At 35.9% G+C, this 1,153,433-nt stretch overlaps 3 pseudogenes; 1 reads left to right on the top strand and 2 right to left on the bottom strand.

Annotated features, from left to right (window-relative positions):
- Positions 1–266,163: 266,163 nt before the first annotated feature.
- LOC136164169 (tigger transposable element-derived protein 1-like) lies at positions 266,164–267,956 on the bottom strand (annotated as a pseudogene).
- A 750,335-nt stretch (positions 267,957–1,018,291) lies between these two features.
- Positions 1,018,292–1,018,389, top strand: LOC136165773 (small nucleolar RNA SNORD116; annotated as a pseudogene).
- Positions 1,018,390–1,149,203: 130,814 nt separating this feature from the next.
- LOC136163324 (small ribosomal subunit protein eS1-like) lies at positions 1,149,204–1,150,070 on the bottom strand (annotated as a pseudogene).
- Positions 1,150,071–1,153,433: the final 3,363 nt, after the last annotated feature.

The raw sequence follows: 1,153,433 nt of genomic DNA, 5'->3' as shown, positions 1-1,153,433 counted from the left end.
AAAGTGGAGAAAACCACAAGACCATTCAGTTATGATCTAAATCAAATCCCTTATGACTATACAGTGGAAGTGAGAAATAGATTTAAGGGACTAGATCTGACAGACAGAGTGTCTGATAAACTATGGACGGAGATTTGTGGCATTGTACAAGAAACAGGAATGAAGACCATCCCCAAGAAAAAGAAATGCAAAAAAGAAAAATGGCTGTCTGAGGAGACCTTACAAAACGCTGTACAATGGAGGGAAGCAAAAAGTAAAGGAGAAAAGGAAAGATACACTCATTTGAATGCAGGGTTCCAAAGAATAGCAAGGAGAGATAGGAAAGCCTTCCTCAGTGCTCAATACAAAGAAATAGAGGAAAACAATAGAATGGGAAAGACTAGAGATCTCTTCAAGAAAATTAGAGATATCAAGGGAATATTTCATGCAAAGATGGGCAAAATAAAGGACAGAAATGGTAGGGACCTAACAGAAGCAGAAGATATTAAGAGGAGGTGTCAAGAATACACAGAAGAATTGTACAAAAAAAATCTTCATGACCCAGATAATCACAATGGTGTGATCACTCATGTAGAGCCAGACATCCTGGAATGTGAAGTCAAGTGGGCCTTAGGAGGCATCACTGTGAACAAAGCTAGCAGAGGTGATGGAATTCCAGTTGAGCTATTTCAAATCCTGAAAGATGATGCTGGGAAAGTGCTGCACTCAATATGTCAGCAAATTTGGAAAACTCAGCAGTGGCCACAGGACTGGAAAAGGTCAGTTTTCATTCCAATCCCAAAGAAATGGATGCCAAAGAATGCTCAAACTACTGCACATTTGCACTCATCTCACACACTAGAAAGGCTTAAAATTCTCCAAGTCAGGCTTCAGCAATACATGAACTGTGACCTTCCAGATGTTCAAGCTGGTTTTAGGAAAGGCAGAGGAATCAGAACTCAAATTGCCAACATCTGATGGTTTATCGAAAAAGCAACAGAGTTCCAGAAAAACATCTATTTCTGCTTTATTGACTGTGCCAAACCCTTTGACTGTGTGGATCACAACAAACTGGAAAATTCTGAAAGAGATGGGAATACCAGACCACCTGAACTGCCTCTTGAGAAACCTGTATGCAAGTCAGGAAGCTAGAGTTAGATCTGGGCATGGAACTACAGACTGATTCCAAATAGGAAAAGGAGGAAAAGGAGTATGTCAGGCTGTATATGTCACCCTGCTTATTTAACTTATATGCAGAGTACATCATGAGAAATGCTGGGCTGGAAGAAGCCCAAACTGGAATCAAAATTGATGGGAGAAATATCAATAACCTCAGATATACAGATGACACCACCCTTATGGCAGAAAGTGAAGAAGAACTAAATAACCTCTTGATGAAGGTGAAATAGGAGAGTGGAAAGCTTGGCTTAAAGTTCAACATTCAGAAAACTAAGATCATGGCATCTGGTCCCATCACTTCCTGACAAATAGATGGGGACACAGTGTAAACAGTGGCTGACTTTATTTTTCTGGGCTCCAAAATCACTGCAGATGGTGATTGCAGCCATGAAATTAAAAGATGCTTACTCCTTGGGAGGAAAGTTATGACCAACCTAGACAGCATATTGAAAAGCAGAGATATCACTTTGTCAACAAAGGTCCATCTAGTCAAGGCTATGGTTTTTCCAGTAGTCATGTATGGACGTGAGAGTTCGACTATAAAGAAAGCTGAGTGCTGAAGAATTGATGCTTTTGAACTGTGGTGTTGGAGAAGACTCTTGAGAGTCCCTTGGACTGCAAGGAGATCCAACCAGTCCACCCTAAAGGAGATCAGTCCTGGATGTTCATTGGAAGGGCTTATGCTGAAGCTGAAACTCCAGTACTTTGACCATCTGATGTGAAGAATGGAGTCATTGGAAAAGACCCTGATGTTGGGAAAGATTGAGGGGAGGAGAAGAAGGAGACAACAGAGGATGGGATGGTTGGATGGCATCACTTACTCAATGGACATGGGTTTGGGTGAGCTCTGGGTGTTGGTGATGGACAGGGAGGCCTGGCGAACTGCAGTTCATGGGATTCCAAAGAGTCGGACTCGGCTGAGTGACTGAACTGGACTGAATTGAATCATCATCCTCAGTGATTTCAGAGCCTCAGAAATTAAAGTCTGTCACTATTTCTACTATTTCCCCATCTATTTGCCATGAAGTTATGGGACCAGATGCCATGATCTGAGTATTCTGAATGTTGTGTTTTCAGCCAACATTTTCACTCACTCCTTTCACTTTCGTCAAGAGGCTCTTTAGTTCTTTTTCATTTTCTTCCGTAAGGGTGGTGTCATCTGCATATCTGAGGTTATTAATATTTCTCCCGTCAATCTTGATTCCAGCTTGTGCTTCTTCCAGCCCAGCATTTCTCATGATGTACTCTGCATATAAGTTAAATAAGCAGGGTGACAATATACAGCCTTGAGGTACTCCTTTTCCCATTTGGCACCAGTCTGTTCCATGTCCAGTTCTAACTTTTGTTCCTGACCTGCACACAGATTTCTCAAGAGGCAGGTCAGATGGTCTGGTAATCCCATGTCCTTCAGAATTTCCCACAGTTTGTGGTAATCCACACAGTCAAAGCCTTTGCCATAATCAATAGCAGAAATAGATGTTTTTCTGGAACTCTTTTGCTTTTTTGATGATCTAACAGATATTGGCAATTTGATCTATGATTCCTCTGCCTTTCTAAATCCAGTTTGAACATCTGGTAGTTCATGGTTCACATACTGTTGAAGACTGGCTTGGAGTATTTTGAGCATTACTTCACTAGCATGTGAGATGAATGCAATTGTGTGGTAGTTTGAGCATTCTTTGGCATTATCTTTCTTTGGGATTGGAATGAAAATTGACCTTTTCCAGTCCTGTGGCCACTGCTGAGTTTTCCAAATTTGCTGACATATTGAGTGCAGCACTAGCACAGCATCATCCTTTAGGATTTGAAATAGTTCAACTGGAATTCCATCACCTCCACTAGCTTTGTTCACAGTGATGCTTCCTAAGGCCACTTGACTTCGCATTTCAAGATGTCTGGCTCTAGGTGAGTGATCACACCATTGTGATTATCTGGGTCATGAAGTTCCTTTTTGTATAGTTTTTCTGTGTATTCTTGACACCTCCTCTTAATAACTTCTGCTTCTTAGGTTAATATCATTTCTATCCTTTATTTTGCCCATCTTTGCATGAAATATTCCCTTAATATCTCTAATTTTCTTAAAGAGATCTCTAGTCTTTCCCATTCTACTGTTTTCCTCTATTTCTTTGCACTGATCACCTAGGAAGGCTTTCTTATCTCTTCTTGCTATTTCTGGAACTCTGCATTCAAATGGGTATATCTTTCTTTTTCTGCTTTGCTTTTCACCTCTCTTCTTTTCACAGCTATTAGTAAGGGCTCTTCAGACAACCATTTTGCTTTTTTGTGTTTCTTTTTCTTGGGAATGATCTTGACCCCTATCTCCTCTACAATGTCAGAATCCTCTATTTATAGTTCTTCAGTCACTCTGTCTCATATCTAATTCCTTGACTCTATTTGTCACTTCCACAGTAAGGGACTTGATTTAGCTCATACCTGAATGGTCTATCCATGGTTTTCCCTACTTTCTTCAATTTAAGTCTGAATTTGGCAATAAGGAGTTCATATCTGAGCCACAGTCAGCTCCCAGTCTTGTTTTTCTGGCTGTATAGAGCTTCTTCATCTTTTGTTGCAAAGAATATAATCAATCTGATTTCGGTGTTGGCCACCTGGTGATGTCTATGTGTAAAGTCTTCTCTTGTGTTGTTGGAAGAGGGTGTTTGCTACGACCAGTGAGTTCTCTTGGCAAAAATCTATTAGCCTTTGCCCTGCTTCATTCTGTACTCCAGGGCCAGATTTGCTGGTTACTCCAGGTGTTTCTTGACTTCCTACTTTTGCATTCTAGTCCCCTATATTGAAAAGGACATCTTTTTGGAGTGTTAGTTCTAGAAGGCCTTGTAGGTCTTCATAGAACCATTCAACTTCAGCTTTTTTTAGCATTTTTGTTCAGGGCATAGACTTGGATTACTGTTATATTGAATGGTGCCTTGGAAACCAACAGAGATCACTCTGTCATTTTTGAGACTGTATCCAAGTACTGCATTTCAGAGTCTTTTGTTGACCATGATGGCTACTCCATTTCTTCTAAGGGATTCTTGCCCGCAGTAGTGGATATAATGATCATCTGAGTTAGATTCACCCATTCAAGTCCATTTTAGTTCACTGATTCCTGAAATGTCGATGGTCACTCTTGACATCTGTTTGACCACTTCCAATTTACCTTGATTCATGGACGTAACATTCCAGGTTCCTATGAATTTTACTCTTTACAGCATTGTGATGGACTTTAATTCCATCACAAGTCACATCCACAACTGGGTGTTATTTTTGCTTTGGGACCATTTTTTCGTTCTTTCTGGAGTTATTTTTGCACTGATCTCCAGTAGTATATTGGGTACCTACTGATCTGGGGAGTTCATCTTTCAGTGTCTTATCTTTTTGCTTTTTCAAACTGTTCACGGGGTTCTCAAGGCAAGAATACTGAAGTGGTTTGCCATTCCCTTCTCTGGTGGACCACATTTTGTCAGAACTCTCCACCATGACCCGTCTGTCTTTGATGGCCCTACATGGCATGTCTCATAGTTTCATTGAGTTAGATAAGGCTAACCTAATCCTTGTGATTAGATTGGTTATTTTTCTGTGATTGTGGTTTTCATTTTGTCTGCTTCTGATGGAGAAAGATAAGAGGCTATGTAAGCTTCCTGATGCGAGAGACTGGGTCTTGCTTTGATGGGCAGGACCATGTTCAGTAAATCTTCAATCCAATTTTCTGTTTATGGGTAGAGCTGTGTTCCCTCCCTGTTATTTACCTGGGGCCAAACTATGGTGGAGGTAGTGAAGATAATGGCGACCTCCTTCCATGCCTCTGCTGGAAATTCTTGGACACTCACAGGCAAGTCTGGGTCAGCCTCTTGTGGGACCCCTTTCTCCTGGGTCCTTGTGTGCACAAGGTTCTGTCTGTGCCGTTCAAGAGTCTATTTCCCAGTCCTGTGTGAGTTCAGGCAGCTCTATGGTGGGGTTAATGGTGACCTCCTCCAAGAGGGCTTATGCCATGCCCAAGTCTGCTGCACCCAGCCATACCCAAGTTGCTGAGCTCAGATCCCCTGGCCCTGCAGCAGTCCACTGCTGACCCGTGTGTCCATAGGAGATGCCGAAACACAGCTTCCCTGTCGGCCCAGAGGGTAAAGCATCTGCCTGCAATGCGGGAGACCTGGGTTCAACCCCTGGGCCGGGAAGATCCCCTGAGGAAGGAAATGGCAACCCACTTTGGCCTTCTTGCCTGGAAAAATCCCATGGATTGAGGATCTGGCAGGCTACAGTCCGTGGGGTCACAAAGAGTCAGACACAACTGAGCGACTCCACTTTTACTTTGTTCAGTGTTTACCAAATTCTCTGAGCCTCTCTTCCTAATTGTAGTGTCTCCCTAAACATCAATTTGCACTAATAATTTACCTTTTGCGCAGACTTTGTCTTACCGGCTGTTCAAAATGGTGTCCTGATTCTCTGTTTTCATTAGAATCTTTCAAAACTGACCGTTTTCTCCCATTGAGTCTTCATAGCAATTCCTCACTCCAGCCACATTCGCTTCTCTGGGTGTGTTTCTGTGATTTCTTTCTACCTTTTCTTCTGGTTACTGAGACAGGTAACTTTGTGTCTCTAAGTATAATTCCTGCCTGTTGAGTCCTTCAGGTTCTTCTGTTTTATGTATTTGAAAGTTCAGTCATTGGATGTATACACATTTAGGGTACATATGTCTTCGTGAAAAATTGACAGTTGACCTTTATATCCTTACGTGATATTTTTCTTCACCCATAGTGATTGTTTTTCAGTTTTGAAGTCTGCTTTGCCTTTAGCTTCTTTTAAAATAAATCATGCTTGCATGATAAATCTTTTGGCATCCCTTTATTTGTAACCTTCATCTTTATATTTATAGTGGGCTTTTATAGACTGCACATTGATGGATCTGGTTTTCTTTTCTATCTGATCTGAAACATCTGTCTTATAATTAGTGTGTTTAGACCATTTACATCTAATGCAATACCTCATGTGATTAGATTTATGTATCATTTTTATTCAGTTTTCTGTGTCCCTTTACTATTTTTCATTCCTTTGTTCATTTTCTGCCTTGTTTTGTCTTATTTTAATAACTTTAATTCATTGATTTGTCTCTTCTTGTATTTGTGTGTGTGTGCATGTGTGTGTGTGTGTAGTTTCTCTAGATAATAAAATGTGTAATTTGAGAGTACTGTAGCATACATAGAAAGAAATAATCATATTTTAATATAATAATATTTTTTCTGATATAGCTGAAATATTACTTGATAATTTTTTTGCTAAACATGTGATATAGTTGAAATGCAACACATATCTACATTTTATTTACACATATTTATACAGAAGCTATATTTGTGAATTTAATAAACACTATTTTTTAAATGTACATTGGTATATCTATTTTAAGTAAACTTGTAATCAGTGGGCATGAATCTTTATGGATGTAACTTCTCACATTTAATTAACTTAAAAATACTCATAACTCTATTAAGTTGTACAACTGAACTTCCGTTTATTGCATGCTTCTACTGTATACATACATCTAATCTCTGTGTGAGCAGCAGTATATTTAGGTTGTTTCCCTAATGACTTTGATTAAATTAAATGAGGAATATGAACCTTAATTCTTCTAATATTGTTCTAGAAACATGGAAAAACACTTCATGATGAGATAAAAAAAAGAAATTATTTTGGATACATATTTTGTGACTAAAATAACAAACCAACACTACAGTTTACACATAATCAAAGTTTTTTTTTCCTGTTTATATATAGAGAACTGATGCTGAAGCTGAAGCTCCAATAATTTGGTCACCTGATGCAAAGAACCCACTCATTGGAAAAAATTCTGGTGCTGAGAAAGATTGAAGGCCAAAGGAGAAGAGAGTGGCAGAGATGTGATGGTTAGATAGCTTCATTGACTCAATGGACAAGAATCTGAACAAACTCTAGGAGATGGTGGAGGACAGGGAAGCCTGGCATACTGCAGTCCATAGGGTTGTAATGAGTTAGACATGACTTAGTGACTGAACAACAATAACAACAATATATAGAATGACCACTCAAACAAGAAATTCTCAATTCAAGTAGAGTAACATTGAATGAACAATGTATAAAAAAAATAAGCATACAAACCAAATGTTGATCAATGAAGCTAGAGATGTTATAATAGCAAATGCAATTTAGGAATAATGGATCAAAAGTAAAACAAATTAGATTAATTGTTTTATTAATGTTATTGGCACATCACTTATGATAAGATAACAACACAACTATAATGGATTTTTAAATTTCCTATTAGCTAGTAAAAAAGCAAACTAAATGTTTATAATGTTAGTATGATTCTGTCATTGTTAGTCAGTGGTGTCTGACTCTTTGTGAACCCATGGACTACAGACTGCCAGGCTCCTCCATCCATGGAATTCTCCAGGCCAGAATACTGGAATGGGTAGCCATTCCCTTCTCCAGGGGATAAACCCAACCCAGGAATTGAACCCAGTTCTCCTGTATTGCAGGCAGATTCTTTACCAACTCAATTACCAGGGAAGCCCAATGTTAGCATGTTTAAATATAAAAAATACGAGAAAAAGCATCAAATTTAAAATAGATGGTACCAAGTAGGAGACTTCAGTCTTCTCAACACCTTTTCATAGTCTATTTGAAGAATCTGTCCCCATCTAAATTAAGATTGGTGTGTAAACAAGTTCAGTTCAGTTCAAGTGCTCAGTCATATCTGACTCTTCGCGACCCCATGGACTGCAGCACTCCAGGCTTCCCTGTCCATCACCAACTCCCCGAGTTTGCTCAAACGCATGTCCATCAAGTCAGTGATGCCATCCAATCATCTCATCATCTGTCGTCCCCTTCTCCTCCTGCCTTCAATCTTTCCCAGCATCAGGAAACTGACTCACTTTTCCAATGAGTCTGTTCTTCCCATTAGCTTCAGCATCAGTCTTTCCAATGAATATTCAGGACTGATTTCCTTTAGGATTGACTGGTTTGATCTCCTTGCAGTCCAAGGGACTCTTTAGAGTCTTCTCCAACACCACAGTTCAAAAGCATAAAAAATGTAAACAAATAACAAATAATATTTTACATTTATTAAAGATATGCCAATAACACCTTGTTATTGAAAAAAAAATCTGAATTAAAAAAAATGATCTTTAGGATTAAAAATGTCTTCAAAAACATTCAAACTAGTGTATAATACTGGCAGATCTTATGGCTTTTTAATGCATTACTAAGAATAAAATCACAATATTCAAAAATACTTGGTCTTTTCTACTAAGACATTAGTTTAGGTATATCTGTGATTTTACTTTCAAGACTGTCAGATTCTGATTGGAATGATCACTTTTGTTTCTGAGATCAGGAACTTTATTACTCATATAAAACACCCAAGAAAAATAAATAATGTAACCAGCAAAAGTCGCCACTCTGGGTTAGATATCTCTCCTCCTCCTTGCAAACAGTTTCTCTTTGAAGAGAAACCTTCCATTCAGAGGGCAAATTGACTAAAGTGAACACTCCTTCCTCCTGCAGTTCTGTGTTCTGTTTGAGTCATCCTTTATTCACTGATCCACTGTTAATAGCTTGGCACTGGGAAGTATTAGTTTTGGGGGAATGCTTTTTCCTCCTTCCTCCATAAACACCAAAGACTATCATTGCTGACAGAATGGTTTCAGGGAAGCCAGGCCTATACTGAAAGTCCTAGGTAGACAGAAACACAAGCAGCGTGGCTCAGTTCCATCTTGGTATTGGAAAATGCAATCTGCTACAGGTCCCGAATTTCTTTTCTTATTCTTGCTGTGAATGCCAAGGATGCCATGTCCTACTACACTCTTCTCCTGGACCATTTCTTAAGGTTGTTATCTAGATTTGCAGTGAGCAGCCTTGTAGGATGAGTGCTATCTACCTCCAGGCACAGAGCAGGCCTTTTTCTACTCATCCAAAAAGCAATGGAGTCCTAATAATCAGTAGTTCTCTGACAGTGCAACACACTACATGTGCAGACATCCATTATTGTGCTGTGTCCCTCCAAAATTCTTATGCTAAGCTCCAAGCCCCAACTGACTGTATCTGGAAGCCAAGTCTATTCAAAATAATTAAGGTTGAATGAAAGAATATGAATGGTCCCCTAATTCAATAGAAACATACTTTTACAGGAAAAGGAAGAGAGAGATCTTTCTGTTTCTCCACACATGTGAGATCACAGGGAGATGGCAGCCATCTACAAAACAAGAAGAGAGTTCTTACCATTCACCAACCCTGCTGGCACCTTGATCTTGGACTCCACATGCATCAAAAAAATGAGAAAAGAAGTTCCTGCTGTTTAAGCCACACAACCTGTAGTATTAGCCCACCAGACTAATACCAGCCCTTTGTGTTTGTCCTGTGAAATTTGAACAGAGGTAAGGGGAACTGTCACAAACAAAGATGAAGCTCTGATTACTGCTTTTGCTGTGATTAATGTCTGTGTCTTTTGTCTCTTACCCAAGAATGGGCAGACATTTTAGCTTGTAAGTAAGGTAAAACCTCAGACTCTGCACATTGCTTGATACTAGGAAGTCCAGTCTCAACCTAAAATGATCAGCCACTAGTCAGTGTTAGATATGATGACGATGTGATGATGGTGATGACAATGACGATAGTTCTTCCTTTCTCTGCGGCTGTGACTACAGCAACCATGATTGTGTACCAGGAGCCTTGTTCAGCACTTTTTACATATTACCCCAATTAATATTGACAGTGAAGCTGTGAGGTAGCTAACATTAAATAAGAGTCTTAACTGATCTGAATTTTTTTTCCATAAGATTTTTCTGACTGATATGTAGACAGTGGAAGCAGAGTAAAGTCCACAGCTATTGAAATAGTTCATATGAGATGTAGTATAATTCCAACTTGTGCTGGTAGTATCTGGGAGATATTATACTATGTCTCTATTTATGGTTTTGAAATAAAATATTTCTGGGATGCCTATAGTCCAGTTTTAACATGGAAACTTCAACACATTCAATGTGCTTCTATTCTATTTTGTAGTTCAAGTTTCCTGTATGCACTGCCCCTTCTTGATCTACTCAGATGATTTTAACAAAAATCAAATGATGTTTAGACACAATGATATATTAAGTACCAGTTTTGTATTTCTAATATTTCTGGTATTTCTGAGTAAGGTTGTAGTCATCTCTGTTGAATGAAATCTGAATTCTCAGCACGTTTTTATTTTCATCATTCACACTGAGTGGCAATGAGATTGATAAAAGTAATTAGGATGTCTTTATTATAATGATGCCTTATGTCCTTTAAAAATGTTTTCATAGAGATTTGTTCATTTCCAAAAGATATTTATAATGAGCTAGGTTATATTTGCATGAAAAAAAAATCCTTAATTCCAGTCTCTCTCGAGGAATCAGAGCTATGGTCAAATTCTGGCCCTTTCCTCTCAGACTGATTAGATTTTCTCTCTTGTCACATTGTTCTTGTATGGGCTGTAGAAAATGAATGAGTTTCTAGCTTTAAATTCCCACATTTCCTAAGGTTAAATAATTATGTTCATCTCAATTCATTAATAGCTGATTTCTATTCTTTGTGGTCAAGAGAAGGCAGTAAAAGATACTTACAAAGTCATCTGCCCTGGAGGGCTTTGACTCCCTCTTGGAAATTATTTCCTTGCCTTTCCAGAAGCCCTTCTTCCTGGACAAAACTTGTTTACTTCCCACTTCAATACTGCATAGTTTAATACTCAAGTGTAAGGCTCTATGAATCAACCACCTGCTCCCTATGACTTGTACACCAAATTTTGCAAAGAACATTCTGTCTCTGTGGTGTTTTTTCCTTTTTAATTGCTTTTTAGGGAGACGTACTTGCAATTGTGAGAAATCTGTAGAAAAGTTTAGCAAAGAACAGAGAGTAACACAAACTATTCATTCTGTTATTATTCTGAAACATGTCACCAAATACTGACTAATACATAAAAAATACCTAAAATTTTCAATGGAAAACTGGATTTTGAAAGCAGTGCCAATTTCTAAAACTATTTCCTCATAGCATTTTGCATATACATTATGGAGATTGAAATGCTGCATTTTTATTAAAAATTACTTTGATTAATCAATTACTGAAAAAATTGTTGAAGCTAATGCTACCAAAAATCATAGTTTTATTTATATTTTATTTATTTTTATTTACTTATGTTTTAAGCTGTGAGGACATTTCTTATGTTCTCCTGTGGTCTATTGCTTAACTAGGCTTCAGTCACTCTGAATATTTATTAGTTATGGTCGACTCATCATGATCTAATAACTAATTCCAATTTCATTTTCTTCCTCTGACTATTCTTTTTGTTTTTTCTTTTTGTGGAAGCCTATCTAAAAATCAGTTCTGAAGTCCTTATTCATATGTGAATTATCTCTGTGCTCTGATCATCTCCATTAAAAGATCTGTAGGAGATGGCTCCAGGATACTCAACTTGACTATTTCATTAACATAGTTTCAAGATGGGAGACTAGTAATAATATTGCCTACCAAATAAGTTTATTGAGAAAACTAATTAGTTAGTACTTGTGAAGCTAATTATATAATAAGAATTCAGTTTTTTTTTCCCCATAGCAATGCACACATGATAAAGGAAATGCAAACATCCCTTCAAAATACTAGATGATGCTGTGTTTAAAAAGCTAAGCTATTCAATCTAAAAATTATCTGTCAGAATTTTCTTTTTAATGAATAATTCAATGTTTAATCTATTAATATTAACCTTTTCATTTTAAATATAGTTTTATGTCAAATATATATCAAAAAACTCCTTAGAGTTAGTATGCCTTTTGACCAGAAATCCTGCCTCTAGGAAATTTTCTCTAAGGAAATCATAATGAATATGTACAAAGGTCTAATGAAAAGAATATAGATCAAAACTAAAATTAAAATAGAGAAAAGTAAACAAACGAAATGACCAATAGGGTAAGGGCTACGTAAATTATATTACAGCTGTAAGTTTAAATACACTGTAACTTTTTTGAAATTACACTGTATAAGAATATTTCCTTACAGAAAAAAATGAACTTAACGTATTGATAATAAAATAGCTATAAAAATCTGTCCCATTAAAAGATATCTTGAATGATATGATATCCAGATTCCATTATAAGATATGCTATCAAAGCCAGCAAGGAGAGAGATAGATAAATCAATATTTGAAAAATGTTATGATTATTGGAGATGAGTGATGGATATCATGGGCTTCCTTACACTATTCTATCTCCTTTTTGTATGCTTAAAGTAAATTTATGCAATAAAAAGTTAAATTTAAATAAGCATTAATTTCTGTTTAAAAATATACAAATGCATATACACATACACACATAAACATCTATGTGTTTAGGCATAAGAAGTATGCATGTGTGTTTATTTGGAAGATAATGGAGTGATTCATAAACTTTTATTCTCTTATGACCTCCCATATATATTAAAACAATTCAGCAGTTAACAGTTGTTAAATTTAGAATCAGAAAAAAATATTTTTATGAAGACATATAAAACCCAGTATTAAATTATTTCTCCAACTTTTAGGGACTTAAAAGTATGAAAACCTTCAGTTTACCAATTATCTAAATAGCCAGAGATCATTGAGTTTATCTATAATAGAGGATTTTAATAAATAATCCTTTCAGGAATTTGTGAATATAGTTTACTGATGGTGGAATCAATGGCCATTTCTAAGGAAGCTGGAATGTTTAATGAATAAAGGCTTGATCTGAATATTATATCCAAAGCAGTGAGACATTCATATTCCAGCAGGAAGGATCATTTAAACCCTGATTAGTTAACAGGCTGCATTCATGAGAATGGTGTATTGATTTCAATGGCTTTATCGATTTTGTCTGTTGAACCTAGGCACCTTGCAAATTTATGGTCTGGCTTCATTGACTCTCTTTTGATGTGATATATAGTTGTTTTAAGAAAGTGCTATAAAAATTTTCTGACATCTGACCTTCTCTATACAAAATCATTAACCTGTTTTTTTTTTTTTAATTATTATTTTCAAAGGTCTTTCATAGAGGGATAGTAAATCATTAATTTTAGCTTATGTTATATATAAAAGGCAAAAGCAAAAGATAGGTAGTATAAAAATAAAATATTTTAAATTAAATATTTCTTTAAAATTTAGTTATTTGAAATATAACTTTCTAGATGAGTGACTTGTCTAAAAGAAACCAAATTGAGCTGGTATCTGACCCCCTTCAGTTACTGGCAAAAAATATAGAATGTTAGAATAATAATGTGGTTATGATGACAGTTTTTTTTTAAATTTACATTTCCTAATTGGGTCTTACAGAATTATTTTAACTCTATCAAATCAAATTTGCTGAGTTTTCTATGAAGTTTTGATTTTGAACCTTTTTATACTGTGAATTCAAATTCAATCTATCACACTGTTAAAACAGAACAGAAACAAATTCTGCTTTTATTACATACTATGAAGCACATAAAAATTTGAAAATTGGAAAAATGTTTCTTTCTTGAAATGCTTCATACCATTACCAAAAATATCTGGAGTGATTAATGAGATTATTTAAATTCTATGTCTGGATTACACTTAAATCTTTCTGCCAAAGTTATGTAAATAAAATCAAAATCTGATTTTTGTGACTTTGGGTATAGATATATTTGTTAACCCAAGATTTCTTACCAAAATTCTACATTCCTTATGACATTCCACATGGGTATCTCAGCAATATCTCATTACTTAATAATTTGAATAAGCTTACTTTCATTTATGTCTTTAATATTTTCCATTAAATAACCCACTTGCACTCTGTGCTCTTATCCAGGTAGTTAATACAAGTATTAAATTGAATAGTACTGTGGTTTGGTGATATACTTCCCTTTCTAGATTGACATTGATCCATGACTCAATTCAATCATGAAATAAAGACAGAATCTCAAACAAACAAGTGAATGCCTATTGACAGTCTAACATATGCCAGGAATTTGCTCAATGATTAGCTTAGTGGCTAAGGATTTCAATGTTGGATTTTACAGCATAAGTTAGAAAATTTTACTAGCTATTTAACCAATGATTTAACTTTTCTGTACTTTGTTTTCCCAACTGTAAAATATACAATGACTGGTTGCAAGTAATCACATTAAAAGTTATGTTTACAATAAATGGATATACATGAACCGTTAGAACAGTGGCAATCACAATAAACTTCAATAAATACTAGCTATTGCCATGTCATACTAAAATATACCATGGTATTTTAGATTTTAACTATTATGTGATTGTTATTCTTAAATCATGTTTGTGTCTTATGCATAGTCAACTATTAACACAAAATAGAGGCTCAAACTCCTCTTATAGCCATAATCCCAGTCTCCAGAGATAAAGACCATCTGTAGTTTCCTGGGCATAGTGTTAGACATGCTCTTTGCACATACATATAAATGCTTCCTCTTTTCTTCCTAACACATATTCAGTTCAGTTCAGTTCAGTCTCTCAGCTGTGTCCTACTCTTTGTGACTCCATGAACTACAGCATGTCAGGCTTCCCTGTCCATCACCAACTCCCAGAGTCCACCCAAACCCATGTCCATTGAGTCAGCAATGCCATCCAACCATCCCATCCTCTGTCGTCCCCTTCTTCTCCTTCCCTCAATCTCTCCCAGCATCAGGATCTTTTCAAATGAGTCAGCTCTTCACATCAGGTGCCCAAAGTATTGGAGTTTCAGCTTCAACATCAGTCCTTCCAATGAATATTGAGGACTGATCTCCTTTAGGGTGGACTGGTTGGATCTCCTTGCAGTCCAAGGGACTCTCAAGAGTCTTCTCCAACACCACAGTTCAAAAGCATCAATTCTTTGCAACTCAGTTTTCTTTATGGTTCAACTCTCACATCCATACATGACCACTGGAAAAACCATAGCTTTGACTAGACAGACCTTTATTGACAAAGTAATGTCTCTGCTTTTTAATATGCTGTCTAGGTTGGTCATAACTTTTCTTCCAAGGAGTAAGCATCTTTTAATTTCATGGCTGCAATCACCATCTGCAGTGGTTTTGGAGCCCAGAAAAATAAAGTCAACCACTCTTTCCCCATCTATCTCCCATGAAGTGATGGGACTGGATGCCATGATCTTAGTTTTCTGAATGTTGAGTTTTAAGCCAACTTTTTCACTCTCCTCCTTCACTTTCATCAAGAGGCTCTATAGTTCTTCTTCACTTTCTGCCATAAAGATGGTGACATCTGCATATCTGAGGTTATTGATATTTCTCCTGGCAATCTTGATTCCAGCTTGTGCTTCCTCTAGTCCAGCGTTTCTCATGATATTAGGACATCCTTTTAGAGACTGGCCTATATCATAGTGTTATTTCCCTTAATATATCCTGACAGTTTTATATTTCACTAAATATAGGAAGATCTCATTCTTTTTAGCAGCCTTGTGTAAATTTAACTAGCCTTTTTATTCATGGATTCTTAAGTGTTTCATTACTTTTTTAAAAATCATGATCAGTGCTGTGATAATTATATAATAATGTGTATATGTATTTGAATATATGGATAAATATAACTGCTGAAAAAATTAATTCAGTTACTCTCTGGTTTACTGGAGGAAGGGGTGTTTTTAAAAGTATTTTATTGATGCTATTGTTATCCCTCTGTCTGTTACTTGTGCCAATATAAATTTCCTACAGTGTATGTGATTATGTATGTTTTATCATATAATCATCAACACAGTCATTTAATTTCTATGTCTGTGAATAGATATATCCTATTTGTTTGATATTATATTGCAGCTGTAATATTTTGTTTTAAAATATAACTATATTAAAGGCCTTTTAACAATATACACAACGAAAAGAGAGGTACTCCATCACCTCATACCTACAGTCTTAGTCTTCAGAGGTAATAGCCATTACAGTTTCTTGGGTGGACTGTCATACATATTCTATGCGTGTACACACACACACACACACACACACACACACACACACATATATATGTGTGTGTGTGTATACACATATATATATGTATATACATCCTCTTTTCTTTCTAGAACAAATTATAGTATACAAATTGAGACTTGTCTAAACCTTATTGTTATTTCACTTAATGTATCTTGATAGCTTTATATTTCACTAATTGTAGGATTTTTTTTTTTTTTTGGATTTTCTTAAACCCCTACAGAAATACTGTATTTTATTTCTGTTCCTTCAGTTTTTCTTTTATCTTTTATTACTTCTATTACAATATTTCATTGTTCAAAGGCTTTTAAAATTTATGTAGTCAAGTGTATCTTTGTATGATTTATTGCATCATTGGCATATTTTGATAACTGCTCATGTCTTTCATAATTTTCATTTTTTATATTTTACATTTAGATCTCTTATTCATTAGAAAATTACTTGGATATATATTATAACAGGAACCGAGCTTTTATTCAGATAAATACTTTAAAATATTATATAAAATTAATTCCCACATGAAAAAATTATATACAATAGTTTATGTAAAAGTACATGTATATGTCTATGTGCACAAAATTGCTTCAAGTAAACAAGGGCACTGTAATCTCAAAATGAAGAAATATGAAATTATTTTCTCATGCTCCTCTATATTGCTTGATTCTTCTTTGTTTTATTTCATTTTATTTTCATCAGAATATGCTGATTACATTAAATTAACAAAATAAATGCAAATTTAATGGTCTCTAATAACACATACTAGGCACAGAGTCTAATCAATTAATAGTTTACATTATTTGTTACTAGATACTTGACAGTGGATTTGTTATGAATTGATTCAAAGTATATGTTGTTCCTATAGTCATTTTCTTTCTTCTTTGGAGACAAATTTCAATTTGTTCATAAGTGGATTTGTCCATAAAATCATAACTTTTAAAAGAGAATTAAAAACACTCATAATATTTTCTCATTTTGAAAGATATATTTGTTATGCCTGCTAATAATCTTCATTTCACTTTTACATAGCAGTTCAGTTGAGGTGAACAAAATCACAGCATTTTGTTTTTTTAGTCATTATTTGACAGTGTATGTAAGCTGTTGAAGTTACAAGCTCTTCTAGTGTTTTCTAGGTTTCTTTTGGGATGTGAAATATTCCTGGATAATTTTTATAACATCGTATGAAAGTTATTTGTTCTGAGTCAACACTGCCGTATTTGTTCCATGCCACTGTTCTTATAAATTAATAACTTTGTGGTATTTTTACTTTACAGAGCATCTTCTGTTTCTATCACATATGAGATAAAATCCAGATAAAGCAATATTTTAGACTCAGCATTATTTAATTTCTAACAACAGTAAAACCAAATAGTTTCACCTGCAGGTGTATTTGTTTTTTACATTTTCATCACCCCTCAGGGAGGGGCAGAAGTAAAGTCTTGTAACATTTCCACACTCTGTTATTTATACTCCCACTGGGTACCATTCTTCCTACTTTAGTTGCAGTCAACTATTTTCTGACACGTTTAGCTAGGTTTGTGCTTACACTCTTACATGATTTACTACTGCTCACTGGTTGAATGGGGCCAATTTTAGTGCTGGTATTTCAGATTGAACCAAATATTTCTTTTTTGGCTAACCAAAACATATATGCTAACTATTTAATGTAGTTGTTATATTGTAGGGACTATACTCTCTCCTACTGAATGTAAAGTTAGTTGTTTTAGGATGTGGTTGTTCCATTGTTATTCTGGTAAATGCTTAAAATCAGTTTTATTGAAGAATAAAATAGGCCCAGATTGATAGGATTTTTTTCCCCTAAAATGTAAATGGCTTTGGCTTATTTCTAGCTATCATGGTGACATCAATTGGTCTTGCACAATTCTACTGTGCAGTTGACAAACACATCAATTTTAGCACAACACAGTGGGGACCCATCTTCAAATGCCATCTTCAAAGCATTGGACTATCCCTATTTAAGCTTGTCTCCTTTATGAGGTAGCCATTTCTCAAGTTGGCGTGTCTTTCTGATAGTCTGTTTTTATGCTACTTTAGCTAAGCTCTTTCCTGATTTTGCTGCATTCTAGGTATTCTAATAAAATCAATTAGGTTAATTTCAACTTTCTATGATGTAAAGTATTGGTTTCTTGTTTTCCAAAAGCAGGAGAAGAATCTTCATAAATTTCTTTTTATGTTCATCTATCTATGAAGCAGCTACTTTAGAATTATTATATTCTTTCAAATAGTCTTATAAAGTAATTTTGATTTATAGATGAAAGTTTCTTTGTGGTCAATTAAAAAGTTGGAAATTTTACCTTCACCATCTTTTATTTTTACCCTTTAAGATTAAATATGCTTATGTCCAAGTTGCTCTTCTTTCTCTGAAATACTGATTATTTTAGTTTTGCACATTTTCAGAATTTTATCCTTTTGCTAGGCCCTTCAGGATTAGAAACATTTGTCAAGCTAAGGATCTTAGAGACCCATGCTTAATTTGCTTAGGTTCCATGAGGCAGAACGAAGCTAATGCTTGCTTGGGAATTGAGGGGATGATGGCTGGATATTGAGCTCAGTGATAAGATCTTCAGGGAATAAATCAAGACAATTCCTAGGTGGATGTCTGGTTTTGCTTAGGGAGATGATTACTAGTACTGGTAGAGCCTTCCATATACACGTCTTGGCTAAGAATTGCAATCTGTCACCTTCTATCTGATATTTATCTTCTATTTTAGTCTTTGTATTCCTTAGGGCCATGGTGTTGAGCTGTTCATTTACTATAACCCTACAGGTTTGATAAAACAGAAACCAAAACACCATTTGGAAAGGTCTCTCTTGGTTTCCACAATCCTCAGCTTCATTCCGAGTCTAACTGGTCTTCATCACTCCTTTTACTCTGTGCAGCATTTCTACTGCATGATATAAACCTACGCACGTGTAACTCCGAACTGAACAACAATCAAACAGCTACATAGAGCCTGGACAAATAAATGTTGTGTTTCAAAACAGAGTATTTTGCCAAACATTCTTAGGAAAGTTTAGAGAACCTCTTAGGAGAGCAGTTTAGGAGAGACATGATCATAGCAAAGATATGTCTAGGGAAATACATGATGGTGATCCACAAGGCTATAAAACTTTTTTTTTTTTTTTTGAGACTATTAGAAAAATAAAAATGTGTTTACTATAGTTACTAAGGCAGAATTTTAAAGTAACAATTTCAAATGTAAAGAAACAATGTTCAGGTTAAACAGTAGAAGGGAAAATGGAAGCTCTTTTCAAATGTTAGAAAGATGTTTATAAGAATATCTAGAGTGTATTTTTTTAAAATTCAGTTTGAAGCTCCCTCATTCTGGGTTTAGGAAGATGCTAACTATGCATTCTCCCTAGAGAATGAAAATGAGAAAAACCTTCTTGATTTGCCCTTAAACCCATGTTCTGACACCACTGTTAGAATAAGCATAGCAGCTGTTCTCTCAAATCATGCAAACCCCAGGAGAGGTGGTTACACTTGGTGATTGTAGCTAACTCAGCTGCTTTGGGGTTAGAGTCCCTTCTTCCTCTCCCTGTGTCCACAAATATTTGCTCAGTAATTGCTGAGAGGAGACAAAACAATAATCTACAGCTGTGTTGGGAACCCCATGCCTTCATGGTTTAGGGTTGACTGATACCTGAAGAGCTTTCCTGTTTGAGCACAATACTTATTTGTCACACACAATGTACTCTTTCATGTATAGGGGTCAGCATTTTCATGTATAGGGGACAGCATTACTGTCCAGGTAAGTAATAGCCCTGACTTCTCTTGGGGAGAAAGGGAGGGGAGAGTGATTTACTTCAATTATAAGTTTGGTAGATAAGCTGCATGGATAGCTCAGTCTTTCTCTCCCTCTCTTCAATTCAGGAATGTGGCTTCTGTGCTCCTCCACCACGCCAGAATTTTAATGTATTATCAGCAAAGTGATTTGGGATGAATTGTACATCCTTTCTTATGACTGGGAGGATCGTGGGGAAAACATGGATCAAATTATGCCACTTGGTTTTAGGAAGACCATGTGCAACATAACTCAGTTGTTATGTCTCATGGGCATGCCTTCCTGAGTAACAAACGCTATTTTATTTCTTACCTACTTCATTTTTTTTCTCATTTAACATATGATTTAGAACTCAGAGTGGGAAAACAAGAGTGTTAGTTATTGGAGCCTTCCTTCCTTATCATGGAAATAATATTTGAGGAAAATTGAACTATTTCTTAGCTTCTACCAAGCACAAAAACCTATCCCAGGAATATATTAGTATTTATATCATTAATTGTTGAAGATATAAAGGATACTTTTATCTTGATTTAGTTTGATTCTTTCCAAAAGTAATCTCCAAGACTATTAATAATCAGAAATATTTTAAGTAATCACTGGGCATCTTGCTTGTTTTTGTGCTTGCGAATTTGCTTCATCCTTTGAGTAGGTTTTTCAAATACTGAAGAGCAGAGATCAGTGCAGGTCAGTCACTCAGTCATGTCTAACTCTTTGTGACCTCATGGACTACAATATGCCAGGCCTCCCTGTCCATCAACAACTCCCAGAGTTTACTCAAACTCATGTCCATTGAGTCGGTGATGCCATCCAACCATCTCATCCTCAGTCATTCACTTCTCCTCCTGCCTTCAATCTTTCCTAGTATCAGGGTCTTTCTCGACGAGTCAGTTCTTCCCATCAGGTGGTGAAAAATATTGGAGCTTCAGCTTCTTCATCAGTCCTTCCAATGAATATTCAGGACTGATTTCCTTTAGGATGGACTGATTGGATCTCCTTGCAGTCCAAGGGACTCTCAAGAGTCTTCTCCAACACCACAGTTCAAACGCATCAAGTCTTCAGCGCTCAGCTTTCTTTATAGTCTAATTCTCACATCCATATTTGACTACTAGAAAAACCATAGCTTTGACTAGATGAACCTTTTTTGGCAAAGTAATGTCTCTGCTTTTTAATATGCTGTCTAAGTTGGTCATAACTTTTCTTCCAAGGAGCAAGCGTGTTTTAATTTCATGGCTGCAATCACCATCTGCAGTGATTTTGGAGCCCCCCAAAATAAAAGTCTGTCACTGCTTCCCCTGTCTCCCCATTTGTTTGCCATGAAGTGATGGGGCCAGGTGCCATGATCTTAGTTTTCTGAATGTTGAGTTTTAAGCCAACTTTTTCACTCTCTTCTTTCCCTTTCATCAAGAGGCTCTTTAGTTCTTCTTTGCTTTCTGCCATGAGTGGTGTCATCTGCATATCTGAGGTTGTTGAGATTTCTCCCGGCAATCTTGATTCCAGCTTGTGCTTCACCCAGCACAGCGTTTCTCATGATGTACTCTGTATATAAGTTAAACAAGCAGGGTGACAACATACAGCCTTGACATACTCCTTTCCCAAATTGGAACCAGTCTGTTGTTCCATGTCCAGTTCTAACTGTTGCAGAGGTCAAATCAAATTATCAGTCACCCTAGAATGAGCCTTCAGGAAACTTTACCCTTGGGACTCCCCTGGTGGTCCAGTGACTATGATTCCAGGCTCCCAATGTGGGGGGCTGGGGTTCTATCTCTGCTTGAGGAACAAGATCCCACATGCCACAGCTAAGAGTTCACAGGCTGAAACGGAGACTGAAGATCCTGAGAGCCATAACTAAGACCTGCTTCTGACAAATAAATACATATTTTTTAAAAAAAGAAATTTTGCTCTCAGTTTTTGAGAAACAGTAGGATACACTGCTGGAGAAGACAATGGCAGCCCACTCCCGTGTTCTTGCCTGGAGAATCCCAGGGGCGGGGGAGCCTGGTGGGCTGCCGTCTATGGGGTCACACGGAGTCAGACACGACTGAAGCGACTTAGCAGCAGCAGCAGCAGTATACACTGCAGCATTTGTCATATGTAACCTTACAAAATGACTGGAGAGTAGACATTTTCCTAATTTTACAGCTTAAGAGCATGAAGATCCCGGAGTCTAAGTAACCCACTCAAGATTACAAAACTATGAAAATTAGAAAATACGTAAAAAGTTCAGGTGTTTCCTATCCAAATTTTGTGTTTTCCCCACTGTACAAATTCTTTTTGTTATATATTAACTTTAAAAACACAAAAAGCAGATATACCTGACTCAAGTTTTGAGCACTTTTTTTTCTTTGAACAGTTTTATCACTTGTTTTTCCACCCTCTCCTATTACGTTGTAAGTTTCAGAAACTAAATATTTATTCAGTCATTAACATTGATTATATTACTTAGACAAGGATACATTTCTTTGCATTTATCATATTTCCCCTCAAAATAGCAATATGAATTATTTTATAAGACTTTAAAATCTTTTATTCATATCCTACTCTCAGTCCTTTCAACAACTATTTTACGTTTTCACTACTCATTTAAAGACTTCTAAAACAACTTCTATTTTATTCTCTTACCACTTGATTTTGCCTTTGGTTTCTTAATAAACTGAGACTTCTAAGCTGAACCTCTTCAAATTCATGGCTTTTCCCCATTTTTACTCTTCAATCCATACTGTTTCTTCCCTCTTGATCAGAAGAATATTCGTTCTCTTGCACAAGACCAAGTAATCCAATATTTCTTGATGCTCGTGTTGATGCTTACCTTCCCAGGTAGACTGTTCCACCAATGGTACCTTCTTTGTATCGACTTTAACCTTCTCTCTTTTTCCTTTTATGCTAAAATTATGGTCAAGAACCTATACTGTTTAATATAAGGAAAGACTATATCATCAAAAGTGAAAAAAAAAAAAAAAGCACAATCTTTCTTCTCTCTCTCTCCATCCAACATATGTCCTTTAATCACCTAAGCCACTAGTCTAGTTTTCAATCTTGGCAGCATATTAATACTATGTGGGGGTTTTAAATATTTGAAAATGTGTCTGTTCTTTTCTACTTTTTTTCATTTGCATGGCATGATTTTTTACAGTAAGCTCTGGTTACTTGTTTATTGCTGTTGTTTTTAGTTGCTAAGTCATATCTGAGTCTTTTGGGACACCCTAGACTGTGAGAGCTTCTCTGGTGGCTCAGACAGAAAAGAATCTGCCTGTAATGCAGGAGACCCCGGTTCAATCCCCGGGTTGGGAAGATCTCTTGGAGAAACAAATAGCAGTCCACTGCAGTATTCTTGCCTAGAGAATTCCATGGACGGAGAAGTCTGGCAGGCTAAAGCCTATGGGGTCTCAAAGAGTCAGTGATTACTAACACTTTCACTTTCAGGCTTCCCAGGCAGTGCTAGTGGTAAAGAATCTGTCTGCTAAAGTATGATTTGGATGTAAGGGATGCGAGTTTGATCCCTGGGTTAGGAAGATCACTTGGAGGAAGACATGGCAACCCATTCCAGCATTCTTACCAGAAGAATTCCATGGACAGAGGAGCCTGGTGGGTTACAGTTTGTAGGGCTGCAAAGAATCAGACACAATTGAAGGGACTGAGGGCTTCCCTGTGGCTCAAACAGTAAAGAATCAGCCCACAGTGGGGAAGACCTAAGTTCTATACCTGAGTTGGGAAGATCCCCTGGGGAAGGGAGTGGCTCTCCACTCCAGTATTCTGGCCTGGAGAATTCCATGGACAGAGGAGACTGGCCAGCTACAGTCCATGGGGTCGCAGAGTCGAACACAACTGAGTGACTTTCACTTCACTTCACTATAGCACGTAGTACCTGCACTGAAGACTGCCGGGTTCCTCTGTTCATGGGATTTCCCAGGCAAGAGTACTGGACTGGGTTGCCATTTCCTTTCCCAGGGGATCTTCCTAACCCAGGAACTGAACCTGCACCTCCTGCATTGACAGACAGATTCTTTACCACTGAGCCACCAAGGAAGACCCATTTTACTGATACAAAACTTATAACAAAACAATACAACTTAGGTTTAAAATAATTCTTTCATTGAGTTATGTTGCCATGTTGAAAATAGAAAAAAGTTTCTTACGGTAACATTTTTATATCACTTTCAGAATCACCAATTTAGGGCTCAACTCTTTTTTTCCTCCATGCTAAATGAACTGTGGTGATGAATCTCATGTCAATGCTTCATGTGAACTCATCTCTGGCTTAGTTTGCTTTGGTCATATTTGATAGAACAAAAAGTCAGATACTCGATCCCTAGATGATGCATTTTTACCATGAATTAATCCCGGCCACATCCATTAGCTTTGATGTCTGTAATAGAAAGGGTAGGCCCAATATTCTAATGGGCTGAAGTTTTAGGGAATGAAATGCCAAGAAAACCAAGTTAGAGCTTTTATTTTTTGCCACAGATCTCAATATTTTCAACTAGAAAGATAAAATCATAGAGAGTATAGAAAGAAAAAAACTGAAGGATTAATTAATTAGAAAATAACAACAACAACAACAACAAAAACAAGAATAGCTCCTGAGCTTTTGGCTTAATTTGGCTTTGGAAATCAGTTATTTTGACCAGTGATCATTTTGTCCATATCAAATACGCCTCCTGTTGATCAATTTTGCTTTGCTTTTTGTGACTACTGATTTTCCACTTAAAGCCATCAAATTTGACCTGAACTGTTTCAATTTTGTAAGATATATCACATCTCCCAAACTGTGCAATATATATTTGAATGGGATTTGATTAAACCAGACAGCAATGATTTATACCTATTGTGAAATGACAAAATAGGAAGGAAAGATCCAGTGCAATTTTGAACTACCTAGGGGGCCAGTTCATCTTTTACTGCTTTGATATATGATTAACTATTTTCTTAGTTTCAATAGCACACCAGATGCAAGCATTCATAGATAACAGTAGCAATAACATTTATCAATTGATACCTGTGAGCAGATCTCATTTGGGAAACAGGTTAGAATTAAACTAGCATTCACAATAGAAAGACAAAGAACATGTTTAAAAGCCTGAAAAACACAATACTTACCTATTCTTTCAAGGATTACTTTTCCCTGGAGAAGGGGACATAGGAGATCATTTCATTTCGATTCCAAGCCAGAAAGGTGAGTCAAGACCTTCACAGGTTTAGCAGGGCCTTTCTGACCTTGAATTAACATGACTATGTAGGAATTATCATAGATACTGTTGTTTGATTTCAGCATTTATGCCTGTGTGCTGTTGTTCAGTCACCTAGTTGTGTTTGGGACCCCATGGACATCAGTGAGCCAGGCCTCCCTGTCCCTCACCATATTCCAAAGTTTGCCCAAGTTCATGGCCATTGCTACAGTGATGCCATCCAGCATCTCACCCTCTGACGCCCTCTTCTCCTTCTGCCCTCAATCTTTCAGGGAATTTTCCAATGAATCAGATGTTCACATCAGATGACCAAAATACTGTAGTTTCAGTTTCAGCATCAATCCTTCTAATGAGTGTTCAGAGTTGATTTCCCTTAAGATTGACTGTTTTGATCTCTTTGATGTCCAACGGATTTTCAGGAGTCTTCTTGTGCCTGGATATCTATACTAAATTCCTGTGTATGTCTTGATATCAATATCTATACTGGTAGATATATGGCTTTCTAGATCATACTAAACAATTTCACTTATTGCAATTTAAATTAATTGAAATTACACTGAATCACTTTTGTTTCTCTCATTTCTGATGAAGTGTTCCAGCTGGATGCAAATAAAATGTGCCTTTCATTTCTTATAAGACATTATTTTTCATGCACATCTATGTAACTTACCAGTTAATGCTTAAGACTGGTAAGATGTTGTTGTTTTCAAATGTATGAGTCTTATTTTTCCAACAAGAAGGTAAATTCCTTGGGAAGGCATGCTATTTTCTTGTGTTTTTCTTCATCTAGTTCGGTATTAGCATATTGACGTTCACTTTATACACATTTGGTAGTGTTAATACATTAACTGAGCTCAGAGGAAGGACTTGAAGCAGTTAACTGTCAGGACATCTTGCCTAACTGAGATACAATGTCCATTGTCATTTGACTGTGTCCTAAATAAATAATTTGAGCCCCTAGAAAAGTTATTTAAAAAGGTCAAATTATTACAATCAGGATATGCTGTGTTTAGTCGCTCAGTCATGTCTGACTCTTTGTGAGCCCGTGGAAAGTAGCCTGCCAGGTTCCTCTGTCCATGGGGATTCTCCAGGCAAGAATATTGATGTGGGTTGCCATGCCCTCCTCCAGGGGATCTTCCCAACCCAGGGATCGAATCCAGGCCCCCTGCACTGCAGGCAGATTCTTTACCTCTGAGCCACCAGAGAAGTCCATGAGTACTGGAGTGGGTAGCCTATTCCTTATCCAGGGGATCTTCCTGACCCAAGAAACGAACCGGGGTCTCTTATATTGCAGATGGATTCTTTACCAGCTGAGCCACCAGGATGGTCAGGATACTTCTGTTTAAATAGGAAAATCCATTTAAGATCTTTAAGAGCCAGAAACATACATTTCTAATAGTGGGATTTCAGACCATATGACAAGTCAATGGGGAATAATTTTTGGACAAGTGATACCTCTTATCTATTGCTACAGAGATGCAACTGCCGGCCTAGTTATTTATAACAAACAGGATTCCTTTTTTTTTCCTTTCTCCTTTTTTCTCTAATGCCTTCATGTCATCCCTAGAGGATAAAGTGTTTTTTCTTTTCAATTTCTCATGATTTTAAACAACCAACTTTAGTATGTCATAAATAGTTCAATAGGCACTCATTATCTCTAATACCTATACTCTGGAAGTAAATCTAATATTCTACTTCCTCTATAAATTACAGCTTAATAAAATGTGATACTACACAAGGTTTCTCTCTGAACTTTAATGCCTTTTCTGTATGTTTGTTTTAGAAATGATCTCCTAAGCTTTCATATTGCTTTGATCTTATTAGGTAGCGTAAGTGTCTATATATATTTTATTCCAGTGTAAAAGTATTTAATAAAAGTTTGGGTCACACTTTGCCATTGGAAGGCAGAATCAATTTTTCAATTTTTCTTAAAAAAATTTTTTTTGAGTTTTCTGTGTACTTTTCAATAGAGAGGTATCATTTATATTCATATTAAGCAATTTATGATACTTAAATTTTTCAAAATTATTTTCCTTAGTAAATTATTTAAATGATTTTTGTTCATTTAAAATGATTTATCTATTTGAACCATAAGAGAAAATTGTAATAATATTAGAAATTTACTTTTTTTATTTTAGCTTATTGGCAGATCAAAAGAATTGTTACATGGGCAAAATAGCTTATTAGTTAGTTGGCATCAAAATTTTCATTAATTTGATTAATCTGAAAAATTTAAATTTACATTAATCCAATCATTTTATATTATTTAAACTGATTGATGTCCACTAATTTTTCTTTAACAATTTTGCTAAAATGCAAATTTCAAAATAGTTATCTAATCTATCAATGGCATCTGGTCCCATCACTTCATGGCATATAGATGGGGAAACAAAGGAAACAGTGACAGACTTTATTTTTGGGGGGCTCCAAAATCAGTGCAGATGGTGACTACAACTATGAAATTAAAAGATGCTTGCTCCTTGGAGGAAAAGTTATGACCAACCTAGACAGCATATTAAAAAGCAGAGATATTACTTTGCTAACAAAGGTTCATCTAGTCAAAGTTATTGTTTTTCAGTAGTCATGTATGGATGTGAGAGATGGATTATAAAGAAAGTTGAGCACCGAAGATCTGATGCTTTTGAGCTGTCTGTTGGAGGAGACTCTTGAGAGTCCCTTGGACTGCAAGGAGATCTGATCAGTCCATCCTAAAGGAAATCAGTCCTGAACATTCATTGGAAGGACTGATGTTGAAGCTGAAACTCCAATACTTTGGCCACTTGATGTGAAGAACTGACTCATTTGAAAAGACCCTGATGCTGGAAAAGATTGAAGGCAGGAGGAGAAGGGGATGACAGAGAACAAATGGTTGGATGGCATCACTGACTGGATGACCATGAGTCTGAGCAAGCTCTGGGACTTGATAAAAGATAGGGAAGCCTGGCATGTTGCAGTACATAGGGTCGCAGAGTCGGTCACAACTGAACGACTGAAATGAACTGAACTGAATCTATCAATAAATTTTAGTTTACTAAAAGGTGAAAAACAAAACAAACACTGGAACACTGGATATGGTAAACATGGTTTTGAGTCCCCACCCTGTGACTTATTAGCTGAAATCCACATAATTTTTACATTTCTTTAACCTGTCTGTAGCCTCAGAAGGGCTATTATAAAACCAAATTAAGATATACATTCTGTGTGTTTTGAATGATAATATAAGGTCTTTTTTTTTTTTTTTCAATTCTGTAGTAATCTATGTGGAGATATATGTTGCACTGACATCTGACTGCTGATAGTTTAAAAATATCCATAGAGAGCAGCCTTGGTTGGCCTTGAATTTGACACTTTCACAATGGCCACTTTTGGACAGGGATATTGATGTCTTTTTCAATCAGTTTCAGGGTAGCGTTTGCAACACATGGAGGAAACAATAACATTATACTGTGGATTTCCGATGGAAACTCACATTGGAAAACTGGCAACTTGGTGGGCTTTTCTGAGGTATGTTTCAGTAATGCCTGGAAATAACACAAGGGATTCAGTGGGAAGCAGGGTTGTTCGTACTGGATCAAGAGAGGAAGGACCATATTTAACCACTTGCTTCTTTGGGAGACAGAATTTTCTGGTACTAAAACTTTACTCATTAATCCATTAAAATGAGAAGATATTGTTGATGTCTACAATGTCCCAGAAAAGCAATGGCTACTGTTATATATACTCCTTCATTCGGAAGGCAGAATCTCTGGCCATTAAATTGGAGAAGAGAAAGCAAAAATTGATCCACTGGAGAAAAAGAATGGAGAAATGGTCTGGGAAGATACTAAGGCACTGTTGATGGTTGTGTTTGTTCAGTTGGGGTAAAGATAGGGATGAGAAACCCTTGATGCTTTTAAGAGCCTTGGTTGATGAAGAACAGGGAAGAAAAACAAGAGAAGAGTTGTCATCTAAAAAACAAGGGATGAAGCAATGGGGAATTGGAATTTTAGAATGAGTGATAGTGTTCTTGATAGACACCCTTTTTCCTGCTCTTCGCAACATGATCACTAGTGAAATGTCCATTCCTTGCTTTATATTTTCATATTCAGTAAAATATTCCTTTCTTGTTTTAATTTTTACATGTAGTAGCATTGACTTAGAGTGAACTTGAAAGCTTTGCTCCTCATGAAATAAAATTAAGTGTAGGAAAAAAGTAATATTTGGTCTTGATAGATAATGTCTTTTGACTCATACTACAGAAAATATGATAACATCTTGAAAGTTAGATATGATGAAAATTGAAAGCATGTTCCCAAAACTTTATTTCAAAGCATCCATCAGTGACAGAAAGAGAGTAAATTAGAAAATGGAGACTTTTTTGATCTGCCTTTGGAGGTAATATTAGAGCTGCTTAAAAAAATCAAAAAGTTCAGGAGTGTTGAGCCTTAGCTATGAGAAAGGCTTCAAGAGAAATGAAATGTTTTTTGTGTTTTAAGACAAACATGTAGAAAAGTCATTTAAAGCTATTTCTGTTGAGGTACATCAAATTAGATTTTGTTTCTGTTTTGACAGCCATAGTGAGTTTACTTTTGTTTGGCCAAATTATGTTAAAGAATAGGAATAGAATTTTAAGAGTCACTATGAACAATATCATATTTTGAATTCTGAATTATCTACCCTGGTGATTAGAGAATTTCAGTAATGTTGATTTGATGGTCTTTGAAAGAAAAGATTAGATGAGGTTCTTTCATTTCTTTTTCTTTAGTATTCCTCTTTCCATTGTTGCCATATTCCTTTGCATTTAATCATTTTCCAAGAGCTTACATTTTTGCTCAGTTGAAGATTATTCTGTAACTAAGCCATGTACACAAATAATTAATGTTGGGAATTATTTTTCTCTAGAAGGAACAGCAGAAATTAAGTATTTAGACTTTTAAAAAATGTTTTTGTTTCTTTTATAGAGTGATTCCCATCAATGTGGAAACATGGATTAGCTGTTTAATGCTTTGCATCCCTCAGTCACTTTTATAATCATGTGTTACTAAATTTAAAGATACATTCTACTTTTCCAAGCTGCTTAGTGGGATTTCATGACATATTGCTCACTCAAATTTTGTTTCCATGGTTTACCACTAAGTTATCAACTACATGATCAATGTAATTTAGACATACAAGAAACTTTATTCCTGGGTTCTGCTTCACTCACAGATAAAGTATTTGAACTGTGAGAGAAGTTTTTTTTTTTTTTCATGAACACTTAAGAGTTTAGTAATGAATGACTGCTGTATGAATGTGTTGTCTTTTAAGGTTTTAAAGATTCAAAGACTACATACCTTATAGTTCAATTTATACAAAATTAATATTTAAGGACAGAAAACAGATCTATGGTTCCCTAAACATAGGTGGAAGCGACGAGAGACAGGAATTATGAACAGGCACAAGAAAACTTTAAAGGGTGATGAATATGTTCATTATCCAGATTGTGGCTATGGTTTCAAGAATGTGTACATATGTCAAGGTTTACATTTGCATATTCCTAATGGGTCAACTACCCTTCAATAAAGCTGTTAAATATAAAATAAACATGCATTTATAATAAAAGTTAAGTTATCTATTTCAGCTCATTTTGGTTTGATTTTATCCCCTAACTTAAAAAGACTGGGCTTCCCTGATAACTCAATTGGTAAAGAATCCATCTACAATGCAGGAGACCCCATTTTGATTCCTGGGTTTGGAAGATCCCCTGGAGAAGGGAAAGGCTACCCACTCTGGTATTCTGGCCTGGAGAATTCCATAAACTACAGTCCCTGGAGTGGTAAAGAGTCTGATACAGCTGAGTGACTTTCACTTTCACTTTACCAAGAATGCTATTAAAACTCAAACAAAACAAAACATAATTCCTTATCTCAAAGACCTCAAAAAAGTGGAGCACTTCCATTTTGGAGATCATAGCAAGCAAGATTATTCTGAAAGTGATCTATGCTTTTATTCAAATAGACTCTGAGAAATACTTTAATTCATCGCTGAGCTAGGAACAATTCACTGGCAGTCAGTGGAGACCAAAATAGACATACAAATACATAAATGAAGAGACAGATGGAAGTAGAGCTATAAATGACTTTGAAAGCATGAAAAACTAGAGGTCATGCTTTATCATCCATACAAAGTTGGGAATTCGAGCCTGAGAATCCTCAAATCGGCATGGACCATCCATGGGACTATATAGTGACAGGATGGGCTAGGAAGAAAATTGCCAGGCAAAAATTAGGTTCCCCCATGAAATCTGTCATTTCCAGGGTTGGTACTGGGGGAAATACTATTAATAAAACTCTTTACAAGCAATCTGTAGTCATTAGCCTCCTCTCCTATAAGTCTGGTGTTCTAATTTACACTAACCAGTGAGTCAGGAAAACCTCAGGTTGAGATCTAAAATTAGCATGTGTTAGATTCGGGGCACCATAGCCATTAAGCAGAAGCCATCACAAATCCTCTCTGGTAGAAAGTATATTCTACTTGGGCTCTCTGGATTTCTACAAATTGTGTACCAACAATATGTGTTCCCAATTTAAAAAAATATTACCAAGCATAGAAGGAAATATGCCATCATGATTGAGCATCAGCAGAGCAACACTCAAGTTCTCATATTGAAATTATTAGATGAACAATAAAGACCTATTTTTCAAATGTATAAAAAAATAACCAGAACACTAAAGACTACCTAAAATAACCAGATAGATTAAAAAAAAACACACATATATTGTGTGTGCAAAACCTACAATTCTTAAATGAAAGAAAAAATGGATAGGGTGAACACAAGATTAGACACCTCTGAAGAAAGCAATAGTAAACTGAATATAAAACTGAATACATATCTTAGAAATGAAGACAGACGAGGAGATGGAAAATATGAAAAGGAGGTTAAAAGACCAAAAGATTACTTTGACCAAATATGCCATCTATCTCATTGGAATTCCAGAAAAAAAATGAAAGAACAGAGAAAATCGGGAAGAACAAATATTCAAAATATCAACTACTGGAACTATCATACAATAAAAAGATATATCCAAATATATAAAGCATAGTGTTTACCAAGCAGTACAAAGTAAAAGAAATTCACAGGTAAATACATAGAAATCAAATAGAAGCAAATTCAGTTTACTTAAAGATAAAGAGAAAAGATATTCTCATATAAAAAGGAGACAATTTGAATGACAGTTGACTTTTTAACAGTCATGAGCCAAGGTTGTAAAGTTCAAGTTCTGATGTCCTCAGAAAAAAACAAAACTGAAGTGCCAGACAAGCTTGCAACACCCATAATCTATTTTACAGAAACTAAGACAAATGCAATGTTTTTTTCTTTTTTCTTTTTTTTTTAGTAAATTGTTCATTTTATTTATTTAGTTTTGTCTTTGGCCACACAGCATGTGGGAGCTTAGGTTTCTGACCAGGGATGCAACCTGCAGCCACTGCAATTGTAGCGTGGTGTCTGAACCACTGGACTGCCAGGGAAGCCCAATAAATGCAATCATTTTAAGATAAGCATATTCAAAGAGAGAAGTAGGAAGTGACACAGTCAGTGTCCAGGAGTTTGTTCTCTATTGAAATTGAGTATACTTCAATCGGTAATGATTTCTCTGTTATGTAAATTTTGGAAACAGACTGCCTAGAGTTGGAGAACTGAATTTGCTTCTATTTGATCTCCACCAAGTTGTTTAAACTTTCAGGGCCTTAGATTATTCATCTATAAAATTGGAATAATAAAAGGTTATGACATAGGATTTTTATAAGGATTGAATGAAATATGTAAAGAGCTTAGAATAATGCTTGGCACATAGGGAGAACTGAAAGTTTATCTATTGTTTTTGTTGATATTGTATATTTCCAAAGGAAATTTACAAAGGGAATAGTCTGCAATTACTTTGATGTGGCTTCTTTAATAGCAGAGACAGGAACAAAAATGTGTAAGAAAGGAAAATTATAGGCCAATCGGAACAGTAAATATTCAGAAACCTTAAATAATAAAAATATAAAAATTTTGGCAAATTAAATCTCCCAATGTATAAAAATAATTTACTTCGTGACCAACTGGAAATTGTTCAGTTGGTTCATGAGGATGGTTTAACATTTTTTAAGGTAGTCCATTTACTCATGTAGATTAAAAAAGGAAGAGTCATAGATAGTTGTCTTACTTAAAAATAGTTATTTGACAAAGTAGAACACTCATTTTTGCAAAAAGATATTTAGAAAAACAGAAAATGACAGAAATTTCCTTAACCAAGTGAAGGCTTTAAATAAAAAATATGCATGTAGCTATTTATCACTGATAGTAGTGAATCCTTGGAAGCAATCTGTTTAATGTCAAGACCAAGAACACAGCATCTAGAATCATTGACTCTAACCTATCACTGCAAAAAAAAAAAAAGAAAAGAAATGAAAGAGTTATAATCAATACTGCCACAATGAGTAACGATAAGGATCATGCTATGAATGATGCCTCTGGAAAGATAGGCCTGACTTTTAGATGGGAAAGAATGAAATAAAACTGCTATCATTCACAGAAAAAAGAGTGCCTTTGTAACAATCCAAACTAGCCACATAACTGTTAGAACTAATGATAGACTTTAGCCAAATTGATATGTAAAAATGAATAGCATCAGAATTAGCACAGATAATTAGAAAATCTTAAATAATAGCAATAATAAGATATCCCATTATTCAAATAACATATTTCTTTAGAGTATTTCTACCCCAAAATGCAAAATCAACTGGAAGGAGAAAACTATAAAACTTAATTGAAATACATTTATTAAATGAAAATGAGAGCCATGCTTTTAGCCAGGAAGTATCAAGATCATGACAATGTCAGTTCTTCTTAAGTTAATGTATATATTTAATGCAGTTATTTAAAAAATTTCCGACAGAGTTATTTTTTAAAGTAGATAGTGATAACTTAATCCTGAATTTCATATGAAAAAGAACAGTGAAAATGTTTTTGAAGAAGGAAAGGATATTTACACTTTTTTGTTTAGTTGCTGTCATGTCTGATCCTTTTGAAACCTCTTTCACTATAACCTGCCAGGTTCCTCTATCCATGGGATTTCCCAGGCAAGAATTCTGGAGTGGGTTGCCATTTCCTCCTCCATGGTATCTTCCTGACCCAGGGATTGAACCCATGTCTCCTGTGTCTCCTGCATCACCGTCAGATTCTTTACCACTGAGCCACTCAGGAAGCCACCATATATAAATATATATAAAAACATATATATGCAAATACTTGTATGTACTGCAGCATACACATCCATATCACATACCTGTATGTATCTCTGCATGTATGTATGTATATGTACATAGTGGTATTATCTTATGATGTGCATACAGGTCTCTGTATGCTGTAGCATAGGTCTTTACATGTATGTGTATATTTCTGCATATATATGTGTGTGTGTTTCTTTCTGCTAATACTACTATATCTTTATCACAAGTTTTACTGTTAGTTCAAATATCCTCTCTTTATTCTTCAAAATAATGTATATCAGTATATGTATATGTGTATATGTATGTGTGTATATATATATACATATATATATATATATATATAAAGAGAGAGAGGAAGAGAGAGACAGTGATACAGAGAGATACAGAGAGATAGAAACTGAAAATCCAAAGAAACCGAATATTGGCATGAATTCTTTTCTATCTATGGTTTAATATTTTATTATGTATATACATATCTCTAAATAAAGTTACTTGCATTTTTATTTTTCTCTAAGTAGTATCATACTAATCTTATCACCTAATTAGAGATATTGAGGCTCTGGAATTGAGACAATTTGGTGATCTAATGAAGTGGCAAGATAAGGGAGAGTGAAGAGCCTAGGAAGATTACCCAGTTCTTTGCTAGGATTCATGGTGAATACAACTGTCTTCACTAGCATTTGGGATGCAAGGTAAGGATAGGTTTGGAATAATAAATGTTGGGCCCAGTTCTCAGATCCTTCAAGTTTGGGATTTCAGTGGAACACTCAAGAGGCTATCTGTGCTTTGCAGAGGAATCCAAGGAAATAACATGGCTTCAGAGTAGGGCAAGCAAATAGGAGGGAGAATTTGGAAATGCCACTTTCCAGAGGAGAATAGACTGATGATGATTTCAAGGTGTTTATATAACTTACATGGTGCTTTTCTTTTTAAATAGAAATACTTACCAATACTTAACTCAAACTAGTTTTCATTGAGGATGTACTTTCTATCACAGTCCTTACTCAGCTGCAGTGGAAGCAAAGGCACAGATTATATCCCTTCAATTCTATTTTTAAGATGTGTCAGATTCTCTATAGCATTAGTAATGCTCCGTCTCACCTCTGAAAAATTCTAAATTTCACTTGCCCTGCCTTTTACACACTTTCACAATCTGGCCATTCCCTTCCTCACCTCTGGCCTCAGGATATATGTCACCTCTACAAGCAAGACTTCCATGATTCATTATCTCCACCCCACCTAAGAATAGGGGAATTCATCAATAAGAAAGACTGTATCTTTATTGCTGGCATAAACCCAGCGCCCAATACAGTGCCTGATAATGAGTATTTAATAAGCATTTGTTAAACATTAAATGTTGTTTCCTTAAGACAAAGGTCATGCACACTAAGGGCTTATAGGCAAATCTAAGTGTTGCGTGATTTGCTTGGAATCATTCTTTATAGTTTTATGCTTGTGTCTTCTCCCAGTTAAATATAAATAAGTCAAGGTTGAGGACTATATTTTTTATGTTTTGGGGATTGCTCATCTTGTCTGAAATAGTATTCAGATCATTTTTATAGCATCCAGCTAAGCAATAATTTAAGTCATAAATGAGATTATGAAATTTGCACTGTATTTCCAAATGAAATATTCTACTGCAAACCTAATCGTTTGTGTTTTTAACTCAGGACTGATTTCTCCATGAGGACCTATTAGGGCCTAAAAATTGGCTTTGTAAACCTGGTAAAACCTGATGATTATCAGCACTAATTAATTTGTTAGATCCTTTATATAAAATTTAAATAGAAGAGCAGAATGCTTCAATTTAGTGGCATTATCTGGTTATGATTTTAGCAAGAGGGCAAAAGTTGGAATATGATATCTCAAATTCTTTGGTGAGAGAGATTTTGAATTTATTATTTTCTAGTTTTGGAATTTTATTTTCATTTTACTTAAATAGAAAAAACTTGCTTTATCTGAAATAGGAAATGCATGTGGAACTTGAATGTTAAAAACTCTAAAAAATTTAAGTTTTGTGTTTTGCTGTTTGAGCTAGGGATGGTTTGGCCTGTTGATTTAATTTCTTTTTCTAAAGCATGCCTCTGTGTTTGAGATAGAGATGCAAAGAAAGGAGAGTGAGAGAGAAAGAAACAGAACATTTGACTAATGACCTTTTCAAGGGATCAAAACAACAATCTATTTATATCCACTGGGAAATGTTCATTCCTTTGAAGGCATCTCACAGTCTCTTTACCCTATGTGGCCTTTTTAGGTGTTCCGTTTTAATCCTGATCTAAATAAAGAAAGGAAATGTTGCACAGGATCACATTTACAGGCTAGCTACATGAGAAATCTATTCAGTTAGAAGCTCTGTAGACAGTTGTATTGCTGTGGACGGACTCATTTTCCCCCAGTATCAACCTTGCCCATACCCTTTAGAAGACTCTCTCATCTGTCTGTCCACTTTACTCACCTATCATCACCTTGAGAGCCCGTAAGGCTCTGTCTCCATGTAGTACATCTTTGTGCAGAACCATGACTTAAATGCTAAAAGTTTCATCAGTATGACTCCATCAGTGTCCTGGAGATACCTGTGTGCCCGCCATTTTCTTCACTAATAGAACTCCTGTAATTACAGAACCTAAAACTAACGCAAAATGTAATCAATATTAGTAAACAGCGCTTCTGCTTTCATTTCATCACCATCTTAGACTTTTCAAGTTTATATTAGCAAAGTTCAGGTCAAATAAACAAAATCAAGCAGTGGTCCTTTTCTAAATTCACCCACCAGGACTGTCTTGGTTTTTTCCATTGTCAGAAGGACAAAATATTTTTGGTTTTCAAATAGAGTCCTTGAAAAGAAAAGCTTACAGCCTGTCAAGGCTTCTATTTTTGAGGACACAGATATGTGTTGTAGCTGAGGAAAAGATCATTCTTTGCGTAGGTGAGGAAATATCAGATAGATTTTTTCAGTCCTGGTATTTTCAAGTACTTGCTCATACTAATCTTAAAGAAGACTTTCAGCTTTAATAGTTCCTAAAGAACCAGGGAATCATGAAAGCAGTTATGAGCATGGAGGCTTTATCTTTGAAATCAGGACACAAAAAATAGAAAGACTTTTTAAAAAATTATGCCAGTGCAAAAAGCATAAACCAGGTCCATGACCATGCCTGGAAAACTGGAACCTTTGGTCACCTTAATTACGAGGGTAGGGCAATTAAAACTGAATGCTAATGGAATCTATTAGAACTGAAGGACTTGGGTTTAGTTTGGAAAACAGTGATATTTATTTGACAAATCTGATGAATAAATATGAAGCCAACCTCCTATATTAATGTGGAAGGTGAATAATTTGATTGGAGTTATTAAGACCATTAAAACTGATTGCTTTAAGATTTGTTGTTATTCTCTTAGATTAAAAGATAAATCAATGTCAGCTTTTTACTGGGACTCTCCCAACTAAATCAATCAATGACTAACTTAGTGTGTGCTTTCTGTTTCCAGTTGTTCTGGTTTCATTTTCACAGGCTGATTTTTGCCCTTGAAGGTAGTATTCATTGTATTTATGTAGAATGTGAACTATGCCACTTCTTCAATTACAGCTGTTGAAGGTTTTCATCCAAAAATATGCAGTTACTTTGCTTGGTGGAATTGAGACCTTGCACATCTTCAAGCCACTTAGAAGAAATGTGTGCATGATTTATAGAACAAGCAAACAAAGCATGACCCTTCCTGAACTGATTAACAGTGCTATTCTTCAGAATGACAGTTTACTATAGATTCACTCACACTGAATGATTTTATAAATGTGTATAGGATACAAGTACATAACATGAATATACAATGGGCTTGAAATAAATTTGAACCAAACATTTATACCATACTGTTATAAGGAAGAAAGCTCCAACTGTTTTCCTTGAGCCTTGTTTACTAGTCATAAAATAATGTTTTATATAAAATTTGAGAATCCTATGGAAGAAATTATTTCAGTTTTAGTTTTAATGTTAAAATATCTTTCATTTTAAGTTACAGATGTGACCACACAACATGCATGTATGTCTGCCTTAAAATAGAAAACAATTTAATTCACTTAAGTACCCTTAAAGCTAAATGTTGATAGATAGATATTATGAATTTTTTTTCTGACAAATTTTATTTCCCTTCTTATGACTCAGGACATTATGTGAACACAGGAGTATGATATGAAGTCATTTAGAAATCAATTCTAACTTTCAGGTTGATCACTTTTGTAGTTCCAGAAAAAAAAGCACTTTGAAAGATTACAAAATTACAGTTCTTTTGTGTTTCCATCTTGCAATATCAGGCTCTTTCAAGTAAAGTAAGATAGGTTTAGAATGGTTGGGCTATCACATTTTTTAAAAGAAGATGCATACCAGAATTCACAACACAGTAATACAATATGAGTCATATACCAGAAAATAGCAGTCCTTTTCTGATGACTTGGCAGATGCTGTTGGCATTGTTTACTTTAAGTTCCTTGAGGGTAGGGCCCATGTCAGCATACCTCCGTCTTCTGATTCTATGCATTAAGCAACGGTATTGGGGAGTATTTTCTTTTGGGGGAGTGGTGCTATTTTCTAAACAGAATGTAATAAAGAAAACCAAAACTTTAATATTTTCAAGTTGAGAGTATTACTGTAGTTGTATAATTTTATTTGTTTCCTTTTGGTTAAAAAGCAAAATTTTGTGAGGTTCCTCTTTTCAAGGAAATTCTTCAGAAAACCATTCTAAATATGTTCTTCCCTACCTCTGCCCCACACAATATTTAACTTACCGCAGCTTCATGCTCATGAGGACATTGAATAAATATTTCTGGTCAATAATCTCAAACCAAGTATTTTCAAGTCAACTTATTTTTCTTCCAGCACCATTCATAGTCCTGTTTCCTTTAATATAGAGTTAATTTTCAGTTTGGACTTTGTTTCAGAAGTTTTTTATCAAGTGACTTCCAACTTACTTATATTGTAAGTATATATAAAGAAACCCTGTTAATGTAGAGAGAGCTATTCCTAGAAAAAAAACAAAAAAACTGAGAAGTAGGCAAAGTCTCTTTTTGTGTTCTCTCCACACATCCTTTGAGCACTTCCCTCTGTTTCCCAAAGAAGCCACTATTTCCTCATCGCCTAGGCTACTTCTTATAACAGCAAAGAACACAGGAAATGCAGATTGAAGTTTTCTAACTGATGGTTTGTGTTTTAAACAAAGCCATGGAGCTGCAATTTTGAAACTGAATACTATTTAGTCATGCATATGGATGGCCCCCAAATGAAAACATGGCTGTGTCTTTAAATAGCTGAACAATTGAAATAGACAAGCTGACATTTTAAAAAAGGCTTTAATAATATGAGGGCTTGCCAGGTGGCACAGCACCAGTGGTAAAGAACCTGCTTGCCAATGCAGGAGACACAAGGGATGCAGATTCAATCCCTGGGTTGGGAAGATCCCTTGGAGGAGGGCGTAGCAACCCATTCCAGTATTCTTGCCTGGAGAATCCCATGGACAGAGGAGCCTGGCAGCCTACAGTCCATGGGGTCAGAGCCAGACATGACTTTAGCAACTTAGCACACACACAGTTAACAAGACCATCTTTTATTGAAAGCCTTCCACTAAGATCAACTGAAATAAGAAAGCATAGTTCAAGCCAAGGCCATATTTTAAGTTTTCACTCTTTCTTGTTCGTTCACTAAGTCATGTCCGACTTTTTGCAACGCCAAGGATTCCACACTCCAGGTTCCACTGTCCTTCACTATCTCTCAGAGTTTGCTCAAGTTCATGTCCATTGAGTCAGTGATGCTATCTAACCATCTCATCCTCTGCTACCCACTTCATCTTTTGACTTCAATTTTTCTTAGCGACATAATCTCTTTCAGTGAGTTGGTTCTTTGCATCAGGGTGCCACATTATTGGAGTTTCAGCTCCAAATGGATATTGGATAGGACAATAGGTGTTTCAGCTCCAATTGGACAATGATCATATTGTCCAATTATTGGACAATATCAGTCCTTCAAATGAATCGGTCTTTTCATTCTTAACCTAAGGCAATTAAAGCAAAATAAAATTTAGAAAATGATCCAATTTTGTTACAATATTTTGTATGTGAGGTCAATTTATCTTTTAAAATAATTCACCTCAGTTTTTCCCTGGATGAGTGAGGAGAGGGATGCTGTAATTTTTTTGCAAATTAATAGGATCAAGATATGGAGAAGAAACTTGGAGTCACTGCCACATATCTGTCTATATGCTGTTGGTAATGCTCTGCTTTCTCTATTTCCAATATCCTTAAAGGAGAAGCCATAGAAGCATGCAGTGGTCTCTCTTAATTCTGAAAGGAAGCAAATATGCCACCCCAAATTGTACCACCTGGGCAGGTGGATTATTTTGAGTTGAGGGTAATCGAGACCCAGCTGTCTCAAGAAAAACTAGTATCTCTTCCTTAATTTCCTTTAGGAATTTAGATAGGAGCCTGGCTCAGAAATAGAGTATGACCAGGGATAATTTTTATTTGAAAGACCTACCTCCCTCATAGGACAAACACTTGACCATCAAATGTGTGCTTTTGTTATATTCTGTGAATGGCCCTGCTCTGCTTTGAAGCCCCAGGCCCCTATCCAATTCCTTAGCTCAAGGTGGCATATAAACCTCAATTGCCTGACTGCCTTTGAGCTCATAGTTCATAAGGATACTGTATGCACAATACCAAACATGATTTTCTCTTGCTAATTTGTCTTAGGCAGTGTCCCTGTGTGTTCATTTGTATATCTGACTTTTAGAGACCCGGTGGACTCTAGCCCACCAGCCTCTTCTGTCCATGGAATTTTCCTGGTAAGAATACTGGAGTGGGTTGCCATTTCATCCTCCAGGGAATCTTCTAGACCCAGGGCCCAAACCTGCATCTCTTGCATCTCCTATATTGGCAGGCAGATTCTTTTACCACTACACCACCTGGGACCCCTAGTTTGTCTTATGCCAATTTAATTATTAGACCAGCTGAAGAACCTAGAAGGATAGAAGGAAAACTTTCCCACACTAACAATTTCTTCTAGGGTATGATCCAACTGGTTTTCTTGGAAGCTCAAAGAGTGGAATGTAATGTCATGGCAACCATACAACTGGGAAATAGTAGTTGTAATTAAACAAAGGAAAAAAAAAGCAACATTAAAAGTTGAGTTGAGAACCTTTCTATAATTGAAAGGCATAAAGCCCTTTTACTACTTGAGAAGAAGTCCAAGTAGGACAGAGAAAAGAAACAGTGAGCAGTAATCCTTCTCAATTCTCTTGTGGCCCCAAATACTTCAAATAGCTAAATACAAAGAGAATCCCTAAGAAGGTAAATACAAATAAGAGGGAAAAACCTCTTTCATGTTAGACAATACACCATCTAAATCACCAGAGAACAATCAAGGCTTCTGTACTTGATAACAATAAGATACTAACTTTAAACTGTCCTAAAGCTCAAAACAGAATGTGAAAGATTTATTCCTGTAAGCACAGAGAGGATTCTTCTTTCTTCATTTGTCTGGCTCTTTGATATTTTTCTGATGTGTCTCCTGTGAGCATCCTTTCTTTTAGGAATTTTTATTCTGAGAAACAATTCATTGTCTTTAACTGAAATGACTGTAATAAAATGTGCAAAATTAATTGCTTAGAATATTGATATTCTTAAGATTGATGTCCTCTCGATAGCCATATAGTGTGATAACCAAGGAAAAGAAAGAAAGAAGAGAAAAAGAGAATTCACCTATTCTTCTATGATGACTGACCTTTCCTAGAAGGTACTTCCCAAGGCCACCAGGGAAGTCCAAAGTAATCTTAGAATTCTTTTAATGTGACTTCTTAAATTTTCTCATCTGAGTTAACATATCCTATTTCTCCTAATATAATCCTGTTTTACTAGGGAAAGGAAATAATTTATAGCTATGTTTCCTGTAAAAATATAGAGGTGATATTAACAAAGTTGTTTTATTAGTCAGGATAGGCTAGGTTCTGCTGAGATAACAAACTAATACCATATTTCAGTGGTTGAATAGGACAAGCACATTTCTTCCTAGTCTTTAATGTTCTGCAAGGATCAGTTGGGGGACTCTGCTCCACGGAGTTTAAGTCTGCTCTTCAGACTTCAACTGCTCCACCATCTTGAAGCTAAGTTGTGTAGAATAGGTGTTTTTCTTAGTCTCTGTAGCAATAAATGAAAAAAAAAAAGAACTGGAAGATATTGCCCTGGCAAGTAACTGCTTGGCCTAGCAGAGATATACATCACTTCCAACTTCAGTCCAGTGGCCACAGCTGTTGCAATAACCTGCCTATTTGCAAGATCATTGGGAAGTTTAATCATCCAAGACATCAAGAAAGAAAGAAGTACTGGATGTGGCTGTGTTCTAACTTTTTCTATCTGCTGTATTTTGCAGACAAGTACAACTGAAAGAAGCATTTTGGTATATCACTGTAGAAGTATAAACTGAAAAGTTGTCTATGGCTAGATTGTGGTAGACTTTGATTGATAGGCAAAAGGATTTTTGCTTGATCTTATAATCAATGAAACCCATCGGTTTATGAACCTCAGAAGCTCTTCAGTTCATCCTCAGGAGGATGGATGCACAATGCTTTGGAGAGGTGACAGCATTCAAGATGGGCAAATGTAATTGGAGATATATACTTAGTAAAATTTCCTCTAGGATGTCACAGTTTGCAACGACTTCTGCTGACATTTCCCTCAGTTCAGTTCAGTTCAGTCGCTCAGTCGTGTCTGACTCTTTGCGACCCCATGATTCGCAGCACGTCAGGCCTCCCTATCCATCACAAACTCCCGGAGTTTACTCAAACGCATGCCCATTGAGTTGGTGATGCCATCCAGCCATCTCATCCTCTGTCATCACCTTCTCCTGCCCACAATCCCTCCCAGCATCAGGGTCTTTTCCAATGAGTCAACTCTTCACACCAGGTGACCAAAGTACTGGAGTTTCAGCTTCAGCATCAGTCCTTCCAATGAACACCCAAGACTGATCTCCTTTAGGATGGACTGCTTGGGTCTCCCTGTAGTCCAAGGGACTCTCAAGAGTCTTCTCCAACACCATAGTTCAAAAGCATCAATTTTTCGGTGCTCAGCTTTCTTCATAGTCCAACTCTCACATCCATACATGACCACTGGAAAAACCATAGCCTTGACTAGATGGACCGTTGTTGGCAAAATAATGTCTCTTCTTTTTAATATGCTATCTAGGTTGGTCATAACTTTTCTTCCAGGGAGTAAGCATCTTTTAATTTCATGGCTGCAATCATCATCTGCAGTGATTTTGGAGCCCTAAAAAATAAAGTCTGACACTGTTTCCACTGTCTCCCCATCTATTTCCCTAGCTGTCACTGAATTTTGTTTACATGTTTTCTGGATCTCCACCTTACAGTTTGCCTCTTCTTAAAGTGAAAGTCACTCAGTTGTATCCAACTCTGCGACCCTATGGACTATACAGTCTAAGGAATTCTCCAGGCCAGAATACTGAAGTGGGTAGTCTTTCCCTTATCCAGGGGCTCTTCCCAACCCAGGGATCAAACCCAGGTCTCCGGCATTGCAGGCAGAATCTAAACCAGCTGAACCACAAAAGAAGCCCAAGAATACTGGAATGAGTAGCCTTTCCCTTCTCCAGGAGATCTTCTCAACCCAGGGATTGAACCCATGTCTCCTGCATTGCAGGTGGATTCTTTACCAGCTGAGCCAAAAGGGAAGCCCAATAATACTGGAGTGGGTAACCCATCCCTTCTTCAGTGGGTCTTCCCGATCCAGGAATCAAACCAGGGTCTCCTTCATTGCAGGTGGATTCTTTACCAACTGAACTATCAGGGAAATCCTTTGCCTGTTCTGAATGTGATCTTATTTCTCACCTAAAGCCCACAATTTCCTTCCTCCCACAGATTAATTATGAAAAGACATTTGTGACATTTGTAGGGAAATTATATATTCAATAACTGCTTTAATATAATAAAGCTGAGTTCAGATATGCTATATAGGATAGAAGTTGAATTCAGGATATTATTTAATTATTTTTCTGAAGATAATATGTGACAGCAATGGGACTAGAGAGACCTGAAGAGAATGTTTTACATTAGCATCTGAAAAGGATGAATTAGTAGTTTATATGAAAATATGAAAGGAAAATCATAGAATACTGCCCTTAGGGAGACACATATTTCTTTTTCATACAACATCAAGTCCGTTCATCATGTTACTGCCAATTATATTTCTAAAACACAGCTCTATTCCTGTCACTTCACTAGTAAAATATCTATAGATTCTTATTATGTGGAATGTCATTTCCCAAAATGTGCTAATAGTATTTAATGTTACTTTATAATGAAGTATGATGCCCTGAAAAACTTTGGAAAACTCTAACTTACACAAATATTGGTAGTGTCTTCTCTAGAACAAACTGACAGTAAATTTCTAAGAAAGGGAATAGTATACAATGTTTTCCAAAATTTTTTCAACGTAAAATTTGTTTTTCTTTGTCAGTAGCCCTTACTTTTGTTGCTTTTGTTTAGTTGCTAAGTCATGTCCAACTCTTTGCAATTTCATGGACTGTAGTGCATAATGCTCCAATATCCATGGGATTTCCCAGGCAAGAATACTAGAGTGAGTTGCAATTTCCTTCTTCAGGAGATCTTCCCAACCCAGGGATTGAACGTACGTCTCCTGCATTGGCAGGCAGATTCCTTACCGCTGAGCCACTAGGGAAGCTTTATAGCTAGGTGAAATATTGCAAATATATAGAATCATTGAAATATACTTTTGGAATTGAATGCTTCAACTCGTTTAATAATGAAGTGGAGACTGAACAGGTTTTATTTCCTTAAAAAAGGTTCTAGTAAGGAAAATGAGAACTCTGGTTTGGCAATAGTAAAGTAGAATAAAGATATTTATAGCAGTCTGATGGGAACAGAGTGAGGTGGGCACTTTGAGAACTCTTCAGGAACTTAAATGCTGAGCTCTGGTGGTAGAATTGGAATGGAAGTGTGGGCCTAGTACAATTCAAGCATGACTCTGAGATTTGTCTCTCAGGTAAAACTAGCTAAGAAGTGTGAGAAACGTGAGATAAGAAATAACAGTGATTCTTAACATCCATTAGGCATTTACTGTGCCATGTCATGTCCTCAACACTTCTGACTTTAAGTCACTTAATTCTCAAAATGATTTTGAATGTTTTCGTATGACAGGATCAAGTCAGAGATTAAGTTATCTAAGATATTCATTTTTTAAGTGTTAGAAGTAGCCTATGAACTCAGATATTTGATGAAGCCCATACTCTTAAATCCTACACTATAAAAAATTTTTATAAATGCATAAATAACCAGAGATCTTAAAAATGTGGTGATAGAGTGGGGTGAGGAGGTCACTAATTTGGATGTATTGCATTTATGGTAGCTTTTGGACATTCAAAAAGAGCAAATAATGTATGATTCTATATTCAAAAGAGAAGTTAGAAGGTATGGATTTGAAAGTATCTAGCAGAGGGATGGGGCTTCCCTGGTGGCTCAGAGGTGAAGAATCTGCCTGCAATGCACAAGACCCAGGTATGATCCCTGAGCTGGAAAGATCCCTTGGAAAAGGGAATGGCAACCCACTCCACTGGGAAATCACACAGAAAGAGAAGCCTGGCAGACTACAGTATATAGGGTCACAAACAGTCAGACACAACAGGAGCAACTAAGGAGTAGCAGCAACATCAGTTCAGTTCATTTGTTCAGTCGTTTCTGACTCTTTGCGACCCCATGGACTGCAGCACACTAGACTTCCCTGTCCTTCTCCAACTCTCAAAGCTTGCTCAAACTCATGTCAATCCAGTAGGTGATGCCATCCAACCATCTCATCCTCTGTTATCTCTTTCTCCTCCTTCCTTCAATCTTTCCCAATGAGTCAGTTCTTCACATCAGGTGGCCAAAGTATTGGAGTTTCACCATCAGTCTGTCTGATGAATATTCAGGACTGATTTCCTTTAGGATTGACAAGTTGGATCTCCTTTCAGTCCAAGGGATTCTCAAGAGTCTTCTCCAACTTCACAGTTCAAAAACATCAAATTTTTTTGGTGCTCAACTTTCTTTATGGTCAAACTCTCACATCCATACATGACTACCGGAAAAACCATAGCTTTAAATTGATGGACCTTTGTTGACAAAGTAATGTCTCTTCTTTTTAATATGCTGTCTAGTTTAGTCATAGCTTTCTTCTAAGGAGCAAGTGTCTTTTAATTTCATGGCTACAGTCACCATCTACAATGATTTTTGAGATCAAGAAAATAAAGTCTGTCACTGTTTCCATTGTTTCCCTATCTATTTTCCCTGAAGTGATGAGACCAGATGCCATGATCTTAGTTATTCTCCTCTTTCACTTTTATCAAGAGGCTCTTTTGTTCTTCTTCACTATCTGCCATAAGGGTGACATCATCTGCGTATCTGAGGCTATTGATACTTCTCCTGGCAATCTTGATTCCAGCTTGTGCTTCATCCAGTCTGGAATTTCACATGATGTACTCTGCATATAAGTTAAATAAGCAGGGTGACAATATACAGCCTTGATTTACTCCTTTCCTGATTAGGAACCAATCTATTTTTCTATGACCAGTTCTAAATGTTGCTTCTTGACCTGCAAACAGATTTCACAGGAGGCAGGTAGCTTCAGTTCAGTTCAGTAGCTCAGTTGTGTCCAACTCTTTGTGATGACATGGATCGCAGCACTCCCGGCTTCCTTCTTTGTCCATCACCAACTCCCGGAGCCTGCTCAAACTCATGTCCATTGAGTTGGTGATGTCATCCAACCATTTCATCCTCTGTCATCCCCTTCTCCTCCCACCTTCAATCTTTCCCAGCAAAAGGGTCTTTCCAAATGAATCACTTCTTCACATCAGGTGGCCAGAGTTTTCCCATTGGAGTTTCCCATTAGAGTTTTCCCATCTATTTAAGAATATTTCCCTTTTATTCCCATCTCTTTCAGAATTTTCCACAGTTTGTTGTGATCCACATAGTCAAAGGCTTTGGCATAGTCAATAAAGCAGAAGTTGATGTATTTCTGGCACTCTCCTGCTTTTTCATTGATCCAATGGGCAAAATATGATCCAAATGACAAAATGTGGTTCACTGGAGACAAGAATGGCAAACCACTTCAGTATTCTTACCTGGAGAACCCCATGAACAATATGAAAAGGTAGAAAGATATGAATGTGAAAGAGGAACTCCCCAGGTTGGTAGTTGCCCAATATGCTACTGGAGAAGAGTGGAAAATAACTCCAGAAAGAATGAAGAGACAGTCAAAGCAAAAACAACATCCAGTTGCTAATGTGACTGGTGATGGAAGTAAAGTTCGATGCTGTAAAGAACAATATTGCATAAGAACCTGCAATGTTAGGTCCATGAATCAAGGCAAATTGGAAGTGGTCAAACAGGAGATGATAAGGGTGAACATCAACAATTTAGGAATCAGTGAACTAAATTGGACTGGAATGGGTGAATTTAACTTAGATGACTCTTATATCTACTACTGTGGGCAAGAATCCCTTAGAAGAAATGGAGTAGCCCTCATAGTCAACAAAAGAGTCCAAAATGCAGTTCTTATGTGCAGTCTCAAAAATGACAAGAGATCTCTGTTCATTTCCAAGGCAAACCATTCAATATCACAGTAATCCAAGTCTATGCCCTGACCAGTAATGCGGAAGAAGCTGAAGTTGAATGGTTCTGTGAAGACCTACAAGACCTTCTATAACTAACACCCCAAAAAGATGTCCTTTTTACTATAGGGGACTGGAATGCAAAAGTAGGAGGTCAAGAGATATCTGGAGTAACAGGCAAATTTGGCCTTGGAGTACAAAGTGAAGCAGGGCAAAGGCTAACAGAGTTTTGCCAAGAGAACACACTGGTCATAGCAAACACCCTCTTCCAACAACATAAGAGAAGACTCTTCACATGGACATCACCAGATGGTCAATACTGAAATCAGATTGATAATATTCTTTGCAGGCAAAGACTGTTGAGCTCTATACAGTCACCAAAAACAAGACCAGGAGCTGACTGTGGCTCTGATCGTGAGCTCCAACTCCTTATTCCAAAATTCAGACTTAAATTGAAGAAAGTAGGGAGAACCACTAGACCATTCAGGTATGACCTAAATCAAATCCCATAGGATTATACAGTGGAAGTGACAAATAGATTCAAGGGGTTAGATCTGATAGACAGAATGAATCCCTGAAGAACTATGTATGGAGGTTTGTGACAGTGTACAGGAGACAGTGATCAAGACCATCCCAAAGAAAAAGAAATGCAAAAAGGCAATTTTTTTTTTTTTTCTGAAGAGGCCTTACAAATAGCTAAGAAAAGAAGAGAAGTGAAAGACAAAGGAGAAAAGGAAAGATATACCCATTTGAATGCAGAGTTCTGAAGAACAGCAAGGAGAGATAAGAGAGGTTTCCTCAGTGATCAACGCAAAGAAATAGAGGAAAACAATAGAATGGGAAATACTAGAGATCTCTTCAAGAAAATTAGAGATAGCAAAGGAACAGTTCATTCAAAGATGGGCACATTAAAGGACAGAAATGGACCTAACAGAAACTGAAGATACTAAGAAGAGGTGGGAAGAATACACAGAAGAAATATACAAAAAAGTTCTTAATGACCTGGATAAACACGAAGTGATCACTCACCTAGAGCCAGACATCGTGGGATGCAAAGTTAAGTGGGCCTTAGGAAGCATCACTACGAACAAAGTAGTGGAAATGATGGAATTCCAGTTGAGCTATTTCAAATCTTAAAAGGTGATGCTGTGAAAATGCTGAAATCAATATGCCAGCAAATCTGAAAATCTCAGCAGTGGCCACAGGACTGGAAAAGTTCAGTTTTCATACCAATCCCAAAGAAAGGAAATGACAAAGAATATCCAAACTGCTGCACAATTGCTCTCACCTCACACACTAGCAAAGCTCAAAATGCTCAAAATTCTGCAATCTGGGCTTCAACAGTACATGAACTGTGAACTTCCAGATGTTTAAGCAGGATTTAGAAAAAGCAACAACATATAGAGATGATCAAAGCCAAATGCGATCATTATAGGAAATTCAGGAACAGTTGCTAAAAATAAAGTTTCTTTTAATATATAGTAGGGAAAAGGTCAATGATTTTAGAGACCTGGAATTCACTAGTGATCTTAACAAGGGTCATGATGGGTAGTAGAATCAAGCTAATGTTGAGTGGGACAAATAATGAAAATTAAGTAAACCAATATTTTCAAAAAACACTTTTCAAGAATTTAACTACAAATTTAGGGAGAAAGCAGAGGAAAGTGAGAAATAAAGATTTATTTAAAGGGAAGAACTGAGTATTTTTAAATCTAAACAGAAATATTGTTTTGAGGGGAAAGTGAGAGAAAAGATATGAAGAGTTAAAGCTTCCTAAGAAGAGAGAGTAATTTATTAAATATTGCATTGCTAAATTTACTGAAGAAAAGACTTGGAGGGTTAACTTTGTGAATTATGGGGTTATTTTTCCTTTAAAATGTAAAAAGAGAAAAGATGGGAGGATAAATGGGTACTCAAGAACCTAGTCTCACAGAATACATTGTGTGGTGTGGAAGGGTACTTGAGGGCTTCTTTTTCTAGATAAAGCAGAAGAGAAGCCATTTGCTAAGAAAGATAGATGAGATGTTGTTTAAGTATCAGACTCTTTCCCAAGTACTCTAAAAATATTAAGGGATAAAAAAGTTGAGAAGAACGTCATACACCATATAGAGTTAGTAAGGCAATTATCATCAGCAACACTGAAAAATCAAATGGTTAACATTTTTATATAATCTAATTAAAATTTTTCACATTCATATAATATTGCAGAGTTTATAGACCACTTACACTTACACTCCATTTGAACTTCACTGTAACAATGAAGTTTACAAGAACTCTATGAGGTAACCACTTCATTTAAGTATGCTACATGATATGTATAATAGTCAGCAATGATCTTCTCATTAAGACACAATCACCTGTAATATTTTGCTATCATTGTTTCGATGCATGCTGTGGTATACATGTCTTCCAAAGAAGGGTCAAAATGTACATTTAGTTTTGTAATCTCTATTTTTAATTTAAACCTTATTTTGTACTTTCTTGTTATAATTAAAATTATATTGACATAGTAGTTTCAAAAGAATTGATATTTTTGCAGCATTGATCACCTACATATAATTTACCTGTATGTATTCAAGCAATTTTTTGTTGTCTTTCAGTAAAAGTTAACAGGTTTCTCAAAATTATCTTGTACATAAAGTTCTAAATCACAGCTAACCCCATGATTTAATCCTGGTATTCAGCACTCCATTCTTATAAACCCATTTGTTCTTTATTTTCCTCTGATTTTTTTAAAGCTACATTTATTTCAAAGTTTTGGAGAGTAGGTAGAATTTCTTTATTTCACAGAGGGAATGCTTTAATTATTTGTTAACTTATTTGTCTTTGTTGGTGGGATTTAGTCCTGGGGTTGCAAGAATATATATGTTAACATGGATGTGAGTATTTATCTGCTTTATTTATTTATTATAAAGTCATTTGTCATTAGTTCATCTCTCCTGCACAGTGCCTTCCATATTGAAAGTGCTGAATAAGGCAGATTTATCATCCTTATATTGTTGTGTAGTTACTTCTTCAAGCCCTTTGGGAGATAATACCACAATAATATGGTGCAATATTAATGAAGAGGTACAAACTATATTTCAGTATTACGAAGAACAGAAAATTTTGAATTCTTAGATATATGCTTTTAAATAATTCCTCCCTTCTTTGTAATTCTTACCATTAGATTAACTCATCATCAAAAAACCAGTTTGTGTAGGACACTAAATGAATATTTTCTTTAAATAATTCTGAAGACCTACAAAGAACTTTAATCTTGCTACCTTGAACATCACCATGCTGAAGCAGAAGAAATAGGAGTGTGGAATAGGAGTAAAAATAAAAGGCAATGGAAGTAGAAATGATAAATTTAAACCTCTAGCAAACAAAACTGAAGCCACATTTTTGTTAGACTCAGCAAATGATCTTTATCAGATTCACTGTTCTAAGCATAGAAAAGCATACAAGCATTCTCCCTAGAGGGACCTACTAAGATCCTGGGGCAAAACTTCCAGTTTGATTTTAAAATCATTGATATCAGTAAGTTTCTTTGTTCTCTCCTTCCCCTTCCACACTCCTGATAAATAAGTAGTGATTACCATTTTTGTCTAAGTCTTACTTTGATGTGACATCCATATTTCCTATGTATTCTGTTTATTCATGGATATTTAGAAGAACATGTGAATAAATATATAATTCATAAATTATGACCTTTTGGTTATTGTTAAAAGGAATTGCTATTCCTTAGTAAATTTCCAGGAACTCACTGACTCAAATGATTTTTTTAAACTACCTATATTAAAAGTTATGAATATTTCTTCTGCTTCAATTATTTTATTAAGTTCAAAAATTGCAACTTAGTTGGAGCAATAATAAATGGATTCTGGGAGCCAAGAAATTGAATAATATGAAATCTCATATGATATGAGAATAATCCGCTCTAAACTAGAAACAAGTCAAACCTATATATAGAATTTTTATCATCTACTAATATTGTTCTAAAATAACTGAGTTTTAAAGTTAAGATACTTTCTAGAATACATTCATGATATATACAACCAGCTTAAAAATGTCTCCAGTTTTTGAAATCAAGGAATTACTTTCTGTCCATGTGCCCCAATAGAGAAAGTAAAAATGTAAAAAGGTTTTGGATTTGCCATTATGAAAACTGGCCGTACAGTATGAAGATAGCCATCCACAAGCATGAGACACTTTAAGGTAAATGAGATGTGATTAATGCTACACTTCTCTTACTGCAGGAGTTCCCATATATTTTATATGTGTTCTTCACACATATTCTGATGTCATCTGTATTAACTACATTCTTTTCTGTGAGCATCAAAAGAAGTGATAAAGTTTAGTGCACAGAGTGTACTCATAGAATAACTATAAGGAACTGTCCTCATTGTTCTGTGTCAGTTTGGATGAGAGGGCAGTTTGGGGGAGAACAGATACGTGTATATGTGTAGCTGAGTCCCTTTGATGACTGTCTGAAACCATCATAGCATTGTTAACTGGCTATATTCCAACAGAAAATAAAAAAGAATAAAATTAATTTATTCATGTACTCATTCTTTTCAATAAGTTAACAGATACTTATTGACAACTCTTGTGTACTGGATGTTCTAAGCAAGGTCTTAAAAATGCAAAAAACAAAGAAGTCATTCCTTTCAGAAGGTCATAATCAATAAAATAAGTACAGACATACATATGTAAATTAAAGTTACAGGAAAGAGATGTTATAGGAGTCATAGGGACCAAGTTCTTTCAGAATTCAGAGAAAAGCAATAATTACTCTTCCAAAGAGATCCAGGCCTCCCAAAAGGTGAAAATTGAGCTTCATCCTAAAAGTAAATATGGACTTCTTACATAAAAGAGAAATACTAATATTTTAAGAGTAGGATACCATATATCTCCTGTCTCCAACTCATCTAATGAAAATTCTGGTGAGGAAAAAATGTTGGCTTAAGTTGACGTCTGTGTGTCAGGAAGGAAGGAAAATGACTAAAACGATCTTGGGGATATTCTTTTTTGGACTTCAAGGAGATCCAACCAGTTCATCATAAAGGAAATCAGTCCTGAATATTCATTGGAAGGACTGATGCTGAAGCTGAAGCTCCAATATTTTGGCCACCTGATGCAAAAAACTGACTGATTGGGAAAGCCCCTCATGCTGGGAAAGATTGAAGGCAGAGGAGAAGGGGATGACAGAGGATGAAATGGTTGGATGGCATCACCAACTTGAGAGACGTGAGTCTGAGCAACACTGGAAGTTGCTGATGGACAGGGGGGCCGGGCGTACTACAGTCCATGGGGCCGCAAAGAGTTGGACACGACTTAGCAACTGAACTGAACTGGCTCTTTGTTAAGTCAAGGAATTTTGATTTTATTTTGTAGGTAATAAAGAGCTAGCAATAGGTTTTTGAGCAGAAAGTAACATGATCAGATGTTACTTTTAGGAAATACTAGATAGCAGTGTTGAGTTGGACTTGCATATATAAGAGATGATAGCAAGAAGGCTAGTTTGGAGGACAGTTGCAGAAGGTCCACTAGGATATAATGAGGACCTCAGTGGGAGGGAGGTTACATGAGGGGTTCTGCAGAAGATCATGGAAGGAAGGAATGGGGTCATTTTTTCGTGCCTAAGAAGGACGTTTTCTTTTGAAGGGGCAGAGAGAAAAACATAGGTTTTGATTCTTTAGTGTGGATGTAATTTGAGACAGTATACCATCACTGGTGGCTCAGAGATAAAGCCTCTTCCTGCAGTGCGGGAGACCTGGGTTTGATCCCTGGGTCAATAAGATCCGCTGGAGAAGGAAATGGCAACCCAGTCCAGTAACCTTGCTTGAAAAATTCCATGGGCTAACATCCATGGGGTCTCAAAGAGTCAGACAGGACTGAGCAACTTCACCTTCACTTTCACCATATAAGTACAAGTCTTTGAATAAAGTTTATGACAAAGAAAAGAAAAGCATAGATAAGTAATTTAAACAAAGGGAAAGGAGGGCATTAGAAACTTTGTTTTTGTGTTTGTTTCATAAAGAAACTGGCTGGTCTACAGAAGAGTTGAATCTGTGTTTCATTAGTGATGAACCATGACATGAAGACTTGGTATGAGATGAATGATGTCACATTTTGGATTTCCTTTTTGATACAGTTTTAAGAAGCCACCAAATAATAAAAGTTTGTATTTCATATTTAGCAAAGGAGAATTCAGTTAACATTGAAGGACCATTTTCTGGAGTATCAAATCTCATTTTGTTTTACTGCTGAATTTTTCTCTAGGCATGGAAACCTACAAGGATTGACATTTAAAATCCTTGAATCTGTATAATGACTGAACTGGAGGAATGCTGAAGTCACACAAACAAAACATGAATTTATAGAGCTTGAATGAATTTATACTTGCTTCACATCCTCTGTCATCCCTTCTCCTCCAGCCCCCAATCCCTCCCAGCATCAGGGTCTTTTCCAATGAGTCAACTCTTCGCATCAGGTGGCCAAAGTATTGGGGTTTCAGCTTCAGCATCAGTCGTTTCAATGAACACCCAGGACTGATCTCCTTTAGGATGGACTGGTTGGATCTTCTTGCAGTCCAAGGGACTCAACTGAATGACTGGACTGAACTCAACTGATAAGAGATGAGGTTTGTTAACATTTTCATTGCCTCATTATCCTTGAGTAGGTTGACTCTTGGGATGAGTCAGGAGAAAAATGCCTACCCAACAAGATTTGCTGTTGAGATGCAGGTGGATAGTGGCAAAAATAATGTATAACAAGCTTGACAATGACATAATAAAATGTTATTTATTTTTCATATTTGAGATATTGTATATTTTTGTCAATGCAAGCACATGACTAGATATATGTCTACTGAGAAGTATATAAATTTTTTCAACTCAGAGTACTGCTGAAATTCTTATTTTATGTTTTCAAGGGAAGATATTAAAAGAAATTTGTTTTAAAATCTTTAGGGAAGTCATTTAAACATGTGGGCATCAAACTGCCTTTTTAATATGTATTCCAACTTTCTTCATCCATCATGTTATAGCTCAGCATTTGTGTTATGAGGTCTTGCTCCATAAAATGCTATTCCCATTACTAAGTACAGATGCACTAAATATGTTCAGTTCAGTTCAGTTCAGTTGCCGAGTCATGCCTGACTCTTTGCAACCCAATGGACTGCAGCACATCAGGCTTCCCTGTCAATCACCAACTCCTGGAACTTGCTCAAACTCATGTCCACCCAGTAGGTGATACCATCCAACCATCTCATCCTTTCTCTTTCCCTTCTCCTGCCTTCAATCTTTCCTAGCATAAGGGTCTTTTCCAATGAGTCAGTTCTTCGCATCAGGTAGCCAAAGTGTTGGAGTATCAGCTTCAGCATCAGTTCTTCCAATGAATATTCAGGACGGATTTCCTTTAGGATGAACTGGTTGGATCTCCTTGCAGTCCAAGGGACTCTCAAGTGTCTTTTCCAACACCACAGTTCAAAAGCATCAATTCTTTGGCACTCAGCTTTGTTTGTAGTCCACCTCTCACATCCATACATGACTGCTGGAAAAACCATAGCTTTGACTAAATGGACCTTTGGTGACAAAATAATGTCTCTGCTTCTTAATATGCTGTCTAGGTTGGTCATAACTTTTCTTCTAAGGATCAAGCATCTTTTAATTTCATGGCTGCAGGCACCACAACTATACATTTTATATTCATGATTGTCTAATTTTACTCTCAGTGATAGCAAGTTCCTTCAGTTTTTGGTTGTCTTTATACATCTAGATATATGTAGTAAGAATTCAATATATGTTTAAAGGTTGTGGATTTTTAAATATCTGTCCTCAAGGTTACTTTTGAAATTGAACATATTAATTTGTATGCCTTTTCCTCTTATTGCAGAATTTCTAATTCCTCTTAGTCACTCAATCTGTTTGGTTGATTTATATTCTATACCATTAAGGGATGGGATTTCAGGGTCATGGAGGGCTTTTTCCCCTGTAGTGAAATATTTTATGGCTTACAATTTTGCTTTATAAGATTCTACAGTCAAGCTTTCTCTTACACACCTATAATTGGACCTGGCACATAGAGTTCTAACTCTTAATGTGATTTCTTGCATCATTTTGCACCTTTTTAAACTTCCTCAGTGACTCAAATCCTTTGGCCTTTGAAATGTGTTTTGTTAACTGGAAAGATGTAAACAGCTCATTTAACTTGACCTTCAAATGTGCCTTCCTTTCTCCTTCCTTTGGTGTGAACATAGCACAGCCTGTTACTCTCCCTTGTAGCTGTGAAGTGGCATCCACCTTCCCTCTGCTCTTCCCCGTTGTTATGCCAGTCATGCCCTGTCAATACTGACAAGCAATTATTAGTGTTTGTTTCCTTTGCACTGTATATTGGCAAAATAATCATTTAAATGAACTGTAGACTGAACTGTAGACATAGAAACCATTATTGTTGCACTATTGTGGTAACATAGCGCTTGGGCTTGCTGAGAAGATCCATTAGATTTGTCCTCTTCTCTAAAAATGATTTCTTCTTTGTTTTGTATTGCTCCAGGAGTTGGATGTTTCACCAACGCCTGCCACATTAGAGATGGATACCTTTATTTATTCAGTGGCTGAGTTCTATTTCTTATTGGCCTTTGTTCTCTGCTTAAAGCTAATCTTGGTTCATTTCAATTCTAGTTTGTTAGCTGTAATTGGGATACTTTTAAAAAGGTCATTTGAATCTCTAGAGCTTTTTTTAAAAAAAAAAAAAAAAACTTTTTTTTTCTTTTAATATTGGTCTGACCTCAGTGTTTCATCCTCTCAAGGTACATTTATATACACCATGCATATAAACAGAACAGTTAGCTAGGTGCTTTACTCAAATTGCAGCTAGGAAAATTTTGCCTTTGAAGTTTTGATTATATCAGGACTTGAGAATAGGGCAAGCTTCTCTCATTAATATTATTCTTTCAAAATTGATCCCAGACTCTTAAGTGCAGTCATTTCTTAAGGTTTTACCTTGTAGAAATACATGGAGACCACCAAATTAGAAAACGCAGAGGCTAGTTACTCAAAACTCGCTACTATAAGTGAATTAGCCACCATTACTTGAATTTGGCAGAGGAGCAAAGACTGGCAGAGGAGAGAAAAGACTTATGGTGACAAAAAGAGATGGCTTTAGGTGTCAACTACAAATTGACACTTTGCCATAGGCACTTGCCATCTACTTCTAAAAGGATTAAGTCAGGTGTTACTGTAGCTGCTGACTTTTTAAGACCCCCTGAACTCACGAACTCTTGAAAAGAGTTCAAGAGCAGAAATGAGGCACTCTGTGCTCTGGGAAAAACTGGCAGAACAGGTCTTCAGATATTTAGATATTTTCAGGAGTTAATTTTATAAGCCCAATTCTTATATCTCCTCATATCTAGAAAAGCACTAAAATCCTGCACGGTGATGGCCAATCCTTATCACTAGCAGTAACCCTCAAAAGGCTAGCAGAAAACTTCTGAAAAAAATATGTGCTTGATTGCATGTACACCCCCTTCACCAAAATCATATACTTTTATTCCCTTCATCCCTACATCTTTGGAGCAGTTTTTCAGAGCTATCAGAAATGCTGTCTCCCAGGCTATAGTCCTCATTTTACCCCAAATGAAACTTGACTCACAACTCTGACATTATGTATGTTTTAAGTCAACATAAGTATGCTCTGATTGGACCAGATGGGATGGGATGGAGAAGACTCAGGTGGGGAATCTGGAAACAGGACATCTTATGTGGTTGTTTGAGGAGTGTATTTGGCTTTCTTTGGTTGGTCAAGAGTTGTCAGGTATGCAAAAAATGGGGAAGCTGCCAGTCATCCATTAAGTCCTCACCTTTCTGGGCTAATTGCTGCAGAAACTGTGTCTCATTTCTCAAGATAGTTGCTGACAAGATTGTGAGTTAGTGTTCTCTTGTCTTAGATGGTCTTGGCCACTTTCTCGACCTCTAGAGTGTATCTTTTCAGAAATAGATTTTAAAAAATCAAACCTAGAAATAATGCATTGTACTCTGTTAAAAAGTCACTGGGATTTATTCATATCTAATGGTTCAGTTGCAATCTTTATTTCTTCTTTCTTCCTATTTTTCCATAATGGTTCTGGAAAAAATAAAAAGTATCTGATTGACAAAGTATGTATTATAAATGGCTCTGGGGAAGGGGTTTCTCTCATTTAAATCATGGTTTTGTAGCATACATGGCCTTGAAAATGTCATTCAGTTTCTAAAATGTATTGTACTAGCTAAATTGGAGAGTGCATCATCATGTTATTCATATGCTTTCAGTCTTTAAAATTGCTACATCATTGTTATATCATAGAAATAAGAGTGAGAAAAATACCTAGAAAGAAAATACACAGCCAAAAGTCATTAGAGTTTTCAAGACACTGTAGAATTTTGGAGAAGTGATAGAAGTAAATTTTTCCCAGACAGGAAATTTTGTATCATATATAGTACAGAGGCAGGATGTGAATAAGCATCTCCATGTGAAGTCAAATGTTGGAAGAGCAGGCAGGAACTGGAAAAGGTTTGCTTTTATACATCACTTAAATGTCAGGTAGAGTACCATTCCTTCTGAGTAGAAAGGGTGCCCAAGTTTTAGAGGTCATCTGTGAGAAATGGAGAGGTGATTGCCAAGAAAACAACTGTATGCTATATAGTGTCTTGGATCCCCACCCACACCATTTTTTTTTGGCCTGCTCATTTTTACTGGCTTTGCCTTAATATAAAGGTATATTTTAAATCATTATATAAACCTTCTTTGGCTTCCTTAATCATAGCTTAGACATGACTTTTGATTAAAGTGTTTCTAAGAAGTGACTACTTTTAGCTTCTTATCCTCATCCTCCTCTTTTAGATAAGCAGTAACATTACACTATTACAAAATAATAGCTAGTATCCGGAAAGACTTTTTAATTGTAATGATAACCATTGTATTTATCTTTTCTGGGTTATTCTTTATATGTGAAGAAAAATGTTATAAGTGAGTAGTCAGCATTTCACAGGTGGCAAAAATTTTTATGTAAAAATTATTTTTTCTACTGGAAAAAATTACTCTCAACAAAGAATTAAACTTGGCATGAATTTTATACATATATATGTATATATGTATATATAAAAATAATATTTTAACTGAAATTTGAACACAGGCATAGATTTATTGTGCAGTTTTGTATACTAAGAATATAATTGTACATGTTTAGAGAGATATATATATATATGTACATATATATAAATATGTATATCCTATTGGCAAACTGACTTTATTAATTGGACAATGATAAATATTAAGGAATGCATAATTGAAGAGAAATTGTGTTACAGATACAAGTTTTCAGTCACTTACACTTTTCTAAACCTCAAATAAAAAATGAGTGAATTTTGGTCATGGCGGCCATTGTCATTCTTTCCATTGTGTCTGATTACAATGGTTAGTAGGAGAAAAAGACATTCTTTTTTTGTTGACTGAAATGTCCTGCAGGTACAAAATAAAGGTGCAAAACTTAAGGCCTCTGAGAGCAGAAAAAGTTTCAGAGTGAATGTTCCAAGGATGTATAGTCCATTGTACTCAGCGTGAGAATCTAACCTTAGTGGTACTTTTGCACTTGGAATGGGCTATTGATGAAAAAGGGGAAACTGGAAAAAAAAAAAAAGAGGACAGCAGTAGAGTAGGAAAGATGCCCACAAAATGAACAAAAAGCAGAAAGAGGCTTGTGCCTAAAAGGCCCACAGCCATTTAATCTGAGCCCTTTCTTTCTTTTCAGTTTCTGGTTCAGCCATTTTGATAAAAATCTTTTTCACTTTTTTTACCTTCCATGGATTGATAATACTACTTGGCAGAGCTAGACATGAACAGTGGACCTGATTATTATTGCTTTCTATTTAAGGAGGAGTAGTTCTCACCTTGAATGCAGAATATACTACTCTTATGACAACTTTCAAAACATATGAAGAGATTAATTGTACATGCTTAGGACTTTTAGAAATGAGAGACATGGTCTCTTTCTATATATATCTGAACTTCTGTTATTTTATGTTAAGTGTGAAAATTGAGAGTTTACATTCAGACCAAATTAAACTGGGCAGCTTGCATAAACAAAAACAAATCCAACATGGATTATTTAGGTTAACACTTCAGTGTGGATTTCTTTATTACTTCCAGGCTAATCTTCTTGGCAAGACTGCCTTCTTTATACGCCACTGTACAAGTTCTAAATAAACCTGGCTCTTAAGTTTTTTGAATGAATACAGCTACTTAGCACCTTGGCCAATAAGATCTGATAGGCCCTTCTGGAGCCTCTTTATATACTTCTTAGTGGCTTCATGTCTGTGATAAAATGTCACATCCTCAAACAGAGAAATTAGGTCCCTTTATACTTCTGTTATCTCCTTGACTTCACTCATTCATTTATTCACTCATTAAATCAGTAAGTTTCAGGTATTGAGGGCCTTCTATATGATGGGCTCAATTCAGACACTTGAAGACATCAATGAACAAAATAAAGGTGCCTATGTTCATGAAGTTAAATTCTGGTTGGGGGTATAGGAGGAATAGATAATAAACTGTAAACATTTTAAATAAGCACAGGAAATGTCAGAAAGTAAAATATACAAAGAGAAATGTAGAGCAAGAGGGGTGAATGAGAAAGTGAGGTGAGGAGGTACGAGTACTGCCTTCAGTAATTTGATTCACAACACAGACCTAAGAGAAAATGCAAAGCTGTAGGGAATAAAAGCTATGAGGGCTTCACTCATAGCCAAGGCTTCCCTCATAGCTCAGTTGGTAAACCATCTGCCTACAGTGCAGGAGACCCGGGTTCGATTCCCGGGTTGGGAAGATCCCCTGGAGAAGGAAATGGCAACCCACTCCAGCACTCTTTCCTGGAGAGTCCCGTGGACAGAGGAGCCTGGCAGGCACACTCCAGGGATTGCAAGAGTCAGACACGACTTAGCGACTAAATCACCACCAGGGAATTAAAAAAAAGGAAAAAGGGAGGGAAGTAGAAATGATAAGATAGAGCAGGTAGAGAAGACAGTAAAAGCTCTAAGTTAAAAGCATGATTGGCCGTATCACAAGAATAGCCATACAGAATAGGTCAGGGACAAGAGTTGAGACGAAAGAAAAGCCATGAACTGAAAGGAATGAGCTCACAAACAGGTCATTGTCCTGACTTTGGCTTTTGATCTGAAAGAGATAGGAAACCATTAGAGGGTTTACTGCAAAGGGTGATGTATTCTTAGATTTTTAAAAGAATTTTTTGGTTACTGTTTGAGAATCAGTTCTAGGGAAACAAGGGAGGTGCAAGACCTGGGAGGAGGTAATTGTTAGTCCAGAGGAGGCAAAAGACTTGAAACATGATATTAATATTCAAAGTGGTAAGAAGTGGAAAAATTCTGGAACTATTTTAAAGTAGGGTGAGGAGGATTTCCTGACAAACAAAAATAGGAAATGTGAGCAAAAGAGTGAAACTAAAAGATGCAAAGTATGACATATACCAATAGCCATCTTAGATCATTGTTTATTCTGGATGTAGTAAATCTTTTTACCTGGTCTCCCTGATTTCACTTTTACATTTCTATTGGATTGGCTGAAGAGATCCTTCAATTTTAAAGTAAAAATAAAGACATAGTTTTTCATTTTCACCAGAACTTTATTGGACAACATCTTCATATTTTGTTCCATGACCTTCTACAAATTTTCAGGCAACTTCATAATTCTATCTTCCCAAATATTTTACCTTTTTGAGCAAAGAACTATTTCAGGTACCTTATATAGTCTTTCAGGGAAATGTATTTTTTTTTCCACTAAGAGAATTTTGTAAAGATTATAATAAATGGAAATCTGAAGTTGCAATGTCTGGTGGATACAGTGGATGAATCAGAACCTCCCAGCAAACTGTAACAGATTTTGCCTAGTCATCAAAAAAACATGTGGTCTTGCATTATCCTGATGGAACATTACGCATTTTCTGTTGACTAATTCAATATCTGTGTAAGATTTTCATGTATAATTTCTAATATTAAGTTAAAAATAACCAGCCATACACTCACAAAAACAATCAACTTAAGCCACATTTGGAAAAATAAAACTAATAAACAATCAAAATAAACTGAGGCCACCACTAGTGGATATAAGGAATTAAGTTATCATATAAGTGCTTTTAATGACTATGATCATGTTTTCAAAGAATTAAAATACATGATTGAGTCTTTCAGCAGAAACATCAAAATTATTTTTTAAAATCTGAATGGCAATTATTATACTGAACCAACAATATGTGAAATTAATGTTTTATATTAAGGATGAATAGCATAGTCATCACAGCAGAAAAAAATATACTCAACCAAAAAAATTGGTGAACTGAAATGTATATTTTTATTCAACACAATTGAAAAAAATTGGTGAGCCTAAGTAAGATAAAATTTGAAAAGCAACATACAAAGAGCAAGATGAATGGAATTGAAAAAGAGCACAATAAGATCTAAAAAAAGAAAAGCATGATTGGAATCCATGAACAAGAAATAATAGATAATGTGGCAGGAACAATATTTGAAGACATAATAACATAACTATTCATCAAGACGCTGATTTGAGAATCTCTATGAGTCTCATAAAGAATAAATAAATACAAATGAAATTACACTTAGGTACACTACAATAAACCTCTGAATACCAAAGTCAAAGAAAAACACTGAAGATATAGAATAAAAAGGCAAAGGAACAACAATAATAAAAGAGATAACTGACCTCAATAGAAACAGTGGCAATAAATAAAATAAAATAATATTTTTGAAGTGGTGAAAACTATAAATGACTTCCTAAGATACTATCTTCGATGAAAATATCCTTTGGAAAATAAGGTCATACTTAAGGCATTTTCAGACAAACAGAACAGAAAATTTGCTACAAGCAGCAGACTGCCCTGAATGAAATGCTCAGAATAGTTTTTCAGGGTGAAGGAGAATGATTCCAAAATGAAGTTTGAAGACTCAAGAAGTAATCAATATTGGAGAAAAGAATGTCTGTTTGAATAAATATGATTGAATATTGACTGTACAAAATAATAATAGTGTCTTCTGCAGAGCAGAAGGTATCGATACATCTAAAATGAAATTATGCAGCAAAATAGCACATAAGTTGTAAGGGGTTTAAAAGGAGTTAAAGTGTTCTAACACTTTTGTATTTTTAAGAAATGAATATGCAAAGTAATAATTTAAATTCCAGGAGATGTAATAACTCCAGGAGGCAGGTCAAGTAAATCTCTAAAATAATAATGCAAGAAATGTATAAGAAAAACTCAAATTGACAGGAAAATTGAGGCATGAAACTACAAGCAAATAGAATCTTTAAACCTAAGAAATCAGTGTTTTCGTTAAATGTAAATGAACTAAAGGCATCAAAAGAATGCTATCATACTAAGTGCTTAATTTTTAATATGCTGTTTATAAGAGACACACTTTAAATTTAAGGCTAAATAAAAAGATGGGAAATAAAAGAAATGGAAACATATACACTTTGCAAGCATCAAAAAAGTGAAACTTGCTAGAGTTGTATTATCATAAAGCATTATTAGAGATAAAGAGGGATTCAACTAAGTTCAGTTCAGTTCAGCCACTCAGTTGTGTCCAAGTCTTTGTGACCCCATAGACTGCAGCACACCAGGCCTCCCTGTCCATCACTAACTTCCAGAGTTTACTCAAACTCATGTCCATTGAGTTGGTGATGCCATCCAACCATCTCATCCTCTGTCGTCCTCTTCTCTCGCCTTCAATCTTTCCCAACATCAGGGTCTTTTCAAAAGAGTCAGCTCTTTGCATCAGGTGGCCAAAGTATTGGAATTTCAGCTCAATATCAGTCCTACCAATGAACACCAGGACTGATCTCCCTTAGGATGGACTGGTTGGATCTCCTTGCAGTCCAAGGGGCTCTCGAGAGTCTTCTCCAACACCACAGTTCAAAAGCATCAGTTCTTCAACTCAGCTTTCTTTGTAGTCCAGCTCTCACACCCATACATGACTACTGGAAAAACCATAACTTTGACTAAACGGACCTTTGTTGGCAAAGTAATGTCTCTGCTTTTTAATATGCTGTCTAGGTTGGTCATAACTTTCCTTCCAAGCAGTAAGCTTCTTTTAATTTCATGGCAGCAATCACCATCTGCAGTGATTTTGGAACCCAGAAAAATAAAGTCAGCCACTGTTTCCACTGTTTCCCCATCTATTTGCCATGAAGTGATGGGACTGGATGCCATGAAATTAGTTTTCTGAATGTTGAGCTTTAAGCCAACTTTTTCACTCTCCTCTTTCACTTTCATCAAGAGGATTTAGTTCTTCACTTTCTGCCATAAGGGTCGTGTCATCTGTGGATTTGTGGTTATTGATATTTCTCCCGGCAATCTTGATTCCAGCTTGTGCTTCATCCAGCCTGGCATTTCTCATAATGTACTCTGCATTTAAGTTAAATAAGCAGGGTGACAATATACAGCCTTGACATACTCCTTTCCCAATTTGGAACCAGTCTGTTGTTCCCTGTCCAGTTCTAGCTCTTGCTTCTTGACCTGCGTACAAATTTCTCAGGAGGCAGGTTAGGTGGTCTGATATTTGCATCTCTTTAAGAACTTTTCACAGTTGTGATCCACACAGTCAAAGGCTTTGACATAGTCAATAAAGCATAAGTAGATGTTTTTCTGGAACTCTCTTGCTTTTTTGATTATCCAGAGGATGTTTACAATTTGATCTCTGGTTCCTCTGCCTTTTTTAAATCCAGCTTGAGCATCTGGAAGTTCATGGTTCACATACTGTTGAAGCCCTGCTTGGAGAATTTTGAGCATTACATTCCTAGCATGTGAGATGAGTGCAATTGTGCAGCAGCTTGAACCTGCTTTGGCATTGCCTTTTTTGGGATCGGCATGAAAACTGACCTTTTCCAGTCCTGTGGCCACTGCTGAGTTTTCCAATATAGCAAAATTTTAAGTATATAGTTGAAAACTTGCACAGTCTATTTTCATAATACAATTGAAATGTTAGAAATCCATAATAAAAAGATAGCCAGAGGCTACCCATATTTTGGAAAATTAAACAATATACTTTAAAATAACCTATAGAGAAATAAATAAGTCACAAGGAAAAATTAGAAAAATACTTCACCTTATGATAATGTAATCACTATGTATCAAATTGATGGAATAAAACTAATGTCATCCTTAGAAAAAAATTCATAGTTTAAATGGAAATGTCAATAAAGAAGACAAGCTAAAATGCTAGGAAGCCATCTCTACGAGCCAAAAATATAATTTAACTCAACGTCAAAACAAAAAGGTTCTTTCATGGTAGCTCTGCTGGTAAAGAATTGCTTGCAATGCAGGAGACCCAGGTTGGATTCCTGGGACAGGAAGTTCCCCTGGAGAAGGGATATGCTACCCACTCTGGTGTTTTGGGGCTTCCCTGGTGACTCAGGTGGTAAAAAGAATCTGCCTGCAATGTGGGAGACCTGGGTGTGATCCCTGGATTGTGAAGATCCCCTGAAGGAGGTCATGGCAACCCACTCCAGTATTCTTGCCTGGAGAATTCCCTTGGACCGAGGAAACTAGCAGGCTACAGTCCATGGGGTTGCAAAGATTGTGACATGACCGAGCAACTAAGTACAAAGCACAGAAAGAAAATGTCACAAATAAGAACTGAAATTAGTAAAATAAAAAAGCAGACTCTAGATATGATGAATAGAGCCAAGTACTGTTGCTTCCATCAGACTTATAAAATTGATAAAAATTTGTGAGACTCAAGGAAAAAGAAGGGAAGGAATTCCTTGATGATCCAGTGATTAGAACTCTGTGTTTTCACTGCTGAGGACCCCGGGTACAATCCTTGGCCTCATTGCAAACTACTTGGTGCAGCTGGAAAAAGATAACGAGAGAGAAAGAATACCTAAATGATCAGTTTTGGAAATGAGAGAAAGGGAATACAACTACAGAATGTACAGACTAACAATGAGAATATCATGAACAACTCTATGTCAATAGATAAAGTGGAGAAATTCCTTGCTGAATTTTATGCAAAGTAAATGTAAAAATTAGTAGTTCCCTATCTGTTAATTAAACTTAATCTGCAATTATAAACCAACCCACAAAGAAATCTCCGGTTCCAGATGGCTTCTTTAGGTCCAGATGTTTATTCACTAGGATTAAACATTTTCAATCTTCCATGAATGCTTCCGAGAATGGAAAGGAGAAGGAACAATTTCTGCCTTATTTTATGTGTCTAATACAATCTTGATAACAAAAGATGGCAGGAAAACTCTAAGTAATAGCAAAGTCCAATCTATTGATGAACATAGTTACAAAATTGCTACATAGAATATTAGCAAATTAAACCAAGAAACATAGATGAAGATAATTTATTATAAGAAAAGTGAGTCTATGCTGAGTGCAATAGTTTTAATATCTGAAAATGTCTAAAATTAGAATTCATTGTATTAATGAAATAAATAAGATAAAATATGATTACCCTAATATTTACTAAATATAGAAAAAGTATTTACTAAAACTTAACATCTGAAATGTGCTTCTCTGGTGGCTCAGACAGTAAAGTGTCTGTCTGCAATGTGGGAGACCCGCGTTCAATAGCTAGGTCAGGAAGATCCTCTGGAGAAGGAAATGGAAACCCACTCCAGTACTCCTGCTATGAACAGAGGAGCCCTGTAGGCTATAGTTCATGGAGTTGCAAAGAGACAGACATGAATGGGCGACTTCACTTTCACTTAACATCTGAAATATCTCGTTCAGTTCAGTCGTTCAGTCGTATTTGACTCTTTGTGACCCCATGAACTGCAGCACGCCAGGCCTCTTTTCCATCACCAACTCACGGAGTTTACTCAAACTCATGTTCATTGAATCTTTAATGCCATCCAACCATCTTATCCTGTCATCCCCTTCTCCTCTGCCTTCAATCTTTCCAGCAAAGGGGCCTTTTCCAATGAGTCAGTTCTTCGCCTCAGGTGACCAAAGTATTTGAGTTTCAGCTTCATCATGAGTCCTTCCAATGAACATTCAGGACTGATTTCCTTTAGGATGGATTGGTTGGATCTTCTTGCAGTCCAAGGGACTCTCAAGAGTTTTTTCCAACACCACAATTCAAAGGCATCAATTCTTTGGTACTCAGCTTTCTTTGTAGTCCAACTCTCACATCCATACATGACCACTGGAAAAACCATAGCTTTGACTAGATGGACCTTTGTTGACAAAGTAATGTCTCTGCTTTTTAATATGCTGTCTAGGTTGGCCGTAACTTTCCTTCCAAGGAGCAAGCGTCTTTTAATTTTATGGCTGCAGTCACCATCTGCAGTGATTTTGGAGTCCCCCAAAATAGTCTCTCACTCTTTTCATTGTTTTCCCATTATCCATGAAGTGATGAGACCAGATGCCATGATCTTAGTTTTCTGAATGTAGAGTTTTAAGTCAATTTTTTCACTCTCCTCTTTCATTTTCATCAAGAGACTCTTTAGTTCTTCTTTGCTTTCTGCCATATGGGTCACGTCATCTACACATCTGAGGTTATTGATATTTCTCCCAGCAATCTTGATTCCAGCTTGTGCTTCATCTAGCCCAGCATTTCTCATGATGTACTCTGCATATAAGTTAAATTAGTGGGGTACCAATATACAGCCTTGATGTACTCCTTTCCTTATTTGGAACCAGTCTGTTGTTCCATGTCCAGTTTTAACTGTTGCTTCCTGACCTGCATATGGATTTCTCAGGAGGCAGGTCAGGTGGTCTGGTATTCCCATCTCTAAGAATTTTCCATAGTCTGTTGTGATCCACACAGTCAAAAGTTTTGGGATAGTCAATAAAGCAGAAGTATATGTTTTTCTGGAACTCTCTGACTTTTTCAATGATTCAACAGATGTTGACAATTTGATCTCTGGTTCCTCTGTCTTTTCAAAATCCAACTTGAACATCTAGAAGTTCACAGCTCACATACTGTTGAAGAAATATCTCTTAGCAAACCAGAAGTAAAACTTTGGTAATGGTTAACTACAAAACACTTAACAGTTAATATTGCAATTAAAGATAAATTTTGAAATATTTCCTATGATATCACGAAGAAAAGAGGATGATTACATACTTCAGCAGTCTACTGGTGTTCATGGCCAGTGGAGAAAGACAAGAAAAGACTTAAAATAGAACTACCATATTAAAATGTTTTTATATTTTATAGTAAAATATTTTATGTATAATAATGGTATTGTGGTCAGTTTGAAATTCTTTTATTATTTATGTTATTAAATATTTTATGGTAAAATATTCAGAGTTGGAAACATGTCTATAGGTGGCTTTATACTTATACAACATAATTTTTATTAAAGAAATATAGCAAAATATTAACTGCTATTGAGATTCATTTATTATTATATATTTTTTCATTGTGCTATTCAGTATGCTTTTCCAAATACATGAAAAATTTTATTAAAACAATAAAAACTAAGTAAGTATATAGACTAGATTATTTCCCTGTAGAATATGTGCCTCATTTGGGTGATTGCTATTTATTGAATGTATATATGAATGAATAAATGAAAGAGTAACTAAAGTAAAGCTAAATAAGCAATGGAAGTATAGTTATTCCTGAAATTCAAAATGAAATATTATTAATCAATAAATAGGATTGAGCATTACTACAGCAAACTTTTTCAACCTATATAGTGATAAAATAGAAATGATCCATTCAACTGAATTTTCTCAAGAAAAGATTTATAGTTACATTTTTTATCTTATAAATTTGATTTTGTTAAATAAATGTTTTTCATGACTCAGATTGGTTTTCCTTGAAGTAAAGGGTGGTTCGTTACCTGATAATTAATTTTCAGACTTTACCTGCACACATAGACTGTATGTTTGAGTCTTGCCCAAATAGTTCTTCAGTTATAACTTAGAAGTTAGTACTTTTTTTCTCTATACAATACAACAGTTGGTTACTTTTGTTTGATTTGTCTTTTTGCTCTAAAATACTGCATAATAGTTGTTGATATCAAGTGGAGTGGGGAAATATGTCAATTAATTACTGGCTTCTAGTTATTTCAAGTAACATGTCTGTAAAGTAAAATGAATAAGGAGCTTTTGGCACACTGGAGGCACCTTGAGTGGAAACATCTTGGATGAAAGGCAATTTACCTAATTCCTTCAGTTCTGACTAATAAGATGCCTTTTATTAAATTGCAAATTAAATTTAAATACTTTTCAAAATGTTCTGTGTGTGTGTGTGTGTGTGTGTGTGTGTGTGTGTGTGTGTGTGTGACAAAGTCTGGCTTGAGGCCAACTTAGAAGTAACTCTTATAAAATCAGTAAATAAAAGGAAGAAAGGCAAACACCTAGTTCCTCCAAAGCTTTTAGATGTTGCATAGCAGATGCCTTAAAATCTCTAACTGTAATTCACATGGTAGTTGTTGAGTTGCTAAGTCATGTCCAACTCTTCTGTGATCCCATGGCTTGTAGCCTGCCAGGCTCCTCTGTCCTCTTGTCCCAGGCATGAATCCTGGAGTGGGTTGCCATTTCTTTCTCCAGGGGATCTTCCCGATACAGGGATCAAACCCATTTCTCCTGCCTTGGATCTTTTTACTGCTGAGCCACCAGAGAAGTCCCATAAATCACACTAGAGTTTAGGAATTGTTTTGGATTAACACTGACCTCTTTTTCCAATAGGGCTTCCCTGGTGTCTCAGTGGAAAAGAAGACTGCCAATGCAGGAGATGCGGGTTCAGTCCCTGGGTCAGGAAGATCTCCTGAAGGAGGAAATGACAACCCACTACAGTATTCTTGCCTGGAGAATCCCATGGACAAGAGGAGACTGGTGGGCTTCAATCCACAGGGTCACAAAAGAGTCAGACACAACGTAGCAATTAAACAACCCTTTTTTCCAAATAAAGGTTCATTAGAATATAATTTTTTTCTGTAGGCTGCTCCTATTTCCAGCCAAGAAGTTTTATGCAGTATTCACATTGAGCCCAGTTCTTATAATTACACCTTTCCTTGAAGTCATGAGCAGCATTGAGAAAATGATACTTCCATTTGGAATTTGTCTTCCAGCTAAGTTCCAAATTGTTACCACAGAATAGGCTGCATTCTGTCCCTTCTACTAGTAGCATATTAGGTCTAAGAATTTAAAGCCTAAGAAATCTTAAATGCTACACCAAATAAATGGAATCCTCAATTTAGAAACTGTTAATTGTCTGTAGTAATGGAGTTTTACATAGCCTGAATAAATTGAGGCCAGGGAAAGACTGAAGCTTGTTAGCTTCTGATTTTAACTCTAATTTTCTCATCTTTTTCTCCTCCCTCTGGCTAAGTCTCAACAGTTTAAAATGAGTATCAGAATCCAGATGAATTGACGTTTTCTGTCTTTCTCGCTTCCGTCATCCTCTTGTTAAGCTGAAAGTCATAAAGTGGAAGCAAAGCGTGGGTGTAACAAGATAAAGTTGTTTCCTACAATGGTTAATGGAGGTTTCCTTATTTAACTTACAGCAGCATAAAACAAATGTTTTGTCTTTTAAACTAGGGAACAGTCCACTGATCAATAACAGTGAAGAGTGTGTGTGTATGTGTGTGTGCATGATTTGCTTTCAATATTTTGTCTGGTCAGAGAAAAAGAGGGTAGAACACAAATGAGTACTGAACATTGTGTACTTAGCTTCAAGAGCCTTACCCAAACAATGCAATGACATTTCCATTCCACAATAGATAGCAAGAATCATTGCCAGTCATTACTCATCAGGATGATGAGTTCTTTTAATGTCTCATTCATAGCCTTGCAAACAAATATTTATCCTGCACTATTTACATCCTAAGGCAATAGGTGCTATATTGGATTGATTTTTCTGCTTAGTAACAGAACATTTCCAAAGATAAGTCAGGAAAATTATACCTGAAATAGCTGATTTATAGTTTGTTATTAAAGGTTACCAAGGCAGTTACTGTAAAGACTCTATGAATAAATTTTTGTTTTGCAGGACTCTTCACACATATCTGAAGTCATTTTCAAGTTTGTGGACAAAGATAGTTACTCTTATAATAGTAAGTGTATATATTCATTTTTGTCTCTGAACCATTTTCTGGAGCAGTACACAAGACCATATACCAGTCAGCTGGGATAACTTAGTGAACAATATAGAGAAAAATCCAAGCTCTGATGGAGTAGGTACATTTATAGAACTTAACACGTGATTGACATTGATATAAATGTCTTAAATATATTAACTCATGCAATTCTCAGTACAGCCCTTGAGGTATGTACTATTAGACTTATTTTACAGATGTGTAAACAAAGGTAGCAAATGTTTGCATGTTGCGCCCCAGAGCTGCAGAGTGATGATCACGAATTCAAATCCTGATAGTCTATGCCCTTTACTATACCACGCTCTCTCTCAATGTGAGCACATTGGGGTTTACATTCTAGTGTGGTGGAAAAAAATATTTAAGAATATAAGTGAAAAAGATAAATACATGTTTGAAAGAAAAAATGCTATTTCTGATCCTTTACAATGTTAACAGCTTTGAAAATCATTAGAAAATCATAGAGCCAGCAAGAGCAATGATCAATTAGGAAAGAAAAATTGAAGTACTGTGTCACGTGGCACAAGAAGACAAATCAGTTTATCTCAAGACACTAGGAACAATTTGATCAGGTGGTTCTCTGCAGACCCTGAAAGGGGGCATTCTGGCTACCTTGAGATGAGTGTATTCATGCCGCCTTCTGCTTTATATCGTATGGTATTGCCAGTTTCTCAGGATGTGTAAGCTTTGGGAATAAGGGCAGCGCACTTTTTTCTTGGCCACCTGATGTGAAGAGCTGACTCATCGGAAAAGACGCTGATGCTGGGAAAGATTGAAGGCAGGAGAAGGGGATGATAGAGGATGAGATGTTTGGATGGCATCACTGACTCAATGGACATGAATTTGAGCAAATTCTGGGAGATGGTGAAAGACAAGGAAGATTGGTGTGCTGTAGTCTGTGGGGTCGCAAACAGTTGGACACGACTTAGCGACTTAGCAACAATGATAAATCCACACTCACTTTCATCTCATTCAGGCATCCCTAAGGGCTGGGAGAGGATAGGGTTATAAACATCTTGGAAACAATGCTTTCTTGGAAAGTTCTGAAAAACTGCCAGGCATAAATCTCATTGCCATGGAGGACACATTCAGCACTGCATTTGTTTAAGAAACAATAGGCTAAGTAGTACTGTGGTGACACCTAACTCCCGAATTCCAGTGTCTCAACAAAATGAAAGGTTGCACTTTATAGAGTTCCTCAGGAACGCAGGTTGATAGTGATTCCATCATTATGTAACTGTACCATGTGAAAAAAAATTTGCTCAGTCACCTCAACAAGGAAAAAGTCCATCAGACTCTCCTTTGCTTCGGCTTAGAAATGGCACATGTCTTCCCCACCACCTGCCATTAGCCAAGCTTTGATATATGGCCCCTTCAAAAAGAGTAGAGGAACTTGGATGTCAGATGGAGAGTTTGGCAAATTTGTCTCTGCCACAGTACACTCCCCTGACTCCACTAAATATTCCAGCACTACTTTCTTTCTACACTTATAACAACTCAGCCCTTCCCAAAAGAATCCAGTCAATCAAAAGTTGATCCAGTCAACAGTCGGAGCTCAAAGTCCAGGATCTCTGGGTCTTGTGTTGGGCATTGTTTTCTACATTAATTTGGAAATAGTGTCTTTAGGTCTAGAGACTGATGAACTCAAAGACAAGCTATTTTCCCATTTTAGGATAGTGGATACTGAAAACTGGCAATTCAAGGACAAGACCTGGCGTGCTGCAGTCCATGGGGTCACAGAATTGGACATGACTGGGTGAATGAACTGACTGACTGCAGGACAAGACAAACAGTAAACATTTGTAAGTGGGAAGAGGAAGAATGAATACCACAAAGTAGTCACAGGCACCTGTATTTCCAGTGTCCCACTGAACAGAAAACGTGAGGATTCCTTACTCTGAAAATCAGAAATGCTCTATAAAGCAGACCTCATTTTGCTCACTTGTCCACTCTTCTTAATACTCTGGTTTCATCGCAAGGATATTGTTTAGCTTCTTTGCGCTGAACTGTGCTTAGTCACTCAGTCATGTTTGACTCTTTGCAACCCCGTGGATTGCAGCCCGCCAGGCTCCTCTGTCCATGGGGATTCTCCAGGCAAGAATACTGGAGTGGGTTGGCATGACCTCCTCGAGGAGATCTTCCCAACCCAGGCATTGGACCTAGGTCTCCTGCATTGCAGGTGAATTCTTTACAGTCTGAGACATTTGTTTCCTTGGCTCCATCTAAAATAAGCAGTGGGGAAAATGAGCTGGTTGGTTGCTCAGCAGTTTTCTCAGCTCACCTGAGGCCTGTTGTGTGAAAGTTAAGCTTTTAGCAGTAACAAGACTTTTTAGTTCAGACTTGTGTTATGTTTGGCAGGTCAGTTCTTCAAATATTTGATAAATCTTTTTTCTTTTTTTATGATTCCAATCCATTTCAAGTGCTGGTAACAACCCTACCATGCTTCCCTAGCCATAATTCTCAGGTCAAATCTATTCTCCTAACTTCCTGCCTTTGTATCTGTCTCTCTTGATATAAGGAAAGTTGCCTTGAAGCTGTTGCGATTTCTCTTAATCATATATTGCCCTGAGCTAAAAAATTTCAAAAACAGACAAACTAATATATGATTTTTAAAATTAAGACAGTGGTTATCTTGATAGGTAGGAAGACAAGGAACATGAGGACAATTCTTTCAGGTGCAGGATATATTTTATTTCTGAATTTGTTTACATGGGTCTACTCACATTTTGAAAATTAGTTTGTGTACTCACATCTCTATATGCTATGCTTCAATAATTTTACTTTAAACAAGTTATTTTAACTAAAATAACTTAATTTTTCTTTGTGGGCATTAGTTGCTCAGTCATGTCTGATTTTTTGTAACCCCATGGATTGTAGCCCACCAGGCTTCTCTGTCCATGGGATTCTCCAGGCAAGAATACTGGAGTGTCTTCTTCTGCCCTGCACATAGGGCCATCGTTACCATCTTTCTAAATTCCGTATATATGTGTTAGTATACTGTAATGTTCTTTATCTTTCTGGCTTACTTCACTCTGTATAATGGGCTCCAGTTTCATCCATCTCATTAGAACTGATTTAAATGAATTCTTTTTAACAGCTGAGTAATATTCCATGGTGTATATGTACCACAGCTTCCTTATCCATTCATCTGCTGATGGGCATCTAGGTTGCTTCCATGTCCTGGCTATTATAAACAGTGCTGGATTGCCATGCCCTCCTCCAGGGGATCTTCCCAGCACAGGGATTGAACCTGGGTCTCCTGCATTGCAGATGGACTTTCTTTAATGATAGACTAATTCAGACCAATTTAGCACAAATAGAAGATTCATTCCCTACCACACTGGGAAAGGAAAGGGTATTCCTTATTGGTCCATGACAGTGTTCAGAGGGATAACTGAGGAGGCAAGAAAGGATATACGATTTCATTTCTCTTGTGTAAATACATAGTAGTAGAATGACTGGGGCCTATAGTTGATGGATGCTTAATTTTAAAGAAATTTTCAAACTGTTTTTTAAAGTGACTATAGCCTTTTATGTGTTCCCATAAGTGATATATGAGAAATCTATATGGTACAAATTCATACCAACAATCTCAGCCCTTTGAATTTTAACTATTCTAAAAAGATATAGTAGTATCTCATTGTAGTTTTAATCTGTATTTCCTTAATGACAATATCCAGCTCCTTTGGATGTACTTATTTGACATCCATATATCTTTTTGATGAAATGTCCATTCGAATCTTTGCTTTTGGACTTTGTGTTGTTGCTGAGTTTATGAGTTCTTTATGTATCCTGAATATGGACTCTTAATCAGATTTTATTTGCAGGTAGTTCTGCATTCTTGAAGCCTACTACTTACGCAGGAGAGCCGTAGTTGCCTCAGAAGAAGACTGCCTCTAGACACACGCTAAAAGAAAATGCAAACAAATACAGGAGCAAAATAATATGAGTGATTTGGGCAACATGGAGACCACATAGAATGTTATTAAGCAGTGCTCACAATGACCTTAAAGGCCGACTAAAAGATATCACGGACAAAAATGATGTTTTTATTAAGCCCTATTGGATGGGTAAAATTAGAGGCCCCATGCATTCTTTTCCATCACCATTTTCTTAAAGCCCAAGGATCTTTTCAAGCAAAGGAGCAGGGCAGGATCCTGATCTCTTCCTTTTTGATGTTCAAATGTATTAAAAATTTCTGAGGGACTTAGGCAACCCAGATTGGAGAACTTCTGAAAAAGACAGTGATGGTGTCCAAGTGCAATCCAATCTTAGAAGAAAGGAAGATGAGACTAGAAATGATAATCTTCTCTCACTTTCTGAGAGACTGCTGCATCACATATGGCCTCGCAGGGGAGGGTTTATACAAAGCCATCAGGTGGCTCTGATTTCCTCAGTCTTCCTAGCAATTACTCTAGCCATTGGAATGTTGTGGCTGATCTCAGAATACACAGACACAAAACCATAGGTTTACTTAAAGGGTAACCACGAATATTGCTGAAAGAAACCAAAAGTACAGAGCTGTCCAGCAGGGGCAGAAAAGAAGCTGGAGTTCTTGCTCTCATCCAGGAGGGAGAGGCAGCAAGCATCAAGGAGACCTGACTCAATGGATTAGGGAAAGATTAGGGTCTTGTCATGTTGGCCTTGGCATTGCTTGGGGTGGGGGGAGTGGTTATCTCAGTTGTTACTATGGCCGCTGTTGAGTCACTAAGTCATATCAGGCTCTTTATGACCAGATGGACTGTAACCGCACAGGTTGGCCTATTGGGTTCACCAGTTTGCTAACATCTTAGAGAATAACTCAAATGAACATTTTGGCCTACCAAATATATTTGCAAGATCTCCTTGTGGGATTTCAAATCCAGGTTCTATCCAAGTTTCATGTGTCCATGGGAAATGTCAAAGTTTTTATGTGCTCTAGTTCACTGATATGCAAAATAATAAAATAATACAAATAAAATAATAGTACCTGTTTTACAGAGTTGTTGTGAGATCTAAGTAAGATAATAAATATTAAATGCTTAGAAGAGTTGCTGACACAGTGAAAGCCCTCAGTGAAGCTTACATATTTCTGAAGGTTAAAAAAAAGAAAACAATATCTACTTACCAAGATTCTAACATTGTGCTTCTTTGGCTGGATGATATTGAAAATTTTTATTTTCATTTGTGAACTCTTCTGATTTTCCAAATGTCTAACAATACACATATAGACCTAATAATAGGCATATAGTCCTGTGGTATGGATGTAATAGAAGCAAAAGATATTAAGAAGAGGTGGCAAGTATACACAGAAGAATTATACAAAAAAAAAAGATATTAATGACCCAGATAACCATGATGGTGTGCTCATTACCTAGAGCCAGGCACCTGGAATGTGAAATCAAATGGGCCTTAGGAAGCATCACAGTATGAACAAAGCTAGTGGAGGTGATAGAATTCCAGTTGACCTATTTCAAATCCTGAAAGATGATGCTGTGAAGGTGCTGCACTCAATATGCCAGCAAATTTGGAAAACTCAGCAGTGGTCACAGGACTGGAAAAGGTCAGTTTTCATTCCAATCCCAAGGAAAGGCAATGCCAAAGAATGCTCAAACTACCGCACAATTGCACTCATCTCACACACTAGCAAAGTAAAGCTCAAAATTCTTCCAGCCAGGCTTCAACAGTATGTGATCTGTGAAATTCCAGATGTTCAAGCTGGATTTAGAAAAGGCAGAGAAACCAGACATCAAATTGCCAACATCCATTGGATCATAGAAAAACCAAGAGAGTCCCAGAAAAACATCTACTTTTGCTTTATCCACTATGCCACAGCCTCTGACTGTGTGGATCATAACAAACTGTGGAAATTTCTGAAAGAGATGGGAATTCCAGACCACCTTATCTGCCTCCTGAGAAATCTGTATGAAAGTCAAGAAGCAAGAGTTAGAACTGGACATGGAACAGACTGGCTCCAAACTGGGAAAGGAGTATGTCAAGGCTGTATATTGTCACCCTGCTTTTTTAACTTATATGGAGGATACATCATGCGAAATGCTGGACTGAATGAAGGACAAGCTGGGATCAAAATTGCCAGGAGAAATGTCAAAAATCTCATATATGCAGATGACACAATCTTTATGGTAGAAATTGAAGAGGAACTAAGGAGACTCGTTATGAAAGTGAAGGAAGAGAAAGAAAAAGCCGGCTTAAAACAACATTCAGAAAACTAAGATCATGGCATTTGGTCCCATCACTTCATGGCAAATAGATGGGGAAACAATGTAAACAGTGACAGACTTTATTTTCTTGGGCTCCAAACTCACTGTAGATGCTGACTGCAGCCATGAAATTAAAAGACGCTTGCTCTGTTGAAGAAAAGCTATGACCAACCTAGACAGCATATTACGAGGTAGAGTCATTACTTTGCCAAAAACAATCTGTCTAGTCCAAGCTATGTTTTTTCCAGTAGTCATGTTTGAATGTGAGAGTCGGACTATAAAGAAAGCTGAGCACTGAAGAATTGACGCTTTTGAACGGTGGTGTTGGAGAAGACTCTTGAGAGTTCCTTGAACTACAAGGTAATCAAAGCAGTCCATCGTAAAGGAAATCAGTCCTGAATATTCATTGGAAGGACTGATACTGAAGCTGAAGCTCCAATACTTTGGCTACCTGATGTGAAGAACTGACTCATTTGAAAAGACCCTGATGCTGGGAAAGATTAAAGGCAGGAGAAGGGGATAACAGAGGATGAGATCGTTGGATGGCATAGCCGACTTGATGGACATGAGTCTGAGCAAGCTCCGGGAGTTTGTGAAGGACAGGGAAGCTTGGCATTCTCCAGTCCATGGGGTCGCAAAGAGTTGGACACGATTGAGCGACTGAAGTGAACTGAACTGAAATCTTATAGAAGGAGTGAGTGACAGTATTTTTTGGGAAGCATATTATCATTATGATAGTCTGATTTACCTAGTTAAGTATTCTTGAGGGTGGATATTGTGTGCCATGATTGAAAGAAACATTGGTAACACTGGATTATGCCTTTCATTGTGAAGGTTAAGCTGCTGGGAAGTACTGATCTTAGGATATCCTATCCCACCATAACTCAAGGAAGGGTATCAAAAGCTCATACCTCCCTGCTCAAGGGAAATTTGCCTCCCTTCAGTGCAAAGGAGAAAAACACCTCTGGCAAGTTGCCAGTATAGCCCATCCATCAGTAAAATGAGGCTTGGTTCCCATTTATTAAACACTTTAAGGACCAGTTCCAAACAGCAGTCCTCTCAGAGTTTTGGTCCACACTTCTCCCACCACATTCCATGTTTGGTGTGGTTGCTGTGGCTACTGCAGTTGATGTGAAACAGAAGCGCCAGCCCCGTATGATATCAGGGTACTTAATGACTAATTAGTGTCTCTCTCATGCAGCACATTAGGAGGATGCTCTTGCCGGAGTCATGATTAACTTCAGAGCTGCAGATGTTGGAATAGTTCCCCGGTAACAATGTTGTGTTGTCAAACGGTATGTTCAGGTATCATCGTGATTGGTGATTTAATTGCATTGCTAGTGAGTGTTTGCTTCCTATTATCTTTAAAACAACATCATTATGGAAATCTTATAGATGCTTGTGGGAAAAATCAATGCAAACATATGCAATATAAATGTACCAGTGTTATTTGTATTCATGTATATGTAAATATTCATGCACTTTTCTAGCTTTTGCTAGAAACCCATTTGTGAAATCTATTTGAAGAAATGTAAGCCATATGCATATATATTCCTTCTCATTTTTTTTTCTTATGTGACAACTATATTTCTAAAGTATGGACAAATTTAAAAAATCAGAGGCAAGGTTAAAATCTTATAAGCCATATAGCTGAGAATAGCTAAAAACTGGACTGGTTACAACTATACATGATAAAAAAGCTCACTTTACTCTTTTTTCAAATTATTTTCTTTAGTATGTTCTCAAATGTTTGGATTTTTGCCAACACAAATTCTAATAACCTATATGATATTGAAAATCTGACATTGTGAAAATATATTACAATGCATATGGCTTCAGGGAGTAGGTCACTCAGAGGTTAGTTCATATATATGGACTTTAAAAAGATTCTTTAGTTTCTACCTAGCCTTTGCTATGGCATTATTTCCCAAATTTTTATACTTGCTTAGGGCAGCAAGTATTAATTTAATGTTTCCTAAATTAGGTGCTTTGTGTGTGTGACAGTTTATGTTTTACTCAAGTGAAAAGGTAAATTTTGTTCTTAATACTTAGGTACTTTTAGTTGTCATGCAATGGGAAAATAGGACATGGTGATTATATCAGTTAGTTCCATCTTTATTTCTGGTAGTTCTATAAATCGTTGCTAATGACATGAAATTCTGCTAGGTGATAGACTGCAGAGTTAAATTATGGAAATAAAACAGCGGAAGCAACATGACTTATAGTAGAATTCTGTTAAAGCACTAATGATTCAGATACATACACAAATTTCTAGAGGTATGAAGAGTAAATGTGATCACAAAACTAAAAGAATTTCTAATAATATATATTACACAAATCAAGATATTATTATTATGATTAATATTATTTTATTTGTTTTTATGATTATGATTTTGATACTATTTATAAAATCAGGTCTCCAAAACTCTACTTAATATGTATAAACTTCTATGTGTCTTTTCCAGAACATCACATAAAAGGAATCATAGGGGAGGTGGAGAGATAAATAAGCAGAGCACAGATCATTCTTAAAAAAGTCAAAGTACTCAGTGTCAGGGGTCCCCAAGCTCTGGGATCTAAAGCCTGATGACCTGAGATGGAGCTGATGTAATAATAATAGAAATAAAATACACAATAAGTGTAATGTACTTGTATCACCCTGAAACCACCCCTCACTCTGGTCCATGGAAAAACTGTCTTCCACAAAACCAGTCCCTAGTTCTGAAAAGGTTGTGGACTGCTACTCTCTATGATACCACAATACTGGATACATGTAATATTCATTTTTCAAAATCAATAGAATGGTGACTCTATTGAACACCAAGAGTGAACCATAATGTAAACTACAGACTTAGGGTTATCAATGATGTGTCAATATAGGTTCATCCATTGTAACAAATGTACCACTCTTATGGGTGTTGTGAGTAGTGGGGGAAGCTATGCATATGTAGGAGCAGGAAGTAGATGGGAAGTCTCTGAATCTTCCTGTTAGTAGTGAACATAACACTGTTCTCAAAATGTCCAGACTTAGTTTTAAAAATAAACAATAAATGGAACCACAGAATATATATCTTTCCAAGACAGACTTTTTTTACTTAGAATGCTGCATCTATAATTTATCATTGTTGGTAGTGTATGAAACACTTGTTCATTCCTTTTCAGTTGTTCACTGCAATTTTCAATTCCATTGTTTGTATATACCACAGTTTATTTACTTGCCAGTTGAAGAATATTTGGGTTGTTTTTAGCTTTGGTAATTATAAATAAATCCACTAGAAATATCTGAACACAGGTTTTTGAGCTCATGTGATGTTTCATTTCTCTCCGGTAATCATTAAGGCAGATTGTTGAATTAGATGATAAACATTTTTTAATTTCATAAGAAACAGTCAAAATATTTTCCAAAATGACTACCATTTTGCATTCCCACCAGCAATGTCTGAAATTTCCAGTTGTTCCTTGTACTATTCAGCATGTCTTGTCACAACTTTCTTTGATTTCAGTAGTGTGGTGGTATTTAATTATAGTTTCTATTTTCATTATTCTAATGAAACAAAGATGCTGAGTACTTTTCAAGTACACATTTGCCATTTTATATATCTATCTTCATTGGTGAAGTGTCTCTTTATATATTTTCCCTTTTTTAATTGGGTTTTTTTTTTATGATTGAGTTTTGAGGATGTTTTCATATAGAGTCTGGATATAGGATCTTTACCAATCTCATTTGTAAGTATTCTCACCATCTGTGATCTGTCTGTTAATTCTCTTGTTTATCAATAGCTTTCAAAATGCAGAAGTACTTAATTGTCACAAAGATCAACTAGTTTATTTGTTCTTGTGCAAAGCATACTTTTGGGGGTGTATCTCAATATTATTTAAATCATGATTACAAGTGTTCTCCTTTGTTTTCTTGTATAAATTGCAAAGTTTTAGATTTTTCATGTAAGTGCAAGGTCAGTTTTGAGCTATTTTTTGCATTGCTATGGAGATGATCCACTTATTTGCATATGAGTATACAATTATTCCTCCATCTTGATGAAAAGTCTGCCTCTGAATATCTTTTGCATCACTCAGGGAGAAATCTAAATTCTTTCATGATTCTCATTTGAGTACTGCCTGGAAAATGGCTCCTTAGCATTAAAAGAAAAAAGCATTTCTTTGGTTATTATTTCCTATCCTTTACTATAATTTATCCTTTCAGTACAATTAAAATATGTCTCTGTGAAATAAAGTAAACCCCACCTCACCAGAATTTTATGTATTTGTTTAACAGTCCCTGTGCATTACACTCATTTCAAAACTGACTGGTATACTGCAAATCAGTTTTGGCACTAACCAATGGTAGATAATGTGGACACTGCAAGTTCAAGGGCATGTTACCCAACAAGACTGCCTTAACTTTAGACATCAGACACAAGTGGGGACCCCAACAACACTTCTGAACACAAGCTACAAATTTTAGGGGTTCCCTAGAGTCTCTATTGGGTTCAATAATTTGTAGTGCAATTCTCCGAACTCTGGAAGTTGCAAAACTCATGAGTACATTTTTATTGTACAGATACAAACTAGGAGAAGTCAAATGAAAAGACATATAAAGGAAGATCTGGGAGGCACCAGAACACAGAGCTTTCATACCCTTCTCTGTGAAGTCAGGACAAGTTATCCTCCTGTGACATTAATGTACTCATCAACCAGGAAGCTCCTCTGAGCCTCAATGTCCAGAATCGATATTCCATTACATAGACATGATTGATTAAATCATTGACTATATGATAGAATTAAGTCTTTAACCCCTGGAGTTTGGCCTGGCTCAAAATCTCAAACTTCTAATTACATAATAGGTCTTTCTAGTGACCAGTCCTACTCTGAAGCTGTCTGGGAGTCCATCTTGAGTCACCTTAGCATAAATTCAGGTATGCTCTAAGAGATTAATGAATAACAAAAACACTGCTCTGAAAATACTGAGTATAGAAATCCGCCCCCTGCTCCGGCCCTGCAACAACCAGAGACAAAGCCCTGTAAAACTCTTTATTATACAAAACATCCTACCATCAGCATTTATAATAAACTTTCTATGTTTAAATATTTAAATTATGAGAGAGTTGACAAAATCAGTTCTAAAAGATTTTCTGTGAGATTTTTAACATATCGAGGTATAAAGCAGTAAAATACTTGTTTTCTCTTTTAAAAGCTGAAAATGTAAATCTCAAAGGGAGGAAGCCCTCTAATACCAAAGAAGTAGAGACTTAATTTAGTACTTGTATTAATCCCAGCAAAGTATGGTCCAAAGTTACTAGGAAGAAAGCTGGAAAGATAGAGTAAATCAGGGTATAAAAAATGAAAGCACACTTAATTTAATGTTAATCTCAGGTAGTTTCATATAATCTCATAGAGGATAATAGGTTATTAATATGCAACAATAACTTCATTGAAGTAGCCTTAATATCAATTTCATACAGATATGTGAGAATTATATGTGAAGATCTTGGATGTTTTAACTAGTTTCTCATGTCTAAAAACAAACAAATAAAGTTAACATAAGATGTTACCTTTAATGCATAGAAGCTACCTATGGTTTTTCAGAACTTCCTACACTTTTTTAAAGTAAAAGTCTTAAAAAAAAATAAAGTAACAGTCTTATAAATGCCTTTCTTTGGAAGCAGCATATAGTATGATCAAGAAGAGTGAAACCTGAGATGCTTTCTAATATAGTTACATTGAAATCCAGTCTTTTGGAACTATCCTTTCTCATTTAGAAATTCAGTCTCTGCCAATTCTATTTTAGGGGTTTTGCAAATAAATTATGACAGCTTACTATGTTCCCTTATGGATAATTCTCTTGAGAAGTGTGGAAAATAAATGGCCCTCTAGCAGAACTCACTCTTAAGACTCATCTCAGAGAGAACCTCTAAGGCAGTCCTGCCTACTCCCTGACCAACGAATGCTGCTGAGCTTGTGTTTTGTTTCCAGACGGGAGTATTAATGGCTTTGCTGTAAGCCTGAAATATGTTTTCATGTTCCTCTAAATTCACAGGAAAATTTGCGGTGTTCTTAGAATTCTGTTCTTCCCAGAAAACAACATTTTCCCAAGACATTTCTTTCTGAATGGCATTTGATACAGTTACAATGCTGTTGTTTCCTAGGACTGACACTGTCAGAAACAAAAATGTGTGGCACTAATTCCCCAACCAGTCCTATTGAATGTGCACTTGAGTGAATCAAATTAATTGTGAAAATAAACACCATAGGAAAACGAGCAGTGAAAATGGTTAACTGCTTTCTTTTTGATTTAATGGATTTGTCTATGAATTATGTAATATCTACTACCATTACTCAGAAGAATCTTCTTTCCTATTTTTAATGGACATATAATATCTACTGATCAATAATCCTAGTGCATTATACTCATTACTTTTAAAATGAATTAATCTCACTCTCTTTCTACACATAAAATGGACTCCACCAATACATCTGAAAATAGGTCATGCTAACTTGTCTAATAGTTAATGTACTATAATACTGCAAACATTACAGCAAAATGCCATACTCAAAAACAGGAATACGTTCAGATGCTTCATCAGAAAAGCCATGGATGTTTTAATTATTTGCAAAGGGTTCTGATGCAGTCAACTGAATAAAAAAAGATGGTCATTGCTTTTTAATGTAATTTTGCAGCTCTCATAAACTAAAATATGTCTGCTAAATACACCAGAAAGTGTTCACTTCTGATCTGTGAGAACTGAAATAAAACCTACAAGATAAAAAAATCACACACACAAACTTGTAGGCATAAATGTGTGCACACATACTCAAAACAAAAACTGAGGTCTGGGGAGAGTAAGTAAAATTTTCCCCCTCAACACTCTGCTCATAAACAAATGCTCTGGGAATAGTCTGCCTCTCTTGAGCCCAAATTTCTATTTTTAAAATCTTCCTTCACATAGATCATATGATGTTCCTGAACTCTAAGAATGTTCTGACTTATTGCCTCACTGATAATTTAATTGAAGCCACTTCTATTTTTAGGAGAGAGCTTAGTCACGTATGTGGGATTTTACTATGCTTCAAGAAAGTTTTTAGCTTCACAGTAAAATAACCTGAGCTAAGTAAACCATTTTGATCTTATAAGGAGTGGATTTTTATTTCATACAAATGATATCTCCATTGTAAAGTCAGATTTTCTAAAACTCCTTTAATGTTGTTTAAAGGTATCTGCATTACCATAACAATTCCTTGTTATTTATAGTACAACTATAGTTATTTATAGTATAAATATTGTTATGTTATACTATGTTATATTATACTATGTTATTTATAGTATAATTATAATACAATAGTATAATATAATATAGTATATTACAGCAAGCATAGGAATAGGTTAAGTACATTTGTAGGAAAGAAAATACATTTTAACAAATGAATCAGATTGATTTTTCATTTTTCCAAAAGTTGTAGTCACTTGTGGCTTTTGAGACACACAGAAAGAGATCAACTATGTCATGCATTTTCCCCTTAAAAGACTATTGTTCTGTGAAGGGAACTGAAACTATTTCTAAAAAATCATGTATTGGAAAATTCAACTTTATTCATCTGATCTGATCTTTTAACCTTGGAAAATCAAGCAGTTTTTGCTTTTTGTAAGTAAGAAACTGATGACTTCATTAGGACTAGTGTCTGGCTGGAAATGAAAGAGATGATCAAGTTGCAAAAAAAGATAACGCCTTTTACTCCAGATTATTCCTTGTTTTGAGTTTTCAGACTGTGATATGGACTTACACAATTCTAATATGAGTGAAAACTATCACTTGAAACTTTGTAAACTGATGATAGCACAAAACTCCCTGTAGGAGAAGGGAGAAACAGAAGTTCTGTCACCCATCTATAAATATGTACATGGTGAGTTTAGACTTTATTTAACACCTATATCACTGGTCCAATCGGCACCCTAGCAGGCAGTCAAATGTCAAAATTACCATGTACCTCCCACCCACATCCCTCCCTACATATGCATATGTTGTGGAAACAGTTATTTTAATATTCTGTAAGAAAAGAATTTGGTAGACTTTCTTCTGACCAGATATTTTAAGATTCATGGTTCTTAAGTATGTATTAGACATTGCTATTCTATAGGAATTAAAGTGAAAGCTTTTTCTATTCTGCCATAGTTTTCATAGATTCACTATACAGCATAAAATAAGATTGAATGTAGTTGCATATTTTGTAAAGAGAAGGAACAGAAATAGAAAGTAATTACTATGATATAAATTATTCTTTCATTCTAAACATTAATCATTGACTTGAAAAGTGTAATGAACCTGTTTGCCACTTTTGTTTTTCTATGCTAAGACTTTTGCAAAAAAAAGACTCAAGCAAACAATTTAATGCAGGATACAAATTAACTGTTAGTGTGATCATATATAGAGAGACTTGAAAGTCCTTTAGCCTGGGGAGTTCCACTAATTTAGTTTATGATTAGAAGTTCTTCAGTGTAGTGGTTTCATTCGCTTAAACAAAATAATATTTTTCTTTTCCTTCAAACTTCAATATAATCAATATGTTTGAGCTGCAGTAGGATATGTCTTGACGTTTGAGAATTTCATGAAGAAAATCTTATTTCTATTACTAGAACATTTGACTCCCTACAATACACCCTCATTCCTTAGGTCAGAAAATTTCTTCTAGCTGGTAAAAATACTGCAGCAGAGTCTTCATTGTACACTCTGGGCAATGCAGATTTTATGTGTAAGGAGTTTGCTTTATGGTTGAATTGTATAGAATAAATACATAGATGAGCAGATTTAATTTTACTGAAGAAAGCAAGGCTTGATTCGAGATAGCATCACCTTTGAATTCCAGGGAGTAGGGTGGGTAGTGTTTTAGTCAGTTTGAATTTCTGTATCAGAGTACTGTAGACCGGGTGGCTTATTAACAGGATAAATTTATTTCTCACAGTTCTGGAGGCTGAGGAGTCCAGGATCAAAGCAATGGTAGGTTTGGTATCTGATGAGAGCCTGCTTCCTGATTCATAGGCAGCAGTCTTCCTCTGTGTCCACACTTGGTAGAAAGGTTAAGACAGGACACTTTTATGACGGCACTAATCCATTTCTGAGGGATCTGCCCTCATGCTTTACTCACTCCCAAAGGGCCCACCTCCAAATATCATCATATTAAGTTCAAACCTATAAATTTGGGGAAATAACATATGTTACTTTTTAATTAATTGTTATTGGAATATAGTTGCTTTACAATGTTGGGTTGGTTTCATCTGTACAGCATAGTTGACCAGCTATACAAATATATACATATGCAAATACATATACACAAATGCATGTATGTATACAAATACATATGCAAATACATATGCATATACAAACACAAACACATATACAAATACATATACATATACAATGCATATGCATATACATATACGTATACAAATGCATATATGTATACAAATGCATACACATATGCAAATACATATGCATATACAAATACATATACAAACATATACATATACAAACACATATACATATGCAAATACATATACATATACATATATCCCCTCTTTTTTGGATTTCCTTCTCCCATTTGGGTTCCCACAGAGCCCTGAGTAGACTTTCCTGAGCTGTACAGTAGGTTCTTATCAGTTATCTGTTTTACACATAGTTCTGTTAGTGTGCATGTCAATCTCACATATTCTATATAGTAACCATCCTACAAAATGAAAGTAAGAACAAAATGAAAACTCATAACATATTAACCATTGATACTCTGAATTATTAATACAGTGGGCTATGGCATGGATAAAATTTTTTTGTTGTTCATATAATTCCATCACCATTCTCTTTTATTCAAGTAAACATATAAAATGTGAGTAAAGGTGATATCATTGATTATTTTGGAGAAAAATTCAAATCTCTCTTAATTTACATATTTTAAAGGATATAATGTTGTTCTTATGTAGAGCTTCCTGAGGATCCTTTGGTAGGGGCTTTTTAGTAAGACTTTTAAATTTACTCTTTCTAAATTCTTATAAATCACTTTTATTGTGCTAATGAAATTTAAAGACATGAAAGTAATACTATTGTATCCTTTCAAGTCAGAACTTAAGACACAAACCCTAACAAACCTCTTTCATCCAAAAACCAAATCAAACATATTCATTTCTCAAATTCTTAAAGTCCCTTGAGAAAATTTATCAAACTGAAGCAGAAGAAATAAAAACAAACAAAAAGCACTGACTAAATCAGATAAACTACCTGATTTGAGTCATGTGAAAAGTAAACTTTTACTGATCAAATGACAAAAATAACTTTAGAAAAAGAGGAAGAATGAAAATTAGCAAAATAGATGAAAAAACTAGTTTATGAAGTTAGAGATCTGCCTCAAAAGGCCCTCCCATAAAGAAGTATAAGGATGAAACTTGAGTTGTACTAAAAGCTGAAAGAAAAATGTTCTCTATTCGCATGAGAAAAGACAAGGATCAGATCCAGGTGACTGAAGAGAACTAAGTTGTTAACAATAATTGAGATGGTAGCAATGATTATCACACTATTAATTTCTGTTCATAATTTAAACATTTTTTGTGTATAAATACCCTATTTCTTTGAAGTACAGAAGGTTCTACCTTTTCCCATCTTACTTGGACACTTCCTCCTTCTCTTTCTACCCAGATCACTCACTTTCTCTCTATAACCACATCACTCACTCTCCTCATTAGTACGTTCATATGTCCCTCTATTTTTACTATCTTCATAATAGACAGATATACATAAGAGTCAGACACAACTGAGTGACTAAACACAGCACAGCATATACACAATATTTATTTTTAAATAGAATAATATTAGGCACAGTTTTATGCATCTTGACTTTGTTACTCAACCATACCATGCAGAAACACTGAATCATCTGAAATATATAGCTCTAATTAACATATTTTAATGTATGCATAATATTCAATTTTATGCATGTTCAGCCATTTAGTCGATGATTCTTCATTGATTGGACATTCATTCCTCCTTAAATAACACTGCGACAGGCGTCTTTGTATACACAGTTTATATACTGTGGTCTTATTATTATAAGAGGGACCCATAGTTACTCCATTTCTTAGTTGAAGGCATACATGTTTATTATGTTTATTGGACTCTGATAGAAGTTGAAACATACTGCTTTAGTTGCTAAGTCATGTTCGACTCTTGTAACCCCACAGATTGCAGCCTACCAGGCTCCTCTGTCCATGGGCTTCTCCAGGCAAGAATACTGGGGTGGGTTGCCATTTCCTTCTCCAGGGGATCTTCCTGAACCAGGGAATTGAACCTGGGTATCCTGCATTGCAGGCAGATTCTTTACTAACTGAGCTACTCTGATAGAGGTTTAAACATATCACAGCCCCAAACACCTAGCCTGACCAGCAACAAGTGTTATTGCTCTTGCTTTTAAATCTTATCACTTTAATGGGTAAAATTAAAGTAGTTGCTATACTTTTATTTTTGTTTATATTTATAGTAAAGATATAAATCCTCAATTTATCATCTGAATTAAAAATTTGTTTTTTGAAATTAAATGTTATCTATTGACATTAGTTGAGGTAACTTTTGGTATAAGATTTTAAAAGTTTGCTTTCCCTACATCATCTAGCTTTCCAGCCTTAGTTAAAATATGTAACCTTTAAATTGCACATTCTTCTAATAAAATGTTTCACATTTTTTAAAATTGGATTTTAAGGTTGTTTCCCAAATTTTCACTTAATATACTAGCACATAAATCTGAGTAAATCATTAGCACGTTTACTCTTAGTTTTATCATTGATGATATAGAAATGATACCATTTAAGTGCTATTGTAACAACCTGCTTATTATATCATATAGTGTATGTTAACATCATATAGTGTATGTTATATCATATAGTGTATGTTAATATCATATAGTGTATGTTAACAAATCATATGATAGACTGTAAACCCTACAGTATAAATGCCAGTTATTTTAATAAACTAGTAGGAAGATAATCAGGAATCATAAGCAAGCAATTTTCAAAGCGTATTTCAATTTTTATTCAAAAGCTATTAAATTACAGTATAATTTCAGAAGACAACTTAGTGCTTGATACATTTGCTGATCAACTTGGTATTGCTGCCTTAGGATTTATGTTTTGTTTGAGTTGTTATAAAGTTATAACTTTAAAATTCAGTTTACTCTGTATGAATTTATGATCTCATTTAAAAATATTCTAAGCCACTTCAATGTTCTTAGGCAGTCGTGAATTTCATGAGATAATGACATATTGGCTTAAGAAGAATTTCCTGTTTTTAGTTTTGGGCGCTTTGCTGTTTTTCAGTATGCCTTTAATTTTATGAGAAAGTTACATGGAAAAAAAATGTGACAGTGTAAGGCTATGAACCAAAATATTTTTGGGGTAAACTATCTAGCATATAAATAATTACATTTTTTTTCGGGAAGCAAATATTTAAGAGGAGAGGCAAGCAAAGCCTTGTTTGAATGGATAAATAAAGATCTGTGCTTTTAATCATAAAACCAGCCACACTCTTCTGTTACTGCTTAGACTTCATTCATGTTTTCTTCTTGACTGATCAAAATTAGGAAAGGAAATCTATAAACATTACCCTTGTTGTGAAATTTTCGTCTCCTTAGAATGGTAGTTATAATTGGACCTCAATCTCCGACTGCCTCCCTCTCTGCTGCCTGGAGTTCCCAGAGGCCAAATTCCAAGGGAGACTCTTAAAACCCCATATACATATCATTTCAAGGGGCCTGGAAGTCTTTTTCCGGCCCTTTTTAGCTTGAAAATTCCTTTTCTTTTTACTTCTGATTCTTCATGCAATTTTACCTTTTATATATAGCTAAGTTGTAGCTTTTCGGCATGTCAGAAGAATGATTTTTTTTTTTTTTAGTTTAGTTTAGTTTTTGTTTTTAGTTTAACTTTTAAAAGTTATGCAGGTTATTACTCTTCTCCGTGAATGAACTTTATAAAGTAAGCAGAAACTCATAAAGAATGAAAAAAAAAAATAGACAAATCTTAATACCCTTTCATTTTTCCTCTGTAAACCAGTGGGATGAAAATAGGAAGGTTTCAAGCCAAATGAGAGAGTTAAGATTTCAGTTTCTGTAAACTCTGTGCCGGTGGGGAACAAGACCAGCTGAGAAGGGGTCTGTCCCATCAGCGATTGTTCTGGAGAAACATGGAACCTTCTCGTTAAGGGAAAGAAGCACAGGAATTTCTATCTGTAGAGTTCAGAATGCACAATAGTGGCAATGTAGCCAAGGATGAGAGCTGGTTTTTCAGGCTGCCCTGGAAAGAGGTCTTCACTAACCTGCCTCTTTTCGTATACTCTGACTCTTAAAGTTAGAGGCCAAGCCACCTGCTTGCTTTAGGGATGGCCTGAGGGGTGCCCAGAAACTTACTGTTGGGTATCTCCAAGTAAAAATATCAATTCTTTTAAAAGTTAGTGAAAGCCAAAATTTACATTTTAAGCTATCAGAAAAAAAAATACATCCAAATCACAGTATTCAAGTGAGTTTCATGAGCAACTCTGACTATCTGCACTTTGGAAGACATTTTAGTGATTAAAGGAATTATTATATTAAATGATATTTCTTGGCTTTATGAGGCTCCCAGATAAAGAGGATATTCTGAGGGACTTAATAGCAAAACACCTTCTTACACCGTATTTTAAATTATTTATTTGGTTGTACATTTCTTCCACTAAACCAGGAGCTCCTTGAGGTCAGAGGAATGGAATGAAAAACAGATGGACTTTGGTATGAGTTGACCATGTGTTTAACTACTGGCTATGTGACCTTGGGCAAGTTATTTAACTTTTGGAGTTTTGCTTTTGTTTAATTTCTAAAACCTCCTGGAAACTATTCTTCACAAGCCTGCCACATTCAAAACATATGGTACTTATTCATGAAGTGAATTAATGGATAATTAATTAATTAATTAATGGCTCTGCATATGAAAGGATTTCAATGCTATTTATTAGTGTCTGTATAATGAGGAGTATAAATGGAATAAATTTAAATGTAAGATGTTCTATATAGAATCAGATGATGATAGAGATGAAATTTGTTCAGAAATAATCCTAGGCCTGTTAATCTCAATAATGAAGGTGAGGAGGCATTTCAGAAACATCTAGTTCTATGTATGGTAGATTATCTAGATCATCTCCAGAGGGGATTCTGTTATGTTTGAAATTTGTTTATAAGTCATATTCTGACATTTATTTCTCTGTTATACCATTATACTGTATTGAAATATTAATTATTTCTTTCATAATCCCTATCTAAGTAAAGAGTCAGATTTTCAGCCAAATAGCTCCATCCGTAAAGGACAAAATTGACCTAAGTTTCTGTGATTTTGGGGGGACCTTCAGGGTCTAATACTGAATTTGCATACAGTGCACTTTCTCACTAAACTTTATGCTTGGGAAATGCCAGAGTTAGAAAGATGGAGCCTCGTCACAGAAGTAATTAAAATGGAACTGAGAAACAAATGAAGAGAATTCATTACCTGAGGAGGTAAATTTTGTCCCATTTGAAATTAATGTCTTCGCTTATTCAATGTTTAATGAGTTAAGGGGTCACAAGGAAAAGGAAGCAGGATATACAGGATAACTTCAGACCTTGACTGTTTTATAGTCAGATGGTGTCTGTCTGGTGGTTAATTTAAAAGAAAAAAAAAAAAGGAAAAACAGAAAAAATAGGACTAACTTCAAGCTGGGAAGATGTGTTTGCTGACAGAAACTTGTGGAAAGAGACTGACTTTAAAAAAGGAGCTGCTTGTTTGGAGCAAGGAAAAGTAGCTTGTAAAGACAAATATTGTCAGAGAGTGAGGCCTGTGGTTAAGTTCAGATGAATGAACACAACACTTTTGCAATCATAGGAACAGTAAGTCTAGGAAAACTAAGCAGTTTTATCTGAGAAGTAGAAAAAGGAATGATTTGTGGAAGGTTTATGACAGAGGGTGAACACTTTGGATGAGATTTTTGTTACAAAGATATGTTTAGCTTTTAAACCTAAGAGATTTAGAAAATGTCTTTTACCACTTTCATTTTACTCCATCAGCAGGCCTGGTGAAGCATTTTGATAGTTGAGACCTTGGTACTTATCCCCAAAATCCATCAGGGGAGATAGCTGTGGAGAGTAATCACAGCTTTACATGGAGTGCACTGTTTTGCTGCATCATGCCATATATGTTTACTGGTTTTGATACATCTGTGACATACACGAATTTTCTTTAGTTTTATGGTAGATAAAACTATCTCATGATGATACATGTACACATATGCACATACACACAAATCTATGTGGATATTCTCTAAAATGCTTATGCCAAACCCTTCTTTCTGTTTTAAAATTTGACCTGTCTTCATTTTCATATATACAGAGTTGCCCATGTAATTAACTAACAGTTATTTGGGTTTTAAATTTTCTTATCTGATATTACACAGAAGATCTGCTTTATTATTAAACATAAAACTTTTCTGTTTCTTTACATCTGATGATAAATGATGTATCACTGATGGAAAGTGTCATGATTTTTTTTACAATTACAAAATTGGGTGAAATCTGAGCTTTCATTCCTAAAAATAAAAATGATTCAATTATAATAATTGTCTCATAAATTTTAGATAATATCCTCAAATGGCAAATCTGTCATTGTCAGACACATAGCCCCCAAATCCTTTTATGGAACAATTAGGAAGCTGGAACTCCATGTATTTTTTTCCATTATGTCATCTTGCCTGGCACGAAAATTGTGAGAGTGCTGAATCTTTGAATATAGTTCTGTATGTTGGAAAGAGCCCTGAAATGAAAATTAAGAGAGTTATGTTCCAGTCCTTTCAAGACTTGATAAACAGCTACAAGACCTTGGCAAATCACTTAATATCTATGCACTTTTATCATTTATAAAATAAAGAGGTTGGACTTAATGATGCATTATATCTAAAATCAAACCATCTTTTATCATTTAGGTCAGATTTCCAGGCATCAAATTCAGGAACTTGGGACTCATTCTAGATGTCAAACCCAATATATCACTATGATCTACTGATGAGTTTTCCTTTAGTAATTTCCTACATGTAATTGTCATTTGGTTTCTAGTTAATTGGTGCAGACCTTCATCTCTTGCTTGTACTACTGGAAGAGTCCCTTACCTGCTTTTTATCTGCTTCCTTAGGTGTTACTAAGACCTCCAGTATCTTGTTTTTAATGCATCTCCTTGAAACAGAAAACTAATGATAGCAATACTCTATCTGAAATAATTTAATAGTTCCACCTAAATCCTTAGCATGCTATTCAAGACCCTTCATAATTATTATTCTCTTTCTAGATTCAATTCTCACCACAATCTTAGCTCCTGACTTGATCCTGTCTCCTACATCCTTTCCCTTGTATTCGCTAAGTTGCATTTTTCTGAAGGCACCAGAGAGGGTAAATCTTGACATTTTGTTCGAGTTGTTTTCACTCTCTGGGCTACTTTGCTTCCCACAGTGAATCTTAGTGAACTATATCCCTTTATAGATATCTTAAGCATCATTCTATTCAAGGGACATTCTTGCTTCTCTTTTCTCACTCCACATTACCTGTTCAAAGTAGAACACATTACTTGTTGTGCCCGCTGCCTTGTACTTATATCACAGAGCCAATTGCATTTCATTGTTATATATGCATTTATGTGTGCCTATAAATGCATTTATTCCAGCTTTATTTTTATTGTCAACTCTGAGAATTAGAGTTGACAAGTTGACATTTACATTAAAATTCATAAGAATTGCCTTTGTAAAGGTAAACTGCTCTTTAATTCATAGACAGTCTTTGAAGTCCTCTGAATTTGTGGGTACTTTAGTGACTGCAGTTTTTGTCCATATACATAAAATAGTTGTGCTGAAAATACTGGTTGAGATTTACATCGAGATGTGTATCTGATGATTTGAAGAATTAGTTATCTACTTTGTTTTTCTCAGTATTCTGGTGTTGTAAAACTTGTGATGAATTTAGGGTTGTCCTAGCACAAATTAAGAAAAATGATGTTTCTTTTATGTGAAATCTTTGAAATGTCTTTGTTAGTTTCAATTAGAATAAGAGCTCTAATGTTTCCTTGGGTACTACAATATACTTATAAAAACAATGATATGTGGAAATTTTATAATAAAATTAATTTCTCACGTGCTCCTTCTCATGATCCTAGACTCAAACTATCTTCCTGCATTCCTTGTTTCTTATTTTCCTTTTAAAAATGCATTAAGCAACATCTCTGCCACTCACTGCATTAGGAAGCTGATGATCAAGCATAAACACACACACACATACACATATGAAAAAGGCCTGAAGTTCTGGAGTTTACATTCTAAGAAGGGGAAAAGAAAAAAGAAACACTGAAGTGTGGCAACTATAACAATATCAAGAAAAGATCGAGAGGTCTTTTTTGTGGTGATATTTTTAAAGGAATTTTAAGACTACTGTCTCAAGCAGCAAAAAGGAGGAAAGCATTTCTGTTAATGAGTAGATATAAAGTCTCAAAGTAACAGAAAACCACCTTCAGCTTGTCTGAAGTACAGAGCTTGTGTTGGGAAATAGTGGCAGAAGAGCCAACCGTAGGTGAGTTAACAAAGACTTGCTGTGATGCTAAGAAGGTCTAGAGCTGATAAGATTTATCAAAAGAAAAAAAAAAAGGGAATCATTGAAAACATATTGATAGGGCAGGGACATATTCAATGTGCATTTTAAAATTGTTGCCTAGTCTGTAGTATGGGATAGAACTTGAAGTAATGAAGAGCAGTTAAGAGACTCTTGTAATAATTCAAGTGAAGTTTGATGAAGGTTCATATTAATTCACTGGTGATAGGAAAAGAGGTAGCAAGAATACACAGAAGAACTATACAATAAAGATCTTAAGACATAGTTAACCATGAAGGAGTGATCACTTACCTAGAGCCAGACATCCTGGAGTGTGAAGTCAAGTGGGCCTTAGGAAGCATCACTAAAAACAAAGCTAGTGGATGTGATGGAATTCCAGCTGAGCTATTTCAAATCCTAAAAAATGATGCTGGAAAAGTGCTGCACTCAATATGCCAGCAAATTTGGAAAACTCAGTGGTGGCCACAGAACTCGAAAAGGTCGGTTTTCATTCCAATCCCAAAGAAAGGCAACACCAAAGAATGTTCAAACTACCACACAATTGCTCTCATCTCACACACTAGCAAAGTAATGCCCAAAATTCTCCAAGCTAGACTTCAACAGTAGGTGAGCTGAGAACTTCCAGATTTTCAGTTGGATTGAGAAAAGGCAGAGGAACCAGAGATCAAATTGCCAACATCCACTGGATCATAGAAAACCCAAGAGAATTCCAGAAAACATCTGCTTCTGCTTCACTAGCTAAGCTAAAATCTTTGATTGTGTGGATCTCAACAAACTGGAAAATTCTTAAGGAGTTGGGAATACCAGACCACCTTAGCTGCCTGCTGAGAAATCTGTATTCAGGTCAAGAAGTAACATTTAGAACCAGACATGGAACCATGGATTGGTTCCATATTGGGAAAGGAATATGTCAAGGCTGCATATTGTCATCTTTCTTCTTTAACTTATATGCAGGGTACATCATGCAAAATGCCAGGCTGGATGAAGCACAAGCTGGAATTGAGATTGCTGGGAGAAATATCAATAACTTCAGATATGCAGATAGCACCACCCTTATGGTAGATGTTGAAGAGGAACTAAAAGAGCCTCTTGATAAAACTGAAAAAGGAGAGTGAAAAAGTTGACTTAAAACTCAACATTCAAAAAACAAAGATCATGGCATCTGGTCCCATCACTTCATGGCAAATAGATGGGGAAACAATGGAAACAGTGACAGACTTTATTTTCTTGGGTTCCAAAGTCACTGCAGATTGTGACGGCAGCCATGAAATTAAAAGATGCTTGGTCCTTGAAAAAAAAAAAAAGCTATGGCAAATATAGACAGCATATTAAAAAGCAGAGACATAACTTAGCTGACAAAGGTCTGTCTAGCCAAAGCTATGGTTTTTCCAGTAGTCATGTATGGATGTGAGAGTTGGAACATGAAGAAGCTTGGGTGCTGAAGAGTTGATGTTTTTGAATTGTGGTGTTGGAGAAGACTCTTGAGAGTCCTTTGGACAGCAAGCAGATCAAACCTGTCGATCCTCAAGGAAATCAGTCCTGAATATCCATTGGAAGGACTGATGCTGAAGTTGAAGCTTCAGTCCTTTAGCCACCTGATGTGAAGAATAAACAAATTGGAAAAGACCCTGATTCTGCAAAAGATTGAAGGCAGGAGGAGAAGGGGATGACAGAGGATGAGATGGTTGGGTGGCATTACCTTCTATGAGTTTGAGCAAACTCTGGGAGTTGGTGAAGGAAAGGGCTGTAGTCCTTGGGGTCGCAAAGAGTAGGACATGACTTAATGACTGAACTGACCTAAAGGCATTTTTTTAAGAGGTAAAAATAAGATTTAGTGACTCATTAGGTGTAGAAGATGGAGGAGTATAAGACAATATGCTGGTTGTAAATTAGGAAGACTCTGTAGAATTTGATGCCTATAAGGAAGCAAAAGTTAAAAAAAAAAGAAGGGAATTGGAGGAGGAATAAGAGGTTAGGTTTAAATTATGTTAAATATGGGATGAGTTTAAGGCAATAATCTATATTTTGAAGACAATAAGGAATGTGGGTCTGTATAAGTTAATACCCTATTTGTCTTAGTTTAACAAAAAACCCACAATCTGTGGATTAACCACACAATGGTTTATTTTTCTTTCGTAACAGTAAATCCAAAGGTGCTGACATTGCTCTGCTGCCCAGTAACATTAGGGCCCACATTTCTTTCATTATCCTGTTGTCTTTTTTTTCCGTCATTCTGGTCACCCAGTGGTAATAAGATGGCTTCTCCATCTCACGTAAATTCACATTTGAAGCAGATGAAGAAGGAGGAAGGCAGTGACAAAACCAGAAATAATATCTTTCCAATAACTCCCCAGAAAGATTTCCACAATAGTAGCTTAAGGAGTTCTGTAGGTATACTCTCCAGAAAAAACACCCAAAAGTGATAATAATTCAGTTCAGTTCAAACAAATTGGAAAAGTTGTTCAGTTGCTCAGTCATGTCCGACTCTTTGTGACCTCATGAATCGCAGCATGCCAAGCCTCCCTGTCTATCACCAACTCCCGGAGTTTACTCAAACTCATGTCCATCAAGTTGGTGATGCCATTCAGCCATCTCTTCCTCTGTCATCCCCTTCTCTTCCTGCCCCCAATCCCTCCCAGCATCGGGACTTTTCCAATGAGTCAATTCTTCGCATCAGGTGGCCAAAATATTGGAGTTTCAGCTTTAGCATCAGTCCTTTCAATGAACACCCAGGACTGATCTCCTTTAGGATGGACTGGTTGGATATCCTTACAGTCCAAGGAACTTTCAAGAGTCTTCTTCAACACCACAGTTCTTTAAAAAGCCTCCAGTATTTGAAATCTCTTGAAATTGTCTTAAATGTGTATTACAAATCATATCTGTCAGAAGAGCAACAGGTCTGCAGCCTTGGAGCCACAGTCTATTCACTCTCTTTTTGCAAACCCAGGTCACTGTGCTGGGGCCTATAAGCTGGTAGTTTGTGACCAAGCAGATGGGGCTCCCTCCTCCCTCAGCTCCAGTCAAGGGCCATGGTATCTCCCTAGGTGAAACAGGCCATGAGCATTTCTTGTCTATCCCAGCGTTATACTGCCAAAGCTAAATTCTGAGCAAATACATGGATCCCCTTCCTCCTTTCACCCCTCAGGTTCTACCTCATGGATAGTAGACCAAAAAAAGTGCTGATTGCCTTTGCCCCAGTTATCACTTAGAGAATAAATTCTATGTTGACATATGCAACCTCAGAATACAAGGAACACTGCCCCAACCCAGAATGCTTCTCTGAAGGCAGGGATGTCATCTCAACAGAAGTTGACCACTTTCCCTTACTCCTAGTTTTGAACCAGTGGTTCAGAGATTTTGCCTATAGGTATAAGAATAGAGAACTATGGTGTGTGCATGCATGCTCAGTCATATCTGACTCTTTGCGATCCCCAGGATTGTAGCCTGCCAGGTTCCTCTGTTCATGGAATTTACCAGGCAACAATATTGGAGTGAGGTGCCATTTCCTCCTCCAGCAAATTTTCCTGACCCAGGGATTGAACCCACATCTCTTGCATCTTCTGCATTGGCAGGCGGATTCTGTAAATACTGAGCCACCTGGGAAGCCCTGAGACCTATGGAGCTCTCCTCAAAGCAATTGATTTTATTGGACAGTGTACAGAGAAGTTCAAACCTAAAGTTGCTCTCTCTGTGACTCACATCTCTATTAACTGAAGAATGGGTAAATAAAATATTGTCTATTCACACAGTGGGATATTATCAGTAATAAAAAGGAATAATGAACTTTGAGTGATATTATATGTAATTATTGAATTTGCTTATGCACCGCCACTTTGTGCTAAATCAATACCCAGCAATAAAATATGTTTAGTGCAAGAGAAAAGGAGCACATAGGAGACAACTGTGGGAACTAATGAATACCAGGGGCCAGATGGGAACTAAGAAAATAAGCATGTCGTATAGTGAACCGGTTCAGCAATGAAAGTGATCTCATGAGAAACAGATTCAAATTATGATCACCCTGTTTGAACTTAGGAGGTTTTTTAGAGCTCCGTTCATTTTCAAAGTGAAAGAGTTCCAAACATAGGCTGCTGCCACCTTTAGGGATTAAAATATTCATCCCAGTGAGAGGATAGAGCAGCTTTGAACAAAATCAACCACTTGTGGTTAACAGAGAGGATGCAGAGGTGTTAAACTTGTTTGCTTAGTGCACCATGTTCATTCAGCCTTCCAAATATTAAAAACAGAAACATTTGCCAATTATACGTACGCTTAAAAAATTCATCAATATGCACCTCCTAAGACCAAATATTACTGTCAGTATTTTTCCAGTTATTCAATGTTTCAAAGAATTATCTACAATGGGCTATTACTTAAGTTCTGTTAAACTTGGTCATTTTCCTTGCTCATAACAGTACTAGAACTCACATCTGGAGAGCGATAGGATGATGAAAGTCTTATAAAACTAGTTGTTCTTAAAAAAAATTAAAACATGCATCTGTGGTAAGGTACAGCACTATATTGTTCTTCTGAAATACGGGAAGAGGAGAAACTGTTTAAAGTCATATGACAGGTTATTATATCAGCTAATGTGAAATGTTCATCTGACAAACTTATTGAGTTTGATTTGTGTGCATAACCCCACAGCAAATTTTACAGTTTATCTCATCTCCTACCTCCTCCCCCTCCCATGATGACATCAACAAATGCACCACCTGAAAAAAAAAAACAACTCATAAGAAAAACACCTGGAGTATTAAAGTGTTTTAACCAGTATGATTTATGTTAATGGTACAGAAGAGAATATTTTTTGGTTCTCAAAAACATAACAGGCAATTGATGTGCCATATTGCAGTATGGTTTTAGCTATCAACATGTCAAGATTTAGTTTTGCTGTTAACGTTTTACGATTTAGAAGGCTATAAGAATATGTGCAGTGTAGCAACAATACAGGTTTCATTCCCACAGTTATATTTATCGGGCTCTCATTTTTTCCTCTTTTTATAGGAAAAAAAATTGAAAAAGAAAGAGGGTAGGAGAGACAGGCATCCACTCACTATATTTTATTTTCTTTATTATGTCAAGTAATGGGAAATAAAGAGACAGAAAACCGAGCTCTTAATAGCCTATGCTCAGACCAAATAGGATTGTAGATGAAGGAATCACAGTATATTTTACTGGTTTATTATCTCCAAGAGATAACTTAACCATGTCAGAGAATGTACCATTTGATCCCAGACTTTCATCAATTACAAGAGGCCCAAGGTTAAGGATTTATTGTGCAAGCTACTTGATTGGAAGTTCTTGGTAATGTTAGACAAGTGCTAGTGAGTGAGAGGCAGAGGAGCATCACCTGAAGGCTCTAATATTGTTCTTCAAGGCTGCAAGGCTGCAGCTAACAGGGCTTAGCTGATGCATAAAGAGTAAGTCCGTAGACAATATTAATTTATTACATAATCAAGGCTTAATTTCTGACATTCAGAACAAGTCTACCTTTGGCTGGTCATTATTTTCTGGCGCTACACAGATAATGCATTTCTAATACCATTGCTCCCAGAGAACATTATCAATATCAATATTTATGTAACCATTGATTCTCAAGCTCAATAGCAGACACAGACTTAAATTAATGAGATATGTAGACAAGGTACACATATTTATTTCATGACCAAGGAAAATACTTTAGACTCAGCATACATTTTAAAATGATATTCCACAATGAGCCAGATGGAGTTATTTTTAAAATAATTCTATTTTACAGCTTTTTGAAAGGAAGGCTTTTCCTTTTAAAGTGGAATCAGCTATTCATCAAAAACAGAGAACATTATGTTCTTGGCTTAGTTTTTCCATGGAGAACTCAACATAAACAGAAAAAAGAAATTCTAGAATGTGTGCTTTATTTCCCATACTTGAAAAATTGGAGTACACAGATTTTAGAGATAAAAAATACTTTTTTTTTAAAGTGTAATGCTATTAAATATATTCTCATATATAAAATTAATAGCTTTCTTATCAGCTAGATAATTCACTATTTTTGGTTCTTTACATCTTACTCTTTTTCAGCATATGCAAAAATATATTTTAGAGTATTTGCATTAAGAGAATTAAATGATTGCTATATCAGTAATCACAGTGTCAGTAATTATCATGTCAATCTCAAAAATGTCCTAACAATAAACAGGAAGCTTGTATGTTTATGTGTGCTTATCAGAGGAAGGGTTATGAGATTTGAAGAAAAAGAGAGAAGGAAAGAGAGGTGGAGAGAGCAAAGGAAGAAACTGGAAAGGAGAGAATAAGGTGGATTTTCAAGATCAGGGACTTATATATTCAAATATGTTAAGATTTGTCAATGTTGAATATTCTTACAAAAAAAAAAAAAAAAGAAAAAAAAACCAATTCCCCCTCCTAAAATAACACAAAAAACCACAAGGAGATTTTTGGAGGTGATAGAAAGATTTAGTACCTTGGTTGTGGTGATGGTCTCATGGGTGTATGCATATATCCAAACTCATCAGAATGTAAATATAAAGTTTGTGCAACTTTCCTGTGTGTCAATCATACTTCAATATAGCTAGAAAAAAATAATGTAATATTTTCTCCCACACAAGAAGTGGAACAATCAAGAGAAAGTGTCAGCTTCACTTAGCAAGCCACTCAGTGAGATTCAGGGTACAGGCTGACTTATCACTGGATTCAGGGTATGGGCTGCTCCAAAATAAATTTATAACTTACAGTGTAGAACAAGTCATACCAAGTACTGGCATCTTGATTGTCGCTTACTCATCACCTCCCTTTTACAGTGAATGAAGTGAGTTGCTCCAAATATAGTCCTTTCAATCACTCCATTATCACCTAAGGCGGGCTTCCTTGGTGGCTCAGATGGTAAAGAATCCACCTGCAGTGTGGGAGACCTGGGTTCGATACGTGGGTTGGGAAGATCCCCTGGAGAAGGAAATGGCTACCCATTCCAATATTCTTGCCTGGGAATTCCATGGACTGATGGAGCCTGGTGGGCTTATAGTCCATAGGATCACAAAGAGTTGGACACAGCTGAGCGACTTTCATTATCACCTAAGGCAGAGATGTTCACTTAGCCTCTAACGTAGTGTTGGTATTCTTTTGAAGATGTTCTAAGTAAGTAAATCCTTGGTGTTAAAATAGCAATGAAGCTTTCTTGTTTCAGACAGCACAATGCTTTGGTCTGCCCCTTTGTTATGAGTTTCTAAAGCTTTGATTCTAGGAGCCTTGGGACTAGATCTTTTTCATCTTTATATAAACAAGATAATAAATTTTAAAGTGCCCAGTACATTCCAAGCAAACCTTCAACTTCAAAACCTTTGTGAGAACAGGCAGGGTATAAATACATAAAATGAAACACGGGTCTGTAGGTTGAACTCAATTGAAAATGATGCCAAATGATATGAAGTCCCAAAGTAGTAACTCCTGGTTACTTTGGGTAGTAACTTTGGGATTCATATCATTTGGCATCTATATTGGTATACAGATATACGGCAAACTATCTTTCAAATATAGAGATTGAGTATATACCATGATATATTTTACTGAGTTCCCCATACTACGGTACATAAAACAGGTCATTGTTAAATTATTTACAAATGATAAGCCATTAGAAAACCAATGTGGTGTAAGAAAATATTATTCCAGTGTAAAAAAAAAAAGACACTTCAAAGTAGTTATAATGAAGGGGCTGGCAATAGCCATTTCATAAAATGAATTCTATCTAACAGCATGGCAGCCCATAAAATGAAATTATGTTTTTGCTGTATATGTCAGCTCTGATGATATCTAATCAATAACTCTGCTGTTGTCAAATTCAGGTTGAATTTTCAGGGAGGAAAAACATGTTACATAGTCTACCTATATTATCTCATTAAGAAATGTTCATTTATTTTAACCACAATCCTTTCAGGAATTGTAAATAGAGAATTGTACTTTTAGGTGAGTTATATGCTTAGTGACCTGAAATGTTTGTAATATGTCTTAAAGTAGGCTGAATAGAAGATTAAAATATTTTCATGTATATCTTAACAGCTTAGCAGCCTTATTTCATTTAATTTTTTGGTATTTACAGAAAAGAAAAAGTGGGGAAAGCAATTTCATTTAATATATAGCCATTTTAGTCAATTAGAAATATCAATTTTGGAGTTTCTTAAAGTTAGAGAGCAATACATTTTTAAAAAATCTATAGTCCTTCATTAGAACCAAATATTTTTTAATTTTTTTATTGAAGAATAGTTGATTTAGAATATTATGCTGGTTTCACTGTGCAACATGGTGATTCTATATTTTATAGATTATATTCCAGTTGAAGTTATTATAAAATATTGGTTATGCTCTCTGTGATGTACAGTGTATCCTGATAGCTTATTTATTTTATACAGAATGGTTCGTAACTCTTAATCCCCTACCCTTAAGAATATTCCACACTTTTCTTCTCCTAACCAGTAATTGTGAATTTGTTCTTTGTATCTATGAATCTGTTTCTGTAGAACCAAATATTTTTAATGTGTTAATAATAATAATACTTTTACTTGTTTAGAGCTTTCCAGTTTACATTGCTTTTATATAACTATTTATTCAGTACATAATTATTTATTCAGTTACTATGTGCCATGTATAAACTGTGCATTTTTATTTTGTGACTGTATTAGGAAACAGGTTTTAAGACTTTAAGAATTTTTTTAGATCAAAAATACAGGAAGTGAGAATCATAATTTGTGCTCAGTCTATCTTACTTTAATGCCTGAGCCCTGTAACCATAAAGAGTATGCTCTGTGAATGTTATGTCATTAATTGTTGAGAACAGTTCTGTTACTCAGAAACACCTGTCCTATTTCTTGGTCTCCATGCACTTTTGAGAATCTTCCATTGACTGAAATCTCAATTAGACTTGAAGGCCCAACAAAAGTTTTTTTTTTTTTTTTTTTTTTTAACAAAATGATGTCTTTCGATGTTGCCAAGTGGAAATGCCTTCTAACTCCCTTTTTGTCATAGTATTTTAATTTCTCTTGAAGAACTCTGCCTCAGAATTCCATTCTGTCCTGAATTTGAGTTATTTTGTGTTCATATTTCCCTAACAGAGTCCATAGAATGCATAATATATTTGACATTCAAATGCTGTGTTATTTATTAATTATAATATTTTTTTCCCTTCTAATTATAATGTTTTACGCAACACTTATCTGAAGCTTCCCTCAACCACATAACTCATCCAAACAATAAAAAACATGAAAATATACTACAATATTTTTTTTTTGGCTGTACTGCATGGCATGTGTGATCTTCGTTTCCTGACCAGGGATCAAATCAGTGCCCCCTGCAATGGAAGTGCAGGGTCTTATCCATAGACTACCAGGGAAGTTCCAATATTACTCTAGAATATCTCTTGATTATCTCTTGTAAACTTCCACCTGTTTTTGCTTTAATTCCACTAAATTTGTCAAATCTTTCCCTTTCTGCTATTAAAGTACTGCAAAGACACTGTCTCCCAAATATTGTCTAAATTGGTGTCGAGGTCTACCATTGGAACTTATCACCATCTGGCTACAAATACGCAACAGCTCTCTCCCATTCTCTGAAAAGCTCAAGACCTCTCTTTAATATAGCATACGAAGCCCTCCATAATCTGGCTCCTGTGCTGTTTATACTACTCTTAGTCTCTCCCTCTCTATGCCTTTTCCTCTCCAGTCCCATCCCAAGATAGGTCAAACCCATTTGTGGCTTTGAAAAGTGAAGAGGCTTTTTCCAGAAAAGTAAAAGAAGATCAAATGCTCCAAGGGTAAGAAACAAGAAGATGGTGATTTGAACTGACATCGTGTATACTGTTGAGGGTTATGGGCCTGTGAAATATGCAGGTTGCTTTACACTGAGTCTTCCCTAAAGGCTAACCCATGAAAACTCTGTCCTCAAGACATAATTATCCAAAGATCTGATCTCCAAACATTATCACATTTGGGTTAGGATTTCAATACATAAATTTTGGTAGGGCATAAACATTTAGGCCATAGCAGTATATATTCCAGCTTTCTTGCCCTGTCTTAAAAATATCTGAACCATGTTCCACACCATCTTTCAGAAGTCTCAGGATCTGTTTCTGGGTAAACCTAATCAATGGAGGATTAAATCTAAAAACTTGGGTTGATTTTAAGTTTTTTAGAAAGCAACTGGAGACTTTTTAGCAAGGCAGTATCATGATCTGAGTTACTTTTTAATTAAAAATGACATGTCAGCCGCTTTTCAGTGAACTGAATTGGGAGGAAGCAGTGAAACCTGCTAGATGAGTATTCCAGGAGCCTAGGCCTAGTTTGAGGGTATCTTGAACTCCTTTAAATCACATGAAAGGAAATGCATAATGGAGTTATGTATCTTGAGAGCAAATGAACAAGATTTAAGGTTTGGATGAAATAATAGTGTGAAGGAAAGGGAGAAATCAAAGATAACACTTAGATTTTAGCTTATTGGATATTGCTACCATTTAACCAGGATGGGAAAGAAAGCTGGAAGAGGAACAAGTTTATAAGTAAAACAGACCATTGCTGTCTGTGTTAAGATTATGCCAAGTATTAAGCCAAATAAATATTGTAAGACTCATCTGGAATTCAGAGAAGTTGGTACTGGAGATCCAGCTGTGAGAGTTACTGGCACACAGAAGTATTTAAATGTCGTGGATCCAGATATCTCAGCTGGTTTACGTATAAATGGAAAAGGGTGATAAGATGGAATGCCTTGTCCCTCACGGGATGCTGTTCTTTAGTCACTAAGTCATGTCTGACTCTTTTGCTACCCCCTAGACTGTGGCCCACTAGACACCTCTGTCCACGGGATTTCCAAGACAAGGATACTGGAGTGGGTTGCCATTTCCTACTCCAGGGGGTCTTCCTGACCCAGAGATCTAACCTCTGTCTCCAGGGATCAAACCTGCATCTCCTGTATTGACAGGCAGATTCTTTACCACTGAGCCACCAAAGAAGTCTCTCATAGGATGAGATGACTGCAAAGGAGATGAAGAAGAAGGACTGTTCAGTAAGAGTGAAACCAATAGAGTACCAGGTGGAAGATGCCTTTAGGTAGGGACAGAGTGTTCAAGTAGCAGATAGACACTGGTGTGTGTTAGGGACCTCACCATTTACCTTTTCAAGATCAAGTTCAGTCAAGTTTGGCATGAAAAGCCTAATAAGTGAGATCTGAAAAAGCTGATAATGGCTACATTGATATGATGTGGGAAATGGAAACAGAGATTTAACATATCTCAAGAATAATTCGTTGTAAAGCAGAAAAGAGAAATAGAATGGTAGTTACCCATGTATAGTGATGTAGCCAAGATAATTCTTTTCTTTTAAAAGGGAACTTGGAAGATGGTTGTATGCTTATAGAAAATATCCAGTTTTTAGAAGTCCTTACCTTCCACTTAGTTCTATTTTCTGTATGTGATTGTTATGGATTGAATATTTGTGTCCTCATAAAACTTATATTAAAACTCTACTTCCCAATATGTTGGTATTAAAAGGTGGGGAATTGGGGAAATAATTAGGGTTAGGTGAAGTCAAGAAGGTGGATGCCCTTCTTTGCTACATAAGGGTTCAATGAGAAGTTGGTGATCTGCAACCCAAAAGAGGGCCCTCACTAGCACCTGACCATGTTGGCACCCTGAGCTCAGATTTCCAGCCTTCAGAACTGTGAGAACTAAATTTCTGATATTTCTAAGTTACTCAGTCTATGCTACTTTGTTTTAACAACACAAATTGACTAAGGCGGCTCAACTTATTATTACTTTCACACTGTGTCAATGATAGTTACATTTTTACTGTAAGTATAACTGCATCTTTAATGCTTGGTTTCAGGTTGAATTTTAAAACTAAAAAAAAAAAAAAATCGTGAATCAGTGCAGACCTGACTGTGACTACATATTACTATTAATTCTATAACTGAGTACCATACCTTAACACTTCCTTTCTTTCATATATATATTTGGTTTGCCTAAAGAGTAAAATTGCAGTTCATTTTTTCTTACTTTAGTTGCCTTTATCACTTATTCTTTTTTTTTTTTTTTTCAGTTATCTGTTCAATCAGGTACATTTTTCCCTGATTACCACCCATAATTCTTAGCCATCTGCTCCTTTGTGGACTGACAGTTGTACTATCTAGGATCTCTTTCCCAGAGACATCCTAGGACCTCCCTCCTCTCTTTTCCCAAATTTGGATCTGCCATTTTTTTGTACCCTGCTTTTATTTTGACTAACTTTCACATTTGCCAATGTTATCTTCCTAAGAAAGAGCAAGCAGTACATATTCTGAATTTTGTATTACACATGCATCTTTATTCTGCATTCATGCTAAAGGATCACTCAGCTGTGTATAGAATTCTAATATGAAATCACATTTATTCAGAATTTTGAGGGCATTTTTCTAATATGACTTATTATTAAAAGTTACATAAAATCTGAAAATAAATCCAAGATTAACCTTGCTTATATCTTTATAGGTAAGAAATAATATTTTACCTTATTTTTTCTTCCCTGAAAACTTTTAGTATCTTTTATTTATTTTTTTAGCTTATAGACTTTTTCTTTTAAAAAAAAATTATTTATTATTTTACTTTACAATATTGTATTGGTTTCGCCATACACTGATTTGAATCCTCCATGGCTGTACATGTGTTCCCCATCCTGAACCCCCCTCCCACCTCCCTCTCCATCCCATCCCTTTGGGTCATCTCAGTGCACCAGCCCTGAGACTTTTTCATAGAACAAGTTTGGATTTATAGAGAAATTTGCCAGGTAGTACAGAGAGTTCCTATATGATCACCCAGCACACAATTTCCCCTATTTTTCACAACCTGCATTTGTGTGGGACATTTATGACAGAGTGCACTGATATTTATTCATGATTATTAGCTAAGTTCATAGTTGACACTGAGGATCAACTTTTGTGCTCCACACTCATGGGTTTTGGAAAGTGCAAAATGTCATGTAGTCACCATTACAGTATCACGTAGAAGAGCTTCACCACCTTAAAAATCCCCTATGCTTCATCTAATGGCAGAAAGTGAAGAGGAACTAAAGAGTCTCTTTTTGAGGATGAAAGAGGAGAATGAAAAACTGGCTTGTCAACATTCAAAAAATGGCTTCCGGTCCCATCACTTTATAGCAAATAGAAGGGGAAAAAGTGAAAACAGCAGACTTTGTTTTTTCTGGACTCCAAAATCACTGTTGATGGTGACTACAGCCATGAAATTAAAAGACACTTGCTCCTTGGAGGAAAGCTATGACAAACCTAGAGAGCATATTAAAAAGCAGAGGCATCGCTTTGCCTACAAAGGTCTGTATAGTCAAGCTATGGATTTTTTCAGTAGTCATGTATGGATGTGAGAGTTGGACCATAAAGAAGGCTGAGCACTTTTGAATTGTGGTGCTAGAGAAGACTCTTGAGAGTCCCTTGGACAGCAAGAAGATCAAATCAACCCTGATTCCAAAAGGGAATCAACCCTGAATATTCATTGGAAGGACTGATGCTGAAGCTGAAGCTTCAACACTTTAGCCACCTGACACAAAGAGTCAACTCATTGGTAAAGATCCTGATGCTGGGAAAGACTGAAGGCAAAGGAAAAGGGGTGGTAAAGGATGAGATGGTTAGACAGCAGTGCCAATTCAGTGGAAGTAAATTTGAGCAAACTCTGGTAGATAGTGAAGGACAGGGAAGCCTAGTGTGGTGCAGTACATGGGGTCACAAAGAATTGGACATAAAGACTGAACAACAGCAATGCTTCATCTATTCATCTCTATCCCAGTCCTACTTCTCCACCATATTCACCCTACTTTCCAGGTTCCAGAACTCCTGGGTATCACTGTTTTTTTTTTTTTTTTTTTTTACTACCATTATGGTTTTATTTTTTCTTTTTCTAGAATGTCATATGATTGAAACCATGCAGTTTGTAGTCTTTTCAGATTGGCTTCTTTACCTTAGCAGTATACATTGATGGTTCTTCTATGGCTATTGTGGTTTGAAGTATTGATCTTTCATTTTTATTGTTGAACACTATTCTATTGCGTGGACTTACCACAGCTTATTTATCCATTCACTTGCTGAAGGATTTATTAGTTTCTTCTAGTTTATGACGAAAGCTGCTATAAATATCCATGCATAGGTTTTTGTAAGGACATCACTTTTAACTCAACTGGATAAATATTTTGGAGCATAGTTAACTCAATCATATTGTTAAGACTATACTTAGCTTTGGAAGAACTACCAAACTGTCTTTCAAAGCAAAATGGCTGTACCATTTTGAATTCCTACCAGGAATAAATGAAAGTTCCTGCTGCCCTACACTCTCTCCAGCAGTTGGCATTTGTCAGGTTCTATGGATTTTAGCTATTCCAATCGGTGTGTTTTGGTATTTCGTCATTTGTATTAATCTAAAATTCCCTAATAACATATAATACTGAGCATCTTTTCATATGCTTCATACTTGCACATCAATTTTGGAGTGGTGACTACTCAGCTTCCTGCCCATTTTAAAACTGCTACATGTTGGAACTAAAACAGGGAATATAAAGCATCTTTAATAATTTTTAGTGGGCTTGCTACTTCCCTAAAATTTGACAATAGAATGACAAGCTTTTTTAAAAATTCACTTTTCTATACATTCCATAGATTCCCTTAGTATGTATACTCATGTCCTTCATAAGAAATTGTACTTTATTATTTTTGTTTAGAAAATATTTTTCAACACTACTAAATTTTCCCTATTCTGCTAAGAGTCATGTTAGTCATATTAGTCATAATATTAGTCATATTAGAGTGTTGACTCTTTGAGTTAATCATCTTTTTTCATTGGACCTCTCATACTTTTAAAGGAATTTATTTGAATTTATCTTCCTAGACTATTTTTCTAGCATTTATCTTATTCACCTGAATTTTAATTTTTCACATTTTGTACTTGTTTAATGTGTGCAATATCTTCTTAAATGTGCCTTAAGACACAGCAGATTCTTTTCTTCTAAATACACATCAGTTTTGTTTACTTCAGAATAATTTTTCTCTGTCTTCATCTTGGTCTCTTTTCTTCTTGTTACAGGATTCCCCGAGACGTTTCCTGAAATTAATTTTTTGTCTGTATTGGAAAAAAATGAGAGCGAAAACCTGATGGAATCTCTTTGTATGTGGGTGGGAACTGTTTTACAGGCAGACTCAGTTTTGTATTCTTCAGAAAGTTGGTAGTTATTCTGAGGAAACCCTAGATGTTACAGTGTGAAGATTTTTCACTGGATATCCTTTGCGGTAGCAGGAATTGTGGAAGGGGATTTATATGATCAGTATTTCAATGACTTCCTCTTTTCAGTACTCATTTTACTGTTGTTCTCCAGCATAATTGGGATTTGCAAATTTTAAGCTTTTCCTCCCATGCCAAAAGGAAGATTCTCTAGGCTGGAACTCCTTCCATCTGCTCTTTGTCCTTTCAAACTTGATTAAATAAATCCATCTGTGTCTATATTTATGTCTATGTTTATTATCTATAAATACATTCGTATATATCTATCAGTCCACGTATCTGTTCTATTTATCTGTGAATGAAAATTAGGAGTCTCAGAACTAAACAGATTTTAAAAATAGCATTACCTAGTAAATTTATTTTGTATATGAAGAATTTTATGAGTAATGAGTAGGAAAAAAAAAGCTTGTAACCATGATTTTTAAAAAGTTTATTTGAAGCAAAAGTTTATTGAATTGGAAAAAAAAAATACTACCCTTCTCATCAAGGGACAGGGAAGCCTGGTGTGCTGCAGTCCCTGGGGTTGCAAAGCGTTGGACATGACTGAGTGACTGAATTGAACTGAACTCTCATTAAGGATCTCTAAGTCAGGCTTGCTTCGTGAATACTGAGGAGGCACAAAAGTATACTAGAAAAGATTTATTACTGTGAGCTACAGAAGTAAAGTGGCATCCTCGCTACTTAAGGAGAGGGATTCAGTTTATTCAGTGCTTCATCAGAAGGCTACTTTGCTTTCTGAGGAGTATGAAATGTTTGTAAGTTTGAAAGAAAACATCTAATGTGGGATAGGAATCTGGCGGGAGACACAGTGAATTTATTGAAGATCTTTTCATGTCAGGACTTTGCTTTGCTGGCCATGGTTACATAAATATTGCAATGATTTGAATCTTGTACCTCTCCCCAACCCAGTGCCACCATGACTGTCTTTCTCTTCAACTCCATAACCACATGCTGGCAACACTCCACTTGAACTGTCAGTGAGGAAAGTAAAGACAGTACTTAGGTTTCTGATAAAGCAAAAATCTAATGTACATTAAGACAAATACTCCCCCTGTCATTCTGGTACTTTAAGGCAAGCTTTCCCCATAACTTATAGAGAAGGAATACATGTTTATATGGAAAAGTTTAATATCTTCTAAACCATAGATGTCTAAGCTGTTACCTTCTGGTGTTCACTCTCTGGCAAGGGCCGGTGTCCCACTTCATTGCATTTTTCTTTTCTTTGATCAACATTCCTGTTCTGTGATTTGGTTCCTCTATGTCCAGCTGTCAGCTTTTCAAAAAAAAAAAAACAAAAAACTACTAATACATATAACTTATTTCCACTTAGGAGGCTGCAGCTTACAGTGTTACTTCTGGCAGCATATTTAGGATTTTTGATAGAGATTTTTCAAGAATTACCAGATCTTTAACACAATGGAGACATCACTAATTCTAATGAGAAAGACATTGTTACAGACCACCAGTAAAGATATTCTAGCTCCTCGGAAAATATTTCCTAAGTACCTGGGAATTGGGTTGGGAGAATTTCTCAGCTATAACTTGAAAAGCATATAAAAAAACAAACAGTCCAGCAAAAAAATGGACAGAAGATCTAAAGAGACATTTCTTTAAAGAAGATATACAAATGAATAACAAACACAAAAATATATTCAACATCACTTATTGTTAGAGAAATGCAATTCAAGACTGCAATGATGTCATCTTACACCAATCAGAATGGCCACCATCTAAGAGTCTACAACAATAAATGCTGGAGAGGATGTGGAAAAGGACTGTTAGTGGGAATATAAATTGGTCCAGCCACTATGGAAAACAGTATGGAGGTTCCTCAAAAAACCAAAATGGAACTACCATACCCAGCAATCTCACTCCTGGGCATATACCCAGAGACAATGACAATACAAAAAGATATATGCACCCCAGTGTTCCTTGCAACACGGTTTACAATAGCCAGGACATGGAAGCAACCTAGATGTCCATTGACAGAAGAATGGATCAAGAAGATGTTGTCCTTACACAATGGAATATTACTCAACCATAAAAAGTAATGAAATAGTGGCATTTCCAGAGATTTTCATAAAGAGAAAAGTAAATCAGAAAGAGAAAATGCATATTGAATAATATCACATAATTGTGGAATCTATAAAATTTGTACAGATGAACTTATTTGCAAAGTAGAAATAGAGACACAGATTAAGAGAACAAACTTATGAATACCGAGGCGGGCAGAGGGGATGGGATGAATTGGGAGATTGGGATTACATATGTACACTACTATGTCTAAAATAGCTAACCAATGAGAACCTACTGAGAACCTACTGTATATAACCTACTGTATAGAGTTACACGAGTAACTCTACGGCATGCTCATTGTTGACCTAAAGTGGAAGGAAATCTAAAAAGAGAGGAGATATGTGTATATGCATAATTGATTCATTTTTCTGTACAGCAGCAACTAACACTACATTGTAAAGTAACTATATTCCAACCAACATTAATTTAAAAAGCATATTAAATAGTAATTAATACATATAAGACTGGCCTCGAATAAAGTAGGTACAAGTTGAACATTGCTGATTCATACTTGTCTTACTTTGTTGGGACATCTGCCCTCCTCTTGTTTAAAACAACAAGAGTGACAATTAGAACAAAAATGTACATGGCAACACCCTCTAGTATTCTTCCCTGGAAAATGCCATGGACAGAGGAGCCTGGCTGGGCTACAGTCCATGGGTTGCCAAAGAGCTGAACACAACTTAGTGACTAAACAACAACAATAACTACCAACCATCAATAGAAGCTTTAGTTGCCAATAAAAATATTATGATCATACTTTGGATAACATTGTGGCCCACCTCTGTGTACTTTATGAAACATTATACTCAAGAGATGATGAATTTTAATTAATATGTTGGCTTTGAATTTCAACCTCTGAGTTAGACCACTAAGACTCTAAGTTAAACTGAATTTGGGAATGGATGTCAATTCAAAGTAGTTAGAAAGAGCGTATTTATTGGAGCCACAGAGCTTCATAATTTTCTGGCCCAGGGACCGAGGAAGCTGATGAAGGAGATCTAGGTGCAACTGCAGAAGCCGCCTCCTAACTACAGCCAACACCTAGAAAATGAGCCCGTGGATCAGTGACATCCTGTGTGAGCCTCAGTGGCTGAGGCACCTCTCACAAACTCAGATATAATGCCTGTTGCTCTACTTCTATTTCTACACTCTGTCCTTTGCACCAATGTTTCTGGTGGCTGACCCTAACCAGGAAGGAGGCAGGGAAGGAAATTCTGGGGAAATGTAGTTGCAACTTAGCTAAGTCAAGACAGTACAAAACAACCACAACTGGTAATACTGAAAGTGCAAAATTGCCCACGATGTGCATTCTCCCCCATTTATGCTGTTGCTGCAGTGAGCAGGAGCTGAGTAATTAAAATCTCACCATCAGAGGTGTCATTATTACAACCCTGGTGGGGCTCTCAGTTGTGAAGCTGAGCATGGTCCTTTATTATATAGCATCCTGTGAGTGCCTGCACTTTATCAGCAGCTAGTGATTCTTTTGATGGTACAGCAATAAAAATATACATTTCATAGCTATAAAATGAATAATACACTTATATCTATAAAAGCTAATAAGTCCTCTCTCTTCCTTCTCTACTGCATTTGTACAAACACACACACAGACACACACACACACACACATGCAGCACATAGCCTGAAGTAATACCATAAATTACCCCAACATTAAAGAGAAAAATTGTTCTGGGTGAGTGTCTGGAAGGAAAGCACTATGAATGCACATGGAGATGACACATGTGCAAATAAAATGAAGGGGATTTGGTTCTGATCTAATGGTTTCATCGATTTTTCCTAAGCAGGGTTGTAATTACCTGCATAGGAGCTTGAAATCATATGTGTGGGAAGTTTCAGGAGTTATCTTATTAAATGAATATGTTATTTGTATTCTATATGGAAATGAGTTTGTGTGTTTTGACTTTATGCATGAGGCTTGGACCCCCTGGGTATCCTGTGGGGACCAGGCGCAGCTGATTTCTTCATCTGCAAGGCAGAAGCCTGACAGGCACAGATGTGAGCTGCTCCAGCTTTAGGTGTGGAAGCTGCTTTGTGAAGCCAGCATTCAGGCAATTAAGCAAGTTTCCCTCCTGGTTACCTGGTCGTTAGCCAGGCCACTGTCTGCGCTGCCCATACTGCTTCAGGCAGAGGGCTTGGTGAGATGGAACACCTGAAGCTTCTTGCTGGAAAAGAACAAACATTCAAAACCTAAAATCTTAAGGACCTCCTTTATGAAATTGCTTTAGCCTTTGGCTCTGCATTCTATAGACAGATTCAAATAAAATATAAAAAACCCAGGAAAATATCATCAATCATCATGCATAACTCCTTGGAATTACCAAACACACACATTTTTCATTGCATATGGTGATGTATTCATTATACACTCTCTATGTAAATATATATACATATGCAATTGTATATTTACATATTTAATTTTTACAGCAACCCTATACTTTTATATCAATATTGCTTAGAGATTAGGAAACTGTGGCTCAGAAAGGTTCCATGCCTTATTGTAGGCTATATGGACTACAAGTGGCCAAGACAGGGGAGAAGCACAGATTTCCCTGCAATCAGTCTCAGGGTCCACTTTAAATCCTTTCTAAGCAGACAGGGCACATGAGCTAGTAAAATAAATAGCTAGTTTAACCGAGCTCTCCAGAACAAGTGTCTTGTATTATTATACAAGTTTTTTTTTTTTTTTAATGGGTCACTTAAAAACTAATTCTAAACTTTGTCTTTATTAGTTTAGGAGTTCCTAGTAGTGAATTGGTGCACTTGACAATTTTGTGAAATGGAAGGTAGAATTGTGAATAGCCACTAGAATACAAATATGAGTTTATGTTCAAGATGAGGAGAAAGTAAAGGGGAAATGAAATTTGGAGCAGCCATATTATCAAGGATTTTGTTAAGTGATTGTACATTCTTTCACCAAAAATGAGAAATAGTATAATAGTCCTTCTCAAGAGAGGAGATTCAACTCAAGGTTAAGGAACTTTTCCCAAGGTCAAGGAGAAAGTGAACAGTCAGTTGGGATTTGAACACCCCTGATTCTCAGGATGAAAGGAGAAAGAAAAAAGGGTGTTGAGTGTCTCTTCTAGGGCATGTATTCAAATCATTACTTTTCAAGCATTGTTTTCTATAATTAGAACAGTGCTATAAAGTTTATAACTTCTTACCTCATTTTACAAATGAGGAAAAAAGATACAAATTAACTTAAATTGCCTGAAATCCCATGGCTAATAACTGGCAGAGAGGGAAATCAAATGACTGACTTCAATGTGTGTATTCCTTCGACTGACAGACTCCCAGATTGCTGGATACATAAACGGAAATGTAAACAACACACAGGACATAAATTGCTTTGTTAAGGCAATAGAATAAAAACAATGCATAGAGCAGCTAAAGACTGTTGAGCCCTCGAATAGCTGCTACTAAAGTAGGATACAGGTTTGAGTTCTTTTTCTATTAAACCTCAAAGAATGCTTCACTTTGAGAGGGCAGTATCTCATCTACTTCTTGCCAATATTCTCATAAACACAAGCTTACATGAAATACTCATCAGGAAAAAAAAAATGCAGTAAACAGTAAAAGTAGCTAGATACAGTGAATTGTGAGTTGCCTCCTGGGTTACTCTAAATGGAAAGAAAAACAAAAAAACTTCATGGAGAACCAAATTAAATATACACATCATTATCAACAGAAATAAATGGAACAACAATAGGTTAACTTAAATATGCTTTTCATTCAAAAACTTTTACACTGACCTAAGTCAATTATTCTTACCTAGGGTTGGACTTTCCTGGTGGCTCAGATGGTAAAGAATCTGACTCCCATGCACGAGACTGGGGTTTGATCCCTGGGTCAGAAAGATCCCCTGGAGAAGGTAAAGGCTACCCACTCCAATATTCTTGCATGGAGAATTCCATGGCCAAAGAAGCCTTGTGGGCTACAGTCCATGGGGCCACAAAGGAGTCGGCCATGACTGAGTGACTTTTCACAGAGTTATGTTAGTTAATATTTAACACTTTACCACCACTTTAGTTGCTCCATAAGACTAAAGTTGAATAAATATAGTAACTAAGTACTTTAATATTGGAATTTTCCCTGTGACTCAGTAATAAAGGCTCTGCCAATCAATGCAGGAGACAGAGGTTCAATCCCTGATCCTGGAGGATTCCACACGCCAAGGAGCAACTAAGCCCATGTGCCATAATCATTGAGCGGGTGCTCTAGAGCCTGGAACTGCAACAGCTGAGCCCATATGCCACAGCCACTGAAGCCCACGCGCCCTAGAGCTAGTGCAACAAGAAGAGCCAGCTCAATGAGACACCAGCGCCCCTCAGCTAGACAGTAGCCCCTATTCACTGCACCCAGAGAAAAGCCCGTGCAGCAATGAAGACCCAGGACGGCAAAAAAAAAATTCATATATTAATACCATTTTTATTATAGCAAAGTTTAATTAATGAAAACAAACTGTTCAATATAACCCTATGAAAACTGTGTTGCTTTCATTGTAATTGTCTCTCAAAATGAATTATATATGTGCATAGATACTCTCCTTTCCAGGAGATGGAACTTAATTCCCTCCAACTTAATGTCCTGGGGACGGAGAATGTCCTCCCTCGAGGTCACCATCATCACACTGGAGGTAAGGTTTATTGACTCCTCACTTCCAAAGAATAGGAGAGGGAAAGGAAAAAAAAAAAAACTGTACAGTGAAAAAATCTGTGAAAAACTACCCTAAGTGAGGATAAGACTAGGTGAATCAGTGATGCCATACGGCATGTAGCCATGATAAGATGTGAAGAGAAGGGTATTTAACCTCTATACCATTCTTCCTCAAACCCCATAATCCTGGGCTAGTCATAGGGAAAACACTAAACAAACCCAAATGGTAATGCATTGCAGGGGGTATGTGGTCCATACTCCTCCAGACTGTCAAATTCATGAAGATCAAGGACAACTGAGACCAAGGGAGACATGGAGAGATAACAACTAAATATTATGAAGCATCTTGAATTCTGTCCTCAAAGAGAAAGACCATTATGGGAAAACTGGTGAAATCAAAATGAAGTCTTCAATTATTAGCAATGTGCCAATGTTAGAGTCTTAGTTTAGAAAAATTCACAAAGGTTTTTCATAGCATGAATACAACTGAAGCACCATGTTTATTTAGTTCTGTCCAATTGCATCTTTCTTCATTTCATAGTTCATAGCAGTAAATGTTACAATTAAATTTCTTTAATATTTCCATGCCTATCTTGCCTTCATCGAAAGGGCACTTGCTTATCTTTTCAAATGGTTTTATATTAACATTTTTAACTTCATAGAGATATTAAAATATTTCTAAAGCATTATTTTGCATAATATATAGTGTTAAAAATTCACTTATATTTATATACAAAGCTTTAATAAATTTATTTCACTGCTTGAGTACCTCAGTGACATGACAAAGGTTATAGAGATGTAATAAAGAAGTTAATTCAACTCTTTAGTCTCAAATTTGAATCAGAGAGTCATTTGAACTTAAGGTATTTTTTCTCTGGGAATTAAGTAAGTCTCTTAGATTGCTCTCAGAGTATGAAACTAAGTTTTTCTGGAGAAAATTAGCATTCTTATCAGAATTTCCAGTAATTTTCATTAATATTATTTCTTTTTAAAAGTGACTTTTTATTTTAAAACTGTTTAGATTTAAATAATCATTTTGGAGCTATCACAGTAAGTTCCCGTATTCTCTCCACTCAGTATTGTGGGTTAAATTATTTCCTCCCCAAAATGTATTCAAATCCTAACGTTGATACTTGTGATGAGATCACACTGGATTTACGATCATCAGTGACCTTATAAGAAAACCACAGAGGTACAGTCGTGGAGGTAATCACATCATATGGAGATGAAGGCAGAGATTGGAGTGATATATGTGCAAGTCAAGGAACACCAAGAAGAAGCACCAGAAGCTAAGAAGACAGAAGGAAGGGGTCTTCACTAGAGCCTTCAGAGGAAGCATGGCTTTGTTGACACCTTGATTTTGGACTTCTGGCTTCTTGAAATGTGAAGAATAGATTTTGTTTTAAGACACCTAGGATGTAGTGATTTGTCACGGGCACCTAGGAAACTAATATATCCAGTTTCTTGTACTAACATCCTACATACCACACTGCACCGTTCTTAGTCACTCAGTCGTGTCCGACTCTCTGTGACCCCACGGACTGTAGCCCACCAGGCTCCTCTGGCCATGGGATTCTCCAGGCAAGAACACTGGGGTGAGTTGCCATGCCCTCCTCCAGGGGATCTTCCCAACCCAGGGATGGAACCCAGGTCTCCTGCATTGCAGACAGATTCTTTACTGTCTGAGCCACTAGGGAAGCTCTCACATCCCTTATTAATATGGTACAATTGTCAATATCTGAAAAACAACTTAGTGGGATTTTGATTGGGATTGCGTTGAATACGTACACCAAGTTTGGAAAATTTGACATCTTAACAATATTGAATTCTCCCGTCAATGAATACAGAATCTCTCTCAATTTATGTATGTCTTTGAGGCTTTAAAAAAAAAAAATCAGTGTCTATAGTTTTCCATATGTGTGTTGTATATACATTTTGTTAGATGTATCCTCCTTAATTCACTTTTTGGATACTAAACAATTCTGATTTTCATATATGGGTATTACTTTATAAAGATAAAGATTTTTATGCATAGATATTTCATACATAGGTATTGATTTTTAAAATTCCAGTTGTTCATTGTTGGTGTATGTAAGAGAAATTGAATTTTGTATATTAACCCTTGCATTCTGTGACCTTGATTTACTTACTTGGTTCCAGGAACTCTGGAGAAGTTCTTTCGGATTTTCTATGCAAACTTTCATGCCATATGCTATCAGAGACAGTTTTATTTCTTTCTTTCCAATCTGAATGCTTTTCATTTCTTTTTTTGTGATTGAATTAGTTAGGATTTAAGTGCTGTATCATTATGAGTGCTAAGTGAGGAGTGATTCTTGCTTTGTTCCTGATCTTATGAAGAAAGTGATTAATGTCTCATATTAACTATGAAGTTGCTTGTAGATTTTCTTCATCACATTGAGGCGATTTTTCTTTACTCTTAATTTTCTGGGAGCTTTTAGTTTGAATCAGTATTGCATTTTATTAAATATATTTTTTTGCATCAGTTAATATAATTATAGGATTTTTCTTCTTTAGTTTGTTGATGTCGTAGATAGTATTTATTTTCAAGAGCTGAGTTTGCATACATGGAATAAACCACTCTTGACTATGGTATAAAATTAGTTTATACCTTTTTAGATTTACTTTGCTAATATTTTGTTGAAAATTTTTGTTACATTTATAATAAGAGATATAAGCCTCTAGTTACTTGGTTTGGTATTAGGATAATACTAGACTCAGGATGAATTAGAAAGTATTCCTTTGGCTTCTAATATCTGGAAGAGATTGTGAAGATTTGGCATCATTTCTAACATTAGATGTTTGGTAGAATTTATAGTGCTACCATTTGTGCTTGGTGGCTTTTGGGGGAAAATAATTAATAATGACACTTTATATAACAACTATAAAACTATTCAAAATACCATTTTCTTCTTTTGTGAAATTTTGCAATTTACCTTTCAAAAAACATCCATTTCATATAAACTCTCAAGTTTGTTGACCTAAAGTTGTTCATGACATGCCTTGATTTTCCTTTCAGTGTCCATAGACTAAGAATTACTTCTCATTCATTGGTTGTATTAATAATCTGTGTCATCTTTTCCCCGTGCTTAGCATTGTTAGAGATTTATCAATTTTATGAATCTTTGTAGATACTCATCTTACAATCTTACACTTTTGTTTTCTTTTTCTTTAGTATTTATGATTTTATTTTTTCATTCTAATTTTTATTATTTATTTACCGTTTAAGTTCAAATTTCTCTTCTTTCTCTAGTTTAAGTTAGAAGCTTCGTTTATTAATTTTAGATATTTCAGACTTTCTAACATACACATTCAATGCTATAATTCTCCTTCTAAGTATTGCTTTGCTGCATCTTGACAAGCTGCATTTTTATTTTAATTTAGTTAAAAGTATTTTAAAATTTCCCTTGAGACTTTTTGACCCATGTGTGATTTAGAAGTAAGCTGTTTATTTTCTAAATATTGGCAGTTTTTCAGCAATTTTTCCATCTCTGACTTCCAACTGAATTTCATTGTAGTATGATGATAAGATTTTTATGCCTCTAAATTTGTTCATATGTGTTTTATGTCCAGAATATTGTCCTTCTGAGTGAACATTCCATGTAAGTTTAAGAAGTATGTGTCTTCTGCTGTTTTTGAATGGTGCCTACTAAAAATATTGGTTCGACAAAGTTAATTGACAATTCTGTTCTGGTCAACTATATGCTTATATTGTACCTGTCTGATCTAGCAGTTACTAAGGGTAACATTAACTGATATTAACTAAGACAGCATATTTATATATTTTCCCTTTCAATTTTATCTATTTTTCTTAATGTGTTTTGATGAGTGAGTGAAAACACACTTAGCACTGTTCTAGCTGATGATTTTAGTTACTCTGAAGTGTACTTTGTCTAGTTATTCCAGCTTTCTGTTGATTTGTGTTAGCATAACCTATCTTTTTCTATCTCTCTATATTTAACCTATCAGATTTTTTATATTTAAACTGTATTTTTATGGACAATGTATACTTTGGTCATTTATCTAATCTGATTTTCTCCTTCTCTGTTTTTCAACTGGTATACATTGACTGCTGCTGCTGCTGTCACTTCAGTCGTGTCCGACTCTGTGTGACCCCATGGGCAGCAGCCCACCAGGTTCCCCGTCCCTGGGATTCTCCAGGCAAGAATGCTGGAGTGGGTTGCCATTTCCTTCTAAGTCACTTCAGTCGTGTCCGACTCTGTGTGACCCCATGGACTGCAGCCTACCAGGCTCCTCCGTCCATGGGATTTTCCAGGCAAGAGTACTAGTCACCTTTAAATAATTATTGTTATATTTGGTTTAATGTAACCTATGTTTTAACTGTTTTATATTCATTTCCAGAGACTGTGTTCTGCCTGCTCTTATTTTAATTGAGATTTTATTATTCCACTTTATCTCCTCATTTAATATATTAATTTTACCTTTATTTAAAAAATACTTTCTCCAGAGTTTACAATATCCATTTACTAATATTATTCTTTTCTAACCTGTTTATATTCAAATAATCATATTCTGCTTTATATGTGGTTCAGACATCTTATATCAAAGTATTCCTAATTTCCCTTTCCTACTCCCTATGACATTTCTGCTATTTATTTCACATATTCATATGATTATAAATTAACCAATACATTGTCACTGTTATTGTTTCAAATGAATGGTTATATTTTAGGTCAACTAAAATCAAGAAAAATAGAAGACTTTATTTTACTTTCATTTATTTTTTTTTTAATGTAAATTTAAGTTTATTATCTATATTATTTTTCTTCTGCTTGGAGAATATCTTCTAACATGTCTTGCAGGGTATGTCTACTGGTAATAGATTCTCTGACTTTGTGTTTGAGAAAGTCATTATATCTCTTTCAATTTTGAAGGATAATTTTTTTGGATGCCAGAGAGAAGAATCTCTAGATGCGCCACAGATTTAAATTTCTTAAGCTTTCCTTGAATTTTTTTTTGGGGGGGGGGGGTGGGGAGTGCAGATTTTTACATCAACTTATCTTTTCCTAAAGTCTATGGAACTTGAAAATTTAAAAATACTATATTCATATAAAGAGATATCAAGGAAGCCAATGGAATTAAAAAATAATAAACTATAGCCTTGCAATATTCCCTTTCAGTAGTCAAAGCAACATTTCTAATACAATCGATCACATTTCTTAGTAATCCTTTTTAACTTTTGAAATCATACCATATGCCCATATTCCTCAAACATTAATGTTTTGCAATGCTTATTTATTCTTTCTCACTTTCATATAAAGGTTATTACTTTTCAGAATTATTTGAGAATATGCTGCAGAACTGTGGCCCATGCACCCCTAGATACTCAGTTATGTATTTCTTCAAAACAAAAGCAACACTATGCATCTCCACAATTATCACTATCTAGAAATGTACATGGATACAGTATTATGATGCAACTCATAAACGTAGTCAATTTTTATCTCCCAGAAACCGGCCCATAACTGTGCAGCCTTTTCTTTCCTGCTCTTTAGTGTTCTTTAATCTGTAACAGTTCCCCATTCTTTGTCTTTTATGATCTTGGCAGTTTAAACAGTAGAGTTTGCTTATTTTGTGGAATGCCTCTCAATCTGCCTCTATTATTTTTTCCTTTCCAGTGCATCCTATCAATTGCTTTGTTCTAATTTTGCTGCTGTTAGCATTGATCTCTTGGTTAAGATCCTATCTGCAGTTTCTCCAGTGCACATTTTCTCTTTGGGAAAATAGCCCCTTGTGGAGAATACTCTGAAAGGTTTAATTCCTCTGTTTCCCCTTCACTCTATTCCCCTACCCCATCAAAATTTCAACATTTTTGCCTATCTTTTTGGGCTACAAAAATGACTTCCTTCATCCTTTGGTTAAGCTGTACTCTCCTGTTAATAATGCTAGCTTACAGCATCACCAGATTCTAGCTCCAGCTTTGTTGGTTTTGCTGGAGCAGTAGAGAGGTAGATGTCTCCTTTCAGAGCATTTGGATGCAGAAATTCATGGAAGTGTCCTATATTTTGTGATATATTCTTCCTATAAATTTTCTTCAGAGGAATCATTTTATAATGTCAAAAGCATAAAAGTGCAGTGGCGTCATGGCCATTTAAGTAGAAAAAAACAAAGGCTGCCCTAAAAGTTGAAGGGCTTGCAAGTGAGGTTGTGGGTTTAGAGGGAACACACTACACTGCATGGTGTGACATTCAGTTCACCATCACGTTTCAGCCATTTGATGAGCAGCATCTGGTACATGACCTCTAATAAGCCATGACAGGGTCAGGGCTCTGGGGTTGAGTGCAGAGAGTTGCACTCACAGAAGGCATAATTGTGGGGAGCTTGGCATTTCTGAAAGAGTTTGGAGATTTAGAGAGTTAGTAAACACTGGGGTATTATTTGTGCTAGACCCCCTGGGTTCAACCAAATTTAGACAGAATAAGACTCTATCAGAACCAAATTCAACTTCATCGTGTTATCAACTGGGGAAAGTTGGGCCATTTTGCTTAAAAGCACATTCTGTGCTAGTGGATATCTTCAGAGTGACACTTGTAAAGCAAAAAATTTCTGGGAACAGCAAGTGACCCACCACCCCTGCCAGGCACATGAGGGCTTAGTTAAGAAGAGAAGAGGTGGAGAATGAGATCATTCCATCCCCCTGAGGTTAAGTGACTTGCTCCTGTCCTCCTGACCCCAAAGCTGGAGCTCTGAATCTCAGAAAGGCACCCTCACTAGAGTTCAGAGCTCAAAGAAGTGTTAAGAATGTGGCAAGACCTCAATCAATATGTATACAATCAAAGGGAGTGGTATATTGGAATACAATGTAAGGTTATAATGAAGCTGTCATATTCTAAGATAGGCACCCTCCCCCCATAGCTTATTAAAGAATTTATATCTTCTATGAAAATTCAAAGGTGCTTTTCTCCAACCACTCTTCAGGAAGTATGGATTTAAGTTTGTTTTTCTCTCTTGACTTTTTAAAATTTAAAATTTATGCCTGAATCTGTCTTACTCCATGTGCTAGATTAATACATAGGGTTGTAATTCAGTGTGGAAAGCTTCACTGTGGTTTCTTCATCATAAAAATGGAACTAAATAATTATAATGAGATCATAAACAAAACCTATAGGGCAAACATTTTATAATTATGTGCTTATGGTTTAGGATAAAATTACTAGAACATCATACTTGAATTCAAAAAGTATTATATCAATACAAATGATGTCTAGATGATTCAATGGATGAGTGGAATGATGGTGACTTTGCAAATTCAGGAAACAGGGTGTTTGAAATTTGAAGGGTGGAAAATGTATGTTTGAATTACTAGATTACAAATAGCTGCATGTAAGTTACAGGAATTTAAAATTAATACATATATATAATATTTTACAGTTTATATTCTAAAAGTTCACATATTGAAAGTAGCACAAAACATCACTTATTTGAGTATCTCATTGGAAAATTAGTGAAAATCTTATATCCATAACTTTGGGAACATATTTTGGATTCTTGATACTATATATATTTTATATTCTACTTTAATTATAGAATATAATAAAGACATCAAAACAAGTATTAAAATTGAACTATTTATGGACTTTGTAACAGTATACACTTTCATAATGGATATTACAGTGGAATGTAATATCATCATTTACTTAAATATTTAATGAGCAAAGATATTGTTCTTGATCAATCAATTATGTTAAGTTTATGTGAATAAGGACTGTTCCCCTAGGACAAAGCTAAGAAAGAAATCTAGTTCCAAGGCCTCATATTTCTCTTCAGTAAATAGACTGGCTTTTTTTTTTCCTTTTGGTTTGTTCATGATAATGAGGAAGAGATAGGACCAACATTAAAAGATCAACATCTAGTTCATATCATTTGTAAGATTTTCTTTTTAAATAATATTAAAATATTTTCTTTACTATACATTTATTTCTATATATCCCACAAAAAATATTTGCAGTCACTATTGTAGTCAGGGGTCGTAATTGAATTTCTTTTCTTCTCCTTTTTTCTCTTCCTCCTTCCTTTCCTTCTCCCCTTTTGTTCCTTCTTTTTTCTCCTTTTACTTTCTTTTTAATGTCCACAAGACCTTTGCCAATACAGCTATTAGAGCCTTATTTCCAGTGTCTCAATAGTTAAGCCTCTTTCTCTTCATTTTCTTCTTTGTGACATCACGCCAGTAAAAATGAAACGTTATAGTAGACAGTGTTGAATATTATTTGTTCCTGTCACTGTTAACACTTCCATTATTATCAAACATTTAGATCAGCACCGTCAATTCTAAACGACCTGCTGACATACCAAGGAAAACTTTGATAAACAGTTCTGTTGTATTTTCTCTATATTTTTTATAGTTCTTGTTTGAAAATATTTTCTTATTCCTCAGGATATTTATTAAAAAAAACAAAAACAAAGCACTGTTTTTTAAGAACTCATCAATTCCGTCTTTTTATTTTCCACTTGAAGCTTTAATCCTCTGCTTCTGTCCTCACAATTGGTTGCTGTGGAGGTGATTAAGATGTCACAAATATAGGATTATTGCAATTCTGGGCAGAGAATAAGCCACAGATGATTTTCTAAGGAACAAAGATGTCATTTTCATGTAAATATATCTACTATTTCAAAGTAAGAAAAAAGGAATGAAAGACAAATATGAGATCTGATAGTACCGATTATAAAAGAAATAGTCTAAGATCAAAATTTCACATGAAACATTAATAGCTCTGAAAAATTCATATATACACCATGCTTTTTGAATTCTTCAGTTCTTTAAATATACATGTGTGGGTCTGCAAATATCAAGCATGAGTGTATTGGTATACCCTCCTTAAGCCAAATACCTAATTGAGTGATATGTATGACCTTGAACAAAGAAGACTGAATTCTTGTTTGATTTGTAGGAACAAATGTCATTTTACAATTGCACTTTCTATCTTCCATTGCAGTAAAAAAAATGGCACCTTCCCATGAAGTTGTATATTCTACCTTGATTAAATGTTAGGTGGGAAATTATATTGGTTTTATTCTAATAATTTAAATATGAGAAAATATTGAACAGGTTATCAATACCTTTTGAGAACTTCTTACCCAGAAGATGATTCCAGAAGGTGTTTCCCAGTATAAGGTACAGAGTAGGCTTTCACTTACTTTGCATTGGTTTGACCGAAAAGTACGTTCGAGTTTTTTCGTACAGAAAAAACATGAACAAACTTTTAGCTAACCTAATATTTGTCAACTTATGATAGAAAGGAGACACTTTACCTCTGAAGGAAAATGCTGCCTTGACAAAGTTTTGGATGGTCTTAGTTAAAGAGAATCTCTCTTTTCCCACTATTTGATAGCTCTCCTGAGGAGCACGTAGCTCCATCTGGGGGCAAGGTCAGAAGGGAACATTGTCTGAGAGTCTCTTGGACACAGCCGTCATCTTTGAGCATCCCTCAGCCAACTCCCAGCATCAACAGCGCTGAGCTGCTCATGGAAGACGGTTTGGTAGCTCAGGACCACAGCCATCTCCAGCTAGTGCCTTTCAGGAGATCTCTTAATTGGTGATACCACCATTGTCAATTTTCCAGGATACTATTCAGGAATCCTATAACCTTAGACCTCACAATCCATCAAACTTTTCCTCTTACTATTCTGTTTCTGGGATGTAGCTCTCCTCTGATTTTCTTTCTAATACTTTTAGTTTTCTTACAAGTCTAATTCATACATCATTCTGTCAGCTATCCCCCAAGTGATCTACATTTAGCTCCTTTTTAAATTCTTCACACTTGTATGTGAGATTGTCTGCACTCATATCATTAAATATCTGTTCTACCTTGATGACTACTGAATCTCCATGTAAAGCTCTATCCATTCTCTTACATCAAAGAGATTCACCCTGTAAGTATACTTGTGAACTATTTGTTAGATACCTAACAGCCCAGCCACAGATAATACGTTTCAAATTATCCATCTACTCCTACTTAACCATATCTATTTTTTCTCTTCTTTGACACTTTATTTTTATTATCCTTTTTTCCCCTCAGTGTGCCAATCAATTGGCAGGTTCTGACAATTCTGGTCTCAAATCTGTCCTTTACCCCGTCCTTTATCCTGATGGTCCTTTATCCTCACTGTCATAACCATACTTACTTTGGCTGCCTGAAACACAGCAGCTTTCTAATAATCAGTCCCTGATATTTAAGCCACCTTCCCAACTGCAGAGATATGATTTGAAATAAGCAAGTCAATTTCATCATCCTTAAAAATTTCCCCAATCTCTCAGGGGCAGTCTGATTGAGTGGTTAACATTACAGAGGTAGACAACTTGGATTTGAATGCTGGCTTCTCCACTTATTAGTTGGTGAATTTGGGCAATCTATTTAACCTCTCTGACCCTCCTTTTCCTAATATGCAAAACAGTATTAATATTGGACTTATAGACTGACTGGGAGAAAGAAATGAATTAATCTCTATAAATCTAAACTATCATAACAGTTGGCACATGGTAAGTACATGATAAATATTAATTTTAGCCCTAATACCATCACCAGGATTCCAGAGCCACTCAGAGGTAAAGAATCCACCTGCCAAGCAAGAGATACATGTTTGATCCCTGGGTTGGGAGGATCCCCTGCAGGAGGAAATCACAACCTACTCCGGTATTCTTGCCAGAAAAATTCCATGGACAGACGAGCCTGAAAGGCTACAGTTTATGGGGTTGCAAAGAGTCAGACATGACAAAGTGGCTGTACATGCAATATCATCCTTTTAATCATCAAAGGGAAAAAAGACAATGATACGGCATTGAAAACTTTTTGTGTTGATACATTTCACTCATTCAGGTTCACACCCTGATATTTCCTTATAAACAAATCTTCCAAAAGCTTGCTCTCTCCTGCCTTTGAAGGAATTTTTCTGTTCTAATGAGATGTCTACTCCCCTTGCTACTCTTCTTAGCATACCTTCTCTTCATCTGCCTATAAAAATGACAACTTATTCTCTAAGCCATCCTTCAAATTCATCTTTGCAAAATCTTTCTTCATGCACAGAGCAACCAGGCATTCTCTTTTTGCTCTCACATCACGATATGCATATTTCTAATATTGCATCATTTCATTTGTATGTATTCACTGCTTTTCCTAGAAGGTTATGAAAATGTTTGGGGGCAGGAATTGAGATTTATTCATATATTCAGTGCTTTCTAGAGTATCAGGAAGATCATGGACACAAAATTATTTTTAAATATGTGGGAGGGAGGCTCACGTAGGAAAGAGTGCATGTACACTTAACAGCTGATTCATGTTGTTATATGGCAAAAACTACCACAACATTGTAAATCAATTGTCCTTAAAAAAAAAAAAAAAGAAATAAAGAATGAAAGAAAGAGGCATTAAAAATATGTGGTATAGACACACTAGTTTTCCATAATGAATTGACTATAATAAGCATATTTTCACTTGAACAGAGAAGTGAAAAACTAGGTGGGCTTTAGAGAGAGTCTTTGTTTAGCACATACCTTCAGTACGCTCTCTCTCTTCTCTTATGGTTAGGCTCTACTGTTCCCTTTCTTCATGACACATTTGTTCAGTTATCAAATGTAGATTCTACCTCAAAAATACCTTGGGAATCTAGCTTTTTTGTTCTCCCACCCAACTAATCAGTTTTTGCCTAGCTGCTAGTACTACATTTCTAAAAAGAAATCTGACACAGTCCCTCCTCTACATAAAGATTCTTTAGAACAGATGAAAATAATGCACTATCTCATTCTGAATGCAAACAATCTATCTCTAAAAACTTTCTTCAGTCTTATTTTCCATCATTATCCTAAAGCACATTCAACTCTTTGTACATCCCACTGCTGGGTAGAAATAGGGAAAGTCTGTTACTCTTCTGCATCTTTGCATACACTCTTACATTTGCCTAAAATGCTCTTCATTCACTTGCAGGACACTTGTCCCCAGGTTTCCGGTTCAAGTAGAACTTCTTTATTTTTTTCATTCATTCACTCATTAAATTCATTCATTGGATAGGAACTATCTTCAGTTCCCTGTGTTGGTATACCTCTCCAACTCCCCATATCTTTATCAAGTCCATATCATCACAACACCATCCCCACCACCATCCCCAGGCCCAGGTCACTCAGTTAAACCCAGCTCCATGCCTGTTTTCCATTCTTACTTCCTGCCTCTAATCTCTGCTTTTAGAGTTCATTCTCTCCTGCTTCAACAGGGACTTGACTATATCAGCTACATCCTTTCTTTCCCATATTTCAAGCCATATTTTTTCCTACTGGATCTTCCCAGGCAGTATAAAAGCATAATTATCTCCCACATTAACTGGCAAATAAACAAAAATCCTAAACCTGAGCATTCTGTCTTATACCCTCAAGACACTACCATCCATTTCTGTCATTTTACTGCCAACTTTATTGAACTATTGGTCTATTTTCAAAGTTTCCACTTCCCTTATCCCACCTGTAGTTCTGAATCTAGTGGGAAAAAGTTTCTTCATTAGAACAGTTTTCATCAGGAGTGCCAAAAATGTCTTTATTGAAAATACAATAATGGTAAATTATTTATCTTTTAAAAAAATTCTACTGTTTTTAATAGTGTTAATTATACCCTCCTTGATTCATTCTCAATTCCTCTTGGTTTTCAGGATTCCAGGTTCTCTTACCTCTATGATTATATTTTATTATTCTTTTTTTTTAGAGTCACATTGTTAGCATTTATAATACTCCCTTTAATTCATGTATATACATGGCTATTTACAGCTGATTTGTAAAGGATTTCAAAACCTCATCTGCAACAACTTTTAAATTACCTATTGAGTCTTTTCACTAGCATAAGTCAAAGTACTTAAATTTTAATGTGATTGAAACAGAACTCAATATCTTTTTCACCCAAGCTTGCTCCTTTTCTTGTACTTCCTATTTTGGTGATTGATCTCATTATTCATTTTTCCTCTCAAGAGACATCTTGGAATTCAGCCTGTATTTCTATCATTCTCAATTCCCATATCCTGCTAATTTGATCTCAGTGATATTGGCCAGTTCTCCTGTCTTCTTCTCTTTCTTCCACTTCAGTTTTGACTCTCATCTTTCTTTCCTGGATGACATCAACAGCACCTTAACTCATTTACCTGTCTTCAGGCTTCTTCACTTCATTTATTACATAGTCAAAGAATAGTTCTGCTTCAAAAATCACATTGTCACTCTCCTACCAAAAATTTTTCTGCACCACAATCTTGCTTTTATCCTCTGAAGTCACTTTTTCTAATATTTATGGAAAGAAAGAATTCTCTTATGCATCCTCCTGAGTTCTCCATGTATCTGCACCTTATTTATCAAAGGCTTCTTGTGTGTTGCTGTCACCTATGCCCTGACCCAACCATCTCCTGGTTCTACTTTCATCCATTTGACATTCACAAGGTCAAATGAGGGAACAGGGTGGATTCCAGCAGTTCCTGGTCTACAGTACAATAGATTCAAGCCAAGCTTCTATTTGGCAACATCTGTGCAAATCTTGAGGGCCATTCTATGTGAATTAATTTTGTTCCTAGCAAATCACAGAATCAATTAGTAAGCTAGGATGCTGGAGCACAGGTTGGGATATTATGCTAACTTTTGAAAAGTCACTGCGGCAAGGAGGGTCTCATGCACTAATAGGCTTCAGAAGCTATTAAGAGGAGGTCCCAAAAATATACAGAAGAACTATACAAAAAAGACCTTCAGGACCCCGATAACCACGATGGTGTGATCACTCACCTAGAGCCAGACATGCTGGGATGCAAAGTCAAGTGGGCCCTAGGAAGTATCACTATGAACAAAGCTAGTACAGCTGATGGAATCCCAGTTGAGCTATTTCAAATCCTAAAAGATGATGCTGTGAAAGTGCTGCATTCATATGCCAGCAAATTTAGAAAACACAGCAGTGGTCAAGAACTAGAAAAAGTTAGTTTTCATTCCAATCCCAAAGAAAGGCAATGCCAAAGAATATTATAACTACCACACAATTGCACTCATCTCACACACTAGCAAAGTAATGCTCAAAATTCTCCATTCCAGGCTTCAACAGTACGTGAACTGTGAAATTCCAGATGTTCAAGCTGGTTTTAGAAAAGGCAGAGGAAACAGATCAAATTGCCAACATCCGTTGGATCATAGAAAAGACAAGAGCGTTCCAGAAAAATATCTACTTCTGCTTTATTGACCATGCCAAATCCTTTGACTGTGTGCACCACAACAGACTATGGAAAATTCTGTAAGAGATGGGACTACCTGACTGCCTTACCTGCCTCCTGAGAAATCTGCATGCAGGTCAGGAAGCAACAGTTAGAACCGGACATGGAACAACAGACTGGTTCCAAATTGGGAAAGGAGTGTGTCAAGGCTGTCTATTGTCACCCTGCTTATTTAACTTATATGCAGAGTAAGTGACTCAAATGCTGTGCTGGATGAAGCACAGGCTGGAATCAAGATTTCCAGGAGAAATATCAATAACCTCAGATATGCAGATGACACCACCCTTATGGCAGAAAGCAAAGAAGAACTAAAAAGCCTCTTGATGAAAGTGAAAAAGGAGAGTGAAAAAGTTGACTTAAAACTCTACATTCAGAAAACTAAGATCATGGCATCTGGTCTCATCACTTCATGGTAAATAGATGGGGAAACAGTGGCAGACTTTATTTTGGGGGGGCTCTAAAATCACTGCAGATTGTAATTGCAGCCATGAAATTAAAAGATGCTTGCTTCTTGGAAGTAAAGTAATGATCAACCTAGACAGTGTATTAAAAAGTATAGACATTACTTTGTTGACAAAAGTCCATCTAGTCAAAGCTATGGTTTTTCCAGTAGTCATGTATGGATGTAAGAGTTGGACCATAAAGAAAGCTGAGTGTCAAAGTATTGATGCTTTTGAACTGTGGTGTTGGAGAAGTCTCTTGAGAGTCCCTTGGACTGCAAGGAGATCCAACCAATCAATTCTGAAGGAAACCAGTCCTGAATATTCATTGGAAGGACTGATGATGAAGCTGAAGTTCCAATACTTTGGCCACCTTATGCAAAGAACTGACTCATTTGAAAAGATCCTGATACTGGGAAAGATTGAAGGCAGAAGGAGAAGGGGACCACAGAGGATGAGATGGTTGGATGACATCGCCGACTCTATGGATATATATTTGAGGAAGCTCCAGGAATTGGTGATGGGCAGGGAAGCCTGGCATTCTGCAGTCCACGGGTTTGCGAAGAGTCTGACAATACTGAATGACTCAACTGAACTGAAGGCATTATATCTAATCAGTGGAGTTTTGGGTGGAACACTCCTAGTACCATTTTTTATAAGACAGAAAAAGTCTCTGAGGAAAGTGTTTAAGTGTTATCATGAGGGAAATGGAAGTCTCTACACTCAATCCTAATCTTGACTGGCCAAACATAAATTTCACATATTTGTGATGTGTTTCCCAACCTCTAAATTCTAGTTTGGGTTGGACGATCAACTCTGTGTCTCTACAGCAATCTGTAGCAAAACATATAGTGTGTTGTTATTAGGGATAGCCCATAAACTCTTAATGACCAGAAGTCTGCTTGCAGTCTTTTTTGTCTCCCTCTACATGACCCCGGGCCTGTAATAAATTTGTTGTTCAATAGATGCTTGTTTTACTTGTGAAATTAAAGAATAAATAATTACCATTTTTCAGATATTGGGTTAAGTTGCAAAGTAGAAACCTCTAATTGCTTCAGACTTAGTTTGTTCTGTCCTTTGTATAGTTTTTAATGGGATTTATCTATTTGCATATGTGTCTCTGTAAAGAGTTTTATTAATCTTTAAGCAAATATACTTTGCTCAGTAATGTTTGGTGGGAAAAAAATGAATGAATTTGTGAGTTAGTGAATAAATGAATGATGAATGGAGAGTAATTTACTTCCTCATCTCCCCTGTGCCTCGTTAAACACTATGGATTCAGACAGGAAAGATCAAATGAGAATTCCATCATTGTGCAATTGAGAAACTAGAAGCTCTGGAGAAGCCAAATTACTTTTGCTATGGAACTTTCTTTGTGACCTTGAGAATGACAGAAGAGAATTTAGATCTCTGATTCTATGTGCAGGGTTCTTTTTGCTGAGCTGCATTGTCTAAATTCATATTCAAGCATGTCAGTTTTCACTTAGACCTTGGAATTTTTTGTCTGTTTTATGTAAGAGAATCAGGATACGTAGTTGATTTCTTTAGAGGATATAACATTCAGTGCCTAAAAAAATTCCTTTTAACTTCCTAATATGCACCTTCATTTTAAAGGTATAAATTTGTTTACCAGATCCTCGGTAGGGCGCATTGAATTTTTAACTAATTAGGTTTAAAAGTATATTAGAAAACTATCTTTTATATGTTGTTCTCTAACTTATTAAAGAAAGACAAAGTCATATGCTGATTTTTTTCTTTTTCTTTACAGAAGTAGGAGACATACAGAAATGCACAGAGTGGTGGCTGCACATTTACGATCTTGCAGGATTCAAAGTCTCTGTCTCTGGTCATTTTAACTCTGAAATCTATCTGATATTAGCATAGCCACGGTTTCTATTGATTATATCATGGCCTGTCTTTTTCCTCCTTTTTATTTTCAACCTTCTTATATTGTTTTATTTTAACTAAATTCCACATAGTTTTGTCAACCTTTTTAATTCTGCCAATCTCCAGATGCTCCACTCCACCTCAACTGACACCTAGTTATTGCTATAGGGGACGGGGGAGTTCCAGCTTCTACTAGGTGATCGTTGATATCACCCTGTCTGGGAGTAAGAAAAGTACCTCATTTTTGCACCCTATGTGGCCTCTGTGATTGGGGTTAGTTTTACTGCTGGTTGTTAATGAAAATCCTGATCTTCCCTTGGCCTCCTGGACTCCATCCCATGGGGAAAGGAAGGCTAAGGAGGGTACCTCCTTACCGTGGGGAGGGATAGCTTGCATTCTTTCCACTTTCATCAGGAGGCAGGGGTGATTCCTCATTTTTTAGCAAGGAGTAAAATCCTTTATTAGTATTAGTTCCCGTAAGGCTGCCATAGCAAAATATACTAGGTTGTCCAAACAGGAGAAATTTATTTTCTCACAGTTCCAGAGGTTAGAAGCCTTAGCTCAAGGTGTCAATAGGGTTGTTTCTCCTGAGGCCTTTCTCCTTTACTTGCGGATGCTGCCTTCTAACTATATTTTCACATGGTTTTTCCTTTTGTGAAAATGAAAGTGTCAGTCACTCTTTGTGATCCCATGGACTATAGTCTGCCAAGTTCCTCTATCCGTGGACTTCTCCAGGCGAGAATACTGGAGTTGGTAGCTATTCCCTTTTGTAGGGGATCTTCCTGACCCAGGGATCAGACCTGGGTGGCTCAGATGCTAAACTCTGCCTGCAGTGCAGGAGACCTGGGTCTGATCCCAGGTACCGTGTTTTACTCTCCTTATAAGTGAAGTGAAAGTCGCTCAGTTGGAATACTGGAGTGGGTAGCCTTTCCCTTCTCCAGGGGATCTTCCCAACCCAGGAATCGCACCCGGGTCTCCTGCAATGCAGGTGGATTCTTTACCAACTGAGCGATCAGGGCAGCCCCCCCTTATAAGACACCAGTGTTATTAGATTAGTGTCCATTCTAGGGCCCCATTTTAACCTAATTACCACCTTAAAGGATCTATTTCCAAATGTAATCACAGTCTGGGCTACTGAAATTTAGAGCTTTAACATAAGAATTGGAAGGGACACAACTCATTCCATATCAACACTAGGGCCTCTTGGCTTCTCTGAAACCAGCCAGCATGGGAGTTAGTATGCCTTACAATAGCCTGGCTAGAAGTAGAGTCTAGGTTTGCTACTTAACCTTTCCTGGCGGCACGAGGGTTGGAGACTAATTTTTTCTGTGATGTTTCACTAAAGTGAAAGTGCAGTCACTCAGTCGTGTCTGACTCTTTGCAATTCCATGGACTTTAGCCCACCAGGCTCCTCCATCCATGGAATTTTCCAGGCAAGAGCACTGGAGTGGGTTGATCCTCCTTCTCCAGAGGATCTTCCTGACCCAGGGGTAGAACCTGGGTCTCCAGCATTGCAGGCAGACGCTTTACCGTCTGAGCCACCAGGAAAGCCCCCATCACTAAAGTGGAACTTTTATCATCTAATAGTTTCTGTCTTGCTAGGAGTTTCCTGGCCTTTTAGTTTGTAAGAAGTGACTTTTGCTGAAATGCCTTTTTGTTAATACCTGTTGTTTTTTAATCACTCCCTTTTCCAAAACAAATTCTGGAAACTAAAAGAAAATTCAGGAAACTCACATTGTGTTTTTCCTCAGGTCCCATGGTCCACAGTAAGTGGTTCTTCTCTCTACCTTTCAGAGTGTTCTTACGTTTACTTTAAATGTAATGCCCAAGGTTTGTAGTTTTATTTAGTGGGAATAGTACGGAAAATAATTGCACTCTAACTTTCCAGATGTGGAACTGCAGTAGAATCAGTTCATAGTCAAATATGATACTTTTCTACTAAAGCTTTCATTTACAATTTTATTACTTGTTAATCTTATATTTTTCTAGAACACTTCATTTGTATGTTATTTTTTTAATACTTCAATATCTGTTTAATTCTGTAGAGTGTATTTCTGTACCTAATATCACAGCTCAGTTTGTTTGGGTTTCAGGGGTTTTTCTTTGTAGCCACTTTTGCTGGTTTCCCAGAGCTGTTCCTTCCTTGCCTCCTCAAGGCTGCCAAGTGCTTCCTATTGTTGCTAGCTCCATTTCTCACTGCCTTCCCTAAAACTTCACCACAAAACAGCCCCTTTAATAAAACGCTCTGTTACCTCATTTGAGCATGTCATTTATCTCAAATTCTGATTTAATATAAATTTATTCATATTTGAAATGTCAGTTTTTCTTTCTTATAACCCCAGTTTCCAAAGCAACTTTCAACATGTTCTATAGAGCTGATTTTTACAACTTCTTGTATAGTACCAGCATATTTCTCTTGATGTTCTAAAGAACATTTGACTTTTAAAATATCATTATTAAGAATATGGCATCCAAAAATGGTTCATACCTCAAACACCTTGCTTGGCTTTGTTCAGAAAATAGCACTTACTTTTGAAATCTAGACTCCAACATTTACATGACAAGTTTAACTTACTAAATGCAATCTAGCATCTTAAATATAACAAAGGTTGATCCCTAAATAAACACAAACCAAAAAGAAATAGGGTATTGTATTTTCCCAGTAAAGCTATTAGCTTTATGCTTCCATATGTAAGAGTGTCAGTCTTGTCTGCTACCAGGGAGAATCTGAAAGACTTTGACAAATTCATCCGTCTGTATGATGAGTCTTCATTGACTTCATTGGTTTGGCATGGATGGTATGCCTTTGCTCTGTTTTAAGTTAATAATGTCCCATGTTTGATATTTAGCTACATAGAACTTGGTTTGCACAGACTTCTTTGTGATTATTTTTCCTAAAATTAATTTGTTTTGCTCTTTCTGTTTTCCAGAAGTCCAGAGTTAGGCTGCAAATTATGCTTCTGGGTATTCTTAAGGCAGATATTCTGGTTTTTTGACCAGACTTATTTCAGTTTCCTACATGGCCAGCTGCTCAAGTGTACTGTTATCATCCATCAACTCCACATGTTGAAACTAACAAAAGTGAATAGCTCTCAGCATTGCCTCTAAACTGGTAGCTGGCTGACATCCAGCTGCTCTTTTTGGTGATTTTGTATGCTAATATCCCATAGGTAAATGCCACTGAAACTGGTTAAGAAGCATCCGTGTAGTTTTTTCTCCACATGTCTTATGGCTTAAGGGAAGATTGGAAAATTTAAGCTTCCAATATAGCCAGTGCAGAGACAAATTCAAGCATTGTTTTTTCTAGGGAAAAATACAAAATACAGCAACACAACTTCTGAATGTGGATGAATAATGGAACTAATTACCATTGAGTTCTCTTTTGTTATTATCATATGTATCTATATGAGATGGACATCACCTGCATGCTTCCCCAATCTCATAAACCACCCTTTTGACCCTAGAGAAGTCTTGGGGGTACAGCTTATAGCTACTTTATTATTTTTGTTATCATTGTCAAACTAGAAAACAAATGTGATTGATATATAAGTAATAGAAAATGAAATCCTAAGATAATGCAATGATAATGTCAAGCATTTTGTGGGTATATATTTTGGCTAATAATCTGAAATATCCCATAATTTTTAGTTCTTATTAATAGAATTATTAAATTTAAATAACCTATGTATGCTTCTTTCAAACATATATCATTGCATCATTATCATTTCAATAAGACCAGTAACTAGTCCTTATTCATCTTTGAAAGCGTCTAGCCTTTTTGCCCCTATTATAGTGAATTTATAACCAGGCTTAGACTGGTTCTCAGTCCAAAGAGATATTAGACAAGTTACTGAGAAAAAAAAAAAAAGAATAGGAATGCATGAGTACATAAATCTTTTGTTGATGATGTGATATCTCCATCTTCACTCCCACTTTTCCCTCCTAATCTTTTGTCATTACAATTATGGAAGCAGATTCCAGAATTTCTCTGCTCTTTAAGATTCAGTTTAGTTCAGTCGCTCAGTTGTGTCCGACTCTTTGCAACTCTACGGACTGCAGCACGCCAGGCTTCCCTGTTCATCACCAGCTCCTAGGGCTTGCTCAAACTCAAGTCCATCCAATCAGTGATGCCATCCAACTATCTCATCTCTGTCATCCCTGTCTCTTCCTGCCTTCAATCTTTCCCATTATCAGGGTCTTTTCTAATGAGTCAGCTCTTTGCATCAGGTGACCAAAGTATTGGAGCTTCAGCTTCAGTATCAGCCCTTCCAGTGAACACCCAGGACTGATCTCCTTTAGGATGGACTGGTTGGATCTCCTTGCAGTCCAAGGCACTCTCAAGAGTCTTCTCCAATAACACAGTTCTAAATCATCGATTCTTCTGTGTTCAGTTTTCTTCAAGATTAACTGAATTTTCTCTGATTGCTGGTGATTTAGTCAGCAATTGTAGCTTTCTTTGGAAATGACTAACCAATAAGTGGCTATAAGATACTTTGTATAACAGAATTCCAAATTCAATAAAATTATGAAACCAAACCAAAGGAACATGATGATGGTGGTGCTGAGATTGGACTCATACACCTCTAGAAATGGAACCAATCTTGCTAGGTCTGATGACAGAACCATAGATGATGGTAGAGCAAGCAAGTGTGAACAAAAAATGGGCATCGATTTTGGATGAGGCTGAACTCCCAACTCTCAGAGACTTTACTTTTCTCATTTGCAGAGTAGGTACTAAAACACATTCTCATTTCCATAAAAACAGCATATATCTTTTTTTGGTTTAGTGGCAGATGTCTGTAATCATTGCTTTTACACTGGCAAACCCATGAAGAGGGAAATTTGATCCAAATAGTTTAGAGGTGAAAAGACCAGGAATTAATTCCTTCATAAGTGAGTAGGGGTTAGGAGAGAAAAAAATCTGTCTGGGAGTCACTGATAGTCACATACAGGATGAATTCTCCAATGATTTTGAAGACTAGAAGCAGAAACAATCTCATCAATCATCTTCTAGTACTTCAGTACATTGCCTCGGTGGTTGTGTGAGCAAATATTGGGCATGCACTGGCTAAAAGCGAGAAATGGGTATTTTAATCACATTTGTAAATATCCTATGGGTCTTCACTGAGGTATGCTTTCCCAGAGGTCTACACATAGCTAAATGAGTGCATGTATCTGCTAGACACTGTTCAGTGTGCTTTGGAAAAACGTCTCTTTCCTCATGGAATTTACATTCTAGTGGCCGAGACAGATGAAGACCAGTCATCAAAGCAACATAGGTACATTGTCAGTTGGTGTTGAGTTCCAGGAAGTAAACCAAGCAAAACTTAGGCAGGGGGCAAAAGGAGATGCTTTTTATGCAGGGAATGGAGGAAAAGTCTCTCTGAGGAGCTGACACTGAGCAGAGAGCTGAATGGGAGAGTGAGCCACAGTGATGACTGAGGATGGGATGGAGGTGGGAATACTTTTATGCAAATAAGGCACCAGGTTCAAAGTCTCTGGGGCGGCAGTGTCTTCACTGGTTGGGACAGGAGGGGTAGGGTGCAGAATGATGAAAGCACAGTCAGATCTATTAGTATGCCAGACCATCCCAGGGTCCTATAGGAGAGAATAAGGGCTTTAGTCAAAAAGGAGTAGAAAAGAAAGTAATAGTGAATAGGGGATTTTAAATAAGAGGTGACAAGATCAATAGGATTAGTCTCACTACTGGGTAGGCAAGGACTTTAGAGAGTCAAGAGTAATGCAAAGAACCAGGTATGAGGAAATTGTAATAGTCATGCCTTGGGCTAGACAATGTTTTTCGATTATCAGCCATATGAATGGTGGGTTTTCACAATCTTTAGAAAGAGAGGTAAGCAAGTTACAGAAAGTTAACACATACATTTGGGGATCTAGACTAGCTCTGTCACTAAATAATATTTCCTTGGGCAGAAAATTTAAGTTTCCTAATGTAACTTCCCATTTGAACTCCCAGGGTTTGAACCAAATGATCACAGTAGCCTCCAACTGTCTGTTTTTCTCTGCAGACTGTTCCACAGGATATAGAACATGGAAAGTGTGTGAGTACCAGGAGTCTACTATAGCACTGAAGGGTCCCATGACGTCTTCCTAATTACCAAGGAAACATGGAGAAACTACTATTACACTGTAGAGTAAAAAGGTTAGGAGGCGGGTTTGGTAGCATTTATTTATTTATTTATTTTTGCAATAGATAACACAGGTGCAAAATAACTTCTTTTTTAAGTCTATTCCTAGAAGCTTTATCATGATTTTCATTTGACTGTCTACAATTTATGCAATCCAAAGTCACCAACTCGAATTAAACATCCTAGAACCATTTTAGTGATTCAGGATAGAAAGGAAAAATTGCAGAGTTGAAATTCTGTTTCAATATGATGACTCCTGAGAATTTTATTGACCTTGGCTGACCTTTTGGAATTGAGTTCATTTATAATCAAACTAGGAAAAAATGTTTTGAAATGCTATTTAGAAGCTTAAAAGAATTATTGGACCCTGAATAACTTTCACTGCATGACATTTTAATAAGGTCATTGTAAATGAGTCAGAAACACAGATTACATTTCTTTTAAAAATACACATCGTTTCACGACAGATTTGGTCCAAATTCATTTTGGCTTTTGCTGAATCCTAAGTGTTTTTCTTTCTATTTTTTTCCCTCTTTAAATTCTCCGATAAACTTAAAACCCATAATCTAGGTGAGTTCACCTGCCTTGCTTCTCCTTTGAGTTTTGCCTCAGGCTTTTCTTTAATAGCGTGTATCCTTAGAGCACAGAGTTTTATACTGAGAGTCAAGAGAAGCAAAAGTCTAATAAAAACATGGGAATATATATATATAAAGGAAAAAATATATATTTTCTTTTTCAACAGGGAGAGGTTTAAGGGAATGATATTGTTCCAGAGTACCGACTCAAATCTGTTCTGTATTTGAACTCTGTGATTATGAAATTTCAATTCAATCTATATAAAGCAAAGCTAACAGATATCAGAGCATGCCAAATAAATAAATAAATAAAGCAAGCACAGGATGTTCTTTTTTTGATTGGGAAATAATTATCTAAGTTCAATGGCTGGGTCCAGGTAGCTGAGTTTACATTTGTTTCCCCTCATTATAGAAACAGTTGAATTATGATAAATTTTCCCCAAGCAGCAAAGCTGTCATTCAAAAGGGTGATTTTCTTGGGGTGTAAATCCCTTTAGTTATTGCTTCAGTCCATCTTTAAATGGATTTGAAGCCTGAGGGGAAAGTACAAATTAAGACGGATTTTTCTCTTGATGCAAGGAAGCTTGCCTGTCTCGTGTGTGGCAGCCGCTCTAGCACCTGTAGGGCGCTCAGCTGCCGGGCAAGTCCTGCGTTATCTCATTCTTTACAGAAGTGAGATGGAAACACCTCCAGCTTTCTTCTTTCTCAAAGATCGTTACACTGATTGTATTATGTCTTCAACAATGCAATGAATTTCCTCGCACATTTATTACCTAGTGGTTGAAACCTGTAGGCTTCAGTTTTGAGGTAACATAGAAAGATGATCAAAACGTTCAGGATTGCAGGAATGTGGTTAACATTGGTGTCATCCATACTTTCCCCTTGGGGTGGAGGGGAGGGAGAGTATACAACATTTTAAAATTTCATAAAATGACTACTTTAAATGTTTTTTTTTGAATTTGAATTTATTCACTAGTTTATTGTGAAGAAAGAAATAATATGCAGAAACATTCTGCTTAAGATAAACTAAGGAATTATACTGTAATTATTTAAGATCTCAAAATGATTCAAAGTATTGTAACAGAATAAGATATTTATATGCAATAAGCATTATTTGAAATGGATAATACAAATCAGATACGATTACTCTCTTTTGGGCAGTCACTGACAATGGACATAATCTTTTTCGGGTACATGAGGACATTTTTTCTTCGTTTTTGTCATTAGGGAAATAACAACTTAAAGCATATCTTATAAAAATTTTCACCTACTGTTGAGAACTAAGTTTAATTTTTAATTATAACATTCATTACCTTAAAATTTTAGAATAATATTTCTAGGTTAAATAAGGATTTTAATAAGCATATTATATAGTATGTGTACAATATATGAATGATATATTTATGAACACACACGTACAAACACATTATCAGAACTTAAGTGACCTCAGAAGATAATTAACTCTATCCCTTTTAAGAACTTAAGTGATCTCAGAAGATAATTAACTCTATCCCTTTTGCTCCATGATCGTTATCAGAATATAAACAATTTAATTTAGGTGTCATAATATACATTATTTTGATATAACTTAGAGAAACATATTTCATGAGAAGTCATTATTCTACATTTAAATTAAATTCTTCCTATTGTACCCTTGAACTTTTATTCCTCATTCATTCATTTCAGCAGAAATAGCCATAAGCACTTGAACTATGTATCATTAAAATCTCTATCATCATCTTCTGAAATCTAACCTGAGGCCAAACCATTCTTGTATCCCCTCTTAGGTAAACCTTGTAATCAAAGCTTTTAATCAGTTTCACTGCTCTCCTGTGTACCCTGTTCATGTTGCATGCATGCATGCTAAGTAACAGAAGAGAATGTTACTTAATGGTGTGAATAAGTTTGTGTATAATGGAAGGATTACATTGATTTTTTTCTGCATACATTTTCTTCATTCCTGTTGACTAATGGTGAAATGTTGCTGAACCACCTTAAATTATATTCTGTTCTAAACTCAGAGACTGATTCCTGTTAAATTTCCCATAGAACATTTAGTGAGAATCTAGTATGTCTACAGATTTTTCTCTAAATGTTTACCACATTTGACCTCTTACTCCCATGTCAGCCAATTCTCTGATTTTAAAAATAAAATATTTTTAAGTTATCATGATAGTGACCAATTATCAAACACTAGTCTTGAAATATTCCTTGAGCAAAGTAAGAAATAAGCATTCGTTAAATTAAGGAATAAATGTAAAGTGAAGTAATTTCCTTGCATTCTTTTTTGCCTTTATTTTTTTTTCATTTGCTGTTACTCATCTTATTTGATGAGTATTACAGTATTTGATGAGTTATTACAATAAGTAAAATGAACTGAGAGTTTTTCTATATTCTTATATTTATAAATTATTTTCAATAATATTATTTTTTAAACATTTGATAAGCACACTTCTAAACAATCTGAATGTTGTGTTACATTCCCATTATATTATTGTACACATACTTCATGATCAAAATTAAGTTGTCTGCAAATACTGACAGTCTTATTTCCTTCTTTGACGGTTCACACACCGTTTCTTTTTAATGCTATATTGCATGAGCTACTACCCTCAGTACAATGTTGAATAAAAGTGGTAGCTGAAAGAGTTATCTTGACTCAGTTTCAAGGGAAAATTTCGTATGTCTCACTGCTAAATATTCTAGTGAATATAATAATTTTTGATAGACACATCAGATTAAAGAATTTCATACTATTTCTAGTTTGCTAATATTCATTTTTAATCATAAATAAGTTTTAACTTATATAACATGATTTAACCATCTGAGATAACTTTACTATTTTTCTGCCTTTTCCTGATAAATGTGATAAATTGCATTATTTTATTAAATGTTAAACTGTCTATGCATTCCTAATACAAAATCAACTTGATAATTGTGAATTTTTCTAAATTTTTGAACAGTCAGATTCTATTTGTTAATTTTTATGGTTTTTTAGAGTTCATAATATGTATTTAAAATGTTAGCAATCTTCAAATATTATACAACTTTATATATAATGTAAAAAACATTATGTGGTTTAATTTTCTCCCCTGTTGACTTAGTGTTGCTATCCGTTTTAATTCTCTGTGCTTCAAAGTCCACAATAACTTATAATACTTATCACTGAATATTCAATATCATATTAATGAAAATAGTGAGTAAAAATATATAGTAACTAGCTAACTGTATGTATTATAGTTTCCATATAAGATCATTTTTGCTCTGTCTGAAGGGCTTTTATAAATATTTTTATAATACAGACATGATTATAGTGAATAATATTGGCATTGGTTGTTCCTGAAAAAAATTAGTTCTCATTTTTAACATGTTGTTTTATTTGGATATATTATTCAAGGTGAGTATTTCCTGGTGGCTCAGATGGTAAAAGCCTCTGTCTACAACGCGGGAGACCTGGGTTTGATCCCTGAGTTGGGAAGATCCCTTGGAGAAGGAAGTGGCAACCCACTCCAGTACTCTTGCCTGGAAAATCCCATGGACAGAGGAGCCTGATAGGCTACAGTCCACGGGGTTGCAAAGAGTCAGACAGGACTGAGCGACTTCACTTTCACTTTAATTCCTTCACACCCCCAGACTATAAAGAGGCTGCTCAGTTTTCTCTGAATTCAAAGATTCAGATAAGATGTCTCCTGACATTCTTTTATTTTTCCTTTCTATATATAGTGTGTCTGCCTCTGATTGTGCAACATTTTTCTATTTATTATTGTTTTAAATAATCATATTGAAACATGCTTTATGAATTTTAAAGCTGATAGTTTATAGAATTTAACACATTTGTAAACTCTACAGCCATAGTTTCTCAAATATGCTTTCCCTTCCTCTCTCTTTTATCCACTTTAGGAATCAAGTTACATGTGTTTTAGACAATGTATATTGCTCCATGTGTCACTAGAGTTATTTACATTTTTTAAAATTTATTTTTAAGAAATCTCTCTACTTTATTCTAGAAAATTTCTCTTGAGATGTGTTTAACCTCATTGAATTTTTCTACTTCAGATACAATCTACACTTAATTTCATTCAGGTTATATTTTATTTAAGTCATTCCAACTTTCATCTCTAGAAGTTTAATTAAGAACTTTTTAATATCTTTCCTTTCTCTCCTTAACATGTTTCTTCTATATCTTCTAGAAAATAGTAAGCATATTTATAACAGCAATATTAATACTTGGCTCTGAATGTCATCTCTGAATTTCCTTGATATTTCTATTTATTGATTTTTCTCCTTTTTTACAAGATTTCTTATTATTTTTTAATTGAACTCCTAACATAAGAATTTTATATGTTTGGGTTCTGGATTTTGTTATATTTCTTTAATAATTTTAGACAGTTTATGGCTCAAATTTAAATTTCTTGAGCATATTTGTCTTGCTTTTAAGCTTTCTTACGGAGAAAGAAATGGCAAGCCACTCCAGTATTCTTGCCTGGAGAGTTTCCATGGACAGAGGAGCCTGGTGGGTTACAATCCATGGGGTTGCAAGAGTGGGACACGACTTAGCAACTCAACCACCACCACCAAGCTTTCTCAGAGAAGTGTTTATTCTATGGTAATTTAGACCCACTAGTAATTATAGCCTCTGAAAATTCTACTTGACTTTCCATGGGTTAGAAAGTCTTCCCACCATAGCTGGAGGAAGCGCAATCTTTTCATGCTGTGCTGTGTTTAGTCACTCAGTCGTGTCTGGCTCTTCGCGACCCCCTGGACTGTAGCCCCCAGTCTCCTCTGTCCATGGAGATTCTCCAGGCAAGAATACTGGAGTCGGTTGCCATGCCCTCCTCTAGGGGATCTTCCCAACTCAGGGATCAAACCCAGGTCTCTTGCACTGCCGATGGATTCCTTACCATCTGAGCCACCAGGGAAACTCAAGAATACTGGAGTGGGTAGTCTATTTCCCTTCTCCAGGGGATCTTCCCGACACAGGAATCGAACCGGGGTCTCCTGTGTTGCAGGCAGATTCTTTATCCGCTGAGCTACCAGGGAAGCTAGAAATTGTTCAACCAACCATTTCCTGGTGATAATTTATCTGATCTCACCCTATGCATGTGTAGATCAGTATTTGAACAAACATTTGGATTCTTCTGGAAAATCTCTGTCCCTTTTATTCTTGGCAGCTCCCTCTTTTCTGGGGAGACTTTACAAATCCTGTTCATGTTGGCCTTCCTCTGTTCATTCATCTCAGTGTGACCATTCAGTTCTTTATTTTCTCTTTTCCTGAAATGTGGTCTGGAAACTTTGTCCAGTTAACAAACTGAAGCAATTATTTGACTTAGTAGGTTTTCTCTCATTTCAGGAACATAGACATGGGCTGCCTGTTGTCTAAATACTATAGAAGTTTGCTTCATATCTTATCTAATTTCTTCTAGTACTTGATTGATAAGAGAACAAATGTAGCATTGCTTAGATCTTAAATTGAATGCTTATTATTATTATTATAGATTTTTGTAATTCAACAAAAGCAATTAAGGTAACATAATAATTTTTCAGTAAGAATTATTCTGGCTACATTTTATATATTTTTATATATTTGCTTTTATAATCAATAATTGTTTTAAATTTTCATTTTTTCTTAATCATCGAATTTAATTTTACTATAAAAACTTGCCTACACTCCTTATTGCAAAAGAAAGTCTTAATCTGGTGATTTTCTTACCCACCTCACTATTCCACACTACATCTACAAACTTAGATTATCATTCACCACTGAAATTTCTACTGATATATTATTACTTGTTAAATATTTAGGGGCTTCCCTGATGGCTTAGACAGTGAAGAATCTGCCTGTTATGCAGAAGACCTAGGTTCAATCCCTGGATCAGGAAGATTACCTGGAGAAGGGAGTGACCACATCATAGTCCAAAACCATAACACAGTGGTCTTTTTAAAAATTAATATTCATCTATGTGTCTAATTTATCATGGCTCAATACCATTCAAAATGCTGAAAAGTAAAATTATTTTCAAAAAGACAAAAATATAAGGTTCATTTTAAAATGTCAGATGCAATAATATTACAGGTATTTTGGTTAGAAAAAATTATTAAAATTTTTCAAAGCATTTACTTTGAATTTCTATATGTATCTTACATGAAATATTTGCACAATGTATAGTGGCCACACCATGCAGTGCTTAGTCACTCAGTCGTGTCCAGCTCTGTGTGACCCCATGGACTGTAGCCCGCCAGGCTCCACTGTCCATGGGGATTCTCCAGGTAAGAATACTGGAGTGAGTTGCCATGCCCTCTTCCAGGGGATCTTCCCAACCCAGGAATCGAACCCAGGTCTCCCACATTGCAGGCGGATTCTTTACCTTCTGAGTCACCAAGAGAGCCCATGAACACTGGAGTGGGTAGCCTCTCCCTTCTCTAGGAGATCTTCCAACCCAGGGATCAAACCAGGGTCTTCCACACTGCAGCTGTATTCTTTACCAGCTGAGCTACCAGCGAAGCCCAATGTGTAGTGGCCCAGGTCCACAATTCACATTTTGAGTTGTTGTGCTCTGGGGTTCATATGTCTGTGTATTAGACTAGTGGTGGTGGTAGCAGTATTGGATTGTGATACTAACAGAATAATCAGCTGGAATAAATATGTTCTATACTCTTTTATACTCTTATTCTCTTAATACTATAAGAGTATACTCTTATACTCTTTTATACTCTTAATCATCTACGAGCCTTGAGTCTGTCCTATTGGTTAATGAGTCAAATTCTTTACAGAGCTTCTGATAAGTATTTTAAAAAAAAAGGATAGCACTTTTTCTCATTTAAGTTGCCTCAGTTTTTATGAAATAAAACCAAATTTGCCTAAAAATGGCATTGTTATAACCTGAACAATATGACTGCTCTTTTATTTTACTTAAAACTGTTACAGCTCGTAACAAAAATGGAAAATGTCACTTGTTGGTATATATAGTCCTTTATTGGAATTTGGAAACTTTACTGAAATCACATTATTGAAAAAAACAAGCATTTGAACCACAAATTATGTCCACTGTTGTGTTTTTTACATCTAAACTTATCAAAATGACATAGTATTCTATCTTTGACCTTGAAAAAATAAATGCTAAGCTTAATTAGAAGAGTTCATAGTAAAAGAAAAGATCATAGCAAATATGCTGTGGGATTTTTACCTCTTATGACAATAAGAAAACAAAGCAAACAATGCTATCTACATTCTTTATTACTGAACTCTCTGTAGAATTTCCAAATAAAATACAAGATTCCACTTAAATCTGAAATTCGGGAAAAACAGCTAGTAATATTTAGCATAGGTATATTCCATGCAATATATTAATTTGCTAAAGCTGTTAACTATCCTTCTTTTTGCCTTATTCATTTTTAGAGATGATGACTCTCAAGAGTCCAAATTCTAGAAGAATTTCATCATTCATGACAGAGAACATGCAGTCTCTAATAAAAAGGCTTTCAAGTGCTCTTTCCCTATCACATCAAATACAAGGGGTGGAATCTTTTACATGGTACAAGTCCAAAATGTTGGAGACTTCATCAACTTGAGTTGACTTTATCATGGAGATGATAAAAATATAAACACTGATTGCCTTGTAGACTTGACTGGATATGCAGCAGACTTTCTATAAACTAGAAATACACTTTTGCTGTATTAAGTTCCCTAGTTTCAGGAGATGACTATTGCCGCGGCCTGACCGAGTTTACTCTGACTTATATCAAAATGTTCACTTACAAAGTGAGACCTTTGTGGTCATTCAAGATAAACAGTATTACTTCTAGATTCAATTAGATAAAAGAAGTAAATTATTATAAAATTATCTGTCATGCTTTTATAATAATTTAAATCTAGTTTTAGCCATTTTATTGATGTTAATATAATCCTATAGGTAATGTTTTTATGAGGATTAGGCAAAGAATGAATAAGCCAATATCTTTAAGCTTTTTAAATATAATTTCTCTGAAACTGAATTTACACACTCTACTGCCATAAATTGTAAGAAGGACTTCTGATTCCTTTTCAAGTAGATAAGTCATAATATGTCAGGTTTTTTGAAGAATGTGACTGGTTGTCCAAGGAGACTAGGATAGGTTGCAAATACAGCTATCATCATGGGAGAAGAGCCCCTGTCATTCTTTTCCTTTGGAAATGTCCTCTTCTTATTGTCATTATGTTGTTTGATCTAAAGATTTTATGACATTTTATGGCATTATGTGTCATTTTATGACATCTTATGACAGCTATCAGTATACCATTTATGATAATATGTTTTTCTTCTAAAGAAATTGGTCCTTAGGATATGAAGAAATAATCTGAAATCATCTGACTTTCCTAAAAGGAATAGATTTATTATCTAAGTGGCAAGTGATTATCTTAGTAAGTGACAGGTTAGCAGAAAATACAGTGGTGGAATCAATGAGATGTGGTGGCTAATGAGAATACTAATGACAAGATTGTTTCACTCTTGAGCCATTGAAATAAAACTCTTTATAATTCCTCGATAGTTTCATTTGTAATAAATCCACAAAGGAAGCAATATTGGTTTTGTCAGTCATAGTAGACCTTCTCAGTTCTCTCCTTACATATTAATCTTCTTCAGAGAGTTTTTTTCTTAATAAAAGTGTTCAGGCCCTTCACACAGAAATTCCGATTCTATACACTTGCTCAGTGTCTGACTTTTTAAAGGTTTCACTGGTGATTTTCATAAACATATTAATCCTGCAGGAAATTCTTTGCAGTTTGCTTGATATATGATATGACACATTCTAAGTTTGTTGAACTGGAATATGCCAAGCATATGCTTTGCTAAAAAGAAATTTAGGAGCAAGTAAGTGAGGTGTGCTTTCTCTTACCTATACCTGAAATCGTTTCCAAAACATATTCAGAAAGCAAAGAGAAAATGAAGAGGAAATTTAAAGAATATGGGAATAAAGTTGAAGAGACTGGAAGATATACAAAAAGGCACACCAAATTGCCATTCTTCTGAACATTCTGTTTCTGGAAAGTGCCAGGAGTAATATCAGACTCCAATTAGAAAGTTGTGCATGTAGCTATCATTATTACAGAACTTAGAGCTATCATTTAGCTTTCATTATTAAAGAACACAGAAGATAATAGCTGTTGAATCATAGCTCCTATATATTACACTTTGAATATTTTATGTTATTCTTTAATTTTGCCTCTCTTTGTTATATACCCATATTAGTGTCTCTACAGCAGTTTTGTGTACTTACTGAGCCATTTTTCATTTAACTAATGAAAAAAAAAAACTTAAACCACAAACAATGTAATTGATAAATAGGATGTCTTGTTTGGTTCCATAGAAGCTTCATAGAACAAGTAGAATTTATAAAATCGTAAAGAAAACAAAATGTTAAAGTCTCTTTCATAATAGGCACATTAAGATACTATGTTTGCACACGGTTGATTGGATCAACACACTTTAGTGATCAACTATTATTACGGGAAGGGCTTCCATGGTGACTCAAATGGTAAAGAATCTGCCTGCCAATACAGGAGATCCGAGTTTGATCTCTGGGTCAGGAAGATCCCCTGGAGAAGGGAATGGCTACCCACTCGACTCTTCTTGCCTGCAGAATCCTATGGACAGAGGAGCCTGGTGCACTGCAGCCTGTGAGGTCACAAAGAGTCAGACACAACTGAGCGACTAGCAGTCTCTGACCCATTATCACTGCAAATGATAGGGGCAAAAACTCCACTTTTAAAATGAGTGTAAAAATAATTTTCATTATTTGGATTCTGAGAATAATTCTCCACATATACTTCTATAGAAGTATACATACATATACTTCTCTGGTGGCTCAGATGGTAGGGAGTATATACATATATACATATGTATATATATTATAAATATATACATATGTATATACATATACACATATATTTATATGTATATAAATAATATATACATATTATTTATCTAAGAGTTTACATACCTTATTTTACCTAATCAATGTTTAATTTTCCCATATAATCTTTATGATTAAACCAGTTAAATGCTATTCAAAAGACATTCATGAAACTGTTAAAAGGCATAAAAATATTGAATATTAAGTTATTCTTTTTTCATTGCTATTCAGTATTTATGCTCAGACTTCATTTGATATCAGTGATCATCTGCATAAATTAAAAAGTCTGCCCATACATACATATATATATACATATACATATATACATATACTTCTATAGAAGTATACATACATATACTTCTCTGGTGGCTCAGATGGTAAGGAGTATATACATATATATACATATACATAGTATATACATATATACATATACATATATATATACATACATATACATATACATACATATATACATATAGAGAAGTATATACATATACTTCTCTGGTGGCTCAGATGGTAGGGAGACTGACACATTCACTTGTTCACTTTCAAAGTAATGGAAATTAATACTGTGGAACAGTTTTAACTGGCCATCTGGGTCATTGTTTTATTTTGTTTTTATTTTTTTATTTTTTCATTTAATTTTATTAGTTGGAGGCTAATTACTTTACAATATCGTAGTGGTTTTTGTCATACATTGACATGAATCAGCCATGGAGTTACACGTATTCCCCATCCCGATCCCCCCTCCCACCTCCCTCTCTACCCGATCCCTCTGGGTCTTCCCAGTGCACCAGGCCCAAGCACTTGTCTCATGCATCCCACCTGGGCTGGTGATCTGTTTCACCCCAGATAATATACATGTTTTGATGCTGTTCTCTCTCTAAACATCCCACCTCGCCTTCTCCCACAGAGTCCAAAAGTTTATTCTGTACATCTGTGTCTCTTTTTCTGTTTTGTATATAGGGTTATCGTTACCATCTTTGGGTCATTGTTTTAAAAAGCATATATCTTTCAACCGATAACTTCTGGCTTAGGTAAGTATGCTATTCATTGTAATTTCAAAAGTATGTTTGTTAGAATAACATTTTGACCATAATAAGTTGTAAAGATTACATATTATTTACCTAAGAGTTTACATACCGTATTTTACCTAGTCAATGTTTAATTTTCCCATATAATCTTTATAATTAAACCAGTTAGATGCTATTCAAAAGACATTCATGAAACTGTTAAAAGGCATAAAAATATTGAATATTAAGTTATTCTTTTTTCATTGCTATTCAGTATTTATGCTCAGACTTCATTTGATATCAGTGATCATCTGCATAAATTAAAGTCTGCCCACCCACATTATATAAACCATGGGTCATTTTCGTTCTAATTCTGAAACTTCCTACATACTAGTTAACTCATCTTACACATTGATCACTTATTATTTCCCTCAAATAAAGCTTCTTTTTAATAACAGTTTTTAGATTTCCATTTTTCTGATTGTTTTAAATTCAAAAATATGTTTTATACACAGAGATTTTGGTAGTATAAGCAAGATAAAAATTTCAACATGATTTGTACCTGAGAAGACACTGTAGATAGAATTTATATTAATAAAGATAAACTGATTTTATGGAATATAAATCAATCATGATTTACCAAATATTTTCCTATGAATTGTTATATATGCTTCTTTAAAAAATTATTTTCCCATAAGCACAAACTGGAATCAAGATTTCCGGGAGAAATATCAATAACCTCAGATATACAGATGACACTACCATTATGGCAGAAAGTGAAGAACTAAAGAGCCTCTTCATGAAAGTGAAAGAGGGGAGTGAAAAAGTTGGCTTAAACTCAACATTCAGAAAACTAATATCATGGCATCTGGTTCCATCACTTTATGGCAAATAGATGGGGAAACAGTGGAAATGGACTGTTTTTGGACTCCAAAATCACTGCAGATGGTGATTGCAGCCATGAAATTAAAAGACGCTTACTCCTTGGAAGGAAAGTTATGACCAACCTAGACAGCATATTAAAAAGCAGAGATATTACTTTGTCAAAAAAGGTCCATCTAGTCAAGGCTATGGTTTTTCCAGTGGTCATGTATAGATGTGAGAGTTGGACTGTGAGGAAAGCTGAGCACTGAAAAATTGATGCTTTTGAGTTGTGGTGTTGGAGAAGACTGTTAAAAGTCCCTTGGACTGCAAGGAGATCCAACCAGTCCATCCTAAAGGAGATCAGTCCTGGGTGTTCATTGGAAGGACTGATATTGAAGCTGAAACTCGAATACTTTGGCTACCTGATGTGAAGAGCTGACTCATTGGAAAAGACCCCGATGCTGGGAAAGATTGAAGGCAGGAGAAGAGGACAACAGAGGATGAGATGGCTGGATGGCATCACTGACTCAATGGGCATAGGTCTGGGTGGACTCCAGGAGTTGGTGATGGACAGGGAGGCCTAGTGTGCTGCGGTTCATGGGGTCGAAATAGTCGGACACAACTAAGTGACTGAACTGAACTGAACTCTGTCGAACTGGAGCATTTTATCCTCTCAGCTTAAGATAAAAGCTTATATCAATCATTCTTTGTATATTCCCTATTATGTTTCACATTTATCCACTGTGGGTAGATAAAGATGAAGAGAAAAATTTTGCATTTTTACAATTCTGAGATTTTATATCAAATATCTGAATCTATTGTAAGATTTTTTAAAATGTATGGACACTTTTTAAGACTATTTTGAAAGATTCTTCAAATATTAATTCATGTTATTCAAATATTAATAAAGATATTTCCACCTTTATATTCATAAAGCTGTGAAAAAGCTAGGCTGGGAACTCTTCATAATTTATTTCCACCTTCCTATCTTCTTGATTATCATACTTGAATAATCTCATTCATATTCAAATAAGTATCAACATTTAGAGGTAATATAAAGGTATACTAATCCTTTAAGTCAAACTTAGCTAACAGACTGTACTTTTTACAAGCCAATTCATGTTTATGCTCAGATAACATACTTTACTGGCAAGCATGATTGTTAACTGGTAGATTTGCAAGCTACAAAATAGCTGTGTATATTTTTAAGCTGAATGTAATAAATGGATTTCATAGGTACATGAAAGTGAAATAATCATCTGCAAGAGAGGTTTTACCTAGTATATATTTCAACCATTCAAGATTCAATTTGTTAAATTTTTTATATGTACATTCCAACATTCCAATATTACATGTAATATTAGAAGCTATGATTAGAAACAAGCCTGGGGGAGTAGATGAATCATGAGATGGCTAATAGGATATTAAGTCTTTCACATCTACATAGTCATTTGGTTGAAATCTAGGCAACATTAATAGGGTACCATCTTATGATTTTCCAAATGAAATGACTGTGTTATGAGACCTAGTCCTATTGAATAGAGGGCTTCAAAGTACTTTATATTGACCAATGCAATTACTGTAAATTAAAGGTAAAATTAAAGGTAGTTCATTTTATATCTACTCGTGATCATCCACAATTACTGTCTAAAAGATCAATAAATGTTATTAATTAGTATCTAATGTGAGAGAGTTTTGTGTGATGTAAATATCAGGTTAGAATGTATTAGACATTTACATATCCTGTGATATAAGCATATTTGGGGAGATATGAGCATATTTTCTTTGAACATCCTGACTGTAATATGATAACATGGAGTTAAAGGCCCAAATAGAGTAAATATAATGACACTAAAGAGAGTAGTGAAGCTGTTGATAACTTTATATACATATTTCTTCAACATGTTTTGTGATCTTAAATATAAACAATGACAAAATAATGATCATTAGATCTGAAGCTAGTCCTATGACAAAAGTGTAATTTAAACTAGGGTTACAATTACTAGGTCTTTCTAGAAATTTTCAGCTAGAATTTAGAGAGAGACTTGGTTTAATATTTGTGAATAGAAAGCATAATTAAAGTTTATTATTTTGATTTTATTTCAGATTTTTAAAATTTCTTTCCTATCCCTTCAATCTTACATCTTATAATTGTTTCAACATGATCTTGGTACAAAGTATAAAACACGTTAAAAGATACATCCTTGTCAATGCAATTCCTGGCATTAAGAACATGAAGAGTTCTCTAATTAATTAATTTGCTAGTAATTATCTTCTATGGAGAAATTTGCCAGTGGCTGTGATCGGGATCATAACCAAAGTAATGTAATGAATTTCCATGAACCATACATGAATATTAGCTTCACTACTTCATAGTAAGTTTCCAAACTTGTTTTATACCCAAAAATACCTAGAAGATTTGGAAGCCCCATTTGACAGTTGGTGTTCACTAGGCGATAATGCTCAAGTGAGAGTGGGAATGTGGCAGATATCAAAATCTCTTGTAAGTGGGAGTAGGATTGCCTCATATGTCATTTCATTTTATAGCATCACTATTTCTAGAAATATCTCTGATGTTACAAATCAGAAGGATTCTTGAAGTTATACTTCTAAGGAATTTCTACCTATGTGACTCTGACATTTATTTATTTATTCATTCAAAAAAATGTTAGTATCTTATGTTTCAAGTACCATACTATCAATTTGGAACACAAAGACTAATCTAACACAAGATACACCTTATAGACTGTAGGAAAGTGATACTTGTAAACGAATAATTAATGCTATGTTTTGTAGAGTGGTAATCAGAAGGTCTAGGGATTGAGGAAGGCTTTTCAGAGGAATCAACTTTTAAGCTGAACTTTTAACAAGGAGTGACTTAAAAAAAAAAAAAGCCCAGCATAATACATACCCTAAGAAGATAAGGAAAAAACTGAAAAGGCACCAAGGAATAGGAGTATGACAATTTCACAAACTACAGCTAATTCCCTGCCTCTGTAATTTCTGGAGAATGGGATTGTTAAGAATATAAGACCAAAATGATTAGCTGAGCAGAGTATCCCTACCCATGCAAATATGAACACATTAGGCCTAGAACTGGGTTCAGAAATGGTATGATTCTGATACAGCTAGAAGGTTAAGGACTGCTTGAAATTCGAAACATAGGAACCACTCCTATTTGTTATGGGACTCAATAAATTATATTAACTCAGAGAACGTTTTGAAATAAGAATAATCTTTAATTTAAGAACCTCACATGGAAACTCATTAAAATAAAATATAAGAAATTGTATGCAATTATCATGGGAACAGACAGGCATGCAACCTAATTTATTTTGTGGTGGAAGTCACAGTCGTCTACGGAGAAACAACACATGATGTGAGTCCACAGGATGAGTAAAAGTCAGTGAGGCAGAAGAAAGGGGTAGGTTATGGAGTCATTGCAAGAAGAAGCAGCAATGTGAGAAAAGGTAGACATTTTGTAGGTGAGGTAGCATGTCTTAGTTTTCTAATTACCAAAGTTTGGTGACTTAACACATATTAGCCCACAGTTTTTATGGGTCAGAGGTCTAGGCATCATTCAGCTGAGACTTCTGTTCTGTGTCCCACAAGGCTACAGGGCAAATCTTGACTGGACTGCATTCCTTTCTGAGATCAAGGACCTCTTCCAAGCATATTTGGTTGTTGGAAGAATTCATTTCCTTTCAGTTATAGGTCTGAGATACCTGTTTTCTCTTGACTGTCAACTAGGGGTCTTGGTTTCTAAAGTGAAAGTCAAAGTGTTACAAGCTCAGTAGTCTCTCATTCTTTGTGACCCCAAGGACAGTAGCCCACCAGGCTCCTGTCCATGGATTCCTCCAGGCAAGAATACTGAAGTAGGTTGGCATTTCCTTCTCCAGAGGAGGTTCCTTACCCAGGGATTTAACCGGTGTCTCTGCATTACATTTGATCATAACTTTCCTTCCAAGGAGTAAGCATCTTTTAATTTCATGGCTGCAGTCACCATCTGCAGTGATTTTGGAGCCCCCCAAAATAAAGCCAGCCACCGTTTCCACTGTTTACCCATCTATTTGCTGTGAAGTGATGGAAGCAGATGCCATGATCTTAGTTTTCTGAATGTTGAATTTTAAGCCAGCTTTTTCACTCTCCTCTTGCACTTTCATCCAGAGGCTTTTTAGCTCTAGGCTTTTGAGCCACTAGGGAAGCTAGTTCAGTTCAGTTCAGTTGCTCAGTCATGTCTGACTCTATGCGACCCATGAACTGCAGCACACCAGGCCTCCCTGTCCATCACCAACTCCGAGTATACCAAAACTCATGCCATTGAGTCAGTGATGCCATCCAACCATCTTATCCTCTGTTGTCTCCAACTACTTCCTCCATCAATCTTTCCCGGCATCAGGGTCTTTACCAAGGAGTCAGTTCTTCGCATCAGGTAGCTGAAGTATTGGAGTTTCAGCTTCAACATCAGTCCTTCCAATGAACATTCAGGACTGATCTCCTTTAGAGTGGACTGGTTGGGTCTCCTTGCAGTCCAAGGGATTCTCAAAAGTTTTCTCCAACACCACAGTTCAAAAGCATCCATTCTTTGGCACTCAAATTCCTTTATAGTCCAACTTTCACATCCATATATGGTACGGGAAAAACCATAGCTTTTGCTAGACCGAATTTTGCTAGCAGAGTAATATCTCTGCTTTTTAATATGCTGTCTAGGTTGGTCATAACTTTCCTGCCAAGGAGTAAGCGTCTTTTAATTTTGTGGCCGCAGTCACTATCTGCAGTGATTTTGGAGCCCCCCAAAATAAAGTCAGCCACCGCTTCCACTGTTTACCCATCTATTTGCTATGAAGTGATAGGAGAAGATGCCATGATCTTACTTTTCTGAATGTTGAGTTTTAAGCCAGCTTTTCACTCTCCTCTTTCACTTTCATCCAGAGGCTTTTTAGCTCCTCTTCACTTTCTGCCATAAGGATGGTATCATCTGCATATCTGAATTTATTGATATTTCTCCTGGCAATCTTGATTCCAGCTTGTGCTTCATCCAGCCCAGCATTTCTCATGATGTACTCTGCATATAAGTTAAAGAAGCAGAGTGACAATATACAGCTTTGAGGTACTCCTTTTCCTGCTTGAAACCAGTCTGCTGTTTCATGTCCAGTTCTAGCTGTTGCTTCCTGACCTGCATACAGATTTCTTAAGAGGCAGGACAGGTTGTCCAGTATTCCCATCTCTTTCAGAATTTTCCACAGTTTATTGTGATCCACACAAAGGCTTTGGCATAGTCAATAAAGCAGAAATAGATGTTTTTTCTGGGACTCTCTTGCTTTTTTGATGATCCAGAAGATATTGGCAATTTGATCTGTTTCCTCTGCCTTTTCTAAAAACGTTTGAACATCTGGAATTTCACAGTTCACGTATTGCTGAAGCCTGGCTTGGAGAATTTTGAGCATTACTTTACTAGTGTGTGAGATGAGTACAATTGTGCAGTAGTTTGAGCATTCTTTGGCATTGCCTTTCTTTGGGACTGAAATGAAAACTGACCATTTCCAGTCCTGTGGCCATTTGCTGGCATATTGAGTGCAGCACTTTCACAGCATCATCTTTCAGGATTTGAAATAGGTCAACTGGAATTCCATCACCTCCACTAGTTTTGTTTGTAGTGATGCTTCCTAAGGCCCCCTTGATTTCACATTCCAGGATGTCTGGCTCTTGGTGAGTGATCACACCATCGTGATTATCTGGGTCGTGAAGATCTTTCCTGTACAGTTGTTCTGTGTATTCTTGCCACCTCTTCTTAATATATTCTGCTTCTGTTAGGTCCCTACCATTTCTGTCCTTTATTGAGCCCATCTTTGCATGAAATGTTTCCTAGGTATCTCTAATTTTCTTGAAGACCTAAATCAAATGTTGAAGAGCTAAATCAAATCCCTTATGGTTATACAGTGGAAGTGGGGAATAGATTTAAGGGACTAGATCTGATAGAGTGCCTGATGAACTATGGATGGAGGTTTATGTCATTGTACAGGAGACAGGGATCAAGACCATCCCCAAGAAAAAGAAATGCAAAAAAGCAAAATGGCTGTCTGATGAGGGCTTACAAATAGCTGTGAAAAGAAGAGAAGTAAAAAACAAAGAGAAAAGGAAAGATAGACCCATTTGAATGCAGAGTTCCAAAAAACAGCAAGGAGAGATAAGAAAGCCTTCCTCAGTGATCAGTCCAAAGAGATAGAGGAAAATGGGAAAGACTAGAGATCTCTTCAAGAAAATTAGAGATACCAAGGGAAAATTTCATGCAAAGGAAAGCTAGGAGCCCCCCCCAATTCCTTGTTGTGTGACCTTCCAACAGAACCTAGATTACAATATGGAACCTGACTTCTTCTAACTCTGTAGGAGAATCTCTTGCTTTTTACTGCTAATCATTAGAATGGCATCTCATTACCTTTGTCATATTTTATTGGCTGGACACAAATCACAGGCTCTGCCCACAAACAAGGAGAGAGAATAATACAAGAATTTGACTCATTTGGAGTTTAGCTTAGAAGTCTGTCTACCATAGAATTTCTGGAGATATTAAGAAATATAACCAAAGGCTTGAGAAGACAGGCTTGAATTAGAAGGAACAAATAGAGGCAAATGTAAAACAAAAGAGAAGAGGAAATATTCTAGGGCATTTTCATGCACAAAGTAAAGCGTTTAGCTATACACATTATCAGGGCTTTCCATATAGTTCAACTGGTAAAGAATCTGCCTGCAATGCAGGAGACCCCGGTTCAATTCCTGAGCTGGGAAGAGCCACTGGAGAAGGGATAGGCTATCCACTCCAGTAGTCTTGGGCTTCCCTTGCAGATCAGCTGGTCGAGAATCCACCTGCAATGCAGGAGACCTGGGTTTGATCCCTCAGTTAGGAAGATCCCCTGGAGAAGGGAAAGGCTACCCACTCCAGTATTCTGGCCTGGAGAAGTCCATGGACTGTATAGTCTGTGGGGTCGCAAAGAGTCGGACATGACTGAGCAACTTTCACTTATATATATTATCATAATATTTAGGCACAGAATCTAGCCTAGAGAACTTACTGGCATCCTGATTAATAAGAAGATAAGTTTGGTCTCTTTCCTCCACACCCATGCAGGTTTGGAATTGTTGTTGTTTCGTTGCTAAGTCATGTCTGACACTTTTGTGACCCCATGAAATGTAGTCCACCAGACTCCTCTGTCCGTGGGATTTCCCAGGCAAGAATACTGGAGTGGGCTGCCATCCTTCTTCAGGGCATCTTCCTCAACCAGGGATAGAATCTTGTTTCTTGCATTGGCAGGAGGATTATTTTCTGCTGAGTCACCAGGGAAACCCCTATGCAAGTTTAGTGACTGGATATCTGGATACATTCTGTAACCACAGCTTATAAATATACGGTAAATTTTTCATTTCTGTTGAATATTCAAACCATTAATGATAGATAATATTACTCATTAATTAAATACAGGTGTTCTATACCATACTTAGCACTGTATTTAGTCTGTTTATTATATTGACATTTTTTCACATAGATTTGCTTTTAGCATTTACATTTGCTGAAGGAATATGAAAAACATATTCATGTTGTTTGCAGTAAAACATTTAGTGCCATATAATGTAGTTCAAACGGGAGTATTCAAAGTGGATGGAAATAATTAAAATTAATTTAGTAAGGAAGGGCAAAAATTTTCTTACAATAGTTTCTCATCAATATCCTAATAAAAGCATTAAATCAAAAAAATCTTCAGACAACATGAGGGGATTTTACTAAATATGAGCTACTATTTCAATAGTAGACAAAACTTAATATTAGACAAAGCTGAATAGTAGACAAAACTGAAAATGTAATAGCATTTATGAAGTTAAAGTCAATAACTTTCATTCTCATCTTGTCCAAAAGTCTCCCAGCTATTTTATTAAATATATCAATTATTAAATAAACAAAATTTAAATATAACTTTTGATATCTAGTCTCTAGGTTAACATTTTTTTTTTTCTCATAGATAACAAGTACTTTTCAATTTTCCACTGGGGTATGATATAAAGAAATTACTTTCATTTGTTTAAAAAAATGAAAACCTAGTCTCTCTGATCCTGCATACCAAGCTCAAGCAAATATTCTCAACTCTCTATGTTGTGATTATTTCATATTTTGCTATAGAAACTACTCTCACTGATTGCTTTCTTTTGGCTAGTTCAATCACTAAGGTTAATTCATGTTAAGTGCTCCACCCTACTTGCTTAAAGATACCTCTTAATTCCTCTTTTATAAAATATTAATGATTTGAGAGTAGCTATAAGTACAGAATCATTAAAAAATCATAATCTGTGATATAAGGCACATGCTTTACTTCACTGAATCTTTACAATCTTCCTTTTATCAGTATTTTCATCATTTCTTTCCACTGGTCAAGAGTCTGAAGCATAAGATTTGGCATTTTGCATATTGCAAAATAAGAATTTCACTCTAGGTGCATTTATCAAGAGTCTATTCCAAGTGCTTCCAAAACCCCATTCTATGGCCAAATGATAACTTTGAATAAATTTTAAGAGTAGCAGTGCTAGGGCTGACCATCATGGGCTGTGGTGTCTGAAACCCAAAGCTGATCATTTCTGGTTCAACCCTACAGATGTGGCCAAATCCAAGAGGTTGTCATTTTCTATGTAAGACACCACGTTGAAGTTTTGGCAAGCATTGTTCCCAGTTTAGAGAATACCACTGTGAGATACATAGACAAAACATTGGACTTTATGGAATTTAGATACTAGAAGAGGGAAGCAGAGGGTGAAATGATTAGATATTATCACTGACTCAATGGACATGAATTTTAGCAAACTCTGTGAGGTAGTGAGGGACAGGGAAGCCTGGTGTGCTGTGGTCCATGGGGTCGCAGAGTCATACATGACCTAGGGACTAAACAACAACAGAATAACATAATTTTGAAAAGTAAATAAACGTGCATCAGAAATACAGAGAAAGTACACTGAAAATGCAAGCTCTAATATTGTTAGGCATTAAGGAGAAAATACAACAAGGGGATATAATAGATATCATGAATATGGCTTTATCTATTTCTACTTTAGAAACGGGCCAATGAAAGGTTCTTTGTGAAGGTGTTTTGTAAACTGAGAGTAGAGCAACATGAAAGAGCTAGTCATCTGAAAATCTGGGAAAAGAATGTGCTAACCCCAGAGAATAGCAAGAAGAAACACAAGCAAGGAACTGTGTTGATTGAAATTAAAGTATTCTACTTTATTAAGTGCAGTAAGATATCCTAAATATACACTTAAAATTGAAAATGAATGTTTAAACTATCAAAAGAAATGGGCCCTTATTATCATATATAAAGTAATAATTTCTTTTGATGATTACTCCTGCTTACTGTGAGGAACTGGAATATTAGATTTTTATTATAAAAATTGAAAATACTTAATTTAAATACCCAACTTATCTCTATTGGTTTTTATCCATGGTAGTTGAAGGTATTTCAATATATTATGTCTCTCCTGGATATCGATGAAATTACTTCATTTGAATCAGCTGATTCACAACAATAAATGACTGATATCAATGAAACTTTTGATGCATCAAAGCAACTTTTGATACATTAAAATGTATTGCTTTCCCAATTGTATTACTTACTAAACTCTCCCTACCATCTGGAACCTGCACAATGGAATTTCTGGAGGGCTCATCATGGCTCAGGGTGGCTCAGTGGTAAAGAATTTGCCCACAAATGTAGGAGATGCAAGGGACACAGATTTGATCCCTGAGTTGAGAAGATCCTGGGAGGCAGAAAACGGCATCATGTTCCAGTATTTCTTGCCTGGAAAACTTCATGGACAGAGCTTGGTGGGCTACAGGTTATAGGGTCACAGATAGTCAGGCAAAACTGAGTAACTGAGCACACACATATATTGTGGCTTTGTGGATTTTTCTGGTCTTATCCACTTACAGCCAAAAAGTAGCTGAGATAATCTGCAGATACCTGACAAAATAAGAGAAATATGGCTAAATTTAAATTTCACATAAACAAAGAATCATTGTTCAATATAAGCATGTCCCAAATATTGCATAAAACCTACTTACTCTGAATAATTTGCAGAATGTTAATTCTGTCTAAAGAATTTAATAAAATAATATTACCAATGTATTTTAATATCAAAAACCTGCATGATAAATGGAAACCTTGAGGATTCATGATCCATTTTAATTATATATAAAGAAAATGTTTGAGGTTTACCTAAATTATAATTGCATAAAAGACCAATGGATTGTGATTTTTTATTTTTTCCTCAGTAAATTTAGTCTATCAGAATCAGAGGTAAAATTTAATTTGATTGCTTCTGTATACTATTTATGTGATTCCCTGGGTCAGCAAGATTCCCTGAAGGAGGAAATGGCAACCTACTCCAATATACTTGCCTGGAAAATCCCAAGGACAGACGAGCCTGGCAAGCTACAGTTAGTGAGGTTGTGGTGAGTTGGACATGACTGAGAACACAGTCACACACTATTTACATCATTCCAGCATATGAAATTAGATTAAAATAATCAAAACATAGATGATATTTTAGTGAGGTAGAAGGAAGAAATATGAAACACATGTATTTAATTTTGATCATTATAATTTCATATCTGAAAATGTAGCAAGATATTTGTATTAGTTTACTAGAGCTGTTGCTACAAAGTACTGCAAACTGAGTGGTAAATGACAAAATTTATTGTCTCTTGGGTTTCATGAGCTCTCCCTGCGGGTGTGGGTCTGTCCAAATTTCCCTTTTTTGTAAAGAAACTAGTTATATCAAACGCTATCTTACTCTAATATGACTTCATTTTAATCAGTTATCTATAATCACTTTATTTCCAATTAAAGTCCTATATGGAGGTATGGGGCTTAGGACTTTGCATAACCTACAAAATGGAGCTAATAATTTCAGCCTTGCTTACTTCATAGGGATATTGGAAGAATTGCAGGAAATTGTGTTTTTTTTAACCTAAATTATCAAGTAAAATATAAATTCATCTTTTAGAGTAAATTTAGAATTAAAGAACATTTAAGTCAAAATATAGCTAGGTAAAAGTACTTGTTTGGATCTGGCCTACCCAGGATAATCCTCTTCTGCCATAAAATATAACAAGATCTCTACAGTGATATGTTCACAGATTATAGTCATACAAAGGGAAGGCGATTTTACAGGGGATTTACATTAGAAAGTGAAACTCTCGGGACTGTCTTGGAATTCTGCTTACCACAATCAGATTTTGAATTGTTACAGAAATGACATTGAAATGATTTGATCTTTAAAGTGTAAAATAATTTCTGTGTAAAATTACCCAAACCTTGTCTCATTTCTCTGTGCTGTGTTTAGTCACTTAGTCATGTCCAACTCTTTGTGACCCCATGGGCTGTAGCCTGCCAGGCTCTTATGTCCGTGGGGATTCTCCAGGCATCAATACTGGAGTGGCCATGCCCTCCTCCAGGGGATCTTCCCAACCCAGGGACAGAACACAGGTCTCCCGTGCTGCAGGCAGATTCTTTACCATGTAAGCCACCAGGGAAACCCATTCATTTCTCTACTTTCTTGGAAATTGATCTCTTTAAGATTTTGACCTCTACTGGAGTCAATTTTGATAAATTATCCCTAGGAAAGACTGCATTTTATCTAGGTATTACAACATTTTTATCAAACTTTGCAAAATATTATTTATAATTTTATTATGGCTTTAACAATCTCCTCTAGGTATTTCTGAATTCACATATTTATGATCTATATTTTTAAAAAATTTTGTTACCTAGTTTTTTAAAAGAAAAGCATTTTTATTTGCTAATTAATTTTTTTTTCTGTGTTTAATCTTTCAAATTGTTGATTTTTGTCTTCTTCTTTCTTGGTGCTTATCTTGGGCTCACTTTTTGTTTGTTTTCTCATTGAGTTGGAATTTAATTCACTTATTAGTATTCCTTCACATTCACTGATATAATATTTAAAGCTATGAACTTTCCTCCAATCACTGCTTTAAATGCATTCTATGGCAGTTCATAGATTTTGTTATTTAATTCTTTTATGTCAAAATTGTTTAGACATTTTGTGACTTGGGTTAGTATGTCTATATTTTCCCTTCTTCCAAGATGTTTAAAAATACCTTTTTTGGGAGTTAACTAATATTCTTAACAAACAACAAATGTTGAAACATCAGTAAGAACCCTTTTTTCCTCACTCCTTTCTTTTCTTCTCCCTTTCTTTCTTTCCTCCTTCCTTCTTTTTTGAATGATTAAATCCAAAAACCATTATGAGTAAAAAGCAAAATAGCATACACACCGGTACAGAGAAGGAAGGCATGATACTGGCTTGGTGTAGAAATCTGGGTCTGAGTGGGGAAGCAGGGAGGGTTTCCATTCAAGACAGTGACAGAAGGATGACAAGGTGTGGTATATTGAAGCTTCTAGTGGAATGAGGAGGAACTCCACGTGGATGGGTGGTGACAACACAAAAAAATAATTGCACTTGTGGAGGTTGATTCAATAAGTAAATATAATGGCGATTATAGTGACAAAGTTTCTTATTGTCAGAGAAGAGTTTTACAAATATAGGAAGGGAGAAAATAAAATCTGTGATATTAGGTTGGAATTGGATATAGCCATGTGAACTCAAGGTTTTAAACATACACATAGATAAAAAATTACATGTAGATGCCTTGCTACCCCTTTGGTTTCCAAATTCCTAGTTTGTTTGGAGTTTACTTTCAAGAATTCAAAGGAAAGATACATTTCACAGCCTATAACATGTGGTTGACTAATTCTAAAATTTCACATATACTATTAGAATCATTTTGAACTGTCAAAACGAGTAATGATTATTCAGCAAATGACAAGGCCAGTAATGTAAATAGATTGAATAAAATCTCTATCAACAAGCTCTTTGATAATTGAACCACTCTGATTTTGTCATTGTTATTAATTAAACACATAAATGGATTAAAAGCAACAGTGTTGCCTGCAAACAAGCGTTTCTTCTAATGTAGTCATCTCTAGGAGGCTGGAGGAGTGAGAAAACTTTAATTTATGTTGCTATTATTATCCTGAACTAGCAGATCATCTGTGTTTCTGAACTTCCCTGTTCAGACCTCACTAACAATTGATAGATTCAGAAATATCTATGTGAAAATGTCTTGTATGGTTCTATCAATGTGAAAAAGATCTTGTGAAAAATGATTCAATAAGTAAGTGCAGTTCAGTTGGTTCAATTAAAAACAACAAAGGACAAAAGAAAATCCCTGCATACCCACTTAATTCTTATGAAAAGCACGAATCCATGCATGTGATACGCTTTTTCCTAAAAATATATTTTGACTGAGAAGTCAGGGGACTGACAAGTTGGCACTTCTGTGTACTTTAGAGAAATGACCTTAAAACCTTTCATTTTCTTTCCTCCTGTTTCACTCTTACTCTGTTTTCCAGCTATGGATTTTTTTTTTTAAGCTGGCATTCCATGCAAACCACCGTTGTTACCCTTGGTTATGGTTTTATATTTTAATATTATTTTCTCCTTGACATTTACCTTTCTATCCAGGATCTGTTTTTGCCTAGCAGCAGGGCCTTCCTCTCCTTCTGTGTCACATAATAACAAGATCAAAACAGTAGACCTGGGGTGTTCAGAGCCAGGTCTCCTCTACTGTAGTTCATTCTCTAAGGTTAAATCTATTATTATTTTACATTTACCTTCCTTTGAGTTGTGCCTGTGGACCAAGTAATAGATGTCTTTTAAATGCTCATATTTTCCTTCTCTCTTCCTTCTCCACTTTTCTTCAACATTAAAGGCCAGAAAAACAAATATTGTTTTGACAGTGAGTTCCTAGTAGCATATATTCAGACTTGGTTCTGTATACAATGATTATTCTTGAGATAGCCAATTTTAAAGAATGTTTAATAGAGAAAAATCATACACACTTAAAAAAGGATATGATGAAGCATTTTTTTTCTTGGCTCTCTCTTTCTCTTGCTGTGAACAAATACTTATTATAAATGTCAGAGAAAGAAAAGGTCCTGAGAGAGTCTTGCCTTTTCAGTTTGAATATTATGGCTTATGAGGAACACTGCTGCAATGTTTTACAGTCAGATAAAAATAGGAATTTTATTTCACCTGAAGCCTCATTGTCTCACCTTGAAGAAATACTTATAAGTAGATGCTACAACAATTATTGAGTCACTTTAACAAATGTAACTACTTTCCCAGCACTACTTGTTTATAAAGTATATCTAGCCAAGGGATCTGCAATATTCTAACTTCCTCTTATACTAACTAGAACTCTGCGTGGGCAGTTATGTTAGTCAGCAGAATTACCAATCCATGAGGATGAGTAACACCTCTTAACATTTTCCAAAACCTATGTACACACATATTTCCTTAAAATTCTCTTATATTTTTTTAGATAAATGGGTAAAATCTGAAATCATGAAGAATACTTAGAACAAGAATTAGTCCTAAGTAGTTTTAAAATAGTGTAATGAACAACATGGAGATTTCAATCTAGAAAAGACGTAATAGCTGAAAAATGTATATATATATATATATATATACACACACACACATATTTATATACACACACTATGTATATACATATATGCATATATGTAAATATATATGAGGCTTCTTTGGTGGTTCAGATGGTAAAGAATACACCTGCAATGCAGGAGGTCGATCCTGGGTTCCATCTCTGGGTCAGGAATGTTCCCTGGAGAAGGGAATGGCTACCTACTCCAGTGTTCTTGCCTGGAGAATTCCATGGAGAGAGTCTGTCTGGAGGCCTTCTGTATACATATAACAGTAAATGGGGCTTCCCAGGTGCCACTAGCTGTAAAAGAACACACTTGCCAATGGAAGAGAAGAGACCTGGGTTCGATCCCTGGGTCAGGAAGATCCCCTGGAGGAGGGCATGGCAATCCACTCCAGCATTCTCACCTGGAGAATCTCATGCACAGAGGAGCCTGGCAGCCTACAGTCCACAGGGTCACACAGAGTCAGACAGGACTAAAACGACTTAGCATGCAGACACTCAGAGCAGTAAATATAAACATATTTGTAAATAACTATATATATGTACGATATATATTTATAAATAATCATATGTGCGTGTATGTGCGTGTGTGTGCGCGTGTGCACGCTTGTGTGCATTGTCCTGTCTGACTGCGACCCCATAGACTGTAGCCTACCAGGCTCTTCTGTCCATGGGGAATTCTCCAGGCAAGAATACTGGAGTGGGTTGCTGTGCCCTTCTCCAGGGGATCTTCCCAACCCAGGTATCAAACACAGGTTTCCCACATTTCACGGGGATTCTTTACCATCTGAGCCACCAGGGAAGTCCATATATACATATACATATACATACACATATATGTATTATATATATATATATGTGTGTGTGTGTGTGTGTGTGTGTGTGTGTGTATTTCATTGTCTGAACAGTTTTGCATTTCAACAATAATAGCTGAGGGCTAATTCAATATGATTGTAGAGCTAACTGAGGGAGTTGGAAGGGTATATAATTTATTTTTGTTTCTCATATAATCAAGAACTTCATTATTTTTAAATAATATGCTCAGGAATTAATTTTGTTACAATTTATTTGAAATTTGGCTATCAATTTAGTTTTGAAGGTAATAATTGTGGTTGATATATAAGGTTTCAGGAGATGAGAGCTTACAATATAATGGAAAGTTACTGAGGTAAAGAGCAATCTGGTTTCCTGTTTCTTTGAAGTACTTTTCAGAATTTATTGCTTCTTTTGAACAAAATCCTATATCTTTTGTGTGTGTTAGATTGCCTGACTGGCCCAATTCTTCAACGATCCCTGCAACCATACCCTAACTTATGGTCTAATAATGGGGGAAGTCTATTTCCTACCCTTAACTTTGGAATTGATTATGTGACTTGCTTCAACAAATAGAGTCAGGAGTAACTGTATGCCGCTTCCTTCTGAACCAAGGATTTAAGACGTCTTGCATGTTTTTGTTTTTGTTTTACTGTTTTTCACTTTTTTTTTTTTTTTGCACTTCTTCCATCATCACGAGCAGAACTCTCTGCTGATTAGGCTGCCAGTCCAAAGTGGACAAAAGACAGATGAAGCAGAATCATCCAGTGTTGCTTATAGATATTTAGTGAGAATCATATCAGTTCTAGCAAGTCCATGTGACACAGATCCACCCAGCTGACCCCTACCTAAATTGGCTGAGCTTCACAAAATTGTGCATGCATGAGAATAAATGATTGTTGCTTTAAAACACTAGGATTTGGTTTAACAGTATGAATGAAGGATAATTGACATGCGGTAAACAGCACATATTTAAAGTACACATTTTGATGAGTCTTGACATATGTATGCATCCATAAAACGGTCATCACAAAACTGTCATCAAAAAATAATGAACAATCACTCCCACAAATTCAAACTTAACTCATATTACTTTGCTTGTCCTTCCCACAGCACACTGCCTACGCCATCTATAGGGAATCACAGATCTGCTTTTCATTACTATAGTGATATTTTCTGTGATTTTCTCTACATGAAGTCATGTGGTTGATACTCCTGTTTTGTCTACTGTTTGCCAGAAAAAATATTTTGAAAATCACTGATCTAGTAGCAAATATCAATAGTGCATTTTTCTACTGTGTAGATAATGGATAATTGTCTTATTCATTTAACTTTCCATTACTGTTTGTTTGTTTCCAGCTTGGGGGCTACTAAATAAAGATGTTATAAATATTTAAAATGTAACACTTAGCACATTTCTTTCTTGATCAAATGCCTAGAGGTGGAAAAACTGGATATATGTTACATATATATTAAACTTATTTATAAAAGCTGACATAATGTTTTCCAAAATGGTTGTAGCATTTTACATTTCTATGCGTTGGAATTTACCTTATAACTGGGAGTTGAACTTTTTGACTGCCTTATTTTAATTCCCTCCTTTCCCAACCCCTGCCTCTGATAATCACAGATATGATCCTTTTCTTCTGAAAGTTTGCTTGCTTTTGAAGTATAATTTAATAACTATTTGAGCCACTTGATGCCTAAACTTAGAAAGTGTGTTCTAAGTCATTTTAGTCATGTCCGAGTCTCTGCAACCCCAGAGATTGTAGCCTGCCCTACACTTCTGTCCATGGGATTCTCCAGGCAAGAATACTGGAGTGCGTTACCATGCCCTTCTCTAAAACTTAGAAAGTATAACATGCCAAATGCTGAACATTCAGACCACTGTGAACTCTTACACAGTGCTATTGGATGTGTAGTACACCACAGTCGCTTTGGGAAACACATGTTTACTATATATCTATATGTAGAAATATACCTGTAATTACTCTATGTCTATATTCATATCTCTATCTGTCTGACCAAAGAATTCAACTTCTGTTTTTACTCAAGAGAAACATCTACAAAACTGGTAAGAATATTTTATAATAGCGTTCCTCATAACAGATAAGACTGGAAGGAAGCAAAGCAAACGTTCATCAATAGAAGAGATAATACGGGAGATATATTCTTAGCACAGAATAGGACTTTCAATAAAACAGAATAAATTACAGAAACACAAACATATGGATGAAAACCAAAATGTTATATTGAACAGAAGTGAGACCAAAATTGTGGATACTGAGTAATTAACATAATGTTTAAGAAGAGTCAAGATCAGTGTTTGGCGATAGAAATAAGAATGATGTGGAGTGGCAGTGACCGGAAGGGACCCTGAGGTATTGTGATGGAAGTGTTTTATACTCTGATTCATGTGGTGGTGGCAAGGATTACATAGTTTTTAACTCACTCAAGCATACACTTAAAATCTGTGCACTGGACACTATATAAATTGTTCTTCCATACAGATAAAGCAAAATCAATGCAGGTAAAAAGTAGAGCTTCTAACAGTATTACATCTCATGATAATTAAATTTTTAGTATTTATGTGGGGTCACGTGTATTTGAAATATGAAGAGAAAGTGTTAGTTTTGGTTGCTCAATCGCCTCTGACTCTGTGAACCCAAGGAATTCTTCAGGCAAGAATGCTGGAGTGAGTTGCCACTCCCTTTTCCAGGGGATCTTCCGGGCCCAGAGGTGAAACCCAGGTCTCTTGCATGGCAGGCAGATATTACCGTCTCAGCACCAGGGAAGATGTGCTTCCCAGGCGGCACTAGGGGTAAAGAACCCACCTGTCCATGCAGGTTAGATGTAAAAGGTGTGGGTTGCATCCCTGGGTCGGGAAGACTCTCTGGAGAAGATCACTGGCAATCCACTCCAGGATTCTCGCCTGCAGAATCCCATGGACAGTGGAGCCTGGCAGACTGCAGTCCACGGGGTCGCAAAGAGCCAGACATGACCGAAGCGACTTAGCATGCACACACACGCATACACACCAGGGAAGCCCATTGACGTATATTGGGTGGTATTTTTATGCTCTAAATACAAGCACTTGAAATGGAGTACTTTTATCAATGAAGGACATGTGGTAAAAACGTTGAATAGCAAATCGCTTCAGAAAGCATTTAAAGCACTTAGTCTTCCCACCTTTAGAATTACAAATGACGGTGAACGTGAAAGCCCACGGAATTCCCCAGGCCAGAATACTGGAGTGGGTAGCGTTTTCCTTCTCCAGGGGATCTTCCCAACCCAGGAATTGAACCCAGGTCTCCTGCATTGCAGGCAGATTCTTTACCAGCTGAGCCACAGGGAAGCCCAAGAATACTGGGATAGGCTAGCCTATCCCTTCTCCAGTGGATCTTCTCGACCCAGGAATCCAACCCGGGTCTCCTGCATTGCAGGTGAATTCTTTACCAACTGAGCTGTTAGGGAAAAATAAGTTGATGCAAAATACATGATGAAGTTCAATGCAGGCAAGGAGGGCAAAGTCTGCTCAGGACCTAAGAGCCAATAAGCAACTCTACATTTGTGATTTTCTTAAATTAGAGATTGGTTACAAGAAGAAGGATGTGTCAATTACCAGTTTCAGTGATTGAGTATTATCTTTAGCTTGTTTACATGTGAACATATGTATGAACATATATGTGAATTTATCTCTAAATATCTATATATAGATAAGATACCTATCTATATAGAAATCCCCCAGAGGGTTTTTTATTCATTAAGGCATCATTCTGGAAGCTGAGCAATGAATAATTTTTTATTTAATAAATATTTATTTTGTGTCTATTATGCTAAACACTGTCTTAATGTCTGAGGATATTGGTGGAAGACATGATTTTTAATTTAAGAATAATGAGAAAACATTAGTATATTGAATAGCGGTGGGGGTGAATCTGAGTGGCATTTTTAAAAGATCACTCTGTATTGAAAATGGACTATAGAATGACAAAATAGAATTTATTACATGAATTATGATAGTTACTATTTTTTTTGAGATAGAAGAATACATATGATAAAATCTATGGTTTATTAAAAATATTCTTCCAGTTAGAAAAAAGGAAAGCTAAGTACTAGATTTAGTAATTGAATATTATAGAATTAGTTTTGCGCTAATCTCTAATTCTGTTTAAACTTCACTATGTCAACACTGAAAGTATTTGCTATTGTCTTTATTATATTATGTGTGTCTTTCATATTTTCTTTCTTTCTGTCCTACAATATCTTCAAGTAATATTATATAGCATTTTTATATCTTGGTACACTTATGAAAGTGAAGGTTTAAGCATATCATGCAAAATTTTATTTGTAAAAAATTATAAGCTGATTTCTAATTTCTAAGCTGAGACTGAAAACAAAGGACTATAGAATAGAAATAAAATTATTACCTCAATCAATGATTATTTAACATGCTAGTCTAATTCTTAATATTTAATGTTAGGATATTATGTTCATAAAAAATGCTGAATATAAATAGAATGTGTATGTATGTATACATACACACTAATTTACTAATTATTTCAGTGTGTGTTTACTTTGTTCTCACAAAACCATCTGGTAAATGACCATGACTAATATTTCTTTTGAGCCTTACTGCACCAAGGAATGTGTCAGGAACATGAAAGAATTTCATCAATGCATATGGACTGAATTTCATATTCTACACATGCAGCTCTGTCTGGGAAATTTGTGTTATTTGTCTAAGTCATTTATTCACATGAGTACAAGTTAAACTTCTGCACTACTTGTTTCATTCAGAATTTTCTATATCTTTTCATATTACTGAGGGAAGTAGTAATGACTGAGAATCCATTCCATGTTAACCTATGGTTTATGTTCATGGAAAGGCTCTTCTGTTTGCACTATTCATTATGAATACCAGACTCTTTTCCTGTTTTTAAGTCAATGTTATTCTGAATAATATTTTCATCAGTGTACTTTTCATAATCCATGAACATGCTGCAGTCAATGGATAAACATATTTTTTATTGCATGAATGATTATGTTACTGGCTTGAAAATCTGCTGTCTTAATAGAACACAACACCATTAAGCTCTATTGGCAATATTTTCATATTATCGGACTGTCACAAGTAGATAATGTATGGAATGCACAGAAATATACTTAAATAAATTGGTAAAGTTAATTATTAAAATATTTTGCTATTGGGTTAGGGCAGAACATGAGGAGTTTATTTTGTGGTATCTAACTGCTATACTCTTGGTTTTGGGCACTCATGGCATGCTTACATTGTCAGTCTATATGATTCTCAGTTTATTTTTCACTGTGTCTTTAGATATTTTCTTCCTACTCTAAGGCCAGAACCAAAGTCCCTGAATCTTATTCTATTTGTACGTTTGAAAGAACTATACAACATAAACTTTAAACAATGCAGAAATGGAAAGATTGACTTATTTTGTCTGATATGTAACATTATTTCTCTGGGAAAAAAAATGATGCCCCCTTTCTCAACAGTAAGCCTAATTTCAAAATGAAACTCTTTTAAAGCATCCAAATTTCAAATGCAGCCTTCCAAATTTTCTGGATTAGAAAATGTTTATTGATATTGAATGAATTTTACTTAAAGAAACAAATAGAATGGTATTGTTTTAGCTAGCTCTCTTGGTAATAGCTTTATTCTGTATTCTTCCTCAATGTAACAGTAGCCTGCAAGACAAGAAAGTCTATCTATGTGTTCAATCTTTTGATTTCACCTGAAATGAAGTTACTCTGCCCCTAAATCAATATCTCAGTGTTGAGTTGATTACATGTTTGACGTTCGTAAAGGAATGAGAGAAGGCTAAGATATTGCTCCTGTGATAAGTGGGAATGTACAAGAACAACCCAAGTTATAACTACACAAAGTTGTTATTTTTTCTTTTCTTGTCAGGCTATGCTGTACACAGAACTGGTCTGGCAATCTGATTCCTGCTGTAAACTGTAATTAGTGAAAAATGCCATTGAACTGAGGGGTCTGGGCAGGTCAAAAAGGAGGAGCAGCTAAGGCTGTCTTCTCCAAAATACAAATCAATACACAAAAATAACTATCTTAATTCATGCATAATCCTGGGCAAGCTATTCAGACGATTGTCAATCCTTTCACTGTAAATGAAAACTTATTTTTGTATTATTCTTGTCTATGTTTAGAATAGAGGGGAGTGCTGGCAAGGGCGAGGGGCAAGACGTGCATGCATTTACATGTATTCATTGGTACTCGTTGGCCACTGAGTAACAGAAAAATATATGTTCTTCTTGAGGCTAGGAGAATGGAAAATAACAGAGCTTATCGATGAATTTGATAAAAAGAAATCCTGTGCTCCCTTCTGGAGCAGTGGAATATGACACTTCACGGACAGCACGGACAGGAGAACATACAACTAAATAGGAGGATGAGAAGGTCATCCATGTGCCTTTTTTTTTTTTTAATTCAGCAAGACCATAGCAATATATTAAAATAGGGTAGATAAGGCATTTCCCAGATAGGCATTTACAAGGATATTCTCGAAGTTGCTCCCTCTGGTCTGCCTCTTCTTACCCTTCATCACATGATTGTCAACAAACATGAGGCTGATTTCTCTAGAAGGTCACTATTTTAACTGCTCTTTTGTGGTTTGAGAGCAGGACATTTAAAATTTATTTCCAATTTTGCATTATTTTTTTACATTCAATAGCTGTGTGATTTTCAAACTATGTTCTACAGAGCTCTGGAGGTAGCACAGAGACAACTTAATGGGCAAGGGAGAGATCACTTGCTGGCCTTAGAACTCTTACCTATAGTAACAACAGCTGTTCCACTTTTATCAGCTTTTTTTATCAGTGTTTTCCCATATCATTTTGATTAAAGGCTATTTACTGATAAAAATGGGGTATGATACAGGTCAGGCACAGAGATGGTGTTGAGAAGTGCATAATTGAGCCTTCATTCCTTTTCAATATTCCTTTTTATTATGAATAGATCCTTACTGAGTATCCATACAGCTTAGGACAGCAGCAAGTCACAGAGGTGGGAAGACATTCTCGGGCTTTTAGTGGAAAGAAGGTAAACAAAGAGGCAGGGTGGATGCTGTGATGATCTCTGTAGGGCAGGAAGAGATACGAAAGGGGAAATGGAGCCATAAATGCAACGTTACACACAATTAACCTGGAATCTGCCCTGATTAGAAAGACGTCAATGACACCCAGTAAATGAAATTGCATCATAGAGCTGTTTGAATTTTTAGCTCTTTACTGGTACAGTTGATCCCTTTAATAAGCAAAAACTTCTTTTGTGAGACATCAGTAAGTTCTATCATTCAATATCACATTATACAAATCATCTTAATCAAAGTGTTAATCAAAATGTCAAATATGAAATATTTTAGTTAAGAACTTTGATATCCTGTGAATTGTGACAAAAGAAAGTCTGGGTAAAGTGTTCATAATTAACAATCTACAGCAATAACCATTTGCATGTAGATCCCAAATTATGGGTATTAATTTTTCTTTAAACATTAATGGATCATAAGTATAAATGTTTTATTTTTGGAATTATGACAACTTAAAAGTCACATTGTATATTATACAATGATTTTCTGTGAGTGCTTGCAGTTACAGTAGGATTTTCCATTTTTTGGGAAAAAAAAAAAGAACTAAGTAAGTTAGTGAAGCTCCAAGTTGAATATTTTCATTTTAAGATACAGTTAATACACGTCCACTTTATTTTTAAAGGTTCTTTTAGATTAAGAATTCAAAGTCATGCTGAAATTAAATTAAATAAAATTAAGCATGTTCTTACAATAGTGATGAAATTAATCATTCTAATTGCTGTTTTAGTAACCCTTATCCAAAGACTATCAAATTAAATGCAAGTCTAAACTTGGAAAATAGAGAATCTAGATATCAAACAACATCATTTAAAACAGAAAATATCAATATTTATGAAATTTTGAAAAAAATATAACTAATTTAGACCAAATATTGTGTACTGAAATACCACTAAGTAGCAGTTCCCTTGTCCTGGTTTTCAGTCCCCAAATATATTCATGACCTTGAGAAGATGATAAGCTTTCTAGGCCTCACATTCTACAAATTTATAATAAAGAGCCTATCTTTCATCTCTTTTAATTCTATAAATGTTAATGCTTCTTGTCCAGATAGCTGTTTTCCCTTTATTTTCACCAAATAATCTTTAATAGTTACAGAAGACATGCTTAACTAAAGTTATTTTCCCTTGCAAATACATTTCAAGCATTTACCTTGCTGGGAATGACTTCAAATTGTGTTTTGCTTGCTCTGATGCCAAATAATGGTTCAGGGAATCTGAGGAGTTTTGCCTTAGTTCATGGAGGAGTTCATGAAGGCTTATAAAAAGCATTCTTTCACTTTGTTTTAACCACAAACTCTTTATTTTCTGAGGTTTTAAGCAACACAACATATATCTCTATACAGACGTAAATAGATCTTTATATCTTAGATTCTTATTAGATAAACAAGATAGATATAGTTAGGCAGATGAAGAGATATACAGAGATCAATGGATGATTATCAAGCATATATATTAGATCATTTTAGTATATAAATAATAATATTTGCTTTAAGTTGAGAAGATGCTCAAAATGTCTATATTAATCAATATAATGCATAATATATCCATGAAGAAGACTGTTTTCTTAATTTCAGTGTGAATAGCCAATCGCTGATATAAATGGCACAGCTTTGACTCCATAGACCACGTAACTGACAGGCAGCTAACCCTTCCAGAGCAATGAGGACCCAGGAAACAGAAAGAGGCAGATTTACTGGCTTGATCTGGTAATGCTGATAGATAGGTATGTCAGTCAAAAGTCTAATGTAAATGTTATGAAAGTAAGTCATTTTATACTCTGTCTCAACAATATTCCATATTCAAGTGGAGTCTAACAGTGAAAAATTTGATAATCTATTAAAATCGCTAAAGACATTTCTGAAAGGGTGAGATAGGATGTCATGATGCCCACAACCTGAATGTGAAAACTCCTCCAGATATCCACATCCTCAGTCCCCACCTGCAACGTAGGAGACCCGGTTTGATCCCTGAGTTGGGAAGACCCTAGAGCAGGTCATGGCAACCCACTCCAGTAATCTTGCCTGGAGAATCCCATGGACAGAGGAGCCTGGTGGGCTGCATTCCACGGGGTCACAAAGAGCTGGACACGGCTGAGTGACTAAACAAGCTAAGCACAGTCTTACCCAGCATCGCATGACTTCTGTCATTGTCAGCCAATCATTTTTATTTTCCCTTGGTTTTTATTCTTGAACAATTTTGCCCACATAGGACACTTTTTCTTCTCCTGTGTTTATTTTATAGCTCTCCCTCTGCCTTTTGATGTAAATTGGCCTAGACTTTCTAATATGCTTTCTATTCTCTTGTCACTCATAACAAATTACTACAACAAAGATGTGAAGGTGTTAGTTGCTCAGTCCTGTCTGACTCTTTGTGATCCTATAGACTGTAGCCACCGGCTCCTCTGGCCATGGGATTCTCCAGGCAAGAATACTGAAGTGGATTGCCATTCCCCTCTCCAGGGTGTCGAACCCTGGTCTCCCGCATTGCAGGCAGATTCTTTACTAGCTGAGCCACTAGGGAAGCAAAATGGGGTGTAAATTCTCACATAATAACAATAGTTCTCGTCTTTTTTACACTATCAAGTACAAGGGTTTGTGATAAAGGTCAGAAACCCAAAATAAACAAACGTCAATATCCTAGAGGTCCGATGGGAAGGAAAGTCAGAAACTTCAAGAATTCTGTCTGACTTCAAATTTTCTGGCAGGTATTATGGCTGTGCTAGCCAACAGATTGAGAGCTGTTATCTGAAGTGAGTTCCAACCTCAGGCAAAGTAGAGACCTGAAAATTGAATAAAGGGAAAACTACCAGCTGCCAGCCCATGATCCCATGGGTGGGAAGGATGGAGAGTGAATTTTGATATTGACAGACTCTGTGAAGACTCCACTAAACAAATTAAAACCACGAAGAGGGAAACATGAAAATACAGATGTTCTCGCATGCACCAATGACTCTAATCTTCTTCTGGCACTGAGCCATCGACATTGGTAAATTATGTTCTTCTAGGATTGAAAACTAGTCAGGCCAGTCTTGAATTTGGTTAATGACTGTTACCATTTAGGTGATAATGGAGCAGAAAGGGCTTAGCAGCTACTATGATAGTCAATAACTATCAAAAATGTACCACCTCTGCTATTTAGGTATATGCCTATGGTTGAACTGCGTGAAATTGCTGACATTCAATTATTTTATGTAAAAAAGGCAAGTACTATAATTTACAACAATAGATATGAATAGATAATTAACGTTGACCAAAACGCTCTGTGGTCCCCACTGCATTGCACTCATGCATTTTGGAACATAGAAGAGACAGGTAGATGAGGGCATCCATGGACATGCCCGGAAGAGCATTCTGCCTTGATCCCGTGTGACAGCTGTGACCGTCAGTGGAAGATTCCTGAAAGGTTCCAACCTGGGCAGCAGCAATAAGTTCCTGACTACCTGATCCGTATCTATAGTAGTAGATCTGAAACCTACGAGAAGCTTCTTCTGACTTCCGTTCTTTTGGTCATCCTATTTATAATGACTCAAATATACTAAACTGGACTGTGCTTTCAGTATCTGAAGTGCCTTGTATCTTTCCGACAGAACACAGGCTGCTACACAGAAAAATTAAAATCACCCTTTACTGGGGTTTTTCTGTTATCTAGCAATAACCACTGGTGATAGAAAGATGAAAAAAATATTCCTTATTTCCAGGAGTTTTCAGAAAGAGAAGTCAGGCATATTTACAAATAATTCAATAAAAGGTAAATTATTAAAGGATATGCTAAAGCACAATTCTAAGTTTTATCCATTTACCTTGTATAATGCTTACAACACTTCATAGCATATTGCTATATCCATTTTAAAGAAGAGGAAACCGAGACATGAAGAGTTTGAGAAAGTCGCTCAAGGTTGCACGCTCATCAATAATGAATTCATGACTCAAACTCAAAGGCATCTGACTCTGGAGTCAGTGCTTTTACTCTGCATTACAGCATCATCTCAAAAACAAGAGGATACAAAGTGCCATAAAAAGGTAGATATAAATGGAAGAATTTCTATTGGGCAGGTGGAAAGAAATCAATCTGAAATAGTCCGACAGGAGTGATGATATTTGTCCTGGCTTTGTTTAAAGAGACAATTGCCTAGTGGAGAATTGAGGATGATAAGCATTTCATATAAAGAATATGTAAATGTAAAGAGGTGAGGCATAAAATTACATGCAATATTTAAGGAAATTTTGAGAGGTCAAATATGACTATAATTCTGGCTTCCTGGGACAAGAGGAGAAGGACACAGGAGGCTGAGCTGGTAGGATGGCGCCCAGCTGTGAGTTACTTTGTCTTCGTGGTGTTCAGTTGTTAAATGGTGTCTGACTCTGCGACTCCATGAATTGCAGCATGCCAGACTTCTCTGTCATTTACTATCACCCAGAGTTTGCTCAAACGCATATTCATTGAGGCAATGATGCCATCCAACCATCTCATCCACTATCACCTCCTTCTCCTCCTGCCCTCAATCTTTCCCAGCATCAGAATCTTTTCCAGTGAGTCGGGTCTTTGCATCATGTGGCCAAAGGATTGGATCCTCAGCTTCAGCATCAGTCATTTCAATGAATATTCAGGGCTGATTTCCTCTAGGATTGACTGGTTTCATCTCCTTGCTGTCCAAAGAAATCTCAGGAGTCTTCTCCAGCACCACAATTTGAAAGCATCAATTCTTCGGAGCTCAGCCTTCTTTATGGTCCATAAATAAAAGGTGTATAAATAGACCTGTGAATATAATAAATAGAGAAAATGAAGAAATGTACTCTATTTTTGGTACACTCTAAGTGTGCTCTATGTATACGTTTGAGGACCTGATATTATAAGATACATACATGGAGAATGCTCCATGTATTTTTCTCAAAATATTTTTACATTATTTAACATTTTAATCACATTCCAGCAAAATCTTATGCAGTGTATGTGTGCGTATGAGTCTGTGTCTATGTTTGTGTGTGTGTGAAATGCAAAAGATCACACATAACCTAGCTGATCTTGAAAAAGAACAGAGTGGAAAGACTTATTTTTATGGATATCCAAAGTTATTTTAGAACTCTTCTGTCTGTGGTTTTATCTCAAAGCAGCATCTCAGTGAAACAGTCACATAGAAAATGTGTTGTTTTGTGTAACTCATATTTGTATTAGTGACAGAACTTGATGCTCTGGCCTATTAGAGGGTTAAACTACTCTTTGTAGCTAGTTTAACCTAGAAGATGGGCTCACATTCAAATAATACTTTAAAATGTAACTTTGTAGTTTCCCCTAAGGAATCAAATGAATGTGTGCCTAATACTCTGATCATTTTTGAAATTACCTTCACCTTAAATTTTATCAGCTTTATAAATAAATATAAATTTAATATACCTAGCACTTTGTTTTTAATACAGAGATTAAAGCAATGTGATACTGGCATATAAATGGAAAAATAAATGAATAGAACAGAAACATACATTCATGGAAATTGATTTCCAATAAAAATGTACTACAGCAAAGAAAAAGATAAATTTTGATAAAATAGTGCTGCGTTAATTTAATATATCTATTTAAAAGTGTTTTGGCTTCTACCTCTACTTCTATTAACATGGGAATTTCTAATTATAAAAACATAACAGTATAAGAATATATTGCTAAATAAAATACTGGGAAAATATAGTACAAATTTGAAAAAGCACAAGTTTTCTTAAGGACTCTTCCAAATCAATAAGAAACTTGGAGAAGTAAACAATCATTCTAACAAACAAATCATCAACTCATGAATAAAATGGACAAGAGATATAGAGAGGCATTTTCCAAGAAAATATTCAAATGGCCAATTACATGAAATGATGCTTCACTCAGAGAAATGAAAATTAAATCTTTTGAGTTACCACAAAATAATAACAATGGTCTAAAAAAAAAGATAATATCAATTATTGGCAGAAATGTGCAGTGATATCCCCTCTAATATACTCCTGGTGGGAGAATAAATCGGAAAACTACTTGGGAAAATAATCTAAGTCCCTACCGATATTGGACATTTTGTAGTATTTACTGTAGCAATTTAAAGCCAAAGTTTATACCCAGCAAAATTGTGTACATGTGTGCAATAAAATACAATAGTGAAAATATTAATAGGGTTATTTTTAATAGCCCCAAACTGGCAGCAAGAGTTGAATGGATAAATTTTGGTACTTTTATAAAATGAATAGTAATGGAATGAATGAAATATTAACTATAATTTTAAGCCAAAGTAAACTGGCTACAAACAAAAATTGTAAAACCTCATTTATATAAATTTTTAAAACAGGAAAAACTAATATGACATTAGCAATCAAAATGGGAGTCCTTTTGGGGAAGGAAATGGCAACCAGCTCCAATATTCTTGCCTGGAGAATCAATCCTGTGGACAGAAGAGCCTGATGAGTCCCAGTCCATGGGATCACAGAGAGTCCACTGAGCTAATAACACTTTGGAGTCTCTTGGGAGTAGGTTAGTGTATGATTAGGATAGGGCAAAATGTGTTTTTGGCTTCTTTTTCTCTGTTTTTTCTTCTTACCTTTATTGGGTAATATTCATCCAGGTATACAATTTTAAATTATTAATTTCTTTGTGAGTAGGGTATTTAGCAACAAAAAACTTATTGAGAATATTTTCTATCAAATGCATTTAAGAATTACCTTTGAATAATATGTCAAGATTTACTATGCTTCAGAATTTTTGTAAGCCTTCAAGGCAGTGCTTAGTTGCTCTGTCATGTCCCACTCTTTGCGACCCCATGGACTGTAGCCCTCCAGGCTCCTCTGTCCATGGGGATTCTCCAGGTAAGAACACTGGAGTGGATTGCCATGCCCTCCTCCAGGGAATCTTCCCAACTCAGAGATCAAACCCAGGTCTCCCTCATTGCAGGCGAATTCTTTACCATCTGAGCTACATAATATATTAATGTGTTTTTTTTTCTCTCCAAAAGTGTAGCATTTCTTGTTACTTCTAGAAATGGTACATACTTATTATATGTGCAAAATTATTTGCCATGGCATATCAATCTATTTATGATCTCATTTCTGCTAATTTTCTCAATCTGTTTTCTTTATTTCTGGGCTATCTCCCTTACATAAACCACCTTGATTACATGTGTTCTTCAAATAAATTCAGCATCTCTTTCCTCAGTACCTTACCATACAAATGATTCTTCTACTTGAAGTATTTTTTTTAATCTGTAACATAGTTAAGCCCTAGGTGATTTTAAGATTTATATTGTCATCTCCTTTACAAAGATTATCATAATTCACCTAATGTGTTATTATTATTTTTTTTGCCTCTTATACTAGGAAACCTGACCACACTCTTTCATAGCACTTATGATATTGAACTGAAAATTACAATATAAACATCATGAAAATATCTCATTCATCTTTGTACATCTATCACAGTTCGCACACAATAAATGTTAAATGCATGAATTTAATGCATTTTAGATGTCAATGAAATTTTTATCCTTCTCCTCATCTGTAAAGTTGGGAAACAGATCTGTCCAAGGTATTGTGACTTTCCCATTAGGCAGTCTTATAACTAGAGAGATTTAGTGTCAAAATTCAGATATGCAGATACTCAGTCGATTACATGTTCATTACACTTTTTGGAGAAAGCAATACAGAACCCTTGATCATATTGAGATGTTCATTTCATTTCTACTTTCACACAACCTTTCTTTGGCAATGGTAGAAAATATCTCCAGCTGCAGATTTCCCTACAGATAAGGAATTACATATTTTCTGTGTGTGTGTTTTTCTTTGAATTGCTCAGTCAGCACATGAATGAATATGAAATATGCTTACAGATAAAGAAGTTTACCAATGAGAGGTGAGATGGCTGTTTTCCTCCTGCTCTGTGTTTGGCATGGCATGCAGGTTTTTATGAAAATTAACTGATTTAATACATGTGAGGAGCTTAGAATTGTGCCTGACACAAAATAAAGCCTAGGTAAAGGAAAATAATTTTTTGTATGATGCAGCTAGAGAATAATCTTTTAGCTCTTATGGAAACAACTTTGAAGAAACATAAAGCACATGGTGTATGCTTGCGTGTTCAAGTGGATGCTATCCTGAAATGGACAAGTTAGGTAGGAGATTGTGCTTCAGCACTAAAATAGTCTCAGTGAGAAAGGTACAATGAATGTTAAATTAATATTAATCTCTTTTTATTGTCATTGATATCATATGTGCAGGATTTTATGTGTGCTTGGCAAGAAGGAGTAGATACAATTTCACCCATAATGTCTCCCCTACTTCCTGCCATAGCAGTGATTAACTTTGTTACAAAGCTCAGATACCACTGATTGCTGGTAAATATGAATGGGAATAATGAATCATAGAGTTCTAAGGTCAAATTGGCTCTGTTTTTTAAGATGAAAGAATAAAAGGGCCAATATCTCTGAAAACTTTGAAAGATGTAGCTTCTATCGTAGCCTCAGGGTCATCCTAAAGAGTACAAACTAGTTGGGAAGTATTATATGCATGTAACCAATTTTTTTCAAGAAACATAAGGAGTCTGATATGTACATCAAAGAATTCTTAAAGAGGCCTTTCTATTCTTTTGAAAATTATCTGTAGACACTTTTAGTGAAGCATTGATTAAAATCTTTAATTCAAAAATATTGGTTATGAATTGTACAAACCATAGTGCCACCAGGCATCAGTTCAGTTCAGTCACTCAGTCACGTTTGACCCTTTGTGGCCCATGAACCACAGCATGCCAGGCCTCTCTGTCCATCACCAACGCCCGGAGCCCACCCAAACCCAAGTCCATTGAGTCGGTGATGCCATCCAACCATCTCATTCTCTGTCATCCTCTTCTCCTCCTGCTCTCAATCTTTCCCAGCACCAGGGTCTTTTCAAATGAGTCAGTTCTTCGCATCAGGTGGCCAAAGTATCAGAGTTTCAGCTTCAATATCAGTCCTTACAATGAACACCTAGGACTGATCTTCTGTAGGATGGACTGGTTGGATCTCCTTGCAGTCCAGGGGACTCTCAAGAGTCTTCTCCACCACAGTTCAAAAGCATCAATTCTTCGGGGCTCAGCTTTCTTTATAGTCCAACTCTCACATCCATACTTGACAACTGGAAAAACCATAGTCTTGACTAGACGGACCTTTGTTGGCAAAGTAATGTCTCTGCTTTTTATTTATGCATAATATTGTGGTTTTATCTCCAAAAAAGGACTTGTTAATTTTCATTCAGCTTTCAGTTTGCAATAAAATGATATTTACTCTATCAAATGCCTCTGATACACTATCAAAAGTTTCTGCCAACAAAGGTCCGTCTAGTCAAAGTTATGGTTTTTCCAGTAGTCATGTATGGTGTGAGAGTTGGACCATAAAGAAAGCTGAGCACTGAAGAATTGATGCTTTTGAACTGTGGTGTTGGAGAAGACTCTTGAGAGTCCCTTGGACTGCAAGGGGATCCAACCAGTCCATCCTAAAGGAAATCAGTCCGGAATATTCATTGGAAGGACTGATGCTGAAACTGAAACTCCAATACTTTGGCCACCTGATATGAAGAACTGACTCACTAGAAAAGACCCTGATGCTGGGAGAGAGTGAAGGCGGGAGGAAAAGGGGACGACAGAGGATGAGATGGTTGGATGGCACCACTGACTCGATGAACATGAATTTGAGTAAGCTCCGGGAGCTGGTGATGGACAGGGAAGTCTGGCATGCTGCAGTCCATGGGGTCTCAAAGAATTGGACACAGCTGAGTGACTGAACTGACTGACTGACTGACCCTATCAAATAAAACAAAATGGATGTTTAATGCCATATAGATTTTTATTATTGACTGGATAAAATTTGATTTTATTTAAAAAGTTCTCAAATGACTCATATTCATTAGTATTCTCTTAGGACAAAAAATTACCAAAGCATTATATGTTTCAGGTGGTACAGCTTAATAATTTGATATTTGTATATATTTCCAAAGGGTCACCACCAAAAATCTAGTTAGGATGTCACTAAACATAATTTAAGAATTTCTTCCCTATAATGATAATTTTCAAGATATACTCTTGTCGGCAACTTACAAATACACAGGACAGTGTAATTAGTTATAGTTAACATGCTGTACGTTACATACCCATGACTTACTTATTTTCCAGTGGTCATGTATGGATATGAGAGTTGGACTAGAAAGAAAACTGAGCACCAAAGAGTTGATCCTTTTGAACTGTGGTGTTGGAGAAGACTCTCGAGAGTCCCTTGGCCTGCAAGGAGATCCAACCAGCCCATCCTAAAGGAGATCAGTCCTGGGTGTTCATTGGAAGGACTGATGCTGAAGCTGAAACTCCAATACTTTGGGCACCTCATGTGAAGAGCTGACTCATTGGAAAAGACCCTGATGCTGGGAAAGATTGAGGGCAGGAAGAGAAGGGGACGACAGAGGATGAGATGGTTGGATGGCATCACTGACTCAGTGGACATGGGTTTAGGTGGACTCCGGGAGTTGGTGATGGACAGGGAGGCCTGGCGTGCTGTGGTTCATGGGGTCGCAAAGAGTCAGACATGACTAAGTGACTGAACTGAACTGAACTGCTTTTTATAAGGATATCAGTTACATTGGCTTAGGGCCCATCATAATATCCTTATTTTAACTTGATGAGCTCTGTCTTTCAGGACAGTTTCCATATGAGATCACAATTAGTGTTACAAGGGGTTAGAACTTCAATATATCCTCCTCAAAAAATACCTTGAATGATTTTATTTTGAACATATATAATCATCACTTGCATTTGTAGAATACATTACATAATAAATGATATAAATCAGTTACTAAGTTAAATTTTAAAGAAATTGTTTATTATTGATGCCCATTTCAATATATTCTTTTGTGGGGACACAATTTAACCTATAACAACAAGCATTAATGTCATTTGAAGATGTAGTTGTTGATCCAATTATTTCGACTTAAAGTAAAAGAAACCAAAATTCTAGGTACCCTTGAAAGAAATATAGACAGAAAATATTGTTTCTGATACTTTATGTATACTGCATCATTATCACAAAAATTTATAATACAAGCATAATTACCTTACCTGGTGGCTCAGATGGTAAAATCGTCTGCCTACAATGCGGGAGACCTAGGTTTGATCCCTGGGTCGGGAAGATCCCCTAGATAAAGAAATGGCAACCCACTCCAGTACTCTTGCCTGGAAAACCCCATGGACGGAGGAGGCTGGTAGGCTACAGTTCATAGGGTCACAAAGAGTTGGACACGACTGAGTGACTTCACTTTCACATACCTTTCTAGCTTTATAGATATAGAAAACTAAAAGGCTATCATACCACATAAGTGACCTATATGACTATCATTAAGGGTCAGAATATTGGCAAACTCAGTTCTATTTTCAGTCTAAAATTCAATTATTTCTGTCTTCCAATTTAAAGAAAACAATACAAAAAATTGAGAATCTTGTTTAAAATGCATACTTGTATTTTCCTAAAGAGCTGGCCCATAAGATTCTGAAATGGATCTGTGAACCAAAGGGAAAAAAAAAAAAGGCTTTTGGGTAATAAATTTCTTAGGCATTAATGAGAAATATCAGTTGAAACAAAGAAACAAACAAATGCTTTTAAATTTATGTAGAAGGGGCTTTCAGATTCTTGGAGATCCTTACAGTTTTGCTGAGAGGCTGATTTAGTGGTTTTCTTTGAATTTCACTTTGGATGGTTATTTTTAGCTCTCTTAAAAGCTGAAAAGACACAAAACTGACAGATGTGTTGCATACCAAATTTTAATCCTTTGCATCAATAAACACATTAATGTGGTACTGATTAATAAAATCTCTTTAAGTCATCATGCATTGAAAACTATTCTAAGATTGCAATGCAAGACATCATTGTAACATACGTGTTTGAGTCCAGTTTTATGACTATTCATACCAACACACTCTCAGAAAAACAAAGTCCCATTTAAAAAGTTGCCTGGTGAGGTGAAAGCTCATAGAACTAAAACTGTTGCACACAGAGAGCCTCAAAATATGGCTAAGAAGAACAGTTCATTAGACTGATGAACTGTGATATTACCCAGAGTATCAGACCTCTTCTGCTGAGGTCAGAGAGATAATATTCCAGCTGCATGGAGGGGAGGAGGAAATATGGAATTCACAATATTATAGGGTGAACTGTGTCCCCGCAAAATTCCTAGGTTGAAATCTTACACCTGACACCTCAGAATATGACCCAATTTGAAGACAATGTCTTTACAGATGTAATCAAGTTACCATGATACCATTTGGGTAGACTTCTAATCCAGTGTTATTGGTATTCATAGAAAAAGGGGAGATTTGAAGATAGACACCACAGAGAAAAGATGTCATGTGAATATCAAGGCAGAAATCAGGGTGATGCATCTACTAGCCAAGGAACATATAAAAGTGAAGTCGCTCATTTGCGTCCAACTCTTTGACACCCCATGGACTATAGCCTAACAGGCTTCTCCATACATGGGATTTTCCAGGCAAGAGTACCGGAGTGGGTTGTCATTTCCTTCTCCAGCGGATCTTCCCGACCCAGGGATCAAACCTGGGTCTCCTGCATTGCAGGCAGATGATGCAATGCTCAGATTACCCTCTGAGTCACCAGGAAAGTCCAGGAACATGTAAGACTACTAGCAAATCACCAGAAGCTAGGAGAGAGGAATGGAACAGATTGTGTATCAAAGACAACAGCAGGAACGTACTCTGCCTATGCCTTGGTCTTAGATTCGCAGCCTCCAGAACAAGGAGATAGTACACTTCTTTTGTTCAAGCTACCAAGTTTGCAGTGCTTTGTTACAATTTTAGTCAACCAATATTTCAATACAAAATGTTTTACATAATTTTTTAGTCAAACCACTTTTGAGCCTCAACCATATCCTTAAATTGAGTGGTAACTGGTGTTGCCAATTTCTTAGTATTTTGAAGGTTTTATGACTCAAACTGAGTTTTTTAATTTCTCCAGTGTTGACTGTGCTTTCATAGGTCTGATAATCAGTTATAATTTGTCTTTATACTTGATATTCTTTGCTTTCAAAATATGCACTTATTATCTTCTCCCCAATTATTGAAGGATTTAGAAAATTTTCTTTCTAACCATATTATTGAGTTTGTGGAAGGCAAGGGCATAAATTCAAAAGTTCTGGCATATCTTCAACTGAAAGTTCCATTAATTGACTTAGAAAGTGAAACCATTATAATTTATCAAGCAAAATAAACATTCAATAAGATATTTATTTTATATTTATATTTTTATTGAAAAGAAGGTTTCTCAGCCAATATTTTTTGACTACTAACTTCTGAATTCTGTGCAAAAACTTGTTGGAATCTAGTGATGTGGAAAATTATCCTAGAGCTCAGTTGAACTCTTAATTATAAGACACTTTTTTTTTTTGGTGACATGTTAATACACACTCATGAGTCAAGTGGATCAAGTGTGCGTATTTTTCAAACATTGCAGTGTCTTCAGTCTTAGTCCATGATATTTAGGTGTTAATATTAACCTCTAAGCTTTATGAAAAAAATTCCAAATTAAATCAGAAATGAAAACAGAATATATCAGAAATTAACAAGCACAATACAGATAAAACATAGTTCTTTTACACATGCCACTGGCTCTGCATTGGTATAACTTAATATACTAGTTGAAAGGTTAGACATTTGTATATAAGGGTTTTATCAATAAAATGAAATAAATAATGAAAGCTTCATTCATTCCTTCACTCATCTATCTTTAGTGATGGACAGACTCACAAACCTATTGCTTTTTATGAGATGTCCCACTAATGTTCAACTGCTCACAATTGTAAAATGTCTGAGTGTGATTAAAGTTCATGTACTGTAGTCATTAAAGAGATTTCCTACATTACTTAGCTTTATTGACTACATATTGACCTAGTCACACTATCATTGTTCAAAAGAAATACTAGAATAGTCAGTCTTCTATAGGCAGTCTTTCAACACATTTGAAAAGCTTACTTGAAAAGAGTTTGTGTTGCAAACTCTTAAAATTGGATTTCTTCATCGCTGAGTTGCCAGATAGTCCTCCAGACCCAGGTAGGGAGACTGACCGTTTAATCTCTAGAGGTATAATTGATGCGACTAAGAACCACTGGCCATTCAGGTATGACCTAAATCATATCCCTTATGATTATACAAATAGATTCAGTGGATTAGATCTGGTAGACAGAGTGCCTGAAAAACTATGCACAGAGTTTTGTAACATTGTACAGGAGGCAGTGACCAAAGCCATCCTTAAGAGGGAAACAAAGTGAAGAAGGCCTCTGAGAGGCCTTACAAGTAGCTGAGAAAAGAAGAGATGTGAAAGACAAAGGAGAAAGGGAAAGATATACCCAACTGAATGCAGTGTTCCAGAGAATAGCAAGGAGAGATAAGAAAGCCTTCTTAAGAGAACAATGAAAAGAAATAGAGGAAAATAATAGAATGAGAAAGACTAGAGATCTCTTCAAGGAAATCAGAGATACCAAGGGAACATTTCATGCAAAGATGGGCTCAATAAAGGACAGAAAAGGCAAGGACCTAATAGAAGAAGATATTCAGAAGAAGTGGCAATGATACGCAGAAGGACTGTGGAAAAAGTTCTTAATGACCCAGAAAACCACAATGGTGTGATCACTCACCTATAGCCAGACATCCTGGAGTATGAAGTCAAGTGGGCCTTAGGAAGTATCACAATGAACAAAGATAATGGAGGTGATGGAATTCCAGTTGAGCTATTTCAAATCCTAAAAGATGATGCTGTTAAAGATGTTGCTGCACTCAACATGCCAGCAAATTTGGAATATTCAGCAGAGGCCACAGGATTGGAAAAGGTTGGTTTTCATTCCAATCTCAAAGAAACTCAATGCTAAAGAATGGTCAAATTACTGTACAATTGCACTCACTTCACATGCTAGCAAAATTATGCTCAAAATTCTTCCCTCTAGGCTTTAGCAGGAAATTCCAAATGTACAAGTTGGATTTAGAAAAGCAGGAGGCACCAAAGATCAAATTACCAACATCCCCTGGATCAGGGAAAATCAAGGGAATTCCAAAAAGAAATCTACTTTTGCTTCATTGACTGTGCTATAAAGTCTTTGACTGTGTGAATCATAACTAACTTGAAAATTCTTAGAAATGGGAATACCATTTCACTTTACCTGTCTCCTGAGAAACCTATATGCAGGACAAGAAGCAACAGTTAGAATCATACACAGAACAACAGACTGGTTCAAAATTGGGAAAGGAGTACATCAAGGCTATATATTTTTACCTTGCTTAGTTAATGTATATGCATAGTACATCATGCAAAGAGCTTCCCCAATGGCTCAGCAGTAAAGAATCTGACGGCAATGCAGGAGTCCCTGGAGACACAGTTTCGATCCCCCAGAGGAGGACTTCTCAACCCATGCCAGTATTCTTGCTTGTAAAATCCCATGACAGAGGAGCCTGATGGGCTACAGTCCATAGGGTCACAAAGAGTTGGAATGACTGAAGTGACTTAGCATGCACACAAGCAGACATATCATGCAAAATGCTGGGCTGAATGACTCAGAAGCCAAAATAAGATTGCTGAGCCCCTTGATTAAGGTGAATGAGAAAAGTAAAAAATCTGGCTTAAAATTCAACATTCAGAAAATGAAGATCATGGATGGCATCCAGTCCCATCACTTCATGGCAGATAAATGGGGAAAAAGTAAAAACATTGAAAGGTTTTATTTTCTTGGGCTCCAAAATCACTACGTATGGTGACTGCCGTCATGAGATTAAAAGATGCTTGTTTCTTGGAAGAAAAGTAATGACAAACATAGACAGAGTATTAAAAGGCAGAGACATCACTTTGCAAACAAAGATCTGTAGAGTCAAAGGTATGGCTTGTCCAGTAGTCATGTATAGATATGAGAGTTGGACCATTAAGAAGGCTGGGTTCAAAATATTGGTGCTTTTGAATTGTGGTGCTGTAGAAGACGCTTGAGAGTACCTGGGACAGCAAAGAGATCAAACCAATCAATCATAAAGGAAGTTAATCCTGAATATTCATTGGAAGGATTGATGTGAACTGAAGCTCCAGTACTTTGGCTACCTGATGTGAAGAGCTGACTCATTGGAAAAGACCCTGATGCTGGGAAAGACTGAGGGCAAGAGGAGAAGGGGGCAACAGAGGGTGTGATGTTTGCATGGCATCCCTGACTCAAGGGATTTGAATTTGAGCAAACTCAGAGAGGTAGTGAAGGACAGGGAAGCCTGGAGTGCTGCAGTCCATGGGGTCACAAAGAGTTGGACATGACTTACTGAGTGAATAACAGCAAAGGGGCCAATAAAACTGTGACTCTCTCTTGAATGTTTCCCTGTGTCATATTACTTTTTATAATGTCTGAGCATCATGCCTTTAAAGTCAATTATTTGCCTTTCTTTAAATATCTGAAAAAACAGTGCTTGTGTCAATTTTGGTTCAGTCTAGGGAAACCCAAAATATTGTTTTCAAAAGATGTTTTCATTCTGATTTTTCTTTGTGGTTATCAAATTTGATGCAGACTCCAAGTCCCTGCTTTGCCACATGCATGTCTTTGGCAAAAGTCTTTAAATGGTTGCTGACTTGTAATAAGCATAGTTGTAATGATCCAATTCCAAAAGAATTATGCATAATTAGGTCATAACAACAGCTAAGTATATGGCATAGGAAAATTACTCAATGGCAGGAGAACTTTCAAGTTAAAGCCAAACCCTTTATTAGTTCTTTTTGTTTATAAAATGTGGTCACCATGGCTTTTATCTGAACCCTGTAGAGGCTGCTTAAAATTTATGCAGTGGGAGCTGCACTGTCATCTATTTATTCATGTTTCATGAATGTATCTATCAATCCATGAATCTATAAATCCATTACCCCTCCTCTTATTTTTCCAAGATAGCACTTGTTCCAGAAGTAAACAAAGCAATTATCCATTCATGTTTTACAAGTTTTATGAATATGTCTACAATCTGTGATTTATTTTAAAGATTTCTTCTGTTATATTCTAGAAGTTAGAATTGTATCTTTGCATTTGTCACCTTAGGCATAGGTGATAGTTGATATTTATGGGTTTGATACTGGAAAGAAATGGAAAAAAAATTACCTATCTCATTCCTACTTATGCTAAAATACTAGTGTTGACACTCCATAAGGCTTTTACTTTAGTGTTTTGAATTTTATTTCCTCAGTCACCTCCTTTATAGGTCATTTTTTATTTCTGCTGCATAAAGTTGACCTCTTTATTTTATTTACAAAAACTATGTCCAGTGGAACTCTGCTTTGCATTTAATCATTTGAATAATGATTACCGACTTATTTATAAAAACCCCAAGCTAGATCATGAGCTATTAACCGACAATGACAGAATTAATCATTTGTTAACTCTAGTACCTAGAAGAGTGGTGCAAAAGGATTGACATTAAATCAATGTGTGTGGATTATTGTTTCTGCCAATAAACTATTTGGTTTTAACTGTAAGAAAAAGTAATAAAAAAATCCAAATCTCCTCCACTTGACTTTTTAAAATAAACCCTTAGATGGCTAGTGTTTATGTATTCATGAAATAATAAAAATAATATAATTCTCTGAAGCTTCTTAACCCAAAGATATAATTTGAAGATACAAAATCATCACATAATTAAAACACTGTCATGTAGATCTATTCAACATTAACAAAAATATAACATTTTGCATAGTATCTTCTCATAATTGATATCTTTCATAAAGGTGCTACTTTGTATTTTTTCATTATTCTATGATTATCTGCAGTTCATTAATATCTATCTGAATTCATGCCTTTTAAGAAGCATAAAGATAGCTTCATCACTCAGAAAATCTAATTTTTGTTTATTAAATTTTAAACTTTTCTATATAAAATTTACATTATGCCATATAAAAATAAAGAATACAAATTAAGAACTTATTAAAGATAAAAATATGTAGAAATTTTTCTGATAATGAATAAAATTAAATAACTTTTCAATTTGTATTACCTTACTAGGCTGCGACAGCGCAGGAGCGGCCCAGAGGAGCCTCCCCACGCCGGAGGCCAGGGCAGTGGCCGAGAGGAGCAACCCCACGTCCAAGGAGCGGCGGCTGCGCGGGTGCAGGAGGGCGGAGAGGAGCTACTCCACGTTCAAGGTCAGGAGGGGCGGCCGTGAGGAGACACCCCTCCTCCAAGGTAAGGAGCAGCAGCTGCGCTTTGCTGGAGCAGCCGTCAAGAGATACCCCACGTCGGAGGTAAGAGAAACCCAAGTAAGACGGTAGGTGTTGCGAGAGGGCATCAGAGGGCAGACACGCTAAAACCATAATCACAGAAAACTAGCCAATCTGATCACAGGACCACAGCCTTGTCTAACTCAATGAAACTAAGTCATGCCGTGTGGGGCCACCCAAGACGGATGGGTCATGATGGAGAGGTCTGGCAGAATGTGGTACAATGGAGAAGGGAATGGCAAACCACTTCAGTATTCTTGCCTTGAGAACCCCATGAAAGTATGAAAAGCCAATATGATAGGACGCTGAAAGAGGAACTCCCCAGGTCTGTAGGTGCCTAATATGCTACTGGAGATCAGTGGAGAAATAACTCCAGAAATAATGAAGGGATGGAGCCAAAGCAAAAACAATACCCAGTTGTGGATGTGACTAGTGATAGAAGCAAGGTCCAATGCTGTAAAGAGCAATATTGCATAGGAACCTGGAATGCTAGGTCCATGAATCAAGGCAAACTGGAAGTGGTGAAACGGAAGATGGCAAGAGTGAACATTGACATTCTAGGAATCAGTGAACTAAGATGAACTGGAATGGGTGAATTTAACTCAGATGACCATTATATCTACTATCGTGGGCAGGAATCCCTTAGAAGAAATGGAATAGCCATCATAGTCAACAAAAGAGTCTGAAATGCAGTACTTGGATGCAATCTCAAAAATGACAGAATGATCTCTGTTCATTTCCAAGGCAAACCATTCAATATCACGGTAATCCAAGCCTATGGCCCAACCAGTAATGCTGAAGAAGCTGAAGTTGAATGGTTCTACGAAGACCTACAAAACCTTTAGGAACTAACACCAAAAAAAGATGTCCTTTTCATTATAGGGGACTGGAATGAAAAAGTAGGAAGTCAAGAAACACCTGGAGTAACAGGAAAATTTGGCCTTGGAGTACCGAATGAAGCAGAGCAAAGGCTAACAGAGTTTTGCCAAGAGAACACACTGGTCAGAGCAAACACCCTCTTTCAACAACAGAAGAGAAGACTCTACACATGGACATCACCAGATGGCCATCACTGAAATCAGATTGATTATATTCTTTGCAGCCAAAGATGGAGAAGCTCTATACAGTCAGCAAAAACAAGACTGGGAGCTGACTGTGGCTCAGATCATGAACTCCTTATTGCCAAATTCAGACTTAAACTGAAGAAAGTAGGGAAAACCACTAGAACATTCAGGTATGAGCTAAATCAAATCCCTTATGACTATACAGTGGAAGTGAGAAATAGATTTAATGGATTAGATCTGATAGACAGAGAGCCTGATGAACTATGGATGGAGGTTCGTGACATTGTACAGGAGACAGAGATCAAGGCCATCCCCATGGAAAAGAAATGCAAAAAGGCAAAATGGTTGTCTGAGGAGGCCCTACAAATAGCTGTGAAAAGAAGAGAAGTGAAACGCAAAGGAGAAAAGGAAAGATATTCCCATTTGAATGCAGAGTTCCAAAGAATAGCAAGGAGAGATAAGGAAGGCTTCCTCAGTGATCAGTGCAAAGAAATAGAGGAAAACAACAGAATGGGAAAGACTAGAGATCTCTTCAAGAAAATGAGAGACACCAAGGGAACATTTCATGCAAGTTGGGTTCAATAAAGGACAGAAATGGTATGGACCTAACAGAAGCAGACGATATTAAGAAGAGGTGGCAAGAATATACAGAACTGTACAAAAAAGATCTTCATGACCCAGATAGTCACAATAGTGTGATCACTCACCTAGAGCCAGACATCCTGGAATGTGAAGTCAAGTGGGCCTTAGAAAGCATCACTTCGAACAAAGCTACTGGAGGTGATGGAATTCCAGTTGAATTCCAGCTGTTTCAAATCCTGAAAGTTGATGCTGTGAAAGTGCTGCACTCAATATGCTAGCAAATTTGGAAAACTCAGCAGTGGCCATAGGACTGGAAAAGGTCAGTTTTCATTCCAATCACTAAGGCAATGCCAAAGAATGCTCAAACTACCGCACAATTGCACTCATCTCACACACTAGCAAAGTAATGCTCAAAATTCTCCAAGCCAGGCTTCAGCAATACGTGAACAGTGAACTTCCAGATGTTCAAGCTGGTTTTAGAAAAGACAGAGGAAACAGAGATCAAATTTCCAACATCTGCTGGATCATTGAAAAAGCAAGAGAGTTCCAGAAAAACATCTACTTCTGCTTTATTGACTATGCCAAAGCCTTTGACTGTGTGGATCACAATAAACTGTGGAAAATTCTGAAAGAGATGGGAATACCAGACCACCTGACCTGCCTCTTGAGAAATCTGTATGTGGGTCAGGAAGCAACAGTTAGAACTGGACATGGAACAACAGACTAGTTCCAAATAGGAAAAGGAGTACATCAAGGCTGTATATTGTCACCCTGCTTATCTCACTTATATGCAGAGTACGTCATGAGAAACACTGGGCTGGAAGAAGCAGACGCTGGAATCAAGATTGTCGGGGGAAATATCAATAACCTCAGATATGCAGATGACACCACCTTTATGGCAGAAAGTGAAGAGGAACTAAAAAGCCTCTTGATCAAAGTGAAAGAGGAGAGTGAAAAAGTTGACTTAAAACTCTACATTCAATTGTAAAGTAATTAGCCTCCAACTAATAAAAATAAATAAAAGAAAAAAAAAAAAAAAAAAAAACCTCTACATTCAGAAAACTAAGATAATGGCATCTGGTCCCATCACTTCATGGGAAATAGATGGGGATACAGTGGAAACAGTGTCAGACTGTATTTTTTGGGGCTCCAAAATCACTGCAGATGGTGTCTGCAGCCATGAAATTAAAAGATGCTTACTCCTTGGAAGCAACCAACCTAGACAGCATATTAAAAAGCAGAGACATTACTTGCCAACAAAGGTCCGTCTGATCAAGGCTATGGTTTTTCCAGTGGTCATGTATGGATGTGAGAGGTGGACTGTGAAGAAAGCTGAGTGCCGAAAAATTGATGCTTTGAACTATGGTGTTGGATAAGACTCTTGAGAGTCCCTTGGACTGCAAGGAGATCCAACCAGTCCATTCTAAAGGAGATCAGTCCTGGGTGTTCATTGGCAGGACTGATGCTGAAGCTGAAACTCCAGTACTTTGGCCACCTCATGCAAAGAGTTGACTCATTGGAAAAGGCCCTGATGCTGGGAGGGATTGGGGGCAGGAGGAGAAGGGGACAACAGAGGACGAGATAGTTGGATGGCATCACTGACTTGATGGACATGGGTTTGTGTAGACTCCGGGAGTTGGTGATGAGCAGGGAGGTCTGGCGTGCTGAGATTCATGGGGTCACAAAGAGTCAGACATGACTGAGCGACTGAACTGAACTGAACTGAATCATGTTTCCTCCATTTTTGCATATTAACATATATTGTATATTTTATAATGTCTTATGAAGTTACATATTTTACAGTGACATGTTTTATAATGTATTAAGATGAGTGTGTGTATAGACACATTGAATTTATCTACTTCTTTCTTCATTCGGCACATTCTAATTTGCCACAGCTTTTATGTGATAGTGTAAATAAGCAATAACATACATAGCTGTTATTCTAGTTAGTCTACTAAACAATCTCAAACATTGCCATTAAGGCTATTTAAAAATCTACATAATTTAAGGTACTAAAATGTATTTTCAGAGAATTCATAATTTGCTTCCATGTGACTTATTAAAGCATCCTATTAATGTAGCTCAGATATATAACTTTAACCTTAAAATGTTACATATTTGAAGCACTGTGAATAACTAAATTTATAAATACTTGTGAAAAATCTAAAGATCAGATGCAAAATGACCATATTTTTGTCTCCATTTGGAAAATCTCATACCATCAGTAATAGACTCTATTTCTGGAGTTAAAGACTAGCTCGGTCACAACACAAGTGGGATGACTGAAACCTTGGGTAATGGGCTATAAAATCTTTTCCATCCAGGTCACTGATTGAATTGAGACTGTCACCAAGGTAGGGAGAAAAACAGTGATTGCTGCCATATAAGAAATGTCAAATAATGTGAAATAAGAATGCTGTCTCAATTTTAGTAGATACTATTCTCCATTTACCTATCATACATTCACATATGCAAAGCTGAACACACACATATACACACACACAGACTCTTCATGCTTCAGAACAGAATAAAATTATAAAGTTATTCTATTCAAAATTGTAAGGCAAGATAGGAAATATTGTGCTTGATTTGTCCAAGCAGTGCCATCAGGAAATTTCTGTCCCAGAATTAAAGTGGTGTACTCAACCAGGGAAAATCTACACTTTGATTTTTATCCTTTTGTAGGCTATAGAAACTGAAGTTAAGTTTCTTTGTTCTTTTACTATATGGCCCTTCAATGTTATTTATTATATGAAGGAAGAAACATTTTGTCTGAATGATTCTACCAAATAAAAACGGAAAAAGAATTTATTTTGATCAGCAAAGAATGTAGAAATTTACTTAAGTAGTAAAGAATGTAGCTGTCTGACTTTGGTATTATGTTACACCTCATGGTTCAGGCATCTTGTTTGCCTTAAATGGTTTCACAAGCAGGAGGGTTGACCCAGAGCAGATTCGCAGTGGCTGTACAGAGCACAGCTAAACAGCAGATTTAATGAGGTTGGAATTTCACACAATGCCTTATTCAAAGAATTCAGGAGGCAGGGAGAGCAGTTGTGATGAATTGCAGTTGCCCATGGCTTTGTATCAAGAAGCAAAACCTTTTTCCACAAATAGTTCGAAAAAGATCAAAAATAGATACCAATTACATTTAGTTTTAAGATTCAAACTTTGAGGGGGGAGCAAATGGGGACTCATGTTTCCCCTTTGTTAAGAAAGTCCCATTCATGAACTAAAAGTATGGAACTTTATTTACGGCTATGAAGTCAAAAAGGATCAAATATTTTTCAAACAATATTTTGACATGGCCAGAATTTTCCCTTAGTTTTCCCACTTTGTAGCACCTACCATCTTGTACCTCATTTCTTTGTTTGCTTGTCTGATTGTCGTGCTTAACTTAGAACTCACTGAAGACAGTATCTGAGCACCTGTAAACATTTAGTAAATGATTGTAGCATGAATATTGAATGAAAATAAATGCAACTCATGCATACACTCTGTGTTAAAATGAGACATAAAAAGCTCAGACATTTTCACTGTATTTTATGCCCTCAAGAAGCATCAGTGCAAGAATTTGAACAGCTCATTTATCTAGGACCCTAATCACCAGTTTTAATGTGGCAAATTCAACATCCAGTTTTATGAAATTTCCCCACCTTTTTTCTCATTGAAAAATAGTCCCAGGTTGGTTATTTTAAAACTTATTTTTAGACCCAGGCATAAAACGTCAGTTGTAAAAGCAGACTTCAGCCTCTGGGTTATGGATGTTAGTGGTGAGAACACTCTCCCGTTACATTAGAACTATATGACTCTGGGCATTTCAACATAACTTTTGGTTGACCTTGACCTACACTTTATCAAACAGTCATATGATATAGAGGGATTTGGGATAGGAGCAGAGTGATTACAAAATTTATAATCTAGATTTGGACAGTTTTGCTTACAACTAAAAAAAAAAAAAAAAAAAAAAAGAAGAGGAGGGAAAGGAGATGGAGAAGAAGAGAGAAGAGGAAAGAAACAAAGAAAGGAAAATAGGATGCTGAGACCTTAGATATTACAGACTATCATCAGGAAGCCAAAGCAGAGCATCAGGCCACCCTGAAGAGAAGAAATGATTCAGTGAGCATCACTAATTGCATTCCAGTTGATTTATAGTTGCTTCCCAAAATTTGCTTTTTAATGTTGACATGAAGCCTTGATTGGGGCTTGACTGAGAGTACTGAATGCTCATCTCTCTTTTGATAGAAAGAAGCTAAGATTATCCCTCCTCCCACTCTGTCCCAGGGTATCACTGAATCTTCAAATTGAGATTCTTTCCAAGAATAATTATGCATAAAATTTTAATGGAGTCAATTTATAGCTTTTCACCTACTCTTTTCTAGCATGGCATAGATTTTTAAAAAATTCCTTTCCTTAATTTAATAACAATGTATAAAAAAGACATTATCCCACTCACCGATACCATCAGACTTTGCAAATTAATGTTGTCTTACATGCCTTCATAAAGGTACATCGATCCCATTATGGATGTTTTTGCTTTTCCCCATTTTATGCATCTTTCTGTTATGAAACAAATAGGAAATTAAAATGGTAAATTTCCTTCCTTATAGAAGGTTCTTAAGTCAGATATGCAGTAGATTATTCGTGGTGTGATTGATGACAGTTTTATTTAATGGTCCCATCTCTACCAAACCTCTACTATTTGCAAAGCATGTATTGTTCTTGAGAAAACATATGGTTAGAGAAAGCAGTGAGCTTTAAGAGGAAATAATAAACTCTTTAAAATAGCTTTCATTCACATCATGTAAGCAACTGCTACAAGTTATTTGCAATCCTTATTCCTAAAATGCATCATTAGGAGGAAAATAAAGAATCTACAGATACCCAATGTAATACAGATTACTCTAATATTTTTAAATGCAACTACAGTGGTGTGGAGTACACTGAATTTTTAAAATTATAATAGATGCAATTTTCACATAAATATTTAATTGAATGTGTTTTGCCTTATTCAATAATGTAGTTAAACTTTATCAAATACTTTTTTGAAATATATATTGTCAGTAAATCATCATCTTAGTTCACTGTAAATATTACATGTTAAAATATTTTCTACTTTCTACTAACACAAAATTATACTGCTAATGTTGGACTGATTACTCTCAGTTGCATATTCTGTTTCCTCCATGTAATACACAGAAAAATTTTGATTGTGCTATCTAATTAAAATAATTGTAGTTATTCTTATTATTTGGGCTCCAAAATTGCTGCAGATGGTGACTGCAGCCATGAAATTAAAAGATGCTTACTCCTTGGAAGAAAAGTTATGACCAACCTAGACAGCATATTAAAAAGCAGAGACATTACTTTGCCAAAAAAGGTCCATCTAGTCCAAGCTATGGTTTTTCCAGTAGTCATGTACGGATGTGAGAGTTGGACTATATAGAAAGCTGAGCACCAAAGAATTGATGTTTTTGAACTGTGGTGTTGGAGAAGACTCTTGAGAGTCTCTTGGACTGAAAGGAGATCCAACCAGTCAGTCTTAAAGGCAATCAATCTGATTATCCATTGGAAGGACTGATGTTGAAGCTGAAACTCCAACTTTGGCCACCTGATGTGAAGAACTGACTCATTTGAAAAGACCCGGATGCTGGGAAAGATTGAAGGCAGGAGGAGAAAGGGATAACAGAGGATGAGATGGTTGGATGGCATCACCAACTCAATGGACATGAGTTTGACTAAGCTCCAAGAGTTGGTGATGGACAGGGAAGCCTGGAGAGCTGCAGTCAATGAGGTCAAAAAGAGTTGAACACAACTAAGTGACTGAACTGAACTGATTCTTATTTAATTTCCCAGAAGCTGAATGTCAGAGTTGAACACATGCATAAACATATTTTCTGAAAGAACATAATGTATTTATTACGCCTTCTGCTTCTTAATCTATAATTTTGCTTTTCATGATACTAAATTATTGTAAGTTAAGTAATGCGATATGAGCTTCCCAGGTGGCACTAGGGGTAAAGAACCCACCTTCAAATACAGGAGACATAAGAGATGTGGGTTTGATCCCTGGGTTGGAAGATGCCCTTGAGGAGGGCATGGCAACCCACGCCAATATTCCTGCCTGGAGAATCCCATGAACAGAGGAGTATGGCAGGCTTCAGTCCACAGGGTTGTAAAAAGTTGGACATGACTGAAGCGATTGAGCACACATGCAATGAAATATAGCATAAAATTCACCCAACTTCAACTGCTTATATTAAATTCACATTTTAATTTTATTTGCCTATTTTATCATATACTTTACCAGATGCTCTCTGGAATTTATTTTTCTCTCTTTTTTTTGATATTCCTCAAATGCATATTAACAGATGCTTTTGAGTTGGAAAACATAAAGTGAAACTTTCCTCATATAAAGTGTCTGGCTTGACTAATCAGTGCGACAGTAAGAACAAGCATTATTTCTAAAGTTACAGTGTCAAAGAAAAGTCCCTGAAATGAACTCAATCAGGAAACTCTTAAGTTTTGCCAAACAAAAAGTTACAGCACATGAAAAAAGAAAAAAGGTATTTCATCAGAAAAATTGCATTGTTAAAGATGCTATAGTATTTGTTTTCTCAGTCAACTAATTTAGAATGTCTTAGGTTAATCAAAATGTTTCTAAAGGAAAAGAATAATAGGCCTAATTAAATGGTGATTTGATAAGCCTAGGGAAGTAGTGATTTAATATGGTGAAATCACCTAAGAAACCTGGCATTGCGTATGTTCTTTTAAATTTGAATATTCATATACCCTGCATTTCAGAATTTTACTCCTAGGTATGCTCTTAAGAGCATATGGGCTAGGTATGTGTTTCACTTGTAGTTCATATCGTAAAGAATCTGCCTGCAATGCAGGAGACCCAGGCTTGATCCCTGGGTCAGGAAGATCCGTGGAGCAGGGCATGGCCCCCACCCCAGTATTCTTACCTGAGACTTCCATGGATATAGGAGCCTGGCAGGCGACAGCCCATGGGATTTCAGCGACTCACACACACACACATGCTCCCAAGAGACACTCTTGCCCATGACTTTCCAGATACCTATGTGAGAATATCATAACAGCAAAAACTGGAAATAATCCAAACACCCACCATGGCAGACTGAATGAATAAACCATGTGTTACTCACACATTGGCGTATACTACACTAGTCAAAACAAATGAACTATGACAATGTGCCGCAACATGAATGAATCTTAGCAACAAACAACTCTCAGTAAAACTTTCTTTGAATTGCCTTATAGAAATTGAGAAAACAAATGACACAAAAGATTGGATGGCCAAAAGACAAAAAAACCTGAACAACAAATTTATGCACAAGTCTTTCATTTCAAACTCCTGCCTTTCATTATAAATGACAAAATTGCTAACTGGTTATCTACTGGAATAGAAAATGGAAAATCTTATTTGATAATAGTATATCATGGGAGTTTTAGTATAGGAGATATTAGATGTCTTTGCTGAAAAACAAAATACTTTAAATTCATCCTTCCCATTTTTTTGTGTTGAGTCTGTTAAGATCTTTGCAGCTAATTCAGATCAATGTGGAAAATATGATTATATTAATAATTATGTTTACTAGCTACATGTATTATATTTTAGACTGGAGTTGGTTTCAAGGTAATATTTATTTTGCCCAGATTAGAACATTTTATTTTAATGCATTTGCAAACATTCTTAAAACAGTTCACACATGACATAGTTCACAATACAGCATAGAAGTTTGGAAATATTTGTTAATGAGAGAACGTGAAATGTGCATATAAATCAACACATCCCTCCCTAACACGAGAATTGAAGTCTTTTTTTTTTTTCATTCAAGTAAATCTGTTCACTAAAACTTAGAGCTGCTAGCTATTAAGAGCAAAAAATAATTTAGGCTATTTAAAGAACCAGTGGAACCCCATCAACTATGGGTCTGAACCCACATTTAGTTTTCAACAGATGAGAATTAGTAATAAAATTCAGAATAGATTTTGGGTAATGAGAATTTATTTGCACCTACTGAATAGAGAGCAATATGCATTTTAGAAAAACTAAGACATAATTTAGTTCCTCCCTCACTTTCCCAAGATTTCTTTATTTTTTTTACCAAGATGTAAAATAAAATGCTACAGTACTACACATATGCCATACATATGTCATCATTTCTTTAGTCTTGGCAAAACAAGCCCCAGGCAAGATTGTGAACGAAAAGATTGGCCTTGACATAACCAGACCTACTTCAGGCAGTTTTCCTCTCCTCTTCATGGTACTTTTCTTTGCATCCTTAAGGAACTCCATCTTTTTAAAATTCCCTGACCCCTGCCAATTAAATCTGTTCTCAGCAAAGTGTTCAGCCTCACTTGTTCATCCTTCACTGTCAATTAATGGAAAAGTATTACTTTACCAGGGCTCTTGACATTTTAAGCCATCTTTCTAATTGTGGAATCAGTGGCTTTGTCCCCTGGAAAGCCAGATCAACTACTTAAGTAGGCTTGTCTTCTAATGTAAAAGTCAAAGCTGACCTGGCTTTCAAGAAAAAAAGAAAAAGAAACTTACCAAAAAGTCATTTCTTTAAGCAAACATGGTTGATTGAAATATTAATGCCCAATTAGTGATTCTGAGGTCACCAATTAAATGTCCTGATCACTCAGTCAATGATGATAACAGTCACTGTACACAGGGCTTGTCCTTGTTTGCAGATCTGTCTCTTAGCTTTATGACCAGTGAATCACATTATTCAGACTGAGCCCCGTCAATCTTAGTTGTTTCACACTAGAGTAGCTCATCTGATGCTGTCATTTCCCAGGTATTAATATTGATTCAAGCTCCCTCCAATGTCTCCTAGAAGCCTTTCTCCTCCCAACATTTGATAGGATTTTTTGCTCAAATTCAAGTTGTCATATAACTACTTTTTTTCTTTTCTTAGCATCACACAGTTTTCTGGGCCCACAAAGTGACCAAAAAAACATCTGAGAGCCTATCTGAATTGTTGGCATTGGCGACACCAATTATTTAACTTAAATCATTTCCTAATTTTGCTGGAATACATACTTCATAAAGAACATTTATGTGAGTCCAGGATGGGCACATAGTGGGTACTTATTTTGTAAATAGCTAAGGGGAATTTAGCAGTAGGTTTTCCTGAAGGTAAAAGAAAGGAGAATATATACATTTTGATTAATATTCTGATTTTAATTTAAAAATGGGCCTATGGGCCTGAAGAGAAGACAGCCCTCTGTTTACCCCCATAACGCATTATACACAAAAGTAGGATGAAGTCTGAGGGTTGCAAAGAATTGTAAAGAAGTATGTTTGGTGCGCGAAAAAGAGATCCATCAGAAAGGATGGTAAATAAACTTAGGAAAATAAACTTTATATATATATATATAAACAATGAGGAAATACTGTTTTTTTCTTCTTTCATGTCCATGTTATCCAAAAGGGCAAATGCTTGCAAGTTTACTAATATATGAGTATTTCTATGGGGAAGTGGATGTGAATTTTGCTGACTCCCTCTCCCTTATCTCCTTCCTTTCCCTCCTCTTTCACTTGGAATTGCCAGAAAAATACTACATTGGGGAAAATTTATTTGGATTTGAAGAAGATCTGCATTTCTTCCTACTATCTTTAATTATTTTAGAAATCCCTTGCAAACAAAACTATTGACTCAAAACATGAAATTTCATTACAACAACTATTTACTTTACTTTATGTATAATATGAGGTTGGTTTTGAACTTAGGACCTAAAAGCAGAAACTGGTATACTGTAACACCAATCTTCTAAGCCTTCCAAGTTTATTTATATAGTTATTAATAAAACCATAGTAGGGTCTATGAAAATCAAATTTATTTATTGATTTAATCTACTTTCAGATACGAAGTTAAATATTAACATTCTAGCATATAACCTCCAGATATACTCAATATAAAACTAATAAAGAAGGTACATAATGAAATATTATTCATTAGGGAGATTACAGAAGGCAACAGCAATGTAGAGGATTATAGTTCAGTAACGAGCAATGCTGCATAGAAACCTGGAATGTTAGGTCCATGAATCAAGGCAAATTGGAAGTGTTCAAACAGGAGATGGCAAGAGTGAACGTCCACATTCTAGAAAACAGCAAACTAAAATGGGCTGGAATGGCTGAATTTAACTCAGATGACCATCATATCTACTACTGTGGGCAAGAATCCCTTAGAAGAAATGGAGTAACCATCATAGTCAACAAAAAAGTCTGAAATGCAGTACTTGGATGCAACCTTAAAAACAACAGAATGATCTGTGTTCGTTTCCAAGGCAAGCCATTCAATATCATGGTAACCCAAGTCTATACCCTGACCAGTAATGCTGAAGAAGCTGAGGTTGAATGGTTATATGAAGGCCTACGTGATCTTTTAGAACTAATACCCCAAAAAGATGTACTTTTCATTATAGGGGACTGGAATGCAAAAGTAGGAAGTCAAGAAATGCCTTGTGTTTCTTGTAACTGTAACAGGCAAATTTAGCCCTGGAGTACAGAATGAAGCAAGGCAAAGGCTAATAGAGTTTTGCCAAGAGAATGCATGGGTCATAGCAAACACCTTCTTCCAACAACAGAAGAGAAGACTTTACACATGGACATCACCAGATGGCCAACACCGAAAATAGATTGACTATATTACTTGCAGCCAAAGATGGAGAAGCTCTATACAGTCAGCAAAAACAAGACTGGGAGCTGACTGTGGCTCAGATCATGAACTCCTTATTGCCAAATGCATACTGAAATTGAAGAAAGTGGGGAAAACCACTAGACCATTCAGGTACGACCTAAATCAAACCCCTTACGATTATACAGTGGAAGTAAGAAATAGACTTAAGGGATTAGATTTGATAAACAGAACCTGGTGAACTATGGATAGAGGTTCATGACATTGTACAGGAGACAGAGATCAGGACCATCCACAAGAAAAAGAAATGCAAAAAAGCAAAACGGTTGTCTGAGGAGGCCTTACAAATAGCTGTGAAAAGTAGAGAAGTGAAAAGCAAAGGAGAAAAGGAAAGAAATACCCATTTGAATACAGAGTTCCAAAGAATAGCAAGGAGAGATAAAGAAGGCTTCCTCAGTGGTCAGTGCAAAGAAATAGAGGAAAACAACAGAATGGGAAAGACTAGAGATCTCTTCAAGAAAATGAGAGACACCAAGGGAACATTTCATGCAGAGATGGGCTCAATAAAGGACAGAAATGGTATGGACCTGACAGAAGCAGAAGATATTAAGAAGAGATGGTGAGAATACACAGAACTGTATAAAAAAGATCTTCACAACCTAGATAATCACGATGGTGTGATCACTCACCTAGAGCCAGACATCCTGGAATGCGAAGTCAGGTGGGCCTTAGGAAGCATCACTGCAAATAAAGCTAGTGGAGGTGATGGAATTCCAGTTGACCTATTTCAAATCCTGAAAGCTGATGCTGTGAAAGTGCTGAACTCAACATGCCAGCAAATTTGGAAAACTCAGCAGTGGCCATAGGACTGAAAAAGATCAGTTTTTATTTCAATCCCAAAGAAAGGCAATGCCGAAGAATGCTCAAACTACCACACAATTGCACTCATCTCACAGCTAGTAAAGTAATCCTCAAAATTCTCCAAGCCAGGCTTCAGCAATACGTGACTGTAAACTTCCAGATGTTCAAGCTGGTTTTAGGAAAGGCAGAGGAACCAGAGATCAAATTTCCAACACTGCTGGATCATCGAAAAAGCAAAAGAGTTCCAGAAAAACATCTATTTCTGCTTTATTGATGATGCCACAGCCTTTGACTGTGTGGATCACAATAAACTGTGGAAAATTCTGAAAGAGATGGGAATACCAGACCACCTGACCCACCTCTTGAGAAATCTGCATGCAGGTCAGGAAGCAACAGTTAGAACTAGACATGGACAACAGATTGGTTCCAAATAGGAAAAGGAGTACGTCACGGCTGTATATTGTCACCCTGCTCATTTAACTTATATGCAGTGCACATCATGACAACACTCGGCTGGATGAAGCACAGGCTATAATCAAGATTGCTGGGAGAAATATCAATAACCTCAGATATGCAGATGACATCATCCTTATGGCAAAAGTGAAGAAGAACTAAAGAGCCTCTTGATGAAAGTGAAAGAGGAGAATGAGAAGTTGGCTTAAAACTTAATATTCAGAAAATTAAGATCATGGCATCCGGTCTGGTCACTTCTAGGCAAATAGATAAACAGTGTGAACAGTGGATGACTTTATTTTGGGGGCTCCAAAATCACTGCAGATGGTGACTGCAGCCATGAAATTAAAAGAAACTTACTCCTTGGAAGGAAAGTTATGATTAATCTAGATGGCATATTAAAAAGCAGAGACATTACTTTGCAAACAAAGGTCTGACTAGTCAAGACTATGGTTTTTCCAGTAGTCATGTATGGATGTGAGTTGGACTATGAAGAAAGCTGAGCACCGAAGAATTGATGCTTTTGAACTGTGGTATTAGAGAAGACTCTTGAGAGTCTCTTGGACTGCAAGGAGATCCAACTAGTCCATCCTAATGGAGATCAGTCTTGAGTGTTCATTGGAAGGACTGATGTTGAAGATGAAACTCCAATGCTTTGTCCTCTTGATGTGAAGGACTGACTCATTAGAAAAGACCCTGATGCTGGGAAAGATTAAGGGCAGGAGGAGAAGGGGACGACAGAGGGTGAGATGGTTGGATGACATCACTGACTCACAGACATGAGTTTGAGTAAACCCCGGGAGTTGGTGATGGACAAGGAGGTCTGGCATGCTGTGGTCTGTGGCATTGCAAAGAGTTGGACATGACTGAGAGACTGAACTGAACTGAAGTGAACTGAGGTTACATTAGTAAAAATAAATAAGTAAAAAACACATAAACAAATAAGACTTTTGGTGGAGTTATTAGGATAAACACTAGACACACAACAAAATTCTTTAATGTCTCTGTAGATCTTCACTTAAATTTTCCTCTATTGATGGATAACTAAGCTTCACTTTTCCCTATCTCTTTCCCTGTGCTTGACCCCAAGATTTAGATTGATGACTGATGTGTTTGAACTGCTCAGTTATGAGAGGAAGATTTTTTTTGTTGTTGTTGAGTGCATCCTAATTGGTTTTGGAACTATAATGCATAACAAACCAGGTCCTGATACAGTGCTTTTTAAAATTACAGTGAGTTTTGACTTCTGTATTTGTGCATCATTTATTTCACCACATCAAGTAATCAACACACTTTTTGCGAGTCACCCTCATGTACACTGGGGCTTCCCAGGTGGCACGAGTGATACACGACCCACCTGCCAGTGCAGGAGACATAAGAGGCATGGGTTCCATCTCTGGATTGGGAAGATCCCCTGGAGGAGGTCTTGGCAACCCAGTCCAGTATTCTTGCCTAGAGAATCCATGGACAGAGGAGCCTGGCGGGCTGCAGTCCATCGGATTGCAAAGAGTCTGACTCGACTAAAACCACTTTGCACACACACACGCATCATGCGCAATGGCTAATCCCCAAGTTAGGAACATAGTGTGCTGTGTTTTCATTGAAAGTTCATACACACACAAGGAGGAGAAGATCCTTCTCTTTGCTAGGAAACTGCGTTTCAAAGAGTCAACCTTGCAAATGTGTACATGCATAAGAACCATGATGTTTGCTGTAACAATCTCCTTTCTATACATTTTCAGAATCTTTTTGTAAGAGGATTTGAAATCTTCATGGAATACTAAATGTGGTATAGCTGATCTCTTCACAGGGAAGATGCAAGATAAGATATATCTGGATATTTGCATAACAGACTCAGAGTATTAGCAATTAAAGCAAAAATTAAAAATATAGATAATACATAAATACAGAGCTTTGAACAAGACAACAAAGGTATACCTGGAGAACATTTACTAAAGGAGATTTTCATGGTACTACAGAAATGATCTCTTCAAATTATTGACACCGTGAAGTAGATATGAAAAGACATTTAATCACATAGTTTTTCTTTCACTGATCATGTAGACACATACTTAGATATTAAATTCTGTGCTGTCTTTGAAATGACTGTATTATTATGGTTAATATTTTTTGAATTGTGGGAATACAAATAAATATATTTTTCAGTCAGCTGTATTAGTTTGCTTGGGCTGCCATCACAAAATAGCACAGAAAGAATAGAATGTATTGTCTCACACTTCTGGAGACTAGTGTCCAAAATGAAGATGTGGGCAGGGTTGATCCCTTCTGACAGTTGTGACGGAGGATCTGTTCTGTTTCTCTCCTTGGCTTACAGATGGCCATCTCCTCCCTATGTCTCTTCATATCATCTTCCCTTTATATGTATCTTGGTGTATAAATTTCCCCTTTTTATAAGAACACCAGTCATATTGGATTAGATTCCATCTTAATTATCTTATTTTAACTTGATCACCTCTGTAAAAAGCTTATCTCCAAGTAGGGTCACCTCGGGCTTCCCTTGTAGCTCAGTCGGTAAAGAGTCTGCCTGCAGTGCAGGAGACCAGGGTTCAATCCCTGGGTTGGGAAGATCCCCTGGAGAAGGAAATGGCAACCCATCCCAGATCCTTGCCTGGAAAATCTCATGGACAGAGGAGCCTGGTGGGCTGCAGTCCATGGGGTCGCAAAGAGTCGGGCACAACTGAGCGACTAACGCTTAACTTAATGAAATATCAGGATTCAGACTTCAAATTTGATTTTGTGGTGGGGGACACAACTTAACCCTTAACTTACTTATTGAGGTATAATTTACATAGGGTGAAATGAAATATTTTTTGATATGTGTAACTGTAATCACCACCACAATCAAGATATAAAATAGTTTCATCACTACCAAATAATTTTGTAATATTTTAGTAGTCAGGTGCATGTGTGCTGAATCATCTCTGACTCTTTGCACCCCTGTGGACTGTAGCCCACCAGGCTCTTCTGTCCGTGGAATTTTCCAGGCAAGAATACTGGAATGGGTTTCCATTTGCTCATCTAGGACATCTTCCCAGCCCAGGGATGGAGCTCGTGTCTCCTGCATCTCCGGCATTGGCAGATGGATTCAATACCACTGCGCCACCTGGGAAGCCCATTTTTGGTAGTCAGTTCTTCCTATAATACAAGTGCCTGGCAACAACTGGTTTGCTTTCTGTCTAATACTTTTGTCATGAAAATAAAATTATACATATATAGCCTTTTGTATCTAGCTTATTTCACTAAGTATAATGTTTTGGGTAGTCATCCATATAGTTGCATGAGTCAATTGATCATTCATTTCTATTGCTAATAATTATTCTATTGTACACAATTCATTTATTCATTAACTTATTAAGGAAATTTGGATAATTCCCAGTTTTTTTGCTATTCTAAATAAAGCTTTCTAGACATTTTTATATAGATCTTTATGTGGAAATATTCATTCTTGTTAATCCTTTTGGATCAGATTTCTCAGTTATATGGTAAGTGTACATATCATTTTATAAGAAATCACCATTCTATTTTCTAGATTATTTTGTCACTTGGCATATTCAACAGCAAATATGAATGTGCTAATTATTTTGAATCCTCACCAGCAACATATATAGTCTGCATTTGGTTTATTTGATAATTTTTGCCACATTAGTAGGTTTGTTCTGGTGTCTTATTATGGCCCTAATTTAACTTTCCCCAATGGCTAATATTAATAACATTGGACATTCTTTCATATGCATAATTGTCAGCTGTATTTTCTCTTTCTGAAGTGTTTTTGCAAATTTTCTACTATAATTTTTTTATGCTGTTTGTCATCTTGTCATTCATTGAGTCGTAAGAGTTCTTTTTGGATTTTCCAGGTGCATAGGCCACAGAGTCAGACATGACTGAGTGTGCACACAAACACAACAGATATTCGTACGTTCTTTACTAAATCATTTAAAATATATATTTGTGAATATATTTCCAACTCATGGTTATTTATTTTTATTTCTTTTATTGTGTTCTACAAAGAAGAAAATATTTTAATTTTGGTGAAATCAAATTTGTCAAAATCTACGTTTTTTTGTTTTTGTGTTTTGTCTAAAAATTGTCAAAGATTTTCTTTCATTTTTTCTACTAGAATGTTTATAATTTTAGCCCTTAAATCACAATCTTGAAAATTTTCAATTAATTTTATATGAATTGGATTAACATTTATTAATTTTTTATTTATTTTTGAGTTTGGCTATTCAAATATTCCAGTGACATTTGTTGAAAAGATGATAGTTTTCCATTAAGTTACTTTGGTGAGTTTGTTGAAATCAATCAATAATGTATTTGTGGGTCCCTTTCCAGTAACACGTTCTGGCCTATTGTTTTACAAATTCATTGTTACACAAAATCCCCACTGTTTTAATTAGTGTAACTTAGAATTAATTTTAAAATAAGCTAGCATGGGTTCTCCAGTTTTCTTTTTCTTTCAGTTGAAATATAATTAACATGCCATGAAAATCATAAATGTTTAAAATGTTATTATTCAGTTCATGAGTTTGTGCAATCATCATCACCAACTCTAGAAAATTTTTATCACCTCAAAAAGAAGCACTGTATCCTTCATCTGTTTCTCCCATTCCCATTCCTCTAGTCTTTGGTATGAAAATTAATGAAATCACTACTCTGGGGGCTCAGAGGGTGAGGTCCCTGACCACATGGGATGAGAGAGTGGAGTTACTATTCAATTAGGCTCAGAGGTCAGAGCATATTGTCACAGAGATTATTCTCAGGCACTGAAATCTAATGGAATTTGCTTTTGTGAATTTTAGACTTGCTTGTGGCTCATATTTTCCTTCAAATTTATCATGTTTAGAATGAGATAGCCTCCCTGATGCTTGTCTCACCATTACATTTCTGAAGCTGATAGTGTGTTTTCAAGGTTTCACATATATACAAATGGGGAGAAATTGTGTCCCAGGATGGATGATACACAAAGGCTCACTCAAAAGGGATTTAGATGTTTTAGAACATTAGACTTGCTCCTTTCCAAGTTGATTAAAACATGTAGGGTAGAAGTCCATGAGAAGATGAAGGTATGGTTGGAGTGATTCACATACAAGCCAAGGAACACCAAGGATTACCAGCCGCTCTCAGAATCTAAGATCCTGGAATCAGGATTGCTGAGAGAAATATCCATAACCTCAGATATGCAGATGACACCACCCTTATGGCAGAAAGCAAAGAGGACCAAAAGACCATCTTGGTGAAGGTGAGGGAGGAGAGTGAAAACCTGGTTTGAAACACACAGAAGTACAGAACAGACTTTTGAACTCCGTGGGAGAAGGTGAGGGTGGGATGTTTTAAAAAGAACAGCATGTATATTATCTATGGTGAAACAGATCACTAGCCCAGGTGGGATGCATGAGTCAAGTGCTCGGGCCTGGTGCACTGGGAGGACCCAGAGGAGTCGGGTGGAGAGGGAGGTGGGAGGGGGGATCGGGATGGGGAATACGTGTAACTCAATGGCTGATTCGTGTCAATGTATGACAAAACCCATTGAAATGTTGTGAAGTAATTGGCCTCCAACTAATAAAATAAAATTAAAAAAAAAAAAAAAGAAAAAAGAAACACAGCATTCAGAAAACTCAGATCATGCCATCCAGTCCCATCACTTCATGGCAAATAGATGGGGAAACAATGGAAACAGTGACAGACTTTATTTTATTGAGCCCCCAAATCGCTGCAGATGGTGACTGCAGCCATAAAATTAAAAGACGCTTGCTCCTTGGAAGAAAAGCTATGACCAATCTAGAGAGCATATTAAAAAGCAGAGACATTACTTTACTGGCAAAGGTCCATCTAGTCAAAGCTATGGTTTTTCAGTTTACAGTAGTCATGTATGGATGTGAGAGTTGGACCAAAAATAAGACCGAGTACCAAAGAACTGATGCTTTTGAGCTTTGGTGTTGGAGAAAACTCTTGAGAGTCCCTTGGACAGCAAGGAGATCACATAAGTCAATCCTAAAGGAAATCAATCCTGATTATTCATTGGAAGGACTGATGCTGAAGCTGAAGCTCCAAAACTTTGGCCACCTGATGCAAAGAGCAGACTCATTAGAAAAGACCCTGATGCTGGGAAAGATTGAAGGAAGGAGGAGAAGGGGATGACAGAGGATGAGATGGTTGGATGGCATCACCAACTCAATGGACATGAGTTTGAGTAAGCTCTGGGAAATGCTGAAGGACTGGGAAGCCTGGTGTGTCCATAGGGTCACAAAGAATCAGACACGACTCAGTGACCAAACAAGACAAACGAGTCAAAATCTAAAAGAGTCAAGGAAGGGTCCTCCTCTAGAGTTTTCAGAGCAAGCATGACCCTGCTTACACTTTGATTTTGGATTTGTTGCCCTCAGAAAGGTGAAATAATTTATTTTTTGTAATTTCTACCACTGTCTTATAATTTTAAATCAATTTATACGTGTTTTTTGCCTGTTTTCATTAAATCTTTTAGCATGCTAGTCACTGTTATCTTCAAGACCCAGTTTATGAGATACTATCTTTGAGCTTTCTCTGAGTCTGCTTCCATGAATTGCTTTATCTCTTGATCAAGGCCTGGGTGGATGTATGGTGTGTATAAATCTCATAACTTTATTTCATGCTAGACATCAAGTATAGAAGGAAAATGGAAACTGAGACCAAGAATATTTATACCCAATAATGGGCACCTCAGTTCTTCTGCACAGACCCTAGTGCGGGGAGTTGGCAATCTAATATGTGAATAACATAGGTTTGTGATTTGTGTTGGCAATTTCTGTGTTTGGTATACTATAGTTTTCAAATTCTTCCTAGCTGGCTTTCTCTTAGTGTTTTTATTCCAATCTCAGTTTTCCTCAATTTCTCCACATTTTGTGCTACAGATAGGATATTTCCCCACACTCTTACCCTGTTTATCAGTAGCCTGATGTTACTTGTTATGAATTGCTAAGTGTATGATAGGGGCAATTATCCTGTACTAGCTTCAGTATGGGCCTTCTTAGCATTTCTGCGTTTTCCCACTATATGGAATCCAAATGCCACTTTTATGTCCAGTGGGCTGTGTAGATGATAGAGTTTTCTGACAATTCCCCAGTGATAGCAGACCCCTGTTTTGCACCAGGGAACAACAATGGATCCAAGAGCTCTTCAAGATATCCCCAGTGGCAGATGCAGTTTACTTCCACTTGTCCTCCAGAAGCAGTATACCTAAAACAAGGAAGTTGTGTTACCTCTCACTTTATGGTTTGAGGATCTTGCTTTGTACATCAAAGGGTCCAAGACACAGAAAACTTATTTTACCTTGATTCCACTGGTAGACTATCACTTTGTTTATACCTATGTCCCTATGCCCCTAGGAGAGGCTCCTTCTGGTCTTCAGCCCTATTTCAGATCTTTCTTATAAACCTACTGGAAGAAGCTTGCATGTGAATGCAAAATCTCTTTTTGTATAGGGCTCCTAATTATTCTATTAGTCCACACTGAGCCTTCTAGATTTAGCTATAATTTTAGCTGATTTCATTTTACCCTTTTATATGAAGGTCATCTTTTATTTTCCTTTTCCATGTCTGCCCGAAGTAGAGAGATAACAAATCTCATTCATCTTTGAAGAGACTTGTCACCATTTGGAATTCAGTTATCATGGTGGCCTTGAGAGCTCAGCTCTCTGAAAGGCTTAAAACAAATTATGTTTTGTAAATTATCCTTTGCATTGAAATGGTGTCTTTTGTGTCTCTCTAAAACCCAAGTCATAGGAGAAGTCCAATAACTTTTCAATTACTTGATATTTACTATAACCTGAAGTACAAACAATGCAAGTTCACATCAAATATTAACCACTTGGTTAAGAAGCCCTTTATTTGACCTTGGAAGAGTATTTTATTTATAAGATAAACCTACTTAAATAAGAAAATATCTTGACTGAAAAGAAATAAAAGGCAATAGAAATAAATTACAACTTCTATAAAACTGGCTTAGCCTTTTTCTCAGAGAAAATTTAAAATTATAGCAACATTATAATTTATGTATATGCTTTTATATAGTGCTATTAATCACATACTATTCCATTTCCAATATGCTGCCAGAGTGATATTTCTAAATAAAAATATGATTATACCATATACTTGCTTCTAATCTTAAGTAGTTCCTCATTGCTCTCAGAATAAAGGCAAATCTCCTTAGCATGAGTTTTAAGACCCTAAACGGGCCAAGAATCTGCTTATCTTCCAGTGTTATCTCTCTGCCTTTTTCTCATTATGTTTCACACTCCTGTCATTCTGACCTTATTTAACTTCCTAGAATGAATCCTGTTTCTTCTTCCCCCTGGACTTTCACAAATCATCAGCCTCTGTCTAAATTAATCCATGTTTCTCAAGTCATTACGCCACCTTAAACGGTAACTCTTTTTCTATCATTATGATTCAAAGTAGAAGCTACTTTTTCTATGTAGCCGTGTTGTTTTTCAGTCGCTAAGTCATACCTGACTCTTTGTGACCCCATGGACTCTAGTCCATCAGGCTCCTCTGTCCTCTCTGTCTGTGGGATTTCCCAGGCAAGATATTGGAGTGGGTTGCCATTCCTTTTCCAGGGGATCTTCCCAGATCAGGGCTTGAATCTGCACCTCCTGCATTGGCAGGTGAATTCTTTACCACTAAGTCACCAGGGAAGTCCTTTTGACCCCTGAAGGATGCCTTATTTCCTCTGTCATATGTTTCTGAAGAACCCATCAATTCGTCACTTGCTGTTGTTGCTATTGCTCGATTATGTATACATATTATTTACAATAGCCCAAGCAATGGGCTGTGTGTATCCACTGTATTCTTTTCCAGATCCTAGACACAGCCCCAGGAACATGCTATTTGCTGTATGTGAAAGAGTGAATGTTCTTTATATTTACTGGTACAACTGCTTATTTTATAAAAGTCATGGAATATTGAAAATTGAACCTGCTAGTCTTCTTTTCCAGATGAAATTATTTTTGTCCAAAAGCCATTATTAGTATCTCTCTCAAAATTTAATCATCTTCTCCTTACTCTAAAGGCTCAGTGAGTAATGTTAGTGGGCAGAATGCACATAAAGAGAAACTAGGACTTAAATAAAGGGTGACACCAACACTGTTCAGTGTCTTGTAAACTTTCGTGATACCACTGTGAATAGAATGACTCATTTCCATCAAATCATGTTATAGAAATAAAAACGAACAAGTTCAACTTTATATCTGAACACATTTGAGTAAAGGGATGACTTTGTTTCAGAAGACTTACTCACCATTTCACATTTACTCTGGTGTATGTACTGGGGCTTAAGGCACGGCAGTTTCTAATGAGGTTGAGTAATTCTACCCAAATTTGTTCTTCAACCATGGAGTATGCCAGTTAAGAAGGAAGTCTGTTCTGTGGTTCTCCTAATCATGTTGCGATGAAATGTTGGCTCTTTCATTTTTCAAATAAGGAGATGAAGTACAGTGAATATCATATATAGGCATACCTCTGAGATTTTGTAGACTTGTTCTAGACCACCACAATAAAGCAAATATTGCAATAATCCAAGTCACAGTAATTTTTTTGTTTGCCATTGCATACAGAAGTTATGTTTATACTATACTGTTGTCTATTAAGTGTGTAATAGCATTCTGTTAAAAAAAAGTATAGTTACTTTACTTATTGCTAAATAAAGCCAAACAGAACAGCTACATCAAAGATCACTCATCAAAGATCCCCAAAACATAATATGAATGAAAAAAGTTTGAAATAGCCTAACAATTACCAAAATGTGGCACAGAGACACGAAATGAGAACACTGTTGGAAAAATGGCATCAATGTATTTGTTCGATGCAGGATTACCACAAAACTTATCTGTGAAAAGCACAACATCTGTGAAGTAGAATGAAGCAAAGTACAACAAAGTGAGGTGTGCCTGTACATGTCTCAGGAGAAAATAATTGTTCCATAACACTAAATATAAACAAATGAAAAATTATATGCTTGAAGTGCTTATAGATTTTGACTTGTCTGAACTATATTCAAGTTTTCTGGAATCATATGTCAAAAATTTAAAAGTTATGTTCTAAGATTATACAGTTTAGAGTAAAGGGCACTGAGACTGCAAATGGACTCAAGGATATTTGATCATGCATGATACTTAAGTGATTATTTTTAGTACATTATAATGCCCACTAAAGTAGACCGAGGGTTGGCTCAGATGATCAAGAATCTGCCTGCAATGCAGGAGACCCAGGTTCAAACCCTGGGTTAGGAAGATCACCAAGAGGAGGGAATGACTACCCACTCCAGTATTCTTGCCTGGAGAATCCCATGGTCAGAGGAGCCTAGTGGGTTACAGTCCAGTAGGGTTGAAAAAAGTTGGATACGACTGAGCAACGAACACTTTCCCTTTCATAATGCCCGCTAAGTGGGATGAAGGTTAGATGCACCCTTAAGACTCAACTCACTACAAATGAAAGCAAGTCTCAGACTTATTTCTAACACATATATAATCACATATTAACAAAACACTACTTAAGAGTCTATAGTCTGTTCTTTATCTTGATACAGTCCGGCTCTCTGCAATTTATCTGTGCTCTGAGAACACCTTACATAAAAGTTTCACTTGAGTCAGATAGGACAAAATCCTACACACTGGCTTAGATTATCTTTCTAGGTAGTATAAGGCAAGAAGAAATCCCCCTACACAACATGTTTTTTTTAAGCAATGCAACTGTGGCCACCTTTCCTAAAAGTTCTAGGCCTGAATGAATTCTTGGTTTATACCTTATTTATCTAAAATTTAGTGAAAAAAGTGAAAAAGTGTGAGTCAGTCAGTTGTGTCCAAATCTTTGTAACCCTATTGACTTTTGCCCATCAGACTCCTCTGACCATGTAATTCTCCCCAAGAATAGTGAGGTGGGTTGTGATGCCCTTCTCCAAGTATCTTTCCAACCCAGGGAATAAACCCAGGTCTACTGCATTGCAGGCAGATTCTTTACCATCTGAGCCACCAGTAGTGACTTGAAAATACATTATCCAATCTACATACCTCTAGTATCTTTTGTTTCACATAAAACCCATTTTTATTATTCAATATGTTAGTTAATACACCTAACAATTTACCAATAAAATTTTATTCTACTATAATGTTGGCTGATATTTCTAGAATGATGATTCTCCATTTGGAAAACTAGCTACACTTTCTAATTCAGGGAAGAAAATAGCACCGTAGCTTGCTGAAATCTTTTCAAGTTGTTGAATTGATTCACACAATCCTTGGAGGTAAATTCATAAGGGATTGGGGAGAACCACCCTTTCTCCATTTATATTTAATGTGTGTGTTTTGTAAAGTACTATTCTATTTTATATTTTACATTCACTTTTATAATTACCTTAAGCTTTGATGAAGGAAGTCCCTATTTAATTGTGGGCATTTTCATTGTGAGAATGTTGTTTGTAATCCTTCAGGGACTACCTAACTGAGATTCATAGTGCTCTGCTTTAAGAATAGAGCAATTAAGTCTATTTTTGTTTTATAGTCAAAGGAACAAAAAAAGCTTATTTTTAGAGAATTTGATTCCAAGTACATAAACTAAATATGGCACCAGAAAAAAATATTGTGTATATAATGTCAAAATTTTTGTAAATGGAAGTGCAACTTGGCCTGCCTATCCATGAGTTCTGCATCCACCCAATCAATCAATCACAGATGCAATCGATCAGTGATGTAAGACACTAGAAAAAATCTTTTTCAAAATGCAAAACTTCAATCTGCAGTACACTGGCAAATATTTGTATAGAATTGTCATTGTATTAGGTATTACAAGGAATCTAGAGATGATTTAGAGTAGGGAGGATGTGTGTAGGTTATATGTAAATACTAGTCATGTTATATGAGACTTCAGCATCTGTGAATTTTGGTACTGCTGAGTGTCCAGGAACTAATTCCCCTGGGAAACTGAGGAATGACTCCATGTAACATATGTTCCCACTTTTATGTGGGCATATTTATATTTCCTTTAAAGTGATTAATTCAGTAACTAAGCAAATATTTATTGAATTCTCACCATGAACCAAATTAATCCAGATCTTGAGCAAGAAATAATAAATCTTCAAAGTGCTGAGGAAGAGAAGGGAGATGGAGAGGAGGGGGGAAGAGGTGAGACTGGTGGGAAAGGGGAGGAGAGGATGGGAAGGGGAAAAAAGAAGGGTATTTATAAAAGTGCTAAACAAATCATTTCCAAGGCAACATAAAGGGCAGCTGAGGAGAAATATGGATAGTTCAGGCAACACCTTAAAAAAGAAATGACATAATCAAATTCACCAGTTGGATATAGGAGAGTTTCAAATGTTCTCTCGGGTACTAGACTTCAAGCAATATATTGAGTAATTAAAATGTTTGTCCTTTGTACTACATCAGTAAGAAGTTCTGGATTTCCACCACCCCCCCCCCCAACAAATTTTATGTGTTTAACTAGATGAAACCAAGTGACTAAGTTCTGGCCAATGAGATGAAGATACAAGTCTTTACAACTGGTAACTCAGGTAGAAGGTCCTTCTTTTTGACCTTTCCATTTTCGTTTCTTCTGGGCTAGTAGTGTAATGGCTGATGCAGAGCCACTAGAGTGTATGAGGTGATCAGAAGGTGAAACCACAAGTAAAGCAGTAAAAGAGAAGGACAGAAGTAGCCCGACTCTCTGAAGACTATTGATGCTTTATCTCAGCTTTGGTTTGCTTACTTTCAAATTTCTTTATGAAAAAAAGGAATAAAGGTTTTACTTGTTTTTATGCTACTATTCTCAACTCATTAATCAGACTAGAAGAGTAAATGAATTTTGTAAAATTTTACTAATTTCTTTTCTTTTATACACAGATTAAAAATGTCTCTAATTTTAAGGCAAGAATATACAATGGGGCAAAGACAGCCTCTTCAATAAATGGTGCTGGAAAAACTGGACAACTACATGTAAAAGAATGAAGTTAGAACACTTCCTAACACCAAACACAAAGATAAGCTCAAAATGGGTTAAAGACCTAAATGTAAGACCAGAAAGTATAAAACTCTTAGAGGAAAACATAGGCAGAACACTTAATGACATAAATCAAACCAAGATACTCTATGACCCACCTCCTAGAGTAATGGAAATAAAAACAAAAGTAAACAAGTTGGACCTGATTAAACTTAAAAGCTTTTGCACAGCAAAGGAAACTATAAGCAAGGTGAAAAGACAACCCCAGATGGGAGAAAATAATAGCAAATGTAACAACTGACAAAGGATTAATATCCAAAATATACAAGCAGCTCATACAATTTAAAACCAGAAAAACAAAGAACCCTATCAAAAAGTGGGGAAAAGACCTAAACAAACATCTCTCCAAAGAAGACACACAGACAGCTAACAAACACATAAAAAGATGCTCAACATCGCTCATTATTAGAGAAATACAAATCAAAACTACAAAGAGATATCACCCCACACTGGTCAGAATGACCATCATCAAAAAGTCTACAAACAATAAATGCTAGAGAGGGTGTGGGGAAAAGGGAAGGCTCTTGCACTGTTGGAGGGAATGTAAATTGATACAACCACTATGGAAGACGGTATGTGATTCCTTAAAAACCTACGAATGAAACCACGCTATGACGCAACAATCACACTCCTAGGCATATACCCTGAGGAAACTAAAGCTGGAAAACATACATGTGTCCCATTTTTCATTGAAGTACTACTTACAATAGCTAGGACATGGAAGCAACTTAGATGTCCACCAACGGATGAACGAATACAGAAGTTGTGGTACACATACACAATGGAATATTACTCAGTCATAAAAGAGGAACATGTTTGAGTTGTTCTAATGAGGTGGATGAACCTAGAACCTATTATACAGAGTGAAGTACGTCAGAAAGAGAAAGATAAATATCATGGTCTAACACATATATATGGATGTGAGAGTTGGACTGTGAAGAAAGCTGAGCACTGAAAAATTAATGCTTTTGAACTGTGGTGTTGGAGAAGACTCTTGAGAGTCCCTTGGACTGCAAGGAGATCCAATCAGTCCATCCTAAAGGAGATCAGTCCTGGGTGTTCATTGGAAGGACTGATGCTGAAGCTGAAACTCCAATATTTTGGCCACCTGCTGCGAAGAGCTGACTCATTGGGAAAGACCCTGATGCTGGGAGGGATTGGGGGCAGGAAGAGAAGGGGACGACAGAGGATGAGATGGCTGGATGGCATCACGGACTCGATGGACATGAGTTTGAGTAAACTCCAGGAGTTGGTGGTGGACAGGGAGGCCTGGCGTGTTTCTCTGGGGTCGCAAAGAGTCGGACACGACTGAGCGACTGAACTGAACTGAACTGAACACATATATACAGAATATAGAAAAATGGTACTGAAAGTTTATTTACAGGGCAGCAATGGAGAAACAGGCATAGAGAATAGACTTAGGGATGTGGGGAAAAGGAAGGAGAGGGTGAGATGTATGGAAAGAGTAACATGGAAACTTACATTACCATATGTAAAATAGATAGCCAACGGGAATTTGCTGTATGTCTCAGGAAACTCAAACAAGGACTCCTGTACCAACCTAGAGTTATGGGATGGGGAGGGAGATGGGAGGGAGGTTCAAAAGGGAGGGTACATATGCATACCTATGGTTGATTCATGTTGAGCTTTGACAGAAAACAACAAAATTATGTAAAGCAATTATCCTTCAATAAAAAAATAAATCAATTTTTAAAAGTCTCCAATTTTAAACTTTATATGTGGGGAGAAATTTCAGAATCTCATTAGGGCTCATTATAACTGAATACCACCTCAGCTCAACTTGATTATATCTTCAAAGATACTGTTTTCAAATAAGATCATGTCTGTAGATACCAGGAGTTAGTATATCAACATATCATTTGAGGGAAAACATTCCAGCCTACAACACTGGAACTGCATCAGACGGGGATGTCATCTGTGAATTTAGGTTTGGAATTAAAGTAGCAAGATTCACATTTAATTGTCATAACTGATATACAGTTGTTTACAATCATGGAGATGTTACCATGTGACAAGCAATATATTAAACTGTTTCCAAGAATTACTCTTTATATGTCTAACATTTGTAAAACCAATAAGCTTCCTGAAAGATATTTTAAAGCTGAAATAAGATCAAATTATAGAAATAGATCAAATGACTTTTTTTTTTCAAGAATAACAAGAACACAAATCTTGAAAAATAAAGCTAAAATGAGAACTTAAAGATGAGATTAGACTTAGAGACAAATCCAGCTGTTTCTTTGTAGGGACATTATCTGGATCTTGATCAAATAAATAGACTCTAAAGAAAATTATGACTCAACTGAGGAAATTGAACATTAATTTATATTTGGTGATATTAAAGTAATTATTGCTAATCTGAATAGGTGTGATAATGTTTGAAAGTTATCTTTATAAAAAGTTTTCCTGCATCTTAGAAATACCTACCACAATATCTATGATACCATGTTCTGGTGGTTAGGATTTTTCTGATGCAGAAAATGACCATGAATTAATAACTGTAGATATTGAATCTAGAGTTTCATTATGCTATTTAAAAAATTTTTCAATATATTTGAAATGTTAATAATGAATAAAATAGTTAGAAAATAACTGATATTAGAAATGAAAACCACATGTCTTTATAACAAACCATTTCCTTTACCCAAAAAGAAGAATAAGAATATGTCTCAATTGTATAAATCTTACAACTTAAAAGATTTTAACATACTTTTACTGATATTACATTGAATCCACCCAACAATACAAGGAAGTATGTGGTGTTTTCCCAATTTTTTTTCAAAGTAAGCAAAAAAGCTAAGTCAATCTTCTTTTTTCCAACCGAAGAATCAAGTTTCAAATTCTTTTACTTCAGGATCTCTCAGTGTACCAGCACGTCTTGGAATTGTATTTATAGCATCCCAATTTTCATTTTTTAAAGTTTCATTCCAATCAATTGAGATTTTCAATGTGTGTGTGTGTGTGTGTGTGTGTGTGTGTGAGAGAGAGAGAGAGAGAGAGAGAGAGAGAGAGAGAGAGAGAGAGAGAAGGAGACTTGACCTATTAGCACCCAAATATGGATACATATGGGCTTCTGTTGTGACTCAGCTGGTAAAGAATCTGCTTGCAAGAATCTGCTGAAGGAGACCGGGGTTCGATCCCTGGTTTGGGAAGGTCCCCTGGCGAAGTGAAAGGTTGTTCCTCACTCCTATATTCTGGCCTGGGTATTTCCACAGACTATACAGTCCATGGGTCTCAAAGAGTCAGACACGACTGAGCAACTTTCACTTTCAAGGACACAAATTTATATGAAATACTCATTAACAATTTACCACTTATCTGCTGGTATCTGAATACTCTTTTGATACAATTGAGTGATGTTTTCACAGGAAATAAATTTTTTAAAATGGAAATATAGAAATAGATAACATGAAAATACAGAAAAGAGTAATGTGTGGAAAAAGAAAAGAAGGGAGAAAGTATTAGTTAATAGGAATTTAAAACTTGTGATTGTAAGAATCACAGAGAAAATAATAGCTCAGAGTGAGTGAAGGGTATGAGACATGGAGGATGTCAGGCTCAGGTTCAGGTTCACAGTCATGCCTTAGACAAGGTATGAAGTGCTCAAGTTAGTCATGAGCCTTAGCTTCCTGACTTCTACCACTGCCGGTGGTAGTCAGGTGTACACAGACATAAAGGGTAATGTATTTTTTTAGGTTATTAAAAGCATTGTTTTATTTTGGTAGGAGCCTGCATGAAGAAATATATGTTAAAGAAGAATTTGTATGTGAAATCTTATCATCTGGAGATTTGTTACAGAGAATTCTGTAATTTTTTTTTCACAAATCATATCTATTTCCTCATAAAAATTGTTGATCATTCAAGCCTGAGAAAGGCAATATAAATGAGGTTTGCTGTGTACCAAGCTCACTAGGAATCAATTTATAAAGCCAAAGGCTTTGGGGAAACAAAATGTACCTTTCTACATTAAAAAAGAAAGAAAGAAAACAACTTCAGGCGTAAAAATAGAAGTATAATCATTGCTTTGCTGTGGCATGGAATATACACTCAAAAACATTTTAAAAATAGTATATCTTAAAGGAAATTTTCAGATGGCTGTTTGTGACATTGAAGTTGGAAACAACAGGGGTTCTGAAGCCTGTTATTCTTGATATAAGGGAGTTATAGACATCAAAGAAGAGAAATGGTCATGAGTTACAGTGAATGAAAGATTTTCCAGAACTTGGTCAATTACTCCTTTGTCTTGGAAGACATTCTGGAAAGGCCACACATTTTGTGACTGTAAACAATTCTTTGTACAGAAGGGCTAAGCTGCTATGATCAGTCATGAAGTGTTCTCATTCTGTCTTGTTAAAGAAAAAAAAAAAAAAATGAAAGCAAGAGGAAAGAATGGTAAAGCACTCTCTCTATATATATATATACATGCATATACATATATATATATGTATATGTATAGATAGATGTGGATATATTATGTTATGGGTATAAGAAAACAGTTGAGAAGTAGTGTGGTATAGAATGAATGGTTAAGAGTTCAGGATTTAGAATAAGATTATCTGGCTTCAAATTCCACCTTAATTTTTATCCACGTGTATCTCTAAGACTTGACCTTCTTATTTCTGAAATGGGGTTAAATAGGTTTTTATAAGATTAAGGTGTAATAATGCATGCAGCATGTTTAGAAAGGTGCCTGCCATATGTTAATTGTTGAATGAGTGTTATTAATTATCATTTTCTTAGTATTACTCATATTGTCATCACTAGCTGATGCTAATGAAATGAATCATTTGTGACAATAAAATTTTATTATGACCAAATTGGAATGTCTTAAGAATTTTAACAGGATTGCCAAAATTTGGATATTAGCTAAAGTGATTATCAACATGATTTCTGGCTTATATTTGTAATTATCTTTTAATGTACAAACATTTCCATGTAACATGTTACTTCTTATGAGGTCAAGCATTCTTTGCCCAGCCTCTCCCAGTTAGAATTAAGGTGCATGTAAACACAGAGTTTTAAATGTTTACCACGTGACCCTCAAATGCAGGGGTAGATCTAGAGCAGGGATCCCTAATTCTCCATGATAGATGAAAAACAGAGATATATAGTCACAAGATCTGACTGTGCTTTCGTTCTAAAAGATCACAAATCCCTGTGGTCTACAGACGTCTTACTGTATATGGGACCAGCAGAAGACTAGAGCAAGGACTGATGAAAGGAACTTCTGTTTTTGAAATACTGGAAGCCTCTGCATGTTCTTACGAAATAGGATCTAGTGCTAGTGCTTTTCACTTTTATTTCCAATTCCAACATTTTCACAGTTGCATTTCCCCCCTTACAAATGTGAAAACTACTGAGAAATACACTGATTCTTTCAACACTAAGTAATTGGGGACCACTTAGAACAACCCCTGGAAGAGATAAAGGCTAACTTGAGAGCCCTCCAGATTAATTTTTCCATGAATTCTTCTGTTAATTCAACATTTGTGCTAATTGCAGAAAATAGTGTGAAGCCTTCTAGGTGCCATAAAACCTATGCTATTTTTCCATACAACAACCTCATCAACTCTTTAATGGCTAAACCAAGCAATCCTTACAGGATTCCGGATTCAGAAGGAACCTCAAGAGACCCACAAGAAATTTATTGGTGTTCCTATGGATGTCCAGTGAGTTTGATAGTTTACCTGGGATATTTGCAAAAAAGTTGTCAGAGGTCTCTCAGGATCTGTAAAACTCAGATTTGCATAGACCACTCCTTTGCAACTTAAAGGGCTGAAGTGGGTCCCTGTGAGTTCTCCTGCATCCGGAGTGCCAGCTAGATGAGCAATACTGAGAAAAGGGGATTCCATTGTCCCTGAAATGAATGACTTTTTCTGAGTAGGTGTATTTTTCTCTTTAAAGAAGACACTGGAAGATTACATGTGAGAAGAAAAATGTACGTTGGAAAATTCAGTGGTTTCACTGAGAGAAAAACAAAGAGTCATCACTGAATTTAAGAGAAATACAGTAAGTAATCTTTGAAAGAAGATTAACATTGAAAAAGAATGTTTCAATTCATTCCAGAAATAAATTAGTGTATTTGTTCTGCATGTGGAGTACTTATTATTTTTTTTCAAATTATTTTTATGAAGTCATTAAACACTTTACTTTTAGAGTGAATACTGTGTATTATCATGCTTGAAATGCATTTATCAGTTGAATCTCCTTTTAAATTTTTATTGAAGCATAGTTGATTTACAATGCTGTGTTTAATTTCTGCTGTATTAATTTCTGAGTGACTCAGTTATACATATATATACTTTCTCATATTTTTTTTCTGTTATTGTTTATCACAGGATATGAACACAGTTGCATGTGCTCTACAGTGGACTGTCGAGGACTTTGTTGATTATCTATCCTATATATAATAGTTTGCACACAACTGAACGTATCTATGAAATGAAAATATCTCACAAATAAGTTGCATCTTTAGTATTCAAATTTTAGAAAACTCTAGAAAGCATATGAATTATAAATATGTTAAATTATACACAGGTTAATGCTGAATAATAATAGACATATTTCTACTCCATTCTTACAGGGAATTTTTAATCTGAAGCACAGTTTAACCAATAAAAGCACATAACAGAAAGTATAAAAACACTAAATGTTGTGAATCTGCAACCGTTTCTGCTGTGCTATAAACCTTCATATGCAGGAATCATGTGTGACGGATCTATAATGCTCTTTATGAGCATGAAATATAGGACTGCTTTTTATCCAGAGGCATTGTGGACAGTGCTTGATCTTGCAGGAAAATCCCATTATATTGAATCCTATTAATGATGTATGAAACCTTATGTCTTTTATCATATTAATGATACATCATATCATATTATAATTTTCGTGTCTTTAATATTGTATTTATGCCTTTAGCTAGAGTTAAAAGGGTAATTGTTAATAATCTGTAACACTAATAAGTTTGCCTTGAATGTTAAGAAAAAAACAAATTCAAGTCAATTTTTATGGAATAACAGGCATGACTAATTCATGTGACTGCCCAAATGAGAGGTGTAAAATCAAAATAAAAAAACAAAAGTTTAAAAAACTTGTGGCCTCATAGTTAATGACTGAGTGTACCCATGGGATTAAGCAATATTTTCTTTTTTGCTTTCTGGAATAAATTTTCTCTAATCAGAAATGTAACTTTTACAGTTTCTTGCCTTTTTCCATCTTTTTCTGGGTTCTTTCTGCTGTTGAATCCTATCCCCTGTTTTTTAATGTCCTGTCCCTTGGACTCTTAGTTGTAATTTAATACTGAGCTTTACCATACAGCATGGTACATATGGTGTTGATTTTGCATGTCCTTTAGTTATCCTCCTTAATCCTATCATCCTAATTCTACTCATCTTAATATATGTGATTTGCCTTACTGATAAGGCAATGAAGACTCTCTGATTCCAGCTTATGACAGTCCTAAGGCCTTCTGGGGAGGTGATGGGGCACTCTGATACTCTATCAGTAGACAAGTCCACCTGCTCTGTACCTGACCCAAGTATTTAAGGGTGGCACATGTAATTATATTATCTTTGAGCTGATATTCTTTTGCTCATTTATTTTTAATTTGAAAAATATCAAGTGCCCAGTGTGACCAAAAATTACACAAGTACTGAAGAAATTTATAAAAGCAAAATAGCAAGTTTCCTCCTATGTCATAACTCTTCATTCTAAGTTATTTCTATCCATGTTCACTCATTTCAAAACAAAATGGAATTTAATATAGAACTGTTAAAATATTTATCAAATTAATGGCTATCTAGCTCGTGGAAAATAAATTTATCATTTAGACAGTTATTGTAATGATGTTTGATATAGTTACATGAATAAGTAAAAGAAGGCTCTAATTTTGTCAAAGATGTAAAAAAAAATACAGTGACTTTATAAATTCTCTTTGCATAGTAGAGATTAGGAGAGCAGAGGCTGGAGTCAGACTCTGGACCTATCAATCACTAACTTGCTGGGTAGACCTCTCTCTTACTTCATCTGTAAAACAGAGGCAGCGTCAGTATCCATTACATAGAATTTTTATAAGGATGCTCTGAGTTAGTATATATTAATATTATAAAATAATGCCTGGCACCCATAATGCTGTACTGTGCTTAGTTGCTTAGTTCATTTCCAGCTGTTTGTAACCCCATGGACTGTAGCCCACCAGGCTCCTCTGTCCATAGGGACTCTCCAGATGAGAACACTGGAGTGGGTTGCCATGCCCTCCTCCAGGGAATCTTCCCAACCCAGCGATCGAACCCAGGTCTCCTGCATTGCAGGCAGGTTCTTTACCATCTGAGATACCATATATGGTCAGTTAGTATTTGTTATTTTTACAGGCATTGATGCATTTAATAAATAACATACCTTCTGATGTTGACGTTAATGAATAAACTTGTTTTATTTATATCCTGACCACTTTAAAAACTGAGCTGACACAGTCATCAAAAAGCCAGAGAAGAGAAGAAATAAGAGAAGCAAGAAGAGCACAGACTTCTCTGACTGACGTAAAGAGGATAAACTAATGAGTCTACAATGAGCTGATTGTATATAATTTGAAACTCCTTTTTGGTTTTGCTTCCTAATAGCAAATGCAAAAGTGAAACCTAATGCATTGCATTGTTTTATTCCTTCCTGCAATTAAATATAGGCATTTCTCTCCCTGCCTTGGCAGAATGATATTGGATGGTATTTTCAACTTTATTCTATTCTTGACCCTCAGGGAAACATTTATCTAGGACCTTACCTTTATTTATGACATTCTATCTTCTATCCTGTTGTTGGGAATAAGAGCAGGCTAGCTCTGCCATCCAAGCCCATCATTAATACTAGTGAGATGCTGAACATCAGCCCTTTAAGTCAGCCCTTTAATTCATCACATCAGCCCTTAAAAGCAAAAAATAAAAAATAATAGTAAACTATCACTCAGTATCATAATGACACTATTTGGCTTCTAATAATTGTTGACGTCCCATCTGTAATCATTTTAATACTATCAAATAGGAGTCTCATTCAGATTTAAAGTTAACTAGGACTGGATTTTATTAATAATGATTGCTACCTTATTATTTATCCTTTTTTATTTTTCAGTAGGCTTTCAAATAACTATATAGCTCACCATTTAAGGATGAATTTAATGGCATAAAATATTATGAAATGGCCTTTTCTAGAATAAAAGACATTCAAATGATTCACTCCAGTTACTAACTAGAGCCCGTGTGGGTGAGCGTGAAAGGAGCATATAATTCGGAGTATGGGGAAGCAGGTGGGAGTGGAGTGCATCATATTACTTTATAGGCAAAATCGAACATGCCCTTCAGTTGCTCTGCTTCTCTTCTGCTGGAAGCTAATATTGCTGAATTTTGTGACCTCCCTCATTTTTCTATCAACTTTAATGAAGCCTCATAAGCAAATAGATATTCATGTACTTGTGATCTTATGACATCTGGATGTTCTGGTGAATAATAAGGCAATAAGCTGATAAAAATGGTATCCCTGTTATTTTATCATTAGCTGCTGTGTGTATGTGAGTGCTCAAAGAAGACATCACTCGTTATAATGTGTTATTTGCTAATATATTTATAAAAGAGTCATTAGGATGAATCATTATTCTCTGGAAACCAGATTCTCCCCAGTGGCTTCCTCACTGTTGGGTGAGTTAGTTGCCTGCATGTTAACCATTTCAAGGCACTGATGAGTCATACCTATAAATAACACTCAACACTGAATCCAAGTTGAGCTTTCAAACATATAGAGAACACTAGGGGGGAAAGAATTGCAATGTACCTATTTTGGAATGTCCTTTTTTTTTTTAAAGCTTTTTTTAAAAGCACTCTGTTAAGCTAGCCTTAGGATTAACTTTAATGTCCCTGAATTACAGGGTCTCTGAGGATGAGTCCCTTATCTTGCAAGTCACAGCAAACTTTAGCAATTCCTGTTTTTCCTGCCTGACAACAAACTTCTGCCTTTCACCCTGGGTGTGCTCTGCCTTGCTGCTGGAGTCTGAGGCTTAACTCCTTAGGATAAGGAACTGACCCTCTAGGTAGCGCCATCACAATAGTTTAGTGATGCCTGACATTGATGAATCTCTGTGCTACATTATAAAGTGATCCAAATGCCTTAGGATAAGAAAAGCCTCTTAATTTCTTCCCCCTAGAGTTACTTTATGCTTAATCTTAGTTATACAGAAAACCTCTTTGTGCCTGGCTATGGAGCAGAGTCCTTCTATGTGAACATCAGGTATACATAAACCCCGCGCTCATTCTCTGGTCTCCTTTCCTCCCACAACATAATGAATTTATGAGTTTGATTGGAAAACCATCATGGATATGAAGAAGTGAAGTGAAGTGAAATCGCTCAGTCATGTCCGACTCTTTGCGACCCCGTGGACTGTAGCCCCCCAGGCTCCTCCGTCCATGGGATTCTCCAGGCAAGAATACTGGAGTGGGTTGCCATTTCCTTCTCCAGGGGATCTTCCCAACCCAGGGATCGAACCCAAGTCTCCCGCATTGCAGGCAGACACTTTAACCTCTGAGTCACCAGGGAAGTCTGTTTTTCTTCTCCAGAATACCCAACCCACAATCTGTCTTGATGGCTGACAGGCAAACAGAATTTTCTAATGGTCAAAAGCAAATGTAAGACATCTCACTCCAGGGATGCAGTGTCCATTGTGTTAAAAGTTCTCTTTTGCTTTCAGGACACCACTCCTATTCACTGGAAATATTTGCCTAGAATTTCCATCTTGATTATATTATTCTGCCTTCCGTTCTGTTGTTTCTAGAAATGAGGATATAGCGAGCTGTCTTTATAACATTTGCTTCATAACAATCAAGGAATTGGAAAACTTCATCTAAAATAACATCAATATCATTACAGTAGTGTTTCCTATCTGATATGCATGTGTATAATAGGTATATGAATTAGATTGGATTCATGCCAGAGCCATTAAGTTCATTCAGGAAATATAATAGCAACATCATACATAAGAAGCCTGGACTGAGTGAAAAGATTGGGAATCTAAATTTTAATAGAAACCAGTTTCTCAACTAGGAAGCAAGTACTAAAATGGAAATATGTTCAGTCAAGTCAATGCTCTCTGAATTTTGAAAATATTATTAGATATCTTTTTGATGATTATACAATTATGGGTTTTATATGTGTATATGACTATAGATTGACATACATGTATAAAGTTAAATATATGTGTTTGTATCATATTGCACAAAATTATATGCATTAGGAGTTCAATTTAAAAAAAAACACACAATAGCAACAAACAGAAGTTAAAACATCTCTAGTCTGTGTTAAATATTTATCTTTCGTCATAATGCTATATGGGCTGAGTAGCGACTTTGGAGCTGGGTTCAAGTATTACCTTAGGAGTTACAGTCTCATCTGCATCTGCATCTAAAGACCAGAAAGCTCACAAAACTAAGGTAAACTAATCAACTATAAGATCACATCCAGGAGTAGAAGTGGTGAACTGCATGTTTGAAACTTCACCAAAATAGAAATGCTTCCTATAAATCATCTATGCTTCTGTTGATGTGTAGTACTAGAATGTATGGACTGCAGCTTGATTTTCCCTTTTTTCAGAAAAGTTAGAAATCTGAGTTATACCTGAAGTGTAGTGGGTTCTAGATTAAGAATTTATTCAACAATATAATTACCAGTTTAGTTCATAGCCCTAACTGGTGTTTTTGCTCCTCACTTTTATGTTTGTAGACTAAAAGACATTGATGTTTTTACTCATGATGTTTTTCATGAAGATTCAATCAGTCAAAATAGTGTTTGGCATCAAATAAGTTCTCAGTAAAAGCAATTATTATTTTAAATAAAGTATCTATTATTTCCAAATTGCATTATTTATTCAACAAACACGTTGTGCCTATTATTTTTCAGGCATCACACACAGGAGAGACTGAGAACCAAATTCTTTTCCTTGATATTGAGTTGTTGCAGATTAAGAAGTACCATGATTTGTGTTTATCTTAGCTTTCTTACTGAGTAATCTTTTTAGAGTTTATAAACAGCAATGTCACCAAGATGTGTTGGGAAAAGTTTAACAATTGGCTCTCTAAAAATAGGAGAACAAGAGAGAGCACACAGGAGAGAGAGGGTTTCAAGGAGTCTTGATCTGTAGAATCTGTCGTCTCCATGTGTAGATGGTCTTACAGTAGCTGATTTCAAGTTACCTTGAAATGGGGTGGCTGAACACAAAGTTGGAAAGAAATGCTAAAAGTTGACTCCTGCAAATCAGTTGAGATGACTACAGTGCACCCCTAAATATAAAGCTTGTTAGTGATGCTGTGTGGCAATTAAAAGAGACCAATTTTTATGTTCATGATAAGGCTTGGACACCAACAGAAGTATCTTTTTGCCAAAAGTCAAACATAAGTTTAATAGGATACATAACAACATCAAATATAAGTTAAAGTGATCTCATCCGGAATCTGAAAATCAGTGAAGAAAATAATTTTCTTTGGACTGGAAGGAGAAATGCAAACATCATATAAACATGACACAGTTTGTTTTGTCTTTTTAAAAGACATTTATATAGCACTTTCTACATGCCAGGCATGATTCTAAGAACTTTATAAATGCTAACTGATTTGAACAATAACTCATTTCAAAAAGTAACTCATTAAAATGAATAGTCTTGGAGTATATTCATACTTTGATAAAAATAGCCAAGTTCTACAAAAGACTGGAAGTGGTTTTGCTATGTGTGGAATCCAGAGACAAGAGGATCTACGAGACAGCAGCTGTACTCTTCCACAAGAAGAATAGGGGCCTGAATAAGGAAAATGATGGATGCAGAAGGAAGGGAAATTCTTTAACTGTAAATAAAATAGCTTAGTAAAAATGATTTGAAATAAAATAATAATATGACAAAATAATAATGTAATGAAAATAGCTGTGATTTTCGAATACATGGGTATATACTGCTTTGCAAGCGTTTTTTTCAGTAGCTTACATTTTCATTCATATTTAGAGGACCTAGTGTGAGACACTATGAAGCTCAATGGGTAAGAGAGATTACTAATTTCCTGGAGCTCTCAGTCTAGTTGAGAGCTGATATTTTGTACACATTAGGGATTGTAGTAATGATACCGGTAATGCAGAAAGTGTCCCCAAAACTTTTGTCTTTCAAATAAAAGTTTATATCTTCTTTTTACAAATTCCAACGTGGAAGTGCTTCTCTAGCAAAAGGTCTGTGCAGCAAGGACATTCAGAAACCCAAGCAAATTGTACCTCATAGCTCTCATCATCAAGGTCCTAAGTCTTTTCCATTCTACAGATGAAGGAGAGACATTGGTGGATCATGCAAGAGGATTTTAAGGGTCAGTTGAGAGAAAGGCAAATATCATCTCCATTCATGCCCCATTGGCCACATCCAGTTGCAAAGAAGGCAAGGAGAAATAGCCCAGCTGTGCACTCAGAGGAAAGGGAAAACCAGTGTGATGAAACCACAGTCTCTGGCATATATTCAGTTTCTCAGGTAATACTCACAATACTAAATATAAATTACTGCATCCATTTTACAAATGAGAAAACAGAAGTTCAAAGAAGGAATAAATAGCTTAACCAAGTTGACGTACTTAGTTTATGTCAAAGCTGAGATTTAAAACCAGGTCATGACCTTACGGGGCTTCCCTGGTGGCTCAGCTTTAAAGAATCTGCTTATAATGCAGGAGCCCACCTGCAATGAGGGAGAGAGACCTGGGTCCGAACGTGGTCAGGAAGATCCTCTGAAGAAAGAAATTGCAACCCACTCCAGTATTCTTGCTTGGTGAATCCCATGCACAGAGGAGCATGATCGGCTATAGTCCATGGGTCAGACATGACTGAGCAACTAACCACCGCCACCACCATGATCTTACTACATAAGAATAAATACACAGACATTTTTTTTTTTTTTGAGGGGATGTTATTTTCTGTCAGTGCTCTGTTTTTGTTTTCAAACTTTTCAGAAAAAGTAATGCAGGTGGCTAGAATAGAATTTTTCCCAAGAAAAAATTTTCCTCAGTATTTAGAAGTAACAACACTACCAGGAGCCCACAAGATCAAATTACATGATAAATTTAGTCTACCCTTTATTTTCCAGTTTGGAGATTCTAAGTAGATAGTGGAAAACTTTTGATAAAATCAGGGTTAGGTTTTACAAAGCATATTCATTTAAAAGAGAATATTGTTTGCAATATTATATTATTATATAAATATATTTATATATTTTAAATATATAAATATATATAATTTTAAATATATAAAATATATAATTTAATTAATTGTTAAATTAATATTATTAATTTAAAAATATAAAATTTATATATATAATTTAAATATATAAGTATATATAATTTTAAATATATATAAATATATTTATACAAGTATATATAAATATAAATATATATAAATATATAAATATAAAATATATAATTTTAAATATTATTATATAAACATAAAATGCTGTCAAGACTAAAGCCAAAATAAAGTTTATGAAGTATTAATGAAGTGAAGAACACAAAATGATTGCTTCATTCTGGCTCAGAGAGGTATTTGAAATAATATTCTGCTATCATTGGAAATTAATAAAATATAAGTTGAAGAGAAGTGTAAATAGCAACAGATTTTTAAGCTCCTATTTCAATTTCCATTCAGCTCATACCAATCAGAAAGTCACTAATTTGATTTAAGTCAATATAATGTTTTTGTTCAGTCACTCAGGTGGGTCTGACTCTTTGCAACCCCATTGACTGCAGCATGCCAGTATTCCCTGTCCTCCACAATCTTCAGGAGCTTGCTCAAATTCATGTCCATTGAGTTGGTGATGCCATCCAACCATCTGGTCCTCTCTCATTGCCTTCTCCTCCTACCTTCAATCTTTCCCAGTGTCAGAGTCTTTTCTAATGAGTCAGCTCTTCGCATCACATGGCCAAAGTATTGGAGGTTCAGCTTTAGCATCAGTTCACCCAATGAACATTCAGGATTGATCTCCTTTAAGATGGACTAGTTGGATCCTTGCAGTCCAAGGGACTCTCAAGAGTCTTCTCCAATACTGCAGTTCAAAAGCATCAATTCTTCAATGCTCAGCCTTCTTTATGGTCCAACTGTTACATCCATACATGACTGCTAAAAAACTATAGCTTTGACTAGATGGAATTTGGTTGGCAAAGTTATGTCTCTGCTTTTTAATATGCTGTCTGGGTTGGTCATAGCTTTTCTTCCAAGAAGAAAATGTCTTTTAATTTCGTGGCTGCAATCACCATCTGCAGTGATTTTAATTTGTATATCAGAGTTTATTGATTCTTCTTCTGGCAATCTTGATTCCAGCTTGGGCTTCATCCAGCCCGGCATTTTGCATGATGTACTCTGCATATAAGGTAAATAAGCAGGGTGACAATATTAAGCTTTGTCATGCTCCTTCCCAAATTTGGAACCAGTCTGTTGTTCCATGTCTGGTTCTAACTGCTGCTTCTTGACATGCATACAGGTTTCTCAGGAGGCAGGTAAGGTAGTCTGGTATTCCCATCTCTTGAATAGTTTCTCACAGTTTGTTGTGATCCACACAGTCAAAGGCTTTAGTGTAGTCAATGAAAGAGAAGTAGATGTTTTTCTGGAATTCTTTTGCTTTTTCTGTGATACAACAGATGTTGCTATTTGATCTCTGTTTCTTCTGCCTTTGCTAAATCCAGCTGGAATATCTGGAAGTTCTCAGTTCATGTACTGCTGAAGCCTAGCTTGGAAAGTTTTGAGCATTACTTTGTTAGCATGTGAAATTAGTACAATTGTGCATTAGTTTAAACACTTTGGCACTGCCTTTCTTTGGGATTGGAATGAAAACTAACTCAGTCACTGCTGAGTTTTTCCAAATTTGCTGGCATATTGAGTGTGGCACTGTGACAGCATCGCCTTTTAGGATTTGAAATAGCTCATCTGGAATTCCATCACTTCCACTAGTTTTGTTCACAGTGATGCTTCCTAAGCCCCACTTGACTTCACACTCCAACATGTCTGGCTCTAGGTGAATGATCACATTATCGTGGTTATCTGGGTTAGTCTATACAGTGATTCCCCATTTGTTTTTGAGTTGTCATTCAGTTCCCTGTGACAAATTCATAAAATATATTCCTGGAGCATGGGAAACTTGATGAAATGTCCCTACAACATTTTAAGTAGATAACAGATACCATCAAGAATATTGTCAAAAGATCTGTTTTAGTTGTCTCTTTAATTTTATTAACAACAGCTAATTTATAAGCAAGTATATTTACATACACTGGGTGGTAATATGTAGTGAAATAATTTTATATCTTGATCATCAAATACTGTTATGAAACTCTCAGACTTAAGGGGAATGCACTTTCTTGGTACTTTGTTAGGATGGTAATAGGCACTTTGGTCTCAGATCAATAGATAGAATCACTTATTTTACATAAAGAGAAACAAAGAGATTTTCCGTTGTCTTAAACTTTATTTTGCTCTGTCATATGAACTCATTTTGAAGTCTCTTTCCTGTCAGCAATAAAATCATTTTGAGACAAACTGAGACAGAATGTGTTTCTCTTTTGAGAACACATCTTATACAGAGCAAAGTTTCAAAACAGCAAGTTAGATTTATTTTTATCATTAAAATCTGTAATGTTTAAAAAAGAATATAAAGAAATGAGACAAACTTCCATGCTAAGAAATTCCATAGTTGAAGCCTTCTACAAAAATAACTAGCTGACCAAAGATGGGACCATTGTCTAGAAATTAGAACTGAGGAAAAAATAAACAAAACTCAAGCATTTATAGTTTGTACATCTGTCTATTTAAAGGGCTTCCAACCCTATATCCTGGTGCTGTTGTTAGGAAAGAAATGGAAAATCCAGTTACAATTGTCTAGTTGGTTGTACATCTGTCTATTTAAAGGGCTTCCAACCCTATATCCTGGTGCTGTTGTTAGGAAAGAAATGGAAAATCCAGTTACAATTGTCTAGTTGGTCTATCATTATTCAGGATGAAAACATAGTTTAGTCATTCACTAACTCAGAATTCTCTCTTTTTAGCAACTTAATACAGTATCATGAAACAACTGCCCCAGACGGTTTATAACAAGATTCTGTGCCAAAAATACATCACTTGTAAGGAAAACAGGAAACAGCAAAGAGAAAGTCAACTTTAACCAGTTTTCTGAGTCATCTCTTCCTGTGAATTCATCTTCTCATAAAACTCTGCTTTTTAAGGAGAGTTAAAGTGTGAATTAGAGGAAAGACTTAGAGTCCAATTGTGCTGTAAATTGGTCTGAGCCACCAGGTTTTCTAGGGGTTAGTTCTAGGCCAAATCATTAAGTACCAAATACCTCTTTGACACTATCTCCTCTCCCAATTCTGTGCTCAAATCCTCCCCTACTAGATAACCAGGATCCTACTGCATTATCTGGTTTCCCAGGGCCTAACCCTGTACTCTCTGACAGTAGTGAATTAACATGACAGTTTAGCCAATTAACATGCTAAATTAGTGTCAAGTGAAGATACAAATGAAGGTTTCATGAAAGACTCTTTGCTGTTGTTTCCTACTATTTTGAAACCCGTGGATCATAGCTCACTGGCACCTCTGTCTCTAGGATTTCCTAGGCAAGAATACTGTAGTTGGTTGCCATTTCCTTCTCCAGGGAATCTTCCAATCCAGGGATTGAACCTGGGTCTCCTACACTGCAGGCAGATTCTTTACCACTGAACCACTAGAGAGCCCTGTGAAAGATTCTGGGGTTACACAAACTCTTGGAACTTCCTCAAGGACAAAGATGGCCAACTGCTAATAGTAATCCAAAGTTACAGTCAGAATTTGTTTAGCAGTTTACTGTGTTCAGGAGGAATCATTGCCTTAGATCATCTCATTAAAACATTATAACCAAATCAAAGTTCTTAGGTATGTCTACTGAAAAAAAAATGCATGAACTCAAAATTGAGAATTGTACTTTATTCTGAAGAATTTCTGAGGATTTGAAGCCCTGAGACAATCTCTCAGATAGCTCTAAGGAACTGCTCTGAAGAGGTAAAAGTGGAGCCAGGATATACAGGAGGTTTTTGCTTTTTTTTGTTTTTTGTTTTTAAAGTATCAAAAGGTTACTGTTAATTAAAGAAAACCAGGCATCTCAAGTTAATGAATTTACTGCTTTTCTGCATATGAAAGTGAAAGTCACTTAGTTGTATCTGACTCTGTGCAACTTCATCGGTGATAGCCCACCAGGCTCCTCTCTCCATGGGATTTCCCAGTCAAGAATACTGGAGTAGGTTGCCATTTCTTTCTCCAAGAGATCTTCCTGATCCACTGATTGAACCTGGGCTCCTGCTTTAAAGACAGTCTCTCTACTGTCTGAACCACCAGGAAAAACCTTTCTGTGTATGGAAAGATGTAAAAGTCTGGGCTCATTGAAATGATTCCTTTGATATGTACCTCAGCTATCTGGAACTGATATCCTGTGCTTTGCTACCCTGAGTTCCCTCAGGGATTACCCACAGGGCATCCTTTGTTTACTGATATGGCAGGCAACATTCTTCATTCACAAGTAATTATATATTATACATATAATATGGGTTTCCCCAAATGGCTCAGTGGTAATGAATGCACCTGCAATGAAGGAGACACAGGGGATGTGGGTTTGATTACTGGGTTGGAAAGATCCCCTGGAACAGGAAATAGTAACCCACTTCATTATTCTTGCTCAGAAAATCCCATGGACTGAGGAGCCGGGCCAGCTAGAGGCCATGGGGTCACAAAGAATCAGACAGGACTAAGCAGGCACGTGCACACACACACACACACACACACACACACACACACACACACACACACACAGACCACATATATAATCTATCTAATTATCTATCTATCTGTATTTTAGTACAGAAGACCTGAGGCTTAAATGTTAAGTACCATTCCAGAAGATCCCTAGATGTTACCTGGTGGAGCAAGAAGTCAATCTGCAGGCCAGTCTGAATTCAAGGTCTGTCATTTTGCTGATCTGCATGGTTATGTTTCCTGAGGGTGTTTATTTAGGGGTGAGACAGCAACATTGTATTCTAACTCTTGAAGGAGAGTGCTCTGGAACTTCTTACACAGGAATCAGAACTTCCCAACTCCTGTCATGGGCCTGGCGGTGAAGGTTGTCTTGCAAATTTCCCAAATGATTCAAACACACCCTCTGATTGAGGGCACATGCTGGTTTATCAAGACTTGGGTGAACATTAGTGTCATTTGATACAGACAGGAAACCACCAGCCAAAGAGTCACTGGACCACAAGTGCAATGATTCAAGTGCCTCTGCAGGTAGAAGTCCATGGCAGGCAGTGCTGGAAACTCTGGGTAATTCCTCTGGTTAAGTTTGAGTTTTGGTGGAAGAGAGGCCCTTCAGGAGGCTGCTGTGATGGATTTTTGAATAAAGATAAAAGTCCTTGTTCTCTGGCTGGATTTGAACCCAAACCCATGTTCCTTCATAGTTCTTTCTTAACAAGCCCTTCTCAGCTATGTTGCTCTACATGGTAGGTCCTAAAGTGGGAAATCTGGTTCTCAATCTTTCCCTCCCTTTGCCATTTTTCTCCATGTTTTGGTCTGCTCTGTCCATTTGAGAGGAGATCCGGGACTCTGGAGTTGTATTCCAGCAGGCTATGCCCCAAGGACTACGCCTACAGGACATGCTTCAAGGACTATACTGCAAGACACAGTCCAGTGTGCAAATAGAGACTTGAGTAGTCTTTCTTGCTCAGGATTCCAGCCCCGCTTGCCTGGCTATCTAATTCAAAATGTGGTCCTAGTCTTTCTGTCCCCTCCATCATTAGAGACTCCCAATCTCACAGGGTGGTGGTGTAAACAAAGAAAAATAAAGCACTTCGTTCACCACCCAGTTTTACAAGAATTAAGTCATTAGTCACTGCAGTTGCTGCCCCTATAGGGCATCCTGAGAAGAATTCAGGATGAAAAACAGGACGAAGCATTCTGGACAAGCAGGGCCCTTAGATTAGTTAGATGTATATCTCAGGAAAAAGTTTAATGAACTCTGATTCTTGCATCTTCTCATTTACAGAAACACACTAAAATCACTAACTTGAGATATATGCTCTCTGTGAGCAGCAGTAATCTTTTACCAAGAATGTATACTTAACTATGCATATTCTTTCACCAAAAGTGACAAATAACCTGGCTTCTCCTCTACTTCCTTGGAGCAATTTCCTCAGAACTATTGAGAAGCTCTCTCCTACACTATAGCCCTCAATAAGTCCCTAAATAAAAATAAAACTCACAGCTCTCATGTTGTGTGGTTCTCTTTAAGTTGACAAAAGGGACTTAGCATATGTCTTCTTCATTTTAAGGTGACTTATGAGTGTAGACATGCTATCATGAGTTGCTATAGACCTTCCACCTGGGTTCGAAATAAAGGTGGAAAACATACCATTCAAAATGGTAAAATATATTCAATTGTGAGGTCAGAACCCAGAATGTATACATTGAGCTTAAATACAACAGTGAGTTTCTAGCAATACCAATAGTAAAAAGCATTCAGCAAACTGTTAGACTTTTCCCCTAATTGATACACTTTGCTTTGCTTCTTCAGGCAGGAGGGCAGGAAGTTGAGACTGTGACAGATGTTGAAGGACTTACTCTCTTCTGGATTGCCCAAATGAGAGTCCTGGTTTAATGATGCAAACTGTGTTTCCTATTCCTCAGCACTCTGGCAGAGGGGCAAATGTTTCCAAGGGACTTAGACATACTGGAAAGGACTTGGGTATCAAAAAATAAGAATACTTCATGACCTGACCACCCAGAATCAATGGGAGGTAGAATGGACACTGCAGATGATGACAATGTGGACAGAAGAGGACCTTGGGCCATGAGCATTTGTCCATTCCTTGTACTATTTATTTTCATAGGAAATTCTCAGCAAAGACAGGGATACCATTAATTGGTTGATGAAAAGTTTCTAAAACAAAGTGAGATTAAATTCATAAAAGAAGTTAAGGTAGAATTTACAGTGTGAAAGCAAGTTATGTTTCATTTACACTTGTTTCTTGAACTAAGACTGTTAGAAAACTCTGTTTTTGATAATAATGACATCATTCAAAATTATATATACCCAAAACCTAATACTGTGAAACTGTGTAGATATGAGTTAGCTTCAAATGAACTCTTTTGGGTGTGGGGATAACTTAAATTTTATCTAAAAATAGTTACCAGCATATTTGTTTAGCCATTGAACATTTTTCCATTAAAATAATATGATTCCAGATTTTCATGTATGCAGTGAAATTTAATTTAATATATTATCATCATCCAGAATTTAAAATATTTTAAGATAAGTGTTCCATGTCTATCATGCTTGTGTAAAGGAATTCATTGTCTAACTCATATACAATGTGTGAACAAAAATAAAGACACATTACTAATTCTTTATAATTAATGAAAGTTAACATATTATTTATGCTTAAAATAGAGACAGACTATAATGAACCACTACAAATGAGAATTTGAGTTACTTAGAACATAGTAATTAAAATTTTAAAATGTCTTCTCTGTTATAGGATATTTAGTTTTTTAAAAACTGGGTTACCATTGTATTTCTTATTGTGATATTATTCCTCATAATGGGCTGACTAATTTTCTCTCAGCTTTTTTTCATATTATGGTATTTGTGACTAGCTATTATTGGCTATTCTTAAAGTGCATTTAGTGACTTCAGATATGTTATAAATTCCTAGCTAATTAAATGTGTATACTATAAACCAATTAGAAATATAAATATATCTTTAAAAATTTTTTTAGATTATTGCCTTCATGGTATAATAAATGTATTTCTCCTTTTGAAATAATGTAGCAGAATAATGTGGTGATGTGTAAAATATTAGGAAAATTTTCCTTATCTTGATTTGCCATGAATTAGCTGAGTAACAGAAAGGAAGTTTCTGATTGGCTTTCAAGGGACTCCATTATACTCTCTTTATTTTCCATTCTTTTCATCTGATTCCATTAATTAGTGGACTCCTCCAGAATATGGGCAGTGTCTTATTTACATTGGAATTGCCATTATCCATTATCTATTACCTGAAATATTGCAGGTATGCAATAATTAGACCTCTATTTTCTTTCAGAGCCTCAGTGTCTTAACTTCAGGATGGAAATAACACTTAAATTAACTATATTACCATGACAGAAGGAATAAATGAAATGTTATATAAACTAGAAAGCATTTAACTTATAAACAATACAAATCTTACCCAATATTATTATGTAGATTCTATTTATTTTGTAAGATTCAGCTTAATAATATATTCTTTCTTGAAGATGTTCTAATTACCTCATTTTACAATTATTCCTTCTTTCCCACACTTCAATTTTTCTGTTTAGATAACAAATAAATTTAAAACAGGCTCATACAATCTTAGAAATTGAGAGACCTTTGTCCAGTACATGCATTATGTGGAGTAAGAGGCTGAAGCCCAGAGAAACACAGTGGGAAGAACTGGAATCTTTTGATTATTAGGTGGCTGTTCTTCCTGCAATTTCCCATGATGAGGAACTGATTGGCAGGCCATGCTAACAACATCTCAATCTATTTATCTGCAAAATTAGCAGACAAGTTAAGAGGCTGTTTGGAATATGTTGTATTTCAGGACCATTCACAACGTGTGTGCCATATTGATTCTGCAACATAATATTCTGGAAAATATTGCAAACAATACACTAGGGACAGCACCTTCAGAAAAATGTCTTTATATTAATTTGAGCAGACAGCATTTTTCCCTCTTTACAAGGAAAAATGAAACCATCAGCATGACTGGTCTTAACCATGCTCCCTCAAAATATGAACATCAGCACTATATCCTATGATAAGACTAAAGTGAGGGGAACATATCCTTATACTATTTCGAAGACAGATTGTCAATCTGAAATTTTTAAAATTTATTTATTTTAATTGGAGGCCAATTACTTTACAATATTGTGGTGGTTTTTGCCGTATATTGACATGAATCAGCCATGGATGTACATGTGTCCCCCATCCTGATTCTCCCTCCCACCTCCCTCCCCATCCCATCCTTCTTGGTTGTCCCAGTGCACTGGCTTCGAGTGCCCTGTTTCATGCATCAAACTTGGACTGGTCACCCATTTCACATATGGTAATATACAAGTTTTAGTGCTATTCTCTCAAATCATCCCACCCTCACCTTCTCCCACAGAGTTCAAAAGTCTGTTCTTTATATCTGTGTCTCTTTTGCTGTCTTGCATATAGGGTCATTGTTACCATCTTTCTAAATTCCATATATACACGTGAATATACTGTATTGGTGTTTTCCTTTCTGACTTACTTCACTCTGTATAATAGGCTCCAGTTTCATCCACCTCATCAGAACTGACACAAATGTGTTCTTCTTAATAGCTGAGTAATATTCCATTGCACATATATAACAAAGCTTTCTTATCCATTCGTCTGCTGCTGGACATCTAGGTTGCTTCCATGTCTTAGCTATCATAAACAGTGTTGTGATTAACATTGGGGTACACGTGTCTCTTTCAATTCTGGTTTGCTTGGTGTGTATGCCCAGTAGTGGGATTGCTGGGTTGTATGGCAGTTCTCTTTTCAGTTTCTTAAGGAATCTCCATGCTGTTCCCCATAGTGGCTGTACTAGTTTACATTCCTACCAACAGTGTAAGAGGTTTCCCTTTGCTCCACACTCTCTCCAGTATTTATTGTTTGTACATATTTTGATAGCAGCCATTTGACTGGCATGAGATGGTACCTCATTGTGGTTTTTATTTGCATTTCTCTGATAATGAGTGATGCTGAGCATCTTTTCATGTGTCTGTTAGCCATCTGTATGCCTTCTTTAGAGAAATGTCTGTTTAGTTCTTTGGCCCATTTTTGATTGGCTTGTTTATTTTTCTGGTATCGAGCTGAATGAACTGCTTGTATATATTTTTTAGATTAATTCTTTGTCAGTTGTTTTTTTTTTTTTTTTTTTTGCTATTTTTTTCTTCCATTCTAAAAGCTGTCTTTTCACCTTGTTTATAGTTTCCTTCATTATACAAAAGCTTTTAAGTTTAATTAGGTCACATTTGTTTATTTTTGCTTTTATTTCCATTACTCTGTGAGGTGAGTCATAGAGGATTTTTCAGTGATTTACGTCAGAGAGTGTTCTGCCTATGGTTTCCTCTAGAAGTTTTATAGCTTCAGGTCTTACATTTAGATCTTTAATCCATTTTGAGTTTATTTTTATGTATGGTGTTAGAAAGTGTCCTAGTTTCATTCTTTTACAGGTGATTGACCAGTTTTCCCAGCACCTCTTGTTAAAGAGATTGTCTTTTCTCCATTGTATATTTTTACCTCCTTTTTCAAAGATAAGGTGTTCATAGGTGTATGGATTAATCTCTGGGCTTTCTATTTTGTTCCACTGATCTATATTTCTGTCTTTGTGCCAATACCATACTGTTTTGATGAAGGTAGCTTTGTAGTATGATCTAAAGTCAAGCAGGTTGATTTCTCCAGTTCCATTCTTCTCTCTCAAGATTGCTTTGGCTATTCGAGGTTTTTTGTGTTTCCATACAAATTGTGAAATTATTTGTTCTAGTTCTGTGAAAAATACCGTTGGTAGCTTGATAGGGATTGGATTGAATCTAGAGATTGATTTGGGTAGAATACTCATTTTCACTATAGTGATTCTTCCGACCCATGAACATGCTATATTTCTCCATCTATTTGTGTCATGTTTGATTTCTATCATCAGTGTTTGATCGTTTTCTATACATAGGTCTTTTGTTTCTTTGGATAGATTTATCTGTAAGTTTTTTATTATTTTCATCACAATGGTGAATGGAATTATTTCCTGAATTTCTCTTTCTGTTTTCTTATTGTTAGTGTACAGGAATGCAAGGGATTTCTGTGTATTAATTTTATATCCTGAAACTTTACTATATTCATTGATTAGCTCTAGTAATTTTCTGCTGGAGTTTTTAGGGTTTTCTATGTAGAGGATCATGTCATCTGCAAACAGTGAGAGTTTTAGTTTTCTTTTCCAATCTGGATTCCTCTTCTTTTTCTTCTTTGATTGCTGTGGATAAAACTTCCAAAACTATGTTGAATAGTAGTGGTGAGAGTGGGCACCCTTGTCTTATTCCTGACTTTAGGGAAAATGCTTTCAATTTTTCACCATTGAGGATAATGTTTGCTGTGGGTTTATCATATATAACTTTCATTGTGTTGAGGTATGTTCCTTCTATGCCTGCTTTCTGGAGAGTTTTTATCATAAATGGATATTGAATTTTGTCAAAGGCTTTCTCTGCATCTATTGAGATAATCATATGGTTTTGATCTTTCAATTTGTTAATGTAGTGTATCACATTGATTGATTTGCAAATATTGAAGAATCCTTTATCCCTGGGATAAAGTCCACTTGATCATGATGTATGATCTTTATAAGTCGTTGGATTCTGTTTGCTAGAATTTTGTTGAGGATTTTTGCATCTATGTTCATCAGTGATATTGTCTATCTATATTTTTAGCTAAGTCCTTTTGTTCCTCTGATACTTTTCTCCATAAGTTAGTTCCACTTTCCATCAAATTTTCACCCTCTCCATCCCTAGTACCATATTTAAGTCAGTCTTCCAAAGAAACGTCTTAACTATGGTTTCCTATTGCTACCATCATCTTTTCCTCTCTTGTCCCTTCTTGAAAAAGGTGTCTCCATTTACTTTTTTCCCCTCTAACTTGATACCTACTGCTTAACTTGCTGCATTTAGGCACATATCCAGGTCTTCCACAGTGTGTTAGCTTTCTGTGTAACATGACTGGATCATGGGATGCCCAAATATTTGGCAAAGCATTATTTCTGGGGTATTGGTCAGGGTGGGGGTCTCTGAATGAAATTAGCATTTGAAATGATGAACACAGGAAAGTGGTTTGTCTTCCCAGGTAAGGATAGGTATCACCCCATCTGTAAAGAACAGAACAAAAATGTGGAAGAAGGAAGAATTCAGCCTTTCTTGTTGGATTGTTTAATCTGGGACATCTGTCTTCTGTCCCCAGAGTTCCAGGGTCTGAGGCTTCAGCCTGGGACTGGAAGCACCTCATAAGTTTCCACGTTTGGACGCCAATTTAATTATATAATGGGGTTTTGCTGGGTCTCCAGATTGTAGACAGCAGATGATGGAATTTCTCAGTCTCCATAATTGTGTGAGTGAATTTCTAATAATAAGTATCATTTCACACACACACACACATGATCTGAAATTTATAAACAAGTGTAAAACTTTGAAGTTCAAGCTTCAGTGGCTTCATAATAAATTTACCTTTCCTGAAAACTTATTTTTCTTTTCACCAACTTCTGAGATGCTCCCATTTGAATCATTAAATCCTTGTTGGTTCTATCAGAGAGGGCACATTTGAAAACTTGCTTCTATGAATTTGTGATTTTTTGTTCAAAATGCCTATCCCACAGGGCTTCAAAGATGTTGATTCTTTGGCATCTAGAATCCAGTACAAATAATACAGCTTGACAAACATTCGAGTCTCATTCCTTGCTAAGTAACCTTTTTCTTGCTCATCCAAAAATCTTCCCCAAGATGTTGGTTCTGTGTATATTTGTTTTTCTGAAATTCAGGGAGGATGACCTTAGTGTGCTACTGGTTATATGTCTTCTGCCAGACACTTGGTGGCTTCTTACCTTATAAAGATTTGCATGCATTTCCAGTCTTTCTTCTCTTTACTATTGATTACATCCCATCTATTTTTTTGAAAGTTGGGAAATGATATGAGGGATTGTAAAATTTATGTATCATATTATAAGTTTGTAGATAAAAAATTATATACCCAGGTTCATTAAAATATGTCATGAAAATATGACAGAAAATGACAAAAACAACCATGATTATCTTTGGGAAGATCTGTTGTGACTGAGAGTAAAGAGAAACATTCAGTTTTGAAACTAGTCTTTTGAAAAACTAGTTGTCATAAAGCTGAGATAGAGTATACTGAACATATTTAAATTGTACAGTTAGAAAACTTTTCACATAGGTAAACAACTATGAAGTCATCACCACAAACAAGATAGTAAATATATACATTACTTCTAAAAGTTTCCTGTGAACTCTTTATAGTATTTCCCTCTTTTCCTTCTACCTATTTCCATCCCAAGATTATTAATCATCTTTCTGTCAATTTCAGTTAGTCTGTACTTTCTAGAATTTTCACATAAATAGAATCATAGCATATCTATTCTCCTTTGGCTTCTTACACATCACTTTATTATTTTGAGATTCACCATATTATATCAATAGTTAATAATTATTTAGTTACTCTGCTGGGATATTGATTAGAATTGCCTTTAACACACATAAAGAATAATGCTAGCTTCATAAAATAAGTTGGGGAGTGTTTTCTTCTCTTCACATTTCTCAAGGAATTTGTTTGGAATTGCCATTATTTATTTATTTATTTATTTATTTATTTAATGTTTGACTGAACTTTCTGATAAAACTGTCTGGTCTTGAATATTTCTTTCTTTCTTTTTTTTAGCCATTTGTAAAGAATTAAAGGGTGGTTAATTTACAATGGGTTTTTCTTTTTGGAACATTTTAATTTACAACTTCAATTATTTTGCACACTGATTATTCAAAATATTTATTTCTTATTGATATTGCTTTGGTGGTTTGTTTCTTTCAAGAAATTTGTCCATTTGATCTGTATTTTCATATTCATTGTCATAAAATTATTATAATACTTCTCTATTAACTTAATTTCTGCAGAATTTGCAGTGATTTCACTCTTCTAATTTTTGCCATTGATAATTCAGTCTTCTCTCTTTTTCTCATTCCTTTGACTAGAGCATTAAAAATTATATTGATGTCTTAAAAAATAATTTTGGTTTCATTTTTTTTCCCATTGCTAGTCAGTTTTCCATGTCATTGATTTTTATTTCTATTTATTTTCTTTCTTCTTCTTCTTTGGGCTTAATAACCTCTTTTCATATTTCTTAAGGTTAATGCTGAGGTAATTGATTTGGTACTTTTCTTAGTACTAATATAGATGGCTGATGTTTTAAATAAATTTTTCCTCTAGCTATTATTACTTTTGATATGTCATGCTTTCATTTACATTCAGTTAAAACTTCTTTTAGTTCCCTTTTTGATTAACTTTGTGATCCATGGATTAGGCATAAATGTGCTGCTTAGCTTCTAATATTTGTAAATTTTCTAGAGAACTTTTTTTGTACTAATTTCAAATTTAATCACACTGTGGCCAGAGAACATACTTAATATTACTTGAATCCTTTCAGAGTTATCAAGATTCTCTTTGCTGTCTAAAATAGAGTCTAATTTCCTCTTAATTATATAGGCTTTTGTTGTTGTTAGTCACTCATTTGTGTCTGACTCTTTGCAACCCCATGGATTGCAGCATTCCGGGCTTCCCTATCCTTCACTCTCTTCTGGAGTTTGCTCAAACTCGTGTTCATTGAGTTGATGATGCCATTCAACCATCTCATCCTCTGTCACGCTCTTCTCCTCCTGCCCTCAACCTTTCCCAGGATCAGGGTCTTTTTCAGTGAGTCAGCTCTTCACATCAGGTGACCAAAGGATTGGAGCTTCAGCTTCACCATCAGTCCTTCCAATGACTATTCAGGGTTGATTCCCTTTATGATTAACAGGTTTAATTTCCATGCTGTCCAAGGGGCTCTCAAGAGTCTTCTCCAGCACCACAGTTCGAAAGCATCAATTCTTTGGTGCTCAACCTTCTCTATGGCCCAACTCTCACATCCATACATAACTACTGGAAGAAACATAGATTTGACTATATTGACATTTGTTGGTAAGTGATGTCTCTGCTTTTAATGATGTCACTGCCTTGTTTTGCACAGCTTCTATTTCAAGGAGCAATTGTCTTTTAATTTCATGGCTACAGTCATCATCTGCAGTGATTTTGGAGCCCAAGAAAATAAAGTCTGTCATTGATTCCATCGTTCCCCCATCTATTTGCCATGAAGTGATGGGACCAGATGCCATGATTTTAACTTTTTTTACCGGTGAGTTTTAAGTCAGTTTTTTCACTCTCCTCTTCCATCTTTTTCAGAGGCTCTTTAGTTCCTCTACACTTTCTGCCATTAGGGTGGTGTCATCTACATATCTCAGGTTATTGACATTTCTTCTGGAAATCTTGATTCCAGCTTGAGATTAATCCAGCCCAGCATTTTGCATGATGCACTCTGTGTATAAGTTAAGCAGAGTTACAATATACAGCCTTGACATATTCCTTTTCTAATTGGGAAACAGCCTGTTGTTCCGTGTCCAATTCTAACTGTTGCTTCTTGACCTGCATACAGGTTTCTCAGGAGGCAGGTAAGGTGGTATGGTATTCCCATCTCTAAGAATTTTTCACAGTTTGTTGTGATCCACACAAAGGCTTTAGCATAGTCAATGAATCAGAAGTAGGTGTTTTCCTGGAATTGCTTTGCTTTCTCCACGATCCAATGGCTGTTGGCAATGATCTCTGCTTTCTCTGTCTTTACTAAATCCAGTTTGTTATATAGGTTAGCCCGTACAATATGGGAGTGAGATCCATAAGAATATGGAGATTGGGGTGTGTGTTGGTATCATAATTGTCTGTTTTATATTAGTCTATATGCAACTGGAGACTCAGAATGGTCACATGGAACTTACCTTGTATTCAGGTTGCTATAATAAAAACATAGACCAATTAGTGAATACATGAGTTATAAATTGTAATAAGTACTACAAAGCACCTAATTGGAATAAAACATAAAGGGGTTGGTTGGTGTTATTTTACTCAGGGTAACTGGGAACAGACTGCCAATAGAGGACAATTGACTCATAAGGATGGAATGAATCATTCAAATAGTTGAGGAAAGAGGAATACCAGCAAAGGGAAATATCTTGGTATTGGATATACAGAACACAGTCAGTACTTAGGTGTAAATCCCACACATATATAAGATCTGCATGTGGGAAACTGTGAAAGACTAATGAATGAAAGGCAGGAAATCTTTAAAAAAAAATTAAAAAATAATCTGTATTCACAGGATGAAAGACTTCATATTTTCACAATATCAGTTCTTTCTAATTTGATCCATAACTCCAGTGAAATCCTAAACAAAATCTTAGATACTTTTATAGCTATTAACCAACTGATTCTACAATTTATATGGAAATAGAAAAAAATCTAGCATAGCCCACACAATACTGAAGAAAAACTAGAGTGAAGACATAGTATCTGATTTTAAGAATTACTATGAAACTACATTAATCAAGACATCTGGAAGTAGTGCAAGAATAGACACATAAGTCAATGGAACAAAACTGAATGGCCAGAATAGACTCCCATGAATATTAACTTTAGAAGACAGTTTCCCACTCTCTCATAAAGCTAAACCTCAATTAACGTATGACCCCAAAGTCATACTCTTAGGTATTAATCTGACTGACTTAAAACATATTTCCATGGAAAAACTTGCACATAGATGTTTATATCACATTTATTCATAATCACCAAAAACTGGAACCAATCTAGTTGTTCTTTAGTCGGTCAATGAATGCATGAACTGTGGTACATTACAGTACAAAATGCTATTTGACAATCAAAAGGAAGAACTATGATTCCACACAGCAACAAGGATGCATCTTAAAAGCATATTTCTAAGTATAGAATCAAGACTGAGATTGCTAAAATCTGTTCAATTCCATTGACATGACAGTTTGAAAGAGGCAGAACTGTGAAAGGTGAAAAACAAATCACTAGTTACTAGGTCTTTGGGAAAGAGGAAGGGTTGTTTGGTGAAGCACAAGGAATTTTTAGGATGCTGAAACTATTCTGTATGGTACTTTTTGATATGTGACACTATTTGCTTTTCAAAACTCCTACCACTTTATAGCAAAAGTGAAACTTAAAGTTTCTAAATTAAAAATAAAATCCACTAGGAGGGTGGGGGATTTCTAGATTGATTTCAGACTGTGGTAATAATATCTGTCCTACAAAAACATTACACAACCACATGAAGGTGATGAAAGAGGGATGCTGACCTCAGGAACTTTAAAAATGACTGGAAGCCGCAAGTCTAATGACAAAAGGAAATGTATATAAGCACTGCAGTCTAGTGAGTAAAGGCATGTCTCATGAGGGTGTGAGTTAATTTTGAAACTTCTTTACATGTATATGGAGTTGATCACATTAAATTGATGGTGGCTATTGGGAACCATTCATGTATGTGTAGGCATGTGTGCATGTGTTTACACATGAAGTGAACATATTGAATACATATATATGTGAAATGCGTGTGCATATGGACTGAAAAATGTAGATTTTTGTCAATATGTAAATAAGAGAATTTGTCTTAACTGAGTTTCAGATTTTTTGCATCATAGCTCTTCTGAATTTTATGGTAAAAGTGGACCATTAATCTATAGTATTTCTTTGCTGAGATTGATATGCATATTCTTATTTAATAGCTGTGGTGATAGGTTTTGTGTTGTTATAATGCTGAGAACACTGTGACTGTTCAGCAATGGAGTTATTTTCCACAGGTTGGTAATTAGTTTTAGTGATAGGCAATACAACACAGTGAATCTTTAACCAAATAATAAAATTACAATGTATTAATTCCAAACAATTTTTGGAATATTAATTTGCTTCTTATTATATCATTGCTACAGATTTGAGATTTTTTTAAGGTTTTATATTCTTCCATAGGTTTTAGGTCCTCAGCAAAATTGAGAGACAAATACAGAATTTCCCTATATCCCATGCCCCAGCCAAATGCTTATCAACATTCTCCACCAGAGTCATTTGTTACAAATCATTTGTTACAACTAATAAACATACATTTTCATAGCAGAAGCATTCAATGTCAATGGTTTAGCTTAGAGTTCAGTTTTGGTGATATACATTTTACGGGTTTGGGCAAATGTATAATGACATGTATTCATCATTATAGTATCATACAGAATTTTTTTTTTTCACTGTCCTAAAGTTCTTCTGTGCTCCACATATTCCAACATGCCAGATTTTATTTTACTTTGTGTTGCAGGCTTTGTAGAAACTAAACTAAACTTTAATATGAGAATCTCCTAAGAACTTCTCTCTCACTTAATTGAAGCCAAGTTTACTTAAAGCACTTTCTGGATGTGGTCAATACCTGAGGAATCATCTGCCTAAAATCCAACAGGATTTATATAAAGAGTAAGAGAAGGGTGGACTCCAGGAGTTGGTGATGGACAGGGAGGCCTGGCGTGCTGCAGTTCATGGAGTCGCAAAGAGTCAGACCCGACTGAGCGACTGAACTGAACTAAACTGAAGAAAAGAACAAACAGCCTCTGATTGAGAATAATCTGATTTCACCTCAAGCCTGTACTGGCTTTGGACTTCTGGGGTCGGGATTTATGTTATTTGCAAACGTCTATGTCACCTCTCTCAATATGTATATTTTAGCTTTTATCTTAGTTTTCATATTGGCCCTAAGTCATATTGGCCCTAAGTCAATCTCAAAAAGGATACAGCATCTATTTGTTCATTGACCTGAAAGTTTAAATCTTAGACTTGACTTAGAATATGGGATTTTTAGGAGCTCCAGCTCCGTGACTTTATATTAGATTTTCTTCAATCTGTAAATGATAGTCTAAAATGCAAACACCTTTCTCTGATTGTGTAAAACAAACTGAAATCAGGGGACAGAAACTGGCTAGAATTTAATTGGTCTTAAAAAGCAAATAGGATGCTGACTCAAATTTTGTATTTATTCCCATCATTTGTTAGACGCTACGATATTTCTTTTGTGAGGTCTTTGTTTGTACAATGTAACTTCCATGGTTATTATCCAGCATAAATTATATACTTTGCTTATGCTTGAGATGTTAAACTACTTTAAGTTCTCCTACAAAAATATCTATCTTAAATTATGTTTCCTAAGAGACTTGACCCTTCCCTTATTTGATTATACTTACTAAGTTTATGAAATATTTACTGTGCTTTAAGAACTGTTGTAGATATTAGGAATAAAATAATGAGGAAGACATGATTTTTGCCTCACAGATTCTATCAATAGTAAAGACTGAGTATTATACAAACAGGCATGTTAATTGTTATGACAGAAAATTTCAAGGTGTTGTGGGAAATCATTTTTCCACAGTACTTTGAAAAATTATTGTTAAAAAAGAGAGTTAAAATGAGATGCAGAAACTGAACAATAATTTTGATCATAGGTTAAGATGACTTTAAAAATCAGTTTGCAAAATTCAAGTCAAATTGGATTCATTAGACAGAATTGGAATTTACAGGTTAAAAAGGAATATGTGTATAATTTTATAATTAAAATTTTAAATATTAAAATATCTGTGTGTGTGCGTGAAAGTCACCCAGTCATGTCCAACTCTTTGTGACCCCAGAAACTATAGCCTGCCAGTCTCCTCTCTCCATGGACTTCTCCAGGCAAGAATACTGAAGTGGGTTGCCATGCCTCTCTCCAGGGGATCTTCCCACCCCAGGGATTGAACCTGGGTCTCCTGCATTGCAGGCAGATTGTTTACCATCTAAGCAACTTTTGAAAAATTATTGTTAAAAATGAGGGTTAAAATGACATGCAGCAAATGAAGAATAACCTTGATCATCAGTTATGATATCTTTTAAAATCAGTTTGCAAAAGTCAAGGCAAACTGAATTAATTAGACAGAACTGGAAATTCCAGGTAAAAAAGAAATATATGTATAATTTTGCAAATTAAAATTTAAAGATTAAAATACCCACATCAAATCAAATTTCAAGCGACTATCAAGACATTCTAGTTTCCTTAATAACCTGTATCTTATTACCCATCTACAAGTAACCTATATCTTATTATCCATATCTACAGCTGATATGTTGCTTCTATATTTTACCTTCTTTCTTTCAACCTCTTGAAAGTAGTATATGTCATTAAAATATTACATTTGTGTGAAATTGCAACTGAGTTTATTTTTCCTATGTTTATGTGTGTGAAACAGTAATTGTACTTATTTAGCATAATCTGTCAAGGGATCACCCTCCCTTTGCACTGCTAACTTTTTGACTTAGCCCATGCTCATCTTGGACTTTCTTGGTAGTTCAGCTGGTAAAGAATCTGCCTGCAACGCAGGAAATCTCGGTTCGATTCCAGGGTTCGGGAGATCCCTGGAGAAGGGATAGGGTAACCCACTGCATTATTCTTGGGCTTCCCTGGTGGCTCAGATGGTAAAGAATTCACCTGAAATGTGGGAGACCTGGGTTTGATCCCTGAGTTGGGAAGATCCCCTGGAGGAGGGCATGGCAACCCATTCCAGTATTCTTGCCTAGAGAATCCCCATGGACAGAGGAGCCTGGCAGGCTACAGTCTCTGGGGTCACAAAGATTTGGACATGGCTGAGCAACTAAGAACAGCACAGCATGCTCATCTCATCAGCTACACGTTAAGTAGAATTTATAAATATGCGAACTCATATATATCCTAAGTGCCAATTAGGCACTGTAGAATCAATAGTAAAACAAGAGATTGAATTCTCATTGCACTGAACTTTGAGCTTCATTTTGATGGGTTGGGGCTATGAGTAGACTCATGCAGATCATTAAATAATTGTGATAAGTGGTATGAAAGACAAGTAAAACCTGCTATCAAAGGAATAATGGAGATGCATAAATTAAATCTGAGTGTCATCAAAATTGTCTCTAAGTAAAAGAAATTTAATCCCAGACAACACAAGTGAGCAGGTATTGAGATGAAGTGATTTGAGGGGAATTGGACAGGATGGGACAGTAGGTAGAGCAGGTAACTTGCCCTTGAACCTGAAAGAATTTCAAATAACTCAATATTTTTGCAGTAAATTAGCAAATGAAAGAAAATATAAAATTTTGATCATTGCAGTTTACACTTAGTGTATTTAAGAATACAGGATTTTAAGAAAAAATGCTACATCCCTTGATTATATTTTCAACAATACCAATTTCACTGCTTTTTTGAGCAGAGAATTGGAGAGATATGGAATAGAATGAGACAAACCAATTAGAAAACTTTTAAAATAGTTCAACTTTGGGGTTAAAATATGCACATTTAAATATATAACCAACAAGGATCAACTGCATAGCACAGGGCACTATACTTAATGTCTTGCAATAACATATAATGGAAAAGAATTTGAAAAGAATATCTGAATAACTTTGAGTATACCTGAAACTAACACAGCATTGTAAATCAACTATATTTAATGAAAATTTATAGATACGGTAGTTAAAGTAACTTATAATAAGATAAGAAGGAAACATTTACTAGAAATTCACTCAAATGGGAATAAATGTGGGTGATGGAGAGAGTGATTTCAAGAATTCTTTCTAGGTTTCTGCTGTGAGCACTGGATGTCCATTGTTTATATGAAGAACACTGTGAAAGAAATATTTTTGAAGGGTGGCATTGAGGGTTTGGTTTTTCACTTGTTGTATTTGCGTATTTATGAGACATCCTAGTGATGAGATGAGATAGATATGTGTTCTAGAGTATAGAAGATAATTTGGAAGTAAAATGTGTAATTAACCTGCATATTTATGGTATTTAAAGCTAGAGTAGTAGTGAGTAACCTAAATAGAGGGTACAGAATGAGAAGGAAATGGCCTTATATGGGATCCCAAGTATTGAAAATTTCGCAATTTTTAGAGCAGTTAAGATAGGGAAAGTTGGTAATAAACACTTCAAGAGACAGTCCAGATAGTTGAGTAAAAAACTAGGACAGTTTCACACCTCTGATATCAGGTATAATATGTGTCCAAAGAGAATGACAAACAATGCTGAATGACACTGAAAAATTCAGATATTTTAAATTACATGATAGCTTCCAATGGCCTATTGACATTTATGCTTTATCTCTGCCCCCTTCTGATTTCCTCTTCAACCCTATCCAAATTCCAAAACAAAGTGTATCTTTTTTCCATTTTTTTTGTTGTTTTGGGAAGGGATCTCCATTTTCTGAATAATTCATTTATACCTCTAGTTGTTGACTCATTAACTCAAAAATACATTAATCTTTATATCAGCATCACTCATTATCAGAGAAATGCAAATCAAAACCACAATGAGGTACCATTACACGCCAGTCAGGATGGCTGCTATTCAAAAGTCTACAAGCAATAAATGCTGGAGAGGGTGTGGAGAAAAGGGAATCCTCTTACACTGCTGGTGGGAATGCAAACTAGTCAGCCACTATGGCAAACACTGTGGAGATTTCTTAAAAAACTGGAAATAGAAATGCCATATGACCCAGCAATCCCACTTCTGGGCATACACACTGAGGAAATCAGATCTGAAAGAGACACATGCACCCCAATGTTCATCGCAGCACTTGTTCATAATAGCCAGGACATGGAAGCAACCTAGAGGTCCATCAGCAGATGAATGGATAAGAAAGCTGTGGTACATATACACCATGGAATATTACTCAGCCATTAAAAATAATACATTTGAATCAGTTCTAATGAGGTGGATGAAACTGGAGCCCATTATACAGAGTCAAGTAAGCCAGAAAGATAAAGACCAATACAGTATACTAACGCATATATATGGAATTTAGAAAGATGGTAATGATAACCCTATATGCAAAACAGAAAAAGAGACACAGAAGTACAGAACAGACTTTTGGACTCTATGGGAGAAGGTGAGGGTGGGATGTTTCAAGAGAACAGCATCGAAACAAGTATACTATCAAGGGTGAAACAGATTACCAGCCCAGGTTGGATGCATGAGACAAGTGTTCGGGTCTGGTGCACCAGGAAGACCCAGAGGGATGGGGTAGGAGGGGAGGTGGGAGGGGGAATTGGGATGGGGAATACATGTAAATCCATGGTTTGATTCATGTCAATGTATGGTAAAAACCATTACAATATTGTAAAGTGATTAGCCTCCAACTAATAAAAATAAATGGAAAAAATACATTAATCTTTTTTATTAAGAGAAGAAACACATCTGTACCACTTAATATTTCAAAGATACTATACTTCAATACTTTTATTTGTTAACTGTTAAATCATCTAGTCCAATTTCTAGACCTAATTTACTGGAATCATCCTACAATCTATTTTTGCTTGCTTTCAAAAGCTATTTCGATGTCTCATCCTCATTTCTCACTGAATATTTGACCTTTATGTATTAAAGTCTTATTATCATTTCTCCTTCCTATAGGTTTTGGCCCTAATCTCCTTTATGAACTTTTCTCACTTTTATTCCACATGTCTTTTGTCTTTCAAAAATTGTCCAAATCTTTATCCCATTTATATCCACACTTAAGCTCTTCAAATATACACAGAAAATGTATTTAATTTTTTCCATTGTGTACCTATTATTCCAAAAGTTTGGGGAAATAACAAACACCAATTTGTATGCCCAGTCTTCTGTCTTGAACTAGATTGGATTTTCAAAGCCATTGGATTTGTGATGTGGGCTCTCAAAGTGGGCTTATTGATGTTAATAGGAAAGAGCAAGTGAGCTCCTGAAGATGTAGGGGATGGGTAAACATGGAAGTGGGTATTGATCAGGGAGGAAATTATGTGTTTAGGCTTTTCTTTTGAGATTTTCAATCCCTTCACTCCTTAGGAAATTTCAGTTGCCTGGAGATTTGGATATTCCATGTATATGTAAGCTTTTGGCATGGTGTAAGTGTGGGACAGTCCAGTTAATAGGCTTCCAAAAAGCATGGTTAGTGATGATGCCATTTGTTACCCTTATATTTAAACACAGTGATCCTTATATCCTGCTGTCTTGAAAGACATGATTTGTAACAATTACAAGGCCCATAATCTATTGTGAAGATTGGTATTTCCAAATTGAACATCCTCTACAAATAAATTAGACTTTTTATAAGTAAACTGCCCTAAATTAAAATTAATTTGCCATTTCTAAACCAAATTACAAAATATCCCTGAGATCATTTAGCTCAGCAAGACCTTACATTACACAGAAAAATCTTCCAGAAACTTTGAGAATCCCTTATGTACTTTTCCTCTAAATAATTTATTCAGTTCAGTTCAGTTTAGTCGCTCAGTCATGTCTGACTCTTTGAGACTCCATGGACTGCAGCATTCTAGGTTTTTCTGCCCATCACCAAATCCCAAGGCTTGCTCAAAGTCATGTCCATAGAGTCGGTGATGCCATCCAACCATCTCATCCTCTGTCATCCCCTTCTCCTCTCGCCTTCAATCTTTCCCAGCATAAGGGTCTTTTCCAGTGAGATAGTTCTTTGAATCAAGTGGCCAAAGTATTAGCCAGCGGATACTTTTAGATTCAACATCAGTCCTTTCAATGAATATTCAGGACTGACTTCCTGTAGGATTGACTGGTTTGATCTTGCAGTCCAAGGGACTCTCAAGAGCCTTCTCTAACACCAGTTTAAAAGCATCAATTCTTCAGGGCTCAGCCTTCTCTTTGGCCAAACTCTCACATCCATACATGACTACTGGAAAAGACCTTTGTTGGCAAAGTAATGTCTCTGCTTTTTAATATGCTGTCTCGGTTGGGCATAGATTTTCTTCTGAGGAGTAACCGTCTTTTAATTTCATGGCTGCAGTCACCATCTGCAGTGATTTTGGAGCCCAAGAAAATAAAGTCTGTTACTGTTTCCATTGTTTCCCCACCTCAACTATTTTCCATGAAATTCTGGGACCGGATGCCACTATCTTGGTTTTTTGAATGCTGAGTTTTAAGCCAGCTTTTTCACTCTCTGCTTTCACTTTCATCAAGAGATTCTTTAGTTCCTCTTCACTTTCTGCTATAAGGATGGTTTCATCTGTGTATCTGAGGTTATTGATATTTCTCCCGGAAATCTTGATTCCAGCTTGTGCTTCATCCATCATTTCTCATGATGTACTCTGCATACAAGTTAAATAAGAAAGGTGGCATATACAGCCTTGACAAAATCTTTTCCCAGTTTGGAACTAGTCTGTTGTTCCATGTCCAGTTCTAACTGTTGCTTCTTGACCTGCATGCAGATTTCTCAGGTAAGGTGGTCTGGTACTCCCATTTCCTGATTAATTTTCCACATTTTATAAATGATTTTATGAATCACTTATAAAAAAGCTAAACAGGACATATGCTGTCACTGCTGCCTAAGGCACACTGGTGTTTACACTTCTTTATTTAGAAAAGTGCCTACTTATTCCTAACCTATCCTCTTGCCTAAAACTAGTCTTGTATCCATGACAAAACAATTCCCTGGATCTCAGGGTTTTTTTTAATTTTAATACATTTTGGTACAAAATTTTATTGATGATTTTTTTTAATCTCAGTAGTTATATCCACTGAAAGCATTTTATTGACATGGTTTCTTGACTTTTTTGCTCCCCTTAAAAGCTTTCATGGTATACCTTTTATGGTTTACTTCATACCTTTATATGAGACCTAGGAACTAATGCACTGATATTTTGTCTGCTAATATTCATTGAGATCTTCCTTTATTACATAATCTATTAATTTTCTTGGAATGCTATTTGACTTTATTGTCAAATTCAGAGTATCTTATTCCAAAGCCCTTTGAATAAGAACATTACCTTAATCATCCATAGTAATTTGCACATTATAGGAAAACTTCTTCCTTCTAATGTGTACCAACCAAATGTTTATTTTAAGGACTAATTTTTTTCTTACTTCTTATGTGTTTCCCTATAACTCAGAGCTGGACATATCCAAAATGCTTACAGTATTATTTCACTGAATATTCAATATCTTTCATAGGTCCCATGCAAGGTACTTTCTTTTTTGCCTATCCTGAAGGCAGGAAAACCTGATCAGGAATTGATGGAGACAAAAAAATGGGCTATTTGGCATATCCTTAGTCTCCTAGTCACTATTCAACTCACATGGGTGGTGTGTCGTATATCAGCAGAAATGTAGTCAGTCTCACAGTATCAAACACAAGCATAAATTTTGTATTATAATGCATATTGCAATCCTACAGAGTAAGCAAAAAACAGTGGCACACAATTCACTTTACACAATGTCCTTGATTCTCAAAAACAAAGCTAAAGTATTTTTATCATGCACTTAAACAGAACAAGCGACACCTGCGCTTGGGTGTTTGTTCTGCTCTTTTCCTCATATCTACATCTGAGAGAGGCAGGTTCATATCCATAGTTCCTGGGTCAACTTCCATTGTGTCCATTGGTTGACTACATCTATAGCTGTATGTTTGTCTATCTATCTATTTCTTATTCCTGACCTTCACTTTATCTGATACTCTGCAGAAGGGATTATGCAACATGGCTTATCATTAGATAAATCATTTTGGTTTCTTGCTCCTCCAGCTTTTTCCCACAAGCTCTATCTTGCTTAAATCACACTGCCATAGAAACCGCTACACTGCCACCTCTCCCTCCTTCTTCCTGACCCCCCAAATTTTCTGGGAATGGTAATTCACTTATAAAAAATGAAATAGAATAAAATCATCTGGCCATTTAAAAATTAATAGAATCCAGTAGGGTGACCCTAAGAGTCTGCGTCTTCATGGGAGGATGAGTGAAGAGGTGGCTTCCCATCAGCTCTGCAGTGTAGGTTCCTCAGATGAGAGCAAAAAAGTCAGTAATAATCACCATTACGGAATGACACTTCAAGCTCATGTATCTTCCAAACCTGTGGCTCCCAACCTTTCTGGCACCAGGGACCAGTTCCGTGGAAGACAATTTTTTCACATACCGGAGGTGGGGGATCATTTCAGAATGATTCAAGCACATTATATTTATTGCACACTTTATTTCTATTATTATTACATCAGCTCCACCTCAGAGCATCAGGCTTGAGGACCCCTGTTCTAAACAATAAAAACCCTTCCCAGAGTCTGGTTGCAGTTTGGCTTCAAACAGAGAATCATTGTTAAAGGTTACCGTATGCTTTTACGTCTTCTTCAGTATTTAAGGGTATTTTGGGATGCTGAGAAATGATATTCAAGCAGAAAATTGAGTGGGTGATTTTTGACATAGAACTTGGATGACACCTAAAATGTCAACCAGGCAGAGACGCAAGAAGAGTGAGAACATTCCAGGCAAAAGAAAAAAAAAAAGTCACTGTGAGCAGAGGAGGAAAAAACCAAGTAGTATTAGGAAGACTAAAAGAACGTCTAGCTGTAATGTAACTATATATGGGGGACTAATGGAATATAAGGATAAAAACATTGCTGCCATGTCACAATGTATCTTATAGAGATTGTGTGTGTGTGTGTGTGTGTGTGTGTGTGTGTGTGTAATAAGTCATTAAAGACTTGGGGAACAAGTGTCATGATCAGAGATGGGCTTTTGAAATCCAAATCTGACAACTGTTTTATGATGACTGGGCTAGGGAGAGGCTGGAGACAGTTCATATGGTAAAATATTAGGGTTGCTAAAAGACTATGAGGTATAAAAAAGGATAATGTTTTGGAGAAAAAGCATAATCAATTGATACTTTATTTCCCATAGATTTTTTGCCCTGTGAGTTTTCACCTATTGAATAAATGCCATGCACTGCTTCAGAGGGCAGACAGGTACTGCCTAGTTAGAACAAAGGAATCACTGCTCAACTTTGGGTTTAGAACAGAAATACGTTTCTGATCCAGTTTAGATTTACTAGTGCTTTTGTTCATGTTCTCTGGGAATTGATTGGGCAGTTAGCCTGCAAAACATATTTTGGGTTTATATGCTCATCAGATTTTCTAGGGTTTGTGTCTACCAGACATACTTTAGCAATTGTAGCCCTATGTATCTTTTCAAGAAGGCTGTGATATTTCTCTTGTTTTTCTACTCCAAACCTGACATTTTCTTTTAAAGGAAGTTTGTATTGGCTCACTCTTACCTTGTTATTCAGAAACGGAGCTTCTGAGAGCTCTGCTCCCCAGAGAGCAATAGATCAATGTGGAAGCTCACATTTGTTTGAATGTATGTCAGGTAATCATACTACAGCCTCCGACTATTGACTGAGCAAAGAGAAAGCAAAATATCCTGATATTTTCCATTGGAATCACACATCCTCAGGATATTTTTGCAATACAGTGAAAGCGTGTATCTTTCACTTGTTTTCAAAAATCAACTTGTTAATCTATGACCCGTAAAAATGAATCATGGTTTGGATGGTCACTAGACTTGTTAGGCTTTCTTTAGCATTGTGCTGCTTTATTTCTATGTTGTGATTTTCCCACGAGATGTTGCTCATCTCTATGCTGCCAGCTTCTCTAAATATGCTTTACTTAAATATTTTGATATATACTAACACTACTGTGTTCATGTTTACATACACCCAAAATGGAAAGCTAAAAGATGACTAATAATAGACTATACAAAACAGAGCAGAATTAATAAAACATGAGATTTTGTACTCTTTTGGATTCCCAAGGCCAAGTTTAAAGGCTCAATTATCAGCCTGTTGATTTTCCTTTGATATGAGATAATTATTAATAATATTTAACTAATACTTGACTAATGCCTTGTAACTTTTTAAAACACTTTCATATGCACTGTCATATCCTCATGATAGCCCTTTGCAGTATATTCTTTTTGTTTTCCCCTCCACTTATTGAAACCCCAGTGAGATTAAGTTACTTTTCCCTGCTTATAATTAAAAATGCGGGGCTGGAACATTTCCTTCTCTCTGGCTGTATGTGAACTCATTCCCTGAGAGGCAACATCAGGTTGCATCTGGACCTCAGAGTATCTCATCCTTGACCTTAGAGGCATCACTTGTTCCCACACCTTTCTCTCACCAGCTGCCTCACAATCACATCTCCTGGTCACACAGGGGCTGTTCAGATGGGTAGCCAGAAAGAAGAAACATCTCTTTGCACATTTTAAAAAAAATCACAGGGAATCAGGAACATCATCTTCATGCACAGCATCCTGCCTGCTTATTTGTTACAGGAGTGAAAGCGTCTCTTCAGCTTTTATGCAAAATGAAAGCATCATTATGAACACCAATTTAAATTAGAGTAGGCAGAGTAAATCTGTAAGAGACCAAAAAAAAATTAATCACCTGTGGCAACTGTCATTTGAAGTTATCCTTCCCTCATTCCACTCCAGCTCATCCACATGAACACAAAGAGAGATCATATTGTTTACTGGTATCAAACTGCAGAAATTGGCTTGCCTTAGGCATCTCTCTAGCCCGGACTCCAAGCCGCCACAAATATCAATTTGGAATGCAGCTTCAGCACTGGTGGAAAAGCTGTCACCGGCAAGTATGAAATACTGAGAGTGCTGAGCTACTGACATTGCTAAAGATGATCATGAAGACATTTATCCAGCCTCTCCTGCCCCCTCTTTGCCCAGCCCTTCAGAAGCTTATGTCAAGTGTGACAGGCTAGGTGATGAATGGGTAGGAAGTTGACAGGTGACGACAGGCGGCTGAGTAAGTGAAATTCTTCATTGTTAATTCTTGTGGTTTTACCTTTCTGACACAATGAACTGATATTAGAATGTGTGACTAAATAAACCACATTGAGAAAAGTCATTCACTAAAACATAGAGTCCAGGATGGGAAGCCATGCTCTCATTTCTGTGAAGCTTCTTGATTACTGGATTTTTGAGATAGGCTCCATAATCAAGTGTGCGTTATGTAGAGTTAAGTGAGATGATTAGCTATGCCGTTTTTCTTGGGAACATATATCTAGAGAACTTCACTTAAAATCATGAGTCAGAAAAATCCCTTTTCTCATAAATCTCTTCTAGACTAAAACAGAAGTTAGCTCATTGGAATTTTGATTCATGAGTAAAAGAGAAGAGGTTTCATGGTGAGTACTTTGTTCTATTGATGCCCATGAAATGTGGGTGACTGCCTGACACATCCTAGTTCAAAGCAGTTGAAAATAACTTTAACTTTGTTTTGTTTCAAGAGGCTTAAGAGTTATTGGATTGAGAGAAATTGGACTGAAACAATTTTTTTAAACACAGCCATTAAACAGCCTAGAGACAATGAACTTTAAGGCCCGAAGCAAGTCATTTAGTATAGAGTGGTGTCTTCTCTGGAGGTGCTTTCTTCTCATATGAACATTGAGAAACAGATGCTATTATTAGCTCCTGAATTTCCTTAGAGGTCTTTATATATTTGCAGTTAGCAACTAATGGCAAGGCATTTTTTTGCCTTTACCTCCAGATCACAATCAGGATCATTGCAGACATAGAAAATGATAAGGTTGCAACCCCACTCTTTAAAGTGGGGAAGGAAATTTCATGATTCAAGTTCAAGAATATGAACTCCTATTCTTGGTAATATTTCATAATCTCTTTGAGACCCTAAGGAAAGTATATTTTTAAAGTCAGTAATAATGGAGTGGTGAGTAGAAGCAATTCCTACATTTTTTTTTCTCTGCTTTTTAAACACAGGTTTATGATTGCAGGTACTTTTTATTTTAATATTTCCATTCTATTTGAAATATATTTTTTCATTATTAATAGTGCCGTAGGAAAATCAACATTTAATTCTTCTCTTTTTTCTTGATATGACACAGTGACTTAGTCGCTTGCTGATTCTTTTTGCTCTAGGATATTTTACTTTTCTGTAATGTCTTGAATGTTTTATCACATTAATATTTATCAGCTCTCTACATTGTGTTCCCTTTTGCTACTATTTAAAATAAAATAATATATTAAAGTAAATGGGTATAAGATCATTTCACAAAAATCTACTGCATTTTTATATACCAAGACCAGTCAATTAGAAAATATCAATTTTTAAAAGTATTATGCATTGATAAAAGGGTCAGCAATAAAAAATAAAGTAACTAGGAATAAATCTAACCAAAAATGTACAAGTCCTATATGCAGAAAAACATAAACTCTTATTGGAAGTTTTTAAAGGGGGCCTAATTAGCTGGAGTGAATACTGTTTATGGATGGGAAGATTCAAATCACAAAGATGTTTCTTCTCCCCACCCTGAATTGTAGATTCCATATGGTTCTGACCGAAACTCTAACAGGTATAAACAATAAACTTGACACATTAATTCAAAAATTTATGAAACAATGGCTAAGAATAACCTCAAAACTTCAAAAGAAATTTCTAAATAAGTAAACTACTCAGGGCAATTGCCCTCACAAATACTATGCCTTATTATAAAGCTATAGCAATGAAGACAAGGCAAGAACAACCCAAAATAGAAAGCCCAAAATAAGTCCATGTATTTATAGAGACTTACTGAATGTCAGAGATGGCATTGCGGCTCAGGGGGTACAATATAAGGATTTCAGCATGTAGAGCTAAGACAACTGGCTACCCATGTGGGAAATAAGTCAGATCCCTGCCTTATACTATGTATAAAACACCTGTTTCTTATTAAAGAATGAGCTGTGGAAGCCAAAGTTTTACAAAATTAAGGGGCAAAAAAGAAGCTGTTTTTATACTCTCAGGGAATACATTCTTAAAATTAAGGAATTCTGTTCTCAAAAGATCATGAAAAATAGAATCAAAAATTGGTGGATGATAGGGGTAACATATAAACAAAAGAAGATCTGATTCAGGAACCACAAGGAACTACCACTGCTCAACAAAAAAGACAACCATCCCAACAGGAGAGTGAGCAACAAACTTGAATAGACATTTTGCAGAAAACACAAAAGGTACATTAAAAAAAAAAAAAAAAAGGAAAAGATACTAAGCCGCAATGTCTAGTAGAAGAACGCAAATTAAAACCACAACTTGATTTTAACAGATCTTCATTTAGATTGCAAAGATTAAGAAGTATGATAATTCCAAGTTGTTGAGGATGTGGTGAGAATATAAACTGAGACAACCATTTTGACATTATCTCATAAATCTGAACATTTGCATATCCTGATTCAGCAATTCCACATTTATGTATATATCCTCAGATTTCAACTCATTACACCAAGAAATATGCAGAAATATATTCATTGTAGCAATTTCCATAATACCAAAAAGGGAAAACAATCTGAATGTCCTTCTATAAAATAATGGATAAATAAATCCTATCATATTCACCAAATGAGCTATTACAGAGAAGTCACAATAAACTATACCTGTATAAAATAATACAAATGAAATTTGGATACATAGTGATGAATGAAAAAGGCATTCACAAATTAAAAACATATGATGCATTTTTATAAACATCCAAAACAAGCGTGACTAAATAACATATTTGTGCATATATATATGTACATGCAGGAGAACATCATATAACAGGAAAAAGACAAATGTGAAGTTGAGGATGGCAGATCCCTTTGGTGGGTAATCAAGGGGCTGAGGTGGTATGGTACGGAGCACATAGGTGGCTATAACAATATAGGTCATGTTCAGCATTTTTGGTCTGTGAATAGGTTCATTTTAGGACTGCATCATCTTTGGTGTGCACATAACTTGCATAGTTTTTAAATGAGGGAAGAGAAGAACAAAAGGGGAGAGAAATCTGACTAAAGACCATGACAGGTCTACCTCTGAAATATTAAGCGTTTGGTTCCAGACCATTGCAATAAAAGTGAATATTGCCAAGTGTCACAATCTTGGGCTTCCCGATGCATATAAACATTATTTTTACATTATACTGCAGCCCATTAAGTATGCAATAGCATTGTGTCTAAAAAAAGGTATGTTAAGGTATGTTAAGTACATGCCTTAACTTAAAAATGTTTTATTGTTAAAAAATATCTACCATCATCTGAGCCTTCGGTGAGTTGTAATCTTTTTGCTGGAGGAGGGTCTTGCCTAGATATTGATGACTGCTGCTGATGAGGTCGGTGGTTGCTGAAGGCTGAGGTTGGTGTGGCAATTTCTTAAAATAAGACAGGAATGGAGTTTGCCACATCAATTGACTCTTCCTTTCATGAACAATTTCTCTGTAGAATGCAAAGTTGTTTGACACCATTTTACCCACAATAGAACTTCTTTCAAAATTGGAATCAATCCTCTCAAATTCTGCTGCTGCTTTATGAATTAAGTTTATGTAATATTCTAAGTCCTTTGTGGTCATTTCTACAAACTTCACAGCACATTCACCAGGAGATTCTGTCTTAAGAAACCATGTTCTTTGCTCATCTGTAAGAAGCAACTACTCATCTGCTTAATATTTATCATGTGATTGTAGCAATTCAGTCACATCTTCAGGCCCCACTTCTAATTCTACTTCTCTTACTATTTCCACCACATCTGCAGTTACTTCTTCCAAGGAGGTCTTGAACCCCTCATAGTCATCTACGAGGGTTGGAATCAACTTTTTCCAAACTCCTGTTCATGTTGATATTTGGACCTCTTTCCATGATTCATGGTTATTTTTAATGGCATCTAGAATGGTGAATCCTTTCCAGAGGTTTTTAGTAAATTTTACCCAGATATGTCTGAAGAATCACTATTTATGGCAGTCATAGCCTTTTGAAATGCATTTCTCAAATAATATGCTTGAAAGTTGAAACTTCTCCATGATCCGTGGGCTACAGAATGAACACTATGTTAGAAGGCATGAAAACAACATAATCTCATTGTACATCTCCATTAGAGCTCTTGGCTGACCAGGTGAATTGTCAATAAGCAGTAAATGTTTTGAAAAAAATCTTTCTTCTGAGCAGTAGGTCTCACCAGTGGGCCTAAAATTTTCAGTAAACCATGTTGTAAACAGATATGCTGTCATCCAGGTTTCGTGGTTCCATTTATAGAGCACAGGCAGAGTAGATTTTGCTTAGTTTAAGAGCTCCAGTATTTTCAAAATGATAAATGAGCATTGGCTTCAACTCAAGTCACCAGCTGTATTCGTCGCTAACGATAGATGAGCCTGTCATTTGAGCTTTGAAGCCAAGCCTTAACTTCTCCTCTCTAGCTATGAAAGTCCTAGATGGCATCTTCTTCCAATATAAGGCTGTTTCATCAACACTGAAAATCCGTTGTGTTGTGTAGCCACTTACCTTAATCATCCTAACTAGATCTGGGTAACTTGCTGTAGCTTCTGTTTTAGCACTTGCTGCTTCACCTTCCACTTTTACATTATGGAGATGGCTTCTTTCCTTAAACTTCATAAACCAATCTCTGTTAGCATCAGACTTTTCTTCTGCAGCTTCTGCACCTCTCTCAGCCTTCACAGAGAGTTAAAGAGAGTCAGAGCCTTGCTCTGGATTAGGTTTTGGCTTAAGGGAATGTTGTGGCTGGTTTGATCTTCTACCCAGAACACCAAAACTTTCTCCATATCAGCAGTAAGGATATTTTGCTTCCTTATCACCGTGTTCACTGGAGTAGCACTTTTAATTTCCTGCAAGAACTTCTCCTTTGCATTCACAACTTGGCTAACTGTTTGGCACAAGAGGTCTAGCTTTGGGCCTATCTCAGCTTTTGACATGCCTTCCTCACTAAGCTTGATCATTTCTAGCTTTTGGTTTAAAGTGAGAGATGTGTGACTCTTTCTTTCACTTGAACACTTAAAGGTCATTTTAAAGCTATTAATTGGCCTAATATTTGTGCCTTAGGGGATAGGGAGGCCAGAGGAGAGGTGCAAAGACAAGAAACACACTTTGGTGGAGCAGTCAGAATACACACAACATTTACCAGTCAAGTTCCCTGTCTTACCTGGGAGCGTCTGTTGACACCCAAACAATTACAACTGCAACATCAAAGACCATAAATCACAGGTTTTCATAAAAAATGATAACAAAAAAGTTTGGAACACTGTGAGAATTACCAAAATGTGACACTCAGACATGAAGTGAGCTGATGCTGTTGCCAAAATGGTGCTGATAGACTTGCTCCATGCAGGCTTCCCACAAGCCTCCAATTTGGTAAAAACAAACAAACAAAAACAGTATCTGCAAAGCATAATAAAGTGCAGCAGAAGTATGCCATCCTATTACTGAGTTGTCTGCCTTCCTTGTATTATCTCAGTTTTTGCTTCCTGCACCTGGGGGCTCTGCTGTTGGGACAGGGGCTTCTGTCCAAGTCTCCCCAGAGTAAGGGTAGCTCTTCAGAAATCATAACAAGAAAGACCCTGAAGGCCACCTCAAGTGACAGCTCCCACGCCTCCGGGGTGGGTCGGCTCATATCCACGGAGGCTCCAGGTCTCTGCATGCAGTGCACCAGGTCTCCCCAGGCAGCTGCCAAGGCGAGGCAGTGCACACAGCGGTGAAGGTCCAGCTGGATAAGACCCCAAAACACGCATGCCAGGGTGAGGAGGGGCCCCTGCGACCACCAGTCTCCAACCCTGGGCTGCACAGGGCCTGCTGGGACCTACATCATGTTTTCTATTTAAGGGCTCCTGTGATGTTCCTCCTTGAAAAGTAGAATTTGAAATCACTTTGATTCTTATGAATGCACATTCTTTTTTAATTTCAAACTTTTAAAAACTTTTTGTTTTTCTTATCTTTTTGAACCATTTTTTTTGTTTGTTTGTTTTGAATCATCTTTTTGAGCAAACTATATTTTGTAACATACATGGTCCAATAAATATATTATAGTATTTATTATGATGCTGAGACATTTTTACATACCTTTACAAGCCAAATCCTTTGTACTTGCTGGAGTTTTGTTTCTACTTATTTTTTAATCATCTAAAACTACTCCCTATGTTGTTATTTTCAATTTATATCCAATTTTTTATTGTCCTGCTGTTGAGGCAAAATTCTTGTTCTATCCATTTTAAATGATAAGGAATAGATTAACAGCACTACTCACATTTTATACTTTCTTGAGTTGTGGAAATATTTTATGATTCTCTTTATCCAATAAATCCTTATTCCAGACTTCATACACAAGTTCTACATCTTACAGTTTAGTCAAGAAAATTAATGGCTCAAAACTTCCGGTTCCTCATCTAGTAAATGACATTAACTATCTGTAGAGTTTCTGTAAGTCTTAAATGAGATAATGTATTCTCAGTACTTAAGAAATGTCACAGTGAGCCTTCAAAAAGAGCACTTACTCCTTTTATTCCAGACTCTGAGGATGCTTTACAGACAGCAAGAATGCCTTCTCTCAGTTTACTTTAGAAAGTTTGGAAATAATTTTGGTGCATCCTGCATAGATTTGGTAGTACTAAGAAAGATCAGGCATTGTCTGCTCTCAGGGAAATCTCAAACTACAAAAAAGAGAGAATACACATTCTAACAAATAATGATTCCATATGATGTGTACTTGATTAAAATACGTAGCACAAAGAGGAGTAGAGGAGAATAAGTGGTTCATCACTCTTGGGGGAGAGGAGAGTTGGGAATAATATAAGCCACTTACCATGAGCAAATTGAGAAGAATGAACATAGGTTTCCCAGCTCTCAAGAGGCAGAGAGGGACAGAAAATTCCAGGTAAAGAAGAATCATGTGGAAAGTGTATATATAAAACCATATAGCATAAAGATTTTCATACAATATACAGTATTATGGTATTACAATAAAACTTTAGGACTAGAAAGTAACTCCGCTGGTAAAGAATCCATCTGTAATGCAGGAGACCCCAGTTCAATTCCTGGATTGGGAAGATGCCCTGGAGAAGGGATAGGCTACCCACTCCAGTATTGTTGGGCTTCCCTGGTGTCTCAACTGGTAAAGAATACGCCTGCAATGCGGGAGACCCAGGTTCAATCCCTGGGTTGGGAAGATCCCCTGGAGGAGGACATGGCAACCCTCTCCAGTATTCTTGCCTGGAGAATCCCATGGACAGAGGAGCCTGGTGGGCTACATTTCCTGTGGTCATAAAGAGTCAGACACAACTGAGAGTCTAAGCATAGCACAGCATAGATAAATATATGTGATCAAATACTTTTAGGGTAGGAGTGTCCAGCTGTGTGTATTTTTCATTTTATCAAAAAGTTAGGTTGTATAGATTTCAAATATTAATAAAGCCGTTTCATTTGTTTGCCATGCATTTTTATTTATGTAAGCCTTTTTATGAAAGTGAAAGTGGCATAAAGATATATGCGCTGACAGTAAAAAATATAAAACTGTACAGAAGAGTATAAAGTATAAAATTAAGGTCACCTTTCACCATCATAGCTTCACTTCGAAATATTAATCTCTGTTAGGAATTTTTCATGCAGGCTCCTAGAGCTATTCAATGAATATGAATGCTTGTATTAGAATTCACCCACTAGCAGTTTGAAGCAAATCATTTTTGGTTTTGTTTGGGCAATATGGTACTTTAAAATTTTAAAAACTAAATTTGAATTCATTTAAGTGTGAAATTCACCCTCCCTCTTACCACTGCTTCCGAATTTTTTTACTTAGCTACAACAGATATTGATAACACTACCTGATCTTTGAGGGACAGCAGTTGAATTGTGACCCTTGAGGCAAACATGTAAGATTAGAGTTTGAATGTGTATGTGTGTGTTTTATGTATAAACCACATTACACTTGCTATATTCCACCTTGCTGTTTTTCTTAATAAATGTGTAAAGAACAATTTTCATACCAGTACTTAAGAATTTGAGCATAATCATTTACCTTATGCTTTTAAAATAATTGCATGGTATCCTATTTTAAGAATATATCATCATCTATTATTTATCATTATCCCTGAATAATAAACATTATTTTCTTTTTCCTTATTATTAAAACAATGTTGGAAGCAAGATTCTATACAAATACATTCAGGCATTCGTGTGAAAGCATTTGTAGATAAGTGCATAGAGATAGATTTAATTGGAGCTTTGTGATGTTAACAATTTATCTCTTTGATGTATTTTAACTTATGGTAAAGAGAAGCGTGAAGGCAAATGGAAGTCAAGAGAAAGGATTATTAATGAAAGGGAAATGTCTCGACCTCACAAGGCCAGGGTTCTTGGACAAATATAGATCGAAATACAAGCTGAGATTTGAAGTCAAATAAGCGTCTTCTAGTTCATTAGTGTCCAGATCCCAGTACCACCTGATGACAGATTGTGGTCTTGCCAACTTGGATATGCATCCAGCAAGATGCATGTTGGATGGCAAGTCCATTGCACATGACCCACCTGCCTTTTGTCTCTGAGCCTAGGGGATGACCACAACTCAGAGAAGATGGGGCAAACAAACAGATCAAAGAGTGTCAGGCCACTTGGGCCCAGTGGTCCCTACTAATAAAGAGGTGATGTGCCTCTTTTTACTTTGGGAGTTGACAATAAGTTGTTTTCAAAAAGTTTGTAGCAATTTAGGGTTAACCAAAAGCTCTCAGCAATATTTGGTATTAATAGACATTTACCCATCTGACAAGAGTGAGATTTCCCTAATTGTTCAAAAATGTTTAAATGTTAAATATGAATAAAGTCAGAGCGAGCTCCAGGAGCTGCTGATGGACAGGGAAGCCTGGCGTGCTGCAGTCCATGGGATCTCAAAGAGTCGGACACAACTGAGCAACTGAACTGAGCTGATGAATAAAGTTGAGATTCCTTTTCTGTATTCCTCTTCTGACCATTATTTTTACCTCTACCTTTTATATACATAAATTACACACTTCAAGGAAGTTAATAATAGCATTTATCAAAGCAAATATAGCTATTATTTATTGAGCACTTACTCCATGCTGGGTGCTGCAGTAAATCTTTTGCTTGGATTATTTCATCTAATCTACAAAGCAGCATGAATTGTGTACCAATTTTATCCCTATTGTTGAAAAAGGAGATGCTTTAGAGGGAAATAAGTTTGCATGAGTAACCGACTCAATGTCTCTGCCCTTTTTAATCTTGATATTCTTCCCCTCATAGCTTGTCTTTTTGAAAAAAAAATTATTCATATTCTCTCTTAAATGTGGAAAGGTAGTCACTATTATATTTGTTGTGCAATGCTCTCCTTATTTGACACTTTTTTGGTTGTTTTTAGTTTTTCATTGTGTTTATTTATTCTGCAGATGATTTAAACCTGTAGCTATATTAGAACCCCATGGTGAATCCTGGCTCACAAAGGTAGGCATGCAAGACATTTTCACTAGAAATGGGCATCATTATCTGTAGCCATTGGGCCCCACTGGCCCTATGACAGCTGATTGTATGTATGGACAAGGACTGAGACTGGGACATTCGGATTTTCTCTCCTGAAATTATAAATTTCAAATGAAAAAACTAGAAATTGTTGCAACTGAGTCCTGTGAATGACAATCTCTAAAAATTTTCAAATCCTTTAGTCCTTCAACCCAGCTACTAAGCTTTTACATCAGTTAAAAGTTATCCCCAAATATCTTGTTTTTGGTTTAAACACAGTATATGAGTCAACTTTCTATTGTTCATTACTCAAAGAATCTAAAGGGATACATTAACCACACTTATAAATCAGTTTTTTTTTTTTTTTCTTTGAGAGGGTTTGTTTACTTACCTAAATTGTGTTGGGGCCCTTTCATTTGCTTATTTTAATTTTTAGCATGCTTTGCTTTATTTCTTTAATCTGTGATCTGTTTTAAATATTATTTCCTATAAGGAAATTTACATTGTTTCTTGGCTACTGAGTTTTCCCAATACTGCAACGATAACCAAAATTTCTTTCCTTACTGAAATGTCATCTTATTAGACTCCAAATTCCCATATATGTTTGGTGGCCTTCATTTCTAAAAATTTCAACTTATTTTTCTGGTTATTTCTTCATTCATACCATATTGCTTGTAATGACATAAGCTTATACATTTTTATGCCTGGCAATATCTTACCTAAATCTCTTGTATCCTATCTTTTTCTTTCAGTTTTTCTCATCAGTTTATTTTTTCTAAATTAAATACGAGAATTATATCCAAAGAGAGTTAAATATAAATAAATACATAAATGCACAATAAATAAATAGGAGTTCACTGACATCTTCACAGAACTGAGACTTAATATCCATAGTAGTTCATTGTGTTTGACTTTTAAGGAAATCTTTTGCATGTTTTATCATTTTCTAAAATGTAGGTTCAGTTACTTTTACTGTTTCCCTGTACTTATTACAAAGAATAGTCAAGTAAATATGCATCTACTTGCCCAGTTTTTACCAGAACATGTGGCATCAATTTTTACCCTTTGTATATTTTATCGAGCCTAGTTCTTGCTTCTCCGTGATTGTATGTTTAAACACTAAGTTTGGTTTACTGATTATCATTAACATAATATGATTAGTGAAAGTGAAAGTGATAGTCACTTGGTCAAGCCCTCCAGGCTCTTCTGTCCATGGAATTCTCAAGGCAAGAACACTGGAGTGGGTTGCCATTTCCTACTCCAAAGGATCTTTCCAACCCAAGTATTGAACATGGGTCTCCTGCATTACCAGCATATTCTTTACTGTCTGAGCCACCAGGGAAACCCTAATAAAATGTAGGTTCCCTTCTTTTACTGGCCCAGCTTATGTCTCCTTTTTATGTATCAGTATTTTTAAAGCTACCATGATTGTCTCTGTAAAGGCCTTTAGAGACATTGTACAAAAACCCTTGTAGAATGACATGGAAAACAAACTTAAGGCTATCAAAAGCTAAAAGGGAGGGAGGAGGGAGAAATATGAGTATGGGATTAATAGACACAAACTTCTATACATAGATGCCATTTCACCCCTCCTACCGTCTTGTTCAGGAAGCAACAGTTAGAACTGGACATGGAACAACAGACTGATTCCAAATAGGAAAAAGAGTACATCAAGACTGTATATTGTCACCCTGCTTATTTAACTTATATGCAGAGTACATCATGAGAAATACTGGGCTAGGTGAAGCACAAGCTGGAATCAAGATTGCCAGGAGAAATATCAATAACTTCAGATATGCAGATGACACCACCCTTATGGCAGAAAGTGAAGAACTAAAGAGCCTCTTGATGAAAGTGAAAGAGGAGAGTGAAAAAGTTGGCTTAAAGCTCAACATTCAGAAAACTAAGATCATGGCATCCAGTCCCATTACTTCATGGCAAATAGATGGGGACACAGTGGAAACAGTGGCTGACTTTATTTTTCTGGGCTCCAAACTCACTGCAGATGGTGATTGCAGCCATTAAATTAAAAGATGCTTACTGCTTGGAAGGAAAGTTATGACCAACCTAGTCAGCATAGTAGAAAGCAGAGACATTACTTTGTCAACAAAGGTCTGTCTGGTCAAGGTTATGGTTTTTCCGGTAGTCATGTATAGATGTGAGAGTTGGACTATAAAGAAAGCTGAGCAGAGAAGAATTGATGCTTTTGAACTGTGGTGTTGGAGAAGACTCTTGAAAGTCCCTTGGACAGCAAGGAGATCCAAAGAGTCCATCCTAAAGGAGATCAGTCCTGGGTGTTCATTGGTAGGACTGATGCTGAAGCTGAAACTCCAATACTTTGGCCACCTGATTAGAAGAGTTGACTCATTTGAAAAGACCCTGATGCTGGGAAAGATTGAGGGCAGGAGGAAAGGGGATGACAGAGGATGAGATGGTTGGATGGCATCGCCGACTCAATGGACTTGGGTTTGGGTGGACTCTGGGAGTTGGTGATGGACAGGGAGGCCTGGCATGCTGCGTTTCATGGGGTTGCAAAGAGCCAGACACAGCTGAGTGACTGAAATGCACTGAACCATCTTGTTGGGGCATAAAAAAAGCAAGAGAATTGCAGAAAACATCTACTTCTTTTTCATTGACTACATTAAAGACTTTGGTTTGTGGATCACAAAAAACTGAAAAATTCTTAAAGAGATGGGAACACCAGACCACCATACCTACCTCCTAAGAAACCTGTATGAGGTCAAGAAGCAACAGTTAGAACTGGATATGGAAAAACAGACTGGTTCCAAGTCAGGAAAGGAGTACGTCAAGGCCATATATTGTCACCTTGCTTATTTAAGTTATTTGCAGAATACAACATGTGAAATGCCAGATTTGATGAAGCACAAACTGGAATCAAGATTTCAGGGAGAGATATCAATAACCTCAGTGGCAAACCTGGTTCAATCCCTGGGATTGGGAAGGGATTGGGAAGATCCCCTGGAGAAGGGAAAGGCTACCTACTCCAGTATTCTGGCCTGGAGAATTCCATGGAATGTATAGTTCATGGAGTCACAAAGAGTCAGACACCACTGACTAACTTTCACTTCACTTAATCACATATATGCAGATGACACCCCCCTTATGGCAGAAAGTGAAGAGGAACTGAAGAGCCTCTTGATGAAAGTGAAAGAGGAGAGTGAAAAAGTTGGCTTAAAACTCAGCATTCAACAAACCAAGATCATGGCATCCCATCACATCACTTTATGGCAAATAGATGGGGAAATGATGGAAACACTGACAGACTATTTTCTTGGCCTCCAAAATCACTGCAGATGGTGACCGCAGCCCTGAAATTAAAAGACTTGCTCCTTGGAATAAAAGCTATGACCAACCTAGATAGCATATTAGAAAGCAGAGACATTGCTTTGCCGACAAAGGTCCATCTAGTCAGTGCTATGGTTTTTCCAGTAGTCATGTATGGATGTGAGAGTTGGACTGTAAAGAAAGCTGAGCTCTGAAGAATTGATGCTTTTGAGCTGTGATGTTGGAAAAGACTCTTGAGAGTCCCTTGGTCTGCAAGGAGATCAAACCAATCAATCCTAAAGGAAATCAGTCCTAAATATTCACTGGAAGGACTGATGTTGAAGCTGAAGCTTCAATACTGTGGCCACGTATTGGGAAGAACTGACTCATTTGAAAAGACCCTGATGCTGTGACAGATTGAAGGCAGGAGGAGAAGGGGATGACAGAGGATGAGATGGTTGGATGACATCACCGACTCGATGGACATGAGTTTGAGCAAGCTCTGGGAAATGGTTATGGGACAGGGAAGCCTGGTGTGCTGCAGTCCATGGGGTTGCAAAGAGTTGAACATTACTGAGTGACTGATCTTAACTGAGGTGAACTATACATAAAATAGGTAAACAACAAGGATTCACTGTACAGCGCAGGGATTCAATATCTTGTAATAGCCTATAATGGAAAATAATCTGAAATCACTGAATCCCTTTGTTGTACACCTGAAACTAGCACAATATTGTAAACCAACTATATTTCAATGAAAGAAAGAAAAAAAATCCTGTGGACTGCCTCGTCATATTCAAAATAACTCATTTCATTTCTTTCTTCCCCATTCATTTAGAATGGGTAATTTTCTATGGTGTAGTTTTCCATCTGCTGATACACCATCCCATAAAATATGCATGGTTATATTTAATATAAAAGCATGTAACACACAATAAAGTACTCCTGAATTTTAGGTGAAAAGCTCATAAACTGTCTCACCTCTTTCAGATTATGATATGATTTTTCCATAAGGTTTATTTAATCATTTTGTTCTTTCTAGAAATTAAACTCTTCTGGCTCATTTAGCATTAAAAATAAGTGAACTGGGGAACGACTGGAGTGACACATATTTTTAGAGAAAGCTAGTCCATATAAGGAAATAAAAGAATGTGTTTCCTTATATAGGATGAGGTATTTACTCTAATGCACAAGAGTTAGAAAATATTTTACTTTGGAGCCAAGAGCACCATTTGGATAAAGGATTCATAGAGGGTTTCAAGACTGCAGAAAGTCATTAGGCAGCCAACTTTTTAGAGATTTTGCTATGAAGAACTTGTACTATCAGAAGAACATAAGCTAACCATAGGGAGGAGGGAAGAAATGCAGACTTTGAAAAGGATAATGAAGATATTTTAAAGCAAGGTTCGCAAACAGGCTGACATTAGTGACAAAGCAAGACTGCTTGCTGAATAATGTACAGTTCTGTTGTATTACATAAGCATGCATGTGCGTGTGCACACACACACATACACACACACACACAATTTACTTATCTAGTGGGATGGGCTTCTTAAAAATTTAAAAATTTTACACATTGTTCAGATGACTTTGACCACCAAATCCTTTACAATCTGTTTTGCTTTACATTCTCACAGGACTTTGATCCTCTATCCATTTTAGTATCTATTTCATGTTTCAGAATTGTCTTTTAAAGTTTCTGGCTCCTCCATGGGCCACTGTCTCTAAGGACAGATTGCTATAGCACTTCAGCACTTAGAGGAGAATCTGAAATTCTAAAACTGTAGACACTACAAGTTTTAAATTCTTCATAGAGCAGCCTTTAAGGTCACTTGAAATGTTTATTTCAGAACATGTTAGACTTAGAGCCATAGTGATCTTCCTGCTACTTTAAAGCTAACATTGCTTGATTGCTTCTTGTAATGATGCTGCTTAAAATATGACATATGGTATCAGTCTTCTAATCACATTGTTGAGAACCTCCCTCTTAAAGCAATGGTTTGAGCTACAGATACTCTATACCCTAAAAGATACTATGACATGACTTAAAGTTATCTTTCTAGATACATGTGATATTCACATATTACCTAGGTACTAGGTATTAGGGCTTCCCTGGTGGCTCAGAGGTTAAAACGTCTGCCTGCAATACGGGAGACCTGGGTTCCATTCCTGGATCGGGAAGATCCCCTGGAGAAGGAAATGGCAACCCACTCCAGTATTTTTGCCTGGAAAATCCCGTGGACAGAGGAGCCTGGTAGGCTACAATCCACGGGGTCGCAAAGAGTCCGACACGACTGAGCGACTTCACTTTCACTTTCACCTAGGTACTAGAGATTCAAAAATAATTATAATTTTTTTCTTGCAGAAACTAGGCTTTATTATATTGCACTACAAATTATTATAATTTACTTTTGTTACTTTTTGAACTCAATTGTAAAACTGAACATATACTAATTTTGCACATCTGCTCCCAGGTAAAATTAAACAAAAATGTATCAAAAGTGATCACTCAACTGATGACTTTAAATGAGTGTAATTTTATGTAAACTCTAAAAGATTTGGTAATTATTCAACTCATTCTTCTTTTGCTCTTAATTGATACAACAATTTAATTTCAAACATGATAAAATGGCATCTTTCCCTGATACACCTGCAAGCTTTATAAAGTTTGTTCACAGTTTAAGTAGACTAAGAAATAAAGGGGAAAATATCTACAAAACTCATGTTTTATTAGAAAATTATATTTCTGTGTCAGGAACATTGAATTTGTTTATTCATGAAATAAGTTATAGTAGCATCAACTTGCTCTATTCAAATATCTGATCCTGCATTAAACAAGAAAACTGCCCTTGAAGGAATAGTTCAAACCATGAAGAAAAAAAAACTATATTATCTTTAATTTACAAAATGTCCAAGTTATCAATATTAGAGACCTATGATCATAATAATTAATAATTGCTATTAATGTTGAACGCTCAGTTGCTCCAGTCATGTTCAACTCTTTGTGACATTGGAGACTGCAGCCCACCAGGCTCCTCTGTCCATGGGATTCTCCAGGCGAGAATACTGGAGTGGGTTGCCATTTCCTTCTCCAGGGATCTTCCCAACCCAGGGATTGAACCCAAGTCTCCTGCATCTCCAGGATTGCAGGAGGATTCTTTACCCAGTGAGTCACCTGGGAAGCCCATTAATGTCAAATATATAGTCTTAAAGTGCTTTTTTAAAGCATCTAGTTTGGTTCTTACATCATATATCACTGTAAGCAAAATTAAATATCTCCATGCTAGAACTGAGGCCAATAAACCACCAAAAATTGAAGGAATCAAGGAAGTACAGTTATTAAATGAATTAATATTACAAACTACTTACTCAACTGCCTTCTCCACTGTACTCTAATCTGCATGAAATATGAATGTTAAGCTTTAAAAAATTATCAGGAATGTAAACAAATAAAAGCATATATCCATCCCCCAGAACAATAGAAATAAAAACAAAAGTAAGTAAATGGGACCCACTTAAACTCAAAAGCTTTTGCACAGCAAAGGAAATAATAAACAAAACCAAAAGACAACCCACAAATTGGAAGAAAATATTTGCAGTGATGTGACTGACAAGGAATTAGTCTCCAAAATTTATAAGATGCTCATGAAGCTTAACATCATCAAAAAAAACAAACCAATCAAAAAATGGGCAAAGGCATAAATAGATGTTTCTGCAAAGAAGACATACAGATGGCCAAGAGGCCCAAGTAAAGATGCTCTACATTGTTAATTATTAGACAAATACAAATCAAAACTACAATGAGATTTGACTTCACACAAGTCAAAACGGCTGATATCAAAAAGTCTACAAAAATTAAGTGCTGGAGAAGGTGTGGAGAGAAGGGAACCCTCCTACACAGTTGGTGGAAATGTAAATTGATACAGTCAATTTACAATATGGAGAACATATTGTACATATGGAGAACAATACAGAGGTTCTTTAAAAAACTAAAAATAGAGCTGCTTATGACCATGCAATCCAATCCTAAGAATATACACAGAGAAAAGCATGATCTGAGAGCATACATGCATCCCAACGTTCATTGCAGCATTATTTATAAAAGATAAGACATGGAAGCAAACTAAATGCCCATTGACAGAGGAATGGATAAAGATGTGGGATATACGTAAAATGGATCCATAAAAACATGAAATAATGCCATTTTCAACAACATGGATGGATCCAGAGATTGTCATATTGAGTATTGTAAGTCAGACAGAATAGGAGAAATATCATATGACATCCCTTATATGTGGAATCTAAAAAGAAACGAATGAACATAACAAAACAGAAATAGGCTCACAGACTTAAAGAATGAACTTATGTCTTCCAGGGGCAAGATTAGGAGGAAGGGGTAGTTAGAGAATTTGAGATCCACATGTCCACATTTCTATATTTAAAATGGATAACCAATAAGTTCCTATTGTATAGCACAGGGAACTCTGCTCAATGTTATGTGGCAACGTGGGTGGGAAGGTAGTTTGGAGGAGAATAGATACATGTTCATATATGGCTGTGTATCTTTGCTGTCCACCTAAAACTATCAGCATTGTTAATCAGCTGTAATATAAAATAAAGAGTTTATAAAAACATACTAGGTAAATATACTAAAACATTTATTTAAAAATAATAGATTTCATGACAACTTTTAAAAAAGTATTTGATATTTAGACCTAATAGACCATAAACAAACAAATTATAAAGAATATTAAGTAAATATAAGTAGTAATAACTGTGCCAACTATTACAAAGAATGACTTTTGGTTTTGGTTATGAAAACTCACAGCAAAAACCTTAAGCTTAAAAGTGAATTAATAGCTGGTGGATTTTACATTTGCTTTTAAGTCTAAGTTTAGATAGAGTTAACAATTTTGCTAAAAGACATAGAAAAGCTTGATAAAATATCTCTCTAAACAACTTTAGTTTAGTAAAATACATAATCTTTTAAAAGATTTTTAAAAAAGAAAACCAAGCAAACATCATAATATGATAAAATAATATGATGAAATAATAATATAATTCATCCTAATATGATGAATAATAATAAATAATAATATGATGATGAAATAAAATAATATAAATAATATTTATCTCAATTAAAAAGTACTAGCTTTTTCTTAATTTTTTAGAATATGTTTTTCCTAGCAAAATATTTATTGTTTTATAATATTTTACTACTCATAGTACTTCCCAGGTGGCATTAGTGGTAATGAACCAACCTGCAATGCAGGTAGATGTAAGAGACATAAGAGATATAAGAAATGTAAGAGACTTGGGTTTGATCCCTGGGTCAGGAAGATGCCCTGGAGGAAGGCATGATAACCCACTCCAGTTTTCTTACCTGGGGAATCCCATGAACACAGGCACCTGGCAGGCTGCAGCCCATGAAGTGACAAAGAGTTGGACACCATTGAAGGAACCAAGTGTGCACACACTCCCCATAGAGATATATATCAATGGAATTTGGTGAAAGTCAATAGAGAACTTCTTACTGTAAAGATAATACTGAAGTATGAATCTATTCCATAATGCAGTTGTAACTATATGTTTATTTCTTTGGACATATGATCTCAGTGAGACAGAATGACATGCCGGATACTTCTCCAGGGAATGAAGTTATTCCACAGGAAAGAATATCAAAATAAAATTCTGATATTTGGAATATTTTGATATTGTTTTGATGGAACCTATTCATGATAGGAGAGGAGAAAGACACACACAATTCTAATACTAATATCATCCTACTGCTTTAATGCATCTTAAAAGTGTCAATAACAAAAGCAGAATTTATTCTGCTTTAATTTACTTTGAATATCTTTTTAAAAGAAAATTATAGTGTTTAAATTGCAAATCATACTTGCATAAATTATAAAGGGGAAAACAAATGTATGAATGAATACATAAATAAGTATATAAAACTCAAAATTAAGCCATATACAAATAATTGGAAAAGGAGTACATCAAAGTTGTATATTGTCACCCTGTTTATTTAAATCCATGCCAAGTACATTAAGCAAGTGCCATCCTGGATGAATCACAAGCTGGAATCAAGATTGCCTGGGGAAATATCAACAACTTCAGATATAGTACAGATGATACCACCGTAATGGCAGAAAGTAAAGAGGAACTAAAGAGCCTCCTGAAGGTGAAAGAGGAGAGTGAAAAACCTAGATTGAAATGCAACATTCAAAAAACAAGATCATGCCATCCAGTCCCATCACTTCATGGCAAATAGTAGGGGAAACAATGGAAAAAGTGACAGATTTTCTTTTCTTGGGTTCCAAAATCACTGAGGACAGTGACTGAAGCCATAAATTTGAAAGATACTTGCTCCTTGGAAGAAAAGCTATGACAAACTTAGACAGCATATTAAAAAAGTAGAGACATAACTTTGCCAACAAAGTTCCATATAGTTAAAGCTATGGTTTTTCCAGTAGTCATGTATGGATGTGAGAGTTGGACCATAAAGAAAAAGGCTGAGCACTGAAGAATTGACGCTTTTGAATTGTGGTGCTGGAGAAGACTCCTGAGAGTCCTTTGGACCGCAAGGAGACCAAACCAGTCAATCCTAAAGGAAATGAACCCTGAATATTCATTTGAAAGACTGATGCTGAAGCTGAAGCTCCAATCCTTTGGCCATCTGATGCAGAGTCAAATCATTGGAAAAGATCATGATATTGGGAAAGACACGGCAAGAAGAGAAGTGGGTGACAGAGGATGAAATGGTTGGATGGCATCACTGACTCAATGGACATGAGTTTGAGCAAACTCTCTGAGAGATAGTGAAGGGTAAGGAAGGCTGGAGTCCTGCTTAATGTTAACAAAACAAATTCAGTCTCTTAATGGTTTTCATAAGGAAAGAAAGTGAAGTCGCTCAGTCATGTCCAACTCTTTGTGACACCATGGACTGTAGCCTGCCAAGCTCCTCTGTCCATGGAATTTTCCAGGCAAGAATAATGGAGTGGATTGCCATTTCCTTATTAGGTTTTCATAATAGGGTTTTAGTACTTTTATAGAATGTATTGAATATTGTTATAAGTAATAACATGATTGCCACTGTTATTGTTTTCTCCCTCTTCCATTTAACTTATTTTCCAGTTTTGTTGCTTAGATTATTACTGCTTTATTAAAATAATACAGACCATGTGGTCTATAATCATTATTCCTTAGTAATTTCACTATCTTAATATTTAATGTTTATTAAAGGTAGTTTTTATCAGTGCTTCTTGTGTATAAGTTGTTGTTTAAATTTAATTTAACTTTCAAATAAAGGTAGATTCACATTCAATATTAAGAAATAATGCAGTGAAATTCCATGCATCCTTTTCCTCATTTCTCCCAATCTGGCATCTTAAAAATCAATAGTACAAATAATATAATCAGGATATAGACATTGATTAAAGCAAGATACAGAGTTTTTTCAGTATCTGAATTTTCCTTCTCGTTGCTCTATTATAACCACAAGCAATTCCCTCTCTTTCCCTACTTGATGTCTGGCCATCAATATAATCTTTTTTTTTTTTTTTTCACTTAGCATAGTAATCTAGAGATTTACAAACAGTTGCTGGACCAACAGTTTGTTTCCTTTAATTGCTGAGTGCTATACCATGATATGGATATATCAAAGCTTGTTTACTGATTCCCCCACTAAAGGAACCTGGGTTATTTCCAGTGTGGGGCTATTTGAATACAGATGTTATGAACATATTTGTCTACAGGTTGTTGTGTGAACATAAGTTTTCATTTCTGTGTTTCAAAGATCATGAGAGTAATTGCAGGATTATAGTGCATGTGTGTATATGTTTATTAAGACATGGCCAATATCTTTTCAGAGTAGCTGAGCATTTTACATTTCTACCAGCAATGTATGAAGGGTAAAGTTTATCTTTATCCTTATAACCATTTGGTGTTGTCCTTATATTTTGTTTGAGAACTTCTGGTTAGGTGTATGGTGATACATAATTATTTCTTAAATTTGAATTTGCTCATGGATAATAATGTTGAATATCTTTTTAATGTACATTTTGCCATCTGAATATCTTCTCTGGTATAAAGTCCCTCATTTATTTTGCCCAGTTTCTAACTAGATAATTTTTATTGTGAGTTTTGGGTGTTCTTTATATGAAGTTGACCCTTGAAAAACATGTGGGTTAAGGGCCTCCACCTCTCACACAGTTGAAAATTCACTTGTAACTTTAGAGTTACACTCCACCTGGATTCAGATGATGTGCTTTTGTATTTCAGTACTTTTGCATCTCACTTCTTTTACTTAATATATGAGATTTTTCCATGTTACTATATGTATAAACAATTCCTTCTTCTCAGTGCTGAAGAAGTACATTCTCCAACTAGAGGACATTTGAATTGTTTCTGGTTTGGGATTGATTATAAAATAATCTTCCATTAATATTCTTATACACAGAATAACATGGGAAAATGTCATATATTATAACAAGCAAAAGAAGTAAGATGTATAAGTAAATACCAATGTATAGTTTCATTCATGCCAAGTTTAGGGATAGGCAAAAGTAATTAATAATAAAGTAAAGTAGTGATTATCACTGAAAGTGATTGGTATTGTCTGGAAAGTGGCATGAGGGTGATGGCTGTTCTGTAGTTTGATCTGGTTGGTAAATACATGGAGGTGTATATATATGAAAGAAGTCATCCAGTGGCATACTTAACATTTGTACATTTTATTGAACTTAAAACATTCAAACTATTCTTCAGTAAAATATGTTCAAAATCAAGAATCAGATGAGTTCCATTGTTTAAATGAAACTCTTAAAAAATTTTCATAGATGATTTTAACGTTTTAAAAGACATGTTTGGGCATGCCCACTTTTTATATTTTATCAAAATGATGTGGAGGGCTTAGTTAATTGTCCTCACATATAAAATTGTAACTCCATTGAGTGAAAGCTATTCCAAGTATTCTAATGTGTGAAACAGAGTTTTATCAACAAGGTACCTACAATACACTTTATGAAACTGAAATGGATGAAATGGAGAAATCAGGAATGTGTATTACTACCTATGAATATTATTTCTGGCAGTTACAAGAACAACTATGTAATATATATAGTAATGATCAATGTCCTGAAAAAATCAATGGGAGCAGATATTAATACAAAATGACTCTAAAGAAAATGATTTACCTAATACTGCTTTAAAAAATACCGTGGTAAATATAAATTTTATAGCTAAAATTATCAATTCCTTTTTAAAATAATGAAACATAAGAAAAATGGGCACACAAGTACCCTATTATAACAGACACAGATGCACACATATAATGTTCAAACTAATGACTCCTCAATTCATTAAGGCCATTTATTTTAATAATATTCAAGAATATATTTATTAAAGACACTTTCCAAATTAATGAGCAATTAGAAGAATCTGATATGCTAGAAGTCCCTGTTAGAACTCGTCTACTGTCTTGAGATGAATACAGATTGAGACGGAGTCTCATGGGCTCTAAGTTTTACATTTTTTTTTCTTCTCCCAAGGCAATCAAAATTCCAAGAGAGCCCAAAACCACTCCATGGTTTGAGGTTTTCAAAAGAATTCTAATACTACTTTAGTGAACCAACTTCTTGGATATCTTGGATACACACTGAGACTGTGGTAATATCAATATTGGAAGTTATTCATATTTTCAAATTCCCTATTAGATAAACTCAAATAGTTTATAATTTATAGAGACTGCTTTGAAAATTCCTAAATATGGGATATTCCCAATTTTTTAAAATACCAATAAGAAACAAAAATGTTCCTAACATTTTTAAGCACAAATGTCTTAGCCAATATCATTTTAAGCAGGCAGGAACTTTTGTCTAGCTGTATCACTGTGAAAATGTAAAATCAGTTTTCTCATGAGCTGTGCCATAGAAGCCTACTCTTAAGTATTGTTTAGTATTGAGACGAGCTTATAAAATTCGAGTACTGAGATTTTATATTCTTTTATCAAACACAAAATATAATAAGCACATAACTTTAAATAAGTACAAAAATGTTAAAATGTTCTATTACCTGATCTAACTTTGTATTAATTGATTTGAATCAGGAGTGGGTACCATCTTGCACAGTGTGTTTAAACTGATTAATTAGTCCTTTGTGTTTTTTTTTCTCCTGATTACAGTTTTAAAAATAACCATCTTCATCCATTTAATTTTATGTTCAGTGGATAAGTTTAAAGGATTAAAACTAATAAACACATCTATATTCTCAATCATTTTAGTGTTCTGATAAGTAAAATTTTATCAGAACTCTTGGTGTTAGCCTGCTTGACAAACAGCAAAGTACATTCAAGTACTTTGTACAGCAACAAAGTACAAAGTTTATTTTTAAATCTAGAGAAAGAAACATTTGAGTTAGGTAATTTTTCAACTGATTAGGGCATATGGAAACAAATGTCAGTTTAAGTGTACAGTTTTATTTTCTGATACTGAGATTCTTAGTAACTTCTCTACAGAGGTGACCGATTTGTATGTATATGTAAATTAACATACTCCATTAAGAAGAAAAATAAACTATCAGTTTTGGCATGTATTTCTTAGAATTCCAAATATCACAGATTCCAGGGGACAGTGTAAAAAATGAGATTGCCTCTTTATTGGGACTTCCCTATAGCTCAGATGGTAAAGAATCCACCTGCAAAGCAGGAGATCCAGGTTCAACCCCTGGGTCAGGAAGATTCTCAGGAGAAGAAAATGGCAACCCCCTCCAGTGTTTGTACCTGGAGAATCCAATGGACAGAGGAGTCTGGTGTTCTACAGTCCATGGGGCTGCAAAGAGTTGGACATGACTAACCAACTAACACACACACATACTTTACTCGAGATTTATCCCATGATTTAAAACAACGAATAGACAATTATTCCAAATACACGTAGTCACCCTTTATCCAAGGAAGATACATTCCAAGACCCCCAGTGGATGCCTGAAAACTTGGATAGTATCAAATCCTATATAAACATGTCCTTTCCTATACATACATACCAATGATAAAGTACATTTTATAAATTGAACATACTAAGGATTAGCAACTATCACTAATGATAAAATAGAATATGGATTGGAAGAATCAATATTGTCAAAATGGCTATTCTACCCAAAGCAATCTATAGATTCAATGCAATCCCTATCAAGCTACCAACGGTATTTTTCACAGAACTAGAACAAATAATTTCACAATTTCTATGGAAATACAAAAAACCTCGAATAGCCAAAGTAATCTTGAGAAAGAAGAATGGAACTGGAGGAATCAACCTGCCTGACTTCAGACTCTACTACAAAGCCACAGTCATCAAGACAGTATGGTACTGGCACAAAGACAGAAATATAGCTCAATGGAACAGAATAGAAAGCCCAGAGATAAATCCACGAACCTATGGACACCTTATCTTTGACAAAGGAGGCAAGGATATACAATGGAAAAAAGACAATCTCTTTAACAAGTGGTGCTGGGAAAACTGGTCAACCACTTGTAAAAGAATGAAACTAGAACACTTTCTAACACCATACACAAAAATAAACTCAAAATGGATTAAAGATCTAAATGTAAGACCAGAAACTATAAAACTCCTAGAGGAGAACATAGGCAAAACACTCTCTGACATAAATCACAGCAGGATCCTCTATGATCCACCTCCCAGAATGTTGGAAATGAAAACAAAAATAAACAAATGGGACCTAATGAAACTTAAAAGCTTTTGCACAACAAAGGAAACTATAAGCAAGGTGAAAAGACAGCCCTCAGATTGGGAGAAAATAATAGCAAATGAGGAAACAGACAAAGGATTAATCTCAAAAATATACAAGCAACTCCTGATGCTCAATTCCAGAAAAATAAATGACCCAATCAAAAAATGGGCCAAAGAACTAAACAGACATTTCTCCAAAGAAGACATACAGATGGCTAACAAACACATGAAAAGATGCTCCACATCACTCATTATCAGAGAAATGCAAATCAAAACCACAATGAGGTACCATTACACGCCAGTCAGGATGGCTGCTATCCAAAAGTCTACAAGCAATAAATGCTGGAGAGGGTGTGGAGAAAAGGGAACCCTCTTACACTGTTGGTGGGAATGCAAACTAGTACAGCCACTATGGAAAACAGTGTGGAGATTTCTTAAAAAACTAGAAATAGAACTACCATATGACCCAGCAATACCACTTCTGGGCATACACACTGAGGAATCCAGATCTGAAAGAGACACGTGCACCCCAATGTTCATCGCAGCACTGTTTATAATAGCCAGGACATGGAAGCAACCTAGATGCCCATCAGCAGATGAATGGATAAGGAAACTGTGGTACATATATACCATGGAATATTACTCAGCCGTTAAAAAGAATTCATTTGAATCAGTTCTAATGAGATGGATGAAACTGGAGCCCATTATACAGAGTGAAGTAAGCCAGAAAGATAAAGAACATTACAGTATACTAACACATATATACGGAATTTAGAAAGATGGTAACGATGGCCCTATATGCAGGGCAGAAGAAGAGACGCAGAAGTACAGAACAGACTTTTGAACTCTGTGGGAGAAGGTGAGGGTGGGATGTTTCGAAAGAACAGCATGTATATTATCTGTGGTGAAACAGACCACCAGCCCAGGTGGGAGGCATGAGTCAAGTGCTCGGGCCTGGTGGGCTGGGAAGACCCAGAGGAATCGGGTGGAGAGGGAGGTGGGATGGGGGACCAGGATGGGGAATACGTGTAACTCTATGGCTGATTCATATCAATGTATGACAAAACCCACTGAAAAAAAAAATAGAATAATTATGGCAATATACTGTAATAAAAGTTATGGGAATATGATCCTTCTCACTTTTTCTCAAAGTATTTTGTTGTACTCTACCCACTCTTCTTGTGATGAGGTGAGATGCCCAAATGCTTACATACTGAGATGAAGTGTGGTGAACATCACAGGCATTGTGACATAGCATTAAGATAATATTGGCCTGATGGTACTTAAGAGGATCATCTGCTTTAAGAGATCTTGGATCATCAAGCCATGGTTATGCTGATGGTTGGAGGATGTCAGGTGTTGAGGATGTTGATGGTTATTGATCTCTGGTAAGATTGAGGAGGAAAGTGAGAGATTTCATCATGCAACTCAGAACGGCTTTCAATTTAAAACTTATGAAATGTTTATTTTTGGCATTTTCCACAGAATGTTTTTGGAACATGTTTGTCTATGGTAGCTGGAACCATGGAAAACAAAACTATAGATAAGAATGGACTACTGTAACAGAGCTTTAGAATTTCCTGTGTCTAGCAACTTATTTTAAACAAAAGAATAAGTGGACATGCGTTATAATTTCAAGCAATTTATTTATATAATAAAGATAATGAGAGCTCAAAATTTATTAGAATGTAGTACTTTTATTTTGCTGCAACCAACCCAACCAATTGTGTTTCTGATAATTTCATTTCTTATCTAGGGGTTAAGCATTATGAAGTATGGCATTTTAATCCTGGTGAAGGAATTGGCAACCCACTCCAGTGTTCTTGCCCCTGGAAAATCCCATGAACCCAGGAGCCTGGTGGGCTACAGTCCATGGGGTAACAAAGAATTGTACACAACTGAGCGACTGAACAGACACATGGTATTTAATATAGTAAATATATTTTATATGGTAAATATAGAAAAATAATATAAACAAATATCACTATAGAATGTGATAGGTCAGTTACTCAAGTGTACTGCTTAAGAAAATTGTGCTGTACTGAGTCACTCAGTCATGTGACTGAGTGACTCTTTACAACCCCATGAACTGTAGCCCGCCAGGCTCCTCTGTCCATGGGGATTCTCCAGGCAAGAATACTGGAGTGGGTTGCCATGCCCTCCTCCAGGGGATCTTTCCAACCCAGGGATCAAACCCAGGTCTCTGGCTTTGCAGGCAAATTCTTTACATTCTGGGCCACCAGAGAAGCCCTTAAAAAAATTACTAAATGTTATTTATGCATGGTGTGTGCTAAGTCACTTCAGTCATGCCTGACTGTTTGCAACCCTAGGGACATAGCTGGCCAGGCTTCTCTGTCCATGGGATTCTCCAGGAAAGAATACTGAAGTGTGTTGACACTCCCTCACCAGGGGGATCTTCCTGATCCAGAAAAGGAACCAGGTTCTCCTGCAGCTCTTGCATTGAAAGCAGATTCTTTACCACTGAACCACCGGGGAAGCTCCACACAAGTCATGCATGAAGTGAAGTGAAGTCGCTCAGTCGTGTCTGACTCTTTGCGACCGCATGGATTGTAGCCCACCAGGCTCCTCTGTCCATGGGATTCTCCAGGCAAGAATACTGGAGTGGGTTGCCATTTCCTTTTCCAGGGGATCTTCCCGACCCACAGATCGAACCTGGGTCTCCCACAGTGGAGGCAGACGCTTTAACCTCTGAGTCACCAGGGAAGCCCTATGTCATGCATAGATTGCTTTAAAAGGAAAATTGAAGTATGTACACTGTTGGGCACCAAAAATATACTGGGGAAATCTGTACTTTCTTTGATAAGTTAGAAGAATTGTTGAGTTATCTTGTACTGTATAAATGGTTTTAGGAAACTGAAATATTAAGAAAAAACACTTACAATTGTTAAAAAGTTCAAGACAAATGAATTTTAGTTGAAAAGCATTTCTTAGAGACACCATTGGCAGAGGGTAGGATGGTGAGCTGACCCGTAAAACATGTATAGTAAGCATTTAACAAAGACTCCAGGAGCATAAGAAAGAGTAAAAGGACCTATTCCTAACAATCAAGAATACAAACTAGAATGTAGATAATGTCCTTTCCTCTCTGGATAATTCACATCTATATATCTCAGATTAGGTAAATATTTCTTTTAGATTTAATTGCTCAAAAACTCAATAAAATAAAATTTTAAAATTGTAAAGTTTTCTTGCTTCATATGCTTACATTCCAGGTCTACCTTCACCTTTATTTTCAACTGATTTCTTGTAAAAGGAAACATTAGAAAATATACTCAAATTTTAAAAATGCCTGTGTCTTTACTAACTCCAGTAACTACTGTTTAAAAAAGAAAAAAAGAGTTGTGTTTAGATATTATGATATACTAGGTTTCTGCTTATACTGTTTGCCTTCATAAATATTAAGGGAAACAAAAAGAAAAGGATATTTGGTCAAATGGTGTGGATAGTGATCATGTTCCATTTTCAAAAAGAAACTTGATGTGTTCTTAAATAACTAATTTGTTAATGGCACAATTTATAAAAGGACATAAAGTTTTTGAATAAAAGTGATGTGAATTAAAGTAATCTGTGCCATGCAACAGATGGATAATATTTGAAACCAGAAAACAAATTTAATCTATCTTATGATCAAAGGAGAACTCAGTAAACAATCCACCATAAACTAAGCCATAAATCCCAAGAAATAAAATATAATCTATTAGCTGATGGACATTAAGTACAAGAACTAACCCTGGGAAAACCATTATCATAACTTTCTTGACCTCTGAGGGGCCTGTTGACACAGTACTATATATATCAACCCTAAACATTTTTGTAAGTGTCCCTGGATGCCTGGCACTGAGGGCAAAAGCTTAAGTAGAAAAGCAGTGTCCTCAGAAAATTGGAATGAGAATGAGGTTGCTCTTTTCTTTTTTTAATTGTAAGGAAACTATTTTTATTTTATACCAATTTGCAGAGACATTGACAATTAAAAATTAATCCATAACTATTATCTAGAAATGATCTTGAGGAAAAGATTTGTCAAGACCTTTCCTTCCATTTAAACCAACAAACCTACCAGCTAGAAAGTGGAAGAAAATACATATGCTTGCATAAATTTATGCATTTTCAACTTTGGACAATTTGGTGGAGAACTATTGACCATTTATCAATGAGTTATCATAGAAATTTTAGGTTGTGGTAGGAAGGGAAAAAAAATAAGAAACAGTAGTGTTGATTAGAGATGAAGTGTGTGTGTTTATGTGTGTGTATGTGTGTATTCATTTACTTATTTACATAAAGCCATTCTGCTTTGACCAACTCTTTCATGATTTTACACATTTCAAAATTACTCATCTGTCAAAGTAAAGTTAAAATACATTCCAGTACTGAAAAGTCCACCAATGTCTGAAAGTCTAAAAATTATCTTTTTTCTGTGAATTGGCCTTTATACATGAATTGGCTACTGCTAAATTCACTCACACATTTTTACAGTGGTTTCAGGATCTATGATTGCTCTTTTTCTCATCTCCCTGCCTTGGCCATTTTTCCTAAGTCACATTCCTGCCAACCTCTGTCTAGGATGAATGCCCCCATTATTTAGTGACTGAATGTTTGTGATGACTTGTAATCCCATATTGTAACAAAGTGAAGTAGGTCTTACTTTGATGAAGATCCAGTTCTCATGCCAGAGACTCACGAGAAAAATAGCAACAGCATTGATTCACAGCTCTTCACCACTTTCTGCCCCTGATGAATTCTGTTTCAGTTTCTGATCTAATTATGTAACACAGAGACTTTTATTTGTATTTATTTATTTATTTTTTGGCATACCATCTTCCACTTTTACCTCTCTCTAGAATCTTATTTTAAATGTCCTTCCTTGTTTACTCCCAGTTTAACCTTCCACCTAAATCTTTCTTGTCCATTGACAGGTCAGTGCTGAGTGAGATAGAATGCGGCATGTGGAGAAGTGATACCATGAGATTCACAAAGTGTCACTTTTCAGAGACAGATCTATTTGACAAAGGTTTAGCAACATTTTTCAAGCTTCAGATTGGTATTAATAAGTCTCCATTTCTTATGGTGGGACAATAAGTACAAAATTTGTCTCTTCTTTTCTTTCTCAACTAAGTCTAAAAGTATCTTTCTTGATGATGTAAAGGAAAACCTGTGAATCTAACAGAAATCGCTGAGATATATTCTGTAATAGATGAAAGTGAAAGTGTTGTCTCTCAGTCATGTCTGATTCTTTGCGACCCCATGGACTGTAGCCTGCCAGGTTCCTCTGTCCACTGGGTTTCCCAGGCAAGAATACTGGAATGGGTAGCCATTCCCTTCTCCAGGGGATCTTCCCAACCCAAGGGACAAACCCTGGTTCCCACATTGCAGGCAGATTCTTTACTATCTGAACCATCAGAGAAGTCCTTGTAGTAGATGATGGACTCTTAAACAGTTGCTATTTCTATAACATTTAATTGTTGATGGAATCATTTTCTCCCACCAGATCTTGGTTTATCCATCTCAAAGTCAGTAAAGAAAAGTGTATTTCTGCCTCTTAATCATATGTTTCTGTTATCCATATCTGCATCAATATCTGTTATCTGAAATCCATTTTGAATGTTATATTAAAGCTATGTGACCATAAACAGGTATAGCAGTCTCCTGATAAACTTGTACTGACTTTGAATGTTATTCAAAGATATTTTAGTGTTTAGCAGAGACTTTTAGTACTTTAATTTTTAGTAGTGAACTAAGTTTGTTCACAGTACTTGGTGTTTGAATAGATACTGAGCTGTGGTTAGCTTTGACTAGTCAGTTGATCTCCATGATATGCACACTATAAGATGTGAATTAAATCTTTCTCTAATTTTACAATTTGAAGAAGATAAATCATAAAGTCTAAAATAGAGTGAATCATCACTATCCAATGTCATTGCCATGAAAAACATATTATTCAAAAAACAGGTTGTTTAAAACACTAGCAGTTCAAAGAAAAAAAATGGATTGCAGACAACAAAGTTTTCAAAGTCAGCATTAGTGGTCATTAAAGACTCAAACTAGGTTTATAACATGTGATTGAACAGTGAAAAGCTCTTTATCCCATTATCAACCCCTTGAGGCAAATTAAAACAATTGAAAAAGAACCCCTGAAGTGCTATAAATAATAGGTATATGTGTGTTCAGGAGTAAAGAGCAATCTGATGTGATTTTTGTGGTGGTGTATATATGAGGGTTTTGCCTGGAATATAAAACAAGTTTAAATCCCATGATATTCACATATTGTGAACCTTCATGAACTCAGTGGTGCAGGCAGTAGGTACCTCAAATGTGCCAAGAGAATTGGTGTACTTATCATAAAGCAGTCACAGGTAATAATCTGAAAACTCTAATTACAAGTTTATGGCAATGGGAAACCTTTCATACTGCAAATTATGCCACCGTGTATATTCTGTGGGTCTGCACAAATGTATCAATAAAAGTAGTAATAGATGAAATCTGCCCTCTTAATATTTTGTATTCATTAAATATTCAAAACTTCCATTAACCCTTTTCCATAGACACTGAATATTTTTTTTTTTGCTTGCATTAGAAGCTATAGAAAAAGAACTCGTTTTAATAATAAATGCCCATACATTTCTTTGCAGCAGAAGTGGCTCATACAGGAACCTCAGTGTGTGAAAAACATTTTTTATCCTATGTCGTTTTTTCCTGACTCAAAGTGCTCTCAAACACGCTGCACCTGTATGCATCTCCAAGCTGACGACACAATGAACATGTGCTCACTTCCCAGAGATACAAACAGTGTGAAGAGGAGGGGGCTGTGCCCCTGAACATTTATAATTCCGGGTGATCATCTGGGAGTGGCCAATTGGAAACCATCATGGCACTAAGAAATGGGTGAGATGTGTAAAGAGGGTGATGACTCTAGGGCTTCATTTTTGCTGGCTGTCATTTAACATGGATGAGCTGTTAAGAGCCTAAAATAGGGGTGCTTATCGTGGAGAAACACTGGGCTTGTATGGCCACACAGCGTACTCAGTACAACACTGTTCAGCATGAAAAAGGCAGAAGGGTGGCAAGCAAGGCAGAAAGTGATAAACCATTAAGCTAATCCTATAAAGATCTAGCCTGTCAGGCGGCACATTTCCTGAACACTTAGAAAGCACAGGAGAGGCTTATTAATGGTTCATCACAGTTCTTATGTTGCTTACATGGCTAATATGCAAACGGTGCCCTTTTTTCGCTGGGATTTTCAGCACATCAGGATATCACTTCCATGGCTACTGGTTGTTTTTTTTTTTTTTTTCCCTCCTGGGTAATTGAAGCGTTACCATAGAAGACAATGATTGATGATGTCTTTAAAGGCTTAAAAAAGCACAGGCTACTTTTGAAACTGTGCCACTGTCTATATAAGGGGAGAAGAAGGAACTATCTGAATTCTACAGTATGCTCGGGGCCACAACAAGGGAGCTCAGAGGCTGATGCAGAGATCAGGGTACATTCAGCTTTTGCTCCCACTCCTCACACCAAATGTTTGGTTGGTGTGGGAATGGTCTGGAGTTTGTCAGAAGCTCAGTGTAGTTAGACCACTATGCTAGGAGGTTATGACTGCATGCTTCCTCCCTGGGAGCTGCAAAGCTCCTCTTGCCTTTGAAAGCTGCTTGACTGAGTTGAAAATAAGAAAGACTGGGGGTGATGGGGAGATTAGCATCAGTTTGCATTTAGCACAAGCAGCTTTTTGTATGGTATTCATAGTGCATGCATGCTACATTGCTTCAGTTGTGTCCAACTCTTTGCAACCCTATGGACTTTAGCCTACCAGACTCCTCTATCCGTGAGATTCTCCAGGCAAGAATATTGAGCCCTTGTCTCCTATGTCTCCTGCACTGGCAGGCCGGTTCTTTACCACTAGCAACACCTGGGAAGCTTGGTATTTACAGTATGTGGAAACTATTATCATATGCATGCACATGTCTTCCTTACTTGTATTTGTGTTTTTCTACACCTTGGCATCTCCTTTTAGCCTTCTATTGATGTTGAATCAAGCCAATAAACATTTAAGGGGAATCTACAGCACCTTGTTAGACACTAGGAATACAAAACAAAAATACAAAAATAATTACATGCTTAATTAACTTCTGGAAAAAACCTGGTCTTGGAAAGTGTGTACCCATAGTTAACAAATACATTCCATTCTAAAATCACTGAGTTTCAGGTCTTCCCTGGTGGCTTAGTGGTAAAGAATCTCCTTGCCAATTCAGTAGATATGGGTTTGATCCCTGGTGCGGCAAGATCCCATCCACCGCAAAGCAACTAAGCTCATGTGCCATAACTACTGAGCCCGTGCTTTAGCGCCTGGGTGCTGTAACTACTGAAGCTCGCATGCCTAGAATCCATGCTCCACAATAAGAGAAGCCATCGCAATGAGAAGTCCGTGCAGCATAATTGAAGAGTAACCCCCTGCTCGCCACAACTAGAAAAATTCCCTTACAGCAATGAAGATCCAGCACAACCAAAAATATAAAGAAATAAAATTATAAAATTACTGAGTTTCCTTTTCTTTTCTTTTTTTTCATCCTGGAACAAAGAATATATAGGACAGAGAAAGAGACAGAAGGTAGAAATACGGATTTGTTTATGTCAATTCAGCTCCATTCACTCATTTACAAATATCAAAAAGGTATGGTCTATTTTTTTAAATAATTTGAGCTGACCCAAAGTATTTGACTTTATACATGCTTAACACTTGCCAAACAGAAAGTGAGGCCACAAAAATCTAACCAAAGCATTAAGAAGCAGGTTGTAGACACTGTTTTTTGTATTCCTTTTTTTATTTTTTTATTTTTTAGAACAGTTGTGGTGAAGTGAATTTGAGTAAGTTAACTAAGTTTTCAAGAATTCAGTCCCTCATTTACAAAATGAAAATAATACCTGGCTTCATGGTTGTTCTTCATACTGAAGGAGAAATATGGAGGAGACTGTATGACATAATAAGATGTTAAGAAATTAGCATAATATGTGGACAATGCAAAGAAAAAACAGCCAATAAACAGATCAAGAATATTTCTTTTGAAATTGGGCTGAAAATGTCTCTGTTTCACACTTGCTTGTTGGATGACTCTTTGGTTTTTTGTTTTTTTTTTAAATTTATTTATTTTCTAACTGAAGGATAGTTGTTTTACAGAATTGTGTTGTTTTCTGTCAAACCTCAGCATGAAGCAGCCATAGGTATGCACATATCCCCTCTCTTTTGAACCTCCCCCCCATCTCCCTCCCCATCCCACCCCTCTAGGTTGATACAGACCCCTGTTTGAGTTTCCTGAGCCATACAGCAAATTCCTGTTGGCTATCTATTTTACATATGGTAATGTAAGTTTCCATGTTACTCTCTCCACAAATCTCACCCTCTCCTCCCCTCTTTCCATGTCCCTAAGTCTATTCTCTACGTCTGTTTCTCCACTACCGACCTGTAAGTAAATTCTTCAGTACCATTTTTCTAGATTCCATATATATGTGTTAGAATACAATATTTTCTTTCTCTTTCTGACTTACTTCACTCTGTATAATAGGCTCTAGGTTCATCCACCTCATTAGAACTGATTATAATGCATTCCTTTTTATGGCTAAGTAATATTCCATCATGTATATGTACCACAACTTCTTTATCCATTCATCTGTCAATGGACATCTATGTTGCTTCCATATCCTAGCTCTAGTAAACAGTGCTGCAGTGAACAATGGGATACATGTATCTTTTTCAATTTTGATTTCCTCAGGGTATATGCCTAGGAGTGGGATTCCTGGGTCATATGGTGGTTTTATTCCTAGGTTTTAAGGAATCTCCATACCATCATCCATAGTGGCTGTATCAATTTACATTCCCACCAACAGTGCAAGAAATTTCCCTTTTCTCCACACCCTTTCCAGCGTTTATTGTTTGTAGACTTTTTGATGATGACCATTCTGATCAGTGTGAGGTGATATCTCATTGTAGTTTTGATTTGCTACAAAATGAGTGATGTTGAGCATCTTTTCATGTGCTTCTTAGCCATCTGTATGTCTTCTTTGGAGAAATGTCTGTTTAGGTCTTTTTCCCACTTTTTGATAGGATTGTTTGTTTTTCTGGTTTTAAGTTGTATGAGCTGCTTGTATATTTTGGATATTAATCCTTTGTCAGTTGTTACATTTGCTATCATTTTCTCCCATTCTGAGGGTTGTTTTTTCATCTTGCTTATAGTTTCCTTTGCTGTGCAAAAGCTTTTAAGTTTACTTCTGTTTTTATTTCCATTATTCTAAGAGGTGCGTCATAGGGGATCTTGCTTTGATTTATCTCATCGAGTGTTCTTCCTATGTTTTTCTCTAAGGGTTTTATAGTTTCTGGTCTTACATTTAGGTCTTTAATCTATTTTGAGCTTATCTTTGCGTATGGTATTAGGAAGTGTTCTACTTTCATTCTTTTACATGTAACTGTCCAGTTTTCCCAGCACCATTTATTGAAGAGGCTATCTTTGCCTCATTGTATATTCTTGCCTCCTTTGTCAAAAATAAGGTACCCATAAGTGCATAGGTTTGTTTCTGGTCTTTCTATCTTATTCCATTGTTCTATTCTTCTGTTTCTGTGCCAGTACCATCCTGTCTGTACTGACTGTAGTTTTATAGTATAATCTGAAGTCAAAGCAGTTGATTCCTCCAGCTCCATTCTTCTTTCTCAAGACTGCCTTGGCTATTCGGGGTCTTTTGTGTTTCCATATGAACTGTTCTAGTTCTGTGAAAAAAGCCATTGGTAATTTGATAGGGATTTCATTGAATCTGTAGATTGCATTTGGTAGTATAGTCATTTTCACAGTATTGATTCTTCCTACCCAGGAACATGAAATATTTCTTCATCTGTTTTTGCTGTCTTTGATTTATTTCATCAGTGTCTTATAATTTTCTGTGCACAGTGTTTTTGTCTCATCAGGTAAGTTTATTCCTAGATGTATTATTTTTGTTGCAATGGTGAGTGGGATTGATTCCTTAATTTCCCTTTCTGATTTTTCATTGTTAGTATATAGAAATGCAAGTGATTTCTGTGTATTGACTTTGTATCCTACTATTTTGCTAAATTCACCAATTTGTTCTAGTAAATTTCTGATACTATCTCTAGGGTTTTCTATGAACAGTATCATGTTATCTGCAAACAGTGAGTTGACTTCTTTTCAGATCTGGATTACTTTTATTTTCTTTTCTTCTCTGTTTGCTGTAGCTAGGGCTTCCAAAATTCTGTTGAATGATAGTGATGAAAGTGGACACCTTTGTCTTGTTCCTGATCTTAGAAGGAATGCTTTCAGTTTTTCACCTTTGAGATTAATGTTTGTTGTAGGCTTATCATGTATGACCTTTACTGTGTTGAGGCAGGTTCTTTCTATGCCCATTTTGTGAAGAGTTTGAATCATAAATGGGGGCTGAATTTTGTCAAAGGCTTTTTCTGCATCTATTGAGATTGTCATATGTTTTTTATTTTTCAATTTGTTAACATGGTGTATCACATTGATTGATTGCATATATTGAAGAATCCTTGCATCCCAAGAAGAAACCCAACTTGATCATGGTGTATGAGCTTTTTTGGTGTGTTGTTGAATTCTGTTTGCTAAAATTTTGTTCAGGATTGTGCATCTATGTTCATCAGTGATATTGGCCTGTAGTTTTCTTTTTTGTGTTGTCTTGGCTGATTTTGGTATCAGGGTAATGGTGGCCTCATAGAATGATTTTGGAAGCATTCCTTCCTCTGCAATTTTTTGAAATAGTTTTAGGAGTACAGGCATTAAACCACCTGGTCCTGAGCTTTTGTTTTTTTGGGAGATTTTAGATTGCAGCTTCAATTTCAGTGCTTGTAATTGAGTTGTTCATAATTTCTATTTCTTCCTGTTTCAGTCTTGGAAGGTTGAAATTTTCTCAGAATCTGTCCATTCCTTCCAGGTTATCCATTTTATTTCCATATAATTATTCATAAGAGTCTCTTATAATCCTTTGTATTTCTGCATTGTCTGTTGTAACCTCTCCTTTTTCATTTCTAGTTTTCTTGATTTGATTTATCTCTCTTTTATCTTGATGAGTCTGGCTAAAGGTTTGTCAATTTTGCTTATCTTCTCAAAGAACCAGCTTTTAGTTTTATTAATCTTTACTATTATTTCTCATTTCTTTTTCATTTATTTCTACTCAGATCTTTATGATTTCTTTCCTTCTAATTTTAGGGCTTTTTTGTTCTCCTTTTCCCAGTTTTTTTTTTTTTTTTAGTTGTATTTATTTATTTTGCTTTACAATATTGTATTGTTTTTGCCATACATTGACTTGAATCTCTCATGGGTGTACATGTGTTCTCCATCCTGAACTCCCTACCCTCTCCCTCCCCATCCCATCCCTCTGGGTCATCCCAGTGCACCAGGCCCGAGCACCTGTCTCATGAACCAAATCTGGACTGGCGATTTGTTTCACATATAATAATTTACATGTTTCAATGCCATTCTCCCACATCATCCCACCCTTGCCCTCTCCCACAGAGTCGAAAAGACTGTTCTATACATCTGTGTCTCTTCTACTGTCTCGCATACAGGGTTATCGTTACCATCTTTCTAAATTCCATATGTATGTATTAGTATACTATATTGGTGTTTTTCTTTCTGGCTTTTAGGTGTAAATTAGGTTGTCTATTCAATGTTTTTCTTGTTTCTTGAAGTATGATTGTATTGTTATAAACTTCCCTCTGAGAACTGCTTATGCTGCATCGCATACATTTTGAGTTGTCATGTTTTCATTGTCATTTTTTTCTAGAATTTTTTTATTTCCCTTTTGATTTCATCAGTAATCTGTTGGTTATTTAGAAATGTTTTGTTTGATCTCCGTGTGTTTGTGTTTTTTACAGGTTTTTTTCTTTTAATTGATATCTAGTCTTATAGCATTGTGGTTGGAGAAGATGCTGAATACAAGTTCAGTTTTCTTAAACTTACTGAGGTTTGATTTGTGACTCAAGATGTGGTCTATCCTAGAGAATGTTCCATGTGCACTTGAGAAGGTATATTCTTCTGCATTTAGATAAAACGTGCTGAAGATATTGATGAGATCCATCTCATCTAATGCATCATGTAAGACTTGTGTTTCTTATTAATTTTCTGTTTTGATGACCTGTCCTTTGTTGTGAGTGGGATGTTAAAGTCACCTACTATTATTGTGTAACTGTCAGTCTCTCCTTTTATGTCTGTTAGTGTTTGTTTTATATATAGAGGTGCTCCTATGTTGGGTGCATAGATAATGTCCATTTTGTCTGATATGAGAATTGCTACTCCAGCTTTCTTTTGCTTCCTATTTGCATGGAATATATTTTTTCATCCTCTCACTTTCAGTCTATATGTCTTTAAGTCTGAAGTGGGTTTTTTGTAGACAGCATATATATGGGTCTTGTTTTTTTAATCCATTCAGCCAGTCTAGCCTTTTAGTTGGAGCATTTAATCCATTTACATTTAAAGTAATTATTGATATACATATTCCTATTGTGATTTTCTTAATTGTTTGGGGTTGATTTTGTAGATCTTTTGCTTTTCTTGCATTTCTTGACTATGTAAGTCCCTTTAACATTTGTTGTAAATCTGGTTTGGTGGTACTGAATTCTCTTAACTTCTGCTTGTCTGAAATGCTTTTTATTTCTCCATCAATTTTGAAAGAGATCCTTGCTGGGTACAGTAATCTTGGTTGTAGATTTTTCCCTTTCAGTACTTTAAATATATCCTGCCATTCCCTTCTGGCCTGAAGAGTTTCTGCTGAAAGCTCAGCTGTTAAATATATGGGGTTTCCCTTGTATGTTATGTGTTGCTTTTCCCTTGCTGCTTTTAATATTCTTTCTTTGTGTTTAATCTTTGCTAGTTTGATTAGCATGTGTCTTGGTGTGTTTCTCCTTGGGTTTATTCTGTATGGGACTATTTGCACCTCTTGGACTTGGACTATTTCCTTTTCCATGTTGGGGAAATTTTCAACTATAATCTCTTCAAAAATTTTCACATACCCTTTCTTTTTCTTTTCTTCTTCTGGGACCCCTATAATTCGAATGTTGGTGCATTTGATATTGTCCCAGAGGTCTCTGAGACTATCCTCAGTTCTTTACATTCTTTTTACCTAACTCTGCTCTTCAGAAGTCATTTCCACCATTTTGCCTTCTAGCTCACTGATTTGTTCTTCTGCTTCCGATATTCTGCTATTGATTCCTTATAGAGTATTTTTAATTTCAGTAATTGTGTTGTTTTAATCTGTGTGTTTATTCTTTAATTCTTCTAGGTCTTTGTTAATCGATTCTTGCATTTTCTCCATTTTGTTTTCAAGGTTTTTGATAGTCTTTACTATCATTATTCTGAATACTTTTTCGGGTAGTTTGCCTAATTCCTCTTCATTTATTTGGACCTCTGTTTTTCTTCATTTGTGTAGTATTTCTCTGCCTTTTCATTATTATTATTATTATTTTAACTTACTGTGTTTGAAATCTTCTTTTCCCAGGCTTCAAGGCTGAATTCTTTCTTCCTTTTGGTTTCTGCCTTCCTTAGGCTGGTCCAGTGGTTTGTGTAAGCTTCACATAGGGTGAGATTAGTGCTGAGTTTTTTATTTTTTTGTTGTTGTTGTCATCTGTTTGTTTTTCTTTTGATGGGCAAGGCTGAGTGAGGTGGCAATCCTGTCTGCTCATGATTGGGCTTGCATTTTTGTTTTGTTTGTTGTTTAGATGAGGTATCCCACACAGGTGTTACTGGTGGTTGGGTGATTCCAGGTTTTGTATCCAAGTGGTTTCCTTTGTGTGAGTTCTCAGTGTTTGATTCTCCCTAGAGTTAGTTCTCTGGTAGTCTAGGATCTTGGAGTCAGTGCTTCCACTCCAAAGGTTCATTGCTTGATTTGTGGTCAGGAACGAAGATGCCACAAGTGGTTTATTATAGCATTAATGAAGTGAGTGAAGTCGCTCAGTCGTGTCCGACTCTTTGTGACCCAGTGGACTGTAGCCCACCAGGCTCCTCCATCCATGGGATAATCCAGGCAAGAATACTGGAATGGGTTGCCATTTCCTTCTCCAGGAGATCTTCCTGACCCAGGGATCAAACCCAGGTCTCCTACATTACAGGCAGACACTTTAACCTCTGAGCCATCAGGGAAGTCCAAGTCAAGTATTGCAAGAAGCATTAAGTGAGATTAAAACAAATACCTTTAAATGAGAAACAAAAGATGAACCCCAGACAAATGACAGTTATAAAATCAGGAAAATAATAATTAAAATAATGGAATATACACATATACATATATACCCATAAGCAAAATCAAAACAGTCCAACAAAAATAAAGTGCAATAATGGACCCGTTGAACAAACAAAACCAAAAATTATATCTACCAGTTAAGAACAAAACTAACTAAAGCACAAAATGGAAAACAGAACTAAAGCAAGGTGCCAAGTGGGGAAAAAAACAATGAAAACAAAACTAACAAGTAAGTTGAGAAGAAAGGAAAGAAAGACAAGAAAGAAAGAATAGATATGCAAAGTTAAATAGAGGTAATTAAAGAAGACTTGTATACATTAAAGATTAACTGCAAGGGGAACAGAACAGTAGGAAAAGCAAACAAAGAAATAAAAGTATACAAATAATAACAGATTTTTTAAATTTGAAAATTAAAATTAAAAAAAGAGAGAGAGAGAAAAAAGCCAATAAAAAAGAAAATTCCACAGAAGTGCAAAAAACTGCAAAAGCCCAATGTAGAGGCCAAGGTTTATAACAATAAAAATGTGAAAACTCAAAAGCTTAATTAGATTTCATAGTGCCAATAAAATCAACAATTACAGCAGAGGGAAGGAAAAGAAAAAAAAAAAACCAAAAGAATCTGTAGAACAAGTCAAAACATATGAATAATAATTATTTTTTCTTGAGTCACTGCTCTCAGAGTCCTTTCCCTCGCTGGGAGTCACAGTCCACCTCGCCTCCCTAGGATGCCCTCCAAACTCTGCTGGTCTCTGGACCTGCGTGGGGGCAGCTCAGATTCTGCTGCTGCTGCTGCTAAGTCGCTTCAGTCGTGTCCGACTCTGTACGACCCCATAGAGGGCAGCCCAGCAGGCTCCTCTGTCCATAGGATTCTCTAGGCAAGAACACTGGAGTGGGTTGCCATTTCCTTCTCTGGTTCAGATTCTAATCTGGTCCTATTTCTGTGTGTTCTTGCCTCCAATGTCCACAGCTATCAAAACTATTGTGTTTTCTTTTGCGGGAGCTCTCAATGTCATTTTATGTATTCCATAGACACAGAGTCAGCCTAGTTGATCACGTGGATTTAATCTGCATCTTGTACAGCTGGTAGGAAGGCTTTGGGTCTTCTTTAGTCACATTGCCCCTGGTTTTCAATTCTGGTTTTATTTCCACCTCTGCATGTGGGTCGTCCACTGAGGTTTGCTCCCGAGACTTCTCTGGAGGACTTGGGTTTGCCCCTGTGAGTGCCAGGTGTGGAGGTGGTGCAGCTGCTTGGGTGGCAGGGGTTCTGGCAGCACCAGGTATTCAGGGGAGTTGGTGGCTAGGGCAGCGGGAAATAAAGTGCTCTAGAAGGGAATGGCAACCAATATTGGCCAATACACTCCAATATTCTTTCCTGGAGAACCACTCCCCTTCCCTGACAGAGAAGCCTGGCAGGCCACAGTCCACAAGGTCTCAAAGAGTTGCACACAACTCAAGTGTCCCTGCGTGCATAGACGCAAGGGTTTTTTTTGTTTTGTTTTGTTTTTTGCCTTTGGCAGCTCTGCCCCTGTGAGGTTTGAGTGTGAAGGTGGTGTAGCTGCTTGGTTTGCAGGGACCCTGGTGGCGCCAAGTGTGCGGGGACACGGACTGCCTCTGCCGCAGGGGATATGGCCCTATCAGTGTCTTTTTTCAAGCCTCTTGTAGCTGACCATCAGAAGGCCTCTTTGGCCAGTCTTTCTCCATAGCTCTGCCAGTTCAGGCACTTACAGGGCTCCCTTCCCTGGGTTCCATCTCTGTTCTTTGGCACGTCAGACACATAGAGGGCCCCCTGGCTGGGGTCCTACTCAGTAGTCCAGAGTGTCCGGCATTTGATGGGCCAGCCTCGTTATTGTTCAGCTGCTGATGCTGGCCTGTGGGGAGAGAGCGGTTATGGGGATGGCTCCACCCCCTTTGCATGACTCAGCCCTATCGCCTGGCTTCCATGGCTGCCTGGCTTTCCTCCACAGGCATTTCCCACCCGTCTCCTCCCTCGCATCCCCTTGATCCATCTTTCGGCAGTTAACAGCAGCCCTTGCTCTGGGAAAACTCCACAACTCCTAAACTCCAGCTCCCAGCCATGCGTCTTCTAGGGGACCTGCATCCCTGTCCGGGGTATGTATGGCTGAGGCAAGGACTGTCTGATTCTCATTTCATTTAGGCTGACACAGATCTGCTGTTTCACTCTCAGCCTTAAATGTTTCTCCTCTAACTCAGACAACTGCCCCAGTGTGGGGATGGACCCCTGCTTCAGTTCCCCCACCCGCTGAGGGCAGGTCCAGTTCTACTAACACTCCTGTTTCTCCCCCTAGTTCCTTCATCCTGCCGAGTTTTGCATGGGTCTATGTATTATTTTCCACTGGTCAGGTACTCTTGCCTGCTTCCAGCTGGTGTTCTGCATGCACTTCTGTGTCTGAAGGTGTATTACTGATGTATCTGTGGAGAGAGATGTACTCCACGTCCAACCTACTCCTCCGCCATCATGTTCTCTCCTGGATGACTCTTTTAAAATACATACAGATCTGTATTTTTTCCCTTTTCTGACTATGAACTTCTTACAAGTGGGAATGATATATTTTACTTTGAAAGTATTTTTGGTTGGTTTACTTTCCTGTATTCTTCATGCATAATAAAGCATAAACGTACCTGATAATATTACAAGTGAAAATTAGGAAGCAGAGGGATCATTTGGAATGATTATAATTTGGTAGAGAATATGAGCTAACGGAGAATTAAGTAAATTGATTAAGGTCATGGAGAAGTTTGGAAATAACAAAGAATAATAGAAAAATTTAGAGGACTAGAATATATGTTCTACTACTTTGTCAGCTGGTCAACATTGCTTCTCAGGTTTGGCCAACACTTTAGCCAAAAGAGGAGCAATGTTGTTCTTCTCTGAATTCTAAAATCCTTGAGGGTGACCTCAACAAACTGACATAATTTTAGCATATTATGTATCTAAAAATACTCCATGTGTCCATTTTCCTGCCTCATAATTGTCACGTGAAAAGTTTCTTTCACTTCATACTTCTCTTCACACTTGCTAGGCAAGTCTTCTTGACATGCACACTTATTATTCATTTTAAGAACTAGTGCATGACTTGTCGAATTCAGTACTTGAATTCAGCCCAGACCTCCTCTGACCTTCATATAATCAAAGCTAACAAGGGGAAAAGTCTTCTCAGGTTCAAGCCTCTGGATTCAAATGCATACTTAAGTGATTATTGTACATTCTTTTAGTCTCTGATAGCAGTAACTATGAGAATATTCCAGAAGATTCATATTAATCTCTAATTACATTTATTTTCCCATCCAGGCTTTGAAACTAAAATTATTTTTTTAATATAATCCTAGCCAAGCTGATATAATGCATTCTTTCCAGTAATAGTTTTATTTAACTGCCAATATACCAAGCACTAGATAGCAATGAGAAGTTCGCTTGATTCAGTTGGGATGGTTTTTAGGCTCTGAACTTATAATGATGTACAGTTTCTCCTCTGCCTCAATGCCCTGTACTGCAAGGCAATCTGAATACATCACCACACGTGTAAGGATACTTTATCTGTACGCTCCACATCTGACATACAAAATATGTCATCCAAATATAAGAAAATAAAAGTCTGTAGTACAGGAAAGGAATCTTCAAGATGCCTTGTAAAGAAGAGCAATAGGTAAGGCAATTTCCATGCATGCTCTCAGGTACCATTTTGTAAGATGTGTTGTATACAACAAGATCTTTTCAGAGATCTTTCAATCGTTGTTAATTTTGTAAGATGTGTTGTATACAACAAGATCATTTCAGGGATCTTTCAATCCTTGTTAATTGAATAGTTACAATGATAGGAATTGGATGACTCTGTTATAATCCATCAGAAGCCAGAACAAGAATTGAGCCCAATAGTTGAAATCACTTTAATTTGTCAGAAGGGATTAAAGAATAACTAGTTGACTATTAGATCTCTATGAAATCTGGATATACCTGAAATAAGTATTTGTTATGGGCTGAATTGTGCCCCCTCCCCCAAATCGTATGTTGAGGCCCAACCTCCAGAATCTTGCAATGTGATTTTCTTTAGAGATGGGGCCTTGAACGAGGTGATTAAGTTATAATGAAACCTTTGGTGCAGACCCTAATCCAGTAGATATGTTTGTGAAAAGAGATTAGAACTCACCAGGGATGTGTGTATAGAAGAAAGATTATGTGAGGACATAGTGAAAATTTGAAGGTCAAGTAGGGAGGCCCAAGAAAAAATCTATCCTGCTGACAACTTGATCTCGAACTTCTAGATTTCAAAACAGTTAGAAATAAATTTTTATTTATTTCAAGCACTCAGCCTTTTATGGTGGCTCTACCAAACTAATGTAATTGTAAACATGTAATTCTTTATCAACATCTGCACTAGTCATTCAAATTACTTACCACATTCCTTAAACTGTAGTACAGTCAACGTGTAAAATGGCATATATATAAATATTAGTTGATAAATCAAATGGCTATTTTAAAATCTTGATCTCTCTACTTGATTTTGCATTGTTGCTGCACTTATAGTGGCTTTATTAATATTTATCCACCAGTATTGATACCAATACTTTGGCCACCTGATGCAAAGAACTGATTTATTTGAAAAGACCCTGATGCTGGGAAAGATTGAAGGCAGGAGAAGAAGGGAACGACAGGGGATGAGATGATTGGATGGCATCACTGACTCAATGGACATGAGTTTGAGTAAACTCAGAAAGCTGGTGATGGACAGGGAGGCTTGGCATGCTGCAGTCCATGGGTCACAAAGAGTCGGACATGACTGAGTAACTGAACTGAACGGATTGATACATAATTGTTATCAATTTATCAGTTAACCAATATTTCAATGCATGTAGTAAGTAACAAGGAATTTAGAGAGTCCTGCAGGACTGGGTTATTATTTGCCTGAAAACAGAGCTCTCAGAGCTCTGTCTTTTTATCAACTAACAATTATTAGATTTTCAATATTGTTTTTTCTTTTATGGGGTCAATTATTTGGCACTTCTAGTAAATTTTCCAGATTATTTTGGCAAAGGTATCAGCAGGTGGTTCTCTTCTACTTCCATGGGGGCCAATTTTGAAATTTCAAAGAATGTTAATAATAGCCAAAGTTATTCATAGGAATATGGCCATCTAGCAATATTAAACATATGGGCATTTAAAACTTTATCTCCGTTATACTTAAGAAAAGCTCACTCAGTTCAGTTCGGTCACTCAGTCGTGTCTGACTATTTGCAACCCCATGAATCACAACACGCCAGGCCTCCCTGTCCATCACCAAATCCCAGAGTTTACTCAAACTCATGCCCATCGAGTCGGAGATGCCATCCAGCCATCTCATCCTCTGTCGCCCCCTTCTCCTCCTGCCCCTAATCCCTACCAGCATCAGGGTCTTTTCCAATGAGACAACTCTTCACATGCAGTGGCCAAAGTACTGGAGTTTCAGCTTCAGCACAAGTTCTTCCAATGAACACCGAGGACTGATCTCCTTTAGGATGGACTGGTTAGATCTCTTTGCAGTCCAAGGGGCTCTCAAGAGTCTTTTCCAACACCAAAGTTCAAAAGTATCAATTTTCAGCGCTCAGCTTTCTTCACAGTCCAACTCTCACATCCATACATGACCACTAGTAAAACCATAGCCTTGACCAGACAGACCTTTGTTGGCAAAGTAATGGCTCTGCTTTTAATATGCTATCTAGGTTGGTCATCACTTTCCTTCCGAGGAGTAAGTGTCTTTTAATTTCATGGCTGCAATCACCATCTGCAGTGATTTTGGAGCCCCCAAAATAAGGTCTGACACTGTTTCCACTCTTTCCCCATCTATTTCCCATGAAGTGATGGGACCAGATGCCATGATCTTAGTTTTGTGAATGTGGAGCTTTAAACCAACTTTTTCACTCTCCTCTTTCACTTTGTCAAGAGGCTCTTTAGTTCTTCTTTACTTTCTGCCATAAGGGTGGTGTCAACTGCATATCTGAGGTCATTGATATTTCTCCTGGCAATCTTGATTCTAGTTTGTGCTTCTTCCAGCCCAGCGTTTCTCAGGATGTACTCTGCATATAAGTTAAATAAGCAGGGTGATAATATACAGCCTTGACGGACTCCTTTTCCTATTTGGAACCAGTTTGTTGTTTCATGTCCAGTTCTAACTGTTGCTTCCTGATCTGCATACAGGTTTCTCAAGAGGCAGGTCAGGAGGTCTGGTATTCCCATCTCTTTCAGAATTTTCCACAGTTTATTGTAATCCTCACAGTCGAAGGCTTTGACATAGTCAATAAAGCAGAAATAGAGGTTTTTCTGGAATTCTCTTCCTTTTTCCATGATCCAGCAGTGTTGGAAATTTGATCTCTGGTTCCTCTGCTTTTTCTAAAGCCAGCTTGAACATCTGGAAGTTCACAGTTCACGTATTGCTGAAGCCTGGCTTAGAGAATTTTGAACATTACTTTACTAGCGTGTGAGATGAGTGCAATTGTGCGGTAGTTTGAGCACTCTTTGGCATTGCCTTTCTTTGGGGTTGGAATGAAAATTGACCTTTTCCAGCCCTATGGCCATTGCTGAGTTTTCCAAATTTGCTGGCATATTGAGTGCAGCACTTTCACAGCATCAGCTTTCAGGATTTGAAATAGCTCAACTGGAATTCCATCAACTCCACTAGCTTTGTTCGTAGTGATGGTTCCTAAGGCCCACTTGACTTCACATTCCAGAATGTCTGACTCTAGGTGAGTGATCACACCATCATGATTATCTGGGCAGTGAAGATCTTTTTTGTACAGTTAATCTGTGTATTCTTTCCACCTCTTCTTAATATCTTCTGCTTCTGTTAGGTCCATACCATTTCTGTCCTTTATTGAGCCCATCTTTGCATGAAATGTTCCCTTGGTATCTCTAATTTTCTTGAAGAGATCTCTAATCTTTCCCATTCTATTGTTTTCCTCTATTTCTTTGTACTGATTGCCGAGGAAGGCTTTCTTATCTCTCCTTGCTATTCTTTGGCACTCTGCTTTCAAATGGGAATATCTTTCCTTTTCTCCTTTGCTTTTCACTTCTCTTCTTTTCACAGCTATTTGTAAGGCCTCCTCAGAAAGGCTCACTACTTCCATAATATTCCAAAGTGATGGACTACTCTAAAAGTGTATCTACTATCTATATAAATATTCGTGGTTTGTACCTGATCCCTGCTTGATCACTTCAAATAACTCCATTTCAGCAGGATCTAAATAAACAAAACAAGCTTACCTGAAGTCCTCTGCACCCTGTCTGGCTTCATCTTCTTCTGTGGATTTTGACATCATCCCTGAGCTTATAAATACCTGGATTGTTGGTGAATGAGAGGACAGTACTAATTAGGATACCTAGTTGTTCCACTATCCATTCACAATTGATCTGGGTTGATCAACTGTGGGTTGTTAGGCCTACATCAAAAAATTCAAATGTGAACCACCTAATGAGGTCTATGACTCTGAATTTCCTCCTTTGGCAGATCTTTACTCCTTCCTTGGCTTGGCTATCACTACTCTAGGTAACATAGCTGACTTTACTGCTATAGCAATAATAGTTGCTCAACAATAAGTCATTAGATTCCTTAGCTTCATCCATATTAATTAATCAAATAACCCTTAACTACCTCCTAGTAGAGCAAGGTGGTGTATACATAGAAACTTAGATAATTTTCTTTGGGAAAGTAGAAACTCAATTGCATAAAATTAGGAATCTGCTTGTAAATTTCACTTGATTCCTCATGGTCCTTGGTTTTGTTCAGTTGGCAGACTTCAAGCCTAGGTTCATGCCTTAAAACAACTATTCAAACTAGATTTTTCATATTATTTTTAATTATGCCTGTATAATTATTTTTAAATTGTATATCTCTTACCTGTCAGGTATCTGCAGAAATAATGCACCAAACAGAATGACATTAGCTCATCACTTTGAGATAATCTCCATTGCTTACAACCTTGACAAAATAGAAACTTAAGAATGGAAGACTCCTGAGAGCCCCTCCTCCACACTCCTGTGACCCCAATAGTTTAAGACTGCTACTTGCTCTCTCCCCCTTCATGTGGGACATGACTTCCAGAAAAGGTCCTTCCTGGCACAAAGGAACTCAAACAGACAAAAAATATTTCAAACAAACAAACAAAAAAATGACATGATGCTTGATCAATGATGCTTTCAGAGAAAGATATTGATCAAAGAGGGGGAAAGTGAAATGGATAAAGTAACCTGATTTATAGTGGAGTCAGGAAGCCATGAAAGAAGAGCTCTCATACATATACCCCTTATATAAACATAAATAGTCAACAGGAAGAAAGAAGATTTCTGCATTCCTCAGTAACAACAAACTATCTGTCACTTGTAACCATTGTTCAGAATCACAATTCTGAACTCTAATTCTCCTCCAGTGAATTTTTTTTCAGGACAATCTTCCCTAACTTCTTCCCAGAGCCTAATAAAATCTAACCTTCTCTTCATCCCCTGAGATTTGCCTGAAGTTCACCATAGTTAAACTTCATATCCTAATCTGTGATTTCTCTGCTAGCCCAATCAAACTCATCTTTGCATAATAATAATTGCTATTAATTCTGATCAAGGCCAACATAATCTAAATCTGTCAACTTATCTACAACATAGAATGTACACATGTGAATATATTTATAGCAAGTAATCTTTCTATAAAACAGATTCTACTTCCTGCAATGATAGGCCAGGTGACTAAGATCAACCTTCCTAATTAGGGAAACTAAAAGAGCTGGATGAAAATCAGTTTAAAAATCAGCTTAAGAGTTTTGAAGATATTGAGAAATCTTTAGGCCAAAATCTTGGGGAAGGAAAAGGCAAACAAAGTTGTTTGTATTTTGCGGGCACTGGCCAATTAGTTAGAAAGAGCTGTGAAACTGAAACACCTCATTCACATAAAAGTGAAAATGAAAGCCCAAACTTTACAAAGTGGAGAGCTTCACTTATAAAATAGATAATGTGATAATTCTAATTTATTTGGTAAACTGAAATGAGATATTAGGCTGTGACCACAAAGGGATAATCCTTTAGAGTAAAGAAAGATCTAAGGTAAAGTGTCCATTGCTCACCTTGGTATCTCTTGTGAGGGGTAAGGGTGGGGTTGAAGGCAATCTTAAGCCTTGACTAAAAATTAAAGTAAGACAAGTAACATCTCCAGTCCCCTAACAGAAACAAAAGATTATCTTTCATGAAGGGAGAGTGAACTCTATTAACTTCTTCATTCCTATATTTTATACAATTCACTCCTACAATATATTTTGCTATGTGCTATGTTGCTTCAGTTGTGTCTGACTCTTTGCAACCCTAAGGACTGTAACCCACCGGCTCCTCTGTCCCTGGGATTCTCCAGGCAAGAATACTGGAGTGGGTTGCCATTTCCTCCTCCAGGGATCTTTCTTACCCAGGGATGGAACCCGCATCTCTTATGTCTCCTGTATTGTCAGGAAGGTTCTTTACCTCTAAGTAAAATAAATGACTCCTGTAAGCAAAGAAAACTAGGCTCTTGTAGAAAGAAGGCATCATAGTGAGACATAGAAAATAATATAGCCAATTTTGTAAATCACATCTTGAATGCATCAGAGACTGTAAAGCAACTATTATTTCTATGGTTAAATAAATAAATGAAAATCTTGAAAAAAATTTTTTTTCAGGGAACATGAAATGCAGATTTCAAAAGGAACCAAATAGAAATTCTAATAATAAAATGAAGTAATATTGGATCTGATGGATAGATGTCACCCCAGATTAGAAACAGCTAAGGAGGGAAGTAAGAAACTGGATAGTAAGTAAGAATTGTCTGGAATGTAGACTGAAGTAAGCAAAGGATAAAAAGTATATTAAGAGAATGAAAAGATAGGCCACAGATGGGGAGAAAACACTTGCAAAAGACACATCTGATAAAGAAATGTTATCTAAAATACACAAAGAATTTTTAAAACTCAACAAAAATAAAAAGAAACAACTCTATCAAAAATAGACCAAAGACCTTAACAGACTCCTCACCAAAGACAAAATACAGATGGCAAATAAGCATGTGAAAAGGTGTTCCACTTCATAAGTCATCCGGAAAATGCAAATTAAAAGAAGACACACCTACACACATATTAGGATGCCCCAAATCTGGAACACAGGCAAAGCTAAATACTGGCAAATTGTGAAGTGACAGGAATGCTGCTGGTGGGAAGGCAAAGTGGTACACCCATTTTAGAAGACAGATTGGTGGTTCCTTACAAATATATTCTGGACACACAATCTAGCAATTTTACTCCTAGGTATACACCTAGACGAGTTTAAAGTTTATATCCATACAAAAACCTGCACAGTAAGGTTTATGGAAGCTTTATTCATAATTGCCAAAACTTAGAAACAATCTAGATAGCCTTCAATAGGTGAAGGGATAAACTGCGGTACACTCCAACAATGAAGCAGTATTCAGCTTTAAAAAGAAATGAGCTCTGAAGCTACAAAAAGACATGGAGGAACCTTAAATGCATATTACTAAACAAAAGGAACTAATCTGAAAAGGCCACATACTGTATAGTTCCAACTATATAACACTCTGGAAAAGGCAAAACTATAGAGACGATCAACGGAATCAGTGGTTGCTAGGAGTTGAGAGAAATGGGATACACAGGCAGGCTGCAGGGGATTTTTAGAGCGACGAAACTATTCTCTATGATATTATAACAGTGGATACATTCCATACATTTGTCCAAATCCATAGAATGTAAAACCCCAAGAGTGAACCATAATATAGCCTATGAATCTGGGATGGTAAAGATGTAGCGATATAAGTTCATCAATTATAACGAATGTACAGAATGTACCGCGGTGCTGGGGGATGTTGATAATGGGGGAGGCTATGCATGTGGGGGAGCAGGACATATTTAGGAACTCTCTGTATTTTCTTCTTAATTTTACTGTGGACCTAAAACTACTCTAAAAAAATAAGTCTTTAAATGTTTCCAGGTAAGAGAAACAGAATATTCAGTGAGAAATTCTAAATACATTTAACTGATTTACAAAGCAAAGAGAATGAAGCAGAGATTTCCAGATTACAGAACACTGTATTAATATAATATTATTATTATAGAACACTAATAATAACATACCTCACAGGATCCTGCATATATGGAATTAAAGTGACAATGTTCAGGTTTTTAAGAAGATAGCAATTTATACATTCAATGGGCCTAAGCATGATGTTGAAGCTGAAACTCCAATACTGTGGCCACCTGATGTGAAGAGCTGACTCATTTGAAAAGACTCTGATGCTGGGAAAGATTGAGGGCAAGAGGAGAAGGGGACGACAGAGGATGAGATGGTTGGATGGCATCATTGACTCGATGGACATGGGTTTGGGTGGAATATGGGAGCTGGTGATGGACAGGGAGGCCTGGCATGCTGTGGTTCATGGGGTTGCAGAGAGTCAGACACGACTGAGCGACTGAACTGAACTGAAGCATTCCAAGAAAGAAAGTAAACTACAACTAGAAATATCATTGTCAAATTATAAAAAAGCAAGATAGAGAGAAATACCTTGAAAGTGCTGAGGGAAAGAAATACAAATTTTATTCAAAGGTCAGTTTGACTTTCTGTTTAATGCATCAACAATGGAAGCTAGATGCTAGTGAATGAATATTGCCAATATACTGAAAAAAAAAAAAACTGCAATGTAAAATTCTATACCCAAGATTATATGCTATTGAAGAAGGCTAAATAAATATATCTTTTTTTCCCTTAGATTAAAGACAAAACAAAAAAGTGTTAGAAAGAAAACTACCTTATTAATTTGTGGAGATTTTTTACTCATTTTACCAACACTCTGAACAAAAAGAAAACCAATGTTCAAAAGGAAGGTAAATCCAAATGAAATTTGGGTACATAAAACAATAATAATAACATATCTCATATGGTCCTACATACATGAAATTGAAATAGATGGCACCAATATCATACATGATGGAAGGGCAGCAAAATGAGTTTTGTTTACCTCAATGTAAGTTTCTTGAAATGTTCAGGTAGAAGTTAACAATAGCATGCTGCGATGCTTTCTCACAGTAGTAGCATAATTCCATGCAAATAAGGAGATCTGTTCAAAAAAATTAAACATGCCATAATAAGCTATTTTATTGTCAGATAGTCATTGTCTTTGTTGTTTTTGTTGTTCAGTTGCTCAATCCTCTCCGACTCTTTGCGACCCCATGGACTGCAGCACGTTCGGCTTCCCTGTCCTTCACCATCTTCTGGAGCTTGCTCAAACTCATGTCCGTTGAGTTGGTGATGCCATCCAACCACCTCATTCTCTGGTGTCCCCTTCTCTCCTGCCTTCAATCTTTCCCAGCATCAGGGTCTTTTCTAATGTGTCGGCCATTTGCATGAGGTAGTCAAAGGCTATAGCATAGTCAACGAAGCAGAAGTAGATGTTTTCCTGGACCTTGCTTTTTCTATGATCCAATGGATATTCACAATTTGATCTCTTGTTTCTCTGTCATTTCTAAATCCAGTTTGAACATCTGGAAATTCTTGGTTCACATGCTGTTGAAGCCCAGATTGGAGGATTTTGAGCATGACCTTGCTATCATGTAAAATGAGTGCAATGGTGTGGTAGTTGGAACATTCTTTGGCATTGCCCTTCTTTGGGACTGGAATGAAAACTGACCTTTTCCAGGTCTGTGGTCACTGTTGAGTTTTCCGAACTTGCTGGTAAATTTGCAGCATTGTCCCAGCATCATCTTTTAGGATTTGAAATAGTTCACCTGGAATTCCATCACCTACAATAGCTTTGTTTGTAGTGTTGCTTCCTAAGGCCTATTTGACTTCACACTCCAGAATGTCTGGCTCTAGATGAGTAATCACACAATCGTGGTTATCTGGATGGTTAAGATCTTTTTGTATAGTTCTTCTGTGTATTCTTACTATCTCTTCTTAATATATTCAGCTTCTGTTAGGTCCTTGCCTTTTCTGTCCTTTATTGTGCCCATCTTTATATGAAATGTTCCCTTGGTATCTCTAATTTTCATTGTATTACATAATAATTAATTGATAGATAATTATCAAGTATACAAGTACACTGGTATTTTCTCATAAGATAATTATTTTGTAGACTCTAATAGTTTTTTAAATGATTTACATATTAATCTACTTGATCTTTATAATTATCCTACCAGTAGATGAAGAGGTTTCTGTGTATTATAGATATCAAGCAGAAATTCCAAAAGACTGAGGTTTCTTGGTTTGTATGTAAACAGTATTAAAAGTAGAACTATAAACTCAGACTTTTACATGCTTTATGTAGTGTTTTTTTCTACAAGTCCTTGCTGCTGACATGTTTTAAAATATCCAAGGGCAGATATTCTTCATAAGGAAGATAAATGAATTGAAGTAAATATATTCTTGCCAGTTCTGAAAACTATGAGGTTTTCATTTCCTTTTCTAGAAAACCTTAAAATCAGCCTAATACTAAAAGTATAAAAAAGTTACAACTTTCTAAATGATGGCAAAATTATTTTAATATATTACACAAAATATGCTAAATGTAATATAAAACAATGCATAAACTGTGTAATATAAATATTTATAACTTAAATTTATATTTTTATAAAGTACACATTTTTAAATCCATGATTTGGAATTTTAAAAATCCCCCCAGACTTAGAAGCAGAAGGAGTGCATTCACACATCTATGTTTAAGTGTTATATTTTTTTTCATTTTGAAATTGCTTTGGGAAACTGAAGATACTTTTTTCCCCCATTAATGCAAGGTGAGCTATTTTGAATTTGTCTTGTCTGGTTGATGTATTACTTGAGGTCCGAAATCTTTATTGATTTTCCTGGGCTTTAGAACAAGAACTACTAGTTTCAATACTTTATCAAAATGTGAATGTCTGATACTGTATTAAAGGAATGAATACAGTATATTTCTGGATTTAGATTTTAAAGCAGTGAGTTCTTGATCAACCTAAATTTGTCCACAGGTTTTGTTCGTTTGTTTTAATTTTGGCTGCACTGCATGGCATGTGGAATAAGTTCCCTCACCAGGGGTGGAACCCATGCCCCTTACAGTGGAAGCATGGAGTCCTAACCACTGTCCCATAAGGAAGTCCTGTACAAAGGTTTGTAAGTAATAATAACTAGTGAGTTAGTTATTTGTGGCTACCCTAACAAACACTATAAACTTGGTGGTTTAAACCAGCAATAAAAAATTATTCTCTCACAGTTTCTGGAAGCCAGAAGTCTAAAATCATTTTCACTTAGCCAAAAGCAAGGTGTTCTCATTTCTGCTGTTTTTAAAAAATACTTTGGGAAAAATAGTCATGCTTTATTTAATTCTCTGATGGCTATAGTATTTAATGGCGCAAAAAATAATTAGTGCTCCTCTTACATGAAAAATATGTATTAGATGTCAAATACTGTTTGTGTGTGTGTGTGTGTGTGTGAATAGGAGTTAAATAAAGTTTCATTCCACAATATATTACTTCACAAGTCACTTTATTCCCCCCACCACCACCCCCATCCAAGCACAAAGAAACAGGAAATTAAAGTATTAAATAAGAGACATATTAAAATATCATTTAAGCATATTAAAATAGGAAACAAATCTTGTGAATACATTATAATAAAACATTCAAAATGAAAACTTCTGTTATCATGTTGGTTGGTCATATGACATTTTCAACCTTCCTGATATAACCTTGAAGTCCATAAGTACTGTTCTTTAGTTTTTCACAGAAAATTTCCCTTTTATCAAAAGGAAAGGAAAAAAATGTAGAAAAGTCTGTATTGAGGTACGATTGACAAATAAATTTGCAATATGTTTAAAACTACATAATGTGAAGAGAGATGATGTATGTACACATTGTGGAAGAATTTTCACAGTTAATTAACACGTCCCATATTTAATCTGTGTATGTGTGTGTGAGAGAGCACTTAAGCGCTACTCTCTTGGCAGATTTCAGTTAGGTAATACAGTATTATCAATTATAGTTATCAGGGGATACAGTAGATCCTCAGACCTCATTCATCATATAACTGAAAAATGGTACCCTTTTACCAAACTTTTTCTATTTCCCACACTTCCCAGCCACTGGCAACCACCATTTTATTTGCTATTTCTATGAGTTTGACTTTGTTTTTTTAGATTTTACATGTAAATAACACCATGCAGTATTGGTCTTTCTCCGTCTGGTTTATTTCACCTCACATAATTCCTTCCATTTTCATCCACGTTTCCCAAAACTTTGTGATTGACCAAGCCGTCATCTTTGTCACTAGTGGTTCACTGTAGTTGAGGATATTCCAAGAACCATTTATTTTGGGGAGGATTCAGTCAGGAAGTCAGACCCTCAGGCAGCAGCTAGGAAAGTATGTAGTCACATTCCTTCTAGGAAAAACTGGGAGATAGACAATTTTGCTTAATATTTCTATACTGAGCCTGGGTGTATAACCATGGAAAGTGTTTCTATGCTCATGCAAAACTTCTTCTTTGTTTACTATTGTCCTATAGGACATGTGAACACACAGAAATTAAACTCAAACATAATTCATAACTATATAAATATAATGAGAAACATGTTCTATATGTTTCCAATATAAAACAATCACCATTCCATTTTGATATATCTCTTTACTTTGTACTCAGCTCTGCAATATTTGAGAACATGTTAAAATGTAATATCATAAAATTAATATTACACTGCTATATAAATTAATGGATTGAAAATAAGAAAGTGTTTAGTGGTTCTTAGAATGCATATGGAGAAAATGAAATTAATAGGCTCACTCTGAGTTTTATCTATTTTTTAATAATTTGAAATCAATTTCTATTTTGGTCTTCTTTACTATTTGAATTTAATTGTTGGAGGAAAAAGGTGTCAAACTGAAATAAATATGAAGGGTTCAATTTGAAGGAGAAGAGCTCTCTTTTTTCTTCTTTTCTTCCCCCTTATGGACAGATCTAGTTCCAAATTAGTCAAATAACCCTGCATGGTATGTGAATGGGGACAGAGGACCCTGGGCCAAGTATATCCAAACATTCACTCCTTAGTTTCTCCAGGTTTTGGAAATCCTGTAAGCCTCTGTATGGGACTTCCCTGGTGGCCCAGTGGGTAAAGCATCTGCCTTCAATGCAGGAGACCTGGGTTCGATCCCTGGGTGGGGAAGATCCCCTGGAGAAGGAAATGGCAACCCACTCCAGTATTCTTGCCTGGAAAACCCCATGGATGGAGAAGCCTGGTGGGCGACAGTCCATGGAGTCACAAAGAGTCGGACATAACTGAGTGACTTCATTCACTCACTAAGCCTCTGTATGATCAAAGAACTTGAGCCTTTAACTGTTCACTTCTCTCTAGAGAAACTAGTTTAAATCATTGCTGTTATTTTTGAGTAGCTAAGTCATATCCAACTCTTCGTGACCACATGACCTGTAACCCACCATTCTCCTCTGTCCATAGGATTTCCCAGGCAAGAATACTAGAGTGGGTTGTCACTTCCTTCTCCAGGGTATCTTCCCCACCCAGGGATCAAACCCATATCCCCTGCTTGGCAATTAATACCTACACGTGTTTCAGAATCTTTGTGTCTAAATGTACTCCCCCCCCCCCACCCCCGCCTTTTCTTTAAGTGAAGTGAAGTGAAGTCACTCGGTCGTGTCTGACTCTTTGCAACCCCATGGACTATAGCCTACCAGGCACCTCCATCCATGGGATTTTCCAGGCAAGAGTATTGGAGTGGGTTGCGATTTCCTTCTCCAGGGATCTTCCTGACCAGGGATCAAACCCAGGTCTCCTGCATTGTAGGCAGACACTTACCATCTGAGCCACCAGGAAGTCTTTTTTTTTAATTTGGAGAATAACTGCTTTAAAAGGTTGTGTTAGTTTCTGCTGCAAAATGAAGTAAATCAGCTAAAGGTACTTACTTTTAATTGGCTTGATTCTCACTCATGTTCATGGAATTCTTAGACATGTTTACTGTCCTAGAGCTTGTATCGCCTACAATTGTCAACAGTTGCATTTCTTATGAAAAAGGTCATATATCTCATGCAAATAGATGCCATTCCCTATCACCTTACTTTTGGATTCTCAAAAAGTTAATGTTAATTCCATGTGTTTTAGAGTTCCTATTCACTTTGTCTTCATCATTTATCTTTAGTACTAGTTTTAAAATAATATGTAATTATAGTAATAAATAGTATGAATATAAGAAATAGTATGAATTTGATTGCTTTTTACAAGTTGTTCTTCTGAGCCTATCTTGACAATGTAAACTTAATACTTCACCAAAACATCACTTACTTTTAGAATAAATATGTCTATGATTTTTAAAGAAAGGTTTCAAAGACTCTCTAATTGTAGAAATTCTTTTAGGAATAAAAGAGATCCTCAGATACTGTTTTCTATGTCATCTATATCTTTCACAGCATAACCAAAGCTCTATGTATGAGATTACATACTAATATCAGCAGAAAAATTTTAAGATATATTTAAAGACACTTGTCATCATCTTAATGATTTCTAATGTCAACATGGGAAAAAAAAAAACAACATGTACAAAAGAATGTATTGAGGATAATTTTTGCTCAAAGAATAAAAGGGAATATGTAGATAAATTTGTGGCCCTCTGAGAATTTTTAATCAATTTCTGATGAATTGTTTTATAAAAACAATTATTTCTATCCTCCAGTATTTCACAAATTTTAAGTGTGCCCTTTCTTCTCTGCTAGGACAATGACTATTGTGAATGATTCAGTAATATTCTTTAGTTAATTCTGGACTCCAAGATCATTATTCTTGACCTTCTCTCACCTTGAGTTTGGAAATATGAGGATCTAATGTTAATTCTAACTTTGCAATGCAGCTCATACTTCTGTAAAATTCATTTATACTAAAGATTAAAGACAGAAAATGTGCATTGTTTCTGATTATGTTAATAGAGTTAGGTTTTTAAATATTATTTTTGAGGTTCAAAATATTTGATTATTTATGGGAAATTTACTTAAAACCATGTGATAAAGTATAGATGTGTGAGTAGGTAGGTAGCTAGATAAGCATACAGATAGTTACTATTAAATATACTTTGCTTTCAAAGGATCCATGAGGATATTTAACACATTAATTTGTTTTCCCTTTATTGATATTTTAGGTAAAAGATTTGCATTGCTAGCAAGGTAGATGGTTATTCCTAATTAAAACACAAATACAGTAATTACAGTTTATATGCTATTATCCTGAATCTACATTGGATGAGTTTAAACAGCCAAACAGCCATTAATTTTACTGTTCAAAGAAATGCTCATAATCTTTTTAAAATGTCATATAAAATATTCATTTCTAAATGCCCTACGGTGATTTCTGAATTTATTTAAAGTGGGCTGTTGATAGCTCTTTTTATAAATAAGCAATTACACTGAATATATCATGGCCCATCACATTATACATTCTATAATTTCATGGATGAAAGGCCTACAGCTGATCTGCATAAATGCACTGCATATCTCAGCAGGTGAAGGGTTTGATTACACAGGATAATCAGTGTTATTATTTATAGTAACTATTTATGTCTGTTATTTATTAAATCTCTACAAATCAGGTATCTATTTCTTTAGGAGATATATTCAAGGAATGTTTGTAGTAGGATATAGACCTTCTGAATATTTTATAGAATAGCCTTATTTTACAACTGAATTCTCGGTTTCAATTGCTGTCTAGCTAGTCAAAATTAGATTTTAAATAACGTTGACTTCCAAGGCATTTTGGAACTTACATGTGCTTTGTACTTTCAGTAGTGAAGAGACTTTTTCAAATTCAGTAGATTCATCTAATTTGAATGAGCTCAAATTCAGTATTTATGGAAATGCCACCTCTACTAGTTGTTATAAGTTATATTTCTTTGTCCACTTCCTTTAACTTATTCACTTAGTAATAGTAATGAGGACAGGAGCTGTGCTGCTTAGGATATGATGATGTTAAAGAGACAAAAGAACTCCTTTGCTCATGTCATTTATCTAATTACAGTTTTGCATGCTATGGAGGAAATGTTACAATGAGAACATACAACAGTGCGACCTAATCTAATACAGTGAGAGACATCTGAAAATATGGGTAAGGACTATGCAATGTCCTGGGAAGTGAGGGGTGTGTGTGTGCCTGGTGGGGAGTAGGGGGAAGTCTGGAGGTTTAGATCATTGTAAAGAGAAGGAGCAAAAGGTGCAAACTCCCTGAAGCCACATGCAGTAGAACTTCCTCTTTCTCTCCTTTCGTGTGTGCCTGTGTGTGTGTGTGTGTGTGTGTGTGTGTGTGTGTGTGTGTGTGTGTGTGTGTGTGTGTGTGTATCTCTTTGCCCTGGGCATATGGCTGACTAGTGATCCAGAGAGTATTTACTTACAAGTGTATAAAGCAGAATGCATTTAACTTTAATACACTTCTGGGTCTGTAAGATGTAATAGATACACTCTTCCAGAGCAAACAAAACTTATAGATTGACAATAGATAGCTTTAAGCAAATGCAATATGTTGGTCATTCTGAAAGCAAATGCCACTGTCAGCATCGACCTGATAAGCAAGAATTGATAACAATTTCCACACTAAACTTAAGACTCTGAAGGACACAGATAACATATTCTATGTCTATTCACCAACCCCAACTCAGCCACCCCTGTAGAAAAACAGCTTCAGTTTATACCTTCAGGTCTTCCAAAATTCAAAAAAAATTTATAAATGACGATCTCTGTGTATATAGGAAAAAAGCTACCTTGAGTGAGATATATCAGAAACAAATAAAATAGATTTAAACTTTCAAGAACATTTAGAAAATAAAGTCACTAGCTTAGAAATATGACCTAATCATGGATTAAATATTTAGATGAAATAAATGAGTGAATTATTTAATCAAAGTAAATGGATACCATTAAGCAATTGACCAGACAGATTTAAAACAAACCAAAGTATGATAAAATAAAAATATACAGATTTGAAATAAAAATAAAACCTTGATAAATGATGTAAAGACAAACTGACCTCAACTGAAGAGGAAATAATGCTAGAGGAAATATTCAGAATATAGGACAGTGACAAGGGTTTAGGAAATAGGAAAAAAATGATAAGATATATACAAGGTGAACTGAAATTTGTTATTGTTTATTTGGGCTCTTTCAAGGAGGAAATAGAATGAAGAGAAAAAAGGCAATAATTGAATAGTTTATTTCTGAGAAATTTCCAGATATATTTATATATAGAGAAAACTAAATATGCACCTAACAGGAAAATTTAGATTGAGTAACTTTTTTCTTAAGAGAGTACATCAAAACAAAAAGAGGATATTTAAAACAGTGAGAAAGCAAAAAATGGAACAACTCTGAAGAAATGACATCCTGGCAGAAAAAGAAAATATTCAGAAAATAAATTGGCAAACATCTAAGCAGACCTAGGCAAAGCATATAAAATAATAATTAAACAAATGCCTGATATTTTGTAGTTAAAGAAAAAAGAGAACTACAATACAGAATGTAAAATTATGTAAATTTAGAGACCAGTAACTGTAGTAAAAAATGTTCTAGTTTCTCCAAGTTGTTAAGAAAGATACATAAGGTAAAAATTTTAGTTTTTAAATATTCATTATAATAGTCAAAGTTTTCACTAAACTTAGAAAATAAGACTGCAAAATTTCTGAATGAGAATTAAAAAGGAAATACCCTAAATCAACCCTGAATGGTCATGATAGAGGGGGAAAAGGAGCAAAAATGAGATCCACAAGGAAAGCAAAAGGTAGATAAGAGAAAATATAAACTGACTATTACAATTAACGCAAATGGTTTCAAGTCACTAATTTAAAGCCAGAGATTATCAGATATTTTAAATTCATCTATATGCTATTTAATAGAGGCCTAAAACATTAAAAAAATGAAATTAGGGAAAGTTAAATGAAGAAAATAGATATATCAAGAAAATTCTAATCAAAGTGGAAAAATATAGTACCTGTTACTACAAAATGACATTTTTATTTACTAGTACATATAATATCACTGAACTAGTGATCATATAATTAAACAGACTCAAATTATATTGAATTACATAGAACTACAGGGGGAAAAGTAAACATTATCATATTGTGATATTTCAATGTTCTTCTCTTATTTATGATTGTTCTAAGACAAAAATTATCAAAGATATGTAAGACCTGAACAATATGTTGAATTAGTTTTATTCAATACTAAAATAGAGAACCCAGCAACCAACAATTTGAAAATAAACATTGTGTTTAGACCTACATGGTCAGAGAACCCATATTTTATGAAATCATACAAACAAGCAAATGAAACAAGTTAAAATTAAGTAGGATGTCAATAAAACTGGACATAAAAACTTATGTGTTTGAAAATTAACAGCACACTTATAGATAACCATGAAGTAAAGACAAAATCAAAATGAACAAATTTTACTTTGAGTTTTAGTGAAAACAAAAATGTTCCTTCAATAAATTGCTTCTAATCTTAAATGATTGTATTTGAAAAAATATTTTTTTCTAAAAACTAATGACCTAAGTTTCAACTTAAAGTGTTAGAAAAAGAGCCAAATAAAACCATATGTTAAAAAAGGAAAGAAGACACAGATACAAAAAATTAATGCAATTTTTTAAAGAAAAGAACAACAATGCTAAGTTTTTAACAAAGAATATTAAAATGGAATTTTTGAAAATCTTATGAGAAAGAAGAGAAATACTGGCTGGGGGGAGATTAATAAACTCTATTAGATATTAAACAAAAGAAAATTATATATACAATATCCATTAAAATGTTAATAAAGTAATTTATATCAATAAATTTGAAAACTTTGATTTAGTGGACAAAATCTAGAAAATATAAATAACTAAAAACAAGAAAAATAGAAAAAATGAGTTGAATTTACAACTTTTCCCAGAAAGAAAATAAAAATCAAAACTATTTTACACACAGATTCCAACAATTTTGAAGGAATCTCAGAGCCAAGTTACACAAACTTTTCTAGCAAATACTCTCCAAACCATTCTATGAAGACACCAAAACCATTCAAGGCCAGTCCAAGAACGGAAAATTACAACACAGAATTGCTCATACACATTTATACTAAGTCATAAATAAATTATTAGCAATCAAATTCTGGCAATTGCAAAATAAAAAAAATAAGAATGCATGAGTATATGTTATTATGGTCAGGTTTGTGTAAGTATTGTTTAATTTTAGAAAATCCACAAATATATTGAATAATTAACAAGATTTACCAGTAAAGGGAGAAAACAAAAACAAAATGATATAAAAACTACAGTAAATGCAGTTGACAAAATTGCACACTCACATATGGTACAAGCTGTCAGATTAATAAATGTTTTTATGTTTCTAAAGCTTAGCTCCAAAGGCCTCACATCATTTTAATGTTGAAATTAGAGACATTCCCTTTAAAACAAGCAAGTATGTGCATTATTACCGCCTTGTATCACATCAACATCTTAGTGAAGGTCCTGACTAGTTCAATAAGATCATTTACTTAAAGGAAAATCCATAGCACTAAATGTTTATATTCAAAAAGAACAAGGATCTCAAAACAATAATCCAAGTTTCTCTTTTAAAAAGTTAGGAAAGTAAGATCTAAATATATGCAAAGCAAGTAGAAGAAATAGAATCATAAAGATCAGAAATCAATGCAATATAAAACAAATAAACAAAAAGAAATCAAAAGACAGTCTTTGAAGCCAAAAACTGGTTCATGGAAATAAATTTAGTAAACTGCTAGCAACTTAGACAAAGAAAAATATTGCAACAAAAATGACCAATGTGCATGCTAAGTTGTTTCAGCTGTGTCTGACTCTTTGCTACCCTCTGGACTGTAGCCCACAAGACTCCTCGTCCATGGGGATTCTCCAGGCAAGAATACTGGTGTGGGTTGCCCTGCTGTCCTCCAAGGGGTCTTCCCTGGTCAGGCATTGAACCTGCGATTCTTATATCTCCTGCATTGGCAAGCAGGTACTTCACCACTAATGTTACCAGGGAATATCAGGAACTAAATGAAGAGACGTTCCTGCAGACCACAACATAGATTAAAACTATGGAAGAGGAATGTTGTGAATCGTCTTCACATATATATTCAACAGGTGATTTTCAAGCTAGCATTGTTTTTGCATACTAAAACAGTGAACTTTAATAAAACTACAATCTTTGTTATAGGCTTCAGTGCATTGTTTTGGAACACAAAGTCTAGAGCCAAACTCATTTTGTCTGTGTCTTCACCTCAGTAGAAAATCTGAAGCAAAAAATTCTGAAAACTCAATGAGGTAGACCTGGGGAGTGTGAGCAGAGCATTAGAGGGGAGGGGAAAAATGAAACCTAGTTAATCACAGTTTCATCTTATAACTTGAATACCTTCTTCCCACATTTAGGAGCAGATGGGCTTTCTAGGTAGTACAGTGGTAAAGAACCTGCCTGCCAATGCAGGACACTCGAGTTCGATGCCTGGTTGGGAAGATCCCCTGGAGTAGGAAAAGGCAACCCACTCCAGCATTCTTGCCTGGGAAATCCCATGGACATATGAGCCTGTGTCAGGACCAGCCCAAACAACGAACCAACCTGAGGGAGCGGTGCTGCAGAAGAATAAAAAAAAAAAAAAAAAGACTCAGAAATAAGGTGGGGTTCAGGGGGATGATGCCCAGATCCTAATCCTTGCATGCTTTTTATTGTTAATATCTACTTCCTTGTACATGCTCTAGAGATATCTGTTCTTTACAATCTCAAATCAGGAATAAAGATATACAATGCACCGTCCTCAATGTCAAACCTTCAGGCCTTTCATGAGTCTGTTTAGCCCTTTGGCTTGTGACACCCTTTCTCAGCAACTCCCTCAAGGCTCTAGTTATGCGAACAGTCACTAATCATTTTCCATCACTCACATCAGTACTTCAACATCTTGTTTTCAACATGTTTTCCAGGATGTATTTTTTACTGCTCCCAACCTTTCACCTGGGGGTGATGAGAAAGTCATTCTTATTTTTCAAAGAAGCCCTGTTTATTACAGTACAGGCCCGTGCATATCATATTCCCTACACCTTGCAGCCCAGAGGGTAACAGGGAGTTGGACACGACTGAGCAACTAAACAGCAGCCACATTCTTCTCTTCACGTTAATCTAAAGGTGTTTGGAAGATCCCTTGGTGAAGACAAAGTGGGTGGAGACACAGTGGGCTTATCACTTCTTTGTAACTTGGCTAAATAATTGTAGATGTAGAATCATACCTTCTCTGGTTTCTCCCCTGAAGTATGAGCAGATAGATATGTGGATTTTTCACAAAATGTTTATACAAGTTTGCCAAGTAAACTCCTTTGTGATATGCGTGCTTCAAGACAAGTGGCTGAAGTGGTTTTGGAGCCTATGCCTTCACCCTTCACTCTCTCTTCCTCATAGTACTCCGTAGTTCATCATGCTCAGATAAAATGCGTTTTTTCATCTTACAGGTCTCAGGGAAAGCTGAAGGTTGGGGACTGCCAATAAATATGTGCTCTCTTTCTCATCTGCATCTCAGTGTGGAAGAGACCTACAGGTTGATGTACAATATATAATCTCCTAACTTAGGCTACAATCTTGAGAGATCAGAAGATAATGTTTTACAGTGCTTGATGCAGTTTTTAACTTCCATCATTTTCATTTATGATATAATAATGTTTTCCTCAAAACAGAATGGCTTCTTATGGATCAAACAATGATGGGACTTTTCATGTTGTCCATTTAAAATGGTACTGAAAGTGACCTTTTGAAACGTTTTTATCTAGATAGATGCCTGCCTTTGCAGCTTTTAGGGCAGGATACACAGGTATAGCACTTTGTATATGTGAAAATTGGAGCCTAAAAGATGATTTTTAGTTCTAAAAACTTTTATTTGACAATACACAGATAAGCAAATAGGAAATAGTGCCCTTAGCACCTCCTCCCACAATCTCAAAAATCCTCCTGCAAATATTATTCAAATATACCAAAATGCTTTCTTAAAGATGCCATCTTGTACACGTGTTTAAACTATTTGAGAGCTTGTTAATCTGAAAACCCCAATGATTACAAAGAAGACTTTTCATTGAGTTGGTGTTTGCATCCTTAACCATTGGCAATACAACAGTTTTAATGCAATAATATCATGCAGCCAAATAGCAATAAATACTTATGGTTATAGGCCTCTGCTCAGTATAACTTGAATTACAAAACTCATTTAACTAGTATCCATACAAAATATTTAGCTAATTTTTGCAATATTACAGTCCCTGGGGAAAAATAATCCCACAAAGCATAGTCATATTGTTATTGAGTTGCTATATTGTGTCCAACTCTTTTGTGACCCCAGGGACTGTAGCCCACCAGGCTTCTCTTTCCATGGGATTTCCCAGGCAAGCATTCTGGAGTGGGTTACCGTTTCCTTCTCGACGGTCACAGGACAAGCCTTTGTTCCTCTTCTTTGGATGCTCTCCTTTATTATAATGTTGTGGTTGTCAAAACTGACACAAAATCAGTCCCAGAAGCAGAAGGAAGGCCATGTCCATTGAAATCCACCTGACATATTCCATGACTCACTTTTGATTATTCTAATCAGTTGATGTTCTTAGAATTTATACTTGGCTCCTTGATACAAACTCTAGGTACATAATAGAAAGAACTGTATCCACAACAAGAATACAAGGCAAAGCAAAGATAATGGCTGACATAATTTTAGGTGTGAATAAACATAGAGTCAACTTGAAGCTATGCATTTTTTAGAAACTACATTTTCCACATATTGTTGTTTTTCTGACTCCTAAGCAAGAAGGGAAAATTACATTATTCATTTTTAAGAGATTCATTCAGTAAACAAATAGTGTGATCTATTCTCATCAGAGTGAAAACAAATAAACACATAAATGAAACAATGGGCACTGCATAAAACTCAGAATATTATTTTTCATTCAGGAGTATCTTATTTATATATATATCAATATTTGAAGGATTAGGTTTATCTGATCTTTTCAGTTCTAGTGTTCTAACTCTTGGGGTCATTAGTGTAGTCACTTAAACTTTTATTTTATTTTTATTTTTTTAACGCCAAAAGCATTTTGTATTGGATCCAGCCACTTAACAATATTGCAACAGGTTCTGGTGAACAGAGAATAGTTAAATTGAAGGTACCAATCCTGGATTATCTCTCCCACTTACCATCTAGCATCCAGATCATCTATCATTAGTATTTTCTGAAACTGGATGCCAATGAAAATTAGAATTTTTTTTTGTAAATATATAGAGATATGTATATATGTAGCACAGAAAAATCAATGCTTTTGAAGAGCTGGTTTGGTGGTGCTGCCTTCTCTTAGCTTTTGCTTGTCTGTAAAGCTTTTGAATTCTCCTTCATATCTGAATGAGATCCTTGCTGGGTACAGTAATCTAGGTTGTAGGTTATTCTCTTGCATTACTTGAAATATGTCCTGCCATTCCCTTCTGGCCTGAAGGGTTTCTATTGATAGACCAGCTGTTATCCTTATGGGAATCCCTTTGTGTGTTATTTGCTGTTTCTCCCTTGCTGCTTTTAATACTTGTTCTTTGTGTTTGATCTTTGTTAATTTGATTAATATGTGTCTTGGGTGTTTCGCCTTGGGTTTATCCTGTTTGGGACTCTCTGGGTTTCTTGGACCTGTGTAACTATTTCCTTCCCCATTTTAGGGAAGTTTTCAGCTATTATCTCCTCAAGTATTTTCTCATGGCCTTTCTTTTTGTCTTCTTCTTCTGGGACTCTTATGATTCGAATGTTGGGGTGTTTCACTTTATCCCAGAGGTCCCTGAGGTTGTCCTCATTTCTTTTGATTCTTTTTTCTTTTTTCCTCTCTGCTTCATTTATTTCCACCATTTTATCTTCTACCTCACTTATCCTATCTTCTATCTCCATTATTCTACTGTTGGTTCCCTCCAGAGTGTTTTTGATCTCATTTATTGCATTATTCGTTTTTAACTGACTCTTTTTTATTTCTTCTAGGTCTTTATTAAACATTTCTTGTATCTTCTCAATCTTTGTCTCCAGGCTATTTATCTGTAACTCCAGTTTGTTTTCAAGATTTTGAATCACTTTTATTATCATTATTCTAAATTCTTTTTCAGGTAGATTCCCTATCTCCTCCTCTTTTGTTTGACTTGCTGGGCATTTTTCATGTTCCTTTACCTGTTGGGTATTTCTCTGCCTTTTCATCTTGTTTAGATGGCTGTGTCTGGAGTGGGCTTTCTGTATTCTGGAGGTCTGTGGTTCCTTTTTATTGTGGAGGTTTCACCCAGTGGGTGGGGTTGGACAATTGGTTTGTCAAGGTTTCCTGGTTAGGGAAGCTTGTGTTGGTGTTCTGGTGCGTGGAACTGGATTTCTTCTCTCTCCTTTCAAAGGCGATGGGCTGCTTTTTTAGGCGCCTGATGTCTTCTGCTAGCGGTCAGAAATTGTTTTGTGAAGTTTGCTCAGTGTTCAAATGTTCTTTCGATGAATTTGTAGGAGATAACTTGGTCTCCCCATCCTATTCCTCCGCCATCTTGGCTCCCCAAATTGATGCTTTTGAACTGTGGTGTTGGAGAAGACTCTTGAGAGTCCCTTGGACTGCAAGGAGATCCAACCAGTCCATCCTAAATGAGATCAGTGCTAGGTGTTCACTGGAAGGACTGATGCTGAAGCTGAAACTCCAATACTTTGGCTACCTCATGTGAAGAGTTGACTCACTGGGAAAGACCCTGATGCTGGCAGAAGGAGAAGGGGACGACAGAGGATGAGATGGCTGGATGGCATCACTGACTCAATGGCCATGAGTTTGAGTAAACTCCGCGAGTTGCTGATGGACAGGGAGGTCTGGTGTTCTGTGATTCATGGGGTCGCAAAGAGTCAGACATGACTGAGCGACTGAACTGAACTGAATGCATGCATAAATTTTCTTGTTTGACTCAGAGTCAAACTTAAACTTTTAAGTTTTTAGGCCTTAAATTTTTCTTAAGATTATTATTTTTTTAAATTGAAGTATATAGTTGCTTTACACTGCTATGTCAGTTTCTGCTGTATAGCAAAGTGAATCAGCTACATATATACATATATCCCCTCTCTTTTGGACTCCCTTCCCATTTAGGTGACCACGGAGCACCACGTAGAATTTCCTGTGCTACATTAGGTTCTCATTAGTTATCTATTTTATATATAATAGTGTATACATGCCAATCTCATTAGATTAAATGCTTTAATTAAAAATTTCTCAAAAATAGCATATGCTCTAAAACATTCTTGAAAATCTTGTATAAGAAAATCACTTATACAAAGATTTACTGTTAACTCTTTTCCAACTATTCTAGTTGCTAAAAAAAACCCAAAAATATGAGTAAGATTGTTGTTTTGTCATCAGAATGTTATGCATATTTTAAGTGGGCAGAACCTTAAAGGACAACTTTAAAGGAAATTAGGTAAGTGCTATGATAAAGGCATGAGCTGGAACTAAGGAAGCATATAACTTCCTACCTAGGATTTCCATCAGAAAGAATGTGGGGAGACTGAGTCCAGTAATGAGTCAGGCAAAGAACAACAAATATCTTCTAGACAGAAGGAACATTGGAAAGTCAGAGTGTATTATACTGTGAACAATGGATGCCAATTTGCTAGCTTGTTGTTCAGTTGCAGAGTTGTGTCCAACTCTTCTGTGACCCCATGGACTGTAGCCCATCAGCTTCTCTGTCCACAGGATTCTCCAGGCAAGAATATAGGAGTGGGTTTCCATGTTCTCTTCCAGGGGATCTTCCTGACCCAGGGATTAAACTCACATCATTTCCTGCATTGTTATGTGGGTTCTTTACCAATGAACCATCTGGGAAGCCTTGCTGACTTGAAAATGAATGGTAGTTTCTTAGTCGTCCAACTCTTTGTGACCCATAGACTGACGCCTGCCAGACTCCTTACTTTATCCACGGAATATTCCAGGCAAGAATACTGAATTGGATTGCTATCCCTTTCTTGGTGGCCTGGTGGTGGTTGTTTAGTTGCTAAGTCGTGTCCGACTCTTTGCAAGCCAATGGACTGTAGCCTGCCAGGCTCCTCTGTCCACGGGCTTCTCCAGGCAAGGATACTTGAGTGGGTTGCTATTTCCTTCTCCATTTTGTTAACTTAGGACAACACTAATTTATTTTTCTAAAGTTCTTGAGGTCATAAATTTAAAATTAGTTTCTCTGGGCTAAAATAAAGATGTCAAAAGGACTGATTCCTTCTGACATCTTTGAGGCTCTGAAGGGAAAATTCTCTTCCTGATCATTTTTAGCCTTTAGAAGCCATCTGTATCTTTGGCTTGTGGCCACTTCCTCTATCTTCAAAATGTAGCACTCTAGTTTTTGCACCCATCATCATGTCATCACACTAACCTTTCCTCTCTATCTGAAACTTACTAGACTCTCATAATTACGTTGGGGTACATATTGAGTTCAGTTCAGTCTCCCAGTTGTGTCTGACTCTCTGTGACCCAGACTCTCTGTGCAGCACACCAGGCTTCCCTGTTCATCACCAACTTCTGGAGCTTACTCAAACACATGTCCATTGAGTCAGTGATGCCATCCAATCATCTCATCCTCTGCAATCCTCTTGTCCTCCTGCCCTCAATCTTTCCTTTCAAGCATCAGGGTCTTTTCAAATGAGTCAGTTCTTCACATCAGGTGGTCAAAGTATTGGAGTTTCAGCTTCAGCATCAGTCCTTCCAATGAATATTCAGGACTGATTTCCCTTAGGATGGACTGGTTGGATCTCCTTGCAGTCTAAGGGACTCTCAAGAGTCTTCTCCAACACCACAGTTCAAAAGCATAAATTCTTTGCAACTCAGCTTTCTTTAAGGTCCAACTCTCACATCCATACGTGACTACTGGAGAAGCCATGGCTTTGACCAGACGGACCTTTGTTGGCAAAGTAATGTCTCTTGATTTTTAATATACTGTCTAGGTTGGTCATAGCTTTTCTTCTAAGGAGCAAGCGTCTTTTAAGTTCATGACTGCAGTCATCTGCAGTGATTTTGGAACCCAAGTAAATAAAGTCTCTCTCTGTTTCCATTATTTCCCCATCTATTTGCCATGAAGTGATAGGACCAGATGCCATGATCTTAGTTTTCTGAATGTTGAGTTTTAAGCCAACTTTTTCACTCTCCTCTTTCACTTTCATCAAGAGGCTCTTTAGTTCTTCACTTTCTGACATAAGGGTGGTGTCATCTGCATATCCGAGGTTATTATTTCTCCCAGAAATCTTGATTCCAGCTTATGCTTCATCCAGGCTGGCACTTCTCATGATGTATGCTGCATATAAGTTGAATAAACTGGGTGACAATATACAGCCTTGATATACTCCTTTCCCGATTTGGAACCAGTCTGTTGTTCCATGTCCAATTCTAACTGTTGCCTCTTGACCTGTATTCAGATTTCTCAGGAGGCAGGTCAGGTGGTCTTGTATTCCATCTGTTGAAGAATTTTCCAGTTTGTTGTGATCCACATAGTTAAAGGCTTTAGTGTAGTCAATAAAGCAGAAGTAGATGTTTTTCTGTAACTTTCTTGCTTTTTTGATGATCCAGCAGATGTTGGTAATTTGATCTCTGGTTCCTTTGTCTGTTCTAAATCCAGCTTGAACATCTGAAAGTGCATGGTTCATGTATTGTTGAGACCTGGCTTGGTGGATTTTGAACATTACTCAGAGTCTTGGAGGGCACAAACAAAACCTTTTGTGCACCAGGACCCAGGATAAAGGAGCAGTGATCCCCCAAGAGACTGGCCCAAACTTGCCCGTGAGTGTCCAGGAGTCTCTGGTGGAGGCATGGGTCAGCGGTGGCCTGCTGAAGGGTCAGGGCACTGAGTGTAGTAGTGTGTGCATGGACCTTTTGAAGGAGGTCACCATTGTCTTCATTACCTCCACCATAGTTTGACCTCAGATCAAACAGCAGGGAGGGAACACAGCCCTGCCCATCAACAGAAAATTGGATTAAAGATTTCCTGAGCATGGCCCCACCCATCAGAACAAGACTGAGTTTTACCCTATATCTCTCTCTCCCATCAGGAAGCTTCCCTAAGCCTCTTATCCTTATCCATCAGAGGGCAGACAGAATGAAAACCACAGTCACAGAAAACTAACCAATCTGATCACGTGGACCACAGCCTTGTCTAACTCAATGAAACTATGAGCCATGCCATGTAGGCCCACCCAAGACAGACGGGTCACGGTGAAGAGTTCTGACAAAATGTGCTCCGCTGGAGAAGGAAATGGCAAACCACTTCAGTATTCTTGCCTTGAGAACCCCATAAACGGTATGAAAAGGCAAAAAGATAGGACACTGAAAGATGAACTCCTCAGGTCGGTAGTTGCCCAATATGCTACTGGCGATCAATGGAAAAATAACTCCAGAAAGAGCGAAGACACAGAGTCAAATAAAAAACAATACCCAGTTGTGGATGTGAGTCGTGATGGAAGTAAAGTCCGATGCTGTAAAGAGCAATATTGCCTAGGAATCTGGAATGTTAGGTCTATGAATCAAGGCAAACTGGAAGTGGTCAAAAAGGGGTACATATTAATGTAGGATAATTTTCTTATCTCAAGATCCTTAACTTAATTACATCTACATGGTTCTTTTAGCCATATAAGGTAACATTTATAATTTCCTGTGTTTAGGGTATAGATACATTTAGGGGCCATTATTCAGCTTACCACATATAGTTTGGCAGATGTAGACACACGAAGGATTCTAGATTCCTAGAAAAGATGACAGTGTGTAATGTAGTTTGAATTAATCTGAAGAGGTGCTTACAGACTAGATGAATTATTATTGTAATGAGAGACGGTAACTACTATATGTTCAAAGATATATGTCATCGAGTGATGGGAGGAGCACAGCAAGGAGACAGAATTATACAGAAGAAATCTATTTCAAAAATGCCTTCACCTTCATAATGGACCAAAACACAAGATGCACAGAATTCGTTGATAACTGAGCTACACAATTACACATTCATATATTAAATTTCAATGCCTCCTTTGTTTATCTTTTTGGCTTTGTGGTATGCATTTAATTAAGAAGATGTAATTGGACTTAGACACAAAGGAACTTTCACATAGACAAATGTATTTGAAGGGCTGAGTCATCACATGGCATATGGGCTGTGTAATATAGGCATGCAGAGCCCAACAAAAGCACACCACAGTTATTTGGGTCACTTCATTTTGTATGCTTACTGTGAGTAGCTATTTCATTAAAGAAAAACATCACCATGTGTCACATTCAATTAATATACTTATTTTGAATTTCCCTAATTTTGTTCATTTGTTTCAAATCAAGTTATGTAAAACATTTAAGGATTAGAATGTCACATACTGATGTATGTTTGTGCCCTTCAGTAATGCTACAGTAAAATATTTAGTCATTATTTGGTCCCTGGTGGCTCAGACAGTAAAGAATCTGCCTGCAACACAGGAGACCTGGGTTCAATTCCTGGGTCAAGAAGATCCTCTGGAGAAGCGAATGACTACCCACTCCAGTATTCTTGCCTGGAGAATTTCATGGACAGTGGAGTCTGGTGAGTTACACTCCATGGTGTAGGTAGGACACAGCTTAGCAACTAAAAAAAAAATTGTCCCTACAATTTTTTTTCTTTTTAAATGTGACATATTATTTAATTTTGAGAACATTTATGGCATCAAAGTATTAAATGTTTATATTAGGGGAAAGAAAAGAAAGTCCTCATAACAGTAATCTAAATTTCCATTATAAGAATCTAAAAAATAAAATAAAAATATACTCAAGGGAAGCAGAGAGAAGTAAATATAGGGGGGAAAAAAAAGAATTAAGTGTATAATGTCCAAAACTTGACTCATCTTGATCCCCAGTTCCATCATTTACAATCACTAAGATCTTGGGCAAGATACTTTATCTTTCTATGACTCAATTTCTCCATCTACAAAAAAAAGAGTAAATAATACTATACCTTTCACAAGGCAGTTATAGAAATCAAAGTTCTTAGAAACACAAGAAACTTAAAAATAAGATGAAAATTGCTTAGAAAAGTTCCTGGCACGTAATAAGTTGGATGAAAGTAAGGTGACAACACATTCCAGTTTGTCTAGCATTGTCCCAATTTATTATGAGTTTTTCATTTAACAATTAATAGTAGAGAGTGTGCTCAGTCACTCAGTCATGTCTGACTCTATGACCTGTAGCAAACCACCCATAGCCCACTAGACTCCTCTGCCCATGGGGTTTTCCAGGCAAGAATATTGGAATGGTTGCCATTTCCTCCTCCAGGGGATCTTCTGAACCCAGGGATTGAACTCATGTCTCCTGAGTCTCCTGCACTGGCAAGCAGATTTGGAGTCACCTGAGAAACCTAATAGTAATATAATTGTATCAAAATAAGCCACATCTGCAACGGCCTCATCAAGGAGTCTGAAAGATTCATGTAATACATAGAACACATTCTTGCATGTGGAAGAACACTTATGATCCATCTCCGTTTTGTTTACAGCAAAAAGCACCTAATATTTCCCCTGTCAATGATGTCATGTGGTATGCTCTCTGATAAAATTAAATACTGAACAATGCCAGTGTTATGGAACATAACAAATCTTATGAGATATAGTGAACTGCTAGACTGTAGGTACATGCGTGAGTGTTCAGTGGCTCAGACAAGACCATGTCCAATTCTTTGTGACTTCATGGACTGTAGCCTGCCAGTCTCCTCTGTTCATGGAATTTTCTAGGCAAGAATACTTGAGTAGGCTGCCATTTCCTACTTCAGGGGATCTTCCTGACCCAGGGATTGAACCTGCATCATCTGTGTCTCCCGCATTGGCAGGCAGATTCTTTACTACTAGCCACCTGGGAAGCCCAGACTGTAAATAGAAAGAATCAATAAGGAACATTAAAATTAAGGCTACATATAATAAGATACGTATGGGAAGTGAAGGCTAGGCTGTCCTATCTTAAAACTTATGAAGTATACTCTAAACCCTCTTGCTATACAGCATTATTATGAAAATTAACTGAAAAGTTCTTAACAAATTATTAGTAAACCAAATGCAAGCATTGCATAAAAGGTAATACATTATGTTCCTACAAGTTGAGTTTAACATTTTTAAACTAAATTAATGTATTATAATTTAATGATTAATATTGTTATTTTTATAGGTGACTAATATTTGTCAAAATTCAATGTTTAATCATAATAAAATCAGCTATATATGCAGGAATAGAAGAACATTTCTTAATGTTGTAAAGTTATTTTCAGAAATGCAAATAGCACACTTTCTGTGATGTAACAGCACTGAAAGCTTCTAGGAAGCTAGGCAAAATTTTTTGATCCACTATTCTCTTCAACATTATACCAAACGCTGAGAACTAGCATATTAATGGAGCTTCCCTGGTGACTCAGATTGTAAAGAATATGCCTGCAATGCAGGAGACCGGAGTTCAATTCCTTGGAGAAGGGAATGACTACCGACTACTGCAGTCTTGCCAGGAGAACTCCATGGACAGAGGGGCAGGTGGACTATAGTCCATGGGGTTGCAAAGAGTCAGACATGACTGGGCAACTTTGAGAGAGAGAGAGAGTGAGCATATTAATGGCAACACACTATTGGAAAGAAAAACAAACAAAACTAAAATAGAAGGGTACTATATGAATATATGATTATCAGTGTATAAAAACAAAAGTAAATTACTGATAAGTTATTGCAAGGGATTAGGAAATTCCAGCAAAATTTTCAAAGATGTGGGCTACAAAATCAAAGTACAATGATCAATTGCATTTATACATACTTGTCTCATTCAGTTAAAAAACTGTGAAAAAATATGTAACATGATTAACAACTTGTAACTCTCATTTCTACTCTCAGTTATTTATAGATCCAAGTCAATTATAATTAAAGACCCCATATAATTACATTTTTTTCACTTTTTCTCTCTTCTTTTTGCATATGAAACTCAAGGGAATGATCCTAAACTGATATGGAGGAATGACCAAATATTAAAGATAAAGAATAACATGTGGATGGTGTAGGTGGAATTTGCCTTGCCAGTTATGAAGAATTACTATAAAGCTATAATTAATAATACAGTATGGTATTGATACAAATAGGAAAATCCAACAAAGGCATCAAGCTACACATATACGCATACTTGATTTATGACATTATTTCACTCAAGATCTGTAAAAAAAAATATACTTTTCAATAAATCCTGCTGGCACAATTAGTTACCTATATGGAGAAAATATAAAATTTGTCCTCTGACTGACACCTATACACATTTATGACCAAAAGGTGAAAAAAGCAATATTTTGGTTGATGATTTAGGATAATATCATCATGAATTGAAATAAAGAATAATTTATTAAACCAAACATCACTGATGATTTCAACTATATTAAGTATCAACCACCATAGAGTAAAAAGTAAAGCTCCTAACTGGGAGAAAATGCATTCAGCGCATGGCAGTAATTGGTGTAAGTATCCAGAATGAGTGAATAACTTCCATGAATCAAGTGAAAATTCACAGTCAGATAAAAGTGCGAAAATGTAAAAAGCAAGCACTTCATATAATAGGAAACACAAATAACCCATAAACTTGTGGGCAAGTTTCCAATCTGATATGTAATCAGGAACATGTGCAAATTCATAGCACGAGGCACTGTGCCCACTGGACTGGCAAGCGCTAAGGGTCTGGAGATATCAAATGCTGAGGATTTGGAGCAAGGGGAGCATTTAACTAATACTGTTGGAAATGGAGGTCCATGGGCCACTTTGGGTAAAATGTGACATCATACAGAACATTGCCTTTGGGTTAATGACTCAGTTGGTAAAGAATCTTCAGTTCAGGAGACCTGGGTTTGACCCCTTGGTTGAGAAGATCCCCTAGAGAAGAAAATGGCAACCGACTCCAGTATTCTTGCCAGGAGAATCCCATGGACGGAGGAGATGGGCAGGCTACAGTCCATGGGATCACAAAGAGTGGGACGTGACTGTGCAGCTAACTTTCACTTTCAAAGAACATTCAAAATGTTCATAATCTATGATCCTAGAATTCCACTCCTGTACATGTGCACAAGGAAACAAGTGGAAAAATTTTCTCAGCAGCACAATATAATGGCAACTGTTCAAAAACAACCAAAATGCTTAGTAATACTACTAAGAAAATATATTAGGATAAAGTCATAAATCAGAAAAATAGATACACATGCATGCAATTATGTAGATGAATATTAGGAACATAATGATTAGGGAAGAAAGCAAACTAGAGCAGAATCTACAACGCACAATCCTTTCCTTTACAATTCACAACAACGTGGCATTTTTGTTTAGAAATACAAATTTTGTGCTAAAAGTACAGAAAAAAGGGAACATGATGGACATAATATTTCGATCCTGGGAAAGGAAAGGATAAGAGGGCAAGCACTCTCTGGGAACCACAGGGGTGATGCCACACCGTTTAACATGCACCTCACCATCATGTACACACACATTCATTCTATCACTATTCTTTATATCATACAATGCATAGTTTAAAATATTGTTGCTTCTGTTGTTTAGTCTCCAAGTTGTGTTTGACTCTTTGCGACCCAATGGACTATAGCCCGCCAGGTTCCTCTGTTTGTGGAACTTTTTAGAATACTGGAGTGGGTTGCCATTCCATTCTCCAAGGGATCTTCTAACTCAGGGATTGAACTTACATCTCCTTCTTGTCAGGCAGACGTTTTACCACTGAGCCACCAAAGAAGTCCCCAGTTTAAAATATTACTTTGACTCTACTCACCATTTATTACATTTTAAAAATATATATTCTCCACCATCTATTTTCAACTTTAAAGGAACATAGTGTACCTTTCAATAGGCTGCCCTAGAGAGAAGCAAGTTTTAGCAATTTCTTACCTGTTAGGTTTCCTGGATGTATGAATCTCATTTGACTTTTGGATAGCCTGATCAAGTTAAGCTAAGAGTAATGTATTTCAGTTCAATTCAGTTCAGTTAGTTCAGTTCAGTTCAGTTAGACACTTAGTGACCCCATGACGGCAGCACACCAGGCCTCCCTGTCCATCACCAACTCCCGGCGTTTACTCAGACTCATGTCCATTGAGTCGGTGATGCCATTCAACCATCTCATCCTCTGTTGTCCCCTTCTCCTCCCACCTGACAAAACATGGTCCGCTGGAGAAGGGAATGGCAAACCACTTCAGTATCATTGCCTTGAGAACCCCTATAAACAATGTATGTAAGGCATTGTGTTTAACAACATCAAGCAATTAAAAAATGCACAAAGTTTTCCTTTCACTTAGTCATTTCCTTTCACATTCATCTGTCAAGTATTATTTTTAAACCCCTTCTGTATGTTAAGCACGAGGAAGTCTAAGGCTTTTTCAGTGTTTACAATATTAGCAGCAGAGATAAGACCAAAGGCAGCTCTTCTGCAAGACAGTATGAGCAGAGAGTTGCCGGAGGAGCTGAAGTGCAGGTGCTATAGGAATGGAAAGGTGGAAGAACGATTGCTGGGTTAATCATGCAGCTGTTTCAATACTATAGCTGCCCGGGGAACTTTCTATGCAGATTTCTAGGATTGGGATCAAGAACTTGGAAGAAAGTCTCAGGAAGGAAATTGGCATGTCACAATGAGGAAAGGAGTGGAAGTGAGGCTTCTTTTAAACAACAGCTGTCAGCTTCTCTCTGGTGAAGCAAAATCCTGCCTGAGACAGTTGGGGTAGTGTCCATCAACTCATCTGTGAGTTTAATTTAAATTGACATTCTGACCCCATTGAACTAGGCAGCCTTCCAGAATGTGGTAGGAGTTCAGGCACAAAGCATGCTGCCTATTGTACCAGCAGGAATAAGGTGATGAAAACATTCGTGCGTGTGCATGAGTCTGCCTGTGCGCAGAGACATGGTCGTGTGTACTGAGAGAAAGTGTGGAAATAGGTAAAAATATGAAGAGGGGTGCTCTTCTCACAGAAAGTAAATAAAAATGCAGCAAGGAGAATTCAATACACTGGGCTGAACCATATTCTATGGTTCTGTCTTCCCCTTGGGGAGGACAAGCATTATCCCATCTTCAAGAAGCATGTTAAGTAACTGATTCTTTGACATAGTGATCAAATCCTAATACATTTGCCTGATTTCGAGATTGTCATTTCAAATACCCTGCTAGACATTTCTAGATGCTTTACCAATAATATTTCACACTGGACATGTTCAAATGAAAATTCATCTGTCCTTTTATTTTATACCCTGGCCATTTAAAAATTAATTCTTGTGTCATTCTCTAAGTTGTTTACTCTGAAAACCCACAGAGACATCTGTGTCATCTCCTTTTCACTCATCGCTTAGGGCCAGATGCAAGGTTATGCACTCGGCCTCTATAGTTCTTTTCCTCTATATTTTCATTAACTTTGCATAGATTATGTTCTCATGATTTTTCTTCATTTAGGTACAGTTTCCCATTTTCTTATACTTTCTCTCTTCCTATCTAATTTCCTTTATGTCTCCCCAACATGCTCGTCTGAAAGGTAAGCTCAACTGTATTTTATTCCTGTAGAACATCCTTCAACAACAGTCTATTGCTCTCAAGGTGAAGACCCTGCCCCTTTCCTTATACTTAAGGTCATTCAAATATATTCATTCATCAAGTTCATTACCTAATGAACATTACATATATTCATTTACCTTTTCCTAGCTCAACTAGTTCATTTAGTAATTGTCCCTATATTACCTCTTCTGATTTTGCTCATGTTCCTTCTATGTGGAATTCCCTCGCTTCATACTTATCTGTCACTGCTCTGGCTATACCTCAAGTCTACTTGATAGGGCTTTTAATTTGCTTAGCCACAAATATTCTCTATCTGTTTGAAATGTTTTTCTTATGTCTTATTAGCTAGTTAGCTATTCTTAAACACTTTATATATGTACTATTTTTTTCTTGTAGTAAATTATAATCTCCTTGTGGTCACAAGCTCTGTCATTATTACCATAAAAATCATTACAGGACCTGTGTGTGTGTGTGTGTGTGTGTGTGTGTGTGTGTATCAGACAGAATTAAACACAGAAAAGATAAATAAAACAGAGTCCTACACAAATGCATTCCATCAATATGGAAACAATGGAAACAGTGAGAGACTTTATATTTTTGAGCTTCAAACACTGCAGATGGTGACTGCAGCCATGAAAATAAGACACTTGCTCCTTAGAAGAAAAGCTATGACCAGACTAGACAGCATATTAAAAAGCAGAGACATTGCTTTGAAGACAAAGGTCCATCTAGTCAAAGCTATGGTTTTTCCAGTATGTGTGGATGTGAGAGTTGGACTATAAATAAAGCTGAGCCCCAAGGTTTTGATGCTTTTGAACTGCGGTGTTGGAGAAGACTCTTGAGAGTCCCTTGGACTGCAAGGAGATCCAACCAGTCTATCCCAAAGGAAATCAGTCCTGAATATTCATTGGAAGGACTGATGCTGAAGCTGAAACTCCAATACTTTGGTCACCTGATGTGAAGAACTGACTCATTGGAAAAGACCCTGATGCTGAGAAAGACTGAACACAAGAGGAGAAGGGGATGACAGAGGATGAGATAGTTGGATGGCATCACCAACTCGATGGACATGAGTTTGAATAAGCTCCAGGAGTTGGTGATGGACAGGGAGGCCTGACAGGCTCCTCTGACCATGGAATACTGGAGTGGGTAGCCATTCCCTTCTTCTAGGATCTTCCTAACCCGGGGTTTGAATCTGGGTCTCCTGAATTGCAGGAGGATTCTTTACCATCTGAGCCACCAGGGAAGTCCTGAAATGAATATACACTTATGTTAAAAATATATATGGGCTTTTATTGCTACTGATTATGAAAATGAAAACAAACAAGTAACAAAATTAGCAAACATTGGTCTATATTGAAAGGCAAAATAATTAGAACTCTGTTTTTTCACTTTTACCTTTATTAACTTCAAGCCCTTTCAGTTAAACACACAAACACACACACAAAGTCAAGGACTCTTTAGTTCCAAGTGTTGTTAAGTTTTATATTATTACTTAAATATGTACAAATAAAACTTATTTCACTTCTACCTCTGAAACTCTATGAAACCACAATTTCAAATTAAATACTAAAACTTCCCACTAAACCAATAAATTTCAAGCTAACAACATTAACTTCGTATACACTTTTGGATTAAAAAAAAAAAAGAATAAATACCAATGAACTTTAAAGTATGAAATGGTAGTTTTTCACTTTCTCATCCCATTTTGAGCATGCTGGACTATAATTTGAGTATAATTTTATCACTGCCAAAAAATTTTTTGGCCATTAAAAAGCCAATAGTTTTAACGATCAAGTAATTGTTTGAAGATCCAATGAATTGAATTGTATTCAATAAAATACAATAAAAATTTTGCCGTGTGAAATCCTACATCATATATTATCATAATTACTTTTATAAACCCAGAGGAATCGGGTGGAGAGGGAGGTGGGATGGGGGACCGGGATGGGGAATACGTGTAACTCTATGGCTGATTCATATCAATGTATGACAAAACCCACTGAAAAAAAAAAAATTAAATGTAACAACACTTCTGCTATTGAAATGATTATGGTATTGAAACCTACCGAACAGGTCTATTGAGTTTTGCAGAGTTTAAAGACCATGTGCGATTTGATGACTTAATTTCCCCACTACTCATCCTTATGTAAATTGCTGCAAAAGCTTTATTTACACAGCTTGTCATGAGGTAATTTGTCCTTTACTTGGGGCCAATGCAAATGTAAACTTTAGAAATGCAATAAAGCAGCAGAACATGATCATAATTTGACAATGTACACAATCTGTGATATGATTATATATATTTTCAGACTATATAAATGTTCAGAAATAAATTCAGAAAATTCAATAATATTCATAAAACTAACAAGTAAACCTCTAGGAATAATATGTATAGTAATTCCTTCTTTTATATCCACTTCTTGGCACTTCCTCATTATCTTAGTCTTTATTACGGCAAAATTTATGTGTAAAATGCTAAGTCACTTAAGATCTCTCCAGATTCAAATGTTATTTATAGCTTAAGTTAGATCCAAATTAAAATAAGAGCTTTACTGTTTTCCACAGGAAATATCTACTTAGGTCATTTCCCAGCAGTTACACAACTCAAAGTAAACTAAATATATCTTAAATATCTGTAGAAAAAAAAGGTTTGGGGAAGAAAAATGAAGCTTAAGACTTGCTGAATTGGAATTATTTGCTAATTAATCAACAAAATATGCAATAAAGGTTGCTAGACTATCATGTGACTTGCACTGGGACAATTTTGTCATGATATATCTTCATTGATTTTGCTTTCAAAACTCTGGAAATATCAACACAAGAAATAAACTGGTGAGGTTCTACATAATATAATTCTATTTATTCTATATTTTCATTGTTTCACCCTCTTTTCAATACATTATAAAGTCTATATATATTCTTGCAAAATATATTTTATATATTTCAATGAATGATAAAACAAATGATAGTGATAGTCTCTATAAATCTCAATGCATGCTTTATTGATCAAGATGTATGACTCTTACAACATGGGGTTTCCAATTAAAATGTAGAGAAGAATGTCCTATTTTACTTTTTTAATGATTAACTTAATCCCATTGGAATTTAGATTCCTTATTGGCAAAAAATTGTTTCACACCACTACTATAGATTATGGGACAGATTACTCTAGTAAACATGAAAACACAAGCATTCTTCCAAAGTATCTTTTAATATACATTATGTCCTATACTATAATGTATGCAACTATCCCATGCAATATCAAAACTTAATTAACAAATTCCTTTAATCATCTGCAACCTGTTTCTACAAAGTAGTTAGTTTCTACTCAAACTCTATCATATGGCTGTGATTCTAAGATTGTTGTTGAAAATGGAAGTTTGGTATTGTATATTCTACACAGTATCTAGACAAAGTTAGATGCAATGCTTTATCAAAAATGATAGACATTCTCAAGTTCTGAGGCTACATATTAATATGTATGTGAAATAAGCATGTAGGAGCAAGATAAAAGAACAGAAATTTGGTAAAGGAAGTGTAAATTCTTATTTTTCATATCAAGTAATTCCTGTGAGCAACAACTTTTAAAGTAGCATCATTGGAAAATGATGGCTACAATCCATTTCATTCTCTCCCAAACTTGTTTAATTCATGCTCTTGGAGCCTATTTTGTTTCAGTCAAATGAACTTCTGACTTAATAATTTGAAAAAGAAATACAATGCCACTGTGTTTTTGGTTTAATTCCACATTTAAAAAGCAAAAACCACCAAAAGCAAGAGTTTAGTAAAATTTGTCAATATCGATGAAAACACGAAAATGAGGCATTTACTGTCTGAAACATAGTGAACTCTTAGATGATAAAAACAAATTTAATCTTGGAGTCCAGAAAACGTAAGTTACTTATGTAACCCACTGTAGTTTAGCTGTTTTGTTTTTTTTTCTTTTTTTTTCTTTTTTTCTTCTTTTTCTTCATTCTTTTTTTTCCTAATAAAATGACATAAAATAAAAAATGCATGGATCATATTCATAAACTGTGTTGCTAACATATTGCTGAGTTTAAGGTTTTGTCCTTTAGCAAATGGTTTTTCTGTCTGTCTGTCTATCTATCTCTGCATTTATTTGGCTAACTCAGCAGCAGCATGTAAGATCTTCATTGTGGCAGCACACAGCCAGCGCTCAGTGGTCATGGTGCGCTGGATACACTGATCCACTGCATGTGGGACCTGAGTTCCCCAATCAGCCATCCAACCCACATCCTGGCATCTCAAGACAGCTTTTTGACCACTGGACCCACCAGGGAAGTTTCTCAAAAGTCTTCTTAAAAGCAAGATTTTCTTTTAAACTTTGGTGGAAAGTGCATCCATGGCAAGGGAGGTGACACAGAGGATGGATCTGAGTAACAAATCAGTCTGTTGCACTAAAGATTTCAACCTCTAGATGAGTTTAATTATTGATGCTTCTTCAGGACCACCGTTTTACACCCTGCTTCCCTCTATACAGCCTTTTAAGGTTTACGTCATTATCTTAAAAGTTGCTTCTCACCCTTCCTCAGTTGTAGGCCTTTCAACCTTAAGTGCCTTACAGAAACTCTCTCTAGTAAACCTTATGGCATGTGTAAACTCATAGGCATTTGTAAAGTCAGAATGGAAAGATTTTCCCAGACTATATGAAACTAAAATTTATTAGTGAATAACCAATCCACTGATATAAAATGGGATCTATTTTCTCTCCATTGCTCCAAAGAAACATAACTTTAAGTAAACAATTTTATTTAAAGATTTTTCAAATTTGTACACTGACATAGTTAACATATTTCTCCCCCTCTTAAATTACCCATGTTCCAGGAAATAATGTACAGACATAAATGTACAGTGAGAGTCATAAAAAAGAATGGGGGGTAGTGATTTCCAAATTAATTTGATCAAACAATGAAATCAAGCTTTATAACTCATGCCAATATCTGCTTAATCTCAGACTGAGTGAGTTATTTTATTGGCCTATGTGACTTGACAAAATTAAGCAGATTCTCATAATCTCTGTTCTTGTATTTGCACTACAAAAATCATACTCCACAGAAAATGAATCAACACAATAAACTTTAAAATAAGATTTGCTATTGTGTGGTTTTTGGGAGAGGTCAGCAAGAAGACATTTGACTCTGATTTGATCCTCAAACTGAACCCGGGCAATTGGAGGCTCCTCAAACTCACTCCTGACCTTGGAATGTGCTTTCTACTTGCTCTCACTCCTCCTGGAAGCTGCCCCAAGGATACAGCCTTGAGATAATCATGGGTGTGAGCATCTGGATGATATATATGACTGAACCCTGCTAAAGTTTCTCAGAACTTTAAGATTTTGATGTGTGGGTATGGAAATCTATCTTACATCTACCCAAGACGAGCCTTATAAGTTAATTCCTTTGCTTATTAAGCCTGCCAACCTTGAGTGGTCTATCTCCTTCTTTGGTCTCCCTTTCCTCCAAGTATGGGGCTGGTTTCAGATTACATTTGGCAGTTTCCTAGGAGGCTAAGTCCCAACCACTGTCCTAGGTATAAATATATTGCTGATAAATGTAAATGCATTTCTAGGAGTTTTTATTTGCTTACCCCATTCAAGAGCAACAAACTCTGTCCTCAGGAGTCAATCATACTATAAATAATTAAACAGAATTATATAAGCTATTAAAACTGCAAATATTACAGTTGATCATGTTCTCTTTTACCCAGAACAAATTCACTTCACTGCAAGCCAAAATATTGAAATAAACTAATTGTCTTATTCTTTTCTTTCTCAGAGGTGAATTTTGCATATATAATACCCAAATCACTTTATTTTTATACAGATCACTGCTTTCAAGAGATCAAAGGATTTTTCTTAAAATGTAATTTTAGCAATTCTTGCAACACCCACTAAATTTGCTGGTAACTAATCATATTCTGCTTTACAGGATACAAAATGCCAGTTGTAGAGCTAAAATAGACTGTCTTTCTCTGTTCTCTCTTACAAACATAACTGCCTCCCATTTCATTTGGTTAACTCTTTAGCACTCTGAATTACCCTGCCTAAATATGAGACTTGGGATATTTTTGAAACAATAAAATGATATAAATACAATATAACTTTGTAGATGGTTATTGAACTCACCCACTCCGGATACCTCTGTGAGTCCAGGGTGATAGTCAGTTGCTGCTCCCTCCAGTACCAGGTCTTGGAATATTGACATTCTGTGCAGCAAGAGATACCAAAAGGAAATGAAGCGAATCACTCTGTTTCTCTGTTACAAATATGAAAACTTGAGTTTCTATTTTAAAATCCTTCCTCTATTCTTTTAGAAATAGTGACTCTCTTACTCCTGTCATTGAAGTGAACTTCCAAAAATTTATCTCTATGGTGAACAGTTGTACAAACGTCATCATTAACGTATATTTCTGTCATCAGAAGTTGAGCAACTAAGGAGAATGAGAAACATGTCATTTCTCAAATTTGAAGTCAAAGATTGTGTCTTTCATTAATTTGGTGATCTTCACTTTCAAATATCTTGTACTTTGAAAAGGTTAGATCAATATTCAAATTTGTTTTACATCGGTAATAAAGTATTGAATCAAATATAGCTTTGTTATTTACCAGCTGTGTAACTATGGTTATGTGTCTTGAATCTCAGTTTTATGATCTATAAAACAGGGGTTCAAAATCGTGAAGATGTTGTAGGGATAAAATATAGCCACATGAGGAAACGCTTACCCAGTCGCTGGCACCTTTTCAATGCGCGGTAGTTTGTAGGCTGTTTTCACAGTGGGTCATATATATACTAGACTGCTTCACACTTTAGAAATTGAGACATCTCAGATATAATTTATGATATACAATTTTTAAATAAATTTTAAATCTTAGTGAAATGTGTTTGGAACTACTGTGCCAATGTGAGTTCTCTTTAAGCCACATTTCAAAATCATAGAAGAAGCTTTTGTTTAGGTAAGGTTTATTTTCTGTCTAATAAAAGTTAAAAAGTAAATGTCACCATTCAGTTGGGATGGCCAACAAGAGCAAGAGAGAGAAAAAGAGAGAGAGAGAACGCAAATGAGCCAAACAGGTGTGTAGGATTCTGCCAACACACTTTGCACAAGGCTGGTGGCCACATGGAAGCTTGAGCCCTGACACTTAACTGTACAAATCTATTGTGTACAACCAATAGGTTCCCTAAACATTTCAAGTTTCAAGCTTGAAAATAAAAGAGCTAGAAGTCTTTTACTAAAACCAAAAATAGCAACTAATAAAATATTAACAAGAACAAATCTATACTAAACACAAACAGCCATCTTTCAGCAACATAGGCAGCTATCCATGAAAAGGTAAGTCAAGCAGAAAGAGAAAATTCATGAAAATCAACAATCAGTACTCTTGAGATTTTTTTCTACAAATATTTTGTAATTTGACAGGGTTTTTTTTTTGAAACTGTAACATCATGATATGCTGAGTTCATGTATGCAACTTATAATAAACCGAGAGCCAAATACCTTATAAAGTAGTCATTGTTCTTACTTTTAAAGACAATTAACTTTTGAGATTCAAGTATTGTTAAAGTTTCCATTTCTTAAGGTAGATAATGTGTAAAGTAAAAACTAGTCTCTCTTTTGCGCCTATTATGATGAACTTGGCCTTTTTTCTACATTATCTTCAATCTCCAAACTCCATAAATCAGACATTTAACTACATTTCACAGCTGAGGAATCCAAAACTCAGAATGACTATAAAGTTTGCCTCAGAATATAAGAAATAAATATACAGGATTAGAAAATAACATTTGTAACACTAAAATATTTTTATTCCCATATGTATTGCTGTTTTAACTCAGAAAATATAAGCTGTGTTATTTGCTGTTATCCATCATTGTTCAAAATAAAAGCAGATTACAAATCTTTACTAGTCTGATTGTGATTTTGAGTAATTATCCCCTGTCACTGTAAAAGAAACATGAAATTTGTTTCTTGATATTTTTTAAAGACTATTTCTTTACTTCTTTATAATGATCTTCATGGGCCTTATTCATTTAATAAAATACTCATCAGAAATTACACAGTGCTCCTAAAGGAGAAAACAGTAATGACCCCCAATTCAACTGCCATAGTGTTTATTTCTTCTATCACATGTTCTATCATGTTTGACAGTCTGATCTTTAAAACTTAATAATATGTCATGTACATTTTCTGTGTCAACTTATATTCTAAACAAGCAGCTTTTATATTTTACTGGTAGAAATCTTTGTACAAGCAAATCTGAAGGAGGACTCTAACAGGTGCCGGAGTAGATACAGACCTGTTCTGGAGGAAGTGAGGAAGGACTAAGGCATGTTGCTTGACCTACCTTCTGCTTACCTCTCTCCATCATGGCTACCTGAATATCCTATGTGGATTTCACGAAAGTTCTTTGAAAATTCTTCTTCATCATTTTGTTTAGTAATAGATTATGATTCCAACTAATTGCATGTGCATGCTAAGTGGCTTCATTAGTGTCTGACTCTCTGCGACCCTATGAACTGCAGCCCCGCAGGTTCCTCTGTCCATGGGGATTCTGGGTTGCCCTGCCCTCTTCCAGGGGATTTTCCCAATCCAGGGATCAAACTGCATCTCTTACCTCTCCTGCATTGGCAAGAGGGTTCTTTACTGCTAGCACTATCTGGGGAGCCCTCCAATAAGTTGGAAATCCCTTAAGTTATTTCAAGAAGGCCAAAACTATTTGGGAGGCTCACAAATAGTAAAAATAATAATGAAAAGAATTATTATTGAAAAGAGAAATAAGAACTAATGTTTATTAACCACTTAAAAATAAAACTAATAACTAAATTATTTCTATTCAAAAAGCATTATTGTTATCCCCTACTCTGAAAATGAAGAACTCATGGCTTAGAAATGTAACTAACTTGTTTAACATCACACTTAGTACATCATGAAGTCACATTTAGCAAATAACACTATAAAGAGAGCGCTGCACTCAAAATGTGAGCAAATTTGGAAAACTCAGCAGTGGCCACAGGACTGGAAAAGGTTAGTTTTCATTCCAATCCCTAAGAGAGTCAATGCCAAAAAATGTTCAAACAACCACACATTGCACTCATCTCACATGCTAGCAAAGTGATGCTCAAAATTCTCCAAGATAGGCTTCAATGGTACATGAACTGAGGACTTCCAAATGGTCCAGCTGAATTTAGAAAAGGCAGAGGAACCAGAGATCAAATTGCTAACATCCATTGGATCATAGAAAAATCTAGAGAATACCAGAAAGACATCTATTTCTGCTTTATTGTTTATGCCAAAACCTTTCACTGTGTGGATCATAACAAAGTGTGGGAAATTCTTCAAGAGATGGGAATAACAGACCACTTTACCTGCATCCTGAGAAATGTATATGCAGGTCAAGAAGCAACAGGTAGAACCAGACATGGAACATTGAACTGGTTCCAAATTGGGAAAGAGTGTCAAGGTCGTGTATGGTCACCCTGCTTACTTAACTAATACGCAGAGTACATCATGCAAAATGCTGAGATGGATGAAGCACAAACTGGAAACAAGTTTGCTGGGAGAAACATTCATGACCTCAGATCTGCAAATGACATCACCCTTATGCCAGAGTGAGGAGGAACTAAAGAGCCCTCTTGATGAAGTGAAAGAGGAGAGTGAAAAATCTGGCTTACAACTCAACATTCAAAAATTTAAGATCATGGCTTCTGGTCCCATCACTTCATGGCAAATAAATGGGGAAACAATGGAAATAGTGAGAGACTTTATTTTGCGGGGCTCCAAAATCACTGCAGATTGTGATTGCAGTCATAAAATTAAAAGACACTTGCTCCTTGGGAGAAAATTTATGACAAACCTAGAAAGCATATTAAAAAGAAGCAGAGACATTACTTTACCAACAAAGGTGCATATCCTCAAAGCTATGGTTTTTCCAGTAGTCATGTATGGATGGATGTGAGAGTTGGACCATAAAGAAGGTTGAGCAATGAAGAATTGATGATTTTGAGCTGTGGTGTTAGAGGAGGCTCTTGAGAGTCCCTTGAACTTCAAGGAGATCCAACCAGTCAATCCTAAAGGAAATGAACTGTGAATATTCATTGGAAAGACTAATGCAGAAGCTGAAGCTCCAATATTTTGGCCACCTGATGAGAAGAGTTGACTCATTAGAAAAGACCCTGATGCTGGGAAAGACTGAAGGCAGGAGCAGAAGGGGACAACAGAGGACAAGATGGTTGGATGGCATCACTTGCTCAATGGAAATGAGTTTGAGCAAGCTCCAGGAGATGGTAAAGAACAGGGAAGCCTGGCATGCTGCAATCTCTGGGGTCACAAGAAGTCAGACACAATTGAGTAACTGAACAACATCAACAACTGTAAGAAAATGATAATGCTTTTTATTTTCTCATAGCTAAAACTTTTGTGGGCATAATTTATAATTTCTTAAGACAAATGTCTAGAAATGAAAATCCTTCTCACTATATGAAAATACTGAATTCCCATGCCTATTCCCTGGAAATTTATATAATAACACAATGTATTATCATTACAATAAAATATATACCAGTTTGATAAATGGATATACTTCATTGTTTTAAAAAATAATTAATATGTAATTGAATATATTAATACAAGGTAAATGCAAAGTAAAAAATACACAGTGTATAAAGTAGTTTATTAACTCTCACATGAGTTACATCATTTAAGCTTTATAAAACATTTGAGGAAACTGAGGTTCAAAGAGATAAATTATTAATTCAATTGGGTGACATATCTTGTAAATGTCAAACTTGGAACCCAAACTTATGACTGCTCATCTTTGAATCCCAGGCACTGAATCATTATGCTTTCTGAATATTTTGATGACTGATGACATAAAAAAATTTTGTTATGATTATTACTCAAATACATTTTAATTTATGATTTGCTGTGTCTCTTGACCATTTTCATTTGAATATTTGAATTCATATTCATTGGCAATACTGCTTATGCATGAAAGTTAAGTTGCAGCAAATGTTACAAATGTACTATCATTTTTTCATTTGCATTTTAAAACAGTTAATAGTGCTTCCTGGCATATAACCATTTTAGATGTTTCACATTGTCAAACCTAGTGCTGTATTTTCTAAAGGTGTACCTTTATGGTTATGATAGCAAAATTATACAAACATACTCCATAATTTCATTTTAATAACTTTATGACTTAGCTTTCTACATTACATTACTTATCCAAAATTTATTTTGATATATAGCATGTAGCAATGACCTCATTTTAAGATAATTCTCCATCTGTTCTAACATATTACACTGGGTACATCATCTTTTCTCTGTAGTTCCATTTAAAGCTTTGTCTCTTCTAGCACCACTGATTTTTATTTGCTGTTTTTAAAAAATATATTGTGTTATCTGCTAATGAAAGTTGTATTTAATTAATAATTTATTTCAAAATGTTTTTGTCCATATTCTATACTTTGTCATCATGCCAGGTTGTTTTAAATCTATTTATTAAATTACAAAAACATTCCCCTAGCATTTTCATTAAAACTTTAAAATATATATTAATTTTGAAAGATTTGACAGCTTTAAACAAGACAGCTTTTATAAGTACTATATACTTCGTGCTATTTATACTTTCATCTTTCTTAATAAAATGTTATCTTTTCCATTATACATGCAATGAATGCCTGTTTCCTGCTAGGTTTTGTCATGCTTGCCATGTTACTTAAGATATGTTCACTGCTTTTGTTTAAATAGATCACCTCACAAACTCATAACTCACACGTCTTATTTCTTTCTGTCTTTCCTTCCCTCTTCCTTCCATTTTCCATCTTTTGCAATTTTCTTTGACAAAGAACCTAAAGACAATGGTTATTATTTATAACAACAAAACTTGCTTCTTTTTCTTGCCTTATTGAATTGTCTGAAGTCTTGTATTGCATGTTAATCTTGGGGCCTTCCTTTCCCAACATTCTAATGAGAGGAAAAATTTACCAACTCTACTCATAACCAGATGGCCCTAGTGGTAAAGAATCTGCCTGCCAATGCAGGGGACTCAAAAGACCCAGGTTTGATCCCTGGATTGGGAAGATCCCCTGGAGGGGGAAATGGCAACCCAAGCCAGTATTCTAGCCAGGAAAATATGATGGACGGAGAACACTCTCAGGCTACAGTCCACGGGGTTACAAAGAGTCAGACACAACTGAGCATGCGCACAGGCAGCCAAGCGCTCATAGGTTCATAAGGACATGTGTATGTGCACGTGAGGTTGCTTCAGTCATGGCAAACTCTTTGTAGACATGGGAAACGATATAGTTATTTCTTAAAGATTGACATGCAATTCCATAATTAAGTACAACCTCTCTCTAGGCTTTCAGAGATTTTATTAGTATCCTGCCTATAGTTCTGACAATAAAAAAATTCTTTTTCTCTTGATCTTGAATGGGAGATGGCAAATAATTAAGAGGTGAAAGGAAAGAACAGATAAGTAAGTTGGCAAATACATAGGACATTATGTTTATGGTATCAATTATTGATGACATGCCATTTAGTGGAAAATCCAAATTTATTAGTCCCTAGACCTACCTTGAATTTTAAATATAAGACATTACTAGCTTTCATTGACAATTGTCACTGCCGTATGAATTATTTAACAACAACAACAACAAATATTTGTAGTATTTTGTAAGAGTTTCCTTGGCTTATTTCTACCACTATATATACCAAAGTGCTCAAAATAGTGCAAGTTATCCCTGGTGGCTCAGATGATAAACAGTCTGCCTGCAATGTGGGTGACCTGGGTTCGATCTCTGGTTCGGGAAGATCCCCTGGAGAAGGAAATGGCAACCCACTCCAGTATTCTTGCCTGGAAAATCCCATGGACAGGGTTGCCTGGCGGGCTACAGTCCATGGGGTTGCAAAGACTTGAACACAGCTGAGCAACTTTCACATACATAACATACATTGAATATTAGTGATGGCATCAGTACTTTACTACTCCTTGTATATTTATTGAAAAATATTCCACACTTAATTCTATTTTATGGTACTAACTTCTGACTTGAAATGGATATGTTTTATTATGTTAAGAGCTTTAATTTTTAATAACTCCATACTGAAGATTTGTTGAGACTTACTATGATAACTGAAAGGGTTTTTCTTCTTTAACCTACACATGTGATGCTAAGATTTTATAACATTCAATCATTAGAGAATCCCTGAAACAATGATATTAGGGCTAGGGCAGTAGTTTTTAATGCTGGGATCAATCTGACACTGATTTGTTTAAGATCGTTGCATTCCTATTCTTAAGTAAAACTGAGCTCGGCTTTATTTGTGTACTCTGTTTTTAGACTTTGGCAGTGTTCTGCAAGTCTTGAAAATAAACTGGAGAGGTTGCTCCACTGACCATGATGAGGTAACTAATGCTTTATTTGTCCTCCTACTGCAGAGAAGTAGAAAAGAATCAAAACAAAACAACAAAGAAGCAAACATTTCCACACAGAATCACAGAGAGGGAAGAATTCTAGTTCTTGAGAAGATGAAAAAAGCCTGACATTCTGCTTGGAGGAAACTCCTGGACCTTAAGACTTGAGGGGCAAACTCAAACAAAGCATGGTCATCACATTGAATGGAGGAGGCAAAGATCAGAGCTTAAAAATGTTAAATATTAAAAAAAAAAAGAAAAAAAATGTTAAATATTATATATTAATGCATATATATATGTAATCTAAAAAAATTGGTATTGATGAACCTATTTGTGAGGCTGGAATAGAGACACAGATAAAGAGAACAGATTTGTGGATGCAGTGGGGGAAGGAGAGGGTGGGATGAACTGAGAGAGTAGCTTTGACATGTATATATATATATATACACTACTATGTATAAAATAAACAGCTAGCTGCTGCGTAGCACAAGGAGCTCAGCTCCACGCTCTGTAATGACCTGGAGAGCTCATTTGGAGTGGGTGGGAGGGAATTCAAGAGGGAGGAGATACATGTATGCTTATAGCCGATGAAGTGTTGTGCAGCAGAAACCAATACAGCATTATAAGGCAATTACCCTTCAATTAAAAAATGTGTGGCAGATGAAATTTGTGGGTTAGTGTCTAAAAGAATAAGAAATATCCAGCCTGGAGCTCTGTGACAACCTGGAGAAGTGGGATAGGGGTGGGGTAGGAGGGAGATTTAAGAGGGAGGGGATATGTTCATAGACATATATATACTTAGGCTTCCCCGGTGGCTCAGAAGTAAAGATTCCACTTAGCATCTGATGCAGAAGACACAGGTTTGATCCCTGGGTCAGGAAGATCCCCTGAAGGAGGGTATGGAAACTCACTCCCATATTCTTGCCTGGAGAATCCCATGGCTAGAGGAACCTGGTGGGCTATAGTCCATAGCATCACAAAGAGTTGTACATGACTGAAGTGACTTTGCATGCATGCATACATGTACTTATGACTGATTTGCATTGTATGGCAGAAGCCAACATAATACTGTAAAGCGATGATCCTCCAATGAAAAATAAAATACACACACACGTACACACACCAGAACCTATACAGAGAATTAACTTTTGCCAAACACCCGAGCTCCATTTGGCTATTTTTGCCAAATACCAAAGGATACACCAGGCTGGGCAAGAAGCTACTAGAGAATGCATAAGCTGAGCGAGTCTCAGAAGCAATACACTGCTTCGAGATAGCTGAGATGCATGCATGCTCAGTCAGTCAGTTGTGCCTGACTCTTTGTGAGCCTATGGACTACAGCCTGCCAGACTCCTCTGTCCATGGAATTTTTCAGGTTAGAATACTGGAGTGGGTTGCCACTTCATCCTCCAGGAGATCTTCCTGAGCCACGGATAGAACCAGCATCTCCTGCACTGTAGGCAGATTCTTTTCCCCAGAGTTATCATGAATATGGGATTAGTTTAACCTCTTAAAGCATTTCTTTGTCGGTCCTTTACTGGAAGCTCGGCATGCTCTCCAAGCTCTGACCACCTTGGCTGATAGTTGATATTCCACCAGCCAGAATGGGGAGAGCTTGGTAAACATTCAGAACTTCCAGTAAAGGATGCACAAGAAAAAGCTTTATGGGGTTAAACTAGTCCCATAGTCATGAAAACTCTAGACTCATCATAACAAAACTTAAACAAACTTCAAAAGGACCAACCTGATTCTAACATAATTTAACTCTCTACTGAAATAGCAACATTAATTAAGAACAGAAACTAGATACTAAACAATGTCAGAATCAGTAGGTTCAGTATGCAAACAAAAAAGTTTGAAAGAGATGTACAAAGTTAGAGAACTTTCAACATATGATTTCAAGTTTACTATAAAGTTTCAGTAAATAATATCATTGCATTCACATGAGGATAGATAAATAGATCAATGCTAAGTATTAGAGCTTCAGCATAGTCCTTCCAAAGACTATTCAAGATTAGTTTCCTTTAAGATTGACTGGTTTGATCTCCTTGCAGTTCAAGGAACTCTCAAGAGTCTTCTTTAACACCACAGTTTGAAAGCATCAATTTCTTGGTGCTCAGGGTTCTTTATGGTCCATTCGTGCATCCATACATGACCACTGGAAAAACCATAGCTTTGAGTATATGGATCTTTGACAGCAAAATAATGTCTCTTCTTTTTAACATGCTGTCTAGGTTTCCCATAGCTTTTCTTACAAGGAGCAAGCATCTTTTTGTTTTGTTTTGTTTTGTTTTTTCATTTATTTTTATTAGTTGGAGGCTAATTACTTTACAATATTGTAGTGGTTTTTGCCATACATTGACATGAATCAGCCACGGATTTACATGTGTTCCTCATCCTGATCCCCCCTCCCACCTCCCTCTCCACCCGATCCCTCTGGGTCTTCCCAGTGCACCAGCCCCGAGCACTTGTCTCATGCATCCAACCTGGACTGGTAATCTGTTTCATCCGTGATAATATACATATTTTGATGCTGTTCTCTCGAAACATCCCACACTCGCCTTCTCCCACAGAGTCCAAAAGTCTGTTCTCTACATCTGTGTCTCTTTTTCTATTTTGCATATAGGGTTATTGTTACCATCTTTCTAAATTCCATATATATGCGTTAGTATACTGTATTCGTCTTTATCTTTCTGGCTTACTTCACTCTGTATAATGGGCTTCAGTTTCATCCATCTCATTAGAACTGATTCAAATGAATTCTTTTTAATGGCTGAGTAATATTCCATGGTGTATACATACCACAGCTTCTTTATCTATTCATCGCTGATAGACATCTAGGTTGCTTCCATGTCCTGGCTATTATAAACAGTGCTGCGATGAACATTGGGGTGCATGTGTCTCTTTCAGATCTGGTTTCCTCAGTGTGTATGCCCAGAAGTGGTATTGCTGGGTCATACGGCAGTTCTATTTCCAGTTTTTAAAGAAATCTCCACACCGTTCTCCATAGTAGCTGTACTAGTTTGCATTCCCACCAACAGTGTAAGAGGGTTCCCTTTTCTCCACACCCTCTCCAGCATTTATTGCTTGTAGACTTTTGGCTAGCAGCCATCCTGACTGGCATGTAATCTAAATGTAAGACCCGAAACTATAAAGCTCCTAGAGGGGAACATAGGCAAAACACTCTCTGACATAAATCATAGCAAGATCTTCTATGACCCACCTCCCAGAATATTGGAAATAAAAGCAAAAATAAACAAATGGAACCTAATTAAACTTAAAAGCTTTTGCACAACAAAGGAAACTATAAGCAAGGTGAAAAGACAGCTCTCAGATTTGGAGAAAATAATAGCAAACGAAGCAACAGACAAAGGATTAATCTCAAAATTATACAAGCAACTCCTGCAGCTCAATTCCAAAAAAATAAATGACCCAAATGAAAAATGGGTCTTCCAAGGAGCAAGCATCTTTTAAAGTCATGGCTGCAGTCACCATCTGCAGTGATTTTGGAGTCCAAGCAAATAGTCTCTCACTGTTTCCACTGTTTCTCCATCTATTTGCCATAAAGCGATGGGACCAGACGTCATGATCTTAGTTTTTTGAATGCTAGGTTTTAAGCTTCTTTTTACTTTTCTCTTTCACTTTCATCTAGAGGCTCTTTAGTTCCTTTACACTTTCTGCGTATCTGAGGTTGTTGATATTCTCTTGGCAATTTTGATTCCACCTTGAGCTTCATCCAGTCCAGCATTTCACATGATGTACTCTGCATATTATGTTAAATATGCAGGGTGACAATATGCAGTCTTCACGTACCCATTTTCCAATTTCAAACCAGTCTGTTGTTCCATGTCTGGTTCTAACTGTTGCTTCTTGACCTGCATACAGGTTCCTCAGGAAAGCAGGTAAAGTGGTCTGGTATTCCCATCTCTTAAGAATTTTCCACAGTTTGTTGTGATCCACACAGTCAAAGGCTTTAGCATAGTCAATGAAGCAGAAGTAGATGTATTTTTGGAATTCTCTTGCTTTTTCTAAGATCCAATGGATTTTGGCAATTTGATCTGGGTTTCTCTGTCTTTTCTAAATCCAGCTTATACATCGGGGAGTTCTTGGTTCACATGTTGTTGAAGCCTATCTTGGAGAACTTTGAACATTACTTAGCTAGCATGTGAGAAAAGTGCAGCTGTGAGGTATTTTGAACATTTTTTTGGCATTGCCTTTCTTTGGGATTGGAAGGAAAATTGATTTTTTTTCTGTCCCAGGGTCACTGGCTGAGTTTTCCAAATTTGCTGGCATATTGAGTGCAGTATTTCAACAGCATAATCTTTTAGAATTTGAAGTAGCTCAGCTGGAACTCCATCACCTCCACTAGCTTTGTTCATAGTGATATCCCAAGACCCACTTGTCTCTGCATTCCAGGATGTCTGGCTCTAGGTGAGTGATCACATCATTGTGGCTATCTGGGTCATGAAGATCTTTTTTTGTATAATTCTTCTGTGTATTCTTGCCACCTTTTCTTAATATTTTCTGCTTCTGTTAGGTCCATACCATTTCTGTCCTTTATTGTGCCCATCTTTGCATGAAATGATCCCTTAGTATCTCTGATTTTATTGAAGAGATCTCTCATCTTTCTCATTCTATTGTTTTCCTCTATTTCTTTGCACTGACCACTGAGGAAGGCTTTCTAATCTCTCCTTGCTATTCTTTGGAGCTTTGCATTCAGATGGATATACCTTTCCTTTTTTCCTTTGCCTTTCACTTCTCTTCTTTTCTCAGCTATTTGTAAGGCCTCCTCCGTCAACCATCTTGCCTTTTGTATTTCTTCTTCTCGGGGATGGTTTTGATGACCCCCTCGTGTACAGTGTCATGAACCACAATCCATAGTTCTTCAAGCACTCTGTCTATCAGATCTAATCTCTTGAATCTATTTATCACTTCCACTGTAGAACTTTAAGGCATTTGATTTAGGTCATACCTGAATGGTCTAGTGGTTTTCCCTGCTTTTTTCATTTAAGTTTAAAGTTGGCAATAAGGAGTTCATTATTGGAGCTACAGTCAGCTCCTGATCTTATTTTGCTGACTATTTAGAGCTTATCCATCTTTGCGTGAAAAGACTATAATCATGGTGAGCATTGACCATCTGGTGATGTCCATGATAGAAATCTCTTGTGTTGTTGGAAGAGGGTGTTTGCTATGACCAGTGCATTCTCTTGGCAAAACTCTGTTAGCTTTTGCCCTGCTTCATTTTGTACTCCAAAGCCAAACTTACCTGTTACTTTGGGCATTTCTTGAGTTCCTACTTTTGCATTGTAATTCCCTTATGAAGGAAAGGGCGTCTTTTTTTGGTGTTAGGTCTAGAAGGTCTTGTAGGTCATCATAGAACCATTCAACGTCAACTTCTCTGGCATTACTGGTTGGGGCATAGACTTGGATTACTGTGATATTGAATGGCTTGCCTTGGAAACAAACAATGATTATTCTGTCATTTTTGAGATTGCACCCAAGTACTGCATTTGGCTCTTTTGTTGACTATGAGGGCTATTCCATTTCTTCTCAGAGATTCTCACCTACGGTAATATATATAATGGTTATCTGAATTAAATTCACCCATTCCAGTCCATTTTAGTTCAGTTCAGTTCAGTTGCTCAGTCATGTCCAACTCTTTGGGACCCCTTGGACTGCAGCACACCAGGCTTCCCTGTCCACCACCGACTCCTGAAGCTTACTCAAACTCGTGTCCATCAAGTTGGTGATGCCATCAAATCATCTCATCCTCTGTTGTCTCCCTTCTTCTCTTGCCTTCAATCTTTCCCAGCATCAGGGTATTTTCAAATCAGTCAACTCTTCCCATCAGGTGGCCAAAGTATTGAAGTTTCAGCTTCAGCATCAGTCCTTCCAATGACCTTCTAGTACTAACACTCAAAAAAGATGTCCTTTTTATTATAGGGAACTGGAATTCAAAAGTAAGAAGCTAAGAGATACCTGGAGTAACAGGAAAATTTGCCCTTGGAGTAGAAATTGAAGCAGATCAAAGGCTAACAGAATTTTGTCAAGAGAATGCCCTGGTCATAGCAAACACCCTGTGCTGACAACACAAGAGAAGACTCTACATATTGTCATCAACAGATGGTCATCACTGAAATCAGATTGATCATATTCTTTGCAGCCAAAGATTGAGAAGCTCTATGCAGTCAGCAAAAATATTTTAGTTCACTGATTCCTAAAATGTTGATGTTCACTCTTGCTATCACCTGCTTTACCACTTCCAATTTGCCTTGATTCATGGACCTAACATTCCAGGTTCCTATGCAATATTGTTCTTTACACCTATAACTGGGCATTGTTTTTGCTTTAATCACTCACTTTAGATTAAAAAAAAATAGAGCTTTAGAGCAGATGTGTGAATATCCAATATCTGTGGTGTGAGTGTGGTGATGGCTTGATCTCTTTAAACAAGTAAACACAAATAACACAATAAAGATAGTTACAGTGTGGTAAGCAACCCTGTTTTGGGAAAAGATCTATTTCAAGATACTGGCAGTTGACATGTAGCATCCCATTAGAAAGGTTTATAAACCATGCCTGGCAGACAGAAACAGCTGTCTGGAGTGTCCTTTTGATTTCCTATTATATTAATTCCCTTATACAGTTTATTCAGTTAAGCATTTAGGAAAAGCCTGTCGGTGATAGAAAGGTATATCCAAATCAGAATAAGAGGAAAAATAGAAAGGAGCAGGTTGAAAGAGAATACAGAGAGAAGAGATCTGAGCTATTTCTCCTTTATGGGTGACCTCACTGATTCCCTCTTGTAATACAAGCTTCCTTATACTCCCATGAGTCACATCTCTCAAAAATAGCTTTTAGGTGAAGGAAGAAAAAAAGTCTGGAACAATGAAATGTTCTGATTGAACTAGAGTTAAAATCTGGCATTTCGATGTCTAGCTGGCACAGCGCATCCTCTCTATGGAAATGTTGATAGGCATGAATTCTAACAGAATCATGGTTACGTTTCATTTTCTGCTTTACTTCATTGCTTTGAAAACATGAATTGCTTAGTTGCTCAGTTGTATCCGACTCTTTGTGACCCTTTGGACTGTAGCCTGCCAGTCTCCTCTGTCCATGGGGTTTTCCATGGACAAGAATACTGAAGGGGATTGCCATTTCCTTCTCCAGGGACTCTTCCTAATGCAGGGATCAAACCTGTCTCTTGTGTCTCCTGCATTGCAGGCAGATTCTTTACCTGCTGAATTATCAGGAGTAAGATACCTTCCTTTCATCAAATATATGTCAAACACTACAAAATTCATAAGATACTCCATGTCAAGATCTAGTTCAACTTTTAATAACAATTTGGCTGACTGAGGAAGATATGTTGAAAGCTGTGTAGTCTTTTTTGAGATTCTATTCTACCTTCATTTTTTTTTCTGCTTTGAACTTCAGAGAGACAGACTACAGAAATATCTCAGTAATTATAATATCTACAATTAAAGCAACACCTTGAGATCCCAACCTTCCATTCTTTAAAGTGTTTTTTTTTAACTTTTCTTTGAAAATTTGCTTTTAAAAGTGATGAATGGATACATTACAATATCAAGGAACAGTTTCTACATGAACTAAAAATACATTAATGATAGATCTATTTAGGTCATATTAAAATTATTTCAAATGTTAATAATGGTCACATACTTGGAAGAGTTTCTCAGGGACTTTTCTTAATCTGGTTGTGGCTTAAAACATTACACTTTTTCATAATATGTGAGATAGTTTAATAATGCTTCTTAGGAGCAGAAAAGTGAGCTAGATGACTCCATGATAACATCTAAACTTTCTCACTCTTGTCTCAATTACAGTGTGAACTTTGCACATGTGCAAGATGAATTCTTGCCATTATTAATGTTAAAATCAATGAATGCTTATTATGGCATATATCTGAAAGGTACTGCATAGGCTTCACATAAGAGTCAATTATTTAAGATTCAAAGTGTTTGCGCAGGTGAAATAATCACATTTAGTCTATATGTTATACATTTTGTAAGTAAAAAGTCGTTTGTTGAAAGGGCTTGTTTCAGTCTGTGGATCTCCACAAATGCAATTTAAAGTTTTGTTGTTGTTTTTTTTTTTAACTTTATGGTGGTTATCCTAATATAACAATAAAACCAAGATAAGAAAGTTTATATCTGTTAATCTACAAAATAATATTTTAGCAAAATATTTGATATTTAAGAGAGTAAATAATGATTTTAAGTTTAACTAATTTGGACTAATTTAAGCCACATTGTTACCAAACCAATATCTATATTATAAATGAAAGCAAAAGTTAAACAGTTTTATTACATATTAACTGACTATGTTTAACCTGCAAAGTTTCAAAAAGACCATTGTGAATTTTTTTATATGTAGCTTTTGTTGTGTCAACCTTCTGATTTATCATTTCTGCTTCCCTTCATTTGTTCTGTGGATTCAAGTTACTATTATACATGGTGATTTTCTTAGCTCAATGCTTGTTCTCAACCACCATTTTTGTGTGGTTATTGGCAAATATAGGGTCTTCTTTGTTGGCTCAGCTGGTAAAGAATCTGCCAGCAATGCAGGAGACCCTGAATTGATTCTTGGATTGGGAAGATACCCTGGAAAAGGGATAGGCTACCTAGCCCATATTCTTGAACTTTCTTGGTGAATCAGTGGGTAAAGAATCTGCCTGCAATGTAGAGACTTGGGTTTAATCCCTGGTTGGGAAGATCCCATGGAGGAAGGCATGGCAACCCATTCCAGTATTCTTGCCTGGAGAATCCCCATGTACATAGGAGCCTGGCTGGCTGCAGTCCATGGTGTCACAAAGAGTTGGACAGGGCTGAGTGACCAAGCATAGCACACTGGCAAATATATTCCACTTCTGCATGATACAAGCTCAACAAAACATTGTGTATGCATTGTTTTATTCACTTGCTTTTTGAATCAATTAGACAGTGAGAAAATGTACATTTCTGCTGTCTTTTATTATTACTTAATTACTATTACTGGTACTATCTGTACACTTGTAAGCTTTCAAATGAAGAATTTCCTTTAAAGGTGTGTGAACTTTATCCAAAATCAAAAACCAATCAATCAATTCTGATTTTACCAAAAATAAAAAATCTTGGTTTTTGTTGTGTAGTTATCCTTTGAACACTTTGAATATGTTTTAACCCAATGTGGTCTAGTGTTCACTTTTTCTGATAGTTCAGTTCAGTGCAGTTGCTCAGTCGTGTCTGACTCTGTGATCCCATGAACTGCAGCACGCCAGGCCTCCCTGTCCATCACCAACTTCTGGAGTTTACCCAAACTCATGCCCATTGGGTCGGTGGTGCCATCCAACCATCTCATCCTCTGTCGTCCCCTTCTCCTCCTGCCCTCAATCTTTCCTAGCATCAGGGTCTTTTCTAATGAGTCAGCTCTTTGCATCAGGTGGCCAAAGTATTGGAGCTTCAGCTTCAACATCAGTCCTTCCAATGAACACCCAGGACTGATCTCCTTTAGAATGGACTGGTTGGATCTCCTTGCAGGGCAAGGGGCTCTCAAGAGTTTTCTCCAACACCACAGTTCAAAAGCATCAGTTCTTCTGCACTCAGCTGTTTTATAGTTCAATTCTCACATCCACACATGACCACTGGAAAAACCATAGCCTTGACTAGATGGACCTTTGTTGACAAATTAATGCTTCTGCTTTTTAATATGCTGTCTAGGTTAATCATAACTTTCCTTCCAAGCTGTAAGAATCTTTTAATTTCATGGCTGCAATCACCATTTGCAGTGATTTTGGAGCCCCAACAAATAAAGTCAACCACTGTTCCCACTGTTTCCCCATCTATTTGCCACAAATGATGGGACCAGATGTCATGATCTTAAATTTCTGAATGTTGAGCGTTAACTCAACTTTTTCACTCTCCTCTTTCACTTTCATCAAGAGGTTCTTTATTTCTTCTTCACTTTCTGCCATAAGGGTGGTATCTTCTGCATGTCTGAGGTTATTAATATTTCTCCTGGAAATCTTGATTCCAGCTTGTGTTTCCTCCAGCCCAGCATTTCTCATGATGTACTCTGCATATAAGTTAAATAAGCAGGGTGACAATATACAGCCTTGATGTACTCCTTTTCCTATTTGGATCCAGTCTGTTGTTCCATGTCTGGTTCTAACTGTTGCTTCCTGACCTGACTATGGGTTTCTCAAGAGTCAGATCAGGTGGTCTGGTATTCCCATCTCTTTCAGAATTTTCTGATAAGGGGTCTGTTAATTTTAGTGGGCTTCCCTTGTAAATGATGAGTCATTTTTCTTTTACTGTCTTCAAGAATTTCTCTTTGTCTCTGACTTTTGGTATTTTAATTATGACATATATGTTTGTGAATCTCTTTGCCCTTATGTTTCTTGGAGTTTATTAAATTTCCTGGATGTGTAGATCATTGTTCTACAATAAAATCTGAACGTTTTCAGCCAACATTTCATTGAATGCGTTTCTCTTTCTTTCTCTCATCTCTATTTTTGATATTTCCATTATGTGTGTGACGTGCTTAGTGTTGTTCACATTTTTCTGAAATTTTCTTTTTTTCTCTTCGGCTCGCATTGTTTCTATTGATTATTTTCAAGTTCACGAATTCAAGCACATATATCTGCAGTTGAGCTCTTCTGGTCCATTTTTCGTTTCAGTTTTACTTTTCAACTGTAGAATTTCCATTTAGTTCTTTTGTAATGCATATTTTCTATCTAGTTCTTGTCAGCATACTTTCCTTCTTTAATCATGCTTTCCTTTATTTCTCTGAATATGCTTAAGATGTTTACTTTGAAGTCTTTTTTCTTAAATGCTACATTAGGATACTCTCGAAGCAGTTTCTGTTGCATGTCCCTTTTTTTCTGGTATATAAGTCACAGTTTTTTCTTTCTTTGGATGTCCTAGAAATTTTGTTGAAATCTGGACATTTTAGATAATATATTGTATCAACTTTGTAGCAATTCTGGGACTGGCTGAATTATTTTAGTTAAATCTATTTTGTTCTCTCATTATTGAGTTTTTGACGTTGCATCTAAAGGGACACCCTGAGTCAATTTTGGAAAGACAATTGTTCTTGCAGGGCTTTCTTTGACTATTTCTTTCTTTGAACAGTGTTAAGATCCATTATTTGTGATCACCCACTATTGAGATCCAGTAATTATTAGTTGTTGGCTTTTTCCTTTTCAACAATGTTCTGAGTCATAGATTGCTTCATAGACTAATTCAAATGTAGGTTCCTTTGAAGGAATGGTTGCACAGATCAGCATTTGTGATTTGTTCTACTCCACGAGGTCTCCTCCAAGCTGATTCTCTTTCTCAGGTTCTCTTTGGCAAATGAGCCAGTCAAATTTAGCATATATAAATTTATGGCTGTCTTTCCAATTTCCTCTCACCACATCCTCTATTGTTTCTGAGAGTATATTTATACCTTCCATTTCTCTACAGCCTACTGCAAAAGTAGTTTGCCATTTTTGGAAGAAACCAAGAACTATCTCCTTCTATGATTTTCTTTTTCTTCTACTGCCATGGAGGCTATGCAAAATATGTCCCCTCGCATCTCTTAGACTCTTATTTCTAGGTCAGTTGAGAAACAGTGACGTCCTGATCTTCTAAGAAAAGTAGACTTCCAGCTGGGAAGTGGGGATAGAGGCAGTCTTGAGTTCTTGACTGCTACTAATCTCACGTGGAGTTTCCATTTGGTTGCGCTAAGAAGGGGGTGAGCGAGGGAGCAGTTTTTGTTCAAATACTATAGCCTCTCACTGCTATTATGAAACTTTAGTAGACTTTTAAAAATACATATTTCTTTACTGGCTATAGTCTTTAATACCATTTCCAGATAATTTTAATGGTCAAGTTTGGTTTGGTTTTCACTTACTCTGTTGTAAGTGTAAATGTTGGAAGTGTAAATCCACAGAATTCATTATGCAACCATTCCAGTGACTGTCCTTTAATACATTTTCTTTTCTTTCTTTTCTTTTTTTTAAATTGATTTTACTATTTTGGGTAATAGCCTAAAATGTCTCTTTAACTTAATTTTTGAACAACGACAACAACAAAAACTAGCATGAATGTTAATTGCCATCACTCATGCAGACTACATCATTAATTCCATCTTCTTGTTTATTTGAAATAGCACATTAGATGATTATATTAAGAAAGCTATATTATCACTTTATAAGCGCCACCAATATCATCACTAAGAAATAAATGGTTAAAATGCAGTACTGATGTTGTTTTAGAGGTTCATAGAAGCAAATATGCTTCTAATAAATGTTTAATGATCTTCATTAAGTGCTCCTAGAACATTAAAATCAGCTAAAATTGCTACAACAATTAGTCTTCTAAACAGCAGAGTGAGCACAAGTAGAATTGATCACTTGCCTGGATTAAACAATGAGGCCCCCAACATTTTGATGACTCTAACTAAAAATGCATTCCACTATCATATACCCTTTTCAAGAGTGTCAAGGAAATTCAAATTACTGGATGCTCTTATTCTTTCAGACACTATCATATCAAACATTAGATAAAATATTTCAGCCCAAGAATATATAAAAAATCAACACACTACTAGAGAAAAGTATTTTTTCTGTAGCTAACATAGCATGAAAAGCCCAGAAATAAAATAACAATCTAAGCTGGCATTGTTAGTGTTGCACTCACTTGGATGATTATGGGCTTTTGAGAGATGGACATATTTTGGCCATTTCAATCAGAGAAGATATGGTCAATTGACTTGTAGAAGGGCTAGAAATGAAGTTTGATTCTTCTGTTCTATTTATACCAAAGCATCAGAGAACAAAACCATTTATGACATCTCTTCAGAGTTTTGAGGTTATTTTATGGTCATTTGAGTTGCAAATTGTCTATTATGGAACTTTAACTGAGGCTGCTATTGCAAAAAGGTTTAAAATTTCATGTAGAAAAAGAGATAAAGTTACAATCAAAACAACTTTCTCTGGTGTTGGCCATCTATTTCCTCAAGCAAAATGAATTTAGAAATATCTTTTGCTTATAGCAAACTAATGCCAATTAGTCCCTGTAGAAATAATGTAAGTTCATATTCGTTTTGAGGCTGAGGTAATTTAAAAGAAAACATCAAAAGTCCAATGAATGTTGATAATATTCCCTCACTAATGACTTAGATGTGCATCAATGACTCTCAAGGAAATGGTGCAGAGCAATTTTCTGAACCTATAATATATCATGTAGTATACTCTTTAATATATCACCCAATTTAATTTGCTATTGGAGTATATCTGAGTCTTTGCATTTTTTGTATATTAAAATTTTATTCATCTGAAAAAAACCCAGTATCCTTTCTGACAGATGTTTGAGTCTAATTTGGATTCATCTTGTTATCTATAGCATTTTACTTATGACCTTTAAAAATTGGAATAATTGTCTTGAGAAATTCTTTTCTCTAGTGGCTAAAAGAACCAGCTTTTTACCCCCTATCATGTACAAATTAACCATCTCTTTGAAAACCAGGTAATGATTTTTTAAATGTGCAATTTAAAATTTCAAACCATATTACCATTTTCCTCCCAGTAGCTTCACTGTCAGTGACTTAGTAAAACCATCATTAATCACAAGATAAGCTACAGTCATGTGGTGATTGTAATTTGGTCCCACGGAACCAAAGACAAATGATATGGAATACCATTAGCAATGATAGCTTTAATGTAGACATTCATCATGGACTCAGGTTCACTTGATGTGACTTTGGGATAAAAACAGGGGAAAATTGCCTAGCTGTTGAAAATTCTATTGCTATTAAATCATAATTTTGACAAAATTTTACAAAATAAGAGTGGTAGGTTTTGTGCTTCCCATTTGTACACTCTTAAAAGACAAAATTGCAGGGGGCTTTGAAGAACCCAGATGCAGTGCAATTAGAATAGTGAATACTGATTAGTTGTTATCTATCTAATTGCTAATAATAGAATTTGAGGTTTTGGCAAGCTATTTATAGAAGTCACAAGGCAGCTCCAGTTCATCAGAACAGGTAAGCTACTAACAGAGGCTAAGAAGGAGATACACATACACACACAGGCACATACACACATAGACACACACTCACAGATACTTTCATCAGTAACACATTCTATTGGTCATAAACTTCCTGAATATATTATATTATAATCCCCTAAAGCAACAGAATACAATTTTTAGAAAGAGATTCTTGTTATCTAACTTAACTCAAATATTATCCAGTGGTCACATTTAAGAAGGTATTTATACTTGTAAGGACCTACACAATCATTATTAAATGCTTTCCCTGTAGGAAATCCCCGAAGTGAAGTGAATGCAGAATCAAAAGTGTGATTGCAATTCACACCTGGGAATAAATATTGACCACGGCCTGCAGCCTTCTCCTAAAGATTATATGAGTTGAGCTTTAATTCTTCACGGAGAAAAACAAACAAACCTGCTACTTCAGGAATAAATTCAAGCAATACTTTTGTGCATTTTATTTCATTTATTTTGATTGTTTCTGCCACCCAAATCTACCTGTCTAGCTTGTTCAACTACAGCTGTCCTAGTTCCTATAAATTTAGTTATTTGCTTCCCTGCATTCTTTAGCTGAGTGATTCCATCACACTCTATGTTCCCAGTGATTCCAGGTAATTCTGTGCTCAGATGGAGAGATCAACTACTAAAACACAAGATCCCAGTATAGTCAGGTTTAAGATCTGGTCCACTGAATCTTTCGATTTTTGAGGGATAAATTCAGTAAGAGAAATTAGCATGACTCTAACAATTTCCTCAAATATTTTTTAAAATATCTGTTTTTTTGTGGTTGAGAAAGTAACTCAACATTTTAGTTCTGTTCATGCTGTATAGAAATATGTAAGTAATATATAAATATATAATTTATCTTTAAGCTTCCATGGATCCATGGATCAGCATTTAGTTTAATTTTATCTACATTCTGCTTGCTGATTTCTTGGTTGGAGGGAACATTCTTTAGTTCTTGGGATTCCTGAAGAATAAATGCTATATTTTCTTGAACATATGTCTTTAGTTGAGCCTATGATAAAGTTATCAACACTAAGAAAAGGTAATTTCAAACATCTAGACTACAAAAGATATGAACCTTTTATAAACTGTTGAAAAATCCCTATGGCAAAAGAAATTTCAAATTGAGGGTGCCTAATTTAGAATTCCCTTAAAGAATCTGGCTTCTGCAACAACATAAAGATTAGCTCCTCCAAGCCAGAAAGTTCTAGTGGTAAGTATAACAGCTTGGAATCTGGGAACTAATTACAGCCATGCTAGATTTTATGAATTTGGCAAAATATTTAATTTATACAACAGATATGTATGGGCACTGTATTATTATGATAGTGGCTTAAACAACAGAATTTATTTCTCATGGTTCCAGAAGCTACAAGTCAAAGATCAAGATTTCAGCAGGGTTGATTTATTCTGAGGACTCTCTCCCTGGCTTGCAGATGACCACTTCCTGCTGTGTCCTCATATGGCCTTTCATCTGTATCCATACATTCTTGTGTCTTCTGTTCAGGAGCACCAGTGATGTCTCCCTGTGTGTTCAAATTTCCCCTTCTTAAAAAGATATTAGTCAAATTGGATGAGGGGACACTCTAATGACTTCATTTTTATCCCATCACAGTTTTAAAGGTGCTATCACTAAATGCAGTCACATTCTGAGGCTGGATTGAGGCCTCAACATATGCATGTGGAAGAGTGTTGACATTGTTCAGTTGCTGTCATGTCCAGCTCTTTGTGATCCCATGGATGGCAGCATGTCTGGCTTCCCTGTCCTTCACTATCTCCCAGAGTTTGCTCAGATTAATGTGCATTGAGCTGGTAATGCTTATCCTCTACCACCTTTCCTCTGGCATCTTATCCTCAGCCACCCTCTTCTCCTCCTGCCCTCAATCTTTCCCAGCATCAGGATTTTTTTCAGTGAGTTGGCTCTTCGCATCAGGTGGCCAAAGTATTGGAGTTTCACCTTCAGCGTCAATCCTTTCAATGAATATTCAGGATTGATTTCTTTTAGGATTGACTGGTTTGATCTCCTTGCAGACCAAGGGACTCTCAAGAGTCCTCCAACACCACAATTCAAAGGCATCAATTCTTTAGTACTCAACCTTCCTTATGGTCCAACTCTCACATCCGTACATGACTACTGGAAAAAAATCACAGCTTTGACTATATGGACCTATGTCAACAAAGGGATGTCTCTGCTTCTTAATACACTGCCTGGGTCTGTCAGAGTTTTCCTTCCGAGAAGCAAGCGCCTTTTAATTTAATGGCAGCAGTCATGGTCTGCAGTGATTTTGGAGCCCAAGAAGATAAAATCTGTTACTGCTTCTACTTTTCCCTCATGTATTTGCCAAGTAATGATAGGACCAGATGCCATGATCTTAGTTTTTTGAAAGTTGAGGTTTAAGTCAGTTTTTTTTTTTTTTTTTCACAATTCTCTTTCACCCTCATCAAGAGACTCTTAAATTCATACTCACTTTCTGCCTTTAGAATGGCATCATCTGCATATTTGAGATTGCTGATATTTCTCCTGACAATCTTGATTCCAGCTTGTGAGTCATCCAGCCTGGCATTTTGCATGATGTATTCGTGATGCATGTAAGTTAAATAAGTGGGGTGACAATAGACAGCTTGTTGTACTCCTTTCCCAATTTGGAACCAGTCAGTTGTTCCATGTAAGGTTCTAATTATTGCTTCTTGACCCACATACAGATTTCTCAGGAGGCAAGTAAGGAGGTCTGGTGTTCCCATCTCTAAGAATTTTCCACAGTTTATTGTGCTCCACATAGTCAAAGGCTTTAGTGTAGTCAATGAAGCAGAAAAAGATATTTTCCTGAATTTGCATGCTTTCTGTGTGATCCCATGAATGCTGGCAATTTGGTTTCTTGTTCCTCTGTCTTTTCCAAACCCAGCTTGTTCATAAGGAGGTTCCTGGTTCACACAGTGCTGAAGCCTAGCTTGAAGGTTTTTGAGCATATCTTTACTAGCATGAGAAATGAGTGCAATTGTACAGTACTTTGAGCGTTTTTAGGCACTGCTCTTTCTGTGGGATTTGAATGAAAACCGACCGTTTCCAGTCCTGTGGCCACTCTTGAGTTTTCCAAATTTGCTAACATATCAAATGCAGCACTTTAACAGTATCATCTGATAGGATTTGAAATAGAATTTCATCACATCTACTAGCCTTGTCTGTAGCAGTGTTTCCTAAGGCCCACTTGACTTCCAACTCCATGATGTCAGGCTCTAGTTGAGTGACCACACCATCAAGGTCATTTGGATCATTAAAATCCAGTAAGATCATTAAGATCCAATTGTGATCCAATGGGTCACAATTCAGCCTTTAACAAGAACTTCAGTTTAGCACTTGGTATTTAGGACTGAATGAAATAGACAAAATTACTGCTATCTTTCTGCAAGTCTCTAAATTCTCTATTTCCTCATCTGTACAACAGCCTTACAGAATGTTGGTGGGATTATATTAGAAAACGGTAAGAGCACTTATGATAGTTAATAGCCCATAGCCCATAGGAACTGTGATAATAAACTTATTGATTAACATTGGCAGGTTAGATTTAGAAAATGTTCATTCCCTTTATTCTGTCATTCCAAATGAGTTGGTTACCTTCAGGCAATGACAGGATTGCTGCACAAGGGCATTATGCATGGGACATGTGTACTATTTCACAAATCTTACTGAATAATTTGGCTTTACTAGTACTACAGTTATAGGAATTCCTGAGTTTCTGTGCATGATATGAGGACATTTCATCTGATTAGATACTTAAATTCCTTTTTGAATCTTCTTGAAGGGATTTTATATTTCTAGTTGTTTAGGTCTAGTTCATCTTGTTTGGGTCCAAGGTAGAATGGTACTGACCCCTTCTGGTTAACTCTATTACAAATTCCTAAGAATGTATTTTCAATCTGTGATATCTCAGTTCAAATAACTCCTTCAACATTGATATCATTGGTGATAAGTGATTTCCTTCTTAAGATGTTGTCCCTTGATTTCTTGTACATATCTATTTCTTCAACAAAAGTATATATTTTACCTGCAATATATAGGCACAGTTCTCAGCTTTGGAGATACAGAAATAAACAAAATAGGCAAAAAATTCTAAATTAATGTAGCTTATATTCAGGTGTTGATTAGTAGAGGTTTTTGTGTGGAAGATACACTGTTTATACCAACTGCTTCACTTTTAAACAATATCAACCAATGTTGCAATTTAGAAGACATGGAGATCTCAGTTGCAAAGTACAGTATAACAGCACATTTATATTTTTGCATAAATTTGTATCCTTGAATAATAACCTAGAAATTATACATAATTGAAAATACAGGGTTTTTAACCCATAATTATCTTGCTTTAGATATTTGAACATGATAAAATGCCTTAAATTTACCCTTTGATAATTAGAAGGTCATTTTATGCTCAATTGTAGCAAGTGTATCTTTTAAATATTATTTATTTTTTACCTCTGTTTAAGTTCATCCCTGCCATGATCTTAGTTCAGTCAATTGTCATTTTTTATGTGCATGTTGCAGGTTTTCAGTATTGATCTGTTATAATAGATTCTAAAACACTACACAAAAGATGCCTTTCCATTTCAAACTTGTCAGATGACTTTCACTTGTTGTTACCCCCCAGATCACAGTACAGTTTTATAAAAGGAAGATGATAGAGGTTAGGTGATTAGAGGCGTTCAAGAATGGGGAGATGAATGGTACCCTCTTCATACACAGGACAGATCAGGTAATGAATTAGCCTGATTTCCCACAGCCTGCCAAGCAGTGGCCATGAGTGATCCTTGATGGACTCAAATAAAGGACAATAGAGATGATTGGGTTAGTATTCACTTCATCACTTGCATTATGAAAGGCTTAAAAAAGTCATAATCTAAGCCCTTAAACTGATTTATATAAGAGGAATTTCAGTTCCTCAAACATGACAATCTGCAACCTCAACACTCAACTTTCTTTCAAACAGAAAATTCCATTGTAATTCATTGATGGCTTTTTTTTTTTCAATTTTTCATGTGTGTGTGGGATGTGTGGAGTGGTTTCTGGAACTCTCTCCCCACTTACTACTTTGGTTGCTAATAAAGGTGGAGATCCTGTCTTCTCCATCTTTGTATGCACAGTCTCTTGCCAACCTCGCCATTGTTTTGCTTAAATGACTTTTTAAAGTCATACTTTGCATAGCATTTAATTCATTCTTTTTAAATATATTGATACAGTTCACTGATTTTTGCCATCTGAGCCAACTGGGAAGCGTCTTTAATAAATGTGTTACTATTTAAATGTAAAGTTATCCTTATAAATCCATTTTAGAACATTCTATCACCCTAAAACAAAATTCTGTTTGTACACATTTGCTGTTTGTCCTTCCTTTTCCTTGGCTCCATCTGGGTGGCTACTAATGTACTTGCTGTCTTTATAGCTTTGTGGAGTTTTTCTTTTGATATTTGCTATAAATTGAATCACAAAATATATGGTCTCTTGAACTCGTTACTGAAAATGTATTATTTCACTAAAATGTTTTTGAAGTTGATTCATGTAGCAGGAAGCATCCATAGTTTGTTCCTTTTATGTGAATATTATTCCATTATATATTAGAAACATTATCACACATGAATACAATGAATAATACATATAATTACTTTCATTGGTCTCTGCTTAGCTGAGGTTATCTAAATTTCTCAGTTATACATTAAAGACAATTTTTATCTGGTTGAAAGTCTTTTTCCTTCAAAACTTGAATATATTTTTCCTACTGTCTTCTGGCCACCATGATTTCAGATGAGTCAGCTGATTTAATACAAGATCCTTGAATATTATGACTCATTTTTCTCATGATGCCTTCAAGGTTTGCTCTTCCTTCTATCAATTCCATTATGTTTGCTAAAAGTATGAAGTGGAATAGGTGGGAGAAATATCAACAACTTCAGATATGCAGATAATACCACTCTAATGGCTGAAAATGAAGAGGAAATAAAGAACCACTTGATGAGGGTGAAGGAGGAGAGTGAAAAAAAAAAACAGCTTAAAATTAAATATTAAAAAAAAAAAAAGAAAACTAAGATCATGGCATCGGACCCCATTACTTCATGGTAACTAGAAAGGGAAAATGTGGAAGTAGTGACAGATTTCTTCTTCTGGGCTCTAAAACCACTGTGGATGCTGACTGCAGCCATGAAATCAGAAGACGATTGCTTTTTGGCAGGAAAGCTATGACAAATCTAGACAGTGTATTCAAAAAAGAGACATCACTCTGCCAACAAAGTCAAGGCTATGGTCAAAGAAGTATAGTCAAGGCTATGGTCTTCCCAGTTGTGAGACCTGGACCGCGAAGAAGGTAGAGTGCCCAAGAATTGATGCCCTTGAGCTGTGGTGCTGGAAAAGACTTCTGAGAGTCCCTTGGACAGCAAGGAGATCAACCCAGTGAATCTTAAAAGAATATTCATTGGAAGGACTGATGCTAAAGCTGAAGCTCCAGTATTTTGGTCACCTGATGTGAACAGCCAACTCACTAGAAAAGTCCCTGATCCTGGGAAAGATTGAGAGTAGGAGAAGAGGGTGCTAAAGGATGAGATGGCTGGATGGCATCACTGATGCTATGAGTATGAAGTTGGGCAAACTTCAGGAGACTGTGAGGGACAGAGAGCCCTGGCGTGCTTATTCCATGGGATCGTAAAGAGTTGGACAGAACTGAGCAACTGAGCAGCATGAAGTGGGAGGTCCCTTTGAGGTTATTCTACTTGAGATTTCTTGAGCATCTAGTGAATTTAGGTTAAATATCATTCCATTTGGGAACATTTCATTAATTATTTCTTCGAATATTTTTCTTCTGATTTACCACTGTACTGTTCTTCTGATTCTTCCTTTATTCACACATTGGGATGCTTGATGTGTGAATGCTTGCTATGTTGTCCCTCATATCTATTAAGCTCTGTTAATTTTTCTTTGTTCTTTTCTCTTTGTGTTCCCCATTCTAGATTATCTTCATTGATCTATGTTCAAGTTGACTAGTTATGTTTTCCTGCCAGCTCAAGTCTGTTGTTAGGCACCTCTGGTAAATTTTTCATTTAAGTTCTTGCACTGTTCACTTCCAGAATTTCTATTTTACACTTCATTTTTGCCACACTAAAGTCATTATTCTCATTATTATTTTTTCTATATCTTTTTTGAAGTTCTCCTTTTGATAGAACATAGTTGCCATACTTTAATTCTGTAAACACAGTTTTATTTAGTTGAGTATCTTGAGAATAACAAGACCCAGCTATATGTTGTCTATAAAAAATCCACTTTAAATGGAAAGGCACAGACAGGTTAAAATTAAAGGGAAATATAGACACAACATCAATCAAAAGAAAGTTGGAATAATTGTATCAATTTCATAAAAGGCAGAGTTAAGAATAAAAAAATTATGGATGAAGAATGGCACTACATGATGATAAAGAAATCTATTCCTCAAAAAACGTAACAATTCTTAATGTGTATGTACCTAACAACAGAGCACCAAAACACATGAAGCAAAAACTGACAGGACTGCACTGCAAGAGGAAATAAATCTACAGTAATAGTTGGAGACTTCAACACTCCTCTGTCAGTAATTGATATATCAAGAAGGCAGGAAATCAATGAGAATACAGATGAACTGAACTGCACAAATCAATCAACTTTATCTAATTGACATTTATGGAATATTCCATCCAACAGAGAAGGATATACGTACTTCTCCACTTCACTTGGAACAGTCTTCAATGTCAACAATATTCTGGACCATAAGATACATCAAAATAAATTTAAAAAAAATGAAATCCCACAAAGTATATTCTCATATCATGGTAGAATTAAAGATCAATACCATATAGATAACTGAAAATTTAAATATTTGGGGAAAAAAGTATCCTTCTAAGTAGCTTATGGGTCAAAAAGTAATATCAAGAGAAATAAAAAATAATTTATCTAAGTAAAAATAGAAATATCTGCTATCAAAAATTGGGATGGGAGCCTCCCCTGGTGTTTCAGTGGTAAAGAAGTCACCTTCCAATGCATGAGACATAGATTCAATTCCTGGCCCAGGAGGACCCCACAAACTGTCGAGCAACTAGCCCGTGCACCAGAACTACTAAGCCCATGCTTTAGAGTCTCAGAGCCGCAGCTCCTGGGCCGATATGCTACAACTGCTGAAGTCCACACCCTCAGAGCCCATGCTCCGCAGCAGGAAAAGCCACTTCAGTGAGAAGCCCACGCACTGCAACTAGAGTAACAGCCACTCACCACAACTGGAGAAACACCTGTGCAGCAATGAAGATCTAGCACAAAAATAAATAAATGAAACTTAAAACAAAAATTGTGGGATACAGCAAAAGCAATGCTTAGAGGGAAATTTGTAGTATTAAATGCATATCTTAGAAAAGAAGAAATATCTAAAATTAAAAACCTAGGCTTCCACTTTAGGAATATAGAGAAAGAACAGATGAAGCCTAAGGCAAGCAGAATAAAGGAAATAGTAAAATTTAGAACTGAGATCAACAAATTGGAAATAAAGCAACACACAAAATGAAAAAACCAAAAGCTAGCTATTTGGAGAGATCAATAAAATTGAGAAATATCTAGCCAGGTTAACCAAGAAAAAAATAGAGAAGACAAAAATTATTAATATTAGAAATAAAAAAAGAGATGGCCAGACTTGTCTCATACTTATGGGATTTACTCTATGACTTAATACCTGACCAAGTGAAATTTGGTTAAACTATGCAAATTTAGCTAAAATTTTTTAAAATCATCAAATTTAATAAACTGTAGAGTGGCAACCCACTCCAGTATTCTTGCCATGGACAGAGGAGCCTGGAGGGCTACATAGTCCATGGGGTTGCAAAGAGTCAGAGATGACTGCGCGACTAACACTTAATCTACATTCTAAAGAAATATCATATGATCAGTTTAATCGACTCGTAAATAGCATTTGATAAAATCTAACATTCAGGATAAAAAATTCTCAGCAACTAATAATAGGGTGGAACTTTCTTAACTTGATAATGAACATTTACAATAGATTTACAGTTGTTATTTACTTAATAGTGAGAAGCTAGACTCTTATTCTCCCAAGATCAGGAAGAAAGTATGGATGTCCTTTTCTCATCACTCCAATTCAGTTTCATACTAGAAGTTCCAGCATGTGCAATCAGTGAAAGAAATAAAACTTTACACTAATTAGAAAGGAGGAAACAAAAATTGTTTATGCAGATGACATGATTATTTATACAGACAAGAAAAAAGAATCTACATTAAATCACCTAGAATTAATAAACAAGCATTGAAAATTTATAGATAATAATATAAATACTCCAAAGCCAATAGCTTTATTGGTATTGACAAATTAATTCTAAGGGTTCCAAGGATTTAGATGTCCACATATTGGCAGTGGAAGGGATCTTTATTATGTCTATGATACAACCTAGTTTAAAATGGGCAAAAGATCTGATAGACATAAAGAGATTCTAATTATCATTTGTCATTAGGGAAGTGGAAATAACAATAAGATACCACTACACACATGTTGGAACGTCTGAAATTAAAAAACAAAACTGACAATACCAATTGCTAGTAAGAATATGAAGCAAAAAGAGCCCTCATTCACTGCCAGTGGGCTACAAAATGACATAGCTATATTGAAAACAAGCAGTTTCTTATAAAGCTGAACACAGTCTTACCATAGCAATTACCCTCCAAGAAAGCTACCCAAATGATTTGAAAATGTATGCACACAAAAGCCAATGTGTGGGTGTTTACAGCATCTATATTTATAATTGCCAAACTGGAGGCACCCAAGACATCCTTCAGTAGTTGAATTAAAACAGACTATGACATGACATATCATGGAACACTCTCCAAAGATAAAAAGAAATGACTGTTTAAGAAATGCATAGACATGGGTGAATCTTCAAGCCATACTTCTAAATGAAAGAAGCCAATTTGAAAAAGTTGCATAGTAGTTGATTCCATTTGCATGCCACTCTGGAAAAGGCAGTTTACTATGGAGAAGATAAATAATTTAGAGGTTTCTTTTAAATTTTTGCCCAGACTCTTGTCTGCCCCAACTATACTCACAGTATATGTTAGACTAAAATGCTATTGGCTTCAGTAATTCTTGAAAACATTTTTTGTTGCAATTTCTGTTGTTTATTTTTTGTTTTGCTTTTCAGATCTAAGCTCCAAGTTAAATGGCTTCAAAGTTCTCGGAAAGGAGATTTTCCTGAAGATTGTCCTAAAATTTTGTCAAACTATAGATTGTACTCTACAATGAGGCTGTCAACAGAACTCCCTAAAAGAGATTTGTCATCCTGTTGGCTATAAGCCTGCTGGATTTCATGCCTACCATGCCACTGGGTTCCCTGGGGGCTTAGTGGTAAAGAATCCACCTGTAAAGCAGGAGATCTAGGTTTGATCCCTGGGTCAAGAAGATCCCCTGGAGAAGAGAATGGCAACCTACTCCAGTATTTTTGCCTTGAGAAATCCAAGGACAGAGGAGCCTGGCAGGCCACAATCCCTGGGTCACAATCAGTCAGACACGACTGAGGGACTAACACTTTCTTTCCAAAGAATGCCAACAGCTCAAAGTTAAAGTGCTACATACAGTCTATGCTGTTCTTACTGAGGTTTAGTAGAATATCTGGAGTGGATGCTTTTCATCTATTTATTTATTCTGTGAATTTGGTTAATTTCCATAGGTCTGTAATTGTTGACTTTTATTATTTTGTCAATGTTTTTATTGCTTTTTGGGAGGAGCAGATTCGCTGAGTTTCTTACCTCCCAGTCTCTATTAAAGAAAGCAATCTCTCACAAGCACAGATGCTCCACATGTGAACATGTGAACATTCCAGCTGGAGTAGACTAATGAATATGGTTGGGAGTACTGGCACAGTAAATTGAAACCAGATTCTGGAGAATGGAGGGCAGTTAAGTGCCATTATTAAAAGTTCATAGTTTGGTCCCATGAATAAGAGGAAATCCCTCAATATCTTGATTAGAGGAATAATCTTGAAAAATAAGATTTGTCGAATGTGTTCTCGTAACTGTAGATGAATTATTGAAGAATGCCTTTATGAAGAAAGGCAGATTAGGTTTTTTCCCCTATCTGGGAATAAAATAGAAAGTCATGAGCCAATAGGGTTAATAGAAATGTAAAGAATTGAAAGAAAAAATTTTAAAGAAGACTTGATGAGATTTTGAAATTGATGAATATGAGAGATAAAAGACTAAAATCAAAGGCGTTTTGAGTTTGGGGAAAATGCTCCATTAGTGAAATCCAGAAATTAATGTTGAGAAAAATGAACTGAATAGTTTGAGCTTAAATACTGATGGAATGTGCAGTATGAAATTTCCAGACAACATGTTGGAGACATGCAGCTAGAATTCAGTTTAGAAATTAAAGTTTGCTGATACAGATTTGCACATGAATAAGTCTAAAATTTGAAGTTGTAAAGAAAGGACATTTCCAAGAAAGAGAAGTGGAATTCATACAGAAGGACTTTGTAACATACAGAAAACACAGTTTTGAGGTGAAAATAGAGTCTGTGAAGACATAGATTGTGGGCAATTTGCTGAACTCTTTCATAGATCTGGTGATTTACTGGAAGGACATTACTTTGAAATATTTAATATGGTTGGACCCGTGTGTGTGTGGGGGGGGGGTGAACCATTGGCTAAGCAGAGCAAGAGAAAGGCATAGAAGAGACTGGACATACTTTTTAGAATTTACAATTTTAGAAACACTCTCATGTTACCTTGGTTTGGATCATGAAACAGAAGAAAGACATTAATTTCAAAATTGGTGACAAATGAATAATTTCTGGAGTTAATAATAATAGTAACATCAGTAATAATAGTAATAGTAGACCAAATGGTTGCTTTCTCACTCTAGAAAATAGTTATCTGTCTGCTATGGAGAATGAGCATAAATACAACCAAGATTGTACTGATGTGTCAATAAATTACTTAGTGATAACAAATTTTAGACAGCTTTTCATTTCAGTTCTCATGTTATTTTCTTTACTTGTAGGTGGAGATGTGACATATAGTGAAGGAAGAATTGAGTTTAGTTCTGAAGAATCAGAGCTAAATGTGTAATAGGGTATAATTAAAATGTTTCATTTCTGGAGAATAAATTAGTCATTTTATTTGTTTTTATTTTATACTTTATGATGGTAATAACACCATATATTCTATGAGTTGCAATTATGGAGCAAAATTACTAATTTTACTTGAGAATTAGAATTTTGATGTCATCATTTGACAAACAACTAGAATCAAAACATATAATCACATATATATTGGTTAGATTCTATTTTTAATCCAGATAGCAAACTATCAAACAATTTTTTACTCACATTCAATTTGCTGTCAGATGTATCTGCTCAAAATTTTTCCTTAATTTACTTGTATTTTCTGTAGTTTATCACCTTATTATAGATGGGGCTTTTTTGGTTTTTAAACACAGTGTCACATTACTGTATCAAAACAGCAAACTGTACTCAAGTTATGACTCAGTTCAGTTCAGTCACTCAGTCATGTCTGACTCTTTGTGTCCCCATGGACCACAGCACGCCAGGCCTTCCCATCCATCACCAACTCCCAGAGTTTACCCAAACTCATGTCCATTGAGTCAGTGATGCCATCCAACCATCTCATCCTCTGCCGTCCCCTTCTCCTGCCCTCAATCTTTCCTAGCATCAGGGTCTTTTCTAATGAGTCATATTCATATCAGGTGGCCAAAGTATTGGAGTCTCAGCCTCAACATCAGTCCTTCCAATGAACACTCAGGACTAATCTCGTTTAGGATGGACTGGTTGGATCTCCTTGCAGTCCAATGGACTCTCAAGAGTCTTCTCCAATACCACAGTTCCAAAGCATCAATTCTTCGACACTCAACTTTCTTTATAGTTCAACTTTCACATCCATACATCACTACTGGAAAAACCACAGTCTTAACTAGACAGACCTTTTTTGGCAATGTAATGTCTCTGCTTTTAAATATGCTGTCTATGTTGGTCATAACTTTCCTTCCAAGGAGTAAGCGTCTTTTCATTTCATGGCTGCAATCACCATCTGCAGTGATTTTGGAGCCCCCCCAAAATAAAGTCAGCCGCCCTTTCCACTGTTTCCCATCTATTTGCCATGAAGTGATGGGACCGGATGCCATGATCTTAGTTTTCTGAGTGTTGAGCTTTAAGCCAACTTTTTCACTCTCCTCTTTCACTTTCATCAAGAGGCTTTTTAGTTCCTCTTCACTTTCTGCCATAAGGGTGGTGTCATCTGCATATCTGAGGTTATTAATATTTCTCCCGGCAATCTTGATTCCAGCTTGTGCTTCTTCCAGCCCAGCGTTTCTCATGATGTACTCTGCATATAAGTTAAATAAACAGGGTGACAATATACAGCCTTGACGTACTCCTTTTCCCAGTCTGTTGTTCCATGTCCAGTTCTAACTGTTGCTTCCTGACCTGCATACAGGTTTTTTTGAGGCAGGTCAGGTGGTCTGGTACTTCCATCTCTTTCAGAATTTTCCACAGTTTATTGTGATCCACATAGTCAAAGGCTTTGGCATAGTCAACAAAGCAGTAATAGATGTTTTTCTGGAACTCTCTTGCTTTTTTGATGATCCAGCAGATGTTCGCAATTTGATCTCTGATTCCTCTGCCTTTTCTAAAACCAGCTTGAACATCTGGAAGTTCATGGTTCATATATTGCTGAAGCCTGGCTTGGAGAAGTTCTGACTAATGTAATTCATTGTAAATTCTCTGTTGCATTATTATAGCATCAACACCATGGCTTACATGCTTAGGAAAGAGTATCATTAGAAATATTGACATCTATGTTAAAAATACAAATCAGATATACTCTTCCCTTCACTTCATGATCTGAGTGTCTACCTGGTACACTTTATAATTTCCTTAAGCACATATTTAATTTCCCCAAATAAGCAAATTATGAGCAATGTTATTCTCATTTCATTGATCACATTTATTGTTTACTATCTTCTCAACTTCTTTACAAATAATTAACTAATAAAATCTTTACAAATTATTTTTACAAATCTTTACAAATAATTAACTAATAAAAGGAATTATAATGATGCCCCCCCCCCCAAAAGTTCATTGTGAAAGTCGCTCAGTCGTATCTGACTCTTTCCGACCCCATGGATTATAGCCTGCAAGGCACCTCTGTCCATGAAATTCTACAGACAAGCATACTGGAGTGAATAGCTGTTACCTTCTCCAGAGGATGTTCCCAACCCAGAAATCTCCGCATCACACGGTGATTCTTTACCATCTGAGCCTCCAGAGAAGCCCAAGAATACTGGAGTGGGTAACCTATCCATTCTCCAGGTTATCTTCCCAACCTAAGAATTGAACCAGGGTCTCCTGCATTGGAAGTGGATTCTTTACCAGCTGAGCTACTAGAAGCCCAGGAAAGTTCATTACTTAACCATAATAGAAAAAACCAAATATAATTTCCTACATGTATGCACTTTCTGTTTTTTTTCAATTCTTGAAATATTAATATACCTTCTGGAATTTATATTTTTACAACTTGCTAGATGTACAGGACAAAAATAGACTGCTTCTTTGGAGAAAATCTCTGCCAAAGATTCTTCTTGTTTTATCTTTATGATGAATGCAGACTCTCCATTAAAAAGCAGATTTTTTATTTCAAATGTTGAATAAGATGATACTTAAAATAATCCAGTTGGTTAAAATTAGCTGCTGAGTAAAGAAAAAGAGACAGAGATGAGAGTATTTTCTGGTTTTACAGCAATTTCACTTGATTGCAAAAAATCTGTTAATCACATATAAAAAGACAAATAAATTTAATATTCATGTTTATCTGAGTAAGGCTACTTTCTTCAATGATGCAAAGTATAAAACACCCTTTTACAATGGCATCATTGTGTACTAAATTAATCCAGCCTTCTTTATAGACAACAGAAAAAAAATTAAGTAGCGGTATGACTTAGTTTCATTCCCATTTCAATCTACCCATTTTTTTTTTTTTTAAATTTTACTCTAAATACTGTGTGTGTGTGCTCAGTTGCTTCAGCCATTTCCAAATCTTTTCAACCCTATGAACTGTAGCCTGCAGGCTCCTCTGTTCATAGCATTCTCCAGGGCTGGGTTGCCATGCCTCTTCCAGAGGATCTTCCTAACCCTGGGGTCGAACCTGCATCTCCTGCCTCTCCCACATTGCTGGTAGCTTCTTTAGCCATTCAGCCGTCTGGGAAGCCACTCCCAATATTACTTGTCTTAAAAGATGCCTTTTGTAAATGCAGGGGCTAATTTCATCAAAGAAAGGCTTAAGTCCTCCAGATACTTTCATTAGATACAACTATAGATAACCCATTACATGTCTCTTTTACTTAAGGTTTTTGAGTTTTCCACTTGCTCAGGAAAATTTTCTGTAAAACCTGAACTGTATAACTCTGAACTAAAAATGTTGTTATATTTAAAAAAATGTATTATGTACCTAATGCAGCTAAATCTTGAATTAAAAACTTAATGACAAGATTGTTTAATGGGTGGAAAATTAATTTTCATCTTCAAACCAATTGACTATTATGATAGATTAGTATTTTTGCAAGTATGATTCATGGATGAATCTTATTCAGAACCACCTGGATGACTTTATTAAAAATGTTTGCAATGGCTTTTTACTTGATCCAATAAATCACAGTATCTCAATTTTTAAAAGCTACCAAGCTTACTGTTGTATTCACCAAAGTGTACACACCCCTGAGTTATAAAGCAAGCTAGATTATAGATGTTCTGCATTTAAGCCAGTTTTTTCCTCATAGGAATTTATGATTGCTTTGATAATATTCCTCTTTCAGTGAAACTCCAGAGGAGGCTTGTTGTACCTCATCAGTCACCACCCAACCCCCCAGCTTCCCACATATCCTATGCTTGATTCTTGTTCTAATCCATTTCATCACAATATTGTCTTTGAAATTTGTTTGCAGGCAAAATATTCCAATTGAATTGTTACTGTCTTTAAATAATAAGCAATGGCATATTTTCATCTTCAATCTAACCATCAAGATCTGTTTTATGTTACAAAGCTTTTTCACTTGTTTTTAAATGTATTTGTCTACCTTGACCCAAATTCATCAGTCAAGCCTAGGAACTTAACTTGCAAGGCCCAGTGCAAAATAAATATGTGAGACTGCTTTTTGATAAATTATTATGCATTTCTAAGTGATGGCAACAAAGCAGTAAACCAAGTATGAGATCCTATGAGATCTCACAGGTTGCATGTACTATCTCTACCAAAGGAATGGTAAACTGTCTTCTCCCAGTGAATAGCCCAAATACTGTTTGACAGGAGTTTAAAAAAAAATGGAAAAGGCAAAAGAAAAAGGTAAAAAAGGTAAAAGAAAGTGACGGCTTCTTGTTTGAGAATGAGCTATTTATATACTTATTATTTACAGTTATTTAACATTTGAACGTTTTAAAGAAAAGTGAAGTTATATAATCCTATCCAGAGACTGTATTAATCTTAAAGACTATTTCTTGAAAAGTAACTTATGACACTTGATTTCTTCAATAGACTGCTTATTTTTAAGTGAATTTCCAATCTTTCCAACATCTTTTTATTCACCTCCAAACCTATTTGGACCAAATGAATCTAGACTTTAGAGTAGCTCTCCTGTATAATAAATATTTAATTTGGCAGAAACTAGAAACAATAGAAGTTGTCCAGGTGGGTCTTCAATCACCAGATAAGATAGAGCTAAATTTCTCAGCTTGGAGTTCAATCTTTTAATGAAAACAAAGTAAATCTTTGTAAAAAAAAATAATATTAGTGCAGTGTAGCCAAATAAAGTGGTATTTAGCACATAGTTTTCTGCTTTTCACTTCTTGCCATTACAAACATAGTTTAAAAATTCCAATATTTCTAAATAAACATTCCCCTCATATGTTGCAAATGGAGACATTTAAATAAATATGTAGTATGGATAAAATAGAATAACCCTTAAGATCTCTGCCAGCTGGCACTGAAATGAACCTTCAAAATCATTGTTTTCCCTTTTCAGAAGGACTCCCTGAGGGTTACATTGAAAACAATTCTGTCTTGCTGTCTAAAACAGTTCATGCATCAACTCCAACCTACAATGACACAGAAGAATTCCTGCGGTTATTACCCTAAATGGTGCACAATGTACACTCAGAAGACAACTTTAGATCCATGTTCTACATATACAACATACTTGTTTCTTGCATTTACCAGTGTAAGCTATAATGGAGATAAGTTTAGGGAAATATGCCTATTGACATGACTGTGTGGCTGCAAGCAATAAAATTATGACTTAGTGGTCCAAACAGTTGAATCAAAAACTAATTGTGCCATGTTCTGTCACAATGGACTGTATATTGTGATATTTAAAATATTCAAAACACTTGCTCTCTTTTGTCTTATAATCTCAACTTTATATGTCCCTTTTCATTATGTCTTTACTGCCACATTTACTGTGACATTATCTCACAAATTATCTTTCATTCCTCAGATAAGTATCATTAAAATATTTGGTTTGTGTTATTGATAAAACTATCTTTAAAAGTTTGTACTCCTCTGAGCACTTGAAACAGATGCAAAAGTGTAATTTCCAGCATATTGAAAATATTGCTATCTTCAAACAGAACTGTTAACACTACTTTTTGAAATGAAGTCAATTAAACTAAATGCTGAAGGGTTTGGTTAGCTCTTACTATTCATTTTCACACATATATGACTATCACATAGAATATTTACATTGTACTTTTTCTTTTTTCCATTTAAATTCCCCCACCTGGTTTCATGCAAATACAATATAGCATATCACTTAAAATATTTATATAATTGGTTACTCAAGCATGCAAGGAGTTTAAGTATAATCCTCTAAGATGCTAATTTTTTATGACTGAAAGCCTCTAGCATTTAAAAATTTTGCTCTTGATTATTACTATGATTATGATTAGTGCTCAATTGACTGAATCATCATTGTTTTATTACAATGTTTGATAAAAACTACTGAGACTGTGTTTTGTTATAATCCACCTGTGCATCCATCAGTGAAGTTTACTTTGCTTAAATAAGGAATGGTCAAAAATTATTTATAATATATTCTTTAAATTTTATGGGCATAAGCACTAACTCTACTATATATATATGAATGTTACAAAACCATCACTGCTACAACCTCTTTTTGCATTATGTTAGAAAAATGATGTAGTGAAGAGCCAGTGAAAATTATTTTTAATGATCAGCTCTCACCCTGAATAGGTCTTTCAGTTTTAAAGTTAAGACATCACCTGATTGCAAAATCATCGTCATTGTTGAATGTCAATTTAAATGTCACATCTGATTGGAAACTTTCTCTGACTTCCCAGACTTAGTTATTTTTTTTTATTTTTCTACTTCATCTCTTGGTCTGTCTCTATAAGCCCATATATATTGTCTAATAAATAATCTGTCCTCTTGTCTAATTACTGAATTTCTTAAATAAAGGAGTATATATGGTTGTTATTTGGTTTTATTGGCATATATACTAAATGAATAAAATGAAGAATGAATATAAGCACATTTTACAGTTATAATAGTGAATATGTGATATATAAAGCAACTAAATTCCACAATAGCATCCTCAAAGTTGTTTCTTGTCATCTAAAACAAGGTTATTTATTTAACAATAAAATCCACCTTACAAATCCTCTATTATAAGCTATTGAGATATATAGCTGAATTGTAGAGGTCATTTATTAGAAATGACTTCTGATTTTAATTGAGAAACAACACAAATTCATGGGATCGAATCATGTTATAATTAATATAATAGTCTGAGGTTAGAAGATTTTTCTGCCACTGACTCTCTGTGTAACCTTGGGTAAAGGATTTATTCTCCGTTTCAGCTTCTTTATCTGTAAAGTGGCAATGATAATAGGAATCACCATACTAGGTTGTTTTAAACATTAAAAGAGATAATATAAAAGTTAAGTCATTAATTTGTAAAATGGCAACCCACTCCAGTATTCTTGCCTGGAGAATCCCCATGGACAGAGGAGCCTGGCAGGCTACAGTCCATGGGGTCGAGAAGAGCAAGACACGACTGAGTGACTTCATGTTCATGTTCAGCCTATCATAGTGAAAAGTGAAAGCGTTAGTCTCTTAATCACGTCCAGCTCTTTGTTATCCTATGGACTGTGACCCACCAGGCTCCTCTGTCCATGGAACTCTTCAGGCAAAAATACTGGAGTGCTGGAGGGCATAGTTGTTCCCTTCCTCAAGGGATCTTCCCTACCCAGGGATCAGACTTGGGTTTCCTGCATTGCAGGCAGATTCTTTACCATTTGAGCCATCAGGGAAGCCCCTAGCATCTCATAAATCCTTAGTAAATGCCTTAGCTAGGGTTAAGGCATACCAACACCATAGACTGGGTGGCTTAATCAACAGACATTTATCTATCATAATCGGGGAGGCTGTAAAGTCCAAAATCAATGTGCTAGCAGAGTGTGTTCCTGGCAAGAACCCCCTTGGGTTGCAGTTGGCCACATTTTCCTTGAAACATCATATGGAAAACAGAGAGAGAGCTCTAGTATCTTTCTTCTAACAAGATCACTAATCCCATCATGGGGCCCACCTTCATGACTTCATCTAAACTTAATTACCTCCCTCTCAAAGGCAGTACTCTAAATACCATCAGATTAAGGGTTAGAGCTTCAACATATGAATTAAGGGAGCAGTAAGTGCAGGTCATTGGAAGACTGATCCCTGCTGACAGCCTCTTGAAATTATTTTTCTATTATCCTGGTAAAATTTGTGAGTGACAGTGTTAGACAGGATACTTAGGTGGTCTAGGGATTTTCATGAAGGTATAAGGCATAGAAATGTCTATTACTCCCCTGGCATATTTTGAGTAATGACATATTAATTCCAATTTCTGGATGGGCTGTTTCTTTGTGAGAACTCATCGTTGAAGTATTGGATTACTTATTTACCGAAAGTTGATGCTTTGGTACCAGTGAGAAATAGGAAAAGTCATACTTCAATAATTTCTACACAATTAATGCCCCAGTGATTCTCTAAAATATCACTGATTCACATTTTTCTCTTATGATTTTAAGCATAGTTCACAAACTCAAAGTTAATGCTTTCATTTTTGGTGATCAATATGATTTTACTACATTTTCTTAAGATTTATGTTACTGTCTCAGATGGGACTAATACATTAAAGTAGTTTACATAAAAATTTTGTTTTCTCATTTTTTGAAATCTTATTGAAGGAATTATGCAGTCTCATGGGCAGATAATTTTCTTTATACTGAAAAGAATTGCATTTTTTTTCATTTGCTTTAATGTAGTTGGGTTGTTAATTTGTAGCACATTGGTAGAAAAAGCCACAGCAGGAAGCTTTTGGCTCTTACTGAGATATGTAAATTACAGTAATAATCTTTGCATTAAAAGTGATAAAATAAACTTAATGGGTCCAACCCTACAGTTCTTATTCTGAAGCAGAAAAAAATAAAAAAGAACTTTATGAATAAAACTAGAAATGTTCAACTAAATTAAGACTGTTTCCATAGATTATAATCTTCAGTTATTCTTAGAAACCTCCTATGAAAACAAAATGGAAAGATTCAAAATAAGCTAGCTTGTCCCTGATCTGAGGTTTCATGTCACCATTAAAAGGAGTTACAACCAAATAAATATCATATGCATAAGAAGATACAATAAATTAGAAGTCTGCTTCCTCTTCACTGAAAGAGGGCATAAGTCGCCCTTCTGTACCATGGGGATGGGTGCATGTCTGAATATTTCTTTTTTTTATAGTCACCCTCTCTGAAATTACCAAAGGTTCTTTGATATAACATTTACAATACATTTCTATAAGATCCTTGTGGAAATGTGAGCATGTTGAGACCAAAAAGAACAGGGATACTGTCAATCATTGTTGTCCTTTGAAAGAATTTCAGGGGACTTCCCTGGTAGTTAATGTTAAGAACTCAGCCCTCCCAATGCAGGGGGCCAAGTTAGGTCCCTGGTCAGGGCACAAGATCCCACGTGTTGCCACTAAAGATCCTGTGTGCTACAACTAAGACCTGGTACAAAATAAATACATATGTAATTAGAAAAAAGAGAGAGAGAGAGAAATGTCAAATGATTGTATTTTCAATTGTGAGCAGAGCTTGGAAAACAGGATACACACATATGATCAGTGCATGAAGACGAGAAGAAAGGTTGGATCTGTAATGTGATCTTTTACTCAGATGTAAGAGTTGATGGGTGGAGAGAGAGTGACGTACATAGCTTAGAATGGGAGAATAATGAGTATCATGAAACCCATTCCCTCGCTGCACAATTTCATCCTGAGCTTGCCCTTTGGTGTCAATAACAAAACTAGTAGTAGTGGAATTTTTGGAATACTTACTATGCTCTTAAAACAGTTGTATGAAAATCTTCATATGCATTATTTCAACTTATAGTAACTGGTGGAGGTGCACGAAGGATATTATAGTAGTGTCAAGGTAAAGTTTCTCCCAAAAGGCATTATTTTTCCTTAACTGAAGTTTATTAGCCAAATGACCATACTCTGTAGAAAAATTTTACATGCACTATAAAAATTTTACATGCTCAAAAAGTAGCATTCCTGACAACTTTTCCAGCCTCAGTTCAATTTCTGTCTTCCAATATCCACCAATCAGATTGACTCTTAACAGATTATCGTACTTAAAGAAAAAGAAAAAAAAGAAAATTTAGTGTGAATTTTCTTTTCTTTACATTTAGAGAGGGATATTTTGAAGCCTTGGCCTAGTACTCTAAAGGCAAATGATTTCGTCTTTTAATGAGAATTCCAGCATAGCCAGGGCTGATTCAGTCCACATTGCTGGCTAGCTGTTTATGACTGGTGTCTGTTCTGAATGGCTAGGTATGCGCTCTGATTGGTTGGCACTTATTGTGCTGTTGTTATATAGAGTATTTTGAATAACACCTTAGAGAATAACTGATAGAAAACTTGGAAGTAATTGTCACCTCATTCAAAAATCCAATTACATAGGAACTTGTACCCTAGTTGTGGGAAAGCTGTTATGTACACCCTATGTGAGTACCAGCTGCCCACTTTACTATTGCTCTCTAGAGAAATAATAACTCAAGGATGCCCACACTCTTAAAAGAATAAATTGTAATACTTATCAAGCTTTCCACATTTACATAGAGTAGTCATGTTCTGACACATGGGGATGTCTGTGAATTTTTTTTCAATTTCTTTTGTAATTTTCATATTTTCTTACAAAGCAATGATTACTATCCATTGTAATAGATGTGAATCTCAGCCTCTAAATCTTTACATTATGCCAGAAAAATAGTCTAAAGGGAATCTCCATCTACCTTTACTATTCACAAAGTTATTAATATGCAAATTGCTATGCTAGAATGGACAGAAGCCTGGTGGGCTACCGTCCATAGAGCTGCAAAGAGTTGGACATCACTGAGCCGCTGAGCACACACACACTAGTTGTTTAAAAAAGAAAAGGAAATTCTCACTCTGCAACAACTCTCAGTATATGAAAGTGTGTATGTAATGGTGCAATTTAATCTATATTCCCATAAGAGGCGGGTTGCAGAAAAAACATTTGAATTTTTAAAAGAAAAATTTAGACAAATCATTAGGAGCTATCTTCTGACTCTGAGAATAAGATCATGGAAATGCATTTATTGAGTAAATGCTTACTGACTGTAATCTAATAAGACTGCTTTGAAACAAAAGCAAATCTGAAACAATGCAGGGCATACAGTTAAATTCAGCTGAGTGTTTCATGTTATAGGATTCTGAGAATAATATCCTGTTAGCATGTAGGGCTTCCCTCAAAGCCCAGTTGGTACAGAATATGCCTGCAATGCAGGAGACTCTGGTTCATGGAGAAGGGATAGGCTACACACTCCAACATTTTGGCCTGGAGAATTCCATCGACTGTATAGTCCATGGGATCACAAAGAGTCGGACATGACTGACCGAAATTTAGATTAGATTAGAGCATGGGGGTACAGCGGGAGGTGTGAGAAATGAGGCTGGGAGGAAGGAAGGGCCAGGATGAACAAAACATTGCAGGGATGCTAAAAAGTCAGAGCTTTCCCAAATAGGTGAAAAAAATAAAGATTCTGAGTTTTTACACAGTCTAGCTAAATTTTGTTTTTAGATAATAGCTAGTTGCTATAGGGACAATGAATCTGAGGGCCCTAACCTTTAAGGTAGGTATGCTAATTAAAGAGTCATACTTGTAGTCCATTCATAGGTCCGTGCATGCTAGATCACTCCAGTCGTGGCCAACTCTTTGCCACCCTGTGAATTGCAGCCCATCTGCCTCCTTTGTCAATGGGGTTTTCCAGGCAGGAATACTGCAGTGGGTTGCCATCCCCTTCTCCAGGGGATCTTTCCAACCCAAGGATCGAACTCACATCTCCTGTTGTTCCTGCATTGCAGGTGGGTCCTCTACCCATGAACCACTGGGGAAGCTCATTCATAGGTGATACAAGATTAATGTAGATCAGTTTTAATTAAGACTACTTTATCAGTGTATTTCATATTTTCTGAGATTAATCAGTTTGAGTATACAAATAAGGTGAGATTAGTTATTGTCAATCATTTGCAAAGGCTGCTTTTAGTGGAGACCTACATAACACAAGATATTTCCTCAGAGGCTCACTCATTTATAACTGGGAGGCTCCTGGGTTCATGACATCAACTGATGGCTGTTTCTCTTCTCAGCACCTCTTCAGGCCACTCACTGAGTCTGCTTTTTTTGTAGGTGTCACCTCACCACTGCCACCAAAGAGGGTCTACTGTGAGGCTCCTGGTATTTAAATCTAGCTGTTATCTTCCAATATGAATTTGATTTCTAGCAATAGCCAATAGCAATTCAGCATTAACACTGCAGAGAAAAACGGGCATTCAAAGAACATAGTACTCTTTGGTACTTTTAGTACTATATACGAAGTACTATACAAAGCATAGTACTTTTGCTTTTAAAGAGTAACTTGTAAGTAGATAGCCTGTTCTATTTGTTGAAGTAACCTAGAGAAGGAGTTACGCAAGTTTGTCAGTGCTTGCTCATTGTTTGATCAAGCATAGAACTTCCAAGGTTAGTACTGAAATAACTAACATTGTTGAGCAATTCCCACATACTGGACATAGGCCTTACCACTTTATACATACATCCTCTCATTTAATCTCCCAAGAATTCCATGGGGAAGGTAGTGTTTGTATGCCCTCTTGGTAGAGAATAGTATGGGGGGCTAGAAATCTGCCTAAGATTACGTAACTGCAGAGCTCCTTGTGTGCAAATCCCTCACACATAGCTCCTCCCCTTCTGGAGTGTTTCTTTAAAAATGTGACAGCTTGCTCACTTACAACTCTAGTGTATAGAGTCTGAATTAGCTTTTGAAATCATTCATACCTTGTAAGATTGGACCATAAATGAAAACTAATGTAGAGTGTTTCAAAAATTCCCTGAAATAGTGAACAACAACAACAAAAAGATTAAGAATTAATTAATTAATCACAGGAAAGCAGTTACAGCTGTTTTGGATCATGTTGGATATATTTACCAGAACTAGCACAATTACTTAGAATAGAAAGCAGAAGCAGAGACATTGATTGAAACTGCAGGGGGAATTCTGGTGAGCAGAATATAATTGCTCATTATTTTTATTTGTATCTTCCCATTTCCTTGTTTCCTTTTTCCTTTGTTCTTTAATGATACTCAAGATTTTGCATGAAAACACATTCTTTTCATGGGTTTATATATTTAGCTATATCCTGCAGCTTGTCTCATTCGGAAGTCATGATCAGTTTTTAATATCATTATAATTTCCACAGTAGCCAGTTGGAGTATTATAATCACACCTATATGACTTTAGTAGAAGCAGATGAACTAAGAAATAACATACTTATCTTAATGAAAATATTCTAAGCAAGAGCTTAAAGGGATAAACACTAAAAAATGCCCATGTTCCTATTGTGGGCTGTTAAACTATAAAATCTTCTAGGACTATTCAAACGCTCTGTATAGGTATTATTGAAACTTGGCTTCATTAGTGCCCAGACTCTTTTAAAACCAGTATTTGTCTTTATTCACCACATTTAGAATGTTAAGAAATTACAAAGATTCAGGGGTCTTAAGCATCAATATTTTTTATTCATATTTAAACATTAAAATTTTTTCTTTCCAAGTAGTTTAGAAAAGAAATGTGAAAATTAGGTGATTTGTCACCTAACACAATACATGTCTGAAATACATTAACCCAAGGACTTTCCTGGTGGCTCAGATGGTAAAGAATCCGCCTGCAATGCAGGAGACCTGGTTTCTATCCCTGGGTTGGGAAGATCCCCTGGAGAAGGGAATGGCAACTCCCTCCAATATTCCTGCTGGAGGAATTCCATGGACAGAGGAGCCTGGCAGGCTACAGTCTACGGGGTCGCAAAGTGTCAGACACAGCTGAGTGACTAACACTCTGAAAACAATGGCAACAAACTGGTGAGCCAGTTTCTCAATGCTGCATGTTTAATGACAACCAAAAACAGTAGAAACGTAAGATTTTTACCCAATATCATTTGACTAGCATATGGAGCATTCATCTGCTCCACTGTATTTCATTTCAAATAAATATGTGAAAGTAATTACATTGCCTTTTCTAAAATCACTGAATTCAGTATCAAATATTATTTACATCAGGAGTCAGAATCCTTTATACTGCAAAGGACCTGATAATGAATATTTCTGGCTGTGCCAGCCTTGAGGTCTCTGGAGCAGTTAGGAAATTCTGCTGAATCATGAAAGCTGCCATAGACAACAGTACATAGCAAAATTTGTGAGGTTGTATCCCAATAAAACTTTATTTACAAAGACAGGAATGGAGTAGAATTGCCCTGAGGGCCTTAGCTTGTCACCCTGATTTAAAAAATGTTTTAAATATGAGAACATCTGCAAAACAGAATTTTGTTAACATTTTCTTTACTTGCTGTAATATTTTTTCAAGTATTAAATGCATTTCAGTTCTGATGGAATATTATGGAAAACAGTAGCATCTTCTTAGTTTAAACGTGTGAATTTTTTTACACCTTCCCATCAGAGAGATTTGGCTGAAATGTAAATACAGTTCTAGTAGAAATCAGGGTCTGGCTCTCATTCTAAAATGTTGCCTGACAATCAGAGCTGAAAAGAAGAAATTATTTACTTTTCCAAGTTTTTACTAACTCTGAAGCTTTGGGTCCCTTTCAGTCAGAAAACTGGGCTACTTAAATTAGGTGAATTGTGCTTTTCTGAAGTGGCAGACAATTTTTCTCACTCTTTTCATACAAAAAGCTTTGCATGATCTATCAAAATGATCTAAGAGGACATCTTAATAGTGTAATCTAGCATCCAGAATGGGCTTCCCTGGTGGTTCAGAGGGTAAAGCGTCTGCCTGCAATGCGGGAGACCCGGGTTTGATCCCTGGGTTGGGAAGATCCCCTGGAGAAGGAAATGGCAACCCACGCCAGTATTCTTGCCTGGAGAACCCCATGGACAGAGGAGCCTGGTAGGCTACAGTTCATGGGGTCGCAAAGAGTCGGACACAACTGAGCAATTTCACATCACATCACACAACATCCAAAATAAAATATGATACAACCTGGGTTGTGTCCCAGATACAACCTAGAGATAGGTTCCTTCCTAGAGGTAGGAAGAGTCCTGATATCAACAGGGAGTGATGTGGAGGTTGTATTCTTGCCATATTCTATTATTTATGAAAATTTTAATAAAATGGTAAAAAAAAATACTAATTAAAAAAGCTGACTTACTAAAAGAGCTAACTTATATAGATGACTCTGTTCTGGGAAGAAGCTAGGAATATCTTCTAAATGAGGTTCTGAGGAGATTTACAAACTGTAGTGTCTTAGTCTGCCCAAGCTGCTATATCAAAATACTGAAAACTAAGTGACTTCAATAGCAGAAGTGTCTTTCTCACAAATGTGGAGGCTGAGAAACCTCAGATCAAAGTGCTGGCAGATTCAGTGCCTAGTGAGGGCCCCGAGGCAGGCTTATAGACAGCCACCTTCTAGGTAGGCTCTGGAAACAGAGAGAGCGCTCCTGTCTCTATTTCTTCTTATAAAGGCACTTCTCTCACACTGAGGGCCTCATTGTCATCTAAACTTAATTACCGTCCAAAGGCCCCAACTGCAAATTCCACTTCAGTGAGGGTTAAAATTTCAGCGTATGAATTTGGGGGGGTTCCAACATTTAGTCTGAAACATGTAGCTTGCCAAACATCCAGTTTAAATTAGAAGGCTTAATAATTGAATTCTAACCAAAAACAAAGAGTCATGTAGGTGAGTGCCTTATATCTTTTAATATAGTGAGGATGCAAATGAGATTTCTTTCATAATATTGTTTGAAAATATTCTCATTATTTTTGATATCTCCTTATTGCTCTTGTCAGTAATAATGATTAAATATTAAAAACCATATTAATGAGTAGCAAGAAAGTCTCCACATAATTTATCTATGAATTCAATAGATTACTTGAATCTTACAATATTTTAACATTTTAGAAAAAAATCATAACAGCTTTCTCCTTAATTTTTAAAATTGTTTGCTTATAAGTCATTTATATTTGCTTTCTTATAAATAACAAACATTTTTATTATAGTTTTTCTTATAAGTGTAGGAATATTAGCAGCTTGTTTTCTATCTCAGTAAACCTACTGATTTTTGTGTAGGTACCCTGTTGTAAGATAGTATACTGAAATTTTTTATGAAAAGTTTTTATTTCCTTGGGCCCCAAAATCACTGCAGATGGTTACTGCAGCCATGAAATTAAAAGACTCTTACTCCTTGGAAGAAAAGCTATGACAAATCTAGACAGCATATTACAAAGCAGAGACATCACCTTGCCAACTAAGGTCCATACAGTCAAAGTTAAGGTTTTTCCAGTAGTCATGTATGGATGTGAGAGTTTGACTATAAAGAAAGCTGAAAGCTAAAGAATTGATGCTTTTGAAATGTGGTGCTGGAGAAAAATCTTGAGAGTCCCTTAGACTGCAAGGAGATCAAACCAATCCACCCTAAAGGAAATCAGTCCTGAATATTGATTGGAAGGACTGATGCTGAAGCTGAAGCTCCAATACTTTGGACACCTGATGTGAAGAACTGACTCCTTGGAAAAGGCCCTGATGCTGGGAAAGATTGAAGGTAGAAGGAGAAGGGGATGACAGAGGATGAAATGTTTTGATGGCATCACCAACTCAATGGACATCAGTAAGAGCAAGCTCCGTGAGTTGGTGATGGACAGGGAAGCCTGGCATGCCGCAGTCCATGGGGTCACAAAGAGTTGGACATGACTGAGTGAATGAACTGACTGAACTGAACCCTATTGTAAGACACTATACTGAAATTTTTTTATGAAAAGCTTTTCAATATATTTCCTGAGGATTTTTGTGTGTACACACATTGCACAAAATAATGACCATTTAATCTTTGGAGAAAGATTAAAGATAAGATTACTGATGTTTACTTCTGTTTCACTCTAAATGCATAAAGCATGAATTTCAAAAATCATCTTAAAATAATGCTTTTAACAGATATTCTGTTAGACTTTCTAATTTTCATAGGTACTCTACTGATATTTCATCACTTACTATAATTTCCTTTGCTGTAAGTAAATTTATTTTTAAAGACAACGACCTTTGTTAGTTTTCCTTAGTATTTTGGAATAGAAATTTGTGTTGATTTTGTCAAATAAAATTGGTCAAACGGCTTCAGGATGAAATGTTTTTATTTAACTTACTCACATAGTAAAGGATCTTAGTGGTTCCCTATTGTTGAATGTCTTTACACCTCTTTTTGAAAATTATTAATACTGGTTAAATCATGCTTTATTTCTGCATTAATTATTCTGCAACACACATCTATTTTTTTCAAATTATGATTTATGGAGCTTCTTATCTTGTATTAACTGGAACAATTTATAAAATATCAATGTATTTGTTCTGTAAGAAACTAAGCAATTCATCAGTGACAATTAATAAACATTTTTATGAGTTCTTCAGTGTTATTCTTAGTTATTGATTCATTGACTTCTCTGTGTAGTATGTAAAATCATCCATTTCATTGATGTTTTCAACTTCAGCACAGAGTAATTACAGATACCATTTTGTACATGTTGCTATACTATGATCATTTTCTTACCACAGACATTTTTCTGGTTGGTTTATGTTGCTAATTTTTAAAAAGCATTGAATCTTGGATGCTTGAATGCCATTATTTTTGTGCTGGTGTCATAATGAAACTAATGCAGTTGAGTAATGAGCACAGCGCCTCAAAGGAGGCATAACTTAGAATGTACACTCACAGGTCACTGTCATCCATTTCTGGTGTATGAGTCTTTCTACTTCTACTGTAACAAATCGTTACAACTTTGGAGGCTTAAACAATTTAAATGTATTATCTTACAATTCTGTAGGTCATAAGTTTAACATGGGTTTCACTGGGCTAAAATCAAAGTGTCAGCATTGCTCCACTTCTTTCTGAAGCTTCTAAGGAAGTCTCTTTTTCTTTGATTTTGCCAGCTTCCAGAGGGCATTCACATTCCTTGGCTTGTGGCCTCTTCTCTATCTTTAAAGCCAGCAATGGTAGGTCAAGTTCTTCTCATACTGGATCACTCTGATTTTCTTCCTCTCACTCGCTTTTCAACTGTCGAGCATCCCTGGTATTTAGATTGGATACATTCAAATATGATGCTAATTAAGATCCTTAAACTGGTCACATCTGCAAAGTCCTTTTGTAATATAAGGTAATGTATTCATAGGTTCAAAGTGAATTTTGAGTAGGGAATTAGCATGTGGACATCTTGGGTGGGCCATTATTCTGCCTATCCTGTTTCCTTTGTCATTTGTGTTTTCAGATTCAGGTCAAACTATACACCTTCTGTAAAAGAAATTGTTGTATATGAATCTGACGCTTATCCTTGATTAATTGTCTTTTGCCGTTGTCAAATTTATCCTTTAATTGGTTTCCAAGCATGTTTCAAAAAGTTGTTTAGCTCTCCATGGTTGGCCAGAGATCTATCTACATAAAATATTTTATTTGAACACATTTGTTTTAAATTATAAATATCTTCTGTGTTAACACACAGATTGTGTTGACAGACTTTGTTTGCCTGAGTTGACCATCAGTTTAATCAGACTAATTACTTTATTAGCTCAGTAAACAGTCTTATATTTGGAAAACATTTTATAATTCCACTTAAATTAAAGAAAAACTGAACAGACATCAGATGATGAGTAAGAAAGAAATTTCATTATCCATCTGTATATATTTTTGAAAAAAAAGTACTTATCAAGGCTTCTTTGAAAAGTTTCATCTAGTAATTTACTAAAATTTTTTAAAATAAATAGTGAACTGTTGGTACATTATTAGGAAAACCTATTAGTTAGACTAAACAATGACATTTATACAGATTCATCATAAATCACAGTATCTTAAAATTCTTAGAAAAATTATATGGAGGGTTTCCAAGGCATCTGAGCTGTTCAAGAATCGTCCTTAACATTAAAAGAGCATTTTCTACCAGTTTCCCTAGATTTGACAAAAAAAAAAAAAAAAAAAAATCAGCTACTTGATATACATCTCTTTCAGTCAATTCTATATATTTGATCTGTATTATTATGATTTTAGGGCTTTGTATTTAAATTATGCAACTTAAATCTATATTCGATGAGTCCTATTTGACATAATGATCATTAGCTTCATTTATTATTGATTTTTCATACATTTTTATATTCAGTTCACTTAAATCTTTCAATAATTTTCTTCAGATCTTTAATCTATTAGAAAAAAAGATCTGGTGCAAATGCATAATTGTTAAGCCACTGTGAAGTTTGGTGGTTCTTCATAAGTTATGGTTACTGCATAATGCTATAATTCTACCTTTAGAAATACACATAAAACAATTGAAAATGGGTCCTCAAACACATGTCTATAGCAGCACCATTCACAACAATTAAAAAGGCAGAAATATCCCCAAAGTCAATAAATAGATTAATGATTAAACACTTTGTGATAGATTTATAGAATGAAATATTATTCAGTCATAAAATAGAATGAAATAATGATACAAGCAACAACACAGATGAACCTCTGAAACAACTAAGTGACAAAAGTCAGACCCAAAAGATCACATATTTCATGATTCCACTTACATGAAATATCCAGAATAGACAAATTCATAGAGATAGACTATGGATCGATTATTGCTAGGGGCAGAGTGGTGGGGAGAGGGGAGATGGGGAGAAACTGATGGGTATGAGGTTTTTCTTTGCAGTGTTGGAAATGTTTTGAAACCTGATATAAATGGTCGTTGCTCAATGTGAATGATCTAAATGCCACTGGATTGTTCATATTAAAATGGTGAATTTTATTGTGTTGGATTTTACTTTTATAATTAGCATTTAAAATGTCTCTAGTACAAGCGGTATAACTTCTCACTTAAGACTAGGACATTATGCTCTTAGCTTCACAATTCTGAAAGGGGCATCTGCTCTTTAGCTTTATTCCCGGAAGCTGCATCTGCATACAGTCCTTCCCCTCTGGATCTTGTGCTTCGGTAACTGCAGGTTGATCTTTCGTTACAACTCAATCAAAACCACAAAACCCCTCCCCACCCTCTTATCTTCCTTAACTAAGCCAATGCCTTATTTGAGTTCCATCTTCAATCAAAAGACTATCGAAACTCCCCAAAGAGGCTCCATTTGCCTACACACTGAACATAAATATGTATTCTGCTACTCCCACACAAGGGGACATAGAGGGACTCTGTTACTTAATCTTTGAGGGTATCTTGACATAAATGTCCTCTCTTTTCAGATGCAAACCACAAATGAAGGTCTACTGAAAACTTCCAGAACTTGGAGATCTATTTCTAATCCGAGGGGAAGACAGAATCTGCTTTGGCTCATCACATTTTTCTATATCCTTAGAGTGCTAACCACAGGAAATATTTTTAAACTAGCAAGTCAAGATGTAACTCTTTCTTTCATTCCAGAATCTGACTCTCCTCTGAGGCAACATGTGACACTGACTATGAAAGAAATAGGAAGCAAAAAGAAAAATGTGATTTCAGCCACGAATAGAAGACTGAAAAAACTATCCTTAAATTAGTAGAGCTTTGTATATAGATGTTGGTTTCCTAGAGTTAGGCTCTTAACGATTTAACACTACTACAATCGATGATTTCAAAGCTATTATATTGTCCCATCTATTGTCTGTGCCTATTGTTATCCTGGGAATGGGAAGTAAGAGGTCAAAGTTTAGGAAGAGAAATAGTGTCTTTCTTTGTAAAACCTTCAGAGAACACTCCTAAGCAATAGCACCTTATTCTCTCTATTCCAAATAACTGAAGAAAATAGTGACATTGATGTAAAAATTCTATGATCTTATCACGGCACAGTTTGATCAGGCATCTTGACTGGTGATCACAGGCATTAGTAAAGAGATCATTGACTATTGGTCAAGGGCTTTGTAATAGATTGTTAATGTCAAGTCTTCGCTTCCTGTCTTCTCATATTTACATTGGGACCTTGCAGATCTTCCCATGATATAGAATCCATTTCTCCACTTCTTGATTCTGGGTTTTTCATGATATTTACATTGAATCAGTAGAATATTAGCAAGTGTGATACAAGGGGAGACTGATAAGCACTTGCAAATGGGGCTTGCTTTCTTGTTATCCTTGGAGCCCTTTGATAGCCTTGTGGACAAGCCTGGCCTTATCTGCTGAAGTACTAAATGGAGACCAGATGGAGAGAGACCCCACTCATCCCATTCATCTCAGAGAAAACCATCATAAATTCCCAGCTTCAAAAAACCCACCGTCTCATTAAAAATTCAAAATAAATTTATTGGCAACCAACTAAGCTTGGTTAGATATGATGAGCCAACTAGTCGACTTAGTCCAGCTCAAATAGCCAACCCACAGAATCATGTGTTAAACAAGCAGTTGTTTCAGACCACTAGATTTTGGACTATTTTTTATATACCAGAAGCTAACTAATAAAGTCCTGATATTTCTAGTCTACAACTTACTTACCATTGTATCCTAATTAACCAAAATAAAATATAAATTAGTTGCTTTTTTTGATCACTTACACATACCAAGTGTATTGCAAAATGTAATATGTATTTTAAAAAACATTCAAGGTTGATAATATATATTTAATTTTTTTTCAAGGTTTGTGTTAAGGACTGAATTGTGTCCCCTCAAATCTATATATTTCATCCCTAACTCCCAGTGTGACTTTATTTATGAATAGAGCTTTTCTTCCCTGGTAGCTCAGATGGTAAAGAATTTGCCCGTAATACAAGAGACCTGGGTTTGATCCCTGAGTCAAGAAGATACCCCAAAGAAGGAAATGGCAATCCACTCCAGTATTCTTGCCTGGAGAATCCCATGGACAGAGGAGCCTGGTGGGCTACAGTCCATGTGGTCACAAAGAGTCAGACACAACTGAGTGACTAACACTTTCAGGGCTTTTCAGGAGGTAATTAAGGTTACATGGGTCATATGCATGAGGCCCTGATCCAATAAGATTGACATTCTTATAAGAAGAGGAAGAGACAGCAAGAATGTGCACACACAAAGAAAAACCCACTTGAGGACACAGTCAGAAGGCATCTATCATCCAGCACCTTAAGCTTGACTTCCCAGCCTCCAGAACTGTGAGAAAATAAACTTTTGTTGTTTAGACCACCCAGTCTGTGGTATTTTTTTTTTTTTTTTAATGTCTGCCTAGCAGACTAATATAGTTAGCATTGTTGTCTTCCTTTTGCAGATGAGGCAACCAAGTCTGAGAGGTATTTTTGTAGCGGTCCACAGTAACCAGCTAGCATTATACAGAAATGAGAGCCTAGACTAGGTTATTTTGATGGTGAAACTCAAGTTCTCAGCAATATAGAGGGAACAAAGCATGCTTTCACTGCCCTGAAAATACCAAAAATAGGGTCTGTAATCTAAACCAAAAATCTTGCAACAGATATTAAGGAAATCACTACTTTTGTCAAATAAAATAAGATGCAATGAAAGATGGAACACAAAACATGCAACAAAAATGACTGATTAAAGAGTAGTTAGAAATGAAAAAGTTAGAGGAAGAAGAGTTTCTATAATCCAGACTGCAAAGAGACTCTCTGATGATCCATTTGGTTTACTTTCTTCCTTATAATTATACTTTTTGTATATCATACTAACTTTCTACCACATCACTTTGGGTTAGTAATCCATAATGCAATCTTTCCTTTTAATGTTTCTGCATCTTTTCTGTCAATGAAATGATGTAAGGGTTTCATGTTTTACATTTAAGCTAAATTTAGACATACTGTGTTCTTAATTTGCTAAAACTATTTTACTCTCTTGTCTTTTGTTAATTAATTCTCTGGCATGGGAGAATCAAACCAGGCTCTGAGAGTACCTACTTATGCCTGACAAACTCTGGAAATATAATATCACAGACAAAAGTTAGATTAGCCCACAGGTAATGCAATTTAAGCAAGAGAATTATACTGTTTGCCAATCAAACATTTCTCTAAAGCAACAGAGGTTTAATTAAAACTATTGATGATTAATTACAACACTTAATAATCTTTACTGAAGTAGGTGTGGACAAACATTTGGCTTGATTAAAAACCAAATAGTGAGCATACCTAACATTTTCATTCATCAGTAAATTGTTTTTAAAGTTAAACACCATTTTAAGAAAATGTTGCACCATTAAGTCCAACTTGTGTTTAGTAGATTCTGATAGCATACACCTATATTTTTTTGTTTGCTTGTTTTTAACTTGAACCTAGCTGACTTTTATGGTAATATTTCTTTTTAACAATTCTATTGAAAGATAAATACAAAACTTGATCAAAGACTAAGGTTTCCACATGTAAGATTCCCACATCTTTTAAGAAACATTCTTCTAAAAGCTTACAACACATTTTTAAGTAATTCAATTTTTTCTTCTCAACATTAACATTTAGATTAAATACAATGTACAAAATATACTAAATAATTCACAGTATTATAATTTTTACATTCTCCAATTTTATGGGACAAAATGGTTTATCTGTTTCATTCATGCCTTACATATGTTAATATTTTTCAATGCCTTCTGTTTGAATTTCTAATATAGAAGACTATGACTCATCAACTCTTTTGAGCAATGAATTCTTTTTTTTTTTGGATGATCACTTTTCTCACCAATTTGTGATAATTCTCTTTGATATTGATTTAATTTATCACAATTTGATTAACATGCAATACTTATAAAATATGCATTCTTGTAGTACTGTACGGTCTTAATGTAATTAAAAAATAAAAGATTTCAAAGGTTTGTCAAAGAAAACACCAGCAAGTGGCAGAATAAGTCTCTGAACCTGCATTAGCCTAGATCAAAACTGTGTTCTTATCCAATATGCTACTCTCCTGGGTTTGTTTGTAATGGGCTTCCCTAGTGGTTCAGATGGTAAAGAATCTGTCTGTAATGCAGAAGACCCAGGTTCAATCCCTGGGGGAAGATCCCCCAGATTAGGAAATGGCAACCCACTCCTGTATTCTTGCCTGGAGAATTCCATGCACAGAGGAGCCTGATGGGTTACATTCCATGGGTTGCAAAGAGTCAGGTGACTGAACAACTAACACTGGGTTTGTAATATATTTTATCTTTTTACTTGTTCTCAATTCCACAAAATTTGAATTTCCTTTAAAATTCATATCAAATAGGTATTATAATAAAAACATATGCAGTGGCCTTTAGAGTAGAATGTAAACTCTAAAAACTCCCTTCAAGGTTTGAAAATTCAATCAATATTTCAAAAAGGACAATTTTTCAAGCTTACACCTCTTAGGTTGCTTCACCTCTATTTTTCTCAAAATAATTTTGTCAGAATTATTAACAGAACTGACTACTTTTTAAGGATTTTGAGCAATGGGAAATTTGTTGATGAGATTATGCCTTTCAAATTAAATGTGCTTTAGAAAACCTCTCTGATTACATAGCGAGTTTCCTGAATTGTTCTCTGAAGACCAGGGCACAGTTTAAGATCTAGCTTGGTGACACAATTCTGGCACTCAGACTGGTTCTTGAGTTTACAAATATTTTGGGCAATAACCTACAAGAAAGTACCTCCAAGAGTGCTTGAACCCATCCCAAATTTGAGAAAGAACTCAGAGCATGTTATATTTGGTTCTCATTAAGAACCCAAAACATTAAAGAAAGCAAGCATTAAAAAAAGAAAAAAAAAAAAGTGGAGGAGGTATGGAGTGGGAAACTAAGTTTCAAGGATCCTGGAAATATTTAGTGACAAAAGGAGATAAGAGAATAGAATGAAAAGGCCCAAAACAGAATAAATTTTGGTAAAAAACCAAAAAGTAGGCCTGGATGGTTGGCCCAATTTATAGGTGTGACTTTGGAAAAATATAATTGGTGAGTTTTAGGTTCTTCAATCATAAAATGTAAGGAAACTGTCCTTTTTTCAGAGATATAAAATACTTACAATGCCTGTGACTTAGTAGGCAACTGCAAACTTTCACTTTATTGTGGCTATACATAGATTAAATAGATGGTGTACTTTTAAAATATTTAAGAATCAGAAGAAGTGGCAATAATTGTACACAGAGACTCCCCTGAGACCTGGTACTCAATTTTTCACACTGATAGCTTTTTAATCACAGTATACATTTAAACCAGGAAATTGACATTGATACAAAAGTATTAAGTAAAATGGATCTTTTCAGACTTCCTACCAGTTGTTATCTGCACTATAATATGTGTACATGCATGTTGTGATTGTGTACTGTGAAATTTTATTATGTGCATAGACTCAATAACCACCTCCACAGTTAGGATACAGACTATTCAGTCACTACAAAGAAACTTCCTTTTACCAACCCAAGTCACAGCCTTATCTTAATCCTAACCAACCAGCCAGTGAAGTTGCTTGGTTGTGCCCAACTCTTTGCAACCCCATGGACTGTAGCCTACCAGGCTCCTCCATCCATGGAATTTTCCAGGCAAGAGTACTGGAGTGGATTGCCATTTCCTTCTCCAGGGGATCTTCCCCACCCAGGGATTGAACCTAAGTCCCCGCAGTATAGGCAGATGCTTTACCGTCTGAGTCACTAGGGAAGCTCAATCTAAACCTTGGCAATCTGACCTATTCTCTTCATTACACTTTTGTCATTTTGAGAACATGATAGAAATAAAATCATATTACAGTATGTAATTTTTCTAAATGGGTTTTTTTCTTTAAGCACAATGCTCTTGAGTTGATTTAAGTTATTTCTTATATGAATAATTTGTTCCTTTTATTGCTGAGTAGTTTTCCATTGTGCGGATGTATTGTGGCTTTTTTAGCCCATCCACGTCCACTCATTGAAGGCTATTTGGGGGAATTTCCAGTTTCCAATATTGCAAATAAAGCAACTGTGAACATCATAAAGAGATTTTCATATCCATTTATTTTTCTATGATAGACACTCAGGAGTGTGATTGTTGGGTTTTAGATTAATAGTATGTTTAATAATTTACAAAGCTGCCAAACTGTTTTCTAGAGGGTCTTTACCATTTTACATTCCTAGCAGAAACGAATGAGAGATGAATTGCAGATGCTGTGGCAGATGGGTAGTATTTTAAGAAATGTAAAATATAAAATAATTTCTCCTCTGACTCCTTGGTCAAAGGAGAGTTGGTCATAGAATACATCTGGGGAAAGATTGCTCAACTGAATGCTAATACTGAGAAAGAAGAAAGCATATGATTCACACTTAGGCAAGATTTTGTTTCCTCAAATGATTGAGTGGCTAAGTTGACTTGAGATTCGGCTGCTTGGAAATTTATACATCACTTTCTGTATTAATCAGATCATATTCTTGTTTCTTTCAAAATAAACAATATTGACTGTGTAAATTCACCCTAAATAAACCAAAATTCTTATTGTTTTCAGAGATTCTTATAAATATAGTCATTAATTATATAAGCGCAGGGAGATGCAATCTGGTGAAAGAAGCATTAGCAAGATTTGTAATGTCACACAATCTCAACAGAGAATTAGTAGTTGTTTTAAAATAGGTCTTATTTAAAGAACCCAAGAGTAACATATCTTGTGTTATCTTAACAGTGAATAAAGACAATCCCTGGGACTATCTTCATGGAAGCAACAGTCTGATGCATTCATTTCAATGGTGCTATTTTAAAGTATAAAACTAATTTATTCCTAAATCAAATGCCAAAACCAAAACAGTAAACATGCTAATGTAATTTTCACCTCTACTTAGTTAATTATGAAACCATAGATGAAAAGAATTGAAGAAGAATGAGATATCCAACCAAATAATGTTAAACTAGTCAGTATTGTTCTTTTAGCTGAGCATCATTTATGATAATTAATGGAATCAGAGAGTGTGATTATTTACTTGTTTGTGTACTTAAAATATTCCAAGCAAGGGGAATGGAAATAATTTGTTTTTAAACTTTCTCTTTATAGTTCTGTATTTTCCTAAATGTACCTTCCTTTGCCAGCTAAAAACAAAATGAACAGAAAATGAAAGTGCTTTTTCTCAAACAACTATCCATACCTGTGGATTTTCTCCTATGAAATGATCACTGAGACTTTGAGAGTCATTGCAAAATATAACAAATTTAAAATAGCCATTAAGAAGGAGGAAAAAAATGAAGAAAATGATGGATGATCTCACTGATAACAGAGGCAAAGCATGGATGGAGATGCGCCAGCACCCCTGACTTGTAGATGGGCCTTGATCTGCTTTTCCTTCAGGTGAGAATCAGGGTGGTTGCTCCCCACTTCTGTGACTTTGTCTCCTAATTCATTATCCTTTCCTGTGCTGTACTTGGTCAGCTCAGTTCATGTCCAGCTCTTTGCAACCCCATGGACTTAGCTCACCAGGCTCCTCTGTTCACAGGGATTTTCCAAGCAATAATACTGAAGTGGTCTGCTATGCCCTGCTCCAGGACATCTTCCAAACCTAGGGATCAAACCCAGGCCTTCTGCATTGCAGGTGGATTCTTTACCATCTGAGCTACCAGGGAAGTCCTTTTGTCTTCCTACTGCATTTTAAACAAGAACTCTTTTGCAGTCATATTGTACATATAACTTATTTTTTCTTATTTAAATTTTACTTGTATCTTGGGACTACTGAAAATAGAAAATTTCAACAAAAAGTAATAAGTTCTTTTGACACATCGTTGATAACAATCATCACTATAACAAACTCAAACAAGAAAGGAGAGGTTTTTTTTTTTTTTTCTATAATGACAAAGATACCAATGATGCTTCCTTTTAGGTTGCATACCTTCAAGGTAACCAACAGAAATAAATACATCCCTTTCATTGACTATATTTCCCAAGGCAAGTTTATTATAGCATCTCAACAGATATAAATTATCAGTTTAAAACCACATATAGATATTATTATGCTCTCAGGTGCTTTTTTATGAGGATTAGAAACGATTTGATGATAGAAATTTATACCAGAGTATTTCAGTAGCAACCATAGTAAAAATATTCCTTTCATTTCTATGATACTCACCAGAAATTAGATAAAAGATCATTGTAAAACATGCACTTCAGTGCAAGCAGTTTATCAGACCCACTCTGTGGGCAATGAAAGCCCAAGGTAAGCACGTTTGACTGCCTGCCGTAAAATAGTTAAGATCAAACTCAGGATTGGGCGAGCGAGACACAATTACTGGTGTCAGCAGTTTAAATATAGTTCTTGCTGAGAACACCTTCAAGATAACTGTTCAGACCCATTCATTTTGCCAAGTGGAGGCAATAATTGGTAACTGTTGGTGCTCCCTACAAACACCAGCCTCCTCCAAGAATAACCCAGCATGATTAGCTCTCAGCAATTGGCTGCACTTCTGCTGACTTCTCGTGAGTGGTTTTTCACACACAGTTACAGATAAACCCACTGTAACCAAACACAGCTGATGACTCATTTCATGGCTTTCTGCTTGTCTCCTTCAAAGCTGTATGTTGTTTCTGTTTTCAAAAGAACAAGCGTCTATTTTTAGCAGAAGGGTAAGTTTACTACATTATTATTCAGAAAAGGACCATTCAAGCATCTTATAATCTTATGCTGTGACGTGCAGAACATTCCTGGGTTTTGTTCCACAAATAGAGCGAAGTTTTACTTAGAGGAACAATGTCAAAGTGACCTTCAAACCTATCTTTAGACTTTTGTGTGTTGCTACAGTAAATGCAGAATTCAAATTGAGTTGCTCTGCAAAATGTATTTTGGAAGGAGACATTTCTAGAGATTATAGATGGTTCAAAAGCAATTTAATGCTGGGTACACTTGGGGTGCTGTCTGATTCATGAATAATGAGGACACTTACATGTTCACTTGATATATGGTATTTGAACATAACAATGAATATTTCTTATGGAAAAGGTGTCAGCTAAAGTGGTTATATATGCAGGAGCTTGCCACAAAAAGGTTCAGAGCCTGCAATAATGTAAAATGAGGGTAATTCTCTTTTCCTTTAAAAGAAAATATATTATTTTGCCTTCAAACTTAAGAAAAGAACACATGGCAATGCTGAAAATTAAATATTCATAGAATGTTTTAAATAAAATATTAGTCTTTAGCATGATGATTTAGAAACAAGTTTTTCTTATTCACATTTTGCCAAACATATATATTTTTTTTAATTCAGTGGTCATATATATAATTCCCACAAATGGTTAGAAAATCTGACAAGAAAATGTAAAGTTACCATAAGGCAAGACCATTTGGCAAGAATGACCAAACCATTCCCGCTTTTTGCTCTCATCCTATAATCAAAATCGGGGATTTTATTAGGTGCATGTTAAAGTAGAAAGATGAGTTGTAGCCTTACTCAAGTCTAAGTGCATTCTGTTTTGTTATTTGTTTTCGTGGCCTGTTTCATTCATAATCAAAGACATTTTCTTTTGTTTCACTTTTTTTCCATTTTGTGTATTTATTTGTTTTTGTAAAATCATTGGTTATTTGAAAACAGTAAAACAGATTGTAAACATTTTAAATTGTATTGTTTGCTGCTTTTATTAATTAAGCACTTATTTCTTAATGTGAAAAACTTCAAAGGAGTCTGAGCCATGACTTAACATCCACACAATCAGTTTCCATTCAAGTGGAATGACTCTAACAGATGTGCTTCTAGTCTGATTTCTTGGCTATTACAAGTTTACAATACAAATAAATTCTTTCCTTCAAAAATGTTACTTTTTCAATGATGACACAGTATTCTAATTAAATTGCAATTCTCCTGCCAGTTCTCTTATTTTTCCCATTTATCCTTTTTGCCCAGCACTTATTCCTCCATAAATCATAAATATTATAAAAATTCTTATCATTTTGTGTGTGATCTATTTCCCCTCATGAGAATGTAAGCTTCATGAAGACAAGAACTTTCACCTGCTTTGTTCATTAAACTATATATAACACCTAGGACAATGAAGGTGTTTGAAAATATTTGTTGAAAGAATAAAAGGATACTTACTGAGGTTCTGAGATTAACATTTTTATGTAGATGTTGGTATATAAATTCTTAGACTATCTGTCTTTGGGCTTCCCAGGTGACTCAGTGGTAAAGAAACTGCCTGCCATGCATGAGACAGAGGAGATGTAGGTGAGATCCCTGGGTCGGGAAGATCCTTTCGAAAAGGAAATTGCAACCTTCTTCAGTATCTTGCCTGGGAAATTTCGCGGAAAGAGGAACCTGGCAAGCTATAGCCCATGGGATCACAAAGAGTGGGACGTGACTAAGCTACTGAGCATCTACACACACACAGATCTTAAAATGAGCAAAATATAAATTTGTTCTGCTTTTAAAATACAGATTTCCTTTTAGATCTTTCTATGTCCTTAAATAATTAATAGATCTCATGTCAAATTTTTTGTCCTCTGAATGTGTGTAAATAAATGTGAGATTAATTGTGGAACATCAGAGTAGATAATATTAAACAAGATAACAGAAGTTGAAACTATGGAGAACTGTTTAACGATAATATTATGGATGGGTATAAAGTCTAAAAGGACTTTTCCCTTAAAGGAAAAATAAATATAAACTTAAAAAGAAGTCATTTGCTTATTGGAGCTTCATTTTCAGCAGCGGTCCTTCCAATGAATATTAAGGATTTGTTTCCTTAGGATTGACTGGTTTGACTGAAGCTGAAGCTCTAATACTTTGGCCACCTAATGTGAAGGACTGACTCATTGGAAAAGACCCTGATGCTGGGAAAGACTGAAGGTAAAAGGAGAAGGGGGTGTCAGGAGAGGAGATGGTTAGATAGCATCATTGACTCAGTGGACATGAATTTGAGCAAGCTTAGAGATGGTAGAAGGCAATGGCACCCCACTCCAGAACTCTTGCCTGGAAAATCCCATGGACAGAGGAGCCTGGTAGGCTGCAGTCCATGGGGTCTCGAAGAGTCGGACATGACTGAGCGACTTCACTTTCACTTTTCACTTTCATGCATTGGAGAAGGAAATGGCAACTCAACTCCAGTGTTCCTGCCTGGAGAATCCCAGGGATGGGGTCGCACAGAGTCGGACACGACTGAAGTGACTTAGCAGCAGCAGTAGTAGAGATGGTAGAGGACAGAGGAGCTTGGTGTGTTTCAGGTCCATGAGGTTGCAAAGAGTCAGCCATGACTGAGGGCCTGAAAAGCAACAACAAAATTTACTTACTGCATCCACTATGTAAGAGGCAGAAGAAGGACTGAGAGCCAGACAATGCAAAGCACAAGTTATAATTTATGTAACATGCAAAATAACCCCAACTGATGGAAAGCTTAATAATTCGGTTAGGCCCAGATGCAGAGGGGGAGAAGAGGATGACAGGATAAGATGGTCACAGAGCTGGACGTGACTTAACAACTGAAAAACAGGGGCCCCGAGAGGGACAGAGAGGCACATGGAGTCTTTCGTGGGTGATACAATAGTTCTGTACCTTGATTTTGGGGGTATTGTCATGGGCTTCTACACATGTCAAAATTCAAAAAGGCATGTACTTTAAATGCATATAATTCATTGTACATAAATTATTCCTCAGCAGATTGATGAGAAAAACCAAAGTCAAAAAAGATAATTTAAATAAATAAGAGTTATAAGAACATAGCTCAAACAGATCTCTGCTAAAAGACATACTAAAAGTTATTATATAAAGCATTTATATATATAAAGCATTAAAATAAAATCTCTATTGGAAACATAGAGATGTAAAGAGAGTAAATCTAAATAATTACTTTTTAAAAGATTTTTTTGATGTGAACCTTTTCTTAAAGTCTTTTTTGAATTTGCTGCAATATTATCTCTCTTTTATGTTTTGTGGGTTTTTTTGGCCATGAGGCATGTGGGATCTTAGCTCCCCCAACCAAGGATCTAACTCACACCCTTTGCATTAGAAAGTGAAGTCTTAATCACTGGACTGCCAGGGAATTCCCAATATTGGCTACATAAGCAATAATAATATCTTGTTTCATTTAAAATTGAATATGAGTAACTTAAATATGAGTGCAATGATATTTGTGGAGAAAGTGACCTGATTTCAATTTTCCTAAGGTGCTTATATTGCCCAGGAAAAGGACCAGAGTAAACATGAATATTAGACATAAGTCATGAAGGATATATGTTGTAATCTCTTGGCTAAGCCTTAAACAATAATGAAAAAGTAAATATTTCTGAACAAATAAAGGAGCAAACATAATTAAATACACACACACAGACATATCTTTAAAAAGGGAAGAAAAAAAAGGAAATAGAGGACAGATAGACATATGAAAAGCAAAAAGTAATATGGTAGCTTTAAACTCAAGCACATGAATGATTGCATTAATTTTAACTCAGCTAAGGTTCAGATGAAAAGGCAACAGCTCTTTGAGTAAACAAACAAAGCACACACATAAATATAGCTACACAGATATAAATAATATAAAGAAAAACATTATAATGATAAAATGCTAATTCTACCAAGATCATAAAAATTGTATATTTTAAAAACCAACTAATATATCCTGAAATAGCTATAAAACAAATACTTATAAAATTGAAAAGCAAATCTACAGTTATAGTAAGAGATTTTAATATATTTCTTTCAGTGACAGAGTAAGATAAAAAATTCAAGAACATAGAAAATTTCAATGTAAAACTAGAAAATCTGAATTATTTGATATATATGAAACACTGAACATATTTAAAAGCAAGCTACTCAATAGTTAAATTGTACTTAAAACCTTAAAAAAAACTGAGTGCATGCTTCACCACAAAGCAGGTCTCAATTAATTATGAAGAAGTAAAATTATAGAGTATGTCTTATGGCTACAATAAAATTAAGCTATAAATCAAAAACAAAAAGATTACTAACAAAATCATAATTTGGAAATTAAGAAATTTACTACTAAATAAGCCATAGATCAAATTAAAATCAAAATTGGAATAATAATGCAGATGAATCATAATGAATTATATACATTAGAATCATGAGAAACAGATAAGTTGTATTTGAAAAAAAATTTATGACTTTAATTCACACTTTAGAAAAGAAGAAAAGTTGAAACTCATTGAGTTAACTGTGCATCTCAAGAAGCTAGAAAAATGTGGAAAATTAAGCCTGCAAAAATATAAGAGGGGAAAATAAGAGTGAAAGTGAAAGTCGCTCAGTCATGTCTGACTCTTTGTGACCCTATGGACTACACAGTCCATGGAATTCTCCAGGCCAGAATACTGGAGTGGGTAGCCTTTCCCTTCTCCAGGGGATCTTCCCAACCCAGGGATCAACCCAGGTCTCCCACATTGTAGGCAGATTCTTTACTATCAAGAAGCTGAAGTTTCACTACTTTGGCTACCTGATGTGAAAAGCCAACTCAGTGGAAAAGACCCTGATGCTGGGAAAGATTGAAGGCAGGAAGAGAATGGGAAACTAGAGGATGAGATTGTTGGATCCCATCACTGACTCAAGGGAAATGAGTTTGAGCAAGCTCCGGGAGATGGTGGAGGACAGGGAAGCCTAGTGTGCTGTAGTCTGCAGGGTCTCAAAGAGAACAACAATCCAACAATAAGCAAGAAATGAGAGAAAACACAAAAGACTCAATATCAAGAATAAAATAAAAAAGTTATTTACTATAGTTCTTGCAGATTTTCAATGTTGTAAAAATAGAATATGAGCTAAATGTCCATGAATTGGAAAATTCAAAATAGTCAGATGTCAAATGTCCCAGGAATTAAGTGTGAATTAAATATAATAGTAAAAAATTCAAGGTTTTTCATTCCTTTTTTAAAGGTCTCAAAATGATTAAGAAAATATCATTAAAAAATAGTCAATTCATTCTGGGAAAGAACCATGGTGGAAGATCACTCAAATCAATAAATTAATAAAAGACACAGCAGAACAAAAGGGAGTAAAATAAAGAAATATCAATACATTTTACAAATGAAACAAAAAGCAAAGCAAAAGCAGAATGGAATAAGAAAACCAAAAGTATACTCCAAGAATACTAAGAGTTAGTCAAAGATGGTAATAGTGATCACGAAAGAAAGAGAGAAAGCATATATATATGCATGATTTTAAGAGAATAAAGTGGAATATGGATATGAAAACATATTGAAACATTATATTAAGGACAGGATAAATAGCCTGCTGTCGATACCTGCAAGAAAATTTAATTCAATCATTATATCGGAAAAACTACTTAATACTCTGCTTCAAGAGAATACCCAACAAAACCTGTAATTAAAACAATTAAAATAAATTTTTTATATTCCAAAATAACAAAAAATTAGCCACAGAACAAATAAATACATCTGAAATCTCAACAATACCAAGTACACATGGCTTTATAATTCATTTTACTAAACCATCAAGAATCAGAGAGCTGTTCCCTCATATACAATGCTTAAGAGATTTAGAAGTTAGAACATTTCCTCAACCATTAATGATCTTCTTAAATTCTTGTTACAAAAACAACAATTTTTCTTATCATAAGAAAAAATAAAGATATCATTAGAAAGGAAAGCTATCAACACAGATACAAGTATCCAAAATAAAATGCCAGCGATCAAACTAGCAACTGACATGAAACAACTAAGTGATGAATAGGTATAGGGCATCTTAAGAATGCAAGAATACTTTAAAAAATATTGAATATTAAAATATTTGAAATATGTCATGATATTTGCCACATACCAAACATTTAAAATATAAAGAAAATATTTAATTTCAACACTCACTTGCTATTACATTTACATACTCATAACATTTGCCAACACCAAAACTTAAACAGAAGAAACCTCTTATGGAACTAAAAACAGAAAGGGACCACTAAAAACAGAAAAACCACCACTAAAAACAGAAAAAGCCCTAGTAATGGGCTGTAATCAAAACTATATCAAAGAGATACACTTAAGAGTAGAATATAAAGATTGTGGTTTTATATTCAGAAGTAATACAAAGACACTGCTACTACAGACACTAATAAAGATTCTGCTAAATAAAGGCATAAAGAGGATAGTTGTGGGAAACTAAGAAACAAAATATTGTTTCTCATTAAGTAATGTAACCATCTAAACAAAAAATCCAATGTATCTATGGCTCTAAAAGTCTTATTAGAAAATTTGGTTGGATAAAACAAGTGAGAAGAAAATTAGGAATGTTGTACACAAGCTTAGACTATTTCTAAGATATCCTTATCTAATAAAGGCCTTATTTACAATATTAGCACAATGCTGAGTGATCAACTGCTTCAGTCCTGTCTGATTCTGTGTGGCCCAATGGACTATAGCCTGCCAGGCTCCTCTGTCCATGGGATTCTCCAGGTAAGAATACTACAGTGGGTTGCCATTTCCTTCTTCAAGGGACCTCCCTGACCCAGGAACTGAACCCACATCTTCTGCATTGCAGACAGATTCTTTACCACTGTGCCATCAACTAAATTACTGAAAATTTCGTGTGGAATTCAGATATTTCACATTTGTTTTTTGCCTTTTTTTTTTTATTTTGGACTTTTTATTTTGTATTGGGCTATCAGTTCAGTCCAGTTCAATCGCCCAGTGGTGTCTGACTCTGCGACCCCATGGACTGTAGCATCCCAGGCTTCCTTGTCCATCATCAACTGCCACAGCTTCCTCAAACTCATGGCCCTGGAGTCAGTGATGCCATCCAACCAGCTCATCCTCTGTTGTCTCCTTCTCCTCCGGCCTTCCATCTTTACCAGCATCAGGTTTTTTTTCTAAAAGAGTCAGTTCTTCACATCAGGTGGCCAGAGTATTACAGTTTCATCCTTAGGCATCAGTCCTTCCAATGAATATTCAGGACTGATTTCCATTAGGATTCATTGGTCATCAAATCACTGGTGCTCAGCTTTCATTATGGCCCAACTCTCACATAGCTGTGACTCTACAGACTTTTGTCAGAGAAGTAATATCTCTGCTTTTTAATACGCTGCCTATGTTTTTCATAGCCTCTCTTCCAAGGAGCAAGTGTCTTAATTTCATGGCTGCAATCACCATCTGGGTTGATTTTGGAGGCCAAGAAAATAAAGTCTGTCACTGTTTCCATTGTCTCCCCATCTATTTGCCATGAAGTGATGGGACCGGATGCCATGATCTTAGTTTCTTGAATGTTGAGTTTTAAGCCAGCTTTTTCACTCTCATCTTTCACCTGCATCAAGAGTCTCTTTGCTTCTTTGCTATTTGCCATAAAGGTGGTATTATCTTCACATCTGAGGTTATTGATATTTCTCCCGGCAATCTTAATTCCAGTTTATGCTTCATCCAATCTGGCATTTCACATGATGTACTCTGCATGTAAGTTAAATAGGCAAGGTGACAATGTACAGCCTTGAGGTACTCCTTTCCCAATCTGTAAGCAGTCTGCTGTTCCATATCCAGTTCTAACTGTTGCTTCTTGACCTGCGAATAGCTGATTAACAATATTGTGAGACTTCAAGGTGAACAGAGAAGGAATTCAGCCATACAAATACAGGTATCCACTCTCCCCCAAATGAGACAGAGCAGTTTAAATCCTCATCTGCCTGTGATATACATTCAGAGATAGATTATTTAGAGATGATAACATTGAATTTAAGCTTATTGGTATAAGAAAATTTTAATCTGAAATGATATAATGGCATCATTATAATTGACATGCTGAAATTAACCTTTTTCAACAAGATGAAAAAGTAGAAGGTGGTGGAGAACCATGGACCTTTTATGCATTAAGTATTATCTATAATGCTTTCGAGCAGTAACTTTGTCTGCCAGTGTTTTTAATTTTATTGTTGTTTTTGTTTAGTTACTAAGTCGTGTCCAACTCTTTTTCGACCTCTGTGGACTGCAGCCTGCCAGGCTCCTCTGTCCATGAGATTTCCCAGGCAGGAATACTGGAGCAGGTTGCCATTTCCTTGTCCAACTAGTATTAATACATGGTACTAAAATGTTTTGATTAATGCAACCAAGAGTCAAGAAGAAAACCTGTTAAAATTTTAATGAAGGGTACAAATAAACAGAGATGTATTTAAAACTTGGAAGTATTTCTAATGCAATAAGGATAAAGACTCTTCTGGAAACACATTTTTTTTTTCAACAAAATTCCTAGGGACAAATCAAGTGAAAAAGAGAAACAGGAAGAGAATAAAAAATGAAGATGACTTGTCCTGCTCAGGTGGTATTGAACAGTCAGGTTAGAACTACAATTCCTAGACTCTCCTAATGTAGTTCTAGTTTATAGAGATTGCACTATATCTGGAAGATGAAACTGAAGCAGGGTTCATTGTATTCTGAAGGTTATCTTAGGGCACCAGGCATGATTGCATTTCAGAGACTGAGGACAAGCTGCCTCTGCTCCTGAAGCTCTTGCCAGCTGGTAAACAAAGGTAAACAAAAGCATGACTGGGAAGAAAGCATATGAAATCTTAAATAGTGAGGTGTGACAGTGAACAAAATCTAGAAAGGGTACAAAGTGGACTTAAAGAAAAATTTCTCAAAACAAAGTTAAAGGTAAAAGTGGCAAAATGTTTATATTTTGTATATCTCAGTGGTGAGATGGGTACATTTTTATACTATCTTCCAAATACCTATTTCAAATAGTTTTTATTTCAACAAATTACTGAAATAGGGAGATATGGTAAAATATGTAACTATACGGCATGAAATAAAAATTATTAAAGAAAACAGTTACCAAATTTGAATTTATTCAGAAATATATGAGACAAATCATCATAATGTTAAGAAATACAACTATCACATGTATCTCTTGTATTTAAAAATGATAAGCAATATATAGTCTAGATATTTTTCATTCTTTAGCTATTCAATTGAAAATGGTATTGATCTGTAGGTTATACCTTTTTAGCTTGCTATTTAGCTTGCTAAAGCTATATAATAGCTTTAGCTATTATAATTTTCTCTCAATATTCAAGTAAATAGGAGTGTGGGATCTCTGTTACTAGACTGCTGATTTTGACCACAATGAAATACATTTACTAAAGCCTATTGGTATGTTACTCTAGGCATTATAATTTTTGATTTACATTCACAGTACTATTTTAAGTAACTTTTTTCTTTAATAAGAATTCATTAAAGTATGCATACATTTTATGATAATATCTTTTTTAGTATTTACTCTATTAATGTTTTATCTGTTAAGTCCTGAGATGATTAGAGTTAGTTGACAACTGCATGATATAATTTTACATTAAATATTGAAAATCTCACTCAATTTGACTGGTGTATAAATAATAAAACAGTAACTATTTACAACTTGTAAGTTATGTTACTTTCATCTACTTAACCATTTCATATTTATTTATAAGCATTGAAACTAAGATAAAATTATAATTGGCTTAGAAAAATCGTCAAACCTTTGTGATTTATGTAGATGTTTGGTCCCAAAGCAAAAATCCTAGGAAAGTCAAGTAAGTAAATTATATTACACCAGTTTTAGAAAGGTCAAGATCCCTCTAAAGTAACTGAAAAATTTTAATATCTGGTATTTGGCTTTCTTTGCCATAAACCATCCTTACTGTTAAATGTCATCTCATGTTCATCAAGTAGGACTTAGAATGCACATAATCAACCTAGTAGAATCCATGATGTAGGTCCTTAAGTGAAAATTTGGTGATAAAAAAGCTGCCATGCATATGAAGAGATGTGAGCTAAAGGGAATCCTTCACATGGAGAAGATTAAAATGAAAGATAACAGCTGGGAACTAAGAAGAACTGGAGGTACCTTAGAGAACTGTGATATGAAGAGAAATCCTGAGAATAATGCAAAATCATCAGTAACATTGACAAGGAGTTGGTTGTCTCTAATACCAAGCCCGGGACTTCCTATGTGGCTCTAGCAGTAAAGAACGCACCTGTCAATGCAACAGACATAAGAGAGTCAGGTTTAAGCCCTGAGTGGGGAATATCCCTTGGAGAAGGAACTGGCAACCCACTCCTGTATTCTTGCCTGGAGAATCACATGGACAGAGGAGCCTGGCGGGCTACAGTCCATGGGGTTTCAAAGGGTCTGGGCATGACTCATGCAATCACAAAGCCCAGACTGTCTTGTTTCGCCTTAACTACCCTCTGATTGGTGAGCTGAATTTGGTGGTTCCCACTTATAGCCCCAAATCTCTGCACATTTTAGAAGTCTGTGCATTTCCAAAAAGGTTTAGAATGCTTTTGGAAGTCTTGTCCAAATGCCTTCAACTTCAAGAAATTAATCCCCTCATTCACTTTTTTTTAAAGCAGTACTTAAAGCATATATACTTAATGCATGATGAAAGGGATATTATTAAAACACAACTGCAGTGCCTATGCAAAGTGATACTTTTAGGGTTGGAATTGCATGGTGAGTTAAACTTTGCATAGCAGTTTGATGCAATAACTCTTAAACTGGGATTATCTGCTTCCATAGTTTCACTATTTCATATATCTCATGTAAGTCCATCATTTTGGATATGAAAATCAAGGTGATCTGGTGCTCCCCTAGTAAAAAGGAACTAGCTTTCTGGGCTTTGATATGCATGCAATGTAACAATGGGGTGATAAAATCAGTCCCCAGTGAAAATTCCTTTAAATCTGCATCTCTCCAGAATGATAAAGTCTGGCTTTATTTAAATGGCCCACTTTTCCCTGGTTGCTTGCTTTGTATTCATTTTGCAGTATTCCTGTGGCAAAGGCATTAAAAGATGATTGTGTTTTGCTCTCAATTGAGCAGATCTCATTACTAAAAATTGTGCCTAATAATTATCAGCTTCCGGGAAAATTATGATTGAGTCCTTCCAGACTCTTTAGGCTTTTCCAAAATTGGAAATAGAGACATTTAGTACTTGATGCCCCTGGCCCCATGGCCTCTTCAGCGTTCTTCCTTGGTTACCTGGTGATTTTATAACGTTTTACTTTCCCACTTTACTTAGTAACCTCTACTCTTAGGAAAACAAACAAACACAATTTAATTTATACTACATTCTGAAAGACTCATTTGAATTTTTTGTGTTATTCTTCTTAGGGAGATTTGCATCTCATGAAGTTTCTGGAAGAGACCTTTAACAGTGGTATCAGTAGTATGGACTTCCCTGATAGCTTAGTTGTAAAGAATCTGCCTGCAGTGTAGGAGACCCCGGTGCGATTCCTGGGTCAGGAAGATCTGCTGCAGAAGGGATAGGCTATCCACTCCACTATTCTTGGGCTCCCCTGGAGGCTCAACTGGTAAAGAATCCAGTTGAGATGTGGGAGACCTGGGTTCCATCCCTGGGTTGGGAAGATCCCCTGGAGAAGGGAAAGGCTTCCCACTCTAGGAGTGTGGCCTGGAGAATTCCATGGACTGCATAGTTTATAGGGTGGCAAAGAGTTAGACACAAATGAGTGACTTTCACATCATATCAGTAGTATGGATGAGGGATTATTTTGAAGCAATAGGGTCTCAACCTACTCCAGGATTCTTATCTGGAAAATTCCATGGAGAGAGGAGCCTGTTGGGCTACAGTCCACGGGTTTGCAAAGAGTTGGACACGACTGAGCATGCACGCATGCATGCATGCAGAAATAGAGTATGTCCAGATATGGAGTATCTGTTCATGAGGTGAGTGTCCTTTAACATAGGAAAAGACACGTGTGAGGGGAAGAGGAAAATCAGAGTATACGTGACTATGAAAGGAGCACATACATTAAAAGGGTTGTAACATGATGAGAAACAGGTTTTATTCTGTCTCAAAATGTTTCCTTTCTCCATAAATATTAACAACAATATGTCATTAGTCAAAACGCAAAATTTACATTACAATTGTCAATTTAAAAATCAACCATTTCTCTCTTTCCCACAATATCTCCCATATCAAACAGTCAAGTTTTATTTTTTAATTTCTTAAATTAGTATTGAAATAAAAGTTCCTGAGAACACTGCTATTTAAACCATGAATTTCCTCTGCAGAAGGTCCTCGCCCTCTCATGATTTTAGAGCAAGTCCAACAAATCTATCCCTCCCCTGTTTTCATATGACTTCAGATCTTTGCAGAAATTGCACATCTGGCTCTTTGCCTATGCAGCTGATGTTATCTCAAGAGAAATTATATAAATTAAAAACAGATATCAAAAGAGTCTATTTGAATTCAAAACGATGGAATATATATCTAGACAACAAAAAGAGTTAAGGGACATTAGTAATATTAAGTTAGGAAACCAACAAAATGAAAACACTATAAAAATGAATGTTGTGAAAACAATATACAAATTAGGGTAGAAAATAGATTGTGTGCACCAATAAGAACTTTATTATTTTTTTTTCAAGAAGAACTTTAAAATCTTTTTCTTTCATCCCCATGTAGAGCTGTGGTCTTTGATTCTTTTTTATGTATGCATTTTTAAATTTGAAAATAGTGAAAGCCTGATGCATTTGTCAAAATTTCACCTCTTGCTTTATTTCTACTGCCTCTGTGTTATGCAGAATCATGCTTTGTCCTACAGATGCAGGCTTATTCCTTAATTTCTGAGCTGTCTATCAGTGAGTGACTATCCCACATCATTTCTCACATTCCTATTACATTACCTGCTTTCTCCAGATCTTTTTAGAGATAAAAATAAAATTATTATCTCACTGCAAGAATCATACCTTCTGATCCACCATTTTGCACACTACTCAAAAATGTGTTAAATGTTCAAGATTGATTCCTTCTAAAATAGCCTTCCAGCAAGACATGTGGCCTCTTTTTTTTAATTTTTTTTATTTTTTTCATGTGGCCTCTTGAATAGCCCCGTGGAATGCTAAAGAAATGAGAGGTCAGGATCTAACACAAAAGGTACATGACATTGGAAAGCTGAGTTATGAGTCTTGGACATCACACCTCGATCATACCAGGGAATATACCGATATCCCTTAATCATGTACCCTGAAGTGAAAGAATAATACTCCTTAATCACACAGCCTAAAAGCATAGTAACCAACAGGTCAGAATACATACGGTGCCTGATACCCAAGCCTACTAGATCCCTCTGTGCTTCCTCAGAATGCAGTGGAATTGAGAGCCACTTGATTGCAGCTTGTGCTTCATCTAGCCCAGCATTTCACTGATGTTAAATGATAAGTTAAATAAGCAGAGTAACAATGTACAGCCTTGTTGTTCTCCTTTCCCAATTTTGAAGCAGTCTGTTGTTCCATGTCTGGTTCTAACTATTGCTTCTTGACCTGCATATAGATTTCTCAGGAGGAAGGTAAAGTGGTCTGGTATTCCCACTTCTTTAAGAAGTTTGTTGTGATCCACACAGTCAAAGGCTTAAACATAATCAATGAAGCAGAAGTAGATGTTCCTCTGCAATTCCCTTTCTTTCTCTATGATCCAACGAATGTTAGCAATTTGATTTCTAGTTCTTCCTTTTCTAAATCCAGCCTGCACATCTGGAAGTTCTTCCTTTATGCAGTGCTGAAGCCTATCTTGTAGGACTTTGAGCATAACCTTCTTAGTCTCTGAAATGAGCACAGCTGTATGGGACTTTGAACATTTTTGACACTGCCCTTCTTTGGGACTGGAATGAAAACTGACCTTTATCAATTCTGTGGCCACTGTTGAGTTTTCCAAATTTGTTGACATATTGAGCGCAGCACTTTAACAGCAACATCTTATAGGATTTAAATAGCTCAGCTGGAATTCTATCAACTCCACTAGCTTTGTTTTTAGTAATGTTTCTTAAGCCCACTTGCCTTCACATTCCAGGATGTCTGGCTCTAGGTGAGTGACCACATCAATGTGGTTAGCCAGGTCATTAAGATTTCTTGTGTATAGTTCTTCTGTGTATTTTTGCCACCTCTTCTTAATATCTTTTGCTTTTGTTAGGTACATATCATTTCTGTCCTTTATCATGCCCCACTTTTCATGAAATATTCCCTTGATATCTCCAATTTTCTTGAAGAGATCTCTATTCTTTCTCATTCTAATGTTTTCCTCTATTTCTTTACATTGTTCTTTGAAGGAGGCTTTCTTATCTCTCCTTGCTATTATCTGGAACTCTGCATTCAATTGGGTATATCTCACACTTTCTCCTTTGCTTTTTGCTTTTCTTCTTTCCTCAGCTATTTGTGGAGCTTACTCAGACAACCAGTTTCTATTCTTGCATTTGTTTTTCTTTGGGATGGTTTTGGTCACTGCCTCTTGTACAGTGTTACTAACCTCCATTCAGAGTTCTTCAGGCACATTACCTACCATATCTAATCCCTTGAATCTATTTGTCACTTCCATTGTATATTGTAAGGGGTTTGATTTAGGTCATATCTGAATGGCCTAATGGTTTTCCATACTTTCTTCAATTTAAGTCTGAATTTTGCAATGAGGAGTTCTTGATCTGAGCCACAGGCAGCTCTATTTCTTATTTTTGCAGACTGTATAGAGATTTTCCGTCTTTGGCTGCAAAGGATATAATCAATCTGATTTTGGTATTGACCATCTGGTAATATCCATGTGTAAAGACATCTTTTGTGTTGTTGGAAAGAGTGTTTTTTCATGACCAGTGTATTCTCTTGAGAAAACTCTGTTAGCTTTCCCCCTACTTCATTGTGTACTCCATAGCCAAACTTACCCATTACTCCAGATATCTCTTGATCTCCTACTTTTGCAATCCAGCCCCTTAGATAAAAAGGCCATCTTGTCTTGGTGTTAGTTCTAAAAGATCTTGTAGGTTTAAACAATTCAACTTTAGCTTCTTCAGCATCAATGGTTGGGTGGAGACTTGGATTACTATGTGATGTTGAATGATTTGCCTTGAAAATGAACTGATCTCATTTTCTTGTTTTTGAGATTGTACCCAAGAACTGTGTTTTGGAACCTTTTGTTGACTATGAGGGCTACTCCAGTTCTTCTAAGGGATTCTTACCCACAGTAGTAGATAGAATGGGCCTCTGAATTAAATTTGCCCATTCCTGTCCATCATAGTTCACTAATTCCGAAGATGTCGATGTTCACCCTTGCCATCTCCTGCTTGACCACATCCAACTTACATTGATCCATGAACCTAACATTCCGGCTTCCTGTGCAATGTTGTTCTTTATAGCATTGGACTTTACCTTCGCCACCACACACATCCACATCTGAGCATCGTTTCTGCTTAGACCCAGCCACTTCCATCTTTCTGAAGCTATTTGTAATTGCCCTCTACTTTTCCCCAGTAGCATAGTGGACACATTCTGATCTAGGGGACTCATCTTCCAGTGTTGTCTTTTTGCCTTTTCATACTGCTCATGGGGTTCTCATGGCAACAATACAGGAGTAGTTTGCTACTCACTTATCCCGTGGATCACATTTTGTCAGAACTCTTCACTATAGCTCCTTAGTCTTAAGTGGCCTTGCACAGCATGGCTCATTGCTTCATTAAGTTATGCGAGCCCCTTCGCCACAAGCCTGTGATCCAATCCATTACAAAATTCTATATACTCTATACACAAAGTAGACATTAACCCATCTCCATCTCTGTAACACTAATTACAACATCATAGCATTCAGTGTGATCAACTCACTTCATTGTTACAAAAGTCACTTCATTCATCTCTCTGATTAGACTCTTGACCTTACTCCCACAATACATCCCATTATTTTTTACTTTCCTTTCATGGTAGGCTATTAAAACTTAGCTATAATATAATACACATATTGCAAATAAAATGCAAATATTGTAAGTCTGTGAATTTTAGCCAAATGAATTCTTCATACTTCATCATAGATCATGAAGCAAAACATTTTGTCTTTCAAATAGTAGAGTTATTGGCCTAAAACAAATCTTTCCACATAGTATCCACAAACTATACTGAAAACTGAATCAGATCAACTGAAAGAGCAAAAGAAACAACTCACATTCTACTCCTTCAGCATTGCTAAAGGAAAGAAACACTAAAAATTTTAAATTAATTTTATTAAAAAGTGATACTGAAACCAGATAAAGACAGCACAGAAACAGAATCAGAAATCAGTTTCATTTATGAAAATGTATACAAAAATTATGCAGTAAAATATAAGCAAAATAATTCAACACACATTTTAAACAGATGTGTCATCCAAAGTTGATTTATTCCTATAATGCAAGCTGATTGAATGTTAGGGTATCTAGTAATATCATACACTGCTTCCATAGACCTAAGCACAGAAAATAAATATCCATAGATACTGAAAAATGCTTAGCAAAATTCAACATTCATTGAAAACTTTTTAATATGCTCAATAAAGTAAGAATTAATGATATTCTATTCTTATTCATCTCTCTCTCTCTCTCTCTCTCTCTCTCTATATATATATATATATATATATATAGTCATAAATCTATCATCTCACTTTTAGGGAATTTTAGGGACACGACCACAAAAATCAAGAAAAGAGAAAGATGTCCACTCTTGCCATTACTTTTCAACATTGGATTATAAACTTTAGCCAATGAATCAAGTCAACTGGAATCTTAAGAATAGGAAAAGAAGACCTGAAAATACCTCTCTTTGAAGGTTTTTCTACATTATGTCTTCCAGGAAGTAAGCATAGATAGGGAGATTTGCATTTAGGATATTTTGGAGGGTGTGTCTTTGCAATCAACAACTGTCAGGGAGCCAGATATGTAGGACTGGGTAGACCTGTCTTTGGAGATGTGTATGACCTATCTCCAAAGGGTCCTGAAGCCTCATGCACCAAAACACAGTAATCTTTGGATACATGATATCACCAAAAGAATGTGACTTATGATAAGGCTTCTCCCTTTAGATGAAACAAATTCATGGAGCCAGCAAGTGCCAGTTCTCCAGCAGTTGGAGCACTGGATCCAGAAGGCGGAAATCTGAGACATGCCACACAGTGTCCATTACAAAAACAGTGTAGTAGGATACCTAGAAAGTCCCAGAAAACGAATAGCTTCACATAATTCTAAAATTAAAATTTTTAGTAAGGTGGAAGAATATAAGCACATTAAAATCAATAGCCCTTCATCTACATAAAAATGAAGTAAAGGATATAATGTAGAGAACTACTTGTATTAAGTAGTACAAAATAACTAAAATATTTAGAAATAAATTTACCAAGGAATGTTCAGAATCTATTTAAATATGGATATAAACACTCCTGAAAGATCCAAAATAGACTGGAAGAAATTAAAAGACTCTCCTGTTTCTGAGTGGGATTACTCAATATCACAGTTATTTTGTTAACTCTAAGTAGATTTACACATTCAACATAATTTCAATAAAGATACCAACAAATCTTTATGGGGATATAAAAATAAAAAGGGCTTAGAAAATTCAATTCTCAAAAATAGCAAGGAGAACTTTAAAGAAGACAATAGGAACATTTGTTGTCGCTAAATTGTGTCCTACTTTTTGTGACCCTTTGAACTGCAGCACAGCAGGCTTCCCTGTCCTTCTCTGTATCCCAGAGTTTACTCAAAGTCATGTCCATTGAGTTTGTGATGCCATCTAACTATCTCATCCTCTGTCTTCCCCTTCTTCCCTCAATCTTTCTCAACATCAGGGTCTCTACAATGAGTTGGTTCTTTGCATCAGGTAACCAAATTATTGGAGCTTCAGCTTCAGCATCAGTCCTTCCAATGAATATTCAGGGTTGAGTTCCTTTAGGATTGACTGGTTTAATCTCTGTCCAGTCCAAGGGACTCTCAAGAGTCTTCTCCAGCACCAAAATTTGAAAGCATCAATTCTTCGGCTCTCGGCCTTCTTTATGGTCCAACACTGATATCCATACATGACTACTGGAAAAACCGTAGCTTTGACTATGCACACCTTTGTTGGCAAAGTGATGTCTCTGCTTTTAATACACTATCTAGGTTTCTCATCACTTTTCTTCCAAGCAGCAAGTGTCTTTTAATTTCATGACTGCCATCACAATTTTGGAGCCTAAATAAAATCTACCACTGTTTCCACTTTTTCCCCAGCTATTTGCCTTGAAGTGATGGGACCAGATGCCATGATCTTAGTTTTTTTGAATGCTATGTTTTAAGCCAGCTTTCTCGTTTTTTTCTTTTACCCTCAAGAGGTTCTTCAGTTCCTCTTTGCTTTCTGCGATGGTATCATCTACATATCTGAGGTTCTGCTGGAGGCTAAATTATTACATATAGCTTCTGCAATTAAAATAAATTGATACTGGCCTGCTGGTCAGTAGAAGATAATGAAAGTTCATTAGAAAACTTGAAAAGGAATCTTAATCACTGAATTTAAAATAGAATTTTTAAATAAAAAGTGCTGAGAAAACTGAAAGACCATTTAAAAGAAAAAAAGATAAAATTTGTACATACTTCACACCATATACAAAAAAGCCCCAAACTGATCAGAGACTTGAATGTAACCGTCCCAGCTTTAGAAGAAAACAGGATTAATTCCTCTATAAGTAGGATATTAAAAAAGAAAAGCTTCAGTGCGACTTAAAACTAAATGCAATAAGTGGGAAAGCCAATACATTTAAATATCCAATTAAGATTTCATACAAAACAAAATACCATGAAGAAATCAAAACACAAATAAATACGGATATAAACATTCCTGAAAAATACAAAATAGACTGGAAGAAATTAAAAGACTCTCTTGTTTCGGGGTGGGATGACTCAGTATCACAGTTATTTGTTAACTCTAAGTAGATTTACACATTCAACATAATCTCAATAAAAATACCAACAAGTCTTTAAGGAGATATAAAAAAAAAGTTGGAGACTATTTGCAACCTAAACCGCAGAAAAAGGAATGGCATATATAATTTATAAGGTACTCTTTAAAAGTGAGAAAAACATTTTAAATACATGATTGAAAAGTTGCTAGTTATAAGAAATTACTATAAAAATAATAAAATTGCTCAATTTAAAAAATTATGTTTGGCTTCAGTCATGATTAGAAAAATGTTAAACATAATTGCATGGAGATACCATTTCTCCCCTATGATATAGGCAAAGTTACAAATTTCACAAACGTTTTGTTGGTAAGGCTGTGAAAAAACAGGTACTCACATTCAGATGAAAATGCAAATTGATATAACCACATGAAGAAAAATTTGGCAGTATATAAGAAAATCACACTTCTATTGATTTTTTACTTAGCAACTTGCTTCTAGGAATCTAGCTGATATAAGAACACATGCACACATTTATTCAGTCAGGGATTATTTGCAATTGCAGCATATTGAAAAATAAAAGTCCTAAATGCTCATACATGGAAGATTCCTTGAAGAACAGTTGTTCACCTACTCAATGGTGTATTATGAAGATACTTTCAAAAATTAAGAGTGATCTTTGTGAACTTATGTAGTGATTTAAAAAAAAAAGAAAAACACTTCTAAGTTTTTTAGCTTTTGTGTAAGAATAAGGGAAAGCTCTAAAACTATTCATGTAACTGCCTGTTTTGCCAAGAAATGCATAGGAAACCTAGGTTGAAATTTTAGGAGATTAGTTGGGAAAGGAGGTCAAGGACTTAAGAAGGCATTTACTGAGTAAATTTACTGAGTAAATTTTTTTAGTATGGCTTTGAGTTTTGGAATTCTGTAAAGTGTTTTATGAAAATATTATATAAGGAGAAATATGTTTAACATACAGTAACAATTCAGTTCAACTCAGTTCGGTTGCTCAGTTGTGTCCGACTCTTTGCAATCCCATGGACTGCAGCACGCTAGGCCTCCCTGTCCATCACTAACTCTCAGATTTTACTCAAAATCATGTCCACTCAGTTGCTGATGCCATCCAACCATCTCATCCTCTGTCGTCCCCTTCTCCTCCCCGCCTTCAATCTTTCCCAGCATCAGGGTCTTTTCCAGTGAGTCAGTTCTTTGCATCAGGTGGCCAAAGTATTGGAGTTTCACCTTCAACATCAGTCCTCCCAATGAATATTCAGCACTGATTTCCTTTAGGATGGACTGGTTGGATCTCCTTGCAGTCCAAGAGACTCTCGAGAGTCCTCTCCAACATCACAGTTCAAATAACAGTTCAAATAGAATATAAGCAGAAGTAAACATATTTGAAATATATTTCAAATAAATGAGAACAGAACTAACATATTGAATGCCTCAACAAGTCTACATTCCTTCAAGGACTGCAAAAGAATGAGTGCATCCCTTTATCCCCATGTCCCCACTATAAGGTAGCAACTTTATGTAACTTTCTAGTTTTTAATATTCTAAAAATTGAAAATAATGTGATATTAATTTTTTGCTTTATTATGCATGAAAAATTCCTTTTTATATTCAAGCAACTGCAGTATATCAAACATGACAAGCATATATTAAACATGACAAATGTACATGTTCAGTCGCTTCAGTTGTGTCTGACTCTTTGAGACTCCATGGACTATAGCCTGCCAGGCTCCTCTGTTCATGAGTTTTTCCAGGCAAGCATACTGGAGTGGGTTGCCATTTCCTTCTCCAATTAAACATGACAGTACATATATAATATAATTTAAATGTAACAAATGTGACTTATAAGTTCCATAATCCAATGTTTAATTAAATAAAATTATTTCAACAAAGAGAAAAGCAACTGTACCAATAAAATTGTTTCAAACCTCACTTAGAAGGAAATAATTCAGTGATGCTTAATTTCACAGAGTGTACAAATATTACAGTAATTTTTCATAGAAAAATTCTCTCACATCTAAGAAAATTTTAGTGGAACATAACATTCACTATATACATACATATGTATTTATATACATATATGTATTTAAGAACTATTTAGCTGTATTTAGCTTATAAGAAGTATTTATAGCCTAATTAAAGATGTATCTTGGTATGCAAATGTTAACATTTTAGCTACAGAAAAACAGAGTGCTGGTATCTAATAAATAAATCAGTATGTATAAATAGTTAAAAATAATCAATTCTTGGATTAACTTTAACTCTCTAAGTTTCCACAGGGGGGGAAATCAGGTTCATGGCAAGTAGATGGGGAAACAATGGAAACAGTGACTGACTTTATTTTTGGGGCCTCCAAAATCACTGCAGATGGTGACTGCAGCCATGAAATTAAAAGATGCTTACTCCTTGGAAGAAAAGTTATAACCAACCTAGACAGCATATTGAAAAGCAGAGACATTACTTTGCCAACAAAGGTCCATCTAGTCAAAGCTATGGTTTTTCCAGTAGTCATGTATGGATGTGAGAGTTGGACTATAAAGAAAGCTGAGCACTGAAGAATTGATGCTTTTGAACTGTGGTGTAAGAGAAGACACTTGAGAGTCCCTTGGACTGCAAGGAGATACAGCCAGTCCATCCTAAAGGAGATCAGTCCTGAGTGTTCTTTGGAAGAACTGATGTTGAAGGTGAAACTCCAATACTTTGGCCTACCTGAGGTGAAGAGCTGACTCATTTGAAAAGACCCTGATGTTGGAAAATATTGAAGGCAGTAGGAGAAGAGGATGACTGGATGACAGAGGATGAGATGGTTAGATGGCATCACCGACTCAATGAGCATGAGTTTGGGTAAACTCCAGGAGTTGGTGATGGACAGGGAGGCCTGTTGTACTGCGGCCCATGGGGTCACAAAGAGTCAGAAACGACTGAGCGACTGAAGTGAACCGAATCTCAGAAAGTGTAAAACGACTGTATCTAATGCAATCCTTAATGTACACCAGCTCTCTCCAGAAGTGGGAAGCTCTCCACAAAGACAAAGAGACTGTAACAGCCAGGATTCAGTTAGAGCATGCATCATGGGCTAAAGAATGTATTATAGAAATGGTGAGAGAAGCAGTGGAAACATGGGTGTGATACAAGGAACTGGAGCATTAGAATCAGTAACCAGTTCAGACAAGTTTAGTTGCTAGAATCACAGTGAGAAGAAGAATGGTGATGGGGGGTGGTGCGTGGGGAGGGGACTGATCCCTGAAGAAACCTATGGCCTCTTTGTCTGATGGTAAGACTATCAGTTCAGTTCAGTCGCTCAGTCATGTCCGACTCTTTGCGACCCCATGAACTGCAGCATGCCAGGCCTCCCTGTCCATCACCAACTCCCAGAGTCCACCTAAACCCATGTCCATCGAGTCGATGATGCCATCCAACCATCTCATCCTCTATTGTCCCCTTCTCCTCCTGTTCTCAATCTTTCCCATCATCAGGGTCTTTTCCAATGAGTCAGCTCTTCACATCAGGTGGTCAAAATATTGGAACTTCAGCTTCAACATCTGTACTTGCAGTGAATATTCAGGACTAATTTCCTTTAGGATGGACTGGTTGGACCTCCTTGGAGTCAAAGGGACTCTCAAGAGTCTTCTCCAACACCACAGTTCAAAAGCATCAATTCTTCAGTGCTCAGCTTTCTTTATAGTCCAACTCTCACATCCATACATGACCACTGGAAAAACCATAGCCTTGACTATATGGACCTTTGTTGGCAAAGTAACTTCTCTGTTTTTTAATATGCTGTCTAGGTTGATCATAACTTTCCTTCCAAGGCATAAGTGTCTTTTAATTTAATGGTTGCAATCACCACCTGCAGTGATTTTGTAGCCCAGAAAAACAAAGTCAGCCCCTGTTTTCACTGTCTCCCCAGCTATCTGCCATGAAGTGATGGGACCAGATGCCATGATCTTAGTTTTCTGAATGTTGAGCTTTAAGCCAACTTTTTCACTCTCCTCTTTCACTTTCATCAAGAGACTTTTTAGTTCTTCTTCACTTTCTACCATAAGGATGATGTGATCGGCATATCTGAGATTATTGATGTTTCTCCTGGCAATTTTGATTCCAGCTTGTGCTTCCTCCAGCCCAGTGTTTCTCCTGATGTACTCTGCATTTAAGTTAAATAAGCAGGGTGACAATATACAGCCTATAGGTCCATGTTGATAAAAGTCAGGATAAAGAACTTATCATAATGCCAAAAAAGCCAAGGATAAGCTGCATTTGTCTCTCATTACCTCTAAACAGAAATACTTTCAGAGGGTAATAGGTGCTGTCCTTTGTCTTCCAAATCATGAGCACATTTCCCCCCACACTCTATTGATAAGAATTCAGAAAAGGGACTTTCTGGGAAATGTAGTGGTACCATTACCAAGTTAGCAAAGTGGTACCATTACCAAGTTAGCAAAGTACAAAGCCAACATGTCCATCCCTTGTCCTCACACAACTCCTTAAACCATGTTTAACTTCCAGCTGAAGGTAATAGAAAATCTCTCTTGTAAGAGATGCAATTATTCCTCATATAACCAAAACATAAAAACCCTCTATACTAAAGAATGTTACAGATGACACTAAGCCATGTTGAATAAATTTTAAAAATTAAATATATATATGCACACACATATATTTACATATGTATATATCTGCAAAGGTGCATATGTATACATGTAAACATAAATAAGAATATCAAATTAAGAAAAAATATTCATAATTCATTTCAGGAATGGGTCAAATGGTTGTAATGATATCTATGATTCCTGTCTTCTATTCCATTGTCTCTTTTCCCTGAGTTGGCCATGATTACTTGCCTAGTGGAATGAAGCCAAATTTAATTCCTGAAGTTAGTAGTGATATAGTAATCCCTAGTTAGAGGATCCCTTGGGCTACAAACTATTGTGGTTCCCATTTTTGTAAAAGTCATCCAATTTTTGCTTGAAAGTCACAATCAATCATAATAGCAAGCACATTAGAAACCTTCCTTACTTATCGACTTCATTGATTTACTTCCTTCTCAAGTTTCAACTTTCCTCTGTTTTCATTTCCTTCCTACTTGGAGACCAGTTTTAGACTTTTTTTTCTTTTCCCAGAGAAGATGTTTTTTTCTTTTTCTGAAAATTTCTGAAATTTCACTTTAATTCCTGGAGGATATTTTTGCTAGATATAGAATTCATAGATGATAGGTCTTTTCCTTCAGCACTTGAAAAATGTGGTGTCACATCCTCTGGACTCAGTTGTTTCATATGAGAAATCAACGATCATTCAAATCAGTGTTTCTCTACATCAAACTGCTCTGTGGTTACTTAATTTGTCTTTAGTTTTCAGAATTTTAGTTAGGAGTCTTATGATGTGAATGTTAAATCTATTTTTGTTCCAAGGGACCCTAAGATATTTTTCATTATTTTAAAGACCATCTTCTTTCTGCTGCTCTGATTGAATTAATTCTATTGATCTGTTCTTAGGTTCAATGATTCTATCTTCTGTAATCTACACTCTGTTGCAATGTTTAACCAGCAAGTTTTTTTTTTCTTCCTCTTTTTTAAAAAATCATATCTTTATCATATTTTTCAGTTATATAACTTCTTTTCAGTTCTTTGCTTTATGACTTTAGTTTCCATGCTGGGATTTTTAAAATCTTTTTCATTTACTTCAAGGCAATTCATAATTATTATTAAAGCAGTGTTATAAGGGCTATATTAAAACTTGTGTCAGATAGCTCAAACAACTGATTCTCTTGATATTGCCATGACTTAATTTTATTTTTTAACACAACTTATGATATTCCTGGTGTTGTGTATGATAAGTGATTTTTTTAACCTGGACATATTGACTATTGTTAGGAGATGCTTATGATATTAAGTTTATTTTAATAGGCTATTGCTCTGTTTTGGTTTAGCATATTATTTTGATAAAAATCTAGGGCAATGAAAAAGAATGCAGGCACTTGTCAAAGACAGGAAATCTGTCAAACTCTTTGATGTAGACAGATATCACAGAGCAAATGAATTTGTAACATATGACACTTCACACAAGACGAGGCCTAGTATTACCTCTGACTGGAAGTGTTTCTCTTCCTCGGATATGTCTACCTTGGAACAGGAAGTCAGTTACACTTCCTAGTACACTTCTCTCCAGCACTAGATCTAAACTTTTCTGCCTATCCTTTTGCTTAAAATAGATATATGAGCAGATACTGAATTTTGTTTGCTATAAATAATTGTGGTTTTCTTCATCAAAATATTTAGAGTTGAAAATCTAGCTGTAATGTATTTGAGAATTGTTAATGTGAGATTCTTATTAGGGAAAAAATAAAATCTATGCATTCTAAGTCTATTATTAGAGATTGTGATATATTGTAGCACAATTTTTCTTAGCAAAAAAGGAGAAATAACTAGACAACTATTAATTGAAGACTTATTAAATAAACTAAGTAATATCTAAAAAATGAAATCCAATGCAATTGAAGTTTTTTTAATTATAAATGTGTTTAAGCACTATTGTTTATTGGTTTTCCATAATATATTGTCAAAGATGTATATAAGGGCAATGTGAATATACATGTGTGGGTGTGTCTTTACCTAAATGATAAAAATGGCAGAATAAATCATTCCATTGTAAAAACAATTATCTATAGGTTAAAGAGAGGCAACAGAGTCAGAGATAGAAGCTAGCCATATGTACATTTCTTATACATTATATTTTAGTTATATAAATGCTTAACAGTTATAAAAAAACAAAATTTAAATTTAAAATTGAAAGCAGAATAAGTCAAATAAACCAACATATCAATAGGTGGCACAAAGAGAAGTGTCCCAGATGATTTAAAGCATAATAATTCAATAGAATCCTGAATAACACTGACATATGACAAAAATGCAGAATATCTTTAACTGTTGTCTGTTACCATAGTTGATGTTAGTATTTATTATTTCATCCTGAGAATAAGGCGACTGAGTGTGCATTATGGAAAGCAAATAAGTAATTATACTTGTCTCATTAAGAACTAGAATTTATGAATGAGGGAAAGGTTTTAGAGATATAAGATTGATGACATGGGTAAAATATCTGTCATTTTTAATTTGTACTGAGTGCAGAAGTATGAATACCTAACTTGTTTTCTCTTTATATTTTCTTGATCTGGCCACAATATATGCTTAGAGGTGACCAACCTAGAAAAACAGTAAACAATAATTGGACAGTAAATACAGAAGATAGGCCTGAAACAACTTGTCATTACAGAAAGCAAGGAAAATAGAAATGTGTCAAGGGGAAATAACTTATGTTACATTGTACAGAATCTGTGGATAATTTGACTAAATCTCCTTTATCAGGCAAAGATGAAATAATTTGAACATCAGTAGAATTATAACTGTAATAGACTAGATCATATCAAATGTACTTAAATCCATTAGCTCAAAATAATATATAACTGTTAAGTTACTTTGAAAGCTATCCTCAACAATATCTCTCATTCCACATGCTTTTCTTGCAACTTAACTTACTATTAGGAAGTACATATATGTTTCCTTCTGCTGAAACTGGGGGGTGGGGGGGTGATGGGGAAAAGAAGTCAAGAAACACCTGGAGGAACAGGCAGATTTGGCTTTGGAGTACAGAATGAAGCAGGACAAAGGCTAAGAGAGTTTTTCCAAGAGAAGCCACTGGTCATAGCAAACCCCTCTTCCAACAACACAAGAGAAGACCCTACACATGAACATCACCAGATGGTCAATACTGAAATCAGATTGATAATATTCCTTGCAGTCAAAGACAGAGAAACTCTATACAGTCAGCAAAAACAAGACCAGGAGCTGACTGTGGCTCAGATCATGAACTCCTTATTGCCAATTCAGACTTAAATTGAAGAAAGTAGGGGAAACCACTAGACCATTCAGGTATGACCTAAATCAAATCCCTTATGATTATACAGTGGAAGTGAGAAATAGATTCAAGGGATTAGATCTAATAGACAGAGTGCCTGATGAACTATGGATGGAGGTTCATGACACTGTATGGGAGAGAGGAATCAAGATAATCCCCAAGAGAAAGAAATGCAAATAAACCAAAATGGCTGTCTGAGGAGGCCTTACAAATAGCTGAGAAAAGAAGAGAAGCAAAAAGCAAAGGAGAAAAGGACAGATATACCCATCTGAATGCAGAGTTCCAGAGAATAGCAAGGGGAGATAAGAAAGGCTTCCTCATGGACCAGTGCAAAGAAATAGAGGAAAACAATAAAATGGGAAAGACTAGATATCTCTTCAAGAAAATTAGAGATACCAAGGGAATATTTCTTGCAAAGATGGGCACAATAAAGGACAGAAAAAATATGGACCTAACAGAAACAGAAGATATTAAGAAGAGGAGGCAAGAATACATAGAAGAACTGTACAAAAAAGATCTTCATGACCCAGGTAATCATGATGTCATGATCACTCACCTAGAGCCAGACATCCTGGAATGCAAAGTCAAGTGGATGTTAGGAAGCATCACTATGAACAAAGCTAGTGGAGGTGTTGAAATTCCAGTTGAACTATTTCAAATCCTAAAAGATAAAGCTGTTAAAGTGCTGCACTTAATATGCCAGCAAATGTGGAGAACTCAGCAGTGGCCTCAGGACTGGAAAAGGTCAGTTTTTTGTTCTTTTTTCCAATCCCACAAGACTGTATATTATCACCCTGCTTATTTAACTTATATGCAGAGCACATCATGAGAAACGCTGGACTGGATGAAGCATAAGCTGGAATCAAGACTGCCAGGAGAAATATCAATGACCTCAGATATGCAGATGACCTTTATGGCAGAAAGCGAAGAAGAACTAAAGAGCCTCTGGATGAAAGTGAAAGAGGAGAATCAAAAAGTTGATTTAAAACTCAACATTCAGAAAACTAAGATCATGGCATCTGGTCGCATCACTTCAAGGCAAATAGACGAGAAACAGTTGAAACAGTGGTAGACTTTATTTTGGGGGGCTGCAAAGTCACTGCTGATGGTGACTGCAGCCATGAAATTAATAGATGCTTACTCTTTGGAAGAAAAGTTATGACCAATGTAGGCAACATATTAAAAAGCAGAGACATTATTTTGCCAACAAAAGTCCATCTAGTCAAGGTTAGGGTTTTTCCAGTAGTCATGTATGGTTGTGAGAGTTGGACTATAAAGAAAGCTGAGCACCAAAGAATTGATGCTTTTGAACTGTGGTGTTGGAGAAGACTCTTGAGAGTCCCTTGGACAGCAAGGAGGTCCAGCCAGTCAATCCTAAAGGAAATCAGCCCTGAATATTCATTGGGAGGACTGATGTTGAAGCCAAAACCCCAATTCTTTGGTCACCTCATGCAAAAGACCTTGGCCACCTTGGAAAAGAACTTGATGCTGGGAAAGATTGAAGGTGGGGAGGAGAAGGGGACGACAGAGAATGAGATGGTTGGATGGCATCACCAACTCAATGGACATGAGTTTGAGTAAACTCTGGCAGTTGGTTATGGGCAGGGAGGCCTGGCGTGCTGCAGTCCATGGAGTAGCAAAGAGTCAGACATGACTGAAAGACTGAACTGAACTGAACTACCTATAGTTAGGCCAACATGATATGATGGTATATGACTTAAAATGTTATCCTCAAAAATTTCATGCATAACCTCTTGTAATCTTTAACCACTTGCTCAGAAAGTAGTCAGTCACCAAGTAATCATTCTGTCTTTTATCATATTCCGCATGGTTTATAAACAACGTGAATTTACTTTTCATAGTCTGGAAGCTAGAAAGTCCAAGATCAAGGCATCAGCATATTCAGTGTCTGATTGATGAACACATAATTCTTAGTTAAAGATAGTTGTCTATTTGCTGTGTCCTTCCTTGGTGGAAGCAAGGATTGGATTTTCTGGGGTCTCTTTTATTAGGACACTTATTCTATTCATGAGGGTTCTGCCCTTATTACCTAATAACTTCCCAAATTCCACAACTCCAAGCTCCTCATATTTGGGATTAAGGTCCAACAAATAAATTTAGGAAGAAACAAACATTCAGTCTATGGTGACTACACTCAGGCTGACATGAATTTGAACTACTCAATGTGGAAGCATCACATTCACACACAAAGGCAGGTGCCTGGCCAAACCTTTACCTAATCTCTTACTGTTTCAGTTATAGCCACTCTTTGACTCCAACCACATTAGAGATCTGAAGAACCAGACTTGCCTAGCTGAACTCCTCCCTAACTCGTGACCCACAGAAATATGACCTGTAAACAAATGATTGTCATTGCTTTAAGCCACCAAGATTTGCAGTGTATAGTTGCATGGCAGTAGGTACCTAGAACAGTCACATCAGGAAGATGCCAGGGAACAAACATTCAAAAGAAGAAAATAGATTTTAAAAAGGAAAATAGTCAAGGATACATCCGTCATTTTCTATACAAAATATACTTCAGTGTAACCAAATAGTTAATGGTGAAATTTTTATGACAGAAGAATATTCTGCTAGTGATTGAAGAAGCAATCTAAGTTTATAAAAGTGTTTTAAAACCTCAGTGTATTAATGCATCAAGGCAATGCCTATCAATTGTTGATAACCAAGTAACTAAATGTTATCTACCTCTTCAGGGAATAAAGCAACAGAGTCTATAAAGAATTATTACAAAAAAAGAAGCAAAGCTTTGATAAGATAAATCCTCTAGACAGGACTGTAATTTACAGAGACTGTAGTAGATATAGGATGATGATAATTTTGGGAAACTCTATAAGGACAATCAACTCCTTTCTTTACTAAATAACAAGCAAAGAAAACAGAAAATCTATATATAAAAGTATATATCTTGGGTACATCAACTAATTTGAACATATAAACCTTACCTGAGTATCTGATTCACATATGAAAACAAAAATGTTTTGGACTGATTGTTCACACTGAACAAGTATTTGGCAATATATTGAGTTTGTAACTCATATGTATTATATTGATAATATATTCTATTTTTGTTTGTTTGTTTTCTGTGTTCTAACAGATGTATACTGGAATACTTATAGAGTAAGTAATATTACACCTGGGTTTTGCCCCCAAAAGTTTTGAATGAGAAATGGGAGAGTAGAAATAAATTAGCCACAGTTGATATTTGCTAAAGCTAACTGACAGAAGAAAATGGCAACCCACCTCAATATTCTTACCTGGAGAATTCCATGGACAAAGGAGCCTGGCAGGCTACAGTCCATGGGGTCGCACAGAGTCGAACATGACTGAGCAACTATCGCTCACTCAACTGACAATGCATGACGATGTTTTATCATGTTAGCCTCTCCATTTTTTAAGTATATTTGAAAAATTTCATAATAAAATAATGATGGGTAACTCTGAAATCTTTCCTCAGAGGAAAGATTACCTTTCATTGTTACAAATATTATATATACATTCATTGTTGTACAGATATGTTAATACCATGAAAGAAATTTGGTCTTACTCGGATCTGTTTTCCCTTTTGGTTAGAGACAGGAAATGAATGCAAACAAACAAGAAGCTCTACATGAGAAAACATAGTTTTGATCTAGTGCTAATTGGAAGGGGAGTTCATCTGTTCCTGGAAGGCAGTTTTTATGATAAATGTCTCCTGTGTTTTTCTCATTTAGGATTCAAGGTCTACAGGGAATCAATATCTCAAATTCAGAGCATAAACTTTTTGGAAGAAGAAAATAATTCAATATATAAAATTTATTATTGACATATACATAATACATATATGCATACACAATTCTATGTCTGTATGGGAATACACATTAAAGAAATATCTCTTTATAACCCAACACTATATTCTATATGGAAAATTTATATTCTTCTAGTTTCAACAGTTTTTGTTTTCTCTTTTATTAATTGGTTTGTTCGATGTTATTTTGATCCAAGTAGACAGTTGCCATATAGCAACCATCATTTTCATTCCAAACTGGAAATAGTTTATCTTTGCAACTTAAGTATAATCATCTATTTACTTCTATACATCTCTTTTTGGTCTGTGTCAATAACTCAGACTTTAGAAAAGTCAGATTTATAACACTTTCCCCAATAAAAGATGGTTTAAATTTTTTTTATGTACATCTTTAAATTTTCATTTTATATATGCTCTATAAACACATAATTGCTGGATATAGAAAACTATATTCAAACGTTAGGATAAATGAGAGAGAAAGAAATCTCCCCATTGCTATTTCATGTGGATTCTCTCAGTGAGTGGTGAGCCCAACTTCTATGTCTTACTGTACTTACTCTACCACCTGTACAATGCTTAGTTCAAGAACTGTAATCCTGCTCTTGGGATTGAGGCAGCTCTCTAGAGAGACCCACAGGAGAGGGTTTGGGGGATTGGATGCTCTTCCTTGGGTGTCTACTGATTCAACTCCAGGGACAGAAAGGCACTCTACACAAGCTAAATAGAGGTCATTCAGAGGTGAGGACAAGTTCATGAAAAGGTAAATAAATAGAATATGCTCTGGAAGAAATCACAATAAATGAATCTTCAGAGAAGGTTATATTATACCCAAACTGAGTACCTATATCCTAGAACTAATCAACTAGTGGTCCCCCTTTGAAACACTGAGTGCCTACATTTATACACATTCAAAATAACCTGGGCTAAGTGAAGTGTTCTTGAAAATAAATTTAGACTTTCTCATTAAAATACTAAATTTGCACATGTGTCTTACTCAAGAGGGAATCTTAGCTGCCTTATGCTAGAAATTATAGATGAGAGATCATTTTCAGTGAACACATTTCTAAAAATACCTTCCCGAGCACAAATGTATTTCATTAATAAGTGAATGTAATAAAATTGAGTGCCATAGTACAGCTGTTATAGTCATACATTATGTGTGAGAAAACAAGCAACTATAGCAAATATATATTTAAACTTCAAAGATAACAAGATATTAAATGATAGGCTACACTTACAGAGATTTCCAAAAGTAATTATTATGGGGAATTTCTTAAAAACATGGCACCAAAAGAATTATTAGAAACATGGGAAGATATTAAGTAATAAATTTGACTTAATATCATTTCTCACATGATAATTTTATAAAGATCTTATACTGATCTTTTATAGTTTAAAAATACTTCTATATTTCAAATAAGTTAATAAAACTTTTACCATATCATAAGAAACTTAGAATATTAGTGATTGTTATACTTGGTATAGATTATATTTAGTAACAACAAATCAAGCTAAAGTATGACACAATCCCTTACTTTAAAATACTGATTATTTGTGGATCAGTCAAGCCTACAGTAAGTGTTGTGACTTGAAATTTGTTTTCTGGCAATCATTTCATTCACTGATGTCTAGTTTTAAGTTCACCTCAGGAACTGGAAAGGAGGTTCCCTCAATCTCTTCTTGGTAGTCATTGACAAAGTGATGGAGTGTGTTTCAGAAGTCTTAATATATTCTTGACTTTTAGCTCAATTTTTACATATTTTTAAACATATTGCCATACTCTAATTCATTAGACTCACTAATAATCTTTGAGAGGAAAAATAACCTTTCACGGAGCAGCAGAGTAAAAATTTGTACAAAGAGAATCAGAAGTCACTCTGATGACATGTACATTCAACTCAATTCCTACAGGCTTTACTCTGAATCTATTTTTGATCAAATAATTAAAACCATGAACCCAAATCTATGAATATGGTTACTTATAAGCTAAATTTTTAAGACATTTTTATGTCATTTGTTATACATGTCTGCATATTGAATGGCAAGTGACAAAGGAAGGATGGCAAAATAAATACAAACATGGTGTTCCTTCCTGGAGAGGATCTTTGTAAAAAAATCAGTGTCTGCAGAAGAATACCAACCTCTCATGTGTTCAAATTCAAGAACCTCAGAGATACTCTGTAATAAGAAAGAACTGCTAAAGCAAATACATTTAGAAGATATAAAACATTTCTTTCAATATACCCAAAGGCTTTCTATGAAAGCCAAAAAATAAAAAATAGATATATTTTCATCAATGTATCTGAATTGGTGATTTGAAGTTATATAGTGATAACTAGAATGCTACTTTTGATGAATATGAATATTTGTTTGCACCTGGTATCTTGTACATGTCAATTTGTTTCTCTGTTTGGGTTACCATTTTATGAAATAAAGATAACCGATTTTCAATTAGGACACATTATCATAACATGTTGTTAATTAGTGAGTACTGGGCTCTGTGTGTAGCCACTCTGTTAAGTCCGACTCTTTGTGACCCCATGGACTGTAGACCACCAGGCTCCTATGTCCATCAGCAAGACATGTATTTAGTTGCCAGTATTTGACAAAAGAATTTGTTAGATATATCATATATATTATATACAAAATCTACTATACTTTATAGAATTTACAAGTGTGTGTATTGCATGAAAAATACAACTTCTAAGATCATCTAGAATCCAGTATCTCAGTTGGTAAGCTTAAAGCTAAAATATCTAAAATTTCTAGGGCATGTGAAATTCTTTAATTTTGTTGTTTTGGACTTTTTGTTATTGACAAGTTTTCTTACTGAACTTCATCAACTAATTATGGATTACAAATTATTATTTAACAGTGCAACATCTTTTGATAATGAAGAAATATTATTCATTAGCATCCTTGCTTTCTGATATTACTTTTGCAATTATTAACGATAAAACAGTTTGGCTTACAAGGCTTCTGCTGTTTACTTTTTTGATGTGTTACTTTGTTTTATAATTATAAAAAATCTCTTCTTGTGTGTATTCAGAATACTATACTTATTAAAATGTACTCATGTATGATAAAATAAGCTATCTATTTTTAATATGTTACCTATTAACACAACATGTATTAATAAAATTTTGTATCTAATTTTAAAATTTGAATCTATTTAAGAATAAATAATAATTGATTAATTTGGAAAGAAACTGAAAATTAATTATATAAAATTAATTATGTTCCATGACAAGTTTCATACTATAGTGAGGCAATTAAAATTTTCCTCAAGTTCATGAAGAGAGGTCAAATATATTATAATAAGACTTTTAAAATAACCAGACATAAAAAATGAGGTGACACAGTAGCATGATGTTTTATCAATTACAATGTTAATTATGTAATCGAGTATTAATTATATATACACACATTCTATTATCTCTATATAGGTAAAAAATGCTACATGGGTTGTTTTCTTTTTCTGATATGCTGTAGTTATGTCTTCAAGACAGATTAAAATACTGTGTAAATAGAAATTGTATGCACACTCAAATCCTCGAGATCACTTTGTGCCTTTGAGTCACTCTCTATGTGACTTTGGACTACTTCCTTAATCTTGCTAGACTTCAATTTTCTTATATATAATTTGGAAAATATCTAGACAGCAAAATTGTTGGCAGTTAACTTATATCAAGTATATAAACTGTTTAGTATATATCAACATGTTAACTATAAAAATATAATTTTTAAATTTTTAAAATTTATTTCTTTTAATTGGAAGCTAATTACTTTACTATATAGTATTAACATTTGTGATAAATTATTTTATGTCATTGTACAGACCTAAATTTTTCAAAAGGCATTCTGCTAACTTACTGTCAAATAATAGTCATAAATGACTGAAAATCTTCCAAAAAGAATTGTAATGTCATTGTATACAATGATTGTGGGAAAAGTCATATGTGTAGATATGGTAAGAGCCTAAAATCAATGCTATTGGCATAAGTCATTAACTGATTTACTGTCTGCCAATGATACGCTAGCTGCTCCTCACCTAGTACTTTTCAAAGCTTAATTAAATCTAGACATTAAGATATCTATGATACGGCTCTTTATTTTATTTTCTGCCTTACTTCCTTTGATCCTCACTGTGAACCTAAAAAGTAGCAATTGCAATTTTTTTTTTTTTCAGGAAATCTAACATCATAAGAATAGTTGAGCCTAGAGTCCTTTGTTGTTCTTTAAGTATAAATAAATTTTCCAGGTTTCTAGAAATTGGGAAAAGGCAATTGATATTCTCAACTTTGTTCAAATACTTTTAAATTATAAGCTGTATGAAAACAAACCCAGTGATTCATTTATTAAAAGCAGTGGTGCAAAAGATTTTAAAAAAATGTTGAAACTATCAGTCTTCTAATTTACTACATATGTTAGTAAATATAACACATTCCTCCAATCCCAAATTTCATAACACTATTAGCTTTTTTCCAATTAAATTCTGTTCACAAGGAAATAATATGTCATACTTGATTTTCTTTCACTTTCTCTGAATTAAAAAAAGCAAGCATATAAAAAAATAAGACAATGAAACTTAATTGTATCATAAATGGACCATTCAATTACTCAAAACTTATTTTATTTATTTGCTAAAACATATTACATTTTGGGAATAGGAAGCTAGAAAACCAAGTAAAGAGTTTTGAACTTGAAGGTGTTTGTTTTAATCATGAATTAAGAAATCCTGGCTTGATCTTGAAACAAAATATAAGAGAAATAGGTCAAAGTAGTTGTCAGACTTAAAAACTATATTTTCTTTGCATTGTAATTTTTCCTTGAGTATTTCTCGCGAAATTTTTTTTAAGATAAAGGACAATATTATAAAATCTCATGGTAATCTCTGTTTTTAAACAGAGCTTTTAAAATGCTATTCAAAATGGTATTAAATGAACTACAGAATGATAGAGTGAGGCACTGGCTGAAATTTCTGTCCAGCAAAACTAGTAAGAAATATTTTAAAACTACCACTTAAAGTCTCAGGAGATGGTGTCAGGAACATAGAGGTGATAAAGAAACAATTATTCAAGGAAACATAATTACTGTAAGAAGACTGAGAGTTTGTTGCATTTGAACTGAGATTTGCTGCCTCAATTGCCCCTTCATACCTGGAAGATAGAAATTCTGCTCTAGATAAGAGAAACCAAGAGCACTGGGCTACCTCTTTCTCCAGCTCCTACCAGGGGGAAATTTTCCCAAGAGAGACAGGACATGAGCACTTTTCATTCTGAACCCAGCTACATGTTGTCAAGGTTAAGATATGTGTATATATTGCTGAGAAGTAGGGGCTCCCTTCTTCCACTCAGGACCACACTGTGGGTTGGAAACTCTACCTTGGATATGGTACCACTAACAATATTAAGGCCCTGATTGCATGTGCCTAGCTCTTAAAGTAGTGATTCCACACTGGGAGTGTCAGGCAAGATTTTAGCCAAATCCCCCCTCCTTTCTCCGACCATGGAACTCTCCATTCCTAAAGCAATTGTGTCACTCAGAGAAAAGCACACCATTGTCTTCATATCCAATTCCAGAGATGGCACTCAGAGATTTTGTCTGGGGTGAGGGGAGAGAGGGAAGCAAGTCATACAAATGATACCTCTGAGTCTCTTTCCAAAGGAACTGAACTTGAAATAAAGCGTGAACAATTTTGAGCCAAAAACAGCACAAAAATAAAGGGAATTTATGAGGAGATTGATATGTTCATTGGGCACACAGGCTAAATTGTGTGCTAATTACTTTGTCTTGGGAGAATCAGAGAAAGAGACAATTGTGAGGATTCACCTAGAGCCAGGGGAAAAAAAAAATCCAAACATTAGTCCCCAGAATTATCCCTTCAAAGGAACTCAAACTTGAATGGCTTCATCAATGGATCAATTTCTGTCCCAGTACACTGTTAAACATTATAAAGCAATAAGTTGGTAATTTTTGGAACATAACATAACAGTGATGGAAAGAGACTAAGAGAGCCCTGTCTAAAGTACTATTATGTCAGAGGGGCTGAAACTAAGGGACTTAAATAATAGAAACACATTATTTTACAGTTCCAGAGGCTAGAAGCCCAGAATAAAGTATTGACAGAGTTGATTCCTTCTGAGGGTTATGACAGACCCTCTGTCCCATGCCTCTCAACTAGTTTCTATTGGCTTGCTGGCAATTCTTGGTGCTACCTGTCTCATAGAAACATCCTTTTTCTTCTCATAGTGCTCTTTGTATGCAAGTCCCTGCCCAGATATCTTCTTTTTCTAAGGACACCAGCCATACTGGATTAAAGGTCCACTCTACTCCATACTTCGAGAAGGAAAAGCAATAAACTCCAGTATTCTTGCCTGGAAAATTCCATGGATAGAGATGCCTGTTGGCTACAGTCCATGGGATTGCAAAGACTTGGACATGACTGAGCGACTGAACGCTCATTCCATTCTACCTCATCCTAACAACTAATTACATCTGAACTTACTGTCTAATAAAATCACATTCTATGGTACTGGGGATTAGTACTCCAACATATGAATTTTAGAGGAAAAAATTGAATTGCTAACAGCCTCTGTGAAGAGCAACATCAAAGGTTTAAAACTTTTTTGGGAGATGAAGAGTTTCCACTGAACAATTCAGCTAATCACTAAACAAATAAGAAAGAGATACAAACAGCAAGTGTAAGAGGGAGTGTACCCAGAAGTGCTGCAATACATTATGTAAAATGCATCCTTTTCATCAGTGAGAAAATGAGATATGAAAGAAAAAAAACAAGCAACAGAGCTGCCTATAATAGTGAATAGGTTTAGAATTTAATAGAAAAAAAACTTCACAATGTTACTGTAAATATGCTCAAAGAATAAAGAAAACTACAGTTAAAGAAATAAAAGAAGAAATGATGACAATATTTTATTGAACAGAAAATATAAATAAAGAGATAGAAACAACTATGTGGAACTTTTGGAATAGAAAAGTATAATTAAAATGAAAAATTCAGTTGGATTAAACAGTAGAGTTGAACTGGCTAAGGAGAAAATTAGGAAAGTTAAAGCTAGAGTGATAGAGGTTATGCAAACTGAAGAATCAAGAAAAAAAGAAAGAATTAAGAAAAATAAAATCTCTGAAACAGTGGGCATTATTAAATATACCAGTGTAAGAATAATGAGAATACTACAAGAAGAGAAGAAAGAAAGGAGCAGAAAAAATATTCAAAGACTTGCTGGTTCACACCTTTCCAAATTCACTGAAAAACAATAATCTACACATTCATGAAGTTCAATAAACTTCAAGCAGGATAAAAGCAAAGAGATCTGCAAACATATCATAGTAAAAATGCCAAAATCGAAAACAAGGAAAAAAATCCTAAAAGTAAAGAGAAAAATAATGTATCGCTTACACTTAAACTCCAATAAGATGATCAGCTTCTTGTCAGAAACAATGAAGTTTCGAAGGCAATGTGATAATAATGTATCACATTCAAAGTGCTCATAGAAACAGTAAACCAAGAGTCCTATTTACAACAGAGCTATCTTTCAGATTTAAAGTGAAATAAAAACATTACCAGATAATCAAAAACTGAACAAATTTGTTGCTAGGAGACCTACCTTACAAGAAATACTAAAGGAAGTTCTTCAGGCTGAAATCAAGTTAATCCAGATAGAAAATTAAATCCACACACAAAAAGCAAAGAATTACCCTAGTAAAAGTAATTCAGTTCAGTTCAGTTCAGTCAACCCCATGAACCGCAGCACGCCAGGCCTCCCTGTCCATCAACAACTCCCACAGTTTACCCAAACTCATGTTCATCGAGATGGTGATGCCACCCAACCATCTCATCCTCTGCCATCCCTTTCTCTCCCTACCCCCAATCTTTCCCAGCATTAGGATCTTTTCAAATGAGTCAGCTTTTCACAGCAGGTGGCCAAAGTATTAGAGTTTCAGCTTCAGCATCAGTCCTTCCAATGAACACCCAGGACTGATCTCCTTTAGGATGGACTGATTGGATCTCCTTGCAGTCCAGGGGACTCTCAAGAGTCTTCTCCAACACCCCAGTCCAAAAGCATCAATCTTTTGGTGCTCAGCTTTCTATATAGTCCAACTCTCACATCCATACGTGACTACTGGAAAAACCATAGCCTTGACTAGACGGACTTTGTTGGCAAAGTAATGTCTCTGCCTTTTAATATGCTGTCTAAGTTGGTCATGACTTTCCTTCCAAGGAGTAAACATCTCCAATTTCATGGCTGCAGTCACCATCTGCAGTGATTTTGGAGCCCCCCAAAATAAAGTCAGTCACTGTTTCCATGAAGTGGAAACATCTATTTGCCATCTATTTGCCATGAAGTGATGGGACTGGATGCCATGATCTTAGTTTTCTGACTGTTGAGCTTTAAGCCAACTTTTTCACTCTCCTCTTTCACTTTCATAAAGAGGCTTTTTAGTTCTTCTTCACTTTCTGCCATAAGGGTGGTGTCATCTGCATATCTGAGCCTATTGATATTTCTCCTGGCAATCATAGGAGATGATATAAATGCATATTTCTTTTCCTGTCTTCTCTTAATTGATTTAAAAGATAGTTATACAAAGCTCTCTCTCTGTATATACATACATATATATATATATATATTTGCATTGTTGAACCTATAACTTATAAAAATGTAATATTTTTTCCAAAAACAATACAGAAGAGACAGGTGGGAGAAAATCTGTATTGGGCTAAGGAAATTACTCCAGATGGTACTCAAATCCATGAGAAAAAATGGAAAGGAAAAGAAATGGTAAATCAGATTAATATAACAAAAGCCGCAAATATTTACTTGCTGGCTTTTCTCCACTCAGCTTCTTTAAAAGATATGAAATTATATAATGTAGTAGCTATAAGAAAAGAGAATAGAGGTATAACATTTCCCTATTGAACAGGAATTAAGCTGGCATAAATCTAGAATTGTGTGGATATAGTAAAGAGTATATGGAAAGTCCTAGAGGATCCACTAAAAAAATATCTGAAGATATCTATTGAAAAATTATTAGAGAAGCATATATGATGCATTACAAAATGTTTACTTAATGTGATATAAAAAAGTAAGAAAGAAATAGAGGGGGGAAAAGGCAAAAGACATATAGGAAATAAACAGTAAAATGGCAGTCACAAATGTGATTGCATTAATATAGTGTTAAATGTGAATCAATTTAACCATCCAATCAAGTCAGACTGGGCAAAAAAATAGAAGGTCCAAATACTTGCCTTTTAATTGATAATCTAATTGGCTTCATTCAATAATTATAAATCATATAGCACCCCATCTAGTCAGTAGAGAGGAGCGCCAAGGAACTGTACAAAATGGGATGTTTTTAAAGGCAGAGAGGGGATGGGACAAGGAAGACAAATATTTGCTCTTAAAAATAGCTTAGATTCAACGGCTAAGAGAGACAGACAACAACTATAAGAAAGCTGGAATGACTATAGCACTATAAGACAAAATACATTTTAAAACAAAAAATGTTACTAATGATATAAAGAACATTTTATCATGATAATTGTGCCAATCCTCTGCAAGGTAGAATAGTTATAAATGTATGCTGCTTCTGCTCAGTCGCTTCAGTGTTTGACTCTGTGTGACCCTATGGACAACAGCCTGCTAGGCGCCTCTGTCCATGGGATTCTCTAGGCAAGAGGACTAGAGTGGATTGCCATACCCTGTTCCAGAGGATCTTCCCAACCCAGGGATCAAACCTGGGTCTCTTGCATTACAGGCAAATTCTTTACCTCTGAGCCACCAGGGAAGTCCCTATAAATGTATGTGCACCTAATAACAGAGCACCAGAATATAGAAGAAATTTCTAAAAATGAACACATATAGAAATTCCAAAAATAATAACTGGAAAATTCAATAATCTAATTTTCAGTCATAGAACAAGGAAGATCAACAAGGACTTGAACTATACTACAGACAAATTAGACAGCAGGTATCTATAAGTTCAGTTCAGTCACTCAGTCGTGTCCGATTCTTTGCGGCCCCGTGAATCGCAGCATGCCAGGCCTCCCTGTCCAACACCAACTCCTGGAGTTAACTCAAACCCATGTCCATTGAGTCAGTGATGCCATCCAACCATCTCACCCTCTGTCATCCCCTTCTCCTCCTGCCCCCAATCCCTCCCAGCATCAGGGTCTTTTCCAATGAATCAGCTCTTCGCATGAGGTGGCCAAAGTACTGGAGTTTCAGCTTCAGCATCAGTCCTTCCAATGGACACCCAGGACTGATCTCCTTTAGGATGGACTGGTTGGATCTCCTTGCAGTCCAAGGGACTCTCAAGAGTCTTCTCCAACCCATAGTTCAAAAGCATCAAATTTTTGGTGCTCAGCTTTCTTCATGGTCCAACTCTCACATCCATACATGACCACTGGAAAAACCATAGCCTTGACCAGACAGACCTTTACTGGCAAAGTAATGTCTCTGCTTTTTAATATGCTACCTAGGTTGGTCGTAACTTTCCTTCCAAGGAGTAAGCGTCTTTTAATTTCATGGCTGTAATCACCATCTACAGTGATTTTGGAGCCCCAAAAATAAAGTCTGACACTATTTCCACTGTCTCCCCAGCTATCTGCCAGATGCTATGATCTTACTTTTCTGAATTTAAGCTTTAAGCCAACTTTTTCACTCTCCTCTTTCACTTTCATCAAGGAGCTTTTTAGTATAAGCAGCACTCACTAAACAACAGCAAAATATATCTCTTTTCAAGAGCACATAGAACATTCTCCTGTATAGACCATATATGAGACCATAGAAAATTTTCAATAAATGTGTGCTATTCTTAGTCACTCAGTCTTGCCCCACTCTCTGCAACCCCATGGACCATAGCCCATCAGGCTTCACTGTCCATGGGGATTCTCCAGGCAAGAATACTGAAGTGGGATGCCATGCCCTCCTCTAGGGGATCTTCCCAACCCAGGGATCGAACCCCATACTCCCACATTTCAGGCAGATTCTTTAGTGTCTGAGCCACCAGGAAGTGTAAAAGGTATATATATTTCAAACACAATGGAATTAAATTAGAAATCAATTCCAGAAAGATATTTAGGATACTTACAAATATGTGCAAATTAAACACACTGCTAAATAACCAATGAGTCAAAGAAGGAAACAAATAGGAAATCATAAGTTACTTTGAATGAATGAAAATAAGAGGCAATATAGCAGAATTCATGAAATGCAGAAAAAGCAGAGCTTATGATTAAATTTAAGGCAGTAAATGCCTATCCTAAAAAAGAATAAAGTTATCAAACCAATGATTTAATCTTCTATCTTAGGGCAAAGGAAAAAGCAAGAAGAGGAAGGAAATGATAAAGATTAGAACAAATTAATGAAATAGAGAGTAGAAAAACAATAGAGAAGATCAATGAAAGTAAAAGCTGATTCTTTGTTAATATCCACAAACAAGTCTTTAGCTCAGCTGACCAGAAAGACAGAGGCAGAGACACAGAACTCATGTCACTAGAATCATATCAGAAATAAAAGACAGGATATTATTACTCACCTTAGAGAAATAAAATATACTCCAAAAAGGTTTATAAAACTGTATATTAATGAATTAGCTTAGTTGAAATAAAAAGTATCTTTTAAAGATACAAACTACCAAAACTGACTTAAGAAGTAGACAATCCAATTAAATTATATTAAGTAAAAACATTTAATTAATTATCAAAACACTGAAAGTGAAAGCTTTAGGTGCTCAGTCATGTCCAACTGTTTGTGACCCCATGACTGTCCTGTCAGCTTTCTTTGTCCATGAAATTCTCCAGGCGAGAATCCTGGAATGAGTGGATATTTCCTTCACCAGGGGATCTTCTGGACATATTCACAAGAAAGTCAGCTCCAGATGGTTGCGCAACTGAATTTGACCAAACATTTTAAAATACAAATAATACCAAATATTCATATACTCTTCTAAAAAGTAGAAGACTGGGTAGCATTTCCCGACTCACTCTCTGAGTCTAGTATTACCCTCAAGCCCAAACAAGACAAACATCCTAAGAATGCTACAGACCAATCTCAAGAACATACTAGCAAAGTGAATCCAGCAATGCAAAAACAAAAAAATTATACTTTGTGATCAAGTTAGATTTACAAAAGATCAGTTTAATATCAAATAATAATTAATGTACCATATCAATCATATTTTAAACAAGATTATGTCAATATATAAAAGGCATTTGACAAAACCCAACACGTTTTCATAATAAAAGGACTGAACAAACTAGGAGGAGCTGAAGGAAACCTGATAAAAGGCATCTATGAAAACCCCACAGCCAACATTGCGGTTAATGGAGAAAGACTGGAAACTTTCCCCACAAAACCATGAAAAAGAAAAGGATGTTTGTTCTCACTATTTCTGTTTAATTTTGTAATAGAGGTTCTAGCCAGGATGTTAGGAAAGAAAAAAAATGCATTCAAATTGGTGTAAAATTATTCTTTCTTTATTAACATGACATTTTACATAAAAAATCCTGAGGAATTCACCAAGAAACCCATGAGCACTAATAAATGAGTTTAGCAAGGTTGCAGGATATAAGCTTAACATGCAAAATTCAAGATATGTCTTTACACTTGCAACAGACAATCTGAAAATGAAATTTAAGAAAACAGTTCCATTCACAATAGCATCAGAAATAACAAAATATTTAGAAATAAATAGAAGTAAAAAATCTATACTGCAAAAGCTATAAAACATCACTCAATAAAGTAAAAATCTAAATAAATGGGGAACATCTGATATTAGTGAAGCAGAAGATTTACTATTGATAAGATGCCAGTAATCATCACTGCTCACCAGATTCAACTCGATTGCTGTCAGAATCCAGGTGACTATTTGTACAAAGTGACAAGTTGTTTCTAAAACTTACGTGAAATTGCAAGGGAATCAGAATAATAAGCACTTATAACTCAATAATATGAACTAAAAAAATCCAATAAAAAATTAGCAAATACTAGTATAGATGTTACCCCAGGAGATTTGCAAAAGGCCAATGAGCTCATGAAGGAATCTTGATACTTTTAGTAAACGGGGAAATGCACATCCAAAAAATATTGAGATGGCACTTCCCACCCATTAGGGAAGATATAAATATTTAAGAAGTGAAAGCATATGTATAACAAAAAATTGTACATAAATCTTTATAGCAGCATTATTAATAATGGCCAAAAGAAGTTCAGTTATGTTCAGTTCAGTTGCTCAGTCATGTCCAATTGTCTGAAACCCCATGGACTGCAGCATGCCAGCATGCATCTCCATTACCAACTTCTGGAGCTTGCTTAAACTCATGTCCATTGAGTCAGTGATGGCATCCAACAGACTCATCCTCTGTCGTCCCCTTCTCCTCCCAGCTTCAATCTTTCCCAGCATCAAGGTCTGTTCCATTGAGTCAGTTCTTCACATCAAGTGGCCAAAGTATTGAATCTTCAGCTTCAGCATCAGTCCTTCCAATGAATATTCAGGACTGATTTCCTTGATGATTGACTGATTTGATCTCCTTTCAGTCTAAGCGACTCTCAAGAGTCTTCTTCAACACCACAGTTCGAAAGCATCAGTTCTTCAGTGTTCAGCTTTCTTTATGGTCCAACTCTCACATCCATAAATGACTACTGGAAAAACCATAGCTTTTACTACACAAGCCTTTGTCAGCAAAGAAATGTCTTTGCTTTTTACTTTTTTTTTTTTTATTTTTTTTATTTTTTTAAATTTTATTAGTTGGAGGCCAATTACTTCACAACATTTCAGTGGGTTTTGTCATACATTGACACGAATCAGCCATAGAGTTACATGCATTCCCCATCCCGATCCCCCCTCCCACCTCCCTCTCCACCCGACTCCTCTGGGTCCTCCCAGTGCACCAGGCCCGAGCACTCGTCTCATGCATCTCACCTGGGTTAGTGATTTGTTTCACCATAGATAATATACATGCTGTTCTTTCAAAACATCCCACCCTCACCTTCTCCCACAGAGTTCAAAGGTCTGTTCTGTACTTCTGTGTCTCTTTTTCTGTTTTGCATATAGGGTTATCGCTACCATCTATCTAAATTCCATATATATGTGTTAGTATGCTGTAATGTTCTTTATCTTTCTGGCTTACTTCACTCTGTATAATGGGCTCCAGTTTCATCCATCTCATTGGAACTGATTCAAATGAATTCTTTTTAATGGCTGAGTAATATTCCATGGTGTATATGTACCACAGCTTCCTTATCCATTCATCTGCTGATGGGCATCTAGGCTGCTTCCATGTCCTGGATATTATAAACAGTGCTGCGATGAACATTGGGGTGCACGTGTCTCTTTCAGATCTGGTTTCCTCAGTAAAATATGCTGTCTAGTTTTGTCATAGCTTTTCATCCAAGGAACAAGCATCTTTTAATTTCATGGCTGCAGGCATCATCTGCAGTGATTTTGGAGCCCAAGAAAACCATCTTTCACTGTTTCCATTGTTTCCCCATCTATTTGCCATGAAGTGTTGGGACCAGATGCCACGATCTCCGTTTTTGAATGTTGAGTTTTAAGCCAGCTTTTTCACTCTCCTCTTTCACTTTCATCAAGAGGCTCTTTAGTTCTTCTTTGCTTTCTACCATAAGTGTGGTGTCATCTGCATATCTGAGGCTATTGATATTTCTCCCAGCAATCTTGATTCCAGCTTGTGCTTCATCCAGCCCAGCACTTTGCATGATATACTCTGCACAGAATTTCAATAAGCAGGGTGACAAAAGGCTGTACCTTGACGTACTCCTTTCCTGATTTGGAACTAGTCCATTGTTCCATGTCTGGTTCTAACCGTTGCTTCTTAACCTTCATCCAAATTTCTCAGGAGCCAGGTTAGGTGGTCTGGTATTCCCACTTCTTGAAGAATTTTCCTCAGTTTGTTGTGGTCCACACAGTCAGAGACTTTGGTGTAGCCAATAAAGCAGATTTTTTTTTTTTTTCTGGAACCCTCTTGCTTTTTGTTTGATCCAAAGGAGGTTGGTAATTTGATCTCTGGTTTCTCTGCCTTTTCTAAATCCAGCTTGAACATCTGGAAGTTCTCCATTCATGTACTCTTTGATTCTTGCTTGGAGAATTTTGAGTATTACTTTGCTGGCATGTGAAATGTGTGCAATTGTGCGGTAGTTTGAACATTCTTTGACATTGTCTTTCTTTGGGATTGGAATGAAAACTGACCTTTTCCAGTCCTGTGATCACTGCTGAGTTTTCCAAATTTGCTGGCATATTGAGTGCAGCATTTTCACAGCATCATCTTTTATGATTTGAAATAGCTCAGCTGAAATTCCATCACCTCCACGAGCTTTGTTCGTGGTGATGCTTCGTAAGGTCCACTTGACTTCGCATTCCAGGATACCTTGCTCTAGGTGAGTGATTACACCATCGTGGTTACCTGGGTCATTCAGATTTTTGTTGTATAGTTCTTCTGTGTACTCTTGCCCCCTCTTCTTACTATCTTCTGCTTCCATTAGGTCCATTACATCTCTGGCCTTTTTTGTGCCCATCTTTGCATGAAATGTTCCCTTGGGATCTCTAATTTTCTTGAAGAGATCTCTAACCAAAGAAGGAAATAACTGAAATATTCTTGAAGTTTAAACAAAAAGTGGTATACTTACATGATGGAATTAATATTCAGTCATGAAAAAAGAATATATTGATACATGGTACATAATAAAAATATACCAAATGAAAGAAGCCAATATCAAAAGATTCCATTTGTATGATTCCACATCACAAAGGATATATTTGAGTCATATCATATATGATTCTGTATTACATGATTCCATTAACATGAATGTGACTTGCATCTCAGTATACTATTTTTTAAAAATGAAAGAAAAACTATATTATCTTTCTTAGTAGATTCATTTACAGGCCTATAACTAAAGTTACACTTGTATTTATTTGCATTACAACTTTATTATTTTTCTTACAGCAGAAACCCTGCTTATATTTTTTATCCCCAGCACTATCTGTGCATAGATTTGTTCTTCTTCAACAATTAGCTCGAATCAGTGTTATTGCATATTTTTAGGAAAGCAGTTAAGAAAAGGGACATACATCTTCAAATATGAAATATAATAATACAAGTTTTGATTTTGGTTCTAGTTCTGGCATTTACTATTTGTTGACACATTATTTACCTTTTCTAACATTCATTTTGTGATCTACAAAATTAATATCTGTCTTCATTGTTTCATGTTGTTGATGAATGAAATAATATATGTGTTAGGCTTCATCTTGGGCCTGGCATATTATAAACTCTTAGTAACTGTCTACCCATGTTATCCTTTCAATACCAGGGATGTTGCAGTGATCTTTATGAACAGATATGATTAGGTAGACATGGACAGATAGAAGAGATGATATTTTATTTGATGATTTCCTTCTTTCCAGTGTAAAGACAAGATTTTTTTTTCTTTTTACTTTGTATGAACCATCCATTATACATTAAGTAACTATGAATTATAACAGAAACTCGAGTTTTTATTGTTTGTTTGTTTTGGAAAGTTAGAACAAATAACTTTGTTAGTTTTAAACTATAGTTAACATAAAAGAACTTTATAACAATTAGTCATTAAATTTAGCTTTTCCTGAAAACTAAACTCTGATCAAGTAAACACATTTGAAGATTAAAAATGCTTTTAAATGTGGTGATTATCAAGAGCTGAGGGGAGGGGAAAGTGAGGAGTTACAAATCAATGTGCCTAAAGTTCCAGTTAAGCAAGATGAGGAATCTGGAGAAATCCATTGTATCACATGGTATCTATAGTCAACCATAATGTTGGGTACACTTCAAAATTTATGAAGGTTGACCACATGTTAGTTGTTCTTACTACAATAAAATAAAATTAAAAGACAATTAAGGCTAATTTTTTTTACTATAAACTTTTCACCTAAAGCTTAAGCATTATTTTTCAAATTGTAACAGACTTTGTTTCTGTTATGAGAAAAATGTATCCTTAGCCTCCAAAGACATTAGATACATATACTCACATGATTTTTTTTCTTATGAAAACAGTATATTTGCTGTTGATTTCCTTGATAACTATACTTTTTGTAAATATTATTAATGTATAGGCATTGAGGATTAAGTCAGTCTGAATTAGAAAGAGAAAATACCAGTTATTTCTAAGCCTCTTTGGAACTGCTATAATGAGTAGACATGGGTCTAGAGTCCTTAAAAATGAGTACACTATTTTTTATGCTAACTATCTTTTTGACCTTATTAATTATTATTGATTGATTAGTAAATTTTTTTTTGTTCTTAGATTATAGAAAGGTGAACGTTCCAGCACAGGTTTCTAGAATATACATATTAATCCTCAATTAAATATATTCTGCATTGTTCATCTTTGTTTGGCTAGCATTGGATTGGGATTCCTTAGTTCAAATTTTCACACATGTCTATAAAGTGCTTCAACACAGTAGGAGGGCAATTGTGTTTTATTACATCACTCTTGACTTCTTGTCTTACATGCCTCTCCTCCTCTCAGTAAATATTAGTTGATGGTAATGTCACCATTAAAGACCTCTCAAATGGCAACATTCTTTATCCCTTAATATTAATGGGGCACATCCAGAACTATGACACATAACTCAGACTTTTTATTTCAGCAATTTTCTATTCTATTTACTTTAACTGGCACCCCTAGAGTTACAGTGCTTTATTAGCTTAGTTTAAATGTGCTATTGTTACTTACGGGTTAAGCAGGTAGGCTGATTGCATTAATAAAAATTGATAAGTAGGCAGGTTATCCTTCCTAATTTATTTCCATGGCAACAGACAAGCAATCCTGTCTTGTTTCTCAGGAGCAGAATGCTAATAACCAAATGTGCTTTACCCAGATGAATATGTAATACAGTTTACTAATATAAATGTCTCGACATTGTGTATATTACTGAAGAGAAATACACATTAATTCTGCATCTAAGTTACATGATGGATATGCTCAGGAGAATGAAAAACTAAGAAAGTTCCTTCAAAACATCAGAATTGTTCATTAAAGTAATGTATTTTAAATAGTGTATACATTGAACAATTTAATTCTCTGACACTGCTATTGCTTATTTTGGGAGGTGCTAATATTATAGAAGAATGTAGTAAAGTATAGTTATTTTGACATCTCAGAAAATAATGGGTCCTGTACAAGAGTTCAATTAAGCAATAATCCCTGGAAAAAATGGTCATTACTAACAGTTAATGACTGGTTTGTTAGTTAATGGCCCAAGGCGAAGCTGAGGGCGGTTAAGACTAACAAATGAGTTGTGAATTGTAGGAATGGCTTGTGAATTGTAGCAGTGAGGGATTTTAAAGGATTTTTTCCCCTGGTTATAAACCACCTTTAATGGTTTATGGTAGCAGTAATGTGCCTTTTAAAACTGATTATAACATAGGATAGTCTTTGAAACAACTGATATTTCTAGCAAATCGACAATTGATTTTTTTCTGACACATCCTGAAACTATAAATTTGCTGATGTGACTTTGGGTTTAGAATATATGCAATTTTATTATTTACATATATCGTTCATTTGTTCAAAATAGATGCAAGGTTAGCCAAGCTATAAATAGCATTCTCCTTTCATGGTTTTCTTGGTTATAAAATATTGTGTAGATTCCTATTATATAATAAGATATAAAATCATACTTATATATTTTTCTTAGATGCCTTAGCTGGCAAGTTTTGACCTGTGATGTTAGTTTAGATTTATCTAGAAATGAGATACCCACAGAGTTGTTACTAAAAAAGCTTTAAGGGCTCTTGAATTTCCTATACCTCACAGCTCCCACTGGAGAAAAACACCATTGGTTCTTATGGCCCACAGCCATGTCCTCTTGTGTTCACAAGTAATTTAACAGAATAAATAAGTTATATTCAGAATTTCTTTACCTAACATCAGTGATATCTTATTGCTTTTTTTTTTTTAATCCATAGGAAATTAAACTTCATTAGTTTGGGTGCTTGCCTCGGAAAACTACTTATAATGAAACTATAATAGCTTTTGGGAAACAAGAAGGCTTCATCTGCTCTTAGAAATAAGACTTTGTACTCAGCTTCAATTAAGTTTTGGTCTGCATAATTGACAATCACAACTAGTCAACTGGTAAACTGACGTGGGGTATTCAGTGAAACCAATAATTGGGCTGTCGAGATGAATTTTTTGGGAAAAAAATTGATTTCTTTTAAAATAAGTTTTTCAATTCATTGAGTTAACATTTTGTAGGCATCAGCTAGAAGTTGTAATTCACTTCAATCAGAGGTTATGTCGAAGAGGAATTAGTCTAGTTCTATAGACATATTACAGAAATTATTTGATTAAAATTGCTCTATAAAACCACAGTATCTTATTAAAGTGTCCTACGATTTACATATGGGGATTTGCTTTTATCCAAAAGGCTACACACTCCAGTCTTCTGGCCTGGAGAATTCCATGGACTGTGTCCATGGGGTCGCAAAGAGTTGGACACAACTGAATGACTTTCACAAAGAACATCCCCTGGTTGTGCTTATTTTGATCTAAAAAAAATAACCCTCCTCTCTTTATCTCTCTCTGCCTCTGTCTCTCTCATTCAACTATCACTTGAAAAGAAAGAGAGTTATTAACCTTACCTGAATAACACGAGAATCTCATATGCTAAATGACCTATGCAACGTCACATAGGTATAATTAGCAGGCTTGGGATTGAAAACAATTAGGTCTGGGCGCTGTGAATTCAAATTATACATTTATTTATTTGTGAGACATAAAATATCAGAGGAAAAAGCTATTATATAGCAAACACAATACTAAACACAATAAAAGATCTTGTTAAAATACTACAAGTTTGAAGTAAATAAAAATAAATGTATATATTGCTAAAAAGAATACTCTCTATTCTAAAATGTCAGTATTACAGCTTTTAAAACCTGAGAATAATTTTATTTTATGAATGTTCTAAACACAATAAGAATTTCTGTTTCTTCATGACACATTTTAGCTTCAGTATCAAATAGAGAGCTATTAAGATCCAATAGATTTGGGCTTTATCTTAAGTCAGGGTGGGTTCAGCTGCTGCTGCTGCTGCTAAGTCATTTCAGTCGTGTCCGACTCTGTGCGACCCCATAGACGGCAGCCCACCAGGCTCCCCGGTTCCTGGGATTCTCCAGGCAAGAACACTGGAGTGGGTTGCCATTTCCTTCTCCAACACATGAAAGTGAAAAGTGACAGTGAAGTCGCTCAGTCGTGTCCGACTCTTAGCAACCCCATGGACTGCAGCCTACGAGGCTCCTCCATTCACAGGATTTTTCAGGCAAGAGTACTGGAGTGGGTTGCCATTTCCTTCTCCTAGAGTGGGTTCAGAGAGGCATCCAATTCATACATACTATTGACATTCAATTCATACACATGTACGAGAGGTGAAATCTGGATATTTGAAATTCATCAGTTTATGCTATATGTTCAAAGCTTATTCCTATTTACTAAACCCATTTATTATTCACTGGTATTTTGTTTCTTAATAATGCATATTGTGTTCAGAAAAAGCAAAAACAGTTGATGTTAGATAAAGAATTGATGATACATAAATAATGACTATTAGCTCAATAAAGACATTCTGTCAGCAGAACATCTTCTATCTCTTTCCAACTTAATTGGGAATGCAGTGCAGTGTGTACATTATGTTGCTCCAATTAATTCAAATCATTCCTAATTGGGATCTCTTAAATAACTCCCTCCTGGGTCTAGAGAGGAAATTGAATCAAGGATTAAATCAGGAAGTCATCGCTATCTTTACATATACTGTTATTCATTATCAAATATGCTTATGTTGATATTACTGCAGAAAATTTTTTTATTCTTTCTAGGTAAACGAGTGGTGGTTAGTTAAATTTAGAGCTAACTAAGAGTGATAAAAACTAATAAAATACTAAATGCATATTCATTTCTGAGGGCAACTAGAATTACTTACTTGAAATATTTATGATAGAGAATCAGTGATTCAAACACAAAGTTAGAGACAGCCAAAGCTGATTTAACTAAGAGTTAGAAAATAACTCATTGCTGTGAATGATGGTGCAGAGATGGTATTAAGGAGGAAACAATTTTAGTGGCAAAATAGATAATGGGAAAGGAGGTTTAATATTGAAATAGTAGCAATAATCATATGAAGAAAAAGAGCAATGGTTTTTCATGGGCAAACACAATGGAAGAAAAAGAAATAAAGAAGCTTGCATATCCTAGGATGGGAAGCATTCAGAGCATTGTGAATCCATTGTTCAGAGCAAGCTTGGGAAGTTACCAACTAAATAGCATATTTTCAGAAGGTATTGAGGAAAGTAAAGGTTTTAGAACTGATATCATAAGGGACAGGTAAAGGGCTATAATGGCTTTGTATAAAATACAGATTAGGATAGGATAATCATTTTCAAAGCTTTTTAATGTTATGACTTGGAAGAAGGGCTCCACTTGTATTGTTCTTTCCTACTGATTTCTGCCCCCACTACCTAGGGTACTGAGAGCGTCTCCTGCTAGAATAAAGGTTTTGAAGAATCCAGGGCCAACTTGGAGAATTTTAGCCTGAGACAATAGAGAATGGCCATTATTCTAGCACAGCTGTTGAATTTTAGGCACAGGCTGAAGTGTTAGTTGCTCAGTCATGTCTGACTCTTTATGACCCCGTGGACTGTAGCCCACCAGGCTCCTCCATCCATGGGATTTTCCAAAGAATACTGAAGTGAGCTGCCATTTCCTTCTCCAGGGGATCTTTCTGACCCAGGGATGCAACCCAGGTCTCTTGCATTGCAGGTCAACTCTTTGCCCTCTGAACCACTAGAGCAATACAGTCATAGGCTAAGATTACTCCAACATCCTTAGGTGAGGAGGGAGACAGGTGTACACCAATGAAGCATAGACAACACTTCAATCAAATACATTTTTGAGCACGATCAAGGCATTTCCGTTTCTGTAAGATAAGCTTTGCTTTTCGCTACTCATTTCATTTCTCTAGACTCCGGTTCTTTAGCATTAATGCCACGCTATGTCTATTTGGTGTTCATTCTGTCTGCCTTCTGATAGATGAGGGTAAGAGGTTTGTGCTCTGCTGTGCCTGCTCACTCAGTCATGTCCGACTCTGCAACCCCAAGGACTGCAGCCCTCCAGACTGCTCTGTCCTTGGGGATTCTCAAGACAAGAAGTGGAGTGGGTTGCCATGCCCTCCTCCAGGGGATTTTCCCAACCCAGGGATCAAACCCAGGTCTCCCGCATTGCAGACAGATTCTTTACCATCTGAGCCACCAGGGAAGCCCTAAGAGACTTGTGGAAGCTTTCTGGTTGGAGGGACTAGCTGGGTAAAACTGGGTCCTGCTCTTGTGGGCAAGGCTCTGCTCAGTAAATCTTTAACCCAATTTTTGGCTGATGGGTGGGGCTGTGTTCCCTCCCTGTAGTTTGGCTCTGCTGCAGCTAGATGCCCCTTTCCCCATGGCCGGTCACTACTGACCTGAGCCTCAGCAGGAGACACTCAAGCACTCAAAGGCAGGTCTGGCTCAGTCTCCTGTGGGGGTCACTGCTCCTTCCCCTCAGTCCTGCTGCTCACAGGGTTTCATTTGCATCCTCCAAGCATCTCTGGCAGGGGTTTGATTTTAAACGCAATTGTGCCCCTCCTACAATCTTGTTGGGGCTTCTCCTTTGCCCTTGGAAGGGGGCTATCTTTTTTGGTGAGATCTAAATTTCTTGTGTCAGTAGTTGTTCAAAAGTTAGCTGTGATTTTGGCGTTCTCAGGAGAACATGAGCACCTGTCCTGTAATGAAACTATGAGTTATGCCATGTAGGGTCATGGAATGAGGTTCTGATGAAACCTGGTCTACTAGAGAAATTCATGAACAATATGAAAAGACAAAAAGTTACGATACTGAAAGTTGAACTCCCCAGGTTGGTAGGTGCCAAATATACTGCTAGAGAAGAGCAGAGAAATACCCCCAGAAGGAATGAAGAAGCTGAGCAAAAACAGAACAATGCCAAGCTGTGGATGGGTCTGGTGGTGAAAGTAAAGCCTAGATTCTGTAAAGAAGAATATTGATTGTGTAGGAACCTGGGATCAAGGTATATTGGAGGTGGTCAGACAGACGCTGGCACGAGTAAACACTGACATTTTAGGAATCAGTGAAGTAAAATGTACTGTAATAGTTGAATTTAATTCAGGTGACCATTATATCTACTGCTGTGGGCAAGAATCCCTTAGAAGAAACAGAATAGCCTTCAGAGTCAATAAACGAGTCCAAAATGCAGTTCTTGAGTGCAATCTTAAAAACAACAGAATGATCTCTGTTCATTTCCAAGGCAGACCATTCAATATCACAGTAAGCCAAGTCTATGTCCAACCACTAATGCTGAGAAGCTGAAGTTGAACGGTTCTGTGAAGACCTACAAGACCTTCTAGAATTAACACCCCAAAAAGATGTCCTTTTCATCATAGGTCACTGGAATGCACAAGTAGGAAGTTAAGACATACCTGGAGTAATGGGCAAGTTTAGCCTTGGAGTACAAAATGAAGCAGGCAAAGGCTCACAGAGCTTCGCCAAGAGAACACAATGATCATAGCAAACACTCTCTTCAACAACACAAGAGATGACTCTACATATGGACATCACCAGATGGTCAATACCAAAATCAGACTGATTATATTCTTTTCAGCTGAGGATGGAGAAGCTCTATACAGTCAGCAAAAACAAGACCAAGACCTGATTGTGGCTCAGATCATGAACTCCTTACTACTAAATTATGACAGATTGAAGAAATTAGGGAAAACCACTAGGCCATTCCGGTATGACCTAAATCAAATTCCTTATGATTATACAGTGGAAGTGAGAAATAGATTCAAGGGATTAGATCTGATAGACAGAGTGCCTGAAAAACTATGGACGGATGTTCATGACATTGTACAGGAGGCAGTGACCAAAACCATTCCCCAAGAAAAAGAAATGCAAAAAGGAAAAATGGTTGTCTTAAGAGGCCTTACAAATGGCTGAGAAAAGAAGAGAACTGAAAAGCAAGGTATAAATGGAAAGATATTCCCATCTGAATGCAGAGTTTTAAAAAATAGCAAGGAGAGATAAGAAAGCCTTCCTAAGTGAACATGCAGAGAAATAGCGGAAAACAAAACAAAGGGAAAGACTAAGCGATCTCTTCAAGAAGACTAGAGACACCAAGGGGATATTTCTTGCAAAGATGGACACGGAAACCATATGGATGTAACAGAAACAGAAGAAGAAAAGGTGGCAAGAATACACGGAAGAACTATACAAAAAGATCTTCATGATCCAGATAACCACGGTGATGTGATCACTCACTTAGAGCTGGATGTCTTGGAGTGTGAAGTCAAATGGGCCTTGGGAATCATCACCATGAATAAAGCTAGTGGAGGTGATGGAACTTCAGCTGAGCTATTTCTAATCCTAAAAGATGATGCTTTTAAAGTGCTTCACTCAATATGCCAGCAAATTTGGAAAACTCAGCAGTGGCCATGGGACTGGAAAAGGTCAGTTTTCATTCCAGTCCCAAAGAAGGACAATGCCAAAGAATGTTCAAATTCCTGCACAGTTGCATTCATTTCACATGCTAGTAAAGTAATGCTCAAAATTCTGTAAGGCTCTAACAGTACATGAGCAGAGAAATTCCAGATGTTCAAGCTGGATTTAGAAAACGCAGAGTAACCAGAAATCAAATTGCCAACATCCTTTGAATCATAGAAAAAAGAAGAGATTTCAGAACATCGACTTCTACTGCATTGGATCTGCTAAGGCCTTTGACTGTGTGGATCACAACAAACTGTGAAAGATTCTTCAAGAGGTAGAAATACTAGACCACCTTACCTGTCTCCTGAGAAACCTGTATGCAAGTCAAGAAATAACAGTTAGAACCAGACATAGAACAACAGACTGGTTTCAAATTGGGAAAGGAATATGTCAAGGCTGTATATTGTCACCCTGCTTATTTAACTTCTATGCAGAGTATATCATGTGAAATGCCAGGCTGGAAGAAGCACAAGCTGGAATCAAGATATTCAGGAGAAATAGCAATAACCTCAGATATATAGATGACACCACCCTTATGGCAGAAAATGAAGAAGAACTAAAGAGCCTCTTGATGAAAGTGAAAGAGGAGAGTGAAAAAGCTGGCTTAAACCTGAGTATTCAAAAAATTGGCAATCATGGCATTTGGTTCCATCACTTCCTGGCAAATAGATGGGGAGACGATGGAAACAGTGAGAGACTTTGTGTTCTTGGGCTCCAAAATCACTACAGATGGTGACTGCAGCTGTGAAATTAAGACTCTTGCTCCTTAGAAGAAAAGCTATGACCAACCTAGACAGCATATTAAAAAGCAGAGATACGACCTTGGTAACAAAGGTCCATCTAGTCAAACTATGGTTTTTCTGGTAGTCACGAATGGATGTGAGATTTGGACCATAAAGAGCGGTTTAATTGTTAAGTTGTGTCCGACCCATATGATTTCATAGACTGTAGTCCGCCAGGCTCCTCTGTCCAACAAGTTTTCCAATTTGGGCCATAAATAAGGCTGATCATGAAAAAATTGATGCTTTTGAACTGTGGTGCTGGAGAAGACTCTTGAGAGGCTATTGGACTGCAAGGAGATCAAACCAGTCAATCCTAAAGGAAATCAGTCCTGAATATTCATTGGAAGGACTGATGCTGAAGCTGAAGCTCCCATACTTTGGCCACCTGATGGAAAGAGCCGACTCATTATAAAAGACCCTGATGCTGGGAAAGATTGAAGGCAGGAGGGGAAGTGGACGACAGAGGAGGAAACAGTTGAATGGCATCACTGACTCAACGGACGTGATTTTGAGCAAGTTCTGGAAAATGGACAAGGGAAACCTTTCATGCTGCCGTCCACTCAGCTGTAAAGAGTCAGAAATTTCTGAGTGACTGAACAACAACAACAATGTCTATTTGACTTGGCTTGATGGTTATCAGATGAGATTTTGGTCAAAAGACTAACAGACTAAACTTGTGTGAATCTACATTTATATACATTTACACACCTAAAGGTATACAGAACTAAAGAGATGTTCCCCATAAGCTTAAACTGTGGGTAATGGCCCACCTCTGGGAACCCTGCCTCCCATGTAAGGAGCATTAACGTAAAATATCTTTCTTCACCTCACAGGAAACATCATGACCAAACACACCTGTGAATGGCGGCAGGAAGAAATTAACATATCCCTTCAGAGTCTGACTAGAACCAGGACTTTCCCCTCTCCCCTTTTAGGATAAAAGAAGTCTGAATTATAACTCCGAGAATACGGTTCTTTGGGACACTATTCCACCATCTTCTTAGTCTGCTAGGTTTCTAAAAAAGTTATCACTTGTCCCAACAACTTGTCTCTCAATTTATTGGGTTGTCTTTTTGCAAGCACGGGCTTGGACTTAGTCACATGTCTGGCACCAACAGACACATCTTGAATATTTCTCCTGGTTTCTGGTGGACATTCAGTAATTTAATATGCAGATCTATCTTACCAAATGTTTGCCCAGTTGCTGCCCACTGAGTCATTGATACAAAACTTTCATAACCTTACAAGCAGTGTTTTCATAATGTTATCCTTAAGCTTTCTTGTGCTGCTGGACCATTCTTAAAAGAATCCTATAATTTTGTCCAATCCCATTTTAAAGTCCTTATACAGGTAAGTAACTTCTGAAAATATTTGTAATATTTGATACTACATCATATGTAGCATGAGATTTAGAAATTTTACAACTGTCTCTCTAGAAGACTTTGTTGTTACTTTTGAATATTTCATGTAGAGATCTGGGCAAATGGATAAAACATTTTAACTACCCAACCAAATCTGTCATAGGTGTCCCTTCAAGTGTGAGAAAGATCTCTTCAGCCTCAAGGTTTTTTCTTTTCTTTTTTTTTTGTAAATTTTAGTTGTTTATTAAACTGGCTTCTATAAGTAGATGCTAACTCCATCTTTAAAGCCAAAGAACATTTCCTGAAGAAATTACAGCTTATTCAGTTGTTAACAAATCATATAAAATTGGGTAAGTCTCAACTCTTAGGTCAGAGAAGGCAATGGCACCCACTCCAGTACTCTTCCCTGGAAAATCCCATGGATGGAGGAGCCTGGTAGGCTGCAGTCGGTGGGGTGGCAAAGGGTCGGATGCGACTGAGCGACTTCACTTTCACTTTTCACTTTCATGCATTGGAGAAGGAAATGGCAACCCACTCCAGTGTTCTTGCCTGGAGAATCCCAGGGATTGGGGAGCCTGGTGGGCTGCCGTCTATGGGGTCACACAGAGTCAGACACGACTAAAGCGACTTAGCAGCAGCAGCAGCAACTCTTAGGTGCTGTATGGAATACAACTCCCCTCCAAAATCTCTATGCCACTAGGAATATATTTTTGTTCAATTTTATCTGACTTTATTTCACTCAATTCACCTGGCAAATTAGCCATCATAGAAAGGATCCTCCTTTGGAGCAGAGAGAACTGAACCACGGGAAGACCACACTAATAAGCATGAATGTTTACAATTTATAGAATATAGGCGTCTTCTCTGCTCTGACTGTATATATGCACAGCCTGCGTAGACAACCGTAGTAGATAATGAAAACTTATTACTTCCTGGACATAACAGCTCGTCTCTTCCTGGGTCTGGACCCCAGTGGGGTTGGACCACCTGCTTCTGAGTATACGCACGCAAACAAAATGTTAAAAGGCACTACCTTCCTGGAGCTTCTTTGGAGCCACCTGCTTCCTGAAAAATTATACTTCCTTATCAGCATCAGAGTTCTTTTTGTTACTAGTAGATCCTCTCTGGATCTCAGCCGTTGCCAAGGTCTCAGAAGAAAGATACCTCTCTACTTGGCTGCTGGGGCTATGACTCTGTACCAGACTAGCTTTCATAGACTTCCCCATTTTTACTTATGTTCCTCAAGTGTGGACATCAGGAAAGGATTTCCCTAGAATCCATTCTGACCACCCTTTCTATCTTCCAGAGACCAGTCCTCCTCATCTCCTTAACATTTTCTTGTCAGCCACTTCCATCCAGATTTTCCAAATCAGATTTAACTTAAGTCTGTGTTCCTTAATGAAACTTTTGAAATACGAAGAAAAGAACTGAACCCTGCAGTGGGTCAAGCTGAAGAATTCAATTCTTTTTAATTGGTTCTGATGTTCATTTGAGGTAGCTGTAACTCAGTGATTGAAAAACCAAGCTTTATTTTGAATATGCCTTCTGTTTAACGCTACAGAATTGCATTTTCAGTGACAGTGAGAGGTTTATAGCAAAAAGAACCATGTCTAATGGGTATTGAAATGCAATTTCACAGACATTCTTGGAACAGCTCCTCTAATAATATTACTTTGCACTTAACTAATCTATTTGCTTAATGTGAAGTTAGCAAGAAAACGAAAATCAGAGAAATAAAAAAAATGCCAGGTCCATTTTCATATGTAAAGCATCAACAGAAAATAAATGCACATAGGCACACAAAAACTGACTTTCATGTTTTGACTAAAATAGATGTTTATCAACATGATTGCCATACAAAGAAAATCAGGGCTGTTATTTGACAGATTATTTTTGAAAGGTGGGTCTGCATCACAACATTTTCTGTAAGGATTTGTTTCATTATGTCAGTGATAGCAAGAAAGACTAAACCATAAGAGACTATTTCCAGCTATAAATAGGTCATATATTCATATACATAAACTTTTCCTCACAATTGGGAACATAAGCAAATAAGTTGGCATATTTTTATCACAAGGGAAATATTCAAGTAGAATCAGAGGGAAATAAATATCCTCTAGAATTCCAATCCTAAAATGGAAAAACCACCCAGTAAGATTTCTATGAGTATATAAGTAAAATTTTCTCAATATTGCCCCCTAAGTGCTTATTGTCATTAAATTACTTTCAGTCAAGGAAAACGCTGGGATGATATCTAGACCTGGAGAATAATAGAACCTTCTTCTTCTTCTTTTTTTCTTCTCTAATGACATCACTTAACTACACTGGATCAGCAAAAGAATAATATTCTTGAAAAACAAGTCAGACAAGTATAGCTACTCCCACTTCAGCTAAATGTATTCCATAAAAACGTGTTAAAGAGGACTTGAAAAACCAGGCCACTTATTAGTAGGAGTTCAATGAGTGTGTTGTGTTTTATCTCAGTCCATATCCCCAAGTATCCTGGATACAAAACAAAAAAAATGAATGTTTTGCACCCCACAATAGTCATAGGGAGGGCAATTGTAATTTTATTATATTATATTTTATAGGCATTCATCTTCAGACCCAACTTGCATAGAATCAGATTTGGAAGAGTTTCATCAGTCTTCTAGTCCATAATTTTTTTTACTTAACATTTTTTTTTCCATCACTGCTTGCTAACACTGTTATAATGTTTCATCTTGACTCTTGTTATCAACTACTTCACAAGGAAGTCTGGCATGGTGTTAAGTTAAAGTCTATCACAACTTCTACATTTTGTGTAACATTTACCACTCACTGGTCCACCTCTTTTAAGTTCCCTTGTACATCTGACACTCTAAGATAAACATTTTTTAGAAATTGCCTATTAAGTAAAGAGAATAAAGGCTCTATTGTTTACATTATCCCAGATAATACATTCACAAGTTCACCTTAAGCCAGTATTTGCTCTTTTTAAACTCACCACACTATTAATGAGTATTGAACTTGTCTACTAAAATCTCTAGCCATTCTTCAAATTAGTTTCTGTGATCTTGATCTTCCTTATTCCAAACTTAGAAATGCACCACTGATAATTCATGGTATTTTTCAATTATGATTTTGATACAGTTCACATAGAATCTTGTTTCTAATGTGTTTTTGGTTAATCATCTGTCAAAATTTTTTCTCTCTTGCCTATTTTATAGTTATTCTTTGCATGTCTTCCTCCAAAAACCAGAACAAATATCAACTCATTTAATCTAGAGTTTTGATCAAACATCATCACCTTTTAAGTTTATCTCAGACAGTGAAATGGCTTTCTCTACATGACTAAATATTTGTTAAACTCACACTATATCACTTTATTTGTATCACCCTATTTCAGGGGAAAATTGCCATAATTTTATATCAGATTATATAAAATTATGATTACTTATTAAATTATATTAACTCACCTAGATTATAAGCAGCAGAGCTTAATAAGAATTGTATTCCTATCACAGAGGAAGTGAGTGATACAAAATCTTATTTTTCCCTGTCAATTACCATAACATTTCTTGATGGAAAAATGCATCATGTCCTGATGCTCAGTGTTAGAAGAGAGTACAAAAATATCAGTTTTAATATTTTTCTCCCTTAGTACTTGAACATAAATACATGCACTCTGGAGTCTCTTTCAACTTCAGAACATTCTGACCTCAGAAACAGCTTTATCACAGTCAATACTGCTGCTGACTTACTTGCTGGAATAATTGTTTTGTTAAAGTTGAGAGAAGAAGCAAAGAAAAGTTCATGATTTATTGATCTGTTTTTCTGGCTGGCTTGAAATAAGTGAATTGGTATCAATTCTCTATGCATATATTGATCATTATATAAGGCCCTTAAGAGGGGCAGTTGAATCCTGTTGAAAGTGGCTAAAAATGTTTCCTGAGGAAACCTTATGAGAGTTTCATGGGGTCAATTTTATTTGAGCACTGCATTTTTCTTCTTGTTATTTTCAAATAAAAGAGAAAGCTAATTTAAGCCAGGTACAGCTCTTTTTACTTATGAATCCAAAGGGATCAATGATCCTAATGGGTTAACAGCAAAGCTCTAAACTGAAAACTACATTGGCCAATTCAAGTTTCATAACTAGCACAGTATCTAACTCTCAATCATCCTTAAGGTTCATTAAATTAAATTTTTAATGAATGTTGTTCCACCAAGAAACATTGGAACCATGGTGCTGAGGTTTCCTTCATCTGAATCTTTCTTCCCATAGCTTTAAATCTAAATCTCACACACATTGCCACTACACACAAATATAAGGAGAATGATCATTATCTAATGTTAGATAATGTTCCCTGCTCCAGGGGATCTTCCCAACCCAGGGATCGAACCCAGGTCTCCCATATTGCAGGCAGGTTCTATACAGCCTGAGTCAGGAATGTTCTATCTAATATTATAAATGCTTAAAACATAGTAGGTATTTTCAGAAACCACTTTCAGGAAACATTCCTGATGAGAAGAGTAGAAATAAACAGAATTCATATTTTCATTTTCATTTTTTTCAAAACCTTGATACATTTACAGGCAAACCTGATTTTATCACGCTTTGCTTTACTGAACTTCACAGATATTGCATATTTTACAAATTGAAGGTTTTTGACAATCCTGCCATGTTGGGTGATGGTTAGCATTTTTTAGAAATAAGATAATTGTAATTAAGATGTGTACTTTTCTTTTTTAAGACGTAATGCTGTTTTACATTTGAGAGACTGCAGTGTAGTGGAGGACTGTGTATAAGGGTGACTATTTTATTATTCATAAAGTACCTCAGCTACACTTAAGTGGAACCAGATATGTTTCATTTACTGACATTGAAAAAAATCCCCTTTTCATCTTCATAAGATTCCAGTATCTGAGGAAGTAAACTTTTGAAATATTAAGATTTACCAAGATATTTGTACGTGCATGTGTGTGTGTGTGTGCGCGTGTGTGTGCATGTGTGTATGCACGTGTGTGCATGTGTGTGTGCGTGTATGTGCATGTGTGTGTGCGCATGTGTGTGTGTGTGCGTGTGTGTGCGTGTGTGCGTCCATGTGTGCTCAGTCATATCCGACTCTTTGTGACCCAATGAACTGTAGGCCACCAGGCTCCTCGGTCCATGGAATTCTCTAGGCAAGAATATTGGAGAGGGTGGCCATTTCCGACTCCAGAGGCTCTACCTAACCCAAGGGTCGAACCCTTGTCTCTTGTGTCTCCTGCATTGGCAGGCCGATTCTTTACCACTATGCCACCTGGGAAGCCATTGAGCTATTTAGATTAAAATATTCTCCTCCTCAGAAAACATTAAAGAAGGAGGGAAAGTATTGTTCTAAGATTGGAATTTGCCCAGGGAGAACAATGAAAAAATGCTGGTTGTTTTTTTTTCCTTTTTTTTGCTTACTATTTTTTGTCAGTTAAAATGCCCAAATGAAGCAATTTCGGTATCTTTCCTATTGTGGAAAACATGATCAAGTCCATTTTAGTTCAGCCAATTTTATCTCTTGCCCATGATTCCTGGAATTTTGCACTTTCTAAATACAAATAAAAAATTGAAGTACCTATTGAAAAAAATTACTTTCAAAATGTAGTTCATCTGCACAGTATTTCTAGAATACACATCTTTATGAAACAAAGATAAACTGTCTGACAAACATTTTTATAATTTCATTTTTAATGCATAAACAAAAAGCAATCTTTGAAAACCAGAACAATACAATGTTAATTCATATTGCCTTAAGGGCTGAAGACCAAAGCCAAAATAAACCAAACAGGAGCCAAAATAAGCCAAACAGGAAGAGAAAATAGTACATATGAGCAATGTGAATTGGAAAGTGTTACTAAGGAGCCATAACTTTTGACTTTAATAACTGTAATATGATTCAATTTTCAATTTTAACATTAAAATGACTCACATTCCTAATTATCATGCATTTCTGCATATTGCATTCCTTGTTCTTGGAATTGTAGCTAGCACTATTTCCTCCTTAGCACATTTACTTTATTTTTGTCTCTCAAAGATAGTCAAACATTTCAGTGTAATAATTTTCCAGCTGTATTTTGCATTCTTCACTCAAAAAATTGCTTTTAGAAACAATGTTAAAACTCTGACATTTCATATTTTAAAAATTAAAGAATTTAAACTATGTAAATTAGAGAATTATATTTCCTTACTTTAATTCATATGCATTTACAATTTATTTTAAATGGGCAACAAAATCAAAGCAAGTAAACATATTAAAGGACTTATTTTTTTCTTTCCAGTTTGTTTTTCTCAAGTTTGTGCCTCATATGATAGTGTTAGTTGATCAGTCATGTCTGAAACTAAGTGACTCCATGAACTGTAGCCTGCCAGCCTCCTGTGTTCATGGAATTCTCCAGGCAAGAATACTGGAGTGGGTTGCCACTTCCTTCTCCATGGGATAGTCCCAACCCAGGGATCAAATCTGTGTCTCCGATGTCTCCTGCATTGGCAGGTGGGTTCTTTACTACTAGCGCCACCTGGGAAGCCCTGTATGTTAAGAAATACACTTTTTGATTAACCCTGCCATATGAAGTAACCATATGGATTATTTGAAACCAGAAATAATCTAATCTGTTTAAAAATTATCTGAGAAATATACTAATGCCTTGGCATCCCATTTTCCTTCTTAAAAAATTCTTAAGGAAGATATATTAAAATGTTTTTATTTAAATGGCAGAAATACCTATTATATCAAATCTTATGCACAACTCCATTTATAAAAAAGATCAGTCTACTTGCTTTGGACGAATGAAAATATTGTATCCTGCTATATAATTTTCTACTTTTCTAGGTAGCAGCTTGTAAAAACCCAAAATTAACCCACAGTTGCACAAAACACTGTTGGAAAATCAAACTTGATAATTGGATTCCTAGCTTATTCACCAAGAAAAGCAGCATTGTTTTCCACTTTTGCCCCTCGCCAGCTTCCCAATTCATTTGATCCATCCTATGCTTTGACAATACTTTGTACTTAACTTTTCACTACTCTCTCATTATATTTCAGATTTTACTCTGTTTCTTGACAGCAAGTTTAATTTCTCCATAAATTTGGAGATAGTAGCCATCAAGGTTTTTAAGTCCCCATTTGCTAATGTGTTGTACACACAGTAAGTAAGAAATGTTTGTTAAATAAATGAACTGATGAATGATAAATGATTGACTAAATATGTAAAGGAAAAATGAAATATATATTGACCAATAATAGAGTAACTCATATGAGTGTTCAGTAATACTAATTTGCTACTAATAATTCATTTGTAGAAAAACAAACCCATAAAAGGCACAACAGAGGAGGAGATACTTGGATGGCATCATCGGCTCAATGGACATGAGTTTAAGCTCCAGGAGATAATGAAGGACACGGAAGCCTGGCATGCTGCAGTTCATGGTTTTGCAAAGAACAGGACATGACAGAGTGACTGAACACCAACCAATATTTTGGCTTATGCATGTGTAACCTCAGTGAAAAGTCTTCTTTCCACATGTGTAAACGTATTCCTTCCCCTGTAATTTAAATTTTCCATCTTTCTAAGTTTGCAAGAACTTGTTTGTTATAGATTACTATCCCCTTTCCCATTTTTAATCTTTCCTACACTAATCATTTCTCTTCAGAAAATAAGTGCTCTCAAGTTTGTCTAAAATTAACCACATAAACATGGTCCCCCAACACCCACAGAGAAACAAATTTCTTTAATCCATTACCACTTCTTTTCTTAGAATGTACAGCCAAGCGTGTAACAGTGTTATCTATCCCCACTAACCGATCTTTCATATATTTAACCTGCTGCCTGCATCCTATCTGTTATTATGTCACTACATAATAACATTAGATGTATGTGACATTAGATGTACGTCACTACACTATATCTGTGGGGAGGTGGAGATATTGAATGATATCCTCTGAGAGGAAAATTTAAAGACCGAAAAACCAAAGCAGTTTACTCCATACAGTACAATTTTAAAGTGTTTTGTGGGTAACCTGCATACAGAAAGGATCAGTAGGACAATAGTGATCCAGTGATCTGGAAACATCCACATTTACACTAAGCGCATGCATAGGACTTCCACACAAACGAAGAAAAAATTCCTGCCCCTAAAGACCTTTCATCTTGCCATGCGTCATGTAAAATGGGGTGAGGAGACTGTATTATTTGAGTTATGCTAGTGTGGAATTCTTTTTTCCTAATGGAGGAAGGCTACCTGCTAGCTAGATGAGAGTGGATTATTGTATTGGAAGATGAGACTTCCACCTAGTCATTTTGTTTCACTTACAAAACCAACCCAGCACAGAAAAACGGGGTTTACTCTTCTGGTTGGACTGATTGATAGTGATTATGAAATAGATTTCCAGTTTTTTTATGGGAGCAAAGTGGAATAAGTATGGGACACATGGAGGAAGCTGCAGTACATTTTAGTATTTTCTATCAAGAAGTAAAGATTAACGATAGGATAAGCAAAAATAAAAATAAAAAGGATAGGCCTTTGAGGACTCACTTCCTTCAGAATGACAGTTTACTCACACTATCTACTAAAATCTTTACAAGCTGATTTTTTTTCCAGAGTTTAGTGGCATAGAGAAAGTTTATAGAAAATAGAAGTCAAAAATATTAACTATGGACATGACCATTTATTGAAATATACATGCTAAGTTGCTTTCAGTCGTGTTCAACTCTTTGCGACTCTATGGACTGTAGCCTGCCAGGCTCCTCTGTACATGAGATTCTCCAGGCAAGAATACTGGAGTGGGTTGCCATGCCCTCCTCCAGGGGATCTTCTTGAACCAGGGATCAAATCCTAGTCTTTTATATCTCCTGCATTGGCAGGTGGTATCTTCTCGGCTAGCATCACTTACTGAAATATGGACTATGGTTATTTTGTACAGCTTCTTTTTGTAGATTATGTGTATAGTTGTTAGTGTATATTACTTATACTTTCCCTTTCATTTCTTATATTTCTATAGATAATATATTAGTGGTTATTTTAAAATTTAGTCTTTAGATAACAGAAAATTTGTGGAATTGTAACTGAATTTGACTAGTAATTAATATATCCAGTAATGACTATTGGAACTATGTGTGTCATCATTTTAGTGGGAGGGACAGGATTTCACACTGTATAATGGATAACACTTTTTTATTAGATGCAATCATAGAGCTGCTTATCTGCTTTATGGAAATTCCCACTGTATGGTGGCTGCATTTGGAAACTGGAGAGCCAAAAGGGCCGACCATGTTCATTAACAAAAAAGCCTTTCATCTCATAATTCATCATTCTTCTATGTGGTACTAGAACTAGACCTCATAGATATTTCACCTTTGTCAGGGGCCTTTAAGAAATGGCCCTTGAGAGACCCTGTAAACCAGAGAGGTGGAAAGACACTTCCTTCCTCTATGTACTCTGCTGTTTTTCAGCCTGAGCGCCAAGACAGTGGCATCTGGGAAGCCTGGTAGCACTCACTTCAGCAGTCCACAGGAAAAGCAGTGGTCACCATCTAAGGTACCTCTTTTTCATCACCAAGCGGGTCACTCTTGCAGAACAACTGTGGCCATGCCCTCTTGAAAGATTTTTCACTACCGTGTGGATTTGCTTATGACCCCACCAACTTTCTTTACCACTGTCAATCTGCACGTCTTTATGGTAGCCATTTCCTTGCCAAAAATGCTTGAATCTCTGTATTCGCAATAAAGGCTCTGTTTAGGTTTTTCTTTTCTTGTTCACTCTCCCCCTCAGTCCTAGAGGTAATAGCTGTTTTCTGTGTTTTCTACTTCAGAACTACTTAATATTCTTTTTTTTTAACCTCTTTTAGTAATTAACAAATATTTATATTAAATTCTCTCTGCTTCAGTTACTAGTGTGCTTTCTGTTTCCTAACTGCAGCCTGACAAATACTAAAGGATTTCCTCAGGCAGATATAAATGGCCCCATAAGGAAGCAGAGGAACCAAGAACGGAAGGAGAAACAATGAGAAGGGTAAATATATTGCATACTGTCTGCATTGCATTGTCTTGTGAAGGTTCCACTATGTGATGCGATAAAATACATGGCAATGATAACACAAAAGGTGGAAGCAGGATTAATGCATTTAAGTGATTCTCCAATGCTGGCATTTTCCAGGAAAAGAGTACTACTTTATATAAGGATTTAATAAGCAGAGGCATATTATATTACAGAAGATAAACTCTGAAACAATAGTATAACTAAAGGTGTAAATAAGACAATATTGCCGAAGAAACACTGAATGATGACACTGATGATGATGATAGTAATAATAACAAAATAGACAATAATATTTGGTTATTACAGATAAAGCTGATCAAGTAGAAAAACAGATCAGACAGAAAGAAAAATATTGAGATAATGTGAGTTAAAAACTCAGATACAAATATTAAAGTGAAAGTAAAATTGAAGTAAAAAATTAGAATAGCATTCTCTTTCCACTATAAAAAAATAAAATAAAGTTCAGTGGATTCTGAAACTTTAATTAAAACACAAATATCACCATACTGGAATAAAGGAAAGTCAAAACCCAACTCGACACAGAAAGGTAAAAAAATGAAAAGAAATGGGCAAAAACGTTATCCAAAATAAAACTGAAATGTTCAGTCAGTAAATGAGACATTTAAAAATTATAAACAATTCAAGTCTTCAGATTTAAAATATTACAGACCTATTTATATTCCACTAAAATTTATAAAGTAAAATAGATGGAAATGTGAAAGAACTAGGTAAATGCACTTTCAGAGTAGGAGAATTCAATTAGTTATCTAAAAGAAGTTTCCCTTTTTAAATCATAATACATATTTAATTTTGCCAAATACATTTCATACTTATTTTGAGGTAATCTTATTTTTTCCTTTACTTTTTAATACAGTAAATTCACCTACAGATTATTTATTAATGTTAATTCAATCTGAAATTCCTTGTTAATTTGACTATTATAAGGCACTAATTTTAAATGCATTGATGAATTATTTCATTAATTTTTATGATATTGTATCTATACTCATAAATGCATTTGGCCAATATTTTTCTTTTACTGTCTTTAACTAATATCAATTTCAATAGTCTTCTCGTCCTATAAAATGAGTTAAAAAGTGTTTTTGCTTGTTTTTTCCTTAAAAGAATTTGTGTGAAATTATAATTCATGATTCCTTCAGTGTTTGAAAACGTCCCCTAAAAAGCTTTCTAGGATTGAGGATTCATTTCTAGAGAAATTTTTAATAACTGATTGAATTACTTAAAGTATTCTTTTATTTTCTTGTTATTTTATTTACTCTTGATGATCCAGTTATTTTATTTACTCTTGAATAAGTTTTGGCAAATTGTACTTTTCCTGAGAATTTAATTAGTTTTGTTTACTATTAAAATTAATTGATTCAATGTATTATAACACTGTATTATTATACATTTACTCTTAGCTGCTTTTAAAATTTATACACCCTTTTATACCCCAAGAAATATCTTTTGCCCTTGCTTTTCAATTTATTAATTTTGCTAGAGTTTGAACTATGTTTTTTATTAAAGGATAAAAATAATGTTGCCTTTATTAATCACTAACATGTTTTTCATCCTATTGTGTTACTACTCTTTGCACTGGTGTTTCAGATGTAAAGAATCTGCCCACAATACAGACCTGGGTTCGATCCCTGGGTTGGGAAGATCCCCTGGAGAAGGGATCCAGTGTGCTTGCTTGGAGAATCCCATGGACAGAGAAGCCTGGTAAGCTATGGTCCATGGGGTCACAGAGTCCTACATGACTGAATGATTTTCACCTTCACTCTCACTTGCTCTTATCTTCAGGGTCCTATTTGGTTTTTAATTATTCCAAATCCTTGCATTCTATAAATTTTTACCAAGTAATTATATTTCGCCCAACTTTCAGTATTTTCCAATTTGTATTACAATTCCTTATTTGGCCAATGATTTTATTTTTGTTACAGAATAACATTTCTGAAGTGCTTGTCTTAAATGAATGGATATATACAAATTTAAATGTCCATTTGAATACCACCACTTAGATCAATATGTAAACCATTTTCAGTCCTTCAGAAGCTTTCTGGATACCTCTCCCCACTCTAATATGTAATTTTTTGACCTGACATTACTTGCTTATAATTTCATCTGTGTGATTCACGCAAGTTTTGTGTAGCAGAAGTTCAGTCCTGTAGCTCATCTGAAGGAAGTGTCACAATTTATTTATCAATATTATTGCTGATAAATATTTGAATTATTTCTAGCTTTTTGGTTCTTAAGTATGAAGCTCTTATGAACACCCTTGTACAGTATGCAGTCTTTTTTTCTTGGGAATATAACTCTAAACAAGAAGGAAATTTGGAACTTCTCAAATATATAATGGAAGTAGATACACACACACACACATATATATACACACACATATTAAGCTCAGAATATACAGTCTGTACTTTGGCAAAATTATTTGGCATTGTTGATTTGTTGATGCTAGCTTTTTGGGCTGTTACATTATCAGTATCGAGTGCTCTTTGATTTTGCGTATTCTCTAACTGGTGAGTACTTTTAGTTCAATCATGGTAATTATGCTGTTGAAGTCTCCTGTGTCATTTGTGATTATTTTTATCAATTTTGACTATCAATTCCTAAGATATGTATTTAAAAGTATCCACTAAATTAGTAGATTTTATGCTACTTCCTTGAATTTCTGGCAAATTGCCCTTTAAATATTATCAAGTTATATCATTAGCTACATCCACATTTAGAACTGTCAAACTCACTTGTGAATTAAAAGTTTAACCATTATAAAAGTTTAACCAAGATAAAAAAGAGTGATCTTTTTTATCTTTAGTCATCACAGTTTTGCTTATGTGATTTTTTAATCTGATATTGATTTGTCCACAGCAGCATCTTTCACTTAGTTTCTGCTTTATATACATCTTTCTAACCTTTGAAGTTTTATTTTTTATACCCTTACATTTTAGGGTTGTCTTTTGAAATAAAAGCTACATTTAGAGTACATTCATAGATTACATATTTCTATCACTTTGAACTTCATTTTGAAAGGTTTATTTCATTTTTATTTATATGATTATGGATATGCTTGCAGTTACATCCATTTTAGCAGCCATTCCCGATCTTTTTTACCTAAGAGAGAACCTTGACATATCTCAAGGGATTCCTGCAAAAATTTCACTATATCTGCACATATTATGTAGCATAATTAATAAATTATAGATATAATAATCCAATAATAGCCATAAATCCTTTTTGAACAGAGTAATATTTTCCTCTAGCTCCATTTGTTGATTATTATACTATTTTTGTCTGATTTTTTCCTTCCTACTACTAAAGAAAACAATGTAGATAGTAGATCCTCCAGTTTTTCTTCCTCTTTAATTAACTTAATTATTAATCCAATCCTAGTTGGCCTAAAAGGTTTGCCACAAATTTCTACTATTTATAATTCTAATAAGGTTATGTATCGGAGAAGGCAATGGTACCCCACTCCAGAACTCTTGCCTGGAAAATCCCATGGATGGAGGAGCCTGGTGGGCTGCAGTCCATGGGGTCGCAAAGAGTCGGACACGACTGAGCAACTTCACTGTCACTTTTCATTTTCATGCATTGGAGAAGGAAATGGCAACCCACTCCCGTGTTCTTGCCTGGAGAATCCCAGGGATGGCGGAGCCTGGTGGGCTGCCGTCTATGGGGTCGCACAGAGTCGGACATGACTGAAGCGACTTAGCAGCAACAGCAGCAGCAGCAATGAACCTGAGTCTCCCGCGTTGCAGGCAGACCCTTTACCATCTGAGCCTCCAGGGAAGTCCTACTCTAAAATGTATAAAAGAGTCGTCCTTTTTTCCTTCCTCTTCTTAAAGTTGAAAAACGATGTTTCAACCAAGCATTCTCGAAAAACAAAAAAGGAAGTATTAAGCTTAGTATACCTTTTTTGACATTAATTTAATTCCTTTTCAAATGTTTTATAACTCATAAAATAAATATTTAAGCAAGTATGTTAATTAGATATTATTTGCTGTTACAATATGAAAGGGATTGATATGAATGGTAAAACTAAAACCATAAACAAAAGCCATGAAATTAAAATTACAGTATAAGATATAATTTAATGTGTTTGAATAAGACATTTTCTAAGTGATATCATTGTACTCAATATGTCAGTTATAAACTGTTACACTTATTTGTTGTTTACATAATCTTTTAAATTATTCTATATACACATAAAAGTTATTCTGAAATCAGCTATAAAGAATGGTTCTTACACAGTAAGTATAAAATGTGTGCTTTTTTTGTTGCACAGTTATTTAATGATGATTCAAATTTACAACTAACACATGATTTTAATTTTTAACAGAAATGAGACAATTTCTGTCCTTATACTCAAATGACTGTTAAACAAGAAGCTTGAATATACATGGAAGAAGTTAAAAACTTCCTCAATGAATGAAGGCTGTCAAAAGATATAAGCTTCCAGCTATAAGATAAATTCTAGAAGTACATTGCATAACATGATAAATATAATTAACACTGCTGTATACTGTATATGAACATTCTTAAGAGAGTAATGTTAAGAGTTCTCATCACTAAGAAAAAAATTCCCTTTTCCCCCCCTTAATTTTGTGTTTATATGAGATCCTAAATTTACTGTAGTCATCATTCCACGATATAAGTCAAATCATTATGCTGTATACCCTACATGTATACAGTGTTGTATGTCAATTATAAATTAATAAAACTGGAAGGGAAAACCGCGTGAAAATGCTCAGTGCTTTCTTCTGACATAAGGGATCTTCTTTCACGGATCTATAGAACCTGTCTAGAGGCAGATTAATACCTCTAATCTTGAGTGTCTGACCAGACTGCAGCTCAGAGAATACTTCCTCTTCTTTCAAAGTCAAGTTCGCAGACTGAACAGGCATGTCAATGAAAGGGTCTATCACTCTGTCATATATTAGAGTTGAGAGGGAGAAAAAATTCTGTTCAGTGCTTCTCTGTAGTTCTCCAGATGATTTTCAATAAGCTTTTTGCCTTGTTCCTATTCCTTCTCAAATGGCAATCCACTCCAGTATTCTTGCCTGGGAAGTCCCATAGACAAAGCGGCCTGGTGGGCTACAGTCCATGGGGTCTCAAGAGTCCAACACAACTTAGCGACTAAACTATCACCACCACCCATTCTTTCTCACTCCAAATTCAAGTAACAGTGGAATTACTTCAAGATATTCTTTTATAACATAATTTTGCAAATATATGACTTTTTCAATTTTAAATACAAAAACCTTATCATTTATAGTAAAATGACTTGTTAAAGGAATTGTTAAACTGGATCACATGATGAAAATGTGCAGTCATTTTTCATCTAAAGTCCTCAGCCAAGGCTGGCCTACAATTTTCTTGAAAGTGCTCCTATAATTTCCCTTTCAGTTCTAACATCCTATCAGTAACTGTTTCTCTATTAAACCACAAGATTCCTTTGTGTAACATGAGATGTATATGTGTTGTGTATATATATTCTTTGCCTGAGTTTTTTGCTTTTGATTTATACAATTTTTTTAGAGAGTTTTGCGTGAGTTCTTGGTTTAATAAACTTGACCATTCTACTTATTAATATTTCATTTGCATGCATTTTTTAAACCTCAGAACATATCTGGGAACATAGCATTGTTTTATGACAATGCTGGGACTCTGGATTTATTAGAGATGTGAGCCAATCACTGATGGAACACCTCTGCAGATATACCAATGCACTTCCTCCAAGACAGAGTTTCTGTCCAAGTTATAAAGATTAAACACCAAGTACATGTAGACCTTTGCTTGCTTCAGAGAACACTCTTTGCACAGGGGAACCTATAACAAGATTCATCACCATTTACACATATTGCAAATGTTACAGAATGATATTATTGATAGCATCTGTTGACTCATCAATCTGAATAGTGAAGCTCTTTTTTTCAAGGTTATTATATAAAATCTTTTCAATGTCCTATGACATATCAACTTTCAAAAAAATGAAGCTTATGGCATCTGGTCCCATCACTTCATGGCAAATAGATGGGGAAACAATGGAAACAGTGAGAGGCTTTATTTTCTTGGGCTCCAAAATCACTGCACATGGTGACTGCAGCCATGAAATTAAAAGACACTTATTCCTTGAAAGAAAAGCTGTGACAAACCTAGACAGTGTATTTTTTAAAAAAAAAGAAAAAAAAAACAGAGACATTACTTTGTCAGCAAAGGCCCAGGTAGTAAAAGTTTTGATTTTTCTAAGTTATTTATGGAATGGAGAGCTGGATAACAAAAAAAAAAAAAAAAAACTAAGCACCAAAGAATTGATGTCTTTGAATTGTGGTGCTGGAGAATAATTTTGAGAGTTCTTTGGACAGCAAGAAGTTCAAACCAGTAAACCCTAAAAGAAATGAACCCTGAATATTCATTGGAAGGACTGATGCTGAAACTGAAGCTCCAATACTGTGGCCACCTGATGCAAAGAACTGATTCATTGGAGAAGACCCTGATGCTGGGGAAGATTGAAGACAGGAGGAGAAGGGGACAGCAGAGGATGAGATGGTTGAATGACATCACTTATTCAATGGACATGAGTTTGAGTAAACTCTGGGAGATAGTGAAGGACAGGGAAGCCTGGTGTGCTGCAGTCCATGGGGCCACAAAGAGTTGGAAATGACTGAGCAACTGAACAATAATATAAAACCTTTCCGATGTTCTGTGTTGCTGCTGCTGCTGCTAAGTTGCTTCAGTCGTGTCTGACTGTGCATCCCCATGGACAGCAGCCCACCAAGCTCCCCCGTCCCTGGGATTCTCCAGGCAAGAACCCTGGAGGGGGTTGCCATTTCCTTCTCCAATGCATGAAAGTGAAAAGTGAAAGTGAAGTAGCTCAGTCGTGTCTGACTCTTAGTGACCCCATGGACTGCAGCCTACCAGGCTCCTCCGTCCATGGGATTTTCCAGGCAAGAGTTCTGGAGTGGGGTGCCATTGCCTTCTCCAATTTTCTGTGACATATCATCAATACATTGGTGATCACAATACTTGAGAAAAGAGCTTTTCAGATTTTCATTCAGCATTTTTTCTTAGCAATTTCCTCACTATAATTTTGCATGATTACTGGAAAAACCATAGCTTTGACTTTATGCACGTTGGTTGGCAAAGTGATGTCTCTGCTTTTTAATATGCCGTTTAGGTTTGTCATAGTTAGTCATAGTTGTCAGGCCCACTAGTCACGTACGAATTTGAGAGTTGGACCATAAAGGAGGCTGAAAGCTAAAGAATTAATGCTTTTGAACTGTGGTGCTGGAGAAAACTCTTGAGAGTCCCATGGACAGCAAGGAGTTCAAACCAGTCAATCCTAAAGGAAGTCAATCGTGAATACTCATTGGAAGGACTGATGCTGAAGCTCCAATGCTTTGGCTACTTGATGTGAAGAGCTGACTCATTGGAAAAGACCCTGGTGCTAGGAAAAAATGAGGGAAAGAGAAGAATGGGGTGACAGAGAGTGAGATGGTTGAATGGCATCATTGACTCAATGGGCATGAATTTGAGCAAAGTCTGGGAGACAGAGAAGGACAGGGAAGCCTTGGATGCTGCAATACATGAGCAAAGAGTCGGACATGGCTTAGCAAGTGAACAACACCAATAATTTTACATGTTGGAATTATCAGGTTTTTGACAACCGTGTGATTTATCATATTTTGGACAGTATTCTCTGCTACTAAATAGCTTGATTCCCTTTTACAGAATGAATTTTTTAATGAAAACTTTATTTTCAGACTCTAAAAGCCATATAAGTTGACCCTTGAAGAAGAAGGGTTTGAATTGTGTGCCTCCGCTTATACACTGACTTTTTTCAATCAATATAATACCTATATTTTCATTTTACAGATCTCTAACTAAGTGTGGGGCAAAGTTTGTGTTTGATTAGAGATCATACTGTGCGACATTAAAAGAACTACAATATTTGTCCTGATTCTATGGAAACTGTTTCAGCTTCCTGCCCTTATGTGAGCCTTTATGAAATCTTTAGCTTCTGAGGCAGAAATAGCAGTTCACAGGTTTCTGACTGTGCAGGGGTTGGTGCCCCTAACCCTCACATTGTTTAAGGATCAACTGTAAAGTTATCAGTAGCATTATCTGTCAAATGACTGTGAGTCATAAAATAAGTTTCTTTCATTTTTCTGGCAAATTTTTGCACTTTGAGTTCCCACAGACAACATGAAGAACTATGCCAAGTTGGACTGTCAGCCCATGTAAAACGCACTGACATAGAGTTTTCACAGTAAGACAGATCCCATGCATCACTTTTCACACTGGTGTATCATTCCAAAGTTTGTAATTCTTTATCAGTAACCTTTGTAGATTTGTCCAGTGGTCCGGCCTTAAATCCTCCTCTTTATTTCATATCTCATCACCATAGATCATCACATTTGATCATCAGACACATTTGTAGAACAAAAGAGCTAACAAAATGTAAGATAAAAAGGTATGGTGCACAACTAAATACATGAGAATTTTGGGAAAACAGTAAAGCACAGTACAATTTATTTCTAACATACAATTGAAGTTTTGTAATGATCTTCAGGAAAGGATTTGCATTTGTTTCAGCCAATTGAATTTCATATTAACTTGACAGCATTTGAATTTAAATTCTCCTCCTAAAGATTTGTTGACACATAGGTGGTGTTCTAGTTAATTCTGCTGTTTATGGCATATTATACTTGCTAAAAATGGCCACAACTTCCTAATACATTTTATTGTAGTAACTAGTTGATTATTATGATTATGTCATTTGTTCCCTTTATACAATGTGAACAATGAGGTAAATTTACTTGCTGTTGTTTCTGAAAAGTAGATTTCTATTTTCTTTTCTATCACTTTTCTTTATCGAGATGTCTCATACAAAAATATTTTCATTTTTGAAGTTTTAAAATACTTTCAATATTTATGGATTTCTAGCTTTCTCATTACCTCAGTGATGCACTAAAAATTTTTTTCAATATTCCTGTTATTTTGGTCCAGAGTCTTCTCCATCTGGCTTCTAGGAATGTTAATTCAAAATGGTTTCCTATTGAACAAACATTTTAGTATCACTTCCATGCTTGAAATAGTTCTTCTGATTACATTGCTCTTAGATTACAAACTCTGTGCTACATGCATTGCCAAATCTGCTGTGACCTGACTTTCCTGCACAACTCTCGTGTCTCATTATTTTCTCCCCTGCCTCTTTTCACCACCACTCATTCTGTTCCAGACTTTTCTTTAAAGGGTGGCTGTCCCTTCCTTATCTCTTTTCTTTAGTCCTTAATTGACTCACCCCTACATAAACTCCAACTGTTTGCTGGGCGTAATTTTGATCAAGAATCCTTGTCTAGTAGCTACCCTTCATCCTTTCTCACCTTTTGTTTTGCTAGAAAGTAAACACAGACAAACTGCATCATATCCATCTTGTTATTTAACTTTCTCTCCAAGAAGAAAACACACTGCTTGAGGATGAAATCATTACATTTTTAATCAGCATTTTCCCTTAGATCCCAAAAGAAGGTCATAAATAGAGAAGGAATTGAGAGTGTGTGGCATAAATAAATTATACTATGTTAATAGTTTATTGCTCATTATGGTCCAAAGAATAGCCAACTGTGTGTGTATGTATCTGTGTGTTTGCAAGTATGTATATGTGATGTTGAAGCCATAATTGTTGCTCGTGTGAAATAAAGTAAAATACATTTCCTTGTTGTCATGATTAATATTGAAATTCTTTAAATTATTTTTTCCTGGCATCATTTAAATACTTTACTCTGTTTGCTGATATAAACTTAAAACTGTCATTACTTGTAATCTACTTGCTCTATATCAGCTTTTATAATAGTCCTATTTTTGTCATTAATTTAGTCAGCATAGATATGTTTGTATGTATCTTATTCTGTGTCGTATGCATGGTGCTCTTAATCCTTGGAGTTTACAATCCATGTTCACATTATACAACCATAACTGTCACATTGAACAAACATAACTCATTTGGATACAGTCACGAAGTTGTTTTACTCACTATTGCCTAAAAATCTACTGTCATTTCTCATTTCTCTGGAGAAATTCTAGACAGTCTTTCTAGCATGTTTCAGGTATTCTGAAACAAGTCTTACAGACATCTTCATCCTAGGAAAATTCTCATTCTGATAATCTAATTGCCTTTCCCTAGTTGCATATTCCGCCTTCAGCTTCCTCTCCTTTTCCTAATCGTGTGCTAATATTGCTCTGCTACTCTTGCACTCCTTTATCCTCAACGTCCAGGGGCCACGGCAGCCACCAGTGCTGCCCAGAGTCCTCACAGACCAGAGAAATAACCAGAGAGGGAAAAGACAAGTCAGAGCTAACTTAGTAAGTGTGATTTGAACATCAAGAATGCTCAGTTTCTATGTCCATAAGGAAATGTGGTGGGGTAGGACATAAGAACAGTGTAGAGAGATGGGAAAGAGATTTTCCTTGTAGAAAATTGCATTTACATCTGTTCATATCTTTTGTCTAATTTTGACAGGAAGGGGTTTTCATTAAAAATCACTACTTCTCTCTCCTTCACTTCTCTCTGGTTTTCTCTGACTACTGGCTTCACTGTCAGAAAAGACGTTCCCCTCCTCAGCCCCGTATCTCAAAACAAAAATATTTACCATTAAAGAAAGACTCAGACATGCTCTGCTTGGTCTGAAGGCCAAAACTTATAGCCTAGTTGCATTTGTATTGTACTAAATATAAATCCCTGGAGCAATAAGCTGTGAGGAGGGAAATATATTTTTGAAACGTAACTTCCATTTCAACCACATATTTGGAGAGAAGTGTTAGTGCATAAGAGAACTGTATGAGTGTGTTAGGCACTTTTGGCAAAGAAGTCAATACAAAACAAGTCAATATCTAACCACCATATGGTGGTAGAAATAAAAAGAAAAAGCTTTCTCTTGGAAAAACTACTACATTTTAGGGTAGAAGTTTGTTGTTTTTATTTGCTTCGGATGAAACTTACAGAAAAAACTATAATATGCAATGACTCTCAGAGGACTAAATCTTTATAAAGCAAGATTATATTGAAATAAGTAACAGACCTTAGTCATTGGAAAGGAATATTTTTATTTTAAAAACTACTAAGATGATTTTGATTGAAACCCTCAGAAACCCCTAGGCATACCTTTTAAAAAGGGGGCTTTCCTGATAGCTCAGTATTCTGGCCTGAAGGATTCCATGGACTGTGTCCATGGGGTAGTAAAGAGTCAGACACGACTGAGCGACTTTCACTTCACATGCCTAAAAAGTAGGCTCTCTGTATTTGTTTATAGTTTGTGCAGCTTCCAGCATCAGTGGACTTAAGTGGCTTAATATTTCTTTAAAGGCAGGTTTCCCCCTTTGCTTGCTCCAGCCTTGAGATGGGCTTTTTCTCAAGGTGGTGACAATTTGGACACAGCCATTCAAGTTATTCCATAAAATGCAGCAGTGATCTTAAGGAACCTTTTTATTTATTTATTTATTTTTACTATGGTTCTCATATAGATATGAGAAATAAATTTTAAGAAAAATCTCTTAAGTGCTTTTAGCCAGAATTTGTTTCTATGCATATTTCTGATCACTAAGTAGCAAAAGTGATACTGTTACCATGTTGCCCAAACCCTTATTGTCTGAAGTTAAAGAGCTTTGATGGATCAAATATGCTAGATCTTTGGGCTTCAGGCTATGAATCTTATATTTTAAGTTCTTGTTAAAAAAAAAAGACTAATAATTAGTTGATTAAAGACATATTAGAATAACATTTTAAAAAGCTTTCTCATCATTATTCTCATTGAGTTCATTATGAGATTTTACTTCTGTTATGAAATAAGAGTTGCCTTTAATACTGATGTAACATTAATAAATTGCCATTTCCCTAAGTTTTAAAACCTTGATGTTGCATTATGGGATTTAGTCACTCTTAAAGATCTTTCTTGTAACAGACACAGTAAATATTCCAGCAAACTATCATTAATGACTTAGGCATCTACATAAAGTTAAATTCAGAAAATACATAAAATCATAAAAGCCAAAGGAAATTCTGAAGTTAAAATAAAAATCATCTTAAATTCTAATTGAATATTTAATCTATGAACCATTTACAAATAACAAAAATTATAAAATGTTTCCACTTTATCATTAAAAATAATTCACCTATGATTTACAAAGAAATTTATACCTAAATAAAATAAAATGAAAATACCACAGATTTCATGGATGGGCTATCTAAATTGTTTTGCTGCCCATAGGATATTTCTGAGAACAAAAAAATTGGCATTTGTTGATTCACCCTTGAACGTTTTGTATGAAAATTTAGTTATCATTATAAGTTGAATGATTAACAAACATGCTGCTGCTAAGTCGCTTCAGTCGTGTCCGACTCTTTGCGACCCCATAGACGTCAGCCCACCAAGATCCTCTGTCCCTGGGATTCTCCAGGCAAGAGCACTGGAGTGGGTTGCCATTTCCTTCTCCAACGCATGACAGTGAAAAGTGAAAGTGAAGTCACTGGGTCATGTCCGACTCTTAGCGACCCCATGGACTGCAGCCCACCAGGCCTCCTCCGTCCGTGGGATTTTCCAGGCAAGAGTACTGGAGTGGGGTGCCATTGCCTTTTCCTAACAAACATGAGTTTTTACTAAATCACAAAGATACAAGTAGATAGTGGAAACAATGTTTATTATTCTGGCAATTTGCTTTGCTAATTCAAAATTCCTAATTTCAAGTGAATAAATATATTGGCTCTTTATTTCTTCACTCCACATCTAAATCCATCTCAAGCTGATGAGAGATATATCCAAATGTTAAACAAACGAACAAACAAATAAAAAAAAACCTCAAGAAGTGCCCCAAGGATTAAACTGTAAAATGCAATTACGTTTGACAGTAAATAAGGAAAAAATCCAAAAGCATATAGCTTATAAAGAGTCTTGTAATACAGTCTACATCTTAGTATTTTATATTACCTAATAGAGTTAAACAACTCACAGGTGTAAAAATAGCCAGGGGATGGTCACTGGCCTGTCTCTAAAACTCATGAAGGTTAAAATGTGTCTTATGTTTAGATGACTTTACAGAATCTACTTTTCTTCCAATCTGTTTCCTTAACATTTTTAGCTATAAAATTTCCAGGATAACTAAAGCATGTTTTAATAGAGTAGACTGCATCTGTTCCATGTGCCTCAAGGATCAGAATTAGAATATGTTCCTCTTTATCAAATAATAGATACATGTTTGGATGCTTCTGGAATCAAATTTTTTTGAACATGAAACCAGAGGAAAAAGAAAACAGGATTTGAACAGGCCATTAAGGATTTTCCAGGAAGCATTTAAAAGTCAGACATTAACTCAATCTTAGAAAGATTTGGGCAGTACAAGATTAAGTCAATAGCAAACAGTACACTATTAAGTCAACACTAAATGGAGTTATTTTTGTACATTGGTAGGTAACTAATAATGAGAAGTCATATACCATTGATTCTCATTATTCAAAGCAGTTTCATTCTATAGAGTTGTGAACAATGAATTAGTGAATACTGAACCATTGCTCTAATGAAAGTTTAGGACTGGGTTCCTGGAGACTCCAGTCACATATTTTAATTGTCCAAACTTAATGTATATTGCTGATTCAGTAACACTGAACTCACAGTCAAATTTACTAAAAATCATGCCTGAATGGAGCTTACTGAACACACAGATTTTTCTCTATAAATTTTTTTTTATTGCCTTCTTTTCCCTAGGAACAAAATACAGCACTTTAGCCTTATGTTTAAGGATCATTTAAGTAGCAAAATCATCAACGAAAAGTCCCCAAATGCAAAACACACATCATCAAATAGACCATAAAAGCACACTTGCTTATAGTATGAGACCTGCAACGAGAAGAGAAAGCAGAGCGTCTGTGTTTGACCTCAGCTGCGAATGTTGGGCAACTCAAATTTTTGCCACTATGCATGTCTCTGTTATTATTTTAAAAAATGATTTTGGAGTTACAAATGAATAGTAGCAAGGAGACAAATTCATGAATATGGAATTAACAAGTAATGAGGATATATTGAACCTGAAAGAAAGGCCAAAAAATGGTTATAATTTGAACTTCTAAAAGCAATCTGGATTTCAAACTAACTGCTACTGCCAAGAATTGACACAGAAACTATTTATCCTACAACAACTCTGGAAAACAAATTACTCTGGCTATTATTCTAACTGTGTATGTGAAATTTGCTCAGTTGTACCTGACCCTTTGTGACTCCATGGACTGTAGCCCACCAGGCTCTTCCGTCCATGGAATTCTCCAGGCAAGAATACTGGAGAGGGTTGCCATTCCCTTGTTGCAGGGAGATTCTTTACCATCTGAGCCACCAGAGAAGCCTATTACTCTAATTATATAACCTCAAATCCCTATGAGAGGTTTAACCCTAGTGACTTGGACTTTCCATAGATTCTCAGATGTCATTGTGTATCCATTCAACTCAAGGGGCTTGTGGAAGCACAGACTGTGGCACCTCACTCCCAGGTTGGAGAGAAGTCTGAGAACTGGTAGTTGCCAGTTATGGTGTCATGCTGAATTCACACTCCAAGCACCATGGACTAAATGGAGTATGAGTCAGGAAGACTCTTTCTAACCTGGGAAAATATCTGCAGGTGAGGCTCAAAAGAGAGTGCATCAGCCTTCCCTAGCTTCACCCATCTCATGAGGTTGTATTGCTTTCATATTGAATACAGAAAAGCTAAGTAAAAATCAAGGAAAGGTCTGTCAAACGAAGAACAATCTTATCTAAGTTTTGGACAGAATCAACTATTCCTAGGATTTCTAAGTACATGGGAGTGTAGGTTGGAAGGTGGTCATGTTTTACTATACCAGATTCATGGTGATGCTGAGAAAAATTCCTAAAAGGAAAGGAAATACCAAAGTGATTAAACAGTGGGAATTCAAAGTTGAATAAATCAATCTGCCCATGGACTCAAGAGATGTTATTCTCAAACATATTGACATTTCCAATCCTAAAACCTAACACCATGTTTTCATCTTTATTTTTTAGGGGGGAGAGTGGGATGAAATTGATGGAATAGTTCTCAAAATCAAGCAAACTATTAGTTATATTGTCTAATTGTAGCTTGGAAAAATCAGTAGGCTGTTTAAAAATATCCTATCAAGAACCCATAAGCATAGATAATATTTATACTGAAATTTTAAGAGAGCAAGAAAATGGTACATATGACACTTCTTGTGGTAAAACTAACTGCCACCTAGATAATTAGGGAAAATTGATCATTTTCTAGTAAGATTCTGGAATACCAGACCACCTGACCTGCCTCTTGAGAGATCTGTATGCAGGTCAGGAAGCAACAGTTAGAACTGGACATGTAACAACAGACTGATTCTAAGTAGGAAAAGGAGAACGTCAAGGCTGTATATTGTCACCCTGCTTATTTAACTTATATGCAGAGTACATCTGGAATCAAGACTGCTGGGAGAAATATCAATAACCTCAGATATGCAGATGACACCACCCTTATGGCAGAAAGTGAAGAACTAAAGAGCCTCTTGATAAAAGTGAAAGAAGAGAGTGAAAAAGTTGGCTTAAAGCTCAACATTCAGAAAACTAAGATCATGTCATCCGGTCCCATCACTTCATGGCAAATAGATGGGGAGACAATGGAAACAGTGACAGACTTTATTTTCTTGGCCTCCAAAATCACTGCAGATGGTGATCACAGCCATGAAATTAAAAGACTCTTACTCCTTGGAAGAAAAGTTATGACCAACCTAGACAGCATGTTAAAAAGCAGAGACATTACTTTGCCAACAAAGATCCATCTAGTCAAGGCTATGGTTTTTCCAGTAATCATGTATGGATGTGAGAGTTGTACTATAAAGAAAGCTGAGCACCGAAGAACTAATGCTTTTGAACTGTGATGTTGGAGAAGACTCTTGAGAATCCCTTGGACTGCCGGGAGATCCAACCAGTCAATCCTAAAGGAAATCAATCCTGAATATTCATTGGAAGGACTGATGTTGAAGCTGAAACTCCAATACTTTGGCCACCTGATGGGAAGAACTGACTCACTTGAAAAGACCCTGATGCTGGGAAAGATTGCAGGTGGGAGGAGAAGGGGACAACAGAGGATGAGATGGTTGGATGGCTTCACTGACTCAATGGACATGAGTTTGGGTAAACTCCAGGAGCTGGTGATGGACAGGGAGGCCTGGCATGCTGCAATCCATGGGGTTGCAAAGAGTCAGACATGACTGAGCGACTGAACTAAACTGAAGATTTTGCCTATAAAACCAAATAAAAATTTCAGTTTATCAATAAAGGGACTTGTTAATATGACTACAAATCTAACACTAACAAAGAAAATTGCTTTACAGGGATTTTGTCCTTTGAGCTATATAACCATCACAACTAGCAAATATTTCAAAATTAAGCTTTAGACATTTAAAGACAAATGTCCACCTTTTTTTAAAAGAAACTAATATTTAAAAGTTATTTTTAAGCAAATGTTTTACTGATGATTAGCAACAACAGCAACAACAGCTGGCTAAAAATGGCAACTGATTTTAAGAGATATTTCTCCAAGCAAGTTATATAAATGGTCAATAAACCCAAAAAGAGATGCTCAACATCACTAATCATTAGGGAAATGCAAATCAAATGAAATCTACAGTGAGCTATCACCTCACAGCCACTAGAATAGCAGATATTAAAAAAAAAAAAAAATTAACAGGAAAAGAGAAAATAACAAGTATTGACAAAGGTCTGAAGATATGAAATTCCTGTGTTCAACCGGTGGGACTGTAAAATGGTTCAGCCATTTTGGAAAACAGTTCAATGGTTTTGATTCGCTGATTCTGGTGAATTTGTTTTCCCATCAGACCAGGCTGAATATTTCATACAAGCCTCTATTAGAGTAACAACACAGAACCTATAGCAGACAGCATGCATTTGGCTACTGTCTCTGATATGTACTACGTGGTATATTTGGCAATTTAAATTGCATGCCTGTATCTCAGTTTCTTCACCTGCAAACTGTGGATAATGAATTTTACTATTTAACCATTAGGAGAGTACTGGGTACAGAATAGCATTCAACTGCCAATTAAAGCTTTATTTTATATTGTCATAAATTGACTAATAGTTCCTTTTTTCCTGATTTTCAAATATTCAAGTTTAGGTAAATGCCAATCTCAATTCCCAAAATAATGGTGTAGATAATTTCTAGTAAAAGAAGATGGAAAAACCACTCACATGACATATTTATGCTTCTACTGTAACTTTGTATTTTCCCTTTGGATTTTTGATAACACTATCAAAGAAATCATTTAATGCACCACAGGGTATTCAGGAAGGAGGTCAGCCTCTAGTGTCACTAGGAATCTGGAATTGCAAGTCACCATAGCTATAGTGGAGAACCTGCAAAACCTTTGGCCTATGTAACTATTGCGGTAGTCTTCATCCATCAATTGTAATAGAGTATAGATAATTTTATAATTATGTGAAGAATAACAAAGCTTTTGTTATCACCAGAGCCAATTGGACAAAGATAATTTTGTCAATGGCAGGTTTTTGTGTCCGATCTTAACCCATCATAGAAAAATGCTGCCACTCTGACAGAAGTTAATACCTTGCCTCCAACCTCCAACTTTAAATCGTGCTTTTGAAACAAACTCACTCAAGAATATGTGTATAGCAATATTTGGAATGAAAAGTACTGCCAAGGGCTGCAAAAGAAGCAAACATACTGCAAAATAAGAAAACTTATTATGGGAGAGTCAGAGGAGTTTAAATAGCTGCCTAAGTTATTTTTGTAAGAATCTTTAAAAATATGATGAACTGACATCAAAAATAAATTGCAAATATCCACATACTATGTAACAGAGAGATCCATAGATAAGCAAATTTAGGTGAAAAGTCAACCAGCTAAAGATAAGTGAAAAATGTAGAAACATGGAAAAATTGAAAGGAATCTGCAATGTTTCATTTAAAAGGAATGTGGGAAGTAATAAATAACATAGCAGACGTTGACAAAAATCTTATTAGTAATGCAAGCAAATAGGCACATATTAAAATAATGGAAATAGAAAAAAATTATGGACAACAGAGCATAGAAACATATACTAAGCCATACAAGTGTGTCTGAGGAGAAATAATAAAAATATTTGAAAAAAGAAGCATCTTAAAATCCCTAATAAGTAGTCAATTATAAATATATGTTTGAAATTGCTTTTTATTAATCTCTAGTTTAAGGATATTGTGACAAGAGCATGAATTATGGATTTTATGTTATTTACTTTCAAGGTTCAATTTCCATTCCTAAGTATGAACAATTTATGGAAATTTTATAAGAAGATGGTAGTAGCCAACATTTACACAGGACTTGCAATGGGCTAGACATTGATCTACGTGCTCTACACTTATTGACATATTTAATTTAAAAACATACTTAATCCTCAAAATAGCCTACACTTCAGATGAGGAAATGAAAGAAAAGAGATGATGAACTTGAATAAGACTGACCAAGCCAATAAGTTGAGGAAGCTTGGGCTTGCATCTGGCCTCTGCCACCAGCATCCATCTTCTGAAATAGAATATACACAAGAAGTGACATGAAGACATACATTTTTCTGTTCTATCCCCCACACATAGAGAGTGTCTGATACATGGTAAACACTCAGTAAATATTTAAACGAATAAACATATTTTTTAATACAGCTCCATTAATAATATTTTAAATAATACTTATTAGCCTAGTCAGTTATGAATGTTAGAACATATGAAAATTGTAATCTGACACAGTCTCTACAACTGAACAGATTTTATTTTGCATGTTTGATGCTCTGTTGACAAAAGCTAAAAATCCATGACTATGAATTGTTCCACGAATTACTCTTTTCACAAAGAGATTGCTGTCTTGAAATTTAAGAAATATAAATTGCCTCTTGGCTTTTCATTTATCCTTATCCTAATTTATCTTAGTTCACGTTTTCACTCTCAACTTTTTCTCATTTTCTTACACATTTCTTGTAAGAAATACATTGTTGGACTTTGATTTTTAAGCTCAATTGTAAAGCCTTGGACATCACCATGAGTCCTAACTAATGTGCATTTGTTGTCATTTTATATATTTCAAAACATTTATTCACATCTATCTTCTCCGTGGTATTGTTTTTACTATTTGCTATTGTTTGTCATTTTACTTTTTGCTGTTTCCTGTTTTACTTTTCACATGAATTCAATTTTACTTAACAGTTATCTTAAAAAATACAAACAAAGATATTTTTATAATGATTATAGTTAAAAACAAAAGTGTAGTTACTTGATTTTTCCCCAAAAGAATCTAATATAAATGACTTAATATAATATAAATATATTGTCTAATATCTAATATAAATATATAAATATATTTCTAAGTATCTATTCCCCATCTTTGTTATTTAGGTTATATCTGAAAGATTGTTGTTTTCATCTGTCCAAAAATTCATAATTCATAAATCTTTTCTTTTAGGCATCTACATTGCTCTGGAGGTATGTATCTACTATGGACTCAAGCTCAGTGGCTTCAGTCACGGCTAACTCTTTTTGACCTCATGGACAGCCAGCTTCCTCTGTCCATGGCATTCTCCAGGCAAGATTCTGGAGTGGGTCACCATGCCCTCCTCCAGGATGTGTATACTCCAACAGGGTTTCAAAAAGAAAGACAATACCGACACATACACACTTCTAAACTGGGTCATGACACTGAATTTCTGAGTCTACCACACAAAGAAGCTTACCACAAGTCAAAAGAGTCACTACAAAAGCAACACATTTATGCCAAATTAAAGTTAGGAAAAATATACAAGGGGGAAGACAGTTCCTTGCTTCTGCTCAGAGAAGAGCAGATAAAGGTCAGTTGCTTTGAGAGTAAGAAAAGACTACTGCCATATGATTTTTGAAGGAAAAAAAAAACAGTTAAAGATCCAATATGTAGAGGTGTGAAACAGGAACATCATTTCTTTTTCAAGGAATTTCCTTCTAATTTATAAATATGACTTCATTTTCCTGTCTGCCTACATTTTTAACTCTTCCATAACATCATTCTTTAATTGTTTATCTTCCTTTCTACACAGAATTCTTACTCTGTCTCTCATTTTCAACTTCCTTTATTTCCTTTGCAGTTTTCAACTTTTTAAAAAAGTTTGTCTTGAGACAGTAAAATTATTATAAAATTGTCATGTAGGGTCAGATGTAAAAGACTTCAGAAATGAAATAAGCAGTTATAAATTGAATAAAATCAAGGGAGGTAGAAAACTATTTGCAAGCCATGTTCGAATAGAAAATATCATCCACCTAGATCAAACATTAAAAGATAAAAGCAATTATAAAATAATTGGCTAAAATATTGCTTTGTTAAAGTTAAAACTTGAAATATGCCCATGGAATGCAGGACACTGAATTTTAAAAGTCAGCGAAAGGTTTGGGATTCTGGTGCAACATGAACATAGCAGACAAAGCTGAAATCTAAGAAGCAGTTCATCGTGGTCAATAGGGTCATGACTGGAATGTTTCTGCAAGTATTCTGCATCTGGCTTGAAATCTGTAGACAGAAATTTCATCTCATTCTTGCACAGCCTTTTGATTTATTTATTTTAGTATTATGCAAATGACTCAACGTCCCAAAAAGGTATATATTAATAGATGATATATAGTAAGATAGATAGGTAATAATACAAACACATACATATGTGTGTTGTGTGTCCATTCCATAGCATTAATTACATTCAGTTATATTTAGGAACAAGTTGCATAATTATTAACTAATGCAAGTTTTTATATTTTAAGCATTTCTAATATTTTTAAAAATATAATGTAGTATACTAAATTTCCATTACTAGCATATTTTATTTTTCCATTTTAGATTCATAATAAAGTTTAGAAAAGAATCCTTAATTTAAAGTATATAAAAATGTGATTTAACCTTAAAAATGCTTACACTAAGAAAACTTAATACACTACATGCATACAATTTTATTATTTTGTCTGTTTAGTCTCTTTTGATCTAGAAAAGATTTCTGTATTTCTCTGCCCCTCCCTTCCACAGAGAACTTTTCCAAAATAATGTCTTGGTCACCTCAAAAAGTTAATATTAAAGGGAAAAATGTGATATATTTCCCCTGAAATTCTAGATCAGAAGGAGATCTGAATTGGAGACAATCTTGCTATGATAGCCTGGAATTCCATTTTTAATTCTTAATATTTTCTACATTAGTAAGATGAGATGACCTTAATCTAAATATGCATCCAATTGCAATGATAAATCATTAGAAATGACCTTTCAAATGTGTAGAGACTACTAAACTCTTTGATTGTTTCCCATTGTTTTACATACTATATGTTACTACAGAGTCTTCTATTTAATGCATTTTCTTCATATCTTTACACCAAAAAAGTAGTGTGTGTGTGAGCCCTTAGTCACTCAGTCTTGTCTGACCCTTAGCAACCCTTTGGATTGCAGCTCTCCAGGCTCCTCTGTCCATGGGATTTTTTCAAATAAGAAGACTGGAGTGGGTTGCCATTTTCTACTGTGAGTTCGAGAGAATCGAACTCACATCTCCTGTGTCTCCTGCATTGCAGGTTGATTCTTTACCCACTGGGCCATCAGGGAAGCCCCAAATAAAAGTAGAGTAATTCTCCATTTCTTTTATGAAAGCCCACATAAATGGGAATCCATAATATGGAAGGGATGTTCACATCTAGAATAGACCATTTATATACCCAGAAGTTCTTCAAATGTTCTGTCAAATTTTATCCTAAAATTATTGTAAATATAGTATGCAACAGGAAAATAATCATTTATCATTTTAAAGGTGGATGAATTTTTCATAGCATTAGTTAATACTCCTTATTTTAATCACTTTGTATTGAAAAAATGTAAAATCTTCCCAGAAAATCAGTTTTATGCTATAGTTGGTATTAGTCTTCATTTTTACTGAAAATAACATATGCATTAAAAAAATTGTTAATGTGAATATAGCTTATTTTTTCCCTCATAGAAAAACACATATAGAGTATCTGAAGCATTTTGCCTTCTATATATCTCTACAGATACAGATGACATTGAGAAGAATATAAATTATAAGGGAGAAATAAATTAATACATTTTTCTGAATTGAACTAGGGGAAATACAAAAAGAAAAATCTCTATGCCATATAGACCATTATATGTTTCTGAATAGTTCAAGTTCCAAAATAATCCTGCAGATATTCAAGAAAACTGTTTACTCATTTGGTCATTCACTATTTTTTTTAAAAAAGGAATATAATCCTGGTAGTTTTGGATTGCTTACATTTAGAATTTCTCAGCATTTCCACAAGCTTTCTGAATGAGAAACTTTTAATCCCAAAGATCGTTGACAGAATTGGCTCAAGCACATTGGCTCACGCATGATATGTTGTCCCTTCTTTGGAACTGTACATACTGTTTTTTTTCCTCTTGTGGATGTTTATTTGAAGGATGAATAGGTCACTCTTAGCAGGAGATCTGTTCACGTGGCTGCCGGATACTGAAGACATGTGAGTCATTCCACACAGCCTGCAAATTATGCATGCTGGATAAATCTATATTCATATTTGCACTTGACCTAAGCTTCAACTTTAAAAATAGATTTAACAGATATTATACGGAAATTCAAAAACTGTTTTGCTAGGAAGCAAACAAGTTATGCAACACAATTTTATAAAGGAATGTTCCTTCTGCTATAAAGAGATCACATTAGCAGTGAAATACTATATGTCAGCCTGAGCTTAAGCCCAAATTCAAGAACATATTGTACACAAAACTCCTGAAATCTATTTATCTGCTGTGTGATTGATAGCTACTGGTGCAGTTCGGAGACCTCAGGGCGGCACTGACTTTCCATCGTTTGTCATTATAGAATATTCTTCGAATGGAAAGTTAGATCCCTTTCAGGGCCAACGGAAAATAGCCGAGCTTTCTGGCCACTGGTCATAATATAAGAACATGGGCTCAGTAGGCAAGGAGCTGGCTTAAAATCCCAGCTCAGTCATTGACTTGGCTACATGTACAAATTATAACAACTACCTGAGTTTGCTTGTTTGTTAAACATGGCTAGTAATGACACTTTACTTCAAAGCTCAGAGTTCAGGCGTGCCTTATCTGCCATATCTTAAAAAAAAACCCAAAAAACAAAAAATTGTATGTCATATGCTTACTTAAGACATGCCTGCTATGTTTTTAATTAGGTCTCCTTAATGTACGGGGCTTCCTCGGTGGCTCAGTGGTAAAGAATTTGCCAGCCAGTGCAGGAGCTAAGGGTTCCATCCCTAGGTTGGAAAAATCCCCTGGAGGAAGAAATGGCAACCAACTCCAGTATTCTTGCTGGAATAATCCCAAGAACAGAGGAGCCTGGTGGGTTAGAGTCCATGGGGTCTGAAATAGTCGGACATGACTGAGCTACGGAGCCCTCAATCTTTAACGTACTGTTGCACAGTAAGCCTACAGTTTACTCTGCTATAAACTTATATTGTGATTTTTGCAAAACTTTATTCTGTATTTGAGGATCTCAGAAATATTTGTTCCACCTCTATTCCTCATAAGTACAATAAAAAATTAATGTGCTTTAATAAGGAGCTGCATCAAATTAAGAAACAAACAACTAAAAATCAGAATCTGCAGCAGACACAGACATAATGCCTAATTCTGTATTAGATCTGAATTCTCCTTCCCTATTGAAGTAATGGGAATTGCTAGATTAGGCACTGAAAATGTATTATTCATTATTTTCTTTCTGAAATCTTAGATTTCAGAGAATAAGTTATATTTGAGCATCAGAAATATCTATAGAAGAAAGGTCAAATTTGGAGATTGTGCATACATTTTTATGAATTATTAAAAATAACCAATAGTTTAAAATTTTAAATATTAATTACATACATAATTTTACATATTAATTCTCACAGCAGTTTTATCAAGTATTACTGTTCCAGTTTAGCAAATGAACAGAACACTGATTCTCAATAGTTTAAGGATGTTTTCCAGGTTTTCAGAGGTTGTAGATGAAGGATTCAGAATTAGAACCCAAATGTGACCAAATGACCAAACAATATTGTTTCATGATAGAAAGAACAGTTTTAATCAACATGCAGAGCCTGACTTTTCTGTATGGGGTTCTTTAGGCCCTCCTGAGCAGCATGGGTATATCTTTCCTTTTCTCCTTTGCTTTTCACATCCCTTCTTTTCACAGCTATTTGTAACACCTCCTCAGACAGCCATTTTACTATTTTGCATTTCTTTTTCTTGGGGATGGTCTTGATTCCTGTCTCTTGTACAATGTCATGAACCTCCATCCATAGTTCATCAGGCACTCTGTCTATCATCCTAGTCCCTTAAATCTACTTCTCACTTCCACTGTATAGTCAGAAGGGATTTGATTTAAGTAACACCTGAATGGTCTAGTGGTTTTCTCCACTTTCTTCAAGCTGGTTTTAGAAAAGGCAGAGGAACCAGAGATCAAATTGCCAACATCCACTGGGTCATTGAAAAAGGAAGAGAGTTCCAGAAAAACATTTATTTCTGCTTTATTGACTATGCCAAAACCTTCGACTGTGTGGATCACAATAAACTGTGGAAAATTCTGAAAGAGATGGGCATAACAGACCACCTGACCTGCGTCTTGAGAAACCTGTATGCAGGTCAGGAAGCAACAGTTAGAACTGGACGTGGAACAACAGACTGGTTCCAAATAGGAAAAGGAGTACGTCAAGGCTGTATATTGTCACCCTGCTTATTTAAGTTATACGCAGAGTACATCATGAGAAACGCTGGACTGGAAGAAGCACAAGCTGGAATCAAGATTGCCAGGAGAAATATAAATAACCTCAGATATGCAGATTATATCACCCTTATGGCAGAATCAGAAGAAGAACTAAAGAGCCTCTTGATGAAAGTGAAAGAGGAGAGTGAAAAAGTTGGCTTAAAGCTCAACATAGAGAAAACTAAGATCATGGCAACCAGTCCTGTAACTTCATGGTAAATAGATGGGGAAACAGTGAAAACAGTGGCTGATTTTATTTTGGGGGGCTCCAAAATCACTGCAGATGGTGATTGCAACAATGAATTTAGAAGACACTCCTTGGAAGGAAAGTTATGACCAACCTAGATAGCATATTAAAAACCAGAGACATTACTTTGCCAACAAAGGTCCATCTAGTCAAGGCTATGGTTTTTCCAGTGGTCATGTATGGATGTGGCAGTTGGACTATAAAGAAAGCTGAGTGCTGAAGAATTGCTGCTTTTGAACTGTGGTGTTGGAGAAGACTCTTGAGAGTCCCTTGGACTGCAAGGAGATCCAACCAGTCCATCCTAAAGGAGAGCAGTCCTGGGTGTTCATTGGAAGGACTGACATTGAAGCTGAAACTCCAGTACCTTGGCCACCTGATGCTAAGAGGTGTTTCATTTGAAAAGACCCCAATGCTGGGAAAGATAAAGGGCAGGAGGAGAAGGGGACGACAGAGGGTGAGATGGTTGGATGGCATCACTGACTTGATGGACATGGGTTTGGGTGGACTCCGGGAGTTGATGATGGACAGGGAGACATGGCGTGCTGCGATTCATTGGGTCACAAAGAGTCGGACACGACTGAGCGACTGAACTGAACTGAACTGAGCAGGCATGAAGGCTATTTACTAAATCCCTCTTTTCCGTGATGATATTAAATAACCAGAAACTCACCAAAATGTGTGTATATTCCAGTAAAGATGTTTGACTTAACATATGGCAGTTGGATATTATCTTCTGAATTTTCCCCTAGAGATATGGAGTCCACTGACCCTGGAGAGACAGGCCTTTCTGATGTCAATGATCAGAAAGACCAAAAACAAACAAAAAACCCTACATCTAAGACTTTCTCCCCCTGAACTTTCTGAACTTTCTGTTTCTGAGTGTTGACAGTGAGGATACTTATAATTAGCAGAAGGGAGATGGGAGCGGCTGCATAGGAAGGGATCTTGTATGGGACATCAAACTGTTCTAGGGCAAAATAAATATTTTTAATCAGACTACCTTGTTATATGCTATTTCTGTTATCTAGTAGAAGTACTGTCTAGCCTTCTTACGTTTCTTTCTGTCATCTAAATTCTGTCATTTAAATACCAGAAACCAGATTCAGCTGAGCTACATAGAAAAACACTTTTATGTCGTTATTCTCATTTAGATTCATAAAGTGGCAAGTAATTCCCCACATAACCAAAAATGGAAAATCTGAAGCTGATTTTCAAAATAAATTACAAGTTACCTCAATTGTGCCCAAAGGCATATAGAATCAAATAATCAACACCTGCATAACCACTCCTCAGCTTATGAATCAAGACAAATGGCTATGCAAACCTCACTGTCTGCCACTCCATCACCCTATTTCCCCATTATAAGGATACCATTACACTGAATTTTATATTTATTATTTCACACACATTATTTTTAGCCTTACTACAGAAATGTATTTTTTTAATGAGACATAATCTTTTTCTGCTAGATTGCATACAGATAATATTATTCTCTTCATGTTCTTTTATCTTTTTCACTCAAATTTATGTTTTTGCAATTTATCCATGTTGATACATGCAGTTCTAATTCATTCAGTATTAACACTCTATGGATACAAAATGTATTTCTCCTTCAGTGAGCATTTATTAATAGATATTTTCCAATTTCTTGCTTTACAGTGTTGCTTTAAACATTTTACACATCTCAATATGCATAAAATCTTGAGTATATATGAGAGAGATAGAAAGGGTATTAGTATCTTCAAACGTGCTAGCTATTCCTTAAATTTGTCTTTCCAAGTGATTACAGCATTTGACATCCTCATTAATAAGAAGGCTTTCAGTTAAACTGGACTATTAAATTAATGACTATATTAATAAAAGGTATCTCATAATTTGTGTTTTCCTGATTATTATTGAAATTTCATTTCATATTTTAATTTCTTCTTTCAGATTTTATTTACTATGAATTTTCCCTTAATATTACTTGCTTGCCTTGCTATTTATAGGCTGCATAGTTTGCTTAATGATTTTAAAGTATCTCTGATGTAATCTTTATTAGTCTCATAAGAGTTACATACATTGAAAATATCCTATTTCCCTGTACTCAGATGTTTTTTCTTTTGTTCCACAGGCACTTTAAATTTTAATACAGTCAATCATCATTTTATATCGCTCACAAAAATCTTTCTCTATCAATGCCCGTAGCAAGGTTTTCTTATACCTGCACATTAATCTTTACATATTGGGTGATTGGGGAGTTCAAATTTATTTTTCATAGAGTACCATTTGTTTAGAGTTTTTTTTTTTAATTTTATTTATCATTTCCTCATCTCTCTCTCGGGCTTCCCTGATAACTCAGCTGAGAAAGAATCCTCCTGCAAAGCAGGAGACCCTGTTTTGAATCCTGGATCAGGAAGTTCCCCTGGAGAATGGGTAGGCTACACATTTCGGTCTTCTTGGGCTTCCCTGGTGGCTCAGAGAGTAAAGAATCCACCTGCGCTATCTAGGGTGAAACAGATCACCAGCCCAGGTTGGATGCATGAGACAATTGCTCGGGGCTGGTGCACTGGGAAGACCCAGAGGGATCGGGTGGAGAGGGAGGTGGGAGGGGGGATCGGGATGGGGAATACATGTAAATCTATGGCTGATTCATGTCAATGTATGACAAAACCCAGTACAATATTATAAAGTAATTAGCCTCCAACTAATAAAAATGAATGGAAAAAAAAAAAAAAAGAATCCACCTGCAACGTGGGGCACCTGGATTCGACCTCTTGGTTGAGATGATCTCTTGGTGGGAAGATCCCCTGGAGGAGGGCCTGGCAACCCACTGCAGTATTCTTGCCTAGAGAATTCCCATGGAGACAGGAGCCTGGTGGGCTAGCTACAGTCCACGGAACTGCAGAGCTGGACACAACAAAGCATAGCACAGCACCTCTCTCTAGTCATTATTTTTTCGTAGATAATAAGTCTGTGTGTAGGCTTATTTAATTTCACTTGTCTCTTTATCTATCTGTGAGTTGACCAGATAATTGTCTGTGTAGAAATACTTTGAAATTCACACCCTTTTATTTTTTATTTTTGGTGAAACACCTACAAAACTATCTGAGTCAAATTTTTCTTTTTCCTCTCTCTCTCTCTCCCTCTTTTTGTAGATACAAGTACAGATTCAATTCCTTCAATATACTGTGGCTATGTGGATGCTTAGTAATTCTCCTTAAGCCAGATTTATACAGTTAAACTTTACTAGGAAACAGTCCATTTTGTCATGTTTCCACAAGTTTCCTAAAGTAAGTTAATATCATTTACCTTTTAGTTTCTTAGTTTCTAACTATAGTTTTATCTCCATTTTAATTTATACTATTTGTGTTATTTCTATGTACTCTCTCATATTCTCATAGGGTTTTGTTTTAATTTATGAGCCTTATCGATTCAAACACTGACTTTTTCAAGCTCCTTTGATGCATCTTTGTTCATCTCATTTAATTAATTTCTGCTCTATACTATTACCTATTGTAACAATGCTGCGGATTATTCTATTATCTCTTTGTTCAACTTTTTAAATGAAGTATTCACCTCATTATTTTCTTCTTCAAGATTCAGTTCCATAAATGTCACTCTATTTATTTCCCTTGGATCCTGATAGTTGAGTTCTGCACCATTTTCATTAATACTTACTACTAGGTATTTTCTAATTTCCTTTCTGATTTCCTCTTTGATCCATGATTTATTCAAGAGGATATGTTTACTATCTTTTTATTAATTAAGTTATTTTTACTTATATCTTAATAACCTTGTTGTCATATAAAACACTCCTCACAACAATTATTCTGTAAAGTTTGAAACCTGGCTTATGGGCTAGCATATGGTAAATTATTTTAAAATTCCATGTGCTCTTGAGAAGTATGTGGATTTCTGAACTTACTAAATTCAGGATCCTAGACAAAGCCCTTAAGTCAAGTTTATTATTAATTATTATTTAAGGCATCTATATGCTCAAGAGGCATGTCAACCTGTTACTTGAAAAGAGGTCTTAAAGTCTCCCACAATATTGATGAATTTCAGAAACCTCAGTAGTGTATTCATTTTGGTTTTGTATATTCTCAAGGATATGTTATTTTGTAATGACAAATTTAAATTTGCTATTTCTTCTGAATGAATCATATCTTTTTAATGTTTGTAGTGACCTTTACATTTAGTAAGTTTTGACATCTAGTCTATCTGATGTTTCTTTATTTAATGTTATTTGCTGTTTATCAATATTGCTATTATGTTGTGATATAAAATATGTATCATATATGTATGATTTTCTCAGACTTTGTGTTTATATGTTTTATGTATGTTTCATTTAAATAATGGATTTTTAAAATTATTTATAAAATATTTATTTAAAGACAATAGCACTTTCAAATTGATATATTTGGATTTTTGCTAATCTCTTTTTTCAGGAGCTGGTGATGGACAGGGAGGCCTGGTGTGCTGCGATTCATGGGGTCGCAAAGAGTCAGACACGACTGAGTGACTGAACTGAACTGAATCTCTTTTTTGGTTCTGCTATTAACTCTGCATTTTCCATATTCTTTCCTATATTTTATTACATTTCTTCCTCATTTGGTGTTTATCATTCTTGCTCCTTTAGTGCTTTGGATATCATATTTTATTTTTCAATCACTTCAGTTATTAGAAATTATTGTTTATATTATTAAGCAAAGTTTATAGCTAATATATTTCTATACTTTTCTCGAGTAATCACAAAACATTTGAAACTCTTAACTTCAGTTAACTCTCATTTGACTTGCAACATTTAGTTCTATGTTATTTTACCTATAAAAGTGACCATTTTGATTTTTGTTTTATTTAGTCAAACTTTGTTTAGTTTTGCTCATATGTTTACAATTTTGCTGTTGCTGCTGATTATGGTATATTTTATTCTTTCCTCTGGCTTTCATTTCCTCCATCCAAGTACAGACTTCAGAAATTCCTACATAAGGGTCTTTTAGTAATAAATCTGTTTTGTTTTTGTTTGCCTAAAAATGTTTTTGTTTAGGCTACATTGTACATGTTTGTACATGATTATGAAATACTATGGTGACAGATACTTGTATCATTGCTTTCAGTATATAATTTTTTACTCTGGCTATCACTTACTGTTGTCATTTTTAAAATGTACTGTCAGTCTAAAAAATGTGTGTGGAGGGGGTGACCATATTCAAATACTGCTTTTGTCTTTGTGGGTTCTATAGATTTACAAAAAGTTAATCTAAATGTGGATTTTACAAAATTTATTGTTGGCTTAAAATATTCTGTGTATATATTTAAATTTGAACCCCAGTTTTGCAGAAAGATAAGCTTCTTTTGTTTAAAGATATGCAGTATAACTATTTTTAGCCCATTCAGAATTTAGGCCAGAACTGATAATTCCTTGTGGTCTTACTCTGGCTTCCCCCCCTTCTATTCCATTATTGAATTAAGGGAATCACATATTGCTATTTTACATGGGAGATGCAATTACAGTGCCGCAGCCTGCCTGGTCTGTTTCTATGAATCTCTTAATACTCAAACTTTTCTGTAATCAAGACTGGCAGATATAGTGTCTGATTATTCACTTTATTTTCTGCTCCCTCTTGTTTTTTTGATTCTTAAAAGATTATGCATTGCATTTGACTCATGGTTCTAGGTATTATTGAAGTGTTTTCAGGTTATCAATTTCACTATATATATTTTCTACATATGTTGTACATGATTGGTGTCCTCTGCATTTGATTTTTATTAAGGAAGCTTGCAAGTGTCTTACTCATCTCATTTGGGAGTACTGAATTTAGTGCCTATAGGTCTTTTATGAGGGTGTCATTTCCCTTCTCTAACACTTCTATCCAACGTCACCCCAGCAGATAAATACAAGAAGAAAAGAAAGAAGAAAAACATATAAGAGTGCTTCTAAAGAAGGTGCAATGGTAAAAACAAACAAACAAACAAACAAACAAAACAACTCAAAAAGCACTTTTTGAGGGTTTAGCATACCTGTCACCTACACAATGGAGCTTCTTAGATACTACATAATATACAGTGGTGGTTTAGTTGCTAAGTCATGTCCAACTCTTGCGACCCCATGGAGGCTCGCTCGCTAGGCTCCTCTGTCCATGGGATTTTTCAGGCAAGAATACTGGAGTGAGTTGCCATTTCCTTCTGCGTGGGATCTTCCGGACCCAGTAATTGAGCCTGGGTCTCCTGTATTGCAGGAGGATTCCTGCATTGTAGGCAGATTCTTTACCAACTGAGTGAGCTACAAGGGAAGCCCTACTACATAATAATGACAAACTAAATCAGTTTGTCAATCACTAAAATAAATTGAATTGTATGAAATAAGAGATGGATTTATGCTAAGATTGATATGATGAGGGAGTTATCATCGCGGAATAAGAAGATATTTTCTCACATTAAGTTTCTAAAGTATGTGTTCCAACTGACTAAATTGGTTTTTATTTATATCAAAATTTATAGTACAACTTTAAGCCTAATTATTATTTGGTCTTTAAAAAGAAAAAAAACTTATATTCTATTTTAAAAATAACTATAATTAGAATACAAAATATATTTGAAGTGCTTCAATTTTTCCTATGTTTGCTGAGCAACCTTATTTATATATCATAAGTACATTTGGATGTGCAGTTTTGAGTGAAAAGCAAATGATTTTAAAACATATTTTTGTCATTGAAATAATATTTTTTTGTCATTTTCACAGTTCCTTTTATAAAGAATAAAGGAGACATTGAAATTTACAAGTCCTTGTCATAAGTTATGAGACTGGGCAAACATTAACATGAAAACTATTTATAATATTGAAAAGACTTATGTCCAAAATTCTTATCATTTGAGGTCAAAATGTTTTATATTCTGCAAAGGAATTCATATACATATCATTATAACCTCAGATCAATGATAATTATATTATGTTATATTAATAGCTACTACACTGGTACAGAATTTAGTAACCTGGAGAGATGGTGATAGTTTTGACTTTCTACAAATTCTCCCACAAATGGCTGGATGGCTCAGATAACAAAACCAAAATATCCATAGACAATAACAATAACAAAACTAGTGACAAGTTATATAAGATTGGGGAAAAAAATACGCAAGAAGATCATCAAGATCTTTGTGGTATCAATTTCTTTACAGGACAAAGTGAAAGATAGTGAAAGAAGCTTCTATGAGTGCTAGAAGACCTGTATATCATTCAAAGATACTCATTGGGTGACTTAGTAAGCCACTCTCAGAAAAAGGTTAAATGGAATTTTCAAGGTTCAATTTGCAGTTGAAAGCAAGAAAGAGGTGCAAGTGAGTGCACATCAAGCTTATGTTGCTGTCATTTTTAGGTCCTATGAACATAGCCAAATAAAGTTTCCTTCCAGGCAAAGACATACTGTGAGGACTGTTTCCACCTTCCCTAAAGTGTGCATATGTGCGTGTTTTAGTCTCTTAGTCATGTCTGACTCTTTGCAGCCTGATGGAATGTAGTCCACCAGGCAACCTCAGATATACAGATGATACCAACCTTATGAGAGAGAGCAAAGAGGAACTGAAGAGCCTCTTGATGAAAGTGAGAGGAGAGTGAAAGAGCTGGCTTAAAACTCAACATTCAAAAAACAAAGACCATGAGTAGAGAGGGAGGTGGGAGGGGGGATCGGGATGGGGAACACATGTAAATCCATGGCTGATTCATGTCAATGTATGACAAAAGCCACTACAATATTGTAAAGTAATTAGCCTCCAACTAATAAAAGTAAATGAAAAAAAAAAAAAAAAACTAAGCCCATGGCATCCACTCCCATCACTTCACCGCAAATAGGTGGGGAAAAATGGGAACCATGACAGACTTTATTTTTTTTGTTCTCCAAAATCACTGCAGATGGTGACTGCAACCATGAAATTAAGATGTTTGCTCCTTGCAAAAAAAGTTATGACCAACCTAGACAGCATATTAAAAACCAGAGACATTACTTTGCCAACAAAGATCCATCTAGTCAAGGCTATAGTTTTTCCAGTAGTCATGTATGGATGTGAGAGTTGGACTGTAAAGAAAGCTGAGCGCTGAAGAATTGATACTTTTGAACTGTGGTGTTGGAGAAGACTCTTGAGAGTCCCTTGGACTGCAAGGAGATCCAACCAGCCAATCCTAAAGGAAACCAGTCCTGAATATTCATTGGAAAGACTGATGCTGAAGCTAAAACTCCAATACTTTGGCTACCTTATGTGAAGAACTGACTCATTGGAAAAGACCCTGACGCTGGGAAAGATTGAAGTTGGGAGGAGAAGGGGATGGCAGAGGATGAGATGGTTGGATGGCATCACCAACTCTGTGGACATGAGTTTGAGTTTCCCCAGGAGTTGCTGATGGACAGGAAAGACCGGCATGCTGCAGTCCATGGTATCTCAGAGTTGGATGTGACTGAATTACTGAACTGAACTGATACAGACTACTACCAAATCTTCAGGGAACAAATTATGTGAAAACTCAAGAAGGAGAAAATGGATTCAGTTTGGTAATTCTTGTCTAAGAAAGTTGTAGATAGACTTAGATGTTTATATTCTCTTATGTTAAAAAACAACAACAACATGCTGTTATATATGTGGGAGAGGAGAGTGTAGGATGAGTCAGGAACAATATATATACTTCTCTGCTAGATCTTGTCTTTTAGATTTTATGCTGGAACCATTTAAGCTTTTTTCATGATTACAAATCAAATTTAAATCAACATGGAAAGATGTAAAAGCAAGTGAACTGAAGTTTGCATTGAGTTAATAGCTTAGATAAGCAGAAAGAAATTACATCAAGTGACCTAAAAACATAGTAAATGGACTGTAATACCTAATAAGGAAATACAAATTAGGTATGAAAAAGAACTCAAAAACTCAAGCTATGTTCAGTAAAAACATATTTGAGGTTATAATTTTGTTACTGTTATCTATAAACTATTATATGTATATAATATTAATACAAATATTAAGGTATTATTTAAAGTCTTCATGAACCAATTCATTAACCAAAGAGAAAAGAAGACTAAATATAAAATAAAGGAAGCTAGGTAAATTGCCACAATACTATATTAGAATCATCAATATAAGTCACTTAGGCAATTTCTGTTCAAGAAATATTATCTCACTCTATCTGCTGAAAAGGTAAAAAAAAGAAATAGGGAGCAATTCAGTAACCATAAGGAAACCAAAACAAAGGCTATGCCTCTATTCTATACATATCACAGGAATTTGTGTTTTTGGAGATTTGGCTAATTTCAGTTCCGTAGCAGGAAGTGGAAAATATGAGCATGGACACAGCATTATGCCATAAAATAAGGAAGCCACCAAAAGCTACTCTAGTCTTGGTAAAAAATACTCAATGCCAACCTGAAGAGATGTGCATTGATAATACAGAGGCCAGTTTGAATTCTAATACAATTATGACAGTAATCGATGGAAGAACATTAAATATGTTACAAACTTTTCTTTCAAAAGTGGTACTGAAGAACACAAGCAAAAATCTTTAGACATATTTGGAAAATATTACAGAGTCTCTATTGCCCTGAAAACTGGTAAGCAAAGGGGAAGAATCAAATTTATCTCCCTGCCTTCCCTTTAGGAACTGTAAATCAGGTTAATCAAATAGATAATGAGGGGAATTCCCTCCTTACAGAAGGACCCCAGGTAGTAAAAAGAGAAATGATAGAACAAGAATATCACGATTTTGCAAACACCTATTGAAAACAGAAAAAAAAAAAAATCTTGGAAAGTGTTCTCAATACTGTGTGTGTGTGTGTGTCTGTGTGTGTCTGTGTGTGTCTGTGTGTGTCTGTGTGTGTGAGACTTGGTCATGTCCACAGACTTTGAGATCCCATGGGCTGTAGCCTTCCAAGCTTCTCTGTCTATGGAATCTTCCAGGCAAGAATTCTGGAGTGGGTAGCCTTTCCCTTCTCCAGGGGATCATCATGACCCAGGGATCAAACCCAGGTCTCTTGTATTGCAGGTAGATTCTTTACCATCTGAGCCACCAAGGAAAACCCTAGTAGCCACTATAATCTCACAAAACTAGAAAAGACAAGATCTCACGTACTCTTGATGCAAATGCACACTACCACATACAACAAATCTTTTTAAAAAAATATTTCCTTGAACCAGATCAAACCTAAAGAGCTGCCTATCAATGTTCAGGAGATATAGGGCCAAAAATGTTTTTGATTGTGCTTTTCTTTTCCAGTAAGTGGGAGAAAAAAAATCAATCAGCAAAAAACAGTATGTGAGAAATTATAAAACCACTACAGAACCCATTGCAGTTTCTTCAAAACAATATTTTGAAAGAAAGCAAATAAGAGAGAAGGCTAACTTACATATTAAAGACATATAAGAAATTATTTACCAAACACAATATTTTGCTCTTAGTCCACTGGAAAAAATTAAATGATCAGGAAAATTTGAATATTGTCGGTTGGAGACTTTAAAGGTAGGTATTGTGGGGTTGTTAGACTTGATCAATTAATAATTACTCATCGAAGTGTTGGAGAAACTTATTGAATTAGTTATGAATTAAATGGTACTATGAATGGGCAATGGCAATGCAAACATGAATAAAACATAAATGTGTGAAAAAAGTGATGATAATTATTACAGCTGGATAAGGTTTCCCGTGGTTCATTTTTTCATTTTTTTTGCATGTGTGAAATTTTTCATTAAAAAAAGCTTATATGAAAAAAAGTTTGTTTCCATTTCATAGAACATATCATAATTATCTCACTCCATTTCCCTCTCCTTCACATTTCATTGTGTTATTTTCCTAAGCTGAAGTGAAGGAAAGTGAAAGTGTTAGTTGCTCAGCCATGTCTGACTCTTTGCAACCGCTGGGCCCCTCTGTGCATGGAATTCTCCAGGCAGCAATACTCGAGTGGATAGCCATTCCCTTCAGCAGAAGATCTTCCTGACCCAGGGATCAAACTGGAGTCTCTCCCATTGCGGGCAGAGTCTTTACCTTCTGAGCCACAAAGGAAGCCATTTCCCTATCCTTTACATTTCCTTTCACTGCATTATTTTCCTAAGCTGAAGAGTAGTGCCAAAGAAGTCACTAGTTGATTGGTTATATGAACTTGTCAAGTTTAGGAACCAAAATTAGAACTTAATCTTAATTGTCAGGTCTGTCTGTTATTCCACTAGAATAAGAGCTTGACAAGGATAAAACCACATATTATTTTCTATGATAACATCAAGGCTTACTACAGCATCTGTAGCTATTCAATCAATGTTTTAATTAAATGATTAATATATATGCACAGTTATTTTCAGAAGGATGTTCTGATTATTTTTAACACACTTTTTAAATTATGATTAAACTAGAGACCCCTAATTTGAACAGTCACTCTAATACTTTTACATGTCATGAAAGATTCAAATTGCAGAATTAAATGAACTCACAATTTGCTTTTGCTTTAATAACATCAAATTTGTTATGAGAGAAACTATGTTAACATCCTTGGCAACATATACTGGTGAGTACTCAGTCTTCTCTGGAAAAATTGAAGAATCCTCAGATAATGTCTTATTCCTTCTGATTAGTTAACTAATAAAAATATTTGATGAGATTGGATGATGATAAGAAATTCAAGAGCTTGTTTTTAAACTTGTGACTGAGAAATTCGAGGGGTGTTCATGACCAGTAAAGGTGAATATGTTATGATCTCAAAAAGATATAGCTGGATTACAATTATAATTAAGAAAACTGAGCTCTAACAAAATAGAGAGCATTGTGCTTGAAGGAAAAGTATTAACCAACTGTATGGGATACCTCTATTCATTCAATCATGAAGAAGGGTATGGGTCAGTGTGTCTACAGAACTAAGCAGATGACAGAGAGTCCTGTTTCCCTTGGGGCTCATATGGCAAAGAATCTGTAATGCAGGAGACCCACGTTCAATCTCTGGGTTGGTAAAATCCCCTGGAGTAAGGAATGGCTACCCATTCCATTATTCTTTTTTTTTTCACTCCAGTATTCTTGATGGAGAATCCCATGGATAGAGGAACCTGGCTATAGTCAATGGGGTCACAAAAAGTCAGACACAACTGAAAGTCTAATACCTTCACTTTCCTAAAGGGCAAAGGTGCCTATTGAACAGGTATATCATCAAAATAAAAATCTAGGTTTCATAATTCAATGGCATTGCTCAAGATGAGCCAATGAAATAAGAGAGAGACATGAGAGAGAAGATTTGCTGACATAAGAATTCAGCTGATGCAGAATCCAGGTTCCCTTCACACTTCTTTTTTGTTGTGATTAATAAATTGATAGTCTTCTTAAATATATATGCCTTACTGTGTATTTGACAAGTATGTCGGGACCTAAGGAATGAATAATTTCTGGGTAGTACACTAATAATAATTTATAAAACTGCTTTAATAACCTCATCAAAACTCTGAGAAAGACAGAAAGAGATTTCAATGTTTCTAATGAGAGCTATTTAAAAAAAAATCACAGTATGTGTTCTAGGGGTTAGTAAAAAGAGCAAAGGATACTAATTCTATATTTTGACAAATAGTTATCCTAATGTTAAACAATTTTACCTTATAATTATGATTATTATGTCTTCATTTCAGTTCAGTTCAGTCACTCAGTCGTGTCCGACCCCTTGCAACCCCATGGACTGCAGCATGCCAGGCTTTCCTGTCCATCACCAACTCCTGGAGTTTACCTAAACTCATGTCCATTGAGTCGGTGATGCCATCCAGCCATCTCATCCTCTGTCGTCCCCTTCTCCTCCCTCCTTCAATCCTTCCCAGCATCAGGGTCTTTTCCAATGAGTCAGTTCTTTGCATCAGGTGGCCAAAGTATTGGAGCTTCAGCTTCAGCATCAGTCCTTCCAATGAACACTCAGGACTGATCTCCTTTAGGATGGACTGGTTGGATCTCCTTGCAGTTCAAGGGACTCTCAAGAGTCTTCTCCAACACCAAAGTTCAAAAGCATCCATTCTTCGGCGCTAAGCTTTCTTTATAGTCCAACTCTCACATCCATACGTGACCACTGGAAAAACCATAGCCTTGACTAGACGGACCTTTGTTGCATACTATGTCTTACTTTGTTTCTATTAACACGCATCTTCATTATATTCAGTTTTATTCCTGATATCAAAGGTCTGGAATACTGTGAAGTCTTGCTAGAATGGTCTGGTTAATGTTACAAATAGCCAATCATAATGATTTAATGTATAAAGACTGGAGCCATATTCTCTGGGTTCTCATTTTACTTCATTGGCTTACTCTCTGTGTGGCTTTTTACAATAGCCTCTATCTGTCTTATATTTACTACCTACAAATTGCACTTATAGATAAAATTACTTCATGAATTGTCCATTGTTATATTGTTATTTTTCCTTTTACATCTGTAGCACTAGTCACTCATCACTTTTCATAATGCATTTAACCCAACACATGCACAATCTCACACCCAAATACACACACACATAACTTTTAAGATATTTCCTGCATACAAATTATTTACTTGTATAACTCTTTGTCAATCATTATTGTCAAAAAGAAAATGAATATTGTAAGGATTTTTTTAGAAAGACTTTTAAAGTTTGAAAGATCAAAATCTTGGCAAAAAAGCCCTTGAAAAATTCGTTATCAAAATGCTGCCATCAAAAGAAAAATATTTTAGTGGAATTACAAGGAAAATACATTTTAAGGGAAAAATTGCAAGGAACATTTAATTTCACAAAGCTTGTCATTAATTCATGCTTATTGCACAAACCATTCCAAAACTTTTTAGGGTAGATATCATTATTATTACCCTCACTTTGCAAATAGAAAGCAGACTTTGAGACAAGACTGCCTATGTTTGGTAGTAGTTTAGTTACTGTCTTAGTTAAGTAGTTTAACTACTGGACAGCTGGACAGAGGCAGGTTTGGGGCTTGGTGGTGGTCAGAACCCTGTCCACCCACTGTTCAAATTACAGAGTAATTCCAGAAGAAAATTGTAAGTGTTAAAGTATACAGCTATTCATGTTCATATTTTGAAGCCCTAAGCCCCAGTGTGACTGTATTTGGAAACAGGGCCTTTAGAATGCAATTAAGCCTAAACGAGGTCATAAATATGAGCCTTGATCTGGTAGGACTAATGTCTTTATAAGAGACACAAGAGCTCATTTGCTCCACCCACTCCGCACACCTGCCGGACACAACAAAATGATGTCCGCTGCAAGCCATGAAGAGAAGCTTTACCAGGATCTGATCTGCCAGAGCTGGGTCTAGGACTTCTAGCCTCAGGAGCTGCGAGAAAATAAATTTCTGTTGTTTAAGCCACCCCGTCTGTAGTGTTTTTTCATGGCAGCTTGAGCTGACTGACGGAGCGTTGCTCCCATTGTCAGGAGTATCACCTGGATTTGTGTGAAATAGGATGAAAAGAATGTGCAAATTTCACGGGACCGAGAGTTCCTGTTTTCTGTCTTATACTAGTACATTTCTTTCACCTTGCATCTCCTTTCTTATGTCCCCTGGCCCTTGAGTTATTGGTTTCTGGGTACAGTTTAACACAGGCTGTTCCGCAGGTCCGGAATTGTTCATTTTTCCAGCCTCTCATTTCCTAGCGCCTATGGCTATGCTCTCCCTAAGTTTTAGTTCTTTGGAAAAGCCTTCTGTTTTTATCATTTGGACATAGTGCTTGGTGATAATAGACAGGCTATGATTTTTTTGTCTTTCCTCTAAACTAGAATTCAAATGAAGGATATGCTAAACACAGCTGTTGCTGTGTATAATGACATTCAGCATGTGGATGCTGCATCCAGATTCCATTTTAGGGCAGCCATCTGTCCTTTAGCTGGCAAAATAATGGAAGATTTATACCTTAATAAAACCACATGCTTAAATACAAACTACACTCCTTCATGTGCCCTCCAAGAAGCTTCACATGCATAAAAGAATTTTCTTTAAGTTTTCTACTAACTTTAAGACTATTTGGTAGTGAGATTTTCAACCTGTTGGACCTGAATGTGAGGATTTTAGCAGAATATGTTTTGCATTTGGTATGATTTTCAGTAGATCTTCATAGATTGACATGGATATCATGAAATTTAAAAGATTAAGAAATAGTCTCTATTGTCCTAGGCCTATACAAACTAATATTTGGTTAGCACTGCAGAGCTTATAAAAGCTTTTTCCTTCTTTTTTAAATTTAATATCCAGAGAAACCTGTGGGGTTGCTCAAGGTCATGCAATCCATTAGCAAAGAAAGCAGAACTCAGAAGAAAATGCTATTTTGCCAAATATCATGTCCTTTTCATCATTCCTCATAGTTACCTAGCTATCTATGCGCTCAATTATTGTATATTATTTTTATTCAATTATAACTGTCAACAATAATGATAATTTATTGAACTCATTATACACTAGGAACTTTACTTATTGCTCTAATTAAATTGTACAATTATTATAATATACTGATGATATATATAACGATGATATCATTTCTTAAAAAAATAGTACATGAGAACTTATAAACAGCAATTGTCTACATACATATGGAAACATACACCCATTCTCCCTAAAGTATAAATAAATATTTTATGTTTGTTTGTGTGTGGTGAGGCGGGGGTACTTTCTCACCCTTAAATCCTTCACCTTTTATATTTTGGCTGAATTTAGTTAGGTTTTCTTCATATTTAAAAAATTGTTATAATCTCAGAAGTCCTGTTTGTTTATTAGTTGACTTTTATATATTGTTGAAAGAATCTGTCCTATTCTTCCAGCCACCTACTAACTCTAGTATATATTTGATTTTCATATTTGTTTTCCACAACTTTGAAGAAAAGATGTACATTCCCATCTTCCATATCACAATCTGTTTCAATCAACATTATTGTAGAATACCTACCATGTGCTAAGCACTGTTATAAGCACCCAGAATCAGAAACAAAACAGACAAAACCCCCCACTCTCATGGGACCCTGGTGAGGGTGTTTATTCACCTTACACGTTTCTATTCTATTGTCTTAGTATGAAAAGCTGGGATATCTTTCTGTCAGTGTTCTGGTGGCTGATTTGGGGTATTTATAAATGTATATGCTGCAGGAATGCTCTGTGGCCTGAACACCCACAGAACTTCCATAATTTGGGTAGAGATGCCAAGCTCATGGCCTTTAAGATATCTACTGAATAGATCTCAAGGTCACTTGCATTCAAATTGAAGTGTAAGTTTATATATATTCAACAGAAACCATATTCACCTGGTATATCTTTTCTTCTAGGTAGTCTTCCTTTGTGTTTCAAAGGCAGGTATATCACCCAACAAATGTGTCCCTCTGTGTCTTGAACTGGATCACAATATACGTGAAGCACAATCTCTCTGACAAATGGAAAAAGTTAGCAACTGATGAACTTTGTATTGAATGAATTAATGGTGGAACAAATATTTTAAAATATATTTTAAGAAAATAGCTTTGATTTAACATTTATGAATTATGCAAGATATCAAAATAAGGAACAATATAGTCTGTGTCCATAAAAATCTTTATTTAGCAGTGAACCCTGAAATACAATGCATGGTAAAGCTGAAAAAGTTATGTCTCTAAACCTTACAACCATATATATGTATAAAATATGCATGTACATATTTACATGTATTTTTCAACATTGTTGAATAAAGGACAGACTTTTTCCAAACCAATACATCACTACTCCCACACAAATTGACATGCAAGCAAGAAGCAAGTGAAATATATTCACAATTTGCCTTACTTTTCACACTCCACATACCAAGCAAACAAAAATTGCACATATTTGCACTAACAGCTTTGCATCTATCTATTTTTGAACAGAAGGCTCTCTCTTTCCATCCACGCAGCAGGGAAACTGAACATTTGTGTGGAAGAGTGCATTAATTCTGCTTAATACTTCAAGATCCGCAAAGATAATTGCTGTGTATTAAGGAGGCGGGCAGGAAATTTTTCCTTATTCAAAACACAGTGAATAACTTAGCTTGTTTCTACATTTCTAAATACTACAGCAAGATTAATTTCAAAAATTGAATGGTCAAAATCACTGTTTTAAATTTCATTTTCTTTTCTTACCACATTTTCCCTCTGTGTATAAATTGCTTATTGTAATCAATACTCTACAATTGAAAAAATATTACAACAAAATAGATGAGAAATATATACTCTGATTCTCATCCACTTCTTATAAACACTTGACTTTATCTATTAAATAGGTGTGTCTACAGCATTGCTTTACTTTTTATATGGCATTGTTCAGGAATTTTAGGTGTAAAATTTATATTTAAATTTTTTGCTTTCATACAAATTTACACTTAGAGAAAGATAGCAAAGAGAGTAAAGATAGTCCTGCATATCCCTCACCCAGTCCCCCATTTGCTACTTCTCTACTAACTTGCATACCCATAATAGAATACTCCAAACTAAGAAGCTATCAGTGATATAATGCTGCTAATTAAAGATATTTATTTAGATTTTCCCAGGTTTTCCATTTATGTGTTTTCTATTTTAATGCTCAGGATCAAATATGGAATATCACATTTTTGTATTGTTGTTAAGCATTCTAGTCTCCTCAATCTGTGACATTTTCTCCATTTTTTGTTTTTCATCGCCTCACTTTTTGATAAGTACTCAAGTTTTAAAATAAAATGTTACTTGACTTGGTTTTGTCTGACATTTTCTTCCAGTTAGATTGAGGATATGGTTTGTTTGAAACAGCATGGAGATGATGAGTCCGCTCATTGTTTTGCATCAGAGAATTCATGCTATCACTATTTTTACTACTAGTGATGTTTACCTTGATCCCTTGGTTAGGGTAGTGTCTGTTAGATTTCTCTTCTTCGCTATCAAGTTGCTTTTTTTTTTTTTTTTTTTCTTCATTGGCTTTACTTTATCAGAAGCGAGTAACTAAGTCCAGTGAAAACTGAAGGGGACGGAATTAAGATCATCTCTTGGAGAAAGAAATATCAAAGAGTTTTTGAATAAGTTAAAACCACCACAATGAATAAATAATTTGGAGGAGAGCTTTTAAAAGCTATGCAAATTTCCTCTTTTTCCTTAAGTTTCTTCTATGAGATTTAGCATTCCTTAATTTATCATTCCTGCAGCAACTATTGATGTGGTGTTCTAAGGTGATTTTCTAGTTCCTTAATTCCTTCTACATATATAAATTGGGATTCATCTGTAAAAAAAAAGAGCTGCCTTTTTCCCTCCATCTAATAATACATTGAGTTACTTACTTATGCACTATTAAATCAGGGCTAATTTTATTCTTTGAGTTATAATACAGGCCATCATTGTTCATTTTATGGATCAAATTGTTTCAGTTTTAGCCAGTGAAAGCTTTGTCCAGTTTGCTCCTTGTCATCATCTCCTTCTCCTTTTCTTTCTCTTTTCTCTTCTTCTCTTTCTCCTTTATCTCTTTCTCTTTCTTCTTCATCTCCTCCATCCTCTTTTCCTTCTTCTTGTTATTTTTGCTATTGTTGCTATTACTGTTTTTTTTTTTTTTTTTTTTTTTGATACTACCTTACCTTCTGGCACTGAAATTTATTCCAAGATCATCTTGTATTAATCTTTTCCCTGTCATAGCAATTTCCCCAAGAAGCCCTGGTTTCTTTAACTGGAATCATAATTGGAAATCAAAATATGGGTGCTAAGTATTTTCTTTAGTAACTCAGAGACTGCTTCTAGACTCTCTTGGCATTAACAAGGTTAAGGAATATATACATCTGTACTAAGCCATGTATATACATGTCTATACTCATCTCTGTATCCATCCTATGTATACATATTATACATGGTCCTACTCACATCTCCAAGTTCAATTCAATGCCACATCTATCATTTGCCCATTGCTTTTTTAACAAGTTTTTTCTCTGAAGTTGGGAAATTTGGTTTACATTATCTAATTGCATTTAATTATTTGTTCAAAAATCATATATATGTAATTTCAGAATTGCTCAGTCCTTTTTAAGTTTTTTTCTCTAAAGCGCAGTATTTGAGTATTATTTTTGTCTTTATCTTATAGCATTTGGTCAAAACATTTTGAGTTTAAGGAAACTCTTATTTTTCACTTATTTCACTGTGGTTAAGTCACATATGAGAAGGAGAAGAGGGTGACAGATGAGATGGACGGATGGCATCACTGGTTCAATGGACATGAACTTGGGCAAACTCCAAGAGATGGTGAGGGGCATAGAGGCCTGGCATGCTGCAGTCCACGGCAGTTGCAAAGAGCCAGACACAGCTTGGCGGCTGAACAACAACAAATGTCACATAATAGTAATATGGTAGACATATTTGCCATAGTATAGAGTTCATATTGGGTGAAATCCTCCTGTTTTTGTCAATCTAGTAGATTTTTTTCAAAAATCTGCATATAGTAAAATTCACTTTTTGTGGTGTAGATTCTTCGTGGGTTTGACGAATGCTTTGAGCAGTGTATCTATTGCCACCATAATATACAAAATAATTCCATCATTCTCCAAATGTCCTTCTGCCACTATTTTGTAGTCAGTTCTCCCCTTCATACCCATTCTTTGAAATTATTGATGTGTTTTCTGTCCCTATAGTTTGCTTCTTCCAGAATGTCATATAATTGAAATCATACAATGAATTGAAATTGGGTCTTGTTTCTTACATTTAATAAAGTGCTTTGAAAATTTTCCATCTGTTTGTAAGTCACAGTTACTTATTTTTTTAACCAAGCAATAGTTCATTTTCTGGATACATCTAAGTGTTTTTAACCATTCATTTGTTGAAGGGCATTTGGGTGGTTTCCAGATCTCTTCAGTTATGAATAAAAGTGCTATAAACACTTGCATACAGACTTTTGGGTGAATATAAGTTTTAAATTCACTTGAATAAATACCTAGTGGTGGAATTACTAAATCTAATGATAAGCATAATTTGATAAAAAAAAAAAAACTGCCAAACTATATTTCAAGGTGGCTGTGCACATTCACTTATCTCCCAGCAACACGTAAGCGTTCCAGTTCCTCAGCATCGTCAAGAGCTCTTGTTATTTCCAAAGTCTGTTTTCTTTGTTTTTGTCTATTATAATATATGTACAGTGGTATCTCATTTTGGTTTTAATTTACATTTTCAATAAAGACTAATGACACTGAGCGTCCTTTCATACTTATTTACTATACAAATGTGTTGTTCTGTGAAGTGTCTATTCAGATTTTGCATGTATAGTTTTGACAGAAATTGTTTGTTTTATGAGAGTGAGTTTTAATAATTACTTACATATTCTAGATAGAATCCCTTTATAACACATAAGGATTGCAAAAACTTTATCCCATGCTTTGGCTTGTCTTTGCATTCTTTTACCCTTTGGTAAACCATATTTGTTTTTATTTCTATGAGTCTACTTCTATTTTGTAGATAATTTCATTTGCATCATTTTTATAGATATTCCACATATAAGTGATATCATATGCCATTTATATTTCTCTCTCTGATTTATTCCACTTAGTATGATAATCTTTAGGTCCCTGCATGTTGCTGCAAATGGAATTTGGGATTAACAGAGTCACACTACTATATATATAACAGATAAACAGTAGGCCCTACTGTATAGCACAAGGAGTCACATGCAATATCTTGTAATAACCAATAAATGGGAAAGAACATATATAGCTTTTTTCAGAGTCACTTTACTGATTCTTATAGTAACTACATCCACCACTAATACAACATTATAAATCAAATACACTTCAATATAAAAAAAGAGTATCTTTGTACCAGCTTATATGGTGTTCACAAATTTCTATTCAAAATAAGTAAGTCCTAGAATCCTTATTTTCTTTGCACTAACTTGTTTTTACCAGTGTTGTGTTATTTGATTGCCCTTAATGACCAGTTTTCTGATGAGTTCAAGAAAGCAATTATTTTGGAGTTTCTTCTGCTCTTTTTTTGATGTAAGGATGGAAATGCTTCCTCTAGCTTTTTAAGAATCAAATATGAGACAAGAAGCTCAGTTCAGTTCAATCACTCAGTCGTGTCTGACTCTTTGCAACCCCATGGACCCCCAAGCTTTCCTTCCATCACCAACTCCTGGAGCCTACTCAAACTCATGTCCATCGCGTTGGTGATGTCATCCAATCATCTCATCGTCTGTCATCCCCTTCTCCTCCCGCTTTCAATCTTGCCCAGTGTTAGGGTCTTTTTTCAGTGAGTCAGTTCTTTGCATTAGGTACCCAAAGTATTGGAGTTTTAGCTTTGGCATCAGTCCTTCCAATGAATATTCAGACCTGATTTCCTTTAGGATGGACTGGTTGAATCTCCTTGCTGTCCAAGGGACTCTCAAGAGTCTTCTCTGACACCACAGTTCAAAAGCACCAATTCTTTGGCACTCAGCTTTCTTTATAGTCCAACTCTCATGTCCACTTATATTTTTAGCAATATTATTCACTAGTGGGGCCTGCCAAGGCATGGGTTCAATCCCTGAATTGGGACAAACCCCTGGAAGAGGGCATGGCAATCCACTCCAGTACTCTTGCTAAGAGCATCCCATGGACAGAGGAGTCAGGTGGGCTACAGCCCATGGGATCGCAAAGAGTTGGACACAACTAAAGTGACTTAACATACACACACTCACTAGTGGAATTATTAAGATTAAATTCCTATCTGTATTTTTTATAAACAGAAAATATAAATAATTTAGGAAATCATTTAACTTCAATTACAATTATACATAATATGTGACTTATTCCAAAATATATCAGATGTATATGCAAATCTTTTTTTTTCTTTTATAAAAGATATAAGTAAAATAAATGTCAGTTTATAAAATGTGGTTCTGAGTGATTTTTTTTTAAATTTTGTTGATTAAGCAGTTATGGAATCTTGTACTTATCCTTAAGGTATCTGAAGCAATCAGATTAAACTTACATACTTTTGTAAAATAGAACAAAAATTTAATGTTCTGTTATACATTATTCTAGTAGATCATGTAGGTGCTTACAACCCATGTCCTAAAAAAATTAAGTATAAAAATATTTTAAAATAATTAAACTATAAAAATCCACATAAACATAACAAAATATTCTTTATTTCACATAAAATATGCAATATTGTATTTTATTTCATTGTCATAGAATAAGAGCTTATATCTGCTTTAAGCTTTTTTAAGAAAAAATATTGTTTCCTTAAAAAAATATACTTTACCCTTTGGAAAACACAATATCTCATTGTATCTTTGGATAAAATATTATCTTCCTAAGTTTGTTATTATTCTTTCAATAAACTTATCTTTATTTAATAATTATTGTTGAATATTTCCTAGCAGTGCTATTACACAGTAAGGAGAATTAAAAACAAATAATCCTTAGCATTAGAATATTCAGAAAAATAATATTAGCATACTTTATATTTTAATTTTTCCTGTTAAATATTGGTGACTAGTGCCACTGAATCTGAATCTAGGTCACAATCTAAAAGATTTGGGAAATAAAAGACGAAAGGAAAAATAGCTGAACTAATACTTATTTAGATGTTCCAGACATTCAGTTTCTGCACATAATAAATGTGTCAATTAAAATATAGCAATTAAATAAATAAAAATAAAATAAAACCTGGCTGACATTCTCTTTTACGACCAAGAATTTCCAATACTAACTCACTATGTCTGATATTTTGAACTGCCTTTTTAAAAAACTGGCTTAATATTACTACATCATGTTTTCATACTAACTATCCAGTTTAGGCTGATTGGCAGGTATGGTAATGCAAATGAAAATATTCAGCGGGATCCACAGAATGTTTCTCTGCAAAGCACTACAGTCACTTCTTGGAGCTGTAGCTCTAGGGTAAATATTTCCATGTTAAAGTTTATTTTTAATTCCTTTACTTTCCTGGATGCATTAAAAAAATAAAATACCTATAACAGTAATACTCAATTTTAATAACCCTCAAATTAAAACAATTCTCCAAACAATTAACCTTCATTGATAGAACTGCATACATCTTGCAAGGCAAGAATATCTATATAGAGCCTAATACCACAATGATGGATCTACATCTAGTCAGTGTCACTGGAATCACAGTAACACTATAAATTGTTGAATGCCTGTGAAGTCACTTCAAATTAGCTTAAAACATAAGTTGAGACAATCAGAACAATCTCTGTTTTAATACTATGTAGATATCTGCAGAAACACAAAACCATTTCTTTAAACACAAAGACACATGTTGACAACCTTACTATTGAAAAATAAGACAAAATAAATATTTCACCCAAAACTTTTAACTTAGGCTAAAGTCTGATATAAACTGCAGCTCAAAATGTTTGCTATCAATAATAAATTTTAAAAGACTGAGAAAACTAGGCACATTTAATTTTACTGAATGACACAAAGATGGCCGTAGCTCCATTGAAGTAATGATGGAATAAGAACACAAAATGCAACTAATTCTGCACTGGTTTATCTGATAAGTAGTTGCTATACATATACAGTTCGAGTAATAAAAGGAAAAAAGCATAACACAGAAGTATTTAAACCTCCACATAGCAAACCAGTGCTAAGTCTGTTGGTTACGCTTTAGTATTTTAAAGAAAAAGTATCAGAATGAAAACGTTTTTAAGAAAACAGTGTTTGTTTGTTTGTTTTCCACACAAATGAATAATAATTATACTTAATGTGAGTCAGAGGAGCCTGGTGGTCTATGAGGAGTCCATGAGGTCGCAGAATCAGACATGACTTAGCAACTGAAAAACAAAATATTGATCAAAACTCCAGGTAAAATTGAGCTCATCTCTGCATAAAAATACCTTCAGACAAGCAAACAAGAAACTAGCCTTCATAGACAAGTAATACACAGAAAAGAATTTTGCTGATAATACTAAAGACATGTTCTAAATCCAAAGGACACCTATACTTCTGAATGCAGAGGCCAGAATAGGGCCAGAGTCAGCCAAAGTGCCAGCAATGTATGAGTCAGTATTCTGGGCGCTGTGGACTCAGGGATAAGGAAGACCAAAAGCAAGCTTGCCCTCAATGCACTTACATACTACTGGTAGGAAGTTAAAATTGACAGGATATAAAGGGGATGTGTTTGCGTGCATGTGCTAAGTCGCCTCAGCTGTGTCTGACTTTGCGGCTCCATGGACAGTAGCCCACCAGCCTCCTCTGTCCATGGGATTGTCCAGGCAAGAAAACTGGAGTGGGTTGCCATGTCCTCCTCCAGGGGATCTTCCCACCCCAAGGTTCGAACCCATGTCTCCTGCGTTCCTGAATTGGCAAGCAGGTTATTTACCATAGCACCAACTAGGAAACCCCATAAAGGGGCATATAGTATGTGATAATAGGGAACTGATTTAGGAAAGGGAAGTAGCTTCAGTTGGGAAGGGAAGCAGCTTCAGTTGGGAAGGGAAAAGCTTCTTTTAGGAGTTAATACTTGAGTTAATCTAACGATGAGAAAACACCCATAAGATCAGTGGAAAGAGTGTTATGAGTTTAAAGAAGATAAAGTTAAAATATAAAATAAGTACTTGATAAATACATGTTAATGATGTTTGCAAAGTGAAGAGTCACTTGGGGAAAATAATTGTCATGATTTAGTAAAGTTCAAAATATGTACACATCCTGTTGCTGTTATTGATCAGTCGCTAAGTTTTATCCAACATTTTCAATCCCATGCATTGCAGAACACCAGGCTTTACTGTCCTTCAGTATCTCCTTGAGTTTGCTCAACTTTATGTCCATCAAGTCAGTGATGCTATCCAACCATCTGGTCCCCTGTCCCCCACTTCCCCTCCTGCCCTTAATCTTTTCCAGCATCAGGGTCTTTTCCAGTGAGTCTGCTCTTCACATTATGTGTCCCGAGTATTGGAACCTCAGCCACAACATCAGCCCTTCCAAAGAATATTCAGGTTTATTTCCTCTAGGATTGACTGGTTTGATTTTCTTGCAGTCCAAGGGACTCTCAAGAGTCTGCTCCAGCACTACAATTCAAAAGGATCAATTCTTCAGTGCTCTGCCTTCTTTATGGTTCAACTCTCACATCCATATGTAACTACTGGAAAAATACAGCTTTAACTAAACAGCTTTTTAATATGCTGTGTAGGTTTGTCATAGCTTTCCTTCCAAGGAGCAAGCATATTTTAATTTCATGGCTGCAGTCATCTGCAGTGATTTTGGAGCCAAGAGAATAAAATCTGTCACTGCTTCCAATTTTCCCCCTTCTATTTGCCATGAAGTGATGGGACTGGATGCCATGATCTTCGTTTTTTGAATGTTAAATTTTAAGCCAGATTTTTCACTCTCCATCTTTCACCTTCATCAAGAAGCTCTTTAGTTCCTCTTCGCTTTCTGCTGTAAGGGTGGTGTCATCTTCATATGTGACATTATTGATATTTCTCCTGGAAATCTTGATTCCAGGTTGTAATTCATCCAGCTAGGCAGCCTTGAAATAATCTTTTCCCAATTTTAAGCCTGCCAGTTGTTCCATGTTAGGACTTTACTGTTGCTTCTTGACCTGCATACAGGTTTCTCAGGAGACAGGGAAGGTGGTCTGATATTCCCATCTCTTTAAGACTTGTCCAGTTTGTTGTGATCAAAAGCTTTAGTGTAGTCAGTGAAACAGAGGTAGATGGTTTTCTGGAATTCCCTTGCTTTCTCTATGATTCCACAAATGTTGGCACTTTTCTCTGGTTCCTCTACCTTTTCTAAATCCAACTTGAACATCTACTTCTTGGTTCACATACTGCTAAATCCTAACTTGAAAGATTTAGAGAATATCCTCACTAGCATGCAAAATGAGCACAATTGTGTAGTATTTGGAACATTCTTTGGCACTGCCTTTCACTGGGATTGGAATGAAAACTGACCTTTCCAATCCTGCGGTCACTGCTGAGTTTTACAATTTTGCTGGAATTTTGAGCACAGCAATTAACAGCATCAACTTTTAGGATCTGAAATAGCTCAATTGGAATTTCGTCACCTCCTCTTGCTTTGTTCATAGTGATGCTTCCTGAGTTCCACTTGACTCCGCATTCCAGGATGTCTGGCTGTAGGTGAGTGACCACACCATTCTGGTTATCTGGGTTATTTCTGTGTATTCTTGCCACCTCTCCTTAATCTATTCTGCTTCTGTTAGGCCCTTATTGTCTCTGTCCTTTTCATGTGCATCCTTGCATGAAATGTTCCTTTGATATCTCCAATCTTCTTGAATAGACCTCCAGTCTTTCCATTCTATCGTTTTCCTCTATTTCTTTGAATTGTTCCTTTAAGAAGGTCTTCTAATCTCTCCATGCTATTCTCTGGAACTCTGCATTCAGTAGGGTATATCTTTTCCTTTCTCCCTTGCTTTTTGCCTCTCTTTTTAGCAATCTCACTTTGTATATTTTTTTCAGATAAGCAACAAGAATGTTCATGGCAAAAAATTTAAATTATAAAAGAAAGAATGGAAAACAGCTCAAATATACATTAACAGCAAAATGGATAAATTGTAACTAAGTCAGACATATAAATCTGAAAAGCAATTAAAATAAAGCCAATGTAAATATCAACATTATGAATAAAGAAACAATTTTGAAGCAAATTTTTCTTAAAACTACATACAGTTTGAGACCATTTGTATAAAGTTTAAAAATGGTTATGTTAAGTAATGGGCTTTTTCCATGGAGGTTCAGTGGTAAAGAATTCGCTTGCCAAAACAGGAGACACAGGTTTGATCCATGGGTCAGGAATATCCCCTGGAGAAGGAAATGGCAACCGACTGCAGTATTCTTGTCTGGGAAACCCCATGGACAGAGGAGCCTGGAGGACTGCAGTCCATGGGGTCACAAAAGAGTCAGTGACTAAACAACAAGATATTAAGTAATAACATTATTTAGGAATCTAAATAATAATGAGATTTATAAATTTATCCCAAATATCTGCCTGTGAGATAAAGCTATCAGGAAAGTAAAGTAAAATATTGAGGTAAAATCCAGAATGTGGTCATCTATGGTGAGAGGGAGAGGAATAAAATTAGACATAATGAATTTTAAGGTTCTTTTATTCAAGTGAAGAATGGGGTAAATGGGTCTTCATTACAATTCTCTATGTTAATCCCATGCTCTTGATTTATCTCTCCCTCCATCATCTTGAAAAAACAAACATTTTAAAATATTTGAAGTAGCCCCCCACCCAAACCAGGTAAGCAACGTGAAACTGGTAACTGTGGCTATTGCCTTTAAAGAAGGAAACTTATTGTCTGAGGTTGAAAGTAATAGGAAAGATATTTATGCTTGCTATATACTCATTTTATGTCTTTATAATTTTGTTCTCTCTGAGAAAATTGTTTTAAGTAGTTCTTCACTAAGTTAAAAGTCTGATAGAGAGAAAAATATATAGACAGTAAATATTCTCTTTTATTTATTATTTTTCAAACAAGTTGTTTAGGAACAAAAGACAAGATAAACAACAATATAGCAAATAAAACTGGGATAAAAGTTATGGCACAGTTAAATGTCATCTGCAGAATACCTTCTAGAACATAAAACAAACTGAATTTTCAGTGACACCAGTGATCTTGGATGCAGTAGCACACATCATCGATGCTTTTCCAAATAAGTATAAATTTAACAAGAATTTTTAACAGTCACTGATGAATGTTTTGAACAATCTTCTAAATTTTCAACACTATTTTTTACCACAATACTTTTGCTATTATTGTTTAATTGCTAAGTTGTGTCCCACTCTTTTACAAACCTATGGACTGTAGCCTGTCTGAACCTCCGTCCATGGGATTCCCCAGGCAAGAATATGGAGTGGGTTGTCATTTCCTTCTCCAGGGTTTCTTCCCAAACCAGGGGTTGAACTTCACTTCCTGCATTGAAAAGTGAAATCTTTACCACCAAACCTCCAGGGAAGCTCCATGATACTTTCAATTCATTCTAAACTAAATACTGGAATTGTAGTTAAAATGCACACACAAGAAAATACTATTTATCAAAAGTAACAGCTTTCGTGTGTACAACGATAAGTAGTATTATCTCTCTAATTTTAAATTTCACTGCTGGAATATGAGACAGAAATGACTTCTGTATATTAACCTGGTATCCTGTAATATTACAATAACCATTTATGCCACCAGTTCAAGGAGAGTTTATTTTCTTTTGGTTGGCTTTTATTATTATTATTGTTTTGTATTATCTACACATATGATCATGTCATCTGAGAACAGTTTTATTTCTCCCTTACCAATCTGTATACTTTTTATTTCCTTTTCTTGTCTTACTGCATTATCTCGGACTTCCAGTTTAATGTTGATAAGAAGTATTGAGAAGGAGTACATCCTACAGTTCAATTCAGTCACTCAGTCGTGTCTGACTCTTTGCGACCCCATGAATTGCAACATGCCAGGACTCCCTGTCTATCACCAACTCCCAGAGTTTACCCAAACTCATGCCCATTGAGTCGGTGATGCCATCCAACCATCTCATCCTCTGTCGTCACCTTCCCCTCCCGCCATCAATCTTTCCCAGCATCAGAGTCTTTTCAAATTAGTCAGCTCTTCACATCAGGTGACCAAAGTATTGGAGTTTCAGCTTCAACATCAGTCCTTCCAGTGAACAGCCAGGACTGCTCTCCTTTAGGATGGACTGGATGCATCTCCTTGCTGTCCAAGGGACTCTGAAGAGTCTTCTCCAACACCACAGTTCAAAAGCATTAATTCTTTTGTGCTCAGCTTTCTTTATAGTCTAACTCTCACATCAATACATGACTACTGGAAAAACCATAGCCTTGACCAGACGGACCTTTGTTGGCAAAGTAATGTCTCTGCTTTTTAATATGCTATCTAGGTTGGTCATAACTTTCCTCCCAAGCAGTAAGCATCTTTTAATTTCATTGTTGCAATTACCATCTGCAGGGACTTTGGAGCCCCAAAAGATAAAGTCTGTCAGTGTTTTCACTGTTCCCCCATCTATTTACCATGAAATGATGAGACCAGATGCCATGATCTTAGTTTTCTGAATGTTGAGCTTCAAGCCAACTTTTTCACTCTCCTCTTTCACTTTCATCAAGAGGCTCTTTATTTCTTCTTCACTTTCTGCCATAAGGGTGGTGTCATCTGCATATCTGAGGTTATTGATATTTCTCCCGGCAATCTTGATTCCAGCTTTGCTTCATCCAGCCCAGCATTTCTCATGATGTAGTCTGCATATAAGTTAAACAAGCAGGGTGACAAGATACAGCCTTGTACTCCTTTTCCTATTTTTAGCCTAATTTGATAAAATAGCTTTGAATTTCTCACCAGTGTTCTCAAATCAATTACAGGTATTTTGTATATAGTCTTTATTAAGTTGAGGAAAATCCTCCTCTAGTTAATCAAATGTTTTTAAGATGAATGTGGGTTGGGTTTTTTCAGACACTTTACCCACATCTATTGATCTATCTATAATCAACTTATATGAACTTTAAAAAAATTTTTTAGCTTGGTAGTATGACGGACTATATTGATAGATTTTTTGGAAGTTTAACCAAGCTTGCATATCTGGGATAAATCTCACTTGTTTGCATTTTTAAATTCTCTTAATATGTTGCTGATTTAGATTAATATTTTGTTGAGCATTTTTGCATCTATGCTCATGAAAGATATTGGCCTATTTTTCTTTTATTGTCTTTGTGTGGTTTTGATAGTAGCATAATGCTAGCCTTATAGAGCAAGCTAGGAAGCATTTCCTATTTCTATCTGAAAGATATTTGTAGAAAATTGATATAATATTTTTCCTTAAACATTTGATACAGATATGTATTTCTATTATTTGGAATCTTTATGCAACTTTTATGTCACAAGGTAGAAAATAATGACATTTTTACTAATATAATCCTATAAGAATGGAAGTGTCCAGACATGTTGCTTATGTCAACAAAAATGTTAATTATACTCAATTGTTTCTAATGGTAGACCATTTAAAATTTAACTTTCTAGCTGGTAATTGTTTTTATGTGACATTAACTGACTTTAATTAACATCTGAATTACATGGTGTATACCTAACAATGAGATGTGAATTGCCTTTTTTGAGGTGAAATGTTCTACATAAAATTCACAGCATTAAAATCAGCAAAAAGATGCTGGTTTTAAGAGTTTACGCTTCTTTTCTTTTTCCTTATTAGCAAATAATTTGGGGGAGAATGACAGTATTTCAATTATTTCCTAGAGGGATTTTGTTTTAGAGTCTCTAAAACAATGTGAATTTAGAAGACTGACTCACAGGCAATTAGAAAAATCTTTAATAATATGTAATTTCTAATTATGAAGAAATTGCATTAAATTACCACATTACATTGTGCAAGTTTATTATGTATAGTATATAAAAAATGACCACAATGATCACTTTCAATATTGTTGGGGGAGTGTGCAATTTCCTTGGTTCTGTCTAGTTGCTTCAAACAAAATTCTGAAGCGATGGATGGACCAGTGTTACAGCTCTTGGATGGGCCAGTGTTACAGCTTCATGTTACAGGTCAATTTTATTTACAAAGTAAAGGAAAATACATCCTTGGGGTGTGAGGGAATGCTGACCCAAAAGACACGAGGAGAAGAGAGCTCCTGGTCCAATTTTGACTCCTCTTTTTATATGTTTTTTCTCCTCACCTGGAGTGTGCCTCATGTAAATTGTGCTAGCCAGGGGTGCTGTTTGGTTTACCTGAGGCCCTCACTCCAGTCCTCAGGCCTCCCTTTGTTCTATTTTCGCAGGCTTTTCCCTCCTTTGTCTTTTAGCCACCGCCATTTTGGACTCCTTTTTTCCTATTCTAACTACCTAACATTCCCCCCTCAAGAGATGGTTGGCCCAATTCTTTGGGAATAGGGTTCGAAGTCTCTCTGGCTACTTCCTGCTGAACTGGGATGGCGAGGAGCACTGGGCCTCCCCCTCTTGCTAGTCTCAAGCCTCAGTCCTTATAGTGATGCCCAACTAAGGGTGAGTGACGTCTTCTGTGGTCAGCTATAGTTTTATACATCTTTGCTGAACTGACACTGCATGTGGTAGCTTACTGACCTGGACAGAGACAAAACAGGTTAGACAATTGATAATACATGGGGCAATCATAAGCAGCATCAATATGGTGATGACAGGGACTAGTAGGAGCATTAACCAACTCCAAATTTCCCATCACCAAGAGGATCCCCCAAAGAGAGATTGTAGCCACCCTAAGAACGCTCCAGTTTGTTCTTTGAGATCCTGTAGGGTCTGAATGCTTTTCTTGAGGACTGTGAGACTTTCTTTAATTTAACTGGAGGTATTTACCCAGAAACAATACTTCTCATTCAAAATGGCACAAATCCCTCCTTGTTCAGGCATCAGGAAATCTATCTTCTGTCTGTTTTTGAGTACAACCCCTACCAAGCTATGTTGGCTCTTTAGAACTATCGTGAGAAATCTTATCCCCAGAAACTTAATTTGGGGGATGTTCATTTTAGAATGGCACTCATTTGTAGTTCTGAATAGGTATCTGAGATCTCCCAGGGGCTCATGGGTGTACTGAGTGTTCTCTTCTGTTTTCTCCCACAGCTTGTCTCATGACTAGTGAATCCAGAGGTCATGTCCTGGTACCTTGACTGCTGTGGGAGTAGAAAGTATTACAGGGTAGGGGCCTTTCCATGTGGGCTGGAGTTGAACCTTTGGGGGCCCATCTTTCCATACTATAATTAGGACTTGTGTCCCTGGAGCATATAGTGGTGACTTTTTATCATCTTTTGGGTCCTGGTTGATACCCTACAAGCGTATATTCTGTTGGAATTGCCCAATGTCCATGGTATAAGACTGGAGGGTCTGATTCTCTGGATCTAAGAAGAGGTCATTGACATAAACAAAAGGTCTCCCATATAGCATCTCTAAAGGCCTAAGACCAACATGTTCCTTAGGAGCAATACGGGTACAGAGGAGAGCTGTTGGTAAAGCCTCCTTCCATCCCAGAGAGGTCTCCTGGGTTATCTTTTTTATCGCTGATTTTAAGAATTGGTTGTCTCCTTCTACTTTTCCTAAAGGCTGAGGCCTCCAGGCACAATAGAGATAATAAGTAATGCCCAATGTTTTAGAGATCCCTTGGGTGACTTTAGAAGAAAATGATGTCCAATTGTCACTTTGTAATGACCTGGGCAGACCAAATCTCAGAATGATTTCATAGTCCAGTTTTTTTACTACCTCCTCAGCCTTCTCAGTCAGGATGGGAAAACTCTCAATCCATCCTGTGAATGTATCTATCAAGACTATTAGGTATTTATACCCTTGAGAAACTGCCATCTGGGTGAAGTCCATCTACCAGTCCTCTCCTGGGTAGGTCCCACGTTGTTGGACAGGCTGTGCCAGCTGGAGTCTTCAAGCTCCTTGGGGGTTGTTTAATTGGCAAGTGGGACAAGAGGAGACCACTTGTTTTATAGTCGTTTGGAGGCCTGTTCCTCGGAAGGACCTTTCTAGTAATCTTTGGAGGGCCTTTTCCCCTAAATAAGTGGTGGCATGGAAGAAGTAGGTCAACTTCCATTGGAGGTACCCAGGCAGAAAAAGGAGTCCCTCTTTTTGGAACCACCCCACAGGATCTTCTTGAAATCTTTGAGTCTCACCCTCAGGATATGAAGGAGTTTCTGGCAAATTAGTCTGAGAATTAAGGTGACAACCCCTGTTAGGTCATTGTTCTGTAATGCTACTCTCTTAGCTGCCTGAGCAGCTGCTTGGTTCCCTTGTGAAAATTCCATGCTCCCTTTTTTGTGTCCCTTACAGTGGAAGACTGAAACCTCAGTGGGCAGATGAAGTGCCTCCAAGAGCCCAAGGATTTGATCACCATATTTGATTGGGGACCCTCGGGTGGTCAAGTGGCCTCTTTCTTTCCAAATAGCAGCATGTGCTATGGTAGCACCAGAAAGGCATACTTGGAGCCAGTGTAAATGACTTTTCCCAGCTCTAAAACTTGAGTCAGGGCTATGAGCTCAGCCAATTGAACTGAAGTACCTGGTGGCAAAGGTTTAGCCTCTATGGTCTCAAAATTGGAGACTACTGCAGCTCTTCTTCCATCCAAGATAAAACTGCTTCCATCAGTGTACCAGATTTCCTCAGGATTCATCAGAGGATCTTCCAACAATCCCTCTCTGGGTTTTGTCCAGTGGTCCATGGTTTCTAGGCAAGAGTGAAAGGGAAGAGAGCCCTCAAGGGTAGGCAGGAGGGTTAAGAACCTCACAAGGGGATATAATGAGGCCTGGATTTTCCATTAGCACTACTTGATATCTAAGGATCCTTTGGCCAGCCATCCATAAATGACCTCTCTCATTCAGGAGTTGTTTCACTTGGGGGCTAGTAAAAATAGCTATTTTGCCCCAAAAGAGAGTTTTAAAGGCATCTTCTATCAGGATTGCAATAGTTGCAAGATTTCAAAGGCAGGAAAGATCTCTTCTAATAACAGACACTCAGGGACCACCAGAAACTGGTGGGGAAATATCTGTCCATCCCAGAAACAAAGAAGTGCTTGGGTGAATCTTTTTGGAATTGTTGTTCCTATCACATCCAAAATGGTACAGGTTTGAGAGGAGAAGGCTCTGGAGTAGGAGGTCAGGACAGTGGAGGCAGTCCCTGTGTCAACCAAGAAATTCTTGGACTTACCTGCCACATACAGTTGCACCCTTGGCTCCAGCCCCATGATGGTTGTGACAGGAGGGCTGGCTGGAATGGTCCTGCTTCAATCCTCTTGAACCATGAGAGGAAGGCTTGGCGCTTGACCTTGAGGCTGTTTGGTCCCAAGGGCAAAGTGCCTCCCAGTGTCCCAATTGATAGCATTTCTAGCAAGCCCTTTTAGGAGACTTATCATGGTTTGGACACTCTTTGGCCCAATGCCACACCTGTCTACAGATTAGGCATTTGTCTCATGCCTTGTTCTTCAAGGGACTTCCCTGGTGGCTCAGAGTGTAAAGCATCTGCCTGCAATGTGGGAGACCTGGGTTCAATGCCTGGGTTGGGAAGATCCCCTGGAGAAGGCAGTGGCAACCCATTCCAGTATCCTTGCCAGGAAAATCCCATGGACGGAGAAGCCTGGTAAGCTGCAGTCCATGGGGTCGCAAAGAGGCAGACATGACTGAGTGACTTCACTTTCACTTTGTCCTTCAAGGACTCAAGGTTTGCCATGGGGCTTCCCTGGAGGGCGGCCAGGATCTGGGCATGCCTTGTCTCTTTCCTTTTCTCCCTTTCCTGGGCCTTGGCCTCCCTCTCCTGCTCCCTGTTATAAAAGTATTGGTGGCTGTCTGGACCATCTCACCTAAAGAGGCAGCAGGGTCCTGTTGCTGTAGCTGTTGTAACTTTATCCTGATGTCTGATGCACATTAGGAGAGAAATTTGTCCTTTAAAATCACCTGTTCCTCATAAGAGTCTAAGTCCAGATTGGTAAACTTTTAGAGGGCTTCTTTTGGCCTTTCCAGAAAATCAATGGGTTCTCACTGGGCTCTTGAGTTATTTCAGAGACTGGGCACAGTCCCAAAAGTAATAGGCTTCCTTCTATTTCCATGGGTGGACTTCCAGAGGGGTGAGTCTTTCTGAAGTTTATCCTACCTAGTACAGTTGCAACCTGAGAGCCAGGTGTCCCCAGGTCAGGGTGTAGATCCCAAGGCAAGCTGAGGCATGACAGCCTCCCAAGGCAAGCTGAGGCATGACAATTTGATTTGACCAGATCAAATCCCTGGTCAGGTTGAGGTAGGTCAGCCTCTCAAGAATTGGGTACCTGGCAGGTCAAGGCATGTCGACCTCCTGGGACCTTCCAGACTGGCAGATCCCTGAGCAGGTGGAGGTGTGACAACCTCCCAAGGACCAGATCCCTAGGCAGGTCAAGGCTGGGTGACCTGTTGGACCCCCGGGGCTGGAGTTAGGCATCCCTAAGGTCGTGAAACAGCCATAAGCCTTATCCTCTTATTGCTCTGAGAGAATGTAAGTCACTGATTTCCTCCCCTAGTCCTTCATAAGAGCAGTTTAGGGTGTTTCCAATGGTAAACATTTCATTGTGATAGACCCACTTTAAATAATAACAGAAGTAATGACAAAGGAGTGGGTTATCTATTCCTGTTAGGGGCATTAAAGTATTTTAATAGGTTGGGTGGAGCGATGTTTCCTACAGGGGGTCAGGGTCCTGGTTGTAGGAGTTAGTAAGGGGCTTAAGAACAAATTGATAAGAGGCAACAGACTGGATGTTCCATAAAAATGGAGTGGACATTTGATCCGTGGGTATGTTTATAACTTTAGGAGAAGAGTGGTAAGGGTTTGGGCCCAAACATCCTGCAAGGTTAACTCCCAAAGTGGCAAACATTATCCCTGGAAGCCCAGTTGCCTTTGAAGGGATGCCAACAGATGGAGTTCTAGCAGGCATTGTGTGTCTGTCTCCCACCCTAGCAGGTTCACTGAGAGAGGCTGATGTTGCACATGTTATAGGAAACATGGAAGATGAAGGCCCAAATATCTAGAAAGATTAGATATTATACAGTATTTACCTCCCAAGGGCCAGCCGTTTTCTGATTATCCCTCCAGGAGATTGTAGAGGCAACATTGTGAGTCTGGATGGGGCTTAGGAAAAGAGCGTGAAACAGGAGGGAAGAGGGCAGGGCACAACTTTTGAAAGAATGACATAGCCCAAGGGATAACATAAACTGATTAAAATCAGATGGGTCCGAGATGGCAAGTCAAATTCAACTAAACCTTGAACCCCAATCTGCAAGCTAAATGACACACCCAGAGGTGGCAGGACAGTTCCAAGGCACTGTCAAAAGACTGGGTGATTTCCCAATGGATGGGATGATCCTCCCGCTCATTAGCATATGAATTCACCCAGCTCGAAAAAACTAGCCACACCACATTCCATGGCCAGGGAACTTGCCCTTTGTGATGGCCCACACCCTGTAGAATGTGCTTCTCTTTGAATCCAAACAAGTCCACCTCTTACCTATCTCTGTGTGTCTAACTGAATTTTTACAATGAGATATCAGACCCCTGGAGAAGGAAATGGCAACCCACTCCAGTACGCTTGCCTAGAAAACTCCATGGATGGAGGAGCCTGGTGGGCTACAGTCCATGGGGTCACAAAGAGTAGGACACGACTGGGTGATTTCACTTTCTTTCACTTTCTATCAGACCCTGAGCTTCATTCAGTCCTAAAGCCAGGCACCATGGATTTTGGCCAGGCTCAAGTCCCAGGGGAGAGGAGCTGAAGGACAGGGGGGAATAAGCAGTGGGAAAAATGTTCCAAGGAATCCCCTTCATAACCTGCCAGAAAATCTGCTAAATTCCTGACCTGTGCTCAGTTTTCATTGGCCTGATCCTTGGCACAAAGAAGATTAAGGACAGAAGAACCCCCACCAGCTTGGGCAACAGCTACAGGGGCCCAACAGATTGTGGAGCCACTGGGACACACAGAGGCATAGCACCTGCCAGGGTCCCTCAGTTGTTCCCACCGCCGCTCGCCTGTTTGTGGGGGGTTAAGGAAACAAGAAATGAGAGATTATAAAGGAATTAAGATTTTGTTAGGCATATGTCTTTCCAGCCATAGGAGTGAGGACCTCCTACCTTAATCGGAGGACTTCTGAAATCTGACACTGAGCTGCATGAGCTTTCTGTTAAGTTTGCTTTTCACTGTCCTGGTTTCTTTCCAAAGAATAGCTAAGAGAGATAAGAAAGCCTTCCTCAGTGATCAATATAAAGAAATAGAGGAAAACAACACAATGGGAAAGACTAGAGATCTCTTCAAGAAAATTAGAGATACCAAGGGAGCATTTCATGCAAAAATGGGCTCAATAAAGGACAGAAATGGTATGGACCTAACAGAAACGGAAGATATTAAGAAGAGGTGGCAAGAATACACAGAAGAATTGTACAAAAAAGATCTTCACAGCCCAGATAATCACAATGGTGTGATCACTCACCTAGAGCCAGACATCCTGGAATGTGAAGTCAAGTGGGCCTTAGAAAGCATCACTATGAACAAAGCTAGTAGATGTGATGGAATGCCAGTTGAGCTATTTCAAATCCTGAAAGATGATGCTGTGAAAGTGCTGCACTCAATATACCAGAAAATTTGGAAAACTCAGCAGTGGCCACAGGACCGGAAAAGGTCAGTTTTCATTCCAATCCCAAAGAAAGGTAATCCCAAAGAATGCTCAAACTACCGCACTATTGCACTCATCTCACACGCTAGTAAAGTAATGCTCAAAATTCTCCAAGCCAGGCTTCAGCAATACGTGCACTGTGAACTTCCAGATGTCCAAGCTGGTTTTAGAAAAGGCAGAGGAACCAGAGATCAAATTGCCCATATCTGCTGGATCATCGAAAAGCAAGAGAGTTCCAGAAAAACATCTATTTCTGCTTTATTGACTATGCCAAAGCCTTCAACTGTGTGGATAACAATAAACTGTGGAGAATTCTGAAGGAGATGGGAATACCAGACCACCTGACCTGCCTCTTGAGAAGCCTATGTGCAGGTCAGGAAGCAACAGTTAGAACTGGACATGGAAAAACAGACTGGTTCCAAATAGGAAAAGGAGAACATCAAGGCTATATGTTGTCACCCTGCTTATTTAACTTACATGCAGAGTACATCATGAGAAACACTGGTCTGGAAGAAGCACAAGCTGGAATCAGAATTGCCAGGAGAAATATCAATAACCTCACATATGCATATGACACCACACCACCCTTATGGCAGAAAGTGAAGAGGAACTGAAAAGCCCCTTGATGAAAGTGAAAGAGGAGAGTGAAAAAGTTGACTTAAAGCTTAACATTCAGAAAACTAAGATCATGGCATCTGGTCCCATCACTTCATGGGAAGTAGATGGGGAAACAGTGGAAACAATGTCAGACTTTATTTTGGGGGGCTCCAAAATCACTGCAGATGGTGATTGCGGCCATGAAATTAAAAGACACTTACTCCTTGGAAGGAAAGTCATGACCAACCTAGATAGCATATTAAAAAGCAGAGACATTACTTTTCCAACAAATGTTCGTCTGGTCAAGGTTATGGTTTTTCCAGTGGTCATGTATGGATGTGAGAGTTGAACTGTGAAGAAAACTGAGCACCGAAGAATTAATGCTTTTGAACTGTGGTGTTGGAGAAGACTCTTGAGAGTCCCTTGGACTGCAAGGAAATTCAACCAGTCCATCCTAAAGGAGATCAGTCCTGGGTCTTCATTGGAAGGACTGATGCTGAAGCTGAAACTCCAGTACTTTGATCACCTCATGTGAAGAGTTTACTCATTGGAAAAGACCCTGATGCTGGGAGGGATTGGGGGCAGGAGGAGAAGGGGACGACAGAGGATGAGATGGCTGGATGGCATCACCAACTCAATGGGCATGAGTTTGAGTAAACTCCAGGAGTTTGTGATGCACAGGGAGGCCTGGCGTGCTGCGATTCATGGGGTCGCAAAGTCAGACACGACTGAGCGACTGAACTGAGCTGTCCTGATTCTAGCACGCTGGGCTTCTTGTCACTTCCCCTGCACTGGGTTTTCTTCGTGTTCAGCTTCCACCGCAGGAGCTTTCACTGAGTTGGGTTCCTGCTGTGCTTGGCTTCTTCCTTGCAGGGTCCATGCAGAGATTATTTCAGCCAGGTTAAATCCGAGAAATGGCACCATAGATGTTGGGGGAGTGTGTAATTTCCTCAGGTCTGTCTCATCGCAACAAAAATTGAGACAATGGACAGACCAGTGCTACAATCCTCAGATGGACCAGTGTTACAGCTCCGTGTTACAGCTCAGTTTTATTTAGAACGTAAAGGAAAATACATCCTCTAGGCATGAGGGAATGCCGACCCAAAAGACATGAAGAGAAGAAAGGCCCTGGCTCAATTTTGGCTCCTCTTGTTATGTTTTTTCTCCTCCCCCTGGGCCTGCCCTATGTAAATTGGGATAGCCAGAAATACTGTTTATTTCCCCTGAGGTCCTCACTCCAGTCCTGGGACCTTCCTTTGTTCTATTTTTGCAGGCTTTCCCCTTCTTTGTCTTTTATCCACCGCCATTTTGGACTCCCTTTCCCCTATTCTAACTACATAACAATATAGAAACTACACTAGTTCTGACCATTTTTTCTCATCTGAGACTAGGGAAGCTCAGCAAATCAATTAATTTCATGTGTGCTCTGGATATTGATGAGGATTTAAGGGCTGATGAAAGTGAAAAGTGAAAATGATATAGTAGAAGGAATAGAAGAAAGCACACAGAATTTTTCTATAACATACAAGCAAATGAAACATTAAGTTTATTCTTCTTTCCCTCACTTGTAGAAAACACGAAGCATTTTAAGTTAATTATTGGTATGTTTCAATTAAAAACAGTCAAATATATTAGTATTGTTGTTGTTTCTATTACAGTGGGAGAATTACATTCCTGTGTATTAGGTCTCCCAAGAAATTAAACTTTTCTTAAAAACTCTACTCTTGCTTAATAAAACAACAACAACAAAAAAACCCCACTAACTTAAAAAAAAGAAATTTAAAATGTTTGCATACAACATCTCTTTCTGAAGCAAGCAGACAATTTTCAAGCACATTTACAAATGATCCATGTGTGTTACCATCTCCCTGCATTCAGCCTACTATTGCTGGTTCTCAACATTTCTGAATCTGTTACTGGCAAACCTTGGTTTTTTCAGACTCTACCTGTATTTATCAGTTAATAAATATAACTATTAATTTTTTTTTGGCCAAGTCAGTAATGGTTTGTTTCTTAAAATTACTAACTTGAAATAGAAGCAAACTACTGTTTAAAATAAGTGAGGGGCAGGGGGAAAGACAAGTTAGTCTTCCCCTGAATTCAGTCAGGCTTGTTTAGACAGAATAAACAGACATATCTTCAGGATATGATTCACTAACTGACTGAGAGAGTATAAACTATTATTTTCAGCCTACATCAGTGAATAGATGGTATTTAAATGACATTTTCCATTTAAATGATAGTAGAATATTCAAAATAAGAAACTGTGTAGGTGAAGATATCATGGTTAGAGCTTAAGAAATAGAGAAAATAAAGAGAATGCTTAAATCATTTTCTGGATGAAAAATATTCAGAGAGCTGAGTCTGAAAGAGAAAGAGTTTTCTCTTTAATTATGTGAAGTATATTAGGACACCTCAGTTCTTTAAAAAATTCTCAATCCAATAGTGAACACAAATCTTTCATTTAGACAGATTTCCAATACTAAAGAAACGTATGATGCTTCTTTAGTGTGTCTGTGACAAGCCGCTTCTAGTGTTATTATTCAGTTGCTAAGTCATGCTGGATTCTTTGTGACCCCATGGACTACAGCATGCCAGGCTTCCTGTCCTTCACTATCTCCAGGAGCTTGCTCAGATTCATGTCCATTGAGTCAGTGCTTATTTCTCTACTGATCTCCAGTAGCATATCGGGCACCTACCGACCTGGGGAGTTCATCTTTCAGTGTCCTATTTTTCGCCTTTTCATACTGTTCATGGGGTTCTCAAGGCAAGAATACTGAAGTGGTTTGACATTCCCTTCTCCAGTGGACCACATTCCGTCAGACCCCTCCACCATGATCTGTCTGTCTTGGGTGGCCCCATACAGCATGGCTTAGTTTCATTGAGTTAGACAAGGCTGTGGCCCATGTGATCAGATTGACTGGTTTTCTGTGATTGTGGTTTCAGTCTGTCTACCCTCTGATGCTCTCTCACAGTGCTTACCATCTTACTTGGGTTTCTCTTGCCTTGAATGTGGGGTATCTCCACAGCTGCTCCAACAAAGCACAGCTGCTGCTCCTTACCTTGGATGTGGGGTATCTCCTCACTGCCGCTGCTCCTGACTTTGGACGTGGGGTAGATTGGTTCCAAATAGGAAAAGGAGTACGTCAAGGCTATATATTATCACACTGCTTATTTAACTTACATGCAGAGTACATCATGAGAAACGCTGGGCTGGATGAAGCACAAGCTGAAATCAAGATTGCCAGGAGAAATATCAAAAACCTCAGATATGCAGATGACACCATCCTTATGGCAGAAAGTGAAGAACTAAAGAGCCTCTTGATGAAAGTGAAAGAGGAGAGTGAAGAAGTTGGTTTGAAGCTCAACATTCAGAAAACTAAGGTCATGGCATCTGCTCCCATCACTTCATGGTAAATAGATGGGGGGAAAGTGGCTGATTTTATCTTTTTGGGCTCCAAAATCACTGCAGATGGTGATTGCAACAACGAAGTTAAAAGATGCTTATTCCTTGGAAGGAAAGTTGTGACCAACCTAGATAGCATATTAAAAAGCAGAGACATTATTATTTTGTCAACAAAGGTCCATCTAGTCAAGGCTATGGTTTTTTCCAGTGGTCATGTATGGATGTGAGAGTTGGACTATAAAGAAAGCTGAGTGCAGAAGAATTGATGCTTTTGGACTGTGGTGTTGGAGAAGACTCTTGAGAGTCCCTTGGACTGCAAGGAGATCCAACCTATCCATCCTAAAGGAGATCAGTCCTGGGTGTTCATTGGAAGGACTGATGCTGAAGCTGAAACTCCAATACTTTGGCCACCTGATGTGAAGAGCTGACTCATTTGAAAAGACCCTGATGCTAGGAAAGATTGAGGGCAGGAGGAGAAGGGGATGACAGCGGGTGATATTGCTGGATGGCATCACCGACTCAATGGACATGAGTTTGGATCAACTCCCGGAGTTGGTGATGACAGGGAGACCTGGCGTGCTGTGATTCATAGGGTCACAAAGAGTTGGACACGACTGAGCAACTGAACTGAACTAAGTTGAACTGAGTCAGTGATGTTATCTTACCATCTCATCCTCTGTTGCCCGCTTGTCCTCCTGCTCTCAATCTTTCCCAGCATTAGGGTCTTTTCCAATAAGTTGGCTCTTCACATCATGTGGCCATAGTAACTGCTATGCATACTAAGTCGCTTCAGTCTTGTCCGACTCTTGTCGATGCTATGGACAAGTAGTCCACCAAGCTCCTTTGTCCATGGGATTTTCCAGGCAAGAATACTGGAGTGGGCTGCCATACCCTCCTCCAGGAGATTTTTCTAACGCTAGGATTAAACTGGAGCCTCTTATGTCTCCTGCATTGCAGGTGGGTTCTTTACCACTAGTGCCACCTGGGAAGCCCAGTAGCTACAATGGTTCTTCCCAAATATCCTGTTAGCTTAAAATTGTGATGCCACAGAGGAAGCCTCTGAGAGGTGCATAGCAGCCTTACCCTCTGACTTTGGATCCTCGACCTTCCCCTGAACTTATTGGACTGGGAAGACTGATTCCTGCTTACTGTCCAGTTTATCAGAATAAGTGATTATGGTACAGGATGGATCTGTCCATGCTAGATAACTAGTCACCCTGACCAGTAAAGACTGATTTGAAAATTTTCAGAATAGCCACAAATAGATTTATTACTGTTTTGACTGTAAAATGAAACAGTAAATGCAAAGGCTTTAATTTAAAACAAGAGAAATCTACTTTTAAATATTAAGGGAAAATATCATCCATTTTAAAAAATTAATTTATTTTAATTGAAGGCTAATTACTTTACAATGTTGCGGTGGTTTTTGCCATACTATTCCCACCTATATGACAATAAAATGGACAACTAGGAAGAAATGGACACATTCTTAGAAAAGTATAACCTTCCAAAACTGAACCAGGAAGAAATAGGAAATCTTAACAGACCCATCACAAGAATAGAAATTGAAACTGTAATAAAAAATCTTCCAACAAACAAAAGCCCAGGACCAGATGTGTTCACAGGTGAATTTTACCAAAAATTTAGAGAAGAGCTAACATCTATCCTACTCAAATTCTTCCAGAAAATTGCAGAGGAAAGTAAATGGCCAAACACATTCAATGAGGCCATCATCACCCTAATACCAAAACCAGACAAAGATGCCACAAAAGAGAAAACTACAAGCCAATATTACTGATGAACATAGAAGCAAAAATCCGCAAATAAAATTCTAGCCAACAGAATCCAACAACGTATTAAAAAGACCATGCATCATGACCAAGTGGGCTTTATCCCAAGGATGCAAGGATTCTTCAATATTCACAAATCAATGAATGTGATACACTACATTAGCAAATTGAAAGATAAAAACCATATGATTATCTCAATAGATGCAGAGAAAGCCTTTGACAAAATTCAACACCCATTTATGATAAAAACCTTCCAGAAAGCAGGTATTGAAGGAACATACCTCAAGATAATAAAAGCCATATATGATAAACCCACAGCAAGCATTATCCTCAATGGTGAAAAATTGGAAACATTTCCCCTACAGTCAGGAACAAGACAAGGGTGCCCACTTTCACCACTACTATTCAACATAGTTTTGGAAGTTTTAGCTGCAGCAATCAGAGAATAAAAAGAAATAAAAGGAATTCAGATTGGAAAAGAAGAAGTAAAACTCTCACTGTTTGTGGATGACATGATCCTCTGCATAAAAACCCTAAAGATACCACCAGAAAATTACTAGAGCTAATCAATGTATATAGTAGTTACAGGGTATAAAATTAATACACATAAATCCCTTGCATTCCTATACACTAACAATGAGAAAACTGAAAGAGAAGTTAAGGAAAAAATTCCATTCACCATTGCAATGAAAAGAATAAAACATTTAGGAATAAATCTACCTAAAGAAACAAAAGACCTATATATAGAAAATAATATTACCCATTTTTAATAGTACTGAAGTTCTCTCTATGCAGTCAGTAATTAATTAACCATGTTTTAAAGATAAATATTAACAATAACCTTTAACTATTGTGAATATGCATATTTGGGAAATCTAAAGTAGCAAACCATCATTTAAATGGAAAAAGAATCAACAATACAAAATTCTGCTTATCTTTTTGAGTACAGGGAGTAAACAGTATCAACATTTTTAAAGCCCTTCTAATTTTTAACATATGACTGAAATTTACCTTAAATACTGTCATGGCTAAATCTAGGTAGATAATACACAGTGACATGAAGAAAGAAAAAGAAACAACTTTTGTGAATCTATTACTTAACTGGTAGGTTAAAATACAGAAGAAAGAAATGTTAGCAGACAATTTAAATAATTCCATTCAAAATGAAAGCAGAATAGAAAGTAGGATATAGCCCTAGCAGCCTCAACAGAGGTGGGAAATAAACCCCAGAGGAAACAGGAGGGTTCTACAGCCTTCAGTCAAAATATAGAATTGTGTTTCTTTTTGTTTCTTTGACCTGTTCCTTGTTAATACTGTCTGTGGTGCTTTTTAAGAAAAGGACAGAAAGTCAGATTATATTTTCTACATGTAACACAGGCTAAATTCCATTATAATGGGCTTCAAAATAATGACCCACAATTTAATGGTATTTAGACTGTTTTCCTTCATTCCTCTCTCCCTTCTTTCTCTCTGTCATTTATCTAATATTTAACACCAACTAATTCAAATGTAACTTCCCAGGAGACTCTGGGAATATGCCTGCCAATGCAGGAGACAGGTTTGATCCCTGGGTTGGGAAGATTCCCTGGAGAAGGGAATGGCAACCCACTCCAGTATTCTTGCCTGGGAAATCCACGGACAGAGGAGCTTGGAGGGCTAGAGTCTATGGGGTCTCAATGCAGTTTGACACGATTTAGTGACTAAATAACAACAATTCAGATATTGTGTTGAGGGCTGAAAATTACAGAAAGTTTACCATGCTCATTATTCTTTATTATAAACATGAGTTTCTTACACACTTTCAAATCCAAGAGTCAACTTTCTGTAACATATTTTGGAAGGGAAAGTTTTATCAGCATCACAATTTCTCTTTACTTTGGGTCTTAATTTGTCAAAGAGAGAAATAAATGACATCACTTCCCCACCTGTACCTTATCCCTTTGTTATTCAGTTTAAAGTAATAGCAAAGCTTAATCCAACGTGTGCTCTGCTATTCCAGGTCCTGTCTCCTTCCAGTGTTCCCTGCAGTTTGAGAAGATAAATATATTAATTACTGTTGGTTGGCTAATAAGCAACACTTTCCTCAAACACAACAACAACTACACACACACAACACACACTCTAAGGACAATGGCAAGTTAGACAACAGAGTCTAAACCTACTTTGTAGATGAGAAATTGTGCTCTAACTGCATCAAAATCAGCACCACGGTCCTGGCAGGGAGAGGGTGTGACATCACCACGCACAGCAGCAGCCAGTCATGGTGATCTTTTATTTTTATTTTTTAGATTAGTTTTTGCTGGAGTATAGTTGATTTACAATGTTGTGTTAGTTTCTGCTCTATAGCAAAGTGAGTCAATTACACATATACATATATCCACAACTTTTTAAAGATTCTTTCCCATGTAGATCATTACGGAGTATTGAGTAGTGTTCCCTGTGCTATACTGTAGGTTCTTATTGTTTATCTATATGTATGTGTGTGTGTGTGTGTGTGTGTGTGTGTGTGTGTGTGTGTGTGTGTATATATATATATATGATTCCCTGGTGACTCAGTAGTAAAGAATCCATCTGCTAATACTGGAGATGTGAGCTTGATCCTTGGGTCAGGAAGACACCTTGGAGAAGGAAATGGCACATATGTTTGCCTGGGAAATCCCATGAACAGAGGAGCCTGGTGGGCTACAGTCCATGGGATCACAAAAGAGTTGGACACACCATTGTGGCTCAGCTGGTAAGGAATCCACCTGCAATGCGGGAGACCTGTGTTAGATCACTGGGTTGGGAAGATCCCCTGGAGAAGGGAATGGCTGCCCACCCCAGTATTCTGGCCTGGAGAATTCCATAGACTGTATAGTCCATGGGGTCACAAAGAGCTGGACACGACTGAGCACATTCACTTTCACTGGTGCTTAAACAACAGCAACAAATTATATATATAGTAATGTGTATATGTCAATCCCAGTCTCTCAATTCATCTCTCCTCTCCCCCTTGGTAAACTTGGGCTTCTTTTCTACATCTGTAACTCTATTTCATGGCCTTCCCTGGTGGCTCATGCGGTAAAGAATCCACCTGCAATGCAGGAGACCTGGGCTTGATCCCTGGGTTGGGAAGATCCCCAGGAGGAGGGCATGGCAACCTACTCCTGCATTCTTGCCTGGAGAATCCTCATGGACAGAGGTGCCTGGTGGGCTAAAGTCCAAGGGATCACAAAGAATCAGACATGACTGAGAGGCTAAGCACACATGCTATTTGTTTAGATTCCACATGTGAGCGATGTCATATATTTGTCTTTCTCTGTCTGACTTACTTCACTCAGTATGACAATTTCTAGGTCCGCTCATGTCACTGCAAAGTTATTTTGTTCTTTATGGCTGAGTCATAGATGACATTTCAATGCTTTCACATTCTGTCCTTGTCCCTATTATGAACCCATAGAAAGTCCTACATACCTGGATGATTACTTTCTAACTTAGAAGCAAAGAGAAGATTTAAAAGTAAAGCATCTTTACTTTTTATGCCAGATAATTCATATATTCTAATCATACAGATAGATAAATAGATGGATAGCTAGATAGACATGAGTATATAAATTCATATACACTAATTATATATTCAGTGATGTAAAAGCAAAGAACGTTGTTCTTTCTGTCAGAGAGGAGAGAACGATGTATTCTGAGCAAGACAGATTTTTCAGATATTACAAATAGACCTTGAAAAAAGAGTAGTATTTAAAAGTTTTTAAAATAAGAGAGAAGTGCATATGACAGTGAAGAAAATGAATTAAGGCACAGAGGTATGAGACAGCATCTGTGGGGATAAGCAATGAGTCCAGAGTGGCTGGAATTTCAGTGCAGAGCTGAGGAGTAGTAACAGCAGTAAGGAGAAATGAAGTTGGAAAGATAGGGACAAACCTCTTTCAAAGATGAGTTTTCCCTTTCAATTATTAGAATTAGCATTGCTCACTTCCTCAGTTACAGCTTTCAAATGTTAGTCTTAGAGGGCTTGATATTTTTGCAAATGACTTGATGCAAAAATATAACTAAATTTTTCTTACATTTTAAAAATGACTCATCATTAGCAATAGTTCACTTTTATTTATTTATTTATTATACCTTCATATGCATTCACTTCTTAGAAATTCTCATTTCCAAAGAAATAGAAAAACAATTTACTGAGCTGAAGTTAAATTCCATAACAGACTACCTCAAAGGAATTTCTCTTATTACACAAAATTGCTTTGGGTAAAATGATGCAAAAATCTCATTCATTTCAATGAGGCTTTGCTTATTAAAAATAATAAGCATTTATAATATGAGCTTGTGGCTTTTAAACATGGGAACACTTTTAACTTTAAAAATTCCAGAAATCTTAACATTTACTTGCAAATTACATTTGTTATTCTTAAACAATCTTCTCTTTACTTTAAAGTCAAATGTTACTGTGAATTTTGTTGACTATATTTGCTCCAGCAGTAAGGTGTAATGAAGAGGGTTGATAAACTACATGGCTATTATGTCACAGCTTTTTCAGAAACACATTGTCCTGATCAGTGTCAAATCAAGGGTATATGAACAGGTCAAAGGGAACAGTTTCATCTTATCTGTAGGCAATAAGGGGATGTATTTCAGAAACAAAAATTTTAAATGGTAACAGAACTTATTAAAAATCAGTCTGTTTTATATTAACACACTGAGCTGCCAACACTAATTATTATAAGTGATAGGAGTACTACTCTCTAAAAAAAAAAAAAAAACACACTCTTTGCTGTAAGTTAATATATTTGTTGTGATTACTGTAAGTTTATATATATATTTATATGTATGTAGATATATATATATATAAAATTCACACACACACATGTGTGTGTACATGAATTTCAAGAATGGGAAGATAGGAAATATTTGAAGAAATAATTATTGAGGATTTCTAAAAGATGGAAAAATATATTCAGCATTAGGTTGTAAGTAAGAGCTTGTAAGATTCTTAACAGAAAAGGCTGGTGAGGGCTTAACAGATTTAGACAGCACAGTGAAATTTAAGAACATCAAAGGCAAAGAGAAGTTTCTAAGTCTCCAGAGAGATAAAAGCAGAACATCTTCAAAAATATCTGATTGAACAAAATTTGGATACCCAATTGCAACAATATATTCAAGAAGACATTAACAAATTTATGTATTTTGCATTGCAAGGAGTAAATTATAAATTTTATATCAAGAATAATATTTAAATTCAAAATGAAAATATTTTTAGCTATATCATCACCCACTGACCCTTCTCTAAAAACCATCTGAATGATTAACTCCAGCAAAAATAGCATTAAAGGAGTGAGGTTTATCGTGTATGTGTGTGTGTGTGTGCACGCTTACTCTCAGTCGTGTCTGACTCTTCGTGACCCCATGGACTGTAGCCCACCAGGCTACTCTGTCCTTGGGATTTTCCAGGCAAGAATACCAGAATGGGTTGCTATGCTCTCCTCCAAGGGATCTTTCAAACCCAGGGATCCAACTGGAGTCTCCTGCATTGCAGATAGACTCTTTACTGAGCCACCAGGGAAGCCCAATAATACCGGAGTGGGTAGCCTATCCCTTCTCCAGGTAAACTTCCTGACCCAGGAATCGAACTGTGGTCTCCTCCATTTCAGGCGGATTCTTTACCAGCTGAGCTCCCAGGAAGCCCAGTTTATCATATAACTAAGAATAAATAAGACAAAGAAACAGTTATCCATAATAATGACATTATTCATTGCTAATATTGAGAGTTTATTATGTTTAAGTAACAGGTAGAAAGTATTAATATAATAATAAGTAATATTCAAACTTTACAAACCCCCTGTGAAGTAAGTACTATTATTTTTCCAAATTCCCAAGCTCTTAATTTGAAACTGAACTTCCCACTTACACCAATACACATTGAATTGAAGTGATGAGGGGAAATGAACCAAGATTTGGCATTTTACAAAATTATGTGTTTGACAGTAGAATATAAACATTGTTCAATTTCAAATATCAATGAGAAAAAATATGCATAAAATGGATTAAGAGTTTTAAAAAAAGAAGTACAAAAAAGAACAGAATTATAACTTCTTTAAAAATAGGAAAAATTTGATCTTTCACTGAAAGTCAGCATAGGAGAAGTTCAAGATTAAAAAAAGACATACAAATATTTGTAAGTTAGGAGAGAGATGTCTTGATAGAAAAGTGATTGTGATCATTTGATCATTTTAAATGGGCTATACATACTATACTAACCAGAAGGCTGAAATGTGCACATCAGCAAATTCTCCCTGAAAAAAGCTATATTTTCTACAAGGTACACTTAGAAATAATGATGCAGAAATATTGAAAATGAAAGAGTAGAAAAAGTTATATAATGGATGTGCACACTAACATATGCTAGACCAACAAACACAACATCAGAGAAAATTATTTTAAAGTAAAAAAAAAAACTCAATAAAAACTTATTTTCATACCAAGCAATAGCTTGACTCATTATAATAATAATAAAATATGGTCATAATAGAGACTTATAACTGGCAAAGAAATAAGAAATGATAAAAAGAAATAGATAAATCAATAGTGGGAGTCATAAATTTTAATAAATCATTCTTGAAAACTAATAGAGAAAATTTATAGACAATAAAAGTATAAAAGTATTCATAAACTTGATATGTTTCAATTTACATATTCCTGAAGACACTCTTTTTAAGGATACATGTGATACTTATTTAAAAATCACATCATATTCTATCTCCCAAGAGAATCATCAGTACATTTCAAAAAGTTCATTGCTTAAAGACTATATTCTTTGACCAAATAACAGAACTCAGGAATAACCAAAATGATGCTAAGATCCTCATCTGTCCCCAGACTACAAAACGCACCAGTGAATAGATGAGAAGTGGGTAGATGGAAAGGCTTTGCCCATGGGTGAGAGCTATGGGGTAGAATCTACCTTTGGAGAATAGGACTGGCAAATTATGAGCAGAGCATCAAACCAAAATAATTGGGCTGGGATGCAGGGTGAAAATGCTGTCTTTGGTGAAGGAAAGTAAGGGAACTGGTCAGGGCTGGTGGCCTTGGCATCGGATCAACTCTGCATGCTGGGTCAGCACATGCGGCGATGAGTGCTGGGGCCAGTCTCACAGCAGCCTCAGTAGTCTACAGCCTTCTCAGGAGATTCTACACTCTTATGGAGATTAACTGCAAAATCACTTATGGACATATGGTAGAGAACAGGTCAGTCAACAGATCTTGAATTTTGAAGAGTCAAAATCTGTCCCTCTCTGAATTGATTTGAGAATCATAATATACTCTGTGAAAATCCCTCACTGGCTTCACTTGAGATGAGTTGGGTATAGCAAAGTCCCAGGATGCAGCATTGATGCAGTATCTAACCAACAGTCATAAAAACTAGATCCACACAAATAAAAATGAATCAGTGATTACTAAGGCATATCAACTCTTCATTCCAAGCATTAGTAAAGAAAATAAAAAGGAAATAGCAACTTCAATAGAAGTCTTTTCTATTATTGATTTGTTTTACAATCTCAGTGTGCTTTCAGTCTTCATGTGATCAATGAAATGACTCATTGATTCAGTAATATTATCAAACCAAAGGTTAACTCTCCTGTAACCTATACATAGATTCTCTTATTCTTACATTCTGCACTTTTCAAACAAAAGGACCCTTTTTACTTCAATCAAGCACTCAAATATATAAGTAGAAGATACTAAGGAAAGTTTTAGTTGGGGTATCTACATAAGATTGCTTCATGACAGAGAATAATGTACAGAGAAAATATAGATTTCAAATCACTAAATTATCTACTACTGTGAAAATGTCCAATAGCAAAAGATGGCATTTGCTTTTAATGTGTAATTTTAGATACATTTTTAAACAGACATAAAACCAAGAGAAAGTTCTGATGAAAATATTTCATTTAAAAAAATACTAAAATGTGATGTTTTCATATTTAAATATCAAATTTAAACACTGTTGGAGAATTAGTCATGTAATTACCTGCTACAAGGATCCAGTTTTAAATGAATCTTGACCTTTACTTAAATGACCAATATACTGCTATTAAGGAATAAATTACCTAGTCAATGCTTAAAAATGACTCTTTCTATGAAAATGTCTAGATATTTTATTTCACTCACCTCCTAGAGTAATTAAAATAGAAACAAAAATTTAAAAATGGGACCTAATTGAACTTAAAAGTTTTGTACAGCAAAGGAAAGCATGAACAAAACTGAAAGACAATATGCAGAATGGGAGAAAATATTTGCAAATGACATGACAGGGGATTGATCTCCAAAACACACAAACAGCTAATGCAACTCAGTATCAAAAAAAAAAAAAAAAAAAAAAAAAAACCTCAATCAAAAAATAGGCTGTAGATCTAAGATTCTCCAAAGTACATATACAGATGGCCAAGAAGCACATGAAAAGATGCTCAACATCACTAATTATCAGAGAAATGAAAATCAAACTACAATGAAGTATCACCTCACTCTGGTCAAAATGGCAATCATCAAAAAATCTACAAACAATAAATGCTAGAGAGTGGATTGGAGAAAAGGGTTACCTCTCACACTGTTAGTGGGAATGTAACTTGGTACACTCACTACAGAAAACAGTATGGTGGTTCCTTAAAAAGACTAAAAATAGAGCTATCAGAGGATCCAACAGTGCCACTTCTGGACATGTATATGAGGGCTTCTCTGGTAAGCTCAGTTCATAAAGAATCTGACTGTAATGAGGGAGACCTGGGTTCCATCTCTGAGTTGGGAAGATCCCCTGGAGGAGAGTAGGGCAACCCACTAGGTTACTCCTGCCTTCAGAAGCCCCATGGACAGAGGATTCTGTCCTATAAATCCTCATGGGACATATATGGAGAAAACCATAGTTCCAAAAGATACAAGTATCCCAGTGTTCACTGCAGCACTATTTACAGTAGCCAGGACATGGAAGCAACCTGAATGTTCATCAACAGAGGAAAGGATAAAGAAACAGATACGGAAGATATATATGGATATATATATATATACACACACACTCATATATATATCTATGATATATATATATATATATACATATGATATAGATATATGCAAGGGAATATTACTTAACCACAAGAAGGAAATAAAATAATGCTATTTGCAACAACATGGCTGGACCGAGGGACCGTCATATTGAGTGAAGTAAGTCAGATGTAGAAAGACAAATATATATCACTTATATGTGGAAACTAACATAAATAGAATCACAGATGTAGTAAAAAAAAAAGTAATGGTTGCCAAAGGGAAGTGGGGAAGGGATAAACTGGAAGATTGGGTTTGACATATACACACTACCTCATGTAAAACAGGTAACAAGTAAGAACAACTGTATAATGGGAACTCTACTTGATAGTCTGGAATGTCCTACATGTGAATAGAATCTAAAAAAGAGAGGATACATAAATACATATAGCTGATTCACTTTGCTGTACAGTGGAAAATAATAAAACACTGCACAGCAATGGTCCACTCCAGTGCAGTTCAGTGACTCAGTCGTGTCCGACTCTTTGAGACCCCATGAACCGCAGCACGCCAGGCCTCCCTGTCCATCACCAACTCCCAGAGTCCACCCAAACTCATGTCCATTGAGTCAGTGATGCCATCCAACCATCTCATCCTCTGTCGTCCCCTTCTTCTCCTGCTCTGTATATTTCCCAGCATCAGGGTCTTTTCAAATGAGCCCGCTTTTCGCATCAGGTGTCCAAAGTATTGGAGTTTCAGCTTCAACATCAGTCCTTCCAATGAACACCCAGGACTGGTCTCCTTTAGGATGGACTGGTTGGATCTCCTTGCAGTCCAAGGGACTCTCAAGAGTCTTCTCCAACACCACAGTTCAAAAGCATCAATTTTTCAGACTCAGCTTTCTTTATAGTCCAACTCTCACATCCATACATGACCACTGGAAAAAACCATAGCCTTGACTAGATGGACCTTTGTTGACAAAGTAATGTCTCTGCTTTTTAATATGCTGTCTAGTTTGGTCATAACTTTGCTTCCAAGGAGTAAATGTCTTTTAATTTCATGGATGCAATCACCATCTGCAGTGATTTTGGAGTTCAAAAAAAAAAAAAAAAACTCAGCCACTGTTTCCCCATCTATTTGCCATGAAATGATGGGACTGGGTTCCATGATCTTAATTTTCTGAATGTTGAACTTTAAACAAACTTTTTCACTCTCCTCTGTCACTTCTGTCGAGAGGCTCTTCTTCACTTTCTGCCCTAAGAGTAGTGTCATCTGCATATCTGACATTATTGATATTTCTCCCGGCAATCTTGACTCCAGCGTGTGCTTCCTCCAGCCCAGAGTTTCTCATGATGTAATATACATATAAGTTAAATAAGCAGGGTGACAATATACAACCTTGACATATTCCATTCCCTATTTGGAACCAGTCTGTTGTTCCATGTCCAGTTCTAACTGTTGCTTCCTGACCTGCATACAGGTTTCTCAAGAGGCAGGTCAGGTGGTCTGGTATTCCCATCTCTTTCAGAATTTTCCATAGTTTATTGTTATCCACACAGTCAAAGGCTTTGGCATAGTCAATAAAGCAGAAATAGATGTTTTTCTGGAACTCTGTTGCTTTTTCAATGATCCAGCAGATATTGGCAATTTAATCTCTGGTTCCTCTGCCTTTTCTAAAACCAGCTTGAACATCTGGAAGTTCATGGTTCATGTATTGCTGAAGCCTGGCTTGGAGAATTTTGAACATTACTTTACTAGCATGGGAGATAAGTGCAATTGTGCAGTAGTTTGAGAATTCTTTGGCATTGCCTTTCTTTGGGGTTGGAATGAAAACTGACATTTTCCAGTCCTGTGGCCACTGCTGGGTTTTCCAAATTTGCTGATGTATTGAGTGCAGCACTTTCACAGCATCATCTTTCAGGATTTGAAATAGCCCAACTGGAATTCCATCACCTCTGCTAGCTTTGTTCTCAGTGATTCTTCCTAAGGTCCACTTAACTTCACATTCCAGGATGTCTGGCTCTAGGTGAGTGATCACATCATGGTGATTATCTCAGTCGTGAAGATCTTTTTTGTACAGTTCTTTTGTGTATTCTTGCCACCTCTTCTTAATATCTTATGCTTCTGTTGGGTCCATATAATTTCGGTCCTTTATTGAGCCCATCTTTGCATGAAATGTTCCCTTGATATCTCTAATTTTCTTGAAGAGATCTCTAGTTTTTCCCATTCTATTGTTTTCCTCTATTTCGTTGCATTGCTCACTGGGGAAGGCTTTCTTATCTTTCCTTGCTATTCTTTGGATCTCTGCATTCAAATGGGTATATCTTTCCGTTATTCCTTTGTTTTTCACTTTTCTTCTTTTCACAGCTGTTTGTAAGGCCTCCTCAGACAGCCATTTTGCTTTTCTGCATTTCTTTTTCTTGGATATGGTCTTGTCCCCTGTCTCCTGTACAATGACACGAACCTCCATCCATAGTTCCTCAGGCACTCTATCTATCAGATCTAGTCCCTTAAATCTATTTGTCACTTCCACTGTATAATCATAAGGGATTTGATTAAGGTCATACCTGAATAGTCTAGTGGTTTTCCCCACTTTCTTCAATTTCAGTCTGAATTGGGCAATAAGGAGTTCATGATTTGAGCCATAGTCAGCTCCCAGTCTTGCTTTTGCTGACTGTATAGAGCTTCTCCATTTTTGGCTGCAAAGAATATAACCAATCTGATTTCGGTTTTGACCATCTGGTGATGTCCATGTGTAGAGTCTTTTCTTGTGTTGTTGGAAGTGTGTTTGCTATGACCAGTGCTTTCTCTTGGCAAAACTCTATTAGCCTTTGATCTGCTTCATTCTGTACTCCAAGGGCAAATTTACCTGTTATTCCAGGTGATTCTTGACTTCCTACTTTTGCATTCCAGTCCCCTATAATGAAAAAGACATCTATTTTGGGTGTTAGTTTTAAAAGGTCTTGTAGGTCTTCACAGAATCATTCAACTTCAGCTTCTTCAGCATTACTGGTCGGGGCATAGACTTGGATTACCGTGATATTGAATCGTTTGCCTTGAAATGAGGAGAGATCATTCTGTCATCTTTGAGACTGAATCCAAGTACTGCATTTTGAACTCTTTTGTTGACTGTGATGGCTACTCCATTTCTTCGAAGGGATTCTTGCCCACAGTAGTAGATATAACGGTCATCTGAGTTAAATTCACCCATTCCAGTCCATCTTAGTTCGCTGATTCCAAGACTGTCGATGTTCACTTTTGGCATCTCCTGTTTGACCACTTCCAATTTGCCTTGATTCATGGACATAACATTCCAGGTTCCTAGGCAACATTGCTTTTTACAGCATTGGACCTTGTTTTCATCACAAGTCACATCCAGAACTGGCTGTTGTTTTTGCTTTGGCTCTATCAAGGAACTCCAATACAAATTAAAGAAAGAAAACATGTCTAAAATAGTAGTAGGAATTACAAAAAGTTTTTCACTGAAGTCAGCGAAGAACAATGGATGAAAACATTATATTTGAGTTACTTTTAAAATGAGACTTTAGAATGTCACTGATTAAATAATTGAGCGTGAATACAAAATATTTGCAGCTATTGCAGACATCACTGGGCATCTCCTACTCCAGGTGTTGCAAGCGAAAGTAACATGGCCTTTGTCTTCGTTCTTGCCTCTGTTCTTAAAAACCAATAAGAAAAAACACCTTGCAATTGTTTTTCAGTTTAAAAAAAAGAAGTCTACATTAGTCATTGTTTCAGTTCAGTTCAGTTCAGTTGCTCAGTCGTGGCGGACTCTTTGTGACCCCATGAACCGCAGCAAGTCAGGCCTCCCTGTCCATCACCAACTCCCGGAGTGCACCCAAACCCATGTCCATCAAGTCGATGATGCCATCCAACCTCTTCATCCTCTGTCATACCCTTCCCCTCCTGCCCTCAATCTATCCCAGCATCAAGATATTTTCAAATGAGTCAGCTCTTTGCATCAGGTGGCCAAAGTATTGGAGTTTCAGCTTCAACATCAGCCCTTCCAATGAACACCCAGGACTGATCTCCATTAGGATTGACTGGTTGGATCTCCTTGCAGTCCAAGGGACTCTCAAGAGTCTTCTCCAACACCACAATTCAAAAGCATCAATTCCTTGCTCAGCTTTCCTTATGGTCCAACTCTCACATCCATACATGACCACTGGAAAAACCATAGCCTTGACTAGATGGACCTTTGTTGACAAAGTAATGTCTCTGCTTTTTAATATGCTATCTAGGTTGGTCATAACTTTCCTTCCAAGGAGTAAACGTCTTTTAATTTCATGGCTGCAATCACCATCTTTTGGCACCCCCAAAAATAAAGTCAGCCACTGTTTCCACTGTTTCCCCATCTATTTGCCATGAAGTGATGGGACCAGATGCCATGATCTTAGTTTTCTGTATGTTGAGCTTTAAGTCAATTTTTCACTCTTCTCTTTTACTTTCATCAAGAGATTCTTTAGTTCTTCTTCACTTTCTGCCATAAGGATGGTGTCTTCTGCATATCTGAAGTTATTGATATTTCTCCCATTAATCTTGATTCCAGCTAGTGCTTCCTCCAGCTTAGCGTTTCTCATGATGTACTGTGCATATAAGTTAAATAAGCAGGGTGACAATATACAGCCTTGATGTACTCCTTTTCCTATTTAGAGCCAGTCTGTTGTTCCATGTCCAGTTCTAAATGTTGCTCCCTGATCTGCATACAGGTTTCTCAAGAAGCAGGTCAGGTGGTCTGTTATACCCATCTCTTTCAGAATTTTCCACAATTTATTTTGATCCACACAGTCATTGTTTGCAAACTCTATTAGAAACATTATTTGCAGATTCATATAATTAGATTGTATGTGCTGCTGAGACCCATCTTTTTATGAAATGCTTTACGAACACAGAACTTTCTTTTCATTCACAATTACTAAATTTGTTATTTGGAAGCAAACAGATTATTTCTGAAGTCATTACTGGCATTTTATAAAGCTCCAAAGGATATTTCATATTTCATTTAAAAACTTGGTACTTCATGTGAGGTCAGTCTTTAAAGAGAAACCTGAGGGATTCAAGTGTTATTATTTCTTGCTTATTTGTCTGAAGACTCCTAGTCATACATGAAAATGAATAGGGTCATAAAGCCTATCTTTTCCTTAGTTCTCACCCCCACCTTCCCTCTTGCAGTGAAAATGCTGCTTCTGCAAACAGAATATGGAATTCATTTGTGAGTAGTGTTTTTGCTATGTGTAGTACTAGTGATGGAAACATTTGGTCTGAAGCCAAAAGATACTATTTTCAGCTTGGTATAATTTTCCAGCTGTTGTTGGGGAAAGCATGTTACACTTCCCAACCCATTACACTGACATGCTCGTCTATACATTTATATTTTGCTGCTTTTTCAAATCAGTGATGCAGCTGCCACAGTAAGCCTCCTCCTCTAGCAGGTGGTAAATTATTCTCTGCATAAAATGACATCATTCTCTATCTTGCAGATAACATGCCCTCTGAGTTGAAGAAAGGGCAGAACCACTATGGAAAACAAAATTTAGAGGAATTTGCCATACTGTACATCATATATCTTAGAGAATTAACAACTAAAGCAACAGAATCAAGTTATTAATAACGTTTGCAAAATAATCAGTAACAGAAATAATTAAATACTTCAATAATTAAAATAGTGGTCAGATTTTGCTTTCTTCAGGATGAATGCCAGCACAAATGTGGTGCTTGTTTGTGTTGCCCTATTCTTAGCCTATTTCTTCCTGAAAGGGAAAAAAAAAAACCCATTTGTATTACATTGATACATAAGATAATTCCTTACAGCATGAGCACACATTCAGATAATTATTTGGTGATATGTTTTATGAAGCAAAACCATAATAAAAATTTCCATTATAGTTAGACTGACTCAAAAGATTTTTTTTCCTCTCAAACAGAAACCTTTTCAAGAGTAAATAAGAATGGTTTCAGGCTGAATTCAATTTTGAAATGAATAAGAACCACCTTCTTCTTTTTTTTTAATGCCAAGATAGAGTAGGAAATGATGTCAGAAAATCAGAGCTAATTGGACTATTCAGTAACTTGCTGTAGACATACGAACTTATAAATAAGCATGCAATGTCATAATTCTTAACATGAATTAATAATTCACCTGATTGTTGCTGTTGTTGTTTAATCACTCTGTTGTGTCCGACTCTTGGAGACCCCATGGACCACAGCACGCCAGACTCCTCTGTTCTTCATCTCTCCCAGAGCTTGCTAAAGCTCATGTCAGTTGAGTCAGTGATGCCACTCAACCATCTCATCCGCTCTGATCCCCTTCTCCTCCTGCCTTCAATCTTTCCCAGCATATTTTAAATTATCTGACATAGATGAATCAGCATACTTATGCATTTTATACATATTTATACAAAAATACCTACCAATACATATATGTGGATATATACTTATCAGTATTTTCTTTTGTAAATATGTTCATCTCTCTTCATAATATTTAAATGTCATTAAAAAAAAATAAGAGACCAATAGTTCTAGTCTCACAACACTTAAGTGGGTTTTAGGAGCTGGACTTTCATAGGGTAAAGATGGCATGTATGCATTATGTCATGTAAAATAAAATTATATCTGTGATAGGAAGAAAATAATTTTTTCAGGAGTGAAAGAGATCATTTTTAAATTCATACTAGCTTTAGGACAAACCAAATTTCCCTGGTAATTATCAGCATTGGAAATGATTGTCAAGGCCACAAAAGCTATGAAATATATTTCTGTTGAAGTTCTGCTGATTACCAGAATAGAAGGAAAAGAGTTTATTGGAAAGCTGTTGATTTATTTATTATATTCTGTCTAAAATATGATATAACACATCATAAGGAAAATGTTTCTAATGTCTAATAGTTTTCTGTTCTAACAAGATGGGCCCAAGAAGATGAGAGATAATAAATGGCAGTTATCTACTATAGGGAAAATCTCTCTCTAATCAGTCTTAACACAAAGTTGTCCTGGTGAATCTTTGCTGAATAGTTGCAAGAATGAAGAAGATATGCACTACATTTTTAGAAAAAGTTGAAAACAAATCCTCTCTCTGCTAAGCAAATTATTAGCAAAGATAGCCAGTGTTGTCAATGCTTTAATGTTTCCAGAAATTCTGTGTAAAGTTTAAAGTCGGAGACAAAATATATTAGATATCAAATTGATAGTACATGTTATTAGGAGTGATGTTTATATCGTATATAGAAAAAATAATGCAATAGAATTAAAAAATAACATGTATATTCTAGCAACAAATTTAAAACATTCACAAAAAGATAGGAAAATGAGACATTTCCATGAGTCCACCAACCAGATACAAGCATCATTATCACAGCAGTGTGTATTTGTCCAGTCATTTAGATGTATGTAATTATAATCCACAATTACTGAAGTCATAACATTAAGTGATGTTATTTTTCCTAATGGTTGCACTAATCATTTAAACCAACCCTCACCCTCTCCCCTACTTAAATATAACACATTCATCACTAGCATCCTGCTCTGATTCCATACTTTCAAGTACCATTAGCTACTTGGATAGTGTGTTGGGAAATTGTTATCCAAAAATTGATCCAAAGTTTTGGTCCTTGTCTTTCAATATAGTCAGATTAATGACTCTACTTCTGTCATGTAGAAGGCAAAGGCCTTGATCTTGTTCTGTTATGCTCTTTTATTTTTCCTCTTCTATTGTTCCTGAGGCTTTATCATCTCGAAGTGATAAGGGAGTCAGATTACAACAATCATCAGTTCATTGTTAGCCATGTGAATTTAGAGTGTGATCTGGTACTCAGCAAGTTTCCAAACTCAGTTTTGTGTCTTAGAAAAAGTTCTGGAACAACAGATACAGTTTTACTTTGGCATACACACACACACACACACACACACACACACACATCAACATTCCTAATTATTTTTAAAATGGGAATTACTATACAGATTGCTCTGTGATCTGTTTTTAACATGCATGATAAACACTGTTTCATATTAAACTTTATAAAAAAATGTATCTTTTTACATTACTGGGATAATACATGCTTCTTTAAATAATTGAAACAATGCATTACAAAATATATAAAGGCAAAGCTAATTATCATCCTTTGCTTCTCTTTAACATCTCATTGAGATAGCCAGTGCTAATGTCCTCATATATGTTTTCATTCCTTTTCTGTTGTCAACAAATAGCAGTTATACAAGCACACATTCACATACAAGATAAGCAGTAATTTTCTTTGTTATTAAGGTAAGATTATGTGAGATATATAATACTCAGCAAATTTCTTATTCACTAAAAATGGATTTCCCATAAGCTAGAAGAGAAATGCTTAACATCTCTTCTAAAAAATCTGTTATAAAAGCAATACATACATATAGACAAACACCGTTTTATATAAAGTGATTTTATTCATGAGCACACCATTTTCTCTCCTTTTCCCCCAGGAAGTCTATGTTATAAATCTAGAGTATAATATTCCGGCCTTTTTTTTGGTAATCTTCTATACATTTCTTCATACACACATACATACACATGCATACTGGCATGTGTATGTAAAATAAAGTAATTGAGATCTTCAAATATTCTTTCCCTGCATATAATCTTTTTAGAAAATCAACAGTAAGGCCTAAAATGATGGCTGAAAATTTCAATTCAAATATACAGCTCCTTTTCAGGTTCTGGAATGCATACAGAGTATTAAAGACATGGATGTAAATCTTTCTCCATCATGTCCAATAACCCATAGATCTCTGAAGAGTAAGTCATCTCTAGGACTTGCAATATTCACACTCTTACTCCTCAACTCTCCTGTTGCCCCTCAGGCTTCCAGACTACTTAGATCTTAGATCCTGTATTTCTAAGGCAGTGATTTGAAATCATTGTCTTTGGAATCTGTTAATATTCTTAAGTTATTTGGTACACAAATTGTTTTTGTTCCAGGGGCTTCCCTGGTGGATCAGATGGTAAAGAATCTTGCCTGCAACAGGGGAGACCCAGTTTCGATCCCTGAGCTGGGAAGATCCCCTAGAGAAGGAAATGGCGACCCACTCTGGTATTCTTGCCTGGAGAACTCCATGGATAGAGGAACTTGGCAGGCTACAGTCCATGGTGTCACAAAGAGTCGGATACCACTGAGTAACAAATACTTTCACTTTCTTTTGGGGTGTAAGTTTGAACTTTTACATTACATAGTAAAACTGAGAAATTTGAAAAAAATATTTACTTATATTTAAAATAATTAATTAATTACATATAAACATATTTTATAAAAGTTACCATAATGTTGAAAAAAATTAAGATATCAATGTATAATAAGACTAATAGTAATATATATATATTGAAATTGACTATTGAAAATTTTATAAAATCACATGCATGAATAAAATTATCTTCTATATTCATAAGCCTATATTAAGTTTTTGGATTTGATAATTTAAAGGTAGATTCTCTATTTACAAAAGTTTCCAGATAGAAAATGCTAACCTTGGCTGTTATGGAAAGAAATAGAAATGACTAAAACCCAAATATTTGATAAGTTACTTACTGTTGCCAAAACTTCCTGAGAAATATAAAGTTGATCTATCACAAGAAAATCCACACTACACTTTGCAATAGAGCCTTAGTCCCAAACCTTTATGGAATATCCTTAGACATGAAGTTAGAATAAAATAGCTAGTTGTGGCTCTCTCAACTTTTGCTTCACATATAAATGTTGACACTTTTCATGGAATAGATATATCTAAAGTCCACAGAAGCAAGAACCCCAGTACAGGTCCATCCCTGCTCTCACTAGGGGCTACTGCTCATTATAAAAAAAGATGGTTTGTTTCCTCATCTTTGACTCATAATAGCTCTGTGACTTAGGGCAGGCTTGCTGGCAATGAGCACCTTTACAGGTTATAGACTGCGTCTCCTAAATTACTAAGTCAAAATTGCTAAGATACCAAGCACAAAATCAGGTTTATGTATAATCAAACCAGTCAATCCTAAAGGAAATGAACCCTGAATATTCACTGGAAAGACTGATGCTGAAGCTCTAACACTTTGGCCACCTGAAGTGAAGAGCCAACTCATGGGGAAAGACACTGATGCTGGGAAAGAGTGAAGGTAAAAGAAGAAGAGAGCAGCAGAGGATGAGATAGTTGGGTAGCGTCACCTACTTAATGCGCACAAATTTGAGCAAAGTTTGGGAGATACTAAAGGACAGGGAAGTCCAGTCCCTGGGATCACAAAAGTTGGAGACGACGTAGCGACTGAACAACAACATTTGTATAACTGTCTTCAAAAGTCAGCTCCTCAAACTTTGGGATCTGTCATAAAGTCAGAGTAGATTAGAGCCCTAAGGGTTAATAAAAGTCATCATGATCAATAATGTTCTAAAAATAAAATAACATTGATTATAGGAGACATGGATTTGAAATGTATTGGCTGTCAGAATTTATAATGCAGATATGTATGTCACAAATATGATGCTCTGTCTTTTCACTTTAGTGTTCATATGTTTTTGAACTAAAATGCTTTAATTAGAATTTTTAAGTGTTTTAAAATAAATATTTTTAATAAATGTCTTTAGACTTACAGAATTGTTACAAATATAGCACAGAGCACTCCAATATATCCTACACACAGTTTTCCCTGTTATCGACATCTCACATTAATATAGTACATTTTTTATAGTTAATGAACTGTATTTATACATTATTTGCAAAGTCTATACTTCATTAAAATTTCCTCAATTTTTTTTTTAATATCCTTTCTCTGCTCTATTCAGGACATTACATGAAATTATCCTATCTGCTTAGTTGATGCTTGTTTTTGACAGTTCTTCAGACTTTCATTGCTTTTGATGATCTTGGTAGTTTTTAGGGTTACTGCTTAGATATTTTGTAGAATGTCCCTTGTTGGGATTTTTTTTTTAAGTTTCTTTCATAATTAGAATAGGGTATTGTATTTTGGGTTGTGTTTGTTTTGGCCTTAATAATCACACTAGAATTTGTTGCTTACAGCCAAGTTTCCTAAGAGATGGTCTTCAGGGAGAGAAACCCATAGCAAAACGTGACCAAGAAGTTTCATGTTTATAAGTGCTCACTAGTACTTTGACCTTTACTTTCAGGAAGTTGTTATACTCATCTAAATATTGCATTAGTTCATATTAGACTATCCAATACTGTAAATATGAAAGGACAATTCTCATGAAACCTAACTCACTTCCTATCAAAGTTGTAAAATGGCGTCATAGATAAGTTAACATTCATCTCAGTTTGACATGGACATTCCTTATTTCTAGCTGTTGGCACATTGTCATACTCAACAATACCTCCTCTTACTCTCGAAAAAGTTGCAAATTGTATGATAAATCATTTGGACATAGATCCATTTCCCATTGTTATTGTAACAAATTATCAAAAACTAAGTAGCTTAAAATAACACAAACTTATTATTCTACAGTTTGGGAGGTTGGACGTTCAAAATTAGGTTCACTGGGTTAAAATCTGTTGGCTTTACTCACTCTTCCAGCAATGACATCATGTTGACCTCTGCTCCGTCGTCACTTTTCTTGTCTAACGTAACGCTCTCACCTTCCGTTTATAGGAACCCTTGTGAATACATTGGGCCCATGTGGATAATTCAGAATAATCTCTCAGTTTCAAGATACTTAATCACATCTTCAGTCTTTTTACCATGTAAGGTAATATATTCACAGGTTTCAGAAATCAGAGTATGAACAGCTTTGGGAGGTCATTATTCTGCCTATGATACATCCTAGTAATAAAGAGAAAGTTAAAAAAATTAAAAATTCAGTTTAAGCTGGAAAAGTGAAGGTGTTAGGTGCAAGGCTTAGGTCTGTGAATGCATTTCAATGTAAACCCATCAACTCACCTCTGCATGAACTTCTACGATTCTTTTGCTGTTAAGATATAGGAACAGGCATTATGAAATTAAGATAATATTTGATGATAATATAGGATAAGAGAAAATGCTACATGAATTTATAATTATGTTTTGTTTCTTAAAAGACTAGACTCTTATCTTAATTGGAATAGGGACCTAAGCAAAAGCACAAAGCGGGTGAGTTTTTGTGGACAAATAGTAAACTTCTTGACCTAAATTTTTTTGAGCTCTAGTGTCTAGTTCTCATATAACTTTATCAGTTTTCTGCTTTACTAAACTTGTGATATCCTAATAAAGTAAGTGACATATATTCCCAAAGTTTTAGTGAGAGATTCCTTGGAGAAATGCTGGTGGATTTCCTTGTACTAAATTAAGCAAAGTAAGAGCTGCCTAAGGAGATATTTTTATTTTCTTAATTTAGGACTCTTAACACCTCTTTAAGCTTTGCTTTATAGAGTATATTGCTAGGTTATTTTTAAAAATAAACAAAAAAGTTTTGAATTTCTATTACTTTCAAAGTATTAGAGGATATCTAAATAACACCTAAAAAAACAAAGGCATAGGTCATTTCCCAATCACTCAGGTTATAATAGTGAACAAAAAAGTAACAAAGATCCTACTCTTATCAAACATAAATCCTGGTGGTAAGAAATAGAAAACATACATATAAACAAATAAATACATGATATGTCAGATTGTGCTGCGTTTTATGGTAGCCTCTGATAATGCATGGCTATTTAAATTTTAAATTTATTAAAATTAAAAAAAAAAAATTCAGTTCACCAGTCACACAAGTGACATTCCAAGTGCTCAAGAGCCTAAAGGAGCCAGTGTCTACCATATTGTGCAGTGCAGACTAGAGAACTTTGCCATCTTCCCAAGAATTTCTATTGGCTGGCATAAAAAATTAATGAGAGGTAAGGGTGTATGAGTGCTCAGTCGCTCAGTTGTGTCCAACTCTTTGCAACCCATGGACTGTAGCCCACCAGGTTTGACTGTCCCTCTGATTCTCCAGGCAAGAATACTGGAGTGGGTAGCCTTTTCCTACTCCAGGGATCTTTCCAACCCAGGGATTGAACCTGCGTCTCCCTAGTCTCCTATGTTTGCAGGCAGATTTTTTACCACTAAGCCACCTGGAAAGCCAAGGTGACAGTAGGTACTCATAATAATTTGAAAACTGAAAGGAGCAAAAATCTTCCATAGTGTGCTTTTTAGAGCATTACATGTATCTCTTTATTAAGTACCTCATAAAGTCCAGAACACTCAAGGGCTGATTAACTTATCTTAGAGTTAAAAGAAGGTGGCTTTGTTTTTCTGCAGCATTCATTAAGAGCACTGCCGGGGTCCATCCTTGGCAGGATTCAGGGGGTACCCTCAGGATGAACGGTGTCGGCGAGAGAAGACACGTGAGACCAGTCTTGATAGGGTCAAGTCTGCGAGGGAGAGAGAGAGAGAAAGAGAGAGAGAGAAAGAGAGAGAGAGAGAGAGAGAGACCAGACGGGGGTGCAGCAGAGTCTGGCAAATCTTTATTTTTTTACCGTAGCTTTTATATTCTAAGTTAGTACATTTTTAAGGGGAAGATAGTTTAATATTACATCGGCTTATCCTTCACAAAACCAGGGTGTTTTCTGCATACTTCGTTGTGAGAGTCTTGTACGTTATCTTCTGGCCTTGGGGCCTATTGACATTTTATGACCTAGATGAATGCAAAGCTGTTTTCTGAAATCTATTCTTTAGTGAACACAAAGGTCAGTCCTTTTGCAGAAGTTATCAGTTAAATTTATCTAAAAGGTTTACCACACAAAGACTCTGCAGCTCCAGTGAGGCAGCCGCTGTTTAGCATTCCTGGTTAAAATGAACAATTCTAAACTCTTTATTTTTCTAAATCTTTAACTATAACCACTTTTAGAATAATATTTTTGTGTTCTCTAATAGGGCTTCCTCACCTCCTGAAGGGCTCTGTGCCTATTAGGGTCTTTTGTGTGATCAGGTTCTTTATGCTGTTTATGATTAAGGTGTTGTGATTAAGTGTGCATTAGTACACATTTGCCAAGCAGGCTAGAATGCCAGTGAAGGGGTCTAAATTGAAACACTCCTTTCATCCTGGATAATCTTATAGGATACCACCGTCCGGGAGACAAATTGATTAAAGTTCTAAGTTGATTCTGTTTGGAGAGAGATCGGGGAAGGCCGTCTACCTGTGTCACAGAAATTAGGGAGTAGTCTAACATAGCAAGCATCAGAAAGACAGAGATCATCTTTAAGGTGAGCGCCGGGGCAGCTTTTCGAAATCCCTGAAGTCCTGATCTGCCTTGCTTGTCAGGTCTTTTTCTAAGGACCTTGTCATGGGTGGGATCTCTTGTGCTGGCTCCAGGCAGAGCACAGTTAGAATTTTGTTAGTTATCTTTTAAAAAATCTCTCTATAATAAACAAAAAGAAATATGTTAATAATAGTCTTCCTTCTTTTGTGATATGAATTGCACACACAAAAAAATTAAAGGTGCAATTAATATAAAAGAAACTCCCTTGCTTCTTTTTAGGTTTCCCAGGTGGCACAGTGGTACAGAATCCGACTGCTAGTGGAGGAGATGCAAGAGATGTGAGTTCAATACCTGGGCCAGGAAAATCCCCTGGAAAAGGAAATGGCAACCAACTCCAGTATTCTTGCTCGGAAAATTCCAAGGACCAAGGAGCCTGGCAGGCTACAGTTCATGGGGTGACAAAGTTGGACATGATTGAGCATTGAACATGCAGGGCTGGTTTTTTAAAATTGAGAATATTATCGTAAAAAGTAATATAATATTATTATTAAAGTCTAAATCTTAGTCATAATTTGATTCAAATTTGAATTTCTAGGGGAAATGTAACTCATAAAATATTTCAAAAAGATAGAATTTTAATTTAGTCAATTATTGAATAAGATAAATCACACATCCTTTGGCTGGTTTCATTTTAATTCATTTTCCATTATCATCTCTTGCCTTTGTTCATCAAGAAGATTTATACCTACACTCAAATTTCTGTGAAATCATTATTCAGTTCAGTTCAGTTCAGTCCCTCAGTCGTGTCTGACTCTTTGTGACCCCATGAACACGCCAGGCCTCCCTGTCCATCACCAACTCCCGGAGTCCACCCAAACCCATGTCCATCAAGTCAATGATGCCATCCAGCCATCTCATCCTCTGCCGTCCCCTTCTCTTCCTGCCCTCTATCTTTCCCAACATCAGGGTCTTTTCCAATGAGTCAGCTGTTCGCATGAGGTGGTCAAAGGATTGGAGCTTCAGCTTCAATATCAGTCCTTCCAATGAACACCCAGGACTGACCTCCTTTAGGATGGACTGATTGGATCTCCTTGCTGTCCGAGGGACTCTCAAGAGTCTTCTCCAACACCACAGTTTAAAAGCATCACTTCTGCACTCAGCTTTCTTTATAGTCTAACTCTCACATCCATACATGACCACTGGAAAAACCATAGCCTTGACTAGACGGACCTTTGTTGGCAAAATAACATCTCTGCTTTGTAATATGCTGTCTAGGTTGGTCATAACTTTCCTGCCAAGGAGTAAGCGTTCTTTAATTTCCTTGCTGCATTCACCATCTGCAGTGATCCTGGAGCCCAGAAAAATAAAGTCAGCCACTGTTTCCACTGTTTCCCCATTTATCTGATGGGGACCAGATGCCATGATCTTAGTTTTCTGAATGTTGAGCTTTAAGCCAACTTTTTCAGTCTCCTCATTATTACTTGGATGTAAATGTTTCTAAATTATGATCATGATATGTTGTTATTTAAATGTATTTTGGGTGAAATGCTAATGAAGTGCAAAGTCTTACCACTGTGACATGAATTAAAAAAAAAAAACTAAAATATGAAATACTACATTAGGAATTAGAAAGAATAAAAATATCATTAATAAAATTCAAGAAATATTTAGGCCAGAAACTCACATCAAACCTGGAAGAAAAAGAAGCTTCTTTTATCTGCAGAAAACTCTCAGTAAATTTTCTGATGTTAAATCAGAAACAATATAATAAAATTCAGTTTTATGACACTTTGTACATATTACAAGAGATCGTAGCATTTATATTTATACAAAGTAAAGAAGAGCTATAGTAATTAGAAAGAAAAATATTACAATATTCATGAATAATGTGATTATCTTCAAGAAGCTTCAACAAAATTCATTTAGATTTCTATGCAATGGCAAAAACATAATTTGAAGGATCTCATTTATGATATAAAAGTATTATAATTTATATGAATACATGTTTTAAAAAGATGCATGCATATTTTGTGTAAAAAATTATTTAGCTATGTTGAAATATAGGGCTTCCTGGTGTCTCAGATGATAAGAATCTGGCTGCAATGCAGGAGACCTGTGTTCAAACCCTGGGTCGGGAAGATTTGGAGAAGGGAATGGCAATCCACTCCAGTATTTTTGCCTGGAAAATTTCATGAAAAGAGGGGTTTGGCAGGCTACAGTCCTTGGAGTCACAAAGAGTCAGACACAACTGAGCAACTAAATTTATTCATTTACTCATTCATTCACGTTGAATGATACTAAGAAAATTAGTATTAGTATACTAAGAAAATTCTGTGTACAAGAAATATGGTACTTTATCAGGGATAAAAGTTAATTTCATAAATTATTCAAAATCATATTATTTTCAATTAATCTATAGATTCAATAGAATTCCAACTAAAGTACCAAAAAGTACAAATGGACAAGCAGATTTTAAAATAAAGAAGAGAAGAGCCAAGAACAGTTAAGAAGAAAAATGAGATTGTGGTGGGGAATATCTTCTTTGTGGAGACTTCTTACAGAATCATAATAATTAAGAGGATTGGCTCAGGAATGAGTATATAAAGCAATAAAGAGAATAGACAGAGGTTAAACCTAACCCTAGAGGTATTTGATAAATAATCAATATGCTGTTGTTTATTAGTCAGCATATATTGAATGCCTCAACAAATGTCCTGCAAATTCTAATCATCCACATTTCTTTGAAGGGAAATTTTGTATGCATGATGCCTAGAATCAAGTCCAGAGTAATCTTAGGATAAAAGATAGAGGAATATATATCTGCCTTCTCTCAGATAAGAATTTCTCAAATAAGATACAAATAGTTTGTTTTAAAGACGTTTTATAAATTTGTCAACTAAAATAAGATATTTATATAAATAGTAATTGAGTAAAAGACAAGCTACACACTAGCAGAAGATATCTGTAACCTATAGTACAAGAAAAAGATAAATATTTCCTATAAACCATTAGGGGAAAAAAATGGCTGTAGAAATAGCTAGGGTTTAAAAAGAACAAATATGTAAATGGCAAGAGGGAACTTGCAGATTTGTTTTTTCTTAGTTCTTCTCTTTTAAGCTCATAATGAGATATCAGATAAAAAGAACCAGAATGCAAAAATTAAAATAAGCTGATGTTACAAAATGCTATCAGGAAAACAAGCAGAAACTCTAATTAGTTGCTGGTTGGTTTGTAAATTATTATAAATATTCTGGAAAATCATTTTGCAATATCTAATAAAAGTGAAAATGGGCATATTTTAAGGCAAAATAATTTTATTCTTTGGAATATAGTATAGATAAAACCCTTCATATATAGTACTGAATCTACCTTCACAGAGTACCCCTTTTATAATAGTTTAAAACTGGGAACAATATGAATATCTATTAATAATATAATGATATACAGATCTACATTGATATATTCATACAATAAAGTATTATATATGAAAATAAATGAAATGCAGTTACACATATCAAAATAGATGCCTTCCAACGAAATAAAACATTAAAAAGTCATGTCCAGAAGAATACACATAGTATGACTTCATCTGGGTAATTTTAAGAAAAAAACAGTTGACCAATGCAATATATTCTTATATAAAATGCACAACATGTATGCTTTTTATTTAAGGTAAAATAAAATTCTTGAGATAAATTCCACATTTGTCATGTGCTTGCTTAATAACTGGTACAAATCTTTCTCATAATTATAAAACATATATATTACATTAAAGATAATTTCCCTGAAAGATTGAAGGCAGGAGGAGAAGGGGATGATAGAGGATGAGATGGTTGGATGGCATCACTGACTCAATGGACATGAGTTTGATTAAAGTCCAGGAGTTGGTGATGGACAGGGAAGACAGGTGTGCTGCAGTCCATGGGATCGCAAAGAGTTGGACACAACTGAGCAACTGAACTGAACTGAAATGAGAAGGCATGCAATTTAATACACATCACAGGACTGAAGAGAGAGAAGATAACAAAGGGGATATTTGAAGGAGCAGTAGGTGAGATTGTTCTAAAAGTAATGAAGGACATCAGATTCAAGAAAGCCACCAAATAAAATGGAGGACCAAAAATGTTATAGCTTGTCATACTGTACAGAAAATCTTAGAGTAGCTATAGTGAAGTTTAAATGTGCTTTAAAGATCTAACTAGGCCAATAGCTGACTTATTAAAAATGGAACTGAAATTTTGCAACTCCGATTGGGACTTAAAACCAAGTGCTGGGACTCAGACCTGGTCAAAACCCAGACTGAGTCTTCTAACTGAGATCACATGCCTGGTTTTAGGACTCAGTGAAGCTCAGGTTCTTGATGTCTCCTCAGAGAATTCAACGAGAGAAAAAGAGATAGGTAAAAAATGGATTTATTTAGGCACCAGGGTTCAGGGTTCTCAGTTTCTTATGAGGGTGGATAATTACATAGACTAATGAGTGGGAGGAGTGTTGAAGCTATCTGGGGGAAGAAGTGGGGATTTCCAGGAACTGGGCCACCACCCACTTTTTGATCTTTGATGGTTAGCTTTATAACTGTTATGGTGCTAGAGGGGTGTGTCATTTAGCTTATGCTGGTGTATTACAATGAGTATATAATAAGACTTAAGGTCCACTGGAAGTCAAATCTTCCACCATCTTGGACTTAGTTGGTTTAACCAGATTTGTAATGTCCTGTGTTATGTCATTCTTTTAAACGCTGTGCCATCCTCCTTCCTGACTGTTTCAAAATAATCTAACCCAGTTACAAGGGAAAGTAGGAAATAATGTTTTCACTTGTGGTGCAAAAAAAAAATCACAAATTATACTGAGATACTGAAACTAGGGAGGACTCTGGATTCCTGGGCAGAGAGGTCCTTTTGTACCCCATTTCTTGTCAGCAAGACTTCACAGTCCAAGACCTTCCCTGGGTTCCAAAGGGCAGACTGAACTGTTGTTAATCAAGGAAGAAGAAAAAACCAAAAAAACAAAACAAAACAAAACAAACACCTGAAGCAAGGTTAAAAGGACCAGAGAAGCTCATAAGACTGACCACCTGAGACCCTGCACATAATTCTAATCATGTCAGCAACCCCACTCTTGAAACATTGCTATAAAACTCCTCATCAAATCCTCCTATATTGAGACACATAGGTTTGGGGGGCAGGAGTCCAATGTATTTTCCTTTGCAGGCAAAGCAAAAAAAGCTATCCTTTTCTACTTCACCCAAAACTGTCTTTGATTTTTTTATTCAGCATCAGTGTATGGAAAAGCTGAGCATTCAGCATAATGCCGCTACAACTTTACTAAATAACCAAGTTTTAGAAAGTGAGGTATAGAGAACCTTGAACTCTCACACATTGTTCTTGGAGATATAAAAAGCTATAACCACTTTGGAAAACTTTCATTAGCAATGCTGTGCTGGATGAATCACAAGCTGGAATCAAGATTGCCCAGAGGAATATCAACAACCACAGAGCAGATGATGCCACTCTAATGGCACAAAGTGAAGAGGAATAAAAGAGCTTCTTGATGAAGGTGAAAGAGGAGAGTGAGAAAGCTGGCTTGAAACTCAACATTAAAAAAAACTAAGATCATGGCATCCAGTACCATCACTTCATGGCAAATAGCAGAAGAAACATGGAAGCTGAGATAGGTTTTAATTCCTGGGCTCCAAAATTACTGCAGATAGTGACTGCAGCCATGAAATTAAAAGACATTTGCTCTTTGGAAGAGAAGCTATGGCAAACCTAGACAATGTATTAAAAAGCAGAGACATCACTTTGCTGATAAAGTCCTGACTAGTCAAAGCTGTGGTTTTTTCCAATAGTCATGAACGGATGTGAGAGTTGGACCTTAAAGAAGGCTGAGAGCCAAAGATTTGATGTTTTCAAACTGTGGTCCTGGGGAAGACTCATGAGAGTCCCCTGACTGGCAAGGAGATCAAACCAGTCAATCTGAAAGGATATCAGCCCTGAATAGTCACTGAATATTAGCTGGAAAGACTGATGCTGGTATCATCGACTCAATGGACTTGAGTTTAAGTAAGCTCCAGGAGTTGGTGATGGACAGGGAAGCCTGGCATGCTGCGACCATGTGGTCGCAAAGAATGGACACAGCTGAGCAACTGAACAGAACTGGAATTGAACTGATGTTGAAGCTGAAGCTCCAATACTTTGGTCACCTGATGTGAAAACTGACTGAGAGAAAGATCTTAATCCTAGGAAAGATTGAAGGCAGAAAAGAGAAGGGTGTGGCAGAGGATGAGATGGTTAGACAGAATCACCAATGGGCATGAATTTCAGCAAAATTCAGAACATAGTGAAGGACAGGGGAGCATGGTGTGCTATAGTCCATGGGTTAAAAAGAGTGGGACATGAGTTAATGACTGAACAACAAACAATTTTGGAAAACAGTTTATCAGTTTCTTATAAAATTAAACGTATCTGTGTGTGTATATATAAATGTATATGTGTGTGTGTGTGTGTGTGTGTGTGTGTGTGTGTGTGTGTGTGTATCAATGCAAAAAAATAGAGGAAAACAACAGAATGGGAAAGACTAGAGATCTCTTCAAGAAAATTAGCGATACCAAAGGAATATTTCATGGAAAGATGGGCTCAATAAAGGACAGGAATGGTATGGACCTAACAGAAGCAGAAGATATTGTTAGGTAGTTAGAATAGGGAAAAGGAGTGCAAAATGGCCGTGGCTAAAAGACAAGGAAGGGAAAAGCCCACGAAAATAGAACAGGAAGGTCAAAGGAAAATCCGAGGACCGGAGTGAGGACTTCAGGTAGAACAGCGCTCCTGCCTAAGCCCAATTTACGTAGGACAGGCCTGGGGGAAGAAAAAAAAAACATATAAAAGACATATAAAAAGAAGAGCCAAAGCACTCTCTCTCCCACACGTCGTACGCTCTCTCTCTCTCTCCCCCCAACACCCCCCGCCCCTGACGATGGGGCGCTCTTTTCTTCGTGTCTTTGGATCCACGTGCCCTCACTCCTCGAAGATGGATTTTCCTGCTATTATCTAAATAAATAAGGCTGTAACACTGAGCTGTAACATTGATTTATTTAAGAACTATAACACGGTCTATACTGCGAGAGCTGTGACCTGCCAAGGGGCTTTAATGTCCGTCACTCCAAATTTTTGTTGTGATGAGACAAAGAACCGAGGAGCATACACTCACCTGACAATATTAAGAAGAGGTGGCAAAAATACACAAAACTGTACAAAAAATATCTTCACAAATAATCATGACAGTGTGATCACTCACCCAGAGCCAGACATTCTGGAATGTGAAGTCAAGTGGGCCTTAGAAAGCATCACTATGAGCAAAGCTACTGGAGGTGATGGAATTCCAGTTGACCTATTTCAAATCCTAAAAGATGATGCTGTTAAAGTGCTGCACTCAATATGTCAGCAAATTTGGAAAACGCAGCAACGTCCACAGGACTGGAAAAGGTCTGTTTTCATTCCAATCCCTAACAAAGGCAATGCCAAAGAATGCTCAAATTACCACACAACTGCACTCATCTCACACGCTAGTAAAGTAATGCTCAAAATTCTCCAAGCCAGGCTTCAGCAATATGTGAACCATGAACTTCCAGATGTTCAAGCTGGTTTTAGACAAGGCAGAAGAACCAGAGATCAAATTGCCAACATCCACTGGATCATTGAAAAAGCAAGAGACTTCCAGAAAAACATCTATTTATGCTTTTTTGACTATGCCAAAGCCTTTGACTGTGTGGATCACAAAAAACTGTGGAAAATTCTGAAAGAGATGGGAATACCAGACCACCTGATCTGCTTCTTGAGAAGCCTATATGCAGGTCAGGAAGCAATAGTTAGAACTGGACATGGAACAGCAGACTGGTTCCAAATAGGAAAAGGAGTAGGTCAAGGCTGTATATTGTCACCCTGCTTGTTTAACTTATATGCAGAGTACATCATGAGAAATACTGGACTGGAAGAAGCACAAACAGGAGTCAAGCTTGCCAGGAGAAATATCAATAACCTCAGATATGCAGATGACACCACCCTTATGGCAAAAAGCGAAGAACTAAAGAGCCTCTTGATGAAAGTGAAAGAGGAGAGTGAAAAAGTTGGCTTAATGCACAGCATTCAGAAAACTAAGATTTTGGCAATGGGTTCCATCACTGCATGGGAAATAGATGGGGAAACAGTGTCAGACTTTATTTTTCTGGGCTCCAAAATCACTGCAGATTGTGATTGCATCCATGAAATTAAAAGACACTTACTCCTTGGAAGGAAAGTTATGACCAACCTAGATAGCATATTAAAAACAGAGATATTACTTTGCCAACAAAGGTCCATCTAGTCAAGGCTATGGTTTTTCCAGTGGTCATGTATGGATGTGAGAGTTGAACTGTGAAGAAAGCTGAGCACATACGAATTGATGCTTCTGAACTGTGGTGTTGGAGAAGACTCTTGAGAGTCCCTTGGACTGCAAGGAGATCCAATCAGTCCATCCTAAAGGAAATCAGTCATGAGTGTTCGTTGGCAGGACTGACGCTAAAGCTGAAACTCCAATACTTTGGCCACCTCATGTGAAGAGTTGACTCATTGGAAAAGACCCTGATGTTGGGAGGGATTGGGGGCAGGAGGAGAAGGGGAAGATGGAGGGTGAGATGGCTGAATGGCCTCACCGACTCGGTGGACATGAGTTTGAGTAGACTCCAGGAGTTGGTGATAGACAGGGAGACTTGGTGTGCTGTAGTTCATGGGGTCGCAAAGAGTCAGACACGACTGAGCGACTGAACTGACTGACTGATCGATATATATATATATAATTTCTCAAAATTAAATATGGATTCCTCCCTGTTCCTGAAAACAACTCTAACTTCTTTCATAGACATGAGCCTGATATAAAGTTCAGTTCAGTTCGGTTACTAAATCGGGTCCGACTCTGCGACCCCATGGACTGCAGCTCGCCATGTTTCCCTGTCCATCACCAACTCCCAGAGTTTATTCAAACTCATGCCCATCGATGCGGTGATGCCATCCAACCATTTCATCCTCCGTCGTCCCCTTCTCCTCCCGGCTTCAATAGTTCCCATCATCAGGGGCTTTTTAAATGAGTCATTTCTTTGCATCAGGTGCCCAAAGCATTGGAGTTTCAGCTTCAGCATCAGTCCTTCTAATGAATATTCAGGACTGATTTCTTTTAGGATGGGCTGGTTGGATCTCCTTGCAGTCCAAGGGACTCTCAAGAGTCTTCTCCAACACTACAGTTCAAAATAATCAATTCTTCAGTGCTCGACTTTCTTTATAGTCCAACTCTCACATCCATACATGACTACTGGAAAAACCATAGCCTTGACTAGACAGACCTTTGTTGGCAAAGTAATGTCTCTGCTTTTTAATATGTTGTCTAAGTTGACCATATCTTTTCCTCGAAGGAGTAAGCATCTTTTAATTTCATGGATGCAGTCAACATCTGCGGTGATTTTGGAGCCCAAGAAAATAAAATGTCACTATCCCCATTGTTTGCGCATATATTGCTATAAAGTGATGAGATCGCATGCCATGATCTTTGTTTTCTGAATGTTGAGTTTTAAGCCAACTTTTTCACTCTCTTCTTTCACTTTCATTGAGAGGCTCTTGAATTCTTCACTTTCTGCCATAGGGTAGTGTCAGCTGCATATCTGAGGGTACAGTCTTGCTTCCATTTGTGCTTCATCTAGCCCAGCATTTCACATGATGTACTCTGCATATAAGTTAGGTAAGCAGGGTAACAATATACAGCCTTGACATATACCTTTCCCGATTTGGAATGAGTCTGTTTTTCCATGTCCAGTTCTACCTGTTGTTTCTTGACCTGCATACAGATTTCTCAGGAGACAGGTCAGGTGGTCTGGTATTCCCATCTCTTGAAGAATTTTCCATAATTTGTTGTGATCCACATAGTCAAAGGCTTTGTCATTGTCAATAAAGCAGAAGTAGATGATTTTCTGGAACTCTCTTGCTTTTTTGATGATCCAGCCAATGTTGGCAATTTGATCTCTGGTTCCTCTGCCTTTGCTAAATCCAGCCTAAACACCTGGAAGCTCATGATTCACATACTATTAAGTATGGCTTGAAGAATTTTGAGCACTACTTCGCTAGCGTTTGAGATGAATGCAATCGTGTGGTAGTTTGAACATTCTTTGGGATTGCCTTTCTTTGGGATTGGAAGGAAAACTAAGCTTTTCCAGTCCTGTGGCCACTGCTGAGTTTTTCAAATTTGCTGGTGTATTGAGTGTGGCACTTCAGTAGCGGCATCTTTTAGGACTTGGAAAAGTTCAACTGAAATTCCATCACATTCACTAACTTTTTGTGTAGTGATGCTTCTGAAGTCCCACTTGAATTCACATTCCAGGATGTCTGCCTCTAGGTGAGTGATCACAGCATTGTGGTTATCTGGGTCATGAAGATCATTTTTTTTAATAGTTCTTCTGTGTATTCTTGCCACCTCTTCTTAATATCTTATGCTTCTGTTAGGTCCATACAATTTCTGTCCTTTATTAAGCCCATCTTTGTGTAAAAATTTCCCTTGGTACCTCTTATTTTCATGAAGAGATCTCTAGTCTTTTCCATTCTATTATTTTCCTCTGTTTCTTTGCATTGCTCACTGAGGAAGGCTTTCTTATCTCTCCTTGCTAATCTTTGAAACTGTACATTCAGATGGGTATAGCTTTCCTTTTCTCTTTGCCTTTCACTTTTCCTCTTTTCTGAGCTATTTGTAAGGCCTCCTCAGAAAACCATTTTGCTTTTTTGAATTTCTTTTTCTTGGGGATGGTCTTGATCACTTGTCTTGATCACTTGACATCTTGTACAATGTCATGAACCTTCGTCCATATTTCTTCAGGCACTCTATCAGATCTGATCCCTTGAATCTATTTGTCACTTCCACTGTATAATGGAAAGGGATTTGATTTAAGTCATACCTGAATGGTCTAGTGGTTTCCCCTACTTTCTTCAATTTCAGTCTGAATTTGACAATAAGGAGTTTATGATCTGAGTCACAGTCAGCTCCCAGTCTTGCTTTTGCTGACTTTATAGAGCTTTTCCATTTTTGACTGCATAGAATATAACCAATCTGATTTCGGTGTTGACCATCTGGTGATGTCTATGTGTAGTCTTCTCTTGTGTTGTTGGAATAGGGTATTTGCTATGACCAGTGCATTCTCTTGGCAAAACTCTTTTAGCCTTTGACCAGCTTCATTTTGTACTCCAAGGTCAAATTTGTCTGTTACTCCAGGTGTCTCTTGATTTCCTGCTTTTGCATTCCAGTCCCCTATAATGAAAAGGATATCCCTTTTGGGTGCTAGTTCTAGAAGGTCTTGTAGGTCTTCATAGAACCATTCAACTTCAGCTTTTTCAGCATTACTGATATAAAGTTAGAGATTATTTACTTTCACTTCTCCTAGAATAATTGTTGCATACTGTAAGGATTAGATCTATTGCCATTTGTTTTCCTAAGGACAGAACTAATTTATCTGATTCAAAAACATGATAAAACCTTCTCTTATCTCTTCCTGGTTACATCCAGGGATAGACCTCTAGGTTAACTCTTGACAAGTCATGATGACTGGAATCTTATCTTTCACCTTATTTACATTTATAGGAGGAATTTGGCCCCTGACCTTGAAGATATCTCTAGTTCTTACAGTGTGAGACACATGGGGTTATCTGGTTCTAGAATAGATATTATTTACATACCAAGAAATTGAAGTAATTAGAAGACCCTTTCAGCAGTCAGAAGGCTAACTGCCTCTTCCTCTTCTAGCAGAGACAACTCACTTTTTTTCTCATCTGTACCTAAGAGCTGTCTGGTTATTTGTGTAGTAAATATTTCCATGGGTTCTCATGTTACCTCAAGGATAAGGCTAGAATAATAAAAGTAGGGGCAACACAGTTTTGAATCACTATGTGAAATAAAAAAGAAATCTTTGATTTAGAATACATCCTACACACAATGACAAATTAATAAAATTAATAAAAGTGAATATTAAAAATGCAAAACCCATACAACTCAAGAAGAGGGAGGAGACATATATAAACATATAGCTGATTCATTTTGTTTTACAGCAGAAACCAACACAGCATTGTAAATCAACTATAATCCAATTTTTCAAAAATTGACTCTACACATATTTTCTTAATATAAGTGAAAATGTATATCTACAAGGGCATCTGAATAATGATTTATAGCAGTTTCATTCATAATTGTCAAAAACTTTTAATGAATCATATGTCCATCAGCAGGTGGTTAGATAAACAAATTATATCTTTATGAAAGTACACTTACCTATACTACACTTAGTATAGATGGAGAAGGAAATGGCAACCCACTCTGGCACTCTTGCCTGGAAAATCCCATGGATGGAGAAGCCTGGTAAACTACAGTCAATGGGGTCTCAAAGAGTCAGACACGACTGAGCGACTTCATTTCACTTAGTAAAGAAAGGAATGAATGGTGATATGCACTGTAATGTGGACAGACATCACAGACATTAAACTGAGCATAAAAAACCTTACAGAATAGAGTGCATTTTGTATGCTTCCTTTTAGAAGATGTTTTTTTAAAAATCTAATAGATAAATGAATAGACAATTATCCAGAGACAGGAGTGAAAGGTGAGGATTCACTGGCAAGGTGTACTGAAAACCTTAGGAGGTAAAGGAAATATTTTATATCTTGATTGTGATGGTGGTTAAATGGATATACACACTGAGTAAAATCCATTGAAATTTACATCTAAAATATACATAAATTTTACCTCAATACAGTTGACTTAAAAATATTTTAAGGGTTGTCATAGAGGAGAAGTGTTGACTAAGATCCTTACTATTCTGGAAGGAGGGTACTGCTGAACAGTAGGTTTTTGTTGTTGTTGTTTTTATCATTGGACTTTGCTTTTCAGAACAGTTTTAGCATTTCAAAAAAAAAAAAAAAAAATGAGCCCTAAATACAGAGAGTATCTTTCATCCTCCTCCCCATAGTTTCCTCCTTATTATTAATATCTTGCATTAGTATGGTACATATATTACAATGGTGAACCAATTTTGATCAATTTTTAGTAACTAAAGCCTGTAGCTCACTTTAGGGTTATTCTTTGCATTGCACAGTTTTAGTGGCTTTGACAAATGTACAATGTCATGTATCCACCATTACAGTAACCTAGACAGCTTCACTGCCCTATAAGACCCCTGTGCTTTACATATTCATGTCTCTCTCCCATCCCCCAATCCTATGGCAACCTCTGATCATCTTGTCTCTAAGAGTGCTAAGTCACTTCCATCCTGTACAATTCTTTGTGATCTTATGAACTGTAGCCTGCCAGGCTTCTCTGCCTTTCCTGGGATTCTCCAGGCAAGAATACTGGAGTGGGTTGCCATTTCCTTCTCCAGGGGATCTTCCCAACCCAGGGATCAAATCTGAGTCTCTATGTTTCCTGCCTTGGCAGGTGGGTTCTTTACTATTAGCGTCCCCTGGGAAGCACTCCTGTCTCTGTAGTTTAACCTTTTCCAGAAAGATATATAGCTGGAATCACACGATATGTAGACATTTCAGACTGCCTTTCTTCACTTGGCAATATGCATTTCAGTTTCTTCCACGCTTTTTCATAGCTCTATGGATCATTACTTCATTTCTTTTTAGTGCTAAATAATACTCCATAGTCCAAATATGTCACTTTTGCTTATCCATTCACTTATTAAAGGACATTTTATTTTTGTCAAAATTTGGCAATTATAGACGAAACTGCTGTAAAATGTCAAGAGCAGGTTTTTGTGTGGAAGCAAGTTTTCTCACTTTAGTTAGGTAAATCTCAAGGAGTACTACTGCTGAACCATATGGTAGGAGTGTGTTTAGTTTTGTAAGAAAGTGCCAAACTGTCTCCCAAAATGGTTGTACTATTTTGCACTCCTATCTTGGAAAAGTTAAGTATTATTTGATGTTCTTGCTGGCAGTTTGTTTTTTCAGTATTTTGGACTCTGGCCATTCTAATAAATAGGTAGTGATATCTTTTTGTTGTTTAATTTGCAATTTCCTAATAACATATGATTTTGACCACCTTTTCACATGTGTTTATCCTATGTACATTTTCTAGTATGGTGTCTGAACAGTAGCTTTGACCATTCAGTGTTGGGGTTATAATTTCAAGTTTAATAAATAAAGTAAAAAAGAGGGCAAAACTGATTGGAAAAAAAAATAATTAAACAATACTCGCTTATTCCAAAATAAGGCAACAAACTGTAATAAGAGGGAAAAAAAGGTTTATTGAATCAAGTAGGAAAAGATTAGATTAAACTTAAACCCAAAGATATCAATAAGTACAATTAATCTAAAAGTTTTAATTACTCCAATTATAAGAAAGAAAAACAAAACACCAAAATCAGCATTATCTTTTTAGTAAAAGACACTATAAAATAAAAGATTATAGGTAACATGAAAATAGACGATGAAGAAATACCATCATCTAACCTAAATAAATACCAACCTAAATAAATATGTTTCAGCCATGATAGTATCAAAACCTATACTGAAATCAAAATTCCCTTTACTGCAAAGAAATATAGATCTATGTACTCATAGTAACAGTTTCAGACAGTATAAAGGAAATGATAAAAGAACCAAAAGAGAACAAATTTGTAACCATAATGGGAAAAGTTAAAATATCACATGAATTATAGACAAAATAGACAATAATCAGTAAGGTTATATAATGTTAAACAAACAAGAACCACACTACTAACTTGTCCCAACGGACAATTCTTGAAATAGAAAACAAAACAAAAATGCCTGTTAGGACAGTCCAGTATTGTACTAAGAATACTAGTCAATAAAATAAATCAGCCAAAAAAATATAGGGAATAAGAAAGATCTAAATATGTACAGGATATGTTATGTTCATGTATGTATTGAAAGATTCAAATTTGCGAGTTTGAGCAGATGTATTCATGCCAATTTCTAAATTATTTGTCAATTCAATACAAACACAAATTTCCAACATGTATGTTATCATTTTTAAGCTGATTTGGAAGTTTAAAGATATTTACTGAAGTCGCTCAGTCTTATCTGACTCTTTGTGACCCCATGGACTGTAGCTCAGAAGTTGCTCTGTCCATGGGTTCATCCATGCAAGAGTGCTGGGGTGGGTTGCCATTTCCTTCTCCAGGGGATCTTACCCACCCAGGGATCAAACTTGAGTTTCCTGCATTGCAGGTAACCCTCCCAGAGTTTCCCACAGACTCAAAGCAGAAGAATAGTATTGGAAAATTAACGTATACTGAAAGTGAATATTATTAAATATCTGCAGTAATTAAGACAGTTTGAATAGATGCAGAAATAAACCAACACATCAATGGGACAGAAAAAATATATATAAAAAGCTGTCAATGCAAACTGTGGGAGTAAGGATGTATTTTCAATAAATGCTGTTAAGACAAAATGGTTGTCCATATAAGGGAAAAAAAATTAATCTAGTCCACTACCTCAAACCACACACAAAAATTCCTTACAGATAGATAGACAATAAATTTAAAAGCAAAAGGTAAAGCAATCAATGATGCAGACCTTAAAATTGGTGGAATTATTAATGGACACATGGTAGGCATAGTTTTCTTAACTAATACACAAAATGAAAAATCATAAGTGAAAACATTAACATATGCAGCACATTAAATTAAAAACCATCTGTTCATTAAAAAGATTTTATTAAGAAACTGAAAGCATTCAGTCCAGTTCAGTTGCTCAGTCATGACCGACTCCCCATGGACTGTAGCAGGCCAAGTTTGCAGGGTTACACACAACAGTGCATGCATGGGACTTTTTGAAGGAGGTCACCATTATCTTCATTATCTCCACTATAGTTTGGCCAAACAACAGGGAGGGTACACAGCCGCACCCATCAACAGAAGATTGGGTTAAAGATTTACTGAGCACAGCCCCACCCATCAGAACAAGACCCAGTTTCCCCCACAGTCAGTCTCATCCATCAGGTGGCTTCCATAAGCCTCTTGTCCTTATCCATCAGAGGATGGACAGAATGAAAACCACAATCACAGAAAACTAATCAAACTAATCACATGGACCACAGCCTTGTCTAACTCAATGAAACTATGAGATAAGCAGGGTAGGTCCTCCCGAAATGGACAGGTCATGGTGGAGAGTTCTGACTAACATGGTCCACTGGAGAAGGGAATGGCAAATCACTTCAGTATTCTTGCCTTGAGAACCCCATGAACAGTAAGAAAAGGCAAAAAGATATTGAAAATATTAGATATGAGAAAAAATATTAATATGAGCAATACAAAAAGGGTTCATGTTCAGAGTATGTGTTTATATTTGTGTGTTTGTGTATTCTACTCTTGTGGTAAAGAACCTGCCTGCCAATGCAGTAGAAATATGTTGGAGACCCGGGTTCCTCTCCTGGGTCAGGAAGATCCCCTGAAGCAGGGCATGGCAACCCACTCCAGTATTCTTGCCTGGAAAATGCCATGGACAGAGGAGCCTGGCAGGCTACAGTCCATAGGGTCGCAGAGTTGGAGAAGGCTGAAGCAACTTAGTACATACACATTTATTCTACTCTACAATCCAGTAGACAAAAACATATAAAACAATAACTCATACATCTGTGTACAGGAGCTATTTACAATATTTTTAAACAGTATCCTTGTTTGAAATAGTCAAAACTAGACAATAGAAAAAATGAAAAATTTATGGCATATTCAAATATTAGACCATCTTAACATCAATCAAATTGAAATATCTACAGTTAGAGACAAACTATCTGGTAAATTCTTAAATGATAGTATTGTGTGAAAGAAACCAGTCGACACAAAGCATGAATATTTTTGAAGGAATATTTTTAGTAAATCTAGACAGAAATTCAAGAAGTTATATAAGACATTTCAATATATTTGTCAAGCTCGGTGGTGGGTTCACCGATGGTTACCTTATAATATTTGTTACTGTTATTAAAGTTCTGAATGGGTATTATATACTCCTATATGTCACAAATATTTTAGAAAAAAATTTTATTTTTAAAATCAATCAAGTTGTTTTGTTCTAATGCATAAACAGCTTAGAAAGAAGTAACCAGAGATTTAATTTACAAAAGTCAAAATTAAGTTACAATTTGTACCCTGATTATTAATTTTTTTGCTTTACATTTTTCATATACTCTAATAGAAACCATAATTGGAAATAAAGCTTTACACCAGTCTGGTATTCATTGCTATTGAAATAAATGTCCCTAGTATGTTCATCTATTACTGCCACAAAAAAAGTGACAACTAGCCCCAGCTAGTTCTATGAGATGGGAATACTAACTCTCAGAGATAAATTTATAATTTGATACTGAGCAAAACTAAGTCTGACATTGAGAAATCTCATCTTCCCATGAGAGATCTTTAAAAAATGAATAACATAATTAGAGTCAGATTATGGAAAACACTTGTTCAACATCTATTTTGCTTTGTTTTATGGCAGAACCAGGCCAGGCCACAGTGCTTTTGTTCTTTTAGCGTAACATTTATTTCTGTATTTTCTGTAGTATATCTCCATGTCTTTTGTAAGGCTTTCTTTTCAATTATTATTTCCATTTTATTACAGGAATAATCTAATATCTTATGATTGGGGTTTGAATTATGGATATGATTTCATTCCTATGTGTTTAAATTCTCCGTGATACTTATTCATTAGTTCTCATGTTTAAAAATGTGAAAGCTTTCTAGACTATGTGTTAGTTTAGGAACTTCTTTTAGAAAAGATGAATGATTTTTCAATTCCATTTAGAAGAAGGTAGTATATAAATGTAGGTTTTTCTGGTTGATGAGCAGTAAATAATCTGCCTATCAATGTAGGAGATACAGGTTCAATCCCTGGGTTGGGAAGATCCCAACCCACTCCAGTATTCTTGCCTGGGAAATGCCATGGACAGAGGAGCCTGACAGGCTACAGTCCATGGAGTCACAAAAGAGTCCAACACAACTTAGGAACCAAACAAGTATATAAACAGAAATATACACACACACATACATGCATACATAATAAAGTAGTAGAAAGTTACCTTGATTGAAAGAACCAAATCAAAAGGCTGTATCAGATAATATCCCATGCTATTAATTTTGTGTTTGTGATCTGTTTTCTTAATATTTTTTCCAACCCTATTAACTTGACTGACAGAAGTTGCCAGAGGACAATTTCCTTTCTGGTTTTCTTATTAGAAACCTCGGATTTATGGAGCAGAGTTTGCTGGGGCAAAGAAAAAAGGTAGATTATTGGGATTGTTGAGATTGAGATAATGGGAGAGATTTGCACAAGGCCAGCAAGCAGTTTACTTTGGAGTTAAACAGTGACTGTGATCTACACCCCACCTCCCAAATCCTGGAATTTGAATTAAGATTTCAAAGCAGAATGATTATATTGTCAAATAGCAAGAGACTCGGGTACCAAGGCTTTCAGTCTGCAAAGAGGACGCAAAACCTGACCACTGAAGGGATGCCTTGGCTTTTCCTGCTTTTATGGGGCCACAGGGTTAGGATAACATGGGTACTTGCGGTTACCCACCTGGGTGGAAGATCAAACCTCCCTGAATGCCCTTCTTTGAGTTGGAGCTTTTCCACTCTGCACCCCAAACATGAGACCTTGCTTAACTTCTAGTGTGTGTGAAAGAAATCACAGTAATGGTAAAATTGACTTTCTTTCCAAACTAATGGGGAGATAGGATTTCAAATATAAATTTATGTATGAAAAATAATGAATTATTTCTTATACAATGGAGTTTGAGCATGGGTACCTGGAATTATACTTGTGTATTTAGAATGATGTTTATTTTACTAAATCACAGTCCTCTCTTTGCATATTATAAATATTCTAATATTTTTTCAAATAAATTATGTATTTATTTTCCTTCTTCTGAGTTCACTTAACTGAAATTCCACTTGATACTCATATAACATTAAAACTGTTAGAAAAAGTAATTTGTCATTGTGGACATAATTACTGGACTAACTTCAGTGTTCTTCCCCTGTTTTACTAAATTCATTGATTTTAGTCTGTTTTAGACACTGCTTGCAGCTTTTTGGAAAGAAGATACATGTTCTCATATGTTTTATATAATTTTCATTCAGCAAAGATTAAAAAACTAATTAAGTACAGGTTTATGAAAAAGTTTATATGAAAAAAGAGTAGTCAGGGAAAGTGGCTCCCTGCTAGTAATTTAGAGAAAAAATCATGTGAATTATGCTTTCAGAAACAAATTTAATGAAACTGTGTTGGGATGTGTTTTATCTAAAGTATTCTGCATAATTTTAAGCCCATGAATACATAAACACAATTATGATTCCAAGTTAAAATGTTCTAGTGTCAAACTTGGTTCTACTGCCAAAATATTAACGAAAAACAGAATATCTGGCACAGAGAACCTATCAGTATTTCTGAATAATGCTAAAAGTGATGGGAAATAGACAATATTTTTCATCATGTAGCAATGTTGATATTCAGTTGTTGAAATAACAGAGAAATGTAAAATGAAAATGAGTTATAAGCTTTCTTTGCTGGAATTTTAGTGAAAAATAACAGAATTCCTTGTATTAAAAATACTCCCAAAACCTCAGTTCTTTAACACTGGTTAAGTCAGAACTGGAATGGCTGGTTCAAAGACTGACTTTTAGGAGAGTTCTTGGTTCCTTTTATGAATTCTACTGAGTCACATTTAAAACATTAAACTCACACATTTAATTTTTTGTTTATCCAGAACCAAGCCTATAATTACGGTAGAAGAAGCAGTTTAGAAGGTAGAATTGGCAGACTTTTTGTTATAAATGTGGACTCTAACTTAAGATTTCAGTAAGGAAAGATAAATGACAAATGCCATAGAGGATAAAAAAGATTAATAGGAAAACACTGATATAGAATTACAAATGCATAATAACAAGGGTGATTTAAATTTAAAAGAATTTCACACATTAACACCACATCTTATACTGAAAGAAAATAATCTCCGTAACCCTAATTTATGTCATACAGAAGATTTTAGGTAAAGTTGACATTTCCAAAGAAAATAACATATGAAATTCCAAAGTGACAATCAAAGAACATATATATTCTTTTAAATTATGTATTTTTCAGAGTCACATATGTTGCATCTACTTACATTATGAAAAGGGATTTGAACTTACATTTATTTCTTATATATCTCATTATAGGAACTTTACCAAATGTTCAATATTTCAGATTTTGTTTTTAAAGACTATGAACACCAAAGCTTTATCGAGTGGCTGATACTGGAGAAGGGTCTAGGCTCATTCACCAGGTAATTGATCTAGCCTCATCTATATGGCTATTTCCTTAAATGTGCGCACATGTGCACGTGCACACACACACACACACATATATAATGGAATATTATTTAAAAATCAGGACTATATGGAAATGTCACTAAACTTTGAAGGATATTAAACAAAAGGCATACGGTAGGCAGAATGTCCTCCCAGCACTGTTCACACCAAATTTTATATTTTTTTCAACTTTCAAGTATATAGAACTTCTTTGTCATCATGAAGATATATTTTTAAGGAAGGAAGTAGCAACTTATTTAATTTTAGTTTGTTAATTGATATGAAAGTCTAAATATTTAGACACATAGAATGTGGATCTCGGTTATTAATCCCTGTACTATTCCTGTATAGGTTTGAGGCTGGCCTACCAGAGGAATTAAATTATTATTTTTCTGTCAGGATACCAGAGAAAGTGAGCTGGAAATCTGGGAATTCCAGAAGCATGTTAAGAGGTTATTAGTAGACTGCAATTTGGGATGACTGTCTGGGGTATGATTATATAATAAAATTTTGAGATAGGGTGAGGGAAAAGCTCACTTAGAGTAGTTACAGAACATGATGTGCTGAGTTACTGGGACTATCATTCATCAGAATATTGAAATTGCCAAGGATTTAAGGTGTGAATATTGAGGAAGAGGGTTATACTGAGCTAGAGCAAAAGAAAAGTCAATGTGGTGGGGGGGGGGGGGGAGGAACTTGATTTGAGGGCCAACAGGTCATAGCAAAAATATAGGATCCTCTGTGATATATATTTATAATAGGTTTAAATTTAGATGATATTACTATAGGACTCAAATCTTACCCACAAGCTTACACTACTTCTAATCATATTTTAACATGATTTCCCACATAATTTAAACAAAGGATGAGATTTATAGATGAATAGTTAATTTTTCAGTTCAAATCTCTAAAATACATTAACTTTGCTGTTTTAACCAGCTAAAACATTAGGAGAGGGATTTTTTTTTAAGTTGGAGGATAAATTTAGTAAATAGTAATTGCAATGATGGAAAGAATATGAAAAGTGTTTTGATGAAAAATGAATTTTTTGAATACAAGGTTATAAACACAAGGAAATGTTATCTATTATCTTATCTGAGTGTTGAAAGAAATATAAGATTCTGGAGTGTTGAGAAAAGAGAACACAGTAGAGAAAACAGTAAGTAAAAGTTCAAGAGTGGGGAAGCATGATATGTTTGTGGAATATTTACAATCTGGTTGAAGCATTTGTTGGAAAGAAGTAGGATATAAAATTAGAATTGTAGGTTGGGATCTGTGAGGGACTTGCATGTCAAGGTGATTCATCGTGTAATGTTCTTCCAAGTACCAGTGGGCAAAGTAAATATATTTGGAGCCCTTTAATCAAAATTCATATTTTCTTAAAATGTACATGGAAAAGAAATGCTATTCTTTAATTGATACATGCAGGCCAGTATATGTGTATATATATATATATTCCTTATCTTATTGCATAATGTGATTTAATATGTTATTTTATAGATTTATTTCATTTATGGGTTCAGAAATATTTATTTTCTAAATAAAACATTTTGTCTCCTGACGATGAGATTGCATTTTGATCACAAGTTTCTTTTTTCTTTTGCTTTTTTGCCTATATCATAGATTTTACTCATTAAGCCTTTTAACCCAAAGGAAAGAAATTAACATTAAACAGGGTAAAACAAAGTACAATTAAATCCAGCTCGCAAAATTTTCTACAAAACTGGTATACTATAAAAATCATGACACTTGAGATTTCTTTTTGAAGCATATATATTAACTTTAGCTTTTCTGCTGCTATCTTATAATATCACTTTCATCCACTACAGTCCTCATAAAGACTGAGATCTGAAATACTGTAGGTTTAGTTATCCTTCAAGCTAAGGAAAACACTTTTTTCTTTAAATTTATAGAGCACTCTATTAAATTCTATACACCGCCCCCACCACCCCGGTGCAGAACTTCAAATGAAAGGAAAAAAATATGCCCCCTATGCTTTCACAAGAGAATGATTCAGATCAAAACTGTCTTCTAAGTTGTTTTTTTTCAAAAGTACTATATAAAACACTCTACTATCTGATGGAAATTTTTAAGATAATAATTTTCAAATAAGATTAATGTTCTATAAAAATTTTACATGCAAAATCAAACCAGTGCTGGAATTGAATAATAAAATGATATCTGAAAATAAATCAGTAATCTGAAGGACTACTTAATTCTCGCTTCCTCAAATATTACTAGACAAGATAGATTTTTCAGTTTAGTTTTACTTGTGTTTAAGAAGTTCCCTGGTTGTTCAGTGGTAAAGAATCCACTTGCCTAGGCAGGAGATGAGGGTGTGATCCTTGGCTTGAGAAGATCCCCTGTTGAAGGAAATGGCAACCTACTCCAATATTCTTGCCAGGGAAATCTCATGGACAGAGGAGCCTGGTGGGCCCAATTCATGAGGTCACAAAAGGGTCAGGCAAAACTTAGTGACTGAACAACAACAAAGAAGTAGACCATCTGAATTTTATACAAGGTGCTCCAAAGGATAGGAAAAAAGGAAATATCATCATATTATTTTTAAACAGCTTTATTAAAGTGTCGATGATATAAAATTCAATCAGTTCAGTTCAGTCGCTCAGTCGTGTCCAACTCTTTGCAACCCCATGAATCGCAGCAGCCCAGGCCTCCCTGTCTATAACCAACTCCCAGAATTTACTCAAACTCATGCCCATCGAGTCGGTGATGCCATCCAACCATCTTATCCTCTGTTGTCCATTTCTCCTCCTGCCCCCAATCCCTCCCAGCATTAGGGTCTTTTCCAATGAGTCAACTCTTCGCATCAGGTGGCCAAAGTATTGAAGTTTCAGCTTCAGCATCAGTCTGTCCAACGAACACCCAGGAGTGATCTCCTTTAGGATGGGCTGGTTGGATCTCCTTGCAGTCCAAGGGACCCTCAAGAGTCTTCTCCAACACCATAGTTCAAAAGCATCAATTTTTCGGTGCTCAGCTTTCTCTATGGTCCAACTCTCACATCCATACATGACCACTGGAAAAACCATAGCCTTGACTAGACAGACCTTTGTTGGCAAAGTAATGTCTCTACTTTTTAATATGCTATCCAGGTTGGTCATAACTTTCCTTCCAAGGAGTGAGCATCTTTTAATTTCATGGCTACAGTCACCATCCACAGTGATTTTGGAGCCCCCCAAAATAAAGTCTGACACTGTTTCCACTGTCTCCCCATCTATTTCCCATGAGGTGATGGGACCAGATGTCATGATCTTAGTTTTCTGAATGTTAAGCTTTAAGCCAACTTTTTCACTCTCCTCTTTCACTTTCATCAAGGGGCTTTTCAGTTCCTCTTCACTCTCTGCCATAAGGGTGGTGTCATCTGCATATCTGAGGTTATTGATATTTCTCCCAGCAAGCTTGCTTCCAGCTTGTGCTTCTTCCAGCCCAGCATTTCTCATAATGTACTCTGTATATAAGTTAAATAAGCAGGGTGACAATATACAGCCTTGATGTACTCCTTTTCCTATTTGGAACCAATCTGCTATTCCATGTCCAGTTCTAACTGTTGCTTCCTGACCTGCATACAGGTTTCTCAAGAGGCAGGTCAAGTGGTCTGGTATTCCCATCTCCTTCAGAATTTTCCACTGTTTATTGTGATCCACACAGTCAAAGTCTTTGGCGTAGTCAATAAAGCAGAAATAGATGTTTTTCTGGAACTCTCTTGCTTTTTCAACTATACATATTTAAAGAATGTGGTATAGTACATTTCAACTTTGTTTATAATCCTGAGAGAATCACCATAGTCAAAGTAATAAGCAAATCTATCAGTCCTAAAGCACATCCTGCTATTTTGTAATTCTTCCTTGCAGCCACTTTCTGTCTGTTCTCTAGGCAACCACTGATCTGCTTGCTGACAATATGGATCAGGTTTTGTTTTATAGAGTTTTAAGTAAATGGAGTCAAATCTAACTTTTGAAACTCTGGATAACTATTTTTTAGATTCATAGACACTGGCAATTGTTGTCTCTTGGGCAGCTTGCTTTTGATGTAAGATCTATGAGCTACTTATATATTAGAGATATTAAACACTGTCAATCATATCATTTGTAAGCATTTTCTCCTAGTCTATGTTTTTTTGTTGTTGGTGGTGGTATTCTCTTTTGTTTTGTTGATATTTTCACTGATGTGCAGAACTTTTAAGTTTAATTAGGTTCCAATTGCTTACTTTTGCTTTTATGTTATTGATTTCTAAAATATTTCCCATTATATTTAGAGCACACACTTTGTATGATTTTATCCTTCCAGGTTTTCTAAGACTTGTTTCATGGCCTAGGATTTGCTCTACCTTAATAAATATTCTGTGTTTATATGAAAAAAAAGTGCATTCTAATGTGTGGAGTATTTCATAAATGCCAGTTAGGTGACATTGGTTGATAGTGTTCAAATTTGTACCACTTCTGGTTTTTTGCAACTTATATTATTAATTATAAGAGGATGTTTTGAAATATCCTAGTATAATTGTAGCTTGGCTATTTATTCTGAAAGTTCTATCAGTTTTACTTCCTGGGATTTGAATTTACATCTTCAGGCACATAAATATTCAAGATGTGAGTGAGGTGAAATTGCTCAGTCGTGTCCGATTCCTTGTTACCCCATGGACTATAGCCTACCAGGCTCCTCTGTCTGTGGGGTTCTCCAGGCAAGAATACTGGAGTGGGTTGCCATTTCCTTCTCCAAGGAAACTATATTCAAGATAGTTATGTCCTATTCATGAACTGACTCCTTCATCATTATGAAACAAACTTTATTAGTAATTTTTGCTGTAAAAATTACTTTGTTATCAATATAGTCAATCCAGTATATTTTTTTACATTATTTTATCCTAATTTTATGTTTTTGTAAAGTGTGTTTCTTATAAGACAATACATAGTTGGTTATTTTTTATCCAATCCCATATTGATAGGTTTGCTTTTGTTATTATCAGTTTTATTTTTCTGCTTCATTGCAAGGCTAATAATTTTTTACTAAACTCCAGGTACTTTTAATTTTAACTTACTGAATGCTGGAACTCTGCATAAATGTACAATATTCCTGAACTTTGTTCTGGGGTATAAGCTACTAACTTGGAAACAGATAGCTTCTGATTTTGCTTTTAAAAGTTTTAAGGGGCCTGAAACGGTCTTTTCTTAGGGCTAAATATTCACCCACTAAAAATATTTGTTGTTTTGGATTGAATGTGTTTCCCCCAAATTCCAATATTTAATTCCTAAACCCCAATGGGACTATATTTAAAAATAGGACCTTTAAAGAGGTAATAAAAGTTACATGAGGCCATAACAGTCTACTGTTAACCCAATAGGGCTAGTTTCTTTATAAAAAGAGGAAGTGATAGGAGGATCTTATACACAGAGAAAAGTTATGTAAGCACAGGACAAGAAGGTGGTCACCTGTAAGCCAGGCAGAGATACAGATACCAATGCTGCTGCCACCCTGATCTTGGACATCTTACCTCCAGGACAATAAATATATGTTGGTTAAGCCACTTAACCAACATAGTATTAGCTCAAAGAGACTAATACTTCGATCAAATGTAAATAAGTTTTCCAGTCTGAGTGGTGGGAATAGGTATTATTAGCAACCTTGAGTATAAGCCCCAGGTACTGTTACCTCTGACATTTCCAGGAGTTTCCCCCCACACCCCCAAACCCTGCCACCAAGCATGAGTATTTTCCTTATGTGCAAGAACTTATCTGTGCTCAACTGAATACTCATGGAGAACTTCTGCAACTATCTGGAATATTCCATGCAGCTCTCAGTTGTCAGGTATTCTATTATCCTGTGAACTCTAGCTGCTTTGGTCTTTTGGAGCTCAATTCCCTCTCAACTCAGGTAGTTCAATTCAGTTCAGTTCAGTCGCTCAGTCATGTCCGACTCTGCGACCCCATGAATCGCAGCACGCCAGGCCTCTTTGCCCATCACCAACTCCCAGAGTTTACTCAAACTCGTGTCCATCGAGTCGGTGATGCCATCCAGCCATCTCATCCTCTGTCGTCCCCTTCTCTTCCTGCCCCCAATCCCTCCCAGCATCAGGGTCTTTTCCAATGAATCAGCTCTTCGCATGAGGTGGCCAAAGTACCGGAGTTTCAGCTTCGACATCAGTCCTTTCAATGAACACCCAGGACTGATCTCCTTTAGGATGGACTGGTTGGATCTCCCTGCAGTCCAAGGGACTCTCAAGGGTCTTCTCCAACACCACAGTTCAAAAGCATCAATTCTTCGGCGCTCAGTTTTCTTCACAGTCCAACTCTCGCATCCATACATGGCCACTGGAAAAACCACAGCCTTGACTAGACGGGCCTTTGCTGGCAAAGTAATGTGTCTGCTTTTTAATACGCTGTCTAGGTTGGCCATAACTTTCCTTCCGAGGAGTAAGTGTCTTTTAATTTCCTGGCTGCAGTCAGAGACTATGCCCTTTACCTCTTCCTGTACCACAGAATGGGGACCTTTTCAAGGCAGGAAGCTGAGTCTATCAGGGAGATCTCCTCATTTGTCATTTAGGGGCCTTTCTATTTCATTGCCTGATATCCAATGGCTTGAAGGTAATTTTTATATGGTTTGTCCATTTTTCAGTTTTACTAGTCTGGAGAGTAACTCTATTCCCTTAAAAAGGAATATTTACCACATGAAAGAGTGGGTAACAATGTTTTGAGAGATATTGTGTTTAAACAAAACAACAATAATACTCTAAAAGAAAAGAGAAGGAAAATGGATTTAAACTATGTTAAGACTCTTGGTGGAGAAGGCAACGGCACCCCACTCCAGTACTCGTGCCTGGAAAATCCCACGGCCGGAGGAGCCTGGTGGGCTGCAGTCCATGGGGTTGCAAAGAGTCTGACACAATTGAGTGACTTCACTTTCACTTTTCACTTTCATGTATTGGAGAAGGAAATGGCAACCCACTCTGGTGTTCTTGCCTGGAGAATCCCAGGGACGGGGGAGCCTGGTGGGCCGCTGTCTATGGGGTCTCACAAAGTCGGATACGACTGAAGTGACTTAGTAGCAGCAGCAGCAGCAGCAAGACTCTTGTATTATTTGGAATCCCTACATTATTTGACATACATTGAAATTATTAATAGTCATATTGCAATATCAAAGATAATCTTACAAAGAATAACACAAAAATTAAAACTAAAAAGCTAAACAAGAGAAAAATAACAACAAAAAATAATGGTATTGATTAAGAAAATTAAGCAGAATGGCAGTCTGAGAAATTCTTTAAACCCTTTCTCCCCAAACTAACCACTTAACTATTGAAAATTATCATAAAACACAATTATCTAAAGCCTTTTGAAAGACCAAACATTATGTGGAGAAACATGTGCTATGCGAGATTGTTTCAATCATGTCCAAATCTGTGCGACCTCGATGACTGTAGGCAGCCAGGCTCCTTTGTCCACGGGATTCTCCAGGCAAGAATATTGGAGGAGGTTGCTATTTCCTTCTACAAGAGAGCATCCCAACCCAGGGATCAAACCCGCATCTCTTAGGCCTCCTGCATTATCTGCTGGGTTCTCTACCACTGGCGCCACCTGGGAATAAATACTTATGTCACCTACTGCCATATACAAAAATGTCTGCAGAATTCATCTGTGGAAGTCAAATTGCCCAATTTCAGTCAAAATGAGAATAAAAATATATTGTGATATATTCATATAATAGAATAGTATACAACAGCAAAAAGTAAATTACTGCTGCATATAATAATATGAATGGATCTCACAGTGATGATGTTGAATGAAAGAAATTAGATACAAAAGTATGAATCTACTTATGTTTAGTTTAACGGCTGGCAAAATCAATTAGACTAGGGAAATTATTGATCAGAAACAGGAATGACGGAGTCCTCTGTAATGCAGAAAATGTCCAAATCCTGATCTGGATTGTGGTTTGAGATTGTGGCTTACACTTAAGATATGATACTCTTACTGTGTTTATGATTTTATATATCTCTCTATGGCCCTTACAAAGATAGCTGGACTTATGCATTTAAATTTCACATGAGAATATAGAGTATAAGTGTAAATACATGTATAAATACACACATGCACATATATACACACACGCACAGGTATATGCATATGCGCTCAGTCGCTTCAGTCATATCTAAACATTTTCAACTCCATGGACTGTCGTCCGCCAGGCTCCTCTGTCCACGGGATTTCCCCAGCAAGAATACTGGAGTGGGTAGCCATTCACTTTGCATGTATGTCTGTGTGGGCTTCCCTCGTGGCTCAGATGCTAGAGAATTCACCGACAATGCAGGAGACCTGGGTTTGATCCCTGGGTTAGGAAGATAACCTAGAGGGAATTGACTAACACTTTCATTTTTTTTTTTCTTTTACATGTGTATGAATGCATATGTGTGTGTGCATGCTTATTGGAAAGCCCATATATATTTATATATATATATATATATATATATATATATATATATATAGTGAGGGATTACTAAAACTGTCAAGAACCAAACTCAGAGAGAGGAGCTTACATAAAAGGAAGAAAAGGAATTCACAAAGTGCATTGATAGAGAACAGTCAGAAGGGTAATAAGAGAGAAATAGGAGTACTTGATATCATAGAGATCAAGGACAGAGAAGATAGCCTATTGAGAAATGTTTAAAGTGAATTTAGGTACATGAAGGGCACATAAATCCTTATCAAGAAGTGTTTTAGTGGTGGTGTGGGGCAAGATAGGTTTGGAATTGAATACCTAATAGAAATGAAAGAATGATGATAAAAGATGTTGAATAAACATTTTTTGAAATTTTTTTCTTTGACATGCAGGTAGGAGAAAGACAAATTGTTAGCTCAAGAGAAGTAAAATGTTATTGTTATTACTGTTGTTGTTTTATAGAGGATGGGTGTCTACAGCATCTTTAAATACAGATAAACTATCCTTTAATGACAGCATGGCTGATTGCAGAAGGGTAATATAGTAGACAGTGTTTGTGTTCTTCATACTTGAGTGCACACGATAGCCAGGGTAGTTAGAAAGTGTGGTCATTGATAAGAAGGGTGAAACTTCCTCTTTCATCATATGAGAAAAGAAGGAAAGGACAGTTATGTGAGCCAGTATTTTTTATGAAATTTAAAGGAACTCTCATCTTAGGAAATACTTATTTTTTAAGAGTTAAGGCTAGTCCTTGAGTTGCTTGATTATATTTAGCTGACATGAATGATCAGTTTTGGTGGGATTTTCAGACAAGAGAATGCATAGAAAGACACTAAGAGCTTAAAAATGAATCCTAAAAAAGCTCGTTATTTAGGAACAGAATAGCCACCTAGTTCCAAATGTCTTAGACATCTGGTGAAGAAAGGGCAGGTATGTCTCCATCAGATTTGGCAACATGAAAGTCATTGCTAAGAGCACTTTTGAGAGTTGAGGCAAAGCCATATCAGACTGAATGGAACAGCAACACACTTCTAGGCATACTTTATCCACATATATATATTAGAGTTTATCAGAGGAAAATTAGAAACTCAATACACTCCTACTTTAAAAAGCAGCACTTTAGGAAAATTAGCCATTTAACATATTTAATAAACATTTACTAAAGATTATATATTTTATAAAACTACCCTACTATGAATATTTTTGGTATCTATATTTTATAAACGAGGAATTAAGTTCTCAAATATGTAACCCAAAGCCATTCAATTAATAATAAGTTAGTGATAAGTGATTCAAACTCACTCTAACTCTAAGAAACATCCTTTAATATTCATATTCATTAAGCCAGTACAAAGGAATTATTCAATATATCTTCTAATTTGAAAAGTTTAGTCAGGTCATGATTCTGTTAGGAATGAAAGGACATCATTTGAACCATGGTTATACTTGACTTCTGAGGGAGCTTAATTTGTCACAGCTTCCAGGCTCTCAGTTATTAAAATAGCATGAAAAATATGCCAGCATTATATTTTAAACCAAATTTTAAAGTGCAAGGAGCTGCACCAAATGAATATGTCACCAAGTTCGGTCATTTAGACTCACAAACAATGATGTATATTCAGGGCGAATTAAATAAAAATGACAAAGAGAAGTTTATATTATCAACATGTAGGGATAGATGAATAAAGGCAAAAGATATACTAGAAGGAAGTATACACTTTATATGTTGTGTATAAAAAGTTCCCTATGATTTCAGACTGGAGATTTTAATGTGGCCATGATAGATATATTTTGCATATACATTTCTCCAAGCAATATGTTACATTTCAGATATCCTTCTTATTTAGGAATGTGAAATATTATGTAATTATTGGAGGGATAAGAAAAAAGTGAATACGCACATAAAGTTTTTACCTCTTTTTGTTTTGCAATTTATTCTCAAGTGTTTCCCAAGCAACACTGGTAAAGAACCCACTTGCCAATGCAGGAGACATAAGAGAAGCAGGTTTAGTCCCTGAGTGGGGAAGATCCCCTGGAGGAGGGAATGGCAACCCACTCCAGTATTCTTGCCTGGAGACTCCTACGGACAGGGGAGCCTGATGGGCTACAGTCCATGGGGTCACAAAGAGTCACACATGACTGAAGTGACTTAGTATGCAAACACACAAGAATGCTCATATATATTTAAAAATTATATATATATATGTATATATGTATGTACATACATATGTACAAATAATACATACATACAAATACATACATACATATAAATTTAAAAAGTTATATATATATGTGTGTATATATATGTATGTTTGTATATATATGTGTGTGTATATATATATAGATAAAGGTACAAAACATAATTCTTTCCCTGGGACTAAATCACAGTAGAACCAAGTAAGTGCAGCAAACAAGTGTTTCCAACCAAGGTTCAGACTTTCTCTCTAAGAATGGGAGGTGATTAGCAAACTGAAATTTGACATGGTAAAGTGAATAACATTGGATGAGTCTGACAGCAGGGATTGGAAGTTAGACTTCAGATCATAAAAAGTTGTTTGGAGGATATGGCCAAAGTCAAACTTCGATACTGAGAAAAGAAAAAAAAAATGTAAGAAAAGAGGTCAAGTACCTGGAAAACGTGCCATGTGATCGACTAACTCCATTTCGGTGTATCCAAGGCACATGCATGCATAGTCGTTTCTGACTCTGCAACTCCACAGACTTTAGCCCGCCAGGCTACTCTGTCCATGGGATTGTCCTGGCAAGAATATTGGAGTAGGTTTTCATTTCCTCTGCCAGGGGATCTCCCTGATTCAGGGATCAAACCTGTATGTCCTGTATTGCAGGTGGATTATATACTGCTGAGCCCCCGGAAAGCCCATATCGAAGGTACAAGTCAGAAACTCAGTTCCAAGTATGTGATTGGGAATGAGGCAACTATGCAAGATCTGGAGACTTGAGATCAGATCAGGATGAACAGTAAGCTGCTCTAACATCTAATGAAAGAATAAGGGACCCTGGCTTGTATTTCGTTGGGCTGCAAAGAGAGACAATCCCTAGGGTTCAAGACAGCACTAAATTTCTAAGAAAAAATAATTAGGATAACTTCAAAATATAAACACTACACAGACAAGAGCCCAATCTGTCCATTACATGCATAGTCCTATCTAAGATAAAAGAAGTTTTAGATCTCTCTGCTGTCCCCAGGCTCAGTTGTTCACAGATTCATGTTAAAAATAATGCAACTATACTGAGGTGTTCACACAGACTCTGGTCTTGAATAAAATCATCTTGATCAATCTAGACACTCAGAAACTCAATATTTGAAATTATATTGGCATGTCACATCTCTAAGGATCACATTGCTCACATAAACAGAAATCTCCATGAGAGATGCCTGCATTTTATAAGATAACGAAATAATGAAAAGAAATAGATGAGAACCTTGGCTAGGACATTTCCATTTTAGGTAATAAAATCATATCTGAAAGTCTTTCAGAAATTTTTTTCTCATATGGAATACTCAAGAAAGAGAAAAATGGATTCAGAGGCCAATGTCTATTGTACACATTTTATGAGCCATATAGTTCAGAGAAGCCTGGCCTGCTGCAGTCCCTGAAGACATGACTTGGCAACTGAGCAAAACAACGATATAGCTCAATATGCAATTACCTCATTTGTTTCTCACAAAAATTACAGTAAATTTACCACCATTTTACATAGGAATAGATGGAAAACAATATTAAATATCTCATCACCTAGGCAACAAAAAATATAGCTCAATTTTAAACTACATCTGTACCTTTCCAAAGTTTGCCATCTTTAAAATATATCAGACTTCTTGCCTAATTATAAAATTTAATCTGATAGGTTTATTTGGCCATCATATCATTTAAATAATAGGACATAGAATAATGACTTTGAATATATCTCTGAATAATCAGATGGAGCCTGTGGTTCTATATTTAGCTAATACGTTTATGCATCTTTCATTTAATGCTAATAGTTTTTTTACTACTCAATTCTTTGCTTGGTTTTTTATTAGGGGTTTTAAATATGCTCTAATTTCCTTTGATTAAATATTAAGCTCTTTTATAGTAAGAATGTAGGCATTTTATTAATAGTTTACACAGCAAAGGAAATATATTTTCAATTATATTTTACTGAACACATTCCAATTTCCATTTTTCAGTATAGCTTCACCTCTTTTCTGATTTGTGTTATGGAGTGGTATTTCCCTTAATTAATCTTTTTAGATAGACTGAATAATTGGTCTTTTTCTTGGATTGACAATGACTGTTTTATGAATAATAAATATAATTAACATTAGCTCTGTGTTTCTATATCTTCTAACAACTTTTATTTCATTATTTCATATATATTTATAGACACAAGTTTAATGTCACACATTCTCATTTTGATAACAAAAATGACCAAGCTCCTGAATATGTCAAACAGTTTCACTTTACCCAAAAGATTCACTGTTTTTTCAAATGTGTTTTTTGGACAGTTTGCGTCAGAAAACCTAAAGGGCATGTTAAAAGTATGTATTCCTATTTCTTACTCCAGACATTAAATTAGAATAGCTGGGAGTAGATTGTGCCAGTTGCTGAGGACAGACCCCATTTAACAAAATGAAACCTTCAGTTCTGCAATCACAAGTAAATTACTTCTTCCAACAACCTGATGGAATTTGGAAGTGGATTTTTCCCAACTCAAGTCTCTAAGAGGCCACAGATCCCTCTGACACTTGGATTTGTCTCTGCTGAGATCCTGAAGCAAAAACTCTAGGCAAGCCATACTCAACTTCTGACCTACAGAAACTGAAAAATAATAAATATTGTTTTAGGCCACTAAATTTGTGGTAAGTTGTTATACAATCATATAATTACTAAGAGAAACCTATAGCTAGCCTTATAGGGTATCCTATTTAACACTACATCCCTATGAGTTAGAATCTGACTATCTCCACTGTACTATAGAGAAAGTAAGAATTAGAAAACTAAATATATTCGTGGTCACATAACCAATAAGTAGGAGAAGTGGTATTTGATTCAGAAATGCCTGAGTCTGGAACCCTTTTTCTTATATAAACTCTTAGAGGACAAACTGACTAAAAGACCAGTATCATCTGAGACACTGATGAGTGAAGACTCCCATAATCATCACTTTAGGACTCTTTAGAACAATTTCTATGCATCTATATCTAAAAATCAAAAAGACTGTGGATATAGTAGCTTTGTGTGTTTGTGTGTGTGTGTTCAGTCGCTAAGTCACAGAGTTTGTGACTTTGTGAACTGCAGCATGCCAAGCTTCCTTGTCCTTCACTATCTCCTGGAGTTTGCTCAGATTCATGTCCATTGAGTTGGTGATGCTCTCTAACCATCGAATTGTGGAGTTGGGAAGACTCTTGAGAGTCTCTTGGACAGCAAGGAAATCAACCCTGAATTTTCTTTGGAAGGACTGATGCTGAAGCTGAAGCTCCAATACTTTGGACACCTAATGCAAACAGCCAACTCATTGGAAAGACCCTGATGCTGGGAAAGACTGAAGGCAAAGGAGAAAGGGGTAGTAGAGGATGAGATTGAAAGGTTGTTGCTGAACGATAAGATGCGGGATTCTTGGCCTCCGGAGGAGACGAATTCAATCCGGGGCCAGAGACGAGGCTGGATCGCTCAGAGCTTTTGTGTAATAAAGTTTTATTAAAGTATAAAGGAGATAGAGAAAGCTTCTGACATAGGAATCAGAAGGGGGCAAAAGAGTACCCCCCTCCTAGTCTTTAGCTGTATGGTATATAGTCACTCACAGTCTGTTAATGAAAAGAAAGGAATGTCATAAAATCTAGAATGGCACCAGATAATTCATCCCAGGCCATAAAACTATTGACTTGCATCTTGTACCAACAAATAGTTTCGTTTACATAGATTAGGGGAACAATACCTGAATAAGTAAGTTAGGCCCTTTGGCGGAACCAACTTGAAGATGGAGTCTGGGGTTTACTAACATAGCTTGAGACAACATTTCCATACGAAAAAGAAATGTATTGGTTAACTCAAGGTTTGAGAGTTGTTAGCTTTAGGTGCGACCAGGTGTCATGGCAACACAGAATGTTAAGAGAAACCTCCTTTTAAATTTGTATAGAGAAGGAAAACCAGATCGCTGGTTTGTTCTTTTCTGCCGGTTAAGAGAGATAAAAATGTCTGGCACTTACAGCCTCTTTCCTCCATTTGGAGACCCCTGGCCTTCCTGCCTGTTACCCTCTCAAAATGGTTAGTAGATTTAAGTTAGGACAATATATGTGTTGATAGTAAGAAATTAACATCTGTCTGCCATCAACCTACTGGGTAGATGAAAGACACACATGATATAATCTGTGAGGTGGTTTAGGCTCCATGGAAGTAATCTAAGGCTCATGTGTGTACAAAGTCTCCAGTGTACAACAGGTAAGACATACTAAAAAGTAGCTGTTTTCAAAGCTAGTATAGTGCCAAGATGGTGTACATGTCTGGATAAAGCAGAAACTCAGAGGATGGATTGAGGTCATAGAGGTAGAATCTATTGACATCTAACATCCTACCAAGTGACCCATGTTTAAAGTGCTAGACTGAAATTCATAGAGGCTAAGTACCCATTTTGGAAATTCCTGCCTGATATTAAGCACGTATACTCTATAGACCTGTAGAATCCATGAGGTTCAAGAATTCCCTTCCCCATACCAACAGTAGGTGCTTTAGAATAGTTGTTGACACATCATGATCCCTGGGCTAAATCTGACATGTTTTTGTACAACTCATGAGCTAAGAGTGCTATATATATATATTTATATGAAAAATGAAAGTGAGTGTCGCTCAGTCATGTCATATACATGTATACAAATCACTTTTAACATCAAGAAGATGATCTGTGTCATGTGAAAATTTTATAAAACTCAAAATTCAATTTTATTGGAACCATCTGATGCTTTTGAACTGTGGTGTTGGAGAAGACTCTTGAGAGTCCCTTGGACTGCAAGGAGAAACCAGTCTGTCCTAAAGGAGATCAGTCCTGGATGTTCATTGGAAGGACTGATGTTGAAGCTTTGGCTGTCTGATGCGAAGAGCTGACTCATTTGAAAAGACTCTGTTGTTGGAAAAGATTTAAGGCAGGAGGAGAAGGGGACGACAGAGGATGAGATGGTTAGATGGCATCACTGACTCAATGGACATGAGTCTGGGTAAACTCTGAGAGTTGGCGATAGACAGGGAGGCCTGGCGTGCTGCGGTTCATGGGGTCGCAAAGAGTCGGACATGACTCAGCGACTGAACTGAACTGAAATGAACTGAACACTTCTTTCTTCATCCATTGTCTATAATTGCTTTCCGGTTACAATTGCAACATTGAGTAGTTGGGAGAGACCTGATGGTCTGGAAAACTGAAAGTATTTAGTATCTGGATTTTTCCAGAAAATTTGTTACTCCTTTTCTTACTATCCACTGTTCAGAGATTGGGGCCACAACATATTTCTAGGCTTAGTCTACAAAGGTTTAGGAAATGGGTAGGTCTAGAAGCTAAAACTTTTTTTTCTAATTCTAAAGGAGTGAGGGTAGAAGGGAAACACACTAACTGTGGCTTACATGTTAAGCAAAATGTGTGAATTAAAGTTTTAGCGAAATTCTCCCTCTTACATACACACACATACACACACACATATTGAGGAGTGACCAACTAAAACATACTAATTTTGAGTAAAACTGAGCACTGGAAACCTGTGAATAAGAATTTTTAGTGAGTTAATGTAATCATTAAATTAACATCCTCTTCATATGTTTACTGAGAATGCCTTGAAACTGAGCAAAGTATTTTTGATATACATTTAGACTTATCTTTTAGACAAAGGCTTTAAATACTTTGTAAGAATATTTGCTTCTTCCTTCCTTATGTTTGGAGAATGAAAATTTCTCAACTTTGGGGGAAGAAATATGTTCATACTTATGTCTGAACATCTAGATATTTTCCTTAGCAACATTTAAGTCAATTCTGTCTACATATTACAGGTGGCGATTTTCATAAACTAATGAGAACTTGCTCATGAAAATCATAAATATTGTAAATGTGTGAATATACGTTTTGGCATCTAAAACTATACCAAAATGCAACTAAAATTACTATGTTTGGAGGACACCAGGTATTTTCTGTATCCAAAAACAAAAACCTAGTATTCTTTTCATAGTTCTTCAATTATTTATAACATATTAAAGTGGCAAAGGTCCATCTAGTCAAAGCTATGGTTTTTCCAGTAGTTATGTATGGATGTGAGAGCTGGACTATAAAGAAAACTGAGCACCGAAGAAGTGATGCTTTTGAACTGTGGTGTTGGAGAAGACTCTTGAGAGCCCCTTGGACTGCAAGGAGATGCAACCAGTCAATCCTAAAGGAAATCAGTACTGAATATTCATTGGAAGGACTGATGTTGAAGCTGAAACTCCAATATTTTGGCCACCTGATGTGAAAAACTGACTCATTTGAAAAGACCCTGATGCTGGGAAAGATTGAAGGCAGGAGGAGAAGGGGACGACAGAGGATGAGATGGCTGGATAGCATCACCGACTCAATGGACATGAGTTTGAGTAAACGCCGGGAGTTGGCGATAAGACAGGGAGGCCTGATGTGCTGCAGTCCATGGGGTCGCAAAGAGTCAGACATGACTGAGCAACTGAACTGAAATGAAAGTGGCAAATATTTGTTATTGCTAGAATTTTTTTTTTTTTTTAATTCTTGGTCTTACCTCAACCAGTTTAAAGCAAAATCTATCCTCTGCCTCTTTCTGAATCTGATATCAAAGTCTAAATGATATCCCTTAAAATGATTATTCTTAGTGAAAGGAAACACTAAAATGTACTTGGAGTGAGAATTGTTGAAGGTGTTTTGATATTTTTAAAATAATTTTGGTGAAAAATAAAAATAGAGATTGAGTTCCTATGTTGATATCCCGGGTAGAATAATGCCACATAACATCACAAATAGGAATAACTCACTTTATATCTCACGCACACTCCTCTGCAATACAATGGTCCCTGAAAGACTTAAAATTTAGTCACTTAACAGAAATTAGCTAGTCTTGAAGAATTATCTTGTTCTGAAAGAGCTTTGGGTTTTCGTGAAGCTAATTCTATGATAAATGGTAATGAGTTTAGACATGGTATTTGCTGAAGCAGTGAGAATACAGAGAAAAAGCAAGATGGTTCCAGCAACATCAAAGTTCTGTGGATGCATGATTTGAACTGCCAACTATTGTATTTAAAGGCCAAGCCAAACTGTGCATATTAAACTCTATAACACATTCAATGCTGATCTCTGTGGAAATGGTTGAAACTTGCCTCATTTTTTGGATGGCTCCTCTGTCAGAAAGATGTTCTCTGGGAAAGGTATGTCCTACTGGAAGGCAACAATTCACATTAAATACTCTCAAATCAGCAAAAGAGGATCAGATTTAGTTCTGAAGTTATAGATATTTTGCTGGAAAAATAACTTAATCTTCTGGAGTTTACCTTGCATGTAGAAAATAATAACAAATCAACTTTGTGAACAAGGTTATTGTTCCTTAAATCCAAAAAGTTGAAACATTCTGAAGTATGTAAAATCTATTTTCTTTCTTGAGAGTTTGAATTAAAGCTATTTGTCATGTACCTTTGTGCATATATTAACCCTGACAAAGTGAGGCATTGCTTGCACCATTTTTTCAATATTAAAGGTATCATTTTTAAGCTTCAGTTCATTTTGTCAGACACCCTTCACTAAGGTGGATATTACAATCTCACTGGCAGTCTTTACTTTTCAAATGCTTTTGAATCAGTTTCTAGATCAATTGATGATTTTATCCTGGTGATCCAACCCATTCTATGTAGTCTGCAATGCAGTAGAGTAAGGTCTTTGGATTCAATATTATTTTCCAAGTAAAGTAAGAAAATCTGCTTTGCATTTAAGACTATGATGTAATGTCTCACATTTGCAGATTTCTTAAAATGAAAAACAGGTTTTCACCACTTGGAAGCCTATATTTTCATTGGTGTTCATGACAGGCAGAGTATATTTAAGACTAGGAAAAAAAAAAAGTCACTTTCAAGTGGTGGGCCTGATCAGAGCAGGTGACATTAAATAATTAACAAGTTCTCTTTCCAAACCACACTCCTTGCTTTAATTAATATCATTCCTTAAAATAAGAAGTTGTTTACCGATGCTGCCTCTGCAAGCTGATTGCCACTCATGAGAAAGAAAGAAAAAAAAAAAATCCTCTGAGACATGACTATGCCCAAGGGATTGCTTTCACTTCATTGTTTATAATAACTACAAACAAAGAGCTGCAAAAGCTCATCTCGCCATGAGACATCCTGACAATCTGCCAGTTTAGTCTCCAATAATAATGAGACTGGCACCAGAAATCAGCTCAATGCTAATCTAATGAGGGCCTGTTTCATTTGCCCATTGATATTACAGCAGCTGCTAAGCACCCTATGTTTAGGACGTACAAACAAGAGGTGTGTCTCCAACCAGTTGAAAGATAATTATCCCCACAATATGGCCTTGATAACACACAGAAGCTGCAGCATTTTATTTTTCTATGAGATTTTCTAGAGATAGAATATCTTGTCAGGATTACAAAATTAATGAGATCATCTTCCTAGGCTAAACCTGGAAACGGCTCAATTAGTAGTTTATCATTGCTGGTGGGCTTTAGTGGTGGTGATTTTGCTTTTCCCTCCCCCAAAGCATCCATGCAGATAAGAACATACATGTGATTTACGGACCCGTGTATGTAAGGACCATGTGATGTCACTTCCTTCGCTTAGTTCCTGGGGTGAATGCAATTATGAACAGATGGGCAAATGACATGATTCCACTGCTAATGAACCTCCCTACTGAGGTAGAGGACAGTGCATTACCCTTTTGTACTTCAGAATCTTAATTATCACTTTTTTTTCCAGTGTGATTATTACACATGCAAACATCTTTGAATTTAAGTCATGTTGATGGAGCATTATGGACATCATTAACTGCCTCTGTTCTGGCTGGGAAGCTGCACATGCTTATGAATGCTGTAGAATAAGACATCTACCAGAGATAGAACTGTCACACTGGATTCTAAATTAAACATCTACAAAGGAGAAGAGATCTTAGTAAACATGTTGTTTGTTAGGGAATGAATGCCAGAAAGACCCTTTTGTTTTCTTTCTCTCTCTCTCTCTCTTTTTTTTTTCCTTTTGACAGGAGAAGGAAGAGGAAATATATAACAAAAAATAATCTGCTTAAAGTAGGGAAATTTTATGCATGCTTGAAACCATATGCTAGTAGCTAATCAACCTTTAACCATAAGTATAATCCAATACCATTATCATTAGAAATAACCCTTAATGTACTGAACATTCCCTTTATCAAGCATAAAATCTTTTCCTTTTATGATACCATCATTAACCTGTCAGTAGACGCAGAGAATCTGATTATTTCCATAGGAGTCTGAGATGGATGTTATGAAACCTGGGTCACATCCTTATCTTAAAAATTCAGTGGGTCAAGGGACAGGTCTATAAACCGAGATCTATATGTGAACAGTTTTCGTATCTCTGAGCAAACCACACTTTGCATTCATTTTTGACAATCTAGACATGAAAGCCATTTAAGAATTGGCCTGGATTGTCTACTCAAAGTAAAATCTACCTCAGATCTAAAACTGTTAGTATCTGAAGCACTGGAATGAAATTCTATGATTCTGAATGTTAGTGACTCGCCAAACCTAAGGTTCCCCAGAATTAGAGTTCCCATTTATAAATATAAATACAGAACACAGCTAAATTTGAATTTCAGTAAGCAACAAAATAATTTTTAGTATGAAAATGTCTTGGTAGTAAAATGAAATACCTCAGTTCTGTAACTGTTAATGTTTTATTTAGCCTAAGGTAGTAAATATTTTTTTAATTATAGTACATCTGCCTGGAAGATATTTCATCTCATTTAGCCAGAAAGATCACAGAAAAAAAAAAATTAACCTAAGAGGGTTATCTTACTTTAAATTGCTTTAATCAGTCAAATATTCATATATAGATTAATTTCCCTCTATGTGCTTTGGACAATGTCATTGTAGAAGTTTCCCATTGTTTTTGTAACAAAGTAACACATGAGTTTGCGTAAACTCCCATAGTTGGTGATGGACAGGGAGGCCTGGCGTGTTGCGATTCATGGGGTCGCAAAGAGTCAGACAGGACTGAGCGACTGAACAGAACTGAACTGAACACAAGTTTAGTGGCTTAAGATAATATGTATTATTATCTTAAACTTGTAAAAGTCAGAAGTTCTAAATGAGTTTTGCTGGATAAAGCCATAGTAGCTGAAGGGCTATGTTCCTTCTGCAGACTCTAGGAGAAAATCTATTTCCTTGCCTTTTCTGGCTTACAGAAGCCACCTGCATTCCTTGACTTGTTGCTTTAACTTTAAATTCAGCTGTGTGGCATCCTCAAACATCTCTGAGTCTGACACTCCTGCCTCCTTCTCATATGAACCCTTGTGTTTACATTGGGCCTATTTGGATAATCCAGAATAAATCTTCCCATTTGAAATCATTTAACTATATAACAGCTACAAAGTCCCTTTAGCCATATAAGGTAATATATTAACAAGTTTCAGAAATCTTGACAGGCCATTATTCTACCTGTCATAGGCATTATTCACAAATTCAGTCAATCCATCAATTATGCACTTAATTTTTAATTACTAAAACCAAGTTCGTATTTTTGGTTATTTTCCCAGACCATGGATTTGTTCCTTAAGAGACATAGATCAAACACAGAACCTGCATCCTCAAGAATCTCAATGGAAGAGAACAACAAAGAAGATGACCATTAAATTTAGGCAATAAGGGCTAGTTGTCTTGTAACAACATTTAAGAGCACCCAATTCAATCCAAAAAATGAAGTATTGAGAGAAATACTGTCAGAAATATCATCAAAGGAGTATCTGAGATAAGTTACGAAGGATACCTAAGAGTGAGCTTGGTGAGAAAAATATGGCAAGTGATTCCCAAAGAGAGAGAAAAATATACAAAGGCAAGGAGACAAGGTTTCTTAAGGATGAAAGTAAGTGCTTAGATATACTAGATGTGGCAGTGGGAGTGGGCGTGGAGGTTCCACTGAAGCTAAAGATGAACTGAAGCTTAGATCTCAGAGACTGTATAACATTCTAAGGAGAATACTGTCAGGATTAAGATATTTTAAAGTGAAAAATTACATGATCAAATATGCATCTAAGGAGGTGATTTTTGGTGCAATTATGAATGCTGTATGGGAATGTGTCAGCCTAATCTACAAGAATACTCATGATTTAAATGTTCTATTGATCTAAGAGTTTTCGTAGTGTTTGCCCAAGTAAAACACGTTTCCATTCACTGAAATAGAAAATATAGAAAGAATGGACTGTAGTACAAGCATGATGGATTTGGTTTTTGACAGAATTAAGGTGGTAGTAGAATTAGAAGTCAGGCTTCCCTGGTGGCTCAGATGGTAAAGAATCTGCCTGCAAATCGGGAGACCTGGGTTTGATCCCTGGGTTGGAAAGATCCCCTGGAAGATGGCATGGCAACCCACTCCAGTATTCTTTCCTGAAGAATCCCAGTGGACAGAGGAGCCTGGCAGTCCACGGGGTCCCAAAGAGGCGGACAAGATGGAGGGACTACGCTCAGTAGAGAATTAGAAGTCACACTATTAAATGAATAATGTCCAAGGTTCATTGTAGAAGTCAGGATTAGAGATACAGATTTAAAAATTATATAAATACTGGTAATAAAAGCCCTGGCAATAGATACCCAGGAAACATATTTAGAATAAGAAGTCAAGAAAAACTAAGTAAAGAAATATGATGAAAATTACTTATATAGAAGGAAAGACAGAGGGAGATCTCTTAAAGCAGACTGAATAAGACTGGCCAGAGGAGAATAGGGAAAACAAATAGAACACATGTCATGAAAACTACAACAGGAGAAAGTTTTAAGGACTAGACAGCTGGTCAAAATTATTAAGATAATAACTAATAAATATTTAGTTTGATTGAGAAACTATAGAGGATATTATTGACCTTGTCAAAAATAAGTCCTATATACAACAAGCATATAACATAGTTAGAGATGATATAAAACTGGAAGATATTATATTCAGGCCTGCGTGCTTGTACACACACACACACACACACACACACACACACACACGCACACAATATGTAATCACAGAAATCTGGATCAGCCTATAAATGAAGCAGTTACTTACTTCTTCCTTTTCTGATACTTTTGCCTGTTCCTTCAAATTTCAGCTTTGTGTTTCATTTATCAAGTGGCTCAATGCACACAGATTTAACTGAACTATTTCTTCTCTGCCTCTGTTATTTCAGGATATTAATTATTAATTACTGGAAACCAACAGTTTATCCTCTACTTGGAAGAACATGAAAAATATGATGGTTTTGCTATTTCAAAAATATTCATTTTAGTTGAAAGTACTAAGGCTAGCCATGAAGCTTCAGTCAAAATTTTATCACTCTGTTGACCCAAGCATCCTAAAATAAATCCAACACTGTTTTAACAATCTACTCTACTTTTTCAGAATAAAACTTTGAAAAGTCAGAAGGAAGCATTCATTTTCAAAAAAGCAGTATATTTATGTGTTCCTCAACTAAATCTAGGTCTATTTTCTTTAGATTCAGAAAAATTATAACATCCCATAACATGTTTGCTCTGTGTGAGCATAACTTTATATACATATGGATAAAAACACATTTACCTGAAATTATAAAGTAAACAGGAGCTATTAAAAGCATAAATTTATTCAAATTATCTATAATAAATATACTGTACTTTAACGGGAATCTTAGGTCTCAATTCATCATAGATAATTTTTCCTATGTTTTAAAAATTTTATTCTCTCCTTGGGTCATTCTACTCGGAAGTTTTTTATCCTCACAGAATTATTTTTATATGGGAATTAGTGCTTTAATTATTGATAAAAATTCTTTTTACCCATCACTTTCTGTTAAAAAAATTAAAAAATTAAAACAGTCCATTTGTACTTCTTGAATTATACATACAGTCATCATACAATATTACCAGGAGATAGTGTCCTTGAGCAGGTCAAGATGTAATGGATAAGGAAGCTGTGGTACATATACACCATGGAATATTACTCAGCCATTAAAAAGAATTCATTTGAATCAGTTCTAATGAGATGGATGAAACTGGAGCCCATTATACAGAGTGAAGTAAGCCAGGAAGATAAAGACCAATACAGTATACTAACGCATATATATAGAATTTAGAAAGATGGTAATGATAACCCTATATGCAAAACAGAAAATGAGACACAGATGTACAGAACAGACTTTTGGACTCTGTGGGAGAAGGCGAGGGTGGGATGTTTCGAGAGAACAGCATCGAAACATGTATATTATCTATAGTGAAACAGATCACCAGCCCGGGTGGGATGCATGAGACAAGTGCTCGGGCCTGGTGCACTGGGAGGACCCAGAGGGATCGGGTGGAGAGGGAGGTGGGAGGGGGGATCAGGATGGGGAATACGTGTAAATCCATGGCTGATTCATGTCAGTGTATGACAAAACCCACTACAATATTGTAAAGTAATTAGCCTCCAACTAATAAAAATAAATGGAAAAAATAAATAAATAAAATAAATGTTAACTAAAAACCTTTTAAAAAAAAAGAACTCTGTATGAAACAAATGATTGGTTCAAGATTGAGAAAGGAGTATGAGAGGGCTGTCTGCTATCACCCTGTTTGTTTAATCTATACACTGAGCACATCATGAGAAATGCCAGGCTAGATGAGTTGCAAGCTGGAATCAAGATAGGTGGGAGAAACATCAACAACCTCAGATATGCGGATGATACCACTCTAATGGCAGAAAGCAAAGAGGAACTAAAGAGTCTCTTGATGAGTGTAAAGGAGGAGAGTGAAAAGGCTGGCTTAAAACTAAAAAAAACAAAACAAAAAACTAAGATCATGGCATCCGGCCCCATTACTTCATGGTAAAATAGAAGGGGGAAAAGTGGAAATAGTGACAGATTTCCTTCTCTTGGGCTCTAAAATCACTTTTGATAGTGACTGTAGCCAGAAGTCAGAAGACATTTGCTTCTTGGCAGGAAGGCTATGACAAACCTAAACGGTGTGTTGAAAAGCAAAGACATTGTTCTGCTGACAAAGGTCCCTATAGTCAAGGCTATGGTCTTCCCAGGAGTCATGTACAGTTGTGAGAGCTGGACCATAAAGAAGGCAGAGCGCTGAGCAATTGATGTTTTCAAACTGTGGTGCTGGAGAAGACTTCTGAGAGTCCCTTGGACTGCAAGGAGATCAAATCAGTCAGTCTTAAGTGAAATCAACCCTGAGTACTCATGGAGGGTTTGATGCTGAAGCTGAAACTCCAGGATTTTGGTCATCTGATGTGAACGACTAACTTATCGGAAAAGTCCCTGTAGCTGGGAAGGTCCTTTTGCAGGCAGAGGAGAAGAGAGCATCAGAGGATGAGTTTCCCTGGAGGGCATCACCAATGCAATGGACATGAACTTGAGCAAACTTTCAGAGACAGTGAGGGGCAGAGAGGCCTGGTATGCTTCATTCCATATGGTCGCAAAGAGTCAGACTTGACTGGGTGACTGAACAACAGTGTCTTTTTAACAGACAAAAACTTCCTTCTGACTAAACAACGGAACCACAGTGGAAGGTTATCTTCCTGAAGTATGTGGATTTGCTACAGTCGTACTGGAACTGCTGAAGCCTTGTTGGTATATATATATTAGCTGCTAATGAGTGGATGGAAGCCATTAGCTCTAATGAGTTGAAGAAGAAAAAGCACTTTAATAGTCCCCTCCAATCAATCCTGATTCTTAGCTTCTTCTTGCTTTATATAATTTAATCAACAAAATAATAATTGAATAATTTCCCTTTACTTCTAAGTATACAATAAAAGATCTCTTTTACTGTGCTATTTGAAATAGAAAGAGCAGTACTATGCCTGATAAAAATCTAAATCATATACATGTATATTTGTATCTATCTGTATATAGTATAAATATGCAACACTGCATATGCATATAAAGTTAATTCCTGAAAAGGATTTAGAACAGTGCTCAGCAGATAGTATAATTAAACTTTTGTTAGATATTATTATAATTATTATTTTTTATATTTTATAAGGTTGTGAATTGTCCTATGTTTGTTTATCTTAGGACATAAACAATTGAGATTTGGGGATATTGCAATCCATATTCGCATCCAGCAAGCTGGTATTTATACAATAATAGCATGGCAATCCACTCCAGTATTTTTGCCTGGAGAATCCCCATGGACAGGGGAGCCTAGGGTGCTTCAGTCCATGGGGTCACAAAGAGTCAGACATGGCTAAGTGACTAAACACACACACACAGCAGATAAATACATCTTGGAAAAAGATAAAAATATCTGAGAAAGAATTTATATAAAAATAGACATATTGATATAAAGGCACTATCACTACAGTCTGAGTCACCAAGAATAATGGAGTGGCAGCCTTCTCCATGGGATCTATCTGACCCAGGAGTTGAACCAGTGTATCCTGGATTACAGGAGGATTCTCTACCAGCTGAGCTACCAGGGAAGCTTTACTTTCTAAATATCTCAAAGAAAATATTCTAATGCAAATATAGATTTATACAAATCTGTTCTTTTTAAATATTAGAGTTTGAAATGATTAACTGTGTTTTATGGGCAGACATCATGTTTTCTTAAATTTAGTATTACATGTACTTATTTCAATATACAGAGTTATAGAATATGAATGCTATAAAGATTTGCTGAAATGAAAAGAAAATGGATATAACATAAAATGACTCTTCAATAATCATCAGTAAGTTTTTATTATGCACCATTTATGTGTACATTCAAAAGAAGACAGAATCCTTTTCCTCCAGGAGATACATGATTAAATTAAAAAATCAGTCACTCTTTCATTCCTACAATAAATATTTACTGAACAACTTTTATATGCTGAGAGATGTTTCTATTCTAGTTTTTGGGAATATAGAACAAAATGTGTGCCCTCAGGGAAATTATATTCCAGAGAGTGTTAGTTGCTCAGTCATGTCTGACTCTTTGTGACCCCATGGTCTGTAGCCACTAGGCTTTTCGGTTCATGGGATTTTTCAGGCAAGAATATGGAGTGGGTTGCCATTCCCTTCTCTGGGGGATCTTCCAACCCAGGGATTGAACCCAGGTCTCCTTCACTGCAGACAGATGCTTTACCATCTGAGCCACCAAGGAAGCCCTATTCCAGGGAGAAGAAACAGAAAATAAATAAATAAATGTATATATAACTACATAAAATGAGGGTAGAAAGCTGGGACAGATATATTTATATAACTTGGTCTAGGAATAATAATCTTCTTATCATTGATAATTTTACATATGAACAGAGACTTTGGTAACTACAGTAACTTGTTGCAACTGCATGTACAGGCATGTATATACATGAAGGATTTCCAAGAAGAAAAAATATTATGCGTAAAGCTTTGGGATAGGAGTCCACAGGTAAGTTAATAGACTGCCAAGAAGATAATGGGCCTGGAGCACAGTGAGTAAAATGGAAAATTCAAAATTTTAGAAAGATTGACAAAGAACAACATCTGTAAGATTTTATATACCATTGAAAAATACTATAACATTTTATGTAGAGTAAGATAGGAAGTCATTGACGGATTTGGATAGGGAGAAATTTACCCTGCACACTATACAATAAATTCAAGAGATCATTTAACTCCCTTGTGCTATGCTTAGTCATGTCCAACTCTTTGCAACCACATGGACTGTAGCTTACAAGGCTCCTCTGCCCATAGGATTCTCCAAGCAAGAATGATGGAGTGGGTAGCCATTCCCTTCTCCAGGGATCTTCCCAACCCAGGGATCAAACCCAAGTCTCCTGCATTGCAGGCAGATTCCTTACCATCTGAGCCAACAGGAAAGCCCTCTTTGTTCATGAACCATGTGCTATGCTACTAAGGTTTATTATTATTCTTCTAAGTGACAAAAAATAATCATAATAATAGATATTTAAATATCACTGCTACTGCTAAGTCACTTCAGTCGTGTCCGACTCCGTGTAACCCCATCCCTGGGATTCCCCAGGCAAGAACACTGGAGTGGGTTGCCATTTCCTTCTCCATTAAATATCACAATATTTTCCAAATAACATATTTGGAGTTAGTATGGTCAAATATTTTTACACTAAATTGATTTTAAAGTAGTCAATCTTACTCAAAAAGATTCCAAAACCAGTTGCCATAAATGTGCCATATATTTTTTCAGTGTAAATGAGCCTCAATTATATACAGCTATATAATTAGCTATACAGCTATCTAGCCACCTATTTGAATGTTAAATAATTTAAAATTCTGACAATGTTTTAATCAATAAGGTAGATTTATTTCTGGGTAATTCTAATAACAGGGCTTACTTACATGTCAATATAAGTAAGGCCCAACATTTTCTCTCCTAAAATATACAATGCAACGGGAAGAACAAATAAGTCCATATGAATCTCACACCTCTAGCCTAACCAAAAACAGGAAGATCTCAAATTTCATTTACCTGTTCATAGTAAATAAAGACCCATTTTAATAAAGCTATTCAATTAAGTTCTATCACAAACTTTCATAAGGAAGCAAGAGATTGTCTTAATAAGCAAAAGAAGATTCGAGGATGCAATACTGAAGTACAATCACTCTGAAAATAATTATATAAAAATAACAAGAGTCATATTGCATTTGAGGACATAGTACAGTAAAATGACTTCAAAAAGAATCTAGGATTACCTGAGACAGCCTTGAAAAAGCAATGCTTTTTGGAAAGGCATATTTTTAAAAAAGAGATACATTATCTGGAAATTAAATAATCAAGGGAAAATTTAAAAAGACAAGATAGTATGATCCAACAAGAAAAAAGAAAATATTAAAAATCAAAATTCAAAGGACTAGATGATCAAGAAAGAACATATTCAAGTAAATACTTAAAGGGTGCATTTTTTTTTAAAAAGTAGGAAAATAATCACATAAATACAAATGAAATAGAGAAAGAAGGTAAAGTGCCTGAGACAAAAATAATTTACAAGGGAAACAGGCAAAAAAGAACCAATATGTGTATAACTGAATCTCATGATGAAGAAAATCTAAGCAATAAAGCAATAAATATTTAATATTATAACCAAGAAAAATTTCCCAAAGCAAAAGACCTTAATTTGCATATTAAAAACACCCACCAGGCACTTGAGAAGTTTGTCCCAGAATGGTCAATTCTAGGGCATAACCTAGTGAATTACTAGAATTTTTAAATAAAGAAAGACTCCTCAGAGGCTCCATGCAAAAAAAGTGAGTAACTTATAAAAAATATTACACTAGCATCAGATTTCTGAGAAGCATAAGAAAGGTCAAAGCAACAATTAAGCAGAATTTTCAGGACTCATTTCAATAGACATTAGCCAATAAATATTATTTTATCTCAGAGAGACACTAAAGAGAATTAGCCATTCTATCCTGTACATAATAAGCCCATCTAAATGAGCAAGGTAGTAGAAACAGGGGTTTAAATTTTAATATCAGACAAAACCAAGTTCAACCCCAAAGGCATTAAAGACTGCTGTAAATACACAAATCACATTTCACTGTAATGATAAGAGTCATAAATGTCTACACATAAAACAACTAAGAAATTAATTTCATAAAGCTGAAATTTTAGAAAGTAGAAGGGAACAGAGAAACATTAAAAATAGATGTTACCATAACACTCAATATAAGACTGATCAAGTGGAAAAACATAAAGAAAAGATTTAAATAAGCAACCAGTAATGTAATGAACCAATCTTACATTCTAATAACAGAGAAAATACATTTATATCTAGCTCTTATTCATGAAACAGCAATAATATTGATTAGATTACAAAGAAAGCATCATTAAGGCTAATAAAGTAGAAATATTACAAACAAAAGTCTCCTTATCACAACAAAATAAAACAAATTAATGTGGAACCCTTCCATATGGAAATTTAATAAATGTACATTCAATGTGTTTAATAAATGTCCATTCAATATGTTTGCAAAAGTTGAAATAAGACCAAAACTACAAATTTCTACATAAAATTATTATTCATCAAAGTGCATTAGCTACAGTATAGTTATACCAGAGGAAACTCTATGTCTTAAATTTTTCAATCAGTTAAAAAATGAATGGAAATAAATTCACAATTTAACAAACTGGAAAAATCCAAAATAAGCCCCCAAAAGCACAATAAAGCAATAACAAAAGTATGACAGAATGAAGTAGAGCAAAGAAAAATAGTAGGTTAACAATTCGAAACACAATATTGTGAAAAAAGAAAAGTCTTGAAAATAAACTAGCTACTAGCTAACCTAATTGAGAAAATGTAAAGAAAGTATAATAAATGAGAGGGAGAAATAATCTTAGAGAAAAACAATTTTAAAGAAAAAATGTTCAGACTTCCACTTATATAAATTTTAAAACCTACATGAAAAAGATAACTGGTTTAGCAAAAAAAGTTTACTAAAATTTTTTCCAGTGAACACGAAGAACACTATTTCAAAGACTGACTTCTCTAGAATAAAGTTCTTAAGGAAATAATTTAGTACCACAAAAGTACTACAACTGAAAAATTTCTAGTGTCATTTTTAAAATATTTATATAAGCCAAAAACTGCATAAATTGTTCAAGAACACAGCATTTCAAATTATTTATATGAAGGAAGTATATTATCATACCTAAAACTGACAAAAATAGTATGAAAAATAAAACAGACTAAAGTATGATGCTTCAACATCATAAAATACCAGTTTTCTCTAAACTAAGTAGTTTGGAAAACCACAAAACCACTCTTTTTGGAAATAAGCAAATTGATCATAAAGATTCTATTGAAAGACAAGCATACAATAATAACTGGAAAAAGAAAACCTAAGAGAAACAGTAGCTCTACCACATATTAAAAAATACTATAAAGACTCTATGATTATATTTGTGTGGTAATGACATGTGAAGAGAAAGACCAGTGGAGAAGAATAGAAATATAAAAATAGACCCAAGTATACATGACATTCTATATATAAATACTACAGAAACATACAATAGATGAAAAAGAAAGCATCCCATATCACTTGGGCAAAATAAAGTTTTAATGTTGCTGGAGAAACTGAGTATATTTTTTATCTTGAAAAAATAGAAATTTAGATTCATATCTCAAGTCACAAACATAAACTTCAAATGGATCAAAGATTTTAAGTGTGAAATTGATAATAATGAAGCCATACAAATATAAACTGATAGTATAATATACAGGGCAAATTTTCCTAAATTTGACTCAAACTCTAGATGCAAAGAAAACAAAGTTCATAAATTTGAAGATACTACAAAAAAAAAATTGTTTACAGAACCAAAAAGAAGAGCCCACGGGCAAATTTAGAAGGCAAATGACAACCAAGGAAAAAATATTACAGGTAAACATTTAAAACTTGTGAAATTTAACTTGAAAAGTCCAAATTCTCAATAGAAACAAAAAACAGACAATTCATTAGCAAAATGATATATAAATTACTCTAAAGTATAAGAAGGAACATTCAACTTTACTTATATAAGACAAATGAAAATTAAAGCTACTCTGGAAACCATCAAATTGGCAAAAATTTAAAAGTTTGACACATTATTCTGTTGGACAGGCTGTGGGGAAACAGGCATTCTCTTACTTAGCTAATGGAAACACAAGTAGGTACAAGTAGGTGGAATGGAAATTGGCAAGATCTTGTAAAGATTCATGTTTATCTTTGACTCAGCAATTGTGCTGTTAAGAATTTACTCTGAAAATACATCCTGAGTATTATGAAAATACTTCTTAACAGTTTCATAACTGCAAAATTGTGCAAACAACATAAATGCATATGCACAGGACACTAGTTCAATTAATTATGGCAAATAAACAGTGGAGTACCGTATATCTGTAAGAGAACAAAAAGATCTCTCTTCATAGGAAATGATTTCTAGAAATTTTTTCAGTGGAAAAAAAAAGCTACCCGTAAACAATACTGATAATATACTAAATTTATATAAGGAAAAGAGAAATAAAAATATAGAGAATCAATCTCCATTTTTTTTGTTAGAAAAAACATAGCAAGGGTAAGCTATAAACTAATGAGATTAAGAATGGGACTAGGATGGAAGGAGTGAGGGGAACGATGATAATTCTGAGTATACTTTTTAGACAGTTTTACTTTTGGAATCATGTTAATATCTGAGAGCTTCAGAAAGAAAAACAAATTTGGGGCCAAAAAGGTCTACAATACTTTCTCATTAATAAATATGGTAAATAATTAAATATCTGCACTTCTGAAAATGAAGAAATTTTCAAGCAATGATGTGCTATACTCAGTTGCTTCAGTCATGTCCAACTCTTTGCATCGCATGGACTGTGTAGCCTTCCAGGCTCCTCCGTCCATGGGATTCTCTGGGCAAGAATACTGGAATGAATTGCCATTCCTCCTCCCAGAGATCTACTCCAGGTGATCTTCCCAACGCAGGAATCAAACTAGAGTCTCCTGTGGCTCCTGCATTGCAGGTGGATTCTTTACTGCTGAGCCAACAGGAAAACCAAGGAATGATGGGGCATGACCGTAAGACACAGAAGCTTGCCTGAAGCAGTATCCACTGGCCATATCTTGAAGAATTTGATCATTAAAACAGATAAGGATATTTATGGATTATAACTCGTTGAATAAAAGTGGAAGTTATGGGTTCTTAATGTAAATTTCTAAGTAAGCATAAAAGTGTAAGGAACAGGAGGAAAAGTTATGTATCGCAGAATGCATATTAGCAAATTCTAAAGGAATGAGAGTATTAAAAAATCACCATTTGAAAACATCACAGTAATAGCTAAGAGGAATTAATAGGGGTAATCAATGGGTACTTTCTACTAAATGACAATTTAATAAGGGATGGGATATTTTCTTACTCTCAAAGTATCTTTCAACAAAATATAAAATATCAACATCATTAGTGAGAAATCTGGCAGACATGACCTTCATCAAATGACCAGAGTTATTACCAGTAATGGAACAAAGCAAGATCACTTACTTAACCTCTATTTAATACAAAAGAAATATCAGTACAAATTGTGAGAAATTACACAAAATAATGGCCTGTACTCCTCAAATTTATCAAAATCACAGTAGATAAGGAATTACTAAGGAACAGTTTAGATTTTTTTAAAAGACTAATGTATATATTAAAGCTAAGTATAAATATGTGTTTTTTTAATTGAATCATGGACTTTAGTTTTCTTTATAAAGGACATTATTGAGGCAACTGACATTTAGTCATGTAAATTAAATTTAAAATTGCATCAATTATACAATATTGTACAATTAAGCAATTACACAAATATGGACATGTTTTTCCTTGTAGGGAATATATAGAGACATCATGCTGTAATTTACTCAAATGGTTCAGAAAAATATAAAATGTACTTATATGGAGAAAAAATTATAAAGCAAAACACAGTACATGTTAACAATTGAGGAATCTGAGTTTGAAGCCAATGGGAGATTTATGTATTATTTTTGCAACTTTTCTCTACCTGAAATTATTTCAACAATGTATAATGCACAGAAACATTTTATTTCAAAATAGAAATGGTTAGCTCTTGACAACCAACTTTAAGGATAGTCATCATCACTTAAAATTTACAGGCCAAATTGCTCTAGAGTTATAATTTCAGTTGTATTGGTTGTAATATCTCCTGCATGTTACTTCACAGAGCTCTGGGTCACTTTTCATGTATTAAAAATAGAAGTATTTCATATGAGGCTATTATGAAGATTAATTGAATTGCTATATACATGAAAGATTCAGGCAGAGGTTGGTACATAATGAATGCCTTATAAATCCTGTTAAATAAAATAAAATTTATTTTACCTTTTGCAGTAAATCTAAGCACAGATTCTTGCTTAGATATAATGTCTATGATCAATCTGTAAAATATAGGAAACAAGGTATATGATGTTGAGAAGAGAATTCATATTGAAGATAGGGCATAAAGCATTAATTTAAAATCAGGAACAAAACTAATAAAAACTAAGACAAATTAAATAATAACAACTGAGAGCCAGACCATCTGGTCCAAGCCAGACCCAACATTAATGCAATTCAAATTAAAAATCAGCATCTCTTAGTTTTCTGATTTAAAAAATCTACACACCGATCTAAATTTGGATCACAGATTGACACTAAAAGGTAAAAAATGGAACTCTAAGACAGATTAAAGCAGACAGATGAAATTTTGTCAAGGGTAACAGAAGAACATAAAACCATCATTCTTATTGAAAATGTCATAGAAAAGCTGAAAAAAGGAGGTTCTGGAAGATAAGCATGAAATCTTTGTATTGTGTTGTTTGCCATGTATGTTTTGGAGTTGGAATGCATGGTTTAGTCTGGATGTAATTTGTTTATGGATGTTTAGAAACTTTGTCTAGCTGTATATATTAAGAAGCAATGCATATATGTATGAGTGTGTGTGTGTGTGTGTGCGCGCGCGCGTGCGCGCATGTATATTATATTTATGTATAGGTACTCCTTCTGTTTTGGTTTTGTATGGAATCAACAAAATAGACAAATAGAGACCAGACATTACAAAGAGGAAAAGGAAACATTAGCTACAGTAGGGGAAAGTTTAAGCAAAGATGAAAGGAATGCTTTTGAAACTCCATCACTTTTGAAAGGAAACGAAGAAATAGAAAAGGTATGGAGTGGTTAGAAGGATTCTGGGGAAAGTGCCCAAAAAGTGTGTGCTGGAATCTGATCTCAGAAAGTCAGTGGAGGGGGGCAGCAGGCAGGCATGTAAATGGCAGCACATCTGCCTTCAATCAGTGTTTTTTTCTTTTTTTTTTTTTTTTTCATGAATGCTGTTTCTCCTCCCTTTCTCTGAAATCACCATTTCAAGAGCCCTGAGGCCTTTGGAACACGTGTGCTTCCTCCATACAAACCTCTCTTGGCAAGAGGAGACTTGTCTCTAACAATTTAACACAAACCCTAAAGTATGCATAGAAAGTGCTTTCCTCGACTTAGTTCAAGGACTTAGTAATATTGATCTGAAAGTCCTGTACTAAATTGCTGGATTTGAAATCTGCCCCAGTCACTAGGCTGTCTATAGCTTCAACTAGAGGAAAAGGTGAAAACCGCAGTAACATCTCTTTGTTCTCATTCATGGTCGATGAGACCTCTCTTACACCTTATGCTTCCTAAGTTTTCTTCCCACCTGTTTTTAATTGGAATCACTAAACTTTCCAAAATCAAATTATGTTTACTTTTTTCATCTCTTATCTCCTACATTTCGGCATTCCTGTGTTTCAGATGTAGGCACGGTGTTAATGATGCTGAAGTAGTGTTTCATTTTAAATCAAATGCTTTTTTAAAAATTTTCTCTTCTAGCTTTTTAAAGACAGTGTGTGATACCCCATATCTAATTCAAAATAGTTACTTTCATTAAGGTCATGGGCCTCAAAAACAATTATAATTCTTCATTTTTATCATTTCTAATCCTTGTATTCCTACAGATAATGTCGATATTTTTTATCTATTTTACTTTGGGTTTGATTATCAGACTTGTTCTGCTTCTCCTACTATCCTTTAAATTGTTCAGCTAGTCTGATGTGCATAATTGTTCCCATGATAATCCTTTGATAATATCTTCTCACTAGGTCTAACTTAGTATGTTGATTTCTATTATATTCATGTCTATCATATTTGCTTTTGAATTTGTTGGGAAGTTCCAAAAACAGGCAGCCATTCATAACTTTTATATGAACATTTTATCTGTTATTTTTGACCAAATTCTATTTATGTTACAAATATTCTTGAACATTACCCCCTTATATCTATATTCCAGATAGTGACAGCATTTATGAGACAAAAATGAAAAATATGTCCTAGGTTGCTCTCCAACAGAAAGGAAAATATAAATTAGTGAAAGAATGTGATGAGTGTTTTAAATTTGAGCAAGAAAACCATGCACCAAAAAAAGTAAGAATTATCTACTATGATTTTGAGAATACAAATAGTAAAATGAGCACTTGCTATGTACCTGGTATTGGGCCTGGTATCACGGCAAACAGCTGGGGAAACAACGGAAACAATGACTGACTTTATTTTGGGGGGGACTTCAAAATCACTGCAGATGGTGACTGCAACTGTGAAATTAAAAGATGCTCCTTCTTGGAAGAAAAGTTATGACCAACCTAGACAGCATGTTAAAAACCAGAGACATCACTTTGCCAACAAATGGCGGTCTAGTCATAGCTACGGCTTTTCTAGTAGCCATGTACGGATGTGAGAGTTGGGCTATAAAGAAAGTTGGGTGCAGAAGAATTGATGCTTTTGAACTGTGGTGTTGGAGAAGACTCTTGAGAGCTCCCTTGAACTGCAAGGAGATCCAACCAGTCCATCCTAAAGGAAATCAGTCCTGAATATTCATTGGCTGGACTGATGCTAAAGCTGAAACTCCAATACTTTGGCCACCTGATACAAAGAATTGACTCATTGGAAAAGACTATGATGCTGGGAAAGATTGAAGGCAGGAGGAGAGGGGGCGACAGAGGATGAGATGGTTGGATGGCATCCCCGACTCGTTGGACATGAGTTTGAGCAAGTTCTAGTAGTTGGTGATGGACAGGGAAACCTGGCATGCTGCGGTCCATGTAGTCACAAAGTGTCAGACATGACTGAGTGACTGAATTGAGCTGAATTGAACAGTTTGCAGCACATGAATGGATATTAGGGACTTGGTAGTCAGTTAAGTGGTTATTTATTGAAAATGCAATATTTATGTAATTATGTAAGTGTACACTGACTTTGCCTATCTATAAAGTGAGGTATTTCTTGTTTACTCCACATTGGTATGGTTCACTCTCTGCCCTACATAAACTTTTGGCTCAAATAATACCATCTTAGTTACATTTTCCTGACCATACCATATGTAATCACACTTCCATGCACCTGATGTCCCACTCCTACCCCCTTCTCAATTTTTTTCTAGAATAGAATATATATTCTACTTAATTTATATTCTATATCCTAAATTTTGCATTCTATACTTATTTATATTCTACATCCTGAATTAAAATTAATTATATGAAGGTCAAGATTTTCACCTGTTTTATTCAGTCATATGCCTTCAAATACCTGGGATGAAATCCAACATGTAATAGGAATTCAATAAATCTAATTTTTGCAAATCTATAATTAAGCTAATTATCCACATTTCCTTCCTCCTTTATGGGCTCTACGTTCTCTCTTTTTATCCCTATAACCTACATTTTTACAAGTATGCAAGCCACCACCTCAATTATTTATATAAAATACTATCATTCTTAAGTATTTTATCAGTGCTTTAAAAGATATTTATGAATTTATGCTAATTTAAACAAATAGTACAAGTCAATTTTAAAATAAGATTATCTTGGGAAAACATATCTGGAAACTCTTCTCTTAATGAGCCTTGAAATAAGTTAGGAAACAGCTTTAATTCTTTTGAGCCACTTTAGTTCCATTTAGTGTATAACAAGTTCAGTGGTTAAATAGTTCCTTAGTTGAAGGAAGTTGAAACAACTCTATTAGACTAATGACAAGGGTGATTGTTCTTTTTTTTTTTTTTCCTTTAGAGCCAAGAACAAATTATGTCACAGTACTGGATTAGATCCAAACATAAATTCATGACTTGACACAGAGGAAAGGTTCTGATCCAAAATTACACAGTATCTATACTTGGAACTATGTAGATTGAGAGTGATAAGACTTGTGGAAAATTAGAAATGAAAAGTAATTTTAAAATGAGTCCTAGAAAATCTAATCAGGGAAAATGACTTTTTTTTTTTTCTAGTGTTTTTAAATGAGAGATTCTTTGATGCCAAAAAGCCACACCTTCCATGGTCACTTAGCAAATTGTGACTGAACATAGGCTCATGCCTTCTCGAGAGTTAACACAGGTAAGCACAAAGCTTGTCATACAGAGAAGGATCTCTGACTTTCATCAAGCTCAATGGAACTTGACTGATTGTCCCAGCAATCTGATAGAGTAGCATTCTGAATTGATCGCTAAAATGGGTGCTGGCAAACTGCCCTGCCTACCTCTGTCTTTTGTTTGAATAGCTTCAGACAGACTTCCATGGGTCATGTGTTATAGAGGACTAGACAGGCAAGGCATGAAGCCTGGTTCTGCCAAGGAACAGGACACTAGGGAACTCGTGGGAAGTTGACCTTGAATTCTCACTTGAGCAACGAACTCTCAAGAAAATACTGGAGTTGTTTTGAACCAGTTATTTCACTAGGTGAGCAGGCAAACATGTAGCCAGTATTTCAGAAAGACCTGCATAATAAAAAAAGAGACAGGAGAGCATGAAAAATCTCCAATATTTCTCACACCTGGTAGACCCTTATTCTATGAAGGCAATATCTGCAGCTGTGTATCTCCTTGAGGGCTGGAAATTTGATAGGTTTCCACTGCCAACCAAGAGCACACTGTAATGTTCCTGACTTCCTGTAGCTATCTAAAAGCTGTCATTAAATAAAATTAGAAAATTATTTCATTCTGATAGTTAACATCTTTTTACAGTCAATTCCTACCCCAGTGTTTCATGCCCACACACCTAAGAACATACCACAAAGTGAAGGTGATGTCAAGTATATTCTTGAAAGTTTTATTGACCTCCAAAATATTTCACATCCTTCCTTATTAACTTTGTATTCCCGTCTTCTCTGAATTTCAAAATAAAAAGTACTTTAAAGTTTAAATGATTTGTAGCTTCAAAGGAGAGTTAACAATTTAACATTTATTAGACGTGTCTTTTTGAGACATGAATGCCACCTATGGTGAATAACTGAAGGCCTATAAAGATCTATGTGCTCCCAGCAGGAGGAAACTTTCTCAAACAGGCCTGTGACTGTTCATGGCAAGATTGAGACAGAGAGATACACAGATCTTTAAGACTCCTACTGCATGTTATAGAATGGTTTTGACAATGAAATTAAATTTGGTTGATAAAAATAACCAGAAAAGCCTTAATTATCTGGAAATTTGGTAACAAATTTTTATAACAGATCTCAAAATTCACATATCATAAAATCTATCTTTTTAAAAAATCTATAAACTAAAATTTAATTAACCTATATATGTAGGAAGAAGTCACAAGTGTAACTAAAGTATATTTCAAATTTAATAGCAATGAAAATACAACATATAAAATCTAAAGAATTACAGCTAAAGAAGTATTCAGAGAAAAATTTATAGTTTAAAAGTCTTAACTTGGAAAAAATATTATTTACCATTAATAATCAGATTTTCATATTAAGAAGCTAAGAAAACTTAGCAAATTAAACTCACATAAGCATAAAATCACAAATAACCAATATTAGAGAGATAAAATGACATAGTAGAAATAAATAATAATGTGAATTAATAAACCTAAGAGCTGTTTCACTAAACACGTTAATAAAATAGGAAAATGACTAGATACACTAATCTGGGGGGGAGGAGCTACAAACAACCAATATCTTAAGTGAGATATTTCTAACTAATCATTATACATGTATTAGTGATTGTAAGTTACAATTTTAAGTAACTTTATGTCAATAAATTAAAAATTGTGATGCTATTAGGCCAATCCCCTAAAAAACTAATATAAGAAAAAAATTAGTTTGTATAATCCTCTATCAGTTAAAGTAATTGGATTTGTCAGTATAAGACTATGGCAAAGAAAACTCTGAATTCATATTTTTTATTGCTTAATTCTATCAAATGTTTACAGAAAAACTAACACCATTTATACACAAACATTTTCAGAAAGTAAAAGATAGAAAGACTGCAATTTATTTTATGACTCAAGATTATTCTTATACAAAACCAGATACAGGCATTATGAGGAAAGTACACTGCAACATTACTTATGAACACAGATGCCAAAAACTTTTAATAGAGTAGGAGCTAATTGAATTCATCAATATATAAAAAGAAGATAAAATAATATGATCAAGTAGGATTTATCTCAACAATGCAGAATTGTTTTTACTTTCAAGAGTCAATCAGTGGTTTACCCTATTTGTAGAAGGAAGGAGAAATCACATATGTCCTTGTGAATAGACATAAAAAATTCACTGACAGTTCAAAATTAAAGCTGGTAAGCAAACTAGGAACAGAAGAATACTCCTTGAATGTGACAAAGGGCATCTATTAAAATCTAATGTTAACGTCATACTTAATGGTAAAGTATTGAGTGATTTCTTTCAAAGACCGAAAGCAAAGCAAGGATATTTACTCTATTTTTATTCACAGGGTACTAGAAGTTCTACGCTATACGACAAAGCAAGGGAAAAAAATTAAATATGTAGAGACTTAAAGACAAAATAAGATTTTCTTTATTCATGGTTCAGTTAGTTCAGTTCAGTTGCCAACTCTTTGCGACCACAGGGACTGCAGCACGCCAGGCCTCCCTGTCCATCACCGACTCCCGGAGTTTACTCAACTCATGCCCATTGAGTCGGTGATGCCATCCAACCATCTCATCCTCTGTCGTCCCCTTCTCCTCCCACCTTCACTCTTCCTGGTTAGTATGATATAATTCACAGGAAAACCATAAGGGATCTACATAAAAATTACTGGCATAAATAGCTAATCAAAGTTATAGAATAAAGGGAAATTATTTAGACATCAGTTTTATTTCTAGAGGAAAGCATTAAACAGTTGGAAAATAGGTAATGAAAATAATTCCATTTCTGGTGGCATTATCAGTTTAATCAAATTTTAAGACTTCTTCGTTGAAAACTACATTATTTCTGAGAGGAATTACACAATTAAATGGTGAGATATAGTAAGTGTATTGCCTGGAAGCTCCATATTGTTAAAGTTGTTGATTTTCATCAAATTAATTAAAGATTTTTTGTAATCTCAGTCAACATCCTAATAGATCTGTGTGTTGAAATCAACAAGCTGAATCTAAAACTATGTGGAATCTAAAACTATGTGGAATCTAAAAGCCCTTTAAGCAAAAAATATCTTCATGAAAATTGGAATACTTACTCTACTGATTCTGAGGTTCCCTGTAGAGCTATATTGATCCAGAGAGTGTAACAGTGTTATAAGGATAGAGATGTGAAACAAAGCAAATGGCATAGGGAAAACAAAATCAGAATGTTACTTTACATTATCAAAAACTTTTCATTTGAGACAGATGATAAATTTAAACAAGCATCTAAACCTCTGGAATACCTTTGTGATCTTAGGTTGATGTATCTAATAAATATAAAGACAAATTAAATTTTATCAAATATAACAACTTCTGATTCTCATATGCTACCATTAAGAAAATGTAGAGAAAGCACAGACAGGGAAGACATATTCGTATACGATATTTATCATGGAGTGCCATCAAACATATATAGATAATTCCCACAAATCAAAAATAAAAAGACAACAAGTAGTGAATGGTCAAAATTTTAAAATAGTCACTTCACAAAAGAGTATAGGTGTGGGTTTTTCGTCACTAGTGAGCACATCAAAAATGCTCAATATCATTATTAGGGAAATGTGCATTAAATATTAAATACCATTTCACATCCAGTAGAGTAATTAACATAAAAATTTGACATTATATTTTGGCTTGGTTATGGAACTTGACTTAGCACTTAGTGACTAAACCACCACCGTTATTGAACTCTTACCCATTGACATAGTAAAGTGAAATTTCACAGCCACTCTGGAAACACTTTGGAAGTTTCTTAAAAAGCTAAGCATAAAAAAAAAAAAAGAAAGGTAAGCATCCACCTACCGTAAGACTTAGCAATTTTACTCACAATATTTACCAAAAAGAAACTAAGCATGCATCCACAGTAAAGATTTAGAAAATCATGCTTATAGAGATCTTCTAAATAATAGGCCCCAATGGGCAACAATTCAGTTTTTCATTAAAGTGAGAACGAATTTTTAAACCATGGATCTATGTCTATAGCATTGAAAATACCTAGAAAAAAAGGGGAAAAAAGAACCTGCTGACTTATACAATAACAGACATGGCTCTCAAAAACATTTTGATGGTCCTTTGAAAAGATAAACAAAACTGATAAAGATTAGCTAGATTCACCAAGAAAAAAAGAGAGAGCAAGAGAGTTGGTTCAAATAAATTAGAAATGATAAAGGAGACATTGAATTGATACAACATAAATACAACAGATCCTAAGAGACTACTGTGAAAAAAAGTATGCCAACAAATTGAATAATGGAAAAAATTCATAATTTCTTGGAAACACAACCTTTCAAAATTGAATTATAAAGAAATAGATATCTGAACAGACTAGTTATTAGTGAGGAGACTGAATCAGTAATCAAAAAAAACCCCAACAAACAGAAGTCCAGGACAAGACACTTTTTTTTTTTAAGCATCAATTCTACTAAACATTCAAATAAGAATTAATAACAATTCTAACATCTTCCCCAAAATAGAAGAGGTAATATTTAAATCTCATTTTATGAGGTCAGCATTACCCTACCAAAATCAGACAAGAATGCTACAAGAAAATTGCAGACCAATGACCCTGACGAACAGAAATGCAAGAATCCTCAACAAAATATTAGCAAATTGAACAATACCCTACAAGCATTATACACAATGATCAAGTGGTCCTTTATTCCAGGGAGGCAAGGATTATTCCACATCCATGACTCAGTCAATGCAGTATGCTACATTAATAAAATAATGGACAAAAATCCTATGAGCTTCTGAATAGAGGGAGAAAAAAGTTTTTGGCAAAATTTGACTTCCGTTTATCATAAAAGCTCTCAATAGAGTGCATTTAAGAGGAATATATCTTAATGCAATAAAAGGCATATATTAAAGCCCACGGATTACATAGCAAACTCAAAACTTTTCCTCTAAGATCAGGAATAAGACAACGATGCCCATTCTCATCACTTTTATTCAACATGGTGTCAGAAGTCCTCAGTCAGTTCAGATCAGTTCAGTCGCTCAATCATGTCCGACTCTTTGTCACCCCACAGACTGCAGCACAACAGCCCTCCTTGTCCATCACCAACTCCCAGAGATTACCCAAATTCATGTCAATCGAGTCGGTGATGCCATCCATACATATCATCCTCTGTCATCTCCTTCTCCTCCAATCTTCAACCTTTCCCAGCATCAGGGTCTTTTCAAAAGAGTCAGTTCTTCTCATCAGGTGGCGAAAGTATTGGTGTTGCAGCTTCAGCATCAGTCGTTCCAATGAACAGTCAGGACTGATTTCCTTTAGGATGAGATGGTTGGATTTCCTTGCAGCTCAAGTACTCTCAAGAGTCTTCTCCACACCACAGTTTAAAGTATCAGTTCTTTGGCACTCAGTTTTCTTTATAGTCCAACTCACATCCATACATGCTGCTGCTGCTAAGTCGCTTCAGTCGTGTCTGACTCTGTGTGACACCATAGATGGAAGCCCACCAGGCTCTGCTATCCCTGGGATTCTCCAGGCAAGAACACTGGAGTGGGTTGCCATTGTCTTCTCCAAAGTATGAAAGTGAAAAGTGAAAGTGAAGTCCCTCAGTCATGTCCGACTCTTCACAACCCAATAGATTGCAGCCCACCAGGCTCCAGTCTGGAGTGGGTTGCCATTGCCTTCTCCGCATCCATACATGACTACTGGAAAAACCATAGCTTTGACTAAGTGGACCTTTGTTGGCAAAGTAATGTTTCTGCTTTTTAACACGTTGGCTAGTTTGGTCATAACCTTTCTTCCAAGGAGCAAGCATCTTTTAATTTCATGGCTGCAGTCACCATCTACAGTGATTTTGGAGCCCAAAAACGTAAAGTCAGTCACTATTTTCATTGCTTCCCCATCTATTTTCCATGAAGTGATGGGACCAAATTGTCAACATCTGCTGGATCATCGAAAAGGCAAGAGAGTTCCAGAAAAAACATATATTTCTGCTTTATTGACTATGCCAAAGCCTCTGACTGTGTGAATCACAATACACTGTGGAAAATTCTTGATGATATGGGAGTACCAGACCGCCTGACCTGCTTCTTGAGAAACCTGTATGCAGATCAGGAAGCAACAGTTAGAACTGGACATGGAACAGCAGACTGGTTCCAAATAGGAAAAGGAGTACATCAAGGCTGTATATTGTCACCATGCTTATTTAACTTATATGCAGAGTACATCATGAGAATTGCTGGGCTGGAAGCAGCCCAAACTGGAATCAAGATTGCCGGGAGAAATATCAATAACCTCAGATATGCAGATGACACCACTGTTATGGCAGAAAGTGAAGAACTAAAGAGCCTCTTGATGAAAGTGAAAGAAGAGAGTGAAAAAATTGGCTTAAAGCTCAACATTCAGAAAACTAAGATTTTGGCATCTGGTCCCATCACTTCATAGCAAATAGATGGGGAAACAGTGGAAACAGTGGCTGACTTTATTTTTCTGGACTCCAAAATCACTGCAGATGGTGATTACATCCATGAAATTAAAAGACGCTTACTCCTTGGAAGGAAAGTTATGACCAATATAGACAGCATATTAAAAATCAGAGACATTGCTTTGCCAACACAGGTCCGTCTAGTCAAGGCTATGGTTTTCCAGTGGTCATGTATGGATATGAGAGTTGGACTATAAAGAAAGCTGAGCACAGAAGAATTGATGCTTTTGACCTGTGGTGTTGGAGAAGACTCTTGAGAGTCCCTTGGACTGCAAGGAGATCCAACTAGTCCATCCTAAAGGATATCAGTCCTGGGTGTTCATTGGAAGCACTGATGTTGAAGGTGAAACTCCAATACTTTGGCCACCTGATGCAAAGGGTGACTCATTGGAAAAGACCCCGATGCTGGGAAAGATGAGGGCAGGAGGAGAAGGGGACGACAGAAGATGAGATGGTTAGCATCTCTGACTCAATGGACATGCATTTGGGTGAACTTGGTGATGGACAGGGAGGCCTGGCGTGCTGTGGTTCATGGGGTCCCAAAGAGTTGGACATGACTGAGCGACTGAACTGAACTGATGGGACCAGATGCCATGATCTTAATTTTCAGAATGTTGAGTTTTAAGCCAACATTTCCACTTTCCTCTTTCACTTTCATCAAGAGGATCATTAGTTCTTTTATGCTTTCTGCCATAAGATGTCATCTGCATATCTGAGGTTATTGATATTTCTCCTGGCAATCTTGATTCCAGCTTGTACTTCATCCAGGCCAGCACTTCTCACGATGTACTCGCATATAAGTCAAATAAGCAGGAGGTCTTAGACATAGCAATTATGTAAGAAAAAGTAATAACAGCATCCAAATTGGAAAGAAAAAGTAAAACTGCCACTATTTGCAGATAACATGACATTATATAGTGAAAATCCTAAAACTTCCATCAAAAAACTGTTAGAACTGGTAAGCAAATTAAGATTCATTGTGGTCAATGAATGGACACACTATATAAAGTATTCGTGATGCAAAGTTGAATAAGACATAGAGCACATTAGGAATAAACTGAGTAATACAAAAATAAAATAGTCAAATAACCAAATTTATAGAATATATACAATATGTAAATATAACCTATATTAATTGTGCTTAATATATAATATTACAGTGTAGTATAGTATGCTATTGGAGAAGGCAATGGCACCCCACTCCAGTACTCTTGCCTGGAAAATCCCATGGATGGAGGAGCCTGGTAGGCTGCGGTCCATGGGGTCGCTAAGAGTCGGACACGACTGAGCGACTTCCCTTTCACTTTTCACTTTCACGCATTGGAGAAGGAAATGGCAACCCCTCCAGTGTTCTTGCCTGGAGAATCCCAGGGACGGGGGAGCCTGGTGGGCTGCCGTCTATGGGGTCGCACAGAGTCGGACACTGAAGTGACTTAGCGCAGCAGCAGCATAGTATGTTATATTCCACTACAAATGCATCAGAAGTAAAGATACTAAGTCTTCCATAATGTATTGGATTTTCTGCCTGCTGAAACAAAAACATGACATGTAAATCACAGTTCATAATATATTTTAAAGTTTATTTTTTTAGCCAAAGATACTAACCTGGTTTTTCAACCTTCTTAGCCACATTCACTTTACTTCTGTTTTCCTTTGCATTACCTTTTGGATAAACTCACTTTCTGGAGCATCAAACTGCTCATTTCCTATGGGACTGATTTCACTTGCTCCTAGGGTAGATGTATAACAAAACCCTGAAAAGTCAGTGATTTCTACTTCACTGTGCTCCGTAATTGCCTCTAGGAAGTTATATGACTGAGACCCCGCCAATGCATGTTATTGTTGGAATTTTACCATGAATATTAAAACTGAGGCATTCTATTTTTATCAAGATTACAGGATATAAGGATGTTATAAGTCTATAACTCTTGGTAGTCATTTTTGTCATCATGTCAGAGAGCATTCCTGAGAATTTGGCCAAAAAGAGGAAATTGGTTAATAGATGTATTAAAAACACTCTTACCTGGTGACATTGTTTGACTCTTTAACTCAGCCCTAGCTGGAATCTATTTCATTCCTTGAGTTTCCAAGTCTTTTAAGCCAACATTTATTTCTGAAATTTTGGAAACTGGAAAAAGTTAAACAAACAAACAAAGAACTTTTTAGAAAACTGCAAAAAATATCTTCCTATGACTCCAAGTATACAACTGAGTATTTGTTTGGAGAGCTACTTTGGCATTTCCTGTTAGAGGCTCACATTTTTGAAATGGCTAGTCAACTCATTAAAATTAAGATATCTGAAACTGAGAGTGGGTGTTTATTGATAGCATAAATGACTGTAAAGAAGAATACTTCTCTAGGGAGTAATTGTTATGATGAATGATAATATTATTTTATTAGTACTATATTAATTTATACAATAACTGGAGATAGGCCAGTTCTTTGGACAATCTAAATATAGATATTGGTGTCCTCTGGTACTGGGAAAAAGAGATGAGAGAGCAGTTTATAAAAATAATAAAGAATATATACACATATGAATAACAGTTTCTTGGAATTAGTATAAATAAATCTGAGTATTTCCTTTAAATTCTATAAAAAAATTTAAAAGAGTCATTTCTACAAGAAATTACAGAAACTATCTAAATGATAATTAGAAACTGCATTAATAAATGTACAATTTTATCTTAGATTTATTCTAAATATGTAAGTTTCCCACTACTAGAGGATAGTTGGAAAGCATAATCAAAGTTAACTTGAATGCTGAGAAAATATGACACAATATGTATTAAGTGTGTTATCTTTCTTCTTTTAAAAGTTAGGAGAAAATTTTAATTCACCGTTTACATTTCAGTTACAAGTATTCAGCTAATTGTTTTTGTTCCCTTAATCTATTAAACCAGACTTCTTTCCCTCTTTGAGATATAAAAAATCAGTTTCTCTTGTCACCAGAAGTATTTTTTTCCTTATTGCTATTTTCTGGAGACCATATTATTTTTTACTTTTTATTACAAATAATCATAGCAGTAAGTTGTGTCAGATTTTTGTGATCCCATGAACTGTAGCCTGCCAGGCTCCTCTGTCCATGGGATTCTCCAGGGAAGAATAATGTAGTGGGTTGCCATTTCCTTCTCCAGCGAAGCTTCCAACCCAGGAATTGAACCCAGATCTTCCACATTGTGAGCAGATGCTTTAAGATGATTTACTGACTGAGTTACATGGAAAGCCAAGTCGAAGTCAAGTACACGCAAGGACTAGAGAATTCATGGAACTCTCTAGGCCAGAATACTGGAGCGCCTTGCACTTCTCCAGCAGATCTTCTTGACCCAGGAATCAAACCAGGGTCTCCTGCATCGCAGGCGGATTCTTTACCAATTGAGCTATCAGGGAAGCCCCACTGACTCATAAGAATTTTCAAATATAGTACGAAGAGGCCCCATGTATTCTTTACTCAGTTTCCTCCAATTTTCCCTAAATCACTATACTTTACATATATCAATAGTATCATATCAAAACCAGAAATTTGACAATGGTACGGCACATGTGTAAAATTGTGTCACTTATCACATGTGTAGATTTGTATAACCTCCATCACAATCAAGATACAGAACTATTCCACCATCACCAAGATCTCCCACATGCTACTTTCTAGTTACACACACCTCCTCCCCATCACTCTCACAAACTCCTAAACGTCACTCATTTGTTTTGTCTCTATAATTTTATTATTCCGAAAATGATTCATACTTGAGTCATACGGCATGTGACCTTTTGAAATTGGCTGCATTCCACAGCATAGATGAACAGTTTGTTTAACCATTCAGTTATCGTGGGATTTTTTGTTTGGTTTGAGTTCTTGGTGAGGATGCAGGGAAAATAGATATCTCATATATTATTATAGGTAAGAATGTAAAATGGCAGTGAGTCATTCTTGAAAGAAGTTTGGCAGTTTCTTAAAAAAAACTAGACATGCATTTACCATTTGATTCAGTAAGCACACTCATGGGCATTCATCCTAGATAAATGAAAACCTATGTCCACACAAAAACCTAAATAAGATTATTCATAGCAATTTTATTTAGTCTCTAACATTTTTTTGTTTCTTATCTTTAGAGTGATAGTTATTTCAACAAATATGTGTCCAATATCTATTCCATACTCAGTTGATAATTTCACAAGGCACTTGTCTCCATCAAATACATGAACTTTGCAAGTGAGCCTCACACTTTTGGCGTGTATACAAAGCCATCCACTGCATCTGATCAAACCATACCCACACCTCCATGCACTGCCTGACCAAGCATGTACCTCTTTTCTGGTGAAACTCATCCTGACTTCATTCCTATATTTGAGACCTGACCCCTTCCTGAGCATTCCCATACATTCCATTAATTTTGTGAATATTCAGTGCACTTATATTTCTATATGCCTCTTTCTTTCTATTACCCATCTGAAGGGAGGGTCTGTGTTTTATCAGTCTTTGCTTTTCTAGTCCTTGGCAATATAATTCCTTCCACTTAGTAAAAGAACAAATAGATAAATTAATCTTTCAATTAACTGTGTCTGACACATTTATATTTAATTCTTACAACTATGCTTTGAGTCAGTATTATTATCTCCATTCTATAAAGAGGATGTCAAAGCCAGGGGAAAAAAAAATGTTCTCTAGCTAAAACTTTACAGTTCAGCCTGGAGTCAATAGAATGTAAATAGCCTGATCTAAAATCAATCTTCTTTCTTCTAGAAACAGCTGCCTAAATCGATAGATGGCCCTATTTAAAAAAAAAAAAAAAACTGTTTACACATTGCTTTTCAACTATGAAGTAAGTTTTCCTCAAAAATGGAGGATAAAATTAAGGGAAGGGGGCTCAGGAACACAAAGGTGACTTCTCTATCTGCTGATAGCTTTGTTTCAGTCTAGGGTCAGGCCCTTCCCTACAGGACATGATGTCTATTTTTTCCTACCCTCCCCTTGTCTTAGAAACATTTGTTGAGATATTTCACTGCAAACATTTGTTTTAAATTAGTCCTCTAAAATCTTTATGGCTCATTGTTTTTAACACAAATTTAACAAGGCCCTTAAACTTCATAATATCTTTTTTGCCAACTTTATTCTTTTATTACAAAAATAGAAAGAGCTCCCTTTTCTATCTTAAATATTTATTTTCATTAAAGGCAGTAGGATCACCAGCTTGCCAAACACTGATTCCTTTCCATTCCTATGCTTCCCTCTCCTTCTCTACTCAATAAAGAACCAGATAAACAGTGCCTTAGAACTACCTCAGACAGTTTTCTACGTAACCATTTGAATGGTTTGGTTTGTCTTAGACTATCTCAGCCTATGTCTCTGAATACTTACTCTGAATACTCGACCTATCTAGATATTTATTAATAAGGAATATTTTAGAAAATTACAATATGGTTCTACTTAATTGCCTCTCTTCGGGTCACCTATCTATGCTTGCATAAAAATATTTCACAAAAACATTCTTTCAACTTGGACTGTTTGCCTTCAGCATCACAGGTCCTCATAAATTACTATCTAATTTCAGGTAATTAAGCCATGCATTGAATATTATGCACCTTCAGCTAAATAGAAATCACTAATAATAATTAGTGACTAAAGGGCTTCAACCTGAACTTTATTTTCTTAATATTTCCCTCAGGATATGGAAGTATTCAATTTTCTTGTTTCTGAATTTTATTTTCTGGTAAAAACTGGATCTTTCTGTTTATGAAAATTGACCCTGTCTAGCTCTGCAGTTGCTTGGAGTATGCCCAAATGAGACAAGAACTTCACTCAAATTAAGGCCTTTTATTTAAATTTTCATTGTTTTTCCACATCCTAGTGACTGACATTGGTTCAGTGCTCTTATGTTATTTTCCCACTATTGCTGCAGTATCTAACGATCACCTGGACAGTCAGAAGGCTTTACAACTGTGCATATTTAGGATATTAGCACGATGGCATTAAAGGAATTTGAAACATTCCAAATGAATAATGCTTAGCAATGAGAACAGAGAGCTAAGAGTGGAGATGGACAAGATTTACATGCTTGATAGGAAATAGCATAAGTTGCCTGATAGGATCAGAGAAGATTTCTGCTGTAAGTTTCACTTGTTTCCGTTTTGAGAAAGAGAAAAATCTATTCAAAATATCAGAGCTACATTTTTAGCCTTTTATGTCTAGACTTCTAAGTTTCCTCCTTATGTTCTCATTTTTCCAAATCTTTACCTTAGTGTTTTTGTCAATTAATGTTAAAAAAAAAAAATTAAAAAGTAAGCCAAGGAGTAGCATGGCCAAACTAGAAGTAAATACATTTAGTATTTCAGAGTTAGGCAGGAAAACATGACATAGTGATGCATATAATCAAGGAGAAATGAAGTCAGGGAAAAATTATCATATTTTGAAGGCACTTAAGGTGAGGAATGGTGGGGAGGCTAAATATACAGATGATGAGAGAAGGAGGTAGCACATTTTGTCTTTGGATATAGATATATTCTAAGTTAAGGGATGCATGGATATATATGGGGCCTCAGAAGGATATGAAAGAGGCAATAAGGTATCTTGAGAGAATTGACTTAGTGAGAGAATGAGAGAGTAAATAAATGTGACAGAGAAATAATAGCTCTAGTTTACAAGATAAATGGTTGTGTTCCTCCTCTTGGGAAATAGCAGCTGCTTCTTCCTCTTTTAAATTTGGTTTATATAGTGCTATGTAGAACAAATTTAATTTATGACATTGCTAACATTAAATTACTGGGATGAGCTCTAATATCCTCTAACTAATGTGCTTTTTTCTTGATAAGATTTAAATTTGCTTATCTATCTAACATAAAATCATTGTCCATTTAAAGAAAGTATAAGCTGGTGCATGGACTTTAGCCAATAAGCAAAATCATCACCACCAATCCCACTCTCCTTCAAAAGCTTAATACATCCAGTTTCTAATTCAAGGCTAAACAATGAAAATTCTGAGTTGAATATTAGTATAAAATATGGATTATGTGTGCTATTTAAAAACAGTTTATTCTTGGTGCTAGAATATTTTGGGTAATATATTCAGAAATAGACGTTTTGTGCTCTTTGGTTGTACACTGAAGGAGCTGGTGCTTTTTAAAAATCAATATTCAAGCCTAAAGTTTCTGAGGAGAGGATGAATGACTGTCTCCTTTCAGAAACTCTAAATCTTGCCAACATCAATGGCACCACTAACAATTCTCAATAATGTAAAAAATCCATTGCATAAAATCTAATCTTTGCTTTCCTATTTGTAAGATCTCTTAAGAGTGTTCATATGTGATACTTTTATTCCAGATTATGCCAGAATTGTATCTTCAATTATAAATATATAGGTATAATAATTTGCACCCCAGAGTACTCAAGACATGAATGAGTGAAGAATAATTTCATTGTATTCTCGGTATACACCTGAACCTTCTCCATTGACTTAATACTCTGTGTCCTTATGTTGACTGCCTCACTTTTTCAGACTTAACTATTACTTTGTACCCCCAAGTTACCAGACTAATCATTTACATGTATAGGTATATCTAAGATTAAACATCCATAGCTATCCTTGTCTACATCTTGCCTGGTTACTAAGAGTGTCCTGTGCTCTCAGTCTAAATACTAAATTATCTTTAAAGGATGGTAAAGGCCTGCAATGCTCACATTATACTTGTTAGATAAATAACTTTACAATTTGCCAACTGTCTCCAGAGTTTGAATGTATGTGCATGTTAAATCGCTTCAGTAGTTTGACTAGTTGTGAGCCTTGGACTGTAACTCATAAGGGTCCTCTGTCTATGGGATGCTCCAGGCAAGAATGCTGGAGTGGGTTGCCATGCTCTCCTCCAGGGGATCTTCCCAACCCAGAGACTGAACCCCTGTCTGTTAACTCTCCTGCGTTGGCAGACAGGTTGTTTACCACTAGTGCTACCTGGGAAACCCCAGTGCCATAAATATAATGATCTTTTGTCAAGGTCCAAGGTGCTATATTGTTAGCAATAGCTTTTGCTTAAATTAATTCTAGCTCTTGTAGAATCTTGATCATGGTGGTAGGAACTGCTTACATTCTAAGTACAACTAAATGCCTTTTCTTTTGGGATGTATCAGAGTCAGCTATGTGAGTAAAATTTCTACTTACTCAGGAAAGGCCACTAGTTATTCAGGGATGTTTGATAACTGCCAGTACAGGTGCAGACAATTTGGTTAGAGAGAGGAATGGAATGTCATGGCCAAAGAGATTAAATGATAAATTAAAAAAAATAAGCAAGTTTGTCAAATCATATGATATATGTCGAGGAGGTGATGAAAACCTTTACAGGGGAGCTTTTCTCTTTACTCATTAGATGCAACTTATGTATTTGCGATGAACTGCTTGTAAATTTTCTAACCACCCTCTAATTGACACTGATAAAAAGATTTAGTGTCAAGGAAAGGAGAAGTACATAGCCATTTTAAAATCAGTATTTCTATTTTGAAAATTTTGGTTGACCTATTTTCGTGCTCTGAATGCTTACATAATTGATGTAACCATTGTATTTAAAGCTAAGTGGGGTGATAAAACATAGCATATGATTTATTATAATAAAAAGAGGACAGCAAGCCCCACTGTTTATGTAGGACAAGTGCAGTGACAGTGACATTGGAAGAAAGCATTTCAATGGAAATGCACACACACACAACTATTCAGAACATCTACAGTCTTTCTCATGAGATGCTATTGCATAAACAAGGAAATAAGGGGGCAGTAGATTTTTTTTTTTGTATTCTGTTATAAACATTGATGATGGTTTGTGATGAACGGTAATGCATACGGAAAAAGATAAAATGAAATGAAATGAAATCAGCTTTAATTTCAACAGGCCAGACCTCTGGATTAAGCACCAAAGTATAAGGTTCCAATTCAATGAATGATTTTCTTTACTAATAAAAGAAGAAAGGCTTTTTAAGTTTTAAAACAAGCAGTTTAATTTTTGCACCTTGTTGCCCCCTTTATATTTGAGTATATTTGAGTTCTATTCATCTATAAATATATGCATTATATATATCTATGCAAAATTATCTTTTTGTAAAATTTTACTGATGCTTCAGAAACTATTGTTTTAAAGTTTCAAAATATTTTTTTGTTAGTAATGGTCTAAACCAAATAATCACACAAGCTAACTGTTACACCTTGTACTACTTAACATCTCAAGTGTGCTTTAATGTATATATTACTTCATTAATATGATTGTTATTAATGTCTGTTGTTGTTCAGTTGCTCAGTTGTGTCTGACTCTTTGCAACACCATAGACAGCACACTAGGCTTCCCTGTCCTTCACTATTTCCTGGAGTTTGCTCAAATTCATGTCCACTGAGTCAGTGATTCTGTCTAACCATCTCATCCTCTGCTGCCCTCTTCTCCTTCTGTCTGATATCTAGTTGAGGAAATTTGGATTAATAGTAGCAATGCGTCATTATCACAAAGCAAATAAATAGAATATGGAGGCAGATATCTGTTAAAAATTACCATACAGTTGAAAACTAATTTATGGTAAGAATCTAAAATAGATTTTAGTAAATTCAAAAAAGTAAAAGGGTAGCTGAAAGAAGGAAAGGGTATATAAGATAGCAGTCAACTTTAGAGATACTAGAGAAAAAATACAATGGTATAAATGGTTAAGGGCTGTCATGTTAGTACTTTAAACAAAAATATATTGAGCCCACTAAGCTTGCATCTGAGTTAGTTTCAACACTGCAATCACTGAACGGCTGTTCTTGATACCAGTGGCTCAGTTACACTCCGCAAACACAACATCCGCAAAGATTGACACGTGGTAACAGTAACAGTCAATCAAATGAGAAGCTGTCAAATAAAGAAGGGATTGTTTTTAACATCAGAAGATTAAAAAGACAAGACTCTCAGAGGAAGGAGATTACTGACCATAGCAACACCCACACAAATATTTTATTGCATTTGCTTTCCAATTACATAAGATTTTAATAAGCTGTGGAAAAACAGTAGGTGTAGATTACACTGTATTAGGCTTACCTTAAGCAGCTGTCTCTGGCCTTGAATGATATTTTATTCAACAACAAAATTTTGCAAAGCATCTGAACACATGCATGAATATGCTGATTTTGGAAACCCCAATCAAAAGTACCATATTTGTCGTTCTAATGCCTATGAAATGTATTGACAAGGAAATAGCTTTTTTGAGGCAATCAAAAGCCTCCTTTCTGAGAAAAATAAGAAGGTGTTAAAGAAACAGTGGATAAAATTTGGGATGCTAAAGGATTTTTATGGCAGTATGGTTTCTCTCACTGCAAATAATATTAATAAAAGCATTGTGTATTTTTCTTTCTTTTTTATCTGATCTGACAAAGACATGCAAAATGTTTTTAGAATAAAAAATTCATTAAATAAAATACTCCTCTATTTTTGGAAACAACCAATGGCATTCCTTGTTAAAAGCACATTTTATTCGCATGCATCTTACCAAATATCTCCCAGAACAGTTCTAAAATAACCATTGTCGTGCTTATATTTCTATCCTACTAAAGAAGAGTGTTTTAATTCATGTTTTGGAAAGGGAGAAGATTAAAGTGTTAGGTTAATTCCATTAGTCTACCTTATGAAAATGAAAGCACTGTTATGAAATATAATATCTATATCCATATTTAGAAGCACATTATAATAACTTTTAAAACTTAGAGGAGATATACATCTAAGCAGAAAATTAGATCAAGTTACTTGTGCTGTATTATAATGCCAATCTTTCCAGAATCATGAAGGTTCTTAATACATTTTTTTAAGATTAGATAATGAAAGCCATTTGAAAGAATATTCCTTAAAGATCTTTCTAAATTATTTGGATAATATAAGTCAGTTAATTTTGAGGAAAACCAAGGATTCTTGATACTTGTGGGAAACAAAGCACCATAAATATATTAAGGGAAATAGCCGTCTTTATACATATAGACTCTGTACCTTAAGAGACAGAAAGGATGCTAAATAATTACAAGTTTGTTACCAAGACCAATGTACTAACAACATTTGTTTCATTTATTACTCACAGACATTTCCTTCATCATATAAAAAGTGCTATTTCAATAATTCCTAAGGCCAGAAATACTATGTTGTTGTTTTTTTTCTATTTATTTTTATTAGCTGGAGGCTAATTACATTATAATATTGTAGTGGTTTTTGCCATACATTGACATGAATCAGCCATGGATTTACATGTGTTCCCCATCCCGATCCCCCCTCCCACCTCCCTCCCCATCCCATCCCTCTGGGTCTTCCCAGTGCACCAGCCCTGAGCACTTGTCTCATGCATCCAGCCTGGGCTGGTGTTTTACATAATCATTTAAAAAAATCAATTATGTCTTCTTATGCTTCTCACAAAAAAAGGGAAATATGTTGCAGAAAGTGTTTTATTAAAAGAAACAGAGATCTAAAGTTTACATGAACTATCATTTTAATGGTAACACAAAAGGAAACATTTTCCCTTTCTCTTATCATGAAATATCTAAGAAGGAAATATCAGTCCTACACAACCTGTTCCAGTAAATACAAGGACAGGGAAACTCCCCAGTTCATTTTGTGAAGCCAGCATTGCTTTGATACAATAACCAGATAGAAACTTTACAGGAAAAAAACACAAACTGATATCCCTCACTGAATATAGATACAAAATACCTTAATACAGTATTAACAAATTCAAACCATCAATACATAAAAGGACTAATATATCATGAAGAATTGGAATTTATTCCAGAAATGCAAGTTTCGATTAATATTTTGAGACTAATTAATTCGATTTGCCAAATCCAGAAGATAAAAACAATTTATAAGTCTACAAGAAGCCAAATAACCCAGTCAAAAAGTGGGTAAATACAAGGAACCTAAAAAAATGGTATTGATGAACCTAATTGCAGGGAAGGTATGGAGAAGCAGATGTAGAAAATGGACTTGTGAATATAGTGGGGGAGGTAGAGGATGAGACAAATGGAGAAAGTAGCATCAACACATATACATTATTAGGAGTGAGGTGGGTGGCTGATGAAAAGCTGCCGCGTGGCACAGGCCGCACTCTCTGGTTCTCTGTGATACCTGGAGGGATGCGGGGACGGGAGGGAGACTAGAGACATACAGCATGTATGTATAATTATGGCTAATTTGCATTGTTGTACGACAGAAACCAACACAACACTGTAAAAAAAATTTTTTTAAGGAAATAGAAACTCCATGATCAAGTACATATGTTCATGGATGGGTCAAATCATCAACAATAACTGTTTTCCCTTTTATTTATTTTTCTTGGATTAGTACTTGGCTTACTTTTTCCTCATTGGCTTAGTTTCCTCTGAATCCATCCTTAAGTTTTTCCAAATGTTCTATCACATCTGTTTAAAAACAATATTAACTTTCAAATTAAAAAAAAAATAAAAACTGGGCAAATTATTTGAAAAAAGTTAACACCTTACCAAAGATGATCTGCAAATGACTAATAAGCTTATAAAAATATTCACAATAGCACTGATCATTAGGGAAATACAAATTGAAGCTATATAATGATATACTTTTGAATGATGAAAATTAGAAAAATTGACAATAAGTGTTATGAGAAAATACAGCAACTGGAATTTTCATATATTTTTAATGGTACAATATTAAAAAAAAAAATGGTACAAACACTTTTTAAAAGAGTTGGGAAATGTTCCGTAAAGCTAGGTATATATTCGTCCAATGACCAACAATATCACTCTTATGTAATTACTAAAAATAAATAAATAAATATGAAGGTATGTACTTAACTATTCATGTTTGCTTTATGTATAATAATCTCCAACTGAAAAGAATCCAAATGTCCATTGTAGAATATCTAGATTGTGATATACTCATACAATGGAATACTGCCCATCATTAAAAAGAATTACCAACTGATGTGTGTTTCCATATGGATGAATAACAACAGCAATACAGTAAATCAAAGAAACCATAGAGAAAAGATTACATATTTTATGCATACATTTACATGAATTTCTAGGATACACAAAACTACAGTCATAGAAGGCAGATCAGCAGTTGTCAAGATCCTGGGGATTGAGGGAAAGGAACTGACTGCAGGCAGACATGGGGTTAATTTTAAGAATACTGAGGGTGTTTTATGTAATTATTTTAATTTTTGTATTCAAATCATCATAGTTCTTCAACCTTTACCCTTAAAATTTAGCTGCATTTTTTTGCATGTATACAATATTCTGGAGAAGGCAAGGGCAACCCACTCCAGTACTCTTGCCTGGAAAATCCCATGGATGGAGGAGCCTGGTAGGCTGCAGTCCATGGGGTCGCCAAGAGTCGGACATGACTGAGCGACTTCACTGTCACTTTTCACTTTCATGCATTGGAGAAGGAAATGGCAACCCACTCCAGTGTTCTTGCCTGGAGAATCCCAGGGACATGGGAGCCTGGTGGGCTGCCGTCTATGGGTTCGCACAGAGTTGGACACGACTGAAGTGACTTAGCAGCAACAGCAACAGCATACAATATTCTAGCAAATCTGATTTAATACAAAGTATCTTATCCAAAGTCATTTACTTTGTAAAAGGGAGACTAGCCATCAAGTCCAGACACCCTGAATATGAGTACACTATAATACATGTTTCTGAAAGTTAGTACTACTATCACATATAAAGAAATAAACTGAGATGAGCTCTTCCAGCTACGGTGAAAGTGAATTCAGAGTGCTATGCCTTTTTTATGATTCTCATTCTGATTAATTTCATGCTGCAAGATAGGTCCACTGCTATGACACGACAAAGATGATATGATTTACATCGGTAAGGACTGTTGGTTGTGTACCCCCAAAATTTAAATATTAAAATCCTAGCTCCCCAGTACCTCAGGATGTCATCTAATTTGGAAGCAGAGGAGCCACAGATGTAATTATTTAAGATGATGCCATAATAGAATTTGTTGTTTAGTTGCTAAGTCATATCCAATACTTTTTGTGACCCTATGGACTAGAGCCCACCAGGCTCCTCTGTCCATGGGATTTCCCAGGCAAAAATACTGGAGTGGGTTGCCATTTACTCCTCAAGGCCATCTTCCCAACCCAGAGAGTGAGCCCTGCCTGCCACCCCCCATCCCACCTCCAGCCTCCTGCATTGGCAGGGAGAACCTTTACCACTGAGCAACCAGGTAAACCCTATTGGAATAGGTAAACTCCAAATTCAATATGCTAAATGTCCTGACAAAAGGGGCAGTTTTTAGATACAGCTGCAAACATCTAGAACACAATGTGAAGATGAAGGCAGAAACTGGGCAGACAGGTAGAAGCCAAGGGATGATAACCAGCCACCACCAGAAGTTAAGAGAAAGACATGCAGCAGACCCTCTGTCACAGCTCTCTGAAGGAACAGGCCCTGCTACCCTACGACCTTGGAATTCTAGCCTGCAGAACTGTGAGAAAATAAATATGTTGTTTTAACCACCCGGTTTGTGGAACTCTGTTACAGCAGCCCTAGAGGTCTAATTCGAGGACTCGAAGTTGTGCAAGGCAGAGTGTGCAGTGGCATGAAAGGCCTTTGACAGCTCCAAGGATCATGTCTTGAACGGGGACACAAAACTCGGTAAACCAAGCATGCTTTAGGACCCAAATGTTTTCCTTTCCCAAGATGGAACTTTAGTCTCCCCCATCTTTAGCATTAACATGTCTCCAGAAAAATAACCAACTCTGAAGTCATCTGGCACAGTTTCCCAGTAGTATCAATTTCCCAAGTTTCACTGCATATACTACAAGTTTGGTGATGACCTCACAAGCACATGGTTCATATAATAATTTCATGAATATCTGAGTTACTGGAAGAACTCCAGATGCTATTATCCATTTTTCTAATTCACATTTTTTTGGCATATAGCTCTAATATACGAAATTAACGCTTCAATAGTACTTTATTATAATTGTTATTGCTGACTCTTAACGACATACTTAGATGCTTAGTTACTTTAATTTGTTTATTTAGCTAAGCAATTTCACTACATACAAATCTGATTTTCTCTAGCTTATTTACATAGAATATGTTCATTTGCATGTAGGTATAAAGCAGCTTTGCTAGTTTTGATTTTGAATATCTCTATATGCACCTGTGTAAATCAGATTTTTTGGGTTAGGTGTTTCTGAATATTCTTTAAGGTTGTGGAGGAGGGGGGAAGAAGAGAGAATGAGTAATGATCAAAGTGTCTAATGAAAGTTCTGTAGGACTAAAAAGACTGGTGGATATGATGACTCAGCAAAGGTCACTGAAGATGAGTAATTAAAGTTCTCCAGATAATTTCAGGTTTGGATAAGACAGAGAAGTATGAAAGCAGGCCTAAACTGTAGTTTAGGGTTTACACATTAAATGAATGTAGATAATGCCACTTTTGCTAATTGTTTATTATGTGTTAGTAATGACTTGATTGTACAGATAATATTGTAAAACTACTAGAATATTTGTCCATAAAGAGTTTAGAATGTAAAAATGGAAATATTTACACATATGAAAAAGTGTGTCCAAATACTTTTGTTTATACATGAACATGACACTACTTCCTCTTACATATACCACCTCATAACTACTCAAGTCATTTTTTGTTGTTGTTGTCCATTGAAATGGTGAGTCAACTTAGCTAACACATAAGAAAACATATATGTTTGAAATAAAAATAGTCAAAAGCTCTATCATTATTAAACTTTGGCTTCACTAGTGCAGTACAAACCAACTGAACTACAGAATGTGAAAGATACTAGATAATGACAGTAGACTTAATAAGTAGTACGTCTTGAAGTGAAAGTCACTCATTTGTGCCCAATATTTTGTGACCCCATGGACTGTATAGTCCATGGAATTCTCCAGGTCAGAATACTGGAGTGGGTAGCCATTCCTTTCTCCAGGGGATATTCCCAACCCAGGGATCAAACCCAGGTCTCCCTCATTGTATGTCTTATGACATACTTGATACGTAGTATTAAGTAACATAATTAGTAACATAAGTAGTATGTCTCATAGGAAAAGACCCTGATGCTGGGAAAGATTGAAGGCAGGAGGAGAAGGGGATGACAGAGGACGTGATGGATGGCATCACTGACTCAATGGATGTGAATTTGAGAAAACTTCAGGAGATAGTAAGGAACAGGGAAACCAGGCATGTGGCAGTTCATGGGGTTGCAAAGATTTGTACACAACTGAGCGACTGAACAACAACAAATATCTTACAAGTGAGAATTATCTTACAGATAATTGTTGATACTATTGCCTTTAATACACGCAAAAGTATTATAAGTGAAATCTTTGAATTGTTACAGCTTTAGGCTGAGAGTAGAATTTGTCTAGTTATACTTTGATGCATATTTCAAATCCACCTTTCAGTATTCCTTATCTGCCTATGTAGATTCCATTAGTGTCTTCCTTTGATCTGTACAAACAATACATTTATAACACTTGAGCTTTAATCATATTTTTCCCAGCTGAAATAAACATTTTAATCTTTCCATACATGTTAGACTTCTCTCCTTATCTGGGCTGTAAGGATCCAGATTAGACACTATATTATGCTTCTTTTGGGGCTTCCCCAGTGGCTCAGCAGTAAAGAATCTGCCTGCAATACAAGAGACTGTGATTCGACCCCTGGATTGGGAAGATGTCCTGGAGCCAGAAATGGCAACCTCCTCCAGTATTCTTCTTGCCTGGAGAATCCCACGGACAGAGGAGCCTGGCAGACTACTGTCCATACTGTCATAAAAAGCCGGACACGACTGAAGCGCCTCAGCACATGCTTCTTTTGCCCTCTCTTTCAGTTCAGTGCATTACTAAGCATATGGGAAAAGTGGACAATAGCAAACACAGGATACTTCCCTGGTGGCTCAGACAGTAAGGAATCTGCCTTCAGTGCAGGAGACCTGAGTTTGATCCCTGGATTGGGAAGATCCCCTGGAAAAATTGGCACATATTAATTATCATACCCCTTGATCAACTTTTACAAGTTGAACTTAGCCCTAGTAACGTATTTCCAAATCAAGAAACAGAATATTTCCATCACCTTCAGAAGATTCTCATAAACCCTTTTCAAGTCAAGACCTTGTCCTCAAAGACAACCAGTAATCTAACATCAGATTGGGTTGTTTTCTTCTTTAAATACAGAATCATACCATATATACTCTTTTGGTCTGCTTTCAAATATTATCCCTATTGTATTGTGTAGTTTTAGGCTGATCACTCTCATTGATGTATAGTATTCTACATCTCACCTATCCATTTTCTTGTGGATGGGAGTTTGACAGATCTCGAGCTGAGGACTATTTTGCTCAATATAGAGCTAAAATATACTGATTTGTTCATTGGTATCAGATTTGAATATTCTAAGGTCACCTATTCTTGAGGTTTGAAAAGCATGTAATAAATTATTCATATTGCATATGTCAATATTTATCATACTGCAAATATACACTGTTTGATCTCAGGAAAATGTATTTTAAAAATACTAAGATGAAGTGTTTTGGTTGCTCCCTCAAAAGGTCATTATCACTTAACTCTAATTTTGAAGTCTTCTATTAAAGGCTGGTTTTACATCTCATTGCAAATAAAATACTACTTTCAGTAAGAAGCACTGAGTATTTGTGTATGTGTCCCTAGTTAACTAAATTCAGAAACCAAACAAACCAGCACACACACAAAAAATAAATAATTCACCTAGTGTATCAATCACATGCCACACAGTTTACTGTCCCCAAAATATCTTAACATGATGACTGTGAAATGTATGTATGTACATATACACACATGTACACAGACATACATAAATGTATGTGTGTAAGTCTATTTCTAACAAAGGCCTTTTTGGAGCAATTTCAGGTTCGCAGCAAAATGGAGCAGAAATTGCAAAGAGTTCTCATATACCCACTGCTTTCCATACCCACAGCCTTACTCAGTGCCAGCATCCTATACCCGACTTGTGCATCGTCATAATCAGCAAACCTACGCCGACCCATCAAAATCAACCAGTCTATAGTTAGCTGTGTTAGGATCACTTCTGGTGTCATACAGTCTATTTGTTGTTGTTGTTCAGTCACTAGGTCACCTCCAACTCTTTGTGACTCTATGGACTGCAACATGCCAGGCGCCCCTGTTCTCCACTGTCCCCCAGAGTTTGTAAAATCCATGTCCATTGAGTCAGTGATACTATCTAATTATCTCACCCTCTGCCACCCCCTTCACCTTCAATTTCTCCCAGCCTCAGGATCTTTTCCAATGAGTTGGAATCTATGAGTATTGATAAATACTCATACAATCTATGAGTATTGATAAACCTATAATGAAATGTATAGTTTTATACAGAACAATGTCAAAGTCCAAAAAATTCATCTCTGCTCTGCCTATGTATCCTTCCTTCTTGTATAATCCCTGGCAACAAGTGATCCTCTTACTGTCTCCATAGATTTGTTTTTCTAGGACATTACATAGTTAAAATCAGACAGAGCCTTTCATTTGGCTTCTTTCACTTAGTAACATGCATTTAAGTTTTACCCATGTCTGTCATGGCTTGATAGCACATTTTTTTTAGTGTTGAATAATATTCCAGTATTTGAATGTGTCACAGTTGATCCTACTTACTGAAGGGCATCTCGGTTTTTTAGTATGTGATTTTTGCAATCATTCTCACTGCCCTCTCCCACACAAATCTTGCTGAAATCACCATCTGAAAAATAGAAGTATTTTCTCTAATGAAATGATCCAGGTTTTAATTTTTATTGTCCAAATTCAGAGATAATTTTATTTTGTTTTGTTGAATTTTTCTGTGTTGCTTCAGCATATTATTTTGACAGCTTTTTGACAATTTCAGTGATGAGTATAGATGGCTTCCCAGTAATGCGTTCTGCCTAGGCTGCCTGACTCCTGAGGAGAAATAATGGATAAAGTAACATCTAGTTTGTTAATTGCCTGTAAATAGAAATTTCAGCCATTGAAAAACATACTTGCTGTTCTTACTCTATCAAAAAATAATCCCTTGCTTTGTTTTGTCTTCACACACATTTTTAGTATTCATTCCAATTTCTGTGTACACATTTTTCAAATGAAATATCCTATCAGAAAATTAAGGTATAGTCTTTCTCTTAAAAACAAGATTGTGTAAATAGCAATAATATTTAGAAATTTAAAACTCTTCAGATATACATTTTTATGTGAATTTATCCTGTTTTGGAATTCATCGAGAGATAAAAATCCGAAACTTCTTGAAAATTTAACACATAGAATAGTTTAAATTTCTTTTATTGCAGATATGCAAATTTGCACAAGTGTTAAGCAAAGCAATTTCAGTTCTGTTGAATAAAGGGAAGAAATACCAACAGTGAATAACTCATGATTACAGATCTTTTTTGAAACTTCTACTCTATCTTTCTTCCTAAGGAGATGAAGCTCAACAGTTTCTGTCATAACAGAAATCAATGACTATACTCTTTTCATATGTAGTAGATGATAAGGGAAAGCTCAAAGATGACATGCAGAGGTCTAATGCTTATTCATATAGTCTTGCTTTTGGTATGTTATTCTGTTTTGCCAAAATTCAACTGTCTTTATAACCATTTAAAAACTCATTTATTTACTAAAGGATGGTATAATTTGTGAACTTTCCTTTATATTTTCTCTTGTTACATCCTAATGAACTTCAATATGTTAAATATTATTTGTGTGCATAATTATATATTTAACACACATACAGAATAAAAAAATCAACATTTTTGCCTTGAGAGTTGATAGATTTTAGAGAGCAAAATTCATTGGATTCCTATGCTGGATGAGGTTTTGATAATCAATTAGTCCCTTCTATTCACCAGTTGCTGTTTTTTAACCTCCTTCATGAGTTATATCTTATGTCTTCTTGACAGACATGAATTATGGAATAATGAAATGAAATGAGTCAAGTCTTTCCAGTGTCTAAATAATGTCCTCCTAAACAAATGTAAACTTATTGGAATATTACTAATGACTCTTTTATGATACTTTCCCATCATCAAATGACCTGTTTATCGACTAGAATTATAGGAAAAAATGGAAAAAAATTCTAGAAAAAAAATTTTATCATACTCACATTTATTATATTTTTATTTCTAAATATGTTTCAAAATAAAATGCATGAACTTTTACCACATTTTAAAATGATTTAAACAGTCTGATTCTCTATACCTAACTAACAAAGCACTACAAATCTTATGAAAATACCTACTTCACTTTAAGACACAAAGGCTCATATTCTCAGAAGAATTTCTGGTGTCATATCTTCTTAGTTTTCATTTTGTTGCAAAAATGAAGTATGATACGATATTAATAAATCACTGTAACTGGCTTAGCTTCAACCTTGTTCTTTCTCTTCTTCACTGTAATCCTGAAATATATTTCAAAACTTTCCATTTTAATTGCCTAATAAAAAGGAATCCTGGGCCTTGTTTCTCTGGAGAAAATCTAGTTCTAAAATATGTTACATAGGCTTTGTTTTCATAAGATATAACATATTTTACATAGTTTCTGTATTTTCCAAAATATTTAATCATTCTAGATATTTTTATTTTAAGAAATATTTATCCAATTCAATACTTTATTTCAGATTGTTAGAACTAGAGGGAGCATGGATATGTGTATGGGAGAAAAGAAAAAATAGTTTATTTAAAATATAGATTTGCTGGTCATTTCTTCAACAATTTTTTATTTTCTTTAGAGGAATCTGATTTTTATAAATGAAAAGAGAACTCTGATTTCAAGAAAGCATGGTATCATAATCTTATCCAAAGAATAAGCAATTTCTTCTACATTTCCTCATCTGTTAAGGTAATCAACATATTTCTCTCTACTTCTCAATCAGTTGATTAAAATATTTAACAGAATTTGACCTATCCTAGGTAACATTCATTCATCTGGTATCTCTTAATGTGATTTTGTGTAATTACTGTTCATTTCAGTAATTCATTGTCTTTGTCACAGAATTTACTTCTATTTAAGCTTAGAACTCATTTGACTTTTACAGTGAATTAAATTTTTGGCTTAGAGTGAGTAAATTTTTACACATGGTGCAAGTTAGGGGTCTAAATTTCTCCTTTTGCAAGTGAATCAACTATTCTAATATTATTTCTTGAAAAGATTATTCTTTCCCACATGGAATTGTCTTAACATCTCTTTGAAAATCAACTGATCTTAAATGCAAGAAATTATATGTGGACTTTTGATTATATTCCATTAGTTTATATGCTTATACTTATGCACGTGCCAAGCCATTGAATTACTGAAGACTAATAGTAAGTTTTTAAACTTTGAAGTAAAAGTCATCCAACTTTCTTCTTGATTTTTAGAATTGTTTTCTGGCATTCAGATCCATTCGCATTTCCAAAAGCTGCTAAAATTAGAGAATATATTGAATCTATAAATACATTTGGGGGGGAAATACTATTTTGCTACTCAAAGAGTAATTGCACCAATCATTTATGGTTCCTGATGAATCTCCAGGACATAAATTCACATAGATTGAGTCCTGACTGTGCAGGTCAGACTTATTCTAGAAACTGATAACTTCAATAGTAGCTGCCTCTTCCTGGAGAGAAGCACATTTTCTTATATAATTCACCAGTTTCCCAATTTTCTGATTTTTTCCATCATCTTCTTGGAGGAGACTGCAGAGCCTCCTTCATATATGTGAAGATAGACAACTTGATACTGCTCACCATATCAAATGGTTTCTCAAATCTTCATCAAAGCGTAAGGTTAATGTTAAGCTTTGTAAATCTCTGGCAACTCTGCATGAAAAATTTTGTCATATGCATCTAGGCTTCCCAATTTAGCATTGCAAATATGTAATTTTATAGGCTGCTCATTTTCTTTTTCTCTTTGGCTAGGAGACAGAAGTGAGCATCTTTACTCAGATCAGGTTTGTTGACAAATAGGGATTTTTAACCAGATATCTTTTCAAAGTCTACAGCCTGAAGCTTTTTTTCCTGGACTGGAGGCCAAAGTGATGGGCTAATCCAGAAGGCTGTTTCAAGTACCACATATTGTCCGCACCATTTTGCTATGGTGCCTTGACTTCCACTGTTGGAAGATGGTTGGTAAGATGCAAGACGTCATAGCATAGTAGAGTGATGAGAATAATCACAGAGCGCAAAGATGGGTGATATAAGATAGCAAGCTTCAACTTTCACAGTGAAGTTGAAGCTCTTTCATTGGCTGATGAAGATTAAAAAGAATAGAGGTATTGAAACAGTTATCTTGACTAAGAGAATAATTGGATGAGAGAAATGTGGCATGATTGCCCAGACTCATAACCAACCAGCCTGGGATTATTGGCCATTAATTTAAGGTGAGGCCAGTCAGTATGGTTGAATAGGTGTGTGTGTGTGTGTGTGTGTGGGTGTGTGTGTGTGTGTGTGTGTGTGTGTGTGTGTGTCTCTCTCTGTGTGTCTCTGTGTGTCTCTGTGTGTCTGTGTCTGTGTTCCAGTTACACTCTTCTGAATGTATGGAGAATTTGCAAAGTTAGATTAAAAGGATTTGTCTTTTGCCAAGAAAGTATAAAAATGGGAGAATAAGATAATTTGGTGTGTACTGATACAGCAAAGTCTCAAGGATAAAGTTTAAGATTTCAAAAAGACAATTACACAGAGCAATCCATTTTTTTCTGAATGAAAAGTAAATGTGAAAAATTGAAATCACAGCTTTAGACAGCTGAGATGTTGCCAGAGTTTGCTATTGTTTTGGTAATGCCATGGTGGTAGACGGCAAACTTCAACTGAGCTCTGAATCAAAGCAAATCACCACCACACTCTGAGAATAGAGACCTTCTGGAAATCTGCAAGTTCAGACAAAGCATTTGCTATGCTATGGGGATGATGCTTTTAACAGATTTCTGAAAAAGTTTCACTAATTCTTTCATGTGCAATGCTGCCAGCTTTTAGCTTCTACAGTACTGAAACCAGGAATAGCTTCATGTTAAAATGCCACAGACTCCATCAACTTCTTCAGCTTCAGTAGTTTCTCATGGATAGATAATATTTTAGTTTATTCTGTGGATTTGGTGAATTTCCAGAGTTTGGGAGTTTTAATTGTGTTCTTCACACTGCCATTGTTTTAGAAGGAGAGTAAGTTCGCCAGGTTCTCCTTCTGCCATTTCGGAAGTCAATCAGGAGATGATTGGATTTTAAGAAAATGTTTTAGTCATGTGGCTAGAGTAATGAACTTGGAAAATTTTAATCAACTATGTGCTTTGTTGCTGTTGCTGTTCAGTTGCTAAGCCATATCCAACTCTTTCTGACCCCATGGACTGAAGCACACCAGGCTCCTCTCTCCTCCATTATCTCCCAGAGTTTGCTCAAATGTACGTCCACCGAGCCATGGTGCTATCTAATCATCTCATCCTCTGCAATCTCCTCTAATTTGGCCTTCAATCTCTCCCAGCAGCAGAGTCTTTTCCAGTGAGTTGGCTGTTCACATCAGGTGGCCAAAGTCTTGGAGTTTCAGCTTCAGCATCAGTTCTCCAAATGAATATTCTGGGTTGATTTCCTTTCGGACTGACTTGGTACTACTTACCTCAGTGCACTGGACTATGTTCTTCAACTTCGTCAGGCCCTGTTTCCTCCTATTCACTCCCATTATTTTGATACTAAGGTATCGTCTGTGATCATAACATCACATGATGAATTTTAATTAAAATTTAAAATGCCGACAGGTATCCTGGGAGTCAAAATGTTTTTATTTCCCTTTTTCTTCTTTATTTTATTTTTAAGAGTCATATTTAAGCAACTGATTTTTCCACAATGACTCTGCTTCTCTAGTTTAATATATCTCATGCCTCAGCAATGACTTTTTCCACAAAAAATCTGTTTACATGTTCAGCCAATGAAATGTCTCCCACCACCATTTAACTTGTATGGTCAATCCAAAACAGAATGCATCCACTCCAATCATTTTAAATGAGTTTTTACAGAATAAAACACCAACAATAGAAATAATGAAAAATATTCTTATGCTTGTTGACTAAAATAATGTAGATAAGTAAGGACCTCCTTTAATTTTAATAGGCTTCTGGAAAAGATAATAGAATTGTTTTTTTAAAAAAGAACAAAAAGTATAAACTTGGGAAATGTGGATTTTTGGTATCATTTCTATACTAAAAAAATTATTTGCTAATTTTATTTAAAAGCTGACATTTGGGTCAGAACCAAGATTTTCTTCCAAAAAATTGGCCAGAGTTTAAAAAAAAGAAAAGAAAGAAAGAAATTAAAAAGCAAGCAATCAACCTGTTCCAAGTCTAAAAATGCTTTCACCAGACAGTCAAGTCGAGCAGCCTTGTTTTCTAACAATTACATTTTCCCAACCATGTGGATAGAATAAAAATGGAGATACTATTTCAATTTATCCACCTCCTTTGAAAGTCATTTTTTAATAAAAAGAAGTACAGATATTTCCTAGCTGTTGAACTTTTCCCCCCTCCACTAAGGAATGTAAGATAATCTTCTGTATACAGAGTGATTTCTCACAAAATTAAATTGAATGTTAATCAAGAAATCCTATTGGAGAATCAAGAAATTGTATTGGAAAAGGAAATGGCAACCCACTCCAGTATTCTTGCCTGGAGACTCCCAGGGATGGGGGAGCCTGGTGGGCTGCCGTCTATGGGGTCACACAGAGTCAGACACAGCTGAAGCGACTTAGCAGCAGCAGCAAGAAATCCAATAGAATATTGGATGTCATATTACTCTAGAAATTTTCTCTTCTAGTTTCTCTACTTGAGAAATATTTTAGTGAAGCTGAACAAACCTTTGCCTCTCTGCCATCTAAATTGCTTAAGTTTGGTGAAATCCAATGATGACAGCACCATCACTAGCCTTTGGATTGAAGTCATCCTAAGACGTTATCAGTTCAGTTCAGTTCAGTCGCTCAGTCATGTCCGAGTCTTTGCAACCCCACGGACTGCAGCATGCTAGGCTTCCCTATCCATCAGCAACTCCTGGAGCTTGCTCAAACTCATGTCCATTGAGTCGGTGATGCCATCCAACCAACCATCTCATCCTTTGCAGTTCCCTTCTCCTCCTGCCTTCAATCTTTCCCAGCATCAGGATCTTTTCCAATGAGTCGGTTTTTCAAATCAGATGGCCAAAGTACTGAAGTTTCAGCTTCAGCAACAGTCCTTCCAATAAATATTCAGGACTGATTTCCTTTAGGATGGGCTGGTTTGATCTCCTTGGTATCCAGTTCAGTTCAGTTCAGTGGCTCAGTCTTATCCGACTCTTTGCGACCCAATGAACCACAGCATGGCAGGCCTCCCTGTCCATTACGAGCTCCTTGAGTCCACACAAACCCATTTCCATCGAGTCGGTGATGCCTTCCAATCATCTCATCCTCTGTCATCCCCTTCTCCTCCTGCCCTCAATCGTTCCCAGCATCAGGGTCTTTTCAAATGAGTCAGCTCTTCACATCAAGTGGCCAAACTATTGGAGTTTCAGCTTCAACATCAGTCCTTCCAGTGAACAACCAGGACTGATCACCTTTAGGATGGACTGGTTGGATCTCCTTGCAGTCCAAGGGACTCTCAAGAGTCTTCTCCAACACTGCAGTTCAAAAGCATCAATTCTTCTGCGCTCAACTTTCTTTATAGTCCAACTCTTACATCCATACATGACCACTGGAAAAACCGTAGCTTTGACTAGACAGACCTGTGTTGGCAAAGTCATGTCTCTGCTTTTTAATATGCTGTCTAGGTTGGTCATAACTTTCCTTCCAAGGAGTAAGCATCTTTTAATTTCATGGCCGCAATCACCATCTGCAGTGATTTTGAAACCCCCAAAATAAAGTCAGCCACTGTTTCCAATGTTTCCCCATCTATTTGCCATGAAGTGATGGGACTGGATGCCATGATCTTAGTTTTCTGAATGTTGAGCTTTTAACCCAACTTTTTCACTCTCCTCTTTCACTTTCATCAAGAGGCTCTTTAGTTCTTCACTTTCTGCCATAAGAGTGATGTCATCTACATAGCTGAGGTTATTGGTATTTCTCCCGGGAATCTTGATTCCAGCTTGTGCTTCCTCCAGCCCAGTGTTTCTCATGATGTACTCTGTATATAAGTTGAATAAGCTGGGTGACAATATACAGCCTTGATGTACTCCTTTTCCTATTTGGAACCAGACTGTTGGTCCATGTCCAGTTCTAAATGTTGCTTCCTGACCTGCATACAGGTTTCTCAAGAGGAAGGTCAGGTGGTCTGGTATTCCCATCTCTTTCAGAATTTACCACAATTTATTGTGATCCACACAAAGGCTTTGGCATAATCAATAAAGCAGACTCTCAAGTCTTCTCCGAAATCACAGCTCAAAAGCATCAATTCTTTGGTGCTCAGATTTCTTTATAGTCCAACTCTCACATCCATACATGACCACTGGAAAAACCATAGCTTTGACTAGACAGACCTTTGTTGGCAATGTAATGCCTCTGCTTTCTTTTTTTTTCCATTTATTTTTATTCGTTGGAGGCTCATTATTTTACAATATTGTAGTGGTTTTTGCCATGCATTGACATGAATCAGCCATGGATTTACATGTGTTCCCCATCCTGATCCCCCCTCACACCTCCCTCCCCATCCCATCCCTCTGGGTCTTCCCAGTGCACCAGCCCCGAGCACTTATCTCATGCATCCAACCTGGGCTGGTGATCTGTTTCACCCTTGATAATATACTTGTTTCAATGCTATTCTCTCAGAACATCCCACCCTTGCTTTCTCCCACAGAGTCTAAAAGTCTGTTCTGTACATCTGTGTCTCTTTTTCTGTTTTGCATATAGGGTTATTGTTACCATCTTTTTAAATTCCATATATATGCGTTAGTATACTGTATTGGTCTTTATCTTTCTGGTTTACTTCACTCTGTATAATGGGCTCCAGTTTCATCCATCTCATTAGAACTGATTCAAATGAATTCTTTTTAATGGCTGAGTAAAATTCCATTGTGTATATGTATCATGGCTTTCTTATCCATTCGTCTGCTGATGGGCATCTAGGTTGCTTCCATGTCCTGGCTATTATAAACAGTGCTGCAATGAACATTGGGGTGCACGTGTCTCCCTAAATTCTGGTTTCCTCGGTGTGTATGTCCAGGGGTGGGATTGTTGGGTTATATGGCAGCTCTATGTCCAGTTTTTTAAGAAATCTCCACACTGTTCTCCATAGTGGCTGTACTAGTTTGCATTCCCACCAACAGTGTAAGAGGGTTCCCTTTTCTCCACACCCTCTCCAGCATTTATTGCTTGTAGACTTTTGGATAGCAGCCATTCTGACTGGTGTGTAATGGTACCTCATTGAGGTTTTGATTTGCATTTCTCTGATAATGAGTGATGTTGAGCATCTTTTCATGTGTTTGTTAGCCATCTGTATGTCTTATTAATATGCTGTCCAAGTTGGTCATAGGTTTTCTTCCAAGGAGCAAGCGTCTTTTAATTTCATGGCTGAAGCCAGCATCTGCAGTGATTTTGAAGCCCAAAGTAATAAAGTCTGTCACTGTTTCTATTGTTTCCCCATCTATTTCACATGAAGTGATGGGACCAGTTTCCATGATCTTAGTTTTCTGAATGTTAGGTTTTAAGTCAACTTTTTCACTCTCTTCTTTCACTTTCACAAAGAGGCTGTTTAGTTCTTCTTTGCTTTATGCCATGAGGGTGGTGTCATCTGCATATCTGAGGTTATTGATATTTCTCCCGGCAAACTTGATTCCAGATTGTGCTTCATCCAGCCCGGCATTTCACATGATAAACTCTGCATATAAATTAAATAAGCAGGGTGACAATATGCAGCCTTGAAGTACTTCTTTCACAATTTGAAACCAGTCTATTGTTCCATGTCCAGTTCTAACTGTTGCTTCTTGACCTGCATACAGATTTCTCAGGAGGCAGGCAATGTGGTCAGGTATTCTGATCACTTTAAGAATTTTCCACACTTGTTGTGATCCACATAGTCAAACACTTTGTCATAGTCAATAAAGCAGAAGTAGATATTTTTCTGGAACTCTCTTGCTGTTTCAATGATGCAACGGATGTTGACAATTTGATCTCTGGTTCCTCTGCCTTTTCTAAATCCAGCTTAAACATCTGGAAGCTCACAATTCACATACTGTTAAAGACTGGCTTGGAGAATTTGAGCATTACTTGGCTAGCATGAGATGAGTGCAATTGTGGGATAGTTTGAACATTCTTTGGCATTGCCTTTCTTTGGCATTGAAATGAAAACTGATCTTTTCCAGTCCTGTGGCCACTGCTGAGTTTTTCAAATTTGCTGGCATATTGAGTGCAGCACTTTCACAGCATCATCTTTTAGGATTTGAAATAGCTCTACTGGAATTCCATTACCTCCACTAGCTTTGTTCGTAGTGATGCTTCTTAAGGCCCACTTGACTTTACATTCCATGATGTTTATTCTAGGTGAGCAATCATACCATCGTGGTTATTTGAGTCATGAAGATATTTTTGTATAGTTCTGTGTATTCTTGCTACGTATTCTTAATACCTCTGATTCTGTTTTGTCCATACCATTTCTGTCCTTTATTGTACATAAAATAGTCCATTGGTATCTGTAGTTTTATTGAAGAGATCACTAGTCTTCCAATTCTATTGTTTTCCTCTATTTCTTTGCATTGATCACTGAAGAAGGCTTTCTTACCTTTTCTTGCATTCTTTGGAACTATATATTCTAATGGGTATATATTTCCTTTTCTCCTTTGCCTTTCACTTCTCTTCTCTTATCAGCTATTTGCAAGGCCTCCTAACACAATCATTTTACCTATTTACACTTATCTCTCTTGTGGGTGGTCTTGATCACTGCCTCTTGTACAATGTCATGAACCTCTGTCCAAAGCTCTTCAGGCACTCTATCAGATATAATCCCTTGAATCTATTTGTGACTTCCACTGTAAAATGGTAAGGGATTTGATTTAGGTCATACCTGAATGGTCTACTTTCTTCAATTTAAGTCTGAATTCGGCAATAAGGAGTTCATGGTCTGTTCCACAGTCAGCTCCTGCTCTTGTTTTTGCTGACTGTATAGAGCTTCTCCATCTTTGGCTGCAAAGAATATAATCAATCTGATTTCAGTATTGACCATCTGGTGATGTCCATGTGTAGAGTCTTCTCTTCTGTTGTTGTTGGGAAAGGGTATTTGCTATGATGAGTGTGTTCTCTTGCCAAAACTCTGTTAGCCTTTGACCTGCTTTGTTTTGTACTCCAAGGCCAGATTTGCCTGTTACTCCAGTATCTCTTGACTTCTTACTTTTGCATTCCAGCCTCCTATAATGAAAAGGACATCTTTTTTGAGTGGTAGTTCTAAATGTTTTGTAGGTCTTTATAGAACTGTTTAACTTCAGCTTCTTTAGCATTACTGGTTGGGCCATAGACTTGAATTACTGTGATATTGAACGGTTTCCCATGGAAACATACAGAGATCATTCTGTCATTTTTAAGATTGCATCCAAACTCAAAAAGAGTTTGCATTTCGGATTCTTTTGTTGACTGTGAGGGCTACTCCATTTCTTCTAAGGGGTTCTTGCCCACAGTAGTAGATATAATGGTCATCTGAATTAAATTCACCCATTCCGGTCCATCTTAGTTCACTGATTCCTAAAATGTCGACACTCACTCTTGCCATCTCCTGTTTGACCACTTCCAACTTGCCTTGATTCATGGACCTAATATTCTAGGTTCCTATGAAATACTGTTTTTTACAACATTGGACTTTACTTCCATTATCAGTCACATCCACAACTGAGTGTTGTTTTTGCTTTGGTTCCTTCTCTTCATTCTCTCTGGAGTTAATTTCTCCACTGGTCTCCAGTAGCATATTGGACACCTACCACCCTGGGGAGTTCATCTTTCAGTGTCCTATCTTTCTGCCTTTTCATACTATTCACGGGGTTCTCAAGGAAAGAATAGTGATGTGTTTTGTCATTTCCTTCTCCAGTGGACCATGTTTTGTCAGAAGTCTCCACCATGACCCATCCATCTTGGGTGACCCTACACAGCATGGCTCATAGTTTCATTAAGTTAGACAAGGCCATGGTGCATGTTTGATAAGTTTTCTGTGATTGTTGTTTTCTTTCTGTCTGCCCTCTTATGTATAAGGTTAAGATGCTTATAGAGGCTTCCTGATAGGAGAGACTGAGTGATGTGGAAACTGGGTCTTGTTCTGACGGGTGGGGTCATGCTCAGTAAATCTTTTATCCAAGCTTCTGTTGATAGGCAGTGCTGTGTTCCCTCCCTGTTGTTTGACCTGGGGAGTGGTGACCTCCTTCAAAAGGATGAAGATACTGTCACTAAACTACTAAGACTAGTAGAAGTGTCAGCTGTGGATATAAAAACTCTAGAATGTAGAGGAGAACTAAGTATCAGTTGTTGTACCAAGATCAGCTGTAACAGGAAGGGCTATAGTTGTCCCATTCACCTTTTTCTTCTGTTTCCTCCTAAATGAGAGTTCCTTTTAAATTGCAAGAGGAGCTTTCCAACAAATATATATGAAGATTGGAATCTGAGTGGTGCAAGGGATAGACTACATAAATGCACCATGCTTCCAGCAAGCACTTTTGATGCCATTTGTCCCATTTCTTCGGATCACTGTCAGTAGACATTTTTTTGTCTCTGAGAGCTTCAGGGATTTCTCCAATTGCAGACCTCTTCCTAGCCTAAAGTTATAAATTACTAATAGCAGTCCACATCTAAAACCTGTTTAGGTAAAGGTTAGTCAAATGTTGGATTATTTGGGCTCAGCGGGGGACCAATCTGAAGGGCCACTTTAACTCCAGAATATCCCATAAATTTGGCTGAGACATTCAGGCCTATATTACTCAACTTTATCCCTCTGTCTAACCTTGCCTCTCCCTTCATATCCACGACTCCAAAGCTCCTTAATAGTCATCCTGACCATTGTACTTTGTCTCAAGGTTTGTTTCCTGGAGAACCCAGTCTATGACTATCATTTTAAAAATTATTTTTTCCAATTACATCAAAATATTAATAAAACTAGTCTTTCAGAGTATTTAAAGGTTGTTCATTGAGCAGATATTTTACCGTGTGCTGTGAACTGGTACAAGGGACAGAGCAGTGAAGATGATTGACAAGATCTTAGCCTTAGAGTCTAGTGGAAAATACAGAAATTTTAAAATAACCATACAAATTCTAATAATTATAATTGTGGTAAAGGGAAATAATGCAGAATATATCATCTCAGCATGAGTTCAGGTTAGATTTTTGAAACAGTAACAGCATAAAAATGCTGCTCATGCATTAATGCAAAGGACAAAAAGTAATTTAAGGGCAGAGTCAGCAAATAGGTAACATTGATAATATCTGATAGCAACAACCATGACAGCAGCAGCAACAAATATATGATATGACTAAAGGAAAAACTAATCTTTAAAAAGTTGCCTTCCATCTGCTTCAGTCATAAAGTAAAGTTTAGTTTAAGAGAAATCTGAAAGATTCCAATTCAGTTTACTTTTGAAACTTTACTCAGACATGTTGATCTGTCATGCTGTAGACATAAAAGCAAACATCCCTTTACAATACTTCTTTCTTTAGTCACTTCTTCTGACAGCATATTTTTTCACATTCTGAAGTTTTTGTGTGTGTGGTTTTATGTTTAAACCTTGATTAGCCACTTCAAGGCAATACCTTTTTATGCCAGTGAAAATATCAACCACTTTTTTTTGTGGGGCTTTGCATGGACTATATTAGGAGAGTGAAAGTAACATTTACCAGAGATAATAAAATGTGCTAAATAAAACAAATCTGTCAAAATTAAGCATTTATATAAAAAGTCTTAATTTCATCTGTAACATTAAAAATACAGCAATGACAAAGAGAGACAATAAAAACCTTCAACAGTATTTTCCCCAATTCAGTTAACTAATTTTCTACTGGTTAATTAAAAAGGGGTATTGATTTTTGGTATGATTTTTCATGACCTCTCACTGAATTTTACTTGTGGAAAAAAGAGCAGTTAAATCTTAAAAATAAGTAGCAGAAGACAAAATATATTTTTATTTTAAATATAAAAAATGATTTATAATATTCTTCTACTAAATGAAGTTGTACTATTTTAAATTTTTCAGTTTAGGGAAAGATTTAAAATACCAAAATAAGGTTTTTGTACTTACAGTTATATAACATCAACATTGCTAATAAAATCACATTTTAATTTGTGTAATGTTTAAAAATACTTCTGATGTGCTGAAAATATGAGTGTTTCCACTGTAAAGAAAATGCAAAGGGCTCGGTGAAATCTAGGGAAAGCTTAGAATTTTAGATTGGTACTCTTGACACTCTAATGACTCTTTTTTCCCCCCCTCCATTGTCTCTGGCAATGTAATTATCTTGCTACCACTATTTAGTCCAAGTTTCTTGTCAAAACTAGCCCTATAAAATGCCTACTGACAATTTTGGGTCTACTTCCCTCTGTCCAGCTCAATTTGTTTTTATTTCCCACCCATCCCCCCGGCAATTGATTTAAATGTTAGCCAATTGTAATAAACTGTTCTCTTCCTTTGATAATTGTTACAAGCTAGTCTTACTTACAGCATCCATCCTTGAAATCTGCTCAGTGGTTTTTGGATCCTGCTTTTATTTTAACAAGACTCTATTTGAGCTGCTCATTCTTGTGTTTTTATGTCTAAATTGCTCTACGGTTCAAACTGAGTTATCCCTTTAATTTCAAAGATCAGTTGAATATTTTTTAAAAGTTTGAGGTTAAGGGCAAAGAAAAGCTTTTATTCAAAAATTATTTGTGAAAAAGGATAGAAATTATCCCGTTATGATAAACATATACCACTTTATTATATTAGCACCTACAGAAGTAACAGCAAGAAATTTAGGATAGAGATTCTAGACAAATTGAGCTTATTAGCTTTTTTCTTGAGAAGTTATAAAGAACTGAGCAATTTATATAAATAGCTATATAATTTTATCATAGATATAGCTTTATGAGATGAAAATTATTAGGAAACACAAAATTATTTTTCAAAATAACACCTGGTTATAAAATTTAATTATAAATATGTAGTTGCTTTTTTGAAAACTCTGGAAAAAATGTCTATTCTCTTAAATTGGAAAATTGTTCAGTCTAAAGTAACAGAATCTTATCTGGAAAATAAAATCAAATAAGCTTTTTTCAAGACCAGTTTGGTTCAAAGTGAAAATATGTGGAAGCTGAAGCTCCAATACTTTGGCCACCTGATGTGAAGAACTGACTCTTTGGAATAGACCCGATGCTGGGGAAGATTGAGGGCAAAAGGAGAAGGCGGAGACAGAAGATGAGATGGTTGGATGACATCACCAACTGATTGGACATGAGTCTGAGCAAACTCTGGGAGATAGTGATGGACAGGGAAGCCTGGTGTGCTGCAGTCCATGGGGTCACAAAGAGTCAGGCACGACTTAGGGACTGAACAACAACAACACAAACAATAAGTGATAATGAAAAGTATTTAAAATATATGTCACTAAGGCTAATATTCCATGAAATCATGTTACAGAAATTATAAATTCTAATAACATTAATCATATCAGTAATATCAAGGATGTGAGGAATATGCATCAGAAAATTGTATAAAATTCAAGTAGAAATTAAATCAAAATTAAAAGAAAAATTCTTCTTTGTAAGGAACATGATATTTATGATTGAATTGAAACCTCTCTGTTCTTTCTTTAATTACTGCATAAAACATCTCCGCTTTTTTCTCTTCCCTCAAATCAAAACAATATTGTGAAATTTAGAAAAATGGCATCTAAATAGTAAAGTAGATCTAAGTGTCATCTATCATATAACACACACACACACACACACACACATACACACAATCACATTGCAAAGCTTACACAAGCAGAAATAGGCTTTATCAGGTGGCAAAAATCTCATATAGATTTTAGAACTGACTACCAGAGATTCCGATATTTGGAAGTAAAGGCAATTAGTAAATATGAACCAGTTATGTCAACTAACAACTATTTACTATATATCAAAGCTTGAGATCATCACTTCTCAAAATTCTATAGCCTACACTAATTTTTTGTACCATTCAATTGGAATTTATCCTGTGATTTGTTTCTTCGTTAAAAATAAATTTAACATAACATATTATGTGTTAAAAACACATAACATATACATAAACAATTTCATATTCCTAGCAAAATTGAGGCAAGAAATCATCTTTTCTACATTTGTCTTAATTCCCAGATCCATATCCTGGATCGATCTATCTATCTATCTATCTATCTATCTATCTTTATAAGATTTCTTTCATGAATTTATCATCCCTGTTTGGTTTACATGAGGCATGAGGAAATCCAGAGAATATGGAATTTTGTTTAGTTTCAAACCAGTGGAGAGACAAGATAATTTGAAAGATTTAATATCAAGCAATAATCCCTAACAGAAGCAGAAGATATTAAGTAGAGGTGGCAAGATTACCCAGAAGAACTGTACAAAAACGATCTTCATGAACCAGATAAGCACAATGGTGTGATCATCAACCTAGAGTCAGACATCCTGGAATGCGAAGTCAAGTGGGCCTCAGGGAGCATCACTATGAACAAAGCTAGTGGAGGTGATGGAATTCCAGTTGAGACCTTTCAAATCCCAAAGATGATGCTGTGAAAGTGCTGCACTCAATATGCCAGCAAATTTGGGAAACTGCAGTGGCCATGGGACTGGAAAAGGTCAGTTTTCATTCCAATCCCCAAGAAAGTCAATGCCAAAGAATGTTCAAAGCACTGCACAATTGCACTCATCTCAAATGCTAGCAAAGTAATGTTCAAAATTCTCCAAGCCAGGCTTCAACAATACATGAGCCGTGAGCTTCCAGATGTTCAAGCTGGTTTTAGAAAAGGCAGAGGAACCAGAGATTAAATTGCCAACATGTGCTGGATCATCGAAAAAGCAAGAGAGTTCCAGAAAAACATCTACTTTTGCTCTGTTGACTACACCAAATCCTTTGACTGTGTGGATCACAACAAACTGGGAAATTCTTCAAGAGACAGGAATACCATACACTTGACTTGCCTCCTGAGAATTTGTATACAGGTTAAGAAGCACTTCCCTGGTGGCTCAGATGGTAAAGCGTCTGCCTACAGTGCGGGAGATCTGGGTTCAATCCTGGGTCGGGAAGTTCTCCTGGAGAAGGAAATGGCAACCCACTCCAGTATTCTTGCCTGGAAAATCCCATGGATGGAGAAGCCTGGTAGGCTATAGTCCATGGGGTCGCAAAGAGTCAGACACGACTGAGAGACTCCACTCACTAAGAAGTGATAAGGAATAGAACTGGATATGGAATAACAGAATGCTTTCAAGTTCGGGAAGGAGAACATCAAGGCTGTATATTGTCACCCTGTTTATTTAAGTTACATGCAGTGCATATCATATGAAATGCCAGGATGGATGAAGAACAAGCTGGAATCAAGATTCATGGGAGAAATATCAATAATCTCAGATATGTAGATGATACCTCCTTTTGGCAGATAGCAAAGAAAAACTAAAGAGCCTCTTGATTAAATTTATAGAGGAGACTGAAAAAGTCGGCTTAAAACTCAACATTCAGAAAACTAAGATCATGGCAGCCGGTCCCATCACTTCATGGCAAATAGATGAGGAAACAGTGGAAACAGTGACACACTTTATTTTCTTGGTCTCCAAAATCACTGTAGATGATGACTGCAGCCATGAAATTAAAAGATTCTTGCTCTTTGGAAGAAAAGCTATGACAGACCTAGACAGAATAGTAAAAAGCAGAGACATCACTTTGCCAACAAAAATGGATGTGAGAGTGGAGTAAAAAGAAAGCTGAGCACCAAAGAATTGATGATTTGAACTGTGGTGTTGGAGAAGACTCGAGAGTCCCTTGAACTGCAAGGAGATCCAACCAGTCAATCCTAAAGAAAATCAATCCTGAATATTCATTGGAAGGACTGATACTGAAGCTGAAACTCCAATACTTTGGCCATGTGATGTGAAGAACTGACTCATTGGAAGAGATCCTGATGCTGGGAAATATTGAAGGTGGGGAGGAGAAGGGGACAACAGAGGATGAGACGGTTGGATGGCATCACCGATACGATGGACTTGAGTTTGAGTAATCTCCGGGAGTTGGTGATGGGCAGGAAAGCCTGACATCCTGCAGTCCATGGGGTCGCACATGACTTAGTGACTGAACTGAACTGATATAAGATGGTGGTGCACTTCTTTATATATTTTCTTGTTTGTTATTTCAAAAATTTAATCATACATCTAGTCATGCACCTATATAACTCAATTTGATAATCTGAAAAAATGTTCAATTAATCTTGTGTGTGTTTGCGTGTTTGTTTATGCTCAGTCATTGCTGACTCTTTGTGACCCCATGGACTATAGCCTGCCAGACTCCTCAGTCCGTGGATTTCCCAGGTAAGAAGACTGGAAGGGGTTGCCATTTCCTTCTCCAAATTAATCTTACAGTTCTCATTAAATACGTCTTAGTCATGAAGTTATATAAAACTTAAATTTTAGTGTATTAAGAACATAATGTAAACTGTGTTAAACTGTGGTATTTATAGAAAAATTTAATTGAACACAAATGTATCTTTTTCTAAATGATGAATTTCTCAGAGCTATGAATAATTTTTAGAGCATGATTTCCTTCATCTTGTCCCTTCTTTAATGGTAGAAACATTCCTGCCTTTCATTATGAAATATGAGCCATTCATACACACATGGAATAAATTCAATACCTTGCCCTAATGATAAGGGAGAAATACAAAGAGTGTCAAAAAGCAGATCCTAAAGCAAACACAATCAATTAAAAGATTTTTGTAAGCCATCATATCGTCAGTCAGTGAGCCACAGACTAATATATGATTCAAATGAGTACACAGAAGCAAAAGTTAAGCTATTTTGGCCTTACTTACATCAATATGAGATTAAAAATCTTGAATTATTATCCCTGTGTTTTTTTTTTTCCCCCTGAAGTCTCTACTGCAGGAATCAGATAAAGTTGTAAAATCACTTGATAAATTTCAGGACACTACATTTCACAGTCAGTATGCCTATGATTGCTGTTAGAACAATGATAAAAAAGAAGCAAACAAAACAAAAAGCAAAGCAGCACACAAGGTCACAGATATTAGCAGAGATACCAGAGATCAAAACAAAAGCAAAACAAAGTCATCATGGCATTTAGAGGATATGTTTGTTTTGTTTTTTTTCTTGGGAGGTCAGAACATTGTTCTCGAAAAAAAAAACACATTTGATTTCTACATAAATATACAACAATGACCTTTCTGGACAAAAAGAAAAATCAAAGTTCAGTTAAAAAGGAGGAAAAGTACTGCCAAAAAAGAGAATGACAGAGACAGAAAACCCTGCTATTGCAATAGTTAAATCCCATGCTTAGCACACTGAATATTACTTTGTATGGTTCTATTTTCAGATTTTCTAAACTCCCTGGGTTAATGCACTAATATCTTGAAACAACATAATAACTTACCATACTCTATAATGCTCCTAGCAAAGATCTGTTACCAAAGCACTGGCTTTTATTTTCCTTTGCCATGGTAACATCTCACTGTCTCTATTCAGAACAAAGGGGAAAAACTTTTGAGTATTGGCTTCCAAATGCAGCCAGGGAAGATCCAGACAGGTTTTTTAGGACTGCATGTTGAATTATATTCAGCCAAGTTTTGGACAGTTGAGAATATATATCCTGCCACATCTCACTGCTCAGCTAATCCTTTTCTTTGGCTGCCCTGCTCAAAGCTTTCTATGCCAACAAGTCTCAAAATTGCTCAGTCTCTATGGGGGAAAAAAAAAAACATGGACAGAATACAATAATGGCGATCATGGGCTAGGTTCTTTACATCCAGCTTTCAATGGAATCACCCTTGATTGCCCCTATAGGGAGATACACTCAGCCCTACTTTAAGCAAAATATGAAATATCATTCTCAAGTTTACACAGCTATTAGGTGACTGAGCTATAACTCAAAGCACCATCAGCCCAACACTAAAGCCAAAACCATGTCACTACACATATTGTTCTTCCACAGGTGTTGCTATCTCTCTGCTACATGATGACTATTTAAATCAGAAATTAGCAAACTTCCTTTTTTGTTCTAAAGGACTGGATATTAAGAGGTTTAGGATTTGTAGACTACCTATGACTAATATATTCTTATTCTTTTGTTTTATATAAGTCTTTCAGAATGGCTATTATAAAAAAAGATAAAAGAGAACAAGTGTCAGCAAGGATACAGAGAAAAGGGAACTCTTGAACACCATTGGTGTCAATGCAAATTGATAATGGCCATTATGGGAAACAGAATGGAACTTCCTGAAAAAGTAGAACTACATTATGATTCAGCAATCCTATGCTCATTGCCACATTATTCCCATTAGCCAAGATACAGAGACAATCCAGACATAAAATATATGCAACGAGATACTATTCAGCTCTAAAAAAGAATATCCTGTCACTTGTGACAACATGGATAAACCTGGAGGATCATATGCTACATGAAAAAAGTCATACAGAAAGAAAAATTTTTCAAATTTCATATTTTGTGTTTTATATTTTATAAATTTCACTTATATGTAGAATCCAAAAAAGTCTAATGTATAGAAACAGTAAAACAGTGGGTTCCAGGGTGGGGATGTTGGTCTAAGTTTCTAAAATTACATTTGTGTAGGATGATGAATAAGTGTAGAGACTGAATGTAAAACATAATGATTATAAACTATACAGTATACTGGAAAATTTCCTGAAAGAGTAGATGTCAGGTGTTCTCACAAAAACAGGGGGAAAATAAGTTTAAAAATAGTCTCTGTTTTGAGGCCATATAAAAGCAACCTCCCAATCAAACTTGGCAAAACAAACTACAGTTTGCTACTTATGACCTAGAACATGTACACACAAAACGGCTGTCCTGGAACTGCACTCTGAGTAGTACATGCTTAACAAACATATTTTAAAAATATAATAATTATAGAATTCTCACTCTGTATTTTAAGTCTAACCTTTGAAGACACAGTACATGTACACACACACATCTCACCATAATTTCAAAAATGTTAATCATTTAATCGTGCCCAACTCTTTGCAACCTCATGGACTGTAGACTTCTAGGCTCATCTGTCCATGGAATTCTCTAGGCAGGAATAGTGGAGTGGGTTGCCACAATCTCAAAAGCCACCTTCAAACAATGTTACTCTATTTTTCTGATTTGCGCTTTTATTCTTTGACTCTATGGATGCATTATGTATTTCATGGGGACCAGTACAAGGTGGGCGAAGGCAATGGCACCCCACTCCAGTACTCTTGCCTGGAGAATACCATGGAGCAGGTGCCTGGTGGGCTACAGTACAAAGGGTCGCTAGGAGTCGGCCGTGACTGAGCGACTTCACTTTCACTTTTCACATGCATGCATTGGAGAAAGAAATGGCAATCCACTCCAGTGTTCTTGCCTGGAGAATCCCAGGGATGGGGGAGCCTGGTGGGCTGCAGTCTACGGGGTCGCACAGAGTTGGACACGACTGAAGCGACTTACCAGCCGCTGCAGCAGTACAAAGTGAATTTGAGAATCCCCAGTTCAAAAATTAAGAATTTCAAGATGACAGCAGAATTTAAGTCAAGCACAAAATTCTTTTGAGTTAGAGCTCTGTCATATGCAACTGCATAGGTCACATGCCCAGTAAGTAGGCCTTGGTGTTGGTAACATTAAATTACAATCCCAACGAATGAAAGGCTCAGCTGCTCCATAAACTTGTCACCATTTGGTAATGTTGATCTCTTTAATTTTGACCATTGTAGTGGTGGGGTACCAGTGTCTAAATTTGATAATTATTTCCATTTTACTGATGAATATAGTTGTCAGTAGACATTTACCAGTTATTTACATACCCATTCTTACAAATTGACTACTCTGATCTCTTGCATATTTTTGAGATTTGTCTTTCTGTATTGTTGCAATAGTTATATTATCTGGACACAAGTCTTGTGAGATGTATTGAAAATAGTCTCAGCAAATGCATCTTCCATTTTTTTGTGATTTCTCTCAAAAAAAAAAAAAGTTGTTTGCTTGTTTTAATAATGAAATCCAACTTATTGCTGTTTTTCTTATGTAGTGAATATTTTTGTTTTAAGAATTTTTTGCTTGCTTCAAAATCATGGACATTGTCTTTTATATTTTCTTCCAGAATCTTTATAAATATTAATATATAATGTTTCTATCTTTTATTTAAATCTATATATTTTCAATTTTTACAATGTGTTATTTTCTGTCATACAATAATGATAAAAAATAAAAAAAAAAAAAAGAGATGGATGAAACTGGAGCCCATTATACAGAGTGAAGTAAGCCAGAAAGATAAAGAACATTACAGTATACTAACACATATATACGGAATTTAGAAAGATGGTAACGATGGCCCTACATGCAGGGTAGAAGAAGAGACGCAGAAGTACAGAACAGACTTTTGAACTCTGTGGGAGAAGGGGAGGGTGGGATGTTTCGAAAGAACAGCATGTATATTATCTGTGGTGAAACAGACCACCAGCCCAGGTGGGATGCATGAGACAAGTGCTCGGGCCTGGTGGGCTGGGAAGACCCAGAGGAATCGGGTGGAGAGGGAGGTGGGATGGGGGACCGGGATGGGGAATACGTGTAACTCTATGGCTGATTCATATCAATGTATGACAAAACCCACTGAAAAGTAAAAAATAAAAAAAAATAATGATAATCAGCCATAATTATAGATACATCCCCTTCCCCACATTTTCCCTCCCCTCCCCCCACTCCTCCCTCCAGGTCATCACAGAACATCAGACTGGACTCCCTGCCCTAGACACCAACTTCTCACCAGCTATCCATTTTAATCTGATAGTGTATACATATTGATGATACTTCCTTCACTCTTCCCATTCCCTACCCCACTGTGTCCACAAATTGACTCTCTACATCTGGGTCCCCATTCCTTCTTTGCAAACAGGTTCATCAATATAATTTTTTTTGATTCCATGTATGTGCCAATATACTATATTTGCTTTTCTCTTTCAGACTTACTTCACTCTGTATAACAGGCTCTAGTTTTATCCATCTCACTAGAACTGACTCAAATTTGTTCTTTTTTATGGCTAATATTCCATTATGTATATGTACAACATCTTCTTTATCGTTGCATCTGTTGATGGACATCTAGGTTATTTCCACGTCCTGCCTATTTTAAACAGTGCTGCTATGAACATTGGGGTACATGTGTCTCTTTTGATTATGGTTTTCTCTGCTATAGGCCCAGTAGTGGACTTCCCGCGTAGTTCAGTCAGTAAAACATCTGCCTGCAACGTGGGGGACCTGGGTTTGATTCCTAGTCGGGAAGATTCCCTGGAGAAGTAAATGGCAGTTGCTGGGTCATATGGTAGACTTATTGTTAGTTTTTTAAGGACTCCATAATAGCAGTATCAGTTTATATTCCCACAAACAGTGTAGGAGGATTCCCCTTTTCCCACATCCTCTCCAGCATTTATTGTTTGTAGATTTTTTTGATGATGACCATTTTGACTGCTGTGAGATGATACCTCATTGTAGTTTTAATTTGTGTTTCTGTGATAATTAGTGATGTTGAGCATCTTCTCATGTGTTTATTGGACATTTGTATGCCTACTTTGGAGAAATGTCTGTTTAGGTCTTCTGCCTACCTTTTGATTGGGCTGTTTGTTTCGTGATATTGAGCTGTACGAACTATTTATATTTCTGGAGATTAATCTTTTATCAGTTGTTTCATTTATAGTTATTTTCTCCCAGTCAGAGGGTTATGTTTTAATCTTGTTTATTGTTTTCTTTTCTGTGCAAAAGATTTTAAGTTTAATCAGGTCCTATTTGTTTATTTTGTTTCTATATCCATTATGCTAGGAGATGGGTCACAGATGATCTTGCTGTGATTTGTGTTAAGGAGTGTACTGCCTATGTTTTCCTCTAGGAGCTTCATAGTTTCTTACCTTTCATTTAAATCTTTAATTCATTTCAAGTTTATTTTTGTCTACAGTTTTAGGAAGTGTTCTAGTTTCATACTTTTGCATGTAGATGTCCAGTTTTGCCAGCATCACTTATGGAAAAGGCTGTCTTTTCTCCATTATATATTCCTGCCTCCTTTGTCAAAGACAAGGTGCGAGTCAGGGTGTAAGGTTTTCTATGGGCTCTCTGTCTTGTTCCATTTGTGTGCCAGCACCATACTGTTTTGATGACTGTAGTATTGGTAGTATAGTCTAAAGTCAGGTGGAAATTTTTTTAAAAATCAAATTCATTTTTGGTATGGTTTGATGAGTCAAAATTCATATTTTTAAAATATTTCATATACATAACACATTTTTGCATAAACATTGAAAAACATGTTCTTTCATTAACACATTGTATGGGTACCAATTTTCAAAACAATTGACAATATATGTATAAGCCTATTTTTAGACTCTATTGTTTTTCTTTATTCTATGTTTATTTTTTATAGAATATCACTGTTGAGATTACATTTTAAGAATCTATCAGATATTAAAAATTTAATTAAGTCAAAGTACTTAACTTTCTCCCCTATCACAGCTATACTGTCAGTTAAAGATTATTCCTTTTTGCAGATAGCTTTAGAATCACCTTGCCAATTTCTATAAAATGCCTGACAAAATTCTGAATAGGATCTACTGTTGAATCTATAGCCTGCAAACCATTGGATTTTCCAATACACAAAATTTTATTGCTGAGATTTTTAATGTTTTAAGAAAATAACAGTTATTAATACAAAAATTAAATATGTAATAAGCACATCTTCCCTAACATGTATATGAGATTAAAAACTCATTAACAGTAGGAACCAATGACCTGAGTATCAAACTCACAAGTAAGTGGAGGAATACACAGATATTTGTTTTAAAAACTATGTGTTTTCTTTTTAAAAAAATTAATTTATTTTAATTGGAGGCTAATTACTTTACAATATTGTAGTGGCTTTTGCCATAATTACAGTGCATCTTCTACAGGCAAAGGATCTACGTGGTTAAATGTAAGATCCTCTATCATGGGCCGGTCAGAGACTCAACAGTTCTGAAACTGCATGAGCCTTCCTATCTTCTATATTCCAAACCCTAGTTCAATGTTTCATTTCACTTTAAAGCTTGGGTTTAAATAAAATTAACTGGATAGTGTATCTGTCTTGTTATCCACTCTTCAAACTCCCATCCATAGATTTCCCCATCCTCATGGATCTTTATCTACCAGCAGTAAGCCCCATAAATAAGTGCCTGAATAAACTGCAGGAGTGATTTTTCAATGTCCCTGCTGATTAGGCAGAAATCAGCCCGTTTCTTAAACTGTTCTTATCAAAATGAGAAAGGTCATGCAAAACACTCAGCTTAAAAGTCTTGAGTCAGAAGTTAGAAATGTAGGCTACACTCTCAAAAATGTGTAGTTTCCTAATAGCTGTGTAGATTTAAATTGTGTTGAATATAAATCTGACAAACTACTTAATGGTATTTTTAAATATTTTATTCTCCTCATGAATGGCCCTGGTCATAGGGCTTCTAATCACCAGAAGGCTAATAGTGTATCTTCAAACAGATATCTGTTTCAGCCTTTGAATTGGTCACTCAGGAGATCAACTATCTGTTTCCCTCTCTGCTTTTACTCAGCCAATGAATTAAAGGGGATCTGAGCCCAACATTCCTTTTTCAAGATGTATTCAGCTGCACTATGCCTGCTATCCTTTGCCTACTCAAATGTATTGCCTTTCACCAAGAAACTCAACTATAATATATAAGCTACAGGTTTGAACCTATGACCTGCCTATCATTTCAATGCCTTCGTCATTTCAATATCCCTCACAAGCATTAGAAAAAATGCATAGGTCTAAACTAATACATTGGGCTTCCCAGATGGCACTAGTAGAAAACAACCCTCCTGCCAGTGTAGGAGACATAAGAGACATGAGTTCGATCGTTGAGTCTGGAAGATACCCTGAAAAGGGGCATGGCAACTCACTCAAGTATTCTTGCCTGAAGAATCCCATGGACACAGGAGCCTGATGGGCTAGAGTCCATAGGTCACAAAGAGTTCTACATGAGTAAAACTACTTGGCATGCAGGCAAGCAGACTAATGCATAAACAGAGAAGTACTGACCATGTCTGTTTAGTATGTGGTAATTATTTTAATATGTGACTGTTTCGTAGTCATTGGGTTAACATGGCTGCCTTAAATTCCGGTGCAAACTGTGGTGTATCTTTTTCACAGCTATAAATTGCTCAAGAAAAAGCAAAATGTATGTAGGGCTTGAGTTAAAGAAAACAGATCTACAAAATATTCATAGTAAATTAATTTGTGAGGGGCAGCCGTTCTTTATCTTATTCTAGTCTTTAAATTTCAATAACCTGGGAGAAGAAGGCAGCAGCGAGAAGGCACATAACCACATTGCTAGGAGGACAGAACATAATTTAGGTCTTTCTGAATGCTACTGTGTATATCTCCCATTTCTCTTTGCAATGCCAAATTGATTCTCCTTAACAGAATCCCAACTTGGAACCATATAATTAAATAAGACTAGAACAACTGCCAGTTAACAGTGAATATTATGTGATAATACAGAAAGGCAAATGCTAAAGTTAAATTTATAATCTCTCAAAATTCCTACAAATTAAATGAAAAATAGGTAGTTATAGATGGTATTTGGAATTATATAAATAGGGATATAATTGTGATGACATAAGAACAATACTGGAGAGAAGAGGAGAGAAAAAGGCTAAAATGCCACAGTAATTTATTAACATATGAGGGAGAATTTGTCTGAGCTATTAAGTGCCAATAGCAGTAAATTCCAAGGACAGTGAATCTTCAATTAGTTTTCCTCATAGAGCCTTTGGAGGGCCTCCAGGCTTATTCAGATCATTAGAATTGCTTTACAGGCCCTAAACAAGAACCCTATTTGCTGTTAATCAAAGAGAAAGTTTTCAGCTGGGAGCCTATAATGACTACATTCCCGTAAAGATTCAGAGGAATTACTTTTTTCCCTTCAAATTAGTAACTGTCTCCAAATTTTAAACATTAAAGAAAACATATTCCCTGGTACAGATATTAGACTATTTTTCTTTGAACAAGTCAACAAAATCCACTGCTTAATTCAAAATGCCATGTTTTCCTATTTTGTTTACTTTTCATTCAGCAGGGAGGCCTGCAGTAAGTCATAAATGATTGCAACAGATTATTTTTTTAAAAGTGTTTATAATTTCTCGAGAAGTTGGCATCCAAGCTTCCACAAAATAAAATGGAATGGATTTCCCCTCACATCCCTTCTCTCTCCCAGGGTGACCTTACAGGCCCCCTCCTCTTCATCTCTGAAGGGAAGCTCCTTTGCCAAGGGCTCAAGGCCCCTCCCAAACCTTTATCCTTGATATGCCTCCTCCTGCCTTTTTTTTAAAAGACAATATCAGTTTCCTCTTAGTTTGATAACATTTCTCTATGCTAAATATCTCCATTCTTCCCGAAAATATTCTTAGGTTTCACCTCCGAAAAGCAACCTTCCTATATCTTTACAAAGTCCTTGATCTGTTCTTCCTATTCCCATCATTCTTCTGTCAAAGTCACTGAGCAAGAACACTAGACTTGTCTCCTCTAACTCAATATTTTGTTATAATTATCCCTCAACACTTTGAAAGCTGGTTCACATAAACTATTCTAGTTCATCTTCCACCGTATAAACTATAGCTATGATTATCCTACTGAGGTATTCATAAACATGTCTCTTGGAGTTATGTCAAGCCACTGATTAAGTAGAAATGGTCACTGTATTAGAGCATTAAATGTATGTAACATACTTTTAGGAGAAAATTTACTTTAATTAAGCAGTGGTAATGGTTTTAATAATATCTAGTGTTTTTGTCTGGAGAATTCCACAGATATAGAAAGCTGGCAGGTCCATGGGCTTGCAAAGAGTCAGACATGCCTGAGTGACTGACACTTCTGCTTTTCACTCTTCAATGGGTTTAATAATACCCCTCAAAATCCTTATCTACCTTATTTGGGATTCAAGCCTTTGTAGATACAACAGATGGGGAAACAATGGAAACAGTGACAGGCTTTGTTTTCTTAGGCTCTAAAATCACTGCTGATAGTGACTGTAGCCATGAGATTAAAAGATGCTTGCTCCTTGGAAGAAAAGCTATGACCAACCTAGACAGTCTATTAAAAGCAGAGACATTACTTAGGTGACAAAGATCTGTCTAGTGAAAGCTATGGTTTTTCAAGTAGTCATGTATGGATGTGAGAGCTGGACCATAAAGAAAGCTGAGCCCCAAAGAATTGATGCTTTTGAACTGTGGTGTTGGAGAAGACTCTTGACAGTCCCTTGGACAGCAAGGAGATCCAGCCAGTCCATCCTAAAGCAACTCAGTCTTGCATATTCATTGGGTGGACTGATGCTGAAGCTGAAACTCCAATACTTTGGCCACCTGATGCAAAGAAGTGACTCATCGGAAAAGACCCTGGTGCTGGAAAAGATTGAAGGCAGGAGAAGGGACGACAGAGGATGAGATGGTTAGATGGTATCACCGACTCCATGGATATGAGTTTGAGCAAGCTCTGGGAGTTGGTGATGGACAGTGAAGCTTGGCATGCTACAGTCCATGGGGTCGCAAAAAGTCAGAGATGACTGAACAACTGAACTGAACTGAAATACAATTAGGTTAAGATGAGAGAAGACTGAATTAGGCTAGATCATAAGTTCAGTTCAGTTCAGTCCCTCAGTCGTGTCCGACTCTTTGTGACCCCATGAACCACAGCCCGCCAGGCCTCCCTGTCCATCACCAACTCCCAGAGTCCACCCAAACCCATGTCCATCGAGTAGGTGATGCCATCCAACCATCTCATCCTCTGTTGTCCCCTTCTCCTCCTGCCCCCAATCTTTCCCAGCATCAAGGTCTTTTCAAATGAGTCAGTTCTTCACATCAGGTGGCCGAACTATTGGAGTTTCAGCTTCAACATCAGTCCTTCCAATGAACACCCAGGACTGATCTCCTTTAGGATGGACTGGTTGGATCTCCTTGCAGTCCAAGGGACTCTCAAGAGTCTTCTCCAACACCACAGCTCAAAAACATCAATAAGTACAAAGACCTAATAACCAAGGACACACAGATAAGTTTCCTTCATTGTGAAGAAGAAAACAGATTGGAGTGACTTCATTTAAAAATAAACAAAACAAACAAACAAAAAAACTTTTTTTTTCTGACATTGACCACCTGCCTTCACTTCCCTCACTTTCACCCTGTCTGCACATTGGGCTCTTAGCTTCCCTCTAACCATTCCAAATATGGCATTATTTTCTAAGCTCATCTTGGGTTCTTTTTACTATACACAGTCTCATCTATTATAACTTTGAGCTAATCCAAAATATAAATCTCAACAAATAATTTCTCCAGCCTGTATTTCCAATAGTCTATCAGACCTTTTCAGGTATATATTATGTTGACTCCCTGTCTATTAAGTTTGTCATCATGTCCCACATTTTACTCATTATCCAAACTTTCTTTTATTTCTTACATTTTCCAAGCTAGGTATTGGACTTATTACGGTTATGGCACCAGAATTAAAATAACACAGGCCCTTATACCCTTTCTTACTTTTCTCAATGCTTCTCTCTCATAAAAGAAATAAAGCAAATGTAACATTAACTTGTGTGTGTGGTAGAAACTAACAAGGTGTTATTCAGTTAATCATCCCAGCAAGAGACACAAGGAAAACTCAAAAAGAGTAATTAGGATGAATGAAACAGATGGACAGAGTATAGATGAATAAAATGGGATAAAAAGATCAACAAAGAGCATCCTGAACACAGTTATATGGAGCTGGTTGCTATTTTTCTAAAGCCTGAGCGGGCAAGGGAAAAGGGTATTCCCAGGAACCAGAGAGGAGAATATGTAATGTAACTGTGAGGTAGGATTTATATTAATAAAATAGAAGTGTGGCCTTTTATAAAACGTTCTGAAGAAGGAAACTCAAACGAAGAAATATCTCAGCTTTACTCTCCACACATTCATTCCCATTCTTATCTCTTACTGAGCCTCCCATTGGCTGAGCTCAACTAGGAACAAAAATGCAAAGGGACTTCTTAAAGCATCCCAAAGAAGTCAGGTCCTTGGCACACAGAATCAGATGGAAGAAGGTAGAGAATCAATCTTTGGACAATGTGTTCCATTGCCAAATATCCCTAACATATTTTTAAGTATGTGCAGTTTTTACTGTCTTGAAATACATGTATCATATACTCTGCTCTTCTAATCTATCCCTTCTCCTTTCTACTGTAACCACCTTGAATAGCCTCTGTCTAGGTTTTATCTATTGTCTTTTGGTTTTCTTGCTTTGTTACCTCTCCCCACTTTAGTCCATTGTGTTTTTGATTTAAGAACTTCTTTTTTAATTATAAAAGATTATAATTGTACAATATTGAGAAGTATAAAACAAAATACAATTACTGGAGGACAATTGCTTTGTAATATTGCATTGGTCTCTGCAACACATCAACATCAATCAGCCACAGGTGTACATGTGTCCTCTCCCTCCTGAATCACCCTCCCGTCTCCCAACCTATCCCACCCCTCTAGCTTATCACAGACCACTGGGTTGAGTTCCCTCTTTCACAGCAAATTCTCATTTCCTATCTGTTGTAACATGTGGTAATGGACATGTTCCCAGGCTACTCTCTCAATCCAGGCCACTCTCTTTTCCCCACTGTGTCCACAAGTCTGTTATCCACGTCTGCATCTCCACTGCTACCCTGCAAATAAGTTCATCAGTAGTCTTTCTAGATTCCATATACATGTGTTAATATACAATATTTGTCTTCTTTTTCTGACTTACTTCACTTTGTATAATAGGCTCTAGTTTCATTCCCCTCGTTAGGGCTAACTTGAATGTGCTCTTAAGTAAGACGGTAGATGTTGCGAGAGGGCATCAGAGGGCAGACACACTAAAATCATAATCACAGAAAACTAGCCAATCTATCACAAAACCACAGTGGTGTCTAACTCAATGAAACTAAGCCATGTCGTGTGGGGCCACCCAAGACGGTCAGGTCATGGTGGAGAGGTCTAACAGAATGTGGTCCACTGGAGAAGGGAATGGCAAACCACTTCAATATTCTTGCCTTGAGAACCCCATGAACAGTATGAGAAGGCAAAATGATAGGATACTGAAAGAGGAACTCCCCAGGTTGGTAGGTGCCCAATATGCTACTGGAGATCAGTGGAGAAATAACTCCAGAAAGAATGAAGGGATGGAGCCAAAGCAAAAACAATACCCAGTTATGGATGTGACTGGTGATAGAAGCAAGGTCTGATGCTGTAAAGAGCAATATTGCGTAGGAACCTGGAATGTTGGGCCCATAATCAAGGCAAATTGGAAGTGGTCAAACAGGAGATCGCAAGAGTGAATGTTGACATTCTAGGAATCAGTGGACTAAAATGGACTGGAATGACTGAATTTAACTCAGATGACCATTATATCTACTACTGTGGGCAGGAATTCCTTAGAAGATATGGAATAGCCATTATGGTCAACAAAAGAGTCCAAAATGCAATACTTGGATGCAATCTCAAAAACAACAGAATGATCTCTGTTCGTTTTGAAGGCAAACCATTCAATATCACAGTAATCCAAGTCTATGGCCCAGTCAGTAATGCTGAAGAAGCTGAAGTTGAACAATTTTATGAAGACCTACAAAACCTTTTAGAACTAACACCCCCAAAAAGATGTCCTTTTCATTATAGGGGACTGGAATGCAAAAGTAGGAAGTCAAGAAAAACCTGGAGTAACAGGCAAATTTGCCCTTGGAGTACCGAATGAAGCATGGCAAAGGCTAATAGAGTTTTGCCAAGAGAACGCACTGGTCATAGCAAACACCCTTTCCAACAACACAAGAGAAGACTCTACACATGGACATCACCAGATGGTCACTACTGAAATCAGATTGATTATATTCTTTGCAGCCAAAGATGGAGAAGCTCTATACAGTCAGCAAAAACAAGACCAGGAGCTGACTGTGGCTCAGATCATGAACTCCTTATTGCCAAATTCAGACTAAACTGAAGAAAGTAGGGAAAACCACTAGACCATTCAGGTATGGCCTAAATCAAATCCCTTATGACTATACAGTGGAAGTGAGAAATAGATTTAAGGGACTAGATCTGATAGACAGAGAGCCTGATGAACTACAGATGGATGTTCATGACATTGTACAGGAGACAGGGATCAAGACCATCTCCATGGAAAAGAAATGCAAAAAAGGCAAATGGTTGTCTGAGGAGGCCTTACAAATAGCTGTGTATGGCAAAAACCACTACAATATTGTAAAGTAATTAGCCTCCAACTAATAAATATAAATGGAGAAAGAAAAAAGCAAATAGCTCTTAAAAGAAGATAAGCAAAAAGCAAAGGAGAAAAGGAAAGATATTCTCATTTGAATGCAGAGTTCCAAAGAATAGTAGGGAGAGATAAGAAAGCCTTCCTCAGAGATCAGTGCAAAGAAATAGAGGAAAACAACAGAATGGGAAAGACTAAAGATCTCTTCAAGAAAATTAGAGATATCAAGGGAATATTTCAGGCAAAGATGGGCTCGATAATGGACAAAAATGGTATGGGCTTAACAGAAGCAGAAGATATTAAGAAGAGGTGGCAAGAACACACAGAAGAACTGTACAAAAAACATCTTCATGACCCAGATAATCACAATGGTGTGATCACTCACCTTCAGCCAGACATCCTGGAATGTGAAGTCAAGTGGGCCTTGGAAAGCATTGCTATGAACAAAGCTAGTGGAGGTAATGGAATTCCAGTTGAGCTATTTCAAATCCTGAAAGATAATGCTGTGAAAGTGCTACACTCAACATGCCAGCAAATTTTGAAAACTCAGCAGTGGTCACAGGACTGGAAAAGGTCAGTTTTCATTCCAATCCTTAAGGCAATGCCAAAGAATGTTCAAACTACTGCACAATTGCACTCATTTCACACGCTAGTAAAGTAATGCTCAAAATTCTCCAAGCCAGGCTTCAGTAATACATGAACTGAGAACTTTCAGATGTTCAAGCTGGTTTTAGAAAATGCAGAGGAACCAGAGATCAAATTGCCAACATGCGCTGGATCATTGAAAAAGCAAGAGAGTTCCAGAAAAACATTTATTTCTGCTTTATTGACTATGTCAAAGCCTTCGACTCTGTGAATCACAACAAACTGTGGAAAATTCTGAAAGAGATGGGAATACTAGACCACCTGACCTGCCTCTTGAGAAACATATATGCATGTCAGGAAGCAACAATTAGAACTGGACATGGACCAACAGTCTGGTTCCAAATAGGAAAAGGAGTATGTCAAGGCTGTATATTGTCACCCTGCTTATTTAACTTATATGCAGAGTACATCATGAGAAATGCTGGGCTGGAAGAAGCACAAGCTGGAATCAAGATTCCCGGGAGAAATATCAATAACCTCAGATATGCTGATGACACCACCCTTATGGCAGAGAGTGAAGAGGAACAAAAAAGCCTCTTGATGAAAGTGAAAGAAGAGAGTGAAAAAGTTGGCTTAAAGCTTAACATTCAAAAAACTAAGATCTTGACATCTAGTCCCATCACCTCATGGGAAATAGATGGGGAGACAGTGGAAACAGTGTCAGACTTTATTTTTTTGGGCTCCAGAATCACTGCGGATTGTGACTGCAACCATGAAATTAAAAAGCCCTTACTCCTTGGAAGGAAAGTTATGAACAACCTAGATAGCATATTAAAAAGCAGAGACATTACTTTGCCAACAAAGGTCCATCTGGTCAAGGCTATGGTTTTTCCAGTGGTCATGTGTGGATGTGAGAGTTGGACTGTTAAGAAAGGTGAGTGCTGAAACATTGATGCTTTTGAACTGTGGTGTTGAAGAAGACTCTTGAGAGTTCCTTGGACTGCAAGGAGATCCAACCAGTCCATCTTAAAGGAGATCAGTCCTGGTTGTTCATTGAAAGGACTGATATTGAAGCTGAAACTCCAATACTTTGGCCACCTCATGCGAAGATTTGACTCATTGGAAAGGACCTTGATGCTGGGAGGGATTGGGGACAGGAGGAGAAGGGGACGATAGAGGGTGAGATGGCTGGATGATATCACTGACTCGATGGACATGAGTTTGAGTAAATTCGGGAGTTGGCGATGGACAGGGAGGCCTGGCGTGCTGTGATTGATGGGGTCACAAAGAGTCGGACACGACTGAGGGACTGAACTGAACTGAATATTCCATTGTATATATGTACCACAATTTCTTTATCCATTCATCTGTCTGGTTGCATTCAGTCCATTTTTAGATGGTAGTTTATAATTGTAAATAATACCAATGACAAAATTTTTCCCTCATTCAAAAATATAGAGGATTCCTTACCAGCTGAGCCACAAGGGAAGCCCAAGAATACTGGAATGGGTCACCTATCCCTTCTCCAGTGGATCTTTCCCACCCAGAAATCGAACCAGGGTTTCTTGCATTGCAGGTGGATTATTTATCAACTGAACTATCAGGGAAGCCCAAATAATAGCAATGAAAAAAATTTTCCCTCATTCAAAAATATAGAGATTTTCAACTCCAAGTGTAAAGAACTTGGTAGTCATCTACCTTATCCCTGAAATTAAAAAAAAAAAAAAAGTTGAAAAAACCAAAAATAAATAACTTTCCTGGATCCATCAGTGAAACAAGTTTTCAGGGTATACCACCACCACCTATCTGGACAGATATGTATTAGTTATAAGTATTTTGGTGACATTCACATATTTTAATTTCTCTAAAATATTTATTTTGTTATTTAGACAACTCCTTACATACTTACATCCATGATAAACTCAAATAAAAATGTGATGCCCTATCTGCATTGCTAATGTTTCCCATGAAAGTAGAATGGAAAGCAGTTTCTAAAATCCTATTACTTTGAACTAAATGCTAATATCTCTTTAAAGTCAAGATTTACTATAAGCTAATTGTCATTTTAAAAAGAGAAGGCTACTTAATTTGCCATGTGATTTTTAGCTCCTCATATTGTACAATGTTGTACATATTGTACAATAAATACTGTAAGGATTTAAAAATACTATGTTGAAATAAATGACAAAGTTTCCATTAAGTGGCCTCATTTTGCCAAAGTCTTAAGTATTATCACTGATATGTCTTAGCAATATAAATGATGATCAAAGTTAATTTGATATGGTTATGTATACTTAAAGTTATACACATATATTTTCTGTTATGTCACAAATATCAATGGAGAAGCAACATATCCAACTAAAAATCATAATTATGACTAGAAGGCACATTAATGTCTTATTAACTTTATGTTAGGGCAAGCCAATAATTTGCTAAATATTGACCATATAAAATATAGATTTTAGATGATGTAGGTGAAATGTAAAGGGTAACTTAGAAAAATAAGCTATTAGCAAGAAGGTTCAGTGGTAATGAATCCACCTGCAATGCAGGAGATGCAGGTTCGATCCCAGTGGGAAAGATCCCCTGGAGAAGGAAATGGCAACCCACTCCAGTATTCTTACCTGGGAAATCCTGTGGACAGAGGAGCCTACTGGGCCCCTGCCCATAGGGTCGCAAGAGTTGGACACGATTTAGAGATTAAACCGTTACCACCAATGAACATGTAGGGACAATCACTGTTTTGTAATGCAAAAAGAAAAGGTATTCCTCTATTTTCTGCTTTTGTAAAACTTGTAATATAGAGGGAGGATAGTGTTACAAGATATATTCTTTTTAATATTTATTTTTTTATTTGCCTATGCCACCTCAGTTTCAGCACAAGGAATCTTTGTTGCAGAAGGCAAAATCTAGCTGGGCATGGGGAATCTTTAGTTGTGGCATGTGGGATCTAGGTCCCTAACCATGGATCAAACCTGGGCCCGCTGCACTGGGAGCTCAGAATCTTCCACCCGATCATCAAGGAAACACTTAAAAGATATCTTACATACCTAAATCCACAAGATTTTGTTATAAATTGAAAACTAGGTCAAAGAGGAGGAAGAAGTCAAAGATGATTCTCAAGTTTTAGGCAACTAGAAAGATGCTCTTGCTTTCATCTGAGATGGGGAATACTCAAAGAACAATGAATGAAAAGTAGGATGGTTGATTAATAGATTGATCTTGACCACACTGGCTGTGAGATGTCTGTAAAACATCCACATGGGGACATCAACAAGTTCAAAGATCTAGTGATTAAAGATGAGGAAGCCCCTCATCTTTAGATGAGAAAGAGTGGTCCTTTCTACTTTCATTGAGAATAAAAATATTTGCCTTTGGTGTGTAAAACATAGGATGAAGGGGGAATTGGAGGGAGACGAGTCCTGAAGTATTTTGAAGCCTACACTCCTACAGAGTGAGAAAGTTCACAAGGAAACAAAGAGATTGACAGATTCGAGACTTTGAGGTTGGAGATCATGAATTTTTAGTGATCTAGATCTGCCACTTTGCAAAGTTTCTTCAGCCATGCTTGGCAGTTCCTTGGCAGGAGCCCAGAAAACAGCAGGGTTCCTGCCACTGCATGTATAAAGGGAAGAGAAAGTACTGATAAGAGCATTATTGATATCTTGAATAATCAAATTTCAGCTTAGAGAAGGAAGTAAATACTTGTGAAGAGTAACAACAAAACAGATGCATCAGTAGAGAGGGCTGTTGTTCAGTTGCTAAGTCATGTTCAACTCTTTGTGAACCCATGGACTGTAGCAGGAAGTCAGGTTTCCCTGTCCTTCACTATCTCCCAGAATTTGCTCCAACTCATGTCCATTGATTCAGTGATGCCATCCAACCACCTCACGTTCTGTCACCCGACTCCCCCCCCCTTCTCCTGCCTTCAGTTTTTCCCAGCATCAGGGTCTTTTCCAATCAGTCAGCTCTTAGCATCAGGCAGCCAAAGTTTACTGGAACTTCTGCTTCAGCATCAGTCCTTCCAGTGGATATTTAGGGTTGATTTTCTTTAGGATTGACTAGTTTGATCTCCTTGCTGTCCAAGGGACTCTCAAGAGTCTTCTCCAACACCACAGTTCAAAAGCATCAATTCTTCAGTGCTTAGCCTTCCTTATGGTCCAACTCTCACATCCATACAAGACTACTGGTAGAACCATAGCTTTGACCATATGGACCTTAGAGAGGATAGCTTTCCTAAACTGAAGAATGGCCCTGGTGCAGTGGTTGAACATGGGAATTAGAAGAAGAGGAGGTTGTGGTCAAAGGTTTGTATACTTGAATTAGTGATTATGGAAACAAACAAGAGGAAATCAGGCAATTCTCCAGATCTTCTATGTAGGAAAGTGACCTGTCATTCTTATTGAAAAGAATAAAAATCTGTTAGAATGGTGGGAGGGGAAATTCAAAAAGTATAATCCACAGATTTGTATTTATGATCCAAAAGACAAACAGGCATTTTGGTTACTTAAGCATACAAATGGCTCAAACTCATTTTAAAGTATAAGCTTGCAAAAACAAAGTTAAAAATCTAACAGCTTTACAACTTATTTTGCTACTAACAATTGAAGACAGGAATACTTGTAGTCATTCAAAATAAATGGTGTAATATAAAAAGAATAAGTAATGTCTAACACCAAAAGAATGAAAAAATTAGAATCACTTCTCCTACATGTTTATATGAAATAAAATAGAATTTAAATGTTAAGACCATCAAATTGTTGAAAGAATATTTCAAAAGAAATGGTTGTAAGAATTAATGTGAATATCTATGTTATAATGCAAATATGTTAGTTTTATGAAAGTTCTGCTATACTCCCTCTTTGATAGACTAATAATTCAGAGCCATATCTAAGTTTAACAAACTTACAAAAGAAAAAAAAAATAATGTCTTCTCAGGTACATGGAGGATTTTCGGCAAGGGAAGAATAATATTATAGCAATTTGGGCTAAATGAATGTAAGTCTTAAAGTTAAAAGAAATAAAATGCAAAGGAAATGAAATTAAATAATTGGGATGATAAGATGTCATGAATTGTAAATGAGATTTGCTCTGAGTATCTAACTCACACATGCAAAGCTTTCTATGAAAGCTTGGAATAAAATAGACCGTCATTTTACTTAGGAAGAAAAAGTCTTTTTTTTTTTTTTTCTAATACCATTTGGATAATTATGAAAAGGACAGAGTAATTTCCACATACTTATTTGAATGATAAGACTTTGATATTAGAACAAAAATTTGGTTTTGGAAACAATCATGCATTTTAATTTTCCCTCTTTCATAATAAAGGTAAAGGCAATGGGTTAAGGAGAATATCAGATAGAAAGAAGTTGATTTATAATCTTCATCTATATAGAGAATCTATACAGAGAAGCAAGCTCTCATTTTCATCAAATAAAAATATTTCATCCCTAGCAGTTTTACTTTTGATTCTAGAAGAGATATATCAAATTTAATAGATTCTCCAGACACCAGAAAGAATCCCTAATCACAGAAAGTAGAAACATTCTTCCTCTGACTTCACCCCATTCTAATTCCCCCAATCCTGCATATATACTTGTCTACACCTATGTTGGCCATATACTCACAGGTAATGTACACACAGACTCATAAGAGATCAGATCAGAAAAAGCAACCAAGAAAAATAGTAATATTCCTAATGTAAAGTGTAGGTTAAATGCCAACCTTGCTATTGCATGGACATACTATGACTAATGAAATCCCTGGCTGAGTGACTTGCTACTTCTTCAAATGTTAACCCTCAAGTAGATATAATGTGCATACACTCTTTTACTGCCATTTACCCATCACCCTATTTAGAAAATACATTCTTTTCTAATGAAATTTCAACTATTTTCCATTTGTTATGTGTGCACATGTGTCACGGGATTGTGTGTTTGCTATAGGAATGATATAATATCTTTGTATTTTCTTGAACGGTTGTTACTGGGATTTATGAAGAAACATATTATATGAATAGAGACATTGGCGAACTTCCAAATAAGAAAAAAAATGTCCTAGATATACTGCAGCTCTTGATGTTCCTAACGGAGCTAACACTTTACAAAATAATTTTTAAATAAACAGAGTTCTATCAAATTGAATTGATTTCTACTCAAATTTTATTAAATCCTCAGAATCTTTCCTATGTCTACCTTTCATTCTCTTTGAATGTAAGAATATAGAATTGAAAACTTCCTGCTGAAATTGAAACAGTTTACAAAAAACAACAGTATTTATTCTGTGTTTTCACCTGGATGGTCTTTATAAAATCTATGCCAAGTGGTTTTCTTGTGTCTGCTCAACTTACTTCCTATTAATGACATTTTATGAAACAGCTCTAATAATTAAAGATAAAATATCACTTCTACCAAGGTCTTTTAACAATATCTACCATTTGGTACCAGTTTTACCTTTTAGAGCCATACACAATAGATCAGCCTCTCACCTGCAAAACAAATGTATCTCATCTTATGTGAGCAATGATGAAGTAACACCAGCAACAATACGGCAACTTTTGAGCTTCTACTTATAAACAAAGGATATCACACTCACTCCAATTATCTTGGGGAGTCGTCAGAGTATATGCCATTTGTTTTCTTGTACAAGTTATTCCTGAATGCCCCTGCTGTCCATCAGGTTTATATTGTCAATCCTCCTCTTCTCCTAGCTGTCTTCCTCTTCCAATTGTAGTTTGCCATATTCAGTACTGTTACTTCTCTGAAGAATGACTTCCTTCTGCATTCTGAACCAGCAAAATTTCAAAATAGCTCCAGTAGCAGTAACAGTAGTTGCAGTTGTAGTAGCAGCAGCACTAAATCATTCTTTTAAATAGTCTCTGGCCTTTCAACTAATGTTCTTATTGATGTGGGATGCTGTTTGGGATTATTTTGACAAGATTTCAACTATCCCTTGTATATTCTGTCTGTAAAAGGTGCAACTATTACAACTCTCTTGGGAGGAGCAACAGATATTTGTCTACTGTCCCTAAGCCTGGCTAGGATTCAGCATACCATCAAATCTGGATCATTACACATAGCATTTAAATCCTTCTCCCCAAGCAATCATACTTCTTCCTAATCATCTAAACATATGCATATCACATGCAAATCACTGAGTATAAATCAACCAATCCTAATACTACTCCAGGTTCAACTAACCAAATATGAAGTACCAAGATCAGGTATGCTATAGAATATTATGATGAGATGGTTAGATAGCATCACTTATTCAATGGACATGAATTTGAGAAAACTCCAGGAGATAGCGAAGGTCAGGGAAGCAAGGCATGCTGCAGTCCCTGGGGTCACAAAGAGTTGGACATGACTTAGTGACTGAACAACATTATCTGTTTTACTATCTAAATATGCTGCTACTTCACATGTCCCTTCAGTTCAGTTCAGTCACTCAGTCACGTCCAGCTCTTTCTGACCCCATGGACTACAGCATGCCAGGCTTCCTGTCCATCACCAACTCCCAGAGCTTACTCAAACTCATGTCCATCAAGTCGGTGATGCCATCAAACCATCTCATGCTCTGTTGTCCCCTTCTCCTCATGCCTTCAATCTCTCCCAGCATCAGGGTCTTTCCCAGTGAGTCAGTTCTTCACATCAGGTGGCCAAAGTATTGGAATTTCAGCTTCAGCATCAGTCCTTCCAATGAATATTCAAGACTGATTTCCTTTAAGATTGACTGCTTTGATCTCCTTGCAGTCCAAGGGACTCTCCAGAGTCTTCTCCAACACTGCAGTTCAAAAGTGTCAATTCTTCAGCACTCAGCTTTCTTTATGGTCCAACTCTCACATCCAGACATGACTACTGAAAAAAAACATAGGTTTGACTAGGTGAATCCTAATAATTTTTTCCTGGGCATTATGCTTTATTATTCTGTTTGTTTGATATCACTGTTAGATACCTCCAAAATAAACACAAAGTGAGTTCTAGCTCTTTGTGAAAATATTTTAGAATACTGTGGCATACTAGATAAGAATAGACACTCTGGTTTCTAATTCTCTGTGATAAATTCTAACTCAACAAATTAGAAGAGCTTTTATTTTTGGCCTAATATAAATGGCCTATGACCCATAGCCTGTCCTACAGTTCTTCCACGCTTTGTTTTATCCTCAAAGCAAGAGAGGCCTGAAGGGCATGGATGTTGACACCCTAGTCCACACATCCAAGCTCTATTTCTTCAGCCACTTCTCCTAAATCAGTCAGCAGTTCGCTACCCTGAGCCATCACACCAGGGCAAAAGTAAGAACTGTATCTCAAATATTGCATGCCAAAACTAAATCACTACTATCCCCACTAAAATGTGTCTGCTCTAGTAGTATTATAGAAATATATCAGCCATTCAGAATTCACTAATAAATACAAACCCATTTCTTATTGGTTTTCTGTAAACATATACTTCTTGGATATAACACCAAAACATAATACAAAAATAATGAACCTCTAAATTGGAATTCATAAAATAAATGAGAACTGTTGTCTAAAGATACTGAAAAGAGAGCGAAAAAGATAGTACCCACAAATTGGAATAAAATATTTATTAATCATATGTTTTATGGTAGACTTATATGCAGAATATATAATGAATATGCAAAAATATGTAGGCAAATAAATCAACCCAAATAATGCATGGTCAAAGAACTTGAACAGACACTGAAAATATCCATATCAGTAGTTTATAGATTCTTTATTACTTTCTTAAGCAATCATGCAATCTTGGAAGAAAGTTAATTTTACCTCTTTCCAATCCTTATGACCTTTACTTTTTGATTGTCTTACTGCAATGGCTAGAGTCATCAGTGAATTTTTGAAAAGAAGTGGTACAAGTCTAATTCTTAACCTTAATCTTTTGACAGAAGAGCATATTACTTTAACATTTGTAGTTTGTGAGCAAATGGTGAGGAGCTATTTTGAGACTATATTTCTCAAATTTTCAATCACTGTTTATACTTCATTGATGCTTTTAACACTAATTTCTCTCATTTTTAAAATTAATCTCTCATTTATACATTGTAAGTAAGAAAATTTATTTATATTAGTATGGATTCATAGACTTTCTTTAACAATTAATACAAGTGGTATATTTTGGTACAAAATCAAATTCTGATTTGTCTACTCCTGTGTGCATTTTGAGGATCCATCTCACTGTCATCCATTTTGTATATCTATTTCTGTCTCTATTTTCTTCTCTCTACATATAAAAATATATATGCATAATATACCTACATTTTACACTTTATAGATACATGTATTTTATATGTAAAATCTGTTTTCAGTATAATAAGCATTCACAATATCTACCATGGTGTTGCAGAGAGTCAGACAGGCCCGAGCAACTGAACAACAATAATTATTTAAAACTCTTATTATTATATTCACACTTATTTTCTGATATGTTGGCCTTGAATTAATATCATGTATTATTTTTGGACACAGATATCTGATTACATTTCATAAACTTTACACATGCACATGTATAATTTTCTTGAGTACTTTTTTGGCATAATTTTGCAAACTCAACCCATGAGAATTATCAAATAATTCTTGTAATAGGGAATAGATTGTAAAGTATTCAAAATTTTATGAATTATATTTTCATTCTGAAATTTCTAGCAAAATAATTTACAGAACACAAATTTTAATCTTTTTTAAGGAACTTGACCAGATTAGCTAAGTGTACCAATATTTCAAATGGTTTCAGAAAAGAAAATTGTGTCCTTCCAAATTACTGGACCGAATAAAACAAAAAAGCTGTCATTTTTTGTATCTGTTTTGCATAGCAAAATTTTACAAGTGAACATTACTTTTTATTATAATTTTATCTTTTATATTCATTTATGACTCTAGGGAATAACTTTCCATATACAAAACTGCCTATAACAAGATTGGCATGAAATGTTGGCTGTGCTTTCAATTCTAAATGACTGAGATTTTCCAACAGAATATTATAAAAAAAAATTAGCTTACAATATAAATTCAACATAAAGAGACCTGAAAAGTGCTTTTGCAACTTTGGAAAAAAAAATGTTTCAAGTGAGAAAGTTGAAGTTAAATATATTTAACTGTGGTATTTTTTTCCCTTCTAAATGCTGAAATTCTAATAAACATATTGTGTCAGAAATCACCAAAAGCTAACTACTAGTTAAGAGTTACAAGACAGATGCCTAACACTGTTAGTTGAAAATGAAATTGGTTTGCAATCTAGTCTCATTTGTTTAGTTCTATTTAATCTATATGCTTCCTATGTTCTAATTGTTTAGTAAGAAGACTTCTTAGTCCTAAAAAATGTGAAAACAATTATAAAAAGTTTTGAAATGTGCATTTATTTTACCATGATGATTTTTACTTGCAAGTATTTTTTTCTATCACAGTTAATGACATTTTTGTCACATTTGGGACATTATGTTAGCATTATAACAAAACATTCACCATGCAATTACATTTTATAAAGTCCTTGAGTTCCACACCTTGAGTTTAATTTCTCACCTTTCCTAATTCTAAGCATTCACTGGTTTATGTTCTCATAGCTCAGTTGGTAAAGAATCTGCCTGCAATATAGGAGACTCCTGTTCGATTCCTAGGTTGGAAATATCCACCTGAGAAGGGATAAGCTACCCACTCCAGTATTCTTGGGCTTCCCTTGTGGTTCAGCTGGTAAAGAATTCATCTACAATGTGATTGATCCCTGGATTGGGAAGATCCCATGGAGAAGGGAAAGGCTACCCACTCTAGTATTCTGGCCTGGAGAATTCCACAGACTGTATAGTCCATGGGGTCACAAAATGGACACCACTGAGCAAATTTCTCTTTCACTTTTATGTATATATAACTTGAAATTTTAAAAATAGATGTTAAAATAGGAACATAGAATGGAACTTATTCTTTGAAAGCAGAAAATAATGTATTCCACTAAACATCTGGGTAATTTGCATGCTTTATGCAAATTAGTTCAAAAGTAACAAAAGTAGAGAAAATGTGAGTAGATGACTATTTCAAAGTGCAAATGAATGCAGTTTTTCTACACATTAAGGAATGTGTGCATACACTTATTTTAAAAACCTATTACACAATCTTTAACAGAAAACAGGATTTTCATTTTTTTTTGCTGCATAACTATAGGAGAACCAATTATGATATAAAATACTTTCACCTGGAAACAGAATAAAAAACATGACCTAGATCATTTCAAACATACAAAATAAAGAACAATATGGGATCACAGCAGAAACAAAATCCAGATTTAAGAATTCCACATGGTGTTTTAATATTGCAGAAAATATAAATGCATTTTATTTTCCATTTTAATATCTGATCCTTTCTTCACCAAGCATCTCTCACTCCAAAAAGAAATAACTTTGAGGAGTTCCATTGATCACTATAACTCTACTTTGTAAAATAAGTATTAAATTCCTTATATCCTTCATTAAGTCTTATATATCATCTTTCTTTTATTCTATAAATGTGAAAACAATGCAGTTATGATACATTTTGAATGACTTTAAAACTGATATCTCCAAATGATATTCAGCATGTACATTCTAAATTATCTACATCTTAACCTTATGCAATACATATGTATCACAACTAGACAAACTGCATACATTAGACTATATCATTATAATTAATATTCATTTTTTATTGATTTAGAACTTAATTTTTCCTATATTGATTTTTGTTGGGTTAAGTTTTCATAAAAAGAATGTTGCCTTGAAAATATGTTTAGAAAATATTAATTTAGACATGAAATAAATCATTTCTACTATCACATATTGAAATTAATGGTAAATAGTGTAGAATTAGATAAGCACAGCAGAGAGTATGTATAAAGCAATTTTGTACACATTTAATGCCCCAGCAATAGATACTACTATCTCATATATCCATCTTTAAGTCTTACTTAATTTGAAACAAAAACTGTTATTAAAAGAAAAAAACAGGAGGAAACAATCTTGCTTTTTTCCAATCATTCTTTGTTATTCCTAAACAGTGCATGTTTCATTTTATATGATCAAATATTAAATCCTTGATTCCAGTAGTTATATTTTTATTGCTCGACGATTTTAAACAAGGGACGCCTCTGGCTTATATGATAGAGTCTGTCTGCAATGTCGGAGACCCAGGTTTGATCATTGGGTCCAAAAGATCCCCTGGAGAAGGGAATGTCAACCCAATCCAGTATTTCCCATCTATGGTAATTTGATACAAGATTTTTGCTTGATTCATACACAAGTAAAATGGTAGCTCATCAACTAAATATACATATTCAAGATAAAATGTCAGTTTGTTTCTGATGCTTTTCCTAGACCAAGTTTGCCAGTCCGTCCTTTGCTTCTAAGGACGATAATGCTTCTACTTTGTTTTGTAATTTGTCTGTGTTACTAGACACATAGCTCTTCCAGCACTGGTGAAAATGAAAGTGTTAGCTGCTCAGTCATGTCAGACTCTTTGTGATCCCATGGACATAGCCCACCAGGCTCCTCTGTCCATGGAATTTCCCAGGCAAGAATATTGGAGAGTGTGGCCATTCCCTTCTCCAGTGTATCTTCCTTACCCAAGGACCAAACCTGGGTCTCCTGCATTCCAGCACTGGGGCAAAACAAATTGCCTGAGGCCAGGATCATGTATAATTTACTTTTATAAGTTAAATATTCTCGGTCAAAATGATATTTCCAAAACACATATCTAATTATTTTATTAGATTTTTATCCTTCTGCTTCATGTATTTATAGACAGTTTAGTATGAATACCTTCACTTATCTGGCTTTAAACTTTGCCCTTAATAACTGTTAACTTTAGCTCTATAGAACCAGCTTTAGCAAATCAAACTCTCAGGCTCTTTCACATTTTGAAGCAGGATACCTGAGATCTAATCTTCAAAAGATCTTCAAGTTTCATCTCATACAAGTGGCTCTTCATAACACAAGGTCAAGTCAATATGGCAGAAACCCAGGGATCTCTTTTCACACCTACCTTTTAACTTTTCTTCTTTTCTTAGAGGCAATCACTGTCAAGAGTTTGATATTTTATGTATTTTATATACTTTAAAAATCATTTAAACTTATGGTAACTATTTTTATATTCTTATGAAACCTTATCTGTTGAATATAAGGCAAATATTGCCTATCAATATACTTTTGTATTTAAATTTTCTTGAATGTGTATTTTGCAGTATGTTTTTTCCCCCTAAAGTGGAACTTATAAAAATCTTTATTGCTACTAAGAATAGCAAAATTAGGTCATATTTACCTCACAATTTTATTTAATGGTTTGCTATATAGTTTGCTGGCTTTTCCTGGTGACTCAGTAGTTTCCCTGGTGACCTGTCAATGTAAGAGACACAGGTTCTATCCCTGGGTCAGGAAGATGCCCTGGAGAAGGAAATGGCAACACACTCTAGTATTCTTGCCTGGAGAATCCCATGGACAGAGAAGGCTGGTGGGCTACTGTTCATGGGGTTGTGAAAGAGTCAGACATGACTTACGACTAAACAACAACATATAGTTTTCTACTACCGTCATAGTTTCCTTTCTTACATCCACACTACAAGGAGAGAACATCTCTAAAAATGAAATATATAGGAGCACAGCTGAGAGACGGAGAAACCACAGGCATAAAGCCATACCGATCCTATGAACCTAAAACACCTAAAATCAACTCAAGTTCAGAATTTATAAATTATGTATGATGACAGATTCTTTTCTTAAGCCAATTGGGTTGAATTTCAATCAAAACCCCTTTAACTGATTCATGCATCCTTTAATATTTATCTCTATTTGATCTTAGTTTAATCCTCCTATACCTCACTAATACATTTTTTTCTTTTTGCTCTTGATTAATAATGCATGGTTTATCAAGATATTAGCCTTCTCTAAGTACTTTTATCTTTATTACTTATTTCTGCTTCCTTCCTTAGTTTAATTTAATTACAGTGTTTAGTTTCTTGATATGAATATTTAGTTCAAAAAAGTAAATGAATAGATTAATTTGAAATTTGAATGCATAACTGACAAATTTTTGAATCTATTCCAGTTTTGATAAAAAGCCATATTAATATAATGGCTATTCGTTCCATTAAGACTGTTCTTTTTTTATTCATTAGTGATTTAGGAATATATGCAATAAAATATTTACATATATTTTATTGCACAAAAGTCAGTGTAGATAGCTGGTATAAATACTGTTTTTATTATTTTATAGTTTTCCTTGGATGTGATTAAGTTTACTATTATTTCATGCCCACTTGAAACATACATTTACTTATAAGTCATAACATTTGTGTTTTTCAACTAAATATAATTTTCATTGTCACATTAATATCATAGAAACCCATAATCCATCTTCATGCGTAATATTACATATACTATAGCAAATACAAGATTATTAAATAAAGTTTCATTATATCAATGGCAAAGTAAATTTTCCTCAGCTTTAAATTTCTCAACTATGTATTCTCCTTGAATACTGGTTTTCCTAAACCTTATTGGTTTATATAAAACTTACACCAGTGGTTTAATTAAATAAAAATATGATTAAAATTTTATAAAGTAACAGTTTCCATAAAGTACATAGAGTATATCATTGGTTTCTTATAAAATGTTTGACACATAAACAAAGTCTTAAAGAATAAGTTTCCTTCTAACTGAATTTTTTAAGTATTTCCCATTTCAATTTTTCTTAGCTGATATAGGAAGGTTATCATTTAAATCTTACCCTTTAAAGCAGGATTACTATTTAAGTATCCATAAATCATTTCCAAGACATTTTTCCATTGAAAAATGACATAAAGGCTTTACATATAAAAATGTATGTTTGTCAAATATGGCAATCACACGAGTATTGCAAGACCATAATTTTGAAAACTGCCTCATTCCTTGAGATTTAGGTAGCCTGGGCTTTATATTGTTCAATTCCAAAGTTGAGAGACCAGTAGTGATAAAGGTAAAGAAAATGGAACAAATAATCTAGCCTAAATGGATGCACAAAAATAGTATTGATAAGGGAAAAAGAAATTTTGCCAACAATTACAGTAGATAACATAACAGTCATAACTGAATGAACACCACACTGTAAATGAAACGCACCTATTTCAGTTTTGATTCCATGAAGAATGAGTAATAATGTTCCCAGGAGTTAATGGGGCATTCATTGACTCATGAACATTTAGCAAGTAGAAATAAACCACTCATTTAGCATTCAAACTACTCTGAAGTGGTACTTCTTGATAAATAAAGCCATTCATTCCTAGGGCTCAAATAAAATTTAATATTGATGTTAGTATATACTATCAAAAACCATCCAAGTGAATCATGGTCTGTTACTTCTTATAAGAAAACTTGAGAAATCTTAACAGAAGGAGCTGGCAAAGCAAACAACTGAATTGTATCTGACACATTTGAAGATATTAAATAATTTATCCTACCCCTACACATTTGAAAAGTACAACTATGCATCTGGACTATTTGCCTGGGGAGGTGAGCTTATTGAAATTCAGCCTATCTCCCACATTTTTCTGAAATAGACATGCATTCTGTCTTCCTTTTCCCATCATGCATTTTAAAAATATAAAACTGTTTATAAAATTCTAATAAAAAGTAATTTAATAAAGAGAAAATAAGAGGAAAAGTTTTAAAACCACTTGAATTCCATCTAGAGGTAACCATAAAGTTTTGCTTCATTTTTTTGGCATGCGTAAGCACACACTTTACGATCGTGTTCTTGACATATTTTGTAAGTCATGAGTCCAACCCCACTGCATTAATCTTCCTTGGATGTGCTTTTACTAAAAGCAAATTTATCACCACATTGTGAAATCTCATAATTTTCAAAGACATAAAGACATGAGTTTTACAAGAAATGATAAAGAACTGGTTTTTACATGGCTAACAACTATGTAAATTGAACCTCAGTTACTAAAAGAACTTTCCTAAATCTTCAGTAACTCTGCTTACCAAGGGTTTCAGCTTTAAAAATACAAGTCACCCATAAAAGATTTTTATGTTGCCATAGATGAGACTAGGGCCTCGTGTGTGTATACATGTGTGAATATGTATTAATATCTCAGCACAGTTTTTCCTTTTCATCGGAATTTCCTCACTAAGAAAAATGATCAAATTCCAGAGTTAATTTCTCCCAGCAGCTGCATTGGGATGGCCTCTTCTGAAAGAAGGCCCACTCTACCTCTTGGAAGGCTTTCAGGTTCACTGCACAATTCCAGGCCTCAATCTGCATAAGAATGCTGCCTTGGCTGCAAGCCTAAAATATTAGGGGAATAAAGCTCTGACATCAGCTACTCTCCCAACTCAGTGTAATTACATGTTAGAAAAATCATGCTTCCTGCTGGGGGCTGGCTCCTCAAAGTCCATATACAAGGCTTCACCAGCCAAGGATGGTCTCTGAGTGTCTTTGCTAGTCACAGCTCCACCAACACCTACAAATTCCAGGATTCCATTTATCAAATAGCTCTGTCTTGGCTATAACTTGTTTCAATATGTTTCCTCTACTGCTTTACAGGTCAATTGGCATCCAAACCACAGATCAGAAACACTGTTCATAGCCTCTGCCTTTTCTCAGTAATACTCAATAATTCTAGTTCCAAAATGCCTCTCCAATTTAGTTATTTATCTCTCTCATTTCTTTAAGCACAAATAATAGATGATAATGATCATTCAGTATATGCTTAGTTTCTATACATAAAATAGTTTAAAACACAGGACTATCCTATAATACATTTTATTTCATATACAAATCCAGTATTTCCCTGTATAGTACAGATCTATATATCATAGATCTGAAGTAAAAACTATGATAGTTCCTGAGAGAGCTAGAGAAAAGAAATAGTCAATTTTACAATATATTTGGAGAGAGAAAAGGAAATATAAACAAACAACACAGTAGCATATCACAACTCTATATAGATATGATCCTCTCTGCTGCAGAGTATATGTGGATAAACATGGACTGATGAAGTCAGAAAAACTTTAGGATGGTGTAAGAATTTTCTGAGCTATGAGAGGTGAGTAAGTTGGGTTTCTGGTACATTATAAAATATCAAGTGAAGATGACTGTATGAAGATCTGTAGTTATATTCAGGGACAAGGCCACTAACAGAAATTCAAAACAAGGCCATTAGAGTATAAATACAGTCTGATGAGTTTTTGTTGTGTCTTTTTTTTTTGACACAAATGTGACCTCGGTGAGGAGAATATCAGGAATATAGAGAAATACCTGGATTCTAGGAGTTCAGATGTGTATGGATATCTACTGAAATTTTCCCATTTTAAGATGATACTCATCTGGGTGAAGTGATAGGATGGGAAGATGAAAGAACTAAAGCTAACTTTATGGTTTATAACACTGTCACTAGGATAATATGATATTAAGAATAAAATAAAGACATTTAGATTAGGTGAGTTTTCTGAGGAAAGATACTGGGAGAAAATGCAGCTATTTGCTTAAATAGTTTTTTTTTTTTTCTATTTTAAATCTACAAAAGGGAAAAAGAATACAACATTATCTAACTAATCGGTAGAATATAGACCATTGTGAAGTACAAGCATTCATTCAAGATTTGTCTTGGGTTCCTTTCTTAAAAATGGCTGCTAAAATTACTCCAAATTCTCATTTAAAAACAATACTAAGAGCTGCTAAAATTGCTTGCTTGCTATGGTCCAGGCAATATGATAGACATAATATATTCAATTTATCATGGCATCCCAATAAAGTAAAGCCATCATGTATTACAATGGAACAAATGAGAAAATGGGGGGAAAGAAGTTTAAAAACCTTTCAAAGTTCATAGAATTTGGGAGAAACAGGGCAAGAGTTTAAATCCAATTAATCTTTAGGGTATAAGTTTGCAGCACTAGTTATAAAGAACCTGCCTGCCAATGCAGGAGATGCAAGAGATGCCAGTTCAGTTCCTGGGTCAGGAAGATCCCCTGGAGGAGGGCACAAGGGATCAAAATTCTTGCCTGGAGAATCCCGTGGACAGAGAAGTCTGGCAGGCTACAGTCCCTGGGGTCACAAAGAGCTGGGCAGGACTGAAGTGACTTAGTAAACATGCATTATAATGCCTCTTTATCATGTATAAAGCCCTATCTATAAATCTGACATTTAAAAAAGTTCATTAATGTAGACTCTAATGATCCAGTTCTAATGGCTATAGAAGTATCCTTTACTTTTTGAATCAAAATGGACAAAAGGAGAGTTCACCCACAATATATATCTATTTTCTATTTTCAATTAAATCCTTCTGGCCCAAATTTTGAGATGATCTTAAAACAATTGAACCTGACATACCAGATAATGTTATTTATTATTAAGCCTAGAACATAAGAGGACTTATAAAGTGTTATTGCTATTATCTGTAATTTCATTGATTTTTCTGTAAAGATATTCATTTGACCAGAATAATGTAGCATAATTTTTCATCTACAATAACCAACAGGATTTGTTTGACTTCTATTAAATTAGATTTATAAGTGAGAATATTCAAACTTAGAAATTTGGCAGACAGACTACATAAGTGGAATATTTGTCATAATATGTACGAATATAAATGACAAAGTAGCTAGCAAAGGCTTTGTTATTGTATTGCAAATTGATGCAGGCTAGAACATAAGTTAGTAATAATTTTTACTCTAAGATCTCATTCAACTAAGAGTTTGAGAGGGGAACAGATAAATTCTAAGCTTAACACACAACAATTCTTCTTTATGGATATAATTAATTTTTTTCCCTTTGGTGCTTTTTCATATTTGGCTGTGAAGTGAAGTGAAAACTGCTCAGTTGTTTCCAACTGTTTGTGACCCCATGGACAACACAGTCCATGGAATTATCTAGGTTAGAATGCTGGAGTGGGTAGCCTTTCCCTTCTCCAGGGGATCTTCCCAACCCAGCGATTGAACTCAGGTTTCTCACATTGCAGGCGGATTCTTTACCAGCTGAGCCACAAGGGAAGCTCTGGCTGTAGTCTTACATAAAATCAAGTATTTTTAAATAACTTCTTCAACTGAAGCTTCTTCCACACGTCCCCCAAAATAAACGTTTCCCAATTCTTTCTTTGAACATCCTTTTCATTTTCTCTATATATCTGTTTGGAAATATCACTAATAATCATTTAAGAATATCAACAGACCAATTTCATATACCTATATCAAGCTCTACAGACCCAGGCTTTGCAAGTTTTGCCACATTTCTAAATGCTTGTCTTAGTCTCCTTGCTCTAAGAATATTGAAATGGCCCCGACTGATTTTCCACTCTCTTCCTTCATATTGCTTCAAAACTCACACACTGAAACACAGCTCTAATCTTTGTTTCTTTACCCAAAACACGCCCAGCAAAAATTTAACAAATGGTTCTAAATTTCTCTCAAAATAGACCTCAATGAAGAATTGATGCTCTCACATAATCTGATTCTGTGCACCATTCCTTTCTTAGTCTTCATTATACTTTTCATATATATTTTTTCTAACTGGAACACCTCCAAGTAGGTCTTTCCTCATGTGACTTTTTTCTTGTGCTATTCTTGAAGTCAGGAGTGTCTTTTCCCATGTGTGGGAATTTCCAGAAAGTACCAATCTTTTAACTCTTGAGATCCAGTTCATATTATACCATCAACAGAAAGGAGCTTTGTCCAGCTTTCTAAACTGTAAGTAATTACTTCCCTCTAACACATTTTCATATATAATCTCTTCTGTTTCTACTTAGGGGAATATGCAAAACTCATTCTATATGCCAACGTTTGAATATGATCAGACACTTAAAATATCATTTCTTATATGGGATAAGTAATACATTTATTAATAAAATTATATTTGATTTATATTTAAATTGATAAGCCCAAAATTAATTCTCTGAGAAGTACAAGAATAAATGTTTAGGTAAAAATATATTTTTACCTCAATGATTTATCAAATGAAAACTGTTTAAAAGGCAGGGCTTGTGGATCATGCTTTTAGGTCTCTTAAACTGTTTGTGTGATCAAGGAAAAGAAATGCAAAAAGGTAAAATGGTTGTCTGAGGAGGCTTTACAAATAGCAGAGAAGAGATGTGAGAGGTAAAGGAGAAAAGGAGACATAGACCCTTCTGAATGCAGAGTTCCAAAGAATATTAAAGAGAGATAAGAAACCCCATTTATGTGATCAATGCAAAGAAAAGGAGGAAAACAACAGAATGGGAAAGACTAGGGATATCTTCAAGAAAATTAGAGATACCAAGGGAACATTTTATGCAAAGATGGGCACATTAAAGGACAGAAATGGTATGGACCTAACAGAAGCAGAAGATATTAAGAAGAGATGACAAGAGTACACAGAAGCACTGTACAAAATAAAGGGCTTAATCACCTGAATAACCATGATGGTGTGATCTCCACTCACCTAGAGTCAGCTGCCCTGAAGTGTGAAGTCAAGTGGGCTATAGGAAGCATCACTACAGACAAAGCTACTGGAGGTGATGGAGTTCCAGTTGAGCTGTTTCCAATCCTTAAAGATGATGCAGTTAAGTGTTGCACTCAATATGCCAACAAATTTGGAAAACACAGCAGTGGCCACAAGACTGGAAAAGGTCAGTTTTCATTCCAATCCCAAAGAAGGGCAATGGCAAAGAATGTTCCAAGTACCAAACAATTGCCCTCATTTCACATGCTAGCAAGGTGATGCTCAAAATCCCTCAAGCTAGGCTTCAACAGTATATGAACCAAGAACTTCAAGATGTACAAGTTGGATTTAGAAAAAGCAGAGGAGACAGAGATCAAATTGCCAACATCCATTGGCTCATAGAAAAAGCAAGAGAATTCCAGGAAAAAATCATCTATTTTTACTTCATTGGCTACACTAAAGCCTTTGACTCTGTGGATCACAACAAACTGTGGAAAACTTTAAAGAGATGGGAATACCAGACCACCTTATCTGCCTCCTGAAAAATCTGTATGTAGGTCAAGAAGCAACAGTTAGAACAAAACATAGGACAATGGACTGGTTTAAAAATAGGAAAGGAGAATGCCAAGGCTGTATATTGTCATCCTGCTTATTTAACATATATGCAGAGTACAAATCATGAGAAATGTCAGGCTGGATGAAACACAAGCTGGAATCAAGATGCTGGGAGATATATCAATAAGCTCAGATACGCAGATGACACCACTCTTAAGGTAGAAAGCAAAGAGGAACTAAAGAGTATCTTGATGAAGGTGAAAGAGGAGATTGAAAAGGTTGGCTTAAAGCTTAACATTCAGGAAACTAAGATCATGACATCCAGTCCCATAACTTCATGGCAAATAGATAGGGAAACAAACAGTGACAGATTGTTTTGGGGGGCTCCAAAGGCACTGCAGATGGTGACTGCAACCATGAAATTAAAAGACACTTACTCCTTGGAAGAAAATCTATGACCAACCTAGACATCATATTAAAAAGCAGAGACATTACTTTGCCGACAAAGGTCCATATAGTCAAAGCTAAGTAATCAGGCATGGATGTGAGAGCTGGACAATAAAGAAAGCCAAGCACCAAAGAATTGATGCTTTTGAACTCTGGTGTTAGAGAAGACTCTTGAGAGCCCCTTGGACTGCAAGGAGATCCAGCCAGTCAATCTTCAAGGAAACCAGTCCTGAATATTCATTGGAAGGACTGAGGCTGAAGCAGAAGCTCCAGTGCTTTGGCCACCTGATGGGAAGAACCGACTCACTGAAAAAGACGCTGATGCTAGGAAAGATTGAAGTCAGATGAAGAAGGGGAAGGCAGAGGATGCGATGGCTGGATGGCCCTCACCAGCTCAATGTACATGAGTTTGAGCAAACTCTGGGAGATTATGAAGGAAGCCTGGCATGCTGCAGTCCATGGGATCACAAAGAGTCAGACATGAGTAAGCAATTGAACAACAACATAAAAACTTTTTAAGACAAAATCCTGTTTACCAAAACAAATGCTTTCATCTTTTCAGTATAAACTTTGAGTATTAAACAATAATGTGTAATTCTAAACTCTAATTCAGACATTTTTAAAGTTCAATCTGAAAATATTCAAAACACTTTCCCAATGCCTTATGTCATAATTTGAGTATGTCATACATTCTAGGTTATGTGGTCATCTAAACATGATAATCATAAAGTTGTTTAAATTTTAATTATCTGTGAAGAGTCTGACTCAGATATCTCTGTGTATTTCCCTTCATTTTGGAGTCTTGGATACAGCAAAACTGTTAGCAAGACATTTTCCTCCATTTCTGATGAAGTTATAAGGAAAAGTATAAGATAAAACCACAGTAAACTATAAGAAACTGAGAGATCCTGAAGCAAGCTCATAAACAAGCAGATGTTTTTCTGGCAGAGGTATAAACCTGGGAGAAATAGCGCAATGGGTTCACTGGATAAATAAATCCAGGAACCTGAATCTGCCTGAGAAAATATGTAGGTCACAGACAACAGATAAATGTAGCATAAAGCAAGGGAGTCGGCATGCTGGTAGTCTGAAATTTTGCCTGATAAGGGAAAATGGTGAAGTACAAGGTTCAAGAGTATTTCCTAACTTCTTTTACCCTGCTCTTTATTTCTCACTTTCTTAAAAATTTTAGTCAAAGGAGAAATACTAAAAGCTTAAGTGTACAACATTCATGGGTGACAAAGCTGAACCATAATATTTTTTCCCATTTTTCCTCAAATCTGACAATGTTTAAAAATCTATATTCTACCCACCATTAAAAAAAAAAGCTTACTGTGAATTATTTCTAAAAGATGAAAACAGTACATTATATTTCTCATTTTAAAGAAAAATTTCCACCTTCTATGTTATATATATATATATGTTCAAAGTATGCAATGTGAAGATTTGATATACATATATATTATAAAATGATTACCTCATTTATTTTTTATATTCATGTTAAAATATACAGAGTGTAAGGTATTTCCTTTCACTTTCAGAAATTTCTTGGGACTTTTGTCATACATTGCTAATCTAGGAATTCTTCATAGAATTATGTTTTGTGGTATGCTCCATTAAACTGACTAATTTCCAATGCTTATTTCACCTTCATTTACAGGAAAAAACTTTTCTCCCTAAAGTTATAGAACAATTGCACTTTTATGCTAAGTAATGTGTGTATTTTCCATAAGCAAGAGAAAAATTGGCTTAGTTCATTCATTTCTAAACATTGCTGCCATGCATGCTTGCAAAAGGCAATCGGTAGCAGTCCCAGAGTGTCTGGCTGTGCAAGCTGGTCATGAGAATGCCCTCTGAGTCTTGATCTCTCACAACTCTGAGTCCATTCACATTTGAGGAGCTATGTAAAGAATGAGAATGGATACAAATGTTATTTTTTTTAATGGACCTTAACTTGTAAACCCATTTGATGAAATATGTTGCATGCCTATATATCAACAATTGAACAGATAAACCTCTATGGGGTAAGGAGATCCCTGGGGCAATCTGCCATGATGAGTGTGTCTGTACTTCGAGAATGGAGTCATTTCTACAGCAAGCGACGACGGTGCGCTTATACAGAAAAATTACGGTGGACAAATGGATCATGTTGCAGTAAACTAAGAACTAAGGATACTACTTTTTCACAATCTAAGTAATTTTTTCCCGTAGAGCAAGTATTTTTATAGTAAATATTTAATTAAACTGATTCTCTAAAAATTTTATTTGTAGGAAAAAAAAATGGATCAATATTTTCTCCAAAAGGGGTTAATTACCTATTGATTTCATTTTTTAAATTTATTTACTAGTTGATCTTTAAATTTCAAGGCTATGGAGAATTCATTTTCCTTCAAATAAATGTAACAGTTGGTACTTTATATCTTTGAAATAGCAAGTGTATTGCCAATAAAAATAAAGGCAACAACAACCCATAGAAAACAGAAGTATGAAAAGACAGGAAATTTGATAAGGCTGATCTGGGAAATTCCAATCTTCATTAGAATAGTGCTCCAAATACTACCATATCAGACTATTATGCAGTTACAATGAAAAGAAATAAATATTTTAAAGTGAAAACAAAATGAAAAAATAATCCTCAGTATTTTTTTGTGAGGAGGAGAACAATTTTGTCAAGTATATTGCTTTTTCACCACATCTAAGTGATAGAGTTCATTTTAAATGCCTATTTATATCATTCTTTCATTGTGAATTTTATAATTCAAACTTTTTCAGGCCAACAAAAGCAAAATATTCTCATAAGGAATACCATTCCTCTTGTTCCTTCCTTTTATTTTCCTTTCTTGTTGGAATTTAACAAAATTGATCCAAATGTTTCAAACCCTTTTGCTAATGTCTTTTATTTGGTTCTTTGCTATGTCTCTAGATTTCTTCTAAGGGCATATAAAGACTAAATTAATCTCTAATCAAATTTGTTGGTTCATTCTTTAAGTGAACATGGTATGTTTGATAAACATTATGTTAAGAAAATTTCCAGAAAGATTTTTAATCTTTGAAAATATTTGATGAATACTGAAGAAGCTAATTAAAATGTTACTGTTTCCTGAATTGAATTCATCTTCCAAGAAACTGGAGATAGGTTTCATCTCATTCTTTTTTCCACTTTTCATATTTTACAACTAACCATGAATTTTCATAAATAATGAAATTAAGAAAATTGGAAAGCATCTTAAAACTCATGTTACTAGACTCCTACATGATGACTTCTTTTTAAAGCATATGTAATACTTGGTTATAATTTATTCATCTGCTTCTAGCTTCAAGTTATCTTTTGAATGAAGCTAATTTCATGATTAAGTTATTACTTATATTGGTCTAAAATGTGATGTTTTACAACTTCATCCATTTGTAAATAGCTATTGCTCTTTTCCTTACTTCTTTCAGGAGTCAATCATTCCTCTAATTTTGGAAAGTCCTAGGAAATTTTGGTTCTAATAAAGACATTTCATTTCTATTACATCATATACTCCTCCCTCGTAATACATTCTACTTTAGTCAGTGGGGGGAAAAATTGAAATCATAAAACCTGAGGCTTTAAGTCAAAACTTTCCAAGTTATAAGGATACAGGGCCATTGAATTAAGGAGTACCCTACTCCAGAATGATCTCAACTTAATCATATCTGCTTTTGCTGCTGTTTTTTTTTTTTTTTTTTTTTTTATCACAGCCACATTCTGAGGTAATGGGGGTTAGGTCTTCAACATGAATTTGTGGGGGATCCAAATCAACCCATAACAGTTTCCACTATGTCATTTCTTTCCTAAAATCTACAGTTGTTAATACTTTTCAACATTCCCATTAAATTTCCATTTTCCCATCATATTCCTAAATCAAAATCTAAACATTCCAAATCACCATTTTAAAAAATTCAAAAGGTTGTTGCTCTCCTCTTCCTCCTCTATCTGCTGTGGCTTTATTTATTTATTTATTTTTTTAGTTTTTAATATTAATGGATTTTTAAAATTACATTGATTAGGTTCTAGAGGGGCAAAATTTTGTCAATTGCTTTTAGATCTACCATTTTTTTACCCCAATGCCCAATTTTAATAATGCCATTTTAAAATGCTTTGAATGAATTGTTAATGCTCACTAAAGGAAAGGAATAGTATCAGAAGTTGCTGATGTGAAATCAGTAAATTTGTCCCGTGCTATCTGAAGAGGATTGATTCTAAGACCCCAGGGAATACCGAATCCACAGATGCTCAAGTCCCTTCTATAAAATGTATTTGCATATAATCCAGGCACATACTTCCATATACTTTAAATCATCTCTGCTGCTGCTGCTGCTGCTGCTGCTGCTAAGTCGCTTCAGTCGTGTCCGACTCTGTGCAACCCCATAGACGGCAGCCAACCAGGCTCCCCCGTCCCTGGGATTCTCCAGGCAAGAACACTGGAGTGGGTTGCCATTTCCTTCTCCAATGCATGAAAGTGAAAAGTGAAAGTGAATTTGCTCAGTCGTGTCCCACTCTTCGCGATCCCATGGACTGCAGCCTACCAGGCTCCTCCGTCCATGGGATTTTCCAGGCAAGAGTGCTGGAGTGGGTTGCCATTGCCTTCTCTGTTAAATCATCTCTAGATTACTCATAATATTTAGTATGAAGTAAATGCTATGTAAATAGTTGTAAATACAATGTAAATAGTATTAAATAGTTGCCAGTGCACATCAAATTCAATTTTTGCTTTTTGGAACATTCTGTAAGTTTTCAAATATTTTTGATACAATCAGTTGATAATATTTAGTATGAAGTAAATGCTATGTAAATAGTTGTAAATACAATGTAAATAGTATTAAATAGTTGCCAGTGCACATCAAATTCAATTTTTGCTTTTTGGAACATTCTGTAAGTTTTCAAATATTTTTGATACAATCAGTTGAATCTGTTGATGGGAAGCCCACAAATATGGAGGGCTGATATGATTGCTTGCTAGTTTGTTGTCTCTGTTTTAAGAGATTTTTAAATCAAATTTGTTGACTCATTCTCTAAAAGAAAAGTATATGTTTGATAAACATTTTGCTAAAGAAAAATCCCAGAGAGATTTTAATCTTTGAAAACATTTAACAAATACTGGAGGAGCTTAAAATTTTACTGTTAAAATTTTACTGTTTCTTAAATGAAACAACTTCTTCATCTTCCAGGAAACTGGAGATAGATTCCACCTCATTTTTTTTTTTTTTCACTTATATTAACAACTAACCATCAATTTGCTTCATAGACTTTTTCTAATATCCTAGAAGGAACTACTTTATATCTTGAATTATCCAATATAGGATACTTACAAGATATGAGTTGAATGGTATAGCTACAACGTAAGTGATGTGTGTTCTGAAAGAGGTGAATTCTCTCATATCCAAGTCTGTATATCTTTTATAAAGCAGACCAAAGACAAAAGGCTTGTACAAGGTGAGTTCAAATTATACGAAAAGGCACTGAACAGTACCACGCTTTATAAATGCAATATATTATCATCATGACTGCTTAGCACTATTTGGTATCATCTATGCTTATTTTCAGTTTTCATTTAAATATAATATTATAACGATTTAAAAAACAACTTTGATGGCTTGTGTGTGTGCGTGTGCACACACACATGAATGCCCTTGGGTAATTTCAGAATGGTCCCTAAAGCTCTGACCTCAGCTTATTTTAATATCCCTTTAAGTTTGTCAAGTTCTTAGTAAGATTTATTTTTCAGAAACCCATAGTGGCATTATTTTGTCTTTAAGATACACAGAAGTTAGACTCATGAAATGATTTTAGGTTCTATCCTGGGACTGCCGTCAGACTTTCTTTTTCCAGCTTTCTGCTTCCCCTCTATTAACCTCTCCTAATAATCAGCAAACACATAGCAAAGCTTCAATAACTTCCTGCTGGCTTTTGTCTTGTGCTCTGTAATTGTGAGCCTTTAAAATGTTTTAATCAATACTGAGATTTATTTGAAATGTTAGCTATGAGTTATTATTACTGAGGAAATTAATCAGAGTCCCACTACTAGTACCCTGGATCTAAAGGTATGTGAAGAAATGGAGTGAGACTGAAGACAGTCGCTGAAGGAGATCCAGCTCATTAAAATTAAACATCACTGGGGAGAAGGATTGGCATGAAGCAAAGAGGATGGATTTAATCAGCTTATGTATTCATAATACTTTTTTAAATATAAATATATTATAATGGGCTTTATACCAGTGTTAACACATAAGAATTTAATTTTTAAAATATTCTGGTATTTATAAATAGTGCTGTGTGTTCACTCAGTCATCTGACTCTTTGTGGCCCCATGGACAGTAACCTGCAAGGTTCCTGCATCCATGGAATTTTTCAGGCAAGAATATTGAAGTGGGTTGCCATTTCCTCCTCCAGGGGATCTTTCCAACCCAGGTATTTAACCCAAGCTCTTACACTCTCCTGCACTGGCAGGTGGATTCTTTGCCACTGTGCCACCTGGTAAGCCTATGACTAGCACTAGAGTACTTTAAACAACTAAGTTAAAATGCTGTTTGACACACATTTGACTTTCCTTTTATTTGCCCACTTTGTCTTGTTTCTGTTCAAAGAGGACAGCGTTTTCCATTGCCAGGTAAATAGTACTGATCAGAATATATCATGAAACCAACTCTTCCAGTAAGGACAACTAGAAAAGTACACAAAATATTAAATTCTGCATAAGGGCATCAAAAAGACAGTAAGGCAATTAAATTGAAATTAAGGAATGCCTATTTGTCAAAGAAGCAAAAAAGTGAAAAATCAAGAAGGTGAAAATAAGCACAAAAAAAAAAAAAAAAGAAAGAAAAGAAGCACAATTCTAAAACTGAAATGGTATCCAGAGTACATGAAGGAGTCCTACAAATAATTAATAGAATACAGTCAAATTTAAAAGGGCTACGGCCTCAACCAGACACTTCAAAAATGACAAAAGTTGTTCAACCTCTTTAGTCTCAAAGTAGTACAAATTAACACCAAAGACAGATATGACTGCAATCAACTTACATGGCTACAACTCAAAAGTTTTAATACCAAAAGCGCCTAAGGACGTAAAAAACCTGGTATGGATAACCTGGTGCTCTCTAACTGAACTGGTAGAGTATAAACTGATGCTGTCACTTTGGAAAGCTGCTTGGTATTCTCTACTAAATTGGAATGAATGCATACTTCATGACCTAGAAATTTCATATATATTATGCCTTGTACATTTACAAAATATATATATATATGTATATATATATATATATATTTGAAGAACCATTTTCTGTGTAACACATGAAACAATCTAAAAATCCAGCAACTCTGGAATAACTGCAAGTTGAAAAACAAATTTCAGTATATCCACAAAAACTAAAATACTCTAAAAACTAAAATACTATTTTTAAGACCATGTATAACTCTTATAAGCAATATTGAGGGAAGACACTAGATACAGAAGAATATATACACTATAATAACATATACAGATTTAAAATCTGCTAATCTATATTGCCAGCAGTCAGGATTACCTCTAGGGAGGAGGAAGTATAGTTGTATGGGTCATAAGTGTTTCTGGTATGCTAGTAAAACTATTTTTCTTGATTCAGATAGTAGATATATGGGTGGGTTCACTTTGTGATAATGTTTTAGTTGTACATTTTAATGTATGAACTTTTGTATACCTATATTATTTCAATTAAAAAGCTACATTTTCCAATAATGTTGTCTTGGGAAATTTTCTATTTTTCTAATAATTTTTCATTTAACTGCCCAAGAGTTAACTACACAACTTTCCATTAACTTTTAAGATTTATAAAAATATTTCAAAAGCATATTTATAATTTTAAGGCAAGTTGGTTTAAATACAATAAATTAAATACAACTTTGGTTAATTGGAAAATTTCTTGGATATTTTTATTCATATAATAGCACTTCTTTACTTCATTGAGAAACTAAGATAGCATTTTATGAATGAGCCATGAATTGACATATGTTTGATATTATATAACTTTATGAATTTTCATTAGAAAATTGGCATCAAGGCCAAATAAGTTAACTAAGCCAACTGTTCAAATATACATACATTTTTAGTAAAAGGTTCAACTGGCTAAATGCAGGTACATATAACCTTGCATATAAGCATTCACAAATCACACCAAGTAGTTTATCATTTCATTGTTATCCTAATTTATTTGGTTAGTTTAAGTAGAAACATAAAGCCTAAAAATAAAACAACTGTAAGAGAAACATAATTTACACAATTTGAGAAGTACAAAAAAGGTAAGCAATAGAATTATCACCTACATCTATGTGTGATCATAGATCAAAAAGTTTTCTTTTTGTTTCCATACATTTGCTATTCAGATATATGTGTATTTACCACAGCTTGGACATACTAAAGTGAAAGTGCTAATTGCTCGGTTGTGTCAGACTCTTTGCAATCCCATGACCTGAAGGCCCTCCGGGCTCCTCTGTCCATGAAATTCTCGAGGCAAGAATATTGGAGTGGATAACCATTCCTTTCTCCAGGGGATCTTCCTGACCCAGGGATCGAACCTGGGTCTCTTCTACTGCAGGCGGATTCTTTACCACTGAGCCACCTGGAACACCCTTAGACATGTTAACTCTTCTCTTCTCTACTTGTAATTGTCCAGCAAGACGTTTACCATGTCATTAAAAATGCATTTCAAACAAACTTTGAAGGCTGTCTGTTTCACTGCCTAAATAAAACATTTAAAATCATTCTACCAATGTTGGACACTTATAGTTTCTGCTCATTTTGAAAAGTATTTCTTAAATGCTTTTATGAAAATAATTGAATGTAATATATTGTTAGAATACCTAATTTCAAGTAGAAATACTGTGCCAAAGTGAATAGTTTATAGGTCTTGATGGATACATTATTAACTCACTTTTATATTTTGGAGGACCAGTTTTAATTATAATTTGGAACCTTGTGTGTATAATGTCTTCATTTTCATCTAAATCTGTTTCCTTTAATACTTTATCTTATTAACATTTTTTATTTCCTCTATATTTTAAAAAAATATCAGTTATTAAAACAAGTTTCACCATTTTGCTGCAATATCACCAGAGGAAAATGTACATTATTGATTTCATACTTTAGAATGATAGCAAGGAAACTGCCTGATTGATCGACCAGGGGAAAGTACTTGTGAAATAAACTACCATCTCCACTCTAGATCTGTCTTTAGCTCTGATTCCACATGAGGCTCACAGATATAATAATGGGACAGGTGATTCTATGAGAAAGAAATTTTAATCCAAAATAAAGCATTTGTGGTTTTACTAATTTTCAACAATAAAGATCATTTGTTTATTTGTATTTTGTTTCTGTACCTGAAGACTTACGGGATCTAACACACAGTATAAATCACTTAGGAAGACATTCCCAGTAAATATGACCTATGAAAACATTAATTGAAAAAATTTTTAATCAATATAATTAGTGTAGATATTTAGAAAAAAAGACTGTCAGATAACTATTAGATGCATAAATATATATTTGCTTTGATTTAAATAGCAAAATATTCTGGGCAAAGAAACAAACTTCGAAAAAATGAAATAAAATGTTATTTATAAATTTTTCTATGTGCTGGCCTGCTGTTTTTTTTTAATCCAAGTATGAACATGCATCTGTCTAGTATAAAAACCTTAAAGTTCTCATGTTTTCACCTTTCGCTACTACACTTTACATCTGAGTCATTATCTCTCATCGTTTCAATACTCTTCTTTCTTTACTAAAAGTGTCAGGGTTATTATTATTATTTTACCAGATTAAGTTTCAGAAAGGTAGAGTATTTTAAAAGGTTAAGCTTAGGTGAAAAAGTAGGACTTTCACCCAGGTGGAAATTATCCTGCAACACAGGATTTTCTCCATATTTGGCAGGATGTCACTCTTCTTTCCTAGAAGAGTTGACTTTTATAAAACACTACTTTGGATCCATGCCAGACACTTCTTTTTTTCATCAAATATTTAGAAATCACATTATTTATTATAATTCTATTCTTCAAAGATGAGAAAATACTTTTTGGCAGGATGAGCAATCTCTAAGAATTAATTTTTTAGAAGAGCTGCCAAGGATTTGAAATGCAAGAAATGTATCCAAGTAGAGCAGTCAAGATAGATAGTGTGTTGTTGTTGTTGTTGTTGTTGTTTTTAAGTAAGAGAAAGGTAAGTTTGTTCATTTTAATTATGTTTTAGGAATTAACAGCAATAATCAGTATTATTACTAAAGTAAGTATTTTTGTCAAATTAAGTATCCCTAAAATGGACTGGTGCAACACTTTGTATATTAACTGCAGACATAATGTGACTTTTAACTTTGCTGACTGTTCTGTTTTTGCTGTTTGCTCCCTAAATCTGTAACTGTGTGACTGGATTTGTTTCTAGCTGCATGAAGGCTTTTAAGTTACAAATGGTTGCTCAAACTCCTGCCACTGGGCAGCTTCCTCCAACTACTACTTGGGGCCCCGGGAGCAGAGACCATCACTAAGAGGGTTAGGAGAATATCTCACCTTACCAATTTAGGGATGATGTCTCTTATCAGCTTGAAAGTAGTTAAGGAATGAAAACAATGCCCCTTTCCCTAGACAACATAATTCTCCTAGAAGAGAAGGAGGGAACGAGAGGGTAACAGTCAGGAAGGCTGCTGCTCCCGATGCTGCTAAGTCGCTCAGTCGTGTCCGACTCTGTGCAACCTCATAGACAGCAGCCCACCAGGCTCCCCCGTCCCTGGGATTCTCGAGACAAGAACACTGGAGTGGGCTGCCATTTCCTTCTCCAATGCATGAAAGTGAAAAGTGAAAGTGAAGTCGCTCAGTTGTGTCTCCTAGCGACCCCATGGACTGCAGGCTCCTCCATCCATGGGATTTTCCAGGCAAGAGCACTGGAGTGGGGTGCCATTGCCTTCTCCATCAGGAGGGCTAGGGGTCTCCAAATGGAGGAAATAGACTGCCAGTGTCAGACATTTTTCATCTCTCTCTTAAGCAGTAGGAGGAAACAAACTACAAGTGTCGGATTTTTGGCTTCCCTGATAGCTCAGTTGGTAAAGAATACCCCTGTAAGGCAGGAGACCCTGATTCAATTCCTGGGTTGGGAAGATCCCCTGGAGAAGGGAAAGGCTACCCTCTCCAGTGTTCTGGACTGTATAGTCCATGGGTTCCCAAAGAGTCAGGCACGACTGAGTGGCTTTAAATATAATGGGAAAATCAAGTTAAGTCTCCAATAGAAATTATGATTTGGCAAACTTACATAATACAGGAATTAAATGGAAATCAGTCGCTATGAAATAGCAATATTTTAATGCATGTTTCATAAAGTCACTATTAAGGTATCTCTAAAGTGTAACTCAGGAAATACTAACATTATCTGCAAAACCATGATTTTGTTTCTGTTTAGGCTTTTAAATATTTTATTTTATGATATAACTACATATATGCTGCTTACTTTCATTGCTTCACACATTAGATTAGAAAAATGTGATAAACATATATAATTCTAAAATTTTAAACAGAATTATTGATTAATATTTTGTGAAACTTCTCTAAGAATATATAACCAAACAAAAAGCAATATATTAGCTGTTAATTTATCTAAATATACTTTTTGTTTTTCAGTTGTTCAGTTACGTCCAACTCTTTGTGACCCCATGGAGTGCAGCATGCCAGGGTTCCTATCCTTCACCATCTCCCAGAGCTTGACCAAATTCATGTCCATTGAGTCAGTGATGATATCCATCATTATAAATAGGTAGTTACTAACAACCCCAAATGTTGGCATTACTATACAAAAAGGTACAATGTATGAAAAAAGCAGGAAAAAGTCACTGCCTTCAACATGTTTATAAACAGATGTAATCATACAACTTGTTAAAAGTTTTAGTGTGGTGTATCCATAAAACAACTGAAACAGTAGATGTCACAGATTAAGAAATAAATGGGCATTACTATGAACTATAAAGAGAAAAGTGGAACTCATATATATTGACTGCATGCTCTTTGGAATAATTATTCAAAATTGAAGATGAGGTAAATTATACAGCAAGATGAGGAAAATGCATTATAGGAAGACTCCATGGAAGAATTATGAGCAGAGCCTTGAAGTTTAAAATGGATGCTGGTAAATAGCACCCAAGTGAAAGGAAGTAGAAAACTTTACTGTGGCATCAAAAAATAAACTTGCTGAAGTTGAATGGTTTACTTAAAGGAAATGTTGGAGGTAATGTGTGAAAAACCCCTGGGATGCTGTCTGGCAGTTCTGAGAGACAGGTGAGAGCATAATGGGGATCTCTGTCCCCAGAAACTATTGTTTCTGTCAGTCACTACATCTCCTAAAACAATAAGAGCCACCACTTATTGAAAAGGTAACTGCATGCTAGGCACAATTCAAGGCATAATGCAGATACTCACTTTGTTATCTCTCACAAAAACCTCATTAATGTGTGTAATTGTCATCCATTCTATTACAAATAAGGAACCTGATAGAAGGAAATTAAACCACCAAAATCTGTCATTAAATACATGTACACTATCTGTCTAGACACTATTTTCTTCAACATGAAATGCAAAACATAAGAGTCTAGGTTTCCCTGGATTTTTGTGATAAATATGAAACAATTGTTTCAATTGTTAACTCTTATATTAAGCAATTACTAGATGACTCCTCAAAAGTAATTTGAACTTTGTGACTCCTGTATGCTAGAACAGGAGTATGGACACTCTTCTTTAGTCAATGGGGATACATTGAATAATATGTCTTAAACATACATTTGGAGTTTTGGGAGACTCCTATATCTGGAAGTTATCAAAACAAAAGCTTATTTTATTTTCCCAGTAATAGGGTAGTAGGAGCTAAAAAGAATGCTAACAGGAAAAATAAGAGTTAATGTAAAATATGGGTCTAACTGGCATGAAGGATGAGAAGGTACAAAATAAAGAAATGAAATTCTCTTGACACAGCCATATAGATACAGTATTAGTACATACAAGTCAAGCAGTAGAAAAAAGTATTGTTTTGCATTGGGGATTTGAGTACTGTTTTCTTTTTGAAAAGACTGAGTTTAAAATGGACAGACATTTGCTAGGAAATAAAAGGCAAATAATCTGAGTCAGGTATTTATGGAGGAGGGACTGGTAGAAATAAAAAGGAAGCTATAAATAAATAAAAAGAAGATCCCCTGGAGAAGGGAATGGCTACCCACTCCAGTGTTCTTGCCTGAGAAACCCCATGGGCAGGGGAGCCTGGTGGGTTTGTCTATGAGGTTGCAAAGAGTCAGGCAGACTGAGCGATTAACCCTTTCAACTTCCATTTCTTTTAGCTCTTAGCAGATATTCTATTTTCTAATTATAAAATGTTGTTGGTAATGAGTTTATCATAAATGATTAGTCATTATAGTTCCACTTTTCGAGCATCAATCCCCACCTAGTCACTAAACAAGGCACTTGCTATCTTATCCAAGTTTTTAAGCTTTATGTCTAAATTATTTATCTATAAAGCAGGGTTAAATACAATTCCTACTTTATAGGGAAATGGGGGTTTAACAGCAAAATTTTTGCAAAATGACTGAATAGTGCTTAACACAGAAATATGCATGAATTACACATTGTTTAAAAATGTCATCACTTACCCTAGGGAGCCCCAGGGTAGCCATTCCCTTCTCCAAGGGATCGTCCAAACCCATGCAGCCACAGTGTCCCCTTTTTTGGGCTTTCTTGGTAGCTCAGTTGGTAAAGAATCTGCCAGCAATACAGGAGACCCAGGTTTGATTCCTAAATTGGGAAGATCCCCTGGAGAAAGAAATGGCAACCCACTCCAGCATTCTTCTCTGGAGAATTCCATAACAGAGGAGCCTGGTAGGCTAAAGTCCATGGGGTTGCAAGCGTCAGACACAAGTTAGCATTAAACCACCACCACCATACCTGATTAACATAATCCATCCCTGATTAGCGTTTCTGGAAAAATCCAACAAAATATTATCAAACTGAATTCAATTCATAAAAAGGATCATAGATCATAATCAAGGGAGATTTGTTTCAGGAATGGAAAGATGGACCAACATCCACAAGTCAGACATTAAGACACCACACAAACAAAATAAAGGATAGAGTCATATGATCATTTCAATAGATATAGAAAAAATAAAAAATTAACACTCATTTTTTATTTAAAAATCAATAAAGTGGATATAAAGGAAATGTACCTCAACATTATAAAGGCTGTATGTGACAAGCTCACCACTAACTTCATACTCAGAGAGAAGCTGAAAGCTTTTCCTCTAACGTCAGAAACAAACTAAGGATGCCCATTCTCACTTTTATTCAACATAGTAATGGAAAATAATTAGTCAAGAAAAATAAAAAGGCATCTAAATTTGAAAGAAAGTAAAACTGTCACTATTTGCAGATGCCATAATATATATAGATATATAAAGAGTAAAATCCTTAAAGATGTCTTAATAATAAAGTTAGAACTGATAGATTCATTTGCATTTCTATACACTAATTATGAACTACAAGAAAGAGAAATTAAGAAAACAATCCCATTTAAAATCATGACAAAAAGAAAAAAAAAATACCTAGGAATAAATTTAGCAAAGGAATTAAAAAACCTGTACATTGAAAACTGTAAGACATCGATGAAAGAAACTAGATACACAAATACATGGAAAGATAATCCATGCTCATGAATTGGACTAATATTGGTACAATGTCATATTATACAAAACAATCTATGGATTTAATGCAATCCCTATAAAAATTCAAATGTCATTATCCAGATAAACAGAACAGGCATCCCTAAAGTTTGTATGGGAATACAAAGACCCTAAATAACCAAAGTAATCTTAAGAAGAAAGTTAGAGTCATCATACCCTCTGTAGTCATATCTCTGTATGTATTTGACACTAAAACACACACATAGATCAATGTAACAGAGAATCAAACACATGCATATAAGGTCAATTTATGACAAAGCAGCCAAGAATATTTAATGAGATAAAAAACATTCTTTGGTAAATGGTATTGAGAATATTGGTTAGTTACACAGAAAAGAATGAAAATGGATCAGTACCTTACCCCATACAGAATAAATTAAAACCAAATGGATTAAAGACTTGAATGCAAGACCTGAAACCACAAAACTTCTAGAAGAAAACATAGACTGTAAGCTCCTTAACATAGTAATTTTTTGTTGTTGTTTTTGTTGTTAAATTTGACACCGAAAACAATAGTAATAAAAGCAAAGGAAAATATGTGGGACTACATCAAACTAAAGAGCTTCTAACCAGCAAAGGAAACCATCAATAAAAAAACAACCTATTGAATGACAGAAAGTATTTGTGAATCATATCTGATAAGGGACTAATATCCAACATATATAAAGAACTCATACAACTCAATAGCCAAAAAAAAAAAAAACAAAAACAAAAAATCCAACCAAAATATGGGTAAAAGATCCAAATAAACATTTCTCCAGCAAAGGACACAGATGGCCAGAAAGAAAATGAAAAGATACTGTACATTATTAATCTTCAGGGGAATGCAAGTCACCTCACACCTATTAGATTGGCTGTTATCCAAAAGACTAGAAACAAGTATCAATGAGGATGTAAGGAAAAGGAGACCAACCTACACTGTGGGAATGTAAATCGGTGCAGCCACTGTGGAAAACAATATGGAGGTCCATGGAATTCTCCAGGCAGGAATACTGGAGTGGGCAGCCATCTTGTTCTCCAGGGGATCTTCCCAACCAAGGTCTCCCGCATTGCAGGTGAATTCTTTTCTGTCTGAGCCACCAGGGAAGCCTGGAAAACAATATGGAGGATCCTCAAAAAATTAAAAACAGAACTACCATATGATTCAGCAATTTCACTTCTGGGTAATTATATAAAGAAAACAAAAACGCTAAGTCAAAAAGATATATGATCCTTATGTTTATTGAAGTATTATTTACAGTAACCAAGATATGGGAACTACTTAAGTGTAAAATGACAGACAAATGAAAAAAGAAACACACACACATATACACCCAATGGATTATTATTCAACCATAATGAATGAAATCTTGCCATTTGGGACAAAGCTGATGAATCTCAAGAGTATTATGATCAGTGGACTATGTTAGAGAAAGTCAAGTACTGCAAGATCTCCTGTCTATGAATTCTAACGATGGCTGATCTTTCTGAAGCACAAGAAGCCAAAGGAATTTTGGATGCTAAAAACTTCAAATTCTATAACAATCATGAATATCTTATAAAAATCAAGTGAAATAAAGACACATTTTAGAAAAAAGTTGGCAGCATTTATCTTTGATAAACATATACCACTGGGTTTTAAAATAAAATTTTAGGCTGAAAGGAAATAAATTGCAAACTAAAATCACATGGATTTTAAAATATTTTATAATAGATCTTTTTGCATATGAATGTGCATAACATTTATCATCAATAGCAAAAGAACAATGTGAATTAAAATGAGATTTTATTCTTATAAGTTTCTCACATTTTAAAATATTCTGTGCAGTGTTATTCCTAAGTAGTTTCACATAAGTTAATATTCAAGAACACTAAAAATGTACAAATATATATAACTATAATGGCAAATGAGGATGGAAGATAGAACACAGAAAATATTCTAAAATCCAAAATAAACAGGAAAAAAGAAAGGGTGAGGGAAAAACACAGATGCATAAACTAGATTACAAATAGAAAGATTGTAGAATTAAACACTGTCATATGAATAATTACATTATATGTGAATAGACTAAAGACTCAAAGGATAGAGGTAATACAGGATAATAAAAAAGTAATATACAACTGTATGCTGCCTACAAGAAATATAGATTAAATTCTAAGAACAAAGACATTGAAAGCAAGAAGACAGAAGTTATAGTATGTAAACATTAAGCATGAGGAAGACACTGAAGCTGGATAATTTTCTGACAAAATAGACTTTGAGAGTAGGACTATTGTCAGAGAGCAATGGAGACATTTTATAATGATGAAAGGGTCAATTAATCAGTAAGACATAACAATATTTTCACACTTGATGACAGAGTTCAAAACACATGAAACAAAACTGACATTAATAAAAGGGACTTAGACAAATCTATATATGTAGCTGGGTATTTCAACAACCTTACTTTGTAAATGACAGAGTAACTAGACTGAATTTATTAAGGATATAAAAGATTTGAAAAACAATAGCATACAAATTCATTTCAAGTTCATGTGGGAAATGGTCAAGACAGATCATATGCTAAAACATAAAATATATAAATATGTACTTCATATAAATATGTACTTCAAAAGGTAATATTATATATTATCTGACCAATGTGGAATTTTATTATAATATCCAAATATTTGGAAACTCAATCACTGCCTATTATATAACTAATGGGTCAAAGAAATATCACAACAGAAATTAGAAAATAATTTAAAGGGAATTATAATGAGAATAAAAAAAATTGTGGATTGCTACTAAAGTGTTGCACATATGGAAATATATAGCTTAAATAATCATATTAGGAACAAAAGGCTCACTAATAAATGTTAGATGGGAATACCAGACCATCTGACCTGCTTCCTGAGAAATCTGTATGCAGGTCAAGAAGTAACAGTTAGAAGTGGACATGGAATAACAGACTGGTTCCAAATAGGAAAAGGAGTACGTCAAGGCTCTATATTGTCACCCTGCTTATTTAACTTATATGCAGAGTACATCATGAGAAATGCTGGGCTGGATAAAGCACAAGCTGGAATCAAGTTTGCCTGCCAGGAGAAATATCAACCCCAGATATTCAGATGACAGTACACGAGGAGAGTGAAAAACTTGGCTTGAAACTCAACATTCAGAAAACAAAGATCATGGCATCTGGTCCCATCACTTCATGGCAAATAGATAAGGAAACATTGGAAACAGTGACAGACTTTATTTTGGGGGGCTCCAAAATCACTGCAGATGGTGACTGAAGCCATGAAATTAAAAGACGCTTGTTCTTTGGAAGAAAAGTTATAACCAACCTAGGTGGCAATTAAAAAGCACAGACATTACTTTGCCAACAAAGTTTCTTCTAGTCAAAGCTATGGTTTTTCCAGTAGTCATGTATGGATGTGAGAGTTGGACCATAAAGAAAGCTGAATGCCTAAGAATTGATGCTATTGAGCATCCCTTAGACAAGAAGAAGATCCAACCAGTCCATCCTAAAGGAAATCAGTCCTAAGTATTCATTGGAAGGACTGATGCTGAAGCTGAAACTCCAAAACTTTGACCACCTGATGCCAAGAACCAACTCATTTGAAAAGGCCCTGATGCTGGGAAAGATTGAAGGCGGGAGGAGAAGGGGATGCCTGAGGATGAGATGGTTGGATGGCATCACCAACTTGATGGTATGAGTTTGAGTAAGCTCCAGGAGTTGGCGATGGACAGGGAAGGCTGGCGTGCTGCATTCCATGGGGTCGCAAAGAGTCAGACACGACTGAGTGACTGAACTGAACTGAACCAACTCAAGACTAGAAAGTGAGAAAATTAAGCCAAAAGTAAATATAAAGAAGCATATAAAAACTAAAATTAATTAAAATAGAATGAACATGGAATAAAGTTGGAATTAAAATTTTTTATGAAAAGAGTATGTAACCAAGAAATCTTTAGAATACTGTTGTAGAGAAAAAGAGAAAGCTCAAAATACAATATAAGAAGAAGAAATATACAAATTTTATAGACCTTAAAAGGATGAAAGTGACTGCTATGAACATCTTTATGCCAATATATTTAATAACAGATTAAATGGATAGATTCTTTAGAAAACACAACTTGTCAAAACTAATTGCAAAAAAATAGAAAATCCAAATAAGACTTTGTATTTAAAAGTAAATTTAATTAAGAAGATGTGGGGGTGGTATATATATAAGAAAATGGAATATTACTCAACCATAAAAAAGAATGAAGTGTTACCATTTCAGCAACATGAATGCACCTAGAGAATAAAATACTAAGTGAAGTAAGTCAGATAAAGACTAATACATGACATCACTCACACGTAGAATCTAAAACATACAAATGAATCTATATACAAAAGAGACACAGGCTCACAGACATAGAAAACAAACTATGGTTGCCAAGGGGAAGAGAGGGCGATAGGAAGGGATAAATTAGGAATACGGAATTAACAGATACAACCTTTAAAGAGATAAAAGATACTCTATGTAAATAGGAAGGCAAGGATTTCCGATATACCACATAGAACTACACTCATTCTCTTATAGTAAACTATAATGGGAAGCAATCTGAAATACATATATAATTGAATCACTTTCCCATATATCTGAAGCTAAAAAAATATAAATCAATTATAGGTCAATAAAAAAGCAGAACTTTCTCACAAAGATAGCTTCAAACTGCATTGTAACCCTGCCGAATTCTACAAAACATTTAAGAAATGACACGCTATGTAGTCTTTCAGAAAATAAAGAAGGAAGTAAAATTTGTAACCCATATTATGACTTCAGCTAGAGCTTCAAGTCAAAACCTGATGGTGGCTCATCAAAAAAGAAAATTACAGATGACTCCCTAATATATGTTGACACAAAATTAAATTCATTAATAAAATATTAGCAATTAAACACATAAACATGCTAAGAGATAGTATCTCATGACCATGTGGAATCTAGTCTAGGAATGCAAGGTAATTTCCAAGTGTCCAAGTCAGTCTAATTCATTATTATTGACTGGTAATGCACATTGATACTACAGTTAGGTACTGTTAATATTTCAAACATACTAACATGGTTAAAATGAGACAAAACATGAACCCCACATGTGGGTGCTGGCAAGAATGTGGAGCATCCTGAACTCTCATTAGTCTCTGATTAGAATGTAAAATTGTGCAATCACCTGGGAAAACTATCTGGCTTTTTAATATTTATTAAAGTTCAACGTATACTTCATCATGTAGCAATGCTTCTAGCCATTTAATCAAGAGAATTAGAAACATACATCCAGAGAAAAATAATTATAATAATAAAGAGCTTTATGATAAATTAAAACAAAAACTGAGGCCCAGCTTATCTTTTTATTCACTGGAAAGTGAATAAACACAGTGCATTCTTACTATATATTATTACTCAGCAACAAAATGAAACAAGCTACTGACACATGCAATGACATGCATGGAAATTAAGAGAAAGTATGTGGACCTAATTCATTGTTCTCCTCATTGAAAAAGACCCTGGTGCTGGGAAAGTTTGAAGACAAAAGGAGGAGAGGGTGGCAGAGGATGAGATGGTTACATAGCATCACTGATTCAATGGACATGAATTTGAGCAAACTTCAGGAGATAGTGCAGGACAGAGAAGCCTGGCATGCTGCAGTCCATGGGTTGCAAAGAGTCAGACACTGCTTAGTAACTGAACAACAAGTTTTAAGTGGAAGAAGCCCAAGTCATGTGTTTATAAGATGTTATTCCATTTATATGAAGTTAATAGACAGAAGAACTAATCTACCACAAATTAAAAAAAAAAAATCAGGATAGTGATTGCCAATGCTATACTGGAAATAATAATAAGAACTGTAAGCAAAGTTTCTGAGGTGATGTAAATATTCTAGCATGATTGGAATGGGGGGGTTAAATGAGGTTACATGCGCATCACATTCACTGAAGTTTTCACATAAGTTCTGTATTTCACTGTATATAATGAGGGGCTTGAAGAAAAGGAACTTAATTCTATAATATAGTAACAGAGTGGTTTCAAATTTTAGTCATATGGACAGAAAACATCTTAAAGGCAGTGGAACTAAAATACATTGCCAATTTTCATTCTGTTAGCAATAGACACTTTAAAATATACATGCAAGTTCTGAGAAATCTTTGCTCTTTCTAAGAAAATTTTTAAAGGTTATTTTAACATTTAAAAATGTATGATGGAATTAGCTCTGTCACATATTTTAGAGAGTAAAAGTCTTTAGGTATTATCTGTAAACATTCATTTTCTGCTACTATTTTATATAACTGTTTCCTCCCTGGTTTGTCTATGAAAGTGAGAGAAAGTGAAAATCCTCATCCCTCAGTTGCATACAACTCTTTTTGACCCCATGGACTGTAGCCCACCAAGCTCTTCCATCCATGGAATTCTCCAGGCAAGAATACTGGAGTGGGTTGCCATTCCCTTCTCCAGGGGGTCTTGCCCATCCAAGGATCAGACGCAGATCTCAGCATTGCAGGTAGATTCTTTACCTTCTGAGCTACCAGGGAAGCCCTAGATATATTTTATAATGAAAATATGTGCTATTGCCAATAATTTCAACATGCCGTTTCCCACTATACCAGACCCTACCAAAGGGAGTTCGTCCTATTCCAAAGCACTCAAAATATCTTCTTTGCATCAGCATGCATTCTCCCATTTTTGGATTTTACTTTCTTTTTGAAATTCAGAGGCCAAAGTTGTTTTCTTTAATTCTGAGTTTCATCTGTCACTCTTTGTGGCAGTGAGAATTCCATCTTACTGGATTGAAAAGAGAACCATGTGTTCAATAAATCAGTGTAGATATAAGAAAAATTCCCAAATATCAATAACTTGAAACACTGTATCACACTATACATCCTATATAGTCTTCAAGTAAAGCCTGATCTAATCAGAGTCGAGAAATACCTTTGTGGTGGGACTCCCATGTACCCCTCCAATCACATCTATTTCTCAAGCATTCACTCCACCTCCACTGACATTTTTCAGTCCTTAAATATTCCAAGTCATTTTCTGTTTTCAGAACCTTTATATATCAATCCTTTTCCAGGAATGCCTTCCACTTTTCAAGCATAATAGCCAATCTCACATCCTTCTTTATCCTGAAAATAAATAACTGAATTAATCTATACCATGTTTGACTATTAATCCCTTTATCTTTTTCCCTTAACCAGGGACATATTCACAAAGAAGTCTCATTTAAGCAAACAAAATCCCTTTTTCTGTGAATTTAAAAGAGAATTTGATGGAATTTAAGGTCATGAGAGCAATTTACTTTTTTTTGTTAAGAAAGGGGTCCCATTTAAAATAAATAGTTTTGGTGTTTCTTAGGTTACTGGGCACTTAAGGGGTTTCCCAGGTGGCTGAGTCAGTAAAGAATCCACCAGCAATGCAGGAGATACAGGAGAAGGGGGTTTGATCCCTGGGCTGGGAAGATCCCCTAGAGGAGGAAATGGCAACCCACTCCAGTATTCTTGCCTGGAGAATTGCACGGACAGAGGAGCCTGGCGAGCCACAGTCTATGGGGTCGCACAGAGTCCGACATGGCTGGGTCTTAAGGGTCTCAAGACCCTTAAGGGTCTTCAAAAAGATTCCAAGGAAACAAATTACCTATTCCTCCAGCTAACTGCAATGAAAAAGTCTGCAGAATCTTCCATGGAACCAATCAATCCTTAATACCTGCCCATACAGATTCCTTTCCCCTTTTGTGGACATTCTTTCACACTGCAGGCCAGAGACCCAAGATTTCCCCTCTCCTCTTGAAGGAGAAGGCCTATCTGGAGATCAAACCAGAGCTGTGTCCCTAGGAACTTGGGATGACTCTTCTTTCAACCCATTTCTAAAACAGCATTCATACAATGTTCTTTTTTTCATAGAAACTGACCCATATTTTGGTTTCTGTACATCCTTGAAGTAAACATATGTTCACATTTAATGAACAATTTAATGCCATCACTTGACTTCAAAGGAGATCAGACATCCATAACATATCAAAAGTACTGTTGTCAAGCTAATTTTTCAATTACAAATATATATTTGTTGCTACATTTGCAAAATGCAAACAGCAGATGCACTAAATTGCCCATGATAAATTGCATTAAGAATATACAATTTTTTTTCCATTTTTAAAATTTATTTTCAGCATGTGATGGAAAAATAGAAAATATCTAAAAGAACATAAATAGTTAATCTTATTGGAATGCATTTTTTCCTGATGAAAGTATCCTGGATTTTAGCTAAGAATGTAGACCAAGTTTCAGATCTTTCCTGTGATTAAGAGTTTGATAGTCTTTGAAATGAAATGCTGAGAAACACTTTTGATTTATAGTGAAATAAACAGAGCAGTAACAGATATTTTTCCAGGTTAGAAATTCTCTTCTCAGTGACATGGCTCCATAAAAAAAAGAGCCTCATAAATTATTGGGATAATTTCATTCAGAGTTCAGGTTTATTGCACTGAGGCCAACTTACTGGATATAATCCTTAGGAAAACAATAGCAATCTGGCCTGTCTTATGAATAGATGGGAAAGCAGGTCAGAAGCAATTTACCAATTCACTCAGCAGTAAAGATAATTACTGTTTTTAATGATAATGTACTACAGGCCAATCTAATTGGTTCATGCCTCATGTTTAAACTGTTCTAGCTTAATAAGTGCAAGAACATTATATTTACTTTACTTGGTCTAAAAGCACATGATATTGAAAATTGACCTTTAAGTGATCCCCAGTGCTGCTCTGTACTCTTTGTTTTGGATTATTGGAAGTCTTGAGTATTTTTAGCTAAAATGTATGCTTGTATTCTGTATTTTCATAGATCCTCATTTCCTCTCTGTTGTGCCCATTAGGAAACACAGAATACATTAAGAAAAGCATGATCTTGAAATGCACACACCAGAAAATTAAAAGGAGAGGACGGTTTATGTGACTTGGAGAAATTGGGTCAGAAAGAACTTGAAGTTTCTTCAGTTAGACCTTTTTCTGTAGAACAAATGGATTCCATTTTTTTTTTTTTTCCTCAGTCATTTGAAATGAATGCTGTGTGGCATAAACTATTGTATTTATGGTAGCAAAAGTGTCATGCTTGGAACAAGTTTATGCTCAATTTAAAAAAAATAATCTTTGAGTTTCTTCACTGTCCTTGTTGAACAACTGATCTTTTTTTTTTTTTTTACGGCAATAATTTTGTGCTGTCATCTCATTAATGCTTGAGTGCCAGAGAGTACTAAGAACAATACTGAGATCCTTTCTTCCACCATCCATCTAATTGCTGGACTGGAAGTCATTTCCCCAGCCATTGGGCATATTGTCAGATAACAGCTTACATCTTGGTCCCCTTCATAAAGAATGTCATCAGCTGAAGGTAGTTGCTTCACCCAAGGTTAGATCACCTTCCTAATGCAGCTCATGTCCAATAAATGATCGATATGCCTGATATTGAATGAGCAGACTATTTGCCTCAATTCAGGTCAATTGTGCAGGGGCATCTTCACTTCAGGATTCCCGGTGTGACTCTGAGCTTTGCTGTTGTTTATCAGTGATTCTGGTATCCCACATTTCCCTTCTCGACCTTGCTGCTTTTACTTGCAGCTATGGGCAACCAGAACACTTCTGAATTAACATTCTGTATGCAGATTTCTTCCATGTAAATAGCTCAGAGGCTGCTTCCCCTAACCTGTGAAACTACTTTATTTTTAATTTCTTTCCTAGATCAGTTTTCTAGTTTTGTTTGCTTTTGTGTGCTTTATTTTTATTTGATTAATTGATTCTCCTTAACCAAACTAGTGCTTTTCAATACATATTTCTTTTTTTTATTCAGTTGTGTGTGTGTGTGTGGAGAAGGAAATATGTTGGAGAAGGAAATGGCAACCCACTCTAGTATTCTTGCCTGGAGAATTTCATGGACAGAGGTGCCTGGCAGGCTACAGTCCATAGGGTCACAGGGAGTCGGACACTACTGAGTGAATAATACACATATGTATACGTATATATTGTCTTTCAGATTTCTCATATAGGTTGTCACAAAATATTGAGCATAGTTCCCTGTTAGTATTTTTCTGACTGGTAGTAGTTTTATTATACATTTAATATTTAAGATACACTGAATCCACACAATAGGAAATTTTGTTTCGATATACCAAGCAACAAGCATTGAAAATTAAAACAAAATACCAAAATCAATATCAAAAAAGTGAAATACTTAGGGACAAATCTGACCAAAGGTGAAAAACCCCTGCACACTGGAAATTACTAAGTACTGACAGACATCAAAACAGGTCAATAGATGAAGAGATATACCCTGTGTATAGGCTTCCCTGATGGCCCAGCAGTGAAGAATCTACACGCAATGCAGGAGACCCATGCTTGATGCCGGGGTGGGGAAGAGCCCCTGGTGAAGGAAATGGCTACCCACTTCAGTATCCTTAGCACTCCACAGGGTTGCAAAGAATTGAACACAACTGAGCAAGCTGTGCATGGGTGAGAAGACTCGATCTTTGTTCAGATGTTATTTCCTGCCAAATTGACTTACAGATTCAACTCAATACCAAAGTCTCAAAAATAATTGATAAGCTGATTCTAACATTCATATGGGAATTCCAAAGACTAGAATAACTAAAATAACTTAAAATAACCAGAAAGGTAGGGGCTATCTCACTTGACGTTAAGTACTGCTGTTAAGCCATATTAATAAAAAATGGTATTGGCAGGAAGAAAGACAAATATATCTAAAGAAGAGAAGTGAAGGTCCTGAATAGACTCACGCATATATGAACAATTGATTTTCAATACATTTCTTATTAAACAACTTATTTATAATTGACTTGGACAAATATTATGAACAAATTGTCGTAACCATTTATGTCAACAGCTAACAAATATGTTAGTAAAATCTGAAACCTTAAAATTAATATTATAGATTTCATTTTGTATGCATTTTTCTTTCATTTACCTCAACCTTACCACCGAAGAATATCTTGGAAACATCAAGTTTAATTATATTCCCAAGTAACTATAATCCACCATTTATTTGCAACCAGAACTTTATTTTTCCAAGAAAAAAAAAAGAATCAAGAAATTAATTTTGGAGACCAAATGACAGAATAAAGCTCTTACTAAAATTTGAGCTTTGAGTATATAATTTTGGTGATTCTTCTAATGGCATTATATTATTATCATGGATATTTGTGCTAAAACACCTATGGAAAAAACAATTGTTTTCTTAAGTTTAACAAATAATCTTCCAGTAACTGCCCTCCAAAAAAATCTTAACACTTTTCTTTGTTTTAGCCTCTAAATTTTACTCTTAGAAATACTCCTCCTTCATTGCTGTTGCTGCTACTAAGTCACTTCAGTCGTGTCCGACTCTGTGCAGACCCCGTGAGCCGTAGCCTACCAGGCTCCTCTGTCCATGGGATTTGCCAGGCAAGAGCACATTAAGCTGGTGTAATTTAGGTAAAATTGTCTCCACCTGCTCTAGAGGTAGAGCCTGTGGCTAGAGCTTCTTCTAGTTTATTAGAGCACAACATTCCTCAAACCTTGGTGAATGTGTAGGGATGGACTTGTGATCCAGGCCAACCAAAACCAATCTGAATATTGCTTCCATGACTGAAAAGAGGTATTCGCTTTCTTTGCTATTAACCTCAGGGCATTTAAGACTGATTGGCTCCAAGATATCTTGCCACAAGAGTCAAAAGTATTCTAAGAATGGAGCCAAAGTCATAATATAGAGTAAAGAGCTGGGCCAAGATTTGGGGGAAAAAATGTTCTAATATAATTCTCTAAGTCCCTCTTTACATCCAAGCCTGAAATTATAATAATCCCTGAACTATTCTACTATACTTTCTTTTTTCTCTTTCTTGAAATGGCATGGGTTTCTTCATTTATATTTTCAGGATAATACTCCATCAACACACATTTGCTGAAAGTTATTGGAAATAATGCATTTTTATTATTTGAACATTTATCACCTTTATAATATGTATGCTAACTATAAATTTTTCAGGATTGTTGTGCTTGAAATACATGGTGTAGTAAGCACTCAGGGAATCATATATATTATATAAATCTGCCTCTTTTGCATGCAAGTCATGCCTCTCTTGCATAAAGGGTAGAAGTATTAAGAATAAACAAACTTTAGGTTGACAACAGTAAAAAATGAGGGAAAAAAAGAAACACAGTGTTGATGCTATTTTGGTTTTATCTTTTCTCCCAATTTACCTATCAAATTAAGCAGAACATGGTTTATTAGTCTTTTCAAAACATAGTTCACAATTACCTTTTCCCAATACTGAATTTTATCAGTTTTCCAAATGTTATTTGGAATTCCATTGCTGCTCAAGAATAAAGAATGCTGACTGACTTCTGGTTTTGCATGTAGTAAGTTTAGAAGCCGCCACTCAGCCTTTGTTAAAAGGCTTAACAAAATGAAAAGAAAAAGAGAAAAAACAACTCTTAAGAGATCCCTAAGAGAGGTTAGGTCACAGGGCTAACAGACACTCCCAAGACTGGAGAAACCAAGAAAAAAATATAAAGAATAAAAACTTAACACAGATTCAGGAGCAGAAAACTGATGGAAACCAGTGACAGGTAGGTAAACAAGAACCATAAATGATGAATTGCTGAGGCTTAGCATAAGTAAATCTAAAAGTCATGAATTCCAGAAGGACCCAGTCATAGTGCAGGGCCCAGAATTTGTGAGACTTACTTGCAAGAGCTCTACAAGGAGAACCATGGACAGAGGTTCATGACACTGTATAGGAGGCAGCGATCAAGACCATCTCCAAGAAAAAGAAATGGAAAAAGGTAAAACGGTTGTCTGACAAGGCCTTACAAATAGCTGAGAAAAGAAGAGAAGCTAAAGGCAAAGGAGAAAAGGAAAGATATATCCATTTGAATGCAGAGTTCCAAAGAATAACAAGGAGAGATAAGAAAGCCTTCCTCAGCAATCAATGCAAAGAAGTAGATGAAAACAATAGAATGGGAAAGACTAGAGGTCTCTTCAAGAGAATTAAAGATACAAAGGGAACATTTCATACAAAGATGGACACAATAAAGGGCAGAAATGGTATGGATCTAACAGAAGCAGAACATATTAAGAAGAGGTGGCAAGAATACACAGAAGAACTATACAAAAAAATATCTTCATGACCCAGATAAACAAGATGGTGTGATCACTCACCTTAAGCCAGACATCCTGAAATGCAAAATCGAGTGGGCCTTAGGAAGCATCACTATGAACAAAGTTAGTGGAGGTGATGGCATCCCAGTTAAGCTATTTCAAATCCTAAAAGATGATGCTGTGAAAGTGCTACACTCAATATGCCAGGAAACTTGGAAAACTTAACAGTAGCCACAGGACTGAAAAAGGTCAGTTTTCATCCCAATCCCAAAGAAAGGCAATGCCAAAGAATGTTTAAAGTACTGCACAACTGCACTCATCTCACATGCTAGCAAAGTAATGCTCAAAATTCTCCAAGCCAAGGTTCAACAATACGTGAACCGTGAACTTCCAGATGTTCAAGATGGATTTAGAAAAGGCAGAGGAACCAAAGATCAAACTGGCAACATCCATTGGATCATTAGAAAAGCAAGAGAGTTCCAGAAAAACATCTACTTCTGCTTTAATGACTATGCCAAAGCCTTTGACTGTGTGATCACAACAAACTGTGGAAAATTCTTCAAGAGATGGGAATGCCAGATCACCTGACCTGTCTCCTGAGAAACCTGTATTCAGGTCAAGAAGCAACAGTTAGAACTGGACATGGAACAACAGACTGGTTCCAAACTGGGAAAGGAGAATGTCAAGGCTGCATATTGTACCCTGCTTATTTAACTTATATGCAGAGTACATCATGAGAAACACTGGGCTGGATAAAGCCCAAGCTGAAATCAAGATTGCCAGGAGAAATATCAATAACCTCAGATATGCAGATGACAAAATCCTTTTGGCAGAAAGCAAAGAAGAACTAAAGAGCCTCTTGATGAAAGTGAAAGAGGAGAGTAAAGAAGTTGGCTTAAAACTCAACATTCAGAAAACTAAGATCATGGCATCTGGTCCCATCACTTCACAGCAAATACATGGAGAAACAATGGAAACAGTGTCAGATTTTTTTTTGGGGACTCCACAATCACTGCAGATTGTGACTTCAGACATGAAATTAAAAGACGCTTGCTCCTTGGAAGAAAAGCTATGATCAACCTAGACAGCATATTAAAAAGCAGAGATATTACTTTGCCAACAAAGTTCCATCTAGTCAAATCTATGGTTCTTCCAGTAGTCTCATGTATGGATGTGAGAGTTTAACTATAAATAAAGCTGAGTGCCAAAGAATTGATGCTTTTGAACTGTGGTGTTGGAAAGACTCTTGAGAGTCCCTTGGACAGCAAGAAGATCCAACCAGTCCATCCTAAAATAAATCAGTGCTGAATATTCATTGGAAGAACTGATGTTGAAGCTGAAACTCCAATACTTTGGCCACCTGATGCAAAGAACTGACTCAGTAGGAAGTACCCCGATGCTGGGAAAGATTGAAGGTGGGAGGAGAAGGGGATGACCGAGGATGAGATGGTTGGATGGCATCACTGACTCGAAGGACATGAGTTTGGGTAAGCTCTGGGTGTTCCTGATGGACAGGAAAGCCTGGCATGCTGCAGTCCATGGGGGTCGCAAAGAGTTGGAGTTGACTGAGTGTCTGAACTGAGCTGAGCATAAGTTAATCTAAAAGTTATGAATTCAGGAGGACCCAGTCATAGTGCGTGTGTTCATGTTTACTCACTGCAGCTGTGTCCATCTCTCTGCGACCCCAAGGACCATGGCCCACCAGGCTCCTCTGTCCATGGGACTTTCCAGACAAGAACACTGGAATGGGTTGCCATTTCCTTCTCCAATGATAAAGTATGAAGTGACTGAAGTGAGTGAAGTGATGTCGCTTAGTTGTGTCTGACTCTTTGCAACCCCATGGACTACAGCCTACCAGGCTCCTCTGTCCATGGGATTTTCCAGGCAAGAGTACTGGAGTATGTTGTCATTTCCTTCTTCAAGCCATAGGGCAGGGACCACAATTTGTGAAACTCACATGCAGGATCTCAATCCAGTGAATATCAGGGAAAAATCTTCTCCTGCTTCCCACAGGAGCTACAAAACAGGGACCCTTTTGAAATGCACCTTTAGGAAGCCTTGCTTTCAGGAGAAACTAATTAAGCAGAGCTTAATAGCTGGGTATTATCAGAATTTAACTCACTGGGGAAAAGAATCTTCACCTTCAGCCAACTCTAGTTTTCTATCTGGCAGACGGGAAATGCTCAAATATAGCCCTAGCCATCCTCTTCCAACTAATGGAGGAGAAAAAACCCACACACACACAAAAAACCCAACAATTCTGAAGTGCACAGACTAGAGACATAGCCTTACTAAAAACAATTACAAGACTATGGAACATCCTCTCCCCTAACACTTATTATCACATAACTGAAAGCCTATTTAAGGAGGTTCCTGTTAGCCAGTATATCATGTCAAGAAAAAATTATGAAAAAAAAATTTAAAAAAATAAATAAAAAATTTAAAAAAATAAAAAATTATGAAGCATTCCAAAAGGCAAAAAAAAAAAAAAAAAAAAACCAACAACAACAAAAAAAGAAAACTAGAAGAGACAGAGTAACCATCAGAACCAGACATTACAGGGATGTTGGAATTATCAGACGGAATTAAAAATAGCGATGATTAGGGGCTCTATGTGATAAAATAGAAAATATGTAAGCACTGTTGAAGAATGCGAGTAGAGAGATGGAAATCATAAGACTGAACCAAAAAGAAATGTTAGATATAAAAAATAATCTAACAGTAATGAAGAATGCCTCTTGTGGGCTCAGTAGTAGATTTGGCATAGCTGAGGAAAGACTCTCAGCTTGCTGCTGCTAAGTCACATCAGTCGTGTCCAACTCTGTGCGACCCCACAGACGGCAGCCCACCAGGCTCCCGCCCCTGGGATTCTCCAGGCAAGAACACTGAAGTGGGTTGCCATTTCCTTCTCCAATGCGTGAAAGTGAAGTCGCTCAGTCATGTCCGACTCTTAGCGACCCCATGGACTGCAGCCTACCGGGCTCCTCCATCCATGGGATTTCCCAGGCAAGAGTACTGGAGTGGGTTGCCATTGCCTTCTCCCTCTCAGCTTTAGGAGATCACAATTTAAGCCTCTAAAGCTGGAAAGCAAAGAGAACAGAGACTTTAAAAAAAAGGGGGGGGGAGAGGGGAAGTATGCAAGAATTGTGGAACAACTACAAAATGTGTAACATATGTAGATAAGAAATAGCAAAAGGAAAAGAACAAAAGATTTTTAAAAAATGATTAAAGTTCTCCAAATTAATGTCAGACACCATACCACAGATCCAGAAATTTCAGTAAATACGAACAAAATAAAACCTAGGCATATCATTTTCCAAGAACCTACACCTTGGCATATCATTTTCAAGTTACAGAAAACCGAACATAAAAAATCCTGAAAGAGGCAAAAGGGAAAAACAGTTTACCAATGGGGGAACAATTACATTTGACTTCTCTTCAGTAATCAAGAAAGCAAGCAGAGAGTGGTGTGAAAATTTTAGTGTTGAGAGAAAAAACTCACCAACTGATAATTTTGTACCCTGAAAAATTCTGATGCAAAAGTGAAGGAGAAATAAAGACTTTCCACAAAGAAAAACAGAGAATTTGTTGCTAGTAGGCCTATCTTGCAAGGTATAAATTATTTAGAAAATTTAGAAAAGGAATAATATACATATATGTCAGAAACTCAGATCTACATAAAGAAAGAGCATCAAAGTTGCTACTAGAAGGATTAAGTGAAGGTTATTAGAAACTTTAGTTTTCCTATTATTTCTTTTCTTGTGGTGTAGTTAACATGTAACATTGTATTAGTTTCAGCTGTTCAGTGTAATGATTCAATGTTTGTGATATTGTGAAACAGTCCATCACCATACATAGCTAGAAATTATTTTTTCTTGTGATGAAAACTTTTAATATTTAATCTTAGCAACTTAAAATTATGCAATGCGGTATTATTAACTATAATCACCAACCTATACATTACATCCCCATGGCTTATTTATTTTATAACTGAAATGTATCTTTGGACTCCCTTCTTCAGTGTTACCCACACCCCCATGCTTTACCTTTGGCAGTTACCAATCTGTTCTGTTGTGGTTTTTATGTTTTTTTTTTTTCTTTGCTTGCTTGTTTCTAGATTTATTTTTGTTTACATTAGATGTTTTGTTTTATATTAGATGTTTTGTTTTAATTTTCACATATAAGTGAGTCATATGGTATTTGCCTTTCTCTGACGGATTTATTTCACCTGACATAATGCTGTCAAGGGCCATCTATATTGTCAAAATGGCAGTAGTTCCTTTTAATGGCTGAGTAATATCCTATTGTGAGTGTGTGTGTGCATACATACCACCTTTCCTTTATATACTAGCCTGTCAGGGGACACTTAAGTTATTTCCATTAATAATGCTTCATTGAATACGGGGTGCATACATCTTTTCATAAAAGCTATTTTTACCCTTAATTGCTGCATCATATGTCAGTTAAATTTTTAATTTTTTGAGGACTTTCCATATCGTTCACCATAGTGGCAGCACCTATTTGCATTCTCACCAACAGAGCACAAGGGTTCCCTTTATTCAACGCCTTCAAAACTTATCTTGTATCTTTGATATAGTCATTCTGATACGTGAGGCAATATCTCATTGTGGTTTTGATTTTCATTTCAGTAATGAATGAAGTAAGTCCATCAGTTTCAACAAATGTAACAAATAGAATCACAATTCTGATAAGTGAAATCATTGATAACAGGGAGGCTATGCATTTGGGGGAACCAGAATTAAATGAGAAATGCCTGTACCTTCCTCTAAATTTTGCTGTGAACCTAAAACTACTCTGAAAAAAAAATTAAATATGTTTTTTAAAAATTCTGATTAAGTCATCTTCTCTACAGTATCACATACCAAGACCAATTGACATATTACTATATTTTGAGGAAAATATAACAAATCTTCCACATATAAAGTAGTGGATCATAAAATATATCACTGACATAAACTCTTGAACAAAAGTCTTAAGGATAAAGTCTAGCTTTGAAAGATGAATCAAATGGTTTAATTAATGGAATGATAGTGGATTATTTTAGCACCAAACCCAGTTAAATGTAATACCCAAATACTTGAGGTAATGATTATCTTGACATAAGAAACATGATGATATCTTAAAATGAAGATGTGAATTAATTTAAAAAATTAGTTATAGTAGCCTAGCACAATTAACTGAGACTACCTCATCAAAAATTAGAAAGTGTGAGTTGGGGCAAGATAAAAGAAGTATAAATATGTTAGTTTATTGGGGTTGTTTTTAATAAGAAGTCACCTAAAGATATAGAAATATATTGAGTAGGCTAAAAAAATTGTTTTACTTTTCAACGTTTTCTGTCAGATCCTGTGAAACCCAAACAAATTGGCCACCCCAATACATAAGAATTCAGTTCGGTTCAGTTCAACTCAGTCACTCGGTACTGTCCAACTCTCTGCAGACCCCATGGACTGCAGCACACCAGGCTTCCCTCCATCACCAACTCCCGGAGCTTGCTCAAACTCACGTCCATTGAGTCCGGGATGCCATCCAACCATCTCATCCTCTGTTGTCCCCTTCTCCTACTGCCTTCAATCTTTCCCAGCATCAGGGCCTTTTCAAATGAGTCAGTTCTTCACATCAGGTGGTCAAAGTATTGGAGTTTCAGCTTCAGCATCAGTCCTGCCAGTGAATATTCAGGACTGATTTCCTTTAGGATGGACTGGTTGGATCTTCTTACTGTCCAAGGGACTCTCAAGAGTCTTCTCCAACACCACAGTTCAAAAGCATCAACTCTTTGGCACTCAGCTTTCTTTATGGTCCAATTCTCACATCCATACATGACTACTGGAAAAACCATAGCTTTGACAAACAGACATTTGTTGGCAAAGTAATGTCTCTGCTTTTTAATATGCTGTCTAGGTTGGTCATAACTTTTCTTTTTTTTTTTTTTTTTTTTAATATTATTTTATTAGTTGGAGGCCAATCACTTTACAACATTTCAGTGGGTTTTGTCATACATTGACATGAATCAGCCATATAGTTACACGTATTCCCCATCCCGATCCCCCCTCCCACCTCCCTCCCCACCCGACTCCTCAGGGTCCTCCCAGTGCACCAGGCCCGAGCACCTGACTCATGTATCCCACCTGGGCTGGTGGTCCGTTTCACCATAGATAATATACATGCTGTTCTTTCAAAACCTCCCACCCTCACGTTCTCCCCCAGAGTTCAAAAGTCTGTTCTGTACTTCTGTGTCTCTTTTTCTGTTTTGCATATAGGGTTATCGCCACCATCTATCTAAATTCCGTATATATGTGTTAGTATACTGTAATGATCTTTATCTTTCTGGCTTACTTCACTCTGTATAATGGGCTCCAGTTTCATCCATCTCATTAGAACTGATTCAAATGAATTCTTTTTAACGGCTGAGTAATATTCCATGGTGTATATGTACCACAGCTTCCTTATCCATTCATCTGCTGATGGGCATCTGGGTTGCTTCCATGTCCTGGCTATTGTAAACAGTGCTGCAATGAACATTGGGGTGCACGTGTCTCTTTCAGATCTGGATTCCTCAGTGTGTATGCCTAGAAGTGGTATTGCTGGGTCATATGGCAGTTCTATTTCCAGTTTTTTAAGAAATCTCCACACTGTTTTCCATAGTGGCTGTTCATAACTTTGTTCATAACTTTTCTTCCAAGGAGCAAGCGTCTTTTAATTTCATGTCTTCAGTCACCATCTGCAGTGCTTTTGGAGCCCCCCAAAATAAGGTCTCTCACAATTTCCATTGTTTCCCCATCTATTTGCCATGAAGTGATAGGACCAGATGCCATGATCTTAGTTTTCTGAATGTTGAGTTTTAAGCCAACTTTTTCACTCTCCTCTTTCACTTTCATCAAGAAGTTCTTCTTCACTTTCTGCCAAAATGGTGGTGTCATCTGCATATCTGAGCTTATTGATATTTCTCCCAGCAACCTTGATTCCAACTTGTGCTTCATCCAGCCTGGCATTTCACAAGATGTACTCTACATATAAGTTAAATAAATAGGATGATAATATGCAGCCTTGACATACTCCTTTCTCAATTTGGAACCAGTCTGTTGTTCCAATCCAGATCTAACTGTTGCTTCTTGACCTGCATACAGATTTCTCAGGAGACAGGTCAGGGATCTGGTATTCCCATCATTTTAACAATTTTCTACAGTTTGTTGTGATCGACACAGTCAAAGGTTTGGCATAGTCATTAAAGCAGAAGTAGATTTTTTCTGGAACTCTCTTGCTTTTTTGATGATCCAGCAGATAGTGGCAATTTGATCTCTGGTTCCTCTGCCTTTTCCAAATCCAGGTTGAATATTTGGAAGTTCATGGTTCACGTGCTGTTTTAAAAATAGCAATTTTACTAATTTTATGTATGTATTTATAGATGTGTGTGTGTACATATATATATACACACATATATAATAAAATAGTAAGATGACAAAAACAATACTGAGCTAAGCTGTCCTTAGTATCTCAGTAATATACAACTCTTTGCGACCCCAATGGAGTGTAGCCCTACAGACTCTTCTGTCCATGGGGATTCTCCAGGCAAGAATACTGAAGTGGATTGCCATGCCCACCTCCAGGGAATCTTCCCAACCCAGGGATCAAACCCATGTCTCCCACATTGCAGGCAGATTCTTTACCAGCTGAGCCTCCAGGGAACCCAAGACTGAGCATATATGCTAATAAATACATAGGGTAATTTTTGACAGTGAAAGAAAGTTATATTTTCAAGGATTAAAAAAATTGTTAAAGTCAACCATTTGCTATGTGTGTTACACTTGAAAATACCATAGAAATAATGAAAATAAAGATATTAAAATATTGTACACACAAAAATATAGACAGCTTTATAATATTTATATACTATATAATCAATAATAATTAAAATATTTTACTCCAAACATGCACACAAAAAAAATATAGACAGCTTTACAATATTTATATACTATATAATCAATAACATTTAAAATATTTTATTCCAAACATGCACAGAAATACCATTGTTTAATCTTTCTGTACCACATCAAAATACAGCTATACCACACCTGTGTAGCTAGATCCAAATAAGCTATCAGCACCACGGGCAAAGTACTAAGTTGAAAAATAAGGAATATTCAAAAAGAAAACCAAAGTAGCAAGAAATTTAAACCTATCTCTAAATTGTTCACAGATCAAATACTGAAATTATGATTCATAACTGATGCACTAAAAAAGAAGATCTCAGTAACAATTACATTAATGAAGCAAATGATGCAGCAAATAAGTTAATTAATACTAAATAATGCATAAAACAGAATAAAAATGACATAGTTAATGAGGTTTATCTCATTAAATAGTTTAACCTGAAAATAATAACTGTAATTACTTTTTATAGTGCCAACACACTCAGTGATTGTTTCTTTAGGTTAAAAATTATAGTTCATGGTGGCTGTATAAGTTTTTAAAATATGTAAATATAAATGAGAATAATTTATTTTAAAATGTCAATATACAGATTTTTATATCTAGTAAACATCCACAATTTCCATGGTCAATATTAGTGTTAACCTATATTTGTCATATATGATTCCAGTGGAAGACATTTTTAATTATCAGCCACTCAGTTACTTATGAAAAGTACCTAGTGTCACATAAAATATTTAAAGCAAGTTGAAGTTATTGACTAAGTTATAAACTTCTATCTTCATTCTCCATGACATTAATGGCAAATGCTCTGAAGTGTTTGACAAACTTTACTACAGACCTGGCAGATTAACCTAGCCTGTAAACTAATAGAATTATATGCAAAAAGAAAAAGAACAACAACAACAACATAAAAATATCATACATCACCTCAGTGACAGTGGCAGTTCACTTCAGTCGCTCAGTCGTGTCTGACTCTTTGCAACCCCATGAATCACAGCACGCCAGGCCTCCCTGTCCATCACCAACTCCTGCAGTCTACACAAATTTATGGCCATCAAGTCAGTGATGCCATCCAGCCATCTCATCCTCTGTCATCCCCTTCTCCTCCTGCCCCCAACCCTTTCCAGCATCAGGGTATTTTCAAATGAGTAAATTCTTCACATGAGATGGCCAAAATATTGGAGTTTCAGCTTCAGCATCAGTCCTTCCAATGAACACTCAGGACTGATCTCCTTTAGGATGGATTGATTGGATCTCCTTGCAGTCCAAGGGACTCTCAAGAGTCTTCTCAAACACCACAGTTCAAAAGCATCAATTCTTCGGTGTTCAGCTTTCTTCACCGTCCAACTCTCACATTCATACATGACCAACGGAAAAACCATAGCCTTGACTAGACGGACCTTTGTTGGCCAGGTAATGTCTCTGCTTTTTAATATGCTGTCTAGGTTGGTCATAACTTTCCTTCCAAGGAGTAAGCATCTTTTAATTTCATGGCTGCAATCACCATCTGCAGTGATTTTGGAGCCCCAAAACATAAAATCTGACACTTTCCACTGTTTTTCCATCTGTTTCCCATGACGTGATGGGACCAGATGCCATGATCTTTGTTTTCTGAATGTTGAGCTTTAAGCCAACTTTTTCACTCTCCTCCTTCACTTTTATCAAGAGGCTTTTTAGTTCCTCTTCACTTTTTGCCATAAGGGTGATGTCATCTGCATATCTGAGGTTATTGATATTTGTCCTGTCAATCTTGATTCCAGCTTGTGCTTCTTCCAGCCCAGCGTTTCTCATGAGGTTTTCTGCATATAAGTTAAACAAGCAAGGTGACAATATATACAGCCTTGATGCACTGCTTTTCCTATTTGGAACCAGCCTGTTTTTCCATGTCCAGTTCTAACTGTTGCTTCCTCACGTGCATACCGGTTTCTCGAGAGGCAGGTCAGGTGGTCTGATATTCCCATCTTTTTCAGAATTTTCCACAGTTTATTGTGATCCACACAGTCAAAGGCTTTGGCATGGTCAATAAAGCAGAAATAGATATTTTTCTGATCTCTTACTTTTCCGATGATCCAGCGGATGTTGGCAATTTGATCTCTGGTTCCTCTGCCTTTTCTAAGGCAGTGGCAGTGACAGTGGCAGAGAGGAGCTATATCAGAATTTATAGGAGATTTAAGATTTTCAAGCCAGACGCTATATATACCTTGTTCACTGTGGATCCCTACCTATATTTAGTAATCCTCACACAAATAGGCATATGTTGCTAATAAACAAGGGAGAAGGCAATGGCACCCCACTCCAGTACTCTTGCCTGGAAAATTCCATGGACAGAGGAGCCTGGTGGGCTGCAGTCCATTAGGTTGCTAAGAGTCAGACACAACTGAGCAACTTCACTGTCACTTTTCACTTTCTTGCATTGGAGAAGGAAATGACAACCCACTCCAGTGTTCTTGCCTCTAGAATCCCAGGAACGGCAGAGCCTGGTGGGCTGCCATCTATGGGGTCGCACAGAGTCGGACACGACTGAAGCGACTTAGCAGCAGCAGCAGCTAATAAACAAACATCGTTACTTTTCGATCTGATAAATCATGTCCTTTTACATGGAATCATTCACCAGTCATCTTCCACCTTCACACCTGTGTTTCCTTAAGTCTCCTTCCTCTTTTCCATGTTCCCTCTATGAGTCCCCAGGTCCAAGGACCACTCTGCTGTTCTCCATTCCGTCTGCCTTTCGTTTATTCTAGTATAAGTTTCTTTATGCCTAAAGACCTTATCTTTACTTAGCTTAACTTGTGGCCTACCAGAAATGAATTCTCTTGTGTTCGTTGGTATGGAAATGTATTTATTTTGCCATTGCTTGTGAAAACTAATTTTTTTCTGTGTAGAAAATTCTAGATTGCTGGGGAGATAATTCTAGATTGACAATAACTTTTGCTTAGTGGCAAATTCTTGCAGTTATGGTTTAGCATTTGAAATGTACAATTCCAATGTCTTCTATTTTCCCTTCCCTGTTGAAATGTTAGTTGTCTGTTGAAAAGTCAGCTCCTTTAAATCTTACATGTTTTCTATTTTCTTCCTCTTCCTCGCCCTTCCTCTCCCTTCTTCCTTTCTCTCATCCTCCTCCTTTTTTCTTTTCTTCTAGTTTGCAGCAGTTTAAGGGTGGTGTTATTAGCTATAGTTTTCCTGTTATTTATTCAAATCTGTGATCAGATGTTTTGTGGTTTTGAAGATATATCTAGTATCATATAGACAATATTTTTGCCCATTGAGTCTCTCCCTCTCTCCAGCGACAAGTATTTAGGCCTCCATCATTTATTCCATGTCTAATACATTCTTTTTTTCCCTTTGACTCCACACTGTGGTCGATATATGTTCTAATGACATTTGTTTCAATTTTTTAAGCTATTTTCTACTAGTCCCATTATTAAACCCGTTTATTACCTTTATCACTTCAGATATTTATTTACTTTTTTTCATTTTTTTCCATTCCTTTTTAAATTGAAGGATAGTTGCTTTACAGAATTTTGTTGTTTTCTGTCAAACTTTAACATGTATCAGCCATGGGTATACATATATCCCCTCCCTTTTGAGCCTCCCTCCCATCTCCCTCACTACCCCACACCTCTAGGCTGCTACAGGGCCCACATTTGAGTTTCTTGAGCCATAGAGCAAATTCCCGTTGGCTATCTGTTTTACATATGCTAATGTAAGTTTCCATGTTACTCTCTCCACACATCTCACCCTCTCCTTCCCTCTCCCCAAGTCTATAAGTCTATTCTCTATGACTGTTTGTCCACTGCTGCCCTAAAAATATGTTCTTCAGCGCCATTCTTATAGATTCTGTATATATGTGTTAGAATAAGACATATATCTTTCTCTTTCTGACTCACTTCACTCTGTGTAATAGGTTCAAGATTCATCCACCTCATCAGAACTAATTCAAATGCATTCCTTTTTATGGCTGAGTAATATTCCATTGTGTATATGTACCACAACTTCTTTATTCATTTATCTGTCAATGGACATCTTGGTTGCTCCCATGTTCTAGCTATTATAAACTATATTGCAATGAACAATGGGATACATGTGCCATTTTCAATTTTGGTTTTCTCAGGGTATATGCTTAGGAGTAAGATTGCTGGGTCATGTGGTGGTTTTATTCCTAGGTTTTTAAGGAACCTCCATACCATCTTACATAGTGACTGTAGCAATTTATATTCCCATCAACAGTACAAGAGTGTTCCCTTTTCTCCATACCCTCTCCAGCATTTATTGTTTGTAGACTTTTTGATGATGGCCATTCTGACTGGTATAGGGTGATATCTCATTGTAGTTTTGATTTGCATTTATCTAATAATGAAAGATGTTGGGCATCTTTTCATGTGTTTGTTAGCCATCTGTACATCTTCTCTGGAGAAATGTCTGTTTAGTTCTTTTTCCCTCTTTTTGATTGGGTCATTTATTTTTCTGCATTGAGTTATATGAGCTGCCTGTATATTTTGGAAATTAATCCTTTGTCAGTTGTTTCATTTGCTATTATTTTCTCCCATTCTGAGGATTGTCTTTTCACCTTGCTTATAGATTCCTTTGCTGTGCAAAAACTTCTAAATTTAATCAGGTCCAACTTGTTTACTTTTGTTTTTATTTCTAGGGTACTAGGAGGTGGGTCATAGAGGATCTTGCTTTGATTTATGTCATCCAGTGTTCTGCCTTTGTTTTCCTCTAAGAGTTTTATAGTTTCTGGTCTTACATTTAGGTCTTTAATCAATTTTGAGTTTATCTTTGTGTATGGTGTTAGGAAGTGTCCTAATTTCATTCTTTTACATGTGGCTGTCCAGTTTTCCCAGCACCATTTATTGAAGAGGCTGTCTTTGCCCCATTGTATATTCTTGCCTCCATTGTCAAAATAAGGTACCCATAGGTGCATGGGTTTATTTCTGGGCTTTCTATCTTATTCCATTGCTCTATATTTCTGTTTTTCTGCCATTACCATCCTGTCTTGATAACTGTAGCTTAGTAGGATAATCTGAAGTCAGGAAGGTTGATTCCTCCAGCTCCATTCTTCTTTCTCAAAACTGCTTTGACTATTCAGTCTTTTGTGTTTCCATATGAATTGTGAAATTTTTTTGTCTAGTTCTGTGAAAAATGCCATTGGTAATTGATAGGGATCTCATTGAATCTATATATTGTGCTTAGTAGTATAGTCATTTTCACAATATTGATTCTTCCTACCCAGGAACATGGAATACCTCCCCATCTGTTTATGTTTTCTTTGATTTCTTTTATCCATCATCTTATAATTTTCTGTTTATAGTTCTTTTGTTTCCTTATGTAAGTTTATTCCTAGATATTTAATTTGTTTTGTTGCAATGGTGAATGGGAATTATTCCTTAATTTCCCTTTCTGATTTTTCATTGTTAGTATATAGAAATGCAAGTGATTTCTGTATATTGATTTTGTATCCTGCAACTTTGCTAAATTCACTGATTACCTCTAGTAATTTTCTGATATTATCTTTTTCTTTTTTTTTTTCACTTTTTCTTTTTCTTTTCTTCTACTTTTTTTGAGTAGTTTTAATCATAAATGGATATTGATATTTATTGAATATTATCAAAGGTTTTTTCTGCATATGTTACATCATCATATGATTTTTATCTTTCAATTTGTTAATATGGTGTATCACATTGATTGACTTATGTATATGGAAGAATCCTTGCACTACTGGAAAAAATCCAACTTGATCATGGTGCATGAGTTTTTTTGATGTGTTGTTGAATTTTGTTTGCTAAATTTTTTTTTTTTTTTTTGAGAATTTTTGCATCTATGTTCATCAGTGATATTATCCTGTAGTTTTCTTTTTGTGTGTATTGTCTTTGTCTGGTTTTGATATCAGAGTGATTGTGGCCTTGTAGAATGAGTTTGGAAGTGTCCCTTCCTCTGAAGTTTTTTGAAAGAATTTTAGAAGGATAGGTATTAGCTTTTCTCTAAATGTTTGATAGAATTCTCCTGTGAAGCCGTCTGGTCCTGGGCTTTTGTTTTTTGGGAGATTTTTGATCACAGCCTCAATTTCAGTGCTTGTAATTGGGTTGTTCATAATTTCTATTTCTTCCTGGTTCAGTCTTGGAAGATTGAACTTTTCTAAGAATCTGTCCATTTCTTCCAGGTTATGGATTTTATGAACCAATCTTTACTGTGCATTTAGCAAAGCCTTCAGGCACATCTTCCTCTTCCATTTACACTGCAAAATTGTGTCAGAGATATTTAAACAAAAGAGGAGACATGGAAGATAAAATAGAGAGAAATGCAAACACAGCTTTCAAATTTCCATGATGAGCCTGTAGCAATTTGTCATCCCTTAGTTTATCTCAGGCAAGGGGAATGTTGTTGCAGAGATCAGAGGACCTCATTCCTTTCATTTATGCTGTATATACATGCCCTGCTGTCCATTGTCAGTAGGGTTAAACAGTTGAGGGTGCGTCTGAAAAAATTTACTGATAGCCACATTTGCTTCCATAGTAGCTCAGATGGTAAAGCCTCTGCTTGAAATGCAGGAGACCTGGGTTTGATCCCTAGGTCAGGAAGGTCCTCTGGAGCAGGAGCTGGCAACCCACTCCAGTATTCTTGCCTGGAGAATTTCATGGATAGAGGAGACTGGCGGGCTACAGTCCATGTAGTCGCAAAGAGTTGGACACGACTGAGCGACTAACACACACATATCCATTTTATGCTATATAGTTGTTCATAATAGTCTCTTATAATCCTTTGTATTTCTGCAGTTTGTTGTAACCTCTCCTTTTTCATTTCTAATTTTGTTGATTTGATTCTTCTCCTTTTTTTCTTTGATGAGTCTGGCTAAATGTTTGTCAATTTTGTTTATCATCTCATAGAACCAGCTTTTAGTTTTATTTTGCTTTACTATTGTTTCTTTCATTTCTTTTTCATTCATTTCTGCTCTGACAGTATATATATATGGGTCTTGTTTTTCTATCCATTTAGCCAGTCTGTGTCTTTTGTTTGGAGCATTAAATCCATTTACATTTAAAGTAATTATTGATATATATGCTGCTATTGCCATTTTCTTCATTGTTTGGGGTTGATTTTGTAGATCTTTTTTCTTCTCTTGTATTTCTTGACTATATAATTCCCTTTAAAATTTGTTGTAAAGCTGGTTTGGTGGTACTGAATTCTCTTTACTTATGCTTATCTGAAAAGTTTTTTATTTCTCCATCAATTTTGAATGAGATCTTTTCTGGGTACAGTTATCTTGGTTGTAGATTTTTCCCTTTCAGTACATTAAATATATCCTGCCATTCCCTTCTGGCCTGCAGAGTTTCTGCTGAAAGATCAGTTGTTAAGTATATGGAGTTTCCCTTGTATATTACTTGTTGCTTCTCCCTTGCTGTTTTTAATATTCTTTCTTTGTGTTTAGTCTTTGTTAGTTTGATTAGTATGTGTCTTGGCATGTTTCCCCTTGGGTTTATCCTGTATGGGACTTTTAGTGCCTCTTGGACTTGACTGACTATTTCCTTTCCATGTTGGGGAAATTTTCAACTATAATCTCTTCATATTTTCGTGTACACTTTCTTTTCCTCCTCTTCTTCTGAAACCCCTATAGTTCAAATATTGGTGCATTTGATATGGTCACAGAGGTTTCTGAGACTATCTTCAGTTCTTTTCTTTTCTTTTTTTTTTTTTACTTTATTCTGCTCTTCAGAAGTTATTTCCACGATTTTATATTACAGCTCACTGATTTTTTCATCTGCTTCAGATATGCTGCTACTGATTCCTTCTAGAGTATTTTTAATTTCAGTAATTGTGTTGTCTCTGAATGCTTATTCTTAAATTCTTCTGGGTCTTTGTTAATTGATTCTTGCGTTTCCTCCATTTGGTTTTCAAGGTTATTTATCATCTTTACTGTATTTATCCTGAATTCCTTTTCAGGTAGTTTGCCTGTTTCCTCTTCATTTATTTGGACTTCTGTGTTTCTAGTTTGTTCCTTCATTTGTGTAGTATTTCTCTGCCTTTTCATTATTTTTTTAAAACTTATTTTGCTTGAAGTCTCCTTTCCCCAGGCTTCAAGGTTGAATCCTTTCTTCCTTTTGGTTTTTTCCCTCCTAAGGTTGGTCCAATTGTTTGTGTAAATTTCATATAGGGTGAGATTTGTGCTGACTTGCTTGTTTGTTTGTTTTTCCTCTGATGGGCAAGGCTGAGCGAGGTGATAATCCTGTCTGCTGATGATTAGATTTGTATTTTTCTTTTGTTTGTTGTTTAGATGAGGCGTCCTGCACAGGATGCTACTGGTGGTTGGGTGATGCTGGGTCTTGTATTCAAATGGTTTCCATTGTGTGAGTTCTCACTATTTGATACTGATGGTCAACACGGAAATCAGATTGGTTATATTCTTTGCAGCCAAAGATGGAGAAGCTCTATACTGTTGGCAAAAACAAGACTGGGAGCTGACTGTGGCTCAGATCATGAACTCCTTATTGCCAAATTTAGACTTAAGCTGAAGAAAGTAGGGATAACCACTAGACCATACAGGTATGACCTAAATCAAATCCCTTATGACTATACAGTGGAAGTGAGAAATAGATTTAAGGGACTAGATCTGATAGACACAGAACCTGATGAACTATGGACAGAGGTTCGTGACACTGTACAGGAGACAGGGGTCAAGTCCATCCCCATGGAAAAGAAAAGCAAAAAGGCAAAATGATTGTCTGAGGAGGCCTTACAAATAGCTGTGAAATGAAGAGAAGTGAAAAGCAAAAGAGAAAAGGAAAGATATTCCCATTTAAATGCAGAGTTACAAAGAATAGCCAGGAGAGATAAGAAAGCTTTCCTCAGTGATCAATGCAAAGAAATATAGGAAAACAACAGAATGGGAAACACTAGAGATCTCTTCAAGAAAATTAGAGATATCAAGGGCACATTTCATGTAAAAATGGGCTCAATAAAGGACAGAAATGGTATGGACCTAACATAAGCCAAAGATACTAAGAAGAGGTGGTAAGAATACACAGAAGAACTGTACAAAAAAGATCTTCATGACCCAGATAATCATAATGGTGTGATCACTCACTTAGAGTGAGACATCCTGGAATGTGAAATCAAGTGGACCTTAGAAAGAATCATTACGAACAAAGCTAGTGGATGCGATGGAATTCCAGTTGCGCTATTTCAAATCCTAAAATATGATGCTATGAAAGTGTTGCACTCAATATGTCAGCAAATTTGGAAAACCCAGCAGTGGCCACAGGACTGGAAAAGGTCAGTTTTCATTCCAATCCCTAAGAAAGGCAATCCCAAAGAATGCTCAAACTACCACACAATTGCACTCATCTCACAGGCCAGTAAAGTAATGCTCAAAATTCTCCAAGCCAGGCTTCAGCAATACGTGAACTGAGAACTTCCAGATGTTTAAGCTGATTTTAGAAAAGGCAGAGGAAACAGAGATCAAATTGCCAATATCCGCTAGATCATCAAACAAGCAAGAGAGTTCCAGAAAAAAACATCTATTTCTGTTTTATTGACTACGCCAAAGCCTTCGACTCTGTGGATCACAATAAACTGTGGAAAATTCTGAAAGAGATGGGAATACCAGACCACCTGATCTGCCTCTTGAGAAACCTGTTTGCAGATCAGGAAGCAACAGTTAGAACTAGACATGAAACAACAGACTGGTTCCAAATAGGAAAAGGAGTATGTCAAGGCTGTATATTGTCACCCTGCTTATTTAATTTATATGCAGAATACATCATGAGAAACCCTGGGCTAGAAGAAGCACAAGCTGGAATCAAGATTGCCAGGAGAAATATCAATAACCTCAGATATGCAGATGACACCACCCTTATGGCAGAAAGTGAAGAGGAACTAAAAAGCCTCTTGATGAAAGTGATAGAGGAGAGAGAAAAGTTGGCTTAAAGCTCAATATTCAGAAAACTAAGACCATGGCATCTGGTCCCATCACCTCTTGGGAAATAGATGAGGAGACAGTGGAAACAGTGTCAAACTTTATTTTGGGGGGCTCCAAAATCACTGCAGATGGTGATTGTAGCCATGAAATTAAAAGATGCTTACTCTTGGAAAGAAAGTTATTACCAACCTAGATAGCATATTAAAAAGCAGAGACATTACTTTGCCAACAAAGGTCCATCTGGTCAAGGCTATGGTTTTTCCAGTGGTCATGTATGGATGTGAGAGTTGGACTGCAAAGAAAGCTGAGCACCAAAAATTTGATGTTTTTGAACTGTGGTGTTAAAGAAGACTCTTGAGAGTCCCTTGGACTGCAAGGAGATCCAACCAGCCCATCCTAAAGGAGATCAGTCCTGGGTGTTCATTGGAATGACTGAGGTTGAAGCTGAAACTCCAATACTTTGGCCACCTCATGCGAAGAGTTGACTCATTGGAAAAGACCCTGATGCTGTGAGGGATTGGGGGCAGCAGGAGAAGGGGATGACAGAGGATGAGATGGCTGGTGGCATCACCGACTCTATGGGCATGAGTTTGAGTAAACTCTAGGAGTTTGTGATGGACAGGGAGGCCTGGCGTGCTGCACTTCATGGGGTTGCAAAGAGTCAGACACTACTGAGGGACTGAACTAAACTGAACAGGGTTAGTTCTCTGATAGTCTTGGTTCTTGTAGTCAGTGCTCCAAATCCAAAGGCTCAGGGCTTGATCTCTGGTCAGGAACAAAGTTTCCACAAGTGGTTTGTTATGGAAATAAGTGAGATTAAAACAAATATCCAAAAACAGGAAACCAAAGATGAGCCCCAGACAAAATGGCAGTTACAAAATGATGAAAATAATAATTAAAATAATGGAATATACACATATACATATACACCCATAAGCAAAGTTAAAACAGTCCAACAAAAATAAAATAGATTGATCTGGTGAACAAAAGAAGTAAAAAATTATATTTACCAGTTAAGAGCAAAACTAACTAAAGCACAAACTAGAAAACAAAACTAAAGCAAGGTGCAAAGTGGGGAATAAAGCAGGGAAGACAGAACTAACATATGTTGAGAGGAAAGGAAAGAAAGAAAAGAAAGAAAGGGTATGCGAAGTTAGATAGAGGTAGATGAAGATTTATATACATTAAAGATTAACTGCAAGGAGAAAAGAACAGTAGAAAAGACAAATAAAGAAATAAATGTAGAAAAATTAGGCTTAAAAAATTAAAAATTAAAATTACAAAAGATGGAAAAGAAAGAAAAAAAATGGAAGTTAGAAAAAAGTGACAAAAAAAAAAAAAGGAAAATGTCAAGAACTGCAAAAGCCCAATGTAGAAGCAGATCTTTACAACCACAATAAAAACTGTGAGTGGATAGACACATGTACATATATACCCATAAGCAAAATCAAAACTGTTCAACAATAACAACAAATAAAACAGTCCAACAAAAATAAAGTAAAATACATTGACCCGGCAATCAAGGGAAACCAAAAATTTTATCTACTAGAACAAAACTAACTAAAGCACAAACTGGAAAACAAAACTAAAGTACGGTGCCAGTTGGGGCATAAAGCAACAAAATTAAAACTAAGAAATATTTTGAGAGGAAAGGAAAGAAAGAATAGATATGCAAAGTTAAATAGAGGTAAATGAAGAAGATTTATACAATTAAAATTAACTTCAAGGAGAAAAGAACAGTAGGAAAAGCAAACAAAGGAATAAATGTAGAATAAATAATAATAGGTTTATGAAGTTAAATATTAAAATTAAAAAAGGAGAAAAAAGAAAAGTTAAACTCCACAGAACTGCAAAAGCCCAATATAGAGGCCGAGGTTTAATAAAAAATAAAAGAAAAAGAAAAACAGTAAAAAATGTGACTGAGAGAAAAAAAAAAGTTCAAAAGCTTAATTAGATTTCATAGTACCAACAAAATCAACAACTACTACGGGGAGGGGGAAAGGCAAAATAATCTACAGAACAAGTCAAAACATAAGAATAATAAATGTTTTTCTTGAGTCACTGATGTCAGAGTCCTTTCCCTCGCTGGGAGTCACAGTCCACCTCATCTCCTAGGATGGCTTCCAACACTGTGCTGATCTCTGGATCTGCTGTGGAGTCAGCTCAGATTCTAATCTGGTCCTCCTCCTGTGTGTTCTTAACTCCAACATCCACAGCTATCAGAACTAGTGCGTTTTCTTTTGTGGGAGCTCTCAATGACCTTTTATATATTCCATGGACACAGAGTCTGCCTAGTTAATCCTGTGGATTTAACCTGCAGCTTGCAAAGCTGGTGGGAAGTTTTTGGGTCTTCTTCCTTAGGCACACTGCCCCTGATCCAATTGTGGTTTTATTTCTATTTCTGCCTGTGGGTCGTCCACTAAGGTTTGCTTCTGAGGCTGCTCTGAAGGACTTGGGTCTGCCCCTGTGAGGGCCAGGTGTGGAGGTGGTGCAGCTGCTTGGGTCACAGGGGTTCTGGCAGCATCAGATACTCAGGGGAGTTGGTGGCTAGGGCAGCAGGAAATAAAGTGCTCTAGAAGGGAATGGCAACCAGTATTGGCCAATACACTCCAGTATTCTTGCCTGGAGAACCACTCCCCTTCCCTGACAGAGAAGCCTGGCAGGCCACAGTCTACAGGGTCGCAGAGGGTTGGACAGGACCAAAGTGACCCTGTGATCATAGATTTAAGACTTTTTTGCTCGCGGCAGCTCTGCCCCAGAGAGAGTTGCGCGTGAAGGTGGTGCGGCTGCTTGGCTTGCAGGGACCCTGGCAATGCCAAGTGTGCGGGGACACGGACTGCCTCCACCGTAGGAGTCATGGCCCCGTCAGAGTCTGTTTTTTCAGCCTCTTGCAGCTGGTAATCAGAAGGCCTCTTTGGCCAGCCTTTCTCCATAACTCTGCCCATTCAGGCACTTAGCGGGCTCCCTTGCCTGGGGTCCTTCCATATTGTTCCGTGCATCAGGCCCATTGAGGGGCCCCCCTGGCTGGGATGCTGTAGTTCTGTAGTTCAAGTCGCTTAAAGGAGCACTCTGGGTGGTAGTTCCGCGCATCGGGCGTTTGATGGGCCAGCCTCTCTATTGCTCAGTGGCTGATGTTAGCCTGTGGGGAGAGAGAGGTTATGGTGATGGCTCCACCCTCTACGTGTGACTCAGCAGTATCGCCTTGCTTCCCGGCTTACCTCCACAGGCATTTCCCACCACAATCTCCTCCCTCACATCCTCTCAATCCATCTCTCTGCAGTCAACAGCAGCCCTCGCCCTGAGATGACTCCCCAATCCCTAAACTCCAGCTCCCAGCCGCTGCATCTTCCAGGGGACCTGCGTCCCTGTCTGGGATATGGGTGACTGCAGCAAAGACTGTCTGATTCTCATTACATTTAGGCTGCCACAGATCAGCTGTTCACTCTTAAATATTTCTCTTCTGACTCAGACAATTGCCCCAATGTGGGGATAGGATCCATGTTTCAGTCCCCCCACCATCTGAGGGCAGGTCCAGTCCTACTAACACTCCTGTTTTCCCCCTAGTTCCTTTATCCTGCTGAGTTTTGCGTGGTTCTATATATTCTTTTCCACTGATCAGGTCCTCCTGTCTGCTCTCAGCATGTGTTCTGCATGAACTTCTGTGTCTGAAAGTGTATTACTGATGTATCCATGGAGAGAGATGTAGTCTACATCCTCCTACTCCTCTGCCATCCTGTCAGATATTTTTTGATTATTTTTCCTTGAAGGATCCTAAGTTCTGAAATCAGTAATCCCTCCATAAACTGAAGCACTCATTGCAAATTTGATAGTGGTAATAGTATATTTGTGTACATTTCATAAGGATTTCTTATTATAAGTACTTTCTAGAAGTCTGCTTAAATTCTCAATTGATTGAAATTTTATAAGCGGTATCAATAGAAGCCCATCTATTCTATCCTATTTATGCTAGTCTTATTTATTCCCAAGGTAGCTGCAAATTTCTGTTACTAAATATGATAATTCCAGCTTCACTCCTATATGTCAGCCTCCACTGAATCTGTGCAATTATTGGGCTTTTTGTTTGCCTCTGATCTTGTCTTGTATCTGGATTATTGCTTCCTAACTTTTGCTTTGCACTCTTCACATTATTTCTCTGGCATTATTCCTGCCACTCCAGGTACTCTCCTCATTTGTTTCAAGATCACTTACATAAAACAGATGGAAGTTTTTCTGTCTTCCACACAAGGATGACTACATTCATGAAAGATATATTCACAATCAATGTGCCAAGTTGACTTTCCGATTGCTTTAATAGTCTCTGCAGTCTTTTCTTCTAAAGCATTCCAGACAGAGCCAAGAAAAATGCCCTGCATTTTCTTCTATGAACCTTGATAATAAATTAAGCACTACTGTTTTTCAGTGTAACATTTTGTGGATTGAAACATTTTATCCTTCAAGAGTGAGTTGGGGGAATAACATTTTCTATAATAAACAATTCTTAATGATCAGTACAATTAAATACATACATGAAGACTATTCTATATCCCCACTCATTTCCCCCTTCTATTAACATCTTAATGTAGTGTCATATTTGTTACAAATAATAAACTGATATAGATACATTATTAAAAACTAATGCCCATATTTTATTGAGTTTTACTTCACATTTATTAAGAGTCCCTTTTCTGTTTCATGATCTGAAGAAGTGAAAGTGTTAGTCAGTCAGTCTGTCTGACACTTTATGTAAGTCCTCATGGACTTTATGTAACCCACCAGGATCCTCTGTCCATGAAGTTCTCCAGGCAAGAATACTGGAATGGATAGCCATTTCCTTCTCTAGGGGATCTTCCCAACCCAGGGATTGAACCTGGGTCTCCTGCATTGCAGGCAGATTCTTTACCATCTGAGCCACCAGGGAAGCCCATTTCATGATCTAACCAATAACATTTAGCCACCTTATCTCCCTAGGCTTTTCTTGACTATGGAAGTTTCTCAGATTTTCATTGTTTTTGATGATCTTGACAGATTTGACTAGTCTTGGTCCTTTGTACAATGTACCTCAGTAGGTATTTTCTAGTTGGTTTCTCATTATTGAGTTGGGATTAATTGTTTTAAGAGAGATATTGCATTTTTCATTTCTAAAATCTTATTTAACAAATTTCATTTTCTGGTGAAATTTAGCAACTTGTTGCTCATGTTAATAAAATCTACTTTAAGTATATGGATGATATCATCATTATCTAGAAAGTTCACCTTCTCCTTTGGAAGATGCATAGGCTGAAAGAGGATAAGCTTAATCCAGTCAGACACTGGGCTGACTTGAGTTTGGCTGCGGTCTTTATGATGTCCAGTCCAACTCTGGATCATCTTGAATTTGGTCTATTCCTTAAAAGATCTCAACTGAAATCCTGAAGTGATTATAAATGCTCACCTCTTTGACAATTTCTGAACCACACTTTTTTCTTCTTTGCCTTGCAAGATGGTGGAACAGTTAGCTATGTCTTCCAGCAGCTTTCTGTCTAGTTTCTTATTGCCCTCCTCTTTGAAATTCAAATACTCAGTATGCACCTCAGGGAAAATGGGCAGTTTTTGGATCAGTTCCCTGTCCTTCCAATCTCACTGGCTCCCTCCAATTCTTGGCTGCTTTGGCATCCCTAAACTCCACTTTTGTCCCCAATCCCATGATATTGCCAAAAACTCTGCTGGTTTCTCTCCTATTAGCAGAGCCGTCGTTCTTGGTGTTGGCTAAGACTTGTGCCAAGAATATGCAAATACTCCCAAGATAGAATCAGCTACAAATTTCCCTCTTTGGAGGATCCTGGCACCTAGAGTCTTGTTTATCTCAGCAGTTTTCTAATATCTTTAAAAACTATATTTTTGGCATTTAACCTATTTTCCCCCCTTTTTTTTCTAGTTATTATGGTAAGGAGTACTGGACTGCTGCAAGATATATAAGTTCAGGATTTCTACCTTATTTACTTTATTTTATATAAATAAAACACACTTTTTAATTTTTAAGATAATAAATGTGAATTTAGTAATGTAACAATAAACACAAACACTTTCAGTTTGAGTTTAAAAACAGAAAGAAAAAGTCTACAGATTCTTTTCACATGAAATAGATCACACTCCAAATAAATAACACAAATAAATTGAAAAAAACTAATGATGAATAAAGGCGTACAAGAAAATGAATTATAGGAATATGATTTTCAGAAGGAATAGACATCAATATAAAATTTCATTTAGGAAAAAGGAAGGGTGTTTTATCTCACTAAATGTATTCTTCAACATTGATCAAGAGACCCTAAATGGTGAAATAAGAGAATTTAAAATAAATACTAAAAGTTTAAACTTTTAGTTTAAACTCTTAATATTTACATTGTATAGCCCTTTATTCAAGTAAATTCAAGATATTTTCCTGGAACATTTACAATACTAGGAAAACACCTGTAATTACACACAGTGATTATCTGTGTATAGGGTAAGGAAGGAAATTATAAGGTAGATAAATAGCAAATTTCACTTTTAAACCCACACATGTGTAAACTTTTTTTTTTTAATAGGCATGGATTTGTGTACTAGTTGTTACTAAAATTTAAAAAGTCATAGCTTTATTTATTTATTATTTTTATTTATTTATTTTTTATTTTGATTAAAGTCATGAAAGCATTTAATGCTGAAAGCTCAGCCTTTCTGTACACCATGTCAAATAAAATTTCAGAGACAGAGTCTTAAATAAAATAAAACAGAATAATTTCATTGTTTTGCCAAATAAAGGTGGACACAGTGGGCTCATGCCCTCAAAACTATGCACCCCAACTTGGGGAAGACAGTGAGAAGTTTTATATTAATTGTCCAAAGAGGGAGTGATCAGCTCCTCAAAGTTCTTCTGATGGATGATGATGGATGGATTGATGTGAGCCAAGTAGGAGGCAGCATCAACAAGCTTCACAGCCAACAAGTCTGGGATCTCCATGTATGTAGGTATGCAGCATACCTTTCAGTTCAGTTCATTTCAGTCACTCTGTCATGTCCAACATTTTGCGACCCCATGGACTGCAGCATGCCAGGCTTCTCTGTCCATCACCAAAGCACAAAGTTTGCTCAAACCATGTCCATTCAGTCGGTGATGCCATCCAAACATCTCATCCTCTATCATCCCCTAATTCTGCTGCCTTCAATCTTTCCCAGCATCAGGGGCTTTTCCAAGGAGTCAGTTTTTCACATCAGGTGGCCAAAGTGTTGGAGTTTCAGCTTCAGCATCAGACCTTCCAGTGAATATGCAGGACTGCTTTTATTAGGGTTGACTGGCTGGATCTCCTTACAGTTCAAAGTAGTATCAGAGTCTTCTCCAACACCACAGTTCAAAAGCATCAATTCTTAAGCACTCAACTTTCTTTATAGCCCAACTCTCACATCCATACATGACTACTGGAAAAACCATAGCTTTGAAGATGGGCATTTGTTGGTAAAGTAATGTCTCTGCTTTTTAATATGCTGTCTGGGTTGGTCATAGCTGTTCTTCTAAGGAGTAAGCATCTTTTAATACCATGGTTGCAGTCATAATCTGCAGTGATTTTGAAGCTCAAGAAAATAGTCTCTCACTGTTTCCATTGTTTCCCCACCTATTTTCCATGAAGTGATGGGGACGGTTGCCATGATCTGAATGTTAAGTTTTGGGCCAAAATTTTCACTCTCCTCTTTCACTTTCATCAAGAGTCTCTTTAGTTTTTCTTTGCTTTGTGCCATAAGGGTGGTGTCATCTGCATATCTGAGGCTATTGATATTTCTCCCAGCAATCTTGATTCCAGCTTGTGCTTCATCCAGCCCAGCATTTCACATGATGTTCTTTGCATAGAAGTTAAATAAGTAGGGTGATGTACTGCAGCCTTGACATACTCCTTTCCCGACTTGGAACCTGTCTGTTGTTCCATGGCCAGTTCTAACTGTTGCTTCCAGGTGGCCTGGTATTAACATCTCTAAGAATTTCCCACAGTTTGCTGTGATTCACACAGTTAAAGGTTTTGGCATAATAAATAAAGCAGAAGTAAATGTTTTTCTGAAACTCTCTTGCTTTTACCATGATCCAGTGGATGCTGGCAATTTGACTCTGCCTTTCTAAATCCGGCTTGAAATCTGGAAGTTCATGGTTCATATAGTATTGAAGCCTGGCATGGAGAATGTTGAGCTTTACCTCGCTAGCGTGTGAGATGAGTGAAATTGTGCAGGAGTTTGAGCATTCTTTGGCACTGCCTTTCTTTGGGATTGGAATGAAAACTGACCTTTTCCAGTCCTGTGGCCACTGCTGAGTTTTCCAAATTTGCTGGCATGTTGAATGCAGCACTTTCATAACATCATCTTTTAGGATTTGAAGTAGCTCAACTGGAATTCCATCACCTTCACTGGCTTTGTTCATAGTGATGCTTCCTAAGGCCCACTTGACTTTGTATTCCAGGATGGTTGGTTCTCAACCGTCATCGTTATCTGGGTCATGAAGTTCTTTTTTGTTCTTCTGTGTATTCTTGCCACTTCTTCTTAATATGCTCTGCTTCTGTTAGGTCCATACTCTTTCTGTCCTTTATTGTGCCCATCGTTGCATGAAATGTTCCCTTGGTATCACTAAATTTTCTTGAAGTTATCTCTAGTCTTTCCTATTCTATTGCTTTCCTCTATTTCTTTGCATTGATCACTGAGGAAGTTTTCTTATCGCTCTGTGCTATTATTTGGAACTCTGCATTCAAATGGATATATCTTTTCTTTTCTCCTTTTCTTTTAACTTCTTTTCTCAGGCAATGGCAAAGAATGCTCAAACTATCACACACTTGCACTCATCTCACATGCTAGTAAAGTAATGCTCAAAATTCTCCAAGCCAGGCTTTAGCAATACGTGAACCATGAACTTCCAGATGTTCAGGATGGCTTTAGAAAAGGCAAAGAATGAGAGATCACATTGCCAACATCCATTGGAGCATTGAAAAAGCAAGAGAGTCTCAGAAAAACATCTATTTCTGCTTTATTGACTATGCCAAAGCCTTTGACTGTGTGGATCACAATAAACTGTGGAAAATTCTGAAAGAAATGGGAATACCAGACCACCTGACCTGCCTCTTGAGAAACCTGTTTGCAGGTCAGAAAGCAACAGTTAGAACTGGACATGGAACAGCAGACTGGTTCCAAATAGGAAAAGGAGAATGTCAAGGCTGTATATTGTCACCCTGCTTATTTAACTTATATGCAGAGTACATCGTGAGAAACACTGGGCTGGAAGAAGCACAAACTGGAATCAAGATTGCTGGGAGAAATATCAATAACCTCAGATATGCAGATGACACCACCCTTTTGGCAGAAAGTGAAGAAGAACTAAAGATCCTCTTGATGAAAGTGAAAGAAGAGAGTGAAAAAGTTGGCTTAAAGCTCAACATTCAGAAAACTAAGATCATGACATCCAGTCCCATAACTCAATGGCAAACTGAAGGGGAATCAGTGGAAACAGTGAGAGACTTTATTTTTCGGGGCTCCAGAATCACTGCAGATGGTGATTGCAGCCATGGAATTAAAAAATACTTACTCCTTGGAAGGAAAGTTATGACCACCCTAGACTGCACATTAAAAAGCAGAGACATTACTTTGTCAACAAAGGTCTATCTAGTCAAGGCTACGGTTTTTCCAGTCATTATGTATGGATGTGAGAGTTGGACTATAAAGAAAGCTGAGCGCAGGAGAATTGATGCTTTTGAACTGTGGTGTCGAAGAAGACTCTTGAGAGTCCCTTGGACTGCAAGGAGATCCAACCAGTCCATCCTAGGGGAGATCAGTCCTGGTTGTTCATTGGAAGGACTGAGGTTGAAGCTGAAACTCCAATATTTGGCCATCTGATGTGAAGAGCTGACTCATTGGAAAAGACCCTGATGGTGGGAAAGATGGAGGGCAGGAGGAGAAGGGGATGACAGAGGATGAGATGGCTGGAATGCATAACTGACTCAATGGACATGAGTTTGGGTAGACTTCAGGAGTTGGTGATGGACAGGGAGGCCTGGAGTGCTGCACTTCATGGGATCACAAAGAGTCAGACACGACTGAGCAACTGAACTGAACTGAACTTTTCTTAGCTATTTGTAAGACCTCATCAGAAAACCATTTTGCCTTTTTATATTTCTTTTTCTTGGGGATGGTCTTGATCACTGCCTCTTGTACAATGTCTTAAACCTCCATCCACAGTTCTTCAAGCGTTCTGTCTATCAGATCTAATTCCTTGAATCTATTTGTTACTTCCACTGTATAATGGTAAAGGATTTGATTTAGGTCGCACCTGAATGATCTAGTGGTTTTCCCTGCTTTCTTCAATTTAAATCTGAATCAGGCAATAAGGTGTTCATGATCTGAGCCACAGTCAGCCCCAGTCCTATTTTTGCTGACTGTAGCTTCTCCATCTTTGGCTGCAAAGAATATAATTAGTCTGATTTTGGTTGACCATCTGGTGATGTCCATATATAGAGTCTTCTCTTGTGTTGTTGGAAGAGGGTATTTGCTATGACCAGAGCATTCTCTCGCCAAAACTCTCTGAGCCTTTGCCCTGCTTCATTCTATACTCCAAGGCCAAATTTGCCTGTTACTCCAGGTATCTCTTGACTTCCTACTTTTGCATTCCAGTCCCCTATAATGAAAAAGACCTCTTTTTTGGGTGTTAGTTCTAGAAGGTCTTGTAGGTCTTCACAGAACCATTCAACTTCAGCTTCAACTATTCACCTTCTCCAGTGGACCACTGCAGAAGGCAATGGCAAACCACTGGAGCATTGTTACCTTTTAATTTCTCCCACCTGGAGGGTGTTTCAGTCCCTGCAAAATAGCTCAAAGATATAGAGGACCTTGCCCCAAGGCTGCTCTTGTCGTTTCTCCCAGGTTTCATATCCCCTCCCTTCCCTAATTAACAACTGCTTGAATATGCCCATTGGAACTCAGGGAAGGTCCTGAAGGCTGAATGAAGGCTGTTTCCTATAAGGGACAAAAAGGCTTTGGGCTCTGAAGCTCCATGTGGCCCTGCAAAGTTAGTTTCATTTTTCAAGTCTGTTAGTAAATTATATTTCTTGTCATTTATTTTTAAGATCTTTCTAATTCTTATTTTAATTTATCTTTATTAATATTTCTTCTTATTTAATTATTTATTCTCCAGATTTGCTTCTCCCTTGGAAGAACAGAATGGCAACACACTCCAGTATCCTTGCCTGGAAAATCCCATGGATGGAGAAGCCTGGTAGTCCCCAGCTCATGGGGTTGCAGAGTTGGACATGACTGAGCAACTTCACTTTCACTGTCACTTGGAAGAACAGAATATCATTTAAGCAGTCTTATTAACCAACATTTTACTTGTTCATTTTTCACCTTTTAATGCAATTTTGAAACACTGTCTTTGGAATTAGCTTTGGTTTTGAAGTTTTTTCCTGTAATTTAATAGTTAGAGGCATAAGTCATTCCACTTAATTTCACTTGATCTTAATTTCCTGACAGTAGCACAAGAATCAGTTAAACAGTGTATCTAGAGTGTCTCAACTGGAGTCTGATACAAGAATACAATAAAATTAGTTTTTATGTTCAATTTTCCTTGCTAACAATGTTATAGATTTCATAATCTATAAATAAATACAGTGTAAAATTATTTTATACATCAGTCTAATACAACTATAAATTACTTGAGACCAAATATTGTCTTTCATTCATTATTTTGTGATGAATGAAAAGACATTCATTTCTTTTGATTGACTTGGAAATGATAGGCACTTAATACGTATTTGCTGAATTCAACTAGAAGCCTGACATAACTTAAATGAGTAGATCAGCACTGTTCTGAATAAATATGTTCAATCATTTAAGTGTAGATACACACATGTTTTGTTTAGAATTGTATGACTTATGAGCTTATAGACAGAGCCACCACTCTTGAAATATTCATTGGAAAAGGCTCCTTTAGAAGATATATTCCCTGTTCATTTGCTAGCATCACCACTTTAGCCTATAAAAGAAAACTTTCAAACTTCAATAATAGTAGACTCTTACTTGCACACTTAGAGAATGAACTTAAGGTTGCCAGGGAAAAGGAGGAGGGAAGTGATGGTTAGCAAATTTGGATGTGCATGTACACAACACCATATTTAAAGTGTCTACCCAACAAGGGACTACTGTATAGCACAGAACTTTGTTCAATTTTACGTGGCAGCCTGGATGGTAGGGGTGTTTGGGGTAGAATGGCTACATGTATATGTATGGCTGAGACCCTTTTCTGTTCATCTGAAACTATTGCTGTCAGCTACATGCCAAACCAAAATAAAATGTTGGGTTTTTTTGTTGTTGTTGTTAAAGAATAGTAGTCTCTTTCAATTAAAAAATAAGTAAGTAAATCAACTGGTCTCCTACTTGATAATCCTTTTTGTGAGTTCCTTGTTGTTGTTCAGTCACTAAGTTGTATCTAATTCTCTGCAGCTCCATAAATTGCAGCATGTCAAGCTTCCCTCTCCTTCACTATCTCCTGAAGTTTGCTCAAACTCATGTCCATTGAGTCAATGATGCCATCCAACCATCTCATCCTTTGTCATCCCCTTCTCTTCTTGCCCTCAATCTTTTCCAGCATCAGGGTCTTGCCCAATGAGACCCTTGATAGTATAAGCCAAATGATAAGATTTCCTAGCAAAGCATTGCTCTCCCAGTTTTTATTTTTTTTAATTATAGCTCTCTCCAGAATGTCATCAGAGTACTGGTAATAGGTAATGGCCTTCATCTTTCACCTATAAGACAATTTTTATTTTTGCAATTGGAAATATTTGAGTAGGCATAAAGAATCCACCTACAATGCAGGAGACCCAGGTTCAATCCCCAAAGAAGGGAATGGCTACCCACTCCAGTGTTCTTTTCTGAAGAATTCCATGGAGAGAGGAGTCTGGCAGCTATAGTGCATGAGTTTGCAGAGAATTGGACATGACTGAGCGACTAACACACCAATGTTAAAAATGCAGACATCTGCAGTTAAAGAAGGAGAAAGAATTAAGTGAGAATAATCCAAAATATAATAGGGTAACGCATTGAATTACTGAGTTTTTCCACATACAATATGCTGTAAACAATATGAAAATGTGTATATACTTTTTGTAACCACTTCCTATTTTTGTGTATGTATATATGAAACACAACAGAATTAAGTTTTTTACAGACATCCTTATATGTGGAGAACCGTGAATTTCCTCCACTAGTTGTGGAAGTCACAAAACATGTCTACTGTTATAAATTGTCCTACATATAGTTGACATTTCTGAAAATAAGGTGAGACTTCAGAAATTATATCTAGAGAATACTGAGGGGATTTTAGCTTATCAGCAATTATTTATAACTAATGGACTATGTTGTGGGAGACACAGGTTCACTCTCTAGGTCAGAAAGATTCCCTGGAGGAGGGCATGGCAATCCACTCCAGTATTCTTGCCTGGACAATCCCATGGACAGAGGCCCATTGGGTCACAAAGAGTCAGACAAGACTGAAGCAAAATAGCACATACACAATGAACTATTTACATTTACTAAGTGATTATATAGATAAAAAGATAAATGAGATAGATGATAATGCTAAACAGAGAAAGATATACAGATACAGAGATCAATAGATAGACATATATGAACATGCTCCTTTTCCCCCAAGTGATTGCTAAATTTTAATTCCTATGAACAAGCATGAATACTTGCAAAATATTAGCACCTCCACAGCACTTCCTAGTACTTCATTATTATTTATAATTTTGAAAAGTTGATATACTGTCATTTGTCTATTGGTGATTAACTTGCTGGTATGAAAGAAAATTGATGGAAATTTAAGTTTCTAATTCATTATTTTCAACCTCTATTTAATGTAGTGACAAAAGTGAAGAGAACTGTAGTTGAAACTAAATCAACATTTTATTTTGTCAGTGTGTAAAAGCATTGATAAATGTAACTCTTTGATATTCTCCCAACTTGATCCAATGCTATTACAGGTATTTATTTACAGCTCTGGAACACAATATTTTCTCTTCCTCCACATGACTGATCTTCAATACTCTATGTCCTACATTTATTTTACCTAAAATGCACCCAGCAGTTATCTCTGATGAGTGAAACTGATTCCATTCTGCCAGGGTTATTAGTAATAAATGATGGCATAAGGTAGATGTCCTACAAAGAGAAGAAAAATAAAATAAAACAAAATCAAAACAAACAAAGAAAGGGATGGAGACAGGAAGAGGCAGAAGGAGGGAAGTAGAAACGGAGGCAGGGAGGGTGGAAGGAAGGAAGCAAGAAGGAAACAAAGAAAAAGAAAGAGAAGAAAAGAAGAAAGCTTATTTTGGGGGGCTCCAAAATCACTGCAGATGGTGATTGCAGCCATGAAATTAAAAGATGCTTACTCCTTGGAAGGAAAGTTATAACTACCCTAGGCAGCATATTAAAAAGCAGAAACATTACTTTGCCAACAAAGGTCCGTCTAGTCAAGGCTATGGTTTTTCCAGTAGTCATGTATGGATGTGAGAGTTGGACTGTGAAGAAACCAGAGCAGAGGAGAATTGATGCTTTTGAACTGCAGTGTTGGAGAAAACTCTTGAGAGTCCCTGGACTGCAAGGAGATCCAACCAGTCCATCCTAAAGGAGATCAGTCCTGGTTGTTCATTGGAAGGACTGAGGTTGAAGCTGAAACTCCAATACTTTGGCCACCTGATGCTAAGAGCAGACTCATTTTAAAAGACCCTGATGCTGGGAAAGATTGAAGGCAGGAGAAGGGGATGACAGAGGATGAGATGGCTGGATGGCATCACTGACTCAATGGACATGAGTTTGGGTAAACTCTGGGAGTTGGTGACAGACAGAGAGGCCTGGCCTGCTGCAGTTCATGGGGTCACAAAGAGTCAGACACGACTAAGTGACTGAACTGAATTGAATGAGTTCTGAATTGATTCCATTAGCAATGGCCATGATTGCTTGGTACAAGAGGATAAATGATTATTATAAAATAGTCTATTAAAATGCCAGGAAATTTCTCAGTAGTTTAAATACTCTTTTAAAATTTTAAATGCTATCCTAGCTAACAGAGCTGTAGTAGATTGAATTAAGCTCATTATTGATTCCCCAAGACTTTGTTGGTGTGTTGCCCATTTAAACACATTATCAGATACTTAAAGAGTAATTTATAATGCTTTGAAGAACATTTACTTCATTTAAAATAACTAATAACATCATTCAAATGAGAGAAGGTGTCAGGACTTAATAAATGAAAACGCTGGATGCAGACATAATGTCCATTAGAACAGAAGCCAAACAGATTTTTATAATGTCTTGAATAAAATATTTCAAATATAAAACTCTTTTAATAATTGAACTGCATTCTAAAGTATAATTATAAAGAGTCGATTAAATAATTATGGTTAAGAACATCCATGACATTATGGAGATATACTAGAAACAGTCTTGGAACTGTAAGATTTCAACTCATCTGTAACTCTAAAATGACTTTCTATTTGAGAAGACATTTTAATTTGTTTACTGAAATTTTTACATGAATACTAATACTGTATGTAAATTCTCAGTTTCATATAAATATGGATCACTAGCTATCTTTTCTGTTTGATATTTTATAGAATGCAATGTCTAGCCAGAATATCAATGTAAATTTTTAAAGAGGAGAAATATTTAAAGTTATTATGCATAGTAATACATTACACATTCTGAGTACTAATGTGCAGTGTTGACAAAACCCCTCAACTCTATAATAGGTTAAATTTTTATTATGCAAATTAAATGAAAGTGGGTAAAATTTATTTATAAATTATTAGTCTATATTCATATTTCATTGGCCAAGTAGTCTGACTTGATAACTGACATAATTGACTTATTCAGTCTGCCTTATTCAGTCTAAACATGTTACCATCTAGTTTCATCTCTCAGTTCTCAGTAAATTTTAATTTTCATTTTGACTCTCTTTTTACTTGCTTTGTGGCATGATTGTAATGTAGATGCTTCATGTGTATTAGAAAGATTTTTTGTTGTTTTGTCACTAATGTGTCCGACTCTTCTGCAAAGAATATAGTATTTAAAGGTAGGAGTGAATTCTAACAGTTAAACATCACATTAGTGTTTTACCATTTATTTCCTGAACTAGGTGCTTTTTAACATATTCAATTACAATTCAATTACAATTACAATTCAATTCAATACAACTGTATTGAATTGAACAACAATTCAATTACAATAGATACTTTTCTTGGGGTCAAAGGCAATTCTTATAGATTCCATCAACAGAATGTTTTATTATCAGAGGAGCATAATGAAAAATTACTAACTTATTTAGGTTAACAGTCAGACTTACAGAAATGATTTCTGATTTCTTACAGAAACTTACAGAAATGACTTTTAAGTTTCCATAGTGGACTAATGAAAATGTATTTATCTGTATTCAACTGAAAGTCAAACATATTTTCTAATCATTACAACATTTCAATTTTAAGATTATTAGAATGAAAATGTATATCACAGCATTCTATATGCTAATTACTTTTATTTAAGCAAATTCTATTTTAGTTATAGAAAATATTTAAAATATATTTAGTAAAGTTTAGTATATAATGGTCCCTATGAAAAGAGCTCCATTTATACAAATATTTGTTGAAAGACAAATTCTGATCTTTTGCAATAGTACAAATGAAACATTGTAAATACACTTTTATACTTCCCAGACATATTATAGTACTTGCTCTAGTTCACTTTGGCCAGCTGGCATATCTAACTTAGGCATTACTCACCTTACTGAGCTAAAATTGTACCTCAGCATGCCAACATAACTGAGGGTGCAGATAGTTGAGTGTTTTTATGAGATTTACATTTATTATACATACATATGTATGTATAATGTAACAGACTGGTTCCAAATTGGGAAAGAACTACGTCAAGGCTGTATATTGTCACCCTGCTTATTTAACTTATATGCAGAATATATCATGCAAAATGCCAGGCTGGATGAAGCACAAGCTGGAATCAAGATTGCCAGGAGTAATATCAAAAACCACAGATATGCAGATGACACCACCCTTATGGCAGAAAGTGAAGTGGAACTGAAAAGCCTCTTGATAAATGTGAAGGAGGAGAGCAAAAATGTTGGGTTAAAACTCAACAGTCAGAAAACTAAGATCATGGCATCTGGTCCCATCACTTTATGGCAAATAGATGGGGAAACAATGGAAACGGTGAGGGACCTGATTTTGGGGGACTCCAAAATCACTGTAGATGCTGACTGCAGCCCTGAAATTAAAAGACGCTTACTCCTTGGAAGAAAGGATTGTCTATGACCAACCTAGACAGCATATTAAAAAGCAGAGACATTACTTTGCTGACAAAGGTCCGTCTAGTCAAAGCTATGGTTTTTACAGTTGTCGTGTATGGATGTGAGAGCTGAACCATAAAGAAAGCTAAGCGCTGAAGTTGATGCTTTTGAACTGTGGTGTTGAAGAAGACTCTTGAGAGTCCCTTGGACTTCAGGGAGATCCAACCAGTCAATACTAAAAGAAATCAGTGCTGAATATTCACTGGAAGGGATGATACTGAAGCTGAAGTGGCAATACTTTGGCCAGTTGATGTGAAGAACTGACTCATTTGAAAAGACCCTGATGCTGGGAAAGATTTAAGGCAGGAGGAGAAGGGGACAACGGAGGGAAGAGATGGTTGGATGGCAACACCAACTCGATGGATATGAGTTTGAGCAAGATGTGGGAGTTGGTGATGGACAGGGAGTTCTGGCGTGCTACAGTCCATGTGATCACAAGGAGTCGGACACGACTGAGTGATTGAACTGACTGACTGACTGATACGTACATATGTATAATAGAGTACACTTATTATGTACGCTATGTTATTCATTTGCTCTAAAATCTGAGGAAATAACATACTTAAAGACAGATTATTCCCAGGTGTGCCATAGAACACTCCCTTTGTGGGAGGTTGTTAGATGCCATATGGAAGAGAAGTTTCCTTTGTTTGAAAATGTTTGAGAAATGCTGGGGTGTTTTTTTAAAACAAATATTCAAAGATTTTAATAGATGAATATCAGTTGTGCCACCTATAACATGGAAATATGAAGGTGGATTCTTTACCACTGAATCATACATTCTCTAATTATTGTATACCACATTCCATTAATACCCATAAGGAGAAGTGTTGAAATCTTTTCTTGCATTTCTTTATATCTTCTAGAGTTGTTTGTTGAAAGCTATATTTATATTTAATATTTTCATTAGAAGTGTCACTTTATAAAGTCTATATTTCCTTGAACAATTTTTAAATCTTGTCAGGTATACATGGGCCTCCCTGGTGGCTCAGATGGTGAAGAATCTGCCTGCAATGCAAGAGGTTCAGGTTCGATCCTTAGGTCACGAATATTCCCCAGAGAAAGGAATGACTACCCACTGTGGTAATTTTGTCTGGAGAATTCCATGAACAGAGAAGCCTGGTGGGCTATGGTCTATAGGGTCGCAAATAGACATGACTGAATAACTAACACTTTCACAGGTACACATATTTTAGAAAAATAACTTATTTCTAGTTACTTTTACTGTTAGATATTAACACTCTTTAAAATATTTTTCCTTCCTGTTTGTCTGATGTTAAACTTCTATTGACTTTGCTATTTTTAATAAACTTTTTAGAATTGTGTTTATAGAAATGTTGCAAAGGTAGTGTTTGTTCCCCATCCCTCACCCAGTTTCTTCTAATATTAGCATCTTATATAACCAGATCATCAGCCCAGGTTGGATGCATGAGACAAGTGCTCAGGGCTGGTGCACTGGGAAGACCCAGAGGGATCGGGTAGAGAGGGAGGGGGGAGGGGGGATCGGGATGGGGAATACATGTAAATCCATGGCTGATTCATGTCGATGTATGGCAAAAACCACTACAATATTGTAAAGTAATTAGCCTCCAACTAATAAAAATAAATGAAAAGCAACAACAACAACAACAACATTGGTACACTGCTATAAACTAAACTCCAGGTGTGGTTTTGATTTTGCCAGGTTCCCACTAATGTCCTTTCCAGGATACCACATGATTGGTTATCTTGTCTCCTCCATCTCTTCTGGCCTGTGACCATTGCTCAGGCTTTTCATGCTCCTAATGATGGAAGTGCTGAAAGTATTATTCACATATGTATGTAGAATGTCTCTCAATTTGTGTTTGTCTAATGATTTTCTCATAACTAGACTTGAAATGATATGGGCTTTAGGAAGGAAGATCATAGAGATTAAGCTCTATGCCTATCTTATCCCAGCAGGGAGTCCCTGATGTCTACATAATTTATCAATGACAAGTATCACCTGGGTCATTTGGTTAAGGAAGTGTTTGCCAGTTTTCTACTTTGCAAAGGTAATGACACTTTGACCTTTCCTTGTCCCTGTTCTTTGGAGCAAGTTGTTAAGTCCAGCCTACACTCAAGGCAGAGCGATTAAACTTCAGCTAGAGAGGAGAATAGTTACATATATTATGTAGAATTCTTCTCTAAGGAATATTTATCTCTTCTCCCTCACTTATCTACTTTATCAATAATTTATTTATATCATTATGGACTTATGTGTATTTATTTTACAGCTTAAATTGTAAGTTATCTATTTTAATTTTTATTTGTCAGATATTACCTTGCCATGTGCCTTTTGTAAATAATATAATTGAACACTTAAGTATCCTCTCAATTTGTCCTTTATATTGCGAGATGGCCTGTTAATTTTTAAAAAAATTTTTATTGGCGTATAGTTGATTTACAGAGTTGTTAGTTTCACATGTACAGCAAAGTGAATCAGTTATGCATATATCCACTCTTTTTTAGATTCTATTCCCAGATACACAATTGTAGAATATTGAGTAGAGTTTCATGTGCTATGCAGTAGGTCCTTACTAGTTATCTATTTTACATATTAGTAGTGTATATATGTCAATCGCCAGCCTTCCAATTTACCCTCCCTTACCCCCTGGAAATCGTAAGTTTGTTTTCCACATCTGTAACTCTGTTTTATAGTTAAGTTCATTTGTACCCTTTTTAAAGAAATCACATATAAGCAATGTCATAAGATATTTGTCTTTCTTTGTCTGACTTACTTCACTCAGTATGACAACCTCTAGGTCCCGCCATGGTCTGTTTAGAATTACAGAGATGCTGACATAGTGGTATTTGCTTCCACATATTTTTTTATTCCTTTCATCTTGCTCCAGTATTAATTTAGCTAATATGTTAAACATTCTGTATTTTTATTATTTTAGTTGTTACATTAAAATAAACATCTGCATATTTGATACATTCCATATTAGTCATTATGAGATTGTTTTATAGTAAGTAAAGCCTTACATTTACCCACATTCTGTAAGGTAATTCTACTAGGTATAGATTATAGGATAACATTTTTTTCTTCTTTTTCTAGTCTCTTAAGATGTCACTCTCTTTTCTTCTGGCTTGCATAGTATTTGATGAAAAAACTAGAATTCAGAACTTTTACCTGGTTCTTTGTCTTCAAGACTTGTCCCCATCTTCAGTTTTCAGGATTGTATACAAAAATCTTATGAGAAAACCCTAACATACTTTTTTGGCCAACCCAATATAATATAGCCAATTGTGTTTTTATATGTATATGTCATTTTTTTGATATTCAACTTCTTGAATTTATAGTTGTCTTTATTAATTTTGGAAAGTTATCAGGCATTTATTTTTTCAAATATTTTTCTGTCCTTTTCTTTCTTTTTTACTTCCAAGATTTAAATTACCCATATGCTAGACCATTTGACATTGCTCAACAGCTATCACACAATTTGTTGCTGTTTGTTTTCAGTTTTTAGTTTGTTTTTTTCTCTCTCTCTCACTTTGCATTTCAGTTTGGATGATTTCTACTGTCCTATCTTCAAGGATTATTTTCCCTGCCATGTCAAGTCTGCCAGTCCATCAAAAACAGCTCTTCATCTTTAACAATGTTTACTTATTCCTGTCATTTTCATTTTACCTACGAAAGCATATTTTTTATTTCTATGATAAAATCCATATCTATTGACACACACTGTCCATCTTTTCCACTTGAAAAGAAAATGTCCATTTTTACACTTTTACCAGAGTTATTTCACTGTCCCTGTCAGAGACTTCCAAAACTAGTTCATCTTTGTGGCTGTTCTGTTTCCTCCTTTACCGTCTGTTAATGTTTTCCTCACTTGCCTTCTTGTGTGTCTTATTTTTGATTCAGTGATAGACATTGTGTGCAAAAAACAGTTGAGACTGAAGTAAATAACATTCACACCCTGAATGAGTCCACCTCATCTCTGTCATATTCTCATTGTGGGGGATTGAATCGGTCTAGTAAGGAATTGAGCTGCCTTGACTTTTGGTGTTACTGTAACTATCTTCAGCACACACTTGCTTCAGATTTTTCCAACTGTGTGCAATGGCTACCCTGGGGTTAGTGTGGGATCTGGAGTCCTGAGGACTCTTTTCAGTGTTTATCTTTTACCAGACTGATTTTGATTGTTACTCAGTGTCAATCTTGTAGGGAATGCAGGAAAGACACATTTAGTGCCCAGGATGGCTGTAACAAAGTACCACAAAGTGGATGGCTTAAAATAAACAAACTATATATGTGTGTGTGTGTGTGTGTGTATATATATATACATATATATATATATATATTTTTTTTTTTTTTCCATGTCTGAAATCAAAGTTTTAGCAGAGCCACATTTTCTGTAAGGCTCTCTGGAAGAATCTGTTCATGCTTTACTCTTTGCTTCTAATGCAGGCAGCAATTAACGGAATCCCTCAACTTGTATATGCCTCACTCTAACTTCTGCCTCCATTATCACATGGCATTCTTCCTGTGTTTCTGTATTTGTCTCCTCTTCTTACAAAAAGATGAATAATATGGGCTTATGGTCTACCCTAATGATCTTCCCTAATTTGATTACATCCACAAAGATGTACCTTTTAGATAAGGTATCATTCCCACAAATAATGTATTGAAGAGAAGGGATTCAGTCAGTTCAGCTGCTCAGTCGTGTCCGACTCTCTGAGACCCCATGGACCGCAGCACCTCAGGCCTCCCTGTCCATCACCAACTCCGCAGCTTGCTCAAACTCATGTCCATCGAATTGGTGATGCCATCCAGCCATCTCATCCTCTGTCGTCCCTTTCTGCTCCCACCTTTAATCTTTCCCAGCATCAGGGTCTTTTCTAATGAGTCAGTTCTTCACATCAAGTGGCCAAAGTATTGGAACTTCAGCTTCAGCATCTTCCAATGAACGCTCAGGACTGATCTCCTTCAGGATGGACTGGTTGGATCTCCTTGCAGTCCAAGGGACTCTCAAGAGTCTTCTCCAACACCACAGCTCAAAAGCATTAATTCTTCAGCACTCAGCTTTATTAATAGTCCAACTCTCACATCCATACATGACTACTGGAAAAACCATAGCTTTGACTAGATGGACCTTTGTTGACAAAGTAATGTCTCTGCTTTTTAATATGCTGTCTAGTTTGGTCATAACTTTTCTTCCAAGGAGCAAGTATCTTTTAATTGCATGGCTGCAGTCACCATCTGTGGTGATTTTGGAGTTCAAAAAAAATAAAGTATCTTACTGTTTCCAGTGAAGGGTTTAGGACTTTAAAATATATTTTAGGAGAATATAATCCTATTCATGACAGAGAGTTTCTCCGTTCTTCTTCACCAGCCTATTTTATGCAATTTCTGTATGCTTGGCTTCTACGATGGTTCTTTTCAGCACTATTGTCCGTTCTGTGTGGTGTCTGAGCTCTGCCCTGCATTTTGGAAGGTCTTGAGCAGGAGGGTATTATGTGCCTCACCCCAGCGGTCACAGGTATCATCTTGGTGTTGTTGAAATATTCTATCCTTTGGCAGGTATTCTTACCCTCTGCTATGAGGCAAATGTTTTCTTTTATCCCTCCCTTATAGAGTGGGACATGACTGGGTGACTGAGCTCACACACAGGCATCCCTCAAATGCAGTGTCTTGACTTGGGCTGGAGGGGATTTTACTTCTCATTCATTAGCTTCCAGCTCTTGATTAACATATAAAAAGGCTGTACGAGGTAAGCAGAGTTTTCTTGCACTGGTGTCACTGAGGGGAGCCCTCTGAGGTTTTTGGCCTTAATCTCATTCTTTCTCCTGAACATGTGGTGGAGGAGCATGGAAAATAGCTGGTGAGTATGGACTCTTCTGTCTAGGTTCACAGAGGTTCTAAATCTTCACAGTATACCATATTCAGCTCTTAGGAATTTGTTCAAATTTAACTCTTTCCTTCCTACCACCTTTTGGTGGACACTCAACTCTTCCTCTATTACGCTCCCATTAGTGAAACTATTTATATTCCCTGTCTTTGGAATTTGTTTCATTTAGATGTCTTGTGACCTTAGCTCTCTAATAGATTCAAGAAAAGTTCTGTAGGTGAACCAGTCTTTCCTTCTTGTTAGAGTGGGAAAAATGTTCCCTTGACTTTCCATCTCTAAATGGAAGGAAACTCTATTATCCACAGTCAACATCATTTTTTCACATATTTCTGTTTAAATTTCATATATTATTTCTGTTTAATTTTCTAGCTTCTAGAGTTTATCATTTGGAAGATATTTTATTGGAAATTTATGTTATCATTTGAAAATATTTTATTTACAGAAAAGTATTTTTCCTATTGCAAAATCTAGTGTCAGTTTAATTATTTCTTTGTGAGCAATTTGTTTCTTAGCTAAGGGTAAATTTAGCTCTTATATTTATCAGTGATACTCTAAATTGAACTAAGAAAATGTTTACATTTATAGTAGTCACTCAGGCTGCTATTTTAAAAAGTACCATCAACTGGGTGGCTTATAAACAAACAGAAATTTATTTCTTACATTTCTAGATGCAGGGGATTTCAAAGTCAAAATACCTGCAGTTTTGGTGTCTGGTGAAATTTCCCTTCCTGGTTCACTGATATTTGTCTTTTAACATGTGTCTCATGGCAAAAGAGGGCGAGGAAGCACTCCAGAGTCCCTTTAAAAAAGCATCAGTCCCACAAACATATAGCTTATAGTGATAATTATGCTTGAGTTTCTGTTATTCTGTTTGAGAACCATTATGATGCATGTATCTGAGGATTCGTGACTTAAATTAATTTTAGAAATTTCTCAGCCTTATTTTGAATATTGCCTCTCCCCCAGTGTCTTTCATTGTTATTTCTGGAAAATTTGGTGGATATATTTTGTGTATTCTAATTCTATCCTTCATTTTTAACATATATATATATATATATATATTTAATTTCTTAACCTTTCATGCCAATCTTTATTTCTAAAATAAATTTATTGGTGTAAAATTATGTTTTGATGCATTTTTATATCTGTGATTATTTTGTTTATTGATTTATGGTTCTACCTATGACTTTATTAGCTGAAATTCTTTGCTGTCTTGTGCTAATGTTTACTGTTACTCACGAGTCTTGCTTTTGATGGATTCTTTCTTCATGTGTTTTCTAATTTTCAAATGTGATTTCATATTTCTCAGGCTTTAGCCATGGAAGTCCTGTTTGGATGAGACTGAAAGAGTTGCTTTCCAGATTTATGTTTGTTTATTATCAGGTACCCTAAGGGCATGAGTAACTATAAATTAATCTTACATTTCTTTTTTTCAAATATTCTAGAACAGGTATATAGGCTTCCCAGTTGGCATTAGAGGTGAAAAAATCCACTTGCCAAAGCAGGAGACAAAACGGACACACGTTTGATCTCTGGTTTGGGAAGATCCCCTAGAGTAAGAAATGGCATCCCACTCCAGTATTTTGGCAGGTTAATTCCACGGGCGGAGGAGCCTGGAAGGCAATAATCCATGGAGCCACAAAGTATTGGACATGATTTAGCAACTGAGCACATAGCACAGATATATAACCCAATTTAAAAAACAAGCATATAGTTATTTTAGTTTTTCTGATATATTTCATGGTAGTTGATTTTTTAAAAAAATAACAAAACAGATGTTTTCCTTAAAGAGGATATCACAAACATTATTTATCCAATAAACCTGCATGAAGCAATGGCTAACATTGAAATTATTATCCCCCAAATTTGGAGAACAAAATAATAATGTTATAGCATTTACCTTTGAGTAGTAAAAAAAATTAAGCAAGTTAAGTACCTAGCCTAAATCTAAAGCTTTGAGTAATATACCACTGTAATGAGGGATTCTCAGGAGGAGAGGGGATTTTCATTTCTCTATTTAACTTTCTTTATTCTTGCCAATACTCAAGACCTGAGAATCCCTATGTGCCTAATGCATTTTCTCTATCATATTTACCCACTCTTTAGACTTTAGTCTTGACTTCTAACATGAGTTCACAGCTCATGATATACATACATAACTATACACAGATATAAAAGTTCAGAGCAAATAAACTGCATGGAATCCAAAGAACTAAAAGTAAACCAAACATCAATTATCACTAAGTCACAGTAACATTTGAATTTGGATATACTGCTCCCTCTCTTAAACTCACAATTCCCCACATAGTGCAGATCATTTCCAAACAAAGCTCTTTATATTTTATCCTAGTTGGCAAGCAAATAACAGATATATTCCTTATATTTGGGCTTCCCTAGTCGCTCAGTGCTAAAGAATCTGCCTGCCAATTCAGAAACGTGGGTTTGATCTCTGTTGTCAGAAAGATCCCCTTCAGAAGGAAATGACAACCCACTCCAGTATTCTTGTCTGGAAAACCTCATGGGCAGAGGAGCCTGGAAACCTACAGTCCGTGGGATAACAAAGAGACAAATACAAATAAGGGACTGCACAACGGCAACCACAACAACACCTTACATTAGTTGTTGGGGTCAAGACTAATTTTGTTCTCATGCACGTGGTGACTCTGGCAAGCCCTTTAAGAGATGGTTATATATGCCTAGTACATAATACCACAATTTAACACAATGACTATATGGTACTAAATGTGAAGAACATATTAGGTCATTATGAACTGGCTATTCAGTGTGTGTCCCATCAAGTCCCACTGTCAGGGATGTACTTAAAAAGTATTAGGACACAAATCAGTGAATCTATATTTTGGCTACTGCTTGTGTTGCAGGGTTGCTGGGAACTCATTGAGGCCTCAGTACCCAAGTAATTTTTCCTAATGCTGACAGTCTAAATCAGCAGTCTCCAAATGGAAAATGTTAGTAGCTCAGTCATGTCCGAATGTTTGCCACCCCATGGACTCCTCTGTCCATGGAATTCTCCAGGCAAGCATACTAGTGTGGGTTGCCATTTCCTACTCCAGGGGATTTTACCAACTCAGGGATCAAACCTGGGTCTCCTGCATCCCCTGAGTTGGCAGGCAGATACTTGACTGTCTGAACCATCTGGGAAGACCTTAATAGTGTGGGCCATTTCTAGGACAGAGAGAAGAGCATTAATTGAAATAAGGGCATTAATTGAAATAAGCTCCAACAATGTTGTACACGTATCATTATACTTATCTTTAACGAATAAGATTTTTGAATTGCAAATATATAGTCCAAACATTTGTTATCCCACTTTGCTGCTTAGTTTTCTCCATGATACTTTTGACCTGCTTTAAGTTGTACTGAATTATTGTTTGTTGTCTACCAGTAGAACAAAAGTTCCATAAGGAGAGAGGTTTTGTTTGTTTTGTTCACTGTCTGTGCACATACTAAGCTCCAAAGGCCAACATTTTTTGATTAATCCAACATTTTTCTCAATTTACTTTCACCAAAAGAGTGAACAAATCTGGCTATTTCATCTGGAGTGGAATGGGACATTCCACCCATGGCATTAGAGGAAGGACTATATGGAACGTAGGGTTCTTAAAAGAATGAGATTGTTGTTGCTTAGTCAGCAAGTCATGGCTGACTTTTTGTGACCAAATGAACTGTAGCACTCCGGGCCATCCTTTCCCTCACCATCTCCCAGAGTTTGCCCAAGTTCATGTCCATTTAACTGGTGATGCCATCCAACCAAAAGAATGGGATATGAAACAGAAAAAAAAAAAAAAAAAAATTAGCCAAGTGTATGGCTCAGTACTGCTCTGAAATAATTTCTCATGATCACACTATCAACAAAGAAAAAGAGGGTCAGGGAGACTAAGAAACTTGTTTAAGGACACAAGACATTTATCTGATAGAAAATGAATTAGGTCCCAAATTCTAAGGTTCAGTATTTTTTAACAATAGCAACAACAGACTAAATAGAAATCCCAAGAGAACATTTCATTCCATTTGAGATCATACATGCTGACACAATTTGGCCCCAGAATAAACATCACTGGTTAGCAAGGCTAGGCCAAGAGAAACAGCTAGAATTTTTATTATAAATTCCAGATTAGGATGAGTGACAAGACCATTATCCTTGGCCAACTAAAATTATCCATTTTATAAAGAAAATGACAAAATATGAAAAGGATTAAATGCATTGGAAAGTCTGTCTCTAAAAGATGTTTTTCTATTTTTTTTTTTTTTACTTTTATGAATCTAGATATATTTGTATTAAAAGTAAAGCTAATAATCAGTAAACTGATTATTTGGTATTGTGTGTCTCTTGAAATATGCAACTCAATAAATTTGAGGTAGAATGGCAGCCAGAAAGATAAGTCTTCCTGATTTAGAGAGAAATTCAGCTTTCAATATGTTGAATACATTCACAGATATTATTTTCAGTTACATATATATAAATACATATAACCAGAATGCCAAGATGTAAATAAGCTAAGAAAATAAAAATAAATAGCATATGAAAAATTTAGTAGACCTGGATTACATGGCATTACAACAGCAAAAATATTCAATATATACCATATAGTATGAAACTTTTTAAAACACTTTTAATATTTTGAATTATCATGAACCTGAACTAATGTAAGCTAAGGGTATTACATCAATACCATTTTACAGTTAAGGCATTGCTCTGACTTTGTCCTATTTAGTCTTTTGAAATTAATATTCAAACTTCCACTGTTCTGACCACATGCATTAAAATTTTGTCAGAGATTGTGAATAATCACTCATCTTTGATGAATATTTTTAATGAGATGCAGGAATGAATATAAGGAAGAGCTCCATTTAGTTGGGTTAGGAAAAAAGACACTTTTCAAAGAATTTATAATGTATAGTGAATTTTATCTTTTGCTTTGTTATAATTCTGTACCCTCTCCACTTGGTAATATTCTAGTTGATGAAGGAAGGTAAATTATTATTGAAATAATGAGTATTTTAAACACTGAAGTCATTAGCAGTTTTCCTGAAGGCTCTCAGCTTCCATAGTCCTTAGGACCACTCAATTACATCCTGCCAAACAGTGGATACATTTTGAGAATTTCAATCTAGAACCTTGAATATATAAAAGGAAGATTGCTTGTTTGACTTTCAGTCTGGACACCTCATGCCTATAAATTGCTGTTTATGTAATTCAATGTGTCTAGGACTTAAAAATAAATTGTATTGGGGTGTTGCTTCATCAGTGAAGAGATTCAAGGTTATCAAGTGCAAAAACTCATTCCATAATGGATGTAATAATGGATATAGCTAAATATGTACTTATAGCCACAACTACACCCCCAGTCATATGAGATTACATGAAGTCATAAAGCTATTTTTTTCTATGTCAATATAGTTGAACTATACTTCCTATGTAAAAAAAAAAAAAAAATGGGTCCATGCACTCAGATATTGATAAGACAGTCACAGTACATTTTTTCCTAAAGCAGCATCATAGAAACAGTATTGAAAAATATGTTTCAAGGTTTATTTTTGAGAATTTGATCATTCAACATTAATTAAAAGAAAAGAAATTTGCCTATTTTTGAGAATAAAAAGTTCTGAGTACCTTTGAACATGTATACTTTAAACAGTCATTTGAATCTGAAGAACATTAAGACATTGTTGGCTTAGCTAGTGTTTAGATTCTCATCTTATCTATTCTTTCTGGGAATGAAGAACTCTTCGTGCATTGTAACATCTAAAGTAAATAACTTGAGGGCAACCTAAAATGTACCATCAATTTGGAGGCAGCAGGAAAGCTCTAGCTAACTGAACTTGCCTGTAGCTAAATGAAGACAGAGCAGGATTGTTTTGTGTCCCTGATATAAACACAGCAGTTACCCCTGTCAGTGGTTGCTATTTGAATGAATGTACGAGCTTCCCCTTAAGATCCAAAGCAATTTTTCTTGCTAGCTTTAATCATTTTTATGCATTAATACTGGAATATTACCAGTGTTAAACCAAAAGTTAATGTGATCTATTTATTTTGTGAGTGAATCATTTGCCCTCCAAAACAATTGATGCCTTCAGTAAAAGAATACTGCCTACCCCCCGAGGACTGGCCAGTGCAAATGAGAGGGTTAAGGGCTTTCTGTGTGCAGATACCAGTGTATTTCTTGATCTGGGTCTGTAAATACAAATGCACTCACGTTGAAAACATTCATCAATCTGGGCTCTTTTGTTCTGTTTACTTCCTGGTGCGTGGATATTACTTCACTAATAAGTTTACCCCAAAAGTAGCCATGCTCTTTCGCAATTATTTTCTACAACAAGCATTAAAATAGTACAGATAAGTAGATTTATTATTCATATTAGACCATTCTGTGATATTTTAATAACATGAAAGCAATAAGACTGATGAATGATAAAGTGATATGGACAGCACAATATTAAATGTCAACTGAACTGCTGCATTATCCTCTTTTTAATGTTTAAAAAGGCTAAGACTGGCATGAAAATAGCCATTGCTTGAGAATACCTTTATAATTTATGGTCTTGTGTAACATTACCCTTTGATAAATCTTCCTTAAAAGACTTGCAGTTGGAACTCTTTTAAGGAAGATTTATCAGACAATAATGTTTATTACATATAATTATTATGTAGTCATATATGCATTTCCTGGTGAAAGGAGATAGCAACGCACTCCAAGTATTTCCAAGTGTCCATGGAAATCCCATGGACAGAGGAGCCTGACGGGCTATAGTCCACGGGGTTGCAAAGAGATGAACACAACTTAGCAACTAAACAACAACAATATATACAGATTATTGTAAATAATTAGATATATAATACATTTTATAATTTATAATTTAGTTATAATAAGATACATAATAATTATATAAACTATTCTAAATAATTGGGCTTCCCTGGTGGATTAGTGTTAAAGAATCCGCTTGCCAATGCAGGAGATGTGAGTGGGTTGGGAAGATCCCCTGGAGAAGGAAATGGCAACCCACTCCAGTAATCTTGCCTGGGAAATTCTATGGACAGAGGAGTCTGGTGGGCTATTATTCATGGAGTCGCAAAAGAGTCAGACACGACTTAGTGACTACACAACAGCGACAACAGTTGTAAATAATTGGGGTTATTTGCCTTTATTATTACCTGTCAACAAAATTAAATTTTGAAGAGTCTTTTCTTCAGCATTGACAGAATATCTCTTGTATTAAGATTTAATATGATTTGTTGATTACTTTTGAATTCTATTAGTGTAACTACTTTAAGACACTATACTCAAAATACTTAAAAATATTAAACTAATGATTTCAAAGATAATGGCTTGGTGACAAACGTCTTTCTTTTGGTTTTGGATATGAAAAAATGAAAATGCATAAAAGGTAGGTGATTTGTTTGAGATCCCTATGATAAAAGAACAACCCAAATGCCTCTTATTCTATCATGGGTTCCATTCATTGATCAACAATATTAACATTTGAAAAGTAGAACCAAAAAAAAAAAAAAAAAAAGAAAAGTAGAACCAACTTTTCTTTGAGGGACTTCAAGACAGATATGCCAGGAAGTTCGGCATACCGAAAAAAAAAAAATGCATGTGCTCTTTGTGCCCGCCATTAATTTCTTTCTTGCCTACAGTGTACCTTTTATGCTTTTTTCAAACTGAAACCCCACAATTTTCCCTGTATATCAAAAACTTTTACCTGTGTGCCCAAAACTCTCTGAGTTAGGGCTTTACATGGCAAATCACTCAGCAGATGAACATCACATGTGTTGCTTACCACCATGTTAACAAACCCTTGCAGAAGAGCAAATGAAAAGATAAAATAATCCAAGTCAAGAGGGATTTTGTGCGAATGTCTAAATTGTTCAGACACAGATCTGGGTCCAGTGGAATTATTAGTCCCCGAAAACCAGCTGCCTGACGTCTTCGTGTTTCATTCCACACATCTGTGGCAGCTCTAAGCTTCCCCACTCTAGTGCATGCCTACAATGCCTCTCTGGGGTCTCTCCACCAAACTGCTGTAAAACAGGGCTGGATTGGAATTAGAAGCTTGAATTTTCTATCCAGATAAATAAACAGTATACACATCCTAGAAGACTTTTTTTTCTCTCCATTGAAAAACACAGATGAAATTTTGCTGCAGGAGCGTTGCTCAATCCCCCACCATCTCAACAAGTTCATACTGTGTAAATATTGTGATCTTAATAAATAAATACTGAAGCACAGCTGGCGCCGGCAAGATATCGCTGTTAGGTTGCTGTGGCCCTGTTATCACCAGTGGGTGTTGTTAATTATTCTCAGAACCCAGGCTCTAGAATAGGAGGGGAAAGAATGCAGAGGAAAGTCAACAGAGGCTGAAACAAAAATAAAAACATTGTTTGCTTCAGTCCCTAGCAAGGGCATTCCACCCTTGTGAAAACCAGAAATACATATAATGTAGGTATGTGCATCACTTTTAGCTGTAAAAATGATTTTACAACACTATTTCAGCCCTTAATTGCATTCCAGCTGATTAAAATTCACACCACTTGTTTGTAAGAGCAAGAGGAGGTAATTGGGGGTGTTCAGAGGACAGCACTGTGAACCTGAGTGTCTTAAGTGAATGAGTTTTACCAAGAGAAAAGATTATTTTTTCTTCCTCCCTCCAATTCTGGCAGGTGTGTTAATGACCTAGCTTTGCACATTGCACACAAAAGAGGTTCATTGTGTGTAACTGTCTTGAGTTGAGAAAGCAGCTGTTCTTTAGACATATTGTCAAGCAGGAAAGATGCTGCATACGAATTGCTATTCTTTTTTGAAAATGCCAAGATTAATTTTTAATTGCTGGCGGGAGAATAGACCTGATGACCATAGCATTCCACTCGAGTAGAGTTGGCACTGGCTCATCAAATCATTGCTGCCTCTCAAGCCATGTGTGTGTGCGTGTGTTTACTTTAAGCCCAATGGATAAGCAGAGAGAGCACTATTAGAGGGCTTCTGGCATTGTGTGATGCTGACTCCTTTCAGTTACTGCCATCAGCATTGCGTAACACAACATGTGTGACTTCACAAAATACAAATTACCATACATGCAAGTCAGATACTTCCTCATAGTTCTTTGCTTTTTTTCCCCTAGTCCTTGCAATCCTACTTAATCAATCTCCAACACCATCTTTTTCCCTCCTATTGTTAAAAGGATTTGGATTCTAAGGATGATTTGGAGCCAGCTGTTCTTGTGCCTCTCATAGGGACATCTCTGTTCCCTAAAATCTATTACCAGGTTTGAGACTGTTGGCAATCCCCTGCTGCCTTATTCAAAAATGTCTCAACAGGAGGCAGTACGCTTTGGGTTTTCTCTAGCCTAGGGAAGGAAAACGTTCATTACTTCCTGAAACTGTAGAGAAATTTCTGTTAGGCAGAGTATGCTTAGAAGAAACTTGTGTTCTTTCATAGTTTTTATTCTTACCAGGATGATTCAACCAACACCATTCTTTCTGTTATTCTGGGGATAAATTATTTATTTATCCCAAATAAATTTATAATCCAGATAATAAAGACATTAATGCTGGCAACAGATTGCATTTGTTTTGACTAATCCTATCTGAATGTTGTTTCTATAGTTGCCTGCTTGAGTCACTTTATTAGTAAAGTGATAGTCACTTCAATTAAACAGAGAACACAATTAGCAGCTTGCATAGTTCTCAGGCATAACAAACATTGACGCCAGGGGCACAATTCAAAACAGCAATTATTTGATAGTGGGATGTGTGCACAAATTGGGCACTGCATAGCTTCTCAAACTTTGGACAGAACCAGTCTCATTTCCCACAGTACTTGCCTTCCATAATAGCAACCATCTAAATACATCTTTGTAAAGATATGACATCATCAAAATGAATATAGTAAAATGTATTGACCCAGCATATGTTATATCTGTGTTTCCTCTGTATATTTAAAACATCATGTGGCATCCCCCTGAGTTTCTTTGCAGAAGTTAAGAACCATGCGTTTAGAGTTTAGGTTTGCTCCGTGTATTGACCTTGATGAGTACCAACTGTCCCCATGATGCACATTGGACATTGTTATGAAAACAAGAAGTATACTCTGTTAATTGAGATTTTAACGGATCTCGATTTCCCACCAAACCTAGTAGGTCACTTTCTGTTTCCCGTCAATTAAGTCATGTATTAAAACCATATATTGTCATTTTCTTCTATTTTATCACCTGTTGGTCACTAAGAAATAGCAATGGACTCAGCCACAGCATGCCATACAGTATATTGAGGTACATGTTCATACTTGAGATATGAAACTAAGTTCTCATTATTATCCAAATTAAAGATAAAACAAAATTCTTTACTAATCTGAAGGGTGGCACAGCATACTCTCGGCTAACTTTAATAAATCAGGACCTACAGATCCTGAGGCTTTATTTCTGTCTTGTTTGCTTCTCTGAAATTAAAAGCTGTAATGCACAAGTGTTTCTCTGGATTTTCTCCAGAGAATTCCTTTTATCCTTGTTAGGAGCCAAGACTGCGGGCTGGGATCATTTTACAATTGTCATGAGTGAAGTGTGTTAGCTATCAAAGACTACACTTCTGAGACATGGAGAAGACTCCCTGGAGCCACTAATGTGTTTGGAGTAGTTCATTAGTAAACACGATGCCCAGGTAAATACACACAGAAGGCTTCCTTTTCCTAACTCATTCATCCCTATGGCCTATTCCTGAAACTTGCCTTTTGCCAATTTTGTAGAAAGAGAATTATTTGCCTCTATGTGGCCTCTTCAGCCAAGGTTACAGTCTAGCTGGAGAACTTCCAAATTATCTTAACATATGAAGCTCAAGTTTACTCTGTAGTATCAGAGTTTTTGTTTTGATTTTCTGTTTGTGTTTTTTTTATAAATCTTGAGTACATTTGCCCTAAATAACATGAAATCTTTTTGTGCTTTTATGTACTTAATTATTTTTCAGTATAGTCTTTTATAAACATCACAAAGTTTCCAAAGGATGTTTCACTTGTTATTATAAATCAATTGCCTAAATTTCATTCTTAAATCTGTGCTTGAGAATAATTCTAACAGTTGATTTTCTAAATCATGTTATAATCATCATTAGAGTTTTTGAATGGCTCTAGTACTTCAAAAATTTTATTCAATATAATGTTCTCTTTTTATATGAAGATATAGTATTAAAATATAACCATTCTTATTTTCTGTAGATCAAATTTTTATTTGAGAGCAATCCATGTATCATAGACCTGGCCCTATAAAGGTCATATTACTTAGACTGGAATACATGTCTCTCATGCTGTATCTCCCTTCCTCTCTACAAAACCAAACACCAAAACAAAACAAAAAAACCAACACTGTAAAACTGTAATTATCCATTCCCTTTATCAATATGTATAATTTCATATTTACAAAGACCTAATATGTACTTTTGAACAACCACAGTTCACCTTTGGCACCCTTTCTTGTATCTTCTCAAAACTGCATTACTTCTGTTCTCTTGCAAATTTTCTGAAATTTTCTAGTTGCATAATAATTAGTCAGCTTCTTTCTCAGATAGCATCCTATAAGATATAAAGATAGACATAATAAAAAGAGAACAAAAATAGTGCAGAGTAAAACAAATATATCATACAATGATATATTCCACATATCATGAAAGAAAAACATTCAGATTGAAAAGAAAAATGTTCAATTGAACTGTGTCAAGAAAGTTTTCACAGAAACATTGGAAACACGCTGAAAGGCAGAGATAAATTAAGTGGTGAGTAAAGGAGACTGAGTGGGAAGAGTGTATATCAACAGCATCATGAGCAAAAACTTGGTGGCTAGGAAGCTGTTTTACATGTTTATGGGACTTAAAGGCAGTTTGACAAGGTTGAGATCTAGGTGTGAATGTGTGTGTGTGTGCGTGAGTGTGTGCATGCACAGATAAGTGGGTTTTTCCTGGAGAAAACTGGACAGGTACACGTGAATGACATTTTTTCTGAGGATGTTTGATCAATGAGGAGCTTTATTATATTTGAGACTTTTAGTTAGTCACTCCGGCAGCCTTGTACAGGTGGACTGAGAACCTAGGCAAAGAGATCAGATAGGATATTAGAGAAGAGACCATTAAAACTGCAGGGTCCCCACATTCCAACTACGTAAGAGCTGCATGGTGGTGGTGAAACAGGTTATTTAACCTTCCTAAGACTCATAATGAGGATAGTAGAACAACTTACAGGCGGTAGAAAGTTTAAATAGGATAGTTCACAGATATTGATTAATAAACTCAATAAATGTCACATAAGTACCTAGGAAAGGAGGAAGATGATGGATTATATCTGTTAGATTATTTAAAATATATATATATTTCCATTTATTTTTATTAGTTGGAGGCTAATTATTTTACAATATTGTAGTGGTTTTTGCCATACATTGACATGAATCAGTCATGGATTTACATGTGTTCCCCATCCAGAACCCCCCTCCCGCCTCCCTCCCCATCCCATCCCTCTGGGTCATTCCAGTGCACCAGCCCTGAGCACTTGTCTCATGCATCCAACAAGAACTGGAGATCTGTTACACACTTGATAATATACATGTTTTGATGCTGTTCTCTCAGATCTTCCTACCCTCTCCTTCTCCCATAGAGTCCAAAAGTCTGTTCTGTACATCTGTGTCTCTTTTTCTGTCTTGCATATAGGGTTATCATTACCATCTTTCTAAATTCCATATATATGTGTTAGTATACTATATTGGTCTTTATCTTTCTGGCTTATTTCACTCTGTATAATGGGCTCCAGTTTTATCCATCTCATTAGAACTGATTCAAATGTATTCTTTTTAATGGCTGAGTAATATTCCATTGTCTATATGTACCACAGCTTCCTTATCCATTCATCTGCTGATGGGCATCTAGGTTGCTTCCATGTCCTGGCTATTATAAACAGTGCTGCGATGAGCATTGGGGTGCATGTGTCTCTTTCAGATCTGGTTTCCTTGGTGTGTATGCTCAGGAGTGGGATTGCTGGGTCATATGGCAGTTCTTTTTTAAGGAATCTCCACACTGTTCTCCATAGTGGCTGTACTAATGATTGGCTAGTTATAGGTAGTGAAAGATAAGAGTCTAGAATGGAAGTCAGAAGACTATACCCTATGGGCCAAATCTGGTTTTCCATCCGTTTTGTAAATCAAATTTAATGGAAACAAAGACAGGATCATTTATTTATACATTGCCCTTGGCTAGTTTCTTGTTACAATAGAAGAGCTGAGAAGCTACAATAGATACCTTAAGACTCTCAAAGCTGAAAAGTTTTACTGTCTGGCCTTTACAGGAAAAAAAAAGATCTGCAGAGCCTGGTCAATATTTGCCATTTATCATATTCATTAATATTTCAAAATTAGAGACCCAGTGTTCTCATTGATGAGGTGTAGGCCAAGCACTCATGCTTCCCACAGTACCTACCTGCCCCTCATCCACCCTTTGCGAGTCTCCCTAATCACTTAAAATCTCAAAAATATTTTTATTTGTTGTTCTCCAGTATGATTTTACAGAAAGCAGTGTAATTTAAAGACATTGGAGAAGGCTACTGAAGCCAGTGAACCAACCAACTTAATTCTCTCTGAGTGGTCAACAAAGATATTAACTCTTCAAATTTCTACTCAAAATAAAATAAACTTAAATATGCAAACACAAGCAGATACATTGTATAGACTGTTGACTTTGACAACAATGTTTATGACAAGAGGTGGGAAGAAGATGAAGACTGGAGTGGAAAGACGGAGGGAATGAATTATAGAGAGTGAGAGGGAGTGGAATGTAGGAGTTAAAGAAAGAAACTTTGGAAACATAATTAGAGGTCTGAAAGAAGAGCAGAAAAATGGGAAAACATGAAGTTTGGATAGAAGTTCACCTACTCACTTCCTCTTACCTTGGTATGTAACACTTTCTATTAAAGTGCTCATGTGTTTCAGAAAAGGGAGCTGACATTTATTTTTACTCACCTGTAAATAACTCAACATTTAAGTATGACCAATGCAAAATAGCAGCATCTTTATAATGAAGAATGACGGTAATGACAAGGTAGGTGTGGCATGATGGATTTTGGATTCAGAGAAAGTTGAGTTTTTATGCAGATCTACCACCACCATTGTGTTACCTTAAACAGTTACTCCAATTTTCTATGCTTCAACATTTCCATACTGCTGTGCTTTGCTCAGTCATGTCCAGCTCTCCGACTCCGTGGACTGCAGCCGATCAGGTTCCTCTGGCCATGGGATTTTCCCAGCAAGAATAGTGGAGTGGATTGCCACGTCCTCCTCCAGGGAATCTTCCCAACTCAGGGATCAAACTCGTGTCTCCTGCATCTCCTGCATTGCAGGAGGATTCTTTACTACTGAGCCACCAAGGAAGCCCTTTCATATTATACATGAGATGAGAATAAAAATATCTCACAGGGTACTTGTAAAAATGAAGATCAGATATTACATATTAAAAGCATAGAGTCACGTATCCCAATGTAGTATATGTTGAATTAATTGCAGGTGTGACTTTCACTTTTGTGATTCTTGTCATTAACAATAATGGCTGAATTTTAACAGAAAAGAAGGTCAGTAGTTAATTGCCAGGAGATTTGTATACACTTTGAACTGAGGGGGGAAAAAATCAGAGTGCAGCCTTTGGCTGGACATTGCTCAATGTCCTGTTGGAATCAACATTGCTCTCTCCAGTCCACAGTGGCTGACAACTCCAGGAGCTTATGCTTTTCTAAACCTGGCTGATATAAGAAATTATCAATTTTCTTTATTTGATGGAGCAGTGGTCTATTTAGGATCTATAATAAAGACTGTAATGAGATATGCAATCTTGACAGGTATAGGACACTGATAAGGAATAAGAGGTTCTGGTGCATGTGAAGGACAGGAGTTTGAGATGACCAGGAGAGTAGAATTTTCTTTGTTCCACAGGTTTCCCCATTTAAGCAATCCCTGTGACTCCCTAGAAATTTACACCTCTATAGAGATACAGCAATGGAAAAGTGTTCATTTCCAAATGTGTCCACCTCTGAGGAACTCCCCAGCTGGGCTTAAGCTGACTGTTCATTTTAGGCTTCACTTACCATTTTGTCTTCAGAGGTATTTTCAATATGAACAATAGTAAAGTTGCTTTAATTTCATTTGTTTTTAACCTATTCATGAAAACATACAATTTTTGAAAGCTGTAAGATTCAGAAACAGAATAAACTAAGTTACAATGACTGGATTCAGGTTTCAGTAGAGAATTTACTTGCTCAGAAATTTGGTTCAGTAGAATGATAAGCCTATTTCCAAATATCTCCATGTGATATTTTACCATTGAAAAGTATTAAAATCCATTAGTTCCACCTCACCACATTCTCACTACATTATTAACCCTACTTTACTTAAGGCAGAATTTAATGTACCTGGAATTTTGATTATCCCAAAAGTTTGGCAAGCTAGTAAAAGGAAGGAAATTAAAAATCAGAGTCCTTGATTCCCAGGTGGTTGATTAGCTCCTAAGGCAGTATTACCTCTGCTAGAATCACCCTTCAAACTTAGAAACCTACTATTTAAAGAACATAGGAAAATTATACAAATTAAATTAACAGGGTGAGACTGAATTGGTTTTTGAGGGATAAAAGACTATGGCTACGGACATCTACTGAGGTGGAAGAAGGGCTAACTTACTGTCCATTTCACAAAAATGATACATTTAGGGCCAAGGAAAAAAGAAAAGTTGTTCTACATGGTTTATAATAATTTAATTCATTTGCAAAAGAAATATATGTGAAGGTGGAGTCCCTTTGTTTAAAGGCGTATTCATTAGAAGCTATACAACACTAAATTGATCAAAGACCTAGAACAACTCTTGGAAGAAATCATTAACACCACAAAGCTTGGGTTTGCATTATAAAAACAACAACAGAAGCAAAGAGGAAAGAATATAGTAAGTGGCTAGCAATTAGTGGAAAAATATATTAAAGAGCTGAAAGGCAGCTATCTTTTAACAGTTGGGAGAGCTTTTAGCCACAGTGAACTTGACAGTCACTGGACTGGGCTCAGTTAGGGGTTGTGTCAGTGACTATTTCCAATTTCCAGCTAGCAACAAAGCAGAAGAAAAACTACTCCTTCAATTTCTCATTCTACTCAAAAGTGATTAATCTTCTTAAGAAAATGAAGACCTGAATCTTCTCCTGAAGGCTTGGGAAGTTTAACTTTTCTTTAGTGTCGAGTTCAGAATTTCCCAGATTTTCCCCCTGAAACTTCTAGTTTAGAAAGAAAAAAATTTCAACATAAATTAAAAATCCTAAGCAGCAGTTTAATCACCCTCTCTTGTTGCATCTTATATTTGAGAGAGTAAAACATATCTAAGAAGAAGGCAAATATTATAGTTATTTGAAGCCATTCTTTGTATCCTTACCACTCCTGCAAAATGGATGAATAAGAAAGAAGACGTATACCTAATAGCCATGATGTCTGCCTGCACAGTGATTCTAAGACTGTTAGGCCCCAAAGGGGTCTTCTATCTCAAGTGTGGCACAATAATATCAGGGCATGGGGAGGATCCTTGGGCTCCAGGGACTAAATATTTCAATTCTTTATCTTGATATGAACCACATATATGATAGAAGAGAGAAACATAATATGGGGGGATGCATATTCAGAGACTGTCTTGTCCCTTTATAACACATGCCCCCTAAATGGTTCTGTTTACATACTGGATTACTCCAGATTATTGTTATGTATTCTAGGGTCTTAAAGTATGAGTTCAACCACAGTGAACTTTTAGTGTGCTGCCACAAGAAGAAAAAAATACAATAGGAAATCAGAATATACACAGATTCTAGGAACAATATCAAAAAAAATTATATGGAACTTTAACAACTCCTAAGTCAAATTTTTGCTAAAGAAAATTTACCTGTAGACATTTCTGACTTTTTGAATCAGATTGCCACAGGTATAGTGTAAGAAATGTATTCAGCATGGAGCAATCAATGTAGGATACATTTAGTGAATAAAAATTATTTTTCTTGGAATAGATTTAGAGTTTTATTTGGAAATAATTATAGATATGCATGCAGTTGTAATGAATAAAACAGAGAGGTCCCATACACCTTTTACCAATATCCCCCAATGGTAAATCTTTGAAAAATAATCGTATATAATCAGAAGCAAGACATTAACACATTCTATTGATTTTATTACATTTCTTCAGTTTTCTTATACTTATTTGTGTGTTGTGTGTGTGTGTGTGTGTGTGTGTGTGTGTGTGTATCTTCCCTGGTGGCTCAGATGGAAAATAATTTACCTGCAATGTGAGAAACCCGGGTTCAATCAGGTATGTGTATGTAGCCCGATACAATTTTATCACATGTGTATGTTTATGGGTATGCCATTATAATCAAAGTACAGACATGTTCCATCACCACAAGGTTCCCTTGTATTACCCCTTCATAATATTTAAATTAAACTGAAAAGAAAGGGAAATTTCTATTTAAAAGACTGGTTGAATTCTAGAAGCCAGAATAGATTATATATTAAGGGGAAGGTAAAATATACATAGATATAACTGAGATGGTTAGGTAGATAACATCACCAACTCAATGGAAATGAATTTGAGAAAACTCTGGAAGATAGTGGAGGACAGACGAGACTTGCCTGCTCCAGTCCACGGGGTTGCGAAGAGTACGATGCAACTTAGCAACTGAACAACGACAAACTGCCAGTAGTGATGAGGGTTATAAATAGTCCTTGTTGATTACTAATGAGCAATATGGGGCGTTAGGGGCAAAAGGCATTTTCAAATCAACTTTATTAAAGTATATTTCACATACAATATAAAGAATTTACTTGAACTCCCACTGCTCAATTTTTGACCAATCTATTTACCCACATAACCACCACAGAACCAAGATGTAGAATATATCCATTACTTCAGGCAACTATTGATCTGATTTACATCACTTTAGATTTGTTTTCTATGTACAAGAACTTTTTATGAATTGGTTCACACAAAATATAGTCTTTTGTGTCTGATGCCTTTAGCTTATTATAGTCTTTTTGAGATTCATTCTTATATGCATCAATGATTTATTTCTTTATATTAGTGAGAGGTATTCCATTATACTCATATACCACAATGTTATCCATTCACCAGACGATCTTTGTTTAGGTCATTAGTGTTGTTGGTCCCTATGAAGAAAGATTTTGATAACAATTTGAGTACAAGTGTGTGTGTGCAAGTGCATGTTTCTGTATGCATACTTTTTAATCATGGGTGTAGAAATGTAGAATTATTAGGAAATGTCATAAATGTGTATCTATCTATACATACATACACATATATATTACTTTTGAAGATACTCCTATCAGTTGTGAATGAGAGTTCCATTTTATCTCCATCCTTGCTGATACTTAGATTTGTCACCTGGAAACACAAAATTTATCGAGGTTGTGTAAAGGTATCTCATTTTGCTTTAAATTTCCCTGTAAATGATTTTTAGCACCTTTATAATATGCTTATCAGCCATTTTTGCTGCTTTATTTTATAAAGTATTTTGTGTCACTGGCAAATCTTTAGCATTCTTTTGCATATAGAAGCATCACCCCAATCTGTACCTTTATCTTCAGATGGCATTCTCCTTGTATACATGTCTGTCTCCAAATTTGCCCCTTTTATAATAAAGTCATAAATATATTGAACTTGGGGCAATGTCATTCCAGTATTTCCTAATAACATCTGCAATGAATTCTCTATTTTCAAAGAACCTAACATTCTAACGTACTAGCGGTTAGGACTTCAACATATAAATTTAAAGGACATATAATTCAATTCATAACAAAATTCACAGAATATAACATGAACATAGATGAACCTATATGGACCGATGAATATAGGCTTTTGCGAACTAAGAATTATGGTTACTAGATATTATATCTCTTTCATACAGATAGCACTGTTTCTTTTATAGCTTATAGCTAATAAAAACAACATAATCTTTGATGTATTTTGGAACTGTTCTTCTTGCTCAGGCAGGAGTTCTTTAATGGATTACATTTGGATTATAAATTTTGAAGAGGTAGCATATTGGGAACATTTTGTATATTCTATATTTGTGGGTCAAAAGCTTATTTTATAATATCCACATGTGTATTTTTGAAAACTTTTGGAAAAGTGAGATCTATGAGAGTTTAGGGTGGGGCAGTGGTTCTGAGCAGTATACTGTTTCAGTGACCACACCAGCTGTGGGCCTTGCATGTGTTTTTACACAAAACCCCTCTGATGTGGGCTAGAGCATTATGAGGATGAGTGAGGTGAAATTTTGGAATTTGAATTTAAATTGATGTGTTGAGAAGAATGGAATGATTTAATCATAGAACCTTCATTTCTTCTTGTCAAAGGCAGGGTGAAAGGGCTGGTGGATTTGCCTTAGCAACTCAGCTAAGATGAACTCAAGCAGGGAATGAGAACGCAGGCTACTCGGCAGTACAGCGTATAATGTGGCCTTGTGTTCAAATTGTGTTGTTCTGAATCGATTCAGAAGCTTCTAGAGACATCATAGAGGGATAATCAAAAAGTTTTGAGTCCATGTACTTCAGAACTACCTAGAGAAGTTCTTAGAGGAGCAGCAACAACAATCTAGAACGTGTCATCAAATATTTGGGCAGTGCTTCTCTGATTGTATCTGCTTTTCCTCCTAAACTGGTCACTTAGAGCTCTAACTCATAAAGGCATTCGAATAACTACATTGGGTTAAAAAGCACTAAGAAGCTCTGAGACTAAGTCAAACAAATTTCTCTACCAGTTTTTCCCTTTCCCACTGTACTGTTCAAAGGTAGCTGGCTTTGATCTCAGTAGGTCATATTACAGGACCCTGATTGTGTCCATCATCAAGGGCAGCTTTCAAAAAGTCTTGAAGACCCAGGAAATCACACAAAAGGTGCAAAGATTTGATGTTAGGCAGTCAGTTACAAGGTTAATTGGGGTAATCTTTCTAAACCTATTCCCTCTGAAAGTCTAGAGAATTAGGGTATTGTCTGGGGCCTCCATCACTGCCTACTTCGCATCTGTCTCTAGGATTCTGCACTGACCCAAGATGAAAAACTGACCACAGGTATTGGGCCAAAATACTACTTTCAATCTCTCTCCTCCCACTCTCCTTCCATTTTGCTTTGACCCCATCCAGACTTCAGCCTTGTGCAAATCATTCCTCTCATCAGACTAATGAGAGTTGAAGGTACACAATGGTTTTGGAAGTTCTATGAAAATAATTAAGGAAAATGTTGCAACTCTCATTATTTGAGAAGCTCTTGCAGACACCTTAAAATTGATATTAAAGTCATGTAAGTGGGATTCATCACAATTTGTTCAAGATCTAAACAGAATTTTGGACTAAGCTCAATAAAATAATAAAGCATTATTTTGGCTGTCTTGATTCTCCATGCATGAATTCCCCTCAGGAGTCTGGTGGCAGACTTGCTTATTTTGGGCAGGATTCAGGCATTACTGCCTTATTAAATCAATTACCATCATTAAACTCACTCACATGTAGCTCTTACTGCCATGTCATTTTAACCACACTTTTTAATATTCGCATTTTAAAATTAATTAAGAAAATCTAATAGGCATCGGGTAATGATTTACTCCAAATTTTAGATGACAATGTCATTTACAAAACTTTTACAAAAATTAGCTCATTTACCATGTTCTCACTTCCTATGGTTCAAAGAAAGAAAAAATTTCCTTTGAAAACAAACCAACCCAAATAATAGAAAGAGAGAAGTTTTGCATCGGTTTATTTTCATTGTTATTATCCAGAGCATGACTTTTGTCCTTGTTAATATTAAGAGGAAGACAAACTTAAAATAAAATTAGCCATTGGTTGTTGCTTGTTACTTCTTGATAGGTTTATATCATTCACACTGACATTATGCGCAACATCGAAGCTATAACTTTGTGTATTTAAAATATGTGTACAGATTACCATTTGTATTTTGTTTAAAAATCATTTAAGAAAGTAAGTTACAGGTGTTGTATATGCCTTAAAAACTTAACAGTTACCCCAATTTTCTGTCTTCATATACTGTATTAAAAATAAACCTTCAATGAATTTCAAAAGTAACATAAAATTTTTCTTTTGAAGCTAAAATAGCTTGCAGTTTCTAATCTTGTTATCTTTCAAATGCTACATAATAATCATAAGAATTTCAAAATAAAATGCAAGATTATTTCTTAAACTTTAATGTGCAACTTTAATATGTAAATAACTTATTCTTACAAAATATTTTATATCTCTACTTATATGATGGTATACCTAATTTATAGTCATAAAACTGCATGTTTTTAGACTCAAGTGTTAAAATTAAAACTAATGAAATATTTCGAGATTTAGTTATGTGAATATATATATACACATATATTATGGATTAGAGTTTTATGTAAGAAAAATACTACTATACCAGGATTTAGAATGTCTAGTCTATCTTCCACCATTAAGACATGTTGAAAATTAGCCAAGTGATCAAAACCAACAGTTCTTAACCTTTTGGTTTTAGGGCGCATTCTACATTCTTCAAATTTATTAATAATCCAAAAAATGTCAGTTGATTAAAATTAGGGCTTAGAAATTAAATTTATGAGTACTATTAATTCATTTTAGAAATATATTACAAATTAATATTAAAATATTTTCATGAAAGTGATATTTTCCAAAGTAAACATCTTAAGTGAGAAAAATAGACTTGTTTCACTTGTTTTCAAATAATTTGAATATCTAACAAGAGAAAAGAGTGAGATTTTCATCACTGCCTCACACATTGCATTAGTCATCAGAGCAATGGCATTATTATACATCCTGTATCTTCTGAGACACTGAGAATAAATGCAAAAAAATGCAAATAATGTATTGTTAATATTATTATTAAATAGCTTGACTTCTCACATCTCTTAAAAGGATCTTGGGTTCCAAGAAGCCCTTGAACCAAACTTTGAAACCACTGACCAAAACCTGCTATGCCAACATATTTTTCTATGCACAGGAAGGCATTTAACACAATAACAGAACTGATAGAAAGAAACTGAGGGAGAAGGATAGGGCAGGGAAATAAAAATAACCAAAAAGTAGGTCTCAATTAGAAATTTTTTAGAAATTTTTTGACATGGTCACGTGGATCTCCTAACATGACCCCACCTTAAGATATATGCACCATCTTCTTATTCCCTGGTGTACATCAGTCTAGCTGGAGGAGTGAATTAGGGAAGGAGGAAGACAACACATAGGGGGATGCAACCTTATGTATAGGAGTGGCAAATAAAATACAGGACACCAGTAATACTTAAATTTCATATAAACAAGTAATTTTATTAATATAAATATGTCCCACATATTTCATGTGACATATTGACACTTCTAATTTAAAGTGTATGTTGTTTATCTGAAGCTCAAATATAACTGTCTTGTATTTTAATTTGTTAATTTGGCAACTCTATGTAACAGACCAGGAGGCTCCTATTTAGTGAAGGGCAATTTGAGAAGGGAGCAGCTGTAAGGAATTAGCTACCATGACACTCACAGCAGGTGAGGGATGCTGAAACTGGCCACCCAGGGGAACAGAATAGGGAACCAACAGCTTCCATACAACATCTTATTATTTTCTGATGGTGAAGATTATTAAACTCATAAAACACAAGCAATTATTTTAATTTAATGATCCACTGATTCTTAATTTAATAAAAGAATCTTTACCAAAAAATGTCCAAAATAGAACAAAATAACAAAACAAAAAATTTAAAAGATCAACTGTATAGCTGTCCTTTTCATAATCAAGGTGATATTTACTCTGATCAATTAACAGCAATAAGGATAGTTTTAGAAGAATATGAACCCTGACCTTAGAGTTTTGTAGCTTTATATCATGTATTTAAATTAATGATTTTTATGAATGACTGGGTTTAAGTGAATATTCTTATAAGAGGAACTATATGTTTTCTATACCAAAAAAATGAGACCATTACCCCTTCTCTAATTGAGAAATGGGCTTCCCTGGTGGCTCAGTGGTAAAGAATTCACCTGCCAATGCAGGAATCACGGGTTCAATCCCTGTGCAGGGAAGATCCCTTGGAGGAGAAAAGACCAATCCACACATGTAGTCTTGCCTGGGAAATCCCATGGACAGAGAAGTCAGGGGGCTGTAGTCAATGGGTCATAAAAGAGTCAGACGTGACTTAAAAATAAACAACAGTAATGCAATTGAGAAACACTGGAAAACTTTATTATAATGTATAGTCAATATATTGTAATAGTCAAATATAATGTATAGTTAATATTTGGGCTTCCCTGGTGGTGCTATCAGTAAAGAATCCACCTGCCAATGCAGGAGACATAAGAGACACGATTTGATCCCTGAATCGGGATCATCGCCTGGAGGAGCAAATGACAACCCACACCAGTATTTTGCCTGGAGAATCCAATGGACAGAGGAACCTGGAGGGCTACAATCCACAGGGTCACAAAGAGTCAGACATGACTTAAGTGACTTAACATAGCATGCACAGCCAATATATAACATAAAATAGAAAGTTGTGAGTGTTCCCAAAGAGTCACATGATATACAGTGTGTTAGATAATAATATGAACTGTATCTGACTACCCACCAAGGGCTTGGGAAGGAAATTATGTGTGATACTAAATCAGAATAAAACATAATAACAGGATTACAGAGAATGTGGGTGAGGTTCCCTCTTTATATGAAGTTTCCTTCTATGTGAACAAATATCCCAGGCATGGGTCATCACTTCTTAAGTCATTAGTACATATGTTACTTTAGGGGCCGCAGAAGAACGTCTTCAAATAGGAGTTATGTGAAAGAGATTTATTAGAACATGTTTCCATGAAAATCCATTAAAGAATAAATTAAGAGGTGGGGGAAACCATGCAAGGGTCTTGATATGAAATGAAGTCTCAGAGGAGAACTCTAGCTCCAACCTGCAGAGGAGCTCTGGAGACCAAGAAGGACATACCTCAGAGAATCCTGATCAGCACCAAAGGGTGTGAATATTTATTTTTCTACATTTGACATTTTCTGGTTTTAGGACTTCACCTGTGGGAACACACATTCCCAGACACAGCTCACTGCGCTCACAGATTAAAGACAATGAATAAGTCTCATAAGATGCAGCAGCTTACATACCTGCTTCTTCTTCTTGATTATATCAGCAGAACCTTATAAAATATTCCACTCTTGGTAAATTGTGTCACAATATGGATTTCTTTTCTTTGCTAATAGCAAAACACCAAGAGTCAATGGAGATGGTGTTGGTGCTTTAGCATCCCTTTCCCAACATCCCACTTGCTTCAAGGCTTTTAAAACAATGATCAATACATTTTGAGAGAGTCAACCTTAGTTCCAATGGTCCCTCTTACCTGTCTAGTGTTGTGGTTAAATCTGTCTCCTAAAAAAAAAAAAAAGTAGAAATCCTGAATTGTGGCTCAAAAAAATGTACTTCAGGAAAGGAAAATTGAAACAAACTGCAACAAATACAAGTCAGGAATTATGACAAATCTATACTTCAAGGCTAAGTAATCCTTAAAGACATCACAGAAATTAGCCTAATCAAGTATATTTATTTTAATATTAATCACTAATCTGTTGGTTTTCCACAATCAAAGATCCTACTCATACTAGCAAAAATAACAGAAAATTTATTGCCTCATGGAATTTAAGATAGGTTAGAATTCCTGAATTAGGAATAATATGTACCAGGAATGTCCTTGGATCTCAGAAACATCTAAAACTAGAACTTGAACCCCCTCACTACACTTGTCTCTTTCCGGTTCTGTTTCTTTATTCTCTTTTTTCTCATTACAAACTGGTCTCCCAAGAAAGACTGATTCATCTAGAACAATCATAGCTAAATTTTTCCCTCCACTGCTTCCCTCCCTGCATCCTTATTTGTGACTTGGTGGGGTCCTAGTAGGTGTGAGCAGCTCCTATGAAGAGAATGGAGGGGCTGCTACCTGGAGAAGGCAACAAGTGTTTTCTGCAGTCTTCATAAATTAAAAATACTTTATGAAAAAGGATGAACTAAACAGTGAAAAAGTTGAAACTAATAGTAAGACACATATTTTTGCATTCTTGAATAGTGTGAAGATGGAAAAACATCAGTGGAAACGGGAGTTTTTATACTTTTCCCTATTATACTGCTACCCTCACTGTCCTACTAACCACTCTGAGGCAAACATATTAATTTCTGAATTAGAGAACAATGTTTTAAACTGAAAGCACCAACTAATTTAAAATACTAGAACATAAAATCATGTGTATTTTTAAAAAAGAAAGCCAAGGATATTGTTACAAAGTCTTACAAAGTCAAGGATAATTGTTGATCTAAGAAAAAACAAGAATGTGGAAGCACGTGCTCTGCCCCCAGACTAAGCGCAACATGCAAATAAGATGGTGTCACCATTAAACTTTGATTTCTGTAAAAGTGGCTCAATGATGATGAGAGAGTATTCACAAAATAGTGCAAATTTTTCTGCCTAAAAAGATAACTGGGTAGATCCTTACTAATTTGGGATCCCTGCTAATTTGAAAAAAGTGACAGTATTATTTTGACATTGTACAGATGAGAAAGCAGAGAGAGCTCAGTGTCCCTAAGAAAATAGTTGTGAACCACTTCTCAAGGTTCTGCAAGAGAAAGGTAAATAGTGAGGTTCTGGCATTCCAGTTATTTTATTGGAGATTATAGATAATTCTGTCATAATCATATTGATAGTTATTCCTGTAATGCATTAAATGTACCTTTGGGTTTGAATCAGCTAGTAACTCTAAATCTTGCTTTAGTCATATTAGAACATCCATAATTTATTCAACCAATACTTCTCAGTATGATATAATGACATTAAAAACACACGGAATTTGAAGATTGTAAAGGACCTTAAGTGTTCAACCTTTCCTGCCAAGGGAGAAATAACTTCTATTCCTGAAAGATGGACATGGCTAACATATGGCATTGCATACTTTTTGAGGCATCTTATTACACTGTTAAACACTTCTAATTTCTGGCAAATCTTCTAACATAGAGCTGAAAATTGCTTCTTGAAACGTTCACTTATTGGTTTGGTCATATTTCTATCCTCTGAAGAGAAACAAAATTTGAACATTCTTCTATATATTAGAGTATTCCAAATATTTGCAAACAATTATTATAACCTGTTAAGCGGTCTCTTCTCCACACCAAATGGTCCCAATTCCCTTAGCAATGCTGAGTTGGTTTAAAAAATATCCCCTACAATCTCAGAGGCTCCCTTTTTCTAATCATTAAACCACTAAGCTAAACAATAAAGCAAACACGTGCATTTAGTACAAAACTGAGTAAGTTTTTTTTTTTTATACTGATTAATATAACAATATTATTCAAGCTATAAAATAGATCATCTGATTTTCTTTCACTGTCTCAAAATGATTACTTTCTGGGTGTATCAAGTTAAGTTAACCAATATATTTTCTAATCCTAACATTATCCATATGTTTTTGCATAAAAATTACTGTCATGTTTCTGAAGAACAATTGTTTTAATTTCAGGATTTCTGTTCATATAAAATTGTGGTCTCAGCAGACTGATTCCACTTATTATAACCTTTTTGATCCCTAAATCTGGTATTCATACATTAACTAACTCACCCAGCATTATCATCATGGTTCCACTCAATACAGATTTTTTTTGAGTGGTCATTAATTATTAGATACATTATGCCTTAATAGTTGCCAATCATAGGATGTTAACGCCTTACTTTCATAGGAATTATAGTTTGGGGGAGTATGAATATGGTTTGATGTCTAATTGTAATGAACCTTCACAAATCTCAGCATTCAATTAATTTGCTATAAAAATTTCTTACAGGCACAAGTATTTTAGTAGAGTAACTATATACTTTGTTGTTGGAACTAGGGTATTTTAAGAATGAAAAGATCTTATTAACGATTACAAAACAAAAACCAAAAACCCCAGGGGGGATTCCCTGAGAGTCCAGTGGTTAGGACTAGGGCTTTTATTGCCAGAGTCCGGGATTGGATCTCAGGGTCAGGGAACTAAAATCCCACATGCCAGGTGGTGTGGCCAAACAAAAACTATACTTATTAACATGCAGAAACTGGCAATGCAGTGTTCATACTACATGGTCATCCTACATTTAAGAAAAATTCTACAACAAATTTCTCTTTGAATTATTAACACTTTAGCACTCAGAAGTGGTATGTTTATTGGTACCCTTCATAATTATGCAAAATATAAACCTATCAATAGGGAAAACTATGCTTTTCCATAGGGTAATTTTTTATAGAATGTATGTTACAATATATTAGCCAAGACTTTTTAGAAATATAGTTTTGACAGATGTGTTGGATCACATGTATACATTGCATCTTCTGTGAAAAATTTTATAGATTTTTTTTCTAAAAATGACTTTCCCATATTCTACCAATTTGTAATTTTAATATTATAATAAAAATGTTTAAATTGAGCCAACTGAAATAAGAATGTATCAATTCTATCACTCAATTACATATAACAATCTTTGTGACCTTTAAAATTGCTGTTAAGTCTCAGAAACTGTTTCCCCAGATAGAGCGCAGATAGCATATTTCTATTTCCTTTTAGGTTTTTATGTCTTTCAGGATAGCCCTGTTATGCTGCAGTAATTAATACCATCCAATCTTGATTATTTAACATCAGTGTTTTATTTCACTATAGGCCCACTGAAGATCATAAGGGTCTCTGTTCTTCATGATTGTTTAGAGAACAGGCTTTCCTGATTACCTGTACCAGTAAGGTGATCACTTAGATTGTTTACAATGTCATTGTACACCCTGTTTACAGTGCCATTGTTTACAATGACAATCAAGTGCCTCCACTTGCAAGTGACACTTGACATTTTCATCTGTATTGTGTTGGCCAACTCAAGCTATTTGCCAACTCCAAGGGATGTGCAGTCCTCTCCTATGCCTGAAGGGAGAACCACAATATTTGTGATTAACTTAATAAACTCCTACAGCCCCTTTTTATTAACAGCATATTGATAACTCTTTAAAAATACTTGCAAACACATTAGTAATGGCAGTTAAGTATTCTTTCATTTTCTGGGTTAGATCACAGTGTATGAAATTAGTTTTAAAAGCATATGTTTCATAACAGAGGGTTAAATCAATTGGTACAAATAATGTTTTGACATCATAACTATCTTATGAAGAATTTATAAAGAATCATTTTTACTATAATGTAGAGCCCCTAGAGTTTCACAAACAAGGAAGTAATCAATATTAGATATATTCTAAAAGTAATTCTGGGAAATAAACAGCTATTTAAAATCAATATAAATACTGACGAAGAAAAAAACCAGTGAAGGGACTCAATAGAAATGCTGGACCCCTTTCCAAGATTTTATTAAGTATTATGGGCTACTCGCAGTTGTAGAACACAAGGAAATTGTGTTTCATCATTGAAATATGTGTTCAGGATCTCATCAACCTATATCAGTTGTTAATACTACAGGCAGTTTGAAACACTACTAATGTAATTAATTGGCTGTTCAGTTTTCCATGCATTCTTTTTTTTTTTAATTTTATTTTAACTTCCATACATTCTTAACCATCTTTATTCCTAAAAGCAGGAAGGGGAATACATATGTTCATAATCTAGATTTCTTAAAAATATGTGCTGTTAATGGCAAAGAGAAATTTCCTCTTTGTTTCTTAGGCTTAATTTTTTGGCTACTTTCTGATATGTATATTACATATATTAATTTTTTTTCTTCCTTAAGTGAAATATCAATGAAAATGGACCTCACATAGTTTCTGTTGAAAATACTTTTATTCATTTATTCAAGCTTTATCACCAGTCTCTACTGCATGAGTGTTTGTGTTTGTCTGAGCATGCAGTGTATCTACCAGCACAAGGCCTCAAGATTGAAAAGTCAGTGATAGAAACAGAAATGAATAAAGATGAATCCATGAGGAGAAAAAGGTAATGACTAAGTAAAACGGACCTATGTGAAGGAGAAATTAAAGTGCATCTTCTCCCTAGATTTAATAAGTAACTATGTCCCATACAATATCTGGATAGGTACCAATCATATTTTCCATCTTATCTGTTTTTGTTAACATAAAAAGTACATTTCTACTTTGGTCAGCAACAGAAGAGAGAATAAGTAATTAAATGTATATTACCTACATACATAAAAGATAATTTGGTACAGGAACACCAGCTTTGAATTTACTTTTAAAGTACTATGCTGGATTTTAAATAAAATGAATTTCAGTATTTCAGCACAGCTGCCAGAAAAAGTATCTTCAAACAAGTGCAAATAATATATGAAGTATTGTTTTATTAGCACTTCTTTTTTTTTTTTTTTTTTTGCCATGAGGCATAAGAGCAAGCTAATATAAACATGGGAAAGAAATTACATTCGGGATAAGCAAATTGCCAGGGAAAAAACTGCGCTGAAGATCTATCACAGCTATTTGGAAGCTCATGTTTTCTAAATGTTTTTGCTTAGAAATAGAATTCAATGTTATTCATTTCTTTTTTCTGTGCTATATAGACAAAATTTGTAACTGGTGAGAAGTGGCTTGGTAATGCATAGGAGTTTACATGACATAGCAAAGTGATTTGTTATATACAAGTATTTTGCTATTCCTTCCACTATCATAAGGCTTTCCATACATCATGATTAGTGAAACTAAATAAAACAGAATCTCTAGTGATAGATGCCCTTTCCCCCAGATTGTACTTGACATCCAGGTATTTGTATATTTGCCCAGTATTGTGGAATATAGGATTAGGGCTTAGTCCTTTAGAAATTCATAGGTCAATTGTCTGCATTTCCTTTACCTGTTTGCTTCTTTATTTTTAAATCACTGACAGTGCCCCACACACTAAGAATCTTTTTCTCTTTCTCCATCTCTGTACTGCTACCAACCTTTCATTCTGTATCATACTTCCTTAAACAGAAACTTGAAGATCAACCTAGATCTCTCCACTCCATTCCTTTATCCACAGATTCAAAGCAATCTCTTCAAACTCTTCCCAATCTCAATTTATGTTTGGTCTAATTTACACTAGAATCACTTTTCATATGAAATGCTAGTGGACTAGAGTTTTTGTTTTGGATCTCATATGCTCTATCTTCTCACATGTCTTGCCTTCAAGAATTAAAGGGCTCTAATGTTGCTTCCCTTACCTAATCCTTTGATAATAAACATTAATGTAAACATAAGATGGACAAGAAATACATTTTGCATACCTTATCTCACAGGTTCTTCCAGCAACTCTATCCTGTACATAAGAGAGTATCTGTGATATAGAATTAAGAAAAAAATTGAACTTAATTCTTCAGTGGTATTTAAGATCAGCTATCATGACTCCCATCTTGAAATGCTGTGTGTTGGCCTCAGCTTCCATGGCACAGCATTTTTTTTTTCCCTAGAGCCTGTTTCCTTTCAGTCTCCTTGTGGACTCATTACATATGTAATAGAACATTTAATATTCAAAATCCTCAAGCCTGTCCTAAGGTCATTTTGTCTTGTTCCTATCATTATCTCTCTAGTCCAGTTCACCACCTGGAGAATTTCAAAATTCTCCTTGGGGCTCTACACACTTATTTTGAGTTGTTGTTGTTGTTGTTCTCTCATGTCAGACTCTTTGCAGCTCCATGGACTGCAGCATGCCAGGCTTCCCTGTCCTTCACAATCTCTTGGAGTTTGCTCAAACTCATGTCCATCAAGTAGGTGATGCCATTCAACCATCTCGTCCTCTGTCATCCCCTTCTCTTCCTGCCCTCAATCTCTCCCAGCATCAGGAACTTTTCCAATGAGTCAGCTCTTTGCATCAGGTGGCCAAAGTATAGGAGCTTCAGCTTCAGCATCAGTCCTTCCAATGACATATTCAGGGTTTATTTCCTTTAGGACTGACTGGTTTGATCTTCTTGCTGCCCAGAGGACTCCCAAGAGTCTTCTCCACCAAATGTTCTGGGGCATCTCAAATTGTATATTGAAAGTTAAACTTATTATCTTCCTTTCAAACCTTATTCTCCTCTGGTATTCCTTTTACTAGTGATGTCAAAAGCATCTTTCTAGGTATGCAAGCCAAAAACATTAAAGTCATCCTTTATAATTCTCTGTTTATTACCACCCATCCCAAACAAGTTTCAACTATATCTTTGACCAACATCTATTCTTCATTTTCACCATTACCATCTTATACCAACCTTGGAAATATCTTTATCCTGAATAAATGCTTTCTTATCCTTATGTTTTAACTGTATATATCCTTGGACAAGGTTTATCCACTTAAATTGATACTCTGTATGAAGAATTTTCTCTCAAGGTATTTGAATATCTTTAGCGCTAGGGACCACAATAATGTAGTGTCTGACTCTTTGAGACTCTATGGCCTGTAGCCTGTCAGGCTCCACAGTCCATGGGATTCTCCAGTCAAAAATACTTGGAGTGGACTGCCATGACTCATCCAGGGAATATTCCTGACTCAGCGATCAGGAAGCGACCCATGCCACTTATGTCTCCTGCATTGCCAGTGGGTTCTTTACCTCTAGCACCACCTGGGAAGCCCAACCACAGTAATGGGCACCACAATAAACACAGAAGGAAATACAGGACACATTTCAGAAATTTTATGAACATAGGGAGGTAAAATTTGGAATTGAGAGCTGTCATGGCAGCCAGCATTCTTTCTACTCTTTTAATCTTTCTGGAATATCTTTAAGGAGGATCTCTGGCGCACAGCATAGTGTTGGATTTTTTGTTAGACAAAGTTAGATTTTTTTCATTGTAACAGTTGATTTGACAAAATAAATATATTCAACTGAAATTCTAACAGAGAGAGAGGACAAAAAAGGAGTGGGTTGGGGGAAGGAGCAGAGACAGGGGGTGAGAAAATTTTACAGTGATTTGATCACTTTATTTCTCTCATCTCATCCTTTTGTAAAAAAGATTATTTTTGTACAGAATGCTGATAAAATATTCCCATTCTCATCCTTTTCCCTTTGTCCTACCATAACTTTTCTCTCTTCCTCTTCTCCTTCATCTCCTTTTCTTTCTTTTGGTGTATCTAATGCTTCCCTACTTCAAACATTATGAGCATATTATATCTGCTTCCTTATTTATCCTCAGCATTAATTTAAGCAAATATTTTTTCTTTCCATAAACACAGGAAATCATCAAGTTTATTTTATTTTTATACTCTCTTGTTACACTAACAATTATGTTATCCTATGTCTGTATTATGAAAATATATCATAACATATAACATAATATATCATGACATAACATATCACAACACACTACAACATCTTCCTTAAGTCTGTCAATTAGACTGTTATAAATTTATATTCATTGTTCAACACAATCCTTATGCTATTAATTATCTATTCATTTTTACCTGTCTAAAGCTCACCCATTATTTGATTTATGAAAAGGGGCTCATGAGAACAACATCCTGAAGGCCTTGCATGTGTAGCAGTTTGTCTACAGCCATTATAATTGAAAGTCAATTTGCCTGGATACAAAACCATAACTAAACTAACTGGCTTTCTATGTGCAGGCTAGACGTTACTCTATTATCTTTTAGCATAACATGTTATTGTACAAATATCTGATAGTAATTTGATACTCTTCCTCTTACAAATGAGTATGTCTCTTTTGACCTCTGACATTTTATTTCAAAGCTTAACAGTATTACTAGAATATGTCTTGACTGGTCTAGAATATTGTTTTTCTAGTTATGCACTGTGACATCCTCATATATAGGCTCATATATAGGCTCAAGTTATGTTTTATTTCAGCATGTACACATTAATTAAACATTTTAGTATTTGTTCTGTCCCAGTTCTTTGATTTTTCTCCTATAAAGACTCCAGTTGTATATATGTTAAGCCTTTGTTTCTTAGTTATTTTTAACCAACTCCTTTTCATGTATAGAAATTCTTTCCTCTACATAAATCCTCTTTTTAAAATTTTTTTCACCTTTCTATCATTCATTTATTTTATGACATTATTTGTGGTATTTTTTTATTTACCTTTTGTATTTTCTAGGTTAATATTCAATGTCAAAATAAGTATATTTATCATTTATAATCTTTTTCTGCATGATATCAGCTCTCTTTTTAAGTTTTTCTTTAAAATATATATATATATATGTCTGGATTTTTCAAGTTACAGTTTATATTGTTTTATTTATACCTCATTACATTCTAAAATTACATGATCTCTTTTGTAATTGTAGCTAAATTTTATAGATGTTTTCTAGATATATGTTTCCAGTAAATGATATTTGTTGCCTCTTATCCTGCTCATTAATTTTCTGCATCTTATAATAAATGTCTCTGCTCTTTTCTTTGACCAATGTTCTTGTACTTTTTAATAAAACTTCTCTGAACAATTTCTTCTCAGTGCTAGTTTTTAATTCTAGAAAGGGGCTTTATTTGATTAATTTGAGAGTTTCTTCATTACAAAACATCCTGGCATCTTTTGACCTTTCCACAGTCCTTTTGTCTTTGCCTGTGAATGGGAGATTGATAAACTCTTGCTTAGTTTTGGCTGTGTTCCCAGATTATTCCACTGAGATTTCCATTCAAGTCGTGACTCCTTAGTTTGGTAGGGACCACTTACATTTTAGAGGATTTTTTTTTTCCTGCATTCTACAAATGCAGAAATCTCTTGGCCTTTTCTCTTGCTTCTCACAAATAGTTATTGTTGTTACACAGGTCTTTTATCTTTTGATGAATACTTTTCACTCAGTTTTTTGTCTATTTGTTTCTTGTCTGTAGGTATATCTCAGTATGTCAGTCAAATTGCTCAGTCTCTAGCAGAGGTGTTTGTAGAGATCCAAATACTATATCTCCTCGTCTGCCTAGCCAACTGGAATTTATCTCAGTACTAAAAGATGAATGATAAATTCTCAAACAAAGAATCTTAGAATGCAAATTGATAAGCATTTTAAACATAGAATTTCACAAATTAGCTGAGGTAAGAGGTTGCATATTATCTTCAAAAATCAGCGATTTGTCTAGAAAAAGGATTATGTGTTATTTATATATTTAAGGCAAAATTAAAAATACTTTTGCAGGTGAATGTGAGGGCTCTGATTATAATATATTGCTATTATTACTATTTATTATATTCCTTTTTCTCATCATATTTTTTTCAGTTATTGTTGTAAAGATTCCCTGCTGCTTTTTTTTAGCACTAGATCGTGACAGATGTTTAATGAAAGTTGAAAGCATTTTTATTCAATGCCATAAGCTTTTCAGAAGAAAGGCAATATGTAAATTTAAATCATAAATAACTGGAGTGAGAATCATGATACTTTCTCAAAGGAATACATAACTAGTATCATAAAAAGAAATAAAATATAATAGCCTTAGATTTAAAGGATTATGAAATTGAAGAGTGCATAATTCCAAACCGCTTCATTATTTTCAGGAAAAAGTTTAATTTTTTCACTAGCTTGTCTACCTAGACAAAAAAGAAAGTGACTATAAAGCACATTAGGTAAATGGCTCTGCCAAGAAATACTGTATAACTAGAAAATGTCTTCTAAAGAAGAGAAATAAGTGCAGTTGAACCCTGGTTATCTTCCAAAATCATCAACATTATGGGAAAATTGGTTAAGTAAATCATGACTCATTCTTTTAATGGAACATTGCTTTTACAATGATAGTTTAAAAAATTTAATACAATGAAATATGTTCATGCTAAGTTGTGTTTATGTATGTATTTATATTTTGTCAGGGGATGCTTCCTCCCATATATTTTTCTTTCCAAATGTACAGTGTTTCATTGGTAAAGCAGTCCTGATCTATGTCTATCATTTTAATCATTGTCTCCTCAAGGTGCATGGAGAATTTTAATATTATTGATTTATTTGAGAGGAATCAATCATTTATAATCACTTCAGTTCAGTTCAGTTCAGTTCAGTCGCTAGTCATGTTGGACTCTTTGCGACCCCATGGACTGCAGCATGTCAAGCGTCCCTGTCCATCACCAATTTCTGGAGTTTACTCAAACTCATGTCCATTGAGTCGGTGATGCCATCCAACCATCTCATCCTCTGTCATCCCCTTCTCCTCCTGCCTTCAATCTTTCCCAGCATCAGGGTCTTTTCCAATGGGTCAGTTCTTCGCATCAGATGGCCTAAATATTGGCCTAAGTTCTGAAATTTTATTTTTTGGGGACCATGGATTTTACCTGAAGCAGGAGTTCATTCTTATATCAGATGATCAATATTAGCAGGGCACATCCTCTGCCTCAAAATTGCCAGTGAACAGGGAGATAATTCTAACTGTGGGGTTCAGTTAGCAGGCAAATTTGGCTTGCATAACAGGTAACTTAAACCTTGTTGATAATATTACTTTTTCTTTTCCTTTTTTTCACAAAGTAGATCACAATGGGGGCTTCCCTGGTGGCATTAATGGTGAAGAATCTGCCTGCCAATGCAGGAGACAGACACAAGAGACATGGGTTTTATCTCTGGATTGGGAAGATTCCCCTGGAGTAGAGCACAGCAACCCACTCCAGTATTCTTGCCTGGAGAATCCCATGGACAGAGGAGCCTGCCAGGCCATGGCCAGTAGGGTCACAAAGGGCTGGACACGACTGAAACAACTTGGCATGCATGCACATACATAAAGAAGGGTACTATTTAATAGGTCACCATAAAATAATGTTCTTGGTTCATCTACTGGTTCACAAAGACTCAAACCTAAATGTCCATTGACAGATGAAGGGATAAAGAGAACATGGTACATATATAATGGCATAATACTCAGTCATAAAAAAAAAGGAAGAAATAATCCCATTTGGAGCAACATGGATGGACCTAGTTGAAGTAAGTGAAGTGAGTCAGACAGATCAAGGCAAATATATGATATCACTTACATGGGGAATCTAAAATAAAAAATGGTACAGAGGAATTATTTAAAAAACAGAAATAAAGTCACAGATTAAAAAAACAAACATGGCTATTGGGGGGAAGGAAAGGAAGGAAAAATTGGGAGATTGCAATTGACATATATGCACTAGTATGTACAAAATATATAACTAATAGGACCTACTTTATAGCATAGGGCACTGTACTTAGTACTCTGTAATGACCTATATGAGAAGAGAATCTAAAACTGAGTGGATATATGTATATGGATAACTGATTCACTTTACTGTATTGCAGAAATTTTAACACAAATTGTAAAAAGATTCAAAGGCAGGTATCTGAAAACAGGTTGAGAAAATTTATATTTCAAATAACCCTATAATTTTAGTTTACGAGACTCATGGGATTCCACTATTCAAAAAAATATGAGCTCTTGCTCAATTGTTTAGAATATTAATCCATCATGTCATCAAAGTATAGTGTAGATGACAACTGTGGATACAGAGTTAAAATTTTTACTCCTAATGGATGTTTAAGGTAGTAATACATAATTTAGATGTTTTATTCATTGGAACATGAATCTTCATGACCTAGTTTTAGGAAAAAAAAGATTCTAAAAATCCTAGTAAATTAAGTAGTGGTATATTTAAAAGAGTTAGACTTATAGCTGAAATGATTATGAGTCAACATTTGCAGAATTAGCAAAACTCAATCGTAATTTAACAACTGCATGAATAAATGAACACTAGCCAAATATGTCTACCACTTTAATAAAGGGAACTGCTATAAGAAAGAAAATTTCATCCACTCAATGCAGGTGTGGACTACTCAGATGTCTCCTCAACCTTAATTATATACTGCTAACACTACTGGACGGAGAAGGCAACGGCACCCCACTCCAGTACTCTTGCCTGGAAAATCCCATGGACGGAGGAGCCTGGTAGGCTGCAGTCCATGGGGTCACTAAGAGTCGGACACGACTGAGAGACTTCCCTTTCACTTTTCATTTTCATGCATTGGAGAAGGAAATGACAACCCACTCCAGTGTTCTTGCCTGGAGAATCCCAAGGGTGGGGGAGCCTGGTGGGCTGCCGTCTATGGGGTCGCACAGAGTCGGACACGACTGAAGTGACTTAGCAGCAGCAGCAACACTATTGGAAGTGAAGAGGAACTAAAAAGCCTCTAGATAAAAGTGAAAGAGGAGAGTGAAAAAGTTGGCTTAAAGCTCAACATTCAGAAAACTAAGATCATGGCATCTGGACCCATCACTTCATGGGAAATAGATGGAGAAATAGTGGAAACAGTGTCAGACTTTATTTTTTGGGCTCCAAAATCACTGCAGATGGTGATTGCAGCCATGAAATTAAGAGACGCTTACTGCTTGGAAGGAAAGTTATGATCAACCTAGATAGCATATTTAGAAGCAGAGACATTACCTTGCCAACAAAGGTTCATCTGGTCAAGGCTATGGTTTTTCCAGTGGTCATGTATGGATGTGAGAGTTGGACTGTGAAGAAAGCTGAGCACTGAAGAACTGCTGCTTTTGAACTGTGGTGTTGGAGAAGACTCTTGGGAGTCCCTTGGACTGCAAGGAGATCCAACCAGTCCATTCTAAAGGAGATCAGCCCTGGGTGTTCATTGGAAGGGTTGATGCTGAAGCTGAAACTCCAACATTTTGGCCACCTCATGCGAAGAGTCGACTCATTGGAAAAGACCCTGATGCTGGGAGGGATTGGGGGCAGGAGGAGAAGGGGATGACAGAGGATGAGAGGCTGGATGGCCTCACCGACTCAATGGGCATGAGTTTGGGTAAACTCCGGGAGTTGGTGATGGACAGGGAGGCCTGGCGTGCTGCGATTCAGGGTGTCGCAAAGTCAGACTCAACTGAGCGACTGCACTGCACTGAACTGCTCACTACTGGAGTGGGCTGTCATTTTCCACTCCCAGGGATCTTCCTGACCCAGGGATTGAACCTGTGTCTTTTGTGTCTCCTGCATTGGCCACTAGCATCATCGTAATAACACTGATAATAATACATGTCTGTGAATGCATAGCTTTTGTTTACTTTTTTTGTCAGTGATACTTACAGGACTGTAAAATTTCCAATAATCTTTTTTTTTTTTTTTTCTGTGTAAGAAAAATTAGAGATCTTAACTGTAGAGTCTTCATTTCTGGTAATTTATAAGAGTAGGCAAATAAGGATAAAAATTAGTAACTGCTTTTATTTATATTCTTTTTTAGCTGCAGGGGAAATTTTTGGTTTTATCAGCCTATGATTTCTCAATTGTGGTTTATCTTAAATTGGATGTAAAAGAAAAGGCACACTGCAACATCTCAAGTCTATGTTTGGTATAATACAATTTCTAAAGTATTGCACCATGATTTAGAAAAGACAAAACTTTCATAGATCTAAAATCATGACTTTCCAATCAGTCAAGATTTGGTTTTACTCAACATGACTCTTTCTTGAAAAGTCAATTCTCTTCTTTGAGGGTATATGGTTATAAATTGAAGACAGTAACATTGCATTGGGAGGCATACATTAGGAATAATCTTTATTTTACTGTCAAAAGTGACTTTTATTTTTCTTATAATACCCTGTCTTGGTGTTGAGAACTTGAAAGGGCCTTTGAGTAAATTCAAAGGAGTCACTTCCTTCACCTTCACTTCCATTTCACTACCTTTACTGAGTATTATCTTTTGTCATCTGAAAAATAAAATAGTAGCCTAATATTCTAATTTCCACATTATAGCATTACCTTTAATGGCATTTTCCTATTATCCTAAGTCAATGGATATGAACTGATAATTTATTACATGGGATTGAGTTAATTAACTAATTTAGAAACCAGTATACTTGATCCATTTGTTAAAATGGTCAATCTTATTCTATTTCTCTCTGCAAACACATTAGGTAAACCAGTCAGCTTTTTTATTGCACAGAGTTTACAAAATGTAGAAATAAAACAGAAATAAATTAGAACAGAATATAAACATAATGCATAAAAATGATATAGAATCAGTCAACACATTTTGAAAGTATCTTTACATCTTTGGAAATAAGGTTGCAAATCAATCTGCAATGCAATGCTGTATCAGATACATAAACATTCATAAATATACTTCAGATGGTTAACAATTCTATAAGGTTTAACCTGACATACCCATATTTCCAATGTCATGAAGAATTGGTAAAAATATTTATGTCAGCAATATTTAGCAGGGTCTAATGATATGCAGATACTTGAAAATAATAATTATACACATGAAAATTTATCCAAAGGAAACAGTCTTTAAAACAAATATATGCCCAAAGATATTCCTAGGAAAATGTATTATTAATAATGTCAGGTAAAGTAAGTAGGTCTTCAAAAATATATTATCCAATGACTAAAACAACATTTAAGCCTGTTTTACATCAAAAAATGTTTTAAATGTATATTTCAATAGTGATATTGGGTAAAATACTGGGTGATATTTATATGTGTGTGTGTATTATTATAATGTCAAAAATATAGTCTCAATATGTCAATGATATACTAAGCAAAATGACAATATCTGTCCTGGAAATCCTGTATATGCTCTCAGCCTTACTAATGCTATTCAGTCTAAATATCTGGCTGAAATTTGGCACCAAAATTCCTTTTTCATGTTAAAGTGTCAGTTCTTAAATGTGAGCTCTCTCTACATTGTGTAAGGCCAACATAATGTATAGTAGTAACAACTGAAAAAATGATTATTAACTATATTAGCCAATGAAGAGATAAAGCATACTTTTTATCCACTTCTGCTATTTCAAATTATCTGTGATGAGCCCTACATAGTCCATTTCACTGTTAATAAAAAAAAATCTTCTGTGGTTGTTATTATGGACATTGGGATGTTAACTGCATTTTTTTCATTTGATTTATCTCAGCACTACTTTATATATAATTATATAATTTATATAAAGCTACTAACTTAGAGGCATGAAATATCATTTTTAGCACACTGACACCTGTTGTAGAATTTAACATTGCTCAGCATATATTCCAATGTTCTAGGTCTACTATATTACATGATTTTAATATAAAAGAATACCTAAATTTCCCAAAGATTTTCATTTTCACAAGAATGTTTACATTGTCCTTTTTTTTAAACTATCTAAAATCATTCTGTTTCTTGAACTTATGTTTTTCTGTTTTGACTTAATTTTAGACTTGATTGCTCTTATTTTAATGTTGCAACATTTCACTTTTATACCAATTATGTTGATCAAACAATCAAGGATGAAGGTGATCAGACTTGATCATTTTCAAGTGCTTTCCATGAGCTTTGACTACAGTCATCACTAAAAATAGGGATACACACAAAGAAAAGTCCTCACAAAACTTATATAGCACTAATTTCATCCCTGTTTGCATAACAAAATACTGTGTATCCACGTCAAGCAGAGATAATAATTCAAAATTATCTTGTATACTTCCTAGGAGTTATGACTATAATTGCTATTAAATTTTCAAAATATTCATGCATGTTTTTTACAATTATATAACATGTGTTAACACATAAGCAAGATTAAAGAATAAGTAAAATTTAATAATGTATATACAGACATGAGGTCAAGAAACAGAACATTACTAACATGCAGAATCACTTTTATTACCACAATCAACTCACAATCCCATCTCTGTCCTTGCAGAAAGTCACTACTCAGAATTTTTTGTCAATTAATCCTTTGAATTTTGTAGAAGTTTTTACTATCTTTGTAACTGTTAAATAATATCTTGATCAGTTTTGCCTATCTTTAAAATATATTTAAATGGAATCCTTTTGCTTACATTTTTTGACCATTTTGTTATTCAGTTCAGTTCAGTTCAATCACTAAGTTGTGTCCAAATCTTTGCGACCCCATGGACTGCAGCAAACCAGGTTTACCTGTCCATCACCAGTCCTGGAGCTTGCTCAAACTCATACCCATCGAGTCGGTGATGCCATCCAACCATCTCATCCTCTGTCATCCCCTTCTCCTCCTGTCTTCAATCTTTCCCATCATCAGCGTCTTTTGCAATGAGTAAGTTCTTCACATCAGGTGGCCAAAGTATTGGAGTTTCAGTTTTGCATCAGCCCTTCCAATTAATATCCAGGACTGATTTCCTCTAGGATTAAATGGCTTGATCTCCATGTGGTCCAAGGGACTCTCAGGAGTTTTTTCCAACACCACAGTTCAAAGACATCAATTCTTCAGCACTCAGCTTTCATTATAGTCGAACTCTCCATCCCTACATGACTACTGGAAAAACCATAGCTCTGACTAGATGGACCTTTGCTGGAAAAGTAATGTCTCTGCTTTTTAATATGTTGTCTAGGTTGGTCTTTTCCCAAAGAGCAAGCATCTTTTAATTTCATGGCTGCAGTCACCATTTGCAGTGATTTTGGAGCCCAAGACAAGAAAGTTTGTCACTGTTTCCATTGTTTCCCCATCTATTTGCTGTGAAGTGATGGGACCAGATGCCATAATCTTAGCTTTTGAATGTTGAGTTTTAAGCTGACTTTTTCACTTTCCTCTTTCACACTTATCAAGAGCCTCTTCAGTTCCTCTTCATGTTCTGCCATAAGTGTGGTGTCATCTGCATATCTGAAGTTATCGACATTTCTCCTGGCAATCTTGATTCCAGCTTGTGCTTCATCCAGCCCAATATTACACACGATATACTCTACATATAAGTGAAATAAGCAGGGTGACAATACTGAGCCTTGACATACTCCTTCCCCAATTTGGATCCAGTTTGTTGTTCCATATCTGATTCTAACTGTTGCTTCTTGACCTGCATACAGATTTCTCAGGAAGCAAGTAAGGTGGTCCTGTATTCCCATCTCTTGAAGAATTTTCCAGTTTGTTGTGATCTACATAAACAAAACCTTGTGCACACCAGGACCCAGGGGAAAAGAGCAGTGACCCCACAAGAGAATGACCCTGACTTCTCTGTGAGTGTCCAGGAGGCTCCTGCAGAGGCATGGGTCAGCAGTGGCCTGCTGCAGGGTGAGGGGCTTTGACTGCGGCAGTGCATGCATGGGACCTTTTGAAGGAGGTTTCCATTATCTTCATTACCTCCACCACAGTGTGGTCTCAGATCAAACAACAGGGAGGGAACACACCCCTGGCCCTTAACAGAACATTGGATTAAAGATTTACTGAGCAAGGCTTCACCCATCAGAACAAGAACAAGTTTCCCCCATGGTCAGTCTCTCCCATCATGAAGCTTCCATAAGCCTCTCAACCTTATCCTTCAGAGAATGAAAACCGCAATCACAGAAAACAAATCAAACTGATCACAAAGGCCACAGCCTTGTCTAGCTCAATGAAACTATGAGTCATGCCATGTAGGCCCACTCAAGACAGGTGGGTCATGGTGGAGAGTTCTGACAAAACGTGGTCCATTGGAGAAGGGGATGGCAAACCACTTCAATACTCTTCCCTTGAGAACCCCATGAACAGTATGAAAAGGCAAAAATAAATAACACTGAAATATGAACTGCCCAGGTCAGTAGATGCCCAATATGCTACAGAAGAAGAGTGGAGAAATAACCCCGAAAGAATGAAGAGACAGAGACAACGTGAAAACCATGCTCAGTTGTGGATGTGACTGGTGATGGAAGTAAGACTGATGCTGGAAAAAGCAATACTGCATCGGAACCTAGAGTGTTAGGTCCATGAATCAAGGTAAATTAGAAGTGGTCAAGCTGGCAAGAGTGAACATGCACATGCTAAGAATCAGTAAACTAAAATGGATGGAATGGGTGAATTTAATTCAGCTGACCATTATATCTACTACTGTGGGCAAGAATCCCTTGTGAGAAATGGAGCAACCCTCACAGTCAACAAGAGAGTCTGAAATGCAGTACTTGGGTGCAATCTCAAAAATGGCAGAATGATCTCTGTTCATTTCCAAGGCAAACCATTCAATATCACAGTAACCCAAGTCTATGCCCCAACCAGTAATGCTGAAGAAGTTGAAGTTGAACAGCTCTATAAAGACCTACAAGACCTTCTAGAACTAACACCCCAAAAAGATGTCCTTTTTATCATAGGGGACTGGAATGCAAAAGTAGGAAGTCAAGAGATTTTGTTATTGGCCTATGCTAAAGAATGCTCAAACCACTGCACAACTGCACTCATCTCACAGGCTAGCAAAGTGATGCTCAAAATTCTCCAAGCCAGGCTTCAATGGTACCTGAACTGTGAACTTCCAGATGTTCAAGCTGGATTTAGAAAAGGCAGAGGAATCAGAGATCAAATTGCCAACATCTGTTGGATCATCAAAAAAGCAACAGAGTTCCAGAAAAACATCTACTTCTGCTTTATTGACTATGCCAAAGCCTTTGACTATGTGGATCATAACAAACTGTGGAAAATTCTTCAAGAGATGGGAATACCAGACCCCCCTACCTGCCTCCTGAGCAATCTGTATGCAGTTCAAGAAGTAACAGGTAGAACTGGACATGGAAAAAGAGACTGGTTCCATGAAAAGGAAAGGGAAAGAAGTACATCAAGGCTGTATATTGTCTCCCTGCTTATTTAACTTATATGCAGAGTACATCATGCAAAATGCTGGAATGCATGAAGCACAAGCTGGGATCAAGATTGCTGGGAGAAATATCAATAACCTCAGATATGCAGGTGACACCACACCTGTGGCAGAAAGTGAAGAAGAACTAAAGAGCCTCTTGATGAAAGTGAAAGAGGAGAGTGAGAAGGTTGGCTTAAAGCTCAACATTCAGAAAACTAAGATCATGGCATCTGGTTCCATCACTTCATGGCAATAGATGGGGAAATAGTGGGAACAGTGACAGACTTTATTTTTTTGGACTCCAAAATCACTGCAGATGGTGACTACAGTCATGAAATTAAAAGACACTTGTTCCGTGGAAGGAAAGTTATGACCAACCTAGACAGCATATTAAAAAGCAGTGATATTACTTTGCCAGCTAGTCAGAACTATGGTTTTTCCTGTAGTCATGCTGGACTATAAAGAAAGCTGAGTGCTGAAGAATTGATGCTTTTGAACTGTGGTGTTGGAGAAGACACTTGAGAGTCCCTTGGACTGCAGGAGAACCAACCAGTCCATCATAAAAGAAATTAGTCCTGAATATTCACTGGAAGGACTGATGCTAAAACTGAAACTCCAATACTTTGGCCACCTGATGTGAAGTACTAACTCATTTAAAAAACCCTGATGCTGGGAAAGATTGAAGGCAGGAGGAGAAGGGGACGACAGAAGATGAGATAGTTGGATAGCGTCACCAACACAAAGGACATGAGTTTGAATGAACTCTGGGAATTGGTGATGGACAGGGAGGCCGGCAGTAATGCAGATTATGGGGTTGCAAAGAGTCAGACACGATTGTGTGACTGAAATGAACTGAATTGAATACTATTGAGATTCATCCATGCTTACTCGGGGAATAGCTCATTCTTTTTCACTGCTGTACAGTATTCCATTATATGACTTTTGTACCATTTATTTATAATTAATTGTGGCATCTGAATTGTTTCCATAATTTTGTAATTAAAGAAAATACTATTTGAAAGACATAATTCATAAAATATCTCATAATGAGACATGGAAAAGATGTGCTGAATATATAAGAATTTTGTGAATTTTCTCATTTGTAATCTTATGTTGTCTCCTGGTATCTAACCACTGGAAATCCTTGCTTTCACTATGCCTGCCCACTATTTCTTGATTTTTTAAACTCCTAATGCCATGTCTTACTATCTTAACCCAACATTAACAGCCTGAATAATTGATGTCTTTGCTATGACTGTGTTTCCTAATATCATAGCTGTCCATAAAAGAATCATTTGTTTTTCCAGGGGTGTGTTGGAGGTGCTTGTTACTAGCACCCAAGAGTTAAATTTTATTTTAAACTCCACTTTCATTGAAATGATACTGATAGCTTGAAATGAGTCAAGGCAAGAGTATTTGCACCATGAAAATCAGTAAATGCAATAAATCAGACCCAGTCATTTCCAGCTAGCTGAGAAATATTAACCACCACATTATCATGTCCTTGAAAATAGAAATTATATGGGTATAGAATCAGAAATAATCAGTCTCTACCTCCAATACTTGCTAGCTATTTCATCTTAGAAATATATCTAAGCCTATAAATTACTTATATATGAAATAGAGACAAAGTATTTTTAACATCATAATAATTAAATGTATAACATAGAGAGTTAAAAGATTTGCATCAAATCAGAATTCAGTATATATTTGCTGAGTCTATTCTGACATATTACTGTCAAGTATAAACTGAAAAATTATATATAACATATAATTTATATAGACATATATACCTTATATAAAATGAAGTTGTATACAGAGTTTGTATACAGAGTCATATAAAAAGGCCTATATAATCTACTTTTTCTTCTAAATATCCTATCAGGAACTTTGTGGAGTCCCAAATTCTTGGAACATATGAAGTTTACTTGTCATCTTTCTCATTAAATTGAACAAAGTAGAACACCACCAAAGCATATGGCATGCTTTCAATCAATATAAAATTTCAATTTATATATATTTAATGTCTCTTAAATAAAATTCATTATGACTTATTTGCATATTCAGTTTTTATTGCATGTGTATACACTGCTTAATTACTAGGAACTATGCCAGTTTATTCTTAATTTATTCTTTTAAACCCCAAACATTTATTAAATGACTCCCATATGTTAGAATGCAGGTATTGGTTACAGAGATAAATGAAGCATTGTCTTACCTTGAAGGTCTTAACAGTTTAGAAGGAGTGACAGTCATATAAATGAGTGAGTATAATAAAATATGATGAATGGTAATTATGAAATTTTATAGAGAGTAATATGAGCATAAACAAATGCATAAGTAAATCTGCTTCATGATAGTTTGCCTCTGTATAGATCATATTTAAATATGATTTTCTTCTGTAAAAATATTAATTACATTACAATAACATTTCTTCTTCATACAAATATTTGAAACCTCCTGTAATTTGTGAGGAAAAGTGTATCTAATGACCCAAACTTGTCAATAGCAAATAATGATCACAGGTAAGGATGATTTGTTTTCCAAAACAAACTTTATGATATGACATTTCCCCCTAATTTATTATTGGCTCTTCCTTCGTAACTCAGTGGGTAAAAATCTGCCTGAAAGGCAGGAGACCTGAGTTTGATTCCTGGGTTGGGAAGATCCCCTGGAGAAGAAAATGGCAACCCAGTCCAGTATTCTTGCCTGAAGAATCATATGGTCAGAGGAGCTGGGCAGACAACAGTCCATGGTGTTGCAAGAGTTGGACAGGACTTAGTGACTAACCACCTCCCCCTCCATCTACATTTCTAAAACTCAGTATTCACTCCTTTCAGCCTTAATACTATACCAGAGAGGCAATAAAGAACTCCAAAAGGATATATCATCCCACTGAATCAGAGCATCTGTTGTTCCCATTAAGAATTAAACATCACATATGAGAACTTTTATAATCACATATTATATTTATCAGAAAGGCTTGTTGTTTAAAACCCTTTGGATATATTTACAAAATAAGACAGTCTCTGAGACTGCAGCTTCAATTTAACAGGCAGCAGAAAAATAAAACATACTCAGCCACTGAAAAACAAAGAGAGGTTTGTGAAATTTGCTCAGTAGAGTCCAACTTTTTGTGAACCCATGGACTATACAGTCCATGGAATTCTCCAGGCCAGAATACTGGAATGTGTAGCCATTCCCTTCTCCAGGGGATCTTTCCAACCGGGGAACTGAACCAGAGTCTCCTGCATTGCAGGCGGATTTTTTACCGGTTGAGCTATAAGAGAAGCCCTGAAAGAGAGGTCTAGATAAAATTTATTCCAAATAATGAAACTATAAAGAAAGAACATAGCACTTCAAAATTTTACTCTGGCTATAGAGAAATAGTCACATCCATTATATATTTCTGTGCATGCTACTCAATGATATATTCTCCACGTTTTGGGACATATAAGGTTAAGTGCATGAATAACTTTACCAAAGAGAATTAGAAATAAGACCTGAAACCAAAATAAAGAAGAATACACATCTAGCTTTTCAAATGAGGCTAAGTGATTGCATGGGAACCAAAAGTATTCACTCATGGAAGACATCATGACTTTGAATGTACAGGTGGCACAGTGGTAAAGAATCTCCCTGGCAATGCAGGAGACACAGAGATGTGTGTTCAATCCCTGGGTCACAAAGATCCCCTAGAATAGGAAATGGCAACCCACTCCAGTATTCATGCCTGGAGAATTCCATGGACAGAGGAGGCTGGTGGGCTACTCTTCTCGGGGTTGCAAAGAGTTGGACATGACTGAGCACACACTACATCTTTAGTATTTCTATTTCAAATGCAATTTTATTATGCTACCATTGAAATGACTTAACTTTCTTCTTTTTCTGGAGGGATCTGGTATTTATATAAAGTGGTATGAGGGCTTCCTAGGTGGAGCTAGCAGTAAAGAACCTGCCTGCCGACGCAGGAGACATAAGAGATGCAAGTTCGATCCCTGGGTCGTGAAGATCCCCTGGAGGAGGGCATGGCAATCCATTCCAGTATTCTTGCCTCGAGAATCCCATGGATAGAAGAGCCTGGTGGCCTACAGTCCATAGGTCACACAGAGTTGGACACGACTGAAGCAGTTTAGTTACAGCACACAGAGGGTTGTGAAAGCCTACCACTGATTGATGTCAAGCAGAATGTGAGTTAGGATAACTGTTATTTTCCATCTTAGGAAAACATTTTAAGTGCTTTTTGATACCTGTTATGGGTTGACTTGTGTTCTCTTAAAAAAGATATGCTGAAGTTCAACCCTAGGGATCTCTAAATGTGACCTTATTTGGAAATAGGTCATGGAGATATAATCAAGTTGAGATCATACTGGATAGGAGTAGGCCCGAAACAATGACTGGTATGGTATATTTTTAGCAATAGAAAATTTTGAAAACAACACACAGCAAGAGGCCACTTGGAGATGGAAACAGAGATTGGACTAATCCTCTATAAAATAAGGAATGTCAAGGATTGCTGAAACCAGCAAAAGCTAAAAGAAATATTCCTCCCCTAGAACCTTCAAATAATGTATGAACTTACAGATTTTGGACTTCTACCCTCTAGAGAAAAAATTTATAGAGCTTGAAGCACTATGTTAAGCACCCCTAGGAATTTAGCAGAATGTTCATTTCAGAATTTAATTGAACAACCATAGGCAACATAAAAATGAATGACCATGATTATTTTCCAATAAAACATTCTTTATAAAAACAGATATGTGGCTCCTGGTCTAGACAATGCCTTTCACTGCTTTTCTTCATGTCTTCATTTTCATACAGATTTTCTGATTTATTTCTCTTTGGCTGGTATGTGACAATGTTCTCTCTTCTTGGCTTTTAGACTGATATCACTTGGGATATGTTATCCTGATGTGAACCCTGAAAGATGTTTATGTCCTAGTTCCCAGCAACCACTGAATATGTTACCTTTTATGGCAAAACGGACATTGTGTATGTGAATAAACTAACGGTTTTCTGACAGTGAGATTGCCTGGACTATATGTGTGTTCCCAACATAATCATAAGAGTTCTTATAATAAGGAGGTGGGGGGATTAGAGTAAAGGCATTGTGAAACCAAAAGCCAAGAAGGAGAGAGCGAGACTGGAAGCTGCATACTGCTGACTTTAGGATGGAGCATAGAGCTATGAGGGTTTCCCTGGCAGCTCAGTGGTAAAGAATCTGCCTGCCAATGAAGGAGAAGCAGGTTCAAGCTCTTCTCTGCATCAGGAATATCTCCTGGAGAAGGAAGTGGCAATCTACTCCATAATTCTTGCCTGGGAAATCCCATGGACAGAGGAGTCTGGCAGGTTACAGGCCATGGGGTCACAAAAAGACTCAGACACGATTTAGCAACTAAACAACAACAAGAAGAACGTGGGCCTGTGAGCCAAGGGATATGTCTTTTCTAGAAAGACATGGAAAAGACATAGAGACATTCTTCCCAGAACCTGCAAAAGGAGTGGAGCCCTGCTTACCAAATTTAGACTCTGACTTCTACAACTGTAAGATAATAGATTTGTGTAGTTTTAAAGTACTAGAGGTTTGATAAATTGTTACTGTAGCATTAGAAAACTAATATCCCAGGATTTTGTGTCTTAATAGTCCAATAATTTTGTATAGATTCTCTTACTAATTTCCATGTGCTATAGCCACCAAAATTCAAAAACTTACTCAGTGTTTATTGCTGCACACACTTCATAACCCAAGGTCAGTACACCTGGCTTTCTGAAGGATTGAGAGAAATATACATATATATATATATATATACAGTGGAAAAAATATCAAACTTTTCAAATGTGAGCTCTTCTTCTTGGATCTGTGTGATAGCTGAAGGTGGCTTATATATATGGAAGATTATACAAACCGAATCTTTTTTAAAAAAATGCACTGGATGTACAAAATTCGTGGTCTAGATCTAAGAGCCTCAGACAATATTGGGCTAGCACTGATTTATATACTGGAAGCACAATCCCAGTTGGGAAAGACAATTATTCAGTATAGTTGGAAGATGAAACAAGCCAACATTGGAACTCAATTCTTATGAGATTTCTGTTAGTAAAAGGCAATCTTCACAGTATTATCTGGAAGAAGCATTCTCTCATACATCTCTGGAAATTGAGTGTAATACTAGTTTACAATTTTTCCTCCAAAATCAGCAGGAAACATCTTCTATGATATGCAAAATAACACTCCAGATCTAGGGAATACAGGCATCATAAATTGTTCCTAGCTTGCTCATGTGTTCCCCATCAATTTTAGTGTGAACCTGGGCAAGGATAGTGCCTCATGGGAAAGTTATTGAACCTCCAGTTCTCTCCTAAACAAGCGCTGTTAAGAATTTCATCTTTCAGTGTAACAGCCCTTTAATGGAAACTAAACACATATCCACAAGCCTGGTGAAAGAGTTTCATTTCATTTCCTTGTCGTTCCTTTCTCACTGTAGCATCCCTTGGCTCTGAATGTCCCCAGCTAGAGTCACTTCTCACCCAGGCTCCACCAGACTTAAAAATTCCCTTATAGCTATGTCTCCAGGGTTTCTGAGATGTCACTGGTGGTAAAGAATCCATCTGCCAATGCAGAAGACATAAGAAATGTAGGTTCAATCCCTGAGTCAGGAAGATACCCTGGAAGAGGAAGTGGAAACCCACTCCAGTATTCGTGCCTGGAGAATCCCATGGACAGAGGAGCCTGGCGGGCTATAGTCCATAAGGTCACAAAGCGTCAGGCACAACTGAAAACACGTATGTCTCCAGAAGAAACAAACTACAAGAGAAGATAGCTTATCTGAAGGATATGCAAAACACACCCACAAAATATACTTGCTCTATAAGTTTAAAAGATGTTTATTCACATGATAAAAGAGCAAGCTACTATAATAATTCAAAGTATGAAAGTGTTTGTCGCTCAGTCGTGTCCGACTCTTTGTGACCCCGTGGACTGTAGCCCATCAGGCTCCCCCGTCCCTGGGATTCTCCAGGCAAGAACGCTGGAGTGGGTTGCCATTTCCTTCTCCAAATAATTTAAAAACTCTCTGCGTATTTAGTGGTGTTGGTTATGACTGGAACAAATGGAGTGTGGTGATGTTTTTGAGGCCCATTTAAAACACCAAGACAGGGTGGTATAGATTATAAACGAATGTTGGTTATGGTGCTAAAGGAGAAGGAAATTCAGACAAAAGCAAAAAGATGACAGGGCGGGGGCTTCACAAGTATAAGTCAAAACCTACCAAACTTTACATTTTAAATATATATCATTTAGTATTTGCCAATTATATCTAAATGAAGTTCTGAGGTTGGAATTTTGTTTGTTTGTTTTTTAATCAGAAGAGAGTACTGAGGAGAAAGCAGCATGCTAACATTTAGAGACCTGACAGAAAGAAAACTGGAAGTAAAAAATTCAGATACAAATTGACTGGCTGTATTTAGGAACTTTACAACATTAAAACTCAACATTCAAAAAACTAAGATCATGGCATCTGGTCCCATCACTTCATGGCAAATAGCTGGGGACAAAGTGGAAATAGTGGCAGATTTTATTTGCTTGGGCTCCAAAATCACTGTGGACGATCACTACAGTCACAAAATTAAAAGACAATACCTCCTTGGAAGAAAAGTTATGACAAGCTTAGTGTATTAAAAAGCAGAGACATCATTTTGCAGACATAGGTTTAACTAGTCGAAGCTATGGTTTTTCCAGTAGTCATGTACAGATGTGAAGGTTGGACCACAAGAAAGGATGAGTGCTGAAGAATTGATGCTTTTAAATTTTAGTGTTGGAGAAGACTCTTCAGAGTCCCTTGGACTGTAAGAAGATCAAACCAGTCAATCCTAAAGTAAATTAACTCTGAATATTCATTGGAAGCTGAAGCTGAAGCTCCAATACTTTGGTCACCGGATGCGAAGCACTGACTCATTGGAAAAGACCCTGATGCTGAGAAAGATTGAGAGCAGGAGGAGAAAGGGGTGATGGAGGATGAGATGGTTGAATGGCATCACCCACTAAATGGACATGAATTCGAGCAAACTCTGGGAGATAGTGAAGGTTAGGAAAGCCTTTCCATGGTGTGCTGCAGTCCATGGGGTTGCAAAGAGTCAGACACCACTTAGCGACTGAACAACAGTTTTAAGGACTATTTGCTAGTTCCCTTAAGCAATCCTTGGTGGCAGAGTGGATGGTTTGAATAACTTTTCGGGCCGCAATACATCTTCCTTTAGCAGGGTCCACAACAAATTAATATTATCTCGGTCTACCTGAGACTCACACTAAATACATCCATTTTAGTTGTTTAGTTGCTAAGTCAGGTTCAACTCTTTTGTGATGCCATGGACTATAGTCTGCCAGGCTCCTTTGTCCATGATATTTCCCAGACAAGAATATCGGACTGGTTTGCCATTTTCTTTTTCAGGGGTTATTCCCGATCCAGGGGTCAAACTTCCATTTCCTGCATTGACAGGAGGGTGGGTTCTTTACTATTGAGCCACCAAGGAAGCCCCAAATAATCCATGAAAAGTGAAAGTGAAAGTTGCCCAGTCATGTCTTACTCCTTGTCACTCCATGGAATTCTCCAGGCCAGAATACTGGAGTGGGTAGTCTTTCCCTTCTCCAGGGGATCTTCCCAGCTTCCTTAAATGATAGGAGAGAGAAATATTAAAGAGATTACCTGATTATTTTTTGTGTGTGCATTTCAACATCTATTAATACTGAGTTGCTATGTATATTTTAATATTTTAGGGTCAATAAATTTGTTTTTCCTCACAATCTCAAATGTTCTTCTAGGCTCTTGAAAAGGCTATAGAGCTGAAGACTTCTACTTACACTGTCTGATTTTAAAACAAAAAACAAAAAACATGGCTCAGTATGTTTACCCCATTAGCAAAAAGGAAGAAAAGAATTTTTGTTTTCTGTATAAAGGGAAGAAAATCAGTTGAACTCCTGAAGAGTTCTTAAGCACAAGTGCTTAAATCAAACCCCTCCTGCTATTTTCAGATATTATGGGCTCTTGATTATACTCAGTAGATTATTATGGTTGAGTTTTCTGACTCAGCCTGACTCTATTTCAGCTCAGATGTTACTACCTGTAGGGCCATAGTGCAACTGTATTATTTAACTTCACTGATTTCTTTTTAAATTATGAAACTAACATGAAACAATAACTTACACTTCTAAAAATGATAACTACCATGTGGTAAAGAATCTGACATTTTCATTCTTGATAGCTAAAACTCAATACATACCAAGTGTTCACTTTATAGGCATTATCACATTTAACGTTTAAAGCAATCTTATGACTGTCATGCTTTTTTATTATAGTCATTTTGGTGAAGAATATAACACCTGAGTCTAGGGTTTGTTTATTTTTTTTTTTCAAATCCGTATAGCCAGCAAATGTGCGATCAAAACTCTAACAGCTGATTATGACTCAGCACCTATTCATCCTTTGTAGATATCATTTTAAATTAAACAGAGAGATTGTATAATTTTAAAATATTTAATTTTTGTGTTAAAGACTTACTTGTTATATATTATGGGTAATATTTAATATTGCTGTGGAAGATTTCTAATTTGAACTCATCTTCAAGAAACCTAATGCATAAGTTGTAAACATTTTTATTTGGGGTTTAGTTAGGAAGTAGGGGTGTCACAGGGTTCCATAGATAAGCTGGAACCTTTGAAAATGGATTCAGCGCTTTAGTCCAAAATGATTTCTATCAAAACATCAATTAAAGGAAAAACAGCAGAAGTCACCTAGTAGAATTTGTGCCTTTTTGGATATGTGTAACAAGAAATAATGTGATGGTCAATACTCAGGTTGAGAAATTTATTTGTGCAAAAAATGATATAATATCAAAGATAAGATAACAAATAAGGTAACTGGCAAGCAGGAAAATATTCTACTCTCTCTTAACACAGCAGGAACATATTTCACAATCAGTGTCTTGGAAACAGATTTTTTTCCTGATGAATTGTGTATCTTGAAGATAAATTAGGAAGGTACATGATATTCTATTACAACACTTCAAACTACTAATCTTAGCTTCATAAGAAACCCTAAAAGTCTAAAACTATTTGTCTAGTGACAATACACTGAGTACTGTATTATGTTCTCTTGGCAGTATATTGAAATATTTGTAATTTTCATGTTTTATAGTTCCCTGGAATCATTAGCACACTTTCATTTTAGAGGCTGTGCTAAATTCAGCACTAGAGTCAATAGTTGGAGGAAATGAAAGTGAGGGTTGAGATTCATTTTAATAGTTGGGGAACTCAACTGGGAAAATGATCTGTCAGTACTTTTCTGGAACACAACACTCTATGTAATTAGATTGGTGGAAGAAAGGGAGATAGAAAGGACAAGATTAGAGATGTTCTTTTGGGAATAATTAGCCTTGAGAATGCAGTTAAAATGATGTGAGCATAAAAAAGTTGCATAGTCAAATCTTAAGGGGAAAGAAGAAAAACTATAGAAAGATTAAGAGCAATTGAGAAGGACATCTCAATAGAAGCAGAGGGCAAAGAGGAGGCCGTACATCTAATACATGGTTTTGTTGTTGTTTTTTTTTTTAACTAGAACTGAATCATTAAAGGATCTTTTCTGTTGTTGTTAAATTGTGTATATTTATACTACACTAATATGTTTTACATTTTAATTCAATTTGAAAAAAGAATACACTGCTTTCGTCATGCTCTCAATTCAATTACAGGACCCTTGAAGAAGAAGCTGCATCCTTTAGTTTAAATATGCATTATGCTATGCATATAATATTATTTAATATATAATATTGAGCAAGAAAATCTTGGGGATTTTTAGGTAGATATCATCACAGGTCACAGACAATTTTATTTTCCATGTGTTGTTTGCCAAATTCAGTACTAAAATTCATCCTTTGCCTAAAAACAGAAAGGTCACTTGGCAAATGCCCACTGCAGATCCTACAAGATAATGTAAGCTTAGGTTAAAAGCCTGGAGGTGTTGCTCCAGGTAGCTCACTACTGGAGAGTTCTTCAAACTATCAGGTTTCATGTTTAAAATCCATCTCATTCACATATGTTATTACCATAATGTCATTGTATTAATATAAATATTTCTCCCTATACATATGTGGATTAAATCAAGAGACAGGCAGATACTCCAAGTTTATCCCATGCCCTGCCAAACTGCCTGGAATACCACAGATTACCCACAGGTTATGACTATCACAGCTTGAGAAGAATAGACATATGGGAGAAGACTTAAATATAGACATGAGGAAGCCACATCTGACATGACAACATGATGAGCTCCAGAGACCAACTCATCAATGAAACTGGTGAGAACTATAAAAATGACAATGATCAAAGTGTCTGAAAATGGCCCTAAAAATACAGTAAATATATATGTTTAAATAAACAAAATTTGGTAAGAATTGAGGCATTCTGTGACATTTGAACCAAACCCTACCTTCCTTCCCCCAGCAAAAAGGATGAAGATTCAACTCCACATTGTCTTAATTAAGAACACAGGGTTCCATCTCCACCTAACTCCCAGGCAGAGAGTTCTCCCAGGAGGGAGAACATCAGACTTTCTCATCCTGCTCGCAGCTGACTGTTGAGGAGGCTAAGTTCCAGGTAGATGTGGCAAGAAGTGGGTGATCCCTTCACTTATTCAGCTCCCATTAATGGTATGGAGACTCTTCGATGTAGCAAATCCTGCCCAGGCTTATGAGGTGAGGTTTCCATAACAAGGAAGTCAAGACCTGTGAGAGTTAAAGCTTAGGCCCTTGAAGGAGAAGGTGAACATTTTCGATCATGCTCTCCTTAAGCCTTGCTCAACAATGTTTCTCACCTGAGACCTGGCCTTTCTTTATGTCCAGAACTAAGGATCACACAGCACAATGTCTTACTCATGGAAATGCTTTTCTTAAGCTCTATGATTATCATTGTAACAAATCTTTCCAGGGAACCTGTTTCTCAAGAGGAGTACCCCTGATTACATGGCAACAGTATATCTCATCCAGAGATGTGTTGCCCCGGAATCCATTCTCCCTGGCTAATCCTGTGCCAAAGTTATCTCAGGATGTATGCCTTGGGAAAGGGTCTGGTAAAAGAAAAGCTCTTACAACCTTGAGGTTATTCTTTTTATCTATTCTCAGCAGCCAGTTGAGAAGTATTTAAGGCCCTGCTTTAACTAATGAGGCAGGTACTCTTTCTACCCCCTTCTGATGTCTGTCAGAAGCTTTCCCTCTTGATAATTTTTTATTAGCACTAGAAAAATACCAGCCTTCATCTTCAGGTGTGATTTTAGCCAATTATGTAGATTTACCATGGAAATTATATAACTTAATTGAATATTTTTTAAAAAAATAAAGAAAATAAACATCCTGAGACTACTTCTACGTAAAATATTCATAGTTCCTCTTTATATCAGTAGCTGCTACAGTTCTTCAAACAACTTCACTCCCATTACTGTCCACTCAAGAAATCTTTTCCTACATTCTTAGTTCATATTCTAAAGCTGACATGCATCGCTGCTGGGTGTCACATCATACCATCTGTTATTTAAAGCAAGGGATCAATCATGTCCCTAGATCAGAACAGTTCTAAGCTTCCCTCTTCAGGAGAGCTGTTAGAATCAGGGTAAGACACACATTCTGATAGGCATTTAATAACAAATTTTTTTTTTGTTTCTTAGACCAGAAAGTTTTAATTCTCCTCCAAATATGTTCAGCATGTAATTTTAAATAATATTAAAATGTAAATCAAGTTAGATAGCCTTTTTTCTAACTGGATGGCAAAACTGATTCACCTTTACTCTTAAGTCTATCCCATCATATTTTTTTTTAATTAATAAACATTCTGAGTATTGAAATTTTAAATGTGAATAGTGAAAAAGAAAATGCTAGTAGCTCAGTTGTGTCTGATGCTTTTACAATCCCATGGACTGAAGCCAGCAAGCTCCTCTGTCCGTGGAATTCTCCAGACAAGAATACTGGAGTGGGTTGCCATTCCCTTCTCCAGGGGATCTTCCTGACAGATCCAGGGATCAAGCCCGGGACTCCTGCATTGCAGGCAGATTTTTTACTGTCTGAGTCAGCAGATAAAAGGACTCAAAATTATTGGGAAATGCGTAAATAATTCTATTCTATAAGATGAAAATATCAGATTCCCCCCAATAGCAATCGTAGGCAGCGTTGTCAGGTGAGCTTAGTTGGCGTAAGAAGAGTGATGGCCATATGGCTGAGTTTAGAGAGATAAGTGCCCCTGGCAGCATGGAAGTCCACTTAGGAGTCCGTTTACTAACCTGCAACTTAAAGAACAAGGGTTTAGAAGATCACTGTGCTGTTCAACAATGCCAGAGGCCCATATGGAGGATGAAAGTTCCCCTGGATACCCTGTTGGAGAGTCCAATGCTATTTTATATGCTCGGTAAAACGAGATCCTTGATCTGGGTCAGCAATGTCAGGAGGGCCAATTGGGGGCAAGATATACTTAGAAAAGAGTTACATGCTCTGAAGAGGTGTCCTTGGTGGTTGGAGCAAGCGGTCAGCCCTTCAAAGTATTCACACACATAGAGGCCGGTGAAGCAGGTATTACCCACAGAGGAAACTGCCCTATGAAATCAACTTGCTAGCGGCTAAAAGGGTGGTCCCCTCCAGAAATCGAAACACGGCAGCACAGTTTCCAGTGCACGTGCCTCTGAATATATAAAAGGTTGAATTATGCACTTTAAATAGATGAATTGTGTGCTATGTGTCAGTTAAGCTGTTACTAAAAAACAGACATGGACCTGAGAAGGAATGATAATATGGTCAAAAAAGGGCAATTTATTTTTTCTCTCCCTTATTTCCTCATTTCAGCTCCCCCTTCTGTGAATCCAGATATGTAGTATAAATATTCTAACTAGTATCTTCTAGGTATACTCCCAGAAAGAATGCAGAACAAAAACCACAATAAATTCTTTGTAGTGTTTACTAAGATAATGAAGTACTTCGCTTTCCACTGGAGAAAGATCCCCATGATTAGGATAAGCATATACACTGTTTTTTTCTTCTTTAGAAATTAAGTAGAATGTTAGACATTATTGTACATTGTAAAGGAGGGCTTCCCAGGTGGCGCAGTAGTGATGAATCCGCTTGCTAATGCAGGAGACTCAAGAGACTCAGGTTAGGCTCCTGTGTCAGGAAGATCCCCTGGAGCAGGAAGAGGCAATCTACTCCAGTGTTCTGGCCTGGAGAATCCCATGGACAGAGGAACCTGGCAGGCAACAGTCCATGGGCTCGCAAAGAGTTGGACATGAGTGAGCACAAACACAAGCATACTTGGCAAAGGAATCTTTAGACTTTTGAACCTGGTTCCTTATTTCCCAGCACTCAGCAAAGTACTAAAGCTTAGGAATGTAGAGCAGAGTGGTGCCTGCCACTCCACCCACCACCTCAACCCGCAGTGAACGAGCTTCTAAGAAAGACACAAAGACCTGGAGTAAAGAAGCAGTGTCAGCCCCTCCCAGATCCAACCTCTGTGAGGTACCTCCTTCATCCTTTTCCTGGCATACCATACAGATACACGCTTTTATTTCACATCAGGTTTCCAAAAGGTTTTCAGGAGAATCACAGATTTTCCAATGAGTGACTCAAGCTGAAAGGTGAATATTTATAATGTTTGCACCCCATGTTAATTGAAGAAATCTGATTTCTTTAGGTTTTATGTCCCACAGGGAATGATATGATATTTCTGTAGAGTGCGTAAAATTCTACATACTACAGCTGACACATGAAAGGCAGGAACTAAGTACAGTGATCTGTTCCTTGAAACGAAACAATGCATTGAATCTTTTAAGAGGATAGTCGAACATATGCGTGCTGTACATACTAGATTCCACACAAGGAGGATGGTCATTTCTAGGTAGTCATCTTTCATTTTTTTTCACAACTCTAAAATACATGCATACACAACAACTCAGGCTTCCAGAGCATATTTATTTTTCTGAGGGGATTATTTATCACAATGTTTTGGTGTGTAACTTATTCTAAAATTATTTTCTTTGAATATATTGCTATTCTATTTTATGTTTCAGGGTGGTAGCATAGACTTAGAATATTTATAGATCTCTTTTTTTTTTAAAGATTTCTAATACAAACTATTTACAATAAAAGTCTCTTGTCCATGGTGTGCATATAGCTGAATTTACTCTTCTTGTCTTCTGTCAGGTCAGTGCGCTCTCATTTAATCAAGATATTCTTTTTTAAAGAATAATAAGGGATGAAGAAAAGGATATGATAGTATATAACTGTAATGTGTATAAAACTACGTCGTATATACCACAAGCCAATCGGAAAAAGAAAACTTCATCTCCTTTCAATACTGAAAATTAGTTTCCTATTTAATACTTTTCCTGATAGTTAAATACTGAGAAATCAAGAGAAGCAAAAAGGCTAAACAGTCATTATTTTTCTTAAAAAAAGAGTAAGAAAAGAGAAGTTTCCCAAATAGAATTATCATATTTTCAAAATCAAATTAAAAATTTCTTATAGGTCTTACATTATTCCTGTAATGAAGTCAGAATTGCATCCTAAAGCTTTTGCCATTTATATTTCTTTATCAACAATACAACATATTTTTTAAAAATCATGGCATATTTGGAACACACATATATTGAACTGCTGTTTCTCTTAGAAGTGTTCCAAATAATATGCAGCAACCTAATGTTAAGAAAAGGAATGTATGACAACTGAAACAAGAAAACCAAGGAGCAGAATTGGGCTTCTCTGGTGGCTCCATGGTAAAGAATCCACTGGCAATGCAGGTAAAGCACTCCAGCTTTTCAAACCAGGGTTCGACCCCTGGGTCGGGAAGATGCCCTGGGGAGGACATGGCAATGCACTCCAGTATTCTTGCCTGGAGAATCCATACAAGAGATCCATAAGGCTGGACCATAAGTCTGAGGTCCATAAGGTTGCAGAGTCAGACACACCTGAAGCAACTAAGTACAGCACCGCAAGGAGCAGGATTATTTCAACTATAATATTTAATCAGTGTCTGATTAAAATCAATAATAAATAAATAATAATAAATAAATAAAAATCAATAAATCATTAATAATATTGATTTAATGTAAAAGTTGATAAAAATAGGGAATAGTCATTTTTTTCTATATTAACAGAAGCACTGAGACATATAAGATAAGTAAATCAAATATTTGAGGGATGTAAACATTATGCTGAGATTCCTCTATGGCTCAGAGGGTAAAGAATCACCTGCAATGCAGGAGACACAGGAGATGTAGGTTTGATCCCTGAGTTGGGAAGATCCCCTGGAGAAGAAAATGGCAACCCACTCAAGTATTCTTGCCTGGAAAATTCCATGAACAGAGAAGCCTGGTGGGCTACAGTCCAGAGAGTTGCAGAGTCGACAGCACTGAGCAGTTAGAGGAGCAGACATTATGCTAAGCACTGTGGATAGGATCTGCAGATTTTAGGGAGCTAGGAATGCTTTGGGAAGGGGACTGAAATATCTAGTGAGAATAACAATGGTGTCTCAGATGGTAAAGAACGCCCTGCAGTGCTGGAGGCCTGGGTTCCATCCCCGAGTCAGGAAGATCCCCTGGAAAAGGAAATGGCTACCTACTCCTGTATTCTTGCCTGGAGAATTCCATGAACAGAGGAGCCTGGTGGGATCACAAACAGCATGACTGAGTGACGAACACACAAACACGGTGTGAAAATGTTAAATGCCACAAACACCAAACAGATTAATATTTTAAATACAATAAACTTTAACATTCTTTTTATTTGACCTGAATCTGCTGTTTGGCAAATGGTCTTTTTATTAAGTTGATACATAGTTAGCATTAAATCAATTCAGTTAAAGCAATGTATAAAAAGAAGGAGCATCATCATGGTGTAGCCCGAAAGGAGGACGGTGTCAGAGCACAAAGAGATTTAGATGGTAAGCAATTGCATTTATTTTTATCAGGCATTCATTACTTTGATGTTTGAGCTATTATTTCAAAATTCTTCACTAAAAATCTCAAATTTGACTCCCACTGAAATTATAACTCCTTAATACCACAGAAAAGAAAAAAAAATCCTACCTCTTTGATATGAATTAACTTCAATTAATAATGTCTTTTGGCATTTTTCTTCAAGGTAATTAATTTCATTTGCTTTTGTTTTCTTTGTTTTCATCTTGTTATGATCAGTCTTTTATCTATCATTTGAATATGCAGTCCCATCTACTGACAAAGTTTTATCAACATTTATATTTGATGAGGCTTATTCAAAGGAATATAAGAAAATACTTGTCTAAATTCAAGCACACACAAACTTTACTAGGATACATTTGGTATTTCTGATAACTTCGCATATTTTTGTAGACTCCTACTTTATGTTCCCAGAGTGACTAACACAGAACTATGCATCTTGTAGGTAGATTTACTTTAGTAAATATATTATAGGAGTCAATGAAAGTTTATAACAAATTAGTTAAAATGTTAGAGGACTGAGTAAAGCAATGTAGAAAAGAGATCTATAAAAGTCTATGTTGCTCAAGTGTGATTCTTCTAAAGTTATTACCTAATAAAGTGGGGGGAGGGATTAAAAAATTGTTGGCGTAAATTTTGAGGATTTGTAACCAGAAAATAAAATTGCAACTTTGGGACTTTTTTAAATGTCCAAACATCTGCTAGCTAAAATATACCTATGGTTCATTGAAAACATTCAAAAGTCACACAGGGGACAGGCTAATGATCCAAAGAAAAGAAAGTCTAACTGGTAAACAGCAGTCATTTAAGACTTGAGCAATTTTCAAAAATTTATCAAAATATAGTATCAAGTATATTTCAGCACACTTTGTAATCTTTCAAAATAGACACCAAACCAAACAGTACTTACTCTATTATCTTATTATTCAATGCTGAGTGGGAAAATTATAAACATCCAATAAATTTTGTTTGCCATATGAGTAGGGCCTTAGATCTAATTAATTTACTAAACTTTCACACTAAAATATCAATCATTCAAGAGAGGAAACATAGATCAACTCAAAATTTTTCTTTTAGTATTTAAATGTGTAACTTCATTGAGGATATGCATGCTTAAATTATTGCCCCATCTTTTCTTTTTCGCCTTTTTGAATTATGAAATACACATTAAAAAGGTACAGAAAACAAAAATGCACTGTTTAATAAAATCATAAAAAACGTACCTATGTGATATCTTCACCGGTCAATTGAATAAAAAGACTATTTCAATAGGTTAAGGGGTCTCCTATGTGTGTCTAGGATGTCACAGCCTCTGTGTTTCCCCAGAACTGTTTGGAAATCAATTTGGGAGCTGCATGTAGCTAAACACATAGTATTTAAGAAAGCAATTTCATTCTCATGTATATGTCCAAGGGTAAGGAAAATATATGACCATAAAAAGACCTGTATGTGAATGCTTATAGCTACTCTACTCATAAGAGCCTCAGGCTTGAAAATCATAAACAGTCATCAACAAGTGAATAAGAGAAGCAAATTGCAATCTATCCATATAGTAGAAGTTTACATACCAGTGAGAAGGCGCCAAATGCACAACACACACAAATCCCAAAAGCATCATATAAGTGAAAAAAGCCAAGCATTAAAATTGCTGTTCTATCTATATAATATTCAGTGTATGTATATATATATATTTTATATATAATATTCAGTATATATATTCAGTATAATTATAATATTCAGTATATTCAATATATATATAGTCAGTATATGTATATATTCAGAATAGATATATTCAGTATACATATAATATTTAGTCAAAGAAAAATCTACAGAGGTAGAAATCAGTGGTTACCAAAAACTGAGAACCAAGGCCCTAGGAGAACTTCGACCTACCCACCCCATGGGAGGAAACCTTCCAGGAGGATGGACTTCAGTACAGGCCATAAATGGCAGTCACACCATTCATTAAAGAAGATTTAAGCCTCCTTTCTCTTGGTACACAAGAAGCCTATAATCTCTGGCAAAAAAAAAAAAAATCACATTTTTTTTCTTGATAAGAACTGAAATAACACCTCATTCATTCCACAAATAGTCAGTTCAGTCACTCAGTCATGTCTAACTCTTTGAGACCCCGTGGACTGCAGCATGCCAGGCTTCCCTGTCCATCACCAACTTCTAGAGCTTTCTCAAACTCATGTTCATCGACTCGATGATGCCATCCAATCATTTTATCCTCTGTCATCCCCTTCTTCTCCCACCTTCCATCTTTCCCAGCAACACTGACTCTTTTCCTATGAGTCAGTTCTTTGCATCAGGTGGCCAAAGTATTGGAACTTCAGCTTCAGCATCAGTCTTTCCAATGAATATTCAGGACTGGTTTCCTTTAGGATAGAATGGATGGATCTCCTTGTAATCCAAGGGACTCTTGAGAGGCTTCTCCAACACCACAGTTCAAAAGTATCTATTCTTCAGCTTTCTTTACAGTCGAACTCTCACATACATGACTACTGGAAAAACCATAACTTTGACTAGACAGACCTTTATCAGCAAAGTAATGTCTCTGCTTTTTAATATGCTGTCTAGGTTGGTTAAAGGTATGACCACAAATAGTCATTGAGGACTTAAAAAATGTGAGCCACTGTTTCAAGTACTGGTATTTTTTCAGTGGTAAACAATACAGGAAAAGACATTATTCTCCAGGAGCATAAATACTGGTCTGGCTCAGTTTATTAAGGTGTTACCAGAAGTGGGCTGAGAGCTCTGGAGAATAATCTCCTTCTAATTTTTTTTTCCAAAATAGAAATGGGTCTAGTGTTTTTTTTATGATGATGCAAAAGTGGTCATTTAAAAAATTTAATGAGATTCTAAGAATCATAAAGAAAAACTATAACAACCTGTATTTCTACCACTTAAAGGTATTCTCTGTTACTCATCTGGTACATCATTTTACATACACACATACTCACACTCATATATTCATTTAACAAAAATATCATCTTGTGTATTGGTGATGGATGTGTGTGTGTGTGTGTGTGCATGTGCATGTCAGTCACCCAGTCATGTCCAGCTCTTCGTGATCCTGTGGACTTTAGCCCTCCAGGCTCCTCTGTCTGTGGAAATCTCCAGGCAAGTGGAATGGATAGGTAACTAAGATAAAACAAATATAGAAAATATTAGCAAGTACAGGATCTAGGTTAAAGATATTCACCACATATTTTACATATTTTTCCAAAAATTTTCCATTTCATCTAAGTTGTCAAATTTATTGACAAAAGGCTGTTAATAATATCCTTATGATTTTTTTTCAATCTCTAGACTCAAAATGTTATCTCTCTTTAATTTTTATATTGGAAATTTGTCTTGACTCAAAATAAAGATTGGATTCCCTATAGGAAACGAGACTTCTGTCAGCAGACTGTGTTCAAACTCATGCTACAAGGTCAACTTGCTCCTGGATATCTTCAATTCGCCAGTCTACTCTGCAGATTCTGGATATATGTCAGTCAGTTCAGTTCAGTCGCTCAGTCATGTCCAACTCTTTGCAAGCCCATGAATCGCAGCACGCCAGGCCTCCCTGTCCATCACCAACGCCGTACATATATATAAAGAATGTGTAAACAATATAGTCTTTTGGGTATGACTTAATTCACTGAATATTTTTGAGATTCACTAATGTTGTTGCGTGCATCAACAGTTTTTTCTTTTTTTAAATGCTGGATATCATTCAATTTTACACAAATACCACAGATTTTCTTTTAATCCATTCAACTGTTGATAAGTATTTTGGTTGTTTCCAGTTTTTTGTGGGTTTTTTTTTTTAACATTTTACATAAAAATCTAGGAATTTTAAAATCCAAGTCTTTGTGTGAATGAATGACTTCATTTATATTTTGGTGCTACATTTAGGCTTATGATATATTTTGAGTTGACTTTTGAGTATATATGAGGTCAGGTTTGTGATTCACATATTTATGTATGATAAACCCATTGCTCTAGCATGATTAGTTGAAAATATTATTTTTTTCCTATTGAACAAACTTGCCTGCTTTTCCCAAATCAACTGACCATGTCTATTTGGGTCATTTCTAGATTTTCAATTCTCTCCAGTTGATCTGTGTTTCTCTTCTTATGCCACTGCCAAGGTATCTTGATTAATGGAGTTCTCTAATAAATCTTGAAATCAAGTAGTCTAGGTTCAACAACTTTATTGTTATTTTTCAAAATTTTTGTCTATGATAAGCCCACTGAATTGCCACATTCATTTATGAGCAGTTTGACAATACACAAAAAGAATATTGGAATTTTAATTGGATCTGTAGATGAGTCTGTGGAAAATTAAAAAATTTTGAATATTCCAACCCATTAACACAATATATTCTCCATTATTTAGGTCATCTTTAGCTTCTCTCAGTAATATTTTGTAGTTTCAATGTACAGAATTTGTGCATAATTAGTTAAGTTTATTCATAAATTCTTTATGCTTGATTATATTGTAAATAGTTCTTCTACGTTTTTCAATTTTGAATTAGAAAATAAATATACAATTAGCTTCTTAAGTAATGATCTGTTCTGAATTTAATGCATTGAATCAGATTTCTTGTTACTCTAAAACAATAGTTTTACTTCTGTAAAGATATGTTACTAATAATCCATTCATTTAATATACCAAAACTTGCTGCAGCAGCCAGATGAAACTAATACACTGACTTTCTCATCCTTTGTATGCCCATATAACATGATAAATTCAGCACATTTCTCAGAAATCAGGATGATTATCTCAGCAGAACACTAATTAATTATGCAAATAAATGTTAAGGTGTGATAAATCATGCAAATTAAAATTCACATTACTGAAGAGGACATTAATGAGAGAGAAACAAGTTTATTACAGTAAAAATATGTAATTTAAGTGGGTTTTTCATTGACTTTTTGATGTAACAATTTAGAAAAAATATTTAAATGCATCAGTACTTTTTTACATTCATACAATTCAAATTTCAAATGATTTTTAAAAATGTGAAACACAATAATTGAGTTTTTTTCTTGACATAACCTAATTAATTGTGTATTAACAAATTTTAAGGCTAAGAAGCAAAAATATAGCCCTCTTCATTTACAGTTAACTATGAAGCATGCATATATTAAAAGTGATGAGTTAACAAATAAGTTAATACATATTAAAACCATGGTTCTCACTCAAACTTAAATAGCCTAGTTTGTCTTAAAAGCAATTTACATAAGCACTCACGGACTAAAATTGGTGGTGACAGTTCATGAATTGATGTTTTATAAATTAGCATAAAATTAAAATATGCTTTATAAGTATATACATAAATAAGTAATTTTATTTATTTAAGTTATAAAACCTAAAAGACAAGCTAAGAGGGAGTTTTCTCAATTAGAATACAGAGAGAACTTTTTTAAAGTATTTTTAAAGTGCTATAAATACATACAATTATTTATTTATTTAACAAGTATTTACAAATTTGTTTCTATGTGATAAGCTTTGTTGGGTGTTGATGGAGACACATCAGTAAACCAAACAGAGCAAGTGCTTTGTACTCTTTGTGTTTATATTGCAAAGAATTACAAAATCAAACTGGATCTCAGAAGCACATCTTAAATAATAATTTTTAAAAATTAGATTTACTTCACTGAGATACAATTTAAAGTGTAATCTTGAGGGCTCACTTCGGCAGCACATATACTAAAATATAATCTTGTTAACATCATATTTTTAAGATAAATCGGAATTTTTTAATGATTCCTTTATTGTTTATGAATGACAGCTAGAACCTTCATTGGTCATACATCACTTTTCTTCATTAAGCCCTACTTCAACATATATGGGATAATTACTTTTAGAGACATGGCTGACATTAGTGCAAATCAGTATCACTAAGCTAAAATCAAGGGAATGGCCAAGATGCTCTTCCACCAGAGGCTCAAGGGGAGAATCAGTTCTTTACTTCTTACAACCTCTGGTGGTCACCATCATTCCTTGTGGCCATTCCAAAATCTCTCTGTTTTTATAAAAACAAAATTTCGGTAAGAAAGGGAGCCTAAGGCTTCATAGACAAAAACAGTGGCTAAGTGGTAATGGGTCAGTCAATGACAATGAATGGGACATATCTTGGTTGCAAGATGTGAGTGGAAAAGGAGTTAGTTAATTGGACAAGGCAATTAAAATAGCAACACTAAATATGTCATCTCTTTCATTTTTCACTTGAGAAATACTCCCTCTCCAGCCTGGTTACCAAACAGTTTTAAAGGAACAAAAAAGACAAAAATGAAGACTATCATTGTTTCAGTCCTATTCATTTTGTACAATGCCATTTCTGTTAACCAGGTGTTTGGATAAAAGCCACTATTCTGCATTTTGTGCATTCATAAGGTTCTGCCATAATCATCTAAAGACTTAGATTAAATATTTTAATACAGGTGTATTCTCTAGATTCAGAGCTGTATTAAATATTCTACTTAATAATTAGTCAGGTGTTTTTTAATGCATTCATCTTCTCTTCATGTGGACAAGTAACACTATGCTGTATTTAATTTTCTGAACATTTGCAAAATAAAGTACAGTAAAAATTTATTGGTTAGATAAAAATAAATCATTGTTGCAGCTCTTTATTTCCCAAGAATTGTACTTTTGTTTTGTATTTTATTGTTTGACTTGGTTCTTATTTTCTAAAAACCTGAAAAATATTTGTTAAATCATATAATCATTTAACTATCTTAAAGTATTTACAAAAGGTTGCTTTTGCAAGGTCTTAGACCAGCAGCTTGTAATTGGCAAAAGGGGAGAGAGAGCCTTTCTGGTAAGCATAAAGTCAGTTTCATTTGCTGCTGGCAGTTCTAAGTGTAACAACATTTAAAAATGGGTCTTACTCAAATAAATATAATACTATTTAGAAAATTTTTGGAACAAAAGGAAAACTACTACATGTGCTATTTATAATACTATTATTTAAATATTCTAAAAAGCAAGGCAAAAGATGATTTCATGTAGAATTAATTAATAACATTATTGCAAGGAAAAGTCAATTTATTCCTTCAACCGTAGCATATTTCTCTCAAGCCTCTTATTCAGTCCCATAAAAGATTATGGAGAAGATGAGACACAATGATAAGCTTATTCATTACCTCTGAAAAGCTGATCTAAGTAAAACAGATATCTAGATCAAATAATACAATGGATTCACTATATTACATTCCTGTAATCTGTGAGGAAAATTCTACTAAATGTTTTTGTATTAACATTTAAAATGGTTATTCTCAATATTGAAAGTAGAACTTCTATTTTTATTAGGTTTCAGGCTTAAAAAGCAATATTCAGAGCTCAGTTTAAATTGATATCTAGCAGACAGCCTGATGTAACATCTCTTAAATTTTAACCAAAATGCCTTTAAAAACAAAAAGAGAACTGGGTTCCCACAGTTTTATCCCAAACAAAGACTGTGAGAGCCCATCACCAGAATGAAGTGGGGTTGTCCTGGTGGTTTTAAATTCCATGAGGTTAAATTTTGTGATACAAACTGCGACTAGTCATGGATTTTCATGCGAAACAAGATAGACCTGTCATCCAGAAAGAAACAAAAGCCATTCAGTCCATTCTACCTTGCTCCTTCCTTTAGCTCAAAGACTTTCAGTCTTTAACAGCCAAATCCTGGGCATTCATTCCTGCTTTTCACCTACACATGGGTGGTGAAAGGTAAGTATCCATTCACTCTTTCTCCCTCCATTCAAAGAGGGAAACTTTCAGAAATAACTGGCCATAAAGAGACAGACTCAGAGCATGGTGAAATATCTGATATTGATTCCAGTTTCCACATACCCTTAAATTAGAAAGATAAGTAACCAGACTTGAAGCTATAGGAAAACCAAAACAAAGAACAATACAGATAACAGATTTAATGCTATCAGATCTAAAATGGTCTGTAGCCTACTCATTATAAAATTCTGAATTTTCTTTTGCTGATAATGGAAAGAGAGATATTGGCAACCATGAAGACCAATAATTAGAATCAATGTAAATTAATATTTGTTTGGAAAATCGGAAGTTCACGTAAAACTTGTTCTTTTTTCAAGAATGAGTAAATAGGGGAAAAACAAAGCAAACACAACACACTTAACTAATATTACAATTAATATTGTCTAATGGTGGCTCGACTGAGCGACTTTCACTTTCACATTCATGGTGGCTCAGTTGGTAAAGAATCTGCCTGCAATGAAGGAGACCCAGGTTAGATGCCTGAGTCAAGAAGAGCCCCTGGAGAAGGAAATGACAACCCACTCCAGTATTCTTGCCTGGAGAATTCAATGGAGAGGATCCTGCTGCGCTACTTTCCGTGGGGTATCAAAGAGTTGGATATGACTGAGAATAACATGATGAATTCACAACAATAACCAAAAAATAAAATAAAATAAAACCTGGAACAGAAAGAACAGCCCACCATCGAAAGGGAAATAGTGAGAAAAGCAAGCAGTAAAAACACTAAAATATGAGACAATTAAAAGCATCCTCATAGATAATAAAGTTGAAATTGGTAGATTGGGCTTCCCTGGAGGCTCAGATGGTAAAGAATCTGCCTGCAATGTGGGAGACTTGAGTTTCAACCCTGGGTGGGGAAGTTCCCCTGGAGAAGGGAATGGCAACCCACTACAGTATTCTTACCTGGAGAGTCCCAAGGACAGAGGAGCCTTTCAGGTTATAGTCCATGGGGTCACAAAGAGTTGCACATGGCTAAAATGACTTAGCATGCATTTACATGTTAGAAAATCAAATCAAATATCACTCGAAAAGCAAAGGAAAAGAATATTACACTGAAACAATGAAATCAAAAATAACAGATATCAAAAGAAGAGAATTGGTATTTTTAAAAAAGCATTTTTATATTATTGAGAAGGAAAATAAAACTGTATAGGTCATAAAAAAACCCCAAGAAACATTAAATAAAATATTCTAGGCTTTAGAAGAGATATCTCTAATTATATTTTTATATTTTCAGATATTGTTGTAATATTATAGAAACTTATTACCTTTTGTTGCAAAAGGAAGGCAAATTTCCCTTCAGTGAGAACAGGTCAATTTTTTTTTTCCTTTGAAGTACCACATTTTAGGCAAAACTAATGAAAGACACCCATTTTATCTACCAAAGGTAAAATTTGGCATTCTAATATTGAGAAACAAGTTATAATCACAAGAGATAAGAGGAAAGAATAAAAATCAGACTGACCTTAAACCTGTTGTCTTAAAGCTTAAAATGAAGACTTATCTAAGAAATATTGAAAGGGAAATTTTGATTCTAGAATTGTACATTTCACTAAGTTGTCATTTCTCTAAGACAACAGACAAGCAAAGACTCAGACTTACCCATTTTGAAAACAATAATAATAAAACAAAAACATACTTGAAAATGTACATTTTAATAAGATGAAATTCTGTATATAAAGTGTGTTGTGGGTAACACCGATGCCATTTACTTTCAAGATTAATTAATATACCAGAATAGTTTCTGAAATGGAAATTTTATAGATCAGGAAACATTAAAATAATAGTTTATGTGGAATGTGCACTTATGTGTATAGCATAAGATTAAAGGAAAATATCATTTAAAGTCAAAGAAGATATAATTTGCAAAAAAGAAACATGATGCATGTCAGCTACGATTTCTGACTACAAATCAGTTACAAAGAGGATTTAACAATAAATATTAAACCTAATCCTTCAATATCTTTTATATTTAAAAGTATATTTGTAAATCTACTCAATCAAAAGAAATTGAATGTGCAGCAATAGTCTATCTATAAATCAACATATCAAACATTATGTAAAACTATAGAAACTGTATCTTATTCCACGTACTCATTCTATTGATTTATTGGTTTACAAAATACTTTTCAGTACATACTGTACTGTAGGCATCATATGCAAAATCATACAGATTTTGTTATATGGCATTATGGAATAGAATAAAAATATCTTACAAGAAACTGAAAATATATAAAATAGAAATTATAACTATGAACCTATCTTAAGTTTGGAACTTGGAAAAGTAATGTGTATGCGGTGAAAAGTCAATATCAACAAGGATGACTCTTTGCTGATATTGCTTTTTCTTTCTGGAAGTTCACAAAAATAATGATTAGAAAGATTTTCAGATACTATCACAGCTTTATGGCTAGTTCTTGCCTTTTCATTCTGTAAGGAACATTAACTTTCCTTCACCAATTAGTAACAGTCAATACAACCGCACTTGAGTTGGAGCTTTATAATAATAAGCCATACATAATTATGATGATATGTAACTGGGGAACTTTGTAAAATAACCTATCTGAACTCAAACTTCCTTCATAGGGTCACGTCAAGCTGTTTCTTTTATGACTTATGTTTCTTAGGGTTTTTGTTTTGAGGTAAAATAGTAATAAACACGTGGCTTTCCAGGTGGCATTAATGGTAAAGAATCTGCTTACCAGTACAGGTAGACATAAGAGACGTGTGTTCAATCCCCGGGTCAGGAAGATCCTCTGGAGAAGGGCATGGCAACCCACTTCAGTATTCTCGCCGTCTCCAGAACTAGGGGACATGGACAGTGGAGCCTGGCAGACTACCGTCCACAGGGTCACAAAGAGTCAGGGACGACTGAGGTGACTTTGCACTGGATCAGTGGAGTAATAAACTCGAAAACAGTGTAAAAGTAACAATTTTATTAACAAATAAATTGTTTATAATAGCATAAAACAATATTTAACATTGTGTTGCACTATATGTTTTGCAGTATAAACTCTACATCAGATGTAAATGCAAGCCTTCTAAGACCTTGAAACTGCCCTACAGTGACAGGTTGAATTTGAATAAGACAGAAAACTTAGATCATTTATATTAGCTGGAATCAACCAAATTTGAATGAATAAAATTGACCTTGTCATTGTTGTTCAGTCCCTAAGTCATGTCTGATTGTGACCCTGTGACTGCAACATGCCAGGCTCATCTGTCCTTCACTATCTCCCGGAGTGTGCTCAAATTCATGCCCATTGAGTTGATGATGTCATCCAACTATCTCATTCTCTGCTGCCCCCTTCTCTATTTGTCTACAATCTTTCCCAGCATCAGGGTCTTTTCCAGCGAGTTGGCTCTTTGCATCAAGTGGCCAAAATATTGGAATTTCAGCTACAGCATCAGTCCTTCTAATGAATATTCAGAGTTGATTTCCTTCAAGATTGACTGGTTTGATTCTCTTGCAGTCCAACGGACTCTCAAGAGTCTTCTCCAGCACCATAATTCAAAAGTGTCAATTTTTTGGCACTCAGCCTTCTTTATGATCCAGCTCTAGTGTCCGTACAAGACTATTGGAAAAACCGTAGCTTTCCAAGGAGCAAGTATGCTTTAATTTCAAAGCTGTTGTCACTGTCCACAGTGATTTTGGACCCGAAGAAAATAAAATCTGTTACCGTTTCTGCTTTTTCCTTATCTATTTGCCATGAAGTAATGGGGCTGGAAGAAATTATCATAGTTTTTTGAATATCGAATTTCAAGCCAGCTTTTTCACTCTCCTTTCTTACCCTCATCAAGAGGTTCTTTAGTTCCTCTTTACTTTGCACCATTAGAGTGGTATCATCTGCATATCTGAGGTTGTTGATATTTCTCCAGCAATCTTGATTCCAGTCTGTGGTTCATCCAACCTGGCATTTTGCATGATGTGCTCTGTATATAAGTTAAATAAGCAGGGTGACAATATATAGTCTTGTTATACTCCTTTCCCAATTTGGAATCAGTCAGTTATTCCACATCCAGTTCTAACTGGTGCTTCTTGACCAGCATACAGGTTTTTGTAGTGGTTTTCCCTACTTCAATTTAAGTCTGAAATTTGCAATAAGGAGTTCATGATCTGAGCCACAGTCAGCTTTACATCTTATTTTTGCTGAATGTGTAGAACTTTTCCATCTTTGGCAGTGAAGAAGATAATCAATCTGATTTCTGTATTGACCATCTGGTGATGTCCATGTGTAGAATTGTCTCTTGTGTTGTTGAAAAAGGCTGTTTCCTATGACCAGTGTTCTATTGACAGAAATATGTCAGCTTTTGCCCAGCTTCATTTTGTACTCAAAGACCAAACTTGCCTGTTTTCTGGGTATCTCTTGACTTCCTACTTTTGCAATTCAATCCCATATGATGAAAAGGACAATTTTTTTTAGTGTTAGTTCAAGAAGATATGGTAGGTCTTCACAAAACCAGTTAATTTCCGCTTCTTTGGCATCAAGTGTTGGGGCATACACTTGCACTATTTTAATGTTGAATCATTTACCTTGGAAATGAGCTGACATCATTCTGTCATTTTTGAGGTTGCAACCAAGTACTGCATTTTAGATTCTTGTTGACTATGAGGGCCACTCCATTTCTTCTAAAGGAGTCTTGCCCGCCATAGTATAATGGTCATCTGAATTACATTCTCCCCTTCCAGTCTGTTTTAATTCACTGGTTCCTAGGATGTTTATGTTCACTCTTTCCATATCCTGCTTGATCACATTCAATGGGCCTAATATTCCAGGTTTCTATGCAATACTGTTTTTTACAGCATCTCACTTTATACTACCAGACACATCCACAACTAAGCATTGTCTCCACTTTATTCTTTCCAGAGCTATTTGTTATCATCCTCCTTTCTTCCCCAGTAGAACACTAGACACCTTCCAACCTAGTGGGGGTGGGGGAGGTGGGGGGACTCATCTTCTGGCGTCTTATTTTTTTGCCTTTTCAAGCTGTTCATAAGGTTCTTGTGGCAAGAATACTGCAGTGGTTTGACATTCCCTCCTCTAGTGGACCATGTTTTGTCGGAAATCTTCATTATAACCTGTGCTGGCTGGCTCATAGCTTCATTGAGTTATGCAAGTCCCTTCACTCCAACAAGGTTGTGATGCATGAAGGGGGAAATTGACCTTAGATTTGGGGAAAGAAACGATGTTAGCTGTGTGGTAACCATGATAATGCCACTTGCTGACATCTTACTACAGAGCAAAGTTAACCACGTTGCTGTATGTTTCCACCTTTCCCTGTTTTTTGCAGAACACAAATCTCCCACAGGCTGTATGCACCAATGACAGCGTCGTTGCTGTCTAGTTGCTCACTTGTGCCAGACTCCTTGAGACCCCAAGGACTGTAGCCTGCAAGACTCCTCTAATATAGGATTTTCCAGGAAAGAATACTGGAGCGGGTTGCCATTTCCTTTTCCAGGGGATCTTCCTGACCCAGGGATTGAACCCGGGTCTCCGTCTCCTGCACTGCAGGTGAATTCTTTATCACTGAGCCACCAGGCAAGCCCCCAGTGACAGTGTAGAGGGGATGTTAATGTACATTTCACCTGAAAGAAAAAGGAAGACAGAGTCCAAATAATCCCTAGTGACTTTGCTGGATCGTATTTAGAGTACTCAGCAGTCTAGGATGCTTGCACTCAACCATTTCTCCTACCCTCTTCACTTGGGATTGGATTTGCTTTGAGGTCCCAGAGCTATCCAGCTTCTACTGACTCTGTCCTATTTCATTCTGTATAGACATCTCCCTAAGAAAAAACGGACAAATTTAACTCACTCTTGGTGTCTGTATCAGAGGACATGAAGTAAAAGAGATAAGTTGACTATAACCTATTTAAGGAAAATGAATGCTTAAAATAGTAGGGAACAGAAAAATTTTCAAGTTTATTCAATTATTCAAGTTGAGCATTATAGTGATGAGATATATTCATTTTAATAATTGAATTTCATGATAATAACAGTAATACATATTTAGTATAGAGAACTTAGAAAACAAAAGAATGAGAAGAGGTAAAAAAATATCAACAAGAAAGAAGAGTCGCCATTAACATTCTCCTGTATTTAATTTGTCTTCTTTTAAATGCACACTTTTTAAAATTAAGTTCATGGTAGAAAAAAACACATTTTACTGAAAGTGTGTTTCAGGAGTAGACTGCAATGAAATGTATGCAAGAAGAATTGGGAAAAACAAATAATGTGAATTAAGAATTTTTAAGAGGCATTGTTAATTTTTCAGATTTCATTTAGAAGGTTTAATAATCATTTTATTCTTTATGGAAGAATAGCTCATCATAATCATAATAGAAATACAGAAAATTGAAAGTTATAAATGAAAGGACTGGTAGAAAAATCTTCTGTCCTTTGTCTTATGAGCTCTGAGAAATAACTTTGTAATATATATTAAAATTATTTCCACTCTCAGCTGCCAAGGAGAATAGATTCAAGTTCACACGGACATGTATCATAGAAGCTTTAGATGCTCTGTGAGTAAAATAATGGCATTTGTTTCAAAATATTTTCCTGTCTATAACCCCAAAAAAATGTTTCTAAAAGGAATGCTTGAGAAACAGTTACATAGTTAGGAATCTAGATTCATTGAAGTAAGCTTATGACTACTAATAGTAATTAAGAAAGAAAGTGAAAACTGCCTAGTCAAGTCCGACTCTTTGCGACCCCATGGGCTATACAGTCCATGGAATTCTCCAGGCCAGAATACAGGAGTGGGTAGCCTTTACTCTTCTCCAGGGGAGCTTCCCAATCCAGGGATCGAACCCAGGTCTCCAGCATTGCAGGTGGATTCTTAACCAGCTGAGCCACAAGGGAAGCGGAAGAATACTGGAGTGAGTAGCCTATCACTTCTCCAGAGGATTTTCCCCACCCAGGAATCGAACCGGGGTCTCCTGTATTGCAGGTGGATTTTTAACCGAGCTATCAAGAAACTACTAATAATGCTATAGATAATGGTGATATTGTCTTCCTCAAAAGAAAGCAGTCATTCCAGTTCCAAAATTATGATTGTCTTAAAAATAAATGACCTTGATTACATCCCCTAACCTTGTATTCTTGAAATGATTCAGAAAAATTGCATTAAAAAAAAAAAGATGGATATATGATAGCTTTGTATTCTTTAGGAAAAATGAATATTTAGCTGGACATTTTAGTTACCAGAAAATTTACTTTAACAAGATAATAATGATATTTATTAGACTCAATGAAGGATAGTATGAAAATACAAGTGCAATTAGAACTAGAAAAATTATGTGCAATATTCAAATAGAACAATTGAACACAAATCAGAAAAATCCTAGTGATATATAAATATCCTGTATTTATTCTGTGGAGGTCAGTGTAATGAAGAATGTAAGCTTTCTTTTCAATCTGATTTGATTCCTCCCTAAACAAGTTTTTTGGTTTTTTTTTTTCTGTCACTTTGGCTTTAGAAATCATCTTTCATCCTTGAAGTGAGAGTAATAAATTTGGGGATGAATTTTAAATCCCCTCAACACTGACATCTATTGAGTCTTCTTATTTGAGAAATGAGCTTGCAGCTTAGAAGTGTAATAACTAAAATAAATGAATCTTGAAAGCCTTTAACAGGCTTTTGGAAATTTGGCTTTCTTTCGTGTAGAAATGCCATTCCACTGATTAAGTGCAAAAAAGGAATATGAAAAAAATGTTTTTTTCCTAATACTGTAGATCTAAAACTTTTGTTTGAAAATATGGCACTGACCTTTTCCTTGGTAGTTTTTACTTTTTCTTATATCAGTGTCTTGACTCTGAAATTTTCAAAAAAAATTTTTAATTTTATCAATTGCCCTCTTATGTGAGCAGAAATACCTCCACAGTTAATTTAACAGAAGAAATTTCATATAAAGAGTTGTTAAACGAATATATAGGGAAGTTGTAGTGACAGTCACTCAGCTTTGTGATCCTGTGGAGTGTAGCCGGCCAGGCTCCTCTGTCCATGGAATTCTCCAGGCAAGAATACTGGAGTGGATTGCCATTCCCTTCTCCAGGGGATCTTCCTGACCCCCGGGATTGAACTCAAGTCTCTGGCATAGCAGGCAGATTCTTTACCATCTGAGCCATCAAGGAAGCCCTAAGCAAGTAAAGGAAGACCAACAAATCAAGAGGAGAATCTTGAAGTAACACAGGTTATAGCTACAGGAAGCAACTGATCCTCTAAGGATGGATGAATATAAAGGAAAATGTTGCACTTACAAGAACCTAGAACATGAACACGGGTTCCTTCAAAGTGGAGATCAGATTTCTGGGAACAGACGTTGCCTCTCTGACACTGGAACTTCAGGGTGTCTATGGTGAGAAAGGTTGGGGAAGTTTTCTAGCACTAAATGCTGAATCTAAATGTTGCTCACTGCAGGAAGTGCTCGTGTGAGGGCAATGCTGACAAGAGGTGGAAAGAAGTGCTCCCGTGGTAAGCCACTTCAGTCTACACTCTTGTCCGACTCTTTGCGACCTTATGGACTGCAGCCCGCCAAGAGCCTCTGTCCATGGGACTCTCCAGGCAAGAATACTGGAGTGGGTTGCCATGCCCTTCTGCAGGGGATCTTCCGCCCCAGGGATCAAACCCACCGTCTCTTCTGTCTACCTGTATTGTCAAGCAGGTTCTTTACCACTAGTGCCACGTGGGAAGCCCTGGAGGTGAAAAGAGTATTTTCCCTCTTCTTCCTGCTTTCTGGTCCCTTATGGGCAGGTGGACAAGTGGCAAAGCAGAAATCTACTTTGCAGAAGCCCTACTCCAACTCCCTCACAGTAAAATCCAGATGATAGATTTGAGCCAAAAGACAATGGTTTATGACTTTATCCAATTCCTTGGAATTACTATCTTTGTATACTGTTCAGAGTAATAGAGCACATAGTTTTTCTGCTCAGGCTTCAGTGAAAGTGTGTGTGTGTGTGTGTATATGCACTCAGTCATGTCTGACTCTTTGTGATGCCATGGACCCTTTGGATGCCTGCCAGGTGCCTCTGTCCATGCAATTTTTCAGGCAAGAGTACTGGAATGGGTTGCCATTTCCTACTCCAGGGGATCTTCCTAACTCAGGGCTTGAACCCGCATCTCTTGGGTCTCTGCATTGGCACGCAGACTGACCACTGTACCACCTGGGAAGCCCACAATTTACTCTGGAGCCACTTATGAAATTATATCTGACTCCAAAAAAAAAAATATCTTATTTGTCTATCTTCTTTCTAACTTTAAACAGATCAAAAATGTGACTCACTGCCAGCAAGTTTGGAAACCTATGTTGTGTTTTCTGGATATGCTTTTATTTTTCTGGCAAGCAAACACACTTTTTCAAGCTTTACCTATCACCAAGTATAAAATTGAGGACCGAAACAGACTCGACTCAGAGAGGGGAAAATGACATTGATGTCTTCTCCTCTTTAGTGTCACTCAAATTAACTCTGACGTTCAAAGTTCTCTCTTCACCTGCTTACACCCTGGCGTTCATACTCTGCTAGTTCCCCTGTGTTTGAACACTGCCTTCTTACTCTTAGAGTACTTATAGGATTCTTCTTTCCCATGCCACTTCCTGGGACTTCAGAATTTCCCTTTTTGGGTCTCCCAATCTTTTGTATAATCACTTTTATTTCCAGTCTCTCTTGCATCTCCTCGCTCTTTGTAATCCTAGTGGGAGAGACCTGTTTGCTTCCCACTCAATCAGGCAGGTGTTTAATTGCTTTCTTAGCGCTTTCAAGTAACTATGTTCCTATAAGAATTTTCTCTCCCATTTACTTCTACTTGCTAAATATAGCTCTCATCTTGTGGAAAAGCAGAAAGACAAGGACATTTAAACCACCATAATGCTGCCGATGTACATAAAACGATTGGTAATTATTTCCCTAGCCAAACATAAATCTCTTCCTGTTTTCATGGTAAGAAAGCAACATATTGTCTATCAGATACTAGATACAGGTTCCCTTAATGGTTGGATTAAAACTAAAACCACAGCAATAAACATTTTAATTTATGTATATTTTATAGTGGTTTCTTAGCAATGATTTTGACATCTTTTCACTTAACTAGCTATTGCTGGCTTTTTTTTTTTTTCATTTACAATAGTTTTTGACCAGCAGACAAGATTTTAAAACAAAATGGAGAATAATTTCTTTGTGTGCATGTGTTTATGCATGTGCTATTTGTCTGAACTGTGCTAAAGAATACATATTATACATCTAAACTGTCATATTTGTTTTGTATTCATTTTCAGTTTGCTCTGTGCCATGTAGAATGTGTATAGATTACCCTACACATGCTTGGTTACCCTACACATGCTTGGTTACCCTACACATGCTTACTAAATGCATTAACTTACTGAATCTTACAAGCATACACTGTTGAGCTGTTTTTCATATTTAAAAGTGCCATGCATTGCAGCAACCACAAATCATGGTCCAAACAGGCAGGGGGCCAAATATTTAATAAATGTGAAATCTCTGCTCTCAATAGTAAGTCAGAATTAATTTCCCCTTCCTCTGTTGTTTAATGGCGAAGTCTTGCCCACCTCTTTTGTGATCCCCATGTACCACAGTCCGCCAGGCTCCTCTGTCCATGGGATTCTCCAGGCAAGAAGACTGGATTGAGTTGCCGTTTCCTTCCCCAGGGCATCTTCCCAACCCAGGGATCAAACCCACATCTCCTATACAGAAACGTGTATTCTTTCCTGCTGAGCCACCAGGGAAGCCCCATAAAACCATTAGTAAAACATTTTTCACTTTTCTAAACTAGATTTGCATTCTTTTGCTTATTTGTCTTTCCCTCCATCCTTTTGTGAACTCTCTGAAGACAAGGACCCTGTGTGGTATTTTTAATCCCCCACAATTTCTATTAAGTTTTCATTTATACACTCAGTATTTGTTAACTTTATTTACAAGAAGACATGATAGGGTTGTTAAGCATTCTTGGATATTTTTCTATTTTTATACATGAATTTTAGAATACTCATATATTAGTATCTCTAAACACAAAATCACTATTTATTTGGAGTAGCTTGATAAGTTAAAATAATTTTAAAGCCTTTCTATTGAAAGGAATATTGTTGATCTACATAGCTAATTTTATAGTTCTTTATCTTAGCCTGACTAAAGTGTTCATATCAGGAAAAACATTTGTGTATACTGATAAATGATTTAACCTCTAATCTGAGAGTTTATCTAATCAACTTGGGTAATAATAAATAGCAAACTATTAAGCAGAGCTTATAATGACCAGGTACTCTTTAAAGCATTTTACATAAATGGATTCATTTAATCTTCAGGAAAACTGTATGAAATAGATATTATTTAATATCACCCTCATTTTTCAGATGAAAAAGCCAGCTCTTCGGTGGCAAGTTTGAATCCTTGTGTCCGGACTTACAGGCTACAGTCTTCTGCATAACATGTCTTCTCTTAAAATGATCAAATTATTTGCCTATTGCTATCGAATGTCTAAATTGGATTAAATAACAGTATCCTATTTTTATTCCTGAGTTCTAAGTAACCTTCAATTTAGCTCCATTTTTCAAAGATTCCAAATATGGAAATGAGTGGGCAGGGATTAGGAGAGAAAAGGGCATCAGAGAATGAGTTCTTGAATTCCTTCTGCCTGGTTCTTCTACTGGGTCCTGTGTTCAGAGCTACATTCAGGGAGTGAAAGATTTATGACTGAAATTATGGAAAAAACAGTTTCTTTGGTCCCAGCAGTCATTAGATTGGGAATTCAGCTTTCCAAATATTTTGTTTTAACTCTCACCTTGCAAAAATGCCAATCCTGAATATTAACAAGGCTCTCTGAAGAGCATAGACTATAGCCAAGAAACAAAAAGGAGAAACAAGTAAGCATATCTATATCCTACAATGAATTCCCGCAGATTTTAAATGTTTCTATAATTTTCTTTTGTGTAGTAATAAAAACAAATTAGGCTCATGTTGTTTTTATTGACTGAGGGCTTAATGGAACTGCCACTTTTCAATAGGGTTTCACATAGGTGTCCAATTAACCATTCACTTAGACAGAAGGTTACTGCACAAATGTATGTAACCTTACCCCAGATCATTTGTTTAATGTTTCTCACCATGTGACAGCACTTATCTAATTACTAGCAGAAAGCAAAAAAGTCCTGATGACCAAAATAAGCCATCATGTGTTCTTAATAAATGCTACTCTCATGATTTTTGGTTTTATATATAACATTGTGAAACAATTACTATCGCACAATGACTACATGTACACACACACACACACACTCATGCATAAAGACAGATACACGGCAAATTACCTTTTATTTTGTTCTTCTATAATAACGAGATATGAGAGTGAAAAGGGGAAGAGGTTTGTATGGAACTTCCTTTAATAATCATTTCAGATGAAAACTGTATTGCTGCTAATGTCTGGATACATAAGTCAGTAATAAAAATTTGATACATTATTAACACACAATTGTATGGCTTTAGAAAATCTGAAACTTTTTTCTTTTTCTTCCCCATCTCACTCTGTATCTATTTTTTCTTTTCTTTTCTTTATTTTAAAGTATTGTATATCAACATACACCAATTAAATATATGCATTTGCATCCAATAAATCATATAGAAGCTATGGCACTTTACATGTATTTCTCAGATTGTTTCATTCACTACAAAATAGAAATTAGAAGCTAGTCACAGAAAGTGACTGTATGAGCTACTGAAATCAAAGGAAAGTATCACTGTACATTAAAATTAAAATTAGTACTTAAAGGTCTCTCACATATGTGAAATATGTCATTGGAATCAAGAAAACAAGAAGTATATACAGACTTATAGATATATTTATTATAAATATAGATATATTTATTTACTTTTTATCATTATAATAGACTTTAAAATTTTTCTTGAAAGGAAAGGAACTTCTCTACAGATATATGTGTAGATAAATTCATATGTCCACATGTACACCTGTTTTGACTTTTGAGAATCACAGAATTTAGTCTGAGTTTATCAGAAACCCTAATATTTTCTGAAAATATAGTGACACGAGCAAAGAGAGTTATTTCATGTTTACTCTCTATCCAGAACTGTTCAGTAGCACAAGGAAAAAAAATAAGAACAAAACATTAGGTGAGCTTCTAAGACTGAAACCTGTCCAACAGCACTTAAAAATAGTCTCCAATTAGCAAGCCTTCACGTGCAAATATGAATTTTTCCCTCCCTTGGATATTTTAGATTTTCTAAATTATACAAAGAATGGCTTCTATAGGAACATCTCTATATTTTTACATATTAAAGAAAATAATTTTTTGATTAGACAAATGAGGGGATTCAAGGTTGTATTCAGAAACAGAATCAGCTGAGCTGTAGAAGCACCATTATCGAATATGTACAGGCTGTTAATTCTTAACTCTATCAATACCAGTATCAGATATAATTATCATTTTGGCATGGGAATAAATCAGCAATTATAATATCTATATTTCCTTAAACAAAAGCTATGTTTAGATGGTTTGCTTGGGGTATTTAAGGACTTGTTTAAACTTTAATTACTTCTTTTAACTTTTTAATTCAGAAATTAATTACTTTCACAAGAAAGATATGATTTGAGTTTTCTCAGAAATAAACAGAATTACATAGCCTAAATATGCACTTTCTTTGGAACTCTCAATTCATAATTAAGCTTGTTGAAATGTATTGTCAGTTCCTTATCTATGTTCTCCACAAAAGCATGCCGATAGGCTGTAGATACCATTCACAGCACAAAGGAAACTTTTAAAAATTCTCTTTGTCAATTTCTCTGAGACTCTAGACAACAAATAGTTATTTAAGACATAATGATTTCAAAACATGCACCCTGCATTTTTTTCTGTTTGATAATGCATTTTCATTATGGAAACTTTTAAAAAATTATTTTAAACATATTTTTAAGTAAACAGTTTTTCAATTATTTTTAAAATTTCCAACAAAAACAGGAAATCCCCCTCTTATATTCTTCTAATTCAAGGTGCTACATAGACTTTTAAACAAAAAATACAACACTGATTTTCCATGGGAGTTGTAAACAGGAGTCAACGTTGAAGATATTAGTGAAAAAAAAGTCCAAAGAGTCTAAAGAATGAATCTAGAAAAGCACATACAGATCTAAGTTAGTAGCGACTCTAAAACCTCATCAACAACCTTCAGCCAACATTTGTGATGGTGAGACTAAAATTATGCTGAAATTAACACAATTCAAAGTAATTGCAGGGGAAGAAAGTGTGAAAAGAACAAGAACTGCAGTTTTGTTTTGTTTTTTTCCTCCCAAAATATCAAAGAGAAGGGTGCTTACAACAAAGAAAACAATATAGACTGGAGAGTTGAGATATGTAAGTGAGCGTAAGCATCTCACTATGGATGGATGTGAACTGATATATGAAACTTTGTACTGGAGTCCTCCTTGGACCAAAGCAGCTCATGATGAGAGTTATTGAGAGAGGGATATAGGGGCCTTCTTCATGCTGGCAGGATTATCTTCCAAAAATTCAACAAAATGCCTCAGGAGATAGCCAGAGATGACAGGTATATCACAACAATGAATGTGGGAGCCAAAAACAAACAAACAAAAACTAACAAATCCAAAAAGCAAAATACGGTAAATAAAAAGATATTTCTCCTTGCCCTTTAATTATTTCCTCTGCCTAGAAACAAAAAGGAAAGTATATCAAGGAGAATAAGAAATTTACATGGCATAGATTAAGGCTGTGATGGTAGAAACAGGGATGAAAATGGGAGATTAGGGCAGAGAGAAAAATAATTCTGTATGGAATGAGACTGATTTGGGGTTTGCTTGTATTTGGCTTTTAAATACCTAAAATATTATTCCAAAAGACAAAATGACCAGAAAAAACTTTAAAGTCTGTCTCACATATCTTCCAGACTTGGAGAAAAGAAATCCAATAGAATGTGCTTAAGGGCATTAAAAATAAAATAAAAACTCCTTCTTATAGTCACAGAGTTCTATTTACTTAAAAACCATTTATATTTTCTGAAGTCTTAAATTAGGTTTAAATGATTTGTAGTTGAGCTCATTTTCTAAGAACCTATTCTTTCTCTCCTCCCTCATTTTTACCTGTTTATTTTTTTTCCTCCATGCATAACACAAAAGCTTTTAGGGGAAGGGAGCACCAACCCTAGCCCTAAATATTGTGCACAATCTCATTTTCAGTCACAGTATTGGTTCAGCCAAAGTTTTGTGATCAAACGTGTCCCAGAGATGCAGAGGGAATGAAATGGTGGGCGGGGAGTGGGGGTGTATGACGGGGGGTGTGCCTGGGAAAGAGGCCTTCTCAGAAGGCAGCTTCTGGAAGATGTCTTTTTCTCTAGATGACAACGACAATGCCTGTAGGTTCAAGAATATTGACAGTCATCCTGCAACCAGCATTAGGGCAAAACTGACACAGCAGAAAGAAGAAATGGTATGAGATAGGTCTTTAATAACATTGTTAAGCTAGTGATTCCAAGTAACTGAGAGTCCCATCCTGAATCAAGACTTCTCTCCAGTGTCAGCCAGTTATTTCACTTGCTAAATAGTTAGTAATCTAGGTTACCTTTTAAGTATCTCACTATTGGATCAGACAGTAAAGAATCTGCCTGCAATGTGGAAGACCTGGGTGTGATCCCTGGCTTGGGAAGATCCCCTGGAAAAGGAAATGGCTACCCATTGAGTATTCTTGCCTGGAGAATTCCATGGACAGAGGAGCCTGGTAGACTGCAGTCCATGGGGTCGCAAAGAGTTGGACACAACTGAGAGACTCTCACTTCTACTTATTATAAAAACAGAATATCCTGTACTCTAACCACACTGTCAGAATCTTTTGCATTTTTGCTATGTCTCCTTTACCACTGAGATTAGTTAGACTGAGAGAGATCAGTCATTGCAATCTAATTCTTTGATTACACTGATCAGAAGTAACTTGGTCAAACAGAGTTTTCCTTTTTTGTTAGTTTTGTTTTATTTGTTTTCCCCCCAAAAGTTTGAACTAGATGTGGTAGAAGTGTAACAATATTATCCTCTTTAATTTCAAAGTAAAGCAAACAAGCCTGGAGTTCTTGGTGGGCACAGTGAATCTTTGAGACAATGACCAGAATACTAGGAGAGAAGCAGAAACCAGATAAACAACAAGATTCATGGTGGACCCACAGTAACTGTTACCAGGAGCCTTTGCCTTTTGTGAGCTTGAATTCACAATTCTTTTCATTTCTTTGAGCTGGAAAAATACTTTGAATAGGTCTCTGTTTGGAGTAACTCATCAGGGCTATTTTTGTCTCTTGCAATTACAGACTCCTAGTACCCTTGAAGAAGGAAATGGCAACCCACTCCAGTACCATTGCCTGGAAAATCGCATGAACGGAGGGGCCTGGTAGGCTACAGTCCATGCGGTCACAAAGAGTCGACACAACTGAGCGACTGAACAGAACTGAATTGAAATATTTGATATTTAAGCATCAGTTCAGTTCAGTCGCTCAGTCGTGTCTGACTCTTTGCAACCCCATGAATCGCAGCACTCCAGGCCTCCCTGTCCATCACCAACTCCCGGAGTTTACTCAAACCCATGTCCATCGACTCAGTGATGCCATCCAGCCATCTCATCCTCTGTCATCCCCTTCTCCTCCTGACCTCAATCCCTCCCAGCATCAGGGTCTTTTCCAATGAGTCAGCTCTTCGCACCAGGTGGCCAAAGTATTGGAGTTTCAGCTTCAACATCAGTCCTTCCAATGAACACCCAGGACTGATCTCCTTCAGGATGGACTGGTTGGATCTCCTTGCAGTCCAAGGAGCATTCTCTCATATGGGTGGCAGGAGGGCTAAGGTACAATATATCTCAATGAATGATGCTCGTTATGGAAACTAAGAGCATCAAGAGGGGGGAATGAAGAAGGAATTCATAGGGCCTGGACTCCATCTCAGGCCTGTCCGTGCTGATCGTGCTCGGCTGCCTCTCCAGTGGACTCTGAACTCTCTGCTTAGTGCCTGTGGGAACGACAATGGAAGGATAAGACCTCCTCCGGACAGGGGAACCTTGAAGATCATATCCAGGTTACTCATCACCTAAGAGAAAACAGACACTAATCACCCCTGCCTCCAGACACTATCTATCAGAATGTAAGCACAGGCTTATCGGTTATTAACTGTTTGGAATGTAACTGCGGGCTGATTGATTATTGACTGTTTGAACACATAACACGGGAATGATGGGGTTATTGTAGTTGTATTTACCCTGCCTTTGTTTATGTAAGTCTCAAGGGAATTGAGGTGGTGGGCTTGGACATGTACACATGGGGTATAAAAGATTTTCACAAATGCTGGACAGGGTCCTTGGCTAAGAGGAGACTCTGCCTTGGGCCCGCCGGTGTAATAAACTGCACTCCACTATCAAAAAAAAAAAAGTCTTCTCCAACACCACAGTTCAAAAGCATGAATTTTTCGGCCCTCAGCTTTCTTCACAGTCCAACTCTCACTTCCATACATAGGATTTGTTAAATATAGCTGACTCTAAATATGTAAATTTATACATGATAAATATGCAGGATAATATTTTAAGTCAAAGTCATTTAAAAATATTTACAGAAACTTCCGGGTTACTTCAGATAAATTTTCCAACTATAATTTTCCCAATTATTTTAAAAAAATAATGAACAATTTGTAAAGCATTCAGTTTCTGGAAACATTTAACAACACTAGATATATACATATACAGATATATGTATACATATCAGCCTCTTATATCAATCTAGTGTGCCAATAATAGTGTCCACTTTAAATTTGAGATCTCCTCATATGCGTGCAGACCATTTATATTTCTTATCATGGCAATCATCTATCCTTTATCAATATTTACTAGAGGTTTTAGGCTTTTACATGTGACAGAATGTTCAATATTTTCTCTTTTTTAATATTTTTTCTTTATACTATATCTCCTATCTGCTACACATTTAAAATATTTACATAAGTATTTTGATATTTTCACTTATGTGTTCCAGCTTTCTCTTATTCTTGAATTGATGAAGCACATCATCAAATTGCTCATGCATTCTTCCTTATTTTATTCCAGTTTTTTATTTTTTCAACAAATAAAGGCCAAATTCACATACATTATCTTGGCCAAACCTTTTAATTCATTTATTTCATTCTATTCTTCAATTTAAATGTATAAAATACTAATGAATTTTCAAAATCAAACACCAAGAGCAAGTTATAACCAAAATCTATTCATTCTACTTTGTCTACCTGATTACCACTCTCTACCTAGAGGTAACCATGCTATTCCAGCATAAACTGCATAATGTGCTCTGTATTATACACAGACCTCAAACACATAACCTGAAATAAATGTGCAACTTGTGTTACCTCAACCTGGGTTGCCACATTACTTTTAGTCTTTTAGGTGGTATTTTAAAATAAAACTAAGACAACTGTCATTAAATAGTTTTAGGTAGTTAAATATATCTAAAATATGATGAGGACTTTCTATGAATATTTCTTGACAATGAATAATAAAACACATCTTATACATTTAACGCATAAGATATACCAGTTCAGTTCAGTTCAGTCACTCAGTCGTGTCTGACTCTTTGCGACCCCATGAATTGCAGCATGTCAGGTCTCCCTGTCCATCACCAACTCCCAGAGTTTACTCAAACTCATGTCCATCCAGGCCTCCCTGTCCATCACCAACTCCCGAGGTTTACTCAAACGCATGTCCATCGAGTCAGTGATGCCATCCAGCCATCTCATCCTCTGTCATCCCCTTCTCCTCGTGCCCCCAATCCCTCCCAGCATCAGAATCTTTTCCAATGAGTCAGCTCTTCCCATCAGGTGGCCAAAGTATTGGAGTTTCACCTTCAACATCAGTCCTTCCAATGAACACCCAGGACTGATCTCCCTTAGGATGGACTGGTTGGGTCTCCTTGCAGTCCAAGGGACTCTCAAGAGTCTTCTTCAACACCATAGTTCAGAAGCATCAATTTTTTGGTACTCAGCTTTCTTCACAGTCCAACTCTCACATCCATACATGACCACTGGAAAAACCATAGCCTTGACTAGACGGACATTTGTTGGCAAAGTAATGTCTCTGCTTTTTAAAATGTTATCTAGGTTGGTCATAACTTTCCTTTCAAGGGGTAAGCGTCTTTTAATTTCATGGCTGCAATCACCATCTGCAGTGATTTTGGAGCCCCCCAAAATAAAGTCTGACACTGTTTCCACTGTCTCCCCATCTATTTCCCGTGAAGCGATGGGACCACATGCCATGATCTTAGTTTTCTGAATGTTGAGCTTTAAGCCAACTTTTTCACTCTCTTCTTTCACTTTCATCAAGAGGCTTTTTAGTTCCTCTTCACTTTCTGCCATAAGGGTGGTGTCATCTGCATATCTGAGGTTATTGATATTTCTCTTGACAATCTTGATTCCAGCTTGTGCATCATCCAGCCCAGCGTTTCTCATGATGTACTCTGCATATAACTTAAATAAGCAGGGTGACAATATACAGCCTTGACGTACTCCTTTTCCTATTTGGAACCAGTCTGTTGTTCCATGTCCAGTTCTAACTGTTGCTTCCTGACCTGCATACAGATTTCTCAAGAGGCAGGTCAGGTGGTCTGGTATTCCCATCTCTTTCAGAATTTTCCACAGTTTATTATGATCCACACAGTCGAAGGCTTTGGCATAGTCAATAAAGCAGAAATAGATGTTTTTCTGGAGCTCTCTTGCTTTTTTGATGATCCAGTGGATGTTGGCAATTTGATCTCTGGTTCCTCTGCCTTTTCTAAATCCAGCTTGAATATCTGGAAGTTCGCGGTTCACATGTTGCCGAAGCCTGGCTTGAAGAATTTTGAGCATTACTTTGCTAGCATGTGAGATGAGTGCAATCATGCGGTAATTTGAGCATTCTTTGGCATTACCTTTCTTTGGGACTGGAATGAAAACTGACCTTTTCCAGTCTTGTGGCCACTGCTGAGTTTTCCAAATTTGCTGGCATATTGAGTGCAACACTTTCACAGCATCATCTTTCAGGATTTGAAATAGCTCAACTGGAATTCCATCACCTCCACTAGCTTTGTTCATAGTGATGCTTTCTAAGGCTCACTTGACATCATATTCCAGGATGTCTAGTGCATATTAAATATTCCCACTGGAGAAAGGAATGGAAAACCACTTCAGTATCCTTGCCTTGAGAACCCCAAAACAGTATGAAAGGGCAAAAAAATAGGACACTGAAAGATGAACATCCCAGGTCAGTAGGTGCCCAATATCCTACTGGAGATCAGTGGAGAAATAACTCCAGAATGAATGAAGAGATGGAGCCAAAACAAAAACAACACCCAGTTGTGGATGTGACTGGTGATGGAAGTAAAGTCTGATGCTGTAAAGAGCAATATTGCATAGGAAACTGGAACATTAGTTCCATGAATCAAGGCAAATTGAAGGTGGTCAAACAGAAGACAGCAAGAGTGAACACTGACATTTTAGGAATCAGCCAACTAAAATGGGCTGGAATGGGTGAATTCAATTCAGATGACCATTATATCTACTACCATGGGCAAGAATCCCTTAGAAGAAATGGAGTAGCCCTCATAATCAACAAAAGAGTATGAAATACAATACTTGGATGCAATCTCAAAAACGACAGAATGATCTCTGTTTTCAAGGCAAATCATTCAGTACAGCAGTAATCCAAGTCTATGCCCCAATACTATTACAATGTATTACAATGCCCCATTACTATTCCCCAGTAACGTTGAAGAAGCTGAAGGTCAATGGTTCTATGAAGACTTGCAAGACCTTCTAGAACTAACACCCAAAAAGATGTTCTTTTCGTTAAAGGACTGGAATGCAAAAGTAGGAAGTCAAGAGATACCTGGAGTAATGGCCAAGTTTGGCCTTGGAATACAAAATGAAGCAGGGCAAAGGCTAATAGAGTTCTGCCAAGAGAACGCACTGGTCATAGCAAACACCCTCTTCCAAAAACACAAGAGAAGATTCTACACATGAACAGCACCAAATGGTCAATACCAAAATCAGACTGATTATATTCTTTGCAGCCAAAGATGAAGAAGCTCTATATATAGTCAACAAAAACAAGACCAGGAGCTGATTGTGGCTCAGATCATGAAGTCCTTATTGCCAAATTCAGACTTAAATTGAAGAAAGTAGGGAAAACCACTGGACCATTCAGGTATGACCTAACTCAAATCTTTTATGATTATACAGTGGAAGTCACAATTCAAGGGATTAGATCTGATAGACAGAGTGCCTGAAGCACTATGGATGGAGGTTTGTGACATTGTATAGGAGGTAGGTATCAAGACCATCCCCAAGAAAAAGAAATGCAAAAAAGCAAAATGGCTGTCTGAGGAGGCCTTACAGATAGCTGTGAAAGAAGAGAAGTGAAAGGCAAAGGAGAAAAGGAAAGATATACCCATCTGAATGCAGAGTTTCAAATAATAGCAAGGAGAGATAAGAAAGTCTTCCTCAGTAATCAATGCAAAGAAATAGAGGAAAACAACAGAATGGGAAAGACCAATCGCTTCAAAAAAATTAGAGATACCAAGTGGATATTTCATGCAAAGATGGGCACAATATAGGACAGAAATGCTATGGACCTAACAGAAGCAGAAGATATTAACAAGAGGTGGCAAGAATACACAGAAGAACTACACAAAATAGACCTTCACGACCCAGATAATAATGATGGTGTGATCATCAACCTAGAGCCAGACATCCTGGAATGCAACATGATGTGGGCCTTAGGAAGCATCAATACGAACAAAGCTAGCAGAGGTGATGGAATTCCAGTTGAGCTATTTCAAATCCTGAAAGAAGATGCTGTGAAAGTGCTGCACTCAATATGCCAGCAAATTTTGAAAACACAGCAGTGGCCTCGGGACTGGAAAAAGACAGTTTTCATTGTGATCCTGAAGAAAGGCAATGCCAAAGAATGCTCAAACTACCGCACAATTGCACTCATCTCACATGCTACTAAAGTAGTGCTCAAAATTCTCCAAGCCAGGCTGCTTCAACAGGATGAGAACTGTGAACTTCCAGATGTTCAAGCTGGATTTAGAAAAGGTAGAGGAACCAAAGATCAAATGGCCAACATCTGCTGGATCACTGAAAAAGCAAGAGAGTTCCAGAAAAACATCTATTTCTGCTTTATTGACTTTGCCACAGCCTTTAACTGTGTGGACCACAACAAACTGGAAAATTTTGAGAGAGATGGGAATACCAGACCACCTGACCTGCCTCCTGAGAAATCTGTATGCAGGTCAAGAAGCAACAGTTAGAACTGGACATATAAAAACTGGTTCCAAATAGGGACTGGTTCCAAATAGGGAAAGGAGTATATCAAGGCTGTATATTGTCTCTCTTCTTATTTAACTTACATGCAAAGTACATTATGAGAAATGCTGGGCTGGATGATGCACAAGCTGGAACCAAGTCTTCTAGGAGAAATATCAATAACCTTAGATATTCAGATGACACCACCCTTATGGCAGAAAGCAAAGAAGAACTAAAGAGCCTCTTGGTGAAAGTGACAGAGGAGAGTGAAAAAGTTGGTTTAAAACTCAGCATTCAGAAAACCAAGATCATGGCATGTGGTCCCATCATTTCATGGGAAATAGATGGGGAAACAATGGAAACAGTGTCAGACTTTATTTTTTGGGGCTCCAAAATCACTGCAGATGGTGACTGCACCCATGAAATTAAAAGACTCTTGTTCCTTGGAAGAAAAGTTATAACCAACCTAAACAGCATATTAAATAGCAGAGACATTACTTTACCAACAAAGTTCCATCTAGTCAAAGCTATGGTTTTTCCAGTAGTCATATGGATGTGAGAGTTGGACTGTAAAGAAAGCTGAGCACCAAAGAATTGATGCTTTTGAACTCTGGTATTGGAGAAGACTCTTGGGAGCTCCTTGGACTACAAGGAGATCTAACCAGTCCATCCTAAAGGAAATCAATCCTGGGTGTTCATTGGAAGGACTGATGCTGAAGATGAAACTCCAATACTTTGGCCACCTAACACAAAGAAATGACTCATTTGAAAAGACCCTATTGCTGGGAAAGATTGAGGGCAGGAGGTGAAGGGGTTGACAGAGGATGAGATGGTTAAATGGCATCACCAACTCAATGGACATGAGGTTGAGTCAACCCCAGGAGTTGATGATGGACAGGGAGGTCCGGCGTCCTGCAATCTATGGGGTTGCAAAGAGTCGGACAGGACTGAGCGACTTAACTGAACTGAACTGAAATATGATAAGAAATACAACTATGACTCTTTCTTCACATTAGCTAGTTAAATGTTAAAAAATACATAAAGAGTAACCTATTGTTTCACCCATTGTTATGAATTGCACTCCTGATCATTTGTTAGTTATTGACGTTTTATTTCTTTCTGATATTTTTCCCCTGCCTTCAAATTATTTGTGTGTTCTTTTGTCAAGATCATTCATATAATTTCCATTACAGTAGGTTTATGTTAATATTAATATCTTCCAGGCAACTGTCAAATCATTATCTTAATTTTCAGCACTGTCTTCTGCATTATTATCTGTTTATTATTTGCCATAAATTTTAAAATAAACATGTAAGGACATTCTTCAATGGAATTTGTTTTAATATTTATTTCAAATAATCACAAAGTTACTAAAATAAATATCTACATTCATATTCCTGGTCCTCATCAAAATAATAGCATTTTGCTATGTTTCTTTTTGTATTGTACCTACATTTTAAAAGCATGTTCCTAGTTAAATTGTCTTATATGTTCCTCCTCATAAGCAATCACTTTTATGAGTAAGATTTGTATCTCTTCAATGTATCTGTATAATTTTATGGACTGTTACAAATATATGCATTCACAAACAAATATAGTAATTTTGCAAGTTTTTTAACTTTAAAAATGCCTGCACATATTCAATCACTTGCTTTTTAAAATACTTCTGAAATGTATCCATTTTATATTTATAGTTCTAGATTCTGTAACTTCTGCCTACTATTTTCTATCATGATTTCTACAGTATAATTTATTTGTCCATATCTTATAGATGAGAACTGAGACTACTGTTAGCTTTTTTATTTGTTTCTATTTTGATTCATGTTTACTTAACAGGAATGCATCAGCTTTATTCTTTTTATAAATTATTTGCTCAAAACGTTTTTATCTATTTATATTCCTAGGGATAGAGCAGTTCTTGCTACTCTCTACCTATGTTGACAATTGACACTATCAAGATTTAAAATTTTAACAATTTGCTATATGTGAAATAATATCTCAGTTTTCTTATTTGCATCTTCCTGGGTATCAGTGATACCAAACATTTTCTTTATATTTTTTCCCTTTTTGTGATAAGTTGTTTTCACATATTTCATTTTTTCAATTGGGTTGTTTCTCTTTTTGGTTTTTAGCAATATTATTCAGTTGTAGCAGCTCTTCTTTTATAAATCTGTAGGAATTTTTCACAAATGTTTCATAGTAAACGTAATTTGATAATTAATTACACTGCTGCTGCTGCTGTCACGTGAGTCGTATCCGACCCCATAGACGGCAGCCCACCAGGCTCCCCCGTCCCTGGGATTCTCCAGGCAAGAACACTGGAGTGGGTTGCCATTTCCTTCTCCAATGCGTGAAAGTGAAAAGTGAAAGTGAAGTCGCTCAGCCATGTCTGACTCAGAGACCCCCTGGACTGCAACCCACCAGGCTCCTCCCTACATGGGATTTTCCAAGCAAGAGTATTGGAGTGGGTTGCCATTGTCATCTCCGAATTAATTATACTATTTCCACCAATTGTAACTTGTCTTTGAAACTTATAATATTCTGTTGACCAGCAGTTTTTATTTCATTGTAGTAGATGAATAGAGTGCTGCTTTTACATTTTTTAGGGATAAAAATTTACAAAAGGATCTCACACTATATAAGTATGCAGAAATAAAACTAACATGGGCTCTGAGGCTTCCTGTGTGTCAAAGACTTCATATATGATTTAAAATGATAAGGATTAATTACATTCTTTTCCATGAAAAGTTAGTATATATAGCATCGAGATTAATATTTCAAAGGAGATAACTTCAACACTTTATTAATATCTTACATGAGTACTTTTTATCATCAAATTATGAAAGTCATTTTTATGATAATTACATATAGAAATGTTACCATATAATGAGCAGCTATAAATCTGACATAAACACTATTCTTGATATTAAACCAAATATCTTCCAAAGATTTCCAATTTAAATAATATCAAATAATCTATAAACGACAATGCTTCTCATTATCATATATCACCTTCACACATCAAATATTTTTTATCTTCCTGAGTATTTTCTTTAAAAATGGCAAATTAGTTTATTTTATCAATATTCATCTACAGTAGTCAAAACTCTTATAAATATGAAGCATTTTCATACCCCAGTTTCATGTATGAATTCTCCTATTTTGTTCCAAAATGTCTTTAATTTGACTGTAGGAAATATAGAAATATATATGGTAAGCATATAAATTTATTTGTTTTTCCTATGATTAACAAATTGTCCATGTAGAATATAGTCACACACTGTCTTTGCTGATTAATAATGCTACATAAGTATTTGCTCAGAGGTCAATGAAGTATTGGTAGTCACTTTGTTCATACCTATAAAGCATAATTATAGTTTTCCATGTCAGGCAATTGTCCTATTTCATGCATTTCCTCCAAAATTGTCTTAATCACAACTGCCATTTACTTTGTTGCAATGAGTTTTGAAATGGCTTTGGATTTCTAGTTTACCTTAAGAGAGAATGTATCATTTTAATCATTCTTCCAAACTGTGAATTTAGTACAACTCTCCATATAGATCTTTAATATCCATCAGTACACTTTTTGTAATTTTCTTCAAAAATCCTTGCACAAAAAAAAAAAAGAAAAAAAAAAATCCTTGCACATTACTAAACTCTTTCATTAGTTCTAATAGTATATACTCACATTCTCTTCCATCTTCTAAGTGGACCATTATGTCACGTGCAAAAAAGATCTGCTTTATTCTTCCTTTAATCTCTAGTCTTTGTATATTTGCTTCACTTGTGTAAGAAAAATGCAGTCTCTTGTCCCAGATTTTAATGAGAATGTTCTGCTTTCATAATTAGTATCTTAGAACTTAACACATGCCCTTTATTAGATTAAGGAAATTCTATTTATTTTTTTGTAAATTTTGAAAAATAGTTTCAGTTAAAAGTGAAATTGTATCTTTTAGGATAATCATTAAGATGTTCTTTACCAATATGGTATATTATTTTAATAGATTTTAAAATTGTTGACCATTCAAACATTCCTTGATGAGCTGAAATTGGTTTTCATGTGTTTCAAAGCACTTCAGCTTAATCTCAGATTTTTCATATGTAAGTAAGGATGATTTGTGATTTTAATTTTTCTGCACTGTCTTTGTTTAGTTTTAGCCTAGTAAAATGAATCAGATAGCTTTGTTTAGTTCTCATAATCACATGGGAAAAAATCTGGAACATATGCTTGGATTTTAAATAAAAATGAACCTAAATATTTGTACCTGTGGATGTATTTGAGACAAGAAAAATTTGAAATTTTTGAGTACAGATTCAATTATCTTAAAGTAATTGCTTAATAAAAGTTTCAAAATTACAAGTTGATTTTATCTCTATCCACTGAGTTCTTTTGGTATATATTTTAAAATGTCCAGGCACATGTGATTTTTGGCCAGGTCTGGGGAGAGTTATGGTAGAACTAAGCTAGTCCCAGAATTTCTGACAATGGCACAGTACCTGGAAGTACTGTGAGAGTCCCTTGGACTGCAAAGAGACCAAACCAGTCCATCCTAAAGGAAATTCGTCCTGAATATTCATTGGAAGGGCTGATGCTGAAGCTGAAACTCCAGTACTTTGACCCCCTGAGAACTGATTCACTAGAAAAGACCCTGATGCTGGGAAAGATTGAAGGCGGGAGGAGAAGGGGGCGACAGAGGATGAGATGGTTGGATGACATCACCGACTCGATGGACATGAGTTTGAGCAAGCTCTGGGAATTGGTGATGGACAATGAAACCTGGCATGCTGCAGTCCATGGGGTTGCAAAGAGTTAGACATGACTGAGCAACTGAACTGACTGAACTGAACCTGCACTAGATTGCAGAGGTTGCAGATCTTTTCGTTTGTTCCCCTTTCACCAGCAGAGAGCCCCACTCAAGACCTCAGCTGCCGTGTTTTAACCTGGTTCCTTTCACTCTCCCTTTACTAAGAGGGCTCCCACAGCCCAGGACTTCTGTAACTTCAATCCTGGTTAATCAATGTTCTGTGTTTCTGTCCCACTTCTCACCCACAGACACATTCTGCCGATTATGTGCTTACTACTTATTATTTGACTTTCTTCTGCTTTGATATTTGTTTTCTCCTAACGTTTGATAGCTATTGCTATGGTGCTCATGTTTAGAAGCTAAGTCACGTCCAACTCTTTTGTGACCCGATGGGCTGTAGCCCACCGAGTTCCTCTAGCCATGGGATTTTCCAGGTAAGAATGCTGGAGTGGGTTGCCATATCCTTCTTCAGGGGATCTTCCTGACCCGGGTGTCCAGCACTGCAGGCAGATGCTTTATCACTTGAGTCCCCTGGAAAGCTATTATGTTAATACAATTGGATTAATGTAATTTGTCAAAATTCTTATTATCTGTGCCATTTTTTAGAATATTTTTTAGACTCACAGCAAAATTGATAGGAAGGTTCTATGCTATTTTTAAAGACAATTTTTCTGGTTTTAAAAAGTCATTCTTTTCTTATATTGTTAAGTTCAGTTCAGTCGCTCAGTCATATCTGACTCTTTGCAATTCTATGGACTGCAGCACGCCAGGTCTCCCTGTCAATCACCAACTCCCGGAGTTTACTCAAACTCATGTCCATTGAGTCATGCTGCCATCCAAGCATCTCATCCTCTGTCATCCCCTTCTCCTCCTGTCATCAATCTTTCCCAGCATCAGGGTTTTTTCAAATGAGTCAGTTCTTCACATCAGGTGGGCCAAAGGACTGGAGCTTCAGCTTTAGCATCAGTTCTTCCAATGATTATTAAGGATTCATTTTCTTTAAGATGGAATGTTTGGATCTCCTTGCAGTGTAAGGGACTCTCAAGAGTCTTCTCCAACACCACAATTCAAAGATATCAACTCTTTGTAGTCCAACTCTTTCTTTATAGTCCAACTCTCACATTCATACATGACTACTGGAAAAACCATAGCTTTGACTAGACAGACATTTGTTGGCAAGTAATGTCTCTGCTTTTTAATGTGCTGTCTAGGTTGGTCATAACTTTTCTTCCAAGGAGCAAGTGTCTTTTAATTTTATGGCTGCAGTCACTATCTGCAGTGATTTTGGAGTGCCCCAAAATTAAGTCTGTCACTGTTTCCATTGTTTCCCCATCTATTTGCTGTGAAGTTATGGGACCAGATGCCATGATCTTAGTTTTCTGAATGTTGAGTTTTAAACCAAGTTTTTCACTCTCCTCTTTCACTTTCACCAAGAGGCTCTTTAGTTCTTCGCTTTCTGCCATAAGGGTGGTGTCATCTGCATATCTGATGTTACTGATATTTCTCCTGGCAATCTTGATTCCAGCTTGCCCTTCATCCAGCCTAGCATTTCTCATGATATATTCTGCATATAAGTTAAATAACCAGGGTGACAATATACAGTCTTGACATACTTCTTTTCCAATTTGGAGCCAGTCTGTTGTTTCATATCCAGTTCTAACTGTTGCTTCTTGACTTGCATACAGAATCTCAGGAGGCAGGTCAGGTGGTCTGGTATTCCCATCTTTTTAGGAATTTTCCACAGTTTGTTGTGGTCCACACAGTCAAAGGCTTTGGGACAGTCAATAAAGCAGAAGTAGATGTTTTAATGGAACTCTTGTTTTTCTATGATTCATTGGATGTTGGCAATTTGATCTTTGGTTCCTCTGCCTTTTCTAAATCCAGCTTGAACATCTGGAAACTCACCTTCACATACCGTCGAAGCCTGTCTTGAAGAAAATTAAGCTCTACTTTGCTAGCATGTGAGATGAGTGCAATTGTGTGGTTGTGAGCATTCTTTGCCATTGCCTTTCTTCAGGATTAGAAAGAAAACTGGCCTTTTCCAGTCCCGTGGACACCACTGTGTTTTCCAAATCCACTGGCATATTGAGTACAGCACTTTCACAGCATCTTCTTTTAGGATTTGAATAGCTCAACTGGAATTCCATCACCTCCACTAGCTTTGTTCATTTTGATGCTTCCCAAGGCCCACTTGATGTCACATTCCAGGATATCTGACTCTGAGTTATCACAGCATCATGGTCATTTGGGTCATTAAACCCTTTGTTTGTACAGTGCTTCTGTGTACTCTTGCCACCTCTTCTTAATATCTTCTGCTTCTGTTAGGTCGATGGCATTTCTGTCCTTTATTGTGCCCATCTTTGCATGAAATGTTCCCTTGGTAGCTCTAACTTTCTTGAAGAGAGCCCTAGTCTTTCCCATTCTATTGTTTTCCTCTATTCCTTATATTGTTAATTCTATTTATTTCAAAAATATGATATTCTACTTATAGTTAACCTTGCTAAAGAACTATTTTCAAAAGAGATGAACAGTATCAAGAAGTATAAAATAAACTCATAAAAGAATTTCCTTAAACTCATTAATTAATGAAGAAATGGTAAGACATTGTGATGTCTTATGATCTGTTCATAGAACAGTTAACAAAGAAATGGTAGGATTATAATTACTGCTGGGTAAAATAAAAAAAATGGTTAATGGCTAGCAGGGCTATCTGCAAGCAACCACTGGGTCTTTCTCTTCCACCAAACTGAAATCACTTGCTTTTCCACCAGATAAATAAACCTATAAATTCACCTCTGTTCCTAAAGATTAGTGAATAAGCCTAGACAATAACAGATCAATCCCTACACTCTGTCAAAACAGTACTCATAATCCCTTTTGTCTAGTCAAGCTGCTCATGATTTTTGATACCCCTATATATTTGCTTTTAAATAAAGATTTAGTTACTGATGATTAATCCTAATGCTATATGGGAATTTTCCTTCTAAGCCTATCCTTCTAGGTGCTGTAACAGGAAGCCTGGCATAGTCTGTCAAGTGTTTTTATGGCATCAATGATAATGTAATCATGTTTCTCTTTTCTCCTCTCTATGTATCAAATTTTATTACAATGCTAGATTTTTCTACTGATGAAAGATCTTGCATTTGAAAGGGAACAAAAATATTCCTACTTGACCCCATCGCATTATTCTTTCAAACATATTGACAGGGTTTAGGGGGAGGGTTGAATAGATCAAGCAAAGTGGGGAATGCTTAGGGTGGTAAGCCTATTTTGTATGATAATATAATGGTGAGTCATAAGTAGTTTCTAAACAACAGAACTTAATAGCATGCAAAATAAACCTTAACATATGCAATGAAAAAACTTTGATAAAGTGAGAGAATCCCCAGATATACTGCAGAATGTGAGAAAAGACTCCACATACAAGACAAATGTATGAAATAATCTTACCAAGAGTGATTGGGGAATGAGGTGCTGACCTTGGAAACTCTGGATATGAATGGAATCTGTAAGGCTAAATGAAAAAGAAAATGTTCTTAAGCCCTATCCTCTAGAAAAGTTTCTTTCCACAGAGATGGAGATTTACATTTCTGAAACCAATATACACATGTCTCAAATTGAACAATTCAATAAACAGATGGTTACTAGAAGGAGTCAGGTTTCTCACTTCTGGAGAGGGAATTTACAGAGAAGTAAGGCGGATAGGCAAGAATGATCCTTGTAGTAATGGATTAGAGTGCCAGTATAACTCATGTTCAGCTTACTGAAGATACTGATGCTTACATATAGAAATACTTATAAATAGGTATGGGCTTCTCTGGCAAAGATCTGTCTGCAATGTAGGAGAACAGGAGACTCATAGTTTCAATCCTTTGGTCAAGGAAATTCCCATGGACAAAAGAGCCTGGCAGGCAATGGTCCATGGTGTCACAAAGAGTTGGCCATGACTGAAGTGACTGATCACACACACAAATGATAAGGTATATATGCACAGATTAGTGTATACATATCAGCCATGCTGTCAGACTAGGCCAGGAAGCAATGACACTTCAGTTGTAAGAAGAATACCTAACACATAAATCTTGGTTTCTAATACCACTATCCAGAAATGGAACCAGAGCTACTTGGAAAAATGCCTGGGACAGGTGAGGGAAATATACAAGATGAACCTGCAACATCCTGTACTATAAGAGAGCTAGAAAGTGCTCAACACACACACATGCTCACACACATACAATAATGCAAGCATGCTGAAGTATATCAAAATAGTCAAAGTATGTCTAAAAAGTAGCACTGATTTATGAACCAAAGCACAAAATAAATGACCATGAGTCTATACTCATGTAAGTAAATTCCTGAATAAGTAAACAAATGATGGAGAAAAATCAAACATCCCATGAAGAATACAAAATGGCTTATATAGCTATTCTACTAACAAAGAGCAACAACAGCTACAGTTAGAACATTACATGAAACAACTGACTGGTTCAAAATTAGGAAAAGAGTAAGACAAGACTGCATATTGTCACCTTGCTTATTTAACTTTTGGGTCGGGAAGATCTCCTAAAGTAGGAAATGGCAACGCACTCTGGTATTCTTGCCTGGAAAATTCTACAGACAGAGGAGCCTAGTGGACTACAGTCCATGGGGTCACAAAGAGTTGGACATGACTGAAGCACTGCCAAGCATGCAGAGTACATCATCTGAAATGCCAGCCTGGATGAATCACAAGCTGGAATCGAATTTGCCAGGAGAAATACCAACAACCTCAGATATGTAGATGATGCCACACTAATGGCAAAAAGTGAAGAGGAACTAAAGAGCCTCTTAATGAGGGTGAAAGAGGAGAATGAAAAAGTTGGCTTAAAACTCAACTTTCAAAACACTAAGATCATGGCATCCAGCCCCATCACTTCATGGCAAATAGAAGGGGGAAAAGTGGAAGCAGTGATAGATTTTCTTTTCTTGGGCTCCAAAATCACTGCAGACAGTAACTGCAACCATGAAAACTATGACAAACCTAGATAGTGTATTAAAAAGCAGAGACATCACTTTGCCAACAAAGATCCACACAGTTAAAGCTATGGTTTTTTTCCAGTAGTCATGTACGAATGTGAGAGTTGGACTCTAAAGAAGGCTAAGCACTGAAGAACTGATGCTTTCAAATCATGGTGCTGGAAAAGATTCTTGAGAGTTCCTTGGATTACAAGGAGATCAGACTAGTCAATACTAAAGGAAATCAGCCTTGAATATTCATTGAAAAGACTGATGGTGAAGCCAAAGCTCCAAAACTTTGGTCACCTGATGTGACCAAATGTCGATGAAGAGTCGACTCACTGGAAAAGATCTTGATGCTGGGGAAGATTGAAGGCAAAAGAGAAGTGAGTGGCAGAGGATGAGATAGTTAGACAGCATCACTGACTAAAATGGTCATGAGTTTGATCAAAATGTGGAAGACAGTGAAGGACAGGGAAATCTGGCATGCTGCAATCCATGGAGTCATAAAAGAGTCGGACACAACAGAGTGTCTGAGCATGCATGCACACACTGGCTCATTAATGTAGCACATTGAATAACAGTGTACCATATTAACGTAAGATGGTAATAATAGAATATCTGGGTGTGAAGTATACAGGAACTATTTGTGTTATCTTTATAATAATTCTGTAAACCTAAAACTAAACATGAATTCCAAAGAGCTGTTCTGGCTATTTAAGTATTATAGCTTCAGCAGTGAAAGTGTTAGTTGCCCAGTTGTATCTGACTCTGCCATCCCATGGACAGCTTCAAAACAAGTCTCTTAAAACTAATTTCCAGCTAAGCTACTACTATTAATTCAAATACAAGTTCTGGGTTTTCCAGAGAATGTTAGAACAGATAATTTTTTCACATTGCTTTCAAGTTTTAACCAGAATCACATGTTGTTGTTTTTTTTCCCCTTTGTTTATAATATCTGATAAAGGTCAATAATCTTTATCTATAAAGGGCCACATAGTAAATACTTCAAATTTTGCTGGCTATGGTGTCTGTTGCAAATATTTAACTCAGACATTACAGCTTAAAAGCAATCATAGACAATATGTGAACATATTAGTGTTACTGTGTTCCAATAAAGTTTTAGTTCCAACAATACATGGCAGGCTTGATTTGGCATTCAGGCTGCAGTTTGCAGACTTCTGATATATGGTATAAATATTTGATTCTCTTACCTCAAATATTAAATCTTTTTAATTCTCTTTAAAAGAGTATTAAAGCTTTAAAGTCTCATACTAAATATGTATATGGACTTCAAACACAAAATTTTGAAATGTGTAGTCTTTAATATTTGAATACATGTGCGTGCATGTATGCTGAGTCGCTTCAGTCATGTTCGACTCTTGGCGACCCCATGAACTGTAGCCCCCCAGGCTCCTCTGCCCATGGAGACTCTTCAGGCGAGAATACTGGGGCGGGCTGCCATGCTCTCCCCCAGGGGATCTTCCTGACCCAGGAATCGATCCCGTGTTCCCTGTTGATCCTGAACTGCAGGCAGATTCTTTACCGCTGAGCCAACAGGGAAGCCCAAAAAGTATTTACAGAGAAAAGTCTGAGTCTGGGACTTAGAAAATTCAAAATGTTTATCAGACCCTGCTGAAAAACCAGTAACACTTTCTATCATCTGTAATAAATATTTTGACAATAAACCAAAGCAGTTTTCACAACTGGTAGTAATTTTGTAGAATTTACAAATTTTTAATAGAATAATGTTTGATCAGATGGACGGATTAATCCTCAGGGATGATTTAATCTAGTTCTTTAATTTATACAAAAAAAAAAAAAAAAGTGAGTTGAGCCCAGGGAAGGAATCGTTAAAATATTTATTCAAAGTTTTTGAAATGATCATCCCATAATTTTCTAGTTTTCACATTTAGGAGTACATTGCAATGGGCTATCATTTGTGCAAGATTTCAGTATTCACTGACTGTTATTTTTGTTATTTTGGAAACTAAAAAAAAAGATAGAGATTGGATTCCCATGTACAATCATATAATTTTTACAACTCTGGCCAATTACAGTATACTTCTAAGTTTTGTTAATATATATCTGAACAGCTCTGAGTTATCATGGATCTAGAGTAAGGACAAACAAAAAACCAAAAACAAACAAAAAAAAAGGTTGCTTTTCTTTTCTACTCTTTGTCCTGGAGTTCTGGTGTCATGAATATTATTATAAAACAGTGTCTGTTCCACTTATTAAATGCAAGTGCTAATGAATTTTCACTCTAGAGAAGAAAATAGCAACCCGCTCCAGTATCCTTGCCTAGAAAATCCCATGGACAGAGGAGCCTGGTGGGCTAAAGTCCATGGGGTCGCAAAGAGCCGGACACAACTGAGCAACTAACGTACACACACACACAATGAATTTTCATATTAAACTGTGTGATATTTTATCAAGGTGGTCAATTTTTGATAGATGTCTCTGAGGAATTATAGTGGTCAGAGTTTCAAACTGGAAGAATGAAAGACATTACACAAAAATAGTCTCATGAATTTACAGTGCATTGTCAAGCCTGTGATGTGCAGCTTGGATGTGAAGTGGTCATGTTGGCAGTGCCCTAGGGACTTTGAAGTTTTGACTTTTGCTGTCTCTGCTGATTCACGGTTTTGTGCAAATTGCAGTGCATTTTCCCCATAGTACCTACCTTGGAGGTAGAAATGTGTAATCTCTTCATAAAATTTTGGGAAATACTAGGAGTTTCTACTCTTAATTAGCACCATGTGTCTGCAGCTCAAGAAAAAGATTAAGAATGAAGGAAAATACTGAGATTAAAAATCAGAGGTATTGGATTCTAGATCCTCAATTGTGATTCTGAACAAATTATCTATAAAATAAATTAGCCACACTTGGTGACAATCACAGTTTCCTTCTAATCCTGATACTTATTAAATAATATGCATATATTTTATCTCTTTTTAAATGCATCAAACTTTTATTTATGTCACAAGTTTTACTATTATATTTTACAATATGTTTCCCTCAGCTCTGAGAAAAACCCAACAATATGTATTGAGTAGTTCTAAGAAGTCTCTGAATACAAATCAGATTTGCTTTCAACCTATAGGTAGGTAAACTAGTATAGAAAAAATAAAATGGACATATTAACAACAAGTAAAATCTTGAGTTAAAATTTGAACTCACAGTTTCAAAATTTGCATTTTAAATGATTTAAAACAAAATTTACATTTATTAAATTTTAGCTATTTTATACCTTTTAAACTAGGATTTTGCCATCATAGTCATACTTCATTTGAGAATGTAACAAATTCTGACTAGTAGGGTGGAGAAATCTCTCATTTTTCCTAAGCATATGTTTTGAAGGGTTGAATACAGAATGGTCTCTATATAATTCTTGATGCTTTGGAAAGGCTATGGGAGCGCCTTTGAGTTTTTTCAATGAGACAGTCAAGCTGACTCTTAGGATCATAGGAGAAACAAAGAGTCTAATTGTTCTTGCAACAGAGGTACACATAGCCACAAGACTTCACTGAAAATAATATCCTGCTTTGTTGTTTGAGACCTCCCTCAAATTCTCTAAGCTCTGTCATATGATCACCAGAATGCTGAATAAGTTAGACATGCCATTTGGCTCTTGATTTAGGCCAATTACTTGTGCTCTAAAGAGGGCACAGATAGACAGCTGAACGTAAGGGGGACCCCAGCCACACAATAAACAGAATGTGGCCTTAGTTTGGGGAACAGAGGGGCTTATTAAAAGATGAAAACTGGTGCTGAATAAGAAGTTTAGAAAAATATGTAACCATGAACCCTCTTGCTAGTGTTTTCTGCAGTTTCCTTTGTATTTTGTTTTCTGCATAACCAAGTGACCTCTAAACTCTGTAAATAGCACATAGAACTTCTCTCCTTCTTCTCTGGGTGAATGACTATTATTATCCTTTCATCTTGAAAGGTCATGGGGTATCAGTTGAAGAAGTACACCACTTTGCTTTTGAGTGTCCTCTCTGTTTGAAGTGATTTGTCTGTTTGCTTTATTAATGGTGGCCTGTCCCCAAACAAATGGAAAATTAATTAATCATCTTTATGTCTCTAAATCCTAGATGTTTTTGAACTAAGACAAAACTAAACACACAATAGGATAGAAATATTTCAAAACGTATGTTTTAGTGACTCAGTAATTATTAAAGTTATTAAAATATTTTACTGGGAAGTTATAAAGAATATTTTTATATTGTACAGTGATAGAGTAGGCAAGAAAGTCTATCAGTTAAATAATAAGATAAAAATTAATACTTGGATAAAAATTAATACTTAGATAAAAATAACATGTGCTTGATTTTGCACATTTAACATTCTGTGTAAGGATATTCCTAAAGAAAAATCTAATCATTGACAAAGACTCTGAAATGCAATAGCATGCTTTTGAAAAAAGTGTAGACCAATACTTCTTTTATAATTGTTTTCAGTATGGAGATTACCATCTGATTTCAGTTTAAATAGTTTAAATCATAAACTTTTAAAAATCAAAATTGAAAAAGTACATACTACAATTTCAGTATCTTCTACTTCTTCATCAAAAGATGAAGGCTGAAGAAGAATATGACAAATGAATTCAGTAACAATGAATAACTGAATATGGATGGACCTGCTTAATAAATTTTAGATAACCCTACAGCATAATCATTAAGGAAAGAAATGTTAGGGAAAACAAAATTAGTAAGTGACTGGTGTCCTTATAAAAAGAGAATTTGGGACACAGAGACAGATATGCACAGAGGGAAGATAATGTGAATACACACAGGGATGATGACCATTTTCTGGGGTAATGCATCTAAAAGCCAAGGAATGCCAAAAATTGCTTAACAAGCTGAAGTTTTTTTTTTTTTTTCCAAGGCAAAAAAGGATTCTCCCTCTACCAATTTCAAAGGGAGTATCATTCTGTTGACATTGATTTTGGATATCTAGTCTCCAGAACTGTGAGACAATAATTTTCTATTGTTCTGAGAAATGTATATTCAGGCCCTTTGACCATTTTAAAATTGGGTTATTTCTACTGAGTTGTAGCTCTTTATCAGATAAATGATTTGCAAATATTTTCTATCATGTCATAGGTTGCCTTTTCACTGTATTGATGTTTTCCTTTGCTATGCAGAAGACTTTTAGTTTGATGTAATCCCATTTGCCTTTTTGCCTTTAGTTTCTGGTGATTTTGGTCTCATATCCAGGATATCATCACCAGGATCAATGTCAAGAGGGAGGGGACATATGTATATTTATGGCTGATTCATGTTGCTGTATGGAAAAACCAACACAACATTATAAAGCAATTGTCCTTCAATCAAAAATAAATTTTCACAAAGAGTGTGTTGTTTAATTACCACATATTTGTGAATTTTCCGGCTTTCCCCCCTGCTATTAGTTTCTAGTTTCTTTCCATTGTGGTCAGAAAAGATACTTGGTATAATTTCAATCTTCTTAAATGTGTCAAGACTTGTTTTGTGGTCTAGCATGTGCTCTATCCTGGAGAATAATGTGGACTGTGTTCTTCCTGAGTGGAATGTTTGGTATAAAGCACACAGAATCATGTAGAATTTATTCTCTAAGCAGTTTTCTGTCTGGATGTTTTATTAATTATTTAAAATGGGATATTGAAAGTTCCTATTACTATTTTACTATTTCTCCCTTCAATTCTAAAAATGTATTCTTCACATATTTGGATACTCTAATGTTGGGTGAATACATTATAATTGCTATATCTCCCTGATAAATTGACCTTCTATTTATTATTATATAATGATACAACATCTTTGCCTCTTTTAACAATTTTGACTTAAAGTCTATAGGTATGTCAAGCTCTGGTTTCTTTTGATTATTATATGCATAAAATGCATTTTTCTATATGTTCAATTTCAACTTGTGTATGTCCTTAAATTCAAAGTGAGTCTTTTGTATATAGCATATAGCTGGATATTGTGTTTTATTTATTTGTTTATTTATTTTCATTTAGTCAGTGACTCTATGTCTTATGGGGCTTCCTTGGCAGCTCAGTTTGTAAAGAATCCATCTGCAATGCAGGAGACCTGGGTTGGGAAAAATCTCTGGAGGAGGGAATGGCTACCCACTCCAGTATTCTGGCCTGGAGAATTCCATGGTCTGTATAGTTCATGGGGTTGCAAAGAGTCAGACATGACTGAGCAACTTTCACTTCACTTTATGTTTTATGATCAAGAAGTTCAATCCATTTACACCAAAATATTACTGATAGAGACAGGCTTATTATTACCATTTGCTAATTACTTTCTGTCTGTCCTATAGCTCTCTGTCTCTCTTTTCCTATCTTTCTCTCATTCATTGTTTTTGCTGATTTTTTGTAGTGGTATGCTTTGATTCATTTTTTCATTTTTAAAAATATCATCTATAGATATTTTCTTCAAAAGATTACTATGTGGTTTACATAAAGCATCTCATAGTTATAACAATATGTTTTAATCTGATAACAGTTTATTTTTACTGTGTGCAAAAAATATACTGTTTCATTTCTCCCCCAACCCACATGGGTTCTATTAATATATTATTACTATCACTTATTACTTCTTTTTATATTGTGCATCCATTCATTTATTCTATAGCTATAGTCATAATTTTTATTTTGGTTTCTATAAGATTCTTAAAAGTGGTTAACACACTACCATTACAGCATCACAGTATTCTATATTTCTCTATCTATTTATCTTACCAGCAAACTTTTACTTTCATATGGTTTCACATTGTTGTCTAGAACCTTGAAGGACTCTCTTCAACCTTTCTTATAAGGAGGTCTACAGGTGATGAATTTCCTCGGCTTTTGTTTTTCTGGGAAAATCTTCATTTCATTGTTTTTTAAGAAGAATATTGCCATATATAGTACCTTGGTTGGTAATTATTATCTTTCAGCATGTTGAATATATTATTTCACTCCATTCTAGCCTGAAAGTTTTTCTCCTGAGAAAGTCATTCGTATGGGAACTTTATTTTATATAATGAGTTATTTTTCTTGTCCTGTCTCAGAATTCATTCTTTGTCTTTGATTTGTGACAGATTAATTATAATGTGTTTTGGTGTGGATTTCTTTGGGTTCTTCCTAGTTGGATTTCATTGGGCTTCTTAAATATCCAAATGGCCATTCCTCTCCTAGATTTGGAAATTTTTCTCCCATTATTTCTTCAAATAAGCTTTTAGTCCTTTATCCAACTTCTCCCTCTGGGACTCCTATAATTTGTCAGCTAAGTAGATTCCCATAAATTCTTCAGGCATTCTTCATTCTTTCTGTGGCTGTGTTAAACAGGATGATTTCAAATAACCTGTCTTCAGTTTCACTGTTTCCTTTGTCTGCTTGATCAAATCTGCTCTGGAAACCTTCTAGTGGATTTTTCAACTTTTTCGTTCCAAATTTCTGTTTTGCTGTTTTTATATTTTCTGTATCTTGGTTGTTACTCTCATTTTGTTCATTCATAGATTTTCTGAGCTCACTGTGCATATTTATGGTAATAGCTATATTTAATTTTTTGCCAAATAATTTATGTACCTCCCTTTCTTTAGAGTCAATTTCTGGAGACTTATTTTGTTCCTTTGACTGGGTTGTATTTCCCTATTTCTTCATGTGCCTTTAACTTTGTGTTTGGATCTGTGCATTTGAAAAAATGTCAACTCTCCCAGTCTTCACAAACTGGTTTGTATCAAGAAAAACTTTTATCAATCAGCACAGCTAGAGATTCTTGGCTTGGTGGGGGGGGGGGGGGGGCTCTCAAAGTTTTCTTTGGATGTACTTTCTCTGCACTTGTGTGTACAAATTCCAAACTCGAGATTTACTGGTTTGTTTCTTCTTCTTTTCCAGGAGTTCATAATGTTGTTCCCTCTGGTGTCTCTCTCTGGCGCTACAGGTTCTCTGGGGTTGCCACACGTCTGTCAGCTTTCTTTGTCCTCACTAGCCGCAGGCTTCCAAAGTATGCTGGGTAGCATCATTGCTCTAAATCAGTGAGACAGAAACCAGTCTCTTGATCAGCATCTTGAACATGTGCTTCAACCTTCCCTTCTCAGGGAGAAACTTGGAGTTGGGGACTTTCTCCCACTCATTCTGTGCTGAGCTGTGGGAAGGAACTTCGGTGAATGCATATGTGCTAATCCCAAGCATTTGTTCTCAATGGCCCCTAACCTACCACCCTTTCTTATCAGTGTATAGAATCAGGCAAGATCAAAGTCTGCCCATCAATTTGTCCCATGAAAAGTCTGAACATTGGACATATATTTCAGCCTTTTCCTCCCTAGGAAGAAGCCAGGAGCTGGGAGTTTCCCCTAGATTGTGTTGTGCTAGAAGGAGGCGCTATGGCAAGTGAGTGTCCGCGTTAAAGTTTCCTACTGTCTTCAGCAATACTGAGTTCAAGCTTACCTGAGCTACAAGAGCTTTTTAACTGGCTTCTGAATTTCTCACAAAAGGAATTGGTCAATGTATTGTTGTTAAGTTGGTGTATCCTTTGGGGGAAGGAGGGCCTGGGGACTCTTATTCTAGCATCTTCTAGATTAATACTTAAATGGCCATTTCTATGGGCTTCCATGGTGGCTCAGGTAAGGATCTGCCTACAATGTGGGAGACCTGGGTTCAATCCCTGGGTTGGGAAGATCCCCTGGAGAAGGGAATGGTTAGGCCATTTTTATAATTGATATTTAAAACTATCATCTTTTCAAAGGCATTCCAACCACTCTTTTTTTTTTTTTTTTTTTAATATTATTTTATTAGTTGGAGGCCAATCACTTTACAACATTTCAGTGGGTTTTGTCATACATTGACATGAATCAGCCATATAGTTACACGTATTCCCCATCCCGATCCCCCCTCCCACCTCCCTCCCCACCCGACTCCTCAGGGTCCTCCCAGTGCACCAGGCCCGAGCACCTGACTCATGTATCCCACCTGGGCTGGTGGTCCGTTTCACCATAGATAATATACATGCTGTTCTTTCAAAACATCCCACCCTCACGTTCTCCCCCAGAGTTCAAAAGTCTGTTCTGTACTTCTGTGTCTCTTTTTCTGTTTTGCATATAGGGTTATCACCACCATCTATCTAAATTCCGTATATATGTGTTAGTATACTGTAATGTTCTTTATCTTTCTGGCTTACTTCACTCTGTATAATGGGCTCCAGTTTCATCCATCTCATTAGAACTGATTCAAATGAATTCTTTTTAACGGCTGAGTAATATTCCATGGTGTATATGTACCACAGCTTCCTTATCCATTCATCTGCTGATGGGCATCTGGGTTGCTTCCATGTCCTGGCTATTATAAACAGTGCTGCGATGAACATTGGGGTGCACGTGTCTCTTTCAGATCTGGATTCCTCAGTGTGTATGCCTAGAAGTGGTATTGCTGGGTCATATGGCACTTCTATTTCCAGTTCTTTAAGAAATCTCCATACTGTTTTCCATAGTGGCTGTACTAGTTTGCATTCCCACCAACAGTGTAAGAGGGTTCCCTTTTCTCCACACCCTCTCCAGCATTTATTGCTTGTAGACTTTTGGATAGCAGCCATCCTGACTGGCGTGTAATGGTACCTCATTGTGGTTTTGATTTGCATTTCTCTGATGATGAGTGATGTTGAGCATCTTTTCATGTGTTTGTTAGCCATCTGTATGTCTTCTTTGGAGAAATGTCTGTTTAGTTCTTTGGCCCATTTTTTGATTGGGTCATTTATTTTTCTGGAATTGAGCTTCAGGAGTTGCTTGTATATTTTTGAGATTAATCCTTTGTCTGTTTCCTCATTTGTTATTATTTTCTCCCAATCTGAGGGCTGTCTTTTCACCTTACTTATAGTTTCCTTTGTTGTGCAAAAGCTTTTAATTTTCATTAGGTCCCATTTGTTTATTTTTGCTTTTATTTCCAATATTCTGGGAGGTGGGTCATAGAAGATCTTGCTGTGATTTATGTCGGAGAGTGTTTTGCCTATGTTCTCCTCTAGGAGTTTTATAGTTTCTGGTCTTACATTTAGATCTTTAATCCATTTTGAGTTTATTTTTGTGTATGGTGTTAGAAAGTGTTCTAGTTTCATTCTTTTACAAGTGGATGACCAGTTTTCCCAGCACCACTTGTTAAAGAGATTGTCTTTTTTCCATTGTATATCCTTGCCTCCTTTGTCAAAGATGAGGTGTCCATAGGTTCATGGATTTATCTCTGGGCTTTCTATTCTATTCCATTGATCTATATTTCTGTCTTTGTGCCAGTACCATACTGTCTTGATGACTGTGGCTTTGTAGTAGAGTCTGAAGTCAGGCAGGTTGATTCCTCCAGTTCCATTCTTCTTTCTCAAGATTACTTTGGCTATTCGAGGTTTTTTGTATTTCCATACAAATTGTGAAATTATTTGTTCTAGTTCTGTGAAAAATACCGTTGGTAGCTTGATAGGGATTGCATTGAATCTATAGATTGCTTTGGGTAGAATAGCCATTTTGACAATATTGATTCTTCCAATCCATGAGCACGGTATGTTTCTCCATCTGTTTGTGTCCTCTTTGATTTCTTTCATCAGTGTTTTATAGTTTTCTATGTATAGGTCTTTTGTTTCTTTGGGTAGATATACTCCTAAGTATTTTATTCTTTTTTTTATTAAATAAAAATGTAACGATTTTAGAAACACATCATTACTGGAACTCATTGCATTATACATTGTAATGATGGCATCCTTTGAGGTCTAAACTTCAAATAATTGCATGTACATTGTAAATACTCACATGTATCATTGTTTTAAGATTTAAAGCAGGCTATCTTAAAAAAGGCTATCTGAAATATGCTGGTTTAAGACTCGATAATTCTTTACATAAGTCTTTATGAAATTTTTATTGGTAATCTATATAAAAGGAAATTAAACATCAAAAGGAATGTTACTTTTTAGTTTCTTTTTTTTTTCCTGTGAAGATATGCCAGAAAAAAAAAAAAATAAACCAATAATTTATTTTACTATTTTTGTAACTAGAGTCCTGAATGATAAAGAAACTGGAATAATACAATTTTAATTTGGTGATATAATGTGTAGTTTAAAAAACTTTTTAATTCTCCAGTTTTTGCAATGTTTTAATTAAAAGCAAGTATGGTTTTAAGCCAATCATGAAACAGATTGGTCCTTACTAAAATTATGTCCTATATCATTATCTTGCATAATTTAAACTAGAAAGTTAAATATGATAGTTTGGAAGATATAGCTTTGCAATGAAATGAAATTTAAATCAGCCAATTAAAGTTTTCCAAACATATACCTAAGTTGCAGAAAATCAGCAAATAAAACTTACATGGCCAGACATAAGAAGAGGAAGGAAGGAAATTACAGAAAACCTTAAAGAAATAATATTTTAGCCAAAATAATGAAGCAAAGCAAAAACTGGCTTAAAAAGTGGAAATAGTTCATGATGTAGATGGAAAATAAAAGTAAATGGAAAAATACAAATAAGGAATAAGTCATGATAAAAAATTAAAATAAAACAAAAGTAGGTAATGTTGATATTTGTAATAATGGTAACTGAACACTGCCAACTTCAAAAATAAGTATTTTTAAGTGAACTCTGATTTAGCAATTCCATATGTTTATGATTCCTTAGAGTGTATTTTTGTCCTCCAAGGATCTGCCACTGAACACCAAGCTGACTATCAATTGACAAGGCCCTTAGCCAATGAATCCTCATTAAATTGAAACATTTTATCCAAGGAATAAAGTTACTGAACTTTAGGGCACAATGTTGTTTCTTGCAGCTTGCAAATTCTGCTAGTTTTTCCAAAGGGAACCTTTTATGGGGTCATGTAAGTGAGAGAAGGAATTTAAACAGTCTCTTGTTTTCAGTCCAAAAGGTTTGTTTCTTTATTTAGAAGCATTCAAAAGTTTTCACTACCCCAGGGATATTCTATTTCAACTTTATAAATGAGTCCTTTAGAATTTTGGGGAATGGGCTTGAAGAGAAAAAGATTGGAGGGTGTAGAAAAATGAAAATTCATTCAGTTTAAATAAAATATTTTGAAGTTTTGCTTCTAAAATTTCAGTTCTCAATATAGTCCACAAAGTCACTGTTTTTTCCTTTCAGTTTCAGTAAGAGGGAATAAATAGAAAAATCCAACTTCTCAAATGCTTAGTGGTCCACTGAGATTTGTATAACATGTAGAGAGGATAGCATCAGGAAGTAACAGCTAACTTCAAAGATGTTTGTTCTCAGGGTAGCTGAAGAATTTATTTTCATGGAGCTTCTGAATTACTAATATATCCCTAGTGTAGCAGAATGCTAAGTTTAAAATGACAATTGCTGATAATAATTGAAAAAAAAGTATGGTATACATATATGTCTATTTTCTGTGGGCTCATTCAATTTTAAATAACTTAAATAAGAAATACCCAAGAGTACTGAATAGTTTACAGCTCCATAATATTGGACAAATGCATAACAAGAACTTCTCCCCAACCATTCCCAGAAGAAAATTTCCAACTTTTGCACTAAGCATAGCATAGTACCTTTTGGGAAATAATATAATTTTCAAAATATTTTCCCCAAACCCTGATATTAAACTAAACAAGCAAAGGAAAAGGAAACTCTAAATCAATCTCATTTATAAGCCTCGATGCAAATAAAATTCTAAATCAAGTAAATTAAACCCAGCTGCCTATTAAAAGAATAATGTATATACAAATATAGTACATTCCTACACATGACCAGGACTATTGCACAGTACTCCTTGGTGGCCAAAGGTAACAGGGAGTATGGTTCTGTGGTCCATGGATTCTGGAATCACTACGATCCCAATTCAAGTAACAAGCTATCGAGAGAAGAGATCCCTTCATCTTTCAAAGTATGTGCCAGCCTTTGCAATAATATACATGAATAGAGGGGAAAAAAACAAAACAAATAGGGATCTTTAAATTTAGAATCATTTACTTAGAGTTGTTACAGAGTCATTGGGAAAAACAACAGGTCAACTGAACCCACAAGTTTTTTAACTGATTTGCTTGAATTTATAGTCATTCAAAACCACAAATTTGTTTTTTCTTTTGTTCCTTTCTTCATTTCTCATATTTTGTTTCCTCTTTTGAAGTCTGCTGCTGCTGCTGCGAAGTCGCTCCAGTCATGTCTGACTCTTCACGACCCCATAGACAGCAGCCCACCAGGCTCCCCCTGTCCCTGGAATTCTCCAGGCAAGAACACTGGAGTGGGTTGCCATTTCCTTCTCCAATGCATGAAAGTGAAAAGTGAAAGTGAAGTCGTTCAGTCATGTCCGACTCTTCATGACCCCATGGACTGCAGCCCACCAGGCTCCTCCATCCATGGGATTTCCAGGCAAGAGTACTGGAGTGGGCTGCCAGTGCCTTCTCCACAAACAACACTGCTAATCATCAAAGAAATGCAAATCAAAACCACAATAAGAAATCACCTAACATCTGTCAGAATGGTTCTCATCAGAAAGACCTCAAATAATGAAGGTTGGTGAGGATGTGGGAATGTATATTCCCATTTCTGGTGGGAATGTAAACTGGTACAGCCACTGTGGAAAACAACATGGAAGGTCTTCAAAAAGTTAAAAATAGAGCTACCACAGGATCCAGCAATTCCACTCCTGGGTATATATCCCAACAGAGCAAAAACACTAGTTTGAAAAGATAAATACATCCCAATGTTCATAGCAGCATTATTTATAACAGTCAAGATACGAAAACAACCTAAGTGTCCATCAACAAGTGAATGGATAAAGATGTAGTATAAACACACACACACACACACACACACACACATTAGAACACTACTCAGCCATAAGAAAGAATGAAATTCTGCCATTCGCAACAACATGAATGGACTTAGAGTGTCTACGCTTTGTAAAATAAGTCAGACAGAGAAAGATAAACATTGTGTGTTATCACTTACATGTAGAATCTAAAAAATCAAACTAATTAGTGAATATAACAAAAAATAAACAGACTCACATATTAGAGAACAAACTAGTGGTTACCAAAGAAGAGAAGGGGAAGAAGACAGGTATGGGGATTAAGAGGTACAAACTACTATGCATAAAATAAACTACAGGATATACTATACAGCATGGGGAATATGGTCAATATTTTATACATGGAGTATAAACTTTAAAAACTGATAACCACAATGTTATACACCTGAAATTATATAATCCAAATCAACTACACCTCAATAAAAAAAATTAAATGTTGGTAATAAGCAGGATCTCATACATTACTAGTCAACATTTACCGAGTGTTGGTATTGCTCTAAAGTTGTACCAGGACAATTAAGAGAAAGCCCGTCCCTCAAATGCTATCAGGGAATGGTGAACAAACATAAAGTAATCTGATCAATGAAATAGACTGAGAATAAAAAGAAACATCTTGTCATTTATTTGACAAAATTCTAAGATGACTCAAAGATTTTCTGCAAGATGGGACTTTTCAAAGACAATGTGAAGTCACACGAAAGAAAAAGTTAAGACTGTGAGTTAATGGAGGAAGGTTGCCCCTTTTCTTTAGTAAACCAGTCTTACTTTTAGGTGATTATGTGTTTAAGAAGAAGAAAAATGATTAATTCAAAGATGTCAGGCCACATATGAAACCTTAGGTAATCTGTTACTGTTTTTAAAAGTCACACTGAATTTTCCTTCTAAAATACATTATACAAGATTTGAATTTTGTACATGCAAAACTACATTCCTTAGTATCAGAAGCTAACATCTGAATATGTCTATGTAACAACTCTATAAAGTCAATAAGGAAAAGGCAAATCCAATTTTCTGTACTTTAGTTGCAAAAACTGGCAAGTCATTTCCCACTTGTCTGATTAGTTCAGATGGGTCAGAACTATTTTTACCCATAATAGCTGGTTCTCAGTATCCCCAAAGGTCCTGGGAAATACTGTATTTAAGTAGCAATACTGAAGATGAAAACTGAAGAAAGAACAACTATACTGAGAGAAGAGTGGCAGACCGACTAGTCAGTCCTAGTTCATTAGTTTATTAATAAATTAATAAATTTATTTCAAATATAGAAGAAAAACAATCTCCCCTACTGTTCCCCTTAGTAAGCTCTCTGAGAAATTACCCGACCCTCTTTCTTATATTTCACAAAAAAATGAATGCATTAGGAAGCTTGAGATTGATGAGATCAGTTTGTTCAGACTATATATTCATATATAAAACATGCACATTTTTATGTAAGCATATAATAATAAACATAAATAAAACAAAAATAAAAGCGAAATCCTACAATCCCAGGCAAATAGGAAAGTAGAGTCTGTATAATACATAGTTAAAAACATGGATTTTAAAGCCTGATTCCTGGGTTCAAATCATGGTTCTGCTACTCTATGTATGACCTTGGACTTAACTATTCTGCCTCTCTCTTTGATTTGCTATAAAATGAAGCTAATAATATATACCTCGCCAAGAGGATTCACAATTAAAGAATGTTTGGAATAGTATCTAACACAAAATAAAGTTGTCAGCTTATTATTAATCAGGTCAAAAGCACAAACCAACAGCCTCTCTTTATAAAGTTACCACACCTTACTGCTACTCTATGAAAGCTTCAACATTAAAGGTGAAAAGACAGAGTACATTAGCGTCGCTAGATTATAGGTGACCAGAAGTTAACCCAGAACCCATAAGGCAGAGTGTCTAGGGCATAATCATTAACCTCTAACACTAAGTCATGTCCAACTCTTTGTGACCCCATGAACTGTAGCCCACCAGACTCCTCTCTCCATGGGATTTTATGGAGATGGTTGCCATTTCCTTCTCCAGGGGATCATCCTGGCCCAGGGATCTAACCCATCTCCTATGTCTCCTGAACTGTAGGCAGATTCTTTACCCACTGAGCCATCAGGAAGCCTGCATAATCATTAAGATGCCCTTCAAAAACAATAAACAGATCAAAATGATTTCTAAAAACGTTTTATAAAATCATAAAATAACAAACAAAAACAATAAAGGGTATACCTATATAGCCACAAAAATCAGGATAGACTATACATATTTCCTAAATATTGGTACAACACAAACACAAGTAAATTCTGACACAAAAGAAAGCAATTCCCTGTTAGCATTTAAAACGAGAGAAATATTTATGGTAACAAATTTTTGAGCACTTCCATCACTTGTAGCATCACACCAGATGCCAAAAATACTGGAGCAGAAAGACTGTCATCTTAGGTATGAAAAAACAGTGGAAGTAACAGGTATAGGAAAGCAGGAAACTTGGAGATTATTTTATTAACTTGGTATTGCATTATAACATTTTCAAACTCCTTTTATATTACATGACTGTAATTCTCAGATTCTAAATTTTTCTCTCGCTTCATTTCACCTCACTTGGGAATCTGGGGATCTGAAATGACTAACATAAAGGAAGGAATTATGGGACTTCCTTGGTGGTCCAGTGGTTAAGAATCCGCCTGCCAATGTAGGGGACCACAGGTTCGATCCCCGGTCTGGGAACATCCCACATGCCTCAGAGCAACTAAGCCCGTCCGCCACAACTACTGAAGAGCGTGTGCCCCAGCACCTGTGCTCCGCAAGAGAAGCCACTGTAATGAGAAGCCCGTGCACTCCAACCAGAGAGTAGCCCCTGCCCTCCACAATGAGAGAAAGACCAAGTGCAGGAAATGAAGACCCCGTGCAGCCTTAAATAAATAAATAAATAAAATCCTTTTAAAAGAAATATGTCCACATTCAGGTCTAAAATTTTTTAAAAGTAACTCATAATAATCTGCCACCCGACCACCTAGCCTATGTCCTGCCATTCCTCCACATACACCCCTCACATTAGTGTGTAGGTCACAATACCTTTTTTGCAAAACTGTACCTTTCATTGGAAATGATCCTATGAATAGTCTTCAAGGCTCTTGGAATTTTCCCCATAAAACAGTTTATAACACCCATTATAGTATCCTCAGTAACCCCATTTCCTTAAAACCAATCATCTAAATAAACTGCTACAGTTAAGTTCTGTTTCTAGTTCTCTGAGAAGATTAAGATGGCCGGAATTCCCTGGTGGTCCCATAGTTAGGACTCAGAGCTTTTGCTGCCAAGAGCATGGGTTCAATCCCTCATCTGAGATTAGGCATAAGCCTCATGGCACAGCCAAAAAAAGAAAAAAAAAAAAGTAAACACATAAATAGATTAAATAATAAAATTATAACATGCCCATAAGTCCAATGCATTTGAATTCACAGAACTGTCCCTGATCCAGTAATCTGTCATAAGTCCCAGAACTTAGTATGTGCTGTGCTTAGTCGCTTGGTCATGTCTGACTCTTTGTGACCCGTAGACTATATAACCCATCAGGCTCCTCTGTCCATGAGGATTCTCCAGGCAAGAATACTGGAGTGGGTAACTTATCCCTTCTCCAGGGGAACTTCTCAACCCAGGAATCAAACCAGGGTCTCCTGCATTGCAGGTGGATTCTTTACCAGCTGAGTTAAGGAGGAAGCCCAGAATTGGTATATGTAAGTTCAAATAAAGAAAAAAAAAAAAAAAAAAACTAACGCAATTCATTAAAAATAATTTAGGACAACTCCGTAAGAATGTGAGGTTTTCAGGTAACAAATAATGTATTGCTACTACTAATTATTATCTTTTGAAGTCTACTAAGTTTCAAACCTGTACCTCTAAGAGAATAACCAGTATAACCTTCAAGATATTTCCAAAATGCTGCCCACTTCTATGCTTATGTAACTACAGTATGGGATGATGTGGGATTTTTGACCTACGTGCTTTATTTCAAGCTTCTTTTCCTTTAACCACTATACTTTAAGTAAACATTGCCTTCTTGGTAAAACATTAATTAATTAAATAATTCTATTCAAATGAAGAACAAGACAATATGACCAAACTGATAGTGTTACTAATTTTGTACTTCTTGAAATAATCAATGTATTAAAAATGATAAAATCAGAAGTATAAATTTTGGAAAATAATAAATGAATATTCATGATATAAATCTACATGGGAAACAAAAGGAAATCAAATGAACCAACATGGCAACAAATAGAAATAATGCAAGAGCTTTATCAGGTTGCCAGATAGAGCAATATACCAAAATTAGTTTATTTTTACATAATAATCATTGTGAAGAGGGTTACCAAATATAATGCAGGGTGCCCAGTTAAATTCAAATTTCTGATAACTAATGATTACATTTTATATAAGTATAATCCAAATATGGCATGGGACCAAAAAATTACACATTATTGCTAAATATGGCATTAACTGTGCAAAATGTCATACATATTTATGAATATATACCAAAATAAATAATTGTGATCTGTGCCCACCACAGAGCTTAAGAAATAGGACATTACCAAATATTTTAATTTCACTCTGCGCCTCTGTTGATTGTATAACACCAAACTTCCACTGCTAGATAACCAATACTATGAAATAATTATGCATGTTTTCTTAATATTAGCCTACCAGCTTTTTATGTATCTCTGTTCACTTTGCCTGTTTTAAAACTATTATCATAATGATTTCATATTGGCTATATCCTTGATTTATTTTTTACAAGAGTAATGTTGCGTGTATACATATAGAAACATGCACCTGGACTTCATTATTCTATGTTATATAATGGGTCATTTGAATGTACCAAAATCTATTAATAGATTCAGCTACTTATAGCCCATTCATGGATCACAGCTTTGCCATGACGAAGGGGTTTGTGCAACTCAATGAAGCTAAGAGCCGTACCGTGTAGAGCCACTGAAGATGGAACAGGTCATAGTGAAGAGTTCTGACAAAACATGGCCCACTAGAGAAGGAAATGGCAACCCACTCCAGTATCTTGCCTAGAGAATTCCATGGGCAGTATAAATATAAAGAAAGATATGACACCCAAAGTTGAGGCCCCAAGGTCAGAGAGTGTCCACCAGGCTACTGGGGACGAACTGAGGGCAATTACTAATAGAATGGAAGAGACTAGAGATCTCTTGAAAAAAATTGGAGAAATTAAGGGGACATTTCATGCAAGGTTGGGTATATAATTGCTCTCATTTTGAATGCTACTATGGTTATGCTCAAAATACTTCAAGGTAGTCTCCAGCAGAATGTGAATCAAGAACTTCCAGATGTATAGAAAAGCTGAGTTTCTAAACAAGCTGAGTTTAGAAAAGGCAGAGGAATGGGAGATCAATTTGCCAACATTCGTTGGATCATAAAGAAAGCAAGAAAATTCCAAGAAAGCCTCTACTTCTGCTTCATTGACTATGCTAAAGCCTTTGTGTAGATCACAACAAACTGTGGGAAAGTCTTAAGAGATGGGAATATCAGATCATCTTACCTGCCTCCTAAGGAACATGTATGCACGTCAAGAAGCAACAATTAGAACTGGACATGGAACAATTGACTGGTTCAAAACCGGGAAAGTATACTGTCCTTTCAAACTTTGGAAAGGCTGTATATTGTCACCCTGCTTATTTAACGTATATGTGGAGTAAATCATGCAAAACCCTGGACTGGATCAATCACAAGCTGGAATCAAGATTGCCAAGAGAATTATCAACAGTCTCGGATTCGCAGATGATATGCCACTCTAATGGTAGAAAGTAAAGAGGTTCTAAAGAGCCTCTTAAAAAGGGAGAAAGAGGAAAGTGAGAAAGTTGACTTGAAACTCAACATTTAAGAAACTATGACCATGGTACTTGGTCCCATAACTTCATGGCAGATAGAAAGGGAAAAAGTGGAAGCAGTGACAGATTTCCTTTTCTTGGGCTCCAAAATCACTGGGGATGATGACTGCAGCCATAATATCAAAAGACACTTGCTCCTTGGAGGAAAGCTACAACAAACTTAGAACAGCATACTAAAAAGCAGAGACATCATTTTCTGACAAAGGTCTATATAGTCAAAGCTATAGTTTTTCCAGGAGTCATGGTATGATGTGAGAGTTGGTCCATAAAGAACACTGAGTGTAGAAGAAATGATGCTTTCTTTTTTTTTTTTTTTTTTCAATTATTTTTATTAATTGGAGGCTAATTACTTTGCAACATTGCAGTGGGTTTTGTCATACATTGACATGAATCAGCCATGGAGTTACATGTATTCCGCATCCCGGTCCCCCCTCCCACCTCCCCCCCCCCCCGACCCAATTCCCCTGGGTCCTCCCAGTGCACCTGGCCCGAGCACCTGTCTCATGCATCCCACCTGGGCTGGTGATCTGTTCCACCACAGATGATATACTTGCTGGTCTCTCAAAACATCCCACCCTCACCTTCTCCCACAGAGTCCAAAAGTCTGTTCTGTACTTCTGTGTCTCTTTTTCTGTTTTGCATATAGGGTTATCATTACCATCTATCTAAATTCCATATATATGTGTTAGTATGCTGTAATGTTCTTTATATTTCTGGCTTACTTCACTCTGTATAATGGGCTCCAGTTTCATCCATCTCATTAGAACTGATTCAAATGAATTCTTTTTAACGGCTGAGTAATATTCCATGGTGTATATGTACCACAGCTTCCTTATCCATTCATCTGCTGATGGGCATCTAGGTTGCTTCCATGTCCTGACTATTATAAGTAGTGCTGCGATGAACATTGGGGTGCACGTGTCTCTTTCAGATCTGGTTTCCTCAGTGTGTATGCCCAAGAGTGGTATTGCTGGGTCATATGGCAGTTCTATTTCCAGTTTTTAAAGAAATATCCACACTGTTTTCCATAGTGGCTGTACTAGTTTGCATTCCCACCAACAGTGTAAGAGGGTTTCCTTTTCTCCACACCCTCTCCAGCATTTATTGCTTGTAGACTTTTGGATAGCAGCCATCCTGACTGGCGTGTAATGGTACATCATTGTGGTTTTGATTTGCATTTCTCTGATAATGAGTGATGTTGAGCATCTTTTCATGTGTTTGTTAGCCATCTGTATGTCTAAGACCTATACATAGAAAACTATAAAACACTGATGAAAGAAATCAAAGAGGACACAAACAGATGGAGAAACATATCGTGTTCATGGATTGGAAGAATCAATATTGTCAAAATGGCTATTCTACCCAAAGCAATCTATAGATTCAATGCAATCCCTATCAAGCTACCAACGGTATTTTTCACAGAACTAGAACAAATAATTTCACAATTTGTATGGAAATACAAAAAACCTCGAATAGCCAAAGTAATCTTGAGAAAGAAGAATGGAACTGGAGGAATCAACCTGCCTGACTTCAGACTCTACTACAAAGCCACAGTCATCAAGACAATGTGGTACTGGCACAAAGACAGAAATATAGACCAATGGAACAGGATAGAAAGCCCAGAGATAAATCCACGAACCTATGGACACCTTATCTTTGACAAAGGAGGCAAGGAGATACAATGGAAAAAAGACAACCTCTTTAACAAGTGGTGCTGGGAAAACTGGTCATCAACTTGTAAAAGAATGAAACTAGAACACTTTCTAACACCATACACAAAAATAAACTCAAAATGGATTAAAGATCTAAATGTAAGACCAGAAACTATAAAACTCCTAGAGGAGAACATAGGCAAAACACTCTCCTACATGAATCACAGCAGGATCCTCTATGACCCACTTCCCAGAATATTGGAAATAAAAGCAAAAATAAACAAATGGGACCTAATGAAACTTAAAAGCTTTTGCACAACAAAGAATTGATGCTTTCAAATTGTGGAGCTGGAAAAGACTCTTGAGGGTCTCTAGGACTGCAAGGAGATCAAACCAGTCGACTCTAAAGGAAATCAATCCTGAATATTGATTGGAAGAACTGTTGCTGAAGCTGAAATTCCAAAACTGACCACTTGGTGCGAAGAGCCAACTCAGTGAAAATATCCTGACGCTGAGAAAGACTTAAGGCAAAAAGAGAAGGGGGTGGAAGAGGATGAGATGGTTAGTTAGCATCACCAACTAAACGGACATGAATTTGAGCCATCTCCAAGGTATAGTGGAGGAGAGAGGAGCTTGGCATAGTGCAGTTCATGGGGTCACAAAGAGTCAGACACGACTTAGTGACTGAACAACCACAATTGCTTATAAGACAATATATGATTTATATATTTTTTTAAGAATTCTGATATATTTAATATAATATGTATGTTTCAATTTGAAGACAATTTCAAGAAATACACAAGTTGAAACAGTAATCTTATTAAGGCATGTACATGTTTAACTTTACAAGCATTCCTTGGAGATACTGCAGTTTCCATTTCAGACCACTGTGATAAAGCTAATATGTCAATAAATCAAGTCACATGAATTTCTAGTTTTCCAGTGCATATAAAAGTTATGTAAAACCACTATAATATTGTAAAGAAATTAGCCTCCAACTAATAAAAATAAATGGAAAAATAAAAACAACTAGGTACTTTGGTTGGCAGGGTAGGGAGGGAATTTCTGCATTTCTAACAATGTCCCAGTTGACTGGGATGTTTTTGGTCTGCAGATCAAGCTAAGAAGGATTTATAAACTAAAATTTAAAATCTCAATTAAAAAAAATTAACAGCAAAAAAATATAAAGAAACATAATAATAAAAAAAAGTTATGTATAAACTATATTCTATTAAGTGTACAATAAAAGTACACCTAAAATAATAGTGTATATATATTAAAAATACTTTATTATCTAAAAATGCTTGCTATCATCTGAGCCTTCAGCAAATCTTAGCAGTAACATCAGATGTCACTAATCACATATAATCATGTTGTTGCTCATTTGCTAAGTCATCTCTGACTTATTATATGTTATCACAACAAATAAAATAATAAAAAATTTTAAGTATTTCAAGAAATGCCATAAATGTGACTAAAGAGACATGAAATGAGGAGATGCTGTTGGAAAAATGGTGCTGACTTGCTGGACACAGGGGAGCCACAAACATTCACTTTGTAAAAAGGAACACAGAATCTGTGAAGTGCAATAAAGCGAAGAGCAATAAAACAAGGTCTGCCAGTATTAGAGAACATTTTTAAAGAGGGATTTTTAACAATAAGAGATGGGAGTTTGATCTCTGAATTGGGAAGACCCCTGAGGAAGGACATGGCAATCCATTCCAGTATTTTTGCTTAGAGAATCCTATGGACAGAGGAGCCTGGTGGGCTGCAGTCCATGGGAGAGTCAGACATGACTGGACCGACTTAGTATGCAAGCACACACAAGAGTGATTGTACCAATTTACACTACAAATAGACTTGTATTGTTGAATGCCACCTCCTCAACAGCACATTTCTTGGTGAAAAAATATTTATTGAATATGTAAAGGCAATTAAACACAGAGACATAAGACTAAGGTGGTGCTGATATCTCCATGTTGTTCTTCAGTCACCCAATTGTGCCTGACCCTTTGGGACCCCATGGACTGACTGAAACCCACCAGGCCTCTCTGTCCCTCACCATCTCCTGAAGTTTGCCCAAGTTCATGTCTATTGCATTGGTGATGCCATCCAGCCATCTTATCCTGTGATGGCCTCTTCTCCTTCTTCCCTCAATCTTTCCTAGCATCAAGGACTTTTCCAGTGAGTCAGGTGTTCACATTAGATGACCAAAATATTGGAGTTTCAGCTTCAGCATCAAATACTTTCAAAGAGTATTCAGAGTTGATCTCCCTTAAGATTGACAAAGAAAGGTAAAGCCAAAGAATGCTCAAACTACCACACAATTGCATTCATCTCACACGCTAGTAAAGTAAAGCTCAAAATTCTCCCAGCCAGGCTTCAGCAACATGTGAACCGTGAACTTCCAGATGTTCAAGCTGGTTTTAGACAAGGCAGAGGAACCAGAGATCAAATTGCCAACATCCACTGGATCATCGAAAAAGCAAGAGAGTTCCAGAAAAACATCTATTTCTGCTTTATTGACTACGCCAAAGCCTTTGACTGTGTGGATCACAATAAACTGTGGAAAATTCTGAAAGAGATGGGAATATCAGACCACCTGACCTGCCTCTTGAGAAACCTGTATGCAGGTCAGGAAGCAACAGCTAGAACTGGACATGGAGCAACAGACTGGTTCCAAATAGGAAAAGGAGTACATCAAGGCTGTATATTGTCACCCTGCTTATTTAACTTATATGCAGAGTACATCATGAGAAACGCTGGGCTGGAAGAAGCACAAGCTGGAATCAAGATTGCCGGGAGAAATACCAATAACCTCAGATATGCAGATGACACCACCCTTATGGCAGAGAGTGGAGAGGAACTAAAAAGCCTCTTGATGAAAGTGAAAGAGGAGAGTGAAAAAGTTGGCTTAAAGCTTAACATTCAGAAAACTAAGATGATGGCATCTGGTCCCATCACTTCATGGCAAATAGATGGGGAGACAGTGGAAACAGTGTCAGACCTTATTTTTGAGGGTTCCAAAATCACTGCAGATGGTGATTGCAGCCATGAAATTAAAAGATGCTTACTCCTTGGAAGGAAAGTTGTGACCAACCTAGATAGCATATTAAAAAGCAGAGACATTACTTTGCCAACAAAGGTCCCTCTAGTCAAGGTTATGGTTTTTTCAGTGGTCATGTATGGATGTGAGAGTTGGACTATAAAGAAAGCTGAGCGCCAAAGAAGTGATGCTTTGACCTGTGGATTAGAGAACTCTTGAGAGTCCCTTGGACTGCAAGGAGATCCAACCAGTCCATCCTAAAGGAAATCAGTTCTGGGTGTTCATTGGAAGGACTGATGTTGAAGCTGAAACTCCAATATTTTGGCCACCTGATGCGAAGAGCTGACTCATTTGAAAAGACCCTGATGCTGGGAAAGATTGAAGGCAGGAGGAGATGCGGATGGCAAGGAATGAGATTGTTGGATGGCATCACTGACTCAATGGACATGAGTTTGGGTAAACTCCGGGAGTTGGTGATGGACAGGGAGGCCTGACGTGTTGCAGTTCATGGGGTCGCAAAGAGTTGGACACGACTTAGCGACTGAACTGAACTGAACTGGCAATGTTTTAAGCTATGAAGGTGAAGTCGCTCAGTCATGTCTGACTCTTTGCGACCCCACGGACTGTAGCCTACCAGGCTCTTCCATCCGTGGGATTTTCCAGGCAAGAGTACTGGAGTGGGTTGCCATTTCCTTCTCTAGAGGATCTTCCTGACCCAGAGATTGAACCCAGGTCTCCCGCATTGTAGGCAGACACTTAACCGTCTGAGCCACGAGGGAAGTCTGTTTTAAGTTATAGACAATCAAAGAAGTCCCTTTGCTTCTAGTCTTCTCTATTAAAAACCTCTACCCCAGCTCCTGCTGCTGGAGGGCTCCTAACCAGCTTTGGTTTTACTCTTTGCTGTTGTTCAGTGACTAAGTCATGTCCACGTCTTTGTGACCCCATGAACTGAAAGTATACCAGCCTCCTCAGTCCTCCACCATCTCCCAGAAATTGTTCAAACTCCTGTCCATTGAGTTGATGATGCTGTCTAACCATCTCATTCTCTGCAGCTCCCTTCTCCTTTTGCCTTCAATCTTTCCCAGCATCAGGGACTTTTCCAAGGAGTCAGCTCTTTAGCTCAAGAGGCCAGAGTATTCGAGCTTCAGCTTCAGAAACAGTTGTTTCAGTGAATATTCAGGGTTGATTTCCTTTAGGATTTACTGGTTTAATCTCCTTGTAGTTCTAGGGTTTCTTAAGAATTTTCTGTAACACCATAATTTGAAAGCATGAATTGTTCAGCACTCAGCCTTCTTTATGGTCCAACTCTCACATTCATACATGACTACTGGGAAAACCATAGGTTTGACTATACACACCTTTGATGGGCAAATGATGTCTCTGCTTTTTAATATGCTGTCTAGGTTTATCATAGCTTTCCTCCAAGGAGCAAGTGTTTTTGAATTTTATGACTGCAATCACTGTCCACAGTGACATTGGAGCCCAAGAAAAGAAAATCTGTCACTGCTTCCACTTTTTCCCTTTCTATTTGCCATGAAGTGGTAGAACTGGATGCCAAGATCTTAGCTTTTTTAATATTGCATTTCAAGTCAGCTTTTTCACACTTTTTTCACCATCGTCAGCCTGATTCCAATTAATGTATGTTCTAACAAACTCTTGAAAATGTTAATGTGCCACAGGTTATCTTTTATCAAATGCTTCTGTATATGGGGCATTGCCTTAAATAATAAATAAAATATTTTTATATTTATATAATTTTAGATTTAGAGAAAAATTTCAAAGATGATACAGAGAATTTTGTTTTTTCTTCTCTAGTTCCCCTTAAATGTGCTGATTTTAATATTGTTAGTGTGGTGTATATGAAATGGTATGTTACTTTATTTTGAATTTTCCTAAATAATAATATATTTAGACATCTACATATATATATATATACACTTATGGAATATTTGTGGTTTTTGAAAATAATTTTTAAGCATTTTGAGACATTTTCTATTAGTTTGTCTATTTTTTCATCTATAAGAATACATAAAGAATATAATTCTTCAGCTAATTTTTCCAATATCTTCTCCTGATTTATCATTTATTTTTTAATTCTATTTTTAAATTTTTAATATGTGTCTCTCAATATCATTGTCATGAACCAATTTTCTAATGTTAAGTCTTGCTTATCTGAAATAAAACAATTTACATAGTGCTTTATATATATATATATATGTGTGTGTGTGTATATATATATATGTATATATATATATGTTTTATATTATTCAGTTTACTATTTTGTTAAGTATTTTCATCTATATTCAGGAGTGTCCTTGTCTGATTTTGGTACCAAATTATGCTAGTAAGAGAATATAAGTTGGAGAGTATTTACTTTGTTTTATTAAAGACCAAAAATACTTGCCTCTTGAAAATTTGAAAGAATTTGCATTTAAGCTCCTCTAAGCTAGAGAGTCTGTCTCTTTCAGAGTGATAGGACAATTTAGATATTCTAGTTTCTTGAGGATATTTTGAGGATTTACATTTTCTCTAAGCTGTTTCATTTCACCTAAATTAGTAATGTACTGACACAAAACTATTCACACTAATACTATCATTTTTCCTTTGATAAATATATGCTTTAAGACTTTTACAATTTTTCCAATTTTTCCTGCTATTTTTCTGTTAAAGTGATTATTATATGAAGTTTCTCAATGTCATTTTTCTTCCCAGGGAACCAAGTTTTTATTGCTGATTTTCTTTAATGTATCATTTTTACTTCACTAATTTCTGCTCTTACTTCCTTTCTTCCATATGATATGGAAGTTATCTCTTTCTTTATTTCTTATCTTTTTGGGGGAACTCTAAGTTGGATACTAGCTCAATCAATTTTAACTGTTCTTTCTTCCTAATGAAGACTATATGCTTATTTGTAAATACTTTTGTAATGCATACATTTATGTGTGTAGTATTTTTATCTATCAATTCAAAGTACATTTTTATTTCTATTATGACTTAAACCATAAGTTATTTAGATGTATATTTTATTTCATGAAAATTTAACATATACAATCTGTTTTTCTCTTTGTCTTAGTTATGATATTTTACAGTGATGTATTCAGTAAACACAGTATGTCTGCTACCAGTCCCTTAGAGTGTGTTGTTCTTTGCTTTATGTTCTAGAATGTGATCAATTAAATATATATATATATATACTACGGTACCAAAAGTAAGGTTCATTGCCCTGTGTGTGTGTGTGAGAGAGAGAGAGACACAGAGAGAGACCACGCATATCCATTTCAACATATGGACACTTGTCTGCTTGATATTTGACTAAGAGAAATTACATAAAACGCTAATATGCATATTTCTCAACGCACGCTCCTTCTTTAGTCTCTGCTGAAGATATTCTATTAAAGGCATGCTGGTGTATAGATCTGGAATTATTTCATCCTATGTTTATACTTTCTTTCTCACACACTTCTCCCACATATCTTCCCCATGCCTCTTATCTCTTACTATCGTTACTTTCAGCTCATTTTTTCTTTAGGACTTCCTTGTTAAGTTTTATCCCTCCAATTTCTACTAACTGAGTGTTATTTCATTCATAGTTAAGATAAAAATATCTGGAGCAATACAGTAGCTCAACTTTGCTCCCTCTCAACCAAAAACATTAGACCCATTGGAAACTGAATGACAAATTTAATGTGTTCTCCATTAAAACAACAGCTCCACTATTCAAACACTATCCATATAATGTTACACTGTCAATATTATTTATATATAAATATAAATTCACCATTCCTTTTTGCATCTCAGATCCAGCTATTCTGACCATATTTCTTCTTTCTGATATTTTTAGAGCTATTTTTAATGACTGAAACTTCTTTGTTTGCCTGAAAAATGACTATTATACTCTGCTTTGTAAGTAATATTTTAGCTGAGATTACACTTCTTGCATGACAGTTCTTTTTCTTAGCATTTTGTATATCTTGTTCCATTGTCTTCTATACCTGCCATTGATAGTTCTATTATCAATTTCTGAGCCCTTAGTGAAAATATTTTTTTCTCACTCTTTTTTATATTTTAAAATACTTCCCTCATTTTTAATGTTTTCCATTTTGTTTGATGTGCTTAGATGTATATATCTTACTCACCTTCTTATGATTTTTGATGAGACCTCCACCCAAAAAAATCACTGTTCTTAGCAATAAGAGACTTATAATCTAGAAGTGAAGGGAGGTTTTTAAAAAGCATTTCTACTTCTATATGAATATGATTTATATATTATTTGACCTTTATTTTTTAGATGTAATTTAAAGTCTATGTTTAAATTTCATAATAAATTTTAAATGTTGTGATGAATTCTATAAAGACAAATAAATAAATTCTGCAGGACAGAGAAATAGAAGAAACTATTTTATACAGATGCATTAGGAAGGATTTCTGGCATTTTTCTTATGGAAATTTGAAACTGGATATGAGATGTCTCAGTTCAGTTCAGTCACTCAGTCATGTCTGACTCTTTGTGACCCCATGGACTGCAGCATTCCAGGCAACCCTGTTCATCACCACCTCCCGGAGGGTGGATCAAACTCATGTCCACTGAGTTGGTGATGCCATCCAACAATCTCATCCTGTCTTTCCCTTCTCCTCCTGCCTTCAATGTTTCCCAGCATCATTGACTCTTTTCCAATGAGTCAGTTCTTCTCATCAGGTTGCCAAAGCATTGGAGCTTCAGTTTCAGCATCAGTCCTTTCAATGAATATTTAGGACTGATGTCCTTAGGATGGACTGGTTGGATCTCCTTGCTGTCTAAGGGACTCTCAAGAGTCTTCTCCAACACCACAGTTCAAAGGTGTCAGTTCTTCGGTACTCAGCTTTCTTCACAGTCCAACTCTCACATCCATACATGACTACTGGAAAAACCATAGCTTTGACTAGACTGATGTAGATGTCTCAATACATCTCAACACAGTTGATAAGATTAAAACTCCAGGATCTGGAGATGAGTATGTTCAGTCTGGCATTTAGTAAGAGGATGAAGTATATACAGAAGAGGTAACTGGTCATGTTTCTTAACTAGTGTGATCTCTGAATCACAGAAATTGTTTGTAAAGATCCTTATGCTCCAAGAACACTCTGTCTGACAACCTTATCACCAATGATGGAAAAAAAGGAAACCAGACAGGAGGAAAATAAGAAGGCTCTTTGAAGGCATGATGGAGCATGGACTAGCAAACTGTCAGGGGGAATGAATTAAAATAGATGGATTTAAGATCTCTTTAAGTGGTAAAGTAATCACAATGGAGGTGATTGTCTATAAAGTGAGAGAAAACAAGAGTCATAGGTGATGCCCTGGTTCCTGGCATGAGTATCTGTGATGACACTTACTAAAGGTGGGGGCGGTGGAAGGTGGTTGGAATGTAGGGCCAGAGAGCATGAAACGATGGCTATAGACTGTGCATGGGGTTGTGTGGTGGGGTGGTGGTTGTTGAGAATGGGAAATCCATTTTGAAAATGTTGAGGTTAAAGTATTTGTGGGTATCTAAATACTGATCTCTGGAAAGCAATTCACTTCACTAGTCTAAAGCTCAGAAGTGAGATTGGGATGTAAATACAGATCTTGAATTTATCTGTATAAAGTATAAATCTAATTGCAGTCATGGGAATGGATTAGAGCTCCCAAAAACTTTTATAAAGTAAAAACAATCTCTATGAAAGAAGCAAGAATTCACGGGACTGCAGAGCCAAAAGAGATTTAAAGGGTTTGGCAAGAAATAAATTAAGAGAGCATTATATCATCAAAGAAAAGGGAAGAGAGATTTTTCAACAAGACAGGAATTATTCAAAGGGAGGATAGAAGGCACATAAATAAGACTGGGAGTTTCTTCTTGACCTGCTTCTCAGGGAAGGTTCTTTTGATCTAAGTAGAAATTATTTGGGTGGATAATAGAAAGAAATGTGTAGGTTTTCTAGATAAAGACAAAAGCTGTATATTATGTAACAAATTTTCAAATCTCTTCACCACCCTACAAATATGTGCTTGTCAAAGTGAGGTCTCTGGATCAGCAGCATCAGCAGTATCTATAAACTTGTTAGAAATACAAAATTTGGGGCCTCACTCTAGAGAAAATGAATCATAAAGTCTAGGGTGGGGTCTTCAAGCTGTAGTCTAGCAAAGACTTCAGGTGATTCTGATGCCCACTGAAGTTTGAGAGCTACTAGTCTAAGATAAAGGAATAGTATATGCCCATTCCCTCAAACTAATATATAATGCTAAACATTACATTTTTCTTATTCGCCATATCTAATAAATCATTGAAACCAAGTATTCATTTTAAATATCACTAAATTAATCTTATTTCATATTTTATAATATATCATATATAATGTTAACATATAGATAGCTACATTAATATGAAAATATATAACTATATATTATTCTTCTATATTAATATTTTTAAGTACTTAAGATGGCTATATGTTATACGCTATAAAAACTGCACAGCATCAATGCCATTGAACACTTTTATGTGCTCATCCCTAATCATATTGTCCTGTACCTGAGTAATAATTTTTCTAGATATTATATTTATCCTTCCTTCCATCATTTTAAAATTATACATCTATATATATATACTGGTTTATAATATATAGATGTATAGATGAAAATGTGAATAGAAAAGTAAAATACAGTTGTCACTAGTAGTAAAGAACCTGCTGCCAATGCAGGAGACACAGGAGATGCTGGTTTGATCCCTGGGTCAGGAAGATCCCCTGGAGAAGAAAATTGCTGCCCACTTCAGTATTTTTGCTGGAGAAGGCCATGAACAGAGGAGCCTGCTAGGCTACAGTCTGTGGGGTCGCAAAGAGTTGGACACAACTGAGCGACTAACTATGAACATCTAGTCTGTAAGTAACATAGAAGAAGCATTCAGGAATCTATAATCTTCAAGGCAACTAAATCAAACAGTAAAACATAGATGTGAATTCAGTTTTTGCTACTTAATCTTTAGTTAATTTGGAGAAATTCTGCAACCATTTGAATCTATGTCCTCAAATGTAAGATGATTACAGTATTACCTACTTTGGAACTCTATATAGATAACTGAGTTAACACGAACAGCACTTGGATAACTACCTAACACAAAGAACACAGATGACATATGGGTTCAATAAATCATCTTGCATGAGTGATGCATACAGGGACGTGGGACTGTCTGGTCTTAGAATATTCTGCTGTTGCTGGCTGGGCTCATGGAAGACTATTTGTTGCCCGAGTGCTTAAAATACACTTGTTTAAAGAAAGAATTTTCACCACTCTTTGCTATTCTGCTTCTTCAGACAAAATATTTTGTCTCTGAAGCCCTCTTGTCTTGTCTTTCCCATTAATCTCTAATGACACATAACACTGTTTGGCATTGAATAAAATATATTTATCTTCCTACCAAAGAGGCTAAGTGTCTTGTCAATGTTTTTTGCTACTGTAGAAATGTTTTTTTAAAATATCCTTCCCCGTTTTTTATAGTAAATTTTTTAAGTAAATTATATTTTACAGAAATGTGCACAGATGTTAAGTGAACAAATTGATTTCTCACAAAGTATAAATTGTGTAATTAGCACCCAGATCAAGAAATCAAATATTGCCATTCCCCCACAAAAGTATTGCAGTTTCTCTCCACTTCCCAGGAATATCTTCCCTTTTTCTCAAAAATAGCAAGAGTGATTTTGCATTCTTTCAAATTTATATACTATGTATTTCATATGCCAATATTTTGAGATTAATTCTTGGAGTGGAATATAGAAAAATCAAATCCCTTTATAAAATACTGCAACCCAATATCACTATATAATTTATAAATTTTGAAGCAGCATTCAATTAATATTGACTCTAAATCCAAAGCTGCCATGCCCCAAACAGATCTTTGGGGACTACAATTAAGAAAACATTTTGTTAAGTATAAGCTTGTAAGTTAAAGTTGTATCATTGAATTTGCTTTTGTTTGAATTTATTAGATATTGCCCAAAATTTTTCCAAAATGATTTCACAAGTTTGTTTTTGTCTATAGGTGCATTCATTTTGCCCTTATCATCAAATGGAAATTTGGTTCTCAGCTCTTTGAATGTATTATTCCTTTACCATCTTTTGTTGTCATTAAGAAATTTACTGTCAATCTAACTTAGTAGGCATTTTTTCCTACTTTTATAAGTGCTATGTTTCTTTTGCTGTTCTACTAAATATTTTGGGGAGTTTTGCAGAATTCTGACATCTGAGTGTACATATCTTGCCTTAGTTCTAGTAAATCCCCAGATAGTCTCTCTAATCTACATTCTTTCAGTACAGAGTTCCTATTATATAGAGTATTAGTTTATTCATTTTCCAATGTCTCTTAATCCTTCTCTCTTTCTACATTTATTTTTCTTTGATATTTGCAATCCTAGTAGTTTTTCAGCTTTAACTTCTTATTCACTCATTCTCTCTCCTGCTGTGTCTACTTTCTGCTTAAACTATTTATTGAAGTTTTAATGTCAATGACTGTACTGTTTTGTCATTTCTTTATTTTAAATTTATTTTTACATCTTCCTGGCTATTTGATAGATATTTACTGAAAATTTCAATTCCATTTTATTTTTATCATATTAAATATTTTTTATGCCATCTTTACCTATTACATGTATCTGACATTTTGGCATGGGAAATGTCAACCTTTTGCTAACTCTGATTAATGTTTTATATGCTAAGATTCTATTTTCCTTGGGGTTTTTTCTTTGGAAATACAATGAGCTGTATATTCCATTCTTCCAGAAATGTTTTTACATTTGTTATTATTATTATTTTTTTTTTGTATTAAGTATCCTGGGATATTTGCAAGAGAAACAGATTTAAGTTATTATCTCATTTAATGAGTTCCACTATCACTGAAACCCCAAACCAAGCAAGAATATTTATAGAAGACTGGCAAATATATTTTTATCCCCTTAGCATTCACATCAAGGCCAAGAAAAGATTTCCTTCCCACCTCCCAGTATTAACAAGTAGAATTTTTTTAGTTCAGCCCTTCATGAATCATGTTCTGGATGCATGTGAAGGTCTCAATTATGACTACCTCCTCAAATTTGCCCAAGGCTTTTCTCCTGAATGTGGGAACCCTTAATTCTCAAGTCCCTTAGTTACAGTGGCTGGCAAGTTTCCACAAGGCAGGCAAAAATCTTGGCGTTTACTAACAGTTCTAACTTTTAGTTTTTCTATCTCTTTGCAGCCTTAGAGATTTGCCTTACTAATTTTTTCTTTTCTCTTTTTTTTTTTTTTTTGAGCTGAGCTATGTAGTTTTTTAAAATTGCATTTTATGTAACATTTTAGTTATTTTGTAATAAGAGATTTTCTGCCTATCTAGTCCATAACATTTCTAGAAAAAGAATACTCTTAGTAGTCTTAAAGCTCTTTAGGAATCAGACTGTTTCTGATTTTCCTTGCTTTCCTGGGGTCAAATTTTCAAGTAAATAGTATCCAATATTAATCAGTTCTTGGGTGAAGGAATGAATAGAGTGATTTGATTTATTTAGGAAGCCATAAATAGGTCAGTAATGTTAGATAATAAGATAAAGGCTGGGATGATGAGAAGTTAAATATCAAAAGGTAGGTAACAATCAGATGAAAATAAGTCTTTCAGGTACATTTAAAGAATGTGATTTCAATTAAGGAGGAGTATCTCTGAAGAATTTAAGATTAACTGATATGGCAAAGCTCATGGGAGTAGGCTGTACTATTCAGAGATTTGCAGAAAAACAGAACCAATAGGAGATTTCATACATACAAACACATTGCATTTATATACACACATATATGTGTGCATATTATATATACATTTATGCTATATATTTATATAATATATGGAATATTCATAGTTTTATTTAAAATAAAGACAAATATTTAAATGATATATATATTTATACACACACACACTCATACACATATATACACATACACAAAAGTAGCAATAGAGAGATTTTAAGGAACTGGCTCACATGACTGTAGGGATTGGTAAGTCTGAAATTTGTAAGAAGGGCTAGCGGACTAGAAATTCAGGTAAGAGTTGATGTTGTAGTCTTTGGTCTAAATATTATCTGCAAGGCAGGTCAGCAGGTGGAAAATTGGGGCAGTGTATCTAAGTTTCAACCTTGAGGAAGAATTGATTTTGCTCCAGAAACCTCAATCTTTGCTCTTAAGGTCTTTAGCTGATTGAATGAGACCCACCCACATTATAGAGAAGCTGAGACCCACCCACATTATAGACAATATGTGCTTTACTAAGAGTCAACTGATTATAAATGTTAATCACATCTGAAAAGCAACTGCAGAGCAACATCTAAACAACTATTTGATCAAACAACTGGGCATTGTAGCTAGCCAATTTTACACATAAGTTAACCATCACAAGCACTAAGCTTGATGGCAAGCAAAACAAATATAATCAGATGATAATTTTAACAACTTGGTGAAAGTGAAAGACAGCTGGTGTTTAAAACCATTTCTTTTGGAGCACAGATAAGTACTAAAAGACTTCTTAACTAAATGTTCCACTAGTCACTATAACCTGCTCACATTCATTGTACAAGATGAAAACCAACAGTTAAGCTTGCTTGCTGGGCTTTGCTGGTGGCTCATTGGTAAAGAATCTTCTTGCAATGCAGAAGATGCGGATTCGATCCCTGGGTTGGGAAGATCCCCAGAGAAGGAAATGGCAATCCACTCCATGATTCTTACCTGGGAAATTCCATTGACAGGAGTCTGATGGACTATAATCCATGGAATCACAAAGGGTTGGACAAGACTTAGCAACTAGACAACAACAAAGCTTGCTATATGAGACTGATTCACTATAAGTGGCTAGATAATATTTCAAAATATTTTGGGCTCTAACTGAATATGTAACTTTACATATAATTACATAAATATATAAAATATGTAAAATATTTCTATTAAAACATAATATAATATACATTAAAATATAATATTGCAGTACAATTTGGGTTCTACATTTTTCCCCCAATTTTTTTTTTCCTTGCTCTATTTTGTTTCTTTCACCCATGAGGATAAAAGAAAAATTTTAAATGGTATTTCTCAGTAGAAGATTATCAAGTTTGAATACTTAAAATGACATTCATGCAGTAGGAAAAGTAATACACTGCTGGCTTCAAGTCTTTGAAATTCTGCTGGGATTTGAGGAGTCTGCATAACACCACACGCTATCATGTGTCATTTTCACTGCTCAGAGACCAGAAAGAATGTTCCTTGCTTCTCAGTTATCATTAATCTAGTATTCTTTTTGCATAAAGACTTAAACCAATGTCCTCCAAGGAAAAATAATCTGTCAGGACGTTTTTCCTTTCCCCTCTTAAAATACTGAATACAAAACATGAATTCTTAGATTGAATCTGAGGAGTTAACAAGCATGGGAGCAATTTAAGAAAAACAAATGTCTCTTTTTTTACAAGGAGTGGCTAGCATACAGAAAGGAATGCCAAGTCAGCAGTATATTTAAGCTATCATATACAAAATTAGATGTTGATTCAAGTTGCAACTGAAAAGATTCTTGAAGAAAGAATATTGCCATTTTTTAGCATTTGGATAAGGTGATAGGAAAAAAAGTCAGATTTAACTTCAAGTATCCCTAGCTTCAAGGATCCCCATGCAAAATCATAGAAAAGTGAGAATCAATAGTTACACTCCTGTTTAATTCAATAAGCCCTTCTCTGTTACATTAGGGCTTATTGATGCTGTAAGGTAAGATGTCTATATTTTCACATGATATAAAAGAAAGAAAAAAAGTAAAGATTACTAAATTGTAAACATCTCAAATATATAGTAGAATAATTTAATATCCTTTTAGACTTGCTGTTGCTATTGTTGTGGGACAGAACAAGTTGTATCCTACTCTTTTGTGACCCCGTGGACTGTAGCTTGCCAGGTTCCTCTGTCCATGGGATTTCCCAGGCAAAAATACCAGAGTGGGTTGCCATTTCCTTCTCCAGGGGATCTTCCTGACCCAGGGATTCACGTTGGCAGGTGGATTATTTACTGCTGGGCCACCAGGGAATGCCTTCCTTGAGAGTAGGACAATATATTAACAAAAGAGCTAACTGGTTTAAAGTCCATCTGTGCATCTATAAACCAAGATTATATATTCATCTACTGCTTCACTGAATAACTTCATGCTTTTCTCCCAGGGAAGAAGGAATGTTGAATAGAAGAAGCTAGCTTCTTCTCAGGAATACTATCAAAACTTGGAAAATAGTGTCCACTCTGTGTCTAAAGAGTGAAAGAAAGTCTAAAAAGAGAGCTAGAGTGAGAATGAGAAGACAGAAGTAGGGAAGAGGGAGAAGAGAGGAAGGAAGGAAGGAAAGGAGGCTGGGAGAGAGAGAGAGGAAGAAAGAGGGAAAAGGAAGAGAAAAAAGAAAGAGAAAGAAAGAAGGAAAGAAAGAGGCAAAGAAACTCTGGGCAACTATTCTCCCAGATCTAGAATGATTTCCCTTAGCAGTCTGCTTATTTCCTATTGAAGGTTTCCTATCTGGCAAGGAATGCACTTGTCTTCTCCCTCTTTTTAAATCAAACTGGCTCCTCATTTATTTTGCTTGCTTTGTTTTGGGTTTTTTGGACTTGTTTTTTAAATAAGAAGCTCTTTACCCTGTTCATGTTTGAAAAGTCAAGTATTTTTCATTGAGCTTTTGATAGCTTTGTTTCTCTTAAGATAAATCTAAAGCTAAATAGGAATTCAAATTTCACTTAACTAGTATTGATCAGTCTATTTTGTGTTTTGGGTGTGTGATTTCTGTATAGTGTTTAGAACATTAGTGTCAAGGTTAGAATATTTTTAAATACATAGCAGATGAAATGCAGTGATGATAAAATTTGATGGTTTTAAAAGTTATCACAAGGAACATGAAGCTACTGGGAACTTAGAACAATGAAGCCTCATAGCCATCTTAGTCAGACAGGTGGCTCTATAAAATCTTTCTGCATGAATTCAAAACTATTGAAGGCTCTATAAAATCTTTCTGCATGAATTCAAAATTATTGAAGGCTTGTGCTGTTTTGGTCTTGCCAATATTTGTGGAGATTCCAGCTATAATTCTTTCAAAATGTGTATATTACAATTTTTCAGCTTGATCTCTAATTTATCATTGACTAGGAACTCCAAGAGGAAAAACCCATTAATCTTCCATAGAAAGAAAAGACAAAGCTTGTTCTTGTTTTACAGATTGTGTAAAAAAGGCGTTAGGGAAGACAACAGAACGGGAAAAGTGAAGATAGTGTTACGGAATAGAAAATGAAGTGTTCCTTTGGGAATCATTTGATGAAAGGATTAAGAAAGGAATTGTTGAGGCTCAAAGATCTCTCTTCTCTATAAAAATAAAAGACAAAAAGAGATGTAAATTTTAAATTTTACTATTTGATGATATGTCAAAAAATTAAGAATTCCTATGAAGGCTACGGGAGCTCTGGGGATGCAGCATTGTATTTATTCCTTCTCTAACTGATAACTGGCCAGCTACAACTGGGGAGACCTACGTGGCCTGAAATTGAATGCTTCCTAGCAGGAGCTCAAGTTCACTGCATTCTGTGACAAGCTCTAAGAAGAATCAGCTACCCCCAAGGCTTGTTGACTGTAGCTTGAACCCTGCTCTGATGTTTCCTGGTTTTGATAAGCATCCAAGGGGAACTCAGCTATGATATCTTTTATCTTATTCTTCCCATTATTGTATAATTTCCTGTTTTATAACTTACTATGACTTCCCTGGTGGCTCAGACGGTAGAGCGTCTGCGTACAACGTTGGAGACCCAGGTTCGATCCCTGGGTGGGGAAGATCCTCTGGGGGAGGAAATGGCACTCCACTCAGTACTCTTGCCTGGAAAATCCCATGGACGGAGGAGCCTGGTAGGCTACAGTCCATGGGGTCGCAAAGAGTCGGACACAACTGAGCGACTTCACACACACACACACACACACACACATAACTTATTGTATGTGGTTCTTAGATCACTTAATCGATTGTTCTTCATGTGCAAGGAAAAAACCTATAATATTCCTCAGTTCCCTCCCTGAATGTATGCTTAATCAATTTTTGAGCAATTGTATAGATGTGATAAAGGCCTTTCTTGAGAAAGGCCTTATGTCATGCTGCTGCTGCTAAGTCACTTCAGTCGTGTCTGACTCTATGCGACCCCATAGACTACAGCCCACCAGGCTCCACTGTCCCCGGGATTCTCCAGGCAAGAACACTGGAGTGGATTGCCATTTCCTTCTCCAATGCATGGAAGTGAAAAGTGAAAGTGAAGTCACTCAGTCGTGTCGACTCGTAGCGACCCCATGGACTGCAGCCCACCAGGCTCTTCCGTCCATGGGATTGTCCAGGCAAGAGCACTGGGGTGGGGTGCCATTGCCTTCTCCCCTTATGTCACAGGGAATTTCAAAGAGAAAGTAGGGGATTGTATTTTTAAAATCTGAGTAAAAGAGTGTTAGGAAGGTAAACTGCTAGCTAAATATACTGAGGGAAAGAAAAAAGAAAGAACAATGAAAACATCATGACCTTGATAGGAGACGAGCAGGCCTTTAAAATTCTAATCAACAGACAGTAGCACGATGGGACTTTTCAGTTCTTCTTCCTGATCTACATGATAAGGGATGCATGACCCTTTCTTACAGCATGTGAACGGAAGTGGTATCTGAGCGGCTGGGCTTCAGCAGTCAACACAGATCACAACAGTAAAATCTGTGCTCAGAGCAGAATACAGAACATAACTTACTCATGTTCTACTTGTCCCACCTCAGGCTTTCAGACCACTCTTGTTGCTCTGGTATTTTCCCAAAAATCTGAATATTTTCAGGGGTATTCAGAGGACAGCTGGAAGCCTGCTGAGCTATGACTGATGTTGGGAAGTCAGGACCTACTATCATCCTCTATGAAGGATTTCCTGGAAAGACGTGATAACAGATGAAGTAGTCCCTGCTTATCCTCATAACTATGCTCAACATAGACTAAACACTGAATCAACAGTCCAGAGGAAAGTCACTAACAAAGGTAGAGTTCTCATTTAAGAGAGAAGAAAAAACTTGACTAAAACAAATAAATTCTTTTTTTTTTCCCTAGTACATGGTTAAAACTAGGATGCTGGCTCCCTGCAGGTTCTTACTTTATTCATTTATATAGCTGAGCATTTTGTTTTGGGGTGTAGAAAGGCTACTTGAAAAACCAAGAAACCTGGATCTTTAAAAAGCATTAAATTGGATCAGTTTAGAAAACTGTTAAATCCTAATGTGATGCCCAAATCAACTTAAATGACTCCAGGGGAGTAGTTAAAGATCTTTTATATATTAGTGCTCTGCATAAAATAAACCAGGCACATCAAATGGAAGAATGCGTGTGGGTTTCTCTATTCTTGGTTCTATTCATATCCCAGAATGATAACATGTTCACATGTCCAAAAAAACCCCTCTCTTTTATAAGCCATTTTCAATTCTGATAACTTTGACTGAATGAGGTTTGGGCAATGAGCTATTCTATCTTTAGAAGAGCAATCTTTTCTTCATCATCTGTGGCTTTTAATGTACCCTCTATGCTATTTTCTGAATGTTGATAGTTTGCCCACGACAAGAAAAATCTGTCTAGCTCACTATCAAAAATATCAAAAATCTTTCTCAAACTGAGGGTTAGCAGACAGAGCCATTTGTCAACAGCATGTATTCCCTTCAGGTAATTTGGATCTTTTTTTTTTCTTATTTTTAGTACCTGTGTTATCAAGCTTCTTAAATCCATGCCCAGCATGTCAAATGCACTTTAAAAACATCTCTCTACTACTGGCTATGCAGCACAGCACAGGATTAGGAAAGAACAGAAAGAGTTAATTCTTGCAGTATTCACACTGGAACAAAGTTAATAGGCTGCCAATAACATGGGTTATAGTTGCAAAAGCTAAAGTTATAAGTAATCCTAAAGGGAAAGAGGAAAATTGTTCCTGACAAGCTGAAATTACTTTATAAAACCTCTTATGTGTTGAGAAGCCCTAGGTTGGTCAGGGCATGAAGCTTATTTCAATGTTTAATTCAGCCTGTTTATAAAGAAAATATCTTGCCCAATATCCGTTTTCCTAAAGCATGCCCTTTAACCTGCTATTTTTTGCTTCTTTTTATTGTTGGCATGGAAACTGAGAAGCCCTCCACTAGACTGATCAATGCATGGTTACATCAACATAACATTTTCAGTCAAGTTCCCAGGAGCCTCCCTCCAGAATCTGTCATTTTGATTCAGATAACTAAATCAGGCTAAGCACAGCAATGATAACGGATGACTTGCCTCATTAGCTGACTCCTGCTGCTTTACGCTGCCAGGAAACTCTACAGTGACTGCCTAGGATCTTGGGAGAGATAACTGTTTTCTGAAATTATTTTGGTTTATTTTTCTTGTAATTCTCATCTTGCCTTTTGACAGTAATTTTATAGGATGACATATGTACCAAATCCACACTCCCGGATCTTCTATCTCTAAATATGTGTCATGTGATTATCTTTATGAAGACTGACCCCAACAGGCTTAACGTAGAGGACTATTTTAAAATGTCCTTCCATTTGTCTCCTTCAAATGTTACATATCTGATAGCATTTTAATTAATAGTATGAGCAATACTAGGATGATCTGTCTTCCTCCATGAAAGGAGATTCTGCTATAAATGCAGCATCCAGATCCAAAATAATGTTTCACTCGGGCCTTAGAACTCACTGAACTTGAATATATATGAGTGATAGTTTGTTTTTATTTTTAAAAAAGAACAACTAATTATTTGTAGAAATGTTGGTGTGGAAGGGAAACTAAGCATGCAAGAAACAAAAGGTTTCCTTTAGTTATCATACTCTGAATTGAAGAGACTCATCTTAAAGACTCATGAAATTAGACATAACTGTGCATTTAGCTAGAAGCTGCCTGTAGAAAAAAACGGTGGAAACACAAGGTCAGAGGCAAAAGAAGCTGCAATTAGACCAAGAGAAATGATCCAAGCAGAGAGAATATGGACAAATTAAGAAGGGCTGTTCCAAACCAAACATTATTTTGGCAATATTCTTACTGTTCAATACCAATCTATGACCCCAAAGCTAATCTTTAAACCTATGATAGCAACATTTAAGTTTCCAAGTATTCTGTGGCATCTTTCTCTTGATCTCAGCTGACTAACATTCTCTTCAATAAAATACTCAAACAATCACTGCTTTCAATTTTAAGTACCTTCATGCTCATTCATGAACTGTTTACCAAATAGTAGGAAGCACTGGACATTTTTCATAATTCTACAATTTCATTTTAATTGATAAAAATCTACAGTGGGTTTATAAGGGTACATCTGTTTAAGTATCTTGATCAAAGTGGTATTTTGGTATACATTTAAATACAAGGGAAGAAGATATTTGAATAATAAATAGTTTTGTCTCTTATGTCCTAAAAAGTGAATTTGGTGAGCCTATATCCACATATCATGACTGAGCAACTGAGCACACACTTGCACACATATCCCCATGAATGGAGTAGTACAACTGCATGCATCTCATACACTACCAAAGTAATGCTCAAAATTCTCCAAGCTAGGCTTCAAAAGTACATGAACCGAGAACATATGTTCAAGCTGGATTTTTTAGAAAGGTCAGAGGAACCAGAGATCAAATTGACAACATCTGCTGGTTCATAAAAAAAAACAAGAGAATTCCAGAAAAACATCTACTTCTGCTTCATTGACTATGCCAAAGTTTTTGACTGTGTGGATCACAACAAACTGTGGAAAACCCTTAAAGAGATGGGAATACCAGACCTTACCTGCCTCCTGAGAAGTCTGTATGCAGGCCAAGAAGCAACAGTTAGGACTGGACATGAACAACAGCCTGGTTCCAAATCAGGAAAGGAGTACGTCAAGGCTGCATACTGTCACCCTGCTTATTTAACTTCTATGCAGAGTACATCATGAGAAACACTGGGCTGGATGAAGCACAAGCTGGAATCAAGATTTCCAGGAGAAATATCAATAACCTCAGATATGCAGATGACACCACCCTTGTGGCAGGAAGTGAAGAGGAACTAAACAGCCTCTTGATGAAAGTGAAAGAGGAGAGTGAAAAAGTTGGCTTAAAACTCAACATTCAAAAAATGAAGATCATGGCATCTGGTCCCATCATTTCAAGGCAAGAAGACGGGGAAACAAAGGAAACAGAGATTTTATTTTCTTATTGCAAAATTACTGCAGATGGTGACTGCAGCCATGAAATTAAAAGACACTTGCTCCTTGGAAGAAAAGTTATAATCAACCTAGACAGCATTTTAAAAAGCAGAGACATTGCTTTGCTGACAAAGGTCTGTCTAGTCAAAGCTATGGTTTTTCCAGTATTCATGCATGTAAGTGAGAGCTGGACCATAAAGAAAGCTGAGCACTGATAAATGATGCTTTTTAACTGTGGTGTTGGAGAAGACTCTTGAGAATCCCTTGGACTACAAGGAGATCAAGCCAGTCAATCCTAAAGGAAGTCAATCCTGAATATTTATTGGAAGGACTGATGATGAAGCTGAAGCTCCAATAGTTTGGCTACCTGATGTGAAGAACTAACTCCTTAGAAAAGACCCTGATGCTGGGAAAGATTGAAGGCAGAAGGAGAAGAAGATGACAGAGGATGAGATGTTTGGATGGCATCACTAACGATGCATATGAGTTTGATCAAGCTCTGGGAATTGGTGATGGACAGGAAAGCCTGGCATGCTGCAAGTCCATGGCGTTGCAAAAAGCCACACACGACTGAGCGACTGAAATGACCGATGGAGTAGTAAGACTGTTTAAAAGCATTTCATTGTTAAACATTTAATATTAACACCAGTCCAGTAGCTCTGCCAAAAACTCACAATCCATCAATACATTCTGCTGCCTTTATTTTACAGATTAAGAGTTTTTGGTCCATCAGCAAAATCCCCCTCCTAACCAATATCTACAAATTTCTATCTTGGCAAAAGCCATATCATTTATGGAACCAATTTTTTTTTTCTTTTCTTGCACCTGAATGGTTTAACTTTACAGGAAAAATTTATATAAAATAGGTGAATGGTTCACTCTAGATATATGACATCAAAGCCCAAATAGATATTAAATAATACAAGCTCTAAAATATTTCCCTGAGAGCCTATTTTCAGTCTCTGAAGAAGCAATTTTATCAATTTCTTGTCATCTGTGGTTAAACATATATTCTCTGGTCTCCACTGATAAGACCTACACACCAGCTTTTACCTGATGACACTGTTTTATACTTTATGGAGAAAATAGCAACCATTGACTAAGGACTCTTAGAATTTCTCCCCCAAAAAAGTTTTTGGTCCTTTGAATGTGTACTCATCCACACATTTACCTGGTGTTATTAGCAGTTAAATGTGTCTCGTGTTTTATATCAACACAGAGTTTTTTCTTCTTTCACTGTACACATTCTTTTATACATTTTCAACTTGGTCCATTCTGTGTATCATCATTCTAAAACTATGTACCTAATCGAATATGTCTCATTATCCTCTCTTCTTCTAGCCACTCTCTTCACATGAAAATAGCTTGTAAATGTAGATTATACTGCTACCTCAACTTCCTTTCCTCTCATCATCTTTCCATATTTTTATCATCTGACTCATATCTTCACAAGGACACTGAACACTCTGATCCCAATCATCAAAGGATCTCAAATTGTTAAATCCAATGGCCACTTTTCAACTGACACCATATTCAGAGTCTTAGGAGCATGCTTCCCAGGTGACATTCATCTCCTTCTCAACATAATCTCTCTGCATTTAGTGGATATAAATTTCCCTGGATTTATTCTTACTTCACTCCCTGTTCTCTTTTTACTTTCCCGATATGTATCCTCTTTGCTAATTCTAGTGTCTGCAATTCCTCAGGGTTTTTGCCTTAGATTTTCTTCATTTTATTTTTTCCTCCTGGGTAATCTCATCCATTCTTATAGCTTAATACATATATGCCAGCATCAATCAACTTTATGCACACAGTCTGAGACCTCCTTCCAGACAGTCAGAGATCTATATCAAGCTGTATCATGACATCACCACTGGAAAGTCATTTTAAACTTCTAACAGTATAAAACTTATAAATGATGTCCATAAGGTATATGTTAAATTTGTTTAGTGTCCATTAACTCCATAACACATGCTAACATATGCCTAGAATACTTCTTTCACACTAATTAATTGAAAACTTGTCAAGTGTCATTGATATTTGTTCTCAAATAGGATTGTGATCTAAGTACACATTATAAAAGCATAAGAGGTTAATACAAGAAAGCTATCATTAATGAAAATCTACTTGAAAGCTTTGGAAATATTTGATAAATATGAGTTGTTAAAAATAACTTATCTAATGACATATGAATTGTAAAGCAGAAAGTGCTTATAAGAAAAAGATATGAGAAACATCTACAAGAAATTGGTACTAAGATATAATTGCTAAGTTTGTTAATTTTTTTGAAATTTTGCTCAGACTTCGAAGAAACCAGATACAGAGAAAATATAATAGAAAATGCATTATGTGTGTGATTTATGAAGGAAAGAAAACAAATTTCATCATCAGGTTCTACCTTTAAAAATGGTCATATGTGTGCATGTTTCTTTGTTTTAAGCCAAACTACATGTTTCAGATTATATTGCAATGAAATTGGTAGTGGGGTGAATTTACCAACAGAAAAGGCTTGAATTTTACCTAATTAAACATGCTGTGGAAATTTCTGCTCTTAAAATCTTGCCAATAACAGGTGTGGATCTCTTGGAACATGGGTCCAAAACAGTCTGCTTAGGCCTAATTTTAAAATACCAATCTTGCATTCAATTTAAATATTTTCCCTTTTCCCAGCAAAAGCTGGGTCCATAATTGGAAACCCCACTGGGAAAGGGGACATGGCCTGTCTTCCAGTCTGCTCTACCTATATTATTTTCTCTTCTATGAATTGCTCCTCCATGATTAGGACTGAGGGGAGGAACTAAACAGAAGTCAAAGGAGTCCACATAAATGATCTTATAATTTTGCTCAATGCTCTCTGTGTGAGAGGCATTCACATTTTAGTTCTCATGAATCATGACAGACTTACTTTGGCAGGTCTTTGCAAGGACTCTTTTCCGCAGAGTTCCCTAATGTTGGTGATACAATTTCTGACTGTACAGATAAATAGAGTACAAATATAGAAAACACGCCAAAACATTCAGCTCAAAGATTTACTACAAGCAAATGTATTGCTACCACCACCCAGGTCAAACGATAGAACACTACAAGCATCTAAAAAGTACATTTTATTCTCTTTCACAATTTCTATTCTTTCTCACAAGGTAATTATTAATTTGACTATAAGAAAAATCACTTTTTTATTTTACCATATATTTTACCATTCAGGCATGCATATCTAAGCATTATAGTTTGGCTTTGAGGGCTTTTTTTTTAACTTTATACAAATGGAATCATGAAATACATATTTTAGTAAACTTATATTACACAACATAGAATATTTTCTATTATATCTAAAATAATTTTATATTTTCAGAAAAGTTGCAAATAGTCCCTATGCACCCTGTAACCAGTTTCTCATGTTCTTTAGATTTTTACACTGTATGATATATTTATCACAGCTAGTGTGCCAATTTTAACACATAACTATTAACTAAATTTCCAACATATATTTCTTTTCTAACCTAAAGTCTTTTTTTTTTCCCTGTAATAGGACCGCATCCAAGAAACCACATTATAGTTAGTAATAATGTCTCTCCTTAGGCTCCTCTAGACTGAGACATTTCTCAGACTTTCTCAGTTGTAGATGACCTTGACAGATTTGAGGAGTACTGATCAGGTACATTGCATAATGGTCCTCAGTTTGGGTTTGTCTGATTTGTTTTCTTGTTATTGGACCGGGGTTACGGGTCTTGAAAAGGAAGACCATAGAGGTGAAGTGCCATTCACATCACATCCTGTCAAGAGTGCATTGCTTAGATCCCACACCAGATGCACATGCCTCAGACGTTAAATGGAATATTTCCAAGGTGAACACACTCCCTGACCCAGTTTTTTGACCCAGTTTTTAAGATGTCAATTTCTCCTCCACCCCAAGACATGGGAGCAACTGCTAATAAAAAGCATTAGACAGATAACTGGGCTATAGCACTTTCTTTTTTGTTGTTGTTGTTGTTGTACAGTGGGTTTTTATTAGCTATTTTTATATATAGTAGTGTTTATTTATTTTTATTTTTTCATTTTTTCTCATTTATTTTTATTAGTTGTAGGCTAATTACTTCACAATATTGTAGTGGTTTTTGCCATACATTGACATGAATCAGCCATGGATTTACATGTGTTCCCCATCCCGATCCCCCCTCCCACCTCCCTCTCCATCCCATCCCTCTGGGTCTTCCCAGTGCACCAGCCCTGAGCACTTGTCTCATGCATCCAACCTATAGCACTTTCAACTCCACTCTGAGTGAAGATTCCAATTACATCTCTCAATTTTCCTTTCTCTGTGGGAGAAAGTGAGGACGGGATGACTTGAAAGAATAGCATCGAAACATGTATATTACTATATGTAAAAGAGATTACAGGTGCAAGATCGATGCATGAAGCAGGGATCTCAAAGCCAGTGGTCTGGGACAACCCAGAAGGATAGGGTGGGCAGGGAGGTGGGAGGGGGTTTCAGGATGGGGGGACACATGTGCACCCATGACTGATTCATGTCAGTGTATGGCAAAAACCATCACAATATTGTAAAGTAATCATCCTCCAATTGAAATCAATTAATTAAAAAGAAAGAAGCCCCGAGTCCAGTATTCATGCTACTACAGCACTAGCAGAGTCATATCTAAAACTCTTCTTTTTCTGATTTATTGCTGGTGATGTTAGGCTTGCTCACCTGCAGAAGTACTGTTTGTCAGGTTTCTTTTTCACTCCATTTTTATAAAGTACGCTTTGGAGGAAAGTTATTATGTGCAGCCTACAATTAAGGAGAAGAGAATCATGCAGCATCTCCTTAGTGGCAGATGATGTGAATTATTTTAAACTCTTTTGCATGGGTGATTTGGCTCTTATTTTCCACTTACTTATTCAAGAATTCATTTGTATCAGTGTGGACTCATGTACATTTATTTCATATTCTGGGTTATAACCCAACACTCTGTTTTTTGTTGTTGTTGTTGCTGTTGTTGCTTAAGTATTTCCAGTTTTGGTCATGCAAAGTTTGTTCAGTCAGCATTTGTGTACCTTTATCTACCACTCCATCATTGCTGTATTTTTTTAAGCACTTTTGTGCTTTCTTCAACTATGAGATGCTCAGGTTTATCTTGTAATTCCCTTCTTCGTTCTAAAATATGTCATTTCCCCAAGGAGCTATGGTTTCTTTTTATTAGCATTTTGATCCGTTATTTTTTCTTTTTATGTCTCAATTGTGTGAAATGATATTGTATTTAGCTGCAGTTTTGTTGTTGTCATTGTTGCTTCTCTACAGTAAGAACAGGCAAACTACTGACTTTAGACCAATTCTAGCCGTCCAATTACGCGAAATAAAGTTTTAGTAGAACACAGACACAACCACCTATTTATGTGTTGTCCATAACAGACTTCATGCTACAGGAGAACAGCTGAGTAACTAAGATAGACACAGTGTTTCCCAAAGCCTAAAATACTTACTGTCTGTTCCTTTACAGAAAATGTTTGGTAATCTCTGTTTCACAGTATTCTATTACATGAATACATTATAAATGATTGATTTGTTCATTGCCATTGACAACTGGGCTGTTTCTAGCTTGGTGTTCTTAAAAATTGCTTTGCTGAGAACATTCTTGTGTGTCTTATTTGGTACAGGCAAATTTGTTTTCTGCTCAGGTACCTACCTATGGATGGCATTTGCTGTGTCATCATTTATGCTTATGTCTGGCTTCAGCTGATATTTCTAAGAAATTTGTCAAAGTTATTGTATCAATTTATGATTTTGAGTCTTTACCCAATTATATCCTTGTCATATTTAAACTTTCAGCATTTTTTAAACTTTAGCAACATATCATTATATGTACTTTTTGTAACTTTAATTTTCTTCTTTGATATTAGAAATGTTTAGCAATTTTTCATATGTATATTGTCTATTTGGCTATTCTGTTTTTATGTAATGATTATTAAAATAACTTTTCTATTCTTTTCCTGGATTATTTGTATTTCTTTATTTATCTGAAGGAATTCAAAAGAAATATTCTGGAAACAACTCTGTTTTCACATAATTCTTTGTCTTTTTATTTTAAAAAAAGTTTTAAAACTATATGTTGAAAATATATTTTATCTTTGTTTTCCTGTTTTTTTTTTTTTCTAGTGAAGAGAAACTCAATTCATCTAGGTTAATATTATATATCTCTTTTATTATTGAATACTCTTTGTTGCCTATTTCAGAAAACTTTTCTATTCTGATATTATAAACATATTTTCCATATTATTTCCTTAGGCTTTATATCTTACCCTTTCTTACTAAGTACTATAATTCAACTGAAACACAGTTTTGCCTATGTTTGAATTAGACATCAAGCTTCACTTCTTTTTGAATAGAAATATAAACATCTCAGCACCATTAAAAAGCCCATGTATATTCTCTTCAGATAATGAGGCACTATTTTTGCTTTGTTTTCAATTTTCTTCTTTCTTTTTCTTGCTTTATTGCATTTGCACAATGGTACTAAAAGTGGTTATAGTAGCCTCTGTCTTTTATCTAACTCCAAAGTAAATGATTTCAACATTTCACCATTTGGTGTGATATTCTGTAGAGACTTTCTTGATGGTCAATAATAAATATCTCTCTATATTTAACTTAATGAATTTGGAATATATTATAATTTCGCTGCTACTCAAGAGGTTGATTTCTTTTTGATTGTGTTAATGTGGCAAACCATACTTTTTTTGAAGTATTAAGTCAATCTTGCATTCCCAGAATAAATTCAACATTGTCATGCAGTAGTCAAACATCTTAAAGAAAGTATGAATTCAACTGTAACACACTTGAATTACAATATTTTAAGATATTACCTTATTTCAATAAGTGAGATAGTCTGTCTTTTTCCTTTATCTTAATGTTTTGATCAGGTTGTGGTATGAACATTATGATAGCTTTTAAAATGAATTGCTCAGTATTTCCTCTTTTCTATTCTGTGGGAGAATTTGTGTAAAATTGGCATCTTGAAATACATCTTGGTAGAATAGATAAAAAATAACTTGCTTGGAGAGTTCTTTCTTAGGACAGGTTTTCAATTGTGATTTTATTAAACTGCATTTTATTGTGATTAGAACACTCAACATAGGGCTTATCCTCTAAATAAAATTTAAGTGTATAATAGATTATTGCTGATTATGATTGTTAATTTTTTATCTTTCTTAAATAATTTATTGAAATTGATGTTTAGCTCATTAATTTTCAGCTATTTTCTTTTCTAACATATACTTTACAACTATAACCTCTCTCTAGACAGTTTTTGTGCAACTTCACTTTCATTTTTCACTTTCATACATTGGAGAAGGAAATGGCAATGCACTCCAGTATCCTTGCCTGGAGACTCGCAGGGACAGAGGAGCCTATTGGGCTGCCATCTATGGGGTCATACAGAGTCAGACATGACTGACACGACTTAGCAGCAGCAGCAGCAGACAGTTTTTACTCTATCAGAACTGTAAATTCATAATCGTTATATCCTAATGATGAAATCAAGTTTCCTAAATTACATAATATTGACTTGCATCATTTGACTCTTAATCATACCTTATCCTTGTGTTTTGGAGTCTTTTGTGCATAGTGCATGACTGTATATTGTTCATTAAGCTGTTACTGTTGTTTGTACTGCACTGTTTATCCCCCTATATTTGAATTCTCCCCAGGCAAGAAGACAACACCTTTCACTATGATTCTTCAAATTGCAGATGACACATGCCAAAAGATCTGAGGATCTCTCCTACTACACTCTGCTCTGTCCCACCAGGGTGGATGTTGTGATTCTACAGTTCACTAAGTAGCCATCTGGAGAATGAAATGCTAATCTGCCATATGTTCACACACCATCATGCTCTACAGATGATATTTACTTAGCATCTTCTTTCTCTTAACTGGTGGACCAGTACTGGTGCAGAGGAAAAACCACAAGTCAATGCAATAAGGCAGTAAGTTAACAATTTATAGCATAAATTAATTCTCTCTGGAAACTCATGCCCATTCTGACAAAGTAAAGTGGTAAGTCAAAGGACTACCTTGTTCATCCATTGTTAAGCTCTTAACAATGTTTAGCGTGCTTAGCAACATGTTAAAAATGTTAGCCACTCTTCCGTAATAGCATTAGAACATGAAGGTGTTTAGCCATGATTATATTTAGTTTTAGAACTTTAGCTGGTTCCCACATAATATGATACATATATTATCTTGCTATGTAACGTTAGTAACATTTTATGATTCATTAACTTACTGATTTTTTTAAATAAAACGATAAAATCCTTCCCTGATCCTACTGACTATACAGGCATTTGCTGGATTTATGAGTTTATTCTTTTACTCTCCTTGCATTTCTCATCCCTCTGGTCTTCCTTATCTCAATGTATAATACCAGTATTCCATCATTTAGTTAGGCCAAAAATCTATTATTCTTCATTTTGGCGTCCTTTCTTTCTCACGTCTCATATCCAAACTCCTCCTGCCCCTTTGCTTTTTCCCTCTATTGAGGATGTCTATCCCAATGGCACTTCACAATCAAGTCATTCTCATGTCATCAGGCAGATATTTTAAAGACTCCCTTTCAGAGACACTTTCCCTCACCACTACATATGATTAACCCAGTACCTCCACTAGACCAGGGACATTCCATTATTTGCTGGAATTATAATACTCTCTTTATTTGCTATCTATTTATTATATAAAATATAATACACTCTCAATTTAACAGAAAGAATTAGAAGTTTGATTTAATGCATTTTTCTAAATATTTGAGTTACCAGTTTCCTAATCTACAAATTAAGGAAGGTAAAAACTATTCTCATTTACATTGTTGATAATAAAAACAGGTCATTCTTTTTTTTCCCATTTATTTTTATTAGTTGGAGGCTAATTACTTTACAATATTGTGGTGGTTTTTGCCATACATTGACATGAATCAGCCATGGATTTACATGTATTCCCCATCCCGATCCCCTCTCCCACCTCCCTCCCCATCCCATCCCTCTGGGTCTTCCCAGTGCACCAGCCCTGAGCACTTGTCTCATGCATCCAACCTGGGCTGGTGATCTAAAACAGGTCATTCTTGAATAAATATTTAGCCAGTGCATTTAACTAAGAGCTCAGTAACCATAACTTCCTTTCTTATTAGTCACCTGTTAGAAGAAGTATATTTCTCTCCTGAAGAATTAAAAAAAGCAAAACAAAAACAAAATGAAAAATATTTGGTGAACACTTTAACTCTTGTTTTGATTTAAACAGAGTAAGGGGGTTCTTTTCATTATTACAATTAATGATTGTCATGCTGTTCAAGTAGGCAGATTTTAAGTGAATACTTTACTAATTCATATTGTTATATTTTTAAATTTATGCTGATTTTATTTTTGCTATATAGCTCTTAAATATTAAAAGATGCAATATCATTTTTTAGAAGACATATATTTTATACATGAAAGGGTATATTTTATAGTGATTCTTTTCCTGTTGTGAATTAAATATATACACTACAGTTCATGTAAATAAACATTACTTACTTTATATATATGTATTTACATATAATATATATTATGTATAGTAAACATTTATAAGTATATAGAATCCTATATTTTATATATAATAAGCATTTTATATATGCATTATATATAATATACACATAGACATTTAATAATCTATTTTTAGCAATGGAAACTATTGATTTGTCATTCTTCTAATCTTTGAAACAATAATGATTACTATACAATTCTACTGAGTTAGGAATGAATCAGCTGAAAGTATTATTCCTCAGGCAAATTTAGGCTAAGACAACAAAACAAAACAATTTAAATTTAATAATATTATTTCTGAGTAAAGGTTTCATGAATATGATAATATCTTTTGCACATGTAAATGGTGACAGATTCTAATATACCCAGTGGGACTGTCTAATAAATTCAGCACTCAACTGAATTTATTTACAAAATAAGCTAATTGATCATTATGTGAAATTATTCTTAAATTGATCTATAAGGTAAAGTGGTAACCTTTTATCTATAAGTGATGAACATTTCTGTAAGCCATATTCATATGATATGTCTTTCCCTATAATGATCATTTCCCCTATTCACCAAAATATTTCCCTTGTATTACCATTATCCATGTGTCTTAACTTACATTTGTTAAGTTTATCTTCTAAATAACAGGTTATACAAAATATATGTAATGTAATAAGAGAAAAATTATACCAATTTCCAATTAAAGCGTTATAAGCTATGTAAAATTACTGAACATGTAAAAGTATGCATGTCAAAATCATTTTGTGCAAATTCATCTCTAGAATCATATTTTTGGCACTATATCCATATCTGTTTAGTTTTCAAAGTAAATATAACTATTACCTAATACTTATTAAGTAGCACATTGAAAATTAACTATTATTCAGTGATTTACCAAGCATTGTTCTAAAAATTTTATAAGGAGTAACTCAATTGATAACTTACATATGACCTAGAAATAAAATCATTGTGATCCAATTTTACAGGTGAAAATAATATGTGCATTTAATTTCAGGGGATCTGACTTCAGTGCATGATTTTTAATAACTATTGTGCATTACTGTTACTGCTAAATTTATGCATATTTCTCTATATATATGTGCATCGATACAAGTATGTATATGTATGCATGACCTTCTCTGTGTGGCTACCTGTTTGCGCATTTTCCATCCAAAAGACATTATCTATGTATTATATTTCTAAAATGCCTGCCTGACTTGCAATAAAATATAAATTGATTTCTATTTTCCATTTGAATAAACTAGAATCAATTTACTATACCTGTAATCCTTAGGGTCTTAAAAATGCCCAAATAATTCACTTTTAAGTATATTTGAAAGATTTCTCTATCTCTTGAGTTTTGCTGTAGGACTAAACTAAAGAACTATTTTGTAATAAAAAAGATCTTTTATACAATAATGGTTCTTATCTGTTAAAAAGAAAAGGGAATTTAAATCAACAAACGTCACTTCTGCACTTAAATATCAAAGTTACTTCCCTTAATTTAAAATTATGTTTTTTTGGATTCATAATTATATTCTAAATTTCTTGAAGAATCTAGGTAGCAGATAGTAAAAAAAAAATTGCATTATATATAGTCTTTTCACTGAATAAGTAACACAGTAACATGTTGTATAAATATGTATTAATATTTTCAGCATAGTAATAATAAAAACTAAAATGTACTTGTCCTTTTCATTTAAATAAAAGATTCCACACAAATTATATGAGCAGAGCACTTCACAAATTTTTAACAATGGATTTTAAGAGTCCAGCAAAGCTAAAGGTAACAAATAAAAGGGACCTAGGTATAAATGTCAACAGTAGGATGAACTCAGAGGCAGTAAAGATAAAAACAAAGCAAATTGGACAGAACTTCACCAAACTGTTTCTAACTAGGTAAACAAGTTTCATCTTCAGTTTCCTTATCATCCATTATTAAGTGCTGAATTAAATCTTAGGAAGTACACACTTGTTTGCTTTCTTCCCTTGACTTCCCTTTCTCATCTTTAAAATGGGTGTAAGTCATATCTCTCTTACACAATCATTGTGATGTCAAGTCAAATAAAATGCAAATTAGATTTAGGGGATAAAGTAATAAGTCAAATTAAAGTCTAATCACAGATTCTGTTACAGAGCGCCAAATAGTAAAATGTTTGTTTTGTTTATTTTTTATTACTTTTATAGATGAATTGATGAGTCAAAACAACCCTGCAGTTAAATGTTGTAAGATCTAGGACTCATAGTATAGGCTTTGCTCTAGTGCAGATAACAGGTTTCTAATAGTTTAACACAAAGACATTAACAAATGAAAACTTATACTCAAAATGAAAAGAGGAATTATGATTATTATGATTAGTGAACTCTAACAGGCAATACCGCTTTAGCAATACTTCATTCAATCAAAAAGAGGAAGAGTAGCAAGCAATAATTAAAGTCCCATATTGACCAAGGAGCCAAGTCTCTTGGAAGGCAATGCAGAGTATCAGAATGACTCACGGCTTTTAGTGATGTAAAGAAATAAAGCCACACAGAGCAAAATAGACCTTAGGAACTAATTCCATATCAGGCCTCCCTGTCCATCACCAACTCCCAGAGTTTACCCAAACGCATGTCCATTGAGTCAGTGATGCCATGTATTCCACACACTGTCTATAAAAAGAATTAAGTAGAGGGCATTTACTAGAAACAGCAAAAGAACTACTGTCACAGACACAGATTTAGAAATTTCTTATAACTTGTCAACTTAAAAGAGGAGACAGGAGTCAATAATTTTCAGGAGTTTGCCCCAGAAGTCACTACTGACATTAAATACACTAAATATAAAAGAATGAGCAAAATATCTATTTACTCCACTTTTTATCACTGAATATTGATTTCTTGCATGTGGTAGGAGATTAGAACATTTATATTGTTACATATAATTTCAACAGCATATGCTTATTCCTATATTGTAAGAGAAAAAGAATTATTTGGCTTAAGGTAATAATGAAGCTTCAAAATTAGATAGATGTATTACCCATCTGTATCAGAAAAGTTCAATGTATTCAACAGTATTTAATATCTAATTACAATTAGTCTTTCAAATTTAAAAGAACTAGGCAGGAACTAATAAAATAAAAATAAAAATAATGTGTTGTGCACATCAAATGGTTTAATGCAATTTATAGAATCTTTTGTTAAAGTATGTATAAATGCTTTATAACAAAATTATTGAATAAGTAACATTGTGATTTTTAGAATTATTTTCTTTAGCTGTATTTGCATTCTATTCGGTCTATAACAAAGTAGCTAAATATCATGATCTATAGATTTAATCTTTCTAGTTTATATAAAATAAATTGAAGAGCATGTAAAGATGTATAAACAGTGATAAAAGTTTTTAATTCCCGCTATATACATACTTTAAATAAAGTTAAATTTGCATTAATAATCCTATATCCTATTATATTAATTACAGCATAAAAACCAATACATAATGTTTACAATAAAGGGTAAATTTAGATGACTTAAGCTGAAATTATATATAAATATGTACAAAACATAGATAAATGTGGCATGTGTGTATGCAATACTCATGTGGGTAGATTACTGTAAAGATACGCAGATGATAGATAAACAAATAGAATGATGATAGAATTTGGGAGTGGTGGGGCGAGAATGGCAAAGGAATCTAATTTAGATGCAAGTTAATGTTAAAACTGAGGAATTCAATTATTAAAACTCACTGTTTTTCAGATAAGAAGACTGAGGTGCAGAGAGTAACTTCTGTAAGGTCATATGAATAAGATTAATTTCACATTAATAAAATAGTTTTCATTAATTGAATTCTCTAAAATAGTGTAAGTTCATCCTCTGAGCTATGCACAACTAAAAGAGATGTAAAGTTAACAATAGGTTATTTTCAAAATGATAAACTGCAATTTTTAGCTTTTGCCTCTATCTCTCAGATGGTAGTATGCCATAGGGAAATATTCTAGTAAGTTTTAGAATAACTCACACTTGTCAAAAAACTGTGCTTTATTTTGTCTATTCAACTTTCACTAAACAATTTAAACAATATACACTTGCATGCATTCCTAAATTTTATGTTTTTGCCTAGGCATCATACTATAGTATAAATTCTTAAATCTTATAAAATAATTTTAAAACATGGTAACTAAGTAATACTTACAGTCAGAATTATTTGCCATGTGCACCAACACTGACATATTCAGATTTTACAAGAGAACCTCAGAGTCAGAGTTTGCTCTCCCACATGCTGATATAGCAGGAGGAAATTTGCAACATATTTGCACAAGCCAATCATTCCATCCAATACTACAGACAGACATATTGTTATCTATTAACCATTGTATTAAACATGAAGCACAGAGGTAAGAAAATACCTAACACATATATGGCTGCTTAAGTGAGCATCCTGCAACTGCTAAGTAAATTAAAAATATATTCATAATGACTCTATGCAACCCTAAGATTTTATTTTTCACTAGCTTTTATTGTAGTATAGTTGATTTACAATATTATGATCATTTCTGTTATACAGAAAAGTAAATCCGTTACACATATAAAATACCCACTGTTTAGGTGGTTCTATTTCCATATTGTTCATTATAGAGTATTGAGTTAAAGTGTGTTAAAGAGTAGGTTCTTATTCAGTTCAGTTCAATCGCTCAGTCGTGTCCAACTCTTTGCGACCCCATGAACCACAGCATGCCATGCTTCCCTGTCCATCACCAACTCCCGGAGTTTACCCAAACCCATGCCCATAGAGTCGGTGATGCCATCTAACAGTCTCACCCTCTGTCGTCCCCTTCTCCTCCCGCCCTCAATCTTTCCCAGCATCAGGGTCTTTTCAAATGAGAGCTCTTCACACCAGGTGGCCATTAGTTCTTATCAGTTGTCTAATTTATATAAAGTAGTGATAGTAGCATGTATTTCTTAATCTTAATCTGCCAATTTAAAGTCAGAAAATCTTTGCATGTTGTGTAAAGGCATAAAAAAGAGTGAAAAAATTACTTAGGCAAAGATGCTAGTTTGTTACTCAGAAAATAAATCAGAAATAAGTTGCCAAGAATGAAAAAGCTATGCATGAAAAATATGAAAATGAGCACTGAAAATAATATCTAGAGCTATATCAAAATAACAATAAAATTTGTATATTATTGCAAAATTACATATCTAATATAAAAGTCATTAGAAATGCCAGAAATGACAGAATATATATGAAAGCAGTGGTGAAACTGGAAAAAATTGAAATAGGGGCTGACTTGAACAACTGGCCAGTTTTTGGAAATTCGTGGGTATGTGAGAGAAAGAGAGAAAAGTATTTAAAACATTCTCCCATGAATAAAATGTGATTACATCTCCCCCTACACTACCAAACAAATTACATTTTCTGTTATCCTTTAATCATACATATTTAATTATAATGTGGTAAAACTATATGCTATTTTTTCCAATTTTCAAAAACTATAAAAGAAAATTAAAAGTTTTATTATAACAATAAAACAGAACACTAACCTTATAAATGTCTGCATTGTAAAAGCAATGGAATTGTTAAAATTATTAGAATGTCTTAGAGTCAAAAGAAATGGTAGAAGTAAGACAGATAACATTAAATTACTTAACTTACACAGCCAGTTGTCAAAAGATATAGTATAAAATAAATAATTAGACAAAAGTTTAACTTTACAGTTAAACTTTACAGAGGTGATGAAAAAGGAAAGTTTCTTCTTTTGGAACTGGCAGACTTTTTAACATGCATCAACCCTCCTGTTCAAAACAAACAAAAAAACTGGAAAATCTAGGCAAAATCTAAACAACACCTGATGAAAATGCACAGCTAATAAGGCAATGAAAATTCATGAAAATTAGATTTTCAAGTAATAAGAGAACTCAGAAATATTGGGTTTCCCTGGTGGCTCAAGTGGCAAAGAATCTGACTGCATTGCAAGAAATCCCAGTTCGATCCCTGAGTGGAGAAGATCCCCTGGAGAAGGGAATTAGCCTACCATTTTGGAACACTTTCCCTCTAAAACTGCTACCCAATAGAACAGCCACTAGCTTCATGTTGAATATTTAAATTTTAATTAGTTAAATTTAATGAAAACAACAATTTAGTTCCTTGGATGCACTAGTATGTTAATTGCTCAAAAATCTCACAAGGTCAGTATCTATCACGTTGTAAAGCATAGATAGAGAACGTTTCATTGTGACGGAGGATTCTGTTGGATAGTGCTAGGGAGAGGGTTTTCTGTCAATTAAAGGAGAAACAAAGTCATGGCTGTGGAACAGTTGGTAAAGATTCACGTGCCAGTGCAAGAGACACAAGGAACGCAGGTCTGATCCCTAGGTCGGAGAGATCCCCTGGAGTAGGGAATGGCAAGCCGCTCCAACACTCCAGCCGGGAAAATTCCATGGAGAGAGGAGCCTGGTGGGCCACCGTCCATGAGGCTGCAAAGAGTCTGACACGAAATATCCACAAAGGGCTGAGAAGCAGTGCAAAGATTTGGACAAACTCATGGAATCAGGACGACTAAACTATAGATCAGTGTCAGCCAGGGACAGTGATCCCTGACAAAAACCCCGTTTTCTTTATTGTGGGGAGAGAGACTCCCGAAAGGGTATACCTATGAATAAGAGTAAACCAGACATAAACTATTCCTTGCATAGATTGGGCTCACATTCAAATTGTCTCAATACCTGTAATTGTGTGAGAGGGAAATCAGATAGCTAAAGTTGTTAGTGTCCAACACAGATAAAATTAGGTAGAGATAGATGGATAGTGATAGATAGATATAGTTAGATGAGTTATTTCTGAAAAAAGATAAAGTTTGTTCAGTCCTCAAGTTATTCCCACATTTTCTCTTTAACATCCTGAATAGACTTAGAAACTTAAAAACAGGAGGCAATATGGAATATTTGTAAAAACTCAGAGGAAAATAGACATATAACTTAAAATAACCATGCCCAATACTCTCAGAAGTTTAGGAAATCTTTAGTATAATAATAAAAACCATTTCTGAAAACAAATCTAACATCAACAATAATAGTTCCCACTATTGAAAAAATACTAAATAAAATTTAAAAGTTGATGTATTCATTTAACATCATATTTGAGGGAGATGAATTGAGAAATGGTGACTAAAAGACAGATCAGAAAAACTATCCAGAATAAGAAAGAAGAATACAAAACGAGTGACACCTTCTATTCCTACTATCTCATTTTTCTGCAACTGTACATTCCATGATTCTGAGATAAATGATTTCTGGGGAGGAAGAGTACACAACTGACAGAGAAATTTCAGCATGAGTTTCATGAGAGAGTGCTTTGTATGGGCTACTGTGACTGTTCTCTTCTGTGATTAATTACTCTTATTACTAGGATCTACCACCAGGCTTTGTGTACTATTGGGATTAAATATGAGTTGAAGTAAGTAAATAAATAAATGATAAAATGATTGACAACATAGAAGAAAACATATGATGTTTAGAGATCTAATTATGGTCTAAACAGAGTTCTGAAGCAAGAAGAATGGAATAAGGCCTAAGAAATATTTGAAAAGATAATAAATGAAATTTACTTTTCAAACATCATAAGAGAAATCAAACCATACATTCAAGAAACTCTACAAGCCTAAAACAAGAGACATGCATACTTACCTTACCTGCCCTTACCATAATATAAGGTCCTGATGATACGTCTAAAAATGAAACACATAAGCAAATTTCTAAAAACTTTCCAGTAATTCTACCCCTGAACAAAACAATTTATTTTCAAAGAAAGAATCAGATTTCAGATGATTTCTCAGAAGAAACAACTGAGATCAGCAGACAAGAGAAGAGAAAATAACAGCTAATTTAAGAGCCAACTCATTGGGAAAGATCCTGCTGCTGGGAAACATTGAAGGGAAAAGAAGGAGGTGACAGAGGATGAGATGGTTAGATAGCACCACTGGTTAGATAACATCATTGGTCATGAATCTGAGCAAACTGCAGGAGACAGAGGAAGACAGAGGAGCCTGATGTGCTATAGTCCATGGGGTCACAAAGGGTTGGACATGACTGAGTGACAGAACGACAACTACAATATATATGCTAAAGACAACTTCCAAAATATGAATGAAAAATGTTTTTTAGACAAAAAATAGATAGCTGATCCCCAAGAGAGTTTATTAAAATAAAGAGTATTTTATGAGCATAAAAGAAATATTCTGAAGTGGAAATTCAGAGAGACAGAGAAAAATATAGAAAAATTGAAAGAAAAAATGAGACTATCACTAAAAATCAATATATATAATGCCTTGATAAGTTTAAATTAAGATGGATTTAAAATATAGGATCAGAATTGTATGTAAATTCGAGTGGTGTTCATGGAGTATAATATTCTAAGTTCCTGAGTTGTCTGTGAAGAAATAAAAGTAGCAATTAACATTAGCTAATGACATGTCAATTTAAATTAAAGTTGATTATTCAAGAAAGAAGTGCATAACTATTTTCTAAGATCATTGAAGGCAATCAGTGCAGGAAATATAAAGAGAAGAGTTAATCTATATATATCTATAAAGATTTAAACTGAGCATGTTAGAAGTTTTTCTGTACCACTATATTTTTTATTTCCATGTGTACGCATTAGGTCCTTCATAATACAACATATAGAAATTTTTATTGTTAAATAGATGAAAAAGAATAGTCAATGTTAATTTAAATCAACATTTAAATTTAAATGACTGTTGTTCACAAGCTAAAATCTTAATAAACAATGAAATGCATTTGGAAAGGTAAACGTTATTTACAATGAAGCAGGCTAGATAGCAGTTTCCCAGGTGGAGCTAGTGGTAAAGAATCTGCCTGCCATAAGAGACGTGGGTTTGATCTCTGGATTGGGAAAATCCCATGGAGGAGGGCATGGCAACCCACTCCAGTATTGGTGCCTGGAGAATCCCATGGACAGAGGAGCCTGGCAGACTATGGTCCAAAGGGCCGCAAAGAGTCAGACATGACTAAAGCAACAGCATGCATCCACTCAGGTTAGGCAAAATTGACTGACATAAACTTCAAATAAGAAAAATGCTTTAGAAGAATGAAAACTAATTTATCTAGATTTTTCAGTAAATATTTAGGAAAATGCCACCACTGTACACCAGCCAATTCATGTTTTGGGTATTGCAGGGTAAGAGCAGTAACAGTGGTGTTCTCAGGGGGGTAGGTAGGGCAGGCTTAACACTAGGATAACAGTGAAAAGGTAATCTTTTTTAATATTTTGAAGTACAGATAATGCATTTGCATCAGGTTGAGGACTCCAAGAAGCACAGTGGAAAAAGTTGTGAGTGGAGGAAGTAGGCAGTTTTTGCCTAAGAAAGGATTATGATGCCACTAAGTCTCTTAATATATATGTTCCACTGGGGTTTTAACTTTTAAAAGATTAGGAGTGAAAGTGTCACTAGATCCTGGTAAATACAGATTAAATTTCCTGTGTTATCTAAGTCCCAGGAGGCCAGCACAGCTACAGAAAAACAGTTTTGTTGACTGATCTGCTTCCACTGGGATTTCTGCCTTGTTGACTGGAAATGGAATTTGCTATTTCAGAACATTTTCATCTAGTTAGAGAATTAACCATGAGTCACAATGGATTAGAAGACATGTAATGGTTATTAAAAGATGCTTGCTCCTTGGAAGAAAAGCTATGACAAAACTACACAGTGTATTAAAAAGCAGAGACATCACTTGGCCGACAAGTTCTGTAAAGTCAAAGCTATGATTCTTCTAGTAGTCATGTATGCATTTGAGAGTTGGACCATAAAGAAGGCTGAGCAATGAAGAAATGGTGTTTTTGAACTGCCGTGCTGGAGAAGACTTGAAGTCCCTAGGACAGCAAGAACAAACCAATCAATCCTAAAGGAAATCAATCCTGAATATTCTTGGAAGAACTGATGCTGAAGCTGAAGCTTCAATACTTTGGCCATCTGATGTGAAGAACTGACTCATTGGAAAAGACCTTGTTGCTGAAAAGATTGAAGGCAGGAGGAGAAGGGGATGACAGAGGATGAGATGGTTGCATGGCATCACTGACTCAAGGGACATGAGCTTGAGCAAACTCCAGAAGGTGGTAAAGGACAGGGAAGTTTGGCATGCTGCAGTCAATGAGGTCGCAAAAAGTTGAACATGATTGGGCAACTGAACAACAACAATGGTTATTGTAGGACGCTCTATCAATACAGCTTGTTATTAGATATTGTTGTTTACTTAGACCTAAACTACTTGTAGTTTATCCCAATTTTCTCAAGTTCTTCTATCTAGCTAAAGGGGTTTCCCTAAATTCATCACAAACTTTGTAATTTCTAGGGAAAAAATTCCAGCTCCTGGACTACAGGTATCCAGTTCTGGTCAATAAAATGTTAGGGAATAAATTCTCAGATGCTTCAGAACCATCTTTTTTCCCTAGTAACAATAATTGGAGATACAGAAATACTCTTTCACACACTGCAATATTTTTTACACTAGGACTGTCATAGCTATCCTGCAGCCATGCATGGAAGGCCAAAGAGACACACTATCTGCCAAAAACAATACTGGAAACTGCTTATTAAAAATTAATTAATTCTGCCATTAAACAATGGCAGTAGGAACCCCTCTTCCTAATTCCATACTTCAGAACGGAATCGCTCTGTTCTTCTCAGGAATCTCCCCATTCACCCCTTCCCCCACCAAGTATGTGCGTGTACGTGTGCACAAATGAGCACACACACAGGTCTCCCCTCTTTCCTAATGATGTTTGACTAGAGTTGTACCATCCAAAAGGTGGCTGTTTTTCTAGGACACCCCTTTCTAGGTTTCTCGGTTATAGAAAGCATGATTCTATGAAGACATTTTTATTCTATACCAATTGACTTTCCCAGTTTGCCTGTTTCTTCAGTTCTGAGTCTGGAATATAGGAGATAAAAACCCAGGCAGCTCACAGCCATATCAGTTCTTGGGCCCCCATATCCCTAGTGGATCTGCATTCTTTTCTCTACCATTCAGAGTCTTCTTATATTGTCTACCATTCAGAGTCTTCTTATATTTGCTTTAGATATAATATGCGGCACCTTCGTTTGTACTTAGCACCCACAGGAAAGACAGAAATCATCTCTGAACAACCTTACATCAAAAAAAGTTGTCAAGGGATAGCTATCCAGTATGCTGTCTGAGCCTTTATCTGCAGACTAGGGTTCTAAATGTGTGTACAGTAGGCCACACGAGGAGTTATGGAGCCCAAGATGGGAAAAGAAAGGGAGCAGAACGAGGACTGGCGGTCAGCTCTGCACACACTACCATTATCTGATATGGAATTCAAAGGAGTAGAAGAAACCTAAATTAAAACTTCATCCTTTAGATTTCTACAAGGGCTTTTGCTAAAGAATGTAGTCAGATTATTTAATTATTTAATACAAGGTTAGGGAATATATTAACAGCTTATTTAATTGATTTTAACTACCAAATACATGTGATATGAAGGGGTGTGTGTGTGTATGTGTGTGGAGTATGTGTGTATGACAGGCCTATCAGTGATTATTCTATTTCAAAATTAATTTTATAACTAGTAGAATATTACATACCTCAACTGTTGCTAAGAATATGGCTAGTAAATATTTTAGACCCTAGTCACTAAATTCTGATTATTGTGTTAAATTCTGCTTATTGCATCATCATGGAAAAGCTTACATTTTTAAGGGGAATTTGAAATAAGAAGCCAATATTGTACCCCAAATAGGAAGTATTGTCTTTTTAGCCAAGTCTTAGCCATCAATACATTTTTCTACACTTGAGATTTGGGCTAGACCAGAAAGGTTAAGCTTTAAAGACTTAAAACTTCTGTTCCATAATCATATTCATTTGCTACATTAACACTCCAAAAGTTTGTATTATCCCTATGGAAATATTTTTTCCCTCACAAATATGTTTTAATGTAAGATAGATCATAATGAAATTTAACATGCAGATTTAAGTTAGTAAGGAATAATTCAAACTAATTGCTTTCCAAGCTCAATCAAGAAATATAAGTTAGTTGAGGATTGACAGTTTTGGAATGCAAAATAAACATGCCTTTACTTATTTTAACTAATTGAACTTGTAATTATTCAGTACTTTCCCTCTTTAAACACTTAAAAAACACTTTTTAAGTCAGTTTCCTGTGAAGTAGAGCAGTAAGTGATCATCAGACACATTCCTCAAACAGAAAATACAGGGTAACAAAACTTATGAATGGCTTCCTTTTTATATTATGTTTATATTAACTTAGCTGAAACTTTCCAACAGAGACTAAAAATGATCCAAAGACTGCAATCAGGTATTCATTTTTAAAAATAAAACTATTAGAAACGATAAAGTGTTAATGAATATACATGGGGATTCCTCTTAGCATGAGTAATAATAACTTTACAGTTTCACAGGGATGTTTAGGGAAAACACTATTGTTCAAAGTCAGTTATATATCTGACCCACTCATATATATGAGTATTTTCTTGATTAAAGAAGCTGGGTGGAAATAAACTAGATGACATGTTAGTACAACATTGACCTATACATCTCAGATTGCCTAGATAACTGTCATTTTTGAAAAAAAAAAAATTCCACAACTTGGGATGAAGAGCTGAAGCTGCTCAAATGTCTATTAACATAAATTGGGATTAAAAAAAATTAGAACTATTATTTTATATAAGAGGAAACGATCTTATTCTGAAGTGTTTATCAGCTATAGTCTTCAGTCTAACTCAAGGTGGATCTTTTATTATTACATTCCTAAAGTTGGTGACGTACTTCTTTATGTGTGAAATATTTCCCTTCTAAAACATAACTGAATAAAATCAACCACCAAAATAACTGGTATCCTCTATTCCAGTAGCAGAGTAAACAAGAGCCTGGGGCAGAGTCTTTTTTTTTTTTTTTAAATTTTATTTTGTTAGTTGGAAGCTAATTACTTCACAACATTTCAGTGGGTTTTGTCATACATTGACATGAATCAGCCATAGAGTTACACGATTTCCCCATCCCGATCCCCCCTCCCACCTCCCTCTCCACCCGACTCCTCTGGGTCCTCCTTTATCGTTGGCACTGATTAGTCGTATTGGTGACAGAGGCCACAGAAGATAGAATGATTTTCTCACCTATGGAAGAGGTTTCCTAGCTTCGGGAACATCAAGGGAGCCCTTATAAATAAATTCTGAATGGTTCCTTTGCCCTCACTTAACAAACGCGCTGTTGCTTTTCCATTACAAACACTTAGCACCCAATCTGCCAGATTAAGCTTCAAAAGAAACACAATAAAAGCAGTAATTTCCAAAAAGTAAAGGGATCATGGTGGGAGTTATATTGTATAATGATAAAGTTTGCCTCATTATAATTTTGTATAGTTACGAAGGTTTAGTCACTAAATGATATTGAATTAAAAATCAGAAAAAGCATCATGCCATCATAAACTTACATTTTAAGGAAGATCATATAAACATCTCTCTGTTTTTTTCTTTAGGCAATTATATATTTGTCCACATTTTTTTAAAAGTAGAAGATCTCTTCAAATAATTTTAGTTGAAAGATAAATTATTTTCTTATTAAGCATGACATTTACAAACCTTAGGATATTGTGTTTTTATCTTTGCTAGAGACAGTAAAAACAAATCCATCCCATTGGAACCTGAATACAGGCACATGAATAACTGCTATTTTTTTGTATGAAGAATAATTATCCAGGTAATTAATATGCTTTGGAATATTATTAAACATATTCATTTTTAATTAACGAGGTTAATCTTTACCCTATAATAATTAAGTGAAAATATGTTCATATTTCATAAAACATATCCTGACATTAATAAATTCATTCTACATGGGTTAAACTCCATATCTTCATTTAGCATGGCTTTGAACATCTCCAAAATGTCAGATCCATACTGTATTAAAATATTAAATCTCACCTGTTTTGTAACATTAAGAACATTCTTTATAAAAGATTTTATTGCTATATTCTATCTTATTATGTAAGTAGATTATTATTTCGTTCACTTCAGTTCAGTCACTCAGTCGTGTCCGACTCTTTGCGACCCCATGAATCGCAGCACGCCAGGCCTCCCTGACTGTCACAAACTCCCGGAGTTTACTCACACTCATGTCCATCGAGTCAGTGATGCCATCCAGCCATCTCATCCTCTGTCGTCCCCATCTCCTCCTGCCCCCAATCCCTCCCAGCATCAGGGTCTTTTCCAATGAGTCAGCACTTCGCATCCAGTGGCCAAAGTACTGGAGTTTCAGCTTCAGCATCAGTCCTTCTAATGAACACCTAGGACTGATCTCCTTTAGGATGGACTGGTTGTATCTCCTTGCAGTCCAAGGTACTCTCAAGAGTCATCTCCAAAACCACAATTCAAAGGCATCAATTATTCGGCACTCAGCTTTCTTCACAGTCCAACTCTCACATCCACACATGACCACTGGTAAAACCATAGCCTTGACCAGACAGACCTTTGTTGGCAAAGTAATGTCTCTGCTTTTAAATATGCTATCTAGGTTGGTCATAACTTTCCTTCCAAGGAGTAAGTGTCTTTTAATTTCATGACTGCAGTCACCATCTGCAGTGGTTTTGGAGTCCCCAAAAATAAACTCTGACACTGTTTCCAATGTCTCCCCATCTATTTCCCATGAAGTGTTGGGACCAGATGCCACAATCTTAGTTTTCTGAATGTTGAGCTTTAAACCAACTTTATCACTCTCCTCTTTCACTTTCATCAAGAGGCTTTTTAGTTCCTCTTCACTCTCTGCCATAAGGGTGGTGTCATCTGCATTTCTGAGGTTATTGATATTTCTCCCGGCAATCTTGATTCCAGCTTATGCTTCTTCCAGCCCAGCGTTTCTCATGAGGTACTCTGCATATAAGTTAAATAAGCAGGATGACAAGATACAGCCTTGATGTACTCCTTTTCCTATTTGGAACCAGTCTGTTGTTCCATGTCCAGTTCTAACTGTTGCTTCCTGACCTGCATACAGGATTCTCAAGAGGCAGGTCAGGTGGTCTGGTATTCTCATCTCTTTAAGAATTTTCCACAGTTTATTGTGATCCACACAGTCGAAGGCTTTGGCATAGTCAATAAAAGGGAAATAGATAGAGTTTTCTGTAACTCTCTTGCTTTTTCATTGATCCAGAGGGTGTTGGCAATTTGATCTCTGGTTCCTCTGCCTTTTCTGAGATGAGTACAATTGTGTGGTACTTTGAGCATTCTTTGGCATTGCCTTTCTTGGGGATTAGAATGAAAACTGACCCTGTCCAGTCCTGTGGCTACTGCTGAGTTATCCAAGTTTGCTGGCATATTGAGTGCAGCACTTTCACAGCATCATCTTTCAGGATTTGAAATAGCTCAACTGGAATTCCATCACCTCCACTAGCTTTGTTCGTAGTGATGCTTTCTAAGGCCCACTTGACTTCACATTCCAGGATGTCTGGTTCTAGGTGAGTGATCACACCATTGTGATTATCTGGGTCGTGAAGATCTATTTTGTGTAGTTCTTCTTCTTGCCACCACGTCTTAATATCTTCTGCTTCTGTTAGGTTCATATCATTTATGTCCTTTACCGAAACCATCTTTGCATGGAATGTTCCCTTGGTATCAATATCTAATTTTCTTGAAGAGATCTCTAGTCTTTCCCATTCTGTTTTTTTCCTTTATTTCTTTGCGTTAATCGCTGAGGAAGGCTTTCTTATCTCTCCTTGCTATTCTTTGGAACTCTGCATTCAAATGGGTATATCTTTCCTTTTCTCCTTTGCTTTTTGCTTCTCTTCTTTTCACAGCTATTTGTAAGGTCTCCTCAGACAACCATTTTGCCTTTTTGCATTTCTTTTCCTTGGGGATGGACTTGATCCCTGTCTCCTGTACAATGTCACAAATCTCCGTTCATAGTTCATCAAGCACTCTATCAGATCTAGTCCCTTAAATCTATTTCTCACTTCCACTGTATAGTCATAAGAGATTTAATTTAGGTCATACCTGAAAAGTGGTTTTCCCTACTTTCTTCAATTTAAGTCTGAATTTGGCAATAAGAAGTTCATGACCTGAGCCACAGTCAGCCCCCGGTCTTGTTTTTGCTGACTGAATAGAGCTTCTCCATCTTTGGCTGCAAAGAATATAATCAATCTGATTTCGGTGTCGACGATCTGGTGATGTCCATGTGTAGTCTTCTCTTGTGTTTTTGGAAGAGGGTGTTTGCTATGACCAGTGCGTTCTCTTGGCAAACTCTGTTAGCCTTTGCCCTGCTTCATTCCGTACTCCAAGGCCAAATTTGCCTGTTACTCCAGGTGTTTTTTGACTTTCTACTTTTGCATTCCAGTCCCCTATAAGGAAAAGGGCATCTTTTTTGGGTGTTAGTTCTAAAAGGTCTTGGAGGTCTTCATAGAACAGTTCAACTTCAGCTTCTTCAGCATTACAGGTTGCGGCATAGGCTTGGATTACTGTGATATTGAATGGTTTGCCTTCAAAACGAACAGAGATCATTGTGCTGTTTTTGAGATTGCATCCAAGTACTGCATTTTGGACTCTTTTGTTGACCATTATGGCTTACTCCATTTCTTCTAGGGGATTCCTGCCCACAGTAGTAGATATAATGGTCATCTGAGTTAAATTCACCTATTCCAGTCCATTTTAGTTCACTGATTCCTAGAATGACGACATTCACTCTTGCCATCTTCTGTTTGACCACTTCCAATTTGCCTTGATTCATGGACCTAACATTCCAGGTTCCTATGCAATATTGCTCTTTACAGCATTGGACCTTGCTTTTATCACCAGTCACATCCATAACTGGGTGTTGTCTTTGCTTTGGCTCCATCCCTTCATTCTTTCTGGAGTTATTTCTCCACTGATCTCCAGTAGCATATTGGGCACCTACCGACCTGTGGAGTTCCTCTTTAAGTATCCTACCATTTTGCCTTCTCATACTGTTCATGGGGTTCTCAAGGCAAGAATACTGAAGTGGCTTGCCATTCTCTTCTCCAGTGGACCACAATCTTTCATACCTCTCCACCATGACCCGACCATCTTGGGTGGCCCCACACGGCATGGCTTAGTTTCATTGAGTTAGACAAGGCTGTGGTCCTGTGATTAGATTGGCTAGTTTTCTGTGATTATGGTTTTAGCGTGTCTGCCCTCTGATGCCTTTTCTTTCATTAAGACGCCTTCTTATTTCATTCAGGTTGTCTTATTACTACTTTTCTCCTACTTTTTCTTCTCCCACCTCCTCCTCATGCTCCCTTCTCCCACCTCCTCCTTCTTCTTTTGAGACAATATATTTCAAAAGAGTAAAACTATGGAAAACATTATACAACTAGATAGAATCAAACTATAAATCAATAACAAAAAGAAATTTGAAAATCTACATGTATTTGGAATCAAACACTTTTTAACATAACTCTTTTTCAAAGAAAAAATTTAAAATTTTGAAAATACTTTGAAATGACAGAAATATAAAGCACAACAAAATTAAAATGTATGGGATGCAGGTAAATTATGTTTAGAGAAAAATCTATCATTTTAAGTACTTCGAATTTTTAAACCAGGAAAAATCTCATCAAATAGCTTCAGCTTCAGTAAACTAGAAAAAAGAAAGAGCAAACTAATGCAAAGACTAGCAGGAGGCAGGAGATAATATAATTAGAGCAGAAATTAAAGAAATATAGCAATAGAGAAAATCAATGAAATTTTAAAAATGTGGTTTTTGAAAAAACAATGAAATTTGGAAACAACTAGACTGACTATGAAAAATGAATACACTTAAAATCAGGCATTAAAGTGGGGGCATCACTATTGATGCTATAACAAATGAAAGGATTATGATAAAATACTATAAACAACTTTATGAGGTCAGCAAAATAATTAACTGGAAACTTTTCTAGAAAGCATTACCAAAACTGACTGAAGAAAAAATAAGGAATTCAGTAGACCTATAACAAAGAAATGAAATCAAGAGCAATTTAAAATATTCCCTCAAAGAAAACTCTAAATATATACAACTTTTCTGGAGAATTGTATCTATTATTTTTTTTAACTTTTTATTTTGTATTTCAAGTATAGTCAATTAACAATGTCATGATGGTGTCAGGCAGACAGCAAAGAGACTCCATTTTCCCCAAGCTCCTCTCCCAGAAATTATATCTAATATTTAAATAATTCAAGTCATTCACAATTATATAATGTGTATAAGGCATTTTGCACAGAATCACAAAAGAAAATAACTATTATTACTATTAAGGTAATTGATTTTATAAACAGAAGGTCACAGATGCCTTTTATAAGAATAGATAGGATAGAAGTCAAATTGCATGAATTTAAACATGATTCAGTAGAGAATATGGAAATATAAATTTTCCATATTATTCTAAAAGAACATTTCTTTAGAGAAAAGAGGAAAATAAAGTCTTTATCTTATAGGCTTTATCTTTAGAAGTCTAAATTATATAAATGATAGTATTTTATTCAAATCAAATATTACCTTTTTTTGAAAAAACTTTTGCCACTCAAACAAAAATTATAAATAACCACTTTCTATGCTTGAGTTCTTGGTAGAGGAATATAATCTTCATAGACCATGTTGTTAATATTATCATCCCTTAAATGATCCTTTCCCTTGCCACAGGTTGTTCTTTGCATGACTTAGAAATGACTGTCTTTATGTTTCTCATTTCTTCTGATTCTTACATTATCATTTCCAGTGTTTGCCTTCTTTACCAGCATGTCTTCTAACCTACACAGGGCCAAAGGTGAATCTGATACACAGGTTACTTGGTATATAATCACTCTCCTAGCTGTCAATGTAGGGGACAATGTAAGAGGCTGTAGTTTTGGTAATTTGCGATATCAAACCCTAAATCACTTTCAGGATTAGGAGGAATTAATCCTCCCATTGATGTCTCAAAATATGATATGGACATAATAATGGGGATCTCAGTCAAGTAAGTGCTGAAGATGGAAGTAAATCTTTTTCTTTGCCCTTCTTGTTGTATTTGTTATATTTAATAGTTTTCCGTGTAAAGAAACCACAGTGTATTTCCAGAACAAAATTTCCCAGTTTCAATAATATTAAATTAGGTCTGCTAAATTTGCTATTTTTAAATTTTATTTTCTATATGATTTTTTACTACTTTGTTTCTATGTTCAAAGTGAAGTTTAGGTTGGAGTGACAGTCTTTGTCAGTTGTTGATGTTAGCGTCATTAATGAAACCTTGTTGCCTAAGCTTTTAAATTTAGCAGATCTCAAATATGTCCCATGCCAACATAAACATCTGTTTAATAAAAAAAAAAAAAAATTAATAATAAATTGAACTTCCCTGGTAGCTCAGTCGGTAAAGAATCAGCCTGCAATGTGGGAGACCTGGGTTCGATCCCTGGGTTGGGAAGATCCTCTGGAGGAAGGAATGGCAATCCACTCCAGTATTCTTGCCTGGAGAATCCCACTGACAGAGGAGCCTGGCGGACTGCAGTCCAAAGGGCCCCAAAGAGTCAGACATGACTAAGTGACTAAGCACAGCACTTGATCTAACACAGAAACTACAGAAGAAATTTTCATAATAAAATTTTTGATAATATTAAAAGATTAGAAATGGTTTATTTTAATGAGTTTTTTGAAAACTCACAACCAGTGTACAGGTGTCTCTGTTTATCTGTCCTCACTATTAGATCTTAAAAGAGAGTCTACTTTGTCATTAAATTCTTCAAGAAATTTATTCGAGTTGTTATTTTGCCTTCTCACCTATGGTTGTCTTCCCAATGTTTCCCACATAGTTATGTAAGTATGAAATTCTCTGCTAGCAGAAGAAAAATTTATGATTACCACCATCTTCAAAATTTCCTCTCTAGCATCCTTAAGAGTAAATTATATTTTCTGAATAATACTGCTATCATCTTTAACTTACACTTAGTAATTGATGTCAAGATGGCTTTTTTAAAAAACATATTAAAAGCCTATATTCTTGGAATACCCAAAAAGAAAGTTTTCTTTACTTAGTATAAACAAAAAAATACATTAACATGCTATGACTTATCTAAACTGCTGTAAACTCCCTTGGTTAAACATCAATTTAATTTTTTTTTTGTCCTCTGAAAATAGACTTGGACTATGCATTATGGGTCTGATGACATAGACATAAAATCCTCTGAATATCATTTTATGCTAATAAATTCTCGAGATGTTATTTCATCAAATAAATTCTACAATTTTAGCAACAGCTAGAGTTTGACAGTCTATTGACTGTATCTCTACATTTGATTACTCTGCACCTGTGTGGAATGATCATTAAAGCAGTATGTATTTTGAATGAATTATAGAGTCTGCTGGTCTTATACTGATATTATCTTCATTCATTTATGTTAAATCTACTTAAAACATCAGGCTAACAATAATGAACACAGGAAAAATTTCTATTACATCTACCAACAGATATGTAAATTAATTGCTAAGAAGTGGGTGTGGGTATTTTATGTATCTTACATTAGAAATGTTCTTATTCTCTAATGTATTATCTTGAAAAAAAATCTCTAATAGTCACCAACTCTATACATATTTTTAATAAAGTTGTCAATATTAACTTAAACCAGTATGATCTAATTCTATATGTCTTGAATTTTAGTTTAAAAAATTACATTTATGAGCAGTAACCTACAAGAAGCAAACCTGAATGACACAAAAAATAACAGTTACTTTCTTCCTACTGCTATTACATGTAAGGATCTGAACACAATTAGATGATTTCAGTACAAAGAACACTGGAAGAATACATCTAACACTCCATGTTTTAAGACATCAAAGGCAAAGTTACAGCAGCACTCATTTTCACTACTTTTGATTTCTCAGCACCAGGTACTTAAATCCACTCTACCTCATATGCAAGCTCAGAGTGGCCTAATTTCTAAGCTGATGATCATCATAAGAATTAAATGATTTAAAAGATAACATTCATCAACTTATTCTTATCAAGTGCTGCGTACAATTACTATCTCATTTAAATCTGAAACAACACTTAATATAGTTACTATTTATCATTCCCAGTTTACTGATGAAAGAATAAGGCATAGACATTTTTGCAATAACCACATCCATCAACAGCTGACTTAACCAGGGTTTTGGTGAATTGCCATAGCCCATTTTTTTTTTTTTTTTTTTGCTGGGCTTCCAAGAGGGCTTTAAGAATTTCCAATGAACCTTGAGAACTAAAAACATAAAGCAAAAACCCTCCTTTCAACATCTCTTTCCTTTTCGGCTACATCCTAAGAAGTACATGTAAATTACAACAGGTCAAGATTTGGGGCTTTAGAGTCAGACTACATTTCAAGTCTCAGCTTCATAATTTTTGGCTTTGAAATCATGAAAAAATTTAAATCCTCTTAGTTTTGGATACTTTTTCTGCTAAATGAGAACAACAATATCCAATTCATGTTTTAACTCATGTCTCCCTCAGGTATATAGCACAGAGTTAACTTGCTTAGTGACGGAATCTCCTAAGAACACATTCCCCAGCAAAAGTATGTGTGCCTTGGGATGTTACTCCCCAAAACTCAGTGCCAGCCACATTCCTCACTGACATAACAGATGGGCTATAAAACTTCTGCTGACCATGACTTGAATTAGTATTAAACCAGTGAAGTTCTCAAGGGGATCAAAAGTGGATTTTGCAGGTTTTTCTCAACTATGCATTCAGTGACATCATACTGGTAGCTAGAAATCAGCCATGGATGGAGGTTGTCATGAAAATCAGCAAGCACTACAAATCAAAATTTTGTTTTGCTTTTTTGTTCACTTTTTTTAAAGAGCTTTCTTATCCACTTACCACTGATTCAGACTAATATGCTTCATAAACCAATACTACTCAAGTTGTGATTCATGAACTAATGCAGGACATTGAACTGATTTCTACCTCGATTAAGCACAGCAGATGAATATAAGTATTTGGAAAAGTTTAGAGCATTCTGACATTGGCATTACATTTAAATGCATGATTATTTTTTAGTAATTGATTTCTGTTCAATTTTACAAATGCTTCCGTCCATCATGAATTGGGAAAAAAGCATGGCCAGTAATGCACTGCTACAGACATGGTGTGTAAGTCGTCCCCATTCCTTGGCATCTCTATAACCAGATCACTTTCAACTTTTGCCCTGCCATGGAAACTGGAGCTCATCCAATCCCTTGGTTGATTCCCCATCTCACTGTTTAAGGACCAAGAATGACTGATGTCTGTGCCAACTCAAATTATTGCAGTAAACTTTAGTAAGCTTACTTATTTCTGTGTTCTATGATTTCCATTTTTCTGGGAATTCATTTTTATGAAACAAATTAGAATATTTCTCTAATGTGGAAAGTTATCTAAGAATCAAAAGGAAGAGATTGGCATGGACAGAAGGAAGAGAAAATGGTATGGCAAATGTGGCCAAAAGTAATTCTGCAGTGAAAAGCTTTATGGCTCTTAGAGACTTACTCAGAAGTTCTGGTGCAAAATATCTTTATTTTTAAACCTCAGCTCATTTTGAAAGTCATAATTTACTTCAGAAACTTTGGCACGTACTTCAAGCACTTCAAATAACCTATTGAATATTTTATAGTTTGTATTTTCCCTCATCTAAATTTATACTAAAATAAAAGCTTCAGTGTTATTTTAAAAGTCAGAAACCAGGATGAAGGGAAAACCTTAGGCCAAAGACTTGGTACACTTATCTCTTGCACGTCCCATCTGATTATATTACTGTCAATTTCAACTCCAGGCTAAATTATGTGACTAATTAATATTCAGCTTAAATATCAGCTTGTGCCTCTGTGAGTTGTCTTTTCACTGACTTTTGACTACCTCATACTGGTAAAGGAAAGGGAATTAATATTTATATAGATTCTACTATAAGCCAATTCATTACAGTTAGTATTGCATTTAATATTCACAGTTATCAAATAGGAATATTATCAGCCTTAATATATAGGCTGATACATACTATATCTGATATATGTGAAAGGTAAAAGGTTTCTCCAGTGGCCCAGTGGTTAAGAATCCACTTGCAATGCAGGAGATGCAGTAACACGGGTTCCATGCCTGGGTCTGGAAGATCCCCTGAAGTAAGAAATGGACAACTGCTCCAGTAATTTAGACTGGAGAATCCCATGGATAGATTAGCCTGGTAGGCTACAATCCATGGGGTCTCAAAAGAGTCATACACGACTGAGCAACTGAACAACAGCAAAGAAGTGACACAACCTATAAATGATAAAACTAAGTGTAAATCTAAGTTTTTCATATTACACAGACATGTATTTATTCCATAACCTTATACCACTTGCTAATCGTTCAAACCTCATTAAGCAAAAACTTTCAGTTTCCAAAATTTTCCTCATGCCAAAGTTGTCTCCAAGTTTACAGTTCACTTCCTTCCACACTTCCTTTCTGCAGCCTTTAACTCTTTTGTAGAGGTGCCTCATACAACTAACCCATCCCAAATTTCATGTCATTTTGGTTCTGATTAGTTTTGTGAAATATTAATTTCTCCAAAAGCAAATCCATTAAAGAAGCAGAGAAAAGATTAAATAAAAGTTCATTCTGTTTGAAGATTGCAGACACTGAAGCTCTTAAATGGTAAAAATAATATTTAACCAAAGAAAAAAATTACCAAAAAAGCACAGATAGAAACTAACCCTGCACTGACTATGGTTGTTATAGCTAGATTTTTAAAATAGTGATATTAATATATATCAACTAAAATCACTATCTTTAAAAAATAAAAGTGACCTTTAACAAGAACAAAATGGACAAGAATAAGAAACAGGAAAATTTACTTATCCTTTAAATTGAAAAAAATGCTCAGTATGACTGCACTTATTTTTTAAAGTCATTAAAAAAATACAAACAACATATTATGCAGAAAAATAGAAAAACATGTAATCAGCATATAAATTCTTAAGGAGATATAGCTCACAGGTAATAAAATGTACAGATTTTTGCATATGGTCTTTTTTTGTAAGTGTATATACCTGAATAACCACCATTCAAATCAATATATAGTACTTTTTGTTGGTCACAGGACTTGTCTTCCTGTCCTTCCCTATCAATTTCCACCATTATCAGGCGAGACCACAATTTAGATTCTACTATCATTGATTAGTCTTGCCTGTTTTTGATGATATTATATGAAAGATCAAATTCTTCTGTACCTGCTTCTATTTTCCATCATAATATTTTTGACATTCTTCCATATCAAGGAAGCATCAATTTGCTGTCTCATTTTACAACAGAACGCTTTCATTTTATGTCATTATTTATTTATTCATTTTAATGTTGATGGACATTTGACTTTTACTCTGCCTATTTTTTTTTCTTCTATTTTTGGCTATTATGAATAAGGCATCTATAACCACTCTTATACAGGTTTTTCTCATAGATACCAGCTTTTATATCTTACTCAAATAACTGTGGAATTGCTAAGCCATATGGTAGCTATATGTTTATAACTTTTTAATGAACTTCGAAAATTGCTTTATACTCAAAAATTTTATACCAATTTGTAAAATTTCCAGTTAGTCTAATTAGCTTGGTCATTTTAGACACAAAATGATATATTATTGAAATTTCCCTGATCTTTACTAATGTTGAGTACTTTTTCATTCTCACACTTTGTTTTGTGAGGTGTGTTTGTTCATGTCTTTAGACACTTTGTTATTGGGTTGTTTTAATTTTGAGTTACAGGAAGCCTCCTTATTAGGCTGTGTATAAGTACCGTGTCAGCTATGCACAGTAAAATATTTTCTCCCAATGTGTACTGCTTTTCTCATTTTACTTTTGGTATCCTTTGAGATTAGAAATTTTAATGTTAATAAACCTCAATGTAGCATTCTTCTTTTAAGTTTAACATTTTGTTTTGTATAAGAAAGACTTGCCTACTCTAAGTATTAAGGATAAGTTGCATAAATGATCAAAAATGTTTCTGTGCCATGTTCTTAGGTTCAGATTTGAATTATTTTTGGTGTGTGTAGTGATGTAAGGCTTGAGGGGTTCATATTTCTTACAGAAATAGGCAGGTGATTCCTTGGGATTTATTGAAAATATAACATGTACTTTTCCCCTTAATTTCCCATGGGGATTTGTTCAACTATTCATTCTGCTTGTGTGGATTTTTCTCTATTATCTGTTATAGTCTACTGATTTATCTGTCCATCTTTACCCCAATAGTATGCTATATTGATCACTGTATCTTATCTTTTTTTACAGAATTTTTTGTTTTCTGTCAAACCTCAACATGAATCAGCCATAGGTATAGATCCCCTTTTGAAACTCCCTCCCATCTCCCTCCCATCCCACTCCTCTAGGTTGATATAGAACACATGTTTGAGTTTTCTGAGCCATACAGCAAATTCCAATTGGCTATTTATTTTAAATATGGTAATGCAAGTTTCCATGTTACTCTTTTAATATATCTCACCCTCTCCTCCCCTCTCCCCATGTCCATAAGTCTATTCTCTATGTTTGTTTCTCCATTACTGCCCTGTAAATAAATTTTTCAGTACCATTTTTCTATATTTCATATATATGCATTGGAATATGATATTTATCTTTCTCTTTCTGACTTCCATCACTCTGGATAAGAGACTCTAGGTTCCTCCACCTCATCAGAACTGACTCAAATGCATTCCTTTTATTGGCTAAGTAACATTCCATTGTGTACATGTACCACCACTTCTTTATCCATTTATCTTCTGATGGACACCTAGATTGCTTCCATGTTCTCAGTCAGTTCAGTTCAGTTGCTCAGTCATGTCTGACTCTTTGTGACCCCATGGACTGCAGCACACCAGGCCTCCCTGTCCATCACCAACTCCCGGAGTTTACCCAATCCCATGTCCATTGTGTTGGTGATGCCATCCAGCCATCTCATCTTCTGTCGTCCCCTTCTCCTCCCGCCTTCAATCTTTCCCAGCATCAGGGTCTCTTCAAACGAATCAGCTCTCTGCATCAGGAGGCCAAAGTATTGGAGTTTCAGCTTCAATATCAGTCCTTCCAATGAACACCCAGGACTGATCTCCTTTAGGATGGACTGGTTGGATCTCCTTGCAGTCCAAGGGACTCTCAAGAGTCTTCTCCAACACCACAGTTCAAATGCATCAATTTTTTCCACGCTCAACTTTCTTTATAGTCCAACTCTCACATCCATACATGACCACTGGAAAAATCATAGCCTTGACTAGATGGACCTTTGTTGACAAAATAATGTCTGCTTTTTAATATGCTGTCTAGGTTGGTCATAACTTTCCTTCCAAGGAGTAAGTGTCTTTTAATTTCATGGCTGCAATCACCATCTGCAGTGATTTTGGAGTGCAGAAAAATAAAGTCAGCCACTGTTTCCACTCTTTCCCCATCTATTTGCCATGAAGTGATGGGACTGGATGCCATGATCTTAGTTTTCTGAATGTTGAGCTTTAAGCCAATTTTTTCACTCTCCTCTTTCACTTTCATCAAGAGGCTCTTTAGTGCTTCTTCACTTTCTCCCATAAGGGTGGTGTCATCTGCATATCTGAGGTTATTGATATTTTTCCCAGCAATCTTCCATGTTCTAACTATTGTAAAAAGTGCTACAATGAACAATGGGATACATTAGTCTTTTTCAATTTTGTTTACCTAAGGTTATATGCCTAGGAGTGGGATTGCTGGGTCATATGGTGATTTATTAGTTTGTTTGCTTGTTTGTTTTCATATGGTGGTTTTATTCCTAGTTTTCTAAGGAATCTCCATACTGTTTTCCATAGTGTCTGTAGCAATTTACATTTTCACCAACTGTGCAAGAGTGTTCCCTTTTCTCCATACCCTCTTCAGCATTTAGTGTTTGCAGACTTTTTGATGATGGCCATTCTGACAGGTGTGAGGTGATATCTCATTGTAGTTTTGATTTGCATTTCCCTGACAATGAGTGATGTTGAGCATCTTTCATGTGTTTGTGAGCCATCTGTATGTCTTCTTTGGAGAAACGTCTGTTTAGGTCTTTTTCCCATTCTTTGATTGGGTTGTTTGTTTTTCTGGCAGAGTTGTATGAGCTGCTTGTATATTTTGGAAATTAATCCTTTGTCAGTTGTTTCATTTGCTATCATTTTCTACAATTCTGAGGGTTTTCTTTTCACCCTACTCATAGTTTCCTTTGCTGTGTAAAAGGTTTTAAGTTGAATTAGGTCCCACTTGTTTACTTTTGTTCTTATTTCCATTACTCTAAGAGGTGGGTCATAGAGGATCTTGCTTTGATTTATGTAATTTAATATCCTGCCTGTGCTTTCCTCCAAGAGTTTTATAGTTTCTGGTCTTACATTTAGGTCTTTAATCCATTTTGAGTTTATCTTTGTGTATGGTGTTAGGAAGTGTTCTAATTTCTTTCTTTCTTTCTTTTTTTTTTTTACATGCAGCTGTCCAGTTTTCCCAGCACCATTTACTGAAGAGGCTGTCTTTGCCCCATTGTATATTCTTGCCTCCTTTCTCAAAAATAAGGTACCCATGGGCTTTCTATCTTATTTCATTGGTGTATATTTCTGTTTTTGTGCCAGCACCATGCTGTCTTGATGACTGGAGCTTTGTAGGATAATCTAAAATCAGGAAGGATGATTTCTCCAGCTCCATTCTGCTTCCTCAAGACCACTTTGGCTACTCGGGGTCTTTTGTGTTTCCATATGAATTGTGGAATTTTTTGTCCTAGTTCTGTGAAAAATGCCATTGGTAATTTGATAGGAATTGCACTGAATCTGTAGACTGCATTTGGTAGTATAATCATTTTCACAATGTTGATTCTTCCTACCCATGAATATGGAGCATCTCTCCATATATTTATGCCATCTTTGATTTCTTTCATCAGTGTCTTATAATTTTCTATGTACAATTCTTTTGTCTCCTTAGGCAAGCTTATTCCTTGATATTTAATTCTTTTTGTTGCAATGGTGACTGGGATTGATTCCCTAATTTCTCTTTCTGATTTTTCATTGTTAGTATATAGAAATGCAAAGAGATATCTGTGTATTGATTTTGTATCCTGCAACTTTGCTTTCTTCTCTGATTATTGTAGCTAGGACTTCCAAAACTATGTTAAATAAGAGTGTTAAACAGTGTTGGACACTCCATACAAATGCAAAAGAATATACCTTCTTCTCAAGTGCACATGGAACTTTCTCCAGGATAGACCGCTTCTTGGGTCACAAATCAAGCCTCAGTAAATTTAAGAAAATTGAAATTGTATCAAGCATCTTCTTTGACCACAATGATATGAGACTAGATATCAATTACAAGAAAAAAAAAAACCGTAAAAAAAAAAAAAAGGTAAAACACATGGAGATTAAATAACATGTTTTTAAATAACCAACAGGTTACTGAAGAAATCAAAAGGGAAATGAAAAAACTTCTAGAAACAAATGACAATGAAAACACAACAACTCGAAACCTATGAGATGCAGCAAAAGCATTCCTAAGAGGGAAGTTTATAGCAATACAATCATACCTCAAGAAACAAGAAAAACATCAAATAGATGACCTAACTTTATACCTAAAACAACTGGAAAAAGGAGAATTAAAAAAATGCAAAATTGGTAGAAGGAAAAATCATAAAGATCTGAGTAGAAATAAATTGAAAAAGAAATGAAAGAAACAATAGTAAAGATTACTAAAATTAAAAGCTGGTTCTTTGAGAAGGTAAACCAAATTGACAAACCTTTAACCAGACTCATCAAGGAAAAAAGAGAGAAGAATCAAACCAACAAAATTAGAAATTAAAAAGGAGAGATTACTACAGACACTGCAGAAATACAAAGGATTATAAGAGAATATTATGAACATCTATATGGCAATAAAATGGATAACCTGGAAGAAATGGACAGATTCTTAGGAAAGTTCAATCTTCCAAGATTAAACCAGGAAGAAATAGAAATCATGAACAACCCAGTTACAAGCACTGAAATTGAACCTGTGATCAAATCAAAAAATCTCCCAAAAGACAAAAGCCCAGGACCAGATGGCTTCACAGGAGAATTCTATCAAACATTTAGTGAAGAGCTAATGCCCACCCTAAAACTCTTTTTTAAAAAATTGCAATGAAAGGAACACTTCCAAACTCATTCTACGAGGCCACCATCACCCTAATACCAAAACCAAACAAAGACAACACCAAAAAAAAAGGAAAAAAAAAAAAGGGCCAGCAGCACTGATGAACATAGATGCAAAAATCCTCAACAAAATTTTAGCAAACAGAATTCACCAACTCATAAAAAAAACTCATACACCATGATCAAGTTGGGTTTATTCCAGGGATGCAAGGATTCTTCCATATATGCAAATCAATCAATGTGATACACCATATTAACAAATTGAAAGATAAAAACCACAGATAATTTCAATAGATGCAAAAAAAGCTTTTGACAAAATTCAACACCCATTTATGATTAAAACTCTTCAAAAAATGGGCATAGAAGGAACCTACCTCAACATAGTAAAGCGCATATATGATTAACCTACAGGAAACATTATTCGCAATGGTGAAAAACTGAAAGCATTCCCCCTAAGATCAGGAACATAAAAAGGGTGTCCACTTTCACCACTATTGTTCAACATAGTTTTGGTCACTGTATCTTTACACCATTTCTTAAAAATTGCGTGTGCGAGTTCTAGAAATTTATTTTTTAAGACTGCTTTGGCTATTTACATCTGCTATATTTCCACATAAATTTTAGAATAAGCTTCTCAAGTTGTGCATACTAAGCACATTTGCATTTCACTTTCAATTACTGAATTGATGTATAATTTGCATACATTGAATTGCCAGATATTCAAGTCACAGAAGACTAGTGACTTATGACAGAATCACATACTTGTGCAACTCACAGCTATCCCAAAATATAGGACATTTCCATTACCTCAGAAAATTCCCTACTTCTGTTCTCAGGCAATTCCTATCTCAAACACAAGATACTATTAATATCTTAATTTATGGCACTATAGATGGCTTTCTTTTTGTCGTTTACATAAGCATATTCATATTGGACATAACCTTTGGTAAATTTCCTTTTCTCAGTTCACACATCAGTTTTGAAAATTTATCCATATTGTTTCCCTAGAGAAGGAAATGGCAAATCACTCGTATTCTTGCCTGGAAATTCCCATGGACAGAGGAGCCTGGCAGGCTATAGTCCGTGGGATCACAAGAGTCGGACACAACTTAGTGACTAAACCACTACCCATAATGTTTTGTTTATCTATGATTCATTCCTTTGCTTTGTGGGTAGGGTACCATTTTGAGAATATAACACTACTTATTTATTCATTATTTTACTAATGATCACATAGGTTTTTTCTAGGTTTTCACTTTTATATGTAAGTCTTCTATGAACATTCCTTCAAAACATCTGTATAAATACATGCTTGTCAATTCACTCAGTTCAGTTCAGTTCAGTCGCCCAGTAGTGTCCGACTCTTTGCGACCCCATGAATCACAGCACGCCAGGCCTCCCTGTCCATCACCAACTCTCGGAGTTTACTCAAACTCACGCCCATGGAGTCGGTGATGCCATCCAGCCATCTCATCCTCTGTCGTCCCCTTCACCTCCAGCCTCCAATCCCTCCCAGCATCAGGGTCTTTTCCAATGAGTCAACTCTTTGCATGAGGTGGCCAAAGTCCTGGAGTTTCAGCTTCAGCATTAATCCTTCCAATGAACACCCAGGACTGATCTCCTTTTCTTTTCAAATAATCCTATCTGCCCATTGGTTCTATTCTTATCTTACATTCTGGGATGTAAAAAAAAAAAAAAAACTGTAGTGGAATGATACACTGTGAGGTTAGTTAACTAGATGGTTTTCAAAAGAATTATTCAGGAATGCACCGAAAGATGAAGGCAGAGGAAGAAGGTGAGCACTTGGAATGTCTCTAGGTGTTCTAACATCACTTTTAACTGCCGTAATAGTGATATCCTTGATTGGAAGGCAGTGCTTAAGTGCAGAAAGCAACTGTGTTTTACCTAATGGATCAGTCTTCACAATCCTCAGGGCCATGTCAAGCACTGTGTTATGTACTGGGGTTACGAATCTGAAAAAAGCAACTTTAGCCTTCAGGAATGTAATATTCTAGAAGCAAGAGAGATTTTATATAGACAATTACCATACAATGTGACAAGTATAGTAGTAAATTCTTTACCAGTCATTTTAGTTTAAAAATGAATAAATATTTCAGGAATAGTGATTCATTCCTGAAAGCTCTTGAAATATGAGTTGGAATTATCTGAGTTATCTAGGCTGAATGTAGTGTCAGTTGCAGGATTCCAAGTGCAATGAAATTTTTAAAAAATGGAGGCTAGAATTAGCATGGTGTGTGCAAACACAATATATATATTTTTATTTCACTTAACATAATTTCATTAACATTTTCCATATTTTTACATAATCTGCATAATCAACATGTAGAGTTGCATAATAGCACTCCAAGTTATCATTTAAAACATTTTAAGGGTAGTTAATTTTCTTCTTTCAAAAAATATTTCTAGTTTTAGAAATGTTTATTAAAGCTCAGTCATATAACTAAAAGAAAAGATGAATGCTTTTAAAATGATGCATTTTATTGTTACTTTTCTCTATACTAAAAGTTGTGTATTTATCTTTATAAATAAATAATACACAATATTTTAATCAGCATAATATTGCTATTTTGAACTACAGAAGCTATTTTGACTATAAATGCATTATTGTTATTAATTCATTATTGAAGTAAGAACCAACTTAGACTGAAATTTATATCTTGTAAAACTGTGTTCCAAAACCTAAATCTTAAGTGTTAAAAAAGGTGTAGTAAGGTTTAATCATTATTTTGTGGGGGTTTTTGATTCAGATAAACAGTTCTATATGTCTATCTAACTATCCTCCACTCATCTAAACATCCACCCACCCATCTATCTACACATCTATCATTTATGCATGTATTAAATATTAATATGAATATTCAGAAAAGAGAAATAACATTTCGTTCTACATGTTAATATGCTTTATAGAATAAGAAAGTGAATGAGGTGAATGAGGCAGGAATATAGAAGAACAAAAAACCGCTATTGCTTTTTTCAGTATAGTTGTGATTCTGCATTTGCCATCAATCGTCATTATTTGATTAAATAATTTCATGAAGCTAGATGTTTTAAACTAAATGGCATACATTTCTTGTGGAATGAAACTTTTATAGAACTAGGAACTCTATTTCACTTGTATCAGTTCAGTTCAGTTCAGTTCAATTGCTCAGTCATGTCCGACTCTTTGTGACCCCATGAATCGCAGCACGCCAGGCCTCCCGATCCATCACCAACTCCCAGAGTCTACCCAAACCCATGTCCATAGAGTAGGTGATGCCATCCAGCCATCTCATCCTCTGTTGTCTCCTTCACCTCCTGCCCCCAATCCTTCCCATTACTTTTATTACCTAAAACAAATATGCTACATGGAAGATCATTCTTAGACATCTACACTGTCACTTGTGGGCCATTCAAGTGTTGAGTAATTTCTCATGTTGCCTTAACACAATTTCTGCTTTCGTTCATTTATTTAAGCCAAAACAAAATCAAGTTGTATTTTGTCATTTTGGAAGGAAGTACAGGGGAATGGTCGATTTTTTTCTTTCAATGACTAAGTAAATTAGACAAATAATGTTTCAGGCATTTATTATTTCAGTAAAATACCTTGTAGATACTATTATATAAAATAAAATTAACATATAACAGAAGAAAGTGGAACACTAGAATTTAGAGTTTATAAGAAAATGTTATTAAGGACACAATGCTAGAAAAAATCTATGCATATAAATATTAGCACTTAATGTTCCACGGAAAAGATTTTAGCTAAGAGATAGAATTTATATGCCATCTTATTTCAGTCACAAAAGAATCAAATGCTTCCTCTTCTCTGGGATATTAATGCAGGATGTCAGCTATTATTAAGGTCAAGTTTGCTTAGTTTTCTGGAATCAAATATAGGTTTTATATTTTCATTGATTTATGAATATTTTATTTTAGCATCATGACATTTGTTTCACTTACAATTTTAAAATATTAAAGTAGATCTGGACTTTTACATGACTATGTGAATCAAGGCTATTTCTGAAAAAAAAAAATGAATTCTAAATTTCTCAAAGAAACTTAGACCAACTCACCCAATACTATTGCAATAAAACCATTAACTCTCTATTATTACAAAGACTGGTGAAGAATGTGCATCAACTAAAACCATCATCAAGGTAACTTTCCTTTTCCAAGATTAACTACTATGTCACACTACAAATATTAATAAGTTGTGCAAGAGACTTGAATATGAAGGATTTTCTGTGTTCCTGAGTAATAAAAGAATGCTGCAGAGTGTTTTAAATAAGTGAGGACCTTTACTGGATTTTAATAGTTCAAACTTATGCACAAGCTGGAATCAAGATTGCTGGGAGGAATATCAATAACCTCAGATATGCAGATGACACCACCCTTATGGCAGAAAGTGAAGAAGAACTAAAGAGCCTCTTGATGAAAGTGAAAGAGGAGAGTGAAAAAGTTGGCTTAAAGCTCAACATTCAGAAAACTAAGATTATGGCATCCGGTCCCATCACCTCACGGCAAACAGATGGGGAAACACTGGAACCAGTGAGAAACTTTATTATTTTGGGCTCCAAAATCAGTGCAGATGCTGACTGAAGCCATGAAATTAAAAGACACGTGCTCCTTCGAAGAAAAACTATGACTTACCTAGCTAGCATATTAAAAAGCAGAGACATTACTTTGCCAACAAAGGTCCATCTAGTCAAAGTTATCGGTTTCTCGGTAGTTATTTATGGATGTGAGAGTTGGGCTATAAAGAAAGCTGAGCGCCGAAGAATTCATGCTTTTGAACTGTGCTGTTGGGGAAGACTCTTGACAGTCGCTTGGACTGCAAGAAGATTAAACCAGTCAATTCTAAAGGAAATCAGTCCTGATATTCATTGAAAGGACTGATGCTGAAGTTGAAACTCCAATACTTTAGCCACCTGATGTGAAGAACTGACTCCTTGGAAAAGATCCTGATGCTGGGAAAGATTGAAGTCAGGAGGAGAAGGGGACGACAGAGGATGAGATGGTTGGATGGCATTACGAACTCGATGGACATGACTTTGAGCAAGCTCCAGGAGTTGGTGATGGACAGGGAAGCCTGGCATGCTGGAGTCCATGGCGTCACAAAGAGTCGGACACGACTGAGCGCCTGAACTGAATATGCTTGGTAACCGCTTCATCCTGATTTGAGCATGACATAGGGATAATGGATATGCCCACTCCAACAGGAAGGCTATAGGATCTTTAGATCAAGTGGTGACAATATTCCTTTTACAAGTTTTTGCAGTTTACTCAGAATATTTTTAGCATGGAATGTGACATAAATTAGGACAACATTTAATCTAATTAACAATGGGCAGAAAAAAGAATCAAGAATTATGTAATGTTTTCCTTTGGATCATGGGGATGGTTGCAGCCAATTAAAACAAATAAGTTGAATGTGGTAGTTAGGTTTATACAAAAGAATTAACAGTATTTATATCAGAGTTTATCATTACATGGGTCTTACTTTTAATTTATATTTTCAACAATATACAATAACAAAATATGTTTTTTTTTTTTAATAAACTCAGCTTTTCTATTAGATGCATACTGTTAGTACTTTTTCTCTCCCAGCCAGGAAAGTAACAGATAGCAAAGGTTTGCTCATTTGTGAAAGTGGAGCTTAGCCTAGCATATTAGGTGTCCCAGGATACAGGGTAAACCAGGGCATTGGTTGTGCTGACAGAACTTAGAAAAATACTTTAAAATATCAATGATTTATTTCACCATAAAGGAAAATACATGCCTAAGTATTCTGGTCACATGCTGAGTCACATATTTTTTCCTGGGTACTTTGCTCCCTTCTATAATTCATAGGTTTTCTTTCAAGTGCTCCTTTACATGTTCTAACTTCTGATCTTACTTAAATCTCTGGGTAACACTTACCCATAACATGATAATCTATAAATACTTGTACTTGCCAATATAACATATTGTTTTGAGATTTTTGTTAGGTAATAGATATTAATGTACATTGGTTAAAAGTATAACATATTAACACATTTCATTTTAATTATAATGTAACAATAATAAGAACTCTCAAATGTACACCTATACAATTGGATATGAATACTTCAAGCTCAATGAAGGCTGTTTCCCTGACCAAAGTTTAAAAATAAAAAAAGCTGTGTGCTTCTTTCTCAAGATTTCTTTGGCTATTCAAGATCCTTCATGGTTCTGTACAAATTTTAAGATGGTTTGTCTTATTTTTGTGAAAGACATCAATATAATTTTGATAGGGATTTCATTAAATTTGTAAATTGCTTTAGGTAGTATAGATATTTTAATATTAATTCTTTCAATCCATGAGCATGGAATAACTTCCCATTTATTTTTTAAAAAGAATGATGATGAAAAACTAAATATAAGGAAAAGGAGAAATGTATGCAATTTCCAGGGGCTTCCCAGGTCACACTATGTGATAAAGAAACCCCCTGTCAATGCATGCTACGTAAGAGATGTACGTTTGATCCCTGGGTAGGAAAGATTCCCCGGAGGAGGATATGGCAACCCCCTCTGGTATTCTTGCCTGAAGAATCCCATTACAGAGAAGTCTGGTGGGATACAGTCTATAGCATTGCAAAGTCGGACGTGACTGAAGCGACTTAGCATGCACACATGCATACAATTTCAAAGCTCCAATGGACTCATTTCTCAAGGCATAAATGCAATTAGTCACACGATGATCTATTTCACATAGCTTATTAGCTCTGCTACTAATTTAGAGGGTTGGAGATTCATGCATGTTCCTTTCTCTTGCTATTTATTTTTATACTTTAATCATAATTCATGGCAGACAGTTGACTTAGTCTAAAAAAAGCATCAAATATCAGAAAGACAGCAAATAGTTCTTTGTAGAATACCAACAAAAGAGGAATGTTTTCCTCAGAACTGCCACAATACTACTTGTCACTTTTAATAGAGTCATGTTTTTATATCAGAAAGGATAGTCTGTAAGAATTCCAAGGTTGGAAGTATTAAATAAACAGTGCCACTATAGCAAAACAAAATAAAACAACAAAAAAGTCATATGATTCTAAAAAGAAACAAGTTAAACGATTGTAAAAGTTCAAATCCAGAATATGTTTGGGAGCATTAAGTAAAAGATGTCAAAATTACTCATTTCTTAAAATGGGTGCCAATATACAAACAATGTGACTAAATTTTTATGAACTTCGTTAAGTATTATCTCATACCCATGCTTTCACTGCTATAATACTGTTCCTTGATAGAATTCCACTTCAATGTTGTAGAAAAAAAACATTTCCTATAAGAAGAGCTAGAAATCTGTATAATTTTTTAAGGTGCTTAATGGTGTTAGAGAGCTGAAGCAGCCAGGATTCGAGGAGATAAGGACCCATAAAAAGGAGAACTCATTAAAGTGAGTTAACTTCTGTGCTACACGTTTGCCCTTGAGCCATTTGGTAATATTGAAGGTGCTCTGTGTAGGAAGCTGAGTTTAGCAGAAAGCAACTATAAGATGGAGAAAAGTTAGTTGGGGAGAGAACAGCCAGAGTCTGGAGATGCCAAGTCAACACAAGGGCTTTCCTGGTAGTTCAGTCGATAATGAACCTGCCTACAGTGCAGAGACCCGGGTTTGATTCTCAGGTCGGGAAGATCCCCTGCAGAAGGAGATGGCAACCCACTCCAGCATTCTTGCTTGGAAAAGCCTATGTACAGAGGAGCCTGGCGAGCTACAGTCCATGGGGTCTCAAGAGTCAGACAGGACTTAGAGACTATACCACCACCAGTCAACACAAATAAACATAGGGGGCTAAGATTCCAGAGGTAAGAGAAGCCGATTAATGAGACAAACGCTCCGCCTTAGTATTTGGCATGAGGCTTTCCCCTTTAAGCTATGTAGTGTGAGCACTGCAAGACAGCTAAAAGTTTGATGGCAATATCTGAGAGTTATGAGTGTCACAGATTTAGTTCACAACCCACCTGGTTAAACATCACAGGCTCTCAGTCTGGAATCTGGAAGGACACATGGTTGAAATGGGTGTAAACCAGAAGAATAAAAGTCAAGGTGAAAGATACTGTGAAGAGAATGAAAAGGCAAATCACAGAGAGACAGAAGATACTTGCTATACATATTAAGAATTTTATATTCAAAATATATACACACTCCCTAAAATTGATAAAAACAAGATAGGTAGTCCAACAGGTAAAACATTCAAGGAATTCAATTAAATATTTTAAAACAAAATGTTGAAAGTGCTAGTTACTCAGTCATGTCTGACTCTTTATGACCCCTCCAGACTTCTCTGGCCATAAATTCTCTAGGCAAGAATACTGGAGTGAGCAGTCATTTCCTTATCCAAGGGATCTTCTGACCTAGGGATCAAACCTGTGTCTCCTGCATTGCAGGCAGGGTTCTTTACCATCTAAGCTACCAGGGAAGCCAAATTGATAAGAACAAGATAGGTAATCCAACAGATAAAACATTGAAGGAATTTAGTTAAATATTTTAAAACAAAGAAAATGTTCAAACACTTAATAAACCCTGTAAGAGTTGCTACTGGTTATGATTCATCAAGGAAATGTAATGTAAAACCATAACAATGTTTCATTAAGTGCTACTTCAGGATAAATTTTACAGTAACAGGTGTTAACAAGAATTTAGAGCAATTGGGATTCTGTGAGCCAGTAAATGGTACGCAAGTGCAAGTCACTCAGTCGTGTCTGACTCTTTGCGACCCCTTGGAGTATATAGTTCATGGAATTCTCCAGGCCAGAATACTGGAGTGGGTAGCCATTCCATTCTCCAGGGGATCTTCCCAACCCAGGGACTGAACCCAAGTCTCCCACATTGCAGGCGGGTTCTTTATGAGCTGAGCCACCAGGCAAAGCCCATAAATGATATGATAATCAGTCTAAAAACTACTTGGAACATATCCATTTCTTATTACCCAACAATTTAAATCCTAGATATAAACTCAAAAAAGCATGCATATGTGGGCAACAAAAACTAAAGAATTTTGCAGCATCACTATTTATAAAAAGAACTCAACTAGAAACTGAAAGTCTATCAATAGAAGACTAGATAAATACTTTGTTTCTTTTATCCCAGTGACTCTAAACCTGGGGCAATTTGGCTCTCTGGGGACACGTGATGAGGTTGTGAGATATCTGTAATTGCCAAAAACCTAGGGGAGATGGGAATGGTGTTACAGGCATGTAGAGGAGAGACATCAATGATGTCATTAAATGTCATACAATGCACCAGACAGCCCTCACAACAAAGAATTATCTGGTCAAAAATATCAACAGTGTCTAGCTTGAGAAATCATGATCTTTACAATAAATATATACTTTCCTAAGAATGGTCAAATTAATGCTATATGTAAACCACTGATTTATCCCACACACATAAGATAGAAAACTAAACCAAACAGTGGATGTATATTTTATAATCCCACTTATTAACTGTAAATTCAAAAAGCAGGAAAACTAATTAATGTTGATGGAAGGCAAGATATTGGTTCCCTTTGTGGGAAAGGGGTGGCTGACAGGGTATAGCTGTTATTTTATTTCTTGATCTGAGAAATAATAAATAAATCTTGTATATTTCAAAGGTGTTTTCACTATTCAAACATAAGGTTGTGGTATGTATGTATATGAGTGTGGTTTTGTATATATATGCAAAGATTACTTAAATTTTTCATTAAACCACAAGCCTGGACTATGTAATGGGATGTTTACTACCAAAATTTTATGCATATTTCATGTATATGCACAATCTAGAATTAGCACAATTTCAATTTCTAAAAAAGATATAAAGTGCTATTTAAAGTGAAATAAGATCACCAAAACAGATGTCATTTTTTATTTCCCAGGTGTGTGTGTGTGTGTGTCAGTGTTTGTACATGTTTGTAACACATTATCAAGGGGTCTTTTCAATATACTATTTAAGAAATATTTTACCTGCTTATGCTTGTTTTTTTTCTTTCAGAAATAAATGATTCAAAATGTTTTTTTCTTTTCATTTCTTAAAAAGTAACTTTGCTTCCACAAGAATAATAAAGTAGCATACCAAAGTACCCTACAGTGAAATACCATGGCAACAGACACTTTAGCTGAATCTTTTGACTGTGGGCAAATCTGTCCAAGACTGTCAAATTCAATATCTCCAAATTGCCATCAGAAATATTAATATTACAAGAGAAATAATACAGCACCTTGGCCATATATTTAGCTAAGATATATACCTAGCTATGGTGAATCAAAAATAAATCACCTACTTAAGGATTATACGCATAAAGTACTAAACTTGAAATATAACCATTTTATAATTTTACTAAGTTACTATATGGTAAAAAATACATCATAATGATATATTTGAATGCAGAGTTCCAAAGAATAGCAAGGAGATATAAGAAAGCCTTCCTCAGTTATCAGTGCAAAAAAAAGAGGAAAACAATAGAATGGGAAATACTAGAGATCTCTTCAAGAAAATTAGAGATAACAAGGGAACATTTCATGCAAAGATAGGCACAATAAAGGAGAGAAATGGTATGGACCTAACAGAAGCAGAAGATATTAAGAAGAGGTGGCAAGAACACACAGAAGAACTATTCAAAAAAAGATCTTCATGACCCAGATAACCACGATGGCGTGATCACTCACCTACAGTCAGACATCCTGCAATGTGAAGTCAAGTGGGCCTTAGGAAGCATCACTATGAATAAAGCTCATGGAGGTGATGGAATACCAGTTGAGCTCTTTCAAATCCTAAAAGATGATGCTGTGAAAGTGCTGGCATTTGGAAAACCCAGCAGTGGCCACAGGACTGGAAAAGGTCAGTTTTCATCCCAATCCCAAAGAAAGGCAATGCGAAAGAATGTTCAAACTATCACACAATTGCACTCATCTCACACGCTAATAAAGCAATGCTCAAAATTCTTCAAAAAAAGTTTCAAGAGTACCTGAACCATGAACTTCCAGATGTTCAAGCTGGATTTAGAAAAGGCAGAGGAACCAGAGATCAAATTGCCAACATCTGTTGGATCATCAAAAAAGCAAGAGAGTTCTAGAAAAACATCGACTTCTATCTTATTGACTACATCAAAGGCATTGACTGTGTGGATCACAACAAACTGGAAAATTCTCAAAGTGATGGGATTATCAGACCACCTTAACTGCCTCTTGAGAAATCTGTATGCAGATCAAAAAGTAATAGTTAAAACTGAACAAGGAACAACAGACTAGTTCCAAGTTGGGAAAGGAGTAGTATGTCAAGGCTGTATATTGTCACCCTGCTTATTTAACTTATATGCAGAGTACATCACGCGAAATGCCAGGCTGGATGAAGCACAAGCTGGAATCAAGATTGCTGGGAGAAATATCAATAGCCTCAGATATGCAAATGACACCATCCTTATGGCAGAAAGTGAAAAGGAACTGAAGAGCCTCTTGATGAAAGTGAAAGAGGAGAGTGAAAAAGCTGGCTTAAAACTTAACATTCATAAAACTAAGATCAAGGCATCCAGTCCTATTACTCATGGCAAATAGATGGAGAAACAATGGAAACAGTGAGAGACTTTATTTTCTTGGGCTCCATAATCTCTGCAGATGGTGACTGCATCTATGAAATTAAAAGACACATGCTCCTTGGAAGAAAAGTTATGATCAACCTAGACAGCATTTTAAAAAGCAGACATTACTTTGCCAACAAAGGTTCATGTAGTCAAAGCTATGGTTTTTCTAGTAGTCATGTATAGATGTGAGACTTGGACCATAAAGAAAGCTGAGCACCAAAGAATTGATGCTTTTGAACTGTGGTATTGGAGAAGACTCTTGAGAGTCCCTTGGACTGCAAGAAGATCAAACCAGTCAATCCTAAAGGAAATCAGTCCTGAAGATTCACTGGAAGGACAGATGCTGAAGCTGAAACTCCAATACTTTGGCCACCTGATGTGAAGAACTGACTCCTTGGAAAAGACCCTGATGCTGGGAACGATTGAAGACAGGAGGAGAAGGGGACACAGAGGATAAGATGGTTGGATGGCATAATCGACTTGAGGGACGTAAGTTGGAGAAATCTGGGATTTAGTGACGGACAGGGAATTCTGGTGTGCTGCAGTCCATGAGGTCACAAAGAGTCAGACACGATTGAATGACTGAACTGAACTGAAAAAATATATGGATTAAGTGAATCAATATAGAGATTTTTAAGCATATATGTATTTATTTCCAGGGTTCTGACAAAGATTATATAATTCAATTTTGACCATTAACTGACTCTATATAGTAATATATATGCATGTATAAAACCTAAATCATAATATACGTATCATCCCTTGGAGATGGAAATAGCAACCCACTCCAGTATTCTTGCCTGGGAAATCCCATGAATAGAGACTGAAGGGCTACAGTATATGGGCTTGCAAATAGTCGGACACAACTTAGTGATGGAACAGCACCAACATAACATTTGTTTATGTGGATTATGTTTAATTCAAATATTCATCTTAAATTCAATATTGTCAGATGTATGTTCTTGTTGGTCTGCATCACTTACATGCCTCCTACTCAAGGTGGATTTACAGGACAGTGTAAATAATGGAAAGATACCGTGTGTTGGAGATAAATTAGAAGGTCAAGGGGAAAGGCTGAAGGAGGAACTGAGGGAAGGAGAGAACGTTAAGCATAAAAGGAAGAGGAGAGGATGTGGAAGAAGGGCCTGTTGAGGAAGAACAGGGTGGTGACAAGAGACGCACTCTATTCAGAGCCTCCACTGCAAGTGGGTAAGGATGTGTGACTAAGCTGCGGCCAGTGCAGTACTGATGGGGTGCTCTCTGGCAGTCTTGGTAGCTTCATTTCAAGTAAGTCTCAGATTCCTCTCTTTTTATGAATCCTGGGATGACTCTGAATGGGAGCCACAAGCCACAGAGAAGTAAGAAAAGGCAGATTCAAGGAACACAGCAATATGTGACTATCATACAACCCCTCAGACCAAAAAAAAACCTCTGATTTTTTCATGTAAGAAATAAATGTTTACTCTGTTAAGTTACAATTTTTAGCTCTACGTTCCTCGAGCCAAACTTATCCTATTAAATCTGAGTTTCATTTCACCCTCCAGGGACCAGATGTGGAGTTGGAAATTCAGGATGCAAAACACATGAAATGGCCTATTGTACTTCAAAAGTTAATAGTCTGAAATTTGATAAATATTAACATTTTAAACATTAAAATTAATGCAGTAAATAGTTGTAAGTGCAGCAATATTACTCTACTGTAATATCTGAGGTCTGGAGATGACCCTCAAGCTGATTTATCTCAAGTAGCTATTCTGAGGTGAACAGGTGAGCATTCAGGAATAACATGAACTTATTACCAGTTACTTCTCAATAAACTGAAAAAGATATTAAAAATGATTCCTATAAATGTTAGCAGTACTTATAGAGTTGCTAGAATCATGAAACTTGATCATGAGAGAAAGATAAGCTCAGAGATAATAATTGATCATAGATTTGTTTTAAAGGGCCCTCTGGGAAGATGAACTGAAATAATGAGACAGGATTAGTTAATTTGATTAATTTTAAATTAAAATGGAGCAAGTAGAGAAGGTTAAATTAATATGAAAGACAATAGTTGTAGAATCAAGTAGTGCCTTTTCCTTTGTTACTTGTGTTGGAATATGCTTATTGAAACTTATTATAATCAGAGGATGGCCTGTCTCTGTTTGATGCTCTCTCTAAAAAATATGATGCATAGTTCTCGACTAAATTCCATCCTTCCTGTTATTTCCAGAAGCAGTTATTGAATTTCTTTCTCAAAGGCTACAACTACCATCTATATATTATAATATGAGAAGGCTTTGTGCTCACAGATATCCACAACAGAAATTTTAATAGAGTTATTGGAGGAAAATCAATAATGTATATATATACATATATATATTTACTCATATAATGTATATATACTTAGAGATTATATATATATATATATATATATATATGTTTAGCTATAGGAGGAAAACCAGTATTGATAATATACTGTATCAGGACAGAAATAACAATTTACTAAATTAGGAAGCTGAAAGTGCATATACTAAAATGTATAATAACTCAGCACACTTAGCTAACTGTAACTAAAACTAGAAATGAAAGATTTGTTTACATGCTTCTATTTATTGCTCATCTCTTTCCCAAACAAAGCTAAACACTATCTTGACTTCTGAAGATATAAAGTTTTCTCTCTAGTTTGAATAGCTATGTATATTTACATACAATCATACAGAATGCAGCCCCTTGTGTCTGGGGCCTTTGCTCAATATTTTACTTGGGAGATTCATTTATGCTGTTTTGTGTACATTTAAATTATTCATTCTTATTTCTGTCTCCTTTACTATTGAGTGAACATTTATTTATACAGCCTATTCTGGATAGGCATTTTAAATTATAATGAATAGTGCTATAACAAACATTTTAATACATATTTTCTGAGGCATAAGTGGCCACATTTCTCTGGGATATACCCAGGAGTGTGTCACAGGTATGCATATATCCAACCTGAGTAAATTCTGCTTAAGGGTTTTATGAATTGTACAAATATCTCTATAGACTTTTTTGCCTGCAGCTTCTGACATCATTGTTTTATCAGACTTGGCACTGTCTGATTCATTTTATCCATGCTGGTGGGTGTGTATAAGTGTGGCATGGTACCTTTAATATGAAGATCTTTAATGACTAATGAGTCATGTTACTTTTTCTTACAATTTGAAAGAAATATTTATATATTTTAATGACGAATTCTTTGTAAGAGACTTACATTGCAAATATCACCTCAGTGCGTAGGTGGTTCTTTAACTCTCAATAGTGCCTTTTGAAGAACAGAAGGTTACAAGTATAACACAGTTCATTTTATCAATTATTGTCCTTCTTGGTCCACACTTGTATACTCTATTTAAAGAGACACAGAAATACAGAACAGACTTTTGAACTCTGGGGGAGAACGTGAGGGTGGGATGTTTTGAAAGAACAGCATGTATATTATCTATGGTGAAACGGACCACCAGCCCAGGTGGGATACATGAGTCAGGTGCTCGGGCCTGGTGCACTGGGAGGACCCTGAGGAGTCGGGTGGGGAGGGAGGTGGGAGGGGGGATCGGGATGGGGAATACATGTAACTATATGGCTGATTCATGTCAATGTATGACAAAACCCACTGAAATGTTGTAAAGTGATTGGCCTCCAACTAATAAAATAATATTAAAAAAAAAAAATAAAAAAATAAAAAAAAAAAAATAAAAAATATAAAAAAAAAAAAAAAAAAAAAAAAAAAAAATAAAGAATATGGACCTACCTTAAGTTCAGAAAGATAATCTATATTTTCTTCGAAAAGAGTTATTTTTTTTTTCCAGTGGGTTTTGTCATACATTGATATGAATCAGCCATAGAGTTAAACGTATTCCCCATCCCGATCCCCCCTCCCACCTCTCTCTCCACCCGATTCCTCTGGGTCTTCCCAGCCCACCAGGCCCGAGCACTTGCCTCATGCATCCCACCTGGGCTGGTGATCTGTTTCACCATAGTTAAATGAAACTGGAGCCCATTATACAGAGTGAAGTAAGCCAGAAAGATAAAGAACATTACAGCATACTAACACATATATATGGAATTTAAAAAGATGGTAACGATAACCCCATATGCAAAACAGAAAAAGAGACACAGAAGTACAGAACAGACTTTTGAACTCTGTGGGAGAAGGCGAGGGTGGGATGTTTTGAAAGAATTACTTTTTTACATTTTACATTTTAATCTACAACCTCTCTGGAATTGATTTGCATCTAAGATGTAAGAAAGATACACTATATTGTCACTGTTATTATAAAATATGAAGTTGTGTATGTTTGAATATACTTCTAAGTTCTCTATTGCATTCTACAGTTAATTTTGTCTATACTATTCTAACTAGTATAGCTTTATAATACACGTTGATATTTTGAAGAATAAGTTGTTCAGTTCTACTTTTCTTCATGACTGCTTTGATTTTCCATGATTCTATATTTCTGTATAACTTTTACCTATCTGGAAAATTTCCACATATACACACACTCACACACAAGCACACTCATTCACATATTGCTGGATGTTGCTTGGATTGTGCTAAATATATACATTTATTTAAGGAGAAATTACACCTCTGCATTACTGTGTCCTGCAATCAGTGAACATGGCATATTCATCAACTTTTATTTCTTAGATTCTCCCATTAATGTCTATATAATTTTCAGAGAACTCTTCTTGTATAAATTTTGCCATATATATTCCTAGGAATGCAATGCATTTTGATGCTATTTTAAATGAATTTTTTTAATGTTGAAATTTATATTTTTTTGTTCCCTGATTTTTCTCCCCAAATATACAAATAAATAGCACAAGTTTAATTTCTTCCCTGCTAAACTTTATGTGTTCTGACTTACTGTACTATTTTTAACCTCCAGTCTGATAATAAATTGAAGTGGAGATAGTGAATATTCCAAGTTTGATATCAATATTGGATGGTGGAGAAAGGATTGAACATTTGACCATTAACAATGATATTATTTTTTGGAGATACTTTATAAAAGATTAAGAATTCTTCTATTTGGTTTTAGTGTCCTATTACTCTCCTTTCGCATATATTTGTATTTCTTAAGAAAAAGCAGGAAAAAAGCAAAAACTTTCTTGGAGCATACATTTTCCCTCCTTTTTTTAGCTTTTAAGGTGAAAGTATAAATAACTAACTTTCAACTTACACTGCTTTTTTAAAATTTTAAAATTATATATAAGCTAACTTTTCCTTTAAATATGGCTGTAGTTGCATTTCACAGTCTTTGTTAGGTCATACTGTCATTGATAATCACTTAAAAACAATTTATTATTTTCCATTGGATTAAAAAAAAACAAGATCTATGTGCTGCTATAAGCGACTCACTTTAGAACTAAAGATAGACACAGAAAATGAAGAAATGGTAAAAGATATTCAAATGAAAATAAAAGGCTATAGGTAGCAATAGTTATATCACGCAAAGTAGAGTTTAAAATAAAGTTTATAATAAAAGAGAATAAATGGTATTATATAATGATAAAGAGATAAATACAAGAAGAGGATCTGACATTCATAAACACATACGGCCCTAATATTGGATCATCTAAATACATAAAGTGAATATTAACAGACATAAAGAGGAAAAAATGACAAGAATATAATAATAAAATGAAATTTTAAGACACATTTTTAACCCCATTTATATCAACAGATAGATCACTCAGACAGAAATCAATAAGGAAACAATAACCCTAGATGACACATTAGACTAGTTGGACTTAAATATCTACAAGATATTCCATCCATAAAGAGAAGAAAACACATTATTTTCAAGTACACAGGGAACATTCCCAAGGATAGACCACATACTAGGCAACAAAACAAGTCTCACCAAATTTAATATAATAGAAATTATATCAAGATCTTTTTTGACCACTGAACTATGACACTAGAAATCTATTATAAGAACAAGATGGGAAAAACATAAAAATGTGAACTCTACAACAACGTGCTCCTAAAAGCCCAATGGGTCAAGGAGAAATCAAAGAAAAATTTGAAAATACCTTGAGATAAATGAAAACAAACATAAAATTTTCAAAATCTCTGGGACATTACAAAAGCAGTTCTAAGAAGAAAGTTTATTGCAATAAGATCTATCTCAAGAAACAAGAAAAATTTCATGGAAACAACTACCTATTATCTAAAAGAATTAGAAAAATAAGAAAAAATGAAACCCAAAGTCAGCAGAGAGAAGAAAACAACAAAGATCAGAGCTAAAATAAATAAAATAGAGGCCCCCAAACAATAGAAATGATCAATGAAACCAAGAAATATATCTTTCCCCACAAAGACAAACAAAATTGATAAGATTTTACTCCAACTCATTAAGAAAAAAAGAGAAGGGACCCAAATAAATAAAACAAGAAATGAAAGAGGAGACATCATAATCCATAAAAGAAAGACACACAAACACAAAAATAAGAAAATAAGATGGACATTTATAATTTCACAACATAGAATAGATGAATTTCCAGAAATAAGCAATCTTCAACAACCAAATCAGGAAGAAATTGAACAGACCAACTACTAGCATTGAAATTGAATCAGTAAAAAAAAAAAAAGAGTTATTGCCAGTTCTTCTCAAATTATTCCAAAAAACTGAAGAGGAGGGAACACTACCAAATTAATTCAATGACATCACCATTATTATGATATCTGAACAAGACAAAGGCACTTTAATATAAGTATAAGCAATATTTTTTTTCTTTTAGATCTGACTCCTCAGGCATAGGAAACAAAAGCTAAAATAAAGAAATAGTATCTAATTAAACTTAAAAGCTTTTGCACACCAAAGGGAACCAATGATAAAAACAAAAGACAACCTACTGAATGAGCTAAAATATTTGCAAACCATATGTCTGATAAGGGATTAATATCCAAAATATATAAAGAGCTCACACAATTCAATATCAAAATTATAAACAACCCAAGCAAAAATGGGCAGAAAACCTGGATACACATGTTTCAAAAGAAGACATATAGATGGTCAACAAGCACATGAAAAGATGCTCAACATTATTAATCATGCGGGAAATGCAAACCAAACCACAGTGAGATGTCACTCACAACTATCAGAATGGCTAATGTTAAGCAGACAAAAATAATAAATGTTCAGAAGGATATTCAGAAAAGGGAACCCTAGTACACTGTTTTTGAGAATGTAAATTGGTACAGCCACTTTGGAAAACAGTATGGGTATTTATCAAAAAACTTAAAATAAAATTACCACGACATAACTTTTGAGCACCTTCAGTCAGACACGACTGAAGTGACTTAGTGTGTATGCACACATGAGCATTAAGTCACACTTAATTTGTACATAGATTTTATATATATATACACACACACACACACACACACACACATGAATAAATACACTCATAGATTTCCTTGTTCTGTCACTGTAGATGTCCTAAAAGAAACAACAGTGGTAACAAACACACCTACTACCCAGATCTTGGTTTCTAATACCATTCTCTGACAAAGAACTGTGGACTCCTTGGAAAACTAGATGATACTGAAGCTTGGCAGGGCTACCCAGAATGAGCCTGTTATATCACACAGTGCCAGAAAGTAAGAAAAGGTTAAACACACACGTAGACACACACAGAAGGGATGGGAGTTTGCCAAAGGCAATCAGGATCAACTAAAGAACTCCCAGTGACCAAATCTGTAATAATTTAAGCAACACAATAAATCTAATAGTATTGATCATATCCCCTAATATAAAATAAATAATATTGATTTCATATATAAGTACATGATGGAATAAGCATATCATTGGGGAGAACAAGCAAACTTCCTGTACAGAAGAATTCCATATCATTTATGTAGATCCTCCCACCTGGACAAGGTGAAACACAATTCTTCCTTCTTTGTGTATTGTACATAGTGACTTTCTTTCAAAGAATATGGAATGGAATAGTGGATAGAGAGTAACTTTACAAAAGAAAAAACCAACAAATATTACCTTAGCCGGATAAGCTTAACATTGTAATTGATAAATCATGTTGGTAGCAAGAATCACTGACTTGTGAGAGTTATACTGTCTTCCCCCAAATCCTTAAGTCCTGTTCAGAAGTGAGAAAAACATCAGGGAAAAAAAAAGAAATTAAGGGACATTCTGCAAAACACTTTATTAGTATCTTGAAAACTACAAGATTACAAAATAAGAAAATTCTAAGAAATTGTCACAACAGAGAAGCATAAGGAACCATAATGACTTAATATAAAATAGCATGCTAGATGATATCAGAAAAACTACATTAAGAAGAAACTTAGGAAATCTAAGGAAAGGATGCACTTAGATAATAATAGATTGGTTCACCATCTATGGGAAATGCACAAAGGGACTATAAGATGTTAACAGCAGGGGAAATGGATGTGGAACATTTATGAAACCTCTGAAATCTCTGTTCTTTGTAATTTCTACAAATCTAAACTACTCTAAAAAAGTTTGTAAAAAATAAAACTACTTTCTTTTCATTTAACTTACTTTAGAGTGTTCAGTATATCACTATATATGGTTGTGGTTTAGTTGCTAGGTTGTATCTGACTCTTTGCAACCCTGGACTGTAGCCTGCCAGGCTTCTCTGTCCATGGAATTCTCTAGGCAAGAATATTGGCATGGGTTGCCATCTCCTTCTCCAGGGGATCTTTCCAACACAGGAATTGTACCTGGGTTTCCTGCATTGCAGGCAGATTCTTTAACATCCAAGCCACCAGGGAAGTCCTATCACTATATATATATATATAAATATATACATATATTTATTTATTTATTATATGTTTACCATCTCCTTATTCATGTACATATGATATTTTTAATTATTTCCTTTTTAGTTCAATGCTGTCTTATCCTTGTTTCAGTATGTACTTGGGTAACCTTGTGTGTGTGTTAGATTTTTTAAAAGTGCTCTGGTTTTGTACCTTACCTAAAAAATCATCCTCATTTCAAACATGGAAAATAGATATCCAATACTGGAATTCTAGTAATTTAGTGATTTCATTGTTTTTACATTGAACTCATCCTGCTCAGAACTTACTTTTAATAGTAAAACAGGGGGAAAAGCCTTTTTTTTTTTTTCCTGGTTTACTATCCAGATCTTGAAAAACCATCTGTTGAGTAAAAATTCTTTTCATTCTTGATTGAAAGGTCTTACTTGTAATATACCAGATTGAGATGTATGTATGTGTCTGTCGCTCAGTCATGTCCAAAATCTTTGCCACCCCCTTGGGACCATAGCCCACCACGCTCCTCTGTCCGTAGGTTTTCCAGGTAATAACACTGGAGTGGGTAGCCACTCCCTTCTCCAGGGGATCTTTCCAACCCAGGGATTGAAACCATGTCTCCTGTATTGTAAGAAGATTCTTTACCATCTGAGCCACCAGGGAAGCCCACTAAATTGTGATATTCTTTACTAACTCTGAATTTCATTTGTCTTTAAACTGCACCTGCTCTGCTTCTAGCAAGGAGCCAAGTATGTAATTAACTTTATGAAACAGATGAGGCATTTTTTTAAAGAGTGAATGGAGTTGCTATCTGCAGAGACATTAAAACTCAAAAAAAATCCAACAAAAGATTGAAAAAAATCTTAGGGAAAACAACTTTTAAAGGGACGCACTTGCAGGCTGAGTAACAGACACTTAAGCTTCTGAATTTTAATAGTATTGGCCTTTTCTTTGCTCCCTCCTACAAATCGGTACTTTCAGAATTGCAGCTTATCTCCCATGCCAACACATGAGCTTTATGTTAAATAATACAAAGTCCCAAACGCGAGGAAAGGGGGTAAACATGTGATTGCTACTGTTGCTCAGTTGCTCAGTCACGTCCAACTCTGTAATCACATGGACTGCACCATGCCAGCCTTCCCTGTTGTTCACTATCCCCCAGAGTTTGCTCAAACTCAGGTCCATTGAGTTGATTTGATATATATACACAGAGACAGACAGATAGATAGATGTATCTGTGTGTGTATACATATGTTGTGCTTAGTCAATCAGTTGTGCCCAACTCCCGACCCTTTGAGACCCCGTGGACTGTAGCCTTCCAGGCTCCTCTGTCCTGAGGGATTGTCCAGGCAAGAATACTGGAGTGGGTTGCAACACCCTCCTCATGTGTATACATGTATGTGTGTATACATATATATATATATGTATATATATATGAAGTAGCTATTGTGACGCTGCGCCATGACAGGCAGCCTAGATTAGGAGTAAGCCTGGTTTTCCAGGGTAACATGATTATCAGGCCACCTGGTGCCAGCCAATCAACATGCGCCTAGCAAGAAAAAGGGAACCTATCCGGGGAAAGCAGAAAAGCCCGAAAACGCCCAAGTTTGAAAAAAGCCCGGAAAGGTTTGGGCCAATAAGATTACTTTGCAAACATGTAACCAATCCGCTTAAGCCAGCTACCAACAGCTTATGCACACCTTATAAATTGGGTAACAGCTTGAGCTCAGCGCTCTCTGACCCCGTACCACTGCGTTGGACGCGCGGCAGGAGCCCTGACTCGAGTCAGCAATAAACTTCCCTTTTATTGCGAGTTGCATTGTCTTGGAAGCCTTCTGTCTTCCTGCTCAGGGATTCAGACATTGGGCATAACAGCTATGAGTTTATGTGTGTGTGTATATATACACACACATACATATATATGTATAAATTGAACCTGAAAGATATGCTCTGAGAACATATTTTAAGCCACCTTTACGTATTAATATTGATTTGGCCTAGTGAATAATCACAGTAATTAGCTTCTTTTCATCTATCATAATTTTACTTTTATTTTTTAAATTTTTAGCATGCATAATTTGAGCCTAAAACTTAACAGACTTGTGACTGTGATTAATAGCATTTTCATTTAGGTGTTAACAAACCTCTGCCACTATTTCTCAAAAAATTTCAAAGGTAACACCTGTTCAATTTCTTAAGCCAGAATTTATCTGTCCTTTTGTTCTAACATAATTCTTTCAAATTTATTTTAACAAAATACAGGATGACAGGACTAACACATACAAATATTCTTAAAGTACTACATTAATTATGCTTACCTATGTCATCCATCAATGCGGAGAAGTAATATACAAGAAAATATTTCTAAATATTTTTTCTTGTGAAGCATAGCAGACTAGCCACATAGCTGGTAAACATGTCTTATAGATATGACAATATTACACAGGAATATGCAGCACTATGTATTTATCATCATAACAACTGCATCATTCAGGGCACTCCATGATTTTTATAAAATTTAAAGGTAGAACTAATAAGTATTTTCATATTTATTATTATACTGGATATGGCTTTTTAATGGACCAAATCTTTCTATATTTATATACAAAACAGTTCTTCCTAAGACAGGGAATAAAAGTAAATATAGACATCATAAAAATATACCATATACTCAGTTCCTTTTAAGTTGGTTTCTTCACAGAACATCATTTTGAATAGCACTCAATTGAAAAAAACAGATGAAGGAATGCATTTTCTCATGTATCACTAGGATCATATAAGATAGAAAAAGAGTATAAAATTACCACATTCAGAAAAAAGTAGCAAATATGAACTCCATAAAAATTAGCATCTCTCTTTACAAAATCTCTAATAGTGAATAAGAAGAGAAAAAAAAATATTTCTCAACTCTGTGAAATCAACTTCACCTTAATATCAAAACTTGACAAGCTCATGATAATAAAAGTACAAAACAATCCTATTCATGAACTTAGAAGCAAAAATCCTAAACAAATAGCCAATAAAACTCCATGATTTAAAGAGGCACTTACATCAAGAACAAAGAAAGCATAATTTTAGGAATTCCAGAATGACTTACTATTTGAAAATTTATCAATGCACTTCAGTAATGTTGACATAATAATAAAATGATATAATTCTTCAAAATATTCAGAAAAATAATCTTACATAATCTAGTACCCATTCATGGGCAATTTTTGGAAACTTGGAGTAGAGAATAACTTTATTAAGATGATAACAAGACTTATAAAAGAGCCTCAAACTATATTACATATATACATGAATTTTAAAATTCTGATTTATTCACATGCTATTACATCTCCTTCAAAGTTGATATATTTTTGTTGTTGGTAACCACATTACACAATTAATTTTGTATTTGTCTTTGCCACTATACTGGGAAACATATACATATATATATATATGTATGGTGGTAGTTTAATCATTAAGTTGTGCCCAATGCTTCAAGCCCATGGTTGCAGCCCACCAGGCTCCTCCAGCCACAGGATTTCCCAGGCAAGAACACTGGAAAGGGTTGCCATTTTCTTCTCCATGTGATCTTCCCGACCAAGGATCGAACTCACATCTCCTGCATTGGCAAGTGGACTCTTTACCAACTGAACCACCAGGGAAGCCCAGTGGAGAAAAATACATATATATTTTTTTTCACTCAAAAATCAGCTTCTTAAACTCAGGCATATTTTCTAGAACCATTGCATTAAAATTAAGGATGAATCTTCCGACTGATAATATATAAGTATCAACAATGTGGTATTTTTTAATATTAACTTGCTTGTCACAGGTTTCCCCCTCAATCCTCACTCTTTATGAGAAAAGGCAATATTTATACAAAAGAAAATAGATGCGCTAAGAGAATAAATATTGAAAAAAAAAAATCAGTGAATCTTCCATCTTAATTAATTGGTAATCTTTGATCATGATGGGCTAAGTTATACTGCAGTAAGAAACAATCCACAAATCTCAGTGGTTTAACAGAACAAAATTTTTTGTTTGTTCTACATGTCATGTGTGAGCTAAAAATGCATTCTGCTTACTCCAGTTACTCTGGAAAGAATGCTGAGGGAGGCTCCATACTGACACATGCATCTAGTATGACTGGTCAAGATACAGGGAATATGCTGAATTGCACACTAGCTTTAAAAGGTCCAGCCAGAAGTGAGATAAATCACTTTTGCTCACTTTACATGGATCAAAAGACGATAAGTGATCACAAAGAGTTTCAAGAAGACATGGAAGTGTAATCCCACCATATGCTTGAAAGTGGGAGAGCAAGAAATAGCCATAATGACCAGGGTCTGTATTTCTGCAACCAAGTATTTATTCTTTTTTTCCATGCTATACAAATCTCAAGCTCTGTCCAAACTCAGAAATAAGTTAAAGTCCATTAATCTTGAGTGATCTGTGATAATCAAAAAAGCAATATAAATAAACATTCTCTTGATAAATTAAAACAAAGTGAGCATTCTCTTGATCACCTAAAATTAATTAACTAGGTAACAGGTAAATAAACACCTGCTTTCTCACAAAAGTTTTGCATCTTTAAGAGGAATAGACATAGCAGACATTGATATGTAGCAATTCTGAAATCTACTAGGAAAATGCTTAGAATTCCTCTACCCAAAGTACAGGAGAAAATTCCTTGACAACGGTCCAGCATTTTTTCCTTGGGATGAAATCTCTATCTCAATTTTCCCTGAGGCTATTGTTTTAGTCACTGGAAGATTCTTTTTTCTATTATTTGTTACACTGAACATATTTTTTTTTTTACACTGAACATATTTAAGCCAGGTACTGGAGAACAAACTTTTATTGAAGAATGACCAATTTTTTAAGTCTATTTCTACATAGACGCTTAGGATTCCAGGGATCTTTGTATCAAAGAGTTAAAGGCTTCTTTACATCAGGGATACACTTTGTTTGACAGCACAACTTTCCTAAAAACCCACTGGATTCTTATTCATGGGATTCCAGCAATATCACAAGATAATAACTATAATCTCTTTCTAGACTTAATTCTCACAATCACCACATTTCTTGGTTTTTTTTTCCCCCATGCCTGTTTTTCTCAATTTAATTGTGGGAATATTTCATGGGAGACTAACACCTGAGGCTCTGTTTCTAAAACCAGGAGTCAAAATGAAGAAAAAAAAAAAGTGACTGGAAACAATTTAAATCCATTCAGTAGTTTTAACTTGTTTTTGACACTGAGAATATTTTTATCTTTCAGTGTTCAGGATTGAAAAGCAGTTGCCTCGTCTAATCCTAAATCCTGGAATTCTGTATCTCTCTACGACTCTTTATAACGGCTAGCAAACTAGTCAGTTCTTTCTTGAATTTTTCTCTCATATGTAATATTTTGCTTTGTGTAGCAAACACCAACAAATTCTTGCTAATTATTTTATTTTACTTTTAATTAAGGAATTCAAGTTCATAATATACAAGAACAACCTTCCAAGTGATCTTAAGCTACAGTTTTAGCAAATGTTTTGCCCACTGCAGAATAGTGATCACTGTTCATTCAGACTTAAATAATAGATGCTTCACCACTCACTACTCATTGTGTAAGCCAATGCCACTACATCTTTCAGGGTTTGTTTCTGTTTTTGTTTTCTGTTTTCTGTGTCTGTTATAGAAGCAGCTCACTCTTGGTACCAAATTCTAAATTAATCATATTAGCCAAAGTTGTGTTGTATTAATTAACAACTCCAAATCATAGTGGCATCACAAAATACAGTTTATTTTTCATCCTTGCCACATTCAGAAGGGGTGTCTGTTTATGATATCTACTTAGTTCAACCCTGTACACAACTGATAGAATTTCTAAGATGGCAAAAATATTAAATGGCCAGTCACCACCTGAGATCTCTTCTAAGCTCCAACATAACCCAGGCACACATCCCTTTCAATTAAAATCCTGCGGTCAAAATAAGTCACATTTTAACCTAAATTAAAAATATGAAGAATGTATCATCCTATCACATGCACTGAGTGGAAAAAAACAGAAAATTTTGGAGGACAGTACCCCAGCTAAAAAATTTAATGCTCTCTATTTTCTTTCTTTAGTGAGTTTACATATTTATATGTACATATTCAAGTTATTTTGATTTTTAGTTCTGTAAGAAAAACAATTTTAGGAAGAGCATAGTAGCTACTGATCTACGGCCACTGGAAAATGTTCTCCCATCAATTTCAAAATGAGTCCAATCACAATAATCATGTGTAGGCACCTAATAAAATTATAGACCTCTAGTCCTCTCAAAATAGATTCTGACTTGGCAACCGATACCTTATCTTTATCAAATATACCAGGTGATATTTATGATCAGATAACTCTGAGAACATTTGTCTGCCATAATGCGTGTAAAAATACATAGCCTTCCAGAAAAGATTCTGTATTTTCACCTTGTGATTTAACTCATGGTTATTTTTGAAATTATTTTATAATCTTATTTTCAATTATTAGACTTTATATGTTAAACAGGTTTAGATGTACAAAAAAAATGAGCAGAAAGTACAGAGTTCCCGTGTACCTCTTATTCCCCATCATTTCCCCCTCATTACTAATATCTCGCATTAGTGAAAAAATTTGTTAGAATGAAAAAGCCAATACTGGTAAGCAATGTGTAAACTGGTAAAAATGCGTAGATTACAATACAGTTCAGTTTCTGTATTGTACCTTCTATGGGTTTGACAAATATTTAATGATATATATACAACATTAGGATATCATACAGAATTGTTCCAGTGCTCGCAAATTTCCTTGTGCTCCACCTATTCATTTCCCACTTCCCCTTCCTAAACCCCTGGAAACTGCTCATCTGTATACCGTCCCCACGGTTCTGCCCTTTCTTGAATGACATGTAGTTGAAATAACACAGTTTGTAGTCATTTAAGAAGGGCTTTCTTCCACTTGACAGTGTGCATTTAATGTTCCTCTATGACTTTTGTGGCTTCATGGTGTATACCTTTTTTATTGTTGAATAATATTCCATCTCACAGTTTTACCATAGTTTCTTTATTCACCCACCAATTGAAAGACATCTTGGTTGCTTCCAAGTCTGGGCACTTTTGGACAAGGCTGCTATAAACATTCACTGCTGGCCTTTTAAAAGCTAAGTTTTCAGCACATGTGTGCAGATTCTAAGGAATGCGATAGCCAGATCATACGAGTATATTTAGCATTGCTCGAAAACTGCCAAGCTGTCTTAAAAAGTAGCTGCACCATTTGTATCCCTTGTGATTATACATTGGAAGTGACAAATAGATTCAAGGTTTTACATCTGATAGAGTGCCTGAAGAACCATAGACAGCGATTTGGAACATTGTACAGGAGGACGTGACCAAAACCATCCCCCTAGAAAAAAGAAGTGCAATAAGACAAAATGGTTGTCTGCGGAGCCCTTAAAAATAGCTAAGAGAAGAAGAGAAGCAAAAGGCAAAGGAGAAAGGGAAAGATATACCATATGGATGCAGGGTTCCATGGAATAGCAAAGAGAGATAAGAAAGCCTTCTTAACAGTTTTAAGAAAAAGAGGAAAACACTATAAAGGGAAAGACTAAAGATTGCTCCAAGAAAATTAGAGATACCAAGGGAATATTTCATGAAAAGATGGGTACAATAAAGGACAGAAATGGTAGGAACCAACAGAAGCAGAAGAGATTAAGAAGAGGTGATAAGAATATATAGAAGAACTGTACAAAAAAGTCTTAATTACCTAGATAGCCATGATGGTGTGGTCACTCACCTCGAGCCAGATATCCTTAAGTGTGAAGTCAAGTGGGCCTTAGGAAACATTATTACAAACAAAGCTAGTGTAGGTGATAGCATTCCAGTTGAGCTATTTCAAATCCTTAAAGATGACACTGTTAAAGTGCTGCACTCAATATGCCAGCATATTTGGAAAACCTATCCATGGCCAAAAGACTGGAAAAGGTCAGTTTTCACTCCAATCCCAAAGAAAGCCAATGACAAAGAATATTCAAACTACCACACAATTGTGCTTACTTCATATGCTAGTAAGGTAATGCTTAAAATCCTTCAAACTAGGCTTCAAGAGTACATGAACCAAGAACTTCCAGATGTACCAGCTGGATTTAGAAAGGGTCGAGGAATCAGAGATCGAATTGCCAATGTCTGTTGGATCATAGAAAAAACCAAGAGAATTCCAGGAAAACATCTACTTCTGCTTCAATGACTATGCTAAAGCCTTTGTGTGGATCACAACAGATTGCGGAAAATTTTTAAAGATATGTGAATACCAGACCACCTTACTTGCCTCCTGAGAAACCTGTATGAAGGTCAAGTAGCAACAGTTATAAACGGACATGGAATAACTGGCTGCTTCAAAACTGAGAAAAGAGTACCTTTTCTTGAGAAGGCTCTACCTTCTCACCCTGCTTATTTAACTTACATGCAGAGTACCTCAAGCGAAATGCGTGGCTGGCTGAATCACAAGCTGGGCTGAAGATTTCCAGGAGAAAAATTAAAAACTTTGATAATCAAATGACACAGCACTAATGACAGAAAGTGAAGAGGAATTAAAGAGCTTCTTGATGAAGGCAAAAGAAAAGAGTGAAAAAGCTGGTTTAAATCTCAACATTCAAAAAATTAAAGATTAAAATAAAAAGATCATGGCATCCAGTCCCATTACTTCATGGTAGGCAAATAGATGGGAAAATAATGGAAACAGCGGCAGATTTTATTTTCTTAGGCTCCAAAATCACTGCAGACAGGGACTGCAGTCATGAAATTAAAAGACACTTGCTCCTTGGAAGGAAAGCTATGACAAACCGAGACAGCATATTACAAACAGAGATGTCATTTTGCTGACAAATGTCCATATAGTCAAAACTATCACCTTTCCAATAGTCATGTATGGATGTGAGAGTTAGACCATAGAGAAGACTGAGAGTCAAAGAACTCATGCTTTCCACCTGTGGTGCTGGAGAAGACTCTTGAGAGTCTTTTGGACAGCAAGGAGATCGAACCAGTCAAGTCTAAAGAAAGTCAACCTCAAATATTCATTGGAAGGACTGACACTGAAGCTGAAACTGCAACACTTTGACCACCTGATATGAAGAGCCAACTCATTGGAAAAGACCCTGATACTGGGAAACATTGAAGGCAGGAGGAGAATTGGGTGACAGAAGATGAAATGGCTGGATGGCATCACTGAAACAATGGACATGAGTTTGAGCAAACTCCAGGAGATGGCGAAGGACAGGGAAGACTGTTGTGCTGCGGTCCACGGGGTAGCAAAGAGTCGGACAGGAATCAGCAACTGAACAACACTTCTAGAACAATGGAACATATTAGTTTCAATATGGTACACTAATTTCTAAAAGAATAATGATAATACTACAGCATCGAGCTTCTATTTTGTACTTAAGAGTTTCATCTCAATAATTATAATAATGTGGTTGTTGTCATCATTATCATTGTTGCTGCTCCTGTTGTTATTTTGATATGGGTGGGTTGCTCCTCTAGACTTCAACCACAATCATCTATCCTAAGGGTATTGTTCAAATACCAAATATTCTTCCATGAAACTGATGTGAATTAGGGTACACTTACTCTATCCAAACTTAAGAGAAGCTATTTCAGTCTATGGTTGGGAACTGTTGAAGGTGATGCTTTACTGGATATAAACAACGATGCATCTTGTTCCAGTAGCTGTCAGGAATTGCACCATGATGAAAGACAGCCTACAACAAGGATGGCAAGTCATGAAAAACTCAGAGAAATGAAGCTTGAATATCAACTGAATCATGCAATTAACCTGCAACATCTGAGCTTCCAGGACTATAAAAATTTTCCATAATTTGTGCTGGCTTTTCTACTTGCATATGAAAGCAAGTTAGTTGATAAATATATGAAAGTAATATCCTTCTATTCTAAAACTACACGGATGTCATTCAGTAGAGTAATTAAGTAAGTTTCAAAAAATAATGAGTCATTATTAAGGATAAGCAAAAATAATTAAGGTAGGGTCATATACTATTGTGGAAAAACCATGGACAGAAGAAAAAGACCTTTACTATTAAAATCTAAAAGATACTAATTCTTTTAGTAAATAATTGAATTTAGTTTTCAAATTTTATTTATGCTTTTCTTATTTGGTTAATAAAGTAAAATTGGTCGGTAAGTATTTCTAGATATTTTTATTACTCAATCTGTCTTGTTTTGTTAATAGCTATTTTGTTTACATAAAATGAACAGACAATTGTATATCACTTTACCATATTTTGGAGGATGCTTAATTCTCACTTGAAACAAAATTGTAGTACACGTTCCTTTAGAATTTGAAAGAACTTTGACTAAAACCACAGTGCCCTGAAAGTTTTACCTGGAGGAAGAAATTGATAAAATTTGTTAATAAAATTTTCCCAAGTAATACTCCTCTAATGCCTTATCCTTTGTGGTCAGTTGGTTAAAATATGTTTATTGAGCCTCATTTCACAGCATTCTAGATCTCAACAAAAATTGGCAATAACCTAAGAACCTATCAGCTTGATTTATTTTAATGTCTGACATCTATAGGTTTATTATTTTAATTTTTTAATTGAATAAATTCAAGATATTTAATAATAAGAGTCATAAGTACTTATGTACAATTTTGGTGTCAAAATGCTTTCTTTTTTCCCATTTTAAAACATGCTAAAGTTTTTCATTGTGAATTCTCTGTGGGAAAAAAAGTTCTTTGAGAGTTTTAAATGCTAATTCTACAAATATCTTAAGGAAATTATATGTTTCTTCTCTTATTTTAATTTTATTTAACATCATATGGGCAGTTAAGTTTAAATATAGATTGTGCATTTCCTCAATCGAATGGAAACATATTATTTACTGTTGTTCAATTAGAAAAAGCAATTAACGCCTGCCTAATGATGTTACACTGTTTATTTTATATTTAAATTTTTCAAAATAGAGGATGTTTATAAGGAATTCTACCTACTAAAGAACACAATCATTTTGAAAATTCTGTTAAGAATTGATTGAAATGCTATTGACCTAAGGAACCATTCATCCATAAATAAATCAAAGAAAGGAAGACTTGCTGTTTTCATGTCTGAAAATTAAGCTTTGGTCTACAACTAAATTAATATCCTCTGAGAATACCTTCTTTTAACTTTCTAAAAATTATTTCTAAGGAATAGATTGTAGCACCAAGGTTCATTATTTTTATAATGACAGAAAAAAAGAGTACTTTTTATTACTCTCATTGGATACAATTTTATCAAATATCATGTATGCCTGGATTCTAGAGATAATGTAAATTTTGTGCATATTTGTAATTCAGGACTACAGCAAAATATTTAAAATGTTCATCATTTTACTCAACTGAATTTGAATACAATAAGTCAGAATAACGGAAGTAGCACGAGAACAGGAAGAGGAAAGGAAGGAACATTGGCACTTTGAACAGTAAAAGCTGGTCTTGGTAAGATGGAAGAGTCAAGACAGCACAATGACAATATGCTACCAAATATGCAATCTTCATTCATCTCCTATCATGTATGTAATGATAAGCCAAAAAAAAAAAGAAGACATAAAGACACAGTGCTTTCATGAAGATTATAATATTGGAAGTGTCCAAAAGTTAACAAAATTCTCCATATAAATGTGAGTAATGCAAGTGTTATGTGTGTTATCAAGGAGCAACATTATGCTCTAAGAGCTTCTTTAATCTTGTTGGAAAAACAGAGGAGAATTCCTGAGGAATTAAATTATTAATTCCTAACATTATATGCAATGTTTATTATAGATCATAAATTCATCTAGCCATTAGGATGAATTATCAATATCTTATGTTGCCCTTACAACAACCATAAGAGCTATATACTTTTTTATGTTTAATTTTTGATATACAATTTTAAATGCTGTCTTTGCCCTGTAGATAAATGGTTCATAAAGAAATTATATGTGGCCTTCAAGGGAGTGAAGGAGGCTAATACACACTGACACACAAAAAAGATCTTGCCCTACCACAAAATTTTCTGACTTAAAGCAATTGAGCTATATACTTTTACCGTCTTTCTTTTATTAGTACCTGTGAAGACCTAAGGCTCAGGCAGATTAAATAACTTGCTGAAGGCTGCACAACTGGTGAATGATACAGCCAGGAGCAAGATCCATGAACACTAGTGCCGGAGCCTGCAGCTTTAACCCCTGCAGTGCACTCCAGTGAGAACCCAAGTGTAATATCAAGAGGCGGGGTTTATTAGCAAGCCTCATCATGCAGATCAAGCAGCAGTCATCACAAGAAGAGCAAAAATAATTCAGGAAAGAAGAATAATTATAATAATTATAACTCAAACATGCAGCAACCTCATGAATTAGGAAAGGCAGCATATAAAGAATATATACATACATATAATTACATAAGAAAACTAGTCTTGAATCTACCTGATGAAAACAATCAGTAGTTTTCTTATATCAGTTTGCATAGGAGTCAACATAAACTCAGTTCACAGAATGAAGATCAATTGTATAACAGAAAGACACCACTCTATGACGGAACACTCTGTCTACTCCTAATGTTACCACATAGAACTGAAGGGCCTTAAGGAGGTCATTTTTCTTCACACTTCATCTTTTTTTAACAATTGTAACTGAAATCGAACCACCTTTTTTCAATTCATAGATACACAGTCTTTCCCCCTCCCCCCGCATAATTCTCAAATTGAATTTTTGAAGTTAACACACACACTTATATTTGCTTCTGTTTTGTAAATATCTATTCCTAAATCTCAATCTTAAAAACTAATTTTCCATTTATTTATTCAAAAAAATTTATAAACCCTTATTAAAGATGGTAGACAGAAGCAGTGAAAACATAGACAAGGGCACAATTTTGGAGTTTATTTTCTAGAGCAGGTGACGAAATTAGCAATTAAACAAATTGTGAAGTGAAAGTAGCTTAGTCGTGTCTGACTCTCTGCAACTCCATGAACTATACAATCTATGGGATTCTCTAGGCCAGAATACTGGAGTGGGTAAACTTTCCCTTCTCCAGCGGATCTTCCCAAGGCAGGTATTGAACCCAGGCTTTGTAGGCAGATATTTTACTGCTGGGCCACAAGGGAAGCCCAAGATACTGTAGTGGGCAGCCTACCCCTTATCCAGCAAGTCTTCCCACCAGGAATGGAACCAGGGTCTCCTGCATTTCAGGTGGATTCTTTACCAATTGAGCTCTCAGGTAAGCCAAACAAAATTGTATACAAATGTAATTTACCTTAATAATTGAACATGAAACTTACAGAAGCCATTATCAAATAACTCTGGTGCAGGTAAAAATCGCTGTTGTTGTTGAATCGCTGTCGGATCCGACTCTTTTGTGACTTCATGGACTCCTCTGTCCATGGGATTTTCCAGGCAAGAATACCAGAGTGGGTTGCCATTTCCTTCTCCAAGGGATCTTCCTGATTCACCCAGGGATCAAGCCTGAACCCATGTCTCCTGCATGTGTCTCCAACACTGCAGGCAGATTGTTTACCGCTAAGCCACCAGGGCATCCATCCTGTCAGCTGCCTTCATCCAATTCCCCAACAGCTCTTTTAAATATATCAATGGGATGTCTGCATTTATAAAGGAATATATAAATATTCTTAATAGCAATATAAATTACGGGATAAATACTCTGCTAACGGGTTTCCTTTCTTTTTATTTTTTAATTTAACAGGTTTCACTTTCTGAAAGTCACACACTGAAGAAAAATTACATTTAAAAAATAAATTCCTATATTTTATACAATCTTCTGCTGTATATTTACCATATTTATATAATAAACATTCAATAAGCTACTCTGCTGTATTGGAGGTTCTACAGAAGCAAAGCTAATTGATATTATAAATCCTATTTAAAAGTTTGCTTTTCCTTAAGCAAAACAATTTCAATATCTTTTGTGCAAACTCATTTTTTTCAGTAAATATATTTGAGACAAATTTGTACTTCTAGTATTTTATATTTGTTTTCTTCACTGAAAATGCATCACTTTATTATATCAACAGGATCAAAATTAATTATTAAGTGAATTATTAAGTGAATGAAACATCCAGATACAGTATCTCAGTACTCTCGAATAAATGCAACATTTTCTAGGGCCTATACATTATTTCTAGTAACCACTCATTACAAAATGATGTTTTACAAATTCTCTTTACTTCTCAAAATTTCCCTTTATTCACTTTTAGAAGTCCTTGCCCTGCTTTTCGCTGGAAAAGTCAACTATTTTTCAGGTGTTAAATATTAACTCTCAAGAATCCATGCAGATTTTTCTCTTTTATAGTATACCGATGGTTTCCTTTATCCATGAAACACAGTTTAAAGTATTGCTTGAGTTTTCAACTCTTCAGTATGCACTTTCTCTGCCAACTACATGCTTGTGATCTCAATGACCATGTGCGCCTTATCTACCAAGGGCCTATTGCAGCGCCTTGTGAGGCTATAAAAGACGTTTTCTATAAATGGATGAGCACTGGGGCTCGAGATAATGGGAGAAGACCTACTCTTCACTTGTTACTTTCTTTTGCATAGGAAATGCTGAGAACTATTTATCACTTACCTAGCTTCCAATTTACAGCTATTTGTGCCAGTGCTCAGTTCTCCCCCTTGCAAAAGACAAAGATGCCTGTGTTTGACAGAACAGTTTGTTATGACTCTATTTCCTCCAGCAGTCTCATGGTGCAAATACAAAACACAGCAGAGATTGAAGACCAATTTTTATCTTCTTAATCTACAGTTTTCCTGTCCTTGTGGATTAATTTTAGTGCCCAAAATTTAGATAAATATGTCTACTGAGATTTTCCTTCCTCCAATTTTATTTTATCTAATTTTATGAGCTCAAGAGACTTCACTGTGCTTAATTAATTTCAATGGTCAAATTTCTAATCTTTCCAGTTTCCCTAAGTAGGTCTTTAAGGGAATAATTTTAATAAGCAGCAGATAATTTTTTCTTAGCACCAGTATATCCTTCTATGCCTACAAAAAAGAAGCAGTAAATGTTTGAAAAAAATAACATGAGTACTAATCAAGAATATTACTCATGTCTGATGAGTTCACATGCAATTTAATAATTATTCTATTTTACTGGATCTAAGCTTGTATTACCACCTCCATCACCCTGAAAACAAAAGCAAACAAACAAAAAGGGCTATAACAAGGGAACTGCAGTCAGAGAACTAAAAAGAGTGAGGTACATAGAAAAAAAGCCAATCCAAGAGTAACTTTTGAACTGGTTACCACTCTGATATACAAGGGGTTGATCCTTCTGTAGAGTATAGACACTGTGATAGTATAGAATATGATAGAACAGAACAGAATAGAATACAGCAGATAGAATACACTTGAGAAATTTCTGTCTGAAGCATGGAAGACAGGAGTTTCATGTCCATCATACCCTGACCCTTATCAGCTAGGTGTGGGTTAGGCTGTGCACTGTGTCAGCACAGCCAAGCAAGCTTGGCAGGCTCCCCATCACAATATAGAAGCCCTGAGGAAGAAAGGAAGGTCAAGTTGAGGTGCTGAGGGTACTGCTTATCCTTGCATGTCACTGGATGCCATAGGAATAGCCAAAGATCAAAGAGGATCTCAGATATTGTGACATGTGATGTAAAACTCCAGTCCATATTATGACTACAAGAGTAATATATCTGTTCTTTAAATTTTCTTTCTTTCTTTATTGGCTGAGCTGGGTCTTCACTGCCGTGCAGGCTTTTGTCTAGTTGTGGTCAGCAGGGACCACTCTCTAGCTGCGGTGTGCAGTTTTTTCATTGTGGTGGCTTCTCTTGTTCTGAGCACAGGCTCAGGGGCCTGCGTCCTTGAGTAGGTGCAGTGCAAGGTTCTCTATAGTTGTTTTCTGAGACTCTAGAGCACAGGCTCAACAGTTGTGGGGCAAGGGCTTAGTTGCTCCACAGCATGTGGGATTTTCCCAGACCAGGTATTGAACCCAGGTTTCCTGAAATGGCAGGTGGATTGTTTACCACTTAGCCACCAGAGAAGACTGTAATATATTTTAATTGTAGTTCATTATTAAGCTATAAAAATAATTAAAAGAGATAAGAAGGAAAATAAGCACTGATGATACCACCAGTCAGATAAATAACATCTGTAACTGGAACATTCCATAGAAAATCTGATCAATATTCTTCAAAACCACTAAAGTTGTGCGGGAAAAAACAAACAAACAAACAAAGCAAAAACAAAACCTTAGAAACTGCCCTGGATCAAAGAAAACAAAGGAGAAACAATGACTAGATGCAATGTGATTTCCTGGATTGGATCTTGGAAAAGAAAAAGACATTAGTAAAAAAAAAAAAAAAAAACTGGTAAAATTAAAATAAAACCTGTAGTCTAGTTAACAATGACATACTAATATTACTTTCTTGCGTGTGTTCAGTCACTAAGTTGTGTCCAACTCTGCGACCCCATGGACTACAGCACGCCAGGCTTCCCTGTCTTCCACTATCTCCCTGAATTTGCTCAAATTCATGTTCATTGAGTCAGTGATGCTATCTAATCATCTCATCCTCTGCTGCCTTCTTCTCCTTTGCCTTTGGTCTCTCCCAGCTTCAGGGTTACTTTCTTAGTTTCAACAAATATATCACTGTTATGAAAGAAGCTAATATTAGGGAAACTTGGTGAAGAGGATATGGAAACTCTTTGACCATTTTTGCAAGGTCTCTCTAAATATAAAATTGCTGCTGTCTCAGTCCATTTGGGTTGCTATGACAAAATATCAAAGACGTGGTGAGCTTATAACAACAGAAATTTATTCCTCACAGCTCTGGAGGCTAAGAAATCCAAGATCAGAGTGCAAACATGGTCATGTTCTATGTCTGGTGAGTACTAGCTTCCTGACTCATAATCAGCTGTCTTCTAGCTATAATCTCACATGACCAAAGCAACAAGGGAGCTTTTACTGTTCTCTTTCATAAGGGCACTAATTGTATTCGTAAAGGTTCTACCTTCCTGACCTAACATCTCCCCAGAGGTGCCACCTCCTAATACTATCACTTTAAGCACTAGATTTCAACATATAAATTTTGGAGGAATACAAGCATCCAGTCTGAATACAAGTCTGAAGGACTTCTCTGGTAGCTCAGATGGTACAGCATCTGCCTACAATGCAGGAGACCTGAGTTCAATCCCTGGATCAAGAAGATCTCCTGGAGAAGGAAATAGCAACCCACTCTAGTATCTTGCCTGGAAAATCCCATGGAAGGAGGAATCTGGTAGGTTCAGTCCATGCGGTAGCAAAGAGTCAGACACAACTGAGCGACTTCACTTTCCTTTCTTTTTACAAGCATTCAGGTCATAGCAATTCCAAATAAAAATTTATCTAAAGAATCAGATATAAACATGGCATGTTTCTTTTGCATCACTTTTACAAATATATACTAATACAGAAAGTATTTTGCATAGGGTTTCCCTGGTGGCTCAGTGGTAAAGAATCTGCCTACCAATGCAAGAAACATGTGTTTGATCCCTGGTCCAGGAAGATCCTACATGACTCGAAGCACCTAGGCTCACGTGGGGAAATGAACAAAATGGTACCAGTCAGGTTATCTCGCCCTCTAGCACCATGTCCTATACACAGTGACTTTGCTCCGTTATGGAATAGCTGAAATCACGCATAGCGCTGTGCATGCATCTCACGAGGTGCTCACTTGGTCGCTGGCTACTCTGTGTGGTGTGCCTGTATGAGCTTCACCACTGAAATTCCAGCTGCCGATGCTGCACTGGGGCTACACTGGAACAATATCATGGTTACGTTATGTGAGGCTATGTTATGGATGGCTATGTTATGTTATGACTGCTGCTGCAGCTGCTGCATTAACCCGGAGAGAGGCTGTGTTATGGCTGCCATGCCAGCCAGGAGAGAATAAATGTGTCTGCAGTTCCTACAGCTCCTCAAGCTTCCTTCCACCTCGCAGCTCGCACCTTGCCTACCCTGGGTTCAGCAAACAGCGTGCACAGTGAGATACAGTGAGACAACTGGCTCTGTGAGCAGGATCCGCAAGACAGCCCGTGTGCCACAGCGATAGAACCTGTGATCTAGAGTTTGGAAACCTCAACTACTGAGCCTACATTCTGCAACTACTGAAGCCCACACGCCCTAGAACCTGAGCTCTGCAACAAGGGAAGCCACTCCAATGAGAAGCCCAAGCACTGAAATGAAGAGTAGTCTCCACTCGATGCAACTAGAGGAGAGAAGGTACAACAATGAAAACCCAGCAGAGCTAAAAGTGAAACTAAATAAATTTACTAATTAATTAATTTTAAAATTTGCATATGTGTTTACTGATAATTAACCTGGTATAAATATAGATATATGAGTGTAAGCATACACAATTGTAAACATACACTCATATATGTGTGTGTCTATATGTCTTGCTGACCTGTTTAGAAGTTTATAGCGATAAAGAATTGATATAAATTAACAGCAGATTTTTAGACAAATTAAAAGAGGAAAAGCTAAATTTAAAGTGGTTTCTTTGGCATGATTAAAATGTATTCATCTATTTTAGACTAGATTAGCCCTCTCTTTCAATAAAATAAATATTTGGCATTTAGACCACAGGGTTCTGATTTCATTTCATTAAGCTTCATATGTTTATCCTAAAAATCTCAAGTGCTTTTGAAGGGAATGCCTAGAGCTTGAGTAGGTCATCAACTCAGTCAACCAGATCATCACAGCTGACACCCAGCTAGTGCTGGCTGTGTCAAACACTCCTTCTAGGAGGTTTATATGTACTAATTCATTTAAGCCTCACGAGAACTATGTGAAGCAGTTGCCAATGAGAAAATTGAAGAATAAAAATGTGCTCAATGTCATACAGATAATACGTGGTGGGTCTAGGATATGAAACAAGCTAACCTGGCTCCCAAATTCAGTTACCAATGACTCACCCGCAAAAGTAGGTTTCTATGTCAACTGTAAACAAAGTCACTACTTTACCGGGAACAACTAAAATAGTCCCTAGAAAATTCTGAATTTTTTCTCAAGAATATAGCTAGGCAATTTGAAGTTGTTGTTGTTCACACTCAGTTGTGTCCAACACCATGTGACCTCAAGGACTACAGCGTGCCAGGCTTCCCTGTTCTTCACTATCTCCTGGAGTTTGCACAAACCTATGTTAATTGAATCAATGATGCCACTCAACCATCTCATCCTCTGTTGCCCCATTCTCCTCCTGCCTTCAATCTTTCCCAAAATCAAATTTGATAGTAGTTAAAACCTAATAAAAAGTTAAACTCAAGTGTATGAACAATTATAGGAGCCACTGATATTTTAACACATTTGAAACACTGAAAGACACAATTTTTTCCTTTACTTGTTGCTTATCATTACATATTTTGCATATTGGAACATAGTCCCAAGGAGATGACTCTTTTTCAAGATAAATTTAGCTGAGATTAATTAAACAATTAGTTTGGTAATAAACCCCTCATCAATATATTAAAAATATCAAATGGATCATAGACTTATAATGGGTTAATCAGAAAGGATTCAAATTAGAGTTTTTGTGTTTTCTGGGTATATACCAAGTGTGGGATTGCCATATCGTACGTTAGCTCTACTTTTAGTTTTTTAAGAAACCTCCATACTGTTTTCCATAGCAGTTATACCAATTAAATTCCTCCAACAGTATAGGAAGTTTCCCTTTTCTTCACATCCTATTCAACATTTATTACTTGTAGACATTTTGATGATAGCCATTCTGACTGGTGTGGTCATATTTCATTGTCATTTTGATTTGCATTTCTCTAATAATTAGCTATGTTAAGTATCCTTTCATGTGCCTCTTGGCCATCTGTATGTCTTCTCTGAAGAAATGTCAGTTTAGATTTTCTGTCAATTTTTAATTTTTTTTTTTATATTGAGCTATATGAGCTGCTTGGATATTCTGTCAGTCACGTCCCTTGTAAATATTTTCTCCCAGCCTTTGACTGGCTTTTTATTTTGTTTATTGTTTCCTTTCTGTGCGAAAGTTTTTAAGTTTGATTAGATCTCATTTGTTTATTTTTTTTATTTGATTCCTTTTGCTTTGGGAGACTGACCTAAGTAAAGACTGCTATGATTTATGTCAGAGAATGTTTTGCCTATGTTCTCTTTTAGGAGGTTTATGGTGTCATTTTGCCTTTATTTTTGTGCACAGTGTGAGGGAACGTTATAACTTCATTGACTTACATGAGGTTGTCCTGTTTGGCAATTACCATTTGCTGATGATCCCGTCTTTTCTCCATTGTATATTCTTGCCTCATCTGTCAAAAATTAAATGGTCTTAGGTGTGCAAGTTTATTTTTGGGCTCTCGATTCTGTTCCATTGATCTGTGTGTCTGTTTCTTGTGCCAATACCAAGCTGTTTTGATTACTGCAGCTTTGTGGCATTCTCTCCAGCTTTGTTCTTTTTCTTCAGAATTTTTTTGGCAATTTGGAGTCATTGTGGGTCCATATAAATTGTAGGATTGTTCTAGTTCTATGAAAAAATATCATAGGCAATTTGATTGGGATTGGATTAAATCTCCAGATTGCTTTGGGTAGTATGGCCATTTTAATAAAATTAATTCTTCCAAACCAAGAGGATGGGACATGTTTCCGTTTCTTTGAATCATCTTCAATTTCCTTTATCAATGTTTTTTTCCTCTCAGCATATAAGTCTTCCACTCCTTGGCTAGGTTTATTCCTGATTATTTTTTATGTGCTTTTAAAATGGATTTTTAAAAACATTTTCTGTTATTTCACTGTTACTATATAGAAATGCAATATACTTCTTAATAAATCTCCTATCTTGCCACCTTGCTGAGTTCATTTATTAGCTCTGATAGTTGTTATGTGGAGTCTGACTCTTTTTGACTCCATAGACTATACAGTCCATGGAATTCTCCAGGCCAGAATGAGTCCAGAAAGAGTCCACCTGCAATGCGGGAAACCCAGCTGAGCCACAAGGGAAGCCCAGGAATACTGGAGTGGGCAGCCTATCCCTTCTCCAGCGGATCTTCCCAACCCAGGAATTGAACCAGGGTCTCCTGCATTGCTGGTGAATTTCTCACCAACTGAGCTACCAGGGAAGTCCCAATTTGAAAAGATACGTGCCCCCTAATGTTCACAGCAGCACCATCTGTGATAGTCAGGACATGGAAGCAACCAAAGTGTCCATTAACAGATGAATGGATAAAGATGTAGTGTGTATATACAATACACTGCTACTTGGCCATAATAAAAGAATGAAATATTGCCATTTGCAGCAATACAAATGAACCTAGAGATTATTATGGGCTTCTCGGGTGACTCAGAGTGAAGAGAATGTGATTGCAATGTGGGAGACCTGGATTCAATCCCTGGGTAGGGAAGATACCCTGGAGAAGGGAATGGCTACCCAATCCAGTATTTCTTCCTAGAGAATTTCATGGGGAGAGAAGTCTGGTAGGCTATAGTCCATGGGGTCACAAAGAGTCAGACACTGAGCGACCAATAGTTTCACTTTCTTCAGAGATTATCATACTGAGTGACGTAAACCACAGAGCAAAAGACAAAATCACATGCTATCACTTATATCTGGGATCTATAAAATAATAGAAACAAACTTATTTATAAAACTGTAGAAACAGACTCACAGATATAGAAAACAAACTTGGGTACCAAAGAGGAAAGGGGGAATAAATTAGGAGTAGGATTAACAGATACACATCATCATATATAAAATAGATAAACTATAAGGATTTGCTGTATAGAACAAGGAACTATATTCAATATCTTGCAATAATAACCCATAATTGAAACTTAAAAAGCATATATATATAGCATATATATGCATATAGAAAGATAAACGGAATCATTTTGTTGTATTCCTGAAACTAACACAGTACTGCAAATCAACTACACTTCAGTCAAAAAGAACAAGAAAGAAAGGATTTGAGCCAGATTTCCTTAGGTGACTTAAAAAATAGAGATTCTGCCTATGTGAGAAATAGAAAATCAGAAGTTGCAAATGCCCTTTAAATTTACATAAGCTAACAGGATTGTTACCTATGAAAATAGTAACATAGAACAAAAGTGATTCTTCTGAAACACCTGCACAATTAGGGCAGGATAATATTCCAATATTTGTCATAACAGTTCAAAAGGAAAGTATTATCATTATTATATTATTGTTTCTTCAAAGTGAGTTTAAAATTAGTATATAAAAAATTGTTGAATTTTTCCTTTACAATATGATAGGAATAAGCAGCAATAGAATAGACAGCTTACTTAAATTTTGCCAAGCCAGCCTGTCTTACTATCTAAATTTAACTCCCCTGACAACTTCAACAAATAGCTTAAAATATAATTAAGGGTTCAGTGATTTTTTCAATAATTTGAGAATTATGTTCATCAAATAACTTTTCTGATAGTTTGCACTTCTTTTGATAAAAAGTCAAACCAAAATTCCCTTGATACAGATTAAAGCAGAGTCATTATACATACCATGTCCTTTCTGCAAAATTTTCTTGGCAGTTTGTGATCATTCACACTTCTGTATGATTTAGGAATGTCAGTTTTTTCCAGGAAAAATCCTATTGAGAGGCTAACTGGAATTCTATTTAATTTATAACTATTTTTTCAGAATAGGTATACTTCTAGTACTGATTCTGACTTTATATAAAATCATACTTTCTGTTTATTTATAACCTTTTAAAGGTCTTCAATAATGTTTCATCATTTTCTTTATACAAGATTTGAAATTTATTTATCTCCCTATTATTGTGCTTTATCGCTGAAATGTATTTTCACACACTATACTTCACTTCCTAATTTTTTAAATTTTATGAATGTTAAACAGTAATAGCTCACACAGAAACTTTGCTGAAATGATCAGTTCTACTCCATTTTTAGTGGATTTTTATGGGGATAATATAGGCCATACTCATAGGCAGTGAGTTTTACTTTCTTTTTGGCGAGAAGAGTCCCACTGTATGATCTGATTTCAAACACCTATCTAAAATAGAAGAATTATTTTTTGCCATTGTTCTGCTGAATCCAAACTTCCTACCACTCTACCTGCTTCCAAACTTAGGAATCAGAAGACTAGAGAGCAGCATCAATCACTGCTTTGTGCTTCCTCTCAATTTAGTTCCAATGGGTTCTCTTGTGTTTGAACAAGATATGCTTTTCTTAATATTCCTCATCTACACATATTTGTTTTCATGAGTTTTATGAAGACAAAGATCTGATGCATGAGTTCACAAAACTAAAATGAGTAAAAGTTCTCATGAAATGTATTGTCACTTAAATATTATTCAGTAACTATCAAATCTTCCCAAGGTTCTAAAATCTGTAGTATAAAAGGCTAAATTTAGCACCCTCGTACACTGGAAAAAGCACTGGTTCAAATCTCAGTTTTAATCACTAATTGGATCTATTACCTTATAAATTTCAGTCTGTCCTTTGTTAAAATTAATACCTTACAGGCATTCGGTTTCCTATCTGTGAAATAAGAGTAAAAATGATCTTGCAATCACTAAATGTTTTATTTAAATTCTTTAAAAACATAATCTTTTAACATTTATTCCTTTTTTAAGGGTACATCAACTGAATATTTGGAAAAACAAGTAGACTAGAAAGACAAGAAAAGCTTGATTTAGGTGACATTGTTGGAAAAGTGCCCTCTCCACTCTGACCAAGATCAAGGTTTATACTGACAGCCTAGGTCATCAAGTATGGCATCCTACAAAGCTATCTGAAAGGAAGAACTGAGGCATTGTTTACTGCCTTTATCAATATAAGGGACTAAGTCCATGAGAAATAGATAACAGGAGTGTGTTTATATTGTTATTTAAAATATTTAAACAAGACCCAAGAATTATTCAAGAGTGATTCCTATCAACCTAAAATAAACAACGAGATGACCAGCCTTTGAAAAATAACATTAATAAATGAGAGACCCGAAAGATCCATGCACAACAGTTCCATAGCACATTTTATTGATCCATGTTAAATGGACACTTAGAATCTAGATTCCACAAGAACTCAGTTATTTAGAAAATGGAATCTTTTCTAAAAGACTTTAGAAATGTATTCATCTATTTTGAAATGATTTTAGAAACATAAATATAATATCAAGTAATCAACTAAAATATCAACAATTTACTGAACCAATGTTTTTGGGAGATTGCAAGAACAATAAAAAATCAAGAAATAGATCTGTTATCAAAGTCCAAGAGAATGAAAGATCAGGTTTTTTTTTTCTTTTGTAATTTACACCTCCAACATTAAATTGAAAAGCAGCATTACAGACACCTGCTTCAGTAGAGTCATTGTTTCCATGGCGCCACTTTCCATCACCTATTTTTAATAGTTTACACAACAAGATCAAGGGTGTCCCAGCTGTTACTGCCACTGTTGCTAAGCAACGTTTAAATCGGAGTTCAAGAAGACAAAGAATCATGCTTGAAAAATTTCTCAAGTGTCTGTTTTATGCACCCCCACCCCTGCTTTCTTCATTTTGCACCATTTTCAATGTTTATACTCAGATGATTAGGGTCTTTTCTTTAACTATATATATATATAATGAATCCACCATTCCAAGTGCTACTACAATCAACTAAGTGTTTTTGTTCATTTTCAAAATGTAATATATATGTTAAACTACAGGCTATCTCTAACATAAAATAAGCAGATTCAAAGTATTAACTTCATCGTCAGAATCCGAAGTCATTTTAGGTCTTTGTAATCTACTGCTAGACTATAGCATTGCTGTACCTCAGAGTCTTGCAAAATAACACACACATCAGTGGCTAGAGATTTGCTGCCTGCAGAGAATTACAATACCCTCTTGGGTATTCTGAAATATAAATATCATCATCTGCAGAAGACAGAGAAGTCAAAATTCTATAAGACACAGAAACAAAACAGAAATGAATAAGTTAGGCAACTTAGAACTTGGAATTTCTAGCTGATACAAATTGCTAGTAATTAAGAAGGCAGATAGTATTTTTTAAACATTTTTGTAAACAATGAAGTTTTCCTACAAAAGTAATTATTCAAAAACCAATGGCACATCTGCCTAGTTTAATAGATTAGTAAATATAAATCAGCAGTGTGGAAAGTAAATATTAAGGGGCGAAAACATCTTAATTTTTGAATATACAATTTACAATAAGATAGGGATTTTAAGAGCTCTGAAGTCATAATCAAATATTCCTGAATAATCCATATGACAAGAGGAATATTATGGTATGATTTACAACCAGACATCTAATGAATCTGCATGTGTGTGTAATGATGTCCAGCTTTCAAATCAGTTGATGCAGATGGCATTTAACCCATGGCTAAGGCTGAAGGTTCTGGTCCACACAGTACTAACCCATGCAGAAATGGTTCAGATTGACCCAAATACTCAGATTCTCAGATTTTCTTTTTACCCTCTCTTAAGAAAACACAAAGCCATAGCACTTTCTTTCTAAAATATTTCATGTTCTTTGCTTCTATTTGGCTATTATTTTCTGGCTCTCTTCTAAATTCTGCTAACTACTAGAAATCTGTTTATTGTTGTGATAGTGGTGTTAGTTTAAGAACTGCTAAAGTTCACTGAATTTATTTCAATTATCCACTTTTTGTTTTTCCTTCTACTTTCTTACTACTTCACACTCCTATTGTTAACTTTAGATTTTTGAAAATCTTCTCCTGCAAATATATATAACTGTTAAAAATGTCAGTTCAGTATTATTGATCATATTTCCTACTTAAAGATACATATGTAATAATAATGTACTTGAGTTGGAAGTAACCGAGGGGTCTTCAGTGACAAAAGAAATTCCCCTGTGGATACATTCATATATGTGTTAGGGAGTTTAGAGTCCAAACTCCTTGAGTAAGTTGTTAAGTGTTGTAAATAAACCTGAGATGTACAACTGAGGTTTAGTCTGTGTATTGACATGGTTGTTAACTACCCTTGCTAAAAAATCGTTATGATAAGGATGAATAAACAAGTTCTCCAGTTTCTATTAATACCTCACAGATATACATCGTGACACATTCCTCTACTTCCTTTCTGTCTTTGCTATAAAAATTGCCTCCATTTCTACACTGCTTTATTCATCTTGCTTCTTCTAGGTTTTCCTCACACCCTGAAAATGTGATATATTAGTTTGCTAAGGCTGAAAACCAAAGTACCCTAGACTGAGTGACTTAACCAGCAGGAATTTATTTCCTCTCACTCTGGAGGCTGAAAGTTCAAGAGCACGGTGTTAGGAGTGCTGATTTCTCCCAAGGGCCTCCCTCCTTGGCATGGACATGGCCTCTTCTCCCCATGTTTCATGTGACCTTCCCTCTGTTCAAGTGTTGTATCCTAATCTCTTCATCTTAAAAGGATACCAGTCATATTGCTTTAGGGCCCTCTCTAATGACCTCCTTTAACTTTAATTATCACTTTAAAGAGTCTATCTCCCAATACAGTCACATGCTGAATCACATATTGTGGGTTAAGAATTCATTATATGAATTTTAGAGGGACACAATTCAGCCTATAACACATGCCTATACATCATCCTAATAAATTTCTTCCATGGAAATTGCTTTTACCCCTCCTCTAGTAAAATGATTTCACCATTCTCTTTCTTGAACTTAAGAGAGCACTCTGTATTCAATCTTTGTGCATATGCACCATCTATTTCACTCTTAACTCACCGGCTTTTACTGTCTATGCTGAGAAAATTCATTCTGAACATTACCTAAAGACGTCTTCAGTTTTACAAATAATTCTGATGACTATTTTTTCTATAACTATATACAATAGTATCTATTTTCTGTAGAGTTTTGCTTCATGCCTCAAATCATATAACTTTTAAATGTCTTTCTCTTCCAGTTTTATTGAGATATAACTGACATACAACACTGTATAAGTTTAAGTTGTGGCACAATCATTTGTGTTTCCCAGGTGGCGCTAGTGGTAAAGAGCCTGCCTGCCAATGCAGAACATGTAAGAGATGTGGGTTCAATCCCTGGGTTGAGACGATCCCCTGGAAGGGGGCATGGCAACCCATTCCAGTATTCTTCCTTGGAGAATCCATGAACAAAGGAGCCTGGTGGTTTCAGTCCATAACGTCTCAAAGGATTGGATATGACGGAGGTGACAGCATGCACGCACATAATGCTTTGAGTTACACATATCATGCAAACATCACAATTAATTTGGTGAACATCCACCATCTCCTAAGGAAACAACATTAAAGAAATAGAAAAATAAAGGTTTTTTATGATGAAAATTCTTAGGATTTACTCTCTTAGCAACTTTCATCTATAATGCACAGCAATATTAATTATATTTATTATGTAGTACATTACACAGCTCGTATTTATTTATCTTATAACTGGACATGTGTATCTCCTGACTACTTCATCCAATATCCCCTCCTCCCACACTCCTAATGAGTCGTCTTTTCTCATAAATTTATTTATCTGTTTTTCAAGTATAACTGACCTACAACAATATGTTAGCTCCTGGTACATAATGGGGTGGTTTACTCACTAAACTGCATCCAACTCTTGCATCACCATGGGCTGTAACCCACCTGGCTCCTCTGTCCATGGGATTTCCCAGAAAAGAATATTGGGGTGGGTGGCCATTTTCTTCTCCAGGAGATCTTCCTGATGCAGCGATCAAACTGCATCTCTTGCAATGCAGATGGATTCTTTACTGCTGAGCCACCAAGGATTGCTCTGTTTCAAAATGATCACCAAAGTAAGTCCAGTTGTCATCTGTCACTATAAAAAGCATTACATAATTATCAACTATATTCTCCACACTGTATATTTCATAGCTATAACTGATTTATTTTGTAACTGAAAGTTTGTACCTCTTAATCTCCCTCATTCACTTTCTCTTCTCCCTATCTTCTTCCCCTCTAGCAGAGACCTGTTCTATTATCCGTATCCATGACTCAGCTTCTTTTTAGCTATGTTTATTCATTCCATCGGAGAAGGCAATGGCACACCACTCCAGTACTCTTGCCTGGAAAATCCCGTGGATGGAGGAGCCTGGTAGGCTGCAGTCCATGGGGTCGCTAAGAGTCAGACACGACTAAGCGACTTCACTATCACTTTTCACTTTCACACATTGGAGAAGGAACTGGCAACCCACTCCAGTGTTCTTGCCTGGAGAATCCCAGGGACGGGGGAGCCTGGTGGTCTGACGTCTATGGGGTTGCACAGAGTCGGATACGACTGAAGCGACTTAGCAGCAGCAGCATCATTTCATTTTTAGATTAAAAAATACATGCACCATGTCCACTGCAGCATTATTTACAATAGCCAAGATATGGATGCAACCTAAATGCCCATCAATAGACAAATGGATAAAAAAGATATGGCATATGTATCCAATGCAACATTATTCAGCCTTTAAAAAGAATGAAACCTTGCCATTTGTGATAACGTGGATGTACCCAGAGAGATCATGCTAAGTGAAACAAGTCAGAGAAAGAAAAATAGTGTATGATTTCACTTAAATGTATTTTTTTCTACAAACTATTACATATATGACTGGTAGAATCTAGCACATGTCCTGACACTATTTTTTTCAGGAACTCCAAATTTAATTGAAGTATCTATAGACCAGAATTTCTATTATATCTTAAGTAAAGATTGTTTGTCTGTTTATTAGTTTTGGGGTTGTTGTTTTTGTTCTTGGGGGTTTTGTGTTTGTTTCCTTTCTTTATTTTTAATAAAGATTGTAGGATTTCCTCATTGATCTATTCTTACATACCCAGAGAGAAAGTAAAATTTTCTGGATAAGCAAAACAGGATATAAGCATGAAATGACATAATACACAAATACTTATTAAATACCTGTATATACTATCAGGAATTCTGCAAATGCTGGATACTGAGCAGTGATCAAAGCAGACAAGGTCCCTATTTTCATGGAATACATAATCTACTGGAGAGAAAAAAAGACAAACCCCAGATAAATCCAGATATATATTATTATGATGGGGAAGATAGGAGTTATCAAGACAAAAAAAGAAAAAACAAAATCAGGAGGACATGGACTGATGCAGTACACCTTGGATAAAATGACTTTAGAGTGGAGAACTAAATATAGAGAAGGGAAAAGCAATGCTAATATTTGGGAAAGAATATTCCAGGAAGTACAAGTAGCATGTGCTAATCTTGGAATATCAAAAATAGTAGCAAAAGGTCAAAATAGTTGAAACTCAATGAAGAGTGAAATGGAGATGAATTCTAGAATATTAGATCTGAGCAGTTAAGATCATATAGGGAACTCATGCTTTGATAATAACTTGACTTTAAGTGTGATGTGAATGTTTTGAATAGAGGGTTGATGGAATATATATATTTTTAAAAGATTACTCCAACACTTCTTCTGACCATAATAGAATTGCTTGCACCAGACCAATATTCTAAGCAAGAACCATAAGAAAAGCTGGGGAAAAAAAAAAAAAAAAAAAAAAGGAAAAAAAAAGAGAGAGAGAGACATAAAGGAATTGATGAGTTTCACAGAACTGGAGGAATCGGGATTCCAGATACAGAGGAAAATCATAGAGAGATGAACTGACATTTTACATCTGCTTCTTCTCTAAGCAGATTTGCTGATTCTTCAACAAATCTGCTGCAAAAGGCAAATGCTAAGAGCCACAGAGTCAGAATAATTGTTGGATATTTCAGATGACTAAATAGGCAATACTGGAGGTAATAACTGCCAATAAAGATATAGGACATAGAAATAAAATCTCAGGAATCAGGAGGCAAAGAGAAGTAAGCTTAAACTCTGGACACCACAGATTTTCCACTTGAGTTCAAAAAGTCTAAAGGTAAGATGACAGTACAAGTACTAATCTAGCAAAATCTATATTAATATCAAACACAGTAACTTTAGTGAAGAAGTATTATAGAAGGATACTTCAATAATAGTTATAGTTAATTCACCAGGAATATTAACAATTCTAAATTTCTATGCACATGAGAACATAGTTTCACAGTTGCTAAATAGACAGATCTATAATCATACTGGGAAACTTATGACATACTTACTTCTCAATGAGTATCTTAGGCTGTGTGAACAAGAAGTATAATAGTGTCAGTTATAAACAACATAAATTTATTTCTCACAGTTCTTCATGTTGAGAAGTCTAAGGTCAAGTCACTGGCATGTTGAGGGTCTGCTGAGGGTCTGCTACTGGTTCAGAGACATCTATCTTCTCACTGTGTCCTTATGTGGCAGAAGGGATATGGGAGCTCTCTGAGGTCGCTTTTATAAGGGCATGAATTCCATTTATGAGGGCTCCACTCTCATGACCTAATCATTTGGCTTTACTGGAGAATGATTTCATATTTAAAGGTAGAAGTAACAGCAATTTTAAGTAAACTTCAGAAATCAGAGAAAAAAGACTTTCAAAATCATTGTTTGAAACAATCTGTTGCTCAAATATCATTAAAGATGCTAAGAAGAGGAATTTGAAACAAATATCCCTATAAATGCAAACATCTTAAATATTACTACATCAAATTCAGTAACCTATAAAAAAGAAAATACCATTCACTTGTATTTTGAAATATAAAATTTGCATAAAAAACTGGAATTCACTCAATGCTGCAACTGTTCTTACTCAAAAAATAAGTTTTTAAGTCATTTTACCATATGAATTGCTACAAAAAAAAGTTGTTTGATGAAAGTTAATATGAATTATTCTTAAAACTATTAGAAATCAATCAATAGAATTTTTAAAACACCATTTAAATATAAAAAGAAAAAATCATTTTTAAATATTATACTTAATAATGAAAACTTTAAGCATTACCCTGAGCTCAGAAATGGAATCCTAAAAATGCTGCTGCTGAAAAGCTGCACTCAATATACCAGTAAATTTGGAAAACTAAGCGGTGAATGCAGGACTAGAAAAGGTCAGTTTTCATTCCAATCCCAAAGAAAGACAATGCCAAAGAATGTTCAAATTATCATATAGTTGAACTCATTTCACATACTAGCAAGACTGTGCACAAAATCCTTCAAGCCAGGCTTCAGCAGTATGTGAATCAAAAGCTTCCCGATATACAAACCGGATTTAGAACAGGGAGAGGAATTCAGAGATCAAATTGCCAACATCTGTTGTGTCATTGAAAAACCAAGAGAGTTCCAGAAAAACATCTACTTCTGCTACATTGACTATGCTAAAACCTTTGATTGTGTGGATCACAGCAAACTGTGGAAAGTTCTTCAAGAGATGGAAATACCAGACCACCTTATCTGCCTCTTGAGAAATCGGTGTGCAGCTCAAGAAGCAACAGTTAGAACCAGACATGGAACAATGGACTGGTTCCAAATTGGGAAAGGAGTACAAGACTGTATTGTCACCCTGTTTATTTAACTTATATGCAGAGTACATGATGCAAAATGCCGGGCTGGGTGAAGCACACGATGAAATCAAGATTGCTGGAAGAAATATCAATAGATATGGTGATGATAACACCCTAATGGCAGAAAGCAAAGAACTAAAGACATTCCTGATGAAGGTGAAAGAGGAGAGTGAAAATGCTGGCTTAAAACTCAACATTCAAATAATGAAGATCATGGCATTTGGTTCCATCACTTCACAACAAATAGATGGGGAAAAAGTGGAAACTGTGACAAATTTTATTTCTCGGGCTCCAAAATCACTGCAGATGGTGACTGAAGCCATGAAGTTAAGAGATTTTGCTCCTTGGAAGAAAAGCTATTACAAACCTAGGCAGCATATTAAAAAGCAAAGACATCACTTTACTGACTAAGGTCCAGATGGTCAAAGCTATGATTCTTCCAGTAGTCTTGTACAGATGTGAGACTTGTGCCATAAAGATGGCTGAGCACCAAAGAATTGATGCTTTTGAACTGTGGTGCTGGAGAAGACTCCTGAGAGTCCCTTGGACTGCAAGGAGATCAAGCCAGTCAATCTTAGAGGAAATCAACACCGAATATTTGTTGGACAGACTGGTGCTGAAGCTCCAATACTTTGGCCACCCGATGTGAAGAGCCAGCTCATTGGAAAAGAACCTGATGCTGGGAAAGATTTAGGGCAAGAGGAGAAGCAGACAACAGAGGATAGGACGATTGGGTGGCATCACTGACTCAGGGACATGAATTTGAGCAAACTCTGGGAGATGGTGAGCCTGGCATACTGAAGTTCATGGGGTTGCAAAGAGGCGGACACGACTTAGTGACTGCACAGCAACTCCCTATAACCATTTCCAGGTTCCATTGTACAAGTCCTTGTTGGTACAATAAGTCAATAAATATATATTCATGTATAAAATTTGAGGATGAAAAATTTTTCATAAAGGATATGGTCATAAATATAGATACTACTAAAAATTTACCAATTATAGTATTTTGCAAGTTGTTAGTTATCTAGCAAGCTGTTAGATAGAAGGCTTATTTAAATGAATTATCCATATCAACAAAAAGAAACTAAATGTGCAAATGAATTAATTTATAAAAAGAAGTCTGCCAGCCATTAAACATCTAGTAATAAATGAAAGATGAACTAATATATATATACAGAGATCACAAAATACTGAGTTAAATTAAAGACCCAAATAAAAGGAATAGCATATATTCATGGATTTGCAAACAATATATTTTGCTAATATTTCCACTGTTCTTAAATTGATATATATAATGATTATAACCCTAATCAAAAGAAATTAGTATTAACCCTATTCTCAATCTCTACACAAAAAAATTGCTTCTAACTAAATGGATTATAAATCTAAATATAAAAGTTAAAACAGCAAAACTGACAGACAAAAATATTGGCAAATCATATTTTGACTTTATATTACAAAATACTGACAGTTTCAAAACTGTCAATCCTATAGAACTTGGAAAAATACAGTCACTTAAAATAAAGTGTACCAAAAAGCCAATGGACACATGTAAAGATACCCAAATTCAATAGTGATGAAAGCAATGTCCATAAAACAATGACTAAACACTTCTAATCACCATCCCTAACAGCAAAAGAAAGAAGACAAAGTACCAAGTATTGGTTATAAAATACCTTAGGTGAATACCTCATGCTCTACTGATGTGTGTGTATATTTGCACACCACTTTCAGAAACCTTTTGGCTCTCATCTACTAAAGTTGATCTCACATATTCCCTTCAATTCTACTGTTAGATCTATACCTAGGATAACAACATATATATTTTCCAAATATGTGCAAAAGTTGTTCATACTAGCATTATTTACATGAGCCCCAAACCTGGAACAATGCCAAATAGTTGGATATAAAAATATGGTGTAATTATACATTATAATACTATAGAACAATGAGAACATTTAACTCTTCAGAAGATAGAGATTTAGGAAAAGAAAGTTTAATTTTGGACATGGCAACGTTAACAAGACTACTAGACATCCAAGTAAACATTTTTGACTAAAAGAAGCTGAATTACAAGGGAAAAACTGGTAATTGAGGTATAAATTTTGAAGACATCACTTTTTGTATGACAGTAAAATCTTGGGACTGGACAAAATCAGCTAGAAGAGAAAAGTAGAGAGAAAAAAATGGCCAAGAATTGAGCTTGGGCTTTCCTAAATTTATATTCAATAAAATAAAAAACAGCAAAGAAGGTTTAGAAGGAATGATAAATCAAGAAAAAGTGATGTCAGACACATCACATGAATAAAGCATTTCAAGAAGGGGTGAGCTTATCTCCTGTTTCAGGTGTATCTTTTAAGTCTCTAGTACGGGTATTAAGAACTAAGTTTCAAATTTGGCAATACAGATATCACCGGTAATTTTAATAAGTGTTGTTCAGATTGAGTAGTGAAAATAAAATCTGAATTGTGGACAGCACTAGAAAAAGTGGAACAAGAGGAAGTTGAGAAAATAAGTAAAACAATTTTGACATTCATAAAAACTAAGAATCAGGGTTGAATGTGGGAGAGGGATATATAATGAGACTTATTTTTAATTTTTTAAGATTATAAAAGTTTATAGACTACAAAAGAGGTATTTAGTAGACAGGAGAATTTGATGATGGAGTGAGAAAGATTAAGTGCAGGAACAACAATCTTGAGTATATTCTTAGAGGAAATCCAGAGTACTGATAGAGGTTTTAGCCTTAGATGTGATCAGAAACATTTTAACTTATGTAATAGAAAAGAGAACAGAATATATAATTATGGATGCAGAAACTGGATATAGACCAGGTGAGTTATGTAGAAGATAGAATTAATTCAACATCCTTATTTATCATTGTCATTACCTTGCATTCTCTATATTACATGGAGAGTTTAAATTTTAAAATTGGAACATAGTATATATCACTATTCATTTCAAATTTGTTTTAGCCACATAGTTTCCCAAACAAATAATAGATAATTATCTGCTGAATGCATATGTGGGAAAAAAAATCCAACCTGTTTGAAAATTATATTCACTCTTACTGAGAAAATTCCCATAAGGTCTTTGATGACATTCTGTACCAAATTCCTGTAATTACTTATATATGTAATTCTTCTTTCCAAGTCAGTTACATATGCTATTTTTATGACCTTGTTGAAAACAGATTTTATTAATCCAGCAAGGAAGCTTCAAAGAGAGATGTGGCCCTGAATATGGAATTTCAGAGAATAATTATCTCCTTCCAGCATAAAATCACATCTTCAGTTAGCAAAGAATATAAAATAGAAACGTCTTCAGATAGAGAAGAAAGATATTCGGAGGGTGGGGGGAGTCTTTCCAAATTGTTTGCATATTCTAAGATATTCCCAAAATAATGGACTCAGTGTATTCTAACCAACATCCAAACTTTTATATAACAAACCTGACTGAATTGTGTGCTAGTCCAATTCTGAAAAATTTCAGGAACATTTAGAATCAATCTCTGAATGTGGATTTTATCCCTCTTCTTATTTTTATTGGCAAAATAATCAGCTTTTTGCTTTGTTTTAGTTTCGTTTGGGGGAGTTTTTACCCTGCTTAGAGTCCAACTTAAGTTTCATATCATTATTTGAAGGAAGAATTTGGGATTCTTATACTTTATGTTAAATATTCCATTGTGTATCTGAAACAACTAGTCCTTCCCACAGATCTGCCATTTCTTCAGCTCAATTCAGCCACTCAGTCATATCCAACTCCTTGTGACTCCATGGACTGTAGCATGCCAGGCCTCCCTGTCCATCACCAACTCCCGGACCTTGCTCAAACTCATGTCCATCTAGTCCATGATGCCATCCAACATCTCATCCTCTGTCATCCCCCTTCTTCTTCCTTCAATATTTCCCAGCATCAGGGTCTTTTCAAATGAGTCGGTTCTTTGCATCAGTTGGCCAAAGTATCAGAGGTTCAGCTTTAACATCAGTCCTTCTAATGAATTTTCAGGATTGATTTCCATTAGGATTGGATGGTTTGCTCTCCTTGCAGTCCAAGGGACTCTAAGTAGTCTTCTCCAAAAGCATCAGTTCTTCGGCATTCAGCTTTCTTTATAGCCCAACTCTCACATCCATACATGACCACTGGAAAAACCATAGCTTTGACTATACGGACCTTTGTCAGCAATGTCTGCTTTTTAATATGCTGTCTAGGTTGGTCATAGCTTTTCTTCCAGGGAACAAGCATCTTTTAATTTCATGTCTTCAGTCACCATCTGCAATGATTTTGGAGCCCCCCAAAATAAAGTCTCTCACTGTTTCCATTGTTTCCTCATCTATTTGCCATGAAGTGATGGAATTAGACGCCATGATCTTAGTTTTTTGAATGTTGAGTTTTAAGCCAACTTTTTCACTCTCCTCTTTCATTTTCATCAAGAGGCTTTTTAGTTCCTCCTCAGTTTATGCCATAAGGGTGGTGTCATCTGCATATCTGAGGTTATTGATATTTTCTCATGGCAATCTTGATTCCAGCTTGTGCTTCATCCAACCTGGAATTTCACATGATATACTCTGCATGTAATTTAAATAAACAGGGTAGAAGTACTTTACATACTCCTTTCTCAATTTGGAACCATTCCATTCTATGTCTGGTTCTATCTGTTGCTTCTTGACCTGCATACAGATTTCTCAAGAGGCAAGTAAGATGGTCTGTTATTCCCATCTCTTTAAGAATTTTCCACAGTTTGTTGTGATCCACACAGTCAAAGGCTTTGGCACAGTCGATAAAGCAGTAGATGTTTTTTTCTGGAACTCTCTTGCTTTTTCAATGACCCAACAGATGTTGGCAGTTTGATCTCTGGTTCTTCTGCCTTTTCTTTTTTCTATTTTTAAAATTTTTATTTATTTTTTTATTTATGGATAATTGCTTTACAGAATTTTGTTGTTCTCTGTCAAACCTCAACATGCCATAGGTATACATATATCCCCACCCTTTTGAACCTCCCTCCCAGCTCCCTCCCCTTCCCACCCCTCTAGGTTGATACAAATCCCCTGTTTGAGTTTCCTGAGCCATACAGCAAATTCTTCTGCCTTTTCTAAATCCAGTTTGAATATCAGGAAGATCTTAGTTAATGTACTGTTGAAACCTTGCTTGGAGTATTTTGAGCATTGTCATTGTTTATACCCTATAAAAACTAGTCTATGCAAGCACTTACCTTTTCACAGCACTTCTGTCAGTGGGAAGATAGTCTCAGACGATTAGGAATCAAGATCTGATTAGGTATTTTACCATTGCCAGATATGACTACTGCATCACCATCCAGGAGGTATTACTTTCCTTATTGCCCTCTTTCGGGCTGAGGAGTTCCAAAACCACATTTATTACTCAAGAACAGTTGCCTGTGACCTACTCTCAGGTAGTAACTTTTGTATTGTTTTAATTTATTGATTGATTGATTGAATGTACTTGAGTATCACGTACCACAAACCAACTAATTAAAATCAGGGAGATAGCTGAGTGATAAGAAATTCCTAGACAGGTTTTTCAGTTAATCATGAAATGAGAAAAAGCTGAAGAAATAGTTCCTGGGAAGAAAAAGGAAAGGGGAAGATTTGGGAATTTCAGCAGCAGGAGTTTGATGTCATGAAACCTTTAAGGTTGTTGTAAATTAACGCCAACTTAATTCTAACAGCTTTCACTCTCTGTATGTTACTCCATAATTTTCAAAATTTCTAACAGATAAACTATAACTGACACAGCCTCTGTCGGATGCCTGCATTTGTGACCAGATGAAAAAGATATTTTTATCAGATATATGACCAGGGTGACGGGTGACAGGCTTCTGGTAACATGCAGAAAGTATGTGATATGTATTAATACATACTATATGATAATTTAGTAGCTACCATCCTGGAAAATGTAGAGAAGTCGTTATACTGTTGTCTGTTGTCTTTCTTCTTCACTTATATTGGTTGTCTGTTTTCCTCGAATGTATATATAATTACATAACCTAAGTAACTTTCAATTACATCACCTCCTACTAGAGTCCTGGGATGACAGTGTCATCTTCCTTCTCTTAGTTCATTTTTCTATTCAATTTTCATTGGCTTTCTTGCACAAAGTCTAAAACTATAAAACTGTATGTGTGAAATTCTACTCTTAAAACTTAAAATCAATCAACCATCTCTTGACATTGTCTGTGCTGCTCTTCAAAAAAAAATAATAATAAAAATATGAAGTTCACTGGGATGCGTCTGTGTTTTAATTACCCATATTGTATCCCAAACTGTGAAGCATTATATAAAAGGTGGATAGAAAATCATACAGGACAGTGCCTTCTAAAATTTCATTTAAAAATCATACAACACTTTAATCATTTGAAAAACAGATTTCAGTTTAAAACTTACAATATTTATTACCCATAGCATCTTAATTATGCAAGTGGCTTTCAAATTTTAGTTCCCAGTCAATAATTTAGACTACTTCATAAAAATAAAGTTCCTTTTCTTATAATTTGTTACTTTCGCCCATAATATCTTTTGGGGGGCCCAGAAAATAGTATGTAACAAACACCACACAGAATCTGGAGCAGGCTCTCTGAAGATTAAAAAGCTGAGAAAAATTTAACTACAATTTCAGCCCTATGTGTCAATCAATTTCAGCCCTATGTGTCAATCATAAGCATAAACAGACATTATGAAATCAGTTATCACTACTGGCTATTGGTTGCTAATCATGCAGTTTTTTTTTCCCATTTATTTTTATTAGTTGGAGGCTAATTACTTTACAATATTGTAGTGGTTTTTGCCATACATTGACATGAATCAGCCACGGATTTACATGTGTTCCCCATCCTGATCCCCTCTCCCACCTCCCTCTCCAACTGATCCCTCTGGGTCTTCCCAGTGCACCAGCCCTGAACACTTGTCTCATGCATCCAACCTGGGCTGGTGATCTGTTTCACCACAGATAATATGCATGTTTCGATGCTGTTCTCTCGAAACATCCCACCCTCGCCTTCTCCCACAGAGTTCAAAAGTTTGTTCTGTACATCTGTGTCTCTTTTTCTGTTTTGCATATAGGGTTATCGTTACCATCTTTCTAAATTTCATATATATGCGTTAGTATACTGTATTGGTGTTTATCTTTCTGGCTTACTTCACTCTGTATAATGGGCTCCCGTTTCATCCATCTCATTAGAACTGATTCAAATGAATTCTTTTTAATGGCTGAGTAATATTCCATGGTGTATATGTACCACAGCTTCCTTATCCATTCCTCTGCTGATGGGCATCTAGGTTGCTTCCATGTCCTGGCTATTATAAACAGTGCTGCGATGAACGTTGGGGTGCACATGTCTCTTTCAGATCTGGTTTCCTTGGTGTGTATGCCCAGAAGTGGGATTGCTGGGTCATATGGCAGTTCTATTTCCAGTTTTTTAAGGAATCTCCACACTGTTCTCCTTAGTGGCTGTACTAGTTTGCATTCCCACCAACAGTGTAAGAGGGTTCCCTTTTCTCCACACCCTCTCCAGCATTTATTGCTTGTAGACTTTTGGATAGCAGCCATCCTGACTGGTGTGTAATGGTACCTCATTGTGGTTTTGATTTGCATTTCTCTGATAATGAGTGATGTTGAGCATCTTTTCATGTGTTTGTTAGCCATCTGTATGTCTTCTTTGGAGAAATGTCTGTTTAGTTCTTTGGCCCATTTTTTGATTGGGTCATCAATTTTTCTGGAATTGAGCTGCAGGCATTGCTTGTATATTTTTGAGATTAATCCTTTGTCTGTTGCTTCATTTGCTATTATTTTCTCCCAATTTGAGGGCTGTCTTTTCACCTTGCTTATAGTTTCCTTTGTTGTGCAAAAGCTTTTAAGTTTCATTAGGTCCCATTTGTTTATTTTTGTTTTCATTTCCAATATTTTGTGAGGTGGGTCATAGAGGATCCTGCTGTGATTTATGTCAGAGTATTTTGCCTATGTTCTCCTCTAGGAGTTTTATAGTTTCTGGTCTTACATTTAGATCATGCAGTTTTGAAAAACTGAGGAATCCTTTTCCTCTAGAACTTTCCTAAGTCACTTCTGCTGTGTCCGACTCTGTGCGACCCCATAGATGGCAGCCCACTAGGCTCCCCCGTCCCTGGGATTCTCCAGGTAAAAATACTGGAGTGGGTTGCCATTTCCTTCTCCAATGCATGAAAGTGAAAAATGAAAGTGAAGTCGCTCAGTCATGTCCGACTCTTAGCGACCTGATGGACTGTAGCCTACCAGGCTCCTCCATCCATGGGATTTTCCAGGCAAGAGTACTGGAGTGGGGTGCCATTGCCTTCTCCGTCTAGAACTTTAGACTTTTGCAAATATTAATTACTGTACTACTGTATTTTGTATCATACTTATTTGAAAAAGAAAGAGCACATATTCATTTATGTACTATCATCTTTCTCTTAAAAAGAAATGTAGGGGAAACTAAAATTAAGGCATGGTCCCAAGATTACACAGCAACTGAGAATCAATTCTTATTTACTATTCATTTCACTTTCTTCCACTGTCACTACATTAGCTTTCAAAGAATGTTCTACAAAAAATATAAGTATTAAAAAATAAGTAATAGGTTACTTTCACCAAATAATGCAAGTACTTTTTTCTTTTTTTATCAGCTGGAAGCAGCAGAGGAGTGTTATTCTTCTTGGTATTTCTCAACCAGACTCTTTTGCATGATAAAACAATTTTACTCTCATTGGCCTATTGTAGCATTTAAGTTCATTTCCCGTCCATCTACAATCCAGTTGGGCACTATAGAGGTTAACTTTCCATCCATCTGTTGTAGCAATCAATCCCTTCCTGTCTATGCTAACGATAGAAGAAGGATATATATATATATATATATATATATATATTTTTTTTTTTTTTTTTTTTAAAGGGGTGGGGGGGCCCTGTGGTTGTTCTAGTTTGGTTTTATTTTGCAATGCAGAGGCATTTGGACCAGCAGGTCAATGAATCCTGGGAACTGCATCTTTTTGACACATGAGACCTTTGAGGAAAGAATCAAAGTTAAATCCCATGAATAAATGCTAGTGTTTAATAACCATTCCATTTATGGAAGCTTTATTGTGAATTCATAAAAGCAAGGACAACATTTCCTTGCTAGTCTACAAATCATCATCATAAGTAAGGCAATCTTGAATAAATTGAGCTGGACTATGTAGGCTGCTTGGCAGTTGAGAGTTTTTAAATATGGATGGGAGAAGCAGACACTGGAGAAGCTGTCCTGAAGCAAGCAAATGACAGCTCTCACAAATAAAGGGAAAAATGTTAAAACAATAAACGAAAGAGAAACAATTACTTGCTCATTACAAACATGTCATATTGCATTCTTTATTCTGATTGTGGAAAATTAGCCATTGACTACCAGGAACAATTGATTTTCCTTCACAGCTGTTTTCTAATTACATCTGAACACTGAAAATTCTAGTGCAGCCATTCAGCTGTACAAAGAGAATTTTCTTTTCTTATTGTTGCTTTCGCTGCAAGCTATACCCAGCAGCATGACTGGAGTGAGATGTTCTGTACTGTATGTCTGTGGTGCTTGGATTGAATGCCATGCTTTTCAGGGGTGTTATAAGAACTCAAATATTTTAAATTACACAGGGCTAGACTTAGTGAACAAGCTGTTTGGCCAGATGCTATTACATAGCTTCCTCTTTCTTTTTAACACCATTATCAAAACAAGGAAAAAAGAGTAAGATAGCTTAAACCCCAACATCCACCTCTTAGTCACTGTATAATTGTCAATGGATCTATTTTTGTATTGTGGTTTCTGATGAGTGCTTTGGCACAGTCTTTCGGGGGAGGGGGGCGGAGAGGGTGTGTGGGTGATAGGCAGTTTCCTGTCAGTTGATTCTGTGTGTAAATTCTAAGCAAAGAGCATGGAGATTATTAACAGGCAGGATTCCAAGGTTTCAGAGAAGCAATTGAAATTTTGGATGCTTTCTCTAAGCTCTTCAGAATTTCTCCCAAAAATGATTTCAGTCTTAAACAAGGCCAGAAATGTGAAACTTGCCCTTGGGAGTTTTCTAGGACTTGCGGTTAATAAATTCTGGAAAAAGAGTTAAGCTACTTCCTTCAGAGCTTCAGGTTTCTAACTAACCTTTGCCATAATTTAGGTAAAATCAGCGATGTTAACAACTCTAATAAAGTGAAACCTTGAAATAAGCTTATTTCTTCTCAATGACATAGGTTTAAAAAAAAAAAAAAAATCTTCTAGCTTTTTAATGCTATTGTACCAAGATCGGGTTTCTTTGTTGTCATTTATTAACTATTTGCCCTCCAACTAAGAAGTAATCTTAACTGCAAGCCTGTTCAATAGATTGAGATTTTTTTTCTAGTCTTGAACATGATAGCTAACCTCTGTAGTTCCTGAAGCAATGCAATATAACTTGACATTTGCTATTTTTCTTGGAAGCCTCAAAGTCTTCCATAGTACAGTCTATTTTAGTATCTCTTTTGCCAAGATTAAGAAGATTGGGTTGATACTTTACCTCATATTTTTCAATGTTTTTTATTCCAATTTTGGATAAACTTCATTTACAACATATACAATATAAATAAATCTTAACAAGAAATAGAACAATATAAAAGTAAATAAGAAAAATCAGAGCCAGGTTGTAGATGAAGCAGAAACAAGCAGATTTTACAAAGGAATTATTACAATAGTGGAAATGAGAACCCCAGTATATATTGATCTCATTTCCAAATACAACATGGACAAGTTGAGATTTATATCAAAGGGGCAGTTTGAGAGGGTCAGTGGATGGGAACCTCAGGGGTAAGTGGTGATTCTAGCTTAGCAGATTCAACACAATTCTTACTAAATCAGATCAGGGTTATCACCTAACCCTTGTGAGTAGTGGAAGATGAAAATCTTGATCAGTTATCCAGAGTGGTAAATTCTCACTTAACAGGATTCTTGTGTTTAAGCAAGAATCTTGAGGACATGCCTCAGGGAGCCAGGCTCAAAGAGTCAGTCAATAGTCTGGTCAAGGAGAGAGTGTTTGTCATAATGTACTGATACTAATTTTATTTTATTACATATTTTCTCAGTTTTTGATATAGAAAATGTGAAAACCATTAGCATCAAGTTTTTTACTCTCTCAAGAAGAATTTTTGAAACAACTAGGGAAAATAGAGCTTTGGGTATGATGGAGACACATAATTAATCTAATAAAATCAATTTTAAAAGATTCTGGGATTTTCCTCACATCTAACCATAAAAGTATTAGTAAAACAAAAAGAATTTGCTATCAGTATCCAAGAATGTCAAATGTACACTACCCAATAGTCAGGATTTGGTTATCAAAATTGAAGGCATTGCAAATATTTCACATCTAAAAGGGTTTAATATTGGAAAATCTGAACAACATGAGTGAGAACTCACTACCGTCTCCTCATCGAAACTGAGGTCCAGCACGTTAAAAAAATAAATAAATAAATAAATAAAAATAAAAAATAAATAAAAATAAAAATAAAAGGGTTTAATATACAGAATTAGAGGCCAATACCATTATTGGCAGGTGAGGAATGAAGGTCAAAAGGGCTGATTTCAATGAATTCTTAAGTAAAGGAATCTTAGGAAGTCATTCATGATTTCAGTTGCCTACCATCCCTCCGAGAGTAACCATCAACAAGATAGCCCAGGGTCTCTGGGAAAAAAACCCACATCTGCCATCTGCCAAAATCTGCCCTTTTACCCTCCACTATCACATGAGAACACTGGCTTCTAATCCTACACAGCCTCATGAGATAGCCTCTCACCAGGTCAGTATAATCGAACCCAATGGCAAGGATGGTAAGGACTTATAGTTTCCAGTCTTTATGCCCCTAAAGAATAGGAAATGTCTTAGAAAGTCAGAGATGATCATATAACAAAAATATCTGGAAGAACTACATTTGAATACAACAGGAATCCAATCCCTGAAAGTGCTAAAGTAATAGCAACAATAACGATACCTCAGGTACAGCTCTTCAATGAGATAGTCATTGATTTTTTTTTTTTTAACCAGTGGGCTTCCCAGGTAGTGCTAGTGGTAGGAAAAACAAACAAACCTGCTTGCCAGTGCAAGAGACATGGGTTAGATCTTTGAGTTGGGAAGATACGCTGGAGGAGGGCATGCAACCCACTCCAGTATTTTTGCTTGGAGAATCCCATGGACAGAGGAACCTGATGGGCTACAGTCCATGGGATTGCAAAGACACAATTAAGGCAACTTAGCATGTACATACCATATAAATTTTTCTCCAGACTTAACTCTATGTCAACTCTTCAATGATAGCAGCAGCAATATATACCAAAGGAGAGAAGTGGAGAATACAATCATGTAATTGATTTTTCTTTTCCTCCTCTTTTTCTTTTAGCAAAAGAACCACCACCACAACATAACTTTAGTTTTGAAACAGCAGTATGTCTGATATGACATAAAATGAGAAAAAGTGTCTACACTATGTTAACTCACTTTATAAGAAAATCATAGAAAAAATACATATTAATTGATAGCCAATATACATATCACAGTATTCTGTTTGAGCACCTGATTTGTTCTAGGGTTAGGTTACCATGAAGATGAATTATATGAAATGTGAAAGCAGAGAACATGTATGTTCAGCATTTTCCAGAGGGCAGGTCTAGGTCTAATGTGTGAATAATATAAGAATACTTATTACAGGCCAATATTAAGAATATTGTTTTAAATATTCAAGTAAACATAATTCATTGCTTCCTGTGTCTAAGAGTATGTTTTTGGTAAGAACACATAGAAATAAATTATGTTGGATATTTACTGTAGATGATTTCAAAGTTTTATCCCAAATTTTATATCCTGTATGATTACAGTTTGTAATAAGTTCTTAAAAGTCAAAAATCAACATTGAAAAACAATTTATTTGTGTATAATTTCAAAAGCCTCTCAGTAATTAATGAGAGACCATTTCATTATAACTTATTTTAAGAAATCTTGAGAATAGGATGTATATTATGGACTAAATGTCTGTATCCCCTAAAATGTGTATGTTGAAGCCCCAACCCCCATTGTGACCAAGGATGGAACCTCTAAGGAGGTAATTAAGGTTAAAGGAGATCTTAAGACTGGAAGTGTTGGTCACTCAGTGGTGTATGCCTCTTTGAGACCCTGAGAACCAGAGCCCACAAGTTTCCTCCGCCCGTGGAATTCTCCAGGCAAGAACACTGGAGTGGCTGTTACCATTCTCTTCTTCAGGGGATCTTTCCAACTCAGGGATCAGGCCAGGGTCTCCTGCATTGCAGGCAGAAGCTTTCCCATCTGAGCCGCAAGGGAAGCCCTGATAAGGGTAGAACTCTGATCTGATAGCACTAGTCTCCTTGTAAGAAGAGTGAGTAGGGAGCTGCTCTCACCACCCTCTTGCTCTCTTCCCCTCTCAGAGCACACACCAAGAAGAGATCAGGTAAACACAAAGCAAAAGGCCGCTGTCTGAAACCACAGGGGAGGGCTCTCACCAAGGATAAGTCAGCTGGAACCTTGATCTTGGACTGCTAGTCACCACAGTTGTGATAAAGTAAACCTCTGTTGCTTAATAAGATACCCAGTCTGTAATACTTTATTATGGCATCCTGAGCAGACTAATATAAGGTATAATAAAATTGGATTGTTGATTCTCCAAAGAAAATACAAAGCTTACTTTCTATTTGGTTTGTTGAAATTGTCTGAGAATCAGCATCCCCATGGTCACTCATCAGAGCTTGATAATCATATTTATTCTCAAGTACACATTCAATCCCATTACTTGGTAGTTCACTTGAATGTGAGCTCCACAGTTATACCAAATTGTGACACTCCTTGTACTGACTCCATATAAGGTGGCATTATAAATTTAATTTAAGAATTAGTGTTTCCAATTCAGGAACAATTAAATCGATACATAATTCTTCTAGAGGGAAAAATAAATTCTTCATTTATTTTTCTACCATAGTATGAAATGACAAGACAGAATAACCTCATTTTTTTCTAATTTTTCATTATTATAAACCATACTGCATAAACACTCTTATATCATTTTAGTTTGAATGCCTCTCTCTCCAAGTCAACTGAGCCAAGAATTTTGGATACAGACAATTTATTTCAGAGGATATCCCAGGCACCACAAATGAGGAAATAGAAAAGGGAAAACAGGAAAGAGAAAATGGGCAATAAACTATGCTTTAACAAGATGAATACCACTGGGAGCAACTGGGATGTGATTCCACTAGGGATTGTGTGGACCATGCCTCAAAATTACTCTACCAGCATACAAGGAGGCTGAAGCATTTAGCTCCTGCCTCTCCACTCCCTACATTGACAGCTGCCCTCAGCAGCTTTTCACACAGGCATTTCCTAATTGCTCCCACGTCCATCATTTAGGTCCCATTTGTTTCTAGAGAAAGGGGGTTCAACCAGAGAAGGAAGATCCAGACACACAAGTCAGGGTCTGGCAGCAGGTCAGGAGCTATTTACAGAAGCAGTAGGTGAACTCAGGCAGGCAAAGGGACACGGGCCAAGCATCAACAGCATCTACCAAATCTTGATGCATATATGTAAGAGTTTCTCTAGGATACATACATGTCTAGGGATGCTTTCACTGAGATATGCTAAACTGCATCTTTGACGTCACCAGATAGTGCCAAACTATTCCTCAAAGTGGCAATGGCCAAAGACAATTCTGCAAAAAAAATATGAAAAGTTCCAATGGTTTACCTTTTTACCAATATTTGCTATTATGAGAATTAAATTTCTTGTCAATTTGATATTGAAGTAATGGTTTACTGTATGTTAACTTGTAATTAATTCCTTGACTGTTGGTGAACTGACCATCTTCTCACATGTTTAACTGCCATTTGTATTTTTTTCCCCTTTCCTGACTTGCCATTTATACGTTTTCCACTTTGCAGTTGTTTTCCTTTTTTCTTATCAATTTGTTAATGGTTTATAGACATTCAATCTTTAGTGTCTTTCCAATTTTTTGTCCTTATTTATGGCTGGTGGGAATGTAAAATGAGAAGGCCCCTCTGAATGAAAACCTGCACATTAAAATTTTACAATATTGCTCAGGAATCACACTTCAGGGCATTTATCCTAGAGATATAAAAACTTGCATCCACACAAAAAGCTGTATGTGATTTTTCATAGTAACTTTATTCATCATTCTGCTACTGCTGCTGCTGCTAAGTCACTTCAGTCATGTCCGACTCTGTGCAACCCCATAGACGGAAGCCCACCAGGCTCCCCCGTCCCTGGGATTCTCCAGGCAAGAACACTGGAGTGGGTTGCCATTTCCTTGTCAAATGTAAATAACCCAAATGCCCTACAATGTACGTATGGTTTAACAAATGGGTAAATCTATATGGTGTGTACATGCATGCTAAGTCGCTTCAGTCATGTCTGACTCTTTATGACTCTATGGACCATACCCTGCCAGCTTCCGCTGTCCATGGGATTCTCTGGGCAAGAATACTGGAATGGGTTGCCATGCCCTCCTCCAGGGCATCTTCCTGACCCAGGGATCAAACCCACATCTCTCATGTCTCCTGCAGTGGCAGGTGGGTTCTTTACGACTAGCACCACCTGGGAAGCCCAAATCCATACCATGAAATAGTAAACAGTAATAAAAAAAGAATAAATTATTTATACATGCAATAATTTGGATTGATCTCAAGGCCATTATGTTGAGTGAAAAAATATCTTGCATCACAAAAATATAGAGCTGAGTGACACAAATGTGGAAATTGAGAATAAAATGGTTTTTAAGAGAGTTATTGGAGAGAAAGTTGTGAAATCCTTGTGGATGAAATAGTTTTCTATCATGGTTCTGGGTGATAGTTACATGGCTCTACACATTAAAAAGTGACATAGATCTATACATACATCTTGTACCAAAGTTAATTTCCTGGTTTGGATATGCTACTACAAGCAGGTAAGACATGACCACTTAAGGTAACAGTGAAAGACACACACAGAACTTCCCAGACTATCCTTTATCTTTGCACCTTCTTATTAAAATACATTATTTCAAAATAGAACATTTTTTTTAATTAAGTCAGTCAGTTCTAAAGGAAATCAACCCTGAATATTCATTGGAAGGACTGATACTGAAGCTGAAGCCTGATACTTTGGCCACCTGATGTGAAGAGCTGACTCATTGGAAAAGACCCTGATATTTGGAAAGACTGAAGGCAAAAGGAGAAGCGGGCAGCAGAGAATGAGATGGTTAGATAGCATCACATACTCAATGGACATGAATCTGAGCAAACTTAAGAAAATAGTGTAGGACAGAGAAGCCAGGCATGTTGCAGTCTTTAGGGTCACAAAGAGTCGAACACAACTGAGCAACTGAACAACATCAAGAAAACAGAAAAGGAACCTGCCAGACTAACTGAAAATGTGGTTGAGTCATTTTATACTCTTGCCAAAAATAAATGAGTTTTTATTTTAGCACATTAAAAATATCACTCCATTATATTTTTTTCCCTGAAACTCTTAAGGAAGAGGTCTGTTATATTCTTAACTTGCTTCCCTTTAATCAGTATGTCCCTTTTATCTGCTTGCCTTTTTTTTCTCTTTGTTGTATTTGCAGGTTGAATGTGATATACTTTGGTTTTTGCTGTTTGTTTAGTGTGAACTGCTAAATACTTCCTGATCTCTGAGAATACTGGGTATTTTGGTTGATATATGTCACTAATTTGGGCTTCCCTGGTGGCTCAGCTGGTAAAGAATCTGCCTGTAATGTGGGAGACCTGGGTTCAGTTCCTGGGTTGGGAAGATCCCCTGAAGAAGGGAAAGGCTACCCACTCCAGTATTCTGGCCTGGAGAATGGACTATACAGTCCACAGGGCCACAAAGAGTCTGACATGACTGAGCAACTTTCATACTCACTAACAATTACTCCATGAAGTATATTTTGATCTTAATTACATCTTTCTTCTCCTTCTTCTCCTGAGGTTTCAGCTAGATTTACGTTAGATTGCATGACAATAGTATTGTTCCTCAAGTCACAGATCTCCTTTTTTCCCACTCTTTTCCCCTTTAAATTTAGTTTTGCTCCTCTCTCTGGAAATTCTATTGACCTGTCTTCAAACTGTCCGAATCTTTCCTAGGCTGTTTTCCTAGTCTATTCAAAGTCTACTGATGAGCCCATCTAACATATTCTTAATCTTTATTTATGTCTTTTTGTTTTAATTTCTATCATTTCAATTTAATTATTTCTTACATTTTCCATTTCTCTGCTAAAACCACCAATCTTAGCTTTCATATTGCCTACCTATTCCCATTAGAACCTTTAACATACTAATCATAGTTATTTCAAAATGCCTTTCTGAGAGGTCTAGAATGTTTATCACATCTAACTATGGCTCTGATCACTGTTTTGCCTCTTCAGAGGGAGAGAGAGGGGGAGGGAGAGAATGCCTTCCTTTCAGGCTTTAGGTTTTTTCTTGTGTAGTGTGTTTCACCAGACAAAAGTTCATCATGCTTTTCAATGTGCTGGATTTTGAGTGTCCTTTTCTGACCAGTTCTTCTCTTTGTGCTGCTTCTCAGAGACTCTCTTACCACTATCCGAGCTGCATTATAATATTATGTGTTCCCAGCACTTGTAGTGGTTGTCCCTTTCAGGATAGAGGGAGAGGAGAAGAGAGTTCTCTGAAGTTCTGAATGTGGGTCTCAGGGATACAGCCTTTAGAAATGTTCCTGCCTCTCCTCCAGATATACATTGGCTCTGATACGTATGCTGTTCCCTCCCCCAGCTTTTGAGTTTTGTTTTGTTTTGTTTTTTAACCCCTGTTCTTCAATTCCCAGTTGCAGTTGGTTACCACCAGTGCCCTCACTTTACAATTTTGTTGTTTTTCACCCTGAAGTTTAAATATTTTGTTCCATTGGGAAGTTAGGGACATAGTTTCCTGGCTAAATTTGATAGTGGCTGCTATTCTCATTCCCTAGGTAGCTCCATGAGGCAAGCTTTCTTGTGGTTTTCCTGAATAGTCCTTTGAGCTTGTAAAAATGAAGTATATTCTCCTCCATCTGTGGGTTCCCTCTGGCCTTTAGCAATATACAGACATCGAGCTTAAATGGCCGTGGATGGTGTCTTTGTCAAACAGGCACATATTTGGGTTCTGTCTCTCCCTGCAGAGCTCTCTTTAGATTTCAGGTTAGCTGTTTATTATCTAATCTCAGTATCTTATGGATTCAAAAAAGTAATTAATTTTCAGTTCTTTCACTTTCATAAATGGGAGAATTACCGCCTTTTTCTCTCTCTACAAGGCTGAGGTGAAACTGGAGTACTAATCATTATTTGAAAAAAACAAATTATTAAGATATTATATTGGGTCCAATTTTTATCATTTACCAGTGAGAAAACTAAGGCTCTGGAATTCATATACAAAAAATAATTAGCTAGTTATTGGGAAAACAAGGCCAGAATCCAAGGTTTCTGAATCCCAATATAATATAATTCATAGCAAACAAGATTGTATGTCATTTTCCCTTTACTCTTTCTATTAATTATGGCTTTTTGTAAGACAAATAAATATGGAAATCACTGAAGCAAGTCTTTAATTTTGTACTTATATTAAACAGAGACGTGACTTTTAGGAAATATGTAGAATTTTAGTGGAATATCTGAGACTACTAAAATTCACTGTTAATGATCTTGTGACATCATATTTCCTAGGTAAGAAAAAAAAATAGCCCTCATATATTTTAAAGACTTTTATGACAGATTATTTTGAAGAAATATGACTTAAATTCTGAAGAGCCTGTAAAATAAAAATGATCTTTACATTTAATGTAAATCTTTCACAATGAACCACTAGTCATTATATTTATATTTTTGCATTTTGTAACTTGATAAAAATACAATAAACCAAACATTTGTTATCACTTGACTGTATATTTTCAGTTATTAAAATGTGCTAAATGATTACTCATTCCCCCCCACATTTAAGGGAAAAAGTCCCTAGTTTATGTAGACACTTCCAAATAAGCACTGCAGATCTTTACTGCAAATATAAATTGCTTCTTTCTTTCTTTTTAGTTTGGTTTGCTTTAAGAAGAAAACACTACTGCAGCAATATTAATATCTAGAGAGTATTTCATATTTTTAAAGTAATCTCCAGTGTGGTTTTAGAGTATAAGAGACTCAAATGGATCAGTGGGAACAGATTATAGAGTCCAAATGAGGCATATATGGCCAATTTATTTTCCAAAACAAGTAATGTGAGGTCTTTACAAAAAATGAGCAAAGAGAAAAGGATAACCTTTACCAAAAAAAGGAAAAGAAAATGTTTTGAAAAATTAATTATTCTGTCTAGAAGAATGAACTGCATCCCATAGCTCATTCTTTGACAAAAATTAACTCAAAATGAACTATGGTAGTGAAGTAAGAGGTCAAATTATAAAGTTTCTAGAAGAGAAAAGAAAAAAAAATATCCCTGGTCCTTGGCATATAGCAAAGGATGATAGGATATAAAATTTAGATTTCATAAACATTTAACTTCCATTCTTCAAAACAAACTAAGAAAATACAAAATCACTTCTGAGACTGGGATAAAATACTTGCAAACCATATATCTGGTAAAGGCTTTCTATTCAAAATATATATAGAAATCTCAATAACAATATTAATAGTTCTCATTAACTGAATAAACAATAAAAACAGACAAAATATTCTATTGTATATTTTATTGGAAAAGAATTAATTGCATTAAAAAGGTACCCAGCACCATTAGTCATTAGGTACATAAAAATTAAAGCCACAGTAAGTAAGATACTTCTACCTACCTAGTGGAATAGCTAAAACTAAAGGGTCTGAAGGTAGCAAGAGTAGGTGAGACTGGGAGCCACTGGAACTCTCATATACTGTTAGTGAGAATGTAAAAATGCAATAACCATTTTTCACAGTTATGTATTCATCATGTGAAGTATATGTTCACAGAAAGGTGTTAAGTGTTTATAGTAGACATATACAATAAAGCCCCAAGCTATAATCAATTCACCCAAATCAAATGAATATTGAAAGAATTACTCTAATTGAAAAGACATACAAGGAAAATAATATGTAATTCCTTTTATATGGAATTTACAAAAAGTCACATTTATCCTGATAGAAAATCAAATCACTGTTTGCCATAGACTGGTACTTGGGTATGAAATTAACAAGAAGAAAGCCCCAGGGAACTGGTTCAAGTGGTGAAGATAATCTCCATTATAACTGTGATGGTAGGTCCACACTGTAATCGTCTGTCAAAGGGCATCTTATCTTACACTTAAAACTGATCAAATTCATTACATAAAAATCATGCCTAAACAAAACTGATTTTTAAAAAGTATACTACACAGAGTCAGTAAATGGAGAAAATACAGTCTTTTAAATAACAGTACTAGAGTAACTGGACATCCACATGCAAACAGCAGATTCTTGACACAGACATTTTACTCTTCATACAAACTGAATGATAATGGAATATATATCTAAATGTAGAATGCAATAAGATAACAGAAGAAATTCAAGACAAACTTGGATACAGAGAAGACATTTTTGATGGATCATGGATTTCTTCCATTGATCATGCCTTACAACATGTAAGCGGCAGTGCCTTTTATGGACTGGGCCCTAAAGACATACATTGTTTCTCCCAATTAATTATATTTTTTTAGAAGCAAGTCCTTAAATTCAACCCACAAAAAAAAAAAAAAAAGGTGTGTTGGATTAGGCTCTCTAGTTTTCTTAGTTTCTTTTTTCTGCATTTGCTCTTAAAATCTAAAGTGAAAAATAATGCAATTTTCTACTTAATGGTCTGGGTGAGATAAGTAGAAAATACATTTTATTGGTACTTAGTATTACTTAATATAAATTGACTCAAATGTAGAGAAGATGGTAGAGAATATGGTGACCATTTTCTAATATATACAAATATCGAACCATTGTGTTATACACCTGAAAGTAATATAATGTTATGTCAATTCTCTCTATATATTTATATAAAATTGGCACTTAGTATTGCTTAGTATAAATTGACCCTAATGCAGAGAAGCAACAAGATTCTGCCAGAACTTGACTCAAGGGAGAGCATAAAGCCAAATCAAGAAGGACCTCTTGATGACTTAGTCCCTGTTGTCTCCCCCTTTCTTGCATTTCTCAAGGGCTAGAGGATTAATTAACAGGGGAAACATTCACTTCAAAAAAGCAGATAAATAGAACTAACGAGCAGTTCACATTTTTTGGAGTGAAATGTCAGTGCACCAGCTGTCTGTCCTTGATTGTTTTCAACTTAGCTATTAAATTCAAAATTTGGGGCTTCTGATCCCATTTTTGTATTTCATTTTCTATATGTTAATCCTCTAAAGTATGAAAGGTTATGATATACAGAAGAATCAAATATTCAGAAAAAGGGAAGCAAAACTACTATAAAAACTGTTAACATGAAAATTAGAAAATTGTAAAGCAAAACCAAATGGAAATCATTTTCATAAAAATAAAATACTTGTATTAGAAAAAAGAATTCAGTAGCAGGATTTTATAATGGAATAATACAGCCAAAAATGCTATCTTATTGAACCAGAATATTAAGCTTAAAAAGCCTTTCAGAAATCATCAGAAAATAATAAAAAAAAGTGGAAGAGATAAGAACTTTAGGTATCTATTGGATAGAAATAGACACAAAGTTCCCTAAAATAAGAGTCTTAGAAGGAGTTAAAATATATATGGAGCAGAGAAGATATTGAAGCAGGAAGGTTTGAACAGATCCAAATATTAGAGGAAGATGAAATATCTCATGTTAAAATATCTCATAGTATAAAGAAAAAAATCTCTTAAAAAGCTAAAACCAGACACATAATAGTGAAACTCAGATTTCACAGAACATGAAAAATCTAATTAACTCTTTATTAGATTAGCAAGCAACACCAAAGGCACACAATGGAAAATTGTTTTCAAAATGTAAAAGATAAAGAATTGTACCATACTATTATTTTTATGGCAAACAAAATTGATACATTAAATAAATATGCAATTTAAGATACCTCAGGAATTTTATCATACAAAAATAGGTATTGGAGGATAGCCTATTGAATGAATATTAACAAATTAGGGAAAATGCTTAATTAAAAATGTAAAACAAGGGTGAGTAAAAATTTTAAAAAATTATCATATAAAAACAGCAAGAATAAAAATGGAAAAGAAATGAAAATCTTATCCTTATTATGGTAGACTAAAACACAGAAGATATTAATATTATGAGAGGGAGAGGTGTCAGGGACTAGAGAGACTTTTAATGTCTATTCTGGCCCAAAAGAAAAATAAAAAAATCAATGATTTAAAAACTGCAAGGGAATCCAAACCAAATAGAGTTTTAATAAATTACAACCAACCACTAGATTTTTGAAATACATAGTATTTTCAAATCAGAAGAAAAATTGATCTCTTCTTAAAATGAGAAAAAATAAATGCATTGAATATAAAATATGACATAAATCTAAATATAGCCATGATTATAAAAATGTAAATCAATTAAATTTAATGATGCAAAAGGTGAGGGCTTTACCTACACAGAGCCTCTCCACGTGGCCTTGATTTTTTAACACCATATATTTCATTGTTGCTCAGGTCTATAAAAGCAAGTGTTCCAATAATCAGATGGAGACCATATTACCTTTTATGATCTATCCTTGGATGTACCATCATCTTATTATTGCTACACACTAACAAGACTGCAGGGATTAAAAGGAAGAGAACATAGACCTCAGTTCTCAGTGGAAGGAAAAGATGTCAAAACACATCGTAAGAAGAGCATATAGCAGAGGAGATATTATTGTACAATCTGTCTGCCTTCTAACTAAAAGAGTCCATTTTTCTCTCACTCAGAAAATATAACGTCTGCCCTCAAAAGCCCCTAAGCCTTCTACCATAGCAACATCACTCCATCAAAGCTCAAGATCTCAGGTACATAGGGTTCAACTCCAGCTGAAGTTCTTCAGCTCCTGCGCCTTGTGCAGATCACTTTGAATACAATTTCTCTCAAACTGATGACATGTGAACAAAAGGCATATTATATGTTTCCCACATAGGCAGCATACAATGATAGGATAGGCATAGAATAGCCAATACAGACACCCCCCTCCAAAAACAGGAGATACAACAGTTAACTGGTCCATAAAATACTCAGAATCCAGCCAGATACATGTAGCCAATTAATTATTTAGGAATAAATCCTCATGACTGAGATTTTCCGGTGGCCCTAGGCTCTGTACTTTGAGATCTTGGTTTTGCCCTCTGAAGGATGCTCCCTTCCATAAGAAATTATTTGTGATTGTAAATAGTAGTTTTCTCAGCCTGCTTCTTGCCTGTATTACTTAAAGGAGTGTGAAAATCTTATTTTATTTTATAAAGTCTCTCTTCTCTTCAACTCAATATGATATTAAAAAAAAAACTCTAGGTTTTGGGGTATTCATTTATTTTGTTTTGTTTTTGTGTATCAACATTCCCATTTTATTTTTTCTTATTTATTTATTTTAATTGGAGGCTAATTACTTTGCAATATTGTAGTGGTTTTTTGGCATACATTGACATGAATCAGTCATGGGTATACAGGTGTTCCCATCCAGAACCTACCTCCCTCCTCCCTCCCAATCCATCCCCCAGGGTCATCCCAGTGCACCAGCCCTGAGCACCCTGTGTCATGCATTGAACCTGGACTGGTTATCCACTTTATATATGATAATATACACATTTCAATGCCACCCTCTCAAATCATCCCACCCTCGCCTTCTCCCACTGAGTCCAAAAGACTGTTCTTTACATCTGTGTCTCTTTTGCTGTCTCGCATATAGGGTCATCATTACCATCTTTCCAAATTCCATATATATATATATGTTAGTATACTGTATTGGTGTTTTTCTTTCTGACTTACTTCACTCTGTATAATAGGCTCCAGCTTCATCCACCTCATTAGAACTGATTCAAATGCATTCTTTTTTTTTTTTTTTTTTTTTTAGTTGGAGGCTAATTACTTCACAACATTTCAGTGGGTTTTGTCATACATTGATATGAATCAGCCATAGAGTTACACGTATTCCCCATCCCAATCTCCCCTCCTACCTCCCTCTCCACCCAATTCCTCTGGGTCTTCCCAGTGCACCAGGCCCGAGCACTTGTCTCATGCATCCCACCTGGGCTGGTTAATGGCTAACATTCCATTGTGTGTATATACCATGGCTTTCTTATCCATTTGTCTGGCGATGGGCATCTAGGTTGCTTCCATGTCCTGGCTATTGTAAACAGTGCTGTGATGAACATTGGGGTTAATGTGTCTCTTTCAATTCTGGTTTCCTTGGTGTGGATGCCCAGGAATGGGATTACTGGATCATATGGCAGTTCTATTTCCAGTTTTTTAAGGAAAAACTGTTCTCCATAGTGGCTGTACTAGTTTGCATTCCCACCAACAGTGTAAGAGGGTTCCCTTTTCTCTGCACCCTCTCCAGCATTTATTGCTTATAGACTTTTTGATAGCAGCCATTCTGACTGGCATGAGATGGTACCTCATTGTGGTTTTGATTTACATTTCTCTGATAATGAGTGATGTTGAGCATCTTTTCATGTGTTTGTTAGAAATCTGTATGTCTTCTTTGGAGAAATGTCTTTGGCCCATTTTTTGATTGGGTCATTTATTTTTCTGGAATTGAGCTGCAGGAGTTGCTTGTATATTTTTGAGATTAATTCTTTGTCAGTTGCTTCACTCCCTATTATTTTCTCCCACTCCAAAGGCTGTCTTTTCACCTTGCTTATAGCTTCCTTCGTTGTGCAAAAGCTTTTAATCTTAATTAGGTTCCATTTGTTTATTTCTGCTTTTATTTCCAGTATTCTGGGAGGTGGGTCATAGAGGATCCTGCTGTGATTTATGTCAGTATGCATTTTGCCTATGTTTTCCTCTAGGAATTTTATAATTTCTGGTCTTACATTTAGATCTTTAATCCATTTTGAGCTTATTTTTGTGTATGGTGTTAGAAAGTGTTCTAGATTCATTCTTTTACAAGTGGTTGACCAGTTTTCCCAGCACCACTTGTTAAAGAGACTGTCTTTTCTTCATTGTATATTCTTGCCTCCTTTGTCAAAGATAAGGTGTCCATAGGAGCGTGGATTTATCTCTGGGCTTTCTATTCTGTTCCATTGATCTATATTTCTGTCTTTGTGCCAGTACCATACTGTCTTGATGACTGTGGCTTTGTAGTATAGTCTGAAGTCAGGCAGGTTGATTCCTTCAGCTCCATTCTTCTTTCTCAAGATTGCTTTGGCTAGTCAAGGTTTTCTGTATTTCCATACAAACTGTGAAATTATTTTTTCTAGTTCTTTGAAAAATACCGTTGGTAGCTTGACAGGGATTGCATTGAATCTATAGATTGTATTGGGTAAAATACTCATTTTCACTATATTGATTCTTCCAATCCATGAACATGGTATATGTCTCCATGTGTTTTGTCATCTTTGATGTCTTTCATCAGTGTTTTATAGTTTTATATATATAGATCTTTTGTTTCTTTAGGTAGATTTATTCCTAAGTATTTTATTCTATAGATACCTCAAAACTCACTACTGGACACTTCATTGCACTCCAGAGAAGAGAGATCCAGCTCCACCCACCAGAACACCAAAGCAAGCTTCCCTAACCAGGAAACCTTGACAAGCCACCTGTCCAACTCCACCCACAGGTAGGTAGTTCCATGATAAAGATGATCTACAAACTTCCAGCATACAGAAAGGCCACCTGAAACACAGCAATCCATACAAGATGAAAAGGCAGAGAAATATTCAGCAGGTAAAGGAACATGATAAATGCCCACCAAACCAAACAAAAGAGGAGGAGATAGGGAGTCTACCTGAAAAAGAATTCAGAACAATGATAGTAAAAATGATCCAAAATCTTGAAAGCAAAATGGAGTTACAGATAAACAGTCTGAAGAGAAAGATTGAGAAGATGCAAGAAATGTTTAACAAGGACCTAGAAGAAATAAAAAAAGAGTCAATCAATAATGAATAATGCAATAACTGAGATCAATAGCACTCTGGAGGGAACCAACAGTAGAATAACTGAGGTAGAAGATAGGATAAGTGAGGTGGAAGATACATGGTGAAAATAAAGGAAGCAGAGAGGAAAAAAGAAAAAAGAATTAAAAGAAATGAGGACAACCTCAGAGACCTCTTGGATAATGTCAAATGCCCTAACAGTTGAATCATAGGAGTCCCAGAAGAAGAAGACAAAAAGAAAGGCCATAAGAAAATACTTGAGGAGATAATAGTTGAAAATTTCCCTAAAATGGGGAAGGAAACAGTCACCCAAGTCCAAGAAGTCCAGGGAGTCCCAAATAGGATAAACCCAAGGTGAAACACCCAAGACACACGTTAATCAAATTAACGAAGACCAAACACAAAGAACAAATATTAAAAGCAGCAAGGGAAAAACAACAAATAACACACAAGGGGATTCCCATAAGGATAACAGCTGATCTTTCAATAGAAACTCTTAGGGACAGAAGGGAATGGCAGGAAATACTTAAAGTGATGAAAGAGAAAACCCTGCAACCCAGATTACTGTACTCAGCAAGGATCTCATTCAAATATGAAGGGGGTATTCACTTATAATAGACTTCATTAGACAATGGTCACATCCACAAAAACTTTTCTCCAGGGGCTTCCTTGAATCTAGCATGTGATAAGCCTTTCGAAGTTCTTAGAAACTCTATTTTTTAACAGAGATGGCCACAGAGCAATCTATTAAGATATTCTGAAGGCATTTTGTGTGTGTTAAAGGATTTATAGAGGCCTTTTTGAGGTCTCAGCAAACACTTCTGCAGTTGCACCCTTAGTTTCATCTTTACCATGAGACATTTTTCTGATGGTGCCTGAGAGCTGATCTATGAACTATGGCTATTTCTTACACTATGACTGTTCTTCTAAAGGAGGCTAAGAATGAGAAACTGTTTCATTTACAAACTCAGCAAGTCTAGGACCATTTATCTTTACACTAAATTTTCCCCTTTCTCATTTTGTATTTGGCAGCTCTTTGCTTGGAAATCCCCTCACCTTAGATCATCATGTTCTTAGTATATCCTCTACTTTACGTATTACTCTGGTTGTCAGTTTTATACTATCAGCCTCTGCTAAAAAGGGTCTCCTTTCCTCCAGCTCCTGACAACATTTTCCTCTCTTTCCTTTAAACCCCCCATTAACAGCCTCCTCATAGTGCTTTATACTTTTAATAACACTGTCTTTGATGACTTTTAGGTTTTCACTAATAGTTTCTCCAGTGCCCTTTCAGCTGCTTCCCAACCACTCATACCAATAGCACTGCATCATATTTTTGATTATTTAAAGGCAACATTCCATTATCGGTAGTCATCTATTATAAAATAGATTAGTTAGTTATCTACTATAAAATAGATAACTAGTTAGTTATCTACTATAAAGCAAATATAGATAACTAGTTATCTAACTAGATAAAATACTTAGCTATTATTTATAAAAATTACTCCAAAAGCTAATGGCTTAAAACAATCATTTCATTATGCTCACATACTCTGTGAAACACCAGTTCAGAAAGGGCATAGTGAGGTGGCTTCCTCTCTCTTAACTTGCTATGTAAGAACTCAGTGGGAAGAAATCTTAGATTGGTAATGACTAGCTGAAGCAGGGAAAGACTCATCTAGAGGCTTCATCACTTACATGCCATTACATGCCACTAGTGATGGTGGAGCACCAGTGATGGTGATGGCCACTGCGATTGCCATCTGGGACTGTCAAGTAGATGATACTCTGTCAATTCACATACAAATACTATTTACGTGACGTGAGCATCTTGACAGCATGGTAGATAGACATGGTAGCCTTAGATTTCTAACGCGGGACTCAGAACTTGAAAGGCAGGTTTTTTTCAAGTTAACTGATGGAGACTCAGTTGCCTCATATGATCTAATTTCATGACATAAAACAAAAACAATTATATATTTTTTGAAATATCTGAGTATGTGCAGGGCTTAGTGAGGCTGGTTCATGTCTTTCTACATTCAGAGGACAGCTTAGCAGAGGACAAGGTTATGCACTTTCAGGAAAACTCAGTTCCCTCTAGTTGGTAAATTGATGCTGGCTGCAGTCTGGAAGCTCAAGCAGGATCACCATGTGTGCACATCCTGGGTGAGGGGTGATGTCTTATTTTCTCTCCATGAGGACCTTTCCAGTCTACTTGGTCTTCCACACAGCACAAGAAAGGTATCATAATAGAATCAAAAGGAAACTATTTTGATTCCAAGAAAGGTATCACAACAGAATCAAAAGGAAACTATTTTGATTTTGATAACCCAGCTAAAATCACAGAGCATTATTTTTGTCGTGTTCATAAACATTACTGGATCCAATACTACTTCACAATGAGACAACTGTCAAAACTACATTACAGAAAGAGAATGTATAACGGGAAATATTGTTTTAGTCATCTTTGAAACTAGTAATGTACATGATGATTATGGTTAATATTGCTGTACAGTATACTTGAAAATTCCTAAGAGAATAAATCCTAAAAGTTTTCATCATAAGGAAAAAAAGATTATTTTATTTTGTTTTTGTTAGCTATACAAGAAATGATGAATATTAACTAAAAATAGTGCTAATCATTTTGCAATATCTGTGAGTCAGGTTATTTTGCTGCAAAAATTAAATGTATACAGAGCTGTTCATCAATTAGATCTCAATAAAACTGAAAAAAAAAGAGAAAAGTGCAATCTTCCAAACCACTCCACTATTACAGCTTTCTTGGAAAAAAAAAAGTATGGTATATATGATGCATGCAAACATATATGTATATATGGGCTTCCCTGATAGCTCAGTTGGTGAAGAATATACAAATATATGCATGAATAATCATTGGCTATGAAACAGAGATTTTTACAGTTATTTATATAAAGAATTTATCTGAATTTTTATAGCATTTTTTTAAATTAAGAAAAAGTTTAGATCTTTGGCCCATTTTTTGATTGGGTCATTTATTTTTCTGGAATTGAGCTTCAGGAGTTGCTTGTATATTTCTGAGATTAACTCTCTGTCTGTTGCTTCGTTTGCTATTATTTTCTCCCAATCTGAGGGCTGTCTTTTCACCTTGCTTAAAGTTTCCTTTGTTGTGCAAAAGCTTTTAAGTTTCAATAGGTCCCATTTGTTTAGTTTTGCTTTTATTTCCAATATTCTGGGAGGTGGGTCATAGAGGATCCTGCTGTGATTTATGTCAGAGACTGTTTTGCCTATGTTCTCCTCTAGGAGTTTTATAGTTTCTGGTCCTATGTTTAGATCTTTAATCCATTTTGAGTTTATTTTTGTGTATGGTGTTAGAAAGTGTTCCGGTTTCATTCTTTTACAAGTGGTTGACCAGTTTTCCCAGCACCACTTGTTAAAGAGGTTGTCTTTTTTCCATTGTATATTCTTGCCAGACATTTCTCCAAAGAAGACATACAAATGGCTAACAAACACATGAAAAGATGCTCAACTTCACTCATTATCAGAGAAATGCAAATCAAAACCACATTGAAGTACCATTACACACCAGTCAGGATGACTGCTATCCAGAAGTCTGCAAGCAATAAACCCTGGAGAGGTTGTGGAGAAAAGGGAACCCTCTTACACTGTTAGTGGGAATGCAAACTAGTACAGCCACTATGGAGAACATGTGGATCTCCACATGTGGAGATTCCTTAAAAAACTGGAAATAGAACTGCCATATGACCCAGCAATCCCACTCCTGGGCATACACACTGAGGAAACCAGACCTGAAAGAGACATGTGTACCCCAATGTTCATCACAGCACTGTTTATAATAGCCAGGACATGGAAGCAACCTAGATGCCCATCAGCAAACTAATGGATAAGGAAGCTGTGGTACATATACACTATGGAATATTACTCAGCCATTAAAAAGAATTCATTTGAGTCAGTTCTAATGAGATGGATGAAGCTGGAGCCCATTATACAAAGTGAAGTAAGCCAGAAAGATAAAGACCAATACAGTATACTAATGCATATATATGGAATTTAAAAAGATGGTAATGATAACCCTATATGCAAAACAGAAAAAGAGACACAGGTGTACAGAACAGACTTTTAGACTCTCCGTGGGAGAATGTGAGGGTGGGATTTTCAGAGATAACTGCACTGAAACAAGTATACTATCAAGGGTGAAACAGATCACCAGCCCAGGTTGGATGCATGAGACAGTGCACAGGGCTAGTGCACTGGGAAGACCCAGAGGGATCAGGTGGAGAGGAAGGCGGGAGGGAGGATCTGGATGGGGAACACATGTAAATCCATGGCTGATTCATGTCAATGTATGGCAAAAACCATTACAATATTGTAAAGTAATTAGCCTCCAATGAATAAAAATAAATGGAAAAAAAATAAAAATAAGAATAAATTAAAAAGTTTGAGTGTGTTTGTTTTGTGTCCATTCAAGTTTACTGTACCAAGGAAGCTTAGGGAAAGGTACATTTTTAGCACACAATAAAATGTAATTTATATTTTGAGATAACTGGTACTCGACACACTCCCACAAAATGTGTTCTTTCAAAAATAAGAATAATCTTAATTATTATATCAAAGTATAAATAAATATGCCAATTAACTGATTATAGAGTTGTTAGCAAAATGCTATTGAGAGATATGTAATTTCAAAACAAAGTCAATCTTAAACAGTTAGGCTTAGTAATTCACTTAATAAAATAAAAGATTCTCAGAATGAGAACAAAAGACGGCACAGCTGGATATTTTTTTCACACAAAATTATGTTTTAGTTCATCAATTTGAAGAAAAAAGTCATTATCAGATTATATTCAGCTTGTCCTACTCTTAAATAACACAGCAGCTTTATTAAAAGTATATATAATTCTCTTTATTTGGTCACATAAATACACAAGGTGCTTTTGCTTGACTTGCATTAGAAAACACAAAGAATTTATGCCATGATATGGCATTGCTGCTGCTGCTGCCAAGTCGCTTCAGTCGTGTCTGACTCTGTGTGACCCCACAGACATCAGCCCACCAGGCTCCCTGTCCCTGGGATTCTCCAGGCAAGAACACTGGAGCGGGTTGCCATTTCCTTCTCTAATGCATGAAAGTGAAAAGTGAAAGCAAAGTTGCTCAGTCGAGTCCGACTCAGTGACCCCACGGACTGCAGCCTACCAGGCTCCTCCGTCCATGGGATTTCCCAGGCAAAGGTACTGGAGTGGGGTGCCATTGCCGTCTCCTGATATGGAACAAAACACTGATTATTCTCTGCAAATATCTGAACCTATTACAAAATTTGGTCAGATAATAAAGTTAAACTGCTCAGCAAACCTCAACTTTGAACTTCCCTGATGGCTCAGTGCTAATGCTGGAGACAGGAGTTCCACCCCTGTCCAGATCTCACATGCCATGGAGCTTTGAGCTCTAAGCTTGAGGGCTGAAACTACTGAGTCTGAGCTTGGAGGCCAAGGGAGCCTCAACTACTGAAGCCTGGCACTCTAGAGCCTGTGCAACAAGAGAAGCCTTCGCAATGAGAAGCTCCCACATGACAACTAAAGAGTAGGGCCCAAAAGCTGCAATTAGAGAAAGCCCACGTGCAACAACGAAGACCCAGCACTGCCAAAAATAAAATTAATTAATTAATTTTTTTTTAAAAACTACATTTTTATAAGGTTCCCAACAAGCAAAGAAATTTCTATGAGAAAAATACTGGAACCGTGATATGGGGGGAAAATACTTAATTTTAAGCTTACCAATATATTGATAAGATGATTAATAGAGTACTTATAACACAAAGACAAGTATCTGTTTTAAAAAAAAGTTCTATTTGTTTTGAAATATTTGCTGAACAATTCAAATGAAAGAAACCACAAGAAATGCCATATTTAATAAGCTGATTTTGTCTTAACTAATTTCTAGACAAAGGAACAGTTGAGATGATTTTATTCTGACAGTTAGCTATGCCCAAACTACTTTCCCCCCAATTCTCTTTCCCTGTGATTCTAGGTTAGAGTAAACTAAAATGGACTGCCGCTGCTGCTGCTAAGTCGCATCAGTCATGTCTGATTCTGTGCGACCCCGTAGACAGCAGCCCAACAGGCTCCTCTGTCCCTGGGATTTCCCAGGCAAGAATACTAAAGTGGGTTGCCATTTCCTGTTCCAGTGCATGAAAGTGAAAAGTGAAAGTGAAGCCGGTCAGTCCTGTCCGACTCTTTGAGACCCCGTGGACAGTAGCTTACCAGGCTCCTCCGTCCATGGGATTTCCCAGGCAAGAGTACTGGAGTGGGTTGCCATTGCCTTCTCCGAAAATGAACTGGAATGGGTGAATTTAACTCAGATGACCATTATATCTACTATGGTGGGCAAGAATCCCTTAGAAGAAATGGAGTAACCATCATAGTCAACGAGAGTCCAAAATGCAGTACTTGGATGCAATCTCAAAAATGACAGAATGATCTCTGTTCATTTCAAAGGCAAACCAATCAATATCACATTAATCCAAATCTATGCCCCGGCCAGGAATGCTGAAGAAGCTAAAGTTGAATGGTTCTATGAAGACCTACAAGACCTTCTAGAACTAACACCCAAAAAAAGACATCCTTTTCATTATAGGGGACTGGAATGCAAAAGTAGGATATCAAGAAATACCTGGAGTAACAGGCAAATTTGGCCTTGGAGTACAGAATGAAGCAGGGCAAAGGCTCAGACAGTTTTGCCGAGATAATGCAGTCATAGTAAACACTTTATTCCAACAACACAAGAGAAGACTCTACACAGGCACATCACCAGATGGTCAATACCAAAATCAGATTGATTATATTCTTTGCAGCCAAAGATGGAGAAGCTCTGTAAAGTCAGCAAAAACAAGACTGGGAGATGACTGTGGCCCAGATCATGAGCTCCTTATTGCAAACTTCAGACTTAAATAGAAAAAAGTATGGAAAACCACTAGACAATTCAGGGATGACCTAAATCAAATTCCTTATGATTATACAGTGGAAGTGACAAATAGATTCAAGGGATCAGATCTTATAGAGAGAGGGCCTGAAGATTTATGTACGGAGGTTCCTAATATTGTACAGGATGCAGTGATCAAGACCATTCCCAAGAAAAAGAAATGCAAAAAAAAAAAAAAAAAAAAAAAGTTGTCTGAGAACACCTTACAAATAGCTGTGAAAAGAAGAGAAGTGAAAGGCAAAGGAGAAAAGGAAAGATATTCCCATTTGAACGCAGAGTTCCAGTGATTAGCAAGGAGAGATGATAAAGCCTTCTTCAGTGATCAATGCAAAGAAATAGAGGGAAACAACAGAATGGGAAAGAGCTGAGACCTCTTCAAGAAAATTAGAGATACCAAGGGAACATTTCATGTAAAGATGGGCTCAATAAAGGACAGAAATGGTGTGGACCTAACAGAAGCAGAAGATATTAAGAGGTGGCAATAATACACAGAAGAACTATACGAAAAATATCTTCATGATCCAGATAATCACGATGGTGTGATCACTCACCTAGAGCCAGACATCCTGGAATGCAAAGTCAAATGGGCCTTAGGAAGCATTACTATGAACAAAGCTAGTGAATGTGATGGAATTCCAGTTGAGCTCTTTCAAATCCTAAAATATGATGCTGTGAAAATGCTGCACTCAATATGCCAATAAATTTGGAAAACTCAGCAGTGGCCACAGGACTGGAAAAGTTCAGTTTTCATTCCAATCCCAAAGAAAGGCAATGCCAAAGAATGCTCAAACTACTGCGCAAACTACCTCATCTCACACGCTAGCAAAGTGATGCTTAAAAATTCTCCAAGCCAAGCTTCAACAGTATATGAACTGTGAACTTTCAGGTATTCAAGGATTTAGAAAAGGCAGAAGAACCGGAGATTAATTGCAACATAATTGCAACTGCATCATTGAAAATGTAACAGAGTTCCAGAAAAACGTCTACTTCTGCTTTATTGACTATGCCAAAGCCTTTGATTGTGGGATCACAAAAAACTGTGGAAAATTCTTAAAGAGATGGGAATAACAGACCACCTGACCTGCCTCCTGAGAAATCTGTATGCAGGTCAGGAAGCAACAGCTAGAACTGGACACAGAACAACAGACTGGTTCCAAATCAGGAAAGAAGTACGTCAAGGCTGTATATTGTCACCCTGTTTATTTAACTTATTTGCAGAGTACATCATGAGAAACGCTGGGCTGGATAAAGCCCAAGGTGGAATCAAGATTGCTGGGAGAAATATCAATGACCTCAGATATGCAAATGACACCACCCTTATGGCTGAAAGTGAAAAAGAACTATAGAGTCTCTTGATAAAAGTGAAAGAGGAGAGTGAAAATGTTGTCTTAAAACTCAATATTCAGAAAACTAATATCATGGCATCTGGCCCCATCACTTCATGGCAAATAGATGGGGAAACAATGGAAATAGTTATAGACTTTATTTTGGGGAGCTTCAAGATCACTGTAGATGCTGGCTGCAGTCACAAAATTAAAAGACATTTGCTCCTGGAAGAAAAGTTATGATCAACCTAGATGGCATATTAAACAGAAGAGACATTACTTTGCCAGCAAAGGTCCGTCTAATCAAAAGCTATTGTTTTTCCACTAGTCATGTTTGGATGTGAGAGTTGGACTAAAAAGAAAGTTGAGCACCAAAGAATTGATGCTTTTGAACTTGGTGTTGGAGAAGACTCTTGAGAGTCCCTTGGACTGCAAGGAGTTCCAACCAGTCCATCCTAAAGGAAATCAGTCCTGAACATTCATTGAAAGGATTGATGCTGAAGCTGAAACTCCAATACTTTGGCCACCTGATGTGAAAAACTGAATCATTTGGAAAGACCCTGATGCTGAGAAAGATTGAAGGCAGGAGGATAAGGGGACAACAAAGGATGAGATGATTTGATGGCATCACCAACTCAATGGACATGAGTTTGAGTAAAGTCCAGGAGTTGGTGATGGACAGGGAAGCCTGGCGTGCTCCAGTCCATGGGGTCACAAAGAGTGGACACAACTGAGCAACCAAACTGAACTGAACTAAACAACAGAAATGCTTACAAACTTGAAGCTGAAAGATCCTTATGATGTCCTGAGCTTCACTTGACCTTATTCACGTTGCCAATATACTGACTCACCCTGACGGGTGGGCCGCCACCCTAAGTCCATCAACTCTTCTCCTTCAGTTGCTCCAAGTCACGGCACACGTGCAGCCCCACTGTAAGTGATGCCAGAGACTTCTGGACTAAACTAGCATTTTGAGGTTGAAGGTAGTTAAAAATATACATATGCTTCAGTTTGTTCTATCAGTTCCAATTTGCTTTTGATTTCCATCTTTTCAGGGCAAGCTTTATCCAGCCTGTCAGCTGTTCTGACCTACAGCAATTTTAGGCTCACCAGTAGACAGTGATGTAAGTCTTCCTTAGAATTATTCACCAACCTCCACAATTATGTAATTCCATGCATATAGTAAACTTCATTATTTCATATTACATATTCTGCTATACTTCCCTTGTCAAACCCTAACTAATACATCAGTCAAGTCAGTTAAATCAGGTTCAGGACACTTACTGTACATAAGTTCAGGGCTCAGTTACTGTGTTTTGATAGTCTTTGCACATGTCATTTTCATGTTTCCCTCCTTGAACATCTTTCTCCAACTTTAAGCAGAAATTGAAGAGTTACTGGATGAATATACACATGTGTTGGAGAATTAATGAACTATGAGCATTCTATCCCTCAAGCATCTTGAAGCATACATTAATTAAGAATGAAGTACTGTATTCTAATTTATTTGGTCATATAAACTACCTGGGTTTATCTAGAGCAGCTGCTGCTTGCTGCTAAATCACTTCAGTCGTGTCCAACTCTGTGCGACCCCATAGACAGCAGCCCACCAGGCTCCCCCATCCCTGGGATTCTCCAGGCAAGAACACTGGAGTGGCTTGCCATTTCCTTCTCTAATGCATGAAAGTGAAAAGTGAAAGTGAAGTCACTCAGTCATGTCTGACTCAGCAACCTCATGAACTGCAGCCTACCAGGCTCTTCCGTCCATGGGATTTTCCAGGCAAGAGTACTGGAGTGGGGTACCATTGCCTTTTCTGTATCTAGAGCAGGATTTATAGAAATTGATACATAAGAAAACACGAAAATGTTCTATGATTATAATAAGGCCAAAAATTCCATTCATTAACCATATACCTTCTTTATGGAAGCACTAAGACTTAGGGTGACTGAACAGATAAATAAATAATGCCCCCGAACCCTTCAGGTAAGTTTACCATAAACTAACAATCTTGATAGTAACATGAGAATGTTTCTTCCTTGAAAACTTAAAAGAGCATAAATAATACAGTATCTCAGATGAGGTGACATGTGAACTGGGTCTTGAGTAACAGAAGATGTCCTTCTGGGATACAAAGGATAAAGAAGGGTTGTAGAGGTAGAAACAGTAACCAAACAGGGAGACATAAAAGGGCACTCAATGTTGCAAGGAATGGTGACCACCCCGATGTTACTACTCAGATAGTAGTGCAAGAATGGTGCAAGGAATGGTGACCACCCTGATGCTACTACTCAGATATGTGCTGTAGATAGATAATTCTGAAGTCAATGAGGAAAATACATTGGAAGTGGAAATTGGATACTGGGTCATTGGTTTGCAAGCTTAGCCATTAATAGTTTAGGAAGGCATTAACAGTAGCACACACTTGAGATTCCTAGTACAGAGATCTCAAGTAAACTGATTTACATCTAGGTTTGAAGATCAGTTGAGAGGTGGGCATCATTGTTTAAAACTGATCAGTCACTAGCATTTGGGGAAGACCAAATTAGAACACAAAATACGGATTGCTTGTTTAAATGGATTTGGGAGACATCTTATTTTCAATTAATTTATAAGCTTGGAATGAATTATAAAGTGTTTAAATAAATCTCCAAATAAGGTTAATATTATCTCCAAATAATTCTAAAATATAAAGCTATCTGAATAACTAAGTCTTTTAATAGTAGAAGCATAATATTTTCCCTGAGATTATATCTTTAGATAACCCAGATTGCTTTTAGTTCTCTAAGATTAACTTCTTAATGTCTCATAGATTTCTACTGAGATTATAACTATTCTGCTTTCCACACTGGTAAAAGAAAAATATAGTCAAATTCCTTGGGGATGTGATCTAATCACAGCCGAAACATGGCATCTGAGAAACCATTTCTCATAGACTAATATTGACTCAATACACACAAGTTATTATTCCACTGGAATTATCCTTTCACGGGAGAACCAAGGTTAGTTTTAATTTTAGTATTAGTACTGTGTCCTTCTTCTTGAAACATAGTTTCAATTATCCTAGCAATTCATAACTTTTAAAAAACACATTGGTAGAAGGATATTTGAGATTTTCAATCATTTTGTTTCCAAAAAACATTTTAGGGAAACAGCTCCTTATCAGGATAAACCAAGATCACTTTGCAATATAGAAAACTTAATTCAAAGATAGAAACCAACTAAACAAACGTACTTATGGCAGAAGAAAGTAAATACATTTAAGATATTCATTGAAGATCTAATAGAAATTTTCTTAACACAATCAAGTTGCTAACCAGTGCAATATTGCAATTAATTATAACTTCTTCAGAATACTTAAGAAATAGATTAATTTATTCCCACTTACATGTTCCTGGCAATAAATATAAAGGGGAAAAGTTTAGCTTTATATACCATACATCAGAGGACCAACAAATCAAGGAATCTCTCCTGATCGGGAGTCCAAACCTCTGGGATCTAATACATGAAAATCTGAGATGGAGCTGATGTAATAACAATAGAAACAAAGTGCACAATAAATGAAAAGCATCTGAATCATCTCCAATGATTCCCCATCTCCATTCTCCCCAGTCCATGGAAAAACTGTCTCCCAAAAGGTTTCAGGGATACTGTATAAACTGCAGATTAAAAGACACTTTCTTACATCAAAACAATAAAAGAATTTGGGGGGGTTATTTTTGCACACTATCACGGAAAAGTAAAGATATCATACTACAATATTATTTAAAAAACAAAGAAAAATGTTTAGATAATTTTAGGAGAGCACTGTTGAAGCAAGATTTTGAAGTGTGAATGAACACTTCTGAAATTCTATTTAGAGGATAAAGTGAAATTTTATCATTATAATCATAAAGGTTATTTTCTGATGTGAAATCGTACACCAAAGAAGATTAAAGCATAATTTATTAACTCAAAGTTATTTAATATCTGTGAGCATCATGGTGGCCCAGAGGTAAAAAATCTGCCTGCAATGCAGGAGACTCAGGAGATATGGGTTTGACCCCTGGGTTGGAAAGATCCTCTGGAGGAGGAAATGGCGACACACTCCAGTATTCTTACTGGGAAAATCCCGTGGACAGGGGAGCCTGGCAGCTACAGTCCAGAAGGTGGCAGAGAGTTGGATACAACTTAGCGACTGAGCAGCGGGCACTGAGCACCATACTTTCCTCAGTTCAGGAGACCTATAAACGGAAACACGCTTCCATTCTCTTCAAAGTATTTTAGAGTATTGATTAAAACCTTATATAGGGAGCTACTTCTTGTAATTGTAGCATAAAAATAGTTGGACAATTCTCTGAAGAAGACAAAAATAAAACTGGACTAAATTGTCTCAAAGGGACTTTCCAGGGTCCTGAAGTGAAAAAAAAAAAAAAAACAATAAACAACAAATTTAGAAATGTTTACTCTGGCTGAGCTCTTCTGAGAATTTTTAGCCTTGTTGATGAGACCTGAAGGAGCCAGTGGAGCAAAATTCAAGAGAAACTACAGTATTTATCCAATATTGAAACTGTTTTTCAACCCAAATATAGCTCCATTAGCAGAGTTTTAGGGACTGAAGGTGGCTGACTACTTTGCAGAGAAAAGAAGCACAAGGAAGACCTTTAAGAGCTTAGGCTTAAAAAAAAGTATGGTGACATTAATGTCTCACACAGGGTAAGGAAGGAAGTCATTCTGCTGTTTGAGTCCAGGCAAATGAAAAGTCAATAACCTTAAAAAACAAACAGAATGTCCCTACAAAGTATAATCCATAATACATAGTTTTCAACCAAAAATTACTAGAAAAGCAAAAAAAAAAAAAAAAAAAAAACATAATAAAGATTATTCGTATTCAGGAAGAAACTGACTCAGTGTAGGCACATGCTGCATTAAGCACACAAAAACTTTAAACCAATGATTTTAATATTTTCACATAACTAAAAGACAAAGATTGGACTGAAGGCGGGCGGAGAAGGGGACGACAGAGGATGAGATGGTTGGATGGCATCACTGACTCAATGGACATGAATTTGAGTAAACTCTGGGAACTGGTGATGGATAAGGAGGTCTACCATGCTGCAGTCCATGGAGTCACAAAGTGTCAGGCATGACTGAGCGACTTAACTGAACAGAAAAGACAAATATTTTTAACACCAATGAAAACATATTAAGAGTGATGCAACAATATTATAGTGACAAAATATATAGTCATCAAAATTAAAACTTATAAAAATTTTTTAATAAAAAAAAATAAATTAAAACTTCACAATGTGTTAGGCAGCATTTTTGGAGGTGGAAAAAGAAAGAAATATTGAATTGAAAAATGAATTAGTAGTGATTATTTAATACAAAAATCAGAGCAAATTTAACATTGAATGGCATCAGAGAGTCCATAGTCTAATATTGTGAAACAATACAATGCAATCCAACATATAAGTAACTCTCCCAGAATGGACAGAAAGGATTAAAAGTACATGACAATGAAATTGTTAGTCGCTAAGCCATTTCCCCTCTTTTGCGACCCCGTGGACAGTAGCCCACCAGGCTCGTCTGTCCTTGAGATTCTCCAAGGAAGAATACTGGAATGGGTAGCCATTTCCTTCTCCAGGGGATCTTCCTGACCCTGAGATCAAACCCGGGTCTCGCACATTGCAGACAGTCTTTATCATCTGAGCCACCGAAAAGTATATACTGGAAAAAAAAAATACTTGAAAACTTCCAAAATTTAGGTAAAACTTTAATTCACACAAGAAGATCAATAAAATCCATAAAGGATCAAAACAAAGAGACTTAGGAATAGACACACCCCAATCAAACTGCTAAAAGCCAAAACTAAACTGAAAATCTTAAAGGCAGAAGGAGAAAGCTGGCATCGCACATAGGAAACAGCAATCTGCTAATGAATGACTAACTTCTCATCAGAAACAATAGACAGCAGAAGGCAGAGAGATGATAAGTTGAAAGTGATACACACAGACACACACACACTTACACAAACTATCAACCAGAAATTCTACATTCAGCCAAATTTTCTTTCAAAAGTCAATGTAAAATAAAACCATAAAAAGCTGTTCATATTTCTATTATAAACTGAGAGAATTTATGTTTAGAAGTACTGTTCTACTAGAAATAGTAAATGAAGTCCTTCAGATTGAGAATAAGTGACGCTAGATTTGTAACTCAGCTGGACAGGAAAAAAGGAAGAATACTAAAAATGGTCAGTATAAAAGCAATTAAAAATAATGATATACACATACCACACATCAGCAGAAAGGAGACAGCAAGCAAATGAAGATCCTCTAGGGAATAGTTGTTTTTTAACCAATGTAAGTCAATAATAACATTAAATACATTATCATAAATAAAAAATATATAATGCAAACTTTATGGCATCCATTAGAAAGCTAAGAGCAGGAACAAGGCAAGGAAAACTGCTGTCACACTGCTTTTCAATATTGGAAAGGAATTTCTAGTCAATAAAATTAGCAAGGAAAAAACAGTCACACAACTTGAGAAGAAGAAGTAAACCTGTCTATTCACAGGCAGTATGATATGTGTAGAAAATCTTATAATTTCTATAAAAGAGTCAATGACATTAATAAGTGAATTTAACATGTAGAAAATCTTATAATTTCTATAAGAGTCAATGAAATTAATAAGTGAATTTAACAAAGTTTCAGGATACAAATCAATATGCAAAATAATTTATATTTCTATATACAATTACCAACCAATCTAAAAACACAATTTTACAAAATTTCTATTAACAAAACAATTTAAAAAAAAAACTGTAAAAAATTAATGGAAGATGTGCAATGCATGTGTGCTAACAACTGTAAAAGAATGCCAAGAACAAGTAAAGAAGAGCTATTTAAGGTGTCAGTCATAAACCATTTCATATTGGAATATTCAATCTTGTTAAGGAGTCAATTTTCTCTAAACTGATATATGATTAAAAATATTGCCGTAAAAATCTTAGGTTTTATTCAGAAAGTGACAGGCAGATTTTTTTTTGTTTATATGGAAATCCAAAGTATCTACAGTAATGAAAACAATTTTGAAAAGTAGTGCCAAGTTGGAAGACTTATTTTACATGATATGAAACTTCACTTTGGGGTTCCATAGTATCAAGACAGTGTGTTATTAGTTAAAGCCTAGACATAGTAGAGATTCAGATATTGACCCAAACACATGTGGTTAATTGATTTTTTCACAAAAGTGCCAAGGCAATTCAATAGGGAAAGTATAACATTCTCAGTAAGTAGTGGTAGAACAACTAGATACACAAATGACGACAAAAAAAAAAAAAAGTTTAGCTTTCACCACACTCTATTCACAATAATTACCTCATGGTCGATCACAGTCATAAATGTAATTGAAAGTGAAAGCCACTCAGTCAGTGTCCGACTCTTCGCGACCCCATGGTCTGTATAGTCCATGGAAATTCTCTGGGCCAGAATATTGGAGTGGGTAGCCTTTCCCTTCTCCAGATAAATGTAATTACTAAAATCATAAAACTTCTGACACAAAACATGGAAGAAATTTGTTTTGTGTTTTGGGATTAGGCAAACTTTCTTAGATAGAAACAAAAGCTAAAATTGTAAAAAGGAAATCTTGATAAATTGTATTCTGTCAAAATTAACATTTTTTTTAATCATACAAAACCTATCCAACTTCATTTATTTGATCACAAAGCCTGTGCTCATGGTGGCGAACAGCATGCACAGAAGTTAGTGTGTTGCTTCTAAATGCAAGGAAAAGACACAAGGCTTTAATTTTTGAGAACAGTCTAATAAAATATAAAACAACCATGCTGCCTCAATTCTTAAAAATAGTATTCACAAGCAGCATGTGTATCTACTACTAATAACACTCCATAATACATCAGAGAAAATTTTTTAAAAAATTGAGTATATACACATCATCATAAAGGCAATGTGTATGTATCTTTGCCAATAAGTTTTGAATGAAATGTCATAAAGCCAAGTAAACAGTCAGGTCTCTTCTAGACAAGAGATCATTACTAAAAATATCTCAAACATAGCTGTTTATTTTTTATTTTTAACTTAATTTTTATTTTATATTGGAGTATAGTAGATTTATAATGTGTTAGTTTCGGGTGTACAATAAAGTGATTCAGTTATGCATATGTCAATTCTTTTTCAGATTCTTTTCCTATATAGTTTACTATAGAATATTGAATAAAGTTCCCTGTGCTATACAGTATGCCCTTGTAGATTATCTATTTTATATATAGTAGTGTGTATATGTTAATTTGAAACCCTTAATTTATTCCTTCCTCCACCTTTCACTTTTGGTAACCATAAATTTGTTTTTTATTTCTATGAGTCTGTCTCTGTTTTGTAAATAAGTTCATTTGTATCATTTTTTAAGATTCCACATATAAGCGACATATTTGTCTTTGTCTTTCTCAATGTTTGTCCTTAAAAATACAGTTAAAAATTTAAAATGCAAGACACAGACTGGAAGAAAATGTTTCCAAAATATAAATCTCAGAAAGTACATGTATCAAAAATACATAAAGAATTCTTACAACTTGACAATAAGAAAACCCGATAAGTAAATATACAAATAACTTAAATAAACACATAACCAAGGTAGAAGTTTAAGGGGCATATAAGCATTACCTCACATAAAAAGATGCTCAAAAACCTAGTTAGTGAGGAAATAGAAATTAAAACAACAATGTGATGCCACTGTGTGCCCACTGAAACAGCTAAAATTAAAGAGAATTGATTTTGGCAGTTGCTCCATATGTGTGTGTGTGTGTGTGTGTATGTTTTAAGAAAAACAAACATCTATCATAGGACCTGGCAATTTATTTCAGGAATATATCCAAGAGAAATGAAAACATGTCCACAGAAAGAACTATATGCAAATGCTCACAGCAACATGTGCATAATAGTTCAAAATTGTAACAAACAAAATATGTTTCAACCAGTGAATGGACAAAACAGGATGTATATGTGCTAACACATAAACTTGAACTAAGTGTCAATGCACACTCAGTTCAGTTCAGTTCAGTCGCTCAGTCGTGTCTGACTCTTTGCGACCCCATAAATTGCAACACGCCAAGCCTGCCTGTCCATCACCAACTCCCGGAGTTTACTCAAACTCATGCCCATCGAGTCGGTGATGCCATCCAACCATCTCATCCTCTGTCCCCTTCTCCTCCTGCTCCCAATCCCTCCCAGCATCAGGGTCTTTTCCAATGAGTCAGTTCTTTGCATGAGGTGGCCAACGTACTGAAGTTTCAGCTTCAGCATCAGTCCTTCCAATGAACACCCAGGATTGATCTCCTTTAGGATGAACTGGCTGGATCTCCTTGCAGTCCAAGGGACTCTCAAGAGTCTTCTCCAACACCATAGTTCCAAAGCAAAGCATCAATTTTTTGGCGCTCAGCTTTCTTAACAGTCCAACTCTCACATCCATACATGACCACTGGAAAAACAATAGCCTTGACTAGATGGACCTTTGTTGGCAAAGTAATGTCTCTGCTTTTTAATATGCTGTCCAGGTTGGTCCTTCCAATGCACACTAGTGAATCTCAAAAAAGACAATGTTAAAGAAAAGAAGCCAGACACAAAAGACTATAAGCTACATTGTTGCTGTTTAGTCTCTAAGTCCTATCTGATTCTTTGCCACCCCATGGACTGTAGCCTGCCAGGCTCCTTTTTCCCAGGGATTTCTCAGGCAGGAATACGAGAGTGAGTCGCCATTTCCTTCTCCAGGGGATTTTCCTGACCCAGGGACCCAACCAGGTCTCCTGCTTGGCAGGTGGATTCTTTTCCACTGAGCCACCTGGGAAACACATATGGTACATAATTTCATTTATTTAAAATTTCTAGAAAATGGGAAACAGAGTGTCCACATGCACACACACACACACACACACACACACACACACACACAACAAGATAAGAATTGCTTGGAGATAAGGATGGAAGCAGTGATTAGCTGCAATAGCAGGGAGGAAGTAGGGGTAATGGATATGTCCTAAAACTCATTTTTGATGACAAGTGTAGGTTTAACCATACAATACACATTTATTAAAATCATTAGTTGATGTTTACAATTAAAATGGGTGAATTTTATGATATATAAATTATACTCAATAAAAGTGTCAAAAAAGAAAGAAGTGTTTATCCAAGTGCTAATAAAATAATGTGAAAACCAATATTTATTTCAAATATGTGTATGAAGATATTATATGCAGTGGTATAGAAGCCAGGCCTAAATTTGTTTAGGAGACAGCTATCTCAAGTACCCAGACTTCAAAAAAGAACAAATATTTTTAAAACGATATCTTCTGACTTATTTAATGAGTATAAAATCATGAACATTCGTGGAATTCCCAAAAGCAAAAATAAATCTGTATCCTAAGGACTATAAGGAGAATAATAAATGCAAATGACCTACTTTGTCTTTACTTGCAGTACTAATATGAACTGTATTTATGAAAGATACTGCTTCTGTTGAACCCTGGGAATAGAAAAAAGCTAACGCAATCCTTGTGTGTGTGTGTGTGTGTGTGTGTGTGTGTGTGTGTGTTACTACCTTAGTCGTATCTGATTCTTTGCAACCCCACTGACTGTATGTAAGCCTGCCAGGCTCCTCTGTCCATGGAGTTCTCCAGGCAAGAATACTGGAGTTGGCTGCCATTCCCTTCTCCAGGGGATCTTCCTGACCAAGGGATCGAACCTACATCTCTTGGTCTCACGCACTGCAGGCAGATTCTTTACCACTTGAACCGTCAGGGAAACCCAACTCAAACTTTACAGGTTGATTAAATATACATATCTGCCATGCTAAGCATTGTTGCAAAATGAAGAATTTGTCATATAAAAATTTCAAAGGCAAGGGAACTATATCCATCATTCACAAATATTTTATTTTTAATGATATATTTTAATTTGCTAGACTTGTTCTTACATTCACAAACATAGTATGATGAACATTAATATAGTTTGATGAGCTTGTTAAATTTAAGCATTTACCTAGTGAAATAATCTGGAGCTCTAGAGATACAGGACTCTTTACTTTGCCCCTCCGTCCCTCCTACCCAGTGATGCCAAGTGTTTATGACTATCAGGAACTGTATTGGAGGCTTTCTATGCTGTTCAATCATTCCAGCTTCTATTCTCCAGGGTGGCTATAGTCTACATTTAGCTGACCTCCCTTTTGAAACTTTCACTACATGGCCTGTTGAAAATTTATGCTCGTCCTAAACTCCTGACGACTTCAATAACTTGTCATTTAAATTTGTGAAATCAATTTTCCACTAATAGTACATAAGCTATTTGTATTTGAGGACTTGAGGGACTGTCCTATTTCAAAAACTGCAGAATATTAGTATATAAAATTTATGACATTCAATTTGCCAACCAGAGAGTTTATTTTATTCATTCCAGTTCATTCACAATTATTTACTAAGTGCCTACTATGCTCCAAATATGGGCATTTTCTCTGGTACAGTACTGAGACTCACAGTTATGTGGCCATGGGATAAATGCATAGTCAAGTCTACAGTGTCCTCCATCTGAATGCTTTGTGTCAAAATGTCTTTAATAACTAATGTTATTAAATGTTTAATATCTTCTTCCTGAAAATATATAAAACTACATCTACTCAAATGGAACATTTAGCATTTGCATTTATACTGAATATACCTGTAAACTTAAGTCATTGTTTAAGAAATAAGAGGAAATTAAAATGGACACAAATATACATATGTTTATAGCTAAGTGAAAATACCATACCTATTTTCAAATATAACCTTAATTACCCACAAAAGGGAATATTTTATGTTCAGCTTCAACCTAATCAAAGTTTTGTAATTTTCAGTGTAAAATTGTGTGGGTAGTCTTCTTTGCATACAGGCACAGTGAGGGTAATGAGGGCATTGACTAAGTCATTTTTTAAATCATATACAGATAGAAATTACAACAAGGAAGGGAGCTTCTTTTTATCCATTAAACAGGTAAAATGCCACTTGTGGTACTAACATAAAAGGAAAATTATTCTGAGTACCTAGAAGTAATATCTCACAGGATAGCCTCAAATGAGATACCTTAATCGAATACTTTCTAAATTGAAAGGAAGTAAAGCATAGAGAATTTAACTACTTTGCTAACCATTAATTCGTCAGTATGTGTAATTTTATTTACTTTAAATCAGTAAATATAAAGTGAACAGTAGACTTCTTAACCTTGAAAACTGGTGGCAATATTATAAAGAGGATGATACACATTAATTTGGTTAGAAATTTAGGTAGCAATTTAAAAACTGTATACCAGAAATACATGATTGAAGAACTGTTAATACTTTTATAAATATTCTAACAACTACATATTTTGCTCATGTGAAATGGTCTGCCTCTATCTAACAAATAAATACTCAATTTTAAGACATTATTTTCTTTTACATATATCCTTTATGCATGCCTTTTACTTCTAAATAACTAACTTAAATATATTTTACTTTGATCCAGAGCAAAAGGAAAGTTGTTAAAGTCATTTATGATTATTGGACTGGAAAGCATAATTACTTTGGAATCCAATTTGCATTCATCCACTGTATCATTAGTATCACGCTCTAGCATTTTGGAAGTACGGGTTTTCAAATGAAGGAAAATAAAATTTTAAATACCTCTTTTCAAACAGTAAGGCCATACAAACTATAAAATCAAGCTTTGCTTAATGTTTCTTTATGCCTTTTACACAATGTCATAGTAGGAAAAACTATTTAGTCAAATACCCACCAAAATAAAGAATCCGTTTCAAAAAGACCTTTGGCAATAGGTTATTTTGGAGTCTATGAACACCTATGATAGGGAACTAATTCCCTCAGCAATTTAAATCATTATATCAGATCTTTTTGTAACACAGATTTCTTATACTTTAAGGTAAAATCTGAAGTTTGGTGCATCCAGAAAAATATCTTGGTTTTCCTAACCACAGCCTTGCTATATTTCGACAGCTACATCTTTCAATGTCTTCTTTACTGCCCCAGCTAAATAACTGTCATATTTATAACAACTGCTCGTTTGACAAACTATAATGATCTTGCTTTGGAGATTCTGGTAGTCAGTCTTCCTCACCCCAGTTTTTAAGGAGTCTTCTAATTTAAAACATTGCTTGTCCAGTGGGCCCAAAATAGAATCTTACCACATTTAATCAAATGTCTATAAAAACAGAGAATATTCACAGGGACCTTTGAAATACAGCAAAGGTGAGAACTGGGCTTAGAGGACCAAAATAAATACCATAATTTTCATAAAGAAATAATGATACATTTTAACAATTAGTAATATATAGATTCAGATTGTGTTTCAACAAAGGGGGATAAAAAAGGCTACAAGAAGAGATTTAAAAATGATTAAAGTTTTTAAAAATATCACAAAAAGAAGGACGAAGCAAATATTAGATTCATGAAGGGCAATGAGGACCCAAATCATTTATGTGAACCAATGGATAAAATTTCACATGGCAAAGATAAAGGGAAAACACAGTGTGAGAGAGAGTGAAGCACAGGGAAGACATGGAGATGAACGTATGAACACAGACAATTACTGTTTGTGAAAGACACCTTTGCATTTGGAACAGATGCGATGATCTATGATCATGCATATACCATTTTTTGGCAATGAAGAGTCTATAATATGTAGATTGATGAGAAAAATTACCATTTGTGAATAGATTATAACATAATATTTAAATTACAAGACATGAGAAGAAAAACTTATAATTATTCTTAGAGTGAAAGCAGAGCAAACAAAAAAATTACCAGAATATCAGGGTGACTTCAGCATAACTTCAGATGATTTCAGACACAAGCTGTAATTTGTTTAAGAAATCAACAGAAGGATCTATTTTGAAAAGCAATACAGAAAAGGTACACATTCCATGGTTATCTAAAAAAATTACTTGGGTTGTGACAAATGACTTGTGCTCTAATAAATTAAAAATAAAAGTATGTAAAAGTTCTAAAGCTGAACAAAACAATGTTATAACAGGTTGCCCTCAAGACAGTAAAACAGAGGTAAATATTACTAACAAATCTAAATTTTGTTATTAATTTGGATTCACATCCTATAGAGCTCTGTAATATATACATTAATTTGCCAGGCCTAATATAACGAAAATCACAGACGTGGTGATTTAAACAACAGAAATTTATCTTTCCACAGTTCTGGAGACCAGAAGTCCAAGATCAAGATATCAACAGAGTTGAATTCTCCCAAAATCTCTCTCCCTAGCTTGTAGGTGGCCACCTTTTTGTTGTGTCTTCACATGCTCTCCCTGTGGGAGATGGAGAAGATAACCATGCTAACACTAATCAGACCACACTTAGGAATAAAGTGAAGTCGCTCAGTCGTGTCCGACTCTTTGCGACCCCATGGACTGTAGCCTACCAGGCTCCTCAGTCCACGGGATTTTCCAGGCAAGAGTACTGAAGTGGGTTGCCATTTCCTTCTCCAGGGGATCTTCCTGACCCAGGGATCGAACCCAGGTCTCCCACATTGTAGGCAGACACTTTACCGTCTGAGCTACCACACTTAGGAATAGGTCTATTCATTTCAGGTAAAGAGGATTTTCAGGAATGAAAAGTGACATTACATAATGAAAAGGGAATTAATTCTCCAAAAAGGACACAACATAAACTGTGTATGCATCAAACAAGAGAGCATCAAAAAACGTGAGGAGAAAACTAATGGAACTTCAAGAAGGAATAAATCCACTATTACAGTTCATGGTTCAACACTCTCTCTCTGTAACTGATAGCTCAAGCAGACGAAAAATAAGTAAGAATAGAGTTCACTTGGGCAGCACCATCAATCAATGTGATCTAATTGCCATTTATAGACTAATTCATCCAAAAAGAGCAGAATATGTATTATTCTCAGGATTGCTTAGATTACACACCAAGATATATCACATTCTGGGTTGTAATACCAACTGACATATATAAAAGAGAAGTCATGCAAAATACATTCTCAGATCACAATAGAATTAAACTAAAAATCAGTAACAGTGATAGCTAGAAAATCCTGAACTATTTAAAAATGAAGCAAAATTCTCATAAAAAAATAAATAAAAAATAAGTCAAGAATATTTTAAAATATTTTAAACTAAATGAAAATGCAATATATAAAATAGAACAGATTGCATTGAAAGCAGTGCAAAAAGAGAAATCTGCAGTATTGAATACAGATATTAAAAAATAAAATCTAAAATCAATCTAACTTTCCCCATTACTAAACTAGAGTAAGAAGAACAAATTAACTTTAAAGAAAGTAAAAGAAAACAAAAACTAAAACACAAATCTATGGCTGAAAATTTAAAAAAAAAATCTATAGAGACAATCGACAAAACTAAAAGCTGATTCTTTGGAAAGATTTAAAAAATTGATAAATTTGTAGCCAGGTTAACCAAGAAAATGAGAACCAAATTTTGACACCAAAATTCATATGTTAAAGCTCTAACTCCCCCTGCAATGTGACTATTTTGTATCTGCAATGTAAGGTATATCTCTTACATCCTTATTACCAAGGAGATAATAAAAGTCAAATAAGGTTGTAAGGGTGGAGCCCTAATTGAGTGGGATTTGTATCCTTATAAGAGGAAGAAACACCAGAGATCTCTCTCTGCATGTACAAACAGAGGAAAGGTTACACGAGAAGGCGGTTATCTGCAAGCCAGGAAGAGAGGTCCCACAGAAAGCAACCTTGCTGTAACACTGATCTTGGAATTCTATATTTCAGGGCAGCTAGAAAATACATTTATCTTGATTAAGCCATTATGGTATTTTGTTATGGCATTCTGAATAGAATAATATGAGAAGGAAGACACAAATTACATATATACATACATGTGTGTGTGTGTGTGTGTGTGTGTACAGGCTTTCCTGGTAGCTCAGCTGGTAAAGAATCCGCCTGCAATGCAGGAGACCCCAGTTTCATTCCTGGGTCAGGAAGATTCATTGGAGAAGAGATAGGCTACCACTCCAGTATTCTTGGGCTTCCCGGGTGGCTCAGCTGGTAAACAATCTGCCTGCAATGCAGGAGACCTGGACTCAATCCTTGGGTTGGGAAAATCCCTTGGAGAAGCGAACAGCTATCCACTCCAATATTCTGGCCTGGAGAATCCCCATGGGCTATAACCGTCTAGGTTCCTCTGTCCATGGGGTGGCAAAAAGTAGGATAAAACTGAGCGACTAAGCATAGCATGGTACATAGTAGATAATTAGTCCATTTATATCAATAATTACTTTGAATGTCAGTGGTCTAAATGTACCAATTAGAAGACCAAAGTACCATAAAAGATTGTCAAAGTAATTCAAGAAATAAGATCCAACTATATGTTGTCTATGAGAAATTCACTTTAAATACAAAGACATATAGATTAAGCTAATAAATGGAGAAATATCATGCTAACACTAATCAAAAGAAAACAGAAATAGCTATTATATATTAATTTCAGACAAATCATCTTCAGTAGCTGAGTGGATAAATAAAGTGATAAATCAAGGCAATGTAATATTATTAAAACTAAAAACAAACTGTATCACCAAACCATGAAAAGACATGGAGGAATCTTTACATTACATTAAGTGGAGAGAAGCTAGTCTGAAAGGCTACATGCTACTCTACTCTACTCTACTATAAGATTCTGACTATCTTACATTCTGAAAAAAACAAAATTATGGAGAGAGTAAAATGACCAGTAGTTATGATCCAGAGGTTATGGAGCAGAAAAGATAAAGAGGGAGAGCACATGGGATTTTTAGGGAAATGAAAGTGGGTACAGACATTATTTATTTTCTCAACCCCAAAGATTTTATAATTCCAAAAGTGAGGGGGAGGAGCCAACATGGCGGAGGAATAGGACGGGCTGACCACTTTCTCTCCTACAAATTCATCAAAAGAATAACTGAACGCAGAGCAAACTTCACAAAACAACTTCTGATCGCTAGCTGAGGTCACCAGGCACACAGAAACGCAGCCCATTGTCTTCGAAAGGAGGTAGGACAAAATATAAAAGATAAAAAGTGAGTCAAAAGAGCTAAGGACGGAGATCCGTCCAGGAAGGGAATCTTAATAGAGGAGGTTCCCAGACACCGGGAAACCCTCGCACTGGCGGGCCTGGGGGAAGTGTTTGAATCTCGGAGGGCAACCTGACTGGGAGAGAAACAATAAATAAAACCCACAGATTACGCGCCTAAAAGCAACTCCCAGCAGAAAAGTACCCCAGACACCCGCATCCGCCACCAGCAAGTGGGGGCGGAACGGAGAGGAGCGGGCAGCATTACTTTGGGCAGGGACCGGGCCTGAGTGCCCTGAGGACAATCGGAGGGAGCTTTTGTGAGTTCCCAGCTTGAACTGTGGGAGAGCAAAAGAGAGAGAGAAAATTAACCGGCCCGAACACACTGCCGGCCATTCGCAGAACGAAGGGACCGAGATTCTGGATGGTCGACATCCGCAGGGAGGGTCGCGGCGAGACACAGGGCGCAGGCACCCGACCAGCGCGGGCGGAGACTGGGGCTGGGGATGCGGAGGGCAGAAGGCGCACGCACCGGACTGGCGTAACCTAACTGGCCTAACCCTAACCCTAACCGGACTGGCGCAGGTGGAATCTGAGACTGGGACCGCGGAAGGGAGTGGGCGCGCGTACCCGGGGAGAGTGCGACCGCCAAGCCCCTGGCTGCCTGGACCGCTCTGACGGGGAAGGCACAAAGAGCAGGCGCAGCTTTTGTGGAACACCCGAGGGCTGAGGGCTGGAACCACGCGCAGCGCGGGGCGCGCTCCATATAGAGCAGCCGGAGCCTGAGCAGCGCCGGCCCCTCCCCGCAGCGCCGGCCCCTCCCCGCAGCGCCAGCCCCTCCCCGCAGCACGACGGAACTAGCTACCTGAATAAGAGTCCACATCCACCCGCCTGTGTCAGGGCGGAAATGAGGCCCTGAAGAGACCGGCAAACAGAAGCCAAATAAACAAAGGGAACCGCTTCAGAAGGGACTGGTGCAACAGATTAAAATCCCTATAGAAAACACTGACTACACCGGAAGGAGCCTGTGGATATCAAGAGGTGTAAGCTGGAACAAGGAGCTATCTGAAACTGAGTCGAACCCACACTGACCGCAACAGCTCAAGGGAAATTCCTAGATATATTTTTACTTTTTTTATTTTTAAGTAAGGAAAAAAAATTTTTTTTATTTTTTCTCTTTTATTTTCCTTTAAAATTCCTTATTACTCCCCCATTACTCCTTAACTTTCATTTTCATAAATTTTTACGATTTTTTTAATTAGGGAAAATTTTTATTCTTTTTTTCTCTTCTTTTTTTTTCCTTTTTCTCTTCTATTTTCTATTTTTCTTTTTCTCTTATTTCTTTTAAAGTCCTCTAGTACTCCTCTACTATTCCTTAATTTTTATTTTCAATATACTATAACCTTACCAAAAAAAAAGAAAAAAAAAAAGAAGAGAAGCCCTATTTTTAAACCGAACCTCATATATATTTCTAAAATTTTTGGGGGGGGGTGTTTTGGTTTTTGTTTTCAATATAGTATTTTTAAGAGTCTAACCTCTACTCTAGATTTTTAATTTTTGTTTTTCAGTATATGATATAAACTGTGAACATTTAAGAATTCAATATTCAGTTCCCATTTTTATTCAGGAGTGTGTTGATTATTCTCTCCCAATCTTGACTCTCTGTTTTCTACCTCAGAACACCTCTATTTCCTCCTTTTCCCTTCTCTTCCCAATCCAATTCTGTGAATCTTTGTGGGTGTCTGGGCTACGGAGAACACTCTAGGAACAGACAACTGCGTAGATCTGTCTCTCTCCTCTTGAGTCCCCCTCTTTCTCCTCCTGCTCATCTCTATCTCCCTCCTCCCTCTCCTCTTCTTCATGTAACTGTGAACCTCTCTGGGAGTCCCTAACAGGGGAGAATCTTTTTGCCATTAACCTAGAAGTTTTATTATCAGTGCTGTATAGTTGGAGAAGTCCTGAGACTACAGGAAGAATAATACTGAAATCCAGAGGCAGGAGACTTAAGCCCAAAACCTGAGAAGACCAGAAAACTTCTGACTACATGGAACTTTAAGCAATAAGAGACCATCCAAAAGCCTCCATACCTACACTGAAACCAACCACCACCCAAGAGCCAACAAGTTTTAGAGCAAGACATACCACACAAATTCTCCAGCAACGCAGGAACATAGCCCTGAACGTCAACATACAGACTGCCCAAGGTCACACCTAACACATAGACCCATCTCAAAACTCATTACTGGGCACTCCATTGCTCTCCAAAGAGAAGAAATCAAGTTCCATGCTCCAGAACACCAACACAAGCTTCCCTAACCAGGAAACCTTGACAAGCCAATCGACTAACCCCACCCACAGGGTAAAAACTCCACAATAAAAAGGAACCACAGACCTCCAGAATACAGAAAGCCCACTCCAGACACAGCAATCTAAACAAGATGAAAAGGCAGAGAAATACCCAACAGGTAAAGGAACATGAAAAGTGACCAAGAAGTCAAACAAAAGAGGAGGAGATAGGAAATCTACCTGAAAAAGAATTTAGAATAATGATAATAAAAATGATCCAAAATCTTGAAAACAAAATGGAGTTACAGATAAATAGCCTGGAGACAAAGATTGAAAAGATGTAAGAAATTTTTAATAAAGACCTAGAAGAAATAAAAAAGAGTCAATTAAAAATGAATAATGCAATGAATGAGACCAAAAACACTTTGGAGGGAACCAAGAGTAGAATAACAGAGACAGAAGATAGGATAAGTGAGGTAGAAGATAAAATGGTGGAAATAAATGAAGCAGAGAGGAAAAAAGAAAAAAGGATCAAAAGAAATGAGGACAACCTCAGGGACCTCTGGGACAATGTGAAATGCCCCAATATTCGAATCATAGGCGTCCCAGAAGAAGAAGACAAAAAGAAAGGCCATGAGAAAATACTCGAGGAGATAATAGCTGAAAACTTCCCTAAAATGGGGAAGGAAATAGCCACCAAAGTCCAAGAAACCCAGAGAGTCCCAAACAGGATAAACCCAAGGCGAAACACACCAAGACAGATATTAATCAAATTAACAAAGATCAAACACAAAGAACAAATACTAAAAGCAGCAAGGGAGAAACAACAAATAACACACAAAGGGATTCCCATAAGGATAACAGCTGATCTATCAATAGAAACCCTCCTGGCCAGAAGGGAATGGCAGGACATAATGAAAGTAATGAAAGAGAATAACCTACAACCTAGATTACTTTACCCAGCAAGGATCTCATTCAGATATGAAGGAGAATTCAAAAGCTTTACAGACAAGCAAAAGTTGAGAGAATTCAGCACCACCAAACCAGCTCTTCAACAAATGCTAAAGGATCTTCTCTAGACAGGAAATGCAGAAAGGTTGTATAAACGTGAACCCAAAACAACAAAGTAAATGGCAACAGGACCACACCTATCAATAATTACCTTAAATGTAAATGGGTTGAATGCCCCAACCAAAAGACAAAGATTGGCTGAATGGATACAAAAACAAGACCCCTATATATGCTGTCTACAAGAGACCCATCTCAAAACAAGAGACACATACAGACTAAAATGAAGGACTGGAAAAAAATATTTCACGCAAACGGAGACCAAAAGAAAGCAGGAGTCGCAATACTCATATCAGATAAAATAGACTTTCAAATAAAGGATGTGAAAAGAGACAAAGAAGGACACTACATAATGATCAAAGGATCAATCCAAGAAGAAGATATAACAAATATATATGCACCCAACATAGGAGCACCGCAATATGTACGGCAAATGCTAACGAGTATTAAAGAGGAAATTAATAGTAACACAATAATAGTGGGAGACTTTAATACCCCACTCCCAACTATGGGTAGATCAACTAAACAGAAAATCAACAAGGAAACACAAACCTTAAATGATACAATGGACCAGCTAGACCTAATTGATATCTGTAGGACATTTCACCCCAAAACAATCAACTTCACCTTTTTCTCAAGTGCACACGGAACCTTCTCCAAAATAGATCACATCCTGGGCCATAAATCTGGTCTTGGAAAATTCAAAAAAATTGAAATCATTCCAGTCATCCTTTCTGACCACAGTGCAGTAAGATTAGGTCTCAATTACAGGGAAAAAAATTGTGAAAAAATTCAAACATATGGAGGCTAAAGAACACGCTTCTGAATAACCAACAAATCATAGAAGAAATAAAAAAAGAAATCAAAATATGCATAGAAATGAATGAAAATGAAAACACAACAACTCAAAACCTATGGGACACTGTAAAAGCAGTGCTAAGGGGAAGGTTCATAGCATTACAGGCACACATCAAGAAACAAGAAAAAAGCCAAATAAATAACCTAACTCTACACCTCATGCAATTAGAGAAGGAAGAAATTAAGAACCCCAGGGTTAGCAGAAGGAAAGAAATCTTAAAAATTAGGGCAGAAATAAATGCAAAAGAAACTAAAGAGACCATAGCAAAAATCAACAAAGCTAAAAGCTGGTTTTTTGAAAAAATAAACAAAATTGACAAAGCATTAGCAAGACTCATTAAGAAACAAAGAGAGAAGAACCAAATAAACAAAATTAGAAATGAAAAGCGTGAGATCACAACAGACAACACTGAAATACAAAGGATCATAAGAGTCTACTACCAGCAGCTCTATGCCAAAAACAATGGACAACTTGGATGAAATGGACAAATTCTTAGAAAAGTATAACTTTCCAAAACTGAACCAGGAAGAAATAGAAGATCTTAATAGATCCATCACAAGCGAGGAAATCGAAACTGTAATCAAAAATCTTCCAGCAAACAAAAGCCCAGGACCAGATGGCTTCACAGCTGAATTCTACCAAAAATTTAGAGAAGAGCTAAGACCTATCTTACTCAAACTCTTCCAGAAAATTGCAGATGAAGGTAAACTTCCAAACTCATTCTATGAGGCCGCCATCAACCTAATTCCAAAACTAGACAGAGATGCCACAAAAAAAGAAAACTACAGGCCAATATCACTGATGAACATAGATGCAAAAATCCTTAACAAAATTCTACCAAACAGAATCCAACAACATATTAAAAAAAATCATACACCATGACGAAGTGGGCTTTAACCCAGGAATGCAAGGATTCTTTAATATCCACAAGTCAATCAATGTAATACACCACATTAACAAATTGAAAGATAAAAACCATATGATTATCTCAATAGATGCAGAGAAAGCCTTTGACAAAACTCAACACTCATTTATGATTAAAACTCTCCAGAAAGCAGGAATAGAAGGAACATACCTCAACATAATAAAAGCTATATATGACAAACCCACAGCAAGCATCACCCTCAATGGTGAAAAATTGAAAGCATTTCCCCTGAAATCAGGAACAAGACAAGGGTGCCCACTCTCACCACTACTATTCAACATAGTCTTGGAAGTTTTGACCACAGCAATCAGAGCAGAAAAAGAAGTAAAAGGAATCCAGATAGGAAAAGAAGAAGTGAAACTCTCGCTGTTTGTAGATGACATGATCCTCTATATAGAAAACCCTAAAGACTCTTCCAGAAAATTACTAGAGCTAATCAATGAATATAGTAAAGTTGCAGGATATAAAATTAACACACAGAAATCCCTTGCATTCCTATATACTAACAATGAAACAACAGAAATAGAAATTAAGGAAACAATACCATTCGCCATTGCAACAAAAAGAATAAAATACTTAGGAGTATATCTACCTAAAGAAACAAAAGACCTGTACATAGGAAACTATAAAACACTGATGAAAGAAATCAAAGAGGACACAAACAGATGGAGAAACATACCGTGTTCATGGATTGGAAGAATCAATATTGTCAAAATGGCTATTCTACCCAAAGCAATCTATAGATTCAATGCAATCCCTATCAAGCTACCAATGGTATTTTTCACAGAACTAGAACAAATAATTTCACAATTTGTATGGAAATACAAAAAACCTCGAATAGCCAAAGTAATCTTGAGAAAGAAGAATGGAACTGGAGGAATCAACCTGCCTGACTTCAGACTCTACTACAAAGCCACAGTCATCAAGACAGTATGGTACTGGCACAAAGACAGAAATATAGATCAATGGAACAGAATAGAAAGCCCAGAGATAAATCCACAAACCTATGGACACCTTATCTTTGACAAAGGAGGCAAGGATATACAATGGAAAAAAGACAACCTCTTTAACAAGTGGTGCTGGGAAAACTGGTCAACCACTTGTAAAAGAATGAAACTAGAACACTTTCTAACACCATACACAAAAATAAACTCAAAATGGATTAAAGATCTAAATGTAAGACCAGAAACTATAAAACTTCTAGAGGAGAACATAGGCAAAACACTCTCCGACATAAATCTCAGTGGGGTCCTCTATGACACACCTCCCAGAATATTGGAAATAAAAGCAAAACTAAACAAATGGGACCTAATGAAACTTAAAAGCTTCTGCACTACAAAGGAAACTATAAGTAAGGTGAAAAGACAGCCCTCAGATTGGGAGAAAATAATAGCAAATGAAGAAACAGACAAAGGATTAATCTCAAAAATATACAAGCAACTCCTGAAGCTCAATTCCAGAAAAATAAATGACCCAATCAAAAAATGGGCCAAAGAACTAAACAGACATTTCTCCAAAGAAGACATACAGATGGCTAACAAACACATGAAAAGATGCTCAACGTCACTCATTATTAGAGAAATGCAAATCAAAACCACAGTGAGGTACCATTACACGCCAGTCAGGACGGCTGCTATCCAAAGGTCTACAAGCAATAAATGCTGGAGAGGGTGTGGAGAAAAGGGAACCCTCTTACACTGTTGGTGGGAATGCAAACTAGTACAGCCACTATGGAAAACAGTGTGGAGATTTCTTAAAAAGCTGGAAATAGAACTGCCATATGACCCAGCAATCCCACTTCTGGGCATACACACCAAGGAAACCAGATCTGAAAGAGACACGTGCACCCCAATGTTCATTGCAGCACTGTTTATAATAGCCAGGACATGGAAGCAACCTAGATGCCCATCAGCAGATGAATGGATAAGGAAGCCATTGTACATATACACCATGGAATATTACTCAGCCATTAAAAAGAATTCATTTGAATCAGTTCTAATGAGATGGATGAAATTGGAGCCCATTATACAGAGTGAAGTAAGTCAGAAAGACAAAGAACATTACAGCATACTAACACATATATATGGAATTTAGAAAGATGGTAATGATAACCCTATATGCAAAACAGAAAAAGAGACACAGAAGTACAGAACAGACTTTTGAACTCTGTGGGAGAAGGTGAGGGTGGGATGTTTCAAAAGAACAGCATGTATATTATCTATGGTGAAACAGATCACTAGCCCAGGTGAGATGCATGAGACGAGTGCTCAGGCCTGGTGCACTGGGAGGAACCAGAGGGGTCGGGTGGAGAGGGACGTGGGAGGGGGGATCGGGATGGGGAATACGTGTAACTCTATGGCTGATTCATATCAATGTATGACAAAACCCACTGACATGTTGTGAAGTAATTGGCCTCCAACTAATAAAATAAAATTTAAAAAAATAAAAAGAAAAAAAAAAAGAATGTAACTAGAACACTTTCTAACACCATACACAAAAATAAACTCAAAATGGATTAAAGATCTAAATGTAAGACCAGAAACTATAAAACTCCTAGAGGAGAACATGGGCAAAACACTCTCTGACATAAATTTCAGCATGATCCTCTATGACCCACCTCCCAGAATATTGGAAATAAAAGCAGAAATAAACAAATGGAACCTAATGAAACTTAAAAGCTTCTGCACTACAAAGGAAACTATAAGTAAGGTGGAAAGACAGCCCTCAAATTGGGAGAAAATAATAGCAAATGAAGAAACAGACAAAGGATTAATCTCAAAAATATATAAGCAACTCCTGAAGCTCAATTCCAGAAAAATAAATGACCCAATCAAAAAATGGGCCAAAGAACTAAACAGACATTTCTCCAAAGAAGACATACAGATGGCTAACAAACACATGAAAAGATGCTCAACATCACTCATTATCAGAGAAATGCAAATCAAAACCACCGTGAGGTACCATTACACGCCAGTCAGGACGGCTGCTATCCAAAGGTCTACAAGCAATAAATGCTGGAGAAGGTGTGGAGAAAAGGGAACCCTCTTACACTGTGGGTGGAAATGCAAACTAGTACAGCCACTATGGAAAACAGTGTGGAGATTTCTTAAAAAACTGGAAATAGAACTGCCATATGACCCAGCAATCCCACTTCTGGGCATACACACTGAGGAAACCAGATCTGAAAGAGACACGTGCACCCCAATGTTCATTGCAGCACTGTTTATAATAGCCAGGACATGGAAGCAACCTAGATGCCCATCAGCAGATGAATGGTTAAGGAAGCTGTGGTACATATACACCATGGAATAATACTCAGCCATTAAAAGGAATTCATTTCAATCAGTTCTAATGAGATGGATGAAACTGGAGCCCATTATACAGAGTGAAGCCAGAAAGATAAAGAACATTACAGCATACTAACACATATATATGGAATTTAGAAAGATGGTAATGATAACCCTACCTGCAAAACAGAAAAAGAGACACAGAAGTTCAGAATAGACTTTTGAACTCTGTGGGAGAAGGTGAGGGTGGGATGTTTCAAAAGAACAGCATGTATATTATCTATGGTGAAACTAGATCACTAGCCCAGGTGAGATGCATGAGACAAGTGCTCGGGCCTGGTGCACTGAAAGGACCCAGAGGGGTCGGGTGGAGAAGGAGGTGGGAGGGGGGATCGGGATGGGGAATACGTGTAACTCTATGGCTGATTCATGTCAATGTATGACAAAACCCACTGAAATGTTGTGAAGTAATTAGCCTCCCTCCAACTAATAAAATAAAATTTAAAAAAATAATAATAAAAAAATAAAAATAAAAAAAACAAAAGTGAGCCCCTTGTAAACTATGAACTTTGGGCTTAATGATGTGTCAATGTATGTTCATCAGTTCTAACAAATATACTACTCTGGTGGGGAATGTTGAGAACGGGAGAGATTGTGTAGGTGTGGAGGCAAGGAAGATACAGGAAGTCTCTGTACTGTCCATTCAAATTTGCTAAACCTAAAACTCTTCTAAAAAATAAAGTCTATTCGAATAAACACTCAACTGGGGCAAAAGCTTACGGTATAAACTGCAGAAACAGGTTTATATCATTAATCTGAAGAATCACATTTAATTGATTTTTAAATAGTTATAAATTGCTCTTTTGTTGACTCAGAATATTAGTGTATTTACAGAATTTCATTAATTCAAAAAGTGACTAGTGGTTGATTTCATTATTTTCAAACTCAATATTGTTGTATGGCAAGCCAGTTTGAATTTTACTAAGCCTCTGCATTTATATAAAGTGATACTTGCATCTAGTAGTTTTATATCATAGCTTCCTACACTATAAGAACAGCAATATTTAGTATAGCTATTTGAACTCAAATGAGTCTAAGGAAAATTTTGTGATACTAGTAATATCATTTTCCTTCATTATTGGTTATCCCCTGGGATAATGTCATCTATTTTAAACATTACAGGCACGTAGGTTGGCGTGAGTTATATACTGCTTCATAACAAATTACTCTAAAACTAGATGGTTTAAAACATTTATTTCTTGTAGTTTCTTTGGGCTAGAAATCCAGGCTCAACCTTTTTGTTCCTCTTTATCAGACTTTTTTCCAAGGTTGTAGTCAAGTTGACAGAAAAGGCTGGAGAAATCTCAAGCCTTTGGGGAAGGATCTGATTTCAAAGCTCATTCATGTGGTTGGCAAGAATCAGTTCCTTGTGGATTCTTAGAGGACTTCAGTGTCTCACTGGTCATTAGCTGAAGGACACCCTCAGTTTCTTGACTTGTGACTACTCCATAAAATCAAGGCCCTTCATGGTATGTCACTTTGCTTGACGACAGTGAGCAAGAACAGAAAATCTAGCGAGTGCAGGCTAATGGGACTCACAGTCTTTAACAGACTAAAGATGGCATCAACATTCCCTCACCTTTGCCATATTCTGCTTGTAAAAGCGTATCAGTAGATTCAGTCTGTCCTCATGGAGAGCAGACGACAAAAATTGTGAATACCAACAAATGAGGGGTCATTAAGAGCCATCTTGTAAGCTGCCTATCAAAATATTTTTTCAGAGTACTATATAAAGTACTACTATATAACATGCGTTACCATTGTAAACATGAATTAGATGAGTACTGTGTTGTCCTTCTTATATGAAAAATCAGTTTGTATGGCTGACTGTCAAAAATTTTTGAAAGATGGGTGAACTTCTAGATAATCACTCATCTTCACATTGGCCATTAAAGATAGCTGACATCTGCCATAACTTAAAATGAAAAAATCATACTTTATACATAAATAGAAGTGTTTGGAAACTTTTTCTTTCAAAATGTAGAAAGACACAAATATTTAAGAAAGGAAACATTCTTAAGAGGAACTGATTCAGTAGAGCAGACAATGTATATTTTTCATGAAACTTTCACTAATTCCTATATTGGATAGCAGTGTAGTCAAACTGGAAGACCCTAAGTAGAAACCACAGTCCCTAGAGGTCTCCACTAATTGTGATCCTAAGGCAAATCATTAAAGGCAAACTTCCTTTAATTAGATATATTTCCCAAGTTGGAGACAGAAGACTCAACAACTCCCCTGACTGTGGTAAGGATCTTAGCACTGATTGCTTCCTCTTCCACACTCAGTCAATGAAGTAGGACTCCAGTTCAATACAATGCATTTATTTCTCAATATTTTTAAGTGTTCCAACTAGATGAAGTTAGAGTTCTCTTGAGCTTTCCATTAAGGATAATAATTTTTAAAGCATACTGATACTTCCATTGATTGGCATAACCCTAAGTGTTTTTCTCTGCTCAAGCAAGACTTTCTGATCATTCAGTTTAAATATGTAATTCAGCCCTGAGTTTGTTTTTTTTTTTTTAGCACTAGAAAGGAAAATAAAAGCATATACACATATTTTAAATGATGGTTTCTATTAAAACATGCTATTTAATGTAATTTCTAAATCAGAAGTGTGAAATATCTCAAAATTGGAGATCAATTTACAAAAATATCTCATGATTCTGCTTCACATGTTGGGTGCTTACCTAGGGCAAGATTTAAACTGCTTTGCAGCTAGTACATGTAAGTGGCAGAAAGTCATTCTTCAGAGATGGCAGATTAAATGCTAAACCAGATGCCACAGAGTAAACTGAAAGCAGTGCCTTTTTGGACATCCTATTAGGAATTAATAGCATTATAATAAAGCCTTTCCCTTTAGAAGCACTACATAATTCCCAACATTTAATCAAATTTTCCCCTCTCAACTCTTGTAGATGTCTTCGTATCTATACTACAAAAAACCATATCTGTCCTATACACTGTATTCTTAGCCTGCTTAATGCTGGTTTGGATTGCTTCTCCCTCACATTCTGTTCTTGCCTCCCAAGTGGAAGCAGCTCAACCAGAGTATCACTCTTCCTCCTTTCTATCCTTACACTTACTTGAAGAGGAGTAACTTAATCTGACTGATGATTTTGCAAGGAGAAACTTGATGCAATTATCCAAGACTCCTCCCTTGCCTCTTGGGTATGAACTTCCCTTAGAGCTAGTACGTTCTGCTGTAATCCTCCACACTACATTTACAGGGGCCAGCCACCGCATTGGGGGCATGTAGTGATCCAGCACTATTTTAGGTTTTAAGTCTCTTTATTTCTTGGGTTCACTATTTGAAGAAGGCAATTTCCTTCAGACTCCTCAGGAAAGATGACGTTCATTGGCTATCAATTCAATACCTTTGTTTTATGTCTTATTTATCAAAAAGTCAGATGGAGAAAAAAATGCCATTACATACTGGACCCACTTATATTCCAGTAATATTTATATATAGTTATTTTTCATTATTTTTCTAAGTTATTATTGCCATTATAAACCATTACATTATCTTCTGTAACTAAAAACTTGTTATTGATAATTTATCAACAGATACCATTTGTCATGCTGTATAAATACCACCTGAAATTGAAGAAATATTGATTTGCTTATTTCCAACATTTATATCTTGATTTCTGATCTTACTGAATTTACATCAGCTTCCAATGATAAAAGTTAAAAATGCCATTCTTGTACTGAATTTAATGGGAATGACTCTAGGGTTTACTAGTCAATATGATATAGGCTTTTGGTTTGAGACAATTTTCTTAAAAATATTAAGAATGTATTCTTCCATTAGAAGAAGTTGCTAAATTAATTTTGTTTCTAGTATTGTTATTGTGAATTTAACATTAAAAAATCTAATTCTTTATTCCCTTTAAAAAGTTACAATTAGAGTCAAAATCTATGTGTCTTCTTTTCTAATTTTAACTGTTTTAAAATTATTTTTAAACATGGTACATGGATGCCGTATTTTGTGAGGCCTAGCACATATAAAAATAAATTTCTATGATTTTCATGCTTAAATAAACTACTTGACCAAGTATTAAATTCAAAATCACTTAAGAATTCAGTCTCGCTATGTCTGTGGATATAATATATTAGAATGCTTATTATAACCCCATTTGTACATTTCAAAGACACTATAAGCTCATCAAAAGGGCATGGTTAAATAAAATATGATAGATTTATTTATAGAAAATCATATAGTCATTAAAGAGAAATAAGTAGAATCTATGCATTAACCAGGGAAGTGGTAAAATGAATATTAATTAACTAAAAATGTCATGTGCTGTGCTTACTTGCTCGGTCGTACCTGACTTTCTGTGACCCCACAGCTTGCCAGGCTACTCTGTCCATGGGGATTCTCCAGGCAAGAATACTGGAGGGGGTTGCCATGCCCTTCTCCAGGGGAATCTTCCCAACTGAGGTTAGAACCCAGGTCTCCTGCATTGCAGGCAGATTCTTTAATGTCTGAGTCATCAGGGAAGCCCAAGAATACTGGAGTGGGTAGCTGATCCCTTCTCCAGTGGATCTTCCTGACCCAGGAATAGAACAAGGGGTCTCCTGCATTGCAGGTGGATTCCTTACCAGTTGTGCTACCAGGGAAGCCCTTCCCAACCTAGGGATCAAACCCAGGTCTCCTGCATTGCATGAAGATTCTTTACCAGCTGAGCTACCAGGGAAGCCCAGAAATGTCATAGATACATATATACATTCATATAGAAATGTAAGATAAATGAAAATGCTTTATTTATTTAAAATATGTAACTATATATATGTATGGTTAATCATACCTGTGGTGGACTGGTTCCACGATGCCCATGGATACAAAAATCTGTGACTACTCAAGTTCCTTGTAGTAGGCCTTCTGTATCAGCCTATGTGCAGAACACCTGAATACAGAATGCCAAAGTTAAAGTTAAGTCGCTCAGTCATGTCCAACTCTTTGCGACTCCTTGGACTGTAGCCCACCAGGCTCCTCCATCCATGGGATTCTCCAGGCAAGAATACTAGAGTGGGTTGCCATTTCCTTCTCCAGGGCATCTTCCCGATCCAGGGATCGAACCCAGGTCTCCTGCATTGCAGGCAGATGTTTTAACCTCCGAGCCACCAGGGAAGTCCATAGAATGCCAACTTTACTTCAAATACTTTATAAATTTCCATTTTTAGTGAACTTTCATGGAAATTTCAGCATAGCTTTTGGAGAATCTATATTTATGATTAACCATTCAGTGAATATTTTAAAATAGAAGTTTGCAAACTTGTTTACTTGACATTATACTTCCCTGCAAAATGTGTAACAACATATGTAAAACAAAAAATGCACACAATTTTTAATTATGATTACTTCTGAGGATATATTGGATGACTATAAGAAAGATATTTCGGTCCTTTCAGAAATTTACAATACAGTATCACATTAATGATTTCTAATTACTTTTTATGATTTAATATTATTGCTATTTGAAAAAACAGAGAAACAATTGAACTGGATCATAATCTATTTTTGCATCATTGTGCAGATTTTATTGTTAATCATTTAAATCAAGTTTCACTGTAGGCATTTGAAACTCTATTTTCCAAGAATTCAGGGAAAATACGGTGGAGTAGAGATTCAAACCTAAGCACATGTTCAAAATTTACTGCTTTTTTATCATTATTTTTTTTAAACTATGGCATGATTTTTCTTGGGTACTGTATTGATTCTGTTTCACTCAGGAGGGATATGGTCTCATTTTACCTCTTCTGTCTTGCTTTCTGCTATACAAATGTGAAGCACTTACTGTAACTGGCTTTCCATCATTGTCTACAGCTTTCTATTAATGAACAATAAAAAAAAAAAACTAATTCTTGACAATAGTAACTGCCATCATCCGCCCTCCCCTGGATATCACATTTCCTTCCCTCCTATTTGCAAAGGTTAGAAATACCTGTAAGTTCATAGCCTGAGAGGGGAGGTGCTTAGCAGCCCCTAGACAGTACATATTGGGACATTTGTAAGATTTTTTGACATGCACAACAGGATTCTTTGAGTCTAGGTCTAACTGAAGGGAATGTTTCAAAGCAACATCCCACAACTTGTCAAGTAATCTCCATATTATGGAGGAAAGTATGGTATGAACAAAAAAACTTTGGACAACTGTTTGTTCCTAATTTAGCTCCACCAGCTGAATGAAAGACAATTTCTCCATGATTCTACAAACAATATTAGACAAAATCCTCACTCTTTTAAAAAAATATTTTTGAAATAATTATCAATTCATAGAAAGTTCCAAGGATAGCACAGAGATCCCACATACTCTTCACTTAGGCTCCCCCTGTGTAATTACAGAACAATAGTTTATTCAGACAACTAATATTAGTATGGGTGTATGTGCATGCTGCATGCTAAGTTACTTCAGCTGTGTTCGACTCTGTGAAACCCTATGGACTGTAGTCTGCCAGGCTCCTCTGTCTGTTGGATTCTCCAGGCAAGAATACTGGAGTGGGTTGCCATGCCCTCCTCCATGGGATCTTCCTGACCCAGGGATCAAACCTACATCTCTTTCGTCTCCTCCATTCATAGGTAGGTTCTTTACCACTAGCACCCCTTGGGAAGCCCATGTGTGTATATAGGTCTATGCCATTTACCACATATGTAGGTTTGTGTAACTACCTTTGCAATCAAGATAAAAATCTCATCACAAAAATATCTCCTCTGTGTTCCCCATATAAAGCAAAATCCTTTTACTATCCCAAATTTCTGGCAATTGCTAACTTGTTTTTCAGTCTTCATATTTTTATATAAGTTAAGTCATCAAATACATAATCTTTTAAGATTAAGCAGGTCAATAGTTCAACCTTTTTTGTTGTTAAGAAGTATCTCACAGTGTGGATATACCACAGTTTATTTAAATTGTTTTTGTATCCATGGGCATTGTGGAACCAATCCACCATGGATATGGAACTGAAACAGATAAAAATAGAGAAAATCTTTAGCCCAATATACTCTTTATGCTAAAGTGGTATATATTGAGGTGGCATATTCTGTCACCCTCCATTAGACATGCATGTCAATTAAACAATACTTCCATGGCTATCAGTTCTTCTCTTTACTGAAATTTAAGTTATTGTATTTTTTCCAGTTCTAAAACTCCCATTTCATTCTTCTCTATATATCCTATTTCTTTTCTGAAACTTTCCATTTTCTTAATTTATTTAAAACATGTTCAGGGCTTCTCTGATGGTGCAGTGGTAAAGAATCTGCCTGCCAATGCAGGAGACACAGGTTTGATACCTGGTCCAGAAGATCCCACACGCTGAGAAGCAACTAAATCTGTGCAGCACAGTTACTGGGACTGTGTTCTAGAGCCAGAGAATCACAACTACTTAGCCAACTTGCTGCAACTCCTGAAGCCCACACCACCATGCCCTAGAGCCTGTGCTCTGCAACAAGAGAAACCACCACAATGAGAAGCCTGAAAAGCGCTACTAGAGAGTAGCCCCCACTTGCTGCAAATAGAGAAAAGCCAGCCCAGCAATGAAGACCCAACACAGCCAAAAATAAATAAATAAAATGAAACATGTTCATAATTTTCACTGAAACGTTTATATGATAGCTGGTATTAAAATCCTTGAGATAATTTTAATATCTGTTTATTCTCAGAGTCAGCCTCCATTGCCTTTTCTCATTAGAGATCTCCTTGGTTCTTACAATAATAAGTGATCTTGACTGAAATGAACAATTTAAGTAATCTGTTGTGAGACTTTGTGTGTGCTCAGTCATGTCCAATAATTTGCAGCCCTGTGGACTGTAGCCCACCAGGCTCCTCTGCCCATAGAATTTTCCAGGCAAGAATAGTGGAGTAGAGTGCCATTTCCTACTCCAGGAGATCTTCCTGACTCAGGAATCGAACTCACACCTCTTGTTTCTCCTGCACTGGCAAGTGGATTCTTTACCACTGCACAAACTGGGAAGCCTGTGAGACTCTGGATCTTACTTAAATCTGGTGTTTTAACAGCATATCTCTGATACTGCTCTTGCTGGGGAAGGGGGCTACCACCTTACTATGGCTAGGTTGGGAAACGAGTCCAGGTTCTCTGTTTTATCTCTGAGAGAAAGGGGCCTTTTGCTACTACTAGATTTAAGGTTGAAAGGTTGTGGCTTGCCGGGGTCCAGCCTCAGCAGGATCCAGGGGTACCCTCAGGATGAATGGCATCGGCGAATGAGAGAGAGAAAGATAGAGAGAAACCAGACTGAGGGTATGTAGCAGGGTCTGGCGGTGCTTTATTTTTTACTGTAGCTTTTATACCCTAAGCTAGTACATCTCTAAGGGGAAGATAGTTTAACATTATATCAGCTTGTCCTTCACAAAACCAGCGTGTTTTCTGCATGCTTCTTTGTTTATGAGAGTCTTGTACATTATCTTCTGGCCTTGGTGCCTATTGACATTTTATGACCTAGGTGAATGCAAAGTTGCTTTCTCACCCCCCGAAGGGCTCTGTGCCTACTAGGGCCTTTTGTGTGATCAGGTTCTTTATGCTGTTTATGATTAAGGTGTTGTGAGCAGTCATGTGCATTAGTACACATTTGCCAAGCAGGCTAGAATGCCAGCAAAGGGGTCTAAATTGAAACACTTCTTTCATCCTGGATAATCTTATAGGATACCACCATCCGGGGGACATATTAATTAAAGTTCTGAGTTGATTTTGTTTGGAGAGAGATCAGGGAAGGTCTTCTACTTGTGTCACAGAAATTAGGAGTAGTCTAATATAGCAAGCATCAGAAAGACAGATATCATCTTTAAGGTGAGCACTGGGGCAGCTTTTCGAAATCCCTGAAGTCCTGATTTGCCTTGCTTATCAGGTCTTCTCCTCATGACCTTGTCATGGGTGGGATCTCATGTGCTGTCTCCCGGCAGTGGCTGAACGATAAAACACCAGGATTCTTCGCCTCTAGAGGAGATGAATTCAATCCGGGGCCAGAGACGAGGCTGGATCGCTCAGAACTTTTGTGTAATAAAGTTTTATTAAAGTATAAAGGAGATAGAGAAAGCTTCTAACATAGGCATCAGAAAGGGGGCAGAAAGAGTACCCCCTTGCTAGTCTTCAGCTGGATGTTATATAGTCACTGAAGCTGAAGCTGAAGCTGAAGTTGCTCAGTCATATCCGAATCTTTGTGACCCTATGAACTGTAGCCCCCCAGGCTCCTCGGTCCATGGGATTTTCCGGGCATGAATACTGGAGTGAGTTTACATTTCCTTCTCCAGGGAATCTTCCTGACCCAGAGATTGAACCTGGGTCTCCTGCATTGTAGGCAGATGCTTTACCGTCTGAGCTACCAGGGCAGCCCTAGCAGTCTGTTAATGAAAGAAAGGAATGTCTTAAAACTCAGAATGGCACCAGGCCCCTCATCCATAAAATACATTTAAGGATAATCTTGGCACCAGATGATTCATCCCGGGCCATAAAACGATTGACTTGAATCTTGTAGAAGGGCAGATTACCATATAAATAGTTTCGTTTACATAGATTAGGGAAGCAATGTCTGAGTATAACATACTGGTTTCTCAAGTAGGTTCTGATCCATCAGGAGGAACTGACTTGAAGACAGAGTCTGGGGTAAATGCATAGCACATTAAGATAGCTTAAGACAAACATTTCCATAAGAAAAATGTATTGGTTAACTCAAGGTTTGAGAGTAGTTAACTTCAGGTGAAACCAGGTGTCATTATGGCAACACAGTATTTTAACAGAAATCTCCCTTTAAATTTGTATAGAGAAGGAAAAAAAATATCACCAGTTTGTCTCCTCCTGCCGCTTAAGAGAGATAGAAATGTCTGACACTTGCAGCCTATTTCCTCCATTTGGAGACCTCTGGCCTTCCTGCCTGTTGCCCTCTCAGGGTCAGGGTCCAGGCTTTTCACTATGCCTTCACTAATACTATCTTGGCTGCTTGTGCAATAAGTGTCTCATTGCTCCTCCCCACGTGGCCTCCACTGATGCTACAGAAGTGAAGGCTGGATTCACTGAAGCTGAATGATGATGAGAATTCTGACTCTCCTACTTGGCATCATCCTTAGGGGTGATGGTGAGAAGTATATCACTGCCTTACGGTTGGGACTTCCTCGCTCCCCAGGTAAGTCCCCCCTGACTATGCAAAGGGAGAGTCTTTGCTTGGCAATGAACGTTCTCAATCGTGACCTCCTTCTCTGACACCACTCTGGAATGGAAGCCACAGCCTAGTGAGAGTGGAAGTTTGGATTCTCTGCCTTCTAGTGGGGGTGATGCCACAGTTGTCTTATTCTTTATCGGAGGAAGCAGTTATTTTATTTAAAAAAAAAAAATTTGTTTTTGTCGGTCTATCTCTCTTCTGGTTCTTCAGCAAAAGACTGCAGACTTCAATGCTTTTCGTTTGTTTGTAACTGTTAGCACTTCCAGGTCACTGGCTCCTCAGGTTAACTGCTATGGGGTATATGAGAAAAAAGGAAAATTCCAAAGAACTCCCCCCACATTTTCCCTCAAGTCCTGAAGTCTTAGTTGGTTATTTTCTTCTCTCTGCCTTTTAAGATCTTATGTTTGCTTTATATACAAAGTTCAAGCATTGTACTTACAGAGTAGGCGTAAAATGAGACACCTAACTTAATCTTGCCAGAAATAAAAGTCTCTTCACTCTTCAGTTTACTTTTATTTTGTTGTCAGTCTTCAACAGAAATTTTAGCATAACTTTTGGAGAAGTTGTATTAAGAACTACCATTCAGTAGCCACTTAAAAATAGTGACAAAGAAATTATTTTATTTAGAATTACACTTTCTTGTAATGAATGCCTCCCTTCCCCTGTTCTAAGACATTGCATGCAGTATCTGTATTCAGTCTCCGAGTATGCTGTGAAACTAACTGGAAAAAAAAAAAAAAGATGCATTTCTCCCCTACAGGTAGTGAAGGCCCTATATATACTTCAAAAATTCTTATCAAAACTACAAAAAACAACAGATGTGGTACAAAAAATATGCCCTGAGGCACATAAGAATTTAGCAATAGGTTCTGAGCTGCTGCTGAAATACAGATTTAAAATAACTGTGGAAGAAGCTTTAAGATGCTGAATAATATGTGGTATAAGCTGACTTTGCATTTAATGAACTAGCAATTGACTGCAACATAATTTATTGTTTTGTTTACATTTGAAGTCCAGATTTGTTTTCTGTTTCTCTTAAATCTATACTTCACTCCTTTTGGCAATACTCCTTTCTAAATACCAAAAAAGTGTGAAGATGAACTTCACAAACAACTCGCTGTTTAAAAACCTTGGATTAAAGGTTGTTTTACATTGTTAGCAGCAATATTTTATTTGCTGTTTCTATAAGTAGAATTCAGAATGTAGTTTTTGTCTTTATAACAGATCTTATATTATTTTCTAATTCATTATTTTTTTTCCCTCAAACCTGTCCAATGGTGACTATGTGGTACTGTGGTCAAATATTCCAGCATTACTAGTTGAAATGAAACCCTTTCCCCACTGACTACCTTTGCATTTTTGTCACACACACACAAAAAAATCAGTGTATATGTATCAGTTTAATTTTGTTTCATTGATCTACACATTTGTTTTATGTAAATATCATGCTGCATTTATTACAGTTGTATTATAGCTAACTACAAATCCTGAAGTATAAGTCCTTCAACTCAATTATTTTCTAAATATGCTTTGACTTGTAGGTCATTTGTATTTCCAAATATATTTAGCATTAACTTCTCAAAAGGAAATATATGCCCATTTGAATGCAGAATTCCAAAGAACAGCAAGGAGAGATAAGAAAGCCTTTCTTAGTGATCAATGCAAAGAAATAGAGGAAGAGAACAGAATGGAAAAGACTAGAGATCTCTTCAAGAAAATTAAAGCTACCAAGGGAACATTTCATGCAAAGATGGGCTCAATAAAGGAGAGAAATGGTAGGGACCTAAAAGAAGCAGAAGATATTAAGAAGAGGTGGCAAGAATACAAAGAACAAATATACAAAAAAGATCTTCATGATCCAGATAACCACGATACTGTGATCACTCATCTAGAGCCAGACATCCTGGAATGCAAAATCAAGTGGGCCTTAGGCCACTACAAACAAAGCTAGTGGAGGTGATGGAAGTCCAGTTGAGCTCTTACAAATCCTAAAAGATGATGCTATGAAAGTGCTGCACTCAAAATGCCAGCAAATTTGGAAAACACAGCAGTGGCCACAGGACTGGAAAAGGTCAGTTTTCATTCCAACCCCAAAGAAAGGCAATGCCAGACAATGTTCAAACTATCACACAATTGCACTCATCTCACATGCTAGCAAAGTAAGGCTCAAAATTCTCCAAGCCAGGCATTAACATTACATGAACCATGAACTTCCAGATGCTCAAGTTGGATTTGGAAAAGGCAGAGGAACCAGAGATTAAATTGGCATCATCCATTGGATCATTGAAAAAGCAAGAGAGTTCAAAAAAAAATCTACTTCTGCTTTACTGACTATGACAAAGCCTTTGACTGTGTGGATCACAATAAACTGTGGAAAATTCTGAAAGAGATGGGAATACCAGACCACCTTACCTGCCTCCTGTGAAATCTGTATGCAGGTCAAGAAACAACAGTTAGAGATGGGCATATAAAAACAGACTGGTTCCAAACCGAGAAAGGAGTACCTCAAGACTGTATATTGTCACTCTCCTTATTTAATTTATATGCAGAGCACATCTTGAGAAATGCTGGGCTGAATGAAGCACAAGCTGTAAGGAAGATTGCCAGCAGAAATATCAATAACCTCAGATAGCAGATGATACCACCCTTATGGCAGAAAGTGAAGAAGAACTAAAGAGCCTCTTGATGAAAGTGAAAGAGGAGAGTGAAAAAGTTGGCTTAAAACTCAGATCATGGCATCCAGTCCCATCACTTCATGACAAACAGATGGGAAACAATGGAAACAGTGACAGACTTTTATTTTGGGGGGCTCCAAAATCACTGCAGATGGTGACTACACCCATGAAATTAAAAGACATTTGCTCCTTGGAAGAAAATTTATGACCAACCTAGACAGCATATCAAAAAGCAGAGACATTACCTTGCCAATTTTGCTAGTCAAAGCTATGGTTTTTCTGGTAATCATGTATGGATGTGAGAGATGGACTATAAAGAAAGCTCAGCACTGAAGAATTGATGCTTTTGAACTCTGGTGTTGGAGAAGACTCTTGGGAGTCCCTTGGGCTACAAGGAGGTCCAAACCAGTCCATCCCAAAGTAAATCAGTCCTGTATATTTATTGGAAGGACTGATGATGAAGTTGAAGCTCCAGTACTATGGCTACATGGTGCAAACAACTGACTCATTGGAAAAGACCCTAGTGCTGGGAAAGATTGAAGTGGGAGGAGAAGGGGATGACAGAGGATGAGATGGTTGGATGGCATCACCAACTCTTTGGACATGAATTTGAGTAAGCTCTGGGCGTTGCCGATAGACAGGGAAGCCTGGTGTGCTACAGTCCACAAGGTTGCAAAAAGTTGGACATGACTGAGCAAGTGAACTGAACTGAACTGAATAATTTTTAACTAGACAATGCTGAATCTATATATAAATTTGAGAATTTATATTATAATAATATTGAACCTTTGAATTAATTTACATGGTAAAACTCTGCATTTCTTTAGTTTTTATTTGTCTCAACTGTGTTTTATAATTTTCCAGGTAAAGGTTTTTCACATATTTTGTCAAATGTATTCCTAAGTATTTCATACTTCTTGATGCTACTATATGTAAATGAGATATTTTTCTTTATATCTTCTACTTATTCATATCTAAAGTTTAGGTGTATAACTGATTTTTATATTTTAACCTTAGAGCTCATAACTTTGCTAAAATAATTTTTTTAATTCTTCTAATCAGTTCAGTTCAGTTGCTCAATCGTGTCCGACTTTTTGCGACCCCACGGACTGCAGCACGCCAGGCTTCCCTGTACATCACCACTCCTGAAGCTTGCTCAAACTCATATCCTTTGAGTCGGTGATGTCATCCAACCATCTCATCCTCTGTCACCCCCTTCTCCTGTCTTCAATCTTTCCCAGCATCAGGGTCTTTTCAGTGAGTCAGTTTGTCTCATTCAGTTCAGTTCAGTTCAGTTCAGTTGCTCAGTCATGTCCGACTCTTTGCGACCCCATGAATCACTGCACGCCAGGCTTCCCTGTCCATCACCAACTCCCGGAGTTTAGTCAAACTCTTGGCCATCGAGTGAGTGATGCCATCCAGCCATCTCATCCTCTATCGTCCCCTTCTTCTCCCGCCCCCAATCCCTCCCAGCATCCGGGTCTTTTCCAATGAGTCAACTCTTCGCATCAGGTGGCCAAAGTATTGGAGTTTCAGCTTCAGCATCAGTCCTTCCAATGAATATTCAGGACTCATTTCCTTTAGGATGGACTGGTTTGATCCCCTTTATACATTTTTACAAATTCAAAATATTCAACTGATAATTTCATAATCCTCTAAATCTTCCTCTGTAGTCTTCAGGGTTTTATTCAGGTTTCTTGTTTGTTTCATTCCAATAGCTCAGAATGCTAAACTCTGCCTTGTTCCTGATTCTCCTGGGAAATATTCAGCCTTTAACAATTAAGAATAAATTTTCTGTGTTTCCTATATGCCACTTTTCAAGTTAGGGACATTTCCTTCTATTTCTGGTCTTCTGAGAGTTTTATCATGAATAGGTATTGAATTTTGCAATGTGGATTGGAGACAGTAGTTCAAATTCTAATCTAAAAGCACAGTGTCCCCTCCCCCATCTGATTCGTGTATTTGTCTTTCTCCACAGTGAAAGCACTGTTTCTCAAGAGCATCAGCATATTTAGTCATTTCCTTTGTACTCTTACAATAAGTACAAAAATATTTTTGATTCTGTTACACACGTAATACAGTCAATAGAAAACTTACTGAGTAAAGCTAACCTTTTCTTTGTAGTTCTGTAATCAGTTAAACGTGTATAGAGTATCATGCTCAACATTGCCTTTGTTTAATTCTATTTTTCTTGTCTGCAGACATGCTATCAATTTCATAATTTACTTTTATAAATAGTCTTGATATATGACTGACTCAGTATATGTCAATCTAAGAAATCAAGATTCAGAGTCAATGATATGTGTTTGTCCTTTAACTGTCCACCAAAATATTCACTAATTATCAATAATGGAGAATTACAGAATCTTGAAATTTCCTTCTGTTACAAATTCAACGTGACTGATTATTCTGAGTGTGTGCACCATTAACAGTGGCTTCAACTCTTACACTTGGGGGGAAAGTCCCCACCACCACCACCAATGAAGAAGGTGAGCAAAGTAGTCCCAGTTTAAACAATATGTATTTGAATTTCCATCTGCCGGCTTAGATTCCCATGACTAGGGCCAGAGTAGACTTATCAGCGTGGGCACAATACAAAAGATTAATTTTTGTTGCACAAATATGATATTCGTAAGTGTCTTGGGAACTCTGTGTAGTTCTACAAATAACTGTGTTCTGTGGAGTTTTACAAATTCCAGAAAGTATAATTGTGGTATTCCTGGTTTCCAAATGCATAAACAAACTTGTACCCAGATGCAGCAACATTAAATGCTAGTAACAAAGTTCTCTCAAATCTAAAAAGATAGTGGCAAATGTGTTTCTGAAGGGAATGGCTGGTTTTTAATCTGTAGTGGAAATAAATCTCTCACTAAAATTCAAGGATACATTATCTTGATACTGTGTCGGGAGCAATGAAAGTAGATGAGTTGGCAATCAAATTTCATGCTTCAGGGCTTGAACTGTTTTTATAGGGGTTATAATGGGATCTTTTGAAATAAGTGAAGGAATTTTTCTTCACTTAAAAAGTCTAGAGTTATCTATGTAGATCATGGTCCAATCTGGAGTTTCAAACATACAGCTAACATAGCTATTCAGAAAGAGAATTCAACAAAGTTTAATCTGTTTCTTAGTTTCCCTCAAGTGATACAGAAAAGCGTGCTATGAAACCTTTTGGATACAAAAGGAGTCCATGAAATGATTCAACTGGCATTCTTTCTCATCTCAGAGAGAAATGACATATTACTCTTTCCTACACTTGTAACCAAAAGAAACATCTTTATTCACACAGTAAGGCTCACCTTCTCTCTCCAGTTCCATAGATCACAGCGGTGTATAGGATTCATAGGAAGCAACATGGCAAAAAAGGAGCCAGTAAAGATCACGCCATCCATATGTCAAGACACGGTATTGATTCTATTCCTTGAACAGCTAACTTCCTTTCCCTTAACAGAAATGTATGCATTTTTCTTGTAGTTTAGTGATGTTTCACTTCTTATTTGGAAATTAATGAATATTTTTCTGAAAATATTTTGTTTCTCTTTGTTCCTATATCTCTGCTATAATTTATTGTACATACGTTACATGGCCAATTTTATTCTCATGAAATCACCATACAAGCTTCTTTGGGCCTTAACTCAGATATCTAAACACACAAAGTGCCCTCTTCTCTAAATATCTATAATACTAAAATTTTCTTAAGAGGGTAGAACCACTGAATGGAAACAGTATTTTCAGAAAGTATCTAACAATTAGAATATATGTAAGAGGAATTTTATAAAGTATTAAGTATTAAATGTCAGTTTCCATTTTATAAACCAAAGGTGTAGTAAATAATCAATGTATATTTCTTATACTAAAAAACAAAACTAAAACAAACACACACACATAAAAATCACAAAAAACTTGACCAGTTTAGTTTGTCCTTTGCAATAGCATGTTAAATTTCATGTTGGAGAAACCAGGAAGTAATAATCACCATACTCTTCGCCTAGGGTCACATTTACGTAGCAATCCACTCTCTTTCTCAATACAATGAAATTGAAATTGTTCACTCAAGCTTAACATAGAACCCATAGAATCTATCAAAATTAGAAAGTTACATGACCACAGTAAGAAGAAGTTTAGATGAAAGTAAATCATCCACAGTCATTATGTTCTTTTCTGATTAATATATCCTAATTTGCCTAGACATGTATGGATATGAGAGTTGGACTATAAAGAAAACTGAGTGTCAAAGAATTGATGTTTTTGAACTGTGGTGTTGGAGAAGACTCTTGAGAGTCCCTTGGACTGCAAGGAGATCCAACCAGTCCATCCTAAAGGAGGTCAGTCCTGGGTGTTCATTGGAAGGACTGATGCTGAAGCTGAAATTCCAATAGTTTGGCCACCTGATGTGAAGAGCTGACTCATTGGAAAAAACCCTGATGCTGGGAGGGATTGGGGGCAGGAGGAGAAGGGGACAACAGAGGATGAGATGGCTGGATGGCATCACTGACTCGATGGACATGAGTTTGATTAAACTCAGGGAGTTGGTGACGGACAGGGAGGCCTGGCGTGCTGCGATTCATGGGGTCGCAAAGAGTCGGACATGACTGAGTGACTGAACTGAACTGAACTGAATGTGCGTAGAAGGTTTTTCAGACATAATGAAACCTATATCAAAAACTTTCTAGTATAAATCATATACTTACTGGGTTCCTAAGTCATATCTTATTTCTGATAAATATGTTTAAAAGAAAATAAAACAAAACTATGATTATTTTTTAATAAAAAATGTAACCATTAAATGAATTAATTCATGTCTTGTTAAATTACAAAATGTTAAACTCTTGTACTAATTGGAACAAAGTGTTTTACATCACAAATTTAATGATAATGGAGAAATCCATCAAAATTGTTTACTTTTTTTAATTAGTGAAGCTTTCTATTTCCACCACAGCCTTGCATGTATCTGAAAATATACCTAAATCTGTATTTGAAAAAAATCTTTACCCAAAAGTTATAACTTACTACTTTGAAAAAAATTTCATCCTGTATAATCCTTACTATGAGATGTCACATTTTATCAGGTGTGTGGCTTTTTAAAGATACTGGCCCAAGCAAAACCTGATATGGTTTTAACATCTACTCTTGGCATGAGCAAATGATAAAATATTCTTATCACATTGTCTGAAAGGGATCACTGTTATTTTATGTTCCCTGTTCTCTTTATTTTCCTCTTCTTCCTCCCTCATCTTCTTTAAGAATACTTACACCAGGATTTTAATAAAAGAAATATTCATAAGCAAACAATGTTTAAATGTTTTCTAAAGTAACAATTACTGTTTACCCATTTTTCCATCTGCCTATATGCGTCTATATATGTTTTGTAAAACAATATCCAGAAGTCTAAAGAAAAATTATCGGAAGCTCTATGTGCACAAGTAGGGATCGTCAAATGTAAATGTCATGTTAATAAGATCCGGATAAACCATTTCACTGGGGATTCTCTAACTTCAGTGTCTATAGATCTTAGCTCTTCATGTGTTTAAGTTTCTCAAAGAAGACTTTTATCATATTGAATGTGGTAACACATTAAGCTAAATTGACAAAGTTCTAGGAACTCTGTGGATTAAAACATGAGGCCTTTCTGATTTGACGTGTAAATATTCCTTATCCACTTTATTATCACCACATTACCCTGGACTGTACTTTGCCTATTGACTGCTTTATGCTCTCTTGCAAAAGAATCTCTAATATGATGCCTTAGTATTGCACAGAGTGGTATACAACAACTGAATTGCTTTTTAGACAGACTTTCATCTATTCAGTATTTAGGTTCTCCTTCACTTTCAATTCCATCGATATATAATACTGACAATTCCTAAGATTTTTGTAGACTACTGAGAATAACTGGGTAATTTTCTTCCAGTTTTACTGAGATATATTTGATGTACACCACTATAGAAGTTTAAGTTATACAGCATAATGATTTGAATGATATACATCACGAAACGATTGCCATAGTAAGTTTAGTGACCATCTATCACCTCATGTATTAATAGATACAAAGAAAAGAAAAAAATGTCCTTCTGGTAAAAACATTTAGGGTATACTCTCTTAACAACTTTCACATATAAAATACAGTACTGTTAGTTATATTTATCATTTGTACATTATATCCCTAGCACTTATTTATCTTATAATTGGAAGTCCCTTCTTCCCACCCCCACCCCAACCACTACCTCTGGTAACCATACATCAGATCGCTTTTATAATGAGTTTCTTTGTTCTTGAAGTAAAAATGACCTATAACACTGTACTAGTTTCTGGTACACAACATAGCGATTCAGTATTGCTATACCATTTCAAAATGATCACCATAAGTCTAACTGTCATGTGTCACCATACAAAGATAATAATTACTAATTGTATTCCTTATACTATAAATTTCATACCTGTGACTTATTTACTTTGTAGTGGAAAGTTTGTACTTCTTAATCTCCCTAACCTATTTTTATCTCCCCCCACCCTCTGGCAACCAACTGTTTACTCAATGCATCTATTGTGTGCGTGCTAAGCAGCTTCAATTGTGTCTGACTCTGCAACCTAATAGCCTATCAGGCTCCTCTGTCCATAGGATTTTCCAGGCAAGAATACTGGAGTGGGTTGCCATTTCCTCCTCCAGGGGGGTCTTCTCAATCCAGCAATTGAACCCGAGTCCCTTACATCTCCTGCATAGGGAGATAGGTTCATCACCATTAGCACCACTGTTTCATATTGTCATGTTTGTTCAATTGTTTTGTGTTTTAGATTTCACATTTAAATAAAATCCTACAGCAGTTTTCTCTCTGACATTTCACTGAGGATAGTACCCTCTAGGCCCATCCATGTTGTCTACAAATAGCAAGATTCCATTCTTGTTTATGACTAAGTAATACTCTATTTCTCCCCCCCCTCCCCCACACACACACACATCCATTCATTCATCTACCTATGGACACTTAAGCTGCTTCTATGTCATGCCTATTGTAAATAATGCTGTGATAAATGTTAGTGGCCATATCTTTTTAAACAATTGTTTCATTTTCTTTGGATAAATACCCAGGAGTGCTCTATTTTTATTTATTTATTTATTTATTTGAGGAGCCTCCAAGCTGTTGTTCACAGTGGTTGAATCAATTTACATTCCCAACAATAGTGCAAGAGGGTTCCCTTTTCTCCACAACCCTGCCAACACTTATTTATCATCTTTTTGATAATAACCATTCTGACAGGTGTGAGGTGATACTGCATTGTCATTTTGATTTGCATTTCCCTGATGATTAGTGATGTTGAGCATATTTTCATGTTCCTATTAGTCATCTGTATGTCTTCTTGAAACAATGTCTATTCGGGTCATTTGCCTATTATACATACCTCCCCCAAAATATTCATGAGATCAATGTCAATGAATGTACTGCCTATGTTTGCTTCTAGAAGTTTCATGGTTTCAGATCTTATATTTAATTCTATAATCCATTTTGAGTTTATTTTTGTATATGGTGTGAGAAAGTGGTCCAGCTGATTCCTTTGCATGCAACCATTCTGTTTTCCCAACACAATTTATTAAACATATTGCCTTTTCTCCATTGTATATTCTTGGCTCCTTTGTCATTGATAATAAATGTGGGTTCACATAAGTGTGAATCATATACGTGTGGCTTCATTACTGGGCTCTCTATTCTGTTTCATTGATCTGTGGGTCTGTTTTTGCTAGTATCACACTCTTTGGATACTGTAGAGCTTTGTAGAATAGCTTAAAATCAAGGAGCATGATATATTCAGTTTTCTTCATCTTTTTCAAGATTGTTTTTGCTACCTGGGATCTCTTATGCTTCTTCTGCATAAAAAAAAATTACTATGTGTTCTAGATCTGTGAAAAATGCCATTGGAATTTTGACAGAAATTGCATTGAATGTATAGATTACTTTGCGAATTATGGTCATTTTAAAATTATTAATTCTTTCAATCCATGAACGTGGTATATTTTTCTGTTTGTGTCATTTTCAGTTTCTTTCAGCAGTATCTTAGCAGTTTTCTGAGTACAAGTCTTTTACCTCCTTAGACTTACCCTTAAGTATTTTATTCTTTTGGATGCAATTATAAATGGGATTTTTTTACTTAATTTCTCTTTTGATAGTTCATTGCTAGCACACAGAAATGCAACAGAATTCTGTATGTTAATTTTGTACTCTACTGAATTCCTTGATGAATTCTATTGATTTTCTTGTGGTATCTTTAGGATTTTCTGTATATGGTATCATATCACCTGCAAACAGTGACAGTTTTACTTTTTTATTTCTAATTTGGATTTCTTGTATCTCTTTTTCTTGTCTGATTGCTATTGCTAGGACTTCCAGTACTGTGTTGAATAAAAGTGATGTTAGTGGGCATTCTTGTCTTGTTATTTATCTTAAAGGAAATGTTTTCAGCATTTAACCATTGAATATGATGCTAGCTGTGGATGTGACATATATACCATGTTGGGTATGTTACTATTATACTCACTTTGTTGAGAGTTTTTTAATCGTAAATGGATGTTGAATTTTGTTTAAAAAATTTTTTTGCACTTATTGATATGATCACATGACCTTGTATCTATAATTTGTTAATGTGGTGCATCACATTGTTTGACTTGTGAATATTGAACCATTTTTGCATCCTTGGGATAAATTTCACTTGTTTATAACATATAATTCTTTTAACATATTGTTGAATTCTATTTGTCAATATTTCATTAAGGTTTTTGCATCTATGTTCATCAGTGATATTGACCTGTGATTTTCTTTTTTTGTGGTATGTTGGTCTGGTTTTCGTTATCAGGGTGATACTGGCTTGGTAGAATGAGTTCAGAAGTGTCTCTTCCTATGTAATTTCTTGACATAGTTTTAGAAATAAAGATGTCAACTATTTTTTAAATGTTTGGTAGAATTCATCTTTGAAGCTGCCTGGTCCTAGACTTTTGTTTTTGTGAGTTTTTTAAATTAACAATTTAACTTCAATACTGGTAATTGATCTGTTCATATTTTCTATTTCTTCCAGGTTCAGTTTTGGGAGATTGTACATTTATAGAAATTTTTCCATTTCTCCTAGGTTGTTCATTTTATTGGCAAATAATTGTTCACAGTAATCTCTTATGATCCTTTGTATGTGTGTGTGTCATTTCTAACTTCTTTTTCATTTATAATTTTATTTACTTGGGCCCTCTCTCTTTTTTTATCATGAATCTAGGTAAAGGTTTATTAATATGTTTATCTTTTCCAAGAATCAGCTCTTATTTTCATTGATCCTTCCCACTGCTTCTAGAACCCCAAAACTAACGGAGTTTTAAGGATTTCTATATGTTCTAATCTTGGAGGTTTTTCTCTGTCTACTAGATAATCTTGCTTTTTTCTAACTGAAGATGTTTTTATTTTTTTAATATTGCCTTTCTTATTTTTAGCATAAGAACTTAAAATGAGTTAACCTTGACTTTAGCCATATATTCATTACATATATTCTTCTAAAGCAATGCTCATCAGCTTATTTTTTAATTAATATAAAAAGCAGGGGAAAAAGTTGATGGATGAAACTGAAAGACTAATGCAAGTACATGTGCATGAAAGAATATATCAAAAATTGTCTTTTGGATTTACATTTCTTTAATCTTCAGTATTTCAATATCAAAGTGTTTATCTAAATTAATGATTCTCGCATCTTATATTCAAATTTCTCAAACTATGCAGTAGAGTGAACATATTATCAGAATCATGAAAATTTAGTTGGAAGTGGGCCACTCCAAGTAAGCAATATAGCCAATTTAATTACTTCCTACCATATTAATACCTGTTGCCATCTAAATTTACATTAATTTCTCTATTTTTCTAATATAATTGGTTCTCTGTAATACTGTCATTTTCTTTGTACTGTTTTTGATTTCTAATACCCCAGAACACAAAATTCAGTGAAAATACTTGCTTCAAACTTTCTAACAATACATATAAAAGAGTAAAACATTGACTGACTTATCTGAACTGACCTCTTGACCTTGTGATTTTAGTCAATCTAGAAGAACTTCGAGAACGGCAATCTACCATTAGAGAGGGAGAGGAAGAGAGAGAGAGAGCGAGAGAAAGAAAACTGTGGTAGACTAGATTCTGACCAAAATATGAAAGTCAAAATGTCAATGATAAATAGTTTAAAGTTTGACTGATATAGAGACGCAGTAAACTTGCATTTTTAAAGAAAATGCTTTGTTGTAAAACAATGGTCTAATTGTTTAATAATTATCATGACCATGTGGGAATGAAGGTCAGACAAGATTCTGACTGCCTGTATATCATGTTTCATTTGATGCTTGTCTGCCAAAGCTTTTTCTAATCTCAAAGGTCCACTGAAACCTACATAGGAGACATTTGTTAGAGTGACCACACTGCACTGAAACAGGAGAACCAAATTCCTAAAATTTCAATGGTCAACAATGTGTTCCTTCGATCAGTAATTTCAAGCTGTTAACACCTTATTTTTAAAAATGGTAAAGAAGAGATACATGAAAGGCAATAGAAAGTAAATGCATCAGTGTATTTTTGCTGTGTGGGTAAAATGGTTGATAATTTCTAAACCTTTTGACATTTTTCTTTGAAAACAGACTGTGTTCTTAGGCCCTTTGCCTCCTGCTGTTTCACCTTCCTTTCACACTCACACACACACACGCGTGTACACTAGTGCCCTCCTTTCCTATAACCATTTGTATTAAAGGGAAAGAAAACATTTTATCCCCACTAGAAAAAGTATATGTTCTTTTAATTACATGCAATTTCCATTAAAGTATTAACTCAATGAGAAGTTCAGTCTCCTGATACTGTACATATCGGAGAAAACACAAGGGAAGAAATATGAAAGATTTACTGAAATTTTCACTTATTCTGAAGCTATGAAATGAATCAGGTGTTTTTCTTCAAGAATATTTTATATTATAAATATATGTTTGGTAAGGCATTGATACTGACAGTGATTTTAAACAATGGATTTAGATTCAGCTGAAAGGACCAACCAAGACAACTGCCTCCCACACTGAGCACTTTGTTCTTTGCTTCAATCTGCAAAGACTAATAAATATCTTCTGTTATTTAAAACTTTCCTAAAATCTTTGCCAAATATTCCCCTCCCCAAAACAAAAAGCCTTTCCTCATAGCTTTGTAGGACAGTGTTCTAACTATAACTATTCACCTTGTCTCCATAAATCCCCACTGTAATTTTCAACTTCCAAACTATATAAAATAATTCTGGATAAAAAGCAATTACAGATTGAAACATTTTAAATGATTTGGATGAAGTCATGGAATCATTCACAATTCTTATCAGAGCAGTATAAATTCATATTAAATAAATAAAAGGAACAATTTTTTAGGTATGGACCAATCTTTTTTAATATTACTATTTTCTGAGCAAAGATTATCCCTCATGTAGCCCTTTACATGGTAATAAAATGTAACAAATTCTACCTAAATATTAATTAAATTATGGAACATGAGACATTTGAAATTTAACTACTTAAATATTGGAGTTTATATTTCCATAATATAAAGTGAATCAAATAGCAAGAAATTAGTTGGAATTATTTCCATAAAAACTTGTCAAACACTCTCAACATATATATTAAAGATTTTGCCCTGATATTCTAATGATCAAAACTTTTTATTAATCAAATGCCTGTGCTTATATAAGAAACAATATCTGTAATTTATATCACTCGTGACTTTTGCAATATCTTTCGTAAGTTTTGCCCAAAGAGATCTGTAGCATGATGCATAGTTTCTCACATTTTTGGCTACAAAACAATCTATTAAAAATATATAAAATAAAATTTATTGATCACATTAGAAAGTATAAGGAGTGGCTTCAATTATAAAATAGAGTTTGGATGGTATATAGTGATTTTATGAAAGATATCATAAGAAATTTTATATAAGAAAAAATTGCACCCAGAGAAATCAGGTGGAGAGGGAGGTGGGAGGGGGGATCGGGATGGGGAATACGTGTAACTCTATGGCTGATTCATATCAATGTATGACAAAACCCACTGAAATGTTGTGAAGTAATTAGCCTCCAACTAGTAAAAAATAAAAGAAAAGAAAAGAAAAAAGAAAAAAAAAAGAAAGAAAGAAAATAGAACAAAGGAAGGTCCAAGGACTGGAGTGGGGACCTCAGAAAAAAAAAAAAAAGAAAGAAAAAAATTGCTTTCATTAATTTAATATAAATGAGATGTTTGTAGCTGACACATTCTGCAGGAAACATAATTTTCAGGTTGATTTCTAACTTTTCCAGTATCTGTTGGCAAAAATGTTTGTTTCATGATTGGGGAATGCTTTGGCATACCTCATACTGATTTCACTCTTGGGGCTAATTTAACAAAAGTGGTAGAGGCATAATGAATATTTCTTTGAACTTTGTGTTACAACTTGTATTTTCTTTTTAATTTATGATTATTTTAATAGTAAGGGAATTTATTTGCTCTTCAATTTGATGTTCACATATTGAAGTTATAGTTAAGGTATTTTATGATTTCTAAAATAAATAATATTCAAAATCATACTTTTCTTTTTGCAGTTATAGTGAATCCTAAGGAATATATCAACTTAATGCACAGATTTAAAAAGTTGACTAACTAACTGAAATAAAACAATTCTGAGTCATCTAACTGCTTCTACTGTCTATATGGCAGTAAACATCTCCTAGTTTGATCAGTATTTCTATGGGAAGAGAGGCAAAATCAGAATGATTAAATTGGGAAATATAAAGAATAAAAAGTGTTGGCAAAGACATAGATAAAATTAAATATTTATGTGCCATTAATAAAATGTTTCTGCATCTATTTTAAATTCTTTTAGTATGTCAAAAAATGCAAATGTATATATTTGATCCAACATTTCTGTATATAGGCTTTCCAAATATAAGCCTATATAAGCTTCACAAAGGATGTATATAATATAGCATCTCTTTAATATTCCCAAGTTGGAAAATTAACTATTGACATAAAATGAACAAATAATTTGTATTATATTCATGCAATGAAACATTATGCAGCAGTGACCCTAATACTGGGAAAGAGTGAAGGCAGAAGGATAAGAGGGTGACAGAGGATAAGATGGTTGGATGGAATCACCAATTCAATGCAAATGAACTTGGGCAAACTCCAGGAGATGGTGAGGTCCAGGGAAGCCTGGCATGCTGCAGCCCATGGGGTTGCAGAGAGTCAAACATGAATTGGCTACTGGTGTGGTGGTTTGGTGGTGGTTTAGTCACTAAGTCGTGTCCAACTCTTGCGACCCCGTGGACTGTAGCCTGCCCGACTCCTCTGTCCATGGGATTTTCCAGGCAAGGATACTGGAGTGGATTGCCATTTCCTTCTCCAGGGAATCTTCCTGACCCAGGAATCGAACCCAGGTCTCCTTCACTGCAGACAGATTCTTTACCGATTGAGCTAGGAGGGAAGTCCACTAAACAACAACAATTATAACTACGCATACATACAACAACCCAAATGAATCACACAAATAAAATATCGAGTGAAAGAATCTAGACCCCTAAAAGTACATACTGTATGATTCAAACTGTATAAAATTCAAAATCAGACAAAGCTAATCTTTGCAGTCAGAAGTCAGGGTAAGGTGGGGAATAATAACTGGAAAGCAACATAACAGACCTTGAGGAGTGATTTTGTTTCTGCACTGGATTCTGATTCCCCAGATGTGCTCAATATATGACAATTTATCAAACTGTGTATTTATCTTTAGTGTATATATAATACATTTTCAAAAACTTTGCATAAAAAGAGAAATTTAAATGACCTTATTGTAATTAAGCATTTATGTACAGTCTAAAAGAATATAAACAAAGCTATTAAAAACTGCTTTACAAATATATGTATTTAAATAAAACATGTAAATATATTTATATTTCATATCATTTAATATAATATATGTACTTATATTTATACTCTATAGCATAACAAACAGATTATTCAATAATTGTTTCTAAGGAAGACAGCATTCTGTAATTTGGATCAATAATGAATATCCTAATTTCTTCTCCCAGTAAGTAACAGAAGTTTCCCATTATAATCAATTGACATACACATCTAATTGTATTGTTATAATGATGATTATATATAGATGTTTTCTTCCAAAATTTTGCCTGATAAAAGAAAGAGGAAATACATCATTTCTCAAACTGAATAATACTTCTGCAGAATGAATATCAATGAAAGATTGCCTTTATATAATTAGTGGGAGAATTGACTTTAAAAGATGTGGGGAATTAACATTAGTTAATAAAAAGAAGTTTGAGAATATTTTACACTATGGACAACTGACTGTACTTCTCCAAAGAGGAATAGGAATAGATACATTAAAAATGTCTGTGCAAATGAAGGAAACTAAGTAAGGTGAAAAGACAGCCTTCAGAATGGGAGAAAATAATAGCAAATGAAGTAAATGACAAAGAATTAATCTCAAAAATATACAAGCAGCTCCTGCAGCTCAATTCCAGAAAAATAAATGACCCAATCAAAACATGGACCAAAGAACTAAACAGACATTTCTCCAAAGAAGACATACAGATTTCTAAAAAAACACATGAAAAGATGCTCAACATCACTCATTATCAGAGAAATGTAAATCAAAACCACAATGAGGTACCATCTCATGCTGGTCAGAATGGCTGCTATCAAAAAGTCTACAAACAATAAATGCTGGAGAGGGTGCAGAGAAAAAGAAACCCTCCTACACTATTGGTGGGAATGCAAACTAGTACAGCCACTATGGAGAACAGTTTTTCCTTAAAAAGCTGGAAGTAGAACTGCCATATGACCCAGCAATCCCACTGCTGAGCATACACACCGAGGAAACCAGAGTTGAAAGAGACTCGTGTATCCCAATGTTCATCACAGCACTGTTTACAATAGCCAGGACATGGAAGCAAGCTAGATGTCCACAGGCAGACGAATGGATAAGAAAGCTGTGGTACATATACACAATGGAATATTACTCAGCCATTAAAAAGAATGCATTTGAATCAGTCCTAATGAGATGGATGAAACTGGAGCCTATTATATAGAGTGAAGTAAGTCAGAAAGGAAATCACCAGTACAGTATATTAATGCATATATATGGAATTTAGAAAGATGGTAACGATGACTCTATATGCAGGACAGCAAAAGAGACACAGATGTAAAGAACAGTCTTTTTGACTCGGTGGGAGAAGGCGAGGTTGGGATGATTTGAGAGAATAGCATTGAAGCATGTATATTATCGTACGTGACACAGATTGCCAGTCCAGGTTCGATGCATGAGACAGGGTGCTCGGGGCTGGTGCACTGGGAGGACCCAGAGGGATGGGATGGGGAGGGAGGTGGGAGGGGGGTTCAGGATGGGGAACACATGTACACCCATGGCGGATTCATGTCAGTATATGGCAAAAATCACTACAATATTGTAAAGTAATTAGCCTCCAATTTAAAATAAAGTAACTAATTTTTAAAAATACCTGTACAAGACAAAACAGAAACACTAGGAAATGTTCGGTAGCACAAAACAAAAGCAACAACACCAAAATAAACAACCACCCCCTTTGGCTTAGAGAAATTAGAAACTGGATTCAGTTCTGTTCTACATAGAACTTAAACAGCTTCGCAGGTCATAACTAGCTATTTATTCATCAATTCAACCCATTATTGATCACATGTCCACTACATGCTAGGCTTTTTTCAGCCTGAGAATTTAAAATAAATGGAATTATTATTCATCTCCTTTTTCACAGACTCAAGAGGTAGAAATGAATAATTAAACACAATGGATTTACAGTGAAGGGTCTGCAGAAACATACACAACGACAGACGTGAGAGGATAACAACAGGGTGAAAGTCAAAGCCAAGCTGTGACTCTTTACCCCTAGATCAGTGTCTCACAGAAATCCTGACACTTGCTCTGCATGCAAGGAACAGGTCACCGCAAATATTCTTAACTATATCCAATGACTGTTCATGCTGCTTCCAGCTATTCCTGGTTTATAAACTTGGTGAGATAACAGTTGATACTTTAAAAAGACTGAATTGTTAGACTATTCTCATGAAGTTCACAAATGAACCAAACACATGCTTCCCAAAATTAATTTTGGAATTATATTCTAAAGCAAATATTTAGAAGTTTTAAAGGTTTCAACTAAAACCGAATCTCTGTGTGTACCTATGTGTATGAGGGTGTGTACCCATGTGTATGAGGGTATCTTTACTTCCATAGTTACACTGTATCTTCTCAACAAATCTGATTAGCTAACAGAATCTTTTTCAGACATCTGTCTCCAAATTCCAAACCCTGATAAAATATATATCTGATTTCTAAGATATACATCAGAGATCAATCCAACTTCTTTATAAATTACAACTCATCATCAGTCTTTTCCGTTTTCATTCCATCAGTATTCAGCTGTCCTGTGTCTGACTTGGGTCTGTCAGCACATGAATCTGATAGTATGTAAGTAGAACAAAAGCTACAATACAGTGACTGTGCCCTTGAAACAAGATTTCGAGTCTCTTTTTCGGGTTCTTTATTTTTTGCCCTCTTCTCTAATCTCTTTGATTCCTGTTCCTTTCCTAGAATATTGAGACATATACAGACTATCATTTCAAGAATGGAGAATTCAGTCATGTGCCATGTTTGCACATAGCTTTAATGTGATTGTCTATGATTCCGTAAGCAAACATAATAACACTGAATTGCACACAAAGTCTGTAGTCATATCATCTGTGGCTACAGATGGAAAACAGCCTGCACAAACAGTAGGTATTGCTAACCAGGTGGATTTCCAGTTTCAATATGTTTGAACAAATCTTTGGGTAACAAACACAAAGACATTAGCTACTAGGCAATGTTGAAGAGGTGTTAGGAGAAAGCACTCTCAAGTCCAACCTTAAACATTTTCTATAAAATCTAAGAATTATTTGAAGAATCTCAGTCTATCTGAGCCACTGTCTCGGACCTTATCTCCTCAATTACCTCAGAAGCAGCTTCCAGGCTGCCAATTGCTCCTCGTCTCACTGCTGTGAGATGACCAGTAATTCAACAACAACAACAAAAATACAGTCTAAATTAGCTGAATGCTCTCAACCTCTAGAGAATTTAAAGTCAGGAAACATGACTATTTAATGCCTATTCTTATATCTTATTTGCCTTTATTTTCTTTATTAAAAAAAAAAAAATCTGGTTCTTGCTTTTTCAAGTCCCCGAGCAGCAGTGTGAGAAAGGAGAGATCTTCCTGTGATTGTTCTTTTCCTTTCCTCACCATTTATACCTAAGTGACCACAATGACCCCCGATGCTCTTTGATAATGAAACGACCCAAGTGTGGCCTGATACTTACCGGGGCTGCTTCACACACAGCGCCTGACCCCAGTTTTGAGGGGTTCCTGTCCTCCCCAGGGCCCCTGACACACACCATTCAACAGAACACCCAGTTTCAACTTTCACCTTCAGGACCACTTCCCTCCTTAGTGACTCATTCGAGCAGGAAAGGGAAATCTGTGTTGGGGTGTGGAGTTTTCCCTTCAGATTAAAATGCTTCTGGCTGCTGGCAAAATTAGAAAAACAGCTTCAAGGATAAAGTAGTTTTATTTCATTTAATGCTACCAGTAGGAGACCATTTTTAACATCTACCTGCAATAAGCATGCCCCTTTACGATTCAGAAGTCACCCTCACTTCTTATATAATACATATAGCATTTTACCTTTGAAAATGGTTTCTGATGATGACACGGATATCAAAATTAGGAAAACAGCCAGAAAGCATTTCCTTTCTTTTATGTTTTCTGCCAGTTGCCCTCCCTGTGTCTTTTCATTTATCCTGACAGAGGTTTGTCTCTTTGCCTTTAAAAGTTAAATCCACCTTCATCGCACAATGTAGAAAGAAGTGAAATTAAACTGCAGTGTGTTCCAGAGGAGAAAATCTACTTTATTCATCTCTCAGCCTACTTTAACTTACACTGACCTAATTACAGCCCACACCAGGAGAGGCAGAAGCGCTGAAGGAACGCTTCCGCCACCTAGTGGTCAGAGCTCTGTACTGTGCACTGAGACCTCCACGTTTTCGCTTTATTTTTGAAATGTCTGGCACACAAGTGCAAATGACCTTCTCTAGTCTCTGCATGAATAGTGAGGATATGCATCACACACTGCTCTGTTCCTTTGGAGATTCAAAATGTAATGGTCTTCTAAGGAACTCTATTTAGAGAAGGTTGAATTAATGGCTCTTAAGATGAACTATAGCTTGAAAAGTGTATTATTAAGACTGTATAACCTGTCATGAAAGTTAAATTGAAAATGATAATACAAATATTAATAGTCATTAAAGACATCTTTTAAATATCATGCACTGAATTTAATATTTAGGGATGTTGGCACCCTTCTCACTAAATCAATTACCTTTTCTCATAGTAGCTCCATGATTTAGCTAGCTGAATGATTTTCTCAGGACAGCTACTAGTGTGTTTATTTGTTTGCTTCGGGGAGGAGCAGTAGACATTTCAGAATGTTCCATTCTCTTTTTTACCGGCTTCATTAACGAGTTATTGATCAGTGACTTGAAAGAAAAACTTGGATGAAAAATGTAGCTAGCCTTAAATCACCAATGCTAATTAAAACAGGGGAAAACAAGAGGATGGAAGGGGCTGAGAGTGCCTTAATAGGGAAGCCAGTCTCCTCAGCCACCAAAGCACCAAGTCAGTGACCATGAAGTCGGCCTGGCACTCCCGCCTGGATCACAGAGCAGGGAAGCACCCTGGTGCACAAGTTCTTGTGGACAGAAAAATGAAGGAATCTGCTATATACAGAACAGGTCATCAATTTGAGAATCACTAGGATAAATAATGGCCAGGGTCACATTTGCAGTCCTTTCAACAAAGCATTCAAAAGGGGTGTGATAATTTGCAGTGTTAGAGTGGATTAAGATGCTCTTCAACACCCTGGCTCCAGATTGCTTATCATAATAAATCTAGAGAGAAAATTAGTAAAGAATTTTCATCATTATTTATAAGGACTGTTAAGTACCTACTGTTTTGAGATCTTGTTTAGAGTCATGGTGATATAAGAGTCTATTTATATGATTTATGGCTTAACCAGACCTATTTTATTTTATGAAAACTTGCAGTGTGTTAAAATTGATATGATCACTTATTTATCAGATGTTTATTGGAGAATGAACTATGGGCCAGTCCCTGAAACATATACAAGGTTTACATATTACAAGCAAACACCAACATGGTCAGGCTCTCAAGGTTAATTTTATTGTTTTCCTCTACTCTCTGTACACTGCACACTAAAAGTAGAAACAATGTATTGCCCAGTATATAAAAATCCACCCACTTTGTAATTCCACTGCCCTTGCTCAAGTTAACCTTCTTTGTTTTTAGCTTTGATTATGTCAATGGCTACCAAACAGATCACCACGTTCAACCTCTGTGTTCTCCCCAAACTAATGTTTAAATCCTTACCCCGCCATGTGACAGGACTGGGAGGCAGGAATTTGGGAGGTGATAAGATCATGACGGTGCAGCCCTCATGGATACACTTAGGCTCCTATGAAAGAAACCATTGATAACCCTCTCACCCTCCTTCTGACAAATAAGGACACAACACAATGTCAGTAGTTTACAACCTAGATGACGCCCCTCACCAGAACCCGACCATGATGACACCATCATTTTGGACTTCCAGCATGTAGAACTGAGAGAAAGAAATTCCTGTGGTTTATAAACAACCTAGCATATGGTATTTTTATAGCAGCCTGAAGAGACTGTGACAAATAGTTTCTTTATAATTTGAATAAAGGGAGTGGACCTGTACATCTCTGGAGGGGGCATTCCAGACATCAGGAACTGTTAGCACAGTTAGACACTGGACCTTGGTTGGGGTGGTCCACATGCGTTAAGAGGTCAGTAAGGCTACAAGAGAATGAAAGGGAGGAAGTAGTAGAATTTGAAGCAAAAGTATTAAACATATCATGTTTTTCTAGAAAACACCGGCTTGTACTTTTTAGACAACAGTGCCTTTGGAAGATTTTGAACAGAGGCGTGACATTATCCTAATAAAACAAGATCCCTGAGGCTATTACATTGAGAGTAAATTTTTTTGTGTGGACAAATGTTTGGAAGCTACTGGGGAAATTCAGGTAGAGTACAATAATGGCTTAGATGGCAGTCTTAGCATAAGTACTTAGATTCTAGATATATATAATGATCCATCAGTAACTTCTGAAGAAATGTATTTGGGATAAAAGAAGAAGACAGAGGTAAAGGAGTGACTCCAAGATTTCTGATATCTAAAACTGGAAAAACGGAGTTGTCATTAATACTAAAGGGGAAGCGAGAGGGAAAACCAAGGTTTGGGGAAAAGATTAAGACATATTAAGTTTGAGATATCTATTTGAAATGCAAATAGAGATGAGTAGGCAGTTGTATTTTTGTCTGTAATTTAGGGTGAGAGATCTGAAAATATATTTGGAATTTTCAGAATACAAATGGTGTTTCAAACCCTGAGACTATATGAGTTCACCAAGAGAGAACACAAATAGCAAGGAATAGAGTTTTAAAGACATTCTCAATTCTGGAGTATTCCACTGTTAATAAATTAAGAATAAAAGGGAAAACATAAAAAGGGGATTAAAAGCATAAGTGCTAAATACCAAAAAAAACAAAAGAATTTTGTTCTTGAAGTCCAGTGAACAGTTCTTATAACTGAAGGAACATTCAACGTACCAGTCCAGCTTATTTAAATCAAGTAAGATGAACACTGAAAACTGACTATTGAATTTAACAGCATGGAAATCATGAATGACCTTGACAAAAGCAGGGCTGGTAGACTGTAAGAAAAATAGCATGACTGGATAAGATTTAATAGAGAACAGGTGGAAGAGACAGTGTAAAGAAAATAAATATATAATCAAATGTACTAGTATAGAGCATACAATATTAGTTATGTCCATATCATTCCAAGCATTTGATAAATCAGTCATGATGACTATGTACCTCAAGACAAAACATGATTAATTCTTGAGCCTCTTTACAATTAAGTAGATAATGAATTAACAGTAATTGAAGTAACACACACAAAAAATCATAAAACTACTTTTTTATTATTAATATCACTATTCTTTATATTCTTTACTTTCTTTACATTCTTCCAACTGCAAAATTAGATATATTTAGGTTGGTGCAAAGGTAATTGCAGTTTTGCATTGTTGAACTTTGCTGTTTGATATTGGAATACATTCTTAAATAAATGTGGCTATGTCACATCATTTTAATGTGCATTCCTCACTTTATGTTTTTTGTTTTTACTAATGATTTTTTAGGCTCCTCTGTCCATGGAATTCTCCATTTCCTTCTCCAGGGGACCTTCCCGACTCAGGGACCCAACCCAGGTCTTCTTCACTGCAGGCAGACTCTACCATCTGTGCTACCACAGAAGCCCTAATGACATATTACTTGCTCTTTATTTTATATTTATTGTAGACTAAAGAAACGACGTTAGACGAAAAGTAAATTCAAGCGATTTTCTTTTGAGTTCAAAATGGGTGATAAAGCAGCAGAGACAATTCGCAACATCAACAATGCATTTGACTCAGGAAATGCTAACAAACATACAGTGCAGTGGTGGTTGAAGAAGTTTTACAAAGGAAACTAGTCTTGAAGATGAGGAGCACAGTGACCAGCCTTCGGAAGGTGACAACAACCGAGAGGATCACTGAAGCTGATTCTCTTACAATTACACAAGAAGTTGCCCAAGAACTCAACGTTGACCATTCTACGTTCGTTCAACATTTGAAGCAAATTAGAAAGGTGAAAAAGCTAGATAAGTGGGTACAACATGAGCTGATCCCAAATAAAAAAAAAAATCATTTTGAAGTGTCATCTTCCTTTATTCTACACAACAACACTGAACCATTTCTCAATCAGATTGTGACTTGTGACGAAAAGTGGATTTTACATGACACCCTGCAATGACCAGCTCAGTGGCTGGACGGAGAAGAAATTCCAAAGCACTTCCTAAAGCAAAACTTGCACTAAAAAAGGTCATGGTGACTGTTTGGGGGTCTGGTAACCATCTGATCACTACAGACTTCTGAATTCTGGTGAAACCATTACATCTGAAAAGTATGTTCAGCAAATCCATGAGATACACCAAAAACTGCAATTCTTGCAGCCAATACTGGTCAACACAATGGGCCCAATTCTTATCCACGACAAGTGCCCCACACAACTCGCACAACCAATGCTTCAAAAGTTATATGAATTGGGCTATGAAACTTGCCTCATCAACCATATTCACTTGACTTCTCACCAACTGACTACCAGTTCTTCACACCTCGACAACTTTTTGCAAGGAACATGTTTCCACAACCAGCAGGGGGCAGAAAATGCTTTCTAAAAGTTTGTTGAATACCAAAGCATGAATGCTTTAACTAAAGGAATAAACACAATTATTTCTCATTGGCACAAATATGTTGATTGTAATGGTTCATATTTTGATGAATAAACATGCATTTGAACCTAGCTATAGCTAGGCTATAATGATTTAAAATTCACAATCTGAAACTGCAATTACTTTTTCACCAACGTAAAGAGTTTAGTTACTAATATTCACAAGTGACCATTTATAAAGAAATCAACAGTAACGAACTAAGTGAGATTAGATAGTCAAAGGTGTTTTTTTTTTTTTTTTTTCAGTAATCATGTACAGATATGCGAGTTGGACTATAAAGGCTGAACACTGAAGAATCGATGCTTTTGAACTGCGGTGATGGAGAAGATTCTTGAGAGTCCTTTGGACCAAAAGCAGATCAAACCAGTCAATCCTAAAGGAAATCAACCTTGAATATTCGTTGGAAGGACAGATTTTGAAGCTGAAGCTCCAATACTTGGGCCACCTGATGCAAAGAGCCAACTCATTGGGAAAGACCTGATGCTGGGAGAGTGAAGGCTGGAGGAGGAGGGGATGACAGAGGATGAGTTGATCAGATAACATCACCACTCAATGGATATGAGTTTGAGCAAACTTTGGGAGATAGTGTAGGACAGAAGAGCCTGGTATGCTGCAGTTCATGAGGTTGTAAGGAGCTGGACATGACTCAGCAAACAAACAAAAACAATACCAGTGAATGGATCATATATACAAAAGTGTCTTGTAACCATGATTAAGGTGATAAAAGTAAACAAAAATCTTTAAAATAAGAAGACTGAGTTCCAAAAATAAGACAGTTCAGTTCAGTCACTCAGCCATGTCTGACTTTTTGCGACCCCATGGACATCAGCATGCCAGGCTTCCCTGTCCATCACCAACTCCCAGAGCTTGCTCAAACTTACGTTGATCCAGTAGGTGATGCCATCCAAACATCTCATCCTCTGTCATCCCTTTCTCCTCTTGCCATTGCTTTCTGCCATAAGGGTGGTGTCATCTGAATATTTGAGGTTATTGCTATTTCTCCTGGCAATCTTGATACAAGCTTGTGCTTCATCTGGCCCTGCATTTCTCATGATGTACTCTGCATATAAAATAAGCAGGGTGACAATATACAGCCCTGAAGTACTCCTTTCCCAATTTGGAACCAGTCCATTGTTCAATGTCTGGTTCTAACTGTTGCATCTTGATTTGCATACAGATTTCTCAGAAGGCAGGTAAGATGGTCCAGTATTCCCATCTCTTTCAGAATTTTCCACAGTCTGTTCTGATCCACACTGTCAAAGTCTTTGGCATAGTCAATAAGGCAGATGTTTTTCTGGAACTCCCTTGCTTTTTCTAGGATCCAATGTATATTGGCAATTTGATCTCTGGTTCCTCTGCTTTTTCTAAAATCAGCTTGAACATCTGGAAGTTCACGGTTCACGTATTGCTAAAGCCTGGCTTGGAGAATTTTGAGCATTACTTTGCTAGTGTGTGAGATGAGTGCAATTGTGTGGTAGTTTGAACATTCTTTGGCATTGCCTTTCTTTGGGATTGGAATGAAAACTGACCTTTTCCAGTCCTATTACCACTGCTGAGTTTTCCAAATTTGCTGACATATTGAATGCAGCATTTTCATAGCATAATCTTTTAGGATTTGAAATAGCTCAACTGGAATTCCATCACCTGCACTAGATTTGTTTATAGTGATGTTTGCTAAGGCCCAATTGACTTCACTTTCCAGGATGTCTGGCTCTAGGTGAGTGATCACACCATCATGGTTATCTGGGTCATGAAGATGTTTTTGGTATGGTTCTTCACTGTATTCTTGCCACCTCTTTTTAGTATCTTCTGCTTCTGTTATGTCTATACCATTTTAATCCTTTATTGAGCCCATCTTTGTATGAAATGTTCCCTTGGTAGCTTTAATTTTCTTGAAGAGATCTCGAGTCTTTCCCATTCTCACTGATCACTGAGGAAGGCTTTCTTATCTCTCGTTGTTATTCTTCAGAACTCTGCATTCAAACCGGTGTCTCTTTCCTTTTCTCCTTTGCCTTTCACTTCTCTTCTTTTATCAGCTACTTATAAGGCGTCCTCAGAGAGTCATTTTGCCTTCTTGCATTTCTTTTTCTTGGGGACGTTCTTGATCACTGCCTCCTATACAATGTCACAAACCTCTGTCCATAGTTCTTCAGGCACTCTCTCTATCAGATCTATTCCCTTGAATCTATTTGTCACTTGCACTGTACAATCATAAGGGATTTGATTTAAGTCAACCTGAATGGTCTAGAGATTTTCCATACTTTCTTTAATTTAAGACTGAATTTTGCAATAAGAAGTTCATGATCTGAGTCACAATCAGCTCCCAGTCTTTATTTGCAGACTGTATCAAGCTTCTCCCTCTTTGGCTGCAAAGAATGTAATCAATCTGATTTCAGTATTGCCCATCTGGTTATGTCCATGTGTAGAATCTTCTCTTGTGTTGTTGTAAGAAGGTGCTTGCTATGATGATGAGACTCTATGAACCTTTGCCCTGCTTCATTCTGTACTCCAAGGTCAAATTTGCCTGTTACTCCAGGTATTTCTTGACTTTCTACTTTTGCATTCCAGTCCTCTATGATGAAAAGGACATCTTTTTTAGCTGTTAGTTCAAGAAGGTCTTTGTACAAAATAAGATAGATAACTTAATTTTAATTCATTTGATAAATTAATAAAAAGTTAATAAAATTTACTGTTAAGGAAGATTAAGCAAAACAAAGAAATTTAGACCCTGATTATCATTTACCTTGAGAAGATTAGAAAGTATCCTAAGGAATTTTCTTGTTGTCAGTACCTACACTTAAGAGAACATGATCTCGAACTAAGAAGAGGTGAATAATATGTAGAGAAAAGTGAATTTTTAGAAAAAATGCAGTTTTAGAAGCAATTCATAAAATATAAATAATAAAAATACCAATCATGTATTAAATTCTTCTGCATCTAAAATACTGATACCCAGAAAGCGCAAATAACCAGAACAATCTTGAGAAAGATAAACAGAGCTGAAGGAGTTAGGCTGTCTGACTTCAAGTCACACTACAAGGCTACAGTGATAAAATAGTGCGGTACTGGCACTAAAACAAACACAGATCCATGGAACGGGATATAAGTCAGAAATAACCCCACACCTATGATGATCTACAGCAAAAGAGGCAAGAACATGCAATGGAGACAGGTTTCTTACATCAGGCAAGCAACATGTAAGGGAATGAAATTTGAATATTTCCTAACACTATATACAAAAATAAACTCAAAATGGATCAAAGATCACAATGTAAGGCTGGACACTATAAAGCTTTAAAGGAAAACATAGACAGAGCACCCTTGGGCATAAATTGCAGTTATATATTTTTTGATCCACTTCCTAGAGTAATGAAAATAAAAACAAAAATAAATGGGAACTTATTACACTTAAAAACTCTTGAGCAGCAAAGGAAAAAATAAGAAAACCAAAAGACATCCCACAGAATGGGAGAAAATATTTGCAAATACAGCAACTAACAATGCATCAATCTCTAAAATATACCAGCAGCTCACACAACTCTATGTCAAAAAAAAAAAAAAAAAAAAAAATCTAATCAAAAATGGGTGGAAGATCTAAGTAGACATTTTTCCAAAGAAGACATACAAATGGCCAACAGACCCATGAAAAGATGCTCAAGAAGTGTAAATCAAAACTACAGTGAAGTATCACCTCACACTGGTAAGAATGGTCATCATTAAAATGTCCAAAAATAATGAATGCTGGAGAGGGTTTGGAGAAAAGGGAACTCTCCTACAACATTGCTTGGAATCTAAATTGGTACAAACACTATGGAGATAGTGTGGAGGTTCCCTAAGAAACTTAAAGTAGAACTACTATATGATCCTGCAATTCCACTCCTGGGAATATACCCAGAGAAAACCATAATTCAAAATAACACAAAGATACATACAACCCAATGTTCACTACAGCACTATTTACAATAGCCAAGATATGGGAGCAATCTAAATGCCCACTGACAGAGGATAAAGAAGAGATGGTACATATATACAATGGAATATTACTCATCTATAAAAAGAACAAATAATGCCATTTACATCACCACGGATGGACCCAGAGAGATTATCATATAAGTGAAGGAAGTCAAAGAGAGAAAGGCAAATATCATATGATACCACACATACATGGAATCTAATCTCAAAAAATGATACAAATGAACTATTTTCAAAACAGAAATAGTCTTACATATATCACAAACATTGAAGGGGAAACACAGGGGTGTGGAGGAGGGGGTGAGTGTGGAGGCTGGGACAAACACACACATCTTACGTCTTGGATATGTAAGACAGATAACCAACAAGGACATACTGTGTTAGCACAAGGACCTCTACTCCATATTCTGTGATAACCTATAAGAATAAAGAATCAAAAAGAATGAATATATGTATGTGTGTGTATATATAAAACTGAATCACTTTGCTGTACGCATGAAACTAGCACATTGTAAATCAACTATATATCAATAAAATTTGAGACCGGGATGGGGAATTCGTGTAACTCTATGGCTGATTCACATCAATGTATGACAAAACCCACTGAAAAATAAAAATAAATAAATAAATAAATAAATAATAAAAATAAAAAATAAATAAAAAAAAATAAAAAAGGAAAAAAACTCAGGCAAAAAGAGAAAAGAAAAATCATGAATAAATCACAGAGGGCCACCTTAATATAAAGCAGACCTGTGAGAGCTGGACGTGTTCCCCAAAACAGAGTGTTATAGAAGAGCCCTCTATGCAGTTTGAACAAGATTATTCCACAATCTTACTGTGAAATATCATTTAGATTTTGGCAAGATACTTTAAAGAACTCTTATTTTAAGTTAATTCTGTTTGAGAGCTGAATCTGAGTTTAGCAAAGGGAAGTGAAGATTTCACCTGAGGATCTTAATCCTTAAGACTAAGAAAGCTTTCCACTGAGGAAGGCAGAACATTTGAGAACATGACTTTCCCAGTCTTTGGCCTATAAATATATTAAATCCTCTTTTAAATCCTCCCTTCATTTAGTCTTAAAGTCTGTGAAGCCAGGATTTACTATTTCATCCATACAGAAAAAAAAGAAAAAATGTCCACATTAAGGTTTCTTATGTGTTATAAACAATCTGTTGAAATCAATTTTAAACATTAATACAGAATATTGGAAAGATGAAATAAAACATACACAGAGAGGAGAAAAAAGAAATAAAACAGAACATTTGTTTAGTATTAAAAATTCATTAGTATATTTGAGGGAATAAAATATATTCATAAGCTCTTTTAAATATTTAATGATAAAGATTTTACTACCAAATACATTCATTAAAGGGAAATCTTAAATTGATGTGTTTTTCTTTAATAAAAATGCCAGGTTTAATTATCCCAATCTAAATAGTATAGAAGTTAGTGAACATTAAATCCACTATAATGTTGTTTTATGCTGTTTTACCTTCACTGATATCAATTTAATTAAAGTATGCATTTGCAAGGACAAGAAAGATCTGTTTAAAACAAAGATTTTATTAGTAATTATCACACCTAAAAATTAAGCACCCCCAATGATCCTTCCTTTAATGTTTCCTACAAAACTATTCTAGGGAAGTAAGTCTGGAGAAACCATGATGAGTACATTTTTATTGTTTTTATCTAGTAAATGAAAAAAATTTTAATTGCCATGTCAGAAAAATACTGTTTTTTGATGGACAAAGGATAAAGTTTTAAATGGATATCTAAGAAAATCTGATTTTGATAATATACATTTCTTGAACTACTATATTTAAACTCATTTGTCTGTGTTTGATTTGCTTTGAAATATAAACAAAAAAATGAATGGTGAGAATAGTGTTCTTTGTAAATAAAGATTGATTGTTATTTTATTTCTTACTTATAGTTGAGACTCTGGACATTAGTGAACAATAGATATTTATCGAATGTATATATGTTTGAAAGACTAAAAGGTTTGAAAAATGAATGAATGAAATACCACTTCTTATGCTATCTTAAAGTTGAAGACATTTAGTCTTGGAAATATTAAGTAAATTACTTAAATAATTATTAATGGAACCACTGAAGATCCTGCTGTCATGCAGAGGACTCTTCACTATGATATTCTTCTCATCAGTGGAAACACTATTTAAGCAAGAGTAGGGGTAGCAGTTTGAGGAGTGACAATCGCTATATACAGAAACACAGTTATAACTAGTAACCTCATATCTGCTTAAAAATTGACAAAAGTGAAGTAGGAGATAGATCATGAATGAAGTGATTATGAACTGGATTGATATAGTAAATGAAGATACAAGGGAAAAAACAGTATTTCAGATACCTCATCAGTTCAGTTCAGTCGCTCAGTCATGTCCGACTCTTTGCAATCCCATGAACCGCAGCACGCCAGGCCTCCCTATCCATCACCAACTCCTGGAGTCCACCCAAACCCATGTCCATCGCATCAGTGATGCCATCCAACCGTTTCATCCTCTTTCCTCCCCTTCTTCTCCTGCCCTCAATCTTTCCCAGCATCACGGTCTTTTCCAATGAGTCAGTTCTTCGCATCAAGTGGCAAAGTATTGGGGTTTCTGCTTCAGCGTCAGTCCTTCCAATGAATATTCAGGACTAATTTGCATTAGGATTCACTGGTTGGATCTCCTTGCAGTCCAAGGGACTCTCAAGAGTCTTCTCCAACACCACAGTTCAAAAGCATCAGTTCTTTGGCACTCAGCTTTCTTTATAGTCCAACTCTCACATCTATGCATGACTACTGGAAAAACCATAGCTTTGACTAAACAGACATTTTTGGCAAAGTAATAATGTCTCTGCTTTTTAATATGCTGTCTAGGTTGGCCATAGCTTTTCTTTCAAGAAGAAAGCATCTTTTAATCTCATGGCTGCAGTCACCATCTGTAGTGATTTTGGAGCCCAAAAACATAAAGTCTGTCACTGTTTCCAGTGTTTCTCCATCTATTTGCCATGAAGTGATGGGACCAGATACTGTGATCTTAGTTTTCTGAATGTTGAGTTTTAAGCCAACTATTTTCCACTCTCCTCTTTCACTTTCATCAAGAGATACCTCCTCATAGGAGCTATAAAACCTGGATAAATGAGATAAGAGTGCAGAGAAATCAAAGGAAAATCCCACAGTCATTTCTGGGATCCGGAGAATGATATTCATTTTGATTAAGGAGGAAAAATGTGACTCATTGAGGAAAATATGATAATTCAGTTTCAAAATTATATGTTGTGAAAGGAGTGTAGATAGCAAGATAGGCAAGTCTACCAGGAACTAAGTAAAAAGCCCCAATTAAAAAAAAAAAAAATTTAAATAGTAAAAGTTTGGTAATGAAGCATTGATCTTTATCCTCACTGAAGGAACTCAAGTGGATGAATGAACAATATACTAACTCTCTTCCTGCTCATCAGTGATGTCAAGATCTTTTTTCCTTTGGGCTTTTCTATTGTTGTATCTTCTGCCTAGAATGATCTTACGTGTATTTCCTTGGCTGATTTTGCTTTATTGTTCAACTAGCAACTGAAATATCATCCCTCAGAATAACCTTTCCTAAACTTAGTACTTGTTATATATAAAGCATTGCTTTATGTGCTTTAATATATATTAACTCATTTAAACCTAATGAACTTCCCATGAGCTAGGTACTATCATAATCACATTTTTCTTAAAGAAAATGGAGGAAAAGAAAGCATAAAAAATCTGTAAAAACAACTAAAAGTAGTCAACTTAGTAATCAGAGAAAAGTGAGATTTGAACCACAGCAGTTTGTGTCTTAGTACAGGAGCTCAACGACCAATCAATGCTGCCTATTTGTTAATCCTTACTGATAATATATTAGAATCCAAAACGCCCTGAAAACATTGCATTCATTTTTGTCCTGGTACATTTTATGCTCTTTCCAGAAAGCCTGTGTCCATAGACAAAACGTCGAAGGCCTATACTTCACCGTAAGCGTGAAATGAAATAAACCTGAATCAGCAAAGCAGAGGTTGCTTTGACTGTAGATTTTTTAAGGCTTTATTAATTTAAATATTTGCATCCTTTGTACAATGTGATTTTCCAGTTGCTCCCCCCCACTCCACAACTAATGAGGTAGAATATATTTCCCATGCCCCTTGGTTTTGTATTAGCCCTATGATGTGCTTCGGCCAATGGGATATTGATGAGAGTAACTTCACAGAAAGCCAGAAAAGCATGTATACAACATCTCTGCTTTCACCCTGAGAAGAATTGGTTTCGGTAGTTTGCTGGTTCAGGAAAGAGATCCAGCTGGAATAAGCCTACCCTCCAGCTTATCTGCGAGGTCACAAGATTCTGAGCTTTTGTGGTTGGTACTAAGAAATGACTGATTCAGAAACTGGTACCACAAGAGGTGTACTGCCATTATAAAAACCTAAATTTATCTGGCACTGCCTCTGCAACAAGCAGCAGGCCCCAAGGAAACAGAAGAGACTCAGAAAATGTCAAGGGAACTGTTTTAGGAGGATGAGAAATTGGAGACATGTGTTATGGAGTGATGAAATATTTGGTAAAACTCTCATGTAAGGTTACTTAGAAGATTGAAAATAAACCTAATGAATTTTTGGAACTGCACAAGAAGTACTCAAGGGAAAATAGAATGTTGACAACTTGGGCTTTGCTTTTTTTGCTGCACAAAATGAAAACTAAGAGATGGGCTCAAAAATAAGTTGGTAAGCAGAATTTTGATGGCATATACAATCCAGAACTTGCCAAATTAGAAAATAAAACTGTTTCTCATCTTTAACACCTCCGATCAACAAATTACTCTCAAAATAAGATACAAATTGGAAGTAAAGAGTCTTTCTTGTAGTATCATGTTCATGTAGATCAATAAAATATATACACACAGCCCTGTCAGGTATTAAATTATATTATAAAACTAGAGTATTTTTACAATTTTATTGAGATATAATTGATATACAAAACTTCACATATTAAATGTGTACAATCTGATCAGTTTGGACAGAAGAAAATACCCATAATATCGTCTCCACAATCAAGGTGATAAGCATTCACCACTTAAATTTCTTTCTTGTGCCTTTCTCCATTTTTTTGAGGTATACCCACTTCATGAAATTCTCAGTGTTCAATATGATATTGCAAACTATAGGTGCTATGTTGCACAGCAGATCTCTAGAATCTATTTATCTCATATAACTACAACTTTATAGTAAAAAACTAACCTCAACTTGCCATTTGCCTCTCTCCCCATCCTCTGAAAACCACTTGTAAGTTTGACTATTTTAGATATCTATTATAAAGGAAATCATACAGTATGTGTCCACCTGTCACTGACTTATTTTACTTAGCATAATATCTTCCAGGTCCACCCTTGTTATCACAAATGGTATGACTTGTTTCCTTTTTAAGGCTGAATAGTATTCAATTATATATGCGAAGAGTTGACTCATTGGAAAAGACCCTGATGCTGGGAGGGACAGGGGGCAGGAGGAGAAGGGGATAACAGAGGATGAGATGGCTGGATGGCATCACCAACTCGATGGGCATGAGTTTGAGTAAACTCCGGGAGTTTGTGATGGACAGGGAGGCCTGGCATGCTGCGATTCATGGGCTCGCAAAGAGTCGGACACGACTGAGCAACTGAACTGAACACATTTTGTATCCATTTTTCGGTCAATGGATATTTCTGTTGTTCCCATATCTGAGCTATTGAGAATGTTGTAGATATCTTTTGAATATCTTGATTTCAATTTTCTGTGTATATACACATAAGTGGGATTAATTCAAGTTAAATGTGTGGTAATGGTGCAAAAAATAAGTAGGGTAATGGAATATATCAGGATCAATAATGAGACACAGGTTTGGAGACTCCCAAACAATGTCTGGGTTGTTGAGAACTAGCAGTTAAAAAAGACAGATGCTCCATCCAGCAAGGACATGGGGAAGATTGGCAAATTAAATGTGGTCACAATCTTTGGTTATTCTTGTTACTGAGACAGAAAATATTCCACTTCCTTTGAAGTTGGTTTCCTCAACTTGTATGATCAATGGAAAGAAATGGCGGTATGAACAGTGAACGGAGTGTGGCTGACCTCTCAGCAGACAGCCTGCGTCTCCAGTCCTACGAGTGAGCCATCCCGGACACACAGCTCAGGGGAGTCTCCCAAGCAAGCACCGCACCTGTGAGCCAGCCAACTACAGAGTGTGAGCGACAGTAATAAACTGTAGTTTAAGCTACTAGTTCGGGGGTCCTTTGCTACAAAGCAATATTTAACTAGAAAGAGGATGACAATGAAGGCCTGAAAATAAAGTAAATTCAGGCAGTAGTAAGTGCTGTAAAGAAGAGAAAACAAATGAGTCTGGGATATGCATTGATTGATTTAATCTTCACAGCAATATCATTTTAGAGTTAGTAAATCTAGAACGAAAAATTTATTTTGAACACCCTTGGCTGGAATTAAATTAGTGTGAATGGCTTATAAATATACAATTTGAGAATAAGTGATTAACTGGAAACCAATGCTGTATATCTTCAAGTATCAAAAGAAATAGCATATGAAACAATCAAATGTAAAACATCCTCTATTAAAAAGAAAAAGAATAGGCAAAAGTAATACAGAAAATGCTAAAATATATGTAGAATATATCAAAAATATCAGATTATTTAACATGTGAGAGACTTCTAAAAATCAAGTAAAGGGGAGTAATGTCTTAATTTAAAGATGTACAATATAAAGCCATTGAACAAATAAATCTGTAAAAGAGATACAAATGTTAGTGAAAATATAAAAACACTCAACTTCATATTAGTAAAATGCAAATAAAACTATTGATACACTTTAAACCTCTTGCCCTTAAGAAATGAATGTTATAAAATTAGACTATCTATTGGTGTCAAAAAATGAATACCTGCTCTCCTGTTGCTCAGTCACAATACTTTTTGGAGTGTACTATGGGATTATCACAAAACTGAACAGTATTCAAATACCTTAACACCTTAAATAAACATATTAAAGAAAATTATTGGTAATATGTGAACAAATAAATCCATTAAATATTAATCACTTAACATAATTCAAAAATATGAATAACATATAATGAAGGATATTTAATAAGTAACAATATTTATATACCAATATCATGATAATATATACCTATTGTGTCAGTATACAGTTGATACATGTTTTTTAAATAATTTTTCAAATGGTTTTGAAATACTGCATCATGAAAAATTCAAGTAATAGAGAGATGGAATAGCTGCATTTTGTAATTAGATATAGAGTAAGAGGTAGATACAGAAATTGAAATCAAGATAGAGATGAATAAAGATGTAATAGAAATCCTGATTTAGTAAAAAATAATGAGATAACCTTCACTAATATGTGAAATGAAATCTAACAAGTAGTAAGCTTAAGTGGAATGTTTATAACCAACTTTACTGAGTTACAATTTACATAAAATAAAATATACTCATTGTAAGTGTTCAGCTCAGTTCAGTTCAGTCGCTCAGTCGTGGTCTGATTCTTTGCGACCCTATGAATCGCAGCACACCAGGCCTCCCTGTCCATCACCAACTCCCGGAGTTCACTCAAACTCATGTGGTTGGATAAATTTTGACAGAGATACACCCGTGCAATCACCCTTATATTCAAGATATGGGAATATTCCCATTACTCCTTGAAGTCCCCTACTGATTCTTTGTATATTTTTCTGATACTTTTAAACAACTGAATTGATGGGTAACCCACAAACAGTAATATGCAATGATTCATGACATAAGACAACTTTAAGATCTACTATTTTTATCCATTATAAAGAAATCTATTATTTTTCAATTTGTTGTCAACAAATTTTTTGTGGAAAGAAACTTTGAAACCTTATGAAATATTGTTACTCATCAACCTTTCACAAACTAATCTAGCATCATTGTTCTTTGTTTGTTTTGCTTAGATTAATTAATACGATATCTGCAAAGTTATGATTTTCTAACTTCATTCTTTAGTGTATATTTATAATTCTTATTTCAGGACAGGTTTCACTGTATATTTATATATCTATCTATTATCTGCATTGTTACAAAAATACACACATACAAATGACAGAAAGGGTCCTTGTTACTGCCCAAATTTCCATCTTAATGGAAATTAAATACTAATTTGGGCTTTTAGTTCATCAGTTCATTTCAGTTGCTCAGTTGTGTCCGACTCTTTGCGACCCCATGGGCTGCAGCATGCCAGGCTTCCCTGTTCATCACCAACTCCTAGAGCCTACTCAAACTCATGTCCATAGAGTTGGCGATGCCATCCAACCATCTCATCCTCTGTCTTCACCTTCTCCTTCTGCCTTCAAACTTTCCCAGCATCAGGGTCTTTTCCAATGAGTCAGCTCTTTGCATCAGATGGCCAAAATATTGGAGTTTCAGCTTCAGCATCAGTCCTTTCAGTGAATATTCAGGACTGATTTCCTTTGACTGGTAAAGTTCTGTATTTCTTTAAAATTTCACTAAAATTAACTGTGAAATTTATAGTTATATTTTATTAAATTACTTAATGCTTTATCTCTTTAGTAATGAATGATGATAAGTTAGTAAAGCAATGGTTCAATACACAGTGAAAAGCTTAGATATAAAAAGTTAATTACTATAAGGATTTAATTCCAGTATGTAAGAGATCAGGAAATATTTCCTCACTTATAAAGTGAGAGATGATAACAATATCTATTTTATAGGATTGTTGTGAAGGTTAAGTGAAAGAATTAAAGGAGGAAAAGAAATAAAAGTATAGAGTACAATTCTTAACCTATAACGAATCATTTGAAAGTTGTCCTTATTATTAGATAGTATCGCTATAACCTTAATACTAAAATATTCCTTATTAGTAAAAGACGTTTCTCCAAAGAAGACATACAGATGGCTAACAAACACATGAAAAGATGCTCAACATCACTCATTATCAGAGAAATGCAAATCAAAACCACAGTGAGCCAGTCAGGATGGCTGCTATCCAAAAGTCTACAAGCAATAAATGCTGGATAGGTTCTGGAGAAAAGGGAACCCTCTTACACTGTTAGTGGGAATGCAAACTAGTACAGCCGCTATGAAGAACAGTGTGGAGATTTCTTAAAAAACTGGAATTAGAACTGCCATGTGACCCAGCAATCCCCCTTCTGGGCAAACACATTGAGGAAACCAGATCTGAAAGAGACACGTGCACCCCGGTGTTCATCGCAGCACTGTTTATAATAGCCAGGACATGGAAGCAACCTAGATGCCCATCAGCAGACGAATGGATAAGGAAGCTGTGGTACATATACACCATGGAATATTACTCAGCCATTAAAAAGAATTCATTTGAATCAGTTCTAATGAGATGGATGAAACTGGAGCCCATTATACAGAGTGAAGTAAGCCATAAAAATAAAGACATTACAGCATACTAACACATATATATGGAATTTAGAAAGATGGTAATGATAACCCTTATGCAAAACAGAAAAAGAGACACAGAAGTACAGAACAGACTTTTGGACTCTGTGGGAGAAGGTGAGGGTGGGATGTTTCAAGAGAACAGCATCAAAACATGTATACTATCAAGGGTGAAACAGATCACCAGCCCAGGCTGGATGCATGAGACAAGTGCTCGGGCCTGGTGCACTGGGAAGATCCAGAGGAATCGGGTGGAGAGGGAGGTGGGAGGGGGGATAGGGATGGGGAATACATGTAAATCCATGGCTGATTCATGTCAATATATGACAAAAATCACTACAATACTGTAAAGTAATTAGCCTCCAACTAATAAAAATAAATGGAAAAAAATTTAAAAAAACAGTAAAAAATTATAACAGAGTAAATGAATATGAAGTATAGTGAAAATATCTTGAAATTTAAAGTCCATGATTTTGTATTTGAGTCCTAGCTGTGTTACTTAAAAGGGATGTTCTGTGCTTGCTATGTGACCAGACATGAAATTACTTAACTCTTCTGTCCCTTTAACTGTATAATGAAGATGAAGATGATGGCTATAATGTTTTTGCCTTAAGTACTTGAGTACTCTTAAGAATTCACATACTTGAAATTTGTAGTATAAAGTTTTCCAAAATTATAATGATATAGCACACACTAATATGGTATATGTAGACTTAGCGAATGTTAACAACTTGACTGATCTGTTTAAGCTTTTTTTTTTAGCATTGTTATAGACAGAACAGTTATAGCTATAACAGTTCTGTTATAGCAGAACTTTAAGATTAAAATATATCTTCCTTATCCATTTGTTGCATAAATGTATGTCATGTTGTATGGTTTTAAAGATACATATGTGACATAATTATATTTAATACATCACTTACCAAACAATGTTATCTAGATTCACAGATACTGATAAACCTAGTTCACTGATTTTAACCTCTATGAATTTTTCATTAGTTTTTATTGGAGTATAGTTGCTTTACAATGTTGCATTAGTTTCTGCTATACGAACATAGCAAAGTGAATCAGCTTTATGTTTACATATATCCCCTTTTCGGATTTCCCTTGAATTTAAGTTACCACAGATCATAGAGTAGAGTTCCCTGTGCTATACAGTATGTTCTCTTCGGTTATCTATTTTAGATATAGTATCAATCACCAACGTATGGACATGAACTTGGGCAAACTCTGGGATACACTGGGGGATAGGCAGGCCTGATGTGCTGCAGTCTATAGGGTTGCAAGGAGTTGGACCCGACGGGGAGGCTGGACAGCAACATCAGGAGTGTATATGTGTCAGTCCCAACCTCCCAATTCACCCTACCGATCCCCTTTCCCCCTCTGTGTCCATACATTTGTTCTCTACATTTATGTCTCTATTTCTGCTTTGCAAATAAGATCATCTATACCATTCTTCTAGATTCCACATACCTGTGTTAATGTATATTTGTTTTTCTCTTTCAGACTTACTTCACTCTGTATGACAGTCCTTACGTCCATCCACATCTATGTAGATGGCACAATTTCATTCCTTCTTATGCTGAGTGATATTCCACTGTATTTCTGTACCACATCTTCTTTACCCACTATTCTGTTGATGGACATTTAGGTTGCTTCCATGTCTTGGCTATTTTAAATAGCGCTGTAAGGAATATCGGGGTATATTTGTCTTTTCAAGTTACGATTTTCTAGGGTCATAAGTCCAGTAGTAGGATTGCTAGGTCTATGGTAGTTCTATGTTTAGTTTTTAAGGAACCTCTATACTATTCTCCACACTGGCTGTACCAGTTTACATTCCCCCCAATAGTGTAAAATGTTTTCCTTTTCTCCACACTGTCTCCAGCATTGATTGTTTGTAGATTTTGTGATGATTTCCATTCTTACTGATGTGAGGTGATACCTCACTGTAGTTTTGATTTGCATTTCTCTGATAATTAGTGATGTTGAGCATCTTTCCAGGTGTCTGTTGGTCATCTGTATGTCTTCTTTGGAGACGTATCTATTTAGAACTTCTTGCACCCGTTTTTTGGTTGGGTTGCTTGTTTGTTTGTTTTGACATAGAGCTGCATGAACTGCTTGTATATTTTGGGGATTACTCCCTTGTCAGTGTATTTATTTGCAACTATTTTATCCCATTCTGAGGGTTGTCTTTTCATATTCTTTATGGTTTCCTTTGCAGTGCAAAAAGCTCTTAAGTTTAATCAGGTCCCATTTATTTATTTTTGTTTTTATTTTCATTATTCTAGGACATGGATCAAAAAGATCTTGCTGAGACTTATGTTAAAGACTGTTCTGCCTATGTTTTCCTCTGAGAATTTTATAGTGTCTGGTCTTTTATTTGGGTCTTTAATTCATTTTGAGTTTATTTTTATATATGATGTTAGGGAGTATTCTAATTTCATTCTTTTACATGTAGCTATCCAGTTGTCCCAGCACCACATACTGAAGAGATTGTCTTTTCTCCATTGTATATTCTGGTCTCTTTTGTCATAGATTAGGTGACCATAGGTGCATGGGTTTATCTCTGGCTTTCTATATTGTTCTATTGATCTATATTTCTGTTTTTGTACCAGTAATATATTGTCTTATTTACTATAGCTTTGAAGTACAGTATGAAGTCAGGGAACCTGATTCATCCAGCTCATTTTTCTTTCTTAAGATTGCTTTGGTTATTTAGGGTGTTTTGTGTTTCCACAAAAATTGCAAATTTTTTTTTCAAATTCTATGAAAAACACCATTGGTAACTTGATAGAGATTGCCCTGAATCTGTAGATTGCTTTGGGTAGTCTAGTCATTTTCACAGTATTGATTCTTCCAATCCAAGGAGATGGTGTATCTCTCCATCTGTTTGTGTAGTCTTTAATTTCTTTCATCAGCATCATATAGCTTATAGTTTTCTGTGTATAAGTCTTTTACCTCTTAAGGTAAGTTTATTCCTAGGTATTTTATTCTTTTTGCTGCAATGGCAAATGAGATTGTGTCCTTAATTTTTCTTCCTGACTTTTCATTGTTAGTACGTAAGAATGCAAGGGATTCTGTGTATTAATTTTGTATCCTGAAACTTTACTAAGTTCGTTGATGAGCTCTAGTAATTTTCTGATGGCATCTTTAGGATGTCCTCTGTATAGTATCATGTCATCTTCAAACAGTGACAGTTTTGCTTCTTCTTTTCCAATTTGGACCCCTTTTATTTCATGTAATTGATTTGCATTTTGACTTAGAGAATTTCCTTCCAATTCCTAAGTTCTAATGTGTGTACATGTGTGACAGAGTATGTGATAATTCCATTAAATACTACACAGCTTTTATGCTTAAATAAAACAAAAGCAAAAATAAGGTTGAGAAACTCTAGGCTTTGAATCATAATTCTTTGTAAAGTTGGAAGAATTTTGCTGGGGCAGAAAATCATGAAAAGAGTTATAGTCATGTCAGATATGAAGACATGTTGCTTATACGTGGAAAAATTGTCTAAGTCAAATAAAACTTGTGAAACACTTTATATAGACTATAATATTTCTAACATTTTATGAGGATTCTTAGGGTAGCTTTCATTCTGTTTTTATCATCTCCAGATTATATTGTTACCCTCATTCTCACCCTCTAAAAGTGAAGTAAATGTTTTCTGAAGAAAATCTTGAACTGATAAGAATTTGAAAAGTATGTTTCTACACAGAGGTAAAATTTATATATTTGCTATAGATAAGATGTGCTTGTTTGTGTGTAGAGAAGCAATTTAGTGACTATGTTTAAAAGACATGTTTGGAACAATTGGGAATTTTTATATGGACTACAGTATATAAGGGGCTTCCCCAGTGGCTCAGCGGTAAAGAATCTGACTGCTATGCAGAAGAAACAAGAGACTCAGGTTAGATTCGTGGGTTGGGAAATTCCCTGGAGGAAGGCATGGCAACCCACTCCAGTATTCTTTCCTGGAGAGCCCCCTAGACAGTGAAGCCTGATAGGCTGCAGTTAACAGGGTCACACAGAGTCGGACACAACTGAAGCGACTTAGCATGCATGCACCCATAGCATATTGGATAACAATAAAGTACCAATGTTACATTTCTTGAATAATGTGATAATTATGGCTCAGTAGTAAAATGTATTTTTAGGGGGATGTATGCTGACATATTTAGGGCTGAAGTGTCATGATATTTATAAATTACTTTTAAACATGAGTGTGTATGTGTGTGAGTGTGTAGAAAGAGAGAAGGGGAATGACAAATTGTTACCAATTAGTGTATTTATGTAAAGAATATATAAATGTTCTTTTCATTCATTAGAAATATTCTAAGAAATATAGGCATCTTAAAGTGGACATATTTTTAGTTTTCCTATATCTCAATAAATAATTTAATCTTTCACTCATCAAATTCAGAAACACTGCTTTCTCTTTCCAAGCACATATTTAATTTCCAATTACTGCTGATTTTCTCCTGAATATATTCAAATATGTCTGCCCCTTTCCAAACCTATAACATTTTTATATTAACATAATTTTTGACATTTTGCAAACTATGATCAACAGTCCTCATAAAACCAAGAATAAGCCTGCCAAAACATAATGATGTCATCACCACTTAAATGCTTCCTGTGACTTCCTATTGTACTCAGTACAAATCCTATAAGGCTAATTTCAAGACCTTTGCTCTTTACCTTACTTTTGAGCTTCAGCTGAATGTTGGCTCTTGATGGTTGTTCAAGCACTTTTATTATCACTGAACTTATTTTCCTGGCATCTTCACCAGCAAATTTTTTCCCTTTCTATAGGTCTCATGTGAGATATCACTTTCTTCAAACTTTTTTCTATGAGCCCCAAGATTGTACTGCCTATTCCTATATACATTTCCAAAAGCTCCTGTACATACTCATCAACCAAAATTCTAATTGCCAGCTATGCTTTATGTCCTTCAGCTGATATTATATTTTTCCTAACTTCATACATCGGCAGTTGATAGAGTGCCTAAAACATAGCACACACAATATTACCCAGTTGTCAAATGACTACTGTGTGGGCTATACAGTGAAACTGATTTGTAACCGAGTGTTTATTAATTCATTCACAGTGTTAAAATAGGACTGCAAGAAGCTAAAAGAATGCTAAGAGAATGGCAGAAAAGTGTAAGTATTCAGTAATTTCTAATAAAAAGAAAAAGGTATTTAGTTTATTTGGATCTCTGATATAATTGGTTTATTTCTTAATCACTGGAAGAGGCTCTTACTAGATGAGAGGAAATAGGATTAAAAACATGAATATAATCTAATGAGACAGAATCTATAGGAATAAAAGGCACATTAGTGGTTGCCTGACTCACTTGAAAAGACCCTGATGCTGGGAAAGACTGAAGACGGGAGGAGAAGGGGATGACAGAGGATGAGATGGTTATATCACTGACTCAATGGACATGAGTTTGAGTAAACTCTGGGAGATGGTGATGGACAGGGAGGCCTGGTGTGCTGCAGTCCATGGGGTCACAAAGAGTTGGACATGACTGAGCAACTGAACTGAACTGCTAGTGTCTGCCTGGGCTGGGAGTAGGGGTGAGGGTGGAATTGACTAAGATGAGCACAGGGGTAATAGAAATATTCTATTTCTTAACTGTATGATTCTTATATGGGTGTATAAATTTGTCAAAACTCATCAAATGTATACTTAAAAGCTGCACATTAAAAAAAAAAGTTGCACATTATACTTCAATTAAGTTAGTTTTTTTAAATACCTCAGTAATTTAAATAGCTTCTCAATAACATTTCCAGCAGAGAAAGTATTGCTACTGGAGGAAAATTGTATGAGATAATATTACTTAAAATTCCTAAATAGTAGTAATAATGTTGAAATCAGTTAAAATAGCCTTTTTATGGTGGTTTCTATATAAAAGGAAATTAATGAGTCCCACACTAATTTTATTCAGTGATTAAATCACAAAACTACTGATCTTTCCCTTGTTTATTCATAGACCATCAGGTAATTAGGACTGTCTCTCTTATATCATCTGCCAACTGTGAGGAGAATGAGAACAATAGTTATTCAGTTCAGTGGAATCATTATCATTCATATAAGAAAACAGGACCTTTGCAACTGTTAAAAACAGAGCTTAGATGTTTCGTCTCCTTTTTCTCTGTAGTTATTGAATAAAAAGCCATGAACCAATTGGAGCCTTAGATGTCTATGTGCATATGCAATTAATTAAATCTAATTTATTTAATAGAAACCACCTAATATTGTTGGGCTTCCCTGGTGACTCAAGCGTAAAGAATCTGCCTGCCAATCCAGGAAACGTGGGTTCGATTCCTGAGTCAGAAAGATCCCCTGAAGAACAAAATGGCAACCCATTCCAGTATTCTTGCCTGGGAAACCCCATGGATAGAGGAGCCTGACAGGTTACAGTCCATGGGGCCGCAAGAAGAGTCAGACACGACTTACCAGCTAAACAAATACAATAGCCTAATATTATTGTAGCATTGAAGGTTAATTTAAGAAATAGAAAAGGACTCAAGGAAGCATGAGTTCTTATACTTAGATACCTTACAGAAATACTTTTCTTAATATACATCAATCTTCATCTAGGTAATTCATATCATAAATACCATGTTAAGGCAAACTGCAGAAAGCAAAGGGAGTTTTCCTAATCCATTTGGGCTGCTGTAATGAAATACCACAGACTGTGTGGCTTCAAACAACAGAAATTTATTGCTCACTGTCTGGGGGCTAGAAGTCTGAGTGCAGGGTGGTAGGTCTGAGAGCAGGATGCCAGCATGATAGAGTCCTGGTGAAAGCCCTCTTCCAGGTTGCAGACTGCAGACCTCTCACTGAGTCCTCATCACAGAAGTGGCCAGTAATCTCTCTGCTGTCTCTTTTATAAATCACTAATCTCACTGATGGGATTTCCTGGTGGCTCAGATGGATCTGCCTGCAATGCGGGAGATCCGGGTTTGATCCGTGGGTTGGGAAGATTCCCCCGGAGAAGGAAATGGCAACCCACTCCAGTACTCTTGCCTATAAAATCCTATGGATGGAGGCCACGACTGAGTGACTTCACTTTCACTTTCACTTTCAATCTCACTGATGAGGATTCTCCCTCATGATTCAAACACTCCCTGAAGGCCCAACCTCCTAATACCATCACCTTTGAAAGTCAGGATTTTAACATATGAATTTGGGGAGGACACACACATTCAGACTATAGCAAGAATCAACCACAGTTGGGGACATCTTGTATTAGAAATATTCTTACCTCAACATTCAAAGTGAAAGTATTAGTCACTCAGTCATGTCCGGGTCTTTGCGAGTCCATGGACTGTAGCCCACCAGGCTCCTCTGTCCACGGAATTCTCCAGGCAAGAAAAGTGGAGTAGGTTGCCATTCCCTTCTCCGGGGGATCTTCCCAACCTGGGAATCAAACCCAGGTCTCCTGCGTTTTGCAAGCAAGCTCTACCGTCTGAGCCACCAGGGATTTTTATCTCAACCTTAACTCCATTGAAAACACAGTCACACACACACACACAATAACAAACTCACTGAGAAGTATTAATGGGAAATAGAGTAAGAGAAAATTAATGAGGCTAATAAATCATGACATAATAATAGAAAATGATGTGAAATTGACCAAACCATCTTTTTTTTAATTCAAGATATAACTTAGATAGTGATAATGAAGTCACTCAGTTGTGTCCAACTCTTTGCAAACACATGGACACCAGGCTTCTCTGTCCATGGGATTTTCTGGGCAAGAGTACTGGAATGGGTTGCCATTTCCTTCTCCAAAGGTATAATTTAGGTAAAATAAAATATAAAGATCTTAGGGTTCTAGTCACTCTTTTAATACCTGGATAAGCATATATCTTCTACCCAAAAGATATTAAAGCACATTGCCATCATCTCAGAAAATTATTTTGTGCCAATTTCCAGTAAATTCTTTTCTCAAAGATGAGACTCAAAGGTGATATTTTCTGATTAATATCACCATAGATTAGCTTTCCCTACTATTAGCATTCATATAAATGCAACAGCATGGCAAGTGTTTCTTGTGTCTGACTTGTGTCATCCAACTAACTGAGTTTGAGATTTATGATATGTTGTGTTTGTACTAGTAATAGGCCTAATGTTTATAACATTCCTTTACCTTCTTTTGTTTACAGAGATTTTGATAATGATGTTTGTATTATTTTATTCTTGCCATCAACTGTCTTACCATAGGCTTACTAATTTTATTAATCTTAACAATAACAGTGTTTATCTTGATTTTTAAAAATCCTTCTTCATTTTTATGTCACTGATTTTTATCTCTATTTTTATAATGACTTCTCCTTAGATTTAACTTGCTTTTATATGCCTAGCTTCTTATTTTTAAAGTTAGGTAATTACTTCTTTTCTAATATATGGCACTATTAAGAGAAGTTAGCTATTAATACTGTAAATTTTCATTAGTCATTGCTTAACTTCAACCCACACACACAAAAAAAAAGAGTTGTTTCCCTTATCATTTAGTTCAAAACATTTTCTGAAGCCCCTCATGGTTTTTTTGTCATGATTTGTTACAAGTATGTTTTAAAATTGTCACACATTTATTTATTTTATCAATACTTTATTGCAAGTGACTTCTAACTCAATACCATGATCACTATAGAATTATTTTATGTTTTCAGTTCTTTGATATAGATCAAGCCTTTTCTCATAGTCAAGTCTTTTGATGATTTTGGTAAATATTCCCAAGTGTAATTAGAAAGAATATGTATTTCGCATTTGGACACAGCACTCTATACATATCATTAGATTAAGTAGGTGAATAATACTGTTCAAGTGATCTACATTATTACTGAGTTTGTGTCTATTTGTTTCATAAAATATCAGATACTAAAATATTCAGATATGATTCCATATTTCCCTTGTTTTGCAAATGTTTAACTCATGTGTTTTAAATCTGTAAAAAGGTGATAACATCATATGTGTTATGTTTTCTTAATAAATTGTCTGATATTTAATATATGATATGAAATATTCACATTTATCTTCTATAATATTCTGACTTAAAATTTATGTTATATTAATACAGCTTCATCATATTTTTTATGTTCACTTTGCCTCGCCTACTTGTTCCATGGTCTTATTTTTATGTGTCATACACACACACATACACAGGAGTAAATGATATTACAGGCAAAGCCTTGACCAGTAACCGTATAGTCAATAAACTCACTAGATTTGTTTGACCTAAAATGAATTACCTTGTATCAAGTACATTATAGAGATACTAATATTTAGCCCAATAAAATTTAAATCTTATAAATTTCAGAAAGAAACAGAAAAAAAAAATGCAGGATATGAGTTGCCCTCCAATGCATCACTCAAACCCTTTAATAGCGACTCTGGAGGCTGAAAATCTGCAACTTGACTTCTTACATCCATGAGATTTTACCCCATGGATATGAACAAACTCTGGGTACATCTGTTTCTATATTTTATATTAAAAAAAAACAGTATACAAGAAGGTGGAGATGTAGTATATCAAATTCTGATTTGTTAGTGGTTTCCTACTGTTGAAAATTAAACTGAACCAGAATTGAAAGGTGATCATGATCCCCGTATTTTATTACTTTGTGCAATGCTTATGTGTAAGTGGTGGTCAGTTAATATTACATTTGTCCTTTGATACACAGGAAAGGGAAATCTGGATGCTGAGCAAGTCAGTCAGAAGGTCGGTGTCTCAGTTTAAAGTCAGAGGAATGTTGGGTCAAACTATAAAAATAGAAAATGCCTTAGGACAATAATAAAAGCAACCAACATCATCTCTCAAGGTGACCAGGATCTATGTTTCTAAATACAAGATCCTAAGAGAGAAGAATGATGCTTAATGAACTATGTGGATGAGGAATTTATCTCTCATGCTCATGAGTCATTCAGTTCCTTTTTCAATTTCAAAGGGAACAACTTCTGTTAACCTTTACTGGCAATACAAGGTTATCATTAATAAATAGTCACAGTGTAATAGTTACTATAATTTAGAATAACAGTGATTGGAATAAAGTGTTTTGTAGTCATTAGTGGAAAATATATTCATTCAAAATTATAGACAATATTAGAAGTTATATTTTCATCTTCATTTCTCTTCCCACACACTATAAAGGACCCCAAGTTCTCTCCTTCTTTACTTTTTTTTTTGTTTATTGTGCTCTAAATAATATTAATCCTATTAATATATCAACAAAGCCTAGTAGTGAAGTGTTTTTAAAAGATCACTCATGAACACAGTAAAAAAAAAAAAAAAGCAGCAGCAGCTCAGACATGCAAAGAATTGTAAAAAGAGTGACCCTCATCCTTACAAGAAGAAGAAAATTAATGACAATTTTCAAACTCAACAGTGAACTGAGGTTTCAGGACAATCAGATAATCATAAATTTGAGAAAGAGAGCTGCCTAAGGGAGAAAGGGATCCCGAACACTTGCTTAAATGAGGCAGCCATCACTGAGTTTCATATAAGCCAATCTGAAGCTATAAGATAAGCTATAGCTGAATCTTCTGAATTAATAAGCCCTGAATGTAAAGAAAGAATCTTGGAGAGCGTTCCTGTGGTGCTAATTGGGAAAGCAAAACAGAGCAGCAGTCAGTAACAATAGCAAAACAAAGCAGTCTTGCCTATTTTGCTTGGACCACACACCTTCACCTGCTGGAGTCAGAAAAGGACAGTGAAAAAAAAACCACTAACCAGGGGAGGGGCAGGAAGATTTACTCTTCCCAGCACTGTGGCTGGAGGAGGGACATGTGTTGAGCGTGCCCTGACCCAGAGACACAGCACCTGACTAAGACTGATGTTTAATTAGAAGTGCAAGCTCTTCCCCAGCCTCTATGATCAAGCATGCATGAACTGAGTAAAAATAATAACAGTACAGTTAAGAGAGATGAAAGACATATTATCTCTAGAGACCAGCACAAAGGAAAGATTTAAACCCAGGTAGAAAGCAGACATTAAAAAACTGACCTCTGAAAAACCAGGTCCTTCCTTAATCATAAGGTATCGGAAAAGGGGTTTGAATCCTATAATGCACTGAGGATATTCATAGCAACAGCGTATCTCAATTAAGCCCATCTACTAAGGACCTGATGAAAGAAATGAAACATTCACCTCTGAGCATTAAAAAAAAAAAAAAAAAAAAAACTCAACATCATCATCTACTTTCTTACATAATAGCTCTAGCTTTCATTAAAAGTTACGAGGCATAAAATCTATAAGGAAAAGCACACTTTGAAGCCATAAAGCATTCACCAGAACCAAACTCTGATATGATATACACAGCAGAAACAATCAGAAAAGCAATTTAAAATAACTTTGTGAACTTGGATTAGCTTTAAATATACATTAAAAACTCTAGGACAATGACTTAAAAAGGTAAAAAATATAAAATATAACAATGCAAATATGTTAAGAAAGGAGAGTAATGGAATCATGAGTGGTAGAAAAGAAATGAAGACAAAAACAGGAAAAAAAAATACAACAAATAGAAAACAGTAACAAATATGGAGGCTATTAATCCAACTATAATAATAAATACTTTGAACATCAATGGCTTATATACACCAGTTAAAGGAGATTATAAGACTGGATTAAAAAACACAACCTAACTATATATGTTGTCTAGAAAATCCCATTTTAAATATAAAGACAGATACAGATAAGAAGCAAATGGATGGAGAAAAATGTATAATTCTAACACTAGAATGTTAGTCACTCAGTCGTGTCCAACTCTTTGCAACCCCATGGACTGTAGCCCACCAGGCTTCTTATCCATGGAATTCTGTAGGCAAGAGTACTGGAGTGGGCAGCCATTCCCTTCTCCAAGGTATCCTACCAACCTAGGGATCAAACTCGTGTCTCCTGCATTGTAGGCAGATTCTTTACCATCTGAGCCACAAGGGAAGTCTGCTAACACTATTCCCTCCCCCTCACAAAAAAAAAAAAAAGGCAGAAGTAACTATGTTAATTTCAGACAGAGCAGACTTCAAAGCAAGGAAAGTTATCAGGATAAAAAAGGGTACATACATACATAATGATAAAGGAATCAGTTCTCCAAGAAGACATAACAATCCTTAATAATTCTATAATTAAGAACAGAATGTCAAATTATGTGAGGCAGAAACTGACAGAATTCATCCCAAGGAGAAAGGGGTGAATCTTGTTGCCCCTTTCTCAGAAATGAACAGAACTAGTGGGCAGAAAAGCTATGACCAACCTAGACAGCATATTAAAAAGCAGAGACATTACTTTGACGACAAAGGTCCATCTAGTCAAAGCTATGATTTTTCCAGTACTCATGTATAGATGTGAGAGTTGGACTATAAAGAAAGCTGAGCAGCAAAGAATTAATGCTTCTGAACTGTGGTGCTGGAGAAGACATTAGAGAGTCCCTTGGACTGCAAGGAGATCCAACCAGTCAATCCTAAAGGAAATCAGTCCTGAATAGTCATTGGAAGGACTGATGCTGAAGCTGAAACTACAATATTTTGGCCACCTGATGCAAAGAACTGACTCATTGGAAGAGACCCTGATGCTGGGGAAGATTGAAGGCAGGAGGAGAAGGGGATGAGAGGATGAGATAGCTGGATGGCATCACCGACTCGATGGACATGAATTTGAGCAAGCTTTGGGAGTTGGTAATAAACAGGGAAGCCTGGCGTGCTGCAGTACATGGGGTCGCAAAGAGTCAGAAACGATTGAGTGACTGAACTGAACTGTACAATACCTTGTGCAACAATAGCAGAATAAATATTTCTCAAACTTACATGGAGCATCTACCAAGACATCACATTCTGAGTCATATTTTAACTGAGATACACTTCAGCAAATTTAAAAGAGAATGATTTAAGTTTTCCAATTGAGCCGCTATGGTTCCCATTGTAAGGTCTGGCCTTCAGAAAAGAGTAATTATGTAGCTCTGTGAAGATGGTGGGGCTTCCTCACAAATTTATTTCTCAAGTATTGGTGAAAGGTATGCCCTCTGGATCCTCCTAGTATGGGTGAGTAGGTCTTAAATGACAGATCCACTCTATTTCAATGGCCCTGAGCCTCTGAACCTCTGTAGTTCTTTTTTTATTGTTATCATTGGAGTATAATTGTTTTACAATGTTGTGTTAGTTTATGCTGTACAACGAAGTGAGTCAGCTATACACATACATACATTCCTTCACTCTAGAACCTCCCCTCCCAACAGCTCCATCCCAGGCCTCTAAGCTGTCAGCTGTCACAGAGCACCACGCTGAGTTCCCTATGTTACGCAACAGCTTCCTACTTTACACGTGGTGGTATGTATATGTCAATGCTACTATAGCCAGATATCCAGAAATGAGAAGTCAAGTAGACCTTAGGAAGGGTCACTACGAACAAAGCTAGTGGAAGTGATGGAATTCCAGTTGAGTTATTTCAAATCCTAAAAGATTATGTTGTGAAAGTGCTGCACTCAATATGCAAGCTAATTTGGAAAACTCAGCAGTGGCCACAGGACTGGAAAAGGTCAGTTTTCATTCCAATTCCAAAGAAAGGCAATGCCAAAGAACGTTCAAATTCATCTCACACACTAGTAAGGCAATGCTCAAAATTCTCCAAGCCAGGCTTCAACAGTATATGAACCATGAACTTCTAGATGCTCAAGAAGATTTAGAAAAGGCAGAGGAATCAGATCAAATTGCCAACACCCATTGGATCATCGAAAAAGCAAGAGAGTTCTAGAAAAATATCTACTTATGCTTTATTGACTATGCCAAACCTTTGACTGTGTGGACCACGATAAACTCTAGAAAATTCTTAAACAGATGAGAATACCAAACCACCTGACCTACCTCTTGAGAAATCTGTATGCAGGTCAGGAACCAATACTTAGAACTGGACATAGAACAACAGACTGGTTCCAAATAGTGAAAGGAGTACGTCAAGGCTGTATATTGTCACCCTGCTTATTTAACTTATATGCAGAGTACATCATGAGAAACTTTGGGCTGGATGAAGAACAAGCTAGAATCAAGATTGCTGGGATAAATATCAATAACCTCAGATATGCAGATAACACCACACGTATGGCAGAAAGCAGGAAGAACTAAAGAGCCTCTTGATGAAAGTGAAGAGAAGAGTGAAAAAATTGGCTTAAAACTCAACATTAACTAAGATCAAAAAAAGAAAACTAAGATCATGGTATCTGGTCCCATCACTTCATGGCAAATAGATGGGGAAACAGTGGAAACACTGATAGACTTTATTTTTGGGGCGACAAAATCGCTGCAGATGGTGGCTGCACCCATAAAATTAAAAGACACTTGCTCCTTGGAAGAAAAGCTATGACCAAACTAGACAGCATATTAAAAAGCAGAGACATTACTTTGCCAAGAAAGGTCCATCTAGTCAAAGCTATGGCTTTTCCAGTATTCATGTACGGATGTGAAAGTTGGACTGTAAAGAAAGCTGAGCGCCAAAGAATCGATGAACTGTGGTGAGAAGACTCTTGCGAGTCCCTTGGACCACAAGGAGATCCAACCAGTCCATCCTAAAGGAGATCAGCCTTGAATATTCATTCGAAGGACCTATGCTGAAGCAGAAACTCCAATACTTTGGCCCCCTGATGGGAAGAACTGACTGTTTTGAAAATTCCCTGATCCTGGGAAAGATTGAAGGTAGGAGGAGAAGGGGACAACAGAGGATGAAGTAGTTGGATGGCAACACCAACTCAATGGACAGGAGTTTGAGTAAACTCCAGGAGCTGGTGATGGACAGGGAGGCCTGGTGTACTGCATCCATGGGGTTGCAAAGAGTCGGACATGACTGAGGAACTGAACTGAACTGAACTGAATAATAAGGAGAAAGAATTCAGCTATTTCTGTCTTAGATATTTTGTTTCTCTCTTTTTAATGTTTGTTTTCATTTAAATATTTGTGCAAAATCCAAATAGCTTTTCTAAAATTCATGCTACTTTCATCATCTTTGACATTTTTGGGTCTATTTCTATTGATTTTTTTAAAATGTCTGGTTATTGAGTCACATTTTCCTGCTTCTTGCTGTGTTTGGGTTTTTGAATTGGATGCTGAACTTTGTGTGAATTGCATTAGTGAGTGTGTTTTTTGAAATGTGTTTCCATTAGGAATGGTAAGTGTTGTTTTGGCAGACAGTTACCAGCAGTTTAGTTTGATTCTTTTCAGGTATATACTTTTTTTCTTTTTTCTCTTCCAGTATACTGATACAGAATTGACATGCGCGTGCTAAGTAGTTTCCATCATGTCCAATTCCGTGTGAACCTATGGACCATGTCCCATCAGGCTGTTCTGTCCATGGGATTCTCCAGGCAAGATAGTGGAGTGAGTTGCCATATCCTCCTCCAGGGGATCCTCTGCCTCAGGGATCAAAGCCACAACTCTTACATCTCCTGCATTGGGAGATAGGTTCTTTGCCACTAGTGCCACCTGGAAAGCCAGAATTGACATGTAGCACTGTATTATAGACTTCCCTGGTAGCTCAGACGGTAAAGCATCTGCCTATGATGCGGGAGACCCGGGCTCAATCCCTGGGTTGGGAAGAGCTCCTGAAGAAGGAAATGGCAACCCACTCCAGTATTCTTGCCTGGAAAATTCCATGGACGGAGGAGGCTGGTAGGTTGCAGTCCATGGGGTCACAAAGAGTCAGATATGACTGAGCGACTTCACTTCTATTTTCACTGTATTATAAGTATACTGTTGAACTCAGACATCAAGAAATGATTATCACAATAAATAAGATGAAATATCCATCATCTCATATGATAAAAAATTAAATAACAAGAAACATGTTCTTTCTTATGATGAATACTCTTAAGATTTACTCTCTTAACAACTTCCATATAGAATATGTGTGCATGGATACTAAGTTGCTTCGGTCATGTCTGACTCTTTGCAACACTATGAATGATAGCCTGCCAGGTTCCTCTGTCCCTGGGATTTTCCAGGCCAGAATACTGGAGTGGGTTGTGATAACCTCCATCAGGGGATTTTTCCAACCCAGGGAACAAACCTTTCTCTCCTGCATTGATAGGCAAGTACTTTATCATCAGTGCCACCCAGGAAGACTCCATATATGTTGCTGTTGTTGTTCAATCAAGTCCAGTTTTTGCAACTCCATGGACTGCAGCACACCAGCCTTCCCCATCCTGCACCATCTCCCTGAGTTTGATCAAACACATGTCCATTGAGTCAGTGATGCCATTCAAACATCGGATCCTTTGCCATCGTCTTCTCCTCTTTCCCTCAATCTTTCCCAGTATCAGGGTCTTTTCCAATGAGTTGGCTCTTTACCTCAGGTGGCCAAAGTAGTGCAGCTTCAGCTTCAGCATGAGTCCTTCCAATGAATATTCAAGACTAATTACCTTTAGGATTGACTGGTTTGATCTCCTTGCAGCCCAAGGGACTCTCAAGAGTCTTCTCCAGCATCACAGTTCAAAGGCATCAATTCTTGCGCCTCAGACTTTTTAATTGTCCAGCTCTTACATCCATTCATGACTACTGGAAAAATCATAGCTTTGACTATACGAACCCTTGTAGGCAAACTAATGTCTCTACTTTTTAATACACAGTCTAGGTTTGTCTTTTTGCCTTTTCATACTGTTCATGGGGGTGGGGGTGCAAAGAACTGACCCATTGGAAAAGACCCTGATGCTAGGAAAGATTGAAGGTAGGAGAAGGGGATGACAGAGGATGAGATGGTTGGATGGCATCACCGACCAACGGACATGAGCAAGTTTTGGGAGTTGGAGATGGACAGGAAAGCCAGGCATGCTGCAGTCCATGGGGTCACAAAGAGTTATACATGACTGAGTGACTGAACTGAACTAAGGTTGGTCATTTGTTCATGATATCCATCATCTTGTAAAGTTTATCCTTAGTACTTATTTATCTTACAATTGGAAGTCTGTACCTTTTGACTGCCTTCATCCAATTTCCCCTCGCTCATTGTCTGCCTCCAGTAACCACAAATAGAATTTATTTTGTTATGAGTGAGTTTATTTTTGAAGTATAATTGACCTAAAACACTATATTAGGTTCAGCTACACAACATAATGATTCAATATTTCTATGCTTTTCAAATGATTGCCAGTTCACTTCAATTCACTCAGTTGTGTCCAACTCTTGCGACCCATGGATTGCAGCACGCCAGGCTTCCCTGTCCATCACCAACTACCAGAGCTTACTCAGACTCATGTCCATTGAGTCGGTGATGCCATCCAGCCATTTCATCCTCTGTCATCCCCTTCACCTCCTACCTTCAATCTTTCCCAGCATCAGGGTCTTTTCCAATGAGTTGGCTCTTCACATCAGGTGGCCAAAATATTGGAGTTTCAGCTTCAGCATCAGTCCTTCCAATGACTATTCAGGACTGATTTCCTTTAGGATGGACTGGGTGGACCTCCTTGCAGGCCAAGGGACTCTCAAGAGTCTTCTCCAACACCACAGGTCAAAAGCACTAATTCTCCAATGCTCTGATTTCTCTATAGTCCAACTCTCACATCCATACATAAGTACTGGAAAAGCCAAAGCTTTGACTAGATGGGCCTTTGTTGTCAAAGTGATGTCTTTGCTTTTTAATATGCTGTCTAGGTTGGTCATAACTTTTCTTCCAAGGAGCAAGCGTCTTTTAATTTCATGGGTGCAGTCACCATCTAGAGTGATTTTGGAGCCACCAAAAATAAAGTCTGTCACTGTTACCATTGTTCCCCCATCTATATGCCATGAAGTGATGGGACCAGATACCATGATCTTAATTTTCTGAATGTTGAGTTTTAAACCAGTTTTTTCACTCTCCTCTTTCATTTTCATCAAGAGGCTCTTTAGTTCTCTCTTTCTGCCATAAGGGTGGTGTCATCTGCATATCTGAGGTTACTGATATTTCTCCCGGCAATCTTGATAAAGCAGCTTGTGCTTCCTCCAGCCCAGCATTTCTCATGATGTACATATAAGTTAAATTTCTCATGATGTACATATAAGTTAAACAAGCAGGGTGACAACATACAGCCTTGGCATACTCCTTTCCCGATTTGGAACCAGTCTGTTGTTCCATGTCCAATTCTAACTGTTGCTTCCTGACCTGCATACAGATTTATCTGGAGGCAGGTAAGGTGGTCTGGTATTCCCAACTCTAAGAATTTTCCACAGTTTGTTGTGATCCACACAGTCAAAAGCTTTGGCATAGTTAATAAAGCAGAAGTAAATGTTTTGCTGGCACTCCCTTGCTTTCTCTATGATCCAGTGGATGTTGGCAATTTGATCTCTGGCTCCTCTGCCTTTTCTAAATCCAGCTTGAACATCTGGGAGTTCTCAGTTCAGGTACCATTGAAGTTTGGCTTGGAGAATTTTGAGCATTACTCTGCTAGTGTGTGAGATGAATGCAATTGTGTGATAGTTTGAACATTCTCTGCCATTGCCTTTCTTTGGGATTAAAATGAAAACTGACCTTTTCAAGTCTTATGGTCACTCCTGAGTTTTCCAATTTTGTTGGGGTATTGAGTGTGGCACTTTCATAGCATCATCTTTTAGGATCTGAAAGAATTCAACTGGAATTCCATCACCTCCACTAGCTTTGTTTGTAGTGATGCTTCCTAAGGTGCAATTGACTACATATTCCAGGATGTCTGACTCTAGGTGAGTGATCACACCATCATGGTTATCTGGGTCATGAAGGTCTTTTTTGTATAGTTCTTCTCTGTATTCTTGCCACCTCTTCTTAATATCTTCTTCTTCTCTTTGGTTCATACCATTTCTGTCCTTTATTGTGCCCATCTTTGCATGAAATGTTCCCTTGGTATCTCTGATTTTCTTGAAGAGCTCTCTAGTCTTTCCCATTCTATTGTTTTCCTCTATTCCTTTACACTGATCACTGAGGAAGGCTTTCTTACCTCTTCTTGCCATTCTTGGAACTCTGCAATCAAATGGGCATATCTTTCCTTTTCTCCTTTGCCTTTCGCTTCTCTTCTATTCTCAGCTATTTGTAAGGCCTCTTCAGACAACCATTTGGCTTTTTTTTGCATGTCTTTTTCTTGGAGATTGTCTTGATCCCTGTCTCCTGTACGATGTCACAAACCTCCATCCAAAGTTCTTCAGACACTCTATCAGATCTGATCCCTTGAATTTGTTTGTCACGTCCACTGTATATTCATAAGGGATTTGATTTAGGTCATACCTGAATGGTCTAAAGGTATGTCTAAAATTATACTCCTCATCATATAAAGTATTACATAGCGTACACATCATACATAGCTATATGCATGGTGTGTGTTTATGTGTGTGTGTGTGTATGTGTGTGTGTGTGTGTGTGTGTGTATATATATACACACACACACAAATATATATATATATATATATGATTATTTTAAGTTGCTAACCTCTTCAGCTCAAACACATTCAGGTTTAATTTTTAAAGCACTTCTAGGAAGGGTTTAGAGTAGCTTCCACTACAAAGGTATTTTACTCTGATGAGGTCTGACCTACTTAGAGTCTCTTCTAAATTCCAATTTACAACTCTCTGGTGTGCTTCTGCTGGCTTTGTACACGTTGACTTTTACATATGTAAAACTCTTATTCAAGAAGGACTGAAGGAAATGCCTACTGCGTTTCCTAGAGCTCACTTTTCTGGATAACTTTCTTCACTCTGCCCTGTAAATGCTGCTGCCTCCATAGTCCCAGACTTCAGTCACCAACTCCTCATTTCAGTGAGGCCATAGGACTCTGTTTGGATTCCTCCTTCATGTTCCTAAGGTCCAGAAATTGCCTCCAGCAGAGAAGTGGGAGAATCATAGACTTACCTTATCTTGTTTCCTTCTCTTGGAGATTAGAGTCCTATACTGCCTATTTTTTCATGTCTGAAATAGCTTTTCATATTTTTTACTGTTATTATTAAGGTCATGTATACCTTTATTATTCTATCAGAGCTGGAAGTAAAATTTAACAGTTTGTCTCTATTAAAAAACTTTTTTAAAATATCTCAAAATAATTTTAGATTTGTAGAAGAGTAAAAAGAGTATTACAGAGAATTTATATATATATCCCATACTGTTATCATTTTACATGTACATTTGTCATGACTAATAAACTGTTCTTACTTCATTCTCATTAATTAAAGGCCATACTTTGTTAAGATTTCATTAATTTTTCCTAATGTTCTTTTTCTACCCCAGGACTCCATCTATGATACATTACATTCATATGTCATGTCTTGTTAGGATCCTACACTGTATAGTTTTTCAGCCTTTCCCTGTTTTTGATGACCTCAACATTTTGCTTTTGTTTCCTGCTTTCCTTAAGCTTTGTTAAAAACTTTTTTTGTATATTAATCAAATAAAGAGTGTAATATGTCATTTTATCTACCAAATTAATGAAGTAGTCAAAAATTACAAAACTTTATTTTGATAATTCCCATATAATTGCTCTTCTCTTTACAGTAACTTATAGCTGTACTTATAAGCTCCAAACATACCTGAATTTCTTTAATGCATTATTTACACTTTTACATATTATTTTATAAATATCTTTAGGGTGAAAACTACAGCATGTTACTCAGATCTCAAAAAGAGGTGGCAGTCATCTTGGAGAAAACAGGCAAAACGGTGGAAGGTGATACATGCATATAATCACAAGAGTGAAGACAGTTAAGCTTCAAAGGACTCTGATTAGGGTGGGGTTAAAGGTCCCATTTCTGTCCCATTGGACAAGGTCCAGTCTAAACAGTCCAGCAATAACCTCCATGCTTGAGAGCAACAGCATTTTAATAGCAAATATCCCATCTGTGATGGCTGTTATGTTTAGTTGGCTAGGCTATGACGCCCAGTTCTTTGGTCAGACACTAGTCTACCTGTTTCTGTGAAGGTATTTTTTAAGATGTGATTAACATTTAGAATCAGTGGGTGAGACTAACCCCATCAGTTGAAGGTCACATAAACAAACAGTGGTGTCCCCCGAGAAAAACATTCTGCTTCTGGACAGTCTTCAGGCTCAAAACTGCAGCACCAGCTCTTGCTGGAATTCTCAACCAGCTGACCTGCCCTGAAGATTTTGGTTTTGCAGGGTCCCACAGTCATGTAGGACAATTAAAATAAATCTCTCTTGTCTCTCTCTCTCTCATGTGCTCTCTTTCCCTCTCTCTCTATATATATGTGTGTGTGTGTGTGTGTGCGTGTACATATATATTATATATATATATATTATATATATATTATATATATATAATATATATATATGTCCCTTGAACAACACTGGTTTGAACTGCATAGATCCAGTTACAGGTGGCTATTTTTCAATCATAAATACTACAGTACTACATAATTCCTAGTTATTTGAATCTGCAGATACGCAGAAAATAAATTATATACAAACAAAGTATATATAAAGTATATACAACTATAAAGTATATACAAATTTTTGAGTGCATGTAAGGTCAGGGCCTCTAACCCCCAAATTATTTAAAGGTCAGCTGTATATAAAAAAATCTCAGATTGTTTTTGCTCTCTGAAGACCCTTAATGATACACTACCTAATGAATTAGTTGTGGGTCTACCAATAGGAATGGTGAATGGGGAGGAGTTGGGCAAGACAGAGAACAAAAGTTCTGAAGAGAACATACCTCTCACGGAGTAGTGTGAGCCTGTTCTCTCCAGAGACCGTCTAGCTTCTGCTGCCCTGTGGCTACTCTCACTCATTCCATTCAAATTAAGTGTAAACAATAACTTACATAATCATACAACCTAATTTCTTTAGTTCTACTCTTAATGAGATCCTGCTGGAATTCTAACAGCAGCCCTCAGGGACTTGGCCTGGGCCCAGGTGCTTGCTGCCTTGGGCCAACCCTCAAAGCGGAGTAAGGAATTATTACAAAGTATCAACAAAAAAACAGAGAAAGAGATATATATTGGAAAGTGCAAACTAAGTTTAAAAAAATAAATCAATAAATAGGGCAAAGATATAATCACTGTTATTGAGAAAGCCTACAACCTGTATTAAAGCTAAAACTGTCTTGATTTTTCTCTTAATATTCTTTGAACTTGCATATTGTTGCAATAGCATTTTAAGCTCTTTATATGTATTTATTAATTTACTTCCAAGCTAACCCTAAAGTGCTATGATAAAATACATTTTCAAGTTGAGAAAGGGAAGGCAGAAGGAGATGAAGTGATTTCTACAAAGTTCCAGACTTTTAAGTACAAGGGCTGGTATTGCAGCCAGACAGTATATATCCAGAAGTCACATTTTAAAATATGATGCAGCATTCCCTCCATTGCGTACAGGAAAAAGAAAAAAAAAGACAATTTGTCACATTTGCTTCATATTGTTATAAACCTCTTTTCTTTCTAGAATAAATAAGGCCCCAAAATCCAAATATGCCAGCTAAAGTATAACAATCAACAAAACTACATTTTCTAGCTACTCTAGCCAACTAAAATTAGAGTACAAATAAATAAACTTAGAAATGAGAACACAAAGTACAGAATAAATTTTTGAATACATTAATCTTATACCAGTACATCAAAATCTAGATAAAATAGCTGATTTTTAAGAGTGTATATAACAGCATATTTACATAAAACTTAGTTACTATAAACTGAACAACACTGTGGAAAAAACTGCTGACGGTTTCAAAGGAAATACGTCCAAAAGGTCTCAGGCTCACACTGTCACAGGCTGTTTCAACTTTGAAGGCATTTGTAATTCTTTTGTGAACTAAACTTTTACAGAGCATACAGAACAATTTCCTTTTTGTAAAACCAGAATAACAAGATAGCCTTGATTTAAAACCCCACAAACTAGTGTATACTACGAGAAAATAACTGCAAATACATTTTTCATATTAATATAAACCATAGATCCTAAACATAAAATAGCAAAATTAATATTAAGGTGCATTTATAGAATAATACACCATGATTACTCCATGATTACTCCAAAATTATTAGGCTCATTGAAATAAATCTATTAATAGTCTTTTCAAACTGACAGGACAAAAACAAACAAAACACAAAGTAGAAAACACGCAAAATTATATGATATGTATAAAAAGTAATCAAATTCAAAATTCATACCTGATATTTAAAAATAAGACCTTCTATTAAGAAAAACACAGAAAAAATTGTTTTAAATGGAAAGACTATATCTACTTCAAGCAAACATCTCATGCTTTGAAGTAAAAAGCAGAAGTGCTATGGTATCTCTACTATTTTGTATCTCTGTTCTAAACTTTTTAGACCAGTTTCCTGTGATTGAAAAAAAAAAAAAAACTAAATGAGAACTATAAGTACTTGTAAGTAAGAAGCAAACTTACAGTTTCTTACAGATATGATAACGGCTCCTAATAAGGGGCCACCCATCTCTTCTTTTTACAAGATACCAATGTCCTTTGACGAACCAGTTTTCCTGAACTTAAGAAATGGGTTTTGATTCCCATAAGCCTGTGCCAGTGATGCCATTCCCCTTGCAGGTGATGGATTTAGATTTGTGAGTGCTACTAGCCTATGGACTTCACAGATGAACGGTTTATTTTAGCTTGGTGCAGACTACTTCAACTTTCTTTGGCAGATTCACAGAGCCAGAATCCTTGACCTGTTTTGAACTGAATGTTAGAAATCATAGGACTCTCACTGAATCACCTCTATAAATATCTCAAAAGGCAAATCCTGAAGGACACGAGTCCTCTTCCACATAAGAAGGCTATCCTCCCTAACGCTTGGTTCTGTTTTAGCGCTCCCTTCCCAGGAGTCACTGTCCTCAGTGCCACCCAGCAGTCTCCAGGGACTCACAGCAAGCTAGCTGGAAAGTCTTTCTCACTCCCTTCCTGTCTGCCTTAGCGGGGCAAGGAATTGTGACATAATTTCCTACACACTCATTTCCCCACATACAACCTTGAAGCCATCAGAAAATATCTACATCAATTAATGTTTATTTCTAAAACTCTGATTGACTAATTTATTCTTATCCTTTTCCATTACATATTTTATAAACCATTTAATTACATTATAAGCACTTCTTTCTACCATCACTATTACCTGCATAAAATAGATAATGCAGAAAAACTGTAGTTCCTGGCTCACCCTCTGGAGGCAACTACTGCCAGTTATTCTAATTGATGATTTTTTTATGGGGGAGGGGGGGGATCTTATAGTTGTATCCGTATTTCTGAAGAATATACTTAAAAAGTTTCATCTTTTAAATTTAAACATTTTCTATTTTATATCCGACAGTAGAAAATTAGATTTTAACATTCACAGAACCAGATTATCTCCTATACGTTCCTCACCTACAACCTACAGCATATGCATGTTCCACTTGCCTTACTGTGACACATTATTTCCCTGTCTTGGCATTATTTCTGTTTCTTCTGTGCCCTGCTGTTCTCTGTTGTTTGAATTTAGTCTTAATATCTCATTTTAGATTATTTCTGTTCAGCCAGTTTCCCCACTGCTGCTGCTGCTGCTAAGTCACTTCAGTCATGTCCGACTCTGTGCAACCCCATAGACGGCAGCCCACCAGGCTCCCCCGTCCCTGGGATTCTCCAGGCAAGAACACTGGAGTGGGTTGCCATTTCCTTCTCCAATGCATGAAAGTGAAAACTGAAAGTGAAGTCGCTCAGTCGTGTCCTACTGTTAGCGACCGCATGGACTGCATCCTACCAGGCTCCTCCGTCCATGGGATTTTCCAGACAAGAGTACAGTTTCCCCACAGAATCCTTCATACTCTCTAAATTCCTGCCTAAGAGGCAGAGCCTGGACTTGACTGAGTAACAAAGTTGATGCACTCACCATTCAGTATCCGGAATTTCAAAAAATAATACTACAATATGATGGGGGAGGGGTGAAGGTGATGTGTGTATGGTGCAAATTTGCCTTTATACAACAGATAATCAGACATGGCCTCTCCAGTGTCAATCATTTCACTGTTTTTAACAGAAATAATACCTAACATAGGGTACAAAAGTGATAAAAGGACTTATTGTAGTAAAAGAATTACAGCAAATGAGAAGTATAGTTGGTGACTAAGTGACCTTACCAATTATTCTTTAGGAAGAATAGTTAAGTAGCCTCCTTGTTAACTATAAAAGTACATAATTAAAATTCCTAGAACAAACTTCTGTTAAAGCAGCTCCCCAAATGAGTCATCCACCTTAAGTAAGTTTAAAAACTGAGGAAGTGCCCACAATTACCATAAATTTCACCAAACTACTAAATTTAGGCAAAAACACAGCTTTGCTAAGATTAGAAATTTTGTTACAACAACTAAATTTTAACCTAAAACCTCCATTTCTTGAAGTGATTAAAACTTAAATCCTATGTGTAGTTACCAAATAATGATTCATTACAGTGAAATGCATTGTATCTTTGGAAGATTTTTAAAGTTATTTGAGCAGTTGTAACTAACTAAAACTTAGATTTTTTTCAACTGTTGCTTTTTTTATATAAATAACAAGTTCATTATTTGCAAGTAAATGGAATAATCTGCTAATTAACTGCACTTGTTTTGTGATGAATATTCAATTACCAGAATAGAAAAAAGAAAAGATGCATCATACCTTAGTAAATTAATTCCTTTTTGTAGAGTGAATTTGCATCCACCTGGCAGAAAACAAACAATCTCTTAGTGAAAGCCTTGGGAGATTGCCAAAATAGAGAAATTAAGGGGTCATTTAACCCCTTCACTCTTTGTCAGAATGACTGTCCCTCACAGATGTCTTCTTTATAATTCCACTGAAATTAATCAGATCTGTCTAAAACTAGTATATTTTGCAGTGCTGAGAACATAAATTAAGTGTTATTTCCTGTCATATTCAAAGGTTCCTATAATTCATATAAAGGAAAACTGTAAAGAAATTGTAAAAACTATTCAATTATACACATGCAAGACCAGGTGATATTTACATGCAATCATAATAATTTTTAAAAATATTATAAAGTCTATTCCCTGTAGCTCACTCAGTAAAGAATCTGTCTGCAGTGCAGGAGACCCAGGTTCAGTCCCTGGGTTGGGAAGATCCGCTGGAGGAAGGCATGGCAACCCACTCCAGTATTCTCGCCTGCAGAATCTCACAGACAGAGGAGCCTGGTGGGCTACAGTCCATGGGGGTCATGAAGAGTCGGACACAGCAGAGTGGCTAACACCACTACTACCATTACTAGTACCACCCACAGCATTCTCACCCAGTTGACAATTATCTTTTTTCTTCCAACGGCAACTTCTGCCTTCCCTTCTCTTGGTATTTATTTTCTCTCCATATCGAGTGATCTCTCCCTCAAGTTTAGAGTCTGAAAACTGAGAAGCCTGATGATTTACCTAGACATCTGTGGAAAGTATCTTGTTTCAGGAGTTCCACACCTTACAGTTGTTAGCAGGAAAAAAGATGAGTGGGTCAAGATAGAATGAAGACCACATCTAGGTTTTGTAGACATTACCATCTTTCACGGTATTCTATAAAGGGAAAAGCAATTATGGCCCTATATCAGCCAGTGTTAAAGCCCGGCATCAAAGGAGGGGCATGCTTGGCTATGTTGAAAACAGAATGGGTAACTTCTAAGTCAGATAAATGCATTAATGTAAAAAGATGATGAATGTGATGCACTGCTAAAAGCTCAAGTTGGGAGTCAGGAAATATGATTTTTGCCTCAGTTCTACAGCTAAGTCTTTTAGCTACAGTATTTAGGGTCCTAATACTCACTTGCAAAATGTGGGCATTCCATTTAGAGATTCTAAAGATATCTGCAGATCTAATGTTCTAGAATTATGTGTTTCCTGAATAAGTAATACAAGTCTCAATTTACATCCATCACAGATCATAAAATGAAGTAGTGCCATTTAGATTTATTCTGATTGTCCTGGTTGTCTGATCTGTAATCATAAAACAGTATTGCAGCTACTGAACTGTAGTGGCAACAGCTTGTAAAACCTTTCCTTTTACAATGAGCTCTTTCCACTGCAGTGAAATTTGAAAACAGGAGTTTAACTATGTCCAATCCTCATACTGAATTTCAGCAGGAAATTTGATCTCATGATACAAGTGAAAATCAGGAGTATTTAATTACTGCCTATTTTCATTAACTAATGATCCAATTTAGAATTGATTAAGGTAGAGTGCCACTATTAGATAAATTTAATACAACAACATTATTTAGAGATGATTGCTCATTCTTTTTCTACTAAAATATAATTGATTATGGGTGGCTTTCCAAGGTGTTTAAAATTATGAATGTGATTTTATTGCTTATCACTTACTTCCTTAATTACTGGTGTTTTAATGATGGACTTACTAGAGAGGAACCATGGGAGTCTGTGAGGAAACATATTAGTAGAATGGATTTTAAAGTTATGAACCGTATGCATGTGTGTGTGTGTGTGTTTGCACACACATACACACAAGCACCAAGGAAAGGCCATATGAGGACTTAATGAGAAAACAGGAAGAGGTGCCCACCAACACTGAAGCCATCATCACACTGATCATGGAATCCTAGCCTCCGTAACTGTGAGAAATAAAAGTCTCTTTTTAAGTTGCCAAGTGTATAGCATTGTGTTATAGCTGCCCAAGCTTAGATAGCAGCCCTCCAGATAAAGATTCCTTATGTTCACTTTTTTTTTTTAATCTCTACTAGTAAATGTCAGATGACCAAGGTCTCAGAGCTGAGAGCAAAACTTGGAAGCAATGATGGGAAATATTGCATTTGGAGCTTTGTACTATAGGAAACAGGGTAGCCTGTTTGTGTCATAAAAGATTAATGAATAAAATGGTGACAAGGAAATATTCCTAGGACAAGTTCTGTCTTCTGAACCATTTTTCCAAGAGCTGATGTCCCCTGCATCTTTCTTTCACTGCATGTTCTACATTATCTTGTAATTACCCAATTCTGCATATATCATCCCAACTAGACCACATACACCTTGGATTCATGAGTATGTTTTTATTCATCTTTATCTTTTTTACCTACAGAACACTTTACAGCACATAATAAATACTCCATACATATTTGATTAATGCATAGTTGAATTAAGGAAACATAAAGTCCCTAGATCACTGGCCTATATACCTCTTATGGGAATCTATAGGTTAAAATATTATTTTGATTTCATCACTTTCTATAAATAATCATGCCTTTTGGAATAATTACTGATTTTGGAAATTAAAGTTCTATATTTCAGACTAACGATAGAAAAACTTACCTAGAAAATCCAGGTTCTCTTTTTATTTCAATAGAAGGCACCATACCTTCATTTGCATACATGACACATGGAATTTACAAGAAAATTACATAAGGCAGAGATATAATACACTTGTATGTCAATCACAGTATCAGATTTTATAAAACAATCTATTAAGTTTTTCTTCTGATTGAGAAAACTTCAATCCAACTTCAACCCAGAAACTTCCTCTTCATAGAAGTAAAATGAGTATGAAAATGATAGTACTTATAAAGAACTGTGAGATCCTCAGAGAAGGATACTAAGTCAAAATTTCTACTATTCTCAATTAAATGTGCACAGTATTTGAAATATACCATTTTTCAACTTGAGGAAAATAATTTTTAATTAGGTAAAATTGTTTTACCTAATTCCTTCCTAATGCTACAGTATCCCAAATAATTAATATTCATCATTCAATTCTCAAAAACCTTTTTCATGTTTTTAATGCTCACATTGCACTGCAGAGAATGAAGAGGGATCACTCCCCTCCCAGCTTTATTAGCATTGCAATTTCTTGCCAAGAGAAAGACTCAACCTGATGCACTTGAATTCAAGTTAAAGTGTACAATAATCCAGTTAAAGCCTCTCTACAAATCTGACATAAATTAATAAAGTTTCCAAATGTTTTGTCAAACATATATCAAATGATATAAGAGATCTAGATGGTCCCTTTTTTCAGGCACCACTGAATGTCTGTCACTAACCTGGAAGAATGTTTTATAAAATTAAATATAAACACACTGCACTTCAAATGGTGAATAATTTATGGTCTGTGTTATATAAAATTACTTTCCAATTACTAGATTGCTAATATTCACTTGATTTTCAATTATCATATCAAGGAATATGACCCTTTTTGTAGTGCTACAAAAAGAAATGCAAAAGGTCAGTGAAATATTTATTTGTTTAAATTGTATTGAGGAATAAAGGCATTTATTAAAAAGGGGAAATAATTTTCTAACAGCCCTATATAAATAAAAGGAGTATGAAGAACTGAATGCTATCACACATCACAGCAATTACATGCCATGACAGGTGTGACAACTTATTCTTGACAAAAACATTACATAAACAAAGATGCTCTTACATTAAGGACCTGGCTGGTAGTTATGAATTTAGGTTTAAATCTTTATAGGAAATGAGAAAATAGAACAGCACAGTTCCAATCCTGATTGAGGTCTTCACAATGCCCTGCATCAGAAATGATCGAGATAAAATCAAAAGTACTTGCTTATAAGCAATCACCTGCAAAAAGATGACATTGGTTCATGAAACGCATGTTAAAAATGTAAACATATTACTGAAAAGAGAAAATAGATGTGTCTCTCTGACATGTACAGATTTATATTTTCTATCATGAAAACTATTAGGTTTCCATTTGAAGAAACACTCTTTCTCTAACTGCATTAATACCTGGATATTCCTCAAGATATTATTATATCACCTGCCTAAAAAATATAAAACACAGTGAAATGAAATTAAGTTTCATCTCAGGATAAAGAATATTGAAAAAAATGAAATCATGGCAAACAAACATTTTAGTTTCTAACAATCAATACTGTCTACTTCAAGGCACCTAGATATCAGATGTGTGTGTGTGTGTGTGTGTGTGTGTGCGTGCGCACACGCTCAGTCGTGTCTGACTATTTGCAACCCTATGGACTGTAGCATGCTCCTTGGTCCATGGGATTCTCCAGGCAAGAATACTGGAGTGGGCTGCCATTTCCTCCTCCAGGGGATCTTCCCAAGCCAGGGATAGAACCCATGTCTCCTGAGTCTCCTGCATTGTCGGATGGATTCTTTACCACTGAGCCACGTGGGAAGCCCACATAGATATCAGATGGGGAACTGTAAAATCCACTTGTGTTAACAAATGACAAATTATCAGCTGGTCTTGGAGGGCAAAAAAAAAAGCTGGAAAATTATATATCTTTGCTATTATATGCAACAGCAGAGTGAAATCATTGTGAAAGAAATTATGGCCTGAAAAAACTTATACTATTTACTTTCTAATCCTTTATAGAGACAACAGATAAAAAACACACACTTCAGTGTTTTTCCTTTGTCCCAGATATTCAAAACACACACCAGTTTTGGCTTTCCCATTCCCTCCTCTCTGTCCCCACGCTTGGGCACTCTAAGTGATCTGTCTTTGTCTCCTTGGCACTTTCTCTGTCTGTTTCTCTTCTTATCAATTATTTCTGTCATTTTCACCCTCTTGACTATTGCCCACATTCATCATTCCTTAAATACTAACCATCACTTCCAGAAGTTCATGTTTTATAGAGTAAACCTTACATTACTGTTGTTAAGCCAAACTTCCAGGTGATTCCAGACTCTTCCTATACCCTTCTCTCTGTACATGTTGTTGTTGCTCAGTCGCTGAGTCCTAACCAACTCTTTTGCAAGCCATGGACTGTAGCCCACCAGGCTCCTCTGTCCATGAGATTTCCCGGGCAAGATGACTAGAGTGAGTTGTCATTTCCTTCTCCAGGGGATCTTCCCATCTAGGGATCAAACACTTATCTCCTCCATTGGTAGGAGGATTCTTTACCTCTGAGCCACCTGGGAAGTCCCTCTCTCTGTACATACTCTTGGCTTTAATCCTTCATTCTGTCTCGTTATCCCATCAAAGACTCAGTCCCAAGTAGTGGACTGCATTCCATCTATGGCCTTCCACACTTTATCATCCCAGACTTATTTCATGTTATCCTAAACTTGTTAGCTCAGTTCTTAGTCTGGTCAGCTAATTCTTAATTCCTGTATGTAGATACATACTACATCCTGTTTTAGCCTCTGAGTGTGGGCTCACACAGTTTCCCTCTCCTTATTTGCCTTCACTATTTCCCCTCATTACTCACAAACCAATCTAAGACCACTGTCTCCAGGGAACATTTTCAGGACTGTTGTCTGTGATGCCAGTAATCTCTTTGAGCAGACTAGAGGTTTTCAGGTTTGACTGGGCCTACCTATATTTGTCTCCTAGTGCTGCCATCAAAAAATTACACAAACTAGGTTGCAAAGCAAAGGAATTTATTCTTTTGCAGTTCTGGAAACAAGTCCGAAATCAAGGAGTCAGAAAGGCTTTGTAGCCTCCAATGGTTCTAGGGAAGAATCATCCTTGACTCTTCCTGAAAGAAAAAGTGAAGTTGCTCAGTCGTGTCCAACTCTTTGGGCCCCATGGACTGTAGCCCACCAGGCTCCTCTGTCCACTGAATTTTCCAGGCAAGAGTACTGGAGTGGGTTGCCATTTCCTTGTCCAGGGGATCTTCCTGACCCAGGGATTGAACCCGGGTGTCCCACATTTGCAGGCAGATGCTTTACTGTCTGAGTTACCAGGGAAACCCTCTTCCTACCTTCTGGAAATTGCTGGCAATTTTTGGCATTCATTAACCTGTAGATGCCTCACTCCAACTTCTGCCTCCATTGCCCCATAACTATTTGTATATCTGCATGTCTCCAAATCTCTTTCTCCTCACCAGAACATCAAACCTCGGATTTAATGCCACATTAATAACATATGACTTCATCTTAAATTGATTATATCTGTAAAGACCCTGTTTACAAATAAGGCCACATTCATGGATTAGGGCAGTTAGGACTTCCACGTATCTTTTGGGGGAACACAAATCAACCCACAATAGGGACACTCAAAAGCATCTTGACTAACTCATTCACTATCATGATCAAGAGAAACTCCAAGTAACCCTGCTTACATACTTTTGTTGTCATTAGAAGTCCACACTTTATGAAGTTACCAGTTTTATTAGCAGACAACTCAGTAAAAAATAATAATAAAAATAACTTCACTGTAGCCAAAGTACATTAGCCTTGTTTCCCTACTTCTATTCTTGAGCCTATGCAAAATAAAGAGTATTTCCCTGTCAATGTTATAGATCATTAAATTATCAAAGACAATTTATTCTCCCCAAAGACTTCCTTCAGGATACATGTTCCTATTTTCTTTTTCTTTTTTTTTAATATGTCATCAAGAGAGTAAAAACCATGACATGTTTCTCTAAAAAAAAAAAAAAAAACTGATTTAGCTCTAATCATCTGATTTTGAAAGAACATATTTTATTGTCTACTTCTATATAGAGTTCATTTTATCATAATGGCTTGGATGTCAGATAGATGTGGCTATGAATCCCAAACCTGACACTAAGCAATTGCATTACTATTAAAATAAATAATACCTCTAAGCCTCAATGTCCTTCTTGAGAAATAGAATGCAACATTTGCCATAAAGAGTTAATTAAAGTAATAACAGATAATTAGCACAGTACTTGGTAGACTTGATAACTGGTAGCCTGTAATAACATAATTTTTATTGGTCTACTATAGAAGTCTAATTTAACACATCAAAACTTGTATTATATTGAGCATGGCCTACAGCCCTTAGTGTTAATTCATGCCCTGACAGCAACATCACAGTTAATATGGATTTGTGTACCTTTCTGCAGTTCTAGCTATTCTTATCCTGCTGACTATCAGAGGGTAGGAACAGAATTGTTCTGATCACACCAAGATACTATGGAGAGGTGAGTCTAGAAATTTGTTTTTTCACATTGGTAAATGGGTAAATGGTAATGAAACTCTTTCCCTCAAGTTTTGAGTACCACTCTCATCTCTCAAAGAGCAGGTCTCTAAAGAACCTGTGAAATTGGCTGGTTTCTCTAAAGAACTATCTTCTCTTACTTAACCTTTGATCTATTTGCAGGGCCTTAGTTTTCCATTCTGCATATGTTTACCATCAATCCTTGACAAAAGATGCAGAGACTTAGTTTGCTGCATGATATGCAGGTAGCTGCTATATGATATCCATTTTCCCACTTGACAAATGATACAGAGACAGTTTGCTACATGATTTTCACATAATTGCTATGTGATATCCATTTTCCCATCATATATACAAAATTAGAGATAGTTTTAAAATGTAAAAGCCAAAGCTATAGAATTTTTCAGTGGTCAATATAAGAGAAAGTCTCATTAGGTTGTGAGGAATTTCTTAACCAATACAGGAAAATTAACTAAAAATAAAGGAAAGTATGATAAACACAAGCATGTTAAAAATTTTTTTATCACATTTCGCAAGAGATATTGAAAAGGTAGGTTGTAACTTGGCATCTGTAAAAATCTGGATTTGGCACTCATTTGGAAATGGCAATTCTGAATTTCCAAGGATTATTTTAAAAGACTGTACGCTCTTCAGTTAAGTTCTTCTCTCCAAACTAGATTTACGACTTTTTTTTAATATATAATAAGGCTTTGTATTTGTCACCATTAAAAGTCTGAGTTTTAAACGGCTTCTTGGACTGGTGTTTCATATCCATCAGCTTGTTCAATTTTAGCACCTGTGTCATCCTTTGTATCTTTTCAGAGCTACTACCTTCACCATAATACTCCATTAGTTTCCCCAACTCAGACATGGGCTTCTACAGCAATTTTACTTTGATAACAAAGACATGATGGAGAAGATAGATTGGCAAGCCTTTTCTAGATCTTTTCTAATGTTGTCTGGACTCAAATTATTGAACACTTCTTTCAAGTAATTTGTCTAAATTTTGAGTCATGATTTCCCTCATCTTCTTCAAAATTTGTGAGGACCCTTGGTCCTAAGTTTAAAAGGTCTTCTGAATCTATTATCTATCTATCTATCTATCTATCTATCTATATATATATATATATATATACACACACATATATATATTCACACATATGTATGTATTGTATAAAACCAACACAGACCAGATGAATCAAATAATCATCAGTAGTCTTGATCTCAATATAAGCTTTTTTCATGGTCTGCAATTTTTAGATGATAGAGCACATTTTGTCACTGGTAAGATTCATGTCATAGAAGTTGTAAGGCAGTTTTTGCCCAGAATAGTATCAGTAATTAACTTGAATTTTCTAGGTACAGGTTCATTATTCTAAAGCTCATCAAGGTTAACTTCAAAAACACTACCCATGAGATCATCAGATGAAATTTCAGTTTGGGTCCTTGAGACTACTGTTTTTCCAACACTGCTCACATTGTACATAGTTAATTAGTGCTTTTACAACACACCCACATGTCTTATAAAATGGATCAACTATTGATAGTTTCTTCTTGGCTCCTTTTTTGCTGCCTCTTGTAAGATGCTTATTCTTGCCAATGACCATGGTGCCGCTCTGAGAGCCAAAGGTACACCACTATTTTATTTCATAATTTATTTAGGCAATGCAAAGTTCCTCAACCCAATCAGTAACCTTCAAAAAAGGAAACTACTTAGATATTTTAAAGCCCTTGCATACAATGGGTAAAGAACCATTATTCCATCATTTCCTTGTAGCTCAATTTTTTATTTTTTCTAATGAAAAGCAGCTTAGAACAGAAAGGAAACTTGTTTTGAGAAAATGATAAAGATTATGGTAACATGTTGCTGTGGTCTGAATGTCTGTGTCCCCCTGAAAATCTTATGCTGAACTTTAGTACACAACGCAGTGATACTAGGAGGTAGGGCCCTTATGAATCACTGAGGTCAAAGAGGTAAAGCCCAAAGGAATGGAGTTAGTGCTCTTAAATCTCACAGAGTTAGCTCACTCCTTCAGATCTGGAAGAAGGTCTTCACCCAACTATGCTGGTGCCCCAACTTCAAGCCTCTAGCTAGTAAGACTGTGAGAAATAATTTTTGTGGGACTTTGTTACAGTGGCCTGATAAGACACATGGGTTATTTATTTTAGGATTTAATGTTGTCTGAAAGTTCTGAAATGATTTTTCAATATAGATTTGAAATACTTATAATTATTTTCTAATAATTATAAATATTTATTATAATAATTATAAATATTTATTTCTTCCCTCCTAATATCAAATAAAAAACAATCTGTTTCTTTAAAGTTAAACCATAACTGTCATGTTTTTCTAGTTTCATTAGCTTAATATGTACTTTAGAGTTGCTCTTCAATTTCGCCTTCTCCAATTAGTAGCATAAGCATTTTCAGCATATAAATATCCTATGAAGTGCAAGAATAATTTAAATAGGGAAATGTTATCACTCATTTTATAGTTATCATTGACAGTCATTCTAATACAATAATTAACTCTAATAAATTGATCACAACCTTGAAAAACATCCTGTTTGAATCAATATAATCCGCCAGCTTCTTGGTTGTCATAGAAACTGATTATAGGAAGCATGTTTAATGCAACATACACTCTATGCATAAACGATTAAACTGCTAAAGTTTAAAAATGAGCCTAATCAAAACCATGTTTACCACAGCCTTCACTACCACTCTGTTTTATCTAATGCACCATTTCTGTTTAATCGTGATCCAAAAAACATATACAATATTGGAATCAATAGATAAAGGATGTATTTAGAGTTACTAACCTAAAACAACTAAGCAGAATTTTCTGTGAAAATATACTTGATACTCATTACTTTATACAAAAAGAATTTTATAAATTCCTTCTTTTCATGGGTTTGAATAAATAGCACTGAAACACAGAAATATTATAACCCAAAAAAGAAGCATCCATATCTCAATACAGAATATTACTAAGTCTATTGTCAAGCTAAGATATTTTACAAGAAAGAAAATCATTTATCACTCAGGAGAAAAGTTAAAAAAAAATATGTATGAGTAGACGAGGAATATCCATGAAAGACACACAATTTTATATATAGCTGTATATATACACATATTAATGTACATATATACATATATACACATGTAGAGAGTATGCACTATATAATTCATGAGAATAGTAGTGTAACCCTGTATCCATCATTCAACTTCAGTGAATAAAAACTTATGCCCAATTTTATCTTTTTCCCCACTGGTCAACCCTACATCATATTAAGGAGTTAAACCAAAACATCATTTCATTCCTCCTTGTATATTTTATGCTTGTTTAGTCAGTAGTATCCGACTCTGTGTCCCTTGAGACCATAGCCTTCCAGTCTCCTCTGCCCGTGGGATTTTTCAGACAAAAATACTGGAATGGGGTGCCATTTCCTTCTCCATGGGCTCTTCCCGACCCAGGGATTGAACACACCTCTCCTGTGTCTCCTGCATTGCAGGCAAATTCTTTACCCACTGAGCCATGGGGGAAGTTTATATGTACCTCTAAAAATAAGTGATTGCTCAAAAATATGATCATAATATAATCAACTATCATAAAAAGTTATTTATTATCACCAACTATACAATGAGGAGTTTTCTGAGTTTCCCAGATGTCTCATAAAAATTTTCCAGTGGATTTTTTGAATCAGGATCCAAATAAGCTCTATGCAATGGAATTAACCAATGTGTCTCTTAGATTTCTCTATATGTATTTACCTTTTCCTCATTTTAATATTTTTTCTTCCCTCTGGATACTTTCACACAGTCAAAAATTCCCTGACTGCTTCTTTGTTGTCTTTCAATATATCATCTGTCTTGAATCAGTAGTTACAACTAGAGATTTCATTTTGAATTTAGAAAGAATTCTACATAACAAATGTTGTGTGCTTGCATCAGGAGGCCATAATGACTGGTTATCTCTGTTTTCCTCTATCAGAAGTCACTAATGATAATTGTCTATGTATTTTAATGAATTTAGGGTTGCAAAATGGCAATATAATAATTATAATACAGTTATTCATTTATTGGATGAGATCCTTCTATAAAATAAACTACCTTATGAACTCTTTGATTACTACAAAGCACAGAGTTTAGATAGTAGATCAGGAATAAAAAGGGTTGATTCCTTTATTTAACAGTTTTCAAAATAAAACATTATTTTCTTAGCATCTTCCAAGAAAATCCGTTAGACTGCATTTTACATAGTTTACACCAATATTTAACATTTAAACCATAGCCATAATTTCCCTTCTATGTTTAACTTATATAATAATAGCTTAGTTATTCATAGAGCTATTTGAGAACTCAAAATATTTACTGATAAATAGGCTTTGTGGGGGTTTCTCCAGTGGCTTATCAGTAAAGAATCTGTCTGCAATGTAGGAGCCGCAGGAGCCACGAATTGAGTCCTGGGTCAGGAAAATCCCCTGGAGCAGGACATTGAAACCCACTCCAGGATTCTTGCCTGGAGAACCCCGTGGACAGAGGAGCCTGGCGGGCTACACAGTCCACAGGGTCACAAAGAGGTGGACACAGCTGAAGCACCTTACCAGGCACACACAGAGGCTTCGTGGGGGAATTTTAACTATGAGTAAGTAAGGCCACTCCTTCAATTATGAATGAATAATGCCTTTCAGTTTACTTTTATGGTGTTACAAATAATTGCTAGTATGATTTCAATTTTATTGCATCAAGTAATATTTTCCAATATAACTTACTGATAAATATTTTACATTTCTATGCTGCAAAGTATGAGACCTGAAAGGGGCAGTCAGTGTGGTGTGAGAAGCCTGGTTGAATGCATATTTCAAAGAAAAATATATATGGTATCTCTTATATATAGATAGATTGAAAATAGATTATACATATACACACACACATATATAATCTTTAGAATTTTTTACATGGAAGAA

The sequence above is a fragment of the Muntiacus reevesi genome, chromosome 3 (genome assembly GCF_963930625.1).
Source record: "Muntiacus reevesi chromosome 3, mMunRee1.1, whole genome shotgun sequence".
Lineage (NCBI taxonomy): Eukaryota > Metazoa > Chordata > Mammalia > Artiodactyla > Cervidae > Muntiacus > Muntiacus reevesi.
This window is presented reverse-complemented; position numbering and strand designations above follow the sequence as displayed.